Source organism: Pristiophorus japonicus, chromosome 12, assembly GCF_044704955.1.
Source record: "Pristiophorus japonicus isolate sPriJap1 chromosome 12, sPriJap1.hap1, whole genome shotgun sequence".
Classification (NCBI taxonomy): domain Eukaryota; kingdom Metazoa; phylum Chordata; class Chondrichthyes; family Pristiophoridae; genus Pristiophorus; species Pristiophorus japonicus.
In genome coordinates this window covers 10322499-11475931 of record NC_091988.1, presented here as the reverse complement: position 1 = coordinate 11475931, position 1153433 = coordinate 10322499, and the positions used below count along the sequence as shown (strand labels likewise).

The 1153433-nt window shown below is 47.0% G+C and overlaps 1 non-coding gene and 1 pseudogene across 1 annotated transcript; one reads left to right on the top strand and one right to left on the bottom strand.

Moving 5' to 3' along the window:
* Positions 1–571854: 571854 nt before the first annotated feature.
* LOC139277847 (U5 spliceosomal RNA) lies at positions 571855–571971 on the bottom strand. The gene has a single exon (XR_011596159.1). It is a non-coding gene; the product is annotated as a U5 spliceosomal RNA (small nuclear RNA).
* A 48608-nt stretch (positions 571972–620579) lies between these two features.
* On the top strand, positions 620580–620818 carry LOC139277756 (U2 spliceosomal RNA; annotated as a pseudogene).
* Positions 620819–1153433: the final 532615 nt, after the last annotated feature.

Genomic DNA, 1153433 nt, shown 5'->3' with positions numbered 1-1153433 from the left:
GTAAACTATACGCCTGCTTTTTCAGGCACAAGATTTTAAAGAAATTTGCAGGGCAAGATATGCGTAAAAATCAGAAATCTTGCCCTGCAAGTGTCCTCACTCCCGAGATATGGAGGATCTGTCAAGCCAGGAACTTGACAGATCGGAAAAGCCAGTTTTCAGCGCATGCGCATTGCGCACTGAAAACTGGTTTTTCCGATGCCTTCCCGGGTCCGTAGAAACTTCATACGGACCCAGGACGTCGGAATTTCAGGGCCAATAATTTTTGCGCGAGCTGCCAGTGAACAAAAGATTTGGAAGTGGGGTTAGGAACAAAGCGTTCTTTAGATACAAAATGTATGAAACTATGGGTGAGGTGCAAATATCAAGCAGGCCAAGTACAGAGGAATCGGGATAGATGGGATTGACAGGTGACAAATGTGATTTAATATGGACTAATACAAGGTGAAGAAAAGGAAAATAAGCAATGGAATACAAGATGAATGGTTGTAGACTATAGGAAAGGGACCTGGGAATAGCTTGTTAAATGTGAAAGTAATAAGGGAGGAAAACAAGATTTTAGGATGTACAACCGGAGGGGTAGAACATAAGTCCCAGAGGTTCCACAAACAGCGGAAGGAGCGCACAACAACCCAAGCACCCCACCTACCCGCTCCTTCAACCACCGTCTGCCCCACCTGTGACAGAGCCTGTCGGTCCCGCATTGGACTCATCAGTTACCTGAGAACTCGTATTAGTGTGGAAGCCATTCTCGATTCCGAGGGACTGCTCCAAAAGAGTACTTTGCACAATTCTGGTCACCATGGTTCAATAGGTCTTCCTGGCTTTGGAGAGGGTTAGAAGGAACAGACTTGATCGTGAAGATTAGGAACTTGAGCTACAAGGAAAGACTATGGGGCTGGTAATACCTAGACAGTAGAAACATAGGCTTCAATTTTATTCCAAATCGCCTGGCAAAAACGGGGCAGTTTCAGGTCAGACACATGTGTACACTCGCCTGATTTTACACCCTATTGAAGGCCGGCGGAAGGGTTTTGGACCATGAAATCCACAGGCAGGTCAGGAGCAAGTATGATTTTTCCTAATAGATATTGCACTTTATGCCATTATCGTGGATGAGGAGGAACATCACAGGATGGTCCAAATGAGACTCGGGCAGCATTTATTACAAGAAGCATCATCGCACGTGTCACACTGAAGTTATCTTCTGTGGGACAATGTTTACAATTGGCACAATAGCCTTATCTCTTTCTCTCCTATTTTCAAGTGAAGGGACATTTTCTTAAACCACTACCCATCCTTACCACATGACAACACTTGATCATTGCAATCATCATCACTTGACTGAAGATGTCAGCATCACATAAGTGCCTTCAGCAAGAACCAAGTGCCACATCAGTGAACATTCTATTTTAATACAGTAAATTTCAAAGTGCAGGCAAACAACCTACTATTTCTTAACAGCATGCTTCCCCTGGGTGTCTACATGTGCCTTTTATCTATTCTCATGCTTCTTCTCGGTGCCATCTGAGGGTTATAAGAACATAAGAAATAGGAGCAGGAGTAGGCCATACGGCCCCTCGAGCCTGCTCCGCCATTCAATAAGATCATGGCTGATCTGATCATGGACTCAGCTGCACTTCCCTGCCCGCTCCCCATAACCCCTTATCCCCTTATCGTTTAAGAAACTGTCTGTTTCTGTCTTAAATTTATTCAATGTCCCAGCTTCCACAGCTCTCTGAGGCAGCGAATTCCACAGATTTACAACCCTCTGAGAGAAGAAATTCCTCCTCATCTCAGTTTTAAAAGGGCGGCCCATTATTCTAAGATCATGCCCTCTAGTTCTAGTCTCCCCCGTCAGTGAAAACATCCTCCCTGCATCCACCTTGTCAAGCCCCCCATAATCTTACACGTTTCGATAAGATCATCTCTCATTCTTCTGAATTCCAATGAGTAGAGGCCCAACCTACTCAACCTTTCCTCATAAGTCAACCCCCTCATCCCCGGAATTAACCTAGTGAACCTTCTCTGAACTGCCTCCAAAGCAAGTATATCCTTTCGTAAATATGGAAACCAAAACTGCACGCACTTTTCAGCTGTGGCCTCAACAATACCTTATATAGGAGCAAGACTTCCCTGCTTTTATACTCCATCCCCTTTGCCATAAAGGCCAAGATACCATTGGTCTTCCTGATCACCTGCATACTATCCTTTTGTATGTGGGAGGTGGTTGGTTGCTCATGCTTCACAAATGGCTCATGGGACTGATGTGGGCCTCATCTCATGGCCGCTTGTTCCTGGCATGCAAGGGCTGCTGGCTGCAGTCTGGGGCTTGCTTCTGGGCAGCCTGTCCTGGCTTTCCATGTTCCACTGGCATGGTGCTCTGAAGGGGAAGTCCGAAGGCCTGGCATGTGCGACTGCCCCAAGAGACCGCAGGATCAGGTAGGTGGACTTCAGCCATCGTCATTCCACTGGGCCCTGGAACCACTAGTCAGCGGGACGGCTAGTCTAATGGCAGCAATCTGATCCTGAAAGTCTTTAGATAGAGCCACTGCCATGGTTAGAGGCCACAATTCATGGTTTTCTCCTTTTTGTCCCCCGCAGTCTGAGCTTCTGCCGCTGATTCCAATGAAGCGTCCTTTCGCTCCATTGGTGCCTGCAAGGAAGTTAAAGCTCTGTGATGTTGTTGCAAGGGACAGCTATAAAGGCTTGTCAATGGCTGCATATCTTCGGAGATTAACTTCAGAGGCAACATGTCATGATGTTCCTCAAATATTCTTCTTTTCAGGCCAGAACTTTTCTGGGTCCTATGACTCCAAATTAATTGGCAGCCTTTCCCTCAGCCTCTGCTGGCCCTCACTCCAATGGTCACCTCATGCTCTGTGAATCATCCAGTATCTCCTACTCACTACCACTGTACAATTACTTCCCAGGTGACAGCCTGGGCTGGTGCCTGGGAGAGAGGAAGCAAGTGGGCAGGAGAGGGTTGGGCAAAGGGTGAAACAGCTACCCATTGGTGCGTCAGCTGCAGCTTATCCTCTGCCGCATCATCATCATCACCGCCATCGCCGCAATATGTAAAAGGTGGAGACAAAAGGGGGAAAATTCAGTTGCGCCCCGTTTAGGGGGCGGCAGTAACGCTCGCTCGCGAGGCGCGAGACTTTGTGCCAGGTGCAGCTGTCTTGCCCCTCGCGAGAAATTGGGGTTACCGCCCCCGAAAGGAAGTGGACCGCAAAATAACACCCTCCACTTCCTTTCTGGGGCGCTAGCGGGGTGGGCGTGTCGGGAGCAGGGGTGCAGCGCTATGCACGCATCATCATAGGCGGTCCCTCGAAACGAGGAAGACTTGCTTCCACGCCAAAAAGGGATGAGTTCACAGGTGTTTCAGTGAAGGAGCTAATATTCCCGGTCCCGAACTACACCCTGAAGGGTGGAAGATGCCCTGTGCGTGGATTTTTTTAACGTGGGGTGACCGTTGCACACCAGCCACCACACGGGGCTCGACAGAGCGAGGTCTTGGTCCAGTGGCAAGGGTTACCCAAGACGGCTGCGTCCACTGCCGCATAGGAGGGGTTCTTCTCTTAATTAACAAGCTGCAATCTCTGCATTATCAAAATGGTCCTACCTGGGAGCGGAGGTTGCCATGCCAACAGCCCGGCACTCAAGCCGATTTTTGCTGCGCTCCGTTGGCGATTGAAATGCGGGGTCTGTGCCGCACCCCACGTTCAAACCGCCAACGGAGTGCAACAAAAAAAATCGGGCCTTTTCTTTTTAAAAGCACTGCATCTCCCCTTTAACTATTGCCCCGCGAGCGGCCTGCCCCCGGTACACGATCCCTGAAGCTATCGCTGTCATCGCCCGGCACAGCTTCAGCCGGCGATACCCAGTTTAGGGTCCGTGGCGATAACGGCGCACTGCGCACGGTGATGACACCATGATCGCCCAGCGCAGCGGAACGGGACGCTGTGAGTTACCGCCGCCTCTAAACTTGGAAGTCCGAATTAGTGAAGTTCTGTGTCCTTCTTCTCGGGCTTGGTGCCAAGCCCTGCTGTCTTCGGGATCCAGATGGTGTTGCCGCAGTTATAATTCTGTACCAATATAATAAAAATAGTGCTAAGACATGCGGTGAAGTTATTTGAGCGTGAAGTGAAAGAGCCAGGCACAGTTACTCTCTTGTGTGCTTGTACCCTAGTCAGCTGCTGAAGAGTGCAGGCAGAACTGTCTTTTTAAGGGCATCACTAAGTTTCCAAACAGTTCAGCCGCTTACACCCAATTTACACGAGTTGTACACCAATGTTTGCACCAACACAAATGCAAGTGAGCATACCCTGGAAACTGACATGTAACACCCTCTCCAGGCCATCTTTTTGAAAGGGCAACACTGGTCTAACTAATTTCGAACGCCTCGAGCCTCGTCGTCGAGAGCATGCAGAAATCAAACACAGGCAGCGGAAAGAGCGTGCGGCAAACCTGTCCCGCCCACCCTTACCCTCAACGACTATCTGTCCCACCTGTGACAGGGACTGTGGTTCTTGAATTGGACTGTTCAGCCACCTAAGGACTCATTTTTAGAGTGGAAGCAAGTCTCCCTCGATTCTGAGGGACTACCTATGATGATGTTAATTTCGAGGAAATTATAGGCCTAATCTCAACAAATATTGAAGATCACCAGTTTTTATTTTCACCACATTTTGAAAATAAGAAAAATTAGACTTGGTTTACTGCATGAAAAATGTTTTTTTTAAACCTGCCTTCAGGGACTAGTCTATGGCTACGATATATACATTATACTTTAGGAATCAGCAATTAGTTAGAAATGTTCTTCAAGAGAGCCTGGGAGCTAGAATAATAGAGTTTTACTCTTATCCGGGGAAACCAAGTTTGAATCACTGTCACAATTGATATTCACATTTGAATTTTTTTTATTCGTTCATGGGATGTGGTCTTCGCTGGCAAGGCCAGCATTTATTGCCCATCGCTAATTGCCCTTGAGAAGGTGCTGCTGAGACAACTGAGTGGCTTGCTGGGCCATTTCAGAGGGCAGTTAAAAGTCAACCACATTGCAGTGGGTCTGGAGTCACATATAGACCAGACCGGGTAAGGGCGGTCGATTTCCTTCGCTAAAGGACATTAGTGAGCCAGATGGTTTTTTATGACAATCCGGTAGTTTCATGGGGCTCAATTTTCCCCAAAGCATTTTTGTTGGTGTACTTGAAGAGTTACGCCCAATTTTTTGGGGCCTAAGTACGTTGGATTTCTTCATTTTGGCGTGGTGTAACCCGACCTTTAGTTTTGGCGGTGGAGCCTTGATCTGCGGCAAAAAAATCGGGCTGCCATGGTAACCAGGGACAGAATGCGAGCTGAGGCTGCAAAGTGAAGCATACAGCCAGCTCCCAACACACTAAAATAATTGAAAAACACATAGCAGCAACTTACCTCCAACCCCGGCCGAAGAGCTTGCTGGTCCGGTCCCGTTCTAGGTCCGCAGGCACACACACACACACACTCTCTCTCTCGCTCACCGGGGACCGAGAATGGGGACCGGACCGGGAGAACGGGGACTGAGAATGGGGAACGGACCAGGAGAATGGGGACCGAGAATGGGGAACGGACCGGGAGAATGGGGATCGAGAATGGGGACCGGACCAGGAGAATGGGGACTGAGAATGGGGAACAGACCGGGAGAATGGGGACTGAGAATGGGACTGGACGGGGAGAATGGGGATTGAGAATGGGACTGGACCGGGAGAATGGGGATCGAGAATGGGGACCAGACCAGGAGAATGGGGACTGAGAATGGGGAACGGACCAGGAGAATGGGGACCGAGAATGGGGAACGGACCGGGAGAATGGGGTCCGAGAATGGGGAACGGACCGGGAGAATGGGGACCGAGAATGAGGACCGGACCGGGAGAATGGGGACTGAGAATGGGACTGGACCGACAAGCCCTTCGGAAGTGTGTCCGGGCATCTGCTGCGCCGATTTCCTTAACTCTCCGGAAGGTTTTTCTGCAGAGGCTGGTCTAAGCACAACTGGAGTAACTCTCAGCTGGCCAAACTTCCCTCAATGGCCAGAATTGCCGTGGAGGCCTGGTTACGCCCCCTTTGGCTGAAAAAAAACTGACCTAAAGAAATCGTCACTCAGTTACACTGGTGCAAATTGATTGGGGAAAACTGTGCTTTTTCAACTTAGGCCAAAAAGAGCAGCTTGCTCCAAAAAAAACAGCACAAAACTCTGGGGAAAATTGAGCCCACGGTCACGATTACTGATACTAGCTTTTTTTAAAATTCCAGATTTATTTAATGAACTGAATTTAAATTCCCGAGCTGCCGTGGTGAGATTTGAACTCACAAGACTCTGGATCATTGGCCCTGAAATTGCGGTCGGAGGCTTCCCGCGGGTGGATGTCTCCGACACAAATTTTTTTAACGAAAGTGGTCCCGGAGGAAGGTAGACTTGCGCTCCGAGGCCCCCATTCGCAATCCAGCATAGGGGCCCACGTCAAGCAGAGTCAACATGGTTTTATGAAAGGGAAATCGTTGACAAATTTGCTGGAGTTCTTTGAGGATGCAACGGACAGAGTGGGTAAAGGGGAACCAGTAGATGTCATGTATTTGGATTTCCAGAAAGCATTCGCTAAGGTGCCACATAAAAGGTTACTGCACAAGATAAGAGCTCATGGGGTTGGATGTAATATATCAGCGTGGATAGAGGATTGGCTAACTAACAGAAAGCAGAGAGTCGGGATAAATGGGTCATTTTCAGGTTGGCAAACTGTAACTAGTGGGGTGCCACAGGGATCAGTGCTGGGGCCTCAACTATTTACAATTTATATTAATGACTTGAATGAAGGGACCAAGTTTAATGTAACCAAATTTCCTGATGATACAAAGATAGGTGGGAAAGCAGGTTGTGAGGAGGCCACAAAGAATATACAAAGAGATATAGGTCCCAAGTTTCCCTAATAAAAAATAATGGCGCTCACTTACCTGGACGCCCGTTTTTATTTGGCCCCTCAGCGCTGAAAATAGAAACCTAAGTTTTCTTGCACCATGCACACCTTCTGTTGCCGGTGCTACCCGAGCTGATCTCGCAGGGCATGGCTTCCCGTGTGCACTGGAGCCGCACCGAGCATGCCCTCCAAAAAAAAGGGCAATTAATTGCGCATGCGCAAAAAAAAATGTTTTTAAAACACAGTGTGTGGGTGGAGGACCTTCGGCCGGGGGTTAGCAGCGGCTGCAGTCGACGTCCTGGAGAATCGGGAGAAGGCTGCATTGGATGATTAAAGAAGAAGACTCCGATTTGTCTGCTACTTTTTCAATCCTGGTAATACATAAACAAAAATGTTGTCTGAAATTGCTCTCTCCGACAGTAAAATAAGTTTTATTCCCATTAACAAAATCTTCAACCGAGCATGTCACTTTAATTATATCACGCATGGACATGGTAATTGTAAAAGGTTTCCCTGCACTTTGTGGAAAATTTGGGTGAGTGAGAAGATTGCAGGAAAAAGGTAAAGATTTTTTCTTTCACTGCAAGCTGACATTTATCATCGCAGGAGCAGCAGTAACGGTAAGTTTACATTTATTTCTATTTTTATACTTGCCTATAGTTATTGTTGGCTTTTTAAATTCCCTAAAAGTTTATTTATAAGAGGCAGGGAGTCCCTTCGGCCGGGGATAGGATCGGGCCAGCACGAATTCTCTAACTGCAGGTAAGGCTTTTTCCTGCGGTGTGTGTAGGGTCTGTGCGCCGGTTTAAAACATTTTGTTGGTGGGGAAAGTTTGCCTTATGTACAGAAATGTCGCATAACCTTCTTTGACATGTACACCAGTGCCAGGGTGTATGGCGTCAAACATTCTGGCGCTGGTAGTAGACGTCGGCGCCCTGACACTGGGGAATCTTTGAACTGGGCTTTGGAGCCAAAAAACTCACTGAGTGCTGAAAAAACCGTGCCCAGTGCTGGGGAAACCTTGGGCCTATAGATAGGCTCAGTGAGTGGGCAAACATTTTGCAGAAGGAGTATAATGTGGGAAAATGTGAGGTTATCCACTTTGGTAGGAAAAATAAAAAAGCTAATTATTATTTAAATAGGGAGAGATTACAAAATTCTGCAGTACAGAGAGACCTGGGGGTCCTTGTACAAGAAACACAAAAAGTTAGTGTGCAGATACAGCAAGTAATCAGGAAGGCAAATGGAATGTTGGCCTTTATTGCAAGGGGAGGGTGGAGTATAAAAGTAGGGAAGTCCTGCTACAAATGTACAGGGCGTTAGTAGGACCACACCTGGAGTACTGCGTACAGTTTTGGTCTCCTTATTTAAGGAAGGATATACTTGCACTGCACGCAGTTCAGAGAAGGTTCACGAGGTTGATTCCTGAGATGAAGGGGTTGTCGTATGAAGAAAGGCTGAGAGGTTGGGCCTATACTCATTGGAGTTTAGAAGACTTAGAGGTGATCATATTGAAATGTATAAAATTCTGAGGAGGCTTGACTGGGTAGATGCAGAGAGGATGTTTCCCCTTGTGGGGGGATCTAGAACTAGGGGCCATAGTTTCAGAATAAGGGGTCGCCCATTTAAAATGAAAATGAGGAGGAATTTCTTCTCTCAGAGGGTCGTGAACCTTTGGAATTCTCTACCCCAGAGAGCTGTGGAGGCTGGGTCATTGAATATAATTAAGGTGGAGATGGACAGATTTTTGAAAGATAAGGGATCAAGGGTTGTAGGGAGCGAGCAGGGAAGTGGAGTTGAGGCCAAGATCAGATCAGCCGTGATCTTATTGAATGGTGGAGCAGGCTCGAGGGCCCAAAGGCCTACTCCTGCTCTTATTTCTTATGTTCTATGTTCATGCTGTAATCTCCAGTGTCTCTGAAAAGTTCATGCTTTTTGTCAGTTAGGCTGCTGCTGAATATGTCCCACTGAGGGAAAAGCTGAGTGGATTAGAGCCAAGGGATCCTATTATCTATCTCGGAGCGTTGATCATCCTCCTACAAGTGGAAATAAAGATTGAATAAAGACAACTAAAAGAAGGGTGGAAGTAACCTAGGCACAAGTCATGTTTTTCTTTCTGATAGTGTAAGGAGAGTCCACCAAACATTGAACAGACAATGGGGAGAGTAAATGAGTTGAAAGCAAATGTCCCTTAAACTGAATGCACAGTATCTTAATTATCAGTGTAAATGCATTTCATACAAAATTAAGTATAAACATAGGCACAAGAGAAAGCCATTCAGCCCCTAACGCCTGTTCCGCCATTCAATTAGATTATAGCTGATCTGTATCTTAACGCCATCTACCTGCTTTGATTCTCTAGCCCTTAATACCCTTGCCTAACATAAATATTTGACTATTTGAGTGTAACTCATTGACATTTAATAACTGATAAATTCTTAAATGTTCAGGCTCATCTGTCTCTTTATGTGATTAATTAAATAACATTAATAAGCAATGCACAATAGAATCATAGCAATAAATTATTTACAATGGTTTGGAATCTGAAAATCAGCAATGGACCATATTTGGGAAGAGCAAATGTGTTCAGAAATATTTCTGGAAGAACGACATCTTGAAACAGCAATTTATTGCATTTTCATTCCATTTTGTTTCAATAGCATTTCAATGTTTTTAAAATTCTTAATTTCTGAAGGTTAATTGCTATTTATGCATAAGGCCAATTGCAAGAGAGTAGGACTAAACATATTAGGAGAAAATATAATTTATTTCATTTGGGATCATTCCAAAGTATTATGGGTAGTCCTGTTCATTAGCAAATACTTGAACAAGAATAAACGAGAGCCTTTAGGACAGTTTATGCAGTATCTGAAGATTTTTGGATATCTTGTATGAGAAAGATTTTATTACATTTTCCTGGATTAATGAGAGAATATCGTAATTATTATGGCCCTCAGCGACTTTATTTATAGGGATAAAACTGAACATCTATTAGATAAGGAAAAGTACTCATAAATTATTGGTGATTTTATCCCTTTCATCATTAAATTGTGATGATGGAGAGACCTTACATTATCTTGGCATTATGTGACTGAAGCTCTTTCTATGTGAATACACTCTAGCACACAATGACATGGATGGCTGTATTGTTTTCAAAAAATAATTGAAATGAAAAAACAACTATAAAAAGCTTATAACAATAGTGTTAGATTAAGTAAAGGCTAATTTAATTTTTAGAAATTGTATTCTTCCTAAATCAAAAGAGAGTGCAAACATTTTCAAACCTTTCCAACCGTTGTTGAAATACTAATCCAATTACTGTGTCATATTCACAATTATTATTTCTCTTTACAATGCTTACATTTTCAGGGAAATTCAGTCTACAAGGCAAGCAATGGTGAAACTACTGGGCGTGCCACTAACACTTTAAACTTATAACAGAGATCAAAATATTAGCATTTTGAAAAAAAAAAAATAGCATTCATCACAATAGCAGTTTCATAATTATCTCCTGGAAAAATGTAGTGATTTTGCATAGAAAAATTTTCAAAAGTATTTCCTGAGGATTCATCTCATTTCTATCTGTTTTTATACTAATTTTATACCCTTCTCTACTGAAGGTACCATGGGTACAGTTCTATGGTCATCAACATTCCTCTGATATTTCATCCAAGTGACTATTCTTCATGTCTGAACCAAGCGAGTGAATGTCAGCAGTATTTGCCAGTGGAGGCCATAAAAGTCAAGCCCACTTATGTCCTCACTTGGGCCGCACTTTTGCCGGCGCTCAGTGGATGGAATTGATGACGGGTCAGAAGTGAAATTGACAATGATTGACAGTGGGTCGGGAACCTAAAGGCAAATCGTGCACACTCCACTTTCCCAATGTCAGGTCTGCCCACACTGATCAGACCCGACCGGCAGTTTGAAGGGGAGGCAATTGAAGCAATTATTGGCTTTGTTTAGAAGCCTTTAACAATGAATTTTTATTTACCTTTTAACTTTAACAGGTCTCTTCCACCCATTGTGTCAGCTGTGGCTCAGTGGGTGGCACCTTTTGCCTCTGGGTCAGAAAGTTGTGGGTTCAAATCCCTCTCCAGGGACTTGAGCACATAAATCTAGGTTGACACTCTAGGGGAGTGCTGTACTGTTGGAGGTGCTGTCTTTTAGATGAGATGTTAAAGCGAGGGCCAGTCTGTTCTCTTAGGTGGATGTAAAAGATCCGATGGTACTGTTTTGAAGAAAGAGCAGGGGAGCTATCCCTGGTGATCTGGCCAATATTTATCTCTCAATCAACATAACAAAAACAGATTATCTGGTAATTATCGTACTGTTTGCGGTGCGCAAATTAGCTGCACGTTTCCTACATTACAACAGTTCTTCATTGCTGTAAAGCATTTTGAGACGTCTGGTGGTCATGAAAGGTGCTATACAAATGCAAGTCTTTCTTTCTTTATTGGAAGGGAAGAGAACCCCCCTACATGCTGTGACTCCCTCCATAAGCATATAAGAACATAAGAAATAGGAGCAGGAGTAGGCCATACAGCCCCTCAAGCCTGCTCCGCCATTCAATAAGATCATGGCTGATCCGATCATGGACTCAGGTCCACTTCCCTGCCCGCGCCCCATAACCCCTTATTCCCATATCGTTTAAGAAACTGTCTATTTCTGTCTTAAATGTATTCAATGTCCCAGCGTCCACAGCTCTCTGAGGCAGCGAATTCCACAGATCCACAACCCTCTGAGAAAATAAATTTCTCCTCATCTCTGTTTTAAATTGGCGGCTACTTATTCTAAGATCATGCCCCCTAGTTTTAGTCTCCCCCATCAGTGGAAACATCCTCTCTGCACCCACCTATGGAGGGAGTTATGAGAAAGTCTGGCTGCAGCTGTGCAGCTCTGTGCATTGCTTGTCAGTGTTTGCTGTAGAACACTGTCAGCGCAAATGTCAAAGCAAATTTGCGCATGGTTCCTTTAAGGAAATCGGTTGATGACGTATCCTTCCCCTCCTTCAATAGGTCGGGAAACGTGCTGGGTGGGCTTAACAAGCCCAATGAATGGAAAGTCGTGATGGAGACAGGGGCGGGGCTGGGACTAGCCATCGACATCACCCGCCATGGACCCGCCGAGGCAGGGAAAATCGCAGCCTTGGTGTCTATGTGTATCCATGTTCCAGCTCAGGTCAGCTACCTCAGCACAACTTAGGACCTTCTGTGAGACTTAATACATTAGCAGCCAGTGCAATTGTCCATTACCCCATTAGGAGAGCTTTCACATGTCATCTCTATACTTGCACTACTGACGACCGTGTAGGAGAAGTGTGCACCAATTGTCCTAAGTGCTGGAGCAAGCAGGCTAAACACTGAGGACTACGTTTTCGAAACAGAATAAATTCAATATTCTAACCAGATAGATGTTTAGTCAATACATTGTTAGAAACTGTTAAGATTCCACAATTCCTCCTGTGTGCCCAATCAAATAAAATACAGAAGATCAGCATCACTGATAATTAACTAGTGTGTTTATTTTAAAATGCTGATTCTGGTGATACTGTCATACCAGGCATTGAGATGCCAATGTGTGGTGCCATGGATTAAAGGGATGCCAGCTTTGCCAGCCTACTATTGCTGAGTTCCCGATTATAACTGTGTTATGTGGAGAGATGCTGACTGGAGGGAGCTGCCACCCAGTTGGGTGGAAGAGAAGGGAATTCTCCATTAGGATATAATCAGCTAAGTCGTGGCCTATCATGGCTAGGCAGGCCACATTGGCCGTATGCCAGTCACGAGACTCCCAAAGCAAGCGCTCTACTCGGAACTCCTTCACGGCAAGCGAGCCAAAGGCGGGCAGGGGAAATGTTACAAGGACACCCTCAAAGCCTTCCTGATAAAATGCAACATCCCCACTGACACCTGGGGTTCCCTGGCCAAAGACCACCCGAAGTGGAGGAAGTGCATCCGGGAGGGCGCTGAGCACCTCGAGTCTTATCGCTGAGAGCATGCAGAAATCAAGCGCAGGCAGCGGAAAGAGCGTGTGGCTAACCAGTCCCAACCTCCCCATCCCTCAACGACTATCTGTGAAAGGGACTGTGGCTCTCGTATTGGACTGTTCAGCCACCTAAGGACTCATTTTAAGAATGGAAGCAAGTCTTCCTCGATTCCGAGGGACTGCCTATGAGGCTGCAGAGTGACTTGGATAGGTTAGGTGAGTGGGCAAATGCATGGCAGATGAAGTATAATGTGGATAAATGTGAAGTTATCCACTTTGGTGGTAAAAACAGAGAGACAGACTATTATCTGAATGGTGACAGATTAGAAAAAGGGGATGTGCAACGAGACCTGGGTGTCATGGTACATCAGTCATTGAAGGTTGGCATGCAGGTACAGCAGGCGGTTAAGAAAGCAAATGGCATGTTGGCCTTCATAGCGAGGGGATTTGAGTACAGGGGTCAGGGAGGTGTTACTACAGTTGTTCAGGGCCTTGGTGAAGTATTGTGTACAGTTTTGGTCTCCTAACTTGAGGAAGGACATTCTTGCTATTGAGGGAGTGCAGCGAAGGTTCACCAGACTGAATCGCGGGATGGCGGGACTGATTAGGAAAAGGGGAGGTGCAAAGAGACCTGGGTATCATGGTACATCAGTCATTGAAGGTTGGCATGCAGGTGCAGCAGGCGGTTAAGAAAGCAAATGGCATGTTGGCCTTCATAGCAAGGGGATTTGAGTACAGGGGCAGGGAGGTATTGCTACAGTTGTACAGGGCATTGGTGAGGCCACACCTGGAGTATTGTGTACAGTTTTGGTCTCCTAACCTGAGGAAGGACATTCTTGCTATTGAGGGAGTGCAGCGAAGGTTCACCAGACTGATTCCCGGGATGGCGGGACTGACCTATCAAGAAAGACTGGATCAACTGGGCTTGTATTCACTGGAGTTCAGAAGAATGAGAGGGGACCTCATAGAAACATTTAAAATTCTGACGGGGTTAGACAGGTTAGATGCAGGAAGAATGTTCCCAATGTTGGGGAAGTCCAGAACCAGAGGTCACAGTCTAAGGATAAGGGGTAAGCCATTTAGGACCGAGATGCGGAGGAACTTCTTCACCCAGAGAGTGGTGAACCTGTGGAATTCTCTACCACAGAAAGTTGTTGAGGCCAATTCACTAAATATATTCAAAAAGGAGTTAGATGAGGTCCTTACTACTAGGGGGATCAAGGGGTATGGCGAGAAAGCAGGAATGGGGTACTGAAGTTGAATGTTCAGCCATGAACTCATTGAATGGCAGTGCAGGCTAGAAGGGCCGAATGGCCTACTCCTGCACCTATTTTCTATGTTTCTATGTTTCTATGTTCAGCCAGGAACTCATTGATTGGCGGTGCAGGCTCGAAGGGCTGAATGGCCTACTCCTGCACCTATTTTCAATGTTTCTATGTTTCTCTAATGATGGCTCTGTCATGGCTCTGTTGGCTGCAGGAGGGGCCTTGCCTACTGAGAAGTGCGAGAAGACAAAATGGAATGTGCAAGTCCTCACACATTTAAATAATACAGTAATGTTAAGTTTTCGAACAATGTATCGTGCTCGTACCCATATTTAAAAAATACAATGGCCCACATTTTGCGGGTGGATGTCTTAACCTGCAAAGAAATCTATGATCTTACCTGTTGGTCGAAGTAGTTCGGCAACTTGCGGTCCTGGGCCTCTACGCGTATGCCTGCATAGAGCCCCATGTATCCCAGGAGCTTCGCAAGCACCCCTGGGATAACGTGGGCCAGCCCAACCAGTGAAAATAGAGGGACCCCTTTTCATCATCATCATCATAGGCAGTCCCTCGGAATCGAGGAGGACTTGCTTCCACTCCCAAAGTGAGTTCTTTGATGGCTGAACAGTCTGCTACGAAAGCCACAGACCCTGTTACAGGTGGGATAGGCATTCATTGGGGAAAGGGGTCGGTAGGGCTGGTTTGCCATGCACTCCTTCCACTGCCTGCGCTTGGCCTCTTCATGCTCCTTGCGTCGAGGCTCAAAGAGCTCAACGCCCTCCCGGATGGACTTTCTCCACCTCGGGTGGTCTGTGGCCAGGGAGGCTTTGAAAGTGTCCTTATAACGTTTCCGCTGTCCTCCTTTGGCTCGTTTACCATGAAGGAGCTCCGCATAAAGCACTTGCTTAGGGAGTCTCGTATCTGGCATGCGTAGTATGTGGCCTGCCCAGCGAAGCTGATCGAGTGTGGTCAGTGCTTCAATACTGGGGATGTTCGCCTGGTCGAGGACACTGATGTTGGTGCATCTGTCCCCCCCAGGAGATTTGCAGGATCTTGCGGAGACATCGATGGTGATATATCTCCAGTGACTTGAGGTGCCTTCTGTACATCGTCCATGCCTCACACCCATACAGGAGGGCGGGTATTACTACAGCCCTGTAGACCATGAGTTTGGTGGTAGATTTGAGGGCCTGGTCTTCAAACACTCTTTTCCGCAGGCGGCCGAAGGCTGCGTAGGCGCACTGGAGGCGATGCTGAATCTCCGCATCAATGTTCGCACCATGGGCCTTACGCTTAACATCCATAAGACAAAGGTCCTTCACCAGCCTGTCATCGCCGCACAGCACTGCCCCCCAGTCATCAAGAATTACGGCGCGGCCCTGGACAACGTAGACCATTTCCCATATCTCGGGAGCCTCTTATCAACAAAGGCTGACATTGATGCTGACCCCTATTCATACTTATGGAGCTACCATAAGTATGAATGGGAATAACCCAAAAACACACAAACACATTAAATATAGTTAAAAATCATATTACATATTTAAAATTAATTGAAATGCAATTTAATTAAATATTTTATACAAAAATTTATTTTTTTGAATTTTTTAAAATATATTTTAATAGGGGCTAAACTAAACTTACCTTAATAGACAGGGTTTTTAATGTATACATGAGTGATGACATTTTATTTTTATATTTTTTAAAACTCTTATACCTGCTTTTACCAGTGCAAGAATTTCAAGGGCACTCCCTGGGCAAATAGCCCAAATCTCCGCCGCGGAGGCCCTTTTCCCGGGGATGCGTGCGATCTGGCAACAGAATTCTTGAAAGATCGCAAGTTCCGGTTTTCAGCGCATCTGCAGTGCATGCCTATACCCGGAACCTGCGGGGTCCCTAAGGGTGTGTGCACACCTCGTACACACTCGTAGGGGCTGCAAATTTAGCCCCAATGCCTGGGTTAACCTCACTCTGCCTTCCATAAACATAATTTTCCACGGAAAGAAAGTATCGCAGTTTGAAACATAAATCATATTGAAGGACTTTTAAACAGTTTCGTAACAGTTCATTACATATCATTCTGTATGACATCTACTCTTTCACGCTACTGTTCATATGCTAATTGGTTACACTAAAAAGCAATGATAAATCAAGTGTAGTAGTGTACCAAGAAACAGAATGAATTCAGACAATAGAACAATCGCCTGAGGTAACAGATGGTGCCATGAAATGTTTAACCCCAACTTTCCACAACTTAATTAAATGGACATGTACTGAAGGATATTTATGGTACAATAAGCTAGTCAAGGCAGAATTATGATTCTATTTAAGCATATGAGGAAAGGAGTGACATTAACCTGCTGCAGAAACACTCCAAGCAGCCGATGCATTTGGTGATTTAAAACCAAACTTTTGGTATTTTGGTTTCCAATTGAATTGTCCAATGTATAAGATTATGAGGGGGCTTGACAAGATGGATGCAGAGAGGATGTTTCCACTGATGGGGGAGACTAGAACTAGGGGGCATAATTTTAGAATCAGGGGCCGCCCATTTAAAACTGAGATGAGGAGGAATTTCTTCTCTCAGAGGGTTGTAAATCTGTGGAATTCGCTGCCTCAGAGAGCTGTGGAAGCTGGGACATTGAATAAATTTAAGACAGAGATAGACAGTTTCTTAACCGATAAGGGATTAAGAGATTATGAGGTGCGGGCAAGGAAGTGGACTTGAGTCCATGATCAGATCAGCTATGATCATATCAAATGGTGGAGCAGGCTCGAGGGGCCGTATGGCCTACTCCTGCTCCTATTTCTTATCTTATCTTTTGGATATTATTTCTCTTTAAATTATTGGATCTCATGTAAATTATAACTAGATGATAGTCTTATTGAGGCACTCCTGTGTTGTGGAACCAATGATCGTGTAACAGGTTGGTCCCTTTTGGTCGACAAATGTCATTCAGTCTCACTCCCATATGGTGCCATAATTGAGGTCGGGTTACTATAAGAAGTATGGTAAAAGTAAGTTTCTCCTATTTACCCCATGGAAAACCTGAACAAACATTTTTAGAGATTAGCTCTTTTCACACATGATGCACGATTACTACAGGAAAAATGTTAAAGTTCCTTCAATACGTCTAGAAGAGATTCCTTCAGATACATGCAGCAACATTTATTAGAAGAACCATTAATTTAAAGACCAATAATATTCATTGGACGATTCAATTGGAAACCAAAATACCAAAAGTTTGGTTTAAATCACCAAATCATTTTTGCCACAGTAACATTTTAATAAGCCTGTCAGTACTGTACATCATCATCATAGGCAGTCCCTCGTATCGAGGATGACTTGCTTCCATGCCAAAAAGGGATGAGTTAACAGGTGTTTCAATGAAGGACCTAATATTCCAGATCCCGAACTAATCCTGAAGGGTGGAAGATGCCTGTGCTTGGATGTTTTTAACGTGGGGTGGCCGTTGCACACCAGCCAACACACGGGCTTGACAGAGCGAGGTCTTGGTCCAGTGGCAAGGATTACCCAAGACTATCTGGAGACCAGCTCTGCTGCACAGACCGAGCGCGCACATATCGCAGTGTGGGCTGGGCCGTGCTGCCCCTGGGCCCTCATCTCTTCTAGGCCCCAGACTCGCGCCTCTCCTGGGCCCCGGTCACTTCCCTCTACAGACTCTTGCCGCTCCTTCGCCCCTCCTGCTGTGCCTGCCCGCACTGCAATCAGCGACCTGGCTTTGTAGCCGTCGCCCTCCTGCAGCAGCACGCGCTGCTCCCTGCAGTAGTATGCCCCCGCACGCTGCTCCCTCCAATGGCCCCGGCCTGCTGATGGTCTAGCAGGCCGGGACCACGCCGATTTCTGGGGTGGGCCACTGCAAATCTGACATTTATAGAATTTGCTATCTTTCTTCCATAGAATATTTCTTTGTCTCATACGTCTTTCCCCCTGCCCATAACCAAATCCCAAATAAAATCCTTCCCCCCCTCCCCGTGGTAAGTTGCTTAACTGAAGGCTTGCAGCAGTCGGAGGGTTAAAGTACTAGATATTCCTTTCAGTCCTTTTAAAATAGCAAAAGGACAATCACAACATTCTCCATGCAGAGTTTTATAAAATAGAACGAGACATGTACAGAACACACTGATTAAGCTGTAATACGTAATGTTCTCTGATTGAACCAATAAAACATAACCTTGAATTTATTTTAATTTCGAATCACAAATCTCACAATAATATACAGTTTTCCTAAAGTCATGTGGAATGGCATAAGTCACTAGCAGTGCCAGTCTGAAAAGCCAGCCAGGCCTGGAGTTTGCACTACTTTTTATCATTATAATGGCCCTGAATTTGCGGTCAGCAGTGAAGCAAAGGGTTTTGCCGCTGGCCCCGAAATAAGCTTCCTCATAGCTCTCGCGATCTCTGTGTCGAGAAGTTCTGGTTTTCCTACGCGTAATTCAAATCAAACAGAAGTTAATGGGGATTCCCTAACGCGAGCTTCTGTGACTTCAACAAGCTGTCTAAGCAGCCAATCAAAACACAGAATTCTCACAGACAGCGAACCAGGAAGTGGGTTAGCTGCTAAAAATGTTCGAGTGAGCAATACCAAGATTGGGGCCCTCAAAAGGGGAAAAGGCAAACCTGAAATTAAGATGAACAAAATTTAAAATTTTTAACTTTTTTTAAAGTTCCTTAAAATTTAAATTTTTATTAAAATGGGTACATTTGACACTGCATAAAATGAAACTTATTTTTTCAGGGCCATAACCTTTGTTTAGCAGTCAATATGCTGTTAAAACCCCAGTGACACCTTATTCAACTTTTAGTGGGGTATTTAACAGTGGTATTACTGTGGAAGAGCCCACGTTTTCATCGTTTCCATGATTTGAGAGATTTCACTGAGTGCTGGCACTGTGTGTGTGGGGTGGGGGGATGGCGGGGGTGGTGGTGGAGGGGGATTTGGGCAGGGGGGCACAGCTCAGCCTGTCATCATTATAGGCAGTCCCTTGAAACGAGGATGACTTGCTTCCATGCCGAAAAGGGATGAGTTCACAGGTGTTTCAATGAAGGACCTAATATTCCAGATCCTGAACTACATCCTGAAGGGTGGAAGATACCTGTGCGTGGATCTTTTTTACATGTGGTGGCCGTTGCACACCAGCCACCACACGGGCTTGGCAGAGCTAGGTCTTGGTCCAGTGGCAAGGGTTAACCAGGACGACTGGAGACCAGCTCTGCTGCACGGAACTAGTGCACACCCATATCGCAGTGTGGGCTGGGCCCGTGCTGCCCCCTGGGCCCTCGCCTCTTCTGGGCCCCGATCACATCCCTCTACAAACCCTTGCCGCTCCTTCGCCCCGACCTCGCCGCTCCTGCTGTGCCTGCCCGCACTGCCGTCGCCCTCCTGCGGCAGCACGCGCTGCTCCCTGCAGTGGCATACCGCCGCACGCTGCCCCCTCCAATGGCCCCGGCCTGCTGATGGTCTTGCAGGCTGGGACCGCGCGGATTTCCGGGCCGGGCTGCCGCGCGCTGCTCTGTGGAGGAGCAGTGAATGACAGACCACAACTTCAGCATTTCTGCATGAGGCTATGCATGTGCTAAATCCCAATGTTGTGGTCAGTTTCAAAGGCAAAATGACGGTGAACGCTGCAAGTTCAGCGTCATTTGGACTGCATCTTTCGGGACATTATATCATGCTGATGTAATTGGCATTGATAGTAAAATGAGGGTTCAAGTCAAAAAACCACTTAATGTAATTCCTATTATTAACTGTGGAACAAGGATGTTTTGTACTATTTTATCTTATGGCATTGTATTACTTCTCTGTACAAGTACTAAAAGCAAAGGAGGTAGCAAATCCTTCTGTCAGAAAATAAATTAAAACACTGAAAACATTGCATTTTGCAATAATAAAAACTGTCAACTTCACTATTATTTCTGAATTTTAGAATGTTGATGAACTTCTTGGCCTGCTCATTGTTGACCCACCCATCGCTTTCTTGTCTGTGGGTGACCATGGACTTGTTTGAATCTGGTGGGAGACTCAGAGCTTTGCCTGCAGGTGTCGATGAAATGTTGTTTAGAGTCCAAATGAAGAATGTGAAGCATGGTACAGAGCTGCCTTAGAACAGCAAAGGATATTCTCTTCAATTGTATCAGATGTCATACACTTTCAAGAACCAAAAACTTTGCACTTGATACGAATACTGCAAATAAAATTCGGCAGCAGGAGATTTTCCTTAAATAAATACTTCGGACATTTAGCTTTGATATTTTCTCACTTAAACACAAGCATTTGCATCAATGTCAAAACGTGACCAGAGTTTTGTAGTGTACAAAACATAAATGCTTTGACACCTGCCTTGAGAGAGCCTCAAAAGAACTTTGTGCTTTTGGTATTTTGAAGGGATGTAATATTATTGCTTGTTTATAAAGTCCCATACTCCCTTCACCCCATTCTTTTCAAGCTTCATTGCTACCCTATGCCATTGTGAGCTTACTTCAAACATGTTGTTTGGAAATCCATTCTTAGCCTTGTTCCTAATTTAGTAACCTCCTCCTGCTTTATGTCCTTCTGCTCCTCTAATGCTGCCTCTCCTTGTGGCCTGCTCCATCCACTTCATCAACCACTACACTCCCACTCACTTAAACTCCCTGCTCAGTCTCCTCTGCCTTCTTTCAAAAACCTTCTCAAAACCCTCTTTGGTGTTGAAATTCGCTTTATAACGTTGGACGGTAAGCGGCGTCGACATCTCGTCCTACATTCAGTCAGCTCTTTGGCAGAGGAGCCAAGAGGCAACACTGCGCCAGTTAACGCCACCTGCGTGGTGAAGTCATCCAGCGTACAACGCCTCTTTGAGGCCTCTCTCACGATATTTGCTTTGTATAGCTGCTGTAACAGGCGGCCATACAGACAGGAAAAAGTGGTTGTAAAAGAGCAGATTTCGGGCAGAATTGTCCAGTAAGAAAGTTAAGTTTTTATCTCTTTAATTATTTTCATTAGTTTTAAGAGTAGGGATGTGTGTGTGTGTGTGTGTGTGTGTGTGTGGATCGGAGAAGTTTAGTTCTTTTTTTTTCACGTTTTTTTTCTAGCAAGGCGGCAGCCCCCCGTTGTGAAATTCAGTCGACCCCCGGAGCTGCCGCCCGTGGGTGAGTGCGCAACGCCACTTTTCAGCGCTGCTCGCTCATCTTTGGGCGTAAAAACTGAATTTAGGACTTTGAGGCTGTGCCTAACGTCTGGAGCTAAAACCAGCTCTCAGGCAGTGACACTGCCTCAAAAATGGCCATAACGGATTTCGACCCTTTTGTCTTTGCCCAGTACCGTCTCCATTTTTACTCCCTGCTTGACACCTACAGTGTTGTCCTCCTTAACACAAAGTGCCTCAGGGTGTCTCCCTGCCCAACAGGGAACACTAGAGAATACAAGTATTGTTGTTCTCTCTCACTATCTAAAGCATTATCGTCCACTTACTGAAATAAGCAAAAATATATGTTTTCTTTAACTATGTCTGTTACGCAAAACTGACGCAGAGAATATGCTATATATTTGGTTCCCTAAACAGCAAGGAATGAAAACTTAAATTGAGAAGCAACTTAATTTGGGCCAGAATCAAAATTCTGCGGATGGTGGATATCTGAAATATAAATAAAATGCTGGAACTACTCAGCAGTGTGAATTAACGTAAACTGGCCCAATTGGAAATAAAAACAGTAAATGCTAGAAACGCTCATCAAGCTAAGCTGCTTCGTTGGAGAGAGAAACAGAGTTAACGGTTCCCGTTGATGATCCTTCATTAGAACTGATGTTGCCTGGCCTGCTGAGTGCTTCCAGCATTTTCTGTTTTGATTTCAAATTGAGCCAGTTTGGGTTAAGTCACAAAGGCCTGAATATGACCTAATTCGGACCATTTTAAGTTTAGATGTCCTGGTAGCCTCTGTGCTCATCAACATAAAGATATATAAAGTGTTAGGAATTGGAACACTTTCCCATTTCAAGCTCCCGGTATCAGCATCAAGTAGTTCCAGGTCAGGTACAGCAGAGCTCCCTCTCAGGGGCAGTTTTATGCAGTGGATTCATGACTCTTGGGAACATGATTGAGATTGCCCAGGGCGATTGATGAATCGTACAGTCATTTTGTGACTGCAGAATCACTGACGTTGGGAATACAAATATGGCATCAGCAGCTGAGTGCTGTACTGGAGTATGACTTACAGATACTGACACAAAGGTTCGGATCCATTGAGGTCAGACGTTCATATTTATTAGGTGGATCCCAAATTGCTTTGCATAGCTCTTCCATTATAAAAACAAATTTAGATGCCAATGTTATCGAGGGTGTTAACTTTGGATCAGCATATTGCGTGATTGGATGCTGCACTTGATTAATGTGTTGCCTGGGTTCAGGCAAACTCCTTCACGGCAAATGAGCCAAAGGTGGGCAGAGGAAATATTTCAAAGACACCCTCAAAGCCTCCCTGATAAAGTGCAACATCCCCACCGACACCTGGGCGTCCCTGGCCAAAGACCGCCCTAAGTGGAGGAAATGCATCCGGGAGGGCACTGAGCACCTCGCGTCTCATCGCCGAGAGTGTTATATATGAATAAAGAGTCTGACTGGACACTGTGAGCTCAAAGTAAAGTGTGACCGTGGTCTTTTATTGCAAGTCTCCAGAGTGTCTCTCCAGCCTGTGAGGCCTCCTTAAGTACCTGTGCTCCCAAGGGATTGTGGGATCCCTTGGGACTCCAGGGGTTGAGCCTTCTGGTGGCTGTACAAGGTATATACAAGTTTACATACATAACAACACTCCCCCCAAAGCCAATAGTGTAACTATTTACAAGATGAGCCGATTTGGGGCCTTTCTTTCCCTGGTTGATGGTTTCGGTGCAAATGCTGGTTTTGGTGAATCGTTTGTTGGGCCCTCGCTGGGCTGCTGTGCAACTGGCCTTGCTGGACTGCCTGGTGTGGTGAGTCCTGCTGGGCTGCTGCGGGTGATGGGCTCTTCTTCGTGGACAACCGCAGTGTCGGTTGCCACTGGTGTGTATGTTGGGGGGTCAAAGAAGGTAGGGTCCAAAGTGGGTTGCTCAGGATAGTCCGCGAATCTGAGTTTGATTTGGTCCAAGTGTTTCCGGTGAATTAGTCCATTTGAATGTTTGACCTTAAACACCCTGCTCCCCTCTTTGGCCACAATGGTGCCAGGAAGCCACTTGGGACTTTGTCTATAATTCAATACAAATCCAGGATCATTGATTTCAACTTCGCGTGACACATTAGTGCTATCATAATATCTACTTTGTTGAAGCTGCCTGCTCTCTATCAGGGTGAGAGCCTTGTCTTAAGTCCCCTTTTCATGAGCAGTTCAGCAGGTGGAATCCCAGTGAGCGAGTGGGGTCTCGTGCAGTAGCTTAGCAGGACTCGGGATAGGCGAGTCTGCAGTGAGCCTGCAGTTACCCTCTTCAAGCCCTGCTTTATAGTTTGCACTGCTCTCTCTGCCTGACCATTGGACGCTGGTTTAAACAGGGCAGATGTAACATGTTTGATCCCGTTACGGATCATGAACTCTTTGAACTCGGCACTGGTAAAACATGGCCCGTTGTCGCTCAACAGGACATCAGGTAGTCTGTTCCTGGCAAACATAGCCCACAGGCTTTCAGTGGTGGCAGCGGACGTGCTTGCCGACATTATCTTACATTCAATCCATTTGGAGTACGCATTGACAACCACAAGGAACATTTTACCCAAAAACAGGTCTGCATAGTCGACATGGATCCTGGACCGCGGTTTGGAGAGCCAAGACCATAAACTTAGTGGCGCCTCCCTGGTTGCATTGCTTAACTGCGAGCATGTGTTAAATCTGTGCACGCAGGACTCTAAGTCCGCATCGATACCGGGCCACCACACGTGGGATCTGGCTATCGCTTTCATCATTACGATGCCTGGATGGGTACTGTGGAGGTCACTGATAAAAATGTCTCTGCCCTTCTTGGGGATCACTACCCGATTGCCCCACAGAAGACAGTCTGCTTGTATAGACATTTCATCTTTGCGCCGCTGGAACGGCTTTATTTCTTCCTGCATTTCCACTGGGACACTGGACTAGCTCCCGTGAAGCACACAATTTTTTACTAGGGACAGTAAGGGGTCCTGGCTCATCCAGGTTCTAATCTGTCGGGCTGTGACGAGTGATTGCTCACTCTCAAATGTTTCCATAACCAAGACTAAATCTGCGGGCTGTGCCATTTCCACCCCCGTGGTGGGCAATGACAGCCCACAGTTTTCTGTGCCAGGCCTGTGGCGGATGGTGTAGTTGTATGCGGACAACATGAGCGCCCATTTCTGGATGCAGGCCGATGCATTCATATTTATCCCATTAGTTTCGGAAAACAGTGATATTATTGGCTTATGGTCTGTTTCCAATTCAAAGTTTAGCCCAAACAGATATTCATGCATTTTCTGTACCCCATAGACACATGCTAACACTTCTTTTTCAATCATGCTGTAGGCCCTCTCAGCCTTAGACCGACTTCTGGATGCATAGGCAACCAGTTGCAATTTCCCAGATTCGTTAGCTTGATGCAATACACACCCGACGCCATATGACGACGCATCACATGCTAGTACCAAACGCTTACATGGATCATACAACACAAGCAATTTGTTTAAGCATAACGATTTTCTAGCTTTTACAAAGGCATTTTCTTGGCTTTTGCCCCATACCCATTTGTCTCCTTTACGCAGTATGGCATGTAGTGATTCTAACAGTGTGTTGAGACCTGGTAAGAAGTTACCAAAATAGTTCAGGAGTCCTAGAAACGACCGCAGCTCCCTCATGTTCTGTGGCCTTGGTGCGTTCGCGATTGTCTCCGTCTTCGAATCGGTGGGCCTAATGTCGTCCGCCGCGATTATTCACCCCAGGAACTCCAATTCAGGCGCCAGCAAAACGCACTTCGAGGATTTCAACCTGAGCCCCACGCGGTTGAGTCGACTCTGAACCTCCTCCAGGTTCTGCAGATGCTCGACTGTATCCCGACCTGTAACCAAGATGTCGTCCTGGAAGACCACCATGCGCTTTCCATGTTTCTCTGGAATATCACCACGGCTGATCGAATTCCAAACGGTTATAAATGAAGAGACCGTTGTGCGTGTTGATGCAGGTGAGGCCCTTCGATCATTCCTCCAGCTCTTGCGTCATGTCGGCCGAGGTCAAGTCCAGCTTCATGAATGTCTTTCCTTCCGCCAGCGTAGCAAAAAGGTCATCAAGCTTTGGTAGTGGGTATTGATCCTGCAGGGAGAAACGATTGATAGTTACTTTGTAATCGCCACAGATTATGACGGTGCCGTCTCCCTTGAGGACGGGAACAATCGACTGGCCCACTCGTTGAATTCGATCGGCGAAATCATGCCCTCTCCTTGCAGCCGGTCCAGCTCGATCTCTGCCCTTTCTCTCATTATGTATGGTACTGCTCTCGCTTTGTGATAGATGGGTCGCGCCCCTGGAATTAGGTGGATCTGCACTTTTGCACCTTGGAACTTCCCAATGCCTGGTTCGAACAGCGAAGGAAACTTGTTTAAGACCTGGGCACACGAAGTGTCGTGAGCGGGCGAGAGTGCTCGGACGTCGTCCCAGTTCCAGCGTATCTTTCCCAGCCAGCTCCTGCCGAGCAGCGTGGGACCATCGTCCGGTACCACCCAGAGTGGTAGCTTGTGCACCGCTCCATCGTAGGAGACCTTTACAGTAGCACTGCCGATTACAGGAATCTGTTCCTTTGTGTAAGTTCTCAGTTTTATGCGAATGGGAGTCAGGAGTGGCCTTGAGGCCTTGCTGCACCACAATTTTTCAAAAGTCTTTTTGCTCATAATGGACTGGCTCACGCCCGTGTCCAGCTCCATTGACACCGGGAGTCCATTTAATTCAACCTTCAGCATTATCGGGGGACACTTTGTGGTAATGTGTGCACCCCATATACCTCTGCCTCCTCGGTCTGAGGCTCTGGTTCGTCATGATCTGCTGTGGATCTGTCCTCCTCTGCAACTTGGTGGTTTGCAGGATTAACAGGGTTTGCAGCTCACCTGCCCCTACGTTGGAGTGTCCCATTGTTCCACAGCCCTTGCAAACGTATCCTTTGAAGCGGCATGAATGGAAACGATGATCACCCCCACATCACCCTTGATGGTGGACTCTGAGACATCTGCAGACGTGCAACTGCAGGCAAGTGGGGCCTGCCCTGTACGTTGCGATTTGAAAACAATATCACTTTGTTCACAATACTTGTAGCAGCATTCGTGTGCTGTGAGATTTGCTTCGTATTGTCACTGGTGGCAATGAACGCCTGGGCTATCGCTATGGCCTTACTCAAGGTTGGAGTCTCTACAGTCAAAAGTTTGCGAAGTATCACTTCATGGCCAATGCCAAGTATGAAAAAGTCTCTGAGCATGTGCTCCAAATGTCCTTCAAATTCGCAATGTCCTGCAAGGCATCTTAGCTCGGCGACATAGCTCACCACTTCCTGGCCTTCAGACCTTTTGTAGGTGTAGAAACCCGTACCTCGCCATCAGAACACTTTCCTTCGGGTTCAGATGCTCCCAGACCAGTGTGCACAAATCATCGTACGATTTCTCTGTGGGTTTCACTGGAGCAAGCAGATTTTTCATGAGGCCATACGTTGGTGCCCCGCAGACGGTGAGGAGAATCGCCCTTCGTTTGGCAGCGTTCGCTTCTCCTTCCACCTCGTTGGCCACGAAGTATTGGCCGAGTTGCTCCACGAAGGTTTGCCAATCATCTCCCTCTGAGAATTTCTCCAGGATGCCCACTGTTCTCTGCATCGTTGGGTTCATCATCTATATCTTGTCGCCAGTTGTTATATGAGAATAAAGAGTCTGACTGGATACTGTGAGCTCAAAGTAAAGTGTGACCGTAGTCTTTTATTGCAGGTCTCCAGAGTGCCTCTCCAGCCTGTGAGGCCTCCTTAAGTACCTGTGCTCCCAAGGGATTGTGGGATCCCTTGGGACTCCAGGGGATGAGCGCTCTGGTGGCTGTACAAGGTATATACAAGTTTACATAGATAACAGAGAGCATGCAGCAATCAAGCGCAGGCAGCGGAAAGAGCGTGTGGCAAACCAGTCCCACCCTCCCTTACCCTCAACGACTATCTGTCCCACCTGTGACAGGGACTGTGGTTCTCATATTGAACTGTTCAGTCACCTAAGGACTCATTTTTAGAGTGGAAGCAAGTCTTCCTCGATCCCGAGGGACTGTCTATGATGATGATGAGTTCAGGTACAGCCCAGACTGATCACCTCTGTTTTCTACTCCTGAAAAGTGTATATGAAACTCAAGATTGGTTTGGATAAATTAGGCTCTTAACACCCTTCACCGCCCCACCCTGCTCCTCCCCCACTCTGAAGTCTGTGTGAAATTTGCCCTTCTCAATCATCAAGCTGTACTCTCATGTCTTGCTGCACATTGCGGGACATTGAATAAATTTAAGACAGAGATAGACAGTTTCTTAAACGATAAGGGAATAAGGGGTAATGGGGAGCAGGCAGGGAAGTGGACCTGAGTCCATGATCGGATCAACCATGATCGGATTAAATGGCGGAGCAGGCTCGAGGGGCCGTATGGCCTTCTCCTGCTCCTATTTCTTATGTTCTTATGCTCTGGTCTTTCTTTTAATATTGCTCGCGGTTACTTTCTCTGTTCTGTTTCGAATCTTACATACCCGAAGATAGTTATCATGGAGAATTCTCTTTGAGGTTGAAGAGCTCGAGTTTATCAAATTGTTGCTCATCGTTTTTCCCTCAAGAATTAGATAGTGTGGATAATCCCCATGTAGCATGATTGTAGTCCCATTTCATAATGCAATTAGACAATTATTTTTGAAGATGCTAATTTCAAAACGAGCAGATATTTTGAAAGATTAGAAGAATTAACGGTTGTACAGTGAGACAGGCCAACACGCTGCATTATGGTGTGGTATGCCCACATTCCTCGCCACCAATATTCTCTAATCTTACTGCACACTGTTGGGGGAGGAAAGCAAGGTGAACAAAAGCCAGGGATTCTCCACTTGGAGAGAGGGAAAGACACAGGGGAAATTATCCTTGTGCCATCTTCCACATTCACCAGAGGCTGCTGTCACATCAGTGCGGGCTGAGATCGGGAGCCAGTTATCCACTGCCTTTTTGTCCCGAGAGGGCTTGAAAGAGGGGAAAAGAGAAAATCCTTACAAGAAATGATGGCACTAATTGAGCAAATCACCCCTATCCTAAATGTAAAAATTATATTTGTGTAATATCTTCATGTGTCATCTTACCTGATTCATTGAAACAGACTGTATTGTAGCTTATATCGTGAACAATTATATGGGAATGAATTGGACATTGTGTGGAATCCCATGTTAATGTGCTCATTCTGCAAATTTATCGTGATAGAAAATGAAACTTCATTATCTATTAAATGTACAGTGCAATTTTTAAATAGCCCACTCCTGTATTCACAGGACCAAAGGAATTCATTTCCTTTCTTTTGACAAGATAAATGTATTGAAGACACTTTACTTTGAGTCGAGATAATAAGTGTGGCAAGAGAAGTGCTCGGTGTACTAAATCTTAGTTATTCACAGAAAACCGTTAATAAAATGAACCAGTTGTGCAGATACCTACAATGAGGGCTTATTCTTTTTCCATCTCAGTGAATAAGAATTTTCAATCCAAACATGTCTACGGGTCACGAGGCACTTTGACCAGACATGCAGCTATGATGTACATTAGGCCTAAAGATCTGCAGGGACATGATTCCAGAAGTAATGCCAGGATTGTTCCCACTGTAGAACTCAGCCTCTGACCCTGCCAAAGCTCACGGAGTCACCCTCCCTCGTAGCCTCACCCTCTCCCAACCCTGACAGAGACCATCATCATCATCATAGGCAGTCCCTCAGGGTCGAGGATGACTTGCTTCCACACTAAAACTGAGTTCTCAGGTGATGGATGAACTCATTTTAAACAGTAGAAGATGCCTGTGTGTGAATTTTTTTAACGTGGGGTGGCCATTGCACACCAGCCACCACACGGGCTCGATGGATGGAGCGAGGTCTTGGTCCAGTGGCAAGGGGATCCAAGACGACTGGAGACCAGGCTCCGCGGCATGTGCCAACACATACACACAAACTCAAACACACTCCTACTGTCCTCTTTCCCTCCTCCTTCCCACAGGACCTCTCTCTACGCGGCATTCATAGTACGCAATGTGAGCCTCACCATCTCACAGCCTCGCTATTGGCCCATGCTGCACCTTCCCTTGGTCTGTCCACGCTGCTCTATCTCTGGTCTCCGACCTCTCCATTCCTCCATGCCTTGTCCGTCCTCTCCTCTCCGCTTCCGACCTTCGCTCCTCGCCACTTCCGACCCCCGCCCCTCGCCGCTTCCGACCTCCAACCCCCGCTCCTCGCCGCTTCCGACCTTCCGACCCCCGCTCCTCGCCGGTCCCGACCTCCGCTCCTCGCCGCTTCCGACCCCCGCTCCTCGCCGCTTCCGACCCCCGCTCCTCGCCGCTTCCGACCCCCGCTCCTCGCCGCTTCCGACCTCCAACCCCCGCTCCTCGCCGCTTCCGACCCCCGCTCCTCGCCGCTTCCGACCCGCGCTCCTCGCCGCTTCCGACCCGCGCTCCTCGCCGCTTCCGACCCGCGCTCCTCGCCGCTTCCGACCTTCGCTCCTCGCCGCTTCCGACCCCCGCTCCTCGCCGCTTCCGACCTCCGACCTCCGCTCCTCGCCGCTTCCGACCCCCGCTCCTCGCCGCTTCCGACCCCCGCTCCTCGCCGCTTCCGACCTTCCGACCCCCGCTCCTCGCCGCTTCCGACCCCCGCTCCTCGCCGCTTCCGACCCCCGCTCCTCGCCGCTTCCGACCCGCGCTCCTCGCCGCTTCCGACCCCCGCTCCTCGCCGCTTCCGACCCGCGCTCCTCGCCGCTTCCGACCCGCGCTCCTCGCCGCTTCCGACCCCCGCTCCTCGCCGCTTCCGACCCGCGCTCCTCGCCGCTTCCGACCCGCGCTCCTCGCCGCTTCCAACCCCCGCTCCTCGCCGGGACCGACCCCCGCTCCTCGCCGCTTCCGACCTTCGCTCCTCGCCGCTTCCGACCTTCGCTCCTCGCCGCTTCCGACCCGCGCTCCTCGCCGGGACCGACCCCCGCTCCTCGCCGCTTCCGACCCCCGCTCCTCGCCGGGACCGACCCCCGCTCCTCGCCGCTTCCGACCTTCGCTCCTCGCCGCTTCCGACCTTCGCTCCTCGCCGCTTCCGACCCGCGCTCCTCGCCGCTTCCGACCCCCGCTCCTCGCCGGGACCGACCCCCGCTCCTCGCCGCTTCCGACCTTCGCTCCTCGCCGCTTCCGACCCGCGCTCCTCGCCGCTTCTCACCTCCTCTCCTCGCCGGGACCGACCCCCGCTCCTCACCGCTTCCGACCCGCGCTCCTCGCCGCTTCCGACCCCCGCTCCTCGCCGGGACCGACCCCCGCTCCTCGCCGCTTCCGACCCGCGCTCCTCGCCGCTTCCGACCCGCGCTCCTCGCCGCTTCCGACCCGCGCTCCTCGCCGCTTCCGACCCCCGCTCCTCGCCGCTTCCGACCCGCGCTCCTCGCCGCTTCCGACCCCCACTCCTCGCCGGGACCGACCCCCGCTCCTCGCCGCTTCCGACCCCCGCTCCTCGCCGCTTCCGACCTTCGCTCCTCGCCGCTTCCGACCTTCGCTCCTCGCCGCTTCCGACCCGCGCTCCTCGCCGCTTCCGACCTTCGCTCCTCGCCGCTTCCGACCCCCGCTCCTCGCCGGGACCGACCCCCGCTCCTCGCCGCTTCCGACCCCCGCTCCTCGCCGCTTCCGACCCGCGCTCCTCGCCGCTTCCGACCTCCAACCCCCGCTCCTCGCCGCTTCCGACCCCCGCTCCTCGCCGCTTCCGACCCCCGCTCCTCGCCGGGACCGACCCCCGCTCCTCGCCGCTTCCGACCCGCGCTCCTCGCCGCTTCTCACCTCCTCTCCTCGCCGGGACCGACCCCCGCTCCTCGCCGCTTCCGACCCCCGCTCCTCGCCGCTTCTCACCTCCTCTCCTCGCCGGGACCGACCCGCGCTCCTCGCCGCTTCCGACCCGCTCTCCTCGCCGCTTCCGACCTCCAACCCCCGCTCCTCGCCGCTTCCGACCCCCGCTCCTCGCCGCTTCCGACCCCCGCTCCTCGCCGGGACCGACCCCCGCTCCTCGCCGCTTCTCACCTCCGCTCCTCGCAGGTCCCGACCCCCGCTCCTCGCCGCTTCCGACCCCCGCTCCTCGCCGGGACCGACCCCCGCTCCTCGCCTCTTCCGACCCCCGCTCCTCGCCGGGACCGACCCCCGCTCCTCGCCGGGACCGACCCCCGCTCCTCGCCGGGACCGACCCCCGCTCCTCGCCGCTTCCGACCTTCGCTCCTCGCCGCTTCCGACCTTCGCTCCTCGCCGCTTCCGACCCCCGCTCCTCGCCGCTTCCGACCTTCGCTCCTCGCCGCTTCCGACCTTCGCTCCTCGCCGCTTCCGACCTTCGCTCCTCGCCGCTTCCGACCTTCGCTCCTCGCCGGGACCGACCTTCGCTCCTCGCCGCTTCCGACCTTCGCTCCTCGCCGCTTCCGACCTTCGCTCCTCGCCGCTTCCGACCTTCGCTCCTCGCCGCTTCCGACCTCCGCTCCTCGCCGCTTCCGACCTCCGCTCCTCGCCGCTTCCGATCTTCGCTCCTCGCCGCTTCCGACCCCCGCTCCTCGCCGCTTCCGACCTTCGCTCCTCGCCGGGACCGACCCCCGCTCCTCGCCGCTTCCGACCCCCGCTCCTCGCCGGGACCGACCCCCGCTCCTCGCCGCTTCCGACCCCCGCTCCTCGCCGCTTCCGACCCCCGCTCCTCGCCGCTTCCGACCTCCGCTCCTCGCCGCTTCCGACCCCCGCTCCTCGCCGCTTCCGACCCCCGCTCCTCGCCGCTTCCGACCCCCGCTCCTCGCCGCTTCCGACCTCCGCTCCTCGCCGCTTCCGACCTCCGCTCCTCGCCGCTTCCGACCTCCGCTCCTCGCCGCTTCCGACCCCCGCTCCTCGCCGCTTCCGACCCCCGCTCCTCGCCGCTTCCGACCCCCGCTCCTCGCCGCTTCCGACCCCCGCTCCTCGCCGGGACCGACCCCCGCTCCTCGCCACTTCCGACCCCCGCTCCTCGCCGGGACCGACCCCCGCTCCTCGCCGCTTCCGACCTCCGCTCCTCGCGGCTTCCGACCTCCGCTCCTCGCCGCTTCCGATCTTCGCTCCTCGCCGCTTCCGACCCCCGCTCCTCGCCGCTTCCGATCTTCGCTCCTCGCCGCTTCCGACCCCCGCTCCTCGCCGGGACCGACCCCCGCTCCTCGCCGCTTCCGACCCCCGCTCCTCGCCGCTTCCGACCTTCGCTCCTCGCCGCTTCCGACCCCCGCTCCTCGCCGCTTCCGACCCCCGCTCCTCGCCGCTTCCGACCCCCGCTCCTCGCCGGGACCGACCCCCGCTCCTCGCCGCTTCCGACCCCCGCTCCTCGCCGGGACCGACCCCCGCTCCTCGCCGCTTCCGACCCCCGCTCCTCGCCGGGACCGACCCCCGCTCCTCGCCGCATCCGACCCCCGCTCCTCGCCGCTTCCGACCCCCGCTCCTCGCCGGGACCGACCCCCGCTCCTCGCCGCTTCCGACCCCCGCTCCTCGCCGCTTCCGACCCCCGCTCCTCGCCGCTTCCGACCCCCGCTCCTCGCCGCTTCCGACCCCCGCTCCTCGCCGCTTCCGACCCCCGCTCCTCGCCGGGACCGACCCCCGCTCCTCGCCGCATCCGACCCCCGCTCCTCGCCGGGACCGACCCCCGCTCCTCGCCGGGACCGACCCCCGCTCCTCGCCGCTTCCGACCCCCGCTCCTCGCCGGGACCGACCCCCGCTCCTCGCAGGTCCCGACCCCCGCTCCTCGCCGCTTCCGACCCCCGCTCCTCGCCGGGACCGACCCCCGCTCCTCGCCGCTTCCGACCCCCGCTCCTCGCCGGGACCGACCCCCGCTCCTCGCAGGTCCCGACCCCCGCTCCTCGCAGGTCCCGACCCCCGCTCCTCGCCGCTTCCGACCTTCGCTCCTCGCCGCTTCCGACCTTCGCTCCTCGCCGCTTCCGACCCCCGCTCCTCGCCGGGACCGACCCCCGCTCCTCGCAGGTCCCGACCCCCGCTCCTCGCCGCTTCCGACCCCCGCTCCTCGCCGGGACCGACCCCCGCTCCTCGCCGCTTCCGACCTTCGCTCCTCGCCGCTTCCGACCTTCGCTCCTCGCCGCTTCCGACCCCCGCTCCTCGCCGGGACCGACCCCCGCTCCTCGCCGGGACCGACCCCCGCTCCTCGCCGCTTCCGACCTCCGCTCCTCGCCGCTTCCGACCCCCGCCCCTCGCCGCTTCCGACCCCCGCTCCTCGCCGGGACCGACCCCCGCTCCTCGCCGCTTCCGACCCCCGCTCCTCGCCGCTTCCGACCTCCGCTCCTCGCCGCTTCCGACCCCCGCCCCTCGCCGCTTCCGACCCCCGCCCCTCGCCGCTTCCGACCCCCGCTCCTCGCCGGGACCGACCCCCGCTCCTCGCCGGGACCGACCCCCGCTCCTCGCCGCTTCCGACCCCCGCTCCTCGCCGGGACCGACCCCCGCTCCTCGCCGCTTCCGACCCCCGCTCCTCGCCGCTTCCGACCTTCGCTCCTCGCCGCTTCCGACCTTCGCTCCTCGCCGCTTCCGACCCGCGCTCCTCGCCGCTTCCGACCCCCGCTTGTCGCCGGGACCGACCCCCGCTCCTCGCCGCTTCCGACCTTCGCTCCTCGCCGCTTCCGACCTTCGCTCCTCGCCGCTTCCGACCTTCGCTCCTCGCCGCTTCCGACCCCCGCTCCTCGCCGGGACCGACCCCCGCTCCTCGCCGGGACCGACCCCCGCTCCTCGCCGGGACCGACCCCCGCTCCTCGCCGGGACCGACCCCCGCTCCTCGCCGGGACCGACCCCCGCTCCTCGCCGGGACCGACCCCCGCTCCTCGCCGCTTCCGACCTCCGCTCCTCGCCACTTCCGACCCCCGCTCCTCGCCACTTCCGACCCCCGCTCCTCGCCGGGACTGACCCCCGCTCCTCGCCGCTTCCGACCCCCGCTCCTCGCCGGGACCGACCCCCGCTCCTCGCCGGGACTGACCCCCGCTCCTCGCCGGGACCGACCCCCGCTCCTCGCCGGGACCGACCCCCGCTCCTCGCCGGGACTGACCCCCGCTCCTCGCCGGGACCGACCCCCGCTCCTCGCCGCTTCCGACCCCCGCTCCTCGCCGCTTCCGACCCCCGCTCCATGATGCTTCCTACCTCTGCTTCTCCCGATCCTGCTCCCGACCCCTCCTCTAGGGGTAGATGCCGCAATAAACAGCCAGCATTCTCATGACCTCTAATTTTGTCGCTCACTTTGCTTTTTGTCTCCCTCTCGAGAACGTTTTTTTTGATTTGCCCACAGCTCCAACCTCGCGCTCCAAGCTCCAAACAACTCCTCTTGCTGGCCTATGATGTTCAGTCTGTGTGGGGGTGCCGGGGAGGCGGGGGGGCAGGGGCGGGAAATGGTGGCAGGTACCCCCTTCCAGCAAGTGGTAGCTGGCGCCCTCAGTATCAGGGGTCTGCTTAAAACATTTCATTAAAATAATTCCTCTGCAATCTGCAGGGGTACATGCCCCAAACCTGCCCTAATCTCCACCAGAATCCCCTTTGGGGCCTGCTTGTGCCTTCATGCACACAGGGGGTTATTAGCAAAAATGCAAATGTACAGAATTGGTGCCAACCTCAGGGATATGGATTGAAGATGGGTAAATCGAGTAGAGATAGCGATCAGCCATGATCAAATTGAATGGTGGCACAGGCTCGAGGGGCTGAATGGCTTACTCCTGTTTCTATGTTCCTGTTCATTTGAAAATAGCATGTCCCTGTTGCACCACACCATTTATTACACACAAAGTACCTTTCCCTATAGAATAGCACATCCATATTTAATAAGTTGAGCAAATCTTTCCAATTAATAACCTTAGGTTCCCATTTGTATCATTTGGATCATCAAAAATAATTGCAAACACATTGACAGCGTATCTGCATTAAGGGAACATTTCAAAGACATTGGTATAATAAATAAGGCTGGATTGATCAAAGTCAGAGATGGTTTAAGAACATAAGAACATAAGAATTAGGAACAGCAGTAGGCCATCTAGTCCCTCGAGCCTGCTCCGCCACTCAACAAGATCATGGCTGATCTGGCCGTGGACTCAGCTCCACTTCCCCGCCCACTCCCCATAACCCTTAATTCCCTTGTTGGTTAAAAATCTATCTATCTGTGACTTGAATACATTCAATGAGCCAGCCTCAACTGCTTCCTTGGGCAGAGAATTCCACAGATTCACAACCCTCTGGGAGAAGAAATTCCTTCTCAACTCGGTTTTAAATTGGCTCCTCCGTATTTTGAGGCTGTGCCCCCTAGTTCTAGTCTCCCCGACCAGTGGAAACAACCTCTCTGCCTCCATCCTGTCTATCCCTTTCATTATTTTAAATGTTTCCATAAGATCACCCCTCATCCTGAACTCCAACGAGTAAAGACCCAGTCTACTCAATCTATCATCATAAGGTAACCCTCTCATCTCCGGAATCAGCCGAGTGAATCGTCTCTGTACCCCCTCCAAAGCTAGTATATCCTTCCTTAAGTAAGGTGACCAAAACTGCACGCAGTACTCCAGATGCGGCCTCACCAATACCCTGTACAGTTGCAGCAAGACCTCCCTGGTTTTGTACTCCATCCCTCTCGCAATGAAGGCCAACATTCCATTCGCCTTCCTGATTACCTGCTGCACCTGCAAACTAACTTTTTGGGATTCATGCACAAGGACCCCCAGGTCCCTCTGCACCGCAGCATGTTGTAATTTCTCCCCATTCAAATAATATTCCCTTTTACTGTTTTTTTTTCCCAAGGTGGATGACCTCACATTTTCCGACATTGTATTCCATCTGCCAAACCTTAACCCATTCGCTTAACCTATCTAAATCTCTTTGCAGCCTCTCTGTGTCCTCTACACAACCCGCTTTCCCACTAATCTTTGTGTCATCTGCAAATTTTGTTACACTACACTCTGTCCTCTCTTCCAGGTCATCTATGTATATTGTAAACAGTTGTGGTTCCAGCACCGATCCCTGTGGCACACCACTAACCACCAATTTCCAACCCGAAAAGGATCCATTTATCCCGACTCTCTGCTTTCTGTTAGCCAGCCAATTCTCGATCCATGCTAATACATTTCCACTGACTCCGCGTACCTTTATCTTCTGCAGTAACCTTTTGTGTGGCACCTTATCGAATGCCTTTTGAAAATCTAAATACACCACATCCATCGGTACACCTCTATCCACCATGCTCGTTATATCCTCAAAGAATTCCAGTAAATTAGTTAAACATGATTTCACCTTCATGAATCCATGTTGTGTCTGCTTGATTGCACTATTCCTATCTAGATGTCCTGCTATTTCTTCCTTAATGATAGCTTCAAGCATTTTCCCCACTACAGATGTAAAACTAACCCACCTATAGTTACCTGCCTTTTGTCTGCCCACTTTTTTAAACAGAGGCGTTAAATTAGCTGCTTTCCAATCCGCTGGTACCTCCCCAGAGTCCAGAGAATTTTAGTAGATTATAACGAATGCATCTGCTATAACTTCCGCCATCTCTTTTAATACCCTGGGATGCATTTCATCAGGACCAGGGGACTTGTCTATCTTGAGTCCCATTAGCCTGTCCAGCACTACCCCCCTAGTGATAGTGATTGTCTCAAGGGCCTCCCTTCCCACATTCCCGTGACCAGCAATTTTTGGCATGGTTTTTGTGTCTTCCACTGTGAAGACCGAAGCAAAATAATTGTTTAAGGTCTCAGCCATTTCCATATTTCCCATTATTAAATCCCACTTCTCATCTTCTAAGGGACCAACATTTACTTTAGTCACTTTCTTCCGTTTTATATATCTGTAAAAGCTTTTACTATCTGTTTTTATGTTTTGCGCAAGTTTACTTTCGTAATCTATCTTTCCTTTCTTTATCGCTTTCTTAGTCATTCTTTGCTGTTGTTTAAAAATTTCCCAATCTTCTAGTTTCCCACTAACCTTGGCCACCTTATACGCATTGGTTTTTAATTTGATACTCTCCTTTATTTCCTTGGTTATCCACGGCTGGTTATCCCTTCTCTTACCGCCCTTCTTTTTCACTGGAATATATTTTTGTTGAGCACTATGAAAGAGCTCCTTAAAAATCCTCCACTGTTCCTCAATTGTGCCACCATTTAGTCTGTGTTCCCAGTCTACTTTAGCCAACTCTGCCCTCATCCCACTGTAGTCCCCTTTGTTTAAGCATAGTACGCTCGGTTGAGACACTACTTCCTCACCCTCAATCTGTATTACAAATTCAACCATACTGTGATCACTCATTCCGAGAGGATCTTTTACTAGGAGATCGTTTACTATTCCTGTCTCATTACACAGGACCAGATCTAAGATAGCTTGCTCCCTTGTAGGTTCTGTAACATACTGTTCTAAGAAACAATCCCGTATGCATTCTATGAATTCCTCCTCCAGGCTACCCCATGCGATTTGATTTGACCAATCGATATGTAGGTTAAAATCCCCCATGATTACTGCCGTTCCTTTTTCACATGTCTCCATTATTCCCTTGATTATTGCCCGCCCCACCGTGAAGTTATTATTTGGGGGCCTATAAACTACGTCCACCAGTGACTTTTTCCTCTTACTATCTCTAATCTCCATCCACAATGATTCAACATTTTGTTCATTAGAGCCAATATCGTCTCTCACAACTGCCCTGATATCATTCTTTATTAACAGAGCTACCCCACCTCCTTTCCCTACTTGTCTATCTTTCCAAATTGTCAGATACCCCTGTATGTTTAATTCCCAGTCTTGGCCACCCTGCAACCACGTTTCTGTAATGGCCACCAAATCATACCCATTTGTAATGATTTGTGCCGTCAACTCATTTACTTTATTTCGAATGCTGCATGCGTTTAGGTAGAGTATTTTAATACTAGTTTTTAAACCATGATTTTTAGTTTTGACCCCTCCTGCAGCCCCTTTATATTCATACATATTGTCCCTTCCTATCACCTTGTGGTTTTCACTTACCCCAGTGCTACTCTGCTCTGTTGTCTCCTGCCTTTTGCATTCTTTCTTGGGGTCCTGCTCATCTGAGCTCTCACCCACTCTAACTAGCTCAAAGCCCTCTCCTGGGTTCTGAATACTCCTCGCATTGAGGCACCGAGCTTTCAGGCTTGCCTTTTTTTTACACTTTGACCCTTTAGAATTTTGCTGTACAGTGGCCCTTTTTGTTTTTTGCTTGGGTTTCTCTGCCCTCCACTTTTACTCATCTCCTTTCTGTCTTTTGCATCTGTCTCCTTTTTGTTTCCCTCTGTCTCCCTGCATTGGTTTCCATCCCGCTGTCATATTAGTTTAACTCCTCCCCAACAGCACTAGCAAACACTCCCCCTCAGACATTGGTTCCGGTCCTGCATAGGTGCAGACCGTCCGGTTTGTACTGGTCCCACCTCCCCCAGAACCGGTTCCAATGCCCCAGGAATTTGAATCCCTCCCTGCTGCACCACTGCTCAAGCCACGTATTCATCTGAGCTATCCTGCGATTCCTACTCTGGCTAGCACGTGGCACTGGTAGAAATCCAGAGATTACTACTTTTGAGGTCCTATGTTTTAATTTAGCTCCTAGCTCCTTAAATTTGTCTCTTAGGACCTCATCCCGTTTTTTACCTGTATCATTGGTACCAATGTGCACCACGACAACTGGCTGTTCACCCTCCCTTTTCAGAATGTCTTGCACCCGCTCCGAGACATCCTTGACCCTTGCACCAGGGAGGCAACATACCATCCTGGAGTCTCAGTTGCGGCCGCAGAAATGCCTATCTATTCCCCTTACAATTGAATCCCCTATCACTATCGCTCTCCCACTCTTTTGCCTGCCCTCCTGTGCAGCAGAGCCAGCCACGGTGCCATGAACTTGGCTGCTGCTGCCCTCCCCTGATGAGTCATCCCCCTCAACAGCACTCAAAACGATGTATCTGTTTTGCAGGGGGATGACCGCAGGGGACCTCTGCACTACCTTCCTTGCACTGCTCTTCCTACTGGCCTTCCATTCCCTATCTTGCTGTGGACCCTTTACCTGCAGTAAGACCAACTCGCTACACGTGCTACTCACATCATTCTCAGCATCGAGGTTTCTCCTGAGTGAATCCACCCTCAGCTCCAATTCCGCAACGCGGACGGCCAGGAGCTGGAGGTGGATACACTTCCCGCACACGTAGTCGTCAGGGACACCGAAAGTGTACACATTTGAGTACTTTACACACTTGAGTATCATGCAAGGTAAGCAAAATTTCTGACCCCGAGAGCCAACCTTCCCCGTATTTACCTAGCTAAACATTAACGTGCGTCCCCCTTTGAAATGCAATGCAGTTTACAGGCGAATTCAGTCATTACAATCCGGTCACAGCATAGAGGGGTCCGACGCCCCTCCTTTACTCTGTTTTCACAGTAAAATAACGATACATGGTCAAACACAACTTTTAGTACAGTAAAAATAAAAGGTACATAGTCAAACACGATCTTAAGTAACGCCCTTGCAACACTCGATATTTGCATTCCACAGCAGGTAAAATTAAAGACAAATGAAACATGGTAGTATGGTGTCACCCCGCACCGGCGCGATTCCCAAGTTCGGCCAGGGAGTGTGCAGCACCCTTTGGTTCCTGACCTGACGGCCCCTGCGTTTCACTCAGCAAGTGAGACACCATAAATAAAGAATAATCGTGAGTTAATAGATAAGTAAAGTGTAGGAAGCGATTCTGATCCAGACTGGGACTTCTATATTTCTGAAAATGTCCCACCAAGGCGGAAGTGTAATCTCGAGAATCTTTCTCCCAATCTCAATTGTTTTTTGTTCTAGAGTATAGGAATGTTTTTGCGAGATTATTACAGCTTTTAGCAGAGCGGTAAGATGTTCGGGTAGAGGGGGAATTGCATAGCAGAGCGTCGGCGGCAGTCGGGAGCAGCGTCGAGGAGGTGCGTGGAGAGGCCTATAAAAGGCACAGCAGGGAATCGGGAGCAGCATCGAGGAGGTGCGTGGAGAGGCCTATAAAGGCGGGACTTGTGCAGCTACAGGGAGAAGGCAAAAAAGAAGTTGAAAGAAATCAAAAGGTGACGTCACAGCCAAGAGGGTAAGTGATTGGCTGGTGATTGGTGAGTAGTTTTTCTTTTTTCTCTTCTATATCAGTGAGTAACTTTTAACATTGTTGTTGCCAATTTAAGTGTATCTAAGGGTTAAGTCATGGCAGGAGAGCTCGGTAGGGTGTTATGCTCCTCCTGTACCATGTGGGAACTCAGGGACGACTCCAGTGTCCCTGACGACTATATTTGCAGGAAGTGTATCCACCTCAAGCTCCTGACGGTCCGCGTTGCGGAGTTGGAGCTGAGGGTGGATTCACTCTGGAGCATCCACGATGCTGAGAATGCCGTGAGTATCACGTGTAGCGAGTTGGTCGTACCGCAGGGAAAGGGTCCACAGCCAGATAGGGAATGGAAGGCCAACAGGAAGAGCAGTGCAAGGAAGGTAGTGCAGGGGTCCCCTGCGGTCATCCCCCTGCAAAACAGATACACTGCTTTGGGTACTGTTGAGGGGGATGACTCATCAGGGGAGGGCAGCAGCAGCCAAGTTCATGGCACCATGGCTGGCTCTGTTGCACAGGAGGGCAGGAAAAAGAGTGGGAGAGCGATAGTGATAGGGGATTTAATGGTGAGGAGAATAGATAGGCGTTTCTGCGGCCGCAACCGAGACTCCAGGATGGTATGTTGCCTCCCTGGTGCAAGGGTCAAGGATGTCTCGGAGCGGGTGCAGGACATTCTAAAAAGGGAGGGAGAACAGCCAGTTGTCGTGGTGCACATTGGTACCAACGACATAGGTAAAAAAAGGGATGAGGTCCTACGAAACGAATTTAAGGAGCTAGGAGCTAAATTAAAAAGTAGGACCTCAAAAGTAGTAATCTCGGGATTGCTACCAGTGCCACGTGATAGAGTAGGAATCACAGGATAGCGCATATGAATACGTGGCTTGAGCAGTGGTGCAGCAGGGAGGGATTCAAATTCCTGGGGCATTGGAACCGGTTCTGGGGGAGGTGGGACCAGTACAAACCGGACGGTCTGCACCTGGCCAGGACCGGAACCAATGTCCTAGGGGGAGTGTTTGCTAGTGCTGTTGGGGAGGATTTAAACTAATATGGCAGGGGGATGGGAACCAATGCAGGGAGACAGAGGGAAACAAAAAGGAGGCAAAAGCAAAAGACAGAAAGGAGATGAGGAAAAGTGGAGGGCAGAGAAACCCAAGGCAAAGAACAAAAAGGGCCACTGTACAGCAAAATTCTAAAAGGACAAAGGGTGTTAAAAATACAAGCCTGAAGGCTTTGTGTCTTAATGCAAGGAGTATCCGCAATAAGGTGGATGAATTAACTGTGCAAATAGATGTTAACAAATATGATGTGATTGGGATTACGGAGACGTGGCTCCAGGATGATCAGGGCTGGGAACTCAACATCCAGGGGTATTCAACATTCAGGAAAGATAGAATAAAAGGAAAAGGAGGTGGGGTAGCATTGCTGGTTAAGGAGCAAATTAAGGTAATAGTTCGGAAGGACATTAGCTTGGATGATGTGGAATCTATATGGGTAGAGCTGCAGAATACCAAAGGGCAAAAAACGTTAGTGGGAGTTGTGTACAGACCTCCAAACAGTAGTAGTGATGTTGGGGAGGGCATCAAACATGAAATTAGGGGTGCGTGCAATAAAGGTGCAGCAGTTATAATGGGTGACTTTAATATGCACATAGATTGGGTTAACCAAACTGGAAGCAATACGGTAGAGGAGGATTTCCTGGAGTGCATAAGGGATGGTTTTTTAGACCAATATGTCGAGGAACCAACTAGGGGGGAGGCCATCTTAGACTGGGTGTTGTGTAATGAGAGAGGATTAATTAGCAATCTCGTTGTGCGAGGCCCCTTGGGGAACAGTGACCATAATATGGTGGAATTCTGCATTAGGATGGAGAATGAAACAGTTAATTCAGAGACCATGGTCCAGAACTTAAAGAAGGGTAACTTTGAAGATATGAGGCGTGAATTGGCTAGGATAGATTGGCGAATGATACTGAAGGGGTTGACTGTGGATGGGCAATGGCAGACATTTAGAGACCGCATGGATGAACTACAACAATTGTACATTCCTGTCTGTCGTAAAAATAAAAAAGGGAAGGTGGCTCAACCGTGGCTATCAAGGGAAATCAGGGATAGCATTAAAGCCAAGGAAGTGGCATACAAATTGGCCAGAAATAGCAGCGAACCCGGGGACTGGGAGAAATTTAGAACTCAGCAGAGGAGGACAAAGGGTTTGATTAGGGCAGGGAAAATGGAGTACGAGAAGAAGCTTGCAGGGAACATTAAGACGGATTGCAAAAGTTTCTATAGATATGTAAAGAGAAAAATGTTAGTAAAGACAAACGTCAGAATCTGCAGTCAGAATCAGGGGAAGTCATAACGGGGAACAAAGAAATGGCGGACCAATTGAACAAATACTTTGGTTCGGTATTCACTGAGGAGGACACAAACAACCTTCCGGATATAAAAGAGGTCGGAGGGTCTAGTAAGGAGGAGGAACTGAGGGAAATCCTTATTAGTCGGGAAATTGTGTTGGGGAAATTGATGGGATTGAAGGCCGATAAATCCCCAGGGCCTGATGGACTGCATCCCAGAGTACTTAAGGAGGTGGCCTTGGAAATAGTGGATGCATTGACAGTCATTTTCCAACATTCCATTGACTCTGGATCAGTTCCTATGGAGTGGAGGGTAGCCAATGTAACCCCACTTTTTAAAAAAGGAGGGAGAGAGAAAACAGGGAATTATAGACCGGTCAGCCTGACATCGGTAGTGGGTAAAATGATGGAATCAATTATTAAGGATGTCATAGCAGCGCATTTGGAAAGAGGTAATATGATAGATCCAAGTCAGCATGGATTTGTGAAAGGGAAATCATACTTGACAAATCTTCTGGAATTTTTTGAGGATGTTTCCAGTAGAGTGGACAAGGGAGAACCAGTTGATGTGGTATATTTGGACTTTCAGAAGGCTTTCGACAAGGTCCCACACAAGAGATTAATGTGCAAAGTTAAAGCACATGGGATTGGGGGTAGTGTGCTGACATGGATTGAGAACTGGTTGTCAGACAGGAAGCAAAGAGTAGGAGTAAATGGGGACTTTTCAGAATGGCAGGCAGTGACTAGTGGGGTACCGCAAGGTTCTGTGCTGGGGCCCCAGCTGTTTACACTGTACATTAATGATTTAGACGAGGGGATTAAATGTAGTATCTCCAAATTTGCGGATGACACTAAGTTGGGTGGCAGTGTGAGCTGCAAGGAGGATTCTATGAGGCTGCAGAGCGACTTGGATAGGTTAGGTGAGTGGGCAAATGCATGGCAGATGAAGTATAATGTGGATAAATGTGAGGTTATCCACTTTGGTGGTAAAAACAGAGAGACAGTCTATTATCTGAATGGTGACAGATTAGGAAAAGGGGAGGTGCAAAGAGACCTGGGTGTCATGGTACATCAGTCATTGAAGGTTGGCATGCAGGTACAGCAGGCGGTTAAGAAAGCAAATGGCATGTTGGCCTTCGTAGCAAGGGGATTTGAGTACAGGGGCAGGGAGGTGTTGCTACAATTGTACAGGGCCTTGGTGAGGCCACACCTGGAGTATTGTGTACAGTTTTGGTCTCCTAACCTGAGGAAGGACATTCTTGCTATTGAGGGAGTGCAGCGAAGGTTCACCAGACTGATTCCCGGGATGGCGGGACTGACCTATCAAGAAAGACTGGATCAACTGGGCTTGTATTCACTGGAGTTCAGAAGAATGAGAGGGGACCTCATAGAAACGTTTAAAATTCTGATGGGGTTAGACAGGTTAGATGCAGGAAGAATGTTCCCAATGTTGGGGAAGTCCAGAACCAGGGGTCACAGTCTAAGGATAAGGGGGAAGCCATTTAGGACCGAGATGAGGAGGAATTTCTTCACCCAGAGAGTGGTGAACCTGTGGAATTCTCTACCACAGAAAGTTGTTGAGGCCAATTCACTAAATATATTCAAAAAGGAGTTAGATGAAGTCCTTACTACTAGGGGAATCAAGGGGTATGGTGAGAAAGCAGGAATGGGGTACTGAAGTTGCATGTTCAGCCATGAACTCATTGAATGGCGGTGCAGGCTAGAAGGGCCGAATGGCCTACTCCTGCACCTATTTTCTATGTTTCTATGTTTCTATGTCTAAATGTACAACATAATCCTGCAGGTTTGTAATGTTTTCTCTCACAGTGAGGTGGACAGTGGAGGGTTCAGGAATGGGAACAATCCGTTCCTGGGCCACTTGAACTGATGCCTCAGGTTTGAAGCAAAAACTGCTGTCACTCACCGGACACCAGAAGTGTCCATGTTGGTAGTGGGGCGACTGGTGGTGACACAATATGTCCCACCCCTGATGTATGCTACCTGTGGAGGGACATAGTCTTGTGCCATTACCTCCATGGTACAGTTAATAGGCTGTGTGCCAGCAGCTTTAAACCCACACTGTGACTTTGAATGGGCACTCAAGTACTGGGGACACAGTATTACGTGTGCACCCCGGCTCCGGAACCCGGAGAGGTCAGTACCTGTTACAGCGTGCTCCCACTTTATGACATAGGGTGGGACCGCTGTGAAACGAATGTGGGAACCTCCCTGAATAACTCCAATGTTTTCCACCCGGTATACCGGTGCGGGTCGGGCAGTCCTATCCATGACTGGCATCCTTAGTACTATCCCCATGATGGTGTGGTTAGATTTCCCACAGTCTACTGGGACAGGGTAGGCTTCAGAGGCTAGGCAGAGTTGGCATGGGCTTGGTGAATTACTGTACGGGTGGAGGGCTGCGAGGTGCTTCTTCCTGATCCAAGAGGGAACTGAACCTTGTCTTAAATCCTTCAGGTTGTTGTGCCCCTCGCCCAATTTCTTTTAAATGGACAGTCATAGCCTGGTCCTCGTGTAGCTCTGAGCCTACAACTGTGTTTTTTTGTTTCAGGATTTTCCTCAATTGGTTCTTCAGACCGTTTATCTGTGTTTGCAGTTCTATATCATCTAGGCTATTTATTACAGAGGATCTTGTATTGTAGGCAGTAAAAAAGTCGTTTATGATGCCCCTTCTAGGTCTCCCCATGCCCATGGTGTCCCTTGCATTTAGGGTGTATAAATCTGCTTTGTCTACATTCCCAAAGTCTAACTCGTAAAATTTCTTGAACATTTCTCTAATTAGGGCCTGGTATAGCAGCTCTGTTTCCTTCGGGCACCATGCAGATAAGTGTACCTTGGTAAGGTTTAAAATGACTGAAGCTACTGCATAGTGTACCCCCTGGTATAACACCATTTTGGTCGGTACCAATACTAATCCGTTCCCTGGTCCCTTGGTGGTGGTAGGACACCTTTCTATTACTGTGTGTATTGGCGGGTTCGTGGGCAGGGGTTTCTTAATGTGTGCTCTTAGTTCGGTGGCGTTAATTGGGAGTGGGGAGTGTGGGACCGTACATCCGTGTAGGCTAGAATCCCACCCCATCCCTTCCCCTTCATCTTGCCGTTGCCTAGCGAAGGCGATTGATGTGCCTGCGGGGCAAATGTTCTCTGATCCCCACATGCAAACATAAATTCCCCCCCTGTTCAGATTCCCACCACTTGTCCCAACACACTTTTACTCCTCCCTGTGTCTCCGTGATGGTGCGGTACGTATCATCACCGAGTCTTTCCCAGTCCGATTCCTGGTCCCACGCATCCTTGCTGAGCTTTCTGAGCCACCACCATCTTCCATGGGGAATTTTTCCTTTGCAAGTCAAATATATACGTTTTCCCTCCGTAACACTGACTCGGGCAGCGACGATCTGTAACCAGGGGCATGGAACTGAGGCCTCCCTGTAGGTAATCCCTTCCTGGCTGGAGAAACGAGTAGAATTAGATCCCATCCACCCTGGCCAACTTCCCTCGAGGGCATAAACGCCGAGTTCTTCCACACCCGGTGTGCCGCCCCCTGCAGTCACGATCGGTGCTCCCTCTCCTGAGCACCCATAAATGAGGGATTCTTCCACGTCTCCTCGGCCGCCGCTGCTCATCCTTTTAAGGGCGAGCAGGAACAGGACCCTTCTCATTTTGTTCTCTTTCCTGTAGGGGCACAAAAACAGATTGTCCAGCCCTGAGAAAAGCTCTCTGGCTTGACAAAGGTGACTGAGTTCCAATTTGGGCTCATTGCTTCTCAGACACACAATTACAGTCTTTAATTGACTGGCTGTCTTATTCGGTTCCCTATGGAACTGGTGTCTGCTTTCAACTGTTGTCTCACAGCCGTTTTACTCTTATTTTACCTTAATAGCTATACCGGTAGATTCTTCCTACTCCCGGGTGTTACCCGGCCTGTGCCTCTTTTAATAGCTGCACAGGTGGATTAATTCTCTTACCCTTGGATGGGCTTTTACATGTTTTCCCCAATAACTATTACATATGTTCCTATCATTACACAGATAATCGTACACTACGCTAGATCCTTACTAAACATACTTACTAAACTAAACTTGAATTCATAAAAGCACATATATATGTATATCAGCCACCCGTCTCCGGGTAGCCAGGTTAATTCCTGTCCTTCTCCTTGCTCCTCTGGCCTCTGGCTTTCCAGCGGGGCCGGTAGTAAGTCGGCCTGTACCGCAGGACCCGGAGTGTCCTGACCGGACGTGGGTCTGAGTCCCACACTATCGGGGGAACGCACCCTCCGGTGCTGCAGCACACCGCTCCTTTGGGGTTCATCTTGTCCCCTGGGGGTTTTGCCTGCCTAATAAGGATATCCTTCAGTTCCTCCTTCTCATTAGACCCTCGGTCCCCTAGTACTTCCGGAAGGTTATTTGTGTCTTCCTTCGTGAAGACAGAACCAAAGTATTTGTTTAACTGGTCTGCCATTTCTTTGTTCCCCATTATAAATTCACCTGAATCTGACTGCAAGGGGCCTATGTTTGTCTTCACTAATCTTTTTCTCTTTATATATCTATAGAAGCTTTTGCAGTCAATTTTTATGTTCCCGGCAAGCTTCCTCTCATACTCTATTTCCCCCCTCCTAATTAAACCCTTTGTCCTCCTCTGCTGAATTCTAAATTTCTCCCACTCCTCAGGTTTGCTGCTTTTTCTGGCTAATCTATTTGCCTCTTCCTTGGATTTAACACTATCCTGAATTTCCCTTGTTAGCCACGGCTGAGCCACCTTCCCCATTTTATTTTTGCTCCGGACAGGGATGTACAATTGTTGAAGTTCATCCATGTGATCTTTAAATGTTTATCATTGCCGATCCACCATCAACCCTTTAAGTATCATTTACCAGTCTATTCTAGCCAATTCACTTCTCATACCATCGAAGTTATCTTTCCTTAAGTTCAGGACCCTAGTCTTTGAATTAACTGTCACTCTCCATCTTAATAAAGAATTCTACCATATTATGGTCACCCTTCCCCAAGGGGCCTCGGAAAAGCCATTTTTCAGTGCATAATGCGCATTCGCTGAAAACCGGCTTTTCCGATCTGTCAAGCTAGAGCTCGACAGATCCTCCGCATCTTGGGAGCGAGGACATTTGCATGGACAAGATTGCGGTATTTATCCATATCTTGCCCTGCAAATGTTCTCAAAATTCTTGCGTCTGAGAAAAGCAGTCGCATAGCCGACTTTTACAGGCGTAAGAGTTTAAAACCATATAAAAATATAATTAAATTAAAAAAACAAATATTATTTTTAAAAACCCTGCTCACAACATTACATTTATTTTTAACCATAATTAAAAAAACTTTTAAAAAACTTGTATTTTTTTTCTCTCAGATATTTATTAACTTTAATTTCAATTAATTTTAATTATGTGAGGTGTGTTTTTTATTTTTTATTACATATATTTAGTGTCTTTGGGATTTTTTCTTCTCATTAATAGCAATGAGAACTGGTCGATACGGAGTTCCCATTGCTAGTAATGAGAAAGCTGTGGAATACTGTACCTGATTGGCTGCGCAGTCACACGTGACTGCACCGTCTGCGCTCGAACCTCGAGGACGGGAGCGTGCTTCGCAGCGCGGGAGGAGAAGGCCTCCCCACCGGAATCATAGCCTCCTCTGGGACCACCAGGCACTTGCGTAAAAATGTTTCAGCTCGGAGGCAATTGCCCGCGGGGATGTCAGCCCCATAATTTGACCCCAATTTGAATTTATTCATGAGCAGAGCAGACCGTCAGGATTAATGTCCCCCAGAAAGTCAAGCCAGCTGTAAACGCAGTGGTCATTCGGCAAGAGGAACAGAAGGTTTATTTTCTGATTAGTTCTGCTCTGTTTTTGAGCACAAACAGGGTGATAACGAGATAGCAGTGGGCAGTTCTGAACATTGTTAGCACTGTATAGGTATGATCAATAAAGACTGAGACAGAAACAAGCCACTGTGATGGGCAATACCTCCACTGAAGTAGAAATGACTCTTGCTGGAATTTCATGCTGTTTTGAAGCTTGTGTCTGAGAAGGTTACTAGTGCCAGTTTGATTTAGACCATCAGCATTACGTGGGCTCAATATGACTTTCACACCAGTACAAAAGGTGCAAGTATAATACTTCTGTTATACTTATCCTATTCCAATTTCAACTCCTGGCTCCAGTTTTGTGGAAGCACTGCAAAATGTTTTGGCCAGCTATCCTGATCACTTGCACCGGTTGTGGAAAAGGGCTTCGGAATCTCATGAATGTGTATTTGCCGCAAATGCTGCAAATGCCTGTCCTCGATCAGGCCGACATCCCCAGCATCGAAGCACTGACCACACTCGATCGGCTTCACTGGGCAGGCCACATAGTTCACGTGCCAGACACGAGACTCCCCAAGCAATTGCTCTGCGTGGAGCTCCTTCACGGCAAACGAGCCAAAGGAGGACAGCGGAAGCGTTACAAGGACACCCTCAAAGCCTCCCTGGTGAAGTGCGACATCCCCACTGACACCTGGGAGTCCCTGGCCGAAGACCGCCCAAAGTGGAGAAAGTACATCCGGGAGGGCGCTGAGCTCTTCGAATCTGAACGCTGCAAGCGTGAAGAGGTCAGGCGCAGGCAGCGGAAGGAACGTGTGGTAAATCAGTGCCACCCCCGCCCCCCCCCTTCCCCCGACGACTATCTGTCCCACCTGTGACAGGGCCTGTGCCTCTCGTATTGGACTGTTCAGCCACCAAAGACCTCATTTTAGGAGTGGAAGCAAGTCTTCCTCAATTCCGATGGACTGCCTATGATGATGATGATTAGCGTATGAAACCAATGGTGTGTTATACTTCACACTTTATTTACACATCTCACACATGCCTATCCAAGCACAGTCACTGAAACCAACTATAACTAGCGGAAGATTTCACTCAGTAACCGTGAATTGGGAAGGTCGGTGCATTGGGTGATAGTCCATGCAGAACCGTCATTGTAGCGAATGGTACACAAATGTGGTTTGGAGTTGTCATCTGGGAAATGTAGCAAGGAAACTACAATATATATTTGGGAACAGTTTAATGAAAATAACTTTGAGACACCACTCTCAGATTGCAGCCCAAAGAGTATGTGAACTGGGTGTACAGTTTCAGGCAGGCCAGGCCATTAGAGGGAGCAGCATGCAGTGGCCCGGCCCAGGAATCGGCACAGTCCCGGTCTGCAACACCATCAGCAGGCCGGGGCCATTGGAGGGAGCAGTGTGCGGGGGTATACCACTGCAGGGAGCAGCGCGTGCTGCTGCAGGAGGGCGACGGTTGATTGCAGTGCGGGCAGGTACAGCAGGAGCGGCGAGGTCGGAGCGAAGGAGCGGCAAGAGTTCGTAGAGGGATGTGATCGGGGCCCAGGAGAGGCTCAGAAGAGCCGAGGGCCCAGGGGCCGCACGGGCCCAGCCCACACTGTGCGATATGTGTGCGCACTAGGTCTGTGCAGCAGAGCAGGTCTCCAGTCGTCTTGGTTAACCCTTGCTACTGGACCAAGGCCTAGCTCTGTCAAGCCCGTGTGGTGGCTGGTGTGCAAAAAAATCCACGCACAGGCATCTTCCACCCTTCAGGATGTAGTTCGGTATACAGAATATCATTGAAACACCTGTGAACTCATCCGTTCTCAGCATGGAAGCAAGTTATCCTGGTTTCGAGGGACTGCCTATGATGATGATGATATAATTTCGTGCAGATATGAAGAAATGAGTTTATAATGCCTCTGATCCTCATGATAAACAACACATCCCAATTATTAGAGAAGTTTAAGCCACCAACTGATTTCCCAGTCTTTCATCCAAAACTTAAGCAGGACTTAAGCACGAGCCAGCAACTTGTTCCAGAGCTCTGTGACCCCCCTGTAAAAAATAGTTCCATGCTTACATAACCTCACGTCCCCTCATTTTATCTAACCTCTATAATTCCAATAGTCTACCCACATAGACACAATCTCCTCCCTTCATTATTTTAAGTACCTCAACAAATCTCCCCAAAGTCCATGCTTTACTAGAGTAAAAAGACCCAGCACTCTAAGCATATTATAATAATTAAAGGATTTTAAACAAATTATTAATTTAGTAGCCCTCCTCAAATTTTTTCCAGGGCTTCTACATGCCCACCATCTTAGAGGATCAAAACTGGACTCAGTATTCTAAATGAGCCTAAACAAGTTCTTGTACAAGTACAGTATAGTGCCTTTTGTTTTATTGACTCGTCCTAACAATACATCTTAATACTCTATTTGCTTCCACTATAGTCTTGTGGCATTGGCTCTGAACCTTTTGAGACTCATGTTCTATAACACTGATGTCTCTTTCCTGTTCAGGATCCTGAAATACATGCCTAGTGTTAGCACTACGCATGTGAATAACACTACATTTAGCTACATTAAATGTCATCTGCCAGACACGGGCCCATTCCCCCATCGCGTCTAGGTCTGATTGTCGTCATTTTTTCTCATCCGAGGTTCGAACACCAGCATGAAAACTGCAGACAGCTCCCCAATGCATTGGTTCAGATCATTAATATAAAGAGAGTGAAGAGCAGTGGTCCTAACACTGATCCCCGCGGGACGCTGTTACTAACTGGTATTCAACCTCTTAACATATCCTGTTTGTCTACAGGAGTCTCTTGCTCAAAGCGAGAGTGTTGCCATTTTTGGGAAACTGTGGGGGGTTTTCAGTAGCTGCTAAGAATTCAATTATTTTTTGATTGCTGGGAAAAGTATATATTGATCTACTGCTGAATTATAGAGGTTAGATAAAATGAGGGCTGGATTTTAACTTTGCAGTGTGCTGGGATCCAGGGGATTAGGTAATGTGTGGGAAAGCTGGAAGGAAGTCATCATCATCATAGGCAGTCCGTCGAAATTGAGGAACATTTGCTTCCACTCTAAAAGTAAGTTCTTAGGTGGCTGAACAGTTCAATATGGGAATTACAGTCTCTGTCACAGGTGGGACAGACAGTCTATTGTGTTCCGAACACAGATGAGACTGCACACAGGGAGATTAAAGTGACAGTGACCTCAGTCTTTATTAAGACACTCCAGAGTGAGGAACAGGCCTTAGTGGTCGGCTTATATACAGTGCTCCCAAGGGGTGAGGGGATCTTTTGGGACTTTAGGGGATGCGCTCCCTGGTGGCGGAACATGGAAGTGCATGCTTTACAGATGCACAACATCACTCCCCCTCCAAAGTCAAAGTGAAAACTATTTACAAGGTGAGGCGGTCGGGAGCCTTTCTTTCCCTGGTGGACCGCCTCGGTACAAATGTCTGTTCCGGTGTGTTGGCTGTGCCCTCGCTGGGCTGGCGTGTTGTTGGCCCTGCAGGGCTGCTGGGTGAGCCTGGCCTTGCTGGGCTGTTGGGCGTGATGGGTTCGATTTCCTGGTCCGGGGTGGTGTCATTGATCCTTTGGGTGTGTGTTGTGGGCTCAAAAAAGGTGGTGTCTGCTGTGGGTTGTTCAGGGCAGTCTGTGAACCGCAGCCTCGTTTGGTCCAGGTGCTTTCTGCAAATTTGTCCATTGTCTAGTTTGACTACAAACACCCTACTCCCTTCTTTAACTATCACCATGCCCGTGATCCACTTGGGACAATGTCTATAGTTTAGCACATACACAGGGTCATTCAGATCAATTTCCCGTGACACAGTGGCGCGACCATCATTTACATTTTGTTGCTGCCGCCTGCTCTCTACCTGATCATGCAGGTTGGGGTGAACCAGCGAGAGTCAGGTTTTAAGTGTCCTTTTCATGAGTAGCTCAGCCGGGGGCACCCCTGTGAGCGAGTGGGGTCTCGTGCGGTAGTTGAGCAGTACTCGGGACAGGCGGGTTTGGAGTGAGCCTTCTGTGACTCGTTTAAGGCTCTGTTTGATGGTTTGTACTGTCCGCTCTGCCTGCCCATTGGAGGCTGGTTTAAACGGGGCTGAGGTGACATGTTTGATCCCATTGCGGGGCATGATTTCTTTAAATTCGGCACTGGTGAAACATGGCCCGTTGTCACTGACCAGTATGTCAGGCAGGTCGTGGGTGGCAAACATGGCCCTCAGGCTTTCAATGGTGGCGGTGGCGGTGCTTCCCGACATTATTTCACATTCAATCCATTTTGAAAAAGCATCCACCACCACCAGGAATATTTTACCGAGTAAGGGGCCCGCATAGTCGACATGGATCCTCGACCACAAACTCTGGAGGGCCAGGACCTCTCTGGGCGTGTTGCTCAACTGAGCACACACGCGGCATTGCCGTACACTGGACTCTAAGTCAGAGTCGATACCGGGCCACCACACGTGGGATCTGGCTATCACTTTCATCATTACTATACCCGGGTGTGTGCTGTGGAGATCCGAGATGAACGTCTCCCTGCCCTTTTTGCCTGAATGGCCAGCTCGTCCTTTCACTGCTGGAACGGCTTGATTAGCTCTTGCATTTCAACGGGGATGCTGGCCTAGCTCCCATGCAGTACACAGTTTTTTACTAGGGACTGCAGAGGATCTTGGCTGGTCCAAGTCCTAATCTGGTGGGCTGTGATGGGTGATTTATCATTTTCAAACGCTTCCATGACCATCAACAAGTCAGCGGGCTGTGCCACCATCAACAAGTTTGCAGGCTGCGCCATTTCCGCCCCCGTGGTGGGCAACGGTAGCCGACTGAGAGCATCCACACAATTCTCGGTGCCTGGCCTGTGGCGGATGGTATAGTCATACGTTGATAGCGGGAGTGCTCACCTTTGTATGCGGACTGAGGCATTAGTATTTATCCCCTTGTTTTCAGCGAACAGGGATATGAGGGGCTTGTGATCGGTTTCCAGCTCAAATTTGATGCCAAACAGGTACTGATGCATTTTCTTTACCCTGAACACACACGCTAATGCATCTTTCGCAATCATGCTGTAGGCCCTCTCAGCCTTAGACAAGCTCCTGGAGGCATAGGCGACAGCTTGCAACTTCCCCGCAACGTTAGCTTGTTGTAATACACACCCGACTTCATACGACGACGCATCACATGCTAGCACAAGTCTTTTACATGGGTTATACAATACAAGCAGCTTGTTGGAGCATAAAATGTTTCTGGCTTTCTCAAAAGCAATTACTTGTTTTTTTCTCCCATACCCAGTTCTCACCTTTACGCAATAACACATGTAGGGGCTCTAAGAGGGTGCTTAACCCTGGTAGGAAGTTACCAAAATAGTTGAGGAGTCCCAGGAACGACCACAGCTCCCTTACATTCTGTGGCCTGGGCGCGTTCCTGATAGCCTCCATCTCGGGGTCTGTGGGCGGAATGCCGTCCGCTGCGATCTTTCTCCCCAAAAGCTCCATTTCTGTTGCCATGAAGATGCATTTCGACCTCTTCAGCCGCAGCCCAATGCGATCCAGTCGCTGGAGGACCTCCTGTGATCCGTCCTGTGACCAATATGTCATCCTGAAAAACCAGTGTGCGTGGTACCGACTTGTGTAGGCTCTCCATGTTTCTCTGGAAGATCGCTACAGCCGACCGAATTCCAAACGGGCATCTGTTGTAGATGAACAGTCCCTTGTGCGTGTTGATGCAGGTGAGGCCCTTCGAAGACTCCTCCAGCTCCTGCGTCATGTAGGCCGAAGTCAGGTCAAGCTTGGTGAACATCTTGCCTCCTGCCAGCGTCGCAAATAGATCTTCTGCCTTAGGTAGCGGGTATTGGTCCTGTAGCGAGAAACGATTAATAGTTACTTTATAAGCGCCGCAAATCCTGACTGTGCCATCACTTTTGAGTACTGGAACAATTGGGCTGGCCCACTCATTGAATTCCACTGGGGAGATTATGCCCTCGTGTTGCAGCCTGTCCAGCTCGATTTCCACTCTCTCCCTCATCACGCCTTGTGGTGAATGGGTCTTGCCTCTGGGACCAAGTGGATCCGCACCTTCACCCCGGAAAAGTTTCCTGTGCCTGGCTCAAAAAGGGAAGGAAATTTGTTGAGAACCTGGGTACATGAGGCCTCATCGACATGTGATAGCGCTCGGATGTCATCCCAGTTCCAGCGGATTTTGTCCAGCCAGCTCCTTCCAAGCAGTGTGGGGCCATCGCCCGGGACAATCCAGAGTGGCAGTTCGTGCACCGTGCCCTCGTAGGTGACCTTGACCTTGGTGCTGCCCAGGACAGTGATAAGCTCTTTGGTGTACGTTCTCAGTTTCGTGTGGATGGGGCTCAGGGCTGGTCTGAGTGCCTTGTTGCACCACAGTCTCTCAAACATCTTTTTAATCATGATGGATTGGCTAGCGCCAGTGACCAGTTCCATGGCTACGGGTAAGCCATTCAATTTTACATTTAGCATTATAGGTGGGCATTTCGTCGAAAATGTGTGCACCCCGTGTACTTCAGCATCTGTCTGCTCTCTCTGAGGCTCGAAATTGCTTTGATCCACCATGGACTGATCTTTCTCTGCCACATGGTGGTTAACAGGTTTTGCAGAGCTTGCAGCTCATCTACAAGCTCGTTGGAGGTGCCCCATTGTTTCACAGCTCTTGCAAACATACCCTTTGAAGCGGCATGAATAGGCTGAATGGAAGCCTCCACAACGCTAACAAGGTGTGAATTGCCTTGCATTCATCCTTTGTTGCGGACTCTGAGTCATCTAGGTCACCTGAGGCCTGCTGGCAGTTGCAGACTCGTGGTTTCTGCCCTGTAAATTTCTGCTCACAAACACAGTTCCAGTTAATTTATGAACATTGCTAGAACTTGTGTGCTGAGAGATTTGTTTGGTGTTATCACTGGTGGACATAAACACCTGCGCTATCGCAATGGCCTTACTGAGGGTCGGTGTCTCTACAGTCAAACGTTTTCGTAGGATGGTCTCGTGGCCAATGCCCAGTACAAAAAAGTCTCTGAGCATCTGCTCCAGTTAGCCATCAAACTCACATTGTTCTGCAAGTCGCCTTAGCTCAGCGACGTAGCTCGCCACTTCCTGACCTTCAGATCCCTGGCACGTGTGGAACCGATACCTTGTCATCAGCATGCTCTCCCTCGGGTTAAAATGCTCCCGAACCAATGTATACAGCTGCTCATATCTGTGGATTTCACCGGAGCCAGAAGATTTTTCATGAGGCTGTAGGTCTGTGCCCCGCAGACCATGAGGAGGACCGCTCTCCTTTTTGCAGTGCTTCCTTCTCCGTCCAGCTCATTGGCTACAAAGTACTGGTCTAGCCGTTCGACATAGGCTTCCCAGTCCTCACCCTCTGAGAACTTCTCCAGGATGCCCACAGTTTGCTGCATCTTTGTGTTTGATTTGTATACTCGTCGCCAGTTATTGTGTTCCTTCTAACAGAGATGAGACTGCACACAAGGAGGTTAAAGTAACAGTGACCTCAGTCTTTATTAGGACACTCCAGAGTGAGGAACAGGTTTTGGGGGCCGGCTTATATACAGTGCTCCCAAGGGGCGCTGGGATCCCTTGGGACTTCAGGGGATGCGCTCCCTGGTGGCGGAACATGGGAGTGCATGCTTTACAGATACACAACACAGTCGTTGAGGGAAAGGGTGGGTGGGACAGGTTTGCCGCACGCTCTTTCCACTGCCTGCTCTTGATTTCTGCTTGCTCTTGGCAACGAGATTCAAGGTGCTCAGTGCCCTCCTGGATTCACTTCCTCCACTTCGGTAGGTCTTTGGCCAGGGACTCCCAGGTGTCTGTGGGGTTGTTGCATTTTATCAAGGAGGCTTTGAGGGTGTCTTGTCATGTTTCCTTTGCCCACCTGGGGCTCACTTGCCGTGTAGAAGTTCCAAGTAGAGCGCTTGCTTTGGACGTCTTGTGTCAGGCAAGCGGACAATGTGGCCTGCCTGGCAGAGCTGATCAAGTGTGGTCAGTGCTTGGATGCTGGGGATGTTGGCCTGATCGAGGACGCTAATGTTGGTGCGTCTGTCCTCCCAGGGGTGCAGCATGTCCATCAGTGGCTTTTTACCCCAGCCGCTGCATTACTGTGTCATTTCCAGGCTTCCCGACCAATTAGCGCAAGCGGCGTTATGACGACCCACATGAGGCGATTTGAACTCCAGTATTTAAAGGGATACTCCAAATATGCAATTTGATGGAGTTTGGAGTTGGGAGCACAAGGGAAGGAATTGGCAGAATGGAGTCCAGACGTTGAAAGGCTGCGCCTTGTTTTAGTGCCTCCCTGGATGTGCTGCTGGGTGCTGTGCTGTCTCACGGGGAGATACTCTTGCCTATTGATGGGAGGAAGAAGACAGCAGGTGAAATGAAGAAGGCATGGCTGGAGGCTGGCCATGAGGTCAGCAGCAGGAGTGCAGTGCCACGCTCTTGGATTCAATGTCGAAAGAACGCTAATGATCTAAGCAGGGAAGGAAGGGTTGAGTACATTGGCACATTCACCTGCATCCTAATGTGTGTATCATCCCAATCCCCTCACTCTGCCTTCTCAAGCCCACTCCAGCACATCACTCCTCACACCAACTTACCTTGCAGGTACACCGTCCCTCTCGGTTGATGCACTTCCTCACATCCCCATCTGTCCATCCACTACTGACACTCATCCTCATCCTTATGCAACGTCATGGCTGTCCCTCATTGTCACCCTCAACAAATGCTCTCCAGCCATCCATTTAACACATGCCATTACTCTCACTCATAGATCTCTTCTTTCTCTCCTTGCAGGAGCAGGGCACAGAACATGAAGGAGAGGCAGAGAAAAGGCGGTGGCCCTCCAGCCATCTCACAACTGACAGCTGCAGAGCTGGAGGCGCTGGACATCAGTGGCATTTCGATGTGCTTGGCCGTCGGAGATGGGGAGACTCCCAGCTACCTGGTGACATCATTAAATATAGACAAACAGCATCGTTCTGGAGCAGCAGCAAAGAATGCACGGTGTGCTGGCAGCCATTCCAGCCGCACTGTGAACGCTTGCAGAGAGATTGCAGGATTGTGTCTCAAGCATGAGTGGCATGATGTCGCAGGCCTTTGCGATGATGTCTTTGTCCAGGGAAAGAGTTGGTGCATGCTGGCCTTCACCAATGCATTGCACACTCTGAATGATGCCCGAGACCATGGCCGTTCATCTGCAGCAAAGTGGTCCCCAGCTTGTCGCTAGCAGGGAAGTGCGGGTGGGCCATGAGAGGATGAAAGGGGACATGGAAGTGGGGGCTTGGCTGAAAGCACTTCTACTTCTCAACTGTTTTGCACCCCCCCACCACCATGCTGCCTCGCCGAGTCTGCCCCTGTGGAGATGCAGGTGGAGCAGCCTTTGTCGGGGGCCCTCACAGACTCTAAAACCCAGAGGACATCATCCAAGAGTATCTCAGCAGTCAGAGCAGGGATCTGAGCAGCGTGCCTCTACCTCTGCTGAAGCCACAGGGGTTGCGCCATGTAAAAGTGCACGGAAGTGGAAGAGTAAAGATCTGTACGTGTACAAGGGTATGCACATGATGGTTTCTTACGCAATGTTAGATTGGTAAGTTCCTGTTGTACTTTTGAACCACATAAATATTACTTCTTCCCACCACTTTTCCATCTTGCCCATTTCTGGTTGCTGCCTGGCAAGTGGCCTTTTCACTTGTGATGAAAGGTAAGACGTGAATTCACGCTGAGCAACGATGGGGCTGTGAAAGGAATGCTTGTTTGTTTGCAGGACTGTTTTGTGTTAGTGTCATTGGATGGGGGTTCGGGGGGTGGGTGGGGCAGGGGTGTGGGTGAGGGGGAAAGAGCTTTTGCATGTGGTTGTCAGATGGGTGGACTGGTGGAACCTAAGAGAACCTCGCAGTAATGAGGGCGTCCAGGTATCAATGTGCGCCGCTGCTGGTGCATTGACCCCCAGCATTGAAGCACTGACCACACTCGATCAGCTCCGCTGGGCAGGGCCACATTGTCCGCATGCCAGACACGAGACTCCCAAAGCCAGCGCTCTACTCGGAGCTCCTTCACGGCAAACGAGCCAAAGGTGGGCAGAGGAAACGTTACAAGGACACCCTCAAAGCCTCCCTGATAAAGTGCAACATCCCCACCGACACCTGGGAGTCCCTGGCCAAAGGCCGCCCTAAGTGGAGGCAGTGCATCTCGGAGAGCGCTGAGCACCTCGAGTCTCATCGCCGAGAGCATGCAGAAACCAAGCGCAGGCAGCGGAAAGAGCGTGCGGCAAACCTGTCCCACCCACCCCTTCCCTCAACGACTGTCTGTCCCACCTGTGACAGGGACTGTGGTTCTCGTATTGGACTGTTCAGCCACCTAAGGACCCATTTTAAGAGTGGAAGCAAGTCTTCCTCGATTCCGAGGGACTGCCTACGATGATGATGGTGGCCGCATTAATTTCTGTCACCTCCTCCTCGGTATCATCTGAAGAGGCTCTGATCTTTGTTCCTCCTGCAGGTCCGAACCTCGCTGCTGTGCAATGTTGCGATGAGCGCAGTGCACCATGACCATTCTGAAGATCTGGCTGGTGCGTACTGAAGCATGTCACCAGATGTGTCCAGACACTTGAAGTGCATTTTCAACAGGCCGATGGCTTGCTCAATGATACATCTCATTGCCAAACGGCTTTCATCGTATCGCTCCTGGGCCTCATTTGTTGGGTTCATCGCGGGTGAACCTCAGCCGCGTTTTAAGTGGGTATCACTTGTCTCTGAGCAGCCAGCCGGCAAGTCTGCTTCGAGGTGCGAAGAGACCAGGGAGGGTGGACTGCTGCAGGATGAAAAAATCATGGCAGCTGCTCGGAAATCTTGCATGCACCTGCATAGACATCTTTTTGTGGTTGCACGTCAGCTGGACATTGACTGAGTGCAAGCCCTTCCAGTGATCTGGGGTGCCTTCATTGCCACATGTGTGCAGTCGGTGCCACCCAGCGCCTGTGGGAAGCCAGCCAGAACCGCAAACCTGATGCCCGCTCATTCTGACTGGCGCCATCGCAGGAAAAGTCTACAAAATTGCCAGCCCTGGTAAGTAAGCCATCAGTCACCTGTCTTATGCATTTGTGGGCCGCCGACTGTGAGATCTTGTAACTGTCTCCGGGAGAGCATTGGAACGATCCAGAGGCAAAAAGGCTGAGGGCGGTGTTGACTTTATAAAAGCTTGGTCACCAGATCCACTTGGGAGCGGGTCTTGTTCTAGTCGGCGGCAAATGTCTGCCACCATCTGACATGACACCCTGAGCCTCCTGAGACACTGGTATTTCAAGCTTATCCTCTACCTGTAGACCCTGTGTGCTGGGTATGACCTCCTGTGAGTTGTCCCTCTCTGCAGATCCCGCCTCTCCTGTGCAGCTGCAGGTCTGTGAGCACCAGGCTGGTGCTGGTGTTTCAGTGCGCCAAAGTGCAGAACAGACAGACAAGCCTCCAAAGTGTGTAAAGTAACCTCTCAGCATATCATCATCATAGGCGGTCCCTCGAACGAGGATGACTTGCTTCCACAAGAGTTTACAGATGTTTCAATGAAGGACCCGAGGTTCCAGTCCTGAACTCCAGTTGAAGGGTGGAAGATGCCTGTGCGTGGATTTTTTTAACGTGTGGTGACCGTTGCCCATCAGCCACCACACGGGGCTCGACAGAGCGAGGCCTTTATCCAGTAGCAAGGGTTAACCAGGACGACTGGAGACCTGCTCTGCTGCACGGACCTCGTGCGCGCACATATCGCAGTGTGGGCTGGGCCCGTGCTGCCCCTGGGCCCTCCTGTGCACAAATAGGCAAGAAAGCAGCTGTGAGGTGTCAGTACTTACTGGCTTATTTCCCTGTCGTGTCTTCAGCCCCTTCAATCGCTGGCTTTCACTGGCGAGTTCCAGGAAGCCCGGGAAACTCGTGACCCACAGTCAAATTGCAAAAGCCATATTAATATCGTTGTAATTGAGCGATTAACCTATTAACCAGCTACCTTTCCTGAAGGGGTTGCATGCACGCAGCCTAATGCACTGAACTTGCCGGAAGTTAGCGGGTTGCAGCCATGTTCCCATGACTAACCCCGACCCAAACCCAAACCCACGCACCCACCCATGTTAAAACTCCCCCGTCCATTTCTGTCTTAATTATCAAATTTTGCTCTTAGTTTCAGAATAGAGTTGAATAAGAATTAACATGAAGCAATATGTATGATTGGTGAAGTGGATATAATTGTATCACAGATTACCTCTTTGTGCAATCTCCAGTGTATACAGTTACGGTGAAGTAATTTTAAATTATAATGCAGCAACAGCTCTTGATTCTGTCATCCACAAAGTACCCACATTCAAACTGAAACACACTTTTTATTTTTATATCGAGCACAATGTTAATAGAACATTGGGATGTGTCGTAACACAATAAAGCATGTAAACTTTACTGAGGGTAAAATCTATAAATGCACATCAAGCACCTTTGCTCAATCACAGCAATGACACCAAAATATTATATCAGAGTCCAGACATTAACGGACAATTTGTGGCCGGGAATGGGCTCACCTTGGCGGGTCTGGGGCGGGCGATGTCAGTGGCAGGTCGCGGCCCCGCAGCTGGCTCCATCCCGCTGCCTAAAATGGCTTTACGTTGACAGGGCTTATTAAGCCTGCCCAGTTTCCCAGTCCAATTAGAGGAAGCGGGTCTGGTGACCTCATTCATGAGGCATCATCAACTGGTTTCCTTAAAGGGACTGTGGCCACCTTACTTTTGACGGTTGTGCTGTCAGTGTTCGACAGCATTGAGCTGCTGCAAACACTGACAATCATCACAAAGAGGGGCACAGCTGCACCCAGACTCTCCCAGGACTCTCTCCAGATGCTTATGGAGGGAGTCACAGCACACAGGGAGGTCCTCTTCCCTTCCAATGGGCAGAAGAGACCTCCCCAGGAGACTAACACAGCCTGGTTGCACATTGCACAGGAGGGCACAAGCAGGGATGTGGTCAGGAGGACCAGGCTGCAGTGGCGCAAACCTTTCAATGATCTCAGTCGATCACAAAACGTTACTGCAAAGCCACACTCAACCTCATCCTGCTGTGCCCCTCATCACATCCCCATCACTCTGCCTTCCCCACCCTACTCCTGCACATCCTTACTCACAGCAACTTACCTTGCACCTCTAGCCATCCCTCTCTCTCTATCTGCATTATTGCATCCCCATCTCACTAGCCACCCTTCACACTCACCCTCATCCTAGTGCAAGCATACCAACTAACAACACACAAGGGAAGGCACTTGGGTGTTTTATCCAATGTTCATGTAAAGTTTCTGTTACTATGTTGTCAAACATTGAAACCTTTATTTTTAACACTTTCCGTCTTGGACAGATTTGTGTGCACCTTTGGAAGTGGCTTAATGAGTTGCAGTGAATAAGGAGGCATAATGGTACCTCCCACAATGGTGGTGAGTCTGAAAAGAATGGCTTGGACATTGTAGGGATGTTTTATGGTGTTGGTGTGTGGTGGTACCATCCTGGTGCATCATATGGCAGCCAGGGTGTACAGCGTCAAGTGAAGTAAATCTGGCCATGGTGAGGCCACCCCTGGCATCCCAGGCAGCAATGTGGTCAGGTACTGATGCCCTGTGTGCTGTGCAGCATCAGGTGATTGCGGAGAAGGTTGGTGTTGTTGTTGGTGCTGCTGGTGTGCCTGGTGCTGCTGGTGTTGGGGATGATCATGGTGGGATTCTAAGGCGAGATGACAGAAGCATTCTGTCAATGGTGAGAGAATTCTTCCAATGAGGTGCGAGCTGATGGAGAGTTCAAAGTGGAAAGCCTGCAGAATCTGTGCTGGAAATTGACAGGGCAACAACTTGTGGCTGAGGAAAGTGATGATCTGTCAGGTGGGAGCTTTTATTGTGTATTTGAAGCTGTCAAGTAATCAGCTGGAGCAACAGCCACTGAACTCCTGCCTCAGGTTGAATGACCCCGAATGGCGTGGATCCTATTGCCATGAAGTTAAAGTTAAAAATTAGTTAAAAATGCATGTTGAAGGTCTGTTAAGTACATTATAATGAGTTTAATTGGATCAGCCATTGCTCCCCGTTGGATCTGTTCAGCGCTGACAGACCTGACATTGGGAAAGGCGCGTGGCGGCAGGCTGACAGCAGATTCCTGACCTGCTGTAAAAAAAAACACTTTCCCACCCAACCCGCCATCGATCCCGCCCACTGACTTTTGAGGTAAGTCTTTCCACCTTTTAATTCCCTTTAGAACCTTCATTGCAACTACCTTTTATACACTCAGAATACATGACAAATTAAAAAATAAATGTTTTCTTATTGTATGAAGTGTAGTTTACATTCTAATTATAACATTGTTGCTGAGTTGTTCTAAATGTTATCATCCATATAATATTTATCCTCCCTCAAAACATTAGGGTTGATAAGAGGCCTTGCTGTATGCATAAATGAACATCACCTGAAGCTGAAGCACTAAATTTAAGTTGTAAATAAGGTTCCTCTTTTCTTTGTTTTGTGCAGTGCTTTCCTCTTCAGTTTGAAATCATTCTCCCTTTATCGTATTTTCTCAACTCAGAGCAACCAAGCAACTGGTCTCCAAGCTCCTGTCAATGCTACTCCACAACTGACCATGAGTACGTGCACTGGGACTCGCGTTACTCCACTATCCAAATTACCCTCCTTTATTCCAAAATTCTTTCCCCTTGCAATAGCTCTTCCACAGGCCCCAGATGAGCCCAAAAACTCAATATTGGTGGAATGATATGTACCTGTCACTTCATGATGCAATGCATTTAATGATGCTTCAATGAGAGACCAAATTAACCCAGATTAACAAACCTTCTTATGTGAAAGGAAACTGAATTTTGTTTACAGGGTTCTCCCCTTCGTACAGTTTATTGTGTTCCTAACACAGATGAGGCTGCATACAGGGAGGTTAAAGTAACAGTGACCTCAGTCTTTAATAAGACACTCTAGAGTGAGGAACAGGCCTTAGGGCCGGCTTATATACAGTGCTCCCAAGGGATGCTGGGATCACTTGGGACTTCAGGGGATGAGCTCCCTGGTGACGGAACATGGGAGTGCATGCTTCACAGATACACTCCCCCCCCCCCCCCAAAAGTCAAAGTGAAAACTATTTACAAGGTGAGGCGGTCGGGAGCCTTTCTTTCCCTGGTGGACCGCCTCGATACAAATGTCTGTTCCGGTGTGTTGGCTGTGCCCTCGCTGGGCTGGCGTGTTGTTGGCCCTGCAGGGCTGCTAGGTGAGCCTGGCCTTGCTGGGCTGTTGGGCGTGATGGGTTTGATTTCCTGGTCCGGCGTGGTGTCGTTGATCCTTTGGGTGTGTGTTGTGGGCTCGAAAAAGGTGGTGTCTGCTGTGGGTTGTTCAGGGCAGTCTGTGAACCACAGCCTCGTTTGGTCCCGGTGCTTTCTGCAAATTTGTCCATTGTCTAGTTTGACTACAAACACCCTACTCCCTTCTTTAGCTATCATCGTGCCTGCGATCCACTTGGGACCATGTCCATAGTTTAGCACATACACAGGGTCATTCAGATCAATTTTTCGTGACACAGTGGCGTGACCATCATTTCCATTTTGTTGCTGCCGCCTGCTCTCTACCTGATCATGCAGGTTGGGGTGAACCAGCGAGAGTCTGGTTTTAAGTATCCTTTTCAGGAGTAGCTCAGCCGGGGGCACCCCTGTGAGCGAGTGGGGTCTCGTGCGGTAGCTGAGCAGTACTCGGGACAGGCGGGTTTGGAGTGAGCCTTCTGTGACTCGTTTAAGGCTCTGTTTGATGGTTTGTACTGCCCGCTCTGCCTGCCCATTGGAGGCTGGATTAAACGGGGCCGAGGTGACATGTTTGATCCCATTGCGGGTCATGACTTCTTTAAATTTGGCACTGGTGAAACATGGCCCGGTGTCACTGACCAGTATGTCAGGCAGGCCGTGGGTGGCAAACATGGCCCTCAGGCTTTCAATGGTGGCGGTGGCGGTGCTTCCTGACATTATTTCACATTCAATCCATTTTGAAAAAGCATCCACCACCACCAGGAACATTTTACCGAGAAACGGGCCCGCATAGTCGACATGGATCCTCGACCACGGTCTGGAGGGCCAGGACCACAAGCTTAGTGGTGGCTCTCTGGGCGCGTTGCTCAACTGAGCACATAGGTTGCATTGCCGTACACAGGACTCTAAGTCAGAGTCGATACCGGGCCACCACATATGGGATCTGGCTATTGCTTTCATCATTACTATACCCGGGTGTGTGCTGTGGAGATCCGAGATGAATGTCTCCCTGCCCTTTTTTGGTAGCACAACGCGGTTACCCCACAACAGGCAGTCTGCCTGAATGGACAGCTCGTCCTTTCGCCACTGGAATGGCTTGAATGGCTCTTGTATTTCAACGGGATTGCTGTCCCAGCTCCCATGCAGTACACAGTTTTTTACTAGGGACAGCAAAGGATCTTGGCTGCTCCAAATCCTAATCTGGTGAGCCGTGACAGGTGATTTATCATTTTCAAACACTTCCATGACCATCAACAAGACTGCGGGCTGTGCCACCATCAACAACTTTGCAGGCTGCGCCATTTCCACCCCCATGGTGGGCAATCGTAGCCGACTGAGAGCATCCTCACAGTTCTCAGTGCCTGGCCTGTGGCGGATGGTATAGTTATAGGCTGATAGCGCGAGTGCCCACCTTTGTATGCGGGCTGAGGCATTAGTATTTATCTCCTTGTTTTCAGCGAACAGGGATGTGAGGGTCTTGTGATCGGTTTCCAGCTCAAATTTGAGGCCAAACAGGTACTGATGCATTTTCTTTACCCTGAACACACACACGCTAATGCCTCTTTCTCAATCATGCTGTAGGCCCTCTCGGCCTTAGACAAGCTCCTGGAAGCATAGGCGACAGGTTGCAACTTCCCCGCAACGTTAGCTTGTTGTAATACACACCCGATTCCATACGACGACGCGTCACATGCTAGCACAAGTCTTTTACATGGGTTATATAAGCAGCTTGTTGGAGCATAAAATGTTTCTGGCTTTCTCAACAGCAATTACTTGTTTTTTTCCTCATACCCAATTCTCACCTTTACGCAATAACACATGTAGGGGCTCTAAGAGGGTGCTTAACCCCGGTAGGAAGTTACCAAAATAGTTGAGGAGTCCCAGGAACGACCGCAGCTCCGTGACGTTCTGTGGCCTGGGCGCGTTCCTGATAGCCTCTGTATTGGCGTCTGTGGGCCGGATGCCGTCCGCCGCGATCTTTCTCCCCAAAAGCTCCACTTCTGTTGCCATGAAGATGCATTTTGACCTCTTCAGCCACAGCCCTACGTGATCCAGTCGCTGGAGGACCTCCTCCAGGTTCTGTAGGTGCTCGACGGTGTCCCGACCCATGACCAATATGTCGTCCTGAAAAACCACCGTGCGTGGTACCGACTTGAGTAGGCTCTCCATGTTTCTCTGGAAGACCGCTGCAGCTGACCGAATTCCAAACGGGCATCTGTTGTAGATGAACAGTCCCTTGTGCGTGTTGATGCAGGTGTAGCCCTTCGAAGACTCCTCCAGCTTCTGCGTCATGTAGGCTGAAGTCACGTCGAGCTTGGTGAACATCTTGCCTCCGACCAGCGTTGCAAATAGGTCGTCTGCCTTAGGTAGCGGGTATTGGTCCTATAGCGAGAAACGATTAATAGTTACTTTAGAATCGCTGCAAATCCTGACCGTGCCATCACTTTTGAGTACTGGAACAATCAGGCTGGCCCACTCGCTGAATTCCACTGGGGAGATGATGCCCTCGTGTTGCAGCCTGTCCAGCTCGATTTCCACTCTCTCCCTCATCATGTGAGGTACCGCTCGCGTCTTGAGGTGAATGGGTCATGCCTCTGGGCCCAAGTGGATCCACACCTTCGCTCCGGAAAAGTTTCCTGTGCCTGGCTCAAAAAGGGAAGGAAATTTGTTCAGAACCTTGGGACATGAGGCCTCATCGACATGTGATAGCGCTCGGATGTCATCCCAGTTCCAGCGCATTTTGCCCAGCCAGCTCCTTCCAAGCAATGTGGGGCCATCGCCCGGGACAATCCAGAGTGGCAGTTCATGCACCGTGCCCTCATAGGTGACCTTGACCATGGCGTTGCCCAGGACAGTGATAAGCTCTTCGGTGTACGTTCTCAGTTTCGTCTGGATGGGGCTCAGGGCTGGTCTGAGTGCCTTGTTGCACCACAGTCTCTCAAACATCTTTTTACTCATGATGGATTGGCTAGCGCCAGTGTACAGTTCCATGGCTACGGATAAGCCATTCAATTTTACGTTTACATTATAGGTGGACATTTCGTCGAAAATGTGTGCACCCCGTGTACTTCAGCATCTGCCTCCTCTCTCTGAGGCTCGAAATTGCTTTGATCCACCATGGACTGATCTTCCTCTGCCATGTGGTGGTTAGCAGGTTTTGCAGAGCTTGCAGCTCGTTGGAGGTGCCCCATTGTTCCACAGCTCTTGCAAACATACCCTTTGAAGCGGCATGAATAGGCTGAATGGAAGCCTCCACAACGCCAACGAAGTGTGAATTGCCTTGCATTCATCCTTTGTTGGGGACTCTGAGTCATCTGGGTCAGTTGCAGACTCATGGGTTCGGCCCTGTACATTTCTGCTCGCAAGCGCAGTTGCAGTTAATTTATGAACATTGCAAGCACTTGTGTGCTAAGAGATTTGTTTGGTGTTATCACTGATGGACCTAAACGCCTGTGCTATCGCAATGGCATACTGAGGGTCGGTGTCTCTACAGTCAAACGTTTTCGTAGGATGGTCTCGTGGCCAATGCCCAGTAGAAAAAAGTCTCTGAGCATTTGCTCCAGGTAGCCATCAAACTCACATTGTCCTGCAAGTTGCCTGAGCTCGGCGACGTAGCTCGCCACTTCCTGACCTTCAGATCTCTGGCACGTGTAGAACCGATACCAGCACGCTCTCCCTCAGGTTAAAATGCTCCCGAACCAGTGTACACAGCTGCTCATATCTGTGGATTTCACCGGAGCCAGAAGATTCTTCATGAGACTGGAGGTCGGTGCCCCGCAGACTGTGAGGAGGACCGCTCTCCTTTTTGCATCGCTTCCTTCTCCATCCAGCTCGTTGGCTACAAAGTACTGGTCTTGCCGTTCGACATAGGCTTCCCAGTCCTCACCCTCTGAGAACTTCTCCAGGGTGCCCACAATTTGCTGCATCTTTGCATTGGATCCGTATTCTCGTCGCCAGTTATTGTGTTCCTAACACAGATGAGACTGCACAGAGGGAGGTTAAAGTAACAGTGACCTCAGTCTTTAATAAGACACTCCAGAGTGAGGAACAGGCCTTAGGGGCCGGCTGATATAGAATGCTCCCACGGGATGCTGGGATCCCTTGGGACTTCAGGGGATGAGCTCCCTTGTGGCGGAACATGGGAGTGCATGCTTTACAGATACACAACACAGTTCAAAGTATATTGAGCTATTTTTATGATCTGATTGATGAATTATTCTCCGCACTGCAGTAATATGAAGCACAGACAGATCATTAACTGTTACAATTGATTTTTTTGGAGTGTTCATCACCATAGGCTTTGGCTGAGCACTTTTGTTTTTTTCCACAACAGAACAAACAACTGGCCTGCTGCCAAAATCAAGGAACAAATTGCACTACCCCCATTTCTGCTCTGAATGTCATAAAATATGCATGTTGGCTCAGTGGCAAAGGATATTTCTGTTACAGATTAAATACAAAATGTAGGGGATGATCTAACAGTACGGTAAGGCCAAAGGTTGCTCTCTTCACTTTTATGCTTGCTGATCCAATTGCAAGTGGAGACTGATTGATGTGTCAGCCTTCTTACGTAATGTCTGATGAATTTTGTATTGGGTGGGGGAACAGCTGAGCAGTTGCCTGGCTCGGGATCAACCACCTCTACCTTTGCACAAATGGCACCTCCTACTAACCGATTCAATGTGTGCACTGTGATGATGTCTCACTCACCAGCCCTCCAGCTCTCCAGACAGGGAGCTTATGGCAGCAGCAGACCGAGACTTTTAAAGTCAAAAATCGATATTGCATGAAACTCTTAAGGTAATCATTAAATTTACCTGAGCAGTTCAGAAAAACAGCCCAAATAATAAAACGTGCTCATGCACATAAATATTCAACTGCAATGGAAATTATTACTTTGCCAAAGGAAACGTATAAAATTAATTTAAGAAACACTGAACATGGATTAAGCAGGGGAAGATTTTGTACTGAAAACCCCTTTGAGGACTCGCCATGATATTTCGGCCTGTGAGCACCATTGGAGCAGGCCGGGGAGCGGAAGGAGCAGCGTGGCGGTGTACCACTCCAGGGAGCAGCGCGTGCTGGAGCAGGAGAGCGACGGCAGTGAAGAGAGACATCATCAAGATCCAGGTCGGTGATTGGAGCGTGGGCAGGTACAGCAGGAGCGGCGAGGTCGGGGCGAAGGAGCGGCGAGAGATTGTAGAGGGACGTGATCGGGCACCAGGAGAGGTGTGAGTTCGGGGCCCAGAAGAGGCGAGGGCCCAGGGCAGCACGGGCCCAGCCCACACTGCGATATGTGTGCACACTAGGTCCGTGCAGCAGAGCTGGTCTCCAGTCGTCTTGGTTAATCCTTGCCACTGGACCAAGACCTCGCTCTGTCAAGCCCGTGTGGTGGCTGGTGTGCAACGGCCACCCCACGTTAAAAAAATCCACGCACAGGCATCTTCCACCCTTCAGGATGTAGTTCGGGATCTGGAATTTTAGGTCCATCATTGAAACACCTGTGAACTTTTTGACATGGGAGCAAGCCATCCTCGACTCGAGGGACTGCCTATGATGATGATGATAGACCTAGAAATATGTTTGTGACAGCAAGCATCTCGCCTTCACATTCAGGTACATATTTTGCAAAAACTTACCTTTTTGGCACCAGCCTAGAGTGGTCCCTTTAAGGATAGAAACATAGAAACATAGAAAATAGATGCAGGAGTAGGCCATTCGGCCCTTCGAGCCTGCACCACCATTCAATGAGTTCATGGCTGAACATGCAACTTCAGTACCCCATTCCTGCTTTCTCACCATACCCCTTGATCCCCCTAGTAGTAAGGACAACATCTAACGCCTTTTTGAATATATTTAGTGAATTGGCCTCAACAACTTTCTGTGGTAGAGAATTCCACAGGTTCACCACTCTCTGGGTGAAGAAGTTTCTCCTCATCTCGGTCCTAAATGGCTTACCCCTTATCCTTAGACTGGTTCTGGACTTTCCCAACTTTGGGAACATTCTTCCTGCATCTAACCTGTCTAAACCCGTCAGAATTTTAAACGTTTCTATGAGATCCCCTCTCATTCTTCTGAACTCCAGTGAATACAAGCCCAGTTGATCCAGTCTTTCTTGATATGTCAGTCCCGCCATCCCGGGAATCAGTCTGGTGAACCTTCGCTGCACTCCCTCAATAGCAAGAATGTCCTTCCTCAGGTTAGGAGACCAAAACTGTACACAATACTCCAGGTGTGGCCTCACCAAGGCCCTGTACAACTGTAGCAACACCTCCCTGCCCCTGTACTCAAATCCCCTCGCTATGAAGGCCAACATGCCATTTGCTTTCTTAACCGCCTACTGTACCTGCATGCCAACCTTCAATGACTGATGTACCATGACACCCAGGTCTCATTGCACCTCCCCTTTTCCTAATCTGTCACCATTCAGATAATAGTCTGTCTCTCTGTTTTTACCACCAAAGTGGATAACCTCACATTTATCCGCATTATACTTCATCTGCCATGCATTTGTCCACTCACCTAACCTATCCAAGTCACTCTGCAGCCTCATAGCATTCTCCTCGCAGCTCACACTGCCACCCAACTTCGTGTCATCCACAAATTACGAGATACTACATTTAATCCCCTTGTCTAAATCATTAATGTAGAATGTAAACAGCTGGGGCCCCAGCACAGAACCTTGCGGTACCCCACTAGTCACTGCCTGCCATTCTGAAAAGTACCCATTTACTCCTACTCTTTGCTTCCTGTCTAACAACCAGTTCTCAATCCATGTCAGCACACTATCCCCAATCCCATGTGCTTTAACTTTGCACATTAATCTCTTGTGTGGGGCCTTGTTGAAAGCCTTCTGCAAGTCCAAATATACCACATCAACTGGTTCTCCCTTGTCCACTCCACTGGAAACATCTTAAAAAAATTCCACAAGATTTGTCAAGCATGATTTCCCTTTCACAAATCCATGCTGACTTGGACCTATCATGTCACCTCTTTCCAAATGCGCTGCTATGACATCCTTAATAATTGATTCCATCATTTTACCCACTACTGAGGTCAGGCTGACCGGTCTATAATTCCCTGTTTTCTCTCTCCCTCCTTTTTTAAAAAGTGGGTTACATTGGCTACCCTCCACTCGATAGGAACTGATCCAATGTCTATGGAATGTTGGAAAATGACTGTCAATGCATCCGCTATTTCCAAGGCCACCTCCTTAAGTACTCTGGGATGCAGTCCATCAGGCCCTGGAGATTTATCGGCCTTTAATGCCATCAATTCCCCCAACACAATTTCCTGACTAATAAGGATTTCCCTCAGTTCCTCCTTCTTACTAGACCCTCTGACCTCTTTTATATCCGGAAGGTTGTTTGTGTCCTCCTTAGTGAATACCGAACCAAAGTACTTGTTCAATTGGTCTGCCATTTCTTTGTTCCCCGTTATGCCTTCCCCTGATTCTGACTGCAGGGGACCTATGTTTGTCTTTACTAACCTTTTTCTCTTTACATATCTGCAGAAACTTTTGCGGGCGGTGTCCCTGGCCCTTGAAAAGGGGCTCACGGTGGGCGGGACGTTCCTGCCGGTGGACCCTCTCGAGGCTACCGCGCAGAGGGTCATTCTTTCGAACGTCCCGCCCTTTGTTCCCGCTGAGCTCCTCCTCCCTCACCTACATCAACTGGGGGAGGTAAGGTCGGGGATCAACCCCATACCGCTCGGCCTCAGGGAGACCTGCCTGCATCATGTGTTCTCCTTCCACCGCCAGCTTTTTGTCCGGCTGGCGTGTGAGGAGACAACAGAGGGCACCATTAATGTGGTGCGTGAGGGGACTGCCTACCGCGTCTTCTGGACGTCGGACGGCGTGCGGTGCCATGCCTGTAGGGAGGTGGGGCACGTTTGTAAGAACTGCCCCGCCTCCAAGGCCGCCAACCCACCAAAGGCGGCCAAGGCTGGCGCCGCCGCCACCCCTCCCCCGAGTAGCGTCCGCGTACCGGGAGCTGTGGGTGTGTGGGCATCGTCGGAGGCCTTTGTTTTCACAGCCTCCAGCGGGGGGGAGGGAGAGCGTCTGGGTGGAAGGAAGGCGCGGAGGAAGAACAAACACTTTGAGGCGGGTCCCCTCAGTGCACCGGACAGCCCAATCACCGCGCTCAGCCCAACCCTGTCACCAGCGAGCGCGGTGTGCCCTAAGTCCGTGCCCGAGCCCTTGACCAATACCGCAGAGGGGCTCGGGCGCGGGCAAGAAAAGCAAAAGGGGTGAGTGGAGCAGGAGGCCTCGGCAGACATGGAGGTCTCCCTGCCTCCGTGCACCCCCAGGAAAAAAAGGAGGCGCCGCTCCAATGAGGTGGAGGGGGAACAACATCCCTCCGCGGAGGAGTCGGTGCCCGCCCCGTGTCCTGCGTTCCCCACCAGCGCCCCCAAGCTGCGCCGTAGGCGAGAGGAGTCTGTCCCCGGGGAGGGTGAGACAGTCGAGGCTGCCCAGCCTCTGCCTCCCGGGGATGGCGAGGAAGATCTGCCTGTCGTGGGGGGCGTGGGGCCGGCGGAGGAATGCGTTGCCGCCGGGTCGAGCGTCCCGGGGACTGAGGTGGGCGGGGCCGAAAAGGCCGAACCTGAGCCAGCCCAGCCATTATCCAACTTCCCCTGGGACTTGCTCGATCTGGCAGAAACTGAACATTTTATTGATTTTAATGAATCTGCACACGCTGGGCCGGCGGGTGGTGGCGGGGAGGGGGAAGAACAACAACCTTCGCCCCCTACTTTGGAGCTGGGGGACTTGGAGGACCTGGAGAATTTCTTAAACCAGGTCTCTCCGTGTTCCCCGGTCCCTGGGGCGGAGGAGGAACCCCTTCCGCTGTCGCTTCCCGACCCAGCACCACAAATAAAAGAGCCCAGTGGGGACTCCTTTGCCGACGATCCTGGGAGTGGGATCGGGGCCGAGCCAGGGTCGGATGGAGCGGCCGGGCCGTTTGCCGTACCTCGTGCGGTCGACGGGCCGGCTGCTGGCAGCGACCTCCCGGAGGGGGACGGGGACTCGGTGGAGGACGCGGCAGAAGATCTCGAGTCCATTGCCAGTGAGGCGGTGGGTCTCCTCGCGCCCGCCGCTGAGTCCCCACTCATTCCTGTAAAGGAGCTCCGGGACTTTTTGGTCCAGAGCCAGGGTAGCCGCAACCGAACCCATCTGGCCCGGGAAAGATGGTCCGAGCCGGCGCTGCTCATCACGTCCGTCCGTGTCGCCGCTAAAACCATGGCCACGGGCGGGCCCTTATCAAAGACGCAAGGCCTTGAGCTGCGCCGGCTCAAAAGGTTCCTCGCTGGGCTGCTGAGGGAGTGGAGGTCAACAAACGACTCCGCTCCCTCCCCCACAATAGGTTAAGGTAGAGGTTGCACTATGCTTTTGTCATGAAGATAACCATAGCCAGCCTCAACATCAATGGCGGCAGAGGGGCACGCCGTAGATTTAACAATTTTTCGCTCCTGCGGGAGGGGAAATATGCGGTGTGCTTCCTGCAAGAAACCCACACCGTTCCGGGAGACGAAGCCACGTGGCTCCTGGAATGGCAAGGAGAGGTCCGCATGAGCCACCTCACCGCCACTTCTTGTGGGGTGGCCATCTTGCTGGCCCCGCATTTTCAGCCGGAGATCTTGGGGGTCGAGGAGCCCGTGCCAGGCCGCTTGCTGCATGTCACGGTTCGCCTGGGGGACGTGCCGCTCCATCTCGTGAACGTGTACGCCCCTCAGCCCGGCCCGCAGCAAACGCGCTTCTTTGAAGAAGTGTCCGCTCTTCTTGGCTCCGTCGACGTAGGCGACTGCATTGTCCATTTTAACTGCACCCTCGAGGCGAGGGACCGCTCCGGTGCCCGGCAGAGCATGACGGCGATGGAGAAGTTGAGGGACCTGGTCGGGTCCTTCGACTTGGTGGACGTCTGGCGAAATCTCCACCCCGACTCCAGCGCCTTTACTTGGGTGAGGCCTGGAGTTGGATGGTCTAGAGTCGACCGCCTTTACGTGTCTCGGGCGTACGTTTCCTGCGTCCCGGCGGCCTCCATGCGGCCGGTGCCGTGTTCGGACCACCACCTGGTGTGGGCGGAGCTCGCTTCGCTCCGCGCGAGGACGGGGTCCGCGTACTGACACTTTAACAACCGGCTGCTGGAGGACGTGCGGTTCCAGGACTCGTTCCGTCGATTCTGGTCCGACTGGAGAAGGAAGCAGGGGGGCTTCCCCTCCTTGAGGCTATGGTGGGACGTGGGCAAGGCTCACGTCCGTGTCTTCTGTCAAGAGACGAGGGGGTCGACCAAGAGGCGGGCGGCCAGAGTCGGGCGCCTAGAAAAAGAGGTGCTCGACCTGGAGTCCCGTCTCTGTCAAGTTGTCGAGGACCCGGCCCTGCGGACGGTATACGAAGCGAAGAGGGCCGCGCTGAAGGACCTGCAGTTCGTCGGGTCCCGAGGCGCGTTCGTGAGGTCGCGGATCCGGTTCCTGCGGGATCTGGACCGCGGCTCCCCCTTCTTCTACTCGCTGGAAAAAAGACAGAGTGTCCATAAGCAGCTCTTGACGCTGCTGGCCGACGACGGCTCTCTCATCTCGGATCCGGAGGGCGTCAGCAACAGGGCCCGAGAATATTACGGGGCTCTGTTCTCTCCGGATCCGTCCAGCGAGGAAGCGCGTAGAGTTTTGTGGGAGGACCTGCCGAAGGTCGGCCCGGAGGGCGCCGAAAATCTGGAAGCTCCGCTAAGCCTGGCGGAGCTGACCGGTGCCCTCGACCGGCTCTCGAGGGGAAAAACCCCGGGGCTGGACGGGCTGACCGTGGAGTTCCACAGGGCGTTCTGGGACGTCCTGGGGGGCGACTACGCGTGGGTCCTGGGGGAAAGTCTGGCGACCGGGGAGATGCCCCTCTCTTGGCGCAGGGCAGTCATCGTCCTGCTGCCTAAGAAGGGCGATCTCCGCCTCCTTAAGAACTGGCGCCCGGTCTCCCTCCTCAGCACGGACTACAAAACCTTCACCAGGGCGATGTCTGCCTGCCTTGGTGCCGTGCTGGACCACATGATCCACCCCGACCAGTCCTACACGGTCCCGGGCCGGACAATCCACGATAACATCCATCTGGTCCGGGACCTCATCCATCATTCCCAGGAGGCTGGTCTGTCGGTCGCCTTCCTATCTCTCGACCAAGAGAAGGCGTTCGACAGGGTGGATCATGACTACCTGTTCGGGACTCTGCGCGCTTTCGGGTTCGGGACGCATTTCATCGCCCGGACCCGACTTTTGTACGCCGCCGCGGAGTGTCTGATTAAGGTTAACGGGTCCTTGACGGCGCCCCTTCGCTTTAGGAGAGGGGTGCGCCAGGGATGCCCCATGTCCGGCCAGTTATATGCCATCTGCGTGGAGCCTTTCCTGCGCCTCCTGCGGACGAGGTTGACGGGACTGGCTCTGCAAGGGCCGGGCGTGGAGGTCGTCCTCTTGGCTTACGCCGATGACGTGCTCCTCACGGTAGAGGATCCCGTTGACCTGCGGAGGATGCGTGAGTGCCAGGAGATTTACTCGGCCGCGTCCTCCGCCAGGATCAACTGGGAGAAATGTCCCGGGCTCCTGGTGGGTCAGTGGCGGGTGAACTCCCTGCCGGAGGAGCTCAGGCCTTTTGCCTGGAGCACGACCCATCTCCTCTATCTGGGAGTCTACCTTAGCCCTGACGAGGAAGCCTGGCCGGCGAACTGGCAGGAGCTGGAGGCCAAGGTCGCCGCTCGCCTAGGGCGCTGGACAGGACTACTCCGAGTGCTGTCCTACAGGGGTCGAGCGCTAGTCATGAACCAGCTGGTGGCCGCTATGCTGTGGTACCGGCTGGTCACTTTGACCCCTCCCCCTGCGTTTGTCGCCAAGATACAGAAGAAGCTGGTGGACTTCTTCTGGAACAACAGGAAGCACTGGGTCTCTGCCGCGGTCTTGAGTCTCCCGCTTGAGGAGGGCGGTCAGTCGTTGGTGTGCGTCAGCGCCCAGCTCGCGACTTTCCGTCTTCAGACCCTGCAGAGATACCTTTACGTCGAGCCCCCTCCTAGGTGGCGTGCTCTGGCGAAATATTTTTTCCGCCAGCAGCACGGCCTCAACTACGACACGCAGCTCCTGTTTGTGAACTTGGGGGGTGTCAGGACCGCCCTCCGGGAGCTGCCTGTCTTTTACAAGGAACTCACCAGGGTCTGGAACAAAGTCTCCACCAAGCGCAGCTCTCCACCGGCTGGAGTGGCGGCCGTCCTGCAGGAGCCGCTGCTCGGGAATCCGTACCTCCACGACAGAGGTTTTATGTGGCGGTCGGAAGAGAGGGCTGTGGCTGGTGAGGTGACCAGGGTCAGGGACCTGCTCGATGGCGGAGGAGCGGGCTGGATGGCGCCAGACACGCTGGCGCGGCGCCTAAATTCGGTCGACGTCCGCCGCTCGGCCGATGCCATCGAGTCGCTAAAAACAGCTCTGGGCCCTGACTCCGTTAGGTGTGTCGAGGAGGCTCAAGCACGTGGGGAGATCCCGTCCGAACTGACCCCCGTCCGGACGGAATTCCTCATCGGCGCCAAACCCCGGAACCTCCCTCGGGGGCCGGCGCCTCACAACTTGAGCCGCCTCGGGGAAATCCCCTCCGTGCCTTTCAGTTCTGCGCGGAGAGGTATCCTGTACAGGCTGCTCCTGCACACTCTCAACTTTGCCATCCTCGCCGGCCGTCCGGACACGCCATGGCGTACCATCTTGCTGTCCGGAGGAGGCGAGGGTCCCCGATGGAGTGCAATCTACGCAGGAGTCCTCCCACTATTTATCGGGGACTTGGCCTGGAGGGTGGTGCACGGAGCAGTCCCGTGCAATAAATTTTTAAGCCGGTTCACGGACTCCCAGGCCACCTGCAATTTCTGCGGTCTGGAAGAGTCCGTGTTCCACGTTTTTATTGAATGCACGAGGTTGCAGCCCCTGTTTTATTATTTAAAGGGGCTGCTCCTGAAATTCTGGCTGCACTTCAGTCCCACACTCCTGATCTTTGGGCACCCTGTGCGGAGGGGAGCGGGTAGGTTCGAGGGCCTCCTCGTAGGACTGCTCCTGGGCACGGCCAAGGGTGCCATCAGCCGGTCCAGGCAGCGGGCGGTCGAGGGGGTCGTTCAGCCTGACTGCCTGCCTCTCTTCCGCGCGTACATCCGCGCCAGGGTGTCCTTAGAGATGGAGCACGCGGTGTCCACCGGTACGCTCGCGGCCTTCCGCGAGAGGTGGGCGCCAGAGGGACTGGAGTGCATCATCACCCCCGGCAACCAAATTTTAACTTGATTTTACATGTTTTAAAGTCTAATTTGTTTTACTTGCTGGGTTTTTAGTGTCCCCCTCGCCTTTTATAGGGGGCATTTGTAAAATATATAATTTTAATGCCCCCAAAATTAAAAAAAAACACAAAAAAAACCCCAAAAAACAAAAAATATGAAAAAAGAGAGCAGTTAAAAGTGTCTGGAGTGTCCCCCAGATCAGGGGGGCACTAAATCTAATGTTTATTTTGTTCCCCCCCAAAAGAGTTGTAGAGCTGTTGCTCCTGATCTTTGGGCACTACCTGTGCAGAGGGGAGCGGGCAGGTCGGAAGGCCTCCTCGTAGGACTGCTCCTGGGCACGGCCAAGTGGGTCATCGACCGGTCCAGGCAGCGGGCGGTCGAGGGGGTCGTTCAGTCCGACTGCCTGCCTCTCTTCCGCAGTTACATCCGAGCCAGGGTGTCCTTGGAGATGGAACACACGGTGTCCACTGGTACGCTCGTGGCCTTCCGCCAGAGGTGGGCGCCTGAGGGACTGGAGTGCATCATCAGCCCCGGCAACCAAATTTTAATTTGAACCACGTAATGTCTAAAGTTTAATTTGTTTAAGTTTGTCGGTTTTAGTGCCCCCCCCCCCTTTAATCGGGGGACACTTGATTTAATTTATGTTTTACAGGTGCAATAAAATAGTTGTAGAGCTGTTGCATTGTGAGTAGCTTAGTCAGTCGTGTGATGTTCACAAGACTCAATAAACCCCCCATCAATTGTGTCTAGGTCATCCATGATGAGGTATGCAGTTGTGAGCCTAGTGGATGAACTCTTAATGTGTAAATTGATTGTTAAACCTTTGTTAATAAACCAACTAGTTCTTAATAGCAATATGTTGCGATGAAGTCTTAAGCAAAGAACCCATGAAGCAAATACATTACAGGTCAGGAATGTATTGAGTGGAGTCACTCAGGAGTCAATATTTGGACCCCTGTTCTTTCTAATGTGCATAAATAACTTGCATACCAAGACGAATCAGAAGGCTGACAAATTTGCCCTTGACCTTAAAATAGGGAGAGAAACAGAGACACAGGATGCAGCTAATAATTGCCAAAAGGGATTTAGATTGGCAATCGAGCAGGCAAACAAAAGATGAAATTTAATACGGATATATATAAAGTACTGTCCATGGCTTGAAAAAATTTGCGTTATATGTATATAATGAATGGAACTGAGTAATGGGAGACATATCACTTTCAGAGTTCAGAACATGTGAAGCAATTAAAGAAGCCGATTTAATTGTATGATATATGGCCTGAACAGTCAAATATGAAGCTAAGGAAGTCACACTCAGGCTTGACAATGCAGTGATGAGACCAGGAGAGCACGGTGTTAAGCTTTGACCACCGTGCATTGGAAAGGGTGCAGAGAAGGATAACAGGAGTGATCTCAAGGGTCGAGGAATGAGCTGTGAGTAAATATGAGAAAAGCTGGAGCTTCTGAGTCTGGAACGAAGGTAGTTAAGCAGGGAACCAGTCATAGTATGCAAATCATTAAATGGAACCCATTACATGAAAGTAAGCCAATAAAACAGGACCGCAAGGCACACGTAGTACTTCGCAAACAGCAACCTTGTTGACGTACAGCAAGATATTGGAATAATTTGGAAGGCAGGATGGGAGGGACAAGTGCTTTTGGCTAGCTGAGAATATGGTTGGATAGTGTAATGGGAGATTTAAGCTGCTAAAATGATGATCTTTAATATCCAAATGACCTTCTCTCAACTGAAACTTTTCTTCTGCTCTTTTTCGCCATTAGGAGCAACTTTAGATTTTTCCCATAAAAAGAAAAAAAAAAAATCAGATGGCAAGTCAAACTCCACTGCTTGCATGGACTGTCTATTAGTGAGTGAGAGAGAAGAGTGAGGGGAAAATGGTATTCTGGATTTTATACATAGGGACACCTAAACATAAAAGCAAAGACACGATAATGAATTTGTACAAGACTTTGATGAAGCCACAGTTGGAGAATTGTTTGCATTTCTGGGCATTTATCTGCAACAACACAGATATTGCCTAAGTTATATATAGATATATTGTTGAAATGTCTGCATGACTATATAATCAATTAATTTTGAGAATAACATGCTAATATTTTATGTTGCAATGTTTTATCTATAATACTTAATTATAGGCTAATTCACTTCTATTGAGAACAGCTAGTTTCCAATAAGGTACAATTACCTTGTGACTTTAATGAACATTTTGATAAACTTCAATAAGTAAACAAATCTGTCTAATAGAGCTCGTCTATTAACTTTATGGCTTTACGGCTAAGCAAACAAAATTGGGGCTATCACCAACAGCAACATTTGAGGTGAATTGCGCATTATACACATGATGTAACTAAATATGTTACAGTCTCACTTGGCACCATCCCTAAGAATGATGACCATGGTCGCACTTGTATCGATTTGCATTTTAATCTTCTACTCTACGTAGTCATACTCACTTCAATCCAATCACTTGTCGGTGCCTGGGGTTAGTGTTAATGTGTTGGTATTTCAGATGGTTATTGGCCTGTCTTTACAAAATGCCGACCTTCTTACAAGTTTTAAGTCATCAAATAACAGGTGAATACCCTGCTTTAACATATGTTCTGGTTATTGCTCTCCTTGCACCACAACATGCAACCAGCAAGAATCCTTTGAGTGGATTGGGAGAAATTGTATCTAACCTTCATTTCATGGACGATTAAACTAGGTGTTCCATTCATGTGGATTTCTGGCAGGTTTTCAATCATCAGAGCAGTTTTTAATGCATTATTGTACATCAGGTCCACTTCCAACAATCTCTTCTTCTGAATGGCTGCAGCTCTCAATTCACAAATAAATCTATTATGAGGAACATAATGCAGAAAAGCTCCAGGTTTAAGGTTTATGGATAACAGATTCTGCACCACGGCGTCTACTGGAACAATTACATCCCCCATCAATCCTGTTGGGGAAACTTAATGTGTTACATGATAATTAGAGGTTTAGCCATTAACTAGGTTATCAACACATTTCAGTTTACTGCATGCTTTCTCACTCAGTTTCTCCACAGTTAGAAAATGCTTCACCAATCCATAGATACACACTGCAATAATTGCACATCAAGACAAGTTGTTCATTTTTGCTCAATTTCTCATTGCAATAACTTCACCACATAATGGCCCAGAATTTGCGGTCAATGAGGGTGAAGCGATGGCATTTGCTGCTGACCTTGAAAAAGATCTAGTGAATTTCAGCTCTCCCAACGTTAATTTGAATCTGGCACCAAATCAAGCAAATATCCAGCATCCAGCAATAGTTTCGTACTGCAGTTGTACAGGGCCTTGGTGAGGCCTCACCTGGAATATATTGTGTTCAGTTTTGGTCTCCTAATCTGAGGAAGGACGTTCTTGCTATTGAGGGAGTGCAGCGAAGGTTCACCAGACTGATTCCTGGGATGGCAGGATGACATATGAGGAGCGACTGCATCGACTAGGCTTATATTCACTGGAGTTTAGAAGGATGAGAGGGGATCTCATAGAAACATATAAAATTCTGACAGGGTTGGACAGGTTAGATGCAGGAAGAATGTTCCCGATGTTGGGGAAGTCCAGAACCAGGGGACATAGTCTAAGGATAAGGGGTAAGCCATTTAGGACCGAGATGAGGAGAAACGTCTTCACTCAGAGAGTTGCTAACCTGTAGAATTCTCTACCTCAGAGAGTTGTTGATGCCAGTTCGTTAGATATATTCAAGAGGGAGTTAGATATGGCCCTTACGGCTAAAGGGAACAAGGGGTATGAAGAGAAAGCAGGAAAGGGGTACTGAGGTGAATGATCAGCCATGATCTTATTGAATGGTGGTGCAGGCTCAAAGGGCCGAATGGCCTACTCCTGCACCTATTTTCTATGTTACTATGTTTCTATGTCATCAAGCAGGTTGAGGAGCAAATCACATTGAAGAATTCGCATAGACAGCAAACCAGGACGTAAAATGCATTGATTATAATTTACTTTTTAAATACATTTTACAGAGAGCAAAATAAAGATTGGGACATAAACATAGAATTAAGATAGAAGCTTAAAAGAAATTATATTAAAACCATGTAATTTTTATCATATTAATGGAAACAATTAACATTCCACAAATATAAAATATGTTTTTACAGGACCAGAACACTTGTTCAGCAGTCAATATGCCATTAAAATCATAGTTACAGCTCTTTCATCAAGGCTTAACTATTAAGGGCTTTTAAAAACCCCCAGAGATATTCCAATGTAGTAGGGGAAGTTTTTATCTGGAACTACATTTCACCATTGAATTGATTGCCAGCTCTGGGGAGTTCCACAGTGCAACCTGTGGAGAAGCATGGAATCATTGACAGCAACTTCTGGATTTCCGCATTTATATCATCATCATCATTATAGGTAGCCCCTCGGAATTGAGGAAGACTTGTTTCCACTCTTAGCATGAGTTATTTGGTGGCTGTACAGTCCAATATGAGAACCACAGACTCTGTCACAGATGGGGCAGACAGTGGTTGAAGGAAAGGTTGGGTGGGACAGGTTTGCCGCACGCTCCTTCTGCTGCCTGCGCTTGATTTCTGCATGCTCTCGGCGACGAGGCTCTCGGCGACGAGACTCTAGGTGATCAGTGCCCTCCCGGATGCGCTTCCTCCACTTAGGGCAGTCTTTGGCCAGGGACTCCCAGATGTCGGTGGGGATGTCGCACTTTATCAGGGAGGTTTAGATGATGTCCTTGTAACGTTTCCTCTGCCCACCTTTGGCTCGTTTGCCGTGGACGAGTTCCGAGTAGAGCGCTTGCTTTGGGAGTCTCGTGTCAGGCATGTGGACTATGTGGCCTGCCCAGCGGAGCTGATCGAGTGTGGTCAGTGCTTCGATGCTGGGGATGTTGGCCTGGACGAGGACGCTAATGTTGGTGCGTCTGTCCTCCCAGGGGATTTGTAGGATCTTGCAGAGACATCGTTGGTGGTATTTCTCCAGCGATTTGAGGTGTCTACTGTACATGGTCCAGGTCTCTGAGCCATACAGGAGGGCGGGTATTACTACGGCTCTGTAGACCATGAGCTTGGTGACAGTTTTGAGGGCCTGGTCTTCAAACACTCTTTTCCTCAGGTGGCCGAAGTTTGCACTGGCGCACTGGAGGCGATGTTGAATCTCGTCGTCAATGCTTGCTCTTGCTGATAGAAGGCTCCTGAGATAAGAGAAATGGTCCACCTTGTCCAAGATGGGCTTGTATTCACTGGAGTGCAGAAGAATGAGAGGGGATCTCATAGAAACGTTTAAAATTCTGATGGGTTTAGACAGGTTAGATGCAGGAAGAATGTTCCCAATGTTGGAGAAGTCCAGAACCAGGGGTCACAGTCTAAGGATAAGGGGTAAGCCATTTAGGACCGAGATGAGGAGAAAATTCTTCACCCAGAAAGTGGTGAACCGATGGAATTCTCTACCACAGAAAGTTGTTGAGGCCAATTCACTAAATATATTCAAAAAGGAGTTAGATATAGTCCTTACTACTAGGGGGATCAAGGGGTATGGCGAGAAAGCAGGAATGGGGTACTGAAGTTGCATGTTTAGCCATGAACTCATTGAATGGCGGTGCAGGCTCGAAGGGCCGAATGGCCTACTCCTGCACCTATTTTTTATGTTTCTATGTTTCTATGTTTCTATGTTTGTCCAGGGCTGCGCCGCGGATCTTGAGGTCTGGTGGGCAGTGCTGTGCGGCGAGGACAGGCTGATGGAGCACCTTTGTCTTACTGATGTTTAGCTTAAGGCCCATGCTTTCGTACGCCTCAGTAAATACGTCGACTATGCCCTATATGTTTATATACGCATGCGCTGACTCCAGAAATTGCTGTCAGTTTCAGAAGAGTAATGCTGGCAAGTGCTGACAGTTTCTCCATCATTACCACTGCAAAATCAGAGTCATTGTATTACAAACTTGTATGTGTGTTCTTAGCACTTAAGGTGACAAGGTTTGTCTCTCAATTTTAATCTATCTTGATATTGCACTGGTTTAAGAGTCATCAGCTTGCAGTCAGCACTTGATAAGGTCATGGCATAATTAAGGGTTCGGAAATCCCAGTCGATTTATGTTCCAGTTCCCTGGCCTGCAGGAGTTTAATTTCCTTGTAAACACCATTTTTAATAAGCAGCCTTGGTGAAAGATAATTGATCTTAGGCTGGTCATGTATTTTCATCACGTTCTTTACCAAAATTGCGTATAGCTCTCTCATTCAGCATTGAGCATCTAAATGTTTCTGATTATTGTCGATTTTCAACCAGCTCTTTTCACAATATTTAGAAATACATACAGATACAAAAATTCTTCATCACCATTGTTATATTTTGGCTTCAACTAAAACAGCATCAAAAATACTTCAAATCAACATGGTAAGCTTCAGGAAAAAGAAACAAAAGCTAGTGCAGTATATTAAACACAAAAGCAGAAAACCTCATTTTGCGGAGAATTACCAAAAAAGTGAACCTAAGCAGACCTCAAATAAACTCAGGTAATTTGACTCCAATCAATCCACTGCACATTCACAGCTGCTATTTTAGAGAGCTATAACCTAAAAGGGCCACTTTCTACTTAGTTATTTAGTTACATCAATGAAAGCTATTTTCAACGAGAAAGGCACTAATGGGGAATATGAGATGACATTCTCCACCTGAGTCAGTCTCTGTCACACAGCACCATACCTGAATCTATGAATATAACATGATTGTACTTAACTCATGTTGTTTAATTAAACAATCATTTGTAATATTTTACTTATTACCCTAACTTTACTGCTCTCTGCAATGACTATTTCAAAAAGAAAATGATCATTGTTATGTATGCAACACCTTGTAACCAGCATTCTACCGCCACCAGAGGGTGCATCTGTTGGAGTCCCAAGGGATCCCAGCATCCCTTGGGAGCACTGTATATAAGCAGGTCTCCCATGCTGTGCCAGCACTCTGAGTCAGAATAAAGAAAATATGGTCACACTTACTCAGGTCTACAGTACTCAGTCACGTTGCTTTATTTGAGACATAACAACTGGCGACGTGTAATAGATAACGAACCATCACACGAAAATGCAGAGAACTGTTGGTATCCTGGATAACTTCTCAGAAGGTGACAATTGGGAAGCCTTCGTGGAGCGACTTGACCAATACTTCGTGGCCATTGAGCTGGAAGGGAATGCGAACGCTGCCAAACGAAGGGCGATCCTTCTCACCGTCTGCGGGGCAACAACCTCTGGCCTCATGAAGAATCTTCTTGCTCCTGTGAAACCAACAACCAAATCATATGAAGAACTGTGTATGCTGGTCTGGGAGCATCTAAATCTGAAGGAGAGCGTTCTGAGGGCAAGGTATCGATTTTATACATGTCAACGGTCTGAAGGCCATAAAGTGGCGAGCTACGTCGCCGAAGTAAGGCACCTTGCAGGACATTGCGACTTCGGTGGATTACTGGAGCAAATGCTAAGAGACTTTTTTGAGCTTGGCATTGGCCATGAGGTTATACTTCGCAAACTATTGACTGTTGAAACACCGAACCTGAGCAAAGTAATGATTAACAGTTTTTCGCTGCAGGACCCTACCCGCTACCCAAGGCAGACGACCTATTTGTGGCGCTGGCAGGAGGGAAGACGTTCACCAAGTTGGACCTGACCTCGGCCTACATGACGCAGGATCTGGCGGAATCTTCGAAAGGCCTCACCTGCATCGACACGCGCAAATGTTTGTTCATCTACGACAGATGCCCGTTTGGGATTCGATCGGCCGCGGATATTTTTCAAAGGAACATGGAGAATCTGCTAAAGTCAGTTCCGCGCACCGTGACTTTCCGGGACGACATAGTGATCACAGGTTGGGACATCATTGAACACTTGAAGAACCTGGAAGAGGTTCTAAGTCGGCTAGATCGTGTGGGACTCAGGTCGAAATGCTCGAAGTGTGTTTTCCTGCTGCCAGAGGTCGAGTTTTTAGGGAGAAGAATCGCGGCAGACGGCATCAAACCCATCAATGCCAAGACTGAGCCATCATGAACGCGCCGAGACCACAGAACGTGACGGAGCTGCGGTAGTTCCTAGGACTCCTCAATTATTTTGGTAATTTCCTGCCCGGGTTAAGCACCTTGCTAGAACCCCTACATGTGTTGCTATGGAAGGGAGATGACTGGGTATGGGGGAAATCACAAGAGACTGCTTTTGAGAAAGCCAGAAATCTGTTATGTTCCAACAAACTGCTTGTTCTTGTATGACCCATGTAAATGTTTAGTGCTAGCTTGCGATGCATCTTCGTACGGAGTCGGGTGTGTGTTACAACAAGCTAACGAATCGGGAACATTGCAACCGGTCGCTTATGCGTCCAGGAGTTTGTCCAAGGCTGAAACGGCCTACAGCATGATTGAAAAAGAAGCTCTGGCATGCGTTTACGGGGTGAAAAAAATGCACCAGTATCTGTTTGGGCTTAAGTTCGAGTTAGAAACTGACCATAAGCTACTCATATCGCTATTCTCAGAGCTCAGAGAGCAAAGGCATTAATACCAATGGCTCTGCTCACATTCAAAGATGGACGCTCACGCTGTCTACATATAACTATGTAATTCGCTACAGGCCAGGCACAGAGAACTGCGCTGATGCTCTCAGTCGGCTACCATTGCCCACCACCGGGGTGGAAATGGCACAGCCTGCAGACTTGCTCTTGGTGATGGATGCATTTGAAAACGAAAAGTCACCCGTTATGGCCCGCCAGATCAGGACCTGGACCAGCCAGGATCCTTTACTGTCCCTTGTAAGAAACTGTGTTCTCCATGGGAGCTGGTCCAGCGTCCCAGCGGAGATGCATGAAGAGATCAAGCTGTTCCAGCAGCGCAAAGATGAAATGTCCATACAGGCGGATTGTCTTTTGTGGAGTAATCGCATAGTTTTGGCCAAGAAAGGCAGGGAAACGTTCATACGCGACCTACACAGTATCCACCCAGGCACAGAATGATGAAAGCTATCGCCAGATCCCATGTGTGGTGGCCCAGTATCGACTCAGATTTGGAGTCTTGTGTGCGCCAATGCAACACTTGCTCTCGACTGAGCAATGTACCCAGGGAGGCACCGCTAAGTTTGTGGTCATGGCCCTCCAAACCGTGGTCTAGGATCCACGTTAACTTCGCTGGCCCGTTTCTGGTCAAAATGTTTTTGATTGTTGTGGATGCTTATTCAAAATGGATTGAGTGTGTAATAATGTCTGTAAGCACGTCCACTGCCACCATCGAATGCCTATGGGCCATGTTTGCCACGCATGGCCTGCCTGATGTCCTTGTCAGTGGCAATGGGCCGTGCTTCACTATTGCTGAATTCAAGGAATTCATGACCCGCAATGGGATCAAGCACGTCACATCTGCCCCGTTCAAGCCCGCATCTAATGGCCAGGCAGAATGGGCAGTCCAAACCATCAAGCAAAGCTTGAAATGCATGTCGGGAGGCTCCCTGCAGACCCGCCTATCCCGAGTCCTGCTCAGCTACCGCACAAGACCCCACTCGCTCACCGGGGTTCCCCCTGCTGAACTGCTCATGAAAAGGGCACTCAAAACAAGGCTTTATCTAGTCCACCCTGATCTCCATGATCATGTCGAGGGCAGGCGGCATCAACAAAGCATGTACCATGATCGCGCAAATTTGTCACGCTATCACGAAGTCAATGACCCTGTATTTGTACTCAACTATGGACATTGTCCCAAATGGCTGGCACTGTCATAGCCAAAGAAGGGAGTAGGGTGTTTGAGGTCAAACTTGCAAATGGACTAACTTGCAGAAAGCATTTGGACCAAACCAAACTGCGATTCACAGACAGCCACGAGCAACCTGAAGAGGACACCACCAACTTCGACCCTCCGACACACACACAAGTGGCAACTGACATCATGGTTGACCACGAAGCTGAACCCATCATCCCCAGCAGCCCAGCAAAACCAGCCGCGCAGCAGCCCAGCGAAGGCCCAACCAACTCACTTGCACCTGTGTTTGTACCGAGACGATCGACTAGGGAACGGAAAACCCCAGGTCGTCTCACCCTGTAAATAAATGTACTATTGACTTTGGCGGGGAGTGATGTAATGTATGCAACACCTTGTAACCAGCATTCTACGCCCACCAGAGGGCACATCTGTTGGAGTCCCAAGGGATCCCAGCATCCCTTGGGAGCACTGTATATAAGCAGGCCTCCCATGCTGTGCCAGCACTCTGGAGTCAGAATAAAGAGACTAAGGTCACACTTACTCAAGTCTACAGTACTCAGTCACATTGCTTTATTTGAGACATGACAATCATTACTAATGAATATAATGATATTTATGATTTTATTTGGTGTGAGAAATAGTCAAGTTTAAGACTATCTCTGGTCACTTTAATAATCAGAATCGACTGTAAACCAATATGTTGGATATATTGTACTCAATCAGAGTTTAAGATGGAAATAACACATTAGTTATACAGCAAGAACATACGACCCGAACAGATAGTTGATACCGATCTGATCAGACAAATGGCTGACACATGTGAACAGTTCTCTGGGTCTCTTTCTCTTTCTTTTCTCTTTGTCTAGAGCTTTCTTCGGTAAAGCATGGGATCACACAAAGAGTGTACAACTAGCTCAACTTCTGTTTCACTCTCCCCTCACATCGTTTGTGAGTACAGAATCTCTAAGTGTTACCTTAATTCCCTTTTTAGGGGTGGGCCTGACCTGGGATATTGACATGACCTTTTGACCTATAGACGTTTCCCTAAAAACTTAATATCCAATAAGACTTTGAGTCCTTTATCTTGATTCTCGAAACAAAGCCCACCCTAAAGATGTCCCCTGATTTTCTTGGCCACACTTGTTTATACTTCTCAGAGTTCGTTCTTTGAGATTTGTTTAATCTTTCTTGTTCCTCTTCTCCCCTTTGATCCCATGAAGTCAAACCAGAAAACCACTCGCCCCAAAGTCGTTAGCTCCTTTACGACATAGCAACATATTTTCTCAACTTCCATCCATTCTAAATCTTTCTACAACAAATTGTCTTAAAGATGTATAAACAAAGCTGAAGTCTTAACTTGAAAATAACAGATAATAGTTGTCATGGTGCAGAATGCTATAACATCTCAGTAGGGTACCAAAACATTAGTATTTCTAAGCATCTAATACTAGTCTAAGGGCTCACTTAAACTCCAGTTCAAGACAAGGATTTAGCTACAGTATTTTTTGTGTCAATGATATACATTTTGAACCCCTAATTTCTAACATTGGGAAACAATTCATCTTACAATGAAAAATTCAAGACCTATGCATTTCATAGTCTCGGGAGTCGTCAGAATTTGGACTTGGGGCTAAAATTTCCTAACAACCCACCAAAAGACTGCTAAGATTATCACAGATGAAAACTTCCTCCAAAAAAGAAAAAGATCCACCCAGCGAACAAAATGGGTGTCGCACCCCGATTCTCGGCGAAAAAGTGGAATTTAGGGTAGATTGGGCGGTTCTTAAAGATAATTTAAAAATTCACTAAAAATTTACCCCGAGGCTGCGGGTTGGGCCTAGGAGGAGAAAAACACTAAAAATATTTTTTTAAAAAAGAACATAAAAAATCATAAAAACATTCTCAGGACCCTGTTAACTTAAATCACTACAACAGAATTTTAAAATAATGAGTAATTAAACAATTACTTACCCTTTTCTTGTAGGGCTACTCACCTACCGCCCAGCCCCGTTGATTCTCGTGGGCGTTTTTAAAATATTTATCTACGGGTCACCGCTGAGCCAAATATCGCGCCAGAGCGAACTGTGGACAGTGCACGCCGGTGTTCCGCTCCCCAGCGGTACCGCGAAACCGCCGGCGTAAATCGGCTGGGCAATATCTCGCCGACCTGGTTCTCGCCCAAAATGGCCAATGCCGTCCAGAAACCAGGCGGTGAACCAATGCAATTTCTAGCCCGTGTTCTCTAATTATAATAACTTTACGATGCGTGAAATATTAATTTTCATATTCTCTTTTCTTTCTTTCTTATTATACTGATATTATAGCGGATGTAATGGATCCTGTTGACAACCTCAATGTGTAAGTTCAATATGTATATTGCTTTGCAAGTCTGTATATATTTACTTCCAATTAGACTAAAAGGAGAATGGATTTCTGGTTCAGTACAGTTTGGCTACCATATGAGCTAAGGCCCAATTGTGAAAAAGAAGGAGTTTAGATTTGAATGGGTTTGGCGTCTGAGCTTTATGTGTCATAAAAAGTGTGACACGGCAAGCGAACCATTTCTTAAATTTCTCGATAAACTGAAATATGTTCCACCAAATCTGCTCCCATAACCCAAATACATTTGGTAGCCCGAATCTTAAAAGATTGCCTGAAATTAAGAGGTTTTTTGAATCATGGGTAGAAATTTCCAACACAAAAAAAACACTTTGGAGATGACTTTCGGTTTGAACGTCAAACAAGCATGAGGAGGAGGAGGAATTTCTTCTCTCAGACGGTTGTAAATCTGTGGAATTCGCTGCCTCAGAGAGCTGTGGAAGCCAGGTCATTGAATAAATTTAAGACAGAGATAGACAGTTTCTTAACCGATAAGGGATTAAGGGGTTATGGGGAACGGGCAGGGAAGTGGACCTGAGTCCATGATCGGATCAGCTATGATCGTATTAAATGGCGGAGCAGGCTTGAGGGGCCGTATGGCCTACTCCTGCTCATATTTCTTATGTTCTTATGTCGACAATGCGCCCGTGGTACCCACCCAACGCGGCTGGCGAGAGGTCCAAACCACTTTCAGCTTCAAGCCACGTTAGCATTTTGTTGATGAGCTGCGGGCATCAAATGGGCGGCCCATTACAGCTTGTTGTTTTCTCGAGTCAGAAAACACTTCCCTTGGAGCGCTAAACAAGGCAAGAGGGATGGTAGTGGCAGAGTGCTGCACAATGTCCCGTGCAGTGCTGTTGGACTCATAGGCTCCTTCCCTTCCTTTAGGGAAGGGCCATTGCTGAGGATGTTGCTAGGTGACAATTCCACTGGTCGGCGATGGAGTACCTGCGATCTGTGACGATTAGCCCCAGGCACTCTAACATTGTGCAGGGCTGACCAATCGCGGCAGTAGAAAAATGTATAAATGAGCAGAAAGGGGTGAGAAAATGTTTTTGGCCTAACTGACCACCAATCTCTTTAACGATTGCTCCCCAAGCAGCCGGCTGACTTCACAATGCCACTTGCAGCTGCCGTTGTTAACGCCCGGCGATGCTGCAGGGGACAGAAGCGAATTGAGGTTCCTGGCTGGCAATGAGGTGCTGCGCACCAGATGACGTCACGATCTCTGGGGCTCAGGAGATCGTGGTGTTAAGGTTTACCGCCTGCACTAACCTGCAAAAGTTGTTCGCGTCCGTTGGCACTTTCACCTTGTCTGGTTCGAAAGCCGTTAGCGTCCTGTTATCGCCCCCTTGAGGTGCTAACAGGAGACACAAAGGAGGCCAATTTCTCCCTCTGTTTCTTAAAATTGCTCCTTTGCTCCTGATTTTGGTGTAAAAAAGAAATTAATTTGATTGTGCTTCTTGTATTTGATCAATGAGTAAAAATGGAAGAATTGTCTTAACTACTGAAATTAAAACTAACTGATGATAACGCAGGATAAAATTAACCTAGCAACAGGTCATTAATCCTTTACACTCATTAAATCCTTGCAAAATATCTTTTCTCTTTTTCTGTATCCCTTCTAACTTACCGAATTGCTTCTTTTCATCCATCTTTCGATCCACCCACCTTTCACTTTCTTTCTATCTACCTCTCACACTTGCCATCTATTCATTGACTGCTGGTGTGGCGAGAGACTGTGGAGAGATGTGATCGGGGCCCAAGGGGAGGAGTGAGTTCAGCGCCAGGGGCCGAGGGGCAGCACGGGCCCAGCCCACACTGTGCGATATGTTGCGCGCACTAGGTCCGTGCAGCAGAGCTGGTCTCCAGTCGTCTTGGTTAACCCTTGCCACTGGACCCAAGACCTCGCTCTGTCAAGCCCGTGGCTGGTGTGCAACGGCCACCCCACGTTAAAAAAAAATCCATGCACCCTTCAGGATGTAGTTCGGGTCCTTCATTGAAACACCTGTGAACTCATCCCTTTTTTTGGTGAGGAAGCAAGTCATCCTCGTTTCGAGGGACTGCCTATGACTGACTGACTGACTGACTGATTGCTGGTGCCTCATCTTTTCTTTCCAATTCAATGTGGATAAAATGGCCCTGATATTTACAGGGAGGTGGAGAGGGTATGGGTAAAACCCAGCAAGGTTGTGGACAGGGAGATACTGCCGAATTTAATGGCTGGACTTCACTGCGCTTTATTCCTTCCGCTTCCTGTCCAGCCACCGGCCAAATTCACAGACCGGCCGATTGCCAGGCGGGGAAACCAATAGAGATGGTCCCCAGCAATCTGGAGGGAGGGAACCAGAGATCAGGGCTGGAGGGTGGGAGATCATTGATCGTGGCAGGGGTGAGAGAGGGAGACCAGTCAAAGAGCAAGTTATTATCTAAATCAAGAAAGATTGCAAAGTGCTGCACGACAGCTGGACCTGGGGCTACTTGTGCATAAAACACAAAAGGTTAGTGTGCAGGTACAGCAAGTGATCAGGAAGGCCAATGGAATCTTGGTCTTTATTGCAAAGGGGATGGAGTATAAAAGCAGGGCAGTCTTGCTACAGTTATACAGGGTATTGGTGAGGCCACATCTGGAATACTGCGTGCAGTTTTGGTTTCCATATTTACAAAAGGATATACTTGCTTTGGAGGCAGTTCAGAGAAGGTTCACTAGGTTGATTTCGGGGATGAGGGGCTTGACTTATGAGGAAAGGTTGAGTAGGTTGGGCCTCTACTCATTGGAATTCAGAAGAATGAGAGGTGATCTTATCGAAACATATAAGATTATGAGGGGGCTTGACAAGGTGGATGCAGAGAGGCTGTTTCCACTGATGGGGAAGACTAGAACTAGAGGGCATAATCTTAGAATAAGGGGCCGTCCATTTAAAACAGAGATGAGGAGAAATTTCTTCTCTCAGAGGGTTGTAAATCTGTGGAATTCGCTGCCTCAGAGAGCTGTGGAAGCTGGGACATTGAATGGATTTAAGACAGAAATTGACAGTTTCTTAAACGATAAGGGGATAAGGGGTAATGGGGAGTGGACAGGGAAGTGGACCTGGGTCCATGATCGGATCAGCCATGATTGTATTAAATGGCGGAGGAACCATATGGCCTACTGCTGCATCTATTTCTTATGTTCTTATGATTGGCAGAGGGGAGGTCGAAGGCTTCCTTCAGGGGCGGGGCGGGGGGAGGGGCGGCGGGTGCGGGGAGCTCTCCTGCTCCTTCTGGCCCACAAGGTGCGCTGAGAAAATCTTCTTGAGCTGGCAGGCCTCCCGCTTCCCTTTTGCTGCCGGGTTTCTCGAGCCCTGCAAAATTAAAATCAGGCTCCCAATTGCTCTGTGGGAGCCTGATTTAGATATGCTAATGAAGTGTCCCGCCTCTCCAAGTGGACACACACCCACGTCACACTACTAGCTACCATAACTATGGCAGCAGGCGCATAGGGGTACCCCTTTTAAAACATTTTAACCCCCGACCCTCTCCTGCTCATTGTGGGGGTTTAATATCAAGGCGAATAATTTACCCTCAATCTTAGCATAAGTAAAATCAATCTACACTATGGAGTTGTTTCATCTCATTTAGAGAACATGTGTAACAACAACAACAACAACAACTGCCCACTGCAACCCCAGCAGTGAGGTAGAACAAGAACGGTAAGAAATTGGATGAAGGGCAGAAAATAATGAGTACTTGTTACAGGAGCTGTGTTGGTGGAATGAGAGGGGATCTTATCGAGACGTATAAGATTATGAGGGGGCTTGACAAGGTGGATGCAGAGAGGATGTTTCCACTGATGGGGGAGACTAGAACTAGAGGGCACGATCTTAGAATAAGGGGCCGCCTATTTAAAACAGAGATGAGGAGAAATTTCTTCTCTCAGAGGCTTGTAAATCTGTGGAATTCGCTGCCTCAGAGAGCTGTGGAAGCTGGGACGTTGAATAAATTTAAGACAGAAATAGACAGTTTCTTAATCGGTAAGGGGATAAGGGGTAACGGGGAACGGGCGGTGAAGTGGAGCTGAGTCCTTGATCAGATCAGCCATGACCTTATTGAATGGCGGAACAGGCTCGAGGGGTCATATGGCCTACTCCTGTTCCTATTTCTTAAGTTCTTATGTAATTATGTAAGTACTGAGTGGGGGAAGGGAGGCTTTGAAATCAGAGAGATCTGAAAACAGTAGGTTCTGAAAATGGGTGGTCTGAAATCAGGAGAGGGCTGTCTGAAATGGGGGGCTCTCTGGGAAAGATACCCTTCTGACTACTCCCTGCGTAATTAATGGGTCTATTGTGGAACTGCTGAATAGCAAGCAGAAGTTTGTTGAAAATGGCTTCTGGGTCCTTAAGCAAATGCAAGACCATTATTTGCATGTATTAAATAGGCTCCCGCTGATTTCAAGTGGGCAGATAGGACGCCTATGAGGAGGTCTGCCATCAGGCACACTGATGGCACAGAACGGACAGGCGAAACCACATCCTCATGTCCATATTATCATTGTTAAACGGGTGGCCAGCTGTTGAAAATTGTCCCCAGAGCTCAATGCAATTTGGTTCCATTTGCAGATGATACCAAACTAGAAGGAGGTACTCCAGGAACTACAGAATGCATTGAAAAAGATAAGTGAGCAGCTGAAATTCAATGCTGGGCAGTTAACCGGCAGCATGTAGATGAGACTCGGGAGTTAAATTTGCCCGAGCCTCTCAATACTGAGGTTGGGCACTTTTGGCACTCGGCCTGCCCACCCAAATCACACTCCCAGTTAAAATGATGGTTCCTTATACCAGGGTAATATGCAATGAAACATCAATAATCAAGAAATATATTGCAAAATAAGCAACTGGATAGATGCAGGAAGTGTCACTCATTGACATGCAAAACACATGAAAACATTATGTTGATACATCTTTGTTCATTTAGAAAATGTATTAAACATATTGAGGTCTCTCTTTTTCCAGTTTCACTTGTCAGTTTCATTTGCACTCAGCACTGTGCTGATTAGGGAAGAAGATAGCTGTAATAAACCCAAAGAACTTCTCTGGTTCTGCTGAGAGCTCAGAAAGATTTCTACAAGAATCAACGGTTTCTCATGAGATAATAAATTTCAATTAATGCAATATTAATGCAGGTACTGCTACAGAATTTCAGCAGAACATGCTGAGCAAGCCATGTTTGTTGCTTCCTCAGACAAATCAAAGGTGTGATTCCATTTTTACCTCTCCCAATTTTTCTCCCTCCTTGCCTGCTTCAACTATTTTAAGTTGATCTGTAAATCAAGTGCCCCCTGATTCCTTGCCTGCTTCATGTTGGGGTATGAGTGCAAAGCTAGTATCGCACACACGTGGCCGTTTTCCACACGTGAGCCGATTTAGTGTGTAAACAGGCTCTTTGACTGTGAAGAGAATAGGGGCTCAACATCTGAGCCTCAAATTGGGCCAAAAATTGCGGCCTCTCTGGGTGCATACGATGTGCCCTTGCAAATGCCGGTTCTCAGTGCGCAATGCGCATGTGCCGAGAACTGGCTTTTGCGATCTGTCAAAATCGCACGCAAGTCCGCAGAAGGACATTCGCGGATGGAGATTTGGACTATTTGTCCAACTCTTGCCGAGCGAACGTCCTTCAAACCCTTACGCCTGGTAAAAGCAGTTGCATAGCCTACTTCTACCAGCGTAAGAGTTTTAAAATATAGAAAAGTTAAATGTTATTTTTATATTAAAAACCCTGTCTATGAAGATAAGTTTATTTTTAACACATTTAAAACATTTAAAAAAAATGTTTTCTCTAAAACATTTAATTTAATGCAATTTGTATTAATTTTTAAAAAGTGAAGTGTTTTTTTTAAATGTATTTGTGTGTTTTATTTGATTTTAGGGGTATTCTGACTGACAGTAATGGAGCTCGGAGCGTGGAGCTCCCATTACTATGAATGAGAATACTACATTGTGATTGGTGGTTCATTATAATATATGGTGTAATGTTATGCATGCAGCTTCTGTACTCTTATGTTAATCATATGTCATGTCTCTTGTTCACCTTTATTGCAGTAGTGTTGCTCCTCGTACATATGCCCGTGCAGCGCAAGCATTCTCATGTCTCCCTTTCTCTTCTACTAACCTCAATTATATTTTCCGGCTCCCCAGGTGCAACGGGAGGCCCCTACAGCATCACCTCTACCGCTGCAGGTCGTGCTCACCAAAGGTGAAGAACATATGACCGAGGAGGAGGATGAGCTGTAAATCTCATCTGTGGCCACGTCATCCTCATCGGATGGGGTTGTTATATATAGTTTGTTAAAAAAAAAATTAAATTCGTTGAAAAATTATTAAAATTTTTTATTTAACTTTACAATTGTTGTAAAGTGTCTTCTAATAACATGAGGTTAAACATCAATACAAGGATTGCAAACAATGGTCATGGCCAGGCCAGGCCAGGCAAGGATGAAACATAACACAACTGTAACTGTTACCAACGTAACTGCACGCAAAGCGTTCATTTATGAGCTGCTGACGCAACAGTTTTGCAGCTGCGTAACTACCACGGGGCTTTTCCAGTGGAGTGGGGGTGGGGGGGTGGGAGAATGGGCTCATCACCAGGCTGATTGTCCTCGCCGAGGTCCTCATCCTCCTCCTCATCCTCCTCTTCAGCCTCCCCTCTCTCCTGAGGTGGACCGGCCGTCCCATCTGGCAATTGTTGTCCTCTCCTGATAGCTAGGTTATGCAACATGCAGCACACCACAATGAACTCAGCGACCTGCTCAGGGTGGTATTGTAGGCTGCCTCCTGAGTGGTCCAGGCATCTGAAGCGCTGCTTCAGCACTCCAATTGTCTTTGATAATATTGCGTGTAGCTATATGGTTTTCGTTGTAGTGCTTCTTGGCTTCAGTCTGGGGCTTACGCAGGGGGGTCATGAGCTAGCTGGCAAAGCCATGTCCTTTATCCCCCAGCATCCAACCATGACCCTGTGGCTGACTCTTAAACAAGTCAGAGACAGTGCTCTCACGCAAGATGTGTGCATCATGGATGCTCCCTGGAAAATTTGAATTTACTGCCATGACTATTTGCTTGTCAACAACGAGCTGCACATTCAGGGAATGGAATCCCTTTTGGTTCCAAAATACCTCTGCATCCTGTAAAGGTGCTCACAGGGCGATGTGCGTACAGTCTATTGCTCCCTGCACCTTGGGGAAGTTTGTTATTCTTGAGAACCATAAAGCTCTCTCACTCTGTGCCTCCCTTGTCATAGGGAAGTTTATAAAGTCCATCCTGCGTGTGTAAAGGACTTCCATCGCCTGTTGATGCAGCAATGTGTGGCGTGCTGAGAGATACCGCAAATGTCACCAGCTGAGGCCTGAAAGGAGCCCGATGCGTAGAAGGAAAGTGCCGCAGTAACCTTAACCTCAACGGGCAGTGCGGTCCTGATGGTGCTGGTAGGCTGCAGTTCTCCCTTCATTAGCTGGCATATCTCAGCGATGACCTCCTTTTGGAACCGCAGATTCTAACGCATGTGTTATCGGACAAGTCCAGGTATGATCGCTTATCCCTGTAAATGCGTTGGGTGTAAGGTCTCCTCCTCCTCAGCAGTCTGTCACCTCTTTGCTTGGGCACATAATGCTCTTCAATGAACCTTCTCCCATCTATATTCTGCAGCATGTGAGTAGTCATCAATACTGGTTGAGAAATTACAGGCCCCATCACTATAACTGCCCTAATCTGTCTTCTTAAATTGTCCTCAACAAATACAATGTGATTAGAAGATTGGCAAGATTCAAAAACGCCCTTAAAATCATTCACAAATTACTTCTTCTCCTCCTAACCACTTCAAGCAGCCTTTTATTAAAGATCCTCCGAGTTAAACAATGGCGTCCATACTGCCGAGTTTAGGTCAGGTGATTGCAGCTTTTCTTGAGCCTCTTTTTGGCCGAGCGATCATTTGGGCAAATTATGGGCGAAATGTCGAAAGTAGCGCTCGGTGATAATCTGGGCGATAATCGGGCGCTAGTTTCCATTATAAACTGTATTCTGGGCCTTGCATGAGGATGACGTCATATTTTTTAAAAAATAGGCTGGGCGATGCAGCTCATTCCTGTCTGCCGAACGTTGGGCCGGTGATAAATGGGTGATAATCGGGCACTCGTTTCCATTTTTCATCAAATATGGTCGATAGCCTGAATCTCAGCGCTTAAATGGGCGATGATGCGCCAAAAGTCTAGCCCTTAGTTCTCCTTATTTAAGGAAGGATATACTTGCTTTGGAGGCAGTTCAGAGAAGGTTCACTAGGTTTATTCCTGAGATGAAGTGGTTGACTTGCAAGTAAAGGTTGAGTCAGTAGGGTCTATACTCATTGGAGTTTAGAAGAATGAGAGGTGATCTTATTGAAATATATAAGATACTTAGGGGGCTCGACAAGATAGATGCAGAGAGGATATTTCCCCTCGTGGAAGAATCTAGAACTAGGGGGGCATAGTTTCAGAATAAGGGGTCAGCCATTTAAATCTGAGATGAGGAGGAATTTCTTCTCTCAGATGGTTGTAATTCTATGGAATTCTCTGCCCCAGAGAGCTGTGGAGGCTGGGTCATTGAATATATTTAAGGTGGAGATAGACAGATTTTTGAGCGATAAGGGAGTGAAGGATTATGGGGAGCGGGCGGGGAAGTGGAGCTGAGCCCAAGACCAGATCAGCCAAGATCTTATTGAATGGCGGAGCAGTCTCGAGGGGCAAGATGGCCTACTCCTGCTCCTATTTCTTGTGTTCTTATGTTATGTTCTTTCCAGCAGGAGTCATTAGATGAACATCAGAAGTAGGCACCTTAGCTGATTTTTCTTCTGCTTGCTGGCCCAGTTGCACTGAACCCAATTATTGCACCCTAACTGCTGCACAATCTAAGACCGGAAGGTATATACGAATGAGGAAAGTCATTTGGTCCACGTCACTGGGCCAGATTTTATTGCAAAAATAACAGTGAGGCTAATGGTGCTCACCATTACTTATGCACAAACCTGACAGCAACTTCAGGGGAGCAATGACTCCTGCGGCATAACTAAAACCACCAATTTCCATCTCCATAACATTGCCCATCTCCACCCCTGCGTCAGCTCATCCACTGCTGAAACCCTCATCCATGCCTTTGTTACCTCTAGACCTGACGATTCCAACACACTCCTGGCTGGCCTCCCACATTCTACCCTACATAAACTTGAGGTGATCCAAAACTCAGCTTCCTGTGCCCTAACTCACACCAAGTCCCGCTCACCCATCACCCCGTGCTCGCTGACCTACATTGGCTCCCAATTAAGCAACCCAAATGACCTGATCACCCATTACAAAATTAACCCTATACACTACACTCAATACCTATAAAACGGGCCTGAATTTTATAAATTTATTGGTTTGTTCACCCATGGAAGCAGAACTGTATAAACTATATGGTGAACAAGGAATCATTTTTACATATTTCAAAATTCTCATCCTTGTTTTCAAATCCCTCCATGGCCTTGCCCCTCCCTATCTCTGTAATCTCCTCCAGCCCCACAATCCCCCGAGATGTCTGCGCTCCTCTAATTATGACCTCTTGAGCATCCCCGATTATAATCACTCCACCATCGGTGGCCGTGCCTTCTGTTGCCTAGGCCCTAAGCTCTGGAATTCCCTGCCTAAACCTCTCCGTCTCTCTCTACCTCTCTTTCCTCCTTTAAGATGCTCCTTAAAACCTACCTCTTTGACCAAGCTTCTGGTCACCTGCGCTAATTTCTCCTGATCTGGCTCGGTGTTAAATTTTTTTGCTGTGTTATAATACTCCCGTGAAGCGCCTCGGGATGTTTTACTACATTAAAGGTGCTATATAAATACGAGTTGTCATTGTTGAGCGCAGATGCGCAGTTAAACACGAAGATGTGGAAGATGTGCTGCTCCACTGTGAACTGCGTACAAACGACATCTTGATGTCTGGCTCCCCATTCCAATGGATTGAATGGTGTTAAATTCCTGTACTGACGTCGTAGATACGGATTAAACACACCACAGAAGGTCAGGGCTTGTTGTTTTCAGTCGAAGGGGCCGGATTTGGTGCAGGTTACGCCCGCTGCCGCCGAGGATCCGCAGGAAATGTACGTTTTCGGCCGATTCCTCCGGAACCGCCCATCTGCCGTCCAGGTTCCGCCCGGCGCGAGATTGGTCGCGGAGGGATCCGCCGGCGTGATGTCACGCTGCCCGCCCGTGCCGGATGCTCCAAATTGCCCGTTTTGGTGAGGGATGCCGACCTCAGATCGACCTGCTGCCCGCCAGAAGGACCGCTGGCAAAAGGCAGGTGTGAGCTGGTGGTGAGTCGGGCGGCAGAGAGAAGGGCTCCGAGTGTTGCAGCGCCGCACATCGCCGCTATGGTGCCGATGCTCGACCATCAGGAGTGGGAAAAGTTGGGAAAAAGTTAGGTGGACGTTGCTTTACTTTCGTGCTGATGGTCATGTTTAATTTGGATGTGATAAAAGCGACTGAAATGTGTCTCGGCTGATGGAAACGTTTTCCTTGGACTTTGCTGAAAGACCTTCATTGAGAAGCCCAATGGCGAAGGCAAAATAATTATGAATAAGTGCAAAGTCACATTTTGTCCATCCAAGCTGATTAATTCATTCTGTGACACAGTCCTTCAAGAAGTTCTCAGAGAAGCACTATATATCACGTAGAGGGTGAGAGGGTTAGGATTAGAATGACCCATTGTAAGCCTGAGACAGTGGCAGACTCTGGCAACATTTGTATGAGAGGAAAAGGGGATAAAGTTACAGCTATTCAACTTTAGGGGCAGTGCATTACAAACCAAACTGAGGAAGGACTACGGTCAATAGTATACAGCAAGAGACAAGGTGACTCAGTGGCCTATGCTGAGGTTTCAATGACGAGACTGTCACTATCGCCATGTTAATGTGTCTTTCTTTGTATTGCATGGAAACTACTTCGTAAAATCTGTTCTAATTCATCACAAAAGACCTGTACCCAGCGTGCCTTGTTGTGGTGATGGACATAAGTCTATTCTGAGAGGTGTAATTAATCTGACACATCGAATAACCCTCACAGCACATAAAGCGTGTTGCGATAGCCTGATGACATACCCATTATACAGCACAGACATATGTGGATGGGAAGATATTCCTGATAAAGCAGATGACCTAAGGGACAGATGTGTGTTTCTCACAAGGCACCACACATGACATTAAAATCAGACACTCAGGAAGAGAGGGTCAGCAAACCCCAGGAACTCGGAGCCCAACGCCGAGGTTCTGCTGATACCTGGCTCACATGGCAGGAGGCTGCTGTCATCCTGTTCCTGCTTCTGGAGCTCAAGGGGCTCAAAGACGGGCCCTTCTCTCTCCTCTCTCTCCTCTTCTCCGTGGCTCAGGGTGGCGGAGGTGGGAGTGGTGGAAATGGGTGATGTGGGGGTGGTGGGAGGGATCTGTTGTCTTGGGCTGGGGGCGATGTCACCGTGGGAGATGTTGGGGTCTGACGGTTTCTCTGATGGCTAGAGGTTGATGGTGTGCCTTGTACCGTGCTGTCCGAGTCATCATCTGCAAGTAGAGGACGACATTTCAGTCTGTGTCGGGGTGGGGGGAGGGTGCTGGTCAAGCTGAGATGTGAGGCTGTGCCATCTCACATTCTGCCAGCAAGGAGTTCCATCTCTACATGGGCACACCAATAATGGCCAACAAAGTGTGCAGTAAACCGTGAGTGCCTTAACATTGCATGGCCTTTCATGCCATGTGCATGGCTCAGACCGCAGATTGGTATAACCTTACCATGCTGTATCACCGGATCGGCATCAACCATTGTGGTTGCATGGCGGCAATCACCCACCAATGCCAACGCACGCTCCTCCAGCCTGCTCAATCCGACCACCTCTGCTGGGTCCCCTCCCGTCACTCTCAGGCCCGCTGCCTTGGATGTGTTTTTCTTCTGCACAAAGAAACTTTGCAGCCTTTAGCCCCTTTGCTGATGCCCCCACACGCACCCCCACACACACCCCCACACGCACCCCCACACACAACCCCACACACACCCCTACACACACTCCCACACACACTCCCACACATTCACACATCTGGCGCACAACCCTTTTGGCGTTGGAGAGGAGGGGTTGCATACATTTTTACTCACTCTTGCTGCCGCCAGCAAATCTTTACAACATTTCCGGCATTGGGCCCCAAGCCGCTCAACCTTGCCCATTGCGGACACGATCTCACTGATCTCCCACCCAATGTTTCGCTATTGGGGTGGTGGAGGCTTGCCATGACCATCCCGGGTGAGGTCTTTGTACCTGCACTCCATCTCCGTTACGAGCTCCTCCAATTCCTCCTCATTAAACCAGGGAGCTCTCGCCCTGGTTTTGCCATGTCTCCATTGCTGGTTTGTGGCCACTCATCATCAACGATGAAACAAATGGGTGCTCAACAGTTTGTGGGTCTCAATTTCTCCAACTGCCACCTCTCCAACCTCCAACTCTCCCCTCTTCAACCTCCAACTCTGTCCTCTCCAACCTTCAACTCTCTCCTCTGCAACCTCCAACTCTCCCCTCTTCAACCTCCAACTCTGTCCTCTCCAACCTCCAACTCTCTCCTCTGCAACCTCCAACTCTCTCCTCTCAGGTTAGATGCAGGAAGAATGTTCCCAATGTTGGGGAAGTCCAGAACCAGGGGTCACAGTCTAAGGATAAGGGGTAAGCCATTTAGGACCGAGATGAGGAGAAATTTCTTCACCCAGAGAGTGGTGAACCTGTGGAATTCTCTACCACAGAAAGTAGTTGAGGCCAATTCACTAAATATATTCAAAAGGGAGTTAGATGAAGTCCTTACTACTCGGGGGATCAAGGGGTATGGCGAGAAAGCAGGAATGGGGTACTGAAGTTGCATGTTCAGCCATGAACTCATTGAATGGCGGTGCAGGCTAGAAGGGCCGAATGGCCTACTCCTGCACCTATTTTCTATGTTTCTATGTTTCCATGTTTTCCAACCTCCAACTCTCTCCTCTCAAGTGCCAACTTTGTCCTCTCCAATGCCACCTCTCTTCTCTCTCCTCTCCTCGCTCACACTCACAGGTGGAATAAAGTGCCTTTATGCGCGTGCGCAGTACACCAATCAGCCTCAAATGGCTCGGAAATGACGGCAAGTCCGAAGAGAAAAACAACAAATGAAAAAATCCCCAAGTCTCGCACATGCGCATTGGAGGCCCTCCGAAGATCCCCGAGTGGAGAGGCCTCCGACTGGCGCACACTGATGACACTGGCCGCTCACTCCTGCCTGCTCCTGCCTGGCGACTGCCGCTGATGCTGATGCCCACACAACAGAGCCGAAAGGGGCTCCCGATGGGACCCGGCGGCAGTGGGCTGCAAAAGGTAGGTGGCGCCTGGGGGCCGCCAAGAACTGTGCTGCGACCAAATTCGGCCCCTAAGTCCCCTTTTTAATGCCTTAAGTCATAATTACTGCCAAACAATCTCTCTGATACTGAAAATAAACTTTTATAAGCGTGGAGTCTCATTCCTTCAGCTTTCAATTGCTGTTGGCCATTTAAAAAAAATATTAAAATTAAATGTTATTTTTTACTTTTTCTTTCTGTCTCTTTCTTAATCCAATCTTTCTTTCCCTCTCTTTGACTTCAGTGGGTCTGGTGCGGCCCCGCTCTGTGAAATGGTTTTGCACTGATTGGGCTTGTTAAGCCCGCCCACACGGTTACCAGCCAATTGAAGGAAGCGGGTCTGATGATGTAATTTGATGACGCATCATCAGCCGGTTTCCTTAAAGTGACCGTGTGCAAATTTAGTTTGGCAGTTGTGCTCTCAGTGTTCTACAGCATTGAGGTGCTGCAAACACTGAAAGATATGCACGGCTGCACCCAGGGTCTCTCCAGATGCTTATGGAGGGAGTTACAGCACACAGGGAGGCTCTCTTCCCTTCCAATGGGCGGAAGAGACCTCCCTAGGACACCAACGCAGCCTGGTTGCACATTGCACAGGAGGGCACAAGCAGGGATGTGGTCAGGAGGAACTGGCTGCAGTGGCACAAACCTTTCAATGATCTCAGTAGATCAGGAAACGTTACTGCAAAGTCGCACTCAACCTCATCCTGCTGTGCCACTCATCACATCCCCATCACTCTGACTTCCCTATCCTACTCCTGCACACCCTTACTCACACCAACTGACTTGCATCTCCACCCATCCCTCTCTCTCTATCTACATTATCACTTCCCCATCTCACTAACCACCCCTCTCACTCACCCTCATCCTTGTCCAATCATACCAACTAACAACACACAAGGGTAGACACTTGGGTCTTTTAGCCAATGTTCATGTCAAGTTTCTGGTAATGTGTTGTCAAACATTGAAACCTTTAATTTCATCACTTTACGTTCTTGGACAGATTTGTGTGCACCTTTGGAAGGGGCTCAGTGAGTTACAATGAATGGTGAGACATAATATCCCCCACCCCCAATGGCGATGAGTGTGAAAGGAATGGCTTGGGCATTGCAGGGATGTTTTATGGTGTTGGTGTGGGGTGGTGCCAACCTGGTGCATCATGTGGTAGCCAGGGTGTGCAGCGTCAAGTGAAGTGAATGTGACCAATGGTGAGACCATCCATGGCCTCTTGGGCAGCAATATGGTCAGGTGCTGTTGCCCTGTGTCCTGTGATTGCGGAGAAGGTTGGTGTTGTTGGTGCTGCTGGTGTGTCTGGTGCTGCTGGTGTTGGGGCTGATCGAGGTGGGATTCTGAGGACCAAGGTGAGATTTTTTCAAAGGCATTGATGCTGATGGAATCTATGGCAGCTGAAGTAGAAATGACTGATGCGATTTGTCAATGGTGAGAGGTTGCTCCAAGGAGGTGACACTGGATAGAGAGTTCATTCCAACATTTCAAACCTCCATAAAGCTGAAAAGTGTATTCCAAATCCTGAAGGCTCCAGCTTCTAACATTGGAAAGTGAACAGCTGTGAAATGGTAGCTTTTATACCACTTCTGCAGCTGTAAACTATTCACAGCAATGGAGAGTCATTGAGAACCCGACACACTTACCTGACGTGATATCCGAGCGGCGTGAACCTCGTAAAAAGGCTGAAAAAATGATAAGTACCTGGTAAAATGCTTTTTAAATACCTTTAAACAAGCTGTTAACTATTTCAATTGGCTCCCCTATCGGATCTGTGAAGCGAAGACAGACCCGGCATTTAGGAAACTGACGTGGAGGCGGGCTGAAGGCAGACTTCCGCCCAATCTCAATCACGGCCATTTTGACAGTGGACCCGCCTCCAAACTCGCACTCTCAGCGCCGGTAAAATTCCGGCCGATATGTGTGGAATGATTTGGGGCAAGGTGGGAGAATGCCCATGAAAAAGCATAGAAGAATGTTATGCATGAATAAAGAGTCAGACTGAACACTGTGAGCTCAAAGTAAGATGTGACTGTAGTCCTTTATTGCAGGTCTCCAAAGTGCCTCTCCAGCCTGTGAGGCCTCCTTAAATACCTGTGCTCCCAAGGGATTGTGGGATCCATTGGGACTCCAGGGGATGAGCTCTCTGGTGGCTATACAAGGTATATACAGGTTTACATATATAACAACACTCTCCTCCCCAAAGTTAACAGTGTAACTATTCACAAGGTGAGTCGATCTGGGGCCTTTCTTTCCCTGGTTGATCGTCTCGGTTCAAATGCTGGTTTTGGTGAGTCATTTGTTGGGCCCTCGCTGGGCTGCTGTGCAGCTGGCCTTGCTGGGCTGCCTGGTGTGTTGAGTTTTTCTGCGCTGCTGCCGGTGATGGGTTCTGCTTCGTGGCTAACCGCGGTGTCAGTTGCCACTGGTGTGTACGTTGGGGGGTCAAAGAAGGTAGGGTCCAAAGTGGGCTGCTCAGGATAGTCCGTGAATCTGAGTTTGATTTGGTCCAAGTGTTTCCGGTGAATGAGTCCATTTGAAAGTTTGACCCGAAACACCCTGCTCCCCTCTTTGGCCACGACAGTGCCGGGAAGCCACTTGGGACCTTGCTCATAATTTAATACAAATACAGGATCATTGATTTCATCTCGCGTGACACATTTGCGCTATCATGTTGTTGAAGCCGCCTGCTCTCTACCTATTCATGTAGATCAGGGTGAACTAACGAGAGCCTTGTCTTAAGTGCCCTTTCATGAGCAATTCAGCAGGTGGGATCCCAGTGAGTGAGTGGGTAGCTAAGCAGGACTTGGGATTGGCGAGTCTGCAGTGAGCCTTCAGTTACCCTCTTCAAGCCTTGCTTGATTGTTTGAACTGCTCGTTCTGCCTGACTGTTGGACGCTGGCTTAAACGGGGCAGATGTAACATGTTTGATGCCATTACGGGTCATGAACTCTTTGAACTCGGCACTGGTGAAACATGTCCCGTTGTCACTCACAAGGACATCAGACAATCCGTGCATGGAAAACATGGCCCGCAGGCTTTCAGTGGTGGCAGTGGACGTGCTTGCCTACATTATCTCACATTCAATCCATTTGGAGTATGCATCTACAACCACAAGGAACGTTTTACCCAAAAACGGGCCTGCATAGTCGACATAGACTCTGGACCACGGTTTGGAGGGCCAAGACCATAAACTCAGTGGTGCCTCCCTGGGTGCATTGCTTAACTGCGAGCATGTGTTACATTTGTGCACGCAAGACTCTAAGTCCGCATCGATACCGGGCCACCACACGTGGGATCTGGCTATCACTTTCATCATTACAATGCCTGGGTGGGTACTGTGGAGGTTACTGATGAAAGTGTCTCTACCCTTCTTGGGGACTACTACCCGATTACCCCACAGAAGGCAGTCTGCCTGTATAGACATTTCATCTTTGCGCCGCTGGTACGGCTTTATCTCTTCCTGCATTTCCACTGGGACACTGGACCAGCTCCCGTGAAGCACACAATTATTTACTAGGGACAGTAAGGGGTCCTGGCTCGTCCAGGTTCTAATCTGTTGGGCTGTGACAGGTGATTGCTCACTCTCAAATGCTTCCATTACCATGACTAAATCTGCAGGCTGTGACATTTCCATCCCAGTGGTGGGCAATGGCAGCCTACTGAGAGCATCGGCACAGTTTTCTGTGCCTGGCCTGTAGCGGATGGCGTAGTTGTATGCGGACAACGTGAGTGCCTATCTCTGGATGCAGGCAGATGCATTCGTATTTATCCCCTTACTTTTGGAAAAAAGAGATAACAGTGGCTTATGGTCAGTTTCCAATTCAAATTTGAGCTCAAAAAGATATTGATGCATTTTCTTTACCCCATAGACACACGCTAACGCTTCTTTTTCAATCATGCTGTAGGCTCTCTCAGCCTGAGACAGACTTCTGGATGCATAAGCAACTGGTTGCAATGTCCCAGATTCATTAGCTTGTTGTAATACACACCCGACACCATATGACGACGCATCACATGCTAGTACCAAACGCTTAAATGAATCATACAACATAAGCAATTTGTTTGACCATAACAATTTTCCAGCTTTTACAAAGGCATTTTCTTGGCTTTTGCCCCATACCCATTCATCTCCTTTACGCAGTAAAGAGTGCAGTGGTTCTAACAGTGTGCTGAGACCTGGTAAGAAGTTCCCAAAGTAGTTCAGGAGTCCGAGAAGCGACCGCAGCTACGTCATGTTCTGTGGACTCGGTGCGTTCTGGATTGCCTCCGGATTCGAATCGGTGGGCCTGATGCTGTCCGCCACGATTCTTCTCCCCAGGAACTCCACTTCAGGCGCCAGGAAAGCCCCATGCGGTTGAGTCGACTAAGAACCTCCTCCAGGTTCTGCAGATGCTTGACTGTGTCCCGACCTGTAACCAAGATGTCATCCTGGAAGACCACTGTGTGCGGGCCAACTTCAGTAAGCTTTCCAATGTTTCTCTGGAATATCACCGCGGCTGATCGAATTCCAAACGGGCATCTGTTGTAGATGACGAGACCTTGGTGCGTGTTGATGCAGGGGAGGCCCTTCGATGATTCCTCCAGCTCCTGCATCATGTAGGCCGAGGTCAAGTCCAGCTTCGTGAACGTCCTTCCACCCGCCAGCGTCGCAGTCAGAGGTGGGAGTTCGTGGCGTTGGTGAGGCCTGCAAAAGACCCAGCGGCATCGAGAGGCAGCGGCAGTCAGAGGCGGGAGTTCGTGGCATTGGTGAGGCCTATAAAGGCCCAGCTGGTGCAGCTCCAGCCGGGAGAAAAAGCAAAAAAGAAGTAGAAAGAAATCACAAGATGACGTCACAGCCAAAGGGGTAAGTGATTGGCTGGTGATTGGTGAGTAGTTTTTCTTTTTCTTTTTTATATCAGTAAGTAACTCGTTAACATTGTTGTCTTTTTCTTTTTTATATCAGTAAGTAACCTGTTAACATTGTTGTCGCCAAATTAAGTGTATCTAAGGTTTAAGTCATGGCAGGAGAGCTCAGACACGTGATATGCTCCTCCTGTACCATGTGGGAACTCAGGGACACTGCCGGTGTCCCTGACGACTACGTGTGCGGGAAGTGTATCCGCCTCCAGCTCCTGACGGACCACGTTGCGGAATTGGAGCTGAGGGTGGATTCACTCTGGACCATCCACGATGCTGAGAATGACGTGATTAGCATGTGTAGCGAGTTGGTCTTACCGCAGGTAAAGGGTCCACAGCCAGATAGGGAATGGAAGACCAACAGGAAGATCAGTGCAAGGAAGGTAGTGCAGAGGTCCACTGCGGACATCCCCCTGCAAAACAGATGCACCGCTTTGAGTACTGTTGAGGGGGATGACTCATCAGGGGCGGGCAGCAGTAGCCAAGTTCAAGGCACCATGGCTGGCTCTGCTGCACAGGAGGGCAGGAAAAAGAGTGGGTGAGCGATAGTGATAGGGGATTCAATTGTGAGGGGAATAGATAGGCGTTTCTGCGGCCGCAACCGAGACTCCAGGATGGTATGTTGCCTCCCTGGTGCAAGGGTCAAGGATGTCTCGGAGCGGGTGCAGGACATTCTGAAAAGTGAGGGTGAACAGCCAGTTGTCGTGGTGCACATTGGTACCAATGATATAGGTAAAAAACGGGATGAGGTCCTAAGAGATGAATTTAAGGAGCTAGGAGCTAAATTAAAAAGTAGGACCTCAAAAGTAGTAATCTCGGGATTGTTACCAATGCCACATGCTAGTCAGAATAGGAATCGCAGGATAGCTTAGATGAATACGTGGCTTGAGCAGTGGTGCAGCAGGGAGGGATTCAAATTCCTGGGGCATTGGAACCGGTTCTGGGGGAGGTGGGACCAGTACAAACCGGACGGTCTGCACCTAGGCAGGACCGGAACCAATGTCTGAGGGGGAATGTTTGCTAATGCTGTTGGGGAGGAGTTAAACTAATATGGCAGGGGGATGGGAACCAATGCAGGGAGACAGAGGGACGCAAAATGGAGACAGAAGCAAAAGACAGAAAGGAGATGAGTAAAAGGTGAGGGCAGAGAAACCTAAGGCAAAAAACAAAAAGGGCCACTTTACAGCAAAATTATAAAGGGTCAAAATGTATTAAAAAGGCAAGCCTGAAGGCTCTGTGCCTCAATGCGAGGAGTATTCGGAATAAGGTGGACGAATTAACTGTGCAGATAGCAGTTAACGGATACGATGTGGTTGGCATCACGGAGACATGGCTCCAGGGTGACCAAGGCTGGGAACTCAACATCCAGGGGTATTCAACATTGAGGAAGGATAGACAGAAAGGAAAAGGAGGCGGGGTGGCGTTGCTGGTTAAAGAGGAATTTAATGCAATTGTAAGGAAAGACATTAGCTTGGATGATGTGGAATCAGTATGGGTGGAGCTACGGAATACCAAAGGGCAGAAAATGCTAGTGGGAGTTGTGTACACTCCTCCAAACAGTAGTAGTGATGTTGGGGAAGGCATCAAACAGGAAATTAGGGGTGCATGCAATAAAGGTGCAGCAGTTATCATGGGTGACTTTAATATGCATATAGATTGGGCTAACCAAACTGGAAACAATACGGTGGAGGAGGATTTCTTGGAGTGCATAAGGGATGGTTTTCTAAACCAATATGTCGAGGAACCAACTAGGGGGGAGGCTATCTTAAACTGGGTGTTGTGTAATGAGAGAGGATTAATTAGCAATCTCGTTGTGCGAGGCCCCTTGGGGAAGAGTGACCATAATATGGTGGAATTGGACATTAGGATGGAGAAGGAAACAGTTAATTCAGAGACCATGGTCCAGAACTTAAAGAAGGGTAACTTTGAAGGTATGAGGCGTGAATTGGCTAGGATAGATTGGCGAATGATACTTAAGGGGTTGACAGTGGATGGGCAATTGCAGTTATTTCGAGACCGCATGGTTGAACTACAACAATTGTACATCCCTGTCTGGCGTAAAAATAAAAAAGGGAAGGTGGCTCAACCGTGGCTATCAAGGGAAATCAGGGATAATATTAAAGCCAAGGAAGTGGCATACAAATTGGCCAGAAATAGCAGTGAACCCGGAGACTGGGAGAAATTTAGAACTCAGCAGAGGAGGACAAAGGGTGTGATTAGTGCAGGGAAAATAGAGTATGAGAGGAAGCTTGCAGGGAACATTAAAATGGACTGCAAAAGCTTCTATAGATATATAAAGAGAAAAATGTTAGTAAAGACAAATGTAGGTCCTCTGCAGTCAGAATCAGGGGAAGACATAACTGGGAACAAAGAAATGGCAGACCAATTGAACAAATACTTTGGTTTGGTATTCATTAAGGAGGACGCAAACAAACTTCCGGATATAAAAGGGGTCAGAGGGTCCAGTAAGAAGGAGGAACTGAGGGAAATCCTTATTAGTTGGGAAATTGTGTTGGTGAAATTGATGGGATTGAAGGCCGATAAATCCCCAGGGCCAGATGGTCTGCATCCCAGAGTACTTAAGGAGGTGGCCTTGGAAATAGCAGATGCATTGACAGTCATTTTCCAGCATTCCATAGACTCTGTATCAGTTCCTATGGAGTGGAGGGTAGCCAATGTAACCCCACTTTTTAAAAAAGGAGGGAGAGAGAAAACGGAATTATTGACCGGTCAGCCTGACATCGGTAGTGGGTAAAATGATAGAATCAATTATTAAGGATGTCATAGCAGCGCATTTGGAAAGAGGTGTCATGATAGGTCCAAGTCAGCATGGATTTGTGAAAGGGAAATCATGCTTGACAAATCTTGTGGAATTTTTTGAGGATGTTTCCAGTAGAGTGGACAAGGGAGAACCAGTTGATGTGGTGTATTTGGACTTTCAGAAGGCTTTCGACAAGGTCCCACACAAGAGATTAATGTGCAACGTTAAAGCACATGGGATTGAGAACTGGTTGTCAGACAGGAAGCAAAGAGTCGGAGTAAATGGGTACTTTTCAGAATGACAGGCAGTGACTAGTGGGGTACTGCAAGGTTCTGTGCTGGGGCCCCAGCTGTTTACATTGTACATTAATGATTTAGACAAGGGGATTAAATGTAGTATCTCCAAATTTGTGGATGACACTAAGTTGGGTGGCAGTGTGAGCTGTGAGGAGGATGCTATGAGGCAGCAGAGGGACTTGGATAGGTTAGGTGAGTGGGCAAATGCATGGCAGATGAAGTATAATGTGGATAAATATGAGGTTATCCACTTTGGTTGTAAAAACAGAGAGAGACTATTATCTGAATGTTGACAGATTAGGAAAAGGGGAGGTGCAACGAGACCTGGGTGTCATGGTACATCAGTCATTGAAGGTTGGCATGCAGGTACAGCAGGCAGTTAAGAAGGCAAATGGCATGTTGGCCTTCATAGCAAGGGGATTTGAGTACAGGGGCAGGGAGGTGTTGCTACAGTTGTACAGGACCTTGGTGAGGCTACACCTGGCGTATTGTGTACATTTTTGGTCTCCTAACTTGAGGAAGGACATTCTTGCTATTGAGGGAGTGCAGCGAAGGTTCACCAGACTGATTCCCGGGATGGCGGGACTGACATATCAAGAACGACTGGATCAACTGGGCTTGTATTCACTGGAGTTCAGAAGAATGAGAGGGGATCTCATAGAAACGTTTAAAATTCTGACGGGTTTGGACAGGTTAGATGCAGGAAGAATGTTCCCAATGTTGGGGAAGTCCAGAACCAGGGATCACAGTCTAAGGATAAGGGGTAAGCCATTTAGGACCGAGATGAGGAGAAACTTCTTCACCCAGAGAGTGGTGAATCTGTAGAATTCTCTACCACAGAAAGTTGTTGAGGCCAATTCACTAAATATATTCAAAAAGGAGTTAGATGTAGTCCTTACTACTAGGGGGACCAAGGGGTATGGCGAGAAAGCAGGAATGGGGTACTGAAGTTGCATGTTCAGCCATGAACTCATTGAATGGCGGTGCAGGCTCGAAGGGCCGAATGGCCTACTCCTGCACCTATTTTTTATGTTTCTATGTTTATCTAAAAATGTCATCAGCCTTTGGTAGTGGGTATTGATCCTGCAGGGAGAAACGATTGATAGTTACTTTGTAATCACCACAGATTTTGACGGTGCCGATTCCCTTGAGGACTGGAACAATCGCCTGGCCCACTCGTTGGATTCGATCGGCGAAATGATGCCCTCTCGTTGCAGCCGGTCTACCTCGATCTCTACCCTTTCTCTCATCATGCACGGTACTGTTCTCGCCTTGTGATGGATGGGTCATGCCCCTGGAATTAGGTGGATCTGTACTTTTGCTCCTTGGAACTTCCCGATGCCTGGTTCAAACAGTGAAGGGAACTTATTTAAGATCTGGGCACAAGAAGTGTCGTCAGCGGACGAGATCACTTGGGCGCCATCCTAGTTCCAGCGTATCTTTCCCAGCCAGCTCCTGCCGAGCAGCGTGGGACCATCGCCCGGTGCCACCCAGAGTGGTAGCTTGTGCATCGCTCCATCGTAGGAGACCTTTACAGTAGCACTGCCGATTACGGGAATCAGTTCCTTTGTGTAAGTTCTCAGTATTGTGCGAATGGGAGTCAGGACTGGCCTTGAAGTCTTGCTGCACCACAATTTAACGAAAGTCTTTTTGCTCATAATGGACTGGCTTGCGCCCGTGTCCAGCTCCATTGACACTGGGAGTCTATTTAATTCAACCGTCAGCATTATCGGGGGACACTTTGTGGTAAATGTGTGCACCCCATATACCTCTGCCTCCTTGGTCTAAGGCTCTGGTTCGTCATGATCCGCTGTGGATCTGTCCTCCTCTGCAACATGATGGTTTGCAGGATTAGCAGGGTTTGCAGCTTGCCTGCACATACATTGGAGGTGTCCCATTGTTCCGCAGCCCTTGCAAACGTACCCTTTGAAGCAGCATGAATAGAAACGATGATCACCCCCGCAGCGCCAACAAGGTGTTAATGGCCTTGCATTCATCACCCTTGATGGTGGACTCTGAGACATCTGCAGATGTGCAGTTGCAGGCATGTGGGTCTGCCCTATACGTTGTGATTTGAAAACAACATCTCTTTGTTCACAGTACTTGTAGCAGTACTCGTGTGCTGAGAGATTTGTTTTGTATTGTCACTGGTGGCAATGAACGCCTGGGCTATCGCTATGGCTTTACTCAAGGTTGGGGTATCTACAGTCAAAAGTTTGTGAAGTATCACTTCATGGCCAATGCCAAAAAGTCTCTGAGCATTTGTTCCAAATGTCCTTCAAGTTCGCAATGTCCTGCAAGGCGTCTTAGTTCGGCGACATAAGTCGCCACTTCCTGGCCTTCAGACTTTTTGTAGGTGTAGAACCGGTACTTTGCCATCAAAACGCTTTCCTTCGGGTTCAGATGCTCCCGGACCAGTGTGCACAAATCATTGTATGATCTCTCTGTGGGTTTCGCTGGAGCAAGCAGATTTTTCATGAGGCCATACGTTGGTGCCCCGCAGACGGTGAGGAGAATCGGCATTCGTTTGGCAGCGTTCGCTTCTCCTTCCACCTCGTTGGCCACGAAGTATTGGTCGAGTCGCCCCACGAAGGTTTCCCAATCAACTCCCTCTGAGAATTTCTCCAGGATGCCCACTGTTCTCTGCATCGTTGGGTTCGTCATCTGTATCTCGTCGCCAGTTGTTATGTATGAATAAAGATTCTGCCTTGATACTGTGAGCTCAAAGTAAATTGTGACCGTAGTCTTTTATTGCAGGTCTCCAGAGTGCCTCCTCAACCTGTGAGGCCTCCTTATGTATAGGTGCTCCCAAAGGACTGTGGGATCCCTTGGGACTCCAGGGGATGAGCCCTCTTGTGGCTATACAAGGCATTACAGGTTTACATATATAACAATGCGCATGTCAAATTTCTGGTAATGTGTTGTTAAACATTGAAATCTTTAATTTCATCACTTTGCATTCTTTGACAGATTTGTGTGCACCTTTGGAAGGGGCTCAGTGAGTTACAGTGAATGGGGAGACATAATATCCCCCACCCCCAATGGCGATGAGTGTGAAAGGAATGGTTTGGGCATTGCAGGGATGTTTTATGGTGTTGGTGTGGGGTGGTGCCAACCTGGCACATCATGTGGTAGCCAGGGAGTACAGCATCAAGTGAAGTAAATGTGACCAATGGTGAGACCATCCATGGCCTCTTGGGCAGCAATGTGGTCAGGTGCTGATGCCCTGTATCCTGTGATTGTGGAGAAGGTTGGTATTGTTGGTGCTGCTGGTGTGTCTGGTGCTGCTGGTGTTGGGGCTGATCGAGGTGGGATTCTGAGGACCAATGTGAGATTTTTTCAAGGGCATCAATGCTGATGGAATTGATGGCAGCTGAAGTACTAATGACAGATGCGATTTGTCAATGGTGAGAGGTTGCTCGAAGGAGTTGACACTGGATAGAGAGTTCACTGCAAACACTTCAAGCCACCATAAAGCTGAAAAATGTGTTCCAAATCCTGAAGGCTCCAGCTTCTAACATTGGAAAGTGAACAGCTGTGAAATGGTAGCTTTTATACCACTTCCACAGCTGTCAACTATTCACAATGGAGAGTCATTGAGAACCAGACACACTTACCTGACGTGATCTCCGAGCGCCGGGAACCTCGTAAAAAGGCTGGAAAAATGGTAAGTCCCTGGTAAAATGCTTTTTAAATACCTTTAAACAAGCTGTTAACTATTTCAATTGGCTCACCTGTCGGATCTGTGAAGCGAAGACAGACCCGGAATTTAGGAAACTGACATGGAGGCGGGCTGAAGGCAGACTTCCGCCCAATCTCAATCATGGCCATTTTGACAGTGGACCCGCCTCCAAACTCGCACTCTCAGCGCCGGTAAAATTCCGGCCGATATGTGTGGAATAATTTGGGGCAAGGTGGGAGAATGCCCATGAAAAAGAATAGTAGAATGTTTACAAAATTGGAGTCCTGGTGGTTATGGAGAATGCTAAATGTCAAGAAATTAATTAACTGTGACGGCAAAACGGATTTTGCAGTTGGCACGGATCCTATTTAGGTCAAGGTGTCCCTTATGAACTGTGTCCACAGACGTCTGGCATCTGGCAGTTGCATCTCCTGGGTCATCTCTTCCTGAAGCGGGACCTGAGTTATCTGCCTTATCCTCACGTTCCTTTTCCTCCTCTTCGTAACCATCATCATCATCACAGGCAGTCCCTCGGAATCGAGGAAGACTTGCATCCACTCTTAAAATGAGGCCTTAGGTGGCTGAACAGTGCAATACGTGAGCCACAGTCCCTGTCACAGGTGGGACAGATAGTCATTGAGGGAAGGGGTGGGTGGGACAGGTTTGCCGCACGCTCCTTCCGCTGCCTGCGTTTGGTTTCTGCATGCTCTCGGGGACAGAAGCAGTGCCGCAAAAAAGTCTTCATAACATAGTTACAAAGGATTCCCTAATGGAAACACCACTGTGTCTTGAAGGTTGAAGATAATCTGAAACAGTACGGAAGACTTTAGAAAACTACAGATAAAAAAAATCTCGTTTGACAAAATAAACCATCCATATAATGTGGCCCTAACAGTTCCCGTCTATCACCACCTAGCAACATCTTTTTTACACAGACATTTATTTTCGGGAGTCCACAGGTGTGGAAGAGAAAAATCCAATCTTGGACTTATTTAAATTTCACTTTGATGTGCGGTGAGAATGAGAGAAGCGCTGTGGGCGACCCACATCGGCGGCAGAGGAAAATTGCAGGAAATTAGCACCAAGCCCTGCTGTTCCATTTTCCTTCACCGTTGTTCAGAATAAACCACACAATCCTTGGTAAATGGGAGGACAATCTAAGCCATGCAGTTCCCCTGAGGTAAGGTACCATTTCTCTCACTTTAAAAGCTTTGTAGGCTGCAAACATAGAAACATAGAAACATAGAAAATAAGTGCAAGAGTAGGCCATCCGGCCCTTCGAGCCTGCACCACCATTCAATAAGATCATGGCTGATCATTCCTTCAGTACTCTGTTCCTACTTTCTCTCCATACTCCTTGATCCCTTAAGCCTCAAGGGCCATATCTAACTCCCTCTTGAATATATCCAATGAACTGGCATCAACAACTCACTGCATTAGGGAATTCCACAGGTTAACAACTCTCTGAGTGAAGAAGTTTCTCCTCCTCTCAGTGCTAAATGGCTTACCCCTTATCCTTAGACTATGTCCCCTGGTTCTGGACTTCCCCAACATCGGGAACTTTCTTCCTACATCTAACCTGTCCAGTCCCGTCAGAATTTTATGTTTCTATGAGATCCCCTCTCATCCTTCAAAACTCCAGTGAATACAGGCCCAGTCGATCCAGTCTCTCCTCATATGTCAGTCCTGCCATCCCAGGAATCAGTCTGGTGAACCTCCGCTGCACTCCCTCTATAGCAAGAACGTCCTTCCTCAGATTATTCCAGGTGGGACCACACCAAGGCTCAGTACAACTGCAGTAAGACTTCCCTGCTCCTATACTCCTGGCCAGAAATAGCAACGAACCCGGGGCCTGGGAGAAATTTAGAACTCAACAGAGGACAAAGGGGTTGATTAGGGCAGGAAAAATAGAGTACGAGAGGAAGCTTGCAGGGAACATTAAAATGGACTGCAAAAGCTTCTATAGATATGTAAAGAGAAAAAGGTTAGTAAAGACAAACGTAGGTCCCCTGCAGTCAGAATCAGGGGAAGTCATAACGGGGAACAAAGAAATGTCAGACCTATTGAACAAGTACTTTGGTTCGGTATTCACTAAGGAGGACACAAACAGCCTTCCGGATATAAAAGGGGTCAGAGGGTCGAGTAAAAAGGAGGAACTGAGGGAAATCCTTATTAGTCGGGAAATTGTGTTGGGGGAATTGGTGGGATTGAAGGCCGATAAATCCCCAGGGCCTGATGGACTGCATCCCAGAGTACTTAAGGAGGTGGCCTTGGAAATAGTGGATGCATTGACAGCCATTTTCCAACATTCCATAGACTCTGTATCAGTTCCTATGGAGTGGAGGGTAGCCAATGTAACCACACTTTTAAAAAAAGGAGGGAGAGAGAAAACAGGGAATTATAGACCGGTCAGCCTGACATCGGTAGTGGGTAAAATGATGGAATCAATTATTAAGGATGTCATAGCAGCGCATTTGGAAAGAGGTGACATGATAGGTCCAAGTCAGCATGGATTTGTGAAAGGGAAATCATGCTTGACAAATCTTCTGGAATTTTTTGAGGATGTTTCCAGTAGAGTGGACAAGGGAGAACCAGTTGATGTGGTGTATTTGGACTTTCAGAAGGCTTTCGACAAGGTCCCACACAAGAGATTAATGTGCAAAGTTAAAGCATATGGGATTGGGGGATAGTGTGCTGACGTGGATTGAGAACTGGTTGTCAGACAGGAAGCAAAGAGTAGGAGTAAATAGGTACTTTTCAGAATGGCAGGCAGTGACTAGTGGGGTACCGCAAGGTTCTGTGCTGGGGCCCCAGCTGTTTACATTGTACATTAATGATTTAGACGAGGGGATTAAATGTAGTATCTCCAAATTTGCAGATGACACGAAGTTGGGTGGCAGTGTGAGCTGCGAGGAGGATGCTGTGAGGCTGCAGAGTGACTTGGATAGGTTAGGTGAGTGGGCAAATGCATGGCAGATGAAGTATAATGTGGATAAATGTGAGGTTATCCACTTTGGTGGTAAAAACAGAGAGACAGACTATTATCTGAATGGTGACAGATTAGGAAAAGGGGAGGTGCAACGAGAACTGGTACATCAGTCATTGAAGGTTGGCATGCAGGTACAGCAGGCGGTTAAGAAAGCAAATGGCATGTTGGCCTTCATAGTGAGGGGATTTGAGTACAGGGGCAGGGAGGTGTTACTACAGTTGTACAGGGCCTTGGTGAGGCCACACCTGGAGTATTGTGTACAGTTTTGGTCTCCTAACTTGAGGAAGGACATTCTTGCTATTGAGGGAGTGCAGCGAAGGTTCACCAGACTGATTCCCGGGATGGCGGGACTGACATATCAAGAAAGATTGGATCAACGGGGCTTGTATTCACTGGAGTTCAGAAGAATAAGAGGGGATCTCATAGAAACGTTTAAAATTCTGATGGATTTAGACAGGTTAGATGCAGGAAGAATGTTCCCGATGTTGGGGAAGTCCAGAACCAGGGGTCACAGTCTAAGGATAAGGGGTAAGCCATTTAGGACCGAGATGAGGAGAAACTTCTTCACCCAGAGAGTGGTGAACCTGTGGAATTCTCTACCACAGAAAGTTGTTGAGGCCAATTCACTAAATATATTCAAAAAGGAGTTAGATTTAGTCCTTACTACTAGGGGGATCAAGGGGTATGGCGAGAAAGCAGGAATGGGATACTGAAGTTGCATGTTCAGCCATGAACTCATTGAATGGCGGTGCAGGCTCGAAGGGCCGAATGGCCTACTCCTGCACTTATTTTCTATGTTTCATTGGGCCCAAGTTTCGAGGCGCGCCTAGAACGACGCCCGTTTTTTGCGCCACAAAGTGCGCCTAAAAAAAACCTCCGTATTCTCCACCTCCCTGCAAGTCCTCTGGCCCTCGGCGCAGCAGGAGCTGTAGGGAGCGGAGCCAGGTCCCTGCACTGAAAACAGTGCCGGGACCTCTGCACATGCGCGTTACAGTGGGCACGCAAGTGCAGTAGCCCCAGGCGCCCGAAACTATGTGGGAGGGGCCCGAAGCACGCAGCCCCTAGCCCTGGCCGAATGGCCTCACTGGGGCTGCGTGAATAAGGTTCCTCCCACGGCCAGCTCCTGCTTCCTGCCGACCCGACTCGACTCCCGCTTCCCGCCTGCGGACCGGACCCGACACCCGCTCTCCCCCCCCCCCACCACCCCGGACCTGACACCGACCCGACTCCCGCTCCCGCTCCCTCCTTCCCCCCGACTGGACCCGACCCGACTCCCGCTCCCCCTCCCCTCCCCGGACTGGATTCGACCTGACCTCCCTCTCCCCGACCTGACCTCCCTCTCCCTCCCTCCCGATCCCCGACCCGAACTGAACCGACCGACCTCCCACTTCCTGCCCGACCCGACCCAACGCCACCTACCTGTAAATCTGGTGCTGGGGTCGGGCCCTGCCCGAAGTCTCGGGCCCGGCCTGTTCATCCTCCCTTCCCCTTCTCCTTCCCCCTCCCTCCCCAATCTCCTTCCCCCCCATCTCCTTCCCCCCCCATCTCCTTCCCTCCATCTCCTTCTCCCCCCCTCCCCTTCTCCCCCCCTTCTCCCCCATCCCTCCCCATCCCTCCCCATTCTCCCCCATCCCTCCCCCTTCCCTCCCTCTGCTCCCCCCCTCTCTCCCTCTACCCCCCCTCCCCCTCCCCTCGCTGTCAGAAACACAGACACTGACAGAGAATGAGAGACACACAGACAGACAGAGAGAGATAGAGACACTGACAGAGACACACTGGGCGGGGCATCCCAGCACGCTGTTGGAGGGTTCCCGGTGCTGCAGTCGATAAATAGAAAATGTTTTATTAATTGATTTAAAAAAATATATATTTTTTATTAATTTTTTTGGATTGATTTATTGGTTGATTTATTGATGTATTGATCATTTATTATTGATGATGGCTCTTTATTTGTAAAACTGAAGTGTTTAATGTTTGTAAACTTCCCTTTAAACCCCCCCCCCCATTCCCTACGCCTGATTTTCTAAAGTGTAGACAAGGTTTTTTCGAGTGTACAAAAATCTTCACTTACTCCATTCTAAGTTAGTTTGGAGTAAGTTTTCACTGACGAAACTTTGAAAACAGGCGTAAGTGGCCGGACACGCCCTCTTTTGAAAAAAAAATTCTGTTTCAAAGTGAAACTGTTCTAACTGACTAGAACTGGAGCAAACTAAATGACGAGAATTCCGATTTCTAAGTTACTCCGTTCTACACCAGTTGCTCCTAAAAATCAGGAGCAAATCATGTAAAACTTGGGGCCTATGTTACTCAAATCTCCTTGCTATGAAGGCCAACATACCATTTGCCTTCTTCAGCACCTGCTGTAATTGCCTGCCAACTTTCAATGACTGATGTATCATGACACCCAGGTCTCGCTGCACCTCCCCTTTTCCTAATCTGCCGCCATTCAGATAATATTCTGTCTTCGTGTTTTTGCCCCCAAAGTGGATAACCTCACATTTATCCACATTTTACTGCATCTGCCATGCATTTGCCCACTTGCCTAACCTGCCCAAATCACCCTGCAGCCTCTTAGCGTCCTCCTCATAGCTCACACCACCACCCAGTTTAGTGTCATCTGCAAACTTGGAGATATTACACTCAATTCCATCATCCAAATCATTAATATATATTGTAAATTGCTGGGGTCCCAGCACTGAGCCCTGCGGCCCTCCACTAGTCACTACTTGCCATTCTGAAAAGGACCCGTTAATCCCGACTCTCTGCTTCCTGTCTGCCAACCAGTTCTCTATCCACGTCAGTACTTAATGCCCGCCATTCCGAAGGACTGCCTATGATGATGAATGCCTGCCATGCACCACTAAAACCGACAGTTTACCAGTTCACCAGGTCTTACTGAACATTGCTTGGGTTAAAGACAAATAATCAAAACTGTTTGGTAAGATGCACAAAACTACTGCCACCTCAACCTTAGCTGGTCTACTTTTTTCACTAGTTTAGGTTTCACTGTCAGTGGTCTGGCAGTACGGTAGATTAGAATATTACCTTTTCTGTGGAACTTAGGTTAAAATTCAGCTTGATGAGAGAACAGTTTCAATTTCATATTGGATGCAAAGTTGCGTTATTAAGTGATTTTGAGAAACATAGAAACATAGAAACATAGAAAATAGGTGCAGGAATAGGCCATTCGGCCCTTCGAGCCTGCACCACCATTCAATAAGATCATGACTGATCATTCACCTCAGTACCCCTTTCCTGCTTTCTCTCCATACCCCTTTATCCCTTTAGCCGTCAGGGCCATATCTAACTCCCTCTTGAATATATCTAACGAACTGGCATTAACAACTCTCTGCGGTAGAGAATTCCACAGGCTAACAACTCTTTGAGTGAAGAAGTTTCTCCTCATCTCGATCTTAAATGGCTTACCTCATCCTTAGACTGTGACCCCTGGTTCTGGACTTCCCCAACATCGGGAACATTCTGAAGTCAATCCAGTCCTAGGGGCCACAGATTCAACATTGTTATTGCAGCAGGACCACTTCTGAATAGGATTACTACTATATCATGTGTTGTTTAAACTGTGCATCACATTTCTCATTGCTCCCACTATCATTATCATAGGCGGTTCCTCGAGACGAGGATGACTTGCTTTCGCACTAAAAAAGGATGAGTTCACAGGTATTTCGAATGAAGATCCCGAACTACATCCTGAAGGGTGGAAGGTGCCTGTGCGTGGATTTTTTTAACGTGGGGTGGCCGTTGCACACCAGCCACCACACGGGCTTGACAGAGCGAGGTCTTGGTCCAGTGGCAAGGATTACCCAAGACGACCGGAGATCAGTTCTGCTGCACGGACCCAGTGCGCACATATATCGCAGTGTGGGCTGGCCCGTGCTGCCCCTGGGCCCCTGGCTCCCACGAGTGGTAGTGCTAGATTACACTGGTTCACTGGTATGGCAAAATGATATAACAGTCACATTGTATACCGTTCAATGTTTACATAATAATAATGTTATTGCCAAATAAGATCATATTGTAATACCAAGTCCTGCAAGTGAAGGAGGAATAAGGCCTTTTAGGTCCCTAGCATTGCTTCTTAGGCCATGAGTCTAATTCTAACATTCCAATACAAAGTGTGTTGGAATCATATTTAAATTAAGTTACATTTGGCAGCGCTAACATTCTCTTTGCACTGCTGAAGAAATATGTTTCAGCACAAAACAAAATCTAACTCATTGAATTCGCTCGTGCGATTTCCAATACTGTGTATACAAGGCATTGTGAGGAATAAATGCCTGACCTTCTGCTTCTGTCACTTGGTGACGTTCCATTGACAATGTTCATGGTACAGTGCTGCAGCGGCTGTTGGGGAGCCAACTCCACACAACAGACATGCCCGTAGCAGTGGAAGATGCAGAATTAAGAGCAAAGCCTGGTTGCTGGCAGCGGATTAAACAAAGCCAAAAACGCATGTAAAATAGTCTACAAACAGCATGTTAACATATAGCTTCAGTCACAGTTTATAGAATCAGCTGCTCTCTCCTAATTGGATTAATTCTTCGAACAAACTCACAGCTAGTTATCATTTGCTTTTAACAAAAAGCTGAAGAAGACCTTTGTCAATCCCTCTTGTTTTGTCGTCTCACTGTGGTTGCTTACATAATGTAGGGTATTCCAGTCTAATTCCTGTAATGTGATGACCTGTTATTGTCACTGACCCTTGGAGTGGGCAGTGATTTTAATTTTTAAATCTTCAGGTTCCACATATTAGAAATGATATTCGTGATAGGGTGGGACAGTGGGAGAAAAGAAATGTTGGGCGAGGAGTGCTTTCAATGTGAAGGATTTCTCCCTTCAAAGTAAGGCGTAAAAGTCACTTACAAGATTACTTTGTGTGAGGCACTGACATTTTTCGGTCCCCTGGAGACCCACTATTCCAGAGGCCTAGACACCGAGCAGGAAGTGAAATATCATACATCAGCAAATTTCATGATCCTGAATGCCAATTGGAAGCCATCTGAGCAAGGAAGCCTCAGTACTGGCAGGCTAGTACAGGCGGCAGATTGATGAGCGAGACAGCCTGTTCAACCAACTGTGCCAGGCCAACCTGCATGCTGTGATGCAAAGATGTAATGTCAATGTGCAACAGACTGCACAGCATCAAAGACACTTTCAGTGTCCTGAACCTTGAAAGCACTTCTTCTATTATACTGCCTCAATGTGTGGAACAAGAGCACGACTGGAGTTGGTGTTCCTTTCCACTGAGACTGTGGGCCAATCCCTTTTTACTAAATTGTTTTAATGAGAGTATATTCATCATAGGCAGTCTCTCGGGATCGAGGAAGACTTGCTTCCACTCCTGAAGTGAGTTCTGTTGTGTATCTGTAAAGCATGCACTCCCATGTTCTGCCACCAGGGAGCGCATCCCCTGAAGTCCCAAGGGATCCCTTGGGAGCACTGTATATAGGCCGGCCCCCAAGGCCTGTTTCTCACTCTGGAGTGTCTTAATAAAGACTGAGGTCACTGTTACTTTAACCTCCTTATGTGCAGTCTCATCTGTGTTAGGAACACATTAAGTTCTTCTCGTGGCTGAACAGTCCAATAGGAGAGCCACAGACTCTGTCACAGGTGGGACAGATAGTCGTTGAGGGAAGGGGTGGGTGGGACTTGTTTGCCGCACACTGTTTCCGCTGCCTGCGCTTGATTTCTGCATGCTCCCGGCGATGAGCCTCGAGGTGCTCAGCGCCCTCCCGGATGCACTTCCTCCACTTAGGGCGGTCTTGGGCCAGGGACTCCCAGGTGTCAGTGGGGATGTTGCACTTTATCAGGGAGGCTTTGAGGATGTCCTTGTAGTGTTTCCGCTGCCCACCTTTGGCTCGTTTGCCGTGAAGGAGTTCCGAGTAGAGCACTTGCTTTGGGAGTCTCGTGTCTGGCATGCGGACTATGTGGAGCTGATCGAGTGTGGTCAGTGCTTCAATGCTGCAAATGTTAGCCTGAATGAGGACGCTGATGTTGGTAAATCTGTCCTCCCAGGGGATTTGTAGGATCTTGCGGAGACATCGTTGGTGGTATTTCTCCAGCGACTTGAGGTGTCTACTGTATATGGTCCATGTCTCTGAGCCATACAGTAGGGCGGGTATTACTACAGCCCTGTAGACCATGAGCTTGGTGGCAGTTTTGAGGGCCTGGTTTCAAACACTCTTTTCCTCAGGCGGCTGAAGGCTGCACTGGCGCACTGGAGGTGTATATTATATAACTTGTAAGTAAACTAATCACAAAACAATACATTTTGGACGTATACTTTCACAAGTTACTCCTGTGTGGGTTGTGCTGTGATTGTTCCAGTTCTCCTGTAATTGCCTATAATGTATGTAATGTATGTAATGTATGTACCTATGAGTATGGTCACGGGTTTGTAGAGCTGTTGCATGGCCAAGGGGGCCATCAGCCGGTCCAGGCAGCGGGCGGTCGAGGGGGTCGTTCAGACCGACTGCCTGCCTCTCTTCCACGGTTACATCCGATCCAGGGTGTCCCTGGAGATGGAGCACGCGGTGTCCACCGGTATGCTCGCGGCTTTCCGGCAGAGGTGGGCGCCGGAGGGACTGGAGTGCATCATCACCCCCGGCAACCAAATTTTAATTTGATTTTAAATGTCTAAAGTTTAATTTGTTTATTGTGTCGGTTTTAGTGCCCCCCCCTCCCAAGTGCCCTAAAAAAACCCCCCAAAAAAACAAAAAACAAGGGGGCACTTGTTTGAAAGTGTTTGGAGTGACCACCCCCTTTAATCAGGGGGCACTTGATTTAATGATTTATTTTGTTCACAACAAAATAGTTGTAGGGCTGTTGCTTACCAGGAACTCATCAGAGTCTGGAACAGAGTCGCCACCAAGCGCAGTTCTCCCCCGTCTGGAGTGGCGGCTGTCCTTCAGGAGCCGCTGCTCAGGAATCCGTACCTCCCCGACTGCGGATTCAGGTGGCAGGCGGACGAGAGGGCTGTGTTTGGCAAGGTGATCAGGGTCCGGGACCTTCTTGATGCCGGAGGAGTGGGCTGCATGGCGCCAGACGTGCTGGCATGGCGCCTATCCCGAGCCGACGTCCAATGCACAACCAATGCCGTCGAGTCGCTAAAAACAGCACTGGGCCCTGACTCCGTTAGGTGTATCGAAGAGGCTCACGCATGTGGGGAGATCCCGTCCGAATTGACCCCCGTCTGGACGGAATTCCTCATCGGCACCAAGCCCCAAAACCTCCCTCGTGAGCCGGCGCCTCACAACTTGAACCTCCTCGGGGAAATCCCCTCCGTGCCTTTCAGTTCTGCATGAGGGGATTCCTGTTCAGGCTGCTCTTGCACACTTTCCACCTAGCCATCCTCGTCTGCCATCCGGACACACCATCTTGCCATCCGGCCCCAATGGAGGGCTCTCTCTGCCTGAGTCCTCCCTCTATTTTTTGGGGACTTGGCCTGGAGGGTGGTGCACGGAGCAGTCCCGTACAATAAGTTTTTAAGTCGGTTCACTGGCTCCCAGGCCACCTGCAATTCCTGTGGTCTGGAAGCGTCCTTGTTCCATGTTTTTATTGAATGTACGAGGTTTCAGCCCCTATTCCATTATTTGAATGGGCTGCTCCTCAAATTCTGGTTGCACTTCAGTCCCACACTCCTGATCTTTGGGCACCCTGTGCGGAGGGGAGCGGGCAGGTCGGAAGTCGTAGAACTGCTCCTGGGCCTGGCCAAGGGGGCCATCAGCCGGTCCAGGCAGCGGGCAGTCGAGGGGGTCATTCAGTCCGACTGCCTGCCTCTCTTCCGTGGTTACATCTGAGCCAGGGTTTCCCTGGAGATGGAGCACTTGGTGTCCACCAGTACGCTCGCGGCCTTCCGCGAGAGGTGGGTGCCGGAGGGACTGGAGTGCATCATTACCCCCGGCAACCAAATTTTAATTTGATCCAGTTGACTGTCCAAAGTTTAATTTGTTTAATTGTGTCGGTTTTAGCGCCCCCCTTTAACCAGGGGGCACTTTATTTACTTGTTTTACAGGTGCAACTTAAAATAGTTGTCGAGCTGTTGCGTTGTGAGTGGCTTAGCCAGTCACGTGATGTTCACAAGACTCAATAAAACCCCAGCCAGTTGGGTCTAGGCCATCCACGATGAGGTATGTAGTTGTGAGCCTAGTGGATGAACTGGTAATGTGTAGTGTGATTGTTAAACCTTTGTTAATAAACCAACTAGTTCTTAATAGCAATGTGTTGCTATGAATTCTTAAGCAAAGAACCCATGAAGCAAATACATTACATTGCCAACCAGGATTTATTTTTAATCTTGTTAAATTTGACATGAAGTTGTTGTTGGAATCAGAATGAAAGCCCTTGGACTCAGTTACTGAGTTTCCTCCCTGGCACAATCCCCGGGAGTGTGGCAGGTCAGGACTTTCTGCACAGCCTCTGATCAATCTCCTGGGGTTAGCTGCATGTGTGTGAGCTCATTCTGCCTGTGCTTGCAACTTTGACACGGTGGCCCTTTAAGTTCAACCTCCATCTTTTCTCATACCTGGCATTGCTGGTTGGCTGTTTTTTTTTAGAGCTGTTAATTACAATGAATATTAATGGAATAAATGAGCTAGGATGTCACCAGGGCATCACTGCCTCATTTAAATATGACCAACTATATTTAGACAATTTCTTCTGTCTACTCACCCAGCTTTTGCCAGAAAATCTGGGTGAAAAAATGATGTTCTCTTTTCTGCCCTTCGCCTGCTGCAGTGCCACTGCTAAACTGGCAAAGATACGGAGGAAAATCCTGCCTAAGGCCAGCCTCATTAATCAGGCGCCGACTGCAAAGCTTTTCTCCCAGCAACAAGAGGAATCTCCCACATAAAATACATTCATTAACTGAGCATACTGGCCTCTTCAAGCCCAAAAGTTTGGATTTCCCAACATTGATGCAGCTTGGACATGAATGGCAAGCAGCAAGTTTTAGGCTAACTCAAATGAAAGTGTATTGTTTGCACCTAATATTCCGAGGTTAGCTCATTCGCACAGCTTCAGAAACAGATGTGAATAAGGACAGGGAGCAGTGTCGTGGAAGGAAAATTACAAGGGAGAATTAATGGGGAGTGTCACAATGGGAGGGCAAATACTCTGAAAGCCTTTGGAAAACTGTGCTGTGAAGTTCCATGGTTCCATGGCCCCATGCTTCTTGGAAGCTGCATTAGTCCTTGCAGTAGATGGCACTGCTTTACAAGTGGTCTTCGACTGACCCGTAGATTTGTAATGGCGATCGGGGTGTTCGTTGAGCAGCACATACAAATGGTTTTGACAACCAAAGTACCAACAAAAATAGTCAAGAAATGATTGAAATATTGCTAATTCAATGTGTCCTTTAAATCATTGACTGCCATCGCTGATTCCCTAGCAATGATGAACGGTTATTTTCCCATGGTTGTTCTTTAGAAATGATACCATTTATGCCATAATGGTCAGGAAATAGTGTGCGGGACGTCCCTTCCCCAGATGAATATTTAAAGGAAGCATCTACTTCTTTGAGGCAACTACTCTCAATGTCGTCCGTCCCCATCCTCTATAAATTACAGGGACAAAATGGGCGCTGCATGGAATAATGAAACATAATAACATAAGAACATAAGAATTAGGAACAGGAGTAGGCCATCTAGCCCCTCGAGCCTGCTCCGCCATTCAATAAGATCATGGCTGATCTGGCCGTGGACTCAGCTCCACTGGAGGCGTATATTATATAACTTGTAAGTAACTAATCACAAAACAATACATTTTGGACGTATACTTTCACAAGTTACTCCTGTGTGGGTTGTGCTGTGATTGTTCCAGTTCTCCTGTAATTGCCTATAATGTATGTAATGTATGTAATGTATGTACCTATGAGTATGGTCACGGGTTTGTAGAGCTGTTGCATGGCCAAGGGTGCCATCAGCCGGTCCAGGCAGCGGGCGGTCGAGGGGGTCGTTCAGACCGACTGCCTGCCTCTCTTCCACGGTTACATCCGAGCCAGGGTGTCCCTGGAGATGGAGCACGCGGTGTCCACCGGTAAGTTCGCGGCTTTCCGGCAGAGGTGGGCGCCGGAGGGACTGGAGTGCATCATCACCCCCGGCAACCAAATTTTAATTTGATTTTAAATGTCTAAAGTTTAATTTGTTTATTGTGTCGGTTTTAGTGCCCCCCCCTCCCAAGTGCCCTAAAAACCCCCCAAAAAAACAAAAAACAAGGGGGCACTTGTTTGAAAGTGTTTGGAGTGCCCACCCCCTTTAATCAGGGGGCACTTGATTTAATGATTTATTTTGTTCACAACAAAATAGTTGTAGGGCTGTTGCTTACCAGGAACTCATCAGAGTCTGGAACAGAGTCGCCACCAAGCGCAGTTCTCCCCCGTCTGGAGTGGCGGCTGTCCTTCAGGAGCCGCTGCTCAGGAATCCGTACCTCCCCGACTGCGGATTCAGGTGGCAGGCGGACGAGAGGGCTGTGTTTGGCAAGGTGATCAGGGTCCGGGACCTTCTTGATGCCGGAGGAGTGGGCTGCATGGCGCCAGACGTGCTGGCATGGCGCCTATCCCGAGCCGACGTCCAACGCACAACCAATGCCGTCGAGTCGCTAAAAACAGCACTGGGCCCTGAATCCGTTAGGTGTATCGAAGAGGCTCACGCATGTGGGGAGATCCCGTCCGAATTGACCCCCGTCTGGACGGAATTCCTCATCGGCACCAAGCCCCAAAACCTCCCTCGTGAGCCGGCGCCTCACAACTTGAACCTCCTCGGGGAAATCCCCTCCGTGCCTTTCAGTTCTGCATGAGGGGATTCCTGTTCAGGCTGCTCTTGCACACTTTCCACCTAGCCATCCTCGTCTGCCATCCGGACACACCATCTTGCCATCCGGCCCCAATGGAGGGCTCTCTCTGCCTGAGTCCTCCCTCTATTTTTTGGGGACTTGGCCTGGAGGGTGGTGCACGGAGCAGTCCCGTACAATAAGTTTTTAAGTCGGTTCACTGGCTCCCAGGCCACCTGCAATTCCTGTGGTCTGGAAGCGTCCTTGTTCCATGTTTTTATTGAATGTACGAGGTTTCAGCCCCTGTTCCATTATTTGAATGGGCTGCTCCTCAAATTCTGGTTGCACTTCAGTCCCACACTCCTGATCTTTGGGCACCCTGTGCGGAGGGGAGCGGGCAGGTCGGAAGTCGTAGAACTGCTCCTGGGCCTGGCCAAGGGGGCCATCAGCCGGTCCAGGCAGCGGGCAGTCGAGGGGGTCATTCAGTCCGACTGCCTGCCTCTCTTCCGTGGTTACATCTGAGCCAGGGTTTCCCTGGAGATGGAGCACTTGGTGTCCACCAGTACGCTCGCGGCCTTCCGCGAGAGCTGGGTGCCGGAGGGACTGGAGTGCATCATTACCCCCGGCAACCAAATTTTAATTTGATCCAGTTGACTGTCCAAAGTTTAATTTGTTTAATTGTGTCAGTTTTAGCGCCCCCCTTTAACCAGGGGGCACTTTATTTACTTGTTTTACAGGTGCAACTTAAAATAGTTGTCGAGCTGTTGCGTTGTGAGTGGCTTAGCCAGTCACGTGATGTTCACAAGACTCAATAAAACCCCAGCCAGTTGGGTCTAGGTCATCCACGATGAGGTATGTAGTTGTGAGCCTAGTGGATGAACTGGTAATGTGTAGTGTGATTGTTAAACCTTTGTTAATAAACCAACTAGTTCTTAATAGCAATGTGTTGCTATGAATTCTTAAGCAAAGAACCCATGAAGCAAATACATTACATTGCCAACCAGGATTTATTTTTAATCTTGTTAAATTTGACATGAAGTTGTTGTTGGAATCAGAATGAAAGCCCTTGGACTCAGTTACTGAGTTTCCTCCCTGGCACAATCCCCGGGAGTGTGGCAGGTCAGGACTTTCTGCACAGCCTCTGATCAATCTCCTGGGGTTAGCTGCATGTGTGTGAGCTCATTCTGCCTGTGCTTGCAACTTTGACACGGTGGCCCTTTAAGTTCAACCTCCATCTTTTCTCATACCTGGCATTGCTGGTTGGCTGTTTTTTTTTAGAGCTGTTAATTACAATGAATATTAATGGAATAAATGAGCTAGGATGTCACCAGGGCATCACTGCCTCATTTAAATATGACCAACTATATTTAGACAATTTCTTCTGTCTACTCACCCAGCTTTTGCCAGAAAATCTGGGTGAAAAAATGATGTTCTCTTTTCTGCCCTTCGCCTGCTGCAGTGCCACTGCTAAACTGGCAAAGATACGGAGGAAAATCCTGCCTAAGGCCAGCCTCATTAATCAGGCGCCGACTGCAAAGCTTTTCTCCCAGCAACAAGAGGAATCTCCCACATAAAATACATTCATTAACTGAGATACTGGCCTCTTCAAGCCCAAAAGTTTGGATTTCCCAACATTGATGCAGCTTGGACATGAATGGCAAGCAGCAAGTTTTAGGCTAACTCAAATGAAAGTGTATTGTTTGCACCTAATATTCCGAGGTTAGCTCATTCGCACAGCTTCAGAAACAGATGTGAATAAGGACAGGGAGCAGTGTCGTGGAAGGAAAATTACAAGGGAGAATTAATGGGGAGTGTCACAATGGGAGGGCAAATACTCTGAAAGCCTTTGGAAAACTGTGCTGTGAAGTTCCATGGTTCCATGGCCCCATGCTTCTTGGAAGCTGCATTAGTCCTTGCAGTAGATGGCACTGCTTTACATCTGGTCTTCGACTGACCCGTAGATTTGTAATGGCGATCGGGGTGTTCGTTGAGCAGCACATACAAATGGTTTTGACAACCAAAGTACCAACAAAAATAGTCAAGAAATGATTGAAATATTGCTAATTCAATGTGTCCTTTAAATCATTGACTGCCATCGCTGATTCCCTAGCAATGATGAACGGTTATTTTCCCATGGTTGTTCTTTAGAAATGATACCATTTATGCCATAATGGTCAGGAAATAGTGTGCGGGACGTCCCTTCCCCAGATGAATATTTAAAGGAAGCATCTACTTCTTTGAGGCAACTACTCTCAATGTCGTCCGTCCCCATCCTCTATAAATTACAGGGACAAAATGGGCGCTGTATGGAATAATGAAACATAAGAACATAAGAACATAAGAATTAGGAACAGGAGTAGGCCATCTAGCCCCTCGAGCCTGCTCCGCCATTCAATAAGATCATGGCTGATCTGGCCGTGGACTCAGCTCCACTTACCCGCCCTCTCCCCGTAACCCTTAATTCCCTTATTGCTTAAAAATCTATCTGTGACTTGAATACATTCAATGAGCTAGCCTCAACTGCTTCCTTGGGCAGAGAATTCCACAGATTCACAACCCTCTGGGAGAAGAAATTCATTCTCAACTCGGTTTTAAATTGGCTCCCCTGTATTTTGAGGCTGTGCCCCCTAGTTCTAGTCTCCCCTACCAGTGGAAACAACCTTTCTGCCTCTATCTTGTCTATCCCTTTCATGATTTTAAATGTTTCTATAAGATCACCCCTCATCCTTCTGAACTCCAACAAGTAAAGACCCAGTCTACTCAATCTATCATCATAAGGTAACCCCCTCATCTCCGGAATCAGCCTCGTGAATCGTCTCTGTACCCCCTCCAAAGCTAGTATATCCTTCCTTAAGTAAGGTGACCAAAACTGCACTCAGTACTCCAGGTGCGGCCTCACCAATACCCTATACAGTTGCAGCAGGACCTCCCTGCTTTTGTACTCCATCCCTCTCGCAATGAAGGCCAACATTCCATTCGCCTTCCTGATTACCTGCTGCACCTGCAAACTAACTTTTTGGGATTCATGCACAAGGACCTCCAGGTCCCTCTGCACCTCAGCATGTTGTAATTCCTCCCCATTCAAATAATATTCCCTTTTACTGTTTTTTTTCCCCAAGGTGGATGACCTCACACTTTCCGACATTGTATTCCATCTGCCAAACCTTAGCCCATTTGCTTAACCTATCCAAATCTCTTTGCAGCCTCACTGTGTCCTCTACACAACCTGCTTTCCCACTAACCTTTGTGTCATCTGCAAATTTTGTTACACTACACTATGTCCCCTCTTCCAGGTCATCTATGTATATAGTAAACAGTTGTGGTCCCAGCACCGATCCTTGTGGCACATCACTAACCACCGATTTCCAACCCGAAAAGGACCCATTTATCCCGACTCTCTGCTTTCTGTTAGCCAGCCAATTCTCTATCCATGCTAATACATTTCCTCTGACTCCACGTACCTTTATATTCTGCAGTAACCTTTTGTGTGGCACCTTATCGAATGCCTTTTGGAAATCTAAATACAGCACATCCATCGGTACACCTCTATCCACCATGCTCGTTATATCCTCAAAGAATTCCAGTAAGTTAGTTAAACATGATTTCCCCTTCATGAAACCCCTGTCCATTTTCCATTACCAACCATCTGATATATGGTGCTGCAGTGGAAAATCTAGACGAGAAGATTTGGTGCCATTTAAATCGCATGGTCATCATAGTAATTGTCTTCACTTCTTAAACAAAGCAAGTGCAAAAGTGGTGGTGATGGTGGGGAGGGTGTTGGTGGGGGCAGGAGGGTGGTACAAGGAGTACCTGTATCACTTTTGTTCTTTCACATTTTAGCAACTACTGTTACCAGAACTCTATAATATGATGGAGGAGAGTGTGGAACAGGAATTAAGCTGAGTCGCCAACTAAAAATTGTTCAGGGATTTAGAATAAGGCATCAACCATAATAAATCTCACAGAGTGAGCAGCCCCATGCACAGACTGTGGAACCTTATTCATCATCATCATAGCCAATCCCTCAGAATCTCTTAAAAGGAGTCCTTAAGTGGCTGACCAGTACAAAACGACAACCACAGTCCCTGTCACAGGTGGGACAGATAGTCGTTGAGGGTAAGGGTGGGTGGGACTGGTTTGCCGCACGCTCTTTCCGCTGCCTGCGCTTGATTTCTGCATGCTCTCGGCGATGAGACTCGAGGTGCTCAGTGCTCTCCCAGATGCACTTCCTCCACTTAGGGCAGTCTTTGGCCAGGGACTCCCAGGTGTCGGTGGGGATATTGCACTTTTTCAGGGAGGCTTTGAGGGTGTCCTTGAAACGTTTCCTCTGCCCACCTTTGGCTCATTTGCCATGAAGGAGTTCCGACTAGAGCGCTTGCTTTGGGAGTCTCATGTCTGGCATGCGAACGATGTGGCCTGCCCAGTGGAGCTGATCAAGTGTGGTCAGTGCTTCAATGCTGGGGATGTTGGCCTGGTCGAGGACGCTAATGTTGGTGCACCTGTCCTCCCAGGGGATTTGTAGGATCTTGCGGAGGCATCGTTGGTGGTATTTCTCCAGCGACTTGAGGTAATCAGGCTACCGACAAATATCATTTTTTGGTAAGGACTTAAATAGAAGATATGTTGCCCAAGTTATTAAATATTGAAATTGTGTTGGACTACATCGTTAGTTAGCTTTTTACATTGTCTCCAATAATAAATCTTGCTAAAACTCCCTGCCTCTCTTTGTATTGTTGTTAATTCGAATCTATCACATCTCACTTTACTTAAAACAAGCCCATATTACTGTAGATTAACTCTTAAAGATTTTTAAATTGCGAATAGTGAATTCATTGATGAATAAAATATGAGTAAAAATATTGTCAGCCACACAGTTCCCATATCTTGGGCAGCTGTGCAGAGAGAAGTTCGCTATGTGCTTCATGCTGAATGAATTTGTTTCACACTAAGTCAACATTTCTTTGATAATAGGTAGTTGCTATAGCTATGTATGTTGATATCAGAACTGGTACAATGGGTCCTTTTTACGATACCTGGAATAGTTGGCTTCCATGCCTGGGGCAGGCTAAGGCTGGGATGATTGACGTTCTGTAAAAGGAACTGGATAAATATCTGGTCAGGAATTGTGGTGGTAGTTAGAGGAATAAGTATTTTATGGGCGAGTCAAATGCTCAAAACACCCTGTTGTGTGGTGTGGGAAATATTTGTTTGGAGGACAATTGGTCAAAGAACAATCGGAGTCATGTGAAGATAAATTAACATTCTTGATTTTCTGTGCTAACTTTTGAAAATCAAGGGAATATTTCTGTACAAGTGTACCTTAGTAGATTAAATGAGTGGGTGGAATCTATAATAGGATTTGTGGAAGGAGCTAGCGTGATGGGTCAAATAGTCCTTTCCCCCTCCATGTTGCCTTATGTTGTTAAAAAGACTGATGTGCACATAATTATCACAGTGCTTACATTTTGTCCTTAGAGGTTGTTTGGGGGCAAAATTGGTTATCACCCCAGGTGGGAGCGGTAACCTCCCCGGGGCCGTATATTCTGTGCCCGGCGCAGAGGTTCCGCCCTGAAAGCAAAATTCAGGTTACCGCCCCTCACAGGAAGTGGAGCACAATGTCGGCACTCCACTTCCTGTCGGGGCGGAATTGGGGGCGTCACCCGAGCGCAGCACGGAGCGCTACGCGGCCCCTCCGTGTAGTGCTGACGTGTTTCAATGTCCCCTCCCGTACCGTTGAAGGTGAGGGATGCTACGATCTCTGCAGGCCCTTTGATGGCCTCCGCTGGGCCACCAGGGGCTAAGGGGTGGCATTGCCGCAGCCTGGTACCGAAACGGCATGTTGGGCTGCATGATCTCGGCCCAGATCCCGTGACATCGCTGGGCGGCGGCCCGAATGGTAAGGGGGCAAAATAAATGGCGGTGTGCGGCACCGCGTACCTCCGCTTTAGCTTTCGCCCCGCGACGGGTGTGCAGCCCGGTTTGCGACCCATGAGGCTGGTGCAGGCATTGCCTGCGGTGGCATCACGGGGCGCAGGGCCAAATTCTGCCGCGGGGCGAAAAGTGGTCGCCGCGCACAGCGATGACGTCTTCACCAGAGAGGCAGTGGCCTGGGACGTTACCAGCGGGGCTGCGGCGCTATTTCATTCGCGCCTCTGCTAACTCCCGCGCAATTATGCGGGAGCATGTAGCGACCCCTGCCCCCCTCTTCACGGACAAAAACACTTTTGCGCCCTGTTAGCGCCCCCCTGAGGCGCTAACAGGAGGAGCACAACAGGGGAATTTCGGCCCCATTTATGTTAGATCCCGCGCCATAATACAGCCTAAATATTCAAAGCAATATGAATTAGTCAACTAGAACAGCACCATTTATACTAGTGGCTCTCAACAGATAAACTCAATATATGAATAAGGGTGACATGGTGCATATGCACTATGGACAGTCCAGAACAGCTGCGCTGATACGTTAGTGGGGCTATGGATTGGCAAAAGGAAAATCAGGATGAATTATAAATAGGGAGTGGAGAGTGACTTCACTGGATTCAGCAAAATTAATCGACCTAAGTAATTACTATGCGTTCCAAGCACTATTCTCACAGGTGCAGGGGATGCTATCAATGAAACGGATATGGAAGCCAATAGCACTTAAATGGCTGTTGCTCCATTTGAATATTATTGTGTTAGTATGGCCCAACAGGAATTAAAACTTGTTGAGGGAAAAATGGGCAGAACTATCTCCTTATCAATGTGTAAAAGAATAGACAATTTAATTAATAACAGTGGCATGTGGCATGTTTGGAATTAAACAGCACGTACATTCATTGTTTGAGTTTAAAGCACTTTTTATGCACTGTTAAAAACTCAATTCGTAACAACTGTCGGCGACTATATTATAAATTTCACAGACTGGATGTTCCAATCTTGTCCAGATTCTTCTGCAATTTTCCTTCAACAGAAGTACTGTACTTACAGATTGGAAGAAAAATAAATAGGAGAGGAATGCTTGATTAAGTTCACTATAGTGACGCTTTCTTTCTCTGAAGCCTCCTCATGCTGTTTTCTATTCATTTTTTTATGCTATCTGGGCATACCCCGATTTGTTCGGTATCAGACATAAGGAACTAGAGGGCCAATTTCATGATCCTGGTAAGGATGGAGCCAGGATTGCTACATGATCACGATCTCTTGTGCATTGGGAGTGGGGGGTGACCTCACTGGATTCAGTATAGTTAACCGACCTAAGTAATTACAATTCTCACAGGTGCAGGGAATGCAATCAATGAAATGGGGTGAGGGATGTGGAGGCCAGCAGCTCTTAAATGGCTGCTGCTCCATTGGAACATTATTGCGTTAGTATGGACCAGCAGGAATGCAAGGTAATCGGGGGAAAAATGGGCATAACCATCCCATTTAGTGATGAAACATGGGATGATCTGCTGGAAGAGGAACAAGACCGGAAATTTGCCATATTATGGCCAAAATTAATCATCCTGTCATCATAATCATCATAGGCAGTCTCTCGAGTCAAGGATGACTTGCTTCCACGTCAAAAGGTTCAGAGGAGTTTCAATGAAGGACCAAAAATTCCAGGTCCCGAACTAAATCTTGAAGGGTGGAAGATGCCTGTGCGTGGATTTTTTAATGTATGGTGGCCGTTGCACACCAGCCACCACACGGGCTTGATAGAGCTAGGTCTTGGTCCAGTGGCAAAGATTAACCAGGACGACTGGAGACCAGCTCTGCTGCACAGACCTAGTGCGCACACATATCGCAGTGTGGGCTGGGCCCATGCTGCCGCCTGGGTCCTCGCCTCTTCTAGGTCCCGAACTCGCGCCTCCCTTGGGCTCCGATCACATCCCTCTGCAGTCTCTCGCCGCTCCTTCGCCCCAACCTCGCCGCTCCTGCTGTACCTGCCCACGCTCCAATCACCGACCTGGACCTTGGTCCTGTACTATTTCACTTAGAAACGTAGAATCATAGAAAATAGGTGCAGGAGTAGGCCATTCGGCCCTTTGAGCCAGCACCACCATTCAATAAGATCATGGTTGATCATGCAACTCCAATACCCCATTCCTGCTTTCTCTCCATACCCCTTGATCCATTTAGCCATAAGGGCCATATTTAACTCCCTTTTGAATATATCAAATGAACTGGCCTCAACAACTTTCTGTGGCAGAGAATTCCACAGGTTCACAATTTTCTGAGTGAAGAAGTTTCTCCACATCTTAGTCCTAAAAGGCTTACTCCTTATCCTTAGACTGTAACCCCTGGTTCTGGACTTCCCCAACATCAGGAACATTCTTCCTGCATCTAACCTGTCCAATTCCATCAGAATTTTATAAGTTTCTATGAGATCCTCTCTCATTCTTCTAAATTCCAGTGAATATAAGCTTAGTCGATCCAGTCTTTCTTCATATGTCAGTCCTGCCATCCTGAGAATCAGTCTGGTGAACTTTCGCTGCACTCCCTCATTAGTAAGTATGTCCTTCCTCTGATTAGGAGACCAAAACTGCACACACACAATACTCAAGGTGTGGTCTCACCAAAGCCCTGTAAACCTGCAGAAAGACCTCCCTGCTCCTATACTCAAATCCTCTCACTATGAAGGCGAACATGAAGGGGGAAGCCTCCGTGATTTAAAAACTTCGGTCCGCTGGGCCACCAGGGAGGGTTTCAGCCGGGCCAGCAGCCTGGCACCCAAGAGCGGGTGCCAGGCTGCCTGTTGGCGGCCCAGCCGAACCCGGGGGGGCATAATTGTCGGGCCGACAACAACAAACATGGCGGCAACGGCAGTGCGCCCTCCCCTTTAAGGGAAGCCGCACCGCCGTTACAGAAGGCCACAGCCTCACCGGACCACCGGGGCAAAACAGGTTTTGGCAATGCCGGGCAGGCCGAAGATTTTCAGAGAGGAATGTCGCCGTCTGGGGGCTTAGATCAGCGTGCGCACGGTGAGGACGCGCTTACCACGGATCGGCAGCAGCAGAGCGGTAAGGGAGAGGGATCGGGGCACCGCCGGGAAAACTCGCCAGGGTAATTGGGCTAACAGCGGCCATTGCACGAAAGGTCAGCGGCTCTCCACTCCGCAGCAAGGCCACCAATTTGCGGTGGTAACAAGCTTTAAGGAGAGCGACAATTTTGGCCCCGTGGTGTATAAACACCAACATGGACTGGTGGAGATGAATAACCTGCGTCTGCGTTATAATTTTCATGTAATAATACCTCGCTTCTTCGACATTAAAATCATAATGTTCATAATGCTTCGGCTCGAACTTTGTGAGGACCATAGAGAAATGCTTCTAATATCATACAGAACTGTATATTGAAGCATCACGTCAGAGCGCCACCTCCAATTACTTGCATGCTGCATAGTCATCAATTCACACAATGGGAGATGTAGCCTTGGCAACAAAATGATTTCCAAATACGGCATATCTTTTATTTTCTCATGAAGGAAAAGCCGCACACAGCTACAGAGAGAAACTGCACTGATGCCTGGCCGACCAATCTCCAAATTCTGAACATCATGAGGAAGCAACTCTTTAAATTGTGGGGTTTGAGACAATTGATGGTGGGGGCAAGGAAGTCTTGATGTTTTGTCATAAGCCTAACAAGGTAAGTGCACTCTTAAACATTTTTTAATTGCTTATCTTTCAAACTCACTCACTCAGTAACACAGAGACACATCGGCGTAGGAGGAGCATTACATTCAATGTGCAATTGTTGGCCCTGTATGCTCAGACATTTTATGCAGGCACCCTGCTAACATTTTCCCTTTGTGTAGGGGCCTCCCAAGATGCCATCAGAGATGGGCAGCAAGCTGGGCCATCTAATGAGCATCTGGCATGCACTCTTGACCAACATTAGCGTCCTCGCCCAGGCCAACATCCCCAGTATCGAAACACTGACGACACTTGATCAGCTCCACTGGGCAGGCCACATTGTCCACATGCCAGACACGAGACTCCCAAAGCAAACGCTCTACTCGGAACTCCTTCATGGCAAGTGAGCCAAAGGTGGGCAGAGGAAACGTTACAAGGACACCCTCAAAGCCTCCCTGATAAAGTGCAACATCCCCACTGACACCTGGGAGTCCCTGGCCAAAGACCGCCCTAAGTGGAAGAAGTGCATCCGGGAGGGCGCTGAGCACCTCGAGTCTCGTCGCCGAGAGCGTGCAGAAATCAAGCGCAGGCAGCGGAAGGAGCGTGCGGCAAACCTGTCCCACCCACCCTTTCCCTCAACGACTGTCTGTCCCACCTGTGACAGGGACTGTGGTTCTCGTATTGGACTGTTCAGCCACCTAAAGACTCATTTTAAGAGTGGAAGCAAGTCTTCCTCGATTCTGAGGGACTGCCTATGATGATGATTGAGGTGCCAGTTCAGATAGATCTCCTTCGAGGGAATCGGATAGAGTCAGGAAGGAGCAGATGCTGAAACAGGCAGCACGAGTGATAAGGAGCAAGCTGAGTTAGCAGCCGAGAAGGAGCAACAAAATGAACAGAGAGTCACGACCAGAAGTTCCTCTGTTGCTGACCCATGGATACTTACCATATTGGGGCTTCCTATCGAAGCGATCTCATCAATAAATAGAAGAGAACTCGTGAATCAGAAGAAGTGCTCATTCAGTCCTTTAGGAGTTCCATGCAGGGCGTGCGAAAGACTTTGCAAAAGTACTTCGCTGACCACCTGGGCAACAATGAAATAAGGTTTGAGAAACCTGCAATCCAGTATTGAGTGAGTGGCAACTCCATGGCCATTACTAGCAAAGTGCTCCAGGGCAAAGGCCTGTAGTGCAGAAGTAGTTTCCCTTACACCTGGAAGTTTTCACCTCTGGCTCGGAGAAGCAAGGGGATTGACTTGAGAGAACGCTGATAGTGGGCTCCGTAGCACTCTGTGATAGTCGTCACACAGATGGTGAACAAATGGTTCAGATCATAACAATAAGTTGTGCAAAAGAAATCCTCCTCCTCCTGCCTCTGGTTCTTTTGGCAATTACATAAAAACTCAGCAGGTCTAGGACAGTTAACAGGAGAAAGGTGTGTCTGATCTCAGTAGAGGGTCGGGCATTGGGGGGACAATTATTGTGGCTGCACAAAAATCATTTAAAAGTCTTTTTAAAACTTTTTTTGAGTGGCTGCAGCAGACCCTTCAAGACTGATTGGGGCATTTAATATGAAGAACTAAGGACTGTGCATGCACTTGGCACGTTCCGCTCATTGGGACCTTAAACTTGCATCAGGGTCTATTGAAGTCATAAGACCCCAATTTGAATGGTGTACTGAAGCTCCCCGCTGTTTCCGGAGGGCGCCTGGGTCACCCACTTCACGGGCCCACCAAAATAGTGAAGACCTGGTGGTCGCTGGGAAGGAGATAGTAATTGTTGCCAATTACAATCGTGCTGCCCCCCCTGTTCCCGCCCGGCAGGAGCGGATAAAAATTGGCTCCAAAGTCAACTGTGACTCCATCATCATTATGGAGGAAATGTAGGAAATTGTATCCATCCAAAATGCTGTCCTCTGGGAAATACTTGAAACAACTGATGATGTATCCAATAGGCTAGATAAATTCTCAAACTAGATGTGTAATTGGGTAAAGTGGAGCGTGCGGCACAGATCAGCAGTTGAGCTGCGTGACGGGTGCTTTCTGCTGTTCCACATGGGACAGAGTTAATCACCTATGCAATTTTGTTGAATTCTTGTCGAAGGCTGAAAGGAAATCTTTTTAATGACTTCTGGGAGGTTGCCTGCCATATCGCAATTAATCATTGCTAGATCATAGAAAGAATTTTTTCCCCCCAAATTTGTTCTTTTATCATGAAGAAATTTCACTTCTCAGGTGCTCCTATTGGAATGCAGCACTGCATGATAAACAACAGCAGAAAAGTCTGCCTCACTGATTGCATATCAAGTGCAGTGATGAATGAATCTAGGTTTTGCATGTATGCACAGCTATAACTAAAGATTGCCATGATCAAGGGTTGGAAATTAGTCCTTTCACCTTGTGCACATTCACAAACCAGGGCCCTGAAATTCTGCTTGGGCCACATCATCATCATCATAGGCAGTCCCTCGGAATCGAGGAAGACTTGCTTCCACTCTTAATGAGTCCTTAGGAGACTGAACAGTCCAATATGAGAACCACAGTCCCTGTCACAGGTGGGACAGATAGTTGTTGAGGGTAAGGAGTGGGTGGGACAGGTTTGCCGCACGCTCTTTCCGCTGCCTGCGCTTGGTTTCTGCACGCTCTCGGCGACGAGACTCGAGGTGCTCAGTACCCTCCCGGATGCACTTCCTCCACTTAGGGCGGTCTTTGGCCAGGGACTCCCAGGTGTCGGTGGGCATGTTGCACTTTATCAGGGAGGGGGTCCTTGTAACGTTTCCTCTGCCCACCTTTGGCTCGTTTGCCGTGAAGGAGTTCCGAGTAGAGCGCTTGCTTTGGGAGTCTCGTGTCTGGCATGCGGACAATGTGGCATGGTGGAGCAGAGAAGGCCCTGGAAGGGCTCAGTGGAAAAGGAACCGCAGGTGACTTCAGCTATTCAGGAGTTAACAGAGCGGGGTTTGCAGGTAATTCATGCCCTATGGGATTGCTTATCTGTTGCATCAGCAGTTGTGGGTCCTTTCCTGGAGCCGTGGCAAGACTAATGCCAACTCAGCTGGCGAGAGCTCTGAGTGCAGAAATCCTCGGGAGGCTCAGGAACTCCCCTAGACATTCCCCAGACCCTCCCACCAGGAAATGGCTCTTTAAAATGAGGTGCAATTCTGGCAGAACCAAGTTTCGTCCCATTTTCTGGCTTTACTCCAGGAATTGCACCAGGATTTCACCTTGGCCCCACCATGGAATTTCAGACAAGAGATTTTTGGGGTTCTTGGTAAGGTGGTATCTGCAGTATTTGTCTTGCTGAGTTGCTTAGTTATATATGATTTGTTATAGATGGCCTCTCAGAAGATTATTGGGTGAATTTTCTGGTCACCATCAGTGGTGGTATCAGAGTAGAATGGTCACGAGGGGAGAGGTTCAGGAAATTGAAGTAAGATCAATTTTACAGATATGTGACCATTATGTATGCTGTGTGAACTTCTGGTTAAGCCTTAGGTAGGCCTTGGAAAATAGTTTCTCTCTATCTACCCTATAAGCTCCTTTAATCATCTTAAGCACCTCAATTAGATCACCCCTTAATCTTCTATACTCAAGGGGTTACAAGTCCAGTCGATACAACCTGTCCTCATAACTTAACCCTTTTAGCCCAGGTATCATTCTAGTAAATTTGGGCTGTACCCCTCCAAGATCAATATATCCTTCCTGGGATACAGTGCCTAGAACTGGATGTAGTTCTCTAGATGTGGTCTAACCAGAGCTCTGTACAATTGTTACATAACTTCCTCCCCTTTTCGCTTGAGATAAAGACTGTTAAGTATGGAAGAACTCCACAAGACTGCGTACTATGAGCTAAAACTGATGTGACCTTAGTCTCTTTAATACAACTCCAGCATGGCAGACAACCTTTTATACTCCCTTGCACGAGGTGTGCAGGTGACCCTTGGGCCTCCAACAGTTGCGCCCTCTGGTGGCAAGTCTTACACAGTTACAATGTTTACATACATAACAAAAACTAACCTTATAACTTATTTTTTCGTACCTCTCCATTAGCTATTAGTGATTTCTGCACTTGGCCTCATAAATCTATTTGTTCATCCACTGTTCCCAACTTCTCATCCTTTCGCAAATATGATCTATCTTTCTAGGTCTAAAGTGGATAGCCTCACACTTTTGTACATTGAACCCGCAAACAGTGAGAGGGAAATAGAAGAGCAAAGATGTAGGCAAATTTCTGAGAAGTGCGAAAACTATAGGGCATTAATAGTAGAGAATTTCAACTATCCTAATATTAACTGGGATAAAGTTAGTGTGAAGGGTATAGAGGGTGTGGAATTCCTAAAATGCATTCAGGAGAACTTTTTTAGCCAGTATGTAGCAAGTCCAACAAGGGAGGGGACGGTTCTGGGTTTAGTTTTAGGGAATGAAGCTGGGCAGGTGGAAGGGGCATTAGTGGGAGAGTATTTAGGTGCTAGTGATCATAATTCAGTTAGATTTAAGGTAGTTATGGAAAAAAACAAGGCTAGACCAAGATTAAAAGTTCTAAATTGGGGAAAAGCCAACTTTGCTAAGCTTAAAGGTGATTTAACCATGGTGGACTGGAAACAGTGTCAGACCATTCAAGGAGGAGATCCGGAGGGTTCAGACCAAATATGTGCCCTTAAAGAAAAAGGGTGGGACTAACAAATCTAGAGCCCCCTGGATGTCTAGGGACATACAGGGTAGGATAAAAAAAAAAGCGAGGCTCATGACAGATACCGAGGGCTAAATACTGCAGAATCTCTGGAGGAGTGTAGAAAGTGCAGCAGTAAAACTAAAAAGGAAATTAGGAAAGCAAAGAGAGAGCACAAAAATTTCTTAGCAAGTAAAATCAAGGAAAACCCAAAGATGTTTTATAAATATATTAAGAGCAAGAGGATAACTAAAGAAAGGGTAGGGCCTATTAGAGACCATGGGGTTAATGTGTGTGCGATGGTGGGAGATGTGACTATGGTTCTTAGTGAATACTTTGCATCTGTTTACATGAAGGAGAGGGGCAATGCCTCCAATGCTATCGGGGAGGAGGTGTGTGAAATATTAGATGAAATAAACATAGTGAGAGAGGAGGTATTAAGGGGTTTAGCAGCTTTGAATGTGGATAAGTCCCCAGGCCTGGGTGAAATGTATCCCAAGCTGTTAAGTGAAGCAAAAGAGGAAATAGCAGAGGCTTTGACCATTATTTTCCAATCCTCTCTAACTTCAGGTGTGGTGCCAGAGGACTGGAGGACTGCTAATGTGGTACCTTTGTTTAAAAAGGGAGGAAGTGATAGACTGAGTAATTACAGGCCAGTCAGCTAAACCTTGGTGGTGGGAAAACTATTGGAGAAAATTCTGGGGGACAGGATAAATCTTCATTTAGAAAAACAAGGATTAATCAAAGATAGTCAGCACGGATTTGTTAAGGGAAGGTCATGTCTGACTAACTTGATTGAATTTTTTGAGGAGGTAACAAGGAGGGTCGATGAGGGCAGTGCGTTTGATGTATTATTAATTAAATGTTATCAGTAGGGCACTCTGAAATGACCCATATCTTCCAGGCTGGATGATTCACTGCCATGCCATGTATTGTCTATCCATCACACACAAATTTTTGTGTTGCACTTTAAAAAAAGTATAAAGAGACTCAATGCAGGAGCCAGAATATCGGTAACCTGAGTGACCTTATCAATTACATTTAATAAAGGACAAACAAAGCTTATGACCTGCAGTCCTAATAGCAATCACACTCTGAATAAACCCACTCATTGTTTATTTAACAACAACTAACCATTTTCCCCTTAAATGAAGATATAACTTCACCTTACCAGCAGAATAATACATTCTGCATAGTACAACACTTACATGTTATAACACTTCTGTCCTTGTAAAACAGCATGTCAGCCAACTTATCATTAGCATGTCACAGGAAATCCACTAGTAATATATTAAAAACAGCACATATATGCACATAGATATCATACTGCAAATGTCACACTGCAGCTTGAATACTTTGTTGAAGAATCAAAACAATCTTTCAAGATTGTGTGCTTTTGAGCTGGAATCAAAAATTGACAAGCAGTTTCCAATAGTTGCCTGATCAAAGAACGATTAAAATCTGAATGGCTCAGCATATGGCACAGAGTGAAAGATTGTGACAGTGAGATTAAAGTGTGTGTGATATGCAAACTATGGGCATGCATATTGAATGAGCACAATCTGGGACTCTTACCTTTCTGCACTTCCTGAAGCTGGAAAATGTCTTCCTTATCTGTTCCCAAGACCTATGGAAATGGGACAAAGTGAGCCACCTCTTTAAAAAAAAAATTCGCTCATGGGATGTGGACGTCGCCATCCCTAATTGCCCTTGAGAAGATGGTGGTGAGCCATCTTCTTGAACTGCTGCAGTCCATGTGGTGAAGGAGTTCCAAGATTTTGACCCAGTGACGATGAAGGAACGACGATATACATCCAAGTCAGGATGGTGTCTGACTTGGAAGGGAATGTGGGGGTGGCTGTGTTCCCATGCGCCTGCTGCCCTTGTCCTTCTAGATGGTAGCGGTCATCCCTGATGTACATTTTGCTTCCTTTCTTATACCCCCTCCAGAAAAAGTGGCCTCATCATCAAAGGGGACAGTTCAGTGCATATTTATCTCTGCCTCCATGATATTCCGATGTCATTTTTAGACAAAAATCGATGTTGTCTTTAAAAGAAGAGAACAGCCCTTTAAAAGCTTTTATCTCACCAATATTCTGCCCCTGAACCAATCATTGTTTTCCTTTGTGTACCAGGAACCTGTCCAGGAGATCGATTCCAATGAGACTATTTAGCCAACCTCGCAAATCCCTACAAGGTCAACTCACCTTCCCGCTGCCAGATTCCTCGGGTCTCTCACAGTGGCTCCAGAGAAATTATGCCAGGATTGCAAATCTGGCCCTAAAAAGGTCTGGGACTTAGCATGCGTCTTTCACATATGGGAACTGTTATATATGTAAACCTGTAAATACCTTGTATAGCCAGCAGAGGGCTCATCCCCTGGAGTCCCAAGGGATCCCACAATCCCTTGGGAGCACCTGTACTTAAGGAAGCCTCACAGGCTGGAGAGGCACTCTGGAGACCTGCAATAAAAGACTACGGTCACACTTTACTTTGAGCTCACAGTATCTAGTCAGACTCTTTATTCATACATAAAAACTGCCGACGAAATACAGATGACGAACCCAACGATGCAGAGAACGGTGGGCATCCCGGAGAAATTTTCGGAGGGAGATGATTGGGAAACCTTCGTGGAGCGACTCGACCAATACTTCGTGGCCAACAAGCTGGGAGGAGAAGCGATTGCTGCCAAACGACGGGAGATTCTCCTCACCGTCTGTGGAGCACCAACATATGGCCTCATGAAAAATCTGCTTGCTCCAGCGAAACCCACAGAGAAATTGTACGATGATTTGTGCACACTGGTCCGGGAGCATCTGAACCCGAACGAAAGCATTCTGATGGCGAGGTACCGGTTCTACACCTACAAACGGTCCGAAGACAAAGAGGTGGCGAGCTATGTCGCCGAGCTGAGACGCCTTGCAAGACATTGCGAATTTGAAGGACATTTGGAGCACATGCTCAGGGACTTCTTCGTACTTGACATTGGCCATGAAGTGATACTTCGCAAACCTTTGACTGTAGAGACTCCAACATTGAGTAAAGCCATAGCGATAGCCCAGGAGTTCATTGCCACCAGTGACAATACCAAGCAAATCTCTCAGCACATGAGTACTGCTACAAATACTGTGAACAAAGTGATGTTGTTTTCAAATCGCAACATACAGGACAGGCCCCACATACCTGCAGCTGCATGTCCGCAGCTGTCTCAGAGTCCACCATCAAGGGTGATGAATGTAAGGCCATTAACACCTTGTTGGCGCTGTGGGGGTGATCATCGTTTCCATTCATGCCGCTTCAAAGGGTACATTTGCAAAGGCTGTGGAACAATGGGACACCTCTAATGTATGTGCAAGCGAGCTGCAAACCCTGTTAATCCTGCAAATCACCATGTTGCAGAGGAGGACAGATCCTCGGCAGATCACGATGAACCAGAGCCTCAGATCGAGGAGGCAGAGGTACATGGGGTGCACACATTTACCATAAAGTGTCCCCCGATAATGTTGAAGGTTGAATTAAATGGACTCCCCCGTTGTCAATGAAGCTGGACACGGGCGCAAGCCAGTCCATTATGAGGAAAAAGACTTAATTGTAGTGCAGCAAGGCCTCAAGGCCACTCCTGACTCCCATTCGCACTAAACTGAAAACTTACATGACGTCAGTGCTACTGTAAAGGTCTCCTACAATGGAGCGGTGCACAAGCTACCACTCTGGGTGGTACCGGGTGATGGTCCCACGCTGCTCAGTAGGAGGTGGCAGGGAAAGATACGCTGGAACTGGGACGATGTCCGAGTGCTCTTGTCCGTTGACGACACTTTGTGTGACCAGGTCCTAAGCATGTTCCCCTCGCTGTTCGAACCAGTCATCGGGAAGTTCCAAGGAGCAAAAGTGCAGATCCATTTGATTCCGAGGGCGCGACCCATCCATCACAAGGCGAGAGCAGTACTGTACATGATGAGAGAGAGGGTGGAGATCAAGCTGGACCTGCTGCAACAAGAGGGCATCATTTCGCGAATCGAATTCAACGAGTGGGCCAACCTGATTGTCCTCAAGGGAGACGGCACCGTCAGAATCTGTGGTGATTACAAAGAAACTATCAATCGTTTCTCCCTGCAGGATCAATACCCACTACCAAAGGCAGTTGACCATTTTGCAATGCTGGAGGGAGGAAAGACGTTTACGAAGCTGGACTTGACCTTGGCCTACATGACGCAGGAGCTGGAGGAATCATTGAAGGGCCTCACCTGCATCAACATGCACAAAGGTCTCTTCATTTACAACAGATGCTGGTTTGGGATTCGATCAGCCGCGGCGACATTCAAGAGAAACATGAAAAGCTTTCTGAATTCGGTCCCGTGCACAATGGTCTTCCAGGGTGACATCTTGATCACAGGTCAGGACACAGTCGAGCATCTGCAGAACTTGGAGGAGGTTCTTAGTTGACTCAACCGCGTGGGGCTCAGGTTAAAACACTCGAAGTGGGTTTTCCTGGCACCTGAAGTGGAGTTCCTGGGGAGAAGAATCGCGGCGGATGACATCAGGCCCACCGATTCGAAGATGGAGGCAATCGAGAACGCCACAAGGCCACAGAACGTGACGGAGCTGCGGTCGTTTCTAGGACTCCTGAACTACTTTGGTAACTTCTTACCGGGTCTCAGCACACTGTTAGAATCCCTGCACGCCTTACTGCGCAAAGGAGACAAATGGGTATGGGGTAAAAGCCAAGAAAATGCCTTTGTAAAAGCTAGAAAATTGTTATGCTCAAACAAGTTACTTGTGCTGTATGATCCATGTAAGCATTTGGCACTAGCATGTGGTGCGTCGTCGTACGGGGTCGGGTGTGTATTGTAACAAGCTAATGAATCTGGGAAACTGCAATCGGTTGCTTATGCATCTGTCTAAGGCTGAGAGAGCCAACAGCATGATTGAAAAAGAAGCGTTAGCATGTGTTTATGCGGTAAAGAAAATGCATCAATATCTGTTTGGGCTCAAATTTGAATTGGAAACTGACCATAAGCCACTGATATCCCTGTTTTCTGAAAGTAAGGGGATAAATATGAATGCATCGGCCCGTATCCAGAGATGGGCGCTCACGTTGTCTGCATACAACTACGCCATCCGCCACAGGCTAGGCACAGAAAACTGTGCTGATGCTCTCAGTAGGCTGCCATTGTCTACCACGGGGGTGGAAATAGCACAGCCCACAGATTTAGTCATGGTAATGGAAGCATTCGAGAGTGAGCAATCACCCGTCACAGCCCAACAGATTAGAACCTGGATGAGTCAGGTCCTCTTACTGTCCCTAGTAAAAAATTGTGTGCTTCACGGGAGCTGGTCCAATGTCCCATTGGAAATGCAGGAAGAGATAAAGCCGTACCAGCGGTGCAAAGATGTAATGTCTATACAGGCAGACTGCCTTCCATAGGGTAATCGGGAAGTGGTCCCCAAGGAGGGCAGGGACACTTTCATCAGTGATCTCCACAATACTCACCCAGGCATTGTAATGATGAAAGCGATAGCCAGATCCCACGTGTGGTGGCCCGGTATCGATGCGCACTTAGAGTCCTGCGTGCACAAATGTAACACATGCTCGCAGTTAAGCAATGCACCCAGGGTGGCGCCACTAAGTTTATGGTCTTGGCCCTCCAAACCGTGGTCCAGGATCCATGTCGACTATGCAGACCCGTTTTTAGGTAAAATGTTCCTAGTGGTTGTAGATGCGTATTCCAAATGGATTGAGTGTGAGATAATGTCGGCAAGCACGTCCGCTGCCACCACTGAAAGCCTGCGGGCCATGTTTGCCATGCACGGTCTGCCTGATGTCCTTGGAGCGACAACGGGCCATGCTTCACCAGTGCCGAATTCAAAGAGTTCATAACCCGTAATGGGATCAAACATGTCACTTCTGCCCCGTTCAGACCAGCATCTAATGGTCAGGCAGAGAGTGAGCAGTGCAAACCATCAAGCAGAGCTTGAAGAGGGTAACTGAAGGCTCACTGCAGACTCGCCTATCCCGAGTCCTGCTTAGTTACCACACGAGACCCCACTCGCTCACTGGTATTCCACCCGCTGAAATGCTCATGAAAAGGGCACTTAAGACAAGGCTCTCGTTAGTCCACCCTGATCTACATGAACAGATAGAGAGCAGGCGGCTTCAACAAAGTACGTATCATGATAGCGCAAATGTGTCATGTGAAATTGAAATCAAAGATCCTGTATTTGTGTTGAATTATGGACAAGGCCAAAGAGGGGAGCAGGGTGTTTCGGGTCAAACTTTCAAATGGACTCATTCACCGGAAACACTTGGACCAAATCAAACTCAGATTCACAGACTATCCAGAGCAGCCCACATTGGACCCTACCTTCTTTGACCCCCCAACATACACACCAGTGGCAACCCAGCAGGACTCACCATACCAGGCAGTCCAGCAAGGCCAGCTGCACATCAGCCCAGCGAGGGCCCAACAAACGATTCACCAAAACCAGAATTTGCACCGAGACGATCAACCAGGGAAAGAAAGGACCCATATCGACCCACCTTGTAACTAGTTACACTATTGACTTTGGGCTGGGGGGGGGAGTGTTGTTATATATGTAAACCTGTAAATACCTGGTGTAGCCACCAGAGGGCTCATCCCCTGGAGTCCCAAGGGATCCCACAATCCCTTGGGAGCACCTGTACTTCAGGAGGCCTCACAGGCTGGAGATGGACTCTGGAGACCTGCAATAAAAGACTAAGGTCACACTTTACTTTGAGCTCACAGTATATTGTCAGACTCTTTATTCATACATAACAGGAACTTAACACTTAAAGTCAAACTTTAAACAATCTTAAAGAGAAATAAAAGGATAAACAAGCATTGAAATTCATAATCAATCAATGACATACCTTGAACAACCGTGGTAATTTTAATCTAACTATAATGACCTGAATTTACCTATTTATCAATCAATCATAGGTGGTCTCTTGAAACGAGAATGAACTTGCGTCCACGCCAACAAAAGGACGAATTCACAGGTGTTTCAATGAAGGACCCGAATTACATATTGAAGGGTGGAAGACGCCTGTGTGTGGATTTTTTTAACGTGGGGTGGCCGTTGCACACCAGCCACCACACGGGCTTGACAGAGCGAGGTCTTGGTCCAGTGAACAGTGGTCATAAATGGATCGGCCAAGTTCTCAACTAAACATCATGACCATTCTTCAGATCCCTGACTACCCATCCGCTAGTTACTATGCAAGTTAGTAACATACAGATGTTTTGCCAAGCTAAGTAATGCAATCTAATTTGTCATTCTTTTGAAAGCATTGACTCATGTTGCGTGATTGTGTGACTGGCATGGACAACACTTCACTCACTGTCTTCATAGACTGACTGTGAATGTTGGGAGGCTATTTAACAATGAAGGGCATTATAGTTGATTGAATCCTTTCCGCACACAGCTTTATTATCCAACATTATTATTGTTAGCTGGCGATCAGGAGTGACAAAACTGCCTGGTTGGCGGTTTTTTTTCAGTTTCTTTGCCTATCTTATGGTAATTATTTTGCCGCTGGTGGGTGGGAGGCGATGAGGTCATGGTACTAAGTTGCACCATGGTGCTATGGGCCGGCTCAATGGACCAGCTGGTCTTGTGCCGTATGTCATTTTTGAATGTCCGTATGATTTTTTTCTTCTCTTTTCCAGGAGTGTTGAGGTCAATATTAGCATCCTACTCTCAGCTGAGATTACCTAACCCAAGACAGGCGGAGATCAAACCTGTAGCTATAAAATTATTTGGATCTACAGAACTGTGAATCATTAGCTTTGCAATCTGAGCAATGGGGCTAAAATTTCAGTTGCACAACGCTGTTATTTGGGTGCTGCAGGTGCCGAATTGGGTCCAAAATGGCGTCCGAGCTGTGTGCGCACACTTCTGGTGTGGGCCGCACCAAATGCCATCTTGATGAGGGCAATAGGGCACCCATTAGCAGCGTGCGCTGGAAATATGGGAAGTAGGCAGATTGTGACGTCAATCAGCATGCAATGCTGATTTGACACCAACGCTGCCATTTTCATCATCATCACTAGAGCTCAATCAATCAAAGGCAGTCCCTTGGAATCAAGGAAGACTTGCTTCCACTCTTAAAATGAGTCTTTAGGTGGCTGAACAGTCCAATACGAGAGCCACAGTCTCTGTCACAGGTGGAACAGATAGTCGTTGAGGGAAAGGGAGGGTGGCCAGGTTTGCCGCAGGCTCTTTCCGCTGTCTGCGCTTGATTTCTGCATGCTCTCAGTGATGAGACTCGAGGTGCTCAGTGCCCTCCTGGATGCACTTCCTCCACTTAGGCCAGTCTTTGGCCAGGGACTCCCAGGTGTCGGTGGGGATGTTGCACTTTATCAGGGAGGCTTTGTGGGTGTCCTTGTAATGTCTCCTTTGCCCACCTTTGGCTCGTTTGCCGTGAAGGAGTTCCGAGTAGAGCGCTTGCTTTGGAAGTCTTGTGTCAGGCATGCAAACAATGTGGCCTGCCCAGCGGAGCTGATCAAGTGTGGTCAGTGCTTCAATGCTGGGGATGTTGGCCTAATGTTGGTGCGTCTGTCCTCCCAGGGGATTTGAAGGATCTTGCGGAGACATCTTTGGTGATATTTCTCCAGCAACTTGAGGTGTCTACTGTACATCGTCCATGTCTCTGAGCCATACAGGAGGGCGGGTATTACTACAGCCCTGTAGACCATGAGCTTGGTGGCAGTTTTGAGGGCCTGGTCTTCAAACACTCTTTTCCTCAGGCGGCCGAAGGCTGCACTGGCGCACTGGAGACGGTGTTGAATCTCATCGTCAACATCAGCTCTTGTTGATAAGAGGATCCCAAGGTAAGGGAAATGGTCTACGTTGTCCAGGGCCGCGCTGTGGATTTTGATGACTGGGGGCAGTGCTGTGTGGCGAGGACAGGCTGGTGGAGGACCTTTGTCTTACGGATGTTTAGCGTAAGGCCCATGCTTTCGTACGACTCAGTAAATACGTCGACTATGTCCTGGATTTCAGCCTCTGTATGTGCACAGACACAGGCGTCGTCCGTGTACTGTAGCTCGACGACAGAGGTTGGGGTGGTCTTGGACCTGGCCTGGAGACGGCAAAGTTTGAACAGGCTCCCATTGGTTCTGTAGTTTAGTTCCACTCCAGCCGGACCGGGTTCAAACAGGGCTGCGTCATCGCCCCAACCCTCTTCTCAATCTTCCTCGCTGCCATGCTCCAAGTCACAGTCAACAAGCTCCCCACTAGATCTAACGACCTGTCTTAACCTCACATAGCTGAACATGTGTTCAGCAACAGGAAGGATCCCTCACCAGCGCTATTTAAAGGGATCATCACCAACTTTTAGCTAACTTGCTTTTGGATTTCGACTGCCTCTGTGTAAGTTTGTAGAAGTCTTTGGTGCTTTCCACAGTTATTCGAAGTTGGTGAGTTGTCGGGAGTGGTGCTGCATGTGGCAAAGGCCTTGTGGTGTATGAAATGATACAATGAACTCCGTACTGTGAGCCAGTGACTAGGTCTTCAATGGCTTCGAGAAGTGAAGATACAAAGGTGAAGTTCAGGTTATATACCGAGCCCAGCACGAGTGTACCTATGACCCGAGGACCTCCGATGGTAGTGCCCACTGGTGGTGGGCAGACCTTATGTACATATATTACAGGCCTTACTTCAAGGGTTCTGGTCAGGCCACTTGCTCCCATTCATGGGGGCTCTAGTTGTCACCCCCCTTGGCCTGCAGCGTGACAGGAAGATGGAGCAGAGGCAGCAAAGAAAAGGAGAAGCTGCTCACAGAGGGAAGAGGAGGAGGGGGAGAAGGGCAGTCAGCAAGCAGGCCTTACCCAACTTGGATCTTCCGAGAACAATTCTCTTATCTCAACCTGAGTCAGGAGCAGCCTGTGAGACATCTGCGCTTTACAAAGGGGGTGCTCAAAGAACTCTGCCACCTCTTGCAACCAGACCTGCAGCCTCACTCCAGGGAAAGGACAGAACTGTCCGTGGTTGTGAAAGTAACCGTGGCTCTGAATTTCTTTGTGTTGGGATCCTTCCAGGCTGGAGCAATTGACATCTGTAACATCTTCCAGTTCGCCATGCACTGGTGCATAAGAGAGGTGATAGATGCTCTTTATGCCAGGAAAGGGGACTTCATTGTCTTCAAAGCAGAGTCATGAGCTAGGTGATCAAGTGATCGCCCTTGTCGCCCAGTAGACTGATTCCTGGGATGGCAGGACTGTCGTATGAGGAGAGATTGGGTCGACTAGGCCTGTATTCACTCGAGTTTAGAAGAATGAGAGGGGATCTCATTGAAACGTATAAAATTCTGACGGGGTTGGATAGACTGGATGCGGGGTGGATGTTTCCCGCGGGCTGGGAAGTCGAGAACAAGGGGTCACAGTCTCAGGATGCGGGGTAGAACAAGCAGACTGAGTATGCACGTGGCTTTGCCGGGATAGCGGCCTTCCCCATGGTGCAGGGCGTCTTCGATTACACGCACAAGGCTTTGTGGGTGCTGCTTCTAAATGCTGGGCTGTACCGCGACCACAAAGGTTTCCATTTTGCTGAATGTGCAGTTGGTGTGCGACCATGACTCAGCACATCGTGATGGTGAATGTCCAATATCCTGGCAGCAGTCATGATGCTTTTATTCTGCGCCCGCCTGCTGTTCCCTCAGCCTTTGAGCCACCATTTCAAACCTGAGGCAGGCTACATATAAACATAGAAACATAGAAAATAGGAGCAGTAGGAGGCCACACGGCCCTTTCAGTCTGCATCATTCAATATGATCATGGCTGATCCTCTAACAAAACCATATTCCCGCTTTTTCCCCATACCCCTTGATGCCTTTTGTTTCTAGAAATCTATCTAGCTCCCTCTTAAATATATTCAGTGACTTGGCCTTCACAACCTTCTGTGGTAGAGAATTCCACAGGTTCACCACCCTCTGAGTGAAAACATTTCTCCTCATCTCGGTCCTAAATTTTCTACCCCGCATCCTGAGACTGTGACCCCCTTGTTCTAGACTTCCCAGCCCGGGGAAACATCCTCCCTGCGTCCAGTCTGTCCAACCCCGTCAGAATTTTATACGTTTCAATCAGATCCCCTCTCATTCTTCTAAACTCGAGTGAATACAAGCCTAGTCGACCCAATCTCTCCTCATACGACAGTCCTGGGTGACAAGGGCGATCACTTGACCACCACGTGGGAGAGGAAGATTGGTCCATGGTGGATCAAAGCAATTTCGAGCCTCAGAGAGAGGAGGCAGATGCTGAAGTACACTGGGTGCACACATTTTCGACGAAATGTTCACCTATAATGCTAAATGTAAAATTGAATGGCTTACCTGTAGCCATGGAACTGGACACTGGCGCTAACCAATCCTTCATGAGCAAAAAGATGTTTGAGAGACTGTGGTGCAACAAGGCACTCAGACCAGCCCTGAGCCCCATCCACACGAAACTGAGAATGTACACCAAAGAGCGCATCACTGTCCTGGGCAGTGCCATAGTCAAGGTCACCTACAAGGTCACAGTGCATGAACTGCCACTCTGGATTGTCCCGGGCGATGGCCCCACACTGCTTGGAAGGAGCTGGCTGGGCAAAATCCGCTGGAACTGGGATGACATCCGAGCGTTATCACATGTCGATGAGGCCTCATGTACCCAGGTTCTTAACAAATTTCCTTCCCTTCTTGAGCCAGGCATTGGAAACTTTTCCGGGGTGAAGGTGTGGATCCACTTGGTCCCAGAGGCACGACCTATTCACCACAAGGCGCGAGCGGTACCTCACATGATGAGGGAGAGAGTGGAAATCGAGCTGAACAGGCTGCAACGCGAGGGCATCATCTCCCCAGTGGAATTCAGCGAGTGGGCCAGCCCGATTGTTCCTGTACTCAAAAGTGATAGCACGGTCAGGATATGCGGCGATTATAAAGTAACTATTAATCGTTTCTCGCTACAGGACCAATACCCGCTACCTAAGGCAGAAGGTAAGACGCTGGCAGAAGGTAAGACGTTCACCAAGCTCGACCTGACTTCGGCCTACATGATGCAGGAGTTGGAGGAGTCTTCGAAGGGCCTCACCTGCATCAACACGCACAACATAAGAACATAAGAACATAAGAATTAGGAACAGGAGTAGGCCATCTAGCCCCTCGAGCCTGCTCCGCCATTCAATAAGATCATGGCTGATCTGGCCGTGGACTCAGCTCCACTTACCCACCCGCTCCCCGTAACTCTTAATTCCCTTATTGGTTAAAAATCTATCTATCTGTGACTTGAATACATTCAATGAGCTAGCCTCAACTGCTTCCTTGGGCAGAGAATTCCACAGATTCACAAGGGACTGTTCATCTACAACAGATGCTCGTTTGGAGTTCGGTCAGCTGCAGCGATCTTCCAGAGAAACATGGAGAGCCTATTCAAGTCGGTACCATGCACAGTGGTTTTCAGGACGACATATTGGTCACGGGTCGGGACACCGTCGAGCACCTACAAAACCTGGAGGAGGTCCTCCAGCGACTGGATCACATAGGGCTGCGGCTGAAGAGGTCGAAATGCATCTTCATGGCAACAGAAATTGAGTTTTTGGAGAGAAAGATCGCGGCGGACGGCATTCGGCCCACAGACGCCAAGACAGTGGCTATCAGGAACGCGCCCAGGCCACAGAATGTCACAGAGCTGCGGTGGTTCCTGGGACTCCTCAACTATTTTGGTAGTTAAGCAGCCTCTTAGAGCCCCTACATGTGTTATTGCATAAAGGTGAGAACTGGCTATGGGGAAAAAAACCAAGTAATTGCTTTTGAGAAAGCCAGAAACATTTTATGCTCCAACAAGCTGCTTGTATTTTATAACCCGTGTAAAAGACTTGTGCTAGCTTGTGATGCATCGACGTATGGAGTTGGGTGTGTATTACAAAAGCTAACGTTGCGGGGAAGTTGCAACCTGTCGGCTATGCCTCCAGGAGCTTGTCTAAGGCCGAGAGGGCCTACAGCATGATCGAGAAAGAGGCATTAGCGTGTGTGTTCGTAGGGAAAGCAAATGTATCAGTACCTGTTTGGCCTCAAATTTGAGCTGGAAACCGATCACAAGCCCCTCATATACCTGTTCGCTGAAAACAAGGGGATAAATACTAATGCCTCAGCCCGCAGACAAAGGTGGGCACTCGCACTATCAATGTATAACTATACCATCCGCCACAGGCCAGGCACCGAGAACTGTGTGGATGCTCTCAGTCGGCTACCATTGCCCACCACGGGGGTGGAAATGGCACAGCCTGCAAACTTGTTGATGGTCATGGAAGCATTTGAAAATGATAAATCACCTGTCACGGCCCACCAGATTAGGACTTGGGGCAGCCAAGATCCTCTGCTGTCCCTAGTAAAAAACTGTGTACTGCATGGGAGCTGGGCCAGCATCCCCATTGAAATGCAAGACCTAATCAAGCCGTTCCAGTGGCGAAAGGACGAGCTGTCCATTCAGGCAGACTGTCTGTTGTGGGGTAACCGCGTAGTGCTACCAAAAAAGGGCAGGGAGACGTTCATCTCGGATCGCCACAACACACACCCGGGTATAGTAATGATGAAAGTGATAGCCAGATCCCACGAGTGGTGGCCCGGTATCGACTCTGACTTAGAGTCCTGTGTACGGCAATGCAGCGTGTGTGCTCAGTTGAACAACGCGCCCAGAGAGGCAGCACTAAGTTTGTGGTCCTGGCCCTCCAGACCATGGTCGAGGATCCATGTCGACTATGTGGGCCCGTTTCTCGGTAAAATGTTCCTGGTGATGGTGGATGCTTTTTCAAAATGGATTGAATGTGAAATAATGTCGGGAAGCACCGCCACCGCCACCATTGAAAGCCTGAGGGCCATGTTTGCCACCCACGGCCTGCCTGACATATTGGTCAGTGACAACGGGCCATGTTTCACCAGTGCCGAATTTAAAGAATTCATGACCCGCAATGGGATCAAACATGTCACCTCGGCCCCGTTTAAACCAGCTTCCAATGGGCAGGCAGAGTGGGCAATACAATCCATCAAACAGAGCCTTAAACGAGTCACAGAAGGCTCACTCCAAACCTGCCTGTCCCGAGTACTGCTCAGCTACCGCACGAGACCCCACTCGCTCACAGGGGTGACCCCGGCTGAACTAGTCATGAAAACAAAACTTAAAACCAGACTCTCGCTGGTTAACCCCAACCTGCATGATGAGGTAGAGAGCAGGCAGCAGCAACAAAATGTAAACAATGGTCGCACCACTGTGTCACGGGACATTGATCTGAATGACCCTGTGTTTGTGCTAAACTATGGACATGATCCCAAGTGGATCGCGGGCATGGTGATAGCTAAAGAAGGGAGTAGGATGTTTGTAGTCAAACTAGACAAGGGACAAATTTTCAGAAAGCACCTGGACCAAACGAGGCTGCGGTTCACAGACTGCCCTGAACAACCCACAGCAGACACCACCTTTTTGAGCGCACAACACACACCCAATGGATCAACGACACCACCCCGGACCAGGAAATCGAACCCATCACGCCCAACAGCCCAGCAAGGCCAGGCTCACCCAGCAGCCCTGCAGGACCAACAACACGCCAGCCCAGCGAGGGCACAGCCAACACACCAGAACAGACATTTGTGCCGAGGCGGTCCACCAGGGAAAGAAAGGCTCCCGACCGCCTCACCTTGTAAATAGTTTTCAATTTGACTTTGCGGGGGAGTGATGTTGTGTATCTGTAAAGCATGCACTCCCATGTTCCGCCACCAGGGAGCGCATCCCCTGAAGTCCCAAGGGATCCCAGCATCCCTTGGGAGCACTGTATATAAGCCGGCCCCTAAGGCCTGATACTCACTCAGGAGTGTCTTAATAAAGACTGAGGTCACTGTTACTTTAACCTCCCTGTGTGCAGTCTCATCTGTGTTAGGAACACAATAGCAAGCATGTGTACAATGAGAGCCATGCTGCCATATGAAACATCATGGGACAGACCATTGGTGTGCTGAAGCAATGGTTCTGCTGCCTGGACCGCTCTGGAGGAGCCCTACGATACTCACTGGAGCATGGGTCCTGATTGGTGGTCATAAGAACATAAGAACATAAGAATAAGGTCGTCTGCTATGTCCTTAACAACCTGGCCATCATGAGCACACGACCCTTGCCACCAGGGAAACGGCCACCAGCTCAGGAGTAGGAAAAGGAAGAGGAGGAAGAGGAGGAGGAAGAAGAGGAGCAAGTGGAAGAGGAGAAAGCGGAAGAGGAGGAAGAAATGGAAGTAAGGAAGCAACCCAAACAGCTCCTTTCTGGTCGGGATATCCAGGATCGAATTATCTGTCTGCGATACCAGTGAACGCATCCCAATTGCCCCTTCTATATTTGTCCCACACCTTACCCTCTCTCTGTTACTGACCATCACAGCATCCTCTTGGCCACAATTCCGAAATAAAAGCCACCATAAAGCAAACATTCCAATCCAACTTTATACATCTATCCATCCAATATTACATCAATACATCAACTAATCCCCCTTGTACATTCCCTTAGTGTCTGTGTTGTGTGAGCCTTTGCCTGTCCTAGTGCTCCGACAAAGTGCTACCCCAGTGGAAGGCTGCTGGCTTTTAGTGGGGGACACTGCAGATGGCCTTGCAGGACAACTTTGAGAAGCTCCGGCTTTGAGCTGCACCACCCCGGCATGGGCGACAGTAGTCTGGGCTGGTTGGTTCACAGAAGCAGCAAAGGCCATTGGCAGAGTGGCAGTGGTGGGAGTAAAAACACTGTCATCCTGAGAGAGGGCAGCACGGCCCACCTCCACGGATGCATTGCCACTCCCGCGGCGCCTCAGCCAGCCTGGTAATCTGCTGGAGTACCGACTGCTGGACTGCTATCAAACCCTGCAAGCCCCTTTCAACACTGATAAACCCAGTCATGATGGCAGCAGTCTTCGCTTGCATTGCAGCAAGCTGAGCTTCCTTTGCAGCACACAGATTGGGTGACTTCTGCTCATCATCGAAACGAGGATGACTTGCTTCCACGCCAAAAAGGGATGAGTTCACAGATGTTTCAATGCAGGACCTAATATTCCAGGTCCCGAACTACATGTTGAAGGGTGGAAGATGCCCGTGCGTGGATTTTTTTCAATGTGTGGTGGCTGTTGCACACCAGCCACAACACGGGCTTGACAGAGCTAGGTCTTGGTCCAGTGGCAAGGATTACCCAAGACGACTGGAGACCAGCTCTGCTGCACCGACCTAGTGCGCCCACATATGGAATGGAAGCCGAGACTTCAGCCAACAGACGTGGGATCCACAAGTGCATTAATGGATCTGCCCATCCCTTCCACGCTGGAAAGCTTAGGCTCCAAGCTCTGCCCAAGCCCTGTGCATGGCTGGAGCTGACTCCTCCATGCTCTTTGACATTGCATTCAGGCTTTATGGCAGGCCTAACAATGCACCAAGCATTTAATTGTGCATGCCATTCAGTGTTCTTCTGCAGACCGCCCTATCAAAGCCCTCATCTGAATCTTCTGCAACAGAATTTATCTGAGACCTCGTCCTCCAGGACTCTGGCACCTATACTACCCTTTCCCCATCCTCTGGCTGCAGCCCAGTCATGCCCTGTGTCTCACTAGATGCAGATCTAACTCTCCTCCAAAATACAAGTTTCAGTATCTGAGCTGGCTGTTGGGAGAGTGAAATCGAGTGATGGTGTTTCTTCTTCCTCATTCTCCTCTCCATCTGCTTGTTTAACCACAGGCTGGGCAGGCTGGATTTCTTGGGTGTCTGAAATGAGAAAGGCACAAGAACATAAGAACTAGGAGCAGGAGTAAACCATTTGTCCCCTCGAGCCTGCTCCGCCATTTAATAAGATCATGGCTGATCTGATCATGGGCCCAGCTCCACTTCCCTGCCCGCTCCCCATAACCCTTTATTCCCTTATTGCTCAAAAATCTGTCTATCTCCACCTTAAATATATTCAATGACCCAGCCTCCACAGCTCTCTGGGGCAGAGAATTCCACAGATTTACAACCCTCTGAGAGAAGAAATTCCTCCTCATCTCAGTTTTGAAAGGGTGTCCCCTTATTCTGAGACTATGGACTAGATTTTACACTTTTGTGCTTACCGCCCAAAAATGGCCATTATTTTCGGCGTGGGCGGTGAAAAAGGGTTTTCAAATCGCTGGCTTCTCGCCCATTCTCAAAGCACCTAGTCTCCATTTTTGAAAATGAGCGTTACCGCGAGAGATCTGAAATGGGTGTTAGCGTTCAATTTTTTTGACCATCTGCCGTAAAGTGTCGCCGTCCTTAGCAACGGCTTGGCAATGCTCGATTCCCGCGATTCAGGAGGTCAAGGGTCATCATGACATGTGCAGAAGGACTGAGGGACTGAAGGCGTGTGTGGCTGGGGTGTGTGCTTGTTTGGCTGTTGTGGGAGGCACGAGGGAGATTCACCATCAGCAAAAAGATTACTAAGCACCAAGAATATAGTTGGCACCGAGCTTTTGTCCAACAAATAATATATAACATGGAAGGGATGGAGGAGGCCCTGGAGCTGGTAGCCGGGAACACTGGTGGCAGAGGGCTCTCAGCAGTCCCGGAGCGCGTCATTGCACTCCAAGATGCTGCACTCCATTGCCAATGACACATGCGAGCCAGCAGCAACATCTTGCTTCTGGCTCGGAGCACGTTCCCACCTCGGGACCGTCCTCTCCCGTATCCGTCCAAGCAGCGGTTCGGCCGTCATCCCCTACCCAGCCCCCCAAATGAAGCATTGCCTGAGGAGCTGCTCGGCCAGGCGGCTTGGAGTCAGGAGGGGAAGGGGAACGGGTAGAGTGGGGAGGAGAAATGGGGGGTGGGGGGGGCTGTCATGTATTCAACTGTCATTGTAACACATGTATAAACTGACCTAAGTTGTACACCGTGAGAACACTGACCACTAGGTGGTGAACTTGTGGGAGACACTCCTAACCTGGACTTTCAGGTATAAAAGGGGAAGCTCCACCCATCTTCTTCACTTCAGTGCTGGCTGATAAAGGTTACTGGTCACAGAGTGACCTTCTCTCAAGTATGGGCCTCATGTGCATTTATACTGTATAGTAAGGACATATTAGGGGCGGAGTAGGGTTGGTTTTTACAGAAATACTGATGATTTCAGACTAATGTTCGGATTAAATGTTTTTTATTTAACAAAACCTTGTTGCGCATTGACTCAGATAGCTGCACTGTTACACGCTGGTGATTCCTTAATATCAAAGGGTATAATGACACTTAACTTCAATCAACTTAAACTTTAACTGTCACCAAGTCAATGCCCACCATTGATGTATCACCTGCACACCCAGCAGTGTGTCAGCCTTTTAAATAATACCAACATTCTTTCAGGCAAAGTGCTCATTGATGAGCTCCTGACATCAGGCTCTTACAGCTATCATGCCACCACGGGCCCTTTCATGTGATCTACAGGGAGGCGGGGGCATGGCTTCAGCGTCAGCCTGACTGTCTGGGCCGGTGTCAGCGTCCGCCTCCTCATCCTCCTCTTCCTCTCCCTGGTGAGGTGGACTGTCAGACTCATCAGGCAATTCTTGTCCCCTCCTGATAGCCAAGTTGTGCAACACGGAGCAAAGCACCACGCATTGAGCTACCTGCTCAGGGTGGTATTGGAGCTCGCCTCCCGAGTGGTCCAGGCATCTAAAGTGCTGCTTCAGCACTCCAATGGTTTTCTCCATGATATTGCGAGTGGCTCTGTGGCTCTCGCTGTATCGCCTCTCGACTTCGGTGTGGGTGTCACGCAGGGGGGGTCATCATCCAGGGGGCGAGGCCATATCCCTTGTCACCAAGCATCCAGCATTGACCTTGTGGCTGATTGTTAAACAAGTCAAATATAGTGCTCTCACGCAGGATGTGAGCATCATGGATGCTGCCCGGAAATTGAGCATTCATTGCCAGTTTAATTTGCTGGTGGTCGACAACGAGTTGCACCTTCAAGGAGTGGAATCCCTTGCGGTTCCTGAAAACCGCAGCATCTTGAAAAGGTGCCTGCATCACGATGTGCGTACAGTCTATTGCTCCCTGCGCCTTGGGGAAGTTTGCAATTCTGGAGAATCCCCCTGGAGCCTCCTCACTCTGTGCCTCCCTGGTCACAGGGAAGCTGATCAAGTCCCTCCTGCGTGCTTACAGGGCTTCAGTGACCTGTCTAATGCAGCGATGTGTGGCATGCTGAGAAAGTCCACAAACGTCGCCAGCTGTGGCCTGAAAAGAATCCGAGGCATAGAACGACAGTGCCGTGGTGACTTTGACCTCGGCGGACAGTGCAGTACTGATGGTGCTGGCAGGCTGCAGATCTGCCCTTATCAGCTGGCATACCTCAGTGATAACCCCTTTGTGGAAGCACAGTCTCTGAAGGCAGGTGGTGTCGGGCAAGTTGAGGTAAGACTGCTTCTCCCTGTACTTGCAGGGGATGTAACGTCTGGTCCTCCTCATCAGTCTGGCACGTCTGACATTGGGCACATAATGCAGTGGAGCGTACCTTCGGTGATGTCGAGTCTGCTGCAGGTAATTGGTCACCAAGAGAGGGTGAGAAAGGACAGGTCCCATTGTAGTAGCTCTCTGTTTTCCACCGATTGGTCACAAAGAATGAAAGTCCCAACGAAGATACCTATTCAATTCCAATCGGTCACAGTATGGTCAAGATGTTTGTAGAGATGTTCACATCAACTCCAACGACCTGCAGAGTACATCCGAACTCCCCCGAGGTTGAAGCACAGCAGCCTTTTAAAGGACGCGACATGTGATGTAGAACATGGCGTCCATAACGCTGTGATTCGTTCCGGTTAGTTCCATTTTCCTGGGCGGTTTTTTGGGCGAGCGATATTGTGAGCGATATGTGTGCGAGGTGGTGAAAGTGATGCTGGGCGATCTCATGGCCGCTAGTTTTGGTAAATATGCTCTTTACGACAAAAAAAAGTGGGCGGGCGGTATTATTGAATCTCAGCGTTAAATCCGTGCGGAAAGTAACGCTGGGCAATATTCTAGGCGTTGATTTCGCCCATTCTGATGATTCCGCCCCCAAAAAGTGGGCGGGCGGTATTATTTTTTCCCGACATTAAGCAAATGGGGAAAGTAACGCTCGCCGATAAGTTTCCGAAAAATGTCCGTCAGTTTCCATTTTGTTGCTAAATGGGAGATATCTGGCCTTTATACGTCATTTCAGCGGTAAAATGGACATTAAGTGGCCGTTAAGTATGTAAAAAAATTGGAGGTTCTAGCCCCACGTCCCCTAGTTTTAGTTTCCCCTATGAGTGGAAATATTCTCTCTGCATCCACCTTGTCGAGTCCCCTCATTATCTTATATGTTTCGATAAGATCACCTCTCTTTCTTCTGAACTCCAATGACTATAGGCCCAACCTACTCAACCTATCTTCATAAGTCAACTCCCTCATCTCCGGAATCAACCTAGTGAACCTTCTCTGAACAGCCTCTAATGCAAGAATATCCTTCCTTAAATAAGGAGACCAAAACTGTACGCAGTACTCTAGGTGTGGCCTCACCAATACCCTATACAATTGTAACAGGACTTCTCTGCTTTTATACTCCATCCCCCTTTGCAATAAAGGCCAACATTCCATTTGCCTTCCTGATTACTTGCTGTACCTGCATACTAATATTTTGTGTTTCATGCACAAGGTCCCGCCAAGTCCCTCTATACTGCAGCACTTTGCAATTTTTCTCTATTTAAATTAAAATTTGCTTTTCCATTTTTTCTGCCAAAGTGGATAACATCACATTTTCCCACATTATACTCCATCTGCTATATTTTTGCCCATTCACTTAGCCTGTCTATGTCCCTTTGCAGATTTCTTGTGTCCTCCTCACAATTTGATCTCCCACCCATCTGTGTATCATCAGCAAACTTGGCTACATTACACTCGGTCCCTTCATCCAAGTCATTAATATAGATTGTAGATAGTTGATGCCCCAGCACCGATCCCTGTGGCACCCCACTAGTTACTGTTTGCTAACTGGAAAATGACCCATTTATCCCGACTCTCTGTTTTCTGTTAGTTAGCCAATCCTCTATCCATGATAATATATTACCCCCAATGCCATGAGCTTTTATCTTGTGCAGTAACCTTTTATCTGGCACCTTATCGAATGCCTTCTGGAATCCAAATACACAACATCCCCTTACCCATCCTGCTCATTTCATCCTCAAAGAACTCCAGCAAGTTTGTCAAACATGATTTCCCTTTCATAAAACCATATTAACTCTGCTTGATTGCATCATGCTTTTCCAAATGTCCTGCTAGTGTTTCCTTAATAATGGACTCCAGCATTTTCCCAACGACAGATGTTAGGCGAACTGGTCTATAGTTTCCTGCTTTCTGTCTGCCTCCTTTTTTTAAACAGTGGTGTTACATTTGCGGTTTTCCAATCCGCTGGGACCGCCCCAGAATCCAGGAAATTTTGGTAGATTACAACCAATGCATCCACAATCCCTGCAGCAACTTCTTTTAAGACCCTAGGTAGGATTGTTGTGAGGGAGTAGGGGGGGTAAAGCAAGAGGTGCATGCTTACACCATGTGTAGCTTGTAAATCAGAAGGAATTCTGGGATGAGGGGGAAGTGGGATGGGAGAAGAAAGCTAACTTATGAGGATACCAGCATTTTCTATTCTTTCAGCCCTGCGCTGGCCATGGGCTCAGCCATGCCCCTGAGAGGTTTGGCCATCACCGTCTCCTTCATGGTGGCAGGACCATGCAGGCGAGCCTGTTCCCCGCTGGTTAAGTTCTGCCAGCTCCAGTTATGTGCCACCTTTTCCTGCAAGAGAAAGGACAATGTGCCAATGAGTGTGGTGCAATGTGTCTGGGTAATATGGCTGCCATGGTTGAATATCTGACAGTGTGTTCAAGCCGTGGGATCTGGGTGAAGTGAAGTAATGAATATGAGATGTGAGTTGTATTTGGTGAGTGATGGTGATGTGGTGCTTTGAGCATTATTTGAGGCTAGTGGTGCAGATGGCGGGATACAGCATTTGAAGATGAATTCACAGACCTCGCATTGCAAACCCCCATGCCCGTTTTTGTGGGCTACCAAATTTCTTGGCCCAAGAATATCCTGGGCCTGTATTTATAAATCTGACCAAACCTCTCTGATATAATAATTCTTATAAATCAGTGGCAATTCAAACTATATACATAAATTATTTTATAGTGCTGGTTGTATTTAAAGATTAATAGCTGGGTTGGATAAGGAGATAAACTAGATGATGCAGAATTTTAAAAATCTTGCAGTTTGATTCTTCCAATACTGAGCGTAGAAAAGCTTCATAAAATCTTTTTATTTTTAGATCTTTCTCTCAATTTTTGAATATTAAAATGATTCCCATTACCCTTGGTCTATTCTATAGAATGTCTTCGCGATGGGTGGGGGATACCATGTAGTTGCTGTCAAAATAAATGGCTTTGCACAAAGTGATGACACATTGAACAATCTGATATTGGTGAAAAAGCACTTATCGTGGCCTTTTAGAGTTTTAGGATTTTATTGTCTTTCATTAACTCCTGACAGGGAGAGAAAGGACATAAATCTCATTGCTCTAATAAAACGTTAATATCCACCTTAGTATATATTCTATTTAAATTATTGATGATATTTTAATTACGCATAATCCTGAATAACTGTTCCACTTTGACTTATGATAAAGGATTCTGAAACCATCTTCCTATCACAGAAGTATATGTAATTTTTTTATCATGTGTGACGTCCGTTGACAACCACTTAACCACAGCAGTTCCAGCTGTGCATGATTATTTCTGTGTTTTACTGCAGTCTGGTAGCACAGTGCATTTTTGCCTATATATTCTGAACAAGGGAATAAGTAAATTTGTGCAAAATGAATTTCAGACAGTTCATCGGATTCAGCGATCCACTGTGATTTTGTAATCCACTTTAGCTATAATCATGCCATGTTGCCATGGAGGGTCCTATTATAGGTAAAAAGCCCTTGCTACACTATCACATGGGGTATGTACTGATGGTGAGTTCAATTTGTAGCCTGCAGCTATTTTAGGCTCAAATTAATGTACAACCTCTTGCAAAACCATTTTCAAAACCGTGAGCACTAAAAACTGGCTGAAATGATACTGTTTATAATCAATTCCAGTTGCATTTTACTGAAGCAGTTTGTAAGTAAATGAATAATAAAACAATGCACTGTATGCATTGACTGACAATGCTGCCACACCTCTTTGTATTTCAGAACCGTCTGCCTTTATAACAATGTGCAGACGCACCTAACTCCATTTTGAATAATTCTTCACACTTTCTCGTATGGTTTAGAATTACAGGCTGTTAGTGCATCCCATGAGGATACAAGTTGTTTTACAATTCATTCCTTTTTAATAGTTTAATTTACTGTAATTCAAAAATCCATACAAAGTGGAGTAATAATATTTGGAAGATACTTCATTATTTTTCTGTTGTAGAATTTATTATGAATTTTGTTTTGCTGAAGATTTGATTTTCATTTTAGAGAACTATTTTAGAATGTTGCATTCGTGTGCCTCGAGTGTTGCCATAGAAACAGGAAGTATTCTCTGTGATAGTACAATATGTTTCAGGCAATTCTTGGTCTATTCAGAGTGCATTTGTTAACATAAAACTGTGCTCCAGATTGATTGTGTGTGCTGTAATGACATAAAGTGGCCAAGACATTCTTAACAGTAATCTATGTATTTGTTGGTCAGCTGTTTAGGGTTAGGGTTCCCCTTTCACCCACTTATCAGGCAATTTCAGAGTTCCCTACACTTACACAGGGCTACTGCAGTCAGCAGTACAGCGGGGCTTTTCCATGTCAATGTTCCAATACTTCCTAAAGGACGTTGTCAAAAAAATTCAATGAAAACCAATTGGTTTCTGAGGGGTCAATGTCAGACATTCCTGAGGACAATGTTTCTCTGCTATGTACCTGGTGAATGTGGAAGAGAAACAATGGAAGTTGTTTATGTGTCTGTAGAATACTTTACTTTTTTTTATATTCCTTGATAATTTAATTTTGCAATTCCTCTTTGCTTTTCTATTTTTTTATTTGACTTCTTTCCTAACCTCTTAGTACTCCCTTTTGTCATTCTTTCCTTTATTGTCTGTGTAATTAATGTATACCTTTTTCTTCAGTTTCAATTTTAGCTCTGTCAAGCCCGTGTGGTGGCTGGTGTGCAACGGCCACCACACGTTAAAAAAATCCACGCACAGGCATCTTCCACCCTTCAGGATTTAGTTCGGACCTGGAATTTTAGGTCCATTATTGAAACACCTGTGAACTTTTAGACGTGGAAGCAAGTCATCCTCGATTCGAAGGACTGCCTATGATGATGATTCACTATTGGCTAGTTTGTTTCTTTTTTGAGGAATATTTTTCTCTTGAACTCTATTGATCACCGTTTTAAATATTTCCCACAGCTATTCTATCTCTTTGTCAATTTTTTTTCCAGCTTACCTTCCCTAATTCCATTTTTACCTCCTCAAAATTAACTTTTTCCCAATCTATTACTTTGGTCTTTGTCACACTTATGTCTTTCTCAATCGTTATTTTAAACCTAATTATGTTATGATCACTATTGACCAGATGTTCCCCCCAAGCTTACTTCTCTTATCTGCACTGGTTTATTTCCCATTGCTAGATCCAGTGTTGATTCCTCTCTGGTTGGGCTTCTTACATACTGCGTACAAGAGGAGTCCTGTACACACAGTGAAAACAACATTCCCTTTTCCCTTTCTTTTCTTGCCAGTTCCTCTGGGGGTAGTTGAAATCTCCCATGATTATTATTCAATTTTTTTTACTCATTTCATAGATTTTACCACCATATTAGTTGTCCATTATTAGTCAATCTTCCATGGCGTTGTTCCACAAGTGAAGCCTTGTCCATAATGCAACTGAAGCCATCTGATACCCTCCATCCACTCAGTAGTTAAAAGTTCTGTCAGTACTTTAGACATGACTTTTCACTATTGGGCTGAGGAAGGGGACAGTGATTGACAGGGGTGGGAGAGACTTGGCCAGGAGTGGTGAGTAGGCCTGGGGAAGAGGCAGCAAATGCGTTGGAAACTGGGGTTCACCATCAGCAGAGATGGGCATCAGGCAGCTGACAGGCAGATGTTCAAGGGAAAGGCAGAGCGGGGCCCTGATTGGTAGCTCTGCTACTTGGGTGAAGTAGCGAGAGCAGGGCGAGGAAAGCCTGAGAGAATGGAGAGAAATCCTCATCTGCAATGAACAGAAAATTCAAAACGTTCAAGTAAAATGAAGTTTTAAAAATAAACTTACCTGAAGAGAAGATTTAGAAGAAGAAAAACCTAGCATGGCTTCTGAGCTGGGCACAAAGATTTCAGAAATGTGTAGGGGAGAGAGAGAGAGAGAGAGAGAGAGAGGGAGTGTGTGTGTGTGTGTGTGAGGGGAGAGAGAATTCCACAAACCAAATTCATATATAACTCGTTGATTTTCCATGGCATTTCACACGGTTAGTCAGAGAATATAACATCTCATTTATGCATCTTACGTTGCTATAATTATCTCTATCTAGTGTCTTCTGCTTCAGCCTTTTGTTTCTTCTCATCCCGTAAAACTTATTTTTCCTTCTTTCTGTTTTTTCTTTCAGCCGGGAAGCAATGGGTGGCATGGCATCCTGTGAAGGTGAAAAGAGCCACAGGTGGTGTTCTCACTCAGGTCGGGGCGGCCCAAGGTGCCGCCTACAGGAATTACAGCACCACCTACAGGATTAATAGGTACAGCAGATGCTCATAATGAATCTGCAATGGAGCATACGCCTCAGGTACTGAAAGTACTGCATTTGCGTACCAGAAGAATACGCATCCGGCCTGAAATAAAACCTGAAAGTACCAGGTAATATGTCCTTACTGTACAGTATAAATACACACGAGGCCCATACTTGAGAGAAGGTCACTCTGTGACCTGTTACCTTTATTACCAAGACCTCAAGTGATGAAGGTGGGTGGAGCTTCCCCTTTTATACCTGAAAGTCCAGGTTAGGAGTGTCTCCCACAAGTTCACCTCCTTGTGGTCAATGTTCTCAAGGTGTACAACTTAGGTCAGCTTATACATGGGTTACAATGATAGTTGAATACATGACATCACCTCTCAGCCAAAGTCTTATGGGGATCACAGGTTAAGTCTCTCTGGTGGTGTACGCTCCCTTGTAGAGCGCCTGAGTTGGGGCTCCGGTTGTTGGGCGCTGGCCTGAGTGTCTGCTGTTTGCGGTGCCTCAGGCCTGTCCGGACTGCTCACAGTGACTGGGCTCTCCTCCACTTGGTTCCGGTGTTCGGTCACCTGTGGTGGAGTAAACTCTATATCGTGTTCTTCTTCTGCTTCTTCTATGGGGTTGCTGAACCTCCTTTTAGTTTGATCCACGTGGCAGATTTCTCCATTGGTAAGTTTAACAAACAAAACCCTTTTCCCCTCTTGGCAACCACAGTGCCTGCAAGCCATTTGGGCCCTGCAGCATAATTAAGGACAAAAATAGGGTCATTGACATCAATACATCGTGCCCTCGCATTCCTGTCATGGTAGTCACATTGTGACTGACGCCTGCTCTCAACAATTTCTTTCATAGTCGGGTGTATAAGGGATAACCTGGTTTTGAGCGTCCTTTTCATTAGCAGCTCTGCAGGTGGAATCCCTGTGAGCGAGTGTGGTCGGGATCTATTGGCCAATAGGAAGTGTGATAAGCGGCTTTGTAGGGAACCCCCTTGGATTCTGAGCATCCCCTGTTTGATTATCTGCACTGCTCGTTCCGCCTGGCTGTTTGAGGCCGGCTTGAACGGTGCCGTTCTGACATGGTTGATTCCATTGCCTGCCATGAAGTCCTGGAATTCAGTGCTTGTGAAGCACGGGTCATTGTCGCTGACCAAGACATTCGGCAGACCATGGGCGGCGAACATTGCCCGTAGACTTTCTACCGTGGCAGAGGATGTGCTTGAATTTAAAATGGCACACTCAATCCATTTGGAGTAGGCATCTACTACAACCAAAAACATTTTTCCCATGAAAGGACCTGCGTAGTCCACATGGATGCGTGACCATGGCTTGGCGGGCCAGGACCAGGGGCTAAGGGGGGCTTCCCTGGGTGCATTGCCCAGCTGAACACACGTGTTGCACCTGCGAACACAAAGTTCCAGGTCTGCATCTATCCCTGGCCATCAAACGTGTGACCTGGCAATTGCTTTCATCATGATAATGCCCGGGTGCTCATTGTGTAGTTCTCTGATAAACACCTCTCTGCCCTTTTGGAGCATGACTACTCGGTTTCCCCACAGTAGGCAATCGGCCTGAATCGAGAGTTCATCCTTGCGCCTATGAAACGGATTAATTTCCTCAGGGCATGCCCCGTACGTGGCTGCCCAGTCCCCATTTAGGACACATTTCTTAACTAAAGACAGTAGCGGGTCTCTATTTGTCTAGACTTTAATCCGACGGGCTGTCACAGGTGAGCCTTCGCTTTCAAAAGCTTCAACAGCCATGACCATCTCAGCAGCATGCTCGGTAGCCCCCTCAGTGGTGGCTAGTGGGAACCTGCTGAGTGCATTGGCGCAGTTTTCAGTGCCCGGTCTGTGCCGAATTGTATAGTCATAGGCGGCTAACGTGAGTGCCTATCTCTGTATGCGGGCCGATGCATTCGCATTTATGGCCTTGTTGTCGGCCAAAAGGGACGTTAGGGGTTTGTGATCTGTCTCCAGCTCAAATTTTCTGCCAAACAGGTACTGGTGCATTTTTTTTTACTGCATATACACATGCTAGCGCTTCCTTTTCTACCATCCTGTAGCCCCTTTCTGCCTGGGACAGACTTCTGGAGGCATAAGCTACCGGCTGTAACTGACCATTGGCATTCACATGCTGCAACACACTCCCGACCCCATAGGACGATGCATCGCACGATAAAACAAGTTTCTTACAAAGGTCATATCACGTTAACAGTTTGTTGGAGCATAACACATTTTGTGCTGTCTCAAAAGCCCTTTCCTGGCTGTCCCGCCAGACCCAAACACGACCTTTGGTAGGAGTACGTGTAGCGGCTCTAACAGCGTGCTCAATTTGGGAAGAAATTTAACAAAATAGTTCAGGAGCCCCAGGAACGAACGCAGCTCCGTCATGTTACGGGGTCTGGGTGCTCTATGGATCGCTTCCGTTTTGGATGCAGTAGGTCTGATCCCGTCTGCTGCTACCCTCCTCCTCAGGAATTCTACCTCTGGAGCTAAGAAGACGCACTTCGCCATTTTCAGTCGCAGCCCTACCCAGTCCAGATTGTGGAGGTGTTCTTCAGTATCGTGATGAGGATGTCGTCTTGAAAAACCATCGTCCTTGGAATCGACTTGAGGAGGCTTTCCATATTTCGTTGAAAGATCGCGGCGGCCGAGCGAATCCCGAATGGACACACCCCTTGTGTGTCGTGATGGTGGTCAGTTTCTTCGATTCACTCGCCAGCTCCTGGGTCATGTAAGCTGAGGTCAGGTCCAATTTTGAAAAAAGTTTGCCACTGGATAGCGTCGCAAAGAGGTCCTCCGCTCTCGGTAGCGGGTACTGGTCTTGGAGTGACACCCAATTGATGGTGGCCTTGTAATCGGCACATATCCTGACCAACCCATCCGCCTTGAGCACCGGCACGATCGGGCTTGCCCAGTCACTGAATTCGACTGGCGAGATGATGCCTTCCCTCAGCAAGCGGTCCAATTCGCATTCTATCTTTTCCTGCATCACGTACGGCACCGCTCTGGCCTTGTGGTGTACTGGTCTGGCGTCCGGGTTTATGTGAATCACTACCTTGGCCCCCATGAAAGTGCCGATGCCGGTTTGAAATAATGAGTCAAATTTGTCCAGGATCTGTGAGCATGATACTCGCTCCACAGAAGAAATTGCATTGACATTGCCCCATTTCCAGTTCATGACAGCAAGCCAACTCCTCCCCAGTAGTGCGGGACCGTCCCCCGGGACAATCCAGAGTGGCAACCTGGTCTCCGAATCTTGGTGGGTCACAACTACCGTGGCGCTGCCTAGCACCAGAATGATCTCCTTTGTATATGTCCGTAGCTGTGCGTCAATCGGCAATAATTTTGGCCTCCTGGCCTTGGACACCCACAACCTTTTGAACTGTTTGATACTCATCAGGGACTGGCTGGCCCCCGTGTCTAGCTCCATTAATATTGGGATGCCATTAAGGAGCACTTTCATCATTATCGGAACTGTATATGTGCTCCACATGAACTCGCTGAACTTCAGCTTCCAGCGATTTCCCCCAGTATTCATTTGGCCTTGTAGGGCTTACATCGGGCCCATCCTCCTCATACATCAACCTGGCTGCAGGCTTCCTGCACATACGTGCCAAGTGACCACTGACGTTGCAGTTTCTGCAGGTATAATCCTGAAACCTGCAAGCTCTGGCTGGGTGTTTGCCTCCATACCTCCAGCATGAGCTGGAGGCCCCGTTGTTGGAAATAAAAGGTCCATTACCAGTCGATCGTCTCTGACTGTCTCTGTGACTGTCCTTAAGCGCACCATTAACAGGTGTTGATGGCCCCATTACTGGCCGCATTGTCCATTGCGATGGCATGAATGGCCGTTCAGCTAGCCAGTTTCTCTGTTGAATTCCCCCTTTGGGTTCGACTACATGCTAGGGCATGTCCAATTGCCCTTGTCTGCCGAGAGAACTGTGTGCCGCGTTAACAATGTTGACACCCTGGTCGTTTGCCGCATTTGAGCCAAGGCTTTTGTCATACACCATTCTGGTCTCTTCCTCCCCTGCGATAAATGTCTGGGCTATCAAGGTCAAGTCTTTGGTCTCAATCAGTTTCCCGAAAATCCCAGCGTGCCCGATGCCCTCAATAAAAAAGTCTTGCAGCATCTCCACTCTGCGTGCATCTGGGAACTTACATAGGCTCGCCAGTCGCCGGAGGTCTGCCACGAAGTCTGGAACCCTTTGCCCTTCTCGCCGCCGGTGCGTGTAAAACCAGTGTCTCGCCATGTGCATGCTGCTCGCCGGTTTAAGGTGTTCCCCGATCAATTTACTGAGCTCTTCGAACGTCTTGTCCGCCGGCTTCTCTGACGCTGGAAGATCCTTCATCAGGGAGTACATCCTGGATCCACAAACCGTCAGGAGATGAGCCCTGCGTTTGTCGGCCGAATCCTGTCCCAACCATTCCTTAGTGACAAAACTTTTCTGTAGTCTCTCAATAAAATCGTCTCAATCATCACCAACACAGTACCTCTCTTCTGTGCTGCTAGTGGCCATGCTCGCATGGTTTAAATCCCAGTTTCTCATCGCCAATGAGATGTCCTTACTATACAGTATAAATGCACACGAGGCCCATACTTGAGAGAAGGTCACTCTGTGACCAGTTACCTTTATTATCAAGACCTCAAGTGATGAAGGTGGGTGGAGCTTCCCCTTTTATACCTGAAAGTCCAGGATAGGAGTGTCTCCCACAAGTTCACCCCCTTGTGGTCAATGTTCTCAAGGTGTACAACTTCGATCAGCTTATACATGGGTTACAATGATAGTTGAATACATGACACCAGGTGACTCCGGAGCTTCGGAATCTTTGGGTCCTAGGCCTGCAGGTGTACACCTGCGTAAAGACCCACGGATCCCAGGGATGCTTCCGAACCATCTGCGTCCCTGCGATCAAGTGGGCCTTGCCAAGCAATTAGAGGGAGGGATTCCCATTTACAAACGCAATCCCCACAAGATTATGAGAAATCCCCAAATAAAACACAATTCTAATAAAATAAATATTCTCATGTTCAAAATTTATTAAAAGTCCCTTTGATTAAGCATTTAAAATAAAAATTTAATGTTTTCAAAAATAATTTTATTCTGACCCAAAATTTACATGAACTAATTTTAAATGTTTTTGTATGTTTTAATCATTTTAAAAGTTGTAATTTAACATTTATTTTAATCCTTACGCTGGTAAAAGCAGGCTCTACACCTGCTCTTACCAGGTGTAAGGGTTTCGTGAGCATTCGTTGGGCAAATAGCTTGAGGACGAATTGCCCCCTCTATAAGTTCCATTGCCACTGGAGAGGCCTCACCAACCAGGGGCGGATGGATGGGTCAACCCGACCAAATTGCCCCTGAGCCGGAAGCGGCGGCAATGGGTTTCCGCACCACCAGTCTTCCCACTGCATCGGGCACGCGCCAACCCATTACCGACCAGTGGCACTGCCCTTTCCGACCCCAGCGCGGAACTGCCCAGCGGGAAGCTCTGTGTGGCTGGGTGGCGTGTCTGCCCTTAAAGGAGAGGTGGTGCTGCTGGCAATTCCATATTATTTATTTATCGTCGACCTCCCTCGTGGGTGTCACAGGCCGCTGGCCCAGCCAAAACCCTCCCTGGTGGCCTAGGGCGTTGTGTATCTGTAAAGCATGCACTCCCATGTTCTGCCACCAGGGAGCGCATCCCTGAAGTCCCAAGGGATCCCAGCATTCCTTGGGAGCACTGTTTCTAAGCCGACCCCTAAGGCCTGTTCCTCACTCTGGAGTGTCTTAATAAAGACTGAGGTCACTGTTACTTTAACCTCCCTGTGTGCAGTCTCATCTGTGTTAGGAACACAATAACTGGCGACGAGTATACGAATCCAACGCAAAGATGCAGCAAACTGTGGGCATCCAGGAGAAGTTCTCGGAGGGTGAGGACTGGGAAGCCTATGTTGAACGGCTAGACCAGTACTTTGTAGCCAACAAGCTGGACGGAGAAGGAAGCGCTGCAAAAAAGAGAGTGGTCCTCCTCACGGTCTGCGGGGCACCAACCTACAGCCTCATGAAGAATCTTCTGGCTCTGGTGAAACCCACAGATAAGTCGTATGAGGAGCTGTGTACACTGGTTCGGGAGCATCTTAACCCAAGGGAGAGTGTGCTGATGGCGAGGTATCGGTTCTACACGTGCCAGGGATCTGAAGGTCAGGAAGTGGCGAGCTATGTCGCCGAGCTAAGGCGACTTGCAGGACAATGTGAGTTTGATGGCTACCTGGAGCAAATGCTCAGAGACTTTTTTGTACTGGGCATTGGCCACGAGACCATCCTATGAAAACCTTTGATTGTAGAGACACCGACCCTCAGTAAGGTCATTGCGATAGCACAGGCATTTATGTCCACCAGTGATAACAACAAACAAATCTCTCAGCACACAAGTGCAAACAATGTTCATAAATTAACTGGAACTATGTTTGAATGCAGAAATGTACAGGGCAGAAATCACGAGTCTGCAACTGCCAGCAGGCCTCAGGTGACCCAGATGACTCAGAGTCCGCAACAAAGGATGAATGCAAGGCAATTCACACCTTGTTGACGTTGTGGAGGCTTCCATTCAGCCGATCCATGCCGCTTCAAAGGGTATGTTTGCAAGAGCTGTGGAACAATGGGGCACCTATAATGAGCTTGCAGACGAGCTGCAAGCTCTGAAAAACCTGCTAACCACCACGTAGCAGAGGAAGATCGGTCCATGGTGGATCAAAGAAATTTTGAGCCTCAGAGAGAGGAGGCAGATGCTGAAGTACACGGGGTGCACACATTTTCGATGAAATGTCCACCTATAATGCTAAATGTAAAATTGAATGGCTTACCCATAGCCATGGAACTGGACACTGGCACTAGCCAATCCATCATGAGTAAAAAGATGTTTGAGAGACTGTGGTGCAACAAGGCACTCAGACCAGTCCTGAGCCCCATCCACACGAAATTGAGAATGTACACCAAAGAGCTTATCACTGTCCTGGGCAGCGCCATGGTCAAGGTCACCTATGAGGGTACGGTGCATGAACTGCCACTCTGGATTGTCCCGGGCGATGGTCCCACACTGTTTAGAAAGAGCTGGCTGGGCAAATTCCGCTGGAACTGGGATGACATCACATGTCAATGAGGCCTCATGTACCCAGGTTCTTAACAAATTTCCTTCCCTTTTTGAGCCAGGCATTGGAAACTTTTCTGGGGCGAAGGTGCAGATCCACTTGGTCCCAGAGGCACGACCCATTCACCACAAGGCGCTAGCGGTACCTCACATGATGAGGGAGAGAGTGGAAATCGAGCTGAACAGGCTGCAACGCAAGGGCATCATCTCCCCAGTGGAATTCAGCGAGTGGGCCAGCCCGATTGTTCCAGTACTCAAAAGTGATAGCACGGTCAGGATTTGCGGCGATTATAAAGTAACTATTAATCGTTTCTCGCGACAGGACCAATACCCGCTACCTAAGACAGACGACCTATTTGCGATGCTGGCAGGAGGCAAGACGTTCACTAAGCTCGACCTGACTTCGGCTTACATGTCGCAGGAGCTGGAGGAGTCTTCGAAGGGCCGCACCTGCATCAACACGCACAGGGGACTGTTCCTCTACAACAGATGCCCATTTGGAATTCGGTCGGCTGCAGCGATCTTCCAGAGAAATATGGAGAACCTACTCAAGTCGGTGGTTTTTCAGGACGACATATTGGTCACGGGTCGGGACAGCGTTGAGCACCTACAAAACCTGGAGGTGGTCCTCCAGCAACTGGATCGCGAAGGGCTGCGGCTCAAGAGGTCGAAATGCGTCTTCATGGCAACAGAAGTGGAGTTTTTGGGGAGAAAGATCACAGCGGACAGCATTCGGCCCACAGATGCCAAGTCAGAGGCTATCAGGAATGGGCCCAGGCAACAGAACGTCACGGAACTGCGGTCGTTCCTGGGACTCCTCAACTATTTTGGTAACTTCCTACTGGGGTTTTGCACCCTCTTAGAGCCCCTACATGTGTTATTGCATAAAGGTGAGAACTGGGTATGGGAAAAAAAACAAGTAATTGCTTTTGAGAAAGCCAGAAATATTTTATGCTCCAACAAGCTGCTTGTATTGTATAACCTGTGTAAAAGACTTGTGCTAGCATGTGATGCGTCGTCGTACGGAGTCGGGTGTGTATTACAACAAGCTAACGTTGTGGGGAAGTTACAACCTGTCACCAATGCCTCCAGGAGCTTGTCTAAGGCCGAAAGGGCCGACAGCATGATTGAGAAAGAGGCATTAGCGTGTGTGTTCGGGGTAAAGAAAATGCATCAGTACCTGTTTGGCCTCAAATTTGAGCTGGAAACCGATCACAAGCCCCTCATATCCCTGTTCACTGAAAACGAGAGGATAAATACTAATGCCTCAGCCCGCATACAAAGTTGGGCACTCGCGCTATCAGCGTATAACTGTACCATCCGCCACAGGCTAGGCACCGAGAATTGTGCGGATGCTCTCAGTCGGCTACCATTGCCCACCACGAGGGTGGAATTGGCGCAGCCTGCAAACTTGTTGATGGTGGCGCAGCCCGCTGACTTGTTGATGGTCATGGAAGCGTTTGAAAATGATAAATCGCCTCTCACGGCCCACCAGATTAGGACTTGGACCAGCCAAGATCCTCTGCTGTCCCTAGTAAAAAACTGTGTACTGCATGGGAGCTGGGCCAGCATCCTCGTTGAAATGCAAGAGCCAATCAAGCCGTTCCAGTGGCGAAAGGACGAGCTGTCCATTCAGGCAGACTGCCTGTTGTGGGGTAACCGTGTAGTGCTACCCAATAAGGACAGGGAGACGTTCATCTCGGATCTCCACAGCACACACCCGGTTATAGTAATGACGAAAGCAATAGCCAGATCCCACGTGTGGTGACCCGGTATCGACTCTGACTTCGAGTCCAGTGTACGGCAATGCAGTGTGTGTGTCAGTTCAGCCAAACGCCCAGAGAGGCACCACTAAGTTTGTGGTCTTGGCCCTCCAGACCATGGTCGAGGATCCATGTCGACTAGGCGGGACCATTTCTCGGTAAAATGATCCTGGCGTATGCTTTTTCAAAATGGATTGAATGTGAAATAATGTCGGGAAGCACCGCCACCGCCACCATTGAAAGCCTGAGGGCCATGTTTGCCACCCACGGCCTGCCTGACATACTGGTCAGTGACAACGGGTCATGTTTCACCAGTGCCGAATTTAAAGAATTCATGACCCGCAATGGGATCAAACATGTCACCTCGGCCTCGTTTAAACCAGCCTCCAATGGGCAGGCAGAGTGGGCAGTACAAACCATCAAACAGAGTCTTAAACGAGTCACAGAAGGCTCACTCCAAACCCGCCTGTCCCGAGTACTGCTCAGCTACCACTCGAGACTCCACTCGCTCACAGGGGTGCCCCCGGCTGAGCTACTCATGAAAAGGACACTTAAAACCAGACTCTCGCTGATTCACCCCAACCTGCATGATCAGGTAGAGAGCAGGCGGCAGCAACAAAATGTAAACGATGGTCGCGCCACTGTGTCACGGGAAATTGATCTGAATGACCCTGTGTATGTGCTAAACTATGGACATGGTCCCAAGTGGATCAGGGGCATGGTGATAGCTAAAGAAGGGAGTAGGGTGTTTGTAGTCAAACTAGACAATGGACAAATTTGCAGAAAGCACATGGACCAAACGAGGCTGTGGTTCACAGACTGCCCTGAACAACCCACAGCAGACACCACCTTTTTCGAGGCCACAACACACACCCAAAGGATCAACGACATCACCCCGGACCAGGAAATCGAACCCATCACGCCCAACAGCCCAGCAAGGTCAGGCTCACCCAGCAGCCCTGCAGGGCCAACAACACGCCAGCTCAGCGAGGGCACAGCCAACACACCTGAACAGACATTTGTACCGAGGCGGTCCACCAGGGAAAGAAAGGCTCTCGACTGCCTCACCTTGTAAATAGTTTTCACTTTGACTTTGGGGGGCAGTGATGTTGTTTATCTGTAAAGCATGCACTTCCATGTTCCGCCACCAGGGAGCTCATCCCCTGAAGTCCCAAGGGATCCCAGCATCCCTTGGGAGCACTGTATATAAGCCGGCCCCTAAGGCCTGTTCCTCACTCTGGAGTGTCTTATTAAAGACTGAGGTCACTGTTACTTTAACCTCCCTGTGTGCAGCCTCATCTGTGTTAGGAACACAATATAGTGGACCTGAGTAAAAACTTTGCAGAATTCGCAACGGCCCGCTCCTTTAACTGAAGGGGAGGGACGTTGTGATGCGTCAGCGCGGTGCCTCATGCCCGGGTCGCTCTGACGTCATCAGCGTGGCGCTGTTGATTGGTCGGGGCGTCCGACCCGCTTACTAGGGCATATCCGCCCCGCAGCCGCCCGGAACACGGCCCCGACCGCAAAAAACTACAAAGTACTGAATTCCGCCGGAATCTCCACCCCTATGGATTTGGGCGGAGAAAAACTTCTAAAAGCAAGGAGTGTGCCCCGTTTGAGGTGGGCCTCAATTTCGGCCCCCTTAACTCTGCGCCAGTGAAGGTGTTTTTGGGTCGCGTGCAGATGATCTGTCAAGTTGAAACTTGACAGATCTCAAGTTCCGTGATTTCACGCATGTGCAGCACATGCGGAAAGCCGGAACCTGTGATGCCATTCTGAGGACTTACGGCAGCGTACGCTGTGTGTACGCCATCTTCAACCCCATAAAATCCTGGCCCTCAAAACTGCCACCAAGCTCATGGTCTACAGGGCTGTAGTAATACCTGCCCTCCTGTCTGGCTCAGAGACATGGACCATGTACAGCAGACACCTCAATTTGTTGGAGAAATATCACCAACGATGCCTCTGCAAGATCCTACAGATCCCCTGGGAGGACAGGCTCACCAACATTAGCGTCCTCATACTGGCTAACATCCCCAGCATTGAAGCACTGACCACATTGTTCACATGCCAGACACGAGACTCCCAAAGCAAGCGCTCTACTCGGAGCTCCTTCACGGCAAATGAGCCAAAGGTGGGCAGCAGAAATGCTACAAGGACACCCTCAAAGCCTCCCTGATAAAATGCAACATCCCCACCGACACCTGGGAGTCCCTGGCCCAAGACTGCCCTACGTGGAGAAAGTGCATCCGGGAGGGTGCTGAGCACCTCGAGTCTCATCGCCGAGAGCATGCAGAAACCAAGTGCAGGCAGTGGAAAGAGCGTGCGGCAAACCAGTCCCACCCACCCTTTCCCTCAATGCCTATCTGTCCCACCTGTGACAGAATCTGTGTTTCTCGCATTGGACTGTTGAGCCACCAAAGAACTGACTTCAGGAGTGGAAGCAAGTCTTCCTCGATTCCAAGGGACAGCCTATGATGATAATAATGTGTTTTTGTTACCTCTGCAGATGTGCTGTGGATCTGCAGTATCACACTATTTTACTAAAGGGCCTTATTCTGGATATTAGCTAATTACTGCTCAAATTGTGCTGTGACCAAACCCTTGCCACCCCACAATGGTCATTTAAAACCGACAATTATGCCCAGGGGTTGGGCTGGCATCAAATGTGTTATGGGTAAAATGTAGAAAAAGATTGTTTGGATCTTGAATTGGAAAATCACTCATCTCACTATATATAATCTATCTATTTATTATGAAATACTGTTTCATAAGCTAAAACAAATAATCCATGAAATGTTCAATAAATCTGATGCTAATTTTATCATCAAAAAATGACTGCATTTCTATTTGTAGAGTTAAAAGTTTTGTAACATAGTGTTCATACAAGAAAAAACTAATTGGCATGAATAATTAATAAAATACAGAATTAATTTGAGTACAACCTATTGCCAAAACCATCCTTAAATAATGCAAGCCATTATAAGCTTCACCCACGAAAAACCTTTTGAGTCTAAGCCAGCAACAAGATGGAATTCTTATGATGAGAGAGAATCTGACAGTTACTACAGTTAATTAAGTCGATGGCAGGTTCCAATTATCCACAATAATGACCATGAATATTTGCTTTGATGAAAGCAGGCTCAACTGTAGGATTTGTGTTTGCCGTGTTGACAACCTGGACTCCATTTACCCTGAGCAATGTAATGATTTTTAGGAATCATTCGGATAGATTGTTTAAAGTTGCCCTTGATTTCTACAGGCATCTACTTTTGTGAGTGCAGATGTATGACAGCACATGATCTTTGGAACAAGATTAAATAGTCTTTTCCATTAATCCGTGATTTCCTTTCAACTGACCTTAATAATGATTTCTGTTATCGAAGAATTTTTTTTACAACCAAGCAAAACTTCTGATAAGCCAGTTTACCTTTTGCCTCTGTAATGCTACAAAGATTTAACTATATGTTACAGGATTTATTAGGATTGTAAAATGCAAGGAGTAGATCACGAAGTATGGCCATTGCTCTGAAGACTTCTAAGTATTGGATGCGCAATGTTGTAAGAAATCCCTGCAGTTACAGGTCAGAATATTTCCCCAAAAATCCATGTGGGCCCAAAATTGGTGAAGGCCCCCGCCCGCCCAAGTGGCACCCAAAGGAATGCCGATGGCCGCCGAGGTACCTGATGGTACTTTGGTCGGGATATTCATCGTGAAGGTCCTTCAAAGGGCGGCGGGCGGCAAACGATGGACTTACGCTGCCAATCTGGGCGGCAGCCGGCGGGAGGTCTCGTTCTCGGCGGCAGAGGCGCTTGCCGCCCAAGTGCCGCCGAGGATGGAGGCTGGCCCCCGGAGGGTCGAAGACCTGAAAAGAAAAGTCAGCAGGAAAAACAAAACCCATCGGAAGACCTTCAGGGGACCCCCACTGAGGTAAGTCGCTGTGGGGAGAAAAAAAAAGTGTTCACTCACCATTTTTTTCAGGATCTTCATACTTACCGTCGGGGACAGACCAGCCTCCAGCCAGCGGTCCTGCCCCGTTCTGGCGCCGACTCAATCGGGCAGCTCGGCGGGCGGGAGCTCAGTTGCGCCACTTGGCCGTCCGCTGACGTCTGGAGCGGGCGGTTCCCGGCGGCTCTTCCCTCCCGCCCGCTCCAGCCCACATCGAAAGTGGCACTGGGCGGATCTTCCAGAGGAATGTCGGCGGCACTGGGTGGTGAGTTCATCAATTTCGGGCCCATGATGCTATCAATAAAGCAGCCTTTTTATATATGATCCAGTGCTTGGAATGTCTTTTTACCGAAATGATACACTTACACTTGCTTCCCTGTATTTACCTTGCTTTAATTTGACATAAAGTAATAAGGTAGATGGTAACTATTAAAGATATTGATTTGTACTTAATCAGGAGTGATTGCTTTGGCTCCTTTACTGTTTCTCTCGCACATGCAAGATTTAATTCTTGTGCAAACTCGTAACAACAACGACAATAACTATGTATTTATATAGCGCCTTTAACGCAGTGAAACGTTCCAAGGCACTTCACAGGAGTATTATGCGATAAAAATTTGACACCGAGCCGCATAAGTGGAAATTAACGCAGGTGACCAAAAGCTTGGTCAAAGACGTACATTTTAAGTGGCGTCTTGAAAGAAGAGAGGTTTAGACAGGGAGTTTCAGAGCTTGGAGCCTAGGCAACAGATGGCATGGCCACCAAGGGTTGAGTGATTATAATCAGGTATGCTCAGGAGGGCAGAATTGGAGAAGGTTACAATGGGGCAATAATTCCGTAGTGATAAACCTGGCGTACACACTTAGTTGACTTGACCTGAACCTGACAGAAAAATGAGTTGGAACTTCTGTTTTATCAATCTCTGTTCTGAAAATGAGGCAACTCTGATAACAGCCATCATTCATGAAAACCACACTCCCATCACAGCTTAGCCTAAGCTTTGTGAAATCCTTTCAACATGAATCTGTTAAGCTTCAGTAACAGCACTAATCACTTCTGAGTGGAAAACAGTAGAGTGTTGGAATGCCAGTAAGTGGAGTTCTGTAATTTGTCCTGCATGATTCCATACCTCGCTGAATGTACAGGATGAGTAGCAGGCCATCATTTCCTTAACGTAGTGGAGCCATGAGTGGAGAGGCTGTTGTATTGATGCTGACAGCAGACACACAAGGGATCAAGTTTATCTCCGCACTGACAGTGAGCTGATTACATCTAATCCATTGATTGTCTCTACTCTGACCATTTCTGTATAAAATTGAACTTTTCAATGAGCTGAGGTCTCAGGAGGTAGTTTGCTAGTTTTCTATGAGGTAATCCCAGATCAAGAGCTTGCATTTTGAAAGTGTCATGTTTTAGATTAATGAACCATATCGCTCTTGTACAAAAAATGGTCTTAAAGTAGTGGTGTATGTGTTATATGGATACTAAAGTGAAAACTACTTACAATAGATTCTAGAATATAATGACCTCCAGTCTATTTCTTGAACCTTGTCAAAACCTGCACATTAGCTTCATTCAACTCATGCTCAGTGGCCCCATTCCTATGCATCTCAGTATACTCAAACCAACTTAAGCTTCTCTGCTGCACTCTAGTTCTGCCAAGGTCAAACGTCAAATATTTTATGCTGACAGGTTTCCCCCTTAAAATGAGCAGCACAAAACAGGGGCAAGGTATTGTGCATCGTGTGCATTGTGATCAAACATGTATGGTAATAAAGGGCCTGTCCTGGGCACGGCCAAAGTGGCCATCAACCGGTCCAGGCAGCGGGCGGTCGAGGGGGTCGTTCAGCCCGACTGCCTGCCTCTCTTCCGCGATTAAATCCAAGCCAGGGTATCCCTGGAGATGGAGCATGCAGTGTCCACTGGTACGCTTGTGGCCTTCTGCGAGAGGTGGGTGCCGGAGGGACTGGAGTTCATCATCACCCCCGGCAACCAAATTTTAATTTGCGTGAAGTTTGTGGTTAAAAAGTTAATTTGTTTATTTGTCGGTTTTAGTGCCTCCACGCCCCCCTGCCCTTTAATAAGGGGGCACTTGATTTACTTTTCAACTAAAAATAGTTGTATAATAATTAAGTTTCATTATTTTATATTTAATTAAGAAGATTATAAGGCAGAACTCCGCAATGCTTTTGTCACCTCTGGACTTGATTATTCAAAAGCTCTCCTTCCCTCCATCACCGTAAGTTCAGTTGCCTGCATCCTGTCTTGCATAAAGTCATACTCGTCTATCACCTCCATCCTTGCTGATCTATAATGGCTCCCCAGCAATATTAATAGAAAACCAAAATACTGCAGATGCTGGAAATCTGAAATAGAAACAGAAAATGCTGGAAATGCTCAGCGGGTCAGGCAGCATCTGTGGAGAGAGAAAAAGGGTTAATGTTACAGGCCGATGACCTTTCATCAGAACTGGAAAACGTGAGCGATGTAACAGCAGGTGCAGAGGCAGAGAAAGGGGGGAGGGCAGGATAGACCAAAAGGGAAGGTCTGTGATAGGGTGGAAGGCAGGAGGTATGGTTGTACAAGGCAAAAGGAGATGGTAATGGGGCAACTAAAGAAACAAAAGATGAGTCAAGAAGAGGTGTCAATGGGAATGGCGGAATCATCAACATCTGCCATGTGAAAAAATGAGGGACAGAGGTTATGGTCTGAAATTGTTGAACTCGATGTTGAGTCCAGAAGGCTGTAAAGTGTCCAATCAAAAGCTGAGGTGCTGTTCCTCGAGCTTACGTTGAGCTCGATTGGAACAGTGTAGGAGACCGAGGACAGAGAGGTCAGGGTTGGAGTGGAGCAGGGAATTAAAGTGACAGGCGACCGGAAGCTCGGGGTCACGCTTGCAGACCGAACGGAGGTGTTCTGCAAAGCGGTCACCCAATCTACGTTTGGTCTCCCCAGTGTAGAGGAGACCTCATCGTGAGCAGTGAATACAGTATACTAAATTGCAAGAAGTACAAGTAAATCGCTGTTTCACCCAGAAGGAGTGTTTGGGGCCCTAGACAGTGGGAAGGGAGGAGGTAAAGGGCAGGTGTTGCATCTCCTGCGCTTGCTCGGGGAGGTGCCGTGGGAAGGGGAGGGGGTGGCAAGCCTTTCCAACATTTCCTGTTTCTGATCCAATGTAGTAACTCATTTTCAAATCCCTCCATAGCAATGCCCCAGCCTACCTTTGCAATCTTGTTCAGCTTTATATACCCTCTCGTACTATTCAGTGCTTTAACTCCGGCCTTTTGCGCATCTCCCCTTTCCCTTTGCAGCCCCCTTGGCTGCATGCTCTGGAATTTCCCACGTAAACCCCTTCCCTTCACTCGACTTTGCTCTTATAAAAGCCTTCTCAAAACTCATTTTTCACCATGTTTCCAGTCAAACTTCCTAATCGCTCCCTCCATGAGTGGGCCATTTCGCTATCCATCTCTGTTGGGTTGCGACATTTGCTACCTCAAAGACACTATGTATTAATGAAAACCGTTGTTATTAACTTTACAAACAAAATATAAATTGTAAGAAGCCTCCAAGAATATATTGCAATGAAATCAGTAGCTAAGACTTACCTTACTTTCATGTTACATCAAAATAACAATAAATGAGAATGAGATTCGATGCATTCTTTTGGAAGGCGGTAGAAGATGGAAATTTTGTTGATACTTTTGTAAGAAAGGTGTCATGTATCTTACATTATTATATATAACTGTATCCTAACATGCTATACATGACTGTAATAAGATATGACCTGTAACCACCAGCATACCTTACCACCAGGGGTGTACTTGCAAGAAACAGATATATAAGGACAGGTCTCAGGCAAGTGCAGCTTTCCAGAGCTGTGAAATAAAGGTGCAGGTCCAGAGTGACCTTGACTTCACTACATGCCTCGTGTGAATCTGTACTGAGGGGACAGGACTTTACAGTGGCGACGAGTTACGGGATTACAGAATCCACAGAATGGCGAACAATGGATCAGATGAAAAGTACAATGCGGGAGACAATTGGAAGGACTTTATAGAAAGGCTCCAGCAAAGACTGGTTAGGCAACGATAAGGCAGACAAGAGAAGAGCCCATCTCTTGACCAGCTGTGGCTCGAAAACATACGCTTTAATGAAGGATCTGTTGGCACCAGAGAAACCAGCAAGCAAGTCGTTTGAAGAATTGAGCACTCTGGTAAGAGACTACCTGAAGCCATGGAGCAGCCTACACATGGCCAGACACAGGTTCTACAACTACAGACGCTGTGTGGGCCAGAGCATACCCGACTTCGTGGCGGAACTTCGGAGATTGGCTAGTTTATGTGAGTTCTCCGATGAACTGAGGAGAGAAATGCTGAGAGACTTTTTCATTGAAGGAATAGGCTACGCAGGCATATTCCGAAAGCTCATAGAGACCAAGAACCTGACCTTAGAGGCAGAAGCACTGGCTGCACAGACATTCTTGGTAGGGGAAGAAGAAATTAGGTTGATTTACAATGAGGTACGACAACTAACGAAATATCAGAACAAGAAGTTCACAGCACTAAACAAGCTGCTACCCCCACACAGCGAACAGGCTCTCGACAGCAGCCAGAAGCCATCAAGGGCCACAGGAACGGCCGTTCACACCTCATCAACCCACAATGCGAGCAATCAACTACAAACTGAGAGAAGCTCAAGAGAGATCAGCCAGACGCAGCTCATTCTTTGGGAACACTTTAAACAATGGAACAGGTCTGTGCTGGAGGTGTGGGGGTGGGCACTCATCAAGGGGATGTCGATTTCAGCAGGCTGTTTGCAGGAACTGTGAATATACAGGGCATTTGGCCCACATGTGCAAAAAAACGGCAGCTCGGCTGGTATACGAATCGGATGGGTCGGAAAGCGGACCAGAAGATGGTGGGGACAGTACCCGGGACACCGATGTACAGCGGGTCAACACGATCAATGGCTGCTGCTCCTACAACAGGATGCCTCCTATAATGATGAGGGTCCTATTCAACGGGATATCTGTCAACATGGAGCTGGATACGGGAGCGAGTCAATCTCTCATGGGCGCTCAACAATTTGAACAACTGTGGCCGCATAAAAGAGACAGATCAAAACTCACAAGGGTCGACACCAAACTAAGGACCAAAGAAATCGTACCAGTCCTCGGCAGCACCATGCTCTCCATCACACACAAAGGGACAGTGAACCGACTTCCCCTGTGGATTGTCCCCGGAGACCCCCCAGCACTGCTGGGGAGAAGCTGGCTGGCAAAACTAAACTGGAAATGGGATGATGTTCATGCCATGTCATTAGAGGAACGGACCTCCTGCTCAACAGTTATAAAACGATTTGAACATCTCTTTCAGCCAGGTGTGGGCACTTTCAAAGAGGCCAAAGTCAAAATCTACATCACACAGGATGCTAGACCGGTCCATCACAAGGCCAGAGCTGTACCCTATGTGATGAGGGAAAAGATTGAACACGAACTAGACAGGCTTCTGCGGGAAGGCATTATATCACCTGTGGAACTTAGCAACTGGGCAAGTCCCATCGTCCCAGTCATGAAGCCTGATGGATCCGTATGAATCTGTGGGGACTACAAATCTACCATAAACAGAGTCGCCCGACAGGACCAGTAGCGGAGGACTTATTTGCCACATTGGCTGGAGGAAAACTTTTCTCAAAATTGGGCCTCACATCTGCGTATATGACGCAAGAATTGATCGAGGAATCCAAGCTACTCACCACCATCAACACACATCGAGGCCTTTTCATGTACAATCGATGCCCATTCGGCATCAGGTCGGCAGCTGCTATATTCCAGCGCAACATGGAGAGTCTGCTCAAGTCCATCCCGGGGATGGTTGTATTTCAAGACGACATACTTATCATGGGAAGGGACACCGACTCCCATCTCCGTAATTTGGAGGAAGTACTAAAATGGTTGGATCGGGTTGGCCTACGAGTCAAGAAATCCAAGTGCCTGTTTCTCGCACCCGAGGTTGAATTTTTGGGCAGAAGGATTGCCGCTGATGGAATCCGCCCAACAGAGTCCAAAACAGAAGCAATTCGCCTGGCACCCAGGCCCCGGAATGTCTCAGAACTGCGCGCCTTTCTCGGGCTACTCAATTACTTTGGGAACTTTATGCAGAACTTAAGCACGCTGCTGGAGCCTCTCCATGTGCTACTCAGGAAGGGGTGCGATTGGTTTTGGGGGGACGCCCAGGAATGCGCCTTCAATAAGGCACGCAACCTTCTGTATTCCAACAGTGTTTTGACTTTCTTTGACCCAGGTAAAAAGCTAGTTCTCACATGCGATGCGTCAGCGTATGGGGTCGGGTGCGTTTTGCAACATGTCAATAGTGCGGGCAAATTACAACCCATAGCTTATGCCTCCAGGTCACTTTCGCGGGCGGAGTGCGGGTACGGAATGGTAGAGAAGGAGGTGCTCGCGTGCGTGTATGGTGTCAAAAAGATGCACCAATACCTTTTCGGGGCCAAGTTCGCTTTAGAAACCGACCACAAGCCCCTCATGTCCCTCCTATCCGAGAGCAAGGCAATAAACGCAAACGCCTCGGCGCGAATTCAATGGTGGGCACTCATGCTGGCGTCCTACGACTACACAATAAGGCACAGACCAGGCACAGACAACTGTGCCGACATGCTCAGCAGGCTACCCCTGGCGACCACGGAAGGGACTGATGAACAGGACTGTGAGATAGTCATGGCAATCAATGCCTTTGAGTCCACCGGTTCGCCCATGACGGCTCGCCAAATCAGAGCCTGGACGGCCAGCGACCCCACGTTATCTTTTGTAATAAGATGTGTCCTAACCGGGGACTGGGCAGAGGCTCGCGATGCCTGCCCCGAGGAATTAAAACCCTTTCACAGGTGCATGCATGAGTTCTCACTACAAGCAGACTGCCTGATGTGGGGCAGCCGAGTTGTCATGCCTCTGCGAGGCAGAGAGGCATTTGTCCGGGAGCTCCACCGCGAGCACCCGGGGATCGTTCTCATAAAGGTCATAGCCAGATCCCACGTCTGGTGGCCTGGTATTGACGCGGACTTGGAGCTCTGCGTCCGAAGGTGCACCATTTGTGCCCAACTCAGCAATGCCCCCAGGGAGGTTCCCCTGAGCCCCTGGTCCTGGCCTACCAAACCGTGGTCGCGGGTGCACGTAGACTATGCGGGCCCATTCATGGGCAAAATGTTCCTCGTAGTTGTAGATGCATTTTCAAAGTGGATCGAATGCACCATTTTAAACTCGAGCACAACCTCCACCACTGTGGAGAGCCTCGCAACCATGTTTGCAACGCACGGAATCCCTGACATATTGGTCAGTGACAATGGTCCGTGCTTCACCTGCGCAGAATTCCAAGACTTTATAATTGACCACGGCATAAATCACGTCAAGATGGCACCATTCAAGCCGGCCTCCAACGGCCAGGCGGAGAGAGCAGTGCAAATCATTAAACAAGGCATGCTTAAAATCCAAGGTCCCACGTTGCAGGGTTGCCTGTCACGACTGCTGCTGGCATACAGATCTCGTTCGCACTCACTGACTGGGATCCCCCCCGCGCAACTGTTGATGAAAAGGACTTTAAAAACAAGGCTCTCATTAATCCTCCCAGACATGCACGAAATCGTTGAGGCAAAGTGCCGTAAGCTGACTGAGTACCATGACAGAAATTCGAGGGGGAGATGAAATGAGATAGGGGACAAAGTGTTTGTACTAAACTATGGCAGTGGTCCCAAATGGCTTGCAGGGACAGTCACGGGCAAGGAAGGAAACAGGCTACTGGTCGTACAAATGGACAATGGCAAAATCTGCCGGAGGCATGTAAACCAAGTCAAAAGCAGATTTACCAACAACACTGCGGAACCAGAGTCAGACTACAATGTGGAACTCGCACCACACCTGGTGGACAGACAGAGGGAACAACCTGAGGAAAGGGCAATCCCAACAGACAGCCCAGGCGAGTCAACAACAATCACACCAATCGAAACAGACAGCCCAGGCGAGATACCAACAACCACACCCAAAGAAAAACAGACACCAAGGCAAACAACTGAACCACAACTCAGACGCTCCACGCGAGAGCGTAGACCACCTGAGAGACTGAACCTATAAAGACAATAAGACCTTGGGGGAGGGTGATGGTATGTATCTTACATTATTATATATAACTGTATCCTAACATGCTATACATGACTGTAATAAGATATGACCTGTAACCACCAGCATACCTTACCACCAGGGGTGCACTTGCAGAGACAGGTATATAAGGACAGGTCTCAGGCAAGTGCAGCATTCCAGAGCTGTGAGATAAAGGTGCAGGTCCAGAGTGACCTTGACTTCACTACATGCCTCGTGTGAATCTGTACTGAGGGGACAGGACTTTACAAAAGGTATATCTTTAACATTAGCTTGTTAACTATGCAAAGCAATATAGACTGTTACAGGACTCCCTGTGATGGTATGTTTGACATCATGGGGCAGATTTTGCGGTCGGCAGCGTAGCTACAGAGTATGCTGCCAGAATCTGATTAGATTACAAACTTACTTTGTGAACTGGCTCTCTGATGCTGCGTACTAGAGAGCAGCGTAATGTCCCACAAATCCCAGGGGTGCAGTCTGTGCGGAGGTGAACCTGGGATCACATGGGTCTGCTGCTCCAATCAGTGAAAGCGGCGAGATTTCTCTTGACAGATATGTGGGAACCAGCATTCGGTTTTCACAGTTCATTGTTCAATGGGATACCGGTACACAGGGGAACAACATTACAGAATAAGGTGACAGAGGAGAAAGGAGGGTGCTTTTACATATAGCAGGGGGTAATGTAAATTGATATTATATACATTTTTTCATTAATTAAACATTATTACAGTAAATTGTACAGTATTTATTCAAGATTTACTATCTAAAATTTAAAAAAAACTTTTTATAAAAATACACTCCTTATAGCATTTTAGCTGAACCAAGTCTAAAATGGATTTACAACCTTACAATACTCTTTAACTACAGTTGCCATCTTTTAAAGAAAAGACATGTTTCTGGCTAGATGCAAACTCTTATTATTTTCACCATCAACACAATTTCATTAATCACCAGAAATAACCTGTAAAAGAATGGAAAGATGTTTCCCTTCGCTGTGAAACAGGCTCCTCCACCTGTTTTCACTAATCGTAACATTTTCGTCTATAATGTCTGGGCAATTGGGCAATTATCCCAACTCTGTGCCAACAGTGAGTATTTCCCCATCAGTGCAGATCATCTGTCAAGTTGTTCCAATCTCTACCTGTTAAGGTAGGCTTGTCTCTTGCTACTATTAAGAGAGGCAAGCTCTGAAACTGATCCTTGTATTTCACCGGTACGTTGATACAACCTACCACAGGGATTTGCTCTCTTGAGTAGCCTTGCAGCTCTATCTTTGACTTCTCCAGTGGAAAATCACTCAACTTGTCAAGATATACCTATTCCGGTACTACACTCATGGATGCACCAATGTCGATTTCCATCATCATCATCATCATCATAGGCAGTCCCTCGGAATCGAGGAAGACTTGCTTCCACTCTTAAAATGAGTTCTTAGGTGGCTGAACAGTCCAATACGAGAGCCACAGTCCCTGTCACGTGTGGGACAGACAGTTGTTGAGGGAAAGGGAAGGTGGGACGGGTTTGCCGCACACTCTTTCTGCTGCTCGTGCTTGATTTCTAGACGCTCTCGGTGATGAGACTCGAGGTGCTCAGCGCCCTCCCGGATGCACTTCCTCCACTTAGGGCGGTCGTTGGCCAGGTGTCAGTGGGGATGTTGCACTTTATCAGGGAGGCTTTGATGATGTCCTTGTAACGTTTCCGCTGCCCACCTTTGGCTCATTTGCCGTGAAGGAATTCTGAGTAGAGTGCTTGCTTTTGGAGATTCGTGTCTGGCATGTGAACTATGTGGCCTGCCCAGCGGAGCTGATCGAGTGTGGTCAGTGCTTCAATGCTGGGGATGTTGGCCTGGATGAAGACGCTAATGTTGGTGCGAAAGCCCTCCCAGGGGATTTGTAGGATCTTGTGGAGACATCGTTGGCGGTATTTCTCCAGCGACTTGGTGTCTACTGTACATGGTCCATATTTCTGAGCCATAAGGAGGGCACGTATTACTACAGCCCTGTAGACCATGAGCTTGGTGGCAGTTTTGAGGGCCTAGTCTTCAAACACTCTTTTCCTCAGGCGACCGAAGGCTGCACTGGCGCACTGGAGACGGTGTTGAATCTCGTCGTCAATTCCTGTTCTCGTTGATAGGAAGCTCCCGAGGTATGCGAAGTGGTCCATGTTGTCCAGGTCGTCAAGTTCCATGGGTATCCTGGTTCCTGCAAAGTCTACTTGGATGATACTACTTTGCGACTCGTTCTTAGGTACCCTTGTGCGCCTGATGACGTTTATCTCCAGAACCACCTCGTCCTGCTGCTTCTCTTCAATGCTACATAGTGTTTGGTGATTTCTACTTCTAGCATTGAAAGCTGGTTTTCTCTTCAGTCAGCACGTCTTTGCAAGATGCCCAGTTTTCTTGCAGCAGAAACACTCTGCCTTCACATATGGACAGCTTTGAACAATGTGTTGTCCCAGGTGATATGGCCTTACTATACAGTATAAATGCACACGAGGCCCATATTTGAGAGAAGGTCACTCTGTGACCAGTTACCTTTATTACCAAGACCTCAAGTGATAAAGGTGGGGAGAGCTTCCCCTTTCATAGGTGAAAGTCCAGGTTAGGAGTGTCTCCCACAAGCTCACCCCCTTGTGGTCAATGTTCTCAAGGTGCACAACTTAGGTCAGTTTATACATGGGTTACAATGACAGTAGAATACATGACATCACCTCCCCCCTAAAGTCTTATTGGGATCACAGGTTGAGTCTCTCTGGTGGTTTACGCTCCCTTGTTAAGCGCCTGAGTTGGGGCTCCGGTTGTTGGGCGCTGGCCTGAGTGTCTGCCGTTTGCGGTGCCTCAGGCCTGTCCGGACTGCTCACAGTGACTGGGCTCGCCTCCACTTGGTTCTGGTGTTCGGTCACCTGTGGTGGAGTAAACTCTACGTCGTGTTCTTCCTCTGCTTCTTCTATGGGGTTGCTGAACCTCCTTTTAGTTTGATCCACGTGGCAGATTTCTCCATTGGTAAGTTTAACTACCAAAACCCAATTCCCCTCTTTGGCAATCACAGTGCCTGCAAGCCATTTGGGCCCTGCAGCATAATTAAGGACAAAAACAGGGTCATTGACATCAATACATCGTGCCCTCGCATTCCTGTCATGGTAGTCACATTGTGACTGACGCCTGCTCTCAACAATTTCTTTCATAGCAGGGTGTATAAGGGATAACCTGGTTTCGAGCGTCCTTTTCATTAGCAGCTCTGCGGGTGGAACCCCTGTGAGCGAGTGTGGTCGGGATCTATTGGCCAACAGGAGGCGTGATAAGCGGCTTTGTAGGGAACCCCCTTGGATTGTGAGCATCCCCTGTTTGATTATCTGCACTGCTCGTTCCGCCTGGCCGTTTGAGGCCGGCTTGAACGGTGCCGTTCTAACATGGTTAATTCCATTGCCTGCCATGAAGTCCTGGAATTCAGTGCTTGTGAAGCACGGGCCATTGATGCTGACCAAGACATCCGGTAGACCATGGGCAGCGAACATTGCCCGCAGACTTTCTACCGTGGCAGAGGATGTGCTTGAATTTAAAATGGCACACTCAATCCATTTGGAGTAGGCGTCTACTACAACCAAAAACATTTTTCCCATGAAAGGACCTGTGTAGTCCACATGGATGTGTGACCATGGCTTGGTGGGCCAGGATCAGGGGCTAAGGGGGGCTTCCCTGGATGCGTTGCCCAGCTGAGCACACGTGTTGTACCTGCGAACACAAAGTTCCAGGTGTGCATCAATCCACCAAACGTGTGACCTGGCAATTGCCTTCATCATGACAATGCCCGGGTGCTCATTGTGAAGTTCTCTGATAAACACCTCTCTGCCCCTCTGGGGCATGACTACTTGGTTTCCCCACAGTAGGCAATCGGCCTGAATCGAGAGTTCATCCTTGCGCCTATGAAACGGTTTAAATTCCTCAGGGCATGCCCCATACGTGGCTGCCCAGTCCCCATTCAGGACACATTTCTTAACTAAAGACAGTAGCCGGTCTTTATTTGTCTAGACTTTAATCTGACGGACTGTCACAGGTGAGCCTTCGCTTTCGAAAGCTTCAACAGCCATGACCATCTCAGCATCATGCTCAGTTGCCCCTTGCTATAGTTGTACAGGGCCTTGGTGAGGCCACACCTGGAGTATTGTGTACAGTTTTGGTCTCCTAACCTGAGGAAGGACATTCTTGCTATTGAGGGAGTGCAGCGAAGGTTCACCAGACTGATTCCCGGGATGGCGGGACTGACCTATCAAGAAAGACTGGATCAACTGGGCTTGTATTCACTGGAGTTCAGAAGAATGAGAGGGGACCTCAAAGAAACGTTTAAAATTCTGATGGGTTTAGACAGGTTAGATGCAGGAAGAATGTTCCCAATGTTGGGGAAGTCCAGAACCAGGGGTCACAGTCTAAGGATAAGGGGTAAGCCATTTAGGACCGAGATGAGGAGAAACTTCTTCACCCAGAGAGTCGTGAACCTGTGGAATTCTCTACCACAGAAAGTTGTTGAGGCCAATTCACTAAATATATTCAAAAAGGAGTTAGATGAAGTCCTTACTACTAGGGGGATCAAGAGGTATGGCGAGAAAGCAGGAATGGTGTACTGAAGTTGCATGTTCAGCCATGAACTTATTGAATGGCGGTGCAGGCTAGAAGGGCCGAATGGCTTACTCCTGCACCTATTTTCTATGTTTCTATGTTTCAGTGGTGGCTAGTGGGAGCCTGCTGAGTGCATCGGCGCAGTTTTCAGTGCCCGGTTTGTTGTCGGCCAAAAGGGACGTTAGGGGTTTGTGATCTGTCTCTAGCTCAAATTTCCTGCCAAACAGGTACTGGTGCATTTTTTTTACTGTATATTCACATGCTAGAGCTTCCTTTTCTACCATCCCGTAGCCCCTTTCTGCCTGGGACAGACTCTGGAGGCATAAGCTACTGGCTGTAACTGACCATTGGCATAGACATGCTGCAACACACACCCGACACCATAGGAAGACGTATCGCACGTTAGAACAAGTTTCTTACACGGGTCATAACGTTAACAGTTTGTTGGAGCATAAAAAGTTGCGTGCTGTATCAAAAGCCCTTTCCTGGTTGTCCCCCCAGATCCAATCGCGACCTTTGTGTAGGAGCATGTGTAGCGGCTCTAACAGCGTGCTCAATTTGGGAAGAAAGTTACCAAAATAGTTCAGGAGCCCCAGAAATGAACACAGCTCCGTCGTGTTACGGGGTCTGGGTGCTCTATGGATTGCTTCCGTTTTGGACGCAGTGGGTCCGACGCCATCTGCTGCTACCCTCCTCCCCAGGAATTCTACCTCTGGAGCTAAGAAGACGCACTTCGCCTTTTTCAGTTGCAGCCCTACCCGGTCCAGTCTGCGTAGCACCTCCTCCAGGTTGTGGAGGTGTTCTTCAGTATCGCGACCCGTGATGAGGATGTCATCCTGAAAAACCACCGTCCTTGGAATCGACTTGAGGAGGCTTTCCATATTTCGCTGAAAGATCGCGGCAGTCGAACGAATCCCGAACGGACATCTGTTATATTCAAACAACCCCTTGTGTGTCGCGATGGTGGTCAGCTTCTTCGACTCACTCGCCAGTTCCTGGGTCATGTAAGCTGAGGTCAATTTTGAAAAAAATTTGCCACCGGATAGCTTCGCAGGTAGCAGGTACTGGTCTTGGAGTCACACCCGATTGATAGTGGCCTTGTCATCGCCACATATCTTGACCGACCCATCCGCCTTGAGCACCGGCACAATCGGGCTCGCCCAGTCACTGAATTCGACTGGCGAGATGATGCCTTCCCTCAGCAGGCGGTCCAATTCGCCTTCTATCTTTTCCCGCATCACGTACGGCACCGCTCTGGCCTTGTGGTGTACTGGCCTGGCGTCCGGGTTTATGTGAATCACTACCTTGGCCCCCATGAAGGTGCTGATGCCGGGTTGAAATAATGAGTCAAATTTGTCCAGGACCTGTGAGCATGATACTCGCTCCACAGAAGAAATTGCATTGACATCGCCCCATTTCCAGTTCATGACAGCAAGCCAACTCCTCCCCAATAGTGCGGGACCGTCCCCCGGGACAATCCAGAGTAGCAACCTGTTCTCCGAATCTTTGTGGGTCACGGCTACCGTGGCGCTGCCTAGCACCAGAATGATCTCCTTTGTATATGTCCGTAGCTATGCATCAATCGGCAATAATTTTGGCCTCCTGGCCTTGGACACCCACAACCTTTCGAACTGTTTGATACTCACCAGGGACTGGCTGGCCCCCGTGTCTAGCTCCATTAATACTGGGATGCCACTGAGGAGCACTTTCATCATTATCGGTGGCGTCTTGGTATATGAACTGTATATGTGTTCCACATGAACTCGCTGAACTTCAGCTTCCAGCGATTTCCCCCAGTATTCATTTGGCCTCGTAGGGCTTATATCGGGCCCATCCTCCTCGTACATCAACCTGGCTGCAGGCTTCCTGCACATACACGCCAAGTGACCGCTGACGTTGCAGTTTCTGCAGGTATATTGCTGATACTTGCAAGCTCTGGCTGGATGTTTGTCTCTACACCTCCAGCACGAGTTGGAGGCCCCGTTGTTGGAAACAAAAGGTCCATTACCAGTCGATCATCTCTGACTGCCTCTGTAACTGTCCTTAAGCGCACCATTAACAGGTGTTGATGGCCCCATTACTGGCCGCATTTTCCATTGCAATGGCATGAATCGCCGTTCAGCTAGCCATGTCTCTGTTGAATTCCCCCTTTGGGTTCGACTACATGCTGGGGCATGTCCGATTGCCCTTGTCTGCCTAAAGAACTGTGTGCCGCGTTAACAATGTTGACTCCCTGGTCGTTTGCCGCATTTGAGCCAAGATTTTTGTCATACATCATTCTGGTCTCTTCCTCCCCTGAGATAAATGTCTGGGCTATCAGAGCTGCCGCTTCCAAGGTCAAGTCTTTGGTCTCAATCAGTTTCCTGAAAACCCCAGCGTGCCCGATGCCCTCAATAAAAAAGTCTCGCAGCATTTCCGCTCTGCATGCATCTGTTAACTTACATAGGCTTGCCAGTTGCCGGAGATCTGCCACGAAGTCAGGAACGCTTTGCCCTTCTCACCGCCGGTGAGTGTAAAACTGGTGTCTCGCCATGTGCATGCTGCTCGCCAGTTTAAGGTGTTCCCCGATCAACTTACTGAGCTCTTCGAACGTCTTGTCTGCCGGCTTCTCTGACGCTAGAAGGTCCTTCATCAGGGAATACATTCTGGATCCACAAACCGTCAGGAGATGAGCCCTGCGTTTGTCGGCCGAATCCTGTCCCAAACATTCCTTAGTGACAAAACTTTGCTGTAGTCTCTCAATAAAGTCGTCCCAATCATCATCAACACAGTACCTCTCTTCTGTGCTGCTAGTGGCCATGCTCGCGTGGTTTAAATCCCAGTTTCTTGTCGCCAATGATATGTCCTTACTATACAGTATAAATGCACACGAGACCCATACTCGAGAGAAGGTCACTCTGTGGCCAGTGACCTTTATTATCAAGACCTCAAGTGATGAAGTTGGGTGGAGCTTCCTCTTTTATACCTGAAAGTCCAGGTTAGGAGTGTCGCCCACAAGTTCACCCCCTTGTGGTCAACGTTCTCAAGGTGTACAACTTAGGTCAGCTTATACATGGGTTACAATGATAGTTGAATACATGACACCAGGCACCGATAGCACAACTTCAATTTATTATTACCCTGGCAAGTTTCTTAGACCTTGGAGCCCAACTGCCTTTTACTTTCAACCTGCAGGCGATTAACCTCGGTTGTCTGACGACTGGAAATGGTGCGAAATTCTCAGGACTATTGGTCGGCCATATCCATCGACATAGCTGTCTGACAAGCTAAATCAAAAGTTAAGTTAGGTATTGTCAGCAACTTTCTTCTGATTGCTTCATTTTTCATCGCACAAACAAATGCTCGCAATGCTCGGTCCTGAAAGTTTCCGAAATGACAGTGAGTCGATAGCTTTTATAATGCTATGATGTATTCACTGATACGCTCGTCAGTCCATTGATTTCGTATTCCAAAACAATAACTTTCAGCAATTTCTAGGGGCTCAGGAATGTAGTGCTGAACACACGTCAGTGGCGTGTGTTTCGGCTTGACGGGAACAAGCACATTTTTCAGGGTCTCATACACCTCGGGACCTGCTTCAGTCAGGAAAATAGCCCGTTTTCTTTCTAAATCCACCCGGTTATGGTTTTCATCATCGGGGACTTCAACTATACTATTTGCGGTGAAAAACATTTCTAGCCGCTGCACATACGCTCCGAAACTTTCTCGGTCATGATGGAACTCACCCAAATGCTCTATTATTCCATAGGCATAGCCATCTGGACTCTGGCAATGTCAGCAGTGTGCTTGAAACATAACTTGGATTTTTAGCTGTGCTCCAAAAACAAACCTCTCAAAGTTTCTCTGTTATTTGGCTGGATGATCCACCAACAAAAATTTCAGCTAGGGAATCCAGTAATCCAATCCTACATCGCCAATGTAATATATTCTTTACGACATCACAAACACACAGACTACAAGATAGCTCTGCAGGAACTTGTCACTATGTGACAGCCTTTATTTTGCATTTACATCAGCAGTTGCATTACCACAGTTGTCCACTAGGTGGAGCAGTAGTCCACTGAGGGGAGCTCTATATTGCACAGGTAACTTCCCTTCCAAACCCTTATGTTAGCTGATATTGTTCATGGTTCCCTCTCCTCAGGTATTGTCCCTCTCCCCTTCAAATCTGCCGTCATCACCCCTCTACTCAAAAGAAAACACTCTTGACCCCTCTGCCTTTGCAAACTATGGCTCCATCTCCAACCTCCCTTTCCACTCCTAAGTCCTTTACCATGTTGTTGCCTCACCAAAGCCATGCCCCATCCTTCCCACAATTCCATGTTTAATTCCCTCCAATCAGGTTTATGCCCCTGCCACAGTACTCAAACAACCCTTATCAAAAACACAAATGACATTCTATGTGGCTGTGAACATGGTAAATTATCCCTCCTCATCCTCCTCCAATGGCTCTCCTCCTTTGTCCAACTGGATGGAATTGCTTTCACTTGGTTCCATTCTTATCTATCCAGTTGTAGACAGAGAATCACTTGCAATGACTTCTTTTCCCACTCCTGCACACGTTTACCTCTGGAGTACCCCAAGGATCTATCCTTGGCTCCCTTCTATATCTCCTCTACAGGCTGCCCCTCGGCAACATCATTCGAAAACACAGCATCAGTTTCCACATGTACGCTGGTGACACTCGACTCGAATTCACTACCACCATTCTTGGCCCCCTTCACTATTTCTGATTTCTCACCCTGCTTGTCTGACATCCAGTATCGGATGAGCAGAAATTTCCTCCAACTAAATATTGGGAAGACCGAAGCCACAAACTCCTTTTCCTGACCACCAATTCCATCCCTCTCCCTGGCAATTGTCTGAAGCTGAAGCAGACCATTCGGAACCTTGACCTCGAGATGAACGTCCGATCACCAAGACTGCCTACTACCACCCACGTAACATCACCCGACTCCACCCCCGCCTCAGCTCAACTGCTGCTGCTGAAACCCTCATCCATGCCTTTGCTACATCTAGACTTGACTATTCCAATGCTCTCCTGGCCAGTCTCTCATTTGGATGAGTACATAAACTGGCACTCATCCAAAACTCTGCTGCCTGTATGTTCACGCCTCAGCCCTGTGCCTGCTGGCCTATGGAGCTTGCATAGCTCCTGGTTCGGCAACGCCTCAATTATCATCCTTGTTTTCAAATCCCACCATGGCCTATCCCTGTAACCTCCTCCAGCCCTACAAGACTTCGAGATCACTGTGCTCCTCCAATTCTGGCACCTTGTGCATCCCTGATTTTAATTGCTCCACCATTGGCAGCCGTGCTTTTTGCTGCCTGCGCCCTAAGCTCTGGAATTCCCTCCCTAAATCTCTCTGCCTCTTTGCATCTCTCTCCTGAGATGCTCCTTAAAATCTACCTCTTTGACCAAGCTTTTGGTCATCTGTCCTGTTATCTTCTTCTTGGGCTTGGTATCAAATTATGATTAATAACACTCCAGTGAAGCACCTTGGGATGTTGTGCTACTGCAGAGTAACTTAGATAGGTTAGGTGAGTGGGCAAATGCATGGCAGATAAAGTATAAGGTGGATAAGTGTGAGGTTATCCACTTTGGTGGTAAAAACAGAGAGACAGACTATTATCTGAATGGTGACAGATTAGGAAAAGGGGAGGTGCAACGAGACTTGGGTGTAATGGTACATCAGTCATTGAAGGTTGGCATGCAGCTACAGCAGGTGGTTAAGAAAGCAAATGGCATGTTGGCCTTCATAGCAACAGGATTTGAGTACAGGGGCAGGGAGGTGTTACTACAGTTGTACAGGGCCTTGGTGAGGCCACACCTGGAGTATTGTGCACAGGTTTGGTCTCCTAACTTGAGGAAGGACATTCTTGTTATTGACGGAGTGCAACGAAGGTTCACCAGACTGATTCGCGGGATGGCGGGACTGACATATCAAGAAAGACTGGATCAACTGGGCTTGTATTCACTGGAGTTCAGAAGAATGAGAGGGGATCTCATAGAAATGTTTAAAATTCTGACAGGTTTAGGCAGGTTAGATGCAGGAAGAATGTTCCTAATGTTGGGGAAGTCCAGAAACAGGGGTCACAGTCTAAGGATAAGAACATATAAGAACATAAGAATTAGGAACAGGAGTAGGCCATCTAGCCCCTCGAGCCTGCTCCGCCATTCAATAAGATCATGGCTGATCTGGTCGTGGACTCAGCTCCACTTACCCGCCCTCTCCCCGTAACCCTTAATTCCCTTATTGCTTAAAAATCTATCTATCTTTGACTTGAAAACATTCAATGAGCCAGTCTCAACTGCTTCCTTGGGCAGAGAATTCCACAGATTCACAACCCTCTGGGAGAAGAAATTCCTTCTCAACTCGGTTTTAAATTGGCTCCTCCATATTTTGAGGCTGTGCCCCCTAGTTCTAGTCTCCCCCACCAATGGAAACAACCTCTCTGCCTCTATCTTGTCTATCCCTTTCATGATTTTAAATGTTTCTATAAGATCACCCCTCATCCTTCTGAACTCCAACGAGTAAAGACCCAGTCTACTCAATCTATCATCATAAGGTAACCCCCTCATTTCTCGAATCAGCCTAGTGAATCGTCTCTGTACCCCTTCCAAAGCTAGTATATCCTTCCTTAAGTAAGGTGACCAAAACTGCACGCAGTACTCCAGGTGCGGCCTTACCAATACCTTATACAGTTGCAGCAACACCTCCATCTTTTGTACTCCATCCCTTTCGCAATGAAGGCCAACATTCCATTTGCCTTCCTGATTACCTGCTACACCTGCAAACTAACCTTTTGGGATTCATGCACAAGGACCCCCAGGTCCCTCTGCACCACAGCATGTTGTAATTTCTCTCCATTCAAATAATATTCCCTTTTACTGTTTTTTTTTCCCCAAGGTGGATGACCTCACACTTTCCGACATTGTATTCCATCTGCCAAACCTTAGCCCATTCGCTTAACCTATCCAAATCTCCTTGCAGCCTTTCTGTGTCCTCTACACAACCCGCTTTCCCACTAATCTTAGTGTCATCTGCAAATTTTTTTGCACTACACTCTGTCCCCTCTTCCAGGTCATCTATGTATATTGTAAATAGTTGTGGTCCCAGTACTGATCCCTGTGGCACACCACTAACCACTGATTTCCAACCGGAAAAGGACCCATTTATCCCGACTCTCTGCTTTCTGTTCGCCAGCCAATTCTCTATCCATGCTAATACATTTCCTCTGACTCCGCGTACCTTTATCTTCTGCAGTAACCTTTTGTGTGGCACCTTATCGAATGCCTTTTGGAAATCTAAATACACCATATCCATCGGTACACCTCTATCCACCATGCTCGTTATATCCTCAAAGAATTCCAGTAAATTAGTTAAACATGATTTCCCTTTCATGAATCCATGCTGCGTCTGCTTGATTGCACTATTCCTATCCAGATGTCCTGCTATTTCTTCCTTAATGATAGTTTCAAGCATTTTCCCCACTACAGATGTTAAACTAACCGGCCTATAGTTACTGCCTTTTGCCTGCCCCCTTTTTTAAACAGAAGCGTTACATTAGCTGCTCTCCAATCCGCTGGTACCTCCCCAGAGTCCAGAGAATTTTGGTAGATTATAACAAATGCATCTGCTATATCTTCCGCCATCTCTTTTAATACCCTGGGATGCATTTCATCAGGACCAGGGGACTTGTCTACCTTCAGTCCCATTAGTCTGTCCAGCACTACCTCCCTAGTGATAGTGATCATCTCAAGGTCCTCTCTTCCCACATTCCTATGACCAGCAATTTTTGGCATGGTTTTTGTGTCTTCCACTGTGAAGACGGAAGCAAAATAATTGTTTAAGGTCTCAGCCATTTCCACATTTCCCATTATTAAATCCCCTTTTTCATCTTCTAAGGGACCAACATTTACTTTTGTCACTCTTTTCCGTTTTATATATCTGTAAAAGCTTTTACTATCTGTTTTTATGTTTTGCATAAGGGGTAAGCCATTTAGGACCGAGATGAGGAGAAACTTCTTCACCCAGAGAGTGGTGAACCTGTGGAATTCTCTACCACAGGAAGTTGTTGAGGCCAATTCACTAAATATATTCAAAAAGGAGTTAGATGAAGTCCTTACTACTAGGTGGATCAAGGGGAATGGCGAGAAAGCAGGAATGGGGTACTGAAGTTGCATGTTCAGCCATGAACTCATTGAATGGCAGTGCAGGCTCGAAGTGCCGAATGGCCTACTCCTGCACCTATTTTCTATGTTTCTATGTTTCTATGTTAAAGGCAATTTTTGTTGTTGCCACCGTTGTTGGAGAGTAGCATTTAAGCATTATGTGCATACTTCTCTTTCAATATCTAAAACACAAGTACTAAATCTCCTGAATAAGAACATAAGAAATAGGTGTAGGAGTAGGCCATTCGGCCCTTCGAGCCTGCACCACCATTCAATATGATCATGACTGATCATGCAACTTCAGTACCCCATTCCTGCTTTCTCTCTATACCCCTTGATCCCTTTAGTCGGAAGGGTCATATCTAACTCCCTTTTGAATATATCTAACGAACTGGCCTCAACAACTTTCTGTGGTAGAGAATTCCACAGGTTCATAATTCTCTGAGTGAAGAAGTTTCTCCTCATCTCGGTCCTAAATGGCTTACCCCTTATCCTTAGACTGTCACCCCTGATGCTGGACTTCCCCAACATCGGGAACATTCTTCCTGCCTCTAACCTGTCCAAATCCCGTCAGAATTTTATATGTTTCTATGAGATCCCCTCTCATTCTTCTGGACTCAGCTCCACTTCCCCGCCTGCTCCCCATAACGCTTTACTCCCTTCGCGCTCAAAAATCTGTCTATCTCCGCCTTAAATATATTCAATGACCCAGCCTCCACAGCTCTCTGGGGCAGAGAATTCCATAGATTTACAACCCTCTGAGAGAAGAAATTTCTCCTCAGCTCAGTTTTAAATGGGCGGCCCCTTATTCTAAAACTCTGTCTCCTAGTTTTAGTTTCCCCTATAAGTGGAAATATCTTCTCTGCATCCACCTTGTTGAGCCCCCTCATTATCTTATAAATTTCAATAAGATCACCTCTCATTTTTCTGAACTCTAATATGTATAGGCCCAACCTACTCAACCTTCCCTCATAAGTCAACGCCCTCATCTCCGGAATCAACATAGTGAACCTTCTCTGAACAGCCTCCAATGCAAGTATATCCTTCCTTAAATACGGAGACCAAAACGGTACGCAGTACTCCCGGTGTGGCCTCACCAATACCCTGTACAGTTGTAGCAGGACTTCTCTGCTTTTATACTCTATCCCCCTTGCAATAAAGCCAACATTTCATTTGCCTTCCTGACTACTTGCTGTACCTGCATAATAACTTTTTGTGTTTCATGCACAAGGACTCCCAGGTCTCTCTGTACTGCAGCTCTTTGCAATGTTTCTCCATTTAAATTATAATTTGCTTTTCTATTATTTCTGTCAAAGTGGATAATCTCACATTACACTCAGTTCCAGTTACTGCATAATCGTGTTCCTAACGTAAATACTAAAGTTCTATTTCCTATGAGTGAACAAAATCCAATTCCAATCTATGTTGACGTATATTATCTTTAGGGCTTCCAATATTCCAATATCAAATGCTAAAGCAATAATAACTATATATAAAACTTTACATTTAGCTACTCAAACTCTGTTTTCAACTACAATCGTGCAGGCTGACTTATTTGTGCATATGATTGCACTTAATTGAAACATCAAAGGAATGTTTTTAAATTCTCATACTCAACTGGCGTATCATTACAATTTCAGCATAAATACAAGATCTGGAGCGGGAAATTTGGTTGCGTGGCGCCTCAATTAGCAACCCGGAGGGGCTTTAATGCATCTCGAGTGGCTTAACGCACAGCCGTGAAGACTGAAGCGCCCCGCCGGGAAATGTGGTCCAGGTTTACCAGCGGTGCAAAACACGACTGCCTCGTCTTCTAACTTCAGTCAGATCATGACGTCAGTACGCGTGCAATAACCCACTAGCACCCCGCTTGTAAAATTAGGTGTGGCCGTCTCATTTGGCCGCCGCTGAACACGCCGGAGAAACCAGGCAGTCCCACCTTCTTTAGGCGATACCTGGAGACTATTTGAAGGGAGGAGCAATTGGATTAATCAGAGGTCCCAGTGAGTGCAACGTTTTGACAGAGCACAGTGCCTGAACCACTTATTTTGCAGCAGCACATTTATCTGACCTTACAAGTTCCTAGCTACTTGAGTTTTAGAATTAAATGGGTGCATTACAAGCACGCCAGCATTGCCTTCTACATGCTCTTGTTAGGTGGCGTCAGTATAGAAGGGCTGTTGGCCATGTCGGCCCACGACTGAGGAGACCCCGCAGATGTCGAGACAGGAGGCCTTACCCACCCATAGGTTTACTGGGAGCTACGCTCATACTGGGACATGTCGGAGGAGCAGTGCGTCAGAGGGCTGTGCTTCTGAAAGGAGATCCTCACAGAGATATGCCTTTTCCTGCAGCCAGACCTGCAGCCTGACATCGGCACCAGGACTGCGCTGCCCGTCGCAGTGACGGTCACGGTGGCGCTGGCCTTCTATGCCTCCGGCTCCTTCCAGGCTGCATCAGGGGACATAGGCAGCGTTTCTCAATTCGCTGCACATCGCTGCATCCGTGCCGTGACACAGGCTCTGTACAGATGGAGAATGGAGTTCATAATGTTCCCAATGAGAAGGGATAAACAGGATGAGTGGACATGTGGGTTTGCCAGGATAGCAGGCTTTCCGATGGTTCAACGACCAACTGAGTGCACCCACGTAGCCTTGCGAGCATCATTCCAGAATGCCGAGGTGTTCCAAAACTGAAAGGGATTCCATTCCCTGAATGTGCAGCTGCTGTGCGACCACACACAGCTATCCAGGGAGCGCACATGATGCTTTCATCCTGTGTGAGAGCACTGTGCCACAAATGTTTGAGCCAACACGGAAAGGACACGGCTGGCTGTTCGTGGACTAAGGATATGGCCTAGCCACCTGGCGAATGACCCTCCTCCGCAACCACACCACCCAAGTGGAACATTGCTACAACGGCAGCCATGCGGCCACCCGCAATATCATCGAGCAGACAATAGAGCTGCTCAAGCAGCATTTCCGATGCCTGAATCGCTCTGGAGGCAGCCTTCAAAACTCCCCTCAACAGGTGTCGGAATTCATTGTGGTGTGCTGCACGCTGCACAACTTGGCCATCATGAAGGGCCAGGTATTGCCAGTGGGGATCGCAGGCCCTCCTCAGGAGAAGGAGGACGAGGAACAAGAGCCTGGCAAGGCACCGAATGGCCATCCACATCAGGAGGAGCACCATCCACGGTCGATGTAGCATGGTGATGCTGCCTCACATAATCGGCTCATAATGGATCGGTTCTCTTGAATGGAGGAAGCTGAGGGATGCAACTAATACTGGCCACGCTGTGTGCCACGATAATGGCACATCTCCTTAAAGTCTACAATCATACAGAAGACGCCATTACAAAATGGCCAAAATCACATTTTACTAACCACACCAACATCGTCGCCTCAAACAACAGAACCAAAACTTCCCCCTTCAAGTAACAAAACAGTACACAACGTCCCTTTCAAACACTATCAAGCACAGTGAAGCACAACAATGCAACGACATAGTTACAGCCATTATTTACATTGGAATTACATGGTGGGCAAAGTCATCAATCAGACTTCGCCTGACATTTCCCCCCCCTCACCTTTAGCCCCTTCCCACGCCTACTGCTCTTCCTCAATGTGGCCTCAGTGCCTACAGCGAGGCTGCTTGAGGGCTGCTGTGTGTCTGGGGCAGACAGCCCAGATGGCCCACTAGAACACCCAGGACCAGCTCTGGCCCTGGAAGGCCTGACTGCGGACACCACCGCCTCAGCTTCGGCGACAGCGGGTCAGTGATGGCTCGGGGGTAGACCGCAGTAGGTGCAAAGGTGGCGGGGCAGTGGTGGGAGGCAGAATGCTGTGATCTTGAGGAAGGACAGCAGCTTCCATTTCCAGGGGCCCACTGCCACTCACACGGGGCGGGGGGGGGGGGGGGGGGAGCGTATCAGCATCTGGAGCACGATGTGTGAGCACAACTTGCTGGCCTGCTTCGGCACTGTTACTTCCCCGTCAGACTGTGGGGAACAGAGAGGATGGCAGCAGTCGGTGTGTGCATGGCCTCACTCTGCGACTGACTCAGAGTACACTGAGCCTGAAACGCAGCAGTCTGCGAGTCCATGCCAGCAATCACCGACAGCATCACATCACGGGGTTCTTGCGTCGCTTGGGCCTTTGATGTGATTGCTGCCGCCACATCTACCATGGCACGCGCCATCTCCTCTGGGACTCCACTGTCGCTCGTTGTGCCCATCGTGCTCTGTGAGTGGGCAACGATGGGCTCGTTGGACTCCTGAGAGGCCCGGGCAATGCTTGAGGCGGCCTCCACCACACTCACAGCAAGTGTGTCAAATGCTCTGCCGGACCCTATTCAATGCATCCATGAGGTCACGGTGCATCTGCGCGGTCACCCTGGACAGAGCCACCAAGTCCAGGTCCACGTCTGCCTGTCTCTCAGCGGGACTCCCAGGCCGACTCACCCTCCGGGGAGCTGGCCTCCGAGCTTCCCCTCCCTCTGAGCGTTGCTGTAGGCCACTGAGGCCATGAGCCTCAGAACCCTCAAACCCCTCGAAGTCAGGCTCCTCCACCGATGTGGTGTCCCCACTCGGTGGGACTGATGGTGTCTCCCACTCAGTGAGCACGGTGTCGTCCCCTCCCTCGTCATCTCCCCCGTCGCCCGATGTTGATGGTTCAGGGGCGGGCTGTTGCACTTGTGGCCGATCATCTGTAACCACAAAGCAACAGACCTGTGGTTAGCAACAGGGGAGGGGCAGGGAGATAAGAGGAAGGTGGCATTGGACATCTATATGTAAAGGGGTTCGGCCACTTGCTATCAGAGGTGAAGGAACTCACGTAAATCGCAAACGCCATTCACATACCGTCACTACCCATAGGGGGCGCTGCTTTGCCGCCAGCCACCGCGTGATCTGGGGCACCCACGAGGGCCGACACTCGCTGCTCCACCTGATTGAGGTCCTGAAGATCAGGGTCCCCACCTTCTGTGCGCTGCTGCTCCCGACGATTGTGCGCCAATTTCCCCGACAAGAAGAAGGTGTGAGTGAGTGTGCAGCTCATCGTGTGGCACATGTGCCTTCCATGGTACAGTAGCTACTACTGTCTGGAAGTGTAAAGATATGCATTATCATCTGTGTAGCTGCGTGCAGAGCATGTGGGAAGGCTGGGAGGAGGTGACAGCCAGCCAGGATTGCAGCTCAAGGTGATGTTTGCCAGTTGCATATCGAGTCAAATGGTAGTGCGAGGAAGGTGAGAATGATTTGGGGACAAGAGGGTCCGTGTCACCTGAATGTGCAGGGCACGGCTGGTGAAGTAAGCCTCAAGCTTTGAGGAAGCTTCATCAACCCACACTATGGCCTGCAACACATAAAGAAGGGGAAGTTTCCTCAAAGACTTTATATTGTGTGAAACATTGATTCTGCAACCATGGTAGGGATGCATGAATGTAAAGGGTACTCACCCTGACGACCCTCGTGAGGTCGTTAAACTTCTTGCGACATTGCATCGCAGTTCGAGGCGCCTCCTGTGCTACCTCCCTCCAAATCCTACAAAACGCTCTTGGCAGATGCAAGACCGGCCATCTCCTCGCTATGACGTGGACCATATACAGTAGACACCTCAAATCGCTGGAGAAATACCATCAAGATCCTGCAAATCCCCTGCGAGGACAGACACACCAACGTTAGCGTTCTCGACGAGGCCCACATCCCCAGCATCAAAGCACTGACCACACTCGATTAGCTCCGCTGGGCAGGCCATATTGTCCGCATGCCCGACGTGTTTGCTAGCGCTGTTGGGGAAGAGTTAAACTAATACGGCAGGGGGATGGGAACCTATGCAGGGAGACAGAGGGAATTAGAATGGGGGCAGAAGCAAAAGATAGAAAGAAGAAAAGTAAAAGTGGAGGGCAGAGAAACATAAGGCAAAAAGCAAAAAGGGCCACATTACAGCAAAATTCTAAAGGGGCAAAGTGTGTTAGAAAGACAAGCCTGAAGGCTCTGTGCCTCAATGCACAGAGGAGTATTTGGAATAAGGTGGACGAATTAACTGCGCAGATAGCAGTTAACGGGTATGATGTAATTGGCATCACGGAGTCATGGCTCCAGGGTGACCAAGGCTGGAAACTCAACATCCAGTGGTATTCAACATTTAGGAAGGATACACAGAAAGGAAAAGGAGGCAGGGTGGCATTGTTGGTTAAAAAGGAAATTAATGCAATAGTAAGGAAGGACATTAGCTTGGATGATGTGGAATCGGTATGGGTGGAGCTGCGGAATACCAAGGGGCAGAAAACGCTTGTGGGAGTTGTGTACAGACCACCAAACAGTAGTAGTGAGGTTGGGGACAGCATCAAACAAGAAATAAGGGATGCATGCAATAAAGGTACAGCATTTATCATGGGTGACTTTCATCTACATATTGATTGGGCTAACCAAACTGATAGCAATGCGGCGGTGGAGGAGGATTTCCTGGAGTGTATTAAGGATGGTTTTCTAGACCAATATGTCGCGGAACCAACTACGGAGCTGGCCTTCCTAGACTGGGTGATGTGTAATGAGAAAGGACTAATTAGCAATCTTGTTGTGCAAGGCCCCTTGGGGAAGAGTGACCATAACATGGCAGAATTCTTTATTAGGATGGAGACTGACACAGTTAATTCAGAAACTAGGGTCCTGAACGTAAGGAAAGGTAACTTCGATGGTTTGAGGCATGAATTGGCTAAGGTAGACTGGCAAATGATACTTAAAAGGTTGACGGTGGATAGGCAATGGCAAACATTTAAAGATCACATGGATGAACTTCAACAATTGTACATCCCTATCTGGAGCAAAAATAAAACGGGGAAGGTGGCTCAACTGTGGCTAACAGAATAAATTAAGGATAGTGCTAAATCCAAGGAAGAGGCATATAAATTGGCCAGAAAAAGCAGCAAACCTGAGGACTGCGAGAAATTTAGAATTCAGCAGAAGAGGACAAAGGGTTTAATTAAGAGGTGGAAAATAGAATACGAGAAGAAGCTTGCCGGGAACATAAAAACTAACTGCAAAAGCTTCTATATGCGAAGAGAAAAAGATTAATGAAGACAAACGTAGTTCCCTTGCAGTCGGATTCAGGTAAATTTATAATGGGGAACAAAGAAATGGCAGATTGAACAAATACTTTGGTTCTGTCTTCACGAAGGAAGACACAAATAACCTTCTGGAAGTACTAGGGGACCGAGGGTCTAGTGAGAAGGAGGAACTGAAGGATATCCTTATTAGGTGGGAATTGTGTTAGGGAAATTGATGGGATTGAAGGTCGATAAATCCCCAGGGCCTGATAGTCTGCATCCCAGAGTACTTAAGGAAGTGGCCCCAGAAATAGTGGATGCATTGGTGATCATTTTCCAACAGTCTATTGACTCTGGATCCGTTCCTAAGGACTGGAGGGTAGCTAATGTAACACCACTTTTTCAAAAGGGAGGGAGAGAGAAAGCAAGTAATTATAGACTGGTTAGCCTGACATCAGTAGTGGGGAAAATGTTGGAATCAATTATTAAGGATGAAATAGCAGCGCATTTGGAAAGCAGTGACAGGATCGGTCCAAGTCAGCATGGATTTATGAAGGGGAAATCATGCTTCCCAAATCTTCTTGAATTTTTTGAGGATGTAATTAGTAGAGTGGACAAAGGAGAACCAGTGGATGTGGTGTATTTGAACTTTCAAAAGGCTTTTGACAAGGTCCCACACAAGAGATTGGTGTGCAAAATCAAAGCACATGGTATTGGGGGTAATATACTGACGTGGATAGAGAACTAGTTGGCAGACAGGAAGCAGAGAGTCGGGATAAACGGGTCCTTTTCAGAATGGCAGGCAGTGACTAGTGGAGTGCCGCAGGGCTCAGTGCTGGGACCCCAGCTCTTTACAATATACATCAATGATTTGGATGAAGGAATTGAGTGTAATATCTCTAAGTTTGCAGATGACACTAAACTGGGTGGCGGTGTGAGCTGTGAGGGGGATGCTAAGAGGCTGCAGGGTGACTTAGACAGGTTAGGTGAGTGGGCAAATGCATATCAGATGCAGTATAATGTGGATAAATGTGAGGTTATCCACTTTGGGGGCAAAAATGCAAAGACAGAATATTATCTGAATGGTGGCAGATTAGGAAAAGGAGAGGTGCAACGAGACCTGGGTGTCATGGTTCATCAGTCATTGAAAGTTGGCATACAGTTACAGCAGGCGGTAAAGAAGGCAAATGGTTGGCCTTCATAGCTCGGGGATTTGAGGAGAGGAGCAGGGAGGACTTACTACAGTTGTACAGGTCCTTGGTGAGGCCTCACCTGAAATATTGTGTTCAATTTTGGTCTCCTAATCTGAGGAAGGACGTTCTTGCTATTGAGGGAGTGCAGCGAAGGTTCACCAGACTGATTCCCGTGATGGACGGACTGACATATGAGGAGAGATTGGATCAACTGGGCCTTTATACATTGGAGTTTAGAAGGATGAGAGAGGATCTCATAGAAACATATAAAATTCTGACGGGACGGGACAGGTTAGATGCGGGTAGATTGTTCCCGATGTTGGGGAAGACCAGAACCAGGGAACACAGTTTTAGGATAAGGGGTAGGCCATTTAGGACTGAGATGAGGAGAAACTTCTTCACTCAGAGAGTTGTTAACCTGTGGAATTCCCTGCCGCAGAGAGTTGTTGATGCCAGTTCATTGGATATATTCAAGAGCGAGTTAGATATGGCCCTTACGGCTAAAGGGATCAAGGGGAATGGAGAGAAAGCGGGAAAGGGGTACTGAGGGAATGATCAGCCATGATTTATCGAATGGTGGTACAGACTCGAAGGGGCGAATGGCCTACTCCTGCACCTATTTTTCTATGTTTCTATGTTTCTATGAGACTCCCAAAGCAAGCGCTCTACTCGGAACTCCTTCATGGCAAACAAGTCAAAGTTGGACAGAGGAAACGTTTCAAGGACACCCTCGAAGCCTCCCTGATAAAGTGCAACATCCTCACCGACACCTGGGAGACCCTGGCCAACAACCGCCCTAAGTGGAAGAAGAGCACCTGGGAGGGCGCTGAGCACCTCGAGTCTCGTCGCTGAGAGCATGCAGAAATCAAACGCAGGCAGCTGAAGGAGCGTGCGGCAAACCAGTTCCACCCACCCTTTCCTTCAACCACTGTCCCACCTGTGACAGAGACTGTAATTCCCATATTGGACTGTACAGTCACCTGAGAACTCACTTTTAGAGTGGAAGCCAGTCTTCCTCGATTCCGAGGGACTGCCTATGATGATGAAGATGATGATGATGATGTGTCAGTGCCTGAGCGGCCGTGGCTGAGAAGCAGCGTGCTCTCTGGTGCCCTTCCTGCTCCTCCATTTTCCCGCTCTGCTCAAAGTGCACAGGTGCAACTGCGCATGTGCAAACCTACAGTGCCATGCCCTAAACATTCGTCTGGGCTCGCGACCTTTCGTGGGCCTCCGCGCATGCGCAAGTAAAGTTGCTTTTGTGACGTGGCGTTTTTCGTTGGGGCGGCCGAGCACAGGTGTGTAACATCTGATTTAGCTCCCCCGATCATTCCAGCTGAGTTTCGGCCAAATTTCCTGGATGGAGGCGCAAACTTTTACAGGGCACAACATTTACCGCCCCGCCGATATTAGCGCCCTAAAAAGCCTCCAACCAAAATCCAGCCCTTGATACCTGAGCCAGGTGGATTGGAAGTACTCCACTGCACAGCTTAAGATAACAGACCTGGTGATGGAAGTTTGGAACCCAGTTACTCCTCTGTGATAGCCTCAGTGTCCTGACAACTGAGCCAGAAGATCAACAGTACTCCAGGACCCTGTTGCTGATTGGCAAGCCAGCCTGTCACATAAATGGAATCTGGAGGGTAAAGCTAACACCAGAGCTAGTATTTATCCTCCAGATAAATGTCTGAATCAAAGTCTCAAAGGGCACCACCATTGCGGAGTCCCCCACAATAAACATTCTGGAGACCACCATTGACCTGAAGCTTAACTGCACTAATCATATGACTCAAGGAGCAAAACAGGGGCTGGGTCCTTTGCAATGAGCGGCTCATCTCCTAAATTGCAAAAGGGATGGGGTATAAAAGCAGGGAAGTCTAGCTACAGCTATACAAGGTATTGGTGAGGCCAAACCTGGAATACTACGTAATAAGAACATAAGAACATAAGAATTAGGAACAGGAGTAGGCCATCTAGCCCCTCGAGCCTGCTCCGCCATTCAATAAGATCATGGCTGATCTGGCCGTGGACTCAGCTCCACTTTCCTGCCCTCTCCCCGTAACCCTTAATTCCCTTATTGGTTAAAAATCTATCCATCTGTGATTTGAATACATTCAATGAGCTAGCCTCAACTGCTTCCTTGGGCAGAGAATTCCACAGATTCACAACCCTCTGGGAGAAGAAATTCCTTCTCAACTCAGTTTTAAATTGGCTCCCCCGTATTTTGAGGCTGTGCCCCCTAGTTCTAGTCTCCCCGACCAGTGGAAACAACCTCTCTGCCTCTATCTTGTCTATCCTTTTCATTATTTTAAATGTTTCTATAAGATCACCCCTCATCCTTCTGAACTCCAATGAGTAAAGACCCAGTCTACTCAATCTATCATAAGGTAACCCCCTCATCTCTGGAATCAGCCTAGTGAATCGTCTCTGTACCCTCTCCAAAGCCAGTATATCCTTCCTTAAGTAAGGTGACCAAAACTGCACGCAGTACTCCAGGTGCGGCCTTACCAATACCCTATATAGCTGCAGCAGGACCTCCCTGCTTTTGTACTCCATCCCTCTCGCAATGAAAACGTGCAGTTTTGGTTTCCATATTTACGAAAGGATATACTTGCTTTGGAGGCAGTTCAGAGAAGGTTCACTCGGTTGATTCCGGAGATGAGGGGGTTGACTTATGAGGAAAGGTTGAGTAGGTTGGGCCTCTACTCATTGGAATTCAGAAGAATGAGAAGCGATCTTATCGAAACGTATAAGATTATGAGGGGGCTTGACAAGGTGGATGCAGAGAGGATGATTCCACTGATGGGGGAGACTAGAACTAGAGGGCATGATCTTAGAATAAGGGGCCGCCCATTTAAAACTGAGATGAGGAGAAATTTCTTCTCTCAGAGGGTTGTAAATCTGTGGAATTCGCTGCCTCAGAGAGCTGTGGAAGCTGGGACATTGAATAAATTTAAGACAGAAATAGACAGTTTCTTGAACGATAAGGGGATAAGGGGTTATGGGGAGCGGGCAGGGAAGTGGAGCTGAGTCCATGATCAGATCAGCCATAATCTTATTGATTGGTGGAGCAGGCTCGAGGGGCCGTATGGCCTACTCCTGTTCCTATTTCTTATGTTCTTATGTTATGTTCCTGTGACCCTCACACAGCCTTTCCACCATTTAAGTCAGGCATGTGATGGAACGCTCACCACTCGCCTGAATGGGTGCAGCTGCAAGTAACTCAACATCATCCAGGACAAAGTAAACCATTTGATTCTGTGCCTCTGCCTCTGAATTCAATATCCCCCTTCTACACCATTGGCGTTCAGTGGCTGCAAAATGTACTAGCGACAGGGTGATCTGCAGCAAATCATCAAGTTTACTTCAACAACACCGTACAGCCTCATAATCTCTATCACCAAGAAGGACGAGCAGCGAGGACATGGGGACCATAACCTCCAAGTTCCCCTCCAAGTCACACACCATCCTGATTGAAGTCCTCCAAAACCTAACTCTTGCGAAACTGTGCCTAAGCTCCTGTGAACTTAGGTAAGTGGTGTTTGTCTCTACATGGAGCTTGTGCATTTTTATCAGCCAAACAAACTCTGGCTGCGATTTTCTATACCTTGGCAGGTCCGTGGAGGGCGATGCCAGTGGCAGGGCTCGGCCCCCACTGTTTGCTCCATCCCTGCCTCCGACATGTCTTTCCCCTGATGGGGCTTGGTAAGCCCACCCAGCGCATTTCCCAGCCAATTGAAGGAAGCGGGTCTGATGATGTCATTTATGACGCGTCATCAGCCGGTTTCCTTAAAGGGACCATGCACATATTTACTTTGACATTTGTGCTGTCAATGTTCTACAGCACTGAGATGCTGCAAGCACTCACAGAGGTGCATAGAGGGGCACGGCCACACCCAGGCTCTCCCATGACTCCCTCCATAAGCACATGCTTATGGAGGGAGTCACAGCACGCAGGGAGGTTCTCTTCCCTTCCATTGGATGGAACAGATCTCCCCAGGATACCAACGCAGCCTGGTTATACATTGCACAGGAGGGCACAAGCAGGGACGTCCTCAGAAGGACCAGGTTACAGTGGCACAAATCTTTCAATGATCTCAGTACATCCCGAAAAATTACTGCAAAGCTACACACAACCTCATCCTGCTGTGCCACTCATCACATCCCCATCACTCTGCATTCCCTACCCTACTCCTGCACATCCTTACTCACACCAACTTACCTTGCACCTCAACCCATCCCTCTCTATCTACATTATCACATCCCCATCTCACTAGCCACCCCTCACACTCACCCTCATCCTAATCCAATCATACCAACTATCAACACACAAGGGGAGGCACATATGTGTTTCAGCCAATGTTCACATGAAGTTTCTGTTAATGTGCTGTCAGACAATAAAATCTTTATTTTCAACACTTTGCTTTCTTGGACAGATTTATGTGCTCCTTTGGAAGTGGTTTAGTGAGTTGTAGTGAATGGTGAGACATAATGGTGCCCACCTGTGAAAGGAATAGCTTGGGCATTGTAGGGATGCTTTGGGTGTTGGTGTGAGGTGCTGCCAAGCTGCTGCTTCATGTGGCAGCCAGGGTGTGCAGCATCAAGTGAAGTAACTGTAGCCAAGGTGAGGACATCCCTGGCGTCCCGGGCAGCAATGTGGCCGGGTGCTGATGCGCTGTGTCCTGTGCAGCATCAGGTGATTGCGGAGAAGGTTGGTGATGTTGTTGGTGCTGCTGGTGTGCCTGGTGCTGCTGGTGTTGGGGCTGATCATGGTCAGATTCTGAGGACCAAGGTGAGATAGTATAAAGTGCACCCATGCTGATGGAATAGATGGCAGGTGAAGTAGAGATGACAGAAGCGATCTGTCAATGGTGGGAGAGACGCTCGTGCTGAAGGAAGATATCTGCATCAGTGGGGAGCTTTGAGATGACATTTGAAGTTGTCAACTCATCAGCTGATTCAATGGCCGCGACCTCCTGCCTCAGCTTCATCGACGAGGTCCAGGTATAGTGGAACATGTGTGGGAAATCTGTGAAAGTTAAAAAGCTGCGGGAAAGCGTTGTTAAGTGGCTGTAAACCAGCCACCAATGATTTGAATTGTGTCCCCCGTCACTGCCTGTCAGGTCTGCTCAGTGCTGGCAGACCCAATTTCTGGACATGCAGATGTGCGCGTTTTGACAACCCACTGTCAATCATTTTAAATTTCATAGCTGACTCGCCACCAATCGGGTCCGCTGAGCGCCGGCAAAATCACGGCCTCTGTGTGGAATCTTAGTTTGGAGACCCTTCAGCATGGTGATGGGCTTCTGCATGTCAGATATACATTATATCATTAAAATCTCATTGCATACAAATTGTCTTGGTAGAGTCCTATGACATGAGCTCTGTTCAATAGCTTCCATCCTCTATGTCATCATTGTATAATTCATTCACATGCACGTTATGATTGTGCAGGGTGCATCATGACTCTGGCATCTCCTAAAACCATTCAAGTTGCCAATCAATAAATCAAGCAGCATGAAAGAGTTCGCTCAGTCCAGCACAAATGAGCATGCAGCTTGAATAAAGCTCATGACGTCTCCTCTCTACTACACATATAGGCCCCAAGTTTCCACATGATTTGCTCCTGATTTTTAGGAGCAACTGGTGGAGAACGGAGTATCTTAGAAATCGCAATTCTCCACATTTAAGTTTTCTGCAGTTCTAGTCAGGTAGAACAGTTTCACTTTGGAACAGAATTTCTTTTTCAAAAAGGGGCGTGTCCGGCCACTGACGTCCTGATTTGAAAGTTTCCACAGTGAAAACGTACTCCAAACTAACTTAGAATGGAGCAAGTGAAGATTTTTGTAGGCCTGAAAAAACCTTGTCTACACATTAAAAAATCAGGCGCAGGTTACAAATTAGGCGTCCGGAATGAGGGGGGGCGGGGAAGGGAAGTCATTAAATTCTACAATAAATCCTTAGTTATACTTATACAAATATTATACAAATAAATCCAACCTGAAGAAAAATTTATAAGCAAAGAAAAGATTAAATAAACCATGTTCCTACCTGTGTGAAAGTTGAGCTGCAGGCCTTTCAGACAGCGGGGTGGTGTGGCGTCGGTCCCGACGGGAGGGGCTTTAGGGGCGGCGTCAATGGCTGGCCGGCAGCCAAAGATACAGCAGCAGCCTTCGAGCTGTGAGGGGGACTGAGGCCATTTGGACAGGGAGAGGCAGCCACATCGACAGTTTTATATTTAAATTTGCAGAATGGGTGCTGCATTGTCAACACCACGTATTATGCAATGGTTCGCCATCAATTCACTGCATAGGAGAGAATTGATTAGAGCTCACCGCTGTTGCTGGTATCTAGCTCCTGCCATCTCTGCTCAATTACATTGACTAATATCTCCACTTCCTCATGCAAGAAATTCTTTGTTCTTGGTGGACGTTGATCCATTGCAAATTTGAATTGGCACTTTTATTTCTCCAAACACACAGTCCTTAATTTGCAGGCACCGGTTCTGCAAGTTTAGCAGTGAAAAGCTGAACTCACTGATTTCAGCAGGTGATTTAATCGGCAATGCTGCTAAAAGCACTCCCTCACACACAGAAATATGAAGAAAATTAAAATTCAAGCCTTTGCAGGGGTCCAAGAAACAAATCCTCACGTTTTCTGCAGCACTTTCAAAAATGGCCGAGTGCCAATGTTTACTTCAGACTGCGCGTGCGCAAACGCTCCAACGCGCACGCGCAGGGTTGCCAGCACGAAAAAAACTCATTTAAATGGTACCCGCCCCCTCCCACTTTCAAAATCGGCGCGAGTGGTAGGCTCCGCCCCCTGCACGCCGCGCCAGGCAGACATGGAGCTGCAAGGCGCTCAAGAATAGCGCGTTTTTTTTTTGGCGCTGTTTTCGGCGCGAGAAACGGGCGCCCAGCTCGGAGGGGCGCCTGTTTTGCCGCGTGTGGAAACTTGGGGCCATACAATCGTGAAATTCTCCATCAGACTCATATAAGTATTATTTGGAAGGAAAGACTTTAACTCACAACATTCCTAAAGTAATTAAATTGATTAAAACCTTTCAATATGAGAAATTTCAGATTCTAGCTTATTTGCACTGGGATATTTTTGAATTAAATACTTGGTGCAATGAAGCAAAATGCAATGAAACTTTTATAAATTCAAATTTCCCCTCAAAAAAAATCAAGATCACATGGTTAAAAGTCAGAATTGGAGTTCATTGTTTACAAATAGACTGCAATAGTAGGCAGTACAACAGACGAACCATAGTTCCAGTAATCAGAACAAGCCAAAACGGATTTTTCAGGCTAATTTTGTTATTGTTGCTTTTCTCTACATTGAGTTATTATTGAAGTAAAATGATGCGATGCTATTCCTTGTAACATGCAGCAAAGCAAATTGCAGTGTCATTTCTGCTGAATCACATTATATAATAATTATATGATGCACAAGCCGTGGCCTCCTGCCCATTTGATATCACAACAACTTTATTTATATAACATCTTTAACATAGTAAAACGTCCCAAGACACTTCACAGGAGTGTTATAAAACAAAAAAATAATACATTTGACACAGAGCCAAATAAGAGGAAATTACACAGATGACCAAAAGCTTGGTTAAAGAGGTAGGTTTTAAGAAAGGTCTTAAAGGAGGAAAGAGAGGTAGAGAGGCGGAGAGGTTTAGCCCATCTTAAAAAGGGATCATCACATTCCTATATATTATGTAAAGAAAGACTTGCATTTACATAGCACCTTCCATGACCACCGGATGTCTCAAATTGCTTTACAGCCAATTAAGTACTTTTGGAACGTACTGTTGTAATGTGGGAAACGCGGCAGCCAATTTGCACACATCAAGCTCCCACTAACAGTAATGACCAGGTAATCTATTTTGTTATGTTGATTGAAAGATAAATATTGGCCAGGACACTGGGGATAACTACCCTGCTCTTCTTCAAAATAGTGCCATGGGATCTTTTACGTCTGCCTGAGAGAGCAGATGGGTCCTTGGTTTAACATCTCATCCAAAAGACAGTGTCAGCCTAGATTTATGTGCTCAAATTCCTGGAGTGGGACTTGAACCTACAACCTTCAGACTAAGAGATGAGGGTGCTACCCACTGAGCCACAGCTGACACAGGATGCATATTCCTAAGGCCCAAGCGCATTTTGAGGCTGTTGTGATATAAAACCACCCAACCTTTGGTTCATTTGTAATGACACCATTTCAACTAGTCGATGGCTTTGGAGTTACACTCAGTGGATATCAGCATACAAACATTTAACGCATTTCTACAAAATTCCTTAAAGATGGGTATGGAACCTTCATTAAAGTAGCAAAGAAAGGAAACGCCTACAAATGTGTTCATACGGTAATAGTCGGACAATGTGATTTCAAGGCGGATGTGTTACTGCCTTATGACACTGCTGAGGTTTAGTACGATTCAAAAGTACTTCATTGGTTGCAAAGTGCTTTGGGATGTCCTGAGGTCATGAAAAGCACTATATAAATGTAAGTCTTTCTTTTCTTTTTAATATAAAAACAAACCTAATAACTGTTATGCCATTCCTTATTCGCAGCACACGTTGTAGGTTATTTATTGTCTGTCCTTTCTACTTCTGACTAAAGCACCATAAAACACACAATGTAAATCAGTGCATCTGTAGAACTGGTTTAAATAGTTATATAATTAACCAAGTATGTGGTTGACCTTCTTAACTGCTACTTAACTCTAGCTATGCCTACTTCTAATTCTACCAATATCGTTACAAGGTAACTAGTGAGATTTTAAAGTATGCTATAGGCATGTCTTAAAATTATTCCCAATCACACTGTTAATTGCAGCTTCAGTGGCTCTGGAAAACATCACCATAGCAACAAAAAAACTTGGTGCATAATTCAACATCAGATGAGACAAACAATGGCAGCTTTTTCTCAGGGAAGCACCTCTCATCTATATTTAAATTAACCCTCATTTTAAATATTCTTTTTTTGATTCTGCAATGGTTTCCTTTTGTTTCGTTTGTTTGCACAGTTTGTATACTTTATATTAACAGTACTTCAACTTAAGTAATGATACAGTATTTATGCTGAAAGCATTGCAAAGATTATCTGAAATGCCCCATATTGTAGAAAGATGCACAAGTGTCACATTTCAGCTGCGTTTTTCAATTCCATAATGTTCACAAAACTGGAAAATTGTTGTTTTACATAATTTGCTTAAATGCTTTCCAGGCAAGTTATAAAAACTGACAAACAATTTGTACTTATAAAAGCAGGGCTGTAAGATGATTTAATAATGTATATATTATTTCAAATTGTCTCTGTGATCATAGCGCCATTGTGGCACGTGTTGCTGTGTTGTGCACTTGCTTGCCTTCCACCAAACAGGTTGCATGGCCAGACACCACAGAATGCCAACGAATGATGTCGCAGAGCCAGAAACCATTTCTGTCCTTTGTGATTGGTTCAGTAACAAAGCTGTCAAATTCTTCAAAGCCTACTAACCACGTTTCAAGATTTTGTCACCTTACTAAAGATAAGTAGTTTTCACATATCGTGGCATGACAAGTCCTTAGCTGGTTGAATCATGTGGTCAAAGCTTTAGCCACTTATTGGGATGAAGTCATTTGCCATTTTTCCAAAGGCAGTGTGTGACAAATTGTCAAGTGAGCACAACATATACAGCATTCTAGTTTGTGCAGCAGTAACATGTGGAGCATTCTGGTAACCCAAGGAATTAGTAACCTCAAAACGTTCAGTTAAAGGCTATCAACATCATAGGCAGTCCCTCGAAGCAAGGATGACTTGCTTCTGTGCCAAAAAGGGATGAGTTCACAGGTGTTTCAATGAAGATCCTGAACTACATGTTGAAGGGTGGAAGATGCCAGTGCGTGGATTTTTTTAACGTGTGGTGGCCGTTGCCCCCATGTGGGGCGCACAATTCGAATTAAATACAAATTTATCGTCTTGCCTCTGTGACCCCGAAATTAGGGTCTTGGTGCATGAAAAGATATCCGGGGCAGTATTTGAGACGCTCTGTGCCTGTCTGGGGCGGTAGCGGGGGTGAGAGACTGGCAGAAACATGGCAAGTCACTCTGCGCTGCACTGAAGCCGGAACAAAAAATGTGTTTTTTCAGTGAAACAAAACTTTTGTCACAAAATGGAAAAATGAGTGGAGCCACTGTGGCACCAAAAACCTTCACACAAGCTTTTCACAGAGGCAGTACACTAAAATCTTGCAGATTTTATTAGAAAAGGGACAGAATCTTTCCCTTTCTCTTTCTTTATTCCATCAGAGACTACCTTATCCTTTTTTTTCCTCCAACCAATCTTCAATTTCTGATGTTTGCTACTTAACCTTATTTGGAAAAGCAGTTATTTATAACCAAGATGTACTGTTACCCTTCTGACTCTTCTGAAACTGGTCAATGTGATCAATCTGCAAATTTCTCTTCATCTAACCTATCAGTTCCCCTTATATCTTGATATCCCTCCTTTTTTTAAGTTCCAGGGGATGCCATCGTAGTTTGTGTAAATCTCTCCCCGTAATTTAACCCTTGAATTCTGGTAAATCTCTGCACTCCCTGCAAGGCCAATATGTCCTTCTTAAGATGTGGTCTAACTCGGGCTTTGTACAGTTGTAGCATAACTTCTACCCCCTTGTATTCTAGTCCTCTAGATATAAAGGCCAGCATTCCATTCGCCTTTTTTGGTTATTTCTGACTTACTCGTCTGTATGCATGGACCCACAAGTCTCTTTGGACCTTCACTGTTTCTAGCTTTTCAACATTTAGAAAGTACGCTGTTCTATCCCTTTTAGGCCCAAAGTGGATGATCTCACATTTGCCTACATCGGCATCTATGTCACAGTTTTGCTTATTCATTTAATCTGTTAATAAATCTTTGTAATTTATGCTTTCATCTACATTGCTTATATTGCCACCTATCCTCGAAGACGTGAAATAACAGCACTTTGTAATTGTTCAAACTGATTTAAAACAATACCACAGGGTCTTTAAACGGGTTTTCTTTAACTCTAGTCCAATATTTTGAAAAGTTAAAAAAAATAATTTCTACCATGGCAACTGTAACTTCAAGACTGAAGCTTGGACTGAAACTTATCTTTTGTTGAACACATTTTTTGTTTTGGCTTTTCATACAGCAGCCACATACATTTTGATAGTTGTGCTGTCAGTGTTCTACAGCATTGTGGTGCTGCAAACACTGAGAAACATTGCACAGAGGTGCAGGGCAGCACCCAGGCTCTCCCATCACTCCCTCTAGATGCTTATGGAGCGAGTCACAGCACACAGGGAGGTTCTCTTCCCTTCCAATGGATGGAGGAGATTCCCCAGGACACCAGAGATTCAGCCTACTTGTAAAAAGAGCCTTTGACCATGAATACTAGGCAAAAAAGCATTGGGAAAAAGTCTAAACTGTGGCACTAGTGGCACTAAACAATGATATGCATTATTTCAGAACTGCTGCATAACTTAATCCCCCAGGTTTGACATTGAAAATCTATTTTCTTCAAGAGACCTAGAAAAATCACAGGAATGTTGTAATTTCAGGATATTAAAGTAAAGTGCTGTTGTCTTAAAACAATCTTTTGTTTGTTCACTTGAGTAATAATGAATGATCATTTTATTCTTTAAATTAAGCATAAAAAGCAATTTACAGCAGAGTATAGTCACAGATAGAGTGCACAAACCTTGGCATGGGTTTTGTCGTGCTTTATCTATGGCTATTCTGGAACGATTCCGGCTAGCATTTTTAACTCAAATTGTAGTTCAGAGGTTTTTTCCCAATTCTGGGTGAACAATTTTATATTAAAATGAACATACCCAATCAACTATATTCACGCGTTGATGTAACTTAGAAGTACAATTTTTAACGATTCTGACTACTGTACAACAATGCAACTAGTAAATGACTCTCTATAGATTTGTTTAAAGTTGTTTAAAATCATTGTACTCACAGATAGTGAACTAGATACTCTTATTAAAAATGTTTATTTTTTGTGATAAACCCATTTCAGCTGCACTAACTGAAAAATGCTCCTGGTTACCACTAAAATACATCAAGCAATATTGTTTATTACAAACGGGAAAAAAAAATCACAATTTGTTCTAAAACGCTGCCTGATCGCGCTGGTACATGGATGATTTTATGTTTGTGATAATGCACATGAATTTGAGCCACAACTCCAGTTCGGAAAACAAACGCAACTTTGAGTGCAATTTCCGCCCAGATTGCCGATTGCACCCAAGGGTGATTAAGAAAATGCAATGGCGGTACTTTCAAATATTCTGATGACAAAAAGATGCATTGTACATTGCAGAGCTCAGCGAAGAGAAATTTTTTAAAAATCACAAAAAAAATCACAGAAAAATTACTTTGAGCCAAAAATTTTAACATAAATTTATAGTATGTTCAGAACTGGCATAAATTCAGGAAACTGACGTGAGCTGCACTTTTACATGGGCCGGAGCTTTGTTAACGGTTGTCCGAGCGTTTTGGTTGCGGTTTTATGGAATCACAGCAAAAGTAAAGGAAATTCGGTCGTAAATCATTTATGCCCAAATTTTTTCGAACTTTTATGTCAAAAATTGACATTATGCCATATTTATGCCATTGTTTCAAAGCAAGTTTTCAGGAACTTCTCGGCTATTGTTGTATGCAGACAATCTATTTCCTCCAATGAGTTTTCCAGAATTAAAGCTGAGTAACTCGAGCTATGATTTATGCATGAGATGCCTTTCATGTTATTACCATTTTGCTCGTGTAAACAAACATACTGAGAGTTTGATAGAGCTCATATCTTCTGAGATGAGGTGTTAATGTCTGAAGGTTTACCATGTCCTCCTACATTTCTCTTAATGGTTCAGCAATTAAAGAAATTAAATTCATCTATTCCACATGTCAAACAGCGTATGCTAACATTTCAAATTGGCTGACCGATCCAGTGACCGACATTTTTTTACTCAATTAGTTTCTGAACAAACACAATGAAACAAGAAAAGAAAACTCATTTAGCTCTGACATTTGCCACTGAATATTCTGTCTAGGACAGTTTGTGCTGCCCATTAACAGTATTAATCATTGTACCACTGACGTATGGGCTCCTGACAGAGATACAGCTGGCAGAAGCCAAGTTTTAAAAATTGGATTTGGTCTAACTCGTATGAATAAAATAAAATAAAAGATAAAGAGAAATCTGAGAATGGTAGCACGCCCGCCTCTGAGTACGAAAGTTGTGGGTTCAAGTCTCACGCCAGAGACTTAAGCACAAAATCTAAGCTAACTCTCCCGCCCAGTACTGAGGGAGTGCTGCAGTGTTGGAGATGCCACCTTTCGCATGAGACGTTAAACCGAGGCTCCGTCTTCATTCTTGAGTGGACGTAAAAGATCCCATGCTACTATTCGAAGAAGAGCAGGAGGGTTCTCCCCAGTTATCCCTCAACCAACATGACTAAAACAGAATGTCTGGCTATTGTAACATTGCTTTGACATTGACTTTGGTTTTCCCTCCATTACAACAGTGACTACACTTCACAAGTACTTCTTTGGTGGTACAGCACTTTGGGTTGTCCTCAGGTCATGAAAAGCATTACATAAATACAAGTTTTTCTTTCATTTTGTCACACTGATATCCACATGTATAGCCTACTTTTTTTTGTTGGAACAGCTTATAGCAGTTACTTCAATGTGTGGGGATTCAGTCAATTCCATATCAATGGGTTTTACTCTGATCATTGTTGAAAAAAAGCATAAGAATAACAATATTCACATAAATTTCAAACTGTGTTTCATGACAGCATATTGATAACTTAAATTAAAGAATAAACATATCTAGAATACCACGAGAATCTTTTACAAAGATGGATGGAGATGCAACTAAAAATTCCTGAATTGCTTTTGACAGGTGAAGCATTTAAGAATGTAAGAAATAGGAGCAGGAGTAGGCCATATGGCCCCTCGAGCCTGCTCCGCCATTCAATACGATCATGGCTGATCTGATCATGGACTTAGCTCCACTTCCCTGCCCGCTCCCCATAACCCTTTATTCCCTTATTGCTTAAAAATCTGTCTACCTCCATCTTAAATATATTCAATGACCCAGCCTCCACAGCTCTCTGGGGCAGAGAATTCCACAGATTTACAACCCTTTGAGAGACGAAATTCCTCCTTATCTCAGTTTTAAATGGGTGGCCCCTTATTCGAGACTATGCCCCCTAAGTTCTAGATTCCCCTATGAGTGGAACTATACTCTCTGCATCCACCTTATCGAGCCCCCTCATTATCATATATGTTTTGATAAGATCACCTCTCATTCTCTAAACTCCAATGAGTATAGGCCCAACCTACTTAACCCATGTTCATAAGTCAATCCCCTCATCTCCGGAATCAATCTAGTGAACCGTCTCCAATGCAAGTATATCCTTCCTTAAATATGGAGACCAAAACTATACACAGTACTCTAGGTGGGGCCTCACCAATACCCTGTATAGTTATAGCAGGACTTCTCTGCTTTTATACTCTATCCCCCTTGCAATAAAGGCCAACATTCCATTTGCCTTCCTGATTACTTGTTGTACCTGTATACTAACTTTTTGTGTTTCATGCACAAGGACACCCAGGTCCCTCTGTACTGCAGCACTTGGCAATTTTTCTCCATTTAAAATTTGCTTTTCTATTCTTTCTGCCAAAATGGATAACCTCACATTTTCCCACATTATACTCCATCTGCCAAATTTTTGCCCACTCACTTAGCCTGTCTATATCCCTTTGCAGATTTTTTAAGTCCTCCTCACAATTTGCTTTCCCACCCATCTTTGTATCATCAGCAAACTTGGTTACATTACACTCGGTCCCTTCATCCAAGTCATTAATATAGATTGTAAATAGTTGAGGCCCCACCGATCCCTGCAGCACCCCACTGGTTACTGTTTGCCAACCGGAAAATGACCCATTTATCCCAGCTCTCTGTTTTCTGTTAGTTAGCCAATCCTCGAACCATGCTAATATATTACCCCCAATGCCATGAACTTTTATCTTGTGCAGTAACCTTTTATCTGGCACCTTATCAAATACCTTCTGGAAATCCAAATACATCACATCTACTGGTTCCCCTTTATCCACCCTGCTCATTACATCCTCAAAGAACTCCAGCAAATTTGTCAAACATGATTTCCCTTTCATAAAACCATGCTGACTCTGCTTGATTGAATCATACTTTTCCAAATGTCCTGCTACTGCTTCCTTAATATTGGACTCCAGCATTTTCCCAATGACAGATGTTAGGCTAACTGGTCTATAGTTTCCTGCTTTCTGTCTGCCTCCTTTTTTTTTAAACAGGGGCGTTACATTTGCGCTTCTCCTCCCACGAGCGGGCCCCCTGATATAGAGGGTCGCCGCTCGCCCCAACCCGTGCAGCAATTCTCGAAGTTAGCAGACAGAGATAGATGGCAAGGTATAACGATCTTTAATTACGAACGTCCGGGAACACCTCTCATCACAGCCGCCCATGAGTGGAGATGCTCCTTGTGTAGCAAAATCACACATCATTTATACATTTCACAGACCCCTTTGCCCCCCGGCACGACCCTCCCCGATCTCCAATTGGGTTACCTTATCAGTAATACTTTGGATTGACAGAACCCAAGGCAGCCTTAGACCCTACTAAGATGACTTCATCAGGTTAGAATTTGCTGATTCTCCTTGGTGCCCGTGAGTCTGCCTTGAGCCGCTTTGCAAGCTCTTATCGATGTCTGTTTAGGTTCTCACATCGTATCCTGTCGGAATATTATCGAATGTCCTGGTACATATTGACTTAATAACTTCTGGAACCTTGGTACTGGAATGTACAAGGCCGAAGAGAGGCTTTTTACCTCCTTATGGGTCGGTGCAGGAACCAACATTTTAACCCTTGTCCCACTGGTACCCCTAATGCCAAATTTCTCTTCCAATTCCCCCCCTTTGGCCCTTGGACAGATGCCAAGTGGGCCATATTCCCTGAAACTACCTCCCTGTGGGCAAGTCTCAGATGTGTCTGTTCACCTGGGTGGCCATCTCCCAAACTTCAGGACCTCCTGTGACTTCTCCCGCAGAGCTGTATAAGGTAAGCCCCTTTTGCAGGATTGTTTAAATTTTTGTCCCTTATTATCTTAATCATAGTGTGTGCCCTGACGTATCGTTTGGCCTGTTTAATTCGTGCACAGGTTAGCCCTGCCAGTGGCATCAGGACCAGGCCTTGTATTACTACAAGTGCATGTGATATAATTCTTATCCATGGGTGGATCTGAATATTAAGTCCAAGGTTCCACAGTTTTGAGTACCAAGGTTGGTCGGCCAGCATCGCATTAGTGTCTCTTTGTATGTTTGTCTCTGTCTTCCATCAGCTGGATATACTGTCGTCTTTGGTTTTGGATTCCTTGCAACAATTGTTCCTCACTTAATTCGGGTATCTGTTTTCCTTGCGGTTCCCATACCGCCTCCTTGTACTCTTCTCGGAGGCTTTCCGTGACTGTTCCGTGGATAATTTCCATTATGTCTTGGGATGTATGTGGTATTGATTTATGTCTATTTTTCCCATAGGCCTGAAACAGAAGTTAGGGTTGGTGATGACAAAGGGGGTGACTCCTCCCCCCGGTCTTAATTGTCGGGTTGGCTGCTCCTGTGCTCAAGTACCAATCTCCATCCCCTTGTGGAGCAGCGATTGTTTCGGAATCGCGTTTGAGAGGAGTGATACTCAGCATGCATCCGTTCGTTTGGTGGAATCTGCAATCATCATTCGTCATTCGTAGCGTACCTCAACACAAAATCACTTGATAATTTTTAAAGCAATCGATTATGTCACTGCCTTTGGTACTATTTTAATCACTGTCTGGAGGGTTGATGGTAACGTGACCGTGTTCGGTTTCTTCACCGATACTGTCGGTTTGGTATAAGGGGTATCCCTTTGTTACGTCATACTGTGGTATTGCACCTGTAGGGCTTGGTTATCCATGTCCCTCCCCAGTAAACCCCTTAAGATTTGCGTTAAGTTGTTAACCCAGTCGTCTATTGCATACAGCTCTACGGAATTCATCGCCGTAACCCCTGCTGCATAACCCGTGCCTAGTGTTTCAAGTATTCCCCTTTTTGTTCGACCTTGTCCTGCTCCCTTTCTGACATTAAATCTCAGGGTGGTGGATTCCGGGCCGACGAGGATCTGTTGTGTCAGGTAGTTTCATTCCCACAGAAGCTAGGAAGGATGATATCTGTTAGGTTTAGGTTAAGTAGATGCTGACACACCCCAAATTATATCCTTTCTTTAGATTTCTTTATTACTAGCCCCCCTTTGGCTCCAGTCTTTATGGACGGGTTTATGGAGGGACTTGCGTGGTTGTGCTGGAAAGAGTTGTTGTCCCCAGGGTGGTTGTCGGGGCAGTGGTAGGGCTTCCCAGGGTCCCTTTGGGTGTGTTTGATGTCCCAGCCGGACCTTTATTCTGGGTCCACTACATTGTCATTTTTCCTCCACACTCCATCCGCCCCCTTTTATAGGTTGTATTCTTTCTTGTTTGCGCTGCGCATGATCAATACCGGCTTCTCCGTGTTATTACCGTGTCATGTTTCGGGACATGCACCTTATATTCCAAAGACCTCCCATGGTCTTCATTTTATCCTATTGGCCAGTTTTCCTAAACATCCTGGGGTCCCACCCCCCTTTTTGCTCCGTTCTGTTCCCACCCTTCTGTTTCTCTTGCTTGTTTTGCAGCTTGGTCCGCCCAGGCATGAGCTTCTAGAACTGAAATTCCATCCAGTTGGATTTCTGCGCCCTTCCCCTTTTGGTCCTATGAACTTGCTCCTGTCCTCAGAATCTACTGGCGCCCATGGCATCGGCAGCCTGCTGCGTTACAACCTTACTTAATACACTATACATAGCCATGCGTTAAAATAAGTTCTGTCCTTGCTCCAGTCCTTGGCTCTTGGATGCATATTTCGGCAGTTAAATTAAACAAAGCCCCATAGTTCATGTAGTTGTGTCTTTGCTGCGTGTGCTATATCTCTCGTAGTCTGTCTGTATTATCCAGTGCTTGCGTGGGCCTTAAGGTTCCCAGTATCCTGAGTCTCCAGAGTTGAAGTAGACGCTGCGGTCCCATCTCGGTGAGTGTTTTATCTGCAAATTTTAAACAGATAGCCTGGTCCTCACCAGGTGTTAGGTTCTGGCCTACTCATCTTTTATCCATGCATGTTGCGGTCACTCTGTGAAATCGGAGGTAAGGGTTCGGTTGGGTTTGTGGACTACACTTACCCACCGTGGGGTACAGCGGCTCTATTGCCGTAGGTGATGGTACTATGGCTGCGCACTGCACTATCTGTCAGGTCCCGTTTTTTAAAAATCTCTTCCAGCTTATTTATCTTAGCTTTTAACTCTTGAATTTGTTTTGTTTGAGTATCTTTTTTTTATTTGTATCAGGCGAATATTATTACATAGGCTAGTTCTGCTTTATTTTTATTCTGACTATCCCACCATTTCCTCTGTCTGTCAAGTGAGTCTTTATTTTATTAAGAAATCCAAATTAACAATGTCCAGTATAAAACAGCTGTCAATGGAAAGGGTTAACTCCTTTACAGGTTTGTAAGAAGGCCTGATGTCATTTCGTGACTTTGCGTAATCATCCGAAATTTTTTCCAAGTCTTTGTACCTTCAAAACTTGCTTAGAAATTAGGAATCCGTTAAAACAGCAGAAATCATTAGTAAAGCCGTCATAATAAAAATCTTCTCATCGAGAAAGACAGCATTTTAGATTAAACTCCAATTTTTCTAAACTTCTAATTCAAATAAGAACATAAAAACATAAGAATTAGGAACAGGATTAGGCCATCTAGCACCTCGGGCCTGCTCCGCCATTCAACAAGATCATGGCTGATCTGGCCGTGGACTCAGCTCCACTTACCCGCCCGCTCCCCATAACCCTTAATTCCCTTATTGGTTAAAAATCTATCTATCTGTGACTTGAATACATTCAATGAGCTAGCCTCAACTGCTTCCTTGGGCAGAGAATTCCACAGATTCACAACCCTCTGGGAGAAGAAATTCCTTCTCAACTCGGTTTTAAATTGGCTCCCCCGTATTTTGAGGCTGTGCCCCCTAGTTCTAGTCTCCCCGACCAGTGGAAACAACCTCTCTGCCTCTATCTTGTCTATCCCTTTCATTATTTTAAATGTTTCTATAATATCACCCCTCATCCTTCTGAACTCCAACGAGTAAAGATCCAGTCTACTCAATCTATCATCATAAGGTAACCCCCTCATCTCCGGAATCAGCCTCGTGAATCGTCTCTGTACCCCCTCCAAAGCTAGTATATCCTTCCTTAAGTAAGGTGACCAAAACTGCATGCAGTACTCCAGGTGCGGCCTTACCAATACCCTATACAGTTGCAGAAGGACCTCCCTGCTTTTGTGCTCCATCCCTCTCGCAATGAAGGCCAACATTCCATTCGCCTTCCTGATTACCTGCTGCACCTGCAAACTAACTTTTTGGGATTCATGCACAAGGACCCCCAGATCCCTCTGCACCGCAGCATGTTGTAATTTCTCCCCATTCAAATAATATTCCCTTTTACTGTTTTTTTTCCCAAGGTGGATGACCTCACACTTTCCGACATTGTATTCCATCTGCCAAACCTTAGCCCATTCGCTTAACCTATCTAAATCTCTTTGCAGCCTCTCTGTGTCCTCTGTGTCCTCTACACAACCCGCTTTCCCACTAATCTTTGTGTCATCTTGCCAAAGATTTTTTTTTAATGGAACCAATATCTTTTTCACAGCCAATATCAACTAGTATTTAGTAAGTTATGTCTTTTTCCATTTAAATCTCCTTTCTTCAAATTAGGTTTTGTATTTTACACGGAGGGCTTGTGTCTCAGTAAATTTGTTAATTTAAAATCATAAGACAATCGAAAACACTTTTTTTCCAAATTCGTTCAATTTGTTTTCTTTCAAGGTTGCGTCTTTATCTTTTCCGTCTTTTCCATAACTAGAACAGAGTCTAGCACGTAGACTTTGAAAGCTGCTTTCCGTTATCTCAAGTGTTCCAGTTTCAAGGCCATTACACTGTCCTTTGTTCTAAAGTGCTAAAACTTGCCATTTTAAGATTTTAATTTTGCTGTGCCTTCTCTTAACCAGTGGTACTTGAAACTTTCACAACAAAATTAACTTCTCACAGTTTCCATCCTAATCTCTGCTCCTCTTTTGTAGTATTTCTATTTATTTTAAAACATAGGATTGTTGGGTTACAAAATGTCAAATATGGTAATACTGTTTTTTAAAAATATCGGACTTCTCATTTATGCTTATAGTGATTCACAGATCACAGAATGCAAAGTACTTGTTTTATAATTGTGTGCCCAACTTCTGTTTTAGAAGCTGAACATCAAAAACTCTAATCTTTTTAAGCTTCAGCTTCTGACGCAGTAATTGTGTAATTTTACTAAAAAGACTTCCAAACCCAAGATGTTTATCAAGGAGAATCATCTGAAATATCTCAAAATATTGTACTGCCAATTTAAAACTCTTTTTCCTGAGCTAGAAACTTTTGCGTCGAGGTTTTACACAAAGGAAAATGGGGGCGACCTTCCCCAGCCCGCAGCCTCGAGAGACCCATGCAGGCTTTTTTTTTAAAGGCATTACAACTTCCCTTCTCCGTTCTTTATCTCATTCTGAGACTAAATTTATGTCTTTCAACCCAATGTAATCAATGATTGTGTGTTTTCTTTTGACAAGTGAGCATTTCGAAAAAAAAAAATTTAAGACCAACAAGACCACGCATTTTTTATCTTTTGCTCAACAAACCTATCCTTTGTGAATTTCCTAACTCCGTAACTTATCATCCGAATAAATCCACACCTGCGTTTCTAACTTAAAATGTAATTTAATTCTAGGTTCACACTTTTCTTAAAATTTCCCACATACAGGACAACACTACAAAGGGTCAAAAAACTTTCACTCTGTTTTAGCTCCACCCACCTTTTCAGACAAACAGCAGTTCTACCATTTTTTTTCAAACAGGCTTTCAGACACATGAAAAATTCATTAATTCCCACCTCAAATATTCCGCAGTCAAAAATCACACAAGCACTTTCACTCAAAAACAGACATTCACAAAAGTCTTTTTTTATTCAACAAAGCTTATTAATTGTTTGGCTGGCTCTATTTTTGGATCCATCTGTCACTTAAGATAGTCACTATCAGTTTTTTTATGGCATTACGTAGTTACGCAAGTTACAACTAATGATTGGTTTTATTCGCCTTTTTACTAGCTGGGTTACCCATCTTACTTTGGGGAAGTATAAGGGTTTTGGGCATTCCCTTCAATTCATGTTAGGTATGCAGGACGTTGTTTATGTGTCTTCCCTTTGCGCTGTATACTCGTACTACCATGCTTCGAGGTCAATATCTTTCGTCTCTGCGCCGTACGCTCGTACCGCTTTGGGTCAATAGGCCTCACCCCTATTTCTTCCCTTGCATCGTACCCTCGCACTGCCACACTACCTACACGCGCGCATCTCAGAGTATGCCTTTTAACCCCCTCCCACCCCTAGATCGTCCTTGTCCTCTGTCTCCGTCCCTCCGGGACCTGCCACAAATGGTTCTTGTACAGAAATTCTTCCCTCCCGGTTTACAATGCCACAGCTCTAACTTGAAGGTGGTAAATTAAACATACTCACCCCAACAGCTGGATCATTGTTCCATTCGGGAAGTTCTTGTACACCCTGCTCGCAGCGCCAAATGTAGGGAGAAAATGATAAGGCTTCTCCTCTCACGAGCGGGCCCCCTGATATAGAGGGTTGATGCTCTCCCCAACCCATGTAGCAATTCTTGCAGTTAGCAGACAGAGATGGATGGCAAGGTATAACGATCTTTAATTACGAACGTCCGGGAACACCTCTCATCACAGCCGCCTGTGAGTGGAGATGCTCCTTGTGTAGCAAAATCACACATCATTTATACATTTCACAGACCCCTTCGCCCCCTGGTACGACCCTCCCTGATCTCCAATTGGGTTATCTTATCAGTAATACTTTGGATTGACAGACCCCAAGGCAGCCTTAGACCCTACTAAGATGACTTCATCAGGTTAGAATTTGCTGATTCTCCTTGATGCCCATGAGTCTGCCTCAAGCCTCTTCGCAAGGTCTTATCAACGTCTGTTTAGGTTCTCACATCGTATCTTGTCAGAATATTTTCTAATGTCCTGGTCCATATTGAATTAATAACTTCTGGAGCCTTGGTACTGGAATGTGAAAGGCTGAAGAGAGACCTTTTACCTCCTTATGGGTCGGTGCAGGAACCAGCATTTTAACCCTTGTCCCGCTGGTACCCCGAATGCCAAATTTCTCTTACAACCAGGTACACCAGCAGCACCAACAACAACACCAACCTTTTCCTCAACCACCTGATGCTGCACAGGACAGAGAGCATCAGCACAGAGCTGCACCATGCCGGAGGTGATACTCCTATCACAGGGTACACAGGCAGAGGATGAGCTTCCTCTACATGACTGAGCAGCAGTGCCAAAGGAGGCTCAGCCTATCGCAGACATTTACAGATTGCTGGAGCAAGACCTGCGGCCCAGAGGAGCAGATGGACACGCCTTACCAGTAGCTGTCAAAGTCACCAACGCCCTCAACTTCTTCACCTCAGGCTCCTTCCAGGGACCTGCAGCAGATATTTTCAGCATCTCACAGTCGGCCGCCCACAGATGCATCACACAGGTCACCGATGCCCTGTTCCACAAGTCAGCCAATTATATCAACTTTGCCACTGATGAAGCCAGTGTTACTGAGCGGGCACTGGCCTTTGCGGCTCTGGCTGGCTTCCCACGGGTACAGGGCGTCATCGACCGCACACATGTGACCATCAGGGCACCCCATCATCACCCAGGAGTTTATGTCAACTGCAAGGGCTTCCACTCCCTCAATGTGCAGCTGGTCTGCAACCATAGGAAGATCATCATGCAGGTGTGCACCAAATTCCTTCGCCAGTCTATCCTCCCTCAGCTCTTCGCTCTTCCAAACAGACTTTCCGGCTGGCTATTTGGAGATAAAGGGCTGTCCTCTGAAGACATGGCCCATGACACCCTTGAGAAGTACTGAAGCCCAGAAGAGATATAATGAAAGCTACATTTCCACCAGGTGTGTCATAGAGCAGACAATAGGCATACACAAAATACGCTTCAGATGCTTTGACAGATCTGGAGGAGCCCTTCAGTACACACCAGCCAGGGTCTCCAGAACCATCGTGGTCTCTTGTGCCCTGTACCACATAGCGAGGATTAGCGCTGCTTGAGAAGCAAGGCACTGAGCGCACGGCCTCTTCATAGGAGGAGGAGGAAGAGGAACATCAGCTGGAAGACGAGGAGGAGCAGGAGCTGGAGGAACCTACGGTGCAGAGGGCACCAGCACTCGAGCACATTGCTGCCCGGGATGCCAGGGATGGCCTCATCTTGGTTAGATTTACTTAACTTTGTGCAGTACACCCATATGGCTGCCAAATGCTGGGCCAGGTTGGCATCGCTCCGCAGCAACACCATGAAGCGTCCCCACAATGACCAATCCATTCCTTTCACTTTCACCACCCTTGCTGGAGGTAGTCTTATATCTGACCGCTCACTCCAACTAACTAAGTCAGTTCCAAAGTTACACATAAATTTGTCCAAGACAAGAAAGTTTTGAAAATAAAGAAATTTACAGTTCGCATGCCATTAATATAAACACTCCTTCCAGGTGAAACAACGATTTACTTGTGCTTCTTGTAATTTAGTACACTGTATTCGCTCTTCACGATGGGCATCCTCTACATTGGGGAGACCAAACGCAGATTGGGTGACCACTTTGCAGAACACCTCTGTTCAGTCCGCAAGCATGACCCCGAGCTTCCAGCGCCGCGCTTTGACCTCGAGGAATGAGTGGCAGGCCTCATCGGTGTCTCAGGTCGGGCAACTGCCACTGTGGGTGCTGGCCCCCACTTGGATACTGAGGGTAAGTCCTGCACTCCCTGGGCTGGGTTGGGGCAATGTGATGCAGCGTCTGTGGACTACAGTTGGGGTAATGTCCTGCAGTGTCTCCGGACTAGATATAATGGAGTAGCAGCGGTCCTTCAAATGAGCCTGTGCTATGTCACCCTCATGTCCTCATGCCACCCTGCCCCCTCCCCTGCTGCTAACCACTCATCTGTTGCTTTCCACTTCTGGATGACCAGTCACAGGCGCAGCATCCCTCAAATCAACCCTCCACGTCAGGCCATCGTCTGAAGGAGAAGGAGGAGGAGGAAGAAGAGGAGGAGTACGTTCAGCCGACTTCGGGGCAGATGCAATCCACCCCTGTTTTACCATCGTCACTTTCCTTGCCTGAGGACGATGACGTTACGTTCTCGGGGTTTGACAACTCCGAGGCTCCTGGGACCAGTGGCGTGCAGCAACGCAGTTCTGGGGTCGAATCCTGTCTGCCATCTCTCCGGAGGGTGAGTCGGCAAAGTTGGTCTGCTGACAGACAGGCAGACGTGGAACTGGACATGGTGGGACTGTCCAGAGAGAGCATCCAGCTCACCCGTCAGCTCCTTGATGTCTTGAGTAGGATTCCTGCGACCATCGAGAATCTCACTGCGACCATTAGGGAGGTAGGGTCACAGATTGGTCGGTGCGAGCCGCAATACCTGCGAGGCCATCAGTGCCCACACGAGGCTGGTGGCCTCCAGTAGTGACACTGGAGTCCCGGAGAGTGTGGCGCGGATGCTTGCCGAATATGGCACATCACAGGCACAAGCTCTGCTTCAGCTTGGGCAGGTGATGCAGTCCGTAAACCCTCCCGCCATACTCTCTGTGTTCCCCACTGTCCCACCCAAACCCCAACCACCTGTGACTGGCGACGCCGATGAAGAGACTCGGCAGTCAGAAGCTGGGCCTTCCACGTCACGAGCTGATCCAGTGCATCCCCAGACACCAATGTCTCTCCCCCCGACACATTGTGGAATAGAGTGGCCAGGCAACGGTCAAACGTGCTGTTCACTCTTCAAGTAAAGTGTTCAATACTGAGCTGCTGACATAAGGCTTTTGCAGCGGCGAAATTTCCACAATGCCTCCTCCCCTGTGGTCGTGACATGGGTTCCTCGTCAGGCTCCTCTTCCTCCTCCCCCCCTCTCCTGAGGTGCTCCTGGAATCCCCTTTGGCAATTCCTTGGTCCTCATGATGACTACGTTGTGTATCACGCAGCACACCACGATGATCTCAGAGACCTGCTGAGGGGAGTATTGCAGGCAGCCTCCAGAGTGGTCCAGGCATCGGAAGCGCTGCTTGAGCACTCCAATTGTCTGTTCGACGATGTTGCGTGTGGCTGCATGGCTCGCATTATAGTGATGCTCAGCTTCTGTCTGAGGGTTCCAGAGCGGGTAGGGGGTCATGAGCCAGGTGGCGAGGCCGTAACCTTTGTCCCTGATCAGCCAGCTCTGGCATTGTGGTTGACTCTGGAACATGCGTGAGACACTACTCTCACGCAAGATGAAAACATCATGAATGCTCCCTGGATATTCGGCAGTGACTGCCATGATGCGCTGAGTATGGTCACAGATGATCTGTATGTTCATGGAGTGGAATCCCTTTTGGTTTTGGTAAATCTCTGGATTATGTAAAGGTGCTCGCAGGGCACCCTGAACCTTGGGGAAGCCAGCAAATCGTCCAAAACCTATAGCCTTCTCACTTTGGGTCTCCTTGGTCATTGGGAACTTTATAAAGTCCATCCTGCGTGTGTACAGTACAATAGTCACCTGACGAATGCAGTAATGTGTAGCGTGCTGCGAGATGGAGCATATGTCCCCCACTGATGCCTGAAAGGAGCCGGAGGCATAGAAGGCAAGTGCCACAGTCACCTTCACCTCGACGGGCTGTGCAGTCCTGTTGCCACTGGTAGGCTGTAGGTCTGCCTGTATGAGCTGACATATCTCTGTCAGCATTTATTTTCGGAAGTGCAGCCTTCTAATGCACTATGCCTCAGAGAGCTGGAGGTATAAGCGATGTTCCTTGTAAACTCGTGGGGGGTAAGGTCTCCTCCCCATACGTCTGCGATCTCTTCGATTATGTTGAAAATGATCATCAATAATCCTTCTTCCAGCTCCACGCTGTATAAATATAGCAGCCAGGATTACTGGCTAACATAGAATGGCCCCCATCTTTAAAATGTCCTTAAATGTCCTTTAAAACAAACTAGAAACTCACATAAACTTCACAATTGAAAGTATGTAGTAATGCAGCGTTCTTCTCCCAGTGCTTTAATCGCTCACAACTCTGACTTTCTCCTCCATTTTCAAGGACAGTGCCATTAGAGCCTGGTGCACCCTGGGTCCGACTGCTTTTTGCTGGCGGGTTTCGGGGCAGACGCTAAATTGGGCGAAATGCTTGAAAGTTCTGCCCGGGGCGCTAACGCAGCAATGCACGATGATTTACATCATCCAAACGGTCAAAACAGCGGGCGAGCGCTAGGTGATAGCCCCGCCGCAAAACCATTGCCGAAAATTCCGCCCGGGCGCAAAATCTTGTGCTCCTCGTTTCACGCCCCCAAAATTATTTTTGCGCCCCATCCAGGCGCTAACTGGGGAGCAAATAAGCTGAAAATCCAGCCCTTTGACATTACTTCAGTTTTGTACCAATTGCGTATTAGCTTGTGTTGTGTGAAAGTGCCTTCATCTTCAACAGATTTTGTCCTCCATCTTGAAAATTCTGTTAAAAGGGATAAAAGCTCAAACTTATGGACAGGAACAGCCCCAATAAATGCATTTTAATAAATGATCATGGAACTAGTTTCAATTTATAACTCTAAATATTATAAAAATATAAATACATTTCATCAGTATGGCAAGCAGTCTTTCTGCTTATGACCAGGTGTAGAATATCTTCAGTACTTGAATTTATTCCCAAAATGTGGATTCTAAACATACTATCAGTACCCATATGTCAAGGATATATAATACAAGTTTAGCCTTGAAGGAAATAATTACGAAGGGAATTTCGGAGACTGAGCAGAGTAACAAATCAGTGCTAGCTCACACACGTGAATAAATTATGCAAACAAAAGAACTCTGAATAAATGTTATCCCACAGGATATCTCTCTCTAACTTGTTCTACAATTCTGTACATCATGGAATGGATGCATTTTCCTTATCTTGTGGAAAATGGGCCACAACAACACAAAGGAGAGAGTCTTTTGCTTAGACGTGCACCAACTAATACCCGAGCAGCCTCTCACCTATGAATACTTACACTGCAGACAATTATTTTAAATAGGTTAAGGAGATTATTGACGTGATAACATTTTCCGAACACAAGCTTGTTGGGTTCATTCCACCACAGTGGGTTCATTTCTAAATAAAGGCTGCCGTTTTGCTCCTGGCATTTTATTTTTGCCCTTCTGAAAGTAAAGAATAATGTGTGGAGGTTTTACTGAAGGGTCCCCATGTCCCATGTTTTAACAGCGTCCCATTATGTGGAGCTGACAACGTCGTGTGGCAGGCAGCCAAGCCTCAGCGAAGCAGAAAGCACATCATGATGTCTTTATTCCATCCTCTCATGCATCAGCTTCAGTGCTGGAGGCTCTGAGCTGCACACATCTTAACATAAAACACCGTCTTACAATTCACATCTCAAGGAAAGATAGAAATGGGACAAGCTCTATCTTGGGCTTGGATTGCTTGCCAATATAATAGAAATGATAATTTTTTTCAAGGGTACCTCACTAACTACACTGAAACATATGCCCCCCCCAAAAATAAAAGAGAGCAAAATAACCACATATGTGGTTTCTGGATAACATCATCATCATCACTGGCAGTCCCTCGGAATCGAGGAAGACTTGCTTCCACTCCCAAAGTGAGTTCTTTGATGGCTGAACAGTCCGATACGAGAGCCACAGACCCTATTACAGGTGGAACAGACATTCGTCGAGGGAAGTGATCGGTGGGGCTGGTTTGCCGCGCGCTCCTTCCGCTGCCTGCGCTTGGCCTCTTCATGCTCTTTGCATCGAGACTCGAAGAGCTCAATGCCCTCCCGGATGGACTTTCTCCACCTCAGGCGGTCTGCGGCCAGAGTCTCCTAGGGTCAGTGGTGATGTCGCATTTTACCAGGGAGGCTTTGAGGGTGTCCTTATAATGTTTCCGCTGTCCTCCTTTGGCTCATTCACCATGAAGGAACTCCGCATAAAGCATTTGCTTAGGGAGTCTTGTATCTGGCATGCGAACTATGTGGCCTGCCCAGCGAAGCTGATCGAGTGTGGTCAGTGCTTCAATACTGGGGATGTTAGCCTGGTCGAGGACACTAATGTTGGTGCGCCTGTCCTCCCAGGGGGTTTGCAGGATCTTGCGGAGACATCGTTGGTGATATATCTCCAGCAACTTGAGGCGCCTTCTATACATTGTCCATGCCTCAGATCCATACATGAGGGCAGGTATTACTACAGCCGTGTAGACCATGAGTTTGGTGGTAGATTTGAGGGCCTGGTCTTCAAACACTCTTTTCCTCAGACGGCCGAAGACTGCGCTGGCACACTGGAGGCGATGCTGAATCTCCGCATCAATGTCTGCCTTTGTTGATAAGAGGCTCCCAAGATATGGGAAATGGTCCTTGTTGTCCAGGGCCGCACCGTGGATCTTGGATGATTGGGGGGCAGTGCTGTGCGGTGGTGACAGGCTGGTGGAGGACCTTTGTTTTATGGATGTTAAGCGTAAGGCCTATGCTTTCATATGCCTCAGTGAATACATTGACTATATCCTGGAGTTCAGCCTCTGAATATGCACAGACGCAGGCGTCGTTCACATACTGCAGCTCAATGACAGAGGTTGGGGCGATCTTGGACCTGGCCTGGAGGCAGCGAAGGTTAAACAGCTTACCACTGGTTCTGTAGTTTAGTTCCACTCCAGCGGGGAGCTTGTTGACTGTGAGGTGGAGCATGGCGGCGAGGAAGATTGAGAAGAGGGTTGGAGCGATGACGCAGCCCTGTTTGACCCCGGTCCGAACATGGATTGGGTCTGTAATGGATCCATTGGTAAGGATCACGGCCTGCATGTCATCGTGAAGCAGGCGAAGGATGGTGACGAACTTTTGGGGGCATCCGAAACGCAGGAGGACGCTCCATAGACCCTCATGGCTGACCGTGTCAAAGGTCTTGGCATGATCGAAAAAGGCCACGTATAAGGGCTGGCGCTGTTCCCTGCATTTTTCCTGCAACTGGCGCGCTGCAAAGATCATGTCTGTTGTGCCCCGTAGGGGACGAAATCCACATTGTGATTCCGAGTGGAGCTCCTCTGTTTCTGGATAACAGCGTGTGATCAAATAATTGTTAAACAAGATATCATCACTCGAAAGAGCTTCCAGAGAAGCAGTCACTACACATTTTGTCAATAAACTGAACATATTTATTTACTTATTTATGTATTCCAACACATATGTTGCTTTGCATTTTTTAGGATGGCAGTGCTGGAATAATACTACCAGTTACAAATTTATATTACCTTTTAGCATTACAAAGGATTTAAAACATTTTCAGTGTCTAAGATATATCTGGCAGGATGAAAACGAGTTATTGGTAGAATATCACAGAGAGGACAATTGAACACTTAGATTTTTTTATTGGAGAAATATGGTGACAACAAATTCATGTCAGCCAGGGTAAGGCAGACATATTTCTCAGACTAAGAAATGATCTATTTAGCCAATCAACATGTCTGTTTGTCATAGCCTGGGATTATTAAAGTTCCTTTTGTTCTGTTTATAAATCTCCGCTATCTTCAGTGTGCCAATGAGTGGAATAGACATTTAGCTGTTTTTTTCTGGACACTATCTTCTACTTAGTTTAGTTACTCCTCTGGCAGCCTTTAGCAGGTGCTAAATTGGTCAGTCTCAAGATTCCAAAACTAAATTCCTCATCACGTATCTGTTTGTTACCAAAATAAACTGAAATGTTTATTTCCTGTCGAGAACTATTATCAGTACTGTATCTGGCAGTTTATCAAAAACAGATAGATATTGTAATTGATGCTTACCAATCAAAAGTTCAATAAAACCAAATCTTAGTCAACATAACCTAGGTTTTAGTAGCAATGTTTATGCTTTTTTAACCAAGAGTATTTTTCTAAGAGTATTACTTATTTTGTTGGTGGGGGATAACGTTGTCTTTTATCGCCAGGTGACCAAACAGGTTGACAGCTTGTTTTACACCTCATTGGATTTTCTTGAGTTTAATGGAAAGGAAAATCGGCCAAGTTGTAAACTGGGCTGCCGATTCGCTATCATTCGTAGTTTGTAATTAATCCCAATATTTGTAAACAAAATGAGTGGCAATCAATATGAAAAATATGCCATGAGCTTCAACAGCATCACAGATCAAATGATATAGCAAAGTCTATTAATCTAATGAATCACCAGCTCGACACTCCTTAAAAAAATAATCTAATCAGCCACAAGAATTCAAAACCTCACCACATATCCATTTGCTACCAAAATTATTGATGTGGGGTGGGGCGATATCATGCTTTCTCCAACATTTTTCTGAACAGATATAGCTTCCACTGGTTGCTTATGGTAACTATTTTCTAACCAAATATTAATGTTCTGCTTAATTTTGATGAATACCTGTATAGTGTAGGGGGTGGTGTGTGAGGTCAGGTTCACCTCTGACCTTCTGAGCAGTTCGAATCGCTCCCACTCCCTGGGTTCTAGACTCTGGATTTATTTGGGGGATGTGACAAAGTGCAAGGGACAACTGGTTTGGTGCAAAAGAACTTTGATTTTATTAAATACAAGAAAATACAATGTCAAAACTTATAATCACTCAAGTAAAGAACAGTACATCACACATTCAAAGGGGTTACAGTGAATAATACACCTCCCACCTCCCAATATCTAACACTGACTAATTTAGACTCCAGGGCAAACAGGAACTATGCTCACCAATCCTTTACTGGTAGTTGGCAGTGGTTCGCGATTTAGGGGTTCGCTGGATTCTGTAGGTTCTGCTTGCCATACCCCGAACATCGTAGACGACTTCTTACTGCGCAATCTTCAGTTGGGTGGTGTCCGCTGATGCGGTAGGGCACGTTTTGGACTTATGGGGTAAGTACCCGTTTTCTTTTGTTAGAAATAGGTTTCAAATTCTTTTTAGATAATGTTTTCACCTGTTGGTGGTCAGGCCTAGGTTGTAGAGTGGAAACTTTCGATTCTTCGGTTTCTTCCTTGTGGAGTTTTGTTTCGAAGTTGGTCGATCGCGGTGATTTTGGTGGTACCACATTGGCTGTGGTCGGTTGCTGCCGCGATGGTGGTGGTCTTCCTTCCTTTTCGATAGAGGACGTTGAGGCTGGAGAAGTCAGTTAAAAAAACTGCTGCGGTGGTCTCTCTCCCTTCTTGATGCAAGGCTGCTGTGTGCATACCTTCTGCTAAGCGTCCCTAGCAATGTCTTGTGAGGCAGTAACATCTGCATAGCATACCCTTTGTTAAAGCAGGGCCCAGTTATACCTTTTGAGCTGTTCTAATCTGCGCGCCAAATCAGCCCCCGATTCTTTGTTTAATTTTGCCGGGCTTGATATTTCTTTATGATATTTTGGCGGGCTCATTAAATGTTAACCTGTCTCGGATGTGTCGATCTTCTAAATCTGTTTCTTGATGGAAATATTAGCTTTGGTATTTGCAGTGTCTGTCTGTGCTTGGGGTTTTCATGCAGGTTGGATGTGCCATCGTTATTATGTATGGACTGGAATGGTTAGCTATCTCTGGGTTAATTGTTGCTATGTTAATGTCTCCTGCAGAGAAGGATTTTTGAGTATCCACAATTCTCCAGACAATTTACTTTAGTTTCAATACACCAGACAGCTTCAATATTCAAACTGGCTTCTTTGCAGGATCGTTATCTTTTAGTTCTTTAGCCCTGCCCACACAGACTCAATCTGCCTTGTAAAATCCCAAAATTCGATTAAAGTTCGTAGTTTCTTCCATGAGTACTTTAGGATTTCAAACTTTCTGGTGGATAGTTCCAAATTAAATTTCCTTTTCAATGAGTCCAAACATTGGGGGGGTTTTCCCACGAATTTTGCAACCCATCAATAGTTATTTGTCCCAAATGTCTATCGACTGCAAAGGAGGAAGTATTTTTAGCCTCAGAGAAAGGTCGCTAAGCCTGTCTCTTTTTGATGTTTCAAATCCCATTTGCTCACCTTTTCATCATATTTCTCAAACTCTTAGCTATCTAGAAAGGTAACCAATTATTTCTTCAACCCATTCATAATAACCATAGTAATCTCTTCCCACAATTATATATGCTTTGGATCAACAAGTTCCATCTGATTTTCCTTGTTATACTGTTCACTACAGGATATGTGGGGTGTCCACTTGTTCTCTCATCATTCTAATGGTGGAAACTATGACTCCAGACTGATGCTTCGAGGCTAAAATTAATTAGACAAATTTATTTACAGGTTAACTAATATACAGAGCTGAAAAGCATTCCAAAATTCTCCAACTTGAAAACAAGAATTAAAAACATTATAACTAGAATCATTCCACAAGGAGATGAAAACCCTTTTACAGAAATATATTTCTTATGGCTGCCTCACAATATATTCTTCAAAGTACAGTCTCAGACATTGAGTTACTTACGAACAATTTCTCACAAGCTCCTATTCACCCATGTTTGATGCAAGTGAAGAGGCAAAACAAAAATCCTCAGATCATGACACGGTCCCTGGATTATATGGGAGCCCCTTTTTCTGATGTAAAAGCAAGCACATCGCTGCAAGCCATGTCTTAATGGTCCAAGAAAGAAATCTTATCTTTGTGATGTTTATATCTTCCCAGATGTATTGGTTCTTGACACACAGTAAAAGAGAGAATTACATTTTCATCATAGCCAGCACCAGGATTATTCCACGTAGGACAACAAAGTGGTGGTCCCGCACTGGACACATAGGGACCAAGTTTCGGCCTGAGTTGCTCCTGTTTTTTTGGAGCAACTGGTTTAGAATGGAGTATCTTAGAAATTTGAATTCTCAGCATTTAGTTTGCTCCAGTTCTAGTCAGTTAGAACAGTTTCACTTTGGAACAGAATTTTTTTTTCAAAAGGGGTCGTGTCCGGCCACTTACGCCTGTTTTCAAAGTTTAGGCAGTGAAAACTTACTCCAAACTAACTTAGAATGGAGTAAGTGAAGATTTTTGTACTTCGAAAAAACCTTGTCTACACTTTAGAAAATCAGCTGTAGGTTACAAATTAGGCGTAGGGAATGGTGAGGGGGCGGGGGGGGGGGTGGGGTTTAAAGGGAAGTTTACAAACATTAAACACTTCAGTTTTACAAATAAAGAGAGGGAAGGAGAGAGGAGAGAAGGAGAGAGGAGGGAAGGAGAGAGGAGAGAGGGAGGGAAGAAGAGAGGAGGGAGGGAGGTAGGGAGAGAGGGAGGGAGAGAGGGAGGGAGAGAGGGAAGGAGGGAGGGAAGGAGAGAGGAGGGAGGGAGAGAGGAGGGAGGGAGGGAAGGAGGCGGGGGGGGGAACGGAGAGAAGGAGGCTGAACTGCCGGGCCCAAGACGTCAGGCTGGATTTACAGGTAGGTTGCGTCGGGTCTCAGGGGGGAGTCACGGAGGTCCGGGGGTTGGGGGGGGAAGAGTCGCGGAGGTCATGGGGCGGGGGGGAGAGAGAGTCGCGGAGGTCGGGGTGGGGGGGGGAGAGAGAGAGAGTCGCGGAGGTCCAGGGGGGAGCGGAGGTCGGGTCGCCGGGGGGGGGGGAGGGGGGCGGGAGACCAGGGGTCGGTCGGGTGGGAGGAGCCTTATGCACGCAGCCCCAGTGAGGCCATTCGGCCAGGGCTAGGAGCTGCCTGCTTCGGGCCCCTCCCACAGTTTTGGGCACCTGTAGCGCGCATGTGCAGAGGTCCCGGCACTGTTTTCAGCGCAGGGACCTGGCTCTGCCCCCCACAGCTTGTGCTGCACCGCGCCCGGCTCCAGAGGACCTGCAGGGAGCCGGAGAATAGGTAAGTTTTTTTAAGGTGCACTTTCTGGCGCGGAAAACGGGCGTCCAGGTCCGGGCTGCGCCATTTTAGGCGTGGCCCGAAACTTGGGCCCATACAATGCACTCTTTGTTGTGCAGCTGAATGCTGGAAACTGGCAAAGAGGAGCAAGGCTGGGAGCAGGAGAATAACGGGGCATGTAAATGAGGCAGAAGCAACACGGAAGGCAGATGCTAAATTTAAATTATTGGGAGCAGGGCCAAGATCAGGAGAACTCCAGGGTTTGAGAGTGGGGTAGAAGCAATAGCAGTAACCAAGAGCAATCCTGAGACTGAGCAGAACGGGAAGCAGGACTAGGAGTGTCATCATCATCATCATAGGCAGTCCCTCGGAATCGAGGAAGACTTGCTTCCACTCTTAAAATGAGTCCGTAGGTGGCTGAACAGTACAATACGAAAACCACAGTCCCTGTCACAGGTGGGACAGATAGTGGTTGAGGGAAAGGGTGGAGAGTCTGGTTTGCCGCACGCTCTTTCCGCTGCCTGCGCTTGGTTTCTGCATGCTCTCGGCGACGAGACTCGAGGTGCTCAGCGCCCTCCTGGGTGCTCTTCCTCTATTTAGGGCGGTCTTTGGCCAGGGACTCCCAGGTGTCGGTGGGGATGTCGCACTTTATCAGGGAGGCTTTGAGGGTGTCCCTGTAACGTTTCCTCTGCCCACCTTTTGCTCATTTGAGGTGAAGGAGTTCCGAGTAGAGCGCTTGCTTTGGGAGTCTCGTGTGTGGCATGCGAACAATGTGGCCCGCCCAGCAGAGCTGATCAAGGAGTGTGACAAAAGGTGTCGGGGATGCCAGCATTGGCAGAAGGCCTAACGTGGGGTAGAACCAGGACTAGGCCAGGAGCGAGAGAATAATAGAGCAAGGGAGGAAAAGTAGAGAGGGATTGAAGCAACGACACAAAGCTGGTAGTGGAAATAGCAGGAGCCTTGTAGTGGGAAAGGTGGGAAGTCTGTTGCAAGAGCGGGGCAGAGAAAAAGTGGCAGACGCAAGAGCAAGAGGTCAGAAGGTCGAGGAGCAAAACAGTCTGGAAAATTTATTTTATTCGTGTTTTCAAATTGGAGAATTTTGGAGTGCTTTCAGCTCTGTATATTAATTAACCTGTAAATAAATGTGTCTTATTAAATTGATAGATTCTGGGAGCCTGAGAGACAGAACTGAGAGTAGGGCTGGGAGGCATTTTAAATTGAACTATTTGATATTTACGAGAGAGCCCCCTGTGGCCTTGCTCACAGTCAGAAGATAATGGTGGTCCAGAAATTACATCGGGCCCAAGCTCAATCGGCATCCGTTTGCAACAGTTTCTGCAAGAGGCCGGTGTTATTTGTTATGTATGCAATAAAGGTTCAAACTGAGTACTGTTTAACTAAGCAAGGTACAACCTTGCTTCTGCTTTATTTTGGCCCAAAGTGCCTGACTCATAAAATGGCTGGCCTTTTATACCAGAGCAGCACCATGTGCATGTTGCTCAGTGGCCTCCAACAATGACACCACCTGGTGGCTACAAACAGCATGTACATACATGACACACGGAAAATGGGTCTGACGGCCTCATCTGGAGTTGTGGCTCCAGAGTCAGCTGATCTGTTGTGGGAGCGATGGTGAAATTGGATGGCTGAGATGCTGGCCGAGGGCAGCAAGTAAATCCAATGGCGGACGGGGCGAGCGCAGACCATCGTTTTAATGTGGAGCCAGGAGGAGCACTCCACATTGAGATAAGTATAACATTTTTTTTAACTTTCCTTTCTCATAGCAGCCTCCAGCTGACCATCTAAGGACTGTTGTTTTGGCTGCTGTGTGCTCGAGAAAATTGAGCGAAACTTGCACGGCTTATGCTGTGCTGAGCTGTGACCCAATTTGGCAAAGTGGGGTTCGGAACAGGGGTTATGCCCCCTATTTGCACAGGCAATGGGCCCAACACCTGTTTCAGGCATGCACCATGGATGACTACAGCAGAATGCTAGAATCTACTCACTCCAGCACCATCAGACATCCCCCTCCCCTTCACCCGCAGTGCTCTAAAACACCCTTCCCAGCACCCTGCTCACCAGGCTTTTCCCCCGACTCCCAGATCCCGGGAGCCCCTCCCAATGCTGCTGGACCCATGGTACCGTCTCAGAATATTGCTGGTCTACAAGGCCCTAATGCCGTACTGCCAGACTTCAGGCTCTTCTCATACTCCTAGGTCCTAGTTGCTCTAAAGCTAATATGTAAGCGGCCCCTGTAATGTAACTTGGCTTCACATCCCCATGCTTGGATCATTTTAGTTTAAACCCTGGTGTATACGATAGATACTCCAATGAATTTATTTTCCCTTGTTTACATTACTTATTCATACATATATGCCTCTTTCAGATAATACAAAATCTATCAGCAATAATTTCCCATTTCTAAAATTAGAATTTTAACAATATTCAGCCAATAATCTAAACTACAGACAATAATCTAAACTACAGAAATAAATATTAAAAATTGTTAAATCAATAGCCTTCCTTAAACACACCCAATGATAAGAACATAAGAAATAGGAGCAGGAGTAGACCATACGGCCCCTCGAGCCTGTTCCGCCATGTAATACGATCATGGCTGATCTGATCATGGACTCAGGTCCACTTCCCCGCCCGCTCCCCATAATCCCTTAATCCCTTATTGTTTAAGAAACTGTCTATTTCTGTCTTAAATTTATTCCACAGCTCTCTGAGGCAGCGAATTCCACAGATTTACAACCCTCTGAGAGAAGAAATTTCTCCTCATCTCAGCTTTAAATGTGGAAGAGGGGAAACAGAATAATGCTCACTAAGAACATCCACCATAATCACACCTACATACCAATCGGGGGCGGACTTGAGAACACAAATTATGTGCTACCATTTGCTTTTATCTTGTGCTGAAACCCATCGAGGGCCTTTGAATCCTGAGTTATTCTAAGATCATGCCCTCTAGTTCTAGTCTCCCCTATGTGGAAACATCCTCTCTGCATCCACCTTGTCAAGTCCCCTCATAATTTTATACGTTTCGATACTGTCATATATGTGAACTTGTATTTACTCTGTACAGCCACCAAAGGGCTCATCCCCTGGAGTCCCAAGGGTTCCCATAATCCCTTGGGAGCACAGGTATTTAAGGAGGCCTCACAGGTTGAAGCCTTACTCTGGAGACCGACAATAAAAGACTAAGGTCACACTTTACTTTGAGCTCATAGTGTTCAGTCTGACTCTTCCTCCATACACAACAACTGGCGATGAGATACAGATAGTGAACCCAAAGATGCAGAGAACAGTGGGCATCCTGGAGAAATTCTCGGAGGGAGATGATTGGGAAACTTTTGTGGAGCGACTCGACCAATACTTTGTGGCCAACGAGCTCGATGGGGAAGAGAACGCTGCCAAACCAAGGACGATCCTCCTCACCGTCTGTGGGGCACCAATGTATGGCCCCATGAAGAATGTGCTCACTCCAGCGAAATCCACGGAGAAAACATATGACGATTTGTGCACACTGGTCCGAGATCAGTTGAACCCAAAGGAAAGCGGTCTGATGGCAAGATACCGGTTCTACACCTACAAAAGGTCTGAAGGCCAGGAAGTGACGAGTTATGTCGCCGAGTTAAGACGCCTTGCAGGACATTGCGAATTTGAAAGCCATTTGGAGCACATGCTCAGAGACTTTTTAGTACTTGGCATTGGCCACGAAACCATACTTCGCAAACTTTTGACTGTAGAGACCCCAACCTTGAGTAAGGCCATAGCGATAGCCCAGGCGTTCATTGCCACCAGTGACAATACGAAGCAAATCACTCAGCACACAAGTGCTGCTACAAGTACTGTGAACAAAGTGATGGTGTTTTCGAATCGTAATGTACAGGTCACACATACCTGCAGCTGCACTTCCGCAGATGTCTCAGAGACCACCATCAAGGGTGATGAATGCAAGGCCATTAACACCTTGTTGGCGCTGTGGGGATGATCATCGTTTCCATTCATGACGATTCAAAGGGTAAGTTTGCAAGGGCTGTGGAACAATGGGACACCTCCAACGCGTGTGCAGGTGAGCTGCAAATCCTGTTAAACCTGCAAACCACCATGTTGCAGAGGAGGACAGATCCACGGAGGATCATGACGAACCAGAGCCTCAGATCGAGGAGCCAGAGGTACATGGGGTGCATACATTCACCACGAATTGTCCCCCGATAATGTTGAACTAAACGGATTCCCGGTGTCAATGGAGCTGGACACAGGTGTGAGCCAGTCCATCATGGGCAAAAAGACTTTCGAAAGATTGTGGTGCAACAAGGCCTCAAGGCCAGTGTTAACTCCAGTTCGCACGAAACTAAGAACTTACACAAAAGAACTGATTCCTGTAATTGGCAGTGCTACCGTAAAGGTCTCCTACGATGGAGCAGTGCACAAGCTACCACTCTGGGTGGTATCGGGCAATGGTCCCACGCTGCTCGGTAGGAGCTGGCTGGGAAAGATACGCTGGAACTGGGACGACACCCGAGCGCTATCGCCCACTGATGACGCTTCGTGTGAACAGGTCTTAAACAAATTTCCTTCGCTGTTTGAAACAGGCATCGGGAAATTCCAAGGAGCAGAAGTGCAGATCCACCTAATTCCAGGGGCGTGACCCATCCATCACAAGGCGAGAGCAGCACCGTACATGATAAGAGAAAGGGTAGAGATTGAGCCAAACCGGCTGCAACAAGAGGGCATCATTTCACCGATCGAGTTCAACGAGTGGGCCAGTCCAATAGTTCCTGTCCTCAAGGGAAATGGCACCATCAGAATCTGTGGCAATTACAAAGTAACTATCAATCGTTTCTCCCTGCAGGATCAATATCCACTACCAAAGGCCAATGACTTCTTTGCAACGCTGATGGGAGGAAAGACGTTCACGAAGCTGGATTTGACTTCAGCGTACATGACGCAGGAACTGGAGGAATCATCGAAGGCCCTCACCTGAATCAACATGCACAAAGGTCTTTTTGTTTATAACAAATTCCCGTTCGGAATCCGATCAGTGGCGGCAATATTCCAGAGAAACATGGAAAGCTTACTGAAGTCAGTCCCACAGACCGATGTCTTCCAGGACGACATCTTGGTCACAGGTCGGAACACAGTCGAGCACCTGCAGAACCTGGAGGAGGTTCTTAGTCAACTCAACCGCGTGGGACTCAGGTTAAAATGCTCGAAGTGCGTTTTCCTGGCACCTGAAGTGGGGTTCTTGGGAAGGAGGATTGCGGTGGACGGCATCACGCCCACCAACGCGAAGACAGTGGCAATCGAGAACGCACCGAGGCCACAGAACGTGACGGAGCTGCGGTCGTTCCTGGGACTCCTGATCTACTTTGGTAACTTCTTACCGGGTCTTAGCACACTGTTAGAATCACTGCATGCCTTACTACGAAAAGGGGGCGCATGGGTTTGGGGGAACAGCCAAGAAAATGCCTTTGTAAAAGCGATAAAATTGTTATGCTCAAACAAATTGCTTGTGTTGTATGATCCATTTAAGCATTTGGTACTAGCATGTGATGCGTCGTCATATGGCGTCGGGTGTATATTGCAACAAGCTAATGATTTTGGGAAACTGCAACCCGGTTGCTTATGCATCCAGGAGTCGGTCTAAGGCTGAGAGAGCCTACAGCATGATTGAGAAGGAAGCATTAGCGTGTGTCTATGGGGTAAAGAAAATGCATCAATACCTGTTTGGGCTAAAATTCGAATTGGAAACTGACCATAAGCCACTTATATCCCTGTTTTTCGAGACCAAAGGGATAAATACCAACGCATCGGCCCGCACCCAGAGATGGACACTCACGTTGTCCGCATACAACTACGCCATCCGCCACAGGCCAGGCACAGAAAACTGCACCGATGCTCTCGGTAGGCTGCCATTGCCCACCACGGGGTGGAAATGGCGCAGCCCGCAGATCTAGCCATGGTTATGGAAGTATTCGAGAGTGAGCAATCACCCGTCACTGCCCGGCAGATCAAAACCTGGACAAGCCAGGACCCCTTATTATGCCTAGTCAAAAGCTGTGTGCTTCACGAGAGCTGGTCCAGTGTCCCAGTGGAAATGCAGTAAGAGATTAAGCCGTTCCAGCGGCGCAAAGATGAAATGTCTATACAAGCAGACTGTCTTCTGAGGGGCAATTGAGTAGTAGTCCCCACAAAGGGCAGAGACACCTTCATTAATGACGTCCACAGTTCCCACCCAGACATTGCAATGATGAAAGTGATAGCCAGATCCCACGCGTGTGAGCCCGATATTGATGCGGACTTAGAGTCCTGCGTGCACAGATGTAATACATGCTCGCAGTTAAGCAATGTACGAAGGGAGGCGCCGCTAAGTTTATGGTCTTGGCCCTCCAAACCGTGGTCTAGGGTACATGTCGACTATGCAGGTCCGTTCTTGGGTAAAATGTTCCATGTGGTTGTTGACGCGTACTCCAAGTGGATTGAATGTGAGATAATGTCGGCTAGCACGTCCGTTGCCACTACTGAAAGCCTGTGGGCCATGTTTACCACTCACGGCTTACCTGATGTCCTGGTGAGTGACAACGGGCCATGTTTTACCAGTGCTGAGTTCAAAGAATTCATGACCCGTAACGGGATCAAACATGTCACATCTGCCCCGTTTAAACCAGCGTCCAATGGTCAGGCAGAGAAAGCAATGCAAACCATCAAGCAAGGCTTGAAGAGGGTATCTGAAGGCTCGCTGCAGACTTGCCTATCCCAAGTTTTGCTTAGCTACCGCACGAGACCCCACTCACTCACTAGGATCCCACCTGCTGAACTGCTCATGAAAAGAGCACTTAAGGCAAGGCTCTCGTTAGTTCACCCTGATCGACATGAACAGGTAGAGAGCAGGCTGCTTCAACAAAGTACATACAATGATAGAAACATAGAAACATAGAAACACAGAAAATAGGTGCTGGAGTAGGCCATTCGGCCCTTCTAGCCTGCACCGCCATTCAATGAGTTCATGGCTGAACATGCAACTTCAGTACACCATTCCTGCTTTCTCGCCATACCCCTTGATCCCCCTAGTAGTAAGAACTTCATCTAACTCCTTTTTGAATATGTTTAGTGAATTGGCCTCAACAACTTTCTGTGGTACAGAATTCCACAGGTTCACCACTCTCTGGGTGAAGAAGTTTCTCCTCATCTCCGTCCTAAATGGCTTACCCCTTATCCTTAGACTGTGTCCCCTGGTTCTGGACGTCCCCAACATTGGGAACATTCTTCCTGCATCTAACCTGTCTAACCCTGTCAGAATTTTAAACGTTTCTATGACGTCCCCTCTCATTCTTCTGAACTCCAGTGAATACAAGCCCAGTTGATCCAGTCTTTCTTGATAGGTCAGTCCCGCCATCCCGGGAATCAGTCTGGTGAACCTTCGCTGCACTCCCTCAATAGCAAGAATGTCCTTCCTCAGGTTAGGAGACCAAAACTGTACACAATACTCCAGGTGTGGCCTCACCAAGGCCCTGTACAACTGTAGCAACACCTCCCTGCCCCTGTACTCAAATCCCCTTGCTATGAAGGCCAACATGCCATTTGCTTTCTTAACCACCTGCTGTACCTGCATGCAAACCTTCAATGACTGATGTACCATGACACCCAGGTCTCGCTGCACCTCCCCTTTTCCTAATCTGTTACCATTCAGATAATAGTCTGTCTCTCTGTTTTTACCACCAAAGTGGATAACCTCACATTTATCCACATTATACTTCATCTGCCATGCATTTGCCCACTCACCTAACCTATCCAAGTCACTCTGCAGCCTCATAGCATCCTCCTCGCAGCTCACAATGCCACCCAACTTAGTGTCATCCGCAAATTTGGAGATACTACATTTAAGCCCCTCGTCTAAATCATTAATGTACAGTGTAAACAGCTAGGGCCCCAGCACAGAACCTTGCAGTACCCCACTAGTCACTGCCTGCCATTCTGAAAAGTCCCCATTTACTCCTACTCTTTGCTTCCTGTCTGACAACCAGTTCTCAATCCATGTCACCACACTACCCCCAATCCCATGTGCTAGCGCAAATGTGTCACGTGAGATTGAAATCAATGATCCTGTATTTGTATTGAATTATGGACAAGGTCCCAAGCGGCTTCCTGGCACTGTCGTGGCCAAAGATGGGAGCAGGTTATTTTGGGTCAAACTTTCAAATGGACTCATTCACCGGAAACACTTGGACCAAATCAAACTCAGATTTACGGACTATCCTGAGCAACCAACCTTGGACCCCAACTTTTTTGATCCCCCAACATACACACCAGTGGCAACCGGCACCACGGTTGACCATGAAGCAGAACCCATCATCCACAGCAGCCCAGCAGGGCCCGACACACCAGGCAGCCCAGCAAGGCCAACTGCACAGCAGCCCAACAAATGATTCAGTAACACTAGCTTTCACACCGAGACGATCAACCAGGGCAAGAAGGGTCCCAGATCGACTCACAGTGTAAATAGATTACACTATTGACTTTGGAGGGGGGGAGTGTTGTTATATGTCAACTTGTATTTACTCTGTATAGAAACCAGAGGGCACATCCGCTGGAGTCCCAAGGAATCCCATAATCCCTTGGGGGCTCAGGTATTTAAGGAGGCCTCACAGGTTGGAGAGGCACTCTGAAGACCTGCAATAAAAGACTACGATCACACTTTACTTTGAGCTCACAGTGTTCAGTCTGACTCTTTCTCCATATATAACAGATACGATCACCTCTCATTCTTCTGAATTCCAATGAGTAGTGGCCCAACCTACTCAACCTTTCCTCGTAAGTGAACCCCCTCATCTCTGGAATCAACCTTGTGAACCTTTTCTGAACTGCCTCCAAAGCAAGTATATCCTTTCATAAATATGGAAACCAAAACTGCACGCAGTATTCCAGGTGTGGCCTCACCGATACCCTGTATAGCTGTAGTAAGACTTCCCTGCTTTTATACTCTATCCCCTTTGCAATAAAGGCCAAGATACGATTGGCCTCCCTGATCACTTGCTGTACCTGCATACTATCCTTTTCTGTTTCATGCACAATTCCCCCCAGGTCCCGCTGCACTGCGGCACTTTGCAATCTTTCTCCATTTATAATAACTTGCTTGGGAACGGGGGGCGAGTGGGAGGGAAAGAAAGAGACACTCGGGGGCGGTGGGGGGCCGGGGGAGTGAAAGCGAGAGAGATTGGCGGGGGGGGGGGGGGGGGGGGGCGGAGATAGAGAATGACTCGGGACGGGGCGAGGTGGAGGGAAGAGAGATAGTGATTCGGATTATCAGTTACTTCTGTGGCAGAATTCCACTGCCATTGACCCAGCATGGAAGTTCATTTATTGCTTTAGTTAAAGCTGGGAATCCTAAACATACCAGGAGTAGAATGATTCATAAATTGACAAGAGAAACAGACTTGAATGGTGCAGAAAGAGTAGCAAGTGCTTCACATGCAACACCTTTGTATTCTAAACAGTGAGTAAGATTGCCAGTACAAATATATTGATTTATTATTCCCTTCATAATGCTGGAAAATTAGTAGAGGCTGAGCAAAAATTCTTGAACAACTTTTTTCTACATCTTCATGATTGGGTTCAAAGTAGAAGTCATACACTGTACAGATGTATAGATCCGAAATAATGAATTGTCAGTGTTACATTGACTGGGGTATATTTAAGTCGATTTAATTTTCTTCCAACTTAATGTGAAATGGATTAATCTGTCATATTTAACTAGACAAGCAAGGGAATACAGGGGAACAGACATGTATGGCATCTAAATTCCCACAGTTTGAACAAGAGACAAGTTTAATTTATTTGTCCTGATAGACCTCTTGATGGTGCTAATTGTAGTTATTGCTGACTGTTTAACAGGATTGAGTTGGAGGATGAAAACTGACACCATCATCATCTCTATTGACACAGGTGACATTGTCTGATTTGTGTTTTATCTGTTGGATTCATTCACTTTAGTCCTCGGATAAGCCCAGAATAGGGATAATTCAGCAGCTGATCGACTAAATCAAATGAATGCACTAAAGAGCTCAATATTTATATAACTACAGCAAGAAAAATAGTTAAGAGACTTCAGTTCTATTAAATTCCAGAAATCTCATCCAGATATATGACTTTACTCCAGCAATAAGACTGCACAATGTGCCCTTGGTTCGAGAATGAGAAGGTACCACGATAAATAATGTACTGCGGAGCGATGTGTGGTTGTCACGGTAATAGTGCAGTGGAAGTGACTGCTGAGCAATTTCTTATTCTTGTCAAAAATGTGCAAAACTTAAAGACATTAATTTGTTTTTCATCTATGCCATTGTAATATTTGCCCGCAATATAACACTTAAAATTATGCAGAATAACTCATTAAATTAGATATTAGTAGATGGATTATTAAAGTAAAATTGTTTCACAGGCTGTTGAATGAGCAGAATTGTGCATCGATACATTCCACCATCTTAAGGGACGAACCTCCAATTTTTTTGTATGTTTAGCGCCCACTTAACGCCCATTTTACCGCGGAAATTATGTATAATGCCCAGATATCGCCCATTTAGCCACAAAATGGAAACTGCCGGGCATTTTTCGGAAACTTATCGCCGAGCGTTACTTTCCTCATGTGCGTAACGCTGGGAAAAAATAATACCCACCGCCCACTTTTTTTGGGTGGAATCATCAGAATGGGCGAAATCAACGCCCATAATATCGCCCATCGTTACTTTCCGCATGGAATTAACGCCGAGATTCAATAATACCGCCCGCCCACTTTTTTTTGTCGTAAAGAGCACATTTGGCGAAACTAACGCCCAGGAGATCGCCCAGCGTCACTTTCACCACCTCGAACACATATCGCCCACAATATTGCTCGCCCAAAAAAAGGCCCAGAAAAAGGGGCACTCTACTCGGAACTCCTTCACGGCAAATGAGTCAATGGCGGGCAGAGGAAACATTACAAGGACACCCTCAAAGCCTCCCTGATAAAGTGCAACATCCCCACTGACACCTGGGAGTCCCTGGCCATAGACTGCCCTGAGTGGAGGGAGTGCATCCGGGAGGGCGCTGAGCACCTTGTGTCTCATCGCCGAGAGCATGCAGAAATCAAGCGCAGACAGCAGAAAGAGTGTGCGGCAAACCTGACTCCCCACCCACCCCCTCCCTCAATGGCTATCTGTCCCACCTGTGACAGAGACTGTAATTTCCATATTGGACTGTTCAGTCACCTAAGGACTCATTTTTAGAATGAAAGCAAGTCTTCCTCGATTTCGAGGGACTGCCTATGATGATGATGATGAGTATGATGGCATACTCTGCTGTCATACCGACTGCTAATTCTGGCGCAAACCCTATTTAGTTGAAACAAATTGTCTACACAAACAGAATCTATTCCTTTCATCATCTTATAAACCTTAATCAATTCACTCCTAAGTCTACGCTTCTCTAAAAGGTAGAGGGTCAGAAATTCGTGACCGCCACCAGAGTTGCCAGTGTCACCGTCAAATTGGGTTCACGGCTGCTGAAAATGGATGCAGCGATACCTGAGAAAAATTTTCATTGGGGCTAAAGGTTTTCAGCCCAAGGCTAGCTTGCTGTGTCATGCCCTTCTGGCAGCATTAGTGCAGGCCTGCAAATCGAAGTTCCATCCTGACAAGGAGGTCCAGCTTCTAACAGCCTCTGGGAGTGAGGCTGTGGGGTTCGCAAAGAATTGGGGCAATTAAAAGGGCTATGAATGAAAGGGCAATGCGTTCAGAACTATTGCCGTTCGCAGCACTCCAGCTTTGTGCAGCGGTAAACACTGCAACAGAGATCCTCTTCCCACAGGGGCCAGGAGGCCATCCAGAAACAAAGATGTGGGACCACATCAACGAGGCAGTCACTGCCAGCAGTGTTACCCACACCACCTGGCTTTATGATCTCAGGTCACTGGTCAAGGTCAGTGAATGCATGAACTGAATCACTAACCTCACTGCTTTTGTAAAATATGTTCATGGGATGTGGTCATCGCTGTCAAGGCCAGCATTTATTGCCCATCCTTAACTGCCCTTGAGAATGTGGTGGTGAGCCATCTTCTGAACCGCTGCAGTCCGTGTGGTGAAGGTATTCCCCTACTATCTGTCCCACTTGTGACAGGGACTGTGGCTCTCGTATTGGACTGTTCAGCCATGTAAGGATCATTTTTAGAGTGGAAGCAAGTCTTCCTCGATTCCGAGGGACTGTCAATGATGATGATAGGGAGGGAGTTCCAGGATTTTGACACAGCGACGATGAAGGAACGGCGATATACTTCCAAGCCAGGATGGTGGGGAACTTGGAGGGGAATTTGGAGGTAGTGGTGTTCCCATGTGCTTGCTTCCCTTGTTCTTCCCGGTGATAGAGGTTGTGGGTTTGGGAGGCACTGTCGAAGAAGTTTTGGTGAGATTCTACAGTGCACCTTGTAGATGGTACACACTGCAGCCAAAGTGCACCAGTAATGGAGGGAGTGAATGTTTAAGGTGGTGGATTGGGTGCCGATCAAGCGGGCTGCTTTGTCCTGGATGGTGTCGAGCTTCTTCTGGCAAGTGGAGAGTATTCCATCACACTCCTGACATGTATAATGTGGATAATGAAGTATAATGTGGATAAATGTGAGGTTATCCACTTCGGTGGTAAAAACAGAGAGACAGACTATTATCTGAATGGTGACAGATTAGGAAAAGGGAAGGTGCAACGAGACCTGGGTGTCATGGTACATCAGTCATTGAAGGTTGGCATGCAGGTACAGCAGGCGGTTAAGAAAGCAAATGGCATGTTGGCCTTCATAGCGAGGGGATTTGAGTACAGGGGCAGGGAGGTGTTGCTACAGTTGTACAGGGCTTTGGTGAGGCCACACCTGGAGTATTGTGTACAGGTTTGGTCTCCTAACTTGAGGAAGGACATTCTTGCTATTGAGGGAGTGCAGCGAAGATTCACCAGACTGATTCCCGGGATGGTGGGACTGGATCAACTGGGCTTGTATTCACTGGTGTTCAGAAGAATGAGAGGGGACCTCATAGAAACGTTTAAAATTCTGACGGGTTTAGACAGGTTAGATGCAGGAAGAATGTTCCCAATGTTGGGGAAGTCCAGAACCAGGAGTCACAGTCTGAGGATAAGGGGTAAGCCATTTAGGACCGAGATGAGGAGAAACTTCTTCACCCAGAGAGTGGTGAACCTGTGGAATTCTCTACCACAGAAAGTAGTTGAGGCCAATTCACTAAATATATTCAAAAGGGAGTTAGATGAAGTCCTTACTACTCGGGGGATCAAGGGGTATGGCGAGAAAGCAGGAATGGGGTACTGAAGTTTCATGTTCAGCCATGAACTCATTGAATGGCGGTGCAGGCTAGAAGGGCTGAATGGCCTGCTCCTGCACCTATTTTCTATGTTTCTATGTTTCTATGTTTCTATGTGCCTAGTAGATGGGGGATAGGCTTTGGGATGTTGGCCTGGTCGAGAACGCTAATGTTCCTCCACTTAGGGTGGTCTTTGGCCAGAGACTCCCAGGTGTCGGTGGGGATGTTGCACTTTATCAGGGAGGCTTTGTGTGTGTTCTTGCCCATCTTTGGCTCGTTTGCCATGAAGGAGTTCCAAGTCGAGCGCTTGCTTTGGGAGTCTCGTGTCTGGCCTGCGGACAATGTGGCCTGCCCAGAGGAGCTGATCAATTGTGGTCAGTGCTTCAATGCTGGGGATGTTGGCCTGGTTGAGGACGCTAATGTTGGTGCATCTGTCCTCCCAGGGGATTTGTAGGATATTGCGGAGACTTCGTTGGTGGTATTTCTCCAGCGACTTGAGGTGTCTACTGTACATAGTCCATGTTTCTGAGCCATACAAGGGGGCAAAAACACGAAGGCAGAATATTATCTGAATGGCGGCAGATTAGGAAAAGGGGAGGTGCAACAAGACCTTGGTGTCATGGTTCATCAGTCACTGAAAGTGGGCATGCAGGTACAGCAGGCAGTGAAGAAGGCAAATGGTATGTTGGCCTTCATAGCTAGGGGATTTGAGTATAGGAGCAGGGATGTCTCACTGCAGTTGTACAGGGCCTTAGTGAGGCCTCACCTGGAATATTGTGTTCAGTTTTGGTCTCCCAATCTGAGGAAGGATGTTCTTTCTATTGAGGGAGTGCAGCGAAGATTCAGACTGATTCAAGGGATGGCTGGACTGTCATATGAGGAGAGACTGGATCAACTGGGCCTTTATTCACTGGAATTTAGAAGGATGAAAGGGGATCTCATAGAAACGTATAAGATTCTGACGGAACTGGACAGGTTAGATGCGGAAAGAATGTTCCCGATGTTGGGGAAGTCCAGAACCAGGGGATATAGTCTTAGGATAAGGGGTAGGCCATTTAGGACTGAGATGAGGAGAAACTTCTTCACTCAGAGAGTTGTTAACTTATGGAATTCCCTGCCGCAGAGAGTTGTTGACGCCAGTTCATTGGATATATTCAAGAGGGAGTTAGATATGGCCCTTATGGCTAAGGGGATCAAGGGGTATGGAGAGAAAGCAGGAAAGGGGTACTGAGGGAATGATCGGCCATGATCTTATTGAATGGCGGTGCAGGCTCGAATGGCCGAATTTTCTATGTTTCTTTGTTTCTATACATCAGCAATACAAAGGTCCTCCACCAGTCTGTTCTCACCGCACAGCACCATCCCCTAGTCATCAAGATTCATGGCACAGCCCTGGACAGCCAGTGGAGAACTTTCCTCCTGGTTCCCATTGACTTTAGTTTTACTAGGGCTCCTTGATGCCACACTCGGTTAAGTACTGCCTTGATGTTAAACGCAGTCACTCTCACCTCACCTCTAGAATTCAGCAATTTTGTCCATGTTTGGACCAAGGCTATCATGAGGTTTGAAGCCAAGTGGTCCTGGCGAAACCCAAACTGGGCATCAGTGAGCAGGTTATTGATGAGCAAATGTCACTTGATGACACTGTCGATGGACACCTTCCATCACTTTGCTGATGATTGAGAGTCGACTGATGGGGCAGTAATTGGCCGGATTTGATTTGTTCTGCTTTTTGTGGATAGGACATACCTGGGCAGTTTGCCACATTGTTGGATAGATACCAGTGTTGTAGCTGTACTGGAACAGCTTGGCTAGAGGCGCGGCTAGTTCTGGAGCACAAGTCTTTAGCACAACAGCCAGGATGTTGTCAGGGCCCATAGCCTTTGCTGTATCCAGAGCGCTCAGCCATTTCTTGATATCACGTGGAGTAATGTTCAGAATTACCTAAGTGTGCAGATCCTGTACAGGGGGGTGGGAAAGACAATCCCAATACATGCTTACTCAAACATTTATTTTAAGAGAGGTGTTTGCCCAGTTTTAAAGTAAACAATAATAGATATGATAATAATTGAGATCAGGTCAGCTCATATCCTTGGCTGATTTTCGAAACACACCGTAACATTTTGGATTTTTGCCTCTATTGTCTCAACAGAATGTGATTGTTTTATAATATTCCTCCCATTCTACACTTCAGTATTCTCAACAACACTCACCAATTGGGGGCTAGTCTGGTTACCCCAGTGGTGTGGACTGTTAATTAGTAACCGAGGATACAATTGCAAGCATTTCATGCTGTTGTGATGAAACACTTCCTTTTCAAAACCATCTTTGCCAGGCATTGTTTCAGTCCCTGCGCCTCTTAGGAGCTTAGCTAAATCAGACATTTGGACATTTCACGCTCCCACATCAAAGAAGATACATTTCAATCAAAGTGGTACCTTTGACTGACAGCCCCCCCTGCCCCCCCCACCCCCCCGGCTGTCTCACACACTAAAGGGGCTGTTTTTCCCCCTTTCACTCTGAATGGTGAGTGAACCAAAGCAGCCTGTAACAATTTGAAAGTGGGCTTTTGCCGAGTAACGGTCCATCTTTGTTATTGTTCATGGAATGAGAAGCAAGGGAAATTGCCAGATCTTACTCTGAAAACTGTTTCTTCATATCTTTTTCGATCAAATAAACCCGTTTCTTGGTTTGCAGTCGTATCTACCCGCAATGGGGTGTTTTTCAGTCCATCTTCTGTTTAATTAGATAATGGATAGTAAATGGTCTCTCTGAATTGTAAGGAATGTGAAGTCTGCTTTGTTATGCCTTCAATAAAGAGTCAGACCAGATACTCAAAGTAGGGTGTGACCGTAGTCCATTATTACAGATCTCAGAGTGCTTCTCCAGCCTGTGAGGCCTCCTTATATACAGGTGCTCCCAAGGGATTATGGGATCCCTTGGGACTCCAGGGAATAAGCCCTCTGGTGGTTAGACATGGTATTTACAGGTTTACATACATAACATGCTTAGTGACCAGTGATGCTGAACTCAAGAGAATATCCAGCGCTAAACCTGAAAATGGTGACACACGCCCTACTAACGTCTTTGTTGTTTTATCTCCCAGGCTCTTTGTGTCAAAGTGGAAGTTGGAGGCTATATTTTCAAAGAACATATTATTTAAACTGCAGCCGGGTTAGGCATTTCTAGGTACTCAGTGGTGGTACCATATACATCATCATCATTAAAGACGGTCCCTCGAAAGAGGATGACTTACTTCCACATGAGTTCACAGATGTTTCAATGAAGGACCCGATGTTCCAGTCCTGAACTCCAATTGCAGGGTGGAAGATGCCTGTGCGTGGATTTTTTTAACGTGTGGTGACCGTTGCACACCAGCCACCACACGGGCTCGACAGAGCTAGGTCTTGGTCCAGTGGCAAGGGTTAACCAGGACGACTAGAGACCTGCTCTGCTGACCATATACATACACAGGTAAGTAATTGTTTAGCCTGCACACTCGATGGTGTTCCTGGAATCTATTGTCTAAGTTAGCTATTAACTGCTTCAGCACAGAAATTCATCCTACCACAATCTCCATTATAAAGAAAGAACCTGCATTGTTCTATGAAGAACTGAAGAATTGCACAGAATTATACGATGCACTATTCCTGAGCTTGATGTTTCATAATGATGGGCGGAGATTGAAAAGGGGATGAAAAGCAGCAATCGGGAGTGAGGAAAAGACAGACATTGATGGGCAGAGATTAAAAAGGAGTGAAATAAATACTGACAGAGTTTGCCAGAGAGAACAGGCAAGATCAGTTTTAAAAGGAGAGAAATATAAAGAGAGAGAAAATGTAATAAACACAGTAGGGAAAACTAAAGCAAAAACTCTAGGTTGAAGAGTCACATTGTTGTTTGGCCTGCTCACACATGCCACATATCCTCTGTAGAGGGTGCAACATGGATCAGATGCCCGATAACAGTAATTAGCCACTCAAAATCCCACAAAAGGTTTGTGGGCCATTGTAAGCGTAGTGAACAGCAAGCGCTGTTCCTTCGCCGTTGACGGCAAAATCTGGGCCATTATGATTTTAAAGTACATCTTTTGGGCAGGCTTGGGAGAACGTTTTTTTTTAAATGCTTTGTTGTGAAACATAATGGCCCAGAAATTGCGGTCGGAGGCTTCCTGTGGGCAGATGCCTCTGACCGGAAATTGCTTTTTATGAACGTACCTGGAGGAACGTAGACTTGCGCTCCATGGCCTAGCTGCACAGTCAAGTGTAGGGGCCTACGTATTCCAGAAGCGTATGTGTAGCCTGGGATCATGTGGGCCGGAACAGCCAAAGAAAATGATTTCACCATTTCTATGAATGGGGATACCCCCAAAAACACATGAACATTTTAAATAAGTAAGAGAAACACTTCACATATTTAAAATTAATTGAAATTGAAAATGTTTTAGCCAAAAAATTACTTTTTACATTTTTTTTTAATATGTTTTAATAGGGGTAAAAATAAACTTAAAGAATGGACAGGCTTTTTAATATAAAAATGATTGATAAAATGTTATTTCTCTCTTTTAAAACTCTTACGCTGTGTAAGAGTTTGAAGGACTATTGCTGGGCAAGAGTTGGGCAAATAGCTCAAAATCTCTACCCACGAAGGCCCTTCTCCTGGGCATGCGTTGGACCCTGTCAAAAGAATTGTTACCAGTTCGTAAGTGCGGGATTTCGGCGAAAGCTTTTTGTGCACCGAGAACCGGCCACTTGTGGGGCCTCAATGGATGCATGCACACATCGTACCTGCCCGTAGAGACCGCAATTTTTAGCCCATAGTTTATGTTTAGGCTTTGTGGCTGGTACAATTTATCACTACCAACATGTTTGCCATATGTACACTTTCTTTTAAGAAATTTCTTTTACCTAGAAATAGTTGTCACTTTTAACTTGCTTATGAAATATAGTTGTTGGTGTTTTTGTTTGCAGGTGACGTAATATTCCGAATATGGAGTGAGGCGCTTACTGCAACTGCGGAATCCTGGACTTTGTATTGTTACAAGGAACGACGGGTGAAATGACAAATTAGTTGCTCCAAAACTGTTCCACTTTTATTTGTACATGTCTGCAGTTCTCCCTGTTACCCTGTTTATTGTCAATGACAGTATGGTAACACTGCCAATCCTCATTTTGGCATAATTACTCCAAACTTACATTTTTTACACTTAATTAAACACAGGTTCACAATGACTAAATTATCAATGAAATCAATTATTAAGGGGCAGACCTAAGGAAAATAAGCAAACCAGCCAACATACTGCACATGCAAGGGCACAAGTGAAGTAGGGCTAAATACTATTTGTAAACCACATTAATAACTAACAGCAATGTTCATATTAGAGTGAATATTTAATTTTTGGAGCAGAAAAAGAACAAAAGAACGAGGGGAATCTAAATTACTGTCCTGGCAAAACCCCGTCCCCAGATATTTAGCATTGGCAGAGGATTTGTGCGAGTGCTGTTTTCTAGCCAGCAGAGATATATCCACTGACATTTGTGATCACTTGCTTACATGGTTTTGTTTCCCCCTGCATTACCGGTAACTGTGAAGGTCACTGTATCCCTGAACTTCAATGCCACTGCTCCTTTCATGTCCCAGGGAGTGATTGTGCAGCCAATTCACAATCCAGCGATATGTAACTGCATCAGCCAGGTTAGAGACGCAGTGCAAATGCAGGCTTCCCAATTTGCACATGCCCTAAAAGGTGAGGGTGAGTATACAGCCATTCTACAAATGTTCTGTGTCATTGGCAGTCTTCCAAGAGATCTGGGCGTACTCGATCCCTTACATGTTGGGATAAGTACACAAGTCCAGAATATCTTTTCCTTCCATGTATAGAAAACGGCTCTATTTTGGAATACGTACCTAATCTGAAATCTGTAACATGTTATCAACCATATATGCTCAACTCCCAATGGCATCACATCTGTATTCGAAATGTTTTAGATGAAAGATTACACGGCTGACTTCCCAGATAATATAGATATACCATTAACTCATATTTGATGACTCCACTCTACAACTAAAGCATCTGCAGAAGACAGATTCAGCAGCAAATATTGTGTATTATATGTCCACGTTGCTGTATTTGGTACAATGTGCCCTCCCAAGTTAGTAATTTGATGCATCAGCTTCCTGAACCTTTGCTCGTGGTACTCAAGACCCTCATTAGATTCTCAAACTGTTTTAAATATCCTCGGCCTGTGGTTTCCTGAAGCTGGCCTGAGAAATTCATAAGCAGTGCCCCAGATCACCAAATAAATGGTCACAATCCAAAGCATTTGCTGGCCCTTTTGAGATTATTTTCTTCTTTAAAAATTTGCTGGCTCAAGATAATTCCTAACATAGTGAATTTTTAAAACACTTTTTGGGCCCTTTGGGTTTGTTGGATGCATTTGTTGCTTCTTTTGCTTCTAGCTTTTTCTGCAGGATTTGCTTGTTGCTTTCAAATTGCAATTTTCAAATTTCAGCTCAGGTTGTAAAACACAAGATGCCCAACATGAGCCGAAATTAGGAAATTCCTCTCTCCCGAAGCCAGTTTGAGGATTAGGAGGAGATACAGAGGAATGATCAGAGAGAGGTGTGCTTGCACCTGAGGCAGGCTACACACATATGACATTACTCATGACTTTACAGTGACATCAGTCTCTCCCATTCGCAATCCGAGCATTTTAATTTTGGAGCTGACTCACACACGTACTCTATTGCTGCTTGTACAATAGCAGAAACCAAGGGGTGTAACAATAGTTCCCCCGTGTGACCTGATCGGATGCTATTCACGTGTAATTGTTCAATTTCTCCGAAGGCAGACTAAGCAAACATTTGGTGAGATGAGGCCTGATAGAAATTATTAAGATGTTTTATTTCACAGAAAGTTGAATCTATACTATAAAAGTTATGACTGGATACACATTTTTTTTATATAATAATACAAAATGAAGAATCTACCACATTAATCCACATCAGTGGGTCATCTTATTTAACTTAAACAAGATGGCTTCTAACTATCCTCTAGCATTTCTAAACTCTTTGCCTTAGCAAAAGACCCACAGCTGTCTTGTTAACTTTCTTAGCAGCTAGTCATTATCCCGCCATTCACACCCTAATGTTTTTCTAACTCCCGGCATTACCATTTGTATTTGGGCCATCATCCCTTTCATCTCTCCAATCTCTCCTGCCTTCCCCCCTATCACAGACCTTCCCTTTTGTTCTTTCTTCCCCTCCCCCTTTCAGTGCTTGTTAAGAATCTGATCTTTCCGAACACTCTCCAGCATGACGAAGGGTCATCGACCCAAAACATTAACTCTGTTTCTCTCTCCACAGATGCTGCCTGACCCGCTGAAATTTCCAGCATTTTCTGTTTTTATTCCAGATTCCAGTATCTGCAGTATTTTGCTTTTGCTTGTTAACTGTTATGTATGTACTTTTGGGATCACTAGCCACCAGATGGCATCACTGTTGGAGGCCATTGGGCTGCATGCACCTGTGTGCAGCCCCAATATAAAAGGCCAGCCATTTTGTATATGTGTCACTTTGGGCCTTAATAAAGCAGAGCCAAGGTCATACCTCTTAGAGTTAAACAATACTCAGTCTAACAGTTATTGTGTACACAACATTAACAAACCTGACTGCTCTTGCCGTCTTCCTATTGCAGGCTCTCTTTTTTTTATCTTCCTCTGTTCACATACAGACAGGGATCAAAAGACGTTCCAACACAATGGGTGTGAGGTGTTTTCTCGATTACTGAGACAAGCTAATATATTGTTCTTTGTTTAGTATCTGGGGGTAACAAGTTCCATTTAGCATGTAAAGAAAGAAAGAAGCACAGAATATTAACTCCATTTAATCTAGGTGCCTTGTGAGAATACACTTTCCTTAAAACGCCCAACATTAAAAGTAATTCTTTTTTTCAAATTCTCTCTATGGAAAATAGTCAAAAGAATTCTGAATTTGTGATGGTATGTAGTGGCATCATGCCGCTTGGTTGTGTTCCAATTGCTTGATATGTGATGCACTTTGTCAGATGCACATGGATAGGCTTTCAATTATATGTTGCATCTTGAAAGTGTGCCCTTCATTTTGACTGGCATTTCCTCCCACTCAGCATTAACCAAGACTGACAAATACTTAAAACAAATTTTGAAGCTTTATAGCGACTCAACAATATTTCCCCCCCGTATATAGCCACTTGACTTTATGTGCATACATCTATTTGAATTTGAGCTACTGGCAAGATTGTGTACAAGTCCCATTAGGCTAGCTCCTTGTACAAGCTGAAAGTTTACCAGAATAATGATTCAAATGAGCTAACCCTGTAAAATCACAGACAATCAGATCACTGTGCTTTTGGCTGAAATTGGTTTTGTAGGTCAGTACAGTTGGTTAGAAAACTACCTTTTTATCTTGGATTAAAGCTAGCCCTGCACAAACTGATAATGTACAAAGCCCAGGTCAAATAAGCTTACGTCAACCTTAATCCAGTTCCAAATAGATATTGTAGTATATGCAAGCACTCTAATAATGACTCCACGAGGTAAGGGTATTGTACTTGAACTGTAGTGACCTTAGTCTATTTATTGCAGCTTCTTGAGTGAGAACAGCAAGAGGTGTCTGTTATTTTATACTGGGTTACCTGCAGTGTGCAGGTGACCCTTAGGTCTCCACCAGTAGCACTCTCTGGTGGTACAGGTATGGTGTATACAGTGTGAAGATACATTCAGTGGTCTAGTGTTACAGTACATACATTATACATATATAACAACACTCCCCCTTAAGTCTTGTGCCACAGGCTTTTGCATTGTGTGCTCTGGCCCTCGACTTGAGTGTCCAAAGTCCTTGCATGTTGTCCTTGCTTGGGAATGGCTCTCTCCATGTGGATCCCCAAGTCCTTATTGCCATGACATTGGGAAGTGGTCGGCAGTGGACGGTTGGAGGTAGTGGTGAGGTTTGTGTGGGTTCTGGGTGTGATCCATGTGTCCATGGCTACATACATCCATTTCCCGCCCTCCCCCCATACATAGACCATGTGTGTGGCTCAACACCTGCATTGGCATATATGTACAGAGAATAAAGATTCGGATTGGTTATGTCACTGTTTTAGAGTTCAGCTGTGGTGAAGCAAGTACATTTTATGGGTAGGGTACATACGTGGTATTGCGGTCTGACCCTTGGAGTGTGGGTGCAGGTGGGTGAGGACATTTAGTGGTGGCCAGAGCCACAGGAATGTGTGGCCTTCCTGTCCTCCTTTGAGGGCTGCAGGGTGTTCCTGCTGCCCTTCAGCGGTGGTGGGAGTCTGGTCATCCCAGGTCCCGTCGGGAGGGCTGGTGGGTGCTGGCCTCTTGCTCCCGGTGCTGGCCCTGGTGGCCAGGGGGGTAGGGCCGATCTGGGGCAGGGTGCCAGTGGTGGTGGCTGTGCCGTCCATTGATCGCTGGCCCTGCAGTGGGTATGCTCCCACTGTGTGTGTGGCCCCCCTCCCTGGGGCATCACCTTGGTCCCGGAGGCGCAGGCTACATGATCGGATAATCCGCTGGACCTGGGTGCTTCCCATGGGGGGTTACTTTTGGCTTTGTCGGCATACATGTAGCATTCATGATACATTGTTTCCGACCGCAATCAGCCAACTTTACATTGTTATTTGTCTTTACACTTTCGCATTTGTCAATTACATCACTTTCCCGTGTACTATCAGCTTCTCTGTGTAAGGTTACAGCTAGATAGCTGCATTTGTTAATTACATTTTTTACATTAGTATTACCAGCATCACTGTTCAGCAATACATTTATATACTTGCATTCGTTAACTACATCTTTATCATTAGTGTCACCGGCATCGCTGTACAAAGAGGGGAATTGTCCCTTTAATAGATCTGGGTTGCCGGTCTCCTTTAAAAGGGCCTTGCAATCCTTACCCCAATCCGGTTTGCTGCTCAGCAACGTGTGTTGCTCCCTCAACGCTGCCCCTAGTGGTCTGGTCGCGGCCATCTTGATTTCAGGTGCTTTACCTTGTGGTACGGGTGCCATCTTCTTTCTTTCCACGAGGTAGGCTGCAGTGATCCTTTTCTCCCCAGGTTCTGCCACGAAGGCCGGGAATCTGCCTTCTGCACCAATCTTCTTCCCTCGGAGTCCTGTCACTGGAGCTCGGAAGGTGAGGTCTGGTTGTTCAGATTGGAACATCTCGCCGTTGAGTTGTGCAGTCTGTGTCGTCTCCACGCAGTCTCCACGCTAGGATTTCCAGGTGCTGTGATGGATCCAAGTTTGGGGCCGCATAGGAAGTCGATCGCCGGGGTCTGGAGGCTTTCCCAGCTCCAACAGATTTGGATTTGCTTCATCCATCTTCTTCCCAGCAGTGTTAGACCATCACTGGCAACGATCCACAAAGGAAGCTTGTGCATCGCGCCACCGTAGGACACCTGGACATCCACGCTGCCAACGACTGGGATGGTGTCTTTTGTGTAAGTGAGCAGCATCGCCTGGATCGGGAGCATTTTGGCTCATTTAGCGGGATTGTCCCAGAGTTTCTCGAAGGCCGTCTGATTTATCAGCGATTGGCTCGCCCATGTCGACCTCCATCAAGACTGGAACACCGTTGATTTCTCCTTCCATTTTCCACGGGGAACTCTCGGTGAAGCAGGTATGCACTCCGTGCACCTCTTCCAGGGTCTGAGCCACTTCATAGACTCTCTCTTCGACTTCATCAGCGCTGGAGCCCGGGTGATCGGCCAGCTCTTCAGAGACTCAGTGAGTGAAACTTCTTCTACACATTTGCTGAAGGTGACCTTTAGTGTTGCAGCCTTTGCAGGTATAGTCTTTGTATCGACACTGGAGGGCCCTGTGATTTCCTCCGCAGCGCCAGCACCGGGCTAGCCGGTTGGCCCCATGTGGCGGACTCAGGGTTGCGGGACTCGAAGCAGCAGCTTTGCCTCTGAAAGTCGCCATTCGGTTCACTGTACTCGTCGGCTTAGAGTCCTGGGATCGAGTCATCCTCCTCATGGAATTGCAGACCGAAATCATGAATGCCTGGCTCACTTTAATTGTCTTCTACAGGGTGACCGTAGTGTCCGCAGAGAGCAGCTTGTGGAGGAGGCCCTCGTGGCCGATCCCAATAACGAAGATGTAACTTAGTGCTTAGGTGAGGTGGTTGCCAAAATCACACAATGCAGCCAATTGTCTCAGGTCTGCAGCATATTTTACAATTTCTTGGCCTTTGGGCTGCCGGTGGGTGTAGAACCAGCGTCTGGCCGTGAGGATGCTCTCTTTAGGTTTGAGCTGCTCCTGTATTATTGTTATGAGCTCCGTGTAGGTTTTGGTTGTTGTCTTCGCTGGGGCTAGCAGGTCTCTGACAAGGCCACGGACAGTGGGCTCACAACTGCTGAGCAGGATAGCCCTGCGATTATCAGCCAGCGAGGCCGGGTTGTCTCCTGCTAGGTCATTTGCACTGAAGAAGTGTTTGAGCCTTTCCACAAAGGCATCCCAATCTTCCCTATCAGCGAATTGTTGAAATTTACTAAGGTTAGACATGTTGTGCATGGAGATTCGTAATCTCGTCGCCAGTTGTAGTATAAGCAAGTACTCTAATAATGACTCCACGAGGTAAGGGTACTGTACTTGAACTGTTGTGACCTTAGTCAATTTATTGCAGCTCCTTGAGTGAGGATACAATGAGGTGAGCTTCCTTTTATACTTAGTTACCTGCCGTGTGCAGGTGACCCATAGGTCTCCACTAGTAGCACCCTCTGGTGCGACAGGTATGGTGTATAACGTGTGAAGATACATTCAGTGGTCTAGTGTTACAGTACATATATTATACATACATAACAGATATGACTCCAGAACACAGAGCATTTCAGAGTTAGAAACCAACTGATAAAAATAGGTCAATCTCAAACATAATGAGAGGTCATGAAGAGGTTTGTTATGGAAAATTGAAATGTCAGAGCAACACAATGAAGAAGGAGGTACTTCTCAGATCGCTGCTAAAATATAATAGACAATTTGCTTTGCCAAAATGCAGAAAGTAACCGCTGTATAATGGTAGGGGCGGAGGTTGGGCAAGGGGAAAGAGCTGTCTCTTAATACAACAATATATTGTGTTGTGCTCCACTGTGTTGTTGCATTGGAGGCAGTTCAGAGAAGGTTCACTAGGTTGATTCCAGAGATGAGGAGGTTGACATGAGGAAAGGTTGAATAGGTTGGGTCTGTACTCATTGGAGTTCAGAAGAATGAGAGGTGATCTTCTTGAAACTTACACAATAATGAGTGGGCTTGACAAGGTGGATGCAGAGAGGATATTTCCACTCATAGAGGAAACTAAAACTAGGGGACATAGTCTCAGAATAAGGGGCCGCTCATTTATGAGATGAGGAGGAATTTCTTCTCTCAGAGGGTTGTGAATCTATGGAATTCTCTGCCCAGAGAGCTGTGGAGGCTGGGTCATTGAATATATTTAAAGCGGAGATAGACAGCTTTTTGAATGATAAGGGAGTAAAGGGTCATGGGGAACGGACAGGGAAGCGGAGCTGAGTCCATGATCAGATCAGCCATAATCTTATTGAATGGCGGAGAAGGCTCAGGGGGTCAGGGGCAGGTGGCCTACTTCTACTCCTATTTCTTATGTTCTTATATTACTTTCTAATTTGGGCTTTGTTTTCCAGAAAAGAATTTCAGCTGAGTATCATCATCCAAGCAGCATCCAAGAGCAAAAATGAAAGGCTCGTGTTATTTTGCCTTTAGTTATTTCCATGGTTCTATTTTTTCTTTTAGAGAAAATCTCTCACTCGGTAAATTTTGCCTGGTGCTAACACATTGCAAGCAATAAAATTAAATCCAAATCAGAATAGAGGGGTTGAAGGGTTGTATATTGTGTATGTGAAAAAAAGACCAGAGTAGACTAAAATACAGATATCCATTGACACATGTCGTTTGGCCCTGTATATCTTCCTGATTTTTTTCTGGCACACATTGTTTTAGAGATTTTCCATAAATTGCATACTTACATTGTGAATTATAGAAGTGCAGCAGTAGTTAGTACAAATTTCTCAGTAGTTGTGAAGTTTGTTGCTATATTCACTTTTCTGAATCTCCTGCTGATAATGTTGCCAGCGTTATCCAGTCTGTCAGGTTTTGTATTGACCAAGTTATATTTGTATTGGTCATTTAAGCAAATTGCTGGCTCTTTTCCAGTAACCCAGGAGGATGAAGAGTAAATGTAATATTTTCACAACAGCTGTCTGGATTTTGAATCTGATCTTTTTAATCTCCAAACACTGGTAAAGTTTCAATATATATATTTTTCATTTGTTCTTGTCGTGTATGTAGCACACAAATCACTGACTCCACACGGTCTGGTGTTGATCTAACTGCTGTGACCTTCGTCCTTTATTGTTCAGCTTCAGAGTGCCTCTCAGGTGTGGTGGTCAGCCTTATATAGCACCTGTTGCAGGTATTACTAGGTTTCCCACCACAGCGCCCTCTGTGGTGTGGCATAGTGCTTACATTACATTTAAGGTACTGGGACGATACACACATCATTACATAACATCACCTTCCCCCCCCCATCTCCACCAGAACGCAGGACAACGATACACACATCATTACATAACAGTTCTCTCGCTGTGGATGACACTGGCAAGGCTGCATTTATTGCCATCTCTAGTTGCCCTGATAAGGCTTTCTTCTTCAAGCGCGGTGGTCCTTGTGGTGATTATGCTCCCATTTAGTGTTGGTCAGGAGTTGTGTTCTCTCAGGTGGATGTAAAAGATCCCATGGCAGTATTTCGAAGAAGAGCAGATGTCCTGGCCAATATTTATCCCTCAATCAATATCACTAAAAAAAAAAACAGATTATCTGGTCATTGGCCCTGAAATCCTGGCCTCCCCGGGTCGGTACAGAGTTCCTACGGACCCGGGAAGGCATCGCAAACGCCGGTTTCCAGCGCGCAATGCGCATGCGCTGGTAACCGTCATTTCCGATCGGTCAAGTTTCTGGCTTGACAGATGGCCGCATCTCAGGAGCGAGGTCACTGTGTGGAAATATCCGATATTTACACTTATAAAGGTCCTCAAAAGTCTTGCGCCTGAAAAAACTGGCGCATAGCCTACTTTTACAGGCGCAAGTGTTTTAAAAAACACAAAAACATATTAAAAATAAAGTTATTAAGACATATTTTATCATTAAAAACCCTCTCCACTACGATAAGTTTATTTTAAAAAACTTCTTAAAAAAAAATAATTTCCCGCTTTTTAAAGATATTAATAACTTTAATTTAAATGAATGTAGTGTAATTATTTTCTATTTTTTTTATTAGTGTTTTGGGTGTTTTGGGCTCTATCACAATCACAGTAATAGGAGCTTAGGACCCTGCGGAACTCCTTACCTTATTGGCTACCCAGAGACATGTGAGTCCAGCTCGAAGCCTGCGCATGCATCGACGTGCACATGCTGCGAATCGCAGTCGAACGAGGCCACAGCTTGGGAAGGTCCAACATAGGCACCAGCTTAAGGTAGGTGCATATTTTTTCTCTAAAATGCCCGCAGGAAGGCCAAACCGGAATTTCAGGGCCATTATGACATTGACGTTTGTGGGACCTTGCTGTGTTCAAATTGGCTGCGTGTTTCCTACATTACAACAGTGACTAAACTTCAAAAGATTTTATTGGTTGTAAAGCGCTTTGGGACTCCTTGAGGTCATGAAAGGCGCTATATAAATGCAAGTATTTTCTTTCATGCAACTGAAGGCACAACCGCCAATGATGTGGCAAACGGAACAGGTGGGCGTGAGATTCACAAAAGACCAAAGTCAGATGAACGGAGAATTTGGGGGATGTTACAGGGCTGGAGGATGTTACAAAGATAGGACGAGGCGAGGCCATTAAAGGATTTATACACAAGGATGATTTTTTTTAAACATTTAAGGCTTCGGGGGACCAGGAGCCAGACGAGATAGGTGAGGTGGGACTTGTGCGGGATAGGATATGATAGGCATAGTTTTAGATGAGCTAAATTTTACAGAGGATGGAGGATGGAAAGCCAGCCAGGAGAGCATTTGAACAGGTGAAGCTGGAGACAACAAAGACATGGGTGAGGGTTTCAGCAGCAGATGGGCTGAGTTAGGTATGACGGCAGGTACTATTACAGGCGTGGAAGGAACCGCTCAGAGTGATGCAGAGCATATAAGGGTTTCTGTCCACATGGGCTGTGAAAGAACAGATTAAATATTTTTCCAACATAGTGAAGATTTCCTCTGAGCAGTGAATGTGACAAAAATGTAAATCCATTCTTTATAAACACATTTACGATTTGGTACAAGTAGCACACAGAGGAAACTTTTTCACCATAAAATTTGAGTATGAGCTGGAGACTTCTGATTCTTCAAAATATTTATGCACTTCAAAAGATTTTTACACTAGGGAAGAGCTAGAAACCAAGAATATCATCCTGCCCTGATAATGCATCAATAATTAAAGGGAATCTAAAGGCCTATACTAATCAAAATAGATAAATTCTCATTCTGTGCAGAGATTTTATGTACTTCTGCAACTATGTGACCCCAAGGGTCTCAGGAAAAACCTCGGCCTAGATGGAAAAATATTTTAAACAATTTTCATTTACTTTTTAAAGAAATATGCACCAAGGTGATTCAATCTAAACCATTGGACTGCTCCTACAGGAGTGATAAAGCTATTTAATGATAGTCTCTATTGGAAATATGTATTGAATTATGGACATAATCTCACAAACAGCAGAAAAGTGAGAAGTCAGGTTTATTTGGAGGTTGCTGCTTATACACAACCCTTAACCTAGCAGGCATTTCTATACCAATAGATCCCGCACTCTTATTGACAAGGACAAATTATCCTTTGTTGGTGAGTGTACAGTAATAAAAATTGGATTTCTTTCTTTGCCCAATTATATTATTAAAGGTTAGATCAGGCATGAAATATGTATCAGTCGTCCACTGTTAGAAGATTTTGACACTTTCAATGCCATCTATACTTTAGTCTATGCCATACAATGTTGTGTTGTAATGGCCCAGAAATCCTGGACAGCTGCTTCCCGCGGGCGATCGGGTAAAAAAACGTTAAAACAAATGCGCACTTACCTGTTCCTGCTGCGCCCACCCGAGTTCCCGGTCCTGAGGCCTCCACAGACTGCGCGTCATAGCGCGTGTACGTCGGGACGTGCGCAGGGCTGGAAGCTGCAGTCACATGGCTCTGGGCAGCCAATCAGGTAAAGTACGTTCTCATTCATAATAATGGGAACTCCGTAAGTTGGAGTTCCCATTATTATGATTAAGAAACCCCCCAAACACCAGAAAACACAATTAAAAAATAGAAAAAATACACCACATATTGTTATTAATTTAAATTAAAAGTTATTTATGTATTATAAATATAATATATTGTTCCGATTTTTTAAAAAGCATTTTTAATTATGGTTTAAAATAAACTTACCGTAGTGGGGAGGGTTTTTAAACAATAAAATATGTTTTTCTAATTTTATTTGAAAATGTTTTTGTGTATTTTAAAACTCTTACGCCTGTAAAAGTAGGCTATGTGCCTGCTTTTACCAGGCGCAAGAATTTTGAGGACATTTGCTGGGCAAGAGTTGGGTAAATCCCACAATCTTGCCCATACAAATGTCCTCGCTCCCGAGATGCGGATGATCTGTCGAGCTCCAGCTTGACAGATCAGAAAAGTTGGTTTTCAGCGCATGCACATTGCGCGCTGAAAAACGGCTTTTGCGATGCCTTCCCGGGTCCGGGGAGGCCGGTATTTTTGCCCCGATATTTCTGATTATTTACATACTTAAAGTAATTGGCCTAGAAATAGAAGTAGGCCAGAATTCTGCCAAGGCCTCCTGGACCGAAGTTAATGGCCACCCGAAATCAAAGCACAGGCAGCCCTGGTATTTTGGTGCTGACTGGTAATTTAATAAGAACATAAGAAATAGGAGCAGGAGTAGGCCATGCGGCCCCTCGAGCCTGCTCCGCCATTTAATACAATACTGGCTCATCTGATCATGGACTCAGGTCCACTTCCCTGCCCGCTCCCCATAACCCCTGATCCCCTTATCGTTTAAGAAACTGTCTATCTCTGTCTTAAATTTATTCAATGTCCCAGCTTCCACAGCTCTCTGAGGCAGCGAATTCCACAGATTTACAACCCTCTGAGAGAAGAAATTTCTCCTCATCTCTGTTTTAAATGGGCGGCCCCTTATTCTAAGATCATGCCCTCTAGTTCTAGTCTCCCCCATCAGTGGAAACATCCTCTCTGCATCCATTTGTCAAGCCCCCTCATAATCTTATACGTTTTGATAAGATCTCCTCTCATTCTTTTGAATTCCAATGAGTAGAGGCCCAACTTACACAACCTTTCCTCATAAGTCAACCCCCTCTTCTCTGGAATCAACCGAGTGAACCTTCTCTGAACTGCCTCCAAAGCAAGTATATCCTTTCATAAATATGGAAACCAAAACTGCACCGCAGTACTCCAGGTGTGGCCTCACCAATACCCTGTATAACTGTAGCAAGACTTCCCTGCTTTTATATTCCATTAGTGTAGCGCTAAACCTGCCATGCAAGACAGGTTTTCTTGCGCGATTCTCAGCAGGAGGCCCAATTTAGCGTGGCATAACATTTCTGAGGCAACAGAAACATTATTTTAAAGCAAAGCTGTCATTTTAGAAAGCACTGTTGCTCCCTTAAGGGAAACTGCCTTCTAAAATAAAAAAAAATCATTTAAAAATAGGCAATTTTTACCCCTAAGAGCTCAACTGCTTTCTGAAAAAAAAATAAACGTTAAAAATAATTCCCAAATGACAGTCTTCAGCTCTTACAGCTCAACCGCCTTCCGCATCTAAAAAATGGTAAAAGTGCTTCAGCATGAACACAAATGGCTCAAAAAGCCAAGGAAGAGGCACCCAGGGTCTCGCACGCAGCACTCCAGCTTTGTTCCAGGGAGAGACTGGATCAACTGAGCCTATATACACTGGAGTTTAGAAGGATGAGAGGGGATCTCATAGAAACATATAAGATTCTGAAGGGACAGGACAGGTTAGATGCAGGAAGAATGTTCCCGATGTTGGGGGAAGTCCAGAACCAGTGGACCCAGTCTTAGGATAAGGGGTAGGCCATTTAGAACTGAGATGAGGAGAAACTTCTTCACTCAGAGAGTTGTTAACCTGTGGAATTCCCTGCCGCAGAGAGTTGTTGATGCCAGTTCATGGGATATATTCAAGAGGGAGTTAGATATGGCCCTTACGCCTAAGGGGATCAAGGGGTATGGAGAGAAAGCAGGAAAGTAGTACTGGGGGAATGATCAGCCATGATCTTATTGAATGGCGGTGCAGGCTCGAAGGGCCGAATGGCCTACTCCTGCAGCTATTTTCTATGTTTCTATGCTTATATGTTTCTATGATCAACATTGCGAGTGAGGTCCTCTACCCACAGGGACCAGGAGGCCCTCCAGAAAGAAGGATGAGGGACCAGATAGGTGAGGTCTTCACTGCCAGCAGTATCAGCCCCACCACCTGGCTCCATCGCCCAAAGAAGCTTCATGACCTCAGACCCCTAGTCAAGGTCAGTGAATGTATCTTCAAAAGCTGTCTTCTACCAACTGCACCACTGGCCTCACACACTGCTCATTGCATGACCCTCCCCTTCATCACTCATCTACCAACAATCTGTACCGAGCACGAGGTACAATTCCCACACCGAGCTTTACCTCACCCCCTTGGAGAAGATGGTGCAGGCCATTCTTGGCAGGGGCATGGCTGAGCCCTTGGCCAGCAGCAAAGCTGAAAGGATACAAGGTGCTACTATCCTCATACATTATCCTCCTTCTCACATCCCACTTGCTGCTCATTCCACAATATCTTCTGATCTACAAGGTGCTGGTCTAAGCATGCACCGCCTGCTTTCCTGCCCTCCCTTCACCACAACCCTACCCTGGTGTCTTCATCATTTCACACACCCAAGAAATGCAGCCTGCCCAGCCAGTGGTTCACGAAGAAGAGGTAGAGGAGAGTGAAGAAGAAGAAACAACAACTGTCACTCGATTTGACACTTACAGCCACCAGCTCCTTGAGGTCGTACTGGAAGACTGTCTGCAGTCTCCCCCACTGAAATTCAACAGCCTTCCACCAGCACTGCCTGACATCAGTAGGATAGGCACACAAGACAGTCACTAAGGGAATGTACAAGGGTGTTAAGTTGATTTCTTGATGTCAGTTTGGATGGAGAGATGTATAAAGTTGGATTGGACTGAAGGGTGCCACCAGATCTGTCAACAACAACAACTTGTATTTATAGAGCGCCTTTAACGTCATAAAACATCCCAAGGTGCTTCACAGGAGTATGACGAGACAAAACATTTGACACCGAGACATATAAGGAGAAATTAGGGCAGGTAACTAAAGGCTTGGTCAAAGAGGTAGGTTTTAAGGAGCGTCTTAAAGCAGGAAAGAGAGGTAGAAAGGTGGAGAGGTTTAGGCAGGGAGTTCCAGAGTTTGAGGCCTAGGCAACGGAAGGCACGAGCACCAATGGTTGAGCGAGTATAATCAGGGATGCTCAAGAGGGCAGAATTAGAGGAGCGCAGACATCTCGGGGGGGGTTGTGGGCCTGAAGGAGATTACAGAGCTATCGGAGGGGCAAGGCCATGGAGGGATTTGAAAACAAGGATGAGAATTTTGAAATCAAAGTATTGCTTAACCGGGAGCCAATGTAGCAAGCACAGGCTTGCTGACCAACATTGTGTGAGTGTGACTCGGTGCGAGTTAGAACACGGTGCAGCCGAGTTTTGGAGCACCTCAAATTTATGTAGGGTAGGGTAGGGCAATAGTCAAGTCTGGAGCTAACAAAGGTATAGATGAGGGTTTCAGCAGCAGATGAGCTGAGGCAGGGGCGGTGACGGGTGATATTACGGAGGTGGAAATAGGAGGTCTTAGTTTGCTGCAGCTATGTGGGCGGAAGTTCATTTCAGGGTCAAATATGACACCAAGGTTGCGGACAGTCTGGTTCAGTCTCAGACAGAAGTTAGGGAGAGGGATGGAGTCAGTGGCTAGGGAACAGAGTTTGTGGTGGGGAACAAAGACAATGGCTTCGGTCTTCCCAATATTTAATTGGAGAAAATTTCTGCTCGTCCAGAACTGGATTTCAGACAAGCAGTCTGACAATTTAGAGACCGTGGAGGGGTCGAGAGAAGTGGTGGTGAGGTAGAGCTGGGTGTCATCAGCGTACGTGTGGAAACTGACACTGTGTTTTCGGATGATGTCGCCAAGGGGCAACATGTAGATGAGAAATAGGAGGGGGCCAAGGATAGATCCTTGGGGGACACCAGAGGTAACGATGCAGGAGTGGGAAGAGAAGCCATTGCAGATGATTCTCTGGCTACAATTAGATGGATAAGAATGGAACCAGGCGAGTGCAGTCCCACCCAGCTGGACGATGGAGGAGAGGTGTTGGAGGAGGTTAGAGTGGTCAACCGTGTCAAAGGCTGCAGACAGGTCGAGAAGGACGAGGAGGGATTAAGGGGTTATGGAGAGCGGGCGGCGAAGTGGACCTGAGTCCATGATCGGATCAGCCATGATCGTATTAAATGGCGGAGCAGGCTCAAGGGGCCGTATGGCCCACTCCTGCTCCTATTTCTTATGTTCTTATGAGGGATAGTTTGCCATTATCACAGTCACAAAGGATGTCATTTGTGACTTTGATGAGATACTCGCACCAGGTACCACTCACCCATCACCCCTGCCCAGGCATCTGAAGCACATCTTCAGCATGTCGATGGCTTGTTTGATGACACATCTGGTGGTCATATGACATTCATTGTATTGTCCCTGTGCCTCATCCCTCGGATTTCTGCGAAGTGTCAGCGACCATGCTTTAAGTGGGCATCCATCGTCTCCGAGCAGGCAGCTGGTGACTCAGCTTCCAAGCGCGAATATGTTTGGGAGGCTGGGCAGCCTCAGAAGAACGGCACCATAGCAACTGTTATGTATTTAACCCTTTGTAACCTGCATGACACCTGACCACCAGAGGGCCCACCTGTTGGAGTCCCAAGGGATCCCAGCATCCCTTTGGAGCATAGTATATAAGCAGGCCACCCACGAGGGAATCTCATTAAAGGAGCTAAGGTCACACTTGCTCATTACACACAGTACTCAGTCTCACGGTTTATAATGAGTGCAATAATTGCCAAGAGGTAACGAACAACCGCGCGAAAATGCAAAGAGCAGTCGGCATCCTGGAGAAGTTCTCAGAAGGGGACGATTGGGAGGCCTTCATGGAGAGACTCGACCAATACTTCATGGCCAATGAGCTGGAAGGGGACGAGAACGCTACCAAACGAAAGGCGATCCTCCTAACGGTCTGTGGGGCAACAACCTATGGCCTCATGAAGAATCTCTTGGCCCCGGCAAAACCATCAGAGAAATCCTACGAAGCATTGTGTACACTGGTCTGGGAGCACCTAAATCCTAAGAAAAGCGTTTTGATGGCGAGATATCGGTTGTACACGTGTCAACGATCGGAGGACCAGGAAGTGGCGAGCTACATCGCCGAACTAAGGCGCCTCGCAGGACATTGTGAGTTTGAGGGATTCCGAGAACAAATGCTCAGAGACTTTTTTGTCTTGTTCATTGGACACGAGACAATTCTTTGCAAACTGTTGAATGTAGAAACTCCGAATCTGAGTAAAGCCATAACGATAGCCCAGGCTTTTATGTCCTCCAGCGACAACACCAAACAGATTTTGTACAACAAAGAAGTTTTGGCCGGTACTGTGCATAGAGTAATGTCGGTTCCTTGCACAGTGGTCTTCTAGGACAACATATTGGTTACAGGTCGGGACACCAGGGAGCACTTGAAGAATCTGGAGGAGGTTCTTAGTCGGTTGGATCACGTGGGGCTCAGGTTGAAACGCTCGAAGTGTGTTTTCCTGGCACAGGACGTCGAGTTCTTGGGAAGGAGAATCACAGCAGACAACATCAGACCCATCGACGCCAAGACGGAGGCCATCAAGAACGCGCCGCGACCACAGAATGTGATGGAGCTGCGGTCGTTCCTGGGACCCCTTCACTATTTCGGTAATTTCCTACCCGGGTTAAGCCCCTGCTAGAACCCCTACATGCACTACTGCGCAAGGGAGACGACTGGGTATGGGGGGAATTCTAAAGAGGCTGCCTTTAAGAAAGCCAGAAATCTGTTGTGTTCTAACAAACTGCTTGTCCTGTATAACCCTTGTAAATGATTAGTGCTAGCTTGCGATGCGTCGTCATACGGGGTCGGGTGTGTGTTACAAAAGGCTAATGATTCGGGGATTTTGCAACCGGTCGCCTATGCGTCCAAGAGTTTGTCCAAGGCCGACAGGGTCTACAGCATGGTTGAATAAGAGGCTCTGGCGGCGTTTACGGGGTAAAAAAAATGCACCAGTACTTATTTGGCCTCAAGTTTGAACTTGAAACTGACCACAAGCCGCTCATATCGCTGTTCTCTGAGAGCAAAGGGATTAATACCAATGCCTCTGCCCACATCCAAAGATGGGCGCTCACACTGTCGGCATACATCTATGTAATCCGCCACAGACCGGGCACAGAGAACTGCGCAGATGCTCTCAGTCGGCTGCCGTTGCCCACCACCGGGGTGGAAATGGCACAGCCAGCGGACTTGCTCATGGTCATGGAGGCATTTGAGAATGAGAAGTCCCCATTGCGGCCTGCCAGATCAGGACTTGGACCAGCCAGGATCCTTTACTGTCCTTGATAAAAAACTGTGTCCTCCATGGGAGCTGGTCCAGTGTCGCAGTGGAGATGCAAGAGGCGATTAAGCCGTTCCACTGACGCAAAGACGAGTTGTCCCTGCAGGCGGACTGTCTATTGTGGGGCAATTGCATGGTCTTGTCCAAGAAAGGCAGAGACACATTCATATGTCCACTACACAGCACCCACCCAGGCATCATAATGATGAAAGCCATAGCCAGATCCCATGTGGAATAGGCATCGACTCAGATTTAGAGTCATGCGTGCGCCAGTGCAACACTTGCTCTCAGCTGAGCAATACATTCAGACTGGCACTGCTAAGTTTGTGGTCATGGCCCTCAAAACCGTGGTCGAGGATCCATGTAGACTATGCGGGCCCATTTCTAGGCAAAATGTTTTTGGTTGTCGTGGATGCTTACTCAAAATGGATTGAATGTGCAATAATGTCTGTAAGCACGTCCACGGCCACCGTTGAAAACCTACGAGCCATGTTTGCCACGCACGGCTTACCTGATGTCCTAGTCAGCGGTTCGGACCATCAAACAAAGCTTGAAACGTGTGACGGAAGCCTCCCTGCAGACCCGGCTGTCCCTAGTGCTGCTCAGCTACCGCACCAGACCCCACTCGTTCACCGGGGTTCCCCCAGCCGAGCTGCTCATGAAAAGGACATTTAAAACAAGGCTCTCTCTTGTCTACCCTGATCTCCATGATCACGTGGAGGGTAAACAGCATCAACAAAGTGTGTACCATGACCGTACAAATTTGTCATGTGATATTGAGATCAATGATCCTGTGTTTGTGTTCAATTATGGCCATGGTCCCAAATGGCTTGCTGGCACGATCACAGCCAAAGAAGGGAGTAGGGTGTTTCAGGCCAATGGACAAATGCACAGAAAACATTTGGACCAAATCAAATTGCGGTTCACCAACAGCTACGAACAACCCAAAGAGGACACCACCAACTTTGACCCTCCAACACACACACAAGTGACAACTAACATCATGGTTGACCACGAAGCCGAACTCATCATCCCCAGCAGCCCGGCAAGGCCGGCTGCCCAACAGCCCAGTGAAGAACTGACCAACCCACTCACATCTGCATTTGTACCGAGACAATCGACAAGGGAGCGCAAAGCCCCAGATTGTCTCACCTTGTAAATAAGTGTACTGTTGACTTCACGGGGGAGTGATGCTATGTATTTAACCCCTTGTAACCTGCATGACACCTGACCACCAGAGGGCCCACCTGTTGGAGTCCCAAGGGATCCCAGCATCCCTTGGGAGCACAGTATATAAGCAGGCCACCCACGAGGTACCTGCACTCTGGAATCATAATAAAGGAGCTAAGGTCACACTTGCTCATTACACACAGTACTCAGTCTCACCCTTTATTATGAGTGTAATAGCAACTACCATAGCAACTGCCCAGAAATAAAGGAAGGCCTCGGAGAAGAGGGAAAGTGCTGGAAATATTCAGGCAGCATCTGTGGAGAGAGAAACAGAGTAAACGTTTCAGATCGAGATGTTGCCTGACCTGCTAAGTATTTCCAACATTTAATGCTTTTATTTCAGTTTTCTAACATCTGCTCGCACAGGGAAAAATAATACGCAGAAGGGGAAAGTGCAGAAGAGGAAAAATTTTAAGGATGGGAAACGGTAACACAGTGGTTATGTTACTCGACCAGTAATCCCGAGGCCTGGACTGATGATCCAGAGATGAGAGTTCAAATCCCACCATGACAGCTGGGGAATTTAAATTCAGTTAATTAAATAAATCTGGAATAAAAAGCCAGTGTCAGTAATAGTGAAACTACCGGATTGTCGCAAAAACTCATGTCCTTTAGGGAAGGAAATCTGCCGTCCTTACCTAGTCTGGCCGATATGTGACTCCAGACCCACAGCAAAGTGGTTGACTGTTAACTTCCCTCTGAAATGGCCTAGCGAGCCACTCAGTTGTAGCTACTGCAGCGGTTCAAGGCGGCGGCTCATCACCACCTTCTCAAGGGGCAATTAGGGATGGGCAATAAATGCCGGCCTTGCCAGCGATGCCCGCATCCCAGGAACTAATGTAAATAACCAAGAGGAAGCACTTTGAGCCAAGCCCCCACTTCCATATCCCCTTTCACCATCACCCCTCTCATGGCCCATCCGCACTTCCCTGCTAGCAATGAGCTGGAGAGCACTTTGCTACAGATCACTTTGCCGCTGAACGGCCAAAACTAGGTTACCAGCCATCCCGTTTAAAGGTGGCATTTGCAGTGTGCAAACCGTTGGTGAATGCCAGTATGCACTTGTTTGATTGCCGCATTTGATGCTCCACGCAGGTGGCCACTTTTTCCACGGACAAAGACATCATCGCAAAGGCTTGCGACATTATGCCAATCACGCTTGAGACGTACTCCTCCAATCTCTCTGCAAGTGTGCGCAGTGCGGCTGGAACGCCTGCCATCGCACATCCTCTGCTGCTGCTCCAGAAGTATCCTATTCGTTGATGGCCTCTGAGGTGCGGCCTCTGTGTACGGCAGATGAACAGATCATGGAGCCTCCTGCGGCCCCCAACGCGGGGTCTCCACTGCCGTCCCGTCTCCACCATCTGCTCATGCTCACTTGTGATGTGTGAGTCACCAGGTGACAACCCAACTATCTGTCTTACTGGCCCCGCTGAAAAGTGAACGTCTGAGCTGAGGCATGATCGGCACGAGTCCTGTGATGTTCGCTCTTTGAAGGATTGATCTCCTCCGAGAAGTTGGCGTCATCATCGACTTTGCGACTGGACGCAGTGTCGCTAACAATTCCCGCTAAATTTGGCGGCGGTGCTACGGCATTGCACCACGACCTCCTGCGCCCGGAGATGGTGACGTCATTGCATCGCGCGGGCGTCTAAATTGGGTTTCCCCCCCCCCCCCCCCGCCCCCCGCCCCCCGAAGCTGCGCTGGGCGACAACAGCGACAGCTTCACGGGGACACGTAATCGGCGGCCGGCCGCTACCGGGGCGAAAGTTAAAGGGGAGGTGGGCCAGCTGGTTCTGAAAAAAAAACTCCAGTTCCGTTTCCCGCTCCAGCGCTGCTTTGGGCACGAGGTCGATGCCGCGATCGCTCAGCCTGGCACTCTGCTTGCTGAGCAACACTGCACGGCCTAGTGTGTGGCACTGCCGAGCTGCGTGCCCCGCTCCCGCCCCAGCAAGGAAGTGGAGTGCCTGATTTAGAGCTCCACTTCCTTCTGCCGGGTGGTAATCCCAAATTATCGCGAGGGGCTTGACTTCTGCAGTGGCGCAATGTCTCGCGTGATACCGGCCCCTTTCTAGCCCACTGTGCCCAATTCTGAGCACCGCGCTTTAGAAAGGATGTTGCGGCCTTAGAGAGGGTGCAGAAAAGAATGATTCCAGTTTTGAGGGACTTTAGTTACGTGGATAGACTGGAGAAGCTGGGGTTGTTCTCCTTAGAGCAGAGAAGGTTGAGAGGAGATTTGATAGATATTCAAAATCATGGGCATGAGGGTGATTGGTAAAACTACCAAAGCTGACAGGAGGAAAAACATTTTTATGCAGCGAGTGGTTAGGATCTGGAATGCGCTGCCTGAAAGGGTCGTGGAGGCAGATTCAATTGTGGCTTTCAGAAGAGAATTGATAAGTGCCTGAAGGAAAGCAGATTGCTGGGCTACGGGGAAAGGGCGGGGGAGTGGGACTAGCTGAAGTTCTCTTGCAGAGAGCCGGCACCGGCTCAACAGGCCTAATGGCCTCCTCTGTGCTGTAAATGTCCTATGATTCGAAACGACTCAAGACACACTGAGACTCCACTTATTTTCACCACCTCCTCCTTTACACTTGTTAGCTGTGAGATCTGTAGAGGGCCACTTCCGGTTCTTTGCCTCACCCTCGTGTTCGGTGCTCTCGTCTCCTGTGAGGGAAAGAAGAGACTTCTGAGTGAGAGCTAAGGCATGTGTTGAACGAATGGACGGAGAGCAATTATTGACAGTGACAATGAGGGAGAGGCATGACATTGCGCAAGGATGAGAATGAGTGTCAGTGGTGGATGGACAGTTGGGGATGTGAGGAATTGCATCGACAGAGGGTGTTGGGTGCACCTGCAAAGTAAGTTGAGGTGAGGAGTGATGTGCTGGAGTAGGCTTGAGACGGCAGAGTGAGGAGGTTTGGGGTGATACACACATCATCATCATCATCATCCTAGGCAGTCCCTCGGAATCGAGGAAGACTTGCTGCCACTCTTAAAATGAGTCCTTAGGTGGCTGAACGGTCCAATAGGAGAACCACAGTCCCTGTCACAGGTGGGACAGATAGTCGTTGAGGGAAAGGGTGGGTCGGTCAGGTTTGCCACACGCTCCTTCCACTACCTGCGCTTGGTTTCTGCATGCTCTCGGCGATGAGACTCAAGGTGCTCAGTGCCCTCCCGGATCTCCACTTTCGGACGGTCTTTGGCCGGGGACTCCTAGGTGTTAGTGGGGATTTTGCACTTTATCAGGTAGGCTTTGAGGGTGTCCCTGTAATGATTCCTCTGCCCACTTTTGGCTCGTTTGCTGTGAAGCAGTTCCGAGTAGAGCACATAGAATAGTAGGGGCACATAGAATTTATTTAAATTGGCTGAAATCTTGTTAAATCATGAGATAAGCTGTATGCCCCAGAGGAGTGGCTCACTGTATGACCTACAACAGTATTGCTCACAGGCATACATAAAATGGAATTACTTGTCCTGCAACTATCTCTGCTTCATTTTAAGTCCTTCTAAAGCCCTCTCTTTGGTTTCTCTCTCCCTATCTTTCTATTAGTATGACTCACACACTTCTCATATATCAGGCCATGCTTTTTTTTCACTATTTCTGTTCCCAGTCTTTCTGTAAATTTCTTATCCATCCCTTGCCTACATTTCCATGGCATTTACATTGTTTCTCTTCCTAATGCCTTCAATTTTTTCTTTCTTACCGGAGTAGCAAGCACGGCGGCAGGTAACATGTGCTGGGTTCGAGTTGTCACGGAGCTCTGTTGGGGAGGTGTTGCCACTGACACCTGGGAGTCCCTGGCCAAAGACACCCCGAAGTGGAGGAAGTGCATTCATGAGGGCGCTGAGCACCTCGACTCTCATCGCCGAGAGCGTGCAGAAATCAAGCGCAGGCAGCGGAAAGAGCGTGCGGCAAACCTGTCCCACCCACCCCTTCCCTCAACGACCATCTGTCCCACCTGTGATAGAGTCTGTGGCTCTCGTATTGGACTGTTCAGTCACCAACGAACTCACTGCAAGAGTGGAAGCAAGTCCTCCTTGATTCCGAGGGACTGCCTATGATGATGTTGCCAATGTTGGTGACCGAGAGGGTAGATGTTGCAACCAGCAGGGACTAGGAAGGAAAAAGTTGGAGTGAGCATATGGGAGTAGGCCTAAGCGGTCTGAGATGGAGTACTGAGAATATTCAGGACAAAAATGAATCTGGAAAGATTAGGGTTTGGGAGCACGGAAGAGTTACTGTTAGTGGCTACAAGCACCTCGAGGGTGCTCTGTTGTGTATCTGTAAAGCACGCGCTCCCATGTTCTGCCACCAGGGAGCGCATCCCCTGAAGTCCCAAGGGATCCCAGCATTCCTAAGGCCTGTTCCTCAATCTAGAGTGTTTTAATAAAGACCGAGGTCACTGTTACTTTAACCACCCTGCGTGCTGTCTCATCTGTGTTCGGAACACAATAACTGGCGACAAGTATATGAATCCAAAGCAAAGATGCAGCAAACTGTGGGCATCCTGGAGAAGTTCTCAGAGGGTGAGGACTGGGAAGCCTATGTCAAACGGCTAGACCAGTACTTTGTAGCCAACGAGCTGGACGGAGAAGGAAGCGCTGCAAAAAGGAGAGCGGTCCTCCTCACGGTCTGCGGGACACCGACCGACAGCTTCTTGAAGAATCTTCTGACTCTGGTGAAATCAACAGATAAGTCATATGAGGAGCTGTGTACATTGGTTCGGGAGCATCTTAACCCGAGGGAGAGCGTGCTGATGGCGAGGTATCGGTTCTACACATGCCAGCGATCTGAAGGTCAGGAAGTGGTGAGCTATGTCGCCGGCTAAGGCGACTTGCAGAACAATATGAGTTTGATGGCTACCTGGAGCAGTTGCTCAGAGAATTTTTTGTACTGGGCATTGGTCACGAGACCATCCTACGAAAACTTTTGACTGCAGAGACAGCGACCCTCAGTAAGGCCATTGCGATAGCACAGGCATTTATGTCCACCAGTGATAACACCAAACAAATCTCTCAGCACACAAGTGCTGGCAATGTTCATAAATTAACTGGAACTGTATTTGCGAGCAGAAATGGACAGAGCAGAAACCACGAGTTTGCAACTGCCAGGAGGCCTCAGGTGACCCAGATGACTCAGAGTCCGCAATAAAGGATGAATGCAAGGCAATTCACACCTTGTTGGCATTGTGGAGGCTTCCATTCATCCTATGCATTCTGCCTCAAAGGTTATATTTGCAAGAGCTGTGGAACAATGGGGCACCTCCAACGAGCTTGTAGACGAGCTGCAAGCTCTGAAAAACCTGCTAACCACCATGTGGCAGAGGAAGATCGGTCCATGGTAGATCAAAGCAATTTCAAGGCTCAGAGAGAGGAGGCAGATGCTGAAGTACACGGGGTGCACACATTTTCGACGAAATGCCCACCTATAATGCTAAATATAAAATCGAATGGCTTACCCGTAGCCATGGAACTGAACACTGGCACTAGCCAAACCATCATGAGTAAAAAGATGTTTGAGAGATTATGGTGCAACAAGGCCAGCCCAGCCCTGAGCCCCATCCACACGAAACTGAGAATGTACACCAAAGAGCTTATCACTGTCCTGGGCAGTGCCATGGTCAAGGTCACCTACGAGGGCACGGTGCATGAACTACCACTCTGGATTGTACCGGGCGATGGCCCCACACTGCTTGGAAGGAGCTGGCTGGGCAAAATTCGCTAGAACTGGGATGACATCAGAGTGCTATCACATGTCGATGAGGCCTCATGTACCTAGGTTCTGAACAAATTTCCTTCCCTTTTTGAGCCAGGCATTGGAAATTTTTCTGGGGCGAAGGTGCGGATCCACTTGGTCCCAGAGGCACGACCCATTCACCACAAGGCGCGAGCGGTACCTCACATGATGAGGGAGAGAGTGGAAATCGGGCTGGACAGATTGCAACGCAAGGGCATCATCTCCCCAGTGGAATTCAGCGAGTGGGCCAGCCCGATTGTTCCAGTACTCAAAAGTGATAGCACGGTCAGGATTTGCGGCGATTATAAAGTAACTATTAATCGTTTCTCGCTACAGGACCAATACCCGCTACCTAAGGCAGATGACCGATTTGCGATGCTGGCAGGAAAAAGACAGTCACCAAGCTCGACCTGACTTCGGCCTACATGATGCAAGAGCTGGAGGAGTCTTCGAAGGGCCTCACCTGCATCAACACGCACAAGGGACTGTTCATCTGCAACAGATGCCCGTTTGGAATTCGGTCGGCTGCAGCGATCTTCCAGAGAAACAAGGAGAGCCTACTCAAGTCGGTACCACGCACGGTGGTTTTTCAGGACAACATATTGGTCACGGGTCGGGACACCGTTGAGCACCTACAAAACCCAGAGGAGGTCCTCCAGCGACTGGATCGCGTAGGGCTGCGGCTGAAGAGGTCGAAATGCGTCTTCATGGCAACAGAAGTGGAGATTATGGAGAGAAAGATCGCAGCGGACTGCATTCGGCCCACAGATGCCAAGACAGAGGCTATCAGGAATGCGCCCAGGCCAAAGAATGTCACGGAGCTGCGGTCGTTCCTGGGACTCCTCAACTATTTTGGTAACTTCCTACCGGGATTAAGCACCCTCTTAGTGCCCGTACATCTGTTATTGTGTAAAGGTGAGAACTGGATATGGGGAAAAAAAACAAGTAATTGCTTTTGAGAAAGCCAGAAACATTTTATGCTCCAACAAGCTGCTTGTATTGTATAACCCGTGTAAAAGACTTGTGCTAGCATGTGATGCATCGACATATGGAGTCGGGTGTGTATTACAACAATCTAACATTGTGGGGAAGTTGCAACCTGTCGCCTATGCTTCCAGGAGCTTGTCTAAGGCCAAGAGAGCCAACAGCATGATTGAGAAAGAGGCATTAGTGTGTGTGTTCGGGGTAAAGAAAATGCATCAGTACCTGTTTGGCCTCAAATTTGAGCTGGAAACCGATCACAAGCCCTTCATATTCTTGTTTGCTGAAAACAAGGGGATAAATACTAATGCCTCAGCCCGCATACAAAGATGGGCACTCGTGCTATCAGCGTATAACCATAGCATCCGCCACAGGCCAGGCACCGAGAACTGTGCGGATGCTCTCAGTCGGCTACCATTGCCCACCACGGGGGTGGAAATGGCGCAGCCTGCAAACTTATTGATGGTGGCGCAGCCTGCAGTCTTGTTGATGGTCATGGAAGCGTTTGAGAATAATAAATCACCTGTCACGGCCCGCCAGATTAGGACTTGGACCAGCCAAGATCCTCTGCTGTCCCTAGTGAAAAACTGTGTACTGCCTGGGAGCTGGGCCAGCATCCCCGTTGAAATGCAAGAGCTAATCAAGTCATTCCAGCGGCGAAAGGACGAGCTGTCCATTCAGGCAGACTGCCTGTTGTTGGGTAACCACGTAGTGCTACCCAAAAATGGTAGAGAGACATTCATCTCGCATCTCCACAGCACACACCCGGGTAAAGTAATGATGAAAACGATAGCCAGATCCCACGTGTGGTGGCCCGGCATCGACTCTGACTTACGGCAATGCAGCGTGTGTGCTCAGTTGAGCAATGCGCCCAGAGAGGCACCACTAAGTTTGTGGTCCAGGCCCTCCAGACCATGGTCAAGAATCCATGTCGACCATGCGGGCCCATTTCTCGGTAAAATGTTCCTGGTGGTGGTGGATGCTTTTTCAAAATGGATTGAATGTGAAATAATGTCGGGAAGCACCGCCACCGCCACCATTGAAAGCCTGAGGGCCATGTTTGCCACCCACGACCTGCCTGACATACTGGTCAGTGACAACGGGCCATGTTTCACCAATGCCGAATTTCAAGAATTCATGACCCACAATGGGATCAAACATGTCACCTCAGCCCCATTTAAACCAGCCTCCAATGGGCAGGCAGAGTGGGCAGCACAAACCATCAAACAGAGCCTTTAACGAGTCACAGAAGGCTCACTCCAAACCCGCCTGTCCCGAGAACTGCTCAGCTACCGCACGAAACCCCACTCACTCACAGGGGTGCCCCCGGCTGAGCTACTCATGAAAAGGACACTTAAAAACCCCCCTCGCTGGTTCACCCCAACCTGCATGATCAGGTAGAGAGTAGGCGGCAGCAACAAAATGTAAACGATGGTCGCGCCATTGTGTCACGGGAAATTGATTTGAATGACCCTGTGTATGTGCTAAACTATGGACATGGTCCCAAGTGGATTGCGAGCACAGTGATAGCTAAAGAAGGGAGTAGGGTGTTTGTAGTCAAACCAGACAATGGACAAATTTGCAGAAAGCACCTGGACCAAACGAGGCTGCAGTTCACAGACTGCCCTGAACAACCCACAGCAGACACCACCTTTTTCGAGCCCACAACACACACCCAAAGGATCAACGACACTACCCCGGACCAGGAAATCGAACCCATCTCGCCCAGCAAGGCCAGGCTCACCCAGCAGCCCTGCAGGGCCAACAACACGCCAGCCCAGCGAGGGCACAGCCAACACACCAGAACAGACATTTGTACCGAGGTGGTCCACCAGGGAAAGAAAGGCTCCCGACCGCCTCACCTTGTAAATAGTTTTCACTTTGACTTTGGGGGCGGGGGGGAATGATGTTGTGTACCTGTAAAGCACGCACTCCCTTGTTCCGCCACCAGGGAGCACCTCCCCTGAAATCCCAAGGAATCCCAGCATCCCTTGGGAGCACTGTATATAAGCCGGCCCCTAAGGCCTGTTCCTCCCTCTGGAGAGTCTTAATAAAGACTGTTACTTTATCCTCACTGTATGCAGTCTCATCTGTGTTAGGAACACAATATGCTCAATTTGGCTTCTGGGAGCAGTCATGTCTGTGGGAGTCTGAACGCTGGAGAATTGAAGCACTCAAGAGGTGGGATAAGAAGTCAAGGAAAGATAGGGAAAATGGCAAAGGGGGAGGAGGAGCCTTAGTGATTAAGGATGAAATCACTTCAATGATAAGAGAGGATTTAAAGAGAGATAAACAGCCAGTGGAGACCTTATGGGTTGAATTAAAAAAATAGGAAATGATTTCAGACTGTCGTGGAAGTTGTGTATAGACCCCCTAAAAGCTCTGAAGTGTTAGATTGTATAACTGCAGAGATTAGACAAACATGTAGCAAAGGCAGAGTGGTTTTAATGGGGGATTTTAATTAGGGCGAGAATTTCACCGACTTTGTGACCGGGTTGTCGCCGCGATTTGACCCTCCGCGGCGAAAACTCAGTTTGCGGGATCTTCGGGCACCTTTTTGCGCCGATGTTAAATGACGTGCGATGCTGCGGATTACGTTACCGTCGTACTTCCGCCATGCCCAGAATACCGTACAGCCCTGCCAGACCGACAGAAAAGGTAAGTTACATTTTTATTTTTTTAATTACTTTTCAGCGATTTAGTAGGTAAGGGTTTTGTGAATGTTTTTTGCAATTTTTTTTTTTTTTTTCTGCCCTCCCAAGGCCTCTCTCGCCGTGCTACCGGCCTCGGACTAAAGTTGCCGAAAGTTGCGGTTTGCGCCGCGAATTCTTGTGCAATGCCGACTTTACAGAAGCAAAGGCCGAAATTTTAGCCTAAAAACGGTAGCGCAGCGAAAATGGAAATGTTGCCATAAAACTACCGTCATCGCCAACAACCAAAATTCTAGCCCTAACTTTCTTATAGGTCATGCCTCACAACTTTTTTGAAGTGACTAAAATATTGGACAGGGAAATGTCTTTGGATATTATTTATATGGACTTCCAGAAGGCATTTGATAAAGTCTCACATAAGAGACTGTTATCTGAGGTGGAATTGAGGGCAAATTATTGGCCTGGTGAGTAAACTGGTTGAGCAGCAGGAGACAGAGAGTAGGGATACTGGGCAGGATTTGGCAGGATGTGACTAGTGTGTCCCGCAGGGATCTGTGTTGGGCCTCAATATTTATTAGCGACTTAGATGAAAATCATATATCCAAACTTCCCGATTACACATTGTAGGTCGTGTAGATGAAAGCATAAAATTACAAAGAGACATTGATAGATTAAGTGAACGGGAAAAACTGTGGCAAATGGATTTCACTGTATGCAAATGTGAGGTGATCCACTTTGGACCTAAAAAGGATAGAACAGGATACTTTCTAAATGATGAAATGCTAAAACAGTAGATGTCCAAAGAGACTCGTGGGTTCAGGCACATAGGTCATTAAACTAACATGAACAGATACAGAAAATAATCAAAAAGCTTAATGGAATGCTGGCCTTTATATCTAGAGGACTAGAATACAAGGTGGTGGAAGCTATAAAAAAACCCTGGTTAGACCACACCTGGAGTACTGTGAGCACATCTGGACACCTAAGAAGGATATACTGCAGGGTACCAGAATGATACCCAGACTTCAAGAGTTACGAAGAGAGATTACACAAATTAGGGCTGTATTCCCTAGAATTTAGACGGTTAAGGGGTGATCTGATCGATGTTTTCAGGATATTAAGGGGAACAGATCGGGTGGATAGAGTGACACTATTTCTGCTGGTTGGGGATTCTAGGACGAGGGGGCAGAGTCTAGAAATTAGAGTCAGACGTTCTAGGAGTGAAATTAGGAAACATTTCTACATACAAAGCATGGTAGAAGTTTGGAATTCTCTTCCGCAAACAGCAATTGATGCTAGATCAATTGTTAATTTTAAATCTGAGATTGCTAGCTTTTTGTTAACCAAAGGTATTAAGGGATATGGGCCAAAGGTGGGTATATGGAGTTATATCGCAGATCAGCCGTGATCTCATTGAATGGTGGAATAAGCTTGAGGGGCTGAATGGCCTCCTCCTGTTCCTATGTTCCGGTGTTCCTAAGGAGCATTTGAGGGAGGGAGGGGACTCGGCTTGGAAGTATTGGAGTTCAAGCAAGAGCCATCTTTGAACTGAGGATATTTGGCAGTTTAAGTCTGGGAGAAGTGTTTGGAGAGGATTGCTGGGCTTTCAAGGCAATCAGATGGATCTCGAGACCATGACACATCGGAGTGGGTATAGGCACTGAAGAAGTTGGGGGTGTTAAGCACTGTCTGCCTCTGAGGCTTTTGGACACTCTGAAGGATGAGCTCAAGGGCGTGGGGGCATTAAAAGGTTGGGATATTGGAGCACTTGGGTGTCTGGGATCTGGGAACACTGGATGGATTTAGCGAATGAATATCGAGAGGCTGGATGGGGTCAGGGAACATTGTGAAGTGGGTTGAAAACACTGTTGAGGCCTGAGCCTTGGAGCCCCAAGGCAGAGCCGGAGGCTAGGAGCTGGAATGGTGATGTGGTGTCCGGGCTTTGGCACTGCAATCGCAGAGAGTATGGAGCAAATACCCAGGTCACAGTGCAACAAGGAATATGGATTCAGGAAGTTTAGTAACCTCTTTTTAGAATTATTTAATTTATTCTGAATTTATTCTGTGAATAATTTAATTTCTTGGAGTAGAATCATAGAATCATAGAATGGTTACAGCATGGAAGGAGGCCATTCGGCCCGTTGAGCCTGTGCTGGTTCTCTGCAAGAGCACCTCAGCTAGTCCCACTCTCCCGCCCTTTCACCACAATTTTTTTTCTTTCAGGTACTTATCCAACTAACTTTTGAAAACAGTGATTGAGTCTGCCTCCACCACCCTTTCAGTTAGTTAATTCCAGATCATAACCACATTCTATTCTCATACCCTCTCTTTGCCCCTCCAGGGGTCACAGTCTAAGGATAAGGGATAAGCCATTTAGGACCGAGAGGAGGAGAAACTTCTTCACTCAGAGAATTATGAACCTGTGGAATTCTCGACCACAGAAAATTATTGAGGCCAGTTCGTTAGATATATTCAAAGGGGAGTTGGATGTGGCCCTTACGGCTAAAGGGATCAAGGGGTATGGAGAGAAAGCAGGAATGGGGTACTGAAGTTGTATGATCAGCCATGATCATATTGAATGGTGGTGCAGGCTCGAAGGGCCGAATGGCCTACTCCTGCACTTATTTTCTATGTTTCTATTTTCTTTTTCTCTTCTCCTCTGAAGTTTCTATATTCAGCCTGATTCTCAGATGTATTTGCAACCTGACATCTGTCACACACGCTCTTTTTCAGCTTCATCTTACTCTCTATCTCTTTCATCATCCAGGGAGCTGTGACCTTAGTTGCCCTACCTTTCCCCTTAGTGGGAATGTACCTCAACTGTACCCGAACTATTTCCTCTTTCACGTCAGCCCATTGTTCCACTACAGTTTTGCCTGCCAATCTTTGATTCAAATTTACCCGGGACCACTGAAATTTGCCTTCCTCCAATTATGTATTTTTACTCTGGATTGCTCCCTGTGCTTTCCCATTGCGAATCAAACCTTATGATATTATGATCACTGTTCCATAAATGTTCACCTCCTGACACTTGCTCCATTTGACCTATCTCATTCCCCAGAAACAGATCCACCAATGCCTCATCGGGCCAGAAACGTACTGATCAAGAAAGTTCTCCTGAACACACTTCAGAAATTCTTCCCCCTCTCTGCCCTTTACACTATTATTATCCCAGTCTATATTAGGATAGTTGAAGTCCCCCATTATCACTACTCTTGCAGCTCTCAGTAATTTCTCTACAAATTTGCTCCTCCATAATTTCCCCACTGGCCTGTCATCATAGGCAGTCCCTCGGGATCGAGGAAGACTTGCTTCCACTCTTAAAATATGAGTCCTTAGGTGGCTGAACAGTCCAATACAAGAACCACAGTCCCTGTTAAAGGTGGGACAAATATTCGTTGAGGGAATGAGTGGGTGGGACAGGTTTGCCGCACGCTCTTTCCGCTGCCTGCGCTTGATTTCTGCATGCTCTCGGCAATGAGACTCGAGGTGATCAGCACCCTCCTGGATGCACTTCCTCCTCTTAGGGCGGTCTTTGGCCAGGGACTCCCAGTGTCGGTGGGGATGTTGCACTTTATCAGGTAGGCTTTGAGGGTGTCTTTGTAATGTTTCCTCTGTCCACATTTGGCTCGTTTGCCGTGAAGGAGTTCAGAGTAGAGCGCTAGCTTTGGGAGTCTCGTGTCTGGCATAGGGACAATGTGGCCTGCTCAGCAGAGCTGATCAAGTGTGGTCAGTGCTTCAATGCTGGGGATGTTGGTCTCGTCGAGGACGTTAATGTTGGTGCATCTGTCCTCCCAGGGGATTTGTACAATCTTGCGGAGACATCGTTGGTAATATTTCTCCAGTGTCTTGAGGTGTCTACTGTACATGGTCCATGTATCTGAGCCATACAGCCCTGTAGACCATGAGCTTGGTGGCAGATTTGAGGGCCTAGTCTTCGAACACTTTTTTCCTCAGGCGGCCAAAGGCTGCACTGGTGCACTGGAGGCGGTGTTGAATCTTGTCATCAATGTCTGCTCTTGTTGATAAGAGGCTCCCGAGGTAAGGAAAATGATCCACGGTGTCCAGGGCTGCGCCATGGATCTTGATGATTGGGGGGCAGTGCTATGCGGTGAGGACAGGCTTGTGGAGGACCCTTGTCTCACGGATGTTTAGCGTAAGGCCCATGCTTTTGTACGCCTCAGTAAATACGTCGACTATGTCCTGGAGTTCAGCCTCTGTATGTGCGCAGACGCAGGCGTCATCCGCGTACTGTAGCTCGACGACAGAGGTTGGGGTGGTCTTGGACCTGGCCTGGAGACGGCGAAGGTTGAACAGGTTCCCACTGGTTCTGTAGTTTAGTTCCACTCCAGCGGGGAGCTTGTTGACTGTGAGGTGGAGCATGGCAGCGAGGAAGATTGAGAAGCGGGTTGGGGGATGACGTAGCCCTGTTTGACCCCGGTCCGGATGTGGATTGGGTCTGTAATGGATCCGTTGGTAAGGATCACGGCCTGCATGTCGTCGTAGAGCAGGCAAAGGATGGTGATGACATCCTTTTGGGGGCATCCGAAATGGAGGAGGACGCTCCATAGACCCTCGTGGTTGACTGTATCAAAGGCCTTCGTAAGGTCGAAGAAGGCCATGTATAAGGGCTGGTGCTGCTCCCTGCATTTTTCCTGCAGCTGTCGCGCTGCAAAAATCTTGTCTGTTGTGCCCCAGAGGTGACGAAATCCGCACTGTGACTCCGGGAGGAGCTCCTCAGCCACAGGGAGAAGACGGTTGAGGAGGATTCTAGCGACCACTTTCCCAGTGGCTGATAGCAGGGAGATACCTCTGTAGTTGCCGCAGTCGGACTTGCCCCCTTTTTTAAAGATGGTCGCGATCACTGCATCTCTGAGATCTCCCAGCATGCTCTCCCCACTCCAGTTGAGAGAGATGTGGTCGTGTATTTGTGCCAGCAGTGCCTCTCCGCTATACTTCAGTGCCTCAGCAGGGATTTCATCTACTTCCGTAGCCTTGTTGTTTTTAAGCTGTCTTATGGCTTTTTCTACCTCGTGCAGTGTCGGGGTCACACTGAGGTGGTGGCGGCTAGCATGCAGTGGGATGGAGTTGAGTCAAAGGCAGAATCTCGATTGAGGAGATCTTCGAAGTGCTCCTTCCAGCGGGCCCTGACTGCCTCGGTGTCCTTGATGAGTGTTTCCCCATTCTTGGCCAGCAGTGGGATGCAGCCTTGGGAGTTTGGACCGAAGGTGGCCTTGACTGCGATGAAGAATCCTCGCACATCATGTTTAGGATGTCATAATATGATAGTTGAAGTCCCCCATTATCACTACTCTTGCACTTCTCAGTAATTTCTCCTCCATAATTTCCCCACTAGTTGGTGGCCGATAGAATACACCTAGTAGTGCAATGGCACTTTTATTATTTCTTAACTCTAACCAAATAGATTCTGTCCTTGACCCCTCCAAGACTTCCTCTCTCTCCAGCACTGTAACATTCTCCTTAACCAACACTGCCACACCACCTCCCATCTTTCCTTCCCTATCTTTCCTGAGCACCAGGAATATTTAATACCCATTCCTCCCCTTTTTTGAGCCAGGTCTCTGTTACTGCCACGACATCATATTCCCATGTGGCTATTTGTGCCTGCAGCTCACCAACCTCGTCTACTATGCATCGTGCGTTCACATACCTACATCCTAGACCATCCTGTGTTCTCCCTTAGTCTGGCCCCACCTAATACCTTACTATTTCTTGCTTTAGTGCTATCCGTCTCTCCCAATTCTTTTTGCCCAGAGCATGTCTGGTGGTTAGGATTCTGCCCTGGCCCAGATTTGATTCCCAGTCAGAGAAATGTACTTTTTTCTACACAAAACTAGGGGAATTTGCAAACAACAAGGAGGACAGCCAAAGAGTTCAGGACGACATTGACAGGTCTCTGAATAGGTGGCAGATGCAATTTAATGTAGATAAATTGTGAGCTAATGCATGTTGGGAGTTAAAACAAGGAATGGGAGTATATATTCAGTTGAAGATGCTAAAAGGTGTAGATGAACCAAGATCTCGGGGTTCAAATACATAAATATATAATTCAATCAATGTACAAGTGCAGGTAGGTAAAACCATCAAAAAATCAACAGCATTTTTATAAATAGAGGAATAGATACAAAAAGCAAAGAAATGATAAATTTGTGCAAAACATGGGTTCTGCCACAGTTAGAGGACTGTACATAGTTTTGTGCATCAGATTATAGAAAGGACGTTAAAACCATAAGAGAACACACATACATACATTCACAAGGATGATGCCACTAATGGGAAACTACAGTTATGAGGAGAGACTTGAGATACTAAAGTTACATGGAATATACAGTGCAAAACAGACCAGTCGGTTCAACTCCTTCCACTCTGTTTCTTGTAACCCGATTAGCATATCCTTCTATTCCTGTCTCCCTCGTGTATTCGTCTAGTTTCCCCTTAAATGCATCGATGCTACTCGCCTCAACTACTTCCACATTCTAACCACTGTGGGACTCCTTCCACTGGAGCAGAACATGCTGAGAGCGCAGGGGGTTAATTGGAGTTTTTAAAACTATGAAGGGCTCTATTTTTTTCTTGTTGGTGGGAACCAGTGATGTGGAGTTATCAATTTAAAGTGATCACTACAAGAGCGAGGAGAGAGGTTCAGGGACATTTCTTGACATGGTGGGTTGTTGGGACATGGAATGCTTTACCACAGGGTAATGTTGGATAAATATTTGTCGCAGAGGAAGATACCAGGTTATGGGGAGAGAGTGTGGCAGTGAGTTTAGTTTTGCATTGCTCGAGCAAAGAGTTGTCACAGAGATAGTGGCTTCCTTCAGTGGTGTCAACTGATAACGTTCAATGGTTCTATATTAATGAACTTGTTGGGGGACAAATATAGTTGCTCAAAGGACTTTGCATTTTTCTTCATAGAGATTTGATTGGTTGTTTTTTTTAAGTGTATGGAAATTGATTCTAGTATTTTAGTTTTAGAAATAATGAAGGTAATTTTTATATACATAGTGGGGTTTGTTTGTTTGGCTGGCTTTTAGTAAATGTTGCATTTGAGTCTATCAACATATTTCACATTTTCAGTATTCGAAATGCATTTCAGATCAATTTATAGCGGGGTAATGGCATTGTTAAATTCAGCTCACAAGCAGCTGAATCTGTAACTCACAGCTTGTGGGAATGCCAAGTAGATTCAGACAAAATGGGGCTGAAATTGATCAACTCACCGCCCGCTGCTGCCAACTGCCACCTGTGATGCATTTGCAGCCATACTCTGTACCATGCATTGTACCATGTAATTACATGTAATAGCCAACAGACGGGGAAAGCCCAGGAGGCACACATTACTGCACCTCGTGCTGCCTCCCAATATAAAGCAGGCTCCCCCTGCAGTGCTCACTTTTGAAGTTTACAATGAACCTAAAGGTCACAAGGTGATCAGCTCCAGCATGGTCGAAAAGGAGGCCCTAGCTTGCGTGTACGCGGTAAAAAAGATGCACCAGTACCTGTTTGGCCGGCGGTTCGAACTAGAAACCGACCACAAGCCACTCACGTCGTTATGCTCTGAGAGCAAAGACATCAATACTAACGCCTCAGCTCGCATTCAGAGGTGGGCATTAACACTGTCCGCTTACGACTACACGATCCGCCACAGACCAGGCACCGATAACTGCGCTGATGCGCTCAGCCGACTCCCGCTCGCCACCACCGAGGGTGAAGCGGAGCAGCCCGCGGAACTGGTCATGGAAGCCTTTGAGGGCGAAGGGTCACCCATCACGGCGCGCCAGATAAGAATCTGGACCTGCCAAGACCTACTGCTGTCCCAGGTGAAAAACTGTATATTAAGCGGAAACTGGGCAACCACGTATGGAGAGATACATGGCGATTTTAAGCCATGGCGCAAAGACGAGCTACCCATCCAGGCCGACTGCATTTTGTGGGGAAATCGCATTGTCCTGCCCAAGAAGGGCAGAGATTTATTTGTCAAGGATCTCCATAGCACACACCCCGGCATCGTAATGATTGAAAGCCATTGCGAGATCGCACGTGTGGTGGCCCGACATCGATGCAGACTTAGAGTCGTGCGTAGGCCGGTGCAACATGTGCGCGCAACTCAGCAATGCACCCAGGGAAGCCCTCCTGAGCCTGTGGTCCTGGCCCTCCAAACCCTGGTCCCGTATCCACATAGACTACGTGAACCCCTTTCTAGGAAAAATGTTCCTAGTTGATGCTTATTCGAAATGGATCGAATGTGTTACAATGTCGTCCAGCACATCCACTGCCACAATAGAGAGTCTTCGGAAAATGATCGCCACCCATGGCCTGCCCGCCGTCCTTTTTAGTGACAATGGACCATGCTTTATGAGTTCCGAATTTCGCGAATTTATGTGTTGTAATGGCATAAAACATGTCAAGTCGGCCCCATTCAAACCAACCTCCAACGGCCAAGCTGAACGGGCAGTACAGATCATAAAGCAGGACATGCAGCGAGTGACGGAAGGCCCCTTGCAGACCCGTCTGTCTCGCATGCTGCTTGCATATCGGACGAGGCCCCACTCACTCACAGGGGTTCCGCCCGCTGAACTCCTCATGAAGAGGACCCTCAAAACAAGGCTGTCCCTCGTGCACCCGGTTTTAAGTGAGATTGTCGAAAACCGGCGTCTTGAGCAATGTACATATCATGACCGTAACTCTGTAACGTGTTGTATCAAGGTCGATGACCCTGTTTTCGTGCTGAACTTTGGTACGGGCCTTAAGTGGCTCGCAGGCACTGTCGTAGCTAAAGAGGGGAGTAGGGTATTGGTGGTAAGACTCACTAATGGCCAAACCTGCAGGAAGCACATCGATCAAACCAAACTGAGATTCACCGATGATCCAGACCCGCTGGATGATTACAGTGACATCGACTTCCAACCACAAGCAACAGAACTGGCGGTTCACCAAGAGAGAGAACCCGTCGCACCGGACAGTCCGACCAGAGCTGCAACACCGCAAGGCAGCGACACTCCGGTCAGGCCGCCTACACCCAGTGTCCAACTCAGGCGCTCAACCAGAGAGCTCAGACCCCCGGTCAGGCTTGACCTGTAAACCGCAGCTAAGACTTGGGGGGAAGTGTTGTGATGCATTTGCAGCCATACTCTGTACCATGTAATTACATGTAATAGTCAACAGACGGGGAAAGCCCAGGAGGCACACATTACTGCACCTTGTGCTGCCTCCCTATATAAAGCAGGCTCCCCCTGCAGTGCTCACTTTTGAAGTTTACAATTAACCTAAAGGTCACAAGGTGATCAGCTCCAGCATGGGCCACGTGTGATTTATTATAGTGATAGGCATACATATCAACGCCGACTACCGCTGACATTCCTCTGGACGATCCGCCCAGTGCCACTTTCGGGGTGGCCTAGAGTGGGCGGGAGGGGAGAGCCGCTGGGAACCGTCCGCTGACGTCAGCGGACGGCCGAGTGGCCCAGCGAGCTCCCAGATTCCTGCGGGCGGGAGTCGGTGGCAGAACGGGGAAGGACCGCTGGCTGGAGGCTGGGCTGTCCCCGACGGTGAGTATGAAGAATCTGGAAAAAAAAGGTAAGTGAACATTTTATATATTTGTTTCATCAGCGGATTTCCTGGATTCGGTTCTCTGAAGGTCTTCCGAAAGTTTTCTTATTTTTTTACTGATGATTTTTTTTAAAATCAGGTCTCCGACCCTCCGTGGGCCCGACTCCATCCTCGGCGGCACTTGGGCGGCAAGTGTCTCTGCCGCCGAGAATGAGACCTCCCGCCGGCTGCCGCCCAGATTGGTGGCGTACGTCGTTCATTGGCTGCCCACCAACCTTCGAGGGACCTTGGCGATGAATATCCCGCCCAAAGTATCGTCCGGTACCTCACCGGCCATCGGCAGCTCTTTGGGCAGCACTTGGGTGGGCATGGGCAAGGTGATATGGGGAGGTGGGGGGTATGGGGGGAGTTGGGGGTAGGTTATGGAGAAGTGGTGGGTATGGGGAGAGGTGGAGAGTTATGGGGCGGTGGGGGGTATGAGGGGAGGTGGGCATGGGTTATGGGGAGGTGGTGGGTATGGGAGGAGATGGGGGGGTTATGGGGGGCATGGGGGGAAGTGGGGATGGGTTTTAGGGAGGTGATGGGTATGGGGGGAGGTGGGGAGTTATGGGGAGATGGGGGGGGAAGTATGGGGAGGTGGGGGGGGGGGGAGTATGGGGGGAGGTGGGGGGGAGCATGGGGGATGTATGGGGAGGTGGAGGAGGAGCATGTGGGAGCTAGGGTGGTGTATGGGGAGTATGGGGAGATGGGGGTATGGGGGAGGTGGAGGGGTGTATGGGGGAGGTGGAGGGGTGTATGGGGAGGTGGAGGGGTGTATGGGGAGGTGGAGGGGTGTATGGGGAGGTGGAGGGGTGTATGGGGAGGTGGAGGGGTGTATGGGGAGGTGGAGGGGTGTATGGGGAGGTGGAGGGGTGTATGGGGAGGTGGAGGGGTGTATGGGGAGGTGGAGGGGTGTATGGGGAGGTGGAAGGGTGTATGGGGAGGTGGAAGGGTATATGGGGGGGAGGTGGGGAGGTGTATGTGGGGAACTAGGGGGATGTATGTTGGGAGGTAGGGGGGTGTATGGGGAGATGGGGGGTTTGGGGGAGGTGGGGGATGTATGGGGAGATGGGTGGGGTGTATGGGGAGGTGGTGGGGGGAGGAGGGGGGAGTATGGGGGGTGTATGGGGAGATGGGGGGTATGGGGGAGGTGGGGGGGTATATGGGGAGGTGGGGGATGTATGGGGAGGTGGGGGGTGGGTGGTTATGAGGGTTAGCTGCCCAGAGCCCAGACATAGGAGAATGGTAGCATGTTTAATTGTCAGCGTGACTCGCTGATCCCAGTGCATGGACAGCTGCGGGAGAGCCGAGGATTAAGACTTGGGCTTCATGTCCACTTAAATAAAAAATAATGCCTTGAGGAAGTTGGAAAAGGAAGACAGACACACTGGGAAAGATCTCTTTGCTTATGCTTAGTGCTGACTTATTTCAGAGAAACTGTTCGTGGGAAAAATACACTTTTCTGACTAACAGTGCCATCATGCCATGCTTTGTTATTTTCTACATTATAATGAGCCTTACAAAATAAATTAAAATTCACAGTAAATATTATTCTGTTCATAAATATGTAATTAATCAACTTGTTGGTTTATAATTGACCTTGTCTCATCAAAACATAGGAGATACATGCGCAGGGGCACTTGCAAGATTACAGTATAAAGGTGACGTAATTTGAGGCTTCATTGTTATGACCACCGTTCGATCACAGTAGTTGGTAGATATTGGGCAGTATCGGTGAACTCCTGATTGTAAGGTGGGGTACGCTCACGGCCTTTCGCGAGAGGTGGGCGCCGGGGGGACTGGAGTGCATCATCACCCCCCGGCAACCAAATTTTAATTTGAACCAAGTTCAAATTAACTATCTAAAGTTTAATTTGTTTAAGTTTGTCTATTTTAGTGCCCCCACCCTTTTAGCCAGGGGGCACTTGTATAATTTGTGTTTTTGGTGCCCTCAAAAAAAAACAAGGGGGCACTTGATTGAAAGTTTTTGGAGTGTGACCCCCCCCTTTAACCAGGGGTCACTTGTTTACAGATACACCAAAAATAGTTGTAAGGGCGGGGGTGGGGCATAGCTCCTGCTTCGGAGAGGGATCCGTGATGTTAAACTCAAAAGAATACCTAGTGCACACGCAAAATTTATCACATGCATTTTGTGACATATCAGTTATTTTGCTGCACCTTACAGACACTTTTCATGCAATGACAGATGCAGAAGTTTTAATTATAGCACAATATGCTTCATGGCATTGCCACAGTGAGTTGGATGATGCACTATTTATAACAATAGGGGTGTTTATGCAATATAGGTGATACCATCATGGTTACTGATTTACAGTGACCGAGTATGTCATAGTCCATTTTTATTACACAGCATTTGGCGATTTTAACGAATGCTTTGGGAGTTGAATTCTGCAATTCTGCCCATTATTCTGTGAAACCCATAAATGAGTGACATTCATTTTCTGAATATAATCATGTAATAATTATAGGCTTACTTTCAAAATTCATTTGTTTTTAAAAAAAAAACAATAACTTGTTTTGGGAAGAGGAAAGACACGTCTACCTATCTCTCTCAGCTCAGTACGCTTTCATGCCTTTATACTTAATTTAGAATTCAAACACCAACAAAGACTGTAATAAGTACAGGTTGAGCACAGCCCATCATTTTTCTCGCTCTCCACGTGGAACATATGAAAATACAAATAGTGCATGTTTTCCACTACACACCTTGCACTCATGACTTGCCTGTATTTTGTGGTTGGCAAGGCTAAGATTCACCAGAACAATTTGTTCCCTTATGAAATATGAAGCCTGTGGGCAGCTCCCATTGTTGAAGAAAAACAAAAAATGCTGGAAACTTCTGTCAGCATCTATGGAGAGAACAGACAGTCCTGCTGAAGGTTTGTAGCGGACATATTAAACCTGTTTAGTCTCTTCACAGATGCTGGTGATCGGATTTTCTGTCTCGGTTTCAGATCCCCATCATTCGATGTGTTTTTGCTTTTTATGTATGTAGCTTGCATTGTTTTTTTTCTTAACCAGGAATGTAAAAATGTTGGTGTATTGAACCATGACGTGTTACCCATTACTTTCTTGCTTAGCAAGCACAAACAAATCACTGAAAAACAATCTTTAACATTTTACTCTTTTTAACATTTTGCCCACTTCACGGGGTTGAATATATTGAGATAAAGGTAACCACATCAGGTCAGATGAAGATTTTGACTACACACAAATTAAATAAAACGGACTGAACAAAGGATATTGTTATGTCCTTAGATGCTCTAGTAATGACTCCACGAGGCAATGTGTTGTATTTGAACTGTAGTGACCTTAGTCCTTTATTTGTTAACTCCAGAGTGAGGATCACACCTGGTGGCCTGCCTTTTATATTAGGTCAAGCACACCTGTACAGGTAACCTACAAATCTCCCACTGCAGTGCCCTCTGGTGGCACACCTTGCGATAGTACCAACAGTAACCATGTAGGATACATGACAGATATGTTCGAGAAATTCTGTATCTAATGTGAATTTTGGATACATTATCTGCAATTTATTGGTGCAATCTTTCATGATCCCTCCTTTATTGATTGTTGCTTATTACAGACAGATCTTTAAATGCTTTCCCTTTGTGCAAAACTATTCCCTGTTGAAATACAGAATAATAATTAATGTCCTGAAGTGTTAAATTTCCCAGAAAATGCCATGTGCAATCACTTAGATGCTGCCCGGCAAAGTCAGTGACAGACAGGAGAATTTTAATCAACCTCGTCTGACGGGAATGAGACAGAGGGCCTTTAAAATAGAGTATTCGACCTTACAATCCTCTCCCCACTGGCCACCACTTTAATTGTAGTTTGGTGGAAGACTCCCCCTAGAAGCAGGCGGGAGCCTCACAAATTTATGAAAATCGGGATTCCATTACCTTAATGGGACCCCGATTAGATTTTAACCCGGTCCTTAGTGAGGAAATTGCTGTGGCATTTCAGCCAGGTGAAGGCAGGTCAGAAGCTATCAAGGCCCCCTCCAAGAGGTGGGCACCGGAGGGACTGGAGTGCATCATCACTCCCGGCAACCAAATTTTAATTTGATTTTATGTTTTAAAGTTTAATTTGTTTTAGGGGGCACTTGGAGGAAAAATATATGATTTTAGTGCCCAAAAAAAAAACTTAAAAAAACCCCCCAAAAAAACCACCAAAAAAAAGGGGCCTTGGAAATGTTTGGTGCGCCCCCCAGATCGGGGGGGGGACACGATTTAATGATTTCATGTTTTAATTTTCTCCCAAAAAGAGTTCTGTGGACCAATGGTGGAGCTTTGGAGGCGTGGCCTATTCAGTTGGAGCTCTGCTGCTGAGAGAGAAGGAACTCCCTGCCTCGAAAGCCTGGAGTGAACCCTGAGAACAGCCCAGGAAGAGGAGGAGAGGGCTGGCTTACTACACATTCAACGTCCAGAGGGAGAGGAGGAGAGCTGAAAAAATTCAAGGCCCCCTCCAAGAGGTGGGCACCGGAGGGACTGGAGTGCGTTGTCACCCCCGGCAGCCAAATTTTAATTTGATTTTATGTTTTAAAGTTTAATTTGTTTTAATTGCCGGTGTTTTTTAGTGTCCCCCTCCCCTTTTATAGGGGGCACTTGGAGAAAAAAAAAAATGATTTTAGTGCCCCCAAAAAAACTCAAGGCCCCCTCCAGGGTAAGTGCAAACCTTTCCTTTGTAGGGCCAGGAGATGCAGTTCTCCCCCAGACCTCACAAGGCATTCAAGCCTTCCCTGCCTGAGAACCTCCCAAGTCCTCTCCCTGCCAAGAAACCTTACCTTTGTTCCAGCTAGCCTATCTTTGATGCTGGCTGGTGGCCTCTAGCTGCCAGGGCATCCACTCTTGCCTGCTGGCCAGCTGTCATTTTCCACCATTTGCTGGTGGGCAGCTGACTAGTGGCATGCAGATGAGGCTCAGGATTTACAATACCCCAGGCCTGAACTCTGTGCCTGCGAGTGCATTTCACCTGCCGTGCTCTCTCCCCTGCCAGACACTGTTAAAATCAACCCAACAATGCAATCAATTATCAAAATTGTCAAATAATTGTCAATTGTGTCTAATAATTTAATTAATAATTTTCCTGCACTGCATTTAGCAGCTGGTTTAGGTCTTCCTGCATTTATAACTGTTTTGCATTTCAATCATGATAGATTGATTGATTATTAAATTCTAATTAACTCAAATGTGTTTCAACAGTCTGAAAGTCCCTTGTTAATTAAATCTGTTGCATGACAAGGCAGTATGGAAACAGATTAAAGGTAAGACAGACACTTTTCATCTTTCTCTTAGATATGGGACCACATCAAAATGCACCAAATATGTTCACTGAAGCAAGAAAATTGAAAATGATCAGAGCACGATCAGATAGAAATGGTAAATAGGCTGAGCTGGTATTCTGGAGACAAAATGCAATGTTATCACAGTGCGATGTATCAAATGGTCGCAGTTTTAAATTGAATTTAAACAATTGTTTTGTAGAAGAAAAAAAGCGTTATGCCGGTGGTTACACATGCAGCTACCAGTGCTAAAACATATCTTTGGATTGAGATGTGCAGTTGGCAGACCAAAGTTATACTGACAATTGTGCATTGCACTGAGGACAGTATGAGAAAGGAGCTGTGTGCAATTGCAGAACTTTGCTACCAGAGCACTTCTTCTAACATTGAAAATGAAATTTATAAAGTGCCAGATTGCCTGGGTGCTTTTAAAATCTGCCTTCACACTGGATTGAAGTTATTCTGCATTCAGTGTGAATTTAAAGCAGTGTGAAATGGCACCCAACAGCTTGATCAGATTGGAATGGGAGGAACTTTCAACTTTGGTGAGATCATAAAGCGCGTGTTAGTGGATGATTGAATTGACTGTGTAACAACAACAACAACTTGTATTTATATAGCGCCTTTGACGTAGTGAAACATTCCAAGGCGCTTCACAGGGGGATTATGCAATACAAACTTAACACCGAGACGCATAAGTAGAAATTTGCACAGGTGACCAAAAGCTTGGTCAAAGAAGTATGCTTTAAGGAGCAACTTGAAGGAGGAAAGAAAGATAGAGAGGTGGAGAGATATAGGCAGGGAGTTCAAGAGCTTGGGGTCTTGGCAACAGAAGGCACAGCTGCCAATGGTTGAGCGATTATAATCAGGGATGCTCAGGAGGGCAGAAATAGAGGAGTGCAGACATCTCGGCGGGGGGGGGGGGTTGTGGGGCTGGAGGAGATTAGAGGTAGGGAGGGGCTTGAAAATGGAGAGATTTGAAAATAAGGTTCAGAATTTTGAAATCGAGGCGTTGCTCACCTGGAAGCCAATGTAGGTCAGCGAGCACAGGGCTGATGGGTGAGCGGGACTTGGTGCGAGTTAGGACACGGGCAGCCGAGTTTTGGATCACCTCAAGTTTATGTAGGGCACAATGTGGGAGGCCAGCCAGGAGTGCGTTGGAATAGTCAAGTCTAGAGGTAACAAAGGCATGGATGAGGGCTTCAGCAGCAGATAAGCTGAGGCAAGGGCGGAGACAGGCGACGTTACGGAGGTGGAAATAGGCGGCCTTAGTCATGCTGCGGATATGCGGTCGGAAGCTCATTTCAGGGTCAAATACGACACCAAGATTGCGAACAGTCTGGTTCAGTCTCAGCAACTTACTGCCTTGATCTCTTGCACCCCGGAGATCGTGATGTCATCCGGTGCACAGCACCCGTTACCACCCCGGATGGAATATTCGCTCCCGCCCCTGCAGCATCGCCGGGCGTCAACAACGGCAGCTACAGGAGGCATTGTCACCTCAGCTGGCTGCTTGGGGAGCGCTAATTAAAGTCGGTGGCAAAATTTATTTATTTTTTGGACCGTGCAATTGCTCAGCCCTGCACTCAACTACCACAGGGGGTAAGTTGAGGTGAATTTGAGGGGAAGCTGGATAAACACATGAGGGAGAAAGGAATAGAAGGATATGCGGATAAGGCGAGATGAAGGAGGGTGGGAGGAGGCTCGTTTGGAGCATAAACACCGGCACGGACCAGTTAGGCCGCAAATACTGTGTAATTCTATGTACTATGTACTGTGATTGCCCACATCTACTTGGGGTGCTCGAAACAATTACAGAAAACTATAGCTGCAAATTCAATATTGTACCCTGAACACGATGGGCAGTACCATACATGGCTGGGGAAATGTAAAGGTTTATTATGTTGTTTGAATTATTTATCCAAAATACAGGGTATGTATTTTCCAATGCATCAATTCTCTGTACAAAGCCACAAGTTCCTTGTTCATTCACAGGTACAACCAGTCTTAAAATATTTTTTTGGCGCTGTGTTACAAAATGATTTAGAATTATCATATCTTCTCTAAACTGTGCCTTTCTGCATCTGAAGGAGGTGATAATTGATAAACTATGCTGCAGCAACTGTGATAAGAGCCTGCCCAGTGTGAGAGCAGTTGGATAACTGCTGCCTCAAGCTATGCTGAATAGACTCTTCCTTCTACGTGCTTTACAAAACCAATCTACTTTAATGAAGATGTTAAAATACATTTTCATTTAAAATTGTTTTCCATTCCTCTCTCTTTGCCCAAATGTTCTAGTTTCACAAAGCAAGAATTTGAAACCAAACTGTTTTGGGGAAATAATGACATTTACTTTTATTTTTGCGTTTTCCAAACTCTAGACAGATAGAACAGTGGGAATGATCATAATGTTTGCGATGGCTAGATACGATGAAATGCAAAAACGTGAAACGTAATTTGAAAACATGGAACTATTATAGGGGCACACTCTGCGGTGCTGTATGTGGGAGAGCAGTTTCATCATGGGCACGGGAGAAGTCGGGACAGTGGACATCGCATGCATTTTCTGTTGAGCTGCAAGTCTGCAGGCTGCAGCAATGCAAGTGTTGGAGTCCATGCGCCTATTTTGGGTCAGAGCCACGTTAAGGCCCAGATTTAATGCGAAAATATTGAAATGAACATCCAGCATAATTCTGTGGGACTTGCTCCTTGTCTCTTCCCACATTGAAATGCGGAGCAAGTCACTTTAACGGGGGAACAGGACCTTTGTATGTTGTTAATATTCATCGAACCTTTTAAGTGCTGTGTTGATTTTAATCGGCATTTTCTCCATAGTTTGGAAAACATTTGAGGGCTGGAGATTTTTTCTTTGCTTCTTAAGGTGAAATTTTACTTTTTGAGTGCCTCATAAGGTATTCTATTAATATTTATTTCAAGAGAGAGGGTGAAAGTGATTGCCGTATTGCCTGAAGCATCCGTCACTTGTTTGACACATGTTCGAGAAGCGCAATAGATGGACATTGCTGAGCCAGCCAGGAATGAGTCATATTTTGAGGATGTCTCAAAATGTTCTGCAACCCATTAATTATCTTTTGAAGTGAAATTACTGTTGTTATGTGAACAAATACAGGAGGCAATTTGCAAATCTGGCAGTGTTGGTTGAGGGAGAAATATTAGCAAAGCATTCCGTTGCAAGTTACAGCTTGAAGGTGGCCCCTGCAGCAGCAAATAATGGATTGGTGCTTTCCCACAGACTCCATTTCATGCTTCAACACTGGGTTTGCCTTCCTTTGCCTTTGGCTTGCTTCTTCCCATACAGCCATTGGAAGGGCTGACAAATATTTAGGAACTATTTTCAGCCTTTTCAAGCTGCAAGAATGTTTGCACTCTTCCACATGTGACCATTTATCTGCAAGTGACCATCCCTTTAAGTATTTCCGGCAATCCTAAATGTGCCACATATCCTGCTCCCTCCATCATTGGGATCCCTGTTCCGAGGCCAAAGTGCTCAAGGAGTACCTTCTAATTATTTAAATGACTCGACCTGACCTCATGAACCTGGATGAGGTCAAACCAGTGCACTCGTGAGCACGTTGTTGTTGAGGTCAGTGGTCCAGCCCCTCATCATCATCATCATCATCATAGGCAGTCCCTCGAAGCAAGGATGACTTGCTTCCATGCCGAAAAGAGATGAGTTCACAGGTGTTTTAATGAAGGACCTAATATTCCAGATCCTGAACTACATCCTGAAGGGTGGAAGATGCCTGTGCGTGGATTTTTTTAATGTGGGGTGGCCGTTGCACACCAGCCACCACACGGGCTTGACAGAGCTAGGTCTTGATCCAGTGGCAAGGGTTACCCAAGACGACTGGAGACCAGCTCTGCTGCACGGACCTAGTGCGCTCACATATCGCAGTGTGGGCTGGCCCCTGGGCCCCGATCATATCCCTCCACAGTCTGACGCCACTCCTGCTGTATCCGCCCATGCTCCAGTCATCGACCTGGACCTTGATGCACTATGGGAGGACCATAACCACACCGGCTGCAGCAGTTCAAGAAGGCGATTCACCACCAGCTTCTCAAGGACAATTAGGGATGGGCAATAAATGCTGGCCTTGCCAGTGATGCCCACATCCCAGGAACAAATTTTTTTCAAGCATAAATTGCCGCCACCATGGTCGGGATAGAGTTACTGTTTGGGACAACCAAGTTCCAGACTTTTAGTCGTTCTCGGTACAAGTCAGGCAGCTCCGAGAGAGACATCCCTCTCAGGCAGATGCAGAAAAGCTGCCTGCCAGATTTCAAGCTGTGCAGGAGGCAACAACAACAACAACAACTTGTATTTATATAGCGCCTTTAACATAGGTCATTGAATATATATAACATAGAAAATAGGTGTAGAAGTAGGCCATTCGGCCCTTCGAGCCTGCATCACCATTCAATGAGTTCATGTCTAAATCCGTCAGAATTTTAAACGTTTCTATGAGATCCCCTGTCATTCTTCTGAACTCCAGTGAATACAAGCCCAGTTGATCCAGTCTTTCTTGATAGGTCAGTCCCGCCATCCCAGGAATCAGTCTGGTGAACCTTTGCTGCACTCCCTCAACAGCAACAATGTCCTTCCTCAAGTTAGGAGACCAAAACTGTACACAATACTCCAGGTGTGGCCTCACCAAGGCCCTGTACAACTGTAGTAACACCTCCCTGCCCCTGTGCTCAAATCCCCTCGCTATGAAGGCCAACATGCCTGGAGGAGGAATTCATAGAATGCATACGGGATTGTTTCTTAGAACAGTATGTTACAGAACCTACAAGGGAGCAAGCTATCTTAGATCTGGTCCTGTGTAATGAGGCAGGAATAATAAACGATCTCCTCGTAAAAGATCCTCTCGGAATGAGTGATCACAATATGGTTGAATTTGTAATACAGATTGAGGATGAGGAAGTAGTGTCTCAAACGAGCATACAATGCTTAAACAAAGGGGACTACAGTGGGATGAGGGCAGAGTTGGCTAAAGTAGACTGGAAACACAGACTAAACGGTGGCACAATTGAGGAACAGTGGAGAACTTTTAAGGAGCTCTTTCATAGTGCTCAACAAAAATATATTCCAGTGAAAAAGAAGGGCGGTAAGAGAAGGGATAACCAGCCGTGGATAACCAAGGAAATAAAGGAGAGTATCCAATTAAAAATCAATACGTATAAGGTGGCCAAGGTTAGTGGGAAAATAGAAGATTGGGAACATTTTAAACGACAGCAAAGAATGACGAAGAAAGCAATAAAGAAAGGAAAGATAGATTACGAAGGTAAACTTGCACAAAACATAAAAATGGATAGTAAAAGCTTTTACAGATATATAAAACGGAAAAGAGTGACTAAAGTAAATGTTGGTCCCTCAGAAGATGAGAAGGGGGATTTAATAATGGGAAATGTGGAAATGACTGAGACCTTAAACAATTATTTTGCTTCGGTCTTCACAGTGGAAGACACAAAAACCATGCCAAAAATTGCTGGTCACAGGAATGTGTGAAGGGAGGACCTTGAGACAATCACTATCACTAGGGGGGTAATGCTGGACAGGCTAATGGGACTCAAGATAGACAAGTCCCCTGGTCCTGATGAAATGCATCCCAGGGTATTAAAAGAGATGGCGGAAGTTATAGCAGATGCATTCGTTATAATCTACCAAAAGCCACTGAACTCTGGGGAGGTACCAGCGGATTGGAAAACAGCTAAGGTAACGCCTCTGTTTAAAAAAGGGGGCAGACAAAAGGCAGGTAACTATAGGCGGGTTAGTTTAACATCTGTAGTGGGGAAAATGCTTGAAACTATCATTAAGGAAGAAATAGCGGGACATCTAGATAGGGATAGTGCAATCAAGCAGACGCAGCATGGATTCATGAAGGGGAAATCATGTTTAACTAACTTACTGGAATTCTTTGAGGGTATAACGAGCAAGGTTGATAGAGGTGCACCGATGGATGTGGTGTATTTAGATTTTCAAAAGGCATTCGATAAGGTGCCACACAAAAGGTTACTGCAGAAGATAGAGGTACGCGGAGTCAGAGGAAATGTATTAGCATGGATAGAGAATTGGCTGGCGAACAGAAAGCAGAGTGTCGGGATAAATGGGTCCTTTTCGGGTTGGAAATCGATGATTAGTGGTGTGCCACAGGGATCGGTGCTGGGACCACAACTGTTTACAATATACATAGATGTCCTGGAAGAGGGGACAGAGTGTAGTGTAACAAAATTTGCAGATGACACAAAAATTAGTGGGAAAGCGGGGTGTGTAGAGGACACAGAAAGGCTGCAAAGAGATTTAGATAGGTTAAGCGAATGGGCTAAGGTTTGGCAGATGGAATACAATGTCGGAAAGTGTGAGGTCATCCACCTTGGGGAAAAAAAAACAGTAAAAGGGAATATTATTTGAATGGGGAGAAATTACAACATGCTGCGGTGCAGAGGGACCTGGGGTCCTTGTGCATGAATCCCAAAAAGTTAGTTTGCAGGTGCAGCAGGTAATCAGGAAGGCGAATGGAATGTTGGCTTTCATTGCGAGAGGGATGGAGTACAAAAGCAGGGAGGTCCTTCTGCAACTGTATAGGGTATTGGTGAGGCCGCACCTGGAGTACTGCATGCAGTTTTGGTCACCTTACTTAAGGAAGGATATACTAGCTTTGGAGGGGGTACAGAGACGATTCACGAGGCTGATGCCAGAGACGAGGGGGTTACCTTATGATGATAGATTGAGCAGACTGGGTCTTTACTTGTTGGAGTTCAGAAGGATGAGGGGGGATCTTACAGAAACATTTAAAATAATGAAAGGGATAGACAAGATAGAGGCAGAGAGGTTGTTTCCACTGGTCGGGGAGACTAGAACTAGGGGGCACAACCTCAAAATACGGGGGAGCCAATTTAAAACCGAGTTGAGAAGGAATTTCTTCTCCCAGAGAGTTGTGAATTTGTAGAATTCTCTGCCCAAGGAAGCAATTGAAGCTAGCTCATTGAATGTATTCAAGTCACAAATATATAGATTTTTAACCATAATGGAATTAAGGGTTACGGGGAGCGGGCGGGTAAGTGGAGCTGAGTCCACGGCCAGATCAGCCATGATCTTGTTGAATGGCAGAGCAGGCTCGAGGGGCTAGATGGCCTATTCCTGTTCCTAATTCTTATGTTCTTATGCTATGTTCTAACATGCCATTTGCTTTCTTAACCGCCTGCTGTACCTGCATGCCAACCTTCAATGACTGATGTACCATGACACCCAGGTCTCGTTGCACCTCCCCTTTTCCTAATCTGTCACCCTTCAGATAATAGTCTGTCTCTCTGTTTTTACCACCAAAGTGGATAACCTCACATTTATCCACATTATACTTCATCTGCCATGCATTTGCCCACTCATCTAACCTATCCACGTCACTCTGCAGCCTCATAGCATCCTCCTCGCAGCTCACACTGCCACCCAACTTAGTGTCATCCGCAAATTTGGAGATACTACATTTAATCTTCTCGTCTAAATCATTAATGTACAATGTAAACAGCACAGGACCTTGCGGTACCCCACTAGTTACTGCCTGCCATTCTGAAAAGTAGCCATTTACTCCTACTCTTTGCTTCCTGTCTGACAACCAGTTCTCAATCCATGTCAGCACACTACCCCCAATCCCATGTGCTTTAACTTTGCACATTAATCTCTTGTGTGGGACCTTGTCGAAAGCCTTCTGAAAGTTCAAATACACCACATCAACTGGTTCTCCCTTGTCCACTCTACTGGAAACATCCTCGAAAAATTCCAGAAGATTTGTCAAGCATGATTTCCCTTTCACAAATCCATGCTGACTTGGACCTATCATGTCACCTCTTTCCAAATGTGCTGCTATGACATCCTTAATAATTGATTCCATCATTTTACCCACTACCGATGTCAGGCTGACCGGTCTATAATTCCCTGTTATCTCTCTCCCTCCTTTTTTAAAAAGTGGGGTTACATTGGCTACCCTCCACTCCATAGGAACTGATCCAGAGTCTATGGAATGTTGGAAAATGACTGTCAATGCATCCGCTATTTCCAAGGCCACCTCCTTAAGTACTCTGGGATGCAGTCCATCAGGCCCTGGGGATTTATCGGCCTTCAATCCCATCAATTCCCCCAACACAATTTCCCGACGAATAAGGATTTCCCTCAGTTCCTCCTTCTTACTAGACCCTCTGACCCCTTTTATATCCGGAAGGCTGTTTGTGTCCTCCTTAGTGAATACCGAACCAAAGTACTTGTTCAATTGGTCTGCCATTTCTTTGTTCCCCGTTATGACTTCCCCTGATTCTGACTGCAGGGGACCTACGTTTGTCTTTACTAACCTTTTTCTCTTTACATATCTATCGAAGCTTTTGCAGTCCGTCTTAATGTTCCCTGCAAGCTTCCTCTCGTACTCTATTTTCCCTACCCTAATCAAACCCTTTGTCCTCCTCTGCTGAGTTCTAAATTTCTCTCAGTCCCTGGGTTCACTGCTATTTCTGGCCAATTTGTATGCCACTTCCTTGGCTTTAATACTATCCCTGATTTCCCTTGATAGCCATGGTTGAGCCACCTTCCCTTTTTTATTTTTACGCCAGACAGGGATGTACAATTGTTGTAGTTCATCCATGCGGTCTCTAAATGTCTGCCATTGCCCATCCACTGTCAACCCCTTAAGTATCACTCTCCAATCTATCCTAGCCAATTCACGCCTCATACCTTCAAAGTTACCCTTCTTTAAGTTCTGGACCATGGTCTCTGAATTAACTGTTTCATTCTCCATCCTAATGTAGAATTCCACTATATTATGGTCACTCTTCCCCAAGGGGCCTCGCACAACGAGATTGCTAATTAATCCTCTCTCATTACACAACACCCAGTCTAAGATGGCCTCCCCCCTAGTTGGTTCCTCGACATATTGGTCTAGAAAACCATCCCTTATGCACTCCAGGAAATCCTCCTCCACCATATTGCTTCCAGTTTAGTTAGCCCAATCAATATGCATATTAAAGTCACCCATGATAACTGCTGCACCTTTATTGCACGCACCCCTAATTTCCTGTTTGATGCCCTCCCCAACATTACTACTACTGTTTGGAGGTCTGTATACAACTCCCACTAACGCCCTTTGGTGTTCTGCAGCTCTACCCATATAGATTCCACATCATCCAAGCTAATGTCCTTCCTAACTATTGCATTAATCTCCTCTTTAACCAGCAATGCTACCCCACCTCCTTTTCCTTTTATTCTATCCTTCCTGAATGTTGAATAACCTTGGATGTTGAGTTCCCAGCCCTGATCATCCTGGAGCCACGTCTCTGTAATCCCAATCACATCATATCTGTTAACATTTATTTACACAGTTAATTCATCAACCTTATTACGTATACTCCTTGCATTAAGACACAAAGCCTTCAGGCTTGTTTTTTTTAACACCCTTTGTCCTTTTAGAATTATGATGTAGTTGGCCCTTTTTGTTTCTTGCCTTTGTTTACTCGGACTTCTATTATTGCTTTTTACCTTTCTACCATCTGTTTCTGATTCCACATTACTTCGCCCTGTCTCGCTGCATAGGTTCCCATCCCCCTACCATATTAGTTTAAACACTCACGAACTGAATTAGCAAATGTTACCCCCAGGACATCAGTTGCAGTCCTGCCCAAGCGCAAACCGTCACTTTTGTACAGGTCCCACTTCCCCCAGAACTGGTTCCAATGTCCTAGGAATTTGAATCCCTCCCTCTTGCATAAGGTGGAGAGAGACAGATTTTTGAACAGAATAGCAAGTCAACGGTTATGGGGAGCTGGCAGGGAAGTGGAATTGAGGCCAGGTTCAGATCAGCCATGATCTTATTGAATGGCAGAGCAGGCACGATGGACCAAATGGCCAACTCCTGCTCCTATTTCTTGTGTTCTATGTTCTTAAAACATCCTAAGGCATTAACAAATAAAATGTGGCACCTGGCCACAAACTCCTTTCCCTAGTTACTGACTCCATCCCTCTCCTTAGCATCTGAGGCTGAACCACACTTGGTGTCATATTTGACCCTGAAATTAGCTTCCGACCGCAGATCAGCGCCGTCACTAAGACTGCCTATTTCCATTGCCTGTTACCTCTGGACTTGACTATTCCACGCTTGGCCGGTCTCCACATTCTACTCTACGTAAACTTAAGGTCATCCAAAACTCGGCCGCCCATGTCTTAACTCGCATGAAGTCCCGTTCACCCATCGCCCAAGGAAGAGGCATATAAATTGGCTAGAAAAAGTAACAAACCTGAGGACTGGGAGAAATTTAGAATTCAACAGAGGAGGACTAAGGGTTTAATTAAGAGGGGGAAAATAGAGTATGAGAGGAAGCTTGCAGGGAACATAAAAACTGACTGCAAAAGCTTCTATAGATATGTGAAGAGAAAAATATTTATATGCCTCTTCCTTGGTTTTAACACTATCCTTAATTTATTTTGTTAGCCACGGTTGAGCCACTTTGCCCGTTTTATTTTTACTCCAGACAGGGATGTACAATTGCAGAAGTTCATCCATGTGATCTTTAAATGTTTGCCATTGCTTATCCACCGACAAATGTAGGTCCCTTGCAGTCGGATTCAGGTGAATTTATAATGGGGAACAAAGAAATGGCAGACCAATTGAACAAATACTTTGGTTCTGTCTTCACGAAGGAAGACACGCATAACCTTCTGAATGTACGAGGGGACAGTGGATCTAGTGAGAAGGAGGAACTGAGGGATATTGTGTTAGGGAAATTGATGGGATTGCAAGCCGATAAATCCCCGGGGCCTGATAGTCTGCATCCCAGAATACTTAAGGAAGTGGCCCTAGAAATAGTGGATGCATTGGTGATCATTTTCCAACAGTCTATCGACTCTGGGTCAATTCCTATAGACTGGAGGGTAGTTAATGTAACACCACTTTTTAAAAAAGGAGGGAGAGAAAACAGGTAATTATAGACCAATTAGCCTGACATCAGTTGTGGGGAAAATGTTGGAATCAATCATTAAGGATGAAATAGCAGTGCACTTGGAAAACAGTGACAGGATTGGTCCAAGTCAGCATGGATTTATGAAAGGGAAATCATGCTTGACAAATCTTCTGGAATTTTTTGAGGATGTAACTAGCAGAGTAGACAAGGGAGAACCAGTGGATGTGGTCTCGTACAAGAGATTGGTGTGCAAAGTCAAAGCAAATGGTATTGGGGGTAATGTGCTGACGTGGATAGAGAACTGGTTAGCAGAGAGTCGGGATAAATGGGTCCTTTTCAGAATGGCAGGCTGTGACTAGTGGAGTGCCGCAGGGCTCAGTGCTGGGAACCCAGCTCTTTACAATATACATTAACGATTTGGATGAAGGAATTGAGTATAATATCTCCAAGTTTGCAGATGACACTAAACTGGGTGGCGGTGTGAGCTGTGAGGGGGATGCGAAGAGGCTGCAGAGTGACTTGGACAGGTTAGGTGAGTGGGCAAATACATGGCAAAAGCAGTATAATGTGGATAAATGTGAGGTTATCCATTTTGGGGCAAAAACACAAAGGCAGAATATTATCTGAATGGTGGCAGATTAGGAAAGGGGGAGGTGCAACGAGACCTGGGTGTCATGGTTCATCAGTCATTGAAGGTTGGTATGCAGGTACAGCAGGTGGTGAAGAAGGCAAATGGTATGTTGACCTTCATAGCTAGGGGATTTGAAATTAGGAGCAGGGAGGTCTTACTGCAGTTGTACAGGGGGTTAGTGAGGCCTCACCTGGAATATTGTGTTCGGTTTTGGTCTCCTAATCTGAGGAAGGACGTTCTTGCTATTGAGGGAGTGCAGCGAAGGTTCACCAGACTAGTTCCAGGGATGGCTGGACTGTCATATGAGGAGAGACTGGATCAACTGGGCCTTTATTCACTGGAGTTTAGAAGGATGAGAGGGGATCTCATAGAAACGTTTAAGATTCTGACGGGACTGGACAGGTTAGATGCGGGAAGAATGTTCCCAATGTTGGGGAGGTCCAGAACCAGGGGACATAGTCTTAGGATAAGGGATAGGCCATTTAGGATTGAGATGAGGAGAAACTTCTTCACTCAGAGTTGTGAACCTGTGGAATTCCCTACCGCAGAGAGTTGTTGATGCCAATTCATTGGATATATTCAAGAGGGAGTTAGATATGGCCCTTACTGCTAAGGGGATCAAGGGGTATGGAGAGAAAGCAGGAAAGGGGTACTGAGGGAATGATCAGCCATGATATTGAATGGTGGTGCAGGCTTGAAGGGCCGAATGGCCTACTCCTGCACCTATTTTCTATGTTTCTATAAACACATTACGGACTGCAAATCCCCTGGGAGGACAGACACACCAACATCAGTGTCCTCGCCCAGGCTAGCATCCCCAGCATTGAAGCACTGACCACACTCGATCAGCTTCGCTGGGCAGGCCATTTAGTTCGCATGCCAGACACGAGACTCCCTAAGCAATTGCTCTATGCGGAGCTCCTTCATGGCAACCGAGCCAAAGGAGGACAGCAGAAACGTTACAAGGACACCCTCAAAGCCTCCCTGGTGAAGTGCAACATCCCCACTGACACCTGAGAGACCCTGGCCGAAGACTAGCCTAGGTAGAGAAAGTGCATCCGGGAGGGCGCTGAGCTCTTCGAATCTCAACGCTGCGAGGGTGAAGAGGTCAAGCGCAGGCAGCGGAAGGAGCAAGCAGCAAATCAGTCCCACCACCCCCTTCCCCCGATGAATGTCTGTCCCACCTGTGACAGGATCTGTGGCTCTCGTGTTGGACTGTTCAGCCACCAAAGAAGTCACTTTAGTAGTGGAAGCAAGTCTTCCTCGATTCCGAGGGACTGCCTATGATGATGATGATGATGACGGACATGATACAATGGTCATGAATTGACCCAGAACTGTCTCTCCACAGCATAAATCAGTTCTACCCCACATACTTTCACAAACTCATAAACTCACAAAACACAACTCTCTAAGTGTTACAGAGAAAGAAAATGACAGTTCACCCTTGAGTCACAACAGCGAGTCACGACACAAAATCCTTGCTCTCTTGTCATCACAGCCTATGCATTGAAAGCGAAGGAACAAAAAGGAATAGTTTGTTCTTGTCAGACAAATGGGCTGGAAATCCATACCTGGAACAAGGTTGTTCTTGTTAGGAATTTGCTATCAAATGGAAAAGTCTAATCGGAAGAATGTGAAACATAGTTTTAAATAACCAAACCATTTATATTTGGAAACTTGTTCTGGCTCCTAAAATGTCAGCATTTCAATAATGCCACATTCAGGTTCAGTAAAGTTATGCAGATGGTCTACTGAGAAAAATAAATCAATTTAGTAGAAATGGCATTAGAAGAACATCATATCCTGTGTGTTGGCCATATTGTTTAGTTCATTCTCTAAGTTTACATCTTCTGATTGATTTACTTTCCATTCATTGCGCCTGTCACAAATATAATAAAATGTGGAATGTGTGACCATCGGCACAAATAATTCACAAAGCAATTTCTTACCATTCAAAGACTGTCACTTTCAGCAACAGATAAATCTATTGTTTTTAATCTGCAACTTACAAATCATCTTCTATGATGCTGTGCAACTGAGATAATGGACATTCTTTAGAAATAAAACAGCTAAATCTTATTACAAAAGCACTTTTCGAAAAAGCATTTAACGGTATTGGTCACAAAATTCTTTCTTCTGATTCCCTTTTTCCAATATAGCTTTTTATTGGAGTATTCAAATACAGTTGAAGATTTCATACATTTTTTCCTACACCCAAATAGAAAGCACACAAAACGTTTTAATTCATGAGAAATGTTCACAAAAATGCCCAGGTTAATCTATAAAATTGTTGAGACCTATGTGAACAAGTAATTGGATTTCTCATTTGTTTATGGGTCATTGTAGAAAGTACCAACTCGGAGCATGAAGGATCCATTTATCCAATCCTTTGAGGCTTCTCTAGTTCAAGATTAACATCTATATAAGAACATAAGAATTAGGAGCAAGAGTAGGCCATACGGCCCCTCGAGCCTGCTCCGCCATTTAATGCGATCATGCCTGATCTTCTACCTCAACTCCACTTTCCTGCACTATCCCCACATCCCTTAATTCTCCTAGAGTCCAAAAATCGATTGATCTCAGCCTTGAATATACTCAACGACTCAGCATTCACGGCCCTCTGGGGTAGAGAATTCTAAAGATTAACCACCCTCTGAGTGAAGAAAATCCTTCTGATCTCAGTCTTAAATGGCCGACCCCTTATCCTGAGACGATGCCCCGAGTTCTTGACTCTCCAGCCAGGAGAAACGAGGGCTGGAATTTTCCCAGTCCTGGGTCTGGGGGTTATGTCAGCAGTATAAATCGCCGAAATTGCCAGTGTATCGGGAACTCGCCTTCCTCCCGCCAATTTCTGCATTTGACTCCAGAGCGCCATGGACATGCTTGCAGAGGTGGGCGACCTCATTGAAGGACTTAAATGTTTGTTGAGAGACCATTAAGAGCACTCTTTTTAACATCAGCTTTTGGCTTTAACTTCTGGCGCACGGGATTTACGCACCTTGGGAACCTTGCCTGTGAAGGGGGGAGGCACAAGCTCAGAGGGCATTGTGCGAGTACATTAATTGGGAAAAACACATAAATACTCCCACATTTCACCTGATTACTTGGCAAAGGCAAAGGCTCTTGATGATTCCATTTTGTGCAGAGATTTAGCTGTCAGCAGTTTGCAGGTCATTTCTGCAATCTTGGAAGCCACTCTCACCACACTGCGAGTCACTATCGCACCATTGAAGGATTGGGCCTACTACTCTCCACTTTACATACCATCTACTACATCAGCATGGGTGCTGCTAATGCCGTCTCATCTGTGACACAGTCTGTGGCTCTCGTATTGGATTGTTCAACCACCAGAGAACTCACTTCAGGAGTGGAAGCAAGTCTTCCTCGATTCCGAGGGACTACCTATGATGATGATGATGATGATGATGATAATGATGATGATGGATGATGACCTTGGACCTCAGAATCGGACCAAGATGAGCCCCGCCACCAACAATGCTAGTAGCAGCCACAACACCAGCAGCCACAACACCAGCAGCCTTCTCCTCAGGAGAGAGTGATTCAGCGCAGGGCTGCACTGTGCCGGAGGCGATACCTCCCAACACAGGGTGTACAGGCAGAGGATGAGCTTCCTGGACATGACTGAGTAGCAGCGCTTCAGGAGGCTCAGGCTATCGCACCAGGTCATCGCGGACATTTTTAGCTTGTTGGAACAAGACCTGCTGCCCAGAAGACCGGGTGGACAATCCTTACCAGTGGCTGTCAAAGTCACCAACGCCCTCAACTTTGCCTCAGGCTCCTTCCAGGGATCTGCAGCAGACATTTGCAGGGTACCCACAGATGCATCATCCAGGTGACCGATGCCCTGTTTCAACTTTGCCATCGATGAAGCCAGTGCTACTGAGCTGGTGTTGGGCTTTGCGGCTCTGGCTGGTTTCATTCAAGTGCAGGGCTGCACATCGTGGCTACCACAGCACCCCATCATCACCCAGGAGTGCTTGTAAACTGCAAGGGCGCCCACTCCCTCAATGTGCAGCTCGTCTGCAACCATAAAAAAGATCATCATGCAGGTGTGTACCAGATTCCCTGGCAGCTGCCATAACTCTTCTGTGCTGCACCAGTCCACCCTCCATCAGCTCTTCGCGCCTCTAAACAGACTTACCGGCTGGCTGCTTGGAGATAAGGGCTATACACTGAAGACGTGGTTCATGACACCCTTGAGGAGGTCACGTACTGAGGCCCAGGAGCATTATAATGGGAGTCACATGTCCACCAGATGTGTCATAGAGCATGGCAATAGACCTACTGAAGATGCTCTTCAGATGCCTTGACCAGATCTGGAGGAGCCCTTCAGTGCGCACCAACCAGGGACTCCAGAATCATCGTTTGCTGCACCCTGCACAACATAGCATAACAGCGAGGATCGGAGCTGCAGGAGGAGCAAGACGCAGAGTGCAAAGCCTCAGGAGGAATCTGAGGTGGAGATGGTAACAGCAGCGGCACACCTTGTTGCCCGGGAGGTGCGGGATGGCCTCATAATGGCCAGATTTACTTAACTTGCTATAATGCACCCATACGGCTGTCACTTGCTGTAATAAAAGACCCTCCCCCTATAACAACCCTATAAAGCAGGCCTACAATGACCAAGCCATTCCTGTCAACCAACAGTAATATCTCAGCCTTCACTCCAAGTAATAAGGCCACTTCCCAGATAGCAGGCGTATATCGCCAAGACTGGAAAGTGGTACCAAGAAATACATTTATCTATCTCTTAAATATAACTGAAACTTATCACTAACATTTGTTCATACACTCATGTGTATATCCTTGTGCATCTATCATTGTGCTTTTTTCTGTTCCGAGTGCTTCTATGAGGTGGAACCCCTGTGGCTTCAGCAGAGGTAGCGGTGGGCTGCTCACTGCCCTGCTGCAACTGCTCAGGCACTTTTGGCGGTCGTCCTCGGGGTTTTGGAGCCTGTGAGGGCCCCGCCAAAGTCTGCTCCTCCGGTGACTCTGCAGGGGCAGACTCGGCCATCGGGATCCGAGGAAGCATGCGGGGCTCTGACTGAGGGGGAGGCAACGCGGTGAAGTGTGAGCACTTTGAGAAGTGCACCTGCAATTCCCTGCGAGCTGGAGAGCACCCGTGGGGTGATGAACGCACAAGTCTACATTTCTATCCCTCCTCGAGATGAGATCTATGAGCATCTGACTGTTGTCCACAGCAAGCATGTTCTCGTGTGACTGGTGCATTTGCTGCTCCATGCAGGTGGCTATCCTTTCCATGGAAAGTCAAAAAAAGTCAATGCCGGGGTGCTTAAAGACCCAGCTAAAGAGCCCTATACAGTCAGGGCCTCACAGCTAACCCGCTGTGCCTTGATGACCCCGAGACGCAGATTACCCACAGTGCCCTCCAGGTTGCCATAACCAGTGCCTGCGAAGAGACGCTCGGTCACTCAACCAGGAAACACCAGGATTGGTTTGATGAGAATGACCAGGAGATCCAAGAGCCAATAGATCGCAAGCACAGGGCATTTCTGAGCGTTAAACAACAACCCAACTCGGGAGCAGCAAGGCAGCATTACAGACGGCTTAAAGCTGAGGTCCAACAGAAAACCCGGGACCTAAAGACTAGGTGGTGGATGGAGAAAGCGCAGGAGATACAGCAGCTGGCCGGCAGCCATGTTGTGTGAGGATTCTGCATCACAATCAAAGCCACCTACGGTCCAAGCACGCAAGAATGAGGAAACACCGAGGCAGTCAGGGCCCACTGGAAGGAGCACTTTGAAGATCTCCTCAAACGAGACTCTGCCTTTGACGCGAGTGTTCTCAACTCCAGCCCGCAGCATGCTACCCACCACCACCTCAGTAAAACCCCAACACTGCACGAGGTAGAAAAAGGCATAAGACAGCTTAAGAACAACAAGGCTACGGGAGCGGATGGAATCCCTGCTGAGGCACTGAAGTATGGCGGAGAGGCACTACTGGCACGAATACATGACCTCATCTCTCTCATCTGGAGGGGGTAGAGCATGCCGGGTGATCTCAGAGATGCAGTGATTGTGACCATCTTTAAAAAAGGGGGAAAGTCCAACTGCAACAACTGCAGAGCAATCTCCATGTTATCAGCCACTGGGAAAGTTGTCGCTAGAGTCCTCCTCAACCGTCCTCTCCCTGTGGCCGAGGAGCTCCTCCCGGAGTCGCAGTGTGGATTTCGTCCCCTACGGGGCACAACGGACATGATTTGTGCAGCACGACAGCTGCAGGAAAAATGCAGGGAACAGTGCCAGCCCTTATACATGGCCGCCTTCAACCTTACAAAGGCCTTTGACACTGTCAACTGCGAGGGTCGATGGAGCGTCCTCCTCCGCTTCGGATGCCCCCAAAAGTTCGTCAACACCCTTCGCCTGCTCCACGACGATATGCAGGCCGTGATCCTTGCCAACGGATCCATTACAGACCCAATCCACGTCCGGATCGGGGTCAAACAGGGCTGCCTCATCGCCCCAACCCGTTTCTCAATCTTCCTCGCTGCCATGCTCCACCTCACAGTCAACAAGCTCCCCGCTGGAGTGGAACTAAACTACAGAACCAGTGGGAACCTGTTCAACCTTCGCCGTCTCCAGGCCAGGTCCAAGACCACCCCGACCTCTGTCGTCGAGCTAAAGTACACGGACGACGCCTGCGTCTGTGCACATACAGAGCCTGAATTCCAGGATATAGTCGATGTATTTACTGAGGCGTACGAAAGCATGGGCCTTGCGCTAAACATCCGTAAGACAAAGGTCCTCCACCAGCCTGTCCTCGCCGTACAGCACTGCCCCCCCAGTCATCAAGATCCACGGCGCGGCCCTGGACAACGTGGACCATTTCCCATACCTCGGGAGCCTCTTATCAACAAGAGCAAACATCGACGACGAGATTCAACACCGCCTCCAGTGCTCCAGGGCAGCCTTCGGCCACCTGAGGAAAAGAGTGTTCGAAGACCAGGACCTCAAATCTGCCACCAAGCTCATGGTCCACAGGGCTGTAGTAATACCCGCCCTCCTGTATGGCTCAGAGACATGGACCATATACAGTAGACACCTCAAGCCGCTGGAGAAATACCACCAATGTCTCCACAAGATCCTTCCAATCCCCTGGGAGGACAGACGCACCATTAGCGTCCTCGACCACACTGCAGGTAACCCAGTATAAAAAGGACCTCACAGCTTGTGGTCCTCACTTGAGGAGATGCAAATAAAGGACTACAGATCTACACAGTTTAAGTATCATACTCTGCCTCGTGGAGTCATTACTAAAGGTGCCTACATACACTACAGTTTGCATGTCAGACATGCGACTCGCAAAGCAAGTGCTCTACTCGGAACTCCTTCACGGAAAACGAGCCAAAGGTTGGCAGAGGAAACGTTACAGGAACACCCTCAAAGCCTCCCCGATAAAGTGCAACATCCCCACCGACACCTGGGAGTCCCCGGCCCAAGACTGCCGTAAGTGGAGGAAGTGCATCCGGGAGGGCGCTGAGCACCTTGAGTCTCATTGCCGAGAGCATGCAGAAACCAAGCGCAGGCAGCATAAAGAGCATGCTGCAAACCTGTCCCACCCACCCCTTTCCCTCAACAACTATCTGTCCCACCTGTGACCGGGACTGTGGCTCTCGTATTGGACTGTTCAGCCATCTAAGGACTCATTTTAAGAGTGGAAGCAAGTCTTCCTGGATCCTGAGGGACTGCCCCTGATGATGATGATGAGGAACAGCACATCATCGCCATCGCCTGCTGATGCTCAGGTTGGAGATGGGCTCCTCCATTCTCTGCACATTTGCAGATATCGCGGCTGCAAAAGTTGCCAAAGCCTCGCGCATTTGTTACTGCTCCTCCAAGATCACCCCCTTTCTCGATGGCCCCCCGTGGGTCAGGGTCTGTGTCCAGCTGAGTAGAGCTGGGAGCGTCCTGCACCCTCTGGTGAGGACTCTGCACTGCTGTCCCTGTCAACACCATCTGCTCTTGCTCACTTATGATGTGAGAGACACCCGGTGACAACATTACTCTATCTCGCACAAGACCCACCGAGGCGCGTGTATCTGCGCTGGTCCTGGCTGTGCATGGGTCTGCTGACGGGGCACCCATAGGGGCTGGAGCTTCCTCTGAGGAGTCGTCCTCCCCCTCCGGCTGGACAGTGGGCGGGGGAAAGGGGGGGAAGGGGGGCACTTGATGAACCCTGTGGGAGAGTAAAGAAATGAATTAGAAATGTTATATTAAGAGTGGGTAACATTACCATTATTCACATAATGACGTTTCACTGGCTGCTGACAGCCACTATATGAGCGACTGCTGTATGCCATAAGAACATAAGAACATAAGAAATAGAAGCAGGAGTAGGCCATTTAATAATGTCATGGCTGATCCGATCATGGACTCAGCTCCACTTCCCTGCCCACTCCCCATAACCCCTTATCCCCTTATCGGTTAAGAAACTGTCTATCTCTGTCTTAAATTTAGTCAATGTCCCAGCTTCCACAGCTCTCTGAGGCAACGAATTCCACAAATTTACATCTCAGTTTTAAATGGGCGGCCCCTTATTCTAAGATCATGTCCTCTAGTTCTAGTCTCCCCCATCAGTGGAAACATTCTCTCTGAATCCACCTTGTCAAGCCCCCTCATAATCTTATACGTTTCAATAAGATCACCTCTCATTCTTCTGAATTCCAATGAGAAGAGGCCCCACCTACTCAACCTTTCCTCATAAGTCAACCCCCTCAACCATGTGGCTGTATGAGATGTAATTCTGTCACCAGGTTGCTGGGAAGTCCCCCTCGCTCCATCTCCCACTGCCAGCAACTCTGCCACTCCAGAGGTCTCCAGGGTCCCCTCTACTGGAGTCAATTGAGTGAAGTCTGGAGGGCCACCTCTAGTACTCTGTCTCTCCCTATTGTTGTGGCCTTTCTTTTCCTGCAAGGAAGGAAAGAAAGAAACTTTGAGTGAGTGTGACAGAATTAATGTAAGGAATAGATGGGCTACATCTGTGAAGGGTGACTATGAAGGCATGGCGTGACATTGCCAAATGGCCTCCTTCTGTGGTGTGATGTGCTCTGATTGCATCAGGATGAGGGTGAGTGGTGGTTAGTCAGATAGGGATGTGTAGGTGCATAGACAGAGAGGGATTGGTGTAGGTGCAAAGACAGAGAGGGATGGGTGTAGGTGCACAGACAGAGAGGGATGGGTGTAGGTGCACAGACAGAGAGGGATGGGTGTAGGTGCACAGACAGAGAGGGATGGGTGTAGGTGCACAGACAGAGAGGGATGGGTGTAGGTGCACAGACAGAGAGGGATGGGTGTAGGTGCACAGACAGAGAGGGATGGGTGTAGGTGCACAGACAGAGAGGGATGGGTGTAGGTGCACAGACAGAGAGGGATGGGTGTAGGTGCACAGACAGAGAGGGATGGGTGTAGGTGCACAGACAGAGAGGGATGGGTGTAGGTGCACAGACAGAGAGGGATGGGTGTAGGTGCACAGACAGAGAGGGATGGGTGTAGGTGCACAGACAGAGAGGGATGGGTGTAGGTGCACAGACAGAGAGGGATGGGTGTAGGTGCACAGACAGAGAGGGATGGGTGTAGGTGCACAGACAGAGAGGGATGGGTGTAGGTGCACAGACAGAGAGGGATGGGTGTAGGTGCACAGACAGAGAGGGATGGGTGTAGGTGCACAGACAGAGAGGGATGGGTGTAGGTGCACAGACAGAGAGGGATGGGTGTAGGTGCACAGACAGAGAGGGATGGGTGTAGGTGCACAGACAGAGAGGGATGGGTGTAGGTGCACAGACAGAGAGGGATGGGTGTAGGTGCACAGACAGAGAGGGATGGGTGTAGGTGCACAGACAGAGAGGGATGGGTGTAGGTGCACAGACAGAGAGGGATGGGTGTAGGTGCACAGACAGAGAGGGATGGGTGTAGGTGCACAGACAGAGAGGGATGGGTGTAGGTGCACAGACAGAGAGGGATGGGTGTAGGTGCACAGACAGAGAGGGATGGGTGTAGGTGCACAGACAGAGAGGGATGGGTGTAGGTGCACAGACAGAGAGGGATGGGTGTAGGTGCACAGACAGAGAGGGATGGGTGTAGGTGCACAGACAGAGGGATGGGTGTAGGTGCACAGACAGAGAGGGATGGGTGTAGGTGCACAGACAGAGAGGGATGGGTGTAGGTGCACAGACAGAGAGGGATGGGTGTAGGTGCACAGACAGAGAGGGATGGGTGTAGGTGCACAGACAGAGAGGGATGGGTGTAGGTGCACAGACCGAGAGGGATGGGTGTAGGTGCACAGACAGAGAGGGATGGGTGGAACTGCACGGTAGATTGGTGTGAGCAATGTTGTGCAGGAGTAGTCTTGGGAAGGCAGAGTGATGGAGGTGTGGTGACAGTTACATCTAGATGTGGGTGAGTGCGGCATTGCACTTACCTTTCCTGACTTCATGAGGTCATTGAATCTTTTGTGGCACTGACCATATCCCTGCTGCTGACCTCCTCTGCGATCTGCAGCCATGCCCTTTTTGTGTTTTTGTGTGGTCTTTTGCATCTATCACCAGGGAAGAGGACCTTCCTGCGTGCTCTCACTGCCTGGACATCGAAGGAGGCATCGTTTGTGCATCCCTCTTCCTTGTCTCCATGACCCACACTTTTAGCAGTTTTATGCTGTTCTTCAGATCTCTGGACACCAACTTATTCACTCCTACATCAACCTTCAAATGAGATACGTGCAAGGCTGCTTTAAATATCCGCACTGGAAATGAGTCATCGACGACGTCATCCATTTAATTGGACCAGGAAACATGCCTGACTGAATTTAATTGGGGCCATTAAGTAAAAGTCGCACTGCAGAATGCACTGTTCACATCTTCGGGTTCCCGATCTGTTACGTGGCCCACACACAGGCAACCCGACTCCAAGGTAAAGATTCTGGCCAACCACTCAGCATCTACCCTGTCAATCCCCCTCAGAATCTTATGGCCCTGAAATCCCGGCCTCCCCGGGTCCGTACGGAGTATGTACCGACCCGGGAAAGCATCGCAAAAAGCGTGGTCCGGTGCGCGATGCTCCAGCTTGACCGATCGCACGCATCTCGGCAACAAGGACATTTGCGTGGGCGAGATTATGGTATTTGCCCAACTCTTGCCCATTGAATGGCCTTAAAACTCTGGCGCCTGGTAAAAGCGGGTGCATAGCCTAGTTTTACCAGCATAAGAGTTTTAATACATGTTAAAAACATATAAAAATAACATTTAAAAACACTTTTTAATGTTAAAAACCCTGCCCACTTAGGTAAGTTTATTTTAAACCATAATTACAAAACTTTTTTAAAAATCGGAAAGATATATTTTTTTGTAATACATTTATTAACTTTTATTTAAATATGTGGTATGTTTTATTTGTGTTTAGGTGTTTGGGGAGCGGGTTTCTCATTCATAATAATGAGAACTCCTACTTGCGGAGTGCCCATTACTATGAATGAGAGAATACTTTTACCTTGATGGGGTGTCCAGGATCACGCAACACCAGCTCCAGCTCTACCTCCGTTCAGACGTGCACGCGCTCCGATGCCTAAGCCTCTTAGGTCTAAAACCGCAATCTCTGGTGGGCTAAAGGTAAGTGTGCACCTTTTCTCTTGTTTTCATGGTGAATGCCCGCGGGAAGCCCCCAACTGGGATTTCAGGACCGATATGTTTCATAAGAACATAAGAAATAGGAGCAGGAGTCGGCCATATGGCCCCTCGAGCCAGCTCTGCCTTTCAATAAAACCATAGCTAACCATCGACCTCAACTCCACTTTCCCGCCTGATCTCCATATCCCTCGATTTCCCTAGAGTCCAAAAATCTATCTCTCTCAGCCTTGAATGTACTCAATGACTCAGCGTCCACAGCCCTCTGGGGCAGAGAAGTTTCAATGTGACCACTGCTTATTCTTCTAAAGTCCAGAAAGTATATGTCCAATCTACTCTTCTCACAGACAACCCTCTCATTCTAGGGAGCAATCTAATGAACCTTTGTTGCACCACCTCTAAGGCAAGTATGTCCTTCCTTAGGTAAGGAGACCAAAACTGTGCACAGTACTCCAGGTGTGGGGGTCTCACCAAAGCCCTGTACTATTGTGGTAAGAATTCCTTTACTCTTGTACTCCAACACCCTTGCAATAAAGTCCAGTGGGAGTGGGGAGGTTGCAGGTGGAAAGTTGCTGAGGAGTTGTTCAGCAGGGGAGCTCTCTAGGGAGTGGCCACCCCGGCAGCCATCAAGCAGTATGATGGCTTTCCTTGGGTGTCTGGTGACCTAGAGTCACATTGCGGATTTCGTCCCCTACGGGGCACAATGGACATGATTTTTGCAGCGTGGCAGATGCAGGAATAATGCAGGGAGCAGCGCCAGCACTTATACATGGCCTTCTTCGACCTTACAAAGGCCTTTGACACTGTCGACTGCGAGGGCCTACGGAGCGTCCTCCTCCATTTCGGACACCCCCAAAAGTTCGTCACCATCCTCCGCTTGCTCCACGACGACATGCAGGCCGTGATCCTTACCAACGGATCCATCAGAGACCCAATCCACATCCGGACCGGGGTCAAGCAGGGCTGCGTCATCGCCCTAACCCTCTTCTCAATCTTCCTCGCTGCCATGCTCCACCTCACAATCAACAAGCTCCCCGCTGGAGTGGAACTAAACTATAGAACCAGTGGGAAGCTGTTCAATCTTTGCCATCTCCAGGCCAGGTCCAAGACCACCCCAACCTCTGTCGTCGAGCTACAGTACGCGGACGACGCCTGCGTCTGTGCACATACAGAGGCTGAACTCCAGGACATAGTTGACGTATTTACTGAGGAATACGAAAGCATGGGCCTTGCGCTAAACATCAATAAGACAAAGGTCCTCCACCAGCCTGTCCTCGCCACACAGCACTGACCCCCAGTCATCAAGATCCGCAGCGCGGCCCTGGACAATGTGGATCATTTCCCCTATCTCGGGAGCCTCCTATCAACAAGAGCAGACATTTATGACAAGATTCAACACCGCTTCCAGTGCGCCAGTGCAGCCTTCGGCCGCCTGAGGAAAAGAGTGTTTGAAGACCAGGCCCTCAACACTGTCACCAAACTCATAGTCTACAGGATTGTAGTAATACCCGCCCTCCTGTAAGGTTCAGAGACATGGACCATGTACAGTAGACACCTCAAATCACTGGAGAAATACCACCAACGATGTCTCCGCAAGATCCTCCAAATCCCCTGGGAGGACAGACGCACCAACGTTAGCGTCCTCGACCAGACCAACTTCCCCAGCATTGCAGCACTGACCACACTTGATCAGCTCCGGTGGGCAGGCCACATAGTTTGCATGCCAGACACGAGACTCCCAAAGCAAGCACTCTACTCAGAACTCCTTCACAGCAAACAAGCCAAAGGTGGGCAGCAGAAACGGTACAGGGACACCCTCAAAGCCTCCCTGATAAAATGCAACATCCCCACTGACACCTGGGAGTCCCTGGCCAAAGACCATCCTAAGTGGAGGAAGTGCATCCGGGAGGGCGCTGAGCACCTCGAGTCTCATCGGCGAGAGCATGCAGAAATCAAGCGCAGGCAGCAGAAAGAGCGTGCGGCAAATCAGTCCCACCCACCCCTTCCCTCAACGACTATCTGTTCCACCTGTGACAGGGACTGTGGTTCTCATATTGGACTGTTCAGCCACCTAAAGACTCACTTTTAGAGTGGAAGCAAGTCTTCCTCAATTCCGAGAGACTGCCTATGATGAATAAAGTCCAGTACACTATTTGCCTTCCTAATTGCTTGCAGTACCTGCATGCTAGCTTTCTGTGTTTCCTGTACTAGGACACCTAGATCTCCATGAACACTGACATTTCATAGTTTCTCACCATTTAAAAAAACATCCTGCTTTTCTATTCTTCTTACCAAATTGAATAACCTCACATTTCCCCACGGTATACTCCACCTGCTATCTTGTTGCACACACACTTAACCTGTCTATATCCCTTTGCAGACTCTTTCTGTCCTCACAGATTATTTTCCTTGTTCCCTATATGTTCCCTTTGGTGAATCACATTTTGCACTGAAACAGTGAATGTACATAGTAATTTAGCTTGCATTATGGCAGAAAGCTATGCTTTCAAGTTCAGTATTCCTAATATGGTCAACCCAATGAGAGATGTTAGGATACATAGCAAGAACATTATCTAACGTTCCTTTCCTAGTTTATTTCTCGATCTATTACCCATAAGTTTCTGCATGTGAATAATGGGCCAGAATTTGCTGTAGCAGAGCATCTAATGGCCTTTGTCGTTAGGTAGATTTGCTCCTGCACCCTTCACCTCAAAACATTTTTGACGACTAAGTTGCTGAAAGGCGCAGTGAGGTGAACGGGGCATCTGGGACCTGAGTGAGCAGGTCAAGAAACTGTGTATCTCCTTAACCAATCAGATTGATGGATTGGACAATAAACAGTGCAAGAACTGAGAAGGAAGTGTAAGTTGGAGTGGGTTCAATTCGATGCCAAATCAGGTACAGAAAGAGAAATAACGAGAGGGAAATAAAGCTTGGATTAAGAGAGACAAAGGAAAAAAATGACAGGAAGGAAAAGTAAAAAAAAATTATTTTAAAGTTGACATTTTTAAAATCTCCAATAATTAATACCTGAAGGAATGAGATTTCACACTTAATAGTTGATTTTCAGTGCCAGAGTGGTGGATTGGCGGTGATTAATAATGATCATGTTGTTACAAGGCTACTTATGGTTGAAATGGCAGGACTTAACTTACTGTGGCGAGTTTAGTTCGTATCTACCACGCAAATACAGCAACTTCACGCTGTTCACTGTGTGTCAATGGTGAGCCAGACAGCAAATTGCCTTTTTTTGTGAAACTAATGGCGGTGTGGTGCAACACGGACAGCAAATTTTGGATCTTCGCATTTAACCACACAGCTGCTCGTCATCTGAAGTTAGTGTAGCATTTACGCACAAATAACAGAGAGCGCCATTAGTCTCACTGTTATTTTGACAACAAAAGTTGTCATTATCTTTCTGGCAGGTATGTTTTGAGAACAAGAGATATGCTAATAAATGACTTCCTTTTAACTGTCTCTGACAACAATAATGAAAATTACTCCAATACTTTAGTTTCATATCTAATAGGCTGGCAGTAAAAAGAACGGTGGAAGATTCTGCCAGAATGAGTGTCATTAACAAGCCTGTGATCTGTTACAAGGGCAAAAGTTGCTACCTATGTTCTTTTGAACAAAGTTGAAAGGAAAAGATCTGATTTTCCGTTATCTTGTGCCTAATGAGGGAAATTAGGTTTTGCATATGGATGCTTGTTAGGAAAAGATGGTTAGAGCAAACTACTTTATACCAATTATAGATGTTCGTAGATAAGATAAATGAAGCTGCCAACTCAAAGTCAAACTGCATATTTAAATTAATTTTATACATTAATATATTTACAATTGGGTCAGTCAGTTACAACATCTGAGGGTCTCCAATCCACAATTAGTGCAATAGTTACAGGATATAATCTTATATCGGCATAAACAGAGAACTTTAATTTCTTCTTTCACCATGTCGCACACACATTATTGAAATGATTGAGTTTTTTAGCTAAACCAATTGCTAAAATAAAAATTAATAGGGATATTCATCTTGTCTTCCCATTTACCAGAAGAAATAGGTTGGGCAGAAAGTCTTTGATAAATAGGAATTTTTTTCTTATCCACACGATCAAGTTTGGGTTGACGTCAAATTAGACTACAAATCACTATCAAAAATGCTCCCACCATGACCTCTGTATACAATACAAAAAGTTTTCACCTATTATTGACTGTCGATTAATTTTTAACAAGCCAACTTGACTCGAGGGCTATTATTTTCCCAACAACCTCCTTTAAACATTGGAATACATTTCTGGCTTAATATATCAAAGCCCACATTAGCTGTACCCTTTTCATGGTTTAGCAGTTTTGATATCGTACTTATTTCCCTTTACTTATTTCAAACCATTAAATAATTCGTGAGCTATTTGTAAGTGTTCCAAAAAATTCCATCAATCTGCTCCCAAAAATGAATTACTCATGATAGTAACATATTTCCAGTTAAATATAAGTTGCGGTTAAAAATTGGTGATCCTAATTTTGTCATCTGTGGAACATGCACAATTTTCTCACAAGTTAACAGAAAATGCTGCATTATAATCACATGGAAATGAGTAAATAGCGTATCAAATAGCATATAACTGCCTTGGCAGACATTGGTTAGGTAGATATGGGATGAATGCAATATAGTAAGCTGGTGTTCTATCTCATGTCTATTTTTCAACTTAATTCTTTGTAGGGGAAACATCCTGATGTATTTTTCGGGGCGATTTTAACTGTACTGGCTCAGCAGAAATCTGGCTGGTGGGCAATTAAAATCACGTGGGCTCTTACCTGTCTGAAACCCGCCATGATCATCACATCTGCAATTTCAGTCTGCTCTCTTGAGCAGGCAGCAAGTTCACGCACCCGGAGCCAACAGAGTCCTTCTTTACATATGTATGTTGGGGCCACATGACGTAATTGAGACCCAACTATAATTTTAAATCAGGCCTGAGCTGGGGAATCCACTTGGAGTTAAAATCGGGGTCAAATGTCTGGTCTACTGTTTTACTGGAGGAATATATTTTTACAAAAAGATTTGAACTAAGATTGCAGTCATGTAGCGCCCAGCTTCTTATAACATTCCAGAATATTGTATTTTTATATATATATATTTATTATATACACAAACATTAGTGTCCTCAACCAGGCCAACATCCCCAGCATTGAAGCACTGACCACACTTGATCAGCTCCGCTGGGCAGACCACATTGTCCACATGTCAGACACGAGACTCCCAAAGCAAGCGCTCTACTCGGAACTTCTTCACGGCAAACGAGCCAAATCTGGGCAGTGGAAAAGTTACAAGGACACCCTCAAAGCTTCCCTGAAAAAGTGCAACATCCTCACTGACACCTGGAAGTCCCTGGCCAAAGACCGCCCTAAGTGAAGGAAGTGCATCCGGGAGGGCGCTGAGTACCTCGAGTCTCATCGCCGAGAGCATGCAGAAACCAAATGTAGGTAGCGGAAAGAGCGTGCGGCAAACCTGCCCCACCCATCCTTTCTCTCAATGACTATCTTTTCCACCTGTGACGAGGACTGTGGTTCTCATATTGGACTGTTCAGCCACTTAAGGACTCATTTTAAGAGTGGAAGCAAGTCTTCCTCGATTCCGAGGGACTGCCTATGACATTTGCAAAAGCAAAATTCGGTCAGGCAGAATCAGCATGGATTTATGAAGGGGAAGTCATGTTTAACAAATTCGCTGGAGTTCTTTGAGGATGTAATGAACAGGATGGATAAAGGTGAACCAGTGGTTGTGGTGTATTTGGACTTCCAGAAGACATTTGACAAGGTGCCACATAAAAGGTTACTGCACAAGATAAAAGTTCATGGGGTTGGGATTATATATTAGCATGGATAGAGGATTGGCTAACGAACAGAGAGTCGGGATAAATGGTTCATTCTGGTGGTTGGCAACCAGTAACTAGTGGGGTGCCACAGGGATCAGTGCTGGGACCCCAACGATTTACAAGCTATATTAACGACTTGGAAGAAGAGACCAAGTATAATGTAACGTAGCCAAGTTTGCTGATGATACAACGATGGGAGGAAAAGCAATTTGTGAGGAGGACACAAAAAATCTGCAAAAGGACATAGACAGGCTAAGTAAGTGGACAAAAATTTGGCATATGGAGTATAATGTTGGAAAGTGTGAGGTCATGCACTTTGGCAGAAAAATTCAAAGAGCAAGTTATTATTTAAATGGAGAAAGATTGCAAAGTGCCGCAGTACAGTAGGACCTGGGGGTACTTGTGCATGAAACACAAAAGGATAGTATGCAGGTACAGCAAGTGATCAGGAAGGAAAATGGTATCTTGGCCTTTATTGCAAAGGGGATGGTATAAAAGCAGGTAAGTCTTGCTACAGCTATATAAGGCATTGGTCAGGTCACACCTGGAATACTGCATGCAGTTTTGGTTTCCATATTTACGAAAGAATATACTTGTTTTGGAGACAGTACAGAGAAGGTTCACTAGGTTAATTCTGGGGATGAGGGTGTTGGCTTATGAGGAAAGGTTGAGTAGGTTGGGCCTCTACTCATTGGAATTCAGAAGAATGAGAGGTGATCTTATTGAAACGTATAAGATTATGAGAGGGCTTGACAAGATGGATGCAGAGAGGATGTTTCCACTGATGGGGGAGACTAGAACTAGAGGGCATAATCTTAGAATAAGAGGCCGCCCTTTTAAAACTGAGATGAGGAGAAATTTCTTCTCTCAGAGGGTTGTAAATCTGTGGAATTCGCTGCCTCAGAGAGCTGTGGAAACTGGGACATTGAATAAATTTAAAACAGAAATAGACAGTTTCTTAAACGATAAGGGGATAAGGGGTTATGTGGAACGGGCAGGGAAGTGGAGCTGAGTCCATGATCAGATCAGCCATGATTATATTGAATGGCGGAGCAGGCTCGAGGGGCCGTATGGCCTACTCCTGCTCCTATTTCTTATGTTCTTATGTTCTTATACATGTTTCAAAACAATTACAATGTTGTCATTGATACAATTACTGGAAGACATTCTACTCTTGCGAAAGAATTGTTAGACCTTCCATCCCAGCCCTCATTCAAGCCACTGTAGTATTGATTATTTTAATTTATCCTGACAAAACTTCTGCTTTGGAAATTTGGCAACACCACATCACATGCCCATTTTTTTTTTTCAGTTTGAGTCCAAAGACGCAAAGAGCCAATTTAGTACTAATTTACTGAATTGTTAGTTGATTTAATTTCAAGTAACAGGTGATTACCTCGCTATGAATGGGAACTTTGAGTCCCCCTTGGTGAGATGGAAAGCAGCCAAAGCTTGCATCTCTCTCTCTGGTGCCAGAATGGACAGATTCCGATCATGCTATGATATAGGTAGCTGTGTTAGAGCTGCAGCATGAATCAGATCAGTTTCTAAACTGGCAACATTTTACCAATATTGAATTTAATACCATTTTGGGCTTTTGGGAAAGAGGCAGCAGAATGTGCATTTGTCTCGTGTTATATAAGATGCTGCATTAAGCTTGCTCTGATACCTCCATAAACCCAATTAAAATTAAAAAATTATTCAGTTACGAGTAGGAACACAATACCGAGTTACCATTTAACACATACCTACCTCTAAGTTATCAGGCAGTACATAGACACAATGGAGGTAAAATTCAACATGGCAGGGGTGCAGAACAGGGTGTAATGGATTAGCCACCATCATACACCTTGCCGATTTACATAGAAACATAGAAAATAGGTGCAGGAGTAGGCCATTCGGCCCTTCGAGCCTGCACCGCCATTCAGTATGATCATGGCTGATCATGCAACTTCAGTACCCCATTCCTGCTTTCTCTCCATACCCCCTGATCCCTTTAGCCGTAAGGGCCACATCTAACTCCCTTTTGAATATGTCCAATGAACTGGCCTCAACAACTTCCTGTGGCAGAGAATTCCATAAGTTCACAACTCTCTGGGTGAAAAAGTTTCTCCTCATCTCGGTCCTATATGGCTTACCCCTTATCCTTAGACTGTGGTCCCTGGTTCTGGACTACCTTGCTGTTCCATTGACTCCAATGGAAAGGAGAATTGGGCAGGGTGTACAATAGGTAGCCAATCCAGTACTGCCCATTTTGTGCCCTCACGAAAGCTGAATTTTAACCCCAATGACATTAAAACCCGTTTACTTTTCTTTAACAAATGTGTGGAGAGCGAAGTCATCATCATAGGCGGTCCCTCATATCGAGGATGTTTTGCTTCCACGCCAAAAAGGGATGAGTTCACAGGTGTTTCAATGATGGGCCTAATATTCCAGATCCCGAACTAAATCTTAAAGGGTGGAAGATGCCTGTGCGTGGATTTTTTTAACGTGGGGTGGTCATTGCACATCAGCCACCACACGGGCTTGACAGAGCTAGGTCCTGGTCCAGTGGCAAGGGTTAACCAGGACGACTGGAGACCAGCTCTGCTGCACAGACCCAGTGCGCACACATATCGCAGTGTGGGCTGGGCCCGTGCTGCCCCTGGGCCCTCGCCTCTTCTGGCCCCGAATTCAGGCTCTCCTGGGCCCCGATCACATCCCTCTACAATCTCTCGCCGCTCCTTCGCCCCGACCTCGCCGCTCCTGCTGTACCTGCCCACGCTCCAATCAGCGACCTGGACCTTGATGACATCTAATCCAGTCGCCCTCTTCGCTGCCGTCACCCTCCTGCACCAGCTCGCGCTGTAACTTACAGTGGTATGCCACCATGCTTCTCCAGAGAGTGAAGTGTGCATTGAGTGACAGCGGAGTGAGAGTGAAGGGAGAATAGCAGGGTTTAGCAACCAGGTCAAAAGGGTTCACCGAAGGAAGCGGAAGTGATAGGGAGGGGAGGGGATGGAAAGGGAGCTGCTGAAGGCCACATTTTCCCTGGAACAATTATCTCTAGTTAAACATGTGTAAGACAGAAGCCATTGTCTTCAGTCCCCCATCACAAACTCTGTACTATTGCCATTGATTACATGTCCCTCTTCGGTTATTATCTCAGACTAGACTAGACTGTTCATAACCTCAGTGTTCTATTTGAACCCGGAGAATTAGTTCCCATCTTCATATCTTCTCCCTTGCAAATACTGCCTACATCACTCATTGGGGCCGAAATTCAGCTCCCCAAAAAAGCCGCTTGGTGCCGGAAAAATGGCGGCAAGTGACGGAGTCGCGTGGCCGCCGACTTCCGGTCCATTGGTTGCCGCCAGCGAAATTCAGCTCGGTGATTTTTCTGGTGGTGCCCACTTCCGCCCCGCCATTGCCGACCGGTCCGAAGTGCGTAATCAAAGCGCGCACGGCCGCTCTCCCGCACTTCCAGCGAAATCCAGCTTTAAAAATCCTCCATCCGCCGAGCAGTGCCCCCGACAGCTTTTTCTGTCGGTGCACCTTGTCTTCTGTGTGTGGGACTTGGCTGCACGGCGGCATTAAAGGTGAGGGCCCACTGCCGTAGCCGCCACTTTAATTTTTTTTTGTTAGCCGACTTCCAGATCGGCCCGACAATTATGGCCCCCCGGGCAGCCTGGCACCCACTTCTTGTGTGCCAGGCCGCTGGCCAGGCCGAAATCCTCCCTGGTGGCCCAACGGACCGAACCTAAAGAATCGCAGCGTCTCTCCCCTTTAAGTGACGGGGAGAGACGTGGTGACACACACGCGTCATGGCGTCATCACCACTCCGCTGCTGACTGACAGCGGCGGTGACTCTGTCCCGCCTCCACTTCCACCCCTCCAGAGGACTTGCCCCCACACTTCTGCCCCCATTATGACCTACTTCCGGGCCACTTCAAAAAAAAAATGACAAAGAGCCGAATTTCGCGACGGAACAAACACTTTGGTCGGTGCGACCCGTTTCGGGCGGGTTGAATTTTAGCCCCGTTATGTCTCAGCCCCTGCTCTAGTTTTGCTTCTTACCATTTCCTTCAACATTATCTTTAAAGTCAGTGTCCTGACTCTCTCTCTTTCTTGCTCAAACCTCACCCCAGACATTACTTCTGTGCTCGTAGCCACTTTCTGAAGTTTCTCTCTCTCCTTCTTGAACCATTCAACACTTGTCAGCCGAAGGGGCTGAATTCCTATCATGCATCAGCCCAAGTTTATGCAAACATTCTGTGGAGAAAATACTCTGCTTGAAGCCTGAGGATTGACAATTACAACAGTATTTGTGAGTTTTGTTTTAAGGCAAGATAAAGCATAAATATGAGAACTTTTTGAGGTAGGTTTTGACAGGGAAACTATCTTCAATGAGTTATTTATTTACAGAGAGAGAGAGAGAGGGGAGAGAGATTAAAAGAGAGACACACACTGTGAGATGTATAGAGGAAGGGCAAAATGAGGGGAACTTTACAAAGGGAGAGGGATTGTGTGAGACAGTTGCTGACAAACTCAGAGAAACAGGCAACAATGATTATGTATGAGAAGCATAGAGAGAGAAAAGAGACAAGTGGCAGAAAAACAGAGAGCGAGAGAATGAGAGCGAGAGAGAGAGTGAGAAATAATTTGAGCATGGGAGACAAAGAGAAGGACAGTCAGGCGGAGATACATTTTTAAATTCTGCCTTAAGCAACACCAGTGGTCAACAACTAGAATGTTGTTAGGTTGTTTGGAGCAGCAAACAAGCAGAGTGCGCGTCAACTGTTGTAAGCATTCTTTATGGTTATGCAGATTGAGAGACCAAGAACCGGCAGTTTAAAACATCAATACTAAAGTGTCAGGTGAGTGAAAAGGCTGACAGAGAGATTCACCCTCGAGGGTGAAAGTCATGGGAATTGTCATAGGATACTGCTCCGCTGGGCAGGTCACATTGTCCGCATATTCAGACACGAGACTCCCAAAGCAAGCGCTCTACTCGGAACTCCTTCACGGCAAACGAGCCAAAGGTGGGCAGAGGAAACGTTACAAAGACACCCTCAAAGCTTCCCTGATAAAGTGCAACATCCCCACTGATACCTGGGAGCCCCTGGCCAAAGTCAAACCCTAAGTGGAGGAAGTGCATCCAGGAGGGCTGAGCACCTCGACTCTGATCACTGAGAGCGTGCAAAAATCAAGTGCAGGCAGCGGAAGGAGCGTGCGGCAAACCTGTCCCACCCTCCCTTACCCTCAACGACTATCTGTCCCACCTGTGACAGGAACTGTGGCTCTCGTATTGGACTGTTCAGCCACCTAAGGATTCATTTTAAGAGTGGAAGCAAGTATTCCTCGATTCGGAGGGACTGCCTATGATGATGATTGAACCACAATAATACAATTGCTCTAATAATTATTATTTAGAGGTTTCATGGTATAATGTTTCTGTTGTTAAAAGACAGCAGGTCCTCTGATATACAGCAAACAACACCACTGGAGATCCACATTAAAGCTTTGCGATGTGTCACACATCAGGAGACAAACTTTGTTGCACATGCAAATTTCTGTGTCACAATTTAATAAACGTATAAAAAGTAAAGAAAGCCCATTGTTTCCTAATGTTTTTTTACTGACCTGCGGCTGAGAATTTACAAGCAGCTGCGGGTCAGAAGAAAGATATAATTCAGTGTGTAAAATAAATACGGTAGGAACAAGGAACCTATATGCATTAAACAGAACATGTGTTGCTAATCTGGAAAGAACTAGGGGTTATCGTGAATAAATCTGTGAAACTATCAACACCGAGCTTAGTACTGAACGATGGGACATTCCACATGTTTTTCATCCAGTGTCAGCAACAAACACTTTCAAATCAGTTGTAAGGTGGGACAGATGCAGGAAAAGCTCCACCCTGTTTACTTCAGTAGAGCCCTCTTTACTGGACCAATTCCCATGTAATTATTGAATTTAATTGAAATTATGCACAAGTTTGTGCTGTGGACTGATGTTCAGTAGGACCAGGGCTGTGACTAACCAGTCAGAGGAATAGAAAGATCCAAACGTATGGACACACAAATCCTTAACAGTGTAAATGCAAGTAGAAAAAAAAAATCGTAAAATGTTTTATATCTAGCTACACTGAATACAAAAGCAAGGAACATAGGGAAAAGTCAGACAGAAAAGACCAACTGGCCATAGGAACTTAGGAATAGGCCATTCAGCCCCTCGAGCTTGTTCTCCTGTTCAATTAGAACATGGATGATCTGTATCCTAACCATATACCTGCCTTAGTTCCATAACCCTGAAGATGGTCCAATCAGTCAGTCCAATTCAGTATATTTGCAACGAAGCAAAATTATGCTCAATGCTCCCGCTCACCTGAAGCTATATAAGCCATATAATTGAACACAAAAACATAAGAAATAGGAGCAGGAGTAGTCCATTTGGCCCTTTGAGACTGCTCTGCCATTCAATAAGATCAAAGGAACACAAGAACATAAGAATTAGGAACAGGAGTAGGCCATCTAGCCCCTCGAGCCTGCTCCACCATTCAACAAGATCATGGCTGATCTGGCCGTGGACTCAGCTCCATTTACCCACCCGCTCCCCATAACCCTTAATTCCCTTATTGGTTAAAAATCTATCTATCTGTGTCTTGAATACATTCAATGAGCTAGCCTCAACTGCTTCCTTGGGCAGAGAATTCCACAGATTCACACCCTCTGGGAGAAGAAATTCCTTCTCAACTCGGTTTTAAATTGGCTCCCCCGTATTTTGAAGCTGTGCCCCCTAGTTCTAGTCTCCCCGACCAGTGGAAACAACCTCTCTGCCTCTATCTTGTCTATCCCTTTCATTATTTTAAATGTTTCTATAAGATCACCCCTCATCCTTCTGAACTCCAACGAGTAAAGACCCAGTCTACTCAATCTATCATCATAAGGTAACCCCCTCATCTCCGGAATCAGCCGAGTGAATCGTCTCTGTACCCCCTCCAAAGCTAGTATATCCTTCCTTAAGTAAGGTGACCAAAACTGCATGCAGTACTCCAGGTGCGGCCTCACCAATACCCTATACAGTTGCAGAAGGACCTCCCTGCTTTTGTACTCCATCCCTCTCGCAATGAAGGCCAACATTCCATTCGCCTTCCTGATTACCTGCTGCACCTGCAAACTAACTTTTTGGGATTCATGCACAAGGACCCCCAGGTCCCTCTGCACCGCAGCATGTTGTAATTTCTCCCCATTCAAATAATATTCCCTTTTGCTGTTTTTTTTCCCCAAGGTGGATGACCTCACACTTTTCGACATTGTATTCGATCTGCCAAACCTTAGCCCATTCGCTTAACCTATCCAAATCTCTTTGCAGCCTCTCTGTGTCCTCTACACAACCCGCTTTCCCACTAATCTTTGTGTCATCTGCAAATTTTGTTACACTACACTCTGTCCCCTCTTCCAGGTCATCTATGTATATTGTAAACAGTTGTGGTCCCAGCACCGATCCCTGTGGCACACCACTAACCACCGATTTCCAACCCGAAAAGGACCCATTTATCCCGACTCTCGGCTTTCTATTAGCCAGCCAATTCTCTCTCCATGCTAATACATTTCCTCTGAATCCGCGTACCTTTATCTTCTGTAGTAACCTTTTGTGTGGCACCTTATCGAATGCCTTTTGAAAATCTAAATACACCACATCCATCGGTACACCTCTATCCACCATGCTCGTTATAACCTCAAAGAATTCCAGTAAATTAGTTAAACATGATTATCCTTCATGAATCCATGTTGCATCTGCTTGATTGCACTATTCCTATCTAGATGTCCCGCTATTTCTTCCTTAATGATAGCTTCAAGCATTTTCCCCACTACAGATGTTAAACTAACCGGCCTATAGTTACCTGCCTTTTGTCTGCCCCCTTTTTTAAACAGAGGCGTTACATTAACTGCTTTCCAATCCGCTGGTACCTCCCCAGAGTTCAGAGTCCAGAGAATTTTGGTAGATTATAACGAATGCATCTGCGATAACTTCCGCCATCTCTTTTAATACCCTGGGATGCATTTCATCAGGACCAGGGGACTTGTCTACCTTGAGTCCCATTAGCCTGTCCAGCACTACCCCCCTAGTGATAGTGATCATGGCACAGCAGGAGGGGCGAAAGAGCGGCATGAGTCCATAGAGGGAAGTGACCGGGGCCCAAGAGAGGCGTGAATCTGGGGCCCAGAAGAGGCGAGGGCCCAGGGGCAGCATGAGTCAGCCCACACTGCGATATGTGTGCACACTCGGTCTGTGCAGCAGAGCTGGTCTCCGGTCATCTTGGGTAATCCTTGTCACTGGACCAAGGCCTCGCTCTGTCAAGCCCGTGTGGTGGCTGGTGTGCAACGGCCACCCCACGTTAAAAAAATCCACGCACAGGCATCTTCCACCCTTCAACATGTAGTTCGGTACCTGAAATATTAGGTCCTTCATTGAAACACCTGTGAACTCATCCCTTTTTGGCGTGGAAGCAAGTCATCCTCGCTTCGAGGGACTGCCTATGATGATGATGATGATGATGATGGCTGATCTACCTCAAATGCACCTTCCCACACTATCTCCATATCCCTTAATGCCCTTAGTTCCCAAAGATTTAGCGACCTCTGTCTTGAATATATTCAATGACTGAGCATCCACAACTCTCGGGGGGGTAGAGAATTCCAAAGTTTCACAACCCTTTGCGTGAAAAAATTTCTCCTCATCTCAGTCCTAAGTGCAAATCCCTTATTCTGAGACTTTGACACTGTGTTCTAGATTCCCCAGCCCGGGGGAATAATTTCCTCAGCCTGTCAAGCTGCTTAAGAATTTTATATGTTTCAATGAGATCACCTCTCATTCTTCAAACCTCTAGGGAATATAGGCCTAGTCTACTCAATCTTCTGGGAGAGGAAAGAAAACAGATATTAAAAAAAAAGCCCGATACTAATTCTGGGAAAAAATAATTCTGGGAAAATCCTTACTGACGCCTGAAGGCAATTAAAAATGAGTTCCAGGAGATAGCAATGACCACAAGACAAATCACCCAACATCCCACCGACCTTATTGTTCGCAGCTGTATCAGCCTTGTCCAGGAACTCAAGTTCCCTTTTGAATATTTGCAGTGAACCTACACTTATCCGTCCATCCATCCATCTGTCTATCATACAGTGTGTAAAGGCTAGGAAAATACTTCATTCTCAAATATATTTACAGTTTTGTCTTGGAACCACCAAGATTATATTTGCTCTGGATAAAATTTTAGTCATATAATATATCTTACTCCCTCAGGAAAAAAATGCTTTTGACACTGTGGGGACAAAATGTACCTTCATCAAGGGTGCATAACGGGTGGTCGTGAATTGGCCAACTGTTATACACACTGTCTGATTTTCTTTTCCATCAGGGAAAGGTGTTTAGCGGCAGCCAGTTCAGTGCCCCCGCTGAAGTTGAATTTACTCCCATATTCATGAACTTTGCCTCACAATCTGACACCATCTATGTGGCAAGCTAGAGGCTGGGCAGAACATTGAGGTCCAATGCCATATGTAGCACCTTGCATGCGCTGAGTGACTGAATGGAAAATCTTGGGCAAAGCGCTGCATGTGAAACCACACCAGGGGAAGGTTCTGCCCAATAACTTCTGGAGAACAATAAAAGTCAGAAGTCAAAAGAAACGGACTACAGATCTGAAACAAATACAAACACATAAAATGGTAGAAATACAGAGGTCTGCCAGAGTAAAGAGCAACACGTTAACAATTCGAACAGGCCTGATGAAGGGTTACTCACAACATGTTTCAATTTGTCTCTGTCCTATTTATATATTTGGATTTTCATTAATTTGTGTCACAACCATTGCGCTAATCTTCTCTTCCAAGCCAAGCAATTGATGATATTGTTCTAACTCAGTAGGTGATGGTAATGCTATTATTTTACCACCAAACTCTGTTTTCATTCGGTTACCATTAAATCTGTGTGTAACTACATTCAACTCAGACTTAAAGAAAGCAGCAACAGAATTACAAAGAAACATAGAAACTTACAGCGCAGAAGGAAGCCATTTCGGCCCATCGTGTCCGCGCCGGCCGACAAAGAGTCGCACGGCCCTCGGTCAGCAGCCCTGAAGGTTCTATATAAACCTATGAACAAGGAACAATGGCGGACAGGTAACGAGCATCCGGCCCAACCAGCCCGCCCCACACAACTGCGACACCCCATGCATCGCAACATTTTACACTCCACCCCAACCAGAGCCCTCAAGAGAGGGAGAATTAAATTCAAGAGAGCCTAAAGAGAGCCAGAAGGAGAAGGCTAAGCCCAACCAACAGTCGTACTCCTTCAGATGAACAATAAAATGAACAGATTAACAAAATAGATTATCTGGTCATTCATCCCGTTGCTGTTGTGTACAATTTGGTTGCCGTGCTTGCCTAAACAAATAATAGCGACTACACTTCAAAATTAATTCATTAGCTGTGAAATGTTTTGGGATCCTTGAAGATGTAAAATGAGCTATAGAAAATCTTGGAATTTCTTGCTAGGAGTAACAGGAGGTTCCTGATTTTTGTGTTGTGGTTTCATCATATTTAATGGCTTGAGTTTGAATCAATAACTGTGGAACCAGGGAATTTGTGATATACTACTATAATTGTACTTTAACAATGAAAGCATCTGAGGAGATGCATCACTATAATAAATATTTTCAGATGGCTAGAGGGGAAAACAAGGAAATAGAAAAGATAGAATTGGAGCCTATTTATATACAACTGGTTTTACCATGTGATCTGTTTTGACCCATGCTATTTTTATGGAAACAGGAATTGATGCTTAATTTTTGACTGTTTCTGTCATGTAACACAGGTGGTCGAATGAATGTGGGAAATTTAACCCATGGGAACAGAGCTGTTAAAATAGCTGTGCAATAGCTGCCACCACCAGCCCCCCGGTTCCACCTGCCACAATCTTATCTCGTTCCTTTGTTCAAATAGCCTGACTCAGGTGGGAGCCACTTTAATATATGCTAATTAGGGCCCTCTAATGTCCATAGGTCACCGATAGCAGGCGCCCGTCTCAGTCAAACCTCATGGGGAAGAAGAGAAGGCCCAGTAAAGTAAGTTAAAAGCTTTCAGTGGTGGGGCTAGGAGGAACAGTTGTGCTCACTGCCACCAGGGAAAGTCGGGACCTCTGCTGTCCTTGGCCTCACCCCTTGCCACGTGCGAAATGGTCCCGACTCACCTTGGTGTCAGTGGGCCTCAAGGCCTCAAGACTTTGACCTGCCAGAAACTGGTCAGTCGCTTCTTTCTGCACGTTTTCATAGAAACATAGAAGCATAGAAAATAGGTGCAGGAGTAGGCCATTCGGCCCTTTGAGCCTGTACCATCATTCAATATGATCATGGCTGATCATGCAAGTTCAGTACCCCATTCCTGCTTTCTCTACATACCCCATGATCCCTTTAGCCATAAGGGCCACATCTAACTCCCTTTTGAATACATCTAACGAACTGGCCTCAACAACTTTCTGCAGTAGAGAACTCCACAGGTTCACAATTCTCTGAGTGAAGAAGTTTCTCCTCATCTCGGTCCTAAATGGCTTATCCCTTATCCTTAGCCAGTGACCCCTGGTTCTGGACTTCCCCAACATCAGGAACATTTTTCCTGCATCTAACTTGTCCAATCTCATCAGAATTTTATATGTTTCTATGAGATTCCCTCTCATTTTTCTAAATTCCAGTGAATATAAGCCTAGTCGATCCAGTCTTTCTTCATATGTCAGTCCCGCCATCCTGGGAATCCGTCTGGTGAACCTTCGCTGCACTCCCTCAATTGCAAGAATGTCCTTCCTCAGATTAGGAGACCAAAACTGAACACAATATTCAAGGTGTGGCCTCACCAAGGCCCTGTACAACTGCAGTAAGACCTCCCTGCTCCTATACTCAAATCCTCTCACTATGAAGACCAACATACCATTTGCCGCCTTCACCGCCTGCTGTACCTGCATGCCAACTTTCAATGAATGATGTTCCCTGACACCCAGGTCTCGTTGCAGCTCCCCGGTGAAAAGCAGGCCAACGTAATGTAACGGAGTGTTAAAACCATCTGGCCTCAAACTGATGATGTTGGGCGGGTTTGACACACCCCAACCACTGCACTCCCAAACCCAACCCTCTAACATGTTTCCCACCCACCTCTAAATGGAGTCTACAAGTTACAGTCAATCAGTAAATGGTTACAATCGGGCATACAGTGCGCTGTTTAGTAAACTGAAAAGCTTGTCGTTTTACAGTAAGTTTGGACAATGAATACAGTAAAAATGAAGCATTTGGACAACTACAAACATTTCTGTATTTAAAAAAAAAAAAGAGTGCTTCAAAGGGACAAGTTTGCCATGAATAAGTAATTATGACAGAAACAGTCAAAAATTAAACATGAATCCCTGCCCTACTGTTCCAAAAACTTAATTTGTGAAAAGAAATCAACATTAAATACCTGACACGAGATTGTCAGATAACTTGACATTTACCCATTGCTAAAACCCCAGGGAACATGACGGGCCCAATGCTACCAGCCCAACATTCAACAGAGACCATATAGCGATCAAACCGGATGCAGCCAATTAGAACCAACACCAGGGAAAAGCAACACCTTGGATGGAGAGACAAGAACCTGTGCCCAAGCCCGACACATATTTGGGTTCATGACATCATTGGTGATAATACAAAGACACAAATAATAATATTTTACATTACTGAGGAATACCAACCAGTAAATCATCCTTCTGAACATAGGCAATATCATTTTGTACAAAGGAACCAGGGCAGCTAATCCAAGCAAAAGTCCTTTCTTTGGTTTTCAAGTGAGTTTGGATTCAATATTCATTAGGGGTCACTTTGACTTTGGATGAGTGTAAAACAGGTAATATCAATACTGAAGTCATTGGAATGAAAATCGGGAGAAATGTACAATAAGCCGCTGAATCAATAACGTCTATTTTACACCATTACCCAAAGTTAAAAATGATCCCTAATGAGTATTGATTTTTAGAAACATAGAAACATAGAAAGTTACAGCGCAGAAGGAGGCCATTTCGGCCCATCGTGTCCGCGCCGGTCGACAAAGAGCCACACGGCCCTCGGTCAGCAGCCCTGAAGGTTACATATAAACCAATGAACAATGGCGGAAAGGTAATGAGCACCCAGCCCATCCAGACCGCCCCACACAACTGCGACACTCTTTGCACCAAAACATTCTACACTCCACCCCAACCGGAGCCATGTGATCTCCTGGGAGAGACAAAAAACAAACAAAAACCAGACCAATTGGGGAAAAGAAATCTGGGAAAATTCCTCTCCGACCCATCCAGGCGATCGAAACTAGTCAAGGAGATCACACTGGCCGTATTCAATTCGCTTTTCACCAACTTTTTCCTGTACCAAGAGTTTTAATCAAAAAATGTAACATTTCAGCCATTTAAAAATAAATCTCAATTTATCTGAGCACAAAATTCAGCAATTTCTTTGATTTTGGAATGAAATATCTGGCCAAGATTTGAACTCGATGGAAATGATTTCCTCCCACATAGAAACAAAATTTGAAACAAAATATTGGTTGGTTTGAAGGGCTAGATTTTCGGGCTAGGTTTTCGCCGATTTTGCAACCGGGTTTGTGCCGTGATTTGACCCTCCGCGGCGTAAACCCGGTCAGCGGGATTCTCGGGCACCTCTTTGCGGCGGAGGTTCCAAGTACCGCCGGGGAAAGGTGCGCCGTCGTACCTTCGGTAATCTCCACCACGCCCAGAATACCGACAGAGTCAAACCTATCGGTGCAGCCCTGCCAGCAGCAATAGACCGGCAAAAAAGCAAAGTTAAAGTTTTTAATTTTTAATTATTTTTCAGCGATTTAATAGGTAAGGGTTACGTGAATGTTTTTTGCTTTTTGTTTTCTCCCCCCTCCCAAGGCCTCTCTCGCAGCGCAATTGCCGAAACTCGCGGTTTGCGCCGCGAATCCTCATGCGACACTGACATTACCGATGCGCCCCACGTAAAGGCTGAAAGTTAGGCCTAAAAACGGTAGCGCAGCAAAAACGGAAATTTTAGCATAAAACTACCATTTTCGCCGAAAACCAAAAATCCAGTATGTGTAATAAGAGCCAGATTGTATTGAAATATCAAAGTATAAATGAAAGTTGTTGCAGTTATTGTAGTCTTGTTTGCAAACTGATCACTGGAATTATTGATTTACATTTGCTCACAGAAATATGTATTTATTCTTGTACTATGAAAGAAGGTTAGTGTATGCTATTAAGACCGTGCCTCCTGTTAACTACTGCACGGTTACTCCAGTGGCTTCTAATATGCAATTTTGAGGAAGCAGCTTAAATTGTTTACTGATATTTCAAATTAAGTGCAAAATCAAAGGTCAGAGATGGCCATGAATGACCCAAAACAGTGTCTTATTCCTCTCTCTGACATTTACTAACTGAATTTTTTAATATGTGAATCATCTGAATAAGTCATGCAAATGATCAAAGTGGGTCTGAAAAATATACAACGGCATTTTTTATTTCAGCGTTGTACGGTTTGTCAATGCCTCCTGGGAAAATAGGTCATCTGAGTGCACAAGCTGCTGCTGTATCGCTGAGGTAAAAATCAAAACAACGGTTAATGGTATCCTGGAGCTTCCTCTCAGTAAATCTATGCAGTATTGCGATGGGGACTCGGGTGGATCTATTCAACTTGTTCGGCTTTTTGTGTTCTCTGTAACCCATGCCCCACATATGACTGGAGCGTAGAATACAGTTGTACAAACCAAAAATAAGTTATTAACAAATGGTCCCGTGGGTAATTTACTTTCGTCACATGAGACACCGCATTCAGTTTATTCTTTACACAATGTCACGCATTCTCGGGTTAGGTCCAAGGCCAAGGCCTCGGTCCTGGCTTTGTTACATACACCTGCTGATTCTAAGGATAGAGCTGAGAACATATTTGATTTCAACTCCCCTCTGATTCCCTTGACAAGACTTTTCATGCAAGTATAGGGCACCTTTGACCAAAGTGGCTACCAATTTATATTGCCATAGGAATGTCACTACCATTTCCCATAAATTTTTCAATTTCTCTGCCACGCATTATACATTAGCACAGCTAACATAAAGCAATTCAGCAGCCAGTAGAGAGTAGCTTTTATTTCCGACCACCTGCTGACATAGAAACATAGAAACATAGAAAATAGGTGCAGGTGTAGGCCATTCGGCCCTTCGAGCCTGCACCACCATTCAATAAGATCATGGCTGATCATTCCCTCAGTACCCCTTTCCTGCTTTCTCTCCATACCCCTTGATCCCTTTAGCCGTAAGGGCCATATCTAACTCCCTCTTGAATATATTCAATGAACTGGCATCAAAACTCTCTGTGGAAGGGAATTCCACAGGTTAACAACTCTCTGAGTGAAGAAGTTTCTCCTCATCTCAGTCCTAAATGGCCTACCCCTTATCCTAAGACTGTGTCCCCTGGTTCTGGAGTTCCCCATCATTGGGAACATTCTTCCTGCATCTAACCTGTCCAGTCCCGTCAGAATTTTATATGTATCTATGAGATCCCCTCTTATCCTTTTAAACTCCAGTGTATAAAGGTCCAGTCTCTCCTCATATGTCAGTCCCGCCATCCCGGGAATCAGTCTGGTGAACCTTCGCTGCACTCCCTCAATAGCAAGAACTTCCTTCCTCACATTAGGAGACAAAAACTGAACGCAATATTCCAGGTGAGGCCTCACCAAGGCTCTGTACAACTGCAGTAAGACCTCCCTGCTCCTATACTCAAATCCCCTAGCTATGAAGACCAACATACCATTTGCCTTCTTCACCACCTGCTGTACCTGCATGTCAACTTTCAATGACTGATGTACCATGACATCCAGGTCTCGCTGCACCTCTCCTTTTCCTAATCTGCCACCATTCAGATAATATTCTGCCTTCGTGTTTTTGCCCCCCAAGTGGATAACCTCACATTTATCCACATTATACTGCATCTGCCATGCATTTGCCCACTCACCTAACTTGTCCAAGTCACCCTGCAGCCTTTTAGCGTCCTCCTCACAGCTCACACCGCCACCCATCTTAGTGTCATCTGCAAACTTGGAGATATTACACTCAATTCCTTCATCTAAATCATTAATGTATATTGTAAAGTGCTGGGGTCCCAGCACTGAGACCTGCAGCACCCCACTAGTCACTGCCTGACATTCTAAAAAGGACCCGTTTATCCCAACTCTCTGCTTCCTGTCTGTCAACCAGTTCTCTATTCACATCAGTACATTACCTCCAATACCATGTGCTTTGATTTTGCACACCAATCTCTTGTGCGGGACCTTGTCAAAAGGCTTTGTGCTGGACCTTGTCAAAAGCCTTTTGAAAGTCCAATACACCACATATACATTGTTTTTGCCGATGTTAATAACCCTGTAACTGGGCTATAGTTTGATATTCTGTAAATATCAAATACATCAGCTTTCTTTTAAACACCCTGTGCCTAGTCCTTGATATCTCATTTATAAGACGAGCTGATTGACAACTTGTTATGAACTTGGTGGAATCTATCTTAGAACGGACTTCCCACAACTTTTTAAAAGATAGATCTACAAGATGTCCAAGTCTGACATTCGATTTCACCCGATGGGAAATACTCTGATAATCTGTTACTGTCACGGGGCAAAGCAGCAATGTTACTTTAACATCAGTTTAATCAAACTCAATGGGCAATCCGATCTCCAAAGGAAATGTCTCCTTAAAGCTGATGGTGTCAGCAGTTCTGCAGCTCATTTCTGTGGAATTCCCTGCTGCAGAGAGTTGGTGATGCCAGTTCATTGGATATATTCAAGAGGGAGTTAGATATGGCCCTTGCGGCTAAAGGGATCAAGGGGTATGGAGAGCAAGCAGGAAAGGGGTACTGAGGGAATGATCAGCCATGATCTTATGGAATGGTGGTGCGGGCTCGAAGGGCCGAATAGTCTACTCCTGCACCTATTTTCTATGTTTCTCTGTTTCTATGTTAGTCAACAAATCGCTATTCAAATGAATATTTCCTTTTAATTTCTGTGCCTTTATAGAAACATAGAACATAGAAAATAGGTGCAGGAGTAGGCCATTCAGCCCTTCGAACCTGCACCACCCTTCAATAAGATCAGGCTGATCATTCACCTCAGTACTCCTTTCCTGCTTTCTCTCCATACCCCTTGATCCCTTTAGCCGTAAGGGCCATATCTAACTCCCTCTTGATTATATCAAATGAATTGGCATCAACAACTCTCTGCGGTAGGGAATTCCACAGGTTAACAACTCTCTGAGTGAAGAAGTTTCTCCTCATCTCAGTCCGAAATGGTTTACCCCTTATCCTTAAGCTATGTCCCCTAGTTCTGGACTTCCCCAACATCGGGAACATTCTTCCTCCATCTAACCTGTCCAGTCTCATCAGAATTTTATATGTTTCTATGAGATCCCCTCTCATCCTTCTAAACTCCAGTGAATACAGGCCCAGTCGATCCAGTCTCTCCTCATATGTCAGTCCTGCCATCCCGGGAATCAGTCTGGTGAACCTTCTCTCCACATCCTATTCCTTAAAGATGGCAAAGCCTTACACTATGTAACCAATTATGTTATAACAGCTGATTTCTTGTTTAGAAAATAAAGATTTAAAATATCGGTTTTTGGCCACACAGGGCAATCAATGAATCTTTGATGCAGTTACACCTTTATAGAATTTCGAAATCTAGCTCTTAGTCAGAGGCCCAGTAATTTAGGAATTCAAAAGGTTCCTTCATGTTAATGTTGGGGTAGAAAGAAGACTTCTCTCCTTAAAGGTGGACTCCCTGATATAAGGAATCGATACCCCTGCCCATATAACGACCACGGAATCCATCAAACGAAACCTTTGGTACAACTAGATTATTTCGAGCAAATGCAAGGGAAAGTCAAACGTGGAACCTTCAAAGTACAAGAGGTTTCAATTACAGTTATACAGGTTTTCGAGGGGCTACTCTCCCTACAAAACTATCGATTGGTCTACTGCTATCAGCAAAGTTACATTGATTTGTTGGCCTTATCAGACTAGCTCTGCGTGGTTCGTTCCCACCTGTCCATCTCTCATCACACGTCAATCATGTTGTTCAGTGATGTGAACTTTGCCATAGTCCCTATGATGTCTGAAGTAACTCTTGTTCCAAAAGTACTGGCTTCATTAGCTCTTCCCGAGAGTCCTGAACTAGTTATTTATGGTCTATATTCCAGACTGTTGCCCTTGGTGGATTTGCTTATGTAAATCTATACTAAAGTTCACACCACGGATGGTTCATTACCCATCAGGCTTCGCTATTCCCTTCTGACTAGCCCAATGTAAGCGAGTGTATGAGCACGCTTTACATACATAAGCGGGTTATACATAACCGGTCACTATTACAATCCATACCCTAAGACAGAGCAACTCCTGATTCCTTAGAACCACCTAACTCCCTTTAAACTTCTTACTCAAGTGTACTTTTTTCCTCCTTACATAAAAATCTGGAGATTCAAATAAAGAGGCCACTATGAGTTTTGTAGTGCTGTACACTCACGTTAAGTTAATTCATGACTCTACATTAGTTGCAAATTTTATCTAGCAAAAGAAATAAAGGATGGTATCTGTTGTGTATCTGTAAAGCATGCACCCCCATGTTCCGCCACCAGGGAGCGCATCTCCTGAAGTCCCAAGGGATCCCAGCATCCCTTGGGAGCACTGTATATAAGACGGCCCCTAAGGCCTGTTCCTCACTCTGGAGTGTATTAATAAAGACTGAGGTCACCGTTACTTTAACCTCACCTGTGTGCAGTCTCATCTGTGTTAGGAACACAATAACTGGCGACGAGTATATGAATCCAATGCAAAGATGCAGCAAACTGTGGGTATCCTGGAGAATTTCTCGGAGGGTGAGGACTGGAAAGCCTATGTTGAACGGCTAGACCAGTACTTTGTAGCCAATGAGCTGGAGGGAGAAGGAAGTGCTGCAAAAAGGAGAGTGGTCCTCCTCACAGTCTGCGGGGCACCGACCTACAGCCTCATGAAGAATGTGAAGCCCACAGATAAGTCGTATGAGGAGCTGTGTACACTGGTTCGGGAGCAGCTTAACCCGAGGGAGAGTGTGCTGATGGCGAGGTATCGGTTCTACACGTGCCAGTGATCTGAAGGTCAGGAAGTGGCGAGCTACGTCATCGAGCTAGGGTGACTTGCAGGACAATGTGAGTTTGATGACTACTTGGAGCAGATGTACTTGGGCATTGGCCACGAGATCATCCTATGAAAAATTTTGACTGTAGAGACACCGACCCTCAGTAAGGCCATTACGATAGCACAGGCGTTTATGTCCACCAATGATAACACCAAACAAATCTCTCAGCACACAAGTGCGAGCAATGTTCATAAATTAACTGGAATTGTGTTTGCGAGCAGAAATGTACAGGGCAGAAACCATGAGTCTGCAACTGCCAGCAGGCCTCAGGTGACCCAGATGATTCAGAGTCCGCAACAAAGGTTGAATGCAAGGCAATTCACACCTTGCTGGCGTTATGGAGGCTTCCATTCAGCCTATTCATGCCGCTTCAAAGGGTATGTTTGTAAGAGCTGTGGAACAATGGGGCACCTCCAACGAGCTTGCAGACAAGCTGCAAGCTCTGCAAAACCTGCTAACCAGAGGAAGAGGAAGATCGGTCCATGGTGGATCAAAGTAATTTCGAGCCTCAGAGAGAGGAGGCAGATGCTGAAGTACACGGGGTGCACTCATTTTCGATGAAATGTCCACCTATAATGCTAAATGTAAAATTGAATGGCTTACCCGTAGCCATGGAACTGGTCACTGGCGCTAGCCAATCCATCATGAGTAAAAAGATGTTTGAGAGACTGTGGTGCAACAAGGCAATCCGACCAGCCCTGAGCCCCATCCACACGAAACTGAGAACGTACACCAAAGAGCTCATCACTGTCCTGTGCAGTGCCATGGTCAAGGTCACCTATGAGGGCATGGTGCACGAACTGCCACTCTGGATTGTCCCGGGCAATGGCCCTACACGGCTTGGAAGGAGCTGGCTGGGCAAAGTCCGCTGGAACTGGGATGACATCCGAGCGCTATCACATGTCGATAAGGCCTCATGTACCCAGGTTCTTAACAAATTTCCTTCCCTTGTTGAGCCAGGCATTGGAAAGTTTTCCGGGGTGAAGGTGCGGATCCACTTGGTCCCAGAGGCACGACCCATTCACCACAAGGCGCAAGCGGTACCTCACATGATGAAGGAGAGAGTGGAAATCGGGCTTTATAAGCTTTAACGCGAGGGCATCATCTCCCCAGGGGAATTCAGCGAGTGGGCCAGCCCGATTGTTCCAGTACTCAAAAGTGATGGCACGGTCAGGATTTGCGGCGATTATAAAGTAACTATTAATCGTTTCTCGCTATAGGACCAATACCCGCTACCGAAGGCAGATGACCTATTTGCGACGCTGGCAGGAGGCAAGACGTTCACCAAGCTCGACCTGACTTCGGCCTTCATGACGCAGGAGCTGGAGGAGTCTTAGAAGGGCCTCACCTGCATCAACACGCACAAGGGATGATTCATCGACAACAGATGCCCGTTTGGAATTCGGTCGGCTGCAGCGATCTTCCAGAGTAACATGGAGAGCCTACTCAAGTCAGTACCATGCACGGTGGTTTTTCAGGACGACATATTGGTCACAGGACGGGACACCGTCGAGCACCTACAAAACCCGGAGGACGTTCTCCAGTGACTGGATCGCGTAGGGCTGCGGTTGAAGAGGTCGAAATGCGTCTTCATGGCAACAGAGGTGGAGTTTTTGGGAAGAAAGATTGCGGCGGACGGCATTCGACCCACAGACGTCAAGACCGAGGCTATCAGGAACACGCCCAGGCCACAGAATGTCACGGAGCTGTGGTCGTTCCTGGGACTCCTCTACTATTTTGGTAACTTCCTACTGGGGTTAAGCACCCTCTTAGAGCCCCTACATGTGTTATTGCGTAAAGATGAGAACAGGATATGGGAAAAAAACAAGTAATTGCTTTTGAGAAAGCCAGAAACATTTTATGCTCCAACAAGCTGCTTGTATTGTAGAACCCGTGTAAAAGACTTGTGCTAGCATGTGATGCGTCGTCATATGGAGTCGGGTGTGTATTACAACAAGCTAATGTTGCGAGGAAGTTGCAACCTGTCGCCAATGCCTCCAGGAGCTTGTCTAATGCCGAGACGGCCTGCAGCATGATTGAGAAAGAGGCATTAGCATGTGTGTTCGGGGTAAAGAAAATGCATCAGTACCTGTTTGGCCTCAAATTTGAGCTGGAAACTGATCACAAGACCCTCATATCCCTGTTCACTGAAAACAAGGGAATAAATACTAATGCCTCAGCCCGCATACAAAGGTGGGCACTTGCGCTGTCAGCGTATAACTATACCATCCGCCACAGGCCAGGCACTGAGAACTATGCGGATACTCTCAGTCGGCTACCATTGCCCACCACGGGGGTGGAAATGGCGCAGACTGCAAACTTGCTGATGGTGGCGCAGCCTGCAGACTTGTTAATGGTCATGGAAGCGTTTGAGAATAATAAATCACCTGTCACGACCCACCAGATTAGGACTTGGACCAGCCAAGATCCTCTGCTGTCCCTAGTGAAAAACTGTGCACTGCATGGGAGCTGGGCCAGCATCCCCGTTGAAATGCAAGAGCTAATCAAGCTGTTCCAGCGGCGAAAGGATGAGCTGTCCATTCAGGCAGACTGCCTGTTGTGGGGTAACCGCGTAGTGCTACCCAAAAAGGGCAGGGAGACGTTCATCTCGGATCTCCACAGCACACACCCGGGTATAGTAATGATGAAAGCGATAGCCAGATCCCACATGTGGTGGCCTGGTATTGACTCTGACTTAGAGTCCTGTGTACGGCAATGCAGTGTGTGCTCAGTTGAGCAACGCGCCCAGAGAGGCACCACTAAGTTTGTGGTCCTCCAGACCATGGTCAAGGATCCATGTCGACTATGCGGGCCCGTTTCTCGGTAAAATGTTCCTGGCGGTGGTGGATGCTTTTTAAAAATGGATTGAATGTGAAATAATGTCGGGAAACACCACCACCGCCATCATTGAAAGCCTGAGGGCCATGTTTGCCACCCATGGCCTGCCTGACATACTGGTCAGTGACAACGGGCCATGTTTCACCAGTGCTGAATTTAAAGAGTTCATGACCTGCAATGGGATTAAACATGTCACCTCGGCCCCGTTTAAACCAGCCACCAATGGGCAGGCAGAGTGGGCAGTACAAACAATCAAACAGAGCCTCAAACGAGTCACAGAAGGCTCACTCCAAACCCACCTGTCCCGAGTACTGCTCAGCTACTGCACGAGACCCCACTCGCTCACAGGGGTGCCCCCGGCTGAGCTACTCATGAAAAGGACATTTAAAACCAGACTCTCGCTGGTTCACCCCAACCTGCATGATCAGGTAGAGAGCAGGCAGCAGCAACAAAATGTAAACGATGGTCGCGCCACTGTGTCACGGGAAATTGATCTGAATGACCGTGTGTATGTGCTAAACTATGGACATGGTCCCAAGTGGATCGCGGGCACAGTGCGAGCTAAAGAAGGGAGTAGGGTGTTTGTAGTCAAACTAGACAATGGACAAATTTGCAGAAAGCACCTGGACCAAACGAGGCTGTGGTTCACAGACTGCCCTGAACAACCCACAGCAGACACCACCTTTTTCGAGCCCACAACACACACGCAAAGAATCAACGACACCACGCCGGACCAGAAAATCCAACCCATCACGCCCAACAGCCCACAGCAAGGCCAGGCTCACCCAGCAGCCCTGCAGGACCAACAGCACGCCAGCCAACGTACCAGAACAGACATTTGTACCGAGGCGGTCCACCAGGGAAAGAAAGGCTCCCGACCACCTCACCTTGTAAATAGTTTTCACTTTGACTTTGGGGGGGAGTGATGTTATGTATCTGTAAAGCATGCACTCCCATGTTCCACCACCAGGGAGCGCATCCCCTGAAGTCCCAAGGGATCCCAACATTCCTTGGGAGCACTGTATATAAGCCGGTCCCTAAGGCCTGTTCCTCACTCTGGAGTGTCTTAATAAAGACTGAGGTCACTGTTACTTTAACCTCCCTGTGTGCAGTCTCATCTGTGTTAGGAACACAATAGTATCCAATTAAAAACAAGGACAAACAAAGTGGCCAAAACTACTGGGAGGACAGAAGATTGGGAAGCTTTTTAAAGCCAGCAAAGAATGACTAAAAAAATGATTAAGAAAGGGAAGATAGACTATGAAAGTAAACTAGCATGACATATAAAAACAGATAGCAAGAGTTTCTGTAGGTATATAAAAAGGAAAAGAGCGGTTAAAGTAAATGTTGGTCCCTTAGAGAACGAGTCCGGGGAATTAGTGGTGGGGAACATGGAGGGGGAAGAAACTCTGATCAAATATTTTGTATCCGTCTTTACGGTAGAAGACACTAAATATATCCCAACAGTGGATATTCAAGGGGCTATAGGTGACGGGGGGAGGATCTTGATGACTGGGGGTCAGGTTGGTGGAGGACCTATGTCTTACGGATGTTTAATGGAAGGCCCATGCTTTTGTACACCTCAGTGAAGATGTTGACTGTGACTTGGAGTTCAGTCTCTGAATGTGCGCAGACGTGAGCATCGTCCGCGTACTGTAGTTCGACGACAGAGGATGGGTCAGTCTTGGATCTGGCCTGGAGGCGACAAAGGTTGAACAGGTTCACACTGGTCCTGTAGTTTAATACTACTCCAGCGGGGAGCTTGTTGAGTGTGCGGTGGAGCATTGCAGTGAGGAAGATCGAGAAGAGGGTTGGCGCGATGATGCAGCCCTGCTTGACCCCAGTCTGGACGTGGTTGGGTCTGTGATAGATCCGTTGGTCAAGATCATGTGGACCACTTTCCATACCTCGGGAGCCTATTATCAACATTGTTCCAGCAGCACATCAGGATCATATGAGCTTACATGAATCCTGAAATCATGGAATGATAAAGCACACCAGGAGTCCATTCAGCCCACCATGCCTGTGCTGGCTCTTTAACTTCCTTGCTTTTGTAATCTAAGGGCCCGAAATTGATGAAGGCCAAGGCCCACCCAAGTGCCGCCCAACATGCCGCCGAGAAACCGGGCGGTACTTTGCCAGGAAGATTCGGCTAAACGAGGTGGCGGTACCGACTGGCGGCAAAATAACGGCTTACGCCATCAATCTGGGCAGCAGCGGGCGGGAGCTCTCAATCTCGGCGGCAAAGGCTCTTGCTGCCCCAGTGCCGCCGAGGATGGAGTCGGGCCCAGGGAGGGGCGGGGGAAGAGCTGAAAATAAAGAGCATTACAAAAAAAACCGGAAAGACCATCAGGGGATCCTATCCAGGTAAGTCGCTGTGAAAATAAAATTTTAAATAGGTTCACCAACCTTCTTTTTTTTTTCCATTCTTCGTACCTACTGTCGGGGTTAGACCTGCCTCCACGCAGCGATCCTGCCCCCTGCTGGCGCCGACTCCCATCGACTCCCGCCCGCACCAACCTGGCAGCTCATTGGGCGGGAGGCCACTTGCACTACTTGGCCACCAGAGGACGTCAGCGTGCGGTTCCTGGTGGCACTCCCCACCCGCACACTCCAGCCAAGTGGGAGAGAAAGGAAACTGGCGGCAAAACTCGGCAGCAGTCGACGGCAGCAGGCGGAGTGGGCGGTACGGCCACCAATATGGGGCGCTAAGCTGCTATTAATAAAGCCAAGGATCCCATATGCGATTTTAACAACCTTTTCAACCTGCTCTGCCACCTTCAAAGGTTTGTGTACATACACCCCCAGGTCTCTCGCTTCCTGCACCCCATTTAAAATTGTACCATTTAGTTCATATTGTCTCTCCTCATTCTTCTTACCAAGATGTATTAATTCACAATTCTCTGTGTTAGATTGTATCTGGCACGTGTCTGCCCATTTTACCAGCCTGTCTATGTCCTCCTGAAGTCTGTTACTATCACCTCATTGTTTACTACATTTCCAAGTTTTGTAATATCTGAAAACTTTGAAATTATGTACCATATATCCAATTGCAAGTCATGAATATATATCAGAACGAGCAGTGGTCCCAATACTGACCCCTGGGGAAAACCACTTAATACTCCATCCAGTCTGAAAAACACTCTCTCTGCTTTCTGTCCCCTAACCAGTTTTGTATCCGTGCTATCACTGTCCCATTAATCCCATGGGCCCCCCCCCCCGACCTGCGGGAGAACAGCTCCGCAGGTCGGGCTATAAAAGAGCTGGAGCGGTGGACCACATCAACCTCCAGCACGAGCTGCTCCAAGTATGCGACGATTTTGAGATGAGCGACTTGGTGACGTCATCAAATCCCTGGTCACCGTTTTGGTGCGTGGGCAGGAACATCGGCAGGGCCCAGGTACAGAGGAGTGAGAAAGTCGAGGCAGATGAGCGGCGAGTGTTTGTGGCGAAATGCGGTGAATGTTTATGGCGGAGGAGCAGTGAGAGATCCTGGCGGAGGTGCGACAGATGAGGGTGTGGGGCCCAGCAGATCCGAGGGCTCAGGGGCAGCACGGGCCCAGCCCACACTGCGATATGTGTGCGCACTAGGTCTGTGCAGCAGAGCTGGTCTCCAGTCGTCCTGGTTAACCCTTGCCCCTGGACCAAGACCTCGCTCTGTCAAGCCCGTGTGGTGGCTGGTGTGCAAAGGCCACCCCACGTTAAAAAAAATCCACACACAGGCATCTTCCACCCCCTCAATTGGAGTTCAGGACTGGAACATCAGGTCCTTCATTGAAACATCTGTGAACTCATGGAAGCAAGTCATCCTCGCTCGAGGGACCGCCTGTGATGATGATGATGATGAATCCCATGGGCTTTAATTTTGCTAAAAAATCTATTATGTGGTACTTTGTCAAATGTCTTTAGAAAGTCCATATACACAACATTAACCACACTACCCTTATCAACCCTCTCTGCTACTTTATCAAAGAACTCAATCAAAGTTAGTCGAGCACAATTTTGCCTTTAACAAATCTGTGCTGACTTTCATTTATTAGCCCATACTTTTTCAAATGCCAATGCATTTTTCCTGGATTATTGTGTCGAACAATTACCCCACCACCGATGTTCGGCCGACCGGCCTGTAGTTGCTGGGTTTATTCCTCTCCCCTTTTTTAAACAGTAATGTAACATTTGCAATCTTCCAATCCTCTGTTACCACCCCCAAATCTAAGGAGGATTGGAAGATTTTGGCCAAAGCCTCCGCAATTTCCACCCTTACTTCCTTCAGTAACCGAGGATGTATCCCATCTGGACTGGGTAACTTTTCTACTTTGAGGCCTGCCAACCTTTTAAGTACATTCTCTTTATCTATTCCTATCCTTATTTTTATCTATTATGAATGTTAAATTACTGTTAAGGTTCAGCTTGATCAGTGTTAACCATGCAGTATTCATCATCATAGGCAGTCCCTCGAGCGAGGATGACTTGCTTCCACATGAATTCACAGATGTTTCAATGAAGGACCCGATATTCCAGTCCTGAACTCCAATTAAGGGGGTGGAAGATGCCTGTGCGTGGATTTTTTTTAATATATGGTGACCGTTGCACATCAGCCACCACACGGGCTTGACAGAGCTAGGTCCTGGTCCAGTGGCAAGGGTTAACCAGGACAACTGGAGACCTGCTCTGTTGCACGGACCTAGTGTGCACACATCGCACAGTGTGGGCTGTCCCGTGCTGCCCCTGGGCCCTCGGCTCTTCTGGGTCCAGTACCCTCATTTGCCGCAGTGTTATCAGTCATCTTCATCATCATAGACAGTCCCTCAGAATCGAAGAAGACTTGCTTCTACTGTCAAAGTGAGTCCTTAGGTGACTGAACATTCCAATACAAGAACCACAGTCCCTGTCACAGGTGGGATAGATAGTCGTTGAGGGAAGGGGAGGGTGGGACAGGTTTGCCGCACGCTCTTTCCGCTGCCTGCGCTTGATTTCTGCATGCTCTCAGCGATGAGACTCGAGGTGCTGAGCGCCCTCCCGAATGCACTTCCTCCACTCAGGGCGGTCTTTGGCCAGGGACTCCCAGGTGTCAGTGGGGATGTTGCATTTTATCAGGGAGGCTTTGAGGGTGTCCTTATAACGTTTCCTCTGCCCATCTTTGGCTCGTTTGCCGTGAAGGAGTTCTGAGTAGAGCGCTTGCTTGCTCGCCTCTGGGGTCTCCATTCCAAACAACTGCTTCAGCAGCTGTAGCTATCTTAGTCTCATTATTCTAGCATAAACCAATCAGATCCAAGAATCACTTTCCACAAAAAACACAAAAGGTACCCACTTCGGGTGCTGACATTCCCTCTGGGGGGCATTAAAAGTACTCCATGTGAGCTATTGCTTCTAGCATAAAATTAACCAATCAGCAGGCAGATTATTAGGCACCTTTCAAGTGCGTTAAGACCTTAAATAATAAGATGAAGATGGCTGTAGCTGCTGAAGCAGTTGTTTGGAATGGAGAGCCCAAAGGTGAGCAAGCGGACAGTTGACAGGCGGGTGTTGTGTCTGGAGTTGGTGAATGCTGGACTGGATTAGCAGGCTGTTGGACCACTAAAACCCACTGACACCCTGTGGTGGAGGAACTAGCCCAGACAGTTAGTGCGGTGCTTTAAACCTCTTCAGCAGGTGGGGGGGGGGGGAAAATGACCGGCATCAAGAAAGTCACCAAAGTCCCTGAATGAAATAATAAAATGCAAACAGTGCACTGCACAGTGCCCAGTAATGGACAGGGAGACAGCTTTAGTCAGCCTTTGAAATCAGAAGCACTCCATTGCAATGGCCAAGACTGACAAACCTGACAAGCCTTAAGAGTAAAACACAAGTGAATGAAGCTGTGAGCATAAAACCATATCATATAAAGAGTAGGGGTTGTAAATTGTGAACTTAAGAGCATATAAGCAGTGAAAAACTATTGGGAAAAAAAAGCTCAGGTCATCTTGCATATTTGGAGGTATGATGTACCTGGAAATACTCAGCTGGTCAGGCAGCATCTTACAAGCATCCAACAGCATTCCCTACACATCTATTGCAGCAAGCCACTACTTCAGTAAAATTTTACAAACAGTCCAAAAGCTTAAATGCAAACTTACTTGAAAGACGTGTGTATCCTTTAAAGAGGTGGTGACAGCGGAAGGAACGTGTGGCAAACCTGTCCCACCCACCCCTTCCCTCAACGACTACCTGTCCCACCTGTGACAGGGACTGTGGCTCTCCTATTGGACTGTTCAGCCACCGAAGGACTCATTTTAAGAGTGGAAGCAAGTCTTCCTCGATTGCGAGGGACTGCCTCTGATGATGATGATGATGAGTCTGCTTGCAGGCTGGGTTTACCTGGCATGCTGAGGACCCAGTGCCGAATTCAGCGTGAGGATCGAAGGTCGCCATGGTGACATTAAGTCGGCGTGCAGATATTACCACTCCACCATTTTTTCTTGACGGCAGCGCTACCGGGCCCCCGGAAACAGAGGACGCTGTGGGACCTGCCACCAGGTGGTGGAAGAGCGGCGGGTACCACTTTCTCGACATTACCCCACGCCAACGGTGGCAATAAGGTAGGGAATTTCTTCCCCCATTATACCTTTCAGTGCTGTATGGGTTATAGTGAGAATTAGAACTAGCTAAATGGAATTGAATCAGGTCACAGACATTTCTCTGAACATGTGCAACGTTTAATCTGTGTGCTACGTAATGTACTTTATTTTGACATTGCTTGTTGCATATCAAGCTTGAATGGTAACCTATTACAACATGAAGAATGGCTCTCGTGGAGAGATCGGATGTGACATTTACTGGTTAGGATACCTTCATTGGTGCTGATTGGCCGCCCAGAGTTGGGTTGTCTGCTAGCCACAATCAAGTGCGTGTGTTGCTATGGTGTTGAAAAGAGGACAATAGATCTCAACAGCCTTGAAATGCATGAAGGTCTCTCTTGAACATCAATTGTATTGCTATGACTGCACATATATGGCAACAAGTGTAATACAGCTCATTTGTCTTCACACAGCTCAAGAGATGAAGGCAGCGTATGATTGGAACAAGAGGCAGCTCAGGCACTCCCAAAAGCAATACTTGCCTGCCTTCCGCCTACAAACTAGGATTATGAGCACCCCACCTTTGCAGGAAGAGCATGTATAATCCGATGATGGTAGCATTGCACCAGCCAGAGAGTGTATATGGGGCAATCTTTAGAGAAAGAAGGCGATGCTTTGCAGATTGACCTGCTGCCCGCTGCCACTTCTGTGTTCCCTATTAATCGATATCTCTGTGCAGATCCCTTGGTTGGGCAGATCCAGGAATAGGTTATAGGTGTTTGGCTACATGGAGCACAAGTTGCGTGAACATCCAAGCGTTATGCAGAAGTGCATGACTAAATATAAGCCAGCTAGTTTGCACAGTGGAGTCAAGGTTCTTGTGGATGCATACTGGCGTGGTGCAAATTGCACCGTTGGTCTCTGAGGGCAACAGTGTATGCAAATTTAGTAGTTGGCTGCCTTGACTGCATTGGCTGTCAGACTGCTGGAAGCTATGCAAGGCAGTTTCTACTCTGTGTGATAGAGCCGAGAGCATGAGGGAAGAAACACAGGCACGTAAGCAGCCACAAAGCTCCCTACTGATGCCATCCCTACTACCTGGCCTCTGAGTAATGCCCACACACAGGCGATTCACATGCTCCCATTGAGTTCTGCATGAGTGGTTGATACATACCTTGATCCTAGGGGCTAACTCTGTGACTGATGGCAGAGCATCTATTCTTTGCAATGCTGCATGATTTGTTTGTACATCGAAGCACAAATTCTCCTTCGTCTGGCTGCAGCAAATGTTGTTGAGCTCAGGGAACACATAGTGAAGATCTAGAGGAACACCCCTTAAAAAGACTGCATGCCACACAAGCTAAGACTTCATATTAAATACATTGTTCATTCATCCCCTTTGCACACATTAGCACCTCCACATCGTCTATAATCACCATTTTTGCGGGGCTCCTTAGCAAAACAAATTGGCACATGTAGACCTTTATAAATAGTAACGGTCTACGATGTTACAAGCAAATAGAAAACAACATCTATGCCCCCTCTAAGCAAATGGTGCTTTGGCTTATTGTAGAACACCAGCCAATCATCAGCTCCAAAAGGACATGTTTCCGTAAGCTGGAACACAGCAGCAGATTGCAAAGGTCAAATGACGGAACAGCCATCATCATTCCCACCACAACAGTAGACACATTGGAGTTCAGTTGAGGAAGATAGCAATGAATTGCTGCTGCTGCTGCTGCTGGCAACCTATCATTGGTTCCTCCTCCTCAGCAGCCACATCCAGAGAACTCTCCCTTCCTCCTTGTCATGTGTAGGCTATTGTGTCTTACTTGTAGATGTCTCTCGATGAAGCATCTCATCGCCGGTTTGCGTATCTTGGGCTCGATTTTGCCCAAAGCCATTTTTTGGCGTATAGCCAGAGTTATTTTTCTAGGCCACAACTACTCCAAAAATAAATGTGCCAAGTTTCCCCGCTCTAATTTTCAAAATTGGCGCTGTGCAGCATGTCCTGTAACCTCGGAGGGGGCAGGGTGGAGAGGGTGGATGGGGGGGATGGGGAGGGGGCAGGGGGGAGGGAGGGAGGGAGGGGATGGGGGGAGGTGTGGTGAAGCCTACTGCCCCTTCTGCGCATGTGCAAAAACAAGGATGTATCTGACGTGATTCCTGTGGGCGCGCATGCGCAGTACAACTCCCGGTCTGCAATCGGCCATTTTTACAAAGACAGTTGTGTGTGAGAACTTTAATTCTCATTGGAAAAATCGGAGCTACAATACAAGATGCAACGTGACGCCAGGACCAAGAATTTCTCACAGGATGAAGGGGAGGCCCTGGTTACTGTGATTGAGGCCAGATGCCACGAGCTGGACACCAGCAGAGGTCACATAAAAGTTCCATCCTAAGAAATGAAGAAACGCTGGAACCAAGTTGCAGAAGATTACTGTGCAATGGTGACCACCCCGAGGTCTGGAGGCCAGTGCAAAAAGAAATGGCAGGACCTTGGTCAAGTAGTTAGTGTAAGTAATATTTTCATTTTTCAATGAAATTGCAATTGTAAATGTGGCCATCTGTATATGTCCCACCCAGCAGAAAGACACCCTCTCTAAAAAGTTACATTTTCATCTTTGCAGAGGAAGGTGGCACACAATAAATGAGAAAGAACTCGAACAGGAGGCGGCCCGGCAAATCTGCAGCCACTGACACCCTTGGAAGAGAGGGTCGCTGCTTTGATGGGTCCTGCCTGGAGAAAAGCAACCACCACTGCACAAGCTGGGCCCACACTCGAGGGAGAGGGTAAGTCCTGCAAATTCCACAGTCTGGCTTTGCTAAATGTTAAGTACTGCGTGAGCTAGCCAGGCTTCGGTTCATGGGGATGTCTCCATCAGCTACGCTTCGGTTGATGCAATGTGCTATCATTCATCGTGGTCCTTCAAATCAGCCTGCTGCCTGCGCTGTGTGAGCCTACTCATACCACCCACCCTGCCCCCTCCCCCTGCTGCTAACCATTTGTCTGTTCTGTTATATTTTGCAGAACTTGAGGCCAAGCTTGATGATGCAGAAGATTCAGACGAGGATAAGTCTGAAGAGGAGAACATCTTTCAATCCCACCTTCCAGACCAAGAGCATGGGGGTGAGGGGCAGGGCGAGGGGATGAAGATGGATAAAGGCCCCACTGTTGTACTCACTGGAGGAGGTGTAGATGCTGCCCATTGAGGTGCCAGCCCCTTCCCTGAGAAGTGGTTTGAGTGTTGGTGGGACATTCCATGGTTTCCCACCGTCCCAGGCTGGGCATTCCAGTGGGGTGCAGCGAGGCACACCCAGGGTGAGGAGGAGGAGAGCTCGACCGCGCTCTCCTGAGGTGTAGGATCTAACAGCAGTGGTTCAGATGATGGCATTGAGTGCGGAGAGTATTGACCTTACGCGATCACTCCTGGACACCATCAGTGGGGTGGGTGATGAGGTATTGGGACTGTCGGGAGAAGTAACAACACTCTCACGAGAAATGGGAACCCTGTCTGGGAACATGAGGGAGGGAATGTCGCAGGTAGTTGAGACACTGTCCGGGCACACGAGGGAGGGAATGTCAGAGTTAGCGGCTGCAATAAGGGAACATGCCCAGACCCCGCGCCCATTGACAGAATCAACTGCCACTCCCACTCCAATCCCGAGACCAGCCCCTGAAGAGCCCCAAGCCGGGCCTTCCACATTACCGCCTGCCCCCACTGTCCCCGCCCCCCCCCCATCAGGAAGTGCGCATTACCCGAGATGTTGAAAGAATAAGCTTGGTACCTGTAAAGTCCTTACACAATACCACAAATCCACACGAGGCACATTCTATGGACAAGGTCACTCCATGACCTGAACCTTTATTCACAGGACCCAGAAGTGATGACCCTGCGTGGGACCTCCCTTTATATACCTGGATGACCAGGTGAGGAGTGTCTCCCACAAGTTCACCCCCTGTGGTCAAGGTGTGCATTTCTTATGTATATACAGTAGTGCAGTGTTGTTACATAAAGGTTACATACATGACATCACCTCCCCCTCAACATCTTATTGGGATCATAGGATAAGTCTCTCGGGTGGTCTGCGCTCTCTCGTGGAGCGCCGCAGTTGGGGCTCTGGTTGTTGAGCCTTGGTATGCGTGTCTGTCACCTGTGGTGATTCTGGCCTGTCTGGGCTGACCGCAGGGACTGTGCATGCTGCTGAATGTTCTTGTTGCTCGTTCACTGGCAGTGGTGTGAATACCATCTCATGATCTTCCCCGGGTTCCTCAGTGTCCATGCTGGAACCTTTTTTTTACTTGGTCCAGATGCTTACGGCATATCTTCCCATTGTTAAGTTTAACCACCATGACCCTGTTCCCCTCTTTGTCTATTACAGTACCCACAAGCCATTTGGGCCCCAAAGCGTGATTGAGAACAAATACGGGGTCATCAATTTCTATACATCTCCCCCTTGAATTTCGGTCATGGTACTCGTTTAGGGACTGGCGCTTGCCCTCAACAATGTCGGAGAGGACTGGATGAATGAGGGACAGCCGAGTTTTGAGTGTTTGTTTCATGAGTAGCTCCGCGGGTGGAACCCCCGTGAGCGAGTGCGGTCGGGACCTACAGGCCAGCAGGAGGCGCGATAGGCGGCATTGATGGGAGGGTCCTTGAATCCAGAGCATGCCTTGCTTTATGATTTGGACCGCATGTTCCGCCTGGCCATTGGAGGCCGGCTTGAATGGTGCTGTCCTGACCTGGTTAATTCCATTACCCGACATGAACTCCCGGAATTCGTAGCCTGTGAAACATGGGCCATTATCGCTAACAAGGATGTCCGGCAAGCCGTGGGTCGCAAAAAACGCGCGCAGACTCTCCACGGTGGTGGATGTCGTGCACGAATTCAAAATGATGCACTCGATCCATTTCAAGTACGCATCAACCACAATGAGAAACATTTTTCCCATGAACGGGTCCGCATAGTCTACGTGAATACGTGACCATGGCCTGGTGGGCCAGGGCCACAGGCTGAGCAGGACCTCCCTGGGGGCATTATCTAGCTGGGCACTACCTGACTGCCCCATAGTGGGCAGTTGGCTTGGATGGAGAGCTCATCCATCCATCTGTGAAACGGTCTGACCTCCTCAGGGCATGCTCCGTGTGCGGGCGCCCAATCCCCAATCAGGGATAGGAGGGGATCTCTGTTGCTCCAGATTTTGATCTGGCGGGCTGTAATGGGGGAGTCTGCGCTGTCAAAGGCATCGACAGCCATGACCATCTCAGCACTTTGCTCCGCTGACCCCTCGGTGGTGGCCAGTGGAAGCCTGCTGAGCGCGTCAGCGCAATTTTCGGTGCCGGGCCGGTGCCGGATGGTGTAGTCATACTCAGCGAGCGTGAGAGCCCATTACTGTATGCGAGCTGATGCGTTGACATTGACGGCTTTGCTGTCAGACAGCAGGGATGTTAACGGCTTGTGGTCCGTTTCTAATTCGAACCTCCTGCCAAAAAGGTACTGATGCATCTTTTTCACCCCATAGACACATGAGAGTGCTTCCTTCTCAACCATCCCATATCCCCGTTCAGCTTGAGAGCGTGACCTGGAGGCATAAGCCACAGGTTGGAGTTGGCCCTCAGCATTACTCTGCTGCAACACACACCCAACCCCATAGGACGATGCAACACATGTCAGAACCAATTTCTTACGGGGGTCGTACAGGGTCAACAACTTATTTGAACAAAGTAGGGTCCGCGCCCGATTGAAAGCCCAATCCTGACAGTCCTCCCATAACCAATCACAACCCTTATGCAGGAGCACGTGTAGCGGCTCCAACAATGTGCTTAAGTTCGGCAGAAAGTTCCCGAAATAGTTCAAGAGTCCCAGAATTGAACGCTTCTCTGATGTGTTGCAGGGCCTGGGCGCTCGTCGAATCGCCTCCGTTTTGGATTCGCTGGACCAACTCCCATCTGCAGCAACCCTTCTGCTCAGAAATTCGACCTTGGGAGCCAAAAACACACACTTAGACTTCTTGAGTCGCAGGCCTACCCGGTCCAGTCGGCGTAGCACCTCCTCCAGGTTGTGGAGGTGTTCCTCGGTGTCACAACCCGTGATGAGGATGTCGTCCTGAAATACGCTTGTTCCAGGAATGGATTTTAGCAGGCTTTCCGTATTTCTTTGAAAAATCGCGGCCGCTGATCGAATGCTGAACGGACACCTGTTGTAAACAAACAGACCGTTGTGCGTGGTGATGGTGGTCAGTAGTTTAGATTCGTCGGCCAGTTCTTGGGTCATGTAGGCTGAAGTGAGGTCCAACTTGGTGAACAGCTTGCCGCCTGCCAGCATGGCAAAAAGTCCTCCGCTCTCGGGAGCGGGTATTGGTCTTGTAGGGACATCCGGTTGTTAGTGGCCTTGTAGTCGCCACAGATCCTGACAGAGCCATCCGCCTTTAGGATGGGAACGATGGGGCTCGCCCAGTCGCTGAATTCAACGGGCGAGATGATGCCCTCGCTCAGCAACCGGTCCAACTCGCTCTCAGTTTTCTCCCGCATCACATACGGCACAGCTCCGTTTTTGTGGTGCACTGGTCTGGCATCCGGGGTAATGCGAATCACTACTTTGGTACCTTTGAACGTCCCGACGCCAGGTTGAAATAGTGACTCAAATTGCTGTAGGACCTGTGAGCATGAACTTCGCTCCACAGATGACATGGCATGCACATCCCCACATTTCCAGTTCATCTCAGCTAACCAGCTCCTCCCTAACAGTGTGGGACCATTGCCCGGGACAATCCAGAGCGGCAGCCGGTTCACTGAACCATTGTGTGTGACCACCAACATTGCACTGCCTAGCACTGGAATGATTTATTTGGTGTACGTCCGTAATTGCGTCTCAATGCGTTCTAGTTTGGGTCTGCTGGCTTTGAGTGGCCACAGCTTTTCGAATTGTTGAACACTCATGAGTGACTGGCTGGCCCCCGTGTCTAGCTCCATGCGTACCGGGATGCCGTTTAATAGGACCTTCATCATCATAGGTGGCGTTCTGGTATATGAGCTGTGAATGTTTGCCACATGAACCCGCTGAACTTCAGCGTCCATTAATTTGCCCCAAGTGTCATCCTGCCTCACAGACCTCTCATCTGGTTCATCCGCCTCGTATATTAGCCTGGTTACAGGCTTTCTGCACATTCTGGCTAAATGGCCACTGAGGTTACAATTTCTGCAGACGAACTGTTGAAACCTGCAAGTCCTGGCAGCATGTCTGCCCCCACACCTCCAGCATGAACTGAGATTCCCATTGTTGTGAACAAAAGAGCTGTTGCAAGGCATTCCTCGCTGATTGTCTCTTTGACTGCTCTTGAGCACCCGGTTAGTGGGTGTCAATGGCCCCATCCCGGGCCGCATTGTCCACTGGGGGGGGTGTAAATGTCCGTTCAGCCTGCCATTGTTTCTGTTGGAGACTTACTCTTGGGTCTATTGCTGCCTGGGGTGTCTCGAACTGCCCTTGCCTGCCTGCGGGACTCTGTGTCGCGTTTATGATATTGACTCCCTGATCCATCGCCACGTTGGAGGCAGAATTGCGCACGTATATTATCTTGGTTTCCTCCTCCCCAGTCATAAAAGTCTGAGCCATCAACGCCGCCGCTTCCAAGGTCAAGTCCTTGGTCTCAATTAGCTTTCTGAAAATCCCAGCATGACCGATGCCCTCAATAAAGAAATCCCTTAGCATCTACCCCCTGCAGGCGTCTGTGAACTTACAGAGGCTGGCCAAGCGCCGAAGGTCCGCAACGAAATCAGGTATGCTCTGTCCTTCCCGACGTCGGTGTGTATAGAATCTGTGTCGGGCCGGTTTGAGGTGCTCACCGATTAGTTTGCTGAGCTCCTCGAAGGTTTTGTCCGCCAGCTTCTCGGGTGCTAGCAGGTCTTTCATGAGTGCGTAAGTCTTAGGTCCACAGCTGGTCAGCAGATGAGCCCTTCGCTTGTCGGCCGCTGCGTCTCCCAGCCAGTCCTTCGTGACAAAGCTCTGCTGGAGCCTCTCAATGAAATTGTCCCAGTCCTCACCAACACAGTACCATTCATCTGTGTTGCCGGTTGCCATTCTCGTGGGTCGTTGATTCCCGTTTCTCATCGCCAATGTAAAGTCCTTGCACAATACCACAAATCCACACGAGGCACATTCTATGGACAAGGTCACTCCATGACCTGAACCTTTATTCACAGGACCCAGAAGTGATGACCTGCGTGGGACCTCCCTTTATATATACCTGGGTGACCAGGTGAGGAGTGTCTCCTACAAGTTCATTCCCTGTGGTCAAGGTGTGCATTTCTTAAGTATATACAGTACTGCAGTGTTGTTACATAAAGGTTACATACATGACAGTATCAAGCCGAGAAAAACTGCACCACAGCCTCGAATAAGGCAGAGGAGAGATAGGTGAACCCTTTCTTTGTTGGCTGTTGTTGTTATTGTTGTAACTGTTCTCAAATTAAAAGTTTTTTGTAAGTTATGTAAATTTACAAGTTTAAAAGTTAGTAAGTGCTCTTAAAGTTTTTAAGTGATCTTAGAGTTTGGAAATGTTCTTAAATTTTACAAGTGATCGTAACTGAAAACTTTAAAGTTTGATACAAGAATATATTTATTAAAGTTAAGTTAAGTACAAATATTTGTTACAATTTTGAATAAAATATATTTTAAATTCTAACTCAATCACTTACATTACTTAATTGATTATTAACACAACTTTTGGAACTCAAGAAGAATCATTTCCATTATTTGTTCCATTAACACAACACAACATTAAGGAACAGGTCCAACAGTAAACATGGTCCATGTGGAATAGTTGCCGCTGAGCCTTCAGGCAGCAAAGTGTTCACGGATGAGCTGCTGGCGCAAGGCTCGAGCAATCGTTAAAGGGGCACGAAGGCCCGCCTTCCTCCACCTTCGTGCTCCGGGTTCAGGTAGTTAGAAACATAGAAACATAGAAAATAGGTACAGGAGTAGGCCATTTGGCCCTTTGAGCCTGCACCACCAATCAATAAGATCATGGCTGATCATTCACCTCAGTATCCCTTTCCTGCTTTCTCTCCATACCCCTTGATCCCTTTAGCCGTAAGGGCCATATCTAACTCCCTCTTGAATATATCCAATGAACTGGCATCAACAACTCTCTGCGGTAGGGAATTTCACAGGTTAACAACTCTCTGAGTGAAGAAGTTTCTCCTCATCTCAGTCCTAAATGGCCTACCCCTTATCCTAAGACGGTGTCCCCTGGTTCTGGACTTCCCCGACATCGGGAACATTCTTCCTGCATCTAACCTGTCCAGTCCCGTCAGAATTTTATATGTTTCTATGAGATCCCCTCTCATCCTTCTAAACTCCGGTGAATAAAGGTCCAGTCGATTCAGTCTCTCCTCATATGACAGCCCAGCCATTCCTGGAATCAGTCTGGTGAACCTTCGCTGCACTCCCTCAATAGCAAGCGCGTCCTTCCTCAGATTGGAGACCAAAACTGAACACAATATTCAAGGTGTGGCCTCACCAAGGTCCTGTACAACTGCAATAAGGCCTCCCTGCTCCTATACTCAAATCCCCTAGCTATGAAGGCCAACATACCATTTGCCTTCTTCACCGCTTGCTGTACCTGCATGCCAACTTTCAATGACTGATGTACCATGATACCAGGTCTCATTGCACCTCCCCTTTTCCTAATCTGCCGCCAATCAGATAATATTCTGCCTTCGTGTTTTTGCCCCAAAATGGATAACCTCACATTTATCCACATTATACTGTATCTGCCATGCATTTGCCCACTCACCGAACCTGTCCAAGTTGCATGGCTTCCTCGTCCTCACCCTCCTCCTCGTCATCTGCATCTTCCTCCTCATCATCAGCCACTCTCACCTCAGGTGGGTCTTCTACTACCAGCTGCTGCTGCCTCATGATGACTAAGTTATGCAGCATGCAGCACACAACAGTGAACTGACCGACAATCTCAGGGGAGTATTGCAAGTAGCCTCCGGAATCATCCAGGCATTGGAAACGCTGCTTCAAGATGCCAATGGTCCTCCCTATTATGCTGCGCGTCGCAACGTGCGACATGTTGCATTCCCGGTCAGCTTACGTCCGGGTTACACGTAGGGGCGTCATGAGGCAAGTGGTGAGGCCGTACACTTTGTCTCCCAGTAGCCAGCTCTGCCCTTCTGGCTGCTGCTGAAACATGGCGGATATAACGCTCCCGCGTAGGATGAACACGTCATGGATGCTCCCAGGATACCTTGCATCAACTAACATGATGCCATGCATGTTGTCACACACGAGCTGCACATTAATGGAGTGGAAGCCTTTTCTGTTCCTGTACATCTCGGAATCCTCCAAAGGTGCTCGCATGGCGATGTGGGTACAATCAATGCAGCCCTGTACCTTTGGGAAGCCAGCAATCCTGGAGAAGCCCACAGCCCTGTCACGCATTATCTGGCAGTCATAGGGTTCTTTAAGTAGTCATTCCTCCAGGCTTATAGTGCAGCAGTCACCTGCCGAATACAGACATGTGTTGCATGTTGAGAAATGGTGCACACATCCCCAGTTGTAGCTTGGAACAATCCGGAGGCATAGAATGAAAGTGCAGCTGTAACCTTCACTTCAACTGACAAAGCAGTCCTCCTGACGCTTTGAGGTTGCAGGTCTGCTTTCACCAACTCACAGATCTTAGTTACAACATCTTTGCGGAAACGCAGCCTTCTGACACAGTCTGCATCACTCAGAACGCCTGTCTCGATATACCCGATGTTGTGTGGCCTCCTGCCCATCACCCTATGGGCTCTGAGGTTCCTCATGCGATGTCGTTCAATCAATTGTCTCCTCCACAGCACCATTATGCAGAAGGCTTGCACAAGGTATGGCAATGTCAGTATTGCCTCATGCTTAAATTTTACCTTTGCAAGAAGCTGAAAACGGCTGGCAGGCAGGTAAGGTTCTTTGTTCTCCCTCCCCACAGGTCTGTATGGACCACGCCCAGGTCTGAGCAGGCGCAGTGATCGGGTTACATTTGATGCGAACATCAGGCTTCTGATGCCTTCCGATCGCCTCCCACAGCCCCCCCCCCCCCCTCCCCACATCCCCGGGGCTTCTTTTGCAGCCGAGCCCCGAGCCCCTGTGTCCGGGCGCGGGACTGATTCTGCCGGCCGACGCTCTGACCCTCCAGCCCTGTTTGCAGACGTTCATAGAAACATAGAAACATAGAAAATAGGTGCAGGAGTAGGCCATTCAGCCCTTCTAGCCTGCACCGCCATTCAATGAGTTCATGGCTGAACATGAAACTTCAGTACCCCATTCCTGCTTTCTCGCCATACCCCTTGATCCCCCGAGTAGTAAGGACTTCATCTAACTCCCTTTTGAATATATTTAGTGAATTGGCCTCAACTACTTTCTGTGGTCGAGAATTCCATAGGTTCACCACTCTCTGGGTGAAGAAGTTTCTCCTCATCTCGGTCCTAAATGGCTTACCCCTTATCCTTAGACTGTGACCCCTGGTTCTGGACTTCCCCAACATTGGGAACATTCTTCCTGCATCCAACCTGTCCAAACCCGTCAGAATTTTAAACGTTTCTATGAGGTCCCCTCTCACTCTTCTGAACTCCAGTGAATACAAGCCCAGTTGATCCAGTCTTTCTTGATAGGTCAGTCCCACCATCCCGGGAATCAGTCTGGTGAATCTTCGCTGCACTCCCTCAATAGCAAGAACGTCCTTCCTCAAGTTAGGAGACCAAAACTGTACACAATACTCCAGGTGTGGCCTCACCAAGGCCCTATACAACTGTAGCAACACCTCCCTGCCCCTGTACTCAAATCCCCTCGCTATGAAGGCCAACATGCCATTTGCTTTCTTAACCGCCTGCTGTACCTGCATGCCAACCTTCAATGACTGATGTACCATGACACCCAGGTCTCGCTGCACCTTCCCCTTTCCTAATCTGTCACCATTCAGATAATAGTCTGTCTCTCTGTTTTTACCACCAAAGTGGATCACCTCACATTTATCCACATTATACTTCATCTGCCACGCATTTGCCCACTCACCTAACCTATCCAAGTCACTCTGCAGCCTCATAGCATCCTCCTCGCAGCTCACACTGCCACCCAACTTAGTGTCATCCGCAAATTTGGAGATACTACATTTAATCCCCTCGTCTAAATCATTAATGTACAATGTAAACAGCTGGGGCCCCAGCACAGAACCTTGCGGTACCCCACTAGTCACTGCCTGCCATTCTGAAAAGTACCCATTTACTCCTACTCTTTGCTTCCTGTCTGACAACCAGTTCTCAATCCACGTCAGCACACTACCCCCAATCCCATGTGCTTTAACTTTGCACATTAATCTCCTGTGTGGGACCTTGTCGAAAGCCTTCTGAAAGTCCAAATATACCACATCAACTGGTTCTCCTTTGTCCACTTTACTGGAAACATCCTCAAAAAATTCCAGAAGATTTGTCAAGCATGATCTCCCTTTCACAAATCCATGCTGACTTGGACCTATCATGTCACCATTTTCCAAATGTGCTGCTATGACATCCTTAATAATTGATTCCATCATTTTACCCACTACTGAGGTCAGGCTGACCGGTCTATAATTCCCTGTTTTCTCTCTCCCTCCTTTTTTTAAAAGTGGGGTTACATTGGCTACCCTCCACTCGATAGGAACTGATCCAGAGTCAATGGAATGTTGGAAAATGACTGTCAATGCATCCGCTATTTCCAAGGCCACCTCCTTAAGTACTCTGGGATGCAGTCCATCAGGCCCTGGGGATTTATCGGCCTTCAATCTCATCAATTTCCCCAACACAATTTCCCGACTAATAAAGATTTCCCTCAGTTCCTCCTCCTTACTAGACCCTCTGACCCCTTTTATATCCGGAAGGCTGTTTGTGTCCTCCTTAGTGAATACTGAACCAAAGTACTTGTTCAATTGGTCTGCCATTTCTTTGTTCCCCGTTATGACTTCCCCTGATTCTGACTGCAGGGGACCTACGTTTGTCTTTACTAACCTTTTTCTCTTTACATACCTATAGAAACTTTTGCAATCCGCCTTAATGTTCCCTGCAAGCTTCTTCTCGTACTCCATTTTCCCTGCCCTAATCAAACCCTTTGTCCTCCTCTGCTGAGTTCTAAATTTCTCCCAGTCCCCAGGTTCGCTGCTATTTCTGGCCAATTTGTATGCCACTTCCTTGGCTTTAATACTATCCCTGATTTCCTTAGATAGCCACGGTTGAGCCACCTTCCCTTTTTTATTTTTACGCCAGACAGGAATGTACAATTGTTGTCATTCATCCATGCGGTCTCTAAATGTCTGCCATTGCCCATCCACAGTCAACCCCTTAAGTATCATTCGCCAATCCATCCCAGCCAATTCACGCCTCATACCTTCAAAGTTACCCTTCTTTAAGTTCTGGACCATGGTCTCTGAATTAACTGTTTCATTCTCCATCCTAATGCAGAATTCTACCCTATTATGGTCACTCTTCCCCAAGGGGCCTCGCACAATGAGATTGTTAATTAATCCTCTCTCATTACACAACACCCAGTCTAAGATGGCCTCCCCCCTAGTTGGTTCCTCGACATATTGGTCTAGAAAACCATCCCTTATGCACTCCAGGAAATCCTCCTCCACCGTATTGCTTCCAGTTTGGTTAGCCCAATCTATGTGCGTATTAAAGTCACCCATTATAACTGCTGCACCTTTATTTCATGCACTCCTAATTTCCTGTTTGATGCCCTCCCCAACATCACTACTACTGTTTGGAGGTCTGTACACAACTCCCACTAACGTTTTTTGCCCTTTAGTGTTCTGCAGCTCTACCCATATAGATTCCACATCATCCAAGCTAATGTCTTTCCTAACTATTGCATTAATCTCCTCTTTAACCAGCAATGCTACCCCACCTCCTTTTCTTTTTATTCTATCCTTCCTGAATGTTGAATACCCCTGGATGTTGAGTTCCCAGCCCTGATCATCCTGGAGCCACGTCTCCGTAATCCCAATCACATCATATTTGTTAACATCTATTTGCACAATTAATTCATCCACCTTATTGCGGATACTCCTTGCATTAAGACACAAAGCCTTCAGGCTTGCTTTTTTAACACCCTTTGTCCTTTTAGAATTTTGCTGTACAGTGGCCCTTTTTGTTCTTTGCCTTGGGTTTCTCTGCCCTCCACTTTTCCTCATCTCCTTTCTGTCTTTTGCTTTTGCCTCATTTTTGTCTCCCTCTGTCTCCCTGCATAGGTTCCCATCCCCCTGCAATATTAGTTTAACTCCTCCCCAACAGCACTAGCAAACACTCCCCCTAGGACATTGGTTCCGGTCCTGGCCAGGTGCAGACCGTCCGGTTTGTACTGGTCCCACCTCCCCCAGAACCGGTTCCAATGCCCCAGGAATTTGAATCCCTCCCTGCTGCACCACTGCTCAAGCCACGTATTCATCTGCGCTATCCTGCGATTCCTACTCTGACTTGCACGTGGCACTGGTAGCAATCCCGAGATTGTTCAGTGATGGCGTGTCAGTTGAAGACATATGAAAACTTACAGAATTCCATCAAACTTCCATTTACTGCATTAAATGGAGACACCTCGAATCTCATCGGCGAGAGTATGCAGAAACCAAGCGCAGGCAGCGGAAGGAGCGTGCGGCAAACCAGTCCCACTCTCCCTTTCCCTCAACGATTATCTGTCCCACCTGTGACAGGGATTGTGATTCTCGTATTGGACTGTTCAGCCACCTAAGGACTCATTTTAAGAGTGGAAGCAAGTCTCCTTGATTCCAAGGGACTGCCTATGATGATATAAGTTAAAAAAATGTAATCTTTATTATGCATATTTAAGTCTTCTTGAATCCCTCCAAAACTTGGCTGGCTGAAAAACAATGGCGTCTTTCTGTGCCGAATTTTCAATGTGAGCTGCTTTTTCTTAACTCACCAGAAGGTTTTTCGGGAGTGGTCACATACGCTGACCTAGGAGACATTTTTTGGGGGCAAACTTACATAATTGACAAAACATGGCGCAGACATCAGGTTACGCCCCCTATGATGCAAAAAGCAACTCGCCTAAAAAAAAATCGTAATTAACTCAGTTACGCTGCCGCACATTACTTGGGGAAAACCTTAATTCTTTAACTTACACCAAAAAAAGCGCCGTGCGTCGCAAAAAACCGTCGCAAATCCCTGGGGAAAACTGAGCCCCTTATCTGTATGGGGCATGCTGTAATATGGATCCTTTCCTCCTCCAAGTGTTCCAAGCAAAATTCCAAAACACCACTCAAGAGCACCCTAGTGTTGGCATGGGCCTCATTGTAGCACTCCTCAGCCCTATTGGTTGTCACGGAAACTAGAAGTAGCGTTAGTAGCCATGATTGTAGACTCGCTCAGAAAATAGATATTCAGTTTCCCGTATCTGTGGAATGCAAGAGTCATAGCAACTCCCTGGGGACCTGCCATTGATATGAAGGCCGACATCATGCACTATCTGCATACAGAGTGAGTGAGAACCCTTTCAATCTCCATAAGGTAGCGTAGCGCCTGATAGTGACGTACCTGTGTAACTGGTGATCCCTTCCACTCTTGGGAAATGGCAGTTTCACAGAAGACTTGTTGGCTGTATATCTGGTGATGAGCGCAAGTGCACATACCAGAGCCGATACTTTAGCTATAGAATGATCTTCAATGGGTTATTGCATCCACTAATCCAGCAGAGAAAGATATTTCAGACAAATTTATGAAGTGTTCAAATGCGAGTATCACATGGTGTAATTTTAAGGCTTTATTATCGAGTCATTTAAGAATTATGATAGAAAGAGAGCAGAGACTGTTCCTCATGCTCTAACATTAAACTTAGCTGCCAGCTGTATAACACACTTGTGCAGAGCTCTTTTCCTGTTTGGCAGAGTGTAAGTTACAGCCTGCAGTAAATTCTGGTCTTGCTTAGCAAGATTTGCACTCTAACCAGTCTCAGACTAGCAATGTAGCATAACGGCAGACACAGGGGCCGATTTTCAGCACATTGACACCCGCTGCCACCGACTGCCTCCGACATTCCTCCTGCAGATCCCGCCCAGTGCCACTTTCGGGGGTGTCCTGGAGCGGGCGGGAGGAGAGGGCCGCCTGGAACTCGCCCGCTGACGTCAGCGGACGGCCGAGTGGGGCAACTGAGCTCCCGCCCGCCGAGCTCCCAGATTCCTGCGGGCGGGAGTCGGTGGGAGTCGGCGGGAGAACGGGGGGGCGGACCGCGGGCTTGGAGGCTGGTCTGTTCCCGACGGTAAGTCTGAAGAACCTGAAAAAAAAAGGTAAAAACATTTTCAACAGCGACTTACCCCGGCACGGGGTCCCCCGAAGGTCTTCCGATAGTTTTTGTATTTTTTATTTGTGACTCCATCCTCGGCGGCACTTGGGCGGCAAGTTCATTTGCTGCTGAGGTTGAGAGCCCTCGCCCGCTGCTGCCCAGATTGCCGCCATTTTCTGCCCGCCGACCTTCGAGAGACCTTCTTCGTGAATATCCCGCCCAAAGTATCGTCCGGTACCTCGATGGCCATCGGCGGCACTTTGGGCTGCACTTGGGCGGGTGGAAGCCTTGATGAAAATCGGCCCCCTAGATTCCAAATTGCCCTGTAATAACACTGCAACATTGGTTATAAGCAATGGACAAAACCCAGGAAACAGTTCTATGGCAAAACCTGGTGGAAGTGAGAGAATGCGAGGGAGGAAGAGACGAAGACCATTATTTGATACAACAGGCTTTACTAGACACTGGGGGGTAAACATACCAGTTGAAGTGATGAGAATTGATGGATTGAAAGGGACTGGTGAAGGAGAGCGAGAGAAACAGTCTGTTTGGGTCATTGGAATTACCGAATTATCGTGTTCTAATATAGACATATTTGGGTACAGGCTGTATGCTATTGATTGGGAAAGAGCTCCGAGTAGCGGAAATGCTACAAGGACACCCTCAAAGCCTCCCTGATAAAGTGTAACATCCCCTCTGACACCTGGGAGTCCCTGACTCAAGACCGTCCTAAGTGGAGGAAGTGTATCCAGGAGGGCGCTGAGGACCTCGAGTCTCGTCGCCGAGAGCGTGCAGAAACCAAGCGCAGGCAGCGGAAGGAGCGTGCGGCAAACCGGTCCCACCCACCCTTACCCTCAACAACTATCTGTCCCACCTGTGACAGGGTCTGTGGCTCTCGTATTGGACTGTTCAGCCACCAAAGAACTCACTTCAGGAGTGGAAGCAAGTCTTCCTCGATTCCGAGGGGCTGCCTATGATGATGATGATTGATTGGGAAGAATGCACAGGATGAAACTAAAATCATTTTGTTAACCGTTTTATGTTACGAATTGAAAACTAGTTACAATGTTGATTTTGGAGTAGAAATTCATATCTAGTTTGGAGCTTTGTAAAGTGAAAAGCCTTTTTATTCAGCTCAGAATGGTCTGAGGGCTTGGTTATTACCCTTTTACTGTCTGAAGTTCCATTTCCACAGAATGATTCCTGAGATTTATTGCCATTCCCTTCCATTTCCAAGACGCTGAGGCTGCTTCTTAAATATATAGATTTATCCTCACTCACTCAGTTCAGCTATCGAAGGTCTTTACAGAATAACCTTTGCTTTTTTAATTTATTTATTTAGAAATGTGACCAGACTTGTTGAAGAAAAAGAGGATAGATCCCAAATTCATTTTAAATAGAGAGCCACTAGTAACTGCCATTATCAAACTCCTTAGTGCTTTAATAGGCCAACACAGGTCCTGTTGTTTGATTAGTAGCCTGTACTGGATATTAAAAACTGCATACCACTAGTAACGAGACAATGCTCTGCGACAATATAAAGCTCGGCCTTGGAAAATGTCCTTTCATAAATTTCCACTTCTGTCGGAACGTAATGGTCTTTGAAGGTTACTCCTTTCATTCTGATACATAGGGGTAGATTTTTTACTTCCTGGCTAGCTGTAAAACTGGCACTGTGGATCAGCTGCCCATTATACAAACTGCATGATTTTCATGTCCATAGATTGTGATATTGAAGTGTGTTTGTATATTGGCGACTGGTCTGCAATGGCCAGATTTATGCCCAGGCTGCAAGTTAAAAAACGTAGACCCCATATATTTGATTAGCAATTGCAGAATGTTTCAGCCAAGAGAAAATAATCAATGTTTACTGCTTAGTTTTCCTTCATATTTTGAAATAAGATAATAATATAAAAACTGGTGCTACTTTACTGAACATTTACGATATTCTGTGACTTTACAGGTTTCTCTGAACTAAATAGTATATTATGTATATAGTGCTTCACGGTCAGCACACTGTTTCAGATTCACACTGATTAAAGAAAGTTATCATCATTATAGGCAGTCCCTCGAAGCGAGGATGACTTGCTTCCACGCCAAAAAGAGATGAGTTCACAGGTGTTTCAATGAAGGACCTAATATTCTGGATCCTGAACTACATCCTGAAGGGTGGAAGATGCCTGTGCGTGGATTTTTTTACATGGGGTGACCGTTGCACACCAGCCACCACATGGGCTTGACAGAGCGAGGTCTTGGTCCAGTGTCAAGGATTAACCAGGACGACTAGAGACCAGCTCTGCTGCACGGACCTAGTGCGCGCACATATCGCAGTGTGGGCTGGTCCATGCTGCCCCTGGGCCCCTGGCCCCGAACTCACGGCCTCTCCTGGGCCCCAATCACATCCCTCCACAGTCTCTCGCCGCTCCTGCTGTAACTGCCCACGCTCCAATCACCGACCTGGCCCTTGATGATGTCACTCTTCGCTGCCATCACTAGAAGGTTACCATTGTATTGTGTGGTATTAGTTGTTACACCATGAGAAATATGCAGTGTAGGGCACCAAGATTCTCAGGAATCAAAGTTATGAGGAAAGTTTCAGGTGTTTTTAAAGTTCATCATCTCTTTTTTATTCATTCACGGGACGTGTGCATCGTTGGCAAGGCCAGCATTTATTGCCCATCCCTAATTGCCCTTGAGAAGGTGTAGTGAGGGTAGTTGAGCAATTTCAGAGGGCAGTTAAGAGTCAACCACATTGCAGTGGGTCTGGAGTCACATATAGGCCGGACCGGGTAAGGGCGGCCGATTTCCTTCCCGAAAGGACATTAGTGAACCAGATGGGTTTTTATGACAATCCGGTAGTTTCATGGTCACCATTACTGATACTGGCTTTTTGGTATTCCACATTTATTTTATTGAATTTAAATTCACCAGCTGTCATGTTGGGATTTAAATTCATGTCCCTTGATCATTTGTCCAGGCCTCTGGATAACTAGTCCACTAACATAACCATTGTCATCATCATCGGCCATTCTTCGCAGTCGAGGAAGACTTGCTTCCACTCCAAAAGTGAGTTCTCAGGTGACTAAACAGTCCAATACGGGAATTACAGTCTCTGTCGCAGGTGGGACAGACAGTCGTTGGAGGAAAGAGTGGGTGGGACAGGCTTGCCGCACGCTCTTTCCGCTGCCTGCGTTTGTTTTCTTCATGCGCTCGAGGATGAAACTCGAGATGCTCAGCACCCTCCCAGGTGCTTTTCCTCCACTTAGGGTGGTCTTTGGCCAGGGACTCCCAGGTATCGGTGGGGATGTTGCATTTTATCAAGGAGGCTTTGCGGATGTCCTTGAAATGTTTCCTCTGCCCACCTGGGGCTCGCTTGCCGTGTAGGCGTTCCGAGTAGAGCGCTTGCTTTGGGAGTCTTGCATCCGGCTTGCGGACAATGTGGCCCACCAGCGGAGCTGGTCGAGTGTGGTCAGTGCTTCGAAGCTGGGGACGTTCTACATCAGCTTATGGTCTGCAGGGCAATAGTGATACCTGCCCTACCATATGGCTCAGAGACTGTTGTGTTTGCAATAACTGTTAGACTGTTTAACTCAATAGATATAACCTTGGCTCTGCTTTAATAAGGCCCAAAGTGACTCATATACAAAATGGCTGGCCTTTTATACTTGGGCTGCACACACGTGCATGCAGCCCAATGGCCTCCAACAGTGACGCCATCTAGTGGCTAGTGATCCCAAAAGTACATACATGATAATATCCCACTCTGAGATATTAACACAGTATTTTACAAATTGAGACGGTCCAGTGTTTTACGCTCCGTCTCAGTTCAACGTCTCAGTTCAACTCCAGCCTTGGGTGAGTGTTCAGAGTCTGTTGTGACTGGTGGCTGGGTGGCTGACCTGGTGGGAGTGGCAATGGCCATGTCAGGGATTGAAAGTCCATTTTCATTGAACATGTCAGTGATTGAAAGTCCAGATTCACTGATGACCACTGAGTCCTCTGATGACTGGGGGTAGGTTGATTGGTCGTCGATTGTCTCTTCCTCCGACTATTCCGGTTTGTCTGTGTGCCGCAGCTTTGTCTGATCCATATGTTTCCTGCATGTTTGCCCATTTTTGAGCTGGACAATAAATACTCTGTTGCCTTCCTTGGCCATGACAGTACCAGCGATCCACTTGGGACCCTGACCATAACTCAGAACATATACAGGATCATTTACAGAAATATCGCCTGACACAGCTGCGCGATCATGATACCCTTGCTGACTTTGTCTTCTATATTCAATATGATTATTCAAGTCAGGGTGTACAAGAGATAGCTTGATCTTCAGACCTCTCTTCATCATTACTTCAGCAGGCGAGACCCCAGTAAGCGTGTGTGGTCTTGTCCTGTAACTAAGCAGTATGCATGACAGGCGGGTCTGCAGTGACCTCCTAATATGAGGAAGTACGTTCTTGCTATTGAGCGAAGGTTCACCAGACTGATTCCCGGGATGGCGGGACTGACATAGGAGAGACTGGATCAACTGGGCCTTTACACACTGGAGTTTAGAAGGCGAGGGGATCTCATAGAAACTTATAAGATTCTGACGGGACGGGACAGGTTAGATGCGGGAAGAATGTTCCCGATGATGGGGAAGTCCAGAACCAGGGGACACAGTCTTAGGATAAGGGGTAGGCCATTTAGGACTGAGATGAGGAGAAACTTTTTCACTCGGAGAGTTGTTAACCTGTGGAATTCCCTGCCACAGAGAGTTGTTGATACCAGTTCATTGGATATATTCAAGAGAGAGTTAGATATGGCCCTTACGGCTAAAGGGATCAAGGAGTATGGAGAGAAAGCAGGAAAGGGGTACTGAGGGAATGATCAGCCATGATCTTATTGAGTGGTGGTGCAGGCTTGAAGGGTTGAATGGCCAACTGCTGCACCTATTTTCTATGTTTCTATGTTTCTATGACCCTTGGGTTACTCGCTTCATACTCTGCTTTATGATTTGGACAGCACGTTCTGCTTGCCCATTGGATGCAGGTTTGAATGGCGCTGACCTTACATGTTTGATAGCATTGAGTTTCATGAGCTCTTGAAACTCCTGACTGGTGAAGTACGATCTGTTGTCGCTAACAACGATGTCAGGCAGACCATGTGTTGCGAACATGACAATGAGATTCTCAATGGTAGCTGTGGATGTGCTGGATGACATGATTATACACTCTATCCACTTCGAATATGCATCCACCACAACTAAAAACATCTTCCCCAGGAAGGGACCTGCAAAGTCTATGTGGATCCTGGACCATGGTTTGGACGGCCACGACCACAGACTCAGCGACTGGTGCTTTGCTGAGCTGCACGCAAGTGTTGCACTGATGCACACATGATTCTAGCTCAGAGTCAATTCTCGGCCACCATACATGAGACCTGGCGATGGCTTTCATCATTACAATGCCGGGATGTGTACTATGTAGCTCACGTACAAATTTCTCTCTCCCTTTCTTGGGCATAACAACACGATTGCCCCACAGTATACAATCCGACTGAATAGACAGTTTGTCTTTGCGACGAATGTAAGGTTTGGTCTCCTCGCACATTTGCTTGGGTATGGCAGACCAATCAACTTTGAGGATGCAACTCTTCATCACCGATAAAATCGGGTCCTGGCTGGTCCAGGTCTTAACTTGTTGAGCCGTGACAGGAGTTCCTTCACTCTCAAAAACATCCATAACTAACAATAGGTCCGCCGGTTGTGGCGTTTCCATCTCCGGTGTGGGCACCGGCAGATGGCTCAAAGCATCGGCACAATTCATGGTGCCAGGTCTATGGCGAATGACATAATCATAAGCAGATAATGTCAGCGGCCACCTCTGGATGTGGGGTGAAGCATTCGTATTTATAGCTTTGTTTTCAGAGAACAATGAAATGAGCAGCTTGTGATCTGTCTCCAGTTCAAACCGAAGACCAAACAGGGACTGATGCATCTTTTTAACCCCATACACACAGGCTAGTGCTTCTTTTTCTACCATGCTGTAGGTTCTTTTCGCTTTAGACAAACGTTTTGAAGCATACGCGACTGGCTGAAGTTTACCCGACTCATTAGCTTGTTGGAGTACGCAACCAATTCCATATGACGAAACATCACAGGCCAATACTAAATGTTTACATGGGTCATAATGTACCAGCAGCTTGTTACAGCAAAGCAGATTAGTGGCTTTCTCAAAAGCTGTGTCGTGAGATGCACCCCACACCCAGTTGTCGCCTTTTCTTAGCAGCATGTGCAGTGGTTCTAATAAGGTGCTCAATTTATGTAGGAAGTTACCAAAGTAGTTGACTAGACATAGAAACATTGAACCATAGAAAATAGGTGCAGGAGTAGGCCATTCGGCCCTTCGAGCCTGCACCGCCATTCAATGAGTTCATGGCTGAACATGCAACTTCAGTACCCCATTCCTGCTTTCTCGCCATACCCCTTGATCCCCCTAGTAGTAAGGACTACATCTAACTCCTTTTTGAATATATTTAGTGAATAGACCCAGGAACGAACGCAGCTCCGTCACATTCTGCAGCTTGGGTGCATTCTTGATGCCCTTGGTTTTCGCGTCCATGGGCATGATGCCGTCAGCAGCAATTTTCCTCCCCAGGAATTCAACCTCTGGTGCAATGAAGACGCACTTCGAGCATTTCAGTCTGAGTCCCACTTTGTCCAGATGATGTAGAACCTCTTCCTGGTTGTTCAGATGTTCCTCAGAGTCATGACCTGTGATCAGGATGTCATCTTGGAACATGGCGGAGCAGGCTCAAGGGGCTAGATGGCCTACTCCTGTTCCTAATTCTTATGTTCTTATGTTCTTATGTACGACAGTTCTGGGAATGGACTTCAGTAGACTCTTCATGTTCCTTTGAAATGTTGCTGCAGCCAAGCGAATTCCAAAAGGGCACCTGTGATAAATAAACAATCCTTTATGCGTGTTAATGCACGTAAGTATCTTCGATGTCTCGATCAGTTCCTGTGTCATGTAGGCCGACGTCAAGTACAGTTTGGTGAACGATTTCCCCCGGCTAGCACTGCAAACACGTCATCAGCCTTCGGTAACAGGTACTGATCCTGTTTTGAAACTCTATTGATCGTAGCCTTGTAGTCTCCACAGATTCTGAATATGCCATCATTTTTCAGCACAGGAACAATGGGGCTGGCCCATTCATTAAATTCAACCGGTGATATGATCCCTTCACGCTGGAGTCTGTCCAGTTCGATTTCGACCTTCTCCCTCATCATATACGGAACTGCCCGAGCTTTATGATGGACGGGTCTTGCATCTGAGTCCATGTGGATCTGCACCTTGGCTCCCGTGATGTTGCCGATGCCTGATTCGAACAGCGAGGGGAACTTACTCAGTACTTGGGTACATGTATCTTTCTCCGATGACAATGCTTTGATGTCGTTCCAATCGCATCTGATTTTTTTCAAGCTAGTTCCTGCCGAACAGCGTTGGGCCATTGCCTGGGACAATCCATAGCTGTAACTCATGAATTGCACAGTCATATGACACTTTAATTGTGGCACTGCCAATCACCGTTATGAGTTCTTTGGTGTATGTGCGCAACTTAGCATTGACTGGACTCAACCTGGGCCTCACAGCCTTAGTGTCCCACAGTTTGTCGAATGCGTATAAAATCTGTATCTTGAGATGATGATGCCTTCGTCTGGCTTAAGGTGGTCCTGTACCAGTGTATACAATTCTTCATATGTTTTCTCTGTTGGACTCACAGGCAGGAGTAGATTCTTTATCAGACCATAAATTTTTGGACCGCAAACCGTGAGGAACACCGCCCGGCGCTGATCTGCGTCGCTGACCTCCTCCATTTTGTTGGCCACGAAGAACTAGCTCAAATGGCTCACAAAGTCTGCCCCATCTTCTCCTTCCACAAATCGCTCCAACAATCGAATTGTGCTCATTTTTGCATGCAAAGGTTCTTGTTGCCTCGTTGCCAAATGTTGTGTGTGCAATAACTGTTCGACTGAGTAATGATTAACTCCAAGAGGTATGACCTTGGCTCTGCTTTATTAAGACCCAAAGTGACTAATGTACAAAATGGCTGGCCTTTTATACTTGGGTTGCACACACATGCATGCAGCCCAATGGCCTCCAACAGTGACTCCATCGAGTGGCTAGTGATCCCGAAAGTACATACATGACAGAGACGTGGACCATATACAGTAGACACCTCAAATTGCTGGAGAAATACTACCAACGATGCCTCCGCAAGATCCTGCAAATCCCCTGGGAGGACAGACGCACCAACATCTGTGTTAACATAACTACAGTGCTACCGTACCCCGTGGTGAGATGAATGAGTTCCAGTTGAGGTAATTGTGCAGGAGCAACTACTCCTGTTACATGCTCAATTTGAATGCGGAGTGACTGACTATAATCCAATTTAGGTCTACTGGGGGCAATTTCTAACTTCACTGTCTGGGCAGTGATCTCCCAGGACACTGCTGTGACTGCCTGTTGCGTGACTCTCCATCAGGTTCTTGGTTGCATTGCCACGATGCTGAAAGCTTCCCTGGTCAAGGTCTTAATTTTTATTTATTTGATCTCGACCAAATGCCATGTATTCAGATGAATGTGTTTTGAACTTGTTGTGCATCTGCAGTTGTACCCTCCCTCACCTTCTGTACTACTGGAGTGAAATTCGAGCACTTGTCACCCACTTCAAACTGATTCTCTCGTGACAAATTACACAAAGTTGGAAGCAATTTGGGAGCATAAAACTAGATATTATTACCATTTTTTCTTTACGTATTGATGTAAATGGATTCAATATGCCGCAGGGGATTAAATCAAAAGGCAGTCTCTTCCGCAATAGTGTGTTTCATTCATCTTCGGAGGGAAAATGGTAAAATCATATTCATTATCCTTCTGGAACATTCTGTCCCATTCTTTGAGTAGCCATTCTAAGTATGGATAGTGTCCATAATAAAACAACGTTATTTAATGTGTTGTTTTTGCTCCTGACATTTCCCTCCATGCTGTGAATCATTTGGTGACAAGGTTTATGGTAAATTAGATAGTCACATGTTCCAGTCACTGTGCTATGAGTAAAGTAGAAGTTCATAACATTATATAAAATGCATTGCATTTGCATTATTTATTGCATTGACATACAGCCAAGAGCACAGGCATTTTAGGAGTTAGTTTATTACTTGCTTCAAGCAATAGATTTCCAAATGATTAGTTCCAGCACTACTTTTACTCCAATTTCACCACTGTCACAAAGAACAAGTTTACTATAGTCCATTCCTCCTAACTTTTACAACCCACAGTATTTAATGGGCAATGCATTTTCCCTGACTTGAAGATGCATCCTATCTTTTAAGAATTTATTTGTGCAAAACATTTCTCTGGATTGTAAATTGTATTTCTGTAGCAGTGATTAACTTTTAATGTTAAAGGAAATGTCCTTTTATGTTTATTTACAGACAGAAACAGTGTGAGTCCATAGCAGTAGGAGTACGATTGCTATCACCCATGCAAAAATATCCTTCGCTGACCTTACCATGCAACTCACTGCATCCTCCAGCTGCTCTATAAAAGTAACTGGACCTTAGCAAAAATGTTCAAATCTGACAACCTGCACAAAACTATCCTTAGCTCAAAAATCTCTCACGGCAATAAGCAACATTAAACCATCTACTGATTCCTCAGGAGACAAAGGCAAACTGAAAGATGTGGAGGATAGAGCCAAATCCAGCAGGCAACTAAACAATATGAATTATTAACTGAAGAGGAAATCTCAAACTTTCTCCAGTCTTTTGTAATAAACCACACACTTGTAAAAGAAATGCAAATGATTTATTTATGTGGTCCTGAAAGGAAAACTGAAAAAAAAAGCTTAGCCACTAACTCACGATAATTACATAATAACTAGGAATACTTTTCGAGATCTGTTGTTCTGCCTGTTTAAGTCGACATTGACGATCCCTTGGCACGACTTGAATTAGAACTAGGAATTCTTCTGCTGTTTTGGCCAACATTCCACCCATAACTATCAGCACCATAAACAGAACAATTAATCATTCATCTCATGACTGTTTCAGAAATGTTATTGGTGCTGTGAGCACCTGCCCGCGAGAAACTGGATTGAGCTGCTCAGACTCATTTTATTTGGGAGCCTTGCAGCCAAAAAGTAGAGAGAACTTTCATTTGAGTCCAGGTCCCAGAAACAGCCACAATGCGACAACAGTTTCCACTGGGCAAGGTTTAGATGCAATGATGGATGATTAATATGGAAACCAGGAGCCCTTTCAATATTTTGTGATCATTTTGCAATTATGCAGGCTTGTGTGGAGCCCGGATTCTGGAGACTAGAAATTCGAGCACCTCGCTTTATGCGTGCAGGGGCGGGGGGCGCAGGTTACAGTCCTTGCGCCTGAAAGGTGAGGCCTAACGCACCTGCAATATTGGGCCTCTTGCCTTATTATAATGGAGCTGGCGTGGCGATAACAGCTAGCACAGTGGAGGCCCGCAGGTGAAAGGAACTGTCTTGGGGGATGTGGGATCGAATGCTTAGGGTTAGGAGATGAGGCTGGTGGGAGGGGGATGGAGAGGAGAGGGTGGAGGCCAAGGAGAGGATTGGAGGCTGGGGGTTGATAAAGGATTATAGGCTGCGGGGGGGGTGTCAGGAGAGGAGGCTGAGAAGAGGATTTTTTCTTTCTTTATCCATTCACGGGATGTGGGCATCGCTGGTTATGCCAGTATTTATTGCCCATCCCTAATTGCCCCTTGGGAAGGTGGTGGTGAGCCGCCTTCTTGAACCGCTGCAGTCCGTGTGGTGAAGGTGCTCCCACAGTGCTGTTAGGGAGGGAGTTCCAGGATATTGACCCAGCTACGATGAAGGAACGGCTGATATACTTTCAAGTTAGGTTGCTGTGTAACTTGAAGGGGAACTTGGAGGTGATGGTGATCCAATACGCTTGGCTCCCTGGTCCTTCAAGGTGGTAGAGGTCGCGAGTTTGGAAGGTGCTATCGAAGGAGCCTTGGCGAGTTGCTGCAGTGCATCTTGTAGATGGTGCACACTCCTGACTTGTGCCCTGTAGGTGGAGGAAAGGCTTTAGGGAGTCAGGTGAGTCTCTCACCACAGAATACCCAGCCTCTAAACCGCTCTCGTAATTACAGTATTTAGGTGGCTGGTCCAGTAAAGTTTCTGGCCAATGTTGACCCCTCAGGATGTTGATGGTGAGGGATTTGGTGATGATAATGCCATTGAATGTTAAGGGGAGGTACTTGTTGGAGATGGTCATTGCCTGCCACTTGTGCGGCATGAATGTTACTTGCCACTTTTTCCGCTGAAGCCTGAATGTTGTTCAGATCTTGTTGCAAGCAGGCATGGACTGCTTCATTTTCTGAGGAGTTGCGAATGGAACTGAACACCGTGCAATCATCAGCGAACATCCCCACTTCTGACCTTATGATGGAGGGAAGGTCATTGATGAATCAGCTGAAGATGGTTGGGCCTCGGACATTGCCCTGAGGAACTCCTGCAGCGATGTTTTGGGGCAGAGATAATTGACCTCCAATAACCACAACCATCTTCTGGGTATGACACCAGCCAGTGGAGAGTTTTCTCCCTGATCCGTATTGACTTCAATTTTACTCAAGCTCCCTGATGGCACACTTGGTCAATTGCTGCCTTGATGTCAAGGGCTGTCATTCTTACCTCACCTCTGAAATTCAGCCATTTTGTCCATGTTTGGACCAAGGTTGTAATGAGGTCTGGAGCCGAGTGATCCTGGCGGAACCCAAACTGAGCATTGGTGAACAGGTTTTTGGTGAGTAAGTGCCACTTGATAGCACATTGATGGCACCTTCCATCACTTTGCTGATGATTAAGAGTTGATTGATGGGGTGTTAATTGGTCGGATTGTTTTTTCACAGGACATACCTGGTTAATTTCCACTTTATAGAGTAGATGCCAGTGTTGTAGCTGTACTGGAACAACTTGGCTAGAGGTGTAGCTAGTTCTGGAGCACAAGTCTTCAGCACGACATACGGGATTTTTTCGGTGTCCATAGCCTTTGCTGTATCCAGTGTGCTCAGCTGTTTCTCAATATCATGTGGATAGAATTGAATTGGCTTAAGACTGGCTTCTGTGATGGCGGGGACCTGAAGAGGACCTCCATTCAGCCCTTCTGGCTGAAGCGGATTTTGAATGCCCCTGCTCCTCTGGGCTCCACATTCAGGCGAGTAAATTTGAAAAACTTACCTTGTAGGTCCTAGGCGGTCACAAAGTCTGCTTTTACTGAATGACGGCTGCCTCAGGACAAACCAATCTTGAAGTGTGGGCCTCTAACAAGCATTTGGTTCTTCATTTGCATCTGTAAAGGAGCTGCTTCAGATGTGGGCCCTGGACACTATTTCTTCCCTCGTCAACATGGCCGGCGGACATTGCTGGCCAGAAATGTGGCCTCGCTTCCTGCCTGCCAGTTGGCGCTTGAAAACAGGAAGAAGCAAGATGGAATGAGGCAAGGGAGGTGATGAACGTAAGTCAATTATTTGGAATGTCAAGTGAAGAAGGAGGAGAATGCTGTTAGTATGGTGGGAAGAGAGCAAAGGAAGGGATGAGTGAGTTCTTACAGCGTGCCCATATGTTGAAGGATGTGATGGAGGGGCCAGCCCACACTGCGATATGTGTGCGCATTAGATCTGTGCAACAGAGCTGGTCTCCAGTCGTCTTGGTTAACCCATGCCACTGGACCAAGAGCTAGCTCTGTCAAGCCCGTGTGGTGGCTGGTGTGCAGCGGCCACCACACAGTAAAAAATCCACGCACAGGCATCTTCTACCCTTCAAGATTTAATTTGGGACCTGGAATATTCATCATCATAGGCAGTTGCTCGGAATCGAGGAAGACTTGCTTCCACTCTAAAAATGAGTCCTTTCTGAACAGTCCAATATGAGAACCACAGTCCCTGTCACAGGTGGGACAGATCGTCGTTGAGGGTAAGGGAGGGTGGGACTGGTTTGCCGCACGCTCTTTCCGTTGCCCGCGCTTCATTGGCTCCTTCATTGAAACATCTGTGAACTCATCCTTTTTTGGTGTAGAAGCAAGTCATCCTCACTATGAGGGACCGCCTATGGTGATGATGATGGAGGGGACAAAATTATCAAGACTGGTGGGTGAAGGTTGACATGAGTGTTGGCAGGTGCTGTTGATAGAGACAGAGAGGCGAGTAGCTATAATCACCCACGTTGCCCTTGTGAGGTCATTGAACCTCTGTCTACATTGAACCCAGATCCTGGAGCTGATTCTGCTGGCACTGACCTTCTCTGCCACCTCTATACAGGGCTTCTGGATAGTCACCCTTGGTATCCTCCTGCAGGTTCTGGGTAATGGACCTTCCTCCTTGCCTTTCCACGAGGACCTCCAGGGAGGCATCAAAAAACCTGGGGGCAGCCCTCCAACGCATTAACATTTCAGAATTCTGTCCATATTGTTCCAATGAAATGTGACAGCAGGGAATGCATCTTTGATTTAAGAAGTGCATTCCTGCATTAAATAGGCCCCGGGCAGCCCACTGGAAATTGCGCTGTTCAAATTAAAATGGTTTTCGAATTGAAATAGCTCAATCATCACACAGCCGCCAACTTGCCTATTTCCTAAACGATCCACGGCATCAGTTAAAAGCGGGACATTTACAATTACCTCAGAATAGAAGAACTGCATCACGATTACTGTCAGCTCATGACAAGGGTATTTATGAAGCAGATTGAGATTGATTCAAAAAAATTATCTTTTAGCCCAAAGAAAACAGATTTCTGAAAAAAGTTAAATTCAATGCAAAGAAACAAAACCAGCCAAATGAGTGGGTGGTTTTATAACAGATTTAATTTTTGGCCAAAAGCAGTGCCTTTGGTACTTGGCATCATGAAATGATTTGTGATTGAATTGTACTGGGATTACATGATGAGGGGTTGCTTCACAGTGAGAATAGTGCTTGATCTCAAGTTAATTCAGAGACTAGGGTCCTGAACTTAAAGAAAGGTAACTTCGATGGTATGAGACGTGAATTGGCTAGGATAGACTGCCGAATGATACTTAAAGGGTTGACAGTAGATAGGCAATGGCAGACATTTAAAGATCACATGGATGAACTACAACAATTGTACATCCCTGTCTGGCGTAAAAATAAAATGGGGAAGGTGGGTCAACCGTGGCTAACAAGGGAAATTAGGGATAGGGTTAAATCCATGGAAGAGGCATATAAATTGGCCAGAAAAAGCAGCAAACCTGAGGACTGGGAGAAATTTAGAATTCAGCAGAGGAGGACAAAGGGTTTAATTAGGAGGGGGAAAATAGAGTATAAGAGTAAGCTTGCAGGGAACATAAAAACTGACTGCAAAAACTTCTATAGATATGTGAAGAGAAAAAGATTAGTGAAGACTAATGTAGGTCCCTTGCAGTCAGAATCAGGTGAATTCATAATGGGGAACAAGGAAATGGCAGACCAATTGAACAAATACTTTGGTTCTGTCTTCACTAAGGAAGACACGAATAACCTCCCAAAAATACTTGGGGACTGAGGGTCTAGCGAGAAGGAGGAACTGAAGAAACTGAGGGAAATCCTTATTAGTCAGGAAATGGTGTTAGGGAAATTGATGGGATTGAAGGCCGATAAATCCCCAGGGCCTGATAGTCTGCATCCCAGAGTATTTAAGGAAGTGCCCCTAGAAATAGTAGATGCATTGGTGGTCATTTTCCAACATTCCATGGATTCTAGATCAGTTCCTATGGATTGGAGGGGAGCTAATGTAACCCCACTTTTTAAAAAAGGAGGCAGAGAGAAAACAGGGAATTATAGACCGGTTAGCCTGACATTGGTAGTGGGGAAAATGTAGGAATCAATGATTAAAGATGTAATAGTAGCGCATTTGGAAAGCAGTGACAGGATCGGTCCAAGTCAGCATGGATTTATGAAAGGGAAATCATGCTTGACAAATCTTCTAGAATTTTTTGAGGATGTAACTAGTAGAGTGGATAAGGGAGAACCAGTGGATGTGGTGTATTTGGACTTTCAAAAGGCTTTTGACAAGGTCCCACACAAGAGACTGGTGTGCAATATTAAAGCACAAGGTATTGCGGGAAATATATTGACATGGATAGAGAACTGGTTGGCAGACAGGAAGCAAAGGGTGGGAATAAACAGGTTCTTTTCAGAATGGCAGGCAGCAACTACTGGGGTACCGCAAGGTTCAGTGCTGGGACCCCAGCTATTTACAATATACATTAATGATTTAGACAAAGGAATTGAATGTAATATCTCCAAGTTTGCAGATGACACTAAGCTGGGTGGTGGTGTGAGCTGTGAGGAGGATGCTAAGAGGCTGCAAGGTGACTTGGACAGGTTAGGTGAGTGGGCAAATGCATGGCAGATACAGTATAATGTGGATAAATGTGAGGTTATCCACTTTGGTGGCAAAAACAGGAAGGCAGATTATTATCTGAATGGTGACAGATTAGTAAAAGGGGAGGTGCAATGAGACCTGGGTGTCATGGTACATCAGTAATTGAAAGTAGACATGCAGGTACAGCAGGCAGTAAAGAAAGCAAATGGCATGTTGGCCTTCATAGTGAGAGGATTTGAGTATAGGAGCAGGAAGATTTTACTGCAGTTGTACAGGGCCTTGGTGAGATCACACTTTGAGTATTGTGTGCAGTTTTGGTCTCCTAATCTGAGGAAGGACATTCTTGCTATTGAGGGAGTGCAGCGAAGGTTCACCAGACTGATTCCTGGGATGGCAGGACTGACATATGAAGAAAGACTGGATTAACTGGGCTTGTATTCACTGGAGTTCAGAAGAATGAGAGGGGATCTCATATAAACGTTTAAAATTCTGACGGGTTTAGACAGGTTAGATGCAGGAAGAATGTTACAATGTTGGGGAAGTCCAGAACCAGGGGTCACAGTCTAAGGATAAGGGGTAAGCCATTTAGGACCGAAATGAGGAGAAACTTCTTCACCCAGAGAGTGGTGAACCTGTGGAATTCTCTACCACAGAAAGTTGTTGAGGCCAATTCACTAAATATATTCAAAAAAGAGTTAGATGTAGTCCTTACTACTAGGGGGATCAAGGGGTATGGCGAGAAAGCAGGAATGGGATACTGAAGTTGCATGTTCAGCCATAAACTCATTGAATGGTGGTGCAGGCTCGAAGGGCCGAATGGCCTACTCCTGCACCTATTTTCTATGTTTCTATGTTTCTATGCTCTACGGAGAACGACCCCAAAGAAAGGGAGAAAACGATTCCTTGGGAAAGTCCCAGTAAAGATTAAAATTGCCGTTAGAGCAGACATCCCAGTAAAATGCAATAGAAATGGAATTTTTACAGACGCCAGATAAAATCCAAGGTGGTCCAGGGTTTAATGCTTTAAACGGCCGTGAGTTCATATCCTCGAAGATAAAAAAGAGGTGCAGCAAGAATTATATGTTGAATTTGTGCAAGACCTTACTTAATTCACATTTAGAGAACTGTTCACAGTTTTAGCTGCCCCATTATAGGAAGAATGGAAAAGAAATGGACAGATTGCACGTGGCCTCCTCGCCATGCACATCGCCCCAGTGGCGCTCCCCTGCAGCAATGATGGGTAAAAGCACCGACTGCTGCAGGGGATGTGGATCAGGCGGCCGGCCGCGACTGGGGCAATGCTTAGAGGCGAGATTGCCAAGGCAAGTAAAATAAAAATGTATCATCGTTGTTGTCGTTTTTTTTATGTGTTCCTACCCGCGCTCATTCCGCCCGAGGCTCTGCTTGATCGCGTGGGTTCGGCGCTCCCTTGGTGGTACAGGTGCAAGCTCTCTACTTGGAACTTCTACACGGCAGGCGATCCCCAGGTGGGAAGAGGAAACGTTCCAAGGACACCCTCAAAGCCTCCTCGATAAAGTGCAACATCCCCACCGGCACCTGGGAGTCCCTGGCCAAAGACCGCCCTAAGTGGAGGAAGTGCGTCCGGGAGGGCGCTGAGCACCTCGAGTCTCATCGCCGAGAGCATGCAGAAACCAAGCGCAGGCAGCGGAAGGAGCGTGCGGCAAACCAGTCCCACCCACCCTTACCCTCAACGACTATCTGCCCCACCTGTGACAGGGACTGTGGTTCCCGTATTGGACTGTTCAGTCGCCGAAGGACTCATTTTTGGAGTGGAAGCAAGTCTTCCTCGATTTCGAGGGACTGCCTATGATGATGATGGTGGTACAGGTAGGTCCCATTTATATTGAAACACCTGCAGCGATGGCCCTTCATTTAAGGGAGGGAAGGGCCCTTTGTACACGGCAGCGCTGCACGGCCCAGTGTGCAGACTGCTGAGAACTCCGCCCCACCTGCTGCCATTCGCGCTCCAGGAAGGAAATGAAGTGCTTGATTTAGCACCCCACTTCCTTCTTGGAGCGCTAACGCCGAATTCTTTAAAAGTTTGAAATCATTAGCGCCTGGCACTAACTTTTCAAACTTTAAAAAAATGAATTTCTCCCCATAATACTTCATGTAGAGAATAATCGTGAAATAGATTTCACGAGTCTGATGGCCTGTTTCTCCACTGTAATATTTTAAGATTCTATGTTATACAAGAGCTTAGACATTGTTTGGCCATCATGCTGCACAACCCTGAGACTGATATCATTGCTAGGTACAGTAAAAAAGAAACAGGCTTCCAGCTGGAGATGAAAAGCCTGAGTGGATGGAATTTTATAAAGAATTACAGCTGCAGCAAAATTGGTTAGAGGAGATTAAAAAAAAATTCTAGGGGTAAGTTGCCTCAGGAGTTCTCCCAATCGGCTGCTGTTACTTCGTCGGAAAATCGGCGGAAATCCCGGATAAACCAGACAAATGGGACTTCTGCCAAAGTTACGGTGGTTGATCAGGAGAACTGATCCCTTAGGCAATCGTGGTGATACTTCCAGATGGTGATACCTGTAAGCTGATCATGGAACATTGCATGTCGGGAATGGTCACGTAAATCTAATCTGGATAGCAGACGGATGCCACAGGAATAATGGAAAGTGCAAGAATGAAAAGACTCTGCGGTCTATCTGGCTGGCCCCAAAATGTAATATCCATCCATCACCCATTCCCTCAAATATCAATCTTATTCTCCCTTAAATTTTTCATGTTATTAGTCTCCACTGCCTCCTTATATTCACCACTATCTTTGTACGGCAGTTAAATCTAAGCTAGTAGTGTATTTTTCCTCTTATAAATGCTCATTGTTCCATGGTTCTGGAGTTTTTTGTTAATCACAAACATATTATCGGGGTTTAATTTATCTATTCTTTTAAGAAACTTGATTATGTGACAAATATTTTTCCTGCCTCTTCTCTTTTCCTGGGTAAATAATCCTCGGCTCTTCAGCCTCTCTCTTCACAGCTCAGATACTGTACTATGAAAGGAGAGTTGGCAGTTCAAGATGGTTTCTGTTTAAAACACACTTAATTGGTGATTCCTACATCAAGGGGCCGAACTTGGTGAAGGCCAAGTCCTACCCAAGTGCCGCCCAAAAGACCACGATGGCCGCCGAGAGACCGGGCGGCACTGTGGGCGAGAAATTGATGAAAAATAATTAAAAAGTTGGGCCGGCGGCAAACGAGCGACGTATGCCGTCAAACCGGGCGGCAGCGGGCGGGAGCTTCCAATCGCGGCGGCTGAGGCACTTGCCGCCCAAATGCCGCCGAGGAGGGAGTCGGGCCCAGGGAGGGTCGAAGACCTGAAAATAAAAATGATTGGAAAAAAAAAAAATTACCCGGAAGACCTTCAGGGGATCCCACTAAGGTAAGTCGCTGTGAGAAAAAAAAAATTATTAAAAGGTTCACTAATCTTTGTTTCCAGTTTTTAAAACTTACCTTGGGGATTAGACCAGCCTCCTCACTGCGGTCCTTCCCCCTGCTGGCGCCGACTCCCACCCTCACCAATCTGGCATCACGGTGGGCGGGAGGTCACTTGTGCCACTTGGCTGTCCGCTGACGTCAGCGGGCAGTTCCCGGTGTCTCTCCCCTCCCGCCCGCTCGCTCCAGCCCAAGTGCAAACTGGCACTGGGCACAATCCGGAGAGGGATGTTGACAGATCTCGGTGGCAGTCGGCGGCACTGGGCGGTAAGGCCATCAATTACGGCCCCCCCATGTGCTTTGAGATGTTGGACAGAATGTTGGACAGAATGTCGGCAGAACTCCAAGAGTTCTGAAAAAGTAGAGAATGAGCTAACCGAAGTATGTAGTGGCCAGGTCAGAGCAAACGGCCTCAATAAATTGTCAGGAACTGTCCCAAGTGTGCAGTGGAGAGAACAAACTTGGCTGAATCAATTATTCCATCTGTTCTGCCAGTACCCTTGGCAGAAGATCACTTCTGAGCATCTCAATTGTATGTGCTACAAACATCAAATGGTTCTATAAGAAGAAATGAATATAATCTTGGTCATGTTCCCAAACCAACAGATAAACACACTCTCATAGAAACATAGAAACATAGAAATTAGGTGCAGGAGTAGGCCATTCGGCCCTTCGAGCCTGCACCACCATTCAATAAGATCATGGCTGATCATTCCCTCAGTACCCCTTTTCTGCTTTCTCTCCATACCCCTTGATCCCTTTAGCTGTAAGGGCCATATCCAACTCACTCTTGAATATATCCAATGAACTGGTGTCAACAACTCTCTGCGGTAGGGAATTCCACAGGTTAACAACTCTCTGAGTGAAGAAGTTTCTCATCATCTCGGTCCTTAATAGCTTACCCCTTATCCTTAGACTGTGTCCCTTGGTTCTGGACTTCCCCAACATTGGGAACATTCTTCCTGCATCTAACCTGTCCAATCCCGTCAGAATTTTATATGTTTCTATGAGATCCCTTCTCATCCTTCTAAACTCCAGTGAATACAGGCCCAGTCGATCCAGTCTCTCCTCATATGACAGTCCTGCCATCCCGGGAATCAGTCTGGTGCACCTTCGCTGCACTCCCTCAATAGCAAGAACGTCCTTCCTCAGATTAGGAGACCAAAACTGAACACAATATTCCAGGTGAGGCCTCACCAAGGCCCTGTACAACTGCAGTAAGACCTCCCTGCTCCTATACTCAAATCCCCTAACTATGAAGGTCAACATATCATTTGCCTTTTTCACCGCCTGCTGTACCTGCATGCCAACTTTCAATGACTGATGAACCATGACACCCAGGTCTCGTTGCACCTCCCCTTTTCCTAATCTGCCACCATTCAGATAATATTCTGTCTTTGCGTTTTTGCCCCCAAAGTGGATAACCTCACATTTATCCACATTATACTGCATCTACCATGCATTTGCCCACTCACCTAACCTGTCCAAGTCACCCTGCAGCCTCTTCGCATCCTCCTCACAGCTCACACCGCCGCCCAGCTTAGTGTCATCTGTAAACTTGGAGATATTACACTCAATTCCTTCATCCAAATCATTGATGTGTATTGTAAAGAGCTGGGGTCCCAGCACTGAGCCCTGCGGCACTCCACTAGTCACTGCCTGCCATTCTGAAAAGGACCCGTTTATCCCGACTCTCTGCTTCCTGTCTGCCAACCAGTTCTCTATCCACGTCAGTACATTACCCCCAATACAATGTGCTTTGATTTTGCACACCAATCTCTTGTGTGGGACCTTGTCAAAAGCTTTTTGAAAGTCCAAATACACCACATCCACTAGTTCTCCCTTGTCCACTCTACTAATTACATCCTCAAAAAATTCCAGAAGATTTGTCAGCATGATTTTCCCTTCATAAATCCATGCTGACTTGAACCGATCCTGTCACTGCTTTCCAAATGCGCTGCAATTTCATCCTTAATAATAGATTCCAAGATTTTCCCCACTACTGATGTCAGACTAACCGGTCTATAATTACCCGCTTTCTCTCCCCCTCCCTTTTTAAAAAGTGGTGTTACATTAGCTACCCTCCAGTCCATAGGAACTGATCCAGAGTCGAAAGACTGTTTGAAAATGATCACCAATGCATCCACTATTTCTAAGGCCACTTCCTTAAGTACTCTGGGATGCAGACTATCAGGCCCCGAGGATTTATCGGCCTTCAATCCCATCAATTTCCCTAACACAATTTCCCGCCTAATAAGGATATCCTTCAGTTCCTCCTTCTCATTAGACCCTCGGTCCATTAGTACATCCGGAAGGTTATTTTTGTCTTCCTTAGTGAAGACAGATTCAAAGTATTTGTTCAATTGGTCTGCCATTTCTTTGTTCCCCATTATAAATTCACCTGAATCTGACTGCAAGGGACCTACGTTTGTCTTCACTGATCTTTTTCTCTTCACATATCTATAGAAGCTTTTGCAGTCAGTTTTTATGTCCCCGGCAAGCTTCCTCTCATACTCGATTTCCCCCTCCGAATTAAACCCTTTGTCCTCCTCTGCTGAATTCTAAATTTCTCGCAGTCCTCAGGTTTGCTGCTTTTTCTAGCCAATTTATATGCCTCTTCCTTGGATTTAACACTATCCTTAATTTCCTTTGTTAGCCACGGTTGAGCCACCTGCCCCGGTTTATTTTTACTCTAGACAGGGATGTAAAATTGCTGAAGTTCATCCATGTGATCTTTAAATGTTTGCCATTGCTTATCCACTGGCAACCCTTTAAGTATCATTTGCCAGTCTATTCTCGCCAATTCACGCCTCATACCGTCGAAGATACCTTTCCTTAAGTTCAGGACCCTAGTCTCTGAATTAACTGTGTCATTCTCCATCTTAATAAAGAATTCTACCATATTATCATCACTCTTCCACTCTTCCCCAAGAAGGGGCGGGACCGGTGGGGGGGTGACGGGGAGGACGACGACACTCGCAGGGCGGGACCGGGGAGGGAATACGACGCGACCGGGGGAGGGGGCCGCGACCAGGGGGAGATACGGGGATATTCGCTGAACTGAAGAGGGGGGGCAATCACGGGCTGGGAGAGGGGAGAACAGCATCCAGGCTGTGCACCAGTCCAATCTGATCTTGCTGTGGCTCAGAACTCCCAGCCCCTAACTCCAACCCCCTCGCCCCACATCCCCGACCCCCTCTATCTCCCCCAACACCTTCAAACCCTCTCTCCCCACTCCTCACAAACCTTCTCCCCCACCCCTTGCACTTCCAAGCCCACCTCTCTTCCCCCCCGCCCCCACACCCCCAACCCCCTCTCCTCATGCCCCCGCCCCCCTCTCCTCACACCCCCCCCATCTCACGTCCCAGCTCCCCACGTCCCCGTCACCCCCAATCCCTCTCCCCACACCTCTGACCCCTTTCCACAGATCGAAAGATATATTTCCGGGTACCACTCCAGTTTCGGTAGATGTGTAATTACCCCCTCCAGCCAGTAGGCTGCAGCAGCTCAGCCTCGCGTGCCCCTGTTCCCCAGCCTGTGCAGTAGGGAGACCCTGTGCCCAAACCCTGCGTCATCTGAACGTTACACCAAGTCCGAGTCATCCCTCAACCTAACATTCTAGAGAGCATGGATAAAATAAATTGACAAAGGTCCGTGGAGCTGGATCAGAAGCTACGTCATTACTATGAGCAAAAGAAAGACTTGGAACATAGAAACATAGAAAATAGGTGCAGGAGCAGGCCATTCGGCCCTTCGAGCCTGCACCACCATTCAATAAGATCATGGCTGATCATGCAACCTCAGTACCCCTTTCCTGCTTTCTCTCCATACCACTTGATCCCTTTAGCCATAAGGGCCACATCTAACTCCCTTTTGAATATATCTAATGAACTGGCCTCAACAACTTTTTGTGGTAGAGCATTCCACAGGTTCACCACTCTCTGGGTGAAGAAGTTTCTCCTCATCTCAGTCTTAGATGGCTTACCTCTTATCCTTAGACTGTGACCCCTGGTTCTGGACTTTCCCAACATCAGGAATATTCTTCCTGCATCTAACCTGTCCAGGCCCATCAGAATTTTATATGTTTCTACATGTGGGGTAACTTCCAACTTCACTGCTTGGACAGTAACCTGGCAGAGCAGATCGCACACCTAATCTTTGTTCCATTGATTTCACTGGCCTTTATTTACACCTAACACAATACCCAACCCTACATCCCCCTTTCTAAGAAATATTGCCACATATTTCAGTTTCTCTGTCATAAAGTTCAGCGGAAATAATAGTGTTGGTTTAACGGATGTTTGTACATTTTCCTAAATCAAGTCAAACAAAGTATTCAAATAAATGTTCGCCATCTCAAGATGCTGTTATAGATGAGCCAAACTTTCCCTGAAGGCCCTCGACGCCCGACTGCCCGCTGAGAAGAACTGCTAATGTTCGGCGAGTAAAGCTGGCGAGAATTTCCGTTTTTATGATTAAAGTCATTAAAACTAATCGCCCGGCGAGAAAATGGGCATTGCCACACTCATTGTCGGCGGTTTTCTTGGCGGGCAAGTGGAATGTTAGTAACATGGGCGGTCGTTAGCGCAATGGACGGTAAGTAGTAAAATTTAGTCCGAGGCTGCGTTTGGGCCTAGGGAGGGGAGAAAACTTTAAAAAAATTTTCATTAAAAAAATATATAAAAACATACAAAACATTCCCAAGACAGTTTTAAACTTAATCACTGTTTAAAAATTTAAAAATAAATAAAGAACCTTTCACTTACCTTTCTTTGCAGGGCCCCCCCTCACCGCCCTGTTTAAGCAGCGTTTACAGCGCGGGGCTCGCGGCGATCTGGACGCCGGCGGTTGAGCCCAAACTTACGCCCTGGCAGTTGTTCTCGGCGTTGCACGTGGGCGGTTTGGTCGCGGCGGGCGACTTCAGATGTGGGCGATACCAAGGAAAAACTTACCTGGAAACTTTCGCCGGGCGGTACAACAGCTGTACCGCCGAGAAAATCGCCGACAATGAAGGAGAAAGTCTAGCCCACAGTCTTTTCTTTCCCCCACAGATAAATATTCTCCCACATCTTGTCCGAGTAACTATGGGAGTAATTTTCAACCTTGTTGCCTGTGTGGAAACCTGACAGATCTTAAGTTATTGTCAAAATAGAGAAAGTGGGTATAAACTGCTTTGTGGTGGTCTGCAGTGCCAATATTTTCTTGGATTAGTTGAAAGCTCGATCACACCAGGAAAGCATGTAAATAAAGTAATCGCACAAGAATTCATGCGCCTGAATCCACAACATATCCATTGGAACAGTGTAAAGATGAGATGCTCTAATTAGAGAGGGAGATAAACAAACACAGAGCATCTCGCCCTGCTTGAATCACATCTCCTGCTGCGAGACACCAAAGTAACATCAATGGTGACCACAGAGATGACCGAACTACTGAATGACTTTGAAGAAACAAGTGACACAGCACAAGAAAAGTAGGCTTGTTTTTTCAAAATGCTTCTGGGCATGATTCAATAACTTGCAGTGGATATTTTCAATCTATGGTTGAATTTGGCACATAACATACACCTATAAACATTTATGCTTCAATCATGGTCACTTAATACTGTATCTGCACTAAAAGGAGATTTTCAGCACTATATCTGCGGATTGAACCTGAAGTCGAGAGCCTTTGGTAAACACATGCTTTCTGTAAAGATATTTTATTAATAAATATGCATGTATAAATACCGCACATAACTATGCGTAAAGCTACAGAAAGAGTGTATCAGAAGAAAATATTTTCCAGCTGCAGATGTAATTATAAAGTAGAGTTCATGAAGCAAATTGAACTTGGCCTGTGGCAGGAACATGTTTGATGACTTTACTCATCGTGTGTCACTTTTATATTCTTACACCTATAGGACACATACAAGAGTTAATCTGTTGGTGCTGAAAACAACAACTTATGCTTTGATGCAGCAAGTTGTCTCAAGTCGCTTCATAGAAACGTTATCAGAAATAACTTGACACCGAGTCAAAGATGGAGATATTTGGACTTGTGACTCATCATCATCATCATCATAGGCAGTCCCCCGAGATCGAGGAAGACTTGCTTCCACTCTAAAAGTGAGTTCCCAGATGACTGAACAGTCCAATACGGGAATTACAGTCTCTGTCACAGGTGGGACAGATAGTGGTTGAGGGAAAGGGTGGGTGGGACTGGTTTGCCGCACGCTCTTTCCGCTGCCTGCGCTTGTTTTCTGCATGCTCTCGGCGACAAGACTCGAGGTGCTCAGTGCCCTCCCAGAAGCTCTTCCTCCACTTAGGGCGGTCTTTGGCCAGGGATTCCCAGGTGTCGGTGGGGATGTTGCACTTTATCAAGGAGGCTTTGAGGGTGTCCTTGAAGCGTTTCCTCTGCTCACCTGGGGCTCACTTGCCGTGTAGGAGTTCCGAGTAAAGCACTAAAAGCTTAGTCAAAGCGATAGGTTTTATGGCGGCAAGAGAGGCAGAGAGTTGGAGATGTTCAGGGAGGGAATTCCAGAGCTTGGGGCCTAGGCAGCTGGAGGCACAGCCTCCAATGGTGGAGTGATGAAAAGCTGGGTAAATTTGCCTCATGACCTCTACTTTAATTAAATCTGCAGCTGGAAAATATTTTCTACAGATACACTCTTTCTGTAGCATTATGCAGATATATGCCGTTTTTATACATACATATTTATGATTAAGAAAATAGGTCAAAGTAGGAGGAATGCAAAGTAGGGCTGGAGGAGGTTAACGAGATAAGGAAGGGGGGGGGTCATGGAGGGATTTGAACTTGAGGATGAGAATTTTGAAATCAAGGTGCTTGTGGCAATATAAGTCAGCAACGACCAGGCTGATGGGTGAGTTAGGATCTGGACAGCAGAATTTTGGAGGATGGAAAATGGGAGGCCAGCTCGGAGATCATTGGAATAGTTGAGGCTATTATGGAAGTGGAAGTACATCATCTGTATGATGGAGAAGATAGGGCGCTAGAATTCCCACTTTTGAGATAATCGCCCAAAAATGGGAGTTATTTCCGGCATGGGCAGTAAAAAAGGGTTTTCAGATCGCCAGCTTCTCGCCCATTCTCAAATCACCTAGTCTCCACTTTTGGAAATGGGCATTACCACGAGCGATATCAAATGGACGGTAGCGTTAAATTTTTCTGACCTTCTGCTGTAAAGCGTGGCTGTCCTTAGCAACGGCATGGCAACGCTCGATTCCCGTGACATGCGCAGAAGAGGAGACAGATAGCGAGGGAGCTCAGAGGTACTGAAGGCGTGTCTGGGTGTGGTGTGGCTGCTTTGGGAGGAAGGAGGGAGACTTTGGAGCTTCACAGCAAGTAGGCAAACAAAAAATAGCTGTTACCAGCCATATATTTGATAACATTTGCCCTATAATGGAGGGAGAGGAGGAGGCATCAGAGCAGCAGTGGAGACTAATGCTGGAGAGAGCAGTGAGGTGGGAGAGGAGAATATTGGAGGCGGCAAAAGAGCCAGGAGGTTCTCCGAAGAGGCAAATGCCTCCCTCCTGCAAAAGGTCGAGTCATGCTAGGGTGATTTGACAAAGGGAGGGTGTGGGAAGCCCACCCCAAAGGCCTACCAGAAGATATGGACCGAGATAGCAGAGGTGGTCTCGTCGGCGACCGACGAGGTGCGTGAGGGCAACCAATGCCACAAACCATGGAACGACCTTGTGGGATCCGCAAGAGCAAGTATTGCATTGATTTACATGTACTTATGTATTTATATAATTTGATTTATAACAGTCATAAGTGACTATCAGCAGATGTGAGGTCTTGCACTTTTACTGGGAATGTTTTACTTAAAGCCTGCAGTCACAGTGTACGTCTTTAGTTAAAGAATGATAATAATCATAATAATGATGATTACATCTGTCGGTTATGTGTTGTATCAGTCTCTGTGACGGTACCGAGCAATGATATCACGCAATGATCTCATGCCATGTCGTCCTGTCACCTTTTACAGAAGAAGCTATCAACGATGAGGTCCATGCACAGGTGAACGGGTGGGGGGCCACCAGTCCCCAGCGACATCACAGAGATGGAGGAGCGAGTGCTCGCACTCGTGGGGAAGCACCCCCGGACAGCCACGGACACATCTGCAGACCCTGAAGTGATGCCACGTGAGTCAAGCTTACACCATTGCGTCATGGAAAGTCAGTTGATGCCACACCCACTCATATCCGAACAATCATATATGATAGATGGTTTCTAAAAGTGTCAAAGACATAATGCTGGCCTAATGAAAATAATTGCAATGCACAATGTGTTGATGGTCATGAAATGTGATGTCTGTGATGATTTTGAGAGCGGTGGTGCTTTTGTCGTGCATATGCTGTGTGTAGCGCTGGACTCACCTTGTCACCCGAGCACCCGCTTCTCCTCTAATAACCTCATTTGTGTTTTGCAGCTCAGCCAGCAGCGTGGCCCCAGGCAAGGCCACAGAAGCCAGAAGGTGGGGGCACGGGGCAGGAGTCGGCGGATGATCCTACTACATCTGGTGCTGAGGGGCTCCGATTGTCACCCGTCAATCCGCTGGGTCTGTTCTCGACAGGTCAGAGCGCAGACTTTGAAGAACCTGCATCGCCACGCTCCAGGAGCCATTCCACACCAAGGCCATCTATTGGTCTTGCAGCAATTCCAGGTTCCACTCTGGAGGTGCCGGCCCCAAGCACCTCTCCACAGGGCACCCCATTTGTCCCCAGGACAGCTCTGACCCCGCGGAGGCCTCGTAGATGTGGCAGCTCTGTTCCACGAGCGCGATGTGACAGCGGAAAGATGGTACAGTTGTCCAGGAAGGACTGTAGACATTGGTGACCAGCTCACTGAGGCATTGGGGGGTATATCCCGACACCTGGCCACCATGACCGAGTACATTCCGCACATGGTGGAGTCCCTGGATGCGATAGCCAGGAACACTGCTGCCACAGGCCTCCCAGTGGTCCCAGAGCGCAGCACTCCACCCCTCGGTTCCGCACCACCACTGCGAATGCCAGATGAGACCAAGATCCTGCTTCGCATCAGAGAATGTTGCCCCCTCGGCACCCCCCGCTTCCGTACCCGCGAAACCATCGCATCTGCCTTCATCCCCCCCTCAAAGAGGCACCGTCTGAGGACCTCCTCGGCCAGGTGCTGTGGAGTGAGGAGGGAAAGTGGTAGAGATGGGGAGAAGAAGGAGAGGGGAGAAGGAAAGTGAGGTGCGTGTGCGCAGGTGATGGCTGTGTTATATTTCCATCTGGGTGTATGCAATTTGTTGCAATGTATGGGGGCTGGGGACCACGCTCCTGCTTTGCCTTTATATTCTGTGTTGCTGGACATGTTGAACATGTGATTGATGTCAATGTTGGATAAAGTGGGATGTGAGCGGGGGTTGGGTATTATTGGCTGTGATAATTATGATTTCAGACCAATGTTGGTATTAAACTTTTGTTATTGAACATAACCTTGTTGTGCATTGTCTCGACCGTTACACACTGGTAATTCCTTACCATGAGAGGGTTAAATACAACTTGACATTAATCAACGTAAACTTTAACTGGCATCAAGGTGATGGGCACCATTGTTGTCTGAGCTGCACACACACAGCAATGTGTCAGCGTTGTAACTCACATCAGCGCTCTTTCAAGCAAATCTTTCCGATATCAGCTCCTCACGTAAGAGTGGGATTTAACAAATGCCAGCCACACTGCTGGCATTCGTTGCAGTTAGTTCCACTTTTTGTGGGCGTTTTTTTGAGCGAGCGATATTGTGGGCGATATGTGTGCGAGGTGGTGAAATTGACAATAGGCGATCTCCATAGCCGCTAGTTTGGGTAAATATGTTCTTTACGACAAAACACAGTGGACGGGTGTTAATTTTGAATCCCGGCGTTAATTCCGTGCGGAAAGTAACGATGGGCGATAACATGGGCGTTGATTTCGCCCATTCTAATTCCACTGCAAAAAAAGTGGGCAGGCGGTAATATTTTTTCTCGGCATTAAGTCCAGTGGGAAAATAACGCTCGGTAATATATCTCCTAAAAAAGCTTTTCGGTTTCCATTTTGTGCCAAAATGGGTGATATATGGGCGTTATACGTCATTTCAGCGGTAAAATGGGTGTTTAAGTAGGTGTTAAGCAGGCAAAAAAAAGAGGAGGTCACAGCCCATGTAGTTGGAAGCTCAACTGAGAGCCAGGGAGAGGGCTATTTGAATTTTCAGGTGTCATGTATCTCACACTACTGTACATAACTGTATCTTACCATGCTATACATGACTGTAACTAGAGATGACCTGTAACCACAAACATACCTTACCACCAGGGGTGCACTTGCAGGAGACACTGCATACCTGTTCCACACAGGTATATAAAGACAGGTCTCAGGCAAGTGTGGCATTCGAGTGCTGTGTAATAAAGGTGCAGATCCTGAGTGACCTTGACTCTTGTATGTGCCTCGTGTGAGTCTGTACTGCAGGGACAGGACTTTACAGTGGCGACGAGTTACGGGAACACAGAATCCACAGAATGACGACCAATGGCTCAGATGAAAAATACAATGCTGGAGATAATTGGGAGGACTTTATAGAAAGACTCCAGCAAAGCTTTGTAACCAAAGACTGGTTAGGCGATGATAAGACAGAAGAGAAGAGCCCATCTCTTGACTAGCTGTGGCTCGAAAACATACACCTTAATGAAGGACCTGCTGGCACCCGAGAAACCAGCAAGCAAGTCGTTTGAAGAGTTGAGCACACTGGTAAGAGACCACCTGAAGCCAGCGAGCAGCCGACACATGGCCAGACACAGGTTCTACAACTACAGACGCTGTGTGGGCCAGAGAAAAGCCAACTTCGTGGCGGAACTTCGGAGGCTAGCTAGTTTATGTGAGTTCTCTGAAGAACTAAGGAGAGAAGTACTGAGAGACTTTTTTATTGAAGGAATAGGCCACGCAGGCATATTCCAAAAGCTCATAGAGACCAAGAACTTGACCCTAGAGGCAGCAGCACTGGTTGCACAGACATTCTTGGCAGGAGAAGAAGAAACGAGGTTGATCTACACTGCGGGTACGACAACTAACGAAACATCGGAACAAGGGGTTCACAGCGTGAAACAGGCCGCTACCCCCACACACAGACAAAGGCAGGAGAGCAGGCCCTCAACAGCAGGCAGTGGCACCAGAAGCCATCAAGGGCCACATAAACGGCCGTTCACACCTCATCAAACCACAATGCGAGCAATCAACTACAAACTGAGAGAAGCTCAAGAGAGATCAGTCAGAAGCAGCTCATCCTTCGGAAACAATGGAAGTGGTCTGTGCTGGAGATGTGGGGGAAGGCACTCATCAAGGGGGTGTCGATTTCAGCATGTCGTTTACAGGAACTGCAACTGTACAGGGCATCTGGCCCGCATGTGTGGAAAAACAGCAGCTCGGCAGGTATATGAATCTGAAGGGTCGGAAAGCGGACCAGAAGACGGTGGGGACAGTGCCTGGGACACCGAGGTACAGCGGGTCAACACGATCAATGGACACTGTTCTTACAACAAGATGCCTCCAATAATGATGAGGGTCCTACTCAACGGGATACCCGTCAACATGAAACTGGATACGGGAGCGAGTCAATCTCTCATGAGCGCTCAACAATTTGAACAGCTGTGGCCGCACAAAAGCAACAGACCAAAACTCACAAGGGTCGACACCAAACTAAGGACCTATACCAAAGAAATCGTCCCAGTCCTTGGCAGCGCCATGCTCTCAGTCACACACAAAGGGACAGTGAACCGACTTCCCCTGTGAATTGTCCCGGGAAATCTCCCAGCACTGCTGGAGAGAAGCTGGCTGGCAAAACTAAATTGGAAATGGGATGATGTTCACGCCAAGTTGTCAGAGGAACGGACCTCCTGCTCAATAGTTCTAAGTTTGAACATCTCTTTCAGCCAGGGGTGGGCACCTTCAAAGGGGCTAAAGTTAAAATCTACATCACACAGGATGCTAGACCGGTCCATCACAAGGCTAGAGCTGTACCTTATGTGATGAGGGAAAAGATTGAACATGAACTGGACAGGCTTCTGTGGGAAAGCATTAACTCACCCGTGGAATTTAGCGACTGGGCAAGTCCCATCGTCTCAGTCATGAAGCCTGATGGATCCGTACGAATCTGTGGGGATTACAAATCTACCATAAACAGAGTCTCCCTACAGGACCAATACCCGCTGCCCAGAGCGGAGGACCTATTTGCCACATTGGCTGGAGGAAAATCTTTCTCGAAACTAGATCTCGCATCTGCATACATGACGCAAGAACTGACCGAAAAGTCTAAGCTACTCACCACCATCAACACACATCGAGGCCTTTTCATGTACAATCGATGCTCATTCGGCATCAGGTCGGCAGCTGCTATATTCCAGCGCAACATGGAGAGTCTGCTCAAGTCCATCCCGGGGACAGTTGTATTACAAGACGACATACTTATCACGAGCAGGGACACTGACTCCCATCTCCGCAATTTGGAGGAAGTACTAAAGCGGTTGGATCGGGTAGGCCTTAGAGTTAAGAAATCCAAGTGTCTGTTTCTCGTGCCTTAGTTGAATTTTTGGGCAGAAGGATTGCCGCTGATGGAATCCGCCCAACAGAATCCAAAACCGAAGCAATTCGTCTGGCACCCAGGCCCCGGAATGTCTCGGAACTGCGCGCCTTTCTCGGGCTACTCAATTACTTTGGGAACTTTATGCAGAACTTAAGCACGCTGCTGGAGCCTCTCCACGTGCTACTCATAAAGGGGTGCTATTTGTTTTGGGGGGACGCCCAGGAACGCGCCTTCAATAAGGCACGCAACCTTCTATGTTTCAACAGTGTTTTGGCTTTTTTTGATCCAGGTAAAAAGCTAGTTCTCACATGTGATGCATCAGCGTACGGGGTCGGGTGTGTTATTACAGCATGTCAATGGTGTGGTTACAACCCATAGCTTATGCCTCCAGGTCACTTTCGTGGGCGGAGCGCGGGTACGGTATGGTGGAGAAGGAGGCGCTCACGTGCGTGTACGGTGTCAAAAAGATGCACCAATACCTTTTCGGGGCCAAGTTCACGTTAGAAACCGACCACAAGCTCCTCACGTCCCTGCTATCTGAGAGCAAGGCAATAAACGCCAACGCCTCGGCGCGCATTCAACAGTGGGCAATCATGCTGGCGTCCTACGACTACACAATAAGGCACAGACCAGGCACAGACAACGCGCTTAGCAGGCTACCCCTGGTGACCACGGAAGGGTCTGATGAACAGGACTGTGAGATAGTCATGGCAATCAATGCCTTTGAGTCCACAGGTTCGCCCATGACGGCTTGCTAAATCAAAGCCTGGATGACCAGCGACCCCACGTTATCCTTAGTAAAAAGATGTGAGCTCCACCGCGAGCACCCCGGAATCGTTCTCATGAAGACCATAGCCAGATCCCACGTCTGGTGGCCTGGCATTGGCGCGGACTTGGAGCTCTGCGTCCGACGGTGCACCATTTGTGCCCAACTTAGTAATGCCCCCATGGAGGCCCCCCTGAGCCCCTGGCCCTGGCCCACCAAACCGTGGTCGCGGGTGCACGTAGACTATGCGGGCCCATTCATGGGCAAAATGTTCCTCGTAATAGTAGATGCATTTTCAAAGTGGATCGAATGCACCATTTTAAACTCGAGCACCACCTCCACCACTGTGGAGAGCCTTGGAACTATGTTTTCAACGCACGGAATTCCTGACATATTGGTCAGTGATAACGGTCCATGCTTCACCAGCGCAGAATTCCAAGATTTTAGAGTTGATCACGGTATAAATCACGTTAAGACGGCACCGTTCAAGCCGGCTTCCAACGGCCAGGCGGAGCAAGCAGTGCAAATCATTAAACAAGGCATGCTCAAAATCCAAGGTCCCACACTGCAGGGCCGCCTGTCGCGACTGCTGCTGGCATACAGATCTCGTCCGCATTCATTGACTGGGGTTCCTCCCATGCAACTATTGATGAAACGGATCTTAAAGACATGGCTCTCATTAATCCTCCCAGAAATGCATGAAATCATTGAGGCAAAGCGCCGTAAGCTAACCGAGTACCATGACCGAAATTCGAGGGGGAGGTGGAATGAGATAGGGGACAAAATGTTTGTGCTAAACTATGGCAGGGGTCCCAAATGGCTTGTAGAGACAGTAACAGGCAAGGAAGGAAACAGGCTACTGGTTGTACAAATGGACAATGGCCAAACCTGCCGGAGACATGTCGACCAAGTCAAAAGTAGATTTATCAACAACACTGCTGAACCAGAGGCAAACCACAATGTGGACCTCACACCACACCTGGTGGACAGACAGAGGGAACAACCTGAGGAAAGGGCAATCTCAACAGACAGCCCAGGCAAGATACCAACAATCATACTAAACGAAACAGACAGCCCAGGCGAGATACCAGCAATCACATCGAAAGAAAAACAGGCACCGAGGCAAACAACTGAACCACAACTAAGACGCTCCACGCGAGAGTGTAGACTACCTGAGAGACTGAATCTATAAAGACAATAAGACCTTGGGGGAGGGTGATGTCATGTATCTCGCACTACTGTACATAACTGTATCTTACCATGCTATACATGACTGTAACTAGATATGACCTGTAACCACAAGCATACCTTACCACCAGGGGTGCACTTGCAGGAGACACCGCATACCTGTTCCACGCAGGTATATAAGAACAGGTCTCAGGCAAGTGTGGCATTTGAGAGCTGTGTAATAAAGGTGCAGATCCTGAGTGACCTTGACTTCAGCATGTGCCTCGTGTGAGTCTGTACTGCAGGGTCAGGACTTTACATCAGGCAAATCACAAATATAAATCTAAATAAATTGAGCTTTCAGCAATGCAAACTAATTTTTCATATCATATAAAAGTGTTTATATAATTTCACAAAGGCCACAAATTTTTTTTTGCAAGAATTGCTTTTAACTGAAGCATTTTCTTCCTGTATGAATTCAATTTATTATGCACTCAGATAAAATATAACGGCAAGAGTCAACGTTTACTCATAATTTATTTGACTTCAATGATACTGAAGGAGCATTGACGACAATGGCCCGAGTTTGCAGCGTAATGACAGCGAGACTGTCAGCGTTCAACGTCATTACTCCTCCAAAGTGACAGCAACTTCAGGATTTCGCACACGCGCAGATAAATGCAGAAATCCAGAAGTAGCAGACAGTTGTTCCCTGCTCTGCCACAGGTTGCACTATGGAACTCTTCGGTGCCGGCAATGAATTCAAATCACACTGAAATGTAATTCCTGATGAAAACTCCCCCTATTGTGCTAGAATATCTCTGTCTAACTGAACCAGCGTGCAGTCGAGTGCAATACCAGTGATTATAGGCGGTCCCTCGAACGAGGATAACTTGCTTCCACATGAGTTCACAGATGTTTCAATGAAGGACCCGCTATTCCAGTCCTGAACTCCAATTGAGGGGGTGGAAGATGCCTACGCGTGGATTTTTTTAACACGTAGTGGCCATTGCACATCAGCCAATAGCCAATAAAATAAAAAAACAATAAAATACCAGTAACCTGGGGGCAGCAGCTCCGCTGGCTCTCCCCTTGATGTCTGCAAATAAGGTCAGTAGATTCTTGACGCGCGGATCGTGGGAAGGCTCCTAAAACCTTAGGAGGACTCGGGAGAAGTATTTTAATGGTGGAAATTGGTCAGAAACAGCTTTCACTCAATTTTCCTGTCTGAAATAATTTCCTGCACTAATGTACTGAAAACGATGAGGAAATTTACCTCCAAAGTCTTTGGGGGAAGAAATTCAGTCACGCCTCATTTGGGGCGGTAACCCAGGTGGAGCGGTAATTTTAGCGTCTTAAAAAAGTTTGTGCCGGCTGCCCAGAAATTCGTCAGAATCAGACAAAGAGCTGACATGGGTGCTAAATCAGCCATTGCACACTACAGTTAGGGGGTGGGGGGGCGGTGGGAGTGCGATAACGTTTAGTCAGTTAATTTGGCAAACCCATTGCGTTTGCACGGAACTCAGAGTCAGACCCCTGGAACAGCCGACTCTTAAAGGCACAGCAACTCAAGTATTAGCATGCGCACTTCAAGATTCTCACTCACCCAAGACCGTGAGGATGGGTGCAGAGGCAGGTAGACACCGTTTCTCGGCTGCGGCCATTGAGGCACTCCTGGAGGCCGTGGAATGGCGCCAAGATGCCCTGCTGCCTGGAGGGGGGGGGGGCGAAGGCCATCCCCCAGAGTGTTCAGGAGGCTGTGGCAGGATGTCACGCAGCACATCTTTGCCCGGGACACGGTGCACAGGACCGCCACTCAATATCGGAAGAAATTCAATGACCTGACTGGTGTCGTCAGGGTGAGTACCCGAGGTCACGGCGAGAGATTGTAGAGGGACGTGATCGGGGCCCAGAAGAGGCGAGGGCCCAGGGGCAGCACGGGCCAGCCCACACTGCGATATGTGTGCGCACTAGGTCTGTGCAGCAGAGCTGGTCTCCACTCGTCTTGGCTATCCCTTGCCACTCGACCAAGACCTAGCTCTGTCAAGCCCGTGTGGTGGCTGGTGTGCAACAGCCACCACACGTTAAAAAAATACAAGCACAGGCATCTTCCACCCTTCAGGATGTAGTTGAAGATCTGGAATATTAGGTCCTTCATTGAAACACCTGTGAACTTTTTGGCGTGGAAGCAAGCCATCCTCGATTCGAGGGACTGCCTATGATGATAATGACCCATAACATTATACTTGCAATGCCTTCACGTGAGCCTCACTGCCTGACACTGACCACACCTTCTCTATCTGTGCCAGGCCATGCTCCTCATTGCTGTAGACATCCTCAAAGCTCGGTATTGCCTCCCCAGACAAGCCCCGCCCATCCAAGCATCTCTCACCTTCTAACACCTGACTCAGCCTGAGGACATGTGGTCACATGTCTACAGCATCATACTTACTCGTAGCTCCTTGTGCCCAGACCCCACCTTTTACACATCCACTGTGAGTTGCCACGCCTGCTGAGATGCAGACATTCACACCTCGCGACATCAGTAGCGAGCCACTTACTACCGACAGATGTTGCACACCAGTAGGTGCAGACCCAAAGGCAACATCTTGTTTTGCTCATTGCAGGCCAAGCTCGCCCACAACAGGCGCGAGCAGGAGCGGGCGGGAGGAATGGGAGCCAGACCTCCAGGAACTCATCGGCATTGAGGAAAGCGAGTGTCCTCCCTCATGGGCTCAGCAGTCGGAGTGGTGGCAGCCGGACAGGCAGAGCCCCTGCAGGCCACTGACGGTTTGTCAATGAGATGTCCGTTTTCCGTGAGAGCCCTGACCTTCGAGCCCTCATGCCTTACAACAATTAGCTCCAAAATAATGATGCCCCCTCCTTCTTGCCTTCCTGCCCCCTCCCCAGCTGCTCCCCTTGTGCTGCTTTGTGCTGACAGAGGATCCAGATGTGCCGCACCCTGCCCATCAGCCAGCGTCCTCACGCGATGGGGAGGATGAGGAGGATGCCAGGATGTGTGTGGCCACCGACCGGGACCCGGCCTCAGTGCCCACGAGCGGGGCCATCAGCTCGGGGGAGGACACCAGCAACTTCCGGGGCTTCCCAGGTGCAGGCGCTCCTGGCCTCAGTGACCTGCAGCAACGCGCAGCGCGAGGGGAAAAGTCGCAGGAGCCAGCGGGTGCAGGGACAAAATGTAAAAAAAAAATCAAAATCGAGGTGTGACGTCACAGCCAAGCGGGTAAGTGATTGGCTGGTGGATTGGTGAGTATTTTTCTTTTTCTTTCCAGTAGGAAACCTTTGGAATTGTTATAAGTAGCATCTGCCAGTAAATATATGTGATCCTTATTATCTAAGGAGAGTCAGTTAATTAAATTGGCTATTTGCTGAGTAGCGGCTGGGTGTGTTGTGCTAAGGTTTAGAACTTAGTTCTACTCGATAGTTGTGAGTGTAACTAGAAGGATGGCAGGGCAGCTCAGTCCCGTGGATTGCACATCCTGTGGCATGTGGGAAGTCCCGGGTACTTCCATGTGTGCAGGAGGTGTCTCCAGCTCGAGCTCCGTGTTTTGGAGCTTGACGGCAGCTGTGGTCACTGCGGTGCATCCGCGCGACTGAGAGCAATGTGGATAGCACGTTTCTAGAGGCAGTCACCCTGCAGCTTAAGAGTGTGCAGGCAGAGAGGGAGTGGGTGACCGCTAGACAGAAGAGGAGGACTAGGCAGGTAGTGTCCACTGAGTCCATCTTGCTCTCCAACCGGTACTCTGTTCTGAGTACCGGTGGGGGCGATGGTGGCTCTGGGGAGTGCAGCCAGAGCCAAGTCCACGGCACCATGGGTGGCTCAGCTGCACAGAGGGGAAGGAAGAAGAATGGAAGAGCTATAGTGGTAGGGGATTCCATAGTCAGGGGAGCAGACAGGCGTTTCTGCGGCCGCAGACGTGACTCCAGGATGGTAGGAGCAGCTGCAGGGCATTGTGGGGGAGAGGGTGAACAGCCAGAGGTCGTGGTCCATATCGGGACCAATGACATCGGTAGGAAGAGGAATGAGGTCCTGCAGGCAGAGTTTAGGGAGCTAGGAGAGAGATTAAAAAGCAGGACTTCAAAGGTAGTAATCTCTGGATTATTCCCAGTGCCATGAGCTAGTACAGAAATATGAGGATAGAGCAGATGAATACGTGGCTGGAGAGATGGTGCAGGCGGGAGGGCTTTAGTTTCCTGAGGCATTGGGACCGCTTCTGGGGGAGGTGGGACCGGTACAAGCCGGACGGGTTGCACCTCAACAGAGCTGGGACTTTGGTGAGGCCACACCTGGAGTATTGTGTACAGTTTTGGTCTCGTAACTTGAGGAAGGACATTCTTGCTATTGAGGGAGTGCAGCGAAGGTTCACCAGACTGATTCCCGGGATAGCAGGACTGACATATCAAGAAAGACTGGATCAACTGGGCTTGTATTCACTGGAGTTCAGAAGAATGAGAGGGGATCTCATAGAAACGTTTAAAATTCTGACGGGATTGGACAGGTTAGATGCAGGAAGAATGTTCCCAATGTTGGGAAGGTCCAGAACCAGGGGTCACAGTCTAAGGATAAGGGGTAAGCCATTTAGGACCGAGGTGAGGAGAAACTTCTTCACCCAGAGAGTGGTGAACCTGTAGAATTCTCTACCACAGAAAGTTGTTGAGGCCAATTCACTAAATATATTCAAGAGCGAGTTAGATGTAGTCCTTACTACTCGGGGGATCAAGGGGTATGGCGAGAAAGCAGGAATGGGGTACTGAAGTTGCATGTTCAGCCATGAACTCATTGAATGGCGGTGCAGGCTCGAAGGGCCGAATGGCCTACTCCTGCACCTATTTTCTATGTTTCTATGTTTCTAATATCCTCATGGGGGGTTGCTAGTGTTGTTGGGGAGGGTTTAAACTAGCTTGGCAGGGGGATGGGAACCTGAAACTAGATTCAGTAGGGAGGGGAGTAAAGCTGGAATTAGAAAGCAAAAATAAAGAAAGTGAGTTTGAGGGAGAGAGGAAACAAGCAGGAAAAAAGAGTAAAAAAACAAACTTAAAGACATTTTGTCTAAATGCACGTAACATTTGTAACACAATAGATGAGTTGACGGCACAAATTGAGACAAATGGGTATGATCTGATAGCCATTACAGAGACGTGGTTGCAAGTTGACCAGGACTGGGAATTAAATATTCAGGGGTACTTGACAATCCGGAAGGACAGACAGAAAGGAAAAGAAGGTGGGTAGCTCTATTGATAAAGGATGGAATCACTGCAATAGTAAGAAACGACATTGGCTCAAATGACCAGGATGTTGAAACAGTTTGGGTGGAGATAAGGAATAATAAGGGGAAAAAGTCAATGGTGGGCGTAGTCTATAGGCCCCCAAACAGTAGCAACTCTGTTGGTCGGAGCATAAACCAGGAAATAGTGTGGGCTTGTAAAAAGGGAACAGCAATAATCATGGGTGATGTTAACTTCCATATTGATTGGACAAATCAAATTGGTCAGGGTAGCCTTGAGGAGGAGTTCATAGAGTGCATAAGGGACAGGTTCCTTGAGCAGTATGCAATGGAACCAACCGGGGGCAGGCTATCTTAGATCCTGTCCTGTGTAATGAGACAGGATTAATAAAGGATCCCCTCGGAATGAATGATCGTAGATTGATTGAATTTCAAATTCAGTAGGAGGGTGAGAAGTTGGATCTCTAACCAGCGTACTAAGCTTAAATCAAGGAGACGATGAAGGTATGAGGGCAGAGTTGGGTAAAGTGGACTGGGAAAATAGATTAAAATGTAGGACGGTTGATGAACAGTGGTGTACATTTAAGGAGATATTTCACAACTTTCAAGAAAAATATATTCCAGTAAGGAGGAAAGGGTGTAAGAGAAAAGATAGCCATCTGTGGCTAACTAAAGAAATAAAGGATGGTATCTAATTAAAAACAAGGGCATACAAAGTAGCCAAAACTAGTGGGAGGACAAAAGACTGGGAAGCTTTTAAAAGGCAGCAAAGAACGACTAAAAAAATGATTAACAAAGGGAAGATAGACTATGAAAGTAAACTAGCACAAAATATAAAAACAGATAGCAAGAGTTTCTATAAGTATATAAAAAGGAAAAGGGTGGCTAAAGTAAATGTTGGTCCCTGAGAGGACGAGACCGGGGAATTAGTAATGGGGAACATGGAGATGGCAGAAACTCTGACCAAATATTTTGTATCAGTCTTGACGGTAGAGGACACTAACAATATTCCAACAATGGATAGTCAAAGGGCCATAGTGGGGGAGGAACTTAACACTTAACACAATCACAATCACTAAGGAGGTGGTAGTCAGTAAGATAATGGGACTAAAGGCAGATAAATCCCCTGGACCTGATGGCTTGCATCCCAAGGTCTTAAGAGAAGTAACGGCAGGGATTGTGGATGCATTGGTTGTAATTTACCAAAATTCCCCGGGTTCTGGGGAGGTCCCAGCAGATTGGAAAACTACAAATGTAACGCCCCTATTTAAAAAAGGAGGCAGACAAAAAGCAGGAAACTATAGACGAGTTAGCCTAACATCTGTGATTGGGAAAATGTTGGAGTCCATTATTAAAGAATCAGTAGTAGGACAATTGGAAAAGCAAAATTTAGTCAGGTAGAGTCAGCATGGATTTATGAAGGGGAAGTCATGTTTGACAAATTTGCTGGAATTCTTTGAGGATGTAACAAACAGGGTGGATAAAGGGGAACCAGTGGTTGTGGTGTATTTGGACTTCCAGAAGGCATTTGATAACATAGAGACATAGAAACATAGAAAATAGGTGCAGGAGTAGGCCATTCGGCCCTTCGAGCCTGCACCACCATTCAATATGATCATGACTGATCATTCCCTCAGTACCCCTATCCTGCTTTCTCCCCATACCCCTTGGATCCCTTTAGCCGTAAGGGCCATATCGAACTCCCTCTTGAATATATCCAATGAACTGGCATCAACAACTCTCTCCGGTAGGGAATTCCACAGGTTAACAACTCTCTGAGTGAAGAAGTTTCTCCTCATCTCAGTCCTAAATGGCTTACCCCTTATCCTTAAACTATGTCCCCTGGTTCTGGACTTTCCCAACATCGGGAACATTCTCCCTGCATCTAACCTTTCCAGTCCCGTCAGAATTTTATATGTTTCTATGAGATCCCCTCTCATCCTTCTAAACTCCAATGTATAAAGGCCCAGTCGATTGAGCCTCTCCTCATGTGTCAGTACTGCCATCCCGGGAATCAGTCTGGTGAACCTTCGCTGCACTCCCTCAATAGCAAGAACGTCCTTCCTCAGATTAGGAGACCAAAACTGAACACAATATTCCAGGTGAGGCCTCACCAAGGCCCTGTACAACTGCAGTAAGACTTCCCTGCTCCTATACTCAAATCCCCTAGCTATGAAGGCCAACATACCATTTGCCTTCTTCACCGCCTGCTGTGCCTGCATGCCAACTTTCAATGACTGATGTACCATGACACCCAGGTCTCGTTGCACTTCCCCTTTTCCTAATCTGCCGCCATTCAGATAATATTCTGCCTTCGTGTTTTTGCCACCAAAGTGGATAACCTCACATTTATCCACATTATACTGCATCTGCCATGCGTTTACCCACTCAGCTAACTTGTCTAAGTCACCCTGCAGCCTCTTAGCATCCTCCTCACAGCTCACATCGCCACCCAGTCTAGTGTCATCTGCAAACTTGGAGATATTACACTTAAGTCCTTCATCTAAATCATTAATGTATATTGTAAATAGCTGGGGTCCCAGCACTGAGCCCTGCGGCACTTCACTAGTCACTGCCTGTCATTCTGAAAAGGACCTGTTTATCCCGACTCTCTGCTTCCTGTCTGCCAACCAGTTCTCTATCCACGACAGTACATTACCCCCAATATCATGTGCTTTAATTTTGCACACCAATCAATTGTGTGGGACCTTGTCAAAAGCCTTTTGAAAGTCCAAATGCACCATATCCACTGGTTCTCCCTTGTCCACTCTACTAGTTACATCCTCAAAAAATTCAAGAAGATTTGTCAAGCATGATTTCCCTTTCATAAATCCATGCTGACTTGGACCGATCCTGTCACAGCTTTCCAAATGCGCTGCTATTTCATCCTTAATAATTGATTCCAACATTTTCCCCACTACTGATGTCAGGCTAACCGGTCTATAATTACCCATTTTCTCTCTCCCTCCTTTTTAAAAAAGTGATGTTACATTAGCTACCCTCCAGTCCATGGGAACTGATCCAGAGTCGATAGATTGTTGGAAAATGATCACCAATGCATCCACTATTTCTATTGCCACTTCCTTAAGTACTCTGGGCTGCAGACTATCAGGCCCCGGGGATTTATCGACCTTCAATCCCATCAATTTTCCGAACACAATTTCCCGCCTAATAAGGATTTCCTTCAGTTACTCCTCACTAGACCCTCGGTCCCCTAGTATTTCCGGAAGGTTATTTGTGTCTTCCTTCGTGAAGACAGAACCGAAGTATTTGTTCAACTGGTCTGCCATTTCTTTGTTCCCCATTATAAATTCACCTGAATCTGACTGTAAGGGACCTACGTTTGTCTTCACTAATCTTTTTCTCTTCACATATCTATAGAAGAATTTACAGTGCCACATAAAATGTTACTGCACAAGATAAAAGTTCACGGGGTTGGGGTAATAATTAGCATGGATAGAGGATTGGCTAACTAACAGAGAACAGAGAGTCGGGATAAATGGTTCATTCTCTGGTTGGCAACCAGTAACTAGTGGGGTGCTGCAGGGATCAGTGCTGGGACCCCAACTATTTACAATCTATATTAACGACTTGGAAGAATGGACTGGGTGTAATGTAGCCAAGTTTGTTGATGATACAAAGATGGGAGGAAAAGCAGTGTGTGAGGAGGACACAAAAAATCTGCAAAAGGACATAGACAGGTTTAGTGAGTGGGCAAAAATTTGGCAGATGGAGTATAATGTCGGAAATTGTGAGGTCATGCACTTTGGCAGAAAAAAAATCAAAGGGCAAGTTATTATTTAAATGGAGAAAGATTGCAAAGTGCCACAGTACAGCGGGACCTGGGGGTACTTGTGCATGAAACAGAAAAGGATAGTATGCAGGGACAGCAAGTGATCAGGAAGGCCAATGGTATCTTGGCCTCTATTGCAAAGGGGATGGAGTATAAAAGCAGGGAAGTCTTGCTACAGCTATATAAGGTATTGGTGAGGCCACACCTGGAATACTGCGTGCAGTTTTGGTTTCCGTATTTAAAAAAGGATATACTTGCTTTGGAGGCAGTTCAGAAACGGTTCACTAGGTTGATTCTGGGGATGAAGGGGTTGACTTATGAGGAAAGGTTGAGTAGGTTGGGCCTCTACTCATTGGAATTCAGAAGAATAAAAGGTGATCTTATTGAAACGTATAAGATTATGAGGGGGCTTAACAAGGTGGATGCAGAGAGGATGTTTCCACTGATGGGGGAGACTAGAACTAGAGGGCACGATCTTAGAATAAGGGGCCGCCCATTTAAAACAGAGATGAGGAGAAATTTCTTCTCTCAGAGGATTGTAAATCTGTGGAATTCGCTGCCTCGGAGAGCTGTGGAAGCTGGGACATTGAATAAATTTAAGACTGAAATCGTTAGTTTCTTAAACGATAAGGGGATAAGTGGGTGGGCAGGGAAGTGGACCTGAGTCCATGATCAGATCAGCCATGATGTTATTGAATGGCGGAGCAGGCTCGAGGGGCCGTATGGCCTACTCCTGCTCCTATTTCTTATGTTCTTATTATGTAAACTCGGGGGCCAGCTCTACGGAGGGTAAGTTGGCCCAGGAGTCCTGCTCACTGTCAGGCAGATGAGGACCTGGATTGGGAGGCTCTGAATAGGGAGACATTGCAATGCCCCGTGAGATCATGGGTGCATTGTGGCCTGTGCTGCAGGGCGTGGATGCACTTGATGTGAGTGTGGCGGAGGCCACCTCCAGCATGGGCTGCGCCTCTCAGCCGTCTACTGAGACCATCCTTGCCTGTCTAGACCGGCAAATGGCGTTAACGAGCGACAGTGGGGTCCCAGAGTTGATTGCGCGTGCCATGGTTGACGTGGCAGCGGCCATGACATCACAGGCCGAACCACGCAAGGTCTTCGTGATGTCATGCAGACACTGGTTGTTGGCATGCACTCTCACACTGCAACGGGTTGAAGCGCAGACTCCATCGTTTCAGGCGTTCCGTGCGCTCACTCAGTCTTAGATTGCTGCCATGCAAGCAGTGCCTGCCGCTATCCTCTCTGTCTTCCCCACAGTCGGACAGAGAACAGACGGTACCCTAGAAGCTCAGCAATCTGTGGGGCACATATTGCTCCCGATGCTCTGGCACTGCCCCGGAGGAGTGGCAGTGTGCCGCTGGAAATGGAAGATGCTGTCGTTCCTCACGATGACAGCATTCTGACTCCCGCCATTGCCAGTCTGCCTCTGCACCCACCACAGCCTGCACCCCAGCCATCCCACACTGCTGCCGCCCATCCTGAGGTGGTGCAGTCAGCAGTCGGGCCCTCCATGCCCGTCGAGGGCTTTCTCCTAGGCCATCTGACCGGCATACTTCGGACACACAGCAGCCCTCAAGCAGCCTTGCTGCAGCGACTGAGGAACCATTGAGGAGGAGCAGTAAGTGAGGGGGTGAGGCAGAGAGATGGAAAATGCCAGCAGAAAACATACTGATTGACGGTGTCCCCATAGTTCCCACTTACATCATTGTGGACATGTTATTCATATGTTGTACAATTTCAAGGGGCAGGTGCTCCATTTTGTTTTATTTCAGGGGGTGGGGTTTTAATGAAAATGGCCAAGTCCTGATGTTTCATTGTTGTAAAATTTGAAGACGTGGATGCTTCATTTATTTCATTTGAGGGGGTGGGGTTTTTGGGGTTGTTGGAGGGATATGTTGATATTTCATTCAGTCTCTGGTGTGTGACTGTGGGCTTGTGACGGAGATGTGGCATTATCGTGGCACAATGCGCGCTTATTATTAGCTGCATTCCTCAGCTCACTTCATTTAAGCGAAGCGCTCCCTTATGAGCCGCCCCCGAATAGCCCTGCGGCACCAACATTGGCTGCTGGCTCCTCCATGGCTGCTGCTGGTCATTGTCGTTTTGCTGGACATTCGGGGCATCGCCAGGCTCCTGGTCCTCCTCCTCCTCCTCCTACTCCTCCTCCTCCTCTTCCTCTCCCTCCTCCTCATCCTCCTTCTCCTCCTCCTCCTCCTCCTCCTCCTCTTCCTCCCCCTCCTCCTCATCCTCTTCCTCCTCTTCCTCCTCCTCATCCTCCTGAGGTGGGCCTGCAATCCCCACTGGCAAGGCCTGGGCCCTCATGATGGCTAAGTTGTGCAGCATGCAGCACACCACAATGAATAGTGAGACCTGTTGAGGGGAGTATTGAAGGCTGCCTCCAGAGCAGTCCAGGCATCTGTGTGTAAACGTTGCACTGACTGTGATCTCCGATAGAAGCACTTCCTCACCCTTTAAGTAGCCACCAGTTAACGACTCTGCACCGACTGTTTTACCAGACGTTGTTCTTGGCGGGCGCCCAATAAGATGGCCACATCTAATTTACCGACTGGGGCGCAAGTGTGGGCGTTGCACCAGGAATACGTCAGGATCGGAGCGATCGTCTGCAGCCGGGCGCTAATGGTTTGCACCCTCAGTGAGCCTCTAATCAATTGTCGGTCAGGGCGCTAAAAACTGTGCTCCCGGTCAGTAACCTCTTACACTCCGATTGATTGCTAACTGAGGCGTTACACAACTGAAAATCAGCCCTTTGTGTATTTAAGTTTAAAAAACCTACAATATTTATAATAATATGGTGTAATTTCACAAAGCTCCAGTACTGGAATGGAATTGCTCAAGATATGAACACAGGAGAATTGTAGCTAGCGCTATCTGATTCACCCACCCTAGGAACAGAACCATACAAAATTATTCCTTATCTATTTACATTAAGTACACACACACAGAGGACAAAGGGGGAGATATTCATTGCCGCCCCATTTTTACCTGCTGCTGCTGCAGGGGGTGAAACTCAATGTCGGGCTGGGACGCACACGGGGCACACGGGGACGCACACGTTCTCTGGGTGCAGGAGAGTGCGATGCAAAGCTGTAATGCCATGGCTAAACTCCCGTCGAATATGGCGGGAGTCGTTGTCAGTGTTGCGCCCGGTAATGCGTTTGCGTGGGACAATAACGGGAGGCACCAAATGCATTGTATTTCAACCCCAAAGTTCCCTGAAAAATCTGGATTTTGCCAAACAAAACGTTCTAAGTACCGCTCAATATCACAAAGTTAACAAGGGGAGGCAAACTGATATAATTATAGGAATAATAACATTCTCTGACATTAGAAATAAATTCAAATGCAAATATAACCACCTAATACTTTTAATATAATGGGAGCAGAGCATCTATTCATAATTATTACATATGGCAAGTTTCAAAATGTCGGGTGCTTCAGCTAACTGCATCTTTATGGCACGTCAAATTTGATTCACATCTAGCTCCATTCTTCATTGTTATTATCAATGCTCGTGCGCCATCTCGTAAATGCGCCCAGTAACAAATGTGTGCAGCAATTTCCATTATTTTTCTCTTCACAAAGGGCATAAATTATAAAATAAGATGCAGCATCACCACTGCTGCTGCAAGTTGCACATCTTCAATGGCCACACCTTTAAGGATTTAACGACCAGCCGAGCTAAAAGGGATCCACTGTGCACTGTTATTGATACATTCTGGTTTAGAATCCATCTATAATAGAATTACTTTCTGTTGTCATCTTTCCTTCTCGGATCAGTGAGATGGAAACTTCGATCAACAAAGCAGATGAACAGTCATGCATGGCTGCAAAGATTTGGGGAAATAATTGAAAATGCATCATTTAATAAATCGACCTACTTTCCGTAATTTCTTTCAAAATTCCTCATTTAAAATTAATGCATTGCATTTAAATTTCATTCAAATGTTTAGAATCTTCACAAGGATTGTAAAAGCTGAGGTTTAATGTCAAGCACCGCTCACTGCTAAATGTAACACGTTTCCACTTTTGTTTTTACAGTGTTTCATGATGCAAAGGAGTCATGTAGAATGTAGGCATTTGAGTCCATTATCTCAGCTTCATTAAAACTGCCCTGATTCCACAGGCAAGAAGGAAATGACTACAGTCTTTATGTCAGTCATCTACAACCACAATTCTGACTCCACTTAAATTGACTAATTTCACAGACATGCAAAATGTGATGAATAGAGTCCACATCCGCTGGGCAGGCCACATTATCCACGAGCGAGACACGAGACTCCCAAAGCAAGCGCTCTACTCGGAACTCCTTCATGGCAAACGAGCCAAAGGTGGGCAGCGGAAACGTTACAAGGACACCCTCAAAGCCTCCCTGATAAAGTGCAACATCTCCACTGACACCTGGGAGTCCCTGGCCAAAGACCGCACTAAGTGGAGGAAGTGCATCCGGGAGGGCGCTGAGCACCTCGACTCTCATCGCCGAGAGCATGCAGAAATCAAGCGCAGGCAGCGGAAAGAGCGTGCGGCAAACCAGTCCCACCCACCCCTTCCCTCAACGACTATCTGTCTCACCTGTGACAGGGACTGTGGTTCTCATATTGGATTGTTCAGCCACCTAAGGACTCATGTTTAGAGTGGAAGCAAGTCTTCCTCGATTCCGAGGGACTGCCTATGTTGATGATTATGATGATGAAGTCTAAAATGAGGAAGTTAGGTCTAAAATGGAAAATCAGGTGAAGCAGATAGGGGATAAAGTACCAGTGAAGACCATTGAAGCAAACAATATAATTGGGTTTAATTGGATGCATTTCTGGAGAGAGAGGGGGTTTGGGAGTGTGGTGAGAAGGCAAATGTGCTAAGTCATGAACAAAGGAACAGATATGTTTGGGTGTGATGGCAATTTCTTTTTCTTCCGATAAGTTGCTATGACATTTCAAGTCAATACTGCTGTAATGGGAAAAATGGCCCCGATTTTGTGTCAAAATAATGGCGAGACTAATGACACAGACCGTTATTTATGTATAAATGGTACAGTAACTTCAAGTGAGGGGCAGATGCGCGGTTAAATGCCAATATCCAAAAGTTGTTATCCGAGTTGCGACGCTCTGCCGTTAGCTTCACGAAAACGGCCTCTCACTGTTTGGCTCAGCATTGCACTGCATTGAAGGTGTGACATTGCTATATTTGCACGGTAGGTACGAACTAAACTCACCATAGAAAGTCACATTTTGTCCATTCCAATCCATGTACCCTTTGAACAATGTGATGGTTGTTACTTACTGCTAATCAACCTCTCTGGCATTGAAAATTAACTATTATGAGTGTGGCATCTCATTCCTTCAGGCTTTAATTGTTGTTGGAGATTGTAAAAATGTCAAATTTAAAATTAAAACTTAAAACATTTTTTTTTTCTTTCTGTCTCTTTTCTTTAAATCTGATGGGTTAAGGAGATACACAGTTGCTTTCCCTGTTCGCTCAGGTTCCAGATGCCCTAGTTCCCTCGTTGCCATGATATCAGCTCACACTTTCAGCAATTGTTACTCAAAAACTGTAAAAAAAAAAATGGAATGTGCAAGGGCAAGTTTAACTCACAGCAGATGCCCTGCCACAGAAAATTGGCCCGTTGTCCGCTTTGCGTCGCTGCCAATTATCTGCTCTCTGCTACCACTAGCTCACAATCTGGCTGCTCTCAACTCCTAGCATTCATAAGAAATATAAGAACATATGAAATAGGAACAGGAGTAGGCCATACGGGACTTCTGCTGGGACTATGAGGACATTCCATCACAAAAGAGCATCCACCATCACTAACAACATGGCGGCCGCCGTCACTAAGAGAAGGGATGAAAAAAATTTAATCCTGAAAATGGGACCATTGCCGGCTAAAGATATGGAGATGGCTGTGACTTGGTAAGGAATGTATAAGATTATGGGGGGGGCTTGACAAGGTGGATGCAGAGAGGATGTTTCCACTGATGGCTGATCTGACTCAGGTCCACTTCCCTGCCCGCTCCCCATAACCCCTTATTCCCTTATCGTTTAAGAAACTGTCTATTTCTGTCTTAAATTTATTCAATGTCCCAGCTTCCACAGCTCTCTGAGGCAGCGAATTCCACAGATTTACAACCCTCTGAGAGAAGAAATTCCTCCTCATCTCAGTTTGAAATGGGCGGCCCCTTATTCTAAGATTATGCCCTCCAGTTCTAGTCTCCCCCATTAGTGGAAACATCCTCTCTGCATCCACCTTGTTAAGCCCCCTCGTAATCTTATACGTTCCTTACCAGGTCACAGCCATCTCCATATCTATAGCAGACAATGGTCCCATTTTCACGATTACATTTTTTTCATCCCTTCTCTTAGTGACGGGGGCCACCATTTTCTTAGTAATGGTGGACGCTATTTTGTGATGGAACGTCCTCATAGTCCCAGCAGAAGTCCCTGATTATTATGTACCATATTGGGATACCCTGATATCTTGAGGTTATCTTTATGTTATCAACTAATCAACCAAAACAGATTTGTGAAATTTAGACTAATGCCAATAATCCAAATACAAATGTCTGATAGAAATCTATCATTTGCAAGGGACTTCTGGGTAACTCACATGCAAATATACCCAAGGAAAAGGGGAAATAAAACGTTGCAATAAAATTCAGGGAGAAAAATTGCCACTGAGAACCTACGGAAATGACGGACAGGAAAAGACCAGATGGTCAACACTCATGGTGGCCGGAGCAGTATGACTAGTCATTTAGAATCATAGAATCATAGAAATTTACAGCTTGGAAGAAGGCCATTTCGACCCATCATGTCCGTGTTGACCAACCAAGAGCTATCCAGCCTAATTCCACTTTCCAGCTCTTGGTCTGTCGCCCTGTAGGTTACGGCACTTTAAGTGCACATCCAAGTAATTTTTAAATGTGGTGAGGCGTTCTGCCTCTATCATCCTTTCAGGCAGCGAGTTCTAAATCCCCAACACCCTCTGCATAAAAACATTTCCTCTCATATCTTCATCAAACCACCCTCCAATTACTTTAAGTCTATGGGGCTAGAACCTCCACTTTTGAGGTTATCGTCCAAAAATAGGCGTTATTTCCGGCGTGGGCAGTAAAAAAGGGTTTTCAAATTGTCGGTTTCTCACCCATTCTCAAAACACCTAGTTTACATTTTTGAAAATGGGCGTTACCGTGGGCGATATCAAATGGGCGGTAGCGTTAAATTTGTTTGACCTTCTGCCATAAAGTGTGGCCGTCCTTAGCAACGGCATGGCAATGCTCGATTCCCACGATTCTGGAGGTCAAGGGTCACCATAACATGCGCAGAAGAGGAGACAGAGAGAGAGGGAGCTCAGAGGGACTGAAGGCGTGGCTGGGTGTGGTGTGGCTGCTTTGGGAGCTTCACAGCAAGTAACCAAACAAAAAATAGGTGTTACCAGTCACATATTTGACTGAATTTGGCCGATAATGGAGGGAGATGAGGAGGCATCACAGCATGCTCTGGAGACTGATGCTGGAGAGAGCAGTGAGGTGGGAGAGGAACACATTGGAGGCCACAAAAGAGCCAGGAGGTTCTTGGACGAGGCAAATGCCTCCCTCATGCAGGAGGTCAAGTCACGCTGGGGTGATTTGACACAGGCAGGGCATGGGAAGCCCACCCCAAAGGCCTACCAGAGGATATGGACCGAGGTAGCAGAGGTGGTCTCGTCGGCGACCAACGAGGTGCGTGAGGGCAACCAATGCCTCAAACGATGGAACGACATTGTGGGATCCGCAAGAGTAAGTATTACATTGATTTACATGTACTTATGTATTTTTATAATTTGATTTGTAACACAGTCATGAGTGACTATCAGCAGATGTGAGGTCTTGCACTTTTACCGGGAATGTTTTAACATAAGAATTAGGAACAGGAGTAGGCCATCTAGCCCCTCGAGCCTGCTCCGCCATTCAACAAGATCATGGCTGATCTGGCCGTGGGCTCAGCTCCACTTGCCCACCTGCTCCCCGTGACCCTTAATTCCCTTATTGGTTAAAAATCTATCTATCTGTGACTTGAATACATTCAATGAGCTAGCCTCAACTGCTTCCTTGGGCAGAGAATTCCACAGATTCACAACCCTCTGGGAGAAGAAATTCCTTCTCAACTCGGTTTTAAATTGGCTCCCCCGTATTTTGAGGCTGTGCCCCCTCGTTCTAGTCTCCCCGACCAGTGGAAACAACCTCTCTGCCTCTATCTTGTCTATCCCTTTCATTATTTTAAATGTTTCTATAAGATCACCGCTCATCCTTCTCAACTCCAACGAGTAAAGACCCAGTCTACTCAATCTATCATCATAAGGTAACCCCCTCATCTCCGGAATCAGCCTAGTGAATCGTCTATGTACCCCCTCCAAAGCTAGTATATCCTTCCTTAAGTAAGGTGATCAAAACTGCACGCAGTACTCCAGATGCGGCCTCACCAATACCCTATACAGTTGCAGCAGGACCTCCCTGCTTTTGTACTCCATCCCTCTCGCAATGAAGGCCAACATTCCATTCGCCTTCCTGATTACCTGCTGCACCTGCAAACTAACTTTTTGGGGTTTAATGTTTTATGTTTTTCAGATAAACTCCAAAAAAAAAAGAGTTTCATGCACAAGGACTCCCAGGTCCCTCTGCACCGCAGCACGTTGTAATTTCTCCCCATTCAAATAATATTCCCTTTTACTGTTTTTTTTCCCAAGGTGGATGACCTCACACTTTCCAACATTGTATTCCATCTGCCAAATCTTAGCCCATTCGCTTAACCTATCTAAATCTCTTTGCAGCCTCTCTGTGTCCTCTACACAACCCGCTTTCCCACTAATCTTTGTGTCATCTGCAAATTTTGTTACACTACACTCTGTCCCCTCTTCCAGGTCATTTTTGTATATTGTAAACAGTTGTGGTCCCAGCACCAATCCCTGTGGCACACTACTAACCACCGATTTCCAACTGGAAAAGGACCCATTTATCCCGACGCTCTGCTTTCTGTTAGCCAGCCAATTCTCTATCCATGCTAATACATTTCCTCTGACTCCGCGTACCTTTATCTTCTACAGTAACCTTTTGTGTGGCACCTTATCAAATGCCTTTTGGAAATCTAAATACACCACATCCATCGGTACACCTCTATCCACCATGCTCGTTATATCCTCAAAGAATTCCAGTAAGTTCGTTAAACATGATTTCCCCTTCATGAATCCATGCTGCGTCTGCTTGATTGCACTATTCCTATCTAGATGTTCTGCTATTTCTTCCTTAATGATAGTTTCAAGCATTTACCCTACTACAGATGTTAAACTAACCAGCCTATAGTTACCTGCCTTTTGTCTGCCCCCTTTTTTAAACAGAGGCGTTACATTAGCTGCTTTCCAATCCGCTGGTAACTCCCCAGAGTCCAGTGGCTTTTGGTAGATTATAACGAATGCATCTGCTATAACTTCCGCCATCTCTTTTAATACCCTGGGATGCATTTCATCAGGACCAGGGGACTTGTCTACCTTGAGTCCCATTAACCTGTCCAGCACTGCCCCCCAAGTGATAGTGATTGTCTCAAGGTCCTCCCTTCCCACATTCCTGTGACCAGCAATTTTTGGCATGGTTTTTGTGTCTTCCACTGTGAAGACAGAAGCAAAATAATTGTTTCAGGTCCCAGCCATTTCCACATTTCCCATTATTAAATCCCCCTTCTCATCTTCTAAGGGACCAACATTTCCTTTAGTCACTCTTTTCCGTTTTATATATCTGTAAAAGCTTATAATATCTGTTTTTATGTTTTGCGCAAGTTTACCTTCGTGATCTATCTTTCCTTTCTTTATTGCTTTCTTAGTCATTCTTTGCTGTCCTTTAAAATTTTCCCAATTTTCTAGTTTCCCACTAACCTTGGCCACCTTATACGCATTGGTTTTTAATTTGATACTCTCCTTTATTTCCTTGGTTATCCATGGCTGGTTATCCCTTCTCTTACCGCCCTTCTTTTTCACTGGAATATATTTTTGTTGAGAACTATGAAAGAGCTCCTTAAAAGTCCTCCACTGTTCCTCAATTGTGCCACCATTTAGTCTGTGTTCCCAGTCTACTTTAGCCAACTCTGCCCTCATCCCACTGTAGTCCCCTTTGTTTAAGCATAGTACGCTCGTTTGAGACACTACTTCCTCACCCTCAATCTGTATTACAAATTCAACCATACTGTGATCACTCATTCCGAGAGGATCTTTTACTAGGAGATCGTTTATTATTCCTGTCTCATTACAGAGGACCAGATCTAAGATAGCTTGCTCCCTTGTAGGTTCTGTAACATACTGTTCTAAGAAACAATCCCGTATGCATTCTATGAATTCCTCCTCCAGGTTACCCCATGCGATTTGATTTGACCAATCAATATGTAGGTTAAAATCCCCCATGATTACTGCCGTTCCTTTTTCACATGCCTCCATTATTCCCTTGATTATTGCCCGCCCCACCGTGAAGTTATTATTTGGGGGCCTATAAACTACACCCACCAGTGACTTTTTCCCCTTACTATCTCTAATCTCCACCCACAATGATTCAAGATTTTGCTCATTAGAGCCAATATCATCTCTTACAACTGCACTGATATCATCCTTTATTAACAGAGCTACCCCACCTCCTTTCCCTTCTTGTCTATCTTTCCGAATTGTCAGATACCCCTGTATGTTTAATTCCCAGTCTTGGCCACCCTGCAACCACGTTTCTGTAATGGCCACCAATTCATACCCATTTATAATGATTTGTGCCGTCAACTCATTTACTTTATTCCGTATGCTGCGTGCGTTTAGGTAGAGTGTTTTAATATTAGTTTTTAAATCATGATTTTTAGTTTTGACCCCTCTTGCAGCCCCTTTATATTCAGTGGCCCTTTTTGTTTTTTGCCTTGAGTTTCTCTGCCCTCCACTTTTACTCATCTCCTTTCTGTCTTTTGCTTTTGTCTCCTTTTTGTTTCCCTCTGTCTCCCTGCATTGGTTCCCATCCCCCTGCCATATTAGTTTAACTCCTCCCCAACAGCACTAGCAAACACTCCCCCTGGGACATTGGTTCCGGTCCTGCCCAGGTGCAGACCGTCCGATTTGTACTGGTCCCACCTCCCCCAGAACCGGTTCCAATGCCCCAGGAATTTGAATCCCCCCGTGCTGCACCATTGCTCAAGCCACGTATTCATCTGAGCTATCCTGCGATTCCTACTCTGACTATCACGTGGCACTGGTAGCAATCCCGAGATTACTACTTTTGAGGTCCTACGTTTTAATTTAGCTCCTAGCTCCTTAAATTCGTCTCGTAGGACCTCATCCCTTTTTTTTACCTATATCTTTGGTACCAATGTGCACCACGACAACTGGCTGTTCACCCTCCCTTTTCAGAATGTCCTGCACCCACTCCGAGACATCCTTGACCCTTGCACCAGGGAGGCAACATACCATCCTGGAGTCTCGGTTGCGGCCGCAGAAACGCTTATCTAATACCATTACAATCGAATCCCCTATCACTATCGCTCTCCCACTCTTTTTCCTGCCCTCCTGTGCAGCAGAGCCAGCCACGGTGCCATGAACTTGGCTGCTGCTGCCCTCCCCTGATGAGTCATCCCCCTCAACAGTACTCAAAGCAGTGTATCTGTTTTGCAGGGGGATGACCGCAGGGGATCCCTGCACTACCTTCCTTGCACTGCTCTTCCTGCTGGTCTTCCATTCCCTATCTGGCTGTGGACCCTTCTCCTGCGGTAAGACCAACTCGCTACATGTACTACTCACGTCATTCTCAGCATCGTGGATGCTCCAGAGTGAATCCACCCTCAGCTCCAATTCCGCAACGCGGACCATCAGGAGCTGGAGGCGGATACACTTCCTGCACACGTAGTCGTCAGGGACACCGGAAGTGACCCTGAGTTCCCACATGGTACAGGAGGAGCATATCACGTGATTGAGCTCTCCTGCCATTAGATACACTTAGATACACTTAAATTGGCAACAACAATTTTACTCAAACCCTGCGGTCACGGTGTACGTCTTCAGGTAAAGAATGATAATAATCATATTAATCATGATTACATCTGTCGGTTATGTGTTGTATCAGTCTCTGTGACAGTACCTAGCAATGATATCAAGCAATGATCTCATGCCATGTCGTCCTGTCACCTTTTACAGAAGACACTATCGATGATGAGGTCCGTGCAGAGGTGAACGGGTGGGGGGCCACCAGTCCCCAGCGACATCACTGAGATGGAGGAGCGAGTGCTCGCACTCGTGGGGAAGCACCCCCGGACAGCCACAGATGCATCTGCAGACCCTGAAGTGATGCCACGTGAGTAAAGCTTACACAACTGTGTGATGTAGTCAATAGATGCCACACCAACTCATATCCGACCAATCATATATAATAGATGATTTCTAAAAGTGTTATAGAAATAATGCTGGCCTAATGAAGATCATTGCAATGCACAATGTGTTGATGGTCATGAAATGTGATGTCTGCGATGATTTGATAGTGGTGGTGCTTTTGTCGTGCATGTGCTGTTTGTAGCGCTGGACTCACCTTGTTACCCTAGCACGCCCTTCTCCTCTTATAACCTCATTTGTGTTTTGCAGCTCAGCCAGCAGCGCGACCCCAGGCAAGACCACAGAGGCCAGAAGGTGGGAGCACAGAGCAGGAGTCGGCGGATGATCCCACTACATCTGGTGTTGAGGAGTTCCGATTCTCGGCAGTCAATCCGCTGGGTCTGTTCTCGACGGATGAGAGCGCGGACTTCGAAGAACCTGCATCACCACCCTCCCGAACCCATTCCACCCCAAGGCCATTTGTTGGTCCTCCGGTCATTCACGCCTCCACTCTGGAGGTGCCGGCTCCAAGCACCTCGCCACAGGGAACCCCATTTGTCCCCAGGACGGCGCCGACCCCGCGGACATCTCGTGGACGCAGCAGGTCTGTTCCACGAGCGCGACATGACAACGGAGAGATGGTACAGTTGTCCAGGAGGACTGTAAACATTGGTGACCAGCTCATCAAAGCTTTGGGGGGCATATCCCGACACCTGGCCACCATGACCGAGTACATTCCGCACATGGCGGAGGCCCTGGATGCGATAGCCAGGAACACTGCTGCCACAGCCTTCCCAGTGGTCCCAGAGCGCGGCACTCCACCCCTCGGTCCCGTACCATCACTGCGAACGACAGATGAGAGCAAGGACCAAGATCCTCCTTCTGCATCAGAGAATGTTGCCCCCTCAGCACCCCCCACTTCCGTACCTGTGCAACCACCGCATCTGCCTTCATCCCTCCCAATGAGGCACCGCCTGAGGAGCTCTCCGGCCGCGCGCCATGGAGCGAGGAGGGGAAAGGTGGAGGTGGGGAGAAGAAGGAGAGGGGGGAAGGAAAGTGAGGTGCATGTGCGCAGGTGATGGCTGTGTTATATCTCTATCTGGATGTATGCAATTTGTTGCAATGTATGGGGGCTGGGGACCACGCTCCTGCTTTGCCTTTGTATTTTATGTTGCTGGACATGTTGAACATGTGATTGATGTCAATGGTGGAAAAAGTGGGATGTGGGCAGGGGTTGGGTATTATTGGCTGTGATACTTATGATTTCAGACCAATATTGCTATTACACTTTTGTTATTGAACATAACCTTGTTGTGCATTGTCTCAGATAGCTGGACCGTTACACACTGGTGATTCCTTACCATGAAAGTGTTAAATATAACTTAACATCAATCAACGTAAACTTTAACTGGCACCAAGGTGATGGACACCATTGATGTCTGAGCTGCACAAACACAGCAGTGTGTCAGCGTTGTCACTCACATCAGCGCTCTTTCAGTCAAATCTTTCAGATACCAGCTCCTCACATAAGAGTGGGATTTAACAAATGCCAGCCACACCGCTGGCGCTCGTTCCGGTTAGTTCCACTTTTTGTGGGTGTTTTTTTGAGCGGGCGATATTGTGGGCGATATGTGTGCGAGGTGGTGAAATTGACAATGGGCAATCTCCATGGCCGCTAGTTTGGGTAAATATGGTCTTTACGACAAAAAACAGTCGACGGGCGTTAACATTGAATCTCGGCGTTAATTCCGTTCGGAAAGTAACGCTGGCCGATATTATGGGCGTTGAATTTGCCCATTCTCCTGATTCCGCCCCAAAAAAGTGGGCGGGCGGTGATATTTGTTCTCGCCATTAAGCCCATTGGGAAAATAACGCTCGGCAATAAGTCTCCTAAAAAAGTCCGTCAGTTTCCATTTTGTGCGAGAATGGCCGATATATGGGTGTTACATGTCATTTCAGCGCTTAAGTGAGCGTTAAGCATGACAAAAAAAGTGGAGGTTCGAGCCCCATGTCCCCTGGTTGTTGACCCCACTGCCAAGGGAGACAGGTCCTTCCTATCCACTCTATCCAGGCCCCTCATAATCTTATATACCTCAATCAGCTCTCCCCTCAGCCTCCTCTGTTTCAAACAAAACAGACCCAACATCTCCAGTCTTCCTAGCTAACATCGCCTCCATCCCTCGCAGATATGTAATCTCCTGGGAGAGGCAAAAACACAGAGCCAATAAGGGAAAAATATTCTAGACATTTTCTCTGTAACCCCCCCTCAGGCAAAAAAAAGAAAGACAGCAGAATAGTCAAGCAACTGAAAGTATAACAATGCAGCCAGCAGGAGATGCTGAAAACTAGCAATCTGACGTATTAACACAGTCTTTTACAAATTGAGACGGTCCAGCGTTTTACGGTCCCAGGTTGACCATCTCAGTTCAACTCCAGCCTTGGGTGAGTGTTCAGAGTCTGTTGTGACTGGTGGCTGGGTGGCTGACCTGGTGGGAGTGGCAATGGCCATGCCAGGGATTGAAAATCCCGATTCACTGATGACCACTGAGTCCTCTGATGACTGGAGGATACGTTGATCGGTCGTCGATTATCTCTTCCTCCGACTGTTCCGGTTTGTCTGTGTGCCGCAGCTTTGTCTGATCCATATGTTTCCTGCATGTTTGCCCATTTTTGAGCTTGACAATAAATACTCTGTTGCCCTCCTTGGCCATGACAGTACCAGCGATCCACTTGGGACCCTGACCATAATTCAGAACATATACAGGATCATTTACAGAAATATCACGTGACACAGCTGCGCGATCGTGATACCCTTGCTGATTTTGCCTTCTATATTAAACATGATTATTCAAGCCAGGGTGTACAAGAGATAGTTTGGTCTTAAGACCTCTCTTCATCATTAGTTCAGCAGGCGAGACCCCGGTAAGCGTGTATGGTCTTGTCCTGTAACTAAGCAGTATGCATGACAGGCGGGTCTGCAGTGACCCTTGGGTTACTCGCTTCATACTCTGCTTTATGATTTGGACAGCACATTCTGCTGGCCCATTGGATGCAGGTTTGAACGGTGCTGACCTTATATGTTTGATACCATTGAGTTTCATGAACTCTTGAAACGCCTGACTGGTGAAGCACGATCCGTTGTTGCTAACAACGATGTCAGGCAGACCATGTGTCGTGAACATGACACTGAGATTCTCAATGGTAGCTGTGGATGTGCTGGATGACATGATTATACACTCTATCCACTTCGAATATGCATCCACCACAACTAAAAACATCTTCCCCAGGAAGGGACCTGCAAAGTCTATGTGGATCCTGGACCATGGTTTGGACGGCCACGACCACAGACTCAGCGGCGATTCCGCTGGTGCTTTGCTGAGCTGCACGCAAGTGTTGCACTGATGCACACATGATTCCAGCTCAGAGTCAATTCCCAGCCACCATACATGAGACCTAGTGATGGCGTTCATCATTACAATGCCGGGATGTGTCTATGTAGCTCACGTACAAATTTCTCTCTCCCTTTCTTGGGCATAACAACTTGATTGCCCCACAGTATACAATCCGACTGAATAGACAATTTGTCTCTGCGACGAATGTAAGGTTTGGTCTCCTCACACATTTGCTTGGGTATGGCAGACCAATCACCTTTGAGGATGCAACTCTTCATCACCGATAAAATCGGGTCCTGGCTTAACTTGTTGAGCCGTGACAGGGGTTCCTTCACTCTCAAAAGCATCCATAACTAACAATAGGTCCGCCGGTTGTGGCGTTTCCACCTCCGGTGTGGGCAATGGCAGATGGTTCAAAGCATCGGCACAATTCTCAGTGCCAGGTCTATGGTGAATGACATAACCATAACCGGATAATGTCAGCGCCCACCTCTGGATGCGGGATGAAGCATTGGTATTGATACCTTTGTTTTCGGAGAACAGTGAAATGAGCAGCTTGTGATCTGTCTCCAGTTTAAACCGAAGACCAAACAGGTACTGATGCATCTTTTTAACCCCATACACACAGGCTAGTGCTTCTTTCTCTACCATGCTGTAGGCTCTTTCCGCTTTAGACAAACTTTTTGAAGCATACGCGACTGGCTGAAGCTTACCCGACTCATTAGCTTGTTGGAGTACGCAACCAATTCCATATGACGAAACATCACAGGCCAGTACTAAACGTTTACATAGGTCATAAGGTACCAGCAGCTTGTTACAGCAAAGCAGAATAGTGGCTTTCTCAAAAGCTGTGTCTTAAGACCCAGTTGTCGCCTTTTCTTAGCAGCATGTGCAATTGTTCTAATAAGGTGCTCAATTTAGGTAGGAAGTTACCGAAGTAGTTGAGTAGACCCAGGAACGAACGCAGCTCCGTCACATTCTGCGGCTTGGGTGCATTATTGATGGCCTTGGTTTTCACGTCTATGGGCCTGATGCTGTCAGCTGCAATTTTCCTCCCCCGGAATTCGACCCCTGGTGCCATGAAGACGCACTTCGAGCATTTCAGTCTGAGTCCCACTTTGTCCAGACAATGTAGAACCTCTTCCAGGTTGTTCAGATGTTCCTCGGAGTCACGACCTGTGATCAGGATGTCATCCTGGAACACGACGGTTCTGGGAATGGACTTCAATAGACTCTCCATGTTCCTCTGAAATATTGCTGAAGCCGAGCGAATTCCAATCAATGTCATAAAAAAGCAGCTAAAATAACATAGTCCGTATCATAAAACCTTATAACCTGTAATGCAAACACAATTGATACTTCAACCCTCCACCAGCCTTTCAGTGTTAGTCTTCTATGACCTTGTAAGTTCTCAAATGCTCAAAAAAAGAGGTAATTGAACAAAGCCAGATGTTGTGGCTATGATTGCTCCCATTGGGGCAAGCTGCTCCTGTTGGCATGTCAGCTCTGCCCTGTGCACAGCACACTCTTCCGGTTGTCACTTCCTCATTTCAAGATGCTTTTGGAAGATGGCAGCTGCCAGCCGTCCCAGAGTTGCTGCCAGAGAGGTCACTTGTGTCAGTGCCAGCTCACAGCTCCAGATGTCCTGGGCAACTGTAGCCTATGTCGCCTCATTTTTGTAAACTCTAATTTTAACCAAATGATAGCTGAAAAATGGAGAAGACAGAAATGATAATGTTGCCTGGTACCAACATTGCTTACAATTTATCAACAGATGGTGACTTGGGATAAAGTGGAGGGACTGCCAGATGCTATTGTCTTGTCAAAAGTGCACACTCTTATCATAGAATCACATAATATGTGTTTTTGGATGATATATTTCACATTGTAGACACAGCGCTAAATCATTTTCCAACACCACACAACAGTGCCTGTCACATTTGCATCTAACATTGTATCTAACCATTAGAAGGCACAATGCTCTGTTGCACATTGACTAATTAATAGGCAAAGTTGCATTCTGGTACACTAGCTCATCTGAACACCAAGATTTTGGTGATGTGTGGAAAAGTGGAACATAGAAACATATTAAATAGGTGCAGGAGCTGGCCATTCGACCCTTCAAGCCTTCACCGCCATTCAATAAATTAATGGCTGATCATTCACCTCAGTACCCCTTTCCTGCTTTCTCTTGATCCCTTTAGCCAAGAGGGCCCTATCTAACTCCCTCTTGAATATATCTAATGAACTGGCATCAACAACTTTCTATGGTAGGGAATTCCAGAGGTTAACAACTCTCTGAGTGAAGACGTTTCTCCTCATCTCGGTCCTAAATGGCCTACCCCTTATCCTTAGACTGTGACCCCTGGTTCTGGACTTCCTCAACATCGGGAACATTCTTCCTGCATCTAACCTGTCCAGTCCCATCAGAATTTTATATGTTTCTATGAGATCCCCTCTCATTCTTCTAAATTCCAGTGAATAAAGGCCCAGTCGATCCAGTCTCTCCTAATTAATAGGCAAAGTTGCATTCTGGTACACTAGCTCATCTGAACACCAAGATTTTGATTATGTGTGAAAAAGTGAAGAGAGGAATCTGCTGTCAGATTGGGAAAAGGATGCACAGGTGAGGTTCCTCTACCACCACCCAATAAGTCCATGTGTGGGTGGCAGAGCATAGGATGTTGTAAAGATACCACACACTATAGACTGCTGTGAGCAAATTTCAAACATCAACAAATTATGTGCACCCAATCTGGAGAGCCGTTAAAATACAGTGCATAAAACGGGGGAGAAATTCAGTACCGTTTGTGGTGTTAACTTTTGAAAGCTGGAACAATTACACATTAAGCGGTAGGCCACTTAATAGTGTAAATGAACAAAGGGACCTTGGAGTGCTTGTCCACAGAACTCTTTTGGGAGGAAACAAAAACATTAAATCGTGGCCCCCCGATCTGGGGGACGCACCAAACATTTACAAGGCCCTTTTTTTTGTTTTTTTTGTATTTTTTTAAAAAGTTTTTTTGGGGCACTAAATCATATTTTTTCTCCAAGTGCCCCCTATAAAAGGGGAGGGGGACACTAAAAACACCGGCAATTAAAACAAATTAAACTTTAAAACATAAAATCAAATTAAAATTTGGTTGCCGGGCGTGACGATGGACTCCAGTCCCTCCGGTGCCCACCTCTCGCGGAAGGCCACGAGCGTACCGGTGGACACCGCGTGCTCCATCTCCAAGGACACCCTGGACCGGATGTACGCGCGGAAGAGAGGCAGGCAGTCAGGTTGAACGACCCCCTCGACCGCCCGCTGCCTGGACCGGCTGATGGCACCCTTGGCCGTGCCCAGGAGCAGTCCTATGAGGAGGCTCTCGGACCTACCCGCTCCCCTCCGCACAGGGTGCCCAAAGATCAGGAGTGTGGGACTGAAGTGCAGCCAGAATTTCAGGAGCAGCCCCTTTAAATAATAAAACAGGGGCTGCAACCTCGTGCATTCAATAAAAACATGGAACACGGACTCTTCCAGACCGCAGAAATTGCAGCGGCCTGGGAGCCCGTGAACCGGCTTAAAAATTTATTGCATGGCACTGCTCCATGCATCACCCTCCAGGCCAAGTCCCCGATAAATAATGGGAGGACTCCCGCGTAGAGTGCCCTCCATCGGGGACCCTCGCCTCCTCCGGACGGCAAGATGGTACACCATGGCGTGTCCGGACGGCAGGCGAGGATGGCAAAGTTGAGAGTGTGCAGGAGCAGCCCGTACAGGAAACCCCTCCGCGTGGAACTGAAAGGCACGGAGGGGATTTCCTCGAGGCGGCTCAAGTTGTGAGGCGCCAGCTCCCGAGGGAGGTTCCGGGGTTTGGCGCCGATGAGGAATTCCGTCCGGACGGGGGTCAGTTCGGACGGGATCTCCCCACGTGCTTGAGCCTCCTCGATGCACCGAACGGAGTCGGGGCCCAGAGCTGTTTTTAGCAACTCGATGGCATCGGCCGCGCGGTGGACATTGGCAGAATTTAGGCGCCGCGCCAGCGTGTCTGGCGCCATCCAGCCCGCTCCTCCACCATCGAGCAGGTCCCTGACCCTGGTCACCTCACCAGCCACAGCCCTCTCGTCCGACCGCCACCTAAAACCTCGGTCGTGGAGGTACGGATTCCCGAGCAGCGGCTCCTGCAGGACAGCCGCCACTCCAGCCGGGGGAGAGCTGCACTTGGTGGAGACTTTGTTCCAGACCCTGGTGAGTTCCTTGTAAAAGACAGGCAGCTCCTGGAAGGCGGTCCTGACGCCCCCCAAGCTCACAAACAGGAGCTGCGTGTCATAGTTGAGGCTGTGCTGCTGGCGGAAGAAATACGTCGCCAGAGCACGTCACCTGGGAGGGGGCTCGACGTAAAGGTGTCTCTGCAGGGTCTGAAGACGGAAAGTCGCGAGCTGGGCGCTGACACATACCAACGACTGACCGCCCTCCCCAAGCGGGAGACTCAAGACCGCAGCAGAGACCCAGTGCTTCCTGTTGTTCCAGAAGAAGTTCACCAGCTTCTTCTGTATCTTGGTGACAAACGCAGGGGGAGGTGTCAAAAGTGACCAGCCGGTACCACAACATGGCGGCCAGCAGCTGGTTTATGACTAGCGCTTGACCCCTGTAGGACAGCACTCGGAGCAGTCCTGTCCAGCGCCCTAGGCGAGCGGCGACCTTGGCCTCCAGCTCTTGCCAGTTCGCCGGCCAGGCTTCCTCGTCGGGGCTAAGGTAGACTCCCAGATAGAGGAGATGGGTCGTGCTCCAGGCAAAAGGCCTGAGCTCCTCCGGCAGGGAGTCCACCCGCCACTGACCCACCAGGAGTCCGGAACATTTCTCCCAGTTGATCCTGGCAGAGGATGCGGCCGAGTAAATCTCCTGGCACTCACGCATCCTCCGCAGGTCAGCGGGATCCTCTACCGCGAGGAGCACGTCATCGGCGTAAGCCGAGAGGACGACCTCCACGCCCGGCCCTTGCAGAGCCAGTCCCGTCAACCTCGTCCGCAGGAGGCGCAGGAAAGGCTCCACGCAGATGGCATATAACTGGCCGGACATGGGACAACCCTGGCGCACACCTCTCCCAAAGCGAAGGGGTGCCGTCAAGGACCCGTTAACCTTTATCAGACACTCCGCGGCGGCGTACAAAAGTCGGATCCGGGCGACGAAATGCGTCCCGAACCCGAAAGCGCGCAGAGTTCCGAACAGATAGTCGTGATCCACCCTGTCGAACGCCTTCTCTTGGTCGAGAGATAGGAAGGTGACCGACAGACCAGCCTCCTGGGAATGATGGATGAGGTCCCGGACCAGATGGATGTTATCGTGGATTGTCCGGCCCGGGACCGTGTAGGACTGGTCGGGGTGGATCATGTGGTCCAGCACGGCGCCAAGGCGAGCAGACATCGCCCTGGCAAAGATTTTGTAGTCCGTGCTGAGGAGGGAGACCGGGCGCCAGTTCTTAAGGAGGCGGAGATTGCCCTTCTTAGGCAGCAGGACGATGACTGCCCTGCGCCAAGAGAGGGGCATCTCCCCGGTCGCCAGACTTTCCCCCAGGACCCGCGCGTAGTCGCTCCCCAGGACATCCCAGAACGCCCTGTGGAACTCCACGGTCAGACCGTCCAGCCCCGGGGCTTTTCCCCTCGAGAGCCGGGCGAGGGCACCGGTCAGCTTCGCCAGGCTTAGCGGAGCTTCCCGATTTTCGGCGCCCTCCGGGCTGACCTTCGGCAGATCCTCCCACAAAACTCTACGCGCTTCCTCGCTGGACGGCTCCGGAGAGAACAGAGCCCCGTAATATTCACGGACCCTGTTGTTGACGCCCTCCGGATCCGAGTCGAGAGAGCCGTCGTCGGCCAGCAGCGTCAAGAGCTGCTTATGGACACTCTGCCTTTTTTCCAGCGAGTAGAAGAAGGGGGAGCCGCGGTCCAGATCCCGCAGGAACCGGATCCGCGACCTCACGAACGCGCCTCGGGACCCGACGAGCTGCAGGTCCTTCAGCGCGGCCTTCTTCGCTTCGTACACCGTCCGCAGGGCCGGGTCCTGGACGACTTGACCGAGACGGGCTTCCAGGTCGAGCACCTCTTTTTCTAGGCGCCCGACCCTGGCCGCCCGCCTCTTGGTCGACCCCCTCGTCTCTTGACAGAAGACGTGGACATGAGTCTTGCCCACGTCCCACCATAGCCTCAAGGAGGGGAAGCCCCCCTGCTTCCTTCTCCAGTCGGCCCAGAATCGACGGAACGAGTCCTGGAACCGCACGTCCTCCAGCAGCCGGTTGTTAAAGTGCCAGTACGCGGACCCCGTCCTCGCGCGGAGCGAAGCGAGCTCTGCCCACACCAGGTGGTGGTCCGAACACGGCACCGGCCGCATGGAGGCCGCCGGGACGCAGGAAACGTACGCCCGAGACACATAAAGGCGGTCGACTCTGGACCATCCTACTCCAGGCCTCACCCAAGTAAAGGCGCTGGAGTCGAGGTGGAGATTTCGCCAGACGTCCACCAAGTCGAAGGACCCGACCAGGTCCCTCAACTTCTCCATCGCCGTCATGCACTGCGGGGCACCGGAGCGGTCCCTCGCCTTGAGGGTGCAGTTAAAATCCCCCCCGAGGACAATGCAGTCGCCGACGTCGACGGAGCCAAGAAGAGCGGACACCTCTTCGAAGAAGCGCGTTTGCTGCGGGCCGGGCTGAGGGGCGTACACGTTCACGAGATGGAGCGGCACGTCCCCCAGGCGAACCGTTACGTGCAGCAAGCGGCCTGGCACGGGCTCCTCGACCCCCAAGATCTCCGGCTGAAAATGCGGGGCCAGCAAGATGGACACCCCACAAGAAGTGGTAGTGAGGTGGCTCATGCGGACCTCTCCTTGCCATTCCAGGAGCCACGTGGCTTCGTCTCCCGGAACGGTGTGGGTTTCTTGCAGGAAGCACACCGCATATTTCCCCTCCCGCAGGAGCGAAAAATTGTTAAATCTACGGCGTGCCCCTCTGCCGCCGTTGATGTTGAGGCTGGCTATGGTTATCTTCATGGCAAAAGCATAGTGCAACCTCTACCTAACCTATTGTGGGGGAGGGAGCGGAGTCTTTTGTTGACCTCCACTCCTTCAGCAGCCCAGCGAGGAACCTTTTGAGCTGGCGCAGCTCAAGGCCTTGCGCCTTTGATAAGGGCCCGCCCGCGGCCATGGTTTTAGCGGCGGCGCAGACGGATGCGACGAGCAGCCCCGGCTCGGACCATCTTTCCCGGGCCAGATGGGTTCGGTTGCGGTGACCCTGGCTCTGGACCAAAAAGTCCCGGAGTTCCTTTGCAGGAATGAGGGGGGACTCAGCGGCAGGCACGAGGAGATCCACCGCCTCACTGGCGATGGACTCGAGATCTTCTGCCGCGTCCTTCACCGATTCCCCGTCCCCCTCCGGGAGGTCGCCGCCAGCAGCCGGCCCGTCGACCGCACGAGGTACGGCAAACGGCCCGGCCGCTCCATCCGACCCTGGCTCTGCCCCGATCCCACCCCCAGGATCGTCGGCAGAGGAGTCCCCACTGGGCTCTTTTAAAAGTGGTGCTGGGTCAGGAAGCGACAGCGGAAGGGGTTCCTCCTCCGCCCCAGGAGCCGGGGAAGGCGGAGAGACCCGGTCAAAGAAATGTTCCAGGTCCTCCAAGTACCCCAGCTCCAAAGTAGGGGCCGAGGGTTGGTGTTCTTCCCCCTCCCCGCCGCCAACCCCCGGCCCAGCGTGTGGATGTTCTGTAAAATTATTAACATTTTCAGTTTCTGCCGAGTCGAGTAACTCCCGGGGGAAGTTGGTTAATAGCTGGACGGGCTCAGGTTCGGCCTTTTCGGCCCCGCCCGCCTCAGTCCCCGGGACGCTCAACCCGGCGGCTACGCATTCCTCCGCTGGCCCCATGCCCCCCACGACAGGCAGATCTTCCACGCCATCCCCGGGAGGCAGAGGCAGAGGCTGGGCAGCCTCGACTGTCTCACCCTCCCCGGGGACAGACTCCTCTCGCCTACAGCGCAGTTTGGGGGCGCTGGTAGGGGACGCGGGACACGCGGCGGGCACCGTCTCCTCCGCGGAGGGATGTTGTTCCCCCTCCGCCTAATTGGAGCGGCGCCTCCTTTTGTTCCTGGGGGTGCGCGGAGGCAGGGAGACCTCCATGTCTGCCGCGGCCTCCCGCTCCACTCCCCCCTTTTTCTTTTCTTGCCCGCGCCCGAGCCCCTCTGCGGTATTGGTCAAGGGCTCGGGCACGGGCTCAGGGCACCCCGCGCTCGCCGGTGTCAGGGTTGGGCTGAGCGCGGTGTTCAAGCTGTCTGGCGCACTGAGGGGACCCACCTCTAGATGTTTCGCCTTCCTCCGCGCCTTCTTTCCGGCCGGACGCTCTCCCTCCCCCCCGCCGGAGGCCGTGAAAACAAAGGCCCCCGACGATGCCCGCGCACCTACAGCTCCCGGCACGCGGACGCAACTAGAGGGAGGGGTGGCGGCGGCGCCAGCCTTGGCCGCCTTCGGTGGTTTGGCGGCCTTGGAGGCGGGGCAGTTCTTGCGAATGTGCCCCACCTCCCTACAGGCATGGCACCGCACGCCGTCCGACGTCCAGAAGACGCGGTAGGCAGTCCCCTCGTGCACCACATTAAATGATCCCTCCGTCGTATCCTCCCGCGCCAGCCGGACAAAGAGCTGGAGGCGGAAGGAGAACACGTGGCGCAGGCTGCTCTCCCTGAGGCCGAGCGGTAAGGGGTTGATCCCTGACCTTACCTCCCCCAGTTGGTGTAGGTGAGGGAGGAGGAGCTCAGCGGGAACAAAGGATGGGACGTTTGAAAGGATGACCCTCTGCGCGGTGGCCTCGAGAGGGTCCACCGGCAGGAACGTCCCGCCCACCGTGAGCCCCTTTTCGAGGGCCAGGGACACCGCCCGCTCCGACCCCAGGAAGAACACGGCCTTCCCAGACATCTTGGAGGCCGCGACAATGGCCGAGGGGCCGACTACCCCAGCCATCGCCCGCACGCACTCCTCAATGCTCATTGTGGGGTGAGTGTAGCTCTTGACCCCATGTTTTTTTGTTATCAGTCTGAATGGTGGCAGGGCAACAGGTGGCGCAGGAGGTGCCGTGGATGTGGACGCCGCCTGCGCATATGTCCTAGCTGGCCCTGCCACCGGCGTGGATGGGGTCGCCATCATGGGGTCCCTTTAAGGGCTACACCCATCCCAAAGTCACAGGCCTTAATGGTCTTTAATTGGCCTCGTTGGTGTTTGAACAGAGTGAGCTCTTAAAAGAGGCACACCTCTCCTCGAGTTAACGAATGGGGAGGGGCCTTGCTCCCTCTGCTCAGTTGTCTTAATTGTTTTTACAATTAGGAGGAAAGGGCTCTCAGAGAGAGAGGGGAGAGACAGAGAGAGAGAGAAAGAGTGCGGGGGGTGGGAAAGAATGAAGCTGCGAGGGCAGGTCTCCCCTCACAGCGATGGGTGGGTGTTTCTTGGGGTGCACTCCCCAGATGGCAAAAAACACAGTCTTTGTAGATGGTCTTCGGGTGGGGGGAGAAAATGTCTTCACCTGGGGCAGCTGGAGCCACCTAGGCACACACTCTCAACGATGTTTAATTGGGTAATTAGTACTACTTCAGCCAGGTAGCTCCAGCTATCCCAGGCTAGGCAATGGGGGAGGGGTGCTTCAGTGGTGTGTGGGGCCTAGCTGTAAGCAAGACCCCCACACACACTTCCACACACACACACCCGCCGCGACGTTCCGGCCCTCGAAAGGTCTTCTTTCCTCCCCCCACCGATACAACAAACCCACCTGTCGAAGATTGTAGAAATGGTTCTCCCTCCTTCCACACTGGATGGTGTTTTCTCAGGATGTTCTTTTCCCCCTCTCTCCAACTCTCTGCAGCAGTAATAAAGTTGATAAATTTTCTGCTCTCCTCCTCTCCCTCTGGACGTTGAATTGTAGGAAGCCAGTCCTCTCCTCCTCTTCCTGGGATGTTTCACAGGGCTCACTCTAGGCCTTCCAGGCAGGAGCAAAGCAGGGAGTTCCTTCTCTCGCAGCAGCACAGCTCCAACTGAATAGGCCACGCCTCCAAAGCTCCACTATTGGTCCACAGATTCCCTGAAGGTAGCAGGTCAGGTGGATAAGGTGGTTAAGAAGGCATAGGGAATGCTTGCCTTTATTGACCGAGGCATAGAATACAAGAGCAGGGAGGTTATGCTTAAATTGTATAACACTCTGGTTAGGCCACAGCTGGAGTACTGCATGCAGTTCTGGTCGCCATATTATAGGAAGGATGTGATTGCACTAGTGAGGGTGCAGAGGAGATTTACTAGGATGCTGCGTGAAATGGAGAATCTTAGCTATGAGGACAGATTGGATAGGCTGGGTTTGTTCTCCTTGGAACAGAGGAGGTTGAGAAGAGACCTCATTGAGATGTACAAAATTTTGAAGGACATGGATATAGTGGATAGCAAGGGCCTATTTCCATTGGTGGAGGGGTCAATTATGAGGGGGCATAGTTTTAAGTTGGTTAGTGGAAGGTTTAGAGGGGATTTGAGGGGGGGGGCTTCTTCACGCAGAGAGTTGTGGAGGTCTGGAACTCACTGCCTGGAAGAGTGGTGTCTGCAGAAACCTTCACCATATTTAAAAGATGCAGGTTATGGATCTAGAGCTGATAATTGGGATTAGACAGGATAACCTCTTGTTGGCTGGCACAGTTACGATGGTAAGTACTGCAGGGAATCGAATACGGCCAGGGTGATCTCCTGGACTAGTTTCGATTGCCTGGATGGGTCGGAGAGGAATTTTCCTCGATTTTTTTCCCCTAAATTGGCCTGGGTTTTTATCTGTTTTTTGCCTCTCCCAGGAGATCATATGGCTCCGGTTGGGGTGGAGTGTAGAATGTTACAGTATAAGGGATGGCGCAGTTGTGTGGGGCGGACTGGTTGGGCCGGATGCTCTTTACCTGTCTGCCATTGTTCATTGTTCATTGCTTTATATGTAACCTTCAGGGCTGCTGACCGAGGGCTGTGCGGCCCTTTGTCGGCCGATGCGGACATGATGGGCCGAAATGGTCTCCTTCTGTGCTGTAAATTTCTATGGGCCCAAGTTTCCCCAGGAGTTGCTGCTATTTTTTTTGAGACACTAGTTTTTTTTGGAGTATCTTAAAAATCGCAATTCTCCCCATTTAATTTGCTCCAGTTTCAGTGAGTTAGTTCAGCTTCTTTTTAGTTCAGCTTTTTTTTTAAAAAGGGGGCATTATCAGCCACTAACGCCTGTTTTGGCCATTTAAGCAAGGTTAGCCAGTGAAAAGTTACTCCAAACTAACTTAATCTAGCATACGTGGCCACTTTTGTACACTCAGAAAAATTTTGCGGAGACTGAAGAAATCAGCGCAGGTAGCCAGGGATGGGAGCGGGGAAGGAAAGAGAGAGGACCTTGAAAAGGGGTCAGAGGGTCTAGTAAGGAGGAGGAACTGAGGGAAATCCTTATTAGTCGGGAAATTGTGTTGGGGAAATTGATGGGATTGAATGCCGATAAATCTCCAGGGCCTGATGGACTGCATCCCAGAGTACTTAAGGAGGTGGCCTTGGAAATAGCGGATGCATTGACAGTCATTTTCCAACATTCCATTGATTCTGGATCAGTTCCTATGGAGTGGAGGGTAGCCAATGTAACCCCACTTTTTAAAAAAGGAGGGAGAGAGAAAACAGGGAATTATAGACCGGTCAGCCTGACCTCAGTAGTGGGTCAAATGATGGAATCAATTATTAAGGATGTCATAGCAGCGCATTTGGAAAATGGTGACATGATAGGTCCAAGTCAGCATGGATTTGTGAAAGGGAAATCATGCTTGACAAATCTTCTGGAATTTTTTGAGGATGTTTCCAGTAGAGTGGACAAGGGAGAACCAGTTGATGTGGTATATTTGGACTTTCAGAAGGCTTTCGACAAGGTCCCACACAAAAGATTAATGTGCAAAGTTAAAGCACATGGGATTGGGGGTAGTGTGCTGACATGGATTGAGAACTGGTTGTCAGACAGGAAGCAAAGAGTAGGAGTAAATGGGTACTTTTCAGAATGGCAGGCAGTGACTAGTGGGGTGCCGCAAGGTTTTGTGCTGGGGCCCCAGCTGTTTACACTGTACATTAATGATTTAGACGAGGGGATTAAATGTAGTATCTCCAAATTTGCGGATGACACTAAGTTGGGTGGCAGTGTGAGCTGCGAGGAGGATGCTATGAGGCTGCAGAGCGACTTGGATAGGTTAGGTGAGTGGGCAAATGCATGGCAGATGAAGTATAATGTGGATAAATGTGAGGTTATCCACTTTGGTGGTAAAAACAGAGAGACAGACTATTATCTGAATGGTGACAGATTAGGAAAAGGGGAGGTGCAACGAGACCTGGGTGTCATGGTACATCAGTCATTGAAGGTTGGCATGCAGGTACAGCAGGCGGTTAAGAAAGCAAATGGCATGTTGGCCTTCATAGCGAGGGGATTTGAGTACAGGGGCAGGGAGGTGTTGCTACAGTTGTACAGGGCCTTGATGAGGCCACACCTGGAGTACTGTGTACAGTTTTGGTCTCCTAACTTGAGGAAGGACATTCTTGCTATTGAGGGAGTGCAGCGAAGGTTCACCAGACTGATTCCCGGGATGGCGGGACTGACCTATCAAGAAAGACTGGATCAACTGGGCTTGTATTCATTGGAGGTCAGAAGAATGAGAGGGGACCTCATTGAAACATTTTAAAATTCTGATGGGTTTAGACAGGTTAGATGCAGGAAGAATGTTCCCAATGTTGGGGAAGTCCAGAACCAGGGGACACAGTCTAAGGATAAGGGGTAAGCCATTTAGGACCGAGATGCAGAGGAACTTCTTCACCCAGAGAGTGGTGAACCTGTGGAATTCTCTACCACAGAAAGTTGTTGAGGCCAATTCACTAAATATATTCAAAAAGGAGTTAGATGAAGTCCTTACTGCTAGGGGGATCAAGGGGTATGGCGAGAAAGCAGGAATGGGGTACTGAAGTTGCATGTTCAGCCATGAACTCATTGAATGGCGGTGCAGGCTAGAAGGGCCGAATGGCCTACTCCTGCACCTATTTTCTATGTCTCTATGTTTCCAAAGCACGAAACACCTTCACTGTTGTGTATCTGTAAAGCATGCACTCCCATGTTCTGCCACCAGGGAGCTCATCCCCTGAAGTCCCAAGGGATCCCAGCCGGCCCTAAGGCCTGTTCCTCACTCTGGAGTGTCTTAATAAAGACTGAGGTCACTGTTACTTTAACCTCCCTGTGTGTAGCCTCATCTGTGTTAGGACCATAATAACTGGCAACGAGAATACGAATCCAACGCAAAGAAGCAGCAAGCTGTGGGCATCCAGGAGAAATTCTCGGAGAGTGATGTCTGGGAAGCCTAAGCCAAACGGCTAGACCAGTACTTTGTAGCCAACGAGCTGGATGGAGAAGGAAGCGCTGCAAAAAGGAGAGCGGTTCTCCTCACGGTCTGCGGGGCACCGACCTACAGCCTCATGAAGAATCTTCTGGCTCCGGTGAAACCCACAGATAAGTCGTATGAGGAGCTGTGTACACTGGTTCAGGAGCATCTTAACCCGAGGCAGAGCATGCTGATGGCGACGTATCGGTTCTACATGTGCCAGCGATCTGAAGGTCAGGAAGTGGCGAGCTACGTCGCCGAGCTAAGGCGACTTGCAGGACAATGTAAGTTTGATGGCTACCTGGAGCCAATGCTCAGAGACTTTTTTGTACTGGGCATTGGCCACGAGACCATCCTACGAAAACTTTTGACTGTAGAGATACCGACACTCAGTAAGGCCATTACGATAGCACAGGCATTTATGTCCACCAGTAATAACACCAAATAAATCTCTCAGCACACAAGTTCTAGCAATGTTCATAAATTAACTAGAACTGTGTTTACGAGCAGAAATGTGATGGGCAGAAACCACGAGTCTGCAACTGCCAGCAGGCCTCAGGTGACCCAGATGACTCAGAGTCCCCAACAAAGGATGAATGCAAGGCAATTCACACCTTGTTGGTGTTGTGGAGGCTTCCATTCAGCCTATTCATGCCGTTTCAAAGGGTATGTTTGCAAGAGCTGTGGAACAATGGGGCACCTCCAACGAGCTTGCAAACGAGCTGCAAGCTCTGCAAAACCTGCTAACCACCAAGTGGCAGAGGAAGATCGGTCAATGGTGGATCAAAGCAATTTCGAGCCTCAGAGAGAGGAGGTAGATGCTGAAGTACACGGGGTGCACACATTTTCGACGAAATGTCCAACTATAATGCTAAACGTAAAATTGAATGGCTCACCCGTAGCCATGGAACTGGACACTGGCGCTAGCCAATCCACCATGAGTAAAAAGATGGTTGTGGTGCAACAAGGCACTCAGACCAGCCCTGAGCCCCATCCACACGAAACTGAGAATGTACACCAAAGAGCTGAGCACTGGCCTGGGCAGCACCATGGTCAAGGTCACCTACGAGAGCATGGTGAACGAACTGCCACTCTTAATTGTCCTGGGCGATGGCCCCACACTGCTTAGAAGGAGCTGGCTGGGCAAAATCCGCTGGAACTGGGATGACATTCGAGCGCTATCACATGTTGATGAGGCCTCATGTACCCAGGTTCTTAACAAATTTCCTTCCCTTTTTGAGCCAGGCATTGGAAACTTTTCTGGGGCGAAGGTGCGGATCCACGTGGTCCCAGAGGCATGACCCATTCACCACAAGGCGTGAGCGGTACCTCACATGATGAGGGAGAGAGTGAAAATCGAGCTGGACAGGCTGCAACGCGAGGACATCGTCGCCCCAGTGGAATTCAGCGAGTGGGCCAGCCCGATTGTTCCTGTACTCAAAAGTGATGGCATGGTCAGGATTTGCGGCAATTATAAAGTAACTATTAATTATTTCTTGCTACAGGACCAATACACACGACCTAAGGCAGACGACCTATTTGCGACGCTGGCAGGAGGCAAGACGTTCACCAAGCTCGACCTGACTTCGGCCTACATGACGCAGGAGCTGGAGGAGTCTTCGAAGGGCCTCAACTGCATTAACACGCACAAGGGACTGTTCATCTACAACAGATGCCCATTTGGAAATCGGTCGGCTGCAGCGATCTTCCAGAGAAACATGGAGAGCCTACTCAAGTCGGTACTACACACGGTGGTCTTGCAGGATGATATATTGGTCACGGGTCGGGACACCGCCGAGCACCTACAAAACCTAGAGGAGGTCCTCCAGCGACTGGATCGCGAAGGGCTGCAGGCTGAAGAGGTCGAAATGTGTCTTCATGGCAACAGAAGTGGAGCTTTTGGGGAGAAAGATCGTGGCGGACGGCATTCGGCCCACAGTCGCCAAGACAGAGGCTATCAGGAACGCGCCCAGGCCACAGAACGTCACGGAGCTGCGGTCGTTCCTGAGACTCCTCAATTATTTTGGTTACTTCCTACCGGGGTTAAGCACCCTTTTATAGCCCCTACATGTGTTATTGCGCAAAGGTGAGAACTGGGTATGGGGGAAAAAAAACAAGTAATTGCTTTTGAGAAAGCCAGAAACATTTTATGCTCCAATGAGCTGCTTGTATTGTATAACCCGTGTAAAATACTTGTGCTAGCATGTGACGCATCGTCGTATGGAGTCGGGTGTGTATTACAACAAGTTAATGTTGCGGGGAAGTTGCAACCTGTCGGCCTTAGACATGCTTCCAGGAGGTGTCTAAGGCAGAGAGGGCCTACAGCATGATTCAGAAAGAGGCATTAGCGTGTGTGTTCGGGGTAAAGAAAATGCATCAGTACCTGTTTGGCCTCAAATTTGAGGTGGAAACCGATCACAAGCCCCTCACATCCCTGTTCGCTGAAAACAAGCGGATAAATACTCATGCCTCATCCCATATACAAAGGTGGGCACTCGCGCTATCAGCGTATAACTATACTATCCGCCACAGGCCAGGCACCGAGAACTGTGAGGATGCTCTCAGTCGGCTACCATTGCTCACCACGGGGGTGGAAATGGCGCAGCCTGCAGACTTGTTGATGGTCATGGAAGCATTTGAAAATAATAAATCGCCTGTCACGGCCCACCAGATTAGGACTTGGACCAGCCAAGATCCTCTGCTATCCCTAGTAAAAAACTGTGTGCTGCATGGGAGCTGGGCCAGCATCCCCGTTGAAATGCAAGAGCCAATCAAGCCATTCCAGCAGCGAAAGGATGAGCTGTCCATTCAGGCAGACTGCCTGTTGTGGGGTAATCACGTAGTGCAACCAAAAAAGGGCAGGGAGACGTTCATCTCGGATCTCCACAGTACACACCTGGGTATAGTAATGATGAAAGCGATAGCCAGATCCCACGTGTGGTGGCCTGGTATCGACTCTGACTTGGAGTCCTGTGTATGACAAATGCAGCGTGTGTGCTCAGTTGAGCAACGCGCCCAGAGAGGCACCACTAAGTTTGTGGTCCTGGCCTTCCAGACCATGGTCGAGGATCCATGTCGACTATGCGGGCCCGTTTCTCGGTAAAATGTTCCTGGTGGTGGTGGATACTTTTTCAAAATGGATTAAACGTGAAACAATGTCGGGAAGCACCACCACCGCCACCATTGAAAGCCTGAGGGCCATGTTTGCCACCCACGGCCTGCCTGACATACTGGTCAGTGACAACGGGCCATGTTTCACCAGTGCCGAATTTAAAGAATTCATGACCCGCAATGGGATCAAACATGTCACCTCAGCCCCATTTAAACCAGCCTCCAATGGACAGGCAGAGCGGGCAGTACAAACCATCAAACAGAGCCTCAAACGAGTCACAGAAGGCTCACTCCAAACCCGCCGGTCCTGAGTACTGCTCAGCTACTGCACGAGACCCCACTCGCTCACAGGGGTGCCCCCGGCTGAGCTACTCATGAAAAGGATACTTAAAACCAGACTCTCGCTGGTTCACCCCAACCTGCATGATCAGATAGAGAGCAGGCGGCAGCAATAAAATGTAAACGATGGTTGCGCCATTGTGTCACGGGAAATTGATCTGAATGACCCTGTGTATGTGCTAAACTATGGACATGGTCCCAAGTGGATCGCGGGCACGGTGATAGCTAAAGAAGGGAATAGGGTGTTTGTAGTCAAACTAGACAATGGACAAATTTGCAGAAAGCACCTGGACCAAACGAGGCTGCGGTTCACAGACTGCCCTGAACAACCCACAGCAGACACCACCTTTTTCGAGCCCACAACACACACCCAAAGGATCAACGACACCATGCCGGTCCAGGAAATCCAACCCATCACGCCCAACAGCCCAGCAAGGCCAGGCTCACCCAGCAGCCCTGCAGGGCCAACAACACGCCAGCCCAGCGAGGGCACAGCCAACACAACAGAACAGACATTTGTTCCGAGGCGGACCACCAGGGAAAGAAAGGCTCCTGACTGCCTCACCTTGTAAATAGTTTTCGCTTTGACTTTGGAGGGGGGAGTGATGTGTATCTGTAAAGCATGCACTCCCATGTTCCGCCACCAGGGAGCTCATCCCCTGAAGTCCCAAGGGATCCCAGTATCCCTTGGGAGCACTGTATATAAGCCGGTCCCTAAGGCCTGTTCCTCACTCTGGAGTATCTAATTAAAGACTGAGGTCAGTGTTACTTTAACCTCCCTATGTGCAGTTTCATGTGTGTTAGGAACACAATAACTTAGGGGTTGCATACATAACAGTCTGGTTTAAAGAAGGGCTTGGTTTTAAAAAATGGTTCTGAAGTATTTTTCACTGGGAGCGTTATTGCATGTGTCGTTTAATTGCTGTATGAGGCTGCTGTGTATCAGAGATATTCTTTCTTGAACTCAGACAGACTACAGTAAATATGACATTGTTAATTTTCCCCTGACTTGGAGATTGTCCTATTCTTTAAATTTTTGTTCAGCCTTAATTAGAATCTTGTCTCCTGCCTAAATGTTTTTTATTTATGAGCACGAGCTGAAGCAGCACCTGTAGAACCTTTCAACTGAGACTCCAGTGGCTTCTTCGTGTTTATTTATCACCTCAGTATATTTTTCACGCTATTGAATTACAGTTAGGAAGATTTTATTAAATCAATCTTCCAAAAGGGTTAAATACTTTCACTGGTGTAATTCTTTCCAGAATTCTGGCATCAACATCCATGAAGTGTGAGCAGAGCAATGAAAACTTGGTGGGATTTATAACACTGCAGTTCAGTCAGAAAATCCTGCTGTTAGTGTAAGTTGTTATGCCACCAAGCTCATGGTCTACAGGGCTGTAGTAATACCCGCCCTCCTGTATAGCTCAGAGACATGGACCATGTACAGTAGATACTTCAAGTCGCTGGAGAAATACCACCAACGATGCCTCCGCAAGATCCTACAAATCTCCTGGGAGGACAGATGCACCAACGTCCTCGACCAGGCCAACATCCCCAGCATTGAAGCACTGACCACACTTGATCAACTCCGCTGGGCAGGCCACATTGTCCGCATGCCAGATACGAGACTCCCAAAGCAAGTGCTCTACTCTGAACTCCTTCACGACAAATGAGCCAAAGGTGGGCAGCGGAAACGTTACAAGGACAGCCTCAAAGCCTCCCTGATAAAGTGCAACATCCCCACTGACACCTGGGAGTCCCTGGCCAAAGACCACCCTAAGTGGAGGAAGTGCATCCGGGAGGGCGCTGAGCATCTCGGGTCTCATCGCCGAGAGCATGCAGAAATCAAGAGCAGGCAGCGGAAGGAGCGTGCGGCAAACCTGTCCCACCCACCCCTTCCCTCAACGACTGTCTGTCCCACCTGTGACAGGGACTGTGGTTCTCGTATTGGACTGTTCAGCCACCTAAGGACACATTCTAAGAGTGGAAGCAAGTCTTTCTCAATTCTGAGGGACTGCCTATGATGATGATTTATGAAAGTTAGCAGAACACGGAGATTGAGGCACCCCCTCCCCATCCCAGCTTCTGTTATTTGATGTTATCTACTGATTTCGACTGTTTAAATTGTTACATTCCTGCTGTGCTGGAGAGCTTTAGTTATGCATCTTGAGTTCATAAATTATCTAACTTATATTACTGACAGCTAAAGGTTAATGCCAACTGATGTCATCAAATGTCTATGTACAGAGGGCACATTATGAAGAATGAACAGACAACGAGATATGATTTATATCCTCTGCAAGAAATATCAAATCAAGGAAGATATATATACACACACACACACACACACATATATATATAGATATATATATTGCCTTATCATGTTTCTCAGAAATGTCTTAAAGCAAAGGAATAATTTGAGGTGCAAGCACCGTTATGTAGGCAAGATACCATACATGGTCTGCTCAATATCTCATAAATGAGAAAGAAAAGGCTGAATTATGGTCAATGCCATTGTAGAATATAATCGTATTTCAGAAGCCAAGGTCTTTGTAATGCCATTGGATTATATTACATAAAAGTCAAGTTGTTAATTTTAATTGTAATTCTCATTGTAATTAATTATGCTTGTTTATCATTTGAAAATGGAAATCTCCTCCTCTTAAGCCTCGCATATGGTGGCCAGTATGTGCATTCTCATTACAAGGCAGAAGTGGGGTGCCTGCCATATTGGCCAGAAAATTTGGATGTAGAGCCCATGCCTGAATCAGACATTAGACCCATTTCATGGGCCGAATGCCTGCTTCAAACACCCTCTACAAGATTGGTTTGGTCCGAGGGAGGCGGTCTCGGCTACAACTATTTTAATTGCATCCGTAAATCAAATGCCTCCTTATTAAAGGGGTAAATTAGATGACAAACTTTAATACATGTGCCCCCTGGCTAAAAGGGGAGGGGGCACTAAAACTGACAAACTTAAACAAATTAAGCTTTAGATATTGTAATTCAAGGCGCCAGCTACGTTCAGGAAAGCCAGGTTTACATATGGCCGAACAGATGGCTGTTAAAGGAACCACAGCAGGCCGCAAACAACAAGTTAAGATTTTATAATATGCTCACCTGACTGTGGAGCCGGGCGGAGCAGGAATGGCCACATCCAAAGAACATTCACTGCTGCACCCAAATCCCACCTTCACCACCAGCTCGCCCTCACTACCACTCCCCCACGGCTACCTTCCGACCCGAGAGCACCCTCTCTCGATCCAATCACGCCTCTTCCCGACCTGATCATTTCCGCCCCCCCCTCCATAAGTGTAATATATTAATATTTTTAATATACATGTAATGTAGACTAATAGCAGGTAAATATTTATTACTAATATTTGACAAGTTGAAGTGTCTTTATTCCCCTCTGTTGAGGTAACACTTCCAAGACCGGACCCCATCCGGGTAAAATGCGCTCGCTCTGTCTCAGTTGCTTTTCAACCGAGGCCACCTCTGGTTCTTCTAATGAGTCGAGTCGGGTCATCATCATCATAGGCAGTCCCTCAAAATCGAGGAAGACTTGCTTCCACTCTAAAAATGAGTCCTTAGGTGGCTGAACAGTCCAATACGAGAACCACAGTCCCTGTCACAGGTGGGACAGATAGTCATTGAGGGAAAGGGAGGGTGGGACTGGTTTGCCGCACGCTCTTTCCGCTGCCTGCACTTGTTTTCTGCATGCTCTCGGCGATGAGAGTCGAGGAGCTCAGCGCCCTCCCGGATTCACTTCCTCCACTTTGGGTGGTCCTTTGCCAGTTGAGTCGGGTAGCTCTTAATTCACCATCAGGTCTTTATTTCTCAAGCGTATGGCTGAAGAGCTTCACTCGCTCGCTCCAGGTGGAGCACTCTACAGAATACAGAAATGGTTACATTCTGAGATCTTTTTCGGTCCCTGTCCATGTGCCCCTGAGGGCGGGCCCAGGGCGTGGCTCACATTCTTTCTCCTTGATTATACTATAGTTGCGTATCTGTCGATAGTCGAAGATTCTTGGCTTGCTTTTAATCCATTTAGTATGTCTTGCTTATTTACCTTGTTTGCCCACCTGACTCCACATTCTTGAGCCGTTACCTCAGAAATAGCGACAATGGCAGTTGGTTAATGAGATCATCGGGGCCAGAAGAGGCGAGGGCCCAGGGGCAGCACGGGCCCAGCCCACACTGCGATATGTGTGTACACTAGGTCCGTGCAGCAGAGCAGGTCTCCAGTCGTCCTGGTTAACCCTTGCCACTGGACCAAGACCTAGCTCTGTCAAGCCCGTGTGGTGGCTGGTGTGCAACGGTCACCCCACGTTAAAAAAATCCACGCACAGGCATCTTCCACCCTTCAGGATGCAGTTCGGGATCTGGAATATTAGGTCCTTCATTGAAACACCTGTGAACTCATCCCTTTTTGGCATGGAAGCAAGTCATCCTCACTTCGAGGGACTGCCTGTGACGATAATAATTAGATCAGTATCCTGTCTGCGTTCTGCAACTGGATCAGTATTTCCCTGACAACTTTCTTGATTGAATTTCCATCATGCTATTTTCCTACAACACATTCCCCATATACTTGTACCAGTTTGACATAGGGAAAGAGAGGAGTCTATCAGTTTACAAGGAGGATGCAGTTAGCTGTCATAGGGTGTCTTCCAAACAGTGATTGTTTCCTAAGCTACAGATGTGAGATGGATCTTGAGTCAAGTTTACTTGCGTCTTTACTATGAGTTAAATTGGGATGGGGAAGGAGAGAAAAGCACTCAGCAGATAGATGTAGATAGGCAGACCAAGGTACATGAACAGACAGCGGGACAGTGAGCAAGACATCCACAGGAAAAGAGAGAAAAAACACAGTGAATGCAGTGAAATAGAAAGTGACACATGAACGAAGAAATAGAGACAGACAATAAATGAGAGGCATACATAGAATTAAATATGCCAACAGATATAGGACGGAGAAGCTCCCTGATCCTGCCATTGGTTGCAGACTGACTTCAGGGCAGAACGGTAGGCTATTGTGGTGAAGCTGCAATCTCCAAAAGTGTCACGAGCCTCTGAAAGTGCTGGTTTTGCTGATAACTCTGGAGGCAACAGTATCAAAGCCCCAACATAACCGTTGCCTCCAACAATGTCCAATGGCATGTTTCTGGACATGGGTGGGCTAAGGGATCATACCGACAGACCATCAGCATTTCACACCGGCAGACAATGTCAATGGTCCACACATTTGCTGACAAAAGTCAACACGGACTAAGCCTCTGTTCCCTCAATGCTACTCCTCCTGTTGATAATGGAAGTGATCCGGCCGCTTTGTACTATTATCGGCCAGTGCTTTGATGCTGGGGATGTTGGCCTGGTTGAGGACGCTAACATTAGTGTGTCTGTCCTCCCAGGGGATTTGCAGGATCTTGCAGAGGCAGCGTTGGTGATATTTCTCCAGCGATTTGAGGTATCTACTGTATATGGTCCTTGTCTCTGAGCCAAACAGGAGGGTGGGTATCACTACAGCCCTGTAGACTATGAGCTTGGTGGCAGATTTGAGGGCCTGAGCTCCATTGGACAGGCCACATTGCCCGCATGCCTGACACGAAACTCCCAAAGCAAGCGCTCTACTCGGAACTCCTTCACAGTAAGCGAGCCCAAGGTGGGCAGAGGAAACATTTCAAGCACACCCTCAAAGCCTCCCTGATAAAGGGCAACATCCCCATCAACACCTGGGAGTTCCTGGCCAAAGACCGCCCAAAGTGGAGGAAGTGCATCCGGGAGGGCGTTGAGCACCTCGAGTCTCATCGTCGAGAGTATGCAGAAACCAAGCGCAGGCAACGGAAAGAGCGAGCGGCAAACCAGTCCCACCCACCCTTTCCTGCAACGACTATCTGTCCTACCTGTGACAGGGACTGTGGTTCTCATATTGGACTGTTCAGCCACCTAAGGACTCACTACAGAAGTGGAAGCAAGTCTTCCTCGATTCCGAGAGACTGCCGATGATGATGATGAGTGGCTCTGAGAACTGGGCCCTGAGGGGCAGAGTATGCTTGTGAGTTGAGATGGAGCCGGGGGGGGGGGGAGGGGTTGATTGTGGGAGAGTGACTGTTGAGTTAATTGTGGGGTTGTTTGTCTATTGAAAAGCCCACTGTCACTGAGGTTTCCTTTTTTAGATTGTGAATTAATAAATTACTTAAAATTAGCCAGAATACGTTCAACGTTTTAGAGGGAACATACTTCTGACCTAGAATTGCACCAATTTTGTAGCCTTAACATCTGGATTTTCCTTTAGCTTTGTGGTATTTATTTATTTTTCTCTCCTCTAATACAATTGAAGAAATGTTGTGTATCCCATACATAGCCCATTTAATTACTTGTTTTCTCATGTCAGGGTTATTCTAGAGTTGACAGCTTTTGCTTGTTGCTATGCATGTCTGCCACATGACGTTGCCACTGTGTGAACAATGACACACACAACAAAGGGTAGCTGTCGTTTCCCACAAACAACTCGGTGCATCACATTGAGATCAGCACCTATCAAGTAAAGATCTTTTCAAATTACTCCACAACAGCATTTTTTGTGGAAAATAATTTTGTTGAGCATGTTAAGGCTTTGGGCCGTATTGATGTGCTTTATTACCATTGCAACTGGAATAAATAGGTTTAGTTCTTATAGGTACAGTACATTTCCCTGAATTATTCTGATTATGTAATAGTCAGAACCCTGGCTGGGTTAATGAGCACATCAAATAGTTATTGTCTTCTAGGCTAGCCGATAAGTCTACATTAAATTAGGGCTTGCTGGAGCTGTACTGAAGAATCTCACTTACACTGAGCCTAATGTATCAACATTAAAAGCGGCAGTATTGTTCTGCTGGGAATAGTAAGGAGGAAAATGATTATGGAAATAGCTCAGAACAGTGTTAGCTGATAACAGCAGCAACGACATTATCCAACATAGTACAAGGAGTATTGAAGCAGTGATAGCTTTCGAGTCGTCATCATCATCATCGCAAGTTGGATATTACTGAGCAAATTTTTTTTAACAATTTCATTTTAATAGTGCCATTCAGAGCTTAAACATTCATGAGACAGTCGTGTGAAAAATCGCAAGTATTATGAAAAATAAATGAGTTTTCTGGTCAACAGAAAACACTCAGAATAAAATACTCATTTATTGTATGGCTCTCATCCTCACTCCCTCAAGACCAAGGAGCCCAGACATAAGACTTCCTGGCACACAGTTGGTTTAGCCATCCATAACCAGATCTGACTGGACTAAATTAAACATTATCTCTGCTGCCCACTACTCCAGATCATCCCGGAGAGCAAAGATTAATCCCGGCTCCACTGTCAACTATCTGCTTCAACCCCTCTCCTTCACCTCACTTCCAAGAACAAGTTGAAGGACATAAGTATTGTTTTGTGTGAAGAAAGAGTCAGACTGAACACTGTGAGCTCAAAGTAAAGTGTGACCGTAGTCTTTTATTGCAGGTCTCCAGAGTGCCTCTCCAACCTGTGAGGCCTCCTTAAGTACCGGTGCTCCCAAGGGATTATGGGATCCCTTGGGACTCCAGGGGATGAGTCCTCTGGTGGCTGTACAAGGTAAATACAAGTTTACATATATGACAAGTATGACAAAGACCAGAGTAATAAATTGGAGAAAAGCTGATTTTGATGGGCTGAGAATAGCACCTGGGAAAATAAAATGGACACAAATATTGTCAAACAATGAAGTAGAACAGCCATGGGAAACATTTAAAACGGTGTCCAACAGAGTCCAAAAAATATATATTCTGCTAATAAACAAGAACAAGCTAGACGCTAATGAGACGTAGATGAATAAAGCCATAAGGAAACAATTGAGGGTAAGGAACAAGGCATACATTAAGTACGTGGACAGCAGGGGAGAGCACGATAAGGGAGAATATGAAGGGATTACGAGAGAAGTAAAAAAAAAATTAGGAAGGCAAAGAGGAGCTATAAAATTAAATTTTCAAGGAACATAAACAAAATAGTAAAATATTTTACAAGCACATCAATAAAACACAAAAGGTGAGGATGGGAATAGGGCCACTAAGGGATGGAGAGGATAATATCACAGGCAGCAATAAAGAGATGGTAGAGATATTAAATAAGCACTTTGCTTCAGTATTTACCAGGGAAATAGAACAAGTGGAGATGACTTTGAACGATGAGATTAGTAATGAGTTAACTGCATTTAAAATAAAATGCTGAGATACACTAAATAAACGAATGAAACTCAAAGAGGTTAAAATCCCTCATCTGGACAGATTACATCAGCACATTGTTAAAAGAATCTAGGGATAGAATAGCAGAATCTTTACTACACATAATTAGTAAGTGCCATATGACTGGTGGATAGCTAACGTAATACTTATATTTAGAAGGGAGATAGAGTATGTCCTGAGAACTATAGGCCATTCAGCTTAACATTGGTGATCAGAAAAATAATGGAAATCCTACTAAAAGGAGAAAATAGCAGAACATCTAGAAACAAAAAATATAATAAAAAATAATCAGATTTCAAAAGGGAAAGTCTTGTTTGACCAAACTAATTGAATTTTTTGAAGAGGTAACAGAGAGAGTAGACCAGGGTAATGCAGTAGATGTAATTTATCTAGATTTTCAAAATGCCTTCGATAAGATACCACATAATAGACTAATGGATAAGTCTATTATGTGGGAATGTGGAGTCAGGGGAAAAATAGCAGAATGGATAGCTTGCTGGCTTCAAGACAGAAATCAGAGAGTAAGGATTAAAGGAAGCTATTCAGACTGGCGAAGGTGGGTAGTGGTGTTCCACAAGGATCAGCGCTGGGAACACTGTTGTTCACAATTTATATAAACGATTTAGACTTTGACATCAAAAACACAATTTCTAAATTTGCGGATGTCACCAAATTGGGGGAATAGTCAATACTGAGGAGGACTGCAACAAATTACAGGAGGACATTAATAAACTTGCAGAATGGGCATATAATTGGCAAATTAAGTTCAACACAGATAAATGTAAGGTATTACATTTTGTTAAGAAAAGTAGGGAGGTCCCTTATTACTTGCAAAATAAGAATCTAAATAGGGTAGAGGAGTAAAGAGATCTCGAAGTACAAATCATTAAAGCATCGAAACAGGTTAACAAGGCCATAAAAAAAGCAAACCATGCACTAGCATTTATTTCTAGAGGGATAGAATTGAAAAGTAGTGAAGTTATGCTAAACTTGTATGAAACCTTGGTTAGGCCACATTTAGAGTACTGTGTATAATTCTGGTTGCCATATTTTAAAAAGGATATAGAGGCACTGGAGAGGGTGCAGAGAGGATTTACAAGGATGATACCAGAAATGCGAGGGTATACATATCAGGAAAGGATCAACAGGCTGGGACTCTTTTCTCTTGAAAAGAGAAGGCTGAGGAGTGACCTAAAAGAGGTCTTTAGAATTATGAAAGGTTTTGATAGAGTGGATACAGAGAGAATGTTTCCACTTCTGGGGTAGAGCATAACTAGAGGCCATCAATATAAAATAGTCACCAAGAACTCAAATAGGGAATTCAGAAGAAACGTCTTTACCCAGAGAGTGGTGAGAATGTGGAACTTGCTACCACAGGGAGTGGTTGAAGTGAATAGTATAGATGCACTTAAGAGGTGGTTAGATTAGCGTATGAGGGAGAAGGGAATAGAGGGTTATGCTGATGGGGTTAGATGAGGAAAGACAGGAGGAGGCTCAAATGGAGGATAAACACCGGCATGGACTGGTTGGCCCGAATTGCCTGTTTCTGTGCTGTATATCCTAAGTAATCCTATGTAAGTGCGAGGAGCTGGCAGACGCCTTTTTTTTACAGAGATTGAAACAATCCATTCAGCTGCTTCGGTCACATTTCCCCCTTCCTCTTGCCCACTGTCAAAGCTCCTGCAAGGATCCCCCTGCCTTAGCCTTGAACCCGTGTATTTCTCTAGTTTCTCTCCTATCTCCTTTCATTCCCTTTCTGGTCACATCTTGTCCATGAGATCCACCTCCTGATTCCTTGACACCTATCCTGCTGACCACCGAGCTTCCTGTCCTGGCCCCCAGGAGAACTGACGTTGTAAATTGTTCGCTATCTTCAGGTACTGCCTCTCTCTCTTTCAAAACTGTTGTCATCACCCGCCGCCTCAAAAAACCACCCTCGGCCCCTCTGTCCATGCAAACTACCACCTCATCTCCAATCCACCATTCCTCCCCAAAGTGTTCTTACTTTGAAAGGGAAATCAGGCTTGACAAATCTTCTAGAATTTTTTGAGGATGTAACTAGTAGAGTGGACAAGGGAGAACCAGTGGATGTGGTGTATTTGGACTTTCAAAAGGCTTTTGAAAAGGTCCCACACAAGAGATTAATGTACAAAATTAAAGCACATAGTATTGTGGGTAATATACTGACATGGATAGAGAACTGGTTGGCAGACAGGAAGCAGAGAGTCGGGATAAACAGGTCCTTTTCAGAATGGCAGGCAGTGACTAGTGGGGTGTCGCAGGGCTCAGTGCTGGGACCCCAGCTATTTACAATATACATCAATGATTTGGACGAAGGAATTGAGTGTAATATCTCCAAATTTGCTGATGACACTAAGCTGGGTGGCAGTGTGAGTTGTGAGGAGGATTCTAAGAGGCTGCAGGGTGACTTGGACGGGTTAGGTGAGTGGGCAAATGCATGGCAGATGCAGTATAATGTGGATAAATGTGAGGTTATCCACTTTGGTGGCAAAAATAGGGAGGCAGAGTATTATCTGAATGGTGACAGATTAGGAAAAGGGGAGGTGCCACGAGACCTGGGTGTCATGATACATCAGTCATTGAAAGCTGGCATGCAGGTACAGCAGGCGGTGAAGAAGGCAAATGGTATGTTGGCCTTCATAGCTAGAGGATTTGAGTATAGGAGCAGGGAGGTCTTACTGCAGTTGTACAGGACCTTGGTGAGGTCACACCTGGAATATTGTGTTCAGTTTTGGTTTCCTAATCTGAGGAAGGACATTCTTGCTATTGAGGGAGTACAGCGAAGGTTCACCAGACTGATTCCAGGGATGGCAGGACTGAGATATGAAAAAAGACTGGGTCGTCTAGGCTTATATTCACTGGAATTTAGAATAATGAGAGGGGATCTCATATCTCATAGAAACATTTAAATTTTGATGGGATTGGACAGGTTAGATGCAGGAAGAATGTTCCCGAAGTTGGGGAAGTCCAGAACCGGGGGTCACAGTCTAAGGATAAGGGGTAAGCCATTTAGGACTGAGGTGAGGAGAAACTTTTTCACTCAGAGAATTGTGAACCTGTGGAATTCTCTACCACAAAAAGTTGTTGAGGGCAGTTTGTTAGATATATTCAAAAGGGAGTTAGATGTAGCCCTTACGGCTAAAGGGATCAAAGGGTATGGAGAGAAAGCAGGAATGGGGTACTGAAGTTGCATGATCAGCTATGATCATATTGAATGGTGGTGCAGGCTCGTAGGGCCGAATGGCCTACTCCTGCACCTATTTTCTATATTTCTATGTTTCCCAAATGCATACATATTTTTTCTTGCAAATCCATAGCAAATCCATATTTGAATCTTTCTATCCCCATCACAACACCGAAACAGATGCAACCAAAGTCATAAATTATATGCACTGTAACTGTTTTTTTTAACCTGTGACCATGATGCACTCTCTCTCCTCATCCTCTCTGCAACCATTGACACGGTCAACCATACTATCCACCTCCAACACTTTTCCTTCATTATCCAGCTCACTGGGATTGCCCACACATGCTTCCACTCTAACCCATATGATTGTGTCCAGAGCATCGCCGGCAAAGGGATTCTCTTCTCACTCCATTACCTCTGGAGTCCCTCAAGGATCTGTCCATGGCCCGTTTCTCTTCCTGATCTACCTGCACCCTCCACTTGCCAATATCGACCATAGATATGGGATCAGCCTCCACATGATGACACCCAGCTCTCCACCAACTCTCTCCACCCCCTCCACCACCTCCATGCTGTCAGATTGCTTGTCTAATATCCGGTCTTAGATAAGCCGCAATTTCCTCCAATTGGGAAGACTGAAGTCATCGTCTTCGGCCCTGCCACAAACTCCATGGCCCTGAACTTGTGGCCAGCAGTGAAGCAAAGGCATTCACCGCTAGACCTGAAGGAAGCTGCCCACAAAGATCTTGTGATCTCTGTGGTGAGAAGTTTGCATTTTTCGGCAAGCAATTGAGATCTGTGTCGTATAGTGGGAATCCCATAGCGCAATCTGCTGTGATATCAACAAGCAGTTTAAGCAACCAATCATATTGCAGAATTCTCACAGACAGGGAACCAGGAAGTGAAGAAGTTGCTTTTATTCAAACTTAAAAAAAATGTTACAGAGAGAAAAACAAATATTAGTTCCCTCACATGGGATGACATCGGATATACGGCACAGAAACAGGCCATTTGGCCCAACTAGTCCATACCGCGGTTTATCCTCCTCTTGAGCTCCCTCCCGTCTTTCCTCAGCTAACTCTCAGTATAACCCTCTATTCCCTTCTCCCCCATATGCTTATCTAACTTCCCCTTAAATGCATCTATACTATTCACTTCAACCACTCCCTGTGGCAGTGAGTTCCACATTCTCACCACTCCCTGGCTAAAGACGTTTCTTCTGAATTCCCTATTTGATTTCTTGGTGACTATCTTATATTGATGGGGAAAAGATAAATTTGAATTAAATATGAACAAATTTTTTAAAAATATAATTATTTTTTAAGTTTCTTAAAAATTGTAATTTTTATAATAAAGGAGAAATTTGACACTCCACGGTATTAAAATTACAATTAAAAAAGATCGGCACCTATCTTTTGCTTCTGTGCCCTCCAGCAATCATGGTCGGAGGCCTCCTCTTCCTATGCATTGGACGCGTTCACGTCTTGGAGATGCGGAGGGAGGGGCTGGGCTGGAGTCACGTGGCACTGGATAGCCAATCAAGGTACAGTATTCTCATTCATAATACAGGTTGTACCTCTCTTATCCGGGACTCCCTTACCTGGCACCACCCCTCATCCGGAACCATTCCCAGCCACCGGGTGGCGCATGCGCAGAACGGGACCCGTCAAAATCCCACTCGTCAGTAGAATCTTTCTCCTCGATCGGCTGCCTAGTCCTCCTTCTCGCCCTGCTGGAACGGCTGCAGCCACAGTCCTCGGGCCGGCCACTCCTCCCCACAGCGCTCCCTCGGGGGGTCGGGCCGACTCTTCCAGCCTCCGACTCTTCCGGAGCTCGCCGGGGCCCGCCGACTGTTCCGAGGCCCGCCGGCTCTTCTGGGCCCCCTGCACACTGATTGGCTGACTGACTAACTGATAGTTGGTCCATCCAATTGGCGCACACACGCACTTACCCCAGCAACAGCACTTAAAGGCGCAGTCCACCTAAACACGTGACCTCCCCTCGTTCGGGATATAGAAACATAGAAACATAGAAACATAGAAAATAGGTGCAGGAGTAGGCCATTCGGCCCTTCTAGCCTGCACCGCCATTCAATGAGTTCATGGCTGAACATGCAACTTCAGTACCCCATTCCTGCTTTCTCGCCATACCCCTTGATCCCCCTAGTAGTAAGGACCTCATCTTACTCCTTTTTGAATATATTTAGTGAATTGGCCTCAACAACTTTCTGTGGGAGAGAATTCCACAGGTTCACCACTCTCTGGGTGAAGAAGTTTCTCTTCATCTCGGTCCTAAATGGCTTACCCCTTATCCTTAGACTGTGACCCCTGGTTCTGGACTTCCCCAACATTGGGAACATTCTTCCTGCATCTAACCTGTCTAAACCCGTCAGAATTTTAAACGTTTCTATGAGGTCCCCTCTCATTCTTCTGAACTCCAGTGAATACAAGCCCAGTTGATCCAGTCTTTCTTGATATGTCAGTCCCGCCATCCCGGGAATCAGTCTGGTGAATCTTCGCTGCACTCCCTCAATAGCAAGAATAGGCCAGGTCCCGAGGGTCCCGGATAAGGAAGGTTCAACCTGTAATGAGAACTCCGTAAGTAGGAGTTCTCATTATTATCAATGGGAACCCCCCCTCCTCCCCAAACACAAATAAAAAAACAAAACACCTCACATATTAACATAAATTTAAATTAAAGTTAATGAAATGTGTTAGAAAAAAAAAATATATTTTGGGGATTTTATTTTTTTTTAAGTGTTTTAGTTAGGGTTTAAAATAAACTTATCTTCGTGGACAGGGTTTTTAACATAAAAATGTGTTTTTAACTTTTATTTTTATATGTTTTTTATATGTTTTAACACTCTTACGCTGGTAAAAGTAGGCTATGCACCAGCTTTTACCGGGCGCAAGAGCTTTAAGGACATTCGCTGTGCAAGAGATGGGCAAATAGCCAATCTCGCCCACACGGATGTCCTGGCTGCGGGATGAGTTGGATCTGTCAAGCTAAAACTTGACAGATCAGAAAACCCGGTTTTCAGCGCATGAGCATCGCACGCGGAAAACCGGCTTTTGCGGGGCCTCGCTGGGTCTGTACGTGTTCCGTACGGACCTGGTGAGGCTGGAATTTCAGGCCCAATCACTTACTTATTTGGTAGCCACCGCAGTCTCTCACTAGCCTTGCTGCATTGACTGCCTCAAGACTCCTTACTGTGGGATGCAACCTCGGAGACCGAGGGAAGTGAAGGAAAAAATTGCAGAGGTACTGGCCATAATCTTCCAATTCTGTTCAGAAACGGATGTGGTGCCAGAGGACTGGAGAATTGCAAATGTTACGCCTTTGTTCAAAAAAGAGTGCAAGGATAAACCCAGCAACTACAGGCCAGTCAATTTAACCTCAGCAGTGGGGAAGCTTTTAGAAGGAGGACTAGATGAAGTGCTCCTGCATGGGCTCAATGGGTCGATTGGCTTCCTTCTGTGCTGTAGCCATTCTATGATTCTATACTACCTTTGTGCAATACTGACCATGGTATAGCTCCAAATTATTTTGAAGATATCTCAGAACAAAGGAACATTACAAACGATCTTAGATAACTAGTTTAGTCATTTACAGAATTTAAAATAATGTCTGTCCACTTAAGTATAGCTTCTAAATATTCATGCATTATAAACAGTCTAACATGATGCTTGTATCTGAATTGAATGGCTTGATCCATTGCCGGTTCCAAATAATTCGAATGATCTGTTAGATGGGTCACCATTCAAGGACAATAGTTAAAGGAGCAATCCTTTTAATTAATTCACAAGGACCAGAGCCAGCAGATAAACATTGACCATAGCAGTATAAAAGCAAAATACTGTGGATGTTTGAAATCTGAAATAAAAATAGGAAATTTTGGAAATACTCAGCAGGCCAGGCAGCATCTGTGGAGAGAGAAACGACCAGAGCTAATCGACCTGAAACGTTAACTCTGTTTCTCTCTCCACAGATGCTGCCTGACCTGCTGAGTATTTACACCGTCACAATATCTTTGACATACTAGATTGCAATGTATATTCTCTGCAGTGAGATGAATCATTTAGCAGTACTTAACATTAACTATGACCCCCAAGAAAGAAGGAATGGCATCAGGAGCTAGCAGTGAATAAATACAGATATAAAACAGAAGACATATTTTGCCTGAAGCTTTTTGAGAAGAAGTAGCAATTGGATCCCACAAAAATGAACGATGCAGTCTCGTTGAACATGGACCATCTAAAGCGGCCATAAGGTTCCATGAACATTGTCCACTCAGCACACCAATCAGATCTTATCTTCAATACAAAACAGTGCCGAATGAAGACATCATATTTCTCGGTTCAAGATGCCAATAATTTATCAACCAAGTCACCATTCTCGGTATTACAATTCCTACACAACGGAGACCAACAAGCCACATGTGGGAAGTAGCTCTCCATGGTTATTATGCTTGACTAAACCTTAGGGATGATAGTAAGATCTGGCGGATAGCCCTCAATTTCTAGGTAACAGAAGAAACATCTTCAATACACATGGGTAAGAGCATGAGGTTTTCCGAACAGGAAAAGGCCAAGCATGTCGCATTTTTATAGATCAACTCAACTTAATTATCTTCTCAGCGTATTCCTCGATCCCTTCCCTGTGCACAAACACACCTTCCCTACCCAGAAACACATCGAATTATCTTTTGAATCTATGTATACTGTACATTGCACTCTCCTTCCCTGCTCGCGGCTCAGTGGAGGTACTCTCACCTTGGAGTCAGAAGGTTATAGGGTGACTCACTCCAGAGACTTGAGCACATAATCCAGGCACATAATTAGCATGTCCCAAGGTCATGAAAATACAATCCAATTGCAAGTTCTTTCTTTTTTTTTCTATCTTATTACACACTCTATTAACCTTTGGCTGCAAAGGTTCAACCTGATTTACCTTTTGCTTCCGCTTTGCTAATTTTTAACATGTGTCTCCTGGTATTGAAGTCCTTCACTGTCGCAAAGTTTGCCTGAATTGGTTTTGTTAATTTGCTTCATAATCTTGAAAGCATAGAGGATTGGCTAACTAACAGAAAACAGAAAGTCGGGATAAATGGGTCATTTTACGGTTGGCAAACAGTAACTAGTGGGGTGCCGCAGGGATCGGTGCTGGGGCCTCAACTATTTACAATCTATATTAATGACTTGGATGAAGGGACCAAGTGTAATGTAACCAAGTTTGCTGATGATACAAAGATGGGTGGGAAAGCAAATTGTGAGGAGGACACAAAAAATCTGCAAAGGGATATAGACAGGCTAAGTGAGTGGGCAAACATTTGGCAAATGGAGTATAATGTGGGAAAATGTGAGGTTATCCATTTTGGCAGAAAAATAGAAAAGCAAATTATAATTTAAATGGAGAAAAGTTGCAAAGTGCTGCAGTACAGAGGGACCTGCGGGTCCTTGTGCATGAAACACAAAAAGTGAGTATGCAGGTACAGCAAGTGATCAGGAAGGCAAATGGAATGTTGGCCTTTATTGCAAGGGGGATAGAGTATAAAAGCAGAGAAGTCCTGCTACAACTGTACAGGGTATTGGTGAGGCCACACCTAGAGTACTGTGTACAGTTTTGGTCTCCATATTTAAGGAAGGATATACTTTCATTGGAGGCTGTTGAGAGAAGGTTCACTAGGTTGATTCCGGAGATGAGGGGATTGACTTATAAAGATAGGTTGAGTAGGTTGGGTTGATATTCATTGCAATTCAGAAGAATGAGAGATGATCTTATCGAAACATATAAGATAATGAGGAGGCTCGACAAGGTGGATGCAGAGAGGATATTTCCACATAGGGGAAACTAAAACTAGGGGGCACAGTCTCAGAATAAAGGGCCAACCATTTAAAACTGAGATGAGGAGGAAGTTCTCCTCTCAGAAGATTGTAAATCTGTGGAATTCTCTGCCTCAGAGAGCTGTGGAGGCTTGGTCATTGAATATATTTCATCATCATCATAGGCAGTCCCTTGAAACGAGGATGACTTGCTTCCATGCCAAAAAAGGATGAGTTCACAGGGGTTTCAATGAAGGACCTAATATTCCAGGTCCCAAGCTACATCTTGAAGGGAGGAAGATGTCTGTGCTTGGATTTTTTTAACGTGGGGTGGCCGTTGCACACCAGCCACCACACGGGCTTGACAGAGCTAGGTTTTGGTCCAGTGGCAAGGGTTAACCAAGACGACTGGAGACCAGCTCTGCTGCACGGACCTAGTGCGCGCACATATCACAGTGTGGGCTGGGCCCGTGCTCCAATCGGCGACGAGTGTGGGCAGTTTAATTCAATAACTCCCATTAATTGGCATGCTACTTATACTATTCAATATTAACATTCAGATTTAGCATGTATCCACCAATAGGGCAATAAAGAAAAACATTTGAAGTACAAACTTTAAACAAGATAGATCAACAAGAGAAATAAATTGGATCAGAGGAGAGGGGTCCTAAATATTAACAGATGCATGACTCACCCCTTAACACATTTCACACAAGTTCACACTCAAATGGCTAGAATTTACTGTTTTAACCGTAAACAGCGTGTGGATTGTGACAATTAACACTATCAAGACAACAATGTACAAACAGTATCATATCTAAACTAGCAGACATTTGCTTGGTGACACATGAGGGTAACAATCATTTAAGAATATAGTTACTTGATATGAGGGCTTGAAAGTTTCTGTACATGGCACAAGTCTGGTCATCTCAGAGGGAAGATAACATTAGTAAACCAATGACATAGAGATTTCTAACTGTCTTCATATACTTTTCATCCTCCTTTAGATGTTGACTAAGTGGCGCACAGTTCTGCAGGTTCTGGTAGTCCTCATGCCCAAATTATCAAGGGTTATGGGAAGCGGGCAGGAAGTGGAGCTGAGTCCATGATCAAATCAGCCATGATCTTATTGAATGGCGGAGCAGGCTCAAGGGGCCAAATGGCCTACGCCTGCTCCTATTTCTTAAGTTCTTATGTCAAGCCTAAAGTATATCACCTCAACGTTGTCCTTTATCCATAGAAAACATGCCTAATTTCCTGAAGCTATCCCGTACTTTAAATCCTAATACTGCACTCTATATGAGCAGAATAAACCATTTATCATCATCTAAGAAATCTTAGAGAGGTCCCCATCATTCTAAGACTCAAACCATCTTCTATTCTATCCTCTCTTAGTCACACCAGTTTCCTCTGCCAATAGCTGAGACTAGATTGAATAAGTGATCATGGTCTTGGAAATAAAAAGGAGGTTAACAATAGGAACAGGACAGCTCTCTCCCTCTATTGTGACCAATTGAGTATTTTCCCTGAAAGAGATGAAGACTTTTTTTTTAAAATGGGTATATTCTATTCATTGTTCAAAAGGTTTCTTTAGAAAATGAATCACACAAAAATCAGGTGATAGCATGACTTGCTTTGACAGTTACATCACCAAGAAATAGTGAGTGGAAGTAAGACTACATTGTGAAATTGCAATGTATGCATCAAGGTTATTGAGAATCATAGAATCACAGAAATTTATGGCACAGAAGGAGGCCATTCGACCCATCGTGTCTGTGTCGACCGAAAATGAGCTATCCAGCCTAATCCAACTTTCTAGCTCTTGATCCGTAGCCTTGTAGGTTATGGCACTTCCAGTTCATATCCAAGTACTTTTTAGATGTGATAAGGGTTTCTTCCTCTCCCACTCGTTCAGGCAGTGAGTTCCAGACTCCCACCACCCTCTCCTCAACTCCTCTCAAATATTTCTATCAATTACTTTAAATCTATGCCCCGTGATGATTGACCTCTCTGCTAGGTGAAATAGGTCCTTCCTATCCACTCAGTCACGTCTCCCTCAATCTCCACTGTTCCAAAGAAAACAACCCCAGCCAATGCAATTTTCCCCATAGCTAAAATGTTCCAGTCCTGGTAATATATTCATAAATCTCTTCTGTACCCTCTCCAGTGCAGTCACATCTTTCCTGTAATGTACTGACCAGAACAGTACACAGTACTCTAGCTGCGGCCTAACTAGTGTTTTATACAAATGAAGCATAACCTCCCTGCTCTTATATTCTATGCCTCAGCTAAAAAAAGAAAGTGTCCCTTATGCCTTCTTAGCCACTTTATCTACATGTCCTACTGCCTTCAGAGATCTGCAGACATGCACTCCAAGGTCCCTCTGTTCCTCTACACTTCTCAGTATCCTACCATTTATTGTGTATTCCCTTGTCTTGTTAGCCCTCCCCAAATGCATTACCTCACACTTCCCCGAATTGAATTCCATTTGCCACTTTTCTGCCCACCTGACCAGTCCATTGATATCTTCCTGCAGTCTACTACATTCTTCCTCACTATCAAGCACATGGTGATAGTTTGTTATAGTGAAACTAATTGTTGGAATTTCCCACATTACAACAGTGACTACACTCCCAAAGTTCTTCATTGGCTGTAAATCATTTTGAGATGTCTGGTGATCGTGAAATGCACGATATAAATGCAAGTCTTTCCTTCTTCAATTCATCATTTGATCCTAAACTATGTTGGAGTATTCTGAATTGGACTCTTGCTATGTAACTGTTTCACAATCTAACAAGTGTGTAGTTTCTCTATGTAACATACAATATGCACATAGATTGGGCTAGCCAAACTGGAAGCAATACGGTGGAGGAGGATTTCCTGGAGTGCATAAGGGATGGTTTTCTAGACCAATATGTTGAGGAACCAACTAGGGGGAGGCCATCTTAGACTGAGTGTTGTGTAATGAGAGAGGATTAATTAGCAATCTCATTGTGCGAGGCCCCTTGGAGAAGAGTGACCATAATATGGTGGAATTCTGCATTAGGATGGAGAATGAAACAGTAAATTCAGAGACCATGGTCCAGAACTTAAAGAAGGGTAACTTTGAAGGTATGAGGCATGAATTGGCTAGGATAGATTGGCGAATGATACTTAGGGGGTTGACTGTGGATGGGCAATGGCAGACATTTAGAGACCGCATGGATGAATTACAACAATTGTACATTCCTGTCTGGCGTAAAAATAAAAAAGGGAAGGTGGCTCAACCGTGGCTATCTAGGGAAATCAGGGATAGTATTAAAGCCAAGGAAGTGGCATACAAATTGGCCAGAAATAGCAGCGAACCTGGGGACTGGGAGAAATTTAGAACTCAGCAGAGGAGGACAAAGGGTTTGATTAGGGCAGGGAAAATGGAGTACGAGAAGAAGCTTGCAGGGAACATTAAGGCGGATTGCAAAAGTTTCTATAGGTATGTAAAGAGAAAAAGGTTAGTAAAGACAAACGTAGGTCCCCTGCAGTCAGAATCAGGGGAAGTCATAACGGGGAACAAAGAAATGGCAGACCAATTGAACAAGTACTTTGGTTCGGTATTCACTAAGGAGGATACAAACAACCTTCCGGATATAAAAGGGGTCAGAGGGTCTAGTAAGGAGGGGGAACTGAGGGAAATCTTTATTAGTCGGGAAATTGTGTTGGGGAAATTGATGGGATTGAAGGCCGATAAATCCCCAGGCCTGATGGACTGCATCCCAGAGTACTTAAGGAGGTGGCCTTGGAAATAGCGGATGCATTGACAATCATTTTCCAACATTCCATTGACTCTGGATCAGTTCCTATGGAGTGGAGTGTAGCCAATGTAACCCCACTTTTTAAAAAATGAGGGAGAGAGAAAACAGGGAATTATAGACCGGTCAGCCTGACCTCAGTAGTGGGTAAAATGATGGAATCAATTATTAAGGATGTCATAGCAGTGCATCTGGAAAATGGTGACATGATAGGTCCAAGTCAGCATGGATTTGTGAAAGGGAAATCATGCTTGACAAATCTTCTGGAATTTTTTGAGGATGTTTCCAGTAAAGTGGACAAAGGAGAACCAGTTGATGTGGTATATTTGGACTTTCAGAAGGCTTTCGACAAGGTCCCACACAAGAGATTAATGTGCAAAGTTAAAGCACATGGGATTGGGGGTAGTGTGCTGACGTGGATTGAGAACTGGTTGTCAGACAGGAAGCAAAGAGTAGGAGTAAACGGGTACTTTTCAGAATGGCAGGCAGTGACTAGTGGGGTGCCGCAAGGTTCTGTGCTGGGGCCCCAGCTGTTTACATTGTACATTAATGATTTAGACGAGGGGATTAAATGTAGTATCTCCAAATTTGCGGATGACACTAAGTTGGGTGGCCGTGTGAGCTGCGAGGAGGATGCTATTAGGCTGCAGAGTGACTTGGATAGGTTAGGTGAGTGGGCAAATGCATGGCAGATGAAGTATAATGTGAATAAATGTGAGGTTATCCACTTTGGTGGTAAAAACAGAGAGACAGACTATTATCTGAATGGTGACAGATTAGGAAAAGGGAAGGTGCAACGAGACCTGGGTGTCATGGTACATCAGTCATTGAAGGTTAGCATGTAGGTACAGCAGGCGGTTAAGAAAGCAAATGGCATGTTGGCCTTTATAGCGATGAGATTTGAATACAGGGGCAGGGAGGTGTTGCTACAGTTGTACAGGGCCTTGGTGAGGCCACACCTGGAGTATTGTGTACAGTTTTGGTCTCCTAACTTGAGGAAGGACATTCTTGCTATTGAGGGAGTGCAGCGAAGATTCACTAGACTGATTCCCGGGATGGCGGGACTGACCTATCAAGAAAGACTGGATCAACTGGGCTTGTATTCACTGGAGTTCAGAAGAATGAGAGGGGACCTCATGGAAACGTTTAAAATTCTGACGGGTTTAGACAGGTTAGATGCAGGAAGAATGTTCCCAATGTTGGGGAAGTCCAGAACCAGGGGTCACAGTCTGAGGATAAGGGGTAAGCCATTTAGGACCGAGATGAGGAGAAACTTCTTCACCCAGAGAGTGGTGAACCTGTGGAATTCTCTACCACAGAAAGTAATTGAGGCCAATTCACTAAATATATTCAAAAGGGAGTTAGATGAAGTCCTTACTACTCGGGGGATCAAGGGTTATGGCGAGAAAGCAGGAAGGGGGTACTGAAGTTTCATGTTCAGCCATGAACTTATTGAATGGCGGTGCAGGCTAGAAGGGCTGAATGGCCTGCTCCTGCACCTATTTTCTATGTTTCTTTGTTTCTTATCCAATTTTGCGCTTGTCTATTTAATGTATATGTAAGAATGAGCTTATACAAATAGATCAGATGGACAAATCAGTTAATATTACTCTATACTGCACCTCTATATTGCATTTATATTCTATTCTTAAATAAATGATACATAATTTACTTGATGAGTGTCTTTTCATTTAATTCTCTGCTGTTCAAAGATATGGTTAAGTAATCAACAACAACTGGTAATATCAGATGGTAATAATCAAATGTTAATATCAGGTTAGGTTGTTGGGTCTTGTTCTATAATACTTAGTACAACTGTTTTGAAAGAACACCTATAGTTGTCTTGCTGTCCTTCATCTTTTCTTGAACACTTGGGGGTAGATTTTCAACTTCCCAACCAGATGTAAAACTAGCCTTATGGATCGCGCACCCATTATAGAAATCACTCGATTTACACTTCAATTGAATTTTCAACACCAGATTTACACACAGGTGGCAATTTGAAAATGACCCCTTGATCTTTTTAAATATATTAATGCTGTTGCAATGTAAATCTAATAATATTTCCCTTTGCATTATATTGCTGCCACATATTTATGTGGTTTGCTATTATCTCCTCAAGACTGAAAGATGCTAAACATTTGAAGACAATCTTATATTTTGTTCATTATTTAGCAACACTGAATAGTTCTGAGTCACATTTTCCTTGGGATGGGCAGATTGATTTGTCAGGACAGCTGATCTTCTTTGACTTTTATACCATCAGAAAGGAGAAAGAGTCTATATTGTTGTTCAGGCAAAGAGAGAAATGTAAATAAAAGTTTGAATTACTGATAGGAAGGTGTAGAAAGATCATCATCATCACAGGCAGTCCCTCAGAGTGGAGGATGACTTGCTTCCACATTAAAAATGAGTTCTCAGATGACTGTTACGTCCAATGCAGGAGCTACAGTCTCTGTCGCAGGTTGGACAGACAGTGGTTGAAAGTACATTTGAAAGTGATTGAAAGGCAGCGTGTGGCGGCCTGCAAGACCATCAGCAAGCCGGGGCCATCAGAGGGAGCAGCGTGCGGTGGAAGCACACCACTGCAGGAGGGCGACGGCTGTGAAGTCAGGTCGCTAAGTGCAGTGCGGGCAGGCACAGCAGGAGGGGCGAAGTCGGAGAGAAGGAGCGGCAAGAGTTTGTAGAAGGAAGTGACCGGGGCCCAGGGGAGGCGTGAGTTTGGGGCCCAGGAGAGGCGAGAGCCCAGGGGCAGCACGGGCCCAGCCCACACTGCGATATGTGCGCGTGCTCGGTCCGTGCAGCAGAGCTGGTCTCCAGTCGTCTTGGATAACCCTTGCCACTGGACCAAGACCTAGCTCTGTCAAGGCCCGTGTGGTGGCTGGTGTGCAATGGTCACCCCACGTTAAAAAAATCCACGCACAGGCATCTTCCACCCTTCAGGATGTAGTTCAGGATCTGGAATATTAGGTCCTTCATTGAAACACCTGTGAACTCATTCCTTTTTAGCGTGGAAGCAAGTCATCCTCACTTCGAGGGACTGCCTATGATGATGATGATGAAAGTATGTTGGTTGAAGTGCCGGTTTTTTGAAGTGCTTAGGTTCTCATGCGCTCCTTCCGCTGTATGCGCTTGGTTTCGCTTGCTCCCGGCGAAGAGGCTCGAAGTGTTCGACGCCCTCACAGATTATTCTCTTCCATTTTGAGCGATCTTGTGCCAGTGATTCCCAGGTGTCGGTGGGGATGTTGAACTTCTTCCAGGAGGCCTTGAGTGTGTCCTTGAACCGTTTGCTCTGCCCACCTGGGGCTCGCTTGCCCTGTCAGAGCTCTGAGCAGGCCGCTTGCTTTGGGAGTCTCGTATTGGACATGTAGATGATGTGGCCCGTCCAGCGGAGTTGATCGAGCGATGTCAATGCTACGATGAGGAGGATGTTGGCCTGCGTGAGAACATGGATGTTGGCACTTGCCTCCTGCCAATGAATTTGCAGGATCTTCCTGAGGCAGCGTTGATGTGACTGCTGTGTATAAGCCATGTCTCAGAAGCATACATGAGGGCAGGTATCACTACTGCTCTGTAGACCCTTGACGCTTGCACTGTTGATCTATCCAGAGAATGCTTGTCTGCCATAATTTTCAGCTCACACATGTGACACTGAAATAAACATTAATATTTTACTGGAATAATGTCAACAGTCATTTTATTCTTGTGCTATTACCAAATCATCATCATAGGCAGTCCCTCGGAATCGAGGAGGACTTGCTTCCACTCCCAGAGTGAGTTCTTTGATGGCTGAACAGTCCGATACGAGAGCCACAGATCCTGTTACAGGTGGGACAGACATTTGTCGAGGGAAGAGGTCGGTAGGGCTGGTTTGCCGCACGCTCCTTCTGCTGCCTGTGCTTGGCCTCTTCACGCTCTTTGCGTTGAGACTTGAAGAACTCAACGCCCTCCCGGATGCACTTTCTCCACCTCGGACGGTCTTTGGCCAGGGTCTCCCAGGTGTCAGTGCTGATGTCTCACTTTACCAGGGAGGCTTTGAGGGTGTCCTTGTAACGTTTCCTCTGTCTTTTGGCTCGTTTACCATAAAGCATTTGCTTAGGGAGTCATGCCAAAACCACAACAATAAAACCTGAAAAATAATTTAAAATAATTAAATAATGAAATTATTTTTTGAAAATGCTAATATGCTCTAGTCTTTTTCCATTTTCTCTCTGTGTTCTATTTGTATTGTACCTGGGTTAAATTTTCAAAGCCCTACTTCTCTTATAAAAGAACTTTCTGACCCTACTTACACCCAGCTTCTCTTCGGAGGTTGGAGCAACTTCTATTTGGGGGGTTTTGAAAGGATTAAATCTATCTCCAAAGGTCAAATTCATAACCAATTGATGAACATGGTCATATCACAAATGCAACACAGTCAATTTAAATGGCAAAACAAGAACACTTTCCAAAGATAATGATTCATTGAAGGTCAACTGAGCAATACTACCTGGACAAATGAACTTGGCCTCAGCATGCTAATAGTTAAATGCTTTTAATGCAAGGAACATTAAATATTCCTTTTGAATTTCAAGTGCATACAGGTAACAAAAACAGTGACAATACTGACATTTGAGCAGAATGATTAAGAAAAAAAGACCAAAGGAAACGGCATGCTGAACATTTAATAAAAATATATTGATTGAGTTAGGCGAAGGAATAGCATCATTGGTAAGAAATGAGATGGAGACTAATGCACGGATGGATATAATCAAAGACAACATAAGAAGATCAACAAAATATTAATTGGCAATTGCTATTGCCCAATCAGCTCAAGGTAAACCGATAAAAGTGAACTATTAGCTAAGAGGTTTCAGAAATTTATAATGTGATGATCATAGTGATTTTACTATCCCAGGGGTGAAGGGGATAGGCCAGATATAAGCAAAGAGAGAAAATAGGAGCAAGCAATTTCGTCGAAGCAATCAGAGAACATTTCTTAACACGACATCATGGTGGCTAGCTTGGCCTGTAGTGCCCATGTTAGTGGCCACCTTACGCTTATCTTTGGACAGTGTTCTTGTTTTGACATTTAAATTGACTGTGTTGCATTTGTGATATGACCATGTTCATCAATTGGCTATGAATTTGACCTTTGGAGATAGATTTAATCCTTTGAAAATGGGGTCCGAGATACAAATGTACATTTTCGATGGGAAGACAGCAGGACGCCATCTTGCTAAAGGGAATTGTGTGCACGCACCTAATGAGCACTGACAGTATGCAGAGCAGGCAGATAATGACCCGAATTAGTGTGCAACGCTGATTTAACACCAGTGCTGCCATTTTTCACGACACACTCCTGCCAAAGCCCTGACTTAACCTTGCATTGTTGAACACAACATTAAACTGAATGAAGGACCCACCAATACCAACGCTATTTAAAGAATCATGAACAGTACAGGTTAGTTACTGGATTATTTCTTCTGGCTGCTGGTGCAATTGTACGTGTTTTTGGAGCTTTGCTATACTTGCCTAATGTTTGATTAGTCTACAGGGAATGATCTGGCTGGAGGCGATGTACTTTATTGTTCATTTAAAAGCTTGTGTTGAAACAAGTTGCTTCCAGACATAGGTGGCTTGGCTGGTCGCCCTCTGGGAATTGAGCCTGACTGGGAGAATGAAGAGAGGCCACGCAGAGCAGGACAAGCTGCTCGAAAAGGAAAGGAGAAGGGCTCTCAGCGGGAGGCCATATCAGTCGAGGGTCTTTAGGGAGCAATTATCTGACATGAACCTCTGCGACGACCAGTGCATGAGTTGTCAATGCTTCGCAAAAGGGGTCATTGCTGCAATCTACCAACTGCTACAGACACAACTGCAACCTCAAAGCAGGGCAACAACAGCATTGCTTGTGGTTGTCAAGGTGACTGTGGCTTTTAATTTGTGTGCATCTGGCTACTTCCAGGCTGCTGCTTGAGATATAAGCAACATCTCGCTGTTTGCAGTACACTGCTGCATAATGGGCGATCACTGAGACTCTCTGTACACAGTGAGTGCTTCATCTCATTTCCTTTTGCCAGAGACAAGCCGGCGGAGCGAGCACAAGGGTTTGTACGGATTGCAGACTTCCCCCGTGGTGCACGGTGCCACTAACTCCATGCACATTGCCTTGCATGCACCTCATGTGAGCTCGGCCATTTTCTTGAAGCAAAAGCGCATTCACTCCGTCAATGTGTGTGGTTGGTGTGCGATCACAGGCAGCTCATCGTGTAGGTGAATGCACGTTATCCTCGCAGCAGTCGCGATTCCTTCATTCTGTCGCACTCCTCTGTGCCACCTAGATTTGAAATAATGCGGCAAGTCAAAGGTTTGCTACTGGGTGAACTCTGTGGCCCGGCTGCAACTCCCTTTAAATAACGCCCCCGATAACGGTCACCACATTCTGTGTATGCAATAACTCAATAGACTGAATACTGTAAACTCCAAACAGGTACAAACTTGGCTCTACTTTATTAGGGCCCGAAGTGATCACATTACAAGATGGCTGGCCTTTTATACCTGGGCTGCACACATGTGCGCACAGCCCAATGACCTCCGACAATGGCGCCACCTGGTGGCTAATAAACCCAAGCATTCATACATGACACCACACGTTAAAAAAATCCACGCAAGGCATCTTCCACCCCTGGAGTTCAGGACTGGAATAGCTGGTCGTCCTTTGAAACATCTGTGAACTCATCCCTTTTGGTGTGGAAGCAAGTCACCCTCGTTCGAGGGACCGCCTGTGATGATGATGATGACAAGGCTTGTCCAATCATAACATGGCTCATGACTGCAGTCCGGAACCCATGCACATGTGCACAGTGGGTCTACAATGAGAGCCAGGCTGCCAGAAGGATCATAATAAAGCACATCATCGGTGTCCTCGAGCACGGCTGCTATTGGTTGGACCGCTCGAAAGGAGGTTTGTAGTGGTGTGCTACATAACCTCACCATTATGAGGAAACAACCCTTGTCACCACCTATCAGGTGAGAAGATTAGGAACAGGAGCGCAAGGAAGAGGAGTGGGAGGAAATGGAGGAAGTGCAACAGGAAGTGGAAGAACAGGAAAAGGAAGGACAGTTACAACGTAGACAGCCACTCTCTGCCCAGGCTCTACGTGATCAAATAATTCATGAACAATACCAGCAACCTCAACCACACTACGTCATTCACCAACAGATCGACAATCCTTACCTTTCCTCTATCACTGACCATCACATTGTCCTCTTTCTGACAACACAAAAATAAAAGCCACCAGAAAATGTACATTCCAATCTAATTCAATCATTACATAATTCATACAAAAATGAACTAATCACCCTTGTTCTTTCCCTTAGTGCCTGTCTTCCATAAGAACATAAGAACATAAGAATTAGGAACAGGAGTCGGCCATCTAGCCCCTCGAGCCTGCTCCGCCATTCAATAAGATCATGGCTGATCTGGTCGTGGACTCAGCTCCACTTACCCGCCCGCTCCCCGTAACCCTTAATTCCCTTATTGGTTAAAAGTCTATCTATCTGTGACTTGAATACATTCAATGAGCTAGCCTCAACAGCCTCCTTGGGCAGAGAATTCCACAGATTCACAACCCTCTGGGAGAAGAAATTCCTTCTCAACTCAGTTTTAAATTGGCTCCTCCGTATTTTGAGGCTGTGCCCCCTAGTTCTAGTCTCCCCCACCAATGGAAACAACCTCTCTGCCTCTATCTTGTCTATCCCTTTCATGATTTTAAATGTTTCTATAAGATCACCCCTCATCCTTCTGAACTCCAAGGAGTAAAGATCCAGTCTACTCAATCTATTATCATAAGGTAACCCCCTCATTTCTCGAATCAGCCTAGTGAATCGTCTCTGTACCCCTTCCAAAGCTAGTATATCCTTCCTTAAGTAAGGTGACCAAAACTGCACGCAGTACTCCAGGTGCGGCCTTACCAATACCTTATACAGTTGCAGCAACACCTCCCTGCTTTTGTACTCCATCCCTCTCGCAATGAAGGCCAACATTCCATTTGCCTTCCTGATTACCTGCTGCACCTGCAAACTAACCTTTTGGGATTCATGCACAAGGACCCCCAGGTCCCTCTGCACCACAGCATGTTGTAATTTCTCCCCATTCAAATAATATTCCCTTTTACTGTTTTTTTTCCCAAGGTGGATGACCTCACACTTTCCGACATTGTATTCCATCTGCCAAACCTTAGCCCATTCGCTTAACCTATCCAAATCTCCTTGCAGCCTCTCTGAGTCCTCTACACAACCTGCTTTCCCACTAATCTTAGTGTCATCTGCAAATTTTGTTGCAATACACTCTGTCCCCTCTTCTAGGTCATCTATGTATATTGTAAACAGTTGTGGTCCCAGCACCGATCCCTGTGGCACACCACTAACCACCGATTTCCAACCCGAAAAGGACCCATTTATCCCGACTCTCTGCTTTCTGTTAGCCAGCCAATTCTCTATCCATGCTAATACATTTCCTCTGACTCCGCTTGCCTTTATCTTCTGCAGTAACCTTTTGTGTGGCACCTTATCGAATGCCTTTTGGAAATCTAAATACACCACATCCATCGGTACACCTCTATCCACCATGCTCGTTATATCCTCAAAGAATTCCAGTAAGTTAGTTAAACATGATTTCCCCTTCATGAATCCATGCTGCATCTGCTTGATTGCACTATTCCTATCCAGATGTCCCGCTATTTCTTCCTTAATGATAGTTTCAAGCATTTTCCCCACTACAGATGTTAAACTAACCGGCCTATAGTTACCTGCCTTTTGCCTGCCCCCTTTTTTAAACAGAGGCGTTACATTAGCTGCTCTCCAATCCGCTGGTACCTCCCCAGAGTCCAGAGAATTTTGGTAGATTATAACAATTCCGTGTGCCTTTTCCTGACCTAGTGCTCCTACGAGGTGCTTCCCCAGTGGCTGCATGATGGGTTGTGGAAGGCTGCGGATCTTCAGTTGAGGAGACTGAAGATGGCCTTGAAGGGTGACCGCGAGCAGCTCTGGGACGAGACAGCCCGTCTTCAGACCGCACCATCTTGGCCTGGGCGGCAGTAATCAGGGCTGGCTGGCTGACAGGCAACAGCAAGGGCACTGGCAGGTTGCAGTAGTGGCAGCAGCAGTGCTGGCATCCTGAGAGAAGACAGCGGGTTCATGTTCCATGGAGGCACTGGCACTCTCCTGGGGCAGCACCTCAGCAATCCTACTGATCAGTGTAGAACAGATCCATGGACGGCTGTGATGCCCTGGAAGCCCATTTGGACAGTGGTATCCAGAGCCACAATGGCAGTCTGAGCTTGTAAGGCAGCACTTTCAAAATTAAAGCAGTTTGGGCTGCAATGGAAGCTGTTTGTGATTCAATGCAAGCTGTGACATGGGCCATCAGGCGTTGCAGCATGTTGCGAAGGAGCAGCGAGAGATTGTAGACGGACATGATCGATGCCCAGGAGAGGTGTGAGTTCGGGGCCCAGAAGAGGCGAGGGCCCAGGGCAGCACGGGCCAGCCCACACTGCGATATGTGTGCGTACTAGGTTCCTCATCATCATCATAGGCAGTCCCTCGAGTCGAGGATGACTTGCTTCCACGTCAAAAAGTTCATAAGTGTTTCAATGATGGACCTAAAATTCCAGGTCCGAAATAAATCCTGAAGGGTGGAAGATGCCTGTGCGTGGATTTTTTTAATGTGTGGTGGCCGTTGCACACCAGCCACCACACGGGCTTGACAGAGCTAGGTCTTGGTCCAGTGGCAAGGATTAACCAAGACGACTGGAGACCAGCTCTGCTGCACGGACCTAGTGCGCACACATATCACAGTGTGGGCTGGGCCCGTGCTGCCCCTGGGCCCTTGCCTCTTCTGGGCCCCGAACTCACACCTCTCCTGGGCCCCGATCACATCCCTCTACAATCTCTCGCCGCTCCTTCGCCCCGACGTCACCGCTCCTGCTGTACCTGCCCACGCTCCAATCACCGACCTGGATCTTGGTGATGTCCCTCTTCACTGCCATTGCTCTCCTGCTCCAGCACGCGCTGCTCCCTGGAGTGGTACACCACCATGCTCTCCTTCCGCTCCTCGGCCTGCTCCGATGGTGCTCGCAGGCCGGGGGCCACACAGACAATACTATAATACTAATGTAGCAGCAGCTGAGCTCATGTGTGCTGATGGAGGTGACCACCCGTTCCATGTTGGAAAGGATGGGCTCCAAGCTCTGTGCAAAGCCCGGCGCCAAGTTGGGAGCTGGACACCTCCATGCTCCTTGATATTGTGCGCAGGCTTCCTGGCAGGTTTTCCAGTGCACCAAGCACCAAACAGGAGGCAGATCTGTCCTCCATCATCGTCTCTAAAATATGCGCAGAGGCTGCAAGCGTAAGATTGAGTGACGGTGTCTCTTCGAATTCACTTTCCCTCTTCCTCCTCTGACTAGGAAGGTTCCAGTTCTTGGATATCTAAAATGAAAAAGAGACAAGGGTGGGTTGTGGTGAGGGTAAAGGAGAAAGTAAGAAGTGCGTGTTTACTTGTGAGTCAGAAGAGATTGTGGGGTTAGCGAAACATGGGAAGAGAGAAGGAAGATTAGTTATGCAGATACACTCAGCATTGATCCTTCAAGCTCTGCAAGTGGCCACAGCCTCAGTGATGTCCCTTCCCATGATAGCCAGCACTGTCTCCTCCATGGGGGTTAAAACATGCAGGGCCTTTTTTCTCCAGTTATTTCCTGCTGCCTGCTGTCATGGTTGAATAGCTGCCAGTGTGTGCGAGCTGTGAGTTGTGGGTGCGAGGCTTGCAACAGTGCTAATTGTGTGAGGATGAGGTAAAGCATGCAGATTGAATGGTTGAGTTCTGATTGCTAGAAATTGTTAGTCGATGGATATTGGGGTGTAATTAATTGAACATTGGATGCAACTTGTACTCTAGCTGGGAGGATATGACATTTGAAGGTGAACTCACTGACCTTGATAACTCATGTCAGATCATTAAACATCTTCTTGCACTGCATCCATGTTCTTGGAGCAACACTCCTGGCATTAACCTCCACCATTACTTCTTACCACTGCCTCCTGAGCATATGTTTGGAGGGCCTCCTGCCCCTCTGCATGTCTCCCCTTATCTCCATATCTTGCACCAAGACCTCCAGTGCATTATCAGAAAACCTTGGTGCACAAGCTCTCGCATATTCTTCAAAGTATCACAGCCCATTTAACTTTTCAAAAATTCCCCCCACTTCTTGCAGCCACAATGTACCTCCCCTTTAAGAGGTGCAGGCTGCCTTTAAGTAGTGCTAGCCATTTATGATATTCAGCCCCTTGCTGATGCTTGCAGCCAATGAACAGCATGAGTAATATTGGCTACATGCAGAAATCACTTAAAACAGCTGGGAGCCCAAAGTTAACGTGTTACCGCATGGATGAATTACAACAATTGTACATTCCTGTCTGGCGTAAAAATAAAAAAGGGAAGGTGGCTCAACCGTGGCTATCTAGGGAAATCAGGGATAGTATTAAAGCCAAGGAAGTGGCATACAAATTGGCCAGAAATAGCAGCGAACCTGGGGACTGGGAGAAATTTAGAACTCAGCAGAGGAGGACAAAGGGTTTGATTAGGGCAGGGAAAATGGAGTACGAGAAGAAGCTTGCAGGGAACATTAAGGCGGATTGCAAAAGTTTCTATAGGTATGTAAAGAGAAAAAGGTTAGTAAAGACAAACGTAGGTCCCCTGCAGTCAGAATCAGGGGAAGTCATAACGGGGAACAAAGAAATGGCAGACCAATTGAACAAGTACTTTGGTTCGGTATTCACTAAGGAGGATACAAACAACCTTCCGGATATAAAAGGGGTCAGAGGGTCTAGTAAGGAGGGGGAACTGAGGGAAATCTTTATTAGTCGGGAAATTGTGTTGGGGAAATTGATGGGATTGAAGGCCGATAAATCCCCAGGCCTGATGGACTGCATCCCAGAGTACTTAAGGAGGTGGCCTTGGAAATAGCGGATGCATTGACAATCATTTTCCAACATTCCATTGACTCTGGATCAGTTCCTATGGAGTGGAGTGTAGCCAATGTAACCCCACTTTTTAAAAAACGAGGGAGAGAGAAAACAGGGAATTATAGACCGGTCAGCCTGACCTCAGTAGTGGGTAAAATGATGGAATCAATTATTAAGGATGTCATAGCAGTGCATCTGGAAAATGGTGACATGATAGGTCCAAGTCAGCATGGATTTGTGAAAGGGAAATCATGCTTGACAAATCTTCTGGAATTTTTTGAGGATGTTTCCAGTAAAGTGGACAAAGGAGAACCAGTTGATGTGGTATATTTGGACTTTCAGAAGGCTTTCGACAAGGTCCCACACAAGAGATTAATGTGCAAAGTTAAAGCACATGGGATTGGGGGTAGTGTGCTGACGTGGATTGAGAACTGGTTGTCAGACAGGAAGCAAAGAGTAGGAGTAAACGGGTACTTTTCAGAATGGCAGGCAGTGACTAGTGGGGTGCCGCAAGGTTCTGTGCTGGGGCCCCAGCTGTTTACATTGTACATTAATGATTTAGACGAGGGGATTAAATGTAGTATCTCCAAATTTGCGGATGACACTAAGTTGGGTGGCCGTGTGAGCTGCGAGGAGGATGCTATTAGGCTGCAGAGTGACTTGGATAGGTTAGGTGAGTGGGCAAATGCATGGCAGATGAAGTATAATGTGAATAAATGTGAGGTTATCCACTTTGGTGGTAAAAACAGAGAGACAGACTATTATCTGAATGGTGACAGATTAGGAAAAGGGAAGGTGCAACGAGACCTGGGTGTCATGGTACATCAGTCATTGAAGGTTAGCATGTAGGTACAGCAGGCGGTTAAGAAAGCAAATGGCATGTTGGCCTTTATAGCGATGAGATTTGAATACAGGGGCAGGGAGGTGTTGCTACAGTTGTACAGGGCCTTGGTGAGGCCACACCTGGAGTATTGTGTACAGTCTCCTAACTTGAGGAAGGACATTCTTGCTATTGAGGGAGTGCAGCGAAGATTCACTAGACTGATTCCCGGGATGGCGGGACTGACCTATCAAGAAAGACTGGATCAACTGGGCTTGTATTCACTGGAGTTCAGAAGAATGAGAGGGGACCTCATGGAAACGTTTAAAATTCTGACGGGTTTAGACAGGTTAGATGCAGGAAGAATGTTCCCAATGTTGGGGAAGTCCAGAACCAGGGGTCACAGTCTGAGGATAAGGGGTAAGCCATTTAGGACCGAGATGAGGAGAAACTTCTTCACCCAGAGAGTGGTGAACCTGTGGAATTCTCTACCACAGAAAGTAATTGAGGCCAATTCACTAAATATATTCAAAAGGGAGTTAGATGAAGTCCTTACTACTCGGGGGATCAAGGGTTATGGCGAGAAAGCAGGAAGGGGGTACTGAAGTTTCATGTTCAGCCATGAACTTATTGAATGGCGGTGCAGGCTAGAAGGGCTGAATGGCCTGCTCCTGCACCTATTTTCTATGTTTCTTTGTTTCTTATCCAATTTTGCGCTTGTCTATTTAATGTATATGTAAGAATGAGCTTATACAAATAGATCAGATGGACAAATCAGTTAATATTACTCTATACTGCACCTCTATATTGCATTTATATTCTATTCTTAAATAAATGATACATAATTTACTTGATGAGTGTCTTTTCATTTAATTCTCTGCTGTTCAAAGATATGGTTAAGTAATCAACAACAACTGGTAATATCAGATGGTAATAATCAAATGTTAATATCAGGTTAGGTTGTTGGGTCTTGTTCTATAATACTTAGTACAACTGTTTTGAAAGAACACCTATAGTTGTCTTGCTGTCCTTCATCTTTTCTTGAACACTTGGGGGTAGATTTTCAACTTCCCAACCAGATGTAAAACTAGCCTTATGGATCGCGCACCCATTATAGAAATCACTCGATTTACACTTCAATTGAATTTTCAACACCAGATTTACACACAGGTGGCAATTTGAAAATGACCCCTTGATCTTTTTAAATATATTAATGCTGTTGCAATGTAAATCTAATAATATTTCCCTTTGCATTATATTGCTGCCACATATTTATGTGGTTTGCTATTATCTCCTCAAGACTGAAAGATGCTAAACATTTGAAGACAATCTTATATTTTGTTCATTATTTAGCAACACTGAATAGTTCTGAGTCACATTTTCCTTGGGATGGGCAGATTGATTTGTCAGGACAGCTGATCTTCTTTGACTTTTATACCATCAGAAAGGAGAAAGAGTCTATATTGTTGTTCAGGCAAAGAGAGAAATGTAAATAAAAGTTTGAATTACTGATAGGAAGGTGTAGAAAGATCATCATCATCACAGGCAGTCCCTCAGAGTGGAGGATGACTTGCTTCCACATTAAAAATGAGTTCTCAGATGACTGTTACGTCCAATGCAGGAGCTACAGTCTCTGTCGCAGGTTGGACAGACAGTGGTTGAAAGTACATTTGAAAGTGATTGAAAGGCAGCGTGTGGCGGCCTGCAAGACCATCAGCAAGCCGGGGCCATCAGAGGGAGCAGCGTGCGGTGGAAGCACACCACTGCAGGAGGGCGACGGCTGTGAAGTCAGGTCGCTAAGTGCAGTGCGGGCAGGCACAGCAGGAGGGGCGAAGTCGGAGAGAAGGAGCGGCAAGAGTTTGTAGAAGGAAGTGACCGGGGCCCAGGGGAGGCGTGAGTTTGGGGCCCAGGAGAGGCGAGAGCCCAGGGGCAGCACGGGCCCAGCCCACACTGCGATATGTGCGCGTGCTCGGTCCGTGCAGCAGAGCTGGTCTCCAGTCGTCTTGGATAACCCTTGCCACTGGACCAAGACCTAGCTCTGTCAAGGCCCGTGTGGTGGCTGGTGTGCAATGGTCACCCCACGTTAAAAAAATCCACGCACAGGCATCTTCCACCCTTCAGGATGTAGTTCAGGATCTGGAATATTAGGTCCTTCATTGAAACACCTGTGAACTCATTCCTTTTTAGCGTGGAAGCAAGTCATCCTCACTTCGAGGGACTGCCTATGATGATGATGATGAAAGTATGTTGGTTGAAGTGCCGGTTTTTTGAAGTGCTTAGGTTCTCATGCGCTCCTTCCGCTGTATGCGCTTGGTTTCGCTTGCTCCCGGCGAAGAGGCTCGAAGTGTTCGACGCCCTCACAGATTATTCTCTTCCATTTTGAGCGATCTTGTGCCAGTGATTCCCAGGTGTCGGTGGGGATGTTGAACTTCTTCCAGGAGGCCTTGAGTGTGTCCTTGAACCGTTTGCTCTGCCCACCTGGGGCTCGCTTGCCCTGTCAGAGCTCTGAGCAGGCCGCTTGCTTTGGGAGTCTCGTATTGGACATGTAGATGATGTGGCCCGTCCAGCGGAGTTGATCGAGCGATGTCAATGCTACGATGAGGAGGATGTTGGCCTGCGTGAGAACATGGATGTTGGCACTTGCCTCCTGCCAATGAATTTGCAGGATCTTCCTGAGGCAGCGTTGATGTGACTGCTGTGTATAAGCCATGTCTCAGAAGCATACATGAGGGCAGGTATCACTACTGCTCTGTAGACCCTTGACGCTTGCACTGTTGATCTATCCAGAGAATGCTTGTCTGCCATAATTTTCAGCTCACACATGTGACACTGAAATAAACATTAATATTTTACTGGAATAATGTCAACAGTCATTTTATTCTTGTGCTATTACCAAATCATCATCATAGGCAGTCCCTCGGAATCGAGGAGGACTTGCTTCCACTCCCAGAGTGAGTTCTTTGATGGCTGAACAGTCCGATACGAGAGCCACAGATCCTGTTACAGGTGGGACAGACATTTGTCGAGGGAAGAGGTCGGTAGGGCTGGTTTGCCGCACGCTCCTTCTGCTGCCTGTGCTTGGCCTCTTCACGCTCTTTGCGTTGAGACTTGAAGAACTCAACGCCCTCCCGGATGCACTTTCTCCACCTCGGACGGTCTTTGGCCAGGGTCTCCCAGGTGTCAGTGCTGATGTCTCACTTTACCAGGGAGGCTTTGAGGGTGTCCTTGTAACGTTTCCTCTGTCTTTTGGCTCGTTTACCATAAAGCATTTGCTTAGGGAGTCATGCCAAAACCACAACAATAAAACCTGAAAAATAATTTAAAATAATTAAATAATGAAATTATTTTTTGAAAATGCTAATATGCTCTAGTCTTTTTCCATTTTCTCTCTGTGTTCTATTTGTATTGTACCTGGGTTAAATTTTCAAAGCCCTACTTCTCTTATAAAAGAACTTTCTGACCCTACTTACACCCAGCTTCTCTTCGGAGGTTGGAGCAACTTCTATTTGGGGGGTTTTGAAAGGATTAAATCTATCTCCAAAGGTCAAATTCATAACCAATTGATGAACATGGTCATATCACAAATGCAACACAGTCAATTTAAATGGCAAAACAAGAACACTTTCCAAAGATAATGATTCATTGAAGGTCAACTGAGCAATACTACCTGGACAAATGAACTTGGCCTCAGCATGCTAATAGTTAAATGCTTTTAATGCAAGGAACATTAAATATTCCTTTTGAATTTCAAGTGCATACAGGTAACAAAAACAGTGACAATACTGACATTTGAGCAGAATGATTAAGAAAAAAAGACCAAAGGAAACGGCATGCTGAACATTTAATAAAAATATATTGATTGAGTTAGGCGAAGGAATAGCATCATTGGTAAGAAATGAGATGGAGACTAATGCACGGATGGATATAATCAAAGACAACATAAGAAGATCAACAAAATATTAATTGGCAATTGCTATTGCCCAATCAGCTCAAGGTAAACCGATAAAAGTGAACTATTAGCTAAGAGGTTTCAGAAATTTATAATGTGATGATCATAGTGATTTTACTATCCCAGGGGTGAAGGGGATAGGCCAGATATAAGCAAAGAGAGAAAATAGGAGCAAGCAATTTCGTCGAAGCAATCAGAGAACATTTCTTAACACGACATCATGGTGGCTAGCTTGGCCTGTAGTGCCCATGTTAGTGGCCACCTTACGCTTATCTTTGGACAGTGTTCTTGTTTTGACATTTAAATTGACTGTGTTGCATTTGTGATATGACCATGTTCATCAATTGGCTATGAATTTGACCTTTGGAGATAGATTTAATCCTTTGAAAATGGGGTCCGAGATACAAATGTACATTTTCGATGGGAAGACAGCAGGACGCCATCTTGCTAAAGGGAATTGTGTGCACGCACCTAATGAGCACTGACAGTATGCAGAGCAGGCAGATAATGACCCGAATTAGTGTGCAACGCTGATTTAACACCAGTGCTGCCATTTTTCACGACACACTCCTGCCAAAGCCCTGACTTAACCTTGCATTGTTGAACACAACATTAAACTGAATGAAGGACCCACCAATACCAACGCTATTTAAAGAATCATGAACAGTACAGGTTAGTTACTGGATTATTTCTTCTGGCTGCTGGTGCAATTGTACGTGTTTTTGGAGCTTTGCTATACTTGCCTAATGTTTGATTAGTCTACAGGGAATGATCTGGCTGGAGGCGATGTACTTTATTGTTCATTTAAAAGCTTGTGTTGAAACAAGTTGCTTCCAGACATAGGTGGCTTGGCTGGTCGCCCTCTGGGAATTGAGCCTGACTGGGAGAATGAAGAGAGGCCACGCAGAGCAGGACAAGCTGCTCGAAAAGGAAAGGAGAAGGGCTCTCAGCGGGAGGCCATATCAGTCGAGGGTCTTTAGGGAGCAATTATCTGACATGAACCTCTGCGACGACCAGTGCATGAGTTGTCAATGCTTCGCAAAAGGGGTCATTGCTGCAATCTACCAACTGCTACAGACACAACTGCAACCTCAAAGCAGGGCAACAACAGCATTGCTTGTGGTTGTCAAGGTGACTGTGGCTTTTAATTTGTGTGCATCTGGCTACTTCCAGGCTGCTGCTTGAGATATAAGCAACATCTCGCTGTTTGCAGTACACTGCTGCATAATGGGCGATCACTGAGACTCTCTGTACACAGTGAGTGCTTCATCTCATTTCCTTTTGCCAGAGACAAGCCGGCGGAGCGAGCACAAGGGTTTGTACGGATTGCAGACTTCCCCCGTGGTGCACGGTGCCACTAACTCCATGCACATTGCCTTGCATGCACCTCATGTGAGCTCGGCCATTTTCTTGAAGCAAAAGCGCATTCACTCCGTCAATGTGTGTGGTTGGTGTGCGATCACAGGCAGCTCATCGTGTAGGTGAATGCACGTTATCCTCGCAGCAGTCGCGATTCCTTCATTCTGTCGCACTCCTCTGTGCCACCTAGATTTGAAATAATGCGGCAAGTCAAAGGTTTGCTACTGGGTGAACTCTGTGGCCCGGCTGCAACTCCCTTTAAATAACGCCCCCGATAACGGTCACCACATTCTGTGTATGCAATAACTCAATAGACTGAATACTGTAAACTCCAAACAGGTACAAACTTGGCTCTACTTTATTAGGGCCCGAAGTGATCACATTACAAGATGGCTGGCCTTTTATACCTGGGCTGCACACATGTGCGCACAGCCCAATGACCTCCGACAATGGCGCCACCTGGTGGCTAATAAACCCAAGCATTCATACATGACACCACACGTTAAAAAAATCCACGCAAGGCATCTTCCACCCCTGGAGTTCAGGACTGGAATAGCTGGTCGTCCTTTGAAACATCTGTGAACTCATCCCTTTTGGTGTGGAAGCAAGTCACCCTCGTTCGAGGGACCGCCTGTGATGATGATGATGACAAGGCTTGTCCAATCATAACATGGCTCATGACTGCAGTCCGGAACCCATGCACATGTGCACAGTGGGTCTACAATGAGAGCCAGGCTGCCAGAAGGATCATAATAAAGCACATCATCGGTGTCCTCGAGCACGGCTGCTATTGGTTGGACCGCTCGAAAGGAGGTTTGTAGTGGTGTGCTACATAACCTCACCATTATGAGGAAACAACCCTTGTCACCACCTATCAGGTGAGAAGATTAGGAACAGGAGCGCAAGGAAGAGGAGTGGGAGGAAATGGAGGAAGTGCAACAGGAAGTGGAAGAACAGGAAAAGGAAGGACAGTTACAACGTAGACAGCCACTCTCTGCCCAGGCTCTACGTGATCAAATAATTCATGAACAATACCAGCAACCTCAACCACACTACGTCATTCACCAACAGATCGACAATCCTTACCTTTCCTCTATCACTGACCATCACATTGTCCTCTTTCTGACAACACAAAAATAAAAGCCACCAGAAAATGTACATTCCAATCTAATTCAATCATTACATAATTCATACAAAAATGAACTAATCACCCTTGTTCTTTCCCTTAGTGCCTGTCTTCCATAAGAACATAAGAACATAAGAATTAGGAACAGGAGTCGGCCATCTAGCCCCTCGAGCCTGCTCCGCCATTCAATAAGATCATGGCTGATCTGGTCGTGGACTCAGCTCCACTTACCCGCCCGCTCCCCGTAACCCTTAATTCCCTTATTGGTTAAAAGTCTATCTATCTGTGACTTGAATACATTCAATGAGCTAGCCTCAACAGCCTCCTTGGGCAGAGAATTCCACAGATTCACAACCCTCTGGGAGAAGAAATTCCTTCTCAACTCAGTTTTAAATTGGCTCCTCCGTATTTTGAGGCTGTGCCCCCTAGTTCTAGTCTCCCCCACCAATGGAAACAACCTCTCTGCCTCTATCTTGTCTATCCCTTTCATGATTTTAAATGTTTCTATAAGATCACCCCTCATCCTTCTGAACTCCAAGGAGTAAAGATCCAGTCTACTCAATCTATTATCATAAGGTAACCCCCTCATTTCTCGAATCAGCCTAGTGAATCGTCTCTGTACCCCTTCCAAAGCTAGTATATCCTTCCTTAAGTAAGGTGACCAAAACTGCACGCAGTACTCCAGGTGCGGCCTTACCAATACCTTATACAGTTGCAGCAACACCTCCCTGCTTTTGTACTCCATCCCTCTCGCAATGAAGGCCAACATTCCATTTGCCTTCCTGATTACCTGCTGCACCTGCAAACTAACCTTTTGGGATTCATGCACAAGGACCCCCAGGTCCCTCTGCACCACAGCATGTTGTAATTTCTCCCCATTCAAATAATATTCCCTTTTACTGTTTTTTTTCCCAAGGTGGATGACCTCACACTTTCCGACATTGTATTCCATCTGCCAAACCTTAGCCCATTCGCTTAACCTATCCAAATCTCCTTGCAGCCTCTCTGAGTCCTCTACACAACCTGCTTTCCCACTAATCTTAGTGTCATCTGCAAATTTTGTTGCAATACACTCTGTCCCCTCTTCTAGGTCATCTATGTATATTGTAAACAGTTGTGGTCCCAGCACCGATCCCTGTGGCACACCACTAACCACCGATTTCCAACCCGAAAAGGACCCATTTATCCCGACTCTCTGCTTTCTGTTAGCCAGCCAATTCTCTATCCATGCTAATACATTTCCTCTGACTCCGCTTGCCTTTATCTTCTGCAGTAACCTTTTGTGTGGCACCTTATCGAATGCCTTTTGGAAATCTAAATACACCACATCCATCGGTACACCTCTATCCACCATGCTCGTTATATCCTCAAAGAATTCCAGTAAGTTAGTTAAACATGATTTCCCCTTCATGAATCCATGCTGCATCTGCTTGATTGCACTATTCCTATCCAGATGTCCCGCTATTTCTTCCTTAATGATAGTTTCAAGCATTTTCCCCACTACAGATGTTAAACTAACCGGCCTATAGTTACCTGCCTTTTGCCTGCCCCCTTTTTTAAACAGAGGCGTTACATTAGCTGCTCTCCAATCCGCTGGTACCTCCCCAGAGTCCAGAGAATTTTGGTAGATTATAACAATTCCGTGTGCCTTTTCCTGACCTAGTGCTCCTACGAGGTGCTTCCCCAGTGGCTGCATGATGGGTTGTGGAAGGCTGCGGATCTTCAGTTGAGGAGACTGAAGATGGCCTTGAAGGGTGACCGCGAGCAGCTCTGGGACGAGACAGCCCGTCTTCAGACCGCACCATCTTGGCCTGGGCGGCAGTAATCAGGGCTGGCTGGCTGACAGGCAACAGCAAGGGCACTGGCAGGTTGCAGTAGTGGCAGCAGCAGTGCTGGCATCCTGAGAGAAGACAGCGGGTTCATGTTCCATGGAGGCACTGGCACTCTCCTGGGGCAGCTCCTCAGCAATCCTACTGATCAGTGTAGAACAGATCCATGGATGGCTGTGATGCCCTGGAAGCCCATTTGGACAGTGGTATCCAGAGCCACAATGGCAGTCTGAGCTTGTAAGGCAGCACTTTCAAAATTAAAGCAGTTTGGGCTGCAATGGAAGCTGTTTGTGATTCAATGCAAGCTGTGACATGGGCCATCAGGCGTTGCAGCATGTTGCGAAGGAGCAGCGAGAGATTGTAGACGGACATGATCGATGCCCAGGAGAGGTGTGAGTTCGGGGCCCAGAAGAGGCGAGGGCCCAGGGCAGCACGGGCCAGCCCACACTGCGATATGTGTGCGTACTAGGTTCCTCATCATCATCATAGGCAGTCCCTCGAGTCGAGGATGACTTGCTTCCACGTCAAAAAGTTCATAAGTGTTTCAATGATGGACCTAAAATTCCAGGTCCGAAATAAATCCTGAAGGGTGGAAGATGCCTGTGCGTGGATTTTTTTAATGTGTGGTGGCCGTTGCACACCAGCCACCACACGGGCTTGACAGAGCTAGGTCTTGGTCCAGTGGCAAGGATTAACCAAGACGACTGGAGACCAGCTCTGCTGCACGGACCTAGTGCGCACACATATCACAGTGTGGGCTGGGCCCGTGCTGCCCCTGGGCCCTTGCCTCTTCTGGGCCCCGAACTCACACCTCTCCTGGGCCCCGATCACATCCCTCTACAATCTCTCGCCGCTCCTTCGCCCCGACGTCACCGCTCCTGCTGTACCTGCCCACGCTCCAATCACCGACCTGGATCTTGGTGATGTCCCTCTTCACTGCCATTGCTCTCCTGCTCCAGCACGCGCTGCTCCCTGGAGTGGTACACCACCATGCTCTCCTTCCGCTCCTCGGCCTGCTCCGATGGTGCTCGCAGGCCGGGGGCCACACAGACAATACTATAATACTAATGTAGCAGCAGCTGAGCTCATGTGTGCTGATGGAGGTGACCACCCGTTCCATGTTGGAAAGGATGGGCTCCAAGCTCTGTGCAAAGCCCGGCGCCAAGTTGGGAGCTGGACACCTCCATGCTCCTTGATATTGTGCGCAGGCTTCCTGGCAGGTTTTCCAGTGCACCAAGCACCAAACAGGAGGCAGATCTGTCCTCCATCATCGTCTCTAAAATATGCGCAGAGGCTGCAAGCGTAAGATTGAGTGACGGTGTCTCTTCGAATTCACTTTCCCTCTTCCTCCTCTGACTAGGAAGGTTCCAGTTCTTGGATATCTAAAATGAAAAAGAGACAAGGGTGGGTTGTGGTGAGGGTAAAGGAGAAAGTAAGAAGTGCGTGTTTACTTGTGAGTCAGAAGAGATTGTGGGGTTAGCGAAACATGGGAAGAGAGAAGGAAGATTAGTTATGCAGATACACTCAGCATTGATCCTTCAAGCTCTGCAAGTGGCCACAGCCTCAGTGATGTCCCTTCCCATGATAGCCAGCACTGTCTCCTCCATGGGGGTTAAAACATGCAGGGCCTTTTTTCTCCAGTTATTTCCTGCTGCCTGCTGTCATGGTTGAATAGCTGCCAGTGTGTGCGAGCTGTGAGTTGTGGGTGCGAGGCTTGCAACAGTGCTAATTGTGTGAGGATGAGGTAAAGCATGCAGATTGAATGGTTGAGTTCTGATTGCTAGAAATTGTTAGTCGATGGATATTGGGGTGTAATTAATTGAACATTGGATGCAACTTGTACTCTAGCTGGGAGGATATGACATTTGAAGGTGAACTCACTGACCTTGATAACTCATGTCAGATCATTAAACATCTTCTTGCACTGCATCCATGTTCTTGGAGCAACACTCCTGGCATTAACCTCCACCATTACTTCTTACCACTGCCTCCTGAGCATATGTTTGGAGGGCCTCCTGCCCCTCTGCATGTCTCCCCTTATCTCCATATCTTGCACCAAGACCTCCAGTGCATTATCAGAAAACCTTGGTGCACAAGCTCTCGCATATTCTTCAAAGTATCACAGCCCATTTAACTTTTCAAAAATTCCCCCCACTTCTTGCAGCCACAATGTACCTCCCCTTTAAGAGGTGCAGGCTGCCTTTAAGTAGTGCTAGCCATTTATGATATTCAGCCCCTTGCTGATGCTTGCAGCCAATGAACAGCATGAGTAATATTGGCTACATGCAGAAATCACTTAAAACAGCTGGGAGCCCAAAGTTAACGTGTTGCCTCCATCGCCATGAATGAGTGTGGGCTTATCGCGTACCACGATCCCCATGCCCATTTTCGGGGGCTAGCCAATTTAACCCCCATTAAGTAGAATACCCAAAAAAGGTATAATCATATTCAGTGTTTAGGAATTTGGTGAACAAATGGGTCTATTGCTTCACTTTGATAATGCAATCAAAGTTCTGGCCAGAAATGATAATATTTGTGTGTAAGATAACAGGAAAGGAAACATTGGGTTTATGAGAAAAATGCTAAATAGATTTGAATGGGAAGTAGAACTAAAAATTCAAAAAGGAGAAGAATACCCCAATTTCAAAATACTCCTTTAAGTGATAAGGACAGATGGTATATCTATTATGAGTAAATCATCATCATCATCATAGGCAGTCCCTCGGAGTCGAGGAAGACTTGCTTCCACTCCTAAAGTGAGTTCTCTGGTAGCTGAAGAGTCCATTACGAGAGCCACAGACCCTGTCACAGGTGGGGCAGACATTCGCCGAGGGAAGGGGTGTCACAGATAGATCGATTTTTAACCAATAAGGGAATTAAGGGTTACGGGGAGAGGGCGGGTGAGTGGAGCTGAGTCCACGGCCAGATCAGCCATGATCTTGTTGAATGGCGGAGCAGGCTCGAGGGGCTAGATGGCCTACTCCTGTTCCTAATTCTTATGTTCTTATGTTCTTATGTGTGGTACTGGTCTGCCACACGCCCTTTCCGCTGCCTGAGCTTGATTTCTGCATGCTCTCGGCGTTGAGACTCGAGGTGCTCAGTGCCCTCCCGGATGCACTTCCTCCACCGAGGGTGGTCTTCGGCCATGGGCTCCCAGGTGTCAGTGGTGATGTCGCACTTTACCAGGGAGGCTTTGAGGGTGTCCTTGTAACGTTTCCACTGCCCACCTTTGGCTCATTTGCCATAAATAGAAAGACCAAGGACACAGTGACCAAATTGGAAAAGCTTTCATATCTCTGAGGCTAAAATATAAAAGCAAACAAAGATAATGAGCAATGAGGTTCATACAAAAGTCAGTTCAGGGTAACTAAAGTGAATATTTTTTTTATTCGTTCCTGGAATGTGAGCGTTGTCAGCATTTATTACCCATCCATAATTGCCCATGAGAAGGTGCTGGTGGGCCGCCATTTCAAACAGCAATTGTGGGTCAACCACATTGTGGGTCACATATAGGTCGGACCAGATAGGGATGGTAAATTTCCTTCCCTAAAGGACATGAGTGAACCAGATGGGTTTTTACGACAATCCGGTAGTTCAATGGTCACCATTACTGATACTAGCTTTTTATTCCAGATTTATTCAATTAACTGAATTTAAATTCCCGCATTGCCATGGTGAGATTTGAGCTCACCTCCCTGGATAATTAGTCCACGTCTCTGGGTTCATCATTTTAGGTGGTCCCTCGAACGAGGATGACTTGCTTCCACAAGACTTCACAGATGTTTCAATGAAGGACCCGATGTTCCAGTCCTGAACTCCAGTTGAGGGGGTGGAAGATGCCTGTGGGTGGATTTTTTTTAACGCGGGGTGGCCGTTGCACACCAGCCGCCACACGGGCTTGACAGAGCGAGGTCTTGGTCCAGTGGCAAGGGTTAACCAGGACGACTGGAGACCAGCTCTGCTGCACAGACCTAGTGCGCGCACACATATCGCAGTGCTGCCCCTGGGCCCCTGGCTCTTCTGGGCCCCGAACCCTCATTCGCCGCTCCTCCGCCACGATCTCTCGCTGCTCCTCCACCACAAATATTCGCCGTACCTCCGCCACAAAAACACTCGCCGCACCTCCCGCCACGATCTCCCGCCGCACCTCCACACCAAACATTCGCCGAACCTCCGTCACAATTACCCACCAAATCTCAGCCACGATCCCTCATCGCTTGTCGCAAGTTTGCCACGACCTTCCCGCTCCTCTGCTGTACCAGGGCCCAGCCGATGTTCCTGCCCACACTCCAAATGGCGACCTGGGTCCCGATGACGTCACCCAGTCGCCCGCCTCGAAGCATACTTGTGTCGGCTCGCGCTGGAAGCTGCAGTGGCTCGCTCCAGCTCTTTTTATAGCCCTGACCTGCGGCGATGTTCTCTCGCAGGTCGGGGTGGCCTCTGGGTTACTAGCCCAGTAACATCACCACTATGCTACCGTACCATATTTTGATTATATTAGGGATAAAGGGACAATAGTAAGATGGATTATTAGTGGTAACAAAGAGATTCAACATTTTCTGGCTACATATGAACTAGATTGTTAAAGCTCAGGTAGGATTAAGGAACAACCTGTGTAGAAACAATTATGGGGGAATTCAAAATGTTTTCACATCATACTTTAAAGTCTATAACGGCCCTGTCATTTACAACACATGTCGAGATTACCAAAGCATGTGTTATGAATAAACTGTAGAACTTAAATATCTGCATCAGGATATAGGACATCTTGATCAAATCAGACATATCCTACAATTCTGAAGGAAATAAAGAAGGAGAAAGCTAAGGCATGGATTACTATCTTAGGAGCTCCATAAAGGAAGTGAACAGAAGCAATAATGTGGATAAATTTAAGGTACTTAATGGACCAGAAATTACGAAATGCACTGGATGAATCTGTTAATAAAAGGGTAAAAAGAAAAAGGATTTGGATTTGGTTATTGACCATTCACTGAAAGAATCCAGCCAATGGTGTTACTGCAAATGTAATCAAGTTGTGGGATGTATTTCAAGGTCATTTCATTTCAAATTGAAATAGATTATTTTGACTTAGTGCTAGGTTTTATATCAGGTTAAAGTAACTTATTTCAATTTGTTGAATATAGAATATTATATTACATTTCAGACAAAAGGATATTTTTGCATTGTGGAGGGCTCAGAGATGAGTAACAGGGATGGACCTAAGACTTAGGGGTCGAAGTTTGGTAGCTACCGCCAGCTGATCCCGCCTGAGTGAGGTGGCAAGGTGGGCGGCTGCATTAGGCGTGGGTGCCGCCTGACGGGAAACTAGCTTGCCCCTTTTCAAGGGCGTAAGGATTTGCCGCCCCGCCGACTACCGCCATGGAAATCCTGATGTCAGTGCGCGCACAATGTCTCCTTGGCGTCGGCCGCGGCAAATTCTAATTTTGCCGCCTCACTCACCGGCTGGCGGCGATGGCGCCCGAAAAGTTGCCGTGCACAAGGCGGGGAAACCAAGCCGGGGCGTCATTTACCGGGAGTTGCAGTCGGCCCACAGAGCTGGCGGTCCGTGCTCCGTTGGCTGCTCGCACGATGCGAAGGTGCTGGCGCCCTGCGGCGACTGACCCCTGAGCCTCAGTACCAGCATCGCGGAGACATTGTTGCCTTCATCGTCGCATACACTTGGAACCTGGCACCTCGCTGTTACCTTCACAAAGTGATGGGGGCAGAGATCGCACACCAGCTCGTCCTGCGGCGACGACTTCAAAGGCGTCGGCTGCCGAGACGGCTTATGGCCGTTGAGGGAAAGGGTGGGTGGGACTGGTTTGCCGCACGCTCTTTCCGCTGCCTGCACTTGGTTTCTGCATGCTCTCGGCGATGAGGCTCGAGGTGCTCGGCGCCCTCCCGGATGCACTTCCTCCACTAAGGGCGGTCTTTGGCCAGGGACTCCCAGGTGTCAGTGGGGATGTTGCACTTTATCAGGGAGGCTTTGAGGATGTCCCTGTAACATTTCCGCTGCCCACCTTTGGCTCGTTTGTCATGGACGAGTTCCAAGTAGAGCGCTTGCTTTGGAAGTCTCATGTCTGGCATGCAAACTATATGGCCTGCCCAGCGGAGCTGATCAAGTGTGGTCAGTGCTTCAATGCTGGGCCTAGACAAGGTCACTAACATTGGTGCGTCTGTCCTCTCAGGCGATTTGTAGGATCTTGCGAAGACATCGTTGGTGGTATTTCTCCAGCGACTTGAGGTGTCTACTGGACATGTTCCATGTCTCTGAGCCATACAGGAGGATGGGTATTATTACAGCCCTGTAGACCATGAGCTTGGTGGCAGTTTTGAGGGCCTGGTCTTCAAACATTCTTTTCCTCAGGCGACCGAAGGCTGCACTGGCGCACTGGAGGCGGTGTTGGATCTCGTCATCAATGCCTGCTCTTGTTGATAGGAGGCTCCCGAGATAGGGGAAGTAGTCCACATTGTCCAGGGCCCAGGCGACGGGGCAGGAGGCCGTACACACGCAGGGTTGACCGCGTGCATTACCCTTACCTTGACATGTCCGAGGAGCAGTGCCTAAGAAGGCTGAGGTTCGGCAAGGAGGTGGTGACGGGGCTCTGCCACCTCCTGCAGACACACCTGGCAGCTGACATCGGCACCAGGACCTCCCACTAGGTCAGCGGCAGCCCTCAACTTCTATGCTACCAGCTCCTTCCAGTCTCCTACACGCAACACCTCGCAGTTTGCAGTACATTGCTGCATTCGCCAGGTGACCGACCGCTCTCTACAGCAAACAAATGGACTACATCAAGTTCAGCATGTCCAGGATGAGCGCTGCTGTGACTTCGCCAGGATAGCGGGCTTCCCCATCGTTCAGGGAGCAATCGACTGTACCATGTGGCATTGCGGGCCCTGCCTAACCTGGCCATCTGCTGAAGACATCGCTCCCCACCCCCCCCCCAAGCCTCCGTGCATGCAAACGGCAACACAACATTGTGACAACCAAAACTAATTTTTATTGACAGAGCACACCATAGTGTGCTGTAAAGAAACACTCAAGGACGCCATCATCCACAGCAAACAATAATTGAAATCAGTCCTCTTGACTATCACCGACATCCACGCGCAACTATTCACATCACTTCATCATGGAACAAGGGCAGCATCACTGGGCAGCATCACACCATTCTTTATTGACTCATCCAACTCATCATCAGAGGCAGTCCCTCGGAATCGAGCAAGACTTGCTTCCACTCTTAGCATGAGTCCTTAGGTGGCTGAACAGTCCAATACGAGAACCGCAGTCCCGGTCACAGGTGGGACAGATAGTCGTTGAGGGAAAGGGTGGGTGGGACTGGTTTGCCGCACGCTCTTTCCGCTGCCTGCACTTGGTTTCTGCATGCTCTCGGCGATGAGGCTCGAGGTGCTCGGCGCCCTCCCGGATGCACTTCCTCCACTAAGGGCGGTCTTTGGCCAGGGACTCCCAGGTGTCAGTGGGGATGTTGCACTTTATCAGGGAGGCTTTGAGGATGTCCCTGTAACATTTCCGCTGCCCACCTTTGGCTCGGTTGTCATGGACGAGTTCCAAGTAGAGCGCTTGCTTTGGAAGTCTCATGTCTGGCATGCAAACTATATGGCCTGCCCAGCGGAGCTGATCAAGTGTGGTCAGTGCTTCAATGCTGGGCCTAGACAAGGTCACTAACATTGGTGCGTCTGTCCTCTCAGGCGATTTGTAGGATCTTGCGAAGACATCGTTGGTGGTATTTCTCCAGCGACTTGAGGTGTCTACTGGACATGTTCCATGTCTCTGAGCCATACAGGAGGATGGGTATTATTACAGCCCTGTAGACCATGAGCTTGGTGGCAGTTTTGAGGGCCTGGTCTTCAAACATTCTTTTCCTCAGGCGACCGAAGGCTGCACTGGCGCACTGGAGGCGGTGTTGGATCTCGTCATCAATGCCTGCTCTTGTTGATAGGAGGCTCCCGAGATAGGGGAAGTAGTCCACATTGTCCAGGGCCATGTCGTGGATCTTGAAGACTGGGGGGCAGTGCTGTGCGACGAGGACAGGCTGGTGGAGGACCAACTGCACAGGCAAGGGCAGAATGATGTCGTCCTGAGAAAGGATATCACGTTCCAATAGGCCCGACATGGTGCTACTCTCCTGGGGCAGAGCCTCAGCATCTGGAGCTCTCTGGCTGAGCACAGATTGCTATTGCGCTTCACCAACGTTTGTTCCCCGTGCGACTGACGGGGCCCCAGACACGATGGCAGCAGTCAGTTCACGCGTGAATTCAAGTTGGCTCTGCGTGAGGGCAGACTGCGACTGCAGCACACCACAGAGCTGATTGATGCCACCACGCACTGACGACATGACACTATGCAAGCCTACCATAGCGTCTGCCTGGTGCTCAATGGCTACTGCCTTGCCAGCCATAGCTCTTGCCATCATGTCTGGGACCCCACGGTCACTTGAAGCAACCAACATCCGTTGGTATCTATCAAGGATTGGCTCGATGGGCTGCTGAGACAAAAATGCACTCGTTGAGGCAGCCTCCACAACACTCAAAGCAAGTGCACCGACATTCTCAGGCACCCTTGACAAAACACCCAGCAGATCGCTGTGCAACTGCAACAACTGTCTGGCGAGATCCTCTAAGTCGGCCTCATCATTAGAGTGCTGCTGAGCATCACTCAGGCGCACACTCACCCTCCGGGGAGCTAGCCCCCTGATCTCCCCTCCCCCGGGAGCTGGTCCCTGATCTCCCCTCCCCCAGGGAGCTGGTCCCTGATCTCCCCTCCCCCAGGGAGCTGGTCCCTGATCTCCCCTCCCCCGGGGAGCTGGCCCCCTGATCTCCCCTCCCCCATGGCATGCCACTGGGTCGCGGGGAAACACCCACCTCCATCGCTCCGACCACGCCTTCCGACACAAAGCTGCTGGCCCCGCTCTGTGAGGACACTGGATCTTCCGTCACGTCCAGAGAGGTGTCCTCCGCCTCCTGGTCCTCTCCACCGCCGCCCGCTGTGGAAGGCCGACGTGCAGGACCCTGGCCGTCTGAGTCATCCCCTGAAAGCACAAAGCCTGAGAAGGGTGGTTAGCTGCCGGGGAGGGTGCCAGGACTGGGAAAGGCACTCGAGAATGGCAGTCTAATGGATAATGGTGAAGGATTGCGGTGTTCGGCCTAAGTGACCTCCCGGATGCTGCAAAGGAACCCAACACACCGTCACTGTCCCCAGGAGGGTTGGTGTCACCCACCGCCATGATACCAACTCGAACGCCCAACAGCGCCTCAAACAGAGTCAGGTCCTGCAGGTCAGAGTCCCCTCCTCCAGTCCGCATCTGCTCCCTGCAGTTGTGGGCCAGCTTGTCCTGTAAGCTTAAAGAGAACGTCTGCATTAGAGGCCTTCTATCAGTGTGTCCCAAGTGCCTTACATAGTTTAGTGGAGGGAACTGTATGAGAGTATTCACAGTTCGATGTTACTTTTATTAGCGGCGTGGACTTGCTGTGGCAATGCTTGAATTAGGGGTCCAGGACCTAACAGTAGTGGGAAGCTACCATCTTCCAGACGCATAAGAGGATTGAGAAGTCAACTACATGAGGGGTGGATCTGCAGAACCGAGTAGCAAGGTTAACAGCACATGCAGGCCCTTGTAGTGGGTGAAGCTTCAAATGGGAACCTTCCATCGGGCCTCACCCAGGTAGAGTATGGATTCTCAAACACGACACTGAGCAGGTTGTATGCATTGAGCTCAGAGCTTGGCATGTTGACGGTTAAAATTTAAGATGCTCACCCTCACTATCTGTTCCACTTTTGCAGGCATTCAGTGGTTGTCCTGGCCACCGTGTCACTCGCAGAGATTTGTTGTGAGGTTTCTCTCCGTAGGCCTCTGGGAGTGATCCCTGCCGCCTCTCCAGGGCATCAAGGAGTGCATCCAGGGCGGTGTCTGAGAACACGATGAGAGCACGCTGACGAGCTGCTGCTGGGTCTGCCACCCTCACCGTCTGAGTGAGTGCGTCGGAAGCGAATATAACCACGCGGCGTTGAGGCGGCCAATCAACGCCTCAGTGGAATCCAGGTGGCACCACTGTGTGTGTGGCCACAGCTCCAAACGCTGCCCAACGCCCGGATGTTGAGGCCCCGTTTAACGGCCCAATGAACGCTGCTTACCGCCTCCAAGTAAATGTGCAACGCCATGATTTAATGCTACAATCCACTCTTCAGGCGGAAAAACTGAATTTTGCCTTTCGGGGCCCTGTCTAACGCCTGGCGGTAAAAATCATTTCAGCCGGTGACACCGCCTCAAAATCGATGGTACTGAATTTTGACCCGTTAAAGCTCTAAATTATGAAGATGGGGTTAAAAGCTCATTCTATTTTCATTGGAAATATTATGGAGAGGGGAAAAGACCCAGACATGAAAAATGTTTGTTGATTCAAACAGGTTCTTTAACTCGGACTGTGACGGTAAATCTATAAAGACTACAGATTAAAATAATTTCCCTCTCTTACCCCTCTCCCCATTGTAGCAGATATGTAGGGGCCGGGTTTGGTGCAGGTTACGCCCACAGCTGTCATGTATGTAACCATCCTGTAACGGTAACCATCCTGTAACTGTAACCTTCATGCAGCTCCTGTACACTGTACTTATACCCGAGAAATGCACACCCTGACCACAGGGGGTGAACTTGTGGGAGACACTCCTCACTTGGGTTTCCAGGTATAAAAGGGGAGGTCCCACCCAGGGTCACCACTCCTTGGTCCTGGGAATAAAGGTTAAGGTCACGTAGTGACTGTGTCTGCAGTACATGCCTCGTGTGATTTTGTAGTACGGTGCAGGGACACCACATTTGGCGACGAGAAACGGGAATCACCGAACTACGAGGATGGCCACCGGTAGCACAGAGGAACGTTACTGTGTGGGTGAGGACTGCGACGACTTTGTGGAAAGACTCCCGCAGAGCTTTGTCACGAAGGACTGGCTGGGAGCGACAGTGGCTGACAAGCGGAGGGCGCATCTACTGACCAGCTGCGGACCACAGACGTATGCGCTGATGAAAGACCTGCTCGCACCCCAAAAGCCAGCGGACAAGTTCTTTGAAGAGCTCAGCCAGCTGATCAGTGAGCATCTCAAGCCGGCGAGTAGCGTACACATGGCCCGCCACTGGTTCTACCACACCGGCATCGGGAGGGACAATACGTCTCGGACTTCGTTGCGGACCTGCGGTGCTTGGCCAGTCTCTGTAAGTTCACAGACGCCTGCAGGGGGGAGATGTTAAGGGATTTTTTCATTGAGGGCATTAATCATGCCGGGATTTCAAGGAAGCTCATAGAGGCCAAGGACTTGACTTTAGAAGGGGCGGCGTTGATAGCTCAGACCTTCATGGCAGGGGAAGAGGAGACCAAGCTAATTTATGCGTGCAGCCCTGGTCCCAACGTGGCGATGGACCAGGGAGTTAACATGGTGAACGCAGCTCGGGACCCCGCAGGCAGGCAAGGGCATTTCGAAACCGCCCAGGAAGCAACAGACTCTAGGGTGGGCCTGCAACAGGGACAATGGAAAGGGGATCAGCAATTCACGCCATCACGAGGAACAATGTGTCCCGCGATGGGACCATTAACACCCACCATCAGAGTGCTTAGAAACACCCAAATGGGCAATCAGAGAGGAATGCCTGGTAACAGTCCCTTTGTTAACAACAATCTCAGCTCATGCTGGAGGTGCGGGGGTAGACATATTGCGAAAAGCTGCAGGTTCCAGCAATATACCTGTAGGATTTGTAATGTCAGTGGACACTTGGCCAGAATGTGCAAAAAGGCAGTGGCGAGGCTAATCTACGAGACAGAGGAACCAGACGAGGGGTCTGCAATGCAGGATGATGCCTGGTGAAAAGCCATGGATGTTGAAGTTCAGCGGGTTCACGTGGCTGACGTCCACAGCTCATACACTAAAACACCACCCATGATGATGAAAGTTTTATTGAATGGCATCCCGGTGCGCATGGAGCTGGATACGGGAGCTAACCAGTCACTTATGAGTGCCCAACAATTTGAGAGACTATGGCCACACAGAGCGAGCAGGCCCAAACTGGAACACATTGCCACGCAGCTACGGACGTACACCAAAGGGATCATCCCAGTGCTGGGCAGTGCAAACTTGGTTGTAACACATAATGGATCACAGAACCGGCTGCCACTCTGGATCGTCCCGGGGGATGGCTCTGCGCTCTTGGGGAGGAGTTGGCTAGCCGAGATGAATTGGAACTGGGGGGATGTGCACGCCATTTCATCTGTGAAGCGAAGTTCATGCTCACAGGTCCTACAAAAATTCGGGTCACTGTTTCAACCCGGTGTCAGAACGTTCAAGGGCACTAAAGTAGTGATACGCATCACTCCGGACGCCTGACCAGTGCACCACAAAGCCAGAGCGGTGCCGTATGTGATGCGTGAGAAAATTGAAAGTGAATTGGACAGGCTGCTCAGAGAGGGCATAATTTCGGACATTGAATTCAGCGACTGGGCAAGTCCCATCGTTCCTGTCCTTAAAGCAGATGGCTCGGTCAGGATTTGTGGCGACTACAAAGCCACCATCAACCGAGTGTCACTGCAAGACCAATACCCGCTTCCGAGAGCGGAGGACCTTTTTGCCAAGCTGGCAGGTGGTAAGCTGTTCATGAAGTTGGATCTCACTTCGGCCGACATGACTCAGGAACTGGCTGAAGAATCCAAGCTTCTGACCACCATCATGACGCACAAGGGATTATTTATCTACAACAGATGTCCGTTTGGCATTCGTTCGGCAGCAGCTATCTTTCAGCGGAACAAGGAAAGCTTGCTCAAATCCATTCCTGGAACAATCGTATTCCAAGACGGGTCGAGATACCGAGGAACACCTTCACAACTTGGAGGAGGTGCTACGCCGACTGGACCGGGTAGGCTTGCGGCTGAAAAAGGCCAAGTGTGTGTTTTTGGCCCCAGAGGTCGAGTTTTTGGGCAGGAGGGTTGCCGCAGACGGGATCCGGCCCACTGAATCAAAAACGGAAGCGATCCGCCAGGCGCCCAGGCCCAGCAACACATCGGAGTTGTGATCATTCCTGGGACTTTTGAACTATTTCGGGAACTTTCTGCCGAACTTAAGCACATTGTTGGAGCTGTTACACATGCTCCTGCGTAAAGGTTGTGAATGGCTTTGGGGGGACTGTCAAGAACCGGCTTTCAATAAGGTGAAGAACCTGCTGTGTTCTAACAAACTGTTGACTTTGTATGACCCCTGTAAAATAACTGGTTTTAACATGCGATGCATCATCCTACAGGGTTGGGTGTGTGTTGCAGCAGGGTAACGATGATGGCTGACTCCAACCGGTGGCTTACACCTCCAGGTCACTCTCCCAGGCTGAGCGTGGATACAGCATGGTCAAAAAGGAAGCACTCGCTTGTGTTTACGGTGTGAAAAAGATGCACCAGTACCTTTTCGATAGACAGTTCGAGCTAGAGACGGACCACAAGCCGTTAACATCCCTGTTGTCCGACAGCAAGGCTGTCAATGCCAATGCGTCAGCTCGCATACAGCGATGGGCTCTCATGCTGGCTGCGTATGACTACACCATACGGCACCGGCCAGGCACCGAAAATTGCGCTGACGCGCTCAGCAGGCTTCCACTGGCCACCACCGAGGGGGCAGCGGAGCAAAGCGCTGAGATGGTCATGGCCATTGAGGCTTTTGACACCGCAGACTCCCCCATCACAGCCCGCCAGATCAAACTCTGGACTAACAGAGACCCCCTCTTATCCATGATAAAGAAACGTGTCCTGACTGGGAATTGGGCGCCCGCACACAGGGCATGCCCCGAGGAGGTCAGACCGTTTCACAGACGGATGGATGAGCTCTCCATCCAAGCCGACTGCCTGCTATGGGGTAGCCGGGTAGTCATACCCCAGAAAGGAAGGGAAGCCTTCATCAGGGAACTCCACAGCGAGCACCCTGGCATTGTGTTAATGAAGGCCATTGTCCTGTCACATGTATGGTGGCGGGGGATTGACTCAGACCTGGAACACTGGATTCGCAGGTGCATGTGTGCCCAGCTGGGCAATGCCCCCAGTGAGGCCCCACTTAGCCCGTGGCCCTGGCCCACCAGGCCATGGTCACGTATTCACATAGACTCTGCGGGCCCATTCATGGGGAAAATGTTCCTGATCGTTGTCGATGCATACTCGAAGTGAATCGAGTGCATCATATTAAACTCGTGCACGACATCCATCACCGTGGAGAGTCTGCGATGGTTTTCCATATCCACGGCTTGCCGGACATCCTGGTCAGCGACAATGGCCCGTGTTTCACCAGCCATTAATTCCAGGAGTTTATGTCAGGCAATGGTATCAAACACGTCCGGACAGCGCCGTTCAAGCCGGCTTCCAATGGCCAGGCGGAACGTGCGGTCCAAGTCATAAAACAGGGCATGCTATGCATCCAAGGACCCTCCCTTCAGTACCGCCTATCGCGCCTCCTGCTGGCCTACAGGTTCCGCCCGCACTCGCTCACGGGAGTCCCGCCAGCGGAACTCCTCATGAAACACACACTTAAAATGCGGCTGTCCCTCATTCACCCAATCCTGGCAGACATTGTTGAGGGCAAGCGCCAGTCCCAAACCGAGTTCCATGATCGAAACTCAAGGGGGAGGTGTATAGAAATGGATGACCCGGTATTTGTTCTTAACCATGCTTTGGGACCCAAATGGCTTGAGGGCACAGTAATTGGCAAAGAAGGGAATAGGGTCATGTTGGTCAGACTAAACAATGGGCAGATATGCCGCAAACACTTGGACCAAGTAAAGAAAAGGTTCAGCATAGACACGGAGGAACCTGAAGAAGAGCGTGAGATGTCGCCCACACCACTGCCAGTGGACGAGCAAGGAGGACAATCCACAGTATGCACAGTCCCTGCGGCCAGCCCGGACAGGCCGGAATCACCTCAGGTGACAGAGATGCATGCCGAGGCTCAGCCACCAGAGCCACAACTGCGGCGCTCCACGAGAGAGCGTCGACCACCTGAAAGACTCAACCTTTGACACAAAAAGACATAAGGGGGGAGGTGATGTCATGTATGTAACCATCATGCAATGGTAATCTTCATGTAACTGTAATCTTCATGCAACCAGACTGATTCCCGGGATGGTGGGACTGACCTCTCAAGAAAGACTGGATCAACTGGGCTTGTATTCACTGGAGTTCAGAAGAATGAGAGGGGACCTCATAGAAACGTTTAAAATTCTGACGGGTTTCGACAGGTTGGACGCAGGAAGAATGTTCCCAATGTTGGGGAAGTCCAGAACCAGGGGTCACAGTCTAAGGATAAGGGGGAAGCCATTTAGGACCGAGATGAGGAGAAACTTCTTCACCCAGAGAGTGGTGAACCTGTGGAATTCTCTACCACAGAAAGTTGTTGAGGCCAATTCACTAAATATATTCAAAAAGGAGTTAGATGTAGTCCTTACTACTAGGGGGATCAAGGGGTATGGCGAGAAAGCAGGAATGGGGTACTGAAGTTGCATGTTCAGCCATGAACTCATTGAATGGCGGTGCAGGCTAGAAGGGCCGAATGGCCTACTCCTGCACCTATTTTCTATGATTCTATGTTTAACTCCTGTACACTGCACTTGCACCCTAGAAATGTACACCCTGACCACAGGGGGTGAACTTGTGGGAGACACTCCTCACCTGGGTTTCCAGGTAGAAAAGGGGAGGTCCCACCCAGGGTCCCCACTCCTTGGTCCTGGGAATAAAGGTTAAGGTCACGTAGTGACTGTGTCTGCAGTACATGCCTCGTGTGAGTTTGCAGTAAAGTGCAGGTTACGCCCGCTGCCGCCGAGGATCCGCTGGAAATGTACGTTTTCGGCCGATTCCTCCGGAACCGCCCATCTGCCGTCCAGGTTCCGCCCGGCGCGAGATTGGTCGCGGAGGGATCTGCCGGCGTGATGTCACGCCGCCCACCCGTGCCGGATGCTCCAAATCGCCCGTTTTGGTGAGGGATGCTGGCCTCAGATCGACCTGCTGCCCGCCAGAAGGACCGCTGGCAAAAGGCAGGTGTGAGCTGGTGGTGAGTCGGGCGGCAGGGAGAAGGGCTCCGAGTGTTGCAGCGCCGCACATCGCCGCTATGGTGCCGATGCTCGACCATCAGGAGTGGGAAAAGTTGGGAAAAAGTTAGGTGGACGTTGCTTTACTTTCGTGCTGATGGTCATGTTTAATTTGGATGTGATAAAAGCGACTGAAATGTGTCTCGGCTGATGGAAACGTTTTCCTTTGACCTTGCTGAAAGACCTTCATTGAGAAGCCCAATGGCGAAGGCAAAAGTCACATTTGGTCCATCCAAGCTGATTAATTAATTCTGTGACACAGTCCTTCAAGAAGTTCTCAGGGAAGTATTACATATCACACAGAGGGTGAGAGGGTTAGTGTTAGAATGATCTAGTGTAAGCCTGAGACAGCTGCAGACTTTGATAACATTTTGCATTGGAGGAAAAGGGTATAAAGTTACAGCTATTCGACTTTAGGGACAGCACGATTACAGGCTAAACTGAGGAAGGACTACGGTCAATAGAACACAGCAAGAGACACGCATCGCGGTGACTCAGCGGCCAACCGGTGAGGTTTCAACGACTAGACTGTCACTATCGCCTTGTTAATGTGTCTTTCTTTGTACTGCAAGGAAACTATTTCATAAAATCTGTTCTGATTCATCACAAAAGACTTGTGTACCCAGTCTGCCTTGTTGTGGTCATGGACATAAGTCTATTCTGAGAGATGTAATTAATCTGACACATCGAATAACCTTCACAGCACATACAGCGTGTTGCGATGGCCTGATGACCCTATCCATTATACAGTGCAGACATATGTGGATGGGAAGATATTCCTGATAAAGCAGAAGACCTGAGGGACAGATGTGTGTTTCTCATTAAAATCAGTCACTCACCAAGAGAGGGTCAACAATGTGAGTGTCTTTATAAGTGCACAATAACAAAGGTTACATAACATTATTACATTTACACCAGCAACACCCACCCCAGCACCATCACTTCTCTTCCTCCCTCTTGAAGCGATGCCCAAGCTCCTCTTCCTCGCCCCGCCTACACCGTGGTGTGCCACTCCCCTGCCCCTCACTGCCTCTGGTTGACGAGATTGTGCAGGATGGCAGCGGGATCTCTGCAGACGTGTGCATCTCGGTGAGAAGGGAGGAGCCGTGACCAAAGCTGCTGGGATCTCCGGCTCCTCCGGACCTGTCTGCCTTGAGGATGTGGGCTCGAGGGCTTGCACTATGCATCCAGAAGCCATCCCTTGCCTCATCGCCTCAACGGTCTCGGTTGTGCGCTCCAACACAGCGATGAGCCGGTCCATCCTGTCATCATGCTGCTGGGTGAAGGTGGCCATGCTGGCAACGATCCCAGCCACGGTCTGGAGCATATCGTGACCTATCTGCAGGCTTGTCCGTGATAGCTGGACCATCTCCAGAATTGCAGAGAGCCGGGGTGAATCCTCAGGTGGAAGCTCGCTCCTGGTGGGCTCTGGCGCCTTGCTTGCCTTCACGCCACGGCCTCTGCGCTTGGTTGAACTTGCCAGGGTAGAGTCCGTTTCAAACCCCAGGAACTCGGAGCGCAACGCCGAGATTCTGCTGATACCTGGCTCACATGGCAGGAGGCTGCTGTCATCCTGTTCCTGCTCCTGGAGCTCAAGGGGCTCAAAAACAGACCCTTCTCTCTCCTCTCTCTCCTCTTCTTCATGGCTCAGGGTGGCGGAGGTGGGAGCGGTGGAAATGGGTGATGTGGGGGTGGTGGGAGGGATCTGCTGTCTTGGGCTGGGGGCGATGTCACCGTGGGAGATGTTGGGGCCTGACAGCTTCTCTGAATGCCAGAGGTTGATGGTGTGCCTTGTACCGTGCTGTCCGAGTCATCATCTGCAAGTAGAGGACGACATTTCAGTCTGTGTCGGGGTGGGGGGAGGGTGCTGGTCAAGCTGAGATGTGAGGCTCTGCCATCTCACATTTTGCCAGCAAGGAGTTCCATCTCTACATGGGCACACCAATAATGGCCAACAAAGTGTGCAGTAAACCGTGAGTGCCTTAACATTGCATGGCCTTTCATGCCATGTGCATGGCTCAGACCGCAGATTGGTATAACCTTACCATGCTGTATCACCGGATCGGCATCAACCATTGTGGTTGCATGGCGGCAATCACCCACCAATGCCAACGCACGCTCCTCCAGCCTGCTCAATCCGACCACCTCTGCTGGGTCCCCTCCCGTCACTCTCAGGCCCGCTGCCTTGGATGTGTTTTTCTTCTGCACAAAGAAACGTGGCAGCCTTTAGCCCCCCCACCCCCACACACCCCCCACACACCCACCCCACACACATCCCCCCCCACACACCCCCCACACACTCCCACACACATACACTCCCATACACTCCCCCACACACACCAACACACTCCCCCCACACACTCCCACACACACATCCACACATACACCCCCACAAACTCCCACACACACCCATACTCCCGCCCCCCACACTCACCCCCACACACTCCCACACATTCACCCCCCACACACTCACCCCCCCACACACTCCCACACATTCACCCCCCACACACTCACCCCCACACACACACCCACACATACACTCCCCCACACATACACCCCCACACATACACTCCCCCACACACTCATCCCCACACACACCCCCACATACTCACCTCCACACACACTCCCACACACACTCTCACACACACTCTCACACAAACACAAATCTGGCGCACAACCCTTTTGGCGTTGGACAGGAGGGGGTGAAAATATTTTTACTGACTCTTGCTGCCGCCAGCAAATCGTTCCAACGTTTCCGCCATTGGTACCCATCCCATCAACCTTGCCCATTGCGGACACAATCTCACCGATTTCCTGCCAAATGTGTTGACATTGGGGTAGTGGAGACTTGCTACAAGCATCCCGGGTGAGAACTTTGTACCTGCGCTCCATCTCCGTCACGAGTTTCTCCAATTCCTCCTCATTAAACCAGGGAGCTCTGGGCCTGGTTTTGCCAATCTCTATTGCTGGTTTCTGGTCACTCATCGTCAACGATGAAACAAATGGGTGCTCAACAGTTTGTGGGTCTCAATTTCTCCAACTGCCACCTTTCCAACCTCCAACTCTCTCCTCTCCAACCTGCGCAGTACAGCAATCAGCCTCAAACGGCCCCAAAATGACGACACGTCGGAAGACAAAAACTACAAAAAAAAAATTGCGAAGTATCGCGCATGCGCATTGGAGGTCCTCCGAAAATCCCCGAGCAGAGAGGCCTCCAACTGCCGCACACTGATGACGCCGGCTGCCCACTCTCGCCCATTCGCTCCCGCCCATTCACTCTCGCTTCCGCCCACTCCCGGCCATTCACTCCCGCCCATTCACTCTCGCTTCCGCCCACTCCCGCTTCCGCCCACTCCCGCCCATTCACTCCCGCCCATTCACTCCCGCCCACTCCCGCCCATTCACTCCTGCCCATTCACTCCCGCCCACTCCCGCCCATTCACTCCCGCCCATTCACTCCCGCCCATTCACTCCCGCCCATTCACTCCCACCCACTCCCGCCCATTCACTCCTGCCCATTCACTCCCGCCCACTCCCGCCCATTCACTCCCGCCCATTCACTCCTGCTCCCGGCCGGCAACTGCCGCCCGCTCCTGCCTGTTCCTGCTTGTTATGTATGCATGCCTGCTTACTGTGTGATGTCTGTAACATTGTTATGCCACACTGAATGTACCCTTATACTGTACACACAATACCTGTACACCAGAGGGTGCTGCTGCTGGAGTCCTAAGGTAACCCAGTATAAAAGGGAACTCACAGCTTGTTATCTGCACTCAGGAGCTGCAAATAAAGGACTACAGGTCTACACAGTTTAAGTACCATACCCTGCCTCGTGGAGTCATTACTAAAGGTGCCTACATACACTACAACTGGCGACGGGAATACGGGATCACGAACTACACGCTCAACATTTCTAACCTCAGCAACTTCCAGCAATTTACAGAGGGGGAAGATTGGGACGCTTTTGTGGAAAGATTGGAACATTTCTTTATAGCCAACGACCTGGACGGGGACACACCGACCACACTACCGAACAAACGCAGGGCCATCCTGCTTAGCAGTTGTGGGCCCACCATCCATTGTCTCGTCAGGGACTTACTAGCCCCGGAGAAGACAACCACCAAGAGCTATGAGCAACTTGTAACAATCATACAGGAACAACTAAAACCGAAAGAAAGCATCCTCACAGCCAAGCACCGGTTCTACACTTACTGGCATCCTGCTAGGCCATCAGCTGTGGCAGCAGCGCCAACAGAGTGACCTTCTACCAGCATTGCTGCAGGCACTGAGACCCCATTGAGGAGGAGCAGTCGGCATGGGAAGGGGGAGAAAGGAAGGGGTGGGGATGCACTGAGAAAGACCTGCTAAATATGTGTGCTAATGTAAATAGTTGCACTTGGATGAGCCAATAAAGAATTGTGTGATAATGGCCAGCGATGGTGAACTTGCTCGATTATGAACTAATGTAAATAGTTGCACGTGGATGTGGGTGATAATGTTTCAAGGGGTCAGATTTCAGTTATTGTTTGCTGTGGATGATGGCATCCTTTTGAGCTTCTTTACGGCACACTATGGTTTTTGTTGTCAATAAAAATTATTTTAATTTGTCCAAATCAAGTCTTGCCATTTGTATACATGAAGGTTTGGAGGGTGGGGCGCGATTTCTTCTGCAGATCACCAGGTGAATAGGCTGGCCATTCTGTACGTCTTGCGTTATTCACTGGAATCGATGTGCGATGAGTCTCTGACGAGCAGCCCCTGCAGCCACAACAGTGTCAGGCTGCCTCCTCCTTGGCTGAAGCTCCTCATCTTCCTCCTCATTGTCGTCATCCTCCTGAGGTGGATCATCCTTCCCTGCTGGTAATGGCTGGCCCCTCATGGTGGCCATGTTGTGCAGCATGCAGCAGGCAATGATGAAGATGGACACTCTATCAGTGAGTACGGAAATGCCCCATCACACAGGTCAAGGCAGCGGAAACGCTGCTTCAGGACCCCGATAGTTTGCTCGATAATGGCCCGGGTTGTGGTATGGCTGGTGTTGTAGCGCTGCTCGGCAGGGGTGGTGGGATTGCGGAGGGGTGACATCAGCCAGGGGGCCACACCATATCCTTTGTCGCCGATGAGACAGCTATGCCTTTCATGCGGTGGCTGGAACAGTCATGACACACTGCTCTCCCGCGGGATGAAGGCATCGTGGCAGCTGCCAGGAAAGCGTGCACTGACAGCGAGGATCATCTGCCTGTGATCGCAGACCAGCCGAACGTTGAGGGAGTGGTAGCCCTTTCGATTGCGAAAGATCTCTCCACTGTGAGGCGGGGCCCGCAATGTCACATGCGTACAATCAATGGCCCCCTGAACCATGAGGAAGCTCGCTATCCTGGCGAAGCCACGGGAGCACTCATCCTGGCTCTGCCTGGACATGCTGAAGTTTATATAGACCAAGCTGAACTTTATGTAGTCTATGTATCGGCTGTAGAGAGCGTCGGTCACCTGGCGAACGCAGCAATGTACTGCAAACTGCGAGATGTTGCATATATCGCCTACAGGAGACTGGAAGGAGCTGGTTGCACAGAAGTTAAGGGCAACTATCACTTTCACTGCCACTGACAGCGAGGTCCTGGTGCCGATGTCAGCTTCGAGGTCTGTCCGCAGGAGGTGGCAGAGCTCCGTCACCACCTCCTTGTGGAATCACAGCCTTCTTATGCGTCTGTACGGCCTCCTGCCCCGAGGTTTGGGGCCTCTCCTCTGGCGTGGCCCCACATTGTCTCTGTAGGTCTACGCCGCAGGACGAGATGGTGCGCCATCACTGCCCCCGTTAAGTTGCAGGAGGTAGCCGCGATGTGCTTGTTGCCAATGTATCCGGCCTGAAAGCCGCCAATGTTTGCGAAATGCTAGGTGTGAAGCTGAGTAGTCGCAGCTCGCCAACAACTCCGCACTTTGCAAGGAGAGAACGCAGCACTGACCGTGGCTCTGTGCCCCGGCTACAACTCCCTGTAAATACCGCCCCAGAATCTTTACCTCGACTTGTCAACAGCAACTTTTTGTGGCGTCTTCCCCTCCAGCCGGTAAGTGAGGAGGCAAAAGTGAATTTGCCGAGACCAGCGCCAAGGAGGCGTTGCACGCATACTGACGTCAGGATTTCCATGGCGGTAGTCGGTGGGGCGGCAAATCTTTACACCCTTGAAAAAGGACAACCGAATTTCCCATCAGGCGGCATCCCCGCCTAATGCCAGCACCCAGCCCATCACCCCCCGTTACCGCCTCACTCAGGCGGGATCAGCTGGCAGTAGCAACCGAACTTCGAGCCCCAAAACGTCTTTGGACACTGGAGCCAGGTCCTGGCTGTGACACTGCTAGCAGCAGCTGCCTTGGTGCTCTGGTCCAACATCCTTATCTCTGGAGGGCCTCCTGGCCTCCTGTGGGTACAGGACCTCTCTTCAATGTTGACCCCCTACACAAAGCTCAAGTGCTGTGTCTGACACCCTGGCTGCCCTCTCTCTGGCCTGTCAAGCCATTTGGGTCATTGCTGAAGCACTTTTACCATTTTCCATCAGCAGAAGGCAGCTTATCTTTAAAAGATGCAGACAGCCTTGAAGAGGTGCAGGCTAGCTTTAAGTACTCACCTTGCTCGAACATCGCGAACTCTGCCCCCCTGTCAGCAGTGCGTTCAGCACTCGGCTGTACACTCATCATCATCATAGGCAGTCCCACGGAATCAAGGAAGACTTGCTTCCACTCTTAATATGAGTCCTTAGGTGGCTGAACAGTCAAATATGAGAACCACAGTCCCTGTCACAGGTGGGACAGACAGTCGTTGAGGGAAAGGGAGGGTGGGACAGATTGGCTGCACGCTCTTTCCGCTGCCTGCGTTTGATTTCTGCATGCTCTTGGCGATGAGACTCGAGGTGCTCAGCGCCCTCCCGGATGCACTTCCTCTGTTGCGCATGCAATAACTCAATAGGCTTAGTACCATGAACTCAATCAGGTGCGATCTGACTCTACTTTATTAGCTCTCAAAGTGAGGATTAAACATGAAGGTTCTCTTTATATACAAGGGCTGCATGTGTGTGTCTGTGGCCCAATGACCTCCGACTGTTGCTCCCCCTGGTGGCAGGTAAACCCAAGCGTACATAAATTACATCATTCCCCCCCAAGATCTTGGTATCAGTCCTATTTACAAATTGAGACGGTCCTGTGCTTTCTGCTCCCTAGTTGATCGTCTCAGTTCAATTCCAGATCTGGGTGAGCTCTCCGAGTCATTCATGACTTGAGGCTGGGTAGCCGGTCTAATGGGAGTGGCAGTGTCCATGTCGGGGATTGAAGGTCCAGATTCATTGACAACAGCAGGATCTTCTGATGGCTGAATATGAATCGGTTGGTCATTGATGGTGTCTTCTTCAAGCTGTTCCGGTTCGTCTGTGTGCCGCAATTTTGTCTGATCAATGTGCCTCCTGCATGTTTGCCCATTAGTGAGCCTAACAATAAGCACCCTGTTACCCTCCTTGGCTATAACAGTGCCAGTGACCTACTTGGGGCCTTGACCATAATTTAGCACATACACAGGATCATTAATCGAGATGTTGCGTGACACGGCAGTGCGATCATGATACCACTGCTGATGTTGACGTCTGTTTTCGACGTGATCGTTAAGATCAGGGTGGACAAGCGAGAGCTTGGTCTTGAGACCTCTCTTCATCAACAGTTCAGCAGGGAGGACCCCGGTAAGCGTGTGGGGTCTCGTCCTGTAACTAAGCAGAATGCGTGACAAGAGAACCGTGAGTTATGTGTTTCAGGCTGCTTGATGTTTGGACGGCTCGCTCCGCTTGACCATTGGACATGGGTTTGAATGGTGCTGACCCTACGTGCTTAATACCATTGAGTCTCATAAACTCTTGAAACTCCAAACTCGTGAAGCACGATCCGTTGTCGTTCACAGCGATGTCGGGCAGACCATGAGTGTTGAACATGGCACGAAGGCTCTCAATGGCTGTGGATGTGCTGTATGACATGATTACATAATCTATCCATTTAGAATACGCATCCACCACCACCAAAAACAGTTTGCCCAGGAAAGGACCCGCATAGTCGATGTGGATCCTCGACCATGGTTTGGATGGCCATGACCACAGACTTAGCAGAGATTCCACTGTTGCATTGCTTAACTACATGCAAGTGTTGCACATGACTCCAAATCAGAGTCAATGCCAGGCCACCAAACGTGAGACCTGGCAATGGCCTTCATCATCACAATACCAGGATGGGTACTGTGTAAATCCTGTACAGATCTCTCCCTGCCTTTCTTGGGCATAATAACACGATTATCCAATAGCAAACAATCAGATTGAATGGATAGTTCGTCTTTGCAACAGTTGTCAGGTTTGGTCTCATCACACACTTCCCTGGGAAAGGCTGACCAATCACCATTAAGGACACAACATTTTACAACCAATAAGATCGGATCCTGGCTGGTCCAGGTCCTAACTTGTTGAGCAGTGACAGGCGACCCTTCACTCTCAAAGGCATCCATGACCAACAGTGGGTCTGCGGGCTGTGGCGTCTCCACCTCCGGCGTGGCCAATGGTAAACAGCTCAATGCATCGGCACAATTCTCGGTGCCAAGTCTATGGCGAATGATATAATCATAGGCAGCTAATGTCAGCGCCCACCTCTGGATGCGGGACGACGCATTGGTATTGATACCTCTATGGTCTGAAAATAAGGAAATGAGTGATTTATGATCGGTTTCAAGCTCGAAACAAAGCCTAAACAGATACTGGTGCATCTTTTTAACTCCATATATGCAGGTTAAAGCTTCTTTCTCTACCATGCCATCGGCTCTTTCCGCTTTAGACATGCTTCTCGAAGCGTATGCAACGGTTTATAGTTTGTCCGACTCATTGGATTGTTGGAGCACGCAACCCACCCCATGTGATGACGCGTCACAGGCCAATACTAAACGCTTGCACAGGTCATAATGTACCAGCAATTTGTTGAAACATAGCAGATTTCTAGCCTTCTCAAAGGCCCTGTCTTGAGATACACCCCAAACCCAGTTGCCGCCTTTTCTGAGCAGCATGTGCAGTGGCTCTAATAATGTGCTCAATTTAAGTAAGAAATTACCGAGGCAGTTGAGAAGACCAAAGAACGAATGCAGCTCCATCACATTCTGTGGTCTGGGTGCATTTTTGATGGCCTCTGTTTTCGAGTCTGTAGGCCTGATGCTGTCTGCAGCAATCTTCCTTCCCAGGAATTCAACTTCCAATGCCATAAAGATGCATTTTGAACGTTTCAGCCTGAGCCCCACTTTGTCCAGATGACGTAGAACCTCTTCCAGGTTGTGCAGTGTCACGACCTGTGACCAGAATGTCGTCTTGGAACACCACGGTTCTAGGGATGGACTTCAGTAAACTCTCCATGTTTCTCTGAAATATGGCTGCAACCGAGCGAATTCCGAAAGGACACCTGTTGTAAATGAACAGTCCTTTATGCGTATTAATGCACGTAAGTTTCTTTGATGATTCGACAAGCTGCTGAATCATATAGGCCGACGTCAGATCCAATTTGGTGAACAACTTTCCCCCGGCTAGCGTTGCAAACAGTTCATCAGCCTTTGGTAATGGGTACTGATGCTGTTTTGAAACTCAGTTGATTGTAACCTTGCAGTCGCCACAAATCCTGACAGTGCCATCACTCTTCAGCATAGGAACAATGGGACGAGCCCATTCGTTAAATTCGACCGGTGAAATGACCCCTTCACGTTGGAGGCTGTCCAGTTTGATTTTGACCTTCTCCCTCATCATGTATGGGACCACCTGGGCTTTGTGATGGACGGGTCTTGCATCCGAGTCCAGGTGGATCTGCACCTTGGCTCCCGTGAAGTTGCCGATGCCTGGTTCAAACAGCGAGGGAACTTTGCTCAGCACTTGAGCACACGAAGCGTCATCCACCGAGGACAAAGCTTTAATATCGTTTTTTGAGCCAACTCCTGCCGAACAGCATTGGACCATTACCTGGAATGATCCACAGCAATAGATCATGAACTGCCCCATCGTACGACATCTTGACTGCTGCACTGCCAATCACTGGTATGAGCTCTTTGGTGTAGGTACACAATTTTACATTTACTGGACTCAGCTTGGGTTTCACGGTCTTGGTGTCCCACAGCTTTTCGAAAGTCCTCTGGCTCATAATTGACGGACTCGCACCCGTGTCTAATTCCATAGATACCGGCACACCGTTCAATTTTACTTCAATCATTATCGATTGGCTCTTAGTCAGGAATGAATGTACACTATACACTTGCTCCTCGGGTATCTCGGGTTGCATTGCTGGATCCACTCCGGATCGGTCATCATCATCCACGTGGTGTGTCGCAGCACGCTTGCTGAGCTGCGGACACATCCGCTGAAGGTGCCCCATTTTCTCTACAAATATACTGCCTGAAATGGCACTGATGAGGCCGATGATTGCCCCCACAACGCCAACAGGGTGAAATCGGATTCGTGTCCAATGGCGGACTTTGAGCAGCTACAGGTCTCGCAAACACAGTCGGGTAGGCCCTGCCCGGTGCAGCTCTGCCAACCAACGACACAATCTGGTGCACAGTACTTGCCATGGAGTTCTGACTCTGTGAGGATATCTGCTTTGTACTATCCACCGTGGTCAGGCAAGCCTGGGCGATCGTGATAGCCCTGCTCAGATCTAGCATCTCCACGGCCAGCAGCTTCTGGAGGATCACCTCGTGGTTTATGCCTATTACAAAAACGTCACGCAGCATGTCTTCCAACACGGTTCCAAACTTACATGGCCCAGCGAGACGTCTCAGGTCAGCAACAAATTCCACCACGTCCTGGCCCTCAGAGCGAACATGTTTGTGAAAGCGATATCTGGAGATAATTATGCCTTCTTTAGGTTTGAGATGGTCCTGAATCAGAGCACACAATTCCTCATAGGTCTTTTCCATTGGTCGTGAAGGTGAGAGCAGATTCTTTGAGGCCATAGATTTTTGAACCACAAACCGCGAGGAAAACCGCCATGCGTCTAACTGCGTCAGCGTCTTCAGCCCTCTTGTTGGCCACGAAGTACTGGTCGAGGCAATCTGTAAAATCCTCCCAGTCTTTTCCCTCCACGAATTGCTCCAGGATTCCAACGGTGCTCTTTTTTTTGTGTGTGAAAGTTCAATAGGCTTAGTACCGTGAACTCAATCAGGTGCGACCTGACTCTACTTTATTAGCTCTCAAAGTGAGGATTAAGCATGGAGGCTTGCTTTATATACAAGGGCTGCATGTGTGTGTCTGTGGCCCAATGATCTCCGACGGTCGCTCCCCTGGTGGCAGGTAAACCCAGGCATTCATACATTACATCCTCCACTCAGGGCGGTCTTTGGCCAGGGACTCCCAGGTGTCAGTGGGGATGTTGCACTTCATCAGGGAGGCTTCGAGTCTGCCCTTGTAATGTTTCCGCTGCCCACCTTTGGCTCATTTGCCAAGACGGAGTTCCGAGCTTGCTTTGGGAGTCTCATGTCTGTACACTGCTATCATTATAATTAGCAGGCAGCACAAAGTTGTTGAGCTGCCTGCGCTCCTTGAACGGGTGCGGGCATATCGTGCATCATGGTATCCGCGCCCATTTTTCAGCGCTGTAGAATTTCAGCCCCTTTTTGCCTTGTGGGTACCATAATGGATATCTAGGCATAAATAATTTCTTGGCAATTCTTGGCATAATCCTACTATCCTGACAAAACGACATTATCAATCGAGGTGATTGATTCTGGTTTCTGTCCAAGAGGGGAACCAATGTCAGTGGAAACGCTTTTTAAAAAACATGCATGCTTCCTTTTTGAAATGTTGAAATACTGTCTTTATTACAGATTCTTATCACGGCAAAAGTTTCAACACATTATCTGTAGCTGGGAATTACTGTAATCAGTTGTTCGATTTCAGGATTTTTGAATATGGTGTCACAGGAGAATGCTGGCTTAAGTTATGTTGTAAAATACTACAATTAAGTTAAATCTAGCTTTAAAGTAGTGAAATTCACCGAACAGCAGTGTTGGGAGATGTCGATTAGGATTCAGCTGATCGGCTTGAATCAGTATTCTTCAGACCATGTAAGCTTAGAGATTCCACTGAGCATTCATGCCTCTCAAGGCAGAGATGTTTCTATTCAGGTGAACCGAGTATGAGGGGGGCGAAATTGGCCCTTTTTTAGAGGCCCATTAGTGCCTGTGGGAGGTGCTAGAGGGGTAGAAGTGAATTTCCCCGGGGAGGGGGGTGGGGGGGGCGCCATCGGCTCCCAGGAAATTGTCCGGGAGTTTGCGGAGGTGCTGCTATGGTGGCGCCTCGTCCCACGGTTAGCGCCCCGTGCCGCCGCGCAACCGGTGATGACATCATCGCCGTGCGCGTCGACCTTTCGGCACCACGCGCCAACCCCCTTACCGCCCGGCGGGCGAAATTGCCCCCGGAGCGCGCGAGGCTAGCGCGAACGGGTATCAACGCCAGCTTCACAGGTGGCGAAGCTGGCCGACATCCGCTCGCGGGCCGGAACTTAATGGGGGAGGGCGCCGGTGCCCCAGCCGCCATCTTTACTAGTTTGCCAATGCTTGGGTCGGCTCCAGCATACGATGCCCAGTGGGGTCCTTGGCCGCCATCTGCTTTGGGTGCCGGGCTACAGGCCCGCTCCCCATGCTGTCCTAGTGGCATGGTGGAGGCCATCAGAGGCCTTGCAGATGCACCACAGCCCCCTCTCCCCCTCCTTTAAGTGAATGGGGGAGGGGTGTTGAACCGTGTTGGCGCTACATGGATCATTCGCGTAGCACTGCCGTCCTCGCCTCAGGAGCACGTGCTGGAGCAGGATAGCGACGGCGGTGAAGAGAGACCAGGTCGGTGATTGGAGCGTGGGCAGGTACAGCAGGAGCGGTGAGGTCGGGGCGAAGGAGCGGCGAGAGACTGTAGGGGGACGTGATTGGCACCCAGGAGAGGCGCGAGTTCGGGGCCCAGAAGAGGCGAGGGCCCAGGGGCAGCACGGGCCCGTCCACACTGCGATATGTGAGCGCACTAGGTCCGTGCAGCAGAACAGGTCTCCAGTCGTCTTGGTTAACCCTTGTCACTGGACCAAGCCGTAGCTCTGTCAAGCCCCGTGTGGTGGCTGGTGTGTAACGGCCACCCCACGTTAAAAAAAAATCCACGCACAGGCATCTTCCACCCTTCAGGATGTAGTTCGGGATCTGGAATATTAGGTTCTTCATTGTAAACTTTTTGACGTGGAAGCAAGTCATCCTCGACTCGAGGGACTGCCAATGATGAACTCTCCGGAACCCTGCCCCTAAAGGAAGTGGAACGTGTGAGATTGCGCATCACTTCCTTTGAGGGGGGGGGGGTAAACCCAATTCAGCGGCGGGGGTGGGACTTCTGTGCCGGACACAGGAGGTCCCGGCCCCAACTGGTTACCGCCCCCAATCGGGGCGCACGGCAACTTTGCCCCCAGGGTGTCTGCTGAGAACACACTCTTGGGAGAGAGGGTAGTTTGTTTGATTGGCAGGTGGGGTAGCAAATCCTTGAATGGGGAAGGAATTGACTGCCCTGTCCTTCCATTTCCGTTGAATCTTGAAGAGAGCATAGTTAAAAATGAACACTGTCGTGTATGTACATGCTGTTTGTAGCCACCAGATGGCATCATTGTTGGAGGCCAGTGAGCAGCACGCACATGGTGCTGCTCTGGTATAAAAGGCCAGCCATTTTGTGAGTCAGGCACTTTGGGCCCTAATAAAGCAGAAAAAGGGTTGTACCTTGTTCAGTTAAACAGTACTCAGTTTGTACCTTTATTGCATACATAACAAACACGATAAGAGTCATTGAGGTTTTAAATCAGGGGCTGGAGGATGTGGGGTTGGGCCTTGAGTTGGAAGCTAAAATGCAGGTCAGTTTTTGCTATTAACAGTTGTCTAGAAAGAAAGATAATGGCAATAGTTAAAGGTACAGGGCACAAAATGTATTACTTTTTCCTCACTTATCGAAGAGAGGTGAGATTCTGTGAAGAAAATGGGATTTTGGAGATTTCTTGGTATATTCACTTGTCAGTAAAATAAAAAGATCTCAGTGCTTCACATCAGGATCATCTCATTCAAGTATTTTTCAGTTGCCTGTTGAAAGTTTGGAGTAGTACACATGAGGGCATGTGTAAAAGAGGAGACGGTAATTTTGACTACTATACTGTAAAATGGGTTATAGCGAATTAGCAGCCCGATTTATATCGCTCACAATTCTTATTTCTATTGAATTTGGAAAGATGTAAAATGGGCTGCCGACTCGCCATCACTTGTTTTAAACTATCGCACAAAGTCAAAATTACCCCCATAATATTTTGTTCCGATCACAAGGCGTCCTATGGTTACTTATGCTATCATATAATTCATCTTAAGCTGTCCCTCGAGATCGAGGAAGACTTGCTTCCTCTCTAAAAGTGAGTTCTCAGGTGACTGAACAGTGCAATGTGGGAATTACAGTCTCTGTCACAGATGGGACAGACACTTGTTGAGGGTAAGGGAGGGTGGGACTGGTTTGTCGCACACTCCCCCCCGCTGCCTGCACTTGATTTCTGCACGCTCTCGGCGATGAGACTCGAGGTGCTCAGCGCCCTCCCGGATGCACTTCCTCCACTTTGGGCGGTCTTTGGCCTGGGACTCCCAGTTGTCGGTGGTGATGTTGCACTTTATCAGGGAGGCTTTGAGGGTGTCCTTGAAACGTTTCCCCTGCCTACCTTGGGCTCGTTTGCCGTGAAGGAGTCGAGCGCTTGCTTTGGGAGCCTTGTGTCTGGCATGCGGACAATGTGGCCTGCCCAGCGGAGCTGATCGAGTGTGGTCAGTGCTTTGATGCTGGGGATGTTGGCCTGATCGAAGATGTTAACGTTGGTGCATCTATCCTCCCAGGGGATTTGCAGGATCTGTGACGGTGATGGCGGATGGGATAGCAGCTCCCTTGGGAGCGCTCCCTGAACAAACCTCCCTCTGACCATCTTTCACCTCTCTTTCCCTCAAATCTCCCCCCCCCCACAACTGTCTAAGCCTCCCTTGGCCCTAACCCTGACTCTCAAAATACTCTCCCTACCCCTTAAAACGTGCTATCATATAATTAGATAAAGACCAGCATGAGTATACCCCTGAACACAAGATGCTTGGACCACTGCTATACTCAAGAGAATATCTAAGGCAGACCTGTGATTTATAACACCATACAAACACTTCAGATGCTTGTGCCAAATTCACATCTCTGTTACTTTAAGAGATGTGTTAGTCTGATTATTTTAAATTGGATTATGCCGCTGTTAATAGGGCATAACATGGAATTTCAAACAAGTGCTGAAGCGTTCACATGATAAAGTAATTTCCAAGCTGTGATTTTTAAAAAAATCATAGTTTCAAGTTTATTTTATTCCCCAACGTCCTGTCATTTTTCTCTTATGTTCAAGTTTTAAAATTTTCTGCGAAATGGGAATGATACAATATCATATATGTGACTTTCATATTGAATAATTCCACAAGAGGGTAGAGACAACAAGGACATAGAAATATCAAAGTAAGTTTAAGTGTAAATTAAAATAACAATGTTCAGCATTTCTGCAATCAGTATCCAACATGCATTAGTTACTCTGGGGCTACAAACTCTCTGAAAATCCATTCTATTAATTGCTTTTCTGCAAGTACATGGCATCATTACCCCCTCAAACCACTGAAACTGCTGGCACACCACCATGATTTGCTTTAGGTTTTCTGCATTTGCGCCAGCAGCAAAGAATCTATGATTTAATTGTGTTTTATGGGTTCAGATTGAGAACATTCCAGATACAAAGTTGCGTCTGAATTGATTCCTAGTGCGCTAAGCATTAACCCAAGAAATGTATTTACCTCGAGCCCTCCATAGGCTGTTCCTAAATTACTGTTTTATCATATAACATCAGCTGTGTTATCCAACACGTGGTTTAGTTCAATCTAGCACTATTTTCTTTTGATAGTTATAATGATGCCCTCATTTCAGAGCTGTGCATTTCAATTTGTTGACATTATCCTTATTAAAGCTAAAATTGTATGTTAATGAATTGGAAATCTCCCAAATTGCCAATTTACTCATTTTGACTTTATATATTATTGAAATGTCTGTCTCTCGAGAATGTAAATAAATGATCTCCATTGCTGAGCAATAACTGCATTACATCTACAGGGGCTGGGCTCCATGAATGGGAGTTTAGGAATAGACATCGATTTCCTTTATTAGATTATAGTCTTGCTCTTATTTCATTCACTGGGATAATCCACTGTACCTTTTAAGTATAATTTTAAAAAGGCTGCACTCCTGTCAATCACCTTGTCTTCAGTTAGAGATAATCCAGCCTAATGCGCTTTACTGTTATACATTGATTGAAATTGCCTCGGTAAGCTGTTGGATAGATATATTAGTGTGCCTCTCTCCGAATGCAGAGTTTTATTTTTGGAGTACATTTGTTATGTTACTGGTACCATGACAAAAGGAAATAATAATCTAAAGATAATTTAAAAAATAGGTAAGAACTATGCAGTTTAAAATACACAGTGATCGGATGAAAGTGTTATCTAGCTATGCTCAAGTTGTTCCATTTGCTATGTTCAGAGAACCATGCTAATGTGACATTAATGTGGAGGAACAGCTCAAGCTAATGTTGCCTACAGCATGGAAGGATTGTCAGCCTGGACAAAATGTAATGCATCATGTGACCCCCCCTCAGTGTGCAAGTTGCCAAAGTACGTTACCTCAAAGGCGGGAGGGAGTGATGTCTCTGGGCTTCCAACTCTAGTTATTGTTTGTGCAACCACATGAATTCAATAAAGCATACAGCTGTTAATGCACTGAAACACATAAAGGCCTTGTGGGTCTAAAAATATCAACCTTTATATCCACTAATCTTGTAATAATAACCTTATTGAAGGTTAGCATTTGTGTTCTACTTCTCCGGATATACCATTAAAAGGTTACTGAGCAATAACTACATTACATCTACAGGGGCTTGAAACAAAACCATGTTTGGCAAAAGTTTTTTTTTGTAATGATGGAGAAGAGCCATATTTTTGTTTTGACAACAAATGACACAGTGATATGTTTGAACACAATTTACACCATCACAATGTGAATATTGTAAATTTAAAAAGAAGTTTTGCTAATCATGTTATACAAAAGTATTATCCATTTAACTGAAATAAAACAGAAAGATCTGGAAATAACACGATTGCTACTGCCCTGACTCCCTCACACATATTCCGGTTTGCTTTTAATCATAAGAATGCTCTTACAACACATATTATAATTTTTGTTGCATAGAACCTAAAGCACTACATTTGCATCCTAACCCAAATTAGTAGAAGGAAATCTGACAATAGCAATCAGCCATGGTTTGATTAGAGTTTTCCTTCAAGGTCACTCCACCAGTAAATTCAAAATGAGTCACGTCTAAAACACATCAATTTATCATGACTTTTACACCGGCATCCTAATGTTATTAAGCAAGGAATTCCTGTCCACACACATTTCCTTTTTCATTCTTCTGTCATTTTCTATCTGTTTGCTCGAGTTTGGAGAGTGGAGGCTTGGTGAATACCACTCTTATCCCACAAGTGAAGGAGACAGCACCCAAGATCAACAAAGTCATGAATCATATAACTGTCCTTCTCAAGTGGAATAAACATTAACAAATGTCTAGCTGATCCAGGTATGTGACTTTAATTTGGTTTTGTTAAAAATGCTAAAAAGTAACTTAGATTTTACAAATGGAGTTTATCACGTTGGCCCTGCCATGGATGACATACATTTTTATTTTACCATCAACATGTCTTTCACTGCCGGTTAGAGCGACTATTTTGTTGTACACGACTACATTCTAACCTTGAAGAAACAGCTGCTTTGTGGTTTGTTAGCATCAGCCATTGGTCTCGCACATTATGGGTGTCAGTTAGAGATATTCATCACAGAAATGGATTGCTTCATCTCTTGCAACCCTTCACCCCTCATTGTGGGTATGGCAGCCATGACATTATGCATAATGTATAAATGCTCCAACAGCCTTTCTGATCACTACATACTCCTGCCCTTTGGTTTAGACCTCAGTTCTAGTAAACTAAGGGGTTTCTGAGTGTAATTATTAAATATACTTGTAATTGAACACTAAAAAGCCTCCTCTGCTCCAGTTTGTACAAAGCATAGTGCAGTTAGCCCTGGGATCTGTGCAGACTAAAATAACAAAATGCATCTGATAAATCACTGTGAATGTGAATTTGCTGTTGCACTATGAAATCGCTTTATTAATTTTTAGCTTTGCAAACCTTCTACGACAAGCTTGGAACCTGACAAATCATATTTCCATCAATTGTTCAGACACAGTTTCTTCATGTTGCTCCATGTCTAACCAACAGCTGCCACCTTTTTATCGTTCAGTGTGACATTCTTGGTTCCTGCTTCATCAATTTACATTCCTGTTACCACTATCTCCTCTGATCTCAGATTGAACCCCCAAATCTCCATTACTATAACTTCTTCCACTTTCCTTTTTCACAGCAAACATTTCTTGTTCCCCCTCAACATCTTTTAATTTTCTACAAATCTGTCCAAGAGTAGGATACTGCGTTCACATCAGGCCAGTTCTCAAACACCTCTTTCACTGTTGTGTATGGAGAAAGAGTCAGACTGAACACAGTGAGCTCAAAGTAAAGTGTGACCTTAGTCTTTTATTGCAGGTCTCCAGAGTGGCTCTCCAACCTGTGAAGCCTCCTTAAATACCTGTGCTCCTAAGGGATTACGGGTTCCCTTGGGACTCCAGGGGAACAGCCTCCTGGTGTCTGTACAGAGTAAATACAAGTCCACATATATAACATTCACATTCTTTGACATCTAACAAAAAAGTCTTGATTTTAACTGGGAACGGGAATTAGGTGGACAGAGGTTGGGGCGGCGGTAAATCTCCCCGACGGGTGATTTTAACTCCCGGGCCTCATCTCAATATGATTGACAGGCTGTCCATTTTCACTGTGCAATTTCTGATGCCTACCTGGAGGTCCTCGTGGAGGTGTTTAGAGCAAGGATAGAGGTACCATTACCAAGCACCTGCAGAAAGATCTCCAGGATTGAATATTCACCAGGCTTCAAAGGACGTGGCAGAGAGGGTCAGCAGCATTTTCTCCAGAACCTGGGTTCAATGTAGAAAGCGGTTCATTGACCTCCAAAGAGCAACAAGGGTGAGTTCAGCTCTTTATCTCCCTCAACCACACCTGCCAGCATTCATTTCACTCTCTACCCCATCACTCATCAATTCCCTGCCCTCTGACGCTCCCTCAAACACACAATCACAAGGGCATACTGCACCATCTTTTTTGTCATTCAAAACACTTCCTTTGCTGTCTTCACACCAGTCAAGAACTGCATTCTCTTCTCACTCCTAGCCTTCAAAATTCGGTTACTAACGCTTGCTGATAACGTCGGTGTTAGGTGCAAACTGGGAGTTAGACGGTTGAGAGTGGCGCTGGGTGCTGGTCATGCTTGACACGAAATTCGGTGGTCATTTTTTAAGGGTGTTAAGACGTGGCGTCCTGCCGGCTAACGCCATGGAAATCATGAGGTCAGAATGTGTGCAACGGTCCTTGGTGCCTCTATTGCGATATTTAGTTTGTACGGCTGTCGTACTGACAGTTGCTCTCTCACCTTTAGCTGTTGGAGCCTGCACCTAACGCCTGCCGGTAAAACCAACACGCAGGCGGGCAGTGACACCGCCTCAAAAATGGCGGGACCGAATTTCGGGCCCCCTGGTATTTGCAGAATCAGCGACTACTTCGAGGATTTATTTCTCAATTTACATTCCACACACTTGAATTTACATTCATCACCTCCCCATCCTCATTCCCTTTGGCTCCTTCTCCAGCTCTTAGTAAATGCATCACATGCACAAGCCCTACACATCTCCATTTACTTTTTCAACAGCCATTCATTAACTCTGGTCCTTTCTTTGGACCTGGGGAAGTGGACCCGAGTCCATGATCAGATCAGCCATAATCGTATTAAATGGCGGAGCAGGCTCGAGGGGCCGTATGGTCTACTGCTGCTCCTATTTCTTATGTTCTTATGTTCTTTCTGCAAGACAAAACAGCACAGAATAACTGGGAAATAAGCAAGACCTGGAAAGGAGTACCGGACATCATAGCACACATCCAAATGCAGCCGGAAGCCCTGGAGATTAGTGGCCCAGTATGAGTCACCACTATTGGGGTAAGGCAAGGCTAGTGGTTTATTTGAGCATGATGTCCATACATTACCTGTAACCCTTCATTCACCTCAGCAAATCATTCAGCCAGCTTGTGAACTGGATTCAGCAAACCACTAATACCCACCCTCTAGGTTGCCTCCGAACTCTTGTCCCCCACCTATGGACATTTTCAGCACCTTGACACTGCAGAAGAAGACCCCTCAGAGGAGGACGATCTTCCTGAGGATGTACCATCATGCCCTTTGTCCCTCTCAAGTACCAGCACAATCTGCACACTAATTGAGTCAGAGCCCTGCCTGCTCACCGACGTTCTGTTGCTCTGACGGCAACATGCATGCAATCAATTACACCCTGAACACGAGGGAAGCCAGCCCCTGCTGCAGATCCCCAGGCTCTCTCGTGTTGACTGTTGAGTTCAGTGGGGAATGTGATGTACATGTTTGCCCGGGCGAACTGGACATCAGTGACCTGCTTAATGCAGCTGCGTAGTGCAGACTGGCAAAGAGAGAATAGACTGGCATAACATAAAAGGGAATCCAAAAGTCTACTATAGGCATTTTATATAGTAAACGGATAGTAAGAGGAGAGGTGGGGTCACTCAGAGACCTAGTCCTGGAGGCAGAGGGCTTGGCTGAGGGACTAAATTACTACATTGCATCTGCCTTCACCAAGGAAGAAGATGCTGCCAAAGTCAGTGAAAGAGGAGGTAATGGAGATACGGGATGGGATAAAAATTGATAAAAAGTAGGTAGTGAAAGGCTGTCTGTACTTAAGGTAGATAAGTCACCTGGACCAGATGGGATACATCCTAGGATGCTGAGGGAAGTAAAGGTGGAAATTGCAAAGGTACGGGTCATAATCTTCCAATCCTCCTTAGATACAGGGGTGGTGCCAGCGGACTGAGGAATTGCAAATGTTACACCATTGTTCAAAAAAGGGTGTAAGGATTGGAAAACTGCAAATGTAACGTTCCTATTTAAAAAAGGAGGCAGACAAAAATCAGGAAACTGTAGACCAGTTAGCCTAACATCTGGCGTTGGGAAAATGCTAGAGTCCATGATTCATCATCATCATCGGCAGTCCCTCGGAATCGAGGAAGACTTGCTTCCACTCTAAAAATGAGTTCTTTGGCGGCTGAACAGTCCAATACAAGAACCACAATCCCTGTCACAGGTGGGACAGACAGTGGTTGAGGGAAATGATGGGTGGGACTGGTTTGCCGCACGCTCCTTCTGCTGCCTGCGCTTGATTTCTGCACGCTCTCGGCGATGAGACTCGAGGTGCTCAGCGCCCTCCCGGATACACTTCCCCCAGTTAGGGCGGTCTTAGGCCAGGGACTCCCAGGTGTCGGTGGGGATAGAAACATAGAAACATAGAAAATAGGTGCAGGAGCAGGCCATTCGGCCCTTCGAGTCTGCACCACCATTCAATAAGATCATGGCTGATCATTCACCTCAGTACCCCTTTCCCGCTATAGAAACATAGAAAATAGGCGCTTCACAGGAGTATTATGAGATAAAAAATGTCTTCAAAGAATCTAATGAGATTGATAAATAAAGACTTCCCCTTTTGAAATCCATGCTGACTGTTCATTATTCTCTTTTTGGATTCTAGATTTTGTTCCAATTTTCTTTTTTAGTAGGGATTCCATTGTTTTTCCTACTGCAATGTTAAGCTGACTAGTCTATAGTTCCCTGCACATATTCTATCCCCCTTCTTAAATATTGGTATAATGTTAGCTAACCGCTAGTCCTCTGGCACACCTTTTTCTAACAAATTACTAAATATGTGTAATAGTGCCTCTGCTGCCTCTTCCCTAGATTATTTTAAAATGTGTGTGTGCAATCCGTCAAGTGTCAGGTGTGGCTCAGTGGGTAGCACTCTTGCTGACATTCCAGGGCAGTACTGAGGGAGTGCTGCACTGTCAGAGGTGCCGTCTTTCAAATGAGATGTTAAATCGAGGCCCACTCTGCCTTCTCAGATGGACACAAATGATCGCGTGGCACTATTTCGAAGAATAGCAGGGGCGTTATCCTGGTGTCCTGCTCAATAGTTATCCCTCAGCCAACAGCACAAAAACAGATTATCTGGTCATTGTCACATTGCTGTTTGTGGGAGCCTGCTTTGCACAAATTGGCTGCCGCGTTTCCTACATTACAACAAAGACTACACTTCAAAAATAGATAATTGGCTGTAAAACGCTTTGACACGTCTGGTGGTTCTGAATGGCGCTATATAAATGCAAGTCTTTCTTTTCCTTTTCCGGCCGAACAAAAGGTTTTATCCCTGCGAGTTTGATTAGTTTATTTAGTATGTTACAAAGATAGGTGGGAGAGCAAATTGTGAAGAGGACACAAAAAAATCTGCAAAAGAATATAAACAGGCTAAGTGAGTGGGCAAAAAATTGGCAGCTGGAGTATAATGTGGGAAAATGTGAGGTTATCCACTTTGGCAGAAATAATAGAAAAGCAAATTAAAATTTAAATGGAGAAAAATTGCAAAGTGCTGCAATACAGAGGGACCTGGGGGTCCTTTATCAGGGAGGCTTTGAGGGTGTCCTTGAAACATTTCCTCTACCCACCTTTGGCTCATTTGCCATGTAGGAACAAGTAGAGCGCTTGCTTTGGGAGTCTTGTGTCAGGCATGCGAACATTGTGGCCCGTGTGGTCAAGTGTGGTCAGTGCTTCAATGCTGGGGATGTTGGCCTTTATTAAGGAAGCAGTAGTGGGACATTTGGAAAAGCATAATCCAATCAAGCAGAGTCAGCATGGTTTTATGAAAGGGAAATCATGTTTGACAAATTTGCTGAAGTTGTAATTCAGCATTTGAGGATGTAATGAGCAGGGTGGATAAAGGGGAACCAGTGGATGTAGTGTATTTGGATTTCCAGAAGGCATTCGACAAGGTGCCACAAATAAAAGGTAACTGCACAAGATAAAAGTTCACGGGGTTGGGGGTAATATATTAGCATGGATAGAGGACTGGCTAACTAACAGAAAACAGAGAGTCGGGATAAATAGGTCATTTTCTGGTTGGCAAACAGTGACTATTGGTGTGCCGCAGGGATCAGTACTGGGTCCTCAACTATTTACAATCGAAATTAATGATTTGGATGAAGGGACCGAGTGTAATGTAGCCAAGTTTGGTGATGATACAAAGGTTGGTGGGAGACACAAAAAATCCGCAAAGTGATATAAATAGGCTAAGTGAGTGGGCAAAAATTTGGAGTATAATGTGGGAAAATGTGAGGTTATACATTTTGGCAGAAAAAATAGAAAAGCAAATTAAAATTTAAATGGAGAAAAATTGCAAAATGCTGCAATACAGAGGGACCTGGGTCCTTGTGCATGAAACACAAAAAGTGAGTATGCAAGTACAGCAAGTAATCAGGAAGGCAAATGGAATGTTGGCCTTTATTGCAAGGAGGATAGAGTATAAAAGCAGAGAAGTCCTGCTACAACTGTGCAGGGTATTGGTGAGGCCACATCTGGAGTACTGCGTCCAGTTTTGTTCTCCGTATTTAAGAAGAATACATTTGCATTGGAGACTGTTCAGAGAAGGCTCACTGGGTTGATTCCGGAAATGAGGGGGTTGACTTATAAAGATAGGTTGTGTAGGTTGGGCCTATACACATTGGAGTGCAGAAGAATGAGAGGTGATCTTATCGAAACATATAAGATAATGAGGGGACTCGACAAGCTGGATGCAGAGAGGATATTTCCACTCATAGGGGAAACTAAAACTAGGGGACATAGTCTCAGAATAAGGGGCCACCCATTTAAAACTGAGATGAGGAGAAATTTCTTCTCTCAGAGGGTTGTAAACCTGTGGAATTCTCTGCCCCAGAGAGCTCTGGAGGCTGGGACATTGAATATACTTAAGGCGGAGATAGACAGATAAGGGAGTAAAGAGTTATGGGGAACGGGCAGAGAAGTGGAGCTGAGTCCATGATCAGATCAGCCATGATCTTATTGAATGGCGGAGCAGGCTTGATGGGCCAAATGGCCTAATCCTGCTCCTATTTCTTATGTTCTTATGATAAACCCAGCAAATAAAAGCTAGTCAGTGTAACCTTGTTAGTGGGGAAGCTTATAGAAATGATAATTCAGGACAAAATAAACAGTCACTTGGACAAGAGTGGATTAATTAAGGAAGGCCAGCATGGATTTGTTAAAGGCAAATCGTGTTTAACTAACTTGATTGAGTTTTTTGATGAGGTAAGTGCAGTTGACGTGGTGTACATAGATTTCCAAAAGGTGTGTGACAAAGTGCCACATAATAGGTTTGCCAGCAAAGTTGAAGCCCATGGAATAAAAGGGACAGTGGCAGCATGGAATTGGCTCAGTGACAGGAAACAGAGAGCAATGGTGAACGGTTGTTTTTCGGACTGGAGGAAGGAATACAGTGGTGTTCCCCAGGGGTCGGTACTGGGACCTCTACTTTTCTTGACATATATTAATGACTTGGACGTGGGTGTGCAGGGCACAATTTCAAAATTTGCAGATGACATAAAAGTTGGAAGTAGAGTGAACAGGGAGGAGGAGAGGGATAGACTTCAAGTGGACATAAACAGGCTGGTGGAATGGGCGGACATGTGGCAGATGAAGTTTAATGCAGAAAAGTGCAAAGTGATACATTTTGATAGGAAGAACGAGAAGAGGCAATGTAAACTAAAGGGTACAATTCTAAAGGGGGTACATGAGCAGTGAGACCTGGGGGTATGTATGCGCAAATTGTTGAAGGTGGCAGGGCAGGCTGAGAAAGCAGTTAAAAAAGCATACGGGATCCTGGGCTTCATAAATAGAGGCATAGAGTACAAAGCAAGGAAGCTATAAAGAACCTTTATAAAGCACTGGTTCAGGCTCAACTGGAGTATTGCGTCTGGCAGAACAGCCCCGAAATAGACCGGGTCCTGATGGGCCAGGTCCTGGCTTGCACTGGGAGTTTCCTGCTTGGCCTCCACCTGCCCCTTACCAAGCTTGGAGGACAGACGCACCGACGTTAGCGTCCTCAACCAGGCCAACATCCCCAACATTGAAGCACTGACCACACTTGATCAGCTCCACTGGGCAGGCCACATTGTTTGCATGCCTGTCACAAGACTCCCAAATCAAGCGCTCTACATCGGAACTTCTTCACGGCAAACGAGCCAAAGGTGGGCAGAGGAAACATTACAAGGACACCCTCAAAACATCCCCACCGACACCTGAGCATCCCTGGCCAAAGACCGCCCTAAGTGGAGGAAGTGCACCCGGGAGGGCGCTGAGCACCTCGAGTCTCATCGTCGGGAGCATGCAGAAATCAAGCGCAGGCAGCGGAAGGAGCGTGCAGCAAACCTGTCACATCTTTCCTTTCCCTCAATGACTATCTGTCCCACCTGTGACAGGGACTGTGGCTCTCGTATTAGACTGTTCAGTCACCTAAGGACACATTTTTAGAGTGGATGCAAGTCTTCCTCGATTCAGATGGACTGCCTATGATGATGATGTCATTGCTAGCATTTTCAGTTTATATTTTATACCATGAGGTAATTAAGAACATAAGAACATAAAAAATAGGAACAGGAGAAGGCCATATGGCCCCTCGAGCCTGCTTTGCCATTCAATAAGATCATGGCTGATTCGATCATGGACTCAGCTGCACTTCCCCGCCCGCTCTCCATAACCCCTTATCAACTTATCGTTTAAGAAACTGTCGATTTCTGTCTTAAATTTATTTTATGTCCCGGCTTCCACAGCTCTCTGAGGCAGCAAATTCCACAGATCCTCAACCCTCTGACAGAAGAAATTTCTCCTCATCTCAGTTTTAAATGGGCGGCCCCTTATTCGAAGATCATGCCCTCTAGTTCTAGTCTCCCCCATCAGTGGAAACATCCTCTCTGCATCCACCTTGTCGAGCCCCCTCATAATCTTATACGTTTCGATAAGATCACCTCTCATTCTTCTGGATTCCAATGAGTAGAGGCCCAACCTACTCAACCTTTCCTCATAAGTCAACCCCCTCATCCCCGGATCAACCTAGTGAACCTTCTCTGAACTGCCTCCGAAGCAAAGTATCTCCTTTCGTAAATATGGAAACCAAAACTGCACGCAGTATTCCTCGATTCCGAGGGACTGCCTATGATGATGATTTGCATCACAGGACCTCGATTTACTCAGAAAACTGTGTGGTTAAGTTGGCGGTGAGCAGGAGCCCATCAGGAACACAGCGGTAATTATTCTACAACAAATTTATTTGCCCACTCACCCCACTCCCATCGGTCCTAATGATCCACTGTGGAGTGAAGCAGAATGCTGAACTGAAGCAGATACGAGCAACAGCCAGCCTCACATCACTGATGGTATTGCTTATAGATTTGAAAGGGTTTAGGTCAGATGCACTCAGAGAAGTCGTCCAATAAATGACGAGAGAAGAAGCAATCTGTGTGGGAGCTGTGATGGTGGCCGCTGAAAAGAAACGATTCCTCTGTGGAGTTAACCAGAATGCCACTCATCACCTGTCCACACTGATCAGGAATTCATCAGACTGGGGGAAGCAACCTGTGTCCCACCAGCATCTGATTCTGTGCAGTGCTGATCCAAGATTCCGTGTCACTGCACTGCCTCCGGTCAATCAATCTTTTAGTCCATGGAAATCAAGGATTTTTTTTTTTTGGTCTTACCATTGCCTTCCATTTCTCTCTCCCTTTCTATGTTAGGTTTCATCAAACCCTTAGTTTATTTTTATGGTTCTTTACATAATCAGACTGAATAGCTTCTCAGGACACATATTTCACACGAGGGAACAAATCCCCACAAGGAACAACAGAAACCGGGCTCATCAAACCGGAATTAGAAATAAAAACAGTTACGAGACAGAACAGAGCAAAATAAAAAGAGATCAAGTATAAATAGTAATAAATGAGAAGAGGCAATCATATAAAATAGAATAAAATTAATGGTCACAATCATCTCAATATTAGTCTTTTTAAAATTAGACTAAAATACATAACCAGGTTTTTCCTGTTAATATAACAAACTGCTGAGAATTTATCTTGTGCAGTGTTTTAAGAAAAAGACAACATGTACTCAATGCGTATGCCCTCAAAATGTCACAAAGCATTTGCAACAAGCCATTTTCATAGGAGATCCAAGTTTACATACTGCAAGTGCAGTGACCCAGAGCAATAGCTGAAAAAGTGACCGTAATCTGACAAAGCTCAAAGACTTGGTCCACGAGACCTTTAAACCTATGCCTCATCAGCATGCTAATTTTATATTATTGATTGCAACCAATCAAACGTGTCATTTTCAGAATCTTGCACTTTACTCAGAGAAGAAGTGTTGGAAAGTGTGAGGTCATGCACTTTAGCAGAAAAAAAAAATCAAAGAGCAAGTTATTATTTGAATGGAGAAAGATTGCAAAGTGCTGCAGTACAGCGGGACCTGGAGGTACTTGTGCATGAAACACAAAAGGATAGTATGCAGGTACATCAAGTGATCAGGAAGGCCAATGAAATCTATGGGCTAGAACTTCCACTTTTTGCATGCTGAATGCCCACTTAATGTCCATTTTACCGCTGAATTGACGTATAACGCCCAGATATCGTCCATTTTGGCACAAAATGGAAACTGACGGGCTTTTTTAGAAAACTTATCAGCAAGCGTTACTTTCCCCATGTGCTCAACACCACGAAAAAATATTACCGCCCGGCCATTTTTTTTGGACGGACTCAGCAGAATGGTCGAAATCAACGCCCATAATATTGTCCAGCGTTGCTTTCCGCATGGAATTAACGCCAAGATTCAAAATTAACAGTGTTTTTTGTCGTAAAGAGCATATTTACCCAAACTAGTGGCCATGAGATCGACCAGCATCAATTTCACCACCTCACACACATATCGCCCACAATATCAGTCACTCAAAAAACCGCTCACAAAAAGTGGAACTAACCGGAATGAACGCCAGCTAATGTCGTTCCTAACTATTGCATTAATCTCCTCTTTAACCAGCAATGCTACCCCACCTCCTTTTCCTTTTATTCTATCCTTCCTGAATGTTGAATACCCTTGGATGTTCAGTTCCCAGCCCTGATCATCCTGGAGCCACGTCTCTGTAATCCCAATCACATCATATCTGTTAACATCTATTTGCACAGTTAATTCATCCACCTTATTACGGATACTCCTTGCATTAAGACACTAAGCCTTCAGGCTTGTTTTTTTAACGCCCTTTGATCTTTTAGAATTATGATGTAGTGTGGCCCTTCTTGTTTCTTGCCTTTGTTTACTCGGCCTTCCACTATTGCTTTTTACCTTTCTACCATCTGTTCCTGACTCCATATTACTTCACCCTGTCTCACTGCATAGGTTCCCATCCCACTGCCATATTAGTTTAAACACTCCCAAACTGCATGAGCAAATGTTACCCCCAGGACATCAGTTCCAGTCCTGCCCAAGTGCAAACCGTCCCTTTTGTACAGGTCCCACTTCCCCCAGAACTGGTTCCAATGTCCCAGGAATTTGAATCCCTCCCTCTTGCACCACTGCTCAAGCCACGTATTTACTCTAACTATCCTGCTCCCTCTACTCTGATTAGCACATGGCTCTAGTAGCAATCAAGAGATTACTACCTTTGAGGGCCTACTTTTTAATTTAACTCCTAGCTTCCTAAATTCAGCTTGGAGGACCTCTTCCCGCTTCTTACCTATATCGTTGGTACCTACATGTACACGACAACTGGCTGTTCACCCTCCCTCTCCAGAATGCCCTGCAGCCGATCCGAGACATCCTTGACCCTTGCACCAGGGAGGCAACATACCATCCTGGAGTCTCGGTTGCGGCCGCAGAAACTCCTATCTATTCCCCTTACAATAGAGTCCCCTATCACTATAGCTCTCCCAATCTTTTTCCCACCCTTCTGTGCAACAGAGCCACCCATGGTGCCATGAACCTGGCTGCTGGTGCCTTCTCCTGGTAAGTCATCTCCACCAACAGTATCCAAAACGGTATATCTGTTTTGGAGGGAGATGACCGCAGGGGTCTCCTGCACTACCTTCCTGCTCTTGCCTTGTCTCTTGGTCACTTATTCACTATTTGTCCTAACCCTTACCTACGGTGTGACCAACTCACTAAATGTGCTATCCACAACATTCTCAGCATCGCGCATGCTCCAGAGTGAGTCCATCCACAGCTCATGCGTCATGCGGTCTGTCAGGAGCTGCAGCTGGACACACTTCCTGCACACATAGTAGTCAGGGACACTGGAAGTGTCCCTGATTTCCCACATAGCATAAGAGGAGCATGACACGGGTCCGAGCTCTCCTGCCATGACTTAACCCTTAAATTAATTTACTTCCTAAAATTTACTTAAACACCAAACAGCTACTTATTAGTTCGCTGCCAATTAAACCAATCTAAAAGTCAGTCTAAAAGAGAGTTATACTTACCAGTCGAACAGCCAACCACTTACCAGCTTGGCTGTGACGTCACCTCTCGATTTCGCATCCCTCTATCTTTGTCTGCAGCTGGTTGGGCTGGTCTCTAGGCCTCTGTCGCCTACTCTCGCACTCCTTATCAGCTGCTCTAGTGTCAGCACTGGTAGGAAAAACAAGACAAAACAGCACCTGCCACCCCCACTTGCCCTTAAAACTCACCCACTTACCAAACTCATGAATGCCACTCTATGCTGCTGCACTCCGTGCTCTGCACGAGCTGCCTCTTTTTAAACCGTATCTAGGTCAGATGACTCACTACTAGTCAGTCGTTTACAGAATTGGCTTTAACTAGCTGCTAATTGCCTCCTACTGGAGAGTTACCTTGTTTTTCTCTGCCTAAACCTGAAAGATTCCCAACTATTTAACTTTTCCCCTTTAAATTAAACTGCTACTTACTTAGAAGTTACTGGCAATTGGCACTAACAATTTACTCCAGCCTCCAAATGGTTTAAAGAGAATAACCCTTAAAACTCACCCACTTATCAAACTCACGAATGCCACTCTATGCTGCTGCACTCCAGGAGCGTGGTCCCCAGCCCCTCTATATTGCAACAAATTGCATACACCCAGATGGAGATATATCACAGCCATCACCAGCACACGCACCTCACTTTCCATCCCCCCTCTCTTTCTTCTCCCCACCTCTATCCCTTCCCCTCCTCGTTCCATGGTGCCTGGCGGAGGAGCTCCTCAGTCAGTGCCTCATTGTGGGGGGATGAAAGCAGATGCGTTGGTTGCATGAGTATGGGAACAGGGGGTGCCAAGGGTGCAGCATTTTCTAATGCAGAAGCAGGATCTTGTTCCTTGCTCTCATCTGTCGTTTGCAGTGGTGGTGCAGAACTTAGGGGTGGAATGCCACGCTCAGGGACCTGTGGCAGCAGTGTTCCTGGCTATCGCATCAATGGACTCCACCACATGTGGAATGTATTCAGTCATGGTGGCCAGCTGTCGGGATATGCCTTCGCAATGCTTCGATGAGCTGGTCACCAATGTCTACAGTCCTACTGGACAACTGTATCATTTCTCCGCTGTCATATCGCGCTCGTGGAACAGACCTGACGCGTCCACGAGGCCTCCGCGGGGTCGGCGCCATCCTGGGGACAAATGGGTTGGCCTGTGGCGAGGTGCTTGGGGCTGGTACCTCCAGATTGGAGGCGGGAATGACCGGAGGACAACTAGATGGCCTTGGAGTGGAATGGTTTCTGGAGCGTGACAATGCAGGTTCTTCGAAGTCAGCGCTCTCATCCATGCAGAACAGACCCAGCGGATTGATGGGCGACAATCGGAGCTCCTCAGCACCAGATGTAGTAGGATCGTCCACTGACTCCTGCCCCATACACCACCTTCTGGCCTCTGTAGCCTTGCCTGGGGCTACGCTGCTGGCTGAGCTGCAAAACACAAATGAGGTTATTAGAGGAGAAGGGGGTACTCGATTGACAAGGTGAGTCCAGCGCTACACACAGCATATGCACGACAAAAGCACCACCGCTCTCAAAATAATCGCGGACATCACATTTCATGACCATTAACACATTGTGCATTGCAATGATTTTCATTAGGCCAGAATTATTTCTATGACACTTTTCGAAATCATCTATCATATATGATTGGTCGGATATGAGTTGGTGTGACATCTATAGACTTTACATCACGCAATGGTGCAAGCTTTACTCACATGGCATCACTTCAGGGTCTGCAGATGTGTCCGTGGCTGTCCGGGGGTGCTTCCCCACGAATGTGAGCACTCGCTCCTCCATCTCTGTGATGTCGCTGGGGACTGGTGGCCCCCCACCCGTTCACCTCTGCACGGACCTCATCGTCGATAGCTTCTTCTGTAAAAGGTGACAGGACGACATGGCATGAGATCATTGCGTGATATCATTGCTCGGTACCGTCACAGAGACTGATACAACACATAACCGACAGATGTAATCATCATTGTTATGATTATTATCATTCTTTACCTAAAGACCTACACTGTGACCGCAGGCTTTGAGTAAAACATTCCAGTTAAAAGTGAAAGACCTCACATCTGATGATAGTCACTCATGACTGTTACAAATCAAATTAATTAAATACATAAGTACATGTAAATCAATGTAATACTTACTCTTGTGGATCCCACAAGGTCGTTCCATCGTTTGCTGCATTGGTTACCCTCACACATCTCGTTGGTTGCCGACGAGACCACCTCTGCTATCTCGGTCCATATCCTCTGGTAGGGCTTTAGGGTGGGCTTCCCACACCCTCCCTGTGTCAAATCACCAGAGTGTAACTCGATCTCCTGCAGGAGGGAGGCATTTACCTCGTCCGAGAACCTCCTGGCTCTTTTGTGGCCTCCAATGGGCTCCTCTACCAGCTCACTGCTCTCTCCAGCGTCAGTCTCCACAGCATGCTGTGATGCCTCCTCCTCTCCCTTCATTATAGGGCAAATTCGGTCAAATATGTGGCTGGTAATACTTACTTTTTGTTTGCCTACTTGCTGTGAAGCTCTAAAGTCTCCCTCCTTCCTCCCTGTCATGTATGTAACCTTCATGTAACTGTAACCTTCATGTAACAACACTGTACACTGTATACACCTAAGAAATGCACACCTTGACCACAGGGGGTGAACTTATGGGAGACACTCCTCACCTGGTCGTCCAGGTATATAAAGGGAGGTCCCACGCAGGGTCATCACTTCTTGGTCCTGTGAATAAAGGTACAGGTCACAGAGTGACCTTGTCTCCAGTATGTGCCTCGTGTTGATTTGCTGTAGAGTGTAAGGACGTAACATTTGGTGACGAGAAACGGGAATCAACGACTCACGAGAATGGCCACCGGTAGCACAGAGGAACGGTACTGTGTTGGTGAGGACTGGGACGATTTCATTGAGAGGCTCTAGCAGAGCTTTGTCACGAAGGACTGGCTGGGAGCGGCAGCGGCTGACAAGCGAAGGGCGCATCTACTGACCAGCTGTGGACCTAAGACATACGCGCTGATGAAAGACCTGCTCACACCCAAGAAGCCGACGGACAAGACCTTTGAGGAGCTCAGCAAACTGATCGGTGAGCACCTCAAACCGGCGAGCAGTATACACATGTCCCGACACCGATTCTTTACGCACCGACGTCGGGAAGGGCAGAGCATACCGGACTTTGTTGCGGACCTTCGGCGCTTGGCCAGCCTGTAAGTTCACAGACACCTGCAGGGGGGAGCTGTTATGGGATTTCTTCATTGAGGGCATTGGTCATGCCGGGATTTTTAGGAAGCTAATTGAGACCAAGGACTTGACCTTGGAAGTATTGGCATTGATGGCTCAAACCTTCATGGCGGGGGAGGAGGAAACCAAGATCATATACGCACACAACTCTGCTCCCAATGTGGCAATGGAGCAGGGAGTTAACATGGTAAACGCGACTCAGAACCCCGCAGGCAGGCAAGGGCAATTCGACACCACCCAGGCAGTAACAGACTCTCGGGTGGGTCCTCAACACAGACAATGGCAGGTCGAACGGACATTTACACCATCACAAGGGACAATACGTCCCGGGATGGGACCATTGACACCCACTAACAGAGTGCTCAAGAGTAATCAAAGAGACAATCAGAGAGGAATGTTGGTAACAGCTCTTTTGTTCACAACAATCTCAGCTCCTGCTGGAGGTGCGGGGGCAGACATGCTGCGAAAACCTGCAGGTTTCAACAATTTATCTGCAGAAATTGTAACTTCAGTGGACATTTAGCCAGAATGTGCAGGAAGCCCGCAGTGAGGCTGGTTCACGAAGCGGATGAACCACAAGAGGGGTCTGCAAGGCAGGGTTATGCTTGGGACACAGCAATGGACGCTGAAGTTCAGCGGGTTCAGGTGGCAAACATCCACAGCTCATACACAAAGACGCCACCTATGATGATGAGAGTACTGTTAAACGACATCCCGGTACGCATGGAGCTGGACACAGGAGCCAGAAAGTCACTTATGAGTGTCCAACAATTCGAGAAACTATGGCCACTCAGAGCTAGCAGATCCAAACTAGAGCGCATTGACACGCAATTACGGACATACACCAAAGAGATTATCCCAGTGCTAGGCAGTGCAATGTTGGTGGTCACACATAATGGATCAGAGAACCGGCTGCCACTCTGGATTGTCCCAGGAAATGGTCCCGTGCTTTTGGGGAGGAGCTGGCTAGCCGAGATGAACTGGAAATGGGGAGATGTGCATGCCATTTCATCTGTGGAGCGAAGTTCATGCTCACAGGTCCTACAAAAGTTTGAGTCACTATTTCAACCTGGTGTCGGGACTTTCAAAAGTACCAAAGTAGTGATACACATCACCCCGGACGCCACACCAGTGCACCACAAAGCCAGAGCTGTGCCGTATGTGATGCGGGAGAAAAGTGAGAGTGAGTTGGATAGGTTGCGAAGAGAGAGCATAATTTCGCCCATTGAATTCAGCGACTGGGCAAGCCCCATCGTCCCTGTCCTAAAAACGGATGGCTCGGTCAGGATCTGTGGAGACTACAAGGCCACCATCAACTGAATGTCACGACAAGACCAATACCTGCTTCCGAGAGTGGAGGATCTTTTTGCCACGCTGGCAAGCTGTTCTGTAAGTTGGACCTCACTTCGGCCTACATGACCCAAGGACTGGCCGAAGAATCCAAGCTACTGAACACCATCACCACGCACTTTGCCACCAGGCTGTTTGTTTGGCATTCGTTCAGCAGCCGCTATCTTTCAAAGGAACATGGAAAGCCTGCTCAAATCCATCCCTGGAACAATCGTATTTCAGGACGGCAACCTCATCACGGGTCGAGACACTGAGGAACACCTCCACAACCTGGAGGAGGTGCTATGCCGACTGGACCGGGTAGGCCTGCGACTAAAGAAGTCCAAGTGTGTGTTTTTAGCCCCAGAGGGCGAGTTTTTGGGCAGGAGGGTTGCCGCAGACGGGATCCGGCCCACCGAATCCAAAACGGAGGTGATCCGTTGCGCGCCCAGGCCTGGCAACACATCGGAGCTGCGTTCATTTCTGGGACTATTGAACTATTTTGGGAACTTTCTGCTGAACTTAAGCACATTGTTGGAGCTGCTACATGTACCCCTGTGTAAGGGTTGCGAATGGTTTTGGGGAGACCGTCAGGAATGGGCTTTCAATCGGGCGCGGTACCTGCTTTGTTCTAATAAGCTGTGGACCCTGTACAACCCCTGTAAGAAATTGGTTTTGACAATGCATCATCCTATGGGGTTGGGTGCGTGTTGCAGCAGAGTAATGATGAGGGCCAACTCCAACCTGTGGCTTATGCTTCCAGGTCGTTCTCCCAAGCAGAAAGGGGATATGGGATGGTTGAAAAGGAAGCACTCGCATGTGTGTCTACAGGGTGAAAAAGATGCACCAGTACTTTTTTGGCAGAAGGTTCGAGTTAGAAATGGACCACAAGCCGTTAACATCCCAGTTGTCCGACAGTAAAGCTGTTAATGCCAATGCGTCAGCTCGCATACAGCGATGGGCTCTCATGCTGGCTGTGTATGACTACACCATACGGCACCGGCCAGGCACCGAAAATTCCGCTGGCGCGCTCAGCAGGCTCCCACTGGCCACCACTGGGGGCAGCGGAGCAAAGCGCTGAGATGGTCATGGCTGTTGATGCTTTCGATAGCACAGGCTCCCCCATCACAGACCGCCAGATCAAAACCTGGACAAACAGAGATCCCCTCCTATCCTTGATTAAGAAATGTGTCCTGACTGGGGATTGGTGGCCCACACACGGAGCATGCCCTGAGGAGGTCAGACCGTTTCACAGACGAATGGATGAACTCTCCATCCAAGCCGACTGCCTACTATGGGGCAACCGGGTAGTCATGCCCCAGAAGGGAAGGGAAGCATTCATCAGGGAACTCCACAGCGAGCACCCAGGCATCGTGCTAATGAAAGCCATTGCCCAATCACATGTATAGTGGCCGGGAATTGACTCAGACCTGGAACACTGTGTTCGCAGGTGCACGACGTGTGCCCAGCTGGGCAATGCCCCCAGGGAGGCCCCACTCAGCCCGTGGCCCTGGCCCACCAAGCCATGGTCACGTATTCACGTAGACTACGCGGGCCCGTTCATGGGGAAAATGTTCCTCATTGTTGTTGATGCGTACTCGAGTGCACCATATTGAATTCGTGCATGACATCCACCACAGTGGAGAGTCTGCGTGCGGTCTTTGCGACCCACGGCTTGCTGGACATCCTGGTTAGCGAAAACGGCCCGTGCTTCACTAGCTATGAATTCCGGGAGTTCATGTCGAGTAATGGCATCAAACATGTCAGGACAGCACCATTCAAGCCGGCTTCCAATGGCCAGGCGGAACGTGCGGTCCAAATCATAAAACAAGGCATGCTCCGGGGTCAAGAACCCTCCCTTCAATACCACTTATCCCGCCTCCTGCTGGCCTGCAGGTCCCGACCGCACTCGCTCACGGGAGTCCCGCCAGCGGAACTACTCATGAAACGCACACTTAAAACTCGGCTGTCCCTCATTCATCCAGTCCTGTCAGACATTGTTGAGGGCAAGCACCAGTCCCAAAATGAGTGCCATGACCATAACCCAAAGGGGAGATGTATAGAAATCGATGACCCTGTATTTGTTCTTAATCACGCTTTGGGGCCCAAGTGGCTTGAGGGTACTGTAATTGGTAAAGAGGGCAATAGGGTCATAGTGGTCAGACTTAACAATGGACAGATATGCCGCAAGCATCTGGACCAAGTAAAAAAAAGTTCAGCATAGACACTGAGGAACCTGAGGAAGATCATGAGATGCTGCCCACACCACTGCCAGTGAACGAGCAACAAGAACCGTCAGCAGTATGCACAGTCCCTGCGGCCAGCCCGGACAGGCCGGAATCACCACAGGTGACAAAGACGCATGCCAAGGCTCAACAACCAGAGCCCCAACTGCGGCGCTCCACGAGAGAGCGTCGACCGACCGAAAGACTCAATCTTTGACCCAAAGACGTTGGGGGGAGGTGATGTCATGTAACTGTAACCTTCATGTAACTGTAACCTCCATGTAACAACACTGTACATTGTATACACCTGAGAAATGCATACCTTGACCACAGGGGGTGAACTTGTGGGAGACATTCCTCATCTGGTCATCCAGGTATATAAAGGGAGGTCCCACGCAGGGTCAGCACTTCTTGGTCCTGTGAATAAAGGTACAGGTCACAGAGTGACCTTGTCTCCAGTATGTGCCTCGTGTTGATTTATAGTTGAGGGTAAGGACGTAACACCCCCAAAGCAGCCACACCACACCCAGCCACGCCTTCAGTCCCTCTGAGCTCCCTCTCTCTCTGTCTCCTCTTCTGCGCATGTCATGGTGACCTTTGACCTCCAGAATCGCGGGAATCAAGTGTTGCCATGCCGTTGCTAAGGACGGCCACACTTTACAGCAGAAGGTCAAAAAAAATTTAACGTTACTGCCCATTTTATATCGCTCGCAGTAATGCCCATTTTCAAAAGTGAAGACTCGGTGCTTTGAGAATGGGCGAGAAGCCGATGATCTGAAAATCCTTTTTTACCGCCCATGCTGGAAATTTTGGGGTGAAAACCACAAAAGTGGAGGTTCTAGCCCTTGGCCTTTATTGCAATGGGGATGGAGTGTAAAAGCAGGGAAGTCTTGCTACAGCTATATAAGGTATTGGTGAGGCCACATCTGGAATACTGTGTGCAGTTTTAGTTTCCATATTTATGAAAGGATATACTTGCTTTGGAGGCAGTTCAGAGAAAGTTCACTAGGTTGATTCTGGAGATGAGGGGGTTGACTTATTGGAATTCAGAAGAATGAGAGGTGATCTTATCGAAACGTATAAGATTATGAGGGGCTTGACAAGGTGGATGCAGAGAGGATGTTTCCACTGATGGGGGAGACTAGAACTAGAGGGCATGATCTTAGAATAAGGGGCTGCCCATTTAAAACTGAGATGAGGAGAAATTTCTTCTCTCAGAGGGGTGTAAATCTGTGGAATTCGCTGCCTCAGAGAGCAGTGGAAGCTGGGACATTGAATAAATGTAAGATAGAAATAAACAGTTTTTTAAACGATAAGGGGATAAGGGGTTATGGGGAGCGGGCAGGGAAGTGGAGCTGAGTCCATGATCAGATCAGACATGTTCTCATTGAATGGCGGAGCAGGCTCGAGGGGCAGTATGGCCTACTCCTGTTCCTATTTCTTATGTTCTTATGTTCTTAAGCCATGATGGATTTCATTGTTTTAACAGAGCATAGAATCATCGAGCAGAGAAGGGGACCATTCAGTGCATCGTGCCTGTGCTGGCTCTTTGAAAGAGCTCTCCAATTAATCCCACTTCCCTGCTGTTTCTGCAAAGCCCTGTATATTTATTATTGAGCTTAAAGCTCACCAGAAACTGATAGGTAAAACAACCCAACAAAGGCATTTTGTCTTTTTCTTTTGCTCCTTACATGGTTAGCTTTGATGCTGACTTACATGAGATTTTTGTTAACAGTTAAAATGCAGTTACAGTAGTATTATCAAGTTTAATAAATCAAGGTGTCAGAGGTATCTGGAGGATGCTTCTGATAGCAAGACATAATAAATATCTCCACAAGCAAGGCTAACAGGGAAACTCCCACGGTTTAAACAGATTGTATAACACTAGATATAATCATTCTCAGTGAGTTATTAGCTTTATACTAAAATTGACAATATTCCATCACGTTGTTGCTCTTTGTAATTAATACTTTACATATCTGAGGCACCACTTTAGTTTGGAAGACTATGAAAAGTAATATATTCCAAAAAATTTGATAAAATGTTTTGCAAGAAATTCTAATTTTCATCATCTATTAAAGGTTAATTTTGGAAAGCAGGCTATATTGTTCTTTTATTAGAAATTCTGGATACTTAAAACAACCCCTAAGGATACTTAAAACAACTCCCTGCATTAATATAATTTATCTTAGTGCCTGCTGTAATCAGTTACTTTACTTATGAAAATGCATTAACCCTTTTCAATACGCTTTGCGCATATTCTTTAAAAAAATGAATTTGCACCACGCTAACAGTAAAGGTAAAATGAGAAGCATAAATCCTGGAAATCGGAAATAAATCAGAAAATGGTTGAACTGTACAGCGGGTCAGTTGAGATGGTTGTCAAATCTTCTGTTCTCTCCCTTTCAAAATATTTACCCCGCCTGTCTCTACAGGTTTTAAATCCCAGCCTGTCACCAACTAATCACTCCCTGACCCTGTCTTCTCTCTTTCTCTTCAGTTTTGTTTCCCTCCTGACCGGCCACCATTCTTCACGCAGCTTGTAACAATTTATAAAAACCTATCGACAAGCAATATAGATTAACTTTCCATGTGAGATTCTGCTTGACAACCTATCCACCTGAAAGGTTAACCTGTCTTTTGTTTATTTCAGATGCTGACTCACCTACTGTACATTCCTATCGCCGAGAGCATGCAGAAACCAAGCGCAGGCAGCGGAAAGAGCGTGCGGCAAACCAGTCCCACCCACCCCTTCCCTCAACCACTGTCTGTCCCACCTGTGACAGGGACTATGGTTCTCGTACTGGACTGTTCAGCCACCTAAGGAATCATGTTAAGAGCGGAAGCAAGTCTTCCTCGATTCCGAGGGACTGCATGTGATGATGATGACATTGCTAGCATTTTCAGTTTATATTTTATACCATGAGGTAATTAGGAACATAAGAACATAAAAAATAGGAGCAGGAGAAGGCCATACAGCCCCTCGAGCCTGCTCCGCCATTCAATATAGAAACATAGAAACATAGAAAATAGGTGCAGGAGTAGGCCATTCAGCCCTTCTAACCTGCACCGCCATTCAATGAGTTCACGGCTGAACATGCAACTTCAGTACCCCCTTCCTGCTTTCTCGCCATACCCCTTGATCCCCCTAGTAGTAAGGACTTCATCTAACTCCCTTTTGAATATATTTAGTGAATTGGCCTCAACTACTTTCTGTGGTAGAGAATTCCACATGTTCACCACTCTCTGGGTGAAGAAGTTTCTCCTCATCTCGGTCCTAAATGGCTTACCCCTTATCCTTAGACTGTGACCCCTGGTTCTGGACTTCCCCAACATTGGGAACATTCTTCCTGCATCTAACCTGTCTAACCCCGTCAGAATTTTAAATGTTTCTATGAGGTCCCCTCTCATTCTTCTGAACTCCAGTGAATACAAGCCCAGTTGATCCAATCTTTCTTGATAGGTCAGTCCCACCATCCCGGGAATCAGTCTGGTGAATCTTCGCTGCACTCCCTCAATAGCAAGAATGTCCTTCCTCACGATAGGAGACCAAAACTGTACACAATACTCCAGGTGTGGCCTCACCAAGGCCCTGTACAACTGTAGCAACACCTCCCTGCCCCTATACTCAAATCCCCTCGCTATGAAGGCCAACATGCATTTGCTTTCTTAACCGCCTGCTGTACCTGCATGCCAACCTTCAATGACTGATGTACCATGACATCCAGGTCTCGTTGCACCTCCCCTTTTCCTAATCTGTCACCATTCAGATAATAGTCTGTCTCTCTGTTTTTACCACCAAAGTGGATAACCTCACATTTATCCACATTATACTTCATCTGCCATGCATTTGCCCACTCTCCTAACCTATCCAAGTCACTCTGCAGCCTCATAGCATCCTCCTCGCAGCTCACACTGCCACCCAACTTAGTGTCATCCGCAAATTTGGAGATACTACATTTAATCCCCTCGTCTAAATTATTAATGTACAGTGTAAACAGCTGGGGCCCCAGCACAGAACCTTGCGGCACCCCACTAGTCACTGCCTGCCATTCTGAAAAGTACCCATTTACTCCTACTCTTTGCTTCCTGTCTGACAACCAGTTCTCAATCCACGTCAGCACACTACCCCCAATCCCATGTGCTTTAACTTTGCACATTAATCTCTTGTGTGGGACCTTGGCGAAAGCCTTCTGAAAATCCAAATATACCACATCAACTGGTTCTCCTTTGTCCACTTTACTGGAAACATCCTCAAAAAATTCCAGAAGATTTGTCAAGCATGATTTCCCTTTCACAAATACATGCTGACTTGGACCTATCATGTCACCATTTTCATAATGTGCTGGTATGATATCCTTAATAAATAATTCCATCATTTTACCCACTACTGAGGTCAGGCTGACCGGTCTATAATTCCCTGTTTTCTCTCTCCCTCCTTTTTTAAAAAGTGGGGTTACATTGGCTACCCTCCACTCGATAGGAACTGATCCAGAGTCTATGGAATATTGGAAAATGACTGTCAATGCATCCGCTATTTCCAAGGCCACCTCCTTAAGTACTCTAGGATGCAGTCCATCAGGCCCTGGGGATTTATCGGCCTTCAATCCCATCAATTTCCCCAACACAATTTCCCGACTAATAAAGATTTCCCTCAGTTCCTCCTCCTTACTAGACCCTCTGACCCCTTTTATATCCGGAAGGTTGTTTGTGTCCTCCTTAGTGAATACCGAACCAAAGTACTTGTTCAATTGGTCTGCCATTTCTTTGTTCCCCGTTATGACTTCCCCTGATTCTGACTGCAGGGGACCTACATTTGTCTTTACTAACCTTTTTCTCTTTACATACCTATAGAAACTCTTGCAACCCGCCTTAATGTTCCCTGCCAGCTTCTTCTCGTACTCCATTTTCCCTGCCCTAATCAAATCCTTTGTCCTCCTCTGCTGCGTTCTAAATTTCTCCCAGTCCCCGGGTTCACTGTTATTTCTGGCCAATTTGTATGCCACTTCCTTGGCTTTAATACTGTCCCTGATTTCCCTTGATAGCCACGGTTGAGCCACCTTCCAATTTTTATTTTTACGCCAGACAGGAATGTACAATTGTTGTAGTTCATCCATGCGGTCTCTAAATGTCTGCCATTGCCCATCCACAGTCAACTCCTTAAGTATCATTTGCCAATCTATCCTAGCCAATTCACGCCTCATACCTTCAAAGTTACCCTTCTTTAAGTTCTGGACCATTGTCTCTGAATTAACTGTTTCATTCTCCATCCTAATGCAGAATTCCACCATATTATGGTCACTCTTCCCCAAGGGGTCTCGCACAATGAGATTGCTAATTAATCCTCTCTCATTACACAACACCCAGTCTAAGATGGCCTCCCCCCTAGTTGGTTCCTCGACATATTGGTCTAGAAAACCATCCCTTATGCACTCCAGGAAATCTTCCTCCACCGTATTGCTTCCAGTTTGGCTAGCCCAATCTATGTGCATATTAAAGTCACCCATTATAACTGCTGCACCTTTATTGCAGCTGATTCGATCATGGCTGATTCGATCATGGACTCAGGTCCACTTCCCTGCCCGCTCTCCATAACCTATTATTCCCTTATCATTTAAGAAACTGTCTATTTCTGTCTTAAATTTATTTAATGTCCCTGCTTCCACAGCTCTCTGAGGCAGCGAATTCCACAGATCCACAATCCTCTGAGAGAAGAAATTTCTCCTCATCTCAGTTTTAAATGGGCGGCCCTTATTCTAAGATTATGCCCTCTAGTTCTAGTCTCCCCCATCAGTGGGAACATCCTCTCTGCATCCACCCTTGTCAAGCCCCTTCATAATCTTATACATTTTGATAAGATCACTTCTCATTCTTCTGAACTCCATTGAGTAGAGGCCCAACCTATTCAACCTTTCATCATAAGTCAACCCCCTCATCTCTGGTGTCAACCTTGTGAACCTTCTCTGAACTGCCTCCAAAGCAAGTATATCCTTTCGTAAATATGGAAACCAAAACTGCACGCAGTATTCCAGGTGTGGCCTCACCAATACCCTGTCGAACTGTAGCAAGACTTCCCTGCTTTTATACTCCATCCTCTTTGCAATAAAGGCCAAGATTCCATTGGCCTTCCTGATCAATTGCTGTACCTGCATACTAACCTTTTGTGTTTCATGCACAAGGTCCCGCTGTACTGCAGCACTTTGCAATCTTTCTCCATTTAAATAATAACTTGCTCTTTGATTTTTTTCTGCCAAAGTGCATGACCTTACACTTTCCAACATTATACTCCATCTGCCAAATTTTTGCCCACTCACTTAGCCTGTCTATGTCCTTTTGCAGATTTTTTGTGTCCTCCTCACACATTGCTTTTCCTCCCATCTTTGTATCATTGGCAAACTTGGCTACGTTACACTCGGTCCCTTCTTCCAAGTCGTTAATATAAATTAATGTGATATCATTTTAATTTTGAATGTTTCGAAAATAATTACGTTTTTTAAATAATCCTAATGATAGAGAACGGCAGGTTACCATTTGGACAGAACCCTTCATGGGTTCTCAAGGAGTTTTCCAGGAACATGAACCTATATTTATTTTCTGGATTTTTTTTGAAAACCGAGAAATATATCTCCGTAACCTTGATGCAAAATTGTCATTTGGTTAAATATAATGTACATACAACAAACTGAAATATTTCAATGTTGCTGAAATATGTGAATTGCCATTGGAACCTCCCACCACTGTGTTCGTCAAGCATCTATAACCATCAGAAAAAAAAATGCTTCAAGGTTGCAACACAAATACACCCCACACAGTATGCTCTATATACGAAGAGCAATACTGGGAGCAGAATATTTAAGCTGCATTTATCTTGCGACATGAATGCTGGCAGTAGCCCTTCCTTCAGCAATCGCTTTGGAAGATAAATGGTTACAGATGTTTGGTAGGAAACACCTGAATAGATGATTTCTCTTGCACCTCCGGAGACAGCAACACAGCATTTGTAAATGTAAGTGCTGCTGCTGTTGCTGGGTGAGCCCATCATGGTTTCTGACAGAGCGTGTGCTCCAGCCTACACAAACCAGCAATGGAGTCTCCCGGTTGCTCATCAGCCAGGTGGCAAGTCAGACAACGAGAAAAAAAAACGTAGCTTTCACACATGTGGGTTTCTCCAGTGCTGGAGATTCCACTCGGTCGTATAAAGAGGGTAGATTTCACTGCATGAAGAAGCTAATGTAATAAAAATAGAAAATGCTGGAAACACTCAACAAGGTCAGACAACATCTGGGGAGAAAGAAACAGAGTTAATGGCTGAGATCTCCCTTACCTCGGCGGGTCCGTGGTGGGCGATGTCGGTGACGGGTCTTGGCCTCGCTGATGGCTCCAGCCTGACGCGTAGAATGATTATCCCCTGATTGGGCTTTTTAAGCCCAACCAGCGCATTTCCCGGCCTATTGAATGAAGCGGGTCTGACGACATCATTTAATCTCGTGTCATCAGCCGGCTCCCTTAAAGGGACCATGAGCAAATTTATTTTGACATTTGTGCTATCAGTATTCGACAGCATTGAGGTGCTGCAAACACTCACAAACACTGCACAGAGGTGTAGGGCTGCACCCAGGCTCTCTCATGACTCCCTCCAGATGCTTATGGAGGGAGTCACAGCATGCAGCGAGGTTCTCTTCCTTTCCCATTGGCAGAAGAGACCTCCCCAGGACACCAACGCAGCCTGGTTGCACATTGCACAGGAGGGCAGAAGCAGGGATGTGGTCAGGAGGACCAGGCTGCAGTGGCACAAACCTTTCAATGATCTCAGTGGATCACAAAAGGTTACTGAAAAGCCACACTCAACCTCATCCTGCTGTGCCCCTCATCACATCCCCATCACTCTGACTTCCCTACCCTACTCCTGCACACCCTTCCTCCCACCAACTTACCTTGCACCTCTAGCCATCCCTCTCTATCTACATTATCACTTCCCCATCTCACTCGCCACCCCTCACACTCGCCCTCATCCTAATGCAATCATACCAACTAACAACACACAAGGGTGGGCACTTGTGTGTTTTAGCCAATGTTCAATAGAACTTTCTGTTAATGTGCTGTCAAACATTAAAATCTTTATTTTCAACACTTTGCATTCTTAGACAGATTTGGGTGCACCTTTGGAAGTGGCTTAGTGAGTTACAGTGAATAGTGAGACATAACGATAGCTCACGCAATGGTGATGAGTGTAAAAGGAATGGCTTGGACATTGTAGGGATGTTTTATGGTGTTGGTGTGGGGTGGTGCCAACCTGCCGCATCATATGGCAGCCAGGGTGTACAGCGTCAAGGGAAGTAAATCTGGCCATGGTGAGGCCACCCCTGGGGTCCTGGGCAGCAATGTGGTCGGGTGCTGATGCCCTGTGTCCTGTGCAGCATCAGGTGATTGCAGAGAAGGTTGGTGTTGTTGTTGGTGCTGCTGGTATGCCTGGTGCTGCTGGTGTTGGTGATGATCATGGTGGGATTCTGAGGACCAAGGTGAGACAGTGTAAAGACAATGCTAATGGAATAGATGGCAGGTGAAGTAGTGATGACAGAAGCGACCTGTCAATGGTGGGAGAGGTACTGAGGTCAGTCTGGATGGAGACTTGTGTAAAGACTTGCAGCATTCTGAATCTGTAGTGGACATGCAGTTTAGAGAAGCTAGTGGTTAAAGGTACATTTCTCAATCAGCTGGGAGCTTTGACTTGACATTTGAAGCTGTCAATTCATCAGCTGAAACAATGGCAAGTGATCTCCTGCCTCAGCTTCACAGACGAGGTCTAGGCACAGTGGGAAATCGGTGGGCGACCTTCTGTAATGACTCAAGAGTCTGGTTACTGTAAACTCACTCAGCTGCAATCAGATCCATCTTTATTCCAGCCCAAGAGTGCCAGCTTGACAAAGACAGATGATCAAGAATACATGCCACATGTGTACAGTCCAATGACCTCCGACTGTGGCACCCTCTGGTGTCTGGTGACCCCCAAGCATTAATACATAACAACATTCCCCTTTTAAAATCTTAACAACAGTCTTTTTACAAATTAAGATGGTCTGGGGCTTTCCTCTCACGAGTTGATCGTCTCAATTCAACTTTGGCTCTGGGCGAGCGTTCTGAGTCCATTGAGACTGAGGGCTGAGTAGCTGATCTGATGGGAGTAGTCATGACCACATCAGAGACTGAAGGTTCAGAGTCATTAATGTCAACAGAGTCCTCTGATGAGTGAACAATGGTTGGTTGGTCACTGACTGCAGCTTCCTCAATCGGTTCCAGTTCATCCGTGTGCTGCAGTTTAACCGGGTCAAGGTGTTTCCTGCATGTTTGCCCGTTCTTGAGCACGACAATAAACACTCTGTTACCCTCCTTGGCTGTAACAGTGCCAGCGATCCACTTTGGATCTTGACCATAGTTCAGTACATAAACCGGAATGTTGACCGAGATGTGACGTGACACGGCAACATGATCGTGACACCATTGCTGACTTTGACGTCTGTTTTCAACACGATCGTTCAAATCAGGATGAACAAGGGAAAGCCTGATCTTGAGATTTCTCTTCATCAGTAGTTCAGCAGGAGGAACCCCAGTAAGTGTATGAGGTCTTGACCTGTAACTGAGCAATATACATGGCAACCATCTCTGCAGTGAGCCCTGAGTTACACGTTTCATACTTTGCTTGATCGTTTGAACGGCACGCTCTGCTTGACCATTAGAAGCAGGCAAGAATGGAGCTGAGCTCACATGTCTGATGCCATTGAGTTTCATGAACTCAAGACTTGTGAAGCAAGATCTGTTGTCGCTCACAACAATGTCAGGCAAACCATGAGTAGCAAACATGATACGAAGGCTCTCAATGGTAGCTGTAGACATGCTGGATGACATAACAACACACTCTATCCACTTAGACTATGTATCCATTACGACAAAATGCATCTTTCCTAGGAGCGGGCCCGCAAAATCAATGTGGATTCTCAACCATGGTTTGGATGATCACAGCCAATGACTCAGCGGAGATTCCGCTGGCACTTTACTTAGCTGCATGCAAGTATTGCATTGAAGCATGCATGATCCAGATTAGAGTCAATTCCAGGCCACCATACATGAGACCTAGCAATGGACTTCATCATGACAGTACCATGATGAGTGCTATGAAGTTCACATACAAATTTTTCTCTACCTTTCTTAGTCCCACTTTGTCCAGACGCTGTAGGACTTCTTCAAGGTTGTTCAGATGTTCAGCAGTGTCGCGACCTGTGACCAGAATGTCATCTTGAAACACGACAGTTCTAGGAACGGTCTTCAGTAAACTCTCCATATTCCTCCGAAATATGGCTGCAGCCGAACGAATCCCAAAGGGACACCTGTTGTAGACAAACAGTCCTTTATGGGTGTTGATGCAGGTGAGTTTGTTCAAAGTGTCGACAAGCTCCTGTGTCATATAGGCCGATGTCAGATCCAGTTTCGTGAATGACAATCCGCCAGCTAGCATGGCGAACAGGTCATCAGTCCTCGGTAATGGATACTGATCCTGTTTCGAAAATCGGTTAATCATAACCTTGTAGTCTCCACAAATCCTGACAGTGCCATCACTCTTCAACACAAGAACAATGGGATTAGCCCACTCATTAAACTCGACCGATGATATGATCCCTTCACGCTGGAGTCCGTCAAGCTCAATTTCATCCTTTTCCCTCATCATATACGGAACAGACTGAGCTTTGTGATAGACAGGCCTTGCATTGGGGTCCAGGTGAATTTGCACCTTGGCTCCTGTAAAATTGCCAAGGCCAGTTTCAAACAAAGAAGGAAACTTGTTCAATACTTGAGCACACAGAGTATCATCCACTGAGGACAACATCTTGACATCATTCCAATTCAGCTTGATTTTCTCGAGCCAATTCCTGCCGAACAGCATTGGACCATTACCTGGGATGATCCATAATGGTAGTTCATGAACCACACTGTCATATTACACCTCGATTGCTGCAATGCCGAGCACCGGTATGAGTTCCTTGGTGTAAGTACGCAACCTGGCATTGGCTGGACTCAGCTTCAGTTTCGCAGCCTTAGTGTCCAACAGCTGGTCGAATGTCTTTTGGCTCATTTTCGACTGGCTCGCACCCGTGTCCAGCTCCATTGATACAGGCACGCCATGCAGCTTCACATTGACGACTATCGGCTGGCTCTTGCTCAGGAACGAATACAGTCCATTCACTTCCTCCTCGGGTTGTGTATCCGGGCCATCACTGAACTGGTCCTCATCAACCACGTGGTGAGCCGCACCACGCTTGCTCCGTTGTGGACACATCCTGTGAAGGTGCCCCACTTTCGAACATCTATTGCATGAGTATTGTCTAAACCGACACTGATGAGGCTGATGATTGCCCCCACAATGCCAACAGGTTGAAATCTGTATCGAACCAGTTGGCGGGCTCTGAGCAGTGGCAGATTTCGCGTAAGTAGCTCTGCCTGAAGACGACACCATCTTGTTTACAGTACTTGCCGTGGAACTCCGACTTGTCGATGATATCTGCCTCAAATTATCATCCGTATTCAAGCATGCCTGGGCAGTCGCGAAGGCCTTTTTCAAATCCAGCATCTCTGCTGCCAACAGCTTCCTGCGGATTGCATCATGGCTGATGCCTATCACGAAGACATCACGCGGCATGCCTTCCAGCATGTTCCCGAACTTACACGGCTCAGCAAGACATCGCAGGTCGGCGACAAATCCCAACACATCCTGGCCCTCAGCACAAACATGCGTGTAGAAACGGTAGCTCTTTTGGCTTCAGATGGTTACCCACTAACGTACAAAATTCCTCGTACCCTTTCTCCGCCGGATGTACAGACGAGAGAAGATTCTTCATGAGGCCGTAAATTTTCGGACCACAAATGGTGAGGAGGACAGCCCTGAGCTTAACTGCGTAGGCCTCTGCCTCCATGCCGTTGGCCATAAAATACTGATCCAGGCGGTCGACAAAATCCGCCCTATCCTCGGGTCCAGGATTCCAACGGTGCCTATTGTGCACGAGAAGGTTCTTAAATTACCTCGTCGCCAATTGTAATGACTAAAGAGTCTGGCTACGGTAAACTCACTCAGGTGCACAAACAGTGAGGAGAACATCTTTATTCCAGCCCAAGAGTGCCAGCTTGACAAAGACATACAGGTGACCAAGCACACGTGCCACATGCGTACAGCCCGATGACCTCCGACCACGGCGCCCTCTGGTGTCTGGTGACCCCCCCAAGCATTAATACATAACACTGTCAAATTCAAAAAGCTGGGAAAAAAGCATCGATAAGTGGCTGTAAACAAGCCACTGATGATTTCATTTTCCTCCCTCGTTGCTGCGTTGTCGGGTCTGGTCAGCACTGACAGACCCAACATTTTGTAAAGGTGCGTGGTGGTGGGTTAACAGCAGTAAAAGAAAACACTTTCCCGCCTGACCCGTCGCCACCGATCGCGCCCGCTGAACCCCCCCGGGAGAATTTCTCCCAATGTTTCAGATTGGTGACCTTACATCACAATTGGGAAAAAAAAAAGTAGAGATGTGAAAGTTTTTAAGCAATTGCAGAGCCAGGGGAAAAGGGCAGGGGTGGGTGTGGGGAACAAAGGTCAGGAGTGATTAATTGACAAAACTGGGTGGGTGGGAGGGGGGTAATAATGGGGCAAGCAAGTCATCATCATAGGCAGTCCCTCGAGTCGAGGATGACTTGCTTCAATGCCAAAAAGTTTACAGGTGTTTCAATGAAAGACTATGGGCTAGAACCTCCACTTTTGTTTTGGGCGATATTTCCAGCGTGGGCGGCAAAAAAGGGTTTCCAGATCGCCGGCTTCGCGCCCATTCTCAAAACACCTAGTCTCCACTTTTGAAAATAGGAGTTACCGCCAGCGATATAAAATGGGCGGTAGCGTTAAATTTTTCTGACCTTCTGCCGTAAAGTGTGGCCGTCCTTAGCAATGGGCTGGCAACGCTCGATTCCTGCGATTCAGGAGGTCAAGGGTCACCATGACATACGCAGAAGAGGAGACAGAGAGAGAGGGAGCTCAGAGGGACTGAAGGCGTGGCTGGGTGTGGTGTGGCTGCTTTGGGAGGAAGTAGGGAGACTTCAGAGCTTCACAGCAAGTAGGCAAACAAAAAGTAGGTGTTACCAGCCACATATTTGACCGAATTTGCCCTATAATGGAGGGAGAGAAGGAGGCATCACAGCACCCTATGGAGACTGACGCTGGAGAGAGCAGTGAGGTGGGAGAGGAGCATGTTGGAGGCCGCAAAAGAGCCAGGAGGTTCTCGGACAAGGCAAATGCCTCCCTCCTGCAGGAGGTCGAGTTACGCTGGGGTGATTGGACACAGGGAGGGCATGGGAAGTCCACCCCAAAGGCATACCAGAAGATATGGACCGAGATAGCAGAGGTGGTCTCGTCGGCGACTAACGAGGTGCGTGAGGGCAACCAATGCCGCAAACGATGGAACGACCTTGTGGGATCCGCAAGAGTAAGTATTGCATTGATTTACATGTATTTCTGTATTTATATAATTTGATTTCTAACGGTCATGAGTGACTATCAGCAGATGTGAGGTCTTGCACTTTTACCGGGAATGTTTTACTCAAAGCCTGTGGTCATGGTGTACGTCTTTAGTAACGAATGATAATTATCATCATAATAAACTTGATTACATCTGTCGGTTATGTGTTGTATCAGTCTCTGTGACGGTACCGAGCAATGATATCACGCAATGATCTCATGCCATGTCGTCCTGTCACCTTTTACAGAAGAAGCTATCGACGATGAGGTCCATGCAGAGGCGAACGGGTGGGGGGCCACCAGTCCCCAGCGACATCACAGAGATGGAGGAGCGAGTGTTCGCACTCGTGGGGAAGCACCCCCGGACAGCCACGGACGCATCTACAGACCCTGAAGTGATGCCACGTGAGTAAAGCTTACATCATTGCGTGATGTGAAGTCAATAGATGCCACACCCACTCATATCCGAACAATCATATATGATAGATGGTTTCTAAAATTGTCATAGAAATAATGCTGGTCTAATGAAAATAATTGCAATGCACAATGTGTTGATGGTCATGGAATGTGATGTCTGTGATGATTTTGAGAGCGGTGGTGCTTTTGTCGTGCATATGCTGTGTGTAGCGCTGGACTCACCTTGTCACCCTAGCACCTCCTCCTCCTCTAATAACCTCATTTGTGTTTTGCAGCTCAGCCAGCAGTGCTGCCCCAGGCAAGGCCACAGAGGCCAGAGGGTGGGGGTGCGGGGCAGGAGTCGGCGGACGATCCCACTACATCTGGTGCTGAGGAGTTCCGATTGTCACCCGTCAATCCGCTGGGTCTGTTCTCGACGGGTCAGAGCGCAGACTGAAGAACCTGCATCGCCACGCTCCAGAACCTATTCTACCCCAAGGCCATCTAGTGGTCCTCTGGTCATTCCCGCCTCCACTCTGGAGGTGCCGGCCCCAAGCAACTATCCACAGGGAACCCCATTTGTCCCCAGGACAGGGCCGACCCCGCGGGCACAGCAGATCTGTTCCATGAGTGCCACATGACAGCGGAGAGATGGTACAGTTGTCCAGGAGGACTGTAGACATTGGTGACCAGCTCATCGAAGTATATCCCGACAGCTGACCACCATGACCGAGTACATTCCGTGGATGGCGGAGGCCCTGGATGCGTTAGCCAGGAACACTGCTGCCACAGTCCTCCCAGTGGTCCCCGAGCACAGCACTCCATCCCTAGGTTCCACAGCACCACTGCGAATGACAGATGAGAGCCAGGACCAAGATCCTACTTCTGCATCAGAGAATGTTGCCCCCCCTCCCCGGCACCCCTGTTCCCGTACCCATGCAACCACCCCCATTCGGCTTCATCATCCCCAATGAGGCACCGCCTGAGGAGCTCCTCGGCCAGGCGCCGTGGAGCAAGGAGGGGAAGGGGTAGAGGTGGGGAGAAGAAGAGGAGGGGGGAAGGAAAATGAGGTACATGTGCGCAGGTGATGGCTGTGTTATATCTCCATCTGGATGTATGCAATTTGTTGAAATGTATCGGGGCTGGAGACCACGCTCCTGCTTTGCCTTTGTATTCTGTGTTTCTAGACATGTTGAACATGTGATTGATGTCAATGGTGGAAAAAGTATGGTGTGGGCAGGGGTTGGGTGTTATTGCCTGTGATACTTATGATTTCAGACCAATGTTGCTATTAAAGTTTTGTTATTGAACATAACCTTGTAGCGCATTGTCTCAGATAGCTGGACCGTTACACACTGGTAATTCCTTATCATGAGAGGGTTAAAAACAACTTAACATCAATCAACGTAAACTTTAACTGGCACCAAGGCGATGGGCACCATTGGTGTCTGAGCTGCACACACACAATAGTGTGTCAGCGTTATCACTCACATCAGCGCTCTTTCAGGCAAATCGTTCAGTTATCAGCTCCTCACGTAAGAGTGGGATTTAACAAATGTCAGCCACACCATTGGCATTCGTTCCGGTTAGTTCCACTTTTTGTGGGCGGTTTTTTGAACGAGCGATATTGTGGGTGATATGTGTGCGAGGTGGTGAAATTGACGCTGGGCGATCTCATGGCCGCTAGTTTGGGTAAATATGCTCTTTACAACAAAAAACAGTGGCGGGCGTTAATATTGAATCTCGGCATTAATTCCGTGTGGAAAGTAACACCGGGCGATATTATGGGCGTTGATTTCACCCATTCTGCTGATTCCGCCCAAAAAAAGTGAGCGGGTGGTCATATATTTTCCCGGCATTAAGCACATGGGGAAAGTAACACACGCCGATAAGTTTCCTAAAAATGCCCGTCAGTTTCCATTTTGTGCCAAAATGGGCGATATATGGGCGTTATACATCATTTCAGCGGTAAAATGGGCGTTAAGTGGGCATGAAGCATGCAAAAAAAAGTGCAGGTTCTAGCCCCTAATATTCCAGATCCCGAATTAAATCCTGAAGGGTGGAAGATGCCTGTGCATGGATTTTTTTAACATGTGGTGGCCGTTGCACACCAGACACCACACGGGCTTGACAGAGCTAGGTCCTGGCCCAGTGACAAGGGTTAACCAAGACGATTGGAGACCAGCTCTGCTGCACGGACCTAGTGCGCATGCAGATCGCAGTGTGGGCTGGTCTGTGTTGCCCCTGGGCCCTCGCCTCTTCTGGGTCCCGAACTCACGCCTCTCCTTGGCCCCAATTACATCCCTCTGCAATCTCTCGCTGCTCCTTTACCCCGACCTCGCCGCTCCTGCAGTACCTACCCACGCTCCAATCGGCGACCTGGATCTAGGTGACGTCCAATCCAGTCATCCTCATTGCTGCCTTTGCTCTCCTGCTCCAGCACATTACAGACCCAATCCACGTCCGGACCAGGGTCAAACAGGGCTGCGTCATCGCTCTAACCTTCTTCTCAATCTTCCTCGCCGCCATGCTCCACATCACAGTCAACAAGCTCCCCACTGGAATGGAACTAAACTACAGAACCAGTGGGAAGCTGTTTAACCTACGCCATCTCCAGGCCAGGTCCAAGATCACCCCAACCTCTGTCATCGAGCTACAGTACGCGGACGACGCCTGCGACTGCGCACATTCTGAGGTTGAACTCCAGGACATAGTCGATGTATTCACCGAGGCATATGAAAGCATGGGCCTTATGCTTAACGTCCGTAAGACAAAGGTTCTCCACCAGCCTGTCCTCGCCGCACAGCACTGCCCCCCAGTCATCGATTCATGTGCGGCCCTCGACAACGTGGACCACTTCCCATACCTTGGGAGCCTTTTATCAACAAAGGCAGACATTAATGCGGAGATTCAACATCGCCTCCAGTGCGCCAGTGCAGCCTTTGGCGGCCTGCGGAAAAGAGTGTTCGAAGACCAGGCCCTCAAATCTACCACCAAGCTCATGGTCGACAGGGTTGTAGTAATACCCGCCCTCTTGTATGGATCAGAGGCAGAGGCAGAGGCATGGACGATCTACAGAAGACACCTCAAGTCGCTGGAGATATATCACCAATGATATCTCCGCAAGATCCTGCAAATCCCCTGGGAGGACAGGCGCACCAACATTAGCATCCTCACCCAGGCTAACATCCCCAGCATTGAAGCAATGGCCATATTCAATCAGCTTCGCTGGGCAGGCCACATAGTTTGCATGCTTGACATGAGGCTCCCTAAGCAATTGCTCTGTGCGGAGCTCATTCACGGCAAACGAGCCAAAGGTGGGCAACGGAAACGTTATAAGGACATCCGCAAAGCCTCCCTGGTAAAGTGCGCCATCACCACTGACACCTGTGAGACCCTGGCCGAAGACCGTCCTAGGTGGAGAAAGTGCATCCGGGAGGGCGTTGAGCTCTTCGAATCTCAACGCCACGAGCGTGAAGAGGTCAGGAGCAGGCAGTGGATGGAGTGTGCGGCAAATCAGTCCCACCGATCCCTTCCCTCGACGAATGGCTGCCCCACCTGTGACAGGGTCTGTGGCTCTCGTATTGGACTGTTCAGCCACCAAAGGACTCACTTTAGGAGTGGACGCAAGTCTTCCTCGATTCCGAGGGACTGCCTATGATGAGATCCAGCACGTGCTGCTCCCTGGAGTGGCACGCCACTTTGCTGCTCCTTCCACTCCCCGGCCTGCTCCAATGGCAAGTAAATAAACAAAAACTGGATCCAGAGGAGGTGTAAATGGGTGCAGCAAAACCATTACCAACACCTGGTGTCTGAGAAAATGGGATCAGTTGTTGAACTCAACATTGAGGGCAGAAGGCTGTAAAGTGCCTAATTGAACGATGAGATGCTGGTCCTGTTCCAGAAGCTAACCTACTACAGGAATTTATTTCGGAGCAGTTCTGTAATATAGACACAGCGGTAAGGACTTAATCCATCTCACGTTTCCGATAATACTAATAACTTGCTTAAACTTCAGCCTTTATTTCATTTGAACATCCCTCACCTCACAAGACATTGTGAATGGTGTGTTATCAGACGATCAGTATAACACTTGCCGTGACAGCTTCAAGAGCGTTTTTGAAGTACAACGCACCTGGAGATACTCAGTTGTAGAAGCAGGTGTCATTTTAGAACTGTCTGATTTATTTAGTGTTAGTGAGAGCATTCACCACTTCTCTTCAATGCTGGATTTATTTTCTGATTAACCAGAACTATTTCTAGGCAACGGTTGTGTCCCACCTGATAAAGTTTACGAAATCAAAATGTAGAAAGTGCTATAATATTGCAGAAAATGAGCATGTGTGCTGAGGATAATGTGAGAGAAAAACATACACACATATAGCAACTAATGTATGTGATTTTGTTTTCCAAGTTGTCTCATTTGCAGAGTTTCTCACTCTGGCAAAAATAAAACAGGTGACATCGAAGATGTTCACTTTCTGCCAGTTGACTGACAAGGAATCGTCAGACAGGCCAAATAGCTACTGGTTTATTTCTCACACGAGAGGAGGATGGAATTGGTTATTTAGGAAAGTACATTTTCACTTTAAGAAAATGAGTTAGGAATGGAATGTTTATTCTTTACTCAAGCAGTTGCTGGATCCTCCGGTTGGACACTGCACTTACAGAAGTCAATTGCTGTTAGTTTCTTGTAAGGAATCCTGCCCAAAAACTAAGACAATCACCAGCCAGTAATAGGACACTGCATCCAAAGGAAAGTAAAATTGTGCAGTAATCTGTGGAGAACAAGAGTTCTCAGAGATCAAGATTTCTCAGCATTACGAAATTTAAGAAAGGAAAGAAAGACTTGCAATTATATAGCGTCTTTCACGACCACCGGACGTCCCAGAGTGTTTTACAGCCAATTAAGTATTTTTTGAAGTGCAGTCTCTGTTGTAATCACATCTCTTAATTTCTAAATGGCATGCTGGCCTTCATAGCAAGAGGATTTGAGTATAGGAGCAGGGAGGTCTTACTACAGTTGTACAGGGCCTTGGTGAGACCACACCTTGAATATTGTGTTCAGTTTTGGTCTCCTAATCTGAGGAAGGATGTTCTTGCTATTGAGGGAGTGCAGCGAAGGTTCACCAGACTGATTCCCGGGATGGCAGGACTGACATATGAAGAAAGACTGGATCGGCTAGGCTTATACTCACAGGAATTTAGAAGAATGAGAGGGGATCTCATAGAAATTTATAATATTCTGACGGGACTGGACGGATTAGATGCAGGTAGAATGTTCCCGATGTTGGGAAAGTCCAGAACCAGGGGTCACAGTCTAAAGATAAGAGGTAAGCCATATAGGACCGAGATGAGGAGAAACTTTTTCACCCAGAGAGTTGTGAACCTGTGGAATTCTCTGCCACAGAAAGTTGTTGAGGCCAGTTCGTTGGACATATTCAAAAGGGAATTAGATATGGCCCTTATGGCTAAAGGGATCAAGGGGTATGGAAAGAAGGCAAGGATGGGGTGCTGAGGTTGCATGATCAGCCATGATCATATTGAATGGAGGTGCAGGCTCGAAGGGCTGAATGGCCTGCTCCTGCACCTATTTTCTATGTTTCTATGTAATGTAGAAAACACGGCAGCCAATTTGCACACAGCAAGCTCCCACAAACAGCAATGTGATAATGACTAGGTAATCTGTTTTTAGATGCTGATTGAGGGATAAATATTGGCCAGGACACTGGGGATAACTCCCCTGATCTTCTTCGAAATAGTGCCATGGGATCTTTTACGTCCACCTGAGAGAGCAGTCTGGGCCTCGGTTACCGTCTCTGCTGAAAGATGGCACCATCCGACAGTGCAGCACTCCCTCAGAACTGTAGTGGAGTATCAGCCTAGATGTTGTGCACAAGTCTCTGGAGTGGGACTTGAACTCACAACCTTCTGACTCAGAGGCGAGAGTGCTCCACAGCTGAACCCACTTGAACGTTTGAATTTCAGCCAGTCATTGCTGTGGTCAGCATGGAAAGCTATGTTCATGGTTCAGGACAAAACCAAGACTTCACAAAGAGGATTGTGATGTCCAGATTAGCGCTCATTTCTAATGTGGAGCAAGAAGCTGAGCACAAGGAAGCCTTTCTCATTTGAGTTGATAGATCAGAAAAAATATAAGCCAGCAATACAAAAATTGAATTCAATGCTTTCTTAGAAAACATTACTTAATTTACAAGAAGTGCTCTTTCATCATTGCATTCAGAAAGTGGTAGAAACTATACAATCTGTTGTCCAAAACCTTTATAACTGGACATCATGAATTTGACTCGAGAGAAAAAAATGAGGAAATTCAAGATAGAATTAAAATCGGCATTGCTAACAAAGACCTTTCACAGAAGCAATAAATTAAATGTAGGCTGGTGCTCGACACAGCTAGCTAAATGGTCCAGCACTGGGAGCTGACAGAATGCCAGGTACTTACCCAAAGGCCAACGAAAGAGCTCTGTGAGATTGTGTGCCATGGGAAGGGACAAAAGAAGTAATTCTCACAAGGTAAGAGCTCCATCAAGCCCCACGGTGCAATCAAACATGCAGGCAAGAGGATAACGGCCAAGTATGCAGTCCAAAGATGCAGGAACTCTAATACATTAAGGCATTTTGAAATAGTCTGTTGCACCAAGGTTGTTACATCATCGATCACTAGTGACAAATCATGAGTCATTCTTGCGTAAGTTATGTGCAATGACATCACCAATAAATTTATGGCAAGCGAGCCTGAAGATAAGTGTCAAGATTGTAAATTTTAAGATTGTTATGAATGTGAAAATCAGCTATGTCAGTATGTCCCTAGTTAGATGTTATACTGCAGACCTCAGGAGGGAAACTAGATTGAAAGGGACAATTAGCACAGATTTGGCATTATGAATTTGGAAATTTTAAGTAGATATCATCATTAGCACTGAGTGGCAATGTTCAAAGCTACAGTGGTGAGTGCACATGAAAGCAATTAAAGCTTGGGACTCACGGTGCATTGGTGCAGCAACATGGATATAAGCTTCTACCAATTGGATTGTATTCCCAAACGTTGGCAGGAGCACAAAGAAGGTGCAGCAGACCCAAAGAAAGAAAGAATGGCTGACAGATGTATAGGAACCTGAGAGATGTGACAGATACTTGTACATGTTAAATTCCTTCAATGTATTTGCTCACTGAAAACCCTCAATGCTATTTATCATCAACAAAGATTTTGACAAAACACCAGTAAGATGTCAACAATTTGAAATGTGCTTTGAGGATTAATATAAAAGGATTGACTGTATCTGATATACTATCCAGAATTCTGATGGATCAGATACTGAGAAACAGGTACAAGCCTGTGATGATGCAGGATAGACTGACATGCCACTGGCTGGAAGAGATTTGCATTTCCAACAGAAGCAAAACTACCGATGTGTGGCCTAACTACATTCAACGTCTACCTTATAGATTGAGGGAATATTGTGCTGGACAAGGATCATTCGTTAGGGTGCTGGAGCACAATTGTAATCAGGGGGAGCAACATTCTTGATAGAATGCAGAAAGCATATTAAGGATTGGCAATATGAACCTTCAGAAAACACTGGTCCGGCCATAACTGGAGTATTGTGGACAGAGTACAGCAGGCACCTCAAAGCACTAGAGAAGTCCGCAAAATCCTGCAAATACATTGGCAAGATAGGCGCACCAACGTCTTGTGTTCTCTCTCAGACCAACATCCCCAGCATCGAGGCATTGACCACGCTCAATCAGCTCCGATGAAGGGCCACATTGCTCGTATGCCTGACACTAGACTCCCGGAACAAGCACTATACGCTGACCTAGTGCACACACATCTTGCAGTGTGGGCTGGCCCGTACCCTCATTTGCCACTCCTCCGCCACAATCTCTCAAAATAATAATTACAACTTCACAAAGCCACACTTGCGGCATATTCAAGAACTATAGATCAATCTTTATTTCAACAATAAAACAGCCCCACAAAAAATTAATTCAAACTCCAAATGTTCCGCTCCACAGAAATCTTTAGTAAAAGGCGAAAGATTTATACGACCTGAAGAGAAACCAGAGTACATTAAACAATTACATGCAGCCCCTCGCATGTAAATGGTGACTTATCTCTTTAACATTGTACTGAGCAAATAGAACTAACATCCAGAGAGAATACATTACCACAGACCAAGACAGCATGAGGAAAATTAACTGCAATCTTCAATTTCCATGAAAACTAGAGTCAGGCTTGAAGTTTATTTTGCTTGTTTGCAAAGTACTATGCAGAGTATTATGGGTATGTAAATGAGCTCTGGGCTTTGTGTGGGCTGGGTTTACAGTGACGTGTCAAATTGTAACTTCAACTACAACTTGCATTTATACTTAGAACTCATATTAGTGTGAAAGCAAGTCATCCTTGACTCCGGGGACAGCCGAAGAAGAAGAAGAGATTGTGTCCAATTCTGGGCACCGCACTTTTGGAAGGATGTGAAGGCCTTAGAGAGGGTACGGAAAAGATTTACAAGAATGATTCCAGGGATGAGGGACTTCAGTTATGTGGATAGACTGGAGAAGCTGGGGTTGTTCTCCTTAGAGCAGAGAAGACTGAGAGGAGATTTGATAGAGGTGTTCAAAATCATGAGGGGGTATAGACAGAGTAGTTAGAGAGACATTTTTCCCATTAGCGGAGGGATCAAGAACCAGGGGACACAGATTTAAGGTGATTGGCCGAAGAACCAAAGGTGACATGAGGAAAAACCGTTTTACGCAGTGAGTGGTTAAGATCTGGAATGCACGGCCTGACAGGGTGGTGGAGGCAGATTTAATTGTAGCTTTCAAAAGGGAATTGGATAAGTACCTGAAGGAAAGAAATTAGCAGGGCTCCAGGGAGAGGGCGGGGGAGTGGGACTGGCTGAGGTGCTCTCGCAGAGAGCCGGCACGGGCTCGATGGGCCGAATGCCCTCCTCCCGTGCTGTAACCATTCTATGGTTCTACGTGCCAAGAAACAGCAAAGATATCCACGTGAAGCGAGAAGTGCCTTTATGCAAGCTTTTCCAGGTTAATAAACTAAATCAAAAGATGGCAATGTGGATTACATCCTATTCACTGTCAGGAGAGATGTTTATTAGGTTAAGCTTGAGAGAAAGCCTTTCGTGCCACAGGTGTAACATTTTGAAACAAATGCCTCCCTTTCAGGAAGCCTTCCTGACTGGTGAGCTCATCGAGACCAAAGGCCGTTTACTTGCTTCCCCACTTGGCCTTTTTGCATAAACAGCATTTCTAAAATGTTAGGCATTTGGCCAAGCAATGTTGACCTGGTGAAGGTAATGTGTTATTAATTCCCTTCAGGGAGGCCGTCTAATCTATCACCCCAACACTATTCATTTCACACAGTCAGTATTGGCTATTCGCTCTACTCTCAGGCTCTAAGCAAAAGGAGATCCTGTCGGAGAGCAGCTAAAATGATTATAGTTAGACTCAACAATACATAGAAGAACATAAGGAGATATTAAGGCAAATGACCAAAAGTTTGGTCAAAGAGATAGGTTTTAAGGAGCATCCTAAAGGAATAAAGCAAGGTGGAGAGGGTAAGGAAGGGAGTTCCAGAGCCTAGGGCCTCGGCAGCTGAAGGCATGGCCGCCAATGGTTGAGTGATTACACTTAACGATGATCAAGAGGTCAGATTTGGAGAAGTGCAAATATCTCGGAGGGTTGCAGGGCTGGAGGAGGTTACAGAGATAGGGAGTGGAAGACCGTGGAGGTATTTGAAAACAAAATTGAGGCATTGCTTAACTGGGAGCCAATATAGGTCAGTGAGCCCAGGGTGATGGATGAACGGGATTTGGTGTGAGCTAGAATACAGTCAGCAGAGTTTTCGATGAACTTAAGTTTATGGAGAGTAGAAGGTGGGAGACCAGCCAGGAGTGCTTTGGAATAGTCAAATCTAGAGGTAACAAAGGCATGGATGAGAGATTCAGCAGCAGAGGAACTGAGGCAGGGGCGGTGTCGGGCGATGTTATGGAGGTGGAAGTAGGCGGCTACGACTGGACAGATAAGAATGGGAGTAACTAGAGAACAGGTTATTTTGCATCTAGTAGTGTGCAACGAGAAAGGATTAATTAATAACCTTGTAGTAAAGGGGCCTTTCGGGAAGAGTGACCATAATATGATATAATTTTATATTGAGTTTGAAAGTGATTTAGTTAAATCTGAAACTAGGATCTTAAATCTAAACAAAGCAGACTACATAGGTTTGAGGGGTGTGTAACTAAAGTAGATTGGGAAACTACATTAAAAGTATGACGATAGACAAGCAATGGCTAGCATTTAAATAATACACAATTACAAAAAAAAATTCCTTTAAGGCACAAAAACCCCACAGGTCAAAAGATCCAACCGTGGCTAACAAGAGAAGTTAAAGATAGTATTAAATCAAAGGAAGAGGCTTATAATGTTACCAAAAAGAGCAGTAAGCTTGAGGATTGGTAGAATTTTAGAATTCAGCAAAAGAGGACCAAGAAATTGATAAAAGGAAAATAGAATATGTGAGTAAACTAGCAAGAGACATAAAAACAGATTGTAAAAGCTTCTATAGGTATTTAAAATAAAGAAAGACTTGGATTTAGATCGCATCTTTCACGACCACTGGACGTCTCAAAGTGTTTTACAGCCAATGAAGTACTTTTGGAGTGTAGTCACTGTTGTAATGTAGGAAACGTGTAAAAAGGAAAAAATTAGTGAAAATAAATGTGGGTCTCCTACAGGCTTGGACAGGAGAAATTATAATGGGAAATAAGGAAATGGAAAGGAAATTAAACAAATACTTTGTGTCTGTCTTCACGGAAGAAGATACAAAAAACCTTCCAGAAATGGTGGAGAACCAAGGGTCTAGCGAGAATGAGGAACTGAAAGAAATTAGTATTAGTAAAAAAATAGTACTGGAGAAATTAATGGGACTGAAAACCGATAAATCCCCTGGACCTGATGGCCAACATCCTAGAGTTTTGAAAGAAATGGCTATGGAGATAGTGGAGGCATTGGTTGTCATCTTCCAACATTCCATAGATTCTAGAACGGTTCCCGCAGATTGGAAGGTAGCTAATGTAACCCCGCTATTTAAGAAAGGAGGGTGAGAGAAAATGAGGAACTACAGACTAGTGGCCTGACATCAGAAGTAGAGAAAATGTTAGAATCTATTATTGAGGACGTGGTAACAGGGCACTAAAATAATAATATGATTGGGCAGAGTTCACACGGATTTATGAAAGGTAAATCATGTTTGACAAATCTGTTAGAGTTTTTTGAGGTTGTAACTAATAGAATAGATAAGGGGAGAACCAGTGGATGTGGTGTATTGGGATTTTCAGATGTCATTCGATAAGGTGCCACACAAGAGGTTATTAAACAAGATTAGGGCTCATGGAATTGTGGGTAATATACCAGCATGGATTGAGGATTGGTTAACGGACAGAAAACAGAGAGTAGGAATAAATGGGTCATTTTCGGGTTGGCAGACTGTTTATGATGGGGTACCACTAACTTTGGAATTCTCTACCCCAGAGGGCTGTGGAGGCTGAGTCTTTCAGTATATTCAAGACAGAGAGCGATAGATTTTGAGATATTAAAGGAATCGAAGGATATGGGGATGGGGCAGGAAAGTGGAGTTGAGGTAAAAGATCATGATATTGAATGGTGGAGTAGGCTCGAAGGGCCGATTGTCCAACTCCTGCTCCTAATTCTTATGTTCTTATTTAACCAGGTGAGTGCAGTCCCACCCAACTGGACAGTGGAGTAGAGATATTTTTATTCCATTTTTGTTGATGATTGATTTCATGAGGTAGATCACTGGCACAGCCAAGTCTGTGCGGTCAACATATGATGAGTTTCATGCTAAAAGATTAATCAGTTTACTACAATCGCTGCATGTTTATTAACATAGAAACATAGAAAATAGGTGCAGGAGTAGGCCATTCAGCCCTTCGTGCCTGCACCGCCATTCAATATAATCATGGCTGATCATTCCCTCAGTACCCCTTTCCTGCTTTCTCTCCATACCCCTTGATCCCCTTAGCCGTAAGGGCCATATCTAACTCCCTCTTCAATATATCCAATGAACTGGCATCAACAACTCTCTCTGGCAGGGAATGTCATAGGTTAACAATTCTCTGAGTGAAGAAGTTTCTCCTCATCTCAGTCCTAAATGGCCTACTCCTTATCCTAAAACTGTGTCCCCTGGTTCTGGACTTGCCCAACTTCGGAAACATTCTACCCACATCTAACCTGTCCCGTCCCGTCAGAATCTTATACGTTTCTATGAGATCCCCTCTCATCCTTCTAAACTCCAGTGAATAAAGGCCCAGTTGATCCAGTCTCTCCTCATATGACAGCCCAGCCATCCCTGGAATCAGTCTGGTGAACCTTCGCTGCACTCCCTCAATAGCCAGAACATCCTTCCTCAGATTAGGAGACCAAAACTGAACACAATATTCCAGGTGAGGCCTCACTAAGGCCCTGTACAACTGCAGTAAGACCTCCCTGCTCCTATACTCAAATCCCCTAGCTATGAAGGCCAACATACCATTTGCCTTCTTCACTGCCTGCTGTACCTACATGCCCACTTTCAGTGGCTGATGAAACATGACACCCAGGTCTCGTTGCACCTCCCCTTTTCCTAATCTGCCGCCATTCAGATAATATTCTGCCTTCATGTTTTTGCCCCCAAAATGGATAACCTCACATTTATCCACATTTATACTGCATCTGCCATGCATTTTCCCACTCACCTAACCTGTCCAAGTCACCCAGCAGCCTCTTAACGTCCTCCTCACAGCTCACACTGCCACCCAGTTTAGTATCATCCGCAAACTTGGAGATATTACACTCAATTCCTTCATCTAAATCGTTAATGTATATTGTAAAGAGCTGGGGTCCCAGCACTGAGCCCTGCGGTACTCCACTAGTCACTGCCTGCCATTCTGAAAAGGACCCATTTATCCCGACTCTCTGCTTCCTGTCTGCCAACCAGTTCTCTATCCACATCAGTACATTACCCCCAATAACATGCGCTTTGATTTTGCACACCAATCTCTTGTGCGGGACCTTGTCAAAAGCCTTTTTAAAATCCAAATACACCACATCCACTGGTTCTCCCTTGCCCATTTTGCTAGTTACATCCTCAAAAAATTCCAGAAGATTCGTCGAGCATGATTTCCCTTTCATAAATCCATGCTGACTTGGTCCGATCCTGTCACTGCTTTCCAAATGCGCTGCTATTTCATCCTTAATGATTGATTCCAACATTTTCTCCACTACTGATGTCAGGCTAACCGGTCTATAATTACCCGTTTTCTCTCTCCCTCCTTTTTTAAAAGGTGGTGTTACATTAGCTACCCTCCAGTCCATAAGAATTGATTCAGAATCGATAGACTGTTGGAAAATGATCACCAATGCATCCACTATTTCTAAGGCCACTTCCTTAAGTACTCTGGGATGCAGACTATCAGACCCTGGGGATTTACCGGCTTTCAATCCCATCAATTTCCCTAACACAATAAGTAGTACTGGAGAAATTAATGGGATTGAAAACCGATAAATCCCCTAGACCTGATGGCCAACCTCCGAGAGTTTTGAAAGAGGTGGCTATGGAGATAGTGGATGCATTGGTTGTCATCTTCCAAAATTGCATAGATTCTAGAACGGTTCCCACAGATTGGAAGGTAGCTAATGTAACCTCGCTATTTAAGGAAGGAGGGAGAGAGAAAATGAGGAACTGCAGACCAGTTAGTAATAATCTATACAAAAGCAAAATACTGTGATGCTGGGATTCTGAAATAAAAGCAGAAAATGCTGGAAATACTCAACAGGTCAGACAGCATCCGTGGAGAAAGAAACAGAATTAACGTTTCAAGTCGATGATCCTTCGTAAGTGATAATCTATGTTCAATGACTTGGAAAATTAGTAAATATTCCATATATTTATCTCGTTAATGTTTCTCCTATTCTCAGCTAGGGAAGCATAGCTGATTAGCTCGCAAAGCCAATTCTGGTTCAAAGGTCAGCAGGTTCAATAGCAGGAGACTTCCAATCACACAGTACGATTGACAGTAAATGTGCCTGGAAGCTAAAATGATGTAAAGCTGGAATTGAATTACCCCAATGTAAACGTCATTGCACAGGAACTTCTGCAGCAGTTCTCCAGTAGAAGAAAGCCAGACCCCATGGGGAAACAAGCTAAATGGCTAAAATAACCATTCATGGCGTTTCTCCGAGGTTTCTGCCAATCTTCCACCAAAGTTACGGCAGGAGATTGGAAGAACCCATAGAAATTACCCACCCCCCCATATGTTCATCAAATCAGAATTAAATGGATAGCTAATTATTTTGTTACTTGCCTTGATAACACTTCAGATTTTATGTTCAGTGAATGTCCAGATTTAAACAGCGGCAGAATCCAGTTCAGACATTAATAGCTTTATTTGTCATTTGTGGGTTATTACAGTGGGAGCTCTAATTCAACTGGCAAGTCACCAGTATGTGTTCCTATGAGTGAGAATGCTGACTGCAAAGGTCTTCAGTGTGAAAAAAAAGACTGTGATTCTATTTAATTATAGTGAAAGATATTATTAAAGTGCAGTGGTAATGTAGTGCTTTGACATTTTGTCTTTTGAACACTGCTTTAATACCATTCGATTATATATCTCACCGGTCAATACTATTTTCACGCACTAGGAAAGAAAGCACATAATTTTAATCGGTTGTTAATTACGTACTTAATTATTTTGTCTGTCACTGAAATATTGCTCACCAATGAATTTCATTTTTAATTAACTTTCCAAGGGCGAGACAGCAAATTTCACTTAGGGATACAGCAGACATTGAAACTGGAATAGACAGAAGCCGTTTGTTTCCACCATAACCTTGCAGTGATTGAAACAAAATCATTTGGTGTCATATAATTTAAGAAGGATCTCATTTACTGACAATGCAATATGCCTACTTGAATAATAACACTACAATTTCTGATCAGCATTCCTTTACTGAGTTTGGCTGGAGATCGATGTCCCAAGAAAATGTTATCCAAATGTTTCAGCCGGCCTTGGACCTTTTCACTAAAAACATTTGCTTAACTGAGTAAGGCAGAGATCTACTGTAGGGCGATAGGTATTGGGCTGCAGATAGATTTCGCTGTAGAAATAATGGTGAGGCCTGACAGCGCTCACCCCATTAAAGCGTAAATCGGACAACAATCTCCGGAGACCACACGTACGCAATTGGACGAGGAAATCAGGAAGTTGCTGTCCCAATTGCCGTGCTCCTCTGAATGCTGCGCGAGAATAGTATCTTGTCGAGAGACTCAGCCTTCAAATAGAAGGAATGGCGCGAAGTTGGTAGACTTACATGATGGATAAACTCTAAACTCACCCGAAAAAATGTTAGGGCTTATCCATTCAAGTGTACGTATTTTTTAATGGCGTGATAATCTTACTTACTGCCAAACAACCTCTCTGGCAATGAAAATATACTTTTACAAGTGTGGAGTCTCATTCCTTCAGATTTTAATTATCATTGGAGATTAAATAAATAAAAACAAGTAAATAAAGAAAGTTTCTTTCTGTCTCATTTTTCTCTCTTAATCCAATCTTTCATTCCTTCTCTTTATTTTGCTTTCTGTATCTGATTTGACATTGAATTCTAACTGACATTTCCTGGTTTAGATTACTCATTAATGATTCTTCAATCTGATTGGTTAAGCAGATACACAATTGCTTTTCCTGTTCACACAGGTCCCAGATGCACTCGTAGGTGCTGTGCCATTTTGGCTGTTTAATTTACAGTAATTTCCCGTGCAAGATCCCATAGAAAGTCTGTGGGCAAGTGCAAATGTAATTAACAGCTGAACAGTTCATTCACCGCTCAGAACAAAATCTGGCTGAATATTAACATATTGGACAGGAAAGGGGCACATAATTAAACGCATGTTAAAGGATAGGGTAGGGTAAATAAGATCAGAGAGATCAACGTGTGGCTCGGAGACTGGTGTGGGAGAAATAGGTTTTGATTCCTGGTGCACTGGCATCAGTACTGGGTTAAGAGAGACCTGTTCCATTGGGACGGACTTCACTTGAACCGTGCTGGGACTAGTGTCCTGGCGAATTGAATAACTAGGGCTGTAGAGAGGGCTTTAAACTAAATAGTGGGCTGGGGGGGCGGGGGGGCAGGGGGGGGGGTGGGGCGTGGAGGATTCAAGTGACCAGAAATTTAAAACGTCAAAGAGAAAGGAGAAGGCAATAGAGCCGAGTAGCTATAGGGATAATGATAACCAGAGTGTGACAGGAAGGGACAGAATGTATAAACATAAGAGTGTATCAGAAAGTGGGACCAGAGTAGGGAAAAATGGTAAAAAAGACAAAATTAAAAGCTCTTTATCTGAATGCACACATCATTCATAACAAGATGGATGAATTGACGGCACAAATAGATATAAATGGGTATGATCGGACAGCCATTACAGAGACATAGCTGCAAGGTGACCAAAGCTGGGAACTGCATATACAGGGGTATGTGACAATTTGGAAGGATAGGCAGAAAGGAAAAGGAGGTGGGGTAGCTCTGTTAATAAAGGATGAAATAATTGCGTTAGTGAGAAATGATATTGGCTCAGAAGATCAAGGTGTAGAATCAGTTTGGGCGGAGATAAGGAATAATAAGGGAAAGAAGTCACTGGTGGGTGTCGTCTATAGTCTGTAGTCTATAGTAGCTACACTGTTGGGCAGAGGATAAATCAAGAAATAATAGGGGCTTGTAAGAAAGTTACGGCAATAAACATGGGCGATTTTAATCTTCATATTGATTTGACAAATCAAATTGGCCAAGGTAGTTTTGAGGAAGAGTTTATAGAGTGTATCCGGGATGGTTTCCTTGAAAAATACATTGTAGAACCAACCAGGGAGCAGGCTATCTTAGATCTGGTACTGTGTAATGAGACAGGATTAATTAATGATCTCATAGTAAAGGATCCTCTAGGAAAGAGTGATCATAGCATGGTTAAATTTCAAATTCAGTTGGAGGGTGAGAAATTTGGGTATCAAACCAGTGTCCTGATCTTAAGTAAAGGCAATTACAAAGGTATGAAGGCAGTATTGGCTACAGTGGACTGGGAAAATAGATTAAAGTGTAAGACAGTTGATAAGCAGTGGCAGACATTTAAGTAGATATTTCATAACTCAAATATATCCCAGTGAGAAGGAAAGACTTTAAGAGAAGGATGAACCATCCATGGCTACTAAGGAAGTAAAGGATGGTATCCAATTGAAAACAATGGCAGACAGAGAGTAGCTAAAGTAAACGTTGGTCCCTCAGAGGATGAGACTGGGGAATTAATAATGGAGAACAGGGAAATGGCAGATACTTTGAACAAATATTTTGTATCGGGCTTCACGGTAGAAGACACGAGAAACATCCCAATTTAAAGATAATCAAGGGGCTATAGGGAGGGAGGAACTTAAAGGGAGTGACTATTTGTCCTAACCCTTTTCTCATCCTTCTGCGCCTGCATCCTCCTCCGGACCCCACCCCCGGCCGAAACCAGAACCGGAAGTGGGGCCACATTGTTCTTCAATGTGCGGCTGAGCCTCTGACTGGGCGGGGGGAGAGAGACACAGAGAGAGAGAGAGAGAAGTGGGTGGCGGGGAGAGAGAGAAGTGGGTCGACAGGGTGCAGTTTGTTTCTCATTCAGCGCCAGTTTGAATGAAGAGTCAAGCGGCACAGTATAGTGCTCCGTGAGGAGAGGGACATGGGGTGGAGAGAGAGAGAGAAACATAGAAACATAGAAAATAGCTGCGGGAGTAGGCCATTCGGCCCTTCGAGCCTGCACCACCATTCATTAAGATCATGGCTGATCATTCACCTCAGTACCCCTTTCCTGCTTTCTCTCCATACCCTTTGATCCCTTTAGCAGTAAGGGCCTTATCTAACTCCCTCTTGAATATATCCAACGAACTGGCATCAACAACTCTCTGTGGTAGGGAATTCCACAGGTTAACAACTCTCTGAGTGAAGAGGTTTCTCCTCATCTCGATCCTAAATGGCTTACCGCTTATCCTTAGACTATGTCCCCTGGTTCTGGACTTCCACAACATCGGGAGCATTCTTCCTGCATCTAACCTGTCCAGTCCCGTCAGAATTTTATATGTTTCCATGAGATCCCCTCTCATTCTTCTAAACTCCAGTGAAAACACACCCAGTCGATCCAGTCTCTCCTCATGTCAGTCCTGTAATGCCAGGAATCAGTCTGGTGAACCTTCGCTGCACTCCCTCAATAGCAAGAATGTCCTTCCTCAGATTAGGAGACCAAAACTGAACACAATACTAGGTGAGGCCTCACTAAGGAGAGAGAGAGAGAGAGAGAGAAAGAGAGAGAGAGAGAGAGAGAGAGAGAGAGAGAGAGAGAGCCTGGTGGGGGCGGGGGGGGGGGGAGAGAGAGAACATGAGGAGGAAGAGAGAGAGCCTGGGCAGGGGGGGGAGGTGAGAGAGACACAGATGAGTGGATCGGAGGGAAGTGAGCGAACTCAGGGAAGACAGATCATGTTCTTCCAACCCCCTGGTGCATGCAAGTTTGATGCATGTGTTACAAGGGACATCGTTGGGCTGGATGAAATCCAGAAGTCTCGACACTGTCACTATTCACTTCATACCCAATAAACCTGTTCACAATCCGCACACAATGCCCCATCTATGGTCGGGGGTGGGAAAAAGGTCATGCACTTGCGCTGGTGTAAGGGACTTTGGCTGGAACTTGGTGGCATTTGGGGAGCTCTATCCTCTGTGGCTTCTGAAGTCAAAATGGATCAAATTACAAATTGGAAAGTCAGTCAGAACTTGGAGTGGACAGTTCCAGTTACACATTTCAGAGGAACTTCAGGGTGTGGCTTATCCTCCAAGGGGACCAATCAGCAATAGTCATGTGATAATGGAGAGACAATCAGAGAAGCGGCTATCATTGAGGTAGTACAAATAAACGCATCTGAACTTAAAACAATCACTATCACTAAAGAAAACGTACTCGTTAAAATAACGGGACTAAAGGTGGACACTAAAAGCATCAAAAATTGACAATCAAGAGGCTACTGTGAGGGCAAGGGGGATCTTAAAACAATCGCTATCACTAGAGAATAAGTACTAGGCAAACTAATGGGCCTAAAGGTTCCCAAGTCCCCTAGACCTGATGGCCTGCATCCTCGGGTCCTAAAAGAAGTGTCTGCAGAGATAGTGGATGTATTGGTTGCAATCTACCAAAATTCCCTGGATTCTGGAGAGGCCCCAGCGGATTGGTAAACCGCAAATGTAACACCCCTATTTAAAAAAGGAGGGAGACAGAAAACAGGAAACTATAGACTAATTAGCCTAACATCTGGCATTGGGAAAATGCGGGAATATATTATTAATGATGCAGTAGCGGAACATTTGGAAAATCATAATACAGTCAAGCAGAGTCAGCATAGATTTATATCGGCCAGACCGGGTAAGGACGACAGATTTCCTTCCCTAAAGGACATTAGAGAACCAGATGGGTTTTTACAACAATCCGGTAGTTTCATGGTCACCATTACTGACACTGGCTTTTTATTCCAGATTTATTTAATTAAACTAAATTTAAATTCCCCAGCTGCCGTGGTGGGATTTGAACTCGCGTCAATGGATCAGTAGTCTAGGCCTCTGGATTACCACTATGCTGCCATTCCCAATGGTAGCATAGACCGAAGGAAAAGAATGAAAAAAACATTTGAAATTTGACATTATTAAAACTTCCTCAAATAATTTGCAATTTGAAATAATGAGATCCACAATTATAATTGCTCACTTTCTGGGCAAGAAATCTGGCAGCCATTTATAATTATCACATCGTTACAAAGGGTGCTCATGCTGTTAATTACTAGACTTCACTTTCTGTGGCAAGTTTAACGGGCAATTAATGTGCAAACGCAGCAACTTGATGAAGCTCATGGGAAGGTTAAAGGTAAGATGCTTTTTTCCCCCAAAGCTGAGGGTGGAGCGATCTGTGGTTCATGCCTCCCACAGGTATGTTTCAGCAAAACTGGGTCAATAGCTTTTTTACAGTTCCTGTCCACCATGCTTGGTGGCACCTCATTTTCAAACTTTAAATGCTTAGGCGCTGAAATTCCGCACGGTGCGTTCTCCTGGATTTGCACCAGTGAGTCTGGACTGATGCTTTGCATAGCTGAATGTGCCAAGGCCTTCTGGGTCACTGTATTTGCACATCCATCGGGAGTTCCCTCGCACAATTCCCACATTACGGGTGTACTGTTCTGGTGGTGCAGGAAATGTTTGGCTGAAGATTGCAATGGAGAGCAGTGTTTGGCTCCTTGAGTTCACTGTCATAGAAACATAGAAACATAGAAAATAGGTGCAGGAGTAGGCCATTCGGCCCTTCGAGCCTGCACCACCATTCAATAAGATCATGGCTGATCATTCACCTTAGTACCCCTTTCCTGCTTTCTCTCCATACCCCTTGATCCCTTTAGCCGTAAAGGCCATAGCTAACTCCCTCTTGAATATATCTAATGAACTGGCATCAACAACTCTCTGCGGTAGGGAATTCCACAGGTTTACAACTCTCTGAGTGAAGAAGTTTCTCCTCATCTCAGTCCTAAATGGCTTACCCCTTATCCTTAGACTGTGACCCCTGGTTCTGGACTTCCCCAACATCGGGAACATTCTTCCTGCATCTCACCTGTCCAATCTCGTCAGAATTTTATATGTTTCTATGAGATCCCCTCTCATCCCCTGACTGATACCTGCATTCAATAGCTTGTGTGTGACATTGTCCCACTTATCAATAATTTCTAGAGAGATGAAGAAAAGACAAGGGCATTTCAAAGAGGAACAAAATCTTGCTCGATTTCAATGAGGTGAACCTCTAAACCTTCCTTGAAGACATTAAGCCGAGAGAGAGAGATAGAGAGAGAGAGAGAGAGAGAGAGAGACTGCTGGGGTGTCCTGCCAAAACCTGTATCACATGCTATGTGGAGGATGATGACCTTGGCACTGAATGCCAACTCTCACTCCCAGAACTGCTGATTAATACCAGAGGAAGTTCAGTGACCAAACCAGGCTGACAAGATGTCACATCGGCTACTCTCACTTTTTTTTCCTTTGGCTCCTGCACACTTTTCACCCTCTAAAATAAAAAGTTCTGCAAGCAACTCTTCATACTGCACTCTGGTTAAAGGGGGCACATACTAGGTACCTTACAGGATACGATGCCAACTCTTGGTAACAGTTAACAGCACGTAGAACCTTGAAAATCCTTCCTCTACTTTAGCAGGGTTATATCACCAGATTTCTTACAACAGCTGTTTGCCACTATCTGGGAGACAACCCTTAGTTGGTAGCCTGCACCTAATTCACTCAATCTTGTTGCAGGTGAAACTTGTACACAATGCTTCCGAGAGTCAGGGCACTGAGTGGGCAGGCCTGACACTGATGAGCTCAAATCATATGAGGAGCAAGCCATGGAGCTGCTATGGAGATAATCTGCTCTGGCCTTGGGAGATGGTAGGGCCCATGGTACAGTGCTGGCACCAATCACTGACCTGGACCTTGATGATGTCCCTATTCGCTGCCATCGCCCTCCTGCACCAGCTCGCGCTGTACCTTGCCGTGGTACGCTGCCACGCTGCTCATGGCCACCGCTCGCCGCTCCTTTTATGGCCCCGACCTGCCGCTGATGGTCTCTCGGAGGTCGGGAATGCCACATTGCAAGGTTGGTGATTGGAGCGTGGGCCGATACAGCAGGAGCGGCGAGGTCGGGGCGAAGGAGCAGCGAGAGATTGTAGAGGGACGTGATCGGGGCCCAAGAGAGGCGTGAGTTCAGCGCCCAGAAGAGGTGAGGGCCCAGGGGCAGCACGGGCCAGCCCACACTGCGATATGTGCGCGCACTAGGTCCGTGCAGCAGAGTTGGTTTCGAGTCGTCCTGGTTAATCCTTGCCACTGGACCAAGACCTAGCTCTGTCAAGTCCGTGTGGTGGCTGGAGTGCAACGGCCACCCCACGTTAAAAAAATCCACGCACAGGCATCTTCCACCCTTCAATATGTAGTTCGGGACCTGGAATATTAGGTCCTTCACAGAAACACCTGTGAACTCATCCTTTTTTGGCATGGAAGCAATTCATCCTCGATACGGGAGACTGCCTGTGATGATGATGGCTGGCACCAGATTGGAGTGTGTGGACTGACACAGCCACCACGCCACAACTGTACAGCAGCAAACAGCCACACGCTTCCACACACCTCTCTGTCTCCTTAGTCCCAAAGGAAGGGTTAGAGATCATCAACAATAGTAAGTTGCATTGTATTTAATGGTCCCAAGGTGCTTCACAGGAGTGCAATCAGACAAAGGCTGACACCAAGCCAAAGGAGCAGACATTATGACAGGTGACTAATGGCTTGGTCAGAGAGGAGAAGAGGGAAGTGGGAAGGTGGAGCAGTTCAGGAAGGGAATTCCAGAGCACTGGGCCTAGGCAGCAGAAGGCACGGCAGCCAATCGTGGGTTGAAGGAAGTGGGAGATGCACAAGAGGCCAGAATTAGAGCAAAGCAAAGTTCTTGGAGGATTATAGGGCTGGAGGCGATAGGGAGGGGCGAGGCCATCTATGGATTTGACCGCGAGGGTAAGATTTTTTGAACTGATGCAATCGGGGAGCGGGAGCCAATGTAGGTCAGGCGTGTTTGGGGCCCGTGATGGTGGCGGCCCAATGACCGATCGTCCCCAATCCGACGACATCGGGAGGCGAGGAGCGAGGAAACTGGTAAAAAAACGGGGAAAAAAACACGGTGAGAATCGGCAAGCGGCGAGGATCGGAGAATCGTCGGAAATCGGCGAGAAGTGCCAGCAGCGAGGTCGCGACACAGGAAAGGTACAGCACGGACCATCAGCGAGGTCAGAACCCAGGAAAGCTCTGCATGGACCAGCAGCAAGGGCGGGAGGCCGAGGTCAGCAGCGAGGTTGGGACTCGAGGCCAGAATAAGTGCGGTCACCAGTAAAGAACCAATGACCAAAGTATGAGCGGCCGGAGAGAGTGTGGAAAAGTGCAGAAGAGCAGCGCAGTGGAGCCGAGGGACCCGGGGACAGTGTGCCGGTATTTGATGGACAAATTCACAAGCTGCTCCAAGATTAACAGAAACGTAGAAACATAGAAACATAGAAAATAGGTGCAGGAGTAGGCCATTCAGCCCTTCGAGCCTGCACCACCATTCAATAAGATCATAGCTGATCATTCACCTCAGTACCCCTTTCCTGCTTACTCTCCATACCTCTTGATCCCTTTAGCCGTAAGGGCCATATCTAACTCCCTCTTGAATATGTCCAATGAACTGGCATCAACAACTCTCTGCGGCAGGGAATTCCACAGGTTAACAACTCTGTGAGTGAAGAAGTTTCTCCTCATCTCAGTCCTAAATGGCCTACCCCTTATTCTTAGACTGTGTCCCCTGGTTCTGGACTTCCCCAACATCGGGAACATTCTTCCTGCATCTAACCTGTCCAGTCCCGTCAGAATTTTATATGTTACTTTGAGATCCCCTCTCATTCTTCTAAACTCCAGTGTATAAAGGCCTAGTCGATCCAGTCTCTCCTCATATGCCAGTCCTGCCATCCCAGGAATCAGTCTGGTGAACCTTCACTGCACTCCCTCAATAGCAAGAACGTTCTTCCTCAGATTAGGAGACCAAAACTGAACACAATATTCCAGGTGAGGCCTCACCAAGTACAACTGCAGTAAGACCTCCCTGCTCCTATACTCAAATCCCCTAGCTACGAAGGCCAACATACCATTTGCCTTCTTCACCGCCTGCTGTACCTGCATGCCAACTTTCAATGACTGATGTACCATGACACCCAGGTCTCATTGAACCTCCCCTTTTCCTAATCTGCCGCCATTCAGATAATATTCTGCCTTCGTCTTTTTGCCACCAAAGTGGATAACCTCACATTTATCCACATTATACGGCATCTGCCATGCATTTGCCCACTCACCTAACTTGTCGAAGTCACCTTGCAGCCTCTTAGCATCTTCCTCACAGCTCACACCGCCACCCAGCTTAGTGTCACCTGAAAACTTGGAAATATTATACTCAATTCCTTCATTTAAATCATTGATGTATGTTGTAAATAGCTGGGGTCCCAGCACTGAGCCCTGCGGCACCCCACTATCCGGAAAAGGACCCCCAATATCTTGTGCTTTAATTTTGCACACCAATCTCTTATGTGGGACCTTGTCAAAAGCCCTTTGAAAGTCCAAATACACCACATCCACTGGTTCTCCCCTGTCCACTCTACTAATTACATCCTCAAAAAATTCTAGAAGTTTTCTCAAGCATGATTTCCCTTTCATAAATCAATGCTGACTTGGACAGATCATGTCACTGCTTTCCAAATGTGCTGTTATTTCATCTTTAATAATGATTCTAACATTTTCCCCACCACTGATGTCAGGACAACCGGTCTATAATTACCCGTTTTCTCTCTCCCTCCTTTCTTAAAAAGTGGTGTTATATGAGCTATCCTCCAGCCCATAGGAACTGATCCAAAGTTGATAGACTGCTGGAAAATGATCACCACGCATCCACTATTTTAGGGCCGCTTCCTTAAGTACTTTGGGATGCAGACTATCAGGCCCCGGGGATTTATCGGCCTTCATTTCCATCAATTTCCCAAACACAATTTCCTGACTAAGAAGGATTTCCTTCAGTTCCTCCTTCTCCCAAGACCCTCTGTCCCTTAGTATTTCTGGAAGATTATTTGTGTCTTCCTTCATGAAGACAGAACCAAAGTATTTGTTCAATTGGCCAGCCATTTCTTTGTTCCCTATCATAAATTCACCTGATTCTGATTGCAAGGGACCTACGTTTGTCTTCAATAATCTTTTTCTCTTCACATACCAATAGAAGCTTTTGCAGTCAGTTTTTATGTTCCCAGCAAGCTTCCTCTCATACTCTATTTTCCCCCTCCTAATTAAACTCTTTGTCCTCTTCTGCTGAATTCTAATTTCTCCCAGTCCTCAGGTTTGCTGCTTTTTCTGGCCAATTTATATGTCTCTTCCTTGGATTTAACACTGTCCTTCATTTCCCTTGTTAGCCACGGTTGAACCATCTTCCCCCTTTTATTTTTACTTCAGACCAGAATGTACAATTGTTGAAGTTCATCCATGTGATCGTTAAATATTTGCTATTGCCTATCCACCGTCAACCCTTTAAGTATCATTCGCCAGTCTATTCTAGCCAATTCACGTCTCATACCATTGAAGTTACCTTTCCCTAAGTTCAGGACCCTAGTCTCTTAATTTACTGTGTCCCTCTCCATCTTAATAAAGAATTCTACCATATTACGATCACTCTTTCCCAAGGGCCTTGCACAACAAGATTGCTAATTAGTCCTTTCTCATTACACATCACCCAGTCTAGGATGGTCAGCTCTCCAGTTGGTTCCTCGACATATTGGTCCAGAAAACCATCCCTAATACACTCCAGGAAATACTCCTCCACCATATTGCTACCAGTTTGGTTAGCCCAATCTATATGTAGATTAAAATCGCCCATGATAACTGCTGTACCCTTATTGAAGCATCCCTAATTTCTTGTTTGATGCCGTCCCCAACCTCACTACTACTGGTTGGTGGTCTGTACACAACTCCCACTAGCGTTTTGTGCCCTTTGGTATTCCACAGCCCGACCCATACAGATTCCACATTATCCAAGCTAATGTCCTTCCTTACTATTGCGTTAAATCCTCTTTAACCAGCAACGCTACCCCACCTCCTTATCCTTTCTGTCTATCCTTCCTGAATGTTGAATACCCCTGGATGTTGAGTTCCCAGCCTTGGTCACCCTGGAGCCATGTCTCCGCAATGCCAATTATATCGTAATCGTTAATAGCTGCCTGGGTAGTTAATTCGTCCACCTTATTACGAATACTCCTCCCATTGAGGCACAGAGTCTTCAGGCTTGTCTTTTTAACACACTTTGTCCCTTTAGAAGTTTGCTGTAATGTGGCCCTTTTTGCTTTTTGCCTTGGGTTTCTCTGCCCTTCACTTTTACTTTTCTTCTTTCTATCTTTTGCTTCTGCCCCCATTCTACTTCCCTCTGTCTCTCTGCATAGGTTCCCATCCCCCTGCCATATTAGTTTAACCCCTCCCCAACAGCACTAGCAAACACTCCCCCTAGGACATCGGTTCCAGTCCTGCCCAGGTGCAGACCGTCCAGTTTGTACTGGTCCCACCTCCCCCAGAACCAGCTCCAATGTCCCAGGAATTTGAATCCCTCCCTCTTGCACCATTCCTCAAGCCACGTATTCATCTTAGCTGTCCTGCAATTCCTACTCTGACTAGCATGTGGCACTGGTAGCAATCCTGAGATTACTACCTTTGAGGTCCTACTTTTTAATTTAACTCCTAACTCCCTAAATTCAGCTTGAAAGACCTCATCCTGTTTTTTACCTATATTGTTGCAACCCATATGCACCACGACAACTGGCCAATATGCTCACCTACATTGCGATCTCAGATAGCAGGGAATCAGGACCTGAGTGAGGGAGAGAGGGGGTCAGTAGGAATGTGTGTGTGCGTGCTAGGCCCATGCAGCAGAGCCTGATCCCCAGTCATCTTGGATCCCTTTGCCATTGGATCAAGACCTCGCTCTGTCAAGCCCGTGTGGTAGCTGGTGTGCAACAGCCACCACACGTTGAAAGAATTCACACACAGGCATCTTCCACCCTTTAAACTCAAGCACACAAGGACACAAAGAATCTGCAAAAGGACATAGACAGGCTAAGTGAGTGGGCAAAAATTTGGCAGATGGAGTATAATGTTGGAAAGTGTGAGGTCATGCACTTTGGCAGAAAAAAATCAAAGAGCGAGTTATTATTTAAATGGAGCAAGATTGCAAAGTGCCGCAGTACAGCGGGACCTGGGGGTAGTTGTGCATGAAACACAAAAGGATAGTATGCAGGTACAGCAAGTGATCAGAAAGGCCAATGGTATCTTGGCCTTTATTGCAAAGGGGATGGAGTATAAAAGCAAGGAAGTCTTGCTACAGCTATACATGGTATTGGTGAGGCCACACCTGGAATACTGTGTACAGTTTTGGTTTCCATATTTACGAAAGGATATACTTGCTTTGGAGGCAGTTCAGAGAAGGTTCACTAGGTTGATTCTGGGGATGAGGGGGTTGACTTATGAGGAAAGGTTGAGTAGGTTGGGCCTCTACTCATTGGAATTCAGAAGAATGAGAGGTGATCTTATCGAAACATATAAGATTATGAGGGAGCTTGACAAGGTGGATGCAGAGAGGATGTTTCCACTGATGGGGGAGACTAGAACTAGAGGGCATGATATTAGAATAAGGGGCCGCCCATTTAAAACTGAGATGTGGAGAAATTTCTTCTCTCAGAGGGTTGAAAATCTGTGGAATTCGCTGCCTCAGAGAACTGTGGATGCTGGGACATTGAATAAATTTAAGACAGAAATAGACAGTTTCTTAAACAATAAGGGCATTAGGGGTTATGGGAAGCAGGCAGGGAAGTGGAGCTGAGTCCATGATCAGATCGGCCATAATCGTATTGAATGGCGGAGCAGGCTGGAGAGGCCGTATGGCCTATTCCTGCTCCTATTTCTTATGTTCTTATGTTCTTATGTTAAAAAGCGTAAGGAGCGTACGACAAATCAAGTACCCCACGCACCCATCCCTCCAACCACTGTCTTCCCCACTTGTGACAGAGACTGTAGATCCCACATTGGTCTCATCAGTCACCTTAGAACTCATTTAAGTGTGGAAGCAAGTCATCCTCGACTCCGTGAAAATGCGCAAGAAGAGGAGGTCGGCAAGCACAGGGGTGAATTGGATTTATTGCAAGATGTGATATGGGCAGCAGAATTTTGGATGATCTTAATTTATGGAGGATGGAAGAAGGGAAACTAGTCAGATGATCATTGAAATAATTGAGCCTGGAGGCAACAAAAGCATGAATGAGGGCTTTAGCAGCAGATAAGCTGAAGTAGGGGTGGAGACGGGCGATGTCATGGAGGTGGAAATAGGTGGTCTTTGTGATCGAAAGGGTATGGTGTCGGAATTTCAGCTCAGGGTGAAAAAGGTTGCAAACAATCTGGCTCAACAACAACAACAACTTTTATTTATATGGCGCTTTTAACGTAGTAAAACATCCCAAGGCGCTTAACCGCAGTGTTATAAGACAAAAGAAATATTTGACACCGAGCCACATACGATGAAATTATGGCAGATGACCAAATGCTTGGTCAAAGAGGTCGGTTTTAAGGCGAGTCTTAAAGGAGGAAAGAGGGGTAGAGAGGCGAAGAGGTTTAGGGAGGGCGCTCCAGGGCCCAGGCAGCTGAAGGCACGGCCACCAATTGGTGGAGCGATTATAATCAGGGATGTTCGAGGGCAGAATTAGAGGAGCGCAGACATCTCAGGGGGTTGTGAGGATGAAAGCGATTACAGAGATCGGGAGGGGCGAGGGCCATGGATGGATTTGTAAACAAGGATGAGAATTTTGAAATTGAGGCGATGCTTAACCGGGAGCCAATGTAGGTCAGCGAGCACAGGGGTGACGGGTGAGCGGGACTTGGTGCGAGTTAGGACATGGGCTGCCGAGTTTTGGATGACCTCAAGTTTACTGAGGGTAGAATGTGGGAGGCCAGCCTGGAGTGCGTTGGAGTAGTCAAGTCTAGAGGCAACAAAGGCATGAATGAGGTTTTCAGCAGTAGATGTGCTGAGGCAGGGGCAGAGGCGGGCGATGTTACGGAGGTGGAAATAGGCGGTTTTAGTTATGCTGCGGATATGTAGCCAGATGCTTAGTTCACGGTCAAATATAACACTTTGGTTGCGAACAGTCTGGTTCAGCCTCAGATTGATGCTAGGGAGAGGGATGGAGTCAGTGGTTAGAGAACGCAGTTTGTGTCGGGGACCAAAGACAATGGCTTTGGTCTTCCCAATATTTAATTGGAGAAAATTTCTGCTCATCCAGTACTGGATGTCGGACAAGCAATCTGACAATTTAGATACCAAGCAGGGGTCGAGAGAAGTGGTAGAGAGGTAGAGCTGGGTGTCATCAGCTGATCGGATAGTCTCAATCTTTGAGACAAAGAAGTTCCTGAGCTCCTCTGAATTCACTTGTTGTGGGAGCTGGAGAGAAGAGTTTAAGAAGATGGTTAGCAGTACAGAATAGTAGCCTTGGGTTATCTTTGCATTCCAGAATGATCCTGGAATAGTGAGCAGGTTTGGCAGACAAGAGTAGGACCCAATAATGCTTTATGTGGTTCAGACAGATCTGGCAGTGAATGGCTAAACCAGTTGTCCACCATATCCATTCAAGTCTACGCCCCTTTGAATTGAGGGAGTGAAGATGAGAGCCGTACCAGGGGGAATGGTCAGAGTGAGAGAGAGTAATGTTTTAATAGAGATTAGGGCATCAATGTTGGTGGTGAGGGTATGGTTGAGCAGAACCACACTGGCTGCAGAAATGTCATGGTGAATGGACAGTTTGGAGTTGGTAAGTGCAGTTGTAAGAGAGTTTGGAGGGAGCTTTTTCCAGGAGCGGACACAGAGGAAGTAGGGTTGGGTGGGGGAAGGGGGATGTGGGTGGAGAACGATACAAGGAAATGGTCAGCGATGGCCTTATCTGTAATTGACACGGAAGGAATAGTGAGGCCACTAGAGATAGCAAGGTCAAGAGGGTGGCCGTGAATATGGGTGGAGGAATTGACATGGAGGGAGAGGTTAAGGGAGGACAGGAGCGCAGTGAATTCAGAGGAGAGGGAGCAAGATGAGTTGAGATGGAGCTTGAAATCACCAAGGATGAGAAGTCGCTCGGTGCAGAGGCTGAGGGAGGAAAGCAGTGATAAAAAAGCTGACACAGTGTCCGAGTAGAGAGATGGAATCAATGTCTAGGGAACAGAGTTTGTGGTGGGGTCAAAGACAATGGCTTCGGTATTCCCAATTGGAGGAAATTTTAGCCCATTCAAAACTAGATATTGGACAAGCAGTCTGCCAACACAGAGGCAGTGCAGTGGTCAAGAGAGGTGGCTATGTGGGTAGTACTGGGTGTGGACCTCCTATCTTAGTTTGTTCCCTCCTTTCCCACAGATCCATCACAGCAATAAGGGGCATAAAAGGAGGAAGATTATGATGAGGAGAACCAACAAAAAAAGGCAGTCATTCCTATTGACTATGAAAACAAGGATACCAAAAAGAATGATGATGACGAGGGAGAGAATGTGAAGATCAAGTCCCTCTATGAGTCTCTGAATCTCGATCATACCCCTTGTTCCCCTTACACATCTCCCTCAATCTTACTCCCCGACTCATTTGCTTCTTTACTCCCAAGCAATAAGTGAGATTCTTAAGGGGTGGATGCTCCCTTGGTACAACTGCACCTTCTATTTCTCATTCAAACCTACCCTTAGTGCACTGCAAGTGTAAATACAAGGAATTTGGGGCTTCACGCCACGAGCCCCCATCAATATATTATCAAATGAGGTGCAAGGGACTCAACGATTGGATTGTGGAAGGGCCCAGTTGGGCTTCAAAGTTTGCAATCATCATTCATGGGGCGGAAAAACAGTGGGAACAGCTTCTGTCCCAAATTACTGGCCAGCCAAGTGAGTTGCCCCAATATTAGACTCCAGAAATGCCAAAATGGCACAGAATTTTGGGGCTCTTGTGTCTTAATAAATGACTTTAATAAACTCTATTAAATATCTTTTTTTGCAACATACTGGACCAATTTTCAACCTGAGTCTGAAAAGGCTCCAAGATGAGTAAAAGACTGACCAATTTTTTGAGGATGTTTCCAGTAGAGTGGACAAGGGAGAACCAGTTGATGTGGTGTATTTGGACTTTCAGAAGGCTTTCGACAAGGTCGCACACAAGAGATTAATGTGCAAAGTTAAAGCACATGGGATTGGGGGTAGTGTGCTGACGTTGATTGAGAACTGGTTGGCAGACAGGAAGCAAAGAGTAGGAGTAAATGGATACTTTTCAGAATGGCAGGTAGTGGCTAGTGGGGTGCCGCAAGTTTCTGTGCTGGGGCCCCAGCTGTTTACATTGTACATTAATGATTGAGACGAGGGTCCAAATTTGCAGATGACACCAAGTTGGGTGGCAGTGTGAGCTGCGAGGAGGATGCTATGAGGCTGCAGAGTGACTTGGATAGATTAGGTGAGTGGGCAAATGCATGGCAGATGAAGTATAATGTGGATAAATGTGAGGTTATCCACTTTGGTGGTAAAAACAGAGAGACAGACTATTATCTGAATGGTGACAGATTAGGAAAAGGGGAGGTGCAACGAGACCCGGGGTGTCATGGTACATCAGTCATTGAAGGTTGGCATGCAGGTGCAGCAGGCGGTTAAGAAGGCAAATGGCATGTTGGCCTTCATAGCGAGGGGATTTGAGTACAGGGGCAGGGAGGTATTACTACAGTTGTACAGGGCCTTGGTGAGGCCACACCTGGAGTATTGTGTACAGTTTTGGTCTCCTAACATGAGGAAGGACATTCTTGCTATTGAGGGAGTGCAGCGAAGGTTCACCAGACTGATTCCCGGGATGGCGGGACTAACATATCAAGAAAGACTGGATTAACTGGGCTTGTTTTCACTGGAGTTCATAAGAATGAGAGGGGATCTCATAGAAACGTTTAAAATTCTGATGGGTTTAGACAGGTTAGATGCAGGAAGAATGTTCCCAATGTTGGGGAAGTCCAGAACCAGGGGTCACAGTCTAAGGGTAAGGGGTAAGCCATTTAGGACCGAGATGAGGAGAAACTTCTTCACCCAGAGAGTGGTGAACCTGTGGAGTTCTCTACCACAGAAAGTTGTTGAGGCCAATTCACTAAATATATTCAAAAAGGAGTTAGATGTAGTCCTTACTACTAGGGGCAATCAAGGGGTATGGTGAGAAAGCAGGAATGGGGTGCTGAAGTTGCACCTATTTTCTATGTTTCTATGTTTCATATAGAGGTCAGAGCATAAAACTCGGTCCTGATGTGAGGAGATGGTGATAATCAATTAAATTGCATCTGAAAATCAAACCTCTTTGCCCTCCGCTGATTATATTTGATACGTCCTTACTACACAGTATAAATGCACACGAGGCCCATGCTTGAGAGAAGGTCAGTCTGTGACCTGTCCTTTATTCCTTAGCACTCAAGTGATGAAGGTGGGTGGAGCTTCCCCTTTTATACCTGAAGGTCCAGGTTAGGAGTGTCTCCCACCTAGTGGTCAGTGTTCTCACGGTGTACAACTTAGGTCAGTTTATACATGGGTTACAATGCTGGTTGAATACATGACATCACCTCCCCCCCCAAAGTCTTATTGGGATCACAGGTTGAGTCTCTCTGGTGGTTTACGCTCCCTTGTTGAGCGCCTGAGTTGGGGCTCCGGTTGTTGGGCGCTGGCCTGAGTGTCTGCTGTTTGCAGTGCCTCAGGCCTGTCCGGACTGCCCACAGTGACTGGGCTCTCCTCCCTTTGTTTCCGGTGTTCGGTCACCTGTGGTGGAGTGAACTCTGTATCGTGTTCTTCCTCTGCTTCTTCAATGGGGTTGCTGAACCTCCTTTTTGTTTGATCCACATGTTTGCGACAGATTTGTCCATTGGTAAGTTTAACTACCAGAATCCTATTTCCCTCTTTGGCAACCACAGTGCCTGCGAGCCATTTGGGCCCTGCAGCATAGTTGAGGACAAAAACAGGATCATTTACATCAATACATCGCGCCCTCGCATTCCTGTCATGGTAGTCATATTGTGACTGGCGCCTGCTCTCGACAATTTATTTTATGGTGGGGTGTATAAGGGATAATTGGGTTTTGAGCGTCCTTTTCATTAGTAGCTCTGCGGGTGGAACCCCTGTGAGCGAGTGTGGTCGGGATCTATAGGCCAACAGGAGGCGTGATAAGTGGGTTTGTAGGGAACCCCCTTGGAATCTGAGCATCCCCTGTTTGATTATCTGCACTGCTCGTTCTGCCTGGCCGTTTGAGGCCGGCTTGAACGGTGCCGTTCTAACATGGTTAATTCCATTGCCTGCCATGAAGTCCTGGAATTCAGTACTTGTGAAGCACGGGCCATTGTCGCTGACCAAGATGTCCGGTAGACCGTGGGCGGCGAACATTGCCCGTAGACTTTCTATCGTGGCAGAGGATGTGCTTGAATTTAAAATGTCACACTCGATCCATTTGGAGTAGGCGTCTACTACAACCAAAAACATTTTCCCCATGAAAGGACCTGCGTAGTCCACATGGATGCGTGACCAAGGCTTGGCGGGCCATGGCCAGGGACTAAGGGGGGCTTCCCTGGGCGCATGGCCCAGCTGGGCACACGTGTTGCACCTGTGAACACAAAGTTCCAGAACTGCGTCAATCCCTGGCCACCAAACGTGTGACCTGGCAATTGCCTTCATCGTGACAATGCCCGGGTGCCCATTGTGGAGTTCTCTGATGAACATCTCTCTGCCCATCTGGGGCATGACTACGCGGTTTCCCCACAGTAGGCAATCGGCCTGAATCGAGAGTTCATCCTTGCGCCTGTGAAATGGTTTAAATTTCTCAGGGCATGCCCTGTACGTGGCTGCCCAGTCCCCATTCAGGACACATTTTTTGACTAGAGACAATAGCGGGTCTCTATTTGTCCACACTTTAATCTGACGGGCTGTCACGGGTGAGCCTTCGCTTCCGAAAGCTTCAACAGCCATGACCATATCAGCACCATGCTCGGTAGCCCCCTCAGTGGTGGCTAGTGGGAGCCTGCTGAGTGCATCGGCGCAGTTTTTGGTGCCCGGTCTGTGCCGAATTGTGTAGTCATAGGCAGCTAACATGAGTGCCCACCTCTGTATGCGGGCCGATGCGTTTGCATTTATGGCCTTGTTGTCGGCCAAAAGGGACGTTAGGGGTTTGTGATCTGTCTCCAGCTCAAATTTCCTGCCAAACAGGTACTGGTGCATTTTATTTACCGCATATACACATGCGAGCGCCTCCTTTTCTACCATCCCGTAGCCCCTTTCTGCCTGGGACAGACTCCTGGAGGCATAAGCTACCGGCTGTAACTGACCATTGGCATAGACATGCTGCAACACACACCCGACACCATAGGACGACGCATCGCACGTTAACACAAGTTTCTTACATGGGTCATATAGCGTGAACAGATTGTTGGAACATAACAAATTGCGTACTCTATTAAAAGCCCTTTCCTGGCTGTCCCCCCAGACCCATTCGCGACCTTTGCATAGGAGCACGTGTAGCGGCTCTAGCAGCGTGCTCAATTTGGGAAGAAAGTTACCAAAATAGTTCAGGAGCCCCAGGAACGAACGCAGCTCCATCATGTTACGGGGTCTGGGTGCTCTCTGGATCGCTTCCATCTTGGATGCAGTAGGGCTGATCCCGTCTGCTGCTACCCTCCTCCCCAGGAATTCTACCTCTGGAGCTAGGAAGACGCACTTCGCCTTTTTCAGTCGCAGACCTACCCGGTCCAGTCTGCGTAGCACCTCCTCCAGGTTGTGGAGGTGTTCTTCAGTATCGTAACCCGTAATGAGGATGTCGTCCTGAAAAACCACCGTCCCTGGAATCGACTTGAGGAGGTTTTCCATATTTCGTTGGAAGATCACGGCGGCCGAGCGAATCCCGAACGGACATCTGTTGTACTCAAACAACCCCTTGTGTGTTGTGATGGTGGTCAGCTTCTTCGACTCACTCGCCAGCTCCTGGGTCATGTAAGCTGAGGTCAGGTCCAATTTTGAAAAAAGTTTGCCACCGGATAGCGTCGCAAAGAGGTCCTCCGCTCTCGGTAGCGGGTACTGGTCTTGGAGTGACACCCGATTGATGGTGGCCTTGTAATCGCCACATATCCTGACCGACCCATCCGCCTTGAGCACCGGCACAATCGGGCTCGCCCAGTCACTGAATTCGACTGGCGAGATGATGCCTTCCCTCAACAAGCGGTTCAATTCGCCTTCTATCTTTTCCCGCATCACGTACGGCACCGCTCTGGCCTTGAGGTGTACTGGTCTGGCATCCGGGTTTATGTGAATCACTACCTTGGCCCCCATGAAAGTGCCAATGCCGGGTTGAAATAATGAGTCAAATTTGTCCAGGACCTGTGAGCATGATACTCGCTCCACAAAGGAAATTGCATTGACATCGCCCCCATTTCCAGTTCATGACAGCAAGCCAACTCCTCCCCAGTAGTGCGGGACCGTCCCCTGGGACAATCCAGAGTGGCAACCTGTTCTCCGAATCTTTGTGGGTCACGACTACCGTGGCGCTGCCTAGCACCGGAATGATCTGCTTTGTGTAAGTCCGTAGCTGTGCGTCAATCGGCGATAATTTTGGCCTCCTGGCCTTGGATGCCCACAACTTTTCGAACTGTTTGATACCCATCAGGGACTGGCTGGCACCCGTGTCTAACTCCATTGATACTGGGATGCCATTGAGGAGCACTTTCATCATTATCGGTGACGTCCTGGTGTATGAACTGTATACGTGCTCCACATGAACTCGCTGAACTTCAGCTTCCAGCGATTTCCCCCAGTGTCCATTTCTGCAATTTCTGTAGGTATTTTGCTCATCTCTGCAAACTCCGGCTGAATGTATGCCTCCACGCCTCCAGCATGAGCTGCGGTTTGAAACAAAAGTCCCTTGCCAGTCGATCGTCCCTGACTGCCCCTGTTATTGTCCTTGAGTGCACCATTAACAGGTGTTGATGGCCCCATTACTGGCCGCATTGTCCCTTGCAATGGCGTGAATCGCTGTTCAGCTTGCCATTGTCTCTGTTGAACTCCCCCTCTGGGTTCGACTACATGTTGGGGCATGCCTGACTGCTCTTGTCTGCCTGGAGAACTGTGTGCTGCTTTAACAATGTTGAATCTCTGTCCCAACCATTCCTTAACACAGTACCTCTCGTCTGTTCTGCTAGTGGCTATGCTCGCGTGGTTTAAATCCCAGTTTCTTGTCGCCATTGATACGTCCTTACTACACAGTATAAATGCACACGAGGCCCATGCTTGAGAGAAGGTCAGTCTGTGACCTGTCCTTTATTCCTTCGCACTCAAGTGATGAAGGTGGGTGGAGCTTCCCCTTTTATACCTGAAGGTCCAGGTTAGGAGTGTCTCCCACAAGTTCACCACCTAGTGGTCATTGTTCTCACAGTGTACAACTTAGGTCAGATTATACATGGGTTACAATGCTGGTTGAATACATGACAGTATTAGTGCACCTGATCTCACAAGGATTGTGTTGTGTATGTTAACTGGGTTTTACCTGCCACCGGAGGGCGCGACAGTCGGAGTCCTAATGGTCACTGGCAGACACGTGCAAGCCGTGTATATAATGCTGGCAGTCATGTTGAATCCTCACTTTGAGAATAAATAAACTGGAGTAAGGTCATGCCTGAACTAGCTCACCGTACTTAGCCTCGTGGAGTTATTTGATACTTCACAGATTGCATCTTATGTTACAGTTATGTTAAGTCAGTGGCACAAATTTCCTTACAAGCTTAAGCATGGTTTTTGCACTGGCTTGAATATATACATATACTTTATAAGTTAATGCTGGTGATGTTGGCAGTAATGATCATGTCAGGTAACATCGCCCCCACTGATTGTCTGTGGTTGTGGGGGTCCCCGGGCCCCCGGGGCACGCTATTTCCTGTACTTTCTCTTCTTTGTGTTAATATTTAACAGTTTGGTGTTTGTGTGCAGCCATGTGAGCTTACAACTATTTTTGGTTGTAACTGTAACTCAATAAATCATTCAATCAAAGTGCCCCCTGATTAAAGAGGGGGCGCACTAAAACTGACAATTAAACAAATTAGACTTTAAACATTAAATGGTCAAATTAAAATTTGGTTGCCGGGGGTGATGACGCACTCATCCGGCACCCCTCCGGCACACACCTCTCGCGGAAGGCCGCGAGCGTACCGGTGGACACCGCGTGCTCCATCTCCAGGGACACCCTGGCTCGGATGTAACCGTGGAAGAGAGGCAGGCAGTTAGGCTGAACGACCTCCTCGACTGCATGTGAGCTTATATCCAGTCCCATACCTGCATTTAATTGAACCTCCATATTTTCATTCTGAGAGATTATAAATATAGCTCTTAAATATTTAAGATCAGTTTGAGATTCTGAGCTCAGTGCAATAGTGAACACCAAATATGATGTCACAAGTAGGTTTTTAATTGTAAAAATGAGTCCTGGTCATCAAGTAAGCCGAATGTTATGTTAATGTTTTTTGATCCAGCAGGTCGTATGTTTTGCTAGGAAGACAAAGAATTGATTAAAGCTGTTGCCCCAATGGTCCGTTGAATAGGCTTATATTCAATGGAATTCAGTTGAATTTAGAAGAATGAGAGGGGATCTCATAGAAACATATAAAATTCTGACGGGACTAGACAGGTTAGATGCAGGAAGAATGTTCCCGATGTTGGGGAAGTCCAGAACCAGGGGACACAGTCTAAGGATAAGGGGTAAGCCATTTAGGATTGAGATGTGGAGAAACTTCTTCACTCAGAGAGTTGTGAACCTGTGGAATTTTCTACCACAGAAAATTGTTGAGGCCAGTTCGTTAGATATATTCAAAAGGGAGTTAGATGTGGCCCTTACGGCTAAAGGGATCAAGGGGTATGGAGAGAAAGCAGGAATGGGGTACTGAAGTTGCATGCTCAGCCATGATCATATTGAATGGCGGTGCAGGCTCAAAGGGCCAAATGGCCTACTCCTGCACCTATTTTCTATGTTTCTATGTTTCTATAAATGTGGTGCAGAGGCAGACAGACAAGAAACGTCCCAGGCTAGATCTCTGGCCTGTGCTGGATTCTCTGAGCTCAGCTGAGGTAGTATCAGGGGAGCTGCAACTGGCCTCAGCACTCATCAAGGAGAAGGAAAGAAAATAGCCAATGGGACCGGCTGCGAACTGAGCATGTGCGGATGCCAGCTGAGCGAAGAATCAGATTGACTTGTGATGCCCCCGCAGTTACTCACAGTCTGCTTCACGGCAAGCGAGCCAAAGGTGGGCAGAGGAATCATTACAAGGACACCTTCAAAGCCTCCCTGATAAAGTGCAGCATCCCCACCGACACCTGGGAGTCCCTGGCCAAAGACCGCCCTAAGTGGAGGAAGTGCATCCGGGAGGGCGCTGAGCACCTCGAGTCTCATCGTCGAGAGCATGCAGAAAACAAGCGCAGGCAGCGGAAAGAGCGTGCGGCAAACCAGTCCCACCCTCCCTTACCTTCAACGACTGTCTGTCCCACCTGTGACTGGGACTGTGGTTCTTGTATTGGACTGTTCAGCCACCTAAGAACTCAGTTTTAGAGTGGAAGCAAGTCTTCCTCGATTCCGAGGGACTGCTTATGATGATGCAGTCACACATAAAGAAAGGTCACTTGGACCAAACACTAGTGGGTTGTCATGCCGACGCAACCAGACCCTCAGCATGTGTCAATAGGATAGACTTTCCTCCTTGTTGTGCCTAGGGAAAGCTCCACGACCTGTTACATAAGGTCGCAGGCCAGAAGCTGCTGCATTGCTTTTCAAGGCTTTGTTCTTTTGTGTTGATTCATTAAAACGTTGAATGTGTCATCAATCCATAAGTCCTGACCAACATCTAATTACAGTATCACAGAATCAGCCAACCAGAAAAGTAAGTTTTACTCAAGCGTGGATTAATCTGGTAATAAGATTCATTTCAGTGTCTTTTACAATGCAATAACAACTCACAGCTGATTAAAACTATGCAGAATGCTTCGATCTAGTCACAAACTCCTTTCCAGCATAAAAGATAGTGAGATGTCCTTCATGACATTGATCTCTCCATGTTATTAAGTTCTGCACATATTATTAAGTCTTGAGTCTCTGCGTTTAACATTGTACGATCGTAAAATTTAACACACCAATCAGATCCTATTACTTGTCCATGCTAACAACATGACACCACTCGTAATCAGGAAAAAATGTTTACAACTCATTTATAGTATTAGCATTAGGCAGTCCCTCTTCCACACCAAAACACGTATTTCCCGAACTACAACCTGAAGGGTGGAAGATTTTAATGTGGAGTGGCTGTTGCACACCAGCCACCACATGGGCTTGACAGAGCGAGGTCTTGGTCCAGTGGCAAGGGTTACCCAAGACGACTGGCGACCAAGCTCCACTGCACTAGCCCAGTTCTCACACATACTCCTACTGTCCATAGATCGCAGTGTGGGCTGGCCCATGCAGCACCTTCCCTGGGCCCCAACCCCACCGTTGTTATACACTGTGCCACTCCTGGGCCTCTGCCTCGCTGCTAGGCTCCTCAACTCCAACCTTGTCGCTCCTCGATTCCATTGACTCCTGGGCCACAACCCCTCCATTCCTGGGCCATGACTCCTCCGCCCCGAACTCTCGCCTCTCCTGGGCCCTGAACTCTCACCTCTCCTGGGCCCTGAACTCTCGCCTCTCCTGGGCCCTGAACTCTCGCCTCTCCTGGGTCCTGAACTCTTACCTCTCCTGGGCCCTGAACTCTCGCCTGTCCTGGGCCCCGAACTCTCGCTGCTCCTGGGCCTTGAATTCTCGCCTCTCCTGGGCCCCGAACTCTTGCCTCTCCTGGGCCCTGAACTCTTACCTCTCCTGGGCCCTGAACTCTCGCCTCTCCTGGGCCCCGAACTCTCACCTCTCCTGGGCCCCGAACTCACGCCTCTCCTGGGCCCTGAACTCTCACCTCTCCTGGGCCCCGAACTCTCGCCTCTCCTGGGCCCCGAACTCTCGCCTCTCCTGGGCCCTGAACTCTCGCCTCTCCTGGGCCCTGAACTCTCGCCTCTCCTGGGCCCTGAACTCTCGCCTCTCCTGGGCCCTGAACTCTCGCCTCTCCTGGGCCCTGAACTCTCGCCTCTCCTGGGCCCTGAACTCTCGCCTCTCCTGGGCCCTGAACTCTCGCCTCTCCTGGGCCCTGAACTCTCGCCTCTCCTGGGCCCTGAACTCTTGCCTCTCCTGGGCCCCGAACTCACGCCTCTCCTGGGCCCTGAACTCTCGCCTCTCCTGGGCCCTGAACTCTCGCCTCTCCTGGGCCCTGAACTCTCGTCTCTCCTGGGCCCCGAACTCTCGCCTCTCCTGGGCCCTGAACTCTCGCCTCTCCTGGGCCCCGAACTCTCGCCTCTCCTGGGCCCTGAACTCTCGCCTCTCCTGGGCCCTGAACTCTCGTCTCTCCTGGGCCCCAATCTTTCGCAGCTCCTCTGCTGCACGACGCCTCTCCTCCTGCACCTGGGTCACGACCTCGTCGATGGTCCCGCCCACGCTCCAATCGGCGACCTGGATTCTGGTGATGTCAATCCAGTCGCCCTCCTTTGAAGCCGTCGCACTCCTAGAGCGGCTCACTCTGTTCCCTGAGGAGGATAGTTCCCGCTCTTTTTATAGCCCCGACCTGAGGCTGGTGATTTCTCCCAGGTCGGGGAGTGCCACACTGTCCAGGGCCATTCTAAAGGCGCTGCTTTTGTCAATCAGTACTGTCATGTATTCTATTGTCATTGTAACCCATGTATAAACTGACCTAAGTTGTACACCGTGAGAACACTGACCACAAGGGGGTGAACTTGTGGGAGACACTCCTAACCTGGACTTTCAGGTATAAAAGGGGAAGCTCCACCACCTTCTTCACTTCAGTGCTGGCTAATAAAGGTAACTGGTCACAGAGTGACCTTCTCTCAAGTATAGGCCTCGTGTGCATTTATACTGTATAGTAAGGACATATTATTGGCGACGAGAAACTGGGATTTAAACCAAGCGAACATGGCCACTACCAGCACAGACGAGAGGTACTGTGTTGGTGATGATTGGGACGATTGTATTGAGAGACTACAGCAAAGTTTCATCACTAAGGAATGGCTAGGACAGGATTCGGCCGACAAACGCAGGGCTCATCTCCTGACGGTTTGTGGATCCAGGACATACTCCCTGATGAAGGACCTTCTAGCGCCAGAGAAGCCGAGGGACAAGACTTTTGAAGAGCTCAGTAAGTTGATCGGGGAACATTTTAAACCGGCGAGCAGCATGCACATGGCGAGACACCGGTTTTACACACACCGGCGGCGAGAAGGGCAAAACGTTCCAGACTTTGTGGCAGACCTCCGGCGACTGGCAAGTCTATGTAAGTTCCCAGATGCATGCAGAGCGGAGATGCTGCGAGACTTTTTTATTGAGGGCATCGGGCACGCTGGGATTTTCAGGAAACTGATTGAGACCAAAGGCTTGACCCTGGAAATGGCAGCTTTGATGGCCCAGACATTTATCTCAAGGGATAAGAGACCAGAATGATGTTTGACAAAAATCTTGGTTTAAATGCAGCAAATGGACAGGGCGTCAACATTTTTAACGCGGCACACAGCTCTTCAGGCAGACAGGGACAATCGGACATGCCCGAGCATGTAGTCGAACCCAAAGGGAGAATTCAACAGAGACAATGGCTAGCTGAACGGCGATTCATGCCATCGCAAGGGACAATGCGGCCAGTAATGGGGCCATCAACACCTGTCAATGGTGCAGCTAAGGACAGTTACAGAGACAGTCAGAGACGATCGACTGTTAATGGACCTTTTGTTTCCAACAACGGCTCATGTTGGAGGTGTGGAGACAAACACACAGCCAGAGCTTGCAGGTATCAGCAATATACCTGCAGAAACTGCAACTTCAGCGGTCACTTGGCACGTATGTGCAGGAAGCCTGCACCAAGGTTGATGTCCGAGGAGGAAGGGCCCGATGTAAGCCCTATGAGGCCAAATGGACACTGGGGGAAATCGTTGAAGTTCAGCGAGTTCATGTGGAGCACGTATATAGTTCATGTACCAGGACGCCACCGATAATGATGAAAGTGCTCCTCAATGGCATCCCAGTATTAATGGAGCTAGACACAAGGGCCAGCCAGTCCCTGGTGAGTATCTAACAGTTCGACAAGTTGTGAGCGTCCAAGGCCAGGAGGCCAAAATTATTGCCGATTGACGCACAGCTACGGACATATACAAAGGAGTTCATTCCGGTGCTAGGCAGCGCCACGGTAGTCGTGACCCACAAAGATTCGGAGAACAGGCTGCGACTCTGGATTGTCCCGGGGGACGGTCCCGCACTGCTGGGGAGGAGTTGGCTTGCTGTCATGAACTGGAAATGGGGCGATGTCAATGCAATTTCTTCTGTGGAGCGAATATCATGCTCACAGGTTCTGGACAAATTTGACTCACTATTTCAACCCGGCATCAGCACTTTCATGGGGACCAAGGTAGTGATTCACATAAACCCAGACACCAGGCCAGTACACCACAAGGCCAGAGCGGTGCCGTACGTGATGCGGGAAAAGATAGAAGGTGAATTGGACCGCCTGCTGAGGGAAGGTATCATCTTGCCAGTCGAATTCAGGGACTGGGCGAGCCCGATCGTGCCGGTGCTTGAGGCGGATGGGTCGGTCAGGATATGTGGTGATTACAAGGCCACAATAATCGGGTGTTACTCCAAGACCAGTACCCACTACCGAGAGCGACGCTATCCGGTGGCAAATTTTTTTCAAAATTGGACCTGACCTCAGCTTACATGACCCAGGAGCTGGCGAGTGAGTCGAAGAAGCTGACCATCATCACGACACACAAGGGGTTGTTTGAGTACAACAGATGTCCGTTCGGGATTCGCTCAGCCACCGTGATCTTTCAACGAAACATGGAAAGTCTCCTCAAGTCGATTCCAGGGACGGTGGTTTTTCAGGACGACATCCTCATCATGGGTTGCGATAGTGAAGAATACCTCCACAACCTGGAGGAGGTGCTACGCAGACTGGACCGGGTAGGTCTGCGACTGAAAAAGGCGAAATGCGTTTTCCTAGCTCCAGAGGTAGAATTCCTGGGGATGAGGGTAGCAGCAGACGGGATCAGACTTACTGCGCCCAAAACGGAAGCTAGCCAGAGAGCACCCAGACCCTGTAGCGTTCGTTCCTGGGGCTCCTGAACTATTTTGGTAACTTTTTTCCCAAATTGAGCACGCTATTTGAGCCGCTACACGTGCTCCTATGCAAAGGTTGCGAATAGGTCTGGGGGGACAGCCAGGAAAGGGCTTTTGACAGAGCACGCAATTTTTATGCTCCAATAATCTGTTAACGCTATATGACCCATGTAAGAAACTTGTGTTAACATGCGATGCGTCGTCCTATGGGGTCGGGTGTGTGTTGCAGCCTGTCAATGCCAAAGGTCAGTTACAGCCGGTAGCTTATGCCTCCAGAAGTCTGTCCCAGGCAGAAAGGGGCTACAGGATGGTAGAAAAGGAAGCGCTTGCATTTGTATATGCAGTAAATAAAATGCACCAGTACCTGTTTGGCAGGAAATTTGAGCTGGAGACAGATCACAAACCCCTAACGTCCCTTTTGGCCGACAACAAGGCCATAAATGCAAATGCGTCGGCCCGCATACAGAGGTGGGCACTCATGTTAGCCGCCTATGACTATACAATTCGGCACAGACCGCGCACCGAAAATTGCGCCGATGCACACAGCAGGCTCCCACTAGCCACCACTGAGGGGGCGACCGAGCATGGTGCTGAGATGGTCATGGCTGTTGAAGCTTTCGAAAGTGAAGGCTCACCCGTGACAGCCCATCAGACCAAAGTCTGGACAAATAGAGACCCGCTACTGTCTTTAGTCAAGAAATGATTCCTGAATGGGGACTGGGCAGCCACGTATGGGGCATGCCCTGAGGAATTTAAACCGTTTCATAGGCGCAAGGCTGAACTCTCGATTCAGGCCAATTGCCTGCTATGGGGTAGCCGAGTAGTCATGCCCCAGATGGGCAGAGAGGCGTTCATCCGAGAACTCCACAATGAGCACCCGGGCATTGTCATGATGAAGGCAATTGCCAGGTCACACGTTTGGTGGCCAGGGATAGATGCAGACCTGGAAATTTGTGTTCGCAGGTGCAACACGTGTGCTCAGCTGGGCAATGCACCCAGGGAAGCCCCGCTTAGCCTCTGGTCCTGGCCCGCCAAGCCATGGTCATGCATCCATGTGGACTACGCAGATCCTTTCATGGGAAAAATGTTTTTTGTTGTAGTAGACGCCTACTCCAAATGGATCGAGTATGACATTCTCAATTCAAGCACATCCTCTGCCACGGTAGAAAGTCTACGGGCAATGTTCGCCACCCATGGTCTACGGACGTCTTGGTCAGTGACAATCGTCCGTGCTTTTCAAGCATTGAATTCCAGGACTTCATGGCAGGAAATGGTATCAACCATGTCACAATGGCACTGTTCAAGCCGGCCTCAAACAGTCAAGCGGAACGAGCAGTGCAGATAATCCAACAGGGGATGCTCAGAATCCAAGGGAGTTCCCTACAAAGCCGCTTATCACGCCTCCTATTGGCCAATAGATCCCAACCACACTCGCTCACAGGGGTTCCACCCGCTGAGCTGCTAATGAAAAGGATGCTCAAAACCAGGTTATCCCTTATACACCCCACCATGAAAGAAATTGTTGAGAGCAGGCGCCAGTCACAATATCACTACCATGACGGGAATGCGAGGGTGTGATGTATTGATGTCAATGACCATGTCTTTGTCCTCAACTACGCTGCAGGGCCCAAATGGTTCGCAGGCACTGTGATTACCAAAGAGGGGAATAGGATTCTGGTAGTTAAACTTACCAATGGACAAATCTGCCGCAAACATGTGGATCAAACAAAAAGAAGGTTCAGCAACCCCATGGAAGAAGCAGAGGAAGAACACGACGTAGAGTTCACTCCACCACAGGTGACCGAATACCAGAACCAAGTGGAGGAGAGCCCAGTCACTGTGGGCAGTCCGGACAGGCCTGAGGCACTGCAAACAGCAGACACTCAGGCCAGCGCCCAACAACCGGAGCCCCAACTCAGGCGCTCTACAAGGGAGCGTAAACCACCAGAGAGACTTAACCTGTGATCCCAATAAGACTTTGAGGTGGAGGTGATGTCATGTATTCAACTATCATTGTAACCCATGTATAAACTGACCTAAGTTGTACACGTGAGAACATTGATCACTAGGTGGTGAACTTGTGGGAGACACTCCTAACCTGGACTTTCAGGTATAAAAGGGGAAGCTACACCCATCTTCTCCACTTCAGTGCTGGCAAATAAAGGTTACTGGTCACAGAGTGACCTTCTCTCTCATATGGGCCTCGTGTGCATTTGTACTGTAGAACTCTCGGCTCTCCTGGGGCCCGAACTCTCGGCTCTCCTGAGCCCCGAACTCTCGCCTCTCCTGGGCCCCGAACTCTCGCTGCTCCTGGGCCTTGAACTCTCGCCTCTCCTGGGCCCCGAACTCTCGCCTCTCCTGAGCCCTGAACTCTCACCTCTCCTGGGCCCTGAACTCTCAACCTCTCCTGGGCCGTGAACTCTCACCTCTCCTGAGCCCTGAACTCTCACCTCTCCTGAGCCCTGAACTCTCACCTCTCCTGGGCCCTGAACTCTCACCTCTCCTGGGCCCTGAACTCTCGCCTCTCCTGAGCCCTGAACTCTCACCTCTCCTGGGCCCTGAACTCTCACCTCTCCTGGGCCCTGAACTCTCGCCTCTCCTGAGCCCTGAACTCTCACCTCTCCTGGGCCCTGAACTCTCGCCTCTCCTGGGCCCTGAACTCTCGCCTCTCCTGGGCCCTGAACTCTCACCTCTCCTGGGCCCCAAACTCTCGCCTCTCCTGGGCCGTGAACTCTCGCCTCTCCTGGGCCCCGAACTCTCGGCTCTCCTGGGCCCTGAACTCTCACCTCTCCTGGGCCCTGAACTCTCACCTCTCCTGGGCCCTGAACTCTCGCCTCTCCTGGGCCCCGAACTCTCGCCTCTCCTGGGCCCCGAACTCTCGCCACTCCTGGGCCCCGAACTCTCGCCACTCCTGGGCCCCGAACTCTCGCCTCTCCTGGGCCCCGAACTCTCACCTCTCCTGGGCCCTGAACTCTCACCTCTCCTGGGCCCTGAACTCTCACCTCTCCTGGGCCCTGAACTCTCGCTGCTCCTGGGCCCTGAACTCTCACCTCTCCTGGGCCCCGAACTCTCGCCTCTCCTGGGCCCTGAACTCTCGGCGCTCCTGGGCCCCAATCTTTCGCCTCTCCTGGGCCCTGAACTCTCGCCTCTCCTGGGCCCTGAACTCTCGGCGCTCCTGGGCCCCAATCTTTCGCCTCTCCTGGGCCCTGAACTCTCACCTCTCCTGGGCCCCGAACTCTCGCCTCTCCTGGGCCCTGAACTCTCGGCGCTCCTGGGCCCCAATCTTTCGCCTCTCCTGGGCCCTGAACTCTCGCCTCTCCTGGGCCCTGAACTCTCGCCTCTCCTGGGCCCTGAACTCTCGCCACTCCTGGGCCCCGAACTCTCGCCACTCCTGGGCCCCGAACTCTCGCCTCTCCTGGGCCCCGAACTCTCACCTCTCCTGGGCCCTGAACTCTCACCTCTCCTGGGCCCTGAACTCTCACCTCTCCTGGGCCCTGAACTCTCGCCTCTCCTGGGCCCCGAACTCTCGCCTCTCCTGGGCCCCGAACTCTCGCCACTCCTGGGCCCCGAACTCTCGCCACTCCTGGGCCCCGAACTCTCGCCTCTCCTGGGCCCCGAACTCTCACCTCTCCTGGGCCCTGAACTCTCACCTCTCCTGGGCCCTGAACTCTCACCTCTCCTGGGCCCTGAACTCTCGCTGCTCCTGGGCCCTGAACTCTCACCTCTCCTGGGCCCCGAACTCTCGCCTCTCCTGGGCCCTGAACTCTCGGCGCTCCTGGGCCCCAATCTTTCGCCTCTCCTGGGCCCTGAACTCTCGCCTCTCCTGGGCCCTGAACTCTTGCCGCTCCTGGGCCCCAATCTTGCGCCGCTCCTCTGCTGCTCAACGCCTCTCCTCCTGCACCTGGGTCACGACCCCGCCGATGGTCCCGCCCACGCTCCAATCGGCGACCTGGATTCTGGTGATGTCAATCCAGTCGCCCTCCTTTGAAGCCGTCGCACTCCTAGAGCGGCTCGCGCTGTTTGCTGAAGAGGCTAGCTCCTGCTCTTTTTATAGCCCCGACCTGAGACTGGTGTTTTCTCCCAGGTCGGGGAGTGCCACACTGTCCAGGGCCATTCTAACGGCGCTGCTTTTGTTGATCAGTACAGCACTGAACTCTGATTTGATTGTACATCAGATACTTTGCTTTCGCTCAACACCAACAGAAGTTCAACAATAATCAAACTGAAGCTCTTAAACATCTCCAATTGATTATTAATTCAGTCGCACTTTCTTTATTCACAGATTGACAGTAACAATCAGAAAGTGCACACCGCAGGCCAAAAGCAGTGCAACCCTCACTGGGAATAAGTGCAATGCATTTTAAAGAGATCAGACTTTGTTCACAGCCAAGCGACGCATTGTTTTATCTTGATCGATAGAATGTATAATTAAAACGATCAATTTTATGATTTGAGAGAAAGTCAAGGATTTTTGAGGTGATTCCCTTCCAGTATTCTATATAAATTTAGCTAAAGAACATGCTACTGTGAAGAAACACTGCTGTTAAGAAGTGATCACCACTTGCAGCTCAGTAAAAGCCAGCGAACAGAATAAAGCCACACCCTTTTGCCTTATAGCCACAAACTGTTGATATATAGTTGGTTAATGGTACATGTCATGTGTGTATGCTTGGAGTTACTAGCCACCAGGTGGCGCCGCTGTCGGAGATCATTGGGCTGTACGCACATGTGTGTGGCCCAGGTATAAAAGGCAAGTCATCTTGTAATGTAATCACTTTGGACCCGAATAAAGCAGAGCCAGGTTTGGACCTGTGTTAGTTTACAGTATTCAGTCTATCGAGTTATTACATACATAACAGTACGTAGGTTTATGGCAGTCAGCATCATCATAGGAAGTCCCTCGAATCGAGGATGGCTTGCTTCCATGTCAAAAAGTTCACAGGTGTTTCAATGAAGGACCTGATATTCCAGATCCCGAACTACATCCTGAAGGGTGGAAGATGCCTGTGCGTGGATTTTTTTAATGTGGGGTGACCGTTGCACACCAGCCACCACACGGGCTTGACAGAGCGAGGTCTTGGTCCAGTGACAAGGGTTACCCAAGACGACTGGCGACCAGCTCTGCTGCACGGACCTAGTGCGCTCACATATCGCAGTGTGGGCTGGGCCCGTGCTGCCCCTGGGCCCTCGCCTCTTCTGGCCCTGAGCTCTCGCCTCTCCTGGGCCCTGATCACGTCCCTCTACAGTCTCTCGCCGCTCCTTCGCCCCGACCTCGCCGCTCCTGCTGTATCTGTCCACGCTCCAATCAGTAAATTATGGCAGTCAAGGATTAACAGTCACAATACAATTAATCTCCTTTAACCAATTTGCTCTGGCGAGCATTAGCATCATTCCATTAATTAGTTGAATTCAATCCCCATCCTCCATCCATTGCACAGGCTTTCTTCCTCCTGATGTTCCTCCACTGCCTTTCCATACACGACTGCAAACCAAGAGAGCATCTGGTTACTAAACCTCTGCCCATGAAGTGGGGTTGAATTGGCAGCTGGAAAATGAGGGACTAGTCCAAGCTGCTCAACCAGCAGGGTGGCCAGTTGATTTGGTGCCAATTTCTGTCCAACCACCTTCAGGATTGGTCACTAATTGGCCAGCAAGACAAGGTGGCGTCTCTCCTTTCGCCAGGAGGCCTCACTATGAAGCAACACGCTGCCAGGTGAGTGCAGAAGAGAAACAAATTTCTCCTGCTCAACTGAGGCAAAGGAGTGAAGAAAGCCAAGCGCTTCAGGAATCGGTGTGGCAGTGAAGCATCCCAATTTGTTATGTTCAGAATAAATTCACAGGACTATATCGCAAGCTCAAACTGTTCTGACCTTAGTCTCTTTATTTCAGACTCGAGAGTGAGGAAGCAGCATGGTGAATCACCTCTTATACCTGCTTGCCCCAGGGTGCACAGGTGACCCTTAGGTCTCCCACAGGTGTGCCCCCTGGTGGCAAGTCTTACATTTGGGTAAGGTCTACATACACACATAACACCAATGGCTCCAGGCTGTCATTTCAAAGAGTCTAGCTTCTGGAAAGCGACAGCATTTTTCGCCACAGTCCTCTCAATTGGTGCCATACAGGATGATCTTTCTGGTGAAAAGGAAGGATCCTATGCAGTCATTCATGATGCCCTTCTATCTTGTGAAAGGATGTTCCATTGAACAGCCTGTCTTCTCTGCTAATTATATCACGGGGACTGTTTGGGCTGAACCTGGAGATGGTTGGGAAGGACAAGCCTTGTTCAAACTGGTTTTTAACAATGGTGGAGCCATTGAGTTCGACAGCTGATGTTCAAAGTGGCTCAACAAGCCTCCAGGAGTGCTCCTGTGCGGAACAATGCTGATGAATATGAACCAATGGCTTTTGGATTTGCCCCAGCAAATGGCCCAGATCCAGCAAATGGTCCATACGCGCATCAACCACTTCCCACGTGTAATGACTCAAGAGTCTGGTTACTGTAAACTCACTCAGGTGCAACCTGATCCATCTTTATTCCAGTCCAAGAGTGCCTGCGTGACAAAGACACACAGCTTATATACAGGTGACCAAGCATGCATGCCACATGCGTACAGCCCGATGACCTCCGACCGCTGCGCCCTCTGGTGTCCGGTGAGCCCAAGCATTAATACATAACACCACGAATGGAGGTTATGGACCTCCACCTGCACTGATGGCATGCCATTATGAAAGACCTTTTGCCTGACGCGTTGGTGCAGTTTGCCCGTGTTCTGCTGTGCATTGCAGCTCTGTGTCTCTGCACGGCCACTCGCTGCTCTCTATTGGTTGATTCAAACCCTTTGCCTGTTCCCATCGACCACCATGGAATAATGCAGTTTGTAGACAATTCATCGTGAAACAGTAGTTCTGTGCATTGCAGCCTACTGATATTACTCAAGTGGTGCAGGTTGCACATGCTGCATTGATGATGATCTATGGGAAGACTGGTTTCCCCGGGTTCACCTTTTGTCAGGTCCCAGCTCACTACCATATGTGGAGTATTTGGATTGCTAATCACCAAAAATATATCTCCAAATGAAATATTTAATAAAAAAATTTTAAATACTGCAGTACAATTTTGAGATGAAGAGAAACGGAGAAGAGCTATGTTACAAAGACATCCATCTCTTTGGACTATACAGTACAGAGGGACCTGGGGGTCCTTGTGCATGAAACACAAAAAGTTAGTATGCAGGTACAGCAAGTAATCAGGAAGGCAAATGGAATGTTGGCCTTTATTGCAAGAGGGATAGAGTATAAAAGCAGAGAAGTCCTGCTACAACTGTATTGGTGATGCCACACCTGGAGTACTGCATACAGTTTTTGTTGTGTATGGAGAAAGAGTCGGACTGAACACTGTGAGCTCAAAGTAGCATGTGACCTTAGTCTTTTATTGCAGGTCTCCAGAGTGCCTCTCCAACCTGTGAAGCCTCCTTAAATACCTGAGTTCCCAAGGGATTATGGGATCCCTTGGGACTCCAGGGGATGAGCCCTCTGGCGGCTGTACAGAGTAAATACAAGTATACATATATAACAACACTTCCCCCTCCCCTCCAAAGTCAATAGGGTAACTATTTACAATGTGAGTCGATCTGGGGCCCTTCTTGCCCTGGTTGATCGTCTCGGTGTGAAGGCTGGTGTTGCTGAATCATTTGTTGGGCCCTCGCTGGGCTGCTGTGCAGCTGGCCTTGCTGGGCTGCCTGATGTGTTGGGCCCTGCAGGGCTGCTGTGGATGATGGATTCTGCTTCGTGGTCAACCGTGGTGTCGGTTGCCACTGGTGTGTGTGTTGGGGGATCAAAAAAGGTAGAGTCCAAGGTGATTCTGAGTTTGATTTGATCCAAGTGTTTCTGGTGAATGAGTCCATTTGAAAGTTTGCCCCTCTTTGGCCACGACAGTGCCGGGAAGTCACTTGGGACCCTGTCCATAATTTAATACAAATACATTATTGATTTCAATCTCACGTGACACATTTGCGCTATCATGGTATGCACTTTGTTGAAGCTGCCTGCTCTCTACCTGTTCATGTAGAACAGGGTGAACTAACGAGAGCCTTTTCATGAGCAGTTTAGCAGATGGGATCCCAGTGAGCGAGTGGGGTCTCGTGCGGTAGCTGAGCAGGACTCGGGATAGGCGAATCTGCAGTGAGCCTTCAGTTACCTGTTTCAAGCCTTGCTTGATGGTTTGCACTGCTCTCTCTGTCTGACTATTGGATGCTGCTTTAAACGGGGCAGATGTGACATGTTTGATCCTTTACGGGTCATGAATTCATTGAACTCAGCACTGGTAAAACATGGCCCGTTGTCGCTCACTAGGACATCGGGTAGGCCGTGTGTGGCAAACATGGCTCGCAGGCTTTCAGTAGTGGCAACGGACATGCTAGCCGACATTATCTTACATTCAATCTGTTGTATTCCTGATACAGATGAGGCTGCACACAGGGAGGTTAAAGTAACAGTGATCTCAGTCTTTATTAAGACAATCCAGAGAGAGGAACAGGCCTTAGGGGCCGGGTGATATACAGTGCTCCCAAGGGATTCTGGGATCCCTTGGGACTTCAGGGGATGCGCTCCCTGGTGGCGGAACATGGAAGTGCATGCTTTACAGATACACAACATCACTCCCCCACAAAAGTCAAAGTGAAAACTATTTACAAGGTGAGGCGGTCGGGAGCCTTTCTTTCCCTGGTGGACGGCCTCGGTACAAATGTCTGTTCCGGTGTGTTGGCTGTGCCCTCGCTGGGCTGGCGTGTTGTTGGCCCTGCAGGGCTGCTGGGTGAGCCTGGCCTTGCTGGGCTGTTAGGCATGATGGGTTCGATTTCCTGTTCCGGGGTGGTGTCGTTGATCCTTTGGGTGTGTGTTTTGGGCTCGAAAAAGGTGGTGTCTGCTGTGGGTTGTTCAGGGCAGTCTGTGAACCGCAGCCTCGTTTGGTCCAGGTGCTTTCTGCAAATTTGTCCATTGTCTAGTTTGACTACAAACACCCTAATCCCTTCTTTAGCTATCACCGTGCCCGTGATCCGTTTGGGACCATGTCCATAGTTTAGCACATACACAGGGTCATTCAAATCAATTTCCCGTGACACAGTGGCGCGACCATCGTTTACATTTTGTTGCTGCCGCCTGCTCTCTACCTGATCATGCAGGTTGGGGTGAACCAGCGAGAGTCTGGTTTTAAGTGTCCTTTTCATGAGTAGCTCAGCCGGGGGCACCCCTGTGAGTGAGTGGGGTTTTGTGCGGTAGCTGAGCAGTACTCGGGACAGGCGGGTTTGGAGTGAGCCTTCTGGGACTCGTTTGAGGCTCTGTTTGATGGTTTGTACTGCCCGCTCTGCCTGCCCATTGGAGGCTGGTTTAAACGGGGCCGAGGTGACATTTTGCATCCCATTGCGGGTCATGAATTCTTTAAATTCGGCACTGGTGAAACATGGCCCGTTGTCACTGACCAGTATGTCAGGCAGGCCGTGGGTGGCAAACATGGCCCTCAGGCTTTCAATGGTGGCGGTGACGGTGCTTCCCGACATTATTTCACGTTCAATCCATTTTGAAAAAGCATCCACTACCACCAGGAACATTTTACCGAGAAACGGGCCCGCATAGTCGACATGGATCCTCGCCCATGGTCTGGAGGGCCAGGACCACAAACTTAGTGGTGCCTCTCTGGGCGTGTTGCTCAACTGAGCACACACGCTGCATTGCCGTACACAGGACTCTAAGTCAGAGTTGATACCGGGCCACCACACGTGGGATCTGGCTATCGCTTTCATCATTACTTTACCCGGGTGTGTGCTGTGGAGATCCGAGATTAACGTCTCCCTGCCCTTTTTGGGTAGCACTACGCGGTTACCCCACAACAGGCAGTCTGCCTGAATAGACAGCTCATCCTTTCATCAGTGGAACGGCTTGATTAGCTCTTGCATTTCAACAGGGATGCTGGCCCAGCTCCCATGCAGCACACAGTTTTTCACTCGGGACAGCAGAGGATCTTGGCTGGTCCAAGTCCTAATCTGGCTGGCCGTGACAGGTGATTTATCATTTTCAAACACTTCCATGACCATCAACAAGTCTGCGGGCTGTGTCACCATTAAGAAGTTTGCAGGCTGCGCCATTTCTACCCCTGTGATGGGCAATGGTGGCCGACTGAGAGCATCCGCATAGTTCTCGGTGCCTGGCCTGTGGCGAATGGTATAGTTATACACTGATAGCGCGAGTGCCCACCTTTGTATGCGGGCTGAGGCATTAGTATTTATTCCCTTGTTTTCAGCGAACAGGGATATGAGGGTCTTGTGATCGGTTTCCAGCTCAAATTTGAGGCCAAACAGATACTGATGCATTTTCTTTACCCGGAACACACACGCTAATGCCTCTTTCTCAATCATGCTGTAGGCCCTCTTGGCATTAGACAAGCTCCTGGAAGCATAGGCGACAGTTTGCAATTTCCCCGCAACGTTAGCTTGTTGTAATACACACCCGACTCCGTACGACGACGCATCACATGCTAGCACAAGTCTTTTACACAGGTTATACAATACAAGCAGCTTGTTGGAGGTTAAAATGTTTCTGGCTTTCTCAAAAGCAATTACTTGTTTTTTCCCCCATACCCAGTTCTCGCCTTTATGCAATAACACATGTAGGGGCTCTAAAAGGGTGCTTAACCCTGGTAGGAAGTTACCAAAATAGTTGAGGAGTCCCAGGAACGACCGCAGCTCCGTGACGTTCTGTGGCCTGGGCGCGATTCTGATAGCCTCTGTCTTGGCGCCTGTGGGCCGAATGCCATCCGCCGTGATCTTTCTCCCCAAAAACTCCACTTCTGTTGCCATGAAGACCTCTTCAGCCGCAGCCCTACGCGATCCAGTCGCTGGAAGACCTCCTCCAGGTTTTGTAGGTGTTCGACAGTGTCCAGAACCGGTGACCAATATGTCGTCCTGAAAAACCACCGTGCGTGGTACCGACTTGAGTAGGCTCTCCATGTTTCTCTGGAAGATCGCTGCAGCCGACCAAATTCCAAACGGGCATCTGTTGTAGATGAACAGTCCCTTGTGCGTGTTGATGCAGGTGAGGCCCTTCAAAGACTCCTCCAGCTCCTGCGTCATGTAGGCCGAAGTCAGGTCGAGCTTGGTGAATGTCTTGACTCCTGCCAGCATCGCAAATAGGTCGTCTGTCTTAGGTAGCGGGTATTGGTCCGGTGGCGAGAAACGATTAATAGTTACTTTATAATCGCCGCAAATCCTGACCGTGCCATCACTTTTGGGTACTGGAACAAACGGGATGGCCCACTCGCTGAATTCCACTGGGGAGATGATGCCCTCATGTTGCAACCTGTCCAGCCCGATTTCCACTCTCTCCCTCATTATGTGAGGTACCGCTCGCGCCTTGTGGTGAATGGGTCTTGCCTCTGGGACCAAGTGGATCTGCACCTTTGCCCCGGAAAAGTTTCCAATGCCTGGCTCAAAAAGGGAAGGAAATTTGTTAAAAACCTGGGTACATGAGGCCTCATCGACATGTGATAGCGCTCGGATATCATCCCAGTTCCAGCAGACTTTGCCCAGCTAGCTCCTTCCAAGCAGTGTGGGGCCATCGCCCGGGACAACCCAGAGCGGCAGTTCGTGCACCATGCCCTCGTAGGTGACCTTGACCATGGCGCTGCCCAGGACAGTGATAAGCTCTTTGGTGTACGTTCTCAGTTTCGTGTGGATGGGACTCAGGACTGGTCTGAGTACCTTGTTGCACTGCAGTCTCTCAAACATCTTTTTACTCATGATGGATTGGCTAGCGCCAGTGTCCAGTTCCATGGCTACGGGTAAGCCATTCAATTTTATATTTAGCATTATAGGTGGGCATTTTGTCAAAAATGTGTGCACCCCGTGTACTACAGCATCTGCCTCCTCTCTCTGAGGCTCGAAATTGCTTTGATCCACCATGGACCGATCTTCCTCTGCCACGTGGTGGTTAGCAGGTTTTACAGAGCTTGCAGCTTGTCTGCAAACTCATTGGAGATGCCCCATTGTTCCACAGCTCTTGCAAACATATCCTTTGAAGCGGCATGAATAGGCTGAATGGAAGCCTCCACAACGCCAACAAGGTGTGAATTGCCTTGCATTCATCCTTTGTTGCGGACTCTGAGTCATCTGGGTCACCTGAGGCCTGCTGACAGTTGCAGACTCGTGGTTTCTGCCCTGTACATTTCTGCTCGCAAACACAGTTCCAGTTAATTTATGAACATTGCTAGCCCTTGTGTGCTGAGAGATTTGTTTGGTGTTATCACTGGTGGACATAAACACCTGTGCTATTGCAATGGCCTTACTGAGGGTCGGTGTCTCTACAGTCACAAGTTTTCGTAGGATGGTCTCGTGGCCAATGCTCAGTACAAAAAAGTCTCTGAGCATTTGCTCCAGGTAGCCATCAAACTCACATTGTCCTGCAAGTCGTCTTAGCTCGGCGACGTAGCTCGCCACTTCCTGACCTTCAGATCGCTGGCACGTGTAGAACCGATACCTCGCCATCAGCATGCTCTCCCTCGGGTTAAGATGCTCCCGAACCAGTGTACACAGCTCCTCATACGACTTATCTGTGGGTTTCACCAGAGCCAGAAGATTCTTCATGAGGCTGTAGGTCGGTGCCCCGCAGACCGTGAGGAGGACTACTCTCCTTTTTGCAGCGCTTCCTTCTCCGTCCAGCTCGTTGGCTACAGAGTTCTGGTCTAGCCGTTCGATATAGGCTTCCCAGTCCTCACCCTCTGAGAACTTCTCCAGGATGCCCACAGTTTGCTGCATCTTTGCGTTGGATTCGTATGCTCGTCGCCAGTTGTTGTATTCCTGACACAGATGAGACTGCACACAGGGAGGCTAAAGTAACAGTGACCTCAGTCTTTATTAAGACACTCCAGAGTGAGGAACAGGCCTTCGGGGCTGGCTCATATACAGTGCTCCCAAGTGATGCTGGGTTCCCTTGGGACTTCAGGGGATGCGCTCCCTGGTGGCGGAACATGGGAGTGCATGCTTTACCGATACACAATACAATCCACTTGGAGTACGCGTCTACAATCACAAGGAAATTTTACCCAAGAACGGGCCTGCATAGTCGACGTGTACCCTCGACCATGGTTTGGAGGCCAAGACCATAAACTTAGCGACGCCTCCCTGTGTACATTGCTTATCTGCGAGCATGAATAACATCTGTGAATGCACACCATACGTGGGATCTGGCTATTGCTTTCATCATCACGACGCCTGGGTGGGTGCTGTGGAGGTCATTGATGAAGGTGTCTCTGCCCTTCTTGGCGACCACTACTCGATTGCCCCACAGAAGGCAGTCTGCCTGTATAGACATTTCATCTTTGCACTGCTGGAATGGCTTTATCTCTTTCTACATTTCCACTGGGACACTGGACCAGCTCCTGTGAAGCACACAGCTTTTGACTTGAGATAATAAGGGGTCCTGGCTTGTCCAGGTTTTGATCTGCTGGGCAGTGATGGGTGATTGCTCATTCTCAAATGCTTCCATAACCATGGCTAGATCTGCGGGCTGCGCCATTTCCACCCTGTGGTGGGCAATGGCAGCTTACTGAGAGCATCGGCGCAGTTTTCTGTGCCTGGCCTGTGGCGGATGGTGTAGTTGTATGTGGACAACATGAGCGCCCATCGCTTCTCGGCCTTTTGGCTAAGATCATGCGTAACTGACCTGACAGGGGAGTAGCCACCATGACCTCCGGGTGGTTCTCCCTGGATCAGGAAGGTATATGCTTGCTTTTTTGGAAACAGGAGGTGGGTGGGGTGGCTTGACCCATCCACCTCCACGGAGGTGTGTGGGGGACCTGACCCATCCACCTCCATGGCACGAACCTGGTATTGCAGTACTTCCAGGAACGGTGCAGTGGCTCTAGGCCTTTTGGCTAAGAGCATTGGCGCAGAGTGATCCTTGGCGTGTGCAAGGTGACCTCTGGCGTTTGTGATTTGACAAAGAATTGGAACGATTGGCTACGAATTTCAAAAAAAAAAAAAAAACATGAGCGCCCATCTCTGGATGCAGGCCGATGTGTTGGTATTTATCCCTTTGCTCTCGGAAAACAGGGATATAAGTGGCTTATGGTCAGTTTCCAATTCGAATTTTAGCCCAAACAGGTATTGATGCATTTTCTTTACCCCATAGACACATGCTAATACTTCTTTCTCAATCATGCTCTAAGCTCTCTCAGCCTTAGACAGACTCCTGGATGCATAAGCAACTGGTTGCAGTATCCCGAAATCATTAGCTTGTTGCAATACACACCCGACACCATATGACGACGCATCACATGCTAGTACCAAACACTTACATGGATCATACAACACAAGCAATTTGTTTGAGCAGAACAATTTTCTCGTTTTTACAAAGGCATTTTCTTGGCTTTTGCACCAAACCCATTCGTCCCCTTTTCATCGTAAGAGATGCAGTGGTTCTAACAGTGTGCTGAGACCCGGTAAGAAGTTACCAAAGTAGTTCAGGAATCCTAGAAATACCCGCAGCTCCATCACATTCTGTGGCCTCAGTGCGTTCTCGATTGCCTCCGTCTTCGTGTTGGTGGGCCTGATGCCATCCACCGCAATCCTCCTTCCCAGGAACTCCACCTCAGGCGCCAGGAAAACGCACTTCGAGTTTTTTAACCTGAGCCCCACGCAGTTGAGTCGATTAAGAACCTCCTCCAGGTTCTGCAGATGCTCGACTGTGTTCCGACCTGTGACCAAGATGTCGTCCTGGAAGACCACGGTGTGCGGGTCCGACTTCAGTAAACTTTCCATGTTTCTCTGGAATATCACCACCGCCGATTGGATACCAAACGGGCATCTGTTATAAACAAAAAGACCTTTGTGCATGTTGATGCAGGTGAGGGCCTTCGATGATTCCTCCAGTTCCTGCGTCATGTAGGCTGAAGTCAGATCCAACTTTGTAAACGTCTTTCCTCCCGCCAACGTTGCAAAGAGGTCATCGGCCTTTGGTATCGGCTATTGGTCCTGCAGGGAGAAACGATTGATAGTTACATTGTAATCGCCACAGATTCTGAAGGTGCCATTTTCCTTGAGGACTGGGACGATAGGACTGGCCCACTCGTTGAACTCAATTGGGGAAATTATGCCCTCTCTTTACAGCCAGTCTAGCTCGATCTCTATACTTTCTCTCATCATGTACGGTACTGCTCTTGCCTTGTGATGGATGGGTCATGCCCCCGGAATTAGGTGGATCTGCACTTTTGCTCCTTGGAATTTCCCGATGCCTTGTTCAAATAGGGAAGGAAATTTGTTTAAGACCTGGGCACACGAAGTGTCGTCAGTGGGCGATAGCGCTCGGATGTCGTTCCAGTTCCAGCGTATCTTTCCCAGCCAGCTCTTGCCGAGCAGCATGGGACCATCGCCCGGTGCCACCCAGAGTGGTAGCTTGTGCACCATTCCATTGTAGGAGACCTTTACGGTAGCACTACCGATTACAGGAATCAGTTCTTTCGTGTAAGTTCTTAGTTTCATGCGAACTGGAATTAAGACTGGCGTTGAGGCCTTGTTGCACCACAACCTTTCAAAAGTCTTTTTGCCCATGATGGACTGGCTCACGCCCGTGTCCAGCTTCATTGACACCGGGAGTCCATTTAGTTCAACATTCAGCATTATCGGGGGACAATTCGTGGTGAATGTGTGCACCCCATGTACCTCTGCCTCCTCGATCTAAGGTTCTTGTTCATCGTGATCCTCCATGGATCTGTCCTTCTCTGCAACATGGTGGTTTGCATGTTTAACAGGCTTTGCAGCTCACCTACACGCTCGTTGGAGGTGTCTCATTGTTCCACTGCCCTTGCAAACATATTCTTTGAATCGGCATGAATGGAAAAGATGATCACCCCCGCAGCACCAACAAGGTGTTAATGGCCTTGCACTCATCACCCTCATTTGGAAAGCTGCGACGAGATCGGTCCAAGTCAGCATGGATTTATGAAAGGGAAATCACGCTTGACAAATCTTCTAGAATTGTTTGAGGATAGAGTGGACAAGGGAAAACTAGTGGATGTGGTGTATTTTGACTTTCAAAAGGCTTTTGACAAGGTTCTACACAAGAGATTGGAGTGCAAAATTAAAGCATATGGTATTGGGGGTAATATACTGACGTGGATAGAGAACTGGTTGGCAGACAGGAAGCACAGAGTCGGGATAAACGGGTCCTTTTCAGAATGGCAGGCAGTGACTACTGGGGTACCGCAGGGCTTAGTGCTTGGACCCCAGCTATTTATAATATATATTAATAATTTGGATGAGGGAATTGAATGTAATATCTCCAAGTTTACAGATGACACTAAGCTGGGTGGCAGTGTGAGCTGTGAGGAGGACGCTAAGAGGCTGCAGGGTGACGTGGACAAGTTAGGTGAGTGGGCAAATGCATGGCAGATGCAGTATAATGTAGATAAATGTGAGGTTATCCACTTTGGTGGCAAAAACACGAAGGCAGAATATTATCTGAATGGCGGCAGATTACGAAAAGGGAAGGTGCATCGAGACCTGGGTGTCATGGTACATCAGTCATTGAAAGTTGGCATGCAGGTACAGCAGGCGGTGAAGAAGGCAAATGGTATGTTGGCCTTCATAGCTAGAGGATTTGAGTGTAGGAGCAGGGAGGTCTTACTGCAGTTGTACAGGGCCTTGGTGAGGCCTCACCTGGAATATTGTGTTCAGTTTTGGTCACCTAATCTGAGGAAGGTCATTCTTGCTATTGAAGGAGTGCAGCGAAGGTTCACCAGACTGATTCCCGGGATGGCAGGACTGACATATGAGGAGAGACTGGATCGACTGGACCTGTATTCACTGGAGTTTAGAAGGATGAGAGGGGATCTCATAGAAACATATAAAATTCTGACGGGACTGGACAGATTAAATGCAAGAAGAATGTTCCCAATGTTGGGGAAGTCCAGAACCAGGGGACATAGTCTAAGGATAAGGGGTAAGCCATTTAGGACCGAGATGAAGAGAAACTTCTTCACTCACAGAGTTGTTAACCTGTGGAATTCCCTACCGCGAGTTTTGTAGATGCCAGTTCATTGGATATATTCAAGAGGGAGTTAGATATGGCCCTTACAGCTAAAGGGATCAAGGGGTATGGAGAGAAAGCAGGAAAGGGGTACTGAGGTGAATGATCAGCCATGATCTTATTGAATGGCCTACTCCTGCACCTATTTTCTATGTTTCTATGTTTTTATGTTGATGTTGGCCTCTGAGGCAGCTGCAGGTATGTGTGACCTGCCTTGTACGTTACAATTTGAAAACAACATCACTTTGTTCACAGTACTTGTAGCAGTACTTGTGTGCTGAGAGATTTGCTTCGTATTGTCACTGGTGGCAATGAACGCCTGGGCTATCGCTATGGCCTTACCCAAGGTTGGGTCTCTACAGTCAAAAGTTTGCGAAGTATGGTTTCGTGGCCAATGCCAAGTCCAAAAAAGTCTCTGAGCATGTGCTCCAAATGTCCTTCAAATTTGCAATGTCCTGCAAGGCGTCTTAGCTCAGCGACATAACTCGCCACTTTCTGGCCTTCACACCTGTTGTAGGTGTAGAACCGGTACCTCGCCATCAGAACACTTTCCTTCGGGTCAAAATGCTCTCTGACTAGTGTGTACAAATTGTCGTATGATTTCTCTGTGGGTTTCGCTGGAGTGAGCAGATTCTTCAAGAGACTATACGTTGGTGCCCCACAGATGATGAGGAGGATCGCCCTTCGTTTGGCAGTGCTCTCTTCCCCATCTAGCGCGTTGGCCATGAAGTATTGACCGAGTCACTCCACAAAAGTTTCCCAATCATCTCCCTCCAAGAATTTCTCCAGGATGCCCACTGCTCTCTGCATCTTTGGGTTCGCTATCTGTATCTCGTCGCCAGTTATTTTGTATGGAGAAAGAGTCAGGCTGAACACTGTGAGCTCAAAGTAAAGTGTGACCGTAGTCTTTTATTGCAGGTCTCCAGAGTGCCTCTCCAACCTGTGAAGTCTCCTTAAATACCTGTGCTTCCAAGGGATTATGGGATCCCTTGGGACTCCTTGGAATGAGCTGTACAGAGTAATTGCAAGTATACCATATATAACAATTTTGGTCTCCGTATTTAAGGAAGGATCGACTTGCATTGGAGGCTGTTCAGAGAAGGTTCACTAGGTTGATCCCGGAGATGAGGGGGTTGACTTATGAAGATAGGTTGACTAGGTTGGGCCTATACTCATTGGAGTTCAGAAGAATGAGAGGTGATCTTATCGAAACATATAAGATAATGACGGGGCTCGACAAGGTGGATGCAGAGAGGATATTTCCACTCATATGGGAAACTAAAACTAGGAGGCATGGTCTCAGAATTTAAAACTGAGATGAGGAGGAATTTCTTCTCTTAGAGGGTTGTAAATCTATGGAATTCTCTGCCCCAGAGAGCTCTGGAGGTTGGGTCATTGAATATATTTAAGGCAGAGATAGACAACTTTTTGAGCAATAAGGGAATAAATGGTTATGGGGAGCGGGCGGGGAAGTGGACCTTTGTCCATGATCAGATCAGCCATGACCGTATTAAGTTGTGGAGCAGGCTCGAGGGGTCAAATGGCCTTCTCCTCTTCCGATTTCTTATGTTCGTATGTTATCATTTACTGATATCCCCAACAGCACTGTGTTAGAAGGGACACATACAGGCGATCACAGTTCAACGGCGAACTCCACTTACTTTTATGGATCACTAGATTAAAAATATTTGCTAATGAATGTAAAACAAATGCAAACTATTAGAACAGCTGGATGTGTGAAGTGATATAAAATAAAAGAAACTTGGCAGGAATCAGTAATGATTCAAGATAAGAATCGAGGCGACAGCTGGTGCCATTTTGATGCATCATGCGCTCCGTGACATAATGGAAACTACTAAAAATACACCGATGGATTTTCTGATGTGAGTGTGAAAGCAGTGAGCCATGGGGGCAGGTAGCTTAGAACTCAACGATATCATTATAGCACCCGCAAAGCCTCCCTGATAAAGTGCAACAACCCACCGACACCTGGGAGTCCCTGGACAAAGACTGTCCTAATTGGTGGAAGTGCATCCGGGAGGGCACTGAGCACCTCGAGTCTCATCGCCGAGAGCATGCAGAAAACAAGCGCAGGCAGCGGAAAGAGCGTACGGCAAACCTGTCCCACCCTCCCTTTCCCTCAACGACTATCTGTCCCACCTGTGACAGGGACTGTGGTTCTCATATTGGACTGTTCAGCCACCTAAGGACTCATGTTTAGAGTGGAAGCAAGTCTTCCTCGATTCCGAGGGACTGCCTATGATGATGATGATAGCAAGCGAGCTGCCCACCTACACTAGGCCTGCTTCTGGAAGCTCACCATCACCAAGGGGTGGGAAATTGTTACACAGCTGCATCTTTTAAAGGTTATTTAAAAGGGGCCATTTTATTCTTAACGTGTATTATGACTGGACTAAGAGGCAGAGCACCTCAATTTTTAGATGGAGCTTTGGGAATGCTATTTAAAATGTGCAGCAAAGGAGGGTTGCTCCTTTGGCATCTGGGGCACCAAGAATTCAAAGTTGGTTGGCAGGAGCCAGCTATCAGGGCGAATACAGTGACAGAGATGGTGAAAATCTGGGAGCTGATGAGGAGAAATATTAATAGCTCCTGCCAAGGAAGGTTCAGTAACACAGCACTAAATCAAGTAAATGGGCAAAGTACACAGAACACCAACAATTTTCTCTCACCCCTTCCTTCTCCTTCTTCGGCAGTTCCCTGGAGTCAGGGATGACTTGCTTCCACACTAAAATGAGTCCTCAGGTGACTGATGAGACCAATGCGGGGTCTATGGACTCTGTCACAGGCAGGGAAGATGGTGGTTGGAGGGACGGGTGGGCGGGTGGGGTGCTTGGTTTGTCGTACGCTCCTTCCGCTGTTTGTACTTGGCTTCCGCTTTTTCCCGATGAAGAGACTCACAATGTTTGGTGGCTTCCCGGATGCTTCTCCTCCACTTTGAGCAGTCTTGGGCCAGGGATTCCCAAGAGTCGGTGGGGATGTTACAATTTTTCAAGGAGGTTTTGAGGGTGGTCCGTGAAGCGTTTCTCTGCCCACCTGGGACTCACTTGCTGTGACGTCCTTGTTTCGGTAGCCTAGCATCGGGCATGCGGACAATGTGGCCCATCCATCGAAGCTGATCGAGCGTGGTCAATACTTCGATGCTGGTGATGTTGGCCTGAGAGAGAACGCTGATGTTGGTGCACCTATCCTGCCAATGAATTTGCAGGATTTTGTGGAGGCAGTGCTGGTGGTATTTCTCCAGTGCTTTGAGGTGACTACCGTTCATAGTCCATGTCTCTGAAGTATATAGGAGGGCGGGTATCACTACTGCTCTGTAGATCATGAGCTCGGTGCCGGGTTTGAGATCTTGGTCTTCGAACACTCTCTTCCTCAGGCTACTGAAGGCTGCACCGGTGGTGTTGGACTTCGCCATCGATGTCTGTCCTTGCTGATAGTAGGCTCCCAAGGTATGGGAAGTGGTCCACATTATCCAAGGTCTTGTCGTGGATCTTGATAATCGAGGGGCAGTACTGTGTGGCGGGAGCAGGTTGGTAGAGAACCTTTGTCTTACAGATGTTTAATATAAGGCCCAGAATCACGTACGCTTCAGTGAAGGTGTCAACGATGGTTTGGAGTTCAGCCTCCGAGTGTGCTCAAACGCAAGTGTCCTCTGCGTACTGTCGTTCAATAACAGAGGTTGGAACAACGTTGGATCTGGACTGGAGGCGACGGAGGTTAAACAATTTCCAGCTTGTCCTGTAGATTAACTCCACTCAGCAGAGTGACTACTGTACATAGTCCATGTTTCTGAAGTAAGGGAGGGTGGAACAGATTTGCCGCGCGATCTTTCCGCTGCCTGCGCTTGATTTCTGCACGTCTCGGCGATGAGACTCGAGGTGCTCAGCGCCCTCCCGGATACCCTTCCTCTACTTAGGGCAGTCTTTGGCCAGGAACTCCCAGGTGTCCTCGACCAGGCCAACATCCCCAGCATCGAAGCACTGACCACACTTAATCAGCTCTGCTGGGCAGGCCACATTGTCCTCATGCCAGACACGAGACTCCCAAAGCAAGCGCTCTACTCGAAACTCCTTCACGGCGAACAAGCCAAAGGTGAACAACGGAAACGTAACAAGGACACCCTCGAAGCCTGCCTGATAAAGTGCAACATCCCCACCGACACCTGGGAGTCCCTGGCTCCCTCAGTACTGCACTGGAGTGTGAGCCAGGAAGATGTGCTCAAGATTCTGGAGTGGGACTTGGACCCAAAGCATTAGAGGTGAGAGTGCTCACTTGCTGGCCTCTACCATAATGCAGGAGGGGATGATCATGGTGCCTTCTCCTCTCGTTAGTTGGCTGATTTTCCACAGTTCCCAACTGGATGTGGTGAAGCTACAGATCCTTGTTCTGCAACCTGCTGCCTTTGATGTTTAGCGTGTGGGTAGTCCCGTGTTCATATCGCAGTGTGGGCTGGCCCGTGCTGCCCCTGGGCCCTGGCTTCTCCTGGGCCCCGAACTCACCTGCTGTACCTGCCTGCACTGCGGTCAGCCGTCGCCCTCCTGTACCAGCACGTGCTGCTCCCTCCTGTGGTATGCTGCTGCACGGTGCTCCCTCTAATGGCCCGGAAGTCGGCGCGGTCCCGGCCTTCAAGATGTATTTCGGGATCCGGAATATTAGGTCCTTCATTGAAACACATGTGAACTCATCCCTTTTCGGCGTGAAAGCAAGTCTTCCTCGCTTTGAGGGACTGCCTATGATGATGAGTCCCATGCTGTAGTCTCACTAAGTTGCTGCCTCATTCCAAGGTTTGCCAGGTCCTGCTCTTGATATGCTTTTCTATGCACTGAATCACAGTTAGTGTCCTCAATTGATGGTGATATCGGAGTGACGATATTTCATGCTATGAAGTTACAGTTTGTGGTGACATACAATTCTGCTGCTGACGACCCACTGTTTTAAGCTGCTAGACGCAGAAACCCTCACCACTTTTAAGAGATGGTTGGATGGGCACTTACAGTGCCGTAACCTGCAGGGTTACGGACCTAGAGCTGGTAATTGGGATTAGACTGGATGACCTTTTGTTGGCCGGCATACTTCAAAACAAAAACGCACACATGCATTTAACAGCAGTCGTCAAATATCCTACAGATCTGCCTTAGCTACAACAGAGATACAAAAGTGAAATACTGCAGATGCTAGCAATCGGAAATAAAGACCGAAAATGCTGGAAATACTCAGGAGGTCAGGCAGTGGAGAAAGAAATAGAGTTAATGCTTCAGGTCAACGACCTATTGTCAAAACTGGAAAATTTTATAGATGTAACAGGTTTTAAGCAAGTGCGAGGGGAGGGAAAGGGAATGGGGAGGAAAGAACAAAAGGGAAGGCAGGAGAGATTATCGATAAAAGGGATGATGGCGCAAGGTGAAAGGAGATGGTAATGGGACAAGTAAAGGAACAAAAGATGGGTCTGGGAGAGGTAATAAAGAGTGATATATGTTACGTCCCTTTGGCTGACTGATTTCAATACATGGCATGCTGATTTGGCTGGTCTTCAACAGGAGGTCTTTTGCCGTGTGTCCAGCAGGGAGAGAAGAGAGGGGAGAAAAGTTCCTGGCTTGGCCTTTTTTATATTCCTCAAGGCCATTGTCCTCAGAAAGCCTCCCGATTGGACTTTGGTTCCAGGGCAGCTCCTTATTGGCTCTCCTCACACATGTGACTGTCTGGTCTGGCTCAGCCATCGCTGATTAGTTTGAATGGTTTTCCAATACACAAAACCAATGTGGCAGCTCTGGGGACTTTCATTTTGTTTCTGACAAAACTTAGCCCATGCTGGCAATCTGTGGGCTTCCATTTTATCTCAACACCAGCAGGCGTTTCAGTATAATCTATACTCTTTTAACATTTATACATACACATAATCAATTTTTATTATTAATAAATTATTTTTTTCTTACACTATGAACAATGAACAATGGCGGAAAGGTAAAGAGCACCCAGCCCAACCAGTCCGCCCTACACAACTGCGACACACCTTATACTGAAACATTCTACGCTCCACCCCAACAGGAGCCATGCGATCTCCTGGGAGAGGCAAAAACCAGATACAAACCCAGGCCAGTTTAGGGAGAAAAAAATCTGGGAAAATTCCTCTCCGACCCATCCAGGTGATCGAAACTAGCCCAGGAGATCACCCTGGCCGTATTCTATTCCCTGCAGTACTTACCATTATATCTGTTCCGGCCAACAAAAGGTCATCCAGTCTAATCCCAATTACCAGCTCTAGGTCCGTAACCCTGCAGGTTACGGCACTGTAAGTGCCCATCCAACCATCTCTTAAAAGTGGTGAGGGTTTCTGCGTCTAGCAGCTTAAAACAGTGAGTCATCAGCAGCAGAATTGTATGTCACCACAAACTGTAACTTCATAGCATGAAATATCGTCACTCCGATATCACCATCAATTGAGGACACTAACTGTGATTCAGTGCATAGAAAAGCATATCAAGAGCAGGACCTGGCAAACCTTGGAATGAGGCAGCAACTTAGTGAGACTACAGCACGGGACTCATCATCATAGGCAGTCCCTCGAAGCGAGGAAGACTTGCTTTCACGCCGAAAAGGGCTGAGTTCACATGTGTTTCAATGAAGGACCAATATTCCGGATCCCGAAATACATCTTGAAGGCCGGGACCGCGCCGACTTCCGGGCCATTAGAGGGAGCACCGTGCAGCAGCATACCACAGGAGGGAGCAGCACGTGCTGGTACAGGAGGGCGACGGTTGACCGCAGTGCAGGCAGGTACAGCAGGAGAGGCGTGAGTTCGGGGCCCAGGAGAAGCCAGGGCCCAGGGGCAGCACGGGCCAGCCCACACTGCGATATGAACACGGGACTACCCACACGCTAAACATCAAAGGCAGCAGGTTGCAGAACAAGGATCTGTAGCTTCACCACATCCAGTTGGGAACTGTGGAAAATCAGCCAACTAACGAGAGGAGAAGGCGCCATGATCATCCCCTCCTGCATTATGGTAGAGGCCAGCAAGTGAGCACTCTCACCTCTGATGTTTTAGGTCCAAGTCCCACTCCAGAATCTTGAGCACATCTTCGTGGCTCACACTCCAGTGCAGTACTGAGGGAGCCAGGGACTCCCAGGTGTCGGTGGGAATGTTGCACTTTATCAGGCAGGCTTCGAGGATGTCCTTGTTACGTTTCCGCTGTTCACCTTTGGCTCGTTTGCCGTGAAGGAATTTCGAGTAGAGCGCTTGCTTTGGGAGTCTCGTGTCTGGCATGAGGACAATGTGGCCTGTCCAGCAGAGCTGATTAAGTGTGGTCAGTGCTTCGATGCTGGGGATGTTGGCCTGGTCGAGGACACCTGGGAGTTCCTGGCCAAAGACCGCCCTAAGTAGAGGAAGGGTATCCGGGAGGGCGCTGAGCACCTCGAGTCTCATCGCCGAGACGTGCAGAAATCAAGCGCAGGCAGCGGAAAGATCGCACGGCAAATCTGTCCCACCCTCCCTTACCCTCAACAAATATCTATCCCACCTGTGACAGGGACTGTGGCTCTCGTTCAGCCACCTAAGGACTCATTTTAAGAGTAGAAGCAACTCTTCCTCAATTCCGAGGGACTGCCTATGATGATGATGACTGAGGGAGCAGTGCACTGTCGGAGCTGCCGTCTTTTGCCCTTACAGTTGGCTGTAAAAGATCCTGTTAAGTATGGAAGAACGCCACAAGACTGAATGCTGTGAGCAAAACTAATGTGACCTTAGTCTCTTTAACAAAACTCCAGAATGCCGAAGCAGCATGGCAGACAACCTTTTATACTCCCTTAAACAAGGTGTGCAGGTGACCCTTGGGCCTCCAACAGTTCCGCCCTCTGGTGGCAAGTCTTACACAGTTAGAATGTTTACATACATAACAGATCCCATGACATTATTTGGAAGACGAACAGGGGAAGTTTTCCCCAGCATCCTAGCTGATATTTATCGCTCAACCAACATCACTGAAACAGAATGGTCGTCAATTTGTTGGAGCTGTGTGCCCCGTTAGTTAGACTTCCCTGCACCCTTCAGCACAAATGTTTTTTGCCCTGTAAGTTGTTGGCCGTGTGAGCTGGTGACGGCACAGTGAGGGCGACAGGACATCGGAGGCATTTGTGAGCAACGAGTCCGACAGCATATCTCCATAAACAATGAGATTAAAGGATTGAGAAATAAACAGAGGAAGGACTGAGAAAGAGGTGAATTAGAATCAGTGAATCAATGTCAAATCAGGTACAGAAAGAAAAATAAAGAGGGAAAGAAAGATTGGATTAAGAGAGCAAGAAAAAAAGGCAGAGGAAAAGTAAGAAAAAAAGTAAAACATTTAAAAATTACACTTTTTAAATCTCCAAAAACAATTCACGACCTGAAGGAGTCAGACTCCACACTTTTAATTGTTCACTTTTTGGCCAGAGAGATTGAATGGCAATTAACAATTATCACGTCATTAAAAGGGTATTAATTACCAGATTTAACTTTCTGTGGAGTTTAATGGACAATTAATGTACAAATGGAACAATTTCATCGGGCAGTTAAGGACAAGTTGCGTTTTCGCGAAGCAAATGGTCTAGCAACTTGTAGCGATTCGCAATTCACGGGGTCTTTCTTCCTTGTCACAAGTTTCTGGCTGATTTGTACATTAATAATGGTGGTGTGTCATTCATGTGCAATTATGTTTTTGAAAATTACGGCTCATTATCTCATCATTATCACATTGCTATTTGTGGGACCTTGCTGTATGCATATTGGCTATCCCATTTCCTATATTACAACAGTGACTGCACTTCAAAAGTACTTCAGTGGCTGTAAAGTGCTTTGGGTTGCCCTGAGATTCTGAAAGGCGCTATATAAATGCAAGTCTTTCTTTCTTTTCCTTTCTTTGAAGTGTTTGCAAACTCAGTCAAGGCAAAGCAGAATTAGTGGCTTTCACTAAAAGCTTAGAAAATAGCACTGAGTAAGTTTCCACAATTATGATTATTGGAGCCCATGGTGAGATAATTACAATGATACCTTCATCATTCTGCAATTGAGTAATTCACGTTGAAAAAGTTAGGGGTTGAAATTGGTTCCCGCCGTTTTTGAGGCGGTGTCACCGCCCAAGTGCAGATTTTACCGCCGGGCGTTCGGTGCAGGCTCCAACGGCCAAATTCAGTTTTTATGCCCAAAGATGAAAGAGCAGTGCTAAAAAGTGGTGATGCACACTCACCCTCGGGCAGGAGCTCAGGAGGCCGACTGAATCTCCCATCGGGAGGCTGCCGACACGATCGCTGGGAAACGGGAAGGAAGGAAAGAAAACTCAAACTTCTCCGAACCACAGACAAACTTCCCCACTGTTAAAACTAATGAAAAAAAGTGAATGACTAAATAAAGAATAAACTTGCCTTAATCTCTGGCTGATTCTGCCCAAGTGCTGCTCTTTAACCATCAATGTTTTCATACTGTACAACTATTTTAGTTGCACCTGTAAATCAATAAATCATTAAATCAAGTGCCCCCTGGTTAAAGGGGTGGGGGGGGCACTAGAACCGACAAACGTAAACAAATGAAACTTTAGACATTACCTGGTTCAAATTAAAATTTGGTTGCCGGGGGTGATGATGCACTCCAGTCCCTCCGGCGCCCACCTCTCGCGGAAGGCCGCGAGCGTACCGGTGGACACCGCGTGCTCCATCTCCAGGGACACCCTGGACCGGATGTAACTGCGGAAGAGAGGCAGGCAGTCGGTCTGAACGACCCCCTCGACCGCCCGCTGCCTGGACCGGCTGATGGCCCCCTTGGCCGTGCCCAGGAGCAGTCCTACGAGGAGGCCCTCGGACCTACCCGCTCCCCTCCGCACAGGGTGCCCAAAGATCAGGAGTGTGGGACTGAAGTGCAGCCAGAAATTGAGGAGCAGCCCCTTCAAATAGTGCCGGCAGCTGTGCAAACAAAATGTCGCAACAGAGGCGTCAAAGAGGCGGGCACGCTGGATGACATCACCACGTGGAGGGTGTTAACCGGTGCAGTGTTACCTCTTGGCTCCTCTGTCAAAGAGTTGACGCAATTTCAGCTGGGGTGTGGACGCCGCTCACCGTCGAAGGGTAGGCCTTTGCCGCACGCGGCTACGGGTGGTGGAATTGAATTTCGACCCCTTACACTTTCGGACTGTGCAAACCATGGTGACATAACTACACCAACACAGTGGTGTCCCAGCTGTGACTGAAAAACAATGATGAAGGAATTAAAAAAGCCAAAAAAGGTCTCTTGAAAGCTCCTTGACACTCACAATTTAAATGAGGTGAGCTGATAGTTTGTCAGTCCTCTTTCCCGTGCTACAGCTGGAACTCCTCGTGTGAAATAAACTGATTGTCCAACAGGCAATGAAGCTTACACATGTAAAGTAAGTGAGTCAGAGTCAGCATGGATTTATGAAGGGGAAGTCATGTTTGACAAATTTGCTGGAGTTCTTTGAGGATGTAACGGACAGGGTGGATAAAGGGGAACCAGTGGATGTGGTGTATTTGGACTTCCCGAAGGCATTTGACAAGGTGCCACATAAAAGGTTACTGCACAAGATAAAAGTTCACAGGGTTGGGGGTAATATATTAGCATGGATAGAGAATTGGCTAACTAGCAGAAAACAGAGAGTCGGGATAAATGGTTCATTCTCGGGTTGGCAACCAGTAACTAGTGGGGTGCCGCAGGGATCAGTGCTGGAACCCCAACTATTTATAATCTATATTAATGACTTGGAAGAAGGGACCGAGTGTAACGTAGCCATGTTTGCTGATGATACAAAGATGGGAGGAAAAGCAATGTGTGAGGAGGACACAAAAAATCTGCAAAATGACATAGCCAGGCTAAGTGAGTGGGCAAAAATTTGGCAGATGCAGTAAAATGTTGGAAAGTGTGAGGTTATGCACTTTGGCAGAAAAAAAATCAAAGAGCAAGTTATTATTTAAATGGAGAAAGATTGCAAAGTGCAGCAGTACAGTGGGACCTTGGGTTACTTGTGCATGAAACACAAAAGGTTAGTATGCAGGTACAGCAAGTGACCAGGAAGGCCAATGGAATCTTGGCCTTTATTGGAAAGGGGATGGAGTTATACAAGGTATTGGTGAGGCCACACCTGGAATACTGCATGCAGTTTTGGTTTCCGTATTTAAAAAAGAATATACTTGCTTTGGAGGCAGTTCAGAGAAGGTTCACTCGGTTGATTCCGGAGATGAGGGGGTTGACTTATGAGGAAAGATTAAGTAGGTTGGGCCTTGACTCATTGGAATTCAGAAGAATGAGAGGTAATCTTATCGAAACGTATAAGATTGTGAGGGGGCTTGACAAGGTGATTGCAGAGAATGTTTCCACTGAAAAAGAGAGACTAGAACTAGAGGGCATAATCTTAGAATAAGGGGCCGCCCATTTAAAACAGAGATGAGGAGAAATTTCTTCTCTCAGAGGGTTGTAAATCTGTGGAATTTGCTGCCTCAGAGAGCTGTGGAAGCCGGGACATTGAATAAATTTAAGACAGAGTTAGACAGTTTCTTAACCGATAAGGGAATAAGGGATTGTGGGGAGCGGGCGGGGAAGTGGAGCTGCGTCCATGATCAGATCAACCATGATCGTATTAAATGGCAGAGCAGGCTCGAGGGGCCATATGGCCAACTCCTGCTCCTAATTCTTATGTTCTTATGTCAAAGTGACACAGAACCCTGAGGTTCAAGTTCATCACCTCCTGATCTGGAACCATATATTCAGTCCCTTTAACTGTGAGAGTACCTCACTGTCAAGCAACGTGAAATTATTTTAATAGACCAATTAACCAATAAGGGAATTTTAATCAATAAGGGAATTAAGGGTTATGGGGAGCGGGCGGGTAAGTGGAGCTGAGTCCACGGCCAGATCAGCCATGATCTTTTTGAATGGCGGAGCAGGCTCGAGGGGCTAGATGGCCGACTCCTGTTCCTAATTCTTATGTTCTTATGTTCTTATGACTACAACCGCTCCCATTTTTGCTAACTCCATTCCAGTGCTCAATGAGCTTCTGAGCTGGGCAGTGTGTAGTTACGTCAAATCAAACCGCTGCTTGTGGTTTGGTGATTGACTTGACAATGTTGTGAAAACAGCTGTAGACTTCACACTGACTTACTTCTTAATTATTTTTATGCTCCACATATTAATAATTGGCAAATTAATTGCAGATATACTGAAAATTGCATAAATCTGTTGCATATTGCTCCAAGCTTGCTACAAATTCATTTAATACACAGTACAATCCTTGACTCCACTACTATCATTGCTCCACATCCTCAAATGTGTTGACTTCAAAATCCTTATTCTCATTTACGAATGCCTTTGTGGTCTCGCCCACCCAACCTTGCGACATTCTTTAGTTCTACACCTCAGCTCGCACCCTTTGATCTTCTGACTCTAGCCTACTCCGGCAGAATTTTCAGCTTGTGATTTCGGGGCGGGGGGTGTAATGGCAGCAGGACGGTCCCAATACCGTGTGGCAAAAGTTTGTGCCCTCGTCTGCAAATTTCGCCCAAAAATGAAGTTCCATAATCGGGGGGGGGGGGGCGCTAAATCAAGCGCTACACAAGGAGGTTTGTGCGCCCCAGCCGAAAATCACGGCCTTAAAAAAGGTTGCCATTTTGCGCATGCGCAGACGCGTTTCAATTTCCTCGGGCGCAGTCGGGACTTTAGGTCGCGGCGGTTTCCTACGTGCATGCGCAGATGACCCGGCCCACTTCAGAGACTTCGGGAGAGATGGCGCAGCAAGCGGGCAGGCAGTGTGCCGGATGATTCTCTGCAGATGTTTCTGAGGCCTCAGTGCAGGCCAGTGCAAGGAGGTGGTCTGCACTCCACCTTGTTGGAGCAGGGAGGCCGTTGCCCAGCATTTTCAAGCACACCTGGTGGGGGATCGCACAAGAGGTGTCAGCGGCAGGCACGGTGGCCAGAACTGCCGCACAATGCTGCAGGAAGTTCAACGACCACACGAGGGTCGACAGGGTGAGTACACGTCACATTTATGCAGGCCTGCCATGGTTGCTAGATCAATGACTCAGACAATGTTAAATCTTTGATGGAACTGCTCCTTCTCAATGTGTTGCAGGCCATGGTGTGCGTTGTAGAGTGCTGCAGAACGCTGAAGGCTCACTCCTCCAGTCATTGCCTCTACACTCAGGATACACATACCCTCTCGTACCCGAATCATTGTCAGGCCTCCTCGCACTCCACTCCCACTGCTGATATGTGTTTCATAAACATCACCCTGAGCTGCTCTGCCACCTGCCTCTCCCCTCCTCCCAATCTTTGAAAAATCTCACTCAACAGCCACACAGATTGAAGTGAAGTCATTTGCACATCCACACAGCGGCAGCTATTGAACTATGGGAGGCACACGTGGCACAACAGGAGGTGGACCCTTACTGAACCCTTCTTATTGTTCATATTGCAGGCCAAGCTCTCCCACAACAGACAAGAGCAATGACGTACTGGAGGCGGACAGCCTGAGCTACTGGAGCTCAGTGATGTGGGACAGCAAGTCTCGGCCCTCGTGGGTGCCCCAGTTCACACGGTTGCCGGGGCGATGCCGAGCCCCCTTCGGGTAGCGAGGGAATGTTAATGAAAGGCACAACTGATGTGACTTCACTGATCCCTAATATGAAGTGGCTTCGCCCTTTTACATGTACATGTGCAATGCCACCTTCCTGCTATCATCTGGCCCCCCCTCCCCTGCTGCTGACCACACGCTTGTTTTCTGCTTGCAGAAGACCAACCTTAAGCGCAACAGCCTTCTCGGGAGCCATCTACATCTGGCCACGGGGAGACGACGGAGGGAGGGGATGAAAGTGTGCTGCCTGAACCTCACGGCCCACCGACACTGCCGACACTACACCTGGGGATGAAGCTGATCTCCCGGGGTTTGAGGACTCTGAGGCTCCTGGCCCCAGTGGCCTACAGCAAAGCCGGGCAGGAGGGGAAGCTCAGAGGCCAGCTCCCCGGAGAGTGAGTCGGCCCAGTGGTTCTGCTGAAGAACAGGCAGACGTGGACCTGGACTTGGTGGCAATGTTCAGGGAGAAGGCAGAGATGCAGCGTGAGCTCATGGGTGCATTGGGTAGGATCCCCGAGAGCACAGACAAACTTGCTGTGAGTGTGGCGGAGGCTGCGTCACGCATTGTCCCGACAACTCAGGACTCCAGCCAGGCCATCCATACCCACACAGAGACAGGTGGTCTCCAACAGCGACAGTGGCATGCCAGAGTGTGTGGTGCGAGCCCTTGATCGCGTCGCAGCATCGAGCACATCGCAGGCACAAGCTACGCTGCAGCTTGGTGATGTCATCCTCTCTGTCGTCCCACAGTCCAACGGGGAAGCGACGGTGGCGATGTAGGCCAGCAAGTTGTGCTCGCACATCGGGCTCCGGATGCTGAGGCCCAGCCTCGTCTGAGTGTCAGTGGTTCCCAGGAAATGGAAGCTGCTGTCCTTCCTCGGGATGACAGCATTCCGGCTCCCACCACTGATTCTCCCACCGTGCATCTTACGCGGTCCACACCACAGCTATCAAAGACTGCTTCCGCCAAAGCTGAGGCACAGCAGTCCGTAGCTGGGCCTTCCAGGCCCAGAGCTGGTCCAGGGCATCTTCCTCGGCCGTCTGTACTGTCGGCCCCCCGAACAGAGCAGCCCTCAAGCAGGTGTGAGCTGCGAGTTTTTATTGTACTTTACATGCCGTGCACTAATAAGCTGGATCAATGGCCACTCAAATTCCGCCTCAGGTGTCCAGAACCAGGGGTCACAGTCTAAGGATAAAGGGTAAGCCATTTAGGACCGAGATGAGGAGAAACTTCTTCACCCAGAGAATTGTGAACCTGTGGAATTCTCGACCACAGAAAGTTGTTGAGGCCAGTTCGTTAGATATATTCAAAAGGGAGTTAGATGTGACCCTTACAGCTAAAGGGATCAAGGGGTATGGAGAGAAAGCAGGAATGGGGTACTGAAGTTGAATGATCAGCCATGATCATATTGAATGGTGGTGCAGGCTCGAAGGGTCGAATGGCCTACTCCTGCACCTATTTTTCTATGTTTCTATGTTCACAGACGTGGTTCCCGAGCTGTGTGAATCCCATGCTCATCCAGGGGAATTTGAAGGGTACGGTTAAAAAGACTCCTAAGGGCCTGACAGGTACCTCATAGTGAGCTAAATTTGCTCGGCCGCCTGTGCTGTCCAGGTTGCTGCCGCGCTGGCAAGCGCGCCGAGGGGAAGGCGTGTGGCGGTGGGATGATGGCGGATTCCCGACCCGCTCCAACTTATTTCAAATTTCCCACCTGACCCGCCTCCAATCAAGCCCGCATGGAAGGCAGAAAATCCGGTACAAAGAACTTAAAGTCTTTTTTTAACCATTGAAATGTTCATACCAAGTAAATATTGATCTTACATATTTACTGGTCACAGTCTCTGGTAAGCTTCGTTAATAATTAAATGACCTGTGGTGATACAATTGTGACTAGATTGCAAATACAAGTTGGTACCCAATCTATTACTGACCTTTTCAAGGACCAAATCTTTGTGGTGCTATGGAAAATATCTGTGTTATAATGTATTACCGTTATTTGTGGGAGGAAAAGATTTGTTTTCTTGTATTTTGACTAAGAATTTATTTTGTAACTTTATAATGTAAATTTTATTATTGCCATTTTTAGCTTTACCTGTGAATTTGGCGTCTGATCAAGGTGAATCATTGTGAATAGCATTAGTGCTGGGGAATAAACACCTTCCTTGACAATTAATTGGTGGGATGGAGCATGGTTCAAACAATGGGGATCAGATAAATCAAATATAATGGTTGGATTTGTATTGTGGGTATACAGCTTTTATGAACTGGATTGCGACTAAGAAGATTATTTAATTTTTGATTATATATGCTTTTTGTTTTTCGTTCTTTTACTGTCGTTTTGGATATTGTGTGATTGTTTTAAAATGGTGCTGAATTCATTTTTTCTTGATAAATTTTGAAAATTATTTTGAAACACGTGCTTTTAAAATTACCAGAACATTGTAGCTGTCTTTCTAAATACATGATGGATCATATACCCTGAAATTCAAATTAGTCTCAATCCATGTAAAAAGCTTCATTTTAAGAGTCAAAGTTGAACCACAAGGGGAAAGTAAATAAGCTAATCAAAGTGCATATTAAATATAATTAACAGATAAAGTAGACTCTCTTAGAATAATATGTCCTCAGGCTGAGCCGATTCATTATAGATTGTTGCAAATACGCAGCAAAACTGCCCCAATGAGGCTGGGACTATTAATCAAACTTAATCGAGGCATAGAGTGTTATAGTGTCTCAGTGGGAGATGCAAATTATTTTCAAAAGAGGAGCAAATTGTTTTTAGTCTATTGTAAAATATTTATACAGGGTTCGTACAGACTCTGAGACAATTCCAAAGTTACAAGAATCCCTGTCAATCATGACACATAAAAATTGAAGAATACATAAAATCAGTACATTTAAATAGCTCACAGAATCAAAACTGCTAAAGTTTACAAATATAGCTAATGCAAACTTTAAAAAATCTATCAAAATCCATCACATATCCCTGTTGGCAGCAAATTCTGAATAACAGGCTAATATTTATAAAGGAGAATAAGGGCTGAACCAAAGCGAGATTTCCATTTTTTATGTATACTTTCTCCAATCTAGTATACTGTCTAGTATACAATCTAGTATACTGTCTAGTATACAATCTAATATACTAGTAGACTTTCCCAGTGGCTGACCACTGGGCTACTTCTGCGAGATCCTGCAAATCCCCTGGGAGGACAGACGCACCAATGTCAGTGTTCTCGATCAGGCCAACATCCCCAGCATCAAAGCACTGACCACACTTGACCAGTTCCATTGGGCGGGTCGCATCGTACGCATGCCCGACACAAGGCTCCCTTAGCAAGTGCTTTACTCGGAACTCCTACACGGCAAACAAGCCCCAGGTGGGCAGAGGAAGCGTTTCAAGGACACCCTCAAAGCCTCCCTGATAAAGTGCAACATCCCCACTGACACCTGGGAGTCCCTGGCCCAAGACCGCCCTAAGTGGAGGAAGCGCATGCGGGAGGGCGCTGAGCACCTCGAGTCTCATCGCCGAGAGCATGCAGAAAACAAGCGCAGGCAGCGGAAAGAGCGTGCGGCAAACCAGTCCCACCCTCCCCTTCCCTTAACGACTATCTGTCCCACCTATGACAGGGACTGTAAATCCCGTATTGGACTGTTCAGTCACCTGAGAACTCACTTGTCGAGTGGAAGCAAGTCTTCCTCGATTTCGAGGGACTGCCTATGATGATACTGTATTCGTCGCTTCTACAGTAGAGTCCCCTCTACATTGGGGCAGAACAAAGGCAGATTAGGTGACCACTTTGCCAAGCTCCTTGTTCTCTCTACAGTTGTGGCCCTAACCTCTACTTGGCTGTCCACTTTAACTCCCCCCTCTGACCTCTCTGCCTTTAGCTTCTGACACTGCCAGTCCACATTAATGCAAGCTTCAGGAACGGCTTTTTTGCTTTCTCCTGAGCACTCTACAGTTCTGTGCTCCGAACGCTAGCGATAGCTCCACTTTCTTTTCAGCAAGGGCTACTGGGGATATCCAGTGGGTCTGTTTGTACCTGGGTTTCACAGTTTAAGTGTGGACTCTGCAGAACACAGCCCTGTCCAGGGCCCAGAGGTTGGGGTTTGGTCAGCATCCAGGCTGTCGGGCATGTTTTCTTCCTTTTTAGGAGCTGGGATGGATAAATTGGTTCATGCCTGTTTTCGGGTGGTGCACACACTGCATGCGCCAGAAAAGTCAGGCCCGAGGACCACCTAATATTTAAGGTGAGCTGCCGGTGCTTGTGGTACCTCCACTGCCAGCTCGCCCCTTGTCGAGAAATCCAAATTCTGCCTGCCGACTTCGGTGGCAGATACCCCGTCAGCAAGCGCTGAGAAAGAGCAGGGGATTGGGAGGAGAACGGGAGAGAGGAGACCACAGGTCAGCAGTCACCCTTCGGAGTGCTGCGGAGACTAAAAGAATAGTCCTTTCGGGTACAGCTGAGATACATGAGGGAGAAGGGTAGGGTAACTAAAGCCAGAGTTCCCTGGATGAATAGAAAGAGATAGAGGGGCTAGAAATTGCCCAAATGGGGCAGATAATTCAAATTAAATGAATATTCTCCACCCAAATCCATGGGGTGGAGAATCGAGGGAAATTGGCCTCTTTAACTTTTGGAAATTGTTGCGGTGGCATTTGGGGAGGGTGAGGTGCGGAAGTGCGTCGGGAGCGGGGCGGAAGGTGGGCGGTATCGTCAGCGCCACGCTGAGCACGTGCCGTGTCGTGCATTCACATAGAAATTACAACATGCTGCGGTGCAGAGGGACCTGGGGGTCCTTGTGCATGAATCCCAAAAGATTAGTTTGCAGGTGCAGCAGGTAATCAGGAAGGCAAATGGAATGTTGGCCTTCATTGCGAGAGGGATGGAGTACAAAAGCAGGGAGGTCCTTCTGCAACTGTACAGGGTATTGGTGAGGCCGCACCTGGAGTACTGCGTGCAGTTTTGGTCACCTTACTTAAGGAAGGATATACTAGCTTTGGAAGGGGTACAGAGACGATTCACTAGGCTGATTCCAGAAATGAGGGGGTTACCTTATGATGATAGATTGAGTAGACTGGGTCTTTACTCGTTGGAGTTCAGAAGGATGAGGGGTGATCTTATAGAAACATTTAAAATCATGAAAGGGATAGACAAGATAGAGGCAGCGAGCTTGTTTCCATTGGTCGGGGAGACTAGAACTAGGGGGCACAGCCTCAAAATACGGAGGAGCCAATTTAAAACCGAGTTGAGAAGGAATTTCTTCTCCCAGAGGGTTGTGAATCTGTGGAATTCTCTGCCCAAGGAAGCAGTTGAGGCTAGCTCATTGAATGTATTCAAGTCACAGATAGATCGATTTTTAACCAATAAGGGAATTAAGGGTTATGGGGAGAGGGCGGGTAAGTGGAGCTGAGTCCACGGCCAGATCAGCCATGATCTTATTGAATGGCGGAGCAGGCTCGAGGGGCGAGATGGCCTACTCCTGTTCCTAATTCTTATGTTCTTATGTTCTTAACGTCCCTCTCCTTCAGTTAAAGTGCTCTGCAGCCACTTTAGTGGTGCCCACTGGGCCATCGGGGAGGGTTTTGGCTGGGCCAGCGGCCCGGTACACGAGGGGGGTGCCGCGCTGCCTATTAGAGGCCCACCCGGACCTGTGGGGCCACCATTGTCGGGTCGACACAGGACCGTGAGGGGGTGGGGGGGCTGCGGGAATCGGCGGGCGGTGAGGGTCGGAGGATCGGTGGGAATCAGAGGATGGGAAGGGCGGCGGGAACTGGAGGATGGGAGGGGCGGCGGGCGGCCAGGAGCCAGGAAAGGTTCACCACGGGACAGCGGTGAGGCTGGGAGATCGAGGCCAGCGGCGCGGTCGGGACCCAGGGAAGGTACAGCGTGGACCAGAAGCGAGGTCAGGAAACGAGACCAGAATACGTGTGGTCACCGGTAAAGAACTAACGACCAAAGCGGGAGCGGCCGGAGAGCGCGGAAACATGCAGGAGAGCAGCGCACTGGAACTGGAGCCGGGAGGCCGGGAATCAGTGTCAGTATTTTATTGAGAAATTCACAAGCTGCTCCAAGATTAATGCGCTCACCTACACTGCGATCTCTGATAGCAGGGAGACAGGACCTGAGGGAGGGAGGGAGGGAGCAGGTCAGTAGTAACATGTATGTGTGTGTGTGTGTGTGTGTGTGTGTGTGTATGCTAGGCCCATGCAGCAGAGCCTGATCTCCGATCGCCTTGGATCACCTTGCCACTGGACTGAGACCTCGCTCTGTCCAGCCTGTGTGATAGCTGCTGTGCACCGGCCAACCCACATTAAGAGAATTCACGCACGGGCATCTTCCACCCTTTAAAATGACGTTTGGGACCTGGAACTGGAGACTGTAGATCCCGCATTGGTCTCATCAGTCACCTTAGAACTCATGTTAGTGCGGAAGCAAGTCATCCTCGACTCCAGGAGACTGCCTAAGAAGGAGAAGAAGAAAATAAAATGGCGGCCGCAGCAGTACGCCCTCCCCTTTAAGGGCGGGCGCGCCACCCAGCCAGTGGCAGCTTCCCGCGGGAAAAGCTGTCGGGGGCACCGGGTGGCGCAGGCTCCACTTCCGCGTGGCAATTTCCATCGGGCGTAGCCGCCGATTTCCAGCAGTAGCAGGCCGAATGGAAAAAAATTACATAAGATCGGGGGTGTGGGGGTGTGGAGGGAGGGAGCCAAATATTGCCGAAGTTATGGTCTGAAATTGTTGAACTCGATGTTGAGTCCCGAAGGCTGTAAAGTGCCTAAACGAAAGATGAGGTGCTGTCCCTCGAGCTTGCGTTGAGCTTCGTTGGAACAGTGTAGGAGGCCGAGGACGGAGAGGTCGGAGTGGGAGTGGAGCGGAGAATTAAAGTGACAGGCGACCGGAAGCTCAGGGTCACACTTGCGGTCTGAAGGGAGGTGCTCTGTAAAGCAGTCATCCAATCTACGCTTGGTCTACCCAATGTAGAGGAGACCACATCGTGAGCAGTGAATACAGTATACTAAGTTGAAAGAAGTACAAGTAAATCGCTGTTTCACCTGGAAGGAGTATTTGGAGCCCTGGATAGTGGGAAGGGAGGAGGTAAAAGGGCAGGTGTTGCATCTCCTGCGCTTGCACGGAAAGGTGCTGTGGGAAGGGGAGGGGGCACTGGGGGTGACTGCGGAATGGACCAGATTGTCGCGGAGGGAGCGGTCCCTTCGGAATGCTGAGAGGGGAGGGGAGGGGAAGATGTGATTGGTGGTGGGTTCACGCTGGAGCTGGTGGAAATGGCGGAGGATGATTCGTTGAACGTGGAGGCTGGTGGGGTGAAAGATGAGGACAAGGGGAACCCTGTCGTGGTTCTGAGAGGGAGGGGAAGGGGTGAGAGCAGAGGTGCAGGAAATAGAACGGACATGGTCGAGGGCCATGTTAACCACGGCGGAGGGGAATACTCGGTTGAGGAAAAAGAAAGACATGTCAGAGGCACTGGTGTGAAAGGTGGCGTCGTCAGATCAGATGTGACGGAGACGGAGAAACTGGGAGAATGGAATGGAGTCCTTACAGGATTCGGGTTGGGAGGAAGTGTAGCCCAGGTAGCTGTGGGAGTCAGTGGGCTTATAGTGAATACTGGTCGATAGCCTATCGCTAGAGATGGAGACAGAGAAGTCGAGGAAGGGAAGGGGAGAGTCAGAGATGGACCATGTGAAGGTGGGGGAAGGGTGGAAATTGGATGCAAAGTGTGTGAATGTTTCTCTCTCCACAGATGCTGCCTGACCCGTTGAGATTTCCAACATATTTTGTTTTTATTTCAGATTCCAACATCCGCAGTATTTTGCTTTTGTGTTGTGTGAGGTTATCCACCTTGGTACGAAAAATAAAAAAGCAAATTATTATTTAAATGGGGAGAGATTACAAAATGCTGCGGTACAGAGGGATCTGAGGGTCCTTCGACATGAAACAAAAAAGTTAGCATGCAGGTACAGCAAATAATTAGGAAGATAAATGAAATGTTGGCCTTTATTGCAAGGGAGATGGGGTATAAAAGTAGGGAAGTCCTGCGACAACTGTACATGGTATTGGTGAGGCCACACCTAGAGTACTGGGTACAGTTTTGGCCTCCTTATTTAAGGAGGGATATACTTGCATTGGGGTCAGTTCAGAGAAGATTCACTAGGTTGATTCCGGAGATGAAAGAATTGTCTTATGAGGAAAGGTTGAGAAGGTTGGGCCTATACTCATTGGAATTTAGAAAAATGAGAGGTGATCTTATGAAACGTATAATGAGGAGGCTTGACAGGGTAGATGCAGAGAGAATGTTTCCCCTCGTGGGAGAATCTAGAACTAGGGGGCATAGTTTCAGAATAAGAGGTCGTCCATTTAAAATGGAGATGAGGAGGAATTTCTTTTCTCAGAGGGTTGTGAATCTGAGGAATTCTCTACATCAAAGAGCTGTGGAGGCTGGGTCTTTGAATGTATTTAAAGTGGAGATAGACAGATTTTTGAACGATAAGGGAGTCAAGGGTTATAGGGAACGGGCGGGGAAGTGGAGGCCAAGATCAGATCAAACATGATCTTATTAAATGGCGGAGCAGGCTTGAAGGCCCAAATGGCCTACTCCTGCTTCTATTTCTTATGTTCTTGTGACATGAGGAAAACCTTTTTTTAGGCAGTGAGAGGTTAGGATCTGGAATTCACGGCCTGAAAGGGTGGCGGAGGCAGATTCAATCGTGGCTTTCAAAAGGGAATTGGATAAGTACCCGAAGGAAAAAAAATTGCCGGGGAAAGGGTGGGGGAGTGGGACTAGCTGGGGCTCGACGGGCCGAATGGCCTCCTTCTGTGCTGTAACCATTCGATGATTCTATGATTCCTGCTCTGCCTGTCTCCACATCAACCATAATTTGTATTTTTTTTAAGAGAAAGAGCACACTTGTGCCTGCTGGACCCACCAAAGTTAAATGTTCCTGTCACTATTTATTGAGCAGTCACCAGAGGTCCCTTGAAGGAGCACTGGTTAGACTGCTCAACACCTGGTACAGCCTCAGATGGACAAACTGTTCCCCTATTTACAGGCACACCTGAAAATTGCCTTGGGCATCAATGTCGCAGCCAATGCAGTCCTGCCCCCAACTTCCAATCGCTGGCTGTTCGTCTTTCAGGCAAGAAAGAGGTGGCTGGCAGCTGAAAAATCGGCCCCAGAAAAGCAAGCGGGGCTTCCTTTATTGTTGGAGTAGCAGCATATTGACCAAGAAAACAGTTCTGAACACACTGCAAGAGAACCGTCTCTTTCTCACCACAAATATATTCCCGATCCCAGCCTGTTTCTGACAACTGCTGCTGCTGTAATTTATCGACAGATTTCATCCTCGATTCTTTCCACTGCTTGGTGGCCATCCCCAGAATGTTTGCACAGCAAGAGTTTCCTTCTAATGATTAGCTCAGAAGTCGGCCTGGAGGCGGTTGAGCATTTTGTCTTTCAGCAGTCTTTTCAAGGTTGTAAAATAGTCATAAACACAGTAAAAGCAAGCCATTTGGCTGAGATTATTATCCTGGTTCCTCTTGCTTGCAGTTTTCAAACCACTGAATTCCTAATCTTTAAGAATCGTCCACTGTCCACACATTAAGTTTGATAATGTGATATATCACAGAGCACAAGCACACACAGCTTCCTACATGGCAGGCAGCTCTCTCGGAAGCCACCGGAACCTGCCTGGTTCTGTTTAATTATTAACCGTGCAATTGCAGTACACAATATGTCCACATCCACAGTGTGGAGCTATAAACATTACAAGCTTACAGACATTACAGATAAGAACATAAGAAATAGGAGCAGGAGTAGGCCATACAGCCCCTCGAGCCTGCTCCGCCATTCAATACGATCATGGCTGATCTGATCATGGACTCAGGTTCACTTCCCCGCCCGCTCCCCATAACCCCTTAATCCCTTATCGTTTAAGAAGCTGTCTATCTCTGAATAAAATTTATTCAATGTCCCAGTTTCCACAGCTCTCTGAGGCAGTGAATTCCACAGATTTACAACCCTCTGAAAGAAGAAATTCCTTCTCATCTCAGGTTTTAAATGGGCAGCCCCTTATTCTAAGATTATGCCCCCTAGTTCTAGTCTCCCCCATCAGTGGAAACATTCTCTCTGCATCCACCTTGTCAAGCCCCCTCATAATCTTATATGTTTTGATAAGATCACCACTCATTCTTCTGAATTCCAATGAGTAGAGGCCCAGCCTACTCAACTTTTCCTCATAATGCTGGTTATCCTATATTCCTATTGTTCCTGCAGCAGCTTTTGCTCCTCCCACTCATGGCGCACCAGACCTGGGGGGGGGGACACACATTCGGTTCACCACCCCTCCAGGATTGCACTGGGGTCGGTCTCCAGGAGTTGAAGATTGATCTCCGGGCCACTGCTGTGAATGATCCTGGAGAAAATTCATCGTGATTTTTTTTTAAATTGTCTGCTTATAAAAAAATTATTCTACACTTGCTTATGGTTAGACAAAAGCATTTGGAGATGGGGGAAAGAGGGCTGTTTAACTGAAGTTGAGAATCATTCAATTGAATAATGAAGAGATCATCATCATCATCATGTTGGGGAAGTCCAGAACCAGGGGTCACAGTCTAAGGGTAAGAGGTAAGACATTTAGGACCGAGATGAGGAGAAACTTCTTCACTCAAAGAGTTGGGAACCTGTGGAATTCTCTACCACAGAAACTTGTTGAGGCCAGTTCGTTAGATATATTCAAAAGTGATTTAGATGTGGCCCTCACGGCTAAAGGGATCAAGGGGTATGGAAAAAAAGCTGGAAGAGGGTATTGAAGTTGCATGATCAGCCATGATCATATTGAATGGTGGTGCAGGCTCGAAGGGCCGAATGGCCTACTCCTGCACCTATTTTCTATGATTCTATGTTTCTATGTGTCATAGACAGCCCCTCGGAATCGAGGAAGACTTGCTTCCACTCTTAAAATGAGTCCTGAGGCGGCTGAACAGTCCAATACGAGAACCGCAGTCCCTGTCACAGGTGGGACAGACAGACATTGAGGGAAAGGGAGGGTGGGACAGGTTTAATTAGCTGGGGAATGCAGTGGTGAGGCGGGCATGTTAGTAGACCAATGGTGGAAGCAAGGTAGTGGGAGCGTGACATTCCTGTGATGAAACCTCCAGGGAAGCGTCCAAACAGAGTCGGCAAACCTCGGACACATGGAAGTGGGCACTGGAAATATTGTGATGTAAACATTACTAAACATTTTAAGCAGTTTATTTCTCCTCACAGCAGACACTTTAATACTTGAAAGGGCTAGGGTGGAACTGCTGGCCAAGGAAGAATGCTGTCAAATTAGAAATAAGACCTCAGCACTAGAGACTGCCATAACAGTAGGGAAACCAGAATGTAGTAAGAATATCAGAAACATGGCTGCCTACAATATACAGGACTATAGTGTGCTCAGAAAAGATAGACAGGAAAGGGGGTGATGTAACCTAATAATAGGATTTGAATCTCAAAAAATGGGTGGGTTGGTATCGGGTGGGAGGTTAAAGAATTAAAAATCTGAATCCTGACCCCAACCTGCCCACCTCCAGTTTTAACAGAGGCAGGATGAAGGGCCATGTTAGTTCTTCAAATATTATAATGAGCCTTCGTGCTTCATGGTGATTCTCTATTTTAAATGTAACTCTGGCTGGTCGGGTTTCCCGAGCCTCGGGAAATTCGCCAGCTAAAGCCAGGTGAGGACTGCAGGATCCAGGAGGTAAGTGCCTTTACACTTCCCTGCTCGAGCTTTCCTGCCTCACGATCGGACCCCCACCCGACCCTTCCAATCGCCCTCCCCCCGACCTCCCCCCCACCCCGAGGCCTTCAACCACTCTCCGACCCCACTCCCCCACACCCACCCCCCCCCCAATACTCAAGGCCTCTGCCCCCCCGATTATCCACCCCACCCCGCTCCCCCGGCCTTGCACCTTCCCCCCTCCGGCCTTAGATATCCCCCCACACCCCGATCCCTCCTCCAGCCACTCTGCGGCTCGGTGTCATGGGCCTACCCTCCCGACCGCCAGCCAGCCTCTTCATCTGGGTTGCTGCGGGTGGGAAACAATGATTCGTAATGCTAATCAGGGCCTGCTGTCCCGACTGCTTTCCAGCCCTCCCTGCTCCCTACCCGCCTCCAAATTAAAATTCCCGCCCAATATGTCTGGGCTACTTGGGAGGTTCATGAAATTGGTTCTGTGGGACCTGGAAAGTTGCGCAACAAATGACTTTGGTTAGTTCCTGTCATGTATCCTACATGGTTACTGCTTGTACTATTACAAGGTGTGCCACCAGAGGGCACCGCAGTGGGAAGACTTGTGGGTTACCTGTACAGGTGTGCCTGGCCTAGTATAAGAGGCAGGCCACCAGGTGTGATCCTCACTCTGAAGTTACATTAAATGGACTAAGGTCACTACAGTTCAAGTGCAACACATTGTCTCGTGGAGTCATTATTAGAGCATTTGAAGACATAACAATTACCATTAATGCGAAAACAACAAAGCTAGCATGAGGGGTATACTGAGCGCCCCAAGATCAACATGTAGAGGAGGACCCTTTGCTCTGTGAAGAAATAAGAAGGGCAACAGGCGGCTGAGATCAAATGTAACTTGGGAATACCAAAGCAGTTTGGAGCCTGAGTGGGTAAATGTGATGCGTAACTACTTTATGATCCAGCGGTTTGAATTTTTAGTTTGAAGAGTGTGAATGTTTGTGAGGGAGTGGACAATTGAGTGTGCTGAAATTGACAGCATGTCAGGAAGCCAGTTTCCGCCTCTAACTCGGGCGCGTTAGTCAGTTAAACCACTTGGGAGAGGCGGGTGAGCTAATTCAATTAGTTGAGAGCTTGTTAAGAAGCTAACAGTCTTTTTAACCTGATGTTGTAGCTTTTACTGGCTGTCCACGGGTTTCTGGGCTTGCTGAACTTCGCCTGTGAAAGCAAGGCAAGAGCAGAGTGGCCATTGTGGGAGATGAACAGTTGAAGGTAAAAAAAAATCATATAAATTTGATCTCTCCAAAACTGCTCCCCCTGCACCTGTGCAGGGGCAGACCTGACCAACAGGATAAGAGACAGCATGTGGATGTCCGGTTGAGGCGGGGGGCAACCGGGGGTGGGGAGAAATGGGAGTGCTTTGAGTAGAGCCCCCACTTCCATGTCCCCTCTCACCATAACCCCTGTCACGGACCACCCACAGTTCCCTGCTAGCAAGGAGCTAGGGAACACTTTGTTGCACATCAGTGGGGTGATTAAGGGCCAACCCTAAGGTCGGAATTTTACTGCTGCTAAGAGGAGGGGATTGGAGGCGGGTCAGCTGTGAAATTTGAATTGATTGACAGCGGGTCAGAACCCCACTGGTAACCCACCTTCACGCTAATCTCCCAGGTATCGGGTCTGTCAGCGCTGAACAAACCTCACACCAAGCGGCGGGGGAGGCAATTCAGAACATTAACAGCTTGTTAACAGGCGCTTAAAACATTTTTAAGCTCACTATTAGATTTTAAGAATTCGCAAACGGCTTCAGGGATCATGCCAGGTAAAGAGGTCGGGTTTTGTGTCTGCATGGGATGATTTCTGAACTTGACAGCCGTATTGATAATGAAGAGGAAAGTCATGGGTTGCAGGAGTATACCAATCTACTGTTCAGGTGGGCAGAGCAGTGGCAAATGGAATTTAATTCAGAGAAGTGTGAGGTGATGCACTTTGGGAGGGCTAATAAGGAAAGGATATATACATTAAGCGGTAGGCCACTTAATAGTGTAGATGAACAAAGGGACCTTGAAATGGATCCCTGAAAGTAGCAGGCCAGGTGGATAAGGTGGTTAAGAAGGCATATGGAATGCTTGCCTTTATTGGCCGAGGCATAGAATATAAGAGCAGGGAGGTTATGCTTAAATTGTATAATACTTTGGTTCGGCCACAGCTGGAGTACTGCGTGCAGTTCTGGTCGCCATATTATAGAAAGGACATGATTGCACTAGAGAGGGTGCAGAGGAGATTTAATAGGATGCTGCCTGTAATGGAGAATCTTAGTTATAAGGACAGATTGGATAGGCTGGGTTTGTTCTCATTGCAACAGAGGAGGTTGAGAGGAGACCTCATTGAGGTGTACAAAATATTGAGGGACATGGACATAGTGGATAGTAAGGGTCTATTTCCATTGGTGGAGGGGTCTAGTACAAGAGGCCATAGTTTTAAGGTGGTTGGTGAAAGGTTTAGAGGGGATTTGAGGGGGGGGGCTTCTTTACGCAGGGGGTTGTGGGGGTCTGGAACTCGCTGCCTGGAAGAATGGTGGATGCAGAAACTCTCACCACTTTTAAGAGATGGTTGGATGGATACTTAAAGTGCAGTAACCTGCAGGGTTACAGACTGAGAGCTGGTAATTGGGATTAGACTGGATGACCTTTTGTTGGATGGGGCAGATATAATGGTAAGTACTGCAGGGAATAGAATACGGCCAGGGTGATCTCCCGGACTAGTTTCGATCACCTGAATGGGTCGGAGAGGAATTTCCCAGGTTTTTTCTCCCCAAATTGGCCTGGGTTTTTATCTGGTTTTTGCCTCTCCCAGGAGATCACAGGCTCCGGTTGGGGTGGAGTGTAGAATGTTTCAGTATAAGGGGTGTCGCAGTTGAGGTGAAGCGGACTGGTTGGGCTGGGTGCTCTTTGCCTTTCCGTCATTGTTCATATGTAACCTTTAGGGCTGGTGACCAAGGGCCGTGCAGCTCTGTGTCGGCCGGCGCGGACACGATGGGCCGGAATGACTTCCTTCTGCGCTGTAAATGTCTATGTTTCTAAATGGTCTATAATGCTCCCATTTCACAACTGTTCACTTTCCAAGGTTAGAAGCTGTTGCATACTGCATTTAGAAGATAGATTGAGCTTTATGCAGCTTGCAAGTGTTTGGAAAAAAACTCTCTATCCAGTGTCACCTCTTTGGAGCTACCTCTAGCATCATTGACAGATCCTTGTCATCTCACCTCACCTGCCATCTATTCCAACAGCATCGGTGCCCTTGAAAAGAATCTCACCTTGGTCCTCAGAATCCCACCTCGATCAGCCCCAACACCAGCAGCACCAGGCACACCAGCAGCACCAAGAACACCAACCTTCTCCGCAATCACCTGATGTTGCACAGGACAGAGGGCATCAGCACCCGACCACATTGCTGCCCGGGACACCAAGGATGGCCTCACAATGGCCAGACTTACTTCACTTGATGCTGTACATCCTGATTGCCACATGATGCGCCAGGTTGGCACCACCCCACACCAACACCATAAAGCATCCCTGCAATGTTCAAGCCATTTCTTTCACACTCATCACCATTGCGGGGGGTACCCTTATGTCTAACCATTCACTGTAACTCACTAAGCCACTTCCAAAGGTGCACACAAATCTGTCCAAGAATGCAAAGATTTCAATGTTTGACAACAACAGAAGTTTAACAAAAACTTTACATGAACATTGGTGAAAACACCCAAGTGCCTACCCTTGTTTGTTGGTATGATTGGACAAAAATTAGGGTGAGTGTGAGGGGTGGCTAGTGAGATGGAGATGTGATAATGTAGATAGAGAGGGATGGGTGGAGGTGCAAGGTAAGTTGGTGTGAGTAAGGATGTGCAGGAGTAGGGTAGGGAAGACAGAGTGATGGGGATGTGATGAGTGGCACAGCAGGATGAGGTTGAGTGTGGCTTTATAGTAATGTTTCCTGATCGACTGAGATCATTGAAAGGTTTGTGCCACTGCAGCCTGGTCCTCCTGACCACATCCCTGCTTGTGCCCTCCTGTGCAATGTGCAACCAGGCTGCGTTAGTCTCCTGGGGAGGTCTCTTCTGCCCATTGGAAGGGAAGAGAGCCTTCCTGTGTGCTGTAACTCCCTCCATAAGCATGTGGAGAGAGTGATGGAGCCGAGGTACAGCCATGCCCCTCTGTGCAGGTGATTATCAGTGTTTGCAGCACCTCAATGTTGTAGAATACTGACAGCACAACTGTCAAAATCAATGTGCACACGGTCCCTTTAAGGAAACCAGCTGACGATGCGTCATTAAATGATGTCATCAGACCCGCTTCCTTTTAATTGTCCGGGAAACTCACTGGGCAGGCGTAACAAACCACATCAAGGTAAAGTCAGGGTGGGCTGGAGTCAGCAGCGGGCCTCAGACCCTGGTCACACCGAACCCGCCTCGGTAGGCCAAATCGCAGCCTAAGTTTCTATCCATCCTAGATATGGCTGCAACCAGAGCCTGCAAGCTGTTGTTCACAGCACGCATGCACTTGTTTGACTGGTGCATTTGATACTCCATGGAGGTGGCCCTCCTGTCCATGGAAAAGCACATCGTAGACATCGCCTGCGACGTTGTGCCGCTTATGTTCGAGATTCTCCCTACAATCCATGCACGTTGCAGCTGGAAATATTGTAGGAGCCCTCCCGCACTTTTTTGTTGCTCCCTCAAGAAACATCCTCTTTGTTGACGGCCGTGAAGCTTCAGCATCTGCATCCATCTGAGCACTGCTTGAAGTGTCCTACGCGCCCCCGATGAGGACTCTCCATCGCTGTTCCTCTTTCCACCATCTGCTCTCGCTCATATGTGATCTGTAAGAAACCAGGTGACAGCACTACTCTCTCGCTGGACCCACCAACGTGCGCGTTTCTGAGCTGGTGCTGGGTGTGCATGGGACGTGTGACAGTGCATCTTCAGAGACCGCAACCTCCTGAGGAGTTGTCTTCCTCCTCTGGCTGGACAGTGGTGGGGGGGGGGCGGGGGGTTGGGGTGATACTTAATGGGCGAGATTAAAGACATGAATCAGAACTGTTTTAAGTTACCATTATGCACATGATCATATTTCACTAGCTGCTGACATCAAGTCACGATGAGTGAGTATTGTATGATATTTAATTCAGTCACCAGGTATCTGGGAGGTCCCCCCTCTCTCCATCTCCCACTGCCAGAAGCTTCACAGCTCTGCTGCTCTCCAGGGTCTCCTCCTCTTCTGCAATCGGTGGTGTTACTGGCGGGCCACCTCCAGTTCTCTGCCTCTCCCCAGTGTTCTACATAAGAACATAAGAAATAGGAGCAAGAGTAGGCCATATGGTCCCTCGAGCCTGCTCCGCCATTTAATATGATCATGGCTGATCCGATCATGGACTCAGCTCCACTTCCCTGCCCGCTCCCCATAACCCCTTATTCCCTTATCGTTTCAGAAACTGTCTATCTCTGTCTTAAATTTATTCAATGTCCCAGCTTCCACAGCTCTCTGAGGCAGCAAATTCCACAGATTTACAACCCTCTGAGAGAAGAAATTCCTCCTCATCTCAGTTTTAAATGGACAGCGCCTTATTCTAAGATTATGCCCCCTAGTTCTAGTCTCCCCCATCAGTGGAGACATCCGCTCTGCGCTCTCTTCTCTTGCAAGGAGGGAAACAAGAGGAGTTTGAGTGAGAATCATGGACTGAGTGGAACAGATGGATGGGCAACATCTGTAGAGGGTGACTATGAGGGAGAGGCCTGACATTGCCGAATGGTCTCCTTCTGCGGCGTTAATTTCTTTGATTCTATGATTGCCTTGAGATGAGGGTGAGTGTCAGTGGTGGATAGTCAGACGGGGATGTGAGTAGATGCAGAGACAGTGAGGGATGGCTGCACCTGCAAGGTAGGTAAGTGTGAGGAGTGTTGTGCAGGAGTAGGCCTGGGAAGGTAGAGTGAGGATGGTTGGGCTGACACGCACATCAGGATGTAGGGCAATGTGAGATTGTACGCACCTTTCCTGACCTCGTGAGATCATTAAAGCTCTCTACTTCCGTGATCTCCAGCCATTGCCTTCTTGGTCTCGGCAGTTAGCCTCTTCCTTCCGTTATCTGGGGGCCCTGATGCCTTACAGCAGGATCTCCATGGAGGCATCACTGAATCTCGGGGCAGCTTTTTTGGCACCAAGCCTGCATTTTTGATAGAAACATAGAAAATAGGAGCAGTAGTAGGCCATTCGGCCCTTCGAGCCTGCACCGCCATTCAATATGATCATGGGCTGATCTTCTATCTCAACACCATAGTCCCGCTTTTTCCCCCTACCCCTTGATGTCTTTTGTAGCTAGAAATCTATCTATCTTCCTCTTAAATATATTCAGTGACTTGGCCTCCACAGCCTTCTGTGGTAGAGAATTCCACAGGTTCACCACCCTCTGAATGAAAACATTTCTCCTCATCTCAGTCCGAAATTTCCTACCCCGTATCCTGAGACTGTGACCCCTTGTTCTAGACTTCCCAGCCCGGGGAAACATCCCCCCTGCATCCAGTCTGTCCAACCCAGTCAGAATTTTATACGTTTCAATGAGATCCCCTCTCATTCTTCTAAACTCCAGTGAATACAGGCCTAGTGGACCCAATCTCTCCTCATACGACAGTCCTGCCATCCCAGGAATCAGTCTGGTGAACCTTCGCTACACTCCCTCTATGGCAAGTATATCCTTTCTTAGGTAAGGAGACCAAAACTGCACACAATACTCCAGGTGCGGTCTCACCAAGGCCCTGTATAACTGTAGTATAATCAAGCAATATAAATATCTTTACCAACAAGAAACTTACTATTAACACAATCTGCTCTCTTCTCCAACAACCTCTCATTGCACCTCCACCAACATTCACCTGGCATTTGTGCATTGCTCCTTTAAATATCTCAGCTGAAGTTGAGTCATCCATGACCTCATCGGACACGCTCCAGTTAATTGGTCGGGAAAGCCGGAAGTCTGATTCAATGTCAGTAAAGCCACGAGAGGCAGTGCACATCTTAACCAGGTAATTGTAAGTGACACGGATAACATGCAGGAATTGTGGGGAGAGACCTCTTTAGGTCCCAAATCTACGCATTATCTCAACAGTGACATCTTTGCAAGTCTTTTTGAGATCATTTTATAACTTTACACAGTAGTCTCCTATGCCTGCCACTTGGACTGGTCCTCCCTTCTGAGAGATCACCCCTCTCCTATCTTTTGCTAACCTGTATTAATGCAGCTGGATTGCCGAGATATGTCTCCCTGGGGATTCCTGTTTCTGTTGGAAAGGTATTGTAAGTTTACCCCAGCTGACCTCCATATCTTGTAGTTGTAGACTTTTACCACTGCACAACCTTCCCACTTTCTCTCCCTCCCCCCAACACAATCTACGATTTCACTGTATTTCCAGCTAAAGGCACCACTTGAGGATCATCTGTCTGTGTCCTCAATCATCTTCCTGCCTCCACTGAGGCAAACAGCTTTCATAGGCCCAGTGCAATGGTCAGCCCATCTTTCCAAACCAGCTGACAATACTAGACAGCCATTGTTCTTCAGTGGGCTGAAATCAAGTACTCGGCTAGCTGTCAAGCATCCATGTTTTACCTGGGCAGTCAGTGCTTCTTACCAAGTGTCTGCTGGTCAATGTTTACCAGCAAGAATTAGCATGGGATTTAAACTGCCCTGAGCTGTCCAAAAGAACATAAGAACATAAGAAATAGGAGCAGGAGTAGGCCATACGGCCCCTCGAGCCTGCTCCGCCATTCAATAAGATCATGGCTGATCCGATCATAGACTCAGGTCCACTTCCCCACCCACTCCCCATAATCCCTTATCCCCTTATCGTTTCAGAAACTGTCTATCTCTGACTTAAATTTATTCAATGTCCCAGCTACCACAGCTCTCTGAGGCAGTGAATTCCACAGATTTACAACCCTGTCAGAGAAGAAATTCCTCCTCATCTCTGTTTTAAATGGGCGGCCCCTTATTCTAAGATCATGCCCTCTAGTTCTAGTCTCCCCCATCAGTGGAAACATCCTCTCTGCATCCACCTTGTCAAGCCCCCTCATAATCTTATACATTTCGATAAGATCACCTCTCATTCTTCTGAATTCCAACGAGTAGATAATGCTGTTGTGTGCATATATCGTTTATCTGTGCATGCACAGCTACATCAGATGGCTCCCATCCTTGACAGGATAGTCTCCAAAAAGGTATGTATTAGTAGTGCTACTCTGATTCTTTCCCCTTGCCCCACTGTGGAACCTTCAGTTTGCAGGGAGCTCTGTGAAGGAAATAACCTGTAGCTCACCATGAAAATAGGAGAGAAATCAACGTTTGGCAAATAGCAATAAACAGCAAGATCTTTTAAAAAAAAATCTAAGCCTAACTCAAGAAGTTGCGAAACGGATCTGGGATTGAACAGGTTGGGAGCAAACTTCCAAGAACTGCTCTCAGTGAAGGAAATTATTGGGAGTCAAAGTTAAATCACTCAAATGGAAGAAACAAAAATATATTCATTGCCTTGCTCGTGCATGTTTCTGCTGATTCTGCACTTGATGCAGTCATATAGTGCAATAAGGCACAAATTGAAGTATAAGTTTACATTAGTGAAGTAAGAGCAGATGCTGGAGATCTGAAATAAAAAACAGAAAATGCTGGAAATATTCAGCAGGTCAGGCAGCATCTGTGGCGAGAGAAACAAAGTTAATTAAAAAAAAATATGTATATTTTATTCACATAAAATTTTCACAATACATTGGAAAATAGTTCAGAACCTTGCGGTCAGCAATTCCATACAATCCGTTTGGATGCTGACAGCAGTTCCATACAATGCACCAGCGTGCATTTCATTTCAAGGTACAGTTTAGTACAATCCGTAAATCACGTTACATGTAGTACTGTGCAAATGAGGGTATTACATGGAGCAGATGAGAACAGGTTTACATTACATTCCAGGATACATTTCAATACCGATCAATCACGTTACATGTAGCACTATACAGGTGAAAGCAGTACACGGAACGGATGAGAATACATTTACATTTCTTTACAAGTTACTAAACAGTGCAGAGACTTTCATTATACATGGCACAACACAGGTGTTTTTCAGTACATGGTGCTCGATGTATACAAGCAGATTAACAAGTACAGCCCGAGGGGGGTCTGATTCCATCCCCTGAGTTTACCATGGCTGAAGGGCCTTAAACTGTGGCCCTTCCCCATCGTGCCTTTGCGGCGACCTTTAGCGTCTCCCTCAGCACGTACTCCTGGACCTTGGATTGCGCCAGTCTGCGACACTCGGCCGTGGACATCTCCTTGCTCTGGAAGACCAGCAAATTTTGGGAAGACCAAAGTGCATCTGTGGAGAGAAAAACAAAGTTAATGTTTCAGGTCGATGACCCTTTGTCAGAACTGGAAAAAGTTAGAGATGTAACAGGTTTTGAGTAAATATAGGGGCAAGGAAAGGGGGAGAGGAGGAAAGAACAAAAGGGAAGGTCTGTGATAGGGTGGAAGGCAGGAGAGATTAATCATCATCATAGGCAGTCCCTCGAAACGAGGATGACTTGCTTCCACGCCAAAAAAAGGATGAGTTCACAGGTGTTTCAATGAAGGACCTGAACTGTTGTGTATTGCTCTGGTACATTAAATGTATGATAAGTACAATGGTGCACCACAGAGGGCGCTGTGGTGGGAGACCTGAAAGTACCTGCACGAGACAGTATAAAAGGCTGCCCACCACACCTGAGAGTCACTCTGGAGCTGTTCAATAAAGGACCAAGGTCACAGCAGTTAGATGAACACCAGACCGTGTGGAGTCAGTGATTTGTGTGCTACATACACCACATTGGCGACAAGGAAGTGGACGAACTCCACGCAACCATGGCTACTCTGGGCTCGCTAAAGGATTTTACCGTGGGCAATGATTGGGAGGCCTTTACGGAAAGGCTCGAGTACTACTTCACAGCAAATGATCTGACGGAGGACGCGAACGCACTGAGAGAGAAGCGTAAGGCGATATTGCTTTCCAGTTGTGGCGATAAGGTTTACTGTCTCATCAGGGATTTGCTGGCACCCGGGAGCACCAGGGACAAGTCATATGAGGAGCTGACTGAACTCATTCGTGACCAGTTGAAACCGAAGGAGAACATCCTCACGGTCAGATACAAATTTTACCATCACTGCAGACCTGAGGGCCAGGATGTCACCAAATATGCTGCGGACCTCAGGAGACTCGCGGCGCCGTGTGATTTTGGGGCACATCTTGATGAGGCGCTGCGGGACGTTTTCGTCAAGGGGATCGGCCACGAGGGCCTCCTTCACAAGCTGCTAGCCACGGAAGCCACAGTCACCCTGACAAAGGCCATCGCCATCAGCCGGGCATACATGACCTCAACGTGCAGCACCAAGCAAATGATCCACACAGTCTCGAACCCGGCAGGCACTGTCCACAGGATAGCGCTCACCACGGACAAAACTGCAGAACGTGGCTCTGCCCGGGGCAGAGAGCATGAACCTCGGGGTCCTGGAGCTCAGAGTCCGCTGAGGGGGGCCAATCAAGCAGCACCATGCTGGCGTTGTGGAGGAAGCCATGGGGCTCACCGGTGCAGGTTTGCGGAGTATACGTGCAATACCTGCCACGTTAAAGGCCACCTTCAGCGTATGTGTAAAAGAAATCGGACTCACCGTGTGGCTGAGGAGATGGGGGATGATCCACTGTTCAGTGAGGAGCAGGCAGAAGAAGATGAGTTGTTGGGACTGTATATGTGTACCGACGATTCGCCCCCAGTGATAATGGAAGTAAAAATTGATGGAGTCCCAGTGAGTATGGAAGTGGATACGGGCTTGGGTCCGTCGATGATGAGTCAGAGAACTTTTGATAAACTGTGGGGTAACCCGGCTGCACGACCCAAGCTGGTCCCGGTCACGGCAAAGCTGCGTACTTACACCAAGGAACTGATACCTGTTCTCGGCAGAGCGGATGTACAGGTATCTCACGGGGGCGAGACGCACGGTTTACCTTTATGGGTCATTGCAGGCTATGGTCCGACGCTCCTCAGCAGAAGATGGATGGGGAAGGTCTGTGGGAAGTGGGAAGACTTCTTCACTCCCCCACAGGCTGCTGCACCCCGGGTTTCCAAAGAGCAGCGGCAACCGAGCTGGAGCTGCAGCAGCGGCCCAGAATTCCTGGCCCCAAGCAATCCTGCAGCCTCAGCCTCCACACAAGGCTACAGGTGCGGGCTCATTGCTGGGGTGTGGGCCGGTGGGGCGCTGCGGTCTATTGGTGGCCGCGATGGTGGCGGCCACGGAGGCAGCAGGAGAGGCGGCCACGGCGGGAGCGGAGGCTGTAAGGAAATGCCGCGCCGAGTTTGAGAGCGCCAGCATTGACTATGTCCAGCATCAGAGCCAGAGGAAGAGAATAATGGACAAATGCCTGAAACCTTTCCCCAAAACACTGCAAAATTCCCTCTCCCCACCTTCTGTGTTTCCCTTTCCCTCCTTCCGTGTTTCTTCTTCTTTCTAGGCCAGCTGAACACCTAAGATGGCGGCGCCCAACGGAAGCCTCGTGGGAGCCACAAGATGGCGTCTTAAAAGGGAAATGCTCCTGGGCGTCTTAAAAGGGCCTCACACCACTGCGGTCCCCAAATAAAGACTTTTGGACTTTTGTAAGGCTAGGGCCAGCCTAAGTGTGGCATGTGAATGAAGGATGATGGATTTATGTCAAGTAATAATATTTTAATGTTGGGTGGTTACTGTGTTTAAAATAATGGACATGAATTGCGAATTACGACAAGAGTTAATATTTCAATGCTAAATGGTCACTGTGTTTAAATTCAGGGACGTGGATCCACGACCAACATTATCAATGGGCTAATGCATTTTTCGATTTAGGGGATTCTAGCAATGGCTTTTGGAACTAGGGGGGTCAGTGATGTTGTGTATTGCTCTGCTACGTTAAATGTATGATAAGTACAATGGTGCACCACAGAGGGCGCTGTGGTGGGAGACCTGAAAGTAGCTGCACGAGGCAGTATAAAAAGCTGCCCATCACACCTGTGGAGCACTCTGGAGCTGTTCAATAAAGGACTAAGGTCACAGCAGTTAGATCAACACCAGACCATGTGAAGTCAGTGATTTGTGTGCTACATACATCACACGAACTACATCCTGAAGGGTGGAAGATGCCTGTGCGTGGATGTTTTTAACGTGTGGTGGCCGTTGCACACCAGCCACCACACGGGCTTGACAGAGCTAGGTCTTGGTCCAGTGGCAAGGGTTAACCAAGATAACTGGAGACCTGCTCTGCTGCACGGACCTAGACACATATCGTAGTGTGGGCCGGCCCGTGCTGCCTCTGGGCCCCTGGCCCCAAACTCACGCCTCTCCTGGGCCCCGATCACGTCCCTCCACAGTCTTTCGCCGCTCCTTCGCCCTGACCTCGCCGCTCCTGCTGTACCTGCCCACCCTCCAATCACCGACCTGGATCTTGATGACGTCACTCTTCACAGCCGTCGCCCTCCTGCACCAGCTCGCGCTGTACCTTGTAGTGGCCTTCATGCTACTCATGACCGTCGCTCGCAGGTTGGGGCCACCATGCTGCCCATGGCCACAAAAGGAGTTATTAAATGACAACATGGATGATGGTGCAAGGCAAAAGGAGATGGTAATGGTTCAAGTAATGAAACAAAAGATGGGTTTAGAGGAGGTGTAAATGGGAATAGTAGAATCATCAGCAGCTGCTTTTCGAAAAAATGGGGGCAGATGTTATGATCTAAAATTGTTGAACTCACTGTTGAGTCCTGTGAAAGATTAGACTGTAAAGGTGAGGTGCCGTTCCTTGAGCTTCATTGGAACAATGTAGGAGGCCAAGGATAGAAAGGTCAGAGTGGGATTGGGGCAGAGAATTAAAGTGACAGGCGACTGGAAGCTCGGGGTCACGCTTGCGGACTGAACGGAGGTGCTCCGCAAAGGGGTCATCCAATCTACGTTTGGTCTCCCCAATGTAGAGGAGAGCGCATCGTAAGCAGCGAATACAGTATACGACATTGAAAGAAAATAGTAAATTGCTGTTTCACCTGGAAGGAGTGTTCGGGGCCCTGAACGGTGGGAAGGGAGGGGGTAAAAGGGCGGGGAAAGGGTGAGAGCAGAAGTGCGGGGGTTGGAACGGACACGGTTGAGGGCCCTGTCAACCATGGTGGAGGGGTTCAGATGGCAGCTGTTGCTGATACTGCTATTCCCATTTTGCACCTTATCAAAACTTATCATTTAACATAAGAACATAAGAATTAGGAACAGGAGTAGGCCATCTAGCCCCTCGAGCCTGCTCCGCTATTGAACAAGATCATGGCTGATCTGGCTGTGGACTCAGCTCCACTTACCCGCCCACTCCCCGTAACCCTTAATTCCATTATTGGTTAAAAATCTATCTATCTGTGACTTGAATACATTCAATGAGCTAGCCTCAACTGCTTCCTTGGGCAGAGAATTCCACAGATTCACAACCCTCTGGGACAAGAAATTCCTTCTCAACTCGGTTTTAAATTGGCTCCCCCGTATGTTGAGGCTGTGCCCCCTCGTTCTAGTCTCCCCGACCAGTGGAAACAACCTCTCTGCCTCTATCTTTTCTATCCCTTTAATTATTTTAAATGTTTCTATAAGATCACCCCTCATCCTTCTGAACTCCAACGAGTAAAGACCCAGTCTACTCAATCTATCATCATAAGGTAACCCCCTCATCTCTGGAATCAGCCGAATGAATCATCTCTATACCCCCTCCAAAGCTAGTATATCTTTCCTTAAATAAGGTGACCAAAACTGCACACAGTACTCCAGGTGCGGCCTCAACAATACCCTATACAGTTGCAGAAGGACCTCCCTGCTTTTGTACTCCATCCCGCTCGCAATGAAGGCCAACATTCCATTCGCCTTCCTGATTATCTGCTGCACCTGCAAACTAATCTTTTGGGATTCATGCACAAGGACCCCCAGGTCCCTCTGCACCAGAGCATGTTGTAATTTCTCCCCATTCAAATAATATTCCCTTTTACTGTTTTTTTTCCCAAGGTGGATGACCTCACACATTGTATTCCATCTGCCAAACCTTAGCCCATTCGCTCAACCTATCTAAATCTCTTTGCAGCCTTTCTATGTCCTCTACACAACCCGCTTTCCCATTAATCTTTGTGTCATCTGCAAATTTTCTTACACTACACTCTGTCCCGTCTTCCAGGTCATCTATGTATATTGTAAACAGTTGTGGTCCCAGCACCGATCCCTGTGGCACACCACTAACCACCGATTTCCAACCGGAAAAGGACCCATTTATCCCGACTCTCTGCTTTCTGTTAGCCAGCCAATTCTCGATCCATGCTAATACATTTCCTCTGACTCCGCGTACCTTTATCTTCTGCAGTAACCTTTTGTGTGGCACCTTATCGAATGCCTTTTGAAAATCTAAATACACCACATCCATCGGTACACCTCTATCCACCATGCTTGTTATATCCTCAAAGAATTCGAGTAAATTAGTTAAACATGATTTCCCCTTCATGAATCCATGTTGCGTCTGCTTGATTGCACTATTCCAATCTAGATGTCCCGCTATTTCTTCCTTAATGATAGTTTTAAGCATTTTCCCCACGACAGATGTTAAACTAACCGGCCTATAGTTACCTGCCTTTTGTCTGCCCCCTTTTTTAAACAGAGGCGTTACATTAGCTGCTTTCCAATCCGCTGGTACCTCCCCAGAGTCCAGAGAATTTTGGTAGATTATAACGAATGCATCTGCTATAACTTCCGCCATCTCTTTTAATATCCTGGGATGCATTTCATCAGGACCAGGTGACTTGTCTACCTTGAGTCCCATTAGCCTGTCCAGCATTACCCGCCTAGTGATAGTGATTGTCTCAAGTTCCTCCCTTCCCACATTCCTGTGACCAGCAATTTTTGGCATGGTTTTTGTGTCTTCCACTGTGAAGACCGAAGCAAAATAATTGTTTAAAGTCTCAGCCATTTCTACATTTCCCATTATTAAATCCCCCTTCTCATCTTCTAAGGGATCAACATTTACTTTAGTCACTCTTTTCCGTTTTATATATCTGTAAAAGCTTTTACTATCCGTTTTTATGCTTTGCGCAAGTTTACTTTCATTTGTTTCATTACTTGTCCCATAACCACCTCCTTTTGCTTTGCACACCATCCCTGCTATCATTTAATCTCTCCTGCCTTCCACCCGATCAGAGACCTTCCCTTTTGTTCTTCCCTCTCTCCCTCCTCCCCCCTCCCTTTCCCTGCCTCTCTACTTGCTTAGAACCTATTACGTCTCTAACCTTTTCCAGTTCTGACAAAATGTTACCTTGATGGTTTTACGCTGATGTAACATTGCACCAGCTGTAATAAAACTGCAATCAGTATAGCATCTTGCACTTAGTTACAAGTTTAGTAAACTCATATGGCTGCCTGTAGCACTATTCTGTTTTCATCTGATTGAAAGAAGCTGGCAGTTCAGTCAAAAAAATCAAACAATAGGAAGTGGTAATGTGCATGCAGCAGTACTTTGTAAACAGGTCATTATTTAGCAGTGTGGCAGGTTGGTAGAACCATTGTAAATGGTCTTTCCCTCAGTAAATGGCAATCTTCAGCTTCAACAAGTAACACCTTTCTATTACCATCAAGGAATATTCTCAGGTCAAAGTGACTTGAAACATCAACTCTGTTTCTCTCTCCACAGATGCTGCCTGACCTGCTGAGTATTTCCAGCAGTTTCTGTTTTTATTATTTATTATGTATTAGTGAAATCTGTTTCTCTTGCCACAGATGCTGCATTATAAATGGACAAGTGGGAGTAAGAAACGATGACTGTCCATCTAAAACTCAAGCAGTTTGTACTCTCTCGATGGTACTTCTAAGCACACAGGCCAACTATTCATATTTTGTAGAGAGTACATTTGTCAGCATTTCTCAGCAAACGTCAGGCCAGGAATTACATTTTCAAACAGTTCCGGGCTCCTTTAAACGCTCCAGGAACAGTTCTTAATTATATGTATATAAAAAATTGTACAGACTAAAAATTGTCATCTGTCTTCATCCAAGATTGAATAAATATAAACAATCCATGATTGACATGACATTGGTAAGCCCTAATTGGATAAAATTGCTATGCCGTTGGGAGTACCAAAAGTATTATTCAGTGAATCAGTTGGATGCACTGATCCAAGCTTGTGAGAGTACGAAATGATTTATTTATTAAATTCATTTATGCCCACATATAAATAGTATAATTTAATTCTTAATTCCATAGTCATGAAATTCTGCATCTTATCCTCAGCAATCAGTAGCAGTTTAATTTGCAGTGCTCCTTTACATTTGACTAACTAACATCAAACTAGCTCAAAAAACGCATTCTTGCTTAGCAAGATAAAGGAATGCCCATCAGCTATGGGTTTTTAAAAAAATTCTATATATAAAGTTGATATGTTGGGCTGCAGTGTGGTGCTAAAACAGGCAAAGGATCCACTAATAACCTGGAAAAAAATCTCCTACAATTACATTTCCACTGTGAGCCTCCTAATCCTACATTTCCTGAGGTTACAACTGCTGCTGCATCCTTTCCTGTCGTGTCTATAGTACTACAGAGGAAACGTTACAAGGACACCCTCAAAGCCTCCCTGATAAAGGGCAACATCCCCACCGACACCTGGGAGTCCCTGGCCAAAGACCGCCCTAAGTGGAAGAAGTGCATCTGGAAGGCACTGAGCACCTCTAGTCTCATCGCCGAGAGCATGCAGAAATCAAGCGCAGGCAGCGGAAGGAGCATACGGCAAACCTGTCCCACCCACCCTTTCCCTCAACAACTATCTGTCCCACCTGTGACAGAGACTGTGGCTCTCATATTGGACTATTCATCCACCTAAGGACTCATTCTAAGAGTGGAAGCAAGGCTTCCTCGATTCCGAGGGACTGCCGATGATAATGATATCTGGTGAATTAGAACCAATGTCAAAATCAATATTATAAGTGGTGTAGCATTCGGCTCAGTTCCCATGGACTTTAATGACAAATATTGGATATAAGGACAGATCTCTGCTGAAAGTTCAACAGCCTGGTTGTAAAGATGGGAGTGGCCCAGGTGAACTGTGATGGACAGAAAATTCCAACCAGGCCCAACCGGTCAAGGGGGCTTGTTGTATAAACAGACTCCTTTAGGTTAACAATGTCCTGGGAAGTCGACTCCCAACTGGTGAATAGCAGGAGATGGCTGGCCAAATGTCTGTAGGGAAATGAGCCAGTTAACTAGATCGGTTTGGTGATCAAAACTCATCACCTGCAATTAAAGACATTGTATATACATGGGCAAGCCCCGACAGACGGGAAACCACACAAAGAGGCGCCACTCAATCCAAGATTGGCTGGAAGCTAAACCCATCATCGACCATTTCAGGACATTCTCGAGAAGGGCAGGCCACTCAAACAGAGCTCAAGGCAAGGGATTGATCAGCCCAGTCGCGGAAAGAGACTCGGGCTTTTTGGGGGATAAAAGGAAGCCGTTTTGAGAGTTCTCTCTCTTGCTACTTGGCTCACCCCATCGCCCTCGCCAAGAGACCAGCACTCCGCCACGGGACGGAAGGACGGAATATCACAAAGAGCTGAGCCTTGCTTTTCCACCACGATACAGGCCGCAACTCAAACTAGGACTGAAATACTGCATCGGCGGTACAGGACCAGGAGCCACGTCGTACAGGAATAATCGGGAATAGTCCGCGGGCAATCGGGGTAAGCATTGTCCACATCTACACATCCTTAAGACCACTTAGCTATGTGAAGAGGCATTGTATGTCCTAGCCAAACCATAGAGATTTTGTCTCGGAAGGTTTTTTTCTTGTGTACTGTATGTTATATGTTAGGCCGCGGTAACTTGATACGGCAGAGGCTTGTTGAACAAGCCAGGGTTGTACTTTGTACTGTATTACACCACTGTGTACTGTTTTACTAGTGGTATGGTTGAACTTTATTAAACAGTATATGGTTGAGCCCGAAAAACATTATCCGTGCCAGATCTGTCCATAGTAATCCCTATCGTCTAGAACTTGTACATAAAAACACAAGAACATAAGAAATAGGAACAGAAGTAGGCCATATGCCCCTCGAGCCTGCTCCGCCATTTAATAATATCATGGCTGATCCGATCATGGACTCAGGTCCACTTCCCTGCCCGCTCTCCGTAACCTCTTAATCCTTTAACGTTTAAGAAACTCTCTATTTCTGTCGGAAATTCATTCAATGTCCCAGCTTCCACAGCTCTCTGAGGCAGCGAATTCCACAGATTTACAATCTTCTGAGAGAAGAAATTTCTCCTCATCTCAGTTTTAAATGGACGGCCCCTTATTCTAAGATCGTGCCCTCAAGTTCTAGTCTCCCCCATCAGTGGAAACATCCTCTCTGCATCTATCTTGTCAAGCTCCCTCATAATCTTATACATTTCGATAAGATCACCTCTAATTCTTCTGAATTCCAATGGATAGAGACCCAACCAATTCAACCCCCTCATCTCCGGAATCAACCTTGTGAACTTTCTCTGAACTGCCTCCAAAGCAAGTATATCCTTTCGTAAATATGGAAACCAAAACTGCACGCAGTATTCCTGGTGTGGCCTCACCAATACCCTGTATAACTGTCAAAAGATTTCCCTGCTTTTATACTCCATCCCCTTTGCAATAAAGGCCAAGATTCCATTGGCCTTCCTGATCACTTGCTGCACCTGCATACTAACCTTTTGTGTTTCATGCACAAGTACCCCAGGTCCCACTGTACTGCAGCACTTTGTAATCTTTCTATTTTTATATAATAACTTGCTCTTTGATTTTTTTCTACCAAAGTGCAAGACCTCACAGGTTCGAACATTATACTCAATCTGCCAAATTTTGGCCCACTCACTCAGCCTGTCTATGTCTTTTTGCAGATTTTTTGTGTTCTCCTCCCACATTGCTTTTCTTCCCATCTTTGTATCATCAGCAGACTTGGCTACATTACACTCAGTCCCTTCTTCCAAGTCGTTAATATAGATTGTAAATAGTTGGGGTCCCAGCACTGATCCCTGCGGCACCCCACTGGTTAATGATTGCCAACCCGAGAATGAACTATTTATCCTGCCTCTCTGTTTTCTGTTCATTAGCCAATCCTCTATCCATGCTAATATATTACCCCCAACCTTGTGAACTTTTATCTTGTGCAGTAACCTTGGAGTAGGAGGTGTGTTTTGGTATGCCCAGTGGTGACAGTGGGGTTCTTACACCCATCTGCAGTTACAGTGAGAGAGGCCCCAAAGAATTCCCCCCTAATGCGTCTAATCCTGTTGATTTGTGCTTTTGTCCTCATCCATTTTCTTCCCCCCTTTCCACTGAAGGCATTGAGTCCTTCCTGGGTTTCAGATCCACAGAACCCTCCAATAACATCCAGGTTCTCAGTCGAGCAATTAGCTACATTTATTCTATACATAAATTGGATCCATCACATTTAAATCAATAAAGGATTATAGGAACAGGGGCAGTCAATTCAGCCACTCAAGCCTGTTCCGCTATTCAATTAGATCATGGCTGATCGGAACCTCAACTCCATTTACCCTTTTAAAAATCCTTAGCTCTTGACACAAAGGAAGATACAAATAACCTTCCGGATGTACTAGGGGACCAAGGGTTTAGTGAGAAGTAGGAACTGAAGGATATCCTTATTAGGCGGGAAATTGTGTTAGGGAAATTGACAGGATTGAAGGCCGATAAATCCCCAGGGCCTGATAGTCTACATCCCAGAGTACTTAAGGAAGTGGCCCCAGAAATAGTGGATGCATTAGTGATAATTTTCCAACAGTCTATCGACTCTGGATCAGTTCCTATAGACTGGAGGGTTGCTAATATAACACCACTTTTTAAAAAAGGAGGGAGAGAGAAAACGGGTAATTATACACCGGTTAGCCTGACATCAGTAGTGGGGAAAATGTTGGAATCAATCATTAAGGATGAAATAGCAGCACATTTGAAGAGCAGTGATAGGATTGGTCCAAGTCAGCATGGATTTATGAAAGGGAAATCATACTTGACAAATCTTCTGGAATTTTTTGAGGATGTAACTAGTACAGTGGATAAGGGAGAACCAGTGGATGTGGTGTATTTGGACTTTCAAAAGGCTTTTGACAAGGTCCCACGCAGGAGATTGGTGTGCAAAATTAAAGCGCATGGTATTGGGGGTAATGTACTGACGTGGATTGAGAACTGGTTGGCAGACAGGAAGCAGAGAGTTGGGATTAACAGGTCCTTTTCAGAATAGCAGGCAGTGACGAGTGGAGTGCCACAGGACTCAGTGCTGGGACCCCAGCTCTTTACAATATATATTAATGATTTAGATGATGGAATTGAGTGTAATATCTTCAAGTTTGCAGATGACACTAAACTTGGTGGCGGTGTGAGCTGTGAGGAGGACACTAAGAGGCTGCAGGGTGACTTGGACAGGTTAGGCGAGTGGGCAAATACATGGCAGATGTAGTATAATGTGGATAAATGTGAGATTATCCACTTTGGGGGCAAAAACACGAAGGCAGAATATTATTTGAATGGCAGCAGATTAGGAAAAGGGGTGGTGCAGCGAGACCTGGGTGTCATGGTTCATCAGTCATTGAAAGTTGGCATGCAGGTACAGCAGGCGGTGAAGAAGGCAAATGGTATGTTGGCCTTCATAGCTAGCGGATTTGAGTATAGGAGCAGGGAGGTCTTACTGCAGTTGTACAGGGCCTTGGTGAGGCCTCACCTGGAATATTGTGTTCAGTTTTGGTCTCCTAATCTGAGGAAGGACGTTCTTCTATTGAGGGAGTGCAGCGAAAGTTCACCAGACTGATTCCAGGGATGGCTGGACTGATATCTGAGGAGAGACTGGATCAACTGGGCCTTTATTCACTGCAGTTTATAAGGATGAGAGGGGATCTCATAGAAACATATAAGATTCTGACTGGTCTGGATAGGCTAGATGCGGGAAGAATGTTCCCGATGTTGGGGAAGTCCAGAACCAGGGGACACAGTCTTAGGATAAGGGGCAGGCCGTTTAGGACTGAGATGAGGAGAAACTTCTTCACTCAGAGAGTTGTTAACCTGTGGAATTCCCTGCCGCAGAGAGTTGTTGATGCCAGTTAATTGGATATATTCAAGAGGGAGTTAGATATGGCCCTTACGGCTAAAGGGATCAAGGGGTATGGAGAGAAAGCAAAGAAGAGGTACTGAAAGAATGATCAGCCATGATCTTATTGAATGGTGGTGCAGGCTCGAAGGGCCGAATGGCCTACTCCTGCACCTATTTTCTATGTTTCTATGTTTCTATGATACCCTTACCTAATAAAAATATGTTGATCGCACTGTTGAAAATTTCAATTGACACAGAATCCATAGCCAATTGAGATTTGATTTCCACTATCATTTGTGTGAAAAAGTGCTTCTTAATTTCATTCCTGAATTGCCCAGCTCTAAAGTGTACCGTTATGGAGGACTTTTAATTTATTTACAAGAGGGTATTTTTGACTAATTGTTTCACTAACTATAAATAGTATTAATGAAAATTATCTTTTCACCGATGTTTTCTTAAAGATGATTGTTTCCGATAAACTATTGTAGCATTCATCCTGTTTCATCTCTAAAGATACATTTAAAAAAGGAATGGAAATGATCTTATAAGCTATTTTTACAATTATGTAGGGTGATTTTGGTATGGACCAGACTTAGGCAAGATGTATGAGACAGCTTCAAAGAGATCAACTCACTATTCAACTTTGCATCAATGTAAAAATTAAAATTAATAATTTTATGCTTCTAAATCTTTTAGTTCCATTGCTGAGCTTTCACACAGGTTGCATTATTTTATTCATTTCAAGCCAAATCACTTACCAAGAAAATGCAAATTAGCAAACAAATGACTAACAAAAATGTAGTATTTTGTTTAACCATTCAACTAGTAAACATTTCATAGGATTACATCGGATATACGGCACAGAAACAGGCCATTCGGCCCAACCAGTCCATACCACGCTTATGCTCCACTCGATCCTCCTCCCATCTTTCCTCATCTAAATCTATCAGCATAACCCTTCTCCCTCATATGCTTGTCTAATCTCCCCTTAAGTGCATCGATACTATTCGCTTCAACCACTCCCTGTGGTTCCACATTCTCACCACTTTCTGGGTAAAGAAGTTTCTTTTGAATTCCCTATTGGATTTTTTGGTGACTATCTTATATTGGTGGCCTCTAATTATGCTCTTCCCCACAAGTGGAAACATTCTCTCTGTATCCACTCGATCAAAACCTTTCATAATTTTAAAGACTTCTATTAGGTCACTCCTCAGCTTTATTTTTTCAAGAGAAGAAAGACCCCACCTGTTCATGCTTTCCTGATATGTATACCCTTACATTTCGGGTATCATCCTTGTAAATCCTCTCTGCATCCTCTCCAGTGCCTCTATATCTTTTTATAATATGGTGACCAGAATTGTACACAGTACTCCAGTGTGGTCTTACCAAGGTTCGATACAAGTTTAGCACAACTTCACTACTTTTCAATTCAATCCCTCTAAAAATAAACCCTAGTGCGTGGTTTGCTTTTTTATGGCCTTGTTAACCTGTGTCGATACACTTAGTGATTGGTGTATTTGTACTCCCAGATCCCTTTGCTCCTCTACCCCACTTAGATTCTTGTTTTCCAAATAATATATGACCTCTCTATTTTTCTTAACAAAATGTAATACCTTACATTTATCTGTGTTGAATTTCATTTGCCAATTATATGCCCATTCTACAAGTTTATAATTTGTCCTCCTGTAATTTGTTACAGTCCTCCTCAGTATTGACTATTCCTCCAATTTGGAGTCAGCCGCAAATTTAGAAATTGTGTTTTTGATTCCATAGTCGAAATCATTAATATAAATTGTGAACAACAGTGGTCCCAGCACTGATCCTTGTGGAACACCACTACCCATCTTCTGCCACTGTGAATAGCTACCCTTTACCCCTACTCTCTGCTTTCTGTCTTAAGTCGGCTAGCGATCTATTCTGCTACTTGTCCCATGACTCCGCATTCCCTGACCTTATCCATTAGTCTATTATGTTGTACCTTATTTAAGGCCTTTTGAAAAGCTAGATAAATTACATCTATTGCATCACCTTGGTCTACTCTCTCTATTACCTATTCCAGAAATTCAATTAGGTTAGTTAAGCAAGACTTTCCCTTTTGAAATCCATGCTGACTATTTATTATTATATTTTTGTTTCTTGATGTTCTTCTATTTTCTCCTTTAGTAGGGATTCCATTATTTTTCCTACCACCAATGTTAAGTTGACTGGCCTATAGTTCCCTGGACATGTTCTATCTCCCTTCTTAAATAGAGGTATTAAATATCCATTAGTCCTCTGGCACTACACCTTTTTCTAAAGAATTTAAAGAATTCCTAAATATGTGTAATAAAGCTTCTGCTATTTCTTCCCAAGCTTCTTTTAAAATACGCGGATGTAATCCATCCGGACCAGGGGTTTTATCCTCTTTGAGTTTCATTAGCTTATTTAGTATATGTCCTCATTTTACTTTAAATGCAGTTAATTCATTACTAATCTCATCATTCGAAATCATCTCCACTTGTTCTATCTCCCTGGTATATACTGAACCAAAGTAATTATTTAACATCTCTGCCATCTCTTTATTGCTGCCTGTGGTATTAGCCTCGCCATCCCTTAGTAGCTCTATTCCCATCCTCTTTGCCTTCCTAATTGTTTTTTTGACTTCTCTCCGAATCCCTTCATATTCTCCCTTTTCATGCTCTCCCCTGCTGTCCATGTATGCCATGTTAATGTATGCCTCTTTCCTTACCTTGAATGTTTCCCTTATAGCTTTATTCATCCATGGTGTGTCATTAGTGTTTAGGTTGTTCTTGTTTATTAATGGAATATATTTTTCTTGGATTCTGTTGAACACCATTTTAAATGTTTCCTATTGCTGTTCTATATCATGGTTTGCCAATATTGTTGTCCATTTTATTTTCCCATTCTCAGCCCCTCAAAATCAGCTTTTCTGCAATCTATTAACATGGTCTTTGTCATACCTATGTCTTTCTCAATTATTATCTTAAGGCATATTATATTATGATCACTATTACTTACATGTTCCCCTACTTTTACTTCTCTTATCTGCTCTGGTTCATTCCTCATGACTAGATCTAATAGCGAATCCTTCCTTGTTGGGATTTTTACATATTGGGTTAGAAAGGAGTCCTGTACATATTGTAGGAACTCCATTCCTTTATCCCCTTTACCTGCCTCTTCTGTCCAATTGATATCTGGGTAGTTAAAATCTCCCGTGATTATTATTCCATAATTTTTACTCATTTCCCTAATTTGATTGTACATTTCTTCCTCCACTTCCCTTCCACTATTAGGTGGTCTGTAAACTACTCCATTAGTGTGATTAATTCTTTATTATCTTTTATCTCTGTCCACATGAATTCTATTTCTGTCTTGCTGATAGCTGCGTCACTTTTTTCTTCTGCCATTATGCTATCCTAAATAAGTATAACTATTCCTCCTCCCCCTTTCCCCTTTCTATTTTTTCTAAATATGTTATACCCCGCAATGTGTAATTCCAAGTCCTGATTTTTCTGCAGCCATGTCTCAGTAATCCCTACTATATCTGGTTCCTCGCAACGCATGATTGCCTCCAGCTCCCCTGTTTATGACTGACACTGTGTGCATTGCTGTATGGACAGATTCGTTCAGTTTTAATAGGGGTCCCACTTACTTTATCTTCAATCTTCTTTTTAATCTCCTGTTGTATAACTCTATTTATTCTCTGGCCATCAATGGGCATTTCATTTGTTCTTAGTGATAAGCTTTAATGGTAATTCTTTGGGTGAAATTTTCTTCCAAATAGCTGATGATACAAAGATGGACAAAGGAAATGTTTCAAGGACACCCTCAAAGGCTCCTTCATAAAATGCAACATCCCCCACCGACACCTGGGAATCCCTGGCCAAAGACCACCCTAAGTGGAGGAAGTGCATCCGGGAGAACGCTGAGCACCTCGAGCCTCATCGCCGAGAACATGCAGAGACCAAGCGCAGGCAGCGGAAGGAACGTACGGCAAACCAGTCCCACCCATCCTTTCCCTCAATGACTGTCTGTCCCACCTGTGACAGAGACTGTAATTCCCGTATTGGACTGTTCAGTCACCTAAGAACTCATTTTTAAGAGTGGAAGCAAGTATTGCTTGATTTTGAGGGTCTGCCTATGATAAGAACATAAGAAATAAGAGCAGGAGTAGACCATTTTGCTCCTTGGGCCTGCTCCTGCATTCAATAAGATCATGGCTGATCTGATCTTGACTTCAACTGCACTTTCCTGCCCGCTCCCCATAACCCTTGACTCTATCATTCAAAAATCTGTCTCTCGCCACCTTAAATATATTCAATGCCCCAGCCTCCACAGCTTTCTGGGGCAGAGAATTCCAAAGCTTCATGACCTTCTGAGAGAAGAAATTCCTCCTCATCTCCGTTTTAAATGGATGACCCCTTATTCTGAAACCATGCCACCTAGTTCTAGATTCCCCCACGAGGAGAAAAGTCCTCTCAGTATCTACCTTGTCGAGCCCCTTCAAAACAGTTAACTATTGCAGCTTATCAGTGTAAGTGGTTTTGCCCATGGTGATTGCGAATCACTCTTCTTACACCAGTTCTAGACACCGGAATTATAGTCGTGAACAGTAATATACAGTCATTGACTGACCTTTTCAGACTCAACTGTCACAATGCTTTTATTCAAGTTAAAGCCCAAACCTGCACCCAGTAAAAACTCACTCTGTTAGTATAAAACAAACAAACACAGTACAACACACAGTCTGGCCCATCTAAACAGGCCCCTAACGCGAAGTACCTACGTCTAAAACACCCCTGCTCGGATTCAAAAGTACCACCGAATCTGTCCAACAGAATTGTGCATACACATAAGATCCTTGCAAAAACCTTCCCACTAAAACCCCTAAAGCTTGGTTGGGACACACGACACCCTTTCACACTATGCGGTGGTCTTAAAGATGCATGGGCTGGGATAAATGATGATGATGATGGTGATGATGATGATGGGTGGGAAAGCAAGTTGTGAGGAGGACACAAAGAATCTGCAAATGGATAAAGACAGACTAAGTGAGTGGGCAAAAATTTGGCAGATGGAGTATAATGTGGGAAAATGTGAGGTTATCCACTTCAGCAGGAAAAAAAAAAGCAAATTATTATTTAAATGGAGTGAGATTACAAAGTGCTGCAGTACAAAAGGGACCTGTGGGTCCTTGTGCATGAAACACAAAAAGTTAGTATGCAGGGACAGCAAGTAATCAGGAAGGCAAATGGAATGTTGACCTTTATTGCAAGGGGAATAGAGTATAAAAGTAGGGAAGTCCTGCTACAACTGTACAGGGTATTGGTGAGACCACACCTAGAGTACTGGGTACAGTTTTGGTCTCCTTATTTAAGGAGGGATATACTTGCATTGGAGGCAGTTCAGAGAAGGCTCACTAGGTTGATTCCTGAGATGAAGGAGTTACATAAGAACATAAGAACATAAGAATTAGGAACAGGAGTAGGCCATCTAGCCCCTCGAGCCTGCTCTGCCATTCAACAAGATCATGGCTGATCTGGCCGTGGACTCAGCTCCACTTACCCGCCCGCTCCCCGTAACCATTAATTCCCTTATTGGTTAAAAATCTATCTATCTGTGATTTGAATACATTCAATGAGCTTGCCTCAACTGCTTCCTTGGGCAGAGAATTCCACAGATTCACAATCCTCTGGGAGAAGAAATTCCTTCTCAACTCGGTTTTAAATTAGCTCCCCCATATTTTGAGGCTGTGTCCCCTAGTTCTAGTCTCCCCGACCAGTGGAAACAACCTCTCTGCCTCTATCTTGTCTATCACTTTCATGATTTTAAATGTTTCTATAAGATCACCCCTCATCCTTCTGAACTCCAACGAGTAAAGACCCAGTCTACTCAATCTATCATCATAAGGTAACCCTCTCATCTCCGGAATCAGCCGAGTGAATCGTCTCTGTACCCCTTCCAAAGCTAGTATATCCTTCCTTAAGTAAGGTGACCAAAACTGCACGCAGTACTCCAGGTGCGGCCTCATCAATACCCTATACAGTTGCAGCAGGACCTCCCTGCTTTTGTACTCCATCCTTCTCGCAATGAAGGCCAACACTCCATTCGCCTTCCTGATTACCTGTTGCACCTGCAAAATAACTTTTTGGGATTCATGCACAAGGACCCCAGGTCCCTCTGCACCGCAGCATGTTGTAATTTCTCCCCATTCAAATAATATTCCCTTTTACTGTGTTTTTTTTCCAAGGTGGATGACCTCACATTTTCCGACATGGTATTCCATCTGCCAAACCTTAGCCCTTTCGCTTAACCTATCTAAATCTCTTTTCAGCCTCTCTGTGTCCTCTACACAACCCGCTTTCCCACTAATCTTTGTGTCATCTGCAAATTTTCTTACACTACACTCTGTCCCCTCTTCCAGGTCATCTATGTATATAGTAAACAGTTGTGGTCCCAGCACCGATCCCTGTGGCACACCACTAACCATCGATTTCCAACCCGAAAAGGACCCATTTATCCCGACTCTCTGCTTTCTGTTAGCCAGCCAATTCTCTATCCATGCTAATACATTTCCTCTGCCTCCGCGTACCTTTATCTTCTGCAGTAACCTTTTGTGTGGCACCTTATCGAATGCCTTTTGGAAATCTAAATACACCACATCCATCGGTACACCTCTATCGACCAAGCTCGTTATATCCTCAAAGAATTCCAGTAAATTAGTTAAACATGATTTCCCCTTCATGAATCCATGTTGCATCTGCTTGATTGCACTATTCCTATCTAGATGTCCCGCTATTTCTTCCTTAATGATAGCTTCAAGCATTTTCACCACTACAGATGTTAAACTAACCGGCCAATAGTTACCTGCCTTTTGTCTGCCCCCTTTTTTAAACAGAGGCGTTACATTAGCTGCTTTCCAATCCGCTGGTACCTCCCCAGAGTCCAGAGTCATAAGTTGACTTATGAAGAAAGGTTTTGCAGGTTGGGCCGACACTCATTGGAGTTTAGAAGAAGGAGAGGTGATCTTATTGAAACATATAAGATACTGAGAGGTCTCGACAGGGTAGATGCAGAGAGGACGTTTCCACTCGTGAGGGAATCTAGAACTAGGGGCATAGTTTCAGAATAAGGGGCGCCCATTTAGGACTGAGATGAGGAGAAATTTCTTCTCTCAGAGAGTCATAAATCTGTAGAATTCTCTGCCCCAGAGAGTTGTGGAGGCTGGGTCATTGAATATATTTAAGGTGCGGATGGACATATTTTTGACCGATAAGGGAGTGAAGGGTTATGTGGAGCGGGCAGGTAAGTGGAGCTGAGTCCATGATCAGATCAGCCATGATCTTATTGAATGACGGAGCAGGCTCGAGGGGCCGTATGGTCTACTCCTGCTCCTATTTCTTCTGCTCTATTGTTCTTCCCATTCATAGTTAATATGAATAAATTCTGCCCATACTCATGCAAAGTTAAAGCACATGGGATTGGGGGTAGTGTGCTGACATGGATTGAGAACTGGTTGTCAGACAGGAAGCAAAGAGTAGGAGTAAATGGGGACTTTTCAGAATGGCAGGCAGTGACTAGTGGGGTACCGCAAGGTTCTGTGCTGGGGCCCCAGCTGTTTACACTGTACATTAATGATTTAGACGAGGGGATTAAATGTAGTATCTCCAAATTTGCGGATGACACTAAGTTGGGTGGCAGTGTGAGCTGCGAGGAGGATGCTATGAGGCTGCAGAGCGACTTGGATAGGTTAGGTGAGTGGGCAAATGCATGGCAGATGAAGTATAATGTGGATAAATGTGAGGTTATCCACTTTGGTGGTAAAAACAGAGAGACAGACTATTATCTGAATGGTGACAGATTAGGAAAAGGGGAGGTGCAAAGAGACCTGGGTGTCATGGTACATCAGTCATTGAAGGTTGGCATGCAGGTACAGCAGGCGGTTAACAAAGCAAATGGCATGTTGGCCTTCATAGCGAGGGGATTTGAGTACAGGGGCAGGGAGGTGTTGCTACAATTGTACAGGGCCTTGGTGAGGCCACACCTGGAGTATTGTGTACAGTTTTGGTCTCCTAACCTGAGGAAGGACATTCTTGCTGTTGAGGGAGTGCAGCGAAGGTTCACCAGACTGATTCCCGGGATGGCGGAACTGACCTATCAAGAAAGACTGGATCAACTGGGCTTGTATTCACTGGAGTTCAGAAGAATGAGAGGGGACCTCATAGAAACGTTTAAAATTCTGACGGGGTTAGACAGGTTAGATGCAGGAAGAATGTTCCCAATGTTGGGGAAGTCCAGAACCAGGGGACACAGTCTAAGGATAAGGGGGAAGCCATTTAGGACCGAGATGAGGAGGAATTTCTTCACCCAGAGAGTGGTGAACCTGTGGAATTCTCTACCACAGAAAGTTGTTGAGGCCAATTCACTAAATATATTCAAAAAGGAGTTAGATGAAGTCCTTACCACTAGGGGAATCAAGGGGTATGGTGAGAAAACAGGAATGGGGTACTGAAGTTGCATGTTCAGCCATGAACTCATTGAATGGCGGTGTAGGCTAGAATGGCCGAATGGCCTACTCCTGCACCTATTTTCTATGTTTCTGTTTCTATACCTACAAACTAGGAACAAAGTTGATTGTTACGAGATTTCTTTAAATTTAACATTAGGGTTGTTTTTCTAACTAAGCAGAGTAGCTGATGTTTGACAGTTTATTGCAATATGGTGTCATCTTTCATTTCGGATGTGACTGAGTATCATGGATTATTAACTAGATTATTTGTGGCTGACGTGCTCTTGCATCTGCCCCTTGTGGAGGTGGTTAATGCACAACAGTCAAGATCCTTAACCCTCAAATGTCGTTGTGGGTTGAGCAGATCCGATTCATTAATTGGACAGTTGGAAAGATTGTCACAGTCAATTGCGTAAGCATGATGAAAACTCTGTATGATATAGGTCAAGACAGACTGTGGTAATATATACAGACCAGCAAATTGTGTTCATAAATCCTTCAGAAACATAAATTAGTGGCCAGTAATGATATTCCTCATGCTCTCAGCAAGCATCAAGGGTAGTTCAAAAAGAAAGGGACAAAGAGATCAATTTAGAGTGGATTGAATGATGCCTGAATTCCACCGATTTCATGCTGCTGCTTGTTAGCAAATACATGTCTTGTCTTCTTTTTATAGCCCCGACCTGCGGAGCTGGAACACACCACTTCAGCTTCCAGCGCGAGCAGACACAAATGTGTGACGGCTTCGAGGCGGGTGACTGGGTGAGGTCATCAGGACCCAGGTCGCTGTTTGGAGCGTGGGCAGGAACATCGGCGGGGCCCTGGCACAGCAGAGGAGCGGGAAGGTCGCGGCGGACTTGCGATGAGTGATCGGGGCGGAGGAGTAATGAGGGATCGTGGCTGAGATTTGGTGGGTGATCGTGACGGAGGTTCGCCGAATGTTTGGAGTGGAGGTGCGCCAGGAGATCGTGGTGGAGGTGCGGCGAGTGTTTTTGAGGCGGAGGAGCAGTGAGGGATCATGGCGGAGGTGCGGCGAATGAGGGTATGGGGCCCAGAAGAGGCGAGGGCCCCAGGGGCAGCACGGGCCCAGCCCACACTGCGATATGTGTGCGCACTAGGTCCGTGCAGCAGAGCAAGTCTCCAGTCGTCCTGGTTCAACCCTTGCCACTGGATAAAGGCCTCGCTCTGTCAAGCCCGTGTGGTGGCTGATGGGCAACGGCCACCACACGTTAAAAAAATCCACGCACAGGCATCTTCCACCCCCTCAATTGGAGTTCAGGACTGGAACATCGGGTCCTTCATTGAAACATCTGTGAACTCTTGTGGAAGCAAGTCACCCTCGTTTGAGGGACCCCCTATGATGATGATGTCCTGTTTTCATATGTTAAAAGGCCTAGTCATTATTCTCATTCAAATTAAACTGCTCTTTAAACACTGTCTCACCTCTTTAACAAGTACTCGGTTATATCGTAGAGTATTTTCAAAACATGTTGTTGGCCCCGTCTGCCCTCTCAAGTGGACGCAAAAAAATCCCTTCGCACTATTCAAACAGTAGGTGAGCTCTCCTGGCACCCTGGACAACATGTATTCCTCAACAAAAGCATTAAAACAGATTATCTGATTATTTATCTCACTGCTGTTATTGGGGCCTTGCTGTGCACAGTATTGGCTGTCTCATTTCTTTATATTAAAACAGTCACTACACTTCAATAGAACTTCAATTCCTGAAATCGTGGAAAGTACTATATAAATGCAAGTACTTTTCTAGTCTTCTTTCTTTGTCGAACTTCTTCTTCTTCTTAGGCAGCCCCTCGGAGTCGAGGATGACTTGCTTCCACACTAAAAGTGAGTCCTCAGGTGGCTGATAAGTCCGATGCAGGACCTACATTCTCTGTCACAGGTGGGGCAGTCGGTGGTTGGAGGGACGGGTGGGTAGGGTGCTTGGGTTGCCGTGTGCTCCTTCTGCTGTTTGATATTGGCCTCCGCATGCTCCCGGTGAAGAGACTCAAGGTGTCCGGTGCCTTCCTGGATGCTTCTCCTCCGCTTTGAGTGGTCTTAGGCCAGGGACTCCCAGGTGTCGGTGGGGATGTTGCATTTTTTCAAGGAGGCTTTGAGGGTGTTCTTGAAGCGTTTCCTCTGCCCACCTGGGGCTCGCTTGCCGTGACGAAGCTCCGAGTAGAGCGCACGTTTTGGGCGTCTCGTGTTGGTCATGCAGACGATGTGGCCCGTTGATCGGAGCTGATCGAGTGTGGTCAATGCGTCGATGCTGGGGATGTTGGCCTGGGCAAGGACACTGACGTTGATGCGCCTATCCTGCCAATGAATTTGCAGAATCTTGCAGAGGCAGCACTGGTGGTACTTCTCCAGTGCTAGGAGGTGCCTGCTGTACATAGTCCATGTCTCTGAAGCATATAGGAGGGCAGGTATCAATACTGCTCTGTAGACCATGAGCTTGGTGCCGGGTTTGAGGTCCTGGTCTTCAAACACTCTCTTCCTCAGGCGACCGAAGGCTGCACTGGCCCACTGAAGGTGGTGTTGGACTTCTTCATCAACATCTGCCCTTGTTGACAGTAGGCTCCCGAGGTATGGAAAATGGTCCACGTTGTCCAGGGCCTCTTCATGGATTTTGATAAATGGGGGGCAGTACTGTGTGGCGGGAGCAGGTTGGTAGAGGATCTTTGTCTTACGGATGTTTAGTTTAAGGCCCATGCTCTCGTACACTTCTGTGAAGGTGTTGATGATGGTTTGGAGTTCAGCCTCCGAGTGTGCACAGATGCAAGCATTGTTTTCAAACTGTAATTCAATGACAGAGGGTGGGATGGCCTTAGATCTGGGCTGGAGGCAGCGGACAGTTGAACAGATTCCCGTTTGTTCAGTAGATTAGCTCCACTCCAGCGGGGAGCTTATTGAGGGCAAGATGGAGCATTGCAGCAAGGAAGATCAAGAAGAGCATTGGTGCAATGACACAGCCTTGCTTGACACCGGTCCATCCATGTATTGAGTCTGTGATGGATCCATTGGCCAGGATCTCGGCTTGCATGTCATCATGAAGCAGGCGGAGAATGGTGCCAAACCTTTGAGAGCAGCCGAATTTGAGGAGGACACTCCATAATCCCTCATGGTTGAGTGATAAAGACCTTTGTGAGGTCAAAAAAACATAGAAACATAGAAAATAGGTGCAGGAGTAGGCCATTCGGCCCTTCGAGCCTGCACCACCAATCAATAAGATCATGGCTGATCATTCACCTCAGTACCCCTTTCCTGCGTACTCTCCATACCCCTTGATCCATTTAGCCGTAAGGGCCACATCTAACTCGCTCTTGAATATATCCAACGAACTGACTTCAAGAACTCTCTGTGGTAGAGAATTCCACAGGTTAACAACTCTCTGAGTGAAGAAGTTTCTCCTCATCTCGGTCCTAAATGGCTTACCCCTTATCCTTAGACTGTGTCCCCTGGTTCTGGACTTCCCCAAAATCGGGAACATTCTTCCTGCATCTAACCTGTCCAGTCCCGTCAGAATTTTATATGTTTCTATGAGATCCCCTCATCCTTCTAAACTCCAGTGAAAAAGGCCCAGTCGATCCAGTCTCTCCTCATATGTCAGTCCTGCCATCCCGGGAATCAGTCTGGTGAACGTTTGCTGCACTCCCTCAATAGCAAGAATGTCCTTCCTCAGATTCGGAGACCAAAACTGAACACAATATTCCAGGTGAGGCCTCACCAAGGCCCTGTGCAACTGCAGTAAGACCTCCCTGCTCCTAAACTCAAATCCCCTAGCTATGAAGGCCAACATACCATTTGCCTTCTTCACCGCCTGCTGTACCTGCATGCCAACCTTCAAGGACTGATGTACCATGACACCCAGGTCTCGCTGCATCTCCCCTTTTCCTAATCTGCCGCCATTCAGATAATATTCTGCCTTCATGTTTTTGCCCTCAAAGTGGATAACCTCACATTTATCCACATTATACTGCATCTGCCAAGCATTTGCCCACTCACCTAACCTGTCCAAGTCACCCTGCAGCCTCTTAGCATCCTCCTCACAGCTCACACTGCCACCCAGCTTAGTGTCATCTGCAAACTTGGAGATATTACACTCATTCCTTCATCTAAATCATTGATGTATATTGTAAATAGCTGGGGTTCCAGCACTGAGCCCTGCGGCACCCCACTAGTTACTGCCTACCATTCTGAAAAGGACCCGTTTATCCCAATTCTCTGCTTCCTATCTGCCAACCAGTTCTCTATCCACGTCAGTACATTACCCCCAATACCATGTGCTTTAATTTAGATGGCCATGTAGAGAGGTTGGTGCTGCTCCCTGCATTTCTCTTGTATCTGCCGTGCGGTGAAGATCATGTCCATTGTACCCCTTAGTGGGCGGAATCCGCATTCTGATTCTGGGAGGAGTTCTTCAGCCACAGGGAGAAGGTGATTGAGGAGGAATTTTGTGATGACTCCCCCTGGAAGACTGCAGGGAAACTCCTCTGTAATTTCCTCAATCGGACTTGTCACCTTTCTTGAAGATGATCACAATTACAGCGTCTCTGAGATCCCCTGGCATGCTCTCCTTCTTCCAAATAAGAGAGATGAGTTCATGTATTCGCACCAATAGTGCATCTCCGCCATGTTTTAATGCTTCAGCGGGATTCCATCTGCTCCTGAGGCCTTGTTCTTCTTCAGTTGTCGGATGGTCTTTTCAACCTCATGCTGGGTTGAGGTTGTGCCAAGGTGGGAGCGGGTAGCATGCTGCGGGATGGGGTCGAGGACACTCGCATCGAAGACAGAATCTCGGTTAAGGAGATCTTCGAAGTGCTCCTTCCAGCGGGCACTGACTGCCTCTCTGTCCTTGATGAGTGCATCTCAGTTCTTGGCCCGTAGTAGGATAGGGCTTTGGTGCTTGGGCCGTAGGTGGTCTTGACTGTGCTGAAAAATCCTTGCACATCGTGATTGTCGGCCAGTTGTTGGATCTCCTGCACTCTCTCAACCCGCCATCTTTTCTTTAGGTCGTGAGTTTTCTGTTGGACGTCGGCCTTCAGATGTCTGTAGAGCTGTTTTTCTGCTCTCGAGTTGTTTTGCTGTTTCCAGTTCAAGAATGCCTTGCGCTTGTGGCTTATTAGCTCTTGAATTTCCTGCTCGTTCTCGTCGAACCAGTCTTGGTGCTTCCTGGTCGAGTGACTGAGCGTCTCTTCACAGGTGCTAATTATGGACTATTATGGGATTATGGAATATGATTATTATCAACATTGCCATCCTAAACGAAACCCAGTGGGCAGGGGAAGGCCAGCTCATGGAACAAGGTGGAGGTTACAACTTCTTCTGGAAAGGCAAACCAGATAAAGAATGCCGCCTCTACGGAATCGATTTCGCCATCGAGAACGAGCTGGTCGACCGCCTCAGAGACTCCCCCTGCGGGATTAGCAAACGTCTCATGGCTCTCCGGCTCACACTATTCCGGAACCAGTGCGCCACAGTTATCAGTGCTTACGCCCCAACACTCGATGCAACAGATGAGGCCAAAGAGGGATTTTACTCCAGCCTTGAACAACCCCTGTCCCTATGGATGACAAACTGATCCTCCTTGGTGACTTCAACGCCAGAATCAGTAAGGACACTGACCTCTAGGGAGGCGTGATTGGCAGAGAGTGGGTTGGGAAAACCAACTCCAGCGGTACTCTGCTCCTGACAAAATGCTTAGAGCATGAACATGTCATCATCGACACCTTGTTCCGCCAGAGGGACAATTACAAGGCATCGTGGCAACACACTCGCTCCAAACACTGGCACCTGCTCGATTACGTCATCGTCCGAGCCAGGGATCGCAAGGATGTGCGTATCACCCGCGCCATGACAGGAGCTGATGACTGCTGGATGGACCACCGCCTAATCCGTTCATCATCAACATTAATATAGTCCCAAAGCGGAGGAGGCAGCGGAAGCAGTGTCGCAAAAAAATCAACGTCGAGGCACTCAAAGACCCAGCTAAGAGAGCCCTATACAGACAATACCTCACTGCCAACCTGGCGACCCTCGATGACCCCGAGATGCAGAATGCCCACAGCGCTTGGTCTGCCCTCCAGGCCACCATAGCCAGTGCCTGCGAAGAGACACTCGGTCACTCAACCAGAAAACACCAGGACTGGTTTGATGAAAATGATCAAGAGATCCAAGAGCTAATAAATCGCAAGCACAGGGCATTTCTGAACCTAGAGCAACAACCCAACACGGGAGCAGCAAAGCAGCTTTACAGACGGCTTATGGCCGAGGTCCAACAAAAAACTTGTGACCTAAAGAATAGATGGTGGGTGGAGAAAGCACAGGAGATTCAGCAGCTGGCCGACAGCCATGCTGTGCGAGGATTCTTCATCGCAGTCAAGGCCACCTATGACCCAAGCACCCAAGGCCCCACCCCACTGCTGGCCAAGAACGGGGAGACACTCATCAAGAACGCCGAGGCAGTCAAGGTCCGCTGGAAGGAGCACTTCGAAGATCTCCTTAGTCAAGACTCTGCCTTTGACACGAGTGTCCTCGACTTCATCCCAGTATGCTATCCACCACCACCTCAGTAAGACCCCAGCCCTGAACGGAGGTAGAAAAGGCCATCTGTCAGCTCAAGAACAACAAGGCTATGGGAGCGGATGAAATCCCCACTGAGGCACTATAGTATGGCGGAGAGGCACTATTGGCATGAATGCATGACCTCATCTCTCTCATCTGGAAAGAGGAGAGCATGCCGGGAGATCTCAGAGATGCAGTAATCGTGACCAGCTTTAAAAAAAGAGGACAAGTCCAATTGCAGCAACTACAGAGGAATCTCCCTGTTATCAGCCACTGGGAAGGTCATCGCTAGAATCCTCCTCAACCATCTTCTCCCTGCGGCTGAGGAGCTCCTCCCGGAGTCACAGTGCGGATTCCGTCCACTACGGGGCACAACGGACATTATTTTTATGGCACAACAACTGCGAGAGAAATGCAGGGAACAACACCAACCCTTGTACATGGCCTTCTTTGACTTCACAAAGGCCTTTGACACTGCTAACTGCGAGGGTCTATGGAGCGTCCTCCTCCGTTTCAGCTGCCCCCAAAAGTTTGTCGCCATCCTCCGCCTGCTCCACGACGACATACAAGCCGTGATCCTGACCAATGGATCCACCACAGACCCAACTTGCGTCCGGACCGGGGTCAAACAGGGCTGCGTCATTGCGCCAACCCTCTTCTCGATCTTCCTTGATGCAATGCTCCACTTCACACTCAACAAGCTCCCCGCTGGAGTGGAACTAAACTGTAGAACCAGTGAGAACCTGTTCAACCTTTGTCGTCTCCAGGCCAGATCCAAGACTGTCCCATCCTCTGTCGTCGAGCTACAGTAGCGGACAATGCCTGCGTCTGCGCACATTCAGAGGCTGAACCCCAAGTTGATGTGGAATATGACAATGACACTCAACACAGGCCTGTTGTGGAGAAAAGAATTGTTTAATTGCTTGATCAAGGGAGACACGGTCTACACCAGTTCCTTAACTGCATTCCTTCCCAACCGTTCTCGTCTAATACTTCAGGAATTGCTTCTTTTATACAGAATTCTTTGCAAATCATCATTTACATTATCATTGGTCAATCTTTCTACCGCGTGACAATTTTTTTCACTTTGTTACGCATTGTTCAATTTAAATTTTGCTAATTGTTTCATATCCTCCTTGGGTATGAACATATGTATCCTGCAACCTGCCTCTTGCCACTAACGGGAATTTATTTCTTAGTTCTGAATAACAACAGGAAGCCGCTTCCTAGGCCTACGACCTTAGCTCTGAATAACAGGAACTGTACCATTGTCCGACAGTTGCACCTGCTAATTCTGCCACATCAGCAAATTGTGTTTTTGCCTTCCTAATCTAAAATGTGTTTAACTCTTTAATTCCCGTTTCACAAGTCATAGTCAACATCTTCACCGAGGCTTATGAAAGCTTGGACCTTACACTAAACATCCGTAAGAGAAAGGTCATCCACCAACCTGACTCCGCCACACAGCACTGCCCCCCAGTCACCAAGGTCCATAGCGTGGCCCTGGACAACGTGGACCATTTCCCATATCTCGGGAGCCTATTATCAGCAAGGGCAGACATCGATGACGAGGTTCAACATCGCCTCCAGTGCGCCAGCGTAGCCTTCCGCCGCCTGAAGAAGAGAGTGTTCGAAGATCAGGCCCTCAAATCTGGCACCAAGCTCATAGTCTACTGGGCTGCAGTGATACCCGCCCTCCTGTATGGCTCAGAGATGTGGATCATATACAGTAGACACCTCAAAGCTCTGGAGAAATACCACCAACGATGGTTCCGCAAGATCGACTAAAATCCCCTGGGAGGACAGACACACTAACGTTAGTGTCCTCGACCAGGCCAACATCCCCAACATCGAAGCACTGACCACACTCGACCAGCCCACATTGTTCGCATGCCTGATACAAGACTCCCAAAGCAAGCGCTCTACTCGGAATTCCTACACGGTAAGTGAGCCTAAGGTGGGCAGAGGAAACGTTTCAAGGACACCCTCAAAGCCTCCTGATAAAATGCAACATCCCCACCGACACCTGGGAGTCCCTGGCCAAAGACCACCCTAAGTGGAGGAAGAGCATCCGGGAGGGCGCTGAGCACCTCGCATCTCATCGGCGAGAGCATGCAGGAACCAAGCGCAGGCAGCGGAAGGAAAGTGCGGTAAACCTGTCCCACCCACCCTTTCCTTCAATGACTGCCTGTCCCACCTGTGACAGAGACTGTAATTCCCGTATTGGACTGTTCAGTCACCTAAGAACTCACTTCTAGAGTGGAAGCAAGTCTTCCTCGATTTCGAGGAACTGCCTATGATTATAATTATGGAGACATTGAGGGCAGACCAGGCGCCGTGGACACTCTGCGTCTCTGGATCCTTGGGAGTCGCCAGGTTGGTAGTGAGGCGCTGGCTGAATAGGGCTTTCTTAGCAGTGGTGGGAAAGAGGTAACATACACATTTGTAAAGATCTCCAGCTCCTGATGGCCTAGTTAACATAGCCATTTCTGGAAACAATGGAGGGGAAAAATGAAAGCAAACCTGGTAAATACCAGCATTCATAAACCATTAAGAATGGCAGAGTATTACACAGGAACAGCAGGCAGTATTAAATTATTCATGTCAAACTTTAACACAATGCTGATACATTACATTTTTCAGTTTATTCCAACACACACAATCAAGAATTTATTGATTCAGATTTGGACACAATTTCTTTTATCAACTTGAGTCCCTCCACATTGAAGAACTAAAACAGGTGGAATAAGATTGGCTCACACCCCCAAGTTCCGGGTTTGCAGTACACAGGGCTCCGAACTGAACATGCACCCAGACGTCTTTCTGTTGGATGATTAGATGAGATCCACCGGGAAATTGCAGAATTAAACATAGCGGAGAGATCGGCAACAGGGATTGAAAGTAGCTCTGCCCAATTCTGGCCAATATGGTCCTTCAATCTCTGAAGTACTATCCATCAACCGGGTTAATACAGGCAGTAAGGGAATGTGGCCCCATGATTGGGAGGGGGGGAGGGGGCTGGATCCATGACAGCATTTTTTCAAGATCGTTTGTCATCCAATAAAAGTTGTGTATTGAGGTAAACTGAACTTTTAAAAACTGTTTAAATAGCACAATAACCAAGGAAGAACGTTCCTCCTTAAACCAATGGCTTCCCTCATCATCATAGGCAGTCCTCCGAAATCGAGGAAGACTTGCTTCCACTCGAAAAGTGAGTTCTCAGGTGACTGAACAGTCCAATACGGGAATTACAGTCTCTGTCGCAGGTGGGACAGATAGTTGTTGAGGGAAAGGGTGGGTGGGGAGTCTGGTTTGCCGCACCCTCCTTCCGCTGTCTGCGCTTGCTTCCTGCATGCTCTCGGCAACTTACTAATGAGGTAAAGCCACAGTTTTAATTTTAGGAAACACCTTTACTAAAAATATTCAATAGGCGTACACGAAGTTCATTCATGATATATTGCTGTTCATACAATGGGTATAAATACATGCATTACGCAGAGTTATTGTTATAGCTGTATGCAATTAGAGAACATTAACCATTGTGAGGACTTCCCACTCATACAACTAACAGGGAGACTGCCATCATGAGGGTTCGAGAGCGGTTTTAAATGGCAATCCTGCTCACACCTTTGATATTTGGGCTGCAAGCATTCCCTTGAAAGCAATCATATTCAAGTGGCATTTCAACCATAGGCCATCATCTTGAGTCAGTGTACAAAATTGAACAGGTCAGATACTTTAATGCTATACTTTCAATAATTCAAAACCAGTTCCTTTGCATTCATGCAATTAACAGCATCACAGATGTACAATGTTACTTTAAACCCATTTTCCCCATCCTTTCATTGGAATATTGCCAAAGAGAACATTTGGTCTCAGTGGTTGCTTGGCAACAAGTTGCAAACCCAGCTTAATTCAGTCATACTGACTGCTTCAACCACGGTTTCTGCTCACTTCTATTTAATTAACATTCATAATCCTTACAGTTTACTATTTGCTGCTATAATTAGCTCACACTCTGACTTGAAGTTACCATAGATACATAATCAAAAGATTTATTGTACTGCATTCCCATCTACACTTTCATGAACAGTCATTTTTAATAAAGTATTGGTTCTTGTATCTAATTGCTGTGCTCCATATTAATTGAACATATTTTCCAGTTGCTGTCTGTTTGTGTTAGGATTTCTGAGCTATTAGTATTCCTGAGCAACTACAGCCAGCATAGCTGGGCTTTAATAATTAATAGCTGGAAGAGTGAGAGAAAGGTACCCACCCAGTGGATTTATCTGGAAAGGTTCTCTGTCAAGGTACTACCTCATAAAGACAAGAAAAGTGCAGGTGGTCACTAAGATCAGTTTTCTTTATTTCTGTACATTGATTTTAAATAAAATTTGTATACTGCAAATTTTTGCCGCTATTCGGTGTATATATATTTAAAGAGGAGCATACCAATGCAAAAGTCTGAATTGTTTTTATTCCAGTATTAAGTAAAAAAAATACATTAAGATGCTGCTTGTTTTGTGAATAAAACATATAGAAATTTTCCATTGAATAAATCATTTCTAGTTCCATTATTTATTTATAGGAAGACAAGTTAGTGGCAAACACTTGGCTCAGCTATAGATTTTTCATAATAAATGAAATGTTCCACTCCCAGTGAAAGTCTCACAAATATCTGAATCACAGCCTCAACTAATATTCAAAGCTTTTGCTAGTGCAACTTTCAGAATCGCTGCTCATTGAACCGTTAAATCTTTCTATGTCTATCTTGTTCACTGAAGCAAAAAGTGACAATCTTCCAAACAAATCAATAAAGATGAATAAAATAGACATAATTTCAAAGTAATTCTGTTGAAAACAATACGACATTGTGTCACAAGTAATAGCACATCATGTCACTCTTCAACTATGAGATCACAGTGAGAATTTCTCAGAGAATAGGTTAAATTTTGTCCATTTTAGGAATGTGAGGGATGAAGTTCATGTAACATAGAACAATTTGTTATAATTTTTTTTAAATCTTCCCTTTTCTCCCTCCTAGCTTCAAGCCACCAACTCTTACTAGGGCACATTTTTCATGCACGCTTCTAGATGGCGAATAGTGGTTAGCTATTCAAACATGCTAGATACCACATTCAAGCCTAAAAGGGGATGGAGTATAAAAGCAGGGAAGTCTTGTTACAGCTGTACATGGTATTGGTGAGGCCGCAGCTGGAATACTGCGTGCAATTTTGGTTGCCATATTTACAAAAGGATATACTTGCTTTGGAGGCAGTTCAGAGAAGGTTCACTCGGTTGATTCCGGAGATGAGGGGGTTGACTTATGAGGAAAGGTTGAGTAGGTTGGGCCTCTACTCATTGGAATTTAGAAGAATGAGAGGTGATCACGAAATGTATAAGTTTCTGAGAGGGCTTGACAAGGTGGCTGCAGAGAGGATGTTTCCATTGGGGGGGGGGGGAGACTAGAACTAGAGGGCATGATCTTAGAATAATCGACCGCCCATTTAAAACAGAGATGAGGAGAAATTTCTTCTCTCAGAGGGTTGTGAATCTGTGGAATTCGCTGCCTCAGAGAGCTGTGGAAGCTGGGACATTGAATAAATTTAAGAAACAGACAGTTTCTTAAACGATAAGGGAATAAGGGGTTATGGGGAGCAGGCGGGAAAGTGGGGCTGAGTCCATGATCGGATCAGCCATGATCTTATTGAATGGCGGAGCAGGCTCGAGGGGCCGTATGGCCTACTCCTGTTTCTATTTCTTATGTTCTTATGTTCTTATGTTCCAATTGACATCCACATAGATTGCAGCAAGAAAAGTAGCATTGGATAGCCATTAGATGTGACAACCCTGGACTGTCAGCCCTATCTCCAGCCCATGAGTTCTGAGGCCAATCTCAACTATCATCCTGGCTGAAAGCAGCTTACTTGATAATAATCTATGGGTCCCTTTTTAATCTGTATATTGCGGTTATACACTGGGAAATACCTTTACCACATTACTGTTAACAGATACTATTGTTTCATTTAGCAAAGAAGAAGGTATACATTTAATTCAGCCCTTCAATCATAGAATTCGCTGCCTCAGAGAGCTGTGGAAGCTGTGACATTGAATAAATTTAAGTCAGAAATAGACAGTTTCTTAAACGATAAGGGGATAAGGGGTTATGGGGAGTGGGTGGGGAAGTGGACCTGAGTCTATGATTGGATCAGCCATGATCGTATTAAATGGCGGAGCAGGCTCGAGGGGCCGTATGGCCTACTCCTGCTCCTATTTCTTATGTTCTTATGTTCTTATCTAAACTAGTTGATTGAAAATCTTCAAGAAGTGCAGTATATATTTTTATAGTCTACTAAAAATTATAAATCTTCTCATCATAAACGACAACAACAAAATGTTTTTGTGCTCAACTGTTTTATAAGTTGACTGCATCTCTATCTCAGTCAAGACTATGGTTGAATATTTCCTGTTTAACTCATGCTACCAAAATAATAAAAACCAATACAATTGAGAAACTAAAAAAGATAGATTTTTTTTGCAAACTTTTTATTGAACATTATCAAGGAGTTTATTTAGCTTTAAAGGATCATCATTAAAGGAACGGCAGCCAAGTCCATGTCACCGTGGGTGGCTCTGCTGCTCAGGGGGGCAGGAAAAAGTGTGGGAGAGCTATAGTGGTAGGGATTCTATTGTAAGGGGAATAGATAGGCGTTTATGCAGCCGCAGCCGAGACTCCAGGATGGTATGTTGCCTCCCTGGTGCAAGGATCAAGGATGTCTCGGAGTAGCTACAACACATTCTGGAGGGGGAAGATGAATAGCCAGTTGTCGTGGTACATATAGGTACCAACGATAGAGGTAAAAAACGGGATGAGGTTCTACAAGCTGAATTTAGGGAACTAGGAGTTAAACTAAAAAGTAGGACTTCAAAGGTAGTAATCTCAGGATTGCTACCTGTGTCATGTGCTAGTCAGAGCAGGAATCGCAGGATAGCTCAGATGAATACGTGGCTTGAGGAGTGGTGCAGAAGGGAGGGATTCAAATTCCTGGGACATTGGAAACGGTTCTGGGGGAGGTGGGACCAGTACAAACCAGACGGTCTGCACCTGGGCAGGACCGGAACCGATGTCCTCGGGAGAGTGTTTGCTAGTGCTGTTGGGGAGGGTTTAAACTAATATGGCAGGGGGATGGGAACCTATGCAGGGAGACAGAGGGAAGTAAAAAGGGAGCAGAAGCAAAAGGTAGGAAGGAGAAAAGCAAAAGTGGAGGGCAGAGAAATTCAGGGCAAAAATCAAAAAGGGCCACATTGCAACATAATTCTAAAAAGACAAAGAGTGCTAAAAAAACAAGCCTAAAATTTCTGAGTCTCAATGCGAGGAGCTTTCGTAATAAGGTAGATGAATTGACTGCGCAGATAGCTGTTAACGGATATGATGTAATTGGGATTACGAAAACATAGCTCCAGGGTAACCAAGGCTGGGAACTCAACATCCAGGGGTATTCAATATTCAAGAAGGACAGACAGGAAGGAAAAGGAGGTGGGGTAGCGTTACTGGCTAAAGAGGAGATTAACGCAATAGTAAGGAAGGACATTAGCGTGGATGATGTGGAATCTATATGGGTAGAGCTGCAAAACAACAAAAGGCAGAAAATGTTAGTGGGAGTTGTGTACAGACGAACAACCAGTAGTAGGGAGGTTGGGGATGGCATCAAACAGGAAATTAGGGACGCGTGCAATAAGGGTATAGCAGTTATCATGGGTGACTTTAATCTACATATTGATTGGGCTAACCAAACTGGGAGCAATACTGTGGAGGAGGATTTCCTGAAGTGTATAAAGGATGGTTTTCGAGACCAATATGTCGAGGAACCAACTCGAGAGGAGGCCGTCCTAGACTGGGTCTTGTGTAACGAGAGGGGATTAATTAGCAATCTGGTCGTGCCGGGCCCCTTGGGGAAGAGTGACCATAATATGGCAGAATTCTTCATTAAGATGGAGAGTGACACAGTTAATTCAGAGACGAGGGTCCTGAACTTAAAGAAAGGAAACTTCGATGGTATGAGACGTGAATTGGCTAGGATAGACTGGAGAATGATACTTAAAGGGTTGACGGTGGATAGGCAGTATTTAAATATCACATGGATGAACTTCAACAATTGTACATCCCTGTGCGGTGTAAAAATAAAAAAGGGAAGGTGGGTCAACCGTGGCTAACAAGGGAAATTAGGGAAAGTGTTAAATCCAAGGAAAAGGCATATAAATTGGCGAGAAAAAGCAGCAAACCTGAGGACTAGGAGAAATTTAGAATTCAGCAGATGAGGAGTAAGGGTTTCATTAGAAGGGTGAAAATAGAGTATGAGAATAAGCTTGCAGAGAACATAAAAACTGACTGCAAAAGCTTCGATAGATATGTGAAGCGAAAAGGACTAGTGAAGACTAATGTAGGTCCCTCGCAGTCAGAATCAGGGGAATTCATAATGGGGAACAAGGAAATGGCAGACCAATTGAACAAATACTTTGTTTCTGTCTTCACTAAGGAAAACACAAATAACCTCCCGAAAATACTAGGGGATCGAGGGTCTAGCGAGAAGTGGAACTGAGGGAAATCCTTATTAGTCAGGAAATGATGTTAGGGAAATTGAAGGGACTGAAGGCCGATAAATCCCCAGGGCCTGATAGTCTGCATCCTAGAGTACTTAAGGAAGTGGCCCTAGAAATAGTAGCTGCATTGGTGGTCATTTTCCAACATTCCATGGACTCTGATTCAGTTCCTATGGATTGGAGGGTTTCTAACGTAACCCCACTTTTTAAAAAAGGAGGGAGAGAGAAAACAAGGAATTATAGACCGGTTAGCCTGACATCAGTAGTGGGGAAAATACTGGAATCAATATTAAAGATGTAATAGCAGCGCATTTGGAAAGCAGTGACAGGATCGGTCCAAATCAGCATGGATTTATGAAAGGGAAATCATGCTTGACAAATATTCTAGAGTTTTTTGAGGATGTAACTGGCAGAGTGGATAAGGGAGAACCAGTGGATGTGGTATATTTGGACTTTCAAAAGGCTTTTGACAAGGTCCCACACAAGAGATGAGTGTGCAAAATTAAGCCAAATGGTATTGGGGGTAAGGTATTGGCATGGATAAAGAACTGTTTGGCAGACAGGAAGCAAAAAGTAGGAATAAATGGGTCCTTTTCAGAATGGCAGGGAGTGACTAGTGGGGTACCGCAAGGTTCAGTGCTGGGACCCCAGCTATTTACAATATACATTAATGATTTAGATGAAGGAATTGAATGTAATTTCTCCAAGTTTGCAGGTGACACTAAGCTGGGTGGCAGTGCGAGCTGCGAGGAGAATGCTAGGAGGTTGCAGGAGGACTTGGACAGGTTAGGTGAATGAGCAAATGCATGGCAGATGCAGTATAATGCAGATAAATATGAGGTTATCCACTTTGGTGGCAAAAATAGGAAGGCAGAATATTATCTGAATGGTGACAGATTAGGAAAAGGGGAGGGGCAACGAGACCTGGGTGTCATGGTACATCAGTCTTTGAAGGTGGCATGCAGGTACAGCAGGCTGTAAAGAAAGCAAATGGCATGCTGGCCTTCATAGCGAGGGGATTTGAGTATAGAAGCAGGGAGATGTTACTACAGTTGTACAGGGCCTTGGTGAGGCCTCACCTGGAGTATTGTGTACAGTTTTGGTCTCCTAATCTGAGGAAGGACATTATTGCTATTGAGGGAGTGCAGCAAAGGTTCACCAGACTGACTCTCGGGATGGCAGGACTGACATAGAAAAATAATTGATTCCAACATTTTCCCCACTACTGATGTCAGGCTATAATTACCCGTTTTCTCTCTCCCTCCCTTTTTAAAAAGTGGTGTTACATTAGCTACCCTCCAGTCCATCGGAACTGATCCAGAGTCAATAGATTGTTGGAAAATGATCACCAATGCATCCACTATTTTGAGGGCCACTTCCTTAAGTACTCTGGGATGCAGACTATCAGGCCCCGGGGAATTATTGGCCTTCAATCCCATCAATTTCCCCAACACAATTTCCCGCCTAATAAGGATATCCTTCAGTTCCTCCTTCTCACTAGCCCCTCGGTCCCCGAGTACTTCCGGAAGGTTATTGGTGTCTTCCTCCGTGAAGACAGAACCAAAATATTTGTTCAATTGGTCCACCATTTCTTTGTTCCCCATTATAAATTCACCTGAATCCGACTGCAAGGGACCTACGTTTGTCTTCACTAATCTTTTTCTCTTCACATTTCTATAGAAGCTTTTGCAGTCAGTTTTTATGTTCCCGGCAAGCTTCTTCTCGTACTCTATTTCCCCTCTTAATTACACCCTTTGTCCTCCTCTGCTGAATTCTAAATTTCTCCCAGTCCTCAGGTTTGCTGCTTTTACTGGCCAATTTATATGCCTCTTCCTTGGATTTAACACTGTCCTTAATTTCCCTTGTTAGCCACGGTTGAGCCACCTTCCCCATTTTATTTTTACTCCAGATAGGGATGTACAATTGTTGAAGTTGATCCATGTGATCTTTAAATGTTTGCCATTGCCTATCCACCGTCAGCCCTTTAAGTATCATTCACCAGTCAATTCTAGTCAATTCATGCCTCATACCACCGAAGTTACCTTTCCTTAAGTTCAGGACCCTAGTTTCTGAATTAACTGTGTCACTCTCCATCTTAATAAAGAATTCTACCATATTATGGTCACTCTTCCCCAAGGTGCCTCACACAACAAGATTGCTAATTAGTCCCTTCTCATTACACATCATCCAGTCTAGGATGGCCAGCTCTCTAGTTGGTTCCTCGACATATTGGTCTAGAAAACCATCCCTAATACACTCCAGGAAATCCTCCTCCACCACATTGCTACCAGTTTGGTTAGCCCAATCTATATGTAGATTAAAGTCACCCATGATAACTGCTGTATCTTTATTGCACGCATCCCTTATTTCTTGTTTGATGCTGTCCCCAACCTCCCTACTACTGTTTGGTGGTCTGTATATAACTCCCACTAGCGTTTTCTACCCTTTGGTATTCCGTAGCTCCACCCATACTAATTCCACATCATCCAAGCTAATGTCCTTCCTTACTATTGCATTAATTTACTCTTTAACCAGCAATGCCACCCCGCCTCCTTTTCCTTTCTTTCTATCCTTCCTAAATGTTGAATACCCCTAGATGTTGAGTTCCCAGCCTTGGTCACCCTGGAGCCATGTTTCTGTGATGCCAATTACATCATAACAGTTAACTGCTATCTGCGCAGTTAATTCGTCCACCTTATTCCAAATACTCCTCGCATTGAGGCACAGAGACTTCAGGCTTGTCTTTTGAACACACTTTGCCTCTTTAGAATTTTGCTGTAATGTGGCCCTTTTTGATTTTTGCCTTAGGTTTCTCTGCCCTCCACTTTTACTTTTCTTCTTTCTCGCTTTTGCTTCTGTCCCCATTCTACTTCCCTCTGTCTCCCTGCCTAGGTTCCCATCCCCCTGCCATATTAACTCCTCCCCAACAGCACTAGCAAACACTCCCGGTCCTGCCTAGGTGCAGACCGTCCGGTTTGTACTGGTCCCACGTCCCCCAGAACCGGTTCCAATGTCCCAGGAATTTTAATCCCTCCCTTCTGCACCACTCCTCAAGCCACGTATTCATCTGAGCTATCCTGCGATTCCTGCTCTGACTCGCACATGGCACTGGTAGCAATCCTGAGATTACTACTTTTGATGTTCTACTTTTTAGTTTAGCTCCTAGCTCCCTAAATTCGTCTCGTAGGACCTGTAAAGTCCTGTCCCCTCAGTACAGATTCACACGAGGCATGTAGTGAAGCCAAGGTCACTATGGCCCTGCACCTTTATTACACAGCTCTGGAATGCTGCACTTGCCTGAGACCTGTCCTTATATACCTGTCTGGGACAGGTATCCAGTGTCTCCTGCAAGTGCACCCCTGGTGGTAATGTATGCTGGTGGTTACAGGTCATATCTTATTACAGTCATGTATTGCATGTTAGGATACAGTTATATATAATAATGTAAGATACATGACATCACCCTTCATCAAGGTCTTATTGTCTTTATAGGTTCAGTCTCTCAGGTGGTCTACGCTCTCGCGTGGAGCGTCTGAGTTGTGGTTCAGTTGTTTGCCTTGGTGTCTGTTTTTCTTTGGGTGTGGTTGCTGGTATCTCGCCTGGGCTGTCTGTTTCGATTGGTGTGATTGTTGTTGACTCGCCTGGGCTATCTGTTGGGATTGCCCTTTCCTCAGGTTGTTCCCTCTATCTGTCCACCAGGTGTGGTGCGAGTTCCACATTGTAGTCTGACTCTGGTTCCGCAGTGTTGTTGGTAAATCTGCTTTTGACTTGATCTACATGCCTCCGGCAGGTTTTGCCATTGTCCATTTGTACTACCAGTAGCCTGTTTCCTTCCTTTCCCGTTACTATCCCTGCAAGCCATTTGGGACCCCTGCCATAGTTTAGTACAAACACGTTGTCCCCTATCTCATTCCATCTCCCCCTCGAATTTCTGTCATGGTACTCAGTCAGCTTACGGCGCTTTGCCTCAACAATTTCATGCATGTCTGGGAGGATTAATGAGAGCCTTGTTTTTAAAGTCCTTTTCATCAACAGTTGCGCGGGGGGGGATCCCAGTCAGTGAGTGCGGACGAGATCTGTATGCCAGCAGCAGTCGCGACAGGCGACCCTGCAGCGTGGGACCTTGGATTTTAAGCATGCCTTGTTTCATGATTTGCACTGCTCGCTCTGCCTGGCCGTTGGAGGCCAGCTTGAACGGTGCCGTCTTGACCTGATTTATGCCGTGGTCAATTATAAAATCTTGGAATTCTGCACTGGTGAAGCACGGACCATTGTCACTGACCAATATGTCAGGGATTCTGTGCATTGCAAACATGGTTGCGAGGCTTTCCACAGTGGTGGAGGTTGTGCTCGAGTTTAAAATGGTGCATACGATCCACTTTGAAAATGCATCTGCAACTACGAGGAACATTTTGCCCATGAATGGGCCAGTATAGTCTACGTGCATCCGCGACCACGGTTTGGTAGGCCAGGGCCAGGGGCTCAGGGAAGCCTCCCTGGGGGCATTGCTGAGTTGGGCACAAATGGTGCACCTTCGGACGCAGAGCTCCAAGTCCGCATCAATACCAGGCCACCAGACGTGGGATCTGGCTATGACCTTCAGGAGAATGATCCCCGGGTGCTCGCGGTAGAGCTCCCGGACAAATGCCTCTCTGCCTCGCTGAGGCATGACTACTCGGCTGCCCCACATCAGGCAGTCTGCTTGTAGTGATAGCTCATGCATGCGCCTCTGAAAGGGTTTGAATTCCTCGGGGCAGGCATTGCGAGCCTCTGCCCAGTCACCGGTTAGGACACATCTTTTTACTAAGGATAACGTGGGGTCGCTGGCTGTCCGGGCTCTGATTTGGCGAGCTATCATGGGCGAACCTGTGGACTCAAAGGCATTGATTGCCATGACTATCTCACAGTCCTGTTCGTCAGACCCTTCCGTGGTCGCCAGGGGTAGCCTGCTGAGCGCGTCGGCACAGGTGTCTGTGTCTGGTCTGTACCTTATGGTATAGTCGCAGGATGCCAGTATGAGTGCCCACCGTTGAATTCGCACTGAGGCGTTGGCATTTATTGCCTTGCTCTCAGATAGGAGGGACGTGAGGGGCTTGTGGTCGGTTTCTAACGCGAACTTGGCCCCGAAAAGATATTGGTGCATCTTTTTGACACAGTACACGCACGCGAGCACCTCCTTCTCTACCATTCCGTAAGCGCGCTCCGCCCGCGAAAGTGACCTGGAGGCATAAGCTATGGGTTGTAATTTGCTCGCGTTATTGACATGTTGTTAAACGCACCCGACCCCATACGCTGACACATCACATGTGAGAACTAGCTTTTTACCTGGGTCAAAGAAAGTCAAAACACTGTTGGAACACAGAAGGTTGCGTGCCTTATTGAAGGCGCGTTCCTGGGCGTCCCCCCAAAACCAATCGCACCCCTTCCTGAGTAGCACGTGGAGAGGCTCCAGCAGCATGCTTAAGTTCTGCATAAAGTTCCCAAAGTAATTGAGTAGCCCGAGAAAGGCACGCAGTTCTGAGACATTCCGGGGCCTGGGGGCCAGGCGAATGGCTTCTGTTTTGGACTTTGTTGGGCGGATTCCATCAGCGCCAATCCTTCTGTCCAAAAATTCAACCTCGGGTGCGAGAAACAGGCACTTGGATTTCTTGACTCTTAGGCCAACCCGATCCAACCGCTTTAGTACTTCCTCCAAATTACGGAGGTGGGAGTCAGTGTCCCTGCCCGTGATAAGTATGTCGTCTTGAAATACAACCGTCCCCGGGATGGACTTGAACAGACTCTCCATGTTGCGCTGGAATATGGCAGCTGCCGACCTGATGCCGAATGGGCATCGATTATACATGAAAAGGCCTCGATGTGTGTTGATGGTGGTGAGTAGCTTGGGTTCCTCGGTCAATTCTTGCGTCATATATGCAGATGTGAGGTCTAGTTTTGAGAAAAGTTTTCCTCCAGCCAATGTGGCAAATAAGTCCTCCGCTCTGGGCAGCGGGTACTGGTCCTGTAGGGAGACTCTGTTTATGGTAGATTTGTAGTCCCCACAGATTCGTACAGATCCATCAGGCTTCATGACTGGGACGATGGGACTTGCCCAGTCGCTAAATTCCACAGGTGATATAATGCCTTCCCGCAGAAGCCTGTCTAGTTCGTGTTCAATCTTTTCCCTCATCACATAAGGTACAGCTCTGGCCTTGTGATGGACCGGTCTAGCATCCTGTGTGATGTAGATTTTGACTTTGGCCCCTTTGAAAGTGCCCACACCTGGCTGAAAAAGATGTTCAAATCGCTTTATAACTGTTGAGCAGGAGGTCCGTTCCTCGAACGACATGGCATGGACATCATCCCATTTCCAGTTTAGTTTTGCCAGCCAGCTTCTCCCCAGCAGTGCTGGGGGGTCTCCGGGGACAATCCACAGGGGAAGTCGGTTCACTGTTCCTTTGTGTGTGATGGAGAGCATGGTGCTGCCAAGGATTTCTTTGGTATAGGTCCTTAGTTTGGTGTCGATCCTTGTGAGTTTTGGTCTGTCTCTTTTATGCGGCCACAGTTGTTCAAATTGTTGAGCGCCCATGAGAGATTGACTCGCTCCCGTATCCAGCTCCATTTTGACAGGTATCCCGTTGAGTAGTACCCTCATCATTATAGGAGGTGTCTTGTTGTAGGAGTAGTGGCCATTGATCGTGTTGACCCGCTGTACATCGGTGTCCCGGGTACTGTCCCCACCGTCTTCTGGTCCGCTTTCCGACCCATCTGATTCGTATACCAGCCAAGCTGCCATTTTTTTGCACATGCGGGCCAAATGCCCTGTATATTCACAGTTCCTGCAAACAGCCTGCTGAAATCGACATCCCCTTGACGAGTGCCCACCCCCACACCTCCAGCACACACCGCTTCCATTGTTTCCAAAGAATGAGCTGCGTCTGGCTGATCTCTCTTGAGCTTCTCTCAGTTTGTAGTTGATTGCTCGTATTGTGGGTTGATGAGGTGTGAACAGCCGTTCCTGTGGCCCTTGATGGCTTCTGGTGCTACTGCCTGCTGTCGAGGGCCTGCTCTCCTGCCTTTGTCTGTGTGTGGGGGTAGCAGCTTGTTTCATGCTGTGAACTCCTTGTTCCGATATTTCATTAGTTGTCGTACCTGCATTGTAAATCAACCTTGTTTCTTCTTCCCCTGCCAAGAATGTCTGTGCAACCAGTGCTGCTGCCTCTAAGGTCAGGTTCTTGGTCTCTATGAGCTTTCGGAATATGCCTGCGTGGCCTATTCCTTCAATGAAAAAGTCTCTCAGCATTTCTCTCCTCAGTTCATCGGCGAACTCACATAAACTAGCCAACCTCCGAAGTTCCGCCACGAAGTCGGGTATGCTCTGGCCCACACAGCATCTGTAGTTATAGAACCTGTGTCTGGCCATGTGTAGGCTGCTCGCTGGCTTCAGGTGGTCTCTTACCAGTGTGCTCAATTCTTCAAACGACTTGCTTGCTGGTTTCTCGGGTACCAGCAGATCCTTCATTAAAGCGTATATTTTCGAGCCACAGCTGGTCAAGAGATGGGCTCTTCTCTTGTCTGCTTTGTCATCTCCTAACCAGTATTTGGTTACAAAGCTTTGCTGGAGCCTTTCTATAAAGTCCTCCCAATTGTCTCCAGCATTGTACTTTTCATCTGATCCGTTGTTCGCCATTCTGTGGATTCTGTAATCCCGTAACTCGTCGCCACTGTAAAGCCCTGTCCCCTCAGTACAGATTCACATGAGGCATGTAGTGAAGTCAAGGTCACTCTGGACCTGCACCTTTATTACACAGCTCTGGAATGCTGCACTTGCCTGAGACCTGTCCTTTTATACCTATCTGGGACAGGTATCCAGTGTCTCCTGCAAGTGCACCCCTGGTGTTAAGGTATGCTGGTGGTTACATGTCATATCTTAATACAGTCATGTATAGCATGTTAGGATACAGTTATATATAATAATGTAAGATGCATGACAGGACCTCATCCCGTTTTTTACCTATATCGTTGGTACTTATATGCACCACGACAACTAGCTGTTCATCCTCCCCCTTCAAAATGTCCTGCACCCGCTCCGAGACATCCTTGAATCCTTGACCCTTGCACCAGGAAGGCAACATACCATCCTGGAGTCTCAGTTGCGGCCAGCAGAAACGTCTATCTATTCCCCTTACAATAGAATCCCCTATCACTATCGCTCTCCCACTCTTTTTCCTGCCCTCCTGTGCAGCAGAGCCACCCATGCTGCCATGAACTTGGCTGCTGCTGCCTTCCCCTGATGAGTCATCCCCCTCAACAGTACCCAAAGCGGTGTATCTGTTTTGCAGGGGGATGACCGCAGGGGAACCCTGCACTACCTTCCTTGCACTGCTCTTCCTGTTGGTCACCCATTCCCTATCTGACCAACTCACTAAAAATATGAAGAAAAACTGGATTGACTAGGCTTATATTCACTGGAATTTAGAAGAATGAGAGGGAATCTCATAGAAACATATAAAATTCTGACGGGATTGGACAGGTTAGATGCAGAAAGAACGTTCCCGATGTTGGGGAAGTCCAAAACCAAGGGTCACAGTCTAAGGATAAGGGGTAAGCCATTTAGGACCGAGATGAGGAGAAACTTCTACACTCAGAGAATTGTGCACCTATAGAATTCTCTCCCACAGAAAGTAGTTGAGGCCAGTTCATTATAGATATATTCAAAAGGGAGTTGGATGTGGCCCTTATGGCTAAAGGGATCAAGGGGTATGGAGAGAAAGCAGGAATGGGGTACTGAAGTGCATGATCAGCCATGATCATATTGAATGGTGGTGCAGGCTTGAAGGGCCGAATGGCCTACTCCTGCACCTATTTTCAATGTTTCTATGTTTCTATGTTTACATAAAAATATGTTTGGAAAAGCATTTTAATACGCACTTACCAGCCGAGGGCCCAGGGGCAGCACGGGCCAGCCGACACTGCGATATGTGTGCGCACTAGGTCCGTGCAGCAGAGCTGGTCTCCAGTTAGTCTTGGGTAACCCTTGCCACTGGACCAAGACCTAGCCCTGTCAAGCCCGTGTGGTGGCTGGTGTTCAACGGCTGCCGCACGTTAAAAAAAATCCACGCACAGGCATCTTCCAACCTTCAAGAATCTGGAGTATTCGGTCCTTCATTGGAACACCTGTGAACTCATCTCTTTTTGGCGTGGAAGCAAGTCATCCTCGCTCCGCGGGACTGCCTTATGATGATGATCATGAATCACCACCTTTGTTTCCAGAACAAAGCTACAGTCTATGTGGGTGTGCAAATTATCAGCCTTTGCCTGATGGAAAAATACCCAATAAAAAGGTTTGGCGCTGAATGTCTCTCTGTTGCCACTTTGAGCATATTACAGTATATTCACATTTACAATGATGAGTGATAGAAACTTAAACCAGCTGTATGAAAGATTACTAAAATGTAGCATTTTCAGAACAATGACTGGGATAGTTGGGACTGTGTAGCATGTCAGAAAATAACCTGGCCTCCACAGCAGAATAAATTATTCAAACGACACACCATTAAATAACAAAAATTTGGTCAATCGTTCTGTACCCTGCACGAGTAGCTTAAACAAATCTTCACTGTCAGTATTTTTCTGTTGGATTATTCTATGTTGTCAAAATCATCAGTTTCTGTGCTAATCATTTGTGCTTCAGCTACCCTTAAATTGCCATGAAAACCAAATGGTCCAAAATTATACACGGTCCAAGTATTTTTTTTCCGCCGCAATACCTCATTAAAGGTATGTTTAAGCAAATAAGAACACTTCTCATTTCAAATTTAATTTAAAATTTAAAATGAATGCACTTTTCAAATTCTTCTGTCAGCCCAGTTTCTGGAACCCAAGGTGATTGCCGTGAGATAAAAACCATTCGGCTGCTATGGATGGATTTGACTGCAGTGAAAGAATTAAATGTGATATTTGCATAATTGGTTTCTTTTCCGAGGAATTGTTTGTATTTATTGAAATCTTCTCAGCACCTTGGTGCCAATTAGTTGGTTAGAATGTTCACTACATCCATCTTTTTTTCACTTGAGAGTTCTGTATCTAAAAATGTACTCCTCGCAAATACTTACTCAAAGGTAGAAAATGACATATAATTGGAAAGTAAGGCCGAAAAGACAATTCCACTGGTCCTTCACATTTCCTACTAGATGATTAAAACCATACATCTCTGAATGGAGGCCAACACATTAAAAGATCAGAGGAGACAATGTGGTACTTATTTTGCTTACAAATTATTTAGCATTTTTTATGGTTACTTTAATTTATGCATTGCAATAGTTTCCACATAAGGCTGAAATGATGAAAGCGATATGACTTAGAAAGTATGTAAAACTATGAATATAATGTACTGTATATTTGTATAGTGTAGTTCTGTTCTCAGATTGTTTCGTTAATCCAAGTGATTGATCCATATCCATTTATTACGGTTCTGCGTTAAATTCTAATTTTGTAGCTAACTGAATTTTTAATGAGTAGTGAGAATGCATCAGGAATATTTGAAATAATAATATGCAATCATTTTAATAGAAATCAAATAGTATGTATGCCAATTACAGGGCACACTCGATAGCATGCAGAAACCAAGTGCAAACAGCGAAAGGAGCGTGCGGCAAACCTGTCCTGCCCATCCCTTCCCTCAACGACTATCTGCCCCACCTGTGACAGAGACTGTAATTCCCATACTGGACTTTCAATCACCTAAGAACTCATTTTTGGAGTGGAAGCAAGTCTTCCTCGATTTTGAGGGACTGCCTATGATGATGATGATGATGATGACACTCACGTCTACACAACATGGATCTAAAATGTTTAGCAGTGTTTGATTACTCCGGAAGAACGAATACACTACAGTCTGTAACATTTGTAATTCCTTTCAGCCAGACAGTGTTAGCATATACCAACAATTGGAAATTACATGTTCGTCTGCTGAGGCTGCATATATTAGCATTTTAATCACATTGTCCCTATCAAAGGGAAGCTTTTATTTGCACATCCATCCTTTTGCACCCAGTAAAGCAGCAACTTTCATTTTAAACCCTAGACATTTAAATGATGTAAATTAAAGAAAAAAACGTATTTTATTTGTCACAGTGTTTAAGGACCTTTATAAAAATGTGGACGTAAAACACCCATTGGATTAGCCCATCTCCTTTAATATAGCCATATTCTCAGTTTTTAGTAAAAATCTCTAATAGGACTTACAGCAGATTTCATCAGCTAGGCCAAATTCTTCTGCTTATAAAATTATTGTCAATAGATGATCTTAAATTGTGTCATTTATGAGGTACGTTTTTTTTGTTAAATTGAATTATTACTCATCATCATCATCATCAGAGGCAGTCCCTCGGAATCGAGGAAGACTCGCTTCCACTCTTAAAATTAGTCTTTAGGTGGCTGGACAGTCCAATACGAGAGCCACAGTCCCTGTCACAGGTGGGACAGATAGTCATTGAGGGTAAGGGTGAGTGGGACAGGTTTGCCGTACACTCCTTCGTTGCCTGCACTTGATTTCTGCATGCTCTCGACAATGAGACTCGAGGTGCTCAGCGCCCTCCCGGATGCACTTCCTCCACTTAGGCCAGGGACTCCCAGGTGTCAGTGGGGATGTTGCATTTTATCAGGGAGGCTTTGTGGGTGTCCTTGTAACATTTCCTCTGCCCACCTTTGGCTCGTTTGCCGTGAAGGAGTTCCGAGTAGAGCGCTTGCTTTGGGAGTCTCGTGTCTGGCATGCGGACAATGTAACCCGCCCAGCGGAGCTGATCGAGTGTGGTCAGTGCTTCAATGCACTGCAGGTGTGCAGGTGATTGATACCCAAAGATTTTCTTACTGATCACAACCACAATAGTCAACATCTTGTTCGCGCCATCTTGCTGTTCTGACTGGATTGAACATTTCTTCACCTGCTTTTTCTTTTGTTGCATTAAGAATTCCAGGTTCTGATCATGGCCCTGCATTCAACAAACCATTCTGAGAAGCAGGCCACATAAAGCATGATGGCCTTGCACTCTCTCCAGAGCCAGGCCTAGGCCTTTTCAGTCTCCCTACTGGAAAACAAGTTGCCTGCAACGCAAAGGCAAGTGCAGTTGTCACTGCTAGCTGAAAGAAGGGCCAATGTTCCACCTTGGGGAAGTGCAACCTGTTCTACATACGGCTAAAACATCTGTGGGACAGATACCAATTGGAGGGAATGAAAAGGAAATCACTGGGAACTCGAGAGGTACCAGGCAGTCTAGAGTGTGTTTTTGGCAACCCACACAACTCAGGTACCCTCTACATAGGCAGACTACCTCTTGGACCACAAACTGATGTCCTTCCAATGTCCCTCAAAAGGTAGTGACATCAACCTGTAATTATCAGGACCCTTGATATTACCTCGACAGCCAAGCCCCAGAGACTTGTCAAAATATCCACAAACCCAAACAAAGCACTAAGTCTGAATGTGTGCACAACCCAACCAACAACCACACAGGCCCCAATGTATTGTGTATCAAAGCTATCGAGTAACCATTGAAAATATGCATATGTATTTTCAGACTTTTTAAAAATTGCAAACATGCAAAATCTTCTACTAATAATAGTCTTCTCCAGAGTCTAGACTTCGCCAGACTTCTAATAGTCTTCTAGTGTTCCAGTGAAGAATATCCTCCTTTATGAATCCTGAAGTTGAAAAAATAATGGCTAAATGCTCTGCTCCATGTTGATCCTCCATGACTAATCCACATGGTATCTAGGCCTTAATTGTAAAGGGGATGGAGTATAAAAGCAGGGAAGCCTTGCTACAGTTATACAGGGTATTGGTGAGGCCACACCTGGAATACTGCGTGCAGTTTTGGTTTCCATATTTAAGAAAGGATATCTTTGCATTGCAGGCAGTTCAGAGAAGGTTCACGAGATTGATTCCGGAGATGAGGTGGTTGACTTATGAGGAAAGGTTGAGTAGGTTGGGCCTCTACTCATTGGAATTCAGAAGAATGAGAGGTGATCTTATCAAAATGTATAAGGTTATGAGGGGGCTTGACAAGGTGGATGCAGAGAGGATGTTTCCACTGATGGGAGAGACTAGAACTAGAGGGCATGATCTTAGAATAAGAGGCCATCCATTTAAAACAGAGAGGAGGAGTGTTATATGTGTAATGCACTTATGAATGACTCCACGAGGCAATGTGCTGTACTCAAACTGTAGTGACCTTAGTCCTTTATTCGTAACTCCAGAGTGAAGCACAAGGATGGTGGGCAGCCTTTTATACTGGGCCCTGCACACCTATGCAGGTGACTGTCAGGTCTCCCACCGCGGTGCCCTCTGGTGGACAGCCTCTGCCACAGGGGCAGGAAACCCCGGTCTCCACCAGTTACACCCTCTAGTGGTGCCAGCATAGTATGTACATAGTGTAAACCTTATTGATAGTACATCAGGTAACAAGTCTCCATCTTATGCAACTATACAGTGACTACACAAGGAGTATATCTATAGTTTGCATATATAACAAGAAGAAATTTCTTCTCTCAGAGGGTTGTAAATCTGTGCAATTCACTGCCTCAGAGAGCTGTGGAAGCTGGGACATTGAATAAATTTAAGACATAAATAGACAGTTTCTTAAATGATAAGGGGATAAGGGGTTATGGAGAGCAGGCGGGGAAGTGGAGCTGAGTCCATGATCGGATCAGCCATGATCTTATTGAATGGCGGAGCAGGCTTGAGGGGCCGTATGGCCTACTCCTGTTCCTATTTCTTATGTTCTTATTAATCTGGCATCCCAATTTCTAGAAGGCCCAAATACTTCACTAAATCTATGTTTAGTGCAAGGCTAAACAGATCTTACTCTTCTTAATTCCATTGCTTTTCATTTGATATTGATTCCCCAAGCCCTTTTATCCTGATATTATTTTTAAAAATCCAGCAGCCTACATTTAAAAAAAAATCTCCGGGGTAAATTAACTGAAGTTACCTGCAGCTCTATGGTTTTAATCAGTCAGAAAAGCTTTGGGTTAATCCACTCCACACCAGTAATAATAATAGTGAAAAATATCCCTATTATCTCCAGTCATTTCCCCTTCTAATTACATTTTTTCAGTGTTTCCTTTTGAAGTTTTTCATTATCAGTTTAAATTCTTAGGTCACCTGGCACTCAAATCATATAATTACTTACAATACAACTCATCAGCGGAATCCAGTGAAATTCAGTTCACTTGTACTCCTCTCAGTGATTAAGGCTATAATTATATTATATCTGCCCTGGTGCAGACACATTAAAGAAAAATGTCTTGGCCTCACTTTGTATTTCTATTCCCGGTGCTCAGAAATGACCACTGTCCTCGTTACTACTTGCGGCTTGTTTGAATCTCCGATAATTGCAAGCTTAGATTTATTGCCAACCTCCTTCATTTAGCTGAGCAATTCTATATCTTCTTATTCATTTTGCTCCAGAGCTCCTCATCATAGGCAGTCCCTCGGAATCGAGGAAGACTTGCTTCCACTCCTGAAGTGAGTTCTTTGGTGGCTGAACAGTCCAATACGAGAGCCACAGACTCTGTCATAGGTGGGACAGAGAGTCGCCGAGGGAAGGGGTGGGTAGGACTGGTTTGCCACACGCTCCTTCCGCTGCCTGCACTTTACCTCTTCATGCTCTCGGCGTTGAGATTCGAAGAGCTCAACGCCCTCCCGGATGCACTTTCTCCACCTAGGGCGGTCTTCGGCCAGGGACTCCCAGGTGTCAGTGGTGATGTCGCACTTTACCAGGGAGGCTTTTAGGGTGTCCTTGTAACACTTCCTCTGCCCACCTTTGGCTTGTTTGCCGCGAAGGAGCTCCGCATAAAGCATTTGCTTAGGGAGTCTTGTGTCTGGCATGTGAATCACATGGTCTGCCCAGCGAAGCTGATCGAGTGTGGTCAGTGCTTTAATGCTGGGGATGTTAGCCTGGACGAGGACACTAACGTTGGTGCACCTGCCCTCCCAGGGGGTTTAGAAACATAGGGGTCAAGTTTCGGCCTGAGTTGCTCCTATTTTTTTTGAGCAACTGGTTTAGAATGGAGTATCTTAGAAATTGCAATTCTCGGCATTTAGTTTGCTCCAGTTCGAGTCAGTTAGAACAGTTTCATTTTGGAATAGATTTTTTTTTTCAAAGTGTCCGGCCACTTACGCCTATTTTGAAAGTTTAGGCAGTAAAAACTTACTCCAAACTAACTTAGAATGGAGTAAGTGAAGAAAAACCTTGCCTACACTTTACAAATCAGGCATAGGTTAGAAATCAGGTGTAGGGAACGAGGGCGGGGGGAAGGTCGGGTGTGGGGGGAAGTGAAGTAATTAAATTCTACAAGCATTCAACAGTCTTACTTATATAAATAAAGAGTCATCCTGACTAAAAAATTATAAACAAAGCAAAGACAAAATATTGAATACTCCTACCTGTGAGAAGCAGCAGCAGCCTTCGAGCTGCGGAGCTTCAGGCAGGCCTTCTTTCCATGTAGGAAACAGGGGCGACGTCAGTGGCTGGACAGCAGCCGAAGACACAGCAAGCAGCCTTCGAGCTGCGAGGGTAACTGAGGCCATTCGGTCACGGGATAGGGGCAGCGGCAGTGGCTGACGGCGGCCGAAGACACAGCAAGCAGCCTTCGAGCTGCGAGGGAGACTGAGGCCGTTCGGCAAGGGACAGGGAGAGGCAGCCAGGTTGAAACGTAAATTTGCAGAATGGGTGCTGCATTGTCAACACCAGGGATTATGCAATGATTCGCCAGAAATTCACTGCATAGGAGAGAATTGATTAGAGCTCACCGCACCAGGAACGTCATAGCCCATAGGCTGATGGGCAGGGGACCTTACCCACGTCGGCAATATCGAGCCAGGCGCTCGTACCTGGACATGAGCGAGGCTGATTGTGTCAAAAGGCTGCGTTTCCGCAGAGAAGTTGAGATCTGAGATATGCTGAGAGCAGATTTGCAGCCCAGAAGCAGAACGCCAACTGCCTTGTCTGTTGAAGTGAAGGTAACAGCTGCACTTGCCTTCTATGCCTCGGGATCGTTTCAGGCTACAACTGGAGATATGTGTGCCATCTCTCAACGTGCAACACATGCCTGCGTTTACCAGGTCATGCTGCACTGTATGCGCGGAGGAATCACTTCATCAATTTCCCAATGACCGCACAAGCGATCCATGAGAGGGCTGTGCGCTTCTTCAGGATTGCTGGCTTCTCAAAGGTACAGGGCTGCATTGATTGTACCCACATAGCCTTGCGAGCACCTGTGGAGGATTCCGAGCAGTATAGGAATAGAAAAGGTTTCCACTCCATCAATGTGCAGCTCGTGTGTGACGACAAGCAGCGAATCATGTCAGTCGATGCGAGATACCCTGGCAGCACCCACGATGCGTTCATCCTACGCGACAGCGTTCTATCTGACATGTTTGAGCAGCAGCCAGAAGGGCAGAGCTGGCTACTGGGAGACAAAGGGTACGGCCTGACCACCTGGCTCATGACGCCCCTACACGTGACACGGACAGAAGCTGACCGTCAATACAACATGGCGCACATTGCGATGCATAGCATCATTGAGAGGGCCATTGGCATATTGAAACAGCATTTCCGATGCCTGGACCATTCCAGAGGCCACTTGCAATACTCTCCTCAGATTGTCGGTCACTTCACTGTTGTGTGCTGCATGCTCCATAACTTAGCCATCATGAGGCAGCAGGAGCTGGTAGTGGAACCAGAAGACCTACGTGAGGGTCCAGTGCATGATGATAGTATTACGGAAGAGCAGGATATGGATGATAACGACGATCAGAAAAGCATGCAAGTGCCTGATGCACGAGGTCGGAGGAGGGCCGTCCATCGTGCTCCTTTAACGATTGCTCGAGCCCTGTGCCAGCAGCTCATCCGTGAACGCTGCAACTACTGATGCCTGAGGGCTCTGCGACCACTGTTGCACATTGACATGTTTATTCTTTGCAGTTGTTCCTACGTTGTGTTGTGTTAATGGAACATGAAACAGTTTTAATGAAAAAATATTTTATTGACAAGTTAACGTCACTATAATAAAATATTTGTTGTATCAAACTTTACTTTTTAATATAACTCTTGAAAATCACTTAAAAACTTTAAGATCACTTATAAACTTGTAAAATTACAGAACAATTTCAATGTGAAAAATCTTACACTCTTAAGATCACTTAAACTTTAAGGTCACTTTTTAGATGCAAAATTAAATAAGATACAAAATGTGAGAGCATTTACACTATAAGATCACTTAAAAACCCTGAGATCACTTACAAGTTGTAAAGTTACAAAACTTACAAAACAATTTCAATTTGAAAAATGTTACTAGAGTTACATCAAGAACAAGAACAAAAGCAGCAAAAAAAGGCTGCAACCATCTCTCATCCACATCTCAGTGAATGTTCACTTCTTCATGGGGGTGTCATTTGATTGGGCGGGCTGTGTGCCCTTATTGCAGCAGCTATCTCCCTGATGGCCTGTGCCACCACTTGCATGCCCTCCCTGGCGGTCTGTGCCGTCGATTGCACTCCCTCGGACATTCCCTCCCTAAGTTCCCGTGTCATTACTGCTATTTCTCCCGTCAGGACCGTCACCTCTTCACCCACTGCACTGACGCTACCGATGAGTGATCGGGTAAGCTCATTGGTCTCCATACCCAATGCCACAACCTGAGCCGCATCTGTTGCAAGCTGCATCTCAGGAGAGCGTGTCTCCAATCTCCTTCTCCTCTGCCTGGGTCTGCCTCGCGGCACCACTGCACAGGGAGGTGCGGGCTGGGACGGTGGGACGCTCTGTGCTCCAGACGACAGCACTCGAGTGCGAGCCGTGGGCTGGGACGGTGGGTGAATGGGTGTAAACTGCTCCATGATATCACCAGCACCACTGGGACCCGCAATGTCGGAATCAAAACCATGGAAGGTGGAACCAGAACCTATGCAAGGGGTTGAAACGATGATGCCCCTTAAAGGGGGCTCATGAACATTAATTTGGAAGCTCTCCCCTGTAGACATTTCAGTCATCGCCGCCATCATCCAGTCTGGATCGTCCGCATCTGGTTGTATTGGTTCTTGTTCTGTATCTTCAGGATCCTCAGGGTTGGCAGCAGTATCATCATAGAAACATAGAAACATAGAAAATAGGTGCAGGAGTAGGCCATTCGGCCCTTCTAGCCTGCACCGCCATTCAATGAGCTCATGACTGAACATTCAACTTCAGTACCCCATTCCTGCTTTCTCGCCATACCCCTTGATCCCCCTAGTAGTAAGGACCTCATCTAACTCCTTTTTGAATATATTTAGTGAATTGGCCTCTACAACTTTCTGTGGTAGAGAATTCCACAGGTTCACCACTCTCTGGGTGAAGAAGTTCCTCCGCATCTCGGTCCTAAATGGCTTACCCCTTATCCTTAGACTGTGACCTCTGGTTCTGGACTTCCCCAACATTGGGAACATTCTTCCTGCATCTAACCTGTCTAACCCCGTCAGAATTTTAAATGTTTCTATGAGGTCCCCTCTCATTCTTCTGAACTCCAGTAAATACAAGCCCAGTTGATCCAGTCTTTCTTGATAGGTCAGTCCTGCCATTCCGGGAATCAGTCTGGTGAACTTTCGCTGCACTCCCTCAATAGCAAGAATGTCCTTCCTCAGGTTAGGAGACCAAAACTGTACACAATACTCCAGGTGTGGCCTTACCAAGGCCCTGTACAACTGTAGCAACACCTCCCTGCCCCTGTACTCAAATCCCCTTGCTATGAAGGCCAACATGCCATTTGCTTTCTTAACCGCCTGCTGCACCTGCATGCCAACCTTCAATGACTAATGTACCATGACACCCAGGTCTCTTTGCACCTCCCCTTTTCCTAATCTGTCACCATTCAAATAATAGTCATGTTCATGTAAAATATATCAGAACAGTCAAATGTTTAGCATCAGAGGAGGGGGCAGGATGGGTGGCATGAGTACTCTCACACATAGTAGGCCAGGCAGCAGGTTGAATTGAAGGGCCACGATGCATTTTCAGGACTTACCCTCTTCCTCGCGTGTGGGCCCAGCTTGTGCTGTACCGATTGCTTTTCTCCATGTACGACTCACCATAGCAGCTACCCTTTGTTCCAAGGGTGTCAGTGGATGCAGATTGGGCGTGCCTCCTCCTGTTCGAGTTGCCTCCCTTTTGTTGTGGGCCAATTTCTTCGACAAAGAGTAAAATCTAACCTTTTACAGAGTGCGTCTTTCTGCAGGGTGGGACCTACAGATAGTCACATTACAATTACGATTACATTAAAAATGGAAAATATTACTTGCACTAACTACTTGACCAAGGTCGTGCCATTTCTTTTTACACTGGCTTCCAGATCTCATGGTATGCACCACTGCGCAGTAATCTTCTGCAACTTGGTTCCAGTGTTTCTTCATTTCTTTAGGTGGCACTTTTATGCGACCTTTGTTGCTGGTATCTAGCTCCTGCCATCTCTGCTCAATGACGTTGACTAATATCTCTACTTCCTCATGCAATAAATTCTTTGTTCTTGGTGGACGTTGTTCCATTGCTGTATTGAATTGACACTCTTATTTTTCAAAACACACAGTCCCTAATTTGCATGCACCTATGCAGCATCTGTTCTGGAAGTTTAGCAGTGAAAAGCAGCACTCACTGATTTCAACAGGTGATTTATTTAACAGTACTGCTAAACGCACTCCTTCAGACACAAAAAAATCAACAAAATTCAATCCCAAGCCTTTCCAGGGATACACGAGACAAATCAACACTTTTCTTTAAGTCCCTTTAAAAATGGCCGAGTGCCAATGTTTCTGGGCTACTGCACGTGTGCGCGCTCCAACGCGCACGCGCAGGACTGCCGGCACAACGTTGCCTCATTCAACTTAGCCCTCCCCCTCCACTTATAGAATAGGCGCGACTCTGCGGCTCTCCCCCGCTGCTGCCTGCGCGCTGTGCCGAGCTCCCAGAGACCAGCAAGGAGCCGGAGAATTAAGAGTGTGATATATTTACAGAGCACAGCACACACAGCTCCTAACATGGCAGGCAGCTCTCTCGGAAGTCTCCAGAAATCTGCCTGGTTCTGTTTATTATTAACCCTGCACTTGCAGTACACAATACGTCCACATCCACAGTGTGGAGCTACAAACATTACAAGTTTACTTCTCCCTACTTAATGAAGAAGTTATTATAACAAACATCATACATAACCTTCATGTTTATACATAACACAGGATATGAACTTATTTTTTTTCCATATTTACAAATTTAACTTTACCACTTGTTTTCTGTTTCGAAGAGGATACCTTCGCTCTCGAACAGAACCTTCTAAACATGGTGTCGAATCTAAACTCATTCGAGGCTCATCCTGAGGAACGTTTTCCTCCACGGAATTTCCTTGATTTTCATTTGAATTCACTCTAACTTCAGGCTCTTTGTTTTTCTGATTCGGACTCAGACTTTCATTCTGATTCTCTCCTGGATTTGTTTCCAGTACATTGGATTTAGGATTTGCTACTGGTATATCAAAACTATCTGAGTCAGAAATAATTGAATCATTCCCACCTTCAACTCCTTCCATGTTTGTAGGTAAAATATGATCTTATGAACAAACCTAACCTGTGCATTATCAAACATCTTTACCAAATATGTGCGAGGACCACATATCTTCACCACTCTTCCGGGTAACCAGTTTAACCAGTTATGGTGATGGTTCTTCACTCTCACCTTCTGGTTTAATTTCACACTTCTCTCTTTTACTCTATCTCTATCATGATTCTCTTTCTGTCTTAATTATGTCTCTTCTACGGACTGTGCCAAATTTGGCTTTAACAACGAGAATCTGGTTCGTGGCTGTCGTTTGAGAAACAACTCTGCTGGTGTTCTACCAGTAGTTGTATGAGGAGTATTTCGATATGTAATCAAAAAATTAGCCAATTTGTGATCTAATGACAACTGTCGTTTCCTTGGATTTGGATCTAACATTTGTTTTATGAGGGCACGTTTTACAATTTGTACAGTGCGCTCTGCTGCACCATTCAAAGCAGGGTGATATGGTGGAACCTTGGTATATTTCACATCATTTTTGCTCATGAATTGTGCAAATTCTTCTGAATGAAATTGCGGTCCATTATCCGAAACAATCTCTTCAGGGAGGCCAAATGAAGAAAATAATTTTCGTAAAATGTCCAATGTTTTACTTGTTGTTATTTTCCACATTGGAAACACCTCAACCCACTTCGAATGGCTATCAATCACATGAACAATTGTTGTCCTTCTAACTCAGAAAAATCAATATGTAGCCTTTGCCACACCCTGGGAGGCCATTTCCATGGCTGTAATGGTACTGGTGGTGGTTGCTTGCTTACCAATTGACATGTCGTACACTGACTCACGATGTACTCTATATCTTTATCGAGACCTGGCCACCATAAATAACTGCGTGCAAAACTCTTGGTCAAGCACGTTCCCATGGAGGTCTCCTAATAATTTGGACCTGAATTTATTTGGTATAACCACTCTTGCACCCCACATGATACAATCTTTATCGACTGATAATTCATTCCTACGAATGAAGAATGGATGTGTATCTTTGTCTGTTACCTGGTTTGGCCATCCATTTGCAATATACTCATACACCTTTGACATCACTGGGTCACGTTTGGTTGCTCTACCAATCTCTTCAGCTGTGACTGGCAGTTCATCAATGTATGAAAAATAAAACACTTCTTCCCTATCGGGTGTAACTTGTGATGGGGAAGGCAATCTAGATATTGCATCAGCATTACTGTGACCAGCTGATCGTCTGTATTCAATATCATATGTATATGCTGACAAAATCAAAGCACATCTCTGCATTCGGGCTGCAGCTAATGTTGGAACTGGGGACTTTGGATGGAGGATTGCTGTTAGGGGCTTATGTCCGTAATGATGGTAAACTTATGACCATACAAGTATTTGTGAAACTTTTTGACCCCAAAAATTAATGCCAAAGCTTCCCTTTCAATTTGCGCATAATTACTCTCACTGGCACTGAGAGTGCGTGAAGCGAAAGCAATTGGTCTCTCCTCCCCACTACTTAATACATGAGAGATTACTGCCCCAACTCCATATGGAGAGGCATCACATGCTCCTTAGATATGTCATAATGAACTAACATGGTGCTCTCTACCAATTTGCTTTTACACTCCTTGAATGCTGTATCGCATTCTTTTGACCACTTCCAATGGACCTGTTTTTTCAATAGTTCATTCGGTGGATGTAATATTGTAGCTAAATTTGATAGGAACTTCCCATAATAGTTCAAAAGACCCAAGAATGAACGAAATTCAGCGACATTCATGGGAGTGGGTGCATTTCTAATTGCATCCAATTTTTCCATGGTTGAATGTAAACCATCTTTGTCTACTCTTACCCTAACTCCACTGAGTTTTTAAATAACTCACACTTATGAGCAGACACTCGTACTCTGTGCTTCTCTAGCCATTTGAGGACTTCATTCAAAATGTTATTATTAATTTGCCTATCTGGTGCTGAAATTAGTATGTCATCCAAATAACATACTACCCCTTCAATACCTTGCAAAATCTGGTTCATCACCCCTTGGAATATGGCAGGGGCGGAAGACACTCCAAACGGTAGCCTATTAAATTGATAAAGGCCTAGATGATAGTCAAACATGACTTGGACTCCTCATCTAGTTCAAGTTGTAAGTAGGCATTCGTAAGATCCAGTTTTGAGAAGATCTGACCACCTGTCAGTGTTGTAACCAAATCTTCGATATTCGACAATGTATTGGGGACATTATCCTCTCGAACCTGGTTTACGGTGACTTTATAATCACCACACAATCTTACCTTACCATCGGACTTAGGTACAACAACAATGGGTGTAGTCCAATTACATCGATCTATCTTACAAATAATGTCCTCAGTCTCAAGTCTTTTGAGTTCTTGCTCAACTTTCTCCTTGAGTGCATATGGTACAGAACGTGGCTTGTAGTAAGCCGATCTAGCGTCCTTCTGTACCCTGACACTTGCCTTGAAGCCTTGGATTGGACTGCCCATTTCGCAGAACACCTTCGGATACTTCTTGATAATCTCATCCGTTGATGAAACTCTTACTCCAATCCAGCTTCAGTGAGCTCAACCAATTTCTTCCGAGTAAGGCAGACTTGTCTCCTTTCACTACAAATAGAGGCAAGTTCTGAAATTGATCTTTATATTTCACCTGTACGGTGATACGACCTGCCCCAGGAATTTTCACTCCCGAGTAGCCTCGCAGCTCTATCTTGGGTTTCTCCAGTTGGAAATCACGCAATTTGTCACGATATAATGACTCCGGTACTACACTCACGGATGCACCCATGTCAATTTCAATTGGTATCTTGAATCCCGCAACATCTATGTGGATTTTGATGCTTTCCGAATCGCTGTCTGTTAACCTCGTGCTCCTGATGACGTGTAACTCTAACATCTCCTCGTCCTGTTGTTGTTCTTCCAAGCTATGTAGTCTCTTGGGATTTCTACTCATAGCTTTGAACGCTGGACTCATAGCTTCGAAAGCTCATTTACCCTTCAGTCGGCATGCCTTTGCAAGATGCCCAGTCTTTCTGCAGAAGAAACACTCTGCCTTCACGTATGGACAACTTTGAGCAATGTGTTGTCCCAGGCACCTATAGAACGACTTCGATGTTCTGTTAGAATTTCCAGTTTCTGAGACTTTGGGCTCCCACCGTCTTTTATTTTGAACCTGCGGGTGATTTACCTCAGTTGACTGACGACCGTAATCATTATTTCATTCTCGGGAATATTGTTCGGCCATGCCCATCGACCTCGCTGTCTGACAAGCAATCTCAAAAGTCAAGTCATCCGTCGTCAATAACCTCCTTCTGATTGCATCATTTTTCACCCTCCAAACAAAATGATCCTGTAATGCTCGGTTTTTAAAGTTTCCAAAATTACAGTGCATCAATAGCTTTTTTAATGCGACGATGTAATCACTGATACATGCATCAGTCTTTTGATTCCGAATCCCGAAACGATAGCTTTCAGCAATTTCTAATGGTTTGGGGTTATAGTGCTGCTTCCGCTTCATTAAAATATCTTTAATCATTGTGTCCTTTGGCTCATCAGGCACAAGCAGATTTACAAGGGTTTCGTATAATGCCGGACCCGCCTCCGATAAGAAGATTGCTTTCTTATGTTCCAACACAGCCCGGTTCTGTACTGCATTGTCTGGAACTTCAATTATGTTAATTGCAGTGAAATATATTTCTAGCCAATCCACATACGCTTTAAAACGTTCCCGGTCGTGTCTATATTCGCCCAAATGTCCGATTACACCTGCCATTTTAATCTCTAGCTGTTCACACCATGTGTTGTATTTTACCTCGGATTTTGTAGCTTTTTTCCAAAGACAGAAACTTCCAAAGTTTCTCTGTTGGCTGGCTGAATCTTTCACCGACAAAATTTAAGCTTTGAATCATCCGAAAAATCCCATCTCAATCGACAAAAGTGATATATTCACAGAGCACAGCACACACAGCTCCGAACATGGCAGGCAGCTCTCTCAGAAGTCTCCGGAAATCTGCCTGGTTCTGTTTATTATTAACCCTGCACTTGCAGTACACAACATGTCCACATCCACAGTGTGGAGCTACAAACATTACAAGCTTACAGACATGACAAAGAGGTATTTTTCTGTCACATTTTAGGCGCGATAAACGGGTGTCCAGGTCGGGGCTGCACCGTTCTAGGTGCGGCCCGAAACTTGACCCCATGGAAACATAGAAAATAGGTGCGGGAGTAGACCATTCGGCCCTTCGAGCCTGCACCACCATTCAATAAGATCATAGCTGATCATTCCCTCAGTACCCCTTTTCCTGCTTTCTCTCCATACCCCTTGATCCCTTTAGACGTAAGAGCCATATCTAACTCTCTCTTGAATATATCCAATGAACTGGCATCAACAACTCTCTGCAGTAGGGAATTCCACAGGTTAACAACTCTCTGAGTGTAGAAGTTTCCCCTCATCTCAGTTCTAAATGGCATATCCTTATGCTAAGACTGTGTCCCCTTGTTTGGACTTCCCCAACATCGGGAACATTCTCCCGCATCTAACTGTCCAGTCCCGTCAGAATCTTATATGTTTCTATCACATTCCCTCTCATCCATCTAAACTCCAGTGTATAAAGGCCCACTTGATCCAGCCTCTCCTCATATGTCAGTCCATCCATCCCGGGAATCAGTCTAGGTGAACCTTCGCTGCACTTCCTCAATAGCAAGAATGTCCTTCCTCAGATTAAAAGACCAAAACTGAGCACAATATTCCAGGTGAGGCCTCAAAAAGGCCCTGTACAACTGTAGTAAGACCTCCCTGCGCCGATACTCAAATCTCCCAGATATGAAGGCCAACATACCATTTGCCTTCTTCACCGCCTGCTGTACCTGCATGCCAACTTTCAATGACTGATGAACCATGACACCCAGGTCTCGTTGCACCTCCCATTTTCCTAATCTGCCACCATTCAGATAATATTCTGCCTTCGTGTTTTTGCCCCCAAAGTGGATAACCTCACATTTATCCACATTATACTGCATGGGCCATGTATTTGCCCACTCACCTAACTTGTCCAAGTCACCCTGCAGCCTCTTAGCGTCCTCCTTACAGCTCACACCGCCACCCAGTTTAGTGTCATCTGCAAACTTGGAGATATTACACTCAATTCCTTCATTTAAATCATTGATGTATATTGTAAAAAGCTGGGGTCCCAGCACTGAGCCCTGCGGCACTCCATTAGTCACTGCCTGCCATTCTGAAAAGGACCCGATTATGCCGACTGTCTGCTTCCTGTCTGCCAACCAGTTCTCTATCCACGTCAGTACATTACCCCCCAATACCATGTGCTTTGATTTTGCACACCAATCTCCTGTGTGGGACCTTGTCAGAAGTCTTTTGAAAGTCCAAATACACCACATCCACTGTACTAGTTACATCCTCAAAAAATTCCAGATTTGTCAAGCAAGATTTCCCTTTCATAAATCCATGCTGACTTGGACCAATCCTGTCACTGCTTTCCTAATGTGCTGTTATTTCATCTTTAATAATTGATTCCAACCTTTTCCCCACTACTGATGTCAGGCTAACCAGTCTATAATTACCTGTTTTCTCTCTCCCTCCTTTTTTAAAAAGTGGGGTTACATTAGCTACCCTCCAGTCCATCGGGACTGATCCAGAGTCGTTAGACTGTTGGAAAATGATCACCAATGCATCCACTATTTCTAGGGCCACTTCCTTAAGTACGCTGGGACTATCAGGCCCCGGGGATTTATTGGCTTTCAATCCCATCAATTTCTCCAACACAATTTCCCACCTAATAAGGATATCCTTCAGTTCCTCCTTCTCACAAGACCCTCGGAGCCCTAGTACTTCCGGAAGGTTATTTGTGTCTTCCTTCGTGAAGACAAAACCAAAATATTTGTTCAATTGGTCCACCATTTCTTTGTTCCCCATTATAAATTCACCTGAATCCGACTGCAAGGGACCTACGTTTGTCTTCACTAATCTTTTTCTCTTCACATATCTTTAGAAGCTTTTGCAGTCAGTTTTTATGTTCCCGGCAAGCTTCCTCTCATATTCTATTTTCCCTCCTCCTAATTAAACCCTTTGTCCTCCTCTGCTGAATTATAAATTTCTCCCAGTCCTCAGGTTTGCTGCATTTTCTGGCCAATTTATATGTCTCTTCCTTGGAATTAACACTATCCTTAATTTCCCTTGTTAGCCACGGTTGAGCCACCTTCCCCGTTTTATTTTTATTCCAGACACGGATGTACAATTGTTGAAGTTCATCCATGTAATCTTTAAATGGTTGCCATTGCCTATCCACCATCAACCCTTTAAGTATCGTTTGCCAGTCTATTCTAGCCAATTCACACCTCATATCATCGAAGTTACCTTTCCTTAAGTTCAGGACCCTAGTCACTGAATTAACTGTGTCACTCCCCATCTTAATAAAGAATTCTACCATATTATGGTCACTCTTCCCCAAGGAGCCTCACACAACAAGATTGCTAATTAGTCCATTCTCATTACACATCACCCAGTCTAGGATGGCCAGCCCTCTAGTTGGTTCCTTGACATATTGGTCTGGAAAACCATCCGTAATACACTCCAGGAAATCCTCCTCCACCGCATTGCTACCAGTTTGGTTAGTCCAATCTGTATGTAGATTAAAGTCGCCCATGATAACTGCTGTACCTTTATTGCACACATCCCTAATTTCTTGTTTGATGCTGTCTGCAAACTCACTACTGCTGTTTGGTGGTCTGTACACAACTCCCACTAACGTTTTCTGCCCTTTGCTATTCCGCAGCTCCACCCATACAGATTCCACATCATCCAAGCTAATGTCCTTCCTTACTATTGCGTTAATTTCCTCTTTAATCAGCAATGCTACCCCACCTCCTTTTCCTTTCTGTCTATCCTTCATGAATGTTGAATACCCCTGGAATAGGTGAAAGAATTTTGTAGTCTTTGTGTGAAGGATGTTTGCACCAGTAAAGATATCACTCTACCAGCATCTGTATAAACCCTTCCCAGGACTGATATAGATAGATGCAAAGTAAACTCCTGCTGCTCTACCCCAATGTGTTACAGCATCAACTGCAGAAAAGCCCTCCTTGCTCCATCAGTGTACCATTTTCTATTTCATGCACCAGCCATACTGTGGGTTTTCTAAGTAAAATTGTGAATTATGGATAACATTGTGCAATTTTGAGGCTACCCATATTCTTGACAGTTGGGACCTTCACAGCGAACAGACCTCAAGAATCAAGAAAAATTTGAAAAGCGTCATTCAGGTGAAATTTATATCAACTGTTTGTTTTTAAAACAGGAAGGAGAGAAAGAGAGTGATCCTATAACCAATCACAAAACACTAAATTTATTTTTTCATTCAATTCTCTTGGGGAGTTGCCAATCTGTGGGGACAGACCTTAGATCCACTCCCTCCACTGCTGTTAGGCTGTAGAGCGAAACCCTACAATCCATCTCCCTTTGCCGAACCTCAGTGATACTTGATCCCAAAAATTCCCTTAAAAGGCAAAAAACAACCATATGAAATGGAGTAGTCACTCACTCAACCATGAGCAATGCCATGGAATACCTGCTCGTTGTAAGTGAAATTATCTTGATAAACATCAAAATTGTAGACACTAAGATTTCGACGAAGAAATGCCTGATCTGCGCCAACTGTTCCACAAAAGTTTAATAAACAGTCTGGTATTTCAAGAATTTGCCATTGAATTTGGTTTTTACCAATCAATACTAACTATCAATGTTCAGGACGTTTCAATGCAATGGAGTCTTTTAAGTTTTCAGCTCAATTCACTTCCATTAACTTTCTGAATTTACTGCCAAATAACTGTTCCTTTAATTCTACTGATCTTATGAACACAATCAATTGCAGTTCCAGAGATGCAAGAATGTAGAAAATAGTCTCACAGACAACTGCATTTTAAATGTTCCAATTAGGGTAGTGCAGTGATCTCCTGCGGTCATCCCCCTGCAAAACAGATACACCACTTTGAGTACTGTTGAGGGGGATGACTCATCAGGGGAGGGCAGCAGCAGCCAAGTTCATGGCACCATGGCTGGCTCTGTTGCACAGGAGGGCAAGAAAAAGAGTGGGAGAGCGATAGTGATAGGGGATTCAATTGTAAGGGGAATAGATAGGCGTTTCTGCGGCCGCAACCGAGACTCCAGGATGGTATATTGCCTCCCTGGTGCAAGGGTCAAGGATGTCTCGGGGCGGGTGCAGGACATTCTGAAAAGGGAGGGTGAACAGCCAGTTGTCGTGGTGCACATTGGTACCAACGATATAGGTAAAAAACGGGATGAGGTCCTACGAGACGAATTTAAAGAGCTAGGAGCTAAATTAAAACGTAGGACCACAAAAGTAGTAATCTCGGGATTGCTACCAGTGCCACGTGCTAGTCAGTGTAGGAATCGCAGGATAGCTCAGATGAATACGTGGCTTGAGCAGTGGTGCAGCAGGGAGGGATTCAAATTCCTGGGGCATTGGAACCGGTTCTGGGGGAGGTGGGACCAGTACAAACTGGACGGTCTGCACCTAGGCAGGACTGAAACCAATGTCCTAGGAGGAGTGTTTGCTAGTGCTGTTGGGGAGGAGTTAAACTAATATGGCAGGGGGATGGGAACCAATGCAGGGCGACAGAGGGAATCAAAACGGAGACAGAAGGAAAAGACAGAAAGGAAATGAGTAAAGGTGGAGGACAGAGAAACCCCAGGCAAAAAACAAAAAGGGCCACTTTGCAGCAACATTCGAAAGGGTCTATGTGTGTTAAAAAGGCAAGACTGAAGGCTCTGTGCCTCAATGCGAGGAGTATACGGAATAAGGTGGACGAATTAACTGTGCAGATAGCAGTTAACGGATACGATGTGGTTGGCATCACGGAGACATGGCTCCAGGGTGACCAAGGCTGGGAACTCAACATCCAGGGGTATTCAACATTTAGGAAGGATAGACAGAAAGGAAAAGGAGGCGGGGTGGCGTTGCTGGTTAAAGAGGAATTTAATGCAATAGTAAGGAAGGACATTAGCCTGGATGATGTGGAATCGGTATGGGTGGAGCTATGGAATACCAAGGGGCAGAAAACGCTAGTGGGAGTTGTGTACAGACCTCCAAAAAGTAGCAGTGATGTTGGGGAGGGCATCAAACAGGAAATTAGGGGTGCATGCAATAAAGGTGCAGCAGTTATCATGGGTGACTTTAATATGCATAAAGATTGGACTAACCAAACAGGAATGAATACGGAGGAGGAGGATTTCCTGGAGTGCATAAGGGATGGTTTTCTAGACCAATATGTCGAGGAACCAACTAGGGGGGAGGCCATCTTCGACTGGGTGTTGTGTAATGAGAGAGGATTAATGAACAAGCTCGTTGTGCGAGGCCCCTTGGGGAAGAGTGACCATAATAGGGTGGAATTCTACATTAGGATGGAGAATGAAACGGTTAATTTAGAGACCATGGTCCAGAACTTAAAGAAGGGTAACTTTGAAGGTATGAGGCATGAATTGGCTAGGATAGATTGGCGAATGATACTTAAGGGGTTGACAGTGGATGGGAAATGGCAGACATTTTGAGACCGCATGGATGAACTACAACAATTGTACATTCCTGTCTGGCGTAAAAATAAAAAAGGGAAGGTGGCTCAACCATGGCTATCAAAAGAAATCAGGGATAGTATTAAAGCCAAGGAAGTGGCATACAAATTGGCCAGAAATAGCAGCGAACCCGGGGACTGGGAGAAATTTAGAACTCAGCAAAGGAGGACAAAGGGTTTGATTAGGGCAGGGAAAATAGAGTACGAGAGGAAGCTTGCAGGGAAAATTAAAATGGACTGCAAAAGCTTCTATAGATGTGTAAAGAGAAAAAGGTTAGTAAAGACAAATGTAGGTCCCCTGCAGTCAGAATCAGGGGAAGTCATAACGGGGAACAAAGAAATGGCAGACCAATTGAACAAGTACTTTGGTTCGGTATTCACTAAGGAGGACACAAACAACCTTCCAGATATAAAAGGGGTCAGAGAGTCTCGTGAGAAGGAGGAACTGAGGGAAATCCTGATTGGTCGGGAAATTGTGTTGGGGAAATTGATGGGATTGAAGGCCGATAAATCCCCAGGGCCTGATGGTCTGCATCCCAGGGTACTTAAGGAGGTGGCCTTGGAAATAGCGGATGCATTGACAGTCATTTTCCAACATTCCATAGACTCTGGATCAGTTCCTATAGAGTGGAGGATAGCCAATGTAACCCCACTTTTTAAAAAAGAGGGAGAGAGAAAACAGGGAATTATAGACTGGTCAGCCTGACATCGGTAGTGGGTAAAATGATGGAATCAATTATTAAGGATGTCATAGCAACGCATTTGGAAAGAGGTGACATGATAGGTCCAAGTCAGCATGGATTTGTGAAAGGGAAATCATGCTTGACAAATCTTCTGGAATTTTTTGAGGATGTTTCCAGTAGAGTTGACAAGGGAGAACCAGTTGATGTGGTGTATTTGGAGTTCCAGAAGGCTTTCGACAAGGTCCCACACAAGAGATTAGTGTGCAAAGTTAAAGCACATGGGATTGGGGGTAGTGTGCTGACGTGGATTGAGAACTGGTTGGCAGACAGGAAGCAAAGAGTAGGAGTAAATGGGTACTTTTCAAAATGGCAAGCAGTGACTAATGGGGTACCGCAAGGTTCTGTGCTGGGGCCCCAGCTGTTTACATTGCACATTAATGATTTAGACAAGGGAATTAAATGTAGTATCTCCAAATTTGCGGATGACACTAAGTTGGGTGGCAGTGTGAGCTGCGAGGAGGATGCTATGAGGCTGCAGTGACTTGGATAGGTTAGGTGAGTGGGCAAATGCATGGCAGATGAAGTATAATGTGGATAAATGTGAGGTTATCCACTTTGGTGGTAAAAACAGAGGGACAGACTATTATCTGAATGGTGACAGATTAGGAAAAGGGGAGGTGCAACGAGACCTGGGTGTCATGGTACATCAGTCATTGAAGGTTGGCATGCAGGTGCAGCAGGCGGTTTAGAAAGCAAAAGGCATGTTGGCCTTCATAGCGAGGGGATTTGAGTACAGGGGCAGGGAGGTGTTACTACAGTTGTACAGGGCCTTGGTGAGACCACCCCTGGAGCATTGTGTACAGTTTTGGTCTCCAAACTTGAGGAAGGACATTCTTGCTATTGAGGGAGTGCAGCGAATGTTCACTAGACTGATTCCCGGGAAGGCAGGACTGACATATCAAGAAAGACTGGATTAACTGGGCTTGTATTGACGAGTTCAGAAGAATGAGAGGGGATCTCATAGAAACGTTTAAAATTCTGATGGGTTTAGACAGGTTAGATGCAGGAAGAATGTTCCCAATGTTTTGGAAGTCCAGAACCAGGGATCACAGTCTAAGGATAAGGGGTAAGCCATTTAGGACCGAGATGAGGAGAAACTTCTTCACGCAGAGAGTGATGAACCTGTGGAATTCTCTACCACAGAAAATTGTTGAGGCCAATTCACTAAATATATTTAAAACGGAGTTAGATGTAGTCCTTACTACTAGGTGGATCAAGGGGTATGGCGAGAAAGCAGGAATGGGGTACTGAAGTTGCATGTTCAGCCATGAACTCATTGAATGGCGGTGCAGGCTAGAAGGCCGAATGGCCTGCTCCTGCACCTATTTTCTATGTTTATATGTTTCTATGTTTCACTTCCTTATCCGGTAGAATATTCCAAATGTTTTCCATATTTTAAATAAAGACATGTTCTTCTGTATTAACTGTTTTAAATTTAATATTCACAATTTTAATATTGAGCCCTTTTGTCCTGCTATGCATTGTTACCCTGAAATAATATTCTGGTGTTTGTGGTTCAGTGAGGTCCCCTTTAACAATTTTCTCTCGATATTGTAGAGTTTAAGCTTTACCAATAATTCCTTTAGATTTTCTGCTTTGCACTTGTTACTTTTCTCTGAAACCTTCGCAATGCATGTATGTGATGAGCATATTTTAAAACCCACTTAATTTATTTCAGCTTACCCACCACTGATGATTAGCATCCGGAAATCATATTTCTGTCCTTGTCTTCACTGCTACAGAGAGTGGGGATATGTCCTCTTCTGACTTCGGTACATGTAACAAAATCACAAGAGGAAATGTTCTCACTATTTTATATTGTCTAGCGATAATTTCCAGAGATTCCACTACTTCTCTACTATGAATATCACCCTTATTTCTTGCAAGAAACAGTTCTGGAACTCCCCTACTAAAGTCCAGAACGCACTAGCACTGAGTTAAGAAATTGACCCCAATGGAGAAGCCTTACTTGTCAGGAACATACATTAGGAAATCAGACAAATTGGGGCCGAAATTCATCAACTCACCGCCCGCTGCTGCCGAATTTCCTCGTCAAGATCTGCCCAGTGTCACTTTCGGGGCGGCCTGGAGCGGGCGGGGTGGGGAGAGCCGCCGGGAAGAGCCCGCTGATGTCAGCGGACGGCCGAGTGGCGCAACTGAGCTCCCGCCCGCCGAGCTCCCAGATTCCTGCGGGCGGGAGTCGGCGGGAGAACGGGGGGGCGGGCCGCCGGCTGGAGGCCGGTCTGTCCCCGACGGTGAGTCTCAAGATCCTGAAAAAAAGGTTAGTGAACATTTTATATATTTTTTTTTTCCCACAGCAACTTACCTGGATGGGGTACCCTGAATGTCTTCCGCTAGTTTTTTTATTTTTTAATTTGTGTTTTTTTTTTTCAGGTCTTCGACCTTCCGTGGGCCCGACTCCATCCTCAGCGGCACTTGGGCGGCAAGCGCCTCTGCCGCCGAGAATGAGACCTCCCGCCGGCTGCCGCCCAGATTGGTGCCGTACGTTGTCCATTTGCCGCCCGCCGACCTTCGAGGGACCTTGGCCATAAATATCCCGCCCAAAAATACCGTCTGGTACCTCGGCGGCCATCAGCGGCACTGTGAGCGGCACTTGGGCGGGCGGGGGCCTTGATGAAAATCGGGCCCATTGTCTTACATGTAACTTACTGCACAGAAACAGGCCGTTTGGTCTATGCAGGAGTTCATGCTCCACACGAGCCTCCTCCCACTCTATTTACTTCACCTCACCCCATCAACATAATCTTTTATTCCTTTCTCCCTCAAGTACTTATCGAGCTTGCACTTAATTGCATCTATGCTATTCGCCTCAACCACTCCATGTGGTAATGAGTTCCACATTCACATCACTCCCGCTAATTGTGTTAATTAGAATTCTTTATCACGCTTATTAGTTCTGGTTCCGACATCCTACATCTAATAGGTTTGGTTGTAATCTCTCTTTATAACTTCATTATCTATACCTGCCATTCTTATCTAATGTGACATCACCACACAACATGAAAAGTAACCTGAATGAATATAATTTAAATCCCAAGCCACGGACAATTTGAGATTAACTATTCTGACTCTAAATTTCACCCCCTTCCCCGACTAGTTGATCTTGGACAACACTGTTTCTGCCTGTGGCCACAATGGTCATTCCCCATTCATTGCAAAACAAATCAGAACCTGTAATGTCAGTACATAAGGTCTGCCCACCACCAGGGGGCACTACCATCGGAGGTCCGAGGGTCATAGGTACGCTCGTGCTGAACTTCACCTTTGTAGCTTGAAGACTTACCAGGTTACACCTGGTCACTGGCTCACAGTACGGAGTTCATTGTATCATTTCATACACCACAGAACCAATCCAAGATTGATAACTATGTTGACAAAAGGAAGGCTGAATACTGAGCCAAAATACTGTGTCGTAGTCTGCAGTCAACTTGAGAATGTTCATGCATTCATATTACCTCAGGGAAGGGAAATATTATTAAATGTTTTATACCGCTCGAAATATGAAGTGATTATCTGTCGTGACCATATGGGAAACATGGCATCATAGGCCTTTAGGGATCTGTTCAAGATGAAAAGACAATGGGTAGGTAGTGTTTACAATCAAAATTACCTTGCGGGGGGCGGGGGGGGCGACAAGTGCAGGAACCATTTCACTCAGAGTGAGAAAAACATTCTAAACATTCCTTATTTTAACCCACCATTTAAATTTAAAGTTATGCAGAAAAGACTTGCTGCACAGAAGAAGGAATCGAGCTGATTCTTTTCCATGTGAGCGATTATGCAGCACTTTGAATGCAGATTTGTTAAAGGGAAAATCAGCCTTCTCCAGAGCTAAATTTCAAGTTTGTGCAATAACACAACTATCCAGGCTGACTTTTGACAGCGATTCTCAAAAGTAATTAAACACTTACTCTACTTTAGGGATTATCATCAATAAATATTCATCCAACAGTACTGGGCAGTATGATTGATCTATATTGCATCCAATTTAGGCACTTAAGTAACGATGTAGCTAGATTTGGAGGACACTTTAAGCTGAGTTGACGGAAAGTACCTTATTCATACACTCTAGCCATTTAACTTAGTTCCCTCGTCCAAATGATGGATTTCCTTTTATGCAATAAGTGCTTGGTAACAGTATGCCCCAATATGAAAGTCACTGAGCCCGAAGTTCCGCCCAAGTATCATCCAAAGTTAAGATCCTGATGGTACTTTGGGCAGAAGTTTCATGAAAAAATGTGGGAAAGACCGTTCGGCGGCAAAAATGGTCCTTGCACGCCGATTCTGGGCGGCAGCAGGCGGTAGCTCCCATTCTGGGCGGCAAATGCGATCCTCGGCAACGTACCACCGAGGATAGGGTCGGCCCCAGGGAGGGGGGAACTGATCAAATCAAACGTTTTCAAACCAATAAAACAAAAACACCAGAAATCCTTCAGGGCACCCCATCCATCTAAATCCCTGCAAACGAAAACTGCGATGAGGAGGAATTTCTTCTCTCAGGGGGTTGTAAATCTGTGGAATTCGCTGCCTTAGAGAGCTGTGGAAGCTGGGACATTGAATATATTTAAGACAGAAATAGATAGTTTCTTAAACGATAAGGGGATAAGGGGGCGGGCAGGGAAGTGGAGCTGAGTCCATGATCGGATCAGCCATGATCGTAGTAAATGGCGGAGCAGGCTCGAGGGGCCATATGGCCTACTCCTGCTCCTAATTCTTATGTTGTGATGTTCTTATTAAATAAAGAAAAGAAGTTCACTAACCTTTTCTTGCAGGTCTTCAAACTTACCGTTGATGTCAGACTTGCCCCCATGCGGCAGTCTCTTCTGCTGCTGGAGCGGAGGGCCACCCGGACCAATCTGGAGACGGAGCGGGCGGGAGGACCCTTGTGGGTGTTGCACACCGGCGCACGCCTGCGGACACTCCCCAGTGGTCTTCTCTCCCCGCCGGCGTGAGGGCCTCCCCAAACTCGCTCGGGACGGGAGAGTGCCCAGAAAACATTGAGACCGCCGAGAACACTCGGCGGCAGCCGACAGTACGTCCACCAAACTCGGGCCCTATAGATTATTGGCTCTATAGAAGGATACAGCAGGAGTGCCTGCTGTTACTTCATGACTTGGACTACCATTTAAACTGCTCATTGAAGCTAGCCCTGCTTCTAAACACACTGATAAGATATCTTATGAGTGTGCATGAGCATAAAATAATTCCTTATGCAGATGACTTAGATATTGTTTATCACCAATCCTTATGCATCAATTATTTTCTCATTTAGCTAGTTGGTTCCTTTCTGACACTGGGATGCAAGATTGAGAAGACCCCCTTTCGAAGTTATGATTAGAACTGGATGGATGCAGACATTAAGGGGGAGAAATTCGGGAGCGTCCCGTTTGGGCTAGCTTTTAAAAGTTCAAAAATTAGTGCCAGGCACGAATGTTTTTCAAAATTTAAAACATTCAGAATTTGCGCACCAGGAAGGACATGGAAATAAAAATCAAGTGCTCCACATCCTTCCTGGAGTGCCACAGGCAGTGGGTGGGGCAGTAGGTGTGCAGCGTTGCACAATGGGCCATGCAGCACTGACGTATTGGAAGGCTCCTTCCCTCTCTTAAAGGAAAGGGCCGTCGCTACCGGCTCGGCAAAGGAAAAATATTGCCTGGACCCCGACGGCAGCCGCGATCCGGCCCGATCAGCCCGATGCACCGCAGCAGAGTGCCGGGCTGATCGACCGGGAGTGAAGACGATTAAACAAAATTGTCTGAGCACATTGCAGACATTTTTTTTTACTTACCTCGGTCACCTCGCCTTTAAGCTTCGCCCCCCCACCCCCACCCGTCGACACCCCCAGCCTCCTGAACAATGCCTCCTGCAGCTGTCGGTGTTGTCACCCGCCGATACTGCAGGGGGCGGAACCCAAGTTCGGGTTCGGGGCGATGCGCACGCCGATAACGTCACGATCTCCGGGCGACGGAGATTGGAGTGCAAGGACTTATCGCTGCCGCAAACCTCCCGCTGAGATTACCGGGCGTCGATCTTCTCGCTGCGTCCGCTCGGTAAGTGCTTAGCACTCCCATCCCCCCACCCCCCGGAGGCGAAATTGGGAGGTGCTAAGATGATCAATTTCTAGGCCTAAATGTCTTGGTGTTCATTGTTGCAGAATATGACTGTAGTGTATGAAATGATACAATGAACTCTGTACTGTGAGCCAGTGACTAGGTATAACCTAGTCAGTCTTTAATGGCTTCCAGAAGTGAAGATACAAAGGTGAAGTTCAGGTTATATACCAGGCCCAGCCCGAGTGCACCTATGTCCCTAGGACCTCCGACGGTAGTGCCCCCTTGTGGTGGGCAGACCTTATGTGCATACATTACAATGACATTCCACACATCTTTTTTAATGTGGTGCCGAGCTCTAAAATAAATTTACAGCACAGAAAGAGGCCACCATTTGGACCCGTGCCGGTGATGGCTCTTTGCATAGTCCCACATCCCTGCTTTTTGTCCATAACTCTGTAAGTTCCGCATCCTCCAGTACCTGCCCACCTCACTTTTAAAATGATTTATGAAAACAGCTTCCATCACCTTTTCAGGTAAAGCATACAGAAACTTTGGTTGTACAGAATTAATTCAGTCAACACCTGCAAACAGTTTATCAGAGTTTCTTTTACCCAGTTTGTGAAGTTAATCTCTTACCATTTATTCAATGCCAAATTTAATGTTATTGCCGATAAGCGATGAACTCAAATTAAATCACATTTTAGAAGAATGCAGTTTCAATGAATTCTAACTTTAAGGGCTGGAAATTAGCCAGCCTTGCGCCCGTTTTTTCGGCGATATTTCGCCGTTTTTTGGCAGAAAAAGGTGATCAGGTAAATTGGCCAAAGTCTTGTGCCGGCGGTTTTGAAATACCGCTGAAAAGCAGACCGCTATCGTGCAAGACAAAAAAAAGTGCTTTTGCTTTAAATTGGCCGTTTGGCACCCCCGTATTCTGGGTAAAAAACGCTTGAGAAAAGTCTGCGTTCCCGGCCCAGAAACAGCGGTGAGTATGAAGAATTGCAAAAAAGGCAAGTTAATGTTTTTATTTTTAAATTCTTTTTCAGTGATTCACGAGTTAAGTGTCTTGTGAATGTTTTGTGATTTTTTTGTATTTTGTTTTTTGCAATTTGTTTGTGTGCATTCTCCCTCCTGGGGCCTGTCTTTCAGCGGTAATTGACCTCGGACTAAAGTTGGCGAGCACTGTGGTCTCCGCCGCCAATCATCTTGCAACGCCGATTTTTACGGCTGGACACATTTGTTTGCCAATTTTAGGCCGTTAAAAAATGGCGGAGCGATTAGCGGTATTTTTGTCGAAAAGTGTCAAAAAAATACCGCTATCACCAAAAGACCAATTTATAGCCCATAATGTATTCTTCAAACATTTTAGTTTTGTATTTATATTTTGTATTCAAGTGGTCAGTGCCCAAACCAGTCAGATATTGCAATGCGAGTTGTCTTCATTATAAATCAGTATGGTGTAAAAGTGTACTCAGCATCAAGTGGATTACACATGTGTCTGCTCTATAGCAGCACCTCTCGTCATAAACCCAGTATTGTGACAGTTTAGAAAGAGAACAGGAAACAGTTAATTCAAGCCAAAGACTCCCATTTGCTTTGGCTATAAGAGAGCTTTGTATCTGCTGTTTAAACATCTGCCTTGGATCATCACTGAAAATCCTCAGTCCTTAACCAAACCCTAAATACAACTAGAAATACTAAACAGGTGAAGATAAGTGTTGTGTTCATACTCAATTTGTTTGTTACAGCGCACTGGATGTGCATTAGGACCCTGCGGAAGCTATTCACAGTTGCTGTATGCATGCTGGTTCATGCCGGTTTGGGAACACCATTTTGGTTTGTTGTATAAAGCACACGGTTTCAGTTACTTTTCTCTTGGCTCAGATTGTCAGTTATTTACATGTACACAGCAATAAAGATAAAACAAAAAGGCAATATAATTTTATCTATTGCTGCTGATGGTTGCTTTTTGGAGAAAATTATTGAAAAGCTTGATAATACTTGATAGACTGGGTCTTGTGTAACGAGAGAGGATTAATTAGCAATCTTGTCGTGCGAGGCCCCTTGGGGAATAGTGACCATAATATGGTAGAATTCTTCATTAAGGTGGAGAGTGACACAGTTAATTCAGAGACTAGGGTCCTGAACTTAAAGAAAGGTAACTTCGATGGTATGAGACGTGAATTGGCTAGGAAAGAATGATACTTAAAGGATTGATGGTAGATAGGCAATGGCAAACATTTAAAGATCACATGGATGAACTACAACAATTGTACATCCCTGTCTGGCGTAAAAATAAAACGGGGAAGGTGGCTCAACCGTGGCTAACAAGGGAAATTAGGGATAGTGTTAAATCCAAGGAAGAGGCATATAAATTGGGCAGAAAAAGCAGCAAACCTTAGGACTGGGAGAAATTTAGAATTCAGCAGAAGAGGACTAAGGGTTTAATTAGTAGGGGGAAATAGAGTATGAGAGTAAGCTTGCAGGGAACATAAAAACTGACTGCAAAAGCTTCTATAGATATGTGAAGAAAAAAAGATTAGTGAAGACTAATGTAGGTTCCTTGCAGTCAGAATCTGGTGAATTCATAATGGGGAACAAGGAAATGGCAGACCAATTGAACAAATATTTTTGTTCTGTCTTCAATAAGGAAGACACAAAGAACCCCCCAAAAATACGAGGGGACCGAGGGTCTAGCGAGAAGGAGAACTGAGGGAACTGAGGGAAATCCTTATTAGTCAGGAAATGGTGTTAGGGAAATTGATGGGATTGAACGCCGATAAATCCCCAGGGCCTAATAGTCTGCATCCCAGAGTACTTAAGGAAGTAGCCCTAGAAATAGTGGATGCACTGGTGATCATTTTCCAACATTCCATAGACTCTGGATCACTTCCTATGGATTGCAAGGTAGCTAATGTAACCCCACTTTTAAAAAAAGGAGGGAGAGAGAAAACAGGGAATTATAGACATGTTAGCCTATCACCGGTAGTGAGGAAAATGTTGGAATCAATTATTAAAGATGTAATAGTAGCGCATTTGGAAAGCAGTGACAGGATCGGTCCAAGTCAGCATGGATTTATGAAAGGGAAATCATGTTTGACAAATCTTCTAGAATTTTTTGAGGATGTAACTAGTAGAGTGGATAACGGAGAACCAATGGATCTGGTGTATTTGGACTTTCAAAAGACTTTTGACAAGGGCCCACACAAGAGATTAGTGTGCAAAATTAAGGCACACGGTATTGGGGGTAATGTATTGATGTATAGAGAACTGGTTGGCAGTCAGGAAGCAAAGAGTGGGAATAAACGGGTCCTTTTCAGAATGGCAGGCAGTGACTAGTGGGGTACCGCAAGGTTCATTGCTGGGACCCCAGCTATTTGCAATATATATTAATGATTTAGACGAATGAATTGAATGTAATATCTCTAAGTTTGCAGATGACACTAAGCTGGGTGGTGGTGTGAGCTGTGAGGAGGATGCTAAAAGGCTGCAGGGTGACTTGGACAGGTTAGGTGAGTGGGCAAATGCATGGCAGATGCAGTATAATGTGGATAAATGTAAGGTTATCCACTTTGGTGGCAAAAACAGGAAGTCAGATTATTATCTAAATGATGACAGATTAGTAAAAGGGGAAGTGCAACGAGACCTGGGTGTCATGGCACATTGAAAGTGGGCATGCAGGTACAGCAGGCAGTAAAGAAAGCAAACGGCATGTTGGCCTTCATAGCGAGAGGATTTGAGTATAGGAGCAGGGAGGTCTTACTGCAGTTGTACAGGGCCTTGGTGAGGCCTCACCTTGAGTATTGTGTGCAGTTTTGGTCTCCTAATCTGAGGAAGGACATACTTGCTATTGAGGGAGTGCAGCGAAGGTTCACCAGACTGATTCCCGGGATGGCAGGTCTGACATATGAGGAAAGACTGGATCGACTGGGCTTATATTCACTGGAATTTAGAAGAATGAGAGGGGATCGCACAGAAATATAGAAAATTCTGACGGGATTGCACAGGTTAGATGCAGAAAGAATGTTCCCGATGTTGGGGAAGTCCAGAACCAGGGGTCACAGTCTAAGGATAAGGGGTAAGCCATCGAGGACCAAGATGAGGAGAAACTTCTTCACTCAGAGAGTGGTGAACCTGTGGAATTCTCTACCACAGAAAGTTATTGAGTCCAGTTCGTTGGATATATTCAAAAGGGAGTTAGATGTGGCCCTTAAGGCTAAAGGAATCAGGGGATATGGAGAGAAGATAGGAGTGGGGTACTGAAGTTGCATGATCAGCCATGATCATACTGAATGGTGGTACAGGCTCGAAGGGCCGAATGGCCTACTCCTGCACCTGTTTTCTATGTTTTTATGTTAAAATGAAAATGTAATCTCAGCTCTCAAGCAATGCAAAGCCACATTCTCGGTGTAAAATGACTGAAACTGCAGCATGTAAACAGAACAGATCTAATCTGACAGTTTTAAATTCAATATGAATGATATTCAGAATGAAGAGAAAACAGTAAGATAGAATTTTTGTAATGAAAAAAACTCATGTCTTGAAATTTTCCGATTACTGCTCCAGTATCTCGGAATTTAGCACAACTGCATTAAAATCTTGGAATAGCACCTGCTCTTCTTTTGTTGTATCAGCTGTTCTGGTGACAGCTCTCTCACCATGTTCAGAAAGTTGTGGGTATAATAGAAACATTGAAACATAGAAAATAGGAGCAGTAGTAGGCCATTTGGCCCTTCGAGCCTGCACCACCATTCAATATGATCATGGCTGATCCTCTATCTCAACACCATATTCCTGCTTTTTCCCCATACCCCTTGATGTATTTTGTGTCTAAAAATCTATCTAACTCCCTTTTAAATATATTCAGTGACTTGGCCTCCACAGCCTTCTGTGGTAGAGAATTCCACAGGTTCACCACCCTCTGAGTGAAAACATTTCTCCTCATCTCGGTCCTAAATTTCCTACCGGGTATCCTGAGACTGTGACCCCTTGTTCTAGACTTCCCAGCCAGGGGAAACATCCCTCTCCGCATCCAGTCTATCCAACCCCGTCAGAATTTTCTATGTTTCAATGAGATCCCCTCTCATTCTTCTAAACTCTAGTGAATACAGCCTAGTCGACCCAATCTCTCCTCATACGACAGTCCTGCCATCCCAGGGAGCAGTCTGGTGAACCTTCGCTGCACTCCCTCTATGGCAAGTATATCCTTTCTTAAGTCGGGGGACCAAAACTGCACACAATACTCCAGGTGCGGTCTCACCAAGGCCCTGTATAACTGTAGTAAGATGTTGTCATGTATGTACATGCTGTTTGTAACCACTAGATGGTGTCATTGTTGGAGGCCACTGAGCAGCACGCACAGGGTGCCGCTTGGGTATAAAAGGCCAGCCATTTTGTGAGTCAGGCACTTTGGGCCTAAATAAATCAGAAGCAAGGTTGTGCCTTGCTTAGTTAAACAGTACTCAGTTTGAACCTTTATTGCATACTTAACAGACATCCTTGCTCCTGTACTCAAATCCTCTTGCAATGAAGGCCAACATACTATTTACCTTCCTAACTGCTTGCTGCACCGGCATGTTTGCTTTCAATGACTGGTGTACAAGGACACCCAGGTCCCTCTGTACATCGACACTTCCCAAGCCATCACCATTTAAATAATACTTTGTCCTTATGTTTTTCCTACCAAACTGAATAACTTTACATTTATCTACATTATACTGCATCTGTCATGTGTTTGCCCACTCCACTGAGCACATAACCCAGGCCACCAACAACTACTTGCATTTATCTAGCACCTATAACATGGTAAAACATTCCAAGGGGCTTAGGAAGTGCTGCACTGTCCAAGGTGCCATCTTTTGGATGAGATGTTAAACTGAGGTTCTGTCAGCCAGTTCAAGTGGCCATCAGAGATACCATGGTGCTATTTGAAGAATAGCAGAGTCCCTGGTACGTCATGGCCCTGGTTAACAATTATCCCTTATTGAACATCTCCAAAAATAAATGAACCGGTCGTTTATCTCATTGCTGTTTGTCGGACCTCGCTGTGCATAAATTGACGGCTGCATTTGCCTGCTCGACAACAGTGACAATGCAATCAACAACAATTAATTGGCAGTGAAGTGTTTGGGATATCTTATTGAGTAGACTGTAATATTTAAATCCATTTTTTTTCAATTGGCAAAAATGATTTAATCTAACAACTGAACTTAGCAAGCCCATTTTAAAGTTATTGGGTATTATACATGATATTCAGTATAGAAAATAGGAATAAAATATAACTATATACCTTCCTGTTGCTATTTATATTGGGGAATAGTCCGATTCAGCCAACGCCTCACTACCACCTGATGACTCCCAGTGACCCAGAGACATAGAGTGTCCACACTGCCTGGTCTGCCCTCAAGGCCTCCATAATCAACACCTGCGAAGAGACGCTCGGTCACTCGACCAGGAAACTCCAAGACTGATTCGACCAGAGCGACCAGGAGATCCAGGAGCTAATATGCTGCAAGCATAAGGCATTCTGGACTGGAAGCCGGAACAGAGCTCGAGGGCAAGAAAGCAGCTCTGCAGACAGCTAAAGGCCGGGGTCCAGCAAAACCCACGACCTAAAGAACAAATGGTGGGTGGAGAAAGCTCTAGAAATCCAGCAGCTAGCTGACAACCACGACCTGCGGCCCAAGCACCCAAGGCCCCTACCCCACCACTGGCCAAGCACGGAGAGGAGCTCATCAAGCACAGAGAGGCAGTCAGTGCCCGCTGAAAGGAGAACTTTGAGGATCTCCTCAACCGAGACTCTGTCTTCGACGTGAGTGTCCTCGACTCCATCCCACAGCATGTCACCCGCCACCATCTCAGCACAACCCCAGCCCGCAGGAGGTTGAAAAGGCCATCCGACAACTGAAGAACAACAAGGCATCAGGAGCAGATGGAATTCCCGCCGAAGCACTAAGACATGGCGGAGAAGCACAACTGGCGCGGAACCATGACCTCATCTCTCTTATCTGGAAGGAGGAGATCATGCCAGGAGATCTCAGAGACGCTGTACTCGTGACCATCTTCAAGAAAGGTGATAAGTCTGACTGCGGTAACTTCAGAGGAATCTCCCTGCTGTTGTCCACCAGGAAAGTCCTTGCAAGAATCATCTTGAATCGGCTTCTCCCTATGGCTGAAGAGCTCCTCCCAGAGTCGCAATGCGGTTTCTGGCCACTAAGGGGCACAATGGACATGATCTTCGACGCGCGACAGATACAAGCGAAATGCAGGGAGCAGCACCAGCCCTTGTTCATGGCCTTCTTTGACCTCACAAAAGCCTTCGACCCCGTCAACCATGAGGGATTAAGGAGTTTCCTCCTCAGATTCGGCTGCCCTCAAAAGATTATCACCATCTTCCATCTGCTTCACGATGACATGCAAGCCATGATCCTGACCAACAGATCCACCACAGACCCATTCCACGTTCGGACCGGGGTCAAGCAAGGCTGTGTCATCGCGCCAACGCTCTTCTCGATCTTCCTCGCTGCAATGCTTCAGCTCAGCCTCAGCAAGCTCCCCGCTGGAGTGGAGCTAAATTACAGGACAAACGGGAATCTGTTCAACCTCAGCTGCCTCCAGGCCAGATCCAAGGCCGTCCCATCCTCCGTCATCGAATTACAGTACGCAGGCAATTCCTGCGTCTGCGCACACTCGGAGGCCGAACTCCAAACCATCGTCAACACCTTCACCGAGGTGTATGACAGCATGAGCCTTACACTAAACATCCGTAAGGCAAAGGTCCTCTACCAACCTTCCCCTGCCACACAGCACTGCCCCCCTGGTTATCAAAATCCACGACGAAGCCTTGGACAACGTGGATTTTCCATACCTCGGGAGCCTACTGTCAACTAGGGCAGACATCGACGACGAGGTCCAACACCGCCTCCAGTGTGCCAGTGCACCTTCAGTCGCCTGAGGAATAGAGTGTTTGAAGACCAGGATCTCAAACCCGGCAGTAAGCTCATGGTCTACAGAGCAGTGGTGATACCCGCCCTCTTATATGGCTCAGAGCCATGGACTATATACATCAGGCACTTTAAAATACTGGAGATATACCACCAACGCTGCCTCCACAAGATCTGCGAATCCACTGGCATGATAGGCGCACCATCAGTGTTCTCGCCCAGGCCAACATCCCCAGCATCGAAGCACTGACCACGCTTGATCAGCTCCGCTGGGCGGGCCACGTTGTTCGCATGCCTGACACGAGACTCCCAAAGCAAGCGCTCTACTCGGAACTCTGACACGGCAAGTGAGCCCCAGGTGGGCAGAGGAAGCGTTTTAAGGACACCCTCAAAGCCTCCTTGAAAAAGTGCAACATCCCCCACCGACACCCGGGAGTCCCTGGCCCAAGACCGCCCAAAGTGGAGGAAAAGTATCCGGGAAGGCGCCGAACGCCTCGGGTCTCTTTGCCGAGAGCACGCGGAAGCCAAGCGTCGACAGCGGAAGGAGTGCGCGGCAAACCGAGGCGCCCCCCCCCACCCACCCGCCTCTCCAACCACTGTCTGCACCACCTGTGACAGAGACTGTAGGTCCTGCATTGGACAGTCACCTGAGGACTCGTTTTTCGTGTGGAAGCAAGTCATCCTCGACTCCGAGGGACTGCCTATGATGATGATAATGATGGAATGCATGAGTCGTAATGTTAATGAAAATGCACGTCTAAAAAGAGGAACAAGATGCCAATTCTAAAATATAGCTCTGTAGCCAAATATCTACAGAAATTTCAGTTTACACCTTCAAATCTTTGTGTGTTTCCTTCCCCAGCTATCAGGCCTGCAGGACTCACTTAAAGGTAAATGCCATGGAGATGCTATAGTTGCCTCTTCATTTGGTTATTTTTGGCTAAAAGCATGCATTATGTTATACATAGCCCTAAGTGCATTTGTAGAGCTTCTAAAACAGGCACAAAATAAATGAATGTCCTATTTTCCATCTAAGCTATGGCATGACATAACTATACGATCCGAGAGTTGATGTTTAGAAAGTTTACATACAGACATTGAACACCTCTTGTTGTAAGAGAGAGAATTATAGTGATCAGGGGTCAAACTTGATCTGCCATTTTCTTCAACAAAAAAAAAGGAATAATTTGTGTTGTACTTCAAGTTATTGTTGAGCATTATAATGTATGGTTCAGTGAACTACAACACATATCGGACTGTGAAGTTAACACTTCTATATTGTTCCACATACAGATAATAAGGTACCTGGGAAACAATGCAGTAAATGATGAGCTTGTTGGAATTTTGCCCAAGAACGTAATTAGTGTGAATGGCTCTGTTACTTAGAAATTGAACTTTGAGGCGAGTCATAAAAGCTACCATCATACCACTTAAAAAACAATTCTGGTCCCCATCTATTTTAAAAATCTATTCTCCTGGATAAGTAGCAGTTATTGTAAGTCTCCTGCGGCTTTAGCAGCATTAAGAAATGAGCAAACCCTGCAAGAGGTATTTTTTTTAAATGCACGAAATGTATTTTCTCTACTGTGGCCCGGCATCTGACACCAGCTATAGTCGAGAGGGCAGGCTGTGTGACCTACCCTCAGGTCCACAGCACTAAGTGGCCACAAGGAGCTACACAAGAGCATGTTAGAGCTGACTCTGTCTTTCCTGTGTCTTGCAGGCATTAATTTGGCCGCTGGTTTCCATGGCAACATGCCCAAAATCAGGAACTTAGTGACACGGGACAATCGAAGCCTCAATGCGCCGTTCCATGGTGCTGTACCTCACCGTGTTGATGCACTGCCTCAAGGACCCAATCAGTTTGAAGACCCAATTTTTGACGTGTGATACATACTATCCTTACAATGTTTTGTCTCGGAAACATGAATTCAAAGTTAGAAAGAACATGGCACCTTTTTTGTTTGGGAGCAGACGTCTAATGTTAAGGGTGAGGATATGATGTGATGCCTCTGCTTAAATACAAACTTTTTGTTGCCTTTTTTACCCCTCACATTTGTAACAAGCCCTCAACAATATTATTTAGGGGTGTTACGATGTAACCGTGTGTGAAAACGTAACCCTAGCCGTTAGTGAGTGTTAAATATGAAGGTACACTCAGCAGAATTTTTTTTAAGAGCATAAGAAATAGGAGCAGGAGTAGGCCATACGGCCCCTCGAGCCTGCTCCGCCATTTAATACGATCATGGCTGATCTGATCATGGACTCAGGTCCACTTCCCCGCCCGCTCCCCATAACCCCTTAATCCCTTATCAGTTAAGAAGCTGTCTATCTCTGTCTTAAATTTATTCAATGTCCCAGCTTCCACAGCTCTCTGAGGCAGCGAGTTCCACAGATTTACAACCCTCTGAGAGAAGAAAGTCCTCCTCATCTCTGTTTTAAATGGGCGGCCCCTTATTCTAAGATTATACCACCTAGTTCTAGTCTCCCCTATCTTATTTTGTGGATTTTAAGAGTTGTGATTGCCATTCATACATTCATTCTCATGCTATGGGCATCATTTATTGCCCATCCCTAATTGCCCTTGAGAAGTGAGCCTTCGTCTTTAACCGCCGCAGTCTGTGTGGTGAAGGTTCTCCCACAGGGCTGTTAGGGAAGGAGTTCCGCCAGGTTTTTGACCCAGCGACACTGAAGGAATGGCGATATATGTTCATGTCGGGGTGGTGTGTGGAATTTGGAGGTGATGGTGTTCCCTTGTCCTGCTCGGTGGTGGTCTCAGGTTTGTGAGCTGCTGTCAAACAAGCCTTGGCGAGTTGCTGCAGTGCAGTGGATGATGCACTTGCCGCCACGGTGCACTGCTGGAGGAGGGTATGGATATTTAAATTTACTGAGGCATTAATCATTTACATGGGTAAAACTGTCACAACAATGTCAGACCTTTTAATGGAGTGGCAAAGCAACAGGATGTGAGCAAAGGCAACAACTTCCTGTTGAGGAAATAAGGCTTGCAAGATTGACATGTGAAACGCACAAGTTCAGGAGCTCAAGGTGATTTGGAAACTGCTCCTTTGGTTTTGGTTTTAAACTGAAGGGCAGATAGTTGCTGAACGGCTCATTGTGACTGTCATGTATTCAACTGTCATTGTAACCCATGTATAAACTGATCTAAGTTGGGCACCATGAGAACAAAGACCACTAGGTGGTGAACTTGTGGGAGACACTCCTAACCTGGACTTTCAGGTAAAAAAGGGGAAGCTCCACCCATCTTCTCCACTTCAGTGCTGGCTAATAAAGGTAACTGGTCACAGAGTGACCTTCTCTCAAGTATGGGCCTCGTGTGCATTTATACTGTATAGTAAGGACATATTATTGGCGACGAGAAACTGGGATTTAAACCACGCGAGCATGGCCACTAGCAGCACAGACGAGAGGTACTGTGTTGGTGATGATTGGGACGACTTTATTGAGAGACTACAGCAAAGTTTTGTCACGAAGGAATGGCTGGGACAGGATTCGGCCGACAAACGCAAGGCTCATCTCCTGACGGTTTGTGGATCCAGAACGTACTCCCTGATGAAGGACCTTCTCGCGCCAGAGAAACCGGCAGACAAGACTTTTGAAGAGCTCAGTAAGTTGATCGGGGAACACTTTAAACCGGCGAGCAGCATGCACATGGCGAGATACCGGCTTTACACACACCGGTGGCAAGAAGGGCAAAGCGTTCCAGACTTTGTGGCAGACCTCCAGCGACTGGCGAGCCTATGTAAGTTCCCAGATGCATGCAGAGCGGAGATGCTGCGAGACTTTTTTATTGAGGGCATCGGGCACGCTTGGGTTTTCAGGAAACTGATTGAGACCAAAGACTTGACCCTGGAAACGGCGGCTTTGATGGCCCAGACATTTATCTCAGGGGAGGAAGAGACTAGAATGATGTTTGACAAAAATCTTGGTTTAAATGCAGTAAATGGACAGGGAGTCAACATTGTTAACGCGGCACACAGTTCTCCAGGCAGACAAGGGCAATCGGACATGCCCGAGCATGTAGTCGAACCCAAAGGGGAAATTCAACAGAGACAATGGCTAGCTGAACAGCGATTCATGCCATCACAAGGGGCAATGTGGCCAGTAATGGGGCCATCAACACCTGTCAATGGACAGTAACAGAGACAGTCAGAGACGATTGACTGGTAATAGACCTTTTGTTTCCAACAACGGCTCATGTTGGAGGTGTGGAGACAAACACACAGCCACAACTTGCAGGTATCAGCAATATACCTGCAGAAACTGCAACGTCAGCAGTCACTTGGCGCGAATGTGCAGGAAGCCTGCAGCCAGGTTGATGTACGAGGAGGACGGGCACGATGTAAGCCCTAAGAGGCCAAATGGATACTGGGGGAAATCGCTGGAAGCTGAAGTTCAGCGAGTTCATGTGGAGCACATATATAGTTCATATACCAGGACGCCACCGATAATGATGAAAGTGCTTCTCAATGGCATCCCAGTATTAATGGAGCTAGACACAGGGGCCAGCCAGTCGCCTGATGAGTATCAAACAGTTCGGCAAGTTGTGGGCGTCCAAGGCCAGGAGGCCAAAACTATTGCCAATTGACGCACAGCTACGGACATATACAAAGGAGATCATTCCGGTGCCATACAGCGCCACAGTAGTCGTGACCCACAAAGATTCGGAGAACAGGTTGCCACTCTGGATTGTCCCGGATGACGGTCCCGCACTGCTGGGGAGGAGTTGGCTTGCTGTCATGAACTGGAAATGGGGCGATGTCAATGCAATTTCTTCCGTGGAGCGAATATCATGCTCATAGGTCCTGGACAAATTTGACTCACTCTTTCAACCCGGCATTGGAACTTTCATGGGGACCAAGGTAGTGATTCACATAAACCCGGACGCCAGGCCAGTACACCACAAGGCCAGAGCGGTGCCGTACGGATGCGAGAAAAATTGGAAGGCGAATTGGACCGCCTGTTGAGGGAAGGCATCATCTCGCCAGTCGAATCCTAGGTGCTCAAGGCGGATGGGTCGGTCAGGATATGTGGCGATTACAAGGCCACCATCAATCGGGTGTCACTCCAAGACCAGTACTCGCTACCGAGAGCGGAGGACCTCTTTGCGACGCTATCCGGTGGCAAACTTTTTTCAAAATTGGACCTGACCTCAGCTTACATGACCCAGGAGCTGGCGAGTGAGTCGAAGAAGCTGACCACCATCACGACAGACAAGGGGTTATTTGAGTATAACAGTTGTCCGTTCGGAATTCGCTCGGCCGGCGCGATCTTTCAACGAAATATGGAAAGCCTCCTCAAGTCGATTCCAAGGACGGTGGTTTTTAAGACGACATCCTCATCGCGGGTTGTGATACTGAAGAACACCTCCACAACCTGGAGGAGGTGCTACGCAGACTGGACCGGGTAGGTCTGTGACTGAAAAAGACGAAGTGCGTCTTCCTAGCCCCAGAGGTAGAATTCCTGGGGAGGAGGGTAGCAGCAGACGGGATCAGACCTACTGCATCCAAAACGGAAGCGATCCAGAGAGTACCCAGACCCTGTAACATGATGGAGCTGCGTTCGTTCCGCAGGCTCCTGAACTATTTTGGTAACTTTCTTCCCAAATTGAGCATGCTGTTAGAGCCGCTACACGTGCTCCTACGCAAAGGTCGTGAATGCGTCTGAGGGGACTGCCAGGAAAGGGCTTTTGATGGAGCATAACAAATTGCATGCTTTAACAATCTGTTAACGCTATATGACCCATGTAAGAAACTTGTGTTAACATGCGACGCGCCGTCCTATGGGGTCGGGTGTGTATTGCCGCATGTTAATGCCAAGGGTCAGTTATAGCCGGTAGCTTATGCCTCCAGAACTCTGTCCCAGGCAGAAAGGGGCTACGGGACCATAGAAAAGGAAGCGCTTGCATGTGTATATGCAATTAAAAAAATGCACCAGTATTTGTTTGGCAGGAAATTTGAGCTGGAGACAGATCACAAACTCCTAACGTCCCTTTTGGCCGACAACAAGGCCATAAATGCAAATGCGTCGGCCCGCAAACAGAGGTGGGCACTCACGTTAGCCGCCTATGACTAAACAATTCGGCACAGACTAGGCACTGAAAACTGCGCCGATGCACTCAGCCGGCTCCCAATAACCACCACCGAAGGGGCAACTGAGCATGCTGCTGAGGTGGTCATGGCTGTGGAAGCTTTCGAATGCGAAGGCGCACCCGTGACAGCCCGTCAGATTAAAGTCTAGACAAATAGAGACCCGCTACTGTCTTCAGTTAAGAAATGTGTCCTGAATGGGGACTGGGCAGCCACGTACAGGGCATGCCCTGAGGAATTTAAACCATTTCACAGGCGCAAGGATGAACTCTCGATTCAGGCCGATTGCCTACTGTGGGGAAACCGAGTAGTCATGCCCCAGATGGGCAGAGAGTTGTTCATCAGAGAACTCCACAATGAGCACCCGGGCATTGTCATGTTGAAGGCAATTGCCAGGTCACACGTTTGGTGGCCAGGGATAGATGCAGACCTGGAACGTTGTGTTCGCAGGTGCAACACGTGTGCTCAGCTGGGCAATGCGCCCAGGGAAGCCCCCCTTAGTCCCTGATCCTGGCCCGCCAAGCCATGGTCACGCATCCATGTGGACGACGCAGGTCCTTTCATGGGGAAAATGTTTTTGGTTGTAGTAGACGCCTACTCCAAATGGATCGAGTGTGACATTCTTAATTCAAGCACATCCTCTGCCACGGTAGAAAGTCTACGGGCAATGTTCGCCGCCCACGGTCTACCGCACGTCTTGGTCAGTGACAATAGTCTGTGCTTTACAAGCATTGAATTCCAGGACTTCATGGCAGGAAATGGTATCAACCATGTCAGAACGGCACTGTTCAAGCCGGCCTCAAACGGCCAGGCAGAACGAGCAGTGCAGATAATCAAACAGGGGATGCTCAGAATCCAAGGGGGTTCCCTACAAAGCCACTTATCACGCCTCCTGTTGGCCAATAGATCCCGACCACACTCGCTCACAAGGGTTCCACCCGCAGAGCTGCTAATGAAAAGGACGCTCAAACCAGGTTATCCCTTGGACAACCTACCATGAAAGAAATTGTCGAGAGCAGGCGCCAGTCACATTGTGACTACCATGACGGGAATGCGAGGGCGTGATGTATTGACGTCAATGACCCTGTCTTTGTCCTCAACTACGTTGCAGGGCTCAAATGGCTCGCAGGCACTGTGATTGCCAAAGAGGGGAAAAGGATTCTGGTAGTTAAACTTACCAATAGACAAATCTGCCGCAAACATGTGGATCAAACAAAAAGGAGGTTCAGCATCCCCATAGAAGAAGCAGAGGAAGAACATGATGTCGAGTTCACTCCACCACAGGTGACCGAACACCGGAACCAAAGGGAGGAGAGCCCAGTCACAGTGGGCAGTCCGGACAGGCCTGAGGCACCGTAAACAGCAGACACTCAGGCCAGCGCCCAGCAACCGGAGCCCCAACTCAGGCGCTCTACAAGGGAGCGTAAACCACCAGAGAGACTTAACCTGTGATCCCAATAAGACTTGGGGGGAGGTGATGTCATGTATTCAACTGTCATTATAACCCATGTATAAACTGACCTAAGTTGCACACCGTGAGAACACTGACCACTAGGTGGTGAACTTGTGGGAGACACTCCTAACCTGGACTTTCAGGTATAAAAGGGGAAGCTCCACCCACCTTCTTCACTTCAGTGCTGGCTAATAAAGGTAACTGGTCACAGAGTGACCTTCTCTGAAGTATGGGCCTCATGTGCATTTATACTGTGTAGTAAGGACATATTCGTGACAAATTGCTATTAATATATTTAGAAGACACACCCATGTTTTTGTGACTGGAAGGCTGTATCCAGTGGGGTTCCACAGGGCTCAGTGCTGGGTCCCTTGCTTTTTGTGGAATATATCAATGATTTGGACTTGAATGTTGGAGGCATGGTTAAGAAGTTTGCAGATGACACTAAAATAGGCCGTGTGGTTGATAATGAAGAAGAAAGCTGCGGACTGCAGGAAGATATCAATGTACTGGTCAGGTGGGCAGAACAGTGGCAAATAGAATTCAATCCGAATAAGTGTGAGGTAATGCATTTAGGGAGGTCTAACAAGGCAAGGGAATACACATTAAATGGTACAACACTGAAGAGTGTAGAGGAACAAAGGGACCTTGGAGTTCATGTCCACAGATCCCTGAAGGTAGCAGGCCAGGTAGATAAGGTGGTTAAGAAGGCTTACTTGTCTTTTTTAATCGAGGTATGGAATACAAGAGCAAGGAGGTTATGCTTGAACTGTATAAAACACTGGTTAGGCCGCAGCTGGAGCAATGTGTGCAGTTCTGGTCACCACATTACAGGAAAGATGTGATTGCACTGGAAAGGGTGCAGAGGAGATTTACAAGAATGTTGCCTGGACTGGATAATTTTGGCGATGAGGAAAGATTGGAGATGCTGGGTTTGTTTTCGTTAGATCAGAGGAGGCTGAGGGGAGAGCTGATTGAGGTGTATAAAATTATGAGGGGCCTGGATAGAGTGGATAGGAAGGACCTGTTTCCCTTGGCAGAGAGGTCAACAACTAGAGGGCATAGATTTAAAATAATTGGGGGGAGGTATAGAGGAGATATGAGGGAAAATTTCTTTACCCAAAGGGTGGTGGGGGTCTGGATCTCACTGCCTGGAAGGATGGTAGAGGCAGAAACCTTCATCACATTAAAAAAATACTTGGATGTGCATTTAAAGTGCCGTAACCTACAGGGCTACGGACCAAGAGCTGGAAAGTGGGTTTAGGCTGAATAGCTCTTGGTCGGCCGGCGCGGACATGATGGGCCGAAATGGCCTCCTTCCATGCTGTAAATTTGTATGATTCTATGTTCTGGTGATTTCCACATTATGGCCCCAAGTTTCGACATGATTTGCTCCTGATTTTTAGGAGCAACTGGTGTAGAACGGAGTATCTTAGAAATCGAAATTTTCCACATTTAGTTTGCTCAAGTTCTAGTCAGTTAGAACAGTTTCACTTTGGAACAAAATTTTTTTTTTAAAAGGGGCGTGTCCGGCCACTTACGCCTGTTTTCTAAGTTTCGTCAGTGAAAACTTACTCCAAACTAACTTAGAATGGAGTAAGTGAAGATTTTTGTACGCTCGAAAAAACCTTGTCTACACTTTAGAAAATCAGGCGTAGGTTACAAATTAGGCGTAGGGAATGGTGGGGGGGTGGGGGGGGAGTCATTAAATTCTGCAATCAATCCTTAGTTATACTTATACAAATATTATACAAATAAATCCAACCTGAATAAAAATTTAGAAGCAAAGAAAAGATTAAATAAACCATGTTCCTATCTGTGTGAAAGTGCTTGAGGCAGGCCTTCATTCTCTTTGTGGCTGGCCGCGAAGAAGCAGCACCGGACGGACCCGAGGCCATTCGGCCATGAGATATCAGCGGGGTCTAGTAAGGAGGAGGAACTGAGGGAAATCCTTATTAGCCGGGAAATTGTGTTGGGGAAATTGATGGGATTGAAGGCCGATAAATCCCCAGGGCCTGATGGACTGCATCCGAGAGTACTTAAGGAGGTGGCCTTGGAAATAGTGGATGCGTTGACAGTCATTTTCCAACATTCCATTGACTCTGGATCAGTTCCTATGGAGTGGAGGGTAGCCAATGTAACCCCACTTTTTAAAAAAGGAGGGAGAGAGAAAACAGGGAATTATAGACCGGTCAGCCTGACATCGGTAGTGGGTAAAATGATGGAATCAATTATTAAGGATGTCATAGCAGTGCATTTGGAAAGAGGTGACATGATAGGTCCAAGTCAGCATGGATTTGTGAAAGGGAAATCATGCTTGACAAATCTTCTGGAATTTTTTGAGGATGTTTCCAGTAGAGTGGATAAGGGAGAACCAGTTGATGTGGTATATTTGGACTTTCAGAAGGCGTTCGACAAGGTCCCACACAAGAGATTGATGTGCAAAGTTAGAGCACATGGGATTGGGGGTAGTGTACTGACATGGATTGAGAACTGGTTGTCAGACAGGAAGCAAAGAGTAGGAGTAAATGGGTACTTTTCAGAATGGCAGGCAGTGACTAGTGCGGTACCGCAAGGTTCTGTGCTGGGGCCCCAGCTGTTTACACTGTACATTAATGATTTAGATGAGGGGATTAAATGTAGTATCTCCAAATTTGCGGATGACACTAAGTTGGGTGGCAGTGTGAGCTGCGAGGAGGATGCTGTGAGGCTGCAGAGCGACTTGGATAGGTTAGGTGAGTGGGCAAATGCATGGCAGATGAAGTATAATGTGGATAAATGTGAGGTTATCCACTTTGGTGGTAAAAACAGAGAGACAGACTATTATCTGAATGGTGACAGATTAGGAAAAGGGGAGGTGCAAAGAGACCTGGGTGTCATGGTACATCAGTCATTGAAGGTTGGCATGCAGGTGCAGCAGGCGGTTAAGAAAGCAAATGGCATGTTGGCCTTCATAGCAAGGGGATTTGAGTACAGGGGCAGGGAGGTGTTGCTGCAGTTGTACAGGGCATTGGTGAGGCCACACCTGGAGTATTGTGTACAGTTTTGGTCTCCTAACCTGAGGAAGGACATTCTTGCTATTGAGGGAGTGCAGCGAAGGTTCACCAGACTGATTCCCGGGATGGCGGGACTGACCTATCAAGAAAGACTGGATCAACTGGGCTTGTATTCACTGGAGTTCAGAAGAATGAGAGGGGACCTCATAGAAACATTTAAAATTCTGACGGGGTTAGACAGGTTAGATGCAGGAAGAATGTTCCCAATGTTGGGGAAGTCCAGAACCAGAGGTCACAGTCTAAGGATAAGGGGTAAGCCATTTAGGACCGAGATGCGGAGGAACTTCTTCACCCAGAGAGTGGTGAACCTGTGGAATTCTCTACCACAGAAAGTTGTTGAGGCCAATTCACTAAATATATTCAAAAAGGAGTTAGATGAGGTCCTTACTACTAGGGGGATCAAGGGGTATGGCGAGAAAGCAGGAATGGGGTACTGAAGTTGAATGTTCAGCCATGAACTCATTGAATGGCGGTGCAGGCTAGAAGGGCCGAATGGCCTACTCCTGCACCTATTTTCTATGTTTCTATGTCAGTGGCTGGCCGGCAGCCAAAGAATCAGCAGTGGCTGGCCGGCAGCCAAAGAATCAGCAGTGGACGGACGTGAGGCCATTCGGCCATGAGATATCAGCGGCGTCAGTGACTGGCCGGCAGCCGAAGATACAGCAGCAGCCTTCGAGCTGTGAGGGGGACTGAGGCCATTTGGACAGGGAGAGGCAGCCACATCGACAGTTTTATATTTAAATTTGCAGAATGGGTGCTGCATTGTCAACACCACGTATTATTGCAAAGTTGAATTGGCACTCTTATTTCTCCAAACACACAATCCTTGATTTGCATGCACCAATGCAGCACCGGTTCTGCAAGTTTAGCAGTGAAAAGCTGAACTCACTGATTTCAGCAGGTGATTTATTCAGCAGTGCTGCTAAAAGCACTCCCTCAAACACAGAAATATCAAAAAAAATTAAATTACAAGCCTTTGCAGGGGTCCAAGAAACAAATCTTCACTTTTTCTGCGGTATTTTAAAAAAAGGCCGAGTGCCAATGTTTGTGTGAGACTGCGCGTGCGCGCACGCTCCAACGCGCACGCGCAGGGTTGCCGGCACCATGAAGGCTAATTTAAATTGTACCCGCCCCCTGCTGCTTAGAAAATTGGCGCGAGTGTTAGGCTCCGCCCCCTGCTGTGAAGAGCGCGCCGCGCCAAGCAGACATCGAGCTCCAAGGAGCTCGAGAATATCGGATTTTTTTTTAGGCGCAGTTTTCGGCACGAAAAACAGGCGCCCAGCTCGGAGGTGCGCCGTTTTCGCCGCGGGACGAAACTTGGGGCCTATGTGACTAATAACTATAGGAAGACTACCTGGACAGTATGGTGCGATTGGATCACAACAAGAAAAGGCCACTGCTGAATTTCCTTCCCCACCCCAATACACTACTGTCAGTTCAATACAAGTTAAAGTTCCCCTGTCAAGGACAAAACTCGAGCTGTGTTGTATAGGCAACAGGGCTGCAAACTCACTGATGACATTGTAAAAACTAGAAGATCAGAAAACAGGTCCACAGTGTTACAAACCTGATGTCAGCCATCCCTCAGCCATTAAGCAGCTAACACCAGGAGGAAAATAGTTTAACCGGTGAGAACCATTAACCATCCAACAATTAGCAATACATTTCTGCTTATAGAAGTTTCTAATGCCAGGCCAACACAGTCATCAACTCTGCAAAACTTAATGTGACAAAAATGAAGCAATTTGTAGAGGGTCCTTTACTAGTCATAAGGAGTAACGTAACTACAGCCAAAATCTTGTGCTAAGCTTAACTCAATACAAACCTAACATATTTTGTCAGTTGTCTGCCACACTTTAGAGAGGTGTCAAGATGCTTTCGAAGAAACACAGACTCTGTGATTTGTTCAGCTACAACAGCCAGCTACTTTCAAATGGAGCCAATAGTTATTAAAATTCAGGAAGTCCAATAACAGTTTTCAAGAATACTTAAGGATCTGTGATTGGTTCTGTCATGTATCCTACATGGCCACTGTTGATACTATCACAAGGTGTGCCACCAGAGGGCACAGCAGTGGGAGACTCGTAGGTTACCTGTACAGGTGTGCCTGGCCTAGTATGAAAGGCAGGCCACCAGGTGTGATCCTCACTTTGGAGTTAGCAAATAAAGGACTAAGGTCACTAAAATTCAAGTACAACACACTGCCTCGTGGAGTCATTGTTAGGCATCTAAGGACACAACAACTGGCGACGAGATTATGAACTTTCAAGCGGAAATGGCTACCCTTGGTACATTGCAGCAGTTCACCAACGGTGATGATTAGAAGGCCTTTGTGGAGAGGTTAGAACACTTTTTTACAGCACATGACCTGGCAGGAGACGACCTGGCCACACTGACTGATAAGCGCCGCACTATTCTGCTAACCAGTCGTGGGCCCAATGTCTATGGCCTCATCAGGGACTTGCTGGCAGCAGTGAAGACAATGACCAAGTCATACAAGAAGCTCGCTACCCTGATCCAGGAGCAACTTAAGCCCAAGGAGAGCATCCTCACAGCCAGACACTGGTTCTATACCCACCGATGGCCCGAAGGCCAGGAAGTCGCAAAGTACGCTGCAGACCTCAGGAGCTCGGCGACCACCTCAACGAAGCGCTGCGGGACATTTTTGTCATTGGAATTGGCCATGAGGGCCTTCTTCACAAGTTACTGTCGGCGGATACCACAGTCACACTGCAGAAGGCCATCTCTGTGAGCCAGTCATTCATGACCTTGACCTGAGGGAGATGTCTCACCCTCAGGACTCAAACCCGGCAGGTACTGTGCACAGAGTGGTGCCGTTCAGGGGCTGGACTATAGAGCGCGAATTCTCTCAGGGAAGAGAGAACAGGCCCCCGAGTCCCTTAACTCAGTGTCTGCCAAGGGGGCCTAACCGAGTAGCTCCATGCTGGCGTTGTGCAGGGAATCACAGGGCTCACCAGTGCCGCTTTAAAGACTCTGTTTGCAAAGGCTGCAGCACAAAAGGCCACCTCCAGCGAATGTGTAAGAGAAATAGGACTCACTGTATCGATGAGGAGTCTGCAGATGGCCATGAATCCACCGTGGATTATAAATTGTTAGACAGAAGCATTCCAGCCCCACGGGGAGGCACACAGCATGTTTACCTGCACCACTGAGTGTTCCCCGCTGAAGATGGAAGTCGAGATAGAGGGACGTCCAGTCTTCATGGAAGTGGACATAGGGGCGAGCCAGTCAGTGATGAATCAAGGAGCCTTTGAGAGGCTATGGGACAATCTGGCTGAACGACCCGAGTTGGCCCCGGTTGAGGCAAAGCTGCGCACCTACACCAATGAAGTCATCCCAGTCATTGGGAGTGTGAATGTTAAAGTACTCGATGATGGCACGGTGCACAAGTTACCTCTGTGGATTGTTACAGGTGATGGACCAACGCTGCTCGGCAAAAGGTGGATGGAGAAGATCCATTGGAAGTGGGAAGACTTCACCCCTCTAACGATCGACATCCTCTGCGCTCAGAGGCAAAGCAAGCCCTCACCTGAGAGTGGACCCAGCACCGGAGAGCAGACCAGCACAGCAGCCGAGACACAGCCCGCTCAGCACGACTGCGTGGAGATGATCCAGCTGAGATGACCCGACGCACCTTCGAGGCTCAGTGGCAGGGCTCCGGAGGAAGAAAATCGGATCCAGAGGCGACTTCCCAACTGCGGAGGAAGAACCCAGGGAGAAGACGATCACCGCAGTCGACATCGTGGACGAAGGAAAGATAGTGCCCGAACCACGAGGCGATGCACTGAAGACAAAGATGGCCGCGGTCAGATCATGAGGTGCAGCGCTGATGGAGTAACACATGGCACCAAACAGGATTGGGGTAAAGCAAGCAAGGCTCTCTTAAAGGAGGCCTGCAACCCACTACAATTAAAGGGACAGTTCCACACATTTAAGCAATGTAACAGTAATTGTAAGTTAGAGACTAAAGGTGTAACAGATTATGTAAAGCGTGTAACTGACCATGTAAAATGTGTAACTGATAATCGGAATTGTATATATGCAACCAGCGAGGAAAAGTCACGTGATTATTTACAATATGTAATTGATGATCTGAACTGTGCAGATGCTACCAGCGAGGAAAAGTCGTGCGATCGTGATTGGACCCCCAGAGTGTCCATCATAAGTAAGGAAAAGCCGTGCGATGCAGGATTCCCACTGTACGCAGCCAATGCAGCGGGCAGAAACCCATCGGGTGCACACAGGTCCAGTGAGCTACCCAATGCAGTACCTGCATCGCGGGAACCAGATTCATGCACCATGGAGTGTGGCCACAATCAGCCAACACACACGAGCTGCGAAGCAAGTGACCTCAGCAGGGCAAAGGCACCGGTAGTGATACCATGCCCAGGGTCAGCTCCATCTCTCAGGCAACCGATGGCACCAATAGCCACGAGCCTGAAGGAGCAGACTGCACCAAGGCCCTACCCCCAGACGTAGGGTCACCCGCCACCGTTCCCCCGAAGGAAACAGGCACCAGCCAGGATCCAAAACCAAGCGACGCTCAGGCCAGCGAGTCAGCAGTTCCCCTGTGCACTGCTGGACAACAGCTCTTCAGGGAGCAACTGTGACCCAGGGCGCAAAGAAAGGACAGGGGGGGTCACAGACATCTGTGAACCTGCCTGACGCTAGGGACCACGGCAACAGTCCCAAGAGCAGGCTACGCGAGCCAACCGGCTTCCCACTGCCAGCACCGGGCACTGAACCGCCACAGGACTGCAGGGACACCGCCAACAGCTCCGGAACTAGCTTGTCCCTACGCACCGGTCACTGCACTGACAAGGCATCGAACGTACTTGTCGCACCTCGGAACCACTAAAATCTAAAAAAAAACGCAAAACCCACTTACCTGAACTTGAATGGACATGAATGTCAGGAGCCCCTGCCACATCAAGGTGGGGGGGGGGAGAATGGAGTGATTAGGAACACACACACAAACAGCAACCACCAGCACGCTACTGCACCAACTACCCACCTAAGGTCGAGCTGGCCCGCCAGAGGTCGAGCAGACAAAACCCACATGGAGCTAAGCCCAGAGCACAGTCAATGCAGAGGCGATTTGCACTGAGGGTTCAGGGGGGAGTGATGCCATATATTCTACATGGCCACTGTTGATACTATATCAAGGTGTGCCACCAGAGGGCACAGCAGTGGGAGACTCGTAGGTTACCTGTACAGGTGTGCCTGGCCTAGTATAAAAGGCAGGCCACCAGGTGTGTTCCTCACTCTGGAGTTAACTAAGGTCACCAGAGTTTAAGTACAACACACTGCCTCGTGGAATCATTGTTAGAGCATCTAAGGACACAACAGCTTCAATCTGAGAAAGCCAGTTCGAACTTCCAACAGGTACAATTCAGGCAATGGTAAGAGAGACATCATCGATTTTTGTAAACTATTTCTAAAAACAGCTTAGCATTTAGATTATGGTTTCCATTCAAGAAAACATAAGTGCATTATCGTGTTGGTATTTATTGAGCTAGTGAAGATACTCTTGACCTTAAAACACAGAAGCAATAAAATTAAGAGGGTGAAAACACCCATAAAGGTGGCACAAGTAATTTTTGAATTATAGACGCACACGTAACTGAATAAATCACAATAATGGGCATATTTGTCAGCCTTTGCCTCGCAGATAAAGCAGTCATTTGTATCCTCCTTGTGAAGGCCATTAGAATGCAATTTGCTGCAACAGAAAATGAGATCATTAGCCTGGGTCGACTTCATCAATTCCCTGCCTCCCCCTGCCCATGCACTCTGCATCAAGTCAGCTCTTCAAAACAATGCTGATATTTTGCTGTACAGCAAGAAGAAATGCTCTTTAGGGAAAACAAAAGAATGTTATTGATTTAACACCTTTTATTATATTTATCAACATGTAAAACAAGCCCTCAGCCATTTAAATTACAAATCAGGAGCCACTTCATTGATTGGCACATTAGATACAATATTGAGGTCAAACAGCCACAGACATCTCCCTCTAAACCTCTACAGGGAAGTGCTTGCAATTAAGTACATCTTAAATTCAATAAATAAAATGTCAATGTTTCAAAATATTAATTTCAATGATTGGACTAAGGTAATATATGATCTGCTGGTGAACAGCAGATTTACCACTACTATACCATCTATCAGTACTGGAGTAGTAATAAGCAACTGAACTCTAATATCAAATTTAAAAATTGCATTTTCATTATATTGAATGTAATGATCATATATGGACTTTTTATTTGTGAATTCTAATGACTTACATAATTTCCAGACAAAAAGATCTTAACAGAATACAACAACACACTGACCCAGAATTTGGGATTGTAATAATGCAGAAACTGTCAGCGCTCGTTGTCGTTACTGTGTAAATCTAACAGCAACTTCTGCTGACCACACATGTGCAGTTGTACGCTGTTGCCATCTTTGCAGATACAATCAACACAAAATCACTGATTTAACATGAACCTCAACTTTGTATGCACTATTCTCACTGTAAAAACCATTGAAAATCTTAAGCCTTGTTGAATGAGGTGTAACTGGGTTTTCAATTACATACTAAGTTATAATTACTGTTGAACAACCTCTCTGGCCCTGAAAACTAATTTTAAAAGTGTGGAGTGCCATTTCCTCACAATAACATTTCAAAATTCCATGATTTTTAAAATAATAATTAATTTTATTTTATGTGTTTTAAAGTTTATGATATTTCAGCTTCTACCTTAATCCTCTGTGTATGTCTCAATCTTTATTTTGCTTTCTGTAAAATGATTAAAAAGTGATTAATAATCTGCATTTTTTACATCCTGGTTTGCTGACTGTGAGAATTGTTCAATCTGATTGGGTGAACCGCTTGCTTGATGACTTCACTGTTGGACTTCACTAGGCTTATATTCAATGGAAATTAGAAGGATGAGAGGGGATCTCATAGAAACATATAAAATTCTGACGGGATTGGACAAGTTAGATGCAGGAAGAATGCTCCCGATGTTGGGGAAGTCCAGAACCAGGGGTCACAGTCTAAGGATAAGGGGTAAGCCATTTAGGACCGAGATGAGGAGAAACTTCTTCACTCAGTGAGTTGTGAACCTGTGGAATTCTCTACCACAGAAAGTTGTTGAGGCCAGTTCGTTAGATATATTCAAAAGGGAGTTAGATGTGGCCCTTACAGCTAAAGGGATCAAGGGGTATGGAGCGAAAGCAGGAGTGGGGTACTGAAGTGCATGATCAGCCATGATTATATTGAATGGTGGTACAGGCTTGAAGGGTCGAATGGCCTACTCCTGCACCTATTTTCTATGTTTCTATGTTTCTATGACACCACAGATCCCCTACAGATGGCGCAAGATTTAAAGTCACATGGCAATAGGGGAAACTAATGCTCTGGAGCTCGCCAAATCTTTGTGGGCAGCTTTTAATGACTTCAACGGCAAGCGCTGTTCCTTCGCCACTGACTGCAAATTCGGGCCAATATACTCGATTACAATTTGGGCTTTCTCCCAGCACCATCCAGTGCAAAGCAACCCGCGTTATCCACACCCTGCTACCGGACTCAATATCCACCCTCACTCCCACTGCAGCTGCAGTATGTAGCAGCTAAAGGATGCACTGCAGAAACTCACCAAATTACCTTGACAGCACCAGCCACCACTGCAGGCCCCATTTGAAGTATTGTCTGCTATTCTGAGCATCAAATCTCTGGAAAGACACATTGGTCTTTGAGGAGGTGAAGCGTAAATATGCCAGAAGGATAGTGGAGCTAAAAGGATTAAATTATGAGGACAGGTTGCGTAAACTTCCTTGTATTTCCTTGAGTATAGAAGTTTGAGCAGTGATCCAATTAAGGTGTTTAAAATGACCAAGAGAGTCAATAGGGTAGATAAAGAGAAACTATTTCCTCAAGTGGCATCGTCCGCTTGTCCGCTATGAGACTCCCAAAACGAGCGCTCTACTCGGAGCTCCGACACGGCAAGCGAGCCCCAGGTGGGCAGAGGAAACGCTTCAAGGACACCCTCAAAGCCTCCTTGAAAAATTGCAACATCCCCACCGACACCTGGGAATCCCTCGCTCAAGACCACTCAAAGTGGAGGAGAAGTATCCGGGAGGGCATCGAACACCTCGAGTCTCTTTGCCGGCAGCAAACTGAAGCCAAGCATCGACAGCGGAAGGAGCGCACGACAACCCAAATACCCACCCCACCCGCCCCTCCAACCACCGTCAGCCCCTCCCCCGTGACAAAGACTGTAGGTCCCACATTGGACTCGTCAGTCACCTGAGAACTCGGTGTTAGTGTGGAAGCAAGTCATCCTCGACTCTGAGGGACTGCCAAAGAAAAAGAGATTTCCTCTAATGGGGGAATCCAAAACAATGGGGCATTATCTTACAATTAGAGGCATGGCATTCAGGAGTGGAATCAGGAAGCAGTTCTTCACAAAGGGTCGTACAAATCTGGAATATAAAAAGAAAATGTTGGAAACACTCAGCGGGTCAGGCAGGGTCGGTGGAATGAGAAGCAGAGTTAACGTTTCAGGGCGATGACCTTTCGTCAGAACTGGAAAATGTTACAGATGTAATAGTTTTTTTTTTACAAGTATAGAGGCAGGGAAATGGGGGCAGGGGAGGAAAGAACAAAACAAAAAGGAATGCCTGTGATTGAGTGAAAGCAGCATTGATTGGAAGTCAGCATCATCATCATCATAGGCAGTCCCTCGAAGCGAGGATGACTTGCTTCCACGTCAAAAAAGGGATGAGTTCACAGGTGTTTCAATGAAGGACCTGATAGTCCAGATCCCGAACTACATCCTGAAGGGTGGAAGATGCCTGTGCGTGGATTTTTTTAACGTGTGGTGGCCGTTGCACACCAGCCACCACACGGGTTTGACAGAGCTAGGTCTTGGTCCAGTGGCAAGGGTTACCCAAGATGACTGGAGACCAAGACCCAGCACGGACCTAGTGCGCACACATATTGCAGTGTGGGCTGGGCCCGTGCTGCCCCTGGGCCCCTGGTCCTGAACTCACGCCTCTCCTGGCCCCCGATCACATCCCTCCACAGTCTCTCGCCGCTCCTGCTGTATCTGCCCACGCTCCAATCACCGACCTGGACCTTGATGACGTCACTCTTCGCTGCCGTCGCCCTCCTGCACCAGCTTGCACTGCTCCCTGGAGTAGTATGCCTCCACACTGCTCCCCGAGGCCTCCATGCTGCTCTGACCTGCCGCTGGAAGGCAGCAGTGAGTAAGTGAACAGCAGAATTATCATCAGCACCTGCTGAACAAAACAATGGGAGCAGTGGTTATGATCATAAACTGTTGAACCTAGTGTTGAGCTCAAAGCGATCTAAAGTGCCCAATCAAAATATGAGGTGCTGTTCCTGGAACTTCCGTTGATCTTTACTGTAACAGTGTAGGAGGCCAAGGACAGAGAGATCAGAGAGAGAGTGGGGTGGAGAATTAGAATGTCATGTGACTGGAAACTGGGACAATGGAATAGCATCCTTGCAGGTCGTGGAGTAGGAGGAATGTTCAAGCGTGAGCTGGACCTGTTTTTGGCTGCGGCCAAAAGGGATTCCACTCCATGAGCAGACAGATCTTCTGTGACCATACTCAGCGCATCATGGCAGTCAATGCCCAATAACCAGGGAGCATCCATGATGCTTTTATCTTGCATGAGAGCACTGTCTCAGGCCTGTTCCAGCATCGACCACAAGGCCAGAGCTGGATACTGGGGGACAAAGGTTACGGCCTCGCCACCTGGCTCATGCCCCCTCTCCGGAACCCTAACACAGAAGCCGAGCATCGCTATAATGAGAGTCATGCAGCCACACACAACATCGTCGAACAAACAATTGCTCAAGCAGCGCTTCCGATGCCTGGACCACTCTGGAGGCAGCCTGCAATACTCCCCTCAGCAGGTCTCTGAGATCATCGTGATGTGCTGCATGCTACACAACCTAGCCATCATGAGGGGACAGGAATTACCACTGGGGACTGGAGGACCACCTCAGGACAAAAGGGGGTAGGAGGAGAAAGACGAGGAAGAGGAACCTGGCAAGGAACCCATGCCACCACCACCACCACAAACACAGGGGAGACATTGTGGAGATTTCGCCGCTGCAAAAGCCTTATGTCAGCAGCTCTTTACTTGCAGAGTGAATAGCATGTTTGACCGTTGCCTGCCCACTCTATCCCACCACGTTGACTATTCCCCCTCTTATTCCGCAATTGAGACACGACACAGGAATGGTTAAGGTGAATAAAAGAATTTATTCTTTTGTAAACTTTGTAAACTTAATTGTGAAACTTAAATAAAATAACATAAATTAACTGCAGCTAGCAGTGTGATCATACAACAACAACAATAACATCATCAACAACATAATCCAGAACATAATAATTGTTGTCTATCTGTAAAGCATGCATTCCCATGTTCTGCCACCAGGGAGCTCATTCCCTGAAGTCCCAAGGGATCCCAGCATCCCTTGGGAGCACTGCATATAAGCCGGCCCCTAAGGCCTGTTCCTCACTCTGGAGTGTCTTAATAAAGACTGAGGTCACTGTTACTTTAACCTCCGTGTGTGCAGTCTCATCTGTGTTAGGAACACAATAACTGGCGACGAGTATACGAATCCAACGCAAAGATGCAGCAAACTGTGGGCATCCTGGAGGAGTTCTCGGAGAGTGAGGACTGGGAAGCCTATGTTGAACGGTTAGACCAGTACTTTGTAGCCAATGAGCTGGATGGAGAAGGAAGCGCTGCAAAAAGGAGAGTGGTCCTCCTTACGGTCTACATAGAAACATAGAAAATAGGTGCAGGAGTAGGCCATTCGGCCCTTCTAGCCTGCACCGCCATTCAATGAGTTCATGGCTGAACATGCAACTTCAGTACCCCATCCTGCTTTCTCACCATACCCCTTGATTCCCCTAGTAGTAAGGACTTCATCTAACTCCTTTTTGAATATATTTAGTGAATTGGACTCAACAACTTTCTGTGGTAGAGAATTCCACAGGTTCACCACTCTCTGGGTGAAGAAATTCCTCCTCATCTCAGTCCTAAATGGCTTCCCCCTTATCCTTAGACTGTGTCCCCTGGTTCTGGACTTCCCCAACATTGGGAACATTCTTCCTGCATCTAACCTATCTAACCCCGTCAGAATTTTAAACGTTTCTATGAGGTCCCCTCTCATTCTTCTGAACTCCAGTGAATACAAGCCCAGTTGATCCAGTCTTTCTTGATAGGTCAGTCCCGCCATCCCGGGAATCAGTCTGGTGAACCTTCGCTGCACTCCCTCAATAGCAAGAATGTCCTTCCTCAGGTTAGGAGACCAAAACTGTACACAATACTCCAGGTGTGGCCTCACCAAGGCCCTGTACAACTGTAGCAACACCTCCCCACCCCTGTACTCAAATCCCCTCGCTATGAAGGCCAACATGCCATTTGCTTTCTTAACCGCCTGCTGTACCTGCATGCCAACCTTCAATGACTGATGTACCATGACACCCAGGTCTCGTTGCAGCTCCCCTTTTCCTAATCTGTCACCATTCAGATAATAGTCTGTCTCTCTGTTTTTACCACCAAAGTGGATAACCTCACATTTATCCACATTATACTTCATCTGCCATGCATTTGCCCACTCACCTAACCTATCCAAGTCACTCTGCAGCCTCATAGCATCCTCCTCGCAGCTCACACTGCCACCCAACTTAGTGTCATCCGCAAATTTGGAGATACTACATTGAATCCCCTCGTCTAAATCATTAATGTACAGTGTAAACAGCTGGGGCCCCAGCACAGAACCTTGCGGTAACCCACTAGTCACTGCCTGCTATTCTGAAAAGTCCCCATTTACTCCTACTCTGCGGGGCACCGACCTACAGCCTCATGAAGAATCTTCTGGCTCCAGTGAAACCCACAGATAAGTCGTATGAGGAGCTGTGTACACTGGGTCGGGAGCATCTGAACCCGAGGGAGAGCGTGCTGATGGCAAGGTATCGGTTCTACAATTGCCAGCGATCTGAAGGTCAGGAAGTGGCGAGCTACGTCGCCGAGCTAAGGAGACTTGCAGAACAATGTGAGTTTGATGGCTACCTGGAGCAAATGCTCAGAGACTTTTTTGTACTGGGCATTGGCCACGAGACCATCCTACAAAAACTTTTGACTGTAGAGACACCATTGCGATAGCACAGGTGTTTATGTCCACCAGTGATAACACCAAAACAAATCTCTCAGCACACAAGGGCAAGCAATGTTCATAAATTAACTGGAACTGTGTTTGCGAGCAGAAATGTACATGGCAGAAACCACGAGTCTGCAAGTGCCAGCAGGCCTCAGGTGACCCAGATGACTCAGAGTCCACAACAAAGGGTGAATGCAAGGCAATTCACACCTTGTTGGCATTGTGGAGGCTTCCATTCAGCCTAATCATGCCGTTTCAAAGGGTATGTTTGCAAGAGCTGTGGAACAATGGGGCACCTCTAACGAGCTTGCAGATGAGCTGAAAGCTCTGTAAAACATGCTAACCACCACGTAGCAGAGGAAGATCGGTCCATGGTGGATCAAAGCAATTTCGAGCCTCAGAGAAAGGAGGCAGATGCTGAAGTAAAAGGGGTGCACACATTTTCGACGAAATGTCCACCTATAATGCTAAATGTAAAATTGAATGGCTTACCCATAGTCATGGAACTGGACACTGGCGCTAGCCAATCCATCATGAGTAAAAAGATGTTTGAGAGATTGTAGTGCAACAAGGCACTCAGACCAGCCCTGAGCCCCATCCACACGAAACTGAGAACGTACACCAAAGAGCTTATCACTGTCCTGGGCAGTGCCATGGTCAAGGTCACCTACGAGGGCACGGTGCATGAACTGCCACTCTGGGTTGTCCCAGGCAATGGCCCCACACTGCTTGGAAGGAGTTGGCTGGGCAAAATCTGCTGGAACTGGGATGATATCCGAGCTCTATCACATGTCGATGAGGCCTCATGTACCCAGGTTCTTAAAAATTTCCTTCCCTTTTTGAGCCAGGCATTGGAAACTTTTCCGGGGTGAAGGTGCGGATCCACTTGGTCCCAGAGGTATGACCCATTCACCACAACGCATGAGCGATACCTCACATGATGAGGGATGAGGGAGAGAGTGGAAATCGAGCTGAACAGGCTGCAACGCGAGGGCATCATCTCCCCAGTGGAATTCAGCGAGTGGGCCAGCCCGATTGTTCCAGTACTCAAAAGTGATGGCACGGTCAGGATTTGCGGCGATTATAAAGTAACTATTAATCATTTCTCGCTACAGGACCAATACCCACTACCTAAGGCAGATGACCTATTTGCGACGCTGGTAGGAGGCAAGACGTTCATCAAGCTCGACCTGACTTCGGCCTCCATGACACAGGAGTTGGAGGAGTCTTCGAAGGGCCTCACCTGCATCAACACACACAAGGGACTGTTCATCTACAACAGATGCCCGTTTGGAATTCGGTCGGCTGCAGCGATCTGCCAGAGAAACATGGAGAGCCTACTCAAGTCAGTACCACGCGCGGTGGTTTTTCTGGACGACATATTGGTCACAGGTCGGGACACTGTCGAGCACCTACAAAACCTGGAAGAGGTCCTCCAGCGACTGGATCACGTAGGGCTGCGGCTGAAGAGGTCGAAATGCGTCTTCATGGCAACAGAAGTGGAGTTTTTGGGGAGAAAGATCGCGGCGGACGGCATTCGGCCCACAGACGCCAAGACAGAGGCTATCAGGAACACGCCCAGGCCACAGAACGTCACGGAGCTGCAGTCGTTCTGGGATTCCTCAACTATTTTGGTAACTTCCTACCGGGGTTAAGCACCCTCTTAGAGCCCCTACATGTGTTACTGCATAAAGGTGAGAACTGGGTATGGGGAAAAAAACAAATAATTGCTTTTGAGAAAGCCAGAAACATTTTATGCTCCAACAAGCTGCTTGTATTGTATAATCCACGTAAAAGACTTGTGCTAGCATGTGATGTGTCGTTGTACGGAGTCGGGTGTGTATTACAACAAGCTAACATTGCGGGGAAGTTGCAACCTGTCGCCTATGCCTCCAGGAGTTTGTCTAAGGCCGAGAGGACCTACAGCATGATTGAGAAAGAAGCATTAGCGTGTGTGTGTTTGGAGTAAAGAAAATGCATCAGTACCTGTTTGGCCTCATATTTGAGCTGGAAACCGATCTCAAGCCCCTCATATCCCTGTTCACTGAAACCTAGGGGATAACTACTAATGCCTCAGCCCACATACAAAGGTGGGCACTCGCGCTATCAGCGTATAACTATACCATCCGCCACAGGCCAGGCACCGAGAACTGTGCGGATGCTCTCAGTCGGCTACCATTGCCCACCACGGGGGTTGAAATGGCGCAGCCTGCAAACTTGTTGATGGTGGCGCAGCCCGCAGACTTGTTGATGGCCATGGAAGCGTTTGAAAATGATAAATCACCCGTCATGGCCCGCCAGATTAGGATTTGGACCAGCCAAGATCCTCTGCTGTCCCTAGTAAAAAACTGTGTACTGCATGGGAGCTGGGCCAGCATCCCTGTTGAAATGCAAGAGCTAATCAAGCCGTTCCCCCTGCGAAAGGACGAGCTGTCCATTCAGGCAGACTGCCTGTTGTGGGGTAACCGCGTAGTGCTACCCAAAAAGGGCAGGGAGACGTTTATCTCGGATCTCCACAGCACACACCCGGGTATAGTAATGATGAAAGCGATAGCCAGATCTCACGTGTGGTGGCCCGATATCGACTCTGACTTAGAGTCATGTGTACGGCAATGCAGCGTGTGTGCTCAGTTGAGCAACGCGTCCAGAGAGGCACCACTAAGTTTGTGGTCCTGGCCCTCCAGACCATGGTCAAGGATCCATGTCGACTATGCGGGCCCGTTTCTCGGTAAAATGTTCCTGGTGATGGTGGATGCTTTTTCAATATGGATTGCATGTGAAATAATGTCGGGTAGCATCGCCACCACCACCATTGAAAGCCTGAGGGCCATGTTTGCCACCCACGGCCTGCCTGACATACTGGTCAGTGACAACGGGCCATGTTTCACCAGTGCCGAATTTAAAGAATTCATGACCCGCAATGGGATCAAACATGTCACCTCGGCCCCGTTTAAACCAGCCTCCAATGGGCAGGCAGAGCGGGCAGTACAAACCATCAAACAGAGCCTCAAACGAGTCACAGAAGGCTCACTCCAAACCCGCCTGTCCCGAGTACTGCTCAGCTACCGCACGAGACCCCACTCGCTCACAGGGGTGCCCCCGGCTTTGCTACTCATGAAAAGGACACTTAAAACCAGACTCTCGCTGGTTCACCCCAACCTGCATGATCAGGTAGAGAGCAGGCGGCAGCAACAAAATGTAAACGATGGTCGCGCCACTGTGTCACGGGAAATTGATCTGAATGACCCTGTGTATGTGCTAAACTATGGACATGGTCCCAAGTGGATCGCGGGCATGGTGATAGCTAAAGAAGGGAGTAGGGTGTTTGTAGTCAAACTAGACAATGGACAAATTTGCAGAAAGCACCTGGACCAAACGAGGCTGCGGTTCACAGACTGCCCTGAACAACCCACAGCAGACACCACCTTTTTCGAGCCCACAACACACACCCAAAGAATCAACGACACCACGCCGGACCAGGAAATTGAACCCATCATGCCCAACAGCCCAGCAAGACCAGGCTCACCTAGCAGCCCTGCAGGGCCAACAACACGCCAGCCCAGTGAGGGCACAGCCAACACACCAGAACAGATATTTGTACCGAGGCAGTCCACTAGGGAAAGAAAGGCACCTGACTGCCTCACCTTGTAAATAGTTTTCACTTTGACTTTGGAGGGGAGTGATGTTGTGTATCTGTAAAACATGCACTCCCATGTTCCACCACCTTGGAGCGCATCCCCTGAAGTCCCAAGGGATCCCAGCATCCCTTGGGAGCACTGTATATGAACCGGCCCCTAAGGCCTGTTCCTCTCTCTGGAGTGTCTTATTAAAGACTGAGGTCACTGTTACTTTAACCTCCCTATGTGCAGCCTCATCTGTGTTAGGAACACAATAATAATAATAATGCAACATAAAACATAGAATGCATCCAGCATCAACAACATAACACAACAACTCCTGCCCCACTATTTATTACCGCTGGCTTTTGACCCCCTTCCCTTTAATACCCTTCATTGTTTGCTGCTCCTAACCAAAATGACACCAAGATGGCATGCAGCAATGCTGCCAGAGTGCTGCTGTGTTGGGGGGAGAGACATTGGAGACACTGTCTGGGGACGCACTGGGCCAGCTCATGACGTGGAAGGCCCGGCTTCTGACTGGCTAGCCTCTTCGCCGGTGTCACCAGTCACAGGTGGTTTTGGTTTGGGTGTGACAGTGGGGAACACAGAGAGTATGGCGGGATGGTTTATGGACTGCATCACCTGCCCAAGCTGAAGCGGAGCTTCTGCCTGTGATGCACCATATTCCGCAAGGGCTCACACCACACTCTCCGGGACTCCAGTGTCGCTGCTGGAGGCCACCAGCCTCGTGTGGGTACTGATGGCCTCGCAGGTATTGCGGCTCACACCGACCAATCTGTGACCCTATCTCCATAATGATCGCAGTGAGATTCTCCATGGTCGCGGGAATCCTACCCAGGACATCAAGGAGCTGACGGCTGACCTGGAGGCTCTCCCTGGACAGTCCCACCATGTCCAGTTCCACATCTGCCTGTCTGTCAGCAGACTAACTTTGCCAATTCACCCTCTGGAGAGATGGCACATGGGATTCGACCCCAGAACTGCGTTGCTGCACGCCACTGGTCCCAGGAGACTTGGAGTTGTCAAACCCCGAGAACGTAACGTCGTCGTCCTCAATGAGGTGAGTGCCAATGGCTAAAACAGCGGTGGATTGCAGCTGCCCGGAGTCGGCTGGTCAGTATCCTCCTCCTCCTCCTCTTCCTCCTCCTCCACACGATGGCCTGACATGGAGTGTTGCCTTGAGGGATGCTGCGGCTGTGGCTGGTCATCTGGAAGTAGAAAGCAACAGACGAGTGGATAGCAGCAGGGGAAGGGGCAGGGTGACATGAGGAAAGTCGCATAGCACAGGCTCATTTGAAGGACTGCTGCTACTCCATTATATCCAGTCCATGACATTGCCCCAACCTGGTCCAGAGACACTGCATTACATTGCCGGCACTTTCGGCTTCGGTGCCCACAATGTGTTGGGCAACACTGGAGTTAGCGCAAACGCACTGCGTGAACTTTCATTTGGCGAAAGTTGCTCGCTCTGGCGTTAACACTAACCCCGTGCTAAATTTTTGAATCCGCTGCGTATTGGGCCCGGAAATGGATGAAAATGCAAAAAAACGAAAACCCAGCCCAAAATATTGTGACACACAAACTATCACAATTGTGTGGAGCAGGCTCGATAGACCAGATGATCTTCACCAGTCAATCATTGTTCATATCTTCGTAATCAGGGTAGCTGTGGGAGTCAGTGGGCTTATAGTAGACATTGCTTGACAGCCTATCCCCAAAGAGAAGTCGAGGATGGGAAACGAAGAGTCAGAGATGGCCCATGTGAATGTGAGGAAGCAGTGGGAATTTGAAGCAAAATTGATGACATTTTCCAATTTGGGATGAGAGCAGGAAGCGGCACCAATATAATCATCAAAGTATCGAAAAAAGTGATTAAAGAAGGAGACCTGATTTTGACTGGAACAAAGATTGTTCCACAAATCCCACGAAAAGGCAGGCATAGCCAGGATGCATATGGGTTCCCTTAAGAACATAAGAAATAGGAGCAGGAGTGGGCCATTCGGCCCCTCGAGCCTGCTCCGCCATTCAATAAGATCATGGCTGATCGGATCCTGGCCTCAACTCCACTTCCCTGCCCGCTCCCTATAACCCTTCACTCCCTTATCGCTTAAAAATCTGTCTAACTCCACCTTAAATATATTCAATGACCCAGCCTCCACAGCTCTCTGGGGAGAGAATACCAAAGATTCCCGACCCTCTGAGAGAAGATATTCCTCCTCATTTCCATTTTAAATGGGCAACTCTTTATTCTGAAACTATGCCCCCTAGTTCTAGATTCCCCCACGAGGGGAAACATCCTCTCTGCATCTACCCTGTCAAGCCCCCTCAGAATCTAATATGTTTCAATAAAATCACCTCTCATTCTTCTTAACTCCAATGAGTATAGGCCCAACCTGCTCAACCTTTCTTCATAAGACAACCCCTTTATCTCAGGAATCAACCTCGTGAACCTTCTCTGAACTGCCTCCAATGCAAGTATATTCCTCCTTAAATAAGGAGACCAAAACTGCACGCAGTACTCCAGGTGTGGCCTCACCAATACCCTGTACAGTTGTAGCAGGGCTTTCCTACTTTTATACTCCATCCCCCTTGCAATAAAGGCCAACATTTCATTTGCCTTCCTAATTACTTGCTGTACCTGTATGCTAACTTTTTGTGTTTCATGTACAAGGACCTACAGATCCCACTGTACTGCAGCATTTTGTAATCTCTCCCCATTTAAATAATAATTTGCTTTTTTATTTTTCCTACCAAAGTGGATAACCGTACATTTTCCCACATTATACTCCATCTGCCAAATTTTTGCCAACTCACTATCTATATCCCTTTGTATCCTCCTCACAACTTGCTTTCCTACTTATCTTTGAATCATCAGCAAATTTGGCTACATTACCCTCCTGGTCCTTCATTACAGGTCCCTTCATCCAAGTCATGAATATAGATTGTAAATAGTTGAGGCACCAGCACCGATCCCCGTGGCACCCCACTAGTTACTGTTTGCCAACCTGAAAATTACCCATTTATCCCGACTCTCTGTTTTCTGTTAGTCAGCCAATCCTCTATCCATGCTAATATATTACCCCAACCCCGTGAGCTCTTATGTTGTGCAATAACCTTTTATGTGGCACATTATTGAATGACTTCTGGAAATCCAAATACACCACATCCACTGGTTCCCCTTTATCCACCCTGCTCGTTGCATCCTCAAAGAACTCCAGCAAATTTGTCAAACATGATTATCCTTTCATAAAACCATGCTGATTCTGCTTGATTGAATTATGCTTTTCCAAATGTCCCATTACTGCTTCCTTAATAATGGACTCCAACATTTTCCCAACGACAGATGTCAGGCTAACTGGTCTATGGTTTCCTGCTATCTGTCTCCCTCCTTTCTTAAATAGGGGCGTTACATTTGTGGTTTTCCAATCCACTGGATCCTCTCTAGAATCCAGGGAATTTTGGTAGATTACAACCAAAGCATCCACAATCCTTGTAGCCACTTCTTTTAAGAAGCAGGCCATCAGGTCCAGGAGACTTGTCCACCTTTAGTCCCATTAGTTTACCTAGTACTTTTTCTCTAGTGATAGTTTGTTTTAAGTTCCGCCCTCCCTATAGCCCCTTGATTATCAATTATTGGGATGCTTTTAGTGTCTTCTACCGTGAAGACCGATACAAAATATTTGTTCAAAGTCTCTACCATTTCCCTGATCCCCATTATTAATTCCCCAGTCCCATTCTCTAAGGGACCAGTGTTTACTTTAGCTACTCTCTTCCTTTTTATACACCTGTAGAAGCTCTTACTGTCTGCGTTTATATTTCTTGGGAGTTTACTCATAAACTATCTTCTCTTTATTAGTTTTTTAGTTGTCCTTTGTTGGTTTCTAGAAATTTCCCAATCCTCTGGCCTTACACTATTTTTCACAAAATTGTATGCCTTTGTTTTCAATTTGATACCATCCTTAACTTCTTTAGTTAGCCATGGATGGTTCATCCTTCTCTTAAAGTCTTTCTTTCTCACTGGAATATATCTTGGACAGAATAGTGGAAACTGTTGAAGTGGCAGATGGCATCGGAAGAGTTGCAGATGTAGGTGGGAAGAGGTTGGACAATGGGAGAAAAAGTAGAGTCAATTTAGGAAGGAATATGTTCCATGGGGCAAGAACAGGCTGAACCGATGGATCTACCGAGGAAGTCCTGTTTGTGGATCTTGGGAAGGAGTAGAAGCGGGTTCTGCGGGGTTGGCAGACTAAGAGGTTGGAGGTCGTGGTGGTGGGGTGGGGGGCTGTGGGGAGATCTTCAGAGGACATAAGGTCAATGATAGTCTGGGAAATGATGGCTTGATGTTCAGTTATATGGAACTGTTTCTCCCCCAAAAGGCCATGTAAGCTGGGTTAATTGAAACTTTCAAGGCTTTGACTGATAGATTTTTATTAGGCAATGGTATCAAGCAATCTGAAGCAAAGGCGGGTAAATAGGATTGGGCATGATCTAATTGAATGGGGGATCACGCTCGAGGGGATGACTACCCTACTCCTCTTCCTATGTTCCTATGGGAGGGACAAGGGCTGCAATATCATGGGAACTGTTATAATCTGCAGACTACATATATACTCTCTGTATAGTCACTGTATAGTTGCATAAGATGGAGACTTGTTACCTGATGTACTATCAATAAGGTTTACACTGTATATATACCATGTTGGCACCACTAGAGGGTGCAAATGGTGGATACCGGGGTTTCCTGCCCCTGTGGCAGGGGCTGTCCACTAGAGGGCACTGTGGTGGGAGACGGAGGGTCACCTGCATAGGTGTGCAGGGCCCAGTATAAAAGGGGAGCCACCATGCTTGTGCCTCACTCTGGAGTTACGAATAAAGGACCAAGGTCACTACAGTTTGAGTACAACACATTGCCTCGTGGAGTCATTCATAGGTACATCACAGACATAATAGGAACACTATCACCACGAGTTTCCCCTCAAGTCACATAACATCCTGACTTGGATGTATATCACCAGTCATTCGTCGTTGCTGGGTCAACCTAAAAAAAAACTTGCAATTATATAAAAACAACAATACAACATGAATTTATAAAACATCTTTAATGTAGAAAAATGTTCCAAGTCACTTTACAGAGGCGTAATTTTTTTATTTTAAAAGGACACAGTATCAAAGAAGATGTTAGGCAGGCTGACCGAAAGCTAGGTCCAATAGCTAGACTTTAAGAAGGGCTTTAAAGGAGGAGAGGGACATGGAGAGGTGGGGGTGTTTAGGGAGGGGCCTAGCCTTCTGAAGGCACAGCTGCCAATGGTTGGGTGAGAAGAAGGAAATGCACAAGAGGGCTCAGTGAGAGGAACGGAGAATCTGGGGAAAAGGTTTGCAGGGCTAGAGGAAATTACACAGCTCGGGAGGGATGAAGTCATGAATGAATTTCAACACGAGAGTGAGTATTTTAAATTTGATGCGTTGGGGGACCAGGAGCCAATGTTGGTCAGCGAGGACAACCCCATTGCAACAACACCATTACCACAAGGACGGCAGTGGTTCAAGAAAGCATGGGTAATAAATGCAGCCTTACCAGCATCACCATAAGAACATAAGAAATAGGAGCAGGAGTAGGCCATACAGCCCCTCGAGCCTGCTCTGCCATTTAATACGATCATGGCTGATCCGAACATAGACTCAGGTTCACTTCCCTGCCTGCTCCCCATAACCCGTTAATCCCTTATCAGTTAAGAACTGTCTATCTCTGTCTTAAATTTATTCACTGTCCCGGCTTCCACAGCTCTCTGAGGCAGCGAATTCCACAGATTTACAACCCTCTGAGAACAAACAAAAAAATAATTACCTCAGAGACTTATAATTTGTAATCTTCACTGTGGCCACCTTGAGGGACAAATGTTCTTCAGCCTGGCTGGTAACCACACCACTTCCCATCAACTCAGTGATTAAATTTGCCAAGGCATTTTGCACTGATAAAATCTACATGCAGCAGAGTGCCTCTGACATTCTGCACAGTGAAGGCAGATTGATATTACCATACCACCTGCGCTTCTAAAAGTGGTACAGCCTAAAATGATTTTGCTTTGCTCTCATATTTTAGAATCATATTTCTTTGGTTAGTTTTGTGCTCGTTAGTTTTCACTGTATAGAATGCAGTCCCACTTCACCTTAATCCCGGTTGAGCAGATAGACAGCTGCAGAAATATTGTGGCAAATGAAGCCTCAACCACTAGACAGGTAGGAACTTGAAAGGGAGGCAGTAAGTGACTTGGGAAAAGTTTTTTTTCCCCAGGACTGGTTACAGAAGGAAGTTGGGTTTAAAGGGGGTAGGGTGTTGTGGGTGGTGAGTGGAGGAAGTGCATCCGGGAGGGCGCTGAGCACTTCGAGTCTCGTCGCCGAGAGCGTGCAGAATTCAAGCGCAGGCAGCGGAAAGAGCGTGCGGCAAACCTGTCCCACCCTCCCTTTCCCTCAACGACTATCTGTCCCACCTGTGACAGGGACTGTGGTTCTTATATTGGACTATTCAGCCACCTAAGGACTCATTTTAAGAGTGGAAGCAAGTCTTCCTCGATTCCGAGGGACTGCCTATGATGATGAGGGACACAAAGAAACGGCCAGAGATGGCCTTGTCTGCAATTGAGACACAGAGGAGAGAGGCCACTTGAGATGGCACGGTTAAGGAGATAGGTGTTGAATACGATTGGGAGAATTTATGTGGTGTTGGGGGTTAAGGGACGAAAGGAGGGGAGTGAAATCAGAATTGACAGCAAGATGAGTTGAGGTAGAGATTGAAATCATAGAGGATGAGGAGTCACTCGGTGCAGAGGCTGAGGGAGAATATCTTCACAAAAACTCTGGGTGAGGCTCAGGAGATGAGGATCTTAGAAAAGCAAAGGGTGAAACAATGTTAGGTGCTTGAACATAAGAACATAAGAAATAGGAGCAGGAGTAGGCCATACGGCCCTTCGAGCCTGCTCCGCCATTCAATATAATCATGGCTGATCCGATCATGGATTCACTTCCCTGCCCCTTATTCGCTTATCGGTTAAGAAACTGTCTATTTCTGTCTTAAATTTATTCAATGTCCCAACATCCACAGCTCTCTGAGGCAGTGAATTTCACAGATTTACAACCCTCTGAGAGAAGAAATTTCTCCTCATCTCTGTTTTAAATGGGCGGCCCTTTATTCTAAGGTTATGCCCCCTAGTTCTAGTCTCCCCCATCAGTGGAAACATCCTCTCTGCATCCACCATGAAGGAGGTTAAGGTGACAGAGGATTTTGCATGATGACAATAAGTGAATAGGGGAAAACGTACACAGTAGTGGCTTGTGTAAACGCATAGGCAATTCATTCTGCTGCATTCTTAATGTGACAGATCATCCTGATCTAGTTCTAATTTGTGTAGATAAGAAGCATCCCAAAGCAATCCAATCAGGTAACCTTGGGATTCAAATAAATTTATTGCTTGTCCATAATGAATCATTTTCCTTTGGGCTTTTATATAATTAGTGCACGATGTTGGAAACTGAATTTACAGGTTAGACCTCAAACAGCTGTGAACTGTAATCCATTTTCTTCCTTACAGCATCTCCATGTGTTCTGGTAATAGACATACAACATAGGTGGGAAAAATAGTCAGTGAAGCCTGAAATAGAACAAGAATTGTCTCGATCGAGGTGCAGAAGGTGGGGATGGAACTGGAAGAGATTAATTTCTCAGTTGCATTTGACAAACCTTTGAGGCTTTACACAAGACTGAAGCCCATACTTATCCTGAGAGATTTAATCTATTAGCATTTCCAGCAGTTCAGAAGAAATTAATGTGACCCATTTTACCTAGCAGCATCACAGCAGGAGCAGTTTACCCAGCCTGAGACAACCAGATGTACGTTTTGGGAATCGCTGTTCCTAATGTTTTAATTGTTCACATCCACAGGAAGTAAAAAGCCAGCTAATTTGAAAACCAGCATTAATCTGCTCTGAGAACAGAAAATATCCAAGTTTCTTTAAATTCTAAAGCTGCGACAGAGTACAGATGATTCTAAAGGCCACAATCATGCAAGCTTGATCTGTGAAGTCTTTATCTAACAAATGACATTCACAGTCTGCAGCTAAAGATTTCTTTCAAAGAAAATTGAGCAACCTACCTGAAGGGTCGAGAAGAATGTCAAGGTTGAAAAAAAATAGGAGGAAATGACTTCAATCATTTTGCGCTGTTTACGTGGTGAAACTTGGGTTTTAAAAGAATATATATTGTATGACGAAGGGAAGATTGAGGTAAGGAGTTCCAGAGTTTTGAGACCCTGGGAAAGAATGAGTTAGAGTTATTTAATTAATGAGTTACAGGTGAGTTCAAATGTCATCAAAGCAGTTTGAGAATTTGAAATCAGTTAAAAAAATATTTGATATCAGTAATAGTGACCAGGAAGGTGGAAAAACCCAACTGGTTCACCAATGTTCTTTAGAAAAGAATTGCTGCTCTCCTTACCCAGCCTGGCCTACATGCAAATCCAGTCCCAGACCAATCTAATTGACTCTTAACTGCACCTTGAACCGGCCACTCAGTTGTATCTGCACCTTCTCAAGACCAATTAGGGATGGGCAATAAATGCCAAAGATGCACACAGAGAATTTATTAAAAAATGGGCTTCACAGGATATGCAGATATCAGGTAAAGGCAGAATCTGGCTCAAATTTAGTGCTCTTTGTCATGTATTCTACTGTCATTGTAATCCATGTATAAACTGACCTAAGTTGGACACCGTGAGAACACTGACCACTAAGTGGTGAACTTGTGGGAGACACTCCTAACCTGGATTTTCAGGTATAAAAGGGGAAGCTCCACCCATCTTCTCCACTTCAGTGCTGGAATAAAGGATACTGGTCACAGAGTGACCTTCTCTCTAGTATGGGCCTCGTCTGCATTTATACTGTATAGTAAGGACATATTATTGGCGACGAGAAACTGGGATTTAAACCACGTGAACATGGCCACTACCAGCACAGACGAGAGGTACTGTGTTGGTGATGAATGGGACGATTGTATTGAGAGACTACAGCAAAGTTTTGTCACGAAGGAATGGCTGGGACAGGATTCGGCCGACAAACGCAGGGCTCATCTCCTGACAGTTTGTGGATCCAGGTCATACTCCCTGATGAAGGACCTTCTAGCGCCAGAGAAGCCGGCGGACAAGACGTTCGAAGAGCTCAGTAAGTTGATCGGGGAACATTTTAAACCGGCGAGCAGCATGCACATGGCGAGACACCGGTTTTACACGCACCGGCGGCGAGAAGGGCAAAACGTTCCAGACTTCATGGCTGACCTCCGGCGACTGGCGAGCCTATGTAAGTTCCCAGATACATGCAGAGCGGAGATGCTGCGAGACTTTTTATTGAGGGCATCGGGCATGCTGGGTTTTTCAGGAAACTGATTGAGACCAAAGACGACCCTGGAAATGGCAGCTTTGATGGCCCAGACATTTATCTCAGGGGAGGAAGAGACCAGAATGATGTTTGACAAAAATCTTGGTTTAAATGCAGCAAATGGACAGGCAGTCAACATTGTTAACATGGCACACAGTTCTTCAGGCAGACAGGGGCAATCGGACATGCCCGATCGTGTAGTCGAACCCAAAGGGGGAATTCAACAGAGACAATGGCTAGCTGAACGGCGATTCATGCCATCGCAAAGGACAATGCGGCCAGTAATGGGGCCATCAACACCTGTCAATGGTGCGTTTAAGGACAGTTATAGAGACAGTCAGAGATGATTGACTGGTAATGGACCTTTTCTTTCCAACAACGGCTCATGTTGGAGGTGTGGAGGCAAACACACAGCCAGAGCTTGCAGGTATCAGCAATATACCTGCAGAAATTGCAATGTCAGCGGTCACTTGGCACGTATGTGCAGGAAGCCGGCACCAAGGTTGATGTACGAGGAGGACGGGCCCGATGTAAGCCCTACGAGGCCAAATGGACACTGGGGGAAATCGCTGGAAGCTGAAGTTCAGCGAGTTCATGTGGAGCACGTATACAGTTCATATACCAGGACGCCACCGATAATGATAAAAGTGCTCCTCAATGGCATCCCAGTATCAATGGAGCTAGACAGAGGGGCCAGCCAGTCCCTGATGAGTATCAAACAGTTCGACAAGTTGTGGCCGTCCAAGGCCAGGAGGCCAAAATTATTGCCGATTTACGCACAGCTACGGACATATACAAAGGAGGTCATTCCGGTGCTAGGCAGCGCCACGGTAGTCGTGACCCACAAAGATTCGGAGAACAGGTTGCCACTCTGGATTGTTCTGGGGGACGGTCCTGCACTGCTGGGGAGGAGTTGGCTTGCTGTCATGAACTGGGAATGGGGCGATGTCAATGCAATTTCTTCTGTGGAGCGAATATCATGCTCACAGATCCTGGACAAATTTGACTCACTATTTCAACCCGGCATTGGCACTTTCATGGGGACCAAGGTAGTGATTCACATAAACCCGGACGCCAGGCCAGTACACCACAAGGCCAGAGCGGTGCCGTACGTGATGCGGGAAAAAATAGAAGGCGAATTGGACCGTCTGCTGAGGGAAGGCATCATCTTGCCAGTCGAATTCAGTGACTGGGCGAGCCCGATTGTGCTGGTGCTCAAGACGGATGGGTCGGTCAGGATATGTGGTGATTACAAGGCCACCATCAATCGGGTGTCACTCCAAGACCAGTACCCGCTACCGAGAGCGGAGGACATCTTTGCGATGCTATCCAGTGGCAAACTTTTTTCAAAATTGGACCTGACCTCAGCTTACATGACCAGGACCTGGTGAATGAGTCGAAGAAGCTGACCACCATCACGACACACAAGGGGTTGTTTGAGTACAACAGATGTCTGTTCAGGAGTCGCTCGGCTTTCAACAAAACTTGGAAAATCTCCTCAAGTCAACTCCAAGGACGGTGGTTTTTCAAGACGACATCCTCATCACGGGTCGCGATACTGACGAACACCTCCACAACCTGGAGGAGGTGCTACGCAGACTGGACCGGTTAGGTCTGTGACTGAAAAAGGCGAAGTGCATCTTCCTAGCTCCAGAGGTAGAATTCCTGGGGATGAGGGTAGCAGCTGACGGGATCAGGCCTACTGCGTCCAAAATAGAAGCGATCCAGAGAGCACCCAGACCCCGTAACACAACGGAGCTGTGTTCGTTCCTGGGGCTCCTGAATTATTTTGGTAACTTTCTTCCCAAATTGAGCACGCTGCTAGAGCCGCTACACGTGCTCCTACCCAAAGATCGCGAATGGGTCTGGGGGACAGCCAGGAAAGGGCTTTTGACAGAGCACGCAATTTGTTATGCTCCAACAATCTGTTAACGCTATTTGACCCATGTAAGAAACTTGTTTTAATGTGCGATGTGTCGTCCTATGGGGTCGGGTGTGTGTTGCAGCATGTTAATGCGAATGGTCAGTTACAGCCGGTAGCTTATGCCTCCAGAGCTCTGTCCCAGGCAGAAAGGGGCTACGGGATGGTAGAAAAGGAAGCACTTGCATGTGTATATGCAGTAAAAAAAAATGCACCAGTACCTGTTTGGCAGGAAACTTGAGCTGGAGACAGATCACAAACCCCTAATGTCCCTTTTGGCCGACAACAAGGCCGTAAATGCAAATGCGTCAGCCCGCATACAGAGGTGGGCACTCACATTAGCCGCCTATGACTATACAATTCGGCACAGACCGGGCACTGAAAACTGCGCCGATGCACTCAGCAGGCTCCCACTAGCCACCACTGAGGGGGTAACCGAGCATGCTGCTGAGATGGTCATGGCTGTTGAAACTTTTGAAAGCAAAGGCTCACCAGTGACAGCCTGTCAGATTAAAGTCTGGATAAATAGAGACCCGCTACTGTCTTTAGTTAAGAAATGTGTCCTGAATGGGGACTGGGCAGCCACGTACAGGCCATGCCCTGAGAAATTTAAATCATTTCACAGGCGCAAGGATGAACTCTCGATCCAGGCCAATTGCCTACTATGGGGAAACCGAGTAGTCAAGCCCCAGATGGGCAGAGAGGCGTTCATCAGAGAACTCCACAATGAGCACCCGGGCATTGTCATGATGAAGGCAATTGCCAGGTCACGCGTTTTTTTGGCCAGGGATAGATGCAGACCTGGAACTTTGTGTTCGCAGGTGCAACACGTGTGCCCAACTGGGCAATGCGCCCAGGGAAGCCCCCCTTAGTCCCTGGTCCTGGCCCGCCAAGCCATGGTCACGCATCCATGTGGTCTACGCAGGTCCTTTCATGGGAAAAATGTTTTTGATTGTAGTAGACGTCTACTTCAAATGGATCGAGTGTGACATTCTCAATTCAAGCACATCCTCTGCCACGGTAGAAAGTCTACGGGCAATGTTCGCCGCCCATGGTCTACCGGACGTCTTGGTCAGCAACAATGGTCCGTGCTTTACAAGCATTGAATTCCAGGACTTCATGGCAGGAAATGGTATCAACCATGTCAGAACGGCAACGTTCAAGCCGGCCTCAAACAGCCAGGTGGAACGAGCAGCGCAGATAAAGAAACAGGGATGCTCAGAATCCAAGGGGGTTCCCTACAAAGCCGCTTATCACGCCTCCTCTTGGCCAATAGATCCCGACCACACTCGCTCACAGGGGTTCCACCCGCAGAGCTGCTAATGAAAAGGACGCTCAAAACCAGGTTATCCCTTATACATCCCACCATGAAAGAAATTGTTGAGAGCAGGCGCCGGCCACAATGTGACTACCATGACAGGAATGCGAGGACGCGATGTATTGATGTCAATGACCCTGTCTTTGTCCTCAACTACGCTGCAGGGCCTAAATGGCTCGCAGGCACTGTGATTGCCAAAGAGGGAAATAGGATTCTGGTAGTTAAACTTACCAATGGACAAATCTGACGCAAACATGTGGATCAAACAAAAAGGAGGTTCAGCAACCCATAGAAGAAGCAGAGGAAGAACACGATATGCAGTTCACTCCACCACAGGTGACCGAACACTGGAACCAAGTGGAGGAGAGCCCAGTCACTGTGGGCAGTCCGGATAGGCCTGAGGCACCGCAAACAGCAGACACTCAGGCCAGCGCCCAACAACCGGAGCCCCAACTCAGGCGCTCTACAAGGGAGCGTAAACCACCAGAGAGACTTAACCTGTGATCCCAATAAGACTTTGGCGGGGGAGGTGATGTCATGCATTCTACTGTCATCGTAATCCATGTATAAACTGACCTAAGTTGTACACCGTGAGAACACTGACCACTAGGTGGTGAACCTGTGGGAGACACTCCTGACCTGAACTTTCAGGTATAAAAGGGGAAGCTCCACCCATCTTCTCCACTTCAGTGCTGGCTAATAAAGGTTATTGGTCACAAAGTGACCTTCTCTCCAGTATGGGTCTCGTGTATATTTATACTGTATAGTAAGGACATATTCCTCATCATTGTCGAGAAGCCTGCAAAACAAAATAGAAAAGCACTTTCCTAAACTCACACCTGAAGAATGACCAATTGGGTAAAAAAAAAGAAGGCTGCTGATACCCCTGGAACCATAGCCCAACAACACAGGAGAGGAGCTGAAAGAAAATACATCCAACACATCTCTTTGTCCACAGTTACTCAACCGTTCCAGAAAGCACCAACCTCATAATTCATACCTGGTGCAACCATTTCCACATCAGAAGAAACTCCGTCGTGTATTCCTCCCTGTTGTCAGTATTGCAAGCAATGGAAAATTCTTACAACTATTTTAGTGAAACGTAAAATCAAGTGCCCCTGTTTGGCAAGGGCACTAGAACCCACAAGTTGGAAATATTCTTACAACTATTTTGTGTCCGAACATTAATACAAGTGCCCCCTGATTATAGGGGGGTTCACACTCCAGCAACTTTCGACCAAGTGCCGCCTTGGTTTTTTTTCGAGGGCACCAAATCAAATTGTGTTCCCGGTTGAAATGATGCACTCCAGTCCCTCCGGTGCCCACCTCTCGCGGAAGGCCGCGAGCGTACCGGTGGACACCGCGTGCTCCATCTCTAGGGACACCCTGGCCCGGATGTAGGCACGGAAGAGAGGCAGGCAGTCAGGCTGAACGACCCCCTCGACCGCCCGCTGCCTGGACCAGCTGATGGCACCCTTGGCCGTGCCCAGGAGCAGTCCTATGAGGAGGCCCTCGGATCTACCCGCTCCCCTCTGCACAGGGGACTCGGATGTACAAGCCCTCTGCCCCAGTCACACCTGTTGGGGATTAGGGTGAATTCTCATTACATGGAGATTTTATTGCCTTTCCCAGCTTGTGAGTTGTAACTCAACTGATCCACAGGGATGGTCCAATGTGATAACTGTTTTACCAACTGGGGCCATCTGTACACAAAGAACTGCTGCTTATTAACACTGAACACTTGAATCCTGTTGCTGTTAAAGTGGTTGGCACAATATTCGATATTTAGACTTATTTTCAACTCTCCTTTAACATTTTTAAGTGTTAAATGATAACAGTAACAACTGCTTGTAGGAGACAGATTACTTATTGTCTGTGGCAAGCCATAAAATCACATATAAATGGGTCAGGAATGCAGAAGAAATTATAAACCTCATTTATATAAACATAATCTTCCAAGGTTTCTTTGTGAATATTACTGATTAAGGATTCATTTACTTATCAGCTGAGCGCCTGTTTTAATGCAGCTGATAATTGAAGATCAACTGAGTGCAATAGATATTCACAGAAGAGATTCATTCGCAAACGTACTTCAACTTTTGACCTAAAAGCTTCAAACAGTGCATCATGCCAGAAAGAGTAGTGTACACAACCTTTGGTGCATTAAAAGACAATATATAAAGCTAAATAAAAAGGAGTAGGCATTAAAAAAGTTCAAAATTTTGCGCATGCGCAGATACGTTTCAAATTTCCCAGGTGCAGAGATGGTCCAGGGAGCCCTCCTCGGCCATCTGCACTGTCTGCCCCCTGTTAAGTATGCAATAAAGATTCAAACTGAGTACTGTTTAACTAAGCAAGGTACAACCTTAGTTCTGCTTTATTTAGGCCCAAAGTGCCTGACTCACAAAATGGCTGGCCTTTTATACCTGAGCAGCACCATGTGCGTGCTGCTCAGTGGCCTCCAACAATGACGCCATCTGGTGGCTACAAATGGAATGTACAAACATGACACCGCCCTTACACAGTAGCCCTCAAGCAGCCTTGCTGTAGGCCACTGAAGGATTGAACAGAGCACTTTCTTTATGTTTATGTGAAGAAGAAAAATCTAAGAAACTGAAGAGAAAGATGATACACAAGATCATCATTCTATAAGTGAGACAAAGTCAAGGTTAGTTACCTGAACCTCTGCCCCAGTGTAAACAATCTTCTGGAATTCTCTACCCCAGAGGGCTGTGGAGGCTCAGTCTTCGAGTATATTCAAAAGAGAGATCAATAGATTTTTGGATATTAAGGGATCCAGGGATATGGGGATAGTACAGGAAAGTGTTGAGGTAGAAGATCAGCCATGATCTCATTGAATAGCAGAGCAGGCTTGAGGGGCCGAATGGCCTACTCCTGCTCCTAATTCTTATGTTATTATGTTCTACTCACCAGTTTTCTATAGTGTTTGACTTACGCAACACGTGCATTCCAGATCGTGCTATTTTAGTTACAGTTTTAACCTAAGCTTGTTTTATACGAATGGAATTCTGGCCCAATTATTGTGGTCTTACTCTGAACAGCAAAGTGCACCATGTAGTGGTACAGTTACTAGGTGCAAGTTGCTATGGTTACAGCTGGTGCTCATTGTTGCTGAACATATATGCTGGTTGGAACATAGCTCTGTTTAGGTTGTTATCTCATAAAATTCATATCCTATATCTGCAAGATAACCACTAACTGCATGATTTCATGGCCACATAAATTTTTATCAGCAATTAAAGCAAGATATGCTTGAAGGTAATGATTTTGATAAACAAAACAGTTGTAAGCACATCAGTTATGGTCTTTAGCGGATATCGCTGCAACATTATAGAATGATTTACTCTTGCCGAGGTAATCCAGTGACCGGTATTATGATTTTTAGAAATCATTATCGTGGTAAATTAACTGCATTGCTTTGTGTAACAATGAATGGTTATTAACTGTATTACTGTACCAGTAACATTTGCAAATACAGCGTTACATGGCATTGTCAACATTGAACTTTCAGGTCTGGATTTTCGGCTTTTATGATTTCGAGGTGGTAATGTCGGCGGGCAAAATTCAGCAAAAAATGAGCTTCCATGATCGGGGTTTGCAAAATCAGGCATTACACAAGAAAATCGTGGCATTAAAAAAGTTCAACATTTCGCGCACGCGCAGATGCGTTTCAATTTTCCCAGGTGCAGAGATGGTCCAGGGCGTCCTCCTCGGCCATCTGCACTGTCTGGCCCACACACACAGCAGCCCTCAAGCAGCCTTGCTGTCGGCACTGAGACCACATTGAGGAGGAGCAGCAGGTGTGGGAGGGAGGTAAAGGGTAGGGGTGTAAAAGCGCAGGACAAGTCAGAATAATGTGCAGGGCAAGGTTGTGCAGATGCCCTGGGTTTTGTTCATTTTCCTTGTAAATAGTTTCATTGATTTAAGGAACTTAATTGTTGTTCAGTGCCCGGCAACATAACCTTGTATATTGTATGGTTTTCTTTCGGTGGGGGGAAGTTTTGTTACTTTGTTGCAGTAAAAGTTATCATTCATCCTTTGCCATTGGTGTCTTGTGCATCATTCCAACGTTCACCGGAGATGTGGCTTTACGGGGTCACATAGCATGTCCAGTATTAGCTCCATCCCTCAGTTTCCTCCATTTAGGAGCTGGTCCATTACGAGCTGGTGACAAGTGACTCTTGGTCCAGCAGCATCGCCACGCTGCCTCCCCTGTGGATGGGGGGGGCTATCCAATGGGGGCCTCGCCAGGCTCCTCTTCATCATCCTCCTCCTGCTGAGGTGGGCCTACAATCCACACTGGCAGTGCCTGGCCCCCTCATGGTGGTCCAGTTGTGCAACATGCAGCACACCACAATGAATTCAGATACCTGTTGAGGGGAGCATTGAAGGCTGCCTCCAGAGCGGTGCAGTCATCGGGCAGCCTGTAGGAGATGGCATATCTCTGTCAGCACTTCCTTTCAGAAGCGCAGCCTTCTCACACACTGCTCGTCAGAGAGCTGGAGGTCTGAGCGATGGTGCCTGTAAACCCATGGGGGGGGGTAAGCCCTCCTCTCTGGACATCTTCAGTCTCTCCTCATCCATGGCCCGACATGGCCAAGAGCCCTTGTTGTATCCTGATGCCGCCTACCAATAGCATGGAGGATGAAACGCTGGCGAACCAGTCATGCCTCAATTAAATTCTTTCAGTGAAGATGTAATGACACTGGAATGGCAGATAAAAAGACAGAGCTTCACGCGGCATGCTGTGCACAAACGTTGCAGTCAATGTAGTAGCCTCCTCCCTCAAATTACATACACCTGGTTTTTCAACCATTTCCTGGGGTGGGCGTATAATGGGGTGTTCGTGCCCCAGGAGCAAAATTCGGCCCTAATGGAGTGTTGCACAATGATTGACATTATGATCTCAGGTGAAACTAGAGGATGGGGCTGTAAGCTTTTGTGCCACCGCAAACACTCAGCCGAATTTTCCGATTGGGCGGTAAAAGCTGAATGCCCGCCATTACAGCTAAAAACACCCTTTACTGCACCTCTGCGAAGCTACCAGAGGCGCAAGGGAATGGAAAATCCAGCCCTTCGATTTTTATGCACCTGCTTGCAAAATTTCAAAAAGAAAATTGCAGCTTCACATGCAAGATGCAATCAACCCCTGTGCATTTGACTCAGGAGAATAGACAACAGGACAAGAAGCAGAGTGGGTAAGTAGACCACTCTATTTTAAACGCCCACCTGCCTGCTTCCGCCACACAGGGGCAGGGAAGTTAAAATCAACCCTGTGCCTCCAGAATGCTCCTTTCCTGTTTCTCAGTACAGAAATGTCACGTTGAAGTCTTTGAAGATGTGGCACTATCATTGAATTGGATAGCAGCACAGTGGAAGTATCAGAATCAGGTATGTTTAAGTTCTCTGTCAACTCTGATGTTTTTAATTGCATAAGGACACAAGAAATAGGAACAGGAGTAGGCCATATGGCCCCTTGAGTCTGCTCCGCCATTCAATAAGATCATGGCTGATCTGATCATGGACTCAGCTCCACTTCCCCGACCATTCCCCATAACCCCTTATCACCTTATCAGTTAAGAAACTTGATACGTCCTTACTATACAGTATTAATGCACACGAGGCCCATGCTTGAGAGAAGGTCAGTCTGTGACCTGTCCTTTATTCCTTTGCACTCAAGTGATGAAAGTGGGTGGAGCTTCCCCTTTTATACCTGAAGGTCCAGGTTAGGAGTGTCTCCCACAAGTTCACCACCTAGTGGTCATTGTTCTCACAGTGTACAACATAGGTCAAATTATACATGGGTTACAATGCTGGTTGAATACATGACATCACCTCCCCCCCAAAGTCTTATTGGGATCACAGGTTGAGTCTCTCTGGTGGTTTATGCTCTCTTGGAGAGCGCCTGAGTTGGGGCTCCGGTTGTTGGGCACTGGCCTGAGTGTCTGCTGTTTGCAGTGCCTCAGGCCTATCCGGACTGCCCACAGTGACTGGGCTCTCCTCTCTTTGGTTCCGGTGTTCGGTCACCTGTGGTGGAGTGAACTCTATATTGTGTTCTTCCTCTGCTTCATCTACGGGGTTGCTGAACCTCCTTTTTGTTTGATCCACGTGTTTGCGGCAGATTTGTCCATTGGTAAGTTTAACTACCAGAATCCTATTTCCCTCTTTGGCAACCACAGTGCCTGCGAGCCATTTGGGCCCTGCAGCATAGTTGAGGACAAAAACAGGATCATTTACATCAATACATCGTGCCCTCGCATTCCTGTCATGGTAGTCATATTGTGACTGGCGCCTGCTCTCGACAATTTTTTTCATGGTGGGGTGTATAAGGGATAACCGGGTTTTGAGCGTCCTTTTCAGTAGCAGCTCTGCGGGTGGAACCCCTGTGAGCGAGTGTGGTCAGGATCTGTAGGCCAACAGGAGGCGTGATAAGCGGGTGTGTAGGGAACCCCCTTGGATTCTGAGCATCCCCTGTTTGATTATCTGCACTGCTCGTTCTGCCTGGCCGTTTGAGGCCGGCTTGAATGGTGCCATTCTGACATGGTTGATTCCATTGCCTGTCATGAGTCCTGGAATTCAGTGCTTGTGAAGCATGGGCCATTGTCGCTGACCAAGATGTCCGGTAGACCGTGGGTGGCGAACATTGCCCGTAGACTTTCTACCATGGCAGAGGATGTGCTTGAATTTAAAATGTCACGCTCGATCTATTTGGAATAGGCGTCTAATACAACCAAAAACATTTTTCCCATGAAAGGACCGGCGTCGTCCACATGGATGCGTGACCAAGGCTTGGCGGGCCATGGCCAGGGGCTAAGGGGGGCTTCCCTGGGCGCATGGCCCAGCTGGGCACACGTGTTTCACCTGCGAACACAAAGTTCCAGATCTGCGTCTATCCCTGGCCACCAAACGTGTGACCTGGCAATTGCCTACATCATGACAAAGCCCGGGTACTCATTGTGGAGTTCTCTGATGAACACCTCTCTGCCCATCTGGGCATGACTATGCGGTTTCCCCACAGTAGGCAATCGGCCTGAATCGGGAGTTCATCCTTGCGCCTGTGAAATGGTTTAAATTCCTCAGGGCATGCCCTGTGCGTGGCTGCCCAGTCCCCATTCAGGACACATTTCTTGACTAGAGACAATAGCGAGTCTCTATTTATCCAGACTTTAATCTGACGGGCTGTCACGGGTGAGCCTTCGCTTCCAAAAGCTTCAACAGCCATGACCATCTCAGCAGCATGCTCAGTTGCCTCCTCAATGGTGGCTAGTGGGAGCCTGTAGAGTGCATCGGCGCAGTTTTCGGTGCCCGGTCTGTGCCGAATTGTATAGTCATAGGCGGCTAACGTGAGTGCCCACCTCTGTATGCAGGCCGATGCGTTTGCATTTATGGCCTTGTTGTCGGCCAAAAGTGACGTTAGGGGTTTGTGATCTGTCTCCAGCTCAAATTTCCTGCCAAACAGGTACTGGTGCATTTTCTTTACCACATATACACACGCGTGCGCCTCCTTTTCTACCATCCCGTAGCTCCTTTCTGCCTGGGACAGACCTCTGGAGGCATAAGCTACCGGCTGTAACTGACCCTTGGCATTGACATGCTGCAACACACACCCGACACCATAGGACGACGCATCGCACGTTAACACAAGTTCCTTACATGGGTCATACAGCGTTAACAGATTGTTGGAACATAACAAATTGCGTGCTCTATTGAAAGCCCTTTCCTGGCTGTCCCCCCCAGACCCATTCGCAACCTTTGCATAGGAGCACGTGTAGCGGCTCTAGCAGCGTGCTCAATTTGGGAAGAAAGCTACCAAAATAGTTCAGGAGCCCCAGGAACGAACGCAGCTCCGTCATGTTACGGGGTCTGGGTGCTCTCTGGATCGCTTCGGTCTTGGACGCAGTAGGGCTGATCCCGTCTGCTGCTACCCTCATCCCCAGGAATTTACCTCTGGAGCTAGGAAGACGTACTTCGCCTTTTTCAGTCGCAACCCTGCCTGGTCCAGTCTGCGTAGCACCTCCTCCAGGTTGTCCCTTGCAATGTTGTGAATCGCTGTTCAGCTTGCCATTGTCTCTGTCGAACTCCCCATCTGGGTTCGACTACATGTTGGGGCATGCCCGATTGCTCTTGTCTGCCTGGAGAACTGTGTGCTGCTTTAACAATGTTGAATCTCTGTCCCAACCATTCCTTAATACAGTACCTCTAGTCTGTTCTGCTAGTGGCCATGCTCGCGTGGTTTAAATCCCAGTTTCTCGTCGCCATTGATACATCCTTACTACACAGTATAAATGCACACGAGGCCCATGCTTGAGAGAAGGTCAGTCTGTGACCTGTCCTTTATTCCTTTGCACTCAAGTGATGAAAGTGGGTGGAGCTTCCCCTTTTATACCTGAAGGTCCAGGTTAGGAGTGTCTCCCACAAGTTCACCACCTAGTGGTCATTGTTCTCACAGTGTACAACATAGGTCAGATTATACATGGGTTACAATGCTGGTTGAATACATGACAAAACTGTCTATTTCTGTTTTAAATTTATTTAATGTCCCAGCTTCCACAGCTCTTGGAGGCAGCGAATTCCACAGATTTACAACCCTGAGAGAAGAAATTCCTCCTCATCTCAGCTTTAAATGGGCGGCCCCTTATTCTAAGATCGTGTCCTCTAGTTCTAGTCTCCCCCATCAGCGGAAACATCCTCTCTGCATCCACCTTGTCAAGGCCCCTCATAATCTTATACGTTTTGATAAGGTCACGTCTCATTCTTCTGAATTCCAATGGCTAGAGGCCCAACCTATTCAACCTTTCCTCATAAGTCAACCCCTTCATCTCCAGAATCAACCTAGTAAACCTTCTCTGAATTGCCTCCAAAGTAAGTATATCCTTTTGTAAATATGGAAACCAAAACTGCACGCAGTATTCCAGGTGTGGCCTCACCAATACCCTGTATAGCTGTAGCAAGATTTCCCTGCTTTGCAATAAAGGCCAAGATACCATTGGCCTTCTTGATCACTTGCTGCACCTGCATACTATCCTTTTGTGTTTCATGCACAAGTACCCCCAGGTCCCGCTGCACTGCAGCACTTTGTAATCTTTCTCCATTTAAAAAATAACTTGCTCTTTGATTTTTACATTTGAGTAAAATATGCCTGGCCACAGGCAGGCTGTGGGAGGAGAAGATTCTTTGCCATATTGTTCAAGAGAATTCCAGAAATAAAGAGGTCTGCGGCAAATAAGCCAGGCTGCTCATTTGGCAGTTAAAAGCTAGAGGACCTCCACACTATCGGAACAGATGAGGTGTTTATTAGGCTACAAGAAGTGAAGCATTTGGGATTCGTGACCCACCAGAGAATGAATATATGTTGTAGCAGGCATTTGATCCCGTCTGCTTGATGTTGGCATTGACTGACAGCTACATGCTCAAAGCCAACCCAAGAGCCATGTAAATACTGCAGCCTTTTCCCAGGCTGGCTATTTCCTTCTTGCTATACCACTGTGCAGCAGGAGATCAACAACCAACTCAGAGTTTGGTCCTACATAAAATTTTATATTGCAGATGCCGTTCCAGGGTGAAAGTGAAACTCCGCTTTGCCAGGCAGGTAATGAACTAGGGATAGTGGAACACGCCCCGACTCTCCGACTTCACATAGCTACACTGGTACAAAGTAAAAATATAACAACAGGATGGACAGAACGTCTAGACATTCAATTATTTTGAAACAGGCACTTCAATAAATCAAGTGGAATCTACCGTGGTTGCTTTTCCTTCTGAAAAGACTGAGATATTAGGTCTCAATTATAACTGCAGGTCAGTTTTGGACAGGTGTCCAGCGCTATGAGTTAGAAACATAGAAACATAGAAAATAGGTGCAGGAGTAGACCATTTGGCCCTGCGAGCCTGCACCACCATTCAATAAGATCACGGCTGATCATGCAACTTCAGTAACCCTTTCCTGCTTTCTCTCCATACCCCTTGATCCCTTTAGTCGTAAGGGCCATATCTAACTCCCTCTTGAATATATCCAACGAACTGGCATTAACAACTTTCTGTGGTAGAGAATTCCACAGGTTCACAACTCTCTGAGTGAAGAAGTTTCTCCTCATCTCGGTCCTAAATGGCTTATCCCTTATTCTTAGACTGTGACCCCTGGTTCTGGACTTCCCCAACATCGGGAACATTCTTCCTGCATCTAACCTGTCCCGTCCCGTCAGAATTTTATATGTTTCTATGAGATCCCTTCTCATTCTTCTAAACTCCAGTGAATACAGATTCAGTCGATCCAGCTTCTCCTCATAAACTCACCTGCTGCTCCAAAAATGATGCCCAGGGTATTTTTAACTCCGGGGCCTCATTTAAATCCCGCCGGCCAACTTCCCAGTTGTGACAAGCAAAAGAAAGTGTTGCAGCCCGGAGGTTATCAGCCAAAAGCAGGTAAGTGTCAAGCTGGGGTCCTGTGATCGGGTAGAGGTAAAATCATGGTGGGAAAGCCTCTGCTTTCCTTGTGTGGTCAGGAGCGCTTCCCGATCCTCTGGGCATTGCAAAGAAACTCTTTTTTTTTACAATATAAAAACGTACCATTTTGGGCCTATTCTGGCCCCGATCCACATCCTCGCTGGATGGGCCTGGCAGAAAACTCACTGCGACTTCTCACTCAGGCCGCCAAGTAAAAATTGCAGTCAGGCCCCCATGATGTCATCAGGACCCGACATGCATATGTTAAGGAGGACCCCACCATCTTTGGAGTCTGTGTGTGTGTTGTGAGGTCATGAAGAATATATCACATTGGCGATGAAGGATAAGATTTCTGGATTCCCAGCTGAAATTTTTGTTGGTGGATGATTCCAGCCAAACAACAGAGAGACAAGAAAGGTTCTTTGTTTGCAGAACAGCTAAAAATCCAAGGTAAATTTCAAGCATACTTGGCTGAACTGCCAGAGTAGACAAAGATGGTTTACATCTAACCAAGGGAAAGCTCGATGCAATTAGAAATGCACCCACTCCCAAGAATGTCTCTGAACTTCAATCATGTTTGGGTCTTTTGAACTGTTATGGGAAGTTCCTACCAAATTTGGCGACAGTGTTACATCCACTGAATGAACTATTGAAAAAAACAGGTCAATTGGAAGTGGTCAGAAAAATATGAGACAGCATTCAAGGAGTGGCCATGCCTATGGGAATAACAAGGCATTTGGGTGAATTCCATCGCGACCGTGAGACTTTTGGAGCATATGTGAAGTGGCTAGAAATATTTTTCACTGCGAATAATATCATTGAAGTTCCCGATGATGAAACCCGTAACCGGGTGGTGTTGGAAAGAAAACGGGTTATTTTCCTGACTGAAGCAGGCCCCGAGGTGTATGAAACCCTGAAAAATATGCTTGTTCCCGTCAAGCCAAAGGATATGTCACTGATGGAGATTTTTATGAAGTTAGAACAGCACTACAGTCCTGAGCCCCTGGAAATTGCTGAAAGTTATTGGAACACGAGATCAGTTAATTGATGAAAGTATCAGTGAGTACACTGTAACATTAAAGAAACTATCTACTCACTGTCATTTCGGAAACTTTCAGTACTGAGCATTGCGTGACCACTTTGATTGTGAGATGAAAAATGAAAAGATCAGAAGAAAGTTGTTGACAACTCCTACTTGACTTTTGATTTACCTTGTCAGACAGCTATGTCGATGTATATGGCTGACCAATACTCCAGAGAATATCATAGCATTTCCAGTCGTCAGACAACCACCTGCAGGTTAAAAGTAAAAGGCAGTGAGGCTCCAAGGTCTCAGAAACTGGCAAGGGTAACAGAGCATCGGAGCTATCGGTGCCTGGGACAACGCATTGCTCAAAGTTGTCCATATGTAAAGGCAGAGTGTTTCTTCTTCAGAAAAGCTGGGCATCTTGCGAAGGCATGCCGACTGAAGAGTAAACCAACTTTCAAGGCTATAAGTAGAAATCCCCAGAGATTACATCGCATGGAAGAAAAGCAACAGGACGAAGAGCTACACATCATCAGGAGCACGAGGGTATCTAACAGCGATTCTAAAAGTATCATCATCCAAGTAGATGTTGCAGGAACCAAGATACCCATGGAAATCGACACTAGTGCATCTGTGAGCGTAGTACTGGAATCGCTATACCTCGACAAATTGCGTGATTTCCCATTGGAGAAATCCAAGATTGAGCTGCGAGGCTACTCAGGAGAGAACATTCCTGTGGTAGGTCATATCACCGTACCGTGAAATACAAGGATCAATTTCAGAGCTTGCCTCTCTTAGTACTGTTAGGAGACAAGTCTGCCTTACTAGGAAGAAATTGGTTGGGATCACTGAAGCTGGATTGGAGTGAGATTTTTCATGTTGAAACGAGATCTGCATCGAAGGATGATATCATCAAGATGTATCCGAAGGTTTGCTGTGAAATAGGCAGTCTGATCCAAGGCTTCAAGGCAAGTGTCAGGGTACAGAAAGACGCTAGATCAGTTCACTGCAAGCCACGTCCCGTACCATATGCACTCAAGGAGAAAGTTGAGCAAGAACTCAAAAAACTAGAAACTGAGAATATTATCTCTAAGATAGATCGATATAATTGGGCTACACCCATTGTTGTTGTACCTACGTCCAATGGTAAGGTAAGGTTGTGTGGGGATTATAAAGTAACCGTAAACCAGGTTATAGAGGGTAATCTCCCCAATACATTGCCAAATGTAGAAGATTTGTTCACAACACTGACAGGTGGCCAGAACTTCTCAAAGTTGGATCTTACAAATGCCTACTTACAGCTTGAACTAGATGAGGAGTCCAATGCATGTTTGACTATAAATACTCATCTTGACCTATATCTATTAAATAGGCTATCATTTGGAGTGTCTTCCACCCCCAACCATATTCCAAGGGGTGATTGGCTAGGAATTGGCTAGGATAGATTGGCGAATGATACTGAAGGGGTTGACTGTAGATGGGCAATGGCAGACATTTAGAGACCGCATGGATGAACTACAACAATTGTACATTCCTGTCTGTCGTAAAAATAAAAAAGGGAAGGTGGCTCAACCGTGGCTATCTAGGGAAATCAGGGATAGCATTAAAGCCAAGGAAGTGGCATACAAATTGGCCAGAAATAGCAGAGAACCCGGGGACTGGGAGAAATTTAGAACTCAGCAGAGGAGGACAAAGGGTTTGATTAGGGCAGGGAAAATGGAGTACGAGAAGAAGCTTGCAGGGAACATTAAGACGGATTGCAAAAGTTTCTATAGATATGTAAAGAGAAAAAGGTTAGTAAAGACAAACGTAGGTCCCCTGCAGTCAGAATCAGGGGAAGTCATAACGGGGAACAAAGAAATGGCGGACCAATTGAACAAGTACTTTGGTTCGGTATTCACTGAGGAGGACACAAACAACCTTCCGGATATAAAAGGGGTCGGAGGGTCTAGTAAGGAGGAGGAACTGAGGGAAATCCTTATTAGTCGGGAAATTGTGTTGGGGAAATTGATGGGATTGAAGGCCGATAAATCCCCAGGGCCTGATGGACTGCATCCCAGAGTACTTAAGGAGGTGGCCTTGGAAATAGTGGATGCATTGACAGTCATTTTCCAACATTCCATTGACTCTGGATCAGTTCCTATGGAGTGGAGGGTAGCCAATGTAACCCCACTTTTTAAAAAAGGAGGGAGAGAGAAAACAGGGAATTACAGACCGGTCAGCCTGACATCGGTAGTGGGTAAAATGATGGAATCAATTATTAAGGATGTCATCGCAGTGCATTTGGAAAGAGGTAATATGATAGGTCCAAGTCAGCATGGATTTGTGAAAGGGAAATCATGCTTGACAAATGTTCTGGAATTTTTTGAGGATGTTTCCAGTAGAGTGGACAAGGGAGAACCAGTCGATGTGGTATATTTGGACTTTCAGAAGGCTTTCGACAAGGTCCCACACAAGAGATTAATGTGCAAAGTTAAAGCACATGGGATTGGGGGTAGTGTGCTGACATGGATTGAGAACTGGTTGTCAGACAGGAAGCAAAGAGTAGGAGTAAATGGGGACTTTTCAGAATGGCAGGCAGTGACTAGTGGGGTACCGCAAGGTTCTGTGCTGGGGCCCCAGCTGTTTACACTGTACATTAATGATTTAGACGAGGGGATTAAATGTAGTATCTCCAAATTTGCGGATGACACTAAGTTGGGTGGCAGTGTGAGCTGCAAGGAGGATTCTATGAGGCTGCAGAGCGACTTGGATAGGTTAGGTGAGTGGGCAAATGCATGGCAGATGAAGTATAATGTGGATAAATGTGAGGTTATCCACTTTGGTGGTAAAAACAGAGAGACAGACTATTATCTGAATGGTGACAGATTAAGAAAAGGAGAGGTGCAACGAGACCTGGGTGTCATGGTACATCAGTCATTGAAGGTTGGCATGCAGGTACAGCAGGCGGTTAAGAAAGCAAATGGCATGTTGGCCTTCATAGCGAGGGGATTTGAGTACAAGGGCAGGGAGGTGTTGCTACAATTGTACAGGGCCTTGGTGAGGCCACACCTGGAGTATTGTGTACAGTTTTGGTCTCCTAACCTGAGGAAGGACATTCTTGCTATTGAGGGAGTGCAGCGAAGGTTCACCAGACTGATTCCCGGGATGGCGGGACTGACCTATCAAGAAAGACTGGATCAACTGGGCTTGTATTCACTGGAGTTCAGAAGAATGAGAGGGGACCTCATAGAAACGTTTAAAATTCTGACGGGGTTAGACAGGTTAGATGCAGGAAGAATGTTCCCAATGTTGGGGAAGTCCAGAACCAGGGGACACAGTCTAAGGATAAGGGGGAAGCCATTTAGGACTGAGATGAGGAGGAATTTCTTCACCCAGAGAGTGGTGAACCTGTGGAATTCTCTACCACAGAAAGTTGTTGAGGCCAATTCACTAAATATATTCAAAAAGGAGTTAGATGAAGTCCTTACTACTCGGGGAATCAAGGGGTATGGTGAGAAAGCAGGAATGGGGTACTGAAGTTGCATGTTCAGCCATGAACTCATTGAATGGCGGTGCAGGCTAGAAGGGCCGAATGGCCTACTCCTGCACCTATTTTCTATGTTTCTATGTTTCTATGAACCAGATTTTGCAAGGCATTGTAGGGGTAGTATGTTATTTAGATGAAATACTAATTTCAGCAACAAACAAGCAAATCCATAATAATATATTGAATGAAGTCCTCAAACAGCTAGAGAAGCACAGAGTACAAGTGTCTGCTCGCAAGTGTGAGTTATTTCAAAACTTAGGGTACAGAGTGGACAAAGATGGTTTATATCCAACCAAGGGAAAACTGGATGCAATTAGAAATAGACCCACTCCCAAGAATGTCACTGAACTTCGATCATTTTTGGGTCTTTTGAACTATTATGGGAAGTTCCTACCAAATTTGGCTACAGTATTACATCCACTGAATGAACTATTGAAAAAAACAGGTCCATTGGAAGTGGTCAGAAGAATGTGATGCAGCATTCGAGGAGTGTAAAAGCCAATTGGTAGAGAGCACCATGTTAGTTCACTATGACATATCGAAAGAGAATCATGATAGAGGTAGAGTAAGAGAGAGAAGTGTAAATTTAAATCAGAAGGTGAGAGTGAAAAACCATCACCATAAATGATTAAAGTGGTTATCAGGCAGAGTGGTGAAGATATGTGGTCCTCACACATATTTAGTCAAGATGTTTGATCATGGACAGGTTAGGCTTGTTCACATTGATCATATTTTACCGACAGTTGTGGAAGGACTTGAAGTTGGAATGATTCGATTATTTCTGACTCATCAGATAGTTTTGATACAAGTAAAGTACCAGTAGCATATCCTACATCCAACATACTAGAAACAAGTCCTAGGGAAAGTCAGAATTAAGACTGAGTCCGAGTCAGGCAGGCAAACAGTCTGAAGTTGTAGAGTCCAAATGTAGATCAAGTACATCCCTTGGAGGAAAACTCTCCTCAGGCTCAGCCTAGAATGAGTCTAAGTTCAACACCAAGTTTGGAAGGTTCTATTCGAGAGCGAAGGTATCCTCTTCGAAACAGAAAACCAGTGAAGTTTGATTTGTAAATATAGCAAAATAAGTCCACATCTTTTATTATGTATAACCAAAGCAAGTTATGTATGATGATTTGTTTTTGTAATTACTTCTTTATTAAGAAGGGAGAAGTGTAATATATAGTTCCACCTAGTAGACTACTGTGGTAATGCAGCTATAGTTGTTTACAACAAGTATAAAAAGGAATGGAGCAATCTTGGCGTCTGTGTGTGTTAAGATGTTGTAAAGAATATATCACAATGATAATTGTTATGTATACAACACCCTGTAACCAGCATTCTACTGCCACCAGAGGGCACATCTGTTGGAGTCCCAAGGGATACCAGCATCCCTTAGGAGCAGGCCTCCCATGCTTTGCAGGCACTCTGGTGTCAGAATAAAGAGACTAAGGTCACAATTACTCAGGTCTACAGTACTCAGTCACGTTGCTTTATTTGAGACCTAACAACTGGCGACGAGTAATAGATAACGAACCCCATCATGCGAAAATGCAGAGAACCGTCGGTGTCCTGGAAAAATTCTCAGAAGGTGATGATTGGGAAGACTTCGTGGAGCGACTCGACCAATACTTCAAGGCCAACGAGCTGGAAGAGAATGTGAATGCCTCCAAACGAAGGGCGATCCTCCTCACCGTCTGTGGGGCAACAACCTATGGCCTCATGAAGAATCTTCTTGCTCCGGTGAAACCAACAACCAAATCATATGAAGAACTGTGTACACTGTTCTGGGAGCACCTAAATCCGAAGGAGAGCATTCTGATGGCAAGGTATCGATTTTATTACATGTTAACGGTCTGAAGGCCAGGAAGTGGCGAGCTACGTCGCCAAACTAAGGCGCCTTGCAGGACATTGCGAATTCGATGGATTCCTGGAGCAAATGCTAAGAGACTTTTTTGTGCTTGGCATTGGCCATGAGGTTATCCTTCGCAAACTATTGACTGTTGAAACACTGAACCTGAGCAAAGTCATAATGATAGCCTAGGCATTTATGACCACCAGCGATAACACCAAACAAATTTTGCAGCATAAAGATGCATCAGCAAGTACTGTACACAAAGTAATGTCATTTTCAGGCAGGAATACATATGGCAGAACGTACACGCCTGCAGCTGCACAACCTCAGATAACTTAGCATCCGCCAACAAGCGTTACTGCGAGGCAATTAACACCTTGTTGGTGCTGCGGAGGTGATCATCGAGCCCATCAACGCCACTTCAAACACTCTGCGTGCAAAGGCTGTGGAACAATGGGACACCTCCAGCGAATGTGCATACGAGTTGTAAACCCTGCAAACCATTACATTGCAGAGGAAGACCGATTCATGGCGGATCAAACTGAACCGAGACCCGAACCAAGGAGGCAGAAGTGTGCGGGGTACAGACCTTCACCACGAAATGTCCACCGAACAAGTAAAAGGTTGAACTGAACGGAATTCCAGTATCCATGGAATTGGACACGGGTGCGAGTCAGTCTATTATGAGCAAAAAGGCCTTCGAGAGGCTGTGGTGCAACAAGGCACAAAGGCCCAAGCTGAGCCCTATTCATACCAAGCTGAGAACTTACACTAAAGAGCTGATCCCTGTAATTGGCAGTACAGCAGTAAAAGTCTCCTATGATGGAGTGGTGCATGAATTCCCACTATGGATTGTACCAGGAGATGGCCCCACACTGTTTGGCAGAAGCTGGCTGGGAAAAATCCGCTGGAACTGGGACGACATCCGAGCGCTTTAGTCCGTCGACGACGCCTCATGTTCCCAGGTCTTGAGCAAGTTCCCGTTGTTATTTGAGCCAGGCATCGGAAATTTCTCTGGGGCGAAGGTGCAGATCCACTTGGTTCCCGGTACACAACCCATCCACCGCAAGGCACGGGCAGTGCCATATATGATGCGAGAGAAAGTGGAGATCGAGCTGGGCAGGCTGTAACGAGAGGGCATCATCGCACCGGTGGAGTTCAATGAGTGGGCCAGTCCGATTGTTCCGGTTCTCAAGGGCGATGGCACGGTCAGAATTTGTGCGAACTATAAAGTAACGATTAATCGTTTTTCGCTGCAGGACCAGTACCCACTAACTAAGGCAGATGACCTATTTGTGACCCTGGCAGGAAAGAAGTTCACCAAGTTGGACCTGACCTCGGCCTACATGACGCAGGAGCTGGCGGAATCTTCGAAAGGCCTCATCTTCATCAACACGCACAAAGGTCTGTTCATCTACGATGGATGCCCGTTTGGGATTCGATCGGCCGCGGATATTTTTCAAAGGAACATGGAGAGTCTGCTAAAGTCGGTTCCACGCACCGTGGTTTTCCAGGGCGACATATTGATCACAGGTCGGGACACCATCGAACACTTGCAGAACCTGGAAGAGGTTCTAAGTCAGCTAGATCGTGTGGGACTCAGGTTGAAACGCTCGAAGTGTGTTTTCCTGATGCCAGAGGTTGAGTTCTTAGCGAGAAGAATCGCGGCAGACGGCATCAGACCACCAACACCAAGACCGAGGCCATCAAGAATGCATCGAGACCACAGAACGTGATGGAGCTGCGGTCGTTCCTGGGACTCCTCAATTATTTTGGTAATTTCCTACCCGGGTTAAGCACCTTGCTGGAACCCCGACATGTGTTGCTACGCAAGGGAGATGACTGGGTATGGGGCAATCACAAGAGATTGCTTTTGAGAAAGCCAGAAATCTGTTATGTTCCAACAAACTGCTTGTTCTGTATGACCCTTGTCAACGTTTAGTGCTAGTTTGCGATATGTCTTCGAATGGGGTTAGGTGTGTGTTACAAGCAAATGAATCGGGAAGATTGCAACCGGTTGCTTATGCATCCAGGAGTTTGTCCAAGGCCGAAAGGGCCTGCAGCATGATTGAAAAAGAAGCTCTGGCATGCGTTTACAGGGTGAAAAAAATGCACCAGTATCTGTTTGGGCTTAAGTTCGAGTTAGAAACTGACCATAAGCCACTCATATGGCTATTCTCAGAGAGCAAATGTATCAATACCAATGCCTCTGCTCGCATCCAAAGATGGGCGCTCATGCTGTCTGCATGTAACTATGTAATTCGCCACAGGCCAGGCACAGAGAACTGCGCTGATGCTCTCAGTCAGCTACCATTGCCCACCTGGTCGGGGTGGAAATGGCACAGCCTGCAAACTTGCTCTTGGTGATGGATGCATTTGAAAATGAAAGGTCACCTGTTACGGCCCGCCAGATCAGGACCTGGACCAGCCAGGACACATTACTGTCCCTTGTAAATAACTGTGTCCTCCATGGGAGCTAGTCCAGCATCCCAGCGGAGATGCATGAAGAGATCAAGCCGTTCCAGTGGCGCAAAGACAAAATGTCCATACAGGCGGACTGTCTTTTGTGGGGTAATCGCGTGCTTTTGCCCAAGAAAGGCAGGGAAACATTTATACGCAACCTGCACAGTATCCACCCAGGCACAGTAATGATGAAAGTTATAGCCAGATCCCATGTGTGATGGCCTGGCATCGACTCAGATTTGGAGACTTGCGTGCGCCAATGCAACACTTGCTCTCAACTGAGCAATGCACCCAGGGAGGCACCGCTAAGTTTGTGGTCATGGCCCTCCAAACCGTGGTCTAGGATCCACGTTGACTTTGATGGTCCGTTTCTAGGCAAAATGTTCTTGATTGTTGTGGATGCTTATTCAAAATGGATTGAATGTGTAATAATGTCTGTAAGCACGTCCACTGCCACCATCGAAAGCCTACGAGCCATGTTTGCCACGCACGGCCTGCCTGATGTCCTTGTCAGTGGCAATTGGCCGTGCTTCACCAGTGCTGAATTCAAGGAACTCATGACCCACAATGGGATCAAGCACATCACATCTGCCCCATTCAAGCCCGCGTCCAACGGCCAGGCAGAACGGGCAGTCCAAACCATCAAGCAAAGCTTGAAGCGCATGTCGGAAGGCTCCCTGCAGACCTGCCTATCACAAGTCCTGCTCAGCTACCACACCAGACCCCACTCGTTCACCGAGGTTCCCCCTGCTGAACTGCTCATGAAAAGGGCACTCAAAACAAGACTCTCTCTAGTCCACCCTGATCTCCATGATCATGTCGAGGGCAGGCGGCATCAACAAAGCATGTACCATGATCGCGCAAATTTGTCACGCGATATTGAAGTCAATGACCCTGTATTTCAACTATGGACATTGTCCCAAATGGCTTGCTGGCACTGTCATAGCCAAAGAAGGGAGTAGAGTGTTTGAGGTCAAACTTGCAAATGAACTAACTTGCAGAAAGCATTTGGACCAAAGCAAACTGTGATTCACAGCCACGAGCAACCCGAAGACGACACCACCAACTTCGACCCTCCGATACACGCACAAAAGGCAACCGACATCACGGTTGACCACGAAGCTGAATTAATCATCCCCAGCAGCCCAGCAAGACCAGCCACGCAGCAGCCCAGCGAAGGCCCAATCAACTCACCTGCACCTGTGTTTGTATCAAGACGATCGACTAGGGAGCAGAAAGCCCCAGATCATCTCACCCTGTAAATAAGTGTACTATTGACTTTGGGGGGGAGTGATGTTATGCATGCAACACCCTGTAACCAGCATTCTACTGCCACCAGAGGGCGCATCTGTTGGAGTCCCAAGGGATCCCAGTATTCCTTGGGAGCACTGTATATAAGCAGGCCTCCCATGCTGTGCAGGCACTCTGGTGTCAGAATAAAAAGACTTAAGGTCACACTTACTCAAGTCTACAGTACTCAGTCATGTTGCTTTATTTGAGACATAACAACAATGACCAGATAATCTGTTTTTGTTCTGTTAATTGAGGGATAAATATTGGCCGGGTCACCGGGAATAACACCTGCTCTTCTTCGAAACAGTGCCATGGGATCTTACACATTCACCTGAGAGAGCAGACAGGGCCTCGCTTTAACATCTGATCCGAAAGACAACACCTCTGACAGTACAGCACTCCCTCAGTACTGCCTGGTTTATGTGCTCAGGTTCGTGGATGGGACTTGAACCCACAAGTTTCTGACTCAGGGGCGAGGATGCTACCCACTGAGCCACAGCTGACAGTTGAAATGAATCTCAATATTGCCCAATATATCAATACCCTTCCTCCAAAAAGGACATTAAAGACTGTGCTCCGAATTTATGATATTGAGCGCCTCCGCCATAACCCCATCCCGCCTGACAGATTTCAGGGACAGAATTCAAGGCAATGATTGCAATGAGCTGTGAGTTAATAGCAGTGACCTACAGCAAAGTGCAGCTTATTCGGTTTGACTGATGCTGCAAAAGCAACACAAGAATAATATTCTCTTTTGTACTGTATTTTTAAAAAATCACTTTCTGCAATACAGCAGTAAAGTGCATTCGCCATTAGATGATAAAATGTACATTAAAAGGTATTGTGCAGCCTTTCATGAACACCGGGCCAAGTCACTCATTTTTCCCCCAGTGGTACATAGATCCCTCCAGAAATCTCTTTGAAGACAAAGCAGTGTTAATACCGGCAAAGCATCGATACAAGCAGAACAAAAATAGAATGTAATCAGCAATTACTAAATGAACACTTGATTGCAAGCATCTAACAATTGTTGTTATCTGAACACTCTATCTTCTGGTTACACCGAGAGAAATTGTATTTCAATGATTTCCTGTACCTTTTGTATAGGGCAGATTGATGGACAGCATTTCCAAATCCTTCCAGTCTCATTTATTTTCAATAAGGCTCATAAAAACATCATGAAGGATATGTATGTGACTCATTGTTAAAAAATGAAAAATACACATCTATTTTCTGAGAGTTTCAAACACATCCTATTATAAAATCGTATTTGTCTGAACATGGTAACTGTGCAGTATTAAAAATATTTAAATCATTCTATTTTAGGAATTATTTTGCAAAACTGAAATTGTATGCAGGTAGTCTAATATATATGAACTTCCCATCAAGGCATTTGAACTGATTATCTCCGCTCTACTAGCTTATCTGATATCTCATTAATAAATCTATTGAGTAAATCAATCAGATGCATATTTAGCTTGTGTCCACGTTGCCAAGCTCATCAATGAACACAAATGATGCATCACCACTATACTGCCAGTGAACAGGTCCAGATGCTTGTCACTACATTCATGAGATGGGACATTATGGCCCAGATTTTGCAGTAGAAGTACCAGTGAAGCTATCAGCGCTCACCATGATTATGGAGTAAATTGCACAGCAACTTCCTGTGACTGCACATGCGCAGTTAGACACAGAAATCTGCAAGGTGTTGTCCGCGTTTCCTTGATGCACTATACCAGTACCTCACCAAAAGAATCATATAATCATAGACATTTACAGCACGGAAGGAGGCCATTTCAGCCCATCGTGTCCGCACCAGCCAACCAAGAGTTATCCAGCCTAATCCCACTTTCCAGCTCTTGGTCCGTAGCCCTGTAGGTTACGGCACTTCAAGTGCACATCCAAGTACTTTTTAAATGTGGTGAGGGTTCCTGCCTCGACCACCCTTTCAGGCCGTGAGTTCCAGACCCACACCACCCTCTGGGTAAAGAAATTTCCCCTCAAATCCCCTCTAAAACTCATACCAATTACTTTAAATCTATGCCCCCTGGTTGTTGACCCCTCTGCTAAGAGAAATAGGTCCTTCCTATCCACTCTATCCAGGCCCCTCATAATTGTATACTCCTCAATAAGGTCTCCCCTCAGCCTCTTCTGTTCCAAAGAAAACAAACCCAGCCTATCCAATTTTTCCTCATATCTAAAATTCTCCAGTCCAGGCAACATCCTCGTAAATCTCCTCTGTACCCTCTCCAGTGCAATCACACCTTTCCTGTAATGTGATGACCAGAACTGCACGCAGTACTCCAGCTGCGGCCTAATCAGTGTTTTATACAGTTCAAGCATAACACCCACCACCGCCCCCCCCGGCTCTTGTATTCTATGCCTCGGCTAATAAAGGCAAGTATTTCATATGCCTTCTTAAGCATTTTATCTACCTTCAGGGATCTGTGGACATGCACTCCAAGGTCCTTTTGCTCCTCTCAGTGTCCTACCATTTAGTATATATTCCCTTGCCTTGTTAGCCCTCCCCAAATGCATTACCTCACATTTCTCCGGATTGAATTTAAAAATCTTTATTCAGATAATGGTTATATCCCCAGAGTGTAAAGAAAAACGTCTGTGTGCATGTGTGCAAGGTCTGAATGGAATAAAAAGACCAATGATTGTACACTTCTTGTAGCTTTTGATTTGTGTTCTATAATTTTCAAAGATGCATTAAGCTCAGAGATCATTAAGTTCAGTATCTGGGCAATGACCTGGCACAGCAGATCGTTTACTCAGTGTACCACATCTTTCTCATTCTATTGAAAATTGGGCTAGTCCTACATTGGAAACATGACCCATTCAGCCAGCTTACTGTCCAGGTGACAAAGTTAAAAATTACCCAGTGTCTCCTCCTCATAATTCACTTGCTGATGATCTCACCTGATTACCATCTGTTACATTACTAGTTAGAAACATAGAAATTTACAGTGCAGAAGGAGGCCATTTCGGCCCATCGTGTCCACGCCGGCCGACAAAGGGAAATCCTGCTTGACAAATCTTCTAGAATTTTTTGAGGATGTAACTGGTAGAGTGGACAAGGGAGAACCAGTGGATATGGTATATTTGGAATTTCGAAAGGATTTTGACAAGGCCCCACACAAGAGATTGGTGTGCAAAATTAAAAGCACATGGTACTGGGGGTAATATACTGACGTGGATAGAGAACTGGTTGGCAGAGAGTCGGGATAAACGGATCCTTTTCAGAATGGCACGCAGTGACTAGTGGGGTGCCACAGGGCTCAGTACTGGGACCCCAGCTCTTTACAATATACATTAATGATTTGCATGAGGGAATTGAGTGTAATATCTCCAAGTTTGCAAAAGACACTAAGCTGGATGGTGGTGTGAGCTGTGAAGAGGACGCTAAAAGGCTGCAGGGTGACTTGGACAAGTTAGGTGAGTGGGCAAATACATGGCAGATGCAGTATAATGTGGATAAATGTGAAGTTATTCATTTTGGTGGCAAAAACACGAAGGAAGAATATTATCTGAATGGCGGCAGATTAGGAAAAGGGGAGGTGCAACAAGACCTGGGTGTCATGGTACATCAGTCATTGAAAGTTGGCATGCAAGTACAGCAGGCAGTGAAGAAGACAAATGGTATGTTAGCCTTCATAGCAAGGGGATTTGAGTATAGGAGCAGGGATGTCTTACTGCAGTTGCACAGGGCCTTGGTGAGGCTTCACCTGGAATATTGTGTTCAGTTTTGTTCTCCTAATCTGAGGAAGGACGTTCTTGCTATTGAGGGAGTGCAGCAAAGATTCACCAGACTGATTCCAGGGATGGCTGGACTGATATATGAGGAGGGATTGGATCGACTGGACCTGTATTCACTGGAGTTTAGAAGGATGAGAGGGAATCTCATAGAAACATATAAAATTCTGACGGGACGGGACAGGTTAGATGCAGGAAGAATGTTCCCGATGCTGGGGAAGTCCAGGACCAGGGGACATAGTTGAAGGATAAGGGGTAAGCCATTTAGGACAGAGATGAGGACAAACTTCTTCACTCAGAGAGTTGTTAACCTGTGGAATTCCCTACCGCAGAGAGTTGTTGATGCCAGTTCATTTGATATATTCAAGAGGGAGTTAGATATGGCCCTTACGGCTAAAGGGATCAAGGGGTATGGAGAGAAAGCAGGAAAGGGATACTGAGGTGAATGATCAGCCATGATCTTATTGAATGGTGGTGCAGGCTCGAACGGCCGAATGGCCTACTCCTGCACCTATTTTCTATGTTTCTATGTTTCTGTGTTTCAAAGAGCCACACGGCCCTCGGTCAGCAGCCCCAAAGGTTACATATAAACCCATGAACAATGACGGAAAGGCAAAGAGCACCCAGCCCAACCAGTCCGCCTCACCACAACTGCGACACCCCTTACACTGAAACATTCTACACTCCACCCCAACCGGAGCCATGTGATCTCCTGGGAGAGGCAAAAACCAGATAAAAACCCAGGCCAATTTAGAGAGAAAAAATCTGGGAAAGTTTCTCTCCGACTCATCCAGGCGACCGAAACTAGTCCAGGAGATCACCCTGGCCGTATTCTATTCCCGGCTGTACTTATCATTATAGCTGCGCTGTCCAACAAAAGGTCATCTAGTCTAATCCCAATTACCAGCTCTATGTCCGTAACCCTGCAGATTACTGCACCTTAAGTGCCCATCCAACCTTCTCTTAAAAGTGGTGAGGGTTTCTGTATCCATCACTCTTCCAGGCAACGAGTTCCAGATCCCCACAACCCTCTGCGTGAAGAAGCCCCCCCCTCAAATTCCCTCTAAACCTTCCACCAATCACCTTAAAACTATGCCCCCTCGTTATAGACCCCTCCACCAATGGAAATAGGCCCTTACTATCTACTATGTCCAGGCCCCTCAATATTTTGTACACCTCAAAGAGGTCTCCTCTCCACCTCCTCTGTTCTAATGAGAACAAACTGTAGAGTTGCAAAATTCATGGGCGAACCCCCTGGTGTTTGGACTCATTAGAAAGGAAATTTAATTTGGAACTATCTACCAGATAGTTTGGGATTCTAAAATGCTTATGGAAGAAATCTACGAGTTTTAACCAAGTTTGGGATTTTTAAAAGGTGAATGTTGGATCTGAAGAAAAGGTGTGAGGTCAATCTCTAAAAGGTCAGTTTGGACATTGGAGCTAATCAAATTGTCTGGGAACTGTTTACCCCCGAAACCTGTCCCTAGAAAACATTAGCATTTAAACAATTGACCACGGAAGAAACATTATCACCCCACCCAGAGGACCCAATTGTCACATACATATTCCAACACTTTTCAACAGGCATAGAAATATCTGGCTCAGGCCAGACTTCCCGAAGCAAAAAACAGCGCTATCACAATGGACAAGAGCTCATCAACTCAGAAAATGCCAGATTAAAACTTAATCAAGTTTCAGTTAGCTGGGCTGCAAAACCTAAACAAAGAACCAAGGTTGATTTGGGGACAGATAAGGAAGTCTCTCAAAGTATAATTGAGGCCTGTTTTTACAGCCAGGACTGCACTTGGCTTCTACACCAGCTTCGTGTGCTTCAGACCTGGCAGACTTCAAGACCAGTACACCAGCTTCGTTAACCTGGTTCTTCAGAACATCAACCAAGACAGCATCGCAAACAACCAGGGCACCAAGCACGCCGCGGCAGCAAGAGGCTCATGAAGCAACCACCAAAATATTACCAGCAACCAAACTGGTAATATTGAGCCACCCCAACCAACGATTTCTAAACCGAAGTCAACTCGATGAAAACCCGAAGATTCGCAAGCTGTTTCCACTCTACAAGCTATCCCTGAGCTACCAACGGGTAAAACATTACCTAAAAGAACTTTAAAACCTACTGCTGAAGGAAGAAAGTGGGTCCTTACCCCATAAATTCAATATGGGCCCTACCGCATCAGCGGACACCACCCAACTGAGGAACACGCAGCAAGGGGTATGGCGAGAAAGCAGGAATGGGGTACTGAAGTTGAATGTTCAGCCATGAACTCATTGAATGGCGGTGCAGGCTAGAAGGGCCGAATGGCCTACTCCTGCACCTATTTTCTATGTTTCTATGTTTCTAAGAAGTCCTCTCCTACGTTTGGGGTACGGCTAGCCGAATCGACAAAATCCAACGCACTCTGGAAATCGTGACCCATTACCGTCTGTCAAGGAAGGATTGGTGAGCATAGTCCCTGAAGCCCCAGAGCCTAACCTAGTTAGATAGGGGAATTGGGTGGTGGGAGGTATTCTATTGATGTGTATTCTCTTGTGTTTGAGTAAAGGATTCCCCATTAGAGTGATACGTTTTCTCTCATTTAAAGTGATAAGTTTTTCTCATCTAAAGTGATAAGTTTTCTCAGTTTTAATAAAAGCTGTATTCATTCTTCTTGAATAAAAAACGTACATTTCTTTGTACAAAATAGTTGTCTGCTATACTTTATCACACTCTGATTAATAAATCCAGGCTCAAGAACCAGGGAGTAGGAGCAACTCGCAACTGCTCTGGGTCAGGGAAGGCAAACTGACCCCACTGACACCAACCCCAACAAAACCCAGCCAATCCAATCTGTCCTTATAACTAAGATTCTCCATTCCAGGAAGCATCCTAGTAAATCTCCTCTGCACTCTCTCTAGTGCAATCACGTCCTTCCTATAAAACGGCGACCAGAACTGCATGCAGTACTCCAGCTGTGGCCTAACCAAAGTATTATACAATTTAAGCATAACATCCCGGCTCTTATATTCTATGCCTCGGCCAATAACGGCAAGCATTCCATATGCCTTCTTAACCAGCTTATCCACCTGGCCTGCTACTTTCAGGGATCTGTGGACAAGCACTCCAAGGTCCCCTTGTTCATCTACACTATTAAGTGGCCTACCGCCTAATGTGTATAACCTTTCCTTATTAGCCCTCCCAAAGTGCATCACCTCACACTTCTCTGAATTAAATTCCATTTGCCACTGCTCTGCCCACCTGACCAGTAGATTGATATCCTCCCGCAGCCCATGACAACCACACAGCCAATTTTAGTGTCATCTGCAAACTTCTTAATCATACTCCCTGTATTCAAATCTAAATCATTGATATATACCACAAAAAGCAAGGGACCCAGTACTGAGCCCTGCGGAACCCCACTGGAAACATCCTTCCAGTCACAAAAACATCCATCAATCCTTATCTTCCTAGCCACAAGCCAATTTTGGATCCAACTTGCCACTTTGCCCTGTATCCCATGGGTTTCAACCTTCATGACCAGTCGATGTAAACATTTTAATTAGGATATGTAAACACTCTAATTACTAACAATATCTTGGGATCTTTTCCACGTTCAAAGCACTATGCTGTTGTTGTTACTATCGCTACTGCTGTCAACCATGAGCGTCCTGCTCCATTTCGGCTGCCCCCAAAAGTTGTCACCATCCTCCACCTACTCCACGACGACATGCAAGCCGTGATCCTGACCAATGGACCCACCACAGACTCAATCAACGTCCGGACCGGGGTCCAGCAGGGCTGCATCATCGCGCCAACACTCTTCTCGATCTTCCTCACTGCAATGCTCCATCTCACTCTCAGCAAGCTCCCCGCTGGAGTGGAACTAAACTATAGAACCAATGGGAACCTGTTCAACCTTCATCGCCTCCAGGCTAGATCCAAGTTCGTCCCATCCTCTATCATCGAACTACAGTACGGGGACGACGCTTGTATCTGCGCACATTCAGAGGCCGATCCCTAAGCCATCGTCAATATTTTCACTGAGATGTATGAAAGCATGGGCTTTACACTAAACATCCGTAAGACAAAGATCCTCCACCAAGTTGAACCCCGTCTCACAGCACTGTCCCCCGGTCATCAAAATCCACGGTGTGGTCCTGGACAACGTGGACCACTTTCCATACCTCGGGAGCCTACTATCAGCAAGGGCAGACATCGATGTCGAGGTCCAACACCGCCTCCAGTGTGCCAACGCAGCCTGTGGTCGCCTGAGGAAGAGAGTGTTTGAAGATTAGGACCTCAAATCTGGCACCAAGCTTATTGTCTACAGGCTAGTAGTGATACCTACCCTCCTATATGGCTCAGAGATGTGGACCATGTACAGTAGACACCTCAAAGCACTGGAGAAGTACCACCAGCGCTTCCTCCGCAAGATCCTGCAAATCCACTGGGAGTATAGACATCAGTGTTCTCAATCAGGCCAACATCCCCAGCATCGAAGCATTGACCATACTCCACCAGCTCCGTTGGGCGGGCCACATTGTTTGCATGCACGACACAAGATGCCCAAAGCAAGCTCGGAACTCCTTCACGGCAAGCGAGCCCCAAGTGGGCAGAGGAAATGTTTAAAGGACACCCTCAAAGCCTCCCTGATAAAGTGCAACATCCCCACAGACACCTGGAAGTTCCTGGCCCAAGACCGGCTAAGTGGAGGAAGAGCATCTTGGAGGGCGCTGAGCGCCGAGAGCATGCAGAAACCAAACACAGACAGCGGAAGGAGCGTGTGGCAAACCAGACTCCCTTTCCTTCAATGACTGTCTGTCCCACCTGTGACAGGGACTGTAATTCCCACATTGGACTGTTCAGTCACCTGAGAACTCACTTTTAGAGTGGAAGCAAGTCTTCCTCAATTTCGAGGGACTGCCTATGATGATGATGCTGCTGTTATAGTATGTAGAGGCTGCACTGGAGATGGCAGTAGGGCACACAGCATCACCAGGGGAAAGCACTGCGGTGGCAAAGTGTAGGAGGACACGCAGATCACATTTAGGAAATTAAAATTTGTTTGGGCTTCAGTTTTGCTGTGGCTTGAGATATGGTCATATATATTGTATCAGCAGGCAATAGATATATATTTGGCAGTTCTGTAGGAGGTTTAAAAACATGTAAGTGAAGGCACGGTAAAGCTACTGGAAGGACAATTGATACAAGGGGTAGAGTAATAATGAGCAGGTCCTGCTAAAATGCTGTCGCCGCTTACAAATCTGGCAACAGCAGCACACTGAGCCTGCTGTAAATAGTTCAGTGTTGAGGCATGAGGCTTTCCACCTTCATGTTGATTCGTTGCACAGCAATTCATGGAGAAAATGATTATGATGCTTGACCTGCTGGTCACACTGTATTATACTGCTTCCAGATCCATCCAGGCATCAGAATCTTTTCCTTACTATGCCTATGGTATGCTCAATGATGGCTTTTATGGATGCTTGCATCTTAATCATCATCATAGGCAGTCCCTCATATCGAGGATGACTTGCTTCCACGCCAAAAAGGGATGAGTTCACAGGTGTTTCAATGAAGGACCCGATAGTATGGTTATGCAAGTAAAAGGATAGTATGCAGGTACAGCAAGTGATCAGGAAGGCCAATGGTATCTGGCCTTTATTGCAAAGGGGATGGAGTACAAAAGCAGGGAATTCTTACTATAGCTATGTAAGGTATTGGTGAGGCCACACCTGGAATACTGCGTGCAGTTTTGGTTTCCATATTTACGAAAGGATATACTTGCTTTGGAGGCAGTTCAGAGAAGGTTCACTCGGTTGATTCCGGGGATGAGGGGGTTGACTTATGAGGATAGGTTGATTGGTTGGGCCTCTACGCATTGGAATTCAGAAGAATGAGAGGTGGTCTTATCGAAACGTATAAGGTTATGAGGGGGCTTGACAAGGTGGATGCAGAGAGGATGTTTCCACTGATGGGGGAGACTAGAACTAGAGGGCATGATCTTAGAATCTTAGGGTCGCCCATTTAAAACAGAGATGAGGAGAAATTCCTTCTCTCAGAGGGTTGTAAATCTGTGGAATTCGCCACCTCAGAGAGCTGTGGAAACTGGGACATTGAATAAATTTAAGACAGAAATAGACAGTTTCTTAAATGATAAGGGATAAGGGGTTATGGGGAGCGGGCGGGGAAGTGGAGCTGAGTCCATGATCAGATCAGCCATGATCTTATTGAATGGCGGAGCAGGCTCGAGGTGCCGTATGACCTATTCATGCTCCTATTTCTTATGTTCTTATGTTCTTATGTTCTTATATTCCAGGTCCCGAACAACAACCTGAAGGGTGGAAGATGCCTGTGCATAGATTTTTTTAACGTGGGGTAGCTGTTGCACACCAGCCACCACACGGGCTTGACAGAGCTAGGTCTTGGTCCCGTGGCAAGGATGACTGGAGACCAGCTCTGCTGCACGGATGTAGTATGTGCAGATATCGCAGTGTGGGCTGGCCTGTGCTGCCCCTGGGCCCTCGCCTCTTCTGGGCCCCAAACTCGCGCCTCTCCTGGACCCTGATCAGATTCCTCTACGAACTCTCGCCGCTCGTTCACCCCGACCTCGCCGCTCCTGCTGGGTCTGCCTGCGCTGCAATCAGCGATCTTAATATATGTTTGCTGTCAAGGCACCATAAACTAAAACTTGGATCTAGGGAGTACAAATTCGTCCGGGGCAATTTCTGGGCCCAGAATCGGCACTGTGCAAACAGCATGCATCCCAACCGGCTGGCCCAAAATTGGCGCTCTTACTGGCAGATAAGTGCCGAGAAGGGGGTGGGGCAGGGTGGGTGGTAATTGATGTGCGGCAGCAACATGTCTTTTCCTCCTGGTTCCACATGGACTTAAAGAAAAATGTATGTCACTTAACTTTTTAGTGGTGATGGCTGACTAGGCCGCATCCATGCCTGCAAATCTTAGCAGAGCAGGCCCAACCTCTTCAATAGTGATACGTCCTTACTATACAGTATAAATGCACACGAGGCCCATACTTGAGAGAAGGTCACTCTGTGACCTCTTACTTTTATTACCAAGACCTCAAGTGATGAAGGTGGGTGGAGCTTTCCCTTTTATACCTGAAAGTCCAGGTTAGGAGTGTCTCCCACAAGTTCACCCCCTTGTGGCCAATGTTCTCAAGGTGTACAACTTAGGTCAGCTTATACATGGGTTACAAAGATAGTTGAATACATGACATCACTTCCCCCCCAAAGTCTTATTGGGATCACAGGTTAAGTCTCTCTGGTGGTTTACGCTCCCTTGTAGAGCGCCTGAGTTGGGGCTCAAGTTGTTGGGCGCTGGTCTGAGTGTCTGCTGTTTGCGGTGCCTCAGGCCTGTCCGGACTGCCCACAGTGACTGGGCTCTCCTCCACTTGGTTCCGGTGTTCGGTCACCTGTGGTGGAGTAAACTCTACATCGTGTTCTTCCTCTGCTTCTTCTATGGGGTTGCTAAACCTCCTTCTAGTTTGATCCATGTGTTTGCGGCAGATTTGTCCATTGGTAAGTTTAACTAACAAAACCCTTTTCCCCTCTTTGGCAATCACAGTGCCTGCAAGTTATTTGGGCCCTGCAGCGTAATTAAGGACAAAAACAGGGTCATTGAAATCAATACATCGCGCCCTCGCATTCCTGTCATGGTAGTCACATTGTGACTGACGCCTGCTCTCAACAATTTCTTTCATAGTAGGGTGTATAAGGGATAACCTGGTTTTGAGCGTCCTTTTCATTAGCAGCTCTGCGGGTGGAACCCCTGTGAGCGAGTGTGGTCGGGATCTATTGGCCAACAGGAGGCGTGATAAGCGGCTTTGTAGGGAACCCCCTTGGAATCTGAGCATCCCCTGTTTGATTATCTGCACTGCTCGTTCCGCCTGGCCGTTTGAGACCGGCTTGAACGGTGCCGTTCTGACATGGTTAATTCCATTGCCTGCCATGAAGTCCTGGAATTCAGTGCTTGTGAAGCACGGGCCATTGTTGCTGATCAAGACATCCAGTAGACCATGGGCGGCGAACATTGCCCGTAGACTTTCTACCGTGGCAGAGGACGTGCTTGAATTTAAAATGGCACACTCAACCCATTTGGAGTAGGCGTCTACTACAACCAAAAACATTTTTCCCATGAAAGGACCTGCTTAGTCCATATGGATGCGTGACCATGGCTTGGCGGGCCAGGACCAGGGACTAAGGAGGACTTCCCTGGGTGCATTGCCCAGCTCAGCACACATGTTGCACCTGTGAACACAAAGTTGCAGGTCTGCATCTATCCCTGGCCACCAAACGTGTGACCTGGCAATTGCCTTCATCATGACAATGCCCGGGTGCTCATTGTGAAGTTCTCTGATGAACACCTCTCTGCCCATCTGGGGCATGACTACGCGGTTTCCCCACAGTAGGCAATCGGCCTGAATCGAGAATCCATCCTTGCGTCTATGAAACTGTTTAAATTCCTCAGGGCATGCCCCGTACATGGCTGCCCAGTCCCCATTCAGGACACATTTCTTAAATAAAGACAGTAGCAGGTCTTTATTTGTCCAGACTTTGACCTGACGGGCTGTCACAGGTCAACATCATGTTCAGTTGCCCCCTCGGTGGTGGCTAGTGGTAGCCTGCTGAGTGTATCGGTGCAGTCTTCAGTGCCCGGTCTGTGCCGAATTGTATAGTCATCGGCAGCTAACGTAAGTGCCCACCTCTGTATGCGGGCTGATGCATTCGCATTTATGGCCTTGTTGCCGGCCAAAAGGGACGTTAGGGGTTTGTGATCTGTCTCCAGCTCAAATTTCCTGCCAAACAGGTACTGGTGCATTTTTTTTATTGCATATACATATGCTAGCGCTTCCTTTTCTACCATCCCATAGCCCCTTTCTGCCTGGGTCAGACTTCTGGAGGCATAAGCTACCGGCTGTAACTGCCCTTTGGATTCACATGCTGCAACACACACCCGACCCCATAGGACGACGCATTGCACGTTAAAACAAGTTTCTTACACGGGTCATATAACGTTAACAGCTTGTTGGAGCATAACAAATTGCATGCTCTATCAAAAGCCCTTTCCTGGCTGTCCCCCCAGACCCAATCATGACCTTTGCGTAGGAGCACGTGTAGCGGCTCTAACAGCGTGCTAAATTTGGGAAGAAAGTTACCAAAATAGTTCAGGAGCTCTAGGAACGAACATAGCTCTGTTGTGTTACGGGGTCTGGGTGCTCTCTGGATAGCTTCCGTTTTGGACACAGTAGGTCTGATCCTGTCTGCTGCTACCCTCCTCCCCAGAAATTCTACCTCTGGAGCTGAGAAGGTGCACTTCGCCTTTTTCAATCGCAGCCTACCCAGTCCAGTCTACATAGCACCTCCTCCAGGTTGGGGAGGTGTTCTTCAGTATCGCGACCTGTAATGAGGATGTCGTCTTGAAAAACCACCGTCCTTGGAATTGACTTGAGGAGGCTTTCCATATTTCACTGAAAGATGGCGGCGGCCGACCGAATCCCGAACGGACACACCCTTTGTGTGTCGTGATGGTGGTCAGCTTCTTCGACTCACTCGCCAGCTCCTGGGTCATGTAAGCTGAGGTCAGGTCCAATTTTGAAAAAGGTTTGCCACCGGATAGCGTCGCAAAGAGGTCCTCCGTTCTCGGTAGCGGGTACTGGTCTTGGAGTGACACCCGATTGATGATGGCCTTGTAATCGCCACATATCCTGACCGACCCATCCGCCTTGAGCACCGACACGATCGGGCTCGCCCAGTCACTGTATTCGAGATGGTACCTTCCCTCAGCAGGTGGTCCAATTCGCCTTCTATCTTTTCCCGCATCACGTACGGCACCGCTCTGACTTTGTGGTGTACTGGCCTGGCATCCGGGTTTATGTGAATCACTACCTTAACCTCCATGAAAGTGCCGATTCCGGGTTGAAATAATGAGTCAAATTTGTCCAGGACCTGTGAGCATGATACTCGCTCCACAGAAGAAATTGCATTGACATTGCCCCATTTCCAGTTCATGACGGCAAGCCAACTCTTCCCCAGTAGTGCGGGACCGTCCCCCGTGACAATCCAGAGTAGCAACCTGTTCTCCGAAACTTTGTAGGTCACGACTACAGTGGCGCTGCCTAGAACCGGAATGATCTCCTTTGTATATGTCCGCAGCTGTGTGTAAATCGGCAATAATTTTGGTCTCCTAGCCTTGGACAACCACAATCTTTTGAACTGTTTGATACTCATCAGGGACTGGCTGGCCCCTGTGTCTAGCTCCATTAATACTGGGATGCCATTGAGGAGCACTTTCATCATTATCGGTGGCGTCCTGGTATATGAACTGTATATGTGCTCCACATGAACTCGCTGAACTTCAGCTTCCAGCGATTTCCCCCAGTATTCATTTGGCCTCGTAGGGCTTACATCGGGCCCGTCCTCCTCGTACATCAACCTGGCTGCAGGCTTCCTGCACATAAGCGCCAAGTGACCGCTGATGTTGCAATTTCTGCAGGTATATTGCTGATACCTGCAAGCTCTGGCTGGGTGTTTGCCTCCACACCTCCAGCATGAGCCGTTGTTGGAAACAAAAGGTCCATTACCAGTTGATTGTCTCTGACTGTCTCTGTAGCTGTCCTTAAGCGTTCCATTAACAGGTGTTGATGGCTCCATTACTGGCTGCATTGTCCATTGCGATGGCATGAATCGCCGTTCAGCTAGCCATTGTCTCTGTTGAGTTCCCCCTTTGGGTTCGACTACATGCTGGGGCATGTCCGATTGCCCTGATCTGTCTAGAGAACTGTGTGCAGTGTTAACAATGTTGACTCCCTGGTCGTTTGCCGCATTTGAGTCAAGGTTTTTGTCATACATCATTCTGATCTCTTCCTCTCCTGAGATAAATGTCTGGGCTATCAGAACCGCCGCTTCCAAGGTCAAGTCTTTGGTCTCAATCAGTTTTCTGAAAACCCCAGCGTGCCCGATGCCCTCAATAAAAAAGTCTCGAACATCTCCGCTCTGCATGCATCTGGGAACTTACATAGGCTCGCCAGTCGCCGGAGATCTGTCACCAAGTCAGGAACGCTTTGCCCTTCTCACCACCGGTGAGTGTAAAACTGGTGTCTCGCCATGTGCATGCTGCTCGCCAGTTTAAGGTGTTCCCCGATCAACTTATTGAGCTCTTCGAACGTCTTGTCCACCGGCTTCTCTGGCGCTAGAAGGTCCTTCATCAGGGAGTACGTTCTGGATCCACAAACCGTCAGGAGATGAGCCCTGCGTTTGTCGGACGAATCCTGTCCCAACCATTCCTTAGTGACAAAACGTTGCTGTAGTCTCTCAATAAAGTCGTCACAATCATCACCAACACAGTACCGCTCTTCTGTGCTGCTAATGGCCATGCTCGCATGGTTTAAATCCCAGTTTCTCGTCGTCAATGAGATATCCTTACTATACAGTATAAATGCACACGAGGCCCATACTTGAGAGAAGGTCACTCTGTAACCTGTTACCTTTATTACCAAGACCTCAAGTGATGAAGGTGGGTGGAGCTTCCCCTTTTATATCTGAAAGTGCAGGTTAGGAGTGTCTCCCACAAGTTCACCCCCTTGTGGTCAATGTTCTCAAGGTGTACAACTTAGGTCAGCTTATACATGGGTTACAATGATAGTTTAATACATGGCAAATAGCATCTGAAAGGGGCCTAATGCTTGTTTTAGGTGGCCATCATGGACAAATGAAAAAGGCCCTGACCCAATTTCAGGTTGGATGTATTTCAGTGGATTTTCCCCACGTCAAACCCATGGTTTCCACAATGGGCATCAGATGCAAACCTCTCCAAACTACAGGTGGAGATTCAGTGGGCCCGATCTTTAGCTGCACCGTTGTTCGCCATGTGTGAAAAAGCAGCCCTATTTCTAGACCATGAATAGATTGCTGAATGTATGTGTAGCAGTTTTGTTTTAGATAGCTATATTACTTTTTGGTAACATGTGGTTTTGTAGACTAAAGTTCAGGCGATTTGAGATGATTTACCATGGTCTATAGAGCAGTGTGGTACAGGAAGCCTGCCCTCTGCCAATAACACCAGACCTGTGCACAATCCCTCAAAGCCTCCTTGATAAAGTGCAACATCCCCACTGACACCTTGGAGTCCCTGGCCAAAGACCGCCCTAAGTGGAGGAAGTGCATCTGAGAGGGCGCTGAGCACCTCGAGTCTCATCACCGAGAGCATGCAGAAATCAAGCGCAGGCAAAGCAGTCCCACCCGCCCTTTCCTTCATCGACTGTCAGTCCCACCTGTGACAGAGACTGTAATTCCAGTATTGGACTGTTCAGTCAACTCATTTTTATAGTGGAAGCAAGTCATCCTCGATTCCGAGGGACTGCCAATGATGATGATGAGAATCAAATCTACTGAAGGCAAGGCAAGAATCATTACTCAAAATGATGGCTCCCTCGCTCATTTGATCAAAAACCTATTGTACTATGAACACATGATTAACCGCACAAGCTGTGACCGGAGGAGAACAAACACATCAATGATGGAGTGTGATTGATCATTTTAACAGAGCAAGGTCACATGAATGCTACTATCACTCAGTCAGGACTCAGTTTGGCCAACAAAGCCATATGGTGTTCAGGGGAGGGGTGGCTCTCAATAATATCTTGACCCATTCTTTTCATTACTGGGATTTGAGTAAGAAAGATTAGCAGTGGACTTTTATTATTATGTATTAAGAAGCAATGATAGTTCAGTCATTTTAAGATAAAGAACAGTCCCATGGGTGTTAAGCAAAGACACATGGTTTGAGAACAATGATGAATGTTCCCTCTGCCTAATTACAAGCATGGGGACCAATCTATGCCATCAGTGTTGACATGTTTAGCACCAATTCCTTGAACAATCATCTTTGGAAAATGATTTGGTGGGTTAAGTAAAAGGCTGAATGGGATTTGGCTTTAAACCTGGAGTGCACTGACTATTGTGCGTTGAGATACATCCGTTCCACTAAATCCACATTTAGAGAAGTTTACAGTCAACTATCGAGTTGACACAGGACAATCTCCTGAAGTGGGAATGAGCTTGGAGCTCAATACTGTAGAAGGACCGAATGAACAACTTGCACACTATATTTGAGTTCGTTTAAATAGTGCCCTCGATTGACAAGGCTGGCAGCATGGATATCAAGATTTTTGCCAAAAGCGAGCACAAAAACTCGAGAAAGAAGTGAAAAGAAAAATAGCAATTGAAAGTGTGCGCGATTTTCTGTGTCATACTACTGACTTTAAATGCAAAGATTACCTCGGGGTTGATGCAAAAACTGAAGGAAAATAAGCTGGATTTATGTAAAAAGTGGATTCAAAGATTTAAAACTGTTCTGATTGTTTCCGACATGACAAGGTTAGACAGCGTGCAATGTTTTCACACTGAGCCAGTCACGGGTTCACAGGGTGTTTCGATTGCCACATGAATCAGGTGAAGCAAATTACTGTGACATTCAGGGATTATTTTTATGGAAACAAAGAAACGCATCCGTTGTGAATCCTGCATGTTAAGATAAGTGAAAGAACAAATGAGCTTAGAACACATCACGCATCGCTACATGTAGATAGAGAGATTTTTTTTAAACAAAATTATATTATCCTGAGCTGTATCTCAACCTATTCGAGGCGACAGACTGAACTATGGCTCTGAAACTCTTACTGCGAATAGGTAAATATCTAACATTGGAATTTCAGATCATCATCATAGGTGGTCCCTCATATCGAGGATGACCTGCTTCTACGCCAAAAAGGGATGAGTTCACAGGTGTTTTAATGAAGGACCTAATATTCCAGGTCCTGAACTACATCCTGAAGGGTGGAAGATGCCTGTGGGTGGATTTTTTTGACGTGTGGTGACCGTTGCACACCAGCCACCACACGGGCTCGACAGAGCTAGGTCTTGGTCCAGTGGCAAGGGTTAACCAAGACGACTGGAGACCTGCTCTACTGCACAGACCTGCGCACACATATCGCAATGTGGGCTGGCCCGTGCAGCCCCTGGGCCCTCGCCTCTTCTGGGCCCCCGAACTCTCGCCTCTCCTGGGCCCCGATCACGTTGCCGCATGATCACTCGTGACTCCTGCGCCCCGACCTCGCCGCTCCTGCTATACCTGCCCCACGCTCCAATCAGCTGGACCTTGCTGACGTCTAATCCAGTCGCCCTCTTCACAGCTGTCGCTCTCCAGCACCGCTGTACCTTGAAGCGGTATGTTCCACGCTGCTCCTTTGCAGGCCCCGACCTGCTGATGGCCCTTGCAGCTCGGGGCCACCACGCCGAATTTTGGACATCAGGTACACAACAAACACACCAGTGGAGCAAATAAGTCAACAGAACGCATCATTAAATATCAAACGCAATGTGACACATCTACAAGTTATGAATGTTGCAGTAATGAAAATAATGATCTACATAAAGAAGGAGAAGGATCTTGGCCTGCAAGGGTAAACGACAGATTATCACGTTTGGCAATCAACACCATTTTACAAGGTATTGTTCTAAAGCAGCAACTGTCACAGCAGGGTGGAATACAATCCAAAGTTATCAAGAGACAATGCACCAAGCGTTGGGTCTTTCAACTTCGGCAGGGATGTAGAAAGAGTAATATCGAATCGGCCACCTATTATACATCCTGCCTGATTATCCTTTCCATTGAAGTCAGTGGGCAGCCGATCCGATTATTGTCCGTTAAATACCCCTGGGGCAGTTAAAAATTGCTGCCCTCTCTCTTCTGCCCCTCAATTTTTTATTCTACCAAAAAACTATCCAGGTCCCTCTTGAATCCACTGGCACTATATCCCTGTGTCGTCTATCTCACGTATTCAGCACCCTGTGAAACACACAAGATTCTGAGGGGGATTGACTGGGCAGATGCTGAGAGGTTGTTTCCCCGGGCTGGAGAGTCTAGAACCAGGGGGCACAGTCTCAGGATAAGGGGTCAGCCATTTAAGACCGAGATGAGGAGGAACTTCTTCATTCAGAGGCGTGTGAATCTTTTGTATTCTCTGCCTCAGAGAGTTGTGATTGCTGAGTCTCTGAATATATTCCAAGGCTGAGCTAGGTAGATTTTTGGAATCTGCCTGAAAATAAATACGACCTCTAACCCAATGAAGCAATATGCCTTTTTGATCATTGTAGATAAGGTACAGTTTGCTTTCATAGAACGGTTACAACACAAAAGGAGGCCATTTGGCCCGTCGAGCCCGTGCCGGCTCTCTGCAAGAGCGCTTCACCGAGTCCCACTCCCCTGCCCTTTCCCCATAGCACTACAATTTTCTTCATTTCAGGTATTTTCCGATTTCCTTTTGAAAGCCGCGATTGAGTCTGCCTCCACCACCCTCTCAGGCCGTGCATTCCAGATCCTAACCACTTGCTGAGTAAAAAAGTTTTTTCTTATGTTGCCTTTGGTTTTTTTGCCGATCGCCTTAAATCTGTGTCCTCTGGTTCTCGACCCTTACATAAGAACATAAGAAATAGCAACAGGAGTAGGACAGACGGCCCCTCGAGCCTGCTCCACCATTCAATAAGATCATGGCTGATCCAATCATGGACTCAGCTCCACTTCCCTGCCCGCTCACCATAACCCCTTTTCTCCTTATCGTTTAAGAAACTGTCTAATTCTGTCTTAAATTTATTCAATGACCCAGCTTCCACAGCTCTCTGAGACAGCGAATTCCACAGATTTACAACCCCCTGAGAGAAGAAATTTGTCCTCATCTCAGTTTTAAATGGGTGGTCCCTTATTCGAAGATTATGCCCTCTAGTTCTAGTCTCCCACATCAGTGGAAACAGCCTCTCTGCATCCACCTTGTCAAGCCCCCTCATAATCTTATACGTTTCGATAAGATCACCTCTCATTCTTCTGAATTCCAATGAGTAGGGCCCAACTTACTCAACTTATAGAAACATAAAAACATAAAAAATAGGCGCAGGAGTAGGCCATTCAGCCCTTTGAGCCTACACCACTATTCAATATGATCATGGCTGATCATGCAACTTCAGTACCCCATTCATGCTTTCTCTCCATACCCCTTGATCCCTTTAACCACAAGAAACATAGAAACATAGAAACATAGAAAATAGGTGCAGGAATAGGCCATTCAGCTATTCGAGCCTGCACCACCATTCAATAAGATCATGGCTGATCATTCCCTCAGTACCCCTTTCCTACTTTCTCTCCATACCCCTTGATCCCCTTAGCTGTAAGGGCCATATCTAACTCCCTCTTGAATATATACAATGAACTGGTATCAACAACTCTCTGCGGCAAGGAATTCCACAGGTTAACAACTCTCTGAGTGAAGAAGTTTCTCCTCAACTCAGTCCTAAATGGCCTACCCCTTATCCTAAGACTGTGTCCCCTGGTTCTGGACTTCCCCAAAATCAGGAACATTCTACCCACATCTAACCTGTCCAGTCCCGTCAGAATCTTATATGTTTCTATGAGATCCCCTCTCATCCTTCTCAACTCCAATGTATAAAGGCCCAGTTGATCCAGTCTCTCCTCATATGTCAGTCCAGCCATCCCGGGAATCAGTCTGGTGAACCTTAGTTGCACTCCCTCAATAGCAAGAACGCCCTTCCTCAGATCAGGAGAGCAAACTGAACACAGTATTCCAGGTGAGGCCTCACCAAGGCCCTGTACAACGGCAGTAAGACTTCCCTGCTCCTATACTCAAATCCCCTAGCTATGAAAGCCAACATACTATTAGCCTTCTTCACCGCCTGCTGTACCCGTATGCTAACTTTCAATGATTGATGAACCATGACACCCAGGTCTCGTTGCACCGCCCCTGTTCCTAATCTGCCGCCATTCAGATAATATTCTGTCTTCGCGTTTTTGCCCCCAAAGTGGATAACCTCACATTTATCCACATTATACTGCATCTGCCATGTACTTGCCCACTCACCTAACCTGTCCAAGTCACCCTGCAGCCTCTTGGCATCCCCTTCACAGCTCACACCACCACCCAGTTTAGTGTCATCTCCAAACTTTGAGATATTACTCTCAATTCCTTCATCTAAATCATTGATGCATATTGTAAAGAGCTGGGGTCCCAGCACTGAGCCCTGCAGCACTCCACTAGTCACTGCCTGCCATTCTGAAAAGGACCCGTTTATCCCGACTCTCTGCTCCCTGTCTGCCAACCAGTTCTCTATCCACGTTAATATATTACCCCCAATACCATGTGCTTTGATTTTGCACACCAATCTCTTGTATGGGACCTTTTGAAAGTCCAAATACACCACATCCACTGGTTTTCCCTTGTCCACTCTATTAGTTACATACTCAAAAAATTCCAGAAGATTTGTCAAGGATAATTTCCCCTTCATAAATCCATGCTGACTTGGACTGATCCTGTCACTGCTTTCCAAATGAGCTACTATTTCATCCTTAATAATTGATTCCAACATTTCCCCCACTACTGATGCCAGGCTAACCGGTCTATAATTACCCACTTTCTCTCTCCCTCCCTTTTTAAAAAGTGATGTTACATTAGCTACCCTCCAATCCATAGGAACTGATTCAGACTCGGTAGATTGTTGGAAAATGATCACCAATGCATCCACTATTTCTAAGGCCACTTCCTTAAATACTCTGGGATGCAGACCATCAGGCCCCGGGGATTTATCGGCCTTCAATCCCATCAATTTCCCTAACACAATTTCCCGCCTAATAAGGATATCCTTCAGTTCCTCCTTTTCACTGGACCCTCGGTCCCCTAGTACTTCTGGAAGGTTATTTATGTCTTCCTTCGTGAAGACAGAACCAAAATATTTGTTCAATTGGTCTGCCATTATAAATTCACCTGAATCCGACTGCAAAGGACCTACGTTTGTCTTCACTAATCTTTTTCTCTTCACCTATCTATAGAAGCTTTTGCAGTCGGTTTTTATGTTCCCGGCAAGCTACTTCTCGTACTCTATTTTCCCCCTCTTAATTAAACCCTTTGTCCTCTTCTGCTGAATTCTAAATTTCTCCCAGTCCTCAGGTTTGCTGCTTTTTCTGGCCAATTTATATGCCTCTTCCTTGGATTTAATACTATCCTTAATTTCCCTTGTTAGACTCCGGTTGAGCTACCTTCCCCATTTTATTTTTACTCCAGACAGGGATGTACAATTGCTGAAGTTCATCCATGTGATCTTTAAATGTTTGCCATTGCCTATCCACCGTCAACCCTTTAAGTATCATTTGCCAGTCTACTCTAGCCAATTCATGCCTCAAACCATCAAAGTTACCTTTCCTAAATTTCAGGACCCTAGTTTCTGAATTAACTGTGTCACTCTCCATCTTAATAAAGAATTCTACCATGTTATGGTCACTCTTCCCCAAGGAGCCTCGCACAACAAAATTGCTAATTAGTCCTTTCTCATTACACATCACCCAGTCTAGGATGGTCAGCTCCCTGGTTGGTTCCTTGACATATTGGTCTCGACAACCATCCCTAATACACTCCAGGAAATCCTCCTCCACCGCATTGCTACCAGTTTGGTTAGCCCAATCAATATGTAGATTGAAGTCACCCATGATAACTGCTGTACCTTTATTGCATGCATCCCTAATTTCTTGTTTAATGCTGTCCCCAACCTTACCACTACTGTTTGGTAGTTTGTACACAACTCCCACTAGCGTTTTCTGCTCCTTGGTATTCCGTAGCTCCACCCATTCGGATTCCACATCATCCAAGCTAATGTCCTTTCTTATTATTGCATTAATTTCCTCTTTAACCAGCAATGCCACCCCGCCTCCTTTTCCTTTCTGTCTATCCTTCCTAAATTTTGAATAGCCCTGGATGTTGAGTTCCCAGCCTTGCTCACCCTGGAGCCACGTCTCCGTGATGCCAATTACATCATACCCGTTAACTGCTATCTGCGCAGTTAATTCGACCCACCTTATTCCGAATACTCCTCGCCTTGAAGCTCAGAACCTTCAGGCTTGTCTTTCTAACACACTTTTCCCCTTAGAATTTTGCTGTAATGTGGCCCTTTTTGCTTATAGCCTTGGGTTTCTCTGCCCTCCACTTTTACTTTTCTTCTTTCTATCTTTTGCTTTTGCCCCCGTTCTACTTCCCTCTGTCTCCCTGCATAGGTTCCCATCCCCCTGCCATATTAGTTGAACTCTTCCCCAACAGCACTAGCAAACACTCCCCCTACGACATTGGTTCCGGTCCTGCCCAGGTGCAGACCGTCCGGTTTGTACTGGTCCCACCTCCCCCAGAACCGGTTCCAATGTCCCAGAAATTTGAAGCCCTCCTTTTTGCACCACTCCTCAAGCCACGTATTCGTCTGAGCTATCCTGTGATTCCTACTATGACTAGCACGTGGCAGTGGTAGCAATCCTGAGATTACTATTTTTGAGGTCCTACTTTTTAATTTAGCTCCTAGTTCCCTAAATTTGTCTTGTAGGACCTCATCCCATTTTTTACCAATATCATTGGTACCTATATGCACTACGACAACTGGCTGTTCACCCTCCCTTTTCAGAATTCCCTGCACCCGCTCCGAGACATCCTTGAACCTTGCACCAGGGAGGCAACATACCATCCTGGAGTCTCGGTTGCGGCCGCAGAAATGCCTATCTATTCACCTTACAATAGATTCCCCTATCACTATAGCCTTCCCACTTTTTCCTGCCCTCCTGTGCAGCAGAGCCAGCCACGGTGCCATGAACTTGGCTGCTGCTGCTCCCCCCTGATGAGTCATCCCCCCAACAGTACCTAAAGCGATGTGTCTGTTTTGCAGGGGGATGACTGCAGGGGACCCCTGCACTACCTTCCTTGCACTGCTCTTCCTGTTGGTCACCCATTCCCTATCTGGCTGTGTACCCTTTACCTGCGGTAGGACCAACTCGCTAAACGTGCTATTCACGTCATCCTCAGCATCGTGGATGCTCCAGAGTTCATCCACCCGCAGCTCCAGTGCCGCAATGCGGTCTGTCAGGAGCTGGAGGCGGATGCACTTCCCGCACACGTAGTCGAAGGTTAAAGAGGACTTCCCACATAGTACAGGAGGAGCATTACACGTGTCCGAGCTCTCCTGCCATGACTTAACCCTTAGATAAAATTAATTTGGCAACAACAATGTTACTTACTGATAAAAGAAAAAGAAAAACTACTTACCAATCACCAGCCAATCACTTACCCCCCTTGGCTGTGACGTTACCTTTCGATTTCTTTCTACTTCTTTTTTGCGTTCTCACCCTGCTTCAGCTGTTCCCCGCTGGCTTCTCCGACCACGAATTGCTGCCCGGCCTTTTATAGCCCTCCCCCACGCTGCCTCATGAACGACTGCTTCTCCCCGCTGGCCACATCCAACTCCCTTTTGAATATATCTAACGAACTGGCCTCAACAACTTTCTGTGGTAGAGAATTCCACAGGTTCACAATTCTCTGGGTGAAGAAGTTTCTCTTCATCTCGGTCCTAAATGGCTTACCCCTTATCCTTAGACTGTGATCCCTGGTTCTGGACTTCCCCAACATCGGGAACATTCTTCCTGCATCTAACCTGTCTAAACCCGTCAGAATTTTATATATTTCTTATGTTCTTATCCACCAAAAAGACAACATTTAGATTAGAATTGAGCCTTACAATAATTATGGCAGTATTAAAACAGTCAAGAAGAATCTCAGTAACACAACATAGCTTACATTTTCTACTCCAAAAATATTAAATCTGTAGCTTCCATTGCAGTCCACATTCAACAATGTAATCGTTGAATATTGGAAAGTCTGTTTCAATCATCACTGGTAGTTAAGTGAGCATACAAAGAAACTATTCTCTATTTTATGTTGAGGATTCTGAGTTTATTATAGCAAATAACATACAAACTGTTCAGTCGAATTAACACTTTTTAAAAATCTACTCTTAATCTGCATTAATTCAAGATTTCAGATTATCTTAATTCAAATTTCATTGAGTTCAGGAAAACCCCCAGAACATGCCTAATCCTGCTCAGTTGTGCAACTCGCCTTCGTTTGTTCACACACAAAAAAAAACTTCACAATGAAGACTCCTCATTCAAATTCAGGCATTACTCGATGTCTCCATTATTTGGTATAGAAAGCTAGTGAAGTGTTACGGTTGTATACTAAATCAGCAGGGGCTCTGTATGTTTCAAGTTGCATCTCATTTAGACAGTGGGAACATTGCGCTACCAGGAAGAGCTGTCACTATCCAACCAGACAACTCTGAAAAGACTGACTTCAACACCTTGTATTAGGCAGATGAGCTTGATTAGTAAGGTACAAAAGAAAAAGACTGCGGGATGTTGGAATCTGGAATAAAAACAGAAAATGCTGAAAATCTCAGTGGAGCATCTGTGGAGAGAAAGCAGAGTTAATGTTTCGGGTCGATGACCCTTCGACAAAGGGTCGTCGACCTGAAATGTTACCATTGATTAATAAGGTGGTTTTTTTGCTTGTACTGGGGAATTGGGAATTGTCTATTGTTTTCTGCATCTTGTCCATCAATCAAGCAGAATGGCTTTAGTCCAGTTGCATAGTACAAGCTTGGATATGCTGTTAATGAAGTGCTTTGGAGGAGTATTACATCGCTTTTACTCAAAAGTGGCATGTGTTTACCAATTATTTCAATTAGGATCATTACTTGGCATAATCAAAACAAAACCGTACAGAATTGGCAGCATGATTTAAAACCCCCGTCAGGAATACATCTGCAAGTTGGCATAAAGGCTGGCAAAGCCACTCTCAAAAACCGCACCCAATTCATTAATTTCTCGAGTGCACCTCAACCTTTCATACAAGAAAATAATTGAAATGATAATGTAATTGCAGTGAAACAAATCGGTTCCAACTACTCTATTCAAAAAATTCCAAGTGGCTTTTTAAGCTTTTGGTCGTACAGGGTATTCAAAAACTTGAAGGTACAGTGACATTCTAATGTGTCCATTCCTAAACTGGCAATCTGCTTTAAAGTGAATTTGTGTACTGATCATTTTCCACACAGTATTGTTTCGAACATTACTGATTACGGTGGCAACATTTTGCTAATTTCCATTTTATTTGTCTGATTACTCTCCTGCGAAGTGCCTTGGAGCATTTTACTGTGTATTAGGTGCTATATAAATACAAGTTATTGTTGTTGTTGTATAGGGTGCTACATAAATACAAGTTGTTGTTGTATAGGGTGCTATATAAATACACGTTGTTGTGATGTCACCTGACAAGAAATGGTTCTTTTGACGAGCTTTCTCTGGTCGGATGATATTAAATTCATACCTTTGGGAAATGCGTTGTGACTGATGTTTGAAAATTGCTCAGATATGCACAAAAAGATGGAGCAGGTGCCTAAAAATAGTGATCAAACTTTCACTACAAGAAAATTGTCGTATATTTTGGTACACTGTGCAAATCTCAACGTGAACTCATTTCACAGAGGGTTTCGCTGATGCTTAAATAGATTTAGGTGCAGACCAGCTGGGAGAGAGAAATTAAATCCCTTCATTCATTTTTAGAGATACCTGCTCATCAAAAATAAAATCTCGTTTGAGACATGTTAAAAAGGAGAGAAACAGCGATTTACTTGTACTTCTTTCAAATTAGAATATTGTATTCGCTGCTCACAATGCAGTCTCCTCTACATTGGGGAGACCAAACAGAGATTGGGTAACCATTTTGCAGAACATCTCCGTTCAGTCTGTAAGTGTGACCCCGAGCTTCCGGTCGCCTGTCACTTTAAATCCCCGCTCCACTCCCACTCTGACCTCTCCGTCCTCGGTCTCCGACACTGTTCCAACAAAGCTCAATGCAAGCTCAGGGAACAGCACCTCAGCTTTCGATTGGGCACTTTACAGCCTTCGGGACTCAACATTAAGTTCAACAATTTCAGACCATAACCACTGCCCCCATTTTTTTGGTCGGCAGTCATTGATGATTCCACCATTCCCATTGACACCTCCTCTAGCCCCATCTTTTGCTTCTTTACTTGTCCCATTATCACCTGCTTTTGCCTTGTACAACCATACCTTTTGTCATTTAATCTCTCCTGCCTTCCACCCTATCACAGACCTTCCCTTTTGGTCTTTCTTCTCCTCCTCTCCTCTCTTTCTGTCTCTGCACTTGCTTAAAACCTGTTATATAACTATTCCAGTTCTGATGAAAGGTCATCGACCTGAAACATTAACTCTGTTTCTCTCTCCACAGATGCTGCCTGACCCGTTGAATACGTCCAGCATTTATTATTAAAAAAAGAGTATGTTTGCAATAAGAAGAGAAATTAGACTGAACATTTTTGCACAGTGCAAGATCCTGCAAATTCATTGGCATGATAGACGCACCAACATCAGTGTTCTCGCTCAGGCCAACATCCCCAGCATTGAAGCACTGACCGCACTCGATCAGCTCCAACACGAGACTCCCAAAGCAAGCGCTCTACTCGGAGCTTCGACACAGCAAGCAAGCCCCAGGTGAGCAGAGGAAATGCTACAAGGACACCCTCAAAGCCTCCTTGATAAAGTGCAACATCCCCACTGACTCCTGGGAGTCCCTGGCCAAAGAGCACCCGAGGTGGAGGAAGTGCATCCGGGAGGGCGCTGAGCACCTCGAGTCTCGTCGCCGAGAGCGTGCAGAAGCCAAGTGCAGGCAACAGAAGGAGCGTGCGGCAAACCAGGCTCCCCACCCACCCCAACCACTGCCTGCCCCACCTGTGACAGGGACTGTAGATCCCACATTGGACTCTTCAGTCACCTGCAAATTCATTTTTAGTGTGGAAGCAAGTCTTCCTCGACTCCAAGGGACTGCCTAAGAAGACAATGTTATAAACTTGTGTTACAAATTAGCAAGGAAGATCAAAGTAAATAGTACAAGTGGGTTCAAGAGACAATTAGATGAATTTCTGAAGGGATGAGAAGGTGAGGCAGAGATCAATTAAAAGGCTTGTTGGTTTTAATCACCTTTTCCTGTTCCTACAAAAATCCATTCTTATTCTAGTTAAGTAGTATGAAGTGCATTTGCCCTCAGAAGTAATCTGGTTGAAACAAGTACTCCCACAATGCACTGCACTGAATCAGGCTTCTGTGTTCATCACAGAACAGGATTTGTACCTGGTGGAGTGTAGGATGCTTGACTCTTCTGGGGTTAGGCCTATTTAAATACTTGGAGTGAGTTCCTGGCCCAGATTAGTTCTGGCAATAGGAATTTGCCAAAAGGGGCAAACTGCATGTTGGCATTCCTTAAAGGGACATGCATCTTAGGTCACAATATTTTTACAAAGGCCAGGAATTTCCTCGGAGTTGCTCCTGGCCTGCCCCCTTAAATTCTCTGGGAGTGTGGCAGAAACCACCTTTATGCCAGAAACAAGGTTTTTGCCATGCTACCAGCAAAGTCATAGTAGTGTAGAATAAGGCACGTGGAGGAGCGGCGAGAGATCGTGGCGGAGGTGCGGCGAATGTTTGTGGCGGAGGAGCGGCGAGAGATTGTGGCGGAGGTTCGGTGAATGAGGGTACGGGGCCCAGAAGAGCCGAGGGCCCAGGGGCAGCACGGACCAGCCCACACTGCGATATGTGTGTGCACTAGGTCCGTGCTATAAGGAGGGAGCGGTGGGGGGGGTGTTGTGTGGTCTCTATGAGGGGGTCAGGTTCCCTTCTGACCAACTTGAGCGGTTTCGAATCGCTCCCCCTCCCTTGGGTTCTGTACTCTGGATTTATTTGGGGGGTGTGACAAAAGTGCAAAGAACACTGGTTTGATGCAAAGAACTTTGTTTTTATTACAGTCAAGGTAATACAGGCTTACTACTCTAGTAAGAAAATACAAGGCCAAACTTACAACCACTCCAACAAAGAACAAGACAAGGAAAGATACAAGGTCAAACTTATAATCCCTCTAATAAAGTACCATACGCTACACATTCAAAGGGGATTGCAGTAAAATTATACCTCCCACCTCCCAATACCTAATTCTAGCTTGGTTAGACTCCAGGGCAGGCAGGGACTTATGCTTACCAATCCTTTCAATAGTTAATGGTCGATGGTGATGTTCTTCCTTCCTTCAGGACTTCAAGACTTCGAGGCTGGAGAAGTTAGTTTTACAACTGTCACGGTGGTTTCTCTCCTTGTCTCTCTCACCTTGTCTAACCTCGTCTTCTAAACTCTGTTGAAAACAATGGCCAGTTATATGATTTCAGTGTTTCTAATCTTGCCACCAAATCTCTTCACAATCCTTTGTATAATTTTGGCGGGCTTGGTCTTTCTTTGTAATATTTTGTCGGGCTCGTTAAAGTTGATATGTCTTGGGTGGGTTGATCTTCGAAAAACTGTTTCCTGATGGAAATATTAGTTTGGTAATTGCAATGTCCTTTTGTGCTTAGTCTTTCGCATACAGGCTGGGTTGGGCCTCTTTGTGATGTATATGCTGAAAACGGTTTGTCCAGACCCATGTTGATGGGGAGCCATCTCTGGGTGATTTGTGATGGTAATGTCTCTTGTGGAGGGAGATTTCCAAATACTCATTCTTCCAGACAGGTTACCTCAGTCCTCACAACCAGACAGTTCCAATAATCAAGTGGGCTTCCTTTGTTCCCTAGGTCCGCCCACAGGCTTGAATTTGTCCTGTAAAAGTTCATAAGAACATAAGAACATAAGAATTAGGAACAGGAGTAGGCCATCTAGCCCCTCGAGCCTGCTCCGCCATTCAACAAGATCATGGCTAATCTGGCCGTGGACTCAGCTCCACTTACCCGCCCGCTCCCCATAACCCTTAATTCCCTTATTGGTTAAAAATCTATCTATCTGTGACTTGAATACATTCAATGAGCTAACCTCAACTATTTCCTTGGGCAGAGAATTCCACAGATTCACAAACCTCTGGGAGAAGAAATTCCTTCTCAACTCGGTTTTAAATGAGCTCCCCCATATTTTGAGGCTGTGCCCCCTAGTTCTAGTTTCCCTGACCAGTGGAAACAACCTCTCTGCCTCTATCTTGTCTATCCCTTTCATGATTTTAAATGTTTCTATAAGATCACCCCTCATCCTTCTGAACTCCAACGAGTAAAGACCCAGTCTACTCAATCTATCATCATAAGATAACCCCCTCATCTCTGGAATCAGCCTAGTGAATCGTCTCTGTACCCCCTCCAAAGCTAGTATATCCTTCCTTAAGTAAGGTGACCAAAACTGCACGCAGTACTCCAGGTGCGGCCTCACCAATACCCTATACAGTTGCAGAAGGACCTTCCTGCTTTTGTACTCCATCCCTCTCACAATGAAGGCCAACATTCCATTCGCCTTCCTGATTACCTGCTGCACCTGCAAACTAACTTTTTGGGATTCATGCACAAGGACCCCCAGGTCCCTCTGCACCGCAGCATGTTGTAATTTCTCCCCATTCAAATAATATTTCCTTTTAATGTTTTTTTCCCCAAGGTGGATGACCTCACACTTTCCGACATTGTATTCCATCTGCCAAAACTTAGCCCATTCGCTTAACCTATCTAAATCGCTTTGCAACCTCTCTGTGTCCTCTGTGTCCTCTGCACAACCCGCTTTCCCACTAATCTTTGTGTCATCTGCAAATTTTGTTGCACTACACTCTGTCCCCTCTTCCAGATCATCTATGTATATTGTAAACAGTTGTGGTCCCAGCACCGATCCCTGTGGCACACCACTAACCACCGATTTCCAACCCGAAAAGGACCCATTTATCCCGACTCTCTGCTTTCTGTTAGCCAGCCAATTCTCTATCCATGCTAATACATTTCCACTGACTCCGCATACCTTTATCTTCTGCAGTAACCTTTTGTGTGGCACCTTATCGAATGCCTTTTGAAAATCTAAATACACCACATCCATCGGTACACCTCTCTCCACCATGCTCGTTATATCCTCAAAGAGGTTATATAACTCTATTAAAGTTCGTAGTTTCTTCCATAAGCACTTTAGAGTTCCAAACTTTTCAGTCGATAGTCCCAAATTAAATTTCCTTTCGAATGAGCCCAAACACAGTGGGGGGGTTCTGGTGAATTTTGCTCTCTGTAGTACAGCAGAGCAGGTCTCCAGTCATCCTGGTTAACCCTTGCCACTGGATGAAGCCCGAGCTCCGTCAAGCCCGTGTGTTGGCTGATGTGCAACGGCCACCACATGTTAAAAAAAACACGCACAGGCATATAAGTCATCCTCGTTCGAGGGACCGCCTATAATGATGGTAATGGATTGAGAGCAACCCTGAGGATAAAAGATTGCTGTCAAAACAAAAGGCAGCCAAAATAAATGTGGAGACAGAAAACAGAATCTGTGGGCAAGTGATGGAGCAATGCAGCATCTGTATGTTCTGTTTGATGGTCAATAAAGTGCATGATATGGGTACAAGAAGGGTCATCTTGTTTATAAGAAAATAAGAAATAGGAGCAGGAGTCGGCCATTTGATCCCTCGAGCCTGCTCCGCCATTTAATAAGATCATGGCTGATCTGATCCTGGGCTCAGTCCCATTAGTCCAGGTGACCCTCTCTAGAGGACTGCGGTGCAGCATAGCTGGCAGGTAGCAGCAGCCAGGCTCAGTGCTGTGTGCGCTGCTCACAATATCTGGGAATCAGAGAATCATAGATGGCTACTGCACGAAAGGCCATTCGGCCCTTCGAGCCTGTGGGAATAAACACAGACTATGACAGCACATCTTGTACCTACTACTAAAATAAGACTAACTAAAAGTACATTTTCTCGAATAACACGCCATTCAGCTCAACTAGTTTGTACTGGTATTTATACTCCACACAAGTCTCCTCCTATTTCATCGACCTCACCTCAGCCTTTCAGCATTTCTATCTATTCCAACTTCTCCTCTAGTTTCCTTTAGAAAGTATCTAAGCAATTTGCCTCAACCATTTCCTGTGGTAGAAAGTTCCACATACTAGGCACTCTCTGAGTAAAGACATTCCTCCTTGGTTTCTGTTATGTATGTAACTATGTAACACTTGCCACCAGAGGGCGCGACTGTTGGAGTCCTAATGGTCACCCGCACACACGTGCAGGGCCGGTATAAAAGGTTGGCTGCCATGTTGTTTAGGCACTCTGGAGTTGTAATGAAGAAGACTAAGGTCACACTAAGTTTAGCTCACAGAACTCAGCTTCGTGGAGTTCTTCTATACACCACAGTTCCCTATTGGATTTATTAGTAATTATCTTGAATTTTGGCCCCTAGTTTTGCATTCTCCCATAAGTGGAATCGTTCTCTCCGCAGGAATCCTGTCCGACCCATTCATCATTTTAAAGACGTCTAGCTTCTCTTTAAGTCTTCACTTTTATAAAGAAAAAAAAACCCCAACCTGTTCAATCTTTCCCGATAACTGTAATCTCTCTGTTCTTCAACCATCCTTATAAATTGTTTTACACTTTCTCCAGTGCAGCGATGTCCTTTTTATCGTATGGAGACTAGAACCGTGCATGCTGCTCTCGGTACACACGCTAAATGTGAGGTGGTCCTGTTGCTATTCAGCGGGAAAGGAGTTGGTTTATGCTAACTGTTGTGTATGGAAAAAGAGTCAGGCTGAACACTGAGCTCAAAGTAAAGTGTGACCGTAGTCTTTTATTGCAGGTCTCCAGAGTGCCTCTCCAACCTGTGAAGCCTCCTTAAATGCCTGTGCTCCCAAGGGATTATGGGATCCCTTGGGACTCCAGGGGATGATCCCTCTGGTGGCTGTACAGAGTAAATACAAGTCCACATATATAACACTAACCATCGCGTCAGTCACCCGGTTGATACATCTGTGGCCAGCACATTGATTGGTATTTCATATAATCCTTATCTGAGCCTGGAAGGAGGCCAAGGAAGACATTTTATGGGTGAGCTTGCTTGCCACAGACAGTGTCATCCCCCATGTTGGAGGTCAAAGATTACACGTGTCCTTGCCGCTAATGGTAAAGCCATGGAACTGGCTCAGTGCTAAACAGGAGCCTGCAGTGCCAGTTGCCCTCGTCCACTGCCTAGTAGGCGCTGCCAATGCCGACAGTTACAGTTAGTAAAATGGTGGCTGTGCACAATCCAGGTTTGGTTTCATGCTTATTCTTTCATCCTGCACCACTTCAACCATTAAGTAATGTAATTCAGGCATTTTCAAAGCAATCACCATCATCATTCATTTTAAACTGGTTCTACAGCATTCATTAGATCAGTTGTTGATCTCTGAACTAGAGTAAAAATTTATATTGCAATAACCCCTTTTCACATTCATACTTCTTTTACAAAATGTTCTATTTGCTGAACTCTTGTAACTACTGCAATTACACTGCACTTCCAGGGATTTTGTAAGCAATATTCAGATCTTTTTGTTTCCAAGGAAACATCTGACCTTGTTCTGATGGCAAAAGAAATTGAAGAAAAAAACCAAAATAAACCCCCCAAAAAACACTTGAAACAAGACAGAAAAAGATACATTTCAAAACCAAAAAAGGCTGGGAGCAGCGTGGAGGCCCCAACCTGCATGAGAACACCAGCGGCAGGTCGGGGCCATAAAAGGAGCAGTGAGCAGAGGCCTGGGAGCAGCGAGGAGGCATACTGCTCCAGGGAGCAGTGCGAGCTGCGACAGCAGCGAAGAGCGACATCATCAAGGTCCAGGTCGGTGATTGGAGGGTGGGCAGATACAGCTGCAGCGGCGAGATTGGGGCGAAGGAGCGGCGAGAGACTGTGGAGGGACGTGGTTGGGGCCCAGGAGAGGCGTGAGTTCAGGGCCAGGGGCCCAGGGGCAGCACGGGCCCAGTCCACACTGCGATATGTGTGCGCACTGGGTCCGTGCAGCAGAGCTGGTCTCCAGTCGTCCTGGGTAACCCTTGCCACTGGACCAAGACCTCGCTCTGTCAAACCCGTGTGGTGGCTGGTGTGCAACGGCCACCCCACGTGAAAAAAATCCACGTACAGGCATCTTCCACCCTTCAGGATGTGGTTCGGGATCTGGAATATTAGGTCCTTCATTGAAACACCTGTGAACTCATCCCTTTTTTGGCGTGGAAGCAAGTCATCCGCGATTCGAGGGACCGCCTATGAAATGAGCGTTTCCATTATTTATCCAGCTGAAATCGACCAAAACACGCAAAAGATTGATAAATTTTAATACGCAAGTTACGTCAAATGTAAATCGAGTTTCCGCAATCTTTACTGATGGTTTAAAAAACATCGCGCTGGAAGCTGGCCCCGCCCAGTTTTCACTGATAGCAAGGAGGCTTTTCAAATCAAATATTTGTTTTTATAGGCACAATTTTTACACACGTATTCTTAAAATGTAAAAAAATATTTAATTTACTAAGAAACTGACTAGTGTACACCAATTAAACTAATAAATGGTGGTTCAGTATAGTTTTTTTTAACGTCATTTTCAGTGATTTAAATTCAGGTTAACCACAGGATGGTGGACTAGACACTTTATGATAAACTCATTTTCAGTTGTATTATATAACTGCACCAGGTTACCACATTTAAATATGTCAATGATTTTTTTTTAATGCAAGAGAAAATAGAACTCAATTATGTTTTACCATGCTACCCGATTACATTGCTTCATGGAATATTTTACGTTTGTGATTATATAAATGAGTTTGGACAGAAACGTGAACCATAACTTCACTTCGGATATTCAGCACAATTTCAAACAGAATTTGCGCCCATTGCAGAAACTCTGCCCCAAAAAGCCTTTGGAAAACAAAGTGGGAGAAAAAAGATATTAATTAAAAATGCCTCTGCCCCTTTAAGAGCTCCTCAATGCTTGGAGCTACTCTTTAGACCCTTGTGATGGCCGAGTGCACAGGGGAATCCCGTCTTAAATTGGTTACTTGGGTGCATTCACTTTTGCATGCAATTTTTAAAAAAATTAGGCTCTCGCACATAATGTGCGAAACATGGCTGTTGAGCCTGAACAAATAATAAGATAAAAATGACAAGTGGCAGAATTCTGACAGGCACTAGGGCAGGATTGCACACTGCTGAATTTGCCCACATTTGCTGACCTGCATTGTGGCCAGAAAATACATTGCAAGATCTGTTCTGGTTTCAATTGCTACCAAAAACGTCAATTTGTTGGGTGATGTTTAGAATTCAACGAGGGTGATTTTTCTCCTGACCAAATCTCTAGAGCTTTTTTATGAACATTTCTACAGTCTGCAACCAAATAAGTACTCTAAATTGTGAACATGATTCTGTTCTGTCAGCTGTGGCTCAGAGGGTAGCACACATTGCTGTTTGTGGGAGCTTGCTGTGTGCAAGTTGTCTGCTGTGTTTTCCACATTACAACAGTGACTACACTCCAAAAGTACTTTATTGCCCTTAAAGTGCTTTGGGATGTCCGGTGGTCATGAAAGCTATATAAATGCAAGTCTTTCTATCTTTTTGTTCTATCTTTCTATCTTTTAGAAACTGCGGGCACCAACCACAGGTCAGAAAAACTCTGCACTGTGGGAGGCATGCTTGATTCAGACCAAATCTATTCTAAGTGAAGTCAGCTAATAACAGTATGTCAGTATAATGTTGGAAAGTGTGAGGTCATGCACTTTGGCAGCAAAAAAATCAAAGAGCAAGTTATTATTTAAATGGACAAAGATTGCAAAGTGCTGCAGTACAGCGGGACCTGGGGGTACTTGTGCATGAAACACAAAAGGATCGTATGCAGGTACAGCAAGTGATCAGGAAGGTCAATGGAATCTTGGCCTTTATTGCAAAGGAGATGGAGTATAAAAGCAGGGAAGTCTTGCTACAGATATACAGGGTATTGGTGAGGCCACACCTGGAATACTGCGTGCAGTTTTGGTTTCCATATTTACAAGAGGATATACTTACTTTGGAGGCAGTTCAGAGAAGGTTCACTAGGTTGATTCCGGGGATGTTAGGGTTGACTTATGAGGAAAGGTTGAGTAGGTTGGGCCTCCACTCATTGGAATTCAGAAGAATGAGAGGTGATCTTATCGAAACATATAAGATTATGAGGGGGCTTGACAGGGTGGATGCAGAGAGGATGTTTCCACTGATGGGGGAGACTAGAACTAGAGGGCATGATCTTAGAATAAGGGGCTGCTCATTTAAAACTGAGATGAAGAGAAATTTCTTCTCTGAGAGGGTTGTAAATCTGTGGAATTCGCTGCCTCAGAGAGCTGTGGAAGCCGGGACATTGAATAAATTTAAGACAGAAATAGACAGTTTCTTAAACGATAAGGGAATAAGGGGTTATGGAGAGCGGGCAGAGAAGTGGACCTGAGTCCATGATCGGATCAGCCATTATCATATTAAATGGCGGAGCAGGCTCGAGGGGCCATATCCTGCTCCTATTTCTTTTGTTCTTAAGTAACCCATTTTTTTAAATAAGCAAAGGAATGTAATTAGCTCTGCTTCAGGACTTTCTGCTGGACTCCAAATTCCCAACTAGATGCTCAGTGTCACAATTGTTCTGAAAAGTATACATTTTTCCCCAGTCATTCAGACTTTATATACTGAGGGGTAGGGGTCCCCTAACACAACAGACAGGGTGGTCCGCACCACCTAGGGATCTACCTGCCTTTCTTCCGCCACAATCCTGGGCCACGGGAGGTGGGTGCATGTGCCCGCTTCACCCTATTACAGACCTCTGGGTTTTCTCCTGTCCTGCCCCCCTAGAATGTTGCAGTTCTGTAAAAAGATTATCAACTTGAGACGTTAATTCTGCTGCTCTCTCCACAGATGCTGCCTGACCTGCTGAGTGCTTTGTGCATTTCCTTTTTTTACAAAAAAAACCTTGACTATGTAGTTTGCCGTCCTGAAGAGTTAAGCTGTAATGGGGAACACTGATGCAACCCCAACATATTGGGCCAGAATTTAGAGTGTCTTCAACTGCATGCACTTGCCACAATTCTTCCAAAAGGCCCCACAAGTTCCAGGTTTCCGCATGGATAAAAAACCCAGAACTTGCAATCTTGACAGATCATCTGAACCGACTGGAAAATCGCTGGTGCAGAGCTGGGATATTTGCTCAACTACTGCCCAGCAATTACCCACAAATCCCTTGTGGCTGGTAACAGCAGGTGCCGGGCATGCTTTCACCAACGTAAGGGTTATAAATCTTAAATTAAAAATGTTTTAAATAAAAAATGATGCACAAACACTTAAAATTAGTTGATGCAAATATTAGCCTGGATTAAAATGTTTGAAAAAATATAATTTTTATTGTATATGGTGTAATGAAAGGACTTTTGATTCAATTTGAAAACCGGAACATTTATAGGGCTAGACTTTCCACTTCACATTGCCCATCTATGGCCCATATATCGCCCAAAACAGACCTCTATCGCCCATTTTGAGGAAAAAGTGGAAACTAGGCCAGAAATATCACCGGAAAAAGAGTTGTCTAAATTGTTTAATTATTTGGGGTTTCCATTGTGTGTCATTATGGGATTCCGCTCAGGAAGGACTGCAATGTCATCCTCCTTTCTCATTGGAGGACCTGGCCCACATGATCCAAGGGACACTTCCAAACCACCTGCCTCCGCTTGGATCTGTGGGCCTTTACACAGGTGTATGCCTCGAGGCCCAGAACCCAAACCCGTGGAGCTGTGAAGCCTGGAGGTAAGTACGTAGATGTTTCGGGGGTCAGAGGCATACTCCGGAGGTATGTCTTCGACTGGAAATTCAGGACTATTATCTTCTGCTGCAGTCTTTGATTTTTCCATTTCCAACAAACAATAACTTAACTCTATAAACTAAGTCGAATGGGCTGCATCTTCAGTTAAAATAATATGATTTGCGTCTACTAAATAGGTGTATTGTATTATAGTACAATACAAAGGTGGGCAGAGGATATGTTACAGGGACATCCTGAAAGCCTCTCTGATAAAGTGCAACATTCCCACCGACACCTGGGAGTCCCTGGCCAAAGACCGCCCTAAGTGGAGGAAGTGCATCCGGGAGGGCGCTGAGCACCTCGAGTCTCGTCGCCGAGAGCGTGCAGAAATCAAGCGCAGGCAGCGGAAAGAGCGTGCGGCAAACCAGTCCCACCCACCCTTTCCCTCAACGACTATCTGTCCCACCTGTGACAGGGACTGTGGTTCTCGTATTGGACTGTTCAGCCACCTAAGAACTCATTTTTAGAGTGGAAGCAAGTCTTCCTCGATTCCGAGGGACTGCCTATGACGATGATGTATGGTCATGATCTGTGGCTTGTAACAGGGTCGTTAGCAGGTGTATTTTTCGAAATGATTCTGTCACCAATGTTTTTCATGCTACTTTAAAGACATTGGAACTTCTTCAAGTACATTCTCCATGCTTTATCTAGCAGCGAGTATCTCAGGAGACAACTTGTTATTCCATACAGTTTTGTAAACCTAGTTGGGACATATAGTGGTGAGTCAGGCCGTCATATTTCATTTCAAGGAAACAATAAAAAAAAATGCAAGTGCCATGAATGTTAAAATAAAACTGTTCAATGTAACAGCTAGTATAGTTTCCCCAGCAGAGTAATTCAGAGGCATTTAATTTCCTGTTCTGTCCATTGGAATTAGGGGACCCATGAAAGCCAGTGATAATGTAAGTCTTCAGTGGACTAATGATTTGGATTCAGTCCCATTTTTTTTAAACCAGGCATTCTGTCAGATTGATCTATAATTCGTCACAAATGGTGCAGGTCAGGCTGAACAAATAATAAGACAATCACCAAGCAAAAATTCTCCTCCTCCACTCTCCGACCTGCCCCCCCACTCCCCCCCACGCCCCGCCCCCCCACTCCCCTGCCCCTCCACTCCTCTCCCCCCACCCAGCCCTCCCCATTCACCCCCACACCCCCGCCTCCCCACTCCCCCGCCTCCCCTGCCCCCCCACTCCTCTCCCCCATTCACCCCCACGCCCCCGCCTCCCCACTCCCCTGCCCCCACACTCCTCTCCCTCCTGCCCCGCCCCCCCACTCCCCCACATCCCCCACTCCCCTCCCCCCCGCCCCGCCCCACCACTCCCCCACACATCCCCCCACTCCCCGCCCCCCGCCCCGCCCCCCTGCTCCCTCCCCCCCCCCACCCAACCCCACTCCCCCCCACCCCCCCGCCCCCACTTCCCCCCCCACTCCCCGCCCCCACCTACTCCCCATTGTTTCTGAGCAAATTACACCTGATCACAATGAACCAGGATCATTTTATTTTTGAAAATGTACTCGAGGATATAACACAATACAGTAGAGAGAATATAATGCTGTTACAGTTAGCAATTTTGAGAGAGTACCAGTACATCAGATAAAATACTGCCATTCTAATTAGTATCTAATGGATCAAGAAATTCTTCAGGTAAATGATGATAGATCACTGGACTGCAGTCTAGGTACCTGTGCTTTGATCATGATAACTCGGAAGGCCTTTGTCACGTCCAAGGAATCACACAATGTGTAGTGTTATGTAAACATCTTAAGAATATTTTTATAGTTTCACCTTTTCATGCAATGAGATCATCATCGGAATCGAGGAAGACTTGCTTCCACTCTAAAAATGAGTCCTTAGGTGGCTGAACAATCTAATACGAGAACCACAGTCCCTGTCACAGGTGGGACAGATAGTCGTTGAGGGAAGGGGTGGGTGGGACTGGTTTGCCGCACGCACTTTCCGCTGCCTGCACTTGATTTCTGCATGTTCTCGGAGACTCGAGGTGCTCAGCGCCCTCTCGGATGCACTTTCTCCACTTAGGGCGGTCTTTGGCCAGGGACTCCCAGGTGTCAGTGGGGATGTTGCACTTTATCAGGGAGGCTTTGAGGGTGTCCTTGTAACGTTTCCTCTGCCCACCTTTAGCTCGCTTGCCGTGACGGAGATCCGAGTAGAGCGCTTGCTTTGGGAGTCTCGTGTCTGGCATGCGGACAATGACCACTAGATGCATCCTTTTTGATCTTATTCAAAAAGTGATCCTAATCAAAGTCCACTTCACAATTGGAAGTATATTCTTTTTCATTATATTTCTTTGTTTTAAAATAATTGTTCGAAGGATGAGAGTGTTGCTGGGGACAGAGCCCAGTCGCTGGTGCACCATTCAAGCAAGCTGCTTTGTCCTGGGCTGTGTCGACTCACTCGAGTGCTGTTGGATCTGCAGTCCTTCAAGCAAGTAGTAAGTATCCTATCACACTCCTAATTTGAGTTTTGTAGATGATGGAGAGGCTTTGAAGGGTCAGGAGGTGAGCCATTTATCACAGAGTATGCAACCTCTGCCATGCTCGTCCAATTAAGCTTCAGGTCAGTGCTGACCCTCATACTATGGGGAAAGGAGCAATGGAGTGGGACTATTGGATTTCTCTTTGAAAGAGCCAATACAGACACAATGGGCTCCTGCTTTGCTGCATGATTCAATGATGATATTATTAGTGGGGGAACTTGATGCTGGTGGTGCAATTGAAGGCCAATGGGAAATGGCAGTTGTTACTCTTGTCTTAAATGGTCATTACCCGGCACTTATGAAGCTAAATGCTGCGGAATAGCCAGCGAATAGTCCCATTCTTAACCTTCTGACGGAAGTAAGGTCATTGATGATGGTTGGACTGAGGACACTTGCATGAGGAACTCCTGTGGTGAAAATGCTGAGGCTGTGATGACGGACCTCCCAACAGGCAGGGCTCCAGCCAATGGAAGCATTTCCCTTTGACCTCAATTGTGCTCAGATTCTTTCGTGCCATACTCCATCGAATGCCGTCTTAAGGTCAAGGGCAGCTATTCCTGTCCTCCACTGGCGTTCAGCTCGTGCCCATATATGGATCGAGGCTGTGACGAGGTCTGAAGTTGAGTGGTTCTGCTGGAACCCAACGAGAGTGTTGATAAACAGTTTACTGATGAGTAACAACAGCACCTCGCATTTATATAGTGCCTTGAACGTGCAAAACATCCCAAAGCACTTCAAACAAACAATAGAGTCTTAAAGGAGGATAGACAGGTAGAGAGGCAGAGAGGTTTAGAGAGGGAATTCCAGAGCTTAGGGCCTAGATTCTCTATCATCGAAAAGCCGCCCCTCGGAGACAGTGTCCGAAAACACACCAGGTTCCAGATGTACGGTGATGACACTCAGCTCTACCTCAGCATCACCTCCCTCAACCTCACCACGGTCTCTAAATTGTTTTACTGTTTGTCTGACATCCCATGCTGGATGGATGAACAGAAATATCCTCCAACTAAATATTGGGAAGACCGAAGCCATTGTCACCCACACAAACTCCATCCCGTTCCCTCACAACAATCTGAGGCTAAACCAGACTGTTTGCAACCTTGGCATCGTATTTAACACCGAGATGAGATTTTCCACCTCTGTAACATCGCCCGACTCCAACCTGCCTCAGCTCATCCACTGCTGAAAACCTCATCCCGTGCCTTTGTTCCTTTAGACTTGACTATTCCAACACAATCCTGGCCGGCCTACCACCATCCACTCTCCGTAAACTTGGTCATCCAAAACTCTGCTGACTCAATTTAAAATTCTTATTCCCATTTTCAATTCCCATCGTGGCATCGTCCCTCCCTATCTCTGTAATCTCCTGCAGCCCTACAACCCTCAGATATACCAACGCTCATCCAATTCTGGCCTCTTGCGCATCACTGATTTTAATTGCTCCACATTGGCGCTGTGTCTTCAGCCGCCAAGGCCCTAAGTTCTGGAACTCCCTCTGAAATCCCCTCTTTCCTCCTTTAAGATAATCCTTAAAACCTACCTCTTTGACCAAGATCTGCTCTAATATTTCCTTATGTGGCTCGGTGTCAAATTTTGTTTGAGAACACTCCTGTGAAGCACCTTGGGACATTTTACTATGTTAAAGGCGCTATACAAATGAAAATTGTTGCTGTTGTGAGCAGCGGAAGGCACAGCCGGCAATGGTGGAGCAATTAAAATCGGGGATGTGCAAGAGGCCAGAAATGGAAGAGTGCAGAGAGTAGGTCGTGTTTGATGTCAATATTGAAGAGTCCTTCTATCGCTTTATTGATGACTGGGAGGAGATTAGGTGAAATTTATTTTGTGTTTTGTGGATAGCTCATACATGCACAATCTTCCACATTGCCAGGTAGATACCAACGTTATAGCTGCAACAGAGCAGCTAGCTCCGGTGCAGATCTTTAGCATTACAGCCGGGATCTTGCCAGGGCCCATACCCTTTGTTGTGTCCATTATACCCAAATGCTTCTTAAAGTCATGGGAAGTTAACATAATTGGCTGGAGGTGAATATCTATAGTGATGGGTATTTGCGGAGGAGGAAGAGTAGAACCATCTACTTGCCACTTTGGGAAAGCAAGTTGTGAGGAGGACACAAAGAATCTGCAACAGGATATAGACAGGCTAAGTGAGTGGGCAAACATTTGGCAGATGGAGTATAATGTGGGAAAATGTGAGGTTATTCACTTTGGCAGGAAAAATAAAAAAACAAATTATTATTTAAAGGGAGAGAGATTACAAAATGCTGCAGTACAGAGGGACCTGGGGGTCCTTGTGCATCAAACACAAAAAGTTAGCATGCAGGTACAGCAAGTGATCAGAATGGCAAATGGAATGTTGGCCTTTATTGCAAGGGGTTGGAGTATAAAAGCAGAGAAGTCCTGTACAGGGCATTGGCAAGACCACAGCTGGAGTACTGCATAAAGTTTTGGTCTCCGTATTTAAAGAGGGATCTACTTGCACTGGAGGCTGTTCAGAGAAGGTTCACTAGGTTGATGTCTGAGATGGAGGGGTTGACTTATGAAGAAAGATTGAGCAGATTGGGCCTGTACTCATTGGAGTTTGGAAGAATGAGAGGTGATCTTATTGAAACATTATCACATCAAACATCAAATCTTATTGAGGGGGTCGACAAGGCAGATGTGGAGAGGATGTTTCCCCTCGTGGGGGAATCTAGAACTAGGGGGCATAGTTTCAGAATAAGGGGCCATCCATTTAGAACTGAGATGAGGAGGAATTTCTTCTCTGTGGGTTGTAAATCTGTGGAATTCTCTGCCCCAGAGAGCTGTGGAGGCTGAGTCATTGAATGTATTTAAGGTGAGGATGAAAGATTTTTGACCAATAAGGGAGTGAAGGATTATAGGGAGCGGGCGGGGAAGTGGAGCTGAGTCCATGATCGGATCAGCCATGATCTTATTAAATGGCAGAGCAGGCTCGAGGGGCCGTATGGCCTACTCCTGCTCCTATTTCTTATGTTCTTATGTTTTGGCTGAAGACATGTGCAAACAGGTCTTTTGTCTCTTGCACTCGTGTGCTGGCCTCCACTAAGTTTGAGGATAGGGATGTACCTGAAGCCTCGTCCTACTGTTAGTTGCCTTGTACCCCCACCACCATTTTCAACTGGATGCGGTATGGCTGCAGATATTTGCTCTGATACATTGGTTTGAGACTGTTTAGGTCAGTCAATAGCTTGCTGCTGTTTGGGGTTGGGAATGAATATAGCCTTGTTTTGTAGCTTCACAAAGTCATTTTCGATACCTTCATGTATACATTGTTCCCCAGCCGATGGATAATGCAATCAATGTGCACGCATTACTTTGCCATTATGGACTTAGTCTCTGGAATTCACTCCCAAGATCCCTTTACCTTACTTCATCTCCTTCCCCATTCAAAGGCCTTCTCAAAACTCAGGGGGTGAAATGGCCCCTTTTTATAGCCCCATTAGCGACACCGGCAGGGGCGCAAGACAGTTTTTGCCTGGGAGGTTGCGGAGGTGCCGGCATGCCAGCATGGCATCCCCCAGTTAGCGTCCCGGGCCACCGCGCAACCGGTGGTGACATCATCACCATGCGCGGAGACCCCTCACTGCCCTGCGTCGACCCATGAACGCCCCGCGGGGGCGGAAATTGGCCCGTGAGCCGCAAGACTGGCACGGGCGGATGTCAACGCCAGCTTTGCTGGTGGCGAAGCTGCCAGACATTCGCTCTCGGGGCGGAGCTTAAAGGGGAGAGCGCCAGCGTCCCGGGCCGCCATCTTTTTTTTTTCTGTCGGCCAATTCTCGGGGTCGGCTCGACCATGGTTGGCTCTGGTGTGGTCCGGGCCACCATCGTGCAGCCCGGCACTCCATCGCACCGGTCGCACACTGCCCTGCCGGCCCAGCGGAGGCCGTAGAGTGCACACCGGCCCTCCCCTTTAATCGAAGATGGAGGGGCGTTGATGCACATCCACACAGCATTGAATCTTTTGCTCCAGTAGCGCCCTGGGACCCGCCCCCAAAGGAAGTGGAGCAGTGAAGATAGCACTCCGCTTCCTTTGAGAGGCGGTATGCCCAATTCAGCATACATGCCGGGCGCTAAAGGACCCAGTCCCGGAAGGTTACCGCTCCCAGTCGGGGCACGGGGCAATTTCGCCCCCTTAATTCTTTGACATGGCCATCGGTCATCTCTCCCCACTTTTGGCCCGAATCCTGCTCAACATCCACATTTTTTTGTTGCAAGTTGCCAACTTTCTGAATAAACCTGCAGTCATGAAACCACAGGTCACCAATATGCCTCTACACAGAACTGTTGCGTGTCACAGACAGAAAGCACTTATACAGTTTGTGCAGTGAACAGGCACGGCCAGAGTGAAAACTCCTGAGAAACTGACAAAGCCACAGAACCATGAATATATTGTACAATAAATTAAAGTGAAGAAGCAGGATGTGGCAATTGAACTGGTTAGGCACAAATTGGACGCACTTGTTTTGTACGTGGGTCAGAATCATATAATACGGAGTTCAAAATGGCACAATGTGTAACTTTCTCTCCTTTACTTCATATTACCACCTAGACACAGCATAATCAACTGGATTAATTGTAATGATGAAGGATGACACTCAAAAAGCTATCGTTCCTTTTTTCAAACGCTGACAGGCCGGTTTTGCATTCTATGAAATTTGAAGCATTTGCAATTGTTTTTTTTTTACTTTTTATCCCATTTGAATCCCAGTGTTAAACTTGTAGGAAATTAAGCACCAAAAGGAGAGTTGAACTGGCCATGCTGGATATAGCAAAGAAAAGAATCCCTTTATGCCTGGCACGGACTACATTCAATCATTTTCTGCCAGTTAAGCAGATAGAAGAAATGTTGCTCAATCATCGGGGTAAGCTCTTTCTCCAGAAAACATGACATTAATATGCCAGAGACTGGAAAATATCAACTCATGCAGGCAATGTGCAGCTTGATACAGCCTTTTCAAAAATGCCAAACTTCAGTAAAAGATTGTGTAGTTGGATTGGAACATAAGAGTATACAACCTGGAAAAAAAAATATTGTTTATAAGAGATGAGTGTCACAGCTGTCAAAAGAGTTTAAAATGCATTGGAAAAAATGCAGCCCGATACTCCTTGGCCCCAATTCTGGGGATGGGACAACAGACCAGAGCTCAGATAATTAATTATCCAAGATTTTAATCTTATCAGGAAAATTGATAGGAACAAGGGTAATCCAAGGTTTGAGACACAAACCTCCACTTGTCTCCGATTTCTCAGTTGATGTTTTTAAGAGTCACGTTGCATTTAATGGTGTGAAGGTGCTTTCAGTAAATTTGGTGCCACAACAAGGTATAGCCAAAGACAAATGTTACAAAGATGGATGTTCCAAAAATGTAATTAAAATTGGTACAGAAGGTGTAAAAAGAATATTATTTGAATGGGGAGAAATGACAACATGCTGAGGTGCAGAGGGACCTGGGGGTCCTTGTGCATGAATCCCAAAAAGTTAGTTTGCAGGTGCAGCAGGTAATCAGGAAGGCAAATGGAATGTTGGCCTTCATTGCGAGAGGGATGGAGTACAAAAGCAGGGAGGTCCTTCTGCAACTGTATAGGGTATTGGTGAGGCCACACATGGAGTACTGCGTGCAGTTTTGGCCACCTTACTTAAGGAAGGATATACTAGCTTTGGAGTGGGTACAGAGACGATTCACTAGGCTGATTTCGGAGATGAGGGGGTTACCTTATGATGATAGATTGAGTAGACTGGGTCTTTACTCATTGGAGTTCAGAAGGATGAGGGGTGATCTTATAGAAACATTTAAAATAATGAAAGGGATAGACAAGATAGAGGCGTAGAGGTTGTTTCCACTGGTCGGGGAGACTAGAACTAGGGGGCACAGCCTCAAAATACAGGGGAGCCAATTTAAAACCGAGTTGAGAAGGAATTTCTTCTCCCAGAGGGTTGTGAATCTGTGGAATTCTCTGCCCAAGGAAGCAGTTGAGACTAGCTCATTGAATGTATTCAAGTCACAGATAGATTTTTAACCAATAAGGGAATTAAGGGTTATGGGGAGCGGGCGGGTAAGTGGAGCTGAGTCCACGGCCAGATCAGCCATGATCTCGAGGGGCTAGATGGCCTACTCCTGTTCCTAATTCTTATGTTCTTATGTTTTGTGAAAGTGTGGAGTATCAACAAGCAATTGGGTTATAATTTTCTTTCAAAATAATGGTGAGGCTAATAGCATTTCTTCAGCAGCACCTCCCAAACCCGTGACCTCTACCACCTAGAAGGACAAGGGCAGCAGGCGCATGGGAACACCACCATCTAGAAGTTCCCGTCCCGGTTACACACCATCCAGACTTGGAAATATATCGGCCATTCCTGCATTGTTGCTGGGTCACAATTCTGGAATTCCATCCCTAGCAGCACTGTGGGAGCACCTTCACCGCACGGACTGCAGCAGTTCAAGAAGGTGGCTCACCACCACCTTCTCAAGGGGCAATTAGGGATGAGCAATAAATGCTGGAGAGGGGTGGATGTGTGGTTAAATGCGGAAATCCAAAAGTTACTGTCTAGGTTGCACTCCTCCGCCATTAGCTTCACGAAGCTCGTCTGCGTCTGAATCTTCTTCTGCAGCGTCAGGGTTGGCCTCATGTTCTGCAAAATATAACAGAACAGACAAATGGTTAGCAGCAGAGGAGGGGGCAGGGTGGGTGGTATGAGTAGGCTCACACAGCGCAGGCAGCAGGCTGATTTGAAGGCCCACGATGAATGATAGCACATTGCATTAACCGAAGCGTAGCTGACAGAGACGTCTCCATGAGAAATTTAGAAATTTAGAATTCAGCAGAGGAGGACAAAGAGTTTAATTAGGAGGGGGAAAATAGAGTATGAGAGGAAGCTTGCCGGGAACATAAAAACTGACTGCAAAAACTTCTATAGATATGTGAAGAGAAAAAGATTAGTGAAGACAAACATAGGTCCCTTACAGTCGGATTCAGGTGAATTTATAATGGGGAACAAAGAAATGGCGGACCAGTTGAACAAATACTTTGGTTCTGTCTTCACGAAGGAAGACACAAATAACCTTCCGGGAGTACTAGGGGACCGAGGGTCTAGTGAGAAGGAGGAAAATGATGCACCTTTCCTGCTAACAAACCAACCAGACTAGGATTATTATAGGAATTTTAACCAGATTTATACCTCCTTTTTAAAGGGGCACTGCACCCTATAGCCCCGATATTCCTCTCCTTGTGCTGACAGAGAGTGATTTGATCGCAGCACATATCAAGGGCACTGTGACAGGAATACAGCCTCAGTGCTCAAACATTGGCCAGAATTATCATCCTCATCATCATCATAGGCAGTCTCTCGGAATCGAGGAAGACTTGCTTCCAGTCCTGAAGTGAGTCCTTACGTGGCTGAACAGTCCAATACGAGAACCACAGGCTTTGTCACAGGTGGGACAGATAGTCGTTGAGGGAAAGGGTGGGTGGGACAGGTTTGCCGCACGCTCTTTCCGCTGTCTGCGCTTGATTTCTGCACGCTCTCGGCGATGAGACTTGAGGTGCTCAGCGCCCTCCCGGATGCACTTCCTCCACTTAGGGCAATCTTTGGCCAGGGACTCCCAGGTGTCGGTGGGGATGTTGCATTTTATCAGGGAGGCTTTGAGGGTGTCCTTATAACGTTTCCTCTGCCCACCTTTGGCTCGTTTGCCGTGAAGGAGCTCCAAGTAGAGGCAGAATGGTAATCAGGAGGCGGATAGGGAGCTGGGTGGCAGTCTAGAAAGCAGTCGGGAAACCCAGCCAAATGGAGAGGCTGGCTTGCTGTTGGGCAGGTAATCCTGTGGCACTAGGCCAGCAGATAAACTGCTTCAGTGACGTTGGTTGCGGGATCAATATTGGAAGCTATTACTTGCTTGTCTCTGTTCCTCTTATTTATTTTAATGTACCTTCCCCGGTCAATGTGCTCATGCTGCAGTACCAGGCTGGGGTGACAGCAGTAAAATCCAAGCAGGCGTCTGCGCACCCTGTTATCTGTCTCGGTGGGAGCTAGCAAGAGGGTGGCAGTGCAGTGCTGAGCAGCAAACTGAAGAACAGGCAAAACAATTGTGGGTATGAAGAATGACAGTGCGGGAACAGAACGTGGGCACTGGGTTGATGTTGAGGCTTCTCTGTGGTATCAATATCCTCAAGACCAAGGTGCCCATCTCTCAGGGCAGGCCACGTTGCCACTGTAGGTGCATGGGCAGCCTGGCATAGGCATGAGCAGGCATCTGGCTGATAAGGTCCCATGAGCTGTCACCAGGAGAGAGGATGGTATCATGCAAACAGGTTCTAGCCATGCCATTTGTACTGGGTCCTGGATCGCAGTGCCCACCAAACAGTAGGAAGGCGGACCTGATGGTATCAGTTAGATCCTCCAGACCCTTAGAGATGGCACCCTGAAGCTAATTGCCACTGTTTTCTCCAAATGATCCTCAAAGGTCCGAAAGTCAATGCATGAAACACAAAAGGATAGTATGCAGGTACAGCAAGTGTTCAGGAAGGCCAATGCAATCTTGGCCTTTATTGCAAAGGGGATGGAGTATAAAAACAGGGAAGTCTTGCTACAGTTATACAGGATATTGGTGAGGCCACACCTGGAATACTGCGTGCAGTTTTGTTTTCCATATATACGAAAGGATATACTTGCTTTGGAGGAAGTTCACTAGGTTGATTCCGGGGATGAGGGGGTTGACGTATGAGGAAAGGTTGAGTAGGTTGGGCCTCTACTCATTGGAATTCAGGTGATCTTATCGAAACGTACAAGAACCTGAGGGGGCTTGACAAGGTGGATGCAGAGAGGATGTTTCCACTGATGGGGGAGACTAGAACTAGGGGGCATGATCTTAGGATAAGGGGCCGCCCATTTAAAACAGGGATGAGGAGAAATTTCATGGAAACATAGAAAATAGGTGCAGGAGTAGGCCATTCAACCCTTTGAGCCTGCACCGCCATTCAATGAGTTCATGGCTGAACATGCAACATCAGTACCCCATTCCTGCTTTCTCGCCATACCCCTTGATCCCCCTCGTAGTAAGGACTTCATCTAACTCCTTTTTGAATATATTTAGTGAATTCTTCTCTCAGAGGGTTGTAAATCTGTGGAATTTGCTGCCTCAGAGCTGTGGAAGCTGGGACATTGAATAAATTTAAGACAGAGATAGACAGTTTCTTAACCGATAAGGTATTAAGGGGTTATGGGGAGGGGGCGGGGGAGTAGAGCCAAGTCCATGATTGGATCAGCCATGATCGTATTAAATGGTGGAGAGGCTCGAGGGGCCATATGGCCTACTCCTGCTCTTATTTCTTATGTTCTTATGTTCAAGCATCTGTACAGGAGTCATTAGCTGTTCTGGAGACTGTAAAGTCCTTACTCTACAGTATGAAACCACACGAGGCACATTCTGGGGACAAGGTCACTCTGTGACCTTAACTCTTTATTCACAGGACTCCAAAAGCAGTGACCCTGCGTGGGACCTTCCTTTCTATACCTGTGTGATCAGGCAAGGAGTGTCTCCCACAAGTTCACCCCTTGTAGTCAAGGTACGCATCTAGGTTGAGTGTTTACAGTAATACAGTGGTGTTACATTGTAGTTACATACATGACATCACCTACCCCCCCCCCCCCCAAAGTCTTATTGGGATCATAGGTTTAGTCTTTCAGGTGGTCTATTGTTGCTCGTTCACTGGTGGTGGTGTGAGCTCCATCTCATGGTCTTCTTCAGGTTCCTCCATGTCGATGCTGAACCTTTTTTTTACTTGTTCCAAATGCTTACGGCATATCTGGCCATTGTTGAGTTTTACCACGATGATCCTGTTCCCCTCTTTGTCAATTACAGTGCCCTCAAGCCATTTGGGCCCCATGGCGTGATTGAGGATGAATACAGGATCATTTATTTCGATACATCGCCCCCTCGAATTACGGTCATAGTACTCGTTTTGTGACTTGCGCTTGCCCTTAACTAGGTTCAGGACTGGGTGGATGAGGGACAACTGAGTTTTGAGTGTCCATTTCATTAGTAGCTATGCAGGCGGGACCCCCGTGAACGAGTGCGGTCGGGATCTAAAGGCCAGCTGGAGACGCGATAGGCGACATTGTAGGGAGGGTCCTTGAATCCTGAGCATACCTTGCTTAATGACTTGGACCGCACATTCCGCCTGGCCATTGGAGGCCGGCTTGAACGGTGCAGTCCTGACATGGTTGATGCCATTGCCCAACATGAACTCTCAGAATTCGTAGCTTGTGAAACATGGGCCATTATCAATAACCAGGATGTCCGGCAAGCCATGGGTCGCAAAGATCGCACGTAGGCTTTCCACGGTAGTGGATGATGTGCATGAATTCAGAATGATGCACTCGATCCATTTCGAGTACGCATCTACCACAATAAGGAACATCTTTCCCATGAACGGGCCCGCGTAGTCAACATGAATGTGTGACCATGGCCTGGTGGGCCAGGGCCACGGGCTGAGCGGGGCCCTGGGGGCATTACCCAGCTGGGCACACATCGTGCACCTGCGAACACAGTGTTCCAGGTCTGATTCAATTCCAGGCCACCAAACGTGTGACCGGGCAATGGCCTTCATCAGTACAATGCCTGGGTGCTCGCTGTGGAGTTCCCTGCTGAATGCCTCCCTGCCCTTCTGGGGCATAACTGGAGAGCTCATCCACCGTCTGTGGAACGGTCTGACCTCCTCAGGGCATGCTCCGTGTGCGGGCGCCCAATCCCCAGTCAGGACACATTTCTTAATCAGGGATAGGAGGGGATCTCTGTTTGTCCAGATTTTGATCTGGCGGACTATGATGGGGGAGCCTGCGCTGTCAAAGGCATCGACAGCCATGACCATCTCAGCGCTTTGCTCCGCTGACCCCTCAGTGGTGGCCAGTGGAAGCCTACTGAGCGCGTCATGGCAATTTTCAGTGCTGGCCCGGTGCCGGATGAAGTAGTCATAAGCAGCCAGCGTGAGAGCCCATCGCTGTATGCGAGCTGATGCGTTGGCATTGATAGCCTTGCTGTCTGACAACAGGGATGTTAATGGCTTGTGGTCTGTCTCTAATTCAAACTTCCTGCCAGGTACTGATGCATTTTTTTTACACCATAGACACATGCAAGTATTTCCTTCTCAACCATCCCATATCCCCGTTCTGCTTGAGAGAGTGACCTGGAGGCATAAGCCACAGGTTGTAGTTGACCCTCAGCATTGCCCTGCTGCAACACGCACCCAACCCCATAGGACGATGCATCACATGTCAGAACCAATTTTTTACAGGGGTCGTACAGGGTCAACAACTTGTTTCAACAAAGTAGGTTTCGCGCCCGATCAAAAGCCCGTTCCTGACAGTCCCCCCAAAACCAATCACAACCCTTACGCAGGAGCACGTGTAGCGGCTCCAACAATGTGCTCAAGTTCAGCATAAAGTTCCCGAAATAGTTCAACAGTCCCAGGAATGAACGCATCTCTGATGTGTTGCAGGGCCTGGGTGTTTGTCGAATCGCCTCTGTTTTGGATTCGGTGGGCCGAATCCCATCTGCAGCAACCCTCCTGCCCAGAAACTCAACCTCAGGAGCTAAGAACACACATTTAGACTTCTTGAGTCGCAGGCCTACCCGGTCCAGTCGGCGTAGCACCTCCTCCAGGTTGTGGAGATGTTCCTCGGTGTCTCGACCCGTGATGAGGATGTCGTCCTGGAATACGATCGTTCCAGGAATGGATTTAAGCAGGCTTTCCATGTTTCGTTGAAAAATCGCAGCCGCTGATCGAATGCCAAACGGGCACCTGTTATAAACAAACAGTCCCTTGTGCGTGGTGATGGTGGTCAGTAGTTTAGATTCGTCGGCCAGTTCCTGGGTCATATAGGCTGAAGTGAGGTCCAACTTGGTGAACAGCTTGCTGCCTGCCAGCGTGGCGAAGAGGTCCTCCGCTCTCGGGAGCGGGTATTGATCTTGTAGGGACACCCGATTGATGGTGGCCTTGTAGTCGCCACAGATCCTGACAGAGCGATCCGCTTTTAGGACGGGAACAATGGGGCTCACCCAGTCGCTGAATTCAACAGGCGAGATGATGCCCTCTCTCAACAGCCGGTCCAATTCACTCTCAATCTTTTCCCGCATCACATACGGCACCGCTCTGGCTTTGTGGTCCACTGGCCTGGCGTCCGGGGTGATGTGTATCACTACTTTAGTGCATTTGAAAGTCCCAACGCCTGGTTGGAATTGTGAATCGAATTGTTTAGGACTTGTGAGTACGAACTTCGCTCCACAGATGACATTGCGTGACCATCCCCCCATTTCCAGTTCATCTCGGCTAATCAGCTCCTCCCCAACAGTGTGGGACCATTGCCCAGGACAATCCAGAGCAGCAGCCGATTCATTAACCCATTGTGTGTGACAGCCAACATTGCACTGCCTAGCACCGGAATGATTTATTTAGTGTAAGTCCGTAATTGTGTCTCAATATGTGCGAATTTGGGTCTACTGGCTTTAAGTGGCCATAACTTCTCAAATAGCTGAATGCCCATGAGTGACTGAATGGCCCCAGTGTCCAGCTCCATGCGAACTGGGATACCGTTTAATAAAACCCTCATCATCATTGGTGGCATTTTGGTGTATGACCTGTGAATATTCGTCACATGGACCCGCTGAACCTCGGCGTCCATCGATTTGCCCCAAAAGACATCCTGCCTCAAAGAATCCTCTTTTGGCCCATCCACCTCATATATTAGTCTGGTTGCAGACTTCCGGCACATTCGAGCTAAGTGGCCACTGAGATTGCAGTTCCTGCAGACAAACTGTTGAAATCTGCAAGATCTAGCTGAGTGTTTTCCCCCACACCTCCAGCATGAGTTAAAGTTTCCATTGTTGGGCACAAAGGGACTATGTCACTTTGTGACCTTAACTCTTTATTCACTGGACTCCAAAGACGATGACCCTGCATGGGACCTCCCTTTTTATACCTATGTGATCAGGTAAGGAGTGTCTCCCACAAGTTCACCCCTTGTGGTCAAGCTGTGCATCTAGGTTGAGTGTATACAGTAATACAGTGGTGTTACATTGTGGTTACATACATGACAGAGACCTCTCGACAGGAGGGATGGTGCAGATGATCCTGGTGCCATCACTCACTCCACGTAGTGCTGCAATGTTTCAAATCCTCCTCATGCATGGCATCCGGTGAGGGAATGTGAAGGTGTAGGTATCAGGTGACACAGGATGAGAGAAGGAATGAGAGAGTACAGTCCTAGAGTGGTAATGATATTGAGTGATATATAAAGACACTGTAAGGAAGAGTGAGTGGAAGCAGAACGTTTACCATGGCTGCTCTATCTAGTGAGGTTGTTAAACTTCTTCCAGCATTGAAAAGTAGTCCTGTGGATGAATGAGGTGGTACTAATTAGTCACCTCCCTCTGGAGTACATACCACATTTACAGCAGGTCCCTGGACTCTGACCACAAACAGCCCATCCCTTCCACTCTGAATCTCTGCAAGGGGAACATCCATGTTCAACTCCCTCAAATTGGCTGCTCTTCTTTTTAACCTTGTAATCTTGTCCAAGTTATGCTGCTTCCTCCAGTGCTGCCATTGCCATTCACCAGGTCTCCATCTGTCCACCAGCTATCTCTCTCCCTTCCCCCACACCATTTACATTTAATTTTGGGCCAAACTTCTTCCCTTCACTATTTCACACCCTGCCCCTCCAGCATGAATGAATGACTCTCCATCTGGTAATTACTTGACCCCCACAGTGGTCAGGACTGGCATGTCACGAGAGGCAGAAGTCGTGCCCCACCTCACCTGGCAGTGCCAACTTTGGGGCCAATGACCCTTTAGTATCACTACACAAGATGGGGTGGCGGGGGAATCCCCCACCCAACAGGAATCCTTTAAATGCCATTCCTTTTATCTCAGAAAACTGATCGTTGTTTAGTTGAAGGAAGTGGCAATTCCTTGTTGGAATACATAATGGCGATCAGATCTGTGTTGACAAATGAGGCCCTGAAATGGTTAACTTGTGAATCGGCATTATACCATTTCCATTGTAAAATAAAGGAAGCTGCGAGCATGTGTGTTGGAAATGATTCCTACTGTTTGCATTGAAAATAGCATTGCTGAAACAGCATTGATACAATCAATGTTTTCAATGAACAAATTTAGGTACCCAGACAACCCTGTGTGATAGTGCATAACAGTTAGTGTTCCAGCAAAATGAGTTATTATCTAAGTGCAGTTACTTTAGCAGGTTTATTCATGTGTTGAGAGTTCATGGACTACACAGTGTCAGTTATTGCTAGAAATTGGCAAAAAAAAAGCCTCTTGTAAGTAAATGTTAATAGTAGCTACACGGTTGGAGAGAGTATAAATCAAGAAATAATGGAGGCTTGTAATAAAGGAACGGCAATAATCAGGTTGGATTTTCACCTTCATATTGATTGGGCAAAGCAAATTGGCCAGGACAGCCTTGAGGAGGAGTTCATAGAATGTATCCGGGATAGTTTCCTTGAACAGTACGTTGTGGAACCAATCAGGCAGTAGGCTATCTTTGTCATGTATGTAACCACAATGTAACAGCACTGTATTACTGTATACACTCAACCTTGATGCACACCTTGATGAGGCACATCTCCCATTCCTAGCCTCACCTCATCCCCTTGGAGGAGACAGTAAAGGGCCTTCTTGGAAGTGCCATGGCTGAGCCCTGGACCAGCGGCGGGGCTGAAAGAATACAAGATGTGGGTATCCTCACACATTATCCTCCTTCTGGCGTGCAACTCTGGCTATCCTGCCCTCCAGTCAGCACAAATCCACCTTGTTGTTTGAGTTGTTCTCTTTTCCCTCTCTCCAACTCTGTGGCAGTTCTTGCTCCTCCCCTCTCTCCAAACAGCTCTGTAGAGGTGAAAACAGCTTCTCTTCCTCCTCGCCTGGAGACTCACTGTCCCTCTGGTTGCAGGCAGACAGGCAGGCAGCAACTCCTTCTCCACAGGCTCCCAACTGCTAAGTGGCTAAGCCACTCCCACACAACAGCTCTACAACTATTTTAGCAGAAAACTTTTAATCGAGTGCCCCCTTTGTGGCACTAAAACCCACAAATTAACAATTTAAAACTGTAACGAGAACCTTTAATCGAATTAAAATTTGGTTGCCGGGGGCGATGATGCACTCCAGTCCCTCCAATGCCCACCTCTCAACACCACCTTGTTCCTTCCTCATTTCACACATGCAAGAATTGCAGCCTGCCCAGCCAGTGGGTCAACAAGACAGTGCAAAGTGGGGAGAGGAATATGGTGGGGGTCACGGGACTCGCCACCAGCTGCTGAAAGAGCGGCGGTAAATAGGTGAATTTCTAGCCCATTATCTTTTAATAAACTCCCACCACACTCTGAACAAAGGCCCCGATTTTTGCTTGTCGGGGGGAAATGGGGGCAGGACGGTTGCACGAGAGACAAACCCGTCAAGGTCAGTGACACGGCAGCCCTGCCAATCTGAACGGCGTGTCCTCACTTGCATAAATATTTCCAGAGTCTCGCCGGACACCCGGCTAAATGGACAACCTGGCCAGCAGGCGATGGTGGGCACCTGGAGGCCAGAGGCTGGGATCTGGGACCGGTGTAAAAGGTCGCTGTCAGTCAGTGCATGGACGGGATGGCCTGGCTTCGCGGCGGTAGGGGCAGGCCGCGGATTTATTTCCATAAGCGATCGGGGGAATGCAAGGACTGGAGATTCCTCGAAGAGTTAGGGAGGCCCAAGGTCTCCGTGAGGGGTCTGGCTGGGGTGGGGGGGGGGGAACGGGGTGGAGAGGGGGGTGTGCGGGGGAGCATTCCTGCTTATCCTGGCCCACATGATGATCAAAAACAGGCAAGGCTTTAAAACTGGCCGAGGCCTCACCTGTCCAGTTGACTCTTGCTGTCGAGTTGCTGTTGCTGGGCAGCAGACCGTGCGGGACTCCCCCGATGTAGACCTGACCATTTCATTGTGGCACCGATTACATCGGGCAATGCCTTTGAACATTAAGTAGATCCTTACCTGTTTTTAGCGTGAGCTTTGCCCAGGGCCTGAATCACCTCTATAAATACTATGGTGGCCAGGAACATGGGGGCCTGGAAGTGGGGTCTTGATTGTCAGGATTTGAATCCCTCGCCGGACCCTTTCCTGCCTATCAAGGTGGGGGAGGGGTTTAAAATCCAGGCCTTGAGTCAGCACAGCTTCAAAGTACTGGATGAGTGTCCATATTTCCCTTCCAACAAGAAATTTGAAAGATGGATCAAGTCTAAATATGATGATAATGATATTTTGTTTTTAGTGAACAGACAGTCACATATATTTAACTGGCCCCAAAATATTTTGCTTTGGACAATAAAATTCTGTGCAGGAAAAAAGCAGAATCAGAGAGAAGATAAGTAAAGTGCAGTCATTATTGCCATGGAAACAGGCGCAGACAGACCTTGCCATGAATAAAATGATCCATTATACTTCTTATCATTCCCAATAGTTATGAGACTTTATGATACTCCCAGCTTCAAGCCACGTACACTTAATGCACAGAAATTCCCGACAGTATCTAGGCTCCAGCAGCAACAATGTTTTTGTTATTTCATCTACAAAGACAAAAGGTTTCATAATGAATGATTTTTGTTCATCTGGAAGCAGCCATTAGCCACTTTTGAGTGGATGGCATCACATTGTTTTCTGTTGGTTTAAGTGTTCGGCATGGTTTCAATTAATGGACCTGAAATTGCAGTCGGAGGCTTCCCGCGGCTGACCGCCTCCGATCCGCAAGAAAAGTACGCCCAACTGGTGCCTCCGTATCTTCGGACTCTTGTGATCCTGGGCCTGCAGGCATAGGCCTGCCCAAAGGCCCATGTATCCCAGGGGCGCGTGCAGTTCGCAAGTGTCCCTGGAATCACGTGGGCTGGCCCAACCAATCAAAAAAGGAGGATTCCCATTATGCTCACCACTTACATTCAGAATCCCCAGAAGCATAATAGGAATCACACAAAAAACACACTTTTACACAATCCAAATAAAAATAAATCGCGTTTAAAATTAATTAAAAAAATACAATTTAATTACATTTAAAACAAAAATGTAATTTTTTGAAAAATAAATGTAAACATTTTTAAATTGGCTAAAAATAACCTAAACTAATTTTAAAGACATCTAAATGATTTTAAAACATTATTTTAACATTTATTTTCCCCCTTTTACGCTGGTAAAAGAAGGCCCTATGCCTGCCTTTACCAGGCGTAAGAGTTTTGCGGACCTTCACAAAAAGCCCAACTCTGCGCCGGTGAATGTCCATTTCCTGCGCCAGCGGATGGTCGGTCACGCTGAAACTTGACAATTCGCGCATGTGCAGCGCACGCAGACACCCGGAACCTGCGGGGCTCTTACGGACGCGTATGTAAAATCCGGGCCATTGCCTTTTTCTCCTTCCTCCCTGAAAATTAAACATTAAAACTTCACCTGCTAGAAAAAAGTATTAATCCTAGTTTTACTTTCATACATCCAGGGTTTTTGTTCAATTTCCTCCTCTGAAGATGCCGAATCTAGCTAAGATATGGTTCAATGCCCCCGCCGTCTGGTACTTCGCCCAGATAGTCATTATTCATACATGAGCCAAGAATCGATATAGCTGCTTATTCTCATGGTTCAGGTGAAGACTAAAGATTCCACAGCACCTTCTTTGAACAGGGAACTCCCGTGGCATAATGGCTAGCGTTCTTCCCTAACCTCATCTCACCAAACCATTGATTAACAAAATGTTACCTCCAAATGTCACTCAAGAGGTTCAGAATCATAAAACTCTGGTAACATTCTCAAAAGAAAAGGCACAAGATTCCAGAAAGACACAGCGATTGACAATTCCACAAAGTATCATTTTAAAATCACAAAATAGAGGTCCATGACCAACACAGGTGATCACAGGTAATCATAGTCTTCCGCTGAGCACCTCGACTCTCATCGCCGAGAGCATGCAGAAACCAAGCGCAGGCAGCAGAAAGAGCGTGCGGCAAACCTGTCCCACCCACCCTTTCCCTCAACGACTATCTGTCCCACCTGTGACAGGGACTGTGGCTCCTGTATTGGACTGTTCAGTCACCTAAGAACTCACTTATAGAGTGGAAGTAAGTCTTCCTCGATTCCGAGGGACTACAGATGATGATTATTAATTCTCCAGTCTCATCCTCTAGGGAACCAACATTTATTTTAGCCACTCTCTTCCTTTTAATGTACCTGTAGAAACTCTTACTATCTGTTTTTATATTTTGTACTAGTTTATTTTCATAATCTATCTTCCCTCTCTTAATCATGTTTTTAGTCGTTCTCTGCTGGCTTTTAAAAATTTCCCAATCCTCTGGCCTCCCACTAATCTTGGCCACATTGTATGCCTTTGTTTTCAATTTGATACCCTCCCTTAATTCCTTACTTAGCCACGATGGTTATCCCTTCTCTTACAGTCTTTGCTTCTCATTGGGATATATTCTTGTGGCGAGTTATGAAATATCTCCTTAAATGTCTGCCACTGCTTATCAACCGTCCCATACTTTAATCTCTTTTCCCCGTCCACTTTAGCCAACTCTGCCCTCATAACTTTGTAGTCTCCTTTATTTAAGCTCCTTTATCAGTCACCTAAGAATTCATTTTGAGTGGAAGCAAGTCTTCCTCGATTTCGAGGGACTGCCTATGATGACGAGTCTGCCACCACCTTACACAGTAACAATACTGCTTCGCGACTTATGTTTCATACCTGTACCAATTAAATCTAGCATCGTATGTTTATTTTACAAAACAGCACACACTGGCTGTTGGTCTCAGAGAGATGCACAGTAACTACTTTCTTGATCATGACACTGAACAATTGCTCCATTTACCAGATACTTCTCCTTCTTTTGGTTTGATCTTCCATTTCTAATTACTTTGCACTGGCCTAGAATGAACTGCATCTTGTCGTTCAAAAGATCTGAATCCTTCTTTGAAAACATGGAGATTTTGCTTATGATTTACTTCACTAAATAATTTACAGTTAGATAATAAAAAGCACTACTTGGCATGCTCTGTTCATAACCTGTTTCCAGCTTGTAAATTTCCAAATATTACTATTTATCCAGTGCTCCCATTTATTCCCATTCATTGAGTCTTTTGGCCCGAAATTCAGTCCCGCTAGAAAGCTCGTGCTCCCCACACCTTTGTGGCCATTGGCGGCAAAATCTTTTCGTGGCTGGACCACACCATATTCAGCTCCAACAGTGAACAAATGGGTTCCAGCGCTAATGAACCCTTCCAACGTGGATTTTTCAGCGGTGTGGCTGTCTTCATTTGAGCGTTATCACCACTGGGAAATTCAGCATGCAGGTAAGGGTTTCGAATGAGCCAGCTGCTCCCTGGCCTTTTTAAAGGCCAGAGTTTGCAGCAAGGCCCTGAGTGGGGGAAGGAGGTTGGAAGGATGGCTGGTGTAAGAGGTGCAAGGAGAGCCAACAGGTTCAGTGACATGGAGCTGGAGACACTGATGGACGGTGTGGAGGACAGAAGAAGAATACTGTTTCCTGACGTGGGGAGACCTGGCAGATCGCCAGCACATAATGCATGGAGGGAGATTGCAGAGGAGGTGCCAGGCACCTCCATATATGTGAGGATGCACCCTCCCAGGAGGGTGCTGGTCAGTCTGCACCCGGCCCTTCCAGGCCCAGAGGTGTTCCAGGGTGGGACACCTGTAGGTCCCAGACAACAACCACAGCAGCGTTCCCGGATCCATGATGCAGCCACAGGGATGACAGTTAGGCATAGTGTTAGGGTAGTCACGCGTAACAGGCGTTATAGTGAGACATGCAGCGGTAAAAAATGATAACAGTATTATTGTATTATTCTTAATATTCTGTTTTTGCAGTGATTTGGATAATTGGATAAATCTTTATTTTTGGCACATTTATCTGGCCAAGTGTTTCATTTGGGAGAGGGCAATTCTGCGTTAAGGCACTCATTGCGATGGCCATTGAAAGTGGGACCTGAAGCGTCATGTGTGGATGGGATTATCTGAAACGAGCAGCTATGAGACACAGCTGCGCCTCCCTTCCAGGGTGGTGATGGGAACAACGCCTCCTAGCTCCGGGGTGACGGGGATCCTCCTCCTCCTCCTCCTCCTCCTCCTCAGGTGGCACTGCTGGCTCGACCTCCAGCAGCTGTCCCCTCATGATGACCAGGTTGTGCAGCATGCAGCAGACCGCGACGATTATGGAGACCCGTTGAGGAGAGTACTGCAAGATGCCACCACAGCGGTCCAGGCACCGGAACCTCTGCTTAAGGATGTCTATACACTGCTCGATGATGCACCTGGTGGCACAATGAGCGTCATTGTACGCATGCTCTGGTGCTGTCCTGGGGTTCCGCAGTGGAGTGAGCAGCCAAGTGGACAGGGGATAACCCTTGTCCCCAAGCAGCCAATCGCAATCCTGATTCGGGCCGGTGAAGACGGCGGGCACACTGGTCTGGCGCAGAATGAACGAATCATGTCTGCTGCCTGGGTACCTCGCATCAACTGCCAGGATCCGACGCTGGTGGTCACACACGAGCTGCATGTTCAGAGAGTGGAAGCCTTTGCAGTTGACAAAGATCTCGGGGTGATGATTTGGCGCCCTAGGCCCAATGTATGTGCAGTCAATGGCACCCTGCACCCTCGGGAAGCCTGCCTTTTGGGCAAATCCGGCCTGCAGCTCCACCTCTTTGTTCCTTGTCATCGGGAAGGAGATGTACTGGACCCTTCTCCCGTACAGTGCACCTGTGACCTGCCGGATGCACTGATGTGCCGAGAATTGTGAGATGTTGCCAATGTCTGCAGTGGCAGACTGGAAAGACCCCATGGCGCAAAAGTTCAAGGAGATGGTGACCTTGGTCTCCACGATGAGGGCGGGTCCTGAGGTTTGTCTGAGGCTGCAGATCTTCTCGCAGGACAGTGCAGAGCTCCCTGAGTTCTTCTGTCCGAAATCGTAGCCTTCGCAGGCATTGCTCATCAGTGAGCTGGAGGAAGGAGAACTGAGGCCTGTAGACCCTTTGAGGTTCGGGCCTTCTTCCCCCACGTCTGCGTTGGCCACCTCCCCTGGCAGCAGCCTGCTGGCCATCTCCCTGGTCCTTCTCATTCTCGGGCTTCTGTGGAGGCTCTTGCTGGAAAGGCTCCTCTCCCAATATTTGAAGGGGGGAGTCAGCATCCCTCACCCTCCTTCTGATGTCATCTCCCTCCTGGCCACCCTCTCTAGCTGCACGTCCTTCTCTCGGTTGTGCAGCCTCTCTGCACGGTGCTGCCGACCACGCCTTCTCCTGCACGTGCCGCCCTGCTTCTCACCAGGTGTACCAGGTGTCGCCCTCCCAACACTCCTCCCATCCTCAGGGTGATCCTTGCCAAGCAGCTCTCTGCAGCCCACAGTCAGGCCGACAGGCCTCCACTAAATAGTCAGACCTGAAAGTTCTACAAAAGTCTGTCAAAACCTCTGAGCAGCACTCAGCAGGTTTACTGAAGCCAAAACAATTAATACAACTTATTCCACTTTAAATTCAAATGAAAAATTTATGAAACTATTTTCGTAGCAAAGGGCCCCGATGGCGGCAACACTCCAGTGGTGTCAAGTTCGAGCATTGCCTCGAATACCTCACGGGGGCACTGCCTGAAGAAGTCCTACCTTTTTGTCGTTGAAAATCGCTGTGGTGACCATTTTCCAGTGACCCGCCCACTGATTAACTCACCGCCTCTTGTAGTTGGTTGAGCGAGGGTGGACTCAATCTTCAATGTGTCCAATCACTGTGGAGAAGCAATCAAAGCATAGTGTGACCACAGCACTGTAACCTGGAGTTTCCTCTGTGGGAGCAACCCAGAAGTTAGACCTGAAAATGCTCCCAACATCATGCCCATTTTATCAATGTCAAATTATACTTGGATATCCTCCCGATCTATTTAGAATATATTAGAACATAAGAACATAAGAAATAGGAGCAGGAGAAGGCCATACGGCCCCTCGAGCCTGCTCCGCCATTTAATAAGATCATGGCTGATCCGATCATGGACTCAGGTCCACTTCCCTGCCCGCTCCCCATAACCCCTTATCGTTTAAGAAACTGTCTATTTCTGTCTTAACTTTAATCAATGTCCCAGCTTCCACAACTCTCTGAGGCAGTGAATTCCACAGATTTACAACCCTCTGAGAGAAGAAATTTCTCCTCATCTCAGTTTTAAATTATTCTAAGACTATGCCCTCGAGTTCTAGTCTTCCCCATCAGTGGGAACATCCTCTCTGCATCTCCCTCATATTTCAACTCATTTCACCATCATTTATGCACACCAAACTCCACACATTTAGAAACCTGCAATCAGGAAGGCTTTTCAATTTGTAATGTGCCTTATACTTATATCATTAAAATGCATTAAATGAAACAAAAAACACAGAGCAGGTCTCCGTGAAGCTAACAGAAAACATTCTAAACATTGCAATAAAACACCAGAAACGTTACTTTCCTTCCTGTGAGCCTGTAAATCTGGTCACAATGTGAAAAGTCTCTGATCAAGCGCATCAAGAGTTGGGGAAGTGGCCAGTTTTCTAGGCCGAGATTTGTTCGGACAAAGGATTTCATGGATGGCCATAAAAGATTGAAGAGACTTAGGTATAATGCATTTGTGTGTATAACTCACCTATCCCCAAACTTCCGTGATCTTTTAAGTCACATAATTGGTTTGCGCCGAGATTACATGCATTTCTAGGCACTACATCCAGAGGAAAACTAGGCCTGTATGTGCAAACATGTCTTCCTTTGGATTTAGATTGTGCAGCCAAAACAGTAGAGTACAATATTATTTGCTTTGTTGATTGATTCTCCACAGTGATTGGACACATTGAAGATTGAATCTACCCTCGTTCACTCAACTACATCCTTGGCTATTTGTGAGTAAAATATATTAGATTTGGTCTTTTGTATTAAGAAACTAGAAGGAGTTTTGCTCCAAACTATAAAAGATTTTATTAAGAAATTACAATAAGAGCAGTAAAGATGTTAAAGTGCCAAATGTACAATTATAACATACTAAATAAGATGTTGAGATACAACCCTTGGCATCGACAAGGTTCAGAGGTGATCAAACTCCAATGGCCATACTACTACTTGAGTGAATCTAGTTTCACTCAGAACATTCCTAATTATGCTCGAAGTCTAGCCTTATATACATTAATCGTCCATTAGTTCTCACAGAATCTTGAGCCTGCTCTGTGCCCGCACATCAATTGCAATGTCACCCAAGCCACATTCCACAATAAGCAGAAACAGACAACTAATGGTTTCCCATGCTTTGCTCCCATAAACATGAAATAACAAATGGAGTCTTACTATGTAGCATTTATCAAAGTCAAACAGACTAAACAAGGTTAAGCAATCCTCAGACAAGCCTGTTGATGCTTTTCTCAACAATGTTAACAGTAACTTGCTAAAAATGCTTTTCTTACACTATTGCAGCATTAGTCATGATGCAGATACAATGCTTCCTCCGTGCAGTAACTTTACACTTGACCACATTAAGCACCTATATGGAGCTCTGTGAAAAACTAAAATATATATCAACTGCAATCTACAGTCACCTTCTATGTTTGTTTCTGTATAGGAAGAATTGTGGAATATTTACTCATAATTGGAAAGTAGATGCTGTCTCTTTAAATCTAGTGGATGATGGCGCTAAGTGGGTGTTTGCAAGAGTTTTTCAAAATTGTTTAGTTTAAAATGGTACCCATGTTACTTTTATATCCCTAGTATTTAATTTGCATTTCTAATTAATCTAATTGTCCAGAAGAATTAGCTTAATGTGCCAGATTATATTAGTAATCTAAAGCAAGGCTGTTAAAAATCTATTTTTTCGCAGTGACGTGTGCTTATTAAATGTCTCCCGGGGTCAAAGTAGTCAAGAAGATTAACAATGTTAGTTTATAGGTATTCTGAACAGTTCTACTAATAACGTTAAGTTAGAAGATGGTCTAGTAAAATCCATATCATAGGCACTAGCGTGGTTACTGACATTAGTGGTTACTAAATTGGCCTGGGTTTTTCTCTTTCCCAGGAGATCACATGGCTCCGGTTGGGGTGGAGTGTAGAATGTTTCAGTATAAGGGGTGTCGCAGTTGTGTGGGGCGGACTGGGTTGGGCTGGGTGCTCTATGCCTTTCCGTCGTTGTTCATTGTTCATAGGTTTATATGTAATCTTTAGGGCTGCTGACCAAGGGCCGTGGGGTTCTTTGTCGGCCGGCGCAGACATGATGGGCCGAAATGGCCTCCTTCTGTGCTGTAAATTTCTATGTTTCTATTTAACAGATGCATTGTACCACACTAACATTGTACAATAGTCTCTCTGCCACTTTTTAGCCTTTTAATCCTTTGAGAGTGAAATGGCATTTCACATGGCAGTTTTTGCAACAAAGAGTGGATAAAATAGTCCCAATGGATGATAAATGGACAGCCACCAGATGTACTCTAGTTTTATCTTTCATCCTCTATAGAGAATAACACACATTCAATTAACATCCAACTCCATTAGCCCCTTCAAACTTGTCTTTCAGTCCTTGAAATGCTAGTGAACCATGTGTAATATAACTCGACAAAGTGCCAATGGCAGCCAACCTGCTATTATTTGCTGCTTTTAATATTTCATCCACGTTTCCAATTTATTTCAATCTTTTTTTGAAACACCTGACTGAATGATTATACAGTTTTGGGAATCAAACTGCTCTACCAAAGGAAAACCTAATTTGCAGGAACCGCATCAACACCAGTATAAATGGGCCACAAAGCTACTTATTTTGAGAACGGTCCATTGGGAACCAAGACAATTTCTTGATATTGATGTTCTGTACAGTGGAGCTTTAAATCAGAGGTTCAAACATGCATTACAAAAATAATAAATCCAGAATGATAGCTATTATGCGAAGACAAAAGATATGGGGGAAGGAAGTGAACATCATTTCACCCAATTCTTTTGGGCAAAAATGGAGGCTTGGGGGCGGGAGAGGGCGATCAATTTCAGGTCACGATTTTGCGCATCTCCCCCGAAGGTGCACTGGCTGCCAAATTGGAAGCTGGTGACTTCTAGGGTCCACCCAAAAGAGGTGTTATAAAATTGTGATGGGACTGGACAGGGTAGATGCATGTAGAATATTCCTGATGTTGGGGAAGTCCAGAACCAGGGGTCACAGTCTAAAGATAAGGGGTAAGCCATATAGGACCGAGATGAGGAGAAACTTTTTCACCCAGAGAATGGTGAACCTGTGGAATTCTCTGCCACAGAAAGTTGTTGAGGCCAGTTCGTTGGACATTCAAAAGGGAGTTGGATGTGGCCCTTATGGTTAAAGGGATCAAGGGGTATGGAGAGAAGGCAAGGGTGGGGTACTGAGGTTGCATGATCAGCCATGATCATATTGAATGATGGTGCAGGCTCAAAGGGCCAAATGGCCTGCTCCTGCACCTATTTTCTATGTTTCTATATTTCTATGTTACATGCCCTGCATATGCAAAATGGTTGTAGGACCTCCGATCGAAATTTGTCAGCAAATAGGCGGAGCTTGTGGGTCTTGGACAGCCTATCCAATGGTCATTAAAAAACTTGCTGGAGGCCACTTCAAAACGCCAAGGATTGTTTCTTAATTATTTTTTTAATAGTTTCATTCTTGTGGAGCCAGGAATGAATAGCAGAAGTGCTTTGGAATTCTTTGAAAATGAAATTGACAAAGGATAAAAGATAGGAATTCTTATCCATCTATACAAATGATCCTGAGGTATGAATAGGGTAAGTGCTTTTTGAATTGCGTACAAGGATACACTTCCACTATTCACAGTATAAGAAGAATCTATTTGCCTTTTCTGAAACCTATCATAGGCCCAATTAGGTTAGAATAAATTAAGGAATAAATGCTTCGAGGTTGTAAAGGAATGGCATACAACAAGGTTTGGATTCAGTATTTTATCTACAGTACTAATGGCAGTACCTTCAACACAATATATAGTTTGTAATTAAACAATATTGTTCGACAAATCACGGGTGTAAACTTCAACCATTGATTTTTTTCTATTAATAAAATGGCATTATATAGCTATAAAGCTCAAGCCAGCTACTATAATGGCATATTTCTGATAGTACGTTGTATGAAGAGGAAGCAATGGCACCCTCCAATGGTGAGAATACATGTTACAAATTGGATATCTCTACTGCACTATGATACACAGTTTAGGACACTCGCTGGATTATTTGATTAATTTTTTTGCGGGGGGGGGATGAATTTTGGGCTCATTGATGAGAGGGATAGGTCAGTGCTTCGAATGGAGCATTCTTTATATGATGAAGCATTTTCAGATTCCGAGAGAGACTGGCAAATTATTGATAAGTATCATCAACACAAGGCCAGACTTGATCTGTGGATTGATGTCCATGAGGAATTGGGGTGAAAGTGCCGAAAATCATTTTCACTGGGGCCCATACAAACAGTCAAAATTCAAGAGATTCACATCCCACCAGTCTGCACTGGATTTTAATGAAGGTATACATACTATACACAAGTATTGTGTTCCGACCTACTGCACACCTGGCCCTTTTGCCAGGGAATTGTAAATGTGACTAAACTGTCAGAAATTACTCCTTTAAGAATGGAGTAGATGTTTCCTGTAAACTGGCAGGCTCTATAAAAATGTGAAAAGTCTTACCTTATAATTACTGTCATCTAGTGAGACTTTTTCATTGCCGATGATTTGTTTGGACTATATAAGCTATCTAGAAATCAATTTTAGTTTGACTAAACTCCAATTTTTTGAATTGATATATCAAATTTAGTAGAATAATTATAGTTATGAGAAACAAGCAAAGAGTAATGCTCAATCATCCTCATTGATTCCTTAACCACTTTTCAGAATGGCAGGCAGTGACTAGTGGGGTACCGCAAGGTTCTGTGCTGGGGCCCCAGCAGTTTACATTGTACATTAATGATTTAGACGAGGGGATTAAATGCATGGCAGATGAAGTATAATGTGGATAAATGTGAGGTTATCCACTTTGGTGGTAAAAACAGAGAGACAGACTATTATCTGAATAGTGACAGATTAGAAAAAGGGGAGGTGCAACGAGACCTGGGTGTCATGGTACATCAGTCATTGAAGGTTAGCATGCAGGTACAGCAGGCGGTTAAGAAAGCAAATGGCATGTTGGCCTTCATAGCAAGGGGATTTGAGTACAGGGGCAGGGAGGTGTTGCTACAGTTGTACAGGGCCTTGGTGAGGCCACACCTGGAGTATTGTGTACAGTTTTGGTCTCCTAACTTGAGGAAGGACATTCTTGCTATTGAGGGAGTGCAGCGAAGGTTCACCAGACTGATTCCCGGGATGGCGGGACTGACATATCAAGAAAGACTGGATCAACTGGGCTTGTATTCACTGGAGTTCAGAAGAATGAGAGGGGATCTCATAGAAATGTTTAAAATTCTGATGGGTTTAGACAGGTTAGATGCAGGAAGAATGTTCCCAATGTTGGGGAAGTCCAGAACCAGGGGTCACAGTCTAAGGATAAGGGGTAAGCCATTTAGGACCGAGATGAGGAGAAACTTCTTCACCCAGAGAGTGGTGAACCTGTGGAATTCTCTACCGCAGAAAGTTGTGGAAGCTAATTCACTAAATATATTCAAAAAGAAGTTAGATGTAGTCCTTACTACTCGGGGGATCAAGGGGTATGGCGAGAAAGCAGGAATGGGGTACTGAAGTTGCATGTTCAGCCATGAACTCATTGAATGGCGGTGCAGGCTAGAAGGGCCGAATGGCCTACTCCTGCACCTATTTTCTATGTTTCTATCTATGTTTCTATGTAATCGCTTTAGCTCAACCTGCATTTACTAAAGTTATTGGTTCTAATAAAACTCTTCAAACTGCCTCAGAGAGACAACAGTTGTTAAATAACAATAGCTTGCTTTTTAGGTGTATTTGATAATGACTTGTCTGAGGCCAAAATCACCTATCAGATTAAATTAATTCAGAGTGGCTTGTTTTCAACTTGTTTCATTATTTTTGTTCTGTTTTAAAAATAATTATCATTTTGCTTACAAGCACTTGTATGAAACGCGTGTTATTTTGAATCCATTTTAAATGAAGCAAAGTTGATAACCAAAGCCACCAGTTAGTTCTGACCAGTCCCAATCATTGCGAGGAATCAGTCTGAGTCAGCAGTAACACCATCTCCACTTATTACTGTGAACTTCTGAATCTTGAACTGCCTGAGTGAACTGAGATACATCCAAGCCCATATATAAAAGCAAAAGACTGCGGATGCTGGAATCTGGAATAAAAACAGAAAATGCTGGAAATCTCAGCGGGTCGGGCAGCATCTGTGGAGAGGAAGCAGAGTTAACATTTCAGGTTGATGCCCCTTCGTCAGAAGAGGCCCATTTCATGACAAAAGTCTAGTTTTACATCAGTGTTTATGACTTTCATGTCACTGATATTTTTTATCCGTTTTATTTTTGTACAAAGAAAAGAAGTAGTTTTACACGCCTACATTAAAATCTATTTCCCTCTTTCCTGTGAAGACAACATTGATAACTCAAACATGTTGGGGATAATTTTTCATCTGGGTGGTAACTTGTCAAGGAGGATTACCTGCCTGTTCAATGGCAAGTAAATTAGGCTAGTTCTACAATGAGCGGGAAATCTATTCCACCAGGGTACCGTCCAAGTGGAAAAGTTAAAAATGACCCCCTTGATCTGTATTGTTACCTACAGTGAAGTTATCATGGAGTTAGCTGACTGAGAGCATCAGCCCCTGAACATTGGGCTTAATTGACAGATTTTGTGACTGGATGGATTGTTCCACTAGTTTTTCATAGGGTGGATGATACCAATTGGGGAAACTATGACCAAAACTCATTTTTGCATCCAAAACTCATAGGAACATAGGAATGTATAAAACTAGAAAAGGCCGCTTTGGCCAGCCTCAGAATGGACAATCCACTACCAATATATCTCAATTCTCTCGCCAGATGCTGTCCAACACCCTCTTTAAATTACTGATGCCATCAGCTCTCCATATTTCTCTGGCAGTCCATTCTAAACATCTAACACCTTTGATATGATAGTTATATCTGGTCAGTTCATTCATTTTCCCTCTTCTGAACTTTAACCCCTGACCCCTCATTATGTTGGTCCAGACCATCGTAACCAGTTTCTCAGGGCTGAACTTGTCAATACCTTTAAACACTCTGACTACCTCAATAAGATCCCCTGCAAATATTCTCTTCTCTAGTGCAAATAAACTTTGCTTTTGTTGCTTCACCTTGTAGTTTAGGTGTCTGATGCCAGATATCAGACAAGCAGCCTTTCGCTGCTTTTATTTCAGTGCTACAAGGTCCTCCCTGTAATATGACGACTGGAACAGCAAACAGTGGTGGAGTGGGGCTGAACCAATATCCTGTACAGGTTGAGTGTTACATTTTGTCATTTGTTTCTTATCCTATGTGCTATGCAACTCAATATATTGCTTCCTCTACTTACTGCTGCTACATACCATGCAGACAGATTATGATAAGGATGAGGGAGCCCATTTGGCCCGTCTTATTTCATCCATCTAAAAAAGATCCTAAAGTTTATTTTTGAAGATTCCATTTGTTTAGTAAATGATTACAAGCTTTTTGCATTCACCAGTCTTTTTGGCAGTCCATTTTGCAAGTTGATCATTCTTTGTGCGAAGAAAAATTCCTTGATATTGGTCCTAAAGTCAGCTTTCACTGGTTTGAATCTGCATGCACAATTTAATTTAAAGTAATATTTTGTGTTTACTTTTTCCATTCCCTTAACAATTGTATATACCTCTATAAGATATTTTGCTGAGACACATTCTTTCTAGACTGGAAAGTCCAAGGGTTGGATCTTCGGTTGTCTAACGCCTCAGTTAGTGCCAAGAGGGGGTGGTAATGCGCACGTTGGAGCCTAGTGACCGGGCGCACAGCTTTTAGCGCCCCGCCGGAAAATTCGTTAGCGATTTGGTAGTGGCGCAAACCACTAGCGCCCGGCTGCTGACAATCACTCCGATCCTGATGTCAGTCCTGGTGCAAGGCCCACGCTTTCGCCCCTGTTGCTAAATTCGGTCCGGCCGCCTCATTCAGCAGCCGCCAATAACAAAATCTGGAAAAACAGTCGGTACAGGCTTGCAGAGTCATTAACTGGTGGCTGCTTAAAGGGAGGAGGAAGCGATTCCCTCGGAGGCCACAGTCAGCACGGTGAGTGAGCCTCCGGGTTTGCAGCGGCAAACAGACATACCAGGACAGCTTGAAAACAAGTCATTTTGAAAACTTTAATGGGTGCCCTACTATACCGTGCCTTTAAGACTCATCTTTTCCTGGGATTGCATTGTGAAGATCAACGCATGTGCAATGGTCAGTTAAATTTAGCGCTGGCATTTTCATTATCGCTCCCCACCACTCCCCCCCCCACCCCCCACCCAAGTCAAGTGTGTAACGGCTGACTTTGTGCCACTTTCAGCTCTTCGCTTAATTCTGACAAATTTCTCGGCGGGAGGCACAAGCCTTACCAAGGCGCTAAAATTACCGCTCGGCCTGGGTTACCGCCCCAACTGAGGCGCGACCAAATTTCTCCCCCATAGCTGTCTCTAATTTTCCCTCAGAACTCAGACATCTGACATGAGGGATCAGCCATATGGTTCTTCTCTCCACAATTTCCTGTGCTTGACTGTCTCTCTTGTTTCTTGGCAAACAGAACTCGGCAGTATTCAAGTGTGGTCTAACCAGAACACTATAACGTTTAATCACGACAGCCTCTGACTTGTGTGCTACTGTTTTGGGCTATGCAGCTCAATGTTTTATTGGCTTTGTTGACTCCTAGATATCTTTCGCCTTCATCCTTAGTTATTTCAACATCATTTATGGAATTTGCAGGTCGTTTATTTTTCCTTCCTATGCACTTTACATTTGTCTGCATTAAATTTCATCTGCCATGTTCTGCCCAACTGAGCTTTTTGTGTGCTGTATTCTGTCAACCAACACCATTTAATTTATAGCTCCAATTCTATTTCCTCTTAATTATTCCCCTGCTCAAAACAAGGCAGAGAATTTACCATAAGGTTTCTATATCTAGAGCTGTAAAAATGTCAAATTCACATTAATTAATACGACTAAGATACTTCTTTCGGAAACTGTTCTCTCACGCAAACTCTGCAAGGTCTGAGCCACTACAGGTCATGTTCAAGCAAACAGCGTTTCCTCAGTTAATGACATTGGTTGCTAATTAATCTATATTTTATGGATCATACATTTATGTTTAGCGAGTACATCGCCAGTTTCTCATATGCTTTAGAATTTCCAATCTTTTCAGTGATGCATTTACTGTATAAACTTCGAATGTATTACTTCAAATTTCTTCCGTGATGCAGTATGGCCGAGCATCTCTAGCTTCAATTTAAAATCCCTTTTGTATTGATTACAGAGTTGGTCAGGCTCGAGATATTATGTAGCAAGATAAGATTGTCAACAAGTTAGTTAACAATGCATGTCTTGATATAATTTGCACCGGGGCTTACATTTGTTATGATGGAGAAAGATTACAAAGTGCTGCAGTACAGCGGGACCTGGGGGTCCTTGTGCATGAAACACAAAAGGCTCGTATGCAGGTACAGCAAGTGATCAGGAAGGCCAATGGTATCTTGGCCTTTATTGCAAAGGGGATGGAGTATAAAAACAGGGAAGTCTTGCTACAGTTATACAGGGTATTGATGAGGCCACACCTGGAATACTGCGTGCAGTTTTTTTTTAACCAATAAGGGAATTAAGGGTTACGGGGAGCGGGCGGGTAAGTGGAGCTGAGTCCATGGCCAGATCAGCCATGATCTTTTTGAATGGCGGAGCAGGCTCGAGGGGCTAGATGGCCTACTCCTGTTCCTAATTGTTATGTTCTTATGTTCTTATGTTTTGGTTTCCATATTTACGAAAGGATATACTTGCTTTGGAGACAGTTCAGAGAAGGTTCACAAGGTTGATTCCAGAGATGAGGAGGTTGACTTATGAAGAAAGGTTGAGTAAGTTGGGCCTCTATTCATTGGAATTCAGAAGATTGAGAGGTGATCTTATTGAAACGTATAAGATTATGAGGGGGTCTTGACAGAGTGGATGCAGAGAGGATGTTTCCACTGATGGGGGAGACTAGAACTAGAGGGCATAATCTTAGAATAAGGGGCCGCCCATTTAAAACTGAGGTGAGGAGAAATTTCTTCTCTCAGAGGGTTGTAAATCTGTGGAATTTGCTGCCTCAGAGAGCTGTGGAAGCCGTGACATTAAATAAATTTAAGACAGAAATAGACAGTTTCTTAAACGATAAAGGAATAAGGGGTTATGGAGAGCGGGCAGGGAAGTGGAGCTGAGTCCATGATCAGATCAGCCATGATCATATTGAATGGCGGAGCAGGTTCAAGGGGCAGTATGGCCTACTCTTGCTTCTATTTCTTATGTTCTTATGTTCTTATGATTGATATTGATGAGGGTAAATATTATTAATTATGAATTATAACAGCAAAGTTAAGGCAGAAACGATAATCTTTGTTTGTGATGAATGTAACCCAGTTAAATAAATATTCATGTTTTTTTTAACGTATTTTTGCCAATGGGAGTCAATAACATGATCAACATAACACAATAAAAGGTGAATCAATAAATTGTCTTTGTTTTCTGTTTGGACTTAATTTTATTTCCTTTTTTTTTCTATTTGTTTCCAATGTATCTGTTCTTCTTGTTCCCTTCTTTATTCATTTTCTTTTCTTTTATAATCTACTCCTAGTGATTTTCTTCATCTAGTTTTCAAAATTACATATAGATAAGGTCAGTGTTATGTATGTAAACATTGTAACTGTGTAAGACTTGCCACCAGAGGGCGCAACTGTTGGAGGCCCAAGGGTCACCTGCACACCTCGTGCAAGGGAGTAAAAAAGGTTGTCTGCCAGGCTGCTTAGGCACTCTGGAGTTGTATTAAAGAGATTAATGTCACATCAGTTTTAACTCACAGTACTCAGTTTTATGGAGTTCTTCCATACTTAACAATTGGCGACGAGTAACAGATTACAAACTTTCACGTGGTCATGGCTGCCGTTGGTATTTTAGAGAGATTTGTAGATTGGGAAGCCTTTGTTGAGTGTCTCGACCAGTACTTCGTGGCCAATGAGCTGGATGGGGACGATAAAGCGATTAAGCGCAGGGCGATTCTCCTCACCGTGTGTGGGTCCACAACATACGGCCTCATCAAGAATCTTCTAGCACCAGAGAAGTCAGCGGAGAAGACATATACAGAGGTATGTACGCTAAGGAGAGCGTCTTAATGGCCAAGTATCGCTTCTACACACATCACCGCTCCGAGGGCCAGGATGTGGCGAGTTATGTCGCCGACCTGAGACGCCTTGTGGGAACTTGCGAATTTGCTGGATTTTGGAGGAAGTGCTGCAGGACTTTTTTGTGCTTGGCATCGACCACGAGGTCATCCTTCGCAAACTGCTGTCCACTGAATCTCTAGACCTGAGCAAGGCCATCATGATAGCCCAGGCATTCATATCCACGAGCGATAATACCAGACAGATATCTTCCCAGCATCGAAGCTCACCGGAAAGTACTGTGCATAAAATAACATCGCTAGCAGGTGGAACTGCACATGGCAGGGTCTACACATCTGCAGCTGCAAGACCTAGGATGAATCAGAGTCCGTCATCGGGTGTGAATACAAATCCATTAGCACCATGTTGGCGCTGCGGGGGTACTCATCGAGCCCCTCACTGTCGATTCAAGCACTACGTGTGCAAAGGATGCGAAACAATGGGGCACCTCCAGCGAATGTGCAAGAGTGCTGCGACTCACCACGTGGCAGAGTCGGCAGAGGATGATCGATCCGGCGCGGATCATGCAGAACAAACAAGAGAGGCAACTCAACCTGAGTTACACACCTTCACCACTAAGAGTCCTCCTATGATGCTGAAAGTCAAATTGAACGATATTCCCAGTATCAATGGAGTTGGACACGGGGCGAGTCAGTCAATTATGATCCAAAAGGGTTTTTGAGCAACTGTGGGGCAACAATGCACAAAGGCCCAAACTGAGCCCGATTCAGATAAAGCTGCGCACCTGTACCAAAGAGCTCATACCAGTCATTGGCAGTGCGGCAGTTAAGGTATCGTACGATGGAGCTGTGCATGATTTTTCACTGTGGATTGTACCAGGTGATGGCCCAACGCAATTCGGCAGAAGCTGGCTGGGAAAGATTCGATGGAACTGGGACGACATCAAAGCACTATCTTCAGTGGATGATGCCATGTGCGCCCAAGTGCTGAGCATGTTTCCGTCGCTATTTGAACCAGGCATCGGCAACTTCACAGGCGCCAAGCTGCAGATCCATCTAGTCCCCGATGCAAGGCGCATTCATCACAAGGCTCGAGCGGTTCCATACATGATGCGAGAGAAAGTCGAGATCGAACTGGACAGACTTCAACGCGAGGGAATCATATTGCCGGTTGAGTTCAACGAGTGGGCCAGCCCAATTGTTCCGGTGTTATAAAGCGATGGCACAATCAGAATCTGTGGAGACTACAAGGTAACGAGCAACCGAGTCTCGTGACAAGACCAGTACCCGCTACCCAAGGCGGATGACCTGTTCGCAATGTTAACGGGGGGGGGGGGGGGGGTCAGCGAAGTCATTCACCAAGTTGGACCTAACCTCCGCCTACATGACACAGGAGCTGGCTGAATCTTCGAAAAGATTGACGTGCATCAACACGCACAAAGGCCTGTTTATATACCACAGGTGCTCTTTTGGGATTCGCTCGGCTGCTGCCATCTTCCAGAGGAACATGGAGAGTTTGCTGAAATCAGTTCCGCGCACCGTTGTGTTTCAAGACGACATCCTGATCACCGGTCGTGACACCACCGAACACTTGCAAAACCTGGAAGAGGTTCTAATTCGACTAGACAGAGTGGGACTCAGGCTGAACGCTCCAAGTGTGTTTTCCTGGTGCCAGAGGTCGAATTTTTGGGGAGAAAGATTGCGGCAGACGGCATCAGACCCACGGACTCAAAGACAGAGGCCATCAAGAATGCACCCAGACCACAGAATGTGATGGAGCTGCGTTCGTTCCTGGGACTCCTCAACTATTTTGGTAACTTTCTGCCCGGGTTAAGCACTTTGCTGGAACCATTGCACATGTTGCTACGTAAGGGTAATGACTGGGTTTGGGGTAAATCTCAAGAGACAGCCTTTGAGAAGGCCAGAAGCCTACTTTGTTCTAATAAGTTACTTGTACTGTATGACCTGTGTAAACGATTAGTGCTAGCTTGTGATACATCTTCGTACGGGGTCGGCTATGTGTTACAGCAAACCAATGTATCGGGCAAACTTCAACCGGTTGCATACGTGTCTAGAAGTCTGTCTAAGGCTGAAAGAGCCTACAGTATGGTCAAGAAAGAGGCGTCAACAAGTGTATATGGGGTTAAGAAAATGCACCAATACCTATTTGGACTTCGGTTTGAGCTTGAAACTGACAACAAACCGCTCATTTCGCTGTTTTCAGAAAGCAAAGGTATAAACACCAATGCTTCGTCCCACGTCCAAAGATGGGCACTAACATTGTCCGCCTGTGACTGTTATCTGCCACAGACCAGGCACGGAGAACTGTGCTGATGCCCTCAGTCAGCTACCATTGCCCACTACCGGGGTAGAAATGGCACAGCCTGCAGACTTGCTTCTGGTCATGGATGCTTTTGAGAGCGAGGGGGTCACCCGTCACTGCTCATCAGATCAGGGCCTGGACCAGCCAGGATCCTGTGCTATCACTTGTAAAAAGTTGCGTCCTCAATGGGAGCTGGTCGGCTGTTCCCGGGGTAATGCAAGATGAAATTAAGCCGTTTCACCGACACAAAGTTGAAATGTCCATCCAGTCGGATTGTCTCTTATAGGGTAATCACGTGGTTTTGCCAAAAAAAGGCAGGGAAACATTTATACGCGACCTACACAATATCTACCCAGGCATAGTCATAATGAAGACTATAGCCAAGTCGCATGTTTGGTGGCCCGGCATTGATTCGGACTTAGAGTCATGCGTATACCAGTGCAACACGTGCTCACAATTGAGCAATGCACCAAGGGAGGCTCCATTGAGTCTGTGATCATGGCCCTCCAAACTGTGGTCCAGGATCCACGTAGATTTTTCTGGCATCTTTCTCGGAAAGATGCTTTTAGTTGTAGTTGACGGTTACTCTAAATGGATTGAATGCGTAAACATGTCATCCAGCATATCTACTGCCACCATTGAAAGCCCCCGGGCTATGTTCGCCACTCATGGCTTGCCCGATGTCCTTTTCAGTGATAATGGACCGTGTTTCACCAGCTCGGAATTCAATGAGTTTATGACCTGCAAAGGCATCAAGCATGTCAGGTCTGTCCCGTTTAAGCCCGCATCCAATGGTCAAGCAGAACGGGCAGTCCAAACTATCAAGCAGAGCTTGAAACGCGTGACGGAAGACTCCTTGTAGACCCGCTTATCTCGGATTCTGCTCAGCTACCAGACGTGACCCCACTCGCTTACTGGGGTTCCCCCTGTAGAATTGTTAATGAAAGGAGCACTCAAAACCAGGCTCTCCCTAGTCCACCCGAATCTAAAGGATCATGTGGAAACCCGGCGTCACCGGCAAAACATGTACACGATCGCGCGGCTATATCGCGTGACATTGATCTTAATGACCCTGTGTTTGTCCTGAATTACGGTCATGGTCCTAAATGGGTTGCTGGCACTGTCTTGGCCAAGGAGGGGAATAGAGTGTTTATAGTCAAACTATTGAATGGACAAACATGCAGAAAGCATTTGGATCAGACCAAACTGCGGTTCACCGACAACCAGGAACGAAAACCTACAGGTCTCCCATCTACAAAGGAAGTTGTCTTGGATTTAAAAAAATGTATTTTTGATGTGCTCAATAGGGTGAGAAATATCAATGCTGGGGAAAAAAAATCATTTTTTGCCACTTTTTGCACTGTCAGCAAACACATCCAGAACTATACTAACACTCACTTAAAGCTCCTTGTAAATGTCAGAGGACCATTCCTTGCTGCATGTTGTGGTTGTTCCATTTTTTTGCAGCTTTCCTCAGCTGATTGACTGACAAATTAGAGGTGTGGAATTGCATCCACAAAAGATCCATTTCCAGCATGGTTACTGATCTGAGATCAATTGCTGCAGTTCAGACTCTAGCCAGGCATAACAACATAAGAACATAAGAAATAGGAGCAGGAGTAGGCCATACAGCCCCTCGAGCCTGCTCCGCCATTCAATACGATCATGGCTGATCCGATCGTAGACTCAGCTCCACTTCCCTGCCCGCTCCCCATTACCCCTTATTCCCTTATCGTTTAAGAAACTGTCTATCTCTGTCTTAAATTTATTCAATGTCCCAGCTTCCACAGCTCTCTGAGGCAGCGAATTCCACAGATTTACAACCCTCTGAGAGAAGAAATTCCTCCTCATCTCAGTTTTAAATGGATGGCCCTTTATTCTAAGATCATGCCCTCTAGTTCTAGTCTCCCCCATCAGTGGGAACATCGTCTCTGCATCCACCCTGTTAAGCCCGCTCATAATCTTATACGGAACATCGCCCTGTTTACATTGCTTGACTTTTGCCTGATGGAACTTTTAATTCTCCTCTTCAGAAGAGAGCTTTACGCCCCCTTAGATACCTGGAGAGCTGTCTGTCAACTATCTAAATGTTTAGTGAGTGAGCGGAGATGCTCTCTGATTATTGAACTTAAGGGTCAGGTAGGTTTACAGGTCAGTCAGGTATTATTTATTCATTCATGGGATTGGGCATCACTGGCAAGACCAGCATTTATTGTCCATCCCTAATTGTCCTTGAGAAGGTGGTGGTGAGCCGCCTTGAACCGCTGCAGTCTGTGTGGTGAAGGAACTCCCACAGCGCTGTTAGAAAGGGAGTGCCAGGATTTTGACCCAACGACTATGAAGGAACAGAGATATACTTCCAGGTCAGGATAGTGTATAACTTGGAGGGGAACTTGCAGGTGATGGTGTTCCCATGCGCTGCTGTCCTTGTCTTTCTAGGCGGTAGAGGTCGTGGGTTTGAGAGGTACACACTGCAGCCACGGTACGTCGGTGGTGGAGGGAGTGAATGTTTAAGGTGGTGGATGGGGAGCCAATCAAGCGGGCTGCTTTGTCCTGGATGGTGTCGAGCTTCTTGAGTGTTGTTGGAGCTGCACTCATCCAGGCAAGTGGAGAGTATTCCATCACACTCCTGACTTGTGCCTTGTAGATTGTGGAAAGGCTTTGGGGAGTCAGGAGGTAAGACACTCGTTACAGAATACCCAGCCTTTGACCTGCTCTTGTTGCCTCAGTATTTATGTGGCTGGTCCAGTTAAGTTTCTGGTCAATGGTGACCCCCCAGGATGTTGGTGGTGGGGGATTTGGTGATGGTAATGCCGTTGAATGTCAAGGGGCAGTGGTTTGAATCCCGCTTGTTGGAGATAGTCATTGCCTGGCACTTGTGTGGTGCAAATGTTACTTGCCACTTATCCCAAGCCTCAATGCTGTCCAGGTCTTGCTGCATGCGGGCAAGGACTGCTTCATTGTCTGAGGAGGTGTGAATGGAACTGAACACTGTGCAATCATCAGTGAACATCCCCACTTCTGATCTTATGATGGAGGGAAGGTCATTGATGAAGCAGCTGAAGATGGTTGGGCCTAGGACACTGCCCTGAGGAACTCCTGTAGCGATGTCCTGGGGCTCCAATGATTGACCTCCAACCACTACAACCATCTTCCTTTGTGCTGGGTATGACTCCAGCCAGTGGAGAGTTTTCCCCCTGATTCCCATTGACTTCAGTTTTACTAGGGCTCCTTGATGTCACACTCAGTCAAATGCTGCCTTGATGTCGAGGGCAGTCACTCTCACCTCACCTCTGGAATTCAGTTCTTTTGTCCATGTTTGGACCAAGGCTGTAATGAGGTCTGGAGCCGAGTGGTCCTGGCAGAACCCAAACTGGGCATCGATGAGCAGGTTATTGGTGAGTAAGTGCCACTTGATAGCTCTGTTGGTGACACCTTCCATCACTTTGCTGATGATTGAGAGTAGACTGATGGGGCGATAATTGGCCGGATTGGATTTGTCCTGCTTTTTGTGGACAGGGCATACCTGGGCAGTTTTACACATTGTCGGGTAAATGCCAGTGTTGTAGCTGTACTGGAACAGCTTGGCCAGAGACGCGGTTAGTTCTGGAGCACAAGTCTTCAGCACAACAGCCGAGATTGTAGGGGCCCATAGCCTTTGCTGTATCCAGTGCGCTCGGCTGTTTCTTGATACCACGTGGAGTGAATCGGATTGGCTGAACACTGGCTTCTGTGATGGTGGTGACCTCAGGAGGAGGCCGATATGGACCATCCTCTCGGCACTTCTGGCTGCAGATGGTTACAAACACTTCAGCCTTGTCTCTTGCAATCGCATGCTCGGTTCTGCCATTATTGAGGATGGGATATTCATGGAGCCTCCTCCTCCCATTAGTTGTTTGAAAGACCACCATGATTTACGACTGGATGTGGCAGGACTACAGAGCTTTGATCTGATCCGCTGATTGTGGGATTGCTTAGCCTTGTCTATAGCATGCTGCTTCTGCTGCTTAGCTTACATGTAGCCCTGTATTCTGTGTTGCAACTTCCCGAGGTCTCCACCACGACTGTGTGGTGGACACTGCTACCAAAGCTGTCATGAACAGATGCATCTGTGACAGGTAGATTGGTGAGGACAAGGTTAAGTAGGTTTTCCCTCGTGTTGTTTCTCGCACCACCGGCTGTAGGCCCAGTCTGGCAGCTTTGTCCTTCAGGGCACAGCCAGCTCGGTCAGTAGTGGTGCAACCGAGCCACTCTGGACATTGAAGTCCCCCCACCCAGAGTACATTCTGTGCCCTTGCTACTCTCAGTGCTTCTTCCAAGTGGTGTTCAACATGGAGGAGTACTGATTCAACAGCTGAGGGAGGGCGGCAGCTGATATTCAGCAGGATGCTTCCTTGCCCATGCTTGACCTGAAACCATGAGACTTCATGGGGTCCGGGGTCAATGTTAAGGACTCCCAGGGCCATTCCCTCCCAACTGTATACCACTGTGCTGCCACCTCTGGAGGGTCTGTCCCAGGGACAGGAAATACCCAGGGATGGTGATGGAGGAGTCTACAAAGTTGCTAGGTGGTCCAACCTGAACTTTGCAAACCAGGTTTGACATCGCACTGGATTTACACTTCACGTGGCATCAAGTGGTCACACTTTGAGCTCACTACTCCCAGCAAGGCCAGATTTACACTGCTGCTGGGAGCATGGGAGCAAAATGAAACTGTTTCCAACAGAGTTAAATTTGCAATCTGAATATCCCCTTAATTCTCTTAGACCTGCTAAGGATTTTGAAAACTTAACTCCAGTTGGTTTGAATGGCTACTGAACTTAGAAGCTCTCGCTCACATTTAGATCAAAAACATTACGGGGGTGAAATTACCCCTTTTACCGCTGGCTGCTAGGCGCTAATGGGATGCAAAGTGGATTGCGCCCAGCCGCGGTGCAAAAATTGCCCCCCACGGAATTGGGCACGTGTTTTGCGGAGGCGAGCGCTGGGCTGCGCGTGGCGATGATGACGTGATCAAGGTGCGCATACCCCCCCCTTACCGCCACAAAGTTAAATTGCCCCACGAACCTACCTTACCACAACCTACCTTGAGCTGTCGGGTTGCAGTCGGAAACCAAATGCAATGACGCTATTTAAAGGCGCCACCTTGGAAATTATTTCCCGTCGGCCGTTACTTTTTTCAGATTTCCAACAGTTAGGCAGAGTAACTGGTGGACCGATAGCAGCGATTTTTAGCTCAAAGAGTCTTCTAGCTCCAAACCTTGCCCCTGTATAACTCACGGCACTTTCGAAGTTCAACCATTTCTCTCGCTTCATGCTCCGAATTCACCATCAGGGGATGCTTCGCCGGAGACAAAGGTGCCGCCAATTACAGAGGGAAAGTCATCGAGAGAGGGAGAGGGAAAGGCAACGACAAAGAGAGGGAGCCACAGGGAGAGGCCCAGGGAGTGGGAAAGAGAGAGGGAAAGAGAGAGGGAAAGAGAGAGGCACAGACAACCACAGGCAGCAGCACAGGGAGATGCACATCAACATGTTGCAGGGGGAAGAAGGAGCCACTGGGCTGCAAACAGGAGGCCTTACCCTCCCCGGGTATTCCATCAGCAGTTAGAAACATAGAAAATGGGTGCAGGAGCAGGCCATTCAGCCCTTCTAGCCTGCACCGCCATTCAATGAGTTCATGGCTGAACATGAAACTTCAGTACCCCCTTCCTGCTTTCTCGCCATAACCCTTGATCCCCCGAGCAGTAAGGACTTCATTCTACATGAATTTCACTGAGGAGCAGTGTGTGCGAAGGCTGCGTTTCAGTAAGGACATGGTCACAGAGTTCTGCCATCTGCTCTACCAGACCTCCAGCCTCAGACCAGGGCGAGGATGGCTCTCTCAGTGGCAGTCAAGATCACCATTGCGCCCAAATTCTATGACAATGGCTCTTTCCAGGGAGTGACAGGAGCCATCTCTAACCTCTCCCAGTTTGCCGTCCATTGCTCCAGCCGCGAGGTCCCAGATGCTCTGTACAGAAGGAGGAGGGATTACATCTCCTTCCCCGTGAGCAGAGAGAAGCAGCGCGACTGTGCATGTGGCTTTGCCAGGATAACGGGCTTCCCCATGGTGCAGGGTGCCATTGACTGTACCCATGCTGCTTTGAGGGCACCGCAGCACAATCCTGAGATCTTCTGTAACCGCAAAGGCCATTGGTGTGCAACCACACACGCAAAATACTCACTGTGAATGCCCGCTATCCTGGCAGCAGCCACGATGCCTTCATCTGCGCCAGGCCGGTGTGCCAGATCTGTAACGGCCCCCAAATGAAGCTCGCAGCTGGCTGCTCAGAGACAAGGGCTATCTGCTCTCCACCTGGCTCATCACTTCCCCTCCGCAACCCCACCATTCCTGCCCAACGCTCGTACAACGAGAGCCATGCCACCACCAGGAACACCATCGAGCAGACCATCGGAGTGCTGAAGCAACAGTTCTGCTGCCTTGACCGCTCGGGAGGAGTCCTCCAGTACTCGCCAGAGCGGTGTCCCTATTCGCCGATGTCTGCTGCATGCTGCTCAACCTGGCCATCGTGAGGGCACAGCCATTGCCGCCAGTCATAGCCGCACCACCTCAGGAGGAGGGGGAGAACCAGAAGGAGTTACAGCAGAAAGACGAGGAGGAGCAGGAGCGATGGAAGAAACAATGGTTCCATTGGGATCCTGCTGGGGAGGTCCACGACCCTCTCATCAGAGCTCGTTCCCACTGATTTCCATCCCACTTCCCTCTTCCTCTGCACGTTCCCATCACCACATCAATTTGCCCTTCCACACCAAAGACTGAAATGAGAGACAACAGCAAACATTAAACAATGCAATTTATCAAACAATAATAAGATGTATAACTGTGTATTTATTCATCACCTTTGTGCATTTTCTTATAGCCCCTCTTTCAGTGACCTATTCTAATACTCCTCCACAGTGTGTCCACTGTAGCTGCAGCAGGGCTGATGGAAGGCTGCTGAGTGTCAGGGCCAGAGACCACAGCTGGCCTTGTACGATGCCCTCGCCCAGCTCTGGGCCAGGAAGGCCCGGCTGTAGACTGCACCACCTCAGGCTGGGCGGCGACAGTCTGGGCTGGCTGGGTGACAGGCAGCGACAAGTGCAATGGCGGAGTGGCAGTGGTGGGATCAGGAATGCTGTCATCCTGAGAGCGGACAGTAGGTTCCTGCTGCGCTGACCCACTGCCACTCCCCCGGAGCTGCATCCCAGCATCCCCACCAATCTGCTGGAGCAGAGATTGCTGGGGTTCTGCGAGACCGTGAGATCCCGGGTCGACTGTGGTGGACCCAGCTGCGATGGCGGCAGTCAGAGCTTGCATGGCATCCGGCTGAGACCGCGTGACAGCAGTCTGAGCTTCCGTGCGAGTAACCATTGATTCTATTGCAGCACTAAGACGTTGCGTTGCTTCGGCCTGTGCTGCAATGGGTGCTGCCACATCGCCCACGACACACGTCATGAGGTCTGGATCTGCACGCTCTCTCTGGGAGTCCACCATCGCCTGCACACTGGCAATGATAGGCTCCATGTTGTGCACAGAGCTGTGTACAACGCGGGAGGCAGACTCCGCCACGCGCCTTACGACTTTGAACAGGCTCTCGCGCAGGCATGCAGACAATGTGGCCTGCCCAGTGGAGCTGGTCGAGTGTGGTCAGTGCTTCGATGCTCGGGATGTTGGCCTGATCGAGGACACTAATCTTGGTGCAACCCCAGGTGGGAAGAGGAAACGTTACAAGGACACCCTCAAAGTCTCCCTGATAAAGTGCAACATCCCCACCGACACCTGGGAGTCCCTGGCCCAAGACTGCCCTAAGTGGAGGAAGTGCATCCGGGAGGGCGCTGAGCACCTCGAGTCTCGTTGCCAAGAACATGCAGAAAACAAGCGCAGGCAGCGGAAAGAGCGTGCAGCAAACCTGTCCCACCCACCCCTTCCCTCAACGACTGTCTGTCCCACCTGTGACAGAGACTCTAATTCCCGTATTGGACTGTTCAGTCACCTGAGAACTCACTTTTAGAGCCATCAATATAAGATAGTCACCAAGAAATCCAATAGGGAATTCAGAAGAAAATTGTTTACCCAAAGAATGACGAGAATGTGGAACTCGCTACCACAGGGAGTGATTGAAGTGAATAGTATCGATGCATTTAATGGGAGGCTAGATAAGCAGATGAGGGAGAAGGGAATAGAGGGTTATGCTGATAGAGTTAGATGAGGAAAGATGGGAGGAGACTCGAGTGCAGCATTAATGTCGGCATGGACTGGTTGGGCCGAATGGCCTGTATCTGCCGTATATTCTGTTTAAACATCATCCCTCAGGTGACTCTTTTGCAGGCTGTAGACTGTAAGGGATGGTTTTCAGGGGGTCAGCTTTCCCTTCTGACCTTAAATGAGCGGTTTCGAATCGCTCTCACACCATTGGTTCTAGACACTGGAATTATGAAGGGGCTGTGACAGACTTGGACAGACAATCGGTTTCAAGGTAGGAAGCAGGTATGGCTTTATTGTGTTTAAATAGAAGTAAAAGGCACACCTTTAATAACACACACAGAATAGCGATACCAGTGCACACTGAGGGGTACAACACATTGAATAAATTGTCAAATTACAGCCTGTGGGGTAAAGAATACAGCTTAAACTCTAAATGGGGTAAAGAGGAGAATGCAAATACATTTACACAAGTTATCCCAGCCTCCCCCCTCCCAATTCCCCTAACTAACTAAGTTATAGCTCTGGGGGTTCAGGGGCTATGCTCACCAATCCCTTTAGACAGTTGCCGGTGAATCGCAGTTTCAGGGTTCGCTGCACTTGGCCTTCTAGGCGAGCCGTACCCTGGACGGAGGAGAAGACTTCGGACTGCGTAATCTTCAGTTGGGAAGAGTCCGTTGATGCGGTAAGTCGTGTTTTGGATGTATGGGGTAAGTACCCACTTTCTTTGGTTAGGAATTGTTTTAGTTAGTCCTTTTTGGTAATTTCTCACCCGTTGGTCGTTCGGAAGTAGATTGTAGAGTGGAAATAAATGTCGATTCTTCGGTTTTTGCTGAGTTGGTTTTGGTTGGTCGTTTCGCTGGTTGTGGTGACCCGGGTTGTCAATTTGGTTACTGACAACCTTCCGCTTCGTGGGCCTCATGCTCGGTCGGTCCTTGATGATTTCTAGTCGTTTCCTTACTACTCCATTTCTTCACTCCCCAGCTCCGGCTGCTTGAGTTTTTCCCTTGTAAAACTGGGAATAGATACACTCCACAAAGGCTTCCTTATCTCCCACCAAATCTGGCCCAACTCTTTGTTTCAATTTTGCAGCCCAGCTAACTGAAACTTGATTAAGTGGTTTTAATCTGGTGTTGATAGACTTTTCTGAGTTGATGAGCTCTCGTCCATTGTGATAGTCTGGCCTGAGCCAGATATTTCAATGCCTGTTGAAAAGGTGTTGGAATATGTATGTGACATTTGGGTCCTCTGGGTGGGGTGGATAATGTTTCTTCCGTGGTCGATTGTTAAAATGTAAATGTCTTCCAGGGACAGGTTTCGAGGGTAAACAGTTCCCAGACAATTTGATTAGCTCCAATGTCCAAACTTGCCCTTTCGAGATTGACCCCACCCCTTTTCTTGCAGACCCAACATTCATCTTTTAAAAATCCCAAATTCAATTAAAGTTCGTAGTTTCTTCCATGTGCACTTTAGGATTTCAAACTTTCTGGTAGATAGTTCCAAATTAAATTCCCTTTCTTATGAGTCCAAACACTGGGTGGGGGAGGGGGAGGGAGGTGGCCTCCATGAATGCGTCCCCTTTTATCCCCTGCAGGCCTCGTCTGCCCCTTTAAATTCATTTGTGTCCCGAAGTTTTTCCTTCCATTTTAAAAGTCCAGAAAGGGATTATTCTCCTCTGCAGGGGAAAGGTGCCAGGAATCTTTGCGAAATATTGGTAAATTCTATACTAAGACCCCAAGTTTTCTAGTCCTTCCTCACAACTCAGACCCAGTCACTGGTGATCCGTCCAATAGCTTTGCTCTGCACTGCATCCATCATTTAAAGATCTCTCTTTTTTCTTGGTGACTGGAACCAAATGCAATATTCTAAGGGTTAGAAATTCGCTGACTTTGCGACCAGGTTTTTGCCGCCATTTCACCCTCTGCGGTGAAAATCCGGTCAGTGGGATCTTCAGTGAACTTTTTGCGGTGGCGTTTTCCACGTACCGCCAGGGAGGGGAGTACCAACGTGCAACACCCGAAATAGCATTTGCGATCGTCGATAATTGGCTCTCTCCACACCCCTATTCTGCGCCCAGAATACCGACAGGGAAAAACCTGCATTGCAGCCCTGCCAGCAGCAGTAAGTTTGAAGACCTGCAAAAAAAAGGTAAGTTAAAGTTTTTATTTTTTTAATTCTTTTTCACCGATTTAGTCGGTAAGAGTTTTGTGAATGTTTTTTGGGTTTGTTTTTGCAATTTGTTTTTGCCGTTTTTCCCCCTCCCAAGGCCTCTCTTGCAGCGCTTTCGGCCCTGGACCAAAGTTTCTGAAATTTGTGGTTTGCACCGTGAATCCTTGTGCTGTGCCGATTTTTACCGATGGCACAGTTAAAGGCCGAAAAGTGCACCTAAAAACAGTAGCGCAGCAAAAGAGGTAATTTTGGCTGAAAACCGAAATTCTAGTCCAAGATGTGTTTAATTATTACGCCCTCTGACTGATATTATACTGTTTTGGCTATGTGGTTTAACATCCAATTGGCTTTCTTGACTGTTGATCTGTATTGGTTGGACATGTTTAGCAACAAATCCATTACAACTCCTATACAAAAGCAAAATACTGCGGATGCTGGAAATCTGAAATAAAAACAGAAAATGCTGGAAATCTCAGCAGGTCAGGCAGCATCTGCGGCGAGAGAAACAGAGTTAACGTCTCAGGTCCATGACCCTTCGTCAGAACTGCAATAGTTAAAGATATAAAAAGGTATTAAGCAAGTATAGGGGCAGGGAAAGGGGGAGGGGAGGAAAGAACAAAAGAGAAGGTCTGTGAGAGGGTGGAAGACAGGAGAGATTAGCTGACAAACAGTATGGTTGTGCAAGGCAAAAGGAGGTGGTAATGGGACAAGTAAAGTAACAAAAGATGTAAATGGGAATTTCAGAATCAACAGTTGCCATCTGAAAAAGTGGTGGCAGAGGTTCTGGTCTGAAATTGTTAAACTCGATGTTATGTCTAGAAGGCTGTAAAGTGCACAATCGAAAGGTGAGGTGCTGTTCTTCGAGCTTACGTTGGAACAGTAGAAAAGGCCGAACACCAAGGGGTCAGAGTGGATGTGGAGCAGAGAATTAAAGTAACAGGCGACCAGAAGCTCAGGGTCACACTTAAGGGCTGAACGGACGTGTTCCACAAAGCGGTCACCCAATCTGCGTTTGGTCTCCCCAATGTTCCCGATAATGGGGAAGTCCAGAACCAGGGAACATAGTCTAAGGATAAGGGGTAAGCCATTTAGGACTGAGATGAGGAGAAACTTCTTCACTCAGAGAGTTGTTAACCTGTGGAATTCCCTACCGCAGAGAGTTGTTGATGCCAGTTCGTTAGATATATTCAAGAGGGAGTTAGATGTGGCTCTTATGGCTAATGGGATCAAGGGGTATGGAGAGAAAGCAAGAACGGGGTACTGAGGTGAATGATCAGCCATGATCTTATTGAATGGTGGTGCAGGCTCGAAGGGCCGAATGGCCTACTCCTGCACCTATTTTCTATGTTTCTATGTTTCCATGTTTCTATGAGACCACATTGTGAGCAGTGAATACAGTATAATAAGTTGAAAGAAGTCAAAGTAAATCGCTGTTTCACCTGGAAGGAGTGTTTGCGGCCCTGGACAGTGGGAAGGGAGGAGGTAAAAGGGCAGGTGTTGCATCTCCTGCGCTTGAAATGGAAGGTGCAATGGGAAGAGGAGGGGGTGCTGGAGGTGACTGCGGAATGGACCAAGGTGTCGCAGAGGGAGCAGTCCCTTTGGAAGGCTAAAAGGAGAGGGGAGGGGAAGATGTGCTTGGTGGTGGGATCACGCTGGAGGTTGCGGAAATGGCCGTTGAACATGGAGTCTGGTGGGATGGGGTAAGGACAAGGTGAACCTTATCATGGCTCTGGGAAGGAGGGGAAGGGGTGAGAGCAGAAGTGCGGGAAGTAGAACGGACACGGTCGAAGGCCCTGTCACCTACGATAGAGGGGAACCTTCAGTTGAGGAAAAGGGAAGACATATCGGCAGCGCTTGTGTGGAAGGTACCATTATCAGATCAGATACGATGGAGGTGGAGAAACTGAGAGAATGGACTGGAGTCCTTACAGGAAGCGTGATGGGAGCACGTCTAGTCAATGTAGCTGTGGGAGTGAGTGGGCTTGTAAGGGATGTTGGTCGATAGCCTATTTTCAGAAATGGAGACAGAGAAGTCGAGGAAGGGAAGGGAAGAGTCAGAGATGGACCATATGAAGGTGAGGGAAGGGTGGAAATTGGAAGCAAAGCGAATCAATGTTTCCAGTTCAGGGCTCTCTGTCCTACATGGACCAGTCCTACTTGGGACCCCGCCCTCATCTCTTTTTCCGGTACATTGATGACTATCGCTGCCGTTTCCTGCTCTCACCCTGAGCACGTGGGCAACCGGAAAGTTCCAGCCATGCATTTGTTAACGAAGCCACTACATTGTCATCTGACTTCCGGATTTCCCGACCAATTAGTGCGAGTGGGCGTGATGATGGCACGCATGAGTCTATTTCAGCTGAACTATGTAAAGGGACCCTGCGAAGACGAAAGTTGAAGGATTGTCCAGGTGGGGGAACAGAGGAAGAAAGTGTATTAATGGAGTTCCCAAAGCGGCAAGGCTGCACTTCGCTGAAATGATGCCTCCTAGAACTCACATTGTAAGGGCCTTCAGGATGATACTCTTCCCAAGCCAACTCTAGCACATCACTCCTTATACATACTTACTTCGAAGGTGCACCCATTCCTATCTGTCCAGGCATCTAAAGCACATCTTCAGAACTCCGTTTGCTTGCTCAATGGCAGTTCTCGAGGTGATGTGGCTTTGATTATATCTCTCTTGAGCCTCATTGTCTGGTTGTCAGCCACCTCTTCAGGGGGTAACCCTTGTCTCCAAGGAACCAGTCATTAACGCTGCTTCAAGGTCCGAATAGCTCTGGGAAGGTGGACTGCTGCTGGATGAAAGCATCAAGGCAGCTGCCTGGGAATTTTGCACATGACCTGCATGATGATCTTTTTGTAGTCGCATACGAGCTGAACATTGATGGAGTGGAAGCCCTTGCGATTGATGAAGACTCCAGGTTGATCTGGGGGTGCCTTTAGTGCAATTGATGACTCCCTGGACCTGTGGAAATGTTTTCACTCAGAGGGTGGTGAACCTGTGGAATTCTCTACCACAGAAGGCTGTGGAGGCCAAGTCACTGAATATATTTAAGAGGGAGATAGATAGATTTCTAGAAACAAAAGGCATCAAGGGGTATGGGGAAAAGCGGGAATATGGTGTTGAGATAGAGGATCAGCCATGATCATATTGAATGGCGGTGCAGACTCGAAGGACTGAATGACCTACTACTGCTCCTATTTTCTATGTTTCTATGTGGGAAGCCAGCTAGAGCTGCAAAGCCAAGCGCCCGCTCATTCCGAGTGGCACCATCATTTGCAAAGTGCACATAATTGCCGGCCCTGGCAAACATGGCATTGGTCACTCGAGTAATGCATTTCTGGGCAGCGGATTGCGAAGAAATTGAGCCGGTGGTGACTTTGACAGCCACTGGCAAAGCGTGTCCACCATGTTCCTGTTATGTATGTAAACATTGTAACTGTGTCAGACTTGCCACCAAAGGGCGCAACTGTTGGAGGCCCCAAGGGTCACCTGCACACCTCGTACAAAAGGTTGTCCGCCTTGCAGCTTAGGCACTCTGGAGTTTTATTAAAGAGACTAAGGTCACATCAGCTTTAGCTCACAGTACTCAGTCTTGTGGAGTTCTTCCATACTTTACAGTTCCCCTGGCCGGAGGTCTTCTCCCAGGAGACTGCAAACGTCTGCAACCACCTCATGCGATACCCTCTGTGTTCTCACATGTCCAGGAAGTTGATCTTCTGCCTGTATACCCTGTGTTGCGGGTACTGCCTCCTGCGAGTTGCACCCTGTGCTCACGCGCTCCTCTCTCTCTCCTGTGAAGCGGCAGGTGGGTGAGGAGAAGGCCGCAGCTGCTATTGCTCATTTGAGGACCAAGATAAAGCTGCACAAGCGGCACCCGTACTCATAGGCAGTCCCTCGGAATCGAGGAAGACTTGCTTCCACTCTAAACATAAGACCCTTGGTGGCTGAATAGTCCAATACGAGAACCACAGTCCCTGTCACAGGTGGGACAGATAGTCGTTGAGGGAAAGGGAGGGTGGGACAGGTTTGCCACACGCTCCTTCCGCTGCCTGCGTTTGCTTTCTGCACGCTCTCGGCGATGAGACTCGAGGTGCTCAGCGCCCTCCCGGATGCACTTCCTCCACTTAGGGCGGTCTTTGGCCAGGGACTCCCGGGTGTCGGTGGGGATGTTGCACTTTATCAAGGCGGTTTTGAGGGTATCCTTGAAACGTTCCCTCTGTCCACCTGGGGTAGCACCAACGTTTGCGTCCTCGACCTGGCCAACATCCCCAGCATCAAAGCACTGACCACACTCGACCAGCTCCGTTGGGCGGGCCACATAGTCCGCATGCCAGACACGAGACTCCCAAAGCAAGCGCTCTACTCGGAACTCCTACTCATACTGAACTGGTGCTTGACAGATGGAAAGTGCAGGTCAGACTAACAAAGATCCAAGGTAGCAGAAATGACATAGAAACATAGAAACATAGAAAATAGGTGCAGGAGCAGGCCATTCGGCCCTTCGAGCCTGCACCACCATTCAATATGATCATGGCTGATCATTCAACCTCAGTACCCTACCCCAGCCTTCTCTCCATACCCCCTGATCCCTTTAGCCGTAAAGGCCACATCTAACTCCCTCTTGAATATGTCCAATGAACTGGACTCAATAACTTTCTGTGGCAGAGAATTCCACAGGTTCACAACTCTCTGGGTGAAAAAGTTTCTCGTATAAGACTTACCCCTTATCCTTAGACTGTGTCCCCTGGTTCTGGACTTCCCCAACATCGGGAACATTCTTCCTGCATCTAACCTGTCCAGTCCCGCCAGAATTTTATACGTTTCTATGAGATCCCCTCTCATTCTTCTAAATTCCAGTGCGTATAAGCCTAGCCGATCCAGTCTTTCACCATCACTGCACTCCCTCAATAGCAAGCATGTCCTTCCTCAGATTATGCTATGAAGGCCAGCATGCCATTTGCTTTCTTTACTGCCTGCTGTACCTGCATGACTACCTTCAATGACTGATTTACCATGACACCCAGGTCTCGTTGCATCTCCCCTTTTCCTAATCTGTCACCATTCAAATAATATTCTGCCTTCCTGTTTTTGCCACTAAAGTGGATAACCTCACATTTATCCACATCATACTGCATCTGCCATGCATTTGCCCACTCACCTAACCTGTCCAAGTCACCCTGCAGCCTCTTAGCATCCTCCTCACAGCTCACACTGCCACCCAGCTTAGTGTCATCTGCAAACTTGGACCAAACTTTGATCTCCAAAATGGTCGAATTCAGCTGCAACGTCGTGAAAGCACACTCTCCGAAAGCCTTTCACTTGGGTAAGGAAGCAGGAGTGAGCTCTGAGAACTTACAGCTTTGTTTGCCTGTCATTTGGTCTGCCCCTCAAACCGCACTGTCATCTGGCCTCATTTACACTGGCGACTTCCAGGGAGCCCAGAAAACGTGTGCACGCAGAGTTAAAGCTCAAATCTGCAGATAAAACAGCTCCTAATTGCCTCTTAACAGCTTTCAATTGCCAACCCGCCTCTCCCATGGGGGCATCTCGCACCCATCCGAAAGCGCTGCTCTTCAAAGCAGAAGTCGACAGGTTCGATCCGGCCTCCCGACCTGCTGTCAACTTCATTGCTTTTAACAAACCGCACTCTCCCAAACACACTCACTGTTTCCGGTCCAAATTCCCCCTTCTGTGTCCTCTTAGGTGGTTGAAAATTAAAAATGGTTTTCGTATTATTTCTTTGCCACAAACTGGGTGATACTTTTCACTCTGTAATTTTATGAAACCTGAGAATCGGACTGTAATACAGAACAGCTCAGTTTACAGAAATCATTATCCACTGGCATTCCATCATGTGAATGCCAAAAGGGGGAAAAAAATAATGGTTGTAGATTCCTTATTGTCACAACCTTTCACTTTGGCAATCACATTAAACCTACTTATAAGATAAAGGCTGTGCTGGCATTTACAGGCTCTGTGAAAGATAGGTGTATTTAATTTCAAACACTTGTTACAAAACAAATGGCTGTTGCCTGAGGTTCTGCCACAAATCAATAACTGTAAAACACAATTCTCTCAGGATTTGTCCTGATGATTTCGATTAAGAACAATGTCAACATGTGACATGTACACCATTTATCTTGTTGCCACATTACAGAGCAAAGTTCTGCAATCGCCTCCATCAGAACACTAATCTTTGCAAAGCCTTTTTACCATAATCACAACAGATTGAGGCACAAGCAGATGCTGACTTCTATTCTCACAATATGGCCGGAAAATCTTAACAGTCCCAAAAACATAAATGTAAATGCGCCTTAATCCATTAATTAGGATCTCCATTAGTCCTTTGCCTGGGCATCTTAAGTTTATAATTGAAGCATGCAAATAAATGAATGATGCCACGTATCGACTTTGCTTTCCATTATTATATTGCCCTGATTGCATTTTATTCCATTGTATTCTTATCAGCCAGCCCCATGGTGCAGCACATTACTCGACTCATGATGAGGAAGGAAATATTTGAGGGTAAAGTCTATTTAGAAAGTAACCGGTTAGAAACAGCAATGGTAGCAGTCTTGCAACAGATCATTTTTTTTATTCGTTCATGGAATGTGGGCGTCGCTGGCAAGGCCAAAATTTATTGCCCATCCCTAATTGCCCCGGAGAAGGTGGTAGTGAGCCGCCATTTCAGAAGGCAGTAAAGAGTTAACCACATTGCTGTCGGTCTGGAATCACCTATAGGCCAGACCGGGTAAGGACGGCAGATTTCCTTCCCGAAAGGTTATTAGTAAACCAGATAGATTTTTATGACAGTTCGGTAGTTTCATGGTCACCATTACTAATACAAGCTATTTATTCCAGATTTATTTAATTAAATTAATTTAAATTCCCCAGCTGCCATTTGAACTCATGTCTCTGAATAGTTAGTTCTGACCTCTGGATTACTAGTCCGGTAACATAACCACTATGCTACTGCATGTAGAGAAAGCAGGAATGGGGTATTGAAGTTGCATGATCCGCCATGATCATATTGAATGGTGGTGCAACTCAAAGGGCCGAATGGCCTACTCCTGCACCTATTTTCTATGTTTCTATGCTTCTATGTACCCCCACTAGTCAGCTCTTTTGTCTTGTGAATAGTGTCTAGCAGGGAGAGCATAAACATTGGGCTGATTTTTCTGTAGGGCCTGGTCCCAGGAACCGGGCTGGTGCCGTGCATCAAACAACTGCTCTGTGGTATATTCTCTACGACATTACAAACACACTGCACTTACAAGATGGCTCCATTCCTTCTTATTCTTGTAACCAGCATAGAAACATAGAAAATAGATGCAGGAGTAGGCCATTCGGCCCTTTGAGCCTGCACCATCATTCAATAAGATCATGGCTGATCATTCACCTCAGTAACTCTTCCCTGCTTTCTCTCCATACCCCTTGATCCCCCCAACCGTAAGGGCCATATCGTACTCCCTCTTGAATATATCCAATGAACTGGCATCAACAACTCTCTGCGGCAGGGAATTCCTCACGTTAACAGCTCTCTGAGTGAAGAAGTTTTTCCTCATCTCTGTCCTAAATGGCCTACCCCTTATCCTAAGACTGTGTCCCCTGGTTCAGGACTTCCCCAACATCGGGAACATTCTTCCCGCATCTAACCTGTCCAATCCCGTCAGAATTTTATATGTTTCTATGAGATCCCCTCTCATCCTTCTACACGCCAGTGTATAAAGGCCCAGTTGATCCAATCTCTCTCATATGACAGCCCAGCCATCCCTGGAATCAGTCTTGTGAACCTTCGTTGCACTCCCTCAATAGCAAGAATGTCCTTCCTCAGATTAGGAGACCAAAACTGAACACAATATTCCAGGTGAGGCCTCACTAAGGCCCTGTACAGCTGCATTAAGATCTCCCTGCTCCTATATTCAAATCCCCTAGCTATGAAGGCCAACATACCATTTGTCTTCTTCACTGCCTGCTGTACCTGCATGCCCACTTTCAGTGATTGATGTATCATGACACCCAGGTCTCGTTGCAGCTCCCCTTTTCCTAAGCTGCCGCCATTCAGATAATATTCTGCCTTCGTGTTTTTGCCCCCAAAATGGATAACCTCACATTTATCCACATTATACTGCATCTGCCATGCATTTGCCCACTCACCTAACCTCTCCAAGTCACCCTGCAGCCTCTTAACGTCCTCCTCACAACTCACACCGCCACCCAGTTTAGTGTCATCCGCAAACTTGGAGATATTACACTCTATTATTGCATACATCCCTTATTTCTTGTTTTATGCTGTCCCAAACCTCACTACTACTATTTGGTGGTCTATACACAACTCCCACTAGCGTTTTCTGCCCTTTGAAATTCCGCAGCTCCACCCATACCGATTCCACATCATCCTGGCTAATGTCCTGCCTTACAATTGCATTGATTTTCTCTTTAACCAGCAACGCCACCCCACCTCCTTTTCCTTTCTGTCTATCCTTCCTAAATGCTGAATACCCCTGGATGTTGAATTCCCAGCCTTGGTCACCCTAGAGCCATGTCTCCGTGATGCCAATCACATCGTATTCGTTAACTGCTATCTGCGCAGTTAATTCATCCACCTTATTCCGAATACTCCTCGCATTGAGGCACAGAGCCTTCAGGCTTGTCTTTTTAACACACTTTGCCCCTTTTGAATCTTGATGTAATGTGGCCATTTTTACTTCTTGCCTTGGGTTTCTCTGCCCTCCACTTTTACTATTCTCCTTTCTATCTTTTGCTTCTGCCCCCCTTCTATTTCCCTCTGTCTCCCTGCATAGGTTCCCATCCCCCTGCCATATTAGTTTAACTCCTCCCCAACAGCACTAGCAAACACTCCCCCTAGGACATTGGTTCTGATCCTGCCCAGGTGCAGACCGTTCAGTTTGTACTGGTCCCACCTCCCCCAGAACCGGTTCCAATGTCCCAGGAATTTGAATCCTTCCCTTTTGCACCACTCCTCAAGCCACGTATTCATCTGAGCTATCCTGCGATTCCTACTCTGACTAGCACGTGGCACTGGTAGCAATCCTGAAATTGCTACTTTTGAGGTCCTACTTTTTAATTTAACTCATAGCTCCCTAAATTCGTCTCGTAGGACCTCATGCCGTTTTTTACCTATATCGTTGGTACCTATATGCACCACGACAACTTGCTGTTCACCCTCCCGTTTCAGAATGTCCTGCACCCGCTCCGAGACATCCTTGACCCTTGCACCAGGGAGGCAAAATACCATCCTGGAGTCTCGGTTGCCCTTATAATTGAATCCCCTATCGCTATCGCTCTCCCACTCTTTTTCCTGCCCTCCTGTGCAGCAGAGCCAGCCACGGTGCCATGAACTTGGCTGCTGCTCTCCCCTGATGAGTCATCCCCCCCAACAGTACTCAAAGCGGTGTATCTGTTTTGCAATGGGATGACCACAGGGGATCCCTGCACTACCTTCCTTGCACTGCTCTTCCTGCTGGTATTCCATTCCCTATCTGGCTGTGGACCCTTTTCCTGCGGTAAGACCAACTCACTAAACGTGCTATTCACGTCATTCTCAGCATCGTGGATGCTCCAGAGTTCATCCACCCGCAGCTCCAGTTCCGCAACGCGGTCTGTCAGGAGCTGAAGGCAGACACACTTCCCGCACACATAGTCGTCAGGGACACCGGACTTCCCACATAGTACAGGAGGAGCATAACACATTTCCGAGCTGTCCTGCCATGACTTAACCCTTAGATACATTTAAATTTTCAACAACAATGCTAAAGGTTACTTACTGATAAAAGAAAGAAAAAAAAAAACTACTCACCAATCACCAGCCAATCACTTACTCCTTGGCTGTGACGTCACTTTTTGATTTCTCTCTATTTCTTTTCTGTCTCCCTGCTGCAGCTGTACAAGCCACGCCTCACTGACCCCAGACTCGCGCTGCTCGACTACCCGCACACCTCCTCCGACGAGCCTTTATAGGCCTCTCCAACCCGGACTCACGCTGCACAACTGCCTGAACTCCTCCTCCTCCGAGCCTTTTTCGGCCTCACCGACCCAGAGGCTGCGTTACCACAGTAGTCCACTAGATGGAGCGATATATTACATGCTCCACTTGCAAAAACCTGAACCCATCGAATACTCCCCTGCCACGGGCCCAAATGTGGGAGTGACAGTGGCTGCTGTGGTGAAGGTCCTTTGGCTGCTGTCCAAAAACTCCAGCTAGAAAGGCACCAGCACCAATACCTGGCCTCATGGTATGTTAAGAAACATAGAAAATAGGAGCATTAGTAGGCCATTCGTCCCTTCGAGTCTGCACCGCCATTCATTATGATCATGGCTGATCCTCTATCTCAACACCAAATTCCCGCTTTTTCCCCATACCCCTTGATGCCTTTTGTGTCTAGAAATCTATCTATCTCCCTCTTAAATATATTCAGTGACTTGGCCTCCACAGCCTTCTGTGGTAGAGAATTCCACAGGTTCACCACCCTCTGAGTGAAGAAATTTCTCCTCATCTCGGTCCTAAATTTCCTACCCCGTATCCTGAGACTGTGTGCGCCCTTGTTCTAGACTTCCCAGCCCCGGGGAAACATCCTCCCCACATCTAGTCTGTCCAACCCAGTCAGAATTTTATATGTTTCAATGAGATCCCCTCACATTCTTCTAAACTCCAGTGAATACCCAATCTCTCCTCATACAACAGTCCTGCCATCCCAGGAATCAGTCTGGTGAACCTTCGCTGCACTCCCTTCTAGGGCAAGTATATACTTTCTTTGGCAAGGAGACCTCCACCAGCCTGTCCTCGCTGCACAGCACTGCCCCCCAGTCAGCAAGATTCACGGCGTTGCCCTCGACAACGTGGACCATTTCCCATATCTCGGGAGCCTCGTATCAACAAAGGCAGACATTGATGCGGAGATTCAACATCGCCTCCGGTGCGCCAGTGCAGCCTTCGGCCACTTCAGGAAAAGAGTGTTCGACGGCCAGTGTCATGTATCTTACATTATTATATATAACTGTATCCCAACATGCTATACATGACTGTCATAAGATATGACCTGTAACCACCAGAATACCTTACCACCAGGGGTGCACTTGCAAGAGACAGGTATATAAGGACAGGTCTCAGGCAAGTGCAGCATTCCAGAGCTGTGAAATAAAGGTGCAGGTCCAGAGTGACCTTGACTTCACTACATGCCTCGTGTGAACCTGTACTGAGGGGACAGGACTTTACAGTGGCGACGAGTTACGGGATTACAGAATCCACAGAATGGCGAACAACGGATCAGATGAAAAGTACAAAGCGGGAGACAATTGGGAGGACTTTATAGAAAGGCTCCAGCAAATCTTTGTAACCAAAGATTGGTTAGGCGACGATAAGGCAGACAAGAGAAGAGCCCATCTCTTGACCAGCTGTGGCTCGAAAACATACGCTTTAATGAAGGATCTGTTGGCACCCGAGAAACCAGCAAGCAAGAATTGAGCACACTGGTAAGAGACCACTTGAAGCCAGCGAGCAGCCTACACATGGCCAGACACAGGTTCTACAACTACAGACGCTGTGTAGGCCAGAGCATACCTGACTTCGTGGCGGAACTTCGGAGGTTGGCTAGTTTATGTGAGTTCTCCGATGAACTGAGGAGAGAAATGCTGAGAGACTTTTTCATTGAAGGAATAGGCCACGCAGGCATATTCCGAAAGCTCATAGAGACCAAGAACCTGACCTTAGAGGCAGCAGCACTGGTTGCACAGACATTCTTGGTAAGGGAAGAAGAAACGAGGTTGATTTACAATGCAGGTACGACAACTAACGAAATATCGGAACAAGAAGTTCACAGCACTGAACCAGCTGCTACCCCCACACACAGACAAAACTGGGAGAACAGGCTCTCGACAGCAGGCAGAAGCCATCAAGGGCCACAGGAACGGCTGTTCACACCTCATCAACCCACAATGCGAGCAATCAACTACAAACTGAGAGAAGCTCAAGAGAGATCAGCCAGACGCAGCTCATTCTTTGGGAACACTTTGAACAATGGAACAGGTCTGTGCTGGAGGTGTGGGGGTGGGCACTCGTCAAGGGGATGTCGATTTCAGCAAGCTGTTTGCAGAAATTGTGAATATACAGGGCATTTGGCCCACATGTGCAAAAAAACGGCAGCTCGGCTGGAATACGAATCGGATGGGTCGGAAAGCGGACCAGAAGATGGTGGGGACAGTACCCGGGACACCGATGTACAGCGGGTCAACACGATCAATGGCCGCTGCTCCTACAACAGGACGCCTCCTATAATGATGAGGGTCCTACTCAACGGGATATCTGTCAACATGGAGCTGGATACGGGAGTGAGTCAATCTCTCATGGGCGCTCAACAATTTGAACAACTGTGGCCGCATAAAAGAGACAGACCAAAACTCACAAGGGTCGACACCAAACTAAGGACCTATACCAAAGAAATCGTACCAGTCCTCGGCAGCGCCATGCTCTCTGTCACACACAAAGGGACAGTGAACCGACTTCCCCTGTGGATTGTCCCCGGAGACCCCCCAGCACTGCTGGGGAGAAGCTGGCTGGCAAAACTAAACTGGAAATGGGATGATGTCCATGCCATGTCATTAGAGGAATGGACCTCCTGCTCAACAATTGTAAAGTGATTTGAACATCTCTTTCAGCCAGGTGTGGGCACTTTCAAAGGGGCCAAAGTCAAAATCTACATCACACAGGATGCAAGATCGGTCCATCACAAGGCCAGAGCTGTACCCTATGTGATGAGGGAAAAGTTTGAACACGAACTAGACAGGCTTCTGCGGGAAGGCATTATATCACCTGTGGAATTTAGCAACTGGGCAAGTCACATCATCCCAGTCATGAAACCTGATGGATCCGTATGAATCTGTGGGGACTACAAATCTACCATAAACAGAGTCTCCCTACAGGACCAGTACCCGCTGCTCAGAGCGGAGGACTTATTTGCCACATTGGCTGGAGGTAAACTTTTCCCAAAATTAGACCTCACATCTGCGTATATGACGCAAGAATTGACCAAGGAATCCAAGCTACTCACCACCATCAACACACATCGAGGCCTTTTCATGTACAATCGATGCCCATTCGGCATCAGGTCAGCAGCTGCCATATTCCAGCGCAACATGGAGAGTCTGCTCAAGTCCATCCCGGGGACGGTTGTATTTCAAGGCGACATGCTTATCACGGGCAGGGACACCGACTCCCATCTCCGTAATTTGGAGGAAGTACTAAAGCGGTTGGATCAGGTCGGCCTATGAGTCAAGAAATCCAAGTGCCTGTTTCTCGCACCTGAGGTTGAATTTTTGGGCAGAAGGATTGCCGCTGATGGAATCCGCCCAACAGAGTCCAAAACAGAAGCAATTCGCCTGGCACCCAGGCCCCGGAATGTCTCAGAACTGCGTGCCTTTCTCGGGCTACTCAATTACTTTGGAAACTTTATGCAGAACTTAAGCACGCTGCTGGAGCCTCTCCACGTGCGACTCAGGAAGGGGTGTGATTGGTTTTGGGGGGACGCCCAGGAACGCGCCTTCAATAAGGCACGCAACCTTCTGTGTTCTAATAGTGTTTTGACTTTCTTTGACCCAGGTAAAAAGCTAGTTCTCACATGTGATGTGTCAGCGTATGGGGTCGTGTGCGTTTTATAACATGTCAATAATGTGGGAAAATTACAACCCATAGCTTATGCCTCCAGGTCACTTTCGCGGGCGGAGCGCGCTTACGGAATGGTAGAGAAGGAGGCGCTCGCGTGCGTGTATGGTGTCAAAAAGATGCACTAATATCTTTTCGGGGCCAAGTTCGCGTTAGAAACCAACCACAAGCCCCTCACAGCCCTCCTATCCGAGAGCAAGGCAATAAATGTCAACACCTCAGCGCGAATTCAACGGTGGGCACTCATACTGGCGTCCTACGACTACACAATAAGGCACAGACCAGTCACAGACAACTGTGCCGACGCGTTCAGCAGGCTACCCCTGATGACCACGGAAGGGTCTGAACAGGACTGTGAGATAGTCATGGCAATCAATGCCTTTGAGTCCACAGGTTCGCCAATGACGGCTCGCCAAATCAGAGCCTGGACGGCTAGCGACCCCACGTTATCCTTAGTAAAAAGATGTGTCCTAACCGGTGACTGGGCAGAGGTTCGCGATGCCTGCCCCGAGGAATTAAAACCCTTTCACAGGCGCATGCATGAGCTATCACTACAAGCAGACTGCCTGATGTGGGGCAGCCGAGTTGTCATGCCTCTGCGAGGCAGAGAGGCATTTGTCCGGGAGCTTCACCGCGAGCACCCGGGGATCGTTCTCATGAAGGCCATAGCCAGGTCCCACGTCTGGTGGCCAGGAATTGACGCTGACTTGGAGCTCTGCGTCCGAAGGTGCACCATTTGTGCCCAACTCAGCAATGCCCTCAGGGAGGCTTCACTGAGCCCCTGGCCCTGGCCTACCAAACCATGGTCGCGGGTGCACGTAGACTATGCGGGCCCATTCATGTGCAAAATGTTCCTCGTAGTTGTAGATGCATTTTCAAAATGGATCGAAAGCACCATTTTAAACTCGAGCACAACCTCCACCACTGTGGAGAACCTCGCAACCATGTTTGCAACGCACGGAATCCCTGACATATTGGTCAGTGACAATGGTCCGTGCTTCACCAGCGCAGAATTCCAAGACTTTATAATTGACCTTGGCATAAATCACGTCAAGATGGCACTGTTCAAGCCGGCCTCCAAAGGCCAGGCGGAGTGAGCAGTCCAAATCATTAAACAAGGCATGCTTAAAATCCAAGGTCCCACGCTGCAGGGTCGCCTGTCGTGACTGCTGCTGGCATACAGATCTCATCCACACTCACTGACTGGGATCCCCCCCGCGCAACTGTTGATGAAAAGGACTTTAAAAACAAGGCTCTCATTAATCCTCCCAGACATGCACGAAATCGTTGAGGCAAAGCGCCGTAAGCTGACTGAATACCATGACAGAAATTCGAGGGGGAGATGGAATGAGATAGGGGACAAAGTGTTTGTACTAAACTATGGCAGGGGTCCCAAATGGCTTGCAGGGACAGTAACGGGCAAGGAAGGAAACAGGCTACTGGTAGTACAAATGGACAATGGCAAAACCTGCCGGAGGCACGTAGACCAAGTCAAAAGCATATTTACCAACAACACTGCGGAACCAGAGGCAGACTACAAATTGGAACTCGCACCACACCTGGTGGACAGACAGAGGGAACAACCTGAGGAAAGGGCAATCCCAACAGACAGCCCAGGCAAGTCAAAAACAATCACACCAATTGAAACAGACAGCCCAGGCGAGATACCAGCAACCACACCCAAAGAAAAACAGACACCAAGGCAAACAACTGAACCACAACTCAGACGCTCCACGCAAGTGCGTAGACCACCTGAGAGACTGAACCTATAAAGACAATAAGACCTTGGGGGAGGGTGATGTCATGTATCTTACATTATTATATATAACTGTATCCTAACATGCTATAAATGACTGTAATAAGATATGACCTGTAATCACCAGCATACCTTACACCAGGAGTGCACTTGCAAGAGACAGGTATATAAGGGCAGGTCTCAGGCAAGTGCAGCATTCCAGAGCTGTGAGATAAAAGTGCAGGTCCAGAGTGACCTTGACTTCACTACATGCCTCGTGTGAATCTGTACTGAGGGGACAGGACTTTACAGCCAGGCCCTCAAATCTACCTCCAAGCTCATAGTCTACAGGGCTGTAGTAATACCCACCCTCCTGTATGGCTCAGAGACATGGACGGTATACAGAAGACACACCAAGTTGCTGGAGATATATCACCAAGGATATCTCCGCAAGATCCTGCAAATCCCCTGGGAGGACAGGCGCACCAACATCAGTGTCCTCGCCCAGGCTAACATCCCCAGCATTGAAGCACTGACCACACTCGATCAGCTTCGCTGGGCAGGCCACTTAGTTTGCATGCCAGACATGAGATTCCCCAAGCAAATGCTCTATGCGGAGCTCCTTCACGGCAAACGAGCCAAAGGTGGGCAGCGGAAACGTTACAAGGACACCCTCAAAGCCTCCCTGATAAAATGCAACATCCCCACCGACACCTGGGTGTCCCTGACCAAAGACCACCCTAAGTGGAGGAAGTGCATCCGGGAGGGTGCTGAGCACCTCGAGTCTCATCGCCGATAGCATGAAGAGGTCAAGCATAGGCAGCGGAAGGAGCGTGCGGCAAACCAGTCCCACCCACCCCTTTCCCTCAACGACTATCTGTCCCACCTGTGACAGGGACTGTGGCTCTTGTATTGGACTGTTCAGCCACCTGAGAACTCACTTCAGGAGTGGAAGCAAGTCTTCCTCGATTCCGAGGGACTGCTTGTGATGATGATGATGCATGTATTCCCCTCACCAGGGGAAGTCTGGGCGGAAATCATTCTGCAGTCGTGCACTGATTGAGCTCAAACTCCAGCTGAGCTATTACTCACAGGGATCATTCATCAGCTGATAATAAATTTATGACATTAACCTTAAAATGAATATAGATGGATGGCTGAGAAATACCTCACCAGCACATTACCTAGTTGTAAAGATTAGTGTCAAGAATGCTAGTTACCATATTACTACCATATTTCAATGCATTTTTGTAAAATATAATTATTTACATAATTGAAAATGAACTGCAGGTTTCATTCACAACTGATGCTGATGCCAATCTTTCTGACTCTGGGCAGCAACGAACTGAGTGGAGTCGAATTTAATGGAATCAGTAAATGAATGTGTACTTGGATCGAGTTTGAAATATGAATTTTAATCATTCTTTGATGAATAAGCTTCTGCCATTTTCGATCCGCCAAGCACAGAACACTTTCCCAGGTCAGTGGGTGGGCAGGAAGCCAGTACCACGGCTCTGACAATGCTGCTTGTCATTGTTCCAGGGATGCAGGAGAGGGAAACTTTGCCTTACAATTCTTACTCTGTCTCTAAAAACTGAAACCTATGACATGGGTATCACATCATCATCACAGGCAGTCCCTCGGAATCGAGGAAGACTTGCTTCCACTCTTAAAATGAGTCCTTAGGTGGCTGAACAGTCCAATACGAGAACCACAGTCTCTGTCACAGGTGGGACAGACAGTCGTTGAGGGAAAGGGTGGGTGGGACAGGTTTGCCACACGCTCCTTCCGCTGCCTGCGTTTGATTTCTTCATGCTCTCGGCGATGAGACTCGAGGTGCTCAGCGCCCTCCCGGATGCACTTCCTCCACTTAGGGCGGTCTTTGGCCAGGGTCTCCCAGGTGTCGGTGGGGATGTTGCACTTTATCAGGGAGGCTTTGAGGGTGTCCCTGTAACGTTTCCTCTGCCCACCTTTGGCTCGTTTGCCGTGAAGGAGTTCCGAGTAGAGCGCTTGCTTTGGGAGTCTCGTGTCTGGCATGCAAACAATGTGGCCTGCCCAGCGGAGCTGATCAAGTACGGTCAGTGCTTCAATGCTGGGGATATTGGCCTGGTCGAGGACGCTAATGTCCTCCCAGGGGATTTGTAGGACCACCACCACCAACGATGGCTCCGCAAGGGCATCAGGGACATGAAATCTACACTGCCTTCCCCGCACAGGCCACCGGTTAATATTGCAGTCAGGGCCCAATGACGGAATTAGACCCTGATTTGCATACTTACAGAAGGACCCCGCCATTTTGAGGTGGCTATCCTTGCTGCCAGCTCGGAAGAGCATGTTAAAATAGAAGATAGTGGGTACAGAGTGGGACGGCGACAAGTAAGTCTTCCAGTCAATTTTAAATGGCCACTTGCCCAATTTCCACTGGACGGACTGTATTAAAATCACACCTTCAGTTTTATAACCATGAAGTACCCTCTATTTTAGAGGGCCAATAATAACCAGTGAGACTATACAGAAACCTGAAACACATATAAGCACTTTATCTATTTATTTTATTGTCATTACCAAAAGAACAGGTTTATTGAAACAATTTATTTTCAGGGCCTGGCTAGCTTGGATTGTGAGATGTTCTCCACATCTGCAGTGCCAGCTCCCTCAGTCAAATCTGAAACCCAGAGTTGCCTATTTGTTGTTCGGATCACACAGTACAGAAGAGATTCTGCTGAGGGAGTATCAGCAGCTAGGGGCTAAATTAAAAAGCAGAGCCACAAAGGTAACAATCTCTGGATTACTTCCTGAGCCACGAGCAAATTTGCAAAGGGCAAATAAGATCAGAGAAATGAACGCGTGGCTCAAAGACTGGTGTGGGAGAAAGGGGTTTTGGTTCGTGGGGCACTGGCATCAGTACTGGGGTAAGAGGGAGCTGTTCCGTTGGGATGGGCTTCACTTGAACCAGGCTGGGACCAGTGTCAGGATGAATCGAATAACTAGGGCTGTAGATAGGGCTTTAAACTAAATAGTGGGGGCGAGGTTTCAGGTGAGCGGAAATGTAAAAAGTCAAAGAGAAACGAGAAGGCAATAGAGCAGGGTAGCGATAGGGGTAATGATAACCAGAGTGGGACAGGAAGGGACAGAGTGTATAAACATAAGTGTATCAGAAAATGGGGTCAGAGTAGGGAAAAATGGTAAAAAGACAAAATGAAAAGCTCTTTATCTGAATGCACACGGCATTCATAACAAGATGGATGAATTGACGGCACAAATTAATATAAATGGGTATGATCGGACAGCCATTACAGAGACATAGCTGCAAGGTGACCAAGGCTGGGAACTGAATATTCAGGGTATGTGACAATTTGGAAGGATAGGCAGAAAGAAAAAGGAGGTGAGGTAGCTCTGCTAATAAAGGATGAGATCAGTGCAGTAGTAAGAAATCATATTGGCTCAGAAGATCAAGATGTAAAATCAGTTAGGGTGGAGATAAGAAATAATAAAGGAAATAAGTCACTGGTGGGAGTAGCCTATAGGCTCCCTAACAGTAGCTACACCATAGGACAGAGTATAAATCAAGAAATAATGGAGGCTTGTAAGAAAAGTATGCAATAATCATGGGCAATTTTAATCTTCATATTGATTGGACAAATCAAATTGGCCAAGGTAGCCTTGAGGAAGAGTTCATAGAGTATATTTGGGATGGTTTCTTAGAACAATACATTGTGGAACCAACCAGGGAGCAGACTATTTTAGATCTGGTAATGTGTAATGAGACGGGATTAATTAATGATCATAGTAAAGGATCCTCTTGGGAAGAGTGATCATAGCATGGTAGAATTTCACATTCAATTTGAGGGTGAGACAGTTAGGTCTTAAACTAGTGTTCTGAACTTAAATAAAGGCAATTATAAAGGTCTGAAGGCAAAGTTGGCAAAAGTGGACTGGGAAAATAGATTAAAGGGTAAGACGGTAGATGAGCAGTGGTAAACATTTAAGGAGATATCTCATAACTCTCAGCAAAGATATATTCCAATCAGAAAGAAAGACTCTAAGAGAAGGATGAACCATCCGTGGCTAACGAAGGAAGTAAAGGATGGTATCAAATTGAAAACAGAGGCATACAATGTTGCAAAGATTAGTGGAAGGCCAGAGGATTGGGAAATTTTTAGAAACCAGCAAAGGACGACTAAAAAAATAATAGAGAGAGAAGATGGATTAGGAGAGTAAACTAGCAAGAAATATAAAAACAGACGGTACTACAGCTTCTACAGATATATAAAAAGAAAAAGAGTAGCTAAAGTAAACTTTGGTCCCTTAGAGGATGAGACTGGAGAAATAATAATGCGAAACAGGTAAATGGCGGAATATTGGAACAAATATTTTGTATCAATCTTCATGGGAGAAGACACTAAAAGCATCCCAATAATTGATAATCAAGGTGCCATTGGGAGGGGGGAACTTAAAACAATCACTATCACTGGAGAAAAAGTACTAGGCAAACTATTGGGACTAAAGGCGGACAAGTCCCCTGGACCTGATGGCCTGCATCCTAAGGTCTTAAAAGACGTGGCTGCAGAGATAGTGGATACATTGGTTGTAATCTATCAACATTCACTGGATTCTGGAGAGGTCCCAGCAGATTGGAAAACCGCAAATGTAATGCCCCTATTTAAGAAAGGACGGAGACAGAAAGTCGGCAACTATAGACCAGTTATCCTAACTTGTGTCATTGGGAAAATGCTGGCTCCATTATTAAGGAAGTAGTAGCAGGACGTTTAGAAAATCATAATACAATCAAGCAGAGTCAGCATGGTTTTATGAAAGTGAAATCATGTTGACAAATTTGCTGGAGTTCTTTGAGGATGTAACTAGCAAGGCGAATAAAGGAGCACCAGTAGATGTCATGTATTTTAATTTCCAGAAAGCATTCAATAAGGTGACACATAAACTGTCACTGCACAAGATAAGAGCTCATGGGACTGGGGGTAATATACTAGCATGGATAGAGGATTGGCTAAATAACAGAAAACAGAGAGTCGGGATAAAAGGGTAATTTTCAGGTTGGCAAACTGTAACTAGTGGGGTACCACAGGGATCAGTGCTGGGACTTCAACTATTTACAATCTATATTAATGACTTAAGTGAAGGGACCGAGTGTAATGTAGTCAAATTTGCTGATGATACAAAGATAGGTGGAAAGCAAGCTGTGAGCAGGACACAAAGAATCTGCAATGGGATATAGATAGCCTAAGTGAATGGGCAAAAATTTGACAGATGGAGTATAATGTGGGAAAATGTGATGTTATCCACTTTGGGAGGAAAAATAAAAAAGCACATTACTTTTTAAATGGGGAGAGATTACAAAATGCTTCGGTACAGAGGGATCTGGATGTCCTTGTACATGAAACATAAAAAGTTAGCATTCAAGTAAGTCATTAGGAAGGTAAATGGAATGTTGGCCTTTATGAAAGGGGGATGGAACATAGAAACATAGAAATTTACAGTGCAGAAGGAGGCCATTCCAGCCCATCGTGTTCGTGTCGACTGACAAACAGCCACACAGCCCTTGGTCAGCAGCCCTAAAGGTTACATATAAACCTATGAACAATGATGGAAAGGCAAAGAGCACCCAGCCCAACCAGTCCACTTCATCACAACTGCGACACCCCTCACACTAAAACATTCTACGCTCCACTCCAACTGGAGCCACGTGATCTCCTGGGAGAGGCAAAACCCAGATAAAAACCCAGGCCAATTTAGGGAGAAAAAATCTGAGAAAATTCCTCTCCAACCCATACAGGCAATCGACACTAGTCCAGGAGATCACCCTGGCCAGATTCTATTCCCTGCAGTACTTACTATTATATCTGCGCCGTCCAACAAACGGTCATCCAGTCTAATCCCAATTACCAGCTCTAGGTCCATAACCCTGCAGGTTGCTGCACTTTAAGTGCCCATCCAACCATCTCTTAAAAGTGGTGAGGGTTTCTGCATCCACCACTCTTCCAGTTCCAGATCCCCACAACCCTCTGCGTAAAGAAGCACCCCTGCCTCAAATCCCCCCTAAACCTTCCACCAACCACCTTAACACTATGCCGCCTCATTCTACACCCCTCCACCAATGGAAATAGACCCTTACTCTCCACTATGTCCAGGCCCCTCAATATTTTGTACACCTCAATGAAGTATCCTCTCAACCTCCTCTGTTCCAATGAGAACAAACCCAGCCTATCTAATCTGTCCTCGTAACTAAGCATTCCAGGCAGCATCCTAGTAAATCTCTTCTGCAACCTCTCTAGTGCAATCACGTCCTTTCTATAATACAGCGACCAGAACTGCACGCAATACTCCAGCTGTGGTCTAACAATTTAAGCATAACCTCCCGGCTCTTATATTCTATGCCTCGGCCAGTAAAGGCAAGCATTCCGTATGCCTTCTTTACCACCTTATCCACCTGTCCTGCTACTTTCAGGGATCTGTGGACAAGCACTCCAAGGTTCCTTTATTCATCTACACTATTAAGTGGCCTATTGCTTAACGTGTATACCCTTTCCTTATTAGCCATCCCAAAGTGCATCACTTCACACTTCTCTGAATTAAATTCCATTTGCCACTGCTCTGCCCACCTGACCAGTAGATTAATATTCTCCTGCAGCCCATGACTTTCCTCTTCATTATTAACCACACAGCCAATTTTAGTGTCGTCTACAAACTTCTTAATCATACTCCCTATATTCAAATCTAAATCATTGATATATACCACAAAAAGCAAGGGACCCAGTACTGAGCCCTGTGGAACACCATTGGAAACATCCTTCCAGTCACAAAAACATCCATTAATCATTACCCTTTGCTTCCTACCTCCAACCCAATAAAAGTTGGGGCATCCTGCTACAACTGTGCAAGGTATTGATGAGACCACACCTGGAGTACTGCATACAGTTTTGTTCTCTTTATTTAAGAAGGGATGTATTTGCATTGGAGAAGGTTCACAATGTTGATTCCTGAGATGAAAGTGTTGTTTTATGAAGAAAGGTTGAGCAGGCTGGGCCTATACCATTGGAGTTCAGAGGAATGAGAGGTGATCTTATTGAAATGTATAAGATTCTGAGGGGGTTTGACAGGGTAGATGCAGAGAGGATGTTTCCCCTCGTGGAGGAATCTAGAACTAGAGGGCATAATTTCAGAATAAGGGGTCGCCCATTTAAATCGGAGCTGAGCAGGAATTTCTTCTCTCAGAGGGTCGTGAATCTGTGGAATTCTCTACCCCAGAGAGCTGTGGAGGCTGGGTCATTGAATATAGTTAAGGTGGTGATGGACAGATTTTTGAACGATAAGGGATCAAGGGTTATGGGGAGCGGGCAGGAAAATGGAGTTGAGGCCAAGACCAGATCAACCATGATCTTATTGAATGGCGGAGCAGGTTTGAGGGGCCAAATGGCCGACTACTGTTCCTATTTCTTATGTTCTTATGTAAGAAGGCCATCCAACCCATCGTGCTAGTGATTGCTCCCTGAAAGAGCTATCAATTAGCCCTGAAAATCTTTCCTTTTTAAGTATATATGCAATTTGATTTAGAAAGTTACTATTGAATCTACTTCCATCACCCTTTCAGGCAATGCATTCCAGATCATAAGAAATTGCTGAGTAAAAAATAACATTTCCTCAACTCCCTCCTTGCTTTTTTGTCAATTATTTTAAATATTCTTAGGGAAGAACGAACAACTAATATAATTTGATCTGATTTGACTGGAACAGGAGTTGAGCTATTTGGCCCAGTCTGTCAGCACAAACCTCGTGCAGGTCAGTTTAGATTTCATGCTCAGATCTAACTCGTTCCTGCAGGAAAGTGGCAAACACGGGAAAAATCTACACACCTTTATAGGATTTGAATGAAAACTATACGAACAAATTTCATTTTCATCGGCAGTCCCTCGGAATTGAGGAAGACTTGCTTCCAATCTTAACATGAGTTCTTAGGTGGCTGAACAGTCCAATACGAGAACCACAGTCCCTGTCACAGGTGGGACAGATAGTCGTTGAAGGTAAGGGTGGGTGGGACAGGTTTGCCGCGCGCTCTTTCCGCTGCCTGCGCTTGATTTCTGCATGCTCTCGGCGATGAGACTCGAGGTGCTCAGCGCCCTCCCGGATGCACTTCCTCCACTTAGGGCCGTCTTTGGCCAGGGACTCCCAGGTGTCGGTGGGGATGTTGCACTTTATCAGTGAGGCTTTGAGGGTGTCCCTGTAACATTTCCGCTGCCCACCTTTGGCTCGTTTGCCTTGAAGGAGCTCAGAGTAGAGCGCTTGCTTTGGGAGTCTCGTGTCTGGCATGCGGACAATGTGGCCTGACTACATGAAGCCTTCTAGTGTATCACCAGATTAACTGCCTACATCAGCTTGACAAGCAATATGTTGCGGCGAAGCATCATTGAGCCTGATGGGTGCAAAAGTCAAAGATAACTTTCTATATGTGATAGAGAGATGAGAATTTTCAATTCCAAACCATCTGCTTAGTGCAAATAACCCATCTGTTTTAAACAAACTACTGTGGAAGCTTAAATCATCATCTTTCTCAGCTGTGCAATGAAAAAATAAAGCCCTGCGACTACATGGATCTCGCTTGAATTGTGCGTAAGTGACATCTGTGTAGAGTCTCCCCATATTCGCACTGCTAAAGCCAGCTTATCCTAACAGCGGACCCTATGCCCTGATGGTAGAATCTTCCGCACTGTTAATCACAGAGTCAGGGAGCTTGCCGTCAACTACATCAGTAATAATGTAAAAAAGAACTCGTGAAAAATAAAGTTGGTATTTTGACATCATTAATAATGGAAGCAGCTTATCACGTCACTGAACACAACGGACATTCTAGTCCCTTCTTGTTGTCAGAGCCAGTGTTCCATAACTAGTAATGTCACTGTCATGTTTGTAACCTCGCACAGCTGTAACCTTTATGTAACAACACTGTACACTGTATACACCTGAGAAATGCACACCTTGACCACAGGGGGTGAACTTGTGGGAGACACTCCTCACCTGGTCATCCAGGTATATAAAGGGAGGTCCCACGCAGGGTCATCACTTCTTGGTCCTGTGACTAAAGGTACAGGTCACAGAGTGACCTTGTCTCCAGTCTGTGCCTCGTGTTGATTCGCTGTAGTGTGTAAGGACATAACAGTCACCTTAACTACACTACAGGAGTATAAACCAGTTAAAGCATTCAAATCAACTGTATGTTGCCACCAAATCAATTTTACTTGTGTAATTGAAATTATATCAGTAATCTTAACTGGTCTTATATAAATTTAAATTAATGATACTTACTGTGGCAAATTATTCCTTAATTAAATCCAATTGGATTTTAAAAAGGTGCTGGGAACTCCGACATATATATTTTCAAATTCTACTAAATCTATTTTCTATCAAGTTTATTTACTTATCAGGACTTCACAGTGAACTATTAATAACAAATTTCTGTTTGCAATGTTTAAATGTTAACTGTGTCCCCAGTGACTGCACCACTGATGTTCTGCACAAACTTTCGAGATATGTAGAAAATGTAATAGGGGAGATGTTGCAGCTCATCTGTTCAAAGTGAGAAAGGTGCATAACAGGTTTACCTCGAGTCAGTCGTGAGATAAATTGATGCATTTTAGCACTGGACAAACCATTGTCACACTGAGGTTGCTGCAGTACCATGGTAAACACACAGGGCTGGATTCTCGGCTTTGCTCATTTCGGGCGGGAATGGCGGTGGGGCGGTAAAGTTTACGCCCGAGAACAGTTTGCGCCTGCGTCAGCAAAATCGGGCAGCTGGGCCCTGAGTGTTGGGGCGGAGTGCTAAGGGAGGCGTTGCTATGGCGCTCGGCCCGCAGTGCATGCGAAAATCCCGAGCTAAACCGTCGGCCTGGGTGCGCTCTGAGAGAGGCCTGGGGAGAAAAAAAAGCTCTGAAAAAAACCCACCCAAAACATTCCCAATACATAGCCCACGCCACCACAAGATAAATCGCAAATAAATAAATACATAAATAAATGAATACACTTACCTGAGGCGGACATTACTTACCTGACTGCAGCTGGTATCGGTCAGACCGCCCGCTTTCACAGGCAGTCCCAGAAGGGGGCGCTCTACTCGACGCAAAAATTGTCACAAGCAGGGGCGTTGCACACTGGCTCGCCTCCTCCGGGTGGTAATGCTCCTCACCCCGCCAAGACCAGCACCGAAAACCCCCACGGGACACCGGAAGCTGGTCACCCGCCCAAAACAGCTCACCTCCGCCATTGCTGCCCCTCTGGGGCGAAAACAGAGGCGGACAGGACCCGAACATCCAACCCAAAGAGTACTCCGGGTTCTGGACAACCTGTGTGCAATAGCACGGACAATCTAATAACAAAGTTACAAATTTTAGAGAGTTTACTTCTGCGCACCCTCTATTCTTTCCCCATTCTTACTTGTTCTTTTTTTTAACATGTATCTTACTATTACTTTATTTCTATCTAAAATATTTATCTACCTTTAAAATAAAATGCTTCACTCTGACCGTTCTTTCTCAGCCTCTGGTCCCATTGTTATCATAGAATCATAGAACGATTAGCAGACTCAATGGGCCGAATGGCCTCCCTCTGTGCTGTAGTACTCTATGAGAAGAAGGCCATGTAGCCCATTGTGTCTGCTCTTTAGTAGAGCTCTCCAAGTAGTCCCACTCCCCCGCTCTTTCCCCATAGCCCTGTAAAATCTTCCCCTTCAAGTATTTATCCAATTCTCTTTTGAAAGTTACGATTGAATCTGCTGCCACCACTCTTTCAGATCACAATAACTCGGCGCGTGAAAAAATGTTTCCTCATGTCTCCTCCGGTTCTTTTGCCAATCACCTTAAATCTGTGTCCTTTGGCTACCGACATTATTGCCACTGGAAACAGTTTCTCCATATTTACTCAATCAAAACCCTTCAGGATTTTGAACACCTATTTCAAATCTCCTCATAACCTTCTCTGCTTGAAGGAGAACAATCCCAGCTTCTCCTGTCTCTCCACATTGCTGAAGTCCCTCATCCCTGGAACCATTCTCGTAAATAACTTCTGCACCCTCTCTAATGCCTTGACATTTTTCTCAAAATGTGGTGCCCAGAATTGAACACAATATTCTAGCTAAGGCAAAACCAGTGATTTATAAACATTTATCATAACTTTCCTGCTCTATTCCTCTATTAATAAAGCCAAGGATCCTATATGCTTTAGTAAGAGGCTTCTCAACCTGTCCTGCAACCTTCAAGGATCTGTGCACATACACCCCCAAATCACTCTGTTCCTGCACCCCCTTTAAGATTGTGCCATTTTAGTTCATATTGCCTCTCCTCATTCTTCCTACCAAATGCATCACTTCATACTTCTCTCCGTTGAATTTCATCTGCCCTGTGTCTCCCGTTCCACCAGTCTGTCTATGCCCTCCCGAATTCTGTTATTCATCATAGGCAGTCGCTCAAAACGAGGATGACTTGCTTCCAAAGGGATGAGTTCACAGGTGTTTCAATGAAGGACCTAATATTCCGGATCCCGAACTACATCCTGAAGGGTGGAAGATGCCTGTGCGTGGATTTTTTTAACGTGGGGTGACCGTTGCACACCAGCCACCACACGGGCTTGGCAGAGCTAGGTCTTGGTCCAGTGGCAAGGGTTAACCAAGACGACTGGAGACCAGCTCTGCTGCACAGACCTAGTGCGCTCACATATCGCACAGTGTGGGCTGGGCCGTGCTGATACCCCTGGGCCCTCGGCTCTTCTGGGCCCCGAACTCTCGCCTCTCCTGGGCCCCGGTCACATCCCTCTACGAACTCTTGCCGCTCCTTTGCCCTGACCTGGCCGCTCCTGCTGTACCTGCCCACACTGCAGTCAGCCATCGCCCTCCTGCAGCAGCACGCGCTGCTCCCTGCAGTGGTATGCCACCGCACATTGCTCCCTCCAATGGCCCCGGCCTGCTGATGGTCTGGCAGGCCGGGACTGTGCCGATTTCCAGGCAAGTATTGCAGATCTGTTATTATCCTCCTGATTGTTTACTACATTTCTGTATCATCTGCAAACTATGAAATTATGCCCTGTATACCCAAATCCAGGTCATATATCAAAAAGAACAGTGGTCCTAATACTGACCCCTGGGGAACATCATCATATACTTCCCTCCAGTCTGAAAGTCAACCATTCACCACTGCTCTCCATCCCTCACTCAATTTGGAGTCCACACTGCCACTGTCCCTTTAATCACATTGGCTTTAACTTTGGTCACAAGTCTATGATATAGGCTTCAGGCTGCCTTGCGGATTCCTACTCTCACCAGCTTTTCCAGTCACCTTTACCATTTGGTTGTCCCATCATAGATCAAACCTATTTACTAATCCGAAAGCTACCTGCATTCACTTTCTCTTGCCACAAGCCCCAGTGTTTGTTTATTAGGCAGTTTTAATTCATACAAAGACAACTTCTGGACTGCTGAGAGTTCCACTGCCATGTGTCCCCCTGGTATCACCCAGAACACACTGAGGCCAACGTTTATATGTTATTCAAGTGACTGTCCCACACAGCAGTTTGCTCGAACGGTCACTTCCCGTCGGCATGGATATCAGCTGCAGATCAAAAGAAGCTCAATATTCTGATTACCTCTATATTTTATTTTAAACCAGAGATATTTCACTGATTTTCATCTTAGAAAATAACCGTTCCAAAAGAGTTATACGGCGACACTTCCTCCTGAGAGGACATACTAGTGGCCTGACCCCCGGGGGCCGAAATTGTCACTCCCGATAAGGCCTCTGGCCGCCTGAAAGTGGCAGTCATGGGTCGGCGCGGAATGGCCGGCGAGTCTCCGCGGAGGGGCGACCATTTTGGAAATTGTCCTTCCTCAGTCTTGGAGCAGCGTCCGTGACCGCTCCGCCGGTTCTCCTGCCGCGGCGTGCACGCGCCAACCCCTTACCGCCCGGCGGGGACCGCCTCGCTAAATTGCCCCGCGGGGAGCAGCTCTGCCGCCGATCGTTGCCCCCCCCGACCGCCTTTGCTGTCAGTGCACTCTGTGGCATGGCGGTGCGGCCGCCCTTAAAGGGGAGGGCGCATTGCCGTGGCCGCCCTGTTATTTTTTTTTTTTGCCGGCCGACTGCCAGGTCGGGCCGAAAATTACGGCCGCGGGTTTGGCTGGGCGGCCAACAGGCAGCCTGGCATGCCCTCTTGGGTGCCCGGCCGCTGGCCTGGCAGAAACCCTCCCTGGTGACCCAGTGTTTGCCACTGAAGTGGCTGCAGAGTTCGCAGAGGACCGCCTCTTTAACTGAAGGGGAGAGACCTTGTGACGTGCCAGCGCGATGACGTCACCAGCGCACTTGCTGATGACTGACAGCCTGGGCTACTCCGTCCCTCCCCCACTTCTGCCCCCACGATGAGGCCACTTCCACCCGGCTCCAAAAAAATCCCCCAAGTGCTGAATTTTGACGGATAGGCCGCCGCATGCATTGGGACGGCCAGAACCCTTCGAAACCAGTCGGTGCACCTTGTTTCGGGCAGTGGGCAATTTCTGCCCCCAGGTCTCTGACACTTTGATTTCCAACAGCCACAAGTTACACAAGAGTAGTCCTGGCCTCAGATTGTCCCTCCCTTCCTGTTGGAAGGTGACTGGCCTTTGCTTAGTGCAACCACGATTGAATTGAATAGAACGAGGGACGCAAGTTTTCATCATAGTGCTGTGTGACCTATGTGTGTGTCTAAAGCGATATGCCCCTATGCTGTTCCAAAATGTACTCTTTCTAAAGGCTAACCTATAGGCCAGTCATGATCCAGAATGTCAGAGCCGTCGCCAGCGTATCTGATGCTGCCACTAAAAAAAATATGTGGAGGGAAAAGTTGTGATTGAACTCTTATTGGTTCTCTCGGTTAACAACATGGAGATGCAGCGCTTGCCAGAAATAAGAGTCAACTACTGAACATCCGCACCAAGGGAGTAACTTTCAACTTTGACGGGGTTGCGGAAAACTGGCAGTATCAGATCGGCTGTCCGTTTTAGACTCAGCCCGCTCTTTCTCTAACTGTCTCAACAACTCGCCAAGGCTTCTTCGGCAGCACCTCCCAAACTCGTGACCTCTACCACGTAGAAGGACAAGGGCAGCAGGCGCATGGGAACACCATCTCCTCCACGTTCCCCTCCAAGCCACACACCGTCCTGACTTGGAAATATATCACTGTTCCTTCATCGTCGCTGGGTCAAAGTCCTGGAACTCCCTCCCTAACAGCACTGTGGGAGCGCCTTCACCACACGGACTGCAGCGGTTCAAGAAGGCGGCTCACCACCACCTTCTCAAGGGCAATTAGGGATGGGCAATAAATGCCGGCCTTGCTAGTGACGTGCATATCCTAAAAATGAATTTTTTTTTTAAATCAGAGAACCTTGTAAGGGTTGAATTGTTCGATTACTTATCATGTTCAATTGGTAACTTTTTCTGTTGTTTGGAGTTTTTTCAATTTGACAACAAAAATAATGTTATAGAGAAGCCCCCAATGTCTTTGAATGAGGCACAATGAAAACAACAACAGCATTCTGTTAAGGTATATACAAAGCATAGTCCATTGCACGTTTTAAGCTGATCAAATGTTGGCAGCCACTGAAGATGTGAACATTAAAATTTCATCAGCTCTTCAGGCTCCCCTTTCCATGTTTATAATGAATCTCTGCGTGTTCCATATTTTTGCATTTATGTACTTAATCAGCTCCCAGCTGTTATCTCAAATCTAATTTTGTTTGGCAGATTCAGGCCATTCTACAGCTGCAAGAAATACATCTGATTTAAGATATTCATGATATTGACATTAATTTATGTCTAAAATAAGACACAGTCAATGCAAAATCACCCTAATTTCATTTCAATGGACTACCAAGCTGTTATTAATGTGACTGCATCCATCATTAAGCTGCAGTAAACACGAACTATCACGTCATTCTTGTAAGCAAAAGTCTGATCAGCAATATACAATTCATAACCTCATTACCTCTCCCACCATTGACAGATCGCTTCTGTCATCTCTACTTCACCCGCCATCTATTCCATCAGCATGGGTGCCCTTTGTACTCTCTAACCTTGGTCCTCAGGATCTCACCATGATCAGCCCCCAAACCAGCAGCACCAGGCACACCAGCAGCACCAACAACAACTTCCCTGCAATCACCTGATGCTGCACAGGACACAAGGCATCATCGCCTGACCACATTGCTGCCCAGGAGGCCAGGGATGGCCACACCATGGCGAGATTATCTTCACTTGATGCTGTGCACCATGGCTGCCATGTCGGCACCAACCCACACCAACACCATGAAGCATCCCTACAATGTGCAAGCCATTGCTTTCACACTCATCGCCATTGCAGGAGATACCGTTATGTCTCACCATTCCCTGCAACTCATGAGCCACTTCCAAAGGTGCACACAAATCTGTCCAAGGACATAAAGGGTTGGAAAAAAAAAGTTTCAATATTTTATACCACGGAAACAGAAACTTTACATGAACATTTCATAAAACACCCAACTGCCTACCATTGTGTGTTGTTAGTTGGTATGATTGCACTAGGATGAGAGTCAGTGTGAGGGGTGGCTAGTGAGATGGGGATGTGATAATATAGATAGATAGGGATAGGTGGAGGTGCAAGGTAAGTTGGTCTGAGTAAGGATGTGCAGGAGTAAGATAGGGACGGCAGAGTGATGGGAATTTGATGAGTTATGCAGCAGGATGAGGTTGATTGTGGCTTTGTACTAACGTTTTGTGATCTACTGAGATCATTGAAACATTTACGGCACTGCATCCAGGTCCTCCTGACCACATCACGGGTTTGGGGTCAATATATTAGCATGGATAGAGGATTGGCTATCTAACAGAAAACAGAGCGTCGGGATAAATGGGTAATTTTCCGGTTGGCAAACAGTGACTAGTGGGGTGCCGCAGGGATCAGTGCTGGGTCCTCAACTATTTACAATCTATATTAGTGATTTGGATGAAAGGACCGAGTGTAATGTAGCCACATTTGCTGATGATATAAAGATGGGTGGGAAAGTAAATTGTGAGGAGGACACAAAAAATCTGCAAAGAGATACAGACAGGCTAAGTGAGTGGGCAAAAATTTGGCAGATGAAGTATAATGTGGGAAAATGTGAGGTTATTCATTTTGGTAAAAATAATAGAAAATAAATTATAATTTAAATGGAGAAAAATTGCAAAGTGCTGCAGTACAGAGAGACCTGGGGGTCCTTGTGCATGAAACACAAAAAGTTAGTATGCAGGTACAGCAAGTAACCAGGAAGGCAAATAGAATGTTGGCCTTTATTGCAAGGGGGATGGAGTATAAAAGCAGGGAAGTCCTGCTACAACTGTACAGGGTATTGGTGAGGCCACACCTGGAGTACTGCATACAGTTTTGGTCTCCGTATTTAAGGAAAGATATACTTGCATTGGAGGCTGTTCAGAGAAGGTACACTCGGTTGATTCCGGAGATGAGGGGATTAACTTATGAGGATAGGTTGAGTAGGTTGGGTCTCTACTCATTGGAGTTCAGAAGAATAAGAGATGATCTTATTGAAACTTATAAGATAATGAGGGGGCTCGATAAGGTGGGTGCAGAGAGGATATTTCTACTCATAGGGGAAACTAAAACTAGGGGACATAGTCTTAGAATAAGGGCGGCCCATTTAATACTGAGACGAGGAGAAATTTCTTCTCTCAGAGGGTTGTAGATCTATGGAATTCTCTGCCCAGAGAGCTGTGGAGGCTGGGTCATTGAATATATTTAAGGCAGACATAGACAGATTTTTGAGCGATAATGGGATAAGGGGTTATGGGGAGCAGGCAGGGTAGTGGAGCTGAGTCCATGATCAGATCAGCCATGATCTTATTGAATGGCGGAGCAGGCTCGAGGGGCCAAATGACCTACTCCTGCTCCTATTTCTTATGTTCTTATCTCTGTTTGTCTCCTCCGGTGAAATATGCAACCAGGCTGTGATGAGCTCCTGGAGAGGTTTCCTCTGCCCATGGGAAGGGAAGAGGACCTCCCTGCTTTCTGCACCCAGGCACTCCCATGACTCTCTGTGCCCTTGTGCAGTACCTCAATGCTGTAGAACACTGAGGGGTGTCGGCTCTGGAGGGGGGAGAGCATGCTGGGGGATCTCAGAGAAGCAGTGATCGCGACCATCTTTAAAAAAGGGAACATGTCTGACTGCGGCAACTGCAACGGAATCTCCCTATCAGCCACTGCGAAAGTTATCACAAGAGTCCTCCTCAACCGTCTTCTCCCCGTGGCCAAGGAGCTCCTTCCGGAGTCGCAGTGCGGATTTCGTCCCCTATGGGGCACAACGGACATGATCTTTGCAGCGCAACAGCTGCAGGAAAAATGCAGGGAACAGCACCAGCCCTCATACATGGCCTTCTTCTACCTTACAAAGGCCTTTGACACTGTCGACCGCGAGGGTCTATGGAGCGTCCTCCTTCGTTTCGGATGCCCCCAAAGGTTCAGCAACATCCTCCGCCTGCTCCATGACAACACACAGGCCGTGATCCTTACCAACGGATCCATTACAGACCCAATCCACGTCCGGACCCGGGGTCAAACAGGGCTGCGTCATCGCCCCAACCCTCTTCTCAATCTTCCACGCTGCCATGCTCCACTTCACAGTCAACAAGCTCCCCGCTGAAGTGGAACTAAACTACAGAACCAGTAGGAAGCTGTTCAACCTTGGCCACCTCCAGGCCAGGTCCAAGACCACCCCAACCTCTGTCGTCGAGCTACAGTAGGCGGATGATGCCTGCGTCTGCGCACACACAGAGGCTGAACTCCAGGACATAGTCGACCTAAGGCAAAAAGCAAAAAGGACCACATTACAGCAAAATTCAAAAGGGGCAAAGTGTGTTTAAAAGACAAGCCTGAAGGCTCTAAGCCTCAATGCGAGGAGTATTCAGAATAAGGTGGATGAATTAACTGCACAGATAGCAGTTAACGGGTATGATGTAATTGGCATCACGGAGACATGGCTCCAAGGTGACCAAAGCTGGGAACTCAACATCCAGGGGTATTCAACATTTAGGAAGGGTAGACAGAAAGGAAAAGGAGGCGGGGTGGCATTGCTGGTTAAAGAGGAAATTAATGCAATAGTAAGAAAGCTTGGATGATGTGGAATCGGTATGAGTGGAGCTGCAGAATACCAAGGGACAGAAAACACTAGTGGGAGTTGTGTACAGACCACCAACAGTAGTAGTAAGGCTGGGGACAGCATCAAACAAGAAATAAGGGATGCATGCAATAAAGGTACAGCAGTTATCATGGGTGACTTTAATCTACATATTGATTGGGCTAACCAAACTGGTAGCAATGCGGTGGAGGAGGATTTCCTGGCGTGTATTAGGGATGGTTTTCTAGACCAATATGTCGAGGAACCAACCAGGGAGCTGGCCATCCTAGACTGGGTGATGTGTAATGAGAAAGGACTAATTAGCAATCTTGTTGTGCGAGGCCCCTTGGGGAAGAGTGACCATAATATGGTAGAATTCTTTATTAAGATGGACAGTGACACAGTTAATTCAGAAACTAGGGTCCTGAACTTTAGGAAAGGTAACTTCAATGGTTCGAGGCATGAATTGGCTAGAGTAGACTGGCAAATGATACTTAAAGGGTTGACGGTGGATAGGCAATGGCAAACATTTAAAGATCACATGGATGAACTTCAACAATTGTACATCCCTGTCTGGAGTAAAAATAAAACGGGGAAGGTGGCTCAACCGTGGCTAACAAGGGAAATTAAGTATAGTGTTAAATCCAAGGAAGAGGCATATAAATTGGCCAGAAAAAGCAGCAAACCTGAGGACTGGGAGAAATTTAGAATTCAGCAGAGGAGGACAAAGGGTTTAATTAAGAGGGGGAAAATAGAGTACGAGAAGAAGCTTGCCGGGAACATAGAAACTGACTGCAAAAGCTTCTATAGATATGTGAAGAGAAAGAGATTAGTGAAGACAAATGTAGGTCCCTTGCAGTTGGATTTAGGTGAATTTATAATGGGGAACAAAGAAATGGCAGACCAATTGAACAAATACTTTGGTTCTGTCTTCACAAAGGCAGACACAAATAACCTTCCAAAAGTACTAGGGGACCGAGGGTCTAGTGAGAAGGAGGAACTGAAGGATATTCTTATAAGGCAGGAAATTGTGTTAGGGAAATTGATGGGATTGAAGGCCGTTAAATCCCCGAGGCCTGATAGTCTGCATCTCAGAGTACTTAAGGAAGTGGCCCTAGAAATAGTAGATGCATTGGTGATCATTTTCTAACAGTCTATCAACTCGGGATCGGTTCCTATGGACTGGAGGGTAGCTAATGTAGCACCACTTTTTAAAAATGGAGGGCGAGAGAAAGCGAGTAATTATAGACCGGTTAGCCTGACATCAGTGATGGGGAAAATGTTGGAATCAATTATTAAGGATGAAATAGCAGCACATTTGGAAAGCAGTGACAGGATTGGTCCAAGTCAACATGGATTTATGAAGGGGAAGTCATGCTTGACAAATATTCTGGAATTTTTTGAGGATGTAACTAGTAGAGTGGACAAGGGAGAACCAGTGGATGTGGTGTATTTGGACTTTCAAAAGACTTTTGACAAGGTCCCGCACAAGAGATTGGTGTGCAAAATCAAACCACATGGTATTGGGAGTAATGTACTGACGTGGATAGAGAACTAGTTGGCAGACAGGAAGCAGAGAGTCGAGATAAACGGGTCCTTTTCAGAATAGCAGGCAGTGACTCGTGGAGTGCTGCAGGGCTCAGTGCTGGGACCCCAGCTATTTACAATATACATCAATAATTTGGATGAAAGAATTGAGTATAATATCTCCAAGTTTGCAGATGACACTAAACTGGATTGTGATGTGAGCTGTGAGGGGGACGCTAAGAGGCTGCAGGGTGACTTAGACAGGTTAGGTGAGTGGGCAAATGCATGGTAGATGCAGTATAATGTGGATAAATGTGAGGTTATCCACTTTGGGGGAAAAAATGCGAAGACAGAATATTATCTGAATGGTGGCAGATTAGGAAAAGGGGAGGTGCAACGAGACCTGGGTGTCATGGTTCATCGGTCTTTGATAGTTGGCATGCAGGTGCAGCAGGCGATGAAGAAGGCAAATGGTATGTTGGCCTTCATAGCTCGGGGATTTGAGTATAGGAGCAGGGAGTCTTACTGCAGTTGTACAGGGCCTTGGTGAGGCCTCACCTGGAATATTGTATTCAATTTTGGTCTCCTAATCTGAGGATGGACGTTCTTGCTATTGAGGGAGTGCAGCGAAGGTTCACCAGACTTATTCCCGGTATGGCCGGACTGACATATGAGGAAAGATTGGATCAACTGGGCCTTTATACATTGGAGTTTAGAAGGATAAGATAGGATCTTATAGAAACTTACAAGATTCTGACCAGACGGGACAGGTTAGATGCGGGTAGAATGTTCCCGATGTTGGGGAAGTCCAGAACCAGGGGACACGGTCTTAGAATAAGGGGTAGGGCATTTAGGACTGAGATGAGGAGAAACTTCTTCACTCAGAGAGTTGATAACCTGTGGAATTCCCTGCCGCAGAGAGTTGTTGATGCCAGTTCATTGGATATATTCAAGAGGGAGTTAGATATGGCCCTTAAGGCTAAAGGGATCAAGGGTTATGGAGAGAAAGCTGGAAAAGGGTACTAAGGGAATGATCAGCCATGATCTTATTGAGTGATAGTGCAGGCTCGAAGGGCCGAATGTCCTGCTCCTGCATCCATTTTCTATGTTTCTATGTTTCTATTTACTGAGGCGTACGAAAGCATGGGCCTTACGCTAAACATCCGTAAGACAAAGGTCCTCTTGCCAACCTGTCCTCGCCACAAAGCACTGTCCCCCAGTCATTATGATCCACTGCACGGCCTTGGACAACGTGGACCATTTCCCATACCTCAGGAGCCTCTTATCAACAAAAGCAGACATGGATGAGGAGATTCAACACCGCCTCCAGTGTGCCAGTGCAGCCTTCGGCAGCCTGAGGAAAAGGGTATTCGAAGACCAGGCCTTCAAATCTACCACTAAGCTCATTGTCTACAGGGCTGTAGTAATACCCACCCTCCTGTATGGCTCAGGGACATGGACCATGTACAGTAGACACCTCAAGTTGCTGGAGAAATACCACCAATAATGCCTCCACAGGATCCTACGTATCCCCTTGGAGGACAGACGCACCAACATCAGTGTCCTCGTCCAGGCCAACATCCCCAGCATTGAAGCAATAACCACACTTGATCAGCTCCGCTGAGCAGGCCACATTGTCCGCATGCCAGACACAAGACTCCCAAAGCAAACGCTCCACTCGGAACTCCTTCACGGCAAACGAGGCGAAGGTGGGCAGCGGAAACGTTACAGGGACACCCTCAAAGCCTCCCTGATAAAGTGCAACATCCCCACTGACACCTGGGAGTCCCTGGCCAAAGACCATGCTAAGTGGAGGAAGTGCATCCGGGAGGGCGCTAAGCACCTCGAGTCTCATCGCCGAGAGCGTGCAGAAACCAAGCACAGGCAGCAGAAAAAGCGTGCGGCAAACGAATCCCCCCTCCCTTACCCTCAATGACTATCTGTCTCACCAGTGACAGGGACTGTGGTTCTTGTATGGGACTGTTCAGCCACCTAAGGACTCATTTTAAGAGTGGAAGCAAGTCTTCCTCGATTCCGAGGGACTACCTATGATGATGATGATGATGATGAGAACACTGACAGCACAAATGTCAAAATAAATTTGGACATGGTCCCTTTAAGGAAACCGGCTGATGACGCGTCATCAAGTGACGTCACCAGACCTGCTTCCTCTGGTTGACCGGAAAACGCGCCAAGCGGACTTTACAAGCCCAATCAAGGGAAGTTCATTTTACAGAGCGGGGTGCAGACAGAGGCGGGACTGGGACCCACCAGCGACGTCGTCCGTCATGAACCTGCCGAGGTCAGCAAATTCGCGGCCCGTGTTTCAGGTTGATGGGTCATCGACCTCAAACATTAACTCTGTTTCTCTCTCCACAGATGCTGCCTGACGTGCTGAGAATTTCCAGAACTTCCTGTTTTTATTTCAGATTTCCAGCATCCACAGTACTTTGCTTTTGTATTAGCCCTTAAATTATGTTATTTGCAACAATAGCTTGACACCAGCAAACCTGGGCGTGCACTGACACGGGGGCACTTGACCGGGAACCAAACCCATGGCACACAGGTTTAACCTAAATGGTCACAATTGATAGCGCTTCCAAATTTACCAATGTTGTGTATCGCTCCTATTGATATTTAGCTGCAAGGTATAGACATGCTTATACAGAGATTAAAAAGTTTCGAGATTATTCAGATATCACACAATAGGTGAAGATTATCACATAGAGAGGATCACACACAAGGTGTATCCACATCTTGTAGCTAAATTCTCTTTGGATTTCAAGGCTAGTAATGTCCACAATGCCATTCCTGCAGTTATGCAATTCAATGAATTCTAAGAAAAATGCAAATCGTAAGCCAAGTTCAAGGGGAAATCTATGATAAGACTGGGGAATGGATAATCTGGCATCACGAGCAACTATTCCCACTGTACTGGTTTATCATTTGCCAATTAAATCAGAACTGAGAAACGGAAAGGCACCCACTCAGATACTGACCGACTTTCATCACTGTTGTCACACTTGTGATCGCAGGGCCAGAACTTCCTGGATCACACTAACGCCAAAATTACACCAACATTTACGCTGGTTTCAGCGCCGTTCTTTCCGAGGAAAACTAACGGCCCAACTTTCCTGTGCCGGAACATAAAAAACAGTGTAAAACAGGCACCTACCTCACTCACAGCATCTTGCCATTGCTGCTCCTCTTCCTCTGTATTATTGTGCATAACATGGGTATGTCCATTGGGAGGGCCATTCCAGCTGCTTAGTACTTCACATGGTGGAGCTGGGGGTCTGAGCACTGATGGTGGAGCTGGGGGTCTGAACACTGACAGTAGCAGCACTTTGGTTAAGTAGCAGGGCCTCAGTAAGAAAGATCCACCCCCCCCTCCCCCCCAAAAAAAACATGAAGAAATTTGTTATCAAACTACAGAAATCCCAGTTAAGTCAGGATAGGCTTTGCCTACATTTTTGGGGCGTAAATTTACACCAGCTCATTAATTGTGTAAATCCAGGAACCTCACATTAATTGTTTTTTTGCCTGGGGGCGGAGCTATATAAACGAGCAGTAGGGGCTTTTAGTGGACGGATCTCGGAAGTGGTGGAAAGGTTGGAGGAATTTCACGTGTAACGATGTTTCGGCATAAAACCGGCATATTCCGGTTGCGCGTGAATCTCCACGGAAATACGGCGCAATTACAATTCTTGGCTGAAACTTTCCAAATTTACACTGCTCATTCGCAAAGGAGCGATGCATTTTGCAAAACAGCTCTGAAAACAATGAAATGCCATTTGTGGTGTCTCCTCTAGTAAATTCTAACACAAGCAATTTTGCTCAGTCAACGGAAATCACCTTGGGCCCGAAATTCAGTGAGATACCGCCCACTACTGCCTGCTTACCGCCGAAAAATACAACTTTCGTTAAAAAACTCGGCGGAAGATTCATGATTGACATACCGCCGGATGGTATGCACAACGTCCGCCCATGTAGAACCGCCTGCATACTGCCCAAAAGTGCAAGTTTCATGTCATACCATACCGCTGGAACTGCATACCATCCTGGAGAGAGTGCGGTACCGACACCACTTTGAAATCGGGAACTGTGCATCAAAAGCTGCACCACAGTATTCAGGGGTGAATACTTTACTTTACAGTGGGATTTATCATATTTACAATATTTATATTGATGCTCAAAGGCATTTGGAGTACATTTGGATGGTGGAAGGCATTTGAGATTATCTTTTTATTGAAAAGTCACTTGAGTTTATCTCAGGACATTCCAGGAGATTTCTGGAGAAATAGGGCCTGTACTATCTCGGCCTGTATTGCTGACTAATTTTCTAATGCAGGATTCAGATGGAAGAAGGTTTATTGAGCAGAGTTATCAGAGTAATCGAAGTGGTCGCAGACTGATGAGGAGGAGGAGGACTTACCCCAATGGATTTTCAGGGAGAAACGCTCATACTTGGACCTGACTGATCGACAGCGTGTTTGAAGGCTGTGCTTCCGAAAAGAGGTGATCAATGAGATTTGCCAGCTCATTGAGGCAGACCTGCAGCCCAGTACCACCAACATTACTGCGCTCTCTGTCGAGGTGAAGGTGACTGCGGCACTTTCCTTTTATGCATCCGGCTCTTTTCAGGCATCAGCTGGAGACATATGCCGTATTTCTCATCGGTGCATTCGACAGGTAACCGAAGCACTGTATGCACGCCAGATGGAATTTATAAACTTCCCAATGACCAAGGAGGCACAGAGTGAGAGGGCTTTGGGATTTGCACGCATTGCCGGCTTCCCCAAGGTGCAGCGTGCTGTTGACTGTACCCATATTGCCCTGCGAGCACCATTACAGGAGGTGGAGGTGTACCAAACCGTAAGGGATTTCACTCCCTCAACGTGCAGCTCGTCTGTGACCATACACAGCGCATAATGGCAGTGAATGCCAACTTTCCAGGGAGCATCCATGATGCGCACATCTTGCGGGAGAGCACTGTGTCTGACCTGTTGAAGTCTGAGCCACAAGGTAAATGCTGGATGCTGGGGGACAAAGGGTACGGCCTCGCCACCTGGCTCTTGACCCCCCTGCGGAACCCTCAGACAGAAGCCGAGCAGCGATATAATAAGAGCCATATAGCCACATGTAATATTATCGAAAAGACAATTGCAGTGCTGAAGCAGCGCTTTCGATGCTTGGACCACTCGGGAGGCAGGCTACAATACCACCCTGAGCAGGTTGCTCAGTTCACAGAGGTGTGCTGCATGTTGCATAATTTAGCCATCATGCGGGGACAGGAATTGCCACAGGGGACTGTGGGACCACCTGAGGAGAGAGTGCAGGAGACGGAGGAGGAAGAAGAGGAAGATGAGGGGGGAAAGGAAGAGGAGGATTTCCGCGATGAATCCATGGCACCGCACCCCCCGCCCCCCCCGGCCGCCCCCAACACAACAGCGGAGAGCACTGGAGCGTATGCCACTGTAAAATTGATACGCCAGCAGCTCATAAATGAACGCTTTGCTTGAATATGGACAGTGTGTGGGACCCTGATGACTGTTACCCCAAAAGTTTGACACTGTACGAGTGTGCTTAAATTCAATTGAAACATTTATGTAAAAAAAGGAAAAAATATACAATTGTAAAACTTGATAAAACTTTGTATAACTTTGAAAAATGTTAACAACTTTAGATAAACTTTTGAAAATAGCACTTAAACTATTTACAATTAACAATGAACAATTAACTATACAGAATTAGAACTACAACTACTAGAACAACAACAACACCAACAACAAAGCACCCTTTATTCACTGTCCTGGACCTCGACCTCACCCACCCCTCCCCTCACCACTCCCCCTCCTTTCTTACTCCCGCCCTTCCCTTTCCCACTTCCCCTGAGCCCGGACCTCCCCGTGGTGGTACCAGGCCGGTGTGCAGCAGTGCACCCCGAGTGCTGTTGCTGTCGTTGGGGGTGAGACATTGCAGGCGCAATAAATGGGGCCTCAGGAGAAGCTCGTGATCCGGAAGGCACGGCTTCAGGGCTGGAAGCTGCTGGCCTGGCAGCTCCCCACCCTCAGGTGCTGTCGACCCGACTACTATGACACGGGGGGATTCCGCGCCATGTCCCGATCCCGTCGATTGCCGCATGGCTTCGACGGAGTTGGCGGTTCGCTCCATCGCGGTGATCAGATGTGACAGATCCTCCGACTGTCGATGTTTCCGGCTATGGCAGTCATAGCCTTGAGCAGCTCTCGACCTACGCTGACACTGGCCTGTGACAGACACACCATGTCCTGGTACGCGCCTATCTGTCTTGCAGCTGGGGGTGCGTTGCTGCGCACCGCTTGGTCCCGCAGAATACTCGGAGACACGGGGGGATAAAGTCGGTGGTGGAGGATGTTCCAGCTGGTTCAGATGTAATTGTTATCTGCTGTTCCTCCTCCACCATCTCCACCCCACCTCCACCGGCTCCACGATGAGTAGCTCTTCTTCTTCTTGTTGCTCATCCTCAGTGGGTCTCTCAGAGAGCTCCGGTCTGCTGTGGTCTGAATCCTCTGAGTCTGGAAGTACAAAACAACATTGAAGTGCTTGGCACCAGGGGAGGGGTCAGGGTTAGGGGTCGGTCAGGGTTGCATGAGTACATGAGTACAGTCATGTAGCGTAGTCTTACTTAAATGTCCACCGTTACTGCATTACATATTGCAGACAGACTGAGGATTGTATTGAACTGACCATCCTGTGTGGGTGGGTCAGCTCCAATGCCGGTGGTGGCACGGTTGCTATCCCAGACCAGCGACAGGGCACGATCTCAATATCTATTAAGGCTTTTTGCGTTGGGGGTCCTCCGCTCCGTTCGCCACTGATCAGCTGCTATTGCAGATCTCTTCTGCAGAAATGAAAGTAAAAATCTTCAATCCCTTTAACATCGCACACACACAGACACAGACACAGACACACACAATAGTCCTTATTTTAATCTACCATTAATTTCCAAGCAATCTACAATGTACATTAATTGGGATAAATAAAATCATCTGTGTGACACTGAACCTACATTTACATGGTACATGGCACATGGGGGGGTGCTTAAATAAAATCATTACATACTCTTGCTACCCTCACCAGGTCATCCCACCTCTTACAACATCGGTCTCCACTTCGTAGCACTGTACTCGTTGAGGAGACAGCCTCCCCGATCTCATTCCATATCTTGTTGTAAAGCTTTGGGATGGGCTTTCCACGGCCACACTTGGTTAAATCTGAGCAGCTTTGGGTGATGTTTGACAGTGGGGCAGGTTGCTCCGTGTCGTCGAAGGCAGGCGCCCTCAACCTCCCGTCCTTCGTAATATTCCGCCACTTACATACCTTCTTTTGACTCATTTCTATTTATTATATTATATATAATTTGTTATTTATTAAATATGTATTATTATTATTGATATTATTATTGTTATTGATATTATTTAATTATTGAATTTCTGATCTGATCAAAACGCCCTCGACTGCTTTCCTGCTCCTTATCACTCTCTCCCTCTCCCTCCAACTCTCTGCGCATGCGCAGGTGACCCATGACCCTCAAAGCCTCCTTGATAAAATGTAACATCCCCACTGACACCTGGGAATGCCTGGCTAAAGATCGCCCTAAGAGGACGCTGAGCACCTCGAGTCCCAACACCGAGAGCATGCAGAAATCAAGCGCAGGCAGCGGAAAGAGCGTGCTTCAAACCTGTCCCACCCTCCCCTTCCCTCAACGACTATCTATCTCACCTGTGACAGAGACTGTAATTCCCGTATTGGGCTGTTCAGTCATCTGAGAACTAAGTTTTAGAGTGGAAGCAAGTCTTCCTCGATTTCGAGGGACTGCCTATGATGATGACTCTCACCTCTGAGTCAGAAGTTTGTGGTTTCCAGTCCTACTCCAGAGACTTGAGCACAAAATCCAGGCTGACACTTCAGTGCAGTACTGATGGAGTGCTGCACTGTCAGAGGTGCTATCTTTTGGATGAGGCATTAAACTGAAGCCCCGACTCCACTCTCAGGTGGATGTAAAAGATCTCACGGTATAATTTAAAGAAGAGCTGGGGAGTTCTCTCCGGTGTTCTGGTGAATATTTTTCCTTCAACCAACATCACTAATCACTTATTGACCCGGATTTTGTGCTGAGAATAATGGTGCAGCTATCAGCGCTCTCCGTTATTATGGAGTAAATCAGACAGCAACTTCCAGTGTCCACACATGCGCAGTTAAATGCGGAAATCCAGAAGTTGCTGTCCGATTTGCCCTGCTCCTCCATACACTTTGCTACACTGGTACCTCACTGATAGATTCGGCATTTAAATATATTAAGGGCATGTAGTTGCTGTACTTACCCACTAGTTACCCACTAAACATATCAGAAAAAGTTAGGGCTGGTGCATTCAGGTGTAAGTAAACCTTTAACCGCATGAAAAGTCTCAAATAGTTAATTACTACCAAACAACCTCTCTGGCCCTGAAAATTTAAATTAAAACAAGTGTGGAGTCTCATTCCTTCAGAATGTAATTATTGTTGGAGATACAAAAGAAATCAAATATTAAAATAAAATATGTTTTTATGTTTTTCTTTCTTTCTCTTTTATCTCTCTCTCTTAATCCTGTCTTAATTTACCTTTATTTTGCTTCTGTACATGATTTTACAATGAATTAAATATTCTAATTTATACTTCCTGGTTAAGACTCTGTGTGGCTCAGTGAGGATTATTCAATCTGATTGGTTGAAGAGATGCACAGTTGCTTGATCTGCTCACAGATCCCCTGTAGAGGCCGCCGCGCTGAACAGGATCTCTAGTACCCATAAGTTACTGCTTCAAAGCCCACGAAAAGTCTGTAGGCAGTAATGAACAGCGAGCACCATACCTTCACCGCTGACTGCAAAATCTGGGCCAATGTGTGGTCAGTCATAAACATGCAAGGGCAAGTCTAACTAACGACAGGTGTTAATAGATGCCCAGCTACCACAAATTAAAGCTCATTGCACCTGTTTATGAACAAAATGGGCTCAATTTTCCTCTTTGCCGATTTTTGGCACCCAGGAGGATTAACGGCCAATTTGTTTGTGCCCAATTGCGCCCCCAAAAAAAGTTGGAACTTTCGGCAAAGAAAAATTTCATTTTGGCGCTGCGGTACTCAAAGTTAAATCTGGGGGTGGAGCTTCAAGTCTGCACCAAAAGCTGAGGTTGCCAGGGTAATGAGGGACACACTGAGGGTGGTTGCCAGGGTAACGAGAGACATACTGAGGGCTGAAGCTCCCCCTAGCTGCGAGTTGAAGTTCCACGGCCAGGGCTTGCAGCGGGCCGGGGGAGAGCAGGGGAAGGGGAGTGGGGGGGATTGCCTGGGATTGCAGTAGGACCGGCGGCGGGGGGGGGGGTCAATCGGTCCGGGGATGAAGCGGGACCGGGAGCGGTGACCAAAGACCAGAATAAGTAAGTAACCTTTAATATAAAGAAATGCAAGGAACGTACTAAACATGATCATTATAAACTATTTTTATGAGCAAGACCAAACTGCATAGAAACAGCTCCGATACAGACCTGAGCGACGATTTTCTTAACCTAACATTGGGTTTTTCTGATCGGTGCTTAAGGCCACTCTGCGCCATCCTTAAAAAAAATCTGTGTTGGGGAAAATCGCTTAAATGGACAAAAACAGCCAAAAACTGCGCTGAAACCAGTTTTCAACCAGACCCACGCCAAAAAATCTGGCGCTGACAATTGCCGCTGTCTCACAAACTTTGAGGAAAGTTGCAAATTCTGAATTGCTCAAAAACAATCAGCGAACGCCAAAAAAACGACGCTCACTGGTGGTGAACATTGAGCTGAATGACTTGACGAATTGTTGAGGTTAGCTAATCTTAGATAGACAATTATCGCCAATGTTTAATCAACATTTTCCAACATATAATAACATAAGAACATAAGAATTAGGAACAGGAGTAGGCCATCTAGCCCCTCGAGCCTGCTCCGCCATTCAACAAGATCATGGCTGATCTGGCCGTGGACTCAGCTCCACTTACCCGCCCTCTCCCCGTAACCCTTAATTCCCTTATTGCTTAAAAATCTATCTATCTGTGATTTGAATACATTCAATGAGCTAGCCTCAACTGCTTCCTTGGGCAGAGAATTCCACAGATTCACAACGCTCTGGGAGAAGAAATTCCTTCTCAACTCGGTTTTAAATTGGCTCCTCCATATTTTGAGGCTGTGCCCCCTAGTTCTAGTCTCCCCCACCAATGGAAACAACCTCTCTGCCTCTATCTTGTCTATCCCTTTCATTATTTTAAATGTTTCTATAAGATCACCCCTCATCCTTCTGAACTCCAAGGAGTAAAGACCCAGTCTACTCAATCTATCATCATAAGGTAACCCCCTCATTTCTCGAATCAGCCTAGTGAATCGTCTCTGTACCCCTTCCAAAGCTAGTATATCCTTCCTTAAGTAAGGTGACCAAAACTGCACGCAGTACTCCAGGTGCGGCCTTACCAATACCTTATACAGTTGCAGCAGGACCTCCCTGCTTTTGTACTCCATCCCTCTCGCAATGAAGGCCAACATTCCATTCGCCTTTCTGATTACCTGCTGCACCTGCAAACTAACCTTTTGGGATTCATGCACAAGGATCCCCAGGTCCCTCTGCACCACAGCATGTTGTAATTTCTCCCCATTCAAATAATATTCCCTTTTACTGTTTTTTTTCCCAAGGTGGATGACCTCACACTTTCCGATATTGTATTCCATCTGCCAAACCTTAGCCCATTCGCTTAACCTATCCAAATCTCCTTGCAGCCTCTCTGAGTCCTCTACACAACCCGCTTTCCCACTAATCTTAGTGTCATCTGCAAATTTTGTTGCACTACACTCTGTCCCCTCTTCCAGGTTATCTATGTATATTGTAAACAGTTGTGGTCCCAGTACCGATCCCTGTGGCACACCACTAACCACCGATTTCCAAACCGGAAAGGACCCATTTATCCCGACTCTCTGCTTTCTGTTAGCCAGCCAATTCTCGATCCATGCTAATACATTTCCTCTGACTCCGCGTACCTTTATCTTCTGCAGTAACCTTTTGTGTGGCACCTTATCGAATGTCTTTTGGAAATCTAAATACACCACATCCATCGGTACACCTCTATCCACCATGCTCGTTATATCCTCAAAGAATTCCAGTAAGTTAGTTAAACATGATTTCCCTTTCATGAATCCATGCTGCGTCTGCTTGATTGCACTATTCCTATCCAGATGTCCCGCTATTTCTTCCTTAATGATAGTTTCAAGCATTTTCCCCACTACAGATGTTAAACTAACCGGCCTATAGTTACCTGCCTTTTGCCTGCCCCCTTTTTTAAACAGAGGCGTTACATTAGCTGCTCTCCAATCCGCTGGTACCTCCCCAGAGTCCAGAGAATTTTGGTAGATTATAACAAATGCATCTGCTATAACTTCCGCCATCTCTTTTAATACCCTGGGATGCATTTCATCAGGACTAGGGGACTTGTCTACCTTCAGTCCCATTAGTCTGTCTAGCACTACCCCCCTAGTGATAGTGATCATCTCAAGGTCCTCCCTTCCCACGTTCCTATGACCAGCAATTTTTGGCATGGTTTTTGTGTCTTCCACTGTGAAGACGGAAGCAAAAAAGATCTCAGCCATTTCCACATTTCCCATTATTAAATCCCCCTTTTCATCTTCTAAGGGACCAACATTTACTTTAGTCACTCTTTTCCGTTTTATATATCTGTAAAAGCTTTTACTATCTGTTTTTATGTTTTGCGCAAGTTTACCTTCGTAATCTATCTTCCCTTTCTTTATTGCTTTTTTAGTCATTCTTTGCTGTTGCTTAAAATTTTCTTAATCCTCTAGTTTCCCACTAACCTTGGCCACCTTATACGCATTGGTCTTTGATTTGATACTTTCCTTTATTTCCTTGGTTATCCACGGCTGGTTATCTCTTCTCTTGCCGCCCTTCATTTTCACTGGAATATATTTTTGTTGCGCATTATGAAAGAGCTCCTTAAAAGTCCTCTACTGTTCCTCAATTGTGTCAGTGGGGATGTTGCACTTTATCAGGGAGGCTTTGAAGGTGTCCTTGTAACGTTTCCTCTGCCCACCTTTGGCTCCGAGTGGAGCGCTTGCTTTGGGAGCCTCATGTCTGGCATGTGAACAATGTGGCCTGCCTAGCGGAGCTGATCGAGTGTGGCCTGTGCTTCGATGCTGGGGATGTTGGCCTGGTCGAGGATGCTAATGTTGGTGCGTCTGTCCTCCCAGGGGATTTATAGGATCTTGCGGAGACATCGTTGGTGGTATTTCTCCAGTGACTTAAGGTGTCTATTGTACATGGTCCACGTCTCTGAGCCATACGGGACTGGACAGGACTTCCCCAAGGACTCAACAGCATGAGGCACAGGTCATTTTAACTCGCAGGTCTCATTTGACTGCATCTGCATTGTCTCCCACCCAGACAGAGGGCTGGGGGATGGCATCGTAGCCAGTGGGCGGAGAAGGAAATCGGGCGAGATGCCTAACCCACCGAAGACCCAATGGAATGGTCCCTGATGTAAGATTAGTGCTGTGGGGTAAAGTTTCCAAAGATCTGCCGATAGTGAGAGGGACAGGGAAAGCCAGGTCTGGGACGGCCCAATTAATCCTCGTAGATCCTCCACTTTTGTGCTTATTGCCCAAAAATGGGCGATATTTCTGGCATCGGCGGTAAAAAAGAGTTTTCAGATCGCCGGTTTCTCGCCCATTCTCAAAACACCTAGTTTCCATTTTTGAAAATGGGCGTTACCGCGAGCGATATAAAATGGGCGGTAGCGTTAAATTTTTTTGACCTTCTGCCGTAAAGTGTGGCCGTCCTTAGCAACGGCATGGCAACGCTCGATTCCCACGATTCTGGAGGTCAAGGGTTATCATGACATGCGCAGAAGAGGAGACAGAGAGAGAGGGAGCTCAGAGGGACTGAAGGTGTGGCTGGGTGTGGTGTGGCTGCTGTGGGAGGAAGGAGGGAGACTTTAGAGCCTCACAGCAAGTAGGCAAACAAAAATTAGGTGTTACCAGCCACATATTTGACTGAATTTGCCGAATGGAGGGAGAGGAGGAGGCATCACAGCACGCTGTGGAGACTGACGCTGGAGAGAGCAGTGAGGTGGGAGAGGGACACATTGGAGGGCGCAAAAGAGCGAGGAGGTTCTCGGACGAGGCAAATGCCTCCCTCCTGCAGGAGGTCGAGTCATGCTAGCGTGATTTGAACAGGGAGGGCGTGGGAAGCCCACCCTAAAGGCCTACCAGAGGATATGGACCGAGATAGCAGAGGTGGTCTCTTCGGCGACCTACGAGGTTCGTGAGGGCAACCAATGTCACAAACGATGGAACGACCTTGTGGGATCCGCAAGAGTAATTATTACATTGATTTACATGTACTTATGTATTTATATAATTTGATTTGTAACAGTCATGAGTGATCATCAGCAGATGTGAGGTCTTTCACTTTTACCGGGAATGTTTTACTTCAAGCCTGCGGTCACAGTGTAGGTCTTTAGGTAAAGAAGGATAATAATCATAATAATCATGATTACATCTGTCGGTTATGTATTGTATCAGTCTCTGTGACAGTACCTAGCAATGATATCACGCAATGATCTCACGTCATATCATCCCGTCACCTTTTACAGAACAAGCTATCGACGATGAGGTCCGGGCAAAGGCGAACGGGTGGGGGGCCACCAGTCCCCAGCGACATCACAGAGATTGAGGAGTGAGTGCTCGCACTCGTGGGGAAGCAGCCACGGACAGCCACGGACATATCTGCAGACCCTGAAGTGATGCCACGTGAGTAATGGACAGTCAATAGATGCCACACCAACTCATATCCGACCAATCATATATGATAGCTGATTTCCAAAAGTGTCATAGAAATAATGCTGGTCTAATGAAAATCATTGCAATGCACAATGTGTTGATGGTAATGAAATGTGATGTCTGCGATGATTTTGAGAGCGGTGGTGCTTTTGTCGTGCATATGCTGTGTGTAGCGCTGGACTCACCTTGTCACCCTAGCACCCCCTTCTCCTCCAATAACCTCATTTGTGTTTTGCAGCTCAGCCAGCAGCGCATCTCAAGGCAAGGCCACAGAGGCCAGAAGGTGGGGTCGCGGGGCAGGAGTCGGCGGATGATCCGACTACATCTGGTGCTGAGGGGCTCCGATTGTCACCCGTCAATCCGCTGGGTCTGTTCTCGACAGGTCAGAGCGCAGACTGAAGAACCTGCATCGCCACGCTCCCGAACCCATTGCACCCCAAGGTCATCTAGTGGTCCTCCGGACATTCCCACCTCCACTCTGGAGCTGTCGGCCCCAAGCACCTCTCCACAGGGCACCCCATTTGTCCCCAGGACAGCGCCGACCCTGCGAAGGACTCGTGGACGCGGCAAGTCTGTTCCACGAGCGCAGGGAGATGATACAGTTGTCCAGGAGGACTGTAGACATTGGTGACCAGCTCATCAAAGCTTTGGGGGGCATATCCCAACACCTGGCCACCATGACCGAGTACATTCCGCGCATGGCGGAGTCCCTGGATGCGATAGCCAGGAACACTGCTGCCACAGGCCTCCCAGTGGTCCCAGAGCACAGCACTCCACCCCTAGGTCCCGTACCATCACTGCGAACGACAGATGAGTGCAATGACTAAGATCCTGCTTCTGCATCAGAGAATGTTGCCCCCTCAGCACCCCCCATTCCCGTACCTGTCCAATCACTGCATCTGCCTTCCTCCCCCCCAATGAGGCACCACCCGAGGTGCTCCTCGGCCAGGCACCGTGGTGCAAGGAGATGACGGGGTCGAGGTGGGGAGAAGGAGAGGGGGCAAGGAAAGTGAGGTGCATATGTGCAGGTGATGGCTGTGTTATATCTCCATCTGGATGTATGCAATTTGTTGCAATGTATGGGGGTTGGGGACCACGCTCCTGCTTTGCCTTTGTATTCTGTGTTGCTGGACATGTTGAACATGTGATTGATGTCAATGGTGGAAAAAGTGGGGTGTGAGCGGAGGTTGGGTATTATTGGCTGTGATACTTATGATTTCAAACCAATGTTGGTGTTAAACTTTTGTTATTGAACATAACGTTGTTACGCATTGTCTCAGATAGCTGGACAATTACACACGGGTGATTCCTTACCATGAAAGGGTTAAATACAGCTTAACATCAATCAACGTAAACTTTAACTGGCACCAAGGTGATGTCTGAGCTGCACACACACAGCAGTGTGTCAGCGTTGTCACTCATATCAGCGCTCTTTCAGTCAAATCTTTCAGATACCAGCTCCTCACGTAAGAGTTGGAATTAACAAATGCCAGCCACACCGCTGGCGCTCGTTGCGGTTAGTTCCACTTTTTGTGGGTGCTTTCTTTGAGCGAGTGATATTGTGGGCGATATGTGTGCGAGGTGGTGAAATTGCAGATGGGCGATCTCCATGGTCGCTAGTTTGGGTAAACATGCTCTTTACGACAAAAAACAGTGGGCGGGCGTTAATATTGAATCTCAGCGTTAATTCCGTGAGTAAAGTAATGCTGGGCGAGAATATGGGCGTTGAATTCGCCCATTCTGCTGATTCCGCCCCAAAAAAGTGGGCGGGCGGTGATATTTGTTCTCGCCGTTAAGCCCATTGGGAAAATAACGCTCGGCAATAAGTCTCCTAAAAAAGCCCGTCAGTTTCCATTTTGTGCCAGAATGGGCGATATATGGGCATTATACGTTAGTTCAACGGTAAAATGGGCTTTAAATGGACGTTAAGCATGCAAACAAAATGGAGGTTCCAGTCCATAAAACTTATCCCTGCCTACACAGGCCACTCTGCTGCCTCCCACCCAGTGCTGTTGGCAGGTACGGCAACGTGCGGGCCTCCCATGATGTCAAGTTCGGGTCACAACTTTCGCAGGTAAAGTAGGCCCCCACTTGTCCATGGTAGATGGCCCTCCCGTGTACGTTAAGTTGGTGGGAGCGTGGGAATGTGTCGGGAAGGTAACTTGAATCCCTGCCATTCCCCCTTGTCCACAGCGTTCCCATTGGGCAAATGGGGTTAAACTCGACCTTTTTACGATTCAGCCACTGGGGTAAGGGGAAAATTTTTAATAACAGAGGGCTCAATTTCCCCCAGTGATTTGCACCGTTTTTTTTGGCGCGCGCCGCTTTTTTGGGGCCTAAATTTAAAAACCAAGTTTCCCGAAAGATTGTGCGCCAGTGTAACTCAGTTAGTTACGATTTTTTTTAGGTTCGTTTTTTTTTTTGCGTTATAGGGGGCGTAACCAGGTGTCTGCGCCAGTTTTTCACAATTAAGCAAGTTTGGCCAACTTACATTTATCCCAGGACGGCGTATGTGACCACTCCCAAAAACTCTTCTGGGCACTTAAGAAAAACCAGCGCACATCAATAAATCGGCGCAGAAAGACGCCATTGTTTTTGGGCGACGTTTTGGAGGGAGTCAAGAACACATAAATAGTCATCATGAAGCTTCATTTTTTCAAACTGAAAACGCAGAAAGTGGAAGTTTCATGCAATTCTTTAAGTTTGGATTTTTTTTAAGTATCACGCCACCACCGAACATCTCCAAACCGGACTCGAGGGTCAGAGCGTTGGCCGGCAGAGTCAGTCCCTCGCCCGGACACGGGCTTGGGGCTTGGCTTGAAAAGGAGCCCAGGGAGGGTGGGGGTTGTGGAAGTTGAACTGAAGGGATGAGAACCCTTACACTATACCACTATGCATCAAATGATGCCCGGGGGCGATGGAGAGGGAGAGGGAGAGGGTTGGAAGCCGACCTGAAGGGATGAGAACCCTTACACTATACCACTAAGCGGCAAACAGCATTAAATGAAGCCCGTGGGTGAGTGGGGTGGGTATTTCCTGATGTAAAGAAGCCAATTGCACATGCTCAGATCTGGGTGTGGTCCATACTAGGTCATCGACCTTGGGGAGAGAGACAACAAAGAAACTTGTCCTGCCTGCCGTTTTGAGCTTCTTGCAAAGCTACAATTTAATCATGGCGACAATACTGACAATGCCATACCTCATGCAAGCCTTCTGCATGACGGTGCTGAGGAGGAGACAATTGATTCAACGTCATCGCACGAGGAACCTCAGAGCCCATAGGATGATGGGTAGGAGGCCTTACCCACATCGGGTATATCGAGACAGGAGTTCATACCTGCACCTGAGTGATGCAGACTGTGTCAGAGGCTGCGTTTCTGCAAAGAAGTTGTAACCGAGATCTGTGAGTTAGTAAAAGCAGACCTTCAACCTCGAAGCGTCAGGAGGTCTGCTTTGTCAGTTGAAGTGAAGGTTACAGCTGCACTTTCATTCTATGCATCTGGATCGTTCCAGGCCACAACTGGGGATGTGTGCGCCATTTCTCAACATGCAACACCTATTTGCATTCGGCAGGTGACTGCTGCACTATATGCCCGGAGGAATGGCTACATAAAGTTCCCCATGACCGCCCAGACAATGCGTGACAGGGCTGTGGGCTTCACCAGGATTGCTGGCTTCTCAAAGGTACAGGGCTGCATTGATTGTACCCACAATGCCTTGCGAGCACCTTTGAAGGATTCCGAGATGTACAGGAACAGAAAAGGCTTCCATTCCATTAATGTGCAGCTCGTGTGTGACGCATCGTGTCAGTTGATGCGAGATACCCTGGGAGCACCCATGATGAGTTCATCCTACGCGAGTGCATTATATCTGCCATATTTCACTGTTGTGTGCTGCATGCTGCATAACTTAGCGATCATGGGGCAGCAGCAGCTCATAGTAGAATACCCACCTGAGGTGAAAGTGGCTGATGAAGATGAGGAAGATGCAGATGATGAGGAGGAGGAGGAGGATGAGGACGAGGAAGCCATGGTAACCACCTGAAACCGAAGCACGACGACGGAGGAGGGCGGAAGTCGGCCATGATGGGGTCGGAAGTGGATGCAGGATGGATTCTCCGCTGCTGTTAGTCATCAGTGCCGGGCTGGTGATATCATCGCGCTGACGCGTCACAATGTCCCTCCCCTTCAGTTAAAGGGGAGGCCAACTGCGAAATCTGCATCTTTTTAAGTTAGGTCCACTGGGCCACCAGGGAGGGTTTCAAACAGGCCAGCGGCCTGGCACCCAAGAGGGGGCCGGCTAACTAACAACCCCTTAACTAACCTCCCCTCTCTTAACTAACCCCCCCTCCCTCTTAACTAACCCTGGCAGTCGGCCAACACAAAAAAATAAGAAGGCGACCGCAGCAATGTGCTCTCCCCTTTAATGGCGACCACATCGCTATTTCAAACACGGTGTACTGACAGAAAAAGCTGTCAGGAGCCGAAGACTTTGCTTGCTGAATTTCACTTCCGGGGCGGGACATCAGCGGTGCACGCTTTGATGATGCACTTAAGAGGCTTTGGCAGCAGCGGGGTGGAAGTGGGGGGAGTGGGGCGGATATGGTCACCGCCAGAAAAACCCCATTGGAGAATGTTGTGAACGGCGGCCATTCGATGAAAAACCGGCGGCTAATCAACACCGCTCCATGGGAGCCACTTTCCAGCGGCTGGAGGCCTTATCGCGAGGCTGAATTTCAGCCCCTGGTCTTTTAATGATAAACAACAACCATCTAATGAACATCTAGAGTGATGGCTTTTTTAGCTTTGCTTTCAAATTATTTAATATCTGAACTTTATTTCTGTTGTAGTCACTAATGATGCTGTTATTTCTTTTCTGAATCAGTTAATAAAATTAAGACAAACATTTTGGGTGGATTTGATTGATTTAAATTTGCTAAAACTTCACACTGTGCACCCTAACATTATGGATAGATGCACTCATCACAGTGGTTTAATCTGGGCTGTTAAAAGCCCAGACTTTCAACAGCCCCATCAATGCCAAAAAACCCTGTTCAAGGCATAATGCAGCACACTGAACACTTTCACTGGAATGATTGATTCATTTAAACACCTTTTAACAGGACTGGTGATACAATGGGTTAAAGTGATGCCCTTGGACTTCAAACATCATCTAACTCAGCACACAACAGTCCCTTTTCTTTGGTAAGATTTCAAGTTTAATCTGTTGATTTAGTGTAATCCTTCACATGTAGAGTTAATTTAGATAACTAAATATTTAAATTCCGTTTGGCAGGAAAGTTTGAATTTATATTCTTTCCTGCAGGTGTAACCAGCAATATTAATTCTGTTACATTAATATTCATCCTACATCATCCATGGTAATCTCATTTTTTTCCCCTACCAGTCATAAGATTTGGAAGAGTTATCAATGGGGCTACACAATGGCCCATAGTTTGCAGTCAGCGGCAATGGAACATCGATCACCACTGACCTCGGGAAAACTGCTCACGGAGATCTCGGGATCACTGTGGTGAAAACTTTAGGTTTCTCAATGTGTGATTAATTCTAGTGCTGCGAATAGGGGATTGCTAGCATAGTGCAGCAGTGATGGCATCAAGCTGCCTAAGCAGCCAAACACATTGAAGAATTCTCACAGACGGCAAACCAGGAAATGAAAAGCACTGATTCAATTTTTTTTTTTTTAAATGTTACAGACAGTGAAATAATGATTGGGATATACACATGGGGAAGCTGAAATATCCTGAAGAAACTTTTTTTTTTAATTATTTAAAAAAAATTATTGTCATTTTTATCATAATGGAGAAAATTGACATTCCACAAATATAAAAAATCGTTTTTCAGGGCCAGAGAGATTGTTCGGCAGTCAATATGCTGTTAAAACATCAGTTACACCTATTCCAACAAAGCTTAACATTTCATGGGGTATTTAACAGTGATATTACAGCAGAAAAACTCAAGTTTTCATCGGTTCCATTGATTGTCGGTTATGGGGCGGGTGGGGGGGGGAGGGGGGGACGGGAACGGGGTGGGGGGAGGGTGAGATGCGGTGGGATGCCACAGCACAGTCGGTGTTGGAGCAGTGAATGACTGACCCGAAACTTCAGGATTTATGCGTTTAGATGCGCAAGTGCTAAAAGACCGCCCTAAGTGGAGGAAGTGCATCCGGGAGGGCGCTGAGCACCTCGAGTCTCATCGCCGAGAGCGTGCAGAAACCAAGCGCGGGCAGCGGAAAGAGCGTGCGGCAAACCAGTCCCACCCTCCCTTTCCCTCAACCACTATCTGTCCCACCTGTGACACGGACTGTGGTTCTCGTATTGGACTGTTCAGCCACCTAAGGACTCATTTTTAGAGTGGAAGCAAGTCTTCCTCAATTCCGAGGGACTGCCTATGATGATGATGATGCTAAACCTAAGAGTTGCAGTCAGTTTCAGCGGGGTAATGACGGTGAACGCTGACAGTTCGCTGTCATTACACTCCACAAAATCGGGGCCTGAATTTCATGAAAATCTATGCACGGTGCAGCTATGACATACGCCATTATTAGTAGATGCAGAAATTCCCAGGAAGTTATGATGTGACTGACTTATGCAATTACTTACACCCGCCCATCATTTTCTGGGACTGTTGCACTGCTCCACAAAGACCATTGCCAAAAGAATTGAACAGCTAATTATCATAGCACCGCTCGCCCATTAAAATCAATGGCGATTGTGAATTGATGGGTGTAAATCCATTGTTCACAATGCCACCACTTAGACCCCACAGCAGCGTGATTTATGTCTTTATTCAAGATGGCTGCTTCCGATGCCTCCTTATCCACACAGTGCACACAGGATCAATCCGAAAAGGCAGCGCTGACCCAGTCTCATAAATCAAATTTAAAGCGCTGAGACACGAATGTGAGAGAATCAAGGAGGTGTTGAATAAATGTAAGTCATTGGGTTGGATTTTCAGTCTTCTGCCGCCCCTGTTAGTTCCCCGGACGGGCGGCAATGGCGGCGGGAATGGTTTCCGGGTGTGCGGCCAGCTTGTAGCGCCCCACCATGAAAGTAGTTGCCGGTTTTGCGGGGGCACGGAGCAGCAGCGCCCAGGGGAAGTCGAGCCGGCGTGGAACGCCACCGGTTTCGACTGCGCTTCGGTTTTGAGTCGCCGAGCCTCTAGCGCCCCCTAGTGGGACCGCCTGGAAAACCAGGGGGTCAGAGCGGTCCCGGCGGCGGTGAGTGAGGTAAGTAATGAATGAGGCAAGAGTGATCGTTTTGTTTATTTTATTTTTGCGATTTATCCTAATGTGGGATGGTCAGGGTATTGAGAATGTGTTTTGTGCAGATTTTTTTTTTCTTCAAGCAAGCTTCTCTCGGGAGGTCCAAGGCTGGCTCTTTAGCTCAGGATTTTCAGTTGGTCAGCCGGACTAGCGCCCTAAAAGAGGTGTGCAACGTCTCCCTCAGCGCTCCGCCCCACACTCAGGGCCCAGCTGATGAATTTTGAGGCTGAGGACGCAAACCATTTCCCGGCGCAAACTGTACCATCCCGCCGTCATTACCCCCCCGACATGACCAGAACCAAAAATGCAGCCCCTGGTTTGTAGTCATAGCGTTTAGAATCAACATCCCCACATATATTTAAAATCTCTAAGTAATAACATGGGCAAAAGTTAAACTATACATCTGGAGATGATGCAGGAAGTATGCCCTCGCTAAAACCACCCACCAGATGCAATGAGAAACTGAAGTTAGCCGTATTCCCTTTCCGGGTTTGTCCAGTTTGTAACGTTTGTGGTATTTTCAAAATTGTGAGTGTGTGAGAGTGACAACACCGGGGGAATTGAAAATGAGCTTTTATCCCAAGTAGGAATATCAACAGCCACAAGCAGCTGCCCATTTTTCACAGAGACTGATGTCACTGTCGATCAGTCCAACATTCTCTAGTTAAGATTTAAACCTCGTTGAGCAAATGGATTTTACAGCTTCAGAATGTCATGTCGTATCAGCAAAAAGGTGCTCAGTGGATAACAATTCAAATCATTTATAAGATAAAAGTCGTTTTGGCGTCACATAAAACATTTACAGCTGAGTATGATAGCAATTCCTGCATTCATACTACAGTTTTCTTTAAAAATATATCTATATAGTGTGTTTGTGTAGCTACAGGAAAAACGTCTTCAATATTCCTGAATGCCAGTTTCCCTAAATGACTGTATCGGATGTTGGCTGCCCTGCTTCTGATTCACTGTGTTGCTCACTACGGTGTATTCTAATCAGTGCTGCAACAAATCGTGATGCAAGTTACACATCATCATCATAGGCAGTCCCTCGGAATCGAGGAAGACTTGCTTCCACTCTTAAAATGAGTCTTATGTGGCTGTACAGTCCGATACGAGAACCACAGTCTCTATCACAGGTGGGACAGATAGTCGTTGAGGGAAGGGATGGATGAGACTGGTTTGCCGCACGCTCTTTCCGCTGCCTGCGTTTGATTTCTGCATGCTCTCGGCGATGAGACTCGAGGTGCTCAGCGCCCTCCCGGATGCACTTCCTCCACTTAGGGCGGTCTTTGGCCAGGGACTCCCAGGTGTCAGTGGGGATGTTGTACTTTATCAGGAAGGCCTTGAGGGTGTCCTTGTAACGTTTTCTCTGCCCACCTTTGGCTCATTTGTCATGAAGGAGTTCCGAGTAGAGCGCTTGCTTTGGGAGTCTCGTGCCTCGCATGCGAACAATGTGGCCTGCTGAGCGGAGCTGATCAAGTGTGGTCAGTGCTTCAATGCTGGAGATGTTGGCCTGGTCATGGATGCTATCGTTGGTGCGTCTGTCCTCCCAGGGGATTTGTAGGATCTTGCGGAGACATCGTTGGTGGTATTTCTCCAGCGACTTGAGGTGTCTACTGTACATGGTCCATATCTCTGAGCTATACAGGTGACATACATATGAACTTATGCCGTTCAACGCCAATAACACCATTGCAGCGAATTCCGGGCCATTGTCTAAATATTTTATGCTATGGTCTTTCAATTGTAGTCCTCTTAATCTGTCAATCAGGTTCAATTATAAAAGCAAATAGATGGATATCCCTGCATGAAGTCTTATAGACAAAAGGTAATGCATTAAAGCTATTTATGAGGCAGATGCTGTCAAGGAAGATGGAGGTGGGAAGTGACCTATTTGAGAGAAGGCGGCAGAGAGAGGTGTGGGAGGGAGAAAGAGAAAGATAAAACGAGAAGAGAAAGAGAGGGGAAGAATGACAGAAACCTCCATTCGGGGGTTGAGGAGCGAACAATATACCCATTCAAGCAATGGTCAGGAGAGATCAATCCTGTTAAAGAGGAGAGAGAGGGATCTTATTGAGGTGGAAGGAAAAGAGAGAAAGAACGGGCAAGAGAAACTCTACTAGATAAGATGGTGTTTCTCTGGCTCTTCTGGAAGTGGGAAGGTTATTTGTGGATTAGCAAACTCGTGTTATAAAACTATCCTTTGTCTCACTGTGAGCAATGGCACAGGAAATCCTTTTACCCCAAGATAATTTAAAGTTCCTGTCTGGCGTGTGTTGTAGGCATTCGGCACCTGCTGAATATATCTAAACTCATATAAGTTTAAAGTGGCCACATATAAAATGGCTGCCCAAGCATGATGGGAACCCCGTTAGTCAAGTAATGAACTGGGGCTGAGCGAGCAATGACCGAGCAATGACCCTGTGAGGCCCACTACCAGGAATGCCTTGGATACAAGATAATTATAATGAACCATTATAGTACACTGGTATAATCAGTGACTTCACACAGCCGAACCCCGAGGAACAGAGATAAGGGGAGAACCTGCCTCACATAACGAGGTCATTAATCAGCCCGAGCTGACAAAAACCGAACATACAGCCCCTGAGGTATCAGGGGAATTCTATTGGGTTAAAGAAACCTATATGTAATCTATAATCGTTATGATTGGATTGTGTCCAGCCGAAGTGGGCTGAGTAAATGTCAAGAACTATTGTAAAACATATAAATATCGATGAGTTTCTTTGTTTGTCGGAGAGAAGTGCCTGGATCCAGTCCTGAGGCTTCCTCCCCGCATGCGAAAATAAAGGTCTCATTGGCGTTGGAACCGACTCTGAATGTTGAGTGATTCTTCTGAGAAAACATTCACGCTAACAGCGTGTGTCGGACATTCTCACAGGAAGTATCATGATTTGCTCAAATTTTACATTCACGTGTAAAAAGAACTAATCAGATCCCTGGATAATATGTTTAAAGTACTTTCAGAAGTTATGTTGGTTCCACCCATCTATAGAATCCTGAAGTTAAAGGGGGCTGAAAATTGCTAGTTCCAGCATCCCATTGTAAATGCTGGGATACAGCCACAACTCTGGCATTGGCCCAACCAAAGTTTGCATGGAGAGGGGCGTCACATCATTTACATAAGACAGATGGGCACCCGCAATATATTGGCACCTGCCGTGGTGGCGAGGCTGGGCTTACGGTGGAGGGTGCCGGGTCTGGAGGGTGCCGGGGTCTGGAAAATCAAGCCCTCCACGTCCCCCCCACCCAAAACAACACACAACATGCCTGTCCATCCCTATAACTATTTTAAGTTGCATCTGTAAATCAAGTAAATCAAGTGCCCCTGGTTAAAGGGGGGGGGGGCACTAAAACGGACACAATTAACAAACTACACTTTGGACAGTCAACTGGTTCAAATTAAAATTTGGGGGTGATGGTGCCTCCAGTCCCTCCGGCACCCACCTTGAATATTGTGTACAGTTTTGGTCTCCTAATCTGAGGAAGGACGTTCTTGCTATGGAGGGAGTGCAGCGAAGGTTCATCAGACTGATTCCCGGGATGACAGGACTGACATATAAGAAAGTCTGGATCGACTAGGCTTATATTCACTGGAATTTAGAAGAATGAGAGGGGATCTCATAGAAACATATAAAATTCTGACAGGACTGGACAGGTTAGATGCAGGAAGAATGCTCCCGATGTTGGGGAAGTCCAGAACCAGGGGTCACAGTCTAAGGATAAGAGGTAGGCCATTTAGGACTGAGATGAGGAGAAACTTCTTCACTCAGAGAATTATGAACCTATGGAATTCTCTACCACAGAAAGTTGTTGAGGCCAGTTCGTTAGATATATTCAAAAGGGAGTTAGATGTGGCCTTTACGGCTAAAGGGATCAGGGGGTTTAGAGAGAAAGCAGGAATGGGGTACTGAAGTTGCATGTTCAGCCATAATCTTATCGAATGGTGATGCAGGCTCAAAGGGCCGAATGGCCTGCTCCTGCACCTATTTTCTATGTTTCTATGTTTCTATCTTTCTCGCAGAAGGCCGCGAACGTATCAGTCGACACCGCATGCTCCATCTCCAGGGACACCCTGGCCCAGATGTAACCACGGAAGAGAGGCAGGCAGTTGGGCTGAATGACCCCCTCGACCATCCGCTGCCTGGACCGGCTGATGGTCACCTTGGCCATGCCCAGGAGCAGTTCCTACGAGGAGGCCTTCCGGCCTGCCCGCTCCCCTCCGCACAGGGTGCCCAAAGATTAGGAGTGTGGGACTGACGTGCAACCAGAATTTGAGGAACAGCCCACCCCTACACAAGGAGGCTGAGACAAAGGTAAACAATGCACTTTCTTCGGATGCCTTTGCCGAGCCCGCAAGGTGGACTTCACATCTGCCGTTGGATAAGCCGGCATGCCTGGTTTCCCTTAACCCGCGCTCTTCCGCCAGGCTGTGGATTCAGGAACTTCCGCCGTGGGTGTCTCCATCCCTAGCCATGCCCCCATGAGATAGACACTGACCTCAATTGAGATGGGGAAGGCTCCACCCACAACAGCAACAGGCCAGAACTTGGTGTATGTGTCTGCCGGGGTAATTTGTAGCCCATCCTCAGGACTCCTGTGAGAGTGTGGCGAAACAACTGTGGATTCTCAGCCCCAAAATGTACAATATGATAAACATAATACCAATGACTCCAACAACTTTGCCGACACAACACACCCAATCCCCCTCCCCCACCCTCCCCAATCAAGGGCCCTCCCACCTGGTGCGATTCTGCAGTTTTTCTGACCTCTGTCCGTGCACATGACATCATCAGTGCTCCTCAGTGCTGGTGCTCTAACCTGTGCACAAGCATGATGTCAGTACAAGTTACCTCAGTAGTGGCACGTTAAGCCCTTCCTCTGTTGCCCCTCTGCCACACCAATATTTAGAAACATAGAAACATAGAAAATAGGTGCAGGAGTAGGCCATTCGGCCCTTTGAGCCTGCACCGCCATTCAATGAGTTCATGGCTGAACATGCAACTTCAGTACCCCATTCCTGCTTTCTCGCCATACCCCTTAATCCTCCTAGTAGTAAGGACTACATTTAACTCCTTTTTGAATATATTTAGTGAATTGGCCTCAACAACTTTCTGTGGTAGAGAATTCCACAGGTTCACCACTCTCTGGGTGAAGAAGTTTCTCCTCATCTTGGTCCTAAATGGCTTACCCCTTATCCTTAGACTGTGACTCCTGGTTCTGGACTTCCCCAACATTGGGAACATTCTTTCTGCATCTAACCTGTCTAAACCCGTCAGAATTTTAAACGTTTCTATGAGATCCCTTCTCATTCTTCGGAACTCCAGTGAATACAAGCCCAGTTGATCCAGTCTTTCTTGATATGTCAGTCCCGCCATCCCGGGAATCAGTCTGGTGAACCTTCGCTGCACTCCCTCAATAGCAAGAATGTCCTTCCTCAAGTTAGGAGACCAAAACTGTACACAATATTCAAGGTGTGGTCTCACCAAGGCCCTGTACAACTGTAGTAACACCTCCCTGCCCCTGTACTCAAATCTGGGCGGGCCCTGTTCTCAGACACCCCCAGGGCCCAGAATTTTCCATTCCCTCCAGAACACATAACATACAACAACAGAAACTTTAATGAAGAATAATGCCCCAAGATGCTTCACATAAATATAATCAGACAAAAATTGACACCGGGACAGAGATTTGATCGTGTACATGTGGAGAAACTATTCTCTCTGATTGCATAATTATTAACAAGTGGACATAATCTTAAAATTAGTGCTCGGCCATTCAGGAATAAAAACAGGAAACAGTCTCTCACACAAAAGTTACTTGAAATCTGGAACGCTCTTCTCCCAAACGGCTGTGGCAATTGGAGCTTGATTTGTTGGATCAGCTGTTTGGCTTTCTTGGTCTCCTCGTTTTCAATTATATTTTCCTTTCAGTCAAAAACAGATGGCATTAATAAAGCAAGGTAAGTTAATTAATGAGTCATGTGCATTCAAAGTCACTTGGGATCACAGAGCTTTATTCATAGCCACTAATTAAGTTAATCAGCTGCCAATTATTTTGTGGCCCGATTTGCCTGTTGTAGTCCGAGTTTGAGTTATTGCTTCGATTGTTGTTGGATCAAACTTCTGCATTTGTTTCTAATGATGGAAGTGGATTAAATTGCATGGAATGGCATTTAGCATTCCCCTGATAGCTCAGCTGACTAATCCAGTATGTAGGTTAGCTGAATAGACTAAAAAGGCGGACACTTGATTAACTTGATTTATGTGATTTACAGGTGCAACTTAAAATAGTTGTAGAGCTGTTGAGTTGGGAGTGGCTTAGCCAGTCATGTGATGTTCACAAGACTCAATAAAACCCCAGCCAGTTGGGTTCGAGGGGATCCACGATGAGGCAGGTGGTAAATTGTAGCGTGATTGTTAAACCTTTGCTGATAAACCAACTAGTTCTTTAAAAAAAATAGACTAAAAAGGTCCCAGGTTGGTCCCCCCCAGTTTGAGCTTCTTATCTGACCTCAGCTCGCAGGGTGATATGGGTGCTACAATTTTATTTGGCACTTCTAGGTTAGAAAGAAGAAATCAGCCCGGGTTTGTAGTCCTGATGGTTATGCACCGTCTCCTTCGGGCAACATGTTTCAGCACGCAAGTTGTGGATTGGGTTGGCCTTGGGTGTGATACCCCTGCAATGAAATAGCCCGCTGAACCTCAGACACGATGAGCTACCAGCAGGTATCTTGGAGCTCTACCCCACTAAGGGGCCAATGTCTTCAGGAGAAGAATAAGGAAGAAATCTTGTTAACATTTTGTGGGGGGGGTGGGGGGCGGGGGATAATAGGTCCTCATTGTATTTGTTTTCCAAGTGGAAAACAGGCACAAAAAGTGTCAATGACTGAAGGAATACCCCATTCTCCAAGCTCGCCTCAAAGACATACAATCTCACATTGGATCGGGTGATTTTTCAGGCATCCTTGGCAGCTACTTAAAACAAGGGTTAGGCTCCTTACCTAAATAATGGAGTGACGCCTGATTTAGGATCCTCTGTTGGACTGTCCGATACTGGATGGAGCAGATGCAGAGCCGGCTGCATACAGGAATCTTCAGCGGGCACCGCAGAGAATCATAGAATCATAGAATCATAGGAATTTACAGTATGGAAGGAGGCCATTTCGGCCCATCGTATCCTCGCCGGCCGACAAAGATCTACCCAGCCTAATCCCACTTTCCAGCTCTTGGTCCATAGTCCTGTAAGTTACGGCACTTCAAGTGGTGAGGGTATCTGCCTCTACCAACCTTTCAGGCAGTGAGTTCCAGATCCCTACCACCCTCTGGATGAAGAAATTTCCCCCTCAAATCCCCTCTTAACTTCCTACCAATTATTTTAATTCTATGTGCCTTGGTTGTTGACCCCTCTGCTAAGGCAAATAGGTCCTTCCTATCCCCTCATAATTTTATAGACCTCAATAAGGTCTCCCCTCAGCCTCCTCAGTTCCAAAGAAAACAAACCCAGCCTATCCAATTTTTCCTCACAACTAAAATTATCCAGTCCAGGCAACATCCTCTTAAATCTCCTCTGTACTCTCTCTACTGCAATCACATCTTTCCTGTCATGTGGTGACCAGAACTGCACACAGTACTCTAGCTGTGGCCTAACCAGTGTTTTACACAGTTCAAACATAACCTCCTTGCTCTTGTATTCTATGCCTTGGCTTATAAAGGCAAGCATTCCGTATGCCTTCTTAACCACCTTATCCACCTGGCCTGCTACTTTCAGGGAGCTGTGGACATGCACTCCAAGCTCCCTTTGTTCCTCTACATTTCTCAGTGTCCTACCATTTAATGTGTATTCCCTTGCCTTGTTAGCCCTCCCCAAATGCATTACCTCACACTTCTTCGGAGTGAATTCCCTTTGCCACTGTTCTGCCCACCTGCCAAGTACATTGATGTCTTCCTGCAGTCTACTGCTTTCTTCTTCATTATCAATCACACAGCTGATTTTAGTATCTTCTGAAAACTTCTTAATCATACGCCCTACATCAGGGGTGGGCAATTAACAAGATTTGGTGCGCTGTTGAGATCTGCACACCAATGTTCCCCCTAAGATGCGTGGCTGCACGGTCGGGCAAGAATCGCGTGGTCCCGCGCAGGCTGTTCCCCAGCTCCTGCCGCTGGAAGAGATGCTGCGCAGCTGCATATTGGCCACCCACGCAGCAAATTTAAAGGGACAGTGCACGAAAAAAATTAGAGGGAACATTGCATCAACATAAACACTGCAAAAACATAAACTCAGATAGTAGTCAGATGCTATATTACATACATTGTATTGGATACTGTTTAGAAATGAATCAAAGATAAAAGTTGAAAATGTGGTGGTATCTTCTGGTCTCTGTAAATCAGTGCTGTGAAATAGAACGGTATCCTCTTTAGAGTCTTTGCCGACATCAATTCCCCACCTCAGTCATCCTTATGTCAACCAGGAGGGACTATGGAGCATCCTCCTCCGTTTCGGATACCCCCAAAAATTTGCCGCCGTCCTCCGCCTGCTCCAAGATGACATGCAGGCCGTGATCCTGACCAACGGATTCATCACAGACCCAATCCACATCCGGACCGGGGTCAAGCAGGGCTGCGTCATCGCGCCAACCCTCTTCTCAATCTTCCTCGCTGCAATGCTTTAATAATTTAAACTGTTCAACCACCATATAGGAATAGGCACTGTTGCAGCAGTGACATTGAGCATAAAAGATGGGTTCACTAACCAGTTCCATGTATTCCACAGGCTGAACATATGATCATATAGCACAGAAGTAGGACATTCAACCAATCGTGTGTGATGGCTCTTTGAAGGAGCTATCCCATCAGTCTCACTCACTCCCCTGTCCTTTCCCCAAAGCCCTGCATTTTTTTCCATTTGAAGTATATATCCAATCCCCCTTTGAAAGTTACCATTGAACCTGCTTCATCCACCCTTTCATGCAGTGCATTCCAGATCATAACGGGGCATTGTGTAAAAAAATTCTCCTTCTCCCCTGCTGGTTCTTCTGCCAATTACCTTAAATTTGTGTCCTTTGGCTACTGCCCCTTCTATCAGTGGAAACAGTTATTTACTCGATCAAAACCCTTGTCAAGCTTTCTGATATGTTAATTTGGTTGTGTTTCTTTATATTAAAAGGTAATGTGGACTAAATACATAAATGTCTGATAAAGGGAGAAATCACAGCTTCTTTATACGGTTTATTATATTGGGATTGAAGCGGGAATTAAAGAGTTAAACACATTTTAGATTAGGAAGGCAAAAGCGCAATTTGCTGATGTGGCAGAATTAGCAGGTGCAACTGTAGGACAATGGTGCAGTTCCTGTTATTTAGAGCTAAGGTTGTAGGCCTAGGAAGTGGTGCTTGTTGTATTCAGAACTTCGAAATAAATTCCTGTTAGTGGCAGGAGACAAGATGCAGGATATATATGTTCATACCCATGGAGGATGTGAAACAATTAACAAAGTTAAAATTAAACAATCTGTAGCAAAGCGAAAACAAATTGTCACGCGGTAGAAAGACTGATCAATGATAATGTAAATGATGACTTTGTAAAGAATTCTGTATGAAAGAAACAGCTCCTGAAGTATTAGACGAGAACGATTGGGAAGGCATCCAGTTAAGGAACTGGTGTAGACCGTGTCTCCCTTGATCAAGCAATTAAACAATTATTTTCTCTACAACAGGCCTGTGTTCAGTGTCTTTGTCATACTTCACATCAAATGGTGTAGTCTGGCAGGGCGCACCTGAGCGAAAGACAGACAGATGTTTGCAGGCCATCAAGAGTGAGTATATTTTAAATATCACTCATAAATCCGATGTAATCTGCCGCGAAACGTGTCGGTCGCCTGGGGTGTCCGAACTTGTGAGAAAGATCTGTAATGGTGTAAAAGATTTGAGGATAATTAAGAGGTCGCAATAGTAATTATCAAAGTAGGATCGGCTTCGTGGGTTTGTAATTGCAGACCCTAGGTTCGAGGAAACCAGGTTAAAGGGGACAACGGACCGATCGAGGGGTAGTCGTACCAAAAATAGATGGCGTGCAAAGATATGCTAGATTAGGGGCCGGGAGGTTCGCTGAGTAGGTATTTTGCCGAGGACCATAAAAAATTGATAGTTACTATGTTAAGTGACGGATGGGATCCCAAAGAAGACCCTGCAAAACAAAAATGATGGTGGGAGAAAGGCAAATACACAGACGGCCAAAGCAGGTTTGATGGTGGTCAGTCAATGTTTGCAATATAAGGCCACGGCCAGGTCGCAATTAGAGGAATTGCACAGATTAAGAGTCGGAGAGAGAGTGGGTAGATCTAAGAAGAATATAACACCATCACAGAAGCTTCAGCTTTTGTGCCGAGAAAGAGAAAGATTAGCTTTGTTGAATGAAAGTGGTTGCGTGGAAGTTTTCTTGACTGTAGAATATTTGAGGTGGGAGTTAATGAATTTTACAAGTTGTCTGAAAGCCAGTCTTTTAAAAGAGAAATAGCGTATCTGTATCTTTGTTTTAGCTCCACCCATTTTTCCGGGCAGTGACCTGAAAATTTTTAACCCTTTGTAGTGGGTCCTAGATGTGGGAAGTTCACGAAAATGTGAAGGAGTTGAATGGTGTACCTAGAATTGATTGAGACTTTAAGTTAGAAACACAGATGTGGATTTATTTTGATGATAAGTAACGGAGCTAGGAAATGCACAAAGGCTGGGTTTGTTTAACAAAAGATAAAACTTCAATTAAAAGTGTAGCTCATTTTAAATCAATTAGAATCGTAAACAAAGTGTTGTCTTTTCAATTTGGTTATTGCAGGCCGAGACGCCCAATTACTTGTGTAAAAAAAAATCATTGATTACGTTGGGTTGAAAGATAATAAATTTAGTCTATGAGTGAGATAAAGAAAGGAGAAGGGAGAATGTAATGTCTTTTGAAAAAAAGCCTGCGGGGGTTTCTCGAGGCTACAGGCTGGGGAAGCTCCGCCCTCGTTTCCTTTGTGTAGGATCTTATTTTAAATGACGTGAAAGGTTCTAGTTTAGTAAAAGAGATTAAAATAAAAAGATTTGCAGTACAGTATTTGAATTGGGATTTTGAGATATTGATAAACATTTTGGTTGTATTGGAAAAGCTTGGGTTTGGAAATCTTTGTAAAGGAAATAATACTAAACAGTTTAAAAAAAAATACTAAGAGTTTGGAAACAATCTAAAAATGCCATTTTCTCTGATGAGAGACAGAAATGCACGGGGACAGAATGAGACCCATAGCTTACTATTCAACCCAGCAACCACCAGTAGCCGTGGGCTTGTCCAGATGCGTGGCTGCACTAGACTGTGCCACATGGGCAGTCAAGGTCAGCGAACCTGTTGTGATGACAGGCGGAATTGTCCTACACGCCAAACACACTCTGGTAGAAATGTTGAATACTGCAAAGCTCTGGGCCGTCTCCAATGTCCGCCAAACGAAGTGGGAAGCCATTTTACTGCCCCACGATGAATCAGTAAAGATAGCCAGAGACACCGGGGAAAAACCGGCAGAAGGAATCCTCACTAGGGAGGAGCCCCATGAGTGTAACACACTAGAATGGGAAGATTCCCCAGGGAATGTAAGTGAGGTAGCTCTCGAAAACCCAGACCTCGCATTGTATGTGGACGGAGCCTGACAGTATGTCGACGGCCACCCACGTACGGGATGGGCGGTATTAAACCAGCATCTCGAGGTAGTGATGCAGGGAGCGCTTACTGGAGGCCTTTCAGCCCAAGTAACAGAATTAACCGCACTGATGGAAGCCTTATTACTGGCAGAGGGAAAGACAGTCAATATATACGCAAATAGCAGGTATGCCTCTGGGGCAGTACATGACTACATGGTAGCATGGGGAAGGAGAGGGTTTGTTACCTCTGGCGGTGAGGCCATCAAACACGATGAACGTATAAAATTACTATTAGAAGCAGCCAGCAAACCAGCTAAAGCAGCAGCGATAAAGGTAAAGGCCCATCAACCAGTAATGGATGAAATACAGCGTGGAAATGAGGCTGCGGACAATGCCGCCCGAGAAGCGGCCACATCCGCAGACGTAAAAATAGAGTCAGTCTGTAGCATTACCACAGAGGGGAATATAAACATAGTTAAACTGCACTCGGATACGAACGAGGAAGAAAAAGCAGAATGGGAGAGGAAGGGGGATCACCTGGTATAGACTCCGTGTGGAGAAAGGACGGAAAGGTGTTGACCCCTTCCTGCATTCGACAAATGATCATGGAGTTACACCACGGCATTAACCATGCTGGGCGTATTGCCATGATAGCCAATACCTCACTGGATTAGTGGTGGCCAGGAATTGGGCACGATGTTGCTAAACATTATCAGCACTGTGTTATGTGCGCCCAACATAATCCGGGAAAAGCGATACAAATAAGGATGGCATACCAACCCCACCCACGGGGACCATGGGAAAACATACAGATTGATTTTACTGGGCCCCTAATAAACCCCAGGGGAAGGAAGTACTGCTTGGTGATTATTGACAGTTGACAAGGTGGGTGGAAGCATTCGCCACCCACAATTGCACCGTAACCACGGTAGCCCGTATACTAGCCGAAGAGGTCATTCCTAGATGGGGGATTCCCATTCAGAGAGATTCGGACAAAAGGGACTCATTTCACAGGAAAGGTAATGAAGGACACTTGTAAAATACTGAACATTAAGCAGAAATTCCACATCCCCTCCCATCCCCAGAGTTCGGGAATGGTAGAAAGAATGAATAGAACCCTCAAAACCTCCGAGTAAAGCAATCCAGAGAACTGGACAGGCATGGCCGGAACTCCTGCCCACCATATTGATGAGACTGCATGCGATGCCGAACTGCACAACAGGACTCACCCCTTACCAACTAATGACTGGATGAGCACTGAAACTCCCTGAGGGAATAGTTACAGGAGGAGTCAAACCTTTATGCGATAGAATTAGGCAGTATGCGATGGAACTGAGTAGGCAGTTGAAAGGTATGCGACAGGAAGTGCGAGATAAACAGGAAGAGGAAGACGAGGATAAAGGAACAAAACCCCCGGCGGTAGTACCCGAGGGGGGGGCGCAAGGGTAATGGTTAGGGTGTAACCAGAAAAATCTGGATTCTCCCCTCGACAGAGTGGACCCTATGAGGTACTGATTAGCGGAGACACGTGTGCATATGTAAATATGAAAGGTGGGGGCTGATTGAAACATTGGTCCTGAAAGACTATAAGGAGTGGAGGGATGCACTAGGATTCGGGGGACTAGGATTAATATTTGCAGTACTAGGGGTACTTGCCATAATAAAATGGACCTGGGAAAGGTCACATGCCCGGAGAAATGGTGCAAACAATCCAGTAGAAGTAGAAATGGTAAGAATCTAACTAAAAACCTGGAATATCCAGGATGTGTTTTACCAACAAAATGCATATAAACGTGATCACCTCCACCCTCATAATTCTACAAGGACAACGAAGAAACTAGTAACCCATCACCCGCCCCAGAGGGAAGTACAAGTTGTGACAATCATACAGGAGGGGGAACAATGTTCCTGTGTATGAGGAGAACTCCATGGTGCCCTCATATAACAAAGGGGGCCAAAGGAGGGTTAGTAATGAAACACATGAAGGAAAAATTACACTTTGGAATACACCAGAAGATAATCACGATACTTCTAAATCTGACCGATCTAACGATCCCCAGTTCCTGCGGGTCAAAAACAATAAGCATGTATTGTTTTACATGCCTTAGATGGCCTTAGATGGACCCGAGTCTATGACCCTGAGGTTTATAACATTAAAATGGAAGGTTAGACGAAAAAGGGGGATATTAGAAATGATGGGCGCGGGATATGCGGTGGGCGTAGGCACGGTAAACGCGATAAATCTCCAGATGGTAGAAGAGCAGGTTGACACACTCACCCAAACCCGAAGCGGGTTGCTGGAAAGAGCAAATGATAATGAGAAAATGCAGGCCCAATTGGGAGATGGGGTCGAAAGAGAATTGTTACAAGTGGCCCACACACTAAGAGATCATGCCAAGACAATTAACTTAATAAACGTGAACCAAAAGTACAATAGTGAAAGCGGACAAAACGCCGCGGTATGCGCCGGGTATGGAGCATGGTTGATAAGTACAGTAGAACATAACTTAGAACAGCTATAAAATGGGGAGGTCCCAGATTGGATAACCAATGATGTATTCAGGGAATGGACCTTGAGAAAAAGGGAAACAAATGCCTGTGAAATCAGGCGAAACAGTCATGCATGGGTTCCTAAAACAAAATGCGTAACTGGTCATCAGAATATAATTAGATTTGTACTGCCAATACCACAATATGATGTGGCCAAGGGAAACCTCCTGTATAAAGTTGATAATATAGGAGAAATAAGAAACCAAACATGGGTCAGATACCACAAACTGCACCAATACGTTATTAAGAAGGGAGATGAGATGATACCAAGGGTGTGTGCATTAAAGATTGTTATATGAATAACCAGGTTGTTTTCTGCCGAGTACATCCCCAATTTGATCAAGATGACTGTGGATATGGCTGCACAGAAGGATGCATCGTGAGCATAACCCCGCTGATGTTGGACTTCGAGACAACAGCAGCACCACGAAGTAACAGGCAATGGTATGTCAGCACCACAGCCACTAACATGACTGTGGGAGGAGTAACGCACTGCCCCATCACTAACACTGACTTTTGATTTATGACCAGAGAAGAGGTTAATATTCAGGGACATATTATATACCCAGAATTAAAAGAAGAATCTTTCAGTGGAATGGTGGTAGACATTATAAAGGCACGGTACGAGGGCTTCGAAGAGCCTCAGGGAAAACCTATTCCCAAACTAAGTGAGGAACAGACAGCGTTGGAGAAAAGTGTCCGTGAGCAACGAGAAAAATACATCATCCTGATGAAAGAGATTGTTGAGCTGCAAAAGGCCAATCAACCCTGATATACACAACTATGGGATTTTGGACTTAATGATCATGTACACCCTTGGATAACAATTATGTCACATGCATTAGTGATAGTGCAGATAGAAACATAGAAACATAGAAAATAGGTGCAGGAATAGGCCATTCAGCCCTTCTAGCCTGCACCACCATTTAATGAGTTCATGGCTGAACATGCAACTTAACTACCCCATTTCTGCCTCCTCACCATACCCCTTGATCCCCCTAGTAGTAAGGACTACATCTAACTCCTTTTTGAAAATGTTTAGTGAATTGGCCTCAACAACTTCCTGTGGTAGAGAATTCCACAGGTTCACCACTCTCTGGGTGAAGAAGTTTCTCCTCATCTCGGTCCTAAATGGCTTACCCCTTATCCTTAGACTGTGACCCCTGGTTCTGGACTTCCCCAACATTGGGAACATTCTTCCTGCATCTAACCTGTCTAAACCCGTCAGAATTTTAAACGTTTCTATGAGATCCCCTCTCATTCTTCTGAACTCCAATAAATACAAGCCCAGTTGATCCAGTCTTTTTTGATATGTCAGTCCCGCCATCCCGGGAATCAGTCTGGTGAACCTTCGTTGCACTCCCTCAATAGCAAGAATGTCCTTCCTCAAGTTAGGAGACCAAAACTGTACACAATACTCCAGGTGTGGCCTCACCAATGCCCTGTACAACTGTAGCAACACCTCCCTGCCCCTGTACTTAAATCCCCTTGCTATGAAGGCCAACATGCCATTTGCTTTCTTAACCGCCTGCTGTACGTGCATGCCAACCTTCAATGACTGATGTACCATGACACCCAAGTCTCGTTGCACCTCCCCTTTTCCTAATCTGTCACCATTCAGATAGTCTGTCTCTCTGTTTTTACCATCAAAGTGGATAACCTCACATTTATCCACATTATACTTCATCTGCCATGCATTTGCCCACTCACCTAACCTATCCAAGTTACTCTGCAGCCTCATAGCATCCTCCTCACAGCTCACACTGCCACCCAACTTAGTGTCATCCGCAAATTTGGAGATACTACATTTAATCCCCTCGTCTAAATCATTAATGTACAATGTAAACAGCTGGGGCCCCAGCACAGAACCTTGCGGTACCCCACTAGTCACTGCCTGCCATTCTGAAAAGTACCCATTTACTCCTACTCTTTGCTTCCTGTCTGCCAACCAGTTCTCAATCCACATCAGCACACTACCCCCAATCCCATGTGCTTTAACTTTGCACATTAATCTCTTGTGTGGGACCTTGTCGAAAGCCTTCTGAAAGTCCAAATATACCACATCAACTGGTTCTCCTTTGTCCACTCTACTGGAAACAACCTCAAAAAATTCCAGGAGATTTGTCAAGCATGATTTCCCTTTCACAAATCCATGCTGAATTGGACCTATCATGTCACCTCTTTTCAAATGCGCTGCTATGACACCCTTAATAATTGATTCCATCATTTTATCCAATACCGATGTCAGGCTGACCGGTCTATAATTCCCTGTTTTCTCTCTCCCTCCTTTTTTAAAGAATGGGGTTACATTGGCTACCCTCCACTCCATAGGAACTGATCCAGAGTGTTGGAAAATGACTATCAATGCATCCACTATTTCCAAGGCCACCTCCTTAAGTACTCTGGAATGCAGTCCATCAGGCCCTGGGGATTTATCGGCCTTCAAGCCCATCAATTTCCCCAACACAATTTCTCAACTAATAAGGATTTCCCTCAGTTCCTCCTTCTTACTAGACCCTCTGACCCCTTTTATATCCGGAAGGTTGTTTGTGTCCTCCTTAGTGAATACCGAACCAAAGTACTTGTTCAATTGGTCTGCCATTTCTTTGTTCCCCGTTATGACTTCCCCTGATTCTGACTGCAGGGGACCTACGTTTGTCTTTACTAACCTTTTTCTCTTTACATATCTATAGAAGCTTTTGCAGTCCGTCTTAATGTTTTCTGCAAGCTTCCTCTCGTACTCTATTTTCCCTGCCCTAATCAAACCCTTTGTCCTCCTCTGCTGAGTTCTAAATTTCTCCCAGTCCCCGGGTTCGCTGCTATATCTGGCCAATTTGTATGCCACTTCCTTGGCTTTAATACTATCCTTGATTTCCCTTGATAGCCATGGTTGAGCCACCTTTCCTTTTTAATTTTTACGCCAGACAGGAATGTACAATTGTTGTAGTTCATCCATGCGGTCTTTAAATGTCTGCCATTGCCCATCCACTGTCAACCCCTTAAGTATCATTCACCAATCTATCCTAGCCAATTCACGCCTCATACCTTCAAAGTTACCCTTCTTTAAGTTCTGGACCATGGTCTCTGAATTAACTGTTTCATTCTCCATCCTAATGTAGAATTCCACCATATTATGGTCACTCTTCCCCAAGGGGCCTCGCACAATGAGATTGCTAATTAATCCTCTCTCATTACACAACACCCAGTCTAATATGGCCTCCTCCCTAGTTGGTTCCTCGACATATTGGTCTCGAAAACCATCCCTTATGCACTCCAGGAAATCCTTCTTCACCGTATTGCTTCCAGTTTGGTTAGCCCAATCTATATGCATATTAAAGTCACCCATGATAACTGCTGCACCTTTATTGCATGCACTCCTAATTTCCTGTTTGATGCCCTCCCCAGCATCACTATTATATTTGAGGCCTGTACACAATTCCCACTAATGTTTTTTGCCCTTTGGTGTTCTGCAGCTCTACCCATATAGATTCCACATCATCCAAGCTAATGTCCTTCCAAACTATTGCATTAATCTCCTCTTTAACCAGCAATGCTACCCCACCTCCTTTTCCTTTTATTCTATCCTTCCCGAATGTTGAATACCCTTGGATGTTCAATTCCCAGCCCTGATCATCCTGGAGCCACGTCTCTGTAATCCCAATCACATCATATCTGTTTACATCTATTTGCAGTTAATTCATCCATCTTATTATGGATACTCTTTGCATTAAGACACAAAGCCTTCAGGCATGTTTTTTTAACACCCTTTGTCCTTTTAGGATTATGATGTAGTGTGGCCCTTTTTATTTCTTGCCTTTGTTTACTCGGCCTTCCACTATTGCTTTTTACCTTTCTACCATCTGTTTCTGACTCCATATTACTTCGCCCTGTCTCACTGCATAGGTTCCCATCCCCCTGCCATATTAGTTTAAACACTCCCGAACTGCATTAGCAAATGTTACCCCTAGGACATTAGTTCCAGTCCTGCCCAAGTGCAGACCGTCCCTTTTGTACAGGTCCCACTTCCCCCAGAACTGGTTCCAATATCCCAGGAATTTGAATCCCTCCCTCTTGCACCACTGCTCAAGCCACATTTTTATTCTAACTATCCTGCTCCCTCTACTCTGATTAGCACGTGGCACTGGTAGCAATCCAGAGATTACTACATTTGAGGTCCTACTTTTTAATTTAACTCCTCGCTTCCTAAATTCAACTTGTAGGACCTCTTCCTGCTTCTTACCTATATTGTTGGTACCGACATGTACCACGACAATTGGCTGTTCACCCTTCCTCTCCAGAATGCTCTGCAGCCGCTCCGAGACATCCTTGACCCTTGCACCAGGGAGGCAACATACCATCCTGGAGTCTCGGTTGCGGCCACAGAAACTCCTATCTATTCCCCTTACAATAGAGTCCCCTATCACTATAACTCTCCCACTCTTTTTCCGCCCTTCTGTGCAGCAGAGCCACCCATGATGCCATGAACCTGGCTGCTGGTGCCTTCCCCTGGTAAGTCATCTCCCCCAACAGTATCCAAAACGATATATCTGTTTTGAAGGGAGATCACCGCAGGGGACTCCTGCACTACCTTCCTGCTCTTGCTTTGTCTCTTGGTCACCCATTCACTATCTGTCCTTTACCTGCAGTGTGACCAACTCATTAAATGTGCTATCCACAACATTCTCAGCATCGCGCATGCTCCAGAGTGAGTCCATCCGTAGCTCCAGTGCCATCATGTGGTCTGTCAGGAGCTGCAGCTGGACACACTTCCCGCACACTTAGTAGTCAGTGTCCCTGATTTCCCACATAGCACAGGAGGAGCATGACACGGGTCCGAGCTCTCTTGCCATGACTTAACCCTTAAATTAATTTACTTACTAACATTTACTTAAACACCAAACAGCTACTTAGTAGTTCGCTGCCAATTAAACCAATCTAAAAGTCAGTCTAAAAGAGAGTTATATTTACCAGTTGAACAGCCAACCACTTACCAGCTTGGCTGTGATGTCACCTCTCGATTTCGCACCCCTCTATCTTTGTCTGCAGCAGGTTGGGCTGGTCTCTGGGCCTCCGTCTCCAACTCTCACACTCCTTATCAACTGCTCTAGTGTCAGTATTGGTAGGAAAATCAAGACAAAACAGCACCTGACACCCCCACTTGCCCTTAAAACTCACCCACTTACCAAACTCACGAATGCCACTCTATGCTGCTGCACTATGTTGGTTATACCTATGTTACTGTAAGAATGGTGTTTCAGATGTAGGAGGAGAAGGATGATAGCGCTGGTAAAAGCTGCTCAGAAATACGAAAATAGGTAACAGGGGAGATGAACCAAACCAACACGAATACCTGATATGAGTCGCGAGTGTCCCAATCCTATCGCCTGATTAACAAAATCGGGGCCGGAGACACACGAGTCTAGTAAGGTAAAAGAATTGGTCATGGTGGGTTAGTAGAATAACCAAGCGGGAATTAAAGGGTGAAACACGTTTTAGATTAGGAAGCCAAAAACACAATTTTCTGATGTGGCAGAATTAGCAGGTGCAACTGAAGGACAATGGTACAGTTATTCAGAGCTAAGGTTGTAGGCCTAGGAAGTGGCTTCCTGTTGTGTTCAGAACTTATAAATGAATTCCTGTTAGTGGCAGGAGGCAGGATGCAGGACATATATGTTCATACCCAAGGAAGATATGAAACAATTAACAAAGTTGAAATTAAACAATCTGTAACAAAGCAAAAAAAAATTGTCACGCGGTAGGATGACTGACCAATGATAATGTAAATGATGACTTTGCAAAGAATTCTGTATAAAAGAAGCAGCTCCTAATGTGTTCGACGAGAACAGTTGGGAAGGCATCCAGTTAAGGAACTGGTGTAGGCTGTATCTCCCTTGATCAAGCAATTAAACAATTATTTTCTCCACAACAGGCCTGTGTTCAGTGTCTTCGCCATACTCCACATCAGGATCATTATGGAGTCCAAATGCTTATCATCATAGAACATGTGTTCGTAATAGCTGCTGTGATGGGAAATGGTGCCAGCTGAGTGCTGTGAGGTTCAACCGATACTAAATTTATCACCATTGGAACAACCCAGCAAGAGATGCAAATAGGATCTGTCACGCTCTTGCCCCTCAAGCCCAAGCATTCACAAAATTACTGCTCCCGCTGTCAAGCTCAGTAATTTCCTTTCAGCAAGTTCTTAATCATCCAACCAAAATGCTTACAGGCCTTTCACTTAAAAGTTTGACTCTACCCGACCTTGAAAAATAGTCATGATTGAATGATAAGTCACAAATAGAATCTCTGACAAAGGAACAGGGTGTATTAGTGGCTGCAAACAATGGGAGAAATATTTGAAGTCATGAGGGGGTACTGCATCATATGGAGAGACCTCCGTCTGTTTGACAACAATTTTAACAAAATATACTCCAGCACCAGGGGGAAAAAACAGTAAAATACCAGCAGGTATGTGGTACTATGCAATGATTCACACCCAAAAAATCTTTGAAGAAATTAGGCACTAGGGGCTTCAACAACCCAGAAATTGGCATCACCCTCGTCTCCCATTAAGGGACCGGAGGCAGATCCAGTGCCAAACAATTGCTGCCTTGTTCAGTAACACTCTGCAGGAAAACAATATTAAAACAATTTAAAATACCAAATGGGCCAAGTTGTTCATACCTAGCTTAGCGAGTTTACTCTCTGTGGAAAAGGGGCCTCACTACTTCCTTGGCTTCTCAATGGGAAAGCACAGACACAGTTCTCAGGAGTCACACTTAAACTGTAGCCAGAAACAGCAAGCCGCTCCAAACCAAACTCCAGAGTCGGCTAGCAGAAGCTTAGCACAAAAAGCTCGGCATGGTCAGTGCTGGAGAGCCCGGATCCAGGGCAGGAAAGAGCAAAACAACCCACTCTCTATCGGAGCTTTGCTGCTCCAAGGCTAAATACAATGAAAAGGTCGACAAACAGAATAGACTCATTGTAGCAATCCCAAAACCAAACAGTCAAACCTCCAGTGACTGATGGAAATGAATGAAACCTTTACCAGATATAATGCCTCCCTTTACATCTCTGCGGTACAGAGTATGCAGCAAGAAGCACAGCCAATCTTTAACTTCCTTACTTTTCAGACACAACTTGCAGAGACTAGATGGCCCAATCTCCGCGACCATAGTTCAAAAAGCTGTCCCAGGCCTGCAGTCCAGCAAAGGCACAACCAGATGGATTTCTTGCTGAGTTCAATAATCTGACCTGCTTAAGGATTCCCATGCATGTGGCTCCAAAGTGCTGTATGAGAAGGGCACTGCTGGGTTGAACAGGACTGGTTCATTTCATTCTGACATGTGGCTATTTGTGTTGCTTCATCCAAAACCCCACCGTACTCTAGAAAATTGAACAAGTTGACCTCATTACAGTTAGCCCGCCGTAACATAAAGCCGCCCCACAGACATACCTCGTTCTTCAACTCAATACTGTACATCTCTGCGCCAGATAGCATCATCATCATCATAGGCGGTCCATTGTATCGAGGATGCCTGGCTTCCATGCCAAAAAGGATGAGTTCATAGGTGTTCCAATGAAGGACTAACATTCCAGATCCCGAACTACATCCTGAAGGGTGGAAGATGCCTGTGCATGGATTTTTTTAACGTGTGGTGACCGTTGCACACCAGCCGCCACACGGGCTTGACAGAACTAGGTCTTGGTCCAGTGGCAAGGATTACCCAAGACGACTGGAGACCAGCTCTGCTGCACAGACCGAGTGCGCGCACATATCGCAGTGTGGGCTGGGCCCGTGCTGCCCCTGGGCCCTCGCCTCTTCTGTGCCCTGAACCCACGCCTCTCCTGGGCCCCGATCACATCGCTCCACGATCACTCGCCGCTCCTGCGCTCCAACCTCACCGCTCCTGCTGTACCTGCCTACGCTCCAATCAGCGACCTGGACCTTGATGACGTCCAATCCAGTTGCCCTCTTCGCTGCCGTCGCCCTCCTGCACCAGCTCGCGCTGTACCTTGCAGTGGTACGCCACCACCCTGCTCCAAGCTACCACTCGCCACTCCTTTTATGGCCCCGGCCTGCCGCTGATCATCTCTCACAGATAGCATAGAACACCCATTTTGTTTGTTCCTGTCCTCTTTCTATTAAGCTGCCAGTAAGTCAGGCTTCAGTATGTGGTATAGCTGGGTTACTGCATCAGCAGTGCCAACGACAGGTGTAGTCTGACATATCGAGGTAGAAATGGCATGGTCAGTAAAGATGGCTCATTGCATATGATGGGAACAAACCATTCACCTGGGCTATTGCTGAACATGACAATGTTGTACCCTCATGCCTTGCCTCTCCTTATCCAATCCATGCAGCACCATGGGAATACACAAAGTCATCCTCCCAACTTTTTGAGCGCAACTTGCAAAGGGAAATAAGACCTTCAATGCACAAATAGAAAATTGTTTGCTATCAAAAAAAGAGACTTCAACAATCAATGAAGCAAGAACAAGAGATATTTCAAAGCAGACCAGGAAGCATTTCATATGGGGAAGCTGCTCACTGGAGCCTTGTCTAAACTAGTGATCATAAAACTGATACTTGATTTACATCATTTATATTGGGTAATGTGGGTTTTGTTTGCCAGTAGCACTGTCTCATTAATTCCCCAAAATTACTCTTTGGAAAACTGCAACCTCACAAATTGAGCATGATCTCAAAGTTTACTCTTGTACATATTGGTTTGTGTGATATTTTCAGGGAGCTTACAGCACACACAGCTTTAAGATGGCAGAAATCTTCCAGAATTCACCCGTCAGGTGACCTGGTCCCTTTATTATAAACAGCACTGGCAAGGTGCCACATGAGTCCACAGTGTGGAGCTACAGACATTACACTTCTCCCTCCTTAATGAAGAAGTAATTATAACAAACAATCATCATACATAACTTGCATGGTTATACATAACAAAGGATATGGACTTATTTTGCCATATTTACAAATCAAGCTTAACCACTTGTTTTCTGTTTCGAAGAGGATACCTTCGCTCTCGAACAAAACCTTCCAGACATGGTATCGAATGTAAACTCATTCGAGGCTGATCCTGAGGAAAGTTTTCCTCCAAGGGATGCCCTTGATTTCCATTTGAACTCTCTCTAACTTCAGACTGTTTTTCTGCCTTACTCGGACTCAGACTTAAATTCTGACTTTCTCTTGGACTTGTTTCCAGTACATTGGATGTTGGAGATGCTACTGGTACTCTCATATCAAAACTATCTGATGAGTCAGAAACAATTGAATCATTCCCACCTTCAACTCCTTCCAAGTCTGCAGGTAAAATATGATCAATATGAACAAACCTAACCTGTCCATGATCAAACATCTTGACCAAATATGTGCGAGGACCACATATCTTCACCACTTCTCCTAGTAACCACTTTAACCAATTATGGTGATGGTTCTTCACTCTCATCTTCTGGTTTAATTTCACACTTCTCTCTTTTACTCTACCTCTATCATGATTCTCGATCTGTCTTAATGTTTCTCTTCTACGGACTGTGCCAAGTTTGGTTTTAACAATGAGAATCTGGTTTGTGGCTGTCGTTTGAGAAACAACTCTGCTGGTGTTCTACCAGCAGTTGTATGAGGAGTATTACGATACGTAATTAGGAAATTAGCCAATTTGTCCTCCAATGACAACTGTCATTTCTTTGGATTTGGATCTAACATCTGTTTGATGAGGGCACGTTTTACAATTTGTACAGTGCGCTCTGCTGCACCATTTGAAGCAGGATGGTATGGTGGAACCTTGGTATGTTTCACACCATTTTGCTTGTGAACTGTGTAAATTCTTCTGAATGAAATTGTGGTCCGTTATCAGAAACAATTTCTTCTGGGAGGCCAAATGAAGAAAATAATCTTCGTAAAATGTCTAATGTTTTACTTGTTATTTTCCACATTGGAAACTCCTCGGTCCACTTTGAATATATATCAATCAAATTGAGCAATTGTTGTCCTTCTAGCTCAGCAAAATATGTAGCCTTTGCCACACCCTGGGAGGCCATTTCCATGGCTGTAATGGTACTGATGGTGGTTGCTTCTTTACCGATTGACATGTCATACACTGACTGACAATATACTCTATATCTTTATCAAGACCTGGCCACCATAAATAACTGAGTGCAAAACTCTTGGTCAAGCACGTTCCCAGATGCTGGTCATGGAGGTCTCCTAATAATTTTGACCTAAATTTATTTGGTATAACCACTCTTGCACCCCACATGATACAAACTTAATCGACTGATAATTCATTCCTACGAGTGAAAAATGGATGAATATCTTTATTAACTAGTTTGGCCATCCATTTGCAATATAATCATACACCTTTGACATCACTGGGTCACATTTGGTTGCTCTACCAATCTCTTCAACTGTGACTGGCAGTTCATCCATGTATGAAAAATAGAACACTTCTTCCCTATCGGGTGTAACTTGTGATGGGGAAGGCAATCTAGACATTGCATCAGCATTACTGTGATCAGCTGATCATCTGTATTCAATATCATATGTATATGCTGACAAAATCAAAGCCCATCTCTGCATTCGGGCTGCAGCTAATGTTGGAACTGGGGACTTTGGATGGAGGATTGCAGTCAGAGGCTTATGGTCCGTAACGATGGTAAACTTACAACCATACCAGTATTTGTGGAGCTTCTTGACCCCAAAAATTAATGCCAAAGCTTCCCTTTCAATTTGCACATAATTACACTCACTGGCACTGAGAGTGTGTGAAACAAAAGCAATTGGTCGCTCCTCCCCACTACGTAATACGTGAGAGATCACTCTCCCAGCTCCATATGGAGAGGCATCACATGCTAACTTGATTGCCTTAGATACGTCATAGTGAACTAACATGGTGCTCTCTACCAATTGGCTTTTACACTCCTTGAATGTTGTATCGCATTCTTCTGACCACTTCCAATGGACCTGTTTTTTCAATAGTTCATTCAGTGGATGTAATACTGTAGCCAAATTTGGTAGAAACTTCCCATAATAGTTCAAAAGACCCAAAATTGATCGAAGTTCAGTGACATTCTTGGGAGTGGGTGCATTTCTGATTGCATCCAGCTTTCCCTTGGTTGGATGTAAACCATCTTTGTCTATTCTGTACCCTAAGTACTCCACTGAATTTTGAAATAACTCACACTTGCGAGCAGCCATTCATACTCTGTGCTTCTCTAGCCATTTGAGGACATAATTTAATATGTTATTATGAATTTGCCTATTTGGTGCTGAAATTAGTATGTCATCTAAATAACATACTACCCCTTCAATACCTTGCAAAATCTGGTTCATCACCCCTTGGAATATGGCAGGGGCGGAAGGCACTCCAAATGGTAGCCTATTAAATTGATTTAGGCCTCGATGAGTATTTATAGTCAAGCATGACTTGGACTCCTCATCTATTCAAGCTGTAAGTAGGCATTCGTAAGATCCAACTTTGAGAAGATCTGACCATCTGTCAGTGTTGTGAACTAATCTTCTACATTTGGCAATGTATTGGGGACATTACCCTCTAGAACCTGGTTTACAGTTACTTTATAATCGCCACACAATCTTACCTTACCTTAGGTACAACAACAATGGGTGTAGCCCAATTACATCAACCTATCTTAGAAAAAAATGTCTCAGTCTCTAGTCTTTTGAGTTCTTGCTCCACTTTCTCCTTGAGTGCATATGGTACGGGACGTGGCTTGCAGTAAACTGGTCTAGCGTCCTTCTGTACCCTGACACTCGCCTTGAAGCTTTGGGTCGGACTGCCCGTTTCGCAGAACACCTTCAGATAACTTTTGATAACATCATCCGTTGATGCAAATCTCGTTTCAACACGCAAAATCCTACTCCAATCCAGCTTCAGTGATCGCAACCAGTTTCTTCCGAGTAAGGCAGGCTTGTCTCCTGCCACTGCTATTGGAGGCAAGCTCTGAACTTGATCCTTGTATTTCACCGGTACAGTGATATGACCTCCAACAGGAATGTTCTCTCCCAAGTAGCCTCGCAGCTCTATCTTGGGTTTCTCCAGTTGAAAATCACGCAATTTGTCGAGGTATGGCGATTCCGGTACTATACTCACAGTTGCACCAATGTCGATTTCCATGGGTATCTTGATTCCTGCAACATCTATGTGGATCTTGATACTTTTTGAATCGCTGTCAGTTAACCTCGTGCTCCTGATGATGTTTAGTTCTAACATCTCCTCATTCTGTTGTTTTTCTTCCATGCTATGTAGTCTCTGGGGATTTCTACTCATAGCTTTGAAAGCTGGTTTACCCTTCAGTCGGCATGACTTTGCAAGGTTGCCAGTTTTCCTGCAGAAGAAACACTCTGCCTTCACATATGGTCAACTTTGAGCAATGCGTTGTCCCAGGCACCGATAGCAGGATGTCAATGCTCTATTACCATTTCCAGTTTCTGAGACTTTGGGGCCCCATCGCCTTTTACTTTGAACCTGCAGGCGATTCACCTCGGTTGTCTAATGACTGAAATTAGTATGAAATTCTCGGGAATATTGGTCGGCCATGCTCATCGACCTAGCTGTCTGACAAGCTACATCAAAAGTCTAGTTGGGCGTCATCAATAACTTTCTTCTGATCGCATCATTTTTCATCCCACAAACAAAGCGGTCGCTTAAGGCTCGGTCCTGAAAGTTTCCGAAATTACAGTGAGTCGATAGCTTTTTTAATGCTACAATATACTCATTGATATTTTCTTCGGTTAACTGATCTTGTATTCCAAACCAATAACTTTCAGCAATTTCCAAGGGCTTGGGGCTGTAGTGCTTTTCTAACCTGCTTAAGAGTTGTATCCTTTGGCTTGTCAGGCACAAGCAAATTTTTCACGGTTTCATACACCTCGGGCCTTGCTTCAGTTAAGAAAATAGCCCTTTGTCGTTCCATCACCATCCCCAGTTATGGTTTTCATCGTAGGGGACTTTGATGATATTATTTGCGGAGAAAAACAATTCTAGCTGCTCCACATACACTCTGAAACATTCACGGCCATGTTGAAATTCTCCCAAACGCCGTATTACTCCCATAGACGTGGCCATCTGGACTCTGGCAGTTCAAACAAGTGTGCTTGTAATTTACCTCAGATTTGTAGCTGTTAATCAAAACAGAGAAGCTCTCAAAATCTCTCTGGTGACTGGCTGAATCCTCCACCAACAAAAATTGCAGCTTTGTTTTATCCGCTTAATCCCATCTTTGCCGCCATTGTGATATCTTCAGGGAGCTCACAGAACACACAGTCTTAAGATGGCAGAATCTTCCAGAAGTCACCTGTCAGGTCACCTGGTCCCTTTATTATAAACAATACTGGCTGCAGTGCCACAGGAGTCCACAGTGTGGAGCTATAGTCATTACAATTTGTGAATTGTAACATTACAGTTAAACTAATATGGCAGGGGGATGGGAACCAATGCAGGGAGACAGAGGGAGACAAAAAGGAGGCAAAAGCAAAAGACAGAAAGGAGATGAGGAAAAGTGGAGGGCAGAGAAACCCAAGGCAAAGAACAAAAAGGGCCACTGTACAGCAAAATTCTAAAAGGACAAAGGGTGTTAAAAAAACAAGCTTGAAGGCTTTGTGTCTTAATGCAAGGAGTATCCGCAATAAAGTGGATGAATTAACTGTGCAAATAGATGTTAACAAATATGATGTGATTGGGATTACGGAGTCGTGGCTCCAGGATGATCAGGGCTGGGAACTCAACATCCAGGGGTATTCAACATTCAGGAAGGATAGAATAAAAGGAAAAGGAGGTGGGGTAGCATTGCTGGTTAAAGAGGAGATTAATGCAATAGTTAGGAAAGACATTAGCTTGGATGATGTGGAATCTATATGGGTAGAGCTGCAGAACACCAAAGGGCAAAAAACGTTAGTGGGAGTTGTGTACAGACCTCCAAACAGTAGTAGTGATGTTGGGGAGGGCATCAAACAGGAAATTAGGGGTGCATGCAATAAAGGTGCAGCAGTTATAATGGGTGACTTTAATATGCACATAGATTGGGCTAGCCAAACTGGAAGCAATACGGTGGAGGAGGATTTCCTGGAGTGCATAAGGGATGGTTTTCTAGACCAATATGTTGAGGAACCAACTAGGGGGGAGGCCATCTTAGACTGGGTGTTGTGTAATGAGAGAGGATTAATTAGCAATCTCATTGTGCGAGGCCCCTTGGGGAAGAGTGACCATAATATGGTCGAATTCTGCATGAGGATGGAGAATGAAACAGTTAATTCAGAGACTATGGTCCAGAACTTAAAGAAGGGTAACTTTGAAGGTATGAGGCGTGAATTGGCTAGGATAGATTGGCAAATGATACTTAAGGGGTTGACTGTGGATGGGCAATGGCAGACATTTAGAGACCGCATGGATGAATTACAACAATTGTACATTCCTGTCTGGCGTAAAAATAAAAAAGGGAAGGTGGCTCAACCGTGGCTATCTAGGGAAATCAGGGATAGTATTAAAGCCAAGGAAGTGGCATACAAATTGGCCAGAAATAGCAGCGAACCCGGGGACTGGGAGAAATTTAGAACTCAGCAGAGGAGGACAAAGGGTTTGATTAGGGCAGGGAAAATGGAGTACGAGAAGAAGCTTGCAGGGAACATTAAGGCGGGTTGCAAGAGTTTCTATAGGTATGTAAAGAGAAAAAGGTTAGTAAAGACAAACGTAGGTCCCCTGCAGTCAAAATCAGGGGAGGTCATGACGGGGAACAAAGAAATGGCAGACCAATTGAACAAGTACTTAGGTTCGGTATTCACTAAGGAGGACACAAACAACCTTCCGGATATAAAAGGGGTCAGAGGGTCTAGTAAGGAGGAGGAACTGAGGGAAATCTTTATTAGTCGGGAAATTGTGTTGGGGAAATTGATGGGATTGAAGGCCGATAAATCCCCAGGGCCTGATGGACTGCATCCCTAGTACTTAAGGAGGTGGCCTTGGAAATAGCGGATGCATTGACAGTCATTTTCCAACATTCCATTGACTCTGGATCAGTTCCTATCGAGTGGAGGGTAGCCAATGTAACCCCACTTTTTAAAAAAGGAGGGAGAGAGAAAACAGTGAACTATAGACCGGTCAGCCTGACCTCAGTAGTGGGTAAAATGATGGAATCAATTATTAAGGATGTCATAGCAGCGCATTTGGAAAATGGTGACATGATAGGTCCAAGTCAGCATGGATTTGTGAAAGGGAAATCATGCTTGACAAATCTTCTGGAATTTTTTGAGGATGTTTCCAGTAAAGTGGACAAAGGAGAACCAGTTGATGTGGTATATTTGGACTTTCAGAAGGATTTCGGCAAGGTCCCACACAAGAGATTAATGTGCAAAGTTAAAGCACATGGGATTGGGGGTAGTGTGCTGACGTGGATTGAGAACTGGTTAGCAGACAGGAAGCAAAGAGTAGGAGTAAATGGGTACTTTTCAGAATGGCAGGCAGTGACTAGTGGGGTACCGCAAGGTTCTGTGCTGGGGCCCCAGCTATTTACATTGTACATTAATGATTTAGACGAGGGGATTAAATGTAGTATCTCCAAATTTGCGGATGACACTAAGTTGGGTGGCAGTGTGAGCTGCGAGGAGGATGCTATGAGGCTACAGAGTGACTTGGATAGGTTAGGTGAGTGGGCAAATGCATGGCAGATGAAGTATAATGTGGATAAATGTGAGGTTATCCACTTTGATGGTAAAAACAGAGAGACAGACTATTATTGAATGGTGACAGATTAGGAAAAGGGAAGGTGCAACGAGACCTAGGTGTCATGGTACATCAGTCATTGAAGGTTGGCATGCAGGTACAGCAGGCGGTTAAGAAAGCAAATGGCATGTTGGCCTTCATAGCGAGGGGATTTGAGTACAAGGGCAGGGAGGTGTTGCTACAGTTGTACAGGGCCTTGGTGAGGCCACACCTGGAGTATTGTGTACAGTTTTGGTCTCCTAACTTGAGGAAGGACATTCTCGCTATTGAGGGAGTGCAGCGAAGATTCACCAGACTGATTCCCGGGATGGTGGGACTGACCTATCAAGAAAGACTGGATCAACTGGGCTTGTATTCACTGGAGTTCAGAAGAATGAGAGGGGACCTCATAGAAACGTTTAAAATTCTGACGGGTTTAGACAGGTTAGATGCAGGAAGAATGTTCCCAATGTTGGGGAAGTCCAGAACCAGGGGACACAGTCTAAGGATAAGGGGTAAGCCATTTAGGACCGAGATGAGGAGAAACTTCTTCACCCAGAGAGTGGTGAACCTGTGGAATTCTCTACCACAGAAAGTAGTTGAGGCCAATTCACTAAATATATTCAAAAGGGAGTTAGATGAAGTCCTTACTACTCGGGGGATCAAGGGGTATGGTGAGAAAGCAGGAATGGGGTACTGAAGTTTCATGTTCAGCCATTAACTCATTGAATGGCGGTGCAGGCTCAAAGGGCCGAATGGCCTACTCCTGCACCTATTTTCTATGTTTCTATATTTCTATGAATGTGTCAATTGTTACATAAGAACATAAGAAATAGGAACAGGAGTAGGCCATACGGCCCCTCGAGCCTGCTCCACCATTCAATAAGGTCATGGCTGATCTGATCATGGACTCAGCTCCACTTCCCCGCCCTCTCCCCATAACCCCTTATCCCCTTATCGCTCAAGAAACTGTCTATTTCTGTCTTAAATTTATTCAATGTCCCAGCTTCCACAGCTCTCTGAGACAGCGAATTCCACAGATTTACAACCCTCTGAGAGAAGAAATTCCTCCTCATCTCTGTTTTAAATGGGTGACCCTTTATTCCAAGATCATGCCCTCTAGTTCTAGTCTCCCCCACCAGTGGGAACATCCTCTCTGCATCCACCTTGTCAAGCCCCCTCATAATCTTATACGTCTCAAATACATGTGGAGCTAACACATATTACACTAACACCAAGCCACTTACAGTCAGTAAAGGCAGCTTAAAAATATTGACTTTGGATTTGGTGACCATATGCTTCCAATTTCTCAGAATGTCTCCTAATACCACTGTCAATTCAATCTGAAATTCAGGGCAAAGTCTGCCCTGCTCAAGTTCTGGAAATTGCCTGCAATGTTTTGTTCTGCACACACCATGTGTCAGCAGTAAGAGATGGAGGTGATTTGTCACTGTAACCAGCTGACTGCACTTCAGTTTAAATATAATGTACCAAGCGAAACTCAAAGAGTAAGTCACAAGGAGCAGGACAGCGCCAATATTGTATTGAAGAGGCAGTTACATTTGAAATTACTAGTCCTCGGCAGTCATCCTTTTGTTAACATCCTGAACTGTAATTAGGAAGCAAGGAGATGGATTTGGAATGCAGCCAATTATGTCACCAGGCAGATTATACAAAAGCATCTTTGTGGAGAGAGCTGTAAATTTAGTTTTTTTTAAACTTACTCAAAAATAGAAAAAAAAGTCATTTCATAATGTATATTTTCACAAGAATTGCTGGTAATATATTGCTGATTTCACCCAAAAAATTATATCAGTGATGTTATTAGTTAGAACTCTTGATATGCTTGCTAGAGTATTAATGGCCAAATTATAACTGTGCTCTCCAGACCCTCACAGAAATATTTCTGCTGCTCCCAATATAACTGTCATTATAAGTTTACCCATTTGAAGTCTAATAAAAGGAAGACACTTAGCTCACATCAATCACTTCTTTAATCCAGATTTCTATACAGTCATCAATTTATACTTAGAGATCAATTAACTGGAATTTAGAAGAATGAGAGGGGATCTCATAGAAACATATAAAATTCTGACGGTATTGGACAGGTTAGATGCAGGAAGAATGTTCCCGATGTTGGTGAAGTCCAGAACCAGGGGTCACAGTCTAAGGATAAGGGTAAGCCATTTAAGACCGAGATGAGGAGAAATTTCTTCACTCAGAGAACTGTGAATCTGTGGAACTCTCTACCACAGATCTCTATCAAAGTTGTTGAGGCCAGTTCGTTAGATATATTCAAAATAGAGTTAGATGTGGCCCTTACGGCTAAAGGGATCAAGAGGTATGGAGAGAAAGCAGGAATGGGGTACTGAAGTTGCATGATCAGCCATGATCATATTGAATGGTGGTGCAGGCTCGAAGGGCCGAATGGCCTACTCCTGCACCTATTGTCTATGCTTCCATGTAACCAGAAATGTCAGGCCGAATCGTCTAGTTGGCCATAATGCTGGCAGGATTGCGGCAGGATTGGACTCCCGTCTCCTTCAAGCATGCACCATGACCCTTGACCCTGGTCAGGTTTTAGGGGTGGGGTCGTTCAAGTCATTTTTGGCAGGCACCTCAGCCTTCCTGTGGAAGCCCATCTCGGAACAGCTGGAGATTGGCTGTGGGAGGCCTGTCATGGTGTAGCATGGTCAGCTGTCTTTGGGGGAATGAACCAACGATGTCTCTGCAAGATCCTACAAATCCCCTGGGCGGACGGACGCACCAACGTTAGCGTCCTCGACCAGGCCAACATCCCCAGCATTGAAGCACTGACCACACTTGATCAGCTCCGCTGGGCAGGCCACATCGTCCGCATGCCAGACACGAGACTCCCAAAGCAAGCTCTCCACTCGGAACTCCTTCACGGCAAACGAGCCAAAGGTGGGCAGCGGAAAAGTTATAGGGACACCCTCAAAGCCTCAAAGGGGGGCAACTTTAAAAAAACTTTTGCCCAAGTCACTAGGCTGGAGATTTTAATCAATGATGGTCCAATCAATTCAACTCCTTTTGGGGAATTAAAATTCATGCCTCCCTACAATATATTGTTTGCCATATTCCCGCCATTGCCTTTAATTATAATATCCCCACCCGTATTTGGTATTATATACCTATAGGTATTATATACCTACCGTATAGGTATTATATACCTAACAGCACTTCCAAAAGAAAATGCCAGTAAGGATGGTGGAAGGAGATTGAATAGTAATTTTTAAAAGGGAAGTGAATATATATGTGAAAAGGAAATAAATTGTAGGGTATAATTGTAGGGCTATGAACAGTGGAGTGTGACTAATTGGATACTATTTCAAAGAGCTGGCACAGGCACGATAGGCCAAGTGGCCTCCTTCTGTGCTGTACCATTCCATGATTCGAAGTGGCTGGGGGAAAGTAAGGAAATGGTGCAGCAGCTCCAGAAGAATTTCCCGACACGTTCCAATTGAGCTGTCCCCAGGATTCGGCAAATCTCTAGGCCAAGAATTTGAAAGCAAATATTAATGAGAAATAAACTCAAAGGTGCACATGTTTTCACCCTGTTAGAGCTTATCAAGGCAAGTTTTGAAGTTTCATGGCCCAAAGTAGAGGGGAGGGGGTGAAAGTTGGAAAGAAAGCCAACCTGTGTCACGCGTGTCAACGTCCAAGGCTCTTGCTCAAGAGTGGTGGAGAGACAAAGTAGGAAAAAGGCTACCGGCCAATCATTCCTTTCAGAAAGCAGTCCTCCCAGGGGATTTGCAGGATCTTGTGGAAACATCATTGGTGGTAATTCTCCAGCGATTTTTGGTGTCTGCTGTATAAGGTCCACATCTCTGAGCCATACAGGAGGACGGGTATCACTACAGCCCTGTAGGCCATGAGCTTGGTGGCAGATTTAAGGTCCTGATCCTCGAACACTCTTTCCCTCAAGCGGCCAAAGGCTGCGCTGGCGCACTGGAGGCGCAAGATCCTGCAAATCCCCTGGATGGACAGATGCACCAACATTAGCGTCCTTGACCAGGCCAACATTCCCAGCATCGAGGCACTGACCACATTCGACCAGCTCCGTTGGGCGGGACACATTGTCCGCATGCCGGACACAAGACTTCCAAAGCAAGCGCTCTATTCGGAACTCCTACACGGCAGGCGAACCTAAGGTGGGCAGCAGAAACGTTTCAAGTACACCCTCAAAGCCTCCCTGATAAAGTACAACATCCCCACCGACACCTGGGAGTCCCTGGCCAAAGACCGCCCTAAGTGGAGGAAGTGCATCTGGGAGGGCGCTGAGCACCTCAATTCTCATCGCCGAGAGCATGCAGAAGCCAAGCGCAGGCAGCGGAAAGAGCGTGCGGCAAACCAGTCCCACCCTCCCTTTCCCTCAATGACTATCTGTCCTACCTGTGACAGAGACTGTAATTCCCATATTGGACTGTACAGACACCTGAGAAGTCATTTTTGGAGTGGAAGCAAATCTTCCTCGATTTCAAGGGACTGCCTATGATGATGATGATCAGAGAGTAGTGTAAGGTTTGGAGGATGGGGGCAGGAAATAATTAAAAGCAAACAATGAAACATATCCATAATATATGACAGTAAGTTCAGAGATTTTCCTTCAGCTTGTTCATTTTCACACCTTCAGCATTTGTCACTTCCTAAAGAGTCTATGGTAAGTTAAATAGATAATAAACTTACACCTTCTTGTTCATTAACACCAATCTTGTGAACAAACTTTGCTGTGATGTATTAATCATTCAATATTTGCAACAAACCAGCCACAGCAATCTATTTAACCCACTGCATATATTACCTATAACTTCGGTTTATACAGTCTGTGACCTTTGACATTGCCTTGAGGTTTAAGCAATTCGAACCCACTGCCCATGTGTAGATCAATGATGTGATAACTCTCCAATTCAATCAGTAACACATTTTAAGACCTTAACTCTGCAGTGTCAAAGCTGCAACATTACATTGACGCTGCACTCATACTCCTCGTTAATCTTCTTTCACATCGAAATGAAATGTATGTAATAAAATAAACTGAAAAAGCTGTAATTACAAGTGTGGCCGGCATGTGTAATGACAAAAGACAGATTAATGTTTTAGGCAGCATAATGCCCACAAAATGTCCTCTCTGTATGGATACTGTGTTTCCTACATGTTCTGTTTTTATTTGCAATTTCCAGCAATGGTGGTTTCTTTATTTTCAAGTGCAATAATAACACACTTCACACATTTTACTCTCACCACATGTTACATGAAGTTTTCCACCTCTCTTTAAGCACTGATGTTGTACTAGTCCAAATAAACTTGCAGCGTGACCTATGATATCAACATCCACTGATTCAACATCTGTGAACCATTAAGGTCGGGTTGATAGTTGATGTGGGTGGACTGATCTACCATCAAATATAAAATGTTTATTTCATGAACATAAAATGGAATAACTTTCTTCATCGTATATCACAATAACTACTGCAGTTAAACATTAACATGCTGTAGGATCCATTGTACACACTGTTGTTTCCTCATTTTATGTCTGGCAGTGTTGTGTTACTGCATCATCTTAACTCTCAATATTTTAAAAATTGGTGTATATAAGTAATGGAGAAGGTTGATGAGGGCAGTGTTGATATTTTGTATAAGGACTTTGAAAGGGAATTTGACAAAGTATCACGTAGAATCATAGAATGATTACAGCAGCGAAGGAGGCCATTCGGCCCGTCGAGCCCATGCCGGCTCTCTGCAAGAGCACCTCAGCTAGTCCCACTCCCCCCTGCTCTTTCTCTGTAATAATCTTGTTAGCAAAATTGAAGCCCATGGGATTAAAGGGACACTGGCAGCATGGATGCAAAATATGCAAAGGGGCAGAAAGCAGAGAGTAGTGGTGAACAGTTGTTTGTAGAGAGAGGTGTTCCCCAGGGGTCGCTATTAGGACACTGTTCTTTTTGATATATAGTAGTCACATGGACTTGGGTATAATTTCAAAGTTTGAGGATAACATGAATTTCAAAATGAAGAGGATAGTAACAGACGTCAGGAGAACAGAAGACAGATTGGTGAAACGGGCAGACACATGGCAGATAAAATTTAACGCAGACTGTAAAGTGATATAAGAACATAAGAAATAGGAACAGGAGTAGGCCGTATGGCCCCTTGAGCCTGCTCCGCCATTCAATAAGATCATGGCTGATCCGATCATGGACTCAGCTCCACTTCCCCACCCGCTCCCCATAACCCCTTATTCCCTTATCAATTAAGAAACTGTCTATTTCTGTCTTAAATTTATTCAATGTCCCAGCTTCCACAGCTCTCTGAGGCAGCAAATTCCACAGATTTACAACCCTCTGAGAGAAGAAATTCCTCCTCATCTCTGTTTTAAATGGGCGGCCCCTTATTCTAAGATCATGCCCTCTAGTTCTAGTCTCCCCCATCAGTGGAAACATCCTCTCTGCATCCACCTTGTCAAGCCCCCTCAAAATCTTATACGTTTCGATAAATCACCTCTCATTCTTCTGAATTCCAATGAGTAGAGGCCCAACCTACTCAACCTTTCCTCATAAGTCAAGTCCCTCATCTCCGGAATCAACCGAGTGAACCTTCTCTGAACTGTCTCCAAAGCAAGTATATCCTTTCGTAAATATGGAAACCAAAACTGCACGCAGTATTCCAGGTGTGACCTCACCAATACCCTGTATAACTGTAGCAAGACTTCCCTGCTTTTATACTCCATCCCCTTTGCAATAAAGGCCAAGATACCATTGGCCTTCCTGATCACTTGCTGTACCTGCATACTAACCTTTTGTGTTTCATGCACAAGTACCCCCAGGTCCCGCTGTACTGCAGCACTTTGCAATCTTTCTCCATTTAAATAATAACTTGCTCTTTGATTTTTTGGTAATGAGGAGAGGCAATATTAACTAAATGATATAATTTTAAGGAGGATGCAGGGACAGAGAGACCTGGGGGTTTACGTGCACAAATCCTCGAAGGTGGCAGCACAAGTTGAGAAAGCTGTTAAGAAAGCACACGGGATCAATGGCTTTATTAATATGGGCAGAGAATAACACAGAAGCCAGACTTCAGCCAATTCGATTCACTCCACGTGATATCAATAAACGGCTGAGCGCACTGGATACAGCAAAGGCTATGGGCCCTGACAACATCTCAGCTGTCGTGTTGAAGACTTGTGCTCCAGAACTAGCTGTGCCTTTAGCCAAGCTGTTGCAGTACAGCTACAACACTGGCATCTACCTGACAATGTGGAAAACTGCCCAGGTATGTCCTGTCCACAAAATGCAGGACAAATCCAATCCGGCCAATTACCGCCCCATCAGTCTACTCTCAATCATCAGCAAAGTGATGAATGGTGTCGTTTACAGTGTTGTCCACGTCAGGAAAGCATTTAGTTATTACATAGGAGTTAGCAACTCCTAACCAGAGTGGCAATGCAGACTCCAGCTTGCATTGAATGTTATGGTCTACCATACGGACAACGTCTTTGATAGCTCGGTGAAGGTATTCAGTAATTTATCCAGACCAAGAAGGTCACCGGTTTTATGCCCGGTTTGTAATCTCAACTAGGGCAGCAATAAAGATACTACAATTGGCTTCGGTGCATCTGGATTCGGAAGGGCAGGGAATTTGCCAAGACCCTCACTCCAGAAAGCTAACTAGCGCCCCCCTTTCTGGAAATGCTTGTGTGGAGGATAAACACCGCCATAGACTGGCTGGGTCAAACAACCTGGTGGTGTACTTTCTACATACTTCTATAGAAATGTGTGTGCTTGAGCATCAAACAAGAATAGCTGTGATGTCACCCCCAAGGGCAAATAGCTTGCCAAGGCACTCGCATGATGAATTGCCATTTGGGCAAGATACCACCAGGTGCCCGCAGCCTGTTGAACTGTACCTCGGCAAAGAGGCAAGGAAAGGAAATTGGTGAAGAAAAACCTGTTTTAAAAACTACCATGTTGCTGTGCTGTCCACCATAACAAATGGAGCAAAGACACTTTGAAAAATGAAGCTGGGTAATTTTGACCAAAGAGCAGTCCTTCGATCAAGTAGTAAAAATACAAATTCCATTTTGAGGACAATGTTTAAACATTTCAAAACATTGGATGGGCTGCTTAACTGCAATGCTAGCCAGAATCAGGCCTGTCTGAATAAATACAGGTAATAAAAATTCAAAATATATACAGTGAAAGGTCTTGTTTTTCACCTCTGCTTGCACTTGTAATTTTGCTGCAAAAAGATTCTCTTTTTCTTAAAAAGTAACTTGCATATTTTCTGTATCATAACTGAAAAACATAAGTTAAGAGAGATTTGCTGAAACTTGCTTTGCAAGGAGAAGACTCCACTGGAGTTATTAAATGACCCCATTATGGTGTAATGCTGTGAATAACAGAGGTAATGGCAATGGGCCAGACAATTAAAGTGCAGCTTTGTTGAAACATTTATGCGCAGGAGGGAAGAGTCACAGTTCCATTCTTTAGATTAATGAAACCAATTTGATTTTCTTGGAAGCAGTAATGAGGAGGTTGTAAGCAGCAATCTAACTGTCCAAAACTCACCCAGTGATAGGATTCAATGGAATCATGTAACCTTCGGAGGAAAGGGACCTTGCTGGGGGTAAAGAAACTGGTCAAGTGAAGAGTCACAGGAAAAGCTTGTCAAGTCAACTGAAGGTGATTCAATGAGTCTGTGAGGAATACCAGAACATTCAAGGCCATTTGTACCAGGAAATCAGCACCAGAAGGATAACAGCAGTAGAACAATTCAAAACCTGGCCAACGATTACAGGACTCATCAGCTTAACAGGGACACTAACCTACCAATGTAGTCAGGTAAAGACTGATAAGAATACCTGAAGGACATTAGATAGCCTGGTCGTTCAGCTGGGCTGGTTGTCAAATCCGATCTGAAAAGGGAGGTAATTTGTTTGCTTACCAAATTGGATAAATCCCGGTCTTGCCAGCGACGCCCTCATCCCAAGATTGAATACAAAAACAATGTAAAAAAGAATACACAAATTGAGCTTCTGTTTTCTGAGTTGTAAACTGAGTAACTTCAGTGTCAGAGTTGCCCTGTTTGATCAGTGAATTGTAATGATTAAGGTGCGAGCCAAATCAACAGAAAAGTTACCGGCTTTACACTGGTAACAAGGATACAGTAATTCAAAGATGTTTCACATTGCTCCTCTTCTGTTCCATCAGATTTGCGGTGTTTATGTTTGACAGTGGACAAATTCAAGAGTTTGACTGTTGAGTGACTGAGGCCAACTCGCGGGGCTGGCCTGATGGTGGCAAGCGAGCCAAAGGTGGGCAGAGGAAACGTTACAGGGACACTCTCAAAGCCTCCCTGATAAAGTACAACATCCCCACTGACACCTGGGAGGCCCTGGCCAAAGACCGCCCTAAGTGGAGGAAGTGCATCCGGGAGGGCGCTGAGCACCTCGAGTCTCATCGCCGAGAGCATGCAGAAATCAAGCGCAGACAGCGGAAAGAGCGTGCGGCAAACCCGGTCCCACCCTCCCTTTCCCTCAACGACTGTCTGTCCCACCTGTGACAGGGACTGTGGCTCTCGTATTGGACTGTACAGCCACCTAAGGACTCATTTTTAGAGTGGAAGCAAGTCTTCCTCGATTCCGAGGGACTGCCTTTGATGATGAGGATGATGATGATGATGGAGTTATCTTGTGCCAGCTGCGATCCTTACACTTGTGTAAGGGGTGGTTTTCAGGGGGTCAGCTTTCCCTTCTGACCTTATATGAGCGGTTTCGAATCGCTCCCACACCCTTGGTTCTAGACTCTGGAATTATGAAGGGACTGTGACAGACTTGGACAGACAATCGGTTTCAAGGTAGGAAGCAGGTATGGGTTATTGTGTTTAAAAAGAAGTAAAAGGCACACCTTTAATAACACACACTGAATAGTGATACCAATACACACTGCGGGGTACAACACATCGAATAAATTGTCAAAATACAGCCTGTGGGGAAAAGAATACAGCTTAAACTCTAATTATGGTAAAGAGGAGAATGAAGATACATTTACACAAGTTATCCCAGCCTCCCCCTTCCAATTCCCCTAACTAACTAAGTTATAGCTCTGGGGGTTCAGGGGCTATGCTCACCAATCCCTTTTGACAGTTGCCGATGAATCACGGTTTTGGGGTTCACTGCAGTTTGCCTTCTAAGCGAGCCGTACCCCGGACGGAGGAGAAGACTTCGGACTGCGTAGTCTTCAGTTGGGGTGAGTCCGCTGATGCGGTAAGTCGCGTTTTGGATGTATGGGGTAAGTACCCACTTTCTTTGGTTAGGAATAGTTTTAGTTAGTCCTTTTAGGTAATTTCTCACCCGTTGGTCGTTCAGAAGTAGATTGTAGAGTGGAAATAAGGTCGATTCTTCGGTTTTTGCTGAGTTGGTTTCGGTTGATCGTTTCGCTGGTTGTGGTGGCCCAGGTTGTCAGTTTGGTTGCTGACAACCTTCCGTTTCGTGGGCCTCTTGCTGTCAGCGTGCTCGGTCGGTCCTTGATGGTTTCTTGTAGTTTTCTCCACTACTCCATTTCTTCACTCCCCACCTCCTGCTGCTTTTTTTCCCCTTGTAAAACTGGGAATAGATATACCCCAAAAAGGCTTCCTTATCCCCCATCAAATCTAGCCCGGCTCTTTGTTTCAAGGGAGCTGCTCATTAGTTTTGAGCCCTCTTCTTTGTCAGAATTTGTCAGGCTCGTTCAGCAGTAATTTGATTATGATGTGATAATGTGGAAAATCACCGGTTGTCATTGCTGAAGCAGTGTTTAAACTCTTGGGCCATTTGGCTGGGCCTGTGATTTCTATAGGCCTATTTGCACATGCATGCCAATAATGGTCTCCGGTGATTAGCCTGATAGCTCTTGATGCGTTTATGTCCTAGGGAGCGAATGTTTATGTCTCACAGTTCTTGTTAGTTATCGATTGACTCATTCTCCCAGACAGATTGAATTAGCTCCAATACCCAATTCCTGAGTGAAGTCCCTCTGTTCTGGCAGTCTGTTCTAACATGTGTCTTTAGAGATCTTAAACATGTAAAGCTCTTAGGTATCTTCCTCAGAGTTTTTCCTAGGATACCAAAATGTTCATCGAGTTCCAAATTAAATTCCCTTTCCTATGAGTCCAAAAACTGGAGGCGGGGGTCTCCATGAATGCATCCCCTTTTATCCCCTGCAGGCCTCGTCTGCCCTTTAAACTCATTTGTGTCCCAAAGTTTTTCCTTCCATTTTAAAAGTCCAAAAAGGGAATCTTCTCCTCTGCAGGGAAAAGGTACAAGGAATCGTTGCGAAATATTGGTCAATTCTACACTTGGAACCAACACAACACCCCACAATCCAATGCATGTCGTGGCATAACCGCACACATGGAAAAGTGTTTGGAGGATGTCATAGCACCCAATATGTATAGCCTGTAGAAGGCTCAATGTTGACATAATTCAACATACCTCATGCCCATCAGCAAACTACACAGAAAGACAAGAAACGGCCTACGGGAATGGCTGGTGCAGGAAATAGAGAAATGGATATTAGTGAAGTGCAATATTCTCTTCTGATATTGGAGTTAGCTTAAGGCACAGTAAAGGGACCCCATGGCATATCGATGCAAGAGAAACAAAGGCAAGTTTAGATTTCAGACATTTATGAATATGAATGCAAGTAAGAATCAAAACGGAACTACAGAAGGTGAATGTGGATAAGCAAGTGCAACATTCATTGGGGTGCATGGAACCAACAATTTGCATTTATATAGCGCCTTTAACGTAGTAAAATATCCCAAGGCATTTCAAAGGAGCATTATAAGACAAAATTTGACACCAAGCCACATAAAGAGATGTTAGGGCAGATGACTTGTCAAAGAGGTAGATTTTAAGGAGCATCTTAAAGGAGGAAAGAGAGGTAGAGAGGTGGAGGTGTTTAGGGAGGGAGTTCCAGAGCTTGGGTCCCAGGCAGCTGAAGGCACGGCCACCAATTGTGGAGCGATTATAATCAGGGATGCTCAAGAGACCAGAGTTGGAGGAGCGCAGACATCTCCGAGGATTGTAGGGCTGGAGGGGATTACAGAGATAGGGAGGGGCAAAGCCATAGAAGGATTTAAAACACTGATGCGAATTTTAAAATCGAGGCATTGCTTAACCGGCAGCCAATGTAGGTCAGTGAGTACAGAGGTGATGGGTAAATGGGACTTGGTACAAGTTAGGATACAGGCAGCAAAATATTATATGACCTCAAGTTTATGGAGGGTAGAACATGGGAGGCTGGCCAGGAGAGCATTCGAATAGTCATGTCTAGCGGTATTCTTTGGAATTCTCTCCCCCAGAGGGCTGTGGAGCCTCAGTCTTTGATTATATTCAAGACAGAGACCGATAGATTTTTCGATATTAAGGTAATTAAGGGATATGGGGACGGTGCAGCAAAGTGGAGTTGAGATAGATCAGCCATGAACTTATTGAATGGAGGAGCTGGCTCGAGGGGCCGAATGGCCTACTCCTGCTCCTAATTTTTATGTTCTTATGTAACAAAGGCGTAGATGAGGGTTTTAGCACTAGACGAGCTGAGGCAGGGCCAGAGTCGGGTGATGTTATGGAGGTGGAAATAGACGGTCTTAGTGATGGAGCAGATGTGTGGTCAGAAGCTCTTCTCTGGGTCAAATATGGCACCAAGGTTCAGCCGTAGACAGTTGCCACGGAGGGAGGTGGAGTCAATTTCTAGGGAACGGAGTTTGTGTCAGGGATAGAAAACAATGGCAATGGGAGACACCAGAGGTAACGCTGTGGGGGCGGGAAGAGAAGCCATTGCAGTGATTCTCTGGCTACGATTAGATAGATAGGAATGGAACCAGGCGAGTGCAGTCCCACCCAGCTGGACGATGGTGGAGAGGCGTTGGAGGAGGATGGAGTGGTTAACCGTGTCAAAGGCTGCAGACAGGTCCAGAAGGACAAGAAGGAATAGATTACCTTTGTCACAGTCATACCCTTAACAGAAATTGATGTAGAATGGTTGTAGATTTTTTTTCTTTTATCATTTTTGATGTAATATACGCCTGTTAAAAATATGAAAATGTAACATAACTTTAAACTACTAAGTATTCTTGTACACATAAACAGATGGTCTGACTAACAGTGTGAAAATATAGAAAGCTGAATCACACAAAATGGTGCTGTCAAGAAATAATTCTCGCTCATTTATTAACTTTGACACTAATTCAGGTATTTGTAACAACCACAGCAGAAGGGGAAAAAATCTATGTAAACAACATCAGCACACACATAAATTTTGTCAGCTAATTGTACAGTATAATCAAACATTTTAAGACATTTTACCTCACATACTTTCACTCAAGCAATGCTAAGATTAACGGGATCTGGTGACAGTCTAGCAGAAACTCAATATGGTGCTATGCAGCGACAAACAAGTGCATGTTGACATTATTTGTATGCTGCACCAACAGGTTAATTATTAATTACACAAGTGGCAACACATACAGGAATTTATGACATAGCTAAACACTAGAGTCGTAATTGAATAATTAAACTGGCATTCTTTTTAGAAAACCAAACAATTCCACACATCTGCTGAATTTTCTTTCGGCAAATCAATGTGATTTATTTATGGAATCTGAAATAATTCACCATTAATACCTTTCACTTTTTAAACAAATATTTTCTTCAGACCTCCGCTGTAGCATGGCAATGACATTCCTGGCATCAAAATTAGCAAGTAAATAATATTAAAAAATAAGTGTTTCATATTTTTAAATGGGCAGGTTATTATTGTTGCAGAAGGAGAAAACAATGGTTACCACATTTTTTTTCAACTTAACAAATCCACCTAATTAGAATTGTCAACCGCTGGTAAGCAGACCAGCGTAAAATTAATGCCCTTAAGACATCACAAAGCGTTTCACACACAGTGAATTATTTTGAAGTGTAACGTAGGGAAATGCAACAGCCAATTTGCGCACAGCAAGCTCCCACAAACTGCAAAGAGAAAAATGACGGGTTAATTGGTTGTGATGGTGTCGCTTGAGGGATAAATATTGACCAGGTTGCAGGGAGAATTCCCCTGCTCTTCTTTAATAGTCATTCATTCATAGGCAGTCCCTCGGAGTCAAGGAAGACTTGCTTCCACTCCAAAAATGAGTCCTTAGGTGACTGAACAGTCCAATACGAGAACCACAGTCCCTGTCACGGGTGGGACAGATAGTCGTTGAGGGAAGGGGTGGGTGGGACTGGTTTGCCGCACGCTCTTTCCGCTCCCTGCGCTTGGTCTCTGCATGCTCTCGCCGATGAGACTCGAAGTGCTCAGCGCCCTCCCGGATGCACTTGCCAAAGGATCATTTGCATCCACCTGAACAGGCAGATGAGGCCCACGGTTAATGTCTCATTCTAAACTTGGCACCTCTGACAGTGCTGTACTGTCTTCAGGATGTAGCGTGTGCGTATCCTAACGTGGAAATGCAGAAGTTGTGGTCAGTCCTTCACTGCTCTGACACAGGCTGTGCTGTGCCCCCTGCCCCCTGCCCCCCCCACTATAGCCAGCAATCACTGTAATCTGTACAAACAGGGACACTGCCATAAACTTCAGCATTTCCTTGGCAATATCCCATTAAAAGTTAGACCTTTCTAGTTTAGGTGTAACTGGGGTTTTAACAGCGTATTGGCTGCTAAACAAATGTTATGGCCTTGAAAAACTCATTTTAGTTTTGCGGAATGTCAAATTTATCCATTTTAATTAAAAAAATAACATTTTAAGAGGCTTTAAATTTTTTTTTAAGTTTGTTCATCTTTATTTCAGGTTTAGCTTTTCTCCAATCTTTGTTTTAATCGCTATAACATTTTTAACAAGTTCGAATAAAACGAGCTTACTCATTTCCTGGTTCTCGGTCTGTGAGAATTCTGCATTTTGATTGGCTGCCTGGACAGCTTGTTGACGTCACAGCAGGTCGCCGTCGGGAATCCCCATTAACTTACACTGATTTTAACTGCACATCGGAAAAGCCGGACTTCTTGCCACGGCGATCACAAGATGTTTGGGGGAAGCCTACTTCGGGACTAGCAGCAAATGCCACTGCTTCACTGCTGACCGCAAATTACAGGCCCAAGCTCCCTGATGGAGCGAAACCCATAACCATAACCTTCTGACTCAAAGTCATTGCTCAACAAAGTTGACAATTAACCTTTGCTGCCAAAAAGTGGCTACAAAATACGTTGGATGGATGCATCTTTACTTTCACAAATAGTTTATTACACAAATGAGGTTATCATATGGAAACTGCACTGTGTAAGTATTACCATGCAGATTCTTGTATGAACTTCTTTTTTCAGCTATTTCAGTGGATGGATTAACCCATTTAAAATAAACAATTTAACACCGTCACCCTTAAGATAGCAGACAAGCATGCTAGGCTTTTCACACTAATATTCACACAGGGTAATTTCACAGCCACATTGTCTGTATGTGTTCTCAGTGTGTGTTCTGACTGCCACAACTGCTTCTCCACTCCCAGTATGACATCGGGACATTCCAATCTAAAAACATCCCATGCTTTCAATTTGAACATTTCAACACTATAATGCAGAAAGACTGATACTAAAGATGGGTTTATTTTCACAGCTTGTGTCTTATGTTTACTGATTACATCAATAGAAAGAAAAAAGGAAGAACGTGCATTCTTATAGCGCCTTTCACAGTCGCAGGATGTCCCAAGTGCTTTACAGCCAATGAAGTACTTTGGTAGTATAGGGCTTAATTTTCCCCAAAGCATTTTTTTGACGTACTTGAAGAGTTACGCCCGATTTTTGGTGGCCCGAGTATGCCAAAACAAATGAGTTGTAAGTTTCCCCTTTAGGATCTCTTCATTTTGACGTGGCCTAACCCGAGGGGGGTGGAGCCTTGATCTGCGCCAAAAAGATCAGGCCGCCATTGTAACCTGTGACTTCTCCTGCCTGACGGTGCGATCTCTTGCGTTCTCCTGCCTGACGGCGATTCCTATCAGTTCTCCTGACCGCCCCTAGCCCAGGCCGAGTGGTCTCCTCCCTCCTGGTCAAAGGCTTCCTCCCACCCCCTCTCCCTCCACCCACCTCTCTCTTCCTCCCCCATCTCTCTCTCCCCCTCTCTCTTACCTTTCCTGCTGCTGCTGTCCGGGCATCTGCTGCACTTACCTGCGATGATTTCCTTACCTGCGACGATTTGCTTACCTGTGACGATTTCCTTACCTGCGACGATTTGCTTACCTGCGACGATTTGCTTACCTGCGACGATTTGCTTACCTGTGACGATTTGCTTACCTGCGACGATTTGCTTACCTGCGACGATTTGCTTACCTGCGACGATTTGCTTACCTGCGACGATTTCCTTACCTGCGACGATTTCCTTACCTGCGACGATTTGCTTACCTGCGACGATTTGCTTACCTGCGACGATTTGCTTACCTGCGACGATTTGCTTACCTGCGACGATTTGCTTACCTGCGACGATTTGCTTACCTGCGACGATTTCCTTACCTGTGACGATTTGCTTACCTGCGACGATTTGCTTACCTGCGACGATTTGCTTACCTGTGACGATTTGCTTACCTGTGACGATTTGCTTGCCTGCGACGATTTGCTTACCTGTGACGATTTGCTTACCTGCGACGATTTGCTTACCTGTGACGATTTGCTTACCTGCGACGATTTGTTTACCTGCGACGATTTGCTTGCCTGCGACGATTTGCTTACCTGTGACGATTTGCTTGCCTGCGACGATTTGCTTACCTGTGACGATTTGCTTGCCTGCGACGATTTGCTTACCTGTGACGATTTGCTTGCCTGCGACGATTTGCTTACCTGTGACGATTTGCTTACCTGCGACGATTTGCTTGCCTGCGACGATTTGCTTACCTGTGACGATTTGCTTGCCTGCGACGATTTGCTTGCCTGCGACGATTTGCTTACCTGTGACGATTTGCTTGCCTGCGACGATTTGCTTACCTGTGACGATTTGCTTGCCTGCGACGATTTGCTTACCTGTGACGATTTGCTTACCTGCGACGATTTGCTTACCTGTGACGATTTGCTTACCTGCGACGATTTGCTTGCCTGCGACGATTTGCTTACCTGCGACGATTTGCTTGCCTGCGACGATTTGCTTACCTGCGACGATTTGCTTACCTGCGACGATTTCTTTAACTCTCCGCAAGGGTTTTCTCGAGTGGTCACATCCGCTGGCCAAGTAGATTTGGAGTAACTATCAGCTGGCCAAAGTTTCCTAAATGGCCAGAACTGGCATAGGTGGCTGGTAACGCCCCCTTTTGAGCAAAAAAAGACTTACCTAAAAAAAACGTAACTAAGTCAGTGCAAATTGATTGGGGAAACTGGGGATTTTTAAGTTAGGCCAGGAAAAGCAGCCTACTCCAAAAAAAACAGAGCAACTTCTGGCCAAAATTGAGCCCAATTGTCATTGGTGTAATGTAGGAAACACAGCCCAGCAAAGTCCCACAGACAGTATCTTTTTTTAAATATTCATTCACGGGATGTGGGCATTGCTGGCAAGGCCAGCATTTATTGCCCGTCCCTAATTGCCCTTAACTGAGTGTCTCGCTGGGCCATTTCAGAGGGGCTCTTTAAAGTCAACCACATTGCTGTGGGTCTGGAGTCACATATAGGCCAGACCAGGTAAGGGCGAGAGATTTTCTTCCCTAAAGGGACATTAGTGAACCAGATGGGTTTTTACAACAATCCCGTAGTTACATGGCCACCATCGCTGATATTAGCTTTTTTATTCCAGATTTATTGAATTAACTGAATTTAAATTTCCCAGTTGCCGTGGTGGGATTTGAACTCTTGTCTCTGGATCATTTTTCCAGGCCTCGGGATTACTAATCCGGAAACAAAACCACCATGTTACCGTACCCACAATGAGATAATGACCAGTTAATACGGGGCCGAAATTGGCCACCGCTGGAAACGGGAGGCACCTATCCTGTTCCTCGTGTTTTTTAACCACCGCGGTGGATGAGGTGACCTCTTCAGCAAAATTCCACTCGTTGGTTTTTGTTTCCAGTGGACCGGAAGTCGGTCATAATGGGGGGGGCGGAAGTGCGGTGGGGAGCACACTAGAGGGGCAGAAGTTGGGGGCGGGCGGAGTGGCCGGCGCTGTCAGTCATCAGCGCAACGCTGATGAGGTCATCACGGTGTCGCTTCACCACGGCTCTCCCTTTCACCGAAAGGGGAGAGCCTGCGCGATTCTTTAAGTTTGGTTCACTGGGCCAGCAGGGAGGGTTTCGGCCGGGCCAGTTTGCCTGGCACCCAAAGAGGGGGTGCCAGACTGCCTGTTGGCGGCCCGGCTGAAGCCGGGGGGCGTAATTGTCGGCCCGACATGGCAGTCGGCCAACAAAAAAAAAACCATGGCGGCGGCCGTGATTAAAGGGGAGGGCGCACCGCCATTTTACAAATGGCGCAGCCTCGCTGCACCGGCAGAAAAAAAGCAACTTTTGGCACCGTGCGGCAGCAGCAAGATTTTCTTCGGTGGAATTTCGCATTGGGAGGTGGTTGGGGGGGGGACCATTGGCGGTGCGCTCTGGTGACGCACTCAGGACCGATCGGCAGCAACGGAGCGGTGGTGGTGGTGGAGCGGGTCACCATCGAGATACCACGGGGGTGGAATTTTCAAAATGGCGGCCATTACACGAACAATCAGCGGCCATTGCATTCCGCAGGGTGGCCGCCAATTTCCAACGGTAACAGGCCTCAAGGGAAGGGGCAATTTCAGCCCTTATGTTTTTTTTGGTGTTGGCTGAGGGATTGATATTGGCCAGGACACCAGGGAGAACTCCGCTGTTCTTATTTTTTTACCTGAGAGGGTAGACGGGGCCTCAGCTTAAAGGCCAATCCGATTGACAGCATCTGTGACAGTGCAGTACTCAAATACTATACTGAAGTCTCAAGTCTCTGGAGTTAGACTTGAATCCATAACCTTCGAACTCAGATTGGAGAGTGCTACCCACTGAGCCATAGCTGACACCCCTGCATTTATCTCGCACCTTTAATGTAACAAAAATATTTTCTATGCTGGTCATGTGGCTGAAGTTTGGCGAGAGTTTAAACAAAAATAGCTCCTTGGTAGGTCTGTGGAGATTTGCTGTATGGTGATTTAGCGATGGCTGTATGTCAATACACTCTGGAATAGAGTGTCTAGTGCACACACAAATTAACATTATGATTTTGTTTTATCCATTAGCTTTTGGTTCTGTTGAAATCGGACTTTAAAGGGGGAATTTTAACCGCAAGAAACAGGTGGTTTGGAAACGGAGTTAGAAAACGGAATGCCAACCCAACCTGCCCATTTCCGGTTTTAATGGAGGTGGGAAGGGAGGGGGAGGGGGAGGGCAGCCAACCGCCCACAGGAGGCAGGTCATCTATTTAAATATTAGGGTGAGGCTGGAGTGTCTCCTGGCGATCCACCGTTACAAATTTAACTCTGGCTGGATAAGTTTCTGGGCCTCGGGGAACCCGTCAGCTTAATGAAGGTGAGGACTGCTGGGTCCAGGAGCTGAGAGCCTTTCCACCGACCTGCTGGAACCACGGCCCTACCTCACCCACCCTCACGATCGAACACACCCCCCACCACGAGGCCTCCGATCACTCCCCACCCTGAGGCCTCCGATCTCCTCCCACCCTGAGGCCTCCAATCTTCCCCCACGAGGTCTCCCCCCCCGCCCCTATTCACCCCGAGATCTCCACCCACCCACCCCGAGGCCTCCGATCTCGCCTCACGAGGCCTCTGATTGGCCTTTCCAGTCACCCCCCAGCACATCCTCACACCCTCCCCCCGCCCCCCCCCCCTCCCCACCCCACGATACTTCTATGGCCTCATTCTCCTCCATGCCCCACACCCGCTCCGGCCTAGATAGTCTTCCGGCTCCTGACCAACCCCCGATGTTCCTCCATTCCGATCATCCTCCGGCCCCTGACCACATCCCCGATCGTAACTTTTTTTCCTGGAAGGAAGGAATCCAGTGAATAACAACGCAAAAGTGAAGAATGAGCGTATTATGCTCATAATAAAGGATGAAACTGAGTACTGTGAGCAATGAGCAAGTCTGACCTTAGCTCATTTAATTAGACTCCAGAGTACTGGTACCTCGTGGGAGGCCTGCTTATATACAGTGCTCCCAAGGGATGCTGGGATCCCTTAGGACTCCAACAGGTAGACCCTCTGGTGGTGGTGTGATACAGGTTGCAAGGGGTTAAATACATGACATAATTCCCTCCCAAAGTCAATAGTACACTTATTTACAGGGTGAGACGATCTGGGACTTGTACCTAGTCAATCGGCTCGGTACAAATCCAGGTGTAGATGAGTTGGTTGGTTCTTCGCTGGGCTGCTGGGCAGCTGGCCTTGCCAGGCTGCTGGGGCTGGTGAGTTCGGCTTTGTGGTCAACCGTGATATCAGTTGCCACTTGTGTGTGTGTTGGAGGGTCGAAGTTGGTGGTGTCCTCTTCGGGTTGCTCGTAGCTATTAGTGAACCGCAATTTGGTTTGGTCCAAATGCTTCCTGCACGTTAGTCTATTGGCCAATTTGACCTGAAACACCCAACTCCCTTCTTTGGCTATGACCGTGCCAGCAAGCCATTTGGGACCATGACCATAATTGAGTACAAACACAGGGTCATTGACCTCAATATCACGTGACAAGTTTGCGCAATCATGGTACATGCTTTGTTGACGCCACCTGCCCTCGACGTGATCATGGAGGTCAGGGTGGTCTCAAGAGAGCCTTGTTTTGAGCGCCCTTTTCATGAGCAGCTCAGCTGGGGGAACCCCGGTGAGCGATTGGGGTCTGATGCAGTAGCTGAACAGTACTCGGGACAGTCGGGTCTGTAGGGAGACTTGATGGTCTGAACTGCCCGTTCTGCCTGGCCATTGGATGCGGGCTTGAACGGGGCAGATGTGACGTGCTTGATCCCATTGCGGATCATGAATTCCTTGAATTCAGCACTGGTGAAACACGGTCCATTGTCACTGACTAGGACACCAGGCAGGCCGTGTGTGGCAAACATGGCTCGTAGGCTTTCGATGGTGGCGGTGGACATGCTTACAGACATTATTGCACATTCAATCCATTTTGAATAAGCATCCACAACAACCAAGAGCATTTTGCCTAGAAATGGGCCCGCATAATCAACGTGGATTCTAGACCACGGTTTGGAGGGCCACAATCATAAACTTTGTGGTGCCTCTCTGGGTACATTGCTCAGTTGAGAGCAAGTGTTGCACTGGTGCACGCATGACTCTAATTCTGATTCGATGCCAGGCCACCACACATCGGATCTGACTATGGCTTTCATCATTACAATGCCTGGGTGGGTGCTAAGTAGTTCGCGTATGAATGTTTCTCTGCCTTACTTGGGCAAGACCACGCGATTACCCTACAAAAGACAGTCTGCCTGTAAGGACATTTCGTCTTTGCGCCTGTGGAACGGCTTAATCTCTTCCTGTATCTCCGCTGGGACGCTGGACCAGCTCCCATGGAGCACACAGTTTTTTTAACAGGGACAGTAAGAGATCCTGGCTGGTCCAGGTCCTGATCTGGCGGGCTGTAACGGGTGACTTTTCGTTTTCAAACGCATCCATCACCAAGAGCAAGTCTGCAGGCTGTGCCATTTCCACCCCGGTGGTGGGCAATGGTAGCCGACTGAGAGCATCAGCGCAGTTCTCTGTGCCCGGTGTGTGGCGGATTACATAGTTGTATGCCGACAGCGTGAGCGCCCATCTTTGGATGTGGGCAGAGGTGTTAATCCCTTTGCTTTCTGAGAATAGCGAAATGAGTGGCTTATGGTCAGTTTCTAGCTCAAACCTGAGACCAAACAAATACTGGTGCATTTTTTCACCTCATAAACGCACGTGAGAGCTTCTTTTTCAATCATGCTGTAGGCCCTCTCGGCCTTGGACAAACTCCTGGATGCATAAGCGACCGGTTGCAAAATCCCCGAGTCGTTAGTCTGTTGTAACACACACCCGACCCCGTATGACGACGCATCCCAAGCGAGCACTAATCGTTTACATGGGTTATACAGAACAAGCAGTTTGTTGGAACATAACAGATTTTTGGCTTTCTCAAAGGCAGCCTCTTGTGAATTGCCCCATATCCAGTCATCTCCCTTGCACAGTAGCGCATGTAGGGGTTCTAGCAAGGTGCTTAACCCGGGTTGGAAATTAACAAAATAGTTGAGGAGTCCCAGGAACGACCGCAGCTCCGTCATGTTCTGTGGTCTCAGCACGTTCTTGATGGCCTCTGTCTTGGTGTCGGTGGGTCTGATGCCGTCTGCTGTGATTCTTCTTCCCAAGAACTCGACCTCTGGTGTCAGGAAAACACACTTCGAGCGTTTCAACCTGAGTCCCACGCGATCTAACCGATTTAGAACCTCTTCCAGATTCTTCAAGTGTTCGATGGTGTCCCAACTTGTGACCAGTATATCGTCCTGGAAAACCACGGTGCGCGGAACCGACTTTAGCAGCCTCTCCATGTTCCGTTGGAAAATTGCCGCGGCCGAACGAATCCCAAATGGGCATCTGTTATAGATGAACAGACCTTTGTGCGTGTTGATGCAGGTGAGGCCTTTCGAAGATCCCTCCAGCTCCTGCGTCATGTAGGCCGAGGTCAGGTCCAACTTGGTGAATGTCTTTCCTCCAGCCAGGGTCGCAAATAGGTCGTCTGCCTTGGGTAACGGGTAATGGTCCTGTAGCGAAAAACGGTTAATCGTTACTTTATTGTCCCCACAAATTCTGACCGTGCCGTCACCTTTGAATATCGGGACAATCGGACTGGCCCACTCGCTGAATTCCACCAGTGCGATGATGCCTTCTCGCTGCAGCCTGTCCAGCTCAATTTCCACTTTCTCACGCATCATATACGATACCACCCATGCCTTGTGGTGGATGGGTCGTGTACTGGGAACCAAGTGGTCTGCACTTTCGCCCCTGAGAAACTTTCAATGCCTGGCTCGAACAACGATGGCAATCTGCTTAGAACCTGGGCACATGAGGCATCGTCGACGGATGAAAGCTCTCGAATGTCGTCCCAGTTCCAGCGGATTTTTCTCAGCCAGCTACTGCCGAACAGTGTGGGGCCATCCCCTGGCACGATCCATAGTGGGAGTTCGTGCACTGCTCCATCATAGGAGACTTTGACTTATGCATTGCCAATAACAGGGATCAGCTCTTTGGTGTAAGTTCTTAGCTTGGTGTGAATGGGGCTGAGCTTGGGCCTGTGTGCCTTGTTGCGCCATAGCCTGTTGAAGGCCTTTTTGCTCATTATGAACTGACTCGCACCCTTGTCCAGTTCCATGGATACTGGAATTCCGTTCAGTTCAACTTTTAACATTATTGGTGGACATTTAGTGGTGAAGGTGTGTACCCTGTACACTTCTGCCTCCTCCGTTCGAGTCTCTAGTTCAGCCTGATCCACCATGGATCGATCTTCCTCTGCAACGTGGTGGTTTGCAGGGTTTGCAGCTTGTCTGCACATTCGCTGGAGGTGTCTCATTGTTCTGCAGTCATTGCACGCATAGTGCTTGAAGCGGCATTGATGGGCCTGATTATCACCTTCACAGCGCCAACAAGGTGTTAACTGCCTCGCATTAACGGTTGATGGCGGACTCTGAGTCATCTGAGGTCATGCAGCAGCCGGCGTGTATGTTCTGCCATGTATATTCCTGCTCGAAAACGACGTTACTTTGTGCACAGTACTTGCCGAAACCTCTTTATGCTGTGAAATTTGTTTGGTGTTATTGCTGGTGGACATAAATGCCTGGGCTATCGTTGTGGCTTTGCTCAAGTTTGATGTTTCAACAGTCAATAGTTTGCGAAGGATAACCTCATGGCCAATGCCAAGGACAAAAAAGTCTCTCAGCATTTGTTCAAGGAATCCATCAAATTCGCAATGTCCTGCAAGGCGCCTTAGTTCAGTGACGTAGCTCGCCACTTCTTGGCCCTCCGACCGTTGACACGTGTAGAACCGATACCTCGCCATCAAAACACTTTCCATCGGATTTAGGTGCTCCCGGACCAGCGTACACAATTAGGATTTGGTTATTGGTTTTACCGGAGCTTGAAGATTCTTCATGAGGCCATAAGTTACTGCCCTACAGACGGTAAGGAGGATCGCCCTTTGTTTGGCAGCGGTCTCGTTCCCTTCCAGCTCATTGGCCATGAAGTATTGGTCGAGTCGCTCCACGAAGGCCTCCCAATCGTCCCCTTCTGAGAACTTCTCCAGGATACCAACAGTTCTTTGCATTTTTGTGCAGTTGTTCGTTACCTCGTCGCCAATAATTAGGCTCATAATAAAGGATGAAACTGAGTACTGTATGCAATGAGTAAGTGTGACCTTAGCTCCTTTAATTAGACTCCAGAGTGCAGGTACCTCGTGGGAGGCCTGCTTATATACAGTGCTCCCAAGGGATGCTGGGATCCCTTGGGAACAGGTAGGCCCTCTGATGGTGGTGGTGATGCATGTTGCCAAGGGTTAAATACATAACAGAGCGGTGTCGTATATTGTGATCCGATGCACTGCTCACTGACATGTGCCAATTTGCAGGGTGAAGATGGTCTCTTTCCAAATGAAATGCTTAGTCTTGTCTCAATGACGTGTTGGAAGATGAATATGTAATTGCACAGATTGTACAAAATACGGGTGGTGCTGTTCTGGTCAGAACCACTTTAAGTGAAAGTATCTGCCTCCTAGGCACAAAATGTAATGCTGCTGGTCTATCAAGATAAAGTAGATAATTAAAATAAAGAGTAGCGATATGTGACCAAAGCTACATTTCAAGCTGTTTTTGTTTGAACCGATGATGTCTGGTAGTATAAAAGCTGTGTGATAAATGGACTGAAATGCCTTACATTATAACAATGATCTCTATAATCTGAAACAAGCTGCTCATTGGTATTGATTTTATCTCCTGGGCAAGAAGGCAGCCAAGTGACTGACCGGCCCGTCTGGGAGAGACAAAAGGCGGATGTGGCCGCTTTTAAAAGCCGGGCCTCATTCGCATGCCGCTTGCGGACTTCACGACCAAAATAGCCGGGAAGCGGCTTCCCAGCCGTAAAAATCATGCATGTCAGAGGCCGCTGCCGGGGACCCATAGAAACACAGAAAATAGCAGCAGTAGTAGGCCATTCGGCCCCTCGGGTCTGCACCGCCATTCAATATGATCGTGGCTGATCCTCTATCTCAACACCATATTCCCGCTTTTTCCCTATACCTCTTGATCCCTTTTGTGTCTAGAAATCTATCTATCTCCCTCTTAAATATATTCAGTGACTTGGCCTCCACAGCCATCTGTGGTAGATAATTCCACAGGTTCACCACCCTCTGAGTGAAAACATTTCTCCTCACCTCGGTCCGAAATTTCCTACCCCGTATCCTGAGACTGTGACCCTTTGTTCTAGACTTCCCAGCCCCCGGGGGAAACATCCTCCCCGCATCCAGTCTATCCAACCCAGTCAGAATTTTATACATTTCAATGATATCCCCTCTCATTCTTCTAAACTCTAGTCAATACAGGCCTAGTCGACCCAATCTCTCCTCATACGACAGTCCTGCCATCCCAGGCATCAGTCCCCAACACAAGGAATGTGGTTGTGAGGGTAATCCCAGTCAGTGGACAGGGGAAGCCCGGGGCAGGAAAGACACAAGATTTCTCTGTGAAGCCCAGAGGAGCGTTCTGCGCATCCTGGCCTACAAGGAAAATAAACAAATGTTTTGTAGCTTCTGAGCCCGGCTATTGTTCCCAGCAGGCCTGGTGTGGAAGCCACCCCTGCTCCAGACATTAGGTTAAAATAGCAGATTGGGCCCAAATGTCGCAGGCCATTGGAGCCCAATCTATCTGTTTAAAGAGGACCCTGTTGGCTTGGGGTTGGTGGCCTTGCTGCCAGCAATTTAAAATGACACTGGGCCAGCCTGGGATGGGAATGGAGTGTGTAAGTTCCCCGCTCCATCTTAGCACTCCACCTGCCCAGTTCCTGCCAGGCAGGGGAGGGGTTAAAATCTGCCACCCCACCACGCCCAACTATTCTCTTTTCAATTCAATTAACTGTTTATTCAGCTTGCTGCTTTTCCTTCGTCATTAAAAAAAATCAAAACAAGTGAGTTTTCCTGCAAATTATGCAATGTTTACATATGATGTTTTGTTCAGTTGTTATATTTTTAGTAACTGTATAGCTGAAGGTTTCAACAAAATTATATCCTACATTGCATATTATTCAAGTTATTTGTTTGAAATGATGCAATTATGAGCCACTTAGCATATGTGTTATTGCTGGAGGCTGGTGCCTATCATGTGTACACTGTAAAACCTCGAGTCAGCTACCAATTGCTTCAGTTGGAGTTGTCCATGAGGGCCCTGATGTTCCAGGTCCTGAACTTCATGTTAGAGGAGTGGAAGGTGCCTGTGCGTGAGTTCTTTTAACGTGGGGTGGTCATTGCACACCAGCTACCACACCAGTCGCTGGAGAAATACCACCAACGATGCCTCCGCAAGATCCTACAAATCCCCTGGGAAGGACCGACGCACCAACATTAGCATCCTCGACCAGGCTAACATCCCCAGCATTGAAGCACTGACCACACTTGATCAGCTCCTTTGGGCAGGCCACATTGTCCGCATGCCTGACACGAGACTCCCAAAGCAAGCGCTCTACTCTGAACTCCTTCACGGCAAATGAGCCAAAGGTGTGCAGAGGAAACGTTATAAGGACACCCTCAAAATCTCCCTGATAAAATGCAACATCCCCACTGACAGCTGGGAGTCCCTGGCCAAAAACCGCCCTGAGTGGAGGAAGTGCATCCGGAAGGGCACTGAGCACCTTGAGTCTCATTGCCGAGAGCATACAGAAATCAAGTGCAGACAACGGAAAGAGCGTGCGGCAAACCAGTCCCACCCACCCCTTCCCTCAACGACTATCTGTCTCACCTGTGACAGGGACTTTGGCTCTCGTATTGGACTGTTCAGCCACCAAAGAACTCACTTCAGGAGTGGAAGCAAGTCTTCCTCGATTCTGAGGGACTGCCTATCACGATGATGATGATGATGACCATGCTTTACAGAAAAACAGCACTACCTTAAATAATTATGAAGTGTATATTATCAACAAAATAATCCCAATCCCTTTTTTCTACCTCCAGCCCAATTATTTTCCTTTGCTGTATCGGAGGTGATATCTTTCCCCACTCTCTAATGATTCTTTCACAGATCTGGTTTCTGTGTTTAATGTTTTCTGATTGACACAGTGATTTATTTTAAGCTTCCTCCCCACGAGAACCTTATTCCTTGCTGGCCAATATTGTCTGTATTACGGGTAGTTAAATTTTAATTAGTAATTTAGCAAAATGATAAAAATGGTGGCATTAGCATTTCCGTTTCAAATTAAAATAATTAACTTCAAAAGGGAAAAAAACACAGTCAGAATTCCATGCCATCTGCCCCTTTGAAGCAATCTCACGAAATGTGGCACATATGTTGGGAATGGAAATCTAATTACAGGGAACACCTCGGGCCTTCAGTCCACTCTGACCCCAGCACACACACCAGGGGCCCCAGCAACAGTTACACCACCAACAGCAAAAAGGGGTTCCCATTTTCTTTAAAATTAAATTGCTCAATTAAACTCAGACTTCTCTTCAGTAGCGTGCATCGGTAAAATATCGGTTTGCACTAGTGTCACAAAGTAAATGCAGAATCCGATCTCAAACCCCAGCTTCAGTGAACAGCCAAATGGAGGTGTCGCATCTCACATCAGAAAGATGTTAAAATCAGAGGTGGAAATTGTTATGTCTGTGATGTACCTATGAATGACTCCATGAGGCAATGTGCTGTACTCAAACTGTAGTGACCTTGGTCCTTTATTCGTAACTCCAGAGTGTGGCACAAGGATGGTGAGCAGCCTTTTTTACTGGGCCCTGCACACCTATGCAGGTGATCCTCAGGTCTCCCACCGCAGTGCCCTCTGGTGGACAGCCTCTGCCACAGGGGCAGGAAACCCCGGTCTCCACCAGTTGCACCCTCTAGTGGTGCCAGCATAGTATATACACATGTGTAAACCTTATTGACAGTACATCAGGTAACAAGTCTCCATCTTATGCAACTATACAGTGACTACACAGAGAATATATCTATAGTCTGCATATATAACAGAAATCATATTGAGCAGTCCTCACAGTTCATTGATGTTAACAAGAGGAAACACCGGAAGCAGCCTGGGAGCGGACTGTCCACCCATCCTTCCGATTGAAGGCGGCAGGAAAGTTGGGCAAAGAATGGGTGACTTATACAAATCCACCGTGTAAATATAGCAAAAGAAACATTGGTTCACACCCATGAATACCAATACATTGAATTTCCAATACAAGCAAGGCAGGAACCAGAAGTCAGACACCTTTAGCATGGGAGGAATCAGAAACTGGCAAGTGATGCCCAGTTGGTCTTGAGCACCTCCTTGCAGCTATATAGACTAACCTTGAGGAGATGCCTGGGATCAGGATACCCATTTACCCTTTCAACCAGAATGTACTAAGTTGCATGGAGAGTCCATGGGGGTGAAACTCAGATTTGACAGGGGCGCCAAACAGATGGAAAAGAAAATCGTCGGGGTACATAACGGGTGGTTGACGTTCAATTTCAACTTTGTGTCATCATTCTGTGCAAGTTATAAAGGATAATAGAAAACTGATTGTAATGAATCAATAACTGATCAATAATTTGTGGCTTAGTGGGTAGCACTCTTGCCTCTGAATCACCAGGTCAATAGTTCAAATCCCACCCCAGAGACTTGAGCACATAACGTAGGCTAACACTCAAATACAGGACTGAGGGAGTGCTGCACTGTCAGAGAGGCAGTACTGAGGGAGTGCTGCACTGTCGGAGGGGCAGTACTGAGGGAGTGCCGCATTGTCGGAGGGGCAGTACTGAGGGAGTGCCGCATTGTCGGAGGGGTGATACTGAGGGAGTGCTGCACTGTCAGAGAGGCAGTAGTGAGGGAGTGCTGCACTGTCGGAGGGGCAGTACTGAGGGAGTGCCGCATTGTCAGAGGGGCAGTACTGAGGGAGGCCTGCACTGTCAAAGTGGCGGTACTGAGGGAGCGCTGCACAGTCGGAGGGGCAGTACTGAGGGAGCACTGAACTGTCAGAAGGGCAGTACTGAAGGAGCACTGCACTGTCGGAGGGGTAGTACTGAGGGAGCCCTGCACTGTCGGAGGGGTAGTAATGAGGGAGCGCTGCACTGTCGGAGGGGCAGTACTGAAGGAGCACTGCACTGTCGGAGGGGTAGTACTGAGGAAGCGCTGCACTGTCAGAAGGGCAGTACTGAGAGAGCACTGCACTGTCAGAAGGGTAGTACTGAGAGAGTGCTGCACTGTCAGAGGAGCCGTCCTTTGGATGAGATGTTAAACCAAAGCCTCATCTGCATCAGGTGGACCCCACGACACTATTTCGAAGGAAAGCAGGGGAGTTCTTCCTGGTGTCCTGTTCAATATTTATCCCTCAATCGACATAACTAAAAAATAGATTATCCGGTCATTATCACATTGAGGTTTGTGGGAGCTTGCTGTGCCCAAACTGACAGCTGCATTACCTACATTACAACAGTGATTACACTACAAAAGTGTTTCATTGGCTGTAAAGCAATTTGGCACATTTTGAGATCAAGAAAGGTGATGTTTAAATGCAATTGTTTCTTTCTTAACTGTGGTGGCATCATCAGGCACAAAAGCAAAAACATTTCTGAATATCTGCATTGTTTCAAGGGCCTCAATAATAGATGTTCAGTAAATAGATCATGCTCCATGAGTATTAATGGTTAACCTCCTCCAACATCAACAATAACAAACTTCAACAGCCTTAATTATGCTATAATCAACGATGTGGCTCAAATTTTGCAGATACATAATTTATTATGTATGAAATAAATGTATTTGCATTTATATAAACAATAAAACTGGTTTATTTTAACCTAAGCTCCCTTTACTGGCATTAAAGGATTTTCCAAAAGCAATTCTTTGAGCTGATAGGTTTGGACGGAAAGGTGGCCAGGAAATACTTAGTATGCCAGATTTACTGAAAATCAGGACCTTCATATCGCAGGGGGGCTTACATTAAAAAATAGCCTTTGAAAATCAATTCCGTTTCCAATTTAGTGGGAGTCCATTTATTTGTCTGCAGTGTTTTATTGCTTGAACAATAGCTTCCTATTCAAACTATTTACACAATTTGGGAGAAGGTTTTGTTGTTTTTAAGCTCTAAGCTCATTAGACTATTATTTCATTAATAGCAGGATACATAATAGCAAGAACAAAGCGGACATGATAGATAAAATGTGCCTGTATACCATTGGTGCATTCCCAGGGGCCTGTAGAAATACGACAAAGCCTTACCAATTGCTCAAAGATACACATCAATTCTCCAACAGGGATTTTATTATAAACAGTGGAACAGCACAAGTCCTATTATATCCAGATACTGAAGTCAATGATACAATCACACCACATGTACACCAGCCTACAAGTTGCAATATGTCCTTTCTTCTTATTTGCTCTTCGCTATCTTGTTCTCAGAGTCCCAGGGACTTTTTTCTGAACTTTTCTCTATTCATCTTAAGGCTACCCCCAACTTGATGGTCTCAAGTGTATGGGTTCAATTTTCCCCAATGCCGTTTTTTTGGCGTGTTGCCAGAGTTACGCCTGTTTTTCTTGGCCCCCGACTACTCCAAAAAAATTACTTGCAAGTTTCCCCACTCTATTTTTTGAAAGTGGCGTTGTGCAGTCTGTCCTTTAGCTTTGAGGGGTGGAGCCTAATGTCTGTGCTGAACAAACGATGCCGCCCCTTCTGCGCATGCGCAAAAAAAAAGGATGTTTTTGATGTGACATGCCCAGTACATCTCCCGGTCTGCAATCGGCCATTTTTAAAGGGCCAGTTCTGTGTGAGAACTTTAATTCTCATTGGAAAAATCGGAGCTGCAATACATGATGCAACGAGGTGCAAGAACAAAGAATTTCTCACAGGATGAAGTGGAGGCACTAGTTACTGTGATTGGGAACAGATGACACGAGATGAACACCAGCAGAGATCACATAAAAGTTCAACCAAAAGAAATGAAGAAACGCTGGAACCAACTTGCAGAAGATTACTGTGCAATGGTGAGCACCCCGAGGTCTGGAGGCCAGTGTAAAAATAAATGGCAAGATCTTGGTTAAGTAGTTAGTGTAAGTAATATTTTCATTTATTCACTGGAATTGTAATTGTAAATGTGGCCATCTGTATATGTTCCAGCCAGCAGAAAGACACCCTCTCTAAAATGTTATATTTTCATCTTTGCAGAGGAAGGTGGCACACAACAAAAGGGAAAGAACTCGAACAGGAGGCGGCCCGGCAAATCTGCAGCCACCGACACCCTTGGACGAGAGGGTCGCTGCTTTGATGGGTCCTGCCTGGAGAAAAGTAACCACCACTGCACAAGCTGGGCCCACACTCGAGGGAGAGGGTAAGTCCTGCAAATTCCACAGTCCGGCTTTGCTAAATGTTAAGTACTACGCGGGCTAGCCAGGCTTCGGTTCCTGGGGATGTCTCCATCAGCTACGCTTCGGTTGATGCAATGTGCTATCATTCATCGTGGTCCTTCAAATCAGCCTGCTGCCTGCGCTGTGTGAGCCTACTCATGCCACCCACCCTGCCCCCTCCTCTGCTGCTAACCATTTGTCTGTTCTGTTATATTTTGCAGAACTTGAGGCCAACCCTGACGAGGCTGAAGAAGATTCAGATGCGGACGAACCTGAAGAGGAGAACATCTTCCAATCCCACCTTCCAGACCAAGAGCATGGGGGGGGAGGGGGAGGGGGAGAGGGAGGTAATGGTTGAAGCCCCCACTGTTGTACTCACTATGGAGGAGGTACAGGTGCCGCCTATTGAGGTGTCAGGCCCTTTCCTGAGTGGTACGGGTATGGGACATTCCATGGTTTCTCACAGTCTGAGGCTGTGGGTCTCAGGGGAATGCAATGAGCCACACCCAGGGCCCACCGTCCGAGGTGTGCGGATCCCAGTGGGATGCAGCGAGGCATACCCAGGGCGAGGAGGGGAAGGAGAGCTCGACAGCGCTCTCCTGAGCTGCAGGATCTAACAGATGTGGTTCACATGATGGCAATGAGTGCAGGGAGCATTGACCTGACCCGATCACTCCTGGACACCATCAGTGGGGTGGGCGATGAGGTATCGGGACTGTCGGGAGAAGTAACGACACTCCCACGAGAAATGGGAACACTGTCGGTGCACATGAGGAAGGAATGTCGCAGGCAGCTGATACACTGTTGGGGAACATGAGGGAGGGAATGTCGCAGGTAATTGACACACTGTCAGGGCACATGAGGGAGGGAATGTCAGAGTTAGCTGCTGTAATAAGGGAACATGCCCAGACCCCACGCCCATTCACAGAACCACCTGCCACTCATCCAAAGGACAGCACCTCCGACAGTGCAGCACTCCTTCGGTACTGCATTAGAGTGTCTCGATTATGTGCTCAGAGTTAGCATCACAACATCTTGGTTCTAAAAGCTACATCCTAATGGTAGTTTCGGATGGTAACCTATGCCTGCTAAATCATCTCTCCCGCTGGCTGATCACAACCTTGCATCGGTTTGTGTCACAGGAATATTTTAGCCTGAAGTCCAAGGTTGTTTATTTTGAACAACAACCATTTGCATTAGTGTCTTTAATGTAGAAAATTGTCCCATGGCTTGTCACAGAGATCTCATCAGACAAAATGGATGCCAATGAAGGAGATATTATAAGGAGTGACTAAAAGATTGGTCAAAGAGCTGAGATTTAAGGAGGGCATTAAAAGAGGAGAGAGCATTTTATTAAGAGATGATACTGAAGTACAATAATTTACTCTATCTGTGATGATCCCTTCCTTCTGTAAAGCCAGTATAATTATATATACATAGAAAACAAAACTTCAGCCATAATATTTTGTGATGCCCCTTTTGTTATGTATGCAACCCTATGTAACCAGTATTATACTGTCACCTGAGGGCGTACCTGTTGGAGTCCCAAGGGATCCCAGCATCTCTTGGGTGCACTGTATATAAGCAGGCCTCCCATGCTGTACCAAGGTAGGAACTAAAGTCACACTCACTCACGTCTACAGTACTCAGTTACACCACTTTATTATGAACATAACAACTGCCGATGAGATAACGAACTATCATGCGAAAATGCAGAGAACTGTTGGTATCCTGGAGAAATTCTCAGAAGGGGACGATTGGGAGGCCTTTGTGGAGAGACTCGACCAATACTTCATGGCCAACAAGCTGGAAAGGGATGTGAACACTGCCAAACGAAGGATGATCCTCCTCACCTTCTGTGGGGCAACAACCTATGGCCTCATGAAGAAACTTCTTGCTCCGGTGAAACCAACAACAAAATCCTATGAAGAACTGTGTACACTGGTCCGGGAGTACCTAAATCCGAAGGAAAGCGTTCTGATGGCAAGGTATCGATTTTACACATGTCAACGGTCTGAAGGCCAGGAAGTGGTGGGCTACGTCTCAGAACTAAGGCACCTTGCAGGACATTGCGAATTCAATGGATTCCTGGAGCAAATGCTAAGAGACTTCTTTGTGCTTGGTGCTGGCCATGAGGTTATCCTTCGCAAACTATTGACTGTTGAAACACCGAACCTGAGCAAAGCCATAACGATAGCCCAGGCATTTATGTCCACCAGCGATAACATCAAACAAATTTTGCAGCATAAAGAAGTTTCGGCAAGTACTGTACACATAGGGCCCAAGTTTCCACATGATTTGCGCCTGATTTTTAGGAGCAACTGGTGGAGAACGGACTATCTTAGAAATCGCAATTCTCCACATTTTTTTTTCTGCAGTTCTAGTCAGGTAGAACAGTTCTACTTTGGAACAGAATTTTTTCTTCAAAAGGGGGCGTGTCCGGCCACTGACGCCTGATTTGAAAGTTTCCACAGTGAAAACGTACTCCAAACTAAAGTAGAATGGAGCAAGTGAAGATTTTTGTAGAACTGAAAAAACCTGTTCTACACATTAAAAAATCAGGCGCAGGTTACAAATTAGGCGTCCAGAACGAGGTGGGGGGGAGGGAACTCATTAAATTCTATAATAAATCCTTATTTATACTTATACAAATATTATACAAATAAATCCAACCTGAATAAACATTTATAAGCAAAGAAAAGATTAAATAAACCATCTTCCTACCTGTGTGAAAGTGCTTCAGGCAGGCCATTCGGGACCGAAGGCTGCCGGCCCGTCCCCAGCACCAGGTTTACAGGTAGGTGGCGTTGGGTTGGGTTGGGTCGGGTCGGGGGGGGGGGGGAAGGGAGAGAGAGGGGGGGAGAGAGAGAGAGAGGGAGAGGGGGGAGAGGGAGAGAGAGAGAGGGAGGGAGGGGGGGAGGTCAGGTCGGATCCAGTCCGGGAGCGGGAGTCGGGTCGGGTCCAGTGGCGGGGGGGGGGGGTTGGGTCGGGGGGCGGGAACGCGGGTCGGGTCGGGTCAGTCGGGGGGGGGGGGGGCGCGGGTGTCGGGTCTGGTTGGGGGTGGGGGAGCAGGAGCTGGCCGTGGGAGGAGCCTTATTCACGTAGCCCCAGTGAGGCCATTCGGCCAGGGCTAGGGGCTGCATGCTTCGGGCCCCTCCCACACAGTTCGGCGCCTGGAGCTACTGCACTTGCGTGCCCACTGTAGCGCGCATGTGCAGAGGTCCCGGCACTGTTTTCAGCGCAGGGACCTGGCTCCGCCCCCTACAGCTCGTGCTGGCTGCGCCGAGGGCCAGAGGACCTGCAGGGAGGTGGAAAATACCGAGGATTTTTTTAGGCGCACTTTATGGCGCGAAAAACGGGTGTCCAGGTCGGGACTGCGCCGTTCTAGGCGCGTGTGGAAACTTGGGCCCAAAGTAACATAATTTTCAGGCAAGAATGCATATGGCAGAACATTTCCGCCTGCAGCTGCACGACCTCAGAGGACCCAGATTCCACCATCAAGCGTTAATGCGAGGTAATTGACACCTTGTTAGCGCTGCGGAGGTGATCATCGAGCCCATCAATGCCGCTTCAAACACTATGCGTGCAAAGGCTATGGAACAATGGGACACCTCCAGCGAATGTACAGACAAGCTGCAAACCCTGCAAACCACCTCGTCGCAGAGGAAGACCGATCCATGGCGGATCAAACTGAACTAGAGACTCAAACCGAGGAGACAGAAGTGTGCGGATCAAACTGAACTAGAGACTCAAACCGAGGAGACAGAAGTGTGCGGGGTGCACACCTTCACCACGAAATGTCCACCGATCATGTTAAAAGTTGAACTGGATGGAATTCCAGTATCCATGGAACTGGACATGGGTGTGAGTCAGTCTATAATGAGCAAAAAGGCCTTCGACAGGCCCAAGCTGAGCCCTATTCATACCAAACTGAGAACTTACACTAAAGAGCTGATCCCTGTTATTGGCAGCGCAGCAGTAAAAGTCTCCTATGATGGAGCGGTGCACGAACTACCACAATGGATTGTATCAGGTGATGGCCCCCACACTGTTCGGCAGAAGTTGGCTGCGGAAAATCCGCTGGAACTGGGAGGACATCCGAGCGCTCTCGTCCGTCGATGATGCCTCATGTGCCCAGGTTCTGAGCAAGTTTCCATCGTTGTTTTGAGCCAGGCATCAGGCAGATCCACTTGGTTCCTGGTACACGACCCATCCACCACAAGGCATGGGCGGTGCCATATATAATGCGAGAGAAAGTGGAGATCGAGATAGACAGGCTGCAACAAGAGGGCATCATTGCACCGGTGGAGTTCAACGAGTGGGCCAGTCCGATTGTTCCGGTTATCAAGGGCGATGGCACAGTCAGAATCTGTGGGGACTATAAAGTAACGATTAACTGTTTTCCGCTGCAGGATCAGTACCCACTACCCAAAGCAGATGACCTATTTGCGACCCTGACAGGAGGAAAGACATTCACCAAGTTGGACCTGACCTTAGCCTACATGACGCAGGAACTGGCGGAATCTTCGAAAGGCTTCATCTGCATCAACACGCACAAAGGTCTGTTCATCTTCAATAGATGCCCATTTGGGATTCGATCGGCCGCGGATATTTTTCAAAGGAACATGGAAAGCTTGCTAAAGTCGGTTCCGCGCACCATGGTTTTCCAGGACGACATATTGATCACAGGTCATGACACCATCGAACACTTGAAGAACCTGGAAGATGTTCTAAGTTGGCTAGATCGTGTGGGACTCAGGTTGAATCGCTCGAAGTGTGTTTTCCTGGTGCCAGAGGTCGAGTTCTTTGGGAAGAAGAATCGCGGCAGATGGCATCAGACCCACTGACGCCAAGACGGAGGCCATCAAGAACGCACTGAGACCAGAGAACATGACAGAGCTACGGTCGTTCCTGGGAGTCCTCAACTATTTCGGTAATTTTCTACCCGGGTTAAGCACCTTGCTAGAACCCTGACATGTGTTGCGACGTAAGAGAGGTGACTGGGTATGGGGGAAATCACAAGAGGCTGCCTTTGAGAAAGCCATAAATCTGTTATGTTTCAACAAACTGCTTGTTCTGTATAAACCATGTAAACGTTTCATGCTAGCTTGCGATGCGTCTTCGTACGGGGTCGGGTGCGTGTTACAACAAGCTAACGAATCGGGAACATTGCAACTAGTCGCCTATGTGTCCAGGAGTTGTCCAAGGCCGAAAGGGCCTACAGCATGATTGAAAAAGAAGTTCTGGTATGCGTTTACGGGGTAAAAAAAATGCAGCAGTATCTGTTTGGTCTTAAGTTTGAGTTAGAAACTGACCATAAGCTGCTCATATTGCTATTTTCAGAGAGCAAAGGGATTAATAGCAATTCCTCTGCTCGCATCCCGGCGCTCACGTTGTCTGCATGTAACTATGTAATCCGCCACAGACCAGGCACAGAGAACTGCATTGATGCTCTCAGTCGGCTACCATTGCCCACCACCGGGGTGGAAATGGCACCGCCTACAGACTTGCTCTTGGTAATGGATGCATTTGAAAATGAAAAGTCACCCGTTACAGCCCGCCAGATTAGGACCTGGACCAGCCAGGATCCTTTACTGTCCCTTGTAAAAAAAACTGTGTCCTCCATGGGAGCTGGTCCAGCGTCCCAGTGGAGATACATGAAGAAATCAAGCCATTCCAGTGGCGCAAAGACGAAATGTCCATACAGGCGGACTGTCTTTTGTGGGGTAATCGTGTGGTTTTGCCTCAGAAAGGCAGGGAAACGTTCATACGTGACCTACATAGTACCCACCCAGGCATAGTAATGATGAAAGCTATAGCCAGATCCCATGTGTGGTGGCCCAGCATCGACTCAGATTTGGAGACTTGTGTGCGCCAATGCAACACTTGCTCTCGACTGAGCAATGTACCTAGGGAGGCACCGCTAAGTTTGTGGTCATGGCCCTCCAAACCGTGGTCTAGGATCCACGTTGACTTTGATGGCCCGTCTCTAGGCAAAATGTTTTTGGTTGTTGTGGATGCTTATTCAAAATGGATTGAGTGTGTAATAATGTCTGTAAGCACGTCCACTGCCACCATCGAAAGCCTACGAGCCACGTTTGCCACGCACGGCCTGCCTGATGTCCTTGTCAAAGACAATGGGCCGTGCTTCACCAGTGCAGAATTTAAGGAATTAATAACCCACAATGGGATCAAACACATCACATCTGCCCCGTTCAAGCCCGCATCCAATGGCCAGGCAGAACGGGCAGTCCAAACCATCAAGCAAAGCTTGAAACGCGTGCCGGAAGGCTCCCTGCAGACCCACCTGCCCCGAGTCCTGCTCAGCTACCGCACCAGACCCCACTCACTCACCGGCGTTCCCCCAGCTGAGCTGCTTAAGAAAAGGGCACTCAAAACAAGGCTCTCTCTTGTCCACCCTGATGTCCATGATCACGTCGAGGACAGATGACATCAACAAAGCATGTACCACGATCGCACAAATTTGTCACGTGACCCTGTATTTGTACTCAACTATGGACATGAAAGACTGGATCAACTGGGCTTGTATTCACTGGATTTCAGAAGAATGAGAGGGGACCTCATAGAAACATTTAAAATTCTGACGGGGTTAGACAGGTTAAATGCAGGAAGAATGTTCCCAATGTTGGGGAAGTCCAGAACCAGAGGTCACAGTCTAAGGATAAGGGGTAAGCCATTTAGGACCGAGATGCAGAGGAACTTCTTCACCCAGAGAGTGGTGAACCTGTGGAATTCTCTACCACAGAAAGTAGTTGAGGCCAATTCACTAAATATATTCAAAAAGGAGTTAGATGAGGTCCTTACTACTAGGGGGATCAAGGGGTATGGCGAGAAAGCAGGAATGGGGTACTGAAGTTGAATGTTCAGCCATGAACTCATTGAATGGCGGTGCAGGCTAGAAGGGCCGAATGGCCTACTCCTGCACCTATTTTCTATGTTTCTATGATCCCAAATGGCTTGCTGTCACTGTCATAGCCAAAGAAGGGAGTAGGGTGTTTCAGGTCAAACTCACAAATGGACTAACGTGCAGAAAGCATTTGGACCAAACCAAACTGCGATTCACAAACAGCCACGAGCAACCTGAAGAGGGCACCACCAACTTGGACACAAGCACAAGTGGCAACCGACATCACAGTTGACCACAAAACTGAACTCACCATCCCCAGCAGCCCAGCAAGGCCAGCTGCCCAGCAGCCCAGTGAAGAACCAACCAACTCACTTACACCTGCATTTGTACCGAGACGATCGACTAGGGAGCGAAAGGCCCCAGATCGTCTCACCCTGTAAATAAGTGTACTATTGACTTTGGGAGGGAGTGATGTTATGTATGTAACCCTAGGCAACCTGTATCATACCGCCACCTGGGTACAGGTACTCCTGTACCTGTTGGAGTCCCAAGGGATCACAGCATCCCTTGGGAGCACTGTACATAAGCAGGCCTCCCATGCTGTACCAACACTCTGGAGTAGAATAAAGGAACTAAGGTCACACTCAATCACGTCTACAGTACTCAGTTACACCACTTTATTATGAACATAACACCTTTGACTTACTCTTCTCAATTTCATCATTAATAAGTAGTTTATATATGTCAGTTTTAGATCGGTGAGTTACTGCTACAAATAATCACATCAGTAACAGTAACTGCTACCATCTTCCAATTGCTGCTGTGTGACTGCTGCATAACAATTCTAGAGACATTTTATTCAGGCATTATATTTCAACAGTCGATTATTCCCCTGTTGAATATGGGGGCTACACATCAGGGAGTGATGAATTATGGGAAATGAAGCATTGAATGATGGCTGGCCGTATAACGTACCGTCCTGAGTTGTGTGGACCATGTCAGGCATAGTTTGTTTTCTCTGCATCACTAATTCCTTGTTATAGATTCTGTTTTTGAGTTCCACATAAAAACAGCACATTTCAGGAACACTCGCTTCTGCAAATTCGATCCATAGTCATATTTTCTTCTCCTACTCTTGTATCATAACTCCAGTGATGGATGGTAGAGGTACAGACCACCAGGTGTGTAAGTCACTGCTGGAGATAAGACGTATACTTTTATGGTATTGTAATAACAAGGTTACATCCTTTTCTATGGCTGCATAGTGCACTGCCCAAACTGGTACTGAGCCAAACAGACCAGAAAGATCCACGTTTCAGTGCTGTTCTGTGCTGAGTTAGCTGGTCGCCAGTAGGAGTGCCACATATCGGCCACCATACCCTTGGCAAGGGAAGAGGAGGAAAAAAAAAAGTGTTGCTCCTGTTACTGATTTCTGTTCAATAACCACTGCTGGAAGTGTATGTACGGAAGTGTCAGAGGGTGACAGGATCGGGCTCAGCTGTGATGCCCCTACAGTCAAATAGCCTGCTGACACTCACCATTGAGGTTCATAAGGGATGACTACTTGGATGAGTTATCAGAGGACAGCTGATCTTAATAAGCCAGTGCTTTCAGGAGAGGGCAGGAGCGATGGCAGAAAAATAATGGCCTCGAAAATGGATTGCGATGCAGTGCACAAAGCATCATCATCATCAGAGGCAGTCCCTCGGAATCGAGGAAGACTTTCTTCCACTCTTAAAATGAGTCCTTAGGTGGCTGAACAATCCATTACGAGAACCACAGTCCCTGTCAAAGGTGGGACAGACACTCGTTGAGGGAAAGGGAGAGTGGGACAGGTTTGCCGCACGCTCCTTCCGCTGCCTGCGCTTGATTTCTGCATGCTCTCGGCGATGAGACTCGAGGTGCTCAGCGCCCCTCCCGGTTGCACTTCCTCCACTTAGGGCGGTCTTTGGCCAGGGACTCCCAGGTGTCAGTGGGGATGTCGCATTTTATCAGGGAGGCTTTGAGGGTGTCCTTGAAACGTTTCCTATGCCCACCTTTGGCTCGTTTGCCGTGAAGGAGTTCTGAGTAGAGCGCTTGCTTTGGGAGTCTCGTGTCTGGCACAGCAAATTAGTCTTATTACCAGTAAGGTAAGCTGTGGTTATGGGCAATCACATTTTGCAAAGTGGGTCTCAAACAGGTATGAAGCCCTCTATTTAGATATGCAAAGGGCTTAAAGTCTGTTTCAGGCACCCTCGGATGCATTCAGAGGAGCCTTTACCAATATGGCAGGTAAGCACACTTCAACCATGGAATGAGCAGTGAACTTCACTTGCCGTATTGGGCCCTTAGGCACCAGTTTTATGCCAGTAAATCGGATGCAAACCAATTACATTTCTAGGTCCATCTTCTTTCAACATTCCTCCTTGACTTATATGAAAATGCTTTGTACATTTGCAGCTCAGTCAACCTTACATACCACATTAGAAAAGGATTGTTCCAGTTATGTGGTATTGGACAATAATCCTTGATATTTGCGGAGCTATTCTTGAATGGGTCACAACGCCCTCCAACTCGTTCCCATCATAAACTCCAACTTGTCCAAACTGTGCTGCGGACGTTCTCCCCTGGACTAAGTCCCACCTTGTCCTCACTGTTTGCCCAATGCATTTAATTCAAGAGGGCTGAAATTTCGGCACCTACATGTACATACGAGGTATGCCGCACGTGTCAGGGCTGCGTAAGTTCTCGGGACAGATCGTACGAATCCAAAAGAAATGAGCCTCCGCGGGCAGAGAGTTAGGCCATTCGCCCAGCTTCTGCTCAGTGAAAGCCCTTGGAATTCTATCGCCTAGTAAAAGCAGCATTAGTGTTTTTAAAAAAAAGAAAAAGAAAATATTATCACTCATTTATCCATTTAAAAACCCTGTCCAATAAGGCAAGTTCAATTCTAGCCCCATTAAAATATAATTTTTTTTAATTACATTTTTGTTTAAAATATTTAATGAAATGGAATTTTAATTAACTTTAAATATGCAATGTTTTTTTTTAAACTTATTTCATGTGTTCATAGATTTTTTTAAGTGATCCCCATTCAAACTTTATGGGAGTCCCATACAAATGGAATCCCCCAAATTATGAATGGGGATTCCCTTCTTTTATTGGTTGAGCAAGCCCACATGATCCCAGGGACGCTTGAGAACCGCATGCACCCCAGGGATACGTGGGCCTCGACGTGGGTGGGTACCCAGAGAGGCCAAGGATCGTGAATCTCATTGGGCTGTAATTTCCGGCCTTGCTGGGTCTGTACGGAGTGCGCACGGACCCAGGGAGGCCTCGCAAAAGCCGCTTCTCGGGGCGCGACAAGCATGCGCTGAAAACCAGCTTTTCCAGTCTGTCAAGATCCTCTGCATCCCCGGGAGAAGGACAACCGTGCGGGAGAGATCGGGCTATTTGCGATAGCTTACTTTTACCAGCGCAACACTTTTAAAACATATAAAAATTACATTTAAACAATCATTTTTATATTAAAAACCCTGTCCATTAAGGTAAGTTTATTTTTAACACTATTAAAACATATTAAAAAAACATTTAATTAGATTTAATTTCAATGAATTTTAAATATGTGATGTGTTTTATTTATTTATTGTGCTGTGACTCGGTGTTTATGGGGCTTTTCTCATTGATAGTAATGGGAGTCCATACAAACAGAACTCCCATTTTTATCAATGAGAATACTGCATAGTGATTGGTGGTCCAGGCCCACATGACTCCAGCTTGTACGTACGTACCTCGAAGTCATCTTCCCGTGCACTGCTCAGCGAATCTCTGCCTCCGACCGGGATCCTACATTCCTCTGGGACCATCAGGTACTTACGTAGATTTTTTTCAGGTCAGAGGCATTCGGTTGAAGGAAGCCCCTGACCGCAATTTTCCACCGGTATCTCTGCACTTGTCTATAAATCCAACCATGGTTTTCTCCCCCCACACTCCAGCCCCCTGCACCTGTATCATCTTCTCCAGCCCCATCTCCCCTCCCAAATGCTCCATTCCTGTGGCCTCAGCCTTTGTGCATTCCCCGTCCCTTCATCTTACCATTCATGGCAGAGCTTTGACCCACTTCCGTTTTGCCTCTTGGAACTCCCTAGACCATTAGATTGTCCTGTTGAAAACACACAGGTGGCTCCTCTACCTGCTACTACTGAAAGGGCACCACCATCCTTTCACAAACATTCCTGGGTAGACTTGGGTCATGGAGAGACACCTCTGAAGTCAGTTTGCAAACAGTGATACCAGCTGCCAAGAAGCCTTGTGTTGTGCGCTTCACTACACACACACACACTCACACACACACACGCACACACACACACACTCACACACACACACACACACCAACACACAGTCTCACACACACACACACTCATACCAACTCACCAACACACTCACACAGACACCAACACACTCACACAGACACACACACACACCAACACACACTCACACACACACACCAACATGTGTGTGTGTGATGGTGTGAGTGTGTGTGTGTGAGTGTGTTGGTGTTGGTGCCTGTGCGGCCCCCGGCCTGCGAGTGTGGCGGTGTACCACTCCAGGGAGCAGCACGTGCTGGAGCAGGAGAGCAACAGCAGTGAAAAAGGACGTCACCAAGATCTAGGTCGGTGATTGGAGCATGAGCAGGTACAGCAGGAGCGGCGAGGTCGGGGCGCAGGAGCGGCGAGAGATTGTAGAGGGATGTGATCAGAGCCCAGGAGAGGCGAGAGTTCGGGGCCCAGGAGAGGCGAGGGCCCAGGGGCAGCACGGGCCCAGCCCACACTGTGATATGTGTGCGCACTAGGTCCGTGCAGCAGAGCAGGTCTCCAGTCGTCTTGGTTAACCCTTGCCACTGGACCAAGACCTCGCTCTGTCAAGCCCGTGTGGTGGCTGGTGTGCAACGGCCACCCCACGTTAAAAAAATCCACCCACAGGCATCTTCCACCCTTCAGGATGTAGTTCGGATCTGGAATTTTAGGTCCTTCATTGAAACACCTGTGAACTTTTTGACGTGGAAGCAAGTCATCCTCGACTCGAGGGACTGCCTATGATGATGATGATGATGATGATGTGCTTCAACAGAATGATGCCAGAGTTGAAAGGGTTAAATTATGAGGCCACGTTGCACAGACTGGGCTTGCATTCCCTTGAGTATCGAAGATTAAGGGCTGATCTAATTAAGGTGTTTAAGATGATGAAAGGAATTGAATGGTTACCATTCAGGTTTCTGGCCTGGGGAAATAGTTTCAATAAAATAACTAGAATTCCTGCTTCTAACCAGTATTCAGCAATCCTGCTTGTGCAAATGCCAAATGAGGACAGGACTGGCTTGGCTTCAATGCCCTCTGTGGTTAAGTAAGCTGTCGGCACTCAATGTGTTGGCTCAAACATGGTCATTTGTGCAAATGTTGCAGGAAGGCTGTCTGCACGGTGCCAGAGGAAAGGGAGCAAAAATACAGACAATTGAAATGAAAAAGAAAAACATTTGCTTCGTGAAGGATAATGCTGCTTTTAATGATTCATTCCAGAATTCAACTGAGAACTGCATCTACTGTACGACACGCAAGAGAATATATCAATGGGACAGGATACAACATCAGAAGCAAGACTGAGTGCATAACTGACAAGTGATGTATTCACATTTACATTATGAATCAATCACATTGCAGCACTTTCCACATCATCTATTTAGAGCATGGCAGCGTGTTTTCAACAGCATTTATTCTAGCTCCTGAATATCAGTCAGAGCCGCAAAAATCATCCATTTAGGAAACGTGCAGTTAAATGCGAGGAACTGAAAATAACTCAGAATCAGACTGAGAAACCCAGAATAGGAAACAGCGAGACTATCTGAATCAAGGGTGAGGACAGTCCAGATTTACGTACAATTATCTTTATTATCCTTGATATGTCAGTTCCCCCACACCAACCAATCCCACCTCCATCCCCCCCACCCCCACCAAAACCAAATCAACTTTGGCCGGTGGGTCCAGTGGCCAGCCCCGCTATTAGCTCAATCCCACTCTGGAAATTGAATTTCCGTTGATAGGGGTTGTTAAGCCTGCACAGCGCGTTTCCCGGTCCAATTAGAGGAAGCTGGTCTTATGATGTCCTTAAAGGGACCAGGTCCAACTTTCTTGCTGTCAGTGTTCTATAGCATTGGAAGTCAGAACACGCAGGAAGGTCCTCTTCCCTTCCAATAGGCGGAAGGAGACCTCCCCAGGAGACCAATGCAGCCTGGTTGCACATTGCGGAGGAGGTCACAAGCAGGGATGTCATTAAGAGGACCTGGGTGCAGTGGTGCAAACCTTTCACTGATCTCAGTAGATCACGAAACGTTATTACAGAGCCACACTCACCTTCATCCTGCTGCGTCCCTCATCACATCCCCATCACTCTGCCTTCCCTACCCTACTCCTATACATCCATACTCACACCAACTGACCTTGCACCTCACCCATCCCTCTCTCTCTATCTGCATTACATTCCCATCTCACTAGCTACCCCTCACACTCACCCTCATCCTGGTCCAATCATACCAACTAACAACACACAAGGGTAGGCACTTGGGTGTTTTATCCAATGTAAATGTTCAATGTAAAGTTTATGTTACTGTGCTGTGAAACATTGAAACCTTTATTTTCAACACTTTGCGTTCTTGGGCAGATTTGTGTGCCCCTTTAGAAATGGCTTAGTGAATGGTGAGATATAATGGTCCCCACCCCCACCTCGCAATGGTGATGAGTGTGAAAGGAATGGTTTGGACATTGTAGGGATGCTTTATGGTTCTGGTGTGGGATGGTGCCAATATGGCGCATCATATGGCAGCCAGGGTGTACAGCGTCAAGTGAAGTAAATCTGGCCAATGTGGCCGGGTGCTGATGCCCTGTGTCCTGTGCAGCATCAGGTGATTGCGGAGAAGGTTGGTGTTGTTGTTGGTGCTGCTGGTGTGCCTGGTGCTGCTGGTGTTGGGGATGATCGTGGTCAGATTCTGAGGACCAAGGTGTGAGAGTGTAAAAAGCATCCATGTTGATGGAATAGATGGCAAGTGAAGTAGAGATGACAGAAGTATTCTGCCAATAGTGAGAGAATTCTTCCAATGAGGTGAGAATGGGAAGTGGAAAGTCTGCAGAATCTGTAATGGAAATGGACTGAGAAACAGCTTACAGCTGAGGAAAGTGAATAGCAGTTAGGTGGGGGCTTTTACTGTACATTTGAAGCTGTCAAATAACCAGCTGGAGCAATGGCCACTGAACTCCCGCCTCAGGTTGACAGACGAGGTCCCTGGACAGTGTGGTTCCCGTGGCCATGAAATTAAAGTCAAAAGGTAAGTTAAAAAAGCTTGTCAACTAGATACTAATGAGTTTAATGGGGTCGCCCGCCGCTGCCTGTCGGATCCTCTCAGCACTGACAGACCCGACATTGGGAAAGGTGCAATGTGACGGGTTGACAGTGGGTTTAAAAAAAACACTTTTCCTCCCGATCCGCCACTGATCCCGCCCGCTGACACCCTGGAAAATCTCAGCTTTTGTTTTTGGTTCTCGAATAAAGCTGGCTTACCTTCTGGTAAAAAAAAACACCTTCAAAATAATGTGAGGAATCTTTTGCGAGTTGCAAAACTGAAAGATGAAAAATACATCAAAGTGAGTTAAGTTGACTATTCCGGATGATAAGAAAAATGTATCTAAACCTGATAATGGAATTTTTCTGTCTTTATGGTCCCAAAGTTGACTTCAGGTATCTCTAAGTGGAAGCTGACTGCCAGAGTCTGAGGGGCTTTAAAAGAAGAAATGACTAGAATAAGCTTGTTACAAGATTCATTGCCAACTGTCTGGGGATTTTTACACAAAGAGAAACTATTGGGAACATGTGAGCATTGATTTCAAATACTCCAGCCCAGGGATCGCAACATATTGACGTCCAGCTGGATCCGAGAATAGTATTGCTGCTGGAAAGCTGTATTCTGTACTGACCCCAGTAATAATGAACAAGCTGTGATCAGACCACTGCATCTTGGCTCTCATCTCAAGCCAAATACCAGAAACCCGCAGGGCTACTGTTACAGCAGGTCACAATATATCAATTATTCCAAGATGGATTCTGTTTTATATTCTATCGACCAAAAGTTCTGATTTTATAATCTGGTTGGAAAAGGGTGTCTTTTTTAATGTAGTAACTATTTACGGCATATGCTTAATAAATGGTGCCATGTTATTGGTTGTAAATTTGCTGCCTCAGAGAGCTGTGGAAGCTGGGACATTGAATAAATTTAAGACAGAAATAGACAGTTTCTTAACCGATAAGGGAATAAGAGTTATGGGGAGCGGGCAGGGAAGTGGAGCTGAGTCCATGATCGGATCAGCCATGATCGTATTAAATGGCGGAGCAGGCTCGAGGGGCCGTATGGCCTACTCCTGTTCCTATTTCTTATGTTCTTATGTTATGGAGTAGTATTCTATTTGCTGATAGTCAGCAGCAACTTTCAAGAAAAATCTCATCAGCCTTGTATAATCTCTGAAGAATATGGTAAACATTTGAAGTCCATGTTTGTATCTTTGCATCTGTCTGCACTAAAGAGAATGCTGACAATCTCACAGTAAACGAGGAGACAGTAGAGAGATTGTATAGGATAAAAATAGATAAAAAGGAGGGAGAGTGAAAACAGGGAACTACAGACCAGTTAGCCTGGCATCAGTCCACGGGAAAATGCTGGAATCCATTATTAAGGAAGTGGAACAGACCACTTAGATAATCATATTATGATTAAACAGAGTCAACATGGTTTTATGAAAGGGAAATTGTGTTTGACAAAACTTATTCAACTTTTTTTAGGGTGTAACTAGCAGGGTAGATAAAAGGGAACCAATGGATGTAGTATATATAGATTTCCAAAAGGCATTCGATAAGGTGGCACATAAAAGATTGCTCTGCGAGATAAGGGCTCGTGGGGTAAAGGATAATATATTACCATGGATAGAGGATTGGTTAACAGACAGAAAACAGATAGTAGGGATGAACGCGTAATTTTCAGATTGGCAGGCTGTAACTAGTGGGATACCGCAAGGATCAGTGATTGGGTCTCAGCTATTTATAATCTATATTAATGACTCAGATGAAGGGATCGAGTGTAATGTATCTACGTTTGCTGATGATACAAAGCTAGGTGGGACAGTAAGCTGTGAGAAGGACACAAAGAACCAGCAAAAAGATATAGACAGGTTAAGTGGGTGGGCAATAAGGTGGCAGATGGAGTATAATTTGGGGAAATGTGAAATTATTTACTTTGGTAGGAAGAAGAGAAAAAAACAAATGTTTTTTAAATGGTGAGAGACAATGAAATGTTGGTGTTCAGGGAGATTCAAGGTGTTCTCGTACAGGAAACACAAAGTTAGCATGGAGGTACAGCATGCAATTAGGAAAGCAAATGGCCTGTTGTCCTTTATTGCAAGGTGTGGGAGTACGAGAGTACTCCCTGTCTGGAGTAAAAATAAAACGGAGAAGCTGGCTCAACCGTGGCTAACAAGGGAAATTAAGGATAGTGTTAAATCCAAGGAAGAGGCATATAAATTGGCCAGAAAAAGCAGCAAACCTGAGGACTGGGAGAAATTTAGAAGTCAGCAGAGGAGGACAAAGGGTTTAATTAGGAGGGGGGAAATAGAGTATGAGAGGAGGCTTGCCAGGAACATAAAAACTGACTGCAAAAACTTCTATAGATATGTGAAGAGAAAAAGATTAGTGAAGACAAACATAGGTCCCTTGCAGTCAGATTCAGGTGAATTTATAATGGGGTAAAAGAAATGGCAGACCAGTTGAACAAATACTTTGGTTCTGTCTTCACGAAGGAAAACACAAATAATCTTCCGGAAGTACTAGGGGACTGAGGGTCTAGTGAGAAGGAGAAACTGAAGGATATCCTTATTAGGCAGGAAATTGTGTTAGGGAAATTGATGGGATTGAAGGCCGATAAATCCCCGGGGCCTGATAGTCTGCATCCCAGAGTACTTAAAGAAGTGGCCATAGAACTAGTGGATGCATTGATGATCATTTTCCAACAGTCTATCGACTCTGGATCAGTTCCTATGGACTGGAGGGTAGCTAATGTAACACCACTTTTTAAAAAAGGAGGGAGAGAGAAAACGGGTAATTATAGACTGGTTAGCCTGACATCAGTAGTGGGGAAAATGTTGGAATCAATTATTAAAGATGAAATAACAGCGCATTTGGAAAGCAGTGACAGGATCGGTCCAAGTCAACATGGATTTATGAAAGGGAAATCATCCTTTACAAATCTTCTGGAATATTTGAAGATGTAACTAGTAGAGTGGACAAGGGAGAACCAGTGGATGTGGTGTATTTGGACTTTTAAAAGGCTTTTGACAAGGTCCCACACAAGAGATTGGTGTGCAAAATTAAAGCACATGGTATTGGGGGTAACGTACTGACATGGATAGAGAACTGGTTGGCAGACAGGAAGCAGAGAGTCGGGATAAATGGGTCCTTTTCAGAATGGCAGGCAGTGATTAGTGGGGTGCCACAGGGTTCAGTGCTGGGACCCCAGCTATTTACAATATACATTAATGATTTGGATGAAGAAATTGAGCGTAATATCTCCAGGTTTGCAGATGACACTAAGCTGGGTGGTGGTGTGAGCTGTGAAGAAGACGCTAAGAGGCTGCAGAGTGACTTGGACAGGTTAGGTGAGTGGGCAAATGCATGGCAGATGCAGTATAATTGGATAAATGAGAGGTTGTTCACTTTGGGGGCAAAAACACAAAGGTAGAATATTATCTGAATGGTGGCAGATTAGGAAAAGGGGAGGTGCAACAAGACCTGGGTGTCATGGAACATCAGTCATTGAAAGTTGGCATGTAGCTACAGCAGGCGGTGAAGAAGGCAAATAGTATGTTGGCCTTCATAGCTAGGGGTTTTGAGTATAGTAGCAGGGAGGTCATACTGCAGTTGTACAGGGCCTTGCTGAGGCCTCAACTGGAATATTGTGTTCAGTTTTGGTCTCCTAATCTGAGGAAGGACATTCTTGCTATTGAATCACCAGACTGATTCCCGGGATGGCTGGACTGACATATGAGGAGAGACTGGATCGACTCGGCTTGTATTCACTGGAGTTTAGAAGGATGAGAGAGGATCTCATAGAAACATATAAAATTCTGACTAGTACTCCAGGTGCGGCCTCACCAATACCCTGTACAGTTGCAGCAGGACCTCCCTGCTTTTGTATTCCATCCCTCTCGCAATGAAGGCCAACATTCCATTTGCCTTCCTGATTACCTGCTGCACCTGCAAACAAACTTTTTGGGATTCATGCACAAGGACCCCCAGGTCCCTCTGCACCGCAGCGTGTTGTAATTTCTCCCCATTCAAATAATATTCCCTTTTACTGTTTTTTATCCCAAGGTGGATGACCTCACATTTTCCGACATTGTATTCCATCTGCCAAACCTTAGCCCATTCGCTTAACCTATCTAAATCTCTTTGCAGCCTCTCTGTGTCCTCTACACAACCCGTTTTCCCACTAATCTTTGTGTCATCTGCAAATTTTGTTACACTACACTCTGTCCCCTCTTCCAGGTCATCTATGTATTTTGTAAACAGTTGTGGTCCCAGACCGATCCCTGTGGCACACCACTAACCACCGATTTCCAACCCGAAAAGGACCCATTTATACCAACTCTCTGCTTTCTGTTAGCCAGCCAATTCTTGATCCATGCTAATACATTTCCTCTGACTCTGCGTACCTTTATCTTCTGCAGTAACTTTTTGTATGGCACCTTATCAAATGACTTTTGGAAATCTAAATACACCACATCCATCGGTACACCTCTATCCACCATGCTCGTTATATCCTCAAAGAATTCCAGTCAGTTAGTTAAACATGATTTCCCCTTCATGAATCCATGTTGCATCTGCTTGATTGCACTATTCCTATCTAGATGTCCCGCTATTTCTTCCTTAATGATAGCTTCAAGCATTTTCCTCACTACAGATGTTAAACTAACCGGCCTATAGTTATCTGCCTTTTGTCTGCCCCATTTTTTAAACAGCGGCGTTACATTAGCTGCTTTCCAATCCGCAGGTACCTCCCCAGAGTCCAGAGAAGTTTGGTAGATTATAACGAATGCATCTGCTATAACTTCCGCCATCTCTTTTAATACCCTGGGATGCATTTCATCAGGACCAGGGAACTTGTCTACCTTGAGTCCCATTAGCCTGTCCAGCACCTCCTCCCTAGTGATAGTGATTGTCTCAAGGTCCTCCCTTCCCACATTCCCGTGACCAGCAATTCTTGGCATGGTTTTTGTGTCTTCCACTGTGAAGACCGAAGCAAAATAATTGTTTAAGGTCTCAGTCATTTCCACATTTCCCATTATTAAATCCCCCTTCTCATCTTCTAAGGGACCAACATTTACTTTAGTCACTCTCTTCCATTTTAATAATCGGTAAAAGCTTTTACTATCTGTTTTTATGTTTTGCGCAAGTTTACTTTCGTAATCTATTTTTTCTTTCTTTATTGCTTTCTTAGTCATTCTTTGCTGTCGTTTAAAATTTTCCCAATCTTCTAGTTTCCCACTAACCTTGGCCACCTTATACGCATTGGTTTTTAATTTGATACTCTCCTTTATTTCCTTGGTTATCCACAGCTGGTTATCCCTTCTCTTACTGCCCTTCTTTTTCACTGGAATATATTTTTGTTGAGCACTATGAAAGAGCTCCTTAAAAGTCCTCCACTGTTCCTCAATTGTGCCACCATTTTGTCTGTGTTCCCAGTCTATTTTAGCTAACTCTGCCCTCATCCCACTGTAGTCCCCTTTGTTTAAGCATAGTATGCTCATTTGAGACATTACTTCCTCACCCTCAATCTGTATTACAAATTCAACCATACTGTGATCACTCATTCCGAGAGGATCTTTTACTAGGAGATCGTTTATTATTCCTGTCTCATTACACAGGACCAGATCTAAGATAGCTTGCTCCCTTGTAGGTTCTGTAACATACCGTTCTAAGAAACAATCCGTATGCATTTTATGAATTCCTCCTCCAGGCTACCCCATGCGATTTGATTTGACCAATCGATATGTAGGTTAAAATCGCCCATGATTACTCCTTGTTCACATGCCTCTATTATTCCCTTGATTATTGTCCGCCCCACCGTGAAGTTATTATTTGGGAGCCTATAAACTACGCCCACCAGTGACTTTTTCCCCTTACTATCTCTAATCTCCACCCACAATGATTCAACATTTTGTTCATTAGAGCCAATATCATCTCTCACAACTGCCCTGATATCATCCTTTATTAACAGAGCTACCCCACGTCCTTTCCCTTCTTGTCTATCCTTCCAAATTGTCAGATATCCCTGTATGTTTAATTCCCAGTCTTGGCCAACCTGCAACCACGTTTCTGTAATGGCCACCAAAACTGTACACAATATTCAAGGTGTGGGCTCACCAAGGCCCTGTACAACTGCAGTAAGACCTCCCTGCTCCTATACTCAAATCCTCTCAGTATGAAGGCCAACATACCATTTGCCTTCTTCACCACCTGCTGTACCTGCATGCCAACTTTCAATGACTGATGTACCATGACACCTTGGTTTCTTGGCACCTCCCCTTTTCCTAATCTGTCACCATTCAGATAATATTCTGCCTTCCTGTTTTTGCCACCAAAGTGGATAACCTCACATTTATCCACATTATACTTCATCTGCCATGCATTTGCCCACTCACCTAACCTGTCCAAGTCACCCTGCAGCCTCTTAGCATCCTCCTCACAGCTCACGCTGTCACCCAGCTTAGTGTCACCTGAAAACTTGGAGATATTACATTCAATTCCTTTGTCTAACTCATTAATATATATTGTAAATAGCTGGGGTCCCAGCACTGAACCTTGCGGTACCCCACTAGTCACTGCCTGCCATTCTGAAAAGGACCCGTTTATTCCTACTCTTTGCTTCCTGTCTACCAACCAGTTCTCTATCCACGTCAATACATTACCCCCAATACTATGTGCTTTAATTTTGCACACTAATCTCTTGTGTGGGACTTGTCAAAAGCCTTTTGAAATACACCAAATCCACTGGTTCTCACTGGTTTTACTAGTTACATCCTCAAAAGATTCTAGAAGATTTGTCAAGCATGATTTCCTTTTCATAAATCCATGCTTGGACCGATCCTGTCACTGCTTTCCAAATGCGCTGCTATCTATGGAATCTTTGGAATTCTCTACCCCAAAGGGCTGTGGATGCTGAATCATTGAGTATATTAAAGGCTGCGATAGATAGATTTTTGGACAGTAGGCGAATCAAGGGATATGGAGATCGGTTGGGAAAGTGTAGTTGAGGTTGAAGATCAGCAATGATCTTATTGAATGGCGGAACAGGCTCGAGGGGCCATGTGGCCTACTCCTGTTGCTAATTCTTATGTTTTTATGTACATAAACGGTTGGAAGCATTCAAAGTATAAAAGTCACCCGGTCCAGATGGGATGCATCCCAGGTTGCTGAGGGAAGTAAGGGTGGAAATTGCAGAGGCTTTGGTCACAATCTTCCAATCCTCCTTCGATGTGGGAGTAGTGCCAGAGGACTGGAGCGATATAAATGTTACACCTCTGTTCAAAAAAGTGGAGAAAGATAAACCTGCCAAATACGGGTTAATAAAATGAAAGCCAGCATGGATTTATTAAAGGCAAATCATGTTTGACTAACCTGATCGGGTTTTTCGATGAAGTAACGGAAAGGGTTGATGAGGGTAATCACTCCTTTGACGTACTTTGGGACATTTTACTAAGTTAAAGGTGTTGTATAAATGTAAGTTGTTATTGCTGTTATACAGACAGTAGCCTTACAAGTAATATAGTCTGTGTGCTCCCATCGGTAGAAACCAACATTATCCAGACCTCAATCTATTCCTGCTTCACAGCCTCTGCAAGGTGCTCACTGTTATGTATGCAACACTATGTAACCAGCATTGTACCAGCACCAGAGGGCGTATCTGTTGGAGTCCCAAGGGATCCCATGCTGTACCTGCACTTTGGAATAAACTCACTTAGAATAAAGAGACTAAGGTCACACTTACTCTCGTCTACAGTACTCAGTCACATTGCTTTATTTGAAACAAAACACTCACAGCACCAGGATTATATCCATCTGAGTATTTCAGCCCAATAATCACGTGCAGCTCCCATTCCTGAGGCAATAGCACGCTTTGATTAAAGAACATCTTAAAATGAAAAGCCACCAACTCTATGGCCATTGTGTAAATCATATGGATTATGATATGATATTACATTTAAACAGCAGATCTAATTGGAAGGAGCACACAAGCAGCATGATATCACTCCAACACATAGGTACTGGGGTCTGTTCACCACATTGGCCCTTGTTTGACATCACCCACCCTGCTCTGCTCCCAACAGAAGTCACTTGCTCCTTTCTTATGCAGACAACATAAAATGACAAACTTGCAAATGTAAATTTCAAATAAAAACAAGTCTAATGATGATATTGAGAAGAAATGTGATGCAATTTCTATTCCGCTCCAAGAGAGGTAACAACTCATTGTGCGTTGGAGCACTCAGCATTAATTGTGGAAAACAAATCCCTCAAATAGATGGCTCGGGTGTGGCATTGAACCATGCAGACCAGAAAGGTTCCAGCTTTGATCTCCAGCCTGAGTTGAGTTAGTTGACCTCTGCCAGGACAGCAGTAGGAGTACAGGTACTACAATTGGCCACAGTACATTAGGGAGGGGGAAGGTTAAAAAGGAGATCAGCCAGGGTTCCTGATCACTATTAAATTCTCCCTGATGGAAACTGCATGTGTGGATATCAGTGATCACAGGATAGGGTTTATTACGCCCATAATAAAGGATGAAACTGAGTACTGTATGCAATGAGTACATGTGACCTTAGCTCCTTTAATTAGACTCCAGAGTGCAGATACAGCATGGGAGGCCTGCTTAGCATCCCTTGGGACTCCAACAGGTAGGTCCTCTGGTGGTGGTGTGATACAGATTGCCAAGGGTTACATACATAACAGGGTTCAGATATAACTGGCACTCACACATGTAGAATGGGCTCTTGGGTTACATAGTGGAGGGTTGTCAGTGTCTATGTTATATCAAACCCAAACAAGAGTTAGCATCTTCATGAAAGGATGGGAGAATATAACATTAAAATACCTTTTTGTTTCCAATACTATATCAAGAAGTTAATTACACTCATTAATCAGTGTGTGATGAAAAATTTCCCAACATCAAACCTAAAATTGTCTTTTACTACTTTGAACCTAGTTATATTCCCACAGTTTAATTCAAAGTAATATTCTCGGTTAAGTTTTTGAAACTCTTAACAATCTTATACATCTTTATAAGATTCTGTTGAACTTGAATAACGGCACATTTAGGAGTGTTGTAGTTGTACAATCCCTGATAAAGTGCGACATCCCCACTGACACCTGGGAGTCCCTATCCCAAGACTGCCCAAAGTGGAGGAAGTGCATCCGAGAGGGTTCAACGCCGAGAGCATGCAGAAATCAAGCACAGGCAGCGGAAGGAGCATGCAGCAAACCAGTCCCACCCTCCCTTACCCTCAATGACTATCTGTCCCACCTGTGACAGAGTCTGTGGCTCTCGTATTGGACTGTTCAGCCACCAAAGAGCTCACTTCAGGAGTGGAAGCAAGTCTTCCTCGATTCCGAGGGACTGCCTATGATGGTGATGAGTTGTACAATGTTGCTCAGTGATGAGCAAAGACGTCTGTGATTTGGAGTGCAGCATTTCGACAATCAAAGCAGACCGACGCAGACAGACAAGAGCAGACCAGCAGTCCAGCTGTGTCCCGGGATTAGACAGCTATTCACAATACAAAAGAAAATACATCACCATTCTATCCTACTTATTTCAAAATTGTACTACCTATTGCACTAAAAATTCACAAATATAATAAGCCTGTTTCATAGGATCATATTAACTCAGCAGTTTCCTATTGTAAATAAGCTAATTCTGTCAAAATGGAAGAATTTCACTTTAATGTAGTACAGGGGGGTAGTTCCCTGACTTAAGTCAATATTCATTCACACACTTGAGATCAGAGCATATCGAAGACCTGAGCAGACAGCTTCCTGCTAGCACAATATTGGATAATCTTGCTTTGCTGAAACTTGACTAAAATGTGAATTCATTTGTGTTTCAGAAATTGATTGAACATCATTTCTTCAGCAGGCCTGTGTAGTTATCTACTCCAAGCGCACTTGGCATACACCAAGAATTAAGCAGTCAACTTTGATCAATCATTGTAAAAGAGCTTTTTACAGAACAGCATGTGACATCATTTTGTTTGTATTAGATTAAGAAATAAAACATAAATGATATTTGTTCCCAGAGAAAATAATGCAGATGCATCATTAATATCACACTAAGATTGGGCCCAGTTTCTGCTCCTTTGGAACATTTTTAGTACATCTCAGAAAATTCAACTTCCTTTTTGTTGCTAATTGGAATGTAAACAAGTGAAATAAAAACAAAACATTGCCAAAACGACAAGCATCCAATTACCAACCATTCAACTTCACAACCATAAGGCAGACGCACCATAGAAACTGGATGTTCGATATTTTGAGTGTCATAATTAAACAGGCCTGCAAACATGCGTCAAATAAAGGATCATAGAAACATAGAAACATAGAAAATAGGTGCAGGAGTAGGCCATTCGGCCCTTCGAGCCTGCACCGCCATTCAATGAGTTCATGGCTGAATCCTCCTACATTTAACTGTTTTTGCAGCTAAAGCATAGGTTGCACCCAGACGCTCCAGTCCCCAGGGACAACTAACACCCTTCCTTCAACAGGCCACTCTCAGTCAAGCACTGAGCTGTGTAGTCTTTTGCTAAACGGGGTCAGTATAACATTTTTTGATACTCGATTGCAGCCCGTATATTTCTCTGCCTAAGGAGGACATTTCCTGTAGATATCTCACCCATTATACATATTGAAACTCCTCCATTTGCAACTGATGCGCATTCACGTAACATGCGGCAAAACCTCAGCATATGTGGATTCATTTCGACTCACAGTTCCAACTGAGAGAGATGGCTGGTTACTGCGATCATCATCATAGGCAGTCACTTGAAATCGAACAAGACTTGCTTCCACTCTAAAAGTGAGTTCTTAGGTGGCTGAACAGTCCAATACCGGAACAACCTCTGTCACAGGTGGGACAGACAGTCCTTGAAGGAAAGGATGGGTGGGACAGGTTTGCCGCAAGCTCCTTCCGCTACCTGCGCTTGGTTTCAGCATGCTCGCGGCGATGAGACTCGAGATGCTCAGCACCCTCCCGGATGCACTTCCTCCACTTAGGGTGATCTCTGATCAGGGACTCCCAGGTGTCAGTGGGGATGTTGCACTTTATCAGGGAGGCTTTGAGGGTGTCCTTGAATTTTTCCTCTGCCCGCCTCGGGCTCGCTTGCCATGTAGGGGCTCCGAGTAGAGCACTTGCTTTGGGAGTCTTGTGTCAGGCATGTGGACAATGTGGCCCGTCCAACTGGTCGAGTGTGGTCAGTGCTTCGATGCTGGGGTATCATTTTTCAACAGGAACTTAGCAGCAGTCAGCAACATGTTCTGGAATAGAGTAACGATAAGACAAGAAAAGTGTATTTTCTCACAATCCTCCCAACAACTCACGATAACCATGCTGAAGTTATGTAAGAACATAAGAACATAAGAATTAGGAACAGGAGTAGGTCAACTAGCCCCTCGAGCCTGCTCCGCCATTCAACAAGATCATGGCTGATCTGGCCGTGGACTCAGCTCCACTTACCCACCTGCTCCCCGTAACCCTTAATTCCCTTATTGGTTAAAAAATCTATCTATCTGTGATTTGAATACATTCAATGAGCTAGTCTCAACTGCTTCCTTGGGCAGAGAATTCCACAGATTCACAACCCTCTGGGAAAAGAAATTCCTTCTCAACTTGGTTTTAAATTGGCTCCCCCGTACTTTGAGGCTGTGCCCCCTAGTTCTAGTCTCCCCGACCAGTGGAAACAACCTCTCTGCCTCTATCTCGTCTATCCCTTTCATGATTTTAAATGTTTCTATAAGATCACCCCTCATCCTTCTGACCTCCAACGAGTAAATACCCAGTTTACTCAATCTATCATCATAAGGTAACCCCCTCATCTCCGGAATCAGCCTCGTGAATCGTCTCTGTACCCCCTCCAAAGCCAGTATATTCTTCCTTAAGTAAGGTGACCAAAACTGCACGCAGTACTCCAGGTGCAGCCTCACCAATACCCTATACAGTTGCAGCAGGACCTCCCTGCTTTTGTACTCCATCCCTCTCGCAATGAAGGCCAACATTCCATTCGCCTTCCTGATTACCTGCTGCACCTGCAAACTAACTTTTTGGGATTCATGCACAAGGACCCCCAGGTCCCTCTGCACTGCAGCATGTTGTAATTTCTCCCCATTCAAATAATATTCCTTTTTACTGCTTTTTTTCCCAAGGTGGATGACCTTACACTTTCCGACATTGTATTCCATCTGCCAAACCTTAGCCCATTCGTTTGACCTATCTAAATCTCTTTTCAGCCTCTCTGTGTCCTCTACACAACCCGCTTTCCCACTAATCTTTGTGTCATCTGCAAATTTTGTTACACTACACTCTGTCCCCTCTTCCAGGTCATCTATGTATATTGTAAACAATTGTGGTCCCAGCACCGATCCCTATGGCACACCACTAACCACCGATTTCCAACCCGAAAAGGACCCATTTATCCCGACTCTCTGCTTTCTGTTAGCCAGCCAATTCTCGATCCATGCTAATACATTTCCTCTGACTCCGCGTACCTTTATCTTCTGCAGTAACCTTTTGTGTGGCACCTTATCGAATGCCTTTTGGAAATCTAAATACACCACATCCATCGGTACACCTCTATCCACCATGCTCGTTATATCCTCAAAATGTAACAAAATGGTCAGTGTGCACACCTCCCAGTTAACACAGTACTGAGGTAATGCTGAATTGTAGGAGGTGCAAGCTTTCAGAGGAGACGTTAAATAAAGGCGCCGTCTGCCTTTTCAGGTAAGAGATCCCAAACAACTTTTTGAAGAAGAACAGTGAGTTGTCCTGATGTCCTGGCCGACATTCCTCCCTCACCCAACACCACCAAATGCAGGTTATCTGGTGATAAGAGATCACCTATTACAGAAGGTAGGTACTGCAGGGAATTTAATGGCCAGAGTGATCTCCTGGACAAATTTTGATCACCTAGATGGGTTGGAGAGGAATTTCCCAGATTTTTTTTTTGCCTCTCCCCGGAGATCACATGGTTTCGGGTGGGGTGGAGTGTATTTGTTGTGATACACAAGGTATCGCAATTTTGTGGGACAGGCTGGATGGACCGGAGGGTCTTTACCTGTCCGTCATTGTTCGTTTGTTCATATTTGCTTTTGTGGGACTCTGCTGTGCGAAAATTAGCTGCCATGTTTGCTGACAACAACAACTTACATTCATGTCACATTTCTAATGTGCAGAAGGGTCACAAGGCAGGAGATTGTATGGGGGGAGGGGATTGTGCCGTCCACATCCTCCCCCAAAAAATAACTTAATATAATTATGTTTCTGTGGGGAAAAGTATATATACCACATACATATACAGCGGGTGGTGCAAACGCCCCGAATGTCTCCCCCTTTATCTTTACTAAATGAAATGCAGTGACTTATTTCCACAGACTACCTCGAGATGTGAGTGTTAGTTTTTGGAGATTATTTGGGTTAGTTACGTTGACCTGCAATGTGCAGCATGGATTTTTGCAGCTTGTCTGACATTTTCTGGGACATAATTAACCTAATTTGTTTCTTTGCAGAGCAGGACACTGGAAAGACTGAGTAAGATTGAGTAGGTTGGGCCTCTACTCATTGGAATTCAGAAGAATGAGAGGTGGTCTTATCGAAACGTATAAGATTATGAGGGAGCTTGACAAGGTGGATGCAGAGAGGATATTTCCACTGATGGGGGAGACTAGAACTAGAGGGCATGATCTTAGAATAAGGGACCGCCCATTTAAAACTGAGATGAGGAGAAATTTCTTCTCTCAGAGGGTTGTAAATCTGTGGAATTCGCTGCCTCAGAGAGCTATGGAAGCCGGGACATTGAATAAATTTAAGACAGAAATAGACAGTTTCTTAAATGATAAGAGGATAAGAGGTTATGGGGAGTGGGCGGTGAAGTGGAGCTGAGTCATGATTGGATCAGCCATGATCTTATTTAGTGGCGGAGCAGGCTCAAGGGGCCGTACGGCCTACTCCTGCTCATATTTCTTATGTTCTTATGTTCTTAAAGTCTCAAGGTCACAGTCCCAGAGGGTGACGGAGATCGCAGAAGCAACAAGGCAATACTGGATTTATTCTGTTTAATATGAATAAACTTGAGAGATTTAGATTCTGCCCAACATTTTCAGAAGCAGAAAGTTGCCACACATGTGGAAATCAGGAGAGTGTTTTTTTACTCGCTCCTGCCCTGATTTCAGGGGTGGTAATCTGATGAAATGAGTTATTTTGGATCCCCGCTTGGTTAAGGCTCTGTTCAGCTTTCTGGTCAGGCTTGGGGCAGACATCGAGAACTCACGGCGGAAGCAAACGGGGGCCTTATTAACACAAACAGGCGGGGTCATGGGAAATCTACGTGCCATTTTCTGCCCCTTGGACAGCTGGATGCCAAGACTGTCACACACCAGTGAAACCTGGTGGGGGACAAGGCCTCAGTTTGATCTGCTGGTGGGAGGGCTGTTAAAAGGCCCACACACTTCCTGGGTAAGAGGATCAGGCCTTTGTGCAGTTTTTCTTGTTTTATTGTTTCTAGCTGACACCAGAGGGTTTATCACCAGCAATCCTTCAATGTTGACATGTTCAGAGGAAAAGGGGACCACTGGATGGATGCAAGGCAGATCAAACAGCATGAGAGTTAGTCTGTGACCTCCCAGACACATCTGCACTCCAATATCTGCAGAGAGAAATAGCGAACCTCACTTTGACAAAAGTTATTGGTGGAAGCTTCTCTTCCCAGTGGCAGCTTCACCAGCAGATCTCCAGTGGCATCCGTGTAGTCCTGAATATATTTAAGAGGGAGATAGATAGATTTCTAGACGCAAAAGACATCAAGGGGTATAAGGAAAAGCGGGAATATGGTGTTGAGATAGAGGATCAGCCATGATCATATTGAATGGCGGAGCAGGTTCGAAGGGCCGAATGGCCTACTACTGCTCTTATTTTCTATGTTTCTCTGTCCTTCTTCAGAACCATTCCAATCACAGCATAAGAACATAAGAAATAGGAGCAGGAGTAGGCCATGCGGCCCCTCGAGCCTGCTCCACCATTTAATACGATCTTGGCTGATCCGATCATGGACTCAGGTCCACTTCCCTGCCCGCTCCCTATAACCCCTTAGTCCCTTATCGGTTAAGAAACTGTCTATCACTGTCTTAAATTTATTCAATGTCCCAGCTTCCACAGCTCTCTGAGGCTGAAAATTCCACAGATTCACAACCGTCAGAGAAGAAATTTCTCCTCATCTCAGTTCTAAATGGGCAGCCCCTTATTCTAAGATCATGCCCTCTAGTTCTAGTCTCCCCATCAGTGGAAACATCCTCTCTACATCCACAAGTCAAGCCCCCTCATAATCTTATATGTCTCGATAAGATCACCTCTCATTCTTCTGAATTCCAATGAGTAGAGGCCCAACCTACTCAACCTTTCCTCATAAGTCAACCCCCTCATCTCCGGAATCAACCTAGTGAACCTTCTCTGAACTGTCTCCAAAGCAAGTATATCCTTTCGTAAATATGGAAACCAAAACTGCATGTCATGCTTTCCATGGTATTGCATGCAAGAGGGCACACCAAGGTGATCAGGAGACAGCATTGCAAAGATGCCAGCAACCATTTCTGTGAACCATGGCAAGCCTTCCCGAGAATGACATAACCCGCCTTTTCAGAATCTGGATCAGCGGAGAGGAGCATGCCAAGTTCTGCCATCTGATGCAAGGACACCAGCGGCTACCATGCAGCACAGAGCTGGCACATGTCAAATAGCAGAAATGGTCAGTTGTGGCACAAACTTGGCTGAACTTTCTTCCAACCATCCTGCTGTGCTGACCAATGGGATGGCTGTGGAGTGGCACAGAGAAAACTAGCATCTCACATGACACCGCCTTGACTGCAAAGACCATGCCAAGTATTGGGCCACACTATCATTGGTCTGCAGAATCATGCCTGCACTTACTACCTGTTGTGTCTTTAATACTCTTATGAATGACTCCTCGAGGTCTAGTATTGTACTTGAGTCCCATTTATTGTAACTCCAGAGTGAGGCACAAGCATGGTGGGAGCCTTTTAGACTGGGCCCTGCACACCTATGCAGGTGACCCTCAGGTCTCCCACCGCAGTGCCCTCTGGTGGCACACCTTATGTGACTATACAGTTAGTGTACATGGTCTACATACATGACACTGCCCACTTTCAATTCATCCAGGCATGTCACTTCTACATGCCATGCCCCTTCAGCCTTGGCAAAGATTGCTGATGGGTTGAGATGCCTTTTAATGCTCACCAGGAGCTTTGAAAATGTGTGTCCTCCATCTTGTGACAATCCCCTTTAAATGTCACAATCCATTTCAATTTGACTTGCATGCAATTTTTGTCTCCTGGTGCCCTCTCTAAAATCAGCAGAGTTTAAATCTGGAATTGTAAATTATTATACAAATAAGATTCAACCCCAAAATTGAGTGAGATTAGCATTTGGGATTCTGCTGGATCTTAAAGCATTGCCACCTAGAATAGGACTATTCCACACCTGAAGATGAAAATCGCCTCCCAGGTGTCCATTGTGTGTATGGGATCTACAAGTAAATGTTTCATATTGAAATCACATCAGCTTGTCCCACAGGAACAATTAAAAAAATAATTTTAATCGGGTTAACGCTGGTGAGATGAGAGAATGGTCCAATCACTTCAGTGAGTCCTTCCCTCGGAACACTGGTTGTAGCGAGGTATTACTGGGGCTTAAAGAAATGTTACTGCAGTCCTCATGGAGTAATAGGAGTTATGGAGCCCTGAAGACCAAACATTTAGTGAAGCGAGGTGCCAGATTTATCTTCTGCTTTGCATCATCAAGCCTCAAGATCCTGAACTATTTTTAATCATTTTCACTCTGCTGCGTATTAAAATAGAATTGGCCTCGTCATCATCTCGGAGGCCTGGAATTCTCAGTCTCAGGATACGGGGTAGGAAATATTGGACCGAGATGAGGAGAAATGTTTTCACTCAGAGGGATGGTGAACCTGTGGAATTCTCTACCACAGAAGGCTGTGGAGGCCAAGCTACTGAATATATTTAAGAGGGAGATAGATAGATTTCTAGAAACAAAAGGCATCAAGCGGTATGGGGAAAAAGCGGGAATATGGTGTTAAGATAGAGGATCAGCCATGATCATATTGAATGGTGCAGACTCGAAGGGCCGAATGGCCTACTACTGCTCCTATTTTTCTATATTTGTATATGAATTGGATCTAGAACCCATCCATTTGATGCCACACTATTGAATAGTGTTCGAAAGGTGGTTCATTGTAAACACGATACAGCAGCTTACTTAAGAAAAAAACGTAGCTCTTAAAATAGGAAGTGAATGGCTTCCCTGTCACTATCGATTGACATCTCCGCTGATATATCCAAGGGCAGCAGTGACATGTAGCATGCCAGCGCTGCTTAAACTATCCTTTTCAAATTAAAGCAAGCGGAGAAAGCATGTCCGTTAGTAAGCCTCATGACTAGCAATCCCTCTGGCCAATTCAGTCTCTTACAAACAGTACTTACCATCTGTCTTTCGTGCTCTTCCGGGCACTGCATTCCCCACGGACATTTCCCGTTTTCAGCAGCACTTTTGAGCACGCCAGATTCACTTGATTTCACACGGCCGTGCCCCGGTCTCATGTTTTTCTTGAAGGCAAGGAGCAAACTGTACTCATGGAAAACTAAATTTAAAAAAAAATACATAAATTCACTCGAACCTGATCAACTCATCTGTAAAACCAGCATTCATTTGGAGATTTCCCAACGAGCCATTTAAATATTGTTTTATTAATAAGAACAAGGCGACACGTACATTGTTATACGTGCCTACAGACAGACACCCAACCGTGTTATTGTGAACACTTGCACAGGGCTCATTATCACATGTTATTACCCCATCTGTGTTCCCCTGGTCATGAAGGGACTTTTCCCCCACCAGATAAAACTCGTTTGCTGTAAATGTTCTTATTTTGGGATCATGTACTTGTACATTTGGCACACAGCCACGAATGTGCGGAGGAAGGTCAATTAACAATTAAGATCCGAGATCGGTGTTCACATGCAACCCTTCGAGGAATTACTCAGCACCGAGCCTGCGGCCTACATCTCGCCGTAGGCAACTAGGCCCATACAGCGAAGCCTGGTCTCCAGTAGTCTTGGACCCCCTTGCCACTGGACCAAGACCTTGCTCAGCTAAGCCCGTGTGGTAGCCAGTGTGCAATGACCACCCCTCATTAAAAGGACTCACACACAGGCATCTTTCACTCCTATGATGACTGCAAAAATACACAGTGTTTTTTAACTTTGGTTTTTATCTCTTTTACTTTCCTAATGCTGGATCTTCTCTCTCTTGTGGTTTTTGATTTTGTTTGACCATCTCTGCAGGAATGTTTTTTCTGCTCCTGCTCATTTTCTTTTCCTACTATTTTCTTTTGTTTCCTCTCCCTATCTTATCGCTGCTGCACTTTGAGTGAGACATGTATCTTCATTTCTGACCTTTGGTGCCTGCTGATATTTGCCACGTGAAAAATAATCATGGCCGACAAGGCTCGTGAGGCAGACGAACAATCGCAGTGTAGCAAAATGCTGAATTCCTTCAATGGCTCAGAAATTGTGCAGTTGAGCCACAGGCAGCCAACAAGGCAGTCAATTCGATCCTTGGTATGTGCCAAGTCAGCTGATTGCTTTCTGCAGTGAGGTTGCTACAACTGGCCTGGAGTTAGAGAGAGGGAACAAAAAGGGACATGGTTCCCAGTCCCATTGCTGTCCAGTAACCCCTGGAAGCGTGCCTGCACGGACATCGTGTGAGGTCAGGGTCAGGCTCGGCTGTGTTGTCAGCCCCCTCCCCCAGCCCCACGGAGACATAGCAAGTCTCACGTGTGGATAAGGTGACTGGCACCTGTGGAATCATACCCCTCCATGAGTCAGTGCCTTCAGGAAAGAAGGGGACGGCATATCCTTGACTAGAACAAGAAAGCCACTAAATGCGAATGGCCGGCCTTGTCTTGGGTGCAGGCAAATGCTCCAGTTGAGCAGAACCATGAAAGACTGTGGAATACGAGCTCCCATTGGGAAGGCTGGTGAATCAAGTCCATTATTTCTGCATCAAATACAAGGTGCATTTCAAACCCAGCACATTCCTGACTATTTTTAATTGTTTTTGTCTTAACGCATTATTTTGTGCCCTGCATACGGTCCTTACTCTTTTAATGTATTTGATTTTTGCCATAACATCCCTCAGATGGTGAACAATTAATTTGCAATTTTCCAGTCTTTGCTCCCCACCGAATGCAGATGTAACACATTGACAGAGACACAACCATTGCTGAGTAGTGCTTCATTTGTGTGCTATAAAATGGAACGGAAAATAAGTTAAACCACAATATGCTTCCATTAAATATTCAAAGGATTCCTGCATAGCAATCTTAGTTTTTCAAATTTGTTCATCTTCTTTAAAAGATTTTCATGGCGGTGACCCCAGGAATCGGTGGAACAGGTCAGAAAGCTCAACAACGACACCTACTGGATGCTCTGAAAACAGGGACTGCGGTGACTGCAATACCAAAGCGGCTGAACCTCTCAGCGTTCGAACCTCTCAGCATTCAAGAGCCTCTGGCAGCCTTAGGCTTTCACAAGTCTTTCCCAAGCTGCCACTGTTTTCGAATGTAATTGGGACGTACAATATCATCTGGATCTTGTATTGGGACAGCATCCAGGTACATACCGGCCTCTAATTGGGAATACACGGTTTACATCTTTGCAGAGCCAGTCAAGTGTTAACTGATTAACTGGTGTCGTAAAACCTTGCAATTATGCGTTGTATGATAGGATAAAGAGGCATTATATATTACGCAAGTGAAGTGACGTCACAGCTGCCCAGTGTCTTTATAACTGCAGCAACACTGTCTGTATGGGCCGAAACTGTTGCAGAAACAGATTTGCTTCACATGGCAACAACTGCAGGACCGACACTGAGACAACATTAATCGACACAGTGCAAGATATGTTTTGCACTGTCAGTCCATATGCAGCAAGACTGCCGATTTCAGCTCAACTGTATGTTAACTCAACAATCTTTAGACATTGGTACAGCAATAGGCTTTGTTTTGGTGCTTTTAGCATGATTGAGACCATCAGTTGCTCAAACAGCAACTATTAGCCTTTCCCTTTGATGGTGAGGAACTGTGCAGCATTGAAGTAGGAGAGCTGTTGGAAGATTTCAAATGACTTCATTGGCGGTTGTGCGCCAGTCCAGGGCGCTAATTACAGGGCGTGGCGTCGCCGGGACAGCGTTCCCCCCCAACCTCCGGGGCAATTTCTGCGGGGGAGCGCCCCTCTCCTGGGGTAAAACACTATTGCGCCCCATTAGCGTGCCCCCCGCCCCCACCCTGGAAGCGCTGTGTTTCAAGACATTGGCCCAGAATTTCCGACGTCCCAGGCCGGAATGAAGTTTCTACGGACCTGGGAAGGTATTGGAAAAGTCAGTTTGCAGCACGCCATGCGCATGTGCTGAAAACCGGCTTGTCCGATCTGTCAAGCTGGAGCTCGACAGATCATCCGCATATCGGGAGCGAGGACATTTGCAAGGGCAAGGTTGCGGGATTTACCCATATCTTGCCCAGCAAATGTCTTCAAAATTCTTGCGCCTGATAAAAGCAGGTGCATACCCTACTGTTACAGGCGTAAGAGTTTAAAAACACATTTAAAACATAAAAAATAAAATTTAAAAAACACATTTTATTTTTAAAAACCGTGCCCAATACATTACATTTATTCTTAACCAGAATTAAAACTTTATTTTAAAATTGGCAATTTTTTTTCTTTAAAAAACATTTATAATAACTTTAATTTCTGTTAGTGTATTTATGTGAGGTGTTTTTTAAATGTTTTATGTAGTGTAAGTGTGTTTTGATGTGTTCCTTCTTCATAGTAATAGGAGTTTCTCACTTACAAATCTCCTATTACTATGAATGAGAAAATACTTACCTGTGATTGGGTGTCCAGGCCCACGTGACTCCTGCGGACATCCCAACGTGAACGCGCTGCGACGCACAGTCACGAGAGGCCTTCGGACCGGGATCTCCAGGGGGCCGAGCAGCTTCAGGTAAGTGCGCATTTTCTGTCCATTCTTTAGTGCTTTGCCCGCGGGAAGACCTCGCAAGGAATGTCTGGGCCAATAGGTAAACCACTGACGAGATTGCATCTTGGCTCATTGCAGAACCAGTCCCACACTTCCTCTCAGCGTTTCACTGGCTCCCTGTCCCCCAGTATCATTCATTCAAAGATATTGTCCTTCTTTTCAAACTTCTCCGTTGCCTTGCACACCTCATTTGCTTTACATATCTGAATGCACCCTCCACTCCTCGAACACCTCACCTTGTCATTTCCTACTCCAGCTATTCCACCTTTGGTAGCCATTGTTGTCAATGGCTGCGGTAATGACTGGTTTAAATGTGGCATTGTCCGAGGTCATTCCTAATTAAATTTGGCTGCCTATTCAGATCTTTTATTAAAATTTTGTGTCTGGGATATGGGCATCACTGACAAGGCCGGTATTTATTGCCCATCCCTAATTGCCCCTCGAGAAGGTGGTGGTGAGCCGCCTTGAACCGCTGCAGTCCGTGTGGTGAAGGAACTCCCACAGTGCTGTTAGGGAGGGAGTTCCAGGATTCTGACCCAGTGACGATGAAGGAACAGCGATATATTTCAAAGTCGGGGTGATGTATGACTTGGGGGGGAACTTACAGGTGATGGTGTTCCCATGTCCTTCATTTCTATTTCCCCTTTTTTCTTTTCTCCATCCTCGGGTACTCTACCCTCACAAGCTCCAATTGTTCAGCACTTGTCATCTTTCCTACTCTCCTGCTGCCATCCCAGGCTTGATTCCCTCTTAAATAATTCTATAGCTTTCCTCTGTGCCTCTCTTGGCATCCTCTGAAAGACCCACCGAGACACTCGTCGCTGCCTCCGAACGGGTTGCAATCCCTATTGAGCCCATCCAAATCTCTCCTCGCCCTTCCCGCTCTGCGCGCTTGCTGGGGCTAACCTTACCAACCTTCTTCCATTCCTCTCATCGATCTGTGGCCTCTGCCAGAGGATCGGCTACCATCGCCTCTCTCCACATCTCCCTCCCTACGGCCACACTGGTCTGAAAACACATCTGCAGCAACCCTCCTGCCCAGAAACTCAACCTCAGGAGCTAACAACACACATTTAGACTTCTTGAGTCGCAGGCCTACTCGGTCCAGTCGGCGTAATACCTCCTCCAGGTTGTGGAGGTGTTCCTCGGTGTATCGACCCATGATGAGGATATCGTCCTGGAATACGATCGTTCCAGGAATGGATTTAAGCAGGCTTTCCATGTTTCGTTGAAAAATCGCGGCCGCTGATCGAATGCCAAACGGGCACCTGTTATAAACGAACAGTCCCTTCTGCGTGGTGATGGTGGTCAGTAGTTTAGATTCGTCGGCCAGTTCTTGGGTCATATAGGCTGAAGTGAGGTCCAACTTGGTGAACAGCTTGCCGCCTGCCAGCATGGCGAAGAGGTCCTCCGCTCTCGGGAGCGGGTATTGATCTTGTAGGGACACCCGATTGATTGTGGCCTTGTAGTCGCCACAGATCCTGACAGAGCCATCCGCTGTTAGGTCGGGAACGATGGGGCTCGCCCAGTCGCTGAATTCAACAAGCGAGATGATGCCCTCTCTCAACAGCTGGTCCAGTTCGCTCTCGATCTTTTCCCGGATCACATACGGCACTGCTCTGGCTTTGTGGTGCACTGGCCTGGTGTCCGGGGTGATGTGTATCATTACTTTAGTGCCTTTGAAAGTCCCGACGCCAGGTTGGAATAGTGAATCGAATTGTTGTAGGACTTGTGAGCACGAACTTCGCTCCACAGATGACAGTGCGTGAACATCCCCCCATTTCCAGTTCATTTCGGCTAACCAGCTCCTCCCCAACAATGCGGGACCATTGCCCGGGACAATCCAGAGTGGCAGCCGATTCACTAACCCATTGCGTGTGACAGCCAACATTGCACTGCCTAGCACCGGAATGATTTACATAGAAAATAGGTGCAGGAGTAGGCCATTCGGCCCTTCTTTAGTGTAAGTCCGTAATTGTGTCTCAATACGTGCTAATTTGGGTCTACTCGATTTAAGTGGCCATAGCTTCTCAAATTGCTGAACGCCCATGAGTGACTGGCTAGCCCCAGTGTCCAGCTCCATGCATACTGGGATACCTTTTAATAAAACCCTCATCATCATTGGTGGCGTTTTGGTGTATGGAATGTAAAGTCCTTACTCGACAGTATGAAACTACACGAGGCACATTCTGGGGACAAGGTCACTCTGTGACCTTAACTCTTTATTCACAGGACTCCGAAGACGATGACCTTGTGTGGGACTTCCCTTTTTATACCTGTGTGATCAGGTAAGCAATGTCTCCCACAAGTTCACCCCTTGTGGTCAAGGTGTGCATCTAGGATGAGTGTATACAGTAATACAGTGGTGTTACATTGTGGTTACATACATGACAACCTCTATCTCAACTCTTCTTGCTCTCTCTCCTCTGATTTCACAGCCCTCCTTTTCTCGTGAAATCTCTCCCTCCATATAAACTCTCCTACCCATATACCCGGCCACTCCGTCGATCCTCAGCTCACCTGGTCTTGCTAGCCCCGTCGTAATTGTCACTGATAAGGCAATCTCCGATAGAATCGCTCTCTATCCATATTGCCCTTCCCCCTCCCAACCCCACTTCTTTCTGCGTCCTAAAGTCTCTTACCTATTGCACTTTCAAATTCCCAACTATCTAGCCTTTGCCCTACTATTCATCACGACATTTCAGTAACTACTGACTCGCTAAATCATACCCCCTCCACCACCTTTGCTGCCCTTGACCCCCATTAAAACCATCACACTCTCTCACCATAGTCATTCCGCCTGGTGTAATCCTCATCTTCACTCTCAAGTCCAAGGGATGCAGATGTGAACATCTTTGGCAGACAACTGGTTTAACCATCCATCACCAGATCTGGTGGGAGCACATAAAGAATTATCGGGCCCCGCTCTCCATCGCTGAAATTGCCCACTATTCAAAGATCATCCAGGAAGGCAAAGATAACACTAGGCTTCTCTTCTCCATCACTAACCATCTTCTTAAGCATAAAAACGTAAGAAATAGGAGCAGGAGTAGGCCATACGGCCCCTCGAGCCTGCTCCGCCATTTAATAAGATCATGGCTGATCTGATCATGGACTCAGCTCTACTTCCCCGCCCGCTTCTATAACCCCTTATCCCCCTATCTTTTAAGAAACTATTTCTGTCTTAAATGTATTCAATGTCCCAGCTTCCACAGCTCTCTGAGGCAGCAAATTCCACAGATTTACAACCCTCCGAGAGAAGAAATTCCTCCTCATCTCTGTTTTAAATAGGCGGCCCCTTATTCTAAGATCATGCCCCCTAGTTCTAGTCTCCCCCATCAGTGGAAACATCCTCTCTGCATCCACCTTGTCATGCCCCCTCATAATCTTATACATTTCGATAAGATCACCTCTCATTCTTCTGAATGCCAATGAGTAGAGGCCCAACTTACTCAACCTTTCCTCATAAGTCAACCCCCTTATCCCCAGAATCAACCTCGTGAACCTTCTCTGAATTGCCTCCAAAGCAAGTATATCCTTTCGTAAAAATGCACGCTGTATTCCAGGTGCGGCCTCACTAATACCCTGTACAGCTGTAGCAAGACTGCCCTGCTTTTATATTCCATCCCCTTTGCAATAAAGGCCAAGATTCCATTGGCCTTCCTGATCACTTGCTGTGCCTGCATACTATCCTTTTGTGTTTCATGCACAAGTACCCCCAGGTCCCGCTGCACTGCGGCACTTTGCAATCTTTCTCCATTTAAATAATAACTTGAATAAACCACCCACCCCTGCCTCCTCCACCCTCACCTCCAACAATAAGTGCAAGAAGCTCTTGGCCTTTTTAAGTTACTAAGATCGAGGTCACCCTTCTGCTGCTGCCCGCCCTTCCTCTCAGGCTGCCGCCTGCCTAAACCCTGAATTTGCATCTTTCTCTAGTTTCTCTTCTATCTCCCCTCATGTCCTCACTGAGCTCATCTAAGCAATGAGACCCACCTCCTGCTTTCTCGGCCCTATTCCCATGAAACTGTTGACCAGCCAAGTTTCTTTCTGGCTCCCATGTTAGCTGATATTGTTAGCGGTTCTCTCTCCTCAGGTACTGTCCCCCACTCCCTCAAATCTGCCGTCATCACCCCTCCTCAAAAAAAACAACCCTTGACTCCTTCCTCCTTGCAAACTACCGACCCATCTCCAACCTCCCTTTCCTAACCCAAGTCCGTGAACGTGTTGTCACCTCCCAAATCTGTGCTCACCTTTCCCAGAATTCCATGTTTGAATCCCTCCCAACCAGGTTTCCGGTCCTGCCACAATATTGAAACGGCTATTACCAAAGTCACAACTGACATCCTAGTTCACGGTGACAAAGCAAAGCTATCCCTCCTCGAACTCCTCGACCTGTCTGCAGCCTTTGACACAGTTGACCACTCCATCCTCTTCCAACGCCTCTCCACCGTCGTCCAGCTGGGTGGGACTGCACTCACCTGGTTCCATTCTTATCTATCCAATCGTAGTCAGAGAATCACCTGCAATGGCTTCTCTTCTCGCCCCCGCATCGTTACCTCTGGTGTCCCCCAAGGATCTATCCTTGGTCCCCTCCTATTTCTCACTATTGTGTACAGTTGAGTACAGTTTTGGTCTTCTAATCTGAAGAAGGACATTCTTGCTATTGAGGGAGTGCAGCGAAGGTTCACCAGACTGATTCCCGGGATGGCAGGACTGACATATGAAGAAAAATTGGATGGACTAGGCTTATATTCACTGGATTTAGAAGAATGAGAGGGGATCTCATAGAAACATATAAAATTCTGACGGGATTGGACAGGTTAGATGCAGGAAGAATGTTTCCGATGTTGGGGAAGTCCAGAATCAGGGGTCACAGTCTAAGGATAAGGGGTAAGCCATTTAGGACCGAGATGAGGAGAAACTTCTTCACTCAGAGAATTGTGAACCTGTGGAATTCTCTACGACAGAAAGTTGTTGAGGCCAGTTCGTTAGATATATTCAAAAGGGAGTTGGATGTGGCCCTTATGGCTAAAGGGATCAAGGGGTATGGAGAGAAAGCAGGAATGGGGTACTGAAGTTGCATGATCAGCCATGATCATATTGAATGGTGGTGCAGGCTCGAAGGGCCGAATGGCCTACTCCTGCACCTATTTTCTATGTTTCTACATTTCTCATCTACATGTTGCTCCTCGGCGACATCTTCCAAAAACACAGCATCAGTTTCCACATGTACACTGACGACACCCAGCTCTACCTCACCCCCACGGTCTCTTAATTGGAAAGCATCCAGTACTGGATGAGCAACTTAATATTGGGAAGATCGAAGCCGCTGTTTTCAGTCCCCGGTACAAACTTTGTTCCCTTGCCACTGACTGCATCCCTCTCCCTGGCAACTGTCTGCGGCTGTACCAGACTACTCGCAACCTTGGCGTTATATTTGACCCTAAGATGAACTTCCTATCACATATCCGCACCATCACAAAAACCACCTGTTTCCACTTCCGTAACATCGCCCCTGCCTTAGCTAATCTGCTGCTGAAACCCTCATCCATTATTTTCTTGCCTCCAGACTTGACTATTCCGACGTACCCCTGGCCGCCTTCCTTAGTTCCACCCTCCATAAATTTAAGGTCATCCGAAACTCGGCTGCTCTGTGTCCTTACTGACACCGAGTCCCACTCACCCATCACCCCTGTGCTCCTTGACCTACATTGGCTCCTGGTTAAGCAACGCCTCAGTTTTAAAATTCTTATCCTTGTTTTCAAATCTCTCCATGACCTCAGTTTGTTAGATATATTCAAGAGGGAGTTAGATGTGGCCCTTATGGCTAACGGGATCAAGGGGTATGGAGAGAAAGCAGGAAAGGGGTACTGAGGTGAATGATCAACCATGATCGTATTGAATGGTGGTGCAGGCTCGAAGGGCCGAATGGCCTACTCCTGCACCTATTTCCTATGTTTCTATGTTTCTATTTCTGTAATCTCCTCCAGCCCTACAATCCCCAAGATCTCTGTGCTTCACCACTTCTGGCCTCTTGAGCATCTCCAATTTTAATCGCTCCACCATTGGCGGCCATGCCTTCAGTTGCTTAGACCCTCAGCTCTGGAATTCCCTCCCTCTCTGTCTGTCTACCTCTCTTCCCTCCTTTAAGTTGCTCCTTAAAACCTACCTCTTTGATTATGCTCTGCTCTAATATCTCCTTCTGTAGGAGCTTGCTTGTGTGCAAATTGGCTGCTGCATTTCCTACGTTACAACAGTACTACACTGCAAAAGTACTTCATTGGCTGTAAAGCATTTTGAGACGTCCGGTGGGCGTGAAAGGTGCTATATAAATGCAATTCTTTCTTTTTTTTTTAATGTCAAATTTTGTTTGCTAACACTCCTGTGAAGAACTTTGGAACGTTTTACTAAATTAAAGGCGTAATAAATACAAGTCATTACTGTTGTTGTTATTGGTTCGGCCAAAATGCTCCTACCCTCTCGAACTCTCTACCCAGATCCCTCTACCTGACCAGCATCCTCTCTGCATTTTCCAAATCTCCACAAATCACTCTCCTTACTCTCACATTTTCCTTTGCTTTCCCCAACTCACCTTTGTTTCCTCCTTAGTGTGACGTTCTATGTATGAGGTCTGAGAAAGGTTACTCGGATTTAAGGCATGGCTCAGTGGTGGCATGTTGGCCTCTGAGTCAGAAGGTTGTAGGTTCAAGCCCTACTTCAAAGACTTGACCACATAATCTAGGCTGGCACTTCAGTTCAGCAGTGAGGGACTGCTGCATTGTTGGAGATCCCATCCTTTGGATGAGACATTAAGCTGAGGCCCCATTTGCCCTCTCAGATGTACGTAAAAGATCCTATTCGAAGAAGAGTAGGGGACTTCTCCCGGTGTACTGGCCAAATGTTATCTCTCAACCAATATCAAACGCAGATGATCTGGTCAATTATTTCATTGCTGTTTGTGAGAGCCTGCTGTGCGCTGTGGTTCATCCATTACAGCAGTGTCTACCATTCAAATGTTCAGTAAAACCTGTACAAATGGACACCCCCAAAAACGGACACCCGTCAAAAAATGGACACTTATTAACAGTCCCAAATAAGTTACATTGTAATAGATACAAGCTGCAACTTGAAACCTTCAATGCTGTTCAATATCCACCCAGTCTAATCCCACACTCCTGCTCATTCTCCATACCCTGTATTATCATCATCATCATAGGCGGTCCCTCAAAACGAGGATGACTTGCTTCCACGCCAAAAAAGGATGAGTTCACAGGTGTTTCAGTGAGGGACCCAAACTACATCCTGAAGGGTGGAAGATGCCTGTGGGTGGGTTTTTTTTAATGTGGGGTGACCGTTGCACACCAGCCACCACACGGGCTTGACAGAGCGAGGTCTTGGTCCAGTGGAAAGGGTTAACCAAAACGATTGGAGACCTGCTCTGCTGCACGGACCTAGTGCGCTCACATATCGCACAGTGTGGGCTGGCCTGTGCTGCCCCTGGGCCCCTGGCCCCGAACTCACGCCTCTCCTGATCACATCCCTCCACAGTCTCTCGCCGCTCCTTCGCCCCGACCTCGCCGCTCCTGCTGTATCTGCCCACCCTCCAATCACCGACCTGGACCTTGGTGACATCACTCTTCGCTGCCGTCGCCCTCCTGCACCAGCTCGCACTGCTCCCTGGAGTGGTATGCCTCACACACACCTGCTCCCTCTCCTGCTCACTTTCCATACCATAATATCTACCCAATCTAACCCCACTTTCTTGCTCAGACACCACATCCTTTAATTCCCTTCATTTTCATCCAATTATTCAATTCCCTTTGCAATAATTTATAGATGTTGCTTCAATAACATACTCAATCCACATCTCTTTCCTCAAAAAACACTCCCGTGTTAGCTCAATGGGTACACGTATCTCAGTGTGGTGCTGAGTCACACAGAGCAGGGAGGTCCCAGGTTCCAGCCTTGGCCGCCACTGAATTAGCTGAACTTAGCCAGGGCAGCGTTTTGGATGCTACATTTGACCTCAGGACTGCTGGGTAGGGAGAGATCTCGTTCCTGATCGCTGCCCAGCTACACCCGCTGGAACAAAGAATCGGCATACAGCGACAAAGAATGAACCGGTTACGATGCATCCCAACATTGACAAGTATGCAAGATTGGCTGATGAGAAGAATGGCCGCACGGGGTGAGGTGGCTGTGGAACTCACCTCAGTAAGAGTGTGGGGTGGGGTGGGGTAAGCGATGTGAAAGTGCTAGCTGGTCTGCCGCTAACACTGGCAAATGGAATTCAATCTGGAGAAGTGTGAGGTAATGCATTTGGGGAGGGCTAATAAGACAAGGGAATACACATTAAATGGTAGGACACTGAGAAATGTAGAGGAACAAAGGGACCTTGGAGTGCATGTCCACAGATCCCTGAAGGTAGCAGGGCAGGTAGATTGGGCGGTTAAGAAGGCATACGGGATACTTGCCTTTATTAGCCTAGACATAGAATATAAGAACAGGGAGGTTATGCTTGAACTGTATAAAACACTGGTTAGGCCACAGCTAGAGTATTGCGTGCAGTCCTGGTCACCACATTACAGGAAAGATGTGATTGCATTAGTGTATACAGAGGAGATTTACGAGGATGTTGCCGGGACTGGAGAATTTTACTATGAAGAAAGATTGGATAGGCTGGGGTTGTTTTATTTGGAACAGAGGAGGCTGAATGAGACCTAATTGAGGGGTATAAATTTATGAGGGGCCTAGATAGAGTGTATAGGAAGAGCCTATTTCCCTTAGCAGCGGGGTCAACAACCAGGGGGCATAGATTTATAGTAATTGGTCGGAGGTTTAAAGGCGACTTGAGGAGAAGATTTTTCACCCAGAGGGTGGTGGGGGTCTGGAACTCACTGCCTGAAAGGGCGGTAGAGGCAGAAACCCTCACCACATTTAAAAAGTACTTGGATGTGCACTTGAAGTGCCGTAACCTACAGGGCTACAGACCAAGAGCTGGAAAGTGGGATTCGGCAGGATAGCTCTTTGTCGGCTGGCGCGGACACGATGGGTCGAATGGCCTCCTCCCGTGCTGTACATTTTTATGATTCTATGATATCTATGAACTATGGTGGCATTTTGTTCCAGTGTCACAAGATAGCGGTGGTGAAAGAAGATCAGCTGGAAGCTAAGAGTAGGCACCTGCATTTTGCCCATATTATCCATGTCTGTACAGGCCACAGGGGCACACACTCTGCCTGAGTCTTTGGCTAGTTGCAATGAAACCAGGGAGGCTGGGGCAATTGCCTTTTGCGTCCCTAGATCCCTGGCACTGCTGCCCACAGAGCTCGGTTCCACTTGCCTTGGGTTGAGGGCCTTCAGTTATGTGGAGTGTCTGAAGAAGCTGGGATTGTTCTCCTTAGAGCAGAGAAGGTCAAGGGGCGATTTAACAGAGGTGTTCAAAAATCATGAAAGATTTCGATAGAGTAAATACGGGGTAACTATTGCCACTGACAGGAGGGTTGATAACCAGAGGACGCAGATTTAAAATAATTGGCAAAAAAAAACCATGGGAGATGAGGAGAATTTTTTTAACGCACATGTTGTTATGGTCAGGAATTCACTTCCCAAAATGATGGTGGAAGCAGATTCAATAGTAACTTTCTAAAGGGAATTGAATATATACTTAAAAGAGGAAAATTTTGCAGGGTTATGGGGAAAGGGCAGGGGAGTGGGATAAATTAGATAACTCTTCCAAAGAATCGGCACAGACACGATGGGAGGAATGGTCTCCTTCTGTGCTGTGCAATACGATGATTCAATCTGTTTTGGAAGACTGGTTTGGAGATTCACTGCCCTGCCCAGGCGCACTCGTAATGGGATTGAGGACTGAAATAAAACATTGAAATATGAAATCCAAACTGACGCCAAATACACTTTACCAATTTCAACACAAGCTTTCTTTAATTTCTGAACTAAGGATTGTGTTTGTCCCATGATTCTAGACTCAGTTACTCCCTGAATCCCTTTAATGATTGATGCTTGTATTCCTTAACCTGCTCATCTTCTCATAGTTAAGCAAAGCAATATAAATTTTAGACTTAACTAGAAAATTAAAAGTTGGAAGATGACAGTCTGCCTTTATTTCACAGTTTTTGATTGATTAAAGTAAATAGAATTACTCCAACTTCAAATATGTGGACACAGTTTGTGCAGGATAAGGTGTGCTATCTGAGTGTCAGCTGTGGCTCAGTGGGCAGCACGCTTGCCTCGGAGTCATGAAGGTTGTGGGTTCAAGTCCCACTCCAGGGACTCGAGCACATAAATCTAAGCTGACACTCTGAGGGAGTGCTGCACTGTCAGAGGTGCTGTCTTTCGGATGTGACGTCTGCTCTCTTAGGTGGATGTAAAAGATCCCATGGCACTATTTCGAAGAAGAGCAGGAGAGTTATCCCCGGTGTCCTGGCCAATATTTATCCCTCAATCAACATAACAAAGATAAAAAAGATTATCTGGTCATTATCACATTACTGTTTGTGGAAGCTTGCTGTGCGCAACATTGTCTGCCCCGTTACAACAGTGACTACACTCCAATAGTACTTCACTGGTGGTAAAGCACTTTGAGATGTCCGGTGGTTGTGAAAGGCGCAAAATAAATGCAAGTCAAGTCAAGAAATATGAATGTAAAAGCAAAATACTGCGGATGCTGGTATCTAGAATAAAACAGAAAATGCTGGAAATCTCAGCGGGTCAGGCAGCATCTGTGGAGAGAAAGCAGAGTTAACGTTTCGGGTCGATGACCCTTCGTCAGAACTGGAGCGTGTTTAGAAAGAACAGATTCTTAACCAGCACTGAAAGGGGGAGGGGAAGAAAGAACAAAAGGGAAGGTCTGTGATAGAGTGGAAGACAGGAGAGATTAGAGAGACACAAAGGATGCTGGCTGAATTGAAATGGTAATGGCAGGAGTTAGAATCTGAATCTATACCATATTATATTAAATTATGCAAGATATGTATTGTGAAGAAAGGCTGATAGCATGACCTAATTTGAAAGTACATTTATTAGAACATAAGCTTAGTTCTCATCCAAAATTCCAAAATATCATGGACTTGCCCTTTAGGGTTGAGGATGGAGTGGAATGCAAATGACTGACACTGAATGAAGAGCTCAAACAGGGAACTGGGTGCAGTCAGTGTCTCCAGGGAAATCCAAAACCTTTGCCAAGTCACTGCAATGAAATTGATTGAAGGAAATGAAATGAAATAACCAGTTTTTTCTAAGCAGCGATGAAAGACACACCAGACATAATAGATGGATCTTGGTGCAGGAAGCTTTAACTGACAGCACCAAAAGAAATTGCATGATATAAAACATCAACAACCTTCATTTATACAGCGCCTTTAACGTGGTTAAAACAACCCAACGTGCTTCAATTACTCGGAATATGCAGCATCTGCTTAGTAAACCTAACTGTACAATCACAGTGAATGTCAATCTAACTCAGATCTATTCAGAACCTTTGGGAGATGCGTTATGTTCCATATGCAAGTTGCCTGAAGTCTCGGAGTTGACTTGGTGTCGACAGCTGTGTTTTATATGCTGGTTGTGGTTACTGGCCTGGAAACTGTGGTGAGAGCACAGATAACAAAAAAAGGACATGTGGCAGTAACACACAACTTAGATCATTTCCATAAGCGCTACGTGTGCCATCAGAGATTGCCGAGAAATCAGAGGAACCCTGATTATCTCCACAGCGATAGCATCGTACAGTGACACTGCAGAAGGACCAGGCCCAGCATCGAAGCACTGACCACACTCAACCAGCTCCGCTGGACGGGCCACATTGTTCGCATGTCTGACACAAGACTCCCAAAGCAAGCGCTCTACTCGGAACTCCTACACCGCAAGCGAGCCCCAGGTGGGCAGAGGGAACGTTTCAAGGACATCCTCAAAGCCTCCCTGATAAAATGCAACATCCCCATCGACACCTGGGAGTCCCTGGCCAAAGACCGCCCTAAGTGGAGGAAGTGCATCCGGGAGGGCGCTGAGCACCTCGAGTCTCGTCGCCGAGAGCATGCAGAAATCAAGCGCAGGCAGCGGAAAGAGCGTGCGGCAAACCAGTCCCACCCTCCCTTTCCCTCAACGACTATCTGTCCCACCTGTGACAGGGACTGTGATTTTCGTATTGGACTGTTCAGCCACCTCAGGATTCATTTTTAGAGTGGAAGCAAGTCTCCCTCGATATCGAGGGACTGCCTATGATGATGAGAAGAAAAATAAAGTATGCCCTCAATCTTTTCAAACCTTCTGCACTTCAAGTTGTAACAGAGTTAGAAGTGAAAGGGTTAAGAAAAAAAAAATGATTCATGGTTTTAAGACAGAAAACCACTAGAGGGCCCTGAACACTTATTTCATTTTAAAGGCTTCAGAACCCAGAGCTTGACACCCATATCACATAACATTTATGTATATTCTTGTAACATTCTACAAGAATATACTAAAGGATAAGAACCTACAGTAAGTTTCAGTGTTTGATACACCCTAAAACCCCGACACTTCAAATGCTGGAATGCAGAGTGGGAGTCAGAAGAATATCAGGGAATACAGAGGGAATATTTATATTGGGATTATTTCAAATTTCCATAGATACCAGCGTCAAACTTTAAACGACATGTTGTTGAGAGCCTTTTAGCGGGTGACATGTTCTACTGCTTGCAGTTCCAAGAGCTCTTGTTGAAAGGCTAAATTTAACCATTGACAGAAAACCAATAAAGATTAGGAACTCTTACTCCATCACTATGGATCAATTAAATATTAGCAACTAGAGTGCCAGGCATCCATCTCCACCTCCTCTCCTCTTGGACTGCCAGGAACCTTTCCGACTTCATTCCCCACCAGTCCACTGGACTGCCAGGAATTATTGCACTGCCTCTCCTCCCCCACACCAAAACACACAAACACACATCCACATTTTACTATGGTTTCAACCACAAAGAATTGCCCACTGTGATGGAGGGATACTATTGGTCCGTTCCTCTGATCACATGTGCCAAGAATTTTTAAAGGAGCAGGCCAACCTAAAGGTGAAGTTATCCAAATTTTCAAAATTTATTCACCAACTAACCTGAGAATTTGACTCTTAGATTTCTTCTGATGACCAACATTCACAGGCGCCACTACCCCTTGCTGAAAAAAAAAGTGGCACGGCTGAAGTGATAGAAATAAAATTAAGAAAAGCACAAGAAATTATCTCCCCAAACATATCTGTAACCACTGCTCTCAAACACACTGTGCATTCGAAAAACATCTGCCAAAAGTTGCTTAAAGAAGCAAAATACTACAGCACTTCCTGTAGAAAGAGAACCACAAAGAATCCAAATATGGAGTTACAAGGGTTACTCCCTTAAAACGGCAGCTCATTCGGAGAAGTTCAGTTGCAGGGCTATAGGGGAAGGGCAGGGAAGTGGGACTAACTGAGAGTCGGTGCAGGCTTGCCAGGCCACAATGGCCTTCTTCCGTGCTGTAACCATTCTATGATTCTATGATCTTTGCTATCCTCATTGTTTATTGTGTGTCCATCACCTTCGTTCACTTTATCAGGGAGGCTTTGAGGGTGTCCTTGTAACGTTTCCTCTGCCCACCTTTGGCTCGTTGGCCATGAAGGAGTTACGAGTAGAGCGTTTGCTTTGGGAGTCTCGTGTCAGGCATGCGAACAATGTGGCCTGCCCAGCGGAGCTGATCGCGTGTGCTCAGTGCTTTGACGCTGGGGGTGTTGACCTGGTCGAGGACGCTAACGTGGTGCGTCTGTCCTCCCAGGGGATTTGTAGGATCTTGCGGAGACATCGTTGGTGGTATTTCTCCCCTCAAAGCCTCCTTGATAGAATGCAACATCCCCACCGACACCTGGGAGTCCCTGGCCAAAGACCGCCCTAAGTGGAGGAAGTGCATCCGGGAGGGCGCTGAGCACCTCGAGTCTCATCGCCGAGAGCGTGCAGAAACCAAGCGCAGGCAGCGGAAAGAGCGTGCGGCAAACCTGTCCCACCCACCCTTACCCTCAACGATTATCTGTCCCACCTGTGACAGGGACTGTGGCTCTCGTGTTGGAATGCTCAGCCACCGAAGGCGTGGAAGCAAGTCTTCCTTGAGTCCGAGGGACTGCCTGTGATGATCATTTGAATGCAATTGCAAATTATTGTTGGATATTTTAAAGTCTAATTCATGAAATGTAGACTACCTCTTAATTCAGACTATTGTCCGAAGAAACCAAGAACATTTTAATCTGGGAATACTTTGAATCGGGAACAAAATACCACTCGGGAGAATCAGCACGTCACTTCTTGAGCCAGTTGCACGACTGCCACAAGATGGCACTGATGTAACAACTGAAACAAACTAACAATTTGGTTCACTCCACATTCTACTCCCCAGAGTTTCAGTTTTCAGTTATTTTAAATGTATTTGCATTTTGTAGGAATGTGGGCTATTTAAATTCACGCCAAAATGCAAAAAAGTTTGGACCTATATGACTGTGCAAATTCACTGTAGCTCATAATATCCTCAGAAAGGTTGTAATCTCTGTGTCTTTATATTCTGATTTGCATTGCGTCCTTTTTAAATAGCAATGAATGCAGAAATGAGCTCCAAAGGCAATGCCAAGAATGTCCTCAACTCGCCTGTAAAGGTGCAACCATGTACATTTTTACCACGTAATTCCACATGACGGCAGGAAGAACTGTTGATGGACAAGTAAACTTGGTGCCAATCATACCTGAAGGTGAACTAGTCAATGACAAGTGAATTATATTAGGGATGGGAGTTTTTATTCATATTCAGTTCCTGGATAATTATAGCAGAGTCACCAAGCTCAATACCTGTAGATAGTTCTGTAAATATTGCCATGGAAACTTTTGTCCCCAAGCGCTCTTTACATTTTCTTATCATTTCTGCATGAAATGAAACCCATCAACGATTTGGATAATATATATCAGACATTATTGAAACCATTGACAGATATTCCAACCCTTATTTCAAGGGCAGCATCCTTTTTTCTGAACAATTATCCATACTTGAGGGTAACTGGAGGACATCAATATAAGATCGTCACTAGGAAATCCAACAGGCAAATCAGAAGAAAATTCTGTACCCAAAGAGCGGTGAGAATGTGGAGCTCGCTACCACAGGGAGTGGTTGATGCGAATAGTATCGATGCATTTAAAGGGAGGCTAGACAAGCATATGGGGGAGGAGGGAATAGAGGGTTTTGCTGATAGAGTTAGATGAGGAAAGACGGGAGGAGGCTCGAGTGGAGCATAAACGTCGGCATGGACTGGTTGGGCCGAATGGCCTGTTTCTGCGCCGTATATCATGTGTATTCCCATGTTAAACATTTGATGTGCATAAACTTCATTATTTAGATTAAGTGATGTAATTAGACTTCCAGAAGGCATTTGACAAGGTGCCACATAAAAGGTTACTGCACAAGATAAAAGTTCACGGGGTTGGGGATAATATATTAGCATAGTTAGAGGATTGGCTAACTAACAGAAAACAGAGAGTCGGGATAAATGGTTCATTCTCTGGTTGGCAATCAGTAACCAGTGGGTGCCGCAGGGATCAGTGCTGGGACCCCAACTATTTACAATCTATATAAACAACTTGGGAGAAGGGATTGAGTGTAACGTAGCTAAGTTTGTTGACGATACAAAGGTGGGAGGAAAAGCAATGTGTGAGGAGGACACAAAAAATCTGCAAAAGAACATAGACAAGCTAAGTGTGTGGGCAAAAATTTGGCAGATGGAATATAATGTTGGAAAGTGTGAGGTCATGCACTTTGGCAGAAAAAAAATCAAAGAACAAGTTATTATTTAAATGGAGAAAGATTGCAAAATGCCGCAGTACAGCGGGACCTGGGGGTACTTGTGCATGAAACACAAAAGGATAGTATGCAGGTACAGCAAGTGATCAGGAAGGCCAATGGTATCTTGGCCTTTATTGCAAAGGGGATGAAGTATAAAAGCAGGGAAATCTTGCTATAGCTATATAAAGTATTGGTGAGGCCACACCTGGAATACTGCGTGCAGTTTTGGTTTCCATATTTACAAAAGGATATACTTGCTTTGGGAGGCAGTTCAGAGAAGGTTCACAAGGTTGATTCCAGGAATGAGGGGGTTGACTTTTGAGGAAAGGTTGAGTAGGTTGGGCCTCTACTCATTTGAATTCAGAAGAATGAGAGGTGATCTTATCGAAACGTATAAGATTATGAGGGGGCTTGACAAGGTGGATGCAGAGAGGATGTTTCCACTGATGGGGGAGACTAGAACTAGAGGGACATGATCTTAGAATAAGGGGCCACCCATTTAAAACAGAGATGAGAAATTTCTTTTCTCAGAAGGTTGTTAATCTGTGGAATTCGTTGCCTCAGAGAGCAGTGGAAGCTGGGACATTGAATAAATTTAAGACAGAAATAAGACAGTATCTTAAATGATAAGGGGATAAGGGCTTATGAGGAGCGGGCGGGGAAGTGGAGCTGAGTCCATGAACAGATCAGCCATGATCGTATTGAATGGCGGAGCAGGCTCGAGGGGCCGTATGGCCTACTCCTGCTCCTATTTCTTATCTTCTTATTATTGGTATATTTGGTATCAACCAGAATAAATAAAGGGTTTGTGACAAGCCAGAGTTTCTAAGGTTTAAGGCAGCCTCTGAATCCCTAACAAATTGAGCTATAGTGTCAGCTGTGGCTCAGTGGATAGCACATTTACCTCTGAGTCAGAATGTTGTGGGTTCAAGTCTCACTCCAGGGAGTTGAGCACATAAATCTAGGCTGACACTGCAATGCAGCGCTGAGCTGTCAGAGTTGCTGTCTTTTGGATGAGACGTTGAACCGAGGCTCTGTCTGCTCTCTCAAGTGGATGTAAAAGATCCCATGGCACTATTTCGAAGAAGAGCAGGTGGTTATCCCCGGTGTCCTGGGCCAATATTTATCCCTCAATCAAAATAACAAAAAAAACTGATTATCTGGTCATTATCACATTGCCGTTTGTGGGAACATTCTGTGCCACAATTGGCTGCCGCGTTTCCTACATTACAACAGTGACTACACTCCAAAAGTACTTCATTGGCTGTAAAGCGCTTTGAGACGTCCAGTGGATGTGAAAGGTGCTATATAAATCCAAGTCTTTTTGTCATTACATTTCACCACTTTGACATTTAAGTTGAGTTTTCGTCCTCGTGACTTTTTTTCTCAAATTGGCAGGTCTGGTTTTGAGATCTAAAACAAAATACTGGAAGATCTCGATTCCGAGCCAAGCATTTGCTGATTATCGTTCTTTTACCTACCCAATTTTGGTGTTTCTGTGTTGACTGCAAGATGACAACATAAACTCCAGGGATAATATTTATGGGTAATCTCTGTTGTCCGTATAGTTTGCAGTTGGTCAGGGTCTGGATTGTATCTTGCATACCTTTATTTCATGGTCAAACTGTTTCTGGGTTTAGTTTTTGCAAGTTTTTTCTATCAGGACTCTAGATTTCCATACCATGATGTGTGTGCCAAATGCCCCTTCCCCCAATACACATTGCACTGGTGTTATTCCTCAATGTCAAAGGTTAACATAGCTAGGAGCCACAGTGAATGGAGTGTGGATCGAGAGAAGCATGTTCCTATTGTACACTGTTTGTATAATGTCATTCATCATCAGCATCAGAGGCAGTCCCTTAGGTCTCTTAAAATGAGTCCTTAGGTGACTGAACAGTCCAACATGAGAACTACAGTCCCTGTCACAGGTGGGACAGATAGTTGTTGAGGGAAGGGGTGGGTGGGACAGGTTTGCCGCACGCTCCTTCCGCTGCCTGCACTTGGTTTCTGCACGCTCTCGGCGATGAGACTCGAGGTGCTCAGTGCCCTCCCGGATGCACTTCCTCCACTTAGGGTGGTCTTTGGCCAGGGACTCCCAGCTGTCGGTGGGGATGTTGCACTTTATCAGGGAGGCTTTGAGGGTGTCCCTGTAACGTTTCCTCTGCCCACCTTTGGCTCGTTTGCCATGAAGGAGTTCCGAGTAGAGCACTTGCTTAATGTCATCCAGCAGTTCATCAGCTACGTTTTCTTGATCTCCAATTCCAGTTTACTTGCAGTCATTTTCAGGCAATTCCTCATTTTGTTACAATGTGGTACCAGACTGGTACAGTAAATATATATGTTTCTGAACATGCTGTATTGTCTGCCCATATTCAGCCGATGTTTGCTAACTTGTGGGAAGAATCCTGTTAAGTCCGGCAAGTCCAGCTCTGTGTGGTGATGTTCTACTGTTATTAAAGGTGGGTAGGGGGGTTCTACTTAGTAATGTCACTCCTGGAGTTTTAGTAATGTTGGTTTGTAGTATCTTATTAAAAAAGTGTTGTTGAATTTTTCTTCTTTCCATTTCTTGAAACTCCTGCATGTTTAGGTTCTGCTTTATGTTTGCCTGTAGTGCTGGTGGTCCTGCTTGATCATATAACGCTATTTATGTCTACTTAGTATTAGCATTCATAATGAAGTTCATTTTGGGTTCACCTAGTGCTTCACTTGATGCTTGTTGCAGGGACTGTGTCGCTGTCATTGTGCTTTTGTTCTGCATCTTGTGGTAAGGTGTAGGTGTTCCGAGCCTGTGAGAAATTCAACATTCATCTCCATCTTGGTTTTGTTTTTTTCTCTCACTCGTCTGCTTCTGTGGTTTCTATAGAGCTGTGTTTGTGCAGTGTGTGTGTGTGTGTGTGTGTGGTACATTTGAGGTTTTGTGTGTTGTCATGGCAGCAGCTGGAGGAAGTGCTGTGTGTGACGCTGGGTTTTGAATGGCTGGCAGGGACTGTTAGCGAGTCTGTCAGGTGAAGTCAGTGAGTCTCACGGCAATGGGTTCTGGTATTTGGCCTTAAGGTAATGCTGCAACAAAAAAACCGTACTCAATGGACGATATTCCACAGATCAACTGGCCAGAATCATAGATTAGATTATGAGAACAGATGTGTATAATCGGCACTGGGTTAAAAACAGATTCCTGATAAATTTACAGCCACATACGTTTTGAAGAATACACACACTGAATCAAGTATTAGCTATTCTTTCGACACAGAATTGGAACGTTAAATCGTCCATCTGCTAATGTAGGATGGATGATTACAATAGTTTAACTAAAGCCAGTGGTACAGAGATAACACAAGTGACTAATCGTGATTAATTCATCTAGTTCCTCAGGTCGAGTTTGTTCATTCTAAACTCAGAGCTCATTTTTACTCCTAATTAAAGCCAGTGCAGTTCAAACGATTTTTCTTTTCTCTGTTCAGTAATTTAATTAGCGTCGCTGTCATTCAGCCAGTTGCCCAGGCCTCCTGATCCCAGTTATAGCACAACCATTTAATGAGGGTGGTTTCATTGCTGGAACATCAGTTCTCCCTTGGGTTATTCCCGGAGGGCCAGAAACAGAAGTGATTTCAAAATGCCCTGCAGCCAACGACCAGAAACATCAACTCAGTTCAGACAAGCACTGCATGTCGCCTGCACTGACATTTGGAGTTACCCCTCCCTTTAACAAATTGTGACTCCTTCCATTCTGGCAGCTGTCACACAGTATCGTGTCTAGTTCAGTAAAATAACTGAGAGTGCCTATACATAATTGGCACATTGCGCTATGCATGAGCACGGTGATATTAGTACATCTTGTTTACATAGTCTCAGCGACTCATTTAGTTCGAGTTGTGATGAAGGCTGCTAAGCAGCCCTTTGACCTTTGATGGTAAAACGTGTGTAGAACAGGACGGTAGGTCTGTGTGCTGCTCCTGGTTGAGTTACATTGACAGTTTTAACTCCACTCTAGCATTTATCTCAGTTCCTCATCAACCCTTTGAAGACACACTCTACTAAAAATCAAATGTTTCCTTCATTAAATCTAATACTATGTCTTAAAATGTTCTCTGGTTCTGTAGGTTTTTTAAAATTATTTTTCGGGGTGGTGGGCTGTGACTAGTGGGGTACCACAGGGATCAGTTCTTGGGCGCCAGCTTTTCACAATATATATAAATGATTTGGATGAGGGAACCAAATGTAATATTTCCAAGTTTGCTGACGACACAAAACTAGGTGGGATTGTGAGTTGTGAGGAGGATGCAAAGATGATGCAAGGTGATTTAGATAGATTGAGTGAGTGGGCAAACACATGGCAGATGCAGTATAACGTGGATAAATGTGAAGCTATCCACTTTGGTAGAAAAAACATAAGGACAAAGTATTATTTAAATGGAGATGGCTTGGGAAGTGTCAATGTACAGTGGGACCTGGGTGTCCTTGTACACCGGTCATTGAAAGCAAACATGCCAGTGCAGCAAGCAGTTCGGAAGGCAAATGGTATGTTGGCCTTCTTTGCAAGAGGATTTGAGTACAGGAGCAAGGATGTCTTACTAAAGTTATATAGGGCCTTGGTGAGACCGCACCTGGAGTATTGTGTGCAGTTTTGGTCCCCCTTACTTAAGAAAGGATATACTTGCCATAGAGGGAGTGCAGCAAAGGTTCACCAGACTGATTCCTGGGATGGCAGGACTGTCGTATGAGGAGAGATTGGGTCGACTCGGCCTGTATTGACTAGAGTTTAGAAGAATGAGAGGGGATCTCATTGAGACGTATAAAATTCTGACTGGGTTGGACAGACTGGATGCGGGGAGGATGTTTCCCCGGGCTGGGAAGTCTAGAACAAGGGGTCACAGCCTCAGGATTCGGGGTAGGAAATTTAGGACCGAGATGAGGAGAAATGTTTTCACCCAGAGGGTGGTGAACCTGTGGAATACTCCACCACAGAAGGCTGTAGAGGCCAAGTCACTGAATATATTTAAGAGGGAGATAGATAGATTTCTAGAAACAAAAGGCATCAAGGGGTATGGGGAAAAAGCAGGAATATGGTGTTGAGATAGAGGATCAGCCATGACCATATTGAATGGCGGTGCAGACTTGAGGGGCCGAATGGCCTACTACTGCTCCTATTTTCTATGTTTCTATGTATTTTCCTTTTTAGGATTTACAAATTTAAAGCATCTTATTTGCAGATGTTATATAAAAGAGATATTCGTAATATTCTTAAAACTTCAATAATCCTCCGGTTCTCAAATTGTTTAAAGTCTCATTGCTGTCTTATTTATATAATGCAAACAAAAAAATTCAGCTGGGTGTTTTAGCCCCAGTGTTAGAAACATAGAAACATAGAAAATAGGTGCAGGAGTAGACCATTCGGCCCTTCGAGCCTGCACCACCATTCAATAAGATCATGGCTGATCATATGTAAGAGGAAATCCTCTCTTCCATTTTGTTTCTTTCCTCAAAAACAGTGTCTACTGCATCACACCCTTTGGACCTAGCTCCTACCTGGCTTGCCATCACTCTAATGGGGAATCCTTTACTCAAACACAAAAGAATACACAGCAGTACAACACCTCCCACCTCCCAATGACCCCTATCTAACAAGGTTAGGCTCTGTGCCTCCGCCTAGCATTAAGGCAAAGGTTACAGAGATCTGTGGCCAACAAAAACAACTTGCATTTATATAGCACCTTTAAGGTAGTAAGATGTTCCAAGGCACTTCACGGGTGCGTCATCAAAGCAAAATTTGACTCTGAGCCATATAAGGAGATCTTATTAGGGCAGATGACCAAAAGGTTCGAAATAGAGTTTTAAAAGAGGAGAGGTAGAGCAATGGAGAAGCTTCGGGAAAGAATTCCAGAGTCTAGGGCCCAGGCAGCTGAAGGAATGGCCTCTAATGGCGGAATGATTATCAACGTGAATGTGCAAGGGGCCAGAATTGGAGAAGCGCAGATATCTCGCAGGGTTGTGGGGCTGGAGGAGGTTACAGAGATAGGGAGGGCTGAGGCCATGGAGGGGTTCGAAAACAAGGATGATCATTTTAAAATTGAGGCGTTACTGGACCGAGAGCCAGTGAAGATCAGTTAGCACAGGGGTGGTGAGTGAATGGGACTTGGTACAAGTTAGGATACAGGCAGCAAAGTTTTAGGTAAGCTTAAGTTTATGGAGGATGGAAGGTTGGCGGCCAGCCAGGAGAGCATTAGATTAGTCAAGTCTAGAGGTAAGGAAAACATGGATGAGGGTTTCAGCAGCAGAAGAGCTGAGGCAGGGGCAGAGACGGGTGGAAGGAAGCAGTCTTGGTGATGGAGCGGACATGTGGTCAGAAGCTCATCTCTGGGTCAAATAGGAAGCCAACGTTATGAAAGGTCTGGTTCAGCTTCAGACAGTGACCAGGGAGAGGGGTGGAGTTGGTGTCGAGGAATGGAGTTTGTGGCGGGGACTGAAGACAATGTCTTCGGTCTTCCCACTATTTAGTTGGAGGAAATTTCTGTTCTTCCAGGACAGTGGAGGGGTCGAGAATGATGGTGGTGAGGTAGAGCTGGGTGACATCAGTGCATATGTGGAACCTGAGGATATCGCCAAGGGGCAGCATGTAGTTGAGAAATAGTGGGGGCAAGGATAGATCCTTGGGGGGGGTTCCAGAGGTAATGTGAGTGGGAAGAGCAGCCATTGCAGGTGATTCTCTGGCTACGACTGGATAAATAGGAATGGAACCAAGCGAGAGCAGTCCCATCCAGCTGGACGATGGTGAAGAGGAGTTGCAGGAGGATTGTGTGGTCAACCGTGTCAAAGCCTGCTGACAGATCGAGAAGGGTGAGGTGGGAGAGTTTACCATGGTCACTGTCACACAGGATGTCATTTGTGAGTTTAATGAGAGCTGTTTCTTTGTTGTGGAAGGGGCGGAAACCTGATTAGAGGGATTCAAACAAGGAGTTGTGGGAAAGTTTGGCTTGGTGAGCATGGGGAAGGGAGGCAAGCAGTACAGGCAGCCGAAGGAATGGTCTCAATCTTAGTGACAGAAGTCTACAAGCTCTCACACTTGTTGGAGGTGAGGATGGAGGAGGCAGGGGAGAGGAGTTTTTGGATGTGTTTATTTGTACTAACTGAAAGGAAGCCATTTCTCTGATTGGCTCTCTATTATCACATGACCTATTGCTGATTGGTCTGCTTAGAGGATAAGCCACACCCTGAAGTTCCTCTGGAACGTGTAACTGGAACCGCCCAGCCCAAGTTCTGAGTGAATTTCCAATTTGTAATTCGCTCCATTTTGACTTCAGAAGCCACAGAGGATAGATCTCCCCAAAAGCCACCAAGTTTCAGCCAAAGTCCCTTAGCCCAGCGTAAGTGCTGCCTAAGAACCTTACCCCAGCACACGTGCTGTCTCCCACAGCCAAAGTCCATTACCCGAATGCAAGTGCATGAACATGTCATCTCCTCTGCCCCCCATCCCCACCCCATCTGGCCATAGATGGGGCATTGTGTGCAGAGTGTTATGAGGTTTATTGGGTATGAAGTGAATAGTGACAGTTTCGTGACTTCTGGATTTCATCCACCCTAACGATGTCCCTTGTAACACACGCATCGAGCTTGCACGAACCAAGGAATTGGAACAACGTGATCCGTCTTCCCCGAGTTCCCTCTCTCCCCTCCAATCTCCCTCCACCTGTGTCTCTCTCTCCTACCCACCCCCCACCCCCACCTGTGTCTCGCGCTCTCTCTCTCTCCCCATGCTCTCTTTCTCTCTCCCCCCAAGCTCTCTCTCTCCCCCCAAGATCTCTCGCTCTCTCCCCCAAGCTCTTTCTCTCTCTCCCCCACAAGCTCTCCCACCCCCTCCCCCATCCAGGCGCTCTCTCTCTCTCTCTCTCCCGCCAAGCTCTCTCTCTCTCTCTCCTTCCCAAGCTCTCTCTCTCTCCCTCTCTCCATCCAAGCTCTCTCTCGCTCCCCCAAGCTTTCCCTCTCTCCCCTCCCCAAGCTCTCTCCCCCAAGCTCTCTCACTCCCCCCACCCACCCACCCCCAAACTCTCTCTCCCTCTTTCTCTCCCCAGGCTCTCTATCTCTCTCTCCCCAGGTTTTCTCTCTCTCACCCCCAAGTTCTCTCTCTCTCTCTCTCTCTCCCCCATGCTCTCTCTCTCTCTCTCTCTCCCCCAAGCTCTCTCTCTCTCTCTCTCTCTCTCTCTCCCACAAGCTCGCCCTCTCTCTTTTTCTCTCTCTCTCTCTCCCCCCAGGCTCTCTCTCTCTCTCTCCCCATTCTCTCTCTCTCTCCCACCCCCAATCTCTCTCTCTCCCCCCCAATCTCCCCCTCTCCCAACCAGGCTCCCTCTCTCCCTCCAATCTCTCTCTCTCTCTCCCCCCAGGTTCTCTCTCTCTCTCTCCCCCAACCTCTGCCCCCCCCGCCAATCTCTCTCTCTCTTCCCCCCCCACAAGCTCTCTCTCTCTCTCCCCTCCCCAAGCTCTCTCTCTCTCTCCCCACAAGCTCTCTCTCTCTCTCCCCCCCCCCCAAGCTCTCACTCTCTCTCTCTCCCCCCAAGCTCTCTCTCTCTCCTCCCCCCCCCCAAGCTCTCTCTCTCTCTCCCCCCAAGCTCTCTCTCTCTCTTCCCCCCCCAAGCTCTCTCTCTCTTCTCCCCCCCAAGCACTCTCTCTCTTCTCCCCCCAAGCTCTCTCTCTCTCTTCCCCCCCCAAGCTCTCTCTCTCTCTTCCCCCCCCCCAAACTCTCTCTCTCTCTCTCCCCACAAGCTCTCTCTCTCTCTCTCTACCCCCAAGCTCTCTCTCTCTCTTCCCCCCCCCAAGCTTTCTCTCTCTCTCTCCCCCCAAGCTCTCTCTCTCTCTCTCTCTCCCCCCCCAAGCTCTCTCTCTCTCCCCCCCAAGCTCTCTCTCTCTCTCTCTCCCCCCCCAAGCTCTCTCTCTCTCCCCTCCCCCCCAAGCTCTCTCTCTCTCTCCCCCCCAAGCTCGCCCTCTCTCTCTCCCCCCAATCTCTCTCTCCCTGCCGACCCACCTCTCTCTCTCTCTCCCCGCTGCCCTGCTTTTCTCTCAGGGCTGCAACGTGGTGTTCGGGGCCAGTTCCAGTTCCAGTTTTGGATCAGGTGTCGGGGGCGGGGGGGGAGGAGAGGAGAACACATGCGCGGAAAAGGGTGAGTGTAAATTGCGGTGGGAGGGGTCGGAGTCGGTGACTATTTGTCCTAACTCAGGAGACGCATGCGCAGAAGCGAGAGTTAGGACAAATAGTCACTCTGGTTTAAGAAGACAGTTTGTAGTGGGGAAGGGAAGGGATCCTGTTGTTATTCTAGTTCGAGCCATAATGCAGACACACTCAATGCCTAATGGATAAGACAGGACGCTAAGTATATCCTGCAAGTACAATGAGAAGCATTTATTGTTTAAATCAGTCTTTAACCACAGTAATGAATGGGCCTGTCATCATCAACATAGGCAGTCCCTCGGAATCGAGGAAGACTTGCTTCCACTCTTAACATGAGTTCTTAGGTGACTGAACAGTCCAATACGGGAATTACAATCCCTGTCACAGGTGGAACAGATAGTCGTTGAGGGAAGGGGTGGGTGGGACTGGTTTGCCGCACGCTCCTTCCGCTGCCTGCACTTGATTTCTGCATGCTCTCGGCGACGAGACTCGAGGTGCTCAGGGCCCTCCCGGATACACTTCCTCCACTTAGGGCGGTCTTTGGCCAGGGACTCCCAGGTGTCGGTGGGGATATTGCACTTTATCAGGGAGGCTCTGTATTGTAGTGGTGGCCAGTACGGTGAGTGAGTGAAGGCTTACCGGCCTCCACAAGGGTGCTTTGTGGACCCCACTGATGGGCCCATTGCCTGGCAATCAGCCTGGGACCGCCAATGACCAACAGAGTTTTTTTTCACCAAAAAAATGCTTTGGAGATCAGCCCCCTTGCTCGGGAAGAGATTATGGAGCGGAAAGGTGAGAAGAGGAAAAAATAATCCACTGGGACTCCTGCTCTCGACAGTTAGGTGGAAAGGACACACGTGAGGAAAAGATTGAATCTCAGTTCGAAATTTGTTAAATGAACCAACGCATTTGGATCACACATGGAAAATTGCCACTTTCAAGAGATACCAGAGGGCTACCAGCAGAGATAGAATATTACCCCAGAATGAGCCACTACCAAATGAAAGTAGGGCATAAAATTAGAGGGGGCGGAGACTCCTACTTAATATCAGTGTCACCCCTCCCTCCCAGATGAATCAGTTCAGCTATCCCACTTCAACTATTTTAGTTGTGCACTTTCAACAAATGCCCCCTACAAGGGGGTCACACTCCAAAATACATTTTTTTCCAGTGGCCCTTTTTTTGAGGTGGGGGTAGAGTTTAGGCCAGTAAAAACAGAAATTATACAAGTGCTCCCTGGCTAAAAGGTGGGGGGCACTAAAACCGGCAAATTAAACAAATTTAACTTTAGACATAAAATCAAATTAAAATTTGGTTGCCAGTATCAAGTATTTCTACACCTGCTCTAAGTGTGACTGACATCCATTAGCTCCATGAACACAATAGCATACAAAATACTTTGACCTTCCACTTGATCCTTTAATCCCTTCATACCAATTTACAAGATGTTTGTAACCATCTTTAGTTATGCCTGAAAGGCAGCTCTTGACTGGCCATCTGTGTATATTTGTGCCTGTAACTGGCTCCTCTTGTGTAAACAAATCTCTCAAGTCCCTGTGTCCAAACATTTCACAGCAACAGTATCAAGCCTGTCTTTAATTCTGCGCTCCAAATGGACCCGAGAAAGGTTAATGCAAGGGGTATTTGTACAGCTTTTGCAGCAGCAACATTAAAAGTAATTTCTGGAAGCAACTGTACAAATAGTCAATGTGAGTTGCATTTAAGGGAAAGCTAGACAAACACATGAGGGAGCAAATAATAGCAGAAAATGCTGATCGAGTTCGTTGAGGAGGTGTGAAGGAACCTCAAGTGGATCATAAACACCACCGCAGACCGGTTGAGCTGAATGGCCTCTTTCTGTGCTGTAATTTCTACGCAACTATTCGTTAACTCAAAGGTCTATGTGAACAGACAAGGTTGATATCTGAGCATGCAGAAATCAAGCACAGGCAGCAGAAGGAGCGTGCGGCAAACCAGTCCCACCCTCCCCTTCCTTCAACGACTGTCTGTCCCACCTGTGACAGAGACTGTGGCTTTTGTATTGGACTGTTCAGCCACTTAAGGACTTATTTTAAGAATGGAAGCAAGTCTTCCTCGATTCCGAGGGACTGTCTATGATGATCTGTAACGATATCAGATGGTCATTAACTGAGACATGGGCTTCGATTTTAACTCAGGGCGGGTGCGATACATGGGGGGCGGGGGTGCGGGGGGGGGGAGTGAGGGGAGGCGGTGAGGGGAGCGGGAGCAGGAGTGAGGGGAGAGGGAGTGAGGGGGTGATGAGGGGAGCGGGAGTAAAGGGGGGGTGTGGGGGGTGAGGGAAGCGGGAGTGAGTGGGGGTGAGGGGAGCGGGAGTGAGGAGGTGAGGGGGTGGTGAGGGGAGCGGGAGTGAGGGGGGTGGGGGGGGTGAGGGAAACGGGAGTGAGGGGGGTGAGCATGAGTGAGAGGAGCGGGAGTGAGGGGAGTTGAGGGGGGTGAGGGGAGCGGGAGTAAGGGGGGTGTGGGGGGGGTGAGGGAGGGGGTGAGGGGAGCAGGAGTGAGGGGGGTGGGGGGAGCGGGAGTGAGGCGGGGGTTGAGTGGAGCGGGAGTGAGGCGGGGGTTGAGGGGTGGTGAGGGGAGCGGGGGTGAGGGGGGCGAGGGGGGTGAGGAGAGCGGGAGTGAGGGTGTGAGGGGAACGGGAGTGAGGCGGAGGTTGAGGGGGGGGTGAGGGGAGTGAGGGGAGTGGGAGTGAGGGTGTGAGGTTGGGGTGAGGGGAATGGGAGTGAGGCGGGGGTTGAGGGGGGGGTGAGGGGAACGGGAGTGAGGCGGGGGTTGGGGGGGGGTGAGGGGAACGGGAGTGAGGCGGGGGTTGAGGGGGGGGTGAGGGGAACGGGAGTGAGGCGGGGGTTGAGGGGGGGGTGAGGGGAACGGGAGTGAGGTGGGGGTTGAGGGGGGGGTGAGGGGAACGAGGGTGAGGTGGGGGTTGAGGGGGGGGTGAAGGGAGCAGGGGTGAGGGGGGTAGGGGGCAAGGAGAGCGACAAACACGCAAACCGAAGCCCGCAGAGATTTTGACTCTCGGGTCACGTTTCTGTAGTCATGCTCCGACTCCCACCCAAAGCTGGCACAATGACGGCCTGGCTGATGGACAGGAATTAGGTCTGCAGGAGGCAGCTGCTGGGGCCCTTCGGGACCGTGCCCAGAGGGCAGTTAAGTAGTGAGGGTCGCAATTGTGGGGGGGCTGGGGGGTGGTGTCAGGAGGAGGATGCCCGGGACAAAGGAGGCCCAAGGTTTCCTTGTGGGGCTTGGTGAGGAGTTGGCGAAGGCAGAAGTTGGAGCTAAAGGCTATTTTTTCCTGCCAAGGGCTCTGGGACCCATCAAGACGAGATGGGTTTTCAGAACGAATAGAAACAGATATCAGATTTGAAATGAACTCCACTGAATCTCTGTCTAAAAGCAGAGAAGTCCTGCTACAACTGTACAGGGTATTGGTGATATCACACCTGGAGTACTGCGTACAGTTTTAGTCTCCGTATTTAAGGAAGGATATACTTGCATTGGCGGTGGGTTAGAGAAGGTTCACTCCGTTGATTCTGGAGATGAGGGGGTTGACATGAAGAAAGGTTGAATAGGTTGGGCCTATACTCATTGGAGTTTAGAAGAATGAGAGGTGATCTTATCGAAACATATAAGATTATGAGGGGACTTGACAAGTTGGATGGGGAGAGGATGTTTCCATTTTCGAGGGAATCTAGAACTAGGGGCCATAGTTTCAGAATAAGGGGCCGCCCATTTAAAACAGAGATGAGGAGGAATTTCTCCTCACAGAGGGTTGTAAATCTGTGGAACTCTCTGCCCCAGAGAGCTGTGGAGGCTGGGTCATTGAATATATTTAGGGCAGAGATAGACAGATTTTTGAACGATAAGGGAGTGAAGGGTTATGGGGAGGGGGTAGGGAAGTGGAGCTGAGCCCATGATCAGATCAGCCATGATCTTATTGAATGGCGGAGCAGACTCGAGGGGCCAAATGGCCTACTCCTGCTCCTATTTCTTATGTTCTAATCCAATATTGTGTAAATACTAAATATGGCATATCTCGGTTCTTTAATGGCAAACTATGCTCCAAGCTGTTTATCAATTCTTCCCTGTTGTAATAACCTGCAGTAATGCTTAATGCCCAAATCATTTAAGACCAAATGAAATAATTAAGGGACATGACAGATGGAAAACTGCCCAGTTACAATTCTAAGACTTAAGCACCCACAATAATGAGGGGTAAAGTTCATATTGTTGGCCTTAATATCACCAAACTTGCTAAAAGTGCTCTCAGCAGTTTATTACAGCAATGCCTCTATGATCAGTATTCGTACTTTTACAGCTTTTTAATAGATTAAGGAACTTCCAATATTTACTTTGCAGCAATAATTCTTCTGCAAAGTGAAAACTTTGGTGATTGCAGCCACTGATTGCAAAGAAATGATTATTATTGCCCTCATCATCAAATCAAATTAGAATGTTTCTTGGACAGACCACATAATCAGGTCTATTGTGCATAACCGTTACTGTGCTTAAAATGGTTGCTTGTTTTGGGATTTCTTTTTTCACGGAAAGGATTTTGGAATGAGTCATGTTTAAGTGTTGTGTTTTGAAACATAGTAAATGTGCCCAAGTTTAAAGTCACGAGCTGCAGGCACTGAAGTTGTGTATTAAAGCCAGACATGCTATTTTTTGGAAGGTCACGGTTCACTGTATACTTCAAAGTGAGATCCTGATCAGTCACTTGTGCTATCCAAGGCCAATTAAGCCAGGATGATCTCTATTTATTTTGAGAATAGCAAAATATAATTTCCTTTATACTGCATCCCATGGGGAAAGGGGTAGATCAGTGGAAGAGATATCGCCAGTTTTCGTGACAGGTCTACGGGTGAATTACAGAATGGGGAACAGGTCAAGAGATCTGCCCTCCCATTGGCTGGGAATAGAGATAGAAAAGGACGAAGGAAGACATGGGCAATCAGTCAGCCAGAAAGGTCGGGAAGGAAAGCTGGCCTGGCAAGGGGAACCTCCCTCATCTCAAGTCCAGAGCTGGTCAGGATCAGAAGGCTGGCCTGGAAATGTTAAATGTGCCTGGTATTTTAATATTTTTCTTGCTCTCGGGGAGGGTTCTGTAGTTAGCTCAATCCAGGTGAAATTTGATTACATCTGTTACTCTGCACAGTCAACAGTTGTATGTAAAATAAAGCATCTGAACAATTCACATGCAGCTTTGTCTCACGAAGTCTTCCAGTCAGCCCTTCGGAAAAATTGCAGAAACAAGCACGAGAGCATCTGTGCAATATGCAGTTGAGATCACGAGTCACTGGGGCCGATTTTTATCAGCCCACCGCCTGCTGTCACCAACTTCCGCCCGCTGCCGTCAACATTCCTCCTGCAGACCCACCCAGTGCCACTGTCGGGGCGGCCTGGAGCGGGCGGGGTGGGGAGAGCCGCCGGGAAGAGCCCGCTGACGTCAACATTCCTCCTGCAGACCCACCCAGTGCCACTGTCGGGGCGGCCTGGAGCGGGCGGGGTGGGCAGAGCCGCCGGGAAGCGCCCGCTGACGTCAGCGGACGGCCGAGTGGCGCAACTGAGCTCCCGCCCGCCGAGCTCCCAGATTCCTGCGGGCGGGAGTCGGCGGGAGAACGGGGGGGCGGGCCGCCGGCTGGAGGCCGGTCTGTCCCCAGCGGTAAGTCCGAAGATCCTGAAAAAAAACATTTTCTTTTTACCTTTTCAACAGCAACTTACCTGCACGGGGTCCCCTGAAGGTCTTCCGATAGTTTTTGTATTTTTTATTTCTGTCTTTTTTTTTTTATTCAGCTGCTCGACCCTCCGTGGGCCCGACTCCATCCTCGGCAGCACTCGGGCGGCAAGCGCCTCTGCCGCCGGGAATGAGACCTCCCGCCGGCTGACGCCCAGATTGGTGCCGTACGCTGTCCATTTACCGGCCGCCGACCTTCGAGGGACCTCGGCCGTGAATATCCCGCCCAAAGTACCGTCTGGTACCTCGGCGGCCATTGGCGGATCTTGGGCAGGCGGGGGCCTTGATGAAAATCAGCCCCCTATTATTATACACCCAGATTACGCTATTTTAAAATGAGATATTGGGCAGTACAAAAACATTCCTGAACATGAGATACTCAGACCATTTACCGAAGTGAGCAGCATTGCTGTATCCGAGAGCATATCGAATGCAGACCCAGAACCTGTAACAATTTGCTTCCAATAGTCAGTCACATTTATTTAATAGGGATATCAGAAGGTAGGCAAACAACCACTCTGAATAATGTATTCATCATAGGCGGTCCCTCAAACGAGGATGACTTGCTTCCACAAGAATTCACAGATGTTTCAAAGAAGGACCCGATATTCCAGTCCTGAACTCCAATTAAAGGGTGGAAGATGCCTGTGCGTGGATTTTTTTAACGTGGGGTGACCGTTGCACACCAGCCACCACACGGGCTTGACAGAGCTAGGTCTTGGTCCAGTGGCAAGGATTACCCAAGATGACGGGAGACCAGCTCTGCTGCACGGACCTAGTGTGCGCACATATCGCACAGTGTGGGCTGGGCCCGTGCTGCCCCCTGGGCCCTCGCCTCTCCTGGGCCCCGATTCACTAAAATATACACAGGCTGGGTATAGCCATATACCTCCCTGAAACATGGATTGGGTTGCAGAGCTAACAAGACAGCATATTGCGGCTGACTGATGTCTCTCGATTGGCACACTGATTCAATTGCCGGTGGCTGATACTATAGCGGCCTGGGACCCAAAGCGCACTGCACGAACCAAGAGTCAGCTGGCAAATCAAAATGGCGATGGGGAGCGCTAAAGATCTTCCCTTTAAGGGGCGCCCCAGCGGCAATTTCCCCCGGGGGGCAGTGAGGGGTCAGTGCGCACAGCGATAACGTCAACCGGGGATAACGTCACCAGCAATAAAAAGGGCTAATGTTTAGCACGACTAGAAGCTGGCCTTAATATTACCAAACTTGCCTAAAAGTGCTCACAGAACAGCCTTTTACAGCAATGCCTCTATGATCAGTATACATACTTTTACAGATAGCAGAAGCTCCATAACTACTGGTACATAGGAGAAGGGTTGAAACTTGCAACAGAATTTACCAATTAAAAACTAATTTGACATTTTCTGAAAGATAGAGCCTGAAGACTTTAGACTCAGGAGACAAGTTCTAACAGTCGTGCATGAGCAATCCAAAAAGTGGCTTTGAAATAGTCTCTGTAATTCCAGCCACATTGCCAGTAGCCATGTAGGTCACAGCAGGAACTGGCTTCTATGTTGTCAGCGCCTTTCAGACATCTTGCCAATATTATGCAAGAATCAGTCAGTAAACCATGTTGCCTTGGATACAGCACATCATAGATACTTACTTCAAGAGGGCACATTATTGTATATGTTTCCCAGAGCAGCAAACTAGAAATTCAATCGTTTTATTCTATTGCTGGGCTATAAAGGGTAGAGGGTGCTTTTAGGTGCACCAATCCACAAGGCCTTGGCATGTATAAATATTAAAGGCTTTCATTCATGAATATTGAAAGAGTGCACTATGCCAAAAAAATGTAATTACCTTGGCTCCACACACAATTCCTTCATTCTGGTTTGAGCACCCGTGACCTGAATGTCTGAGACAGATGAAAAACTACCAGGTTGGCTTGTGAACAATAGCGGATTTGACCTAAAGAAATAATTCCTGGCTTTCCACTTAATGCAGGAAAACCGTTCTGAGCACTCAATTTTACCTGCCAGATTGTAGACAGCAACTTTGGCACATTGTGTGTGTCAGCACGCCCTCACAGTCTGCTGCCGGCTGCAGAACATGTTGGGGATTAAATTGGATAAACCCCGAAAACGGGTGCAGGGATCAGAATGCGCGATAAACTCGCGCCCATTCATTGCACTGCAGGCAGGATGCCAACTTGGTGCTGCCTGCTCATTTCCGTGACCTCTGCATGCAACAAGCACTCCGCGTACTGTTCATTGGCTGCTCGCATCAGGAGGACGCACATCATCATCATAGGCAGTCCCTCGGAATCGAGGAAGACTTGCTTCCACTCTAAAAGTGAGTTCTTAGGTGGCTGAACAGTCCAACACGAGAGCCACAGTCCCTGTCACAGGTGGGACAGATAGTCGCTGAGGGTAAGGGAGGGTGGGACAGGTTTGCCGCACGCTCTTTCCGCTGCCTGCGCTTGATTTCTGCACACTCTCGGCGATGAGACTCGAGGTACTCAGCGCCCTCCCGGATGCGCTTCCTCCACTTAGGGCGGTCTTTGGCCAGGGACTCCCAGGTGTCGATGGGGATGTTGCACTTTATCAAGGAGGCTTTGAGGGTATGGAGAGAAAGCAGGAATGGGGTACTGAAGTGCATGATCAGCCATGATCATATTGAATGGTGGTGCAGGCTTGAAGGGCCGAATGGCCTACACCTGCACATATTTTCTATGTTTCTATGTCCTTGAAGCGTTTCCTCTGCCCACCTTTGGCTTGTTTGCCTTGAAGGAGTTCCAAGTAGAGCGTTGCTTTGAGAGTCTCGTGTCAGTCTTGCGAACAATCTGGCCCGCCCAGTGGAGCTGGTCGAGTGTGCTCAGTGCTTCGATGCTGGGGATATTGGCCTGGTTGAGGACGCTAACATTGGTGCAGCTGTTCTCCCGGGGGATTTGCAGGATCTTGCGGAGACATCGTTGGTGGTATTTCTCCAGTGATTTGGAGAACACACAATATCGTTAGTGCCTAGCACTACTTAAAGGGGAGCTGCATTGTGGCTGCTGGTGATGCTGAGATCATTTTGAATATTGTGCTATGGAAGATTCAACAATAGCTGACCAAGGTTTTCGAATGCTACACGGGAGGTCTTTGCGGGAGAGGTGGCAAGTAAGGAGATGTTTTGTATCCTCGGGAGGGTCAGAGGCCCTATGAACACATGCTCAGAAGGAAGTGGCAGGAAATAGTGATGAAGGTCAACGCCAGGAGTGTAGCCCAAGAACCTGGTGTAGTGTAGGAAGAAGTTTAATGACCTCACACGAATTGTCAAGGTGAATGAGTGCACCTTCAAATGCCACATCCTACCAACTACACCACAAGTCTCCTCCACTAATCAATAAACTATACCCCCAATACTCACCTACCAACAATCTCTATCAGTCAGAAATCGTACCTAACACTCACATGCTTTACCTCATCCTCACGCACTTTGCACTGTTGCAAGCCTCGCACCCACATCTCAAAGCTGGCACACACTGGCAGCTATTCAACCATGACAGCCACATCACCCAAACATATTGCACCACACTCATGGACACACTTCCCTCTTTCTTGCAGAAGAAACTGGCGCACAACAGGAGGTTGCAGGAACTAACGGGAGGGAGTGAGGTGTGCTTGCATGTTTTAACCCCAATGGAGGACACTGTGCTGGCCATCATGGGAAGGGCCACTGCTGAGGCCATGGGCACAGGTGGGGCTGAAGCCATTGAAGATGAGGGTATACGCAGACCTAATTCTCCTTCCCTCATCCCACTTCTCCCTCATCCCTCAATTTCTTCTGACTTACAAGCGTGACATGGTGTAAGCATACATTTTTTCTTCTCTCCCCTCACCACATCTCAACCCTTGTCCCTTTTTCATTTCAGATACTCAAGGACTGGAAGCTGATCAGGTAGTGGAAAAAGAGCAAGAAGAATGTGAAGCTGAGGGATACCAAAAATGTCATCGTCATAGACAGTCCCTCGAAACGAGGATGACTTGCTTCCACGCCAAAAACAGGATGAGTTCACAGGTGTTTCAATGAAAGAGCTGATCTACATCTTAAAGGGTGGAAGATGCCTGTGTGTGGATTTTTTTAACGTGTGGTGCCCGTTGCACACCAGCCACGACACGGGCTTGACAGAGCCAGGTCTTGGTCCAATGGCAAGGGTTATCCAAGATGACTGGAGACCAACTCTGCTGCACGGACCTAGTGCGCACACATAGCGCAGTGTGGGCTGGGCCCGTGCTTCCCCTGGGCCCCTGGCCCCGAACTCATGCCTCCCCCGGGCCCCGATCACATCCCTCCAGTGTCTCTCACCGCTCCTTCGCCCCCGACTTCGCTGCTCCTGTACTTCAAAAATGTACATCAGCACCAGCCAGACCACAACCTGTAGACTACTCAAACTTTAAACCAAAATGGGAAAGCAAGCAAAATGCCTCAAACTGCAGCAACAACCCGAAGAAATAATCCAGCAACTATCCTGCCTGTAGTTCATGATCCCTTAAAAAGCGCAGGTGGGCGGTCCTTCATGTCTTTGAACATGTGTTCAGCTGTGTGAGGTTAAGCGAGGGCATAGGTTGGAACATTACACGTTGATCAATGGTTCTCGGCAGTCAATAGGTGTGCACGTGCAAACCCATTTACAAACATGGCTTCTGGCACACTTCCTGTTGGAAGTCAGAGTGCATGTCGCGGACGCCATTTTGGTCGTTTAAGAGGCCTCGTAGTACCCTAAAAATGGGTGTTACAAAACCCAATTTCATCCCTGTCCACATTAGCATGGCAGTGGGTGGGCACTGTAATGTAGTCATTAAGGTAATGAACTAGCAACACAGCGGTTGTCAGTCGCAAATCCCACCATGGCAACTTGTGAAAAGGAATTCAATAAATCTGGTAATTTATGGGCTAGCACCAGGAAATGACCTTGAAAGCTGCCAGATTTGTAACAACCCAACTATTTGCTAATATCCTTCAGGGAAGGGTAGCTACCTATACAACTCCAGTCACACGTTAGGCCGTAGGCAGACCATGTTTTCCTGAATATAGCTGGCCCGGCGCTGGCTGTGTCCAATTGTGCAAAGGAGGCCTCAAAAAAGCATTAGGCCCCCAAAAGGTTCTAGCGCCTGTTTCTCATCAGAAGGTCATGGCTTCAAACCCCACTCCAGAGATTTGAGCACATAATCTAAGCTGGCGCTCCAGTGCAATACTGAGGGAGCGCTGCGCTGACGGAGGGGTCGTCTTTCGGATGAGACATTCAACCAAAACTCTGTCTGCCTTCTCAGGTGGGCATAAGATCCCATTACACTATTCATAACCAAGCAGGGGAGTTCTCCTACTGTTGTGAAAATTAATTTCTTTCTTCGATTTTAAAGTTCTTTCAAAGAGCCGGTACAGGTTCGATGGGCCGAATGGCCTCCTTCTGTGCTGTAAGTTTCGGTGATTCTATTTGTGGTGGGGAGGGAAAGTTGAAAACTATATAGGATTATTGTAAATTTTGCACATAAAGTAGATGTCAGCGTGTTCCCAATCCCCAATCAGTAGAGATAAACAGAAATATTAAAGTATACGATAATGGTAAACGCAGGCAGTGAGAGGCCACTACTGTGATACTGACTAGTTCTGTCTTGTGATGTGACCCATACGTTTCCATTTGAAAACACACACTCCTAATCCCTAATCTTTTTCATGTGTTTGTAATAATCCTAAATTAGTATGTTTAAACGAGCAAAGCAGCAGGAATGTTGCACACATTTACTTAATTTTGCATGACTGGTTTAGAACATACGTCAGCCGTCAAAATCACAGCTGGAGGCAAAATGCTGGCAATCAGGAGGAGTACTAAGCACACTTCAAACAGGCTTTCACTACTGTGCCATGAAGATTGCTTGGAATTCTTTTAGTACTTTTGCAATTCTTTAAGTGTGCACTCTATGGGCTAAATTCGGGCATGTTTAATGTAATGATAATGGCCAAGTTTTATTTACCAGTATACATTCTATGGATCAAATCAGTATTCCTGGATAACAAAACATTCCCATTCTTTGAAAACCATTAGCAACCTAATATAAAAGTGAAAGAATTGTTTTAAACTACTTTTACGACCAAGAACTTGTCTACACTGGAATGAAAGCATGATTTTGATTTAATCCCGACTATGGATTACAGCAGAGAAGGTTAAGGGGAGATTTTTAGAAGCGTTCAAAATCATATGGAGTGTTGATGATAAGAGTAGCTCGGGAAGAGTAGCTCGGGAAGAGTAGCTCGGGAGAAACCCGTTTCCAATAACAGGACGGTTGGTAAACAAAGGTTTAAGATAATTGGCAAAACATCCAGGAGGGAAGTGAGAATTTTTATTTTAAACACAGCAAGTTGTGATCGGGAACGCACTGCCTGAAAAGTCGGTGGAAGCAGATTCAATCGTGACTTTCATACGGGAATTGGATATATACTTGTAAAGGAGAAATTTGCAGGGCTAATGGGGAAAGAGCGGGAGAGTGGGATTAATCAGATAACTCTTCCGAACAGCCGGCATGATGGGCTGAATGGCCTCCTCTGTGCTATATGATTCTAGGGATCAAATCAATATTCCTGGGTAACAAAACATTCCCATTCTTTGAAATCATTAGCAACTAATATAAAAGTGAAAGGATTTTTTAAAAATACTTTTACGGCCAAGAACTTGTTTACACTGGAATGAAAGCATGATTTTGATTTAATAAATCAATTTGAGATAAAATTTTCACCAGCTCAATGCTCGCTAGACTGAAGTCATCTTGTTCGTCATGTACCAAGAGCTCCCCAGTCCCTTTACATCTGCTCCTCAAACTTAATCCGTTGGTGCACAGCTTTAGTGTCCTGTTTGATCCTGACCAAAGCTGAAACCTCCATATCCAGTCCATTATTAAGACTCCATAATTTGGCTTCCCTTCATCCCTACTTCACCAACACTGATAGAACTCTCATTCATATCTCTGTCCCCTCCAGATTTGACTCATCCAATGTCTTGTCACCAGTCACCTGACCTCCAATCTTCTGGCTGACCGTACAATCCCTATTTTATAAAAAGTCTTACTGATCTATCATCCTTCCTGGTCTCCATTTATTTCCCATTCACCATCATATCCTCTTCAATGTCATTGTTCTCATTTACAAATCCATCTTTGGCTTTGTTCTATCCTCCATTACCAACCTTCTCTAACCCCGCACCCCAGCCTTTACATGTGCTCCGATGCATTAACATTCTTCACTTCACCATCGGTAGAAAAGCCTTCATACAACATCGTAGGCAGTCCCTCGGAATCGAGAAAGACTTGCTTCCACTCCTAAAGTGAGTCCTTTGATGGCTGAACATTCCAATACGAGAGCCAGAGACCCTGTCACAGATGGGACAGACATTCATCGAGGGAAGGGGGGGGGACTGATTTGCCGCACGCTCCTTCATACATCATGTCTACACTCTCTTCCTAATACGTCAAATTCTCTTCCTAAATGCCTGCTATTTGCTACATCTCTTCAAAAGTTTCCTCATAACTTCTTGTTGGCCGTGTCTTCAGTTGCCTCTCAACTCTTCTCCCAACTCCTGCTTAGAGTCTGTTCTGGCTTGTGAAGCACCTTAGGACAGTTTGCAGTGTTAAAGGTGTCAAACGACTGCAAGCTTCTGTTGCTGTGGAATTTCAGCATGGACAAGTTCGGGGTCAGGTGTCATGCTTGTTATCCATATGCCGAGCAAGTCACATGACTGAATGTACAAATTGGGTTCCTGATTTCAGTTAGAACAGATTTGATTTAATTGCTCCATTCCCTTTACCTCCCTTGTTCATGTGCGGGAGTGCTGAAGCGCTTTGTGCACAAATCTTTGAAGGTGGGAAGACAGGTTAACAAAGCAATTAATAAAGTATATGGGATCCTGGGCTTTATAAATAGAGGCATAGAGTAGAAAAGCCAGGAGATTATGCTAAACCGATATAAAACACTTGTTCGGCCCCAGCTGGAGTATGTGTCTAATTCTGGGCACCGCTCTTTAGGAAGGACGTGAAGGCTTTAGTGAGGGTACGGAAGAGATTTGCCAGTAGGGTTCCAGAGATGAGGGATTAAAGTTACATGGATAGACTGGAGAAGGTGGGGTGATTTGCCTTAGAGTAGAGAAGATTAAGAGGAGATTTGATAAAGGTGTTTAAAATCATGAAGGGTTTAGATAGGGTAAATAAAGAGAAACGGTTTCCAATGGTTGAAGGGTCGATGACCAAAGGGCACAGATTTAAGGTGATTCGCAAAAGATCCAGAGGTGACACGAGGACAGACATTTTTACACAACGAGTGCTTAGGATTTAGAATGCACCTGAAAAGGTGGATACAGATTCAATAGTAGCCTGCAAAAGGGATTAGATAAATACTTGATGGAAAAATCATACTGAGAAAGAGTGGGGGAGTGGGACTAACTGGATTGGTCTTCAAAAGAGCTGACACAGAATTGATGGGCCGAATGGCTGTGCTGTACTATTTATGAATCTATGTGTTACACATATTACAAACAACATTCCTCTATGTTGCCACACATATGCTTGAGTCGCTAGATATTCTAAATACTGTCATTAATATAATGTATCATAGGACATGTAAGCCAATTGTTAGTCAGATTACCAGCTTGTGCAAGCTGGTAATACACAGAGACTTGTGACTGCATAATGAAACCTTACAGGTGGAGGATTACCTTTCTAACTGGGTTAGAATCAGTGGATCATGAGCAGGTTTATTGCCTGATGTTAACTAGGTTAAGCCCCTTCAAGCTTTTCACTCCAGCAAAAATATAGAATGCTCATCGCCAGACTTTCTACATAAACACTACTGGAGCCAAACCCCGAGACTGCCTCCAATGTGGAAAAAATGTACAAGTGCAAGGGGTTTGATCCAAAGAAGGATGCATCAACCAATGCTGTGCAAGCTCAGACTGAGAGGCATTCTGGACTTTCGAGAACCTGCTGACCAGACTGTGCTCGCGCCTCTGATTTCGGTTATGTACAGCCAGGTGAAGGGAGTTGTCAGGGCAGTGAGGTGCCCTTACTCTGCAATAAGTGATCTGTCTGTGCTGGCAACAGTCCATGTGTAACGAGGGGATACTACCGCCCATCAGCAACTACTTCCAGAATGACACCTCGTCCCCCACTTCAGTTCTGTTTTCTCAGCTGACACAAATTCACTGAAAACGTTAAAAAATTGTTTCCATATTCTAAAGCAGGAAGCAATTTTTTTCTCAAAAACCAAAACATTTGTGTCCAGTCAACAGTTTGGAAATTTCATTGGGAAAACATTTGGTCTCATCCAAAATAAATGGCTACTCTACTGCCACCCACAGATTATTGGCACACCACATCCTGCCCGGTCTGATCGACAACAACTTTAAAGGCACTTTTATATTGAGCAAGTGAGCACCCAAAAGCTCAGTGCTCAAAAAGCAGAGAGCCATGATATCCGTGCACCTTACCTCCCTCTGCCTTACTGTTCTCCCTGTTTCTCTCCCGAACTAAGGCACCTTTATAGGTGTAGGAGACTGATGGCAGGACTAATTCCCAGGATGGCAGGACTGACATATGAAGAAAGACTGGATCGGCTAGGCTTATATTCACTGGAATATAGAAGAATGAGAGGGGATCTCATAGAAACATATAAAATTCTGACGGGACTGGGCAGGTTAGATGCAGGAAGAATGTTCCCGATGTTGGGGAAGTCCAGAACCAGGGGTCACAGTCTAAGGATAAGAGGTAAGCCATATAGGACCGAGATGAGGAGAAACTTTTTCACCCAGAGAATGGTGAACCTGTGGAATTCTCCACCACAGAAAGTTGTTGAGTCCAGTTCGTTGGATATATGCAAGAGGGAGTTAGATGTGGCCCTTACGGCTAAAGGGATCAGGGGGTCAGGGTGACCCCTAGTTCTGGACTTGCCCAACATCGGGAACATTCTTCCTGCATCTAATCTGTCCAGTCTCGTCAGAATTTTATATGTTTCTATGAGATCCCCTCTCATCCTTCTAAATTCCAGTGAATATAAGCCTAGTCGATCCAGTCTTTCTTCATATGTCAGTCGTGCCATCCCGGGAATTAGTCCTGCCATCAGTCTCCTACACCTATAAAGGTGCCTTAGTTCAGGAGAGACAGGAAGAACAGTAAGGCATAGGGAGGTAAGGTGCACGGATATCATGGCTCTCTGTTTTTTGAGCACTGAAGCGCTCACTCGCTTAATATAAAAGTGCCTTTAAAGTTTTTGACTATCAGACCGAGCAGGATGTGGTGTGCCAATAATCTGTGGGGTTGCAGTAGGGTAACCACTTATTTTGGATGAGACCATTGGTTTTTCTAATGAGATTTCCAAACTGGAGAGAAGGCGGGAGTGAGGTACTGACGTTGCATGATCAGCCATGATCATACTGAATGGCGGTGCAGGCTCGAAAGGCCGAATGGCCTGCTCCTGCACCTAATTTCTATGTTTCTATGTTTCTATTGCAGCTCATTGGTTCAACCACAATCTGATGTCAGCATGCCTGTAGAGTTACACAACTTATACCAGCGAGTGCAGCTTACAGCAAGAGAACTGCACATCTGTCATCAACTGCACTCTATGGGCCCAAGTTTCCACAGGATAAAAAACGGGTGCCCCTCCAAGCTGGGAGCCCGTTTTTCGCGCCTAAAACAGCGCCAGAAAAAAAACGCGCTATTCTCGAGCGCTTTGCAGCTCCTTGTCTGTTTGGCGCGGCGCCCAGGAGGGCGGAGCCTACACTCGCGCCGATTTTGTAAGTGGGAGGGGGCGGGTACTATTTAAATTAGTTTTTTTCCTGCCGGCAACGCTGCGCGTGAGCGTTGGAGCGTTCGCGCATGCTCAGTGTGAAAAAAAACATTGGCACTCGGCCATTTTTGTAGTTCTTTGTAGCTGTTTAATTTTTGAACATTTTTTAATAAAACCACATTGCCATCAGCACATCAGCACTGAGGCTACCCTTCTCACTGTCTCCTTCCCGTCCCTCCCCTCCGCGGCAACAAGCCGCTGTCTCCTTCCCCTCCCTCCCCTCCGCGGCAACAAGCCGCTGTCTCCTTCCCCTCCCTCCCCTCCGCGGCAACAAGCCGCTGTCTCCTTCCCCTCCGTCCCCTGCGCGGCAACAAGCCGCTGTCTCCTTCCCCTCCCTCCCCTCCCTCCGCGGCAACAAGCCGCTGTCTCCTTCCCCTCCCTCCACTGCGCGGCAACAAGCCGCTGTCTCCTTCCCCTCCCTCCCCTCCCTCCGCGGCAACAAGCCGCTGTCTCCTTCCCCTCCGTCCCCTGCGCGGCAACAAGCCGCTGTCTCCTTCCCCTCCGTCCCCTGCGCGGCAACAAGCCGCTGTCTCCTTCCCCTCCCTCCCCTGCGCGGCAACAAACGGCGGTTTCCTTCGAACGATGGCTGAAGCACTTTCACACAGGTAGGAAGATGGTTTATTTAATCTTTTCTTTGCTTATAAATGTTTATTCAGGTTGGATTTATTTGTATAATATTTGTAGAAGTATAAATAAAGATTGATTGTAGAATTTAATGAGTTCCCTTCCCCTCCCCTCCCCCCTGACCTCGTTCTGGACGCCTAATTTGTAACCTGCGCCTGATTTTTTTAATGTGTAGAACAGGTTTTTTCAGTTCTACAAAAATCTTCATTTGCTCCATTCTACTTTAGTTTGGAGTACGTTTTCACTGTGGAAACTTTGAAATCAGGCGTCAGTGGCCGGACACGCCCCCTTTTGAAGAAAAAATTCTGTTCTAAAGTAGAACTGTTCTACCTCACTAGAACTGCAGAAAAAAAATAGTGGAGAATTGCGATTTCTAAGATAGTCCGTTCTCCACCAGTTGCTCCTAAAAATCAGGCGCAAATCATGTGGAAACTTGGGCCCTATCAATTTAAAGGTTTCTACAACCTCTCGAAACACCTCCAGATACCTACAGTGTCATCATCATCATCATCATAGGCAGTCCCTCGGAATCGAGGAAGACTTGCTTCCACTCTTAAAATGAGCCCATAGGTGGCTGAACAGTCCAATATGAGAACCACAGTCCCTGTCACAGGTGGGACAGACAGTCGTTGAGGGAAGGGGTGGGTGGGACAGGTTTGCCGCACGCTCTTTCCGCTGCCTGCACTTGATTTCTGCATGCTCTCGACGATGAGACTCGAGGTGCTCAGCGCCCTCCCGGATGCACTTCCTCCACTTAGGGCAGTCTATGGCCAGAGACTCCCAGCTGTCGGTGGAGATGTTGCACTTTATCAGGGAGGCTTTGAGAGTGTCCTTGTAAAGTTTCCTCTGCCCACCTTTGGCTCGTTTGCCGTGAAGGAGTTCAGAGTAGAGCGCTTGCTTTGGGAGTCTCGTATCTGGCATGTGAATAATGTGGCCTGCCCAGCGGAGCTGATCAAGTGTGGTCAGTGCTTCAATGCTGGGGATGTTGGCAAGAGAACTGCACATCTGTCATCAACAGCACACTATCAACTTAAAAGGTTTCTACAAACTCTCGGAACACCTCCAGACAATTACAGTGTAATGACTTCTCATTGCACGGGCAACTCTGCTCCATAGCTGCATAATCAGATTTTAGAAAATCTTACAGCTGATATTTAGAGCAAGTTCATTACACCTCAAGCATAAATGTAAATCTGGGGTTAATGTAGATCTTTCAATTGCCTTTATGCTGATGGATTTATTGAAGTTACAAATAATGATTACATTAAGAGTCAGCACTTGTGCAATTTAACACTCGAAAGCAAGCACTCACCATAAAATTATTCCAGATTTTGGATTCAGTCCTTGCGATCTAGAGTTAGAATAGTTTAATTTCAGCAGTGCAGTTAGCTACCAAATTGCATCATGGCAAATATATGCTGCAGACTAAGCCAAACTGACACGAGTGTACATTAGATTAGGTGCATTCTCACCTTCGAGTGAAAAGATTGTGGGTTCCACAAACACTCCAGGACGTGACTATATAATCTAGATTGACACTTCTGTGCAATACTCAGGGAGCGCTGCATTGTCGGTAGTGCTCTCTTTTGCATTAAACCATCATCATCATAGGCAGTCCCTCGGAATCGAGGAAGACTTGCTTCCACTCTTAAAATGATTCCATAGGTGGCTGAACAGTCCAAAAGGAGAACCACAGTCCCTGTCACAGGTGGGACAGATAATCGTTGAGGGAAAGGGAGGGTGGGACAGGTTTGCCGCACGCTCTTTCCGCTGCCTGCGCTTGATTTCTGCATGCTCTCGGCGACGAGACTCGAGGTGCTCAGTGCCCTCCCGGATGCACTTCCTCCACTTAGGGCAGTCTTTGGCCAGGGACTCGTAGGTGTCGGTGGGGATGTTGTATTTTATCAGGGAGGCTTTGAGAGTGCCTGGTCCTGTCCGCCTGTTCAAGCCAATGCTGAATTCAAAGAAGATCAGAGACTTCTCCCATTATTCTGACCACATCCTTGCTTCAAGCTATACCAGCAAAAGCAGGTTAGATTGTCGTTCATCTCAATTGCCATTTGGGGGACCTTGATGTGCATTAATTTCCTTTTGCATTTGCCTGCATAACAATGAATGCACTTTAAACGTAACTAATTGATCGTGAAATGATTTGGGATATCCATGATAAAGTGCTAAATAATTGCAAGTCCTTTCCTGTAACTGCACGTATTGTTATACGGGAGACAGAGTTTGATATTGTCTCAAATTACTGGCATTTAAATGGGACGAAGTGATGAAGAAAATCTGGACACATGACTTGAGTAAATGCTTATGGTATTAGATGCACCCAGCCCATCAAAAGAATTAAGTTTGGATTTTTTTCAAAAAATGCAATTTTTTTCAAAACATGTTGCAGCTTGTCTTATAGAAACAGACTGAAAGAACATTTCACATAAATTGCTGCTAGCACAATGACAAACATCACTTCATGGGAATCCAAAGACAAACTCCAGACTGAAAAGTAAAAATCTAATTTAGATGAAAATTGGATATGCATCAGCCAACCTTTGTTTTTTGGGAGTAACTTATGGGCAAAGTATTTACGTAAAGCTTGAGCAGCTGCACCCTGGTTATCGCAATCATAAAATAATGAGAAACTCCTTGGGAAACATCGATGACAATGCATGGCACTGCTACCTGAATAAAATCAGACAAGGAAAATGGTCTTTGAGAACAGAAAAGGTTACGAACAGTGATAAAATGTGGAAAGAACACAATAGCATTGGACTGAATTGTGTTCAAAGCATGAATGTAGATATGCAATACTTATCTTTACTTAAATGCTTCTTTATCACTACAGTGCTAATAGCTCTAGACTTTTCTGTCGTGTCTCAAGCCATCAGGAGTTCTCTTGTCCAGAGTCTTACTATTTCTTTCTAAACATGTACTGGATAAAACCCAAGGTCCTATCTGCCTGTTCAAGTCAAAATTAATTTCAATGATTAGGGATTTCTCCCGGAATTCTGATCAACATTCCTCCTTCAAAACGACACCACCAAAAGTCGGTTAGAGGGGCGTTTATCTCAGTTGCTGTTTGTGGGATCTTTCTGTGCATAACCTGCCTTTTGCATCATCATGCCTCAAATCCAGTGCTTTTTCTCGTGTTCCAGTCTATAATTACTCTTACCCAGATATCATCATCTAAAGATTTATCTCTGTATTTATCGAAGATTTATCTCTGATAAGATGCAAATGATTAAATGAAAGCATAACCTGGAGTAAGGAGTAAAATATGATGACACATTCTTAGCATGTTCATCGCATAAAATTGTTAGGGCTGGCAGTTCAGTCTGGTGAAGAGCCAGTCAGTTGCACTGTGACCCTGAGGAAACCAGGCTCATTACAAAAATGACCTTATGTTTGCTCTTGTTGATCCGAGGTCATTGGAAAACAGATGTAATGATTTGCTCAATTGACCAGTACAGCAGTAATGACAAATGACGAATGCAATAATGCGAGGTAGACTTGTTGGTGGCTGCCTGCCATATTACAACAGAGAAATTAAATAAACATCAGCAGTACAGAAGTTGATTGCATTCACAAATTCACATTTACAAAGTTCACTGTTATTTGTAAGGGCTCATTGATTAATAATGGACACAAGTCCAATGGCAAGTTAATCCAAGTGCCTATACTATTGCCATTTCAAAAAGGTGAGGAAACTACTTAAAAAGATTCCAATATACAAATGATACCCTTCCTCCCACTTCCTTTCTGCATGCAGCATCACTTTGAAGCCCTCGACTTTTTTGGGAGCACTTATTTGGTTCCTGTGTTGTCCTCTTAATGCCGGTTATTGTAAATTGACACCAAAGGACACATTTTGTGAGTTTCATTTCCAGCATGGCGCCTTATGCAGTGGGAGTGCGGGTCGCAGAACCTGCCTTCGAGTTAAGTGAATAATTGAGACCTTCATTCTTGTCGAGCAAGGCTCCACACAAGAAATGGAGCATTACAAAATTTACCCTCAAATGTATCGATTGCACCAATTACCCATTGTCTCTTTAGCGCCCGCATGCGCCGCATGTCACTGATTGAGGAGGGAGATCCCAAGAGGATTAACATGGCTCACCTGTGCATCGCCGGCACCCACGCCATTAACAGAGTCGCCCGCATCCACACCGAGATCCTGAAAAACACCGTCTTCAAAGATTTCTACAGAAAACGCCTTTTTCAATTGATGTACAACTTTACTATGGTATTCAGGAGGTGAAAAGGTCACAAGTAAAGTCATAGAGGAAAATCTAGTCAATTCTATTTCACAGTTTTTCCTTCTGTTTTCAGCCAGAGCATAGGAACAGGAGTAGGCCATTCAGCCCCTCGAGCCTGTTCTGCCATTCAATGAGATCATGGCTGATCTGTAGCCTAATTCAATCCATCCTGCATACATACACCATCATCATCATCATAGGCAGTCCCTCGGAATCGAGGAAGACTTGCTTCCACTCTAAAAATGAGTCCTTAGGTGGCTGAACAGTCCAATACGAGAACCACAGTCCCTGTCACAGGTGGGACAGATAGCCGTTGAGGGAAGGGGTGGGTGGGACTGGTTTGCCGCACGCTCCTTCCGCTGCCTGCGCTTGGTTTCTGCACGCTCTCGGCGACGAGACTCGAGGTGCTCAGCGCCCTCCCGGATGCACTTCCTCCACTTGGGGCGGTCTTTGGCCAGGGACTCCCCAGGTGTCGGTGGGGATGTTGCACTTTTCCTGAAAAAAATACATATACCACCATACTTATACTGACCGACCATCAGCATTTGATACTGACACTCAGCTTTGTGGGAGCCATCTCAGAGTTTGCTGACAACGATCAGAGTGCGCCAGGCTCCTCTCCCCACAAACTTCAGCCCATCCACATCCAGCAGCTGATAGAATGGTTCCCAGCCGCAGTGTATTATAGGTCGGAATTCTCACTGGAATGGGAGTTCTCACCTGCAGTGTTGAGCAGTTCGAGTCCAGTCCAGTGGATGCAGGGCTCAAGGAGGAGAAGCACTGAGGGAAGAGCTGAGGAGGCTGGCATGGATGGCAATGAAGGGGTATAGGAAGGGACAGAAGGCAGGAATGGTGTTTTGGGATGGGGAAGAAGGGAATACCTAGCAGTAGTAATTGAGGATTCGATAGTCAGGGGGACAGATGAGCAATTCTGATATCGCCGACGTGAGTCCCGTATGGTAAGCTGCCTCCCTGGTGCCAAGGTGAAGGATATCACGGAGAGGCTGCAGAACATTCTGTGGGCGAGGAGGGGTGGGGGGGGAGTGGGAAGAGCCAGAAATTGCGGTCCATGTCAGAATTAACGATGCAGGGAGGAAGGGGATTGAGGTCCTGCAGCCACAGTTTAAGGAGCTAAAGAGGGAGTTAAAAAGCAGGACCCCAAAAGGTAGTAGTCCTTGGATTACTCCCAGTGCTAGCGAGAGTAGAACCAGGAGGATATGATGGTTAGAAAGATGATGCAGGAGTGAGAGCTTCAGATTCCTGGGACATTGGGACCAGTTCAGTGGTGGGAGGGACCTGTTCAAGATGGATGTGTTGCAACAGGCAGGTTAACTAGTGCTGTGGGAAAGGGTTTAAACTAATTTGGCAGGGGGTTTGGCACCAAGATGTAGTATTAATATGTCGAAACAAGGTGACTGAGAACTGGTACAGGCAGTTAGAGTTAGAAATAATACAGAATTGAATGGGATCATAGAAAACACAAAGCAGTGTAAGTTAGGTTTGGAGTATATTTGTGTAAATACACAAAGTGTAGTTAATAAGGTTGGTAAGCTACAGGCACAAATAGCCACATGGGAATATAATGTAGTGGCAATAATGGAGACCTGGCTCAAAAAAGCCACGGATAAGATGCTTAATATTCCTAGGTACAAAGTATTCAGGACAGAGAGAAAGGGAGAAAAGGAGGGTTGCAGTTTTGATTAAGGAAAGTATTAGAAAGAGAGAGAAAGTCCTTGAGGGCTGAAATACATTTGGTTGGAGTTAAGGAACAATAAAGGAGCTATTACGCTACTTGGTGTATTTTATAGGCTACAAATAGTGGGAAAGAGACAGAGGAGCAGATTTGCAAGGAAATTATTGGACGGTGCATGAACTATAAAGCAGTGATAATGGGAGACTTTGAATTTACCAAAATGATGTGGAATCTATATGGGTAGAGCTGCAGAACACTAAAGGGCAAAAAACGTTAGTGGGAGTTGTGGACAGACCTCCAAACAGTAGTAGTGATGTTGGGGAGGGCATCAAACAGGAAATTAGGAGTGCATGCAATAAAGGTGCAGCAGTTATAATGGGTGACTTTAATATGCACATAGATTGGGCTAGCCAAACTGGAAGCAATACGGTGGAGGAGGATTTCCTGGAGTGCATAAGGGATGGTTTTCTGGACCAATATGTCGAGGAACCAACTAGGGGGGAGGCCATCTTAGACTGGGTGTTGTGTAATGAGAGAGGATTAATTAACAATCTCATTGTGCGAGGCCCCTTGGGGAAGAGTGACCATAATATGGTGGAATTCTGCATTAGGATGGAGAATGAAACAGTTAATTCAGAGACCATGGTCCAGAACTTAAAGAAGGGTAACTTTGAAGGTATGAGGCATGAATTGGCTAAGATAGATTGGCGAATGATACTTAAGGGGTTGACTGTGGATGGGCAATGGCAGACATTTAGAGACCGCATGGATGAATTACAACAATTGTACATTCCTGTCTGGCGTAAAAATAAAAAAGGGAAGGTGGCTCAACCATGGCTATCTAGGGAAATCAGGGATAGTATTAAAGCCAAGGAAGTGGCATACAAATTGGCCAGAAATAGCAGCGAACCTGGGGACTGGGAGAAATTTAGAACTCAGCAGAGGAGGACAAAGGGTTTGATTAGGGCAGGGAAAATGGAGTACGAGAAGAAGCTTGCAGGGAACATTAAGGCGGATTGCAAAAGTTTCTACAGGTATGTAAAGAGAAAAAGGTTAGTAAAGACAAACGTAGGTCCCCTGCAGTCAGAATCAGGGGAAGTCATAACGGGGAACAAAGAAATGGCAGACCAATTGAACAAGTACTTTGGTTCAGTATTCACTAAGGAGGACACAAACAACCTTCCGGATATAAAAGGGGTCAGAGGGTCTAGTAAGGAGGAGGAACTGAGGGAAATCTTTATTAGTCGGGAAATTGTGTTGGGGAAATTGATGGGATTGAAGGCCGATAAATCCCCAGGGCCTGATGGACTGCATCCCAGAATACTTAAGGAGGTGGCCTTGGAAATAGCGGATGCATTGACAGTCATTTTCCAACATTCCATTGACTCTGGATCAGTTCCTATCGAGTGGAGGGTAGCCAATGTAACCCCACTTTTTAAAAAAGGAGGGAGAGAGAAAGCAGGGAATTATAGACCGGTCAGCCTGACTTCAGTAGTGGGTAAAATGATGGAATCAATTATTAAGGATGTCATAGCAGCACATTTGGAAAATGGTGACATGATAGGTCCAAGTCAGCATGGATTTGTGAAAGGGAGATCATGCTTGACAAATCTTCTGGAATTTTTTGAGGATGTTTCCAGTAAAGTGGACAAAGAAGAACCAGTTGATGTGGTATATTTGGACTTTCAGAAGGCTTTCGACAAGGTCCCACACAGGAGATTAATGTGCAAAGTTAAAGCACATGGGATTGGGGGTAGTGTGCTGACGTGGATTGAGAACTGGTTGTCAGACAGGAAGCAAAGAGTAGGAATAAATGGGTACTTTTCAGAATGGCAGGCAGTGACTAGTGGGGTACCGCAAGGTTCTGTTCTGGGGCCCCAGCTGTTTACATTGTACATTAATGATTTAGACGAGGGGATTAAATGTAGTATCTCCAAATTTGCGGATGTCACTAAGTTGGGTGGCAGTGTGAGCTGCGAGGAGGATGCTATTAGGCTGCAGAGTGACTTGGATAGGTTAGGTGAGTGGGCAAATGCGTGGCAGATGAAGTATAATGTGGATAAATGTGAGGTTATCCACTTTGGTGGTAAAGTCAGAGAGACAGACTATTATCTGAATGGTGACAGATTAGGAAGGGGGAAGGTGCAGCGAGACCTGGGTGTCATGGTACATCAGTCATTGAAGGTTGGCATGCAGGTACAGCAGGCGGTTAAGAAAGTAAATGGCATGTTGGCCTTCATAGCGAGGGGATTTGAGTACAGGGGCAGGGAGGTGCTGCTACAGTTGTATAGGGCCTTGGTGAGGCCACACCTGGAGTATTGTGTACAGTTTTGGTCTCCTAACTTGAGGAAGGACGTTCTTGCTATTGAGGGAGTGCAGCGAAGATTCACCAGACTGATTCCCGGGATGGTGGGACTGACCTATCAAGAAAGACTGGATCAACTGGGCTTGTATTCACTGGAGTTCAGAAGAGTGAGAGGGGACCTCATAGAAACGTTTAAAATTCTGACGGGTTTGGACAGGTTGGATGCAGGAAGAATGTTCCCAATGTTGGGGAAGTCCAGAACCAGGGGTCACAGTCTAAGGATAAGGGGTAAGCCATTTAGGACCGAGATGAGGAGAAACTTCTTCACCCAGAGAGTGGTGAACCTGTGGAATTCTCTACCACAGAAAGTAGTTGAGGCCAATTCACTAAATATATTCAAAAGGGAGTTAGATGAAGTCCTTACTACTCGGGGGATCAAGGGGTATGGCGAGAAAGCAGGAGGGGGGTACTGAAGTTTCATGTTCAGCCATGAACTCATTGAATGGTGGTGCAGGCTAGAAGGGCTGAATGGCCTGCTCCTGCACATATTTTCTATGTTTCTATGTTTAATATTGAATGGGGCAGTGATTGCGTTAAGGGCAGAGAGGAGGAATAATTTGTGACGTGTCCTCAGGAGAACTTTCTTGATCAGTATGTTTCCTGCCCAATCAGGAAAGAGGCATTGCTGGAACTAGTCCTGGGAAATGACATAGATCAAATGGAGAATGCCACAGTGAGGGAGCATCTTGGGAATAATGATCATAGTATCATAAGGTTTAGATTAGAAACAGAGAAGGATAAAGAGCAATCTATAGTTACCTGGAGGAGGGTTAATTTCAGCAAATTGAAGATGGCTCTGGCCCAGGAAAATTAGAGTCAAAGACTGGCAAGCAGAAATGTAATGGAGCAATGGGCAGCCTTTAGAGAGGAGATAGTTTGATACAGTTTAGGTACATTCCCAGAGGGGTTAGGGAGAGCAATCAAAGCTGGAGCTCCCTGAATGACAAAAGAGCTGGACAGTAGGATGCAGCAGAAAAAGCAGGCCTGTGACAGATGTCAACTTGATAATAAAAGGAAGAATCAGTCTGAATAAAAATGTACAGAGGAGAAGTGAAAGAGAAATTAAGAGACAGTACTGTCGTAAAATAGATGTTTTTTATTCGTTCATGTGATGTGGGCATCGCTGGCAAGACCAGCATTTATTGCCCATCCCTAATTGCCCCTTGAGAAGGTGGTGGTGAGCCGCCTTCTTGAACCGCTGCAGTCCGTGTGGTGAAGGTACTCCCACAGTGCTGTTAGGGAGGAGGTTCCAGGATTTGACCCAGCGACGATGAAGGAATGGCGATATATTTCCAAGTCGGGATGGTATGTGACTTGGAGGGGAACTTGGGGTGATGATGTTCCCATGCGCCTGCTGCCCTTGTCCTTCTAGGTGGTACTGGTCGCGGGTTTGGAAGGTGTTGTCGAAGAAGCCTTGGCGAGTTGCTGAAGCGGATCTTGTAAAAGGTGCACTGGTGGTGGAGGGAGTGAATGTTGAAGGTGATGGATGGGGTGCCAATTAAGCGGGCTGCTTTGTCCTGGATGGTGTTGAGCTTCTTGAGTGTTGTTGGAGTTGCACTCATCCAGTCAAGTGGAGAGTATTCCATCACACTCCTGACTTATGCCTTGTAGATGGTGGAAAGGCTTTGGGGAGTCAGGAGGTGAGATACATGCCAAAGAATACCCAGCCTCTGACCTGCTCTTGTATATGGCTGACTCCGTTAAGTTTCTGGTCAATGGTGACCCCCCAGGATGTTGATGGTGGGGGATTCGGTGACGGTAATGCCGTTGAATGCCAAGGGGCGGTGGTTGAAAGACCTGTTGGGAGAACACTCCTGCTCCCCCTGGCCTACAAGTGCTGAAAGACACGCCTTTTTGGAGCCAGCTGCTCCCGCCCTCCTTTCTTTGCCAAGTGTCCCAACCCCTGGGAAACCTGAGCAGCAACAGTCAATTTGAAATTGGGCTCTCAATTCCGGAGTGTGAGCCTGATTTAAATATGTTAATTGAGTGTCCCCCGCTATCCACGACAGCGTGTGCACGGCAAGTTGGGGTGGTGTTCCCCGTATATCACTCTTTAACCTGCCCCCCCTCTGACCCTCTTCTGCCCATCGAGAGGTGTTACTATCAAGGCCAGTGTCTGTGAAAGTATGAGGAGTTGGAGGGTGTAAAAAGGCTCTGTCAACTGGGGAATGAATGGGTGGGTTGGCTATGGGAGAGCGACTGGTAAGGTCATTTTTATTTTAGAGACAGAATCATACATAATGATTTAAAAAAAAATAAAAACATCAAAAAATTTTCAGGAACCTCTAGAAATACACCAACAATTATAGAAATACTTAAACATTTGTTTTACCACCTTTAGGCTTTCATGTACTGATGTTTTTTTCCCCTCTAATACAAGTGAAGGAATGTTGGACATACCTACAGGTTAAATTACAAAGCCATGTAACATCTTGTTTTCACACATCACAGGCTTATAATTAGTGCTTCGATGTCAGGGGATGGAACGGCCTTGGATCTAGCCTGGGGACGACGAAGGTTGAACAGGTTCCCATTGGTTCTATAGAATAGTACCACTCCAGCGGGGAGCTTGTTGAGTGTGAGGTGGAGCATTGCCACGAGGAAGATTGAGAAGAAGGTTGGCATGATGACGCAGCCCTGCTTGACCCCGGCCCGGACATGGATTGTGTCTGTAGTGGATCAGTTGGTCAGGATCACGGCCTGCATGTCGACTTGGAGCAGGCAGAGGATGGTGACAAATGTTTGGGGGCAGCCGAAACGGAGGAGGACGCTCCATAGTCCCTCACAGTTGGCAGTGTCAAAGGCCTTTGTGAGGTCAAAGAAGGCCATGTACAAGGGTTGGTGCTGATCCCTGCATTTCTCTTGCAGTTGTCGCACGGTGACGATCATGTCCGTTGTACCCCTTAGTGGACAGTGTCATGTATGTAACCACAATGTAACACCACTGTATTACTGTATACACTCAACCTAGATGCATACCTTGACCACAAGGGGTGAACTTGTGGGAGACACTCCTTACCTGATCACACAGGTATAAAGAGGGATGTCCCACGCAGGGTCTTTGGAGTCCTGTGAATAAAGAGTTAACGTCACAGAGTGACCTTGTCCCCAGAATGTGCCTCGTGTGGTTTCATACTGTAGAGTAAGGACTTTACAGACAGAATCCGCTTTATGACTCTAGGAGGAACTCTTCAGCCACAGGGAGAAGACGGTTGAGGAGAATTCTAGCGATGACTTTCCCAGTGACCAACAGCAGAGAGATTCCCCTGTAGTTGCCACAGTCGGACATGTCCCCTTTTTTAAAGATGGTCACGATTACTGTATCTCTGAGATCTCCCGGCATGCTCTCCTCCTTCCGGATGAGAGAGATGAGGTCATGCATTTGTGCCAATAGTGCCTCCCCGTCATACTTTAGTGCCTCAGTGGGGATTCCATCTGGTCCTGATGCCTTGTTGTTCTTGAGCTGCCGTATGGCCTTTTCTACCTCGTGCAGGGCTGGGGTTTTGCTGAGATAGTGGCGGGCAGCATGCTGCGGGATGGAGTCGAGAACACTTGTGTCAAAGGCAGAGTCTCGATTAAGCAGATCCTCGGTGCTCCTTCCAGCAGGCCCTGACTGCCTCGGTGTCCTTAATGAGTGTCACCCCGTTCTTGGCCAGCAGTGGGGTAGGTCCTTGGGTGCTTGTGCTGAACTACAGTAAGCGGTCGACGCTTGCGTCTGCGCACATTCACAGAGGCTGAACTCCAAGCCATCGTCAACATCTTCACTGAGGCATACGAAAACTTGGGCCTTACAACAAACATCCGCAAGACAAAGATCCTCCATCAACCTGACCCTGCCACACAGCACTACCCCCCAGTCATCAAGATCCATGGCGCGGTTCTGGACAATGTGGACCACTTTTCATACCTCGGGAGCCTCTTACCAACAAGGGTAGAGATCGATGACGAGGTCCAGCACCGCCTCCAGTGTGCCAGCGCAGCCTTAAGTCATCTGAGGAAGAGAGCGTTTGAAGACCAGGACCACAAATCTGGCACCAAGCTCATGGTCCACAGGGCAGTCGTGATACCCGCCCTCCTGTATGGCTCACAGACAAGGACCATATACAGTAGACACCTCAAAGCGCTGGAGAAATTCCACGAACGCTGCCTCTGCAAGATCCTGCAAATCCCCTGGGAGGATAGATACACCAACATTAGCGTTCTCGATCAGGCCAACATCCCCAGCATCGAAGCACTGACCACACTTGACCAGCTCCATTGGGCGGGCCACATTGTCCGCATGCCCGACACGAGACTCCCAAAGCAAGCGCTCTACTTGGAACTCCTACACAGCAAGCAAGCCCCAGGTGGGCAGAGGAAATGTTTCAAGGACATCCTCAAAGCCTCCTTGATAAACTGCAACATCCCCACCGACACCTGGGAGTCCCTGGCCAAAGACCACCCAAAGTGGAGGAAGTGCATCCGGGAGGGCGCTGAGCACCTCGAGTCTCATCGCTGAGAGCATGCAGAAATCAAGCGCAGGCAGCGGAAGGAGCGTGCGGCAAACCAGTCCTACCCACTCTTTCCCTCAATGACTGTCTGTCCCACCTATGACAGAGACTCTAATTCACGTATTGGACTGAACAATCACCTAAGGACTCATGTTTAGAGTGGAAGCAATTCTTCCTTGATTTCGAGGGATTGCCTATGATGATGATGATGGTTACAAACACCATATAAAATGGAACATACCATATCAATGAATATTACATGATTACGGCGCACTGTAACACCTGCAGCATGTCACTGTTTCAATGTGTACCAACCACAGATAAAACTGGTAAAACCATGCGCAAAACTATAGTGGGTACAGACCATAGCGATCATATTCTCAACTACATCCAAACAATTCGAGGTCACCTGCTAAAGAAATGTATAAATCTATTTCTAGGTCAGAAGGCCTTATCCTTGAGTTTAAAAAGGTGTCTGTTTCTCTCCTCAAGTCAGAGGTTACGCATCAAGTAATGTCAAATCATAGCACATAAAGGGATCAAGGGGTATGGAGAGAAAGCAGGAATAGGGTACTAAAGTTGCAAAAATGATCAGCCATGATCTTATTGAATGGTGGTGCAGGCTCGAAGGGCCGAATGGCCTACTTCTGCACCTAGTTTCTATGTTTCTATGTAAGTGCAATAGTAAGTAACCACAGCTGAAAATACAATATGTTAAACTTAACAAACGTAAGGATTATCGAATGCTGCTCGACAAACCTGGTACTGCCTCCTGCATTTTCCTTTTACATTTGTTCGCAAGATTTTGACAGGACTGAGAAAGCTACATTTATTGGGACTTAAAGCGCAGTGGTCCTAGTGGGCTTGTTACGCCCAACAAGGTGCTCTCTTTTGTAGCAGCTGGTTTACAATGAGTGGCTTGCCAGCCCTCTTCAGAGAATATTAAAAGTCAACCACATATTATGGAACTACAATCATGTTCCTTTCCCTGAAGGGCATTAATAAATTAATTGTGTTTTTTTTATGTCAATCCAGCAGCTTTCATTGTCATTTATTGAATTCAATTTCAAAATTTGCCACAGTGGGATTTGAACTCAACCTCTGAGTTGCTAGTCCAGCACCATTTCCATTAATTCTACTCTCGCTATTGAGGGTCTCAGACAAATCAAGGCTTTAGCTTTGCCTAGTTCGAGCTCACTGTTCATGTTATTAAATCCCCACCAGCTCTCCTGCTCTCCAACACAGTGTCGTCTGCAATTTCCACAGGCTCTCTTGCAATCTCGCACCATAGCTTCAGTGTAAGATCGGTGGTATCCTCGGAGAAACAGCATTAATGCCTTTTAGGCTGTTGTCGCTGGGGTTTCCACCAATCTTCTGCTGAAGTTCTGGTGGGAGAACCCCAACAGAAATTCTCCCCCACTGCCGTGTCATCTCTGCTTTTCCCCAAAACGCCCCGAGTTATCTGCACATAATAACAAACGGATAAAATATCAGAAGACTGGGCTCAGTTATCTGCCCAGGTAGTTGTGGACATTGAAATTGATTTGAATGCCTCAGGACTGGTGGGAGAGGGCAAGAAGTCAGCCCAGGTTCCCACTGCTGATTGGCAATTCAGTGACCTGCCCAAGAAAGTGCATCTGTAAACGTCAGGTTAAAACAGGATTTAGCACAATCGGAAATCCCTCCCCATCCCCATCGAATCACGGTGAATAGTTTAACTGTACTGGTTCTTGCAGGGTGGCCTTCTGGGTGGGGTAACATGGAACATGTGTGGGGAGCTCACGGAGAGGAGCAATGAGGAAACAAAAAGAGAGGAAACAGGTAAAGAAAAACTTGCATTTATATAGCACCTTTCACATCCCAAGGACTTCCCAAAGAGCTTCACAGCCAATCAATTATTTTGGAAGTGTATTCATTGTTGCGAAGAATGACGTCATCAAGGTCCAGGTCGGTGATTGGAGCGTGGGCAGATACAGCAGGAGCGGCGAGGTCGGGGCGAAGGAGCGGCGAGAGATTGTAGAGGGACGTGATCGGGGCCCAGGAGAGGCGTGAGTTCGGGGCCAGGGGCCCAGGGGCAGCACGGGCCCAGCCCACACTGTGATATGTGAGCGCACTAGGTCCGTGCAGCAGAGCAGGTCTCCAGTCGTCCTGGTTAACCCCTTGCCACTGGACCAAGACCTCGCTCTGTCAAGCCCCGTGTTGTGGCTGGTGTGCAACGGCCACCCCACGTTAAAAAAATCCACCCACAGGCATCTTCCACCCTTCAGGATGTAGTTCGGGATCTGGAATATCAGGTCCTTCATTGAAACACCTGTGAAATCCTTTTTTGGCGTGGAAGCAAGTCATCCTCGATTCGAGGGACTGCCTATGATAATGATGATTAATACATTCAGCAGCTCCCATAAGCAGCAGTGAGATGAATCTGTTTCTGGTGATGTTGATTTAGAGGTAACTGTTGGCCAAGGCACCGGGAGAACTCCGTGCTCTTCTTCGAATAGCGCAAAGAGATCGTTTACCATCTGAACAGGCAGGCAGGGGTCAGTTTAACATTTCGTCCAAAAGACAAGAACCTCCAGGAATGCAGCACTCCCTCAATGCTGCCTTGCCGTGTCAGCCAAGGGCATATGCTCAAGTCTTGGAATAGGACTTAAACCAAAACCTTCTGCCTCACAGGTGAGAGCACTGCCACTGAGCCAAGTCAACACTTGCATGAAGTGAACGAGTGAATGTTTCTTTTAATGAAACTTTGCTTATCAGAGTACCAAGTCGATGCTCCATGTAAACGCACCAAAGATTGCTGAAGTCACAACACATTCACCATCTGGAGCCTGGGGCGGGTTCCAGCGAATGGAAGTGTATCTCCTTAAATTTCATTATTATTAATAACTTAATAAAATATTTATTGGCCCCGATGTTGTGGTAATAGTAATGGTGAGGCTATCAGTGCTCGCCATCATTATGGAGTAAATCGGACAGGAACGTTCGGTTGTTAAACGTGGAAATCCGGAAGTTGCTGTCCGATTTGCCCAGCTCCTCCACAAGGTTTGCCACACCGGGACCTCACCCATAGACTTGGCATTAAAATATATGTGAAGGCGTGAAGTTGCTGTATTTTCTCACTGGTTACCCAATAAACATGCCACAAAAACTTAGGGCTAGTGCTTTCAGGTGTAAGTGAATGCTTAACGGTATGATAAGTCTCAATTGCTGCCAAATAACCACTTTGTCACTGAAAATGTAATTTTTCAATTGTGGAGTCACATTCCTTCAGAATTTAATTATTGTTGAAGATTGGTTAAAAAACAAACAATTTTTTTAACTTTTCCTTTCTGTGGGCCCGAAATTCGCCATTTTTTGGAGCTCAAATTTTTTTTTTGGAGTTAAATGAATTTAGGGCCGTTTTGCTAGTTTCGCTAGCGGTCTAACGTCGTGCTTAAAAAATAAGGGCCGATTTTTTTCCAGTAGCGATTTTCTGACATCACTCGGGGTCAAACCCACCGATAACGCCATTTTTTGCGAGTTGCGCCAATACGGGTATTTTTAAGGACAGTGTTAAGTACCGTTTTTAAAAAGCTTGCCTTACCTGGTGGAGTCAGATAGAAATCCGCGTTAATGGCACCATCTTGGGTTCTCTTCAACATAAATCCAATCACTGGCTCCTTTACAGTGGTCCTGCTAAAACGAAATCGCATCAAATCACTCCGAATTAGCTGGTATTTGTTCTTTAATTGCCACTTTGAAGAAAATAATCAATTTATTTTATGGGAAACTATTTTTATTTCTCCGCAATTTCGACGCATCAATGTTCCTCTTTTAAAACACTGAGCTGTTCCAAAAAGAACAGGTTCAACTGTGAAATAAGAAATTCAGTCTAGATGCACACTTTGCAGGTAGGTGTTAAACGGGTGTCTTCTGAAACGTTTTTAAAAGTTGCAAAACGTCAAAGTCACCATTTTGGAAAACGGAGCTGAGTGAAAGCTTTTGGAGGGAAGGCTGCATTCAATAATTGAGCTTTTTGTGAGTCTATAAATTGTTTTTAAGGCCATTTTAGGACATTTAAAGAATGCGGGGCATTCTATCTATGCCTTATGTGGAGCGTGCTTATACTGTCCTGTCTCATCATCAAGAAAGGCTTCTTCAGCGGCATTATCTGCGAAGCGCTCACAGAATGGGGAGAAGGCCTGAACGAGGTCGGTTACAGCGAGAGGTGCTCATACCCGCACTTGACTGAGGGACAGTATGTTAGGAGTTTGGGCTTCTGAAAAGAGGTGGTTGCAGGAATATGCGCGCTCATAAGGGCTAGACATGCAGCCTCGAAGTGGGAGGACTTCACTGCGCATCGAAGTGAAGGTAACTGTGGCACTTTCCTTCTGTGCCTCCGGCTCATTTCAGGTATCATTTGGGGACGTGTGCTGCGTGTCGCAGCATGCTACACTTAGCATTCGACGAGTGACCGCTGCCCTGTACGCACGCAGGGTGGGGTTTATAAACTTCCCAATGACAAGGGAGGCACAACAAGAGAGGGCTTACCTAAGGTGCAGGCAGCCATTGAAGGTACACACATCGCCCTGAGGGCACCGTTCAAAGATCAGGAGCATTACCGAAACACAAGTGGAATGCACTCGCTCAACGTGCTGATCGTCTGCGACCATATGTGGCGCATCATTGCAGTGGATGCTAAACATGCAGGGAGCATCAAGGATGCTTTGATCTTGTGAGCGAGCAGCGTGTCACAGATGTTTCAGCAGCAGCCAGAAGATCACAGCTGGATGCTCGGGGGCAAAGGTTACGGGCTCGCCACCTGGCTCATCACCCGGCCTCCAGAACCCCCAGACAGAAGCTGAGGGTCGCTATAACGACAGCCATATAGCCACACGAGATACCGTGGAGAAGACAATTGGAGTACTAAAGCAACGCTTCCGATGCCTGGACCACTCTGGAGGCTACCTGCAATACTCCCCTCAGCAGGTCGGTGAGTGCATTGTGGTGTGCTGCATGATACACAACTGAGCCATCAGGAGGGGGTAGGAATTGCCACTGAAGGACACTGTAGGACCACCTCAGGTGACGGGGGGGGGGGGGGGGGAGGGAGGCTTACAACTATTTTAAGTTGAAACAATAATCACAATGCCCCTAAAACTGACACATTAAACAATTTAAACTTTTGACATTAATACGATGCACTCCAGTCCCTCGGGTGCCCACCTCCCGCGGAAGGCCGCGAGCGTACCGGTGGACACCGCGTGCTCCATCTCCAGGGACACCCTGGCTCGGATGCAACAGCGGAAGAGAGGCAGGCAGTCGGGCTGAATGACCCCCTGGACCGCCCGCTGCCTGGACCGGCCTTGGCCAGGCCCGGGAGCAGTCCTATGAGGAGGCATTCCGACCTGCCCGCTCCCCTCCGCACAGGATGCTCAAAGATCAGGAGTGTGGGACTGAAGTGCAACCAGGATTTGAGGAGCAGCCCCTTCAAATATTGGAAGAGGTGCTGCAACCTCACACGGTGAACATACACGTGGAACACGGACTCCTCCAGACCGCAGAAACTGCAGGTGGCCCGGGAGCCCGTGAACCGACTTAAAAACCGATTGCACAAGACTGCCCCCCCAGGCCAAGTCCCCAATAAATAAGGGGAGGACTCCCGTGTAGAGAGCACTCCATTGAACGGCAAGATGGCAGACGAGTGTGGCAAAGTGGGGAGTGTGCAAGAGCAGCCCATACAGGAATCCCCTCCACGCAGAGCTGAAAGGCACGGAGGGGATTTCCGGGAGGAGGCTCAAGTTGTGAGGGGCCGGCTTCAAGAAAGAGGAGGAGGGCGAGGATGAGGAACCATGACAACCCGAAGGAAGATGGGGGCAGGAGGCCTCATATACCATACGCCATTGCAGCAGCCTTGTGTAGGGTACCTTATACTTCACCGCTTTGTATGAAGGCTGAACGGCATGTTTGATCATTGTGTCTTCTCAACAATTCTGTGAATGAAATGAGACACTGCCTAAGTTTGGTTTAGTTGCAAAAATAATATAAATAATTGTGGTTTAGTTGAAAAAATAATGTGCATAATGTTGTTTTCGCTGAAAAAATTATTTGCAGTTTATTAAATATTTGTACACTATTAAACTTTAAACCTTTCAATTAACATCACTTAAATAACAATCAAAGACCAGGAAAACAACAACAGCAGCAATAAACTTCAGCCTTCTCTCCCCCCCACCTTATTTAAACATCGTCGCCCCGGCGCCTGCCCTTCTTGGGGTTCGAGCGAAAAGGAGGAACTGAAGGAAAACCTCATTAGTCAGGAAATTGTGTTGGGGAAATTGATGGGACTGAAGGCTGATAAATCCCCAGGACCTGATAGTCTGCATTCCAGAGTATTTAACATAAGAACATAAGAACATAAGAATTAGGAACAGGAGTAGGCCATCTAGCCTCTCGAGCCTGCTCCGCCATTCAAAAAGATCATGGCTGATCTGGCCGTGGGCTCAGCTCCACTTACCCGCCCGCTCCCCATAACCCTTAATTCCCTTATTGGTTAAAAATCTATCTATCTGTGATTTGAATACATTCAATGAGCTAGCCTCAACTGCTTCCTTGGGCAGAGAATTCCACAGATTCACAACCCTCTGGGAGAAGAAATTCCTTCTCAACTCGGTTTTAAATTGGCTCCCCCCGTATTTTGAGGCTGTGCCCCCTAGTTCGAGTCTCCCCAACCAGTGGAAACAACCTCTCTGCCTCTATCTTGTCTATCCCTTTCATTATTTTAAATGTTTCTATAAGATCACCACTCATCCATCTGAACTCCAACAAGTAAAGACCCAGTCTACTCAATCTATCATCATAAGGTAACCCCTTCATCTCCGGAATCAGCCTAGTGAATCGTCTCTGTACCCCCTCCAAAGCTAGTATATCCTTCCTTAAGTAAGGTGACCAAAACTGCATGCAGTACTCCAGGTGCGGCCTCACCAATACCCTGTACAGTTGCAGCAGGACCTCCCTGCTTTTGTACTCCATCCCTCTCGCAATGAAGGCCAACATTCCATTCGCCTTCCTGATTACCTGCTGCACCTGCAACTAACTTTTTGGGATTCATGCACAAGGACCCCCAGGTCCCTCTGCACCGCAGCATGTTGTAATTTCTCCCCATTCAAATAATATTCCCTTTGACTGTTTTTTTTTCCAAGGTGGATGACCTCACATTTTCCGACATTGTATTCCATCTGCCAAACCTTAGCCCATTCGCTTAACCTATCTAAATCTCTTTGCAGCCTTTCTGTGTACTCTACACAACCCGCTTTCCCACTAATCTTTATGTCATCTACAAATTTTGTTACACTACATTCTGTCCCCTCTTCCAGGTCATCTATGTATATTGTAAACAGTTGTGGTCCCAGCACCGATCCCTGTGGCACACCACTAACCACCGATTTCCAAACCGGAAAGGACCCATTTATCCCGACTCTCTGCTTTCTGTTAGCCAGCCAATTCTTGATCCATGCTAATACATTTCCTCTGACTCCGCGTACCTTTATCTTCTGCAGTAACCTTTTGTGTGGCACCTTATCGAATGCCTTTTGGAAATCTAAATACACCACATCCATCGGTACACCTCTATCCACCATGCTTGTTATATCCTCAAAGAATTCCAGTAAATTAGTTAAACATGATTTCCCCTTCATGAATCCATGTTGCGTCTGCTTGATTGCACTATTCCTATCTAGATGTCCCGCTATTTCTTCCTTAAAATGAATTTGAGGAGCTAGGAGCTAAATTAAAAAGTAGGACCTCAAAAGTAGTAATCTCGGGATTGCTACCAGTGCCACGTGCTAGTCAGAGTAGGAATCGCAGGATAGCTCAGATGAATACGTGGCTTGAGCAATGGTGCAGCAGGGAGGGATTCAAATTCCTGGGGCATTGGAACCGGTTCTGGGGGAGGTGGGACCAGTACAATCCGGACGGTCTGCACCTGGGCAGAATCGGAACCAATGTCCTCGGGGGAGTGTTTGCTAGTGCTGTTGGGGAGGAGTTAAACTAATATGGCAGGGGGATGGGAACCAATGCAGGGAGATAGAGGGAAACAAAAAGGAGGCAAAAACAAAAGACAGAAAGGAGATGAGGAAAAGTGGAGGGCAGAGAAACCCAAGGCAAAGAACAAAAAGGGCCATTGTACAGCAAAATTCTAAAAGGACAAAGGGTGTTAAAAAAACAAGCCTAAAGGCTTTGTGTCTTAATGCAAGGAGTATCCGCAATAAGGTGGATGAATTAACTGTGCAAATAGATGTTAACAAATATGATGTGATTGGGATTACGGAGACGTGGCTCCAGGATGAGCAGGGCTGGGAACTCAACATCCAGGGGTATTCAACATTCAGGAAGGATAGAATAAAAGGAAAAGGAGGTGGGGTAGCATTGCTGGTTAAGGAGGAGATTAAGGCAATAGTTAGGAAGGACATTAGCTTGGATGATGTGGAATCTATATGGGTAGAGCTGCAGAACACCAAAGGGCAAAAAACGTTAGTGGGAGTTGTGTACAGACCTCCAAACAGTAGTAGTGATGTTGGGGAGGGCATCAAACAGGAAATTAGGGGTGCGTGCAATAAAGGTGCAGCAGTTATAATGGGTGACTTTAATATGCACATAGATTGGGCTAACCAAACTGGAAGCAATACGGTGGAGGAGGATTTTCTGGAGTGCATAAGGGATGGTTTTTTAGACCAATATGTCGAGGAACCAACTAGGGGGGAGGCCATCTTAGACTGGGTGTTATGTAATGAGAAAGGATTAATTAGCAATCTCGTTGTGCGAGGCCCCTTGGGGAAGAGTGACCATAATATGGTGGAATTCTGCATTAGGATGGAGAATGAAACAGTTAATTCAGAGACCATGGTCCAGAACTTAAAGAAGGCTAACTTTGAAGGTATGAGGCGTGAATTGGCTGAGATGGATTGGCAAATGATACTTAAGGGGTTGACTGTGGATGGGCAATGGCAGACATTTAGAGACCGCATGGATGAACTACAACAATTGTACATTCCTGTCTGGCATAGAAATAAAAAAGGGAAGGTGGCTCAACCGTGGCTATCAAGGGAAATCAGGGATAGTATTAAAGCCAAGGAAGTGGCATACAAATTGGCCAGAAATAGCAGCGAACCTGGGGACTGGGAGAAATTTAGAACTCAGCAGAGGAGGACAAAGGGTTTGATTAGGGCAGGGAAAATGGAGTATGAGAAGAAGCTTGCAGGGAACATTAAGACGGATTGCAAAAGTTTCTATAGATATGTAAAGAGAAAAAGGTTAGTAAAGACAAATGTAGGTCCCCTGCAGTCAGAATCAGGGGAAGTCATAACGGGGAACAAAGAAATGGCGGACCAATTGAACAAGTACTTTGGTTCGGTATTCACGAAGGAGGACACGAACAACCTTCCGGTTATAAAAGGGGTCGGAGGGTCTAGTAAGGAGGAGGAACTGAGGGAAATCCTTATTAGCCGGGAAATTGTGTTGGGGAAATTGATGGGATTGAAGGCCGATAAATCCCCAGGGCCTGATGGACTGCATCCCAGAGTACTTAAGGAGGTGGCCTTGGAAATAGTGGATGCGTTGACAGTCATTTTCCAACATTCCATTGACTCTGGATCAGTTCCTATGGAGTGGAGGGTAGCCAATGTAACCCCACTTTTTAAAAAAGGAGGGAGAGAGAAAACAGGGAATTATAGACCGGTCAGCCTGACATCGGTAGTGGGTAAAATGATGGAATCAATTATTAAGTATGTCATAGCAGTGCATTTGGAAAGAGGTGACATGATAGGTCCAAGTCAGCATGGATTTGTGAAAGGGAAATCATGCTTGACAAATCTTCTGGAATTTTTTGAGAATGTTTCCAGTAGAGTGGATAAGGGAGAACCAGTTGATGTGGTATATTTGGACTTTCAGAAGACGTTCGACAAGGTCCCACACAAGAGATTGATGTGCAAAGTTAGAGCACATGGGATTGGGGGTAGTGTACTGACATGGATTGAGAACTGGTTGTCAGACAGGAAGCAAAGAGTAGGAGTAAATGGGTACTTTTCAGAATGGCAGGCAGTGACTAGTGGGGTACCGCAGGGTTCTGTGCTGGGGCCCCAGCTGGTTACACTGTACATTAATGATTTAGATGAGGGGATTAAATGTAGTATCTCCAAATTTGCGGATGACACTAAGTTGGGTGGCAGTGTGAGCTGCGAGGAGGATGCTGTGAGGCTGCAGAGTGACTTGGATAGGTTGGGTGAGTGGGCAAATGCATGCCAGATGAAGTATAATGTGGATAAGTGTGAGGTTATCCACTTTGGTGGTAAAAACAGAGAGACAGACTATTATCTGAATGGTGACAGATTAGGAAAAGGGGAGGTGCAAAGAGACCTGGGTGTCATGGTACATCAGTCATTGAAGGTTGGCATGCAGGTGCAGCAGGCGGTTAAGAAAGCAAATGGCATGTTGGCCTTCATAGCAAGGGGATTTGAGTACAGGGGCAGGGAGGTGTTGCTACAGTTGTACAGGGCATTGGTGAGGCCACACCTGGAGTATTGTGTACAGTTTTGGTCTTCTAACCTGAGGAAGGACATTCTTGCTATTGAGGGAGTGCAGCGAAGGTTCACCAGACTGATTCCCGGGATGGCGGGACTGACCTATCAAGAAAGACTGGATCAACTGGGCTTGTATTCACTGGAGTTCAGAAGAATGAGAGGGGACCTCATAGAAACATATAAAATTCTGACGGGGTTAGACAGGTTAGATGCAGGAAGAATGTTCCCAATGTTGGGGAAGTCCAGAATCAGGGGTCACAGTCTAAGGATAAGGGGTAAGCCATTTAGGACCGAGATGCGGAGGAATTTCTTCACCCAGAGAGTGGTGAACCTGTGGAATTCTCTACCACAGAAAGTTGTTGAGGCCAATTCACTAAATATATTCAAAAAGGAGTAAGATGAGGTCCTTACTGCTAGGGGGATCAAGGGGTATGGCGAGAAAGCAGGAATGGGGTACTGAAGTTGAATGTTCAGCCATGAACTCATTGAATGGCGGTGCAGGCTAGAAGGGCCGAATGGCCTACTCCTGCATCTATTTTCTATGTTTCTATGTTAATGATAGTTTCAAGCATTTTCCCCACTACAGATGTTAAACTAACCAGCCACTGTCCTCGGGGGATTGTTTGCTAGTGCTGTTGGGGAGGGGTTAAACTAATATGGCAGGGGGATGGGAACCTATGCAGGGAGACGGAGGGAAGTAGAATGGGGGCAGAAGCAAAAGATAGAAAGAAGAAAAGTAAAAGAGGAGGGCAGAGAAAGCCAAGGCAAAAAGCAAAAAGGACCACACTACACCAAAATTCTAAAGGGGCAAAGTGTGTTAAAAAGACAAGCCTGAAGGCTCTGTGCCTCAATGTGAGGAGTATTCATAATAAGGTGGATGAATTAACTGCGCAGAAAGCTGTTAACGGATATGATATAATTGGCATCACGGAGACATGGCTCAAGGGTGACCAAGGCTGGGAACTCAAAATCCAGGGCTATTTAATATTCAGGAAGGATAGACAGAAAGGAAAAGGAGATGGGGTGGCGTTGCTGGTGAAAGAGGAAATTAATGCAATAGTAAGAAAGGACATTAGCCTGGATGATGTGGAATCGGTATGGGTGGAGCTGCAGAATACCAAAGGACAGAAAATGCTAGTGGGAGTTGTGTACAGACCACCAAACAGTAGTAGTGAGGTTGGGGACAGCATCAAACAAGAAATTAGGGATGCGTGCAATAAAGGTACAGCGATTTTAATCTACATATTGATTGGGCTAACCAAACTGGTAGCAATGTGATGGGGGAGGATTTCCTGGAGTGTATTAGGGATGATTTTCCATACCAATATGTCGAGGAACCAACTAGAGCGCTGGCCATCCTAGACTGGGTGATGTGTAATGAGAAAGAACTAATTAGCAATCTTGTTGTGCGAGGCACCTTGGGGAAGAGTAACCATAATATGGTAGAATTCTTTATTAAGATGGAGAATTACACAGTTAATTCAGAGACTAGGGTCCTGAACTTAAGGAAAGGTAACTTCGATGGTAAGAGACGTGAATTGGCTAGAATAGACTGGCAAGTGATACTTAAAGGGTTGACGGTGGATAGGCAATGGCAAACATTTAAAGATCACATGGATGTACTTCAACAATTGTACATCCCTGTCTGGTGTAAAAATAAAATGGGGAATGTGGATCAACCGTGGCTAACAAGGGAAATTAAGGATAGTGTTAAATCCAAGGAAGAGGCATATAAATTGGCCAGAAAAAGCAGCAAACCTGAGGACTGGGAGAATTTTACAATTCAGCAGAGGAGGACAAAGGGTTTAATTAAAAGGGGGAAAATAGAGTATGAGAGGAAGCTTTCTGGGAACATAAAAACTGACTGCTAAAGCATCTATAGATATGTGAAGAGAAAAAGATAAGTGAAGACAAACATAGGTCAGATTCAGGTGAATTTATAATGGGGAACAAAGAAATGGCAGACCAGTTGAACAAATACTTTGGTTCTGTCTTCATGAAGGAAGACACAAATAAACTTTCGGAAATACTAGGGGACCGAGGGCCTAGTGAGAAGGAGGAACTGAAGGAAATCCTTATTAGGCGGAAAATTGTGTTAGGGAAATTGATGTGATTGAAGGCCGATAAATCCCCGGGGCCTAACAGTCTGCATCCCAGAGTAATTAAGGAAGTGCCCCTAGAAATAGTGGATGCATTGGTGATCATTTTCCAACAGTCTATCAACTCTGGATCAGTTCCTATAGACTGGAGGGTAGCTAATCTAACACCATTTTTTAAAAAAGGAGGGAGAGAGAAAACAGGTAATTATAGACCGGTTACCCTGACATCAGTAGTGGGGAAAATGTTGGAATCAATCATTAAGGATGAAATAGCAGCGCATTTGGAAAGCAGTGACACGATCGGTCCAAGTCAGCATGGATTTATGAAAGGGAAATCACGCTTGACAAATCTTCTAGAATTTTTTGAGGATGTAACTAGTAGAGTGGATAAGGGAGAATCAGTGGATGTGGTGTATTTGGACATTCAAAAGGCTTTTGACAAGGTCCCACACAAGAGATTAGAGTACAAAATTAAAGCACATGATATTGTGGGTAATGTATTGATGTGGAAAGAGAAGTGGTTGGCAGACAGAAAGCAAAGAGTCGGAATAAACGGGTCCTTTTCAGAATGGCAGGCAGTGGCCAGTGGAGTACCGCAAGGTTCAGTGCTGGGACCCCAGCTATTTACAATATACATCAATGATTTAAATGAAGGAATTGAATGTAATATCTACTAGTTTGCTGATGACACTAAGCTGGGTGACAGTGTGAGCTGTGAGGAGGATGCTAAGAGGCTGTAGGGTGACTTGGACAGGTTCGGTGAGTGGGCAAATGCATGGCAGATGCAGTATAATGTAGATAAATGTGAGGTTATCCACTTTGGTGGCAAAAACAAGAAGACAGAATATTATCTGAATGATGACAGATTACGAAAAGGAGAGGTGCAACGGGACCTGGGTGTCATGGTACATCAGTCATTGAAAGTTGGCATGCAGGTACAGCAGGCGGTGAAGAAGGCAAATGGCATGTTGGCCTTCATAGCGAGAGGATTTGAGTATAGGTGCAGGGAGGTCTTACTGCAGTTGTACAGGGCCTTAGTGAGGCCTCACCTGGAATATTGTGTTCAGTTTTGGTCTCCTAATCTGAGGAAGGACGTTCTTGCTATTGAGGGAGTACAGTGAAGGTTCACCAGATTGATTTCCAGGGTGGCAGGACTGACATATGAGGAGAGATTGGATCAACTGGGCTTGTATCAACTGGAGGTTAGAAGAATGAGAGGGGATCTCATAGAAACATATAAAATTCTGACGGGATTGGACAGGTTAGAGGCAGGAAGAATGTTCCCATTGCTGGGGAGTTCCAGAACCAGGGGTCACAGTCTAAGAATAAGGGGTAAGCCAGTTGGACCGAGATGAGGAGAAAGTTTTTGAGGCCAGTTCAATAGATATATTCAAAAGGGAGTTAGATATGGCCCTTACGGCTAAAGGGATCAAGGGGTATGGAAAGAAAGCAGGAAAGGGGTACTGAGGTTCAATGATCAGCCATGATCTTATTGAATTGCAGCGCAGGCTCGAGGGGCCGAATGGCCTACTCCTGCACCTAATTTTTATGTTTCTATCTTTCTATGTTTGCCCCTGAACTTGCCCTTAGCCCTATTCGCGGTGAGCCCAAGGTTTTTGATAGTGTCTCGGGTCGGGCGCTGCACTTGTTGTGGGGGGTGGCGGGGCGGGGGAAACAGACCCAAGAGACGGCAATGGAAGCCCTTGCAAACCTGTAGCTGCGGACACCTCAGCCTGGAGATGGACCCGCCCCTGACACTGACTGCTGAGGGTTGGTTTGGGGATTGGAGTGGGAGTGGCATCACTTGATGCCGTCAATCACCACTGGGCATGACAGCCCGGGGGTGTGCTCCCGCATTGCAGCAGCTATCTCCAACATGCCCTCCCCAATTGTGGAGACGAACACTCCGAGATGATGATGGGGTGCCCTGATGGCCACATGTATGCAGTCGTTGACGCCCTGCACCTGTGGGAAGCCAGCCAGAGTGGCAAAGCCGAGGGCCCACTCATTCTAACCGGTTTCATTGGTGGCAGAGTGTACATGACTATGTGTCCACCAGGTCAACTTGGCAGCAGGTCTTCTTCCAGCAAGCTAACAATATCTGGTGCTATAGCCTGAGCCTCCTGAGGCACTGACTGGTGTTCAGTCATGTCTAGAATGCTGATCCTCTGCCTGTATAGCCTGAGCCCGAAATCCAGTCCCACTGGAAAGCCGGTGCTCCCCCCCACCTTTTTGTGGCCATTAGCGCTGAAATTTTTTGTGGCTGGGCCACCCCATATTCAGCTCCAAAAGTGAACACATGGGTTCCAGCGCTAATGAACCCTTCCAAAGTGGATTTTTCAGCGGTGTGGCTGTCTTCATTTGAGCGTTATCACCACTGAGAAATTCAGCATGCAGGTAAGGGTTTCTAATGAGCCAGATGCTCCCTGGCCTTTTTAAAGACCAGTGTTTGCAGCAAGGCCCTGAAGGGGGGGGGGGGGGGGGGGAAGGAGTTTCGTTGGTTGGTTGGTGTACGATGTCATGTATGCAACACTATGTAACCAGCATTCTACTGCCACCAGAGGGCGTATCTGTTGGAATCCCAAGGGATCCCAGCATCCCTTGGGAGCACTGTATATAAGCAGGCCTCCCATGCTGTAGCAATACTCTGGAGTTAGAATAAAGTGACTAAGGTCAAAAATACTCACGTCTACAGTACTCAGTTACATTGCTTTATTCAAGACATAACAACTGGCGACAAGATAATGAACCATGCAGAGAATGCAGAGAACGGTTGGTATCCTGGAGAAATTCTCAGAAGGGGACAATTGGGAAGCCTTCGTGGAGCGACTTGACCAATACTTCGTGGCCAACGAGCTGGAAGGGAATGCGAACGCTGCCAAATGGAGGTCGATCCTCCTCACTGTCTGCGGGGCAACAACCTATGGCCTCATGAATAATCTTCTTGCTCCGGTGAAACCAACAACAAAATCGTATGAAGAACGGTGTACACTGGTCCGGGAGCACCTAAATCCGAAGGAGAGAGTGTTCTGATGGCAAAGTATCGATTTTACACATGTCAACGGTCTGAAGACCAGGAAGTGGCAAGCTATGTTGCCTTGCAGGACATTGCGAATTCGATGGATTCCTGGAGCAAATGCTAAGAGACTTCTTTGTGCTTGGCATTGGCCAAGAGGTTATCCTTCACAAACTATTGATTGTTGAAACACCGAACCTGAGCAAAGCCATAACGATAGCCCAGGCATTTATGTCCACCAGCGATAACATCAAACAAATTTTGCAGTATAAAGAGGTTTCGGCAAGTACACAAAGTAATGTCGTTTTCAGGCAGGAATGCATACATCAGAACATACACGCCTGCAGCTGCACGACCTCAGAGGACCCAGATTCCACCATCAAGCGTTAATGCGAGGCAATTGACACCTTGTTAGCGCTGCGGAGGTGATCATCGAGCCCATCAATGCCGCTTCAAACGTTATGCGTACAAAGGCTGTGGAACAATGGGACACCTCCAGTGAATGTGCAGACGAGCTGCAAACCCTGCAAACCACCTCGTCGCAGAGGAAGACCGATCCATGGCGGATCAAACTGATCAAGAGACTCAAACCGAGGAGACAGAAGTGTGCGGGGTGCACACCTTCACCACGAAATGTCCACCGATCATGTTAAAAGTTGAACTGGATGGAATTCCAGTATCCATGGAACTGGACATAGGTGTGAGTCAGTCTATAATGAGCAAAAAGGCCTTCGACAGGCTGTGGTGCAACAAGACACACAGGCCCAAGCTGAGCCCTATTCATACCAAGCTGAGAACTTACACTAAAGAGCTGATCCCTGTAATTGGCAGCACAGCAGTAAAAGTCTCCTATGATGGAGCTGTGCACGAGCTACCACTATGGATAGTACCAGGAGATGGCCCCCACATTGTTCGGCAGAAGCTGGCTGGAAAAAATCTGCTGGAACTGGGAGGACAACCGAGCGCTTTCGTCTGTCGACGACGCCTCATGTGCCCATGTTCTGAGCAAGCTTCCATCATTGTTTGAGCCAGGCATCGGAAGTTTCTCGGGGGAGAAGGTGCAGATCCACCTGGTTCTTGGTACACGACCCACCCACCACAAGGCACGGGCAGTGCCATATATGATGCGAGAGAAAGTGGAGATCGAGCTGGGCAGGCTGTAACGAGAGGGCATCATCACGCCGGTGGAGTTCAACGAGTGGGCTAGTCCGATTGTTCCGGTTCTCAAGGGCGACGGCACGGTCAGAATTTGTGGGGTCTATAAAGTAACGATTAACTGTTTTTCGCTGCAGGACCAGTACCCACTACCCAAGGCAGATGACCTATTTGCGACGCTGGCAGGAGGAAAGACGTTCACCAAGTTGGACCTGACCTCAGCCTACATGACACAGGAGCTGGCGGAATCTTCGAAAGGCCTCACCTGCATCAACACGCACAAAGGTCTGTTCATCCACAATAGATGCCCGTTTGGGATTCGATCGGCCGCGGCTATTTTTCAAAGGAACACGCACCGTGGTTTTCCAGGACGACATATTGATCACAGATCGGGGCACTATCGAACACTTGAAGAACCTGGAAGAGGTTCTAAGTCGGCTAGATCGTGTGGGACTCAGGTTGAAACGCTCGAAGTGTGTTTTCCTGGTGCCAGAGGTCGAGTTCTTAGGGAGAAGAATCGCGGCAGATGACATCAGACCCAAGCCGGAGGCCATCAAGAACGCGCCGAGACCACAGAACGTGACGGAGCTGCGGTCGTTCCTGGGACTCCTCAATTATTTTGGTAATTTCCTGCCCGGGTTAAGCACCTTGCTAGAACCTCTACATGTGTTGCTATGGAAGGGAGATGACTGGGTATGGGGGAAATCACAAGAGACAGCTTTTGAGAAAGCCAGAAATCTGTTATGTTCCAACAAACTGCTTGTTCTTGTATGACCCATGTAAATGTTTAGTGCTAGCTTGTGCTGCGTCTTCGTACGGGGTCAGGTGTGTGTTACAACAAGCTAACGAATCGGGAACATTGCAACCGGTCGCTTATGTGTCCAGGAGCTTGTCCAAGGCCGAAAGGGTCGACAGCCTGATTGAAAAAGAAGCTCTGACCTACGTATACGGGGTAAAAAAAAATGCATCAGCATATTATTGGGCTTAAGTTCGAGTTAGAAACTGACCATAAGCCGCTCACATCGCTACTCTCAGAGAGCAAATGTATCAATATCAATGCCTCTGCTCGCATCCCAAGACGGGCGCTCACGCTGTCTGCATATAACTATGTAATTCGCCACAGGCCAGGCACAGAGAACTGCACTGATGCTCTCAGTCGGCTACCATTGCCCACCACCGGGGTGGAAATGGCACAGCCTGCAGACTTGCTCTTGGTGATGGATGCATTTGAAAACTAAAAGTCACCCGTTACGGCCCGCCAGATCAGGACCTGGACCACCCAGGATCCTTCTATGTCCCTTGTAAAAAACTGTGTCCTCCATGGGAGCTGGTCCAGCGTCCCAGCGGAGATGCATGAAGTGATCAAGCCGTTCAGCGCGTAAAGACGAAATGTCCATACAGGCGGACTGTCTTTTGTGGGGTAATCGCGTGGTTTTGACCAAGAAAGGCAGGGAAACACAACCTACACAGCACCCACCCAGGCACAGTAATGATGAAAGCTATAGCCAGATCCCATGTGTGATGGCCTGGCATCGACTCAGATTTGGAGTCTTGCTTACACCAATGGAACACTTGCTCTCAACTGAGCAATGCACCCAGGGAGGCACCGCTAAGTTTGTGGTCACGGCCCTCCAAACCGTGGTCTAGGATCCATGTTAACTTCGCTGGCGCGTTCCAAGGCAAAATATTCTTGGTTGTTGTGGATGCCTATTCAAAATGGATTGAGTGTGTGATAATGTCTGTAAGCACGTCCACTGCCACCATCGAAAACCTACGAGCCATGTTTGCCACGCACGGCCTGCCTGATGTCCTTGTCAGTGGCAATGGGCCGTGCTTCACCAGTGCTGAATTCAAGGAAATCATGACCCACAATGGGATCAAGCATGTCACATCTGCCCCATTCAAACCCGCGTCCAACGGCCAGGCAGAACGGGCAGTCCAAACCATCAAGCAAAGCTTGAAACGCGTGTCGGAAGGCTCCTGCAGACCCGCCTGCCCCGAGTCCTGCTCAGCTATCGCACTAGACCCCACTCGCTCACCGGGGTTCCCCCAGCCGAGCTGCTCATGAAAAGGGCGCTCAAAAAAAGGCTCTCTCTAGTCCACCCTGATCTCCATGATCATGTCGAGGGCAGGCGGCATCAACAAAGCATGTACCATGATCGCGCAAATTTGTCACGCGATATTGAAGTCAATGACCCTGTATTTGTACTCAATTATGGACATGGTCCCAAATGGCTTGCTGGCACTGTCATAGCCAAAGAATGGAGTAGAGTGTATCAGGTCAAACTCACAAATGGACTAACTTGCAGAAAGCATTTGGACCAAACCAAAGTGCGATTCACAGACAGCCACGAGCAACCTGAAGAGGACACCACCAACTTCGACCCTCCGACACACTCACAAGTGGCAACTGACATCACGGTTGACCACGAAGCTGAACTCATCATCCCCAGCAGCCCAGCAAGGCCAGCCACGCAGCAGCCCAGCGAAGGCCCAACCAACTCACCTGCACCTGTGTTTGTACCGAGACGATCGGTAGGGAGCGAAAGGCCCAGATCGTCTCATCCTGTAAATAAGTGTACTATTGACTTTGGGAGGGAGTGATGTTATGTATGCAACACCCTGTAACCAGCATTCTACTGCCATCAGAGGGCGTATCTGTTGGAGTCCCAAGGGATCTTCTTGCTATTGAGGGAGTGCAGCGAAGATTCACCAGACTGATTCCCGGGATGGCGGGACTGACCTATCAAGAAAGACTGGATCAACTGGGCTTGTATTCACTGGAGTTCAGAAGAATGAGAGGGGACCTCATAGAAACGTTTAAAATTCTGACGGGTTTAGACAGGTTAGATACAGGAAGAATGTTCCCAATGTTGGGGAAGTCCAGAACCAGGAGTCACAGTCTGAGGATAAGGGGTAAGCCATTTAGGACCGAGATGAGGAGAAACTTCTTCACCCAGAGAGTGGTGAACCTGTGGAATTCTCTACCACAGAAAGTAGTTGAGGCCAATTCACTAAATATATTCAAAAGGGAGTTAGATGAGGTCCTTACTACTCGGGGGATCAAGGGTTATGGCGAGAAAGCAGGAATGGGGTACTGAAGTTTCATGTTCAGCCATGAACTCATTGAATGGCGGTGCAGGCTAGAAGGGCTGAATGGCCTGCTCCTGCACCTATTTTCTATGTTTCTATGTTTCTATCCCAGCTCTTGGGAGCACTGTATATAAGCAGGCCTCCCATGCTGTACCAACATTCTGGAGTTAGAATAAAGAGACTAAGGTCACACTTACTCACGTCTACAGTACTCAGTTACATTACTTTATTCGAGACATAACATACGAGGTGCAAGGAGAGCCAACAGGTTCACTGATATGGAGCTGGAGAAACTGATGGACGGTGTGGAGGACAGAAGAAGAATAATGTTTCCTGATGTGGGGAGATCTGGCCGACCGGAAGTACATAATGCATGGAGGGAGATTACAGGGGAGGTGTCAGGCACCTCCATCTATGTGAGGACGCACCCTCCCAGGAGGGTGCTGGTCAGTCTGCACCCGGCCCTTCCAGGGTGGCGATGGGTCGACGCCTCCTAGCTCTGGGGCGACGGGGCTCCTCCTCCTGCACCCCCTCCTCCCCCTCCTCCCCCTCCTCAGGTGGTACTGCTAGCTCGATCTCCAGCGGCTGTCCCCTCATGATGACCAGGTTGTGCAGCATGCAGAAGACCGCGTCAATGATGGAGACCCGATGAGGAGAGTACTGCAAGGTGCCACCAGAGCGGTCCAGGCACCGGAACCTCTGCTTAAGGATGTCTATACACTGCTCAATGATGCACCTGGTGCCACAATGAGCGACATTGTACGCATGCTCTGGCGCTGTCCTGGGGTTCCGCAGTGGAGTGAGCAGCCAAGTGGACAGCGGTGATCCCTGGTCCCCAAGCAGCCAATCGCAATCCTGATTCGGGCCGGTGAAGACGGTGGGCACACCGGCCTGGCGCAGAATGAACGAATCATGGCTACTGCCTCCCTTGCCCGCTGCCTGTCTGCACGGTGCTGACGGCGATGCCTTCTCCTGCGTACCGCCCTGTTTCTGACCAAGTGTCACCCTCCCAACGCTCCTCCCATCCTCAGGGTGAACCTTGCCCAGCAGCTCTCTGCAGCCCACAGGCCTTCACTAAAGAGCCAGACAAAAGTACAGGGGTATGTGCAAACCTCTGAGCAGCACTCAGCAGGTTTAATGGAACCAAAACAATTAATAAAACTATATCAAGAGATAAATACTGCAAATGCTGGAAAATGAAATAAAAACCTTCCTTTACAGTGTCCTCACCGCACCGTTCCCGGTGAAAGTGAACACCGCTGAAATCCCCCCCTCACCCCCCCCCCCCCCCCCCCCCCCGAGCTGAATACGGCTCGGGGAGGGAAAAGTACCCGACCGTGGCGGCCCATCGAGTTTTGCGATCGACCGCCCAAACGCCGCAGAAGCCGTCCCTTCGGGGACGGTGAATTTCGGGCCCCATGTGCTGGGGGGTAATGCCTCCTGCGAGGTACACCCCTGTGCTCTCACCCTCTCTCCTGTAGAGTGGCAGGTCGGTGAGGAGAAGGGTGTTGCTGCTCCTGTTGTTGCTGCTGGTGCTCATCGAAGTCCACGCAGAAACACCACAAGTGGCACCCATGCTGGTCTGGTATATGACCGGTGTCAGACATACAATCCTCCAGTGTGCTGTGTGACCTCCAGTGTGCTGTGTGACCTCACCTCCAGTGTGCTGTGTGACCTCCAGTGTACTGAGTGTGACCTCCAGTGTGCTGAGTGACCTCCAGTGTACTGAATGTGACCTCCAGTGTGCTGTGTGACCTCCAGTGTGCTGTGTGACCTCACCTCCAGTGTGCTGAGTGACCTCCAGTGTACTGTGTGACCTCCAGTGTTCTGAGTGTGACCTCCAGTGTACTGAGTGACCTCCAGTGTTCTGAGTGTGACCTCCAGTGTGCTGTGTGACCTCCAGTGTGCTGAGTGACCTCCAGTGTGCCGTGTGACCTCACCTCCAGTGTTCTGAGTTTGACCTCCAGTGTACTGAGTGTGACCTCCAGTGTACTGAGTGTGACCTCCAGTGTGCTGTGTGACCTCCAGTGTGCTGAGTGACCTCTAGTGTGCTGTGTGACCTCACCTCCAGTGTTCTGAGTGTGACCTCCAGTGTACTGAGTGACCTCCAGTGTACTGAGTGTGACCTCCAGTGTTCCGAGTTTGACCTCCAGTGTACTGAGTGTGACCTCCAGTGTACTGAGTGTGACCTCCAGTGTACTGAGTGACCTCCAGTGTACTGAGTGTGATCTCCAGTGTATTGTGTGACTGTCAAAGTTGTAGAAATCACCTGCAAACTCCTGAAAGCCACCTCTCAGAATAAATGGTGTGAGCAAAAGCCTTTCACTTAGGCAAGGAGGCAGGTGTGGGGTCTCAGTATCGATGGTATTTTTGGCTGTTCAGCCCCCTCAATTGCCGCATTGCTTTCACTGGTGAGGTCCAGGAAGCCCGGAAATCCCGTGGACACCCAGTAACAGTTCAAACACCAGGTTAATAGCCTCTCAACTAGCTCTTAATTGCTTTAAATTGCTAAGGCGCCTCTCCTGAGGGGTTTCTTACTCGCAGCCGAACACGCTCCAGTGAAATGCAGCAGCCGGCAGGTTGAAGCCGGCTTCCCGACACGGTCAATTTCAGCGCTTTTCATCATCATCATAGGCGGTCCCTCGAAAGAGGATGACTTGCTTTCACAAGAGTTCACAGATGTTTCAATGAAGGACCCGATGTTCCAGTCCTGAACTTCAATTGAGGGGGTGGAAGATGCTTGTGGGTGGATTGTTTTAACGTGGGGTGACCGTTGTACACCAGCCACCACACGGGCTTGACCGAGCTAGGTCTTGGTCCAGTGGCAAGGGTTAACCAAGACGACTGGAGACCTGCTCTGCTGCACGGACCTAGTGCGCACACATATCGCAGTGTGGGCTGGGCCTGTGCTGCCTCTGGGCCCTCGGCTCTTCTGGGTCCCGTACCCTCATTCACTGCACCTCTGCCACGATGATCCAGGGCCCGCGCTCCAGCTCAATTTATAGCCCCGACCTGCATCCCACGATGTCACACACATGCACACACACACACACACACCGCACACAATCTGTCAGCAACATCCCATTGACACAGCAATGAATCCCAGAGCAGGTACAGAGTTACAGATTGTGCTTTTCACCTCCCGCCCGCTCCCAAACCCACTCACTCTTTGATGTTAAAATTCCGGCCTGCGTGACTCAGGGAGGATTCTTCAATTTGATTGGTTGGACAGCTTCATTGTTGCTTTTCCTGCTCTCACGTGCCACAGATCCCCTGCAGAGGGCGCCGCGCTGGGAATGATCTCTGGGAACTGCAAGTTGCTACTCAAGAACCCACAAAAAGACTGTGGCTGTAAGCGTAGTGAACGGTGGGCGCTGTTCGTTCGTCGCTGATCGCAAAATCTGGGTCATTTACTTTTATTTTCATGGAACATGAGGGAATAAAATGAGCTAAGCAAGCTATCCTTGAATTTTTAACCTTTTGAAAAGTTCTGATGATTATTGCGGCTTGAATGAGGCTGAAGATTGCAAGTATTTTTTAACAGCAAAAATGTACGTAATGACATGCTGACTTTCCTCACAGTAGATGTGCTTGATATGTTTTTGAGGTTTATGTACATAAATTTACTGATAATTGATTGAACAATAGTAATTAATGAGCAAACTAGAATTATTAGAAAGGATATGTTTGTTGTGCTAGCGGCTTTAGTGAGGTTGAGCACTGTGCGGAACAGAAGGGTTTGTTTACATTCTGAAAACAATCTCATAAATTAAATGTGCTCCGGATATATGGTGTGGCAATATTAAAACTGTAGTGGGTAAAATGATGGAATCAATTATTAAGGATGTCATAGCAGCGCATTTGGAAAGAGGTGACATGATAGGTCCAAGTCAGCATGGATGTGTGAAAGGGAAATCATGCTTGACAAATCTTCTGGAATTTTTTGAGGATGTTTCCAGTAGAGTGGACAAGGGAGAACCAGTTGATGTGGTGTATTTGGACTTTCAGAAGGCTTTTGACAAGGTCCCACACAAGAGATTAATGTGCAAAGTTAAAGCACATGGGACTGGGGGTAGTGTGCTGATGTGGATTGAGAACTGGTTGTCAGACAGGAAGCAAAGAGTAGGAGTAAATGGGTACTTTTCAGAATGGCAGGCGGTGACTAGTGGGGTACCGCAAGGTTCTGTGCTGGGGCCCCAGCTGTTTACATTGTACATTAATGATTTAGACGAGGGGATTAAATGTAGTATCTCCAAATTTGCGGATGACATTAAGTTGGGTGGCAGTGTGAGCTGCGATGAGGATGCTATGAGGCTGCAGAGTGACATGGATAGGTTAGGTGAGTGGGCAAATGCATGGCAGATGAAGTATAATGTGGATAAATGTGAGGTTATCCACTTTGGTGGTAAAAACAGAGAGACAGACTAAAATCTGAATGGTGAAAGATTGGGAAAAGGGGAGGTGCAACGAGACCTGGGTGTCATGGTACATCAGTCATTGAAGGTTGGCATGCAGGTACAGCAGGCGTTTAAGAAAGCAAATGACATGTTGGCCTTCATAGTGAGGGGATTTGAGTACAGGGGCAGGGAGGTGTTACTACATTTGTACAGGGCCTTGGTGAGGCCACACCTGGAGTATTGTATACAGTTTTGGTCTCCAAACTTGAGGAAGGACATTCTTGCTATTGAGGGAGTGCAGCGAAGGTTCACCAGACTGATTCTCGGGATGGCGGGACTGACATATCAAGAAAGACTGGATCAACTGGGCTTGTATTCACTGGAGTTCAGAAGAATGAGAGGGGATCTCATAGAAACGTTTAAAATTCTGACGGGTTTAGACAGGTTAGATGCAGGAAGAATGTTCCCAATGTCGGGGAAGTCCAGAACCAGGGGTCACATTCTAAGGATAAGGGGTAAGCCATTTAGGACCGAGATGAGGAGAAACTTCTTCACTCAGAGAGTGGTGAACCTGTGGAATTCTCTACCACAGAAAGTTGTTGAGGCCAATTCACTAAATATATTCAAAAAGAAGTTAGATGTAGTCCTTACTACTAGGGGGATCAAGGGGTATGGTGAGAAAGCAGGAATGGGGTACTGAAGTTGCATGTTCAGCCATGAACTCATTGAATGGCGGTGCAGGCTCGAAGGGGCGAATGGCCTACTCCTGCACCTATTTTCTATGTTTCTATGTTTCTATGAACATCCTAGTTGCAGGAAGTGGTTTCTCAAAGATCCTAGTTGTTTAATCTTTGCCACAGTAATAGATTTTTAACCACTGAGAGTTTAAACTTGATCTTGGAGTAATAAATCATGGCACTGCCACTATTAACAAACTGTTCGCAGGCTTGGTATCATATTAGATTCAAAATGGAGTTATACAAAGTTGCCAGAAAAAGCAGCAAGCCTGAGGGTTGCGAGCAGTTTAAAATTCAGCAAAAAAGGACCAAGAGATTGATTAAGAGGGGAAAAATAGAGTATGAGAGTAAACTTGCAAGGAACATAAAAACCGACTGCAAAAGTTTCTACAAGTACGTAAAAAGAAAAAGATAGTGAAAATAAATGTCGGTCCTTTACAGACCGAAATAGGAGAATTCATAATGGGGAACAAGGAAATGGCAGAACAATTAAATAAATACTTTGGTTCTGTCTTCACAGAAGAGGACACGAATAACATCCCAGAAATGCTCGGGAACCAAGGGTCTAGTGAGCAAGAGGAATTAAAAGAAATGATTATTAGTAAGAAAATAGTGCTGGAGAAACTAATGGGACTGAAGGCCGATAAATCCCCAGGGCCTGATGATCTGCATCCCAGAGTAGTAAAAGAGGTAGCCATGGAAATAGTAGATACATTGGTTGTCATCTTCTAAAATTCTATAGATTATGGAACAGTTCCTGCAGATTGGAGGGTGGCAAATGTAACCCCACTATTTAAAAAAGGAGGGAGAGAGAAAACAGGGAACTACAGATCGGTTAGTCTAACATCAGTAGTAAGGAAAATGCTGGAATCTATTATAAAGGATGTGATAACGGGACACTTAGATAATATCAACAGGATTAGACAAAGTCAACACGGATTTATGAAAGGAAAATTGTGTTTGACAAACCTACTGGAGTTTTTGAGGATGTAATTGATAGAATAGATAAGAGAGAACCAGTGGATGTAGTGTATTTGGATTTTCAGAAGGTCTTTGATAAAGTCCCACATAAGAGGTTAGTGTGCAAAATTAAAGCACATAGGATTGGGGGTAATGTATTGGCATGGATTGAAAATTGGTTAAATGACAGGAATCAAAGAGTAGGAATAAACAGATCTTTTTCGGGGTGGCGGGCAGTGACTAGTGGGCCTTCAGCATGTAGTTCAGGACCTGGAATATTAGTCCTTCATTGAAACACCTGTGAACTCATTCTTTTTTGGCGTGGAAGCAAGTCATCCTCGTTTTGAGGGACTGCCTACGATAATGATGACCACAGGGATCAGTTCTTGGGCCCCAGCTTTTCACAGTATATATAAATGATTTGGATGAGGGAACCAAATGTAATATTACCAAGTTTGCTGATGACACAAAACTAGGTGGGATTGTGAGTTGTGAGGAGGATGCAAAGATGCTGCAAGGCGATTTAGATAGGTTGAGTGAATGGGCAAAAATGGCAGATACAGTATAACGTGGATAAATGTGAAGTTATCCACTTTGGTAGGAAAAACATAAGGACAAAGTATTATTTAAATGGTGATAGCTTGGTAAGTGTCGATGTACAGAGGGACCTGGGTGTCCTTGTACACCGGTTATTGAAAGCAAACATGCCGGTGCAGCAAGCAGTTAGGAAGGCAAATGGTATGTTGGCCTTCATTGCAAGAGGATTTGAGTATTTGCAAGGATGTCTTACTAAAGTTATACAGGGCCTTGGTGAGACCACACCTGAAGTATTGTGTGCAGTTTTGGTTTCCTTATCTAAGAAAGGATATACTTGCCATAGAGGGAGTGCAGCGAAGGTTCACCAGACTGATTCCTGGGATGGCAGGACTGTCGTATGAGGAGAGATTGGGTCAACTAGGCTTGTATTCACTAGAGTTTAGAAGAATGAGGGGATCTCATTGAAACGTATAAAATTCTGACGGGGTTGGACAGACTGGACTCAGGGAGGATGTTTCCCCAGCTGGGAAGTCTAGAACAAGGGGTCACAGTCTCAGGATACGGGGTAGGAAATTGAGGACCGAGATGAGGAGAAATTTTATCACTCAGAGGGTGGTGAACCTGTGGAATTCTCTACCACAGAAGGCTGTGGAGGCCAAGTCACTGAATATATTTAAGAGGGAGATAGATAGATTTCTAGACATAAAAAACATCAAGGGGTATGGGGAAAAAGCAGGACTATGGTGTTGAGATAGAAGATCAGCCATGATCATATTGAATGGCGGTGCAGACTCGAAGGGCTGAATGGCCTACTACTGCTCCTATTTTCTATGTTTCTATGTTTCACCCTGAAATCAGCTTCCGACCACGTATGCGCCATAGCTAAGACCTCATATTTCCACGTCCGTAACACCGCCCGTCTCCGCCCTTGCCTCAGTTCCTCTGCTGCTGAAACCCTGATCCATGCAGTTATTAACTCTGGACTTGACTATTCCAATGAAATTCTGGCCGGCCTCTCACGTTCTAGCCTATCTAAACTTGAGGTCAGCCAAAACTTGGTTGCTGTGTCCTAACTTGCACCAAGTCCCGCACACCCATCATCATCATCATCATCATAGGCAGACCCTCAGAACCAAGGAAGACTTGCTTCCACTCCTGAAGTGAGTTCTCTGGTGGCTGAACAGTCCAATATGAGAGCCACAGACTCTGTCACAGGTGGGACAGATAGCAGTTGCGGTGTTCCGGCCTGTCGCTGTCAGGGTTGTCTATGAGGATCCTGACGTTCCAGGTCCAGAATTCATGTTAACGAAGTGGAAGATGCCTGTGTGTGAGTTCTTTTAACATGGGGTGGCCATTGCATAGAAACATAGACATAGAAACATAGAAAATAGGTGCAGGAGTAGGCCATTCGGCACTTCGAGCCTGCACCACCATTCAATAAGATCATGGCTGATCATTCACCTCAGTACCCCTTTCCTGCTTTCTCTCCATACCCCTTCATCCCTTTAGCCATAAGGGTCATATCTAACTCCTTCTTGAATATATCCAACGAACTGGCATCAACAACTCTCTGTGGTAGGGAATTTCACAGGTTAACAACTCTCTGAGTGAAGAAGTTTCTCCTCATCTCAGTCCTAAATGGCTTACCCCTTATCCTTAGACTGTGTCCCCTGGTTCTGGACTTCCCCAACATCGGGAACATTCTTCCCGCATCTAACCTGTCCAGTCCTGTCAGAATTTTATACGGTTCTATGAGATCCCCTCTCATCCTTCTAAACTCCAGTGTATAAAGGCTCAGTTGATCCAGTCTCTCCTCATATGGCAGTCCAGCCATCCCTGGAATCAATCTGGTGAACCTTTGCTGCACTCCCTCAATAGCAAGAACGTCCTTCCTCAGATTAGGAGACCAAAACTGAACACAATATTCCAGGTGAGGACTCACTAAGGCCCTGTACAACTGCAGTCAGACTTCCCTGATCCTATACTCAAATCCCCTAGCTATGAAGACCAACATACCATTTGCCTTCTTCACCACCTGCTGTACCTGTATGCCAACTTTCAATGACTGATGTACCATGACCCACAGGTCTCGTTGCACCTTCCCTTTTCCTAATATGCCGCCATTCAGATAATATTCAGCCTTCGTGTTTCTGTGGATAACCTCATATTTATCCACATTATACTGCATCTGCCATGCATTTGCCCACTCACCTAACCTGTCCAAGTCACCCTGCAGCCTCTTAGCTCACATTGTCACCCAGTTCAGTGTCATCTGCAAACTTGTAGATATTACACTCAATTCCTTCATCCAAATCATTAATGTATATTGTAAATAGCTGGGGTCCCAGCACTGAGCCCTGTGGCACCCCACGAGTCACTGCCTGCCATTCTGAAAAGGACCCGTTTATCCCGACTCTCTGCTTCCTGTCTGCCAACCAATTCTCTATCCACATCAGTACATTACCCCTAAAACCATGTGCTTTAATTTTGCACACCAATCTCTTGTGAAAGACTTTGTCAAAAGCCTTTTGAAAGTCCAAATACACCACATCCACTGGTTCTCCCTTGTCCACTCTACTAGTTACATCCTCAAAATATTCTAGAAGTTTTGTCAAGCAGGATTTCCATTTCATAAATCCATGCTGACTTGGACCGATCCTGTCACTGCTTTCCAAATGTGCTGTTATTTCATCTTTAATAATTGATTCCTACATTTTCCCCACTACTTATGTCAGGCTAACCAGTCTATAATTACCCGTTTCCTCTCTCCCTCCTTTTTTAAAAAGTGGTGTTCATTAGCTACCCTCCACTCCATAGGAACTGATCCAGAGTCGATAGACTCTTGGAAAATGATCACCAATGTATCCACTATTTCGAGGGCCATTTCCTTAAGTACTCTGGGATGCAGACTATCAGGATCGGGGATTTATCGGCCTTCAATCCCATCAATTTCCCTAACACAATTTCCTGCCTAATAAGGATATCCTTCAGTTCCTCCTTCTCACTAGCCCCTCGGAGCCCTAGTACTTCCGGAAGGTTATTTGTGTCTTCCTTTCTGAAGACAGAACCAAAGTATTTGTTCAACTGGTCTGCCATTTCTTTGCTCCCCATGATAAATTCACCTGAATCTGACTGCAATGGACCTACATTTGTCTTCACTAATCTTTTTCTCTTCACATATCTATAAAGCTTTTGCAGTCAGTTTTTATGTTCCCGGCAAGCTTCCTCTCATACTCTATTTCCCCCCTCCTAATTAAACCCTTTATCCACCTCTGCTGAATTCTAAATTTCTCCCAGTCCTCAGGTTAGCTGCTTTTTCTGGCCAATTTATTTCCTCTTCCTTGGATTTAACACTATCCTTAATTTCCCTTGTTAGACTCCAGTTGAGCCACCTTCCCCATTTTATTTTTACTCCAGACAGGGATGTACAATGTTTGAAGTTCATCCATGTGATCTTTAAATGTTTGGCATTGCCTATCTACCATCAACCCTTTAAGTATCATTTGCCAGTCTATTCTCGCCAATTCACGTCTCATACCATCAAAGATACCTTTCCTTAAGTTCAGGACACTAGTCTCTGAATTAACTGTGTCACTCTCCATCTTAATAAAGAATTCTACCATATTATGGTCATTCTTCCCCAAGAGGCTTCCGGCTACCACACTTGCTTAGCTTAGCAAGGTCTTGATCCAGTGGCAAGGAGGTCCAAGACAGCTGGAGACCAGGCACTGCTATTTGGGCCAAGTTGCCTATGACAAGGTGTTGGCCACAGGCTAGGAGCTGGGTAGCGCTCTTTGGTGGAAGGTGGTCCGAGGCCTGTGGCCAGCATCTCACCCACCACCCCTGTGCTCACTGACCTACATTGGCTCCCGGTTAAGCAACACCTCGATTTAAAAATTCTGAACCTTGCTTTCTCAAATTCTGGCCTCTTGAGCATCCATGATTTTAATCGCTCCACCATTGGCGGCCGTGCCTTCAGCTGTCTCAGCCCTAAACTCTGGAACTCCCTCCCTTAACCTCTCCATCCCTCTACCTCTCTTTCCTCCTTTAAGATCCTCCTTAAAACCTACCTCTTTGACCAAGCTTTTGGTCTTCTGCCTAATTTCTTATGTGGTTCGTAATGTGTTCCTAACACAGATGAGACTGCACACAGGGAGGTTAAAATAACAGTGACCTCAGTCTTTATTAAGACACTCCAGAGTGAGGAACAGGCCTTAGGGGCCGGCTTATATAGAGTGCTCCCAAGGGATGCTGGGATCCCTTGGGACTTCAGGGGATGAGCTCCCTGGTGGCGGAACATGGGAGTGCATGGTTTACAGACACACAACATCACTCCCCCTCCAAAGTCAAAGTGAAAACTATTTACAAAGTGAGGCGGTCGGGAGCCTTTCTTTCCCTGGTGGACCGCCTCAGTATAAATGTCTGTTCTGGTGTGTTGGCTGTGCCCTCGCTGGGCTGGCGTGTCGTTGACCCTGCAGGGCTGCTGGGTGAGCCTGGCCTTGCTGGGCTGTTACATAGAAACATAGAAAATAGGTGCAGGAGTAGGCCATTCGGCCCTTCGAGCCTGCACCACCATTCTATAAGATCATGGCTGATCCTTCACCTCAGTACCCCTTTCCTGCTTTCTCTCCATACCCCTTGATCCCTTTAGCCGTAAGGGCCATATCTAACTCCCTCTTGAATACATCCAATGAACTGGCATCAACAACTCTCTGCGGTAGGGAATTCTACAGGTTAACAACTCTCTGAGTGAAGAAGCTTTGCCTCATCTCAGACCTAAATGGCCTGCCCCTTATCCTAAGACTGTGTCCCCTGGTTCGGGACTTCCCCAACATCGGGAACATTCTTCCCGCATCTAACCTGTCCAGTCCCATCAGAATCTTATACGTTTCTATGAGATCCCCTCTCTTCCTTCTAAACTCCAGTTTATAAAGGCCCAGTTGATCCAGTCTCTCCTCATATGTCAGTCCAGCCATCCCGGGAATCAGTCTGGTGAACCTTCGCTGCACTCCCTCAATAGCAAGAACGTCCTTCCTCAGATTAGGAGACCAAAACTGAACACAATATTCCAGGTGAGGCCTCACCAAGGCCCTGTACAATTGCAGTAAGAATTGTTGGGCGTGATGGGTTCTATTTCCTGGCCCGGGGTGGTGTCGTTGATCCTTTGGGTGTGTGTTGTGGGCTCGAAAAAGGTGGTGTCTGCTGTGGGTTGTTCAGGGCAGTCTGTGAACCACAGCCTCGTTTGGTCCAGGTGCTTTCTGCAAATTTGTCCATTGTCTAGTTTGACTACAAAAACCCGACTCCCTTCTTTAGCTATCACCGTGCCCGCGATCCACTTGGGACCATGTCCATAGCTTAGCACATACACAGGGTCATTCAGATCAATTTCCCGTGACACAGTGGTGCGACCATTGTTTACATTTTGTTGCTGCCGCCTGCTCTCTACCTGATCATGCAGGTTGGGGTGAACCAGCGAGAGTCTGGTTTTAAATGTCCCTTTCATGAGTAGCTGAGCTGGGGCCACCCCTGTGAGCGAGTGGGGTCTCGTGCGGTAGCTGAGCAGTACTCGGAACAGGCGGGTTTGGAGTGAGCCTTCTGTGACTCATTTAAGGCTCTGTTTGATGGTTTGTACTGCCCGCTCTGCCTGCCCATTGGAGGCTGGTTTAAACGGGGCCAAGGTGACATGTTTGATCCCATTGCAGGTCATGAATTCTTTAAATTCGGCACTGGTGAAACATGACCCGTTGTCACTGACCAGTATGTCAGGCAGGCCGTGGGTGGCAAACATGGCCCTCAGGCTTTCAATGGTGGCAGTGGCGGTGCTTCCCAACATTATTTCACATTCAATCCATTTTGAAAAAGCATCCACCACTACCAGGAACATTTTACTGAGAAACGGGCCCGCATAGTCAACATGGATCCTCGACCATGGTCTGGAGGGTCAGGACCACAAACTTAGTGGTGGCTCTCTGGCCATGCTGCTCAACTGAGCACATACGCTGCATTGCTGTACACAGGACTCTAAGTCAGAGTCGATGCCGGGCCACCATACATGGGATCTGGCTATCGCTTTCATAGAAACATAGAAACATAGAAAATAGGTGCAGGAGCAGGCCATTCAGCCCTTCTAGCCTGCACCGCCATTCAATGAGTTCATGGCTGAACATGAAACTTCAGTACCCCATTCCTGCTTTCTCGCCATAACCCTTGATCCCCCGAGTAGTAAGGACTTCATCTAACTCCCTTTTGAATATATTTAGTGAATTGGCCTCAACTACTTTCTGTGGAAGAGAATTCCACAGGTTCACCACTCTCTGGGTGAAGAAGTTTCTCCTCATCTCGGTCCTAAATGGCTTACCCCTTATCCTCAGACTGTGACCCCTGGTCCTGGACTTCCTCAACATTGGGAACATTCTTCCTGCATCTAACCTGTCTAAACCCATCAGAATTTTAAACGTTTCCATGAGGTCCCCTCTCATTCTTCTGAACTCCAGTGAATACAAACCCAGTTGATCCAGTCTTTCTTCATAGGTCAGTCCCGCCATCCCGGGAATCAGTCTGGTGAATCTTCGCTGCACTCCCTCAATAGCAAGAATGTCCTTCCTCAAGTTAGGAGACCAAAACTGTACACAATACTCCAGGTGTGGCCTCACCAAGGCCCTGTACAACTGTAGCAACACCTCCCTGCCCCTGTATTCAAATCCCCTCGCTATGAAGGCCAACATGCCATTTGCTTTCTTAACCGCCTGCTGTACCTGCATGCTAACCTTCAATGACTGATGTACCATGACACCCAGGTCTCGTTGCACCTTCCCTTTTCCTAATCTGTCACCATTCAGATAATAGTCTGTCTCTCTGTTTTTACCACCAAAGTGGATAACCTCACATTTATCCACATTATACTTCATCTGCCATGCATTACTATACCCGGGTGTGTGCTGTGGAGATCCGAGATGAACATCTCCCTGCCCTTTCTGGGTAGCACTACGCGGTTACCCCACAACAGACAGTCTGCCTGAATGGACAGCTCGTCCTTTCGCCGCTGGAACGGCTTGATTAGCTCTTGCATTTCAACGGGGATGCTGGTCCAGCTCCCATGCAGTACACAGTTTTTTACTAGGGACAGCAGAGGATCTTGGCTGGTCTAAGTCCGAATCTGGCGGGCCGTGACGGGTGATTTATCATTTTCAAACGCTTCCATGGCCATCAACAAGTCTGCGGGCTGCGTCACCATCAACAAGTTTGCAGGCTGCGCCATTTCCACCCCCGTGGTGGGCAATGGTAGCACACTGAGAGCATCCGCACAGTTCTCAGTGCCTGGCCTGTGGCGGATGGTATAGTTATACGCTGATAGCGGGAGTGCTCACCTTTGTACGTGGGCTGAGGCATTTGTATTTATCCCCTTGTTTTCAGCGAACAGGGATATGAGGGGCTTGTGATCGGTTTCCAGCTCAAATTTGAGGCCAAACAGGTACTGATGCATTTTCTTTACCCCGAACACACACGCTAATGCCTCTTTCTCAATCATGCTGTCGGCCCTCTCGGCCTTAGACAAGCTCCTGGAGGCATAGGCGACAGCTTGCAACTTCCCCGCAACGTTAGCTTGTTGTAATACACACCCGACTCCGTACGACGACGCATCACATGCTAGCACAAGTCTTTTACATGGGTTATACAATACAAGCAGCTTGTTGGAGCATAAATTGTATCTGGCTTTCTCAAAAGCAATTACTTGTTTTTTTTTCCACACCCAGTTCTCACCGTTATGCAATAACACATGTAGGGGCTCTAAGAGGGTGCTTAACCCCGGTAGGAAGTTACCAAAATAGTTGATGAGTCCCAGAAACGACCGCAGCTCCGTGACATTCTGTGGCCTGGGCGTGTTCCTGATATCCTCTGTCTTGGCATCTGTGGGCCGAATGCCATCCGCCGCGATCTTTCTCCCCAAAAACTCCACTTCTGGTGCCATGAAGACACATTTCGGCCTCTTCAGACGCAGCCATACGCGATCCAATCGCTGAAGGACCTCCTCCAGGTTTTGTAGGTGCTCGACGGTGTCCCGACCTATGACCACTATGTCATCCTGAAAAACCACCATGCATTGTACCGACTTGAATAGGCTCTCCATGTTTCTCTGGAAGATCGCTGCAGCCGACCGAATTCCAAACGGGCATCTGTTGTAGATGAACAGTCCCTTGTGCGTGTTGATGCAGGTGTGGCCCTTTGAAGACTCCTCCAGCTCCTGCATCATGTAGGCCGAAGTCAGGTCGAGCTTGGTGAACGTCTTGCCTCCTGCCAGCGTCGCAAATAGGTCGTCTGCCTTAGGTAGCGGATATTGGTCCTGTAGCGAGAAACGATTAATAGTTACTTTATAATCGCCGCAAATCCTGACCGTGCCATCACTTTTGAGTACTGAAACAATCGGGCTGGCCCACTCGCTGAATTCCATTGGGGAGATGATGCCCTCGCGTTGCAGCCTGTCCAGCTCGATTTCCGCTCTCTCCCTCATCATGTGAGGTATCGCTCGCATCTTGTGGTGAATGGGTCGTGCCTCTGGGACCAAGTGGATCCGCACTTTCACCCCGGAAAAATTTCCAATGCCTGGCTCAAAAAGGGAAGGAAATTTGTTAAGAACCTGGGCACATGAGGCCTCATCGACATGTGATAACGCTCGGATGTCATCCCAGTTCCAGCGGATTTTGCCCAGCCAGCTCCTTCCAAGCAGTGTGGGGCCATCGCCTGGGAAAATCCAGAGCGGCAGTTCGTGCACCATGCCCTCGTAGGTGACCTTGACCATGGCACTGCCCAGGTCAGTGATAAGCTGTTTGGTGTACGTTCTCAGTTTCATGTGGATGGAGCTCAGGGCTGGTCTGAATGCCTTGTTGCACCACAGTCTCTCAAACATCTTTTTACTCATGATGGATTGGCTAGCGCCAGTGTCCAGTTCCATGGCTATGGGTAAGCCATTCAATTTTACGTTTAGCATTATAGGTGGACATTTCGTCGAAAATGTGTGCACCCCGTGTATTTCAGCATCTGCCTTCTCTCTCTGAGGCTCAAAATTGCTTTGATCCACCATGGACCGATCTTCCTCTGCCACATAGTGGTTAGCAGGTTTTGCAGAGCTTGCAGCTCGTCTGCTGAATGGAAGCTTCCACAACGCCAACAAGGTGTGAATTGCCTTGCATTCATCATTTGTTGGGGACTTTGAGTCATCTGGGTCACCTGAGGCCTGCTGGCAGTTGCAGACTCGTGGGTTCTGCCATGTACATTTCTGCTCGCAAACACAGTTCCAGTTAATTTATGAACATTGCTAGCACTTGTGTGCTGAGAGGTTTGTTTGGTATTATCACTGGTGGACATAAACGCCTGTGCTATCGCAATGACCTTACTGAGGGTCGGTGTCTCTACAGTCAAAAGTTTGCGTAGGATGGTCTCGTGGCCAATGCCCAGTACAGAAAAGTCTCTGAGCATTGGCTCCAGGTAGTCATCAAACTCACATTGTTCTGCAAGTCGCCTTAGCTCGGCGACGTAGCTCGCCACTTCCTGACCTTCATATCGCTGGCACGTGTCAAACCGATACCTCGCCATCAGCACGCTCTCCCTCGGATTAAGGTGCTCCCGAACCAGTGTACACAGCTCCTCATACGACTTATCTGTGGGTTTTACCGGAGCCAGAAGATTCTTCATGAGGCTGTAGGTCGGTGCCCCGCAGACCGTGAGGAGGACCGCTCTGGTTTTTGCAGCGCTTCCTTCTCCGTCCAGCTCGTTGACTACAAAGTAATGGTCTAGCAGTTCAACATAGGCTTCCCAGTCCTCACCCTCCGAGAACTTCTCCAGGATGCCCACAGTTTGCTGCATCTTTGCGTTGGATTCGTATTCTCGTCGCCAGTTATTGTGTTCCTAGCATAAACGAGGCGGCACACAGGGAGGTTAAAGTATCAGTGACCTCAGTCTTTAATAAGACACTCCAGAGTGAGGAACAGGCCTTAGTGGCCAGCTTATAAACAGTGCTCTCAAGGGATGCTGGGATCCCTTGGGACTTCAGGGGATGAGCTCCCTGGTGGTGGAACATGGGAGTGCAGGCTTTTCAGATACACAACCGTTCGGTGTATAATTTTGTTATATAACACTCCTGTGACGCACCTTGGGATATTTTACTATATTAAAGGCGCTATATAAATACATTTTGTTGTTGTTATTTTTAAGTCTAAGTGGCAGCGGCATGAAAACTGGCTGAAATGGAAGAAAATGGCGATTGCCATTAATTTTATTGGGGGCAGAGCTTTGATAATTACCTTCGAACCATTTTGGTGAGTGTTATGGCGAAGCAGCGTAAAGGTACCAGGAAAATATGGAGTGGCATAATTAATGGCACAAGTCACTCGCTCCATAATCTCCTCTTCCTTTTGTGCCATTTCAAGGGCTCCTACAATGTAGACACGCCGTTACAATGGTGCAATTCCTCAGGAAAAGCTGGGCCATGATTTCAATTTGTATGTCCCATTTCTCATCAGATGAAAGAAATTAATATGGTTTTTAAAAGCTTGTGAAAAAAAACTCATTGACTCTCAGTAAAAAATATTCCTTTAACCACAAAACGTCTGTGAATAACTTTGAAATATTTGGCATGATGCTGATCAAAGTTTTAATTGAAAATTCACTTCATGTTTTGTGTACTGATAACATCTCAATTTAAACCTTTGGAATGGGTTATATATAGTGTGTATTCAGGGTCAAAGTGGGTTTGAACATTGGTCCATTCAACATAGGGCTGTTTGTATTGCACCAAAATTTGAAACGTTTTCACGAACGATTTGTATTCAGGTTCGGGCAGCCGAATGCAATCGTAAGGAAGATGGATATTTAGCATGAAACTGTGATTTGGCACCAAAATGCTTTTCTCATTACAGAGTACAAGGAAAGCTGGTGAGGGAGATTAAACCCCTGTTATTGCAGGAGGTATTGCAGCACATGGTTTAAGCAAAATTAGTTTTTATTATACTAGGCACAGACTAGAAGTACACAATAGCAAAAGGCCAAAAAAAAATCGATTCCCCCTCACCATCAATCTCGCCTTTTAAAATAACACGAATTACTGGAGTATAAATTTCCGTTTCTCACACCAGATATCCTGATGGCCTGAGTGACGTGACCAAGTCAAACTACGTTTGCGTTTTGTTTAATGGACTGGACTGAGACTCACTTTAGTGAGGGAGAAATACAAGGGAACGACTCCCACTCATTAGTCTAACCCCCTGAGCCAACCAGGCCCTCACTGACTGACTTCTTTATTCAAAGGTAGTTTTACAATACCAGATGGGTCTCAGGAAATACACGTTCTATAAGCACACAGTGTAGAATTCTGTCATGGACTCTTGGGAAATCATAATTCCAACACTGGGGAAAGTTATGCTTTATTTGTTCATGCTAAAGATTACACCAGGATTAACTTGCATTGAGTTGGACTCATTTTAGGTCAGTATGGGCCCCAGTTAACATCATCCATGCATCCTATGGTATACTGTGTATCTCAAGTGAACGTATCTTGATTATAATGTGTTCCAGTAAATTAACTTCCACTACACGGTATATATTTAATTTGCATTATAATACTCCCAAGAGTTTGCCCATTGTGTCAAATTTCAAGTGTGGCTCTTCTCCAGAAATCAAACTATTAATTGACTATGAACAAGTATTTCTACAGTTCTCACACACAAATCCAAAACAGGTAATGATATGTCCTTACTACACAGTATAAATGCACACGAGGCCCATGCTTGAGAGGTCAGTCTGTGACCTGTCCTTTATTCCTTAGCACTCAAGTAATGAAGGTGGGTGGAGCTTCCCCTTTTATACCTGAAGGTCCAGGTTAGGAGTGTCTCCCACCTAGTGGTCAGTGTTCTCACGGTGTACAACTTAGGTCAGTTTATACATGGGTTACAATGCTGGTTGAATACATGACATCACCTCCCCCCCCCAAAGTCATATTGGGATCACAGGTTGAGTCTCTCTGGTGGTTTACGCTCCCTTGTAGAGCGCCTGAGTTGGGGCTCCAGTTGTTGGGCGCTGGCCTGAGTGTCTGCTGTTTGCAGTGCCTCAGGCCTGTCCGGACTGCCCACAGTGACTGGGCTCTCCTCCCTTTGGTTCCGGTGTTTGGTCACCTGTGGTGGAGTGAACTCTATATTGTGTTCTTCCTCTGCTTCTTCTATGGGGTTGCTGAACCTCCTTTTTGTTTGATCCACATGTTTGCGGCAGATTTGTCCATTGGTAAGTTTAACTACCAGAATCCTATTTCCCTCTTTGGCAACCACAGTGCCTGCGAGCCATTTGGGCCCTGCAGCGTAGTTGAGGACAAAAACAGGATCATTTACATCAATACATCGCGCCCTCGCATTCCTGTCATGGTAGTGATATTGTGACTGGCGCCTGCTCTCGACAATTTCTTTCATGGTGGGGTGTATAAGGGATAATCGGGTTTTGAGCGTCCTTTTCATTAGTAGCTCTGCGGGTGGAACCCCTGTGAGCGAGTGTGGTCGGGATCTATAGGCCAACAGGAGGCGTGATAAGCGGGTTTGTAGAGAACCCCCTTGGAATCTGAGCATCCCCTGTTTGATTATCTGCCTGGCCGTTTGAGGCCGACTTGAACGGTGCCGTTCTAACATGGTTAATTCCATTGCCTGCCATGAAGTCCTGGAATTCAGTGCTTGTGAAGCACGGGCCATTGTCGCTGACCAAGATGTCCGGTAGACCGTGAGCGGCGAACATTGCCTGTAGACTTTCTATCGTGGCAGAGGATGTGCTTGAATTTAAAATGTCACACTCGATCCATTTGGAGTAGGCGTCTACTACAATCAAAAACATTTTCCCCATGAAAGGACCTGCGTAGTCCACATGGATGCGTGACCAAGGCTTGGGGGGCTAAGGGGGGCTTCCCTGGGCGCATGGCCCAGCTGGGCACACGTGTTGCACCTGCGAACACAAAGTTCCAGATCTGCGTCTATCCCTGGCCACCAAACGTGTGACCTGGCAATTGCCTTCATCGTGACAATGCCCGGGTGCCCATTGTGGAGTTCTCTGATGAACACCTCTCTGCCCATCTGGGGCATGACTACACGGTTTCCCACAGTAGGCAATCGGCCTGAATCGAGAGTTCATCCTTGCGCCTGTGAAATGGTTTAAATTCCTCAGGGCATGCCCTGTACGTGGCTGCCCAGTCCCCATTCAGGATACATTTCTTGACTAGAGACAATAGCGGGTCTCTATTTGTCCAGACTTTAATCTGACGGGCTGTCACGGGTGAGCCTTCGCTTCCGAAAGCTTCAACAGCCATGACCATCTCAGCACCATGCTCGGTAGCCCCCTCAGTGGTGGCTAGTGGGAGCCTGCTGAGTGCATCGGCGCAGTTTTCGGTGCCCGGTCTGTGCCGAATTATGTAGTCATAGGCAGCTAACGTGAGTGCCCACCTCTGTATGCGGGCCGATGCGTTTGCATTTATGGCCTTGTTGTCGGCCAAAAGGGACGTTAGGGGTTTGTGATCTGTTTCCAGCTCAAATTTCCTGCCAAACAGGTACTGGTGCATTTTCTTTAACGCATATACACATGCGAGCGCTTCCTTTTCTACCATCCCGTAGCCTCTTTCTACCTGGGACAGACTCCTGGAGGCATAAGCTACCGGCTGTAACTGACCCTTGGCATTGACATGCTGCAACACACACCCGACACCATAGGACGACGCATTGCACGTTAACACAAGTTTCTTACATGGGTCATATAGCGTTAACAGATTGTTGGAACATAACAAATTGCGTGCTCTATTAAAAACCCTTTCCTGGCTGTCCCCCCAGACCCATTCACGACCTTTGCATAGGAGCACGTGTAGCGGCTCTAGCAGCGTGCTCAATTTGGGAAGAAAGTTACCAAAATAGTTCAAGAGCCCCAGGAACGAACGCAGCTCCGTCGTGTTACGGGGTCTGGGTGCTCTCTGGATTGCTTCCGTCTTGGATGCAGTAGGGCTGATCCCGTCTGCTGCTACCCTCATCCCCAGGAATTCTACCTCTGGAGCTAGGAAGACGCACTTCGCCTTTTTCAGTCGCAGCCCTACCCGGTCCAGTCTGCGTAGCACCTCCTCCAGGTTGTGGAGGTGTTCTTCAGTATCGTAACCCGTAATGAGGATGTCGTCCTGAAAAACCACCGTCCCTGGAATCGACTTGAGGAGGCTTTCCATATTTCGCTGAAAGATCGCGGCGGCCGAGCGAATCCCGAACGGACATCTGTTGTACTCAAACAACCCCTTGTGTGTCGTGATGGTGGTCAGCTTCTTCGACTCACTCGCCAGCTCCTGGGTCATGTAAGCTGAGGTCAGGTCCAATTTTGAAAAAAGTTTGCCACCGGATAGCGTAGCAAAGAGGTCCTCCGCTCTCGGTAGCGGGTGCTGGTCTTGGAGTGACACCCGATTGATGGTGGGCTTGTAATCGCCACATATCCTGACCGACCCATCCGCCTTGAGCACCGGCACAATCGGGCTCGCCCAGTCACTGAATTCGACTGGCGAGATGATGCCTTCCCTCAACAGGTGGTCCAATTCGCCTTCTATCTTTTCCCGCATCACGTACGGCACCGCTCTGACCTTGTGGTGTACTGGTCTGGCGTCCGGGTTTATGTGAATCACTACATTAGCCCCCATGAAAGTGCCAATGCCGGGTTGAAATAATGAGTCAAATTTGCCCAGGACCTGTGAGCATGATACTCACTCCACAAAAGAAATTGCATTGACATCGCTCCATTTACAGTTCATGACAGCAAGCCAACTCCTCCCCAGTAGTGCGGGACCGTCCCCTGGGACAATCCAGAGTGGCAACCTGTTCTCCAAATCTTTGTGGGTCACGACTACTGTGGCGCTGCCGAGCACCGGAATGATCTGCTTTGTGTAAGTCCGTAGCTGTGCGTCAATCGGCGATAATTTTGGCCTCCTGGCCTTGGATGCCCACAACTTTTCGAACTGTTTGATACCCATCAGGGACTGGCTGGCACCCGTGTCTAACTCCATTGATACTGGGATGCCATTGAGGAGCACTTTCATCATTATCGGTGGCATCCTGGTGTATGAACTGTATACGTGCTCCACATTAACTCGCTGAACTTTAGCTTCCAGCGATTTCCCCCAGTGTCCATTTCTGCAATTTCTGCAGGTATTTTGCTCATCTCTGCAAACTCCGGCTGAATGTATGCCTCCACGCCTCCAGCATGAGTTGCGGTTTGAAACAAAAGGTCCTTTGCCAGTCGATCGTCCCTGACTGCCCCTGTTATTGTCCTTGAGTGCACCATTAACAGGTGTCGATGGCCCCATTACTGGCCGCATTGTCCCTTGTAATGGTGTGAATCGCTGTTCAGCTTGCCATTGTCTCTGTCGAACTCCCCCTCTGGGTTCGACTACATGATGGGGCATGCCTGACTGCTCTTGTCTGCCTGGAGAACTGTGTGCTTCTTTAACAATGTTGAATCTCTGTCCCAACCATTCCTTAACACAGTACCTCTCGTCTGTTCTGCTAGTGGCCATGCTCGCGTGGTTTAAATCCCAGTTTCTTGTCGCCATTGATACGTCCTTACTATACAGTATAAATGCACACGAGGCCCATGCTTGAGAGAAGGTCAGTCTGTGACATGTCCTTTATTCCTTAGCACTCAAGTGATGAAGGTGGGTGGCGCTTCCCCTTTTATACCTGAAGGTCCAGGTCTCCCACCTAGTGGTCAGTGTTCTCACGGTGTACAACTTAGGTCAGTTTATACATGGGTTACAATGCTGGTTGAATACAAGACAGGTAACATTACTCAGTTTTTAGTTAAAGATCCAATGCTGTTGTATCATCATCATCATCATAGGCAGTCCCTCGGAATCGAGGAAGACTTGCTTCCACTCCTGAAGGGAATTCTTTGGTGGCTGAACAGTCCAATACGAGAGCCACAGACTCTGTCACAGGTGGGACAGACAGTCATTGAGGGAAAGGGTGGGTGGGACAGGTTTGCCGCATGCTCCTTCCGCTGCCTGTACTTGATTTCTTCATGCTCTCGGCGATGAGACTTGAGGTGCTCAGCGTCCTCCCGGATGCACTTCCTCCACTTAGGGTCTTGGGCCAGGGACTCCCAGGTGTCGATGGGGATGTTGCACTTTATCAGGGAGGCTTTGAAGGTGTCCTTGTAGCGTTTTCGCTGCCCACCTTTGGCTCGTTTGCCGTGAAGGAGCTCCAAGTAGAGCATTGCTTTGGCAGTCTCGTGTCTGGCATGCAAACTATGCGGCCTGCCCAGCGGAGCTGATCGAGTGTGGTCAGTGCTTCAATGCTGGGGATGTTGGCCTGGTCGAGGACGCTAATGTTGGTGCGCCTGTCCTCCCAGGGGATTTGTAGGATCTTGTGGAGACATCGTTGGTGATATTTCTCCAGCAACTTGAGGTGTCTGCTGCACATGGTCCATGTCTCTGAGCCATACAGGAGAGCAGGTATTACTACAGCCCTGTAGACCATGAGCTTGGTGGCAGTTTTGAGGGCCTGGTCTTCAAACACTCTTCCTCAAGCGGCTGAAGACTGCACTGATGCACTGGAGGCGGTGTTGGATCTCGTCGTTGATGCCTGCTCTTGTTGATAGGAAGCTACCGAGATATGGGAAGTGGTCCACAGTGTCCAGGGCCGCATCGTGGATCTTGATGACTGGGGGGCAGTGCTGTGTGGTAAGGACAGGCTGGTGGAGGACCTTTGTCTCACGGATGTTTAGCGTAAGGCCCATGCTTTCGTACGCCTCAGTAAATACGTCGACTATGTCCTGGAGTTCAGCCTCTGTATGTGCGCAGACGCAGGCGTCATCTGCGTACTGTAGCTCGACGACAGAGGTTGGGGTGGTCTTGGACCTGGCCTGGAGTCAGCGCAGGTTGAACAGCTTCCCACTGGTTCTGTAGTTTAGTTCCACTCCAGCGGGGAGCTTGTTGACTGTGAGGTGGAGCACGGCAGCGAGGAAGATTGAGAAGCGGGTTGGGGCGATGACGCAGCCCTGTTTGACCCCGGTCCAGACGTTGTGTTGCGTATAAATCTCTGTTGTGTATAAATCTGATGAATCCAATTGAACATTGTAATCTTATAAATTGTAACTTTCCCATATTATTTTAAACTGTACCATTTTAGTCAATCTATGCTAATTTCCAAAATACCAGAACTTACAAAATGTCCGGAATCTTTACGGAGAGTAGGGGCAGGTGCGTGCGACCATGGAGCGGGTCACCATCCCAAGGTTTTTAACGGCACGGCTGCACTGCGCATTTAACCCAATTACATCATTTCAAACAATCATGCGGGTTTCCGGAGTGGGAGTGGGTCTGATGACGTCACCGATGACCCGTTTTCAGCTCATATATTTAAAGCAGCCTTGCACACACATCCCATTGAAGTTGTTGGAGGAGGTGTGCAGGTTGTTGGGCGAGGTGCAATTGCTCGATATCACAAAGATTTGTGTGGGTTCAAGCAGACACAGAGCCACACACAGCAGCAGGCAGCGCCAAGGTTCACTGGTGCCTCCCTGGACGTCCTGGTCCAGGCAGCCGGAGCACACAGGGAGGTCCTTTTCCCTGGGGATGGGCGCAAAAGAGCAGCCAGAGGCACTAAGAGGGCATGGCTGGAGATTGTGGAGGAGGTCAGCAGCAGGGATGTAGCAAGGTGCTCCTGGATCCAGTGCCGGCAAGGATTTACTGATTTCGAGAGGTCAGGAAAGGTGAATGCAAAGCTATATTCAACTACAACTATTTTAGTTGTAACCAATTAAATCAAGTGCCCCCTGATTAAAGGCGGGGGACACACCAAACATTTTCAAACAAGTGCCCCCTTGTTTTTTTTTGGGGGGGGGGGTTTTAGAAACATAGAAACATAGAAAATAGGTGCAGGAGTAGGCCATTCGGCCCTTCTAGCCTGCACCGCCATTCAATGAGTTCATGGCTGAACATGCAACTTCAGTACCCCATTCCTGCTTTCTCACCATACCCCTTGATTCCCCTAGTAGTAAGGACTTCATCTAACTCCTTTTTGAATATATTTAGTGAATTGGCCTCAACAACTTTCTGTGGTAGAGAATTCCACAGGTTCACCACTCTCTGGGTGAAGAAATTCCTCCTCATCTCGGTCCTAAATGGCTTCCCCCTTATCCTTAGACTGTGTCCCCTGGTTCTGGACTTCCCCAACATTGGGAACATTCTTCCTGCATCTAACCTGTCTAACCCCGTCAGAATTTTAAACGTTTCTATGAGGTCCCCTCTCATTCTTCTGAACTCCAGTTAATACAAGCCCAGTTGATCCAGTCTTTCTTGATAGGTCAGTCCCGCCATCCCGGGAATCAGTCTGGTGAACCTTCGCTGCACTCCCTCAATAGCAAGAATGTCCTTCCTCAGGTTAGGAGACCAAAACTGTACACAATACTCCAGGTGTGGCCTCACCAAGGCCCTGTACAATTGTAGCAACACCTCCCTGCCCTTGTACTCAAATCCCCTCGCTATGAAGGCCAACATGCCATTTGCTTTCTTAACCGCCTGCTGTACCTGCATGCCAACCTTCAATGACTGATGTACCATGACACCCAGGTCTCTTTGCACCTGCCCTTTTCCTAATCTGTCACCATTCAGATAATAGTCTGTCTCTCTGTTTTTACCACCAAAGTGGATAACCTCACATTTATCCACATTATACTTCATCTGCCATGCATTTGCCCACTCACCTAACCTATCCAAGTCGCTCTGCAGCCTCATAGAATCCTCCTTGCAGCTCACACTGCCACCCAACTTAGTGTCATCCGCAAATTTGTAGATACTACATTTAATCCCCTCGTCTAAATCATTAATGTACAGTGTAAACAGCTGGGGCCCCAGCACAGAACCTTGCGGTACCCCACTAGTCACTGCCTGCCATTCTGAAAAGTCCCCATTTACTCCTACTCTTTGCTTCCTGTCTGACAACCAGTTCTCAATCCATGTCAGCACACTACCCCCAATCCCATGTGCTTTAACTTTGCACATTAATCTCTTGTGTGGGACCTTGTCGAAAGCCTTCTGAAAGTCCAAATATACCACATCAACTGGTTCTCCCTTGTCCACTCTACTGGAAACATCCTCAAAAAATTCCAGAAGATTTGTCAAGCATGATTTCCCTTTCACAAATCCATGCTGACTTGGACCTATCATATTACCTCTTTCCAAATGCACTGCGATGACATCCTTAATAATTGATTCCATCATTTTACCCACTACCGATGTCAGGCTGACCGGTCTATAATTCCCTGTTTTCTCTCTCCCTCCTTTTTTAAAAAGTGGGGTTACATTGGCTACCCTCCACTCCATAGGAACTGATCCAGAGTCAATGGAATGTTGGAAAATGACTGTCAATGCATCCACTATTTCTAAGGCCACCTCCTTAAGTACTCTGGGATGCAGTCCATCAGGCCCTGGGGATTTATCGGTCTTCAATCCCATCAATTTCCCCAACACAATTTCCCGACTAATAAGGATTTCCCTCAGTTCCTCCTCCTTACTAGACCCTCCGACCCCTTTTATATCCGGAAGGTTGTTTGTGTCCTCCTCAGTGAATACCGAACCAAAGTACTTGTTCAATTGGTCCGCCATTTCTTTGTTCCCCGTTATGACTTCCCCTGATTCTGACTGCAGGGGACCTACATTTGTCTTTACTAACCTTTTTCTCTTTACATATCTATAGAAACTTTTGCAATCCGTCTTAATGTTCCCTGCAAGCTTCTTCTCGGACTCCATTTTTCCTGCCCTAATCAAACCCTTTGTCCTCCTCTGCTGAGTTCTAAATTTCTCCCAGTCCCCGGGTTCTCTGCTATTTCTGGCCAATTTGTATGCCACTTCCTTGGCTTTAATGCTATCCCTGATTTCCCTTGATAGCCACGGTTGAGCCACCTTCCCTTTTTTATTTTTACGACAGACAGGAATGTGCAATTGTTGTAGTTCATCCATGCAGTCTCTAAATGTCTGCCATTGCCCATCCACAGTCAACCCCTTCAGTATCATTCGCCAATCTATCCTAGCCAATTCACGCCTCATACCTTCAAAGTTACCCTTCTTTAAGTTCTGGACCATGGTCTCTGAATTAACTGTTTCATTCTCCATCCTAATGCAGAATTCCACCATATTATGGTCACTCTTCCCCAAGGGGCCTCGCACAACGAGATTGCTAATTAATCCTCTCTCATTACACAACACCCAGTCTAAGATGGCCTCCCCCCTAGTTGGTTCCTCGACATATTGGTCTAAAAAACCATCCCTTATGCACTCCAGGAAATCCTCCTCTACCGTATTGCTTCCAGTTTGGTTAACCCAATCTATGTGCATATTAAAGTCACCCATTATAACTGCTGCACCTTTATTGCACGCACCCCTAATTTCCTGTTTGATGCCCTCCCCAACATCACTACTACTGTTTGGAGGTCTGTACACAACTCCCACTAACGTTTTTTGTCCTTTGGTATTCTGCAGCTCTACCCATATAGATTCCACATCATCCAAGCTAATGTCCTTCCGAACTATTGCCTTAATTTGCTCCTTAACCAGCAATGCCACCCCAGCTCCTTTTCCTTTTATTCTATCTTTCCTGAATGTTGAATACCCCTGGATGTTGAGTTCCCAGCCCTGATCATCCTGGAGCCACGTCTCCGTAATCCCAATCACATCATATTTGTTAACATCTATTTGCACAGTTAATTTATCCACTTTATTGCGGATACTCCTTGCATTAAGACACAAAGCCTTCAGGCTTGTTCTTTTAACACCCTTTGTCCTTTTAGAATTTTGTTGTACAGTGGCCCTTTTTGTTCTTTGCCTTGGGTTTCTCTGCCCTCCACTTTTCCTCATCTCCTTTCTGTCTTTTGCTTTTGCCTCCTTTTTGTTTCCCTCTGTCTCCCTGCATTGGTTCCCATCCCCCTACCATATCAGTTTAAATCCTCCCCAACAGCACTAGCAAACACTCCCCCTAGGACATTGGTTCCGGTCCTGCCCAGGTGCAGACCGTCCGGTTTGTACTGGTCCCACCTCCCCCAGAACCGGTTCCAATGCCCCAGGAATTTGAATCTCTCCCTGTTGCACCGCTGCTCAAGCCACGTATTCATCTGCGCTATCCTGCGATTCCTACTCTGACTATCACGTGGCACTGGTAGCAATCCCGAGATTGCTACTTTTGAGGTCCTACTTTTTAATTTAGCTCCTAGCTCCTTAAATTCGTTTCGTAGGACCTCATCCCTATTTTTACCTATGTCGTTGGTACCAATGTGCACCACGACAACTGGCTGTTCTCCCTCCCTTTTTAGAATGTCCTGCACCCGCTCCGAGACATCCTTGACCCTTGCACCAGGGAGGCAACATACCATCCTGGAGTCTCGGTTGCGGCCGCAGAAATGCCTATCTATTCCCCTCACCATTGAATCCCCAATCACTATTGCTCTCCCACTCTTTTTCCTGCCCTCCTGTGCAGCAGAGCCAGCCACGGTGCCATGAACTTGGCTGCTGCTGCCCTCCCCTGATGAGTCATCCCCCCAACAGCACTCAAAGCAGTATATCTGTTTTGCAGGGGGATGACCACAGGGGACTCCTGCACTACCTTCCTTGCACTGCTCTTCCTGTTGGTCTTCCATTCCCTATCTGGCTGTGGACCCTTTCCCTGTGGTACGACCAACTCGCTACACGTGATACTCACGTCATTCTCAGCATCGTGGATGCTCCAGAGGGCACTGAAACAAATTATACAAGTGCCCCCTAGCTAAAAGAGTGGGGGGCACTAAAACCGGCAAATGAAACAAATTAAACTTTAGACATTTAAAATCAAATAAAAATTTGGTTGCCGGGGGTGATGATGCACTCCAGTCCCTCCGGTGCCCACCTCTCACATTCAGCTACATCCTGATGTATGTGTGTCACTGCAACCCCATCACTCTGCCTTCTCAAGCCTACTCCTGCCCGTTAATTCTCACCTACCTAGCGAGGTGAACCCACCCCTCACTCTCTAACCACCACTGGCACTCACCCTCACTCTAATGCAATCACAGGAAGTAACGCCACAGAAGGCAATGTCACGCCACTCCCTCATAGTCACCCTCTACAGAAATAGCCCAACTATTCCTGACACTCATTCCATGGCACTCACTCAAAGTTCTCCTCTTTCCCTCCTTGCAGGAGAAGAGAGGCCAGAACAACAGGGAGAGGCAACGAACTGGAGGTGGTCCTCCCATGTGCATCAACTTGACTCCAGCAGAGGAGCAGGCCCTGCAAATCACTGGAGTTGCAGAGCTGCTGGGGTGGGAGAGGGAGAGCGGGGGACCTCCCAGCTACCTGGTGACAGAATTTAGGGGAAAAATTTTTTTTAGTCAATGTTGCCAGTGTCACCAGCATCTGGAGTTAGCGACTGCTGAAAATGGCCACAACACTAATGGATCAAAATTAATCTGGGGGTGGGGGGCCGGAGATTGTTACTGCACCATGCAACACTGTCCTAGTGGCATTGCTGGAGGCATCCGAGGTGAGGTTCCTCTCTAGCTTCGTCCAGTGGCGTTTGAGCTTCACACAGCCTCCGGAAGCATGGAGCTCGCAAGGAATTGTGGGTAATGAAGAGGTGTAAGAATTAAAGGGGCCATGCACACTGAAGCAATATACATTCAAATAAAAAGTGAAAACAATGCAGTTTTCAACCCTTTCTTTCTTTTAAAAAATATTTAACATTTAAAAAGTCCCAAGATCCAGGTTGCTGATTGGAGCGTGGGCAGGTACAGCAGGAGAGGCGAGGTCGGGGCGAAGGAGCGGCAAGAGACTGTGAACCGACGTGATCGAGGTCCAGGAGAGGCGAGAGTTCGGGGCCCAGGAGAGGCGAGGGCCCAGGGGGCACCACGGGCCCAGCCCACACTGTGATATGTGTGCGCACTAGGTCCGTGCAGCAGAGCTCGGTCTCCAGTCGTCCTGGTTAATCCTTGCCACTGGACCAAGACCTAGCTCTGTCAAGCCCGTGTGGTGGCTGGTGTGCAACGGTCACCCCGCGTTAAAAAAATCCACGCACAGGCATCTTCCACCCTTCAGGATGTAGTTCAGGATCGGGAATATTACGTCCTTCATTGAAACACCTGTGAACTCATCCCATTTCGACGTGGAAGCAAGTCATCCTCGATATGAGGGACTGCCTATGATGAGGGCACTTGTGGGAATCCAGCCAGAGAAACAAAACCGAACGCCCGCTCAGTAACACCTGCTTCATCAGGGGATAAATTTTACATAACGGGCTGACTTGTGAAACCTTGCATCGGTCACCTGGGTGATGCATCTGTGGGCGGCCGACTGCGAGATCCTGCAGATCCCTGGAAGGAGCCTGAGGCAAAGTTGAGGGCGTTGGTGACTTTGACAGCCGCTGGTAAGGATTGTCCACCCGGTCTTCTGGGCAGCAGGTCTTGTTCCAACAAGCTACAAATGTCCGCGATGACCTGGCGCGATAGCCTGAGCCTCCTGAAGCGCTGCTGCTCAGTCATGTCCAGGAAGCTCATCCTCTGCCTGTACACCCTGTGTTGGGGGGTATCGCCTCCGGCACAGTGCAGCCCTGCGCTGATTCCCTCTCTCCTGTCGGTGAGAAGGCTGCTGGTGTGGCGGCTGCTGGTGTCATGGCTGTTGCTGGTGGTGGTGTTGCTGGTGTGGTGGGGCTCATCTTGGTCCTATTCTGAGGTCCAAGATGAGACAGCATAAGCGGCACCCATGCTGATCTGATAGATGCCAATGTAAAGTGGAGATCGGAGGCACAATCCTGCAATGCACTGAGAGTGACTCGCAATGTGGTGAGAGCAGCCTCTGAGGATGCAGAAATGACCCCAATGTTGGGGAAGTCCAGAACCAGGGGTCACAGTCTGAGGATAAGGGGTAAGCCATTTAGGACCGAGATGAGGAGAAACTTCTTCACCCAGAGAGTGGTGAACCTGTGGAATTCTCTACCACAGAAAGTAGTTGAGGCCAATTCACTAAATATATTCAAAAGGGAGTTAGATGAAGTCCTTACTACTCGGGGGATCAAGGGGTATGGCGAGAAAGCAGGAAGGGGGTACTGAAGTTTCATGTTCAGCCATGAACTCATTGAATGGCGGTGCAGGCTAGAAGGGCTGAATGGCCTGCTCCTGCACCTATTTTCTATGTTTCTATGACCTGCCAACTGCTGACAGCTAAATCTCTGCACGACATGGTGTCAGCGAGAGCCTTTTCCTTCGGCAAGGAAGCAGGAGTGAGGCAGGAGTAGTTATATGTTTTTCCAGTTGTCACTTTATGAACTCACACAATGGTCACTTAGCTTCCAGCTCCCCTTCACAGGCAAGGTTCCCGAGGTGTGTGAGTCCTGTGCACGACCAGTTAAAGACCGAACCTGATGTTAAATAGACAGTTAAAGGTCTGTAACCGAGGTCCCCCGCCTCTCCCGAGCGCGGGTGTGCCGTGCCTTGAAACGCGCCCCATTAAAAGGCGGCGGGATGACAAGGCTCCCCGACACGCTGTCTATTTCTGCACTCTTAACCGTCGATCCAGCCCCCAAACCCACACACTCGCCAATGTGAGAATTCCGGCCATTGAGGCCAGGGTATTCCTTCGTGTCGTTGCCAGCCCGTGATTTCCCTGTCCATTTAAATGAACGGGGGATATGGAGAATGCCGGACTAGCGAGTGCGATAGTGGAATACCCCAGCCCATATGTATGAACCTCAATGTATCCACTGTTTAAGAAGTGTTTCTTTTTTAAATAGTGCTTTCAGTTTGTTTGTCACTATATTTTGCATTGGTTGGGTCAGTGTACCAAATACAATAGTTTGATAAGAAACCATTTTAATCAACTTAATGGGTCAACATTAACTCTCAACCCACCTTCTGGTAAATGATGCCATTCACCAATCTTCAGAGCGGCCCAGATGCCAAATTGCAAACTTGATGCCTTAGTTACAACTTTATATCCCAGGCTGGTTACCCATTAAAACCCTCCGATCTGCTCCTCCTGCAGTGGCCTGCACTGAATTGACACAGAACCCATCCTCTCCCCTCCCCCGCCCAACACACAGACACACACTTCATGAGCTCTTACACATCATCCCATCTTTGTTTGAATCCTGAATGGTCCTCATTGGGAAGCCTTGTTGACTGTCGGAAAATGTCCTGCCAGATTTTGTCACATTCCTCATGGTGTTTGTGCAAAGTCCCTCAGTAGGGACACAAGGTACAGCTAAACAGTATATAAAAACATTTTTTAAATTAAACATATATTTTCCTAAGTTTTAATTGACATTCCTCAAAAGTATTCACTCGTGTCACTTAACTTCACCCAGCCACTGTACCTGGGAATAATATACATCAATTATGGTGTAAATAATCCAGTGACTCCCAAAGCAAGCGCTCTACTCAGAACTCCTTCACGGCAAACGAGCCAAAGGTGGGCAGCGGAATCGTTACAAGGACACCCTCAAAGCCTCCCCGGTAAAGTGCAGCATCCCCACTGACACCCGGGAGTCCCTGGCCAAAGACCGCCCTAAGTGGAGGAAGTGAATCCAGGAGGACGCTGAGCACCTCGAGTCTCGTGGCCGAGAGCATGCAGAAATCAAGCGCAGGCAGCGGAAAGAGCGTGCGGCAAACCTTTCCCACCCTTCCTTTCCCCCACCTGTGACAGGGTCTGTGACTCTCATATTGGACTGTTCAACCACCAAAGAACTCACTTCAGGAATGGAAGCAAGTCTTCCTCGATTCCGAGGGACTGCCTATGATGATGATGATGAAATTATCCCTGGCCTTCCATTAATTCTGATGGCCCAGAAGGCAACTAGATATGTCTTTTCAACAGGAACCCACAATGCCAGCATCCCTGCTCCATCACCCAGAAAGCAGCAGAATGGGACTCCCAGTGACTGCAGCTACAGAAACTGACCCTGTTCATATTGCCGGGTCAGGGTCATTAACATATTCAGGGCACCGGCATCATGCCTGTAAAGCCACATTAGCAGTGCCCGCCCCTTCAGAGACCCAGGAAGTTCCCAGAGCACTCCATGCCACTTCAACACAGCAGGCTCACACTTTTTTAAAAATGGAGAAATCTTCAGCTCCCAAAGGGGCTCTCTGCCCACTATTACAAAGTAATTGTTCCTTTCTTTTTGCTCAGGCATTTAGAGACCTTTGGAAGGTCCAAAACAAAATAGATGACTTCTCTCAGTCGCTGTGGGTTCTGTTGGGTCTCATCATCATGGGCAGTCCCTCAAAATCGAGGAAGACTTGCTTCCACTCCAAAAATGAGTTCTTAGGTGACTGAACAGTCCAATACGGGAATTACAGTCTCTGTCACAGGTGGGACAGATAGTCGTTGAGGGAAAGGATGGAGAGTCTGGTTTGCCGCATGCTCCTTCCGCTGCCTGCTCTTGGTCTCTGCATGCTCTCGGCGATGAGACTCGAGCTGTTCAGCGCCCTCCCGGATGCACTTCCTCCACCTAGGGTGGTCTTTGGCCAGGGACTCCCAGGTATCGCTGGGGATGTTGCACTTTAACAGGGAGGCTTTGAGGGTGTCCTTGAAACGTTTCCTCTGTCTACATTGGGCCTGACTGCCGTGTAGGAGTTATAAGAACATAAACATAAGAATTAGGAACAGGAGTAGGCCATCTAGCCCCTCGAGCCTGCTCAGCCATTCAAAAAGATCATGGCTGATCTGGCCGTGGACTCAGCTCCACTTACCCACCCGCTCCCCATAACCCTTAATTCCCTTATTGGTTAAAAATCTATCTATCTGTGACTTGAATACATTCAATGAGCTATCCTCAACTGCTTCCTTGGGCAGAGAATTCCACAGATTCACAACCCTCTGGGAGAAGAAATTCCTTCTCAACTCGGTTTTAAATTGGCTCCCCGTATTTTGAGGTTGTGCCCCTAGTTCTAGTCTCCCCGACCAGTGGAAACAACCTCTCTGCCTCTATCTTGTCTCTCCCTTTCATTATTTTAAATGTTTCTATAAGATCACCCCTCATCTTTCTGAACTCCAATGAGTAAAGACCCAGTCTACTCAATCTATCATCATAAGGTAAACCCCTCATCTCCGGAATCAGCCTCGTGAATCATCTCTGTACCCCCTTCAAAGCTAGTATATCCTTCCTTAAGTAAGGTGACCAAAACTGCACGCAGTACTCCAGGTGCGGCCTCACCAATACCCTGTACAGGTACAGCAGGACCTCCCTGCTTTTGTATTCCATCCCTCTCGCAATGAAGGCCAACATTCCATTCGCCTTCCTGATTACCTGCTGCACCTGCAAACTAACTTTTTGGGATTCATGCACAAGGACCCCCAGGTCCCTCTGCAATGCAGCACGTTATAATTTCTCCCCATTCAAATAATATCCCCTTTTACTGTTTTTTTTCCCAAGGTGGCTGACCTCACACTTTCCGACATTGTATTCCATCTGCCAAACCTTAGCCCATTCGCTTAACCTATCTAAATCTCTTTGCAGCCTTTCTGTGTCCTCTACACAACCCGCTTTCCCACTAATCCTTGTGTCATCTGCAAATTTTGTTACACTACACTCTGTCCCCTCTTCCAGGTCATCTATGTATATTGTAAACAGTTGTGGTCCCAGCACCAATCCCTGTGGCACACCACTAACCACCGATTTCCAACCCGAAAAGGACCCATTTATCCTGACTCTCTGCTTTCTGTTCGCCAGCCAATTCTCTATCCATGCTAATACATTTCCTGTGACTCCGCGTACCCTTCTGCAGTAACTTTTTGTGTGGCACCTTATCGAATGCCTTTTGGAAATATAAATATACCACATCCATCGGTACACCTCTATCCACCATGCTCGTTATATCCTCAAAGAATTCCAGTAAATTAGTTAAACATGATTTCCCCTTCATGAATCCATGCTGCGTCTGCTTGATTGCACTATTCCTGTCTAGATGTCCCGCTATTTCTTCCTTAATGATAGTTTCAAGCATTTTCTCCACTACAGATGTTAAACTAACCGGCCTATAGTTACCTGCCTTTTGTCTGCCTCCTTTTTTAAACAGAGGCGTTACATTAGCTGCTTTCCAATCCGCTGGTACCTCCCCAGAGTCCAGAGACTTTTGGTAGATTATAACGAATGTATCTGCTATAACTTCCACCATCTCTTTTAATACCCTGGGATGCATTCCATCAGGACCAGGGGACTTGTCTAACTTAAGTCCCATTAGCCTGTCCAGCACTACCCCCCTAGTGATAGTGATTGTCTCAAGGTCCTCCCTTCCCACATTCCTGTGACCAGCAATTTTTGGCATAGTTTTTGTGTCTTCCACTGTGAAGACTGAAGCAAAATAATTGTTTAAGGTCTCAGCCATTTCCACATTTCCCATTATTAAATCCCCCTTCTCATCTTCTAAGGGACCAACATTTACTTTAGTCACTCTTTTCCGTTTTATATATCTGTAAAAGCTTTTACTATCCGTTTTTATGTTTTGCGCAAGTTTACCTTCGTAATCCATCTTTCCTTTCTTTATTGATTTCTTAGTCATTCTTTGCTGTCGTTTAAAATTTTCCCAATCTTCTATTTTCCCACTAAACTTGGCCACCTTATTCGCGTTGGTTTTTAATTGATACTCTCCTTTATTTCCTTGGCTGGTTATCCCTTCTCTTACCGCCCTTCTTTTTCACTGGAATATATTTTTGTTGAGCACTATGAAAGAGCTCCTTAAAAGTCCTCCACTGTTCCTCAATTGTGTCACCGTTTAGTCTGTGTTTCCAGTCTACTTTAGCCAACTCTGCCCTCATCCCACTGTAGTCCCCGTTATTTAAGCATAGTACGCTCGTTTAAGACACTACTTCCTCATCCTCAATCTGTATTACAAATTGAACCATTCTGTGATCACTCATTCTGAGAGGATCTTTTACTAGGAGATCGTTTGTTATTCCTGTCTCATTACACAGGACCAGATCTAAGATAGCTTACTCCCTTGTAGGTTCTGTAACATACTATTCTAAGAAACAATCCCGTATGCATTCTATGAATTCCTCCTCCAGGCTACCCCATGTGATTTGATTTGACCAATCGATATGTAGGTTAAAATCCCCCATGATTACTGCCATTCCTTTTTCACATGCCTCCATTATTCCCTTGATTATTGCCCTCCCCACCGTGAAGTTATTATTTGGGGGCCTATAAACTACACCCACCAGTGACTTTTTCCCCTTACTATCTCTAATCTCCACCCACAATGATTCAACATTTTGTTCATTAGAGCCAATATCATCTCTCACAACTGCCCTGATATCATCCTTTATTAACAGAGCTACCCCACCTCCTTTCCCTTCTTGTCTATCTTTCCGAATCGTCAGATACCCCTGTATGTTTAATTCCCAGTCTTGGCCACCCTGCAACCATGTTTCTGTAATGGCCACCAAATCATACCCATTTGTAATGATTTGTGCCGTGAACTCATTTGCTTTATTTCGAATGCTGCGTGCGTTTAGGTAGAGTGTTTTAATACTAGTTTTTAAACCATGATTTTTAGTTTTGACCCCTCCTGCAGCCCCTTTATATTCAGTGGCCCTTTTTTTTTTGCCTTGGGTTTCTCTGCCCTCCATTTTTACTCACCTCCTTTCTGTCTTTTGCTTTTGTCTCCATTTTGTTTCCCTCTGTCTCCCTGCATTGGTTCCCATCCCCCTGCCATATTAGTTTAACTCTTCCCCAACAGCACTAACAAACACTCCCCCTAGGACATTGGTTCCGGTCCTGCCCAGGTGTAGACCGTCCGGTTTGTACTGGTCCCACCTCCTTCGGAACCGGTTCAAATGCCCCAGGAATTTGAATCCCTCCCTGCTGCACCACTGCTCAAGCTATGTATTCATCTGAGCTATCCTGCGATTCCTACTCTGACTAGCACGTGGCACTGGTAGCAATCCTGAGATTACTACTTTTGAGGTCCTACGTTTTAATTTAGCTCCTAGCTCCTTAAATCCGTCTTGTAGGACCTCATCCCTTTTTTTACCTATATCGTTGGTACCAATGTGCACCACGACAACTGGCTGTTCACCCTCCCTTTTCAGAATGTCCTGCACCCGTTCCGAGACATCCTTGACCCTTGCACCAGGGAGGCAAAATACCATCCTGGAGTCTCAGTTGCGGCCGCAGAAACGCCTATCTATTCCCCTTACAATCGAATCCCTTATCACTATCGCTCTCCCACTCTTTTTCCTGCCCTCCTGTGCAGCAGAGCCAGCCACGGTGCCATGAACTTGGCTGCTGCTGCCCTCCCCTGATGAGTCATCCCCCCCAACAGTACTCAAAACGGTGTATCTGTTTTGCAGGGGGATGACCGCAGGGGACCCCTGCACTACCTTCCTTGCACTGCTCTTCCTGCTGGTCTTCCATTCCCTAGCTGGCTGTGGACCCTTCACCTGCGGTAAGACCAACTCGCTACACGTGCTACTCACGTCATTCTCAGCATTGTGGATGCTCCAGAGTGAATCCACCCTCAGCTCCAATTCCGCAACGCGGACCGTCAGGAGCTGGAGGCAGATACACTTCCCGCACACGTAGTCATCAAGGACACCGGAAGTGTCCCTGAGTTCCTACATGGTACAGGAGGAGCATATCACGTGACCGAGCTCACCTGCCATGACTTAACCCTTAGATACACTTAAATTGGCAACAACAATGCTAAAGTTTACTCACTGTTATAGAAGAGAAAAAAGAAAAACTACTCACCAATCACCAGCCAATCACTTACCCTCTTGGCTGTGACGTCACCTTTCTGTTTCTTTCTACTTCTTTTTTGCCTTCTCCCTGTAGCTGCACAAGTCACGCCTTTTATAGGCCTCACCAACGGACCTCCTCGACGCTGCTCCCGACTGCCTCTCCACGCACCTCCTCGATGCTGGGCCCCGGACTCTCTGCTGTGCCTTTTATAGGCCTCTCCACGCTGCTCCCGACTGCCTCTGCGACGCACCTCCTCAATGCTGGAGTTCCGAGTAGAGCGCTTGCTTTGGGTGTCTCGTGTCATGATGTTGGGTCTACCAAGGGTCGGGGGGTCTAGTAAGGAGGAGGAACTGAGGGAAATCCTTATTAGCCGGGAAATTGTGTTGGGGAAATTGATGGGATTGAAGGCCGATAAATCCCCAGGGCCTGATGGACTGCATCCCAGAGTACTTAAGGAGGTGGCCTTGGAAATAGTGGATGCGTTGACAGTCATTTTCCAACATTCCATTGACTCTGGATCAGTTCCTATGGAGTGGAGGGTAGCCAATGTAACCCCACTTTTTAAAAAAGGAGGGAGAGAGAAAACAGGGAATTATAGACCGGTCAGCCTGACATCGGTAGTGGGTAAAATGATGGAATCAATTATTAAGGATGTCATAGCAGTGCATTTGGAAAGAGGTGACATGATAGGTCCAAGTCAGCATGGATTTGTGAAAGGGAAATCATGCTTGACAAATCTTCTGGAATTTTTTGAGGATGTTTCCAGTAGAGTGGATAAGGGAGAACCAGTTGATGTGGTATATTTGGACTTTCAGAAGGCGTTCGACAAGGTCCCACACAAGAGATTGATGTGCAAAGTTAGAGCACATGGGATTGGGGGTAGTGTACTGACATGGATTGAGAACTGGTTGTCAGACAGGAAGCAAAGAGTAGGAGTAAATGGGTACTTTTCAGAATGGCAGGCAGTGACTAGTGGGGTACCGCAAGGTTCTGTGCTGGGGCCCCAGCTGTTTACACTGTACATTAATGATTTAGATGAGGGGATTAAATGTAGTATCTCCAAATTTGCGGATGACACTAAGTTGGGTGGCAGTGTGAGCTGCGAGGAGGATGCTGTGAGGCTGCAGAGCGACTTGGATAGGTTAGGTGAGTGGGCAAATGCATGGCAGATGAAGTATAATGTGGATAAATGTGAGGTTATCCACTTTGGTGGTAAAAACAGAGAGACAGACTATTATCTGAATGGTGACAGATTAGGAAAAGGGGAGGTGCAAAGAGACCTGGGTGTCATGGTACATCAGTCATTGAAGGTTGGCATGCAGGTGCAGCAGGCGGTTAAGAAAGCAAATGGCATGTTGGCCTTCATAGCAAGGGGATTTGAGTACAGGGGCAGGGAGGTGTTGCTACAGTTGTACAGGGCATTGGTGAGGCCACACCTGGAGTATTGTGTACAGTTTTGGTCTCCTAACCTGAGGAAGGACATTCTTGCTATTGAGGGAGTGCAGCGAAGGTTCACCAGACTGATTCCCGGGATGGCGGGACTGACCTATCAAGAAAGACTGGATCAACTGGGCTTGTATTCACTGGAGTTCAGAAGAATGAGAGGGGACCTCATAGAAACATATAAAATTCTGACGGGGTTAGACAGGTTAGATGCAGGAAGAATGTTCCCAATGTTGGGGAAGTCCAGAACCAGGGGTCACAGTCTAAGGATAAGGGGTAAGCCATTTAGGACCGAGATGCGGAGGAACTTCTTCACCCAGAGAGTGGTGAACCTGTGGAATTCTCTACCACAGAAAGTTGTTGAGGCCAATTCACTAAATATATTCAAAAAGGAGTTAGATGAGGTCCTTACTGCTAGGGGGATCAAGGGGTATGGCGAGAAAGCAGGAATGGGGTACTGAAGTTGAATGTTCAGCCATGAACTCATTGAATGGCGGTGCAGGCTAGAAGGGCCGAATGGCCTACTCCTGCACCTATTTTCTATGTTTCTATTACCACGCAGCAGACTGGGCAGAATTTCTCGGGGAAGTCCAGGAACTCCCCTGGACACACCATCTTGAAATGGAGAGGGGGGCTACCAAGATCCACTCAAGGCATCTCCCACCACAATTCCAAGCCTCTTCTCCACAGGGCAGAATCCCAGCAGAACTGGGTTCAGCCCCATTTTCTGACTCCCCTCCAGCCATTATGCTGGAGACACACATATGGCCAAGGCAGAAATCTTGGGCCTTCATCTTCTTCTGAAGATGTGATGAGCACATACCTGAAAGTGGTGCCTTGGGGCTACGAAGTAAGTTATGCTACAGTGATCTGTGTGTCAACGGCAGCAGGCTTCATGGGTTTTGGAAATAGTAGATCATTCCTTACAAAGCCACTGGAATTTTTTGAGAAAATCACTAAGACAGTGGACAAAGTTAATCCACTGGATGCAATTTATTTTATTTTTAATACATTTGACAAAGTTAATCACATGAGACTATTAGGGAAAGATGAAGGAAAGAATGGATGAAAACTGTTTGAGATAGTTTGAGAATTGACCTTACAAAAGGTGGAAATACCTGGAAAATAACCAGCAGTGTTCTGGGATCGCTGCTATTCACAATATTTGTACGTGATATGAAACAGGTTTCCAGTAATAGCATTATAGTTGCTAATAACATGAAATTATGTGACTAGATAATGAGTAGAAATGAGATAGATAGAAATGCCAAAAATGAGGTATTAGGATGGTTTCAGACCTTCGGGGATTCATTAATATGGAAAGATTCAAATGACTACATTTACTTTTGCTGGAGAAAAGACTCAGGAGAATGATGTTAAATAAAGAATGATGAAGTAAGCAGGCTATTTAACTTAGACAGGTACAACATTCTCAACACTCCAGCAAGGATAGCGATTAAATGGGAACAATC